General features: G+C 43.1%; 8 protein-coding genes and 1 long non-coding RNA gene across 18 annotated transcripts; 8 read left to right on the top strand and 1 right to left on the bottom strand.

The window, feature by feature from the left end:
- Positions 1-34,187: 34,187 nt before the first annotated feature.
- MRC1 (mannose receptor C-type 1) lies at positions 34,188-74,863 on the top strand. Of its 2 annotated transcripts, none has more exons than XM_072154210.1 (30): positions 34,188-34,362; positions 36,119-36,514; positions 39,213-39,386; positions 44,655-44,816; positions 45,070-45,183; positions 45,376-45,519; positions 45,626-45,805; positions 46,014-46,168; positions 46,451-46,564; positions 47,232-47,347; positions 48,878-49,026; positions 49,694-49,887; positions 52,053-52,180; positions 54,884-54,971; positions 56,632-56,776; positions 60,111-60,152; positions 60,441-60,604; positions 60,951-61,018; positions 61,780-61,880; positions 62,104-62,246; positions 63,096-63,210; positions 63,298-63,467; positions 64,190-64,292; positions 65,012-65,247; positions 66,583-66,748; positions 67,248-67,397; positions 69,095-69,211; positions 69,338-69,505; positions 73,630-73,665; positions 74,130-74,863. In XM_072154210.1, the coding sequence occupies exons 1-30, from the start codon at positions 34,305-34,307 to the stop codon at positions 74,369-74,371; spliced, it is 4,338 nt and encodes a 1,445-aa protein (XP_072010311.1). In that variant the 5' UTR covers positions 34,188-34,304; the 3' UTR covers positions 74,372-74,863. The 2 variants fall into 2 exon arrangements, with proteins under 2 accessions (XP_072010311.1, XP_072010310.1); XM_072154209.1 differs by having other exon boundaries at positions 46,011-46,168.
- A 7,464-nt stretch (positions 74,864-82,327) lies between these two features.
- On the top strand, positions 82,328-115,925 carry SLC39A12 (solute carrier family 39 member 12). The gene is made up of 12 exons (XM_072154796.1): positions 82,328-82,716; positions 88,174-88,458; positions 90,371-90,572; positions 93,594-93,952; positions 94,580-94,760; positions 94,861-95,033; positions 96,033-96,200; positions 107,187-107,294; positions 110,516-110,594; positions 111,475-111,633; positions 112,781-112,968; positions 115,629-115,925. Exons 1-12 carry the CDS (start codon positions 82,456-82,458, stop codon positions 115,755-115,757), a joined length of 2,292 nt encoding a protein of 763 aa, XP_072010897.1. The 5' UTR covers positions 82,328-82,455; the 3' UTR covers positions 115,758-115,925.
- Positions 115,926-131,932: 16,007 nt separating this feature from the next.
- Positions 131,933-327,108, top strand: CACNB2 (calcium voltage-gated channel auxiliary subunit beta 2). 7 transcript variants are annotated; one of them, XM_072154205.1, is made up of 14 exons: positions 131,933-132,403; positions 149,380-149,472; positions 263,815-263,934; positions 295,883-296,005; positions 297,500-297,636; positions 298,478-298,554; positions 301,961-301,980; positions 308,933-309,013; positions 309,428-309,486; positions 314,186-314,295; positions 317,233-317,384; positions 317,978-318,073; positions 322,366-322,551; positions 322,914-327,108. In XM_072154205.1, the coding sequence occupies exons 1-14, from the start codon at positions 132,323-132,325 to the stop codon at positions 323,403-323,405; spliced, it is 1,827 nt and encodes a 608-aa protein (XP_072010306.1). In that variant the 5' UTR covers positions 131,933-132,322; the 3' UTR covers positions 323,406-327,108. The 7 variants fall into 7 exon arrangements, with proteins under 7 accessions (XP_072010306.1, XP_072010302.1, XP_072010307.1 ...); XM_072154201.1 differs by lacking the exon at positions 301,961-301,980 and adding an exon at positions 301,682-301,815; XM_072154206.1 differs by lacking the exons at positions 131,933-132,403; positions 149,380-149,472; positions 301,961-301,980 and adding exons at positions 187,715-188,111; positions 301,682-301,815.
- Positions 327,109-331,678: 4,570 nt separating this feature from the next.
- Positions 331,679-354,335, bottom strand: NSUN6 (NOP2/Sun RNA methyltransferase 6). 2 transcript variants are annotated; one of them, XM_072154197.1, is made up of 13 exons: positions 354,226-354,335; positions 354,025-354,153; positions 352,763-352,873; positions 350,640-350,795; positions 345,411-345,490; positions 344,148-344,257; positions 343,335-343,488; positions 340,556-340,637; positions 339,750-339,869; positions 336,270-336,414; positions 334,628-334,773; positions 333,966-334,091; positions 331,679-332,323 (listed from the first exon to the last, which is right to left on the bottom strand). In XM_072154197.1, exons 3-13 carry the CDS (start codon positions 352,835-352,837, stop codon positions 332,120-332,122), a joined length of 1,398 nt encoding a protein of 465 aa, XP_072010298.1. In that variant the 5' UTR covers positions 352,838-352,873; positions 354,025-354,153; positions 354,226-354,335; the 3' UTR covers positions 331,679-332,119. The 2 variants fall into 2 exon arrangements, with proteins under 2 accessions (XP_072010298.1, XP_072010299.1); XM_072154198.1 differs by having other exon boundaries at positions 345,411-345,487.
- Positions 354,336-354,515: 180 nt separating this feature from the next.
- Positions 354,516-415,547, top strand: ARL5B (ARF like GTPase 5B). 2 transcript variants are annotated; one of them, XM_072154199.1, is made up of 6 exons: positions 354,516-354,746; positions 358,892-358,952; positions 360,133-360,280; positions 362,400-362,483; positions 363,717-363,868; positions 415,439-415,547. In XM_072154199.1, exons 1-6 carry the CDS (start codon positions 354,701-354,703, stop codon positions 415,524-415,526), a joined length of 579 nt encoding a protein of 192 aa, XP_072010300.1. In that variant the 5' UTR covers positions 354,516-354,700; the 3' UTR covers positions 415,527-415,547. The 2 variants fall into 2 exon arrangements, with proteins under 2 accessions (XP_072010300.1, XP_072010301.1); XM_072154200.1 differs by lacking the exon at positions 415,439-415,547 and adding an exon at positions 364,522-368,312 and having other exon boundaries at positions 354,518-354,746.
- Positions 370,703-373,949, top strand: LOC140133685 (uncharacterized). The gene is made up of 2 exons (XM_072154196.1): positions 370,703-373,198; positions 373,277-373,949. The coding sequence occupies exons 1-2, from the start codon at positions 370,703-370,705 to the stop codon at positions 373,571-373,573; spliced, it is 2,793 nt and encodes a 930-aa protein (XP_072010297.1). The 3' UTR covers positions 373,574-373,949.
- Positions 415,548-424,987: 9,440 nt separating the features above from the next.
- On the top strand, positions 424,988-441,406 carry LOC140133684 (uncharacterized). Its single transcript, XR_011855936.1, has 3 exons — positions 424,988-425,237; positions 436,413-436,535; positions 441,309-441,406. It is a non-coding gene; the product is annotated as an uncharacterized lncRNA (long non-coding RNA).
- A 15,439-nt stretch (positions 441,407-456,845) lies between these two features.
- Positions 456,846-692,200, top strand: MALRD1 (MAM and LDL receptor class A domain containing 1). The gene is made up of 38 exons (XM_072154795.1): positions 456,846-456,884; positions 457,503-457,596; positions 468,189-468,320; positions 491,047-491,207; positions 493,537-493,629; positions 494,707-494,881; positions 499,549-499,680; positions 505,440-505,546; positions 511,425-511,589; positions 514,891-514,987; positions 516,155-516,274; positions 517,831-517,983; positions 522,470-522,575; positions 524,584-524,951; positions 525,226-525,647; positions 532,409-532,496; positions 534,229-534,405; positions 535,140-535,299; positions 546,387-546,543; positions 551,846-551,956; positions 555,260-555,473; positions 566,693-566,940; positions 567,726-568,020; positions 568,209-568,454; positions 573,724-573,881; positions 592,230-592,410; positions 607,168-607,296; positions 608,566-608,715; positions 616,340-616,497; positions 626,649-626,850; positions 644,627-644,896; positions 652,729-652,851; positions 653,740-653,806; positions 682,871-682,953; positions 684,712-684,790; positions 687,482-687,557; positions 689,425-689,487; positions 691,878-692,200. The coding sequence occupies exons 1-38, from the start codon at positions 456,846-456,848 to the stop codon at positions 691,947-691,949; spliced, it is 5,871 nt and encodes a 1,956-aa protein (XP_072010896.1). The 3' UTR covers positions 691,950-692,200.
- A 33,932-nt stretch (positions 692,201-726,132) lies between these two features.
- PLXDC2 (plexin domain containing 2) lies at positions 726,133-1,008,567 on the top strand. The gene is made up of 14 exons (XM_072154195.1): positions 726,133-727,093; positions 836,182-836,375; positions 877,947-878,093; positions 884,018-884,087; positions 921,708-921,830; positions 924,400-924,518; positions 937,867-937,966; positions 940,636-940,731; positions 943,575-943,656; positions 984,945-985,005; positions 986,825-986,972; positions 988,420-988,458; positions 1,004,254-1,004,414; positions 1,007,212-1,008,567. Exons 1-14 carry the CDS (start codon positions 726,994-726,996, stop codon positions 1,007,326-1,007,328), a joined length of 1,557 nt encoding a protein of 518 aa, XP_072010296.1. The 5' UTR covers positions 726,133-726,993; the 3' UTR covers positions 1,007,329-1,008,567.
- Positions 1,008,568-1,017,035: the final 8,468 nt, after the last annotated feature.

Genomic DNA, 1,017,035 nt, shown 5'->3' with positions numbered 1-1,017,035 from the left:
TGCGCCAGATTTTTGCGCTAAAAGACGCTCAAAACAGTCTAACAGACTATGATTAATGTCACCCATTATATTTAAATTATGTGCCTATTACAATAGATTTTTTTTCCACCTTTTTTTTGTTATTTTCATTTTCTCTACTGAGATAATTATATAATACATACCATATCTAATATATAAAGCTGGACGGGTATGTATGTTCGCTAAAGGAATCTGCACCGCAGCGTTTGCAATCACCAAAGTTTGCACAGTTGTTGCCTGTGACTCAGGGAACGTCTTAGACCAGGTTTTGAGCCGAAATTTTCACCCTGCGCTTTCCAAAACCCATTTATTAACTTCCATATACAGAAGCCTGTCAGGCTCAAGGGGTAGTGAATCCACTGGACCACCGAGGGCGATGACGTAAGCCGAAACCTGAGTGCCGACACCGGAGTCTAAGTGGCACTCCGTCTTCACCAGAGGCTGTCGCAATGCGGATTGGACTTGCTGCGGTGTGGTACCACCAGGCCGTTCCACAGGTGCGCCTTTTTCCGCAGTGGCGGACATTTTTAAAAAAATATCAAATCCAGGGCCTGGTTTTTTAACAAATGTTTTAATTGAAATAATCTATGCTGAGCTGCAGTACCAAACAAGTGCACTAGGAGGGGACAGACTATACTGTGAAGAAGACTAACACGGCACTGCTATAGTTCTTCCATGGTTGGTATTATACACATTATAACAAAATAAACAACTGGACTCTTTACATATGGACTTCGGTCCTGCTGTACTCCTATATGCATACATACAGAGGTTTGGGCCTATTGTACGCACAAAAGTAATTTTTTTTTAAAAGAAAAGCAGATACAGGCGGTCCCCTACTTAAGAACACCTGACTTACATACGACCCCTAGTTACAAACGGACCTCTGGATTTTGGTAATTTACTGTACTTTAGTCCTAGGCTACAATAATCAGCTATAACAGATATCACAGGTGTCTGTAATTAAGATTTATAGTTCATCCTGGTTCTTATGACAACCCAACATTTTTAAAATCCAATTGTCACATAGACCAAAAAAATTTTGACTGGGGTTACAATAATAAAGTATACTGTTCCGACTTACATACAAACTCAACTTAGGAACAAACCTAGAGACCCTATCTTGTATGTAACCCGGGGACTGCCTGTATACTAAAAATTCAAATCACACTCTTTAATACAAATATAAAGAAAATAAAAATTGGTATCACTGTGTCCAAAAATGCCCAGAATAATACAAAATGTCCACTGAAAAAGATGTAATAAAAAGCGATCAATAGGTCACACATATCCCATATTGCTATTAATAAAAACTAAATAATAAAATAATTAATAATAAATAATAAAATCGTGGTAGATGTGCAGTCCGGTCTGACAATGCACTTTCGGGGAACGCGCATAAGATAAGATGATGCCGTTACAAAATATAACTCATCCCACAAAAAAATAAGGCCTCATATGGCTATATTAATAGGAATATCTGAAAGTTATTTAAGAGTGATTAGGTAAAAATGAAAGCAGAAAACATAAAAGTAGCCCAGAATTAAGAGGTTAATATATAATACAAGGAAATTCTTTATACTTTGTATTGATATGGCTTATCCTGCAGGAAGGGACTTGTCAGCATCTTCTGAAGCTTTGTGCTACACTGATTTATCTTGCCTTATTTCATTGTCTCTTGGTTAGACATATCAAGGACAACATCCGAATAGCGGCGAGACATAGATGCGACTCCATTCAGATTGTCGGACCCTTCCAGAACAACTTCCTTCTCTAAGTCACAGAGATACTTACGAGAACTTTGTCATCTACCTTATAGTAATGTGATGTGTCTGGCTGTAGCAAAGCAAGTCTAGTACAGGCGGTCCCCAACTTTAGGACACCCGACTTACAGACAGACCCCTCTGCCCCCTGTGACCTCTGGTGAAGTCTCTGGATGTTACTATAGTCCCGGGCTGCAATGATCAGCTGTAAGGTGTCTGTAATGAAGCTTTATTGATAATCCTTGGTCCCATTACAGCAAAAAAATTTTGAAACATCAAAAGTCACAGAAGATAGACCAGGGTGGGGACTGCCATCAATCTGTCACCATCAATGAAATCAATCGTATTGTGAAAACTAGTCTTTGCATATGATGAATTTAGAGCAAGCCGGGTCTATGTCACATTGAAATGTCACAATGGAAAGTCACAAAACAGCATTTGCATCACCACTGCGCCAAACATTGACAAAAAAAAAAACAATCATACATCAGCCCCAGAGAATTACTCAGTGGTTTGTAGCTGCAACCTGTCAACATGGATTAAGGCAGGGGCTTAACTACAACAGTAGCAGCCATAACAATTGCTATGGGGCCTACAGTGTCAGGGGGCCCCGGGCATCGGACCTAACACACTAAAGAATGGAGAATGTGCACCATCAATCGATCCTAAAAAAGAGGCAACCATAGCCAGAGTTCACACTGCACATTATTCAGTATAATATACAGGCAGCCCCCGGGTTATGTATAAGATAGGTTCTGGAGGTTTGTTGAATTTGTATGTAAGTCAGAACTGTTTTATTATTGTAACCCCAGACAAAAATTTTTTGATCTCCGTGACAATTGAATTTTTAAAATGTTGGATTGTCATAATAAACAATATAACAATAATATATACATAATGTAACAATAAGGCTTTATTGCAGACGCCTCTGATAAATGTTATAGTAGCCTAAGGCTAAAGTACAGTAAATTACCAAATTCCAGTGGGCCGTTTGTAACTAGGGGTCGTCTGTAAGTCGAGTGCACATCTTCCAAACTACACAGCGTGAATCAGCAGCTCAGATAAGAAATTTTGGAAAAGAGGGACTAGGGATCTCTTATCTCTAATTCCTGCCGTACACTTCCCCTATGTGATCATCAACTACTGGGACAGATCTGTGTAATAGTAAATATGCATATATCAGTGCATAAATGTGTGTGCATAAGTTTTTATACAAATATTTTGAACCTCCAAGGCAAAAGCATTGAAAAGGCTGCACAATTATTATGATATAAAATTTCCAATACTGATCCAATACAGGCAGTCCCCGAGTTACGGTACAAGATTCCGTAGATTTGTTCTTAAGTTGAATTTGTATGTAAGTCGGAACTGGATATTTTATAATTGTAACCCCAGCCAGAACTTTTTTGGTCTCTGTGATAATTGGATGGTAAAAATGTTGGGTTGTCATAAGAATCAGGATTAACAATAAAGCTTATTTGCAGACATCTTTTATAACTCCTACAGCTGATTATTATAGCCTGGGGCTAAAGTACAATGAATTACCAAAATTCAGAGGTCCGTTTTAACTAGGGGTTGTCTGTAAGACGGGTGTTCTTAAGTTGGGGACCACCTGTATAGGTCAAAATAAACTTCAGGACCACTTTCTTTATAGGACTTGGGTACAACCTCATCCTGTGCCGCTCACACAGAGTTCTGTAGTGATGGTGTAACCCATTTTCTTCAGAACTTCCTTTGACTTAGGTAAAATGTTAGGACAGCAAATCAGTTATCTGGAGGAAGGAATAAACATTAAGTGCTTCTTGCCAAACACAAAGTGACTCACAGGAAAGCTACACCACAATAGTAAGATATCAGTTCTTAGGGGAAATGGACATGAGGATCCATCTGGAATTTTGTACTCGCATTATATTATCTGTTCACTAATTGTAACGGAACAACAGAATCTGTGTGAACCTATTCAATGCATCACAATGAAGAACCCAATCCTGAGGACCTACTAACAAAATATCATGGCACAGCCCCCATCACAAAAACTGCCACTGCCCCCGAATTAATGAAGAAAACTTAGAAAATTACTAAATTCCAACTCACAACCCAATGACACACAATTACAGAAGTGGCATTTCATCGGAAATCCCAAAATATAACCGTACTAGATTATTTCACAGCTGTGGCCGTATGGACCCTCTGATCCGATAAATGTAAGGCATCAATACCAGGGGCAAAAAAGTAAAACTTACACTGCACCTTACATCCCACAGGTGCCATGTCACCCGACGTGGCTGTTCTCCCAACAGTGACCATGGTCAAGTGACCACCAACACTCCTGTGCCTACTAAAGGTGACAAAAAGAGAACGCAAGGTGCAGGAAAGAAGAGCCGGACAGAGGCAAACATTACATATTTTGTTCTCAGTCCCCCTATCATTTGATTTGATGCATTATGAAGCAAACAACCTTGAGAATGCTGTAGCTACAGTCATAGCCAAAAGTTTTGAGAATGATACAAATGTTAATTTTTACAAAGTCTTCTGCATCAGGTTTTATAATGGCAATTTGCATATACTCCAGAATGTTATAAAGAGTGATCAGCTTAACAGCAATTAATTGCAAAGTCAATATTTGCCTAGAAAATGAACTTTTTCCCCCAAAACACATTGCAGGTGCCGTAAAAGGAGCAGCTGTCATGGTGTCAGTGATTGTTCCAGTAACACAGGTGTGGGTGTGGATGAGGACAGGGCTGGAGATCAATCTGTCATGATTAAGTAAGAATCACATCACTGGACACTTTAAAAGGAGGCTGGTGCTTGGCATCATCGTTTCTCTTCTGTTAACCATGGTTATCTCTAAAGAAACACGTGCAGTCATCATTGCACTGCACAAAACTGGCCTAACAGGGAAGAGTATCGCAGCTAGAAAGATTGCACCTCAGTCAACAGTCTATCGCATCATCAAGGAATTCAAGGAGAGAGGTTCCATTGTTGCCAAAAAGGCTCCAGGGCGCCCAAGAAGGACCAGCAAGCGCCAGGACCGTTTCTTGTTGAAGTGTTTCAGCTTGGGGACGGGGCTACCAGCAGTGCAGAGCTTGCTCAGGAATGGCAGCAGGCAGGTGTGAGGGCATCTGCACGCACTGTGAGACTGTGGAGACTCTTGGAGCAAGGCCTGGTGTCAAGGAGGGCGGCAAAGAAGCCACTTCTCTCCAGAAAAAAACCATCAGGGACAGACTGATATTCTGCAAAAGGTGCAGGGAGTGGACTGCTGAGGACTGGGGGAAAGTCATTTTCTCTGATGAATCCCCTTTCCGATTGTATGGAACATCTGGAAAACAGATGAAGACAAGGTGAGCGATACCACCAGTCTTGTCTCATGCCACCTGTAAAGCCTCCTGCAACCATTCATGTGTGGGGCGGCTTCTCAGCCAAGGGAATCGGCTCTCTCACAGTCTTGCCTAAAAACATATCCATGAATAATGAATGGGACCAGAATGTCCTCCAAGAGCAACTTCTCCCAACCGTCCAGGAGCAGTTTGGTGATAACAATGCCTTTTCCAGCATGATGGAGCACCTGCCATAAAGCAAAGTTGATAACTAAATGGCTCAGGGAACAAAACATAGAGATTTTGGGTCCATGGCCTGGAAACTCCCCAGATCTTATCCCATTGAGAACTTGTGGTCAATCATCAAGAGACGGGTGGACAAACAAAAACCAACAAATTGTGACAAAATGCAGCATTGATTGTGCAAGAATGGACGGCGATCAGTCAGGATTTGGTGCAGGAGGTGAGTGAGAGCTGCCAGGGAGAATTGCAGAGGTCCTGAAGAAGACGGGGCAACACTGCAGATATTGACTTGCTGCATTAACTAATTCTAACCGTCAATAAAAGCTTTTGTTACTCATAATATGATTGCACTTGTATTTCTGTATGTGATAAAAACATCTGACAAACCAGAGGGACACATCATGTGAAAATATAATATTTGTGTCATTCTCAAAACTTTTGCCCATGACTGTTCACGGATGCAGGATCATATCTTGGTTAATCCCTGAGCTGAGTGGTTTTGCTGAAAAAACGATTATAACATTCAGGACCTTGGGAAAGTTGGGTCAGGCTGGCTGACATAAACACATTACACACAGAGCTTGTAATTATAAATGGAGGTTAGACAAGACATGACTAATCAACCTGAGCTGGATCACTCATACACAGCAGCTTGGGGGATGGTGCAGCAATTTATTATTCTGCCTTCAGGCACATCCCAGAGATTACATCATCTTCTCCTGTAGAGAATAACTCACATGCTAGGAGAAGTGCTGAAGGAGCCATAGAAGCGACAGAGCTTCATTATCATAATGTTATATCTGTTTTATCAGCAAAACCACTCGGCACAGGGATTAACCAAGATATGACCCTGCATCAGTGTAGCTACAGCATTCTTAAGGTATGTTTCCTTCATAATGCATCAAATCAAATGGTAGGTTTCCTTCAAGCACCCACAATTTTTTCAAGATAACTAGAAAACCCCTTTAACTTTACTGCCAATGTTTGCTGAAAACATCCCTTCTTACTGGGAATGAAATAGAAGAAGGATGTGGTAAATCTGGGTGATTTTCTAAATTGAAACTGTAAAGTCCCGATTCTCACACAAAGTAGAAAAGGTTGGAAAAAGACACAGGTCCATCAAGTCCTACACATAATTTAGGATTAAACAAATGTCTTTTTTATCCCCCATAACCCTTAATATTTATTTTATTCTTAAGTAAGGCTTCCAGGTCTCTCTTCAACGTGTAAAAGGACCCAGATTTTTTATAACTTTAACAGGTTCGATCATCACTATATGACACATTTTGGTAGAGGGTTACAGAGTATTGGGGAAGTATTGCCAAGGGCAATGTATAGAAAGCAAAAGCTGGCTCATTGTGCAAAAGAATAAATGAAAACACTTGTACAAATGGAATGAACAGGATTATTCGTATTGGTAAAATTCTACAAATAGATATTTCTTAATAATAAATGCTCAGCACAGACTTCAAAGGACGAACAAAAAATGTGATTCCCAACCGCTCCCCCCACCCCCAAGGAAAATTGTTAGCTCACAATCCCCGCCACTAGAGTAGAGGACAACCCAGTATATTACTGACCCTCCTGCCCCACTGTATAAAGTCCTCCTGATTGGCTCCCGCTCAGTATAAAGCCCCCTCCCTCTTCTACTTCATATTGTATAGCACTCGCTATCCTGTAGTCCTGCTCAGTCTGGGACATATGGGAGATATAATACTCATACAAACCATTACATGAATCTCATATAGTAGAAGCCTAAGTAAATATTGATGTGACCCTCCAAGGTCAGTGTCTGGGAAGAAGATAACAGAACAGAATAAGCTAAAATGTTATCATGAAATATTATCTATTGCACCATATAGGACATTGTGGAGCTTTGGCGACTGTTATCCTGTGCAGGAGCAGCTTCCTGTGACACTGTGCTGTTTACTGGATGTCAGCAGCTTCTCTAAGTTGGGATGGGGGGATTTACTGGAACTATCAGGGGTCATTTATCTTAAAAAATACTTCATTTTACCATTGAAATCCCTCCTGATAAACCAGGGACATTACTCATAGATCCAGGCACCGGGACTGTGGTATCTTCTTATATGTGTTATCCATGGCCTCCTTCCTTCTAAAATCAACCTAAAATGATGCTAAGGAGCTAGGAGGGCTCTGGTGGGCGTTACCAGTGCCCCTCAATGCTGTAGCTTAACATGCTGTTAGAGTGCCCCCCACCCCTCCCTCTGTATGAGGTAATCTCACTTCAGCAGGGTTAGTTTCAGCACACTGTGGGACTGGGGGTGATTTTCTGCAGTGTAACTGCCTGTGTAGCTACAGAATGGAGGGCTCTGGTAACACCCCTGTTAGAAGGAGGCTATGATAACAAATATAACATTACCAGTCGTGGCTCCTGCCCCAAGAACATCATAATGTTAGTGGCATCATTCAGCTCAGACTTCTCAGAATGTTACACTGTGCGGAGCGAGTCTCCTCTCCACCTGCACCTTCTGCTGCTGCTAGAGCAGGGAGAGCGCAGGGGGTTGAGTGACACGTGTCCTGCTAATTGTAACAGTCTGCGAAGCTACAGCAAACAGGGGTACTGGTAATGCCCCAGAGCCCTTCTGATTTTAGAAGGAAGGAGGCCATGGATAACAAATATAAGAAGATTACCACAGTCCCGGTTCATGGATCTATGAGTAATGTCCCTGCTTTATCAGGATGGATTGTGATTTTTTGGAAACAATTATCACCGGGGATTATTTCCAGTACCAATCAAGGATGTTACTGGTTGGGGTCTAGGTTAAGTACCTGTACCCAAAACTTGGCTAAACATAAGGGGGGACATTAATCATAGGGGGTCTCAGGTTCGCCTATTTTTGCGCCTGGTCTGTTCTTCTTTTTGGCTCCTGATCTATGATGGATCTAGTTCTGCCTTAGTAAATGCATTTTGGAATTGTCTCATGTCCGATTCATTAGCGCCTAAATTAGCGCCAAATTTGTCTGTAATTTTTACCCTATAAAGTAGATCTCATTTGAACTTATAATGGAACGAGATTCCAAAAAGTGACAGAACGTTCAGAGCTTATTTTTACACAAAAACCTATCATTGTGATGTAACTGCAGGAACTAAAAGTTACAGATATTTAAAAAAAATACATTCTTGCTGAAATGAGTCTTTTCCTTTTTTATTATAATTTACATGAAATGGAGACTGATAATATTCTCACATCTGTACAATAAGACAATAATCACTCCCAGAGATGATCCCATAGACAATGATGAAGTCGTTACTGGAGACATTTTACATTTTAAAACTGCTCCGAAGTATTTTCCATGTTGCATCGAGGTTATTCTTCATTTGGCAAACGAAAACCAATGTTTTTAATAAACATTGGTTTTCGTTTGCCACCTTTTTAGGCACAAATTAGAAATAGATCCCGTGCAAACATCCATATAGCAGCCGCTCACTATGTCAGATAAGGCGCAGGGACTCAAAACCAGCGCCGGACTTTGCCGTGTGCCAGATTTTTGTGCCCAAAAAAGCCGTCAAAAACTGTCTAAAAAACTATGAATAATGTCCCCCAAGATTTAACAGGTCTGCTAATCGCTAGTGTCAAACAAAAGATTCAAAAATGTTTAATGTGGTAAAACACAACAAAAATGAGAAACTTATGGGCACAGGTACCCATAAGATAAAGGCGGGTGCTGTAATTCAGTACGAAAGTACAGGCAGTCCCCGGGTTACGTACAGGATAGGTTCTGCTGGTTAGTTCTTAAGTTGAATTTGTATGTAAGTCGGAACTTTAGAGTTGTAGCTCCAAGCAAAAATTTTTGGGTCTCTAGGACAATTGGATTTTTAAATTGTTGGATTGTCATAAGAACCAGGAGTAACACTAAAGCTTCATTACAGACACCTGTGATAACTGTTACAGCCGATTATTGTAGCCCAAAGTCCAACGTACATGTAATTACCAAAATCCAGAGGTACGTTTGTAACTAGGGGTCGTCTGTAAGACGGGTGTTCTTAAGTAGGGGACCACCTGTATTGCAATTCTATTCTGTTCTCCTATTTCACCTACACATCCCACAAAAAGGAAGCCCTCATCCAGCTCTGTGACTGAACATAGATTTCATAATATATACTGTATATATGTCCTGTAATCTCTTAAAGGGATATTCCCACCAATACTAGCTTGGTCCTATCCACATGATAGGGTCTAACTTGCTGATCGGTGGGGGTCTCAGTGATGAGACCCCACAGATAACAAAAACGAGTCCCATATACCGTCGGACCCCTCATCGTTACCCCAAGTGTAATGGAGCTGACAGCCGCACATGACTGTTATGCTCCATTAATCTCTATGGAGATCAGTGAGCGCTGCGCTCAGAAATTTCTGTCAGATCCAGAGATGAATGGAGCAGAACGGTCATGCGCAGCCGCTCCATTCGTCTGACGTAACGATGAGGGGTCCGATATTGTTATATGGGACTCACCAGACCCCTTGTTTTCGGGATTTGTGGGGGTCTCATCACTGAGAGCCCCTACTGATCAGCAAGTTAGGCCTTAAAGGGGATTTTCTCCATTCATAGAGCTGGGGATGAGTAATTCTTTAGGGTCCTATCCCAGGGACCCACTGATGGGCAGCACGAAGAGCCTCATCCATGTATATACATGTATACAGCGAGCACAGCCTCTGCCATAATGCTGTAATGTGGTCTCCATGTCACACAGGAGCCTCCTCATCCCCATGTTCTGATCTGCACACATCCCTCACTGCTCCCCAGGCCTGACATGCCGGGGCATGGTCTCCTCAGACAGTAGCCATGACACTACAGGGAGGCTGAGGACAACTTCCTCTCTTCCTGCTCCTGATAGAAGCTTTTACACTCCAGGAGGGCAGCTAAACTCTCCACTGCCCGCACCACAGGCCGCTCTGTACTGGCCAGGATGGCGCCCGTCCTGTGCTGTTATGTATCATCAGAGCCCGCCTCCTCCTCCTCACCTACATGTCATGTCAGCTAGTGCACCAGCATCCTCTAGTGGCGGGGGCGGGAAACTACACTAACATACCTGTCCAACTGAGCAGATATCTATCTTCTATCTATCTATCTATCTATCTATCTATCTATCTATCTATCTCATATCTATCATCTATCTATCTCATATCTATCTATCTATCTATCTATCTGTCTATATATCTATCTATCTATCTATCTATCTATGTATCTATCTATCTATCTATCTATCTCATATCTATCTATCTATCTATCTATCTATCTCATATCTATCATCTATCTATCTCCTATCTATCTATCTATCTATCTATCTATCTGTCTATATATCTATCTATCTATCTATCTATGTATCTATCTATCTATCTATCTATCTCATATCTATCATCTATCTATCTCATATCTATCTATCTATCTATCTATGTATCTATCTATCTATCTATCTATCTATCTATCTCATATCTATCATCTATCTATCTCATATCTATCTATCTATTTATCTGTCTATATATCTATCTCATATCTATCTATCTAACATCTATCTATCTATCTATCTATCTATCTCATATCTATCTATCTATCATCTATCTATCTATCTGTCTATATATCTATCTCATATCTATCTATCTATCTCATATCTATCTATCTATCTATCTATCTATCTAACATCTGCAACACCCTCGCCGATGCAATGGCGAGGTAGTGCTTGCGAATACGTCCCACCTGCATGTAATCCCATTACACAACATGGTTCTAATAGGACATAGGGATATTGCAGTGGTGAATCCTGCCTGGCAAGGCAGAGGTTAAGTATTTTGTATAATGCCAGATGCTGTTATCCAATGATATGTGTTACATCCTGTGCTCTGTAAGCTGAGATGTGATTGGAGGAGCAGCCACCACCTGACCAAAGGGAGGTAATAAAACCTCTGGCCAGGAATGTTCTGGACTAGATTATTCTAGTAAGGATTCAGAGAGATTCTGTTGTAGGAGAATCAGTGAGTGAGTGAGAAATCTCTGTCTAGCCCATACCAGAGCAGGAAGAGCCTAGCCCCTGCCTCTGAAGAGTGGAGTATTAGACTAGAGTTAGTATAGTGAGGAAAAGGGGTATCATCTTACCTTTGAAGGTGATACCTGAAGCCCTACAGGACAAGCTGAAGCTTCCTACCAGGACACAGCTGCCTCCCAGCCTGCCCTCTACTTCCAGGCTGGTGAACTATCTCCTGAGGCTTCCTCCAACTCACATCTCGGCACCCTACCTTCCTGTTAAAGGCACGTTTGCTGCGGTTCCTGCGGTTCAAATAAAGAACTGTAAGTTGTTTGCTTCAACTTCTGCCTCCATCTGGTCCCTGCTAATACGGCTGCCTTCATCACCGGCACCCTGTCCATCACCCAGAGACTCACACTCGGGACATTAAGGGGTTGCCCCAGGGAGATCCGCTATAGCAGCCGCTCCCTCATCATTTCTTGCCAACACCACCCTGCTGGAGACCTGCCAGGCTGTAGGACAGCCCTCCGGTTCCCCCGTACCAAGCACCGTGACAATAGCGTGCTTAGGCCGCAACCGCCAGCCACTCCGGTACCGCGGGTCCCGGCTGACTCCAGGCCTCACCTCAAGGGCTAGGCCCCGGTGGGGGATGTTACAAGTGGCGTCACGAATCACAGGATATTTACTTCTGTGCCTTATCCTGGCACTAAAGACTGTACTTTATTAAGAAAAAGACTGTGCTGCCTAACCCTGCTGCCATCCGGGTTTAGGCCCAAGTATTTGTGTGTTTCTACATTGAACTTTATACTGCTGCCACGTGCTGTCGAGCGTCGCTCCAGCACTCAAGAGGTTAATTCCTGCAAGAACTGTGTCAGCTCTGCTACATCCGGCGCTGCTGCGCCTGAAGCATTTACCTCAGAGGCGTGTGGCGCAGCAAGTATTTCAAGCCCGCCAAATCTTCACTGGCGGGAACTCCAGAAGCGTCATTAGGCCCCGCCCCCTGCGCGAGTGGCGCGAAGCACCGTGGAGGAGGAGCTGGAGCGTGTGCGGCCGGCAACGAAGAGGGTTAATCGGCCATCTTGGATTTCGGCGCAGGCCGCGCCTGAAGCCTGCCAGCAGTGTGCGCCTCATCCGGAGTTCCGGCGCACGTGTCCTGCGACTGGAGAACACCGCGGAGCATCACTGAACCCTGCTGCCTGCCGGACATCGGGAACGGAGACCTTCGTGTACCGGAGCTGTCCTGTCACCGCGGCTGATCCTGAGTGAGTACCGCTGGGGAAGTTAAAGGGGGGTAGAGATTGGTCTTTTGAGATCTTCTATCAGAGAGATTCAAGTGTGGGGAGGAGGGTGGAGCATGTGAGCGGATGTCCGGTCCGCCGCCCCCGCCCCCCGTGCCGTGGCACCTAGACGGCCTCGCTGGGATGCATCATCTCTAGCCTGCACTGGACCCCGGCGCGTAGCTCGATTCTCGATCTGCGCGCTAATTAGCTAGAGACACATGAGCACCATAGGGAGAGGCACGTGGCAATACGTTTGATCTGCTAACAAGGAGTGGGCTGCAGAGCGAGGAGCACAGACTACCATCGTTTTCTCCTGTGGACGAAGGGCGTTCGTTTTCTTACCTGGCTGGAGCTGTCGGCTGGTTTGCATGTCCCTAAGGGGAGGTGTGGAACCTGGAAGAGGAGCCTGCCCAGGTGGAGCGAATGCCGATGTCTGCATAGAAGTTGAGGAAGTTTCCTGTTGCTATAGCTCGACTGGATGCAGTTAAGTGTCTGCTGAATTCCCTCCTGTTCCTGGGCTATACATCTTCCTAGGAAGCGCCACAGTTGTCGTCTCGGGTATTTACAGATGGAAGGTGTTAAGTATCTCGCTTTGTGCTAAGCGTTCTTCCTAACCTTCTAATAACTATGTGCCGGCTATTTAACTTTGCTTCATTCTAACGTGACTGTCCTCCCTGTCTGCATGGCTTTGCCATTATCACACGGCAGCAGCTGTGAAGTCGCTTACTGTTTGTTGAACCCTACGTTGTTGGCTGGCCGATTTACGCGTTAGGAGGTGACAAGGCTGTTGTTTGCATTTTACATTTGGATTCCACTCTCTGTTCAGTCTTGTGTTATGCACCTCTAACCCTGTTAACACACATGTGTCAGCGTTACAAATCTGCCTCAAGTGCTTTGCTAATGTGACTGCTCCTTATGTTTGAATGTCCATCTCGGCATTGCAAGAAAGTATCTGTGGAACTGTCTAACGCATATTTAACTTTTTTTTGGCTTCAATACCTGGTATAAGGCGCTACAGCTACTGCCATTGGGGTTTTCATATGGAAGCCCTGTATTGTGTTATGTGTTTCTTTTAATCCACTAATCCACAGGTGCTATTGCTTTAAAACTGTCTCCAAGTTTACTAACGTGCTATTGCTTTAAAACTGTCTCCAAGTTTACTAACGTGCTATAGCTTTAAAACTGTCTCCAAGTTTACTAACGTGCTATTGCTTTAAAACTGTTTCCAAGTTTACTAACGTGCTATTGCTTTAAAACTGTTTCCAAGTTTACTAACGTGCTATTGCTTTAAAACTGTCTCCAAGTTTACTAACGTGCTATAGCTTTAAAACTGTCTCCAAGTTTACTAACGTGCTATTGCTTTAAAACTGTTTCCAAGTTTACTAACGTGCTATTGCTTTAAAACTGTCTCCAAGTTTACTAACGTGCTATTGCTTTAAAACTGTCTCCAAGTTTACTAACGTGCTATAGCTTTAAAACTGTCTCCAAGTTTACTAACGTGCTATTGCTTTAAAACTGTTTCCAAGTTTACTAACGTGCTATTGCTTTAAAACTGTCTCCAAGTTTACTAACGTGCTATAGCTTTAAAACTGTCTCCAAGTTTACTAACGTGCTATTGCTTTAAAACTGTTTCCAAGTTTACTAACGTGCTATTGCTTTAAAACTGTCTCCAAGTTTACTAACGTGCTATAGCTTTAAAACTGTCTCCAAGTTTACTAACGTGCTATTGCTTTAAAACTGTCTCCAAGTTTACTAACGTGCTATTGCTTTAAAACTGTCTCCAAGTTTACTAACGTGCTATTGCTTTAAAACTGTCTCCAAGTTTACTAACGTGCTATTGCTTTAAAACTGTCTCCAAGTTTACTAACGTGCTATTGCTTTAAAACTGTCTCCAAGTTTACTAACGTGCTATTGCTTTAAAACTGTCTCCAAGTTTACTAACGAGACTGCTTTTGCTTAAATGCATGTCTAATCTTCGCATGCTTCCTGTCTTCATATTGGTTATAGGGAGCGGTTGCTATTCCTACAGGGTTCTATAATTGGAAGCCACTAACTGTTCTGTATAGTCGTACTGTTTATTTATGTGATTGATCCCCCTGCCGACTATCGTGGTATCAGAGGAAACATGCCAAATAATAAGAAACTGGTAAAAGGGGGGGCGAGTACCATGGCTACTACCCCAAAAGAGCAAAGAAAAGCCGCAGAAAAGGCTAGGGAAAATGCTAAATCTAAATTGAATAAATACGCCCTTTCCCCGAAAATTCCACAGCAGAGCAGGCTTTCCCTGGGGGGAAGTGAGAAGGTGAATGAGGATAAGGAGGATGGGTCCCAGGCTGGTCTATCTGCCCACTCTGATGAATCATTGGGAGAGATAACGTCAGATACTTCAGTGAATAACATCTCTGCAGTTAGTATGGCTGAGACCATACCGGGGAAAGATAGTAATGGTCATAGCCCCTTAAGTAATCGTCAAGAAAAAATACAGGGGAAACAACATACAGATATTCCATCCTTAAACCAGATCTATGAAGCAATCTTGAATTGTAGGGGTGACATTAGGATGCTAACAACAGAGGTCACACAGGTGAACAAGGAAGTGTCTCAACTCAGGATCGATATTTCAAAAATGGGGCAGCGGTTGGATGAGGCGGAAGGTCGAATCTCTGGGTGGCCATATCTCTAGAGTATTCACACAGTTTTTTTTTTTTTTTTTTGTTTGTTTTTTTTTCTTTTTCTCTTTTTCGTTTTCTTCTTTCTCTCCCCTCTTCCTGTTGCATTTTATTGGTGGTCAGCTCTCGGTTCGAGTGGTCAGTCCCCCTAATAAGTTTTGGTCGACTTGAGAGCACTGAATGAAAGTTTTGTCATGGAATATTAGGGGGTTGGGCCCCAGGAACAAACGAGTTGCGATTTTTGATTTGATCAATAAACACCGTCCTGATATTGTTGCATTACAGGAAACCCATTTGACCACTGAATCAGCGGTCAAAATTGGAAAAAAATGGATTGGATGGATGTATCATTCCTTTTTCTCCTCATATTCGAGAGGGGTAACATTAATTTTTCGGCGGGATTTGGAGTACCAGGAGATTCAAGTAAAGGTGGATCCCGAGGGGAAATACATCTTTGTGTATTGTATTATAGAGGGTAAATCATGGGTTATTGGTAATATATATGTCCCACCCCCATTTTCCACAGGCGTAATAGTAGAATTTTTCACCTTTTGCACAAAGATGGGAGGATTATACACGCTATTAATAGGGGACTTCAACACAATTTTGGACATAGAGGCGGACGTTGCCCAGTTGGGTCCGGCTAAGCGTTCCTATCACAAACCTCATATGCTTAAAAATTTATTGGAGTCATTCGGATGGTATGAGACATGGCGGGAATTAAATAAAGGAAAAAGGGGTTTTTCATATTTCTCTAAAACTCACAATGTTTTTTCACGGTTAGATATGGCACTCATTAATGCTAGTACTTTGTCCCTCTGCACGTCATGCACTTATGGGACTAGAGGGGTCTCTGATCATACACCTTTAATATGTAATTTTAATTTAGGGAAAAAGATAAATACTAGGTGGTTTAAAATCACCCCATCATGGATAAACACATTAGGGAAAAGTGATTGGGTGGTAAATCAAATTAATGAATTTTTTTTGTTTAATAAGGGGATCTCCCCATTAGATTTAGTATGGGACACGGCCAAGTCTTTTATTAGAGGTATATTTAAGGCACAAATACTTAGGCATAAGAAGGAAACACAGAAAGATACACAGGTTTTGGAAAATAAAATACAATTACTTGAGGAAAAATATATGTCAGACCCCTCGGAACAAAATAGAATCAATTGGGAAGAAACACAAAATTTACATTCTGACCTTATCCAGGCCCAAGTAAATAAGAAAATGGGGGACCATGCCAGAAAGGGTTATATAGAAGCCAACCTCCCTGGGAGAATGTTAGCAAATTTAATTAAAGAGGAGAAAAAGCGGGTGATAATTAAATCTATAGAGGGGTCAGGAAATGGGACTCTCCATCGGCCGGAAGACATCCAGAAGGCCTTTGTGGAATATTATGAGGAACTTTTTGAGTCCAAGAGTACAATGACGGGCGATCAGTTAAGGAAATATCTTTCGCAGATTCCATTACCGCACCTATCAGGGGAGGAGAGAGCACTGTTGGAGGCCCCTATAACCCATGAGGAAATATTGAAAGTCCTCTCACACACGGCGCGGGGCAGCTCCCCCGGTTTGGACGGGATCCCGTTTGAACTGTACGAGTTATATAAAGATGAACTAATATCCCATTTATTGGAAGTATGGAATCACGCGATTACCAAGAGGGAGCTTCCTCCATCCATGAGGGAAGCCCTCATAACTTTGATCCCAAAAATAGGGAAAGACAGTAATAAGCTGGACTCATATCGGCCAATCTCCCTGATCAACACAGATAATAAGCTGTTCGCTAAACTATTGGCTGAGAGACTGAAGAGATGTATTAGGAGTGTGGTCCACGTGGACCAGTGTGGCTTTATGCCGGGCTGCTCCACGATGGACAATCTTAGGAGACTGTTTCTTAATCTCCAGTTGATCCCAGCCAATACGGGGGAACGTACTATCTTAATGCTGGATGCATCTAGAGCGTTCGATACTATAGAATGGGACTATCTTTGGGCAACTCTGGAGATAATGGGGTTCGGTGATAAGTTTATAAACCTGATAAAAACTTTATATTCAGGCCCCTTAGCCAGGATTTTGGTGAACGGGGAAGTTTCTAGGGTACTTAAACTAGGTCGAGGTTCTAGACAGGGTTGCCCTCTTTCCCCGTTATTGTTTGCCATAGCCTTGGAACCCCTTGCATGTCAAATTCGGCAATCCCCAAATATTAAAGGATTTAATCAAAGGGGTACCGAGGAAAAGATTTCGCTATATGCGGATGACATCCTGTTATTTCTGGGGGCCCATGAGGCCATCCCGAGGGTTTTTTCAACATTTGATGTGTTTGGGAGGGCCTCCGGGTTGACCATTAACTGGCAGAAGTCGGCATGTCTGCCAGTGGACCCTCTGGTAAAATCTATACCCCGGGGACTTAAGACGATTGAGGTAAACGGATGGGTGGAATATCTTGGGATTAAATGCTCAATAGACATAACCAGATATACGGAGCTTAATATAATGCCAGTGATAGGGTATATTAGAAGTAAGATCAAAACGTGGAAAAAACTACCCATTAATTTGATAGGTAGAATTGCCCTTATTAAAATGCAACTTCTCCCTAAACTCCTTTACGTGTTGGCTGCGGCTCCTATTTGGATCCCAGTAAAAATCTATCGGATTATAGAAAGCCTCTTTAGGGAGCTAGTTTGGAGAGGTAGGCAACCACGCCTGAAACTGGAGGTTATGATGCTCCCATATGAAGAGGGGGGCTTCAACCTCCCGGATTTAAAAGTTTATTTTTTAACATCACAAATTAAACATATCTTGACCTGGGATTGCTCTCCCCTGACAGGTCTTCCGGGTAGTGTGATCGGTTCAGGGGATCATACGCTTAAACTTAACATTTTTGAAGCTCTAGAGACTGGTAACTGGGAAAGACAGCCTATGAGGAAAACGCATCCCACAATATCCCTGATGGTTCAAGTGTGGCGTGAGATTAAATCCCTATGGGATATTGAAGATATTTTCCCCTTCTCCCCCATATGGAAAAATGCAAACCTGGGTTCACCCGATATTATAGAACGTCCATGGATAGAGAAGGGAGTAATTCACGTCCACCAGCTTGTCAGAAACGGTAAAATAAGGCCATTTTCAGCTATAAGAGAGGAGTATGAGATTCCCCCCTCATGTTTTTTTGCATACGTACAATTGGCCCATTGGTGGTCCTCTCTTAATAAGACGGTCCTGGAATGGGAGGGGCTACCCCCAATTATAAGATTATTGTGGATATTTAATAAAAGAAAGATTAAGACTCAAAAAATATATTCTAGTATAGTCACACAAAGGCACCGTAGGTTACTTAATAGACCCAGGGAAAAATGGATGGAGGAAATTGGAACTGTTGAAGATCAGGCCTGGGGAGATACCCTGAGAGATATAAAAAAGATACTAAAAATCCCTGCACATAGGCTGACGCAATTGTCAATCCTGCATAGGATATACTATACCCCAAAAAAAATTTCATTATTTTCAGGAGAAATGGTCCGGTGTAAACGATGCGGGGGGGAGAATGCTGACGATGTTCACATGCTATGGTCATGTCCATTAATGCAAAACTATTGGGAAGGAATTATTAAAGAAATTGTAAATTGCTTTGACACCCAAATCCCATTTCACTTCACCACCTGTATTCTAGGCATATGGCATAGGGAAGATGATAGAGCACTAGGGAATTACGTAGTTAGAAAACTGCTGTTTCTCGCTAGATTTTGTATTGTCAAAAAGTGGATATCCTCAGACCCCCCCTCACTCGCTTTGTGGAAACGAATCACGAACAAGACAATCCTAGCTGAGGGTTATGAAAATGGTAGAACAAACACCAGCTCTAAATTGATCTATTTGAGAAACTGGCAGAAATGGATAGATTCCTATTTTGCAATAGAGGAAAAGAAGATTTTAGGGATATTATAACTTCCCGTGAGATAGGGAAGGCAATATGGTAGTGGGGAGAGGGGCCATGAAATTGCCATACTTTGTTCACTCATTAATTTTATAATTCTTTTTTTTTTTTTTTTTTTTTTTTTTTTTTTTTTTATTCTCTTGTTAATGATTTATGGTGATTATCTAGGGATATGACTGGGGGGGGGGGTTGGGTAGGTAAGGGGTAGGGAGGGAAGGGAAATGGGGAGGGAAGGTAGGGGAAGGTCAAGGGGATATAGGAAAATTGTATCATGTTTTATAACGGTGACTACCCAAGTTAAAATTGTAAAGTTTGTTGTATATAAAAGTAGTACCTTATACGTGCTTAAAATATTTGCTATGTCCTGGTTTAAACATTGTTAATATTGGTAATGCTATGTTTATGCGGATGGGTAGATGTATAATATATGTGAAAGATTGATTTGATCTATGTATAATGCAAGCTAGAGGCCCACCTCTAAACCTGAAAGTAAATAACTAGCCGGTTGGACTGGCAATTATTTAGCAAGCATCCATAACTAGTAAGGGTAGAAACCTAATACATGTTATAAATTTCTTATATGTAATGTAGCACTTTATTTGTTATATGATTGTATTGCTGGAAAAATCAATAAAAAATTTTATAAAAAAAAAAAAAAAAAGGGGGGTAGAGATTGTTTCCGATGCTAGGTTATTGGCTCACCTCCCAGGGAATAGTGACTGTGTCTTAAAGTGCCCACGTCCCATTCTAGCCATCGCCCATAGCAACGGACATTGTGTAACCCTACAGGCTTCCCTCAGCTAGGCCAGTCATGTCCGCCCAGGACGAAGATACGGGACTGGCGCAAGTTCCGTCCCCTGGTCCCTCCTCAGGGTACCGGAGCATGTTAAGTCCTCCAGAGAGTCCCTTCAGCCCTGCTACAGCTAGTGTCCCTGGGACTCCCACCATGATGCCTCTGACTATGCCCTACTATCTGGGGGCCCCCTGGTTACCCTACTACGAGGGAGAATCACATACTCTCCCTGAATTCAGGGACAAGTTGTTAGCCACCTTCGCCTTGCTCCCATTCACAGAGGAACAGAAAGTGGGCATCCTCATCGGGCAGTTGAAAGGACCCGCTCTCCGGGAAGTCAAGTCTTGGCCCCGAGAACAGTGTCAGAATGTGGTCCAGATTCTTGATAGGCTACGTAACACCTTTGACAAGTGTACTGTCTCCGAGTTGAAGCAGAAATTCTTCGGGAAAAGACAGAAGCCCCAAGAGTCCCTCCGAGACTTTGCCCTCTCCCTACAGGAGACATGGAAGGCCATCACCTGCCTTGAGCCCAAAGACGCTGAAACCTCTGACCAAACCTTAAGCGAACAATTTATCAATGGACTTGTTGATAGAAATCAAAGGTGTCAACTAAAGATCATCTCTTCTCAACATGCCCAGGCCTCCTTCCTTGAGTTTAAGGAAATTGCCATTGACATATTAGGAGACCGACCACCTACTGGGCCGCAGAAAGAGCCTGAATCCGTGGAAATGGAAGAATCTGCTCTCGCTTGCCATCCCACGCAGTCAGCATCACCTACTCCTGCGGCTATGGAAGTTACTGGCATAACAGGACCGGGCCCTAATCTGGCGGACACCCTGCATCAAATCCTCGACCGGTTGACCCAGTTGGAAGTAACTGTCTCCGCTATGAGGAGGAAACCTCCAGAGAACCCGGTACGGTCAGCTACTCCTCGTGAATCTCCGACTAAACAGCGCCCAAAAGAAGCGAAGTCGTTAAGCACCTGGAGTCAGAAGAAACCCCGCCAGCGGTGCAGCTACTGCCATAAATATGGGCATGAAGAGAATGATTGTCGTCAGTTAAACGACAAACCCTTGGAGCTAAGGGACGACCTCCAAGGGAAGAACTTGTAAGTCCCCGAGATGCTAACTGGATGCCCAGGTTCGTGGGGACTCGCCCCATGGTTCATGTAACCATCAATGGAGTTACCCTACCGGCCTTAATTGATACCGGCTCTCAAGTGACCACCCTCCGGAGTGCTGCCTTCGAGAAATGCCGAGGAAAAGCATCCTTAATCCAGCCTCCCAAGGCTTACTTGAACATTATTGCTACGAACGGAAAACCCGTACCCATCCGCGGCTACTGGGAGCCCACGCTAACCATTGGAGACACTGAGTTAACCAGACAGGGCGTAGTGGTGACACGTGTGCCCGAAAACGGTAACTTCTCCCTGGTACTGGGTACCAATGTCCTCCGCAACTGCTACCCTGAAGTGCTAAAGGCTCTCCACGACTCCCTGCCAACAGTGCCCAACGGTTCCCGGAAGGTAATTCAGGAGACTATGCAGGTTCTAGCGGCGCAACAGAAGTTTGCTGGCCCTAATGGGGAAATCTGCAGAGCCCGGATCAAGGATCCCCAACCTGTCCGCCTGCAACCTGGGACTGAAACGTTAGTATGGTGTCGAGCCTGCATGGGCGTCCAAGGTCAAGACTACCAGGCAATAGTAGAACCTCTACCAACGGATGAAGACCTGCCCATTCTAGCCGCCAGGAGCCTAGTCACTGTGTCCCGAGGACAAGTACCCATTCGACTACTAAATGTGGGAGACTCCCCAGTGGATCTGAGAAAGTACCAAGCCGTAGCCACTCTCTCCAGCGTGCATCCTGAAGACTTGGTGGAAACCGCTCTGTCTGCCTCCCAACAGTTGGAAGTGAAGCAAAGGGCTGAAGGTGAGCCTGCCGAGCAATCCTGGTGGCTTGGGCTCAATATTGGAGACGACGATTTTACTCCTGCAGACCAAGTACAAGGTGTCCTGGATGTCGTTATGAAGCACCACCAGGCCTTCAGCAAACACCCACTGGATTTTGGGCAGACTACTCTGATCCAACACACCATCCCTACTGGCTCTCATCCTCCTATCAAGGAACGGTACCGGCCCATCCCTCCAGCCCGCTACCAAGAGGTGAAGAAGCTGGTACAAGAGATGAAGACAGCCAACGTTATCCGGGAGAGTCACAGCCCATGGGCTGCCCCGCTGGTCCTTGTGAAGAAGAAGGATGGAACCCTTCGATTCTGTGTTGACTATAGGAAGATCAACAATATCACCCACAAGGACGCCTATCCTCTGCCTCGAATCGAGGAATCCCTCGCAGCCCTAGGGTCAGCTGCTTACTTCTCTACCCTGGACCTGACCAGTGGCTACTGGCAAGTGGCCATGGCGCCGGAAGACAGAGAGAAGACGGCTTTCACCACCCCAATGGGCTTGTTCGAGTTCAACAACATGCTGTTTGGGCTATGCAACGCCCCAAGCACATTTCAACGGCTGATGGAGAGATGTTTGGGTCATCGCAACTTCGAGACCGTCCTGCTATATTTGGACGACATTATCATCTACTCCAAGACTTATGAAGACCACCTCCACCATCTGGCTGAAGTCTTCCAAATCCTGACCCAACATGGGTTGAAGGTCAAGCCATCCAAGTGCCACCTGCTACAACCTAGCGTCAAGTACCTGGGACATGTGGTGAGCGCTCATGGAATTGAGCCAGATCCAGAGAAGATTGCAGCTGTGCACGACTGGCCTACCCCATCAACCGTACGGGACATCAAAAGCTTCCTGGGATTTGCCAGTTATTACAGGCGTTTCATCCCGAAGTTTGCCCAGCTGGCGGCTCCCCTGCAAGAGCTTCTAAGGGGCCTGCCAAAAGAGAGCCAACGTTCCCGAGTATCCATTGAGTGGACGGCCGAACGAGAAGCTGCCTTCCAGATGCTCAAGCAACGGCTGACTGAACCTCCGGTGTTGGGATATCCAGACTATAGTCTGCCTTTCACCCTATACACTGATGCCAGCAAGCAAGGTCTAGGGGCGGTATTATCCCAGCTCCAAAACGGAACTGAAAGGGTCATAGCCTACGCCAGCCGTTCCCTCCGAGAACCGGAGCAAAACGACCAGAACTATAGTTCCTTCAAGTTGGAGTTTCTGGCGTTAGTCTGGGCTGTGACCGAAAAGTTCAAGGACTACCTAGCTGCATCATCTTTCACTGTCTTCACAGACAATAATCCGTTGGCGCATCTGAACACCGCACGTCTTGGAGCACTGGAACAACGGTGGGCCTCCAGACTTGCCAATTTCAGCTTTACCATCAAGTACCGGGCTGGTAAGACCAATGACAACGCCGACGCTCTGTCCCGTCTCCCTGACCAGTGGGAGGGACCCTCCACGGATGCTCAGTGGGAAGATGTGGAAATGCCAGCGTTCTATGCCCGGTTTGTGCGTCAAGATGCCCAGAGAGTTTACTCCCTACCGACAGAGGCAGAGCCAGCTACTCCTCAAGAAGAGTCAGAGCCCCCTGCGGAAAAGGACCTCTGGATGAGTCTTCAGGCTGACAGCCGTGCCATAGGAGAAGTAATGGACTATCTCTCTAGTGGGCGAGTGCCTGAAAGAATCCGGCGCCGAAGAGCTGATGGAGAACTGTCTCAATTGTGGCGCCAGAGAAAGACTCTGAGCATGCACCAGGGTCTGCTAAAGAGAAGAACTCTGGACCCTATCACTTATGACCGGCTATACCAGATTGTGATTCCCAGGAGGGACGCCAAGATAGTACTGGAAATGTACCATGACCAGTCTGGACACTTTGGCGCTCAGAAGACTGAGGCCACCCTCCGAAGGCGATTCTTCTGGGTCAACATGAAGTCCGACATTGAAGCCTGGTGTCGAGAATGCCCAGCCTGCGCCATCGCTCGAGGAGAGCGACACAATCAAAGGGCCCCTCTACGTCCCATTGTGAGCCAACGGCCCTTGGAGATCCTGGCATTGGACCACGTGAAGTTGGAGCCCAGCAGATCCGGTCACAGTTATGCTCTTACGATCATCGACCACTATACCAAATTTGTGGTTGCAGTACCTGTCAGAGATCTGTCTGCAAGGACTACCGCAGCGGCCCTGTGGAAAAGCTTCATCCTCCCCTATGGCTGTCCGGACCAGATCCTTACAGACCAAGGAACAGCATTTGAGTCCCAAGTCTTCCAGGAGCTGTGCACTCTATATGGCTGCAAGAAGCTGAGGACCACAGCCTATCATCCCCAAGGCAACGGGCTTTGTGAAAAGATGAATCAGACTCTAATCAATATGCTGAGGACTCTGACCCCTGCAAAAAGGGCTGACTGGCCAAAACTATTGCCCGAATTAGTGTACCTGTACAACAATACCACTCATTGCTCCACAGGATACACCCCGTATTATCTGATGTTCGGGAGACACGGCCATCTCCCTGCTGATATGACCTGGGACATGGAGTCCCCTGATTCCCAGTCTTTACTCCCTCAGACTGACTGGGTTCACGAACACCAGAGGCGCCTGGCGGATGCCAGAGAAGTTGTGGATCTGCGGTTGGAAGAGGCCCGAGAGAAACAAAAAAGGGACTTCGATCGTAATGCCTGTGCTGAGCCTTTTGCCCCAGGAGATCGAGTGTGGCTGCGCAACAACCATCCTACCAGTAAGCTAGATGGGCGTTGGGAGCGTGAGCCATACCTAGTTAGGGACAGTCTCTCCCCTGAAGTCTACGAGATTTCAAGAGGAGACCGTCCACCACTCCGGGTACATAGGAACCGGCTGAAGAGATGTCTTCGTCCTTTTGCCCCTATGTCTACACCTCTCACCTCGACCCCCAACTTACAGACCTCCTTGTGTTCGCCTACCCCCAGTTTCTTGGAACTTGTGACTGTGCCTCAATTCTGTTTTGTTTCCACTCCAGTAAGAGGTACCTCGCAGAGACCATCATCCCCACCGCAGTCTCCAATACTGCTGCCTGTGGAGGATGATCCGGCTCCACTGTCTGCAACCCCTGAAACATCAGAGCCAGCTGAGACTCCGACTCCAGCGCCTGAATCAGAGGACGACGATGAGGAGATTGTTATCTTCTCCAGGCCGGAACTTCGAAGGTCTCAAAGGGAGACAAAAGGTAAAGCTCCTGCGTACCTGCAGGAGTACCAGCTGGTGACCCGCAGGAGCAGGAGGCAGGTACGTTTTTCTGACACCGAAGTACTTACCACCGAGGAAGATGCAGAGTAACCCCTGAAGGGCTGTAGCCCGCTTCAGGTACTGTACTATGTACATATTGTATATTTCTGTCCTTACCCCAAAGAGCCAGAGACTTTCCTGAGACTCTCACCCCTATTTATCTCAGTCAAGAGACATACCTTGAACTGATTATTGTCATGTACTATGATAGCACCTCTTCCTCTGCCACAGCAGAGATTTCTTCAAAGGACTCTGTCCCTCTCAAAAAAAAAAGAGGAGACCCTTTGCTTCTTCATTGCACTTTTCCCCACATCAAGGGCTGTACCCAGAAGATGGACTTTGTCACTAGAGACCTTCTGAGAGACTTTTGCCAGATACTACAAGGGAAAAGTGGCCATTGACTATTATTTTGCACTTAATGCCTTCCTTTTAGGTACGGACATTCTGTTTGCACTTTTTATGCCTTTCCTTTGCAGGAAAAGAGACATTTACTACCGTGCTACTCTGAGTAGCCTATCCACCTCTGTAACGTTTGTAACGTTCAAGATGTGTACCCATTGGGCTCCTAAGCCAATGTGATTTTGCTAACCTGTTGCACACTGTCATATCTGCCAGTAGTCTGCATTAACCCTTTCATAGGCTTTTCAGGTTGTAGTGTGGCTGTGTTGGACCGTCTCTATGTAGTACAATGTTTTATTGTGTCACATATGCCAATGTATGCATATATACACTATATAATTGCCGCCAGGGAAGAAGTGTTGATAAAACAAATATACAGGCCTTGGTGCAAGGAGTGGATTACAGGACATGACACCACACCTTTCCTACTGTACAGTTCGGTTTAATGGCGTCAGCGACCAACTGTCATACAGCTACATGTTTTTTGTCTTAGTCCGACACCAACCCAGGTGCCTGTCTCCAGGACCATGGGCGGTTTGTCCCTACACCTCACATAGCCTGCCCTTCCCAGAAGTGCCCTTAGCCCCCTCTGTGCCCCAAACCATCTGTAGTCGAGCCGAGGGCGGCTCTTTCAATTGCCCCCGGGGTATGCAACACCCTCGCCGATGCAATGGCGAGGTAGTGCTTGCGAATACGTCCCACCTGCATGTAATCCCATTACACAACATGGTTCTAATAGGACATAGGGATATTGCAGTGGTGAATCCTGCCTGGCAAGGCAGAGGTTAAGTATTTTGTATAATGCCAGATGCTGTTATCCAATGATATGTGTTACATCCTGTGCTCTGTAAGCTGAGATGTGATTGGAGGAGCAGCCACCACCTGACCAAAGGGAGGTAATAAAACCTCTGGCCAGGAATGTTCTGGACTAGATTATTCTAGTAAGGATTCAGAGAGATTCTGTTGTAGGAGAATCAGTGAGTGAGTGAGAAATCTCTGTCTAGCCCATACCAGAGCAGGAAGAGCTTAGCCCCTGCCTCTGAAGAGTGGAGCATTAGACTAGAGTTAGTATAGTGAGGAAAAGGGGTATCATCTTACCTTTGAAGGTGATACCTGAAGCCCTACAGGACAAGCTGAAGCTTCCTACCAGGACACAGCTGCCTCCCAGCCTGCCCTCTACTTCCAGGCTGGTGAACTATCTCCTGAGGCTTCCTCCAACTCACATCTCGGCACCCTACCTTCCTGTTAAAGGCACGTTTGCTGCGGTTCCTGCGGTTCAAATAAAGAACTGTAAGTTGTTTGCTTCAACTTCTGCCTCCGTCTGGTCCCTGCTAATACGGCTGCCTTCATCACCGGCACCCTGTCCATCACCCAGAGACTCACACTCGGGACATTAAGGGGTTGCCCCAGGGAGATCCGCTATAGCAGCCGCTCCCTCATCATTTCTTGCCAACACCACCCTGCTGGAGACCTGCCAGGCTGTAGGACAGCCCTCCGGTTCCCCCGTACCAAGCACCGTGACAATAGCGTGCTTAGGCCGCAACCGCCAGCCACTCCGGTACCGCGGGTCCCGGCTGACTCCAGGCCTCACCTCAAGGGCTAGGCCCCGGTGGGGGATGTTGCACATCTATCTATCTATCTTCTATCTATCTATCTATCTATCTATCTATCTATCTATCTATCTATCTATCTATCATCTATCATCTATCTATCTATCTATCTCATATCTATCTTATATCTATCTATCTATCTATCTATCTATCTATCTGTCTGTCTATATATCTCATATCTATCTATCTATCTATCTATCTGTCTATATATTTATCTCATATCTATCTATCTATCTATCTATCTATCTATCTATCTATCTCATATCTATCTATCTATCTAACATCTATCTATCTATCTTCTATCTATCTATCATCTATCTATCTATCTATCTATCTATCTATCTATCTATCTATCTATCTATCTATCTATCTATCTATCTATCTCATATCTATCTATCTATCTCATATCTATCTTATATCTATCTATCTATCTATCTATCTATCTGTCTGTCTATATATCTCATATCTATCTATCTATCTATCTATCTATCTATCATCTATCCATTACCTATCCTTTCATATCTATCATCTACCTATAAATCTATCTCATATCTATATTCCCCATATCTTCTGCAATTCCTAAATGTACACCCCCCTCTGTATACCCCAGGGTTACGTGTTGTACCTGATCCGCAGTATCAGGGTGATGACAGCGCCATAAAGTGAATTCCCCAAAAAAATTTTTAAAAGAATTTAAAGGAATTATTGTAAATACCCACTACAAAACCTACTACGGGAAGAGGTAACCCGACCCCAATAAATCGCAGCTCCCGATCAGCAGGTCTCATCAGCAGATCCTGACCAGCGTCGGCCATTAACACCGTTTATCTTCGGAAACCAAGTGTCATTCCTGTTAATCCCAGGAAATGCCTGTTATTTCCTTTTCCTACATCCAGAAGTGTAAAAGCGAAACCTAAAATATACAGATATTTCTATCACTGGTGGAGTATATGTGATGATCCCGCAGTAATGTCGTAGAATCAGAGGTGACTCGCTGCTCGCTGACCTTTCATTGTAAAAAGTATTTTTATCAAGTGGTGAAATCCGATGTGCACAATCATTACCCGTGAGATCCTATATATACAGGGGGGTCTAACATACAGAAACTTCTATACAATAGTGTAACCACTGTTACGTTATTATGACTGTATTATGCTTCAAGAGGACCTGTCACCCCATTTATCGGCACTAGGAGCTGCTTACAAAAGTAAACAGCTCCTAGTGCTTGATCACGCGCCGCAGTGTTAGAGTGATAGCGAAACCTCCGGTAACGCTATCAAACACTGCGGCGGGTATAGTGTAATCATCAGACCGCTTGCAAAGTTGTCCGATGTATTCATGAGGGGGCGGTCCAAGGCGCTGCCTCTTCCCTGGACCGCCCCGCTCGCTCCATAGGCCGGCAGTGACTGCCGCGCGGTAGGTGGCAGTCACCGCCCCTAGCCACGCCCCAACCCCGCCCCCTCATGAATACGTCGGACAGCTTTGCGAGCTGTCCGACAATTACACTATACCCTGCCGCAGTGTTAGATAGCGTTACCGGAGGTTTCCGGTAACGCTATCACTCTAACACTGCGGCGTTTGTTCAAGCACTAGGAGCTGCTTACTTTAGAGTCTTTAAGTCAGCTCATTGACTTTGAAGAAGATTTTCTTATATGTAAGCAGATGAGATTTCACATGAAAGAAGGAATTTTAGGGTATTTCATTACTTACCTACTTGAGGAGGCTGGGAGCTCACATGTATTTTATAAAGGTTCTGTGCATTCGGCAATAGGCATTACACTATTTTTAAAGGGGTGGTGCACTTTATAGTAGGTGGCGGCGTTATTCAGCTGATACGTTTTTCATCATTTTCAGTCACTCACTCCCTTCTGTGTTTTTCTTGCCTCTTCTTGGAAAGACATTGAGATAATTGGTGTAATGTGGAACAAAACAAGACTCGGTGTGAGCAGTGATTGTTCTCCTGCTTTCCTGTTGGCAGTAAATCTATTAACAAGTAGCCGGGACTCTCCCCCATCGCGGTGCTGTGTCAGGCTGTCCACAAAGTGAATGAATCAGCAAAATGTCTTCTCTCAATGTTTTATTGAAGATTTTATCTATCTGGATTTAAGGTAAGTGAAGGTGAACTGTCTCGGTATGAAGTTATATTGTTGTATGTTACATTGTGTCACATTGTATGATACTGTAAGAACCCTTGTAGCGACATAGCCCCAATACGCCATGAAGCATAATAATTGGGGGTGACCAGTGGCTGTTCAGATGTTTTGCCAGAGGCGTAAATAATTGGGCCCCATAGCAAACATTTGGCCATGCTCCATCCCATAACTGTGCTATCTAATCAACCTGGAAATTGATAAAGACGAGGTCCGCACTCTTGCTTGCTTGTGTCGAAACTTGTATCTTTTATTTATTCATGGAAAACAGCCGTTACAAATATGGATACAATCTGACGCTTTTCTGACCTTCTTGGTCCTTAGTCATATGACTAAGGACCAAGAACATCAGAAACGCGTCAGACTAAGGACCAAGAAGGTCAGAAACGCGTCAGATTTTATCCATATTTGTAACTGCTGTTTTCCATGAATAAATTAAAGATACAAGTTTCGACACAAGCAAGCAAGAGTGCGGACCTCGTCTTTATCAATTTCCATTGTACTTGGGGGAGAAGAAAGGCGTTCCTGGAGGTCTACGCACCGGGAGTAGAGCAGGTCTGTGAATATGTGATCATAGATCACGATTACTTGGACTTATCTAATCAACCTACCAGTATGTTTTTGGAGTGTGGGAGGAAACCGGAGTACCCGGAGGAAACCCACGCAAACACGGTGAGAACATACAAATTCTTTGCAGATGTTGAACCTGGGACTCGAACCCAGGTCCCCAGCGCTAAAAGGCTGTAAAGCTAAGAACGTGCGACTCATTAGCATAATTTTCAAAGTTGATTTTAGAAAGAATGAGGCAATGAATAACATATAGAAGAAGATTGCCAAATCCACGGTGCCTGGATCTATGAGTAAGTGTCCCCGGTTTGTCATGATGGCAGAGGACAGGCCAGGCCACATAGCAGACTTCTGAATCAGGCCCACACATTTATACACTCCTACACACATACAAATATTTATACACTTATGCCCACACATTTATGCACTGTTACATACATTTACACAGATCTGTCCCAGTAGCTGCTGACCACGTGGGGGAGTAGACGGCAGGAATTAGAGATGAGAGATTCCTGGTCCTGTCATTCTGCTCTCCCCCGACATTTCTTATCTGAGTCTCCTTTTCATGCTGTGCAGTTATATAGATATTGGAACATATTTATCAGGGGCTTATTTCTAGCACTTGCGATTATTTTCCCCAATCTGCCACCTTCACCCCAGTGGGGCGTGAAGGGGGCACCACGCGGCCGCGATTAGACCGGCGCCATGCCTGCACACTCGCTGCAGCCAGAGACTTATCAAATGTGAGAAGTCGCAGGCTGCGTTCATTTCTATGCCAGGCAGCGACTGGTGTGGAAACGGACGTTGTGCAGGACCCTGCTGGATACATCAAGAGGCAGGAGCCTTTTGATGTATCGGGCTGCAAAATAGCAGCGGCGGGACTATTATACGCCGGCGCAGGAGCATCAGGGTATAATAAATTACCCCCATTATGTATATAATGGTGCACATCCTGCATTCTTTAGTGTGTCAGGTCGGATGTCGGGGCCCCCTGACACTGCGGGCCCCTATAGCAGCTACCACTGTAGTCACAACCCCGCATGATGGATTTTGATGGTAGATTTCCTTTAACGCCAACACTGATTGTAGGTGTTAAGGGAGGGGGAAACTGAGCTTAAATACTTGAACTTTGCTGTTTTGATCATATCTGACAGAACCTTCAGAATAAGCCTCCAGCACAGCTGAGGACATAATAATAATAATATAATAATATTAATATATTAATTCTTTATATAGCGCCTACAGAATACGCAGCGCTGCACAGAGTTTTCCAAATCGGTCCCTGTCCCCAAAGGAGCTCACAATCTAATCAACCTACCAGTATGTTTTGGAGTGTGGGAGGAAACAGGAGGACCTGGACGAAACCCAGGCAAACACAGATAGAACAAACAAACTCTTTGCAGATGTTTACCTGGGTGGGATTTGAACCTAGGTCCCCAGCGCTGCAAGGCAGAAGTGCTCAAACAGGCCCCAATGTTCTCTCCGATCTCATCACTGTCTGAAGTTCCTGTAATCTCTAGAATTCTAAATGCTTTTATAATATACAGGCCACACAATAAGAAGTCTGAAAATAGGGTCATATTTTGTAGTGTTTTATTTTACCAGGACTTATTCGAATTGTTGAAAAATGGAACAATTGACCAAATTTCTTATTTTGCCTTATTTCTCTTAAAATTGAAGTTGTCACGAAACATTGTGATTCTGCATCCTCCCTATTGTGTAATATAATGTACCATGTAAAAATAATGTCATTTACGGAACTATATTAGTTTTTGAGAAGAATGCGGAAGTTCTTGAACTATCGAAAATTGATACTTTCTATAGAAAAACTTCCTGAACATCTGTGATTGTAACCACAACGTAAAGAGGAGCTGTCATCCGCAAAATGCCTTGTCCGCAATAACCATTGTGTTCCCCATGATAGTAAAATCACTCTCCTCTGTTATTCCTCCTAGAAAGTTATGAACACATTGACACCTGGGTGGTACCACGTAGGGGTGTGTCCCTGCACAGTCAAGCACTGTCCAATCGGCCATTGTCAAGTTTGGAATATCACACCCCCTTTGACAAGGGGAATGAACAACACACATTTAAATTGTTAATTTCCAGGAGGAGTAAAAGAGGAACAAAACAATGAAGACTTCTAGGGAAGCAATATTCAGAATTGTTAAAGGGGTTATCTGAAATTATGCAAAAATCTGGTGGGCAGTGGGAGGGGCTGCACAAAAAATAAACGTTTACTTACCTCCTCCAACACTCCCGGGGGTCCCTATTTACAAGGACACGGCACCTCAGTGCTGACAGCTTCCAGCTGCCTGATGCGCTGACCTGTCAAAGTGCTGTATCAGGCGCAGGAACGCTGGGACAGGTGGGCGTATCAGGTGCTGGAACGCTGGGATCGGTGGGGGCCTATCAGGCGCTGGAATGCTGGGACAGGTGGGTGTATCAGGCGCTGGAACGCTGGGACAGGTGGACGTATCAGGCGGCCTAGAGCTGTCGGCATCAAGGTGCCATGTCCCTATAAGCAAATCATAGCACCGAGGAACCCTGACGTGGGAGACCGGCAATGCCGGAGGAGGTAAGTACACATAAATTTCTCTGTTTATTGGCTTCAAGGGGGCGCAGGGTGTTGGACTCCCACAAATCTAAAATTGAGGACCTATTTAATGGGTATGTTATCAATATTTTTAGAAACACCCCTTTCATTCTTAATAAATTCACAGCTTAAAACCACTGGAAATCTGCACCAATTCATGGCTTCACTGTGCATTGTAACTTTAGGGAGTTTCCATCTGGACAGTGACAACAAGATCCTAGTTTCACAATACAGTTATTTAAAATGACAACCGTACCCCCTTTCTACCAGAAAGGTAAAGTCTCAATCTCTTTAGAGAAGATGATTCTTTACTGTACAGGCAGTGATGCTGCATAACCTTGTTACAGGTCATGAGTTCAATAGAACTTAAAGAAGACCGGTCATGTCAATTTGGGACCCTAAAACCAACTACAGGTCCTTTTTAACCTGTTTAGGGTCAAAATTGACCTGTATGAGGCCTGTAAGTGGGAAAAAAAAATTACTTTTATACTTACTTAGATGTGAGTCCGATGAGATACATCGTATTCACATCTTCAGATCCCAAGTTGCAGTACGGGAAGTGCAGCCGGGACAGTGATCTGCCAGTGAAGGCACCAAGGGAACAAGGGATGAGGTGAGTATAAAGTTTGGGACACTAAACCACTGGTCCATAAGGACCTGTGGGTGGTTTTGTGTCCCAAATCACCCTGACAGGTTCCCTTTTAAAGAAATCTACCTTAAAAATCCATCATGATTAACCAAAGGCACTTAGGCCTCTTTCACGTGAACATATATAAAAATGGCCGCAAGCTTCCCGTACCATTTTCATACGATTAGCATACAGCCACATTCAATTCAATCGTCAATTCACCCCATTTGTCAGACACCTTTTTATTGGGCTCTGTAGCACCCAGAATTATGGTGTCATTTTAAAGATAGTTATCTAATCTCTTAAAATGAATCAGGATCTTGGTCAGGAAATGGAACTTTATTTGTAGCTCACGTTCTCAACTGTGTCTAACTGCCAGTATCTCTGGTTCTATATCACAATCCATTTGGAATTCTTAAATACTTATCTTTAAAATGAGACCAGAACCATGGTTTAGGTCAGTGATGACAAACCTTTTAGTCAGGAAGTGGAACTTTATTTGTAGCTCAAATTCTCAACCGGTTCTATATCACAATCCATTTGGAATTCTTCAATACTTATCTTTAAAATGAGACCAGAACCATGGTTTAGGTCAGTGATGACAAACCTTTTACCTATCTCTGGTTCTATATCAGACATGAGATACATTTTAACAGTATTTTCTTTATTCATACTCTATTCTATACTCTTAAAAAGCATCACATGTCGATTGTTTTTGCTCATTCAGGAAATCATTTATTCTGAACGCATTGACAAATCAGTTTGACATTTCATGGAATCAGCTCATTTCGACGGGTGCTCTTCTGATTCCCGATAAATCGTTTCATACAAGAAATTAAGAAATAATTTCCGAGTAACAACACAATGAACTTCATAGCCTCCTATGTGTAGCTACGGCCAATAGTCATTTTGCTTAGAAAAGCAAAGTCAGGACTGGGAGTTCCTGTTTGCTTTTAAGTTCCATGTGACAGGATATTTCTTTATCATTTAGAGGCCACGACTTTCCCTGGATGTCGCAGTCTTCATCCAGAGGTTCTCTGTACACACAGGTTCAGCTCCGACTTCCGACAAAGCAGAGAATTCCAAACTAAGCAGCGGGAAGAATAATGAGATATTTACAATGACTGCCACCATATTACTTGTGCTTTTATACCTAATCTGGCCGTCACATCAACTGGGTGAGTTAATCCATATCTATTTGTTCTTCTGATCCTAATTATAGTTATGGTCATGGATTATCCGGGTTATCAACATTAACCAATTACATACCTGCACCCTGTAGTCCTGGATGAGTGCAACATGTATTGTATGGAAAAAGTGATACCATAGGAAACAATTCTTGGATAGGTACATTTTATGTATGTGTATATATATACACATATATATACACACACATACATACATACATACATACATACATACATACATACACACACACATACACACATACATATATATATATATATATAAATATTGTATAGTTCTTCTAAACTTTGGGGGTCATTTACCTTATTTCTCCCTTCTCTGAGATCTTTTTTTTATCCCTTTTGTGATTCTTTTTTTTTTTGCACCTGATTTGTCTTTGACAAATAAAGTATTTTTTGCACCTTTGCAAATTTTACAAGAGGCACAATTTTTTGCGCATATCACACCATGGCCTTTCCTAAGCACGGTCAGGACTGGCGTGTTATTGTGCCATATAGGCGCAAATCAATGTTAAATAGGGCGCAAACATCTGGATGTAGGAGAAATACAAAGACAAATTAGGCACAAACCAGGATCACTGCTGCAAGGCGAAAAAGGCGCAAAAATTAGTGCAAATGCGCTCAAAAAGTCACTATAAAAGGCGCATCAGACTAAGATAAATGACCCCCTTTATCTTCTTCAGAAGATCTTAAGTTCCTCAACATGGTACCATAGGGATAGCAAAGCAAAACTAGGACATGCAGGGGGTTACACAGGGTGCGGAGTGGGGCAGAGGTTGGATCTGCAGGGGGATAAAGAGGTGGTAGTTGTAACTGATGCATATAAATCTGTTGTGTAACCTTCATAGGTTTGACCAGATGTAGTGAGGAAAGGACAGGGCTACAAATTGACGTGCTACCGGTTGGGTAGATATATGGAGAAGTTGGTTTTGTTAACTGGCAAAGCCTTTTATTGGAGAGATAAGGCCTTGTATTTCGATGCTGGAACTGTGTCTTCATCAGGCCATAACATCACCAGGTGTCTGTTGTGTCTAGGATCCATATCTAGGCTGATCTTAACACATGTAGGTTGTATCAAGATACCTTGTTCTATGATCCATTCATATTGAGGATTAACCAGTTTTTCCAGGATTGGTTCACTCAAGCAAGTGCCCATATATCCTGATACAAAAGGCATTGTCTGTAACTAAGTTTCTCTAGCCAATTTCCAAGATAGTACGAAAGAAATTGACCCAAGGAGGTACTAGGTTTGACCAACTATTCTCTTATTTGTAAGGGGAGGGGGGGGGCCTTAGAGAAGCTGATACAAGTCCTGAATAAATTGTCCAGAGACAATAATGGAAATGTATAATTTCAGGGGAATCTTTAACCTCGTGCGGTCTGGGCTCCTAGATGATATATTATGGGATGATATTAACCAGTTCCTGAATGTTTCCAACAATTTACTTGACTGAGCATCTCAAAGCTCCACTGTCGTAATCCATAGTCTTCATACGTGGACAAGAGGTCTTCAAACCCCCTCGGAGGGATTGCTACCTCTTATCCCATTTATCTATCGATGACTGGATATCCTAGGCACCTTGCCTATACTGTAGACGATGGTCATTATTTTATAGTTTCATAGTTTATACGGTTGAAAAAAGACACATGTCCATCAAGTTCAATCAAGAAAGGGAAGGGATTGGATGTTCTTCTTTTCATCCTGATGAAAATAAATCTCATCTTTCAGAGTCAGACACTTTTTTAATCTACAATGAAAATCACAAGAAATGTTTGGAAGGCAAGAACACCATCGTCGTCGCCGCTCAGTGTAACGAGAAGTCCAACGCACAGAAGTTTCGGTGGATTTCTAAACACCAGCTGATCAATGTGGAGACATCTCAATGCCTGGCCGTGTCTTCTATAGCGGAATGGTCAGCGGTGACTCTATACACGTGTGACGGCAGCAGCGAGCTCCAGAAATGGGATTGTAAAAATGAGACTTTGTTTGGAATTGTGGGATCTAATCTTCACTTGAACTATGGTAACAGAAAGGAAGAAGTCTTACTCTATAAGGGCATTGGATTCTGGAGTAGGTGGAGAATCTACTCAACGCCAGATGATCTGTGTACTAAAGCGTATGAAGGTAAGTAGAATATGTCTCCACAGGAAAGTCTAACTTTCAACTTTTCAACCTTTAAAGTAAACCTACCATCATGGATGTAGGTAGATCTGATGGCAGGTTCCTTTATTTGGAACAAGTCCTATACTTTTTATTTCAAAGTCTTGAGTGCCCGAAAACAGTTTATCTTGAATATATGCAAATTACTTGAAGAGGCTACTGGGGCATGGAGTTGCCGCACCATGGAGCCTCTTTGTAGACATCCTGCCCTATCTTCAGTGTGCAGCTCGGTGGAACTGCCTGCACGTGTCTGTGAAGCCACTTGGTCTGCGCATGCGCAGAGTGCAAACTCAAGGCTGCGCAGCCTCTGCTTCTCGGCTTCTTGGACAAGTGCGCACAGCACCAGCGAGCTGCATGTTGAAGGTAGGGTAGGAGGGCTACAAAGAGGCTACTGGGGCGTGGAGTGGAACTCCACGGAGTGGCTACTCTACGTTCCAATGGCCTCCTCATGTAATTTGCATATATACAAGATAAACTTTTTACCAAGATATTGGCCTCTCAAGATTTTGAAATAAAAAGTATAGGACATGTTCCTAGTAAAGTAATCTGCCATCGGATCTACCTCTGGCTCACTTGGAAGGTTTCCTTTAACAGATACCCCTCCCTTGATACCAATACAGTTGGATTATTTTCTCTAGTCTCAACCATTCACGAGATATCAATGCTGTAAGTTTCAGCACTCAGTAGGTTGATTAGTTTCTCTCTCAGATGGGCAGTCCCGGGAGGTTTTTTTTCCAGCCCATCTGACAGAAGATAACCTAATTAGCATATTGGGTCCCAAAATTATCACCACTGATTGCTTGGGAGTGGTAGGGGCTAGAAAAAAAATTCCAACTGCACCAGAATCAGCAAAGCAGCAGCTATTAAAGGACATCTACCATAATTTTCTGGGTGGAAGACTGTCCCATAGCAACTTGTTACCTGTAGGGCATGAGGGATCCTCTTTTCGCTTCCTCCTGAGCCGCCGTTACATTAAGAAAATACACGGGACCTTGAGCGCCTCTGGCTCATTTGCATGTTTTTAAAAGTCTATTTTCTCTATGTAATGGCGGCCCAGGAGGAAGCGAAAAGAGAATCCGGGCTCTTCCAAGACCTAATTTATGCACGCCCCCCAACCTCATTGTTATTCCCTGCTCCCATGCCTCTCCGCGGCCAGAGAGCCGGTGACGTCACCTGGCCGTCAGGAATTCTCGCTCAGGCGTTTGATTTTGTATCTTTTGCGGCTCGCTTGTATCCTGTGCGGCTGTGCAAGAAATCAAGCAAGAATACATCACGATATGGCATGGGAGCGGGGAATAACAATGAGGCAGGGGGCGTGCATAAATTAGGTCTCGGATGAGCCAGGAGGGACTCGTTGGACGTGACCTTGAGTGCCTCTGGGATGAAGAACCACTTCTGGGATCACCAATAGTTGGTTCTAAAACTGGGCCCAAGCCTTCTAGGGGGCCCATGGCCACCCACCATGGACCTTCACCCATGAAATCCCTATACATCTGTTCCTGCTCTCAATACACATGTACACAAGAGCCATTTCAGGGCCTTTGAAGGTCCTCGAAAGGTCCTGAAACCTGCAGATTGAAAACAGGCAGAAGGGACACATCCTCCATTCACCAAGAGGCTCTATTGTGATGTCTCTTCAGGTGGAACATCAGCAAGTTCTACCACAAAAACAAGCTTGATAGTTCATAACAGTGCGGAATTGAGAAGGCCTTTAAAAAGTTTCTATTTTCTTACTACTATTGGTTTTGTTTGGAGATCAGGATATGTTTGCAGTATTGTATATGTGGATGTCATACTGTAGCCAGTGCATATGGTCTCCTTGGGTAGGTTGATTACATATGGCTTCCAAGACAGCCTGTGCCATTGACAATAACATCAAGGCTTCAGGCCAGAAAAAAAAATTAAAGACCCCTATATGTAGGTTTTATTTAAAGGAAATCTACCACCAGGATCAATGTTTGTAAACCAAACACACTGACATACTAGTGTGTGCCCCCCTCTAGCAGGATCCACTCTTATTTATGCCAATGTTTTTCCAAAAGAAAGCTTTAAAAATGATGCAAATGAGCCTAAGGAGCTCCAGAGCCCCTAATTTGCATAATTTTTAAAGCCACTTCTCTTAAAAACACAGGCTTAAGAAGCTAAAAGGATCCTTCCAGAGGGGGCACACACCAGTATGTCAGTGTGCTTGGCTTACAGTCCTTCATCCTGGCGGTAGATGTCCTTTCATGATTCATATCGGTGAAGGAACCATTGACATTACAATAATAAGTGCAACATTTCAGGTTGTAAGAACCCTTCATTAGGTTAGTAAAATTATGAGCCAAACCATAGGATATATGAAGGATATTGAACTATTGGACTGCTCTTCTAGTTCTCTTTTTTGGAAACATGTCTATGTGGGATGTGGTCATGCCCTTCGGAGCGTAATCCAAACCACAGAGTGTTTTGGAAAGTGATGTGTGATCTACTGCTGACAGTAATATCAAGTAATATCAATAACATGCTGTCTGCCCATGTACAATAGCTCCTCCTGCTCTATATTATACTATCTGTCATTGATGTTAAATATTATACCTTCATAAATGAAATAATCAATGAGAACTTTCACCTTGATTTATAGTCACCTAATGAGCATTGCCGATACTTTTCTTCTACGCAGAGATATACACCTTAAAAGGAAACGCCAATGGTCAGCCATGTGTGTTCCCCTTTAAGTACGATAACAAATGGTATCCAGATTGTACGACTGCCGGCCGATCGGACGGATTTCCCTGGTGCTCCACAACAGTAGAGTATGAGAAAGACAAAATGTATGGATTTTGTCCATCAAAAGGTAAGTTATTTATTTTTAGGCTTTGTGTTTTGACCCTTCTTCAGAACCACTGCAATTTTGCAGAGAAACTTCCTTGTCCTTGTGATCTCACCCTTATAGATGACTTACAGATTGCTAGTTCTTATAAGAGCTTCATATGACCCTGATGGGTTGATGTTTGGGTCTCGCACCCCTGATCCTACACTTGGTGAGCATCTCTCAACTCCACTTGCACAGCACACTCCTCCTTTTGCCACGGTCCCAACAATCCCTGGAGGACACAACCCTTCACCCACGAAGCTCTCCCACGTAACCTGCCACTCCTGCCACTCGGCTCTAAAAGTTGGAGCAAGTATGAAGGATTGTACAGGGAGACTGTACTACTTTGTATTCAGCAGTATTCGTGTCCTTATGATGCCAATACTGCTGATCCTGTGAAAGGAGAAAGGGCAGGTTCAGGGTCGGCTCCAGGTTTCAGCAGGAACCTTGGTAGCAGAGCTTCAGTGGGCCCCTTGAACTCACATGGCGGCATTTAAAATTCAGGAACTAGAACAGTCTCCTGGTCCCTAAAATATTTCCTAGTGTATCATACCAAAGAGCCCCTCATGGTAATTTTATTTACTACCCCCCCCCTTTCCGGAATCATAATAATAAATAAATAATAATAATAATAAAGCCCCCCTCAGCCCAATGGATTCCATATGTACAGCCTTATGTAGGCGCCCCAGCAGCTCTGGGCCCCGGCACTTGACCAGGTATGCCCAGCGCTGGTGCCGGCCCTGACCAGGTTACATGATGGGGGCCCTCTTATGCAGTTCACTGGTGGGGTCCCCGGGGCTCGCACCTCTGGTGCCCTCTCTATAATCCAACCATCCCATATACCTACAACATCGCGCTACATTTCTGAGTATCTAAGCCTATGTTATTGAGTCAACTGTCTGGAAGTTCAATTTGGTTGGTTATTGTTTGGTTTACTGTAGAATGTACTTACTTTATATGAGATCATATGATAGGGCATCTTCAATAAAGGGCAGTGCATTAGGCACCAGAGTGCAAACTACGACTGACCCGTCTATTTTTCACATGTGCATGTAGACAAATTAGATATTTACTATATTAAAAACTTTTTTTTAAATATTTGCAAATTTAGTTGACTTCTATGACCCCTTGATAAATTTCTCCCATTATTTTTGAATAACTTAATATGCTAAACATCTCGGCCCAGAGCCATTACAGTAATTTTTACAACATCACATGACACTTGTCTTGTACAGCGTATATATATTTCTCTCTGCTAGCGCTTGCGGTGTGATACGATTATTATTTTAGGCTTGCACTACACTCATTACCAGCATAACATGAAACATCTGCTCCGGTCATTTACCTCCGATAATGTTTCTGTCAACACCAGATCCAGATCTCCATGTTTCCACGTTTCCTACATGTCAGCAACTTCCCTGTCTCTAGCGCTGTTTATGTGAGGTCCCGTTATCCGAGAGCCGATTTGTACTATTTAAATTTTTAGATTTAAAAAAAAAAAAGTTTAATTAATGATATATTTTATCATCATGGCCAGATGTAGCCGAGTGGAATGAGAGAGTAAAAAAATCCCATAGGATACACATCACTCTCCTGTTGTTCTATTGGCTTTGAGCGACAGCACAATTTAATTAAATTTTTAATTTTATAGCACAGAATTTTTTTCTCGCTGTTTTTCAAATTCCATACATAAATTTTTACAAATACCTAGCAAAAAAACATACTAACATTAGCAAAACGGACTAATCTGTGTCAAAAACATCATCACATAGATCCACAGGCGAACAAGGGAATCCTCCACTTTGGACTTGAGTCAAGGGGGGCCTAGTTTATACCCCCTGCAGAGCATACTCGGCAGCATAAATATATTCTACCTTTTAGATGGTTATGGGTCTCAATTGCTTAATCCGCTACTGATTTTGCACCAAAATGTGTTCAAAATTAATAGCAGGTTATAATGTGGGTGGTTTGGGTGGCAGCCTGGGGACCACGAATTCAAGGGGGTCCATGGTCAGCCAAATCATCTACTAAATTTGATACTGCCTTAGATAGTAAAGAATACAAGACCCTTTCCAGGACCTTTGAAGGTCCTCCAAGGGCTCTTAAGCTACAGAAACAAAGTTGACAAACGGGACGCCCCTCCTTTACAAAGAAGCTTGGTTCTGATCTCATCTACAACTTTCATATTACCTTGCTTAAAGGGAAATTGAGCAATTTGAGATGCTAAACCGCCCACACAGGTCCTTATGGACCAATGGCTCATAGTAATGAATACTGTGCAAAAATGTCATATATCATCACACAGTAGTATTGCAGTACAGGCGGTCCTCTACTTAAGAACACCTGACTTACATACGACCCCTAGTTACAAACGGACCTCTGGATATTGGTAATTTATTGTACTTTAGTCCTAGGCTACAATAATCAGCTGTAACAGTTATCACAGGCGTCTGTAATGAAGCTTTAGTGTTACTCCTGGTTCTTATGACAATCCAACATTTTTAAAATCCAATTGTCACAGTGACCAAAAAAAGTTTGACTGGGATTACAATAATAAAGTGTACAGTTCCGACTTACATACAAACTCAACTTAAGAACAAACCTACAGACCCTATCTTGTACGTAACACGGGGACTGCCTGCATATGGTAGAAACGATCAGACCATATAGAGTTAATATACCCTAGAGCAGTGATTTTCAACCTTTTTTGAGCCGCGGCACACTTTTTATACTTAGAAAATCCTGGGGCACACCACCAACCAAAATAGCACAAAATGACACTAAAACAGTCATATTATACATATAGTTAATAATATAGATTCTAAATTTATTTTACTCACTCGGTGTGAAACCTGGGCCTGTTTCGATAAACACAAAAGGGATACAAAACACAGGGGGCACCATAGTTTGGGGAACTTTCCCCGCGGCACACCCGACCATGTGTCGCGGCACACTAGTGTGCCACGGCACACTGGTTGAAAATCACTGCCCTAGAGGGTCTAAGAAATAGTAAAAAAAAAAGTTTAAAAAAAGTCTAAAAATTAAAATAAATTATAAAAAAACCTAAAAGTTTAAAAGTTCCCTAAAACTGAAAGAAAACGTTATGAACAAAATGTAATAAAAAGTGATTAAAAATGTTGCACAGTCCAAAAAATGGTAGCAATGATAACGTTAGCTCATTTCACAAAGAATGACACCTCACACAGCTCCGTACACCAAAATATGAAAAAGTTATTAGCGCCAGAAGGTGGCAAAATTTTCTTTTTATCCCCTACTGCCATGTAAAACTGCAGATTTTTTCCAAAAAAAAGCTGTGAGCAAAATCATCATAGCAGATAAAAAAAATGGAAAAAAAAATCTCATTTTTCATGTTCTTTTGCATTCCACCTCTGTATTTTCCTAACTTTGGCCTTTATGACCTTTTGTTTGTTTCTTATCCATAAAATGTTTTCTTTAATTCAAAAAAATCGAGTTTCTGTTCCCTGACATTGCGGGTCTGGTACGTTGACACCTTGTTAACAGGCAGTTTTTGTATATTGATAGAGGAAGTGACCTCGGGGTCCTGTCAGAAAGTGAGTGGCTTCCTTTTTCCTGTTCTCCCGCATTCGTGCTTAGCTGTAAAGATAATATCCAAGGAAAAGGGTCAGAGTAAACAATAGTCGACAAAAAAGAGATCCTTTCACGTGTCAGAATGTCATTGCGGCTTCCTCCTCGTCTGTGGGGGACTACCAGATAATTGGTTGCCGCTCGGCTCTCTGGGGCTTCATTTTTTACAATAACCTTTTGTCAGCAGCAATAAAACTGCAGTTATATTTCCGAGTAGAATCACTTTATTTTGGCTCGTGTGGTCTAAGTATATTTGGGGTTGTAAAAACAGCGTGAGGATGGGAACTTTTTTAATGGGGCATTGGGGCAGATCAGTGATGGCTTCAACTCTTCTGTGCAGTCTTTATGGCAACTCTTATCCAATCTTATATTGCAGAACGCTGACAATTGTCATAGCTATACATGTCCATCCTTAACTCCTTGGAACACCAAAGGCATGACTAGACCTACCTTTACATCCCCTTTTCTTCTTTTTGTTCTGGTTAGGATAGCTCTTTAGGCTAATGTTGAAGCTGGTAGACTCCCCGTGACAGAAACCTGTCATCAGGGAAGTAATTTTTACCTGAAGACAGGCTCCAAAAGCATATGGCATGTCCATTTAAAAAATTCCTTCTTCAGCTATATGAATAAATCCACTTTTAATAGTTGATTAATCGATTATTATCTTGCTCCCTGCCAGCAGTTTGAGAAGAGTCTCGGGGAGGGGCAGTTCAAACGGCACAAATCATCTTCTCTTCAATCCCTCCTCCCATCCTTTTCACTCAGGGAATCATGAGTGAGGAGGAGGGATTGAGAAGACGACTTGTGCCGTTTGAACTTTCCCCCTTTATCCCGGGACCCACCGCGCGCTGCTGGCAGGGAGTCAGGTAACGTAAAATAATGAATTGAAAAAGCACCGGATTTATTCATATTGTAGACCAAGGCAATTTTTAAATGAACGTGCCCTAGGCTATTGGAACCTGTCTTCAGGTAAAACTGACCTGCTGAGCCTGTTACAGCAGCGATGATGGCTCATCAGGAGGCGGAGGGGCTGGCAACGCACACTAATATCAGGGAAGTACTGTATGATGTGTGCTCTGGAGTAGTTGCAGCTCTGCACACTTACTACAGGTGCCACTGCTGTTCCCTATCCTTTATGATGTGTCACTGTCTGGGGACCTTATGAAAGTTTGGGGCCCTTGGCGATTGCCAAGTTTGTCACCCCCCCCCCTTCAATATCTCCTCTATAACACTGGCCCTGCCTGTGCACTGCTATTCAATAGCTCCTGAGGCATTGCGCTCTTAAAAAGGAGGAGGAATTTGTGCCTCTGGGCCCCCTGTCCTGACAGGGCTATGACTTGAGTCACACTAGACCCCCCTACCCTGATGGTTTCCCTGCCTGGATAGCTACAATGCCCAATTCTTCCTGCAGTGCTCCCAGTGCCACCGCTTAGCCCCCTAGGGAAGAAGACATTTACCTTTTCATGTTTCTGCCACTATAAGAAACACTATCGTTTATTTCAACCATAACGCCTTGGGTCAGGAGGACTTGGTGGTGGTTCATCATACCCAAGTTCAATGGGGCGCCAGGCCTATGTAGCTGGGATTCGTCTGTAGTCCTTAATGGACTGAAAGATTAAAGTTCTTCAAATGTTTTCTTCTCAGTCACATCGGACAAATTTTGGACAACAGATTCTGTAACCGGAGTCAAATATCAGATTAATACGGATTCAGCCCTCACTTGGTACCAGGCCAGAAGAAGCTGCCAGCAACAAGATGCCGAACTGCTGAGCATAACCGAGCTACACGAGCAATCCTTCATCTCAGGTAAGATAGGACCCAATATTAGGTGGAATCGGAATGTTCCTTCCTTTCTCCCTGCTTTGAAATATCCCAAGATGAGTGGTGTAAGATGAAACAGTTCGCTCTGCTCAAAGATGATCACATCATGGCGCTCATCTTGAGACATCATGAGCAAAGAGGAAATGAGGACACATCTTTACATGGATAATTAATAATATACAAATGTACTCAATTTTTAAGCGCCATACAGTTCATAATTCACTATTTTTAATTTTAGGATTAACAAATGTCGTCTCCGTAATCCTATGGGTCGGGCTCAATAGTCTGGACTTTAATGCTGGCTGGAGATGGGATGATGGAGGACCTTTTCGATATCTGAACTGGGTTCCAGGTGAATATTGAGGTTGATTTTGAGTGACAATGGATATATAAGTCATATACTACGGCAAATTACGTATAACGAATTCAATAATTAGAAATAATTAGATCCTTAGATACATAAAGATGAATATTCTCGAAAACCCAAGTGTTGACCTTGTGAAGCTGTCTTCTTCTGATGCAAATATCTTGTAATGTGCTATAGGAAATCCATCGACGGAGCCTGGGATAAATTGCGTAGCACTAAATCCTGGAAAAAGTGGCAAATGGGAAAGCAAAGAGTGTGGCCAAAAACTGGGGTACATCTGTAAAAAGGGCAATAGCTCAGAATCTTATATTCCACCATCAGGTAGGAAAATATTTTAAAAATTCTAAAATTCACTTAAACACATAAAATTTTCAGACAGATTAGATTTGTACTACATATGTAGTGATCATGCATGATCTTATTATAGGCAGTGACCCCATCTCTTGTCCACCATCTTGGATACCCTATAATGGCTACTGTTATACTTTGCGTAAAGAAAGTAGGATGTGGAAGGACGCCATGGTATCTTGCCGGAAAGAAGAGGGAGATCTCGCAAGTTTGCACAATATTGAAGAATCAAGCTTTATTACCTCACAGTTTGAGTTTGGTAAGGTATATTATCAATACATTTCCAATCATCAATAGGTCCTATACCATCAGCTTAAGCTTTTGTTAAGTAATCAGTGGGGTCCCATCCCCAGGATCTTCATCGATTAGTATGAATGAAGCCCATATTGACTTTAAGTTTACTTGCTGCTAATTGCTTCTTTTCGGAGGTTGAAATTTCCATAAATTGTATTCCCATTTTTTAGGAGATGGAGAATATGTTTGGCTCGGGTTGAATGACTTGAAGACTCAGCTATTTTTTGAATGGAGCGATGGATCACCAGTGACATATACAATATGGCAGAGAGGAGAACCAACTCACCAGACCAATAAACAAGAAGATTGTGTGGCCTTATCTGCTAAGGTACAAATACTCAAAGATGGTCTAAAATGCTTACGGTGCCTACATTTCTGCCATGATTTACCAGAATTTTCTGTTACATTATCGGCAAATTTGGCCTTTTCTGGTTAAAAGGAACATGTTTTCTATGAATCCTGCTCCAATGTATTTTTTGTGGTTTTTAGAGAGGTTAGTGAATGGTAAATGCAAATCTAATCTCCCTAAGATATGGTGCCACCTGAGGCAAGGTTCTCAACTTACTTAATGGATGATGCACAACTGATCATGAGATCATCCTTTTTACAGGACGGACAATGGGCAGACCACATGTGTGAGAAGAAGTTTCCATATTTATGTAAGAGAAAACCACTGCCTGTGGATCCGGGGCAAGCGCCTACTGAGGAGCAAGGGTGTGATAAGGTAACACCGCTTCTTATGTTCTCCTAATTGATAACATGCATGTGCATGTTAGACTAATTGAGCAAGGATCAGGGGAGATGTATGGACACCTGAAACAGAGTTGGCTCCAGGTTTCAGTAGGCCCCTTAGCGACAGAGCATCAGTGGGTCCCTTTGCAGTGAAGTCACATGACGCCATTAAAAATTCAGAAACTAAAACAGTCTCTTGTTCCCTAAAATATTCCGTAGTTTATCATCCAAAAGATGGTCCCCCCATGGTTATTTGTATACAGCCCCCGCATGGTTATTTTATATATAGCACCTATGGATTCATTAGATACAGCCTCCCTCACCACAGTGAATTCCTGTACAGCCTTATGTTGGCCCCCCAGCAGCTCTGGGCCCAAGCACTTGCTTGGGTATGCCCAGTGCTGGCGCCGGCCTGACTTGAAAGGTGACCATAGATGAGTCCTCACTGGAACATTGAGTTTGAAGGACTATCTGTATCTTTAACGACATTATGGATACATTTATAAAAGTTCTACTCTGTCTGATCATATTAAAGGGGTTGTCCATCCTTCTCTCCTCTTTCAAGTTGGTTAGAAGGACATCACGTTCCTACTGTTGTCAATTTTGTTTGTTTGAAGTCATAGAACTGATTTGTTCCCATTAATTGTATATATTGATAGGGATGGAAGAGACATGGATACTGCTGTTATTTCATCAGTACATCGGCTTCCACCTTTCCTGAAGCAAACAACACATGTAATGGAATAGGAGCATACTTGATGACTGTAGAAGACAGGTATGGATAATGATTCTTCATTCTATGCAAATCAACTTTATTGCATAGAATAGAGATTTTCAAGCTTATATATAATTGATGACCTATTCTATAAATATTATGTTGTTGGGGGTCAGTCTGGACCCCCACCGATCAGCTGATCACATTGGATCATTGGAGCTATCATGAATTTGAGTAAAATTGGGTTCTTATCCGATGTTGCAAGTAAAAAGCTCCTTTTCTCGTTTTTGTTAATTTTTTTTAGCCATTTTTTAACCATTTCTTTCCTTTTGAGCTACTTAAATTTCATGCCAGATCATAAAAAACTATTCACTCATCTCATTCCACTAAACAGAGAACTGAAATTTGTCTCAAAAGCATGAAGAATGCATCACCTTGGGAGATGTAAATGCTGAAAGTTTACTCTTTAGACCCAATTCTACTGACCTTTGCTTGCAATTACATCAATCAGTCATCTGTGAATGGTAAAATAGTGCATTTATGGTATAGAAGACATATGGCAGGGCAGCTTGGACCACCTGACCCTACATCCTCTGCCGTATTCTGCCGTCCTCAGCGGATACATTGTTATCATCGCTCGTGTCAGTAATGCTGAACCGGCATCTGTGTTGTCCAAACTTCCTGTAGACACTTATCCTCAAGAAAGACAGTGAGATAAGGAAAGGAAAGAGGTTATCAGACCTAAAGGAAACTTTGTGCAAAAAGAAAAAATTCTCAATGGGAATGTAGTAGGGGGGTAGCTGCGGAGATATGAGTGTCTGCAGTGCCTGGGGATTTTTGGAGTAGTATCCTGTATGGTGATGCGGTACTCAGGATATGTAAAGAAGAATGATAATATTTGTAGGATATGTGATTGACAAAAAGTAAAAATGGCGGAAAACCGGCACAAAACCGGCATGAAATAAATATTTTATACTGGCGGCACCAGCAAAGTTGTACAAAGTTCATATCACAATGAATAGAAGAGGTTGTTTTGCAATCATTTTTGTCCATATCATATGATCATATTTGGGGGTTCCACCATTGGGATATTCATCCATCATGACAGCGGGAGTTCCCTGTCCATCATTGGAATTGGGTTACAGTTACATTAACTCTGTTTAATATCTACGGCTTACAAAGATAACTGGACACTGCAATCGGCTATTATTCGAAGTCCTAGATAGATTTATATAATTTGGCTAAAAATATTCAAAAATGGATCATCAATATCTGAGAATGGAACCATAGGCAGACAGCGATGTTCTCTCTGTAGGGGTCAAGCCAAGTTACTGCAGCTCATTTCCCATTAGTTTGAATGTGACCTAAGCTGCAGTCCCCTATTCCACCACTATACTGAGAACGGCACTGTCTGCTTCCTGTCACATTCTCTTGTTATTGGGTGACATTCTCTGCATCAAGGCATCCAAAGTTATCCCCGACCACCAGGGAATTAGCGGGATATATGGGATTAATCCACCTGCCTTAAATATGCCCCTTTATGTGTGGGACCTTACATACAAGTGTGACAGGATTGACTTATGTTTTCAGGTTTGAGCAGGCTTATTTAACAAGTCTGATCGGGTTTAGACCAGAGAAATATTTCTGGACTGGACTCTCTGATACTGAGGAAAGAACCACCTTTACATGGACCAACAAAGAAAAGGTTTTGTACACCCACTGGAATGCGGACATGCCAGGTAAGTCACTGAATGTCCCTGTAAGAACCGGACTGGGTAATCTGTGTCAATCTAACTATCCCACTGCAGCTCCTCCTCCCCTCCCGCAGCAGATATAATAATATGTAGCTGCATCCCCTCCTCTATCTCCAGTTTACAGACTGCAGTACTCCAGAAATGGGGGACATATTAGGGGGCCTGTGATAAATTTATGTAATGCATAGACAGGTTCACCCGGGGGCTCTCCATTCTTTTCCTTAAAGTGGGGTCCCAAATAGCCACCTCTCTTTACTCCCTTTCTAGGAAGTCCCCGGGTTACATACAAGATAGGTTCTGTAAGTTTGTTCTTTATTTGAATTTGTATGTAAGTCGGGACTGTATCATTTATACCGTAATTGTAACCCCAGCCAAATTTTTTTTGGCCTCTGTGACAATTGGGCTTTAAAAATTAATAATGAAGCTTCAGTGCAAACACCTCTGATAATGTTACAGCTGATTATTGTAGCCTAAGGTTAAAGTACAGGAAATTACCAACATCCAGAGGTCCGTTTGTAACTAGGGGTCGTCTGTAAGTCGGGTGTTCTTAAGTAGGGGACAACGTAGAGTGTAAAGACAATGATGGTTTGTCTCAAACTAATGACATCTCTTTACAAAAATGTTCATAAAATGTTTCATTGAATTTTTAAAGGCAGGAAACAAGGCTGTGTTGTCATGAGAACTGGAAGGAAAGCTGGATTATGGGATGTGATAAACTGTGATGAGAACGCAAAGTACGTGTGCAAGAAGTGGGCTCAAGGAGTGACGCCGCCACCACCGCCCACCACTACAAGGGAACCAACGTGTCCAGATGGATGGAAAGCCTCCAGCCGGGCGTGCTACAAGGTAACACCCCAAGACCCAGGCGAGCACGAGGCAAGGGGGGGGAAGGAGTGAGCGCTCCTCACCTCTCCCCTCTCCATAGAAAGCCAACTGGGTGCCGTAGACCTCTATGGAGGCCGTGATCTGGCCACAAATTTTGCAGCCACATCACGGCTCCCATGATGGTCTACTGCATGAGGCCTAAAGAGAGATTGAGAGGGCGAGACAAGAGGTAGACAAAAATTTAAGGGCCATGAGCTAAACTCAGAGAGAAACTTTAACTTTTATTAAACGTTTTATTAAAAGAGGGTTCTGAAAAAAAAAAACCTAAAAAGTTATCTCATTGGATCTGTGATTTAAGCTGTCAGTCATTCCTAATTCCCTGGGTGAATTATGTATGTTCCCTTTCCCATTTTCCACCCTCACGCACCCTGATTTATTAAAATTGGTAAGTGAGAAGGTCATTTCAGAAGTGCTGTCAATTAAGATCCAATCCTTTTTATTAGCTGATGTACAACACGTTCTGGGGACGGACTCTTTTTACAGAGTGACTAGAATAATAGAATAGAACAGTAAAATTCATATATAGAAAAGTTCAGAATGTTTCATAGGTGATGCATACAATAAAAAATCATACAATATAAATCCTAATGTGAAAGGATGCTCGTAACAAAGGATAAGAAGAACAATAACGCAAAAGTACAGTATATAAGAGAGACATAAGGCATGCAAGGTTAACTTGATGTTGATATTAAAATTAATTACCGTACTTGGTATGAGGATGTAATACAGTTAAAAAATAGTCATAGAAATAATGTAAGTGTTGTAATATAATATACAATTAGGGGCGGAGTAAGACCACCATGGGCTCTGGGCTGTATGAATATTATTGCCCCTACAAGTCTGGAATCAGTTCCTACATCTGGTACTAGAATCAGCTTCTTGGAGAATAGAGTGATAGAGATGTGTCCATTCTACTGCTTTCAATCGGCGGGTTCAGGACCTTTAGAGGAGCTTCAAAGGTCCTGAAATGGCTCTTGTGTACATGTGTATTGAGAGCAAAAACAGATGTACGAGGATTTCATGGGTGAAGGTCCTTCTTAGTATAGAATTTGGCGGGTGGTTTGTGTGGCCATTGGCCCCCTAGAAGGCTTTAGACCCGGGCTACCGCCATAACCACCCATATTATAATACACTACTGTATACAATGTCCTTATTTTAAGTGAATGAGATCATAATTAGCAGCGGGTCAAAAGTTATCTGTTTTTTTACTTCCAATCTACCATTGTCCTTGCTGGTTATAGCTTAACCTGAATACACTGGTGCAGCAGCCATCATCCCAGATTGCTACAAATTTTTGTTTACTTTACTAACATTTTATCCAAACATTACAACCTGTGTGTCAGAAATGTTCATAATTTATTACATAGTTTACATAATCGCTTACTAATTTAATATTAATGTCAGAAATGTCATTTTTAGCTGGTGACGGGTTCCAATAGCCTATGTTTTGCTGATTTTAAAAATGCCAGCATTTGTCAGCATTTTGATTAATTTCTACTACTTTATAAAACTTTATTTTGCATTACCTAGCTGTGTGTGCCTGTGTCTCAGTCTTATCATGAATTCTTCCTTTACTCCATAACATCCCTCTCCCTCCCCTGCTCAATGCACAAGACAGGAAGTGGGGAGGGGGGAGGAAGCTGCATAAGTGTGTAGTAGAGAATACTGATACAGGCACACACAGGCTGCAGCTGCACCAAGGAGACTCACCCAGATAATGTGAAATACATTTTTATGAAGTACTGAAATTATTCAGAATAATGGCAAAGGCATTTTTAGGCTATTGGAACCTGTCACCAGCTAAAAGTGACATTCCTGGTGACAGGTCGCCGGTCAATTCCTTTAACCTTTTCTAAATTCCATCTGGTAAATGAGCTAATTTTCCAAAGGGGAATAGCTTGAGTAATCTTTCTCATTGAGGAGACTTTCCTTTCAGGCAAAGCTTTATAGTAAGAAAAGTATGCAAATGAAATCATACCATAGACCCCTTCCTGTGAACACCACTATTTTTGGATGTAATGATGAAAGGCACAAACCTGGAACAGTCAAGTAGAATTTGTTGAAAGCAAATTTTCCTGCAGAGCTTATAAAGCGTTTTACAAGCTGTCGCCTCTATATCTTTACAGCATTACATGAAAGAAATGGTCGATAAAAAGTCCTGGTTTGATGCCAGAGATTTTTGCCGAGCTATAGGAGGCGACTTATTGAGTGTCACAGACAAGGAGGAAGAGTCATCGGTGTGGGCGATGCTAATGTAAGTAGCAATGTCACTTTTTGTTACATTTTATTTTTAATAGAAAAACGGGTGAGATTTCACGTAAAAGAGGGGCTTCTAGAAAGGACATTTCATATTTACCTGAGGGGGCTGCTAATTTAGTGGGGTAAAAGCTGGTGACAGGTTCCCTTCAAGTTATTATACGCCGATCCAAAAGTTAAAATAAATCAGGAATTAACTTAGACATCCAGGATTCTTAGAGATAGTAGATAGGGTCCTCCTCCCTTCCCCTAACTCTTTGCCCTTTTTAATTTAGCCCATTGGTATTCATACCACGTTTTATGTATATGCTCATTGTATACATCGGGAAAGTTCCTGTCTGATACACTGCTGAGCAATGTAAATGCTCAGCGGAGGCCTTAGAGGCTATGAGGGACGGATGCAAAGTATTGTATCCTTCCCTGGCCTCCACTGAGCATACACTCTGTGAGGTCTGCAGTGATGTCACTGTCCATATAAAAACTGTGACGTTACTGGGGGAAACACTCTGAACATAGGTATCCGCCAATCAATGGGGGAGAGGGAGTAACAGGATGAGTTATCCTACTGTATATAAGCATACAGTTGAATATGTCCTAGCTATTTGTTTTAAGATTTTGTCTGAATCTACCCAATGTATCCTTACAACCGCGACCTACAACGTGGTGTGAACCCAGCCTTATATGGATATAAGGGGTTTCAGATGTAGGGGGGATAAAATACTATGATAAGATGATGATATTTTATTATGTGCCCAGGACCCGGAACCGCTGTATTTATGCGAGGTTAGAAATGAGGTTGAGGAAGGTGAATGAAGACTGGAGATTAAAGGGTTATTATAGGAATATACATATTTAATATTCAAATAGGTCATTAAATTATAATGGAACATGCAATTAATTGGTGATTTTAATTTTAGCAAAAATTTTAGCAAAAAATTTATCCGGAAATACACTATAATGATGAAAAAAGGGCTACTGGCCCTGTAACTCATCATGTACCGTTGTAGCTGGCTTAAAGGGGTTTTCCCACTAATGAAAACTCTCAAATTCTCAAATTTCTATCCCCTAGTGATGTTAACACAAGAAAGATCATTTTTAACCCTTTACTTCACGATTTTATTGAGTTTTATTGCTGTTTTAGCTCCTATCACTCCCTAGGCTGGTCAGTGCAAAATGTGTGGGGGGGACTCTCTAAGAAGACACATTGGGGCACATTTACTTACCCATCCTGTCGCGTTCCAAGAAAGTGTATTGTCTGACCGGAATGCACTCTGACGCGATTCACTAAGATCGTGCGCCCCATATCCTGCATGTGTCGCTTCCCCACTCAGGTCCCCAGAGTTCACCTTCTTCTTCCTGGTGCATGTAAGTGCATTGTCTTGCAACACAATTTGAATGTTAAATCCCGCACTCAGTCCGAATCAGTTGGATTATCCAACACCCCCCCCCCCCCCCCATTTCTGTTGCATGAAAGCCGGCACAATCTGATCGAGTGCGACAAATCCCCAGTTAAATATCTGTCACAGCGGTGCAAATCCCGAAATTTCGAAAATCCGACGAAAGTGCCACCCCCCCATTTGTGTCGTATGAAACCGGCACCGATGCGCCACAATCCGTTCGCATGCGCCAAAAACCCGAGGCAATTCAGGGCAGAAAGGAAAAATTCGGGAAACCCGGCGAAAATGCGTCCAACGGACCCTTAATAAATGCGCCCCAATGTCTGCTCTCCTACTACATCTCTGCTATTCCACAACACACTAAACCTGCTGTGCCTCCCCAGATAAACAACTTATCTGTATGTAGCTTGTAGTGCTGCTCATGCTGCCGGCAGGAAGTCAGTGTCTGTGTATCAGTGAGTGAGCTCCGTCCGGGAGCAGAGCCAGAGACAAGCTCCATGAAGCATTAGGCAAGATGGCTGCTGACCCTAAAGTCAGAAATTACAGGGTCATGTCTAGAGGCAACTGAAATTGTATACACCAGGACTGATAGAGACAGGTTGGACTTATAGCTGTGCTATGTAGCATTTTTGTTAATAACTTTGAATTAGAGAAAGGGTTATTTTGTTATCTTGAGTACATTTAAGAAACTTGTCTTTGTGGGAATACCCCTTTAAGACTAAAACTATCTGCTCCTTGGCTGGTGACATGTCCACATCACATGTATTGATGAGTTGAAGGGACAAGAGTGATGTCATTTATATGGAACTGTATGTAAGGGGTGGGGCAAAAGGAGAGGAGTGACATTTAACATGGGTTTGTATTTTGGGGTTAAATAAACTTTACCAGGGTAAATACAAGTTCCTAACAGGGTTATCCATCTTACACGTAGCCCGGTAAAGTTTCTCGGGTCATGTGATCTCGGGCAGCAGGACTCAGGACTTCCTGTGATGTCCCATGTCCTGCTGGCTACCTGGGGATGGAGGATGCTGTGAAGTTATAACTGAATACACATCCTCATCATGATAACCACTCCCATGTCAGTAGTAGGAGGGGCGTGTACATAAATGACTGCCCGCCCCCGAACTCAGTAGGACCTGGGACATCACAGGGAGTCCTGCTGCCTACAGGTGACTCATGGCTCCCGGTAACTACAGGGAAAGTATATGGGTGACCATCTACAGTCTTAGGCCTCATGCACACAACCATATGCACTTTGGGGTCCTACTAATGGTTTTTGTTTAATATTTTTATTATCATTCAAGGAATGAAGGCGTCTACCGACACATATTCTGGGTTGGTTTGGTGAACAGTGACCCGGATGAAGGCTTCACTTGGTCAGATGGTTCACCTGTAAGTAATTCCATTTATTTTTTCGATAGTTTTCCATTGTTTAGGCACTATCCAGGACTGCCGGTAAGTGTACGCAGGACCCAGTGCACTGCAATGCGTAGCCATGTGTATTTATATTGCTATGTTGCCATCTAGTGGACAGACTGCATTATAACGTGAAAATATGATGTAGGACCTTTCGATAGTTTTCCATTGTTTAGGCACTATCCAGGACTGTCGGTAAGTGTACGCAGGACCGAGTGCTCTGCAATGCGTAGCCATGTGTATTTATATTGCTATGCTGCCATCTAGTGGACAGACTGCATTATAACGTGAAAATATGATGTAGTACCTTCTCCATAAGATCATTTGGACAGTAAAAACCCAGTATCTGTTCTCTCTAGAGATGAGCAAAACATCCAAGATTTTTCAAAAAAATTCTGCTCAGGTCCGAATCTATTCTGGAATCTGAAAATTGGTATATAGCCCCTTCTAGTCCCCTAAATCTCAGATCTTTCATGACAAGGTCCTAGCTCCCTTTTTGAATTTTTTTTATGACATTTTCAAAATGTTCCTCTCCCACCACTCTCCTTAAGCTCTGGGATCAATCACAGCAGTAGCTGGCAGAATAGATTCTGATTTATTAATTTGCCTAAAAATTGACTGTTTTATACCGAATTTACAAACCAATGGATAAGTTTGCTAATCTTTGAAGGAAATCTACAATCAGAATCCATCATGATAAACCAGGACACTTACTCCTAGTTTCAGGCACCGGGACTGTGGTAATCTTCTTATATTTGTTATCCATGGCCTCCTTCCTTCTAAAATCAACTTTTAAAATTATACTAATGAGGCAAGAGGTCTCTAACTGAGCCCCTACGTGCTCTGTCTTCATTCTGTCTCCCCTCACTCTGCCTTATGTAATCTGAGACAGTGGGAGGTGGGAAGTGCTCCTACATAGTGTAACAACCCAGAGGCTACAGCACGGAGGGGCTCTGAAAACACCCACTTCAGGCTCTTTAACATAATTTTAAAGTTGATTTTAGAAGGAAGGAGGTCATGGATAACAAATATAAGAAGATTACCACAGTCACAGTGCCTGGATCTATGAGTAAGTGTCCCTGGTTTATCATGCTTAAATTCAATGGTAGATTTCCTTCAATTCTTCCATCACATGACCAGAACTTCCTGTTGATCAGGTGACTTGTACACAGGGGCGTAACTACAGGGGTAGCAGCCATAGCATCTGCTATGGGGCCCGTAGTGTCATGTGGCCCCGGCATCTGAGTTGATAGATGTGCATATGCTGGATGTGTGTGTGCATGTGTGTGTATATGGAAATGTATACATGCTCTATATGTGTGTGTATATTTAATGTGTACATGCTTTATGCCTGTGTATACACTGCATGAGTGTGCATGGTACTGTTCGTATGTGTTCATATGCTGTATGCATGTATGTATATAAGGTGGGTATATACTTTGTATGTTTATGCTGTATGTGTGTATATGGCATGTCTGAGTATACAAATACATATATTTTTTTAAGCGTGAAGGGGGCCCCATTCGGAAGTCTGCTATGGGGCCCAGCCTCTCCCGGTTACACCGCTGCCTGTATATAATTCATTAATATTATAAATGGAAATTTTTTTTACATTCTTTTCTTAATGTTTCTGTAGCTGAATTATGAAAATTGGTCCTACGGAGAACCCAACAACTACCAGGGGCTGGAACTCTGCGGGGAATTAAATACCGATCATCGTCTCTCCTGGAACGACAGACATTGTGAATCTCCACAGGACTGGATTTGCGAATTAAAGAAAGGTATGAAATGGTCAAAAAATGTATGTCCTATAGAGTTCGGCTTAACTTCACCCTGCGATAGACGGGTCTGCTCATCACTAACATTCAAGAAATCCAGAATTAAGGTAAAGTTGGTATCCCGAGGGTTCACAGCTGTTTTATTTAGAAAATTAGCGCCACCACATCAGGTACTACAATCACTTAAAGGAAATCTACCACCAGGATGAAGGATTGTAAACCCAGCACACTGACATACTGGTGTGTGTCCCCTCTGGCAGGATCTAGTCATCTTTTAGCTACTTATGCCCTTCTTTTTACAAAATTATGGTGTAAAAATTATGCAAATGAGGCTAAGGGGCTTCTGGCTCCATATATATTAATTCTGCCAGGAGTGTATTATTCAATGAATTAGCTTTAACCATAGTATTTTTTTTTTACCATAGTTTGGTTCTAAATTACTGCTGGGACTTTGAAACCTAACGCTCTTGGTTGTACATTAAATATATTGAAACCACTGATAAAATAACGTTATGATCCTATTGTATTACTTTATTTTATTAAAAGGAACGGAATTCCAGGCGGATGAAAATGTTTAGTGTACCGCTGACCTCTAGTGGTCAGATAGGATGTAGCATCAGCATCTGCACTGCTAGGCGGCAGACAGCTTTACCAAGTGATGTCATGTTATATGTGATGATGTCATTGCATCATCACTGTCCCATTCTGCACAAGTGGACTGACTGGATGACAATGGAAGGAACTTCTTAAGTTAGTAGGATCACAGGGACATTACTCATAGATCCAGGCACCGGGACTGTGGTATCTTCTTATATTTGTTATCCATGGCCTCCTCCCTTCTAATACCAACTTTTAAAACCAGCTAATGAGCCTGAAATGGGTTTTTCCAGAGCCCCTACCCTGCTGTAGCTTCTCGGCTGTTACTCTGTGCAGGAGCACTTCCACCTCCCACTGTATCCATAAACATACTGGTAGGTTGATTAGATTGTGAGCCCCATTGGGGACAGGGATTGATTTGCCATCCTTTGTGCAGCGCTGCGGAATCTGTGTGCACTATATAAATAAAGGAATTATTAATTATTATCATAAAACTATGCTAATGAGACAGAAGGGCTCTGGGAGGTGTTACCAAAGCCCCTCCATACTCATTCTCAGGCTGTCACTCTGTCACCACTTCCCCCCTGCTCCCTCGGCACTTCACCTCTCCCTCTGTAATCTCATCACACAGTGGAAGAAGGGAAGTGCTTCTTGCACAGGGTAACAGCCTGTGAATCTGCAGCACATAGGGGCTCTCCTAACACCCCCTGGCTCATAAGCATAATTATAAAAGTTGATATTAGAAGGCAGGAGGTTATGGATAACAAATATAAGAAGATTCCCACAGTCCCAGTGCCTGGATCTATGAGTAATGTCTCTGGTTTATCAGGATGGATTTTGATGGTAGATTTTCCTTTAATAAGCATGGTTCATATTTTAATTAGGGGAACATTGGGGGCATTTTTTTTAAATCTAGGGCACAGTGGGAGAATTTTTCTTACATAGCGGGAATCATGTGAACATTTTTTTGTATTCCTTTCCCTCCTCCAAAATAAGTAAATTACATGATAAATCAACAAAACTACTCATCCAACAGATAACAAGACTTCCAATACAGACAATGAAAATTCAAATGCGCAAAATTATCAGATATTGCATGAAAATTAGTCATTTTTTCCTAAGATCAGCCTGGCTAAGAGCATCTCTTCAGATGCCCATATACTGGGCTCCATAGAACCTAGAACCATGTTTCTGTTTGATGCTATCAAATTGATCTCAGCTTTAAAATTGCACCAGCTTCATGGTTCCATGTGCTACAGAACCAGTGATACTGTCTGTTAAAAACATGGTTGGAGTGCTGCTGACATTCTCAACTATGTATTACTTTTCATCTTTAAAATTACACCAGAAACATGTTACTCTGTAACTTAGAGCCCAAGAAAGAGGCGTCTGAAGTGACATTACTCCTTCAGCCTTCCATATGCAACTTTACATATGGCATGAAATTGATTTTGTTATGGGTATTTTTAACATAAAAGTAGGAAAACTTGAAAGAATAATTCACACCCTGTTTGAGGGTGCTGTGAATTAAGCTGATAGGTTCCCTTTAAGACCAAAAATCAGTTGAGTGTAACATTTTGTATTATATCTACAGCATTTCTGGATAGAAACTTTGCGAAATATTTAGTCCCTTGTAAAATTATTACAGTTTGTGAAATTTTTGGCCGTACGATATCTGACAGCAATGGCTTCCAAGTAAATATCTATAAACCCACAAGGTCTTTTCATTAGACAGAACTGATACAGATCTCCCAAATCACTGCGGTTATAACAGAAGTTGAAAAGGGCATCGGGCTAATAACAACACGACTGAAAGATGGATTACAACCGAATTACCTGTTACCAGCCGGAAAATGACTGACAATAATGTACCTGTATCATAATAATACAATAAAAAAGTAACCCACTCTTAAAGGGGCAAACAATAATTGTTATCATTTTTCCAATCACTCTCATTCCCCAGCTATTCGGGGATTACCACTAGAACAGCGGGAATAGCTACATTTATGAATAGACATCATTGTGTCTCAGCCTCGCTTTTCTCTCCATCATCCACAAAGAAGGTTAAACTGTGAAGCTGCTGCGATTTCTCAGCTCGTCAGAGCAGATGCAAAACAATTGCACTTGCACAGCTTCACCTCCGACAAGCAGAGAAGGATTTTTTTAATTCTCTGTTCAATAATTTTAGAGTTTTTCTTTCCTGATCCACAGAATGCTTTAAGTCCTCTGCTGTTTTTGGAAGTCAACAATAGACGGAACTTCAGATTCACACTGGTTCTTAAATTAGTTAAAGGGGTTTTCCAAAGGTTTCTCTAGGGGACTAGGGTGGAAAGAAAGGAGATTACATATGCTTATCCCGCTCCTTATCCCGAACTTTCTGTTCCCACATCGCTCTGTTAGTTCCAGTTTTCAATCACATCTTGCCTGAATTTTATGGGGGTCTTGGGACCCCATTGGGCCAATTGATGCACTTCTTAGAGCAAGAACAACAAAGGAAATGAAGTCCCTTGGAAAATGGGAGTACTAGCCCTTGGTCCAAGGAGGCCACTCATTGGCTGAACTTCTTTCCAGGAGCCTGCCTAAAATTCTGGAAGTTCCATAACAACTTGGGACTCGGAGCAAAAAAAGTTTACATCCTCTTTTTCCCTTCTTGAAGCTGATTTTTTTAGCATTTCCCAATTCACTTTTCTTGACCACTGGTCTTAGAAGAGTTATAATGACACAATCAATTTATTTCTAGGTGCAACATTGAAGCCAGAACCCACCAACTCTCCTATTCCAGGTAAGCAGGTTTCTATATAATAGAATAAAATAAAATCACTTACCTGCGTCAGTTTTTGTTGCCACCAGTAGAGGGAGCTCATTGTAGACAGATTTATATCATCCTCAATGGAATGAGTCTCCAGACTTTTCTAAAAATTGGGCCTACGGATCCCACATCAGACCCATAACTGAGTGGGACTGACATCTCTTTGGTGGGGTTTGTATGTAGTCATTGCTAAATATTTCTTCTAGTTGCACGTAAAAATATAAAAATTCTGTATTGCCCTTTCATTCTTTCTCCTAACAGTTTATGACATTACAACTGACGGCTGGGTGATCCAAAATGACAGACAATATTATTTTAGCAAGGAAGAGGTGTCCATGGATAAAGCCCGGGAGTTTTGTAAAAGTCATTATGGGGATATTGTCACCATTAACAATGAATCGGAAAGGAAATTCCTCTGGAAATATGTAAGTTTACAATACGAATGGTAGACTCAACTCTACTACATCTAATAGTGTTTCTATGTTGGGTGGGTACTAGATATTTTTGGGAACCCACCTCAAACTGTTCTGTGGTGTACATGTATCTAATATCAGAGCACAACGTCTATGCTACTCTTCAGCGTCTACTTGATCGCCCTTTACTTACTTCTTCTATTGTGATCACTTGTTACACTGAATTCTATGCTACACTTTATGTTACCATTACTATAGTATTACTATTCTTCCTCTGGGTGTGGTGTCATTTCATAGATTTATTCAGTATTTCTTGTACAAAAATACTCACCTCTCCCCTCTCCTTTCCCCCTTCTAGATCTTGAAGAATGGGAAGGGCAATGCTTACTTTATTGGCCTCCGTCTCGCAGTGGATAAAGAGTTCATGTAGGTGTTTATTATATTATTGTGCTTTCTTTTGTAGATCAGTGTATATCTTTTTTGGCTAAATTCATGTTGGGTTTGCGATGTCTACTTGCTGGCACATGGGTCTGGTTTATCCATTGACCACCTATTACCCGAAAGAGGTCAAAAAAGTTTTCTACCGGGGCCTCACGTGTATGGCATACCTAAAGGCGGACTACGAGGCATACCTTTTACATAAGAAGTCAGGCTCAGCCCTGTCTCCCCTTTAAAATAACTAAATAATAATAATTAATAGCAACTACCATAGAGCAAGTTTTTCCAATGAAGAACATATCAAAGCAGTCGTTGAAAGTTTAAATCAGAATAAATCGATTGCTGCAATCAGATCTGTAATATCTCTAGTATTTTAAAAGTTATCAACACAAATAGTTACAACAACCACTGGAAACGTTCTCTGTGATGCACAGCTATGTGACCTATTGTCCTTGGTGCTTAAAGGGAACCTGTCAGCAGAAATTGACCTAATAAACCACTATCAGTATGTTGCCAAGCAGCCGAACACCTTCCAGATCTTGTTTCTTTCATGACCCAGTGTGGTGGCAGTATCTAAAAAAATCAACTTCTGAAGTGAGATGTAAATTGGTTCTATAAAGTCAAGGTGGAGGTGGAGATTTTAACATTGGTTAGTGATGTTTAGAACAAAGAGCAAAGGTAGGGCAGGACACCAGTGTATAAGCTGCAGGTACAGTGGGATTGATAATGTAACCTTTGTATCCTGTTAGGTGGATGGATGGTACCCTTGTAAACTATGTTGCCTGGGCAAGTTATGAACCCAATTTTGCCAACAATGATGAGAACTGTGTCACGATGTACAAGAACTTAGGTATGTATCTGTGAAATTTTACATCTGAGGAATTTTACAAACTTTTTTTTAAGTAGTTTCTAGATGTTGCTGTTATATATTTGCTTTGGCGCCCCCTGCTGTTCTTTTGATTGCCTCCTAGAACATCCACTTGTCCAATACTGGTGGTCGCACATGCCCAGCAGATCCCATCTCCTGTGGAACCAGCCAATAATTTTATAATGATGACTTTTTGTTATTACAGGATATTGGAATGATGTAAATTGTGGTTATCCGAGCCCATTCATCTGTGAAAGGAAAATCAGTTCAATAAATGTTACAGCCGCCCCAACTGCACCTGCTCCGCAAGGTGGCTGCCCATCAGAATGGATTTTATATGGAAAAAAGGTAAATATAAAGCAAAATGACTCTTCTTAGTTGTTAATTAACAACTTTGTAATATCTTACATATCCAGGGTATACAGATTGCACACGTTACATGTATGCAACCGGAAATGAACTGATATGCTTTCGGGCTTTTTGAGATGGACCCATCACACTCACTAGTGTGTAAGGGGCCTTATAAGGAATAGTACAAAAATACTTAGTTTGGAGCTAAATTATCCAGTATGCAAGGAGCTCCCCCTACTGGTAATTACAGACAGACAAATTTATACTTTTTGAGCAAAAAATTTGTTTTATTACAATTTCCAAACAACACAGAAAAACAAAGAAGGAAAATAGTTCCTTAAACCCCTTTGCGTCCCAGAGGAGCGTGACAGACAAATATTTAAATAGTTTTATTGGATCAGCTTCTATCTTAAAGACATCTAGGATTGAACACCAAGCACACTGACATACTGGTGTGTGCCCCCTCTGGCACGATCTTTTTTTCTCTTTTTTTAGCTTCTTATTCCCTGGTTTTTACAAAAAAATTCTTGAAAATTATGCAAATGAGTCCATAGATATTTAATGAGCTTGGAGCCTCTTAGGCTCATTTGCATAATTGTTAAAGCCGTTTTTCTTAAAACCAAGGACATAGGAAGCTTAAAGAAGAATGGGCCCTACCAGAGGGGGCACACACCAGTATGGCAGTGTACTTGGTTTACAATCCTTCATCCTGGTGGCAGATGTCCTTTAATTGCATGCTGGGAGTATTATTCTAGCTGCAGAGCCCTAGTTTGAGGACTACTTCTAAAGAGCCGAGTATTTACATTTTTTCATTATAATTCTTATTGTATTATCGATCCAATTCAGTGTTATAAAGTATATGGCAATGAACCCGAGGATGTTGTTGACTGGTTCGCTGCAAGAACGTCATGTCAGCAAAAAGGAGGAAACTTGGCTACCATAAATAATGAATTGACGCAAGGTAAGTGATGGATCCCAGTGGTGTCATCTCATCCATACATGGTCATTGGTTTATGTGAATCAGCATATCCCATATGTTTAATTCCAGCTTTCCTGACAGCCAACTTGTTGGCAGATGTTCCAGTGGATGTGTGGATCGGGATGAATGACAAGAATCAGGAGCACATGTTTCTCTGGACAGATCAAAGTGGGGTGTCCTATACCAACTGGGCAAAAGGTCACCCCTCAGGAAGTCACGTCTATGCCTACAATGATGATGTAAGTTATATGTGTTGTGGTGCTGATGATTAAAACTCTGCTACAATACAATCTATTGCAATATAGCAATAAGGGGCTGGCCGACGTAGTAGTCATAGTTTGACGACATCGGGGCACATTTACTTACTCGGCCCCTGCGCGATCCCCAATCCAGACTGTCCGACGAGGATGAACTCTGCTGCGATTAATGAAGATTGTGCGCCCAAAATCCTGCATGTGTCGCTTCCCTGCTCAGGTCCGCCGGAGTTCACCTTCTTCTTCCTGGTGCATGTAAGTGCATGGCCTGCGACACAAATTTAAATGTTAATTCCCGCGCACAGTCTGAATCCGTCGGATCATCCAACGACCCACCCTGAGTTTTGTGTCGCCTGAAAGCCGTCGCGATTGCATCACAATCTGATCGGGTGCGACACGATCCCCGAAAAGTCGGGAAAACCGACGAAAATGCGGCCACGGGTCCCTTACTAAATAAGCCCCATTGTCTGCTTTGGACAAGTTATTGTTTTTAGCAGATAACTTGGCACAAGGTGTCATAATACTGGGTGACATCAAAGCAAGTGTTACATCTCCCTACAGCTCCCCCAGAGGCAAAAAGTTGAATTGTAACCCTGTCTGCATTTTCTAATTCAAGGTTTTACTTTAAAACCCATGAGGCAGGAACCAGACTAACGAAAAGATTCAGATTTTCCTGACTACTATTTTATACCTATATTTTACGGCAGACTGATTGCGTCTCAATGAAGCGTGGAGTTGTACTAGACGCAGGGGCGTGGACCGAGGAAGAGTGTGAACTGAACAAAGGTTACATCTGCCAGAAATCTCCAGGTAGACTACAAAAGATTTGCTAAAACTCAAGTACAGATGGGAAGAGTTTTTAAAAAATTGATGTTGAAGTCATTATGATGGGCAAAACCATAAACCCCTGGGGGTCTGAGTATTACATTATCAGAGTTATACAGGTATACAGTATGGCCAGATGATTGAGACAGAGATTGGATGAATGGACACATGATTGAAAGACATGCACTCACTTTCCTGTAGTCCTGGAACAGGGGGTCGTCTAGTAGTTGAGGAAGATTTTTTGTTACCATTCATCCTCTCCCTGTTATAGTTAAAAATCTGGAGGTCAAAAATTAGAGGGTACACACCACCTCTCTCTATGAGGCCTCATTCACACAAACAAGTGCAAAAAACAAGTGCAAGCTCCTGGAGATGGAGGAGGTGGTGAGTTCTCCATAGGAAGATGAGTACCCATACCCGTAGAAATAGGAACTGGCCACACAGCTCAACAGACCTCTATGGTGGCCATGAGCTAGCTGCGGTTTTTGTGGCTAGTTCATGGCCACCATAAATGGTCATGTGCTTGAGGCCTAAGAACAATGGCCATCATTAATGGGGGTTCCCTTTGGATAAATCGGAACAGCTGAATTCTGGTAAACTGAAGCAAGTCCATGGTCACTCGGACTACACAACCCATAGAGATTTTAATTGACCTCTTATATTCTTCATCTTCGTTGAGCCCTTCTCTATCTGATCTTTAACAGATCCCAGTATACCAGTTGCTCCTACCAAACCTTCAACCACTAACCAGTACAAATATAAAGATGCCAGCTACAAATTTGTGAAAACCAAGATGAAGTGGGACGAAGCGCGCCGGGTGTGCAAGAGTTCCGACTCCGAACTAGTCAGCATCTTGGATGAATACACCACATCTTACTTGAAGCTTCACTTAGCTGAACATAAGGAGCCCTTCTGGATCGGCCTGACCAGTACCAACAAGGTATATTCACTAATGGTAATACACTACCAAAATATTCACGACTTACATTGGAGACCTGTCCTCATGGGGGTTCACAATCGCATTCCAACTTCATAGGAGGACTGATAACTTATCACTAATGTATCCGGAGGAAACCTGCAAGGACTCGGATGCAAGGAGAGATGTTCACATGCAGATGTTTTCTTTGCCAGAATTGAATCAGGGACTAATTGCTGCTGAATATCTGTAGGTGAGGGTCTGACTATCAACGATGACTATGAATAGGGTCTTGAGATGTTCCCGTTTGGGTTCAGGGTTGGGCCAGCGCGACCAGACAATCATATCCATGGCTAATTGCTAGGGGATTCAGTTTGCCGGTTTTGCTGTTCAGCTGCCAATCCAGCAATATGTCCAGGTCGGACAGGCCAAACCCGAACCTTAACGGAAATATCAGGTCCACTCATCTCTACTTGAGACCCAAATTTGAACGGAGCAGTGATTAGACGTTGGCATTTGTGCCTCATGCAGCATGGTGGCCATACCAAAACATTTGACTTTTTTGCAGCACCCGTGGCACTAAAAGTGGGTGGTTCTTAATGGGAGAAGGCGTGGCCACCTGACCCCCAACTGATTTTCTATGAATGGTCCGCATTTTAATAAATTAGTTGCAAGGGGAGCACCAGTCTTATACCAATCTTATGATATCTCCTCCAAAGTCGTTGGGCTTGACAGATATATACATGCAGTTCCCAGGTTACGTACAAGATAGGGTCTGTAGGTTTGTTCTTAAGTCGAATTTGTATGTAGGTCAGAACTGTATATTTTATAATTGTAACCCTAGCCAGAATTTTTTGGGTCTCTGTGACAATTGGATTTTAAAAATGTTGGGTTGTCATAAGAACCAGGATTAACAATAAATCTTCATTACAGACGCCTGTGATAACTGTTACAGCTGATCATTGTAGCCTAAGGACAGTAAATTACCAACATCCAGAGGTCCGTTTGTAACTAGGGGTCGTCTGTAAGTCAGGTGTTCTTAAGTAGGGGAGCGCCTGTATAGACACTAAATAGCTGGACATGGTACATACATATCTATACTATACCTAGTACCCTGCTCTTGACAAGGTTATTAACCCAAAAAGAGATATCTATGGTTGTCTGTTAGTTGTACAGACCCTGCTCTGGATAATATCCATAATTATCAACCGTAATAGATAAAAGGTTGGGTGGAGGGTTGTTCCATCAATCAGACCATCACCGTTCATACATTTAGTACCTACTCTGTGAATAGGTTTTAAATATTTTTGATGAGATACCCCCCCTTAATAATATCACATCTACTGATAATTGTCCTAGACTGGTGATATGTACCGCTGGATTGATAACTGGAGGCTTCGCTACACAAAATGGGCGGCCGGGGAACCGAAGAAGAGAAATGCCTGTGTTTATGTAGACGTCGACGGAGAATGGAAGACAGCGTCATGTGATGTGAATTATTCAGCAATCTGCAAACAGACTAATGGTAAAATGGACTGAAACTGTATTGGATTTGGGATTAGTTGGGGATATGACAGAATTCCTTATAGATAAAATTGCAAAGTGGAACTGTAAAATGTTCACTACTATGCTGAATCTACATACATATATATATAAAGTAGTATAAAGGTGTATACATACTATTGGCAGCTGTTATGTAGTTCCTCTTGGGCGGAGCTTATTCATTGTTGGATTCTCCCAATTGAAATAGGGAACCAGGGCAAGTTAAAAGGTCTTGAACTTTATGCTGCAGTAGTTTAGGAGTATATTGGTGTCAGGAAGCACCTAAAAAGGCCTATAAATATTTGTAAAGTTTTTACCCTGTGTTCTATAAAAAAACACTGAAGTTTGGAGTTAAAAATTAGTTCACTGTTGGCTAAAAATAATTTTTATGCCCTGTAATTCATATTCTCTCACCAGGATTTTGTACTAAAAATGCTGACAACAACATGTTATTATACTTAACATTTTATTATTTTATGCAGTTATTGCTCCCACTGATCCACCTCAAAAACCAGGAAAATGCCCAGAAATAGGTGGAAAAACCTGGATACCCTTCCGGGGCCATTGCTATCTTATTGAATCCTCATACACTAGAAATTGGGCTCAATCATCCATGGAATGTCTACGAAATGGTGAGTTCTTCGTGCAAACATATAAGATACACAGGACAATGCCTGCAAATGGCACACTAAATACAATCTGCTCAGCTCCTCCTGCTCTATAACATGCTGCCTGCAGTTAGGACACTATGTACAATCTGCTAAGCTCCTTCTGCTCTATAACATGCTGCCTGCAGACAGGACACTATGGGGCACATTTACTTACCCGTCCTGTTGATGCTGCCGATCTTGAATGTCTGACAAGGATTTGGAGCTGCCACGATTCACTAAGATCGTGCATGTGTCGCTTCCCCGCTCAGGTCCGCCGGAGTTCACCTTCTTCTTCCTGGTGCATGTAAGTGCTTGTTCTTGCGACACAATTTGAATTTTAAATTCTGCGGTTTGTCCGATACAGTCTGGTTGTCCAACGGTCACACCCCCCGATTTGTGTCGCATGAAAGCCGGCGCCGATGCGCCACAATCCGATCATGTGCGCCAAAAACCCTGGGCAATTCAGCGCAAAATGGAAAAATTCAGGAAACCCGACGGAAATGCGTCCGACGGACTCAGTAAATGTGCCCCTATGTACAATCTGCTCAGCTCCTCCTGCTCTATAACACGCTGCCTGCAGATAAGACACCATATACAATCTGTTAACCTCATCCTGCTTTATAACATGCTGCCTGCAGATAGGACACAATGGGGCACATTTACTAAGACTAGTGCAAACTACACTATGTGCACTGTATGGCTTTGTATATTACATGCTGCTTGCAGATAGGACACTATGTACAATCTTCTCAGCTCTTCCTGATGAATAGCCTGCTGCCTGCAGATAGGACACTATGTATAATCTGCTCAGCTCCTCCTGCTCTATAAGGCCCCTTCTACACTAGCGAGTGTGATGCGATGAACTCGCATCACACTCGCAACGCAAGCTGCCGGGAACGCACGGCCCGAACCCTGCACCGCGGGAGTGAACTGACATGCTGAGTTCACTCCCGCGGTGCAGGGTTCGGGCCGTGCGTTCCCGGCAGCTTGCGTTGCGAGTGTGATGCGAGTTCATCGCATCACACTCGCTAGTGTAGAAGGGGCCTAACATGCTGCCTGCAGATAGGACACTATGTACAATCTGCTCAGCTCCTCCTGCTCTATAACATGCAGCCTGCATATAGGACACTTTGATAATGAAAAGTTCCATTTGAGTTGACATTTATGGAGTTTTTGGACCCATCTACTAGTTTTCATATGGTTTTAACTCACAGTTATATATAAGTACTATATATAGAGCCATAAGTTTTAAACCTCATTCCACTTTTCAATCTGTTAACTCATATTATATCTGTCTATTTTACTAGATAAATAGGTAGTAGGAGCAGCACTGTGGATAACCGGATTAAATCCAATGAGGGTGCAGGCTTCAAGGAACTGACTCAGGATCCCATATGTATACAAACTCCAAGGAAGGAAGCAGCACTCCAAGATAAATAGTGAATATTTATTCCACCAGTGGTAAGTGCTACGTTTTGGCTGACTCTATGCAGCCATTCTCATGCTTGAGAATGGCTGCATAGAGTCAGCCAAAACGTAGTACTTACCACTGGTGGAATAAGTATTCACTATTTATCTTGGAGTGCTGCTTCCTTCCTTGGAGTTTGTCTATTTTACTATATAGTGGTTTCATACACACTAGGTTATATATGTGTATTCTATATCCTTTCATTGACCAGGTGCCAATTTAGCATCAGTGGAAGATTCCATTGAATCCGATTTCCTCTTCCATCACATCGAGCTGCTCAGTGACAGAGTGAAGTCATTCTGGATTGGGTTATACAGGAATGTGGAAGGTAAACTTTCAGTCCCTGCTATTTCAATACTGATTTTAGTTTTTGGCAGACTTATACTCTATGGATTGGTCCATACAGGTTGTAGACACAAACCTAATGAATACAAAATTTTGTGTTGATTTGTAGAAAAATGGCTTTGGTTAGACTCGACGCCCATGGACTTTGTAAACTGGAATACAGGAGAACCCTCTGATCAATCAGATGAGGATTGTGTGGAAGTGTACGCCACCAAGGGGACCTGGAATAACATTTACTGCACCTCATATAAAGGCTATATATGTAAGAAGCCTAAAGGTAAGAAGCCATGGGGCGGCCCTCATCATCTGGTGATAATTAGCGAACACGAAAATATCACATCCTACATCTCAGTGAATGAAATATTCCAGTTGCAAATCTTTATTCATTACATAGTGGAATGTGTTAAGAACAATAAAAGATAAAAAATGAAGAACATCAAAATTAATATCCCATGGAGAACAGGATTTGGAATAATGCACAAATTCAAATAGGAAAATCAAATTTAGGCTGATCCAACGTCAGTGAAAAAGTCTCAAGACAAGGCACAGTACTGTGTGTGGCCTCCATGTGCCTTTATGACCTCCCTACAATGCCTGAGCATGCTCCTGATGAGGCTCAGTAGTATGTGTCATCTCTGTGTGTGTGTATGACCTCCTTACAATGCCTAGGCATTCTCTTTATGAGGCTTAGTAGTATGTGTGGCCTCCATGTGTCTATATGACCTCCCTACTATGCCTGGGCATGCTCTAGATGAGGCTCAGTAGTAAGTTTGGCCTCCGTGTGCCTGTATGACCTCCCTACTATGCCTGGGCCTGGTGCTGTAAGGCTCAGTAGTATATGTGGCCTCCATGTGCTTGTATGACCTCCCTACAATGCCTGAGCATGCTCCTGATGAGGCTCAGTAGTATGTGTCATCTCTGTGTGTGTGTTATGAGGCTTAGTAGTATGTGTGGCCTCCATGTGTCTATACATACCTCCCAACATCTGTGAAAGGGAAAGAGGGACAAAATGGCGGCACGTGTAGCGTGCCGCGGTGATCCCCCTAAGCCACACCCCCAATCACTTCCTGGCCACGCCCCAAATTTTAGCCATATTATAATAATAAAAATAATCTCAATTAAAAAAAAAATAAAAAATTATCCTCATTGGGATTTGAACCTAGAACCTGCAGTGTCCATGAACAATAATAACACAGTGCCCCAACCAACTGAGCTATTACCTCTGTGATTATCAAGGATTAGAATTTTGGTAACTAAGAACTGTGACTGCTACTGTTACACTGTGACACAGATTTAACCCCTTACAGGTACAGGGAATGTATGACGAGGGCTCACGGGCTAAGTCCTCTTCATACAAGGGTGGGGGTTGTTGCATATTGCAGCAAACCCCCACCGCTAATAACCGCAGTCGTTGCTTGCACCGATCGCGGCTATTAACCGGTCCGTCGCCGCCGGCATTTAAAAGACGCCATCTTTATTCTGATCGCCGCACCCCCGAACGTCATCGGGGGGCGGCGATCGGTGGCCATGGTAGCCTCGGGTCTTCGTTTGACCCGAAGCTATCTGGCTTCTGCAGATTCGTTACAATGAGCCAGTGGCTCATTGTAATGAATGAGCTGCAAAAGTGCCATATATTGCAATACAGAAGTATTGCAGTATATGGTAGAAACGATCTGACCATCTAGGGTTAATGTACCCTAGATGGTCTAAAAAATAGTGAAAAAAAAAAGAAAAAAAATTAATAAAATATTAAAAATTCAAATCACCCCCCTTTCGCTAGAACTGATATAAAACATAATAAATAGTAAAAATCACAGACACATTAGGTATCGCCGCGTCCCAAAATGCCCGATCTATCAAAATATAAAAACGGTTACGGCCGGCGGTGACCTTCGAGACAGGAAATGGCGCCCAAATTTCCGAAATGCGACTTTTACACCTTTTTACATCACATAAAAAATGGAATAAAAAATGATCAATATGTCGCACAGACCTCAAAATGGTAGCAATGAAAACGTCGGCTCATTTCACAAAAAATGACACCTCACACAGCTCCGTGCGCCAAAGTATGAAAAAGTTATTAGCGTCAGAAGATGGCAAAATTTTTTTTTTCTTTTTTGTACACATTCGTTTAATTTTTTAAAATGTATTAAAACACAATAAAACCTGTATAAATTTGGTATCACCGCGACCAACCCATAAAGCTGAGGTGTTATTTTGAGTGCACAGTCAAAGTCGTAAAAACTGAGCCCACAAGAAATTTTTTAAATTTTTCTACATTTGGATTTTTTTTCAGCTTCGCAGTACACGGCATGTTAAAATAAATAACATTACGGGAAAGTAAAATTTGTTACGTACAAAATAAGCCCTCACACAGCTCTGTACACATAAAAATTAAAAAGTTATGGATTTTTGAAGGTGGAAAGTGAGAAATGAGCGAAAAAACCCTGCGTCCTTAAGGGGTTAATGCCTTGGTATAAAGGGAGGGATCTTCTCAGAGATTATTGTAATTATTGCGACTATTATTATGGAGATTATTATTATTATTATTGAGATTATTATTATTATTTTTACTATTATTAATAATCGTCTCCATAATAATAAAAATAATAACATTTATAATAATAATAATAGTCTCAATAATTACAATAATAATCTCTGAGAAGATCCCTCTCTATATATTAGTGCAGTAAGTCTGTGTCACAGTGTAACAATGGCAGATAACACTTCTTAGTTACCAGAAATCATCAGCCTTGTATCACTGGGCTTATAGCTCAGTTAGTTAAGGCTCCTGTCTACAGTGCAGAGGGTCCCAGGTTTGAATCTCAGCCTGGGTAAAACTTTATTTAATTTAATTAAATAAAGAGCTTGTGTCTGGGGAAGCCCTGGAGACCATATATGGAGAGATGCTGATCTGAACCTGATGACGTGGTCCCTGCTCTCCGCTAACCCGACACATCTCTGAAAAGGATTCCCTGCCCGATGTCTGCTCTGGGGAACCCTAGGAAATGCAGTGACCATATATGGATAGAGATCTGAGCCTGATGACGTGGTCCCTGCTCTCCGCTAACCCGACACTTCTCTGAAAAGGATTCCCTGCCCGATGTCTGTAGAAGCCATTCTGTACTGTGAGTTCTGGCTTTCAAAGTATTTACTATGCGGACACAGCGCCGGGACATGCGGGACCTGGGGGGAAAATCCGTGACAATCTCATAGCTGCCCGTGACGCGGGGCAGAGGTAAGAAAAACCGGACTTTCCTGTCAAAATCGGGAAGGTTGGGAGCTATGGTCTATATGACCTCCCTACAATGTCTGGTCATGCTCCTGTAGGGCTTAGTAGTATATGTGGCCTTCATGTGCTTGTATGACCTCCCTACAATGACTGGGCATGCTCTTGATGAGGCTCAGTAGTACGTTTGGCCTCCATGTGCCTGTATGACCTCCCTACTATGCCAGGGCATGCTGCTGTAAGGCTCAGTAGTATACCATGTCTAGTCATGCTCCTGATGAGGCTCAGTAGTATAAGTGGCCTCCATGTGCCTGTATGACCTCCCTACCATGTCTAGTCATGCTCCTGATGAGGCTCGGTAGTATGTATGGCCTCCATGTGCCTGTATCACTTCTGGCTAGTACATTGAGGGCCATATGGCCCTACAAAGAAATGCCTCTCCACAAGATTAATGACCCACTGCCAAACCGGTCATAATGGAGGATGTCCCAGTCCATATCTCCAGTCAGATCTGTCACATGTACCCAGTGTGTGAACCTGCTCTCATCCATCAAGAGCACTGGGCGCCATTGTTGAATCTGTCAATCTTGGAAATCTCAATGAAGAGGGTCTATTTTATGACAGTGAGTGGCTGAGTGGGTTGCACTTCTGCCTTGCAGCACTTGGGTCCTGGGTTCAAATCCCACCCAGGTCAACATCTGCAAAGAGTTTGTATGTTCTCTCCGTGTTTGCGTGGGTTACCTCTGGGTACTCCGGTTTCCTCCTACACTTCAAAACATACTGGTAGGTTGTTTAGATTGTGAGCCCCATGGGGACAGGGACCAATTTGACATGCTTTGTGCAGCGCTGCGTCATCTGTGTGCGCTATATAAATAAAGAATTATTATTATTCATTGTATAAAGACACCATAATGTGCAGTGGAAGACAAAAACAATCCCACAATGCAATAGGCCCATAATGCATAAATATTCCTCCTGGGCAAACATGGCACGTCACATCTCAAGAGTCTACGTAGTTCCCATTACGGGTGATATTTTTGCTTTCTTCCTTTTTGAGGAGAGCTCATTTGAATTCCTAATATAAACTAAAATACAAAATATCTATTGTTGTGTTTTTACTTGTACAATCCCCAATTATCTGTCTCATAATTTATTATGTACTTTCTTTACAGTTCCACTTCCTACAGAGAAGCCCATAGAGAAACCAGGTAACGTATATTCCACTTATATCTGCACAATTGATATTTATTGCCTGTAGATCTTTTATTAAAATGTAAAACATAATAACACAGAACATAAACCAAACATTGTATACAATATATACAAACTCACCTGTTGGTCCAGCCCCATTCACACATAGCACCCCCCCCCCCCTTTTTTTAAATGAGAAAACAGAACACATACACCTAAATAATTAAGTAACACAACATACTATCCCCCTACCACATCACAAACCAACAGCTGAAAACAAATCACGCCCACAAATTAACATAAACACACCCTCCACCCTCTAATTACAGACCAGCCCACACAAATAACACATCCTACACCCCCATCCTGCATTCACAATTTTTGGTCCTGCTTGTTCAGTGTCTTCAGTACTTGGTCTTATGATTAACAGTCTGGCACTTGTATTATTTCTCTATTGTATAACATTTTTTTCTTTCTATAGCTGAAAACAAAGCAGACAAGCCTTCCCATGGCATAACCGGCGGCGTGGTCTTCCTGGTGATAGTGGTCATCGCTGGTGGTACTGTCGCAGTTTACTTTCTATATAGGAGGAAACAGAACAAGTCACAGCCCGACACCAGTTTCAACAACTCCTTGTACTTTGACGGCAGCCGCGCGCCCCCCTCGAACGATACAAACGTCTTAGTGGACAACATCGAGCAAAATGAACGAGCCATTTCTTAATTCTTTGATAGAACTTGACCTTGAATGTACAAGACTTTGTAGGGATCGAGGCGACATTCCTCAAATGTGAAGAAATATCCATCCATAGGACTAAGACTGGCTCATGAATCTCCACCGGACAGGGCCGTTTTATATTTGTATCTGATTTGTGTGATTTACACCCTACAAAAAAAACGTAGCCAAAAGTGACTCTCACAGAAGCAGCCACTTTGGCTAGGTAGGTGGTTGCGCCATTCTGCACACAGAGTGGCAAGGACTTAAATTATTCATAAAAATGTCTATACAATGGGACAGCCCCGATTGAATCAATTTTATTGACATTTTGTAAATTTAGCTTCTATTGATTACTTTTATTTCAGTTTTACTGTAGTTTTTCAGTAACAAGAATAACTTTACATGGAGGATTAGAAGTCATTCAGTTCAAAGCAACTCAATAGGATTTAAAGGGGTTGTCCACTTTTAGCAAATAGTTAATTTTGTGTGTGTAATGAAAAGTTATACAATTTTCCAATACACTTTCTGTATCAATTCCTCAAGGTTTTCTAGATCTCTGCTTGCTGTCATTCTATAGGAAGCTTCTATGTTGACTTTCACAGTATAGAGCTCTGTCCATGGTCCTTGTGATGTCACACGGGTGCACGAGCCGTTATTATCGGGGCCATTTGATACTAATGGCTCATGCACCTGCCAGTCCACCACAAGACCATGGACAGATTTCTATCCATAGAAGCTTTCTATAGCAGGACAGCAAGCAGAGATCTAGAAAACCGTGAGGAATTGATAAAGAAAGTATATTGGAAAATTGTAGAACTTTTTATTACGCAAACAATATCAATTATTTGCTGGATTTTAACGACCCCTTTAACATAATCATGTAAAATGCTGCTGCCAAATTTTTAATAGAAAGTCCAGTTTCTCCCGTGCACTCATTGAGAAAGCCTATGAGTACTGCTTCCCCCACTCACTCCTATTGAAATATTGCAAGTCCTGCATCCCTCTATAAATAGAGAAAGCCTGTGTGTCCTGCTTTACCCCTAACTTATAGAGAAAGTCTGTGAGTCTTTCTCCTCCATACAACTCATATAGAAAGCTTATGAGTCCTGCTTCCCTCGCCCATTCATAGAGAAAGCTTGTGAGTCCTGCTACCCTCGCCTATTCATAGAGAAAGCTTGTGAGTCCTGTTTCCCTCGCCTATTCATAGAAAAAGCTTGTGAGTCCTGCTTCCCTCGCCCATTCATAGAGAAGGCTTGTGAGTCCTGCTTCCCTCGCCCATTCATAGAGAAAGCTTGTGAGTCCTGCTTCCATCGCCTATTCATAGAGAAAGCTTGTGAGTCCTGCTTCCCTCGCCCATTCATAGAGAAAGCTTGTGAGTCCTGCTTCCCTCGACCATTCATAGAGAAAGCTTATGAGTCCTGTTTCCCTCGCCCATTCATAGAGAAAGCTTGTGAGTCCTGCTTTCCCCTCCCTCTCATAGAGAAAACTTGTGAGTCCTGTTTTCCCCATCCCCCTCATAGAGAAAGCTTGTGAGTCCTGTTTTGCTCGCCCATTCATAGAGAAAAACTGAGTGCCTTTGACTACTTATAGAGAAAGCTTGCTTCCCCGGCTTAGTCCTAGAGAAAGCTTGCATGTCCTGCATCCCTCAATTATTCCTGCTTCATCCCCCTAATAAAGAAAATCTGTAAGTCCTGCTTTACCCCTAACTCATAGGGAAAGCCTGTGAGTCATTCTCCTCCTGCCAACTCCGAGAGAAAGCCTGTGAGACCTGCTTTTTCCAGGCACTCATGGAGAAAGCATGTGATTCCTGTTTCACCCAGCACATTCATAGAGAAAGCCTGTGAGTCCTGCTTTACCCCTAACTCATAAAGAAAGCCTGTGAGTCATTCTCCTCCTGCCAAGTCATAGAGAAAGCCTGTGAGTCCTGCTTTCCCCACCCCATATAGAGAAAGCCTGTGAGTCCTGCTTTCCCCTCCCACTCATAGAGAAAGCCTGTGAGTCCTGCTTTCCCCTCCCCCTCATAGAGAAAGCTTGTGAGTCCTGCTTTCCTGCCCACTTATAGAGAAAGCTTTTGGCACATTAAAGGACTTGTAAAATAAAGTGGTAGATATTTTTTACAAAAATAACATCATTAGTAAATCTTCACCTACAAAGTCGGTCTCCCTCTTCCCAGCTGTGGCCGTTCTTCTACACCTCCCATAGCTACTCCGTGGAGCACATAGCACATCCAGCACATGTTTACAGCATGTTGTAATATGAGTATGATTGGTTGCCATGGTGATGGTAATTTGCACCCTTGGGTAATGGTAGTAAATAAACCTCAGTTGCTTAGACACCGCTTAAAGTCTGTGAGATGTGTTTTCCGTCATCATTAAAGGGGACACGGCCAGTGATAGAACCAGGAACACAACATAAAAGCAACATAAAATGCAGGTGATGTAATGTACATGTCAGATCATTCCATAATAAAACAGTATCATGTCCAATAATGTGCCTCGTTTTTTATATCACGCCATAGATTAGGGCGTCCTGTCCTGTGGTTCAGGAGATGATGGGCCCATTAGAAGCCTCGGCTCTGGGCGGCCATCCAAACCGCCTATATTATAATCCACTTCTGTGCCCCTCTCCCACTGCTCTAAGCCATCCTTATTGCATCTCCCACTGTATCCTTCTTGTCACAGTCCATCCTCACTGACAGAGAGGGGAGGGAGCAGAAAGATTCAAAACTCTCCTGTTACAGCTCCTCCTATTCAGCTGAGTTCAGACATGTAAACAAAGAAGCACGGAGAGTCTGCACACAGCACAGAAGTAAGTAGCAGGAATGCTGAATCACTTGATGAACATTCAGGGATTATCTACAAGGCAGTTAAGGCACATGGGCAACTTATGTAAAAGAGTGACCAACCCCTTTAAAGCAGTGGAAAAACTTATCAGTCTGTAATGATTCATTATCCCATCTGGGAATAAGTTCCTATAAATTAATATTGCACAGATATTGGTGTAAATTTCAGTTTATACATTGCTAACGGTGTAGTTCATATTAACATTTTGCAATTCGACAAGAAATTCCATTGCACACCCTGAAATCCACACAGATTGGGGCTCATTTACTAAGGGTCCGCGGACCACATTTTCCCGACGATTTCCGCGTTTTGGCGCACGCTATCGGATTTTGGCGCAATCATACGACGCAAATTGAGGAGGATTTAAAATTCAAATTGTGGCGCAAGACAATGCACTTACATGCACCGGGAAGAAGAAGGTGAACTCCGGCGGACCTGAGTGGGGAAGCGACATATGCAGGATATCAGGCGCACAAGCTACGTGAATCGCGGCAGATCCGAATCCTCATCGGACAACGCACCACAGGGATCACGATGGGACGGGAAAGTAAATGCAGAAATCTTTTGGAAATCTGCATCAATATTTGCTGTAGATTTCGTTGCAAGGTCACAGTGATTCTGCAGCGACTTCATTGTAGGTACAATAACAATACATGGCACTGTCGATGGGCGAATCTCCACCTATTGCTAAACAATGGATGGAATTTAGGCAATTACTGAACAAACACTCCAAAAATAATTCATTAGGCGGAGTGCAGGACTACCTGATGAATGCGCTCAATAGGAAGCTCCAACTTGAAATTTCAGCTGGTTCCATTTAGTTAACCGGCCTCATTTGTGATTTTTCTTTTAATGCATATTACATTTAAAAACTTCTTTGGAAAACAAAATATTGTGTCATTCTGCAAAATTCTGTGATATTTATATTTTTAATTTATTGTTGCCTGAAAAAGCAGTTCTCTTTCTCTCCATGGCAACTACATCAATGTGTAAGGCTACCTAAGGCTACTGAAAAACCAAAAGTTTCCATGCAGTGAATATAAAGCAATGTCTACAGAAATGTAACTCAAAGCTGCTGGTTCCATCACATACAACATGTTGTTGATGTTTGATTATGTAGTAGCTATTACTTTTGGCCCGCTGATACATAAGGCTCTGTACAGGGATGTAACTAGGAGAGACAGGGCCCCATAGCAGACTAATGATTGGGGTCCACTTCTCCCTAAAAAATATGCATATTTTTATACTCACAGAGTACATACACATCATATACACAAATACAGCATAAACATACATAAAATACAGCAATAAACACACACCATATATACATTTAGCATATACACATATATAATAATAATTCCTTTATTTATATAGCGCACACAGATTACGCAGCGCTGCACAGAGTTTACCAATTTAGTCCCTGTCCCCATGGGGCTCACAATCTAATCCACCTACTAGTATGTTTTGGAGTGTGGAAGGAAACTAGAGGACCCGGAGGAAATCCACGCAAACATGAAGAGAAGATACAAACTCAACATGCAGATGTTGACCTGGGTGGGAATTGAACTCAGCACCCCAGCGTTGCAAGGCAGAAGCGCTACTCACTCAGCCACCATGCTGCTCTAATATATATATACACACACACACACCATATATACAAATACATCATAAACATACCGTAAATAAACACCACAGTAAATAAACACCACATATATACATCATGTACACATATATACATTATATACACACCATATACACAAATACATCATAAGCATACATCCGGTAAAAAAAACACCAAAGGCTGGGATACAGCTGAAACGTTGCAGAGGATGGAATAAACACCTTTTTTTTTTCACTTGAATGGAGTGCTGCCGTTTTCTTCTTTATCTCATTGGACTCTTTTTGGTGAGAGTGCAGGATAGCATCCTATATTTCGTTTTTTACATGTAAGGATTGTGCCGCTGTGTCTTTTGTTTTTACATATATATAGTATATACACACCACACAGATACAGACCCAATACTGCGGATGCTGGGGCCCCCTGACACTTTGGGCCCCAGAGCAACTGCTATGGGTGCTACCACTGTAGTTACCCCCCTGGACCTGTCTATGGCTCACTCTCTGAAGCCATTATAGTTGTGTCCTTGACAATCAATGTTGGGCAGAACTGGTTCAGAGCTTGCTTCAAAGTTCAAGGCTTTCCACATATCAGAAGACTCCATTTCCTCATGTCGGACAGAAGGACTAATTCCTGTGGTTATTTGAAATTCGGAATAGATAAGATTTTGGTGCATTCTACTGACCTAAGGCAAGAATTGATGGCCCTGGTTGGATTATCACAAGAAGGATTTTAGAGATTTGTACATCAAAGCAAACATTAGTGAAAGGCAAATTCTGGCTGCTTTGTAGTTATACCAGAACAGGTTTCTTTAACAGTGTAAGACCCCATGCACGCGAAAATGCGGAGGACCAATATCAGTCCCCATTGACACCTGTGCCCGGTCATGATGCAGGGAGCACATGTTGTCTCACTGCATCGTGACTGTGCCCGAAAAAATATAGGACATGTCCTACATTTCGCTGTTCTACGGCTCCAGCCACTTGCTTCTCTATGGAAAGGGCTTGTGGCTATAAGCATAATTTCGTGTACTAGGAGCCTTGCTTGGCTCGGGGAAATCTCTCCAAAGTAACTATTCCGCTACTTACCAGGTAAATATTTTCCTTGCAATATTTTTCTAGAGTCAACCCCTTCACTTGCATTAGTCTTTATTTTTCTTAAAGGGGTTGTCCACCTTTAGCTTGGGCAATAGATTGCTTCTAACTAATTCTCCCTTCTGTCCATCACTTTCCTCTGGTCCCTGCCCATTTCCCTAGCTCTCCACAGTGTCACAGAGTGGGTGGCATCAGAAGGCGCCATATTTTTTGTTTGTGGCTACATCGTGGGCTAAGCATGTGATGGCCCTCTGTCATCATTATTGGCTTGCCCTACAGAGAAGGGAAACCATGGATGTGAGGGGGGTCATTTTTGAGTGAAACAGGGAGGAAGGACCAGAAGACAAAGAAAAAAGAAGATGGACTAGGGACCGCCGGACCACATGCTGGACTATGGTGGAAAATTGACAATGTAGGTAAATTTGACAAATGTTTGTTAGCCTGCCCTCAGTGCATAGTTTAGTTTTATATTGCAGTGGTCAACCCCTTTAAACTCTTAATCCCTCCCGTGGCAAAATATAGCAGAGAAAGCCCCGGCCTCTATCATGCTGTCATTTTAAAGTGCCATACACCAGGCCACATCCACCTGTGCACTCCTTCTTAAAGGCTTGTCTTCATCTTCATATTAAAAGTAATGTATCCTTTATCTCATCCCAATAGAAAACATTTCTATAGGCCCAATCTAATGAAAGTGCAGCATGCTTTGCCTGAGTTTTACCAGACTCACACAAACTAAAGTTTTGTACCCAAGGGTAGTCTTATACAAAGGAGTACAGTTCTGAAAGGGTCGATACCTCAAGTGGGTTTTTTCAAAACCTGTTGCTCTCCTCATAACCACATAACATCATAGTGAACAATGACGATGACAGATACTTTACAAAACGTTTTAACTCGATAACATTTGACAAAGTACAAGGATGTGGTGAACATGGATAATCCCCCACAACCTTACTGTGCTCTGCACCATTTGTGAAGGGGTTGGTTGCCAGCTCATTGGTGCACCAGAGAAGCCAACTAGGCAAAACCCAAGGCCGGGAGGAGCAATATAGCAATAAGAACACTGAAGTCTTCATTTTTATTTGAGTTGTACAGGCTACACTATTGTTTATACCAATTTTACCTAAAACCAAGGTCATGTGTCCCAGATGACGTTGAGTGTTTTGGTCATCCTGTGCTCAGGAGTAACGGGGATTTATTGGACAAGAAATGCATGGTGCAATTTGACCCAAATCTTCACCTTCTATACTTGGTTCAAAAGTGTGGTGGTATACATCTTATAACCTGCTCCGACTTTACCCCCATTAAGCTATTATCTTCTCAGATATGGTATGAAATGTCCTTAGTAGAATTCCCTTTTTTATGGGAAATCTCGCTCATTTACCTACAAAAATATCACCCACATCAGGCAGATACGACTCTCATGACTTCTCTCTTCGCGGGGTTGTGTCAGTTTAGAATCCTCTATTTTGGTTCTGTATCACCTAGAAACCTGCTTTTTGCGTCATATTAAAGATATGGATCTCATCTTTCAGATCACATCCAGCTTATGGCTTTGTGAGCTACAGAACTGGAGATACAGACAGCTAAAACATAGTTGGCAATGCATGTTGCAGATAAAGATCCAATTCTCACCTATTTTTAACTGCCTGTTTCTCCAATTCAGTAGTTCACAGAACAACAGTTTCCTGTTTCTAAGTACTATAGAATCAAAGATTTAGGCTTCTGAATTGACATTACGACTTACAAACACTAAAATTCACTCATCTTATGTGAAAAATGAGGTGAGAAGAGTCATATTTGCCTGACTTTGGATATTTTTTTAATAGGTGAACAGATGAGATTTCACATACAAGAGAGAATTCTAGAAAGGACACTTCATTCCCTACTTGTACTAGGACTAGTACATTTCATTTCCGGCTTGTAGTAGAACTGCATGTCCCTTGGACTAGTAGTTAGTGGGGTAAAACCTGGTGACAGTTTCTCTTTAACTAAGGATTTTGAGCCCCAATAATTTTTTTTTCTTCTATATAATAATAATAATAATTTATTTTAATGTGTTGGTGAATGTTTAGACCTTTTCCAAGATCGGATGCTCGTCGGCCAAATATTTCCAAAGCGATCACATTCTTTCTTCATGTATGACCTCTGTGGAGACAAAAAAATTTTAGTTTTTTTACAATTTCAAAAATTTCAATGATTTCACTTATTTTACTGAACAGTTTTTTCGAGATAAGTCAAATTTAACTGGTTTGTTTCCAATTTTTATTTGACAAGAATCTGTGGGATTTCATATGCCTTGATGGTTGTGAATTTGGCTGCTTCACGCAGTAAACTCTGCACAGACCCCCTGTTGTCTAGAAGCAGCTTGTCACTGCAAATCAGCTTAGTGAACCAATTAATAAATTCCTTCAAAACACATTGCAGTCATTCTACTTAGCAGGCTTGTTTGTACTAACCTTTAAAGTCTTCGCTCTACACTAGTAGCATAAGGCTTCTATATGCTGTGGATGTTTAGTTCCCAACATTGCAGTCATCATGTTAGAGAAGCATCAATCCTGGAAAATAGCATTTTTCTTCTCATTTTATATACTCTACATGGAAGCACATGCTGAATCCCGCCATGAGGAAACCAACCAGACCTACAGCTACAGAGGACTTTTGCAAACTCTTCATTCTTTCTTGCCTGGAAATGAAACAGAACTTCACAGGAACAGCTCAAAAGAGATTTTAACACTTTTGCTAGAGAAGGTGGAATGTCCTGGCAATCTACATAGAAGACAGCAAACTTGTAATCGGGTCAGTAAGTACATCATGAAAGCTTAAGCACCCAGTGTTTTTCTGCAGTTCAAGTTATTATCCAAATTATAGTTTACATCTTTACACTTTGAAATTGAAATTTACATTTTTTTGTTTTCTATTTTGTTTTCTTTAAAATTGAAATTACTTAATCTTTTGTTAATTACATTTTTTGCAATGCATTTCACCATTCAGATTGAAAAGTAATAAAAACAAATACAAAAGCTAAACCTTTTATTTAAGATGTATATTTCACTAGCTAATATGGATTCAAAAGAAATTTAGGAATTATTATACACATGTTTTTTTAAAAACATTTTTTTTAATACAAAGAACATTAACATTAACTATATCTATATCACTGTGTAAAATCACAGCATCAAAACTGTGAGAATGCAGGCAAATGGACTATAGTTTTTGGTGAGTTTAGTTGGCGGTTAGTATGTTGGCACACACTATTTGTATTCCAGTAGCATCCGTCATGCCACACCACAGTTATTGTGTCAGCGTACGTGCTGGGAATATATTATCCTCAGTTCAGCAGTGCTGAACATCTAAAGAACTTGAGTCAAATCTAGTTTTGAAAGAAAAGTTAAGCCTTTGAATTGCAAAGGAGAACAATTTGGAAGAATTTTTTTTCCTGAGAATGCAAAATTTAAGAAATTGAACAAATACATAAAAAAACAAAAATAAAATGTCTAAATTGTATTCAGGAATCTATTGCACTGATCGTTGACATATTTATAACTTGTATTCAAAAGCAATGATAAATGTAAATGTAATAATGTAACTGTTGACTATTGTTTTCATTACATTTTTGCCTCCTGAATTTATAGTAACTTCAGAAAACTCAACATTTTATACATTAATTAGGATTCATCCACTTCTCAACCTCCCGATAAAATGTTACAACTACACAGAGCTATAAAAAGAGTGGCAAATTTCTTTGAAGTTTTTGTTAGGCAACCACATTTTTAGTTATTTTTTATCATCTTAGGTCATATTGGAACCAATAAAAATATTGTTCATAGTATCACTAGTTAGTTTATATAAACTGACTTTACCTACTGATTAGTTTCGTGGAGCCTATACAATGTTAAAAGGAAATCTACCATCAAAATCCTTCATGATAAACCGGGGAAACTTACTCATAGATCCAGGCACTAGGACTGTGGTAATCTTCATATATTTGTTATCCATGACCTTCTTCCTTCCAAAATAAACTTTTAAATTATGCTAATGAACCCGAGTGCCTACCCCTGCTACCCTGTGATCTGACTTTATAGTCTGTTAAACTTTCTTGACCAGCCCCCTCCCCCCCCCACTTCATCCTGCAGTAAACAGTTCATGATGTATACTTAGTGCTGAGTGAGCAGGGGGAGGGTGAGACAGTGTAACAGCCTGTAATCCCAGATCACATAGGTGCAGGGATAGTCCCTCTGACTCATTAGCATAATTTTAACAGTTGATTTTAGAAGGTAGGAGGCCATGCATAAGAAAAATAAGAAGATTACCACAGTCACTGTGCCTGGGTCTATCAGTTGGTGTCCCCGGTTTATCATGATGGATACTTTCATACTACTGACCTAAACTGCAGACAGACCATCAGTATGTGATTGGATAGAGTCCAATACCTGAACCTAACAGTTAGCTTTTATGGTCGCAGGAGCATATACAGAGTATATACAGAGTACAGATGGTGGAATTTAAAGAAGAAGGATCCATCAGTTGCAACTGAAGTGGTGTTTAGACCTGTTTGTGTCTCTACAGTACAGCGTAGGGAACTGGTTTGGCAATACTATAGCCAGACAGAGAACAGAAAGAGTTAATCCTCACTGCCCAGAGCTGCATAAGCAAACACAAGGAGATTAGATCTAAGCATGTAGCTATTCTCTATTGACACTGATAAGTGGATCTCTACATAGAGTTAAAAGTTGTTACTAGTGGCACTCTACATCCTGTTATTACAAACTAAACAGAATTTATTAATAGAGTACGATATATTAGAAAAATGTTTCCACCACTCCCCCAACACAATATTAGCAATGATCTAAGGCAGTGATGGCGAACCTTTTAGAGACAGAGGGGCAAATTTACTTACCCGGTCCAGTCGTGATACTGCGGCGCGTTGTCCGGCGGGGATTTGGGTGTCTGCCGGGATTCACTAAGGTTGTGCGTCCGATATTCAGCAGGTGTCGCTGCTGCGCCGTGGTCCGCCAGAGTTCACCTTCTTCTTCCTGGTGCATGTAAGTGCGTGATCTTGCGACACAAATCGATTTTTAAATTCCGCAGTGTTTCAGAATCCGTCGGGTTGTCCGACGGCCACGCCCCCAATTTCTGTCGCGTGAAAGCCGGCGCTGATGCACCACAATCCGATTGCATGCGCCAAAATCCTGGGATTCGGAAAACCCAACAAAAGTGCAACGTTCTGACCCTTAGTAAATGAGCCCCAGCGTGTGTAACCTACTACCAAAACTCACTTTTATGTCGCAAAGTGCCAACATGACAATTTAAGCAGTAACTTATTGATCCCTGCTGTATCACAAGTTTCAATCGTATTGCTGTCCTGAGGATACCAATACAATAGAAAGAAGATGGAGAAATTTGGATTATAGCTTCCTTCCAGGGTCCCCTGAAGAGGAAGAATCAGGGGACCCAGAGGAGGAGCTCCAACGATAATCCATCTCTGTCCACACCTTCTCACTTTTTATATAGTCCTGGTAGCCAAGAAGGTGTCGCTTTAAAATAGCACTGAGCATGTCCATGGCTGTTTTGGACCACAGGAGGAAGCTTGAATCATGTCTAACAAATTCTGTGCTGGGCTAAGGCCTGGGTGCCCACAGCAAGGACTCTGAGTGTCACCTCTGACACCCATACCATAGGTTCACCACCCCTGCCTACAATGATAGTCACACTTTAATTTAGAAGGAAGTTATCTTAAAGGGGTATTCTTGTCTGGGCATTCACATCCAGATTTATTAATCTGCCATATATAAACATTTATTCAATTAGATGTCATTAAAAAAATGTTCATGTGTGAAGATAATTTCTCATAAATGTAGTGATATGGTCCCTTAGAAACAAGACTGTGTCCTTGGATACGACCACCTCTGCAGGAGAGATTGCACAAAGAAACAAAAAGTTTTTGTATATGAAATGTCCGGGATTTACTGCAGGTCCTACAGCCGTCCTGTGGTAATGATTGCTGAATCCTGGTGGTCAGGCAGGGATCTATAGCGCATGTCTGGCCACTGCTGCCAAAATGTGAGGTGGTTGTATCCGAGGAAGCTATCTCGTTTCTATGAGAAATTTATGAGAAATTATTTTCACACAGGAACATTTTTGTTAAGAAAATCCAATTAAAGAAATGTTTATATATGGCAAATAAATAAAATTAATAACATTTAAATGCCCAGATGAAAATACCCCTTTAAGATAAATATATTTGATGGCTGTTATTGCATTAAATATTACATTTTTATTTTCAACCATTGTTACATAAGCCAAAATCAGATAATAATTGTCACATTTCTGTTCTTACATTTCCATACCGGCATAATACAACATCTGTGAATTCTATTAATCGATGCTGCAGTGGGAGGACGTGTCTATAAAATGCAGCCGGCCGCAATTCCCTAATTTTAGACGGAATATGATCAAATAACTGACTAATATTTACATTTACAATTTCTTCAACCTTTATTCAATTCTGACTCAAAATAGGCCTAAGATATCTGTTAAAAATAAGCTCCATGTTTACAAAGAATTGGACTTTTTTAACGGATCAATGTACAGATATAATATACCTTATATACTCGAGTATAAGCCTAGTTTTTCATCACAAAAAAATGTGCTGACAACCTAAACTCGGCTTATACTCGAGTAAAAAATATATAGGTTTTACCAGTGGTAAAATTAGGGGCCTCGGCTTATACTTGGGTCGGCTTATACTCGAGTATATACGGTATATACAGAATCTTATTACTGCAAATGATCTGCTCTACTCTTTGTTAATTCTGGTGCTTGGTGCTGATAGGTGGGCATCCCAAAAGATGAACCCCCTTCATTTTGATGTTCTATCCTTTGAACTGGAAACCCACTGTAGAACAGCTATGCATGGGGGACTGAACTCCATGTTCCCATGTTGCCAATTTCCTGTCTATGAAATAGCTGATTGGTCGATCACTGTGCAATTATCAATTTGTATCCGTTGACTACTCTCTAGCTCTTACAGATGCATGTGAACCGTAATAATTCACAGTTCACCAGGGAAAATTTGATGTATGCTCATATTTAGAGTCACAATTGTTTCATGTGACTGGACACAGGGGCGTAACTTGAGGGGGTGCAGATGTTGCGGTCGCACCTGGGCCCAAGAGGTTTAGGGGCCCTTATCGTGTCACTTTCCCATATGAGAAGACTATTACTATAAACCATACATTATAGTCGGGGCCCGGCACAGACTTTGCACTGGGGCCCATCAGCTTCTAGGTACGCCACTGACTGGACACCAATACCACTTTATCATTGTCTTGCATTTATTATCTCACTATGCAATAAATCTGCAAGTATGATTATGCAAATCTGTAGACAGTGTAAGGTGTTATCTCTGAAGGTCAGTGTATCCATAACTTTGTCTGTTTTGTAAGTAGCAGCAGGACTGTGATGTACATATTTATATTCCAGAATTGTAACTGGACTTGAGAAAATCCTCACACTGCTGTGCTGTGAGAGCTCTTTAGTAAGATGCTCCACAGCCCCCCCCCCCACCTCTACTTTGAGTGATTGATGTAGTAATCAACCAGATGCCTGCTATAACTTTTTCACATAACAGAGGAGATGGGCGGTAAAGTAGCTTAGAGGAGAGATCTTATACCCCAGCAGTGTACGGACAAGACTGCAGCGTACCAGGTTCTGCTCCTTTCCTGGAATATAAATTTGAATCTATACAGTGGCATTGACTGCAGACACAATGTGGAAAAGAGATGGTGAGGGAAGTGGTCAAAAGTTTGGGAAAAAAATCAGGGTCTATAGGGTCTGTCTTACTTGGTTTCTATATCTGTAGTATTTAGAATTGAAGTGACTTTCATAGTTACTAAAAGGGGTCTATAAAGTTTAAAATGCCTCTTAAATGCAAAAATGTGCCATGTAGGGGGTCTTCAAAAGGAGCAGACACATTCCTTTGTAGCCACAAACCACTATAGAGATAATTATCTATTTTGGATTTGCAAATAAGCATTCAAGTACCTAGGAGGCGGGCATTACTTTGCCTACTAATTGGGCCCACCCCTGAGGAACCTCAAGGCTGAATTGCGTATATGTATATATATAGTATATGATTTTCTATGCATTGCTTGACCAGATTAGGCTTCCTCTCCTATTAAAGCATCTACGCTGAATTATTATAGAATTTTTTCACTACATCTAACCTTATTTTATATTTTACCTTGATTTTAGTGTCTTCAAGCTGATACCCTTCTAGCAATGGCGGGCAAAGGGCCTGGGAATAAACTGGATGATGATACAATGCAGAGAATATCAGTCATCCTTCTCTTCTATATCTTGAATAAAAAAGACTTCTGCTCCTCACCTTCTGATGTGGTGAACATGGACTACCTATTCTATCGCAACGGCCTACTCAACTTAAGGAAGAATGAAGACTGCCATTACTTGTCTACCAACGAGCTGGAGGATATTCTACAGGAATCAACACGATATTTCCAAATCTCCCATGGACAAGGGGTGAGATATGTTACCAGCTTATGAATTTTTTTAAAATAATGGTGCCTATAATTTGAAATACGGGTGAGCATAAGCAATAAAAAAATACACTCTAAATTTTTATATTCAGACATACTACAATTATCCATATTCATCAGAAATTTCATATAACCTCTGTGTAGAGATGACCTCCTTACAGCCCCTAAGAAGCTGACATGCCCAATATTCAGAAATGAAAAGTGCAGTTGATAATAGTTAACTTTGTAAGCTAACCAGCTTCTCTGTCTCATTTTTTGTTTCTTCTTTCACCTGTAGTGAGCAGTATTCCTGAAAGTTTTCTCCAGTCAGTAAATAAATAGAGGAGTCTTATTAACTCTCCATACCTGGAGAATATTTCACATGATTTTAGCTCAGTAAGGAGATATGAGTATCCAGGGTCTGTAAAGAGTTATGCCATTAAAAAACTTTTTCAGCTTCTCCTTATATATCAACTGTCACTATAAAGCTCCATACACATGTCCGTGTGAGTAGATGTGTGCCGTGAACCACAAGCCTGGTGGTGAAGGGTTGGCCATAGAAAGCTGAGCGGCCACGTCGCAAATCCAGGCAGGAATAGGACCGGCCATAGCCTTTGTGGGGTGGCGGCCTAGCTCATACATGCACAATGCATCTCTATGGCCGCCGTGAGCTAGTCGCAAAAACGGCAGCTAGCCCCCCATTTGCGGATATATACATGGAGCCTTTGTAGGGGAGGGAAAGGTGATTTATACACACTGCTAAAAGAAGAAAGAAAGGGGGGAGAAGGAAGGACACAAGAACTTTTTTCTTTAATAAAGTATATAAAAAAGTTTACTTTTACCATCTGCACTATTCATATATGCAGTTTGGTTAAAGTTTTGCCATGCTTTAAATCAAATAGTTACTGTATGTTTACAGCAATATCAACTTAAATGTTGACTGTTTTCCTACATATATTGGACAGATATGTACAGTGGGTACAGAAAGTATTCAATTTTTTCACTCTGTTTCATTGCAGTCAATTGGAATCAAAAAAGTTCTTTTTTTCTCATTAATGTACACTCTGCCCCAATCTTGACATAAAAAACAGAAACGTAGAGGTCCAGAGCACTCTGGAAGAGATTTTCATTCAGGATATCTCTGTACTTGGCCGCATACATCTTTCCTTCAAAGACAACCAGTGGTCCTGATGCTGCCACCACCATGTGTCATTGCTGCGATTGTATTTGGCAGGTGATGAGCAGTGCCTGGTTTTCTCCACACATAACACTTAGAATTAAACCAAATAGGTCAATATTAGTCTCATCAGACCAGATAATCTTATTTCTTGTAGTCTGGGAGTCCTATATGGCCAGATATGTGCATTTCCACAATTCTGTCTCTGAGCTCCTTGGGCAGTTCGTAAGACCTCATGATTCTCCTGTGCTCCGACAGACCTGTGAGGTCTTATACAGACAGGTATGTGCCTTTCCTAATCAAGTCCAATCAGTTTAATTAAACACAGCTAGACTCAATGAAGGAGTAGAACCATGTCAAAGAGAAGGAAGGTCAGAAGGAAATGGATAGCATGTAAGTTAAATATGAATGGCACAGAAAATGGTCTGTATACATCAATTTTTCCCTACATTAACTTACTGAATTATAACTTTTTTTTTTACGGACTTCAGTTTCTCATTAACCAATTCCTTACACAGTAATACCACAACAGGATAAAAAACACTCCTCGATGGCTAGAACTCACAACACGGCCACCAGGTGGCGACACATGTGGTCATACACTGTATGATGGTGTCATACAACGTTGTATTAAAAAGCTAATGTTACAAATATCTGGATGCGGCCAAAAGGAACGATAAGAATTGACCTGTCTGATGGCATCACCAAATAATCACATTCCAACATTTGTCGCTTTTAGTGCTCAGATGTCAATTCATTAGAGAAGGATTTTGGGGCGCTGCACAGCATTGATGAAATCGGACTCCCCAGACTGGCTGAAGTGATACTCACAGCGTCCATACAACACATCTGCGTCAGAAGGGACACGCTGCCCGCCGCAGACTTCTTCACCGATTACATTTTCAAGTCCTTAAACAGAACTAATGAATTATACGCTGCAGGTAAGTTTGCCAAAAAATTCACAAAATTCGTATTCGTACTGAACTTTGCACGTTTGGGTTCCTTAGACCCAGCAATAAACTTTATTAGAATTTATCAATTCAACCCCCTGTCGTTAACTCTTTAAATGCTAACTGTGTAGGGCAAAATCTCCATTTTGAAGAGGATCTTCCCACCCTGATGACGTTATCGGGAGTGACAATCTTCCCCAAAATCGAAGTTATGGTGGGTCACCGGACCATTTCAGCCAATCAGTGGCCTCCTCAGACCACAGGACAGAACTTCTATTTACCAAGGGATGTCACAGAAGTAATAGAGCAACGCTCGAGTATGTGCTCTTTCCCCGGCACTCCAGGGGTTTTTTGAGATTCCAAGCTCCAAGTGGTTTCTAGAACTTAGATAAGATATAATTGGGAACCTAATTTTAATACCCTGACGTGACCACCACACAGTGCCGTCTTCTACTACATCCTTACACTGCGCAATTTTGCCATAGCAGCGGATTAGGAAGATTACACTACAGATACACAATGGGGTTAAAATATTATAAAAGAAATTTTGGGGCCCAAAGGTGGCCTGGCTTTGCCACACAAAATTTAGATTAAAGGGGTTGTCTAGGAATAGGATTTTTTTTATCTATGACTGGAGAGACTTTAAAAAATCTAATCTTTGATACTCACCTCCCTCCGTGCTCCCATTTTCCTCTGGTGCCGCCCATCATTACTGTGCTGAATAGAATAAATGCCTCTGGTGCCTTTGACAGTGGCATTTAAAGAGTTAATCCTCACAATTGTTACCGGCGGGAATTGGGTCCAGTTTCAGGTACTGAACAGATTTTTAGGATTTTTATGGATCACTGGTTCCAACATGTAAATATTGTCAGGTTCTGCTTTGTTCTGGTGTCAGGTTACTTGATGTTCTTCATTTCTGATGATTTTTGTCAGTTTTGGGTAATGGATAAGCCCAGATTTGTGAAGAGTCAGTTTTTGTTATAGTGATGAAAAGTCTGACATCTTCCTCTTCTGTCTCAGTATAAAGTCACATATTGGTCAGTGACAGCTGCACGAAAAATGAATGTAGATGTCGCTCTAACCATCGCGTTCTGAAGAAATCCAGTTGAGGTGTCTCTAGAAAATAAAGTTGCATTCTGTAATGTCATACATCTAGGCTGCTGTAATAATATTCCTATATATATGTATATGATACAAAAATCACATGTGCACTGTGGAGAGAGGGAAAATGTCTGATGCTGTCCAACCATGGGACCCCAATAATCACAAGAATACAAGCAGTGATGTCACAGTACAGGGATAATACACACAGTGATGTCACAGTACAGGGATAATACACACAGTGATGTCACAGTACAGAGATAATATACACAGTGATGTCACAGTACATGGATAATATACACAGTGATGTCACAGTACAGGGATAATACACACAGTGATGTCACAGTACAGGGATAATACACACAGTGATGTCACAGTACAGAGATAATATACACAGTGATGTCACAGTACATGGATAATATACACAGTGATGTCACAGTACAGGGATAATACACACAGTGATGTCACAGTACAGGGATAATACACACAGTGATGTCACAGTACAGAGATAATATACACAGTGATGTCACAGTACAGAGATAATACACACAGTGATGTCACAGTACAGGGATAATACACACAGTGATGTCACAGTACAGGTATAATACACAGTGATGTCACAGTACAGGGATAATACACACAGTGATGTCACAGTACAGAAATAATACACAGTGATGTCACTGTACAGGGATAATACACACAGCGATGTCACAGTACAGGGATAATACACACAGTGATGTCACAGCACAGGGATAATGCTCACAGTGATGTCACAGTACAGGGATAATACACACAGTGATGTCACAGTACAGGGATAATACACACAGTGATGTCACAGTACAGGGATAATACTCACAGTGATGTCACAGTACAGGGATAATACACACAGTGATGTCACAGTACAGGGATAATACACACAGTGATGTCACAGTATTAGGATAATACACACAGTGATGTCACAGTACAGGAATAATACACACAGTGATGTCACAGTACAGGGATAATACACACAGTGATGTCACAGTATTAGGATAATACACACAGTGATGTCACAGTACAGGGATAATACACACAGTGATGTCACAGTACAGGGATAATACACACAGTGATGTCACAGTACAGAGATAATATACACAGTGATGTCACAGTACAGGGATAATACACACAGTGATGTCACAGTACAGAAATAATACACAGTGATGTCACAGTACAGATATAATACACACAGTGATGTCACAGTACAGGGATAATACACACAGTGATGTCACAGTACAGGGATAGTACACACAGTGATGTCACAGTACAGGGATAATACACACAGTGATGTCACAGTACAGGGATAATACACACAGTGATGTCACAGCACAGGGATAATGCTCACAGTGATGTCACAGTACAGGGATAATACACACAGTGATGTCACAGTACAGGGATAATACACACAGTGATGTCACAGTATTAGGATAATACACACAGTGATGTCACAGTACAGGAATAATACACACAGTGATGTCACAGTACAGGGATAATGGACACAGTGATGTCACAGTACAGGGATAATACACATAGTGATGTCACAGTACATGGACAATACACACAGTGATGTCACAGTACAGGGATAATACAAACTTTTGATGTCACAAATGACACAAAAAAACATACTGTACATAATTAGACTCAGTAATGTTACAGTACTAACAGCTACACCACAGGAATAGTGTCCTCCCTGATATCAGAGTTTAGAAATAATGCAAAAACAATTGTGTAGTGCCGGGTGGATGGGCCCCATAGTACAGGTATACTATATATGCATTTTTAGGCCCATATGGGTTTTGTGTTTTGGGGGTTGTACTGTAAATTGAACAGAAATGTAATGTTTTACAATTTATTACATATTTCATATATATGTAGAAATAGATGAACTTATAGGAAGACTGAAAGCAGCAATGACTTGTATCAAGACCGACCACAACCACAGGAGGAAGCCGCGAAGTCTTGTGATCCCAGGAACAAGCCACGAGCCATTACCTGCCCCAGCGATGGAAACTTATCAAGAGCCTAAAGGAAGAGAAAATGAAGTTCCCAAGAGCCCGGGCCACACAGCCGGATGGAGCACGGTAATATGTGACAGCTTAAGACTGCTAAGATTCCAGGGTGTGGGTGGGGACTCTCTAAACAGACACTTCATGATCCCTCTGTACTATGAGATGATGTGTGTTGACAATGTGCTTAGGTTATCAGGGTACAGGGTTTATCTACACTTTCATTTGGCTTCTGAATATTCACTAGTATCTGACACAGAAAAAGAGAGATGAGACAGATCAGAGTCATAAGATAGATATAAAACACAATGACACTCAGCTCTGCTACCTCCTCCACTCAGTTCCAGAGCTTATTTTGTCTGTAGAGGTGCTGCTGGACAGGAAGTGCCTCTGTTTGTGGTGTCCTCTGCCTCTCTGCAGCATAACAGAAGGTAGAGGAATCTAATCGACCATAGTCAGGAGTTTATGGTCGTATCCAGGGACAACCAAAATGTTAACACCAGGACTGACATAGACAGGTTGGAATCATATCTGTGAAATGCTGTATTTCTGTTAATAATATTGAATTAGAGAATGTGTTATTTTGTTATCCTGAGTATATTAAGAATCTTGTCTTCATGGGAACATCCCTTTAAGGACCTAAAACTGCTTATTTTTTTTTAAAGAATATGTTAGTAAATGTTGGTTTTCCCCAATTTTTTTATAGTCTTAGTCCAGAGTCTCAATGCTTTAAACTATAACATTGACGTAAAAAAATTAATAAAACTTCAGAAATACATTATATAGAATTATATTTTTTGGCTAGCCGTCTTTCTATAGTTTGACTAGTGTTTTTCGATTTTTGTCTTGTTTTAGAGTCAACATTGTTTTTCTTCTTATGAACTGGTAAAAATTGTCCTGCAAAACAGTCGATCGCCAATCTCCTTGGAACAATTTAAACAGATCAGCCCGGCCATACTACACCAGCTTCTCTCCTGTACATGTCCGGTGGAGGACTTCACCAGTACACAGCTCCCCCCTCCCACCACTCTGGAAAGTCAGTCTCATGCCATTACAAATTCTATAATTATGGTGTTTTGTGTTTTCTCAGTAATCCATGTGGTTTGGTATTGGTTGAGTTCTGTAATCTTCCACAGGGTATGGATACAGCACGATAGCAGTTCTACTTCTAACCATTGGATCCATGTTCGGTGCTACTCTCATCATATTCAGTTCTTGTGAGGAAAGCTATAAACTCATCTTACAGCTCTTTGTGGGATTGGCTGTGGGGACTCTCTCTGGCGATGCCTTACTACATCTCATCCCCCAGGTAAAGATTTATTTCAATTTTTTTTTTATTTTGAAGAGAAGATGGGAAAATAAATAGTACTGTATGTTACGAGTGAAAATAACTCTTTCCATCTCCCCTTGTCATGCAACCTTTGTCCTTGCCTAGTTGCGGCCCTTTGCTAAAGCAAGATGACAACTTGGCAGTGGTCCCTACTATGGATTTCCGATTACCGATCAGAAAGACATACAAACAAGAGAGACAAGCAGAATAGTGAGGTCAGGCAAACCAAGTCAAAATCAAAATGGCTGCAAGGTACAAAATTGTAAGGCAATAGAATAGTCAAAGGTACAAGCAAAGGATCTGAAACACAGAAAAAGTATACAGATAATTAGAGCCGGATGTCTTACTTAACAGGAACCTGTACATGTGTTAATGGGGAATATATGCAGTGACTGGAAGGTTCCCCAGAAGTTGATTGGTGAAACACTCCAACACTCTAGTGTGCACATACACGCCTTGTTGAGTGAGGCGTCTGATTTCTGCCAATCAAGTAGCCCTGGTGTGATTCTCAATAGTTCTTACAAAAGTTCTCATATCCCTCTCCTTTTTAAACTGCAATTGACTCTAAAATCTTTGCTAAATATGACAAGAAAGGGTTTACATCTGATTACATAGAAATCTATGGAGAGGGGAGGAGGAGTGAGCGGAAGCTAAGGAAGCATAGACATAGGCAAACAAATGCTCCAAAACCTGGCCTGCTTTTCAGCAACAACAAATAGGATGGGTACAACTAGACAGTGTTAAATTACACCAGATTTATCATTCAGTAACACCATGATAGATCTGACGCAGAAGCTGCTGGAGCTAGTATTAAGTTTCTATTTCACCCCAAGTGCTTTATTTACATGAGACACGAACGTACACTACTGTCTGATTACTGGATTACCCAACGTGGCCTGAAGATCTGGTGCATTCGGTGCATTCACTTATCCTGCGCTCCATTCATTTCTGTGTATAATGAATGTATATTTTCTACAGGTTTTGGGAATTCATGAAAATATTTCCCATGAACATCATGGACCAGACAGAGAATTTTACTTAGAGGAGAAGCAGTATTTGTGGAAGATATTGGGGATGATCGGAGGAATTTATGGGTTCTTCCTCATTAACAAGCTTTCCTTTCTCATTATTTCATCTACAAGACAGGTGAGGATATAATTATTAGTCGTGATAAGTGGACCCGAACCCACCATTTTTGGATGATCGTCGCTCCCTGTAATGTCCACAAGAAATTGCTGGTGGCATTAAAAGGGAAACACCCGCAATCTGTGTTATTGGCGGGGTACTGGATAGTCCAGTGGGGGATGAGCGTTTGGGTTTACCGGTACCTTAACTGGTCCACTCAGCCCTAATTACCAGGTATCTACTTATGGATATTTATCATATGTAACCTATACATATATTCACATACAACAGTGCATTACACTGTACATCACTGTACATTTGTACAAACCTTTTTATGTTGAGTGAAGTATATCACATTTGTGTGCTGTGATGTCACTTCTCTATATATACTACTTTGCTTGACAAAGGTCCTGATCCAGAAACCAAAATGTAGCACTTGGGGAATAACATTTTTTTTAATTTCATACCGGGGTGCTGCCATTTTATGTATCTTTTAGACATTCAGACACTTTTATTTTATATGATCCACTGTACTTGCAGTTATGCTGACGGTAGCCAAAAGGGGCCGCCTGACAAGATCAATGACTCCTATACTGATCCCCCTTTACCTATTAGTAGTGCTGAGCGGTGTCAGGACCATAACCCAGTGTGGAATTGATATTCAGGTTGAATCGGGAAAACAGATTGATGAGTTGCTGATAAGCAAGTTTTTAGACCCTAGCAACCACAGCTATGGATGACATGGGAATGGCTTTGATTGGCCGGGCAGAATATATGACCCGGTGCTATATAGAGGTGGGGTCACACGTCTTAGTGCCATTACAGCCAGAAGAGAGCTAGAGAGAGATTAGGGCAGTCAGATGGTAACTTAAAGATGTAATAATTGCCCTTTTAAGGGTAAGTAGGTAAGAGAAAGAGATTATGATGGACAACTAGAAATGTTAAATAATTGCCCTTTTCAGGGCATTGGATGTAACAGCATCTGTATATGCACAATGCCCTATAGTGCAGTGACTGTATTTCTTTATCATTTTTCATTTTATGTTATTTCCCAACCCCATTTTGTCAGGGTGGCTGCCCTGTTATTACCCCTATTTAGCAGCACTTTCCTTCATACTATCCCGATTTTATAACCATTTTTGGGTCACAAAGTTCGGTTCCCCATTGATTTTAATGTGGTTTGGATTCAGGTATGAGTTCGGGTCAAGTACGGGTGGGCAAACCAACTTTTTTTCCCCAACTTCTGACTAACTTTGTTGGGTTCTCTCAACATTACCTATAAGTCTATGGAGTTGTCAGATGTGTAAGTTTGTGGATCATAATACAAAAAGTCTACCCTGCCCCTTGATTCTATGTGCTATTTATAATACATTTGGGCCTTATTAGGCATCAAGGTCTGGAAGGAAATGCTACATCAGCTCCTTCATAATGTCTGCTGTCTGAGAGTAGAGGTGTCAGAGGGTAGGTTAGGACTGGCCCACCACAGAATCAGAGGATCATCTGATTGAGTTTAAGAGAGCCCAACTTGGATTAATGGGACCATCTGAATCACATCATCTGGTGGGCCTTAGGAACCTCAGTTGCACATTGCAAATGGGTATAATGGTGCCCCATAACTTAATGGGGCTTATTTACTAAGGGTCCACGGTCCGCACTATCATCGGAATATCCGATGATTTCAGATGTGTGCCGCTTTCGGATTTTGGTGCATCGGCACCGGCTTTCACGCGACGCAAATCAGGGGACGGGCCATTGGATTTAAGATCTCAAATTGTGTCGCAAGGCATGTACTCACCGGGAAGAAGAAGGTGAACTCCAGCGGACCTCAGCGGGGAAGCGACACATGCAGGATCTCGGGCGCACGATCTTGGTGAATCGCGCCGGACTTTATCTTCGTCAGACTGTCCGGATCGGGGATCGATACAAGACCGGGTAAGTAAACGTGCCCCATTGTTATTTGGCCATACTTGACTACTAGAGAATTTTTTTCTTTATTTTTGTAAGTATTCATCATAAGTCTAGAAAGTCTAGAGTTTTGACATATTTCTCTCCAGTAATGCGCCCAGGTTCTTTCAATTACATAACTTACAATAATACACTTGAGCTCATTTAAGGATTACCGACGAATAATTTTCGCTGTTCCATTTGTTGGATTTCCAGAGCTGTTCCATGTCGCAATCACTTAACAGACCAACAAAGGAGCGTACTTAGCTCTATGTTATATTAACTAACGCCGTATGAGGTCTCCCAGCGCTTCTAAACAAGACGTGATTGATGACAGATTCTAGAATGCTTTGTTCTCAGCTTCCTGCAACCTAGAGTGCGGTAAACAAACATGAATTATCGTAATGTAGAGCATAGAACATATCCGGAGAAATATTCTCGTGTGCAAGTACGAAAGAACCAATAAATCAAAAAATACATAAATAAAATTTTTAAACGTTCCAGTCAATCCTCTTGTAAAGAGCCAAAAAATATTAAGACTCTTTGCATAGGATAAGTCATTAATATTAAATAAGTGGGTGGTGTGACACTCAGCACCTGTGCCAACCACTAGATAAGGTGAACTCCAATAGGGAGTCCAGCTGGCAGGAACCGTAGACCACATCAACACCATCGACAGAACAGTCTGTTACCGGCTCAATCCAGACCGCCGCGACCCTTCATGCACTGCAGCTATAAGCCTATCAGCAGCAGCGTTGGGTATCACTCATCAATCTCATGTCCGGATAGATCATGTTGGCTCAGAAAAACCACTTTTAATGGGATTGTCCATTCAGCCTGAGATTGTTGAACCATCTTGAATTGGGTTTTCCAGCCCTTTTCCATTGGATAAGTTAAGTGATCAGAATGACCAGGGACACGTTAAGACTGCCATGGGCCCTGAGCTGTATGAATATTATAACCCATACAGAATTTACTTCCTATATATGGTACCAGAATTAAGCTTCTTGGGGGATGGAGGATGCGTTGCTTCTGCCTGTTTTCAATATGTAGTTTTGGAAGATCTTCAAACCTCTACATGTGTATTGAGAACAGGAACAGATGTACGAGGATTTCATGAAGGAAATACCTTCTCAGTATAAAATTTGGTGTTAGGTTTGGGTGGCCATGGCCCCCAAGATGGCTTGTGCCCTAGGCTACTGCTAAATCTGCTTATGTTATAATCCTCTACTGGGAGTGACATAACTTGGGGTGTACTTGAATAAGAGCTTAAATGCAGTTGCCCAATACAACCACCAACCGATTAGTGGGTGTTCTGGGTGGTCTGACCATCGCTAGACTTATATATGTGATTATCCACCTTATTGGATAGGTTGGCAGTAAGTGATTTAAAATCCCTTCAAGGCTAAAAAGTGATCTGATTTACAAAGTTCTCAAATATATTGAGAAAAGTCGTAGGTTATTAAAGGACATTTCCCGTCAGATTGATGGGTCACACCTGGTCCTGTCCATTGATCTCGAGATTTGCATGAAGCCGTGTGACGTTACTGACTCTCAGCGAGACCAGGCGCGACTCGGTGAGTGTGCGGCGTCAATAAATTAAAAGCAGGTACTAGCCCATGAAGACATAACAAGCATGTAGTAGATCCTCAGTCAATCTGATGGTAGATGTCCTTTAAAGTCTTCAGAAAGTCGTGTTGTACTGCACCGTGAAATCACAATGGTGCAGTACAACACGAGAGAAGGTGCCTACAAAGTCTCATCTTTGTGAAAAAGTGGCTAACCTGCCTGCGTACAGAGTTGCCCACTTCCTTATGGTAATGAGATGACCCTGCTCATTCTGCCCTATCTATAAAGTAAAGCTCACAAAATTATAGGAAATGGCAAGGTGGTGAACCGTCCTTATATCAACTCTATACTTGAGAAACACTTGCACAACAGCCTTCAATAACAATTAAAGCAACAGTTCATCTTCTGAATAATCATTCTTTTAGGGTTTTTCATGGGTTCCGGTGCAATTTTTCTCCTCCAAAAAAAATGGTGGAGTGATAGAAAAGTTATCATTGTCTCTTCATGCAACTGACCAGATGTTTGTGTTCCCACAACTATGTACTTTTTCAGGAACTTATCTGTATACAATTCCAGTCCCAAGCCTTGAACAGAAAGGATAAATAGTCATGTATTTGGGTAATGGAGTCCTGCCAAACTGAGGAACTGCCAAGGCCATGGTTGTTCAGAAAAGACATGAGCACTGTCTGCTCCACGTGCCAAGCTAAAGAATAGCTGCTGCCTTGGTTGGTACCTTAAAAACTAGTCGGGATATGGACCTCAGCCAAAGTAAAGGAAATTGAGGATTAGATAGTCTAGAAAAAGTTTGACCGCTTTTACAAAATATGAAGGGTTCCTTGACAATAAACAGGTTCACGATGTTCAGCGTTTGGGGCCCCCAGAGTTTTCCTATAGAGTGGAAATTCAATTTTATGCATTGCGCATTAAAAGTTATTCAAAGGGGTATTCCAATGAAACAAGCTAGATCCTATTATCATAATAAGGCCTAAATTTCTGATCGGTGGGGGTCCCTCCGATCATTAGAACGAGGGGTTCTATGTAACCCTATTGGACAACTCGTGGTCCCATGCATGACCGTCTGCTCCACTCATCTCGGAACTACAAAGGGTTCGGCCAGGGTATATTGGACCCCGTCCAACCCCCGTTCCTGTGAGGGTCTCATCATTGAGACCCCCACTGATCAGCAAGTTACTCCCTATCCTGTGAATAGGACCTAACTTGCTTCATGGGAAAACCCCTTTGAGGGCATCTTCTAATTTTACATCTTAACCCCCTATGCAGCTATAATAATAAATCTTTATACAGAGCCATCATATTCTGCAGACCTTTACAAATCATAGGGGACATTAATAAAATGTTCATATGGAACAATAGGATTCTACTCAGAAGAGATTAAAATCGATGGTGAGGAAAAGATGACGTAGGAGGTATAAGAGTTTGTACAATGGTCCAGCTATTGTTTATGAGAGATTAGAATAAATGGATAAATAAATAACACTGGTACATGAACCAGTCATCAGCCGCCATCTTATATACAGGGACCAAGAGAAGCCTGCATAATAGTATCCATTGCAGGATTGCATAGATGGGAGAAGGACACAGCGGAGATTAGTGGGATGAGAGTTGACCTTACATTTAGTTGTCACGGGTGGTGTTTGGGTATTAGTCTGATAGTCCAGGGTAGGGAATTCCAGAGAATTGGTGCAGCTTGGGAAAAATCCTGGAGATGTGAGTGGGAGGTTCGAATTAAAGAAAACAATAATATTAGACCACTGAAAGATCGCAGTGCATAGGCTGGATAAACTAGGGACACTTACTCATAGATCCAGGCAGCGTGACTGTGGTAATCTTCTAATATCTGTTATCCATGGCCTCCTTTCTTGTACAATCAACTTTTAAAATTATGTTAATGAGCCAGAATGGCTCTAAGGGGTTATACCAGAGCCCGTCCGTTATGTAACATCATAGGCTATTACACTGTGCAGGAGCAAGGGTCCTGGGTAAGTGTTCAAGAAGCTCAGGGGAAGGTGTAACAGCCTAATTAAAGTAGAAATCAGTCTAAGATCACCGGCAGAACGAATAAAATGGGTTGGGCGATGGACCAAGATGAGAGAGGAGAGGTAGGGAGGTGAAGCATTATGCAGAGCTTTGTGCATGAGAGTTCTTATTTTAAACTGTACTCGGAAGGAGACAGGCAACCAGTGCAGTGACTGGCACAGACTGGAGGCATTCGTGTAGTGTTTGGTCTGAAGGACGAGCCTGGCTGCTGCAATAAGAATAGAGGAGATTGTAGAGGAGAGAGTTTAGTGAGTGGAAGACCGATTAGTAGGGAGTTACAGTAGTCTAGTCGAGAGTAAATCAATTAGCATTTTAGAAGTTTCAATTGTCGGGTTCTGGAGATGTTTCTGAAACGCACACGGCAAGAGCGAGCAAGAGATTGAATATCTGGTGAAAAGGAGAGGTCGGAGCCTAGCATAACCCCAAGAAGGCGGGCCTGCTGCCACGGTGCTATAGTGATCCCAAAGACAAGATGGAGAGGTCAGGGTTGGGTCGGTTAGTCGATGGTGGAAAGACAAGAAGTTCAGTCTTAGAAAGATTAAGTTTCAAGAGAGGACAAGATGTTAGAGATGGTAGAGAGACGGTCACTGGTGTTCTGAAGTAAGGCAGGGGTGAAGTAACGTGCAGAAGTACATAGCCAAGTGTCATCAGCATAAAGATGCTGGAAACCAAATCTGCTGATAGTTTCTTCGATGGGGGCAGTATAGAGGGAGAAGAGAAGAAGACCTAGGACTGAGCCCTGAGGCACTCCAACAGTGAGACACCGAAAGTGAGATAGGAAGAAAACCCGATCCTCCTGCGCGGTCCTGCTGTTCCTGGTGCCTCTTCTTTCATCCATGTTCTCCTTTCCATCTTTGCCTTCTTAATCACTGGAGGAACATGTGACCTTTTGTTGTATCTTCCCGTCCGTTGTATGTACTCCCGTGTTGTAGCGCTGATGTATCTAAGCTGGTGCAAGCTGACCTCACCAAGTCTGAGATGTGGCTGAAAGCCATGGAAAGGACTAGGGACCCCAAGAAGAGCATGGTTGAGTGGCTTTATTACTCGAAATTGGGACCGGTGGGAGTAATAACTAAGATTTATTGGAGTAGGCATAATTATAAAGGTTTAATATGAAGGTGGCCAACCCCTTTAACGCTTTTTGGTGAAATGTGGCTTGCTTGTCCTCTAACTGTAAAAAGAGTATAAAATGATCTAATTTTTATCACCCATGATCTATTAGTCCTGCATGAAGATTAGAAGCATAGTTGGCACTTGTCAAGGAACTTGCTGAAATACCAGCCAATGGACGTGTTTGTGTCTACTGTTCCCAGTCAGTGGAGCACTTCATGGTATCTGGTCAGACTCAAGTTGAAGAACTTTGCTCAGCATAAACAAGTGCATCCAGTCTGCTCCTCATCAGAAGAACCTGGAGCTGTTTACGTGTGGAGCCCAGGAATTTGTGCTTTTGATGTGTAGCTTCTATTTAAAGCGAACGTGATAACTGGCTTCAGTTCTGGAACGCTCCACCTATTACTGTCGTGCCGCTGGTCTATCAATTTGATTGGTTCTATTTTTGAATCATTCTAGCGTCAGAAATAGAAGTATAATGGAACATTAAGCCGCAGGACAACTCAATAGAAAAGTGGTGGCTTAGACATAATTGAGGGCTCTTGTGGTTTGTTTAAATTCGAGATTCTGCATATAAACATTGCTACGCAGTCAGATTCCTGGACTCTGGACTTTATCCTGATCCAAAATGTTCTAAAATAGAAAGCAATCCAGGTTATACAACACAGGGAAAACACTGAATACATTAAAATCTTCCATGTAGATAAGGATGCATGTTTAGAGGCAATAATAGTCATAGTCACATGCGGCACCGTCCCGCTCCGTAGCCCGGGAAAAGATAGGACATGTCCTTTCTTTTCCCGTATTACGGAGCTGCGGCCATATATCGCTATGGAGAGGGGTGGGGGTGAGCTGCGCTCACCTCCTCTCCCCGCGCGCTGCCGCGTGCCCTCCGTGATATGGTGCGGCGGGCCACGGCAGTGTGCATGTATCCTTAGGCCGAGGTTCTCTCCAAGCTGGGTCACCATGGGACGCCATATACAGTGCTCACTAAAAAGGGCGGAAAGGACTTGTAGGAAAATAGTTTGTGACACCAGTCGGGATAATCGCTGACTTGGGCCCCTTGGAGATAAGTGTTATGGGTCAGCGTGATGTTTAACACTTCCCGACAAGGGCTGGCTCCCAGAGGATGGATAGAGGAGGAGGCCACTTGCCATGCAGTGATGGCGGCGCCCAAAGAAACAACTCCACACTTGTACTTTACTTTACTTGTACATTAACTGTAGGAATACCGGCCACCTTGGTGATCTATCCTCCTTCGTGTGCTCCTCAATGTGCTCCTCACGTGCACAGCACTTTGCTATCTGTGCTAACTCACTCGGCCTCGGCTTCGGCCTGGCTCCTCAGAGCCCCAGTCTCTCTTGCCTGTCTCCTCTTGGTCCTCCTATCGGTGCTAACTCACTCGGCCTCGGCTTCGGCCTGGCTCCTCAGAGCCCCAGTCTCTCTTGCCTGTCTCCTCTTGGTCCTCCTATCGGTGCTAACTCACTCGGCCTCGGCTTCGGCCTGGCTCCTCAGAGCCCCAGTCTCTCTTGCCTGTCTCCTCTTGGTCCTCCTATCGGTGCTAACTGACTCGGCCTCGGCTTCGGCCTGGCTCCTCAGAGCCCCAGTCTCTCGTGCCTGTCTCCTCTTGGTCCTCCTATCGGTGCTAACTCACTTGGCCTCGGCTTCGGCCTGGCTCCTCAGAGCCCCAGTCTCTCTTGCCTGTCTCCTCTTGGTCCTCCTATCTGTGCTAACTCACTCGGCCTCGGCTTCGGCCTGGCTCCTCAGAGCCCCAGTCTCTCTTGCCTGTCTCCTCTTGGTCCTCCTATCTGTGCTAACTCACTCGGTCTCGGCTTCTGCCTGGCTCCTCAGAGCCCCAGTCTCTCTTGCCTGTCTCCTCTTGGTCCTCCTATCTGTGCTAACTCACTCGGCCCTCGGCTTCGGCCTGGCTCCTCAGAGCCCCAGTCTCTCCTGCACGTCTCATTATGGTCATCTTGCTACTAATTAGTGATGTGTCATTGGCCCACGCCCCTTTTAACCCAACAATATCAGGTTAAAAGTGGAGTGGTGCGGGATAACTGACTGTCCTGTGGCTCCCTATTTAATATTTAATAGGGAGCCGTCCAGGAGACAGAAGAGCCAGCTTAATGATCCAGCTCACTAAGAAGAGCCGAACTTCCCATCACTACTACTAACTCTTAACTCCTCCCATCTTCTTCTTGTGCTGCTCTCATACATTGGTAGACCGGCCCCCTTCTTTACTAAACATATAACAATTAAAGGTACATACACAGTACATTGCCATTGCTGTAGGACCCGACAAAAGTGGAGAATGCTACAGGCTCATAACTGGGCTCATCATGCATCCCCTGCTGGGACTGCAGGGATTAACAAACCCAAACCTTAAATTTGGTACTTGCCCCTGTACCTTGATAAACCATCCAACCGTTTGGTACTTGACCTTGTACTTTGATAAACCATCCAACCGTTTGGTACTTGACCTTGTACTTTGATAAACCATCCAACCGTTTGGTACTTGACCTTGTACTTTGATAAACCTTCCATCCGTCTGGTACTTGACCCTGTACCTAGACTAACCACCCAACCGTCTGGCACTTGACTAAATGTTTGGGTAATGTGGGAAGGCCACAGCGTTTATTAACAACTAAGATAAATTATTAAATAACGTTATAAATTAAAACATTTCCCAACTTGCTAGGCCCGCTTGGCATCTTCAAAATCTTGAGAACCAACTTCGCCCGAAATGGTGGCTGCGGCCCTGCAGCCGGCATGTGGGCATCTTCCAGCGCCTTAGGGCCTGTGTAACTTCCGCCTTCGCTGTGACAACTGTAGGAAAACAGAAGGAAGCAGCCAGAACCAAGGAAAGAAAAGCTGAAAAGAAATAATTCTGAGGGCAGGGTGGGAGGGTGACTTCTCGCCTCTTCGGTCCAGGGTGCAGAAGGAAAGAGGCCCCCCCACGTGCTCTCGGACTTTATAAAACCACCGGGCGGGTCCTTACCCGCCGCCAAACACCACCTCCTGTGACCTCACACGGGAGGAGTAAAGGGGCAAACCCCACCAGCCTACCAGAAGGCTTGAAACCACCCCCTACAGTCCTCAGCCCCTTCGTTAGTTGCTTTGGGGCTTGTTATAGACAATGCATCCTTCATACAGGCTCCGGCCCGGTTAATTTTACACATTTTATACTATATGAGCACTGCTACTACTCCTATGCTATATATATGGAAACAGCACTGTACTAATCATATTATCCTGTATATATGGGCACATCACAGTACTACTACTCCTAACCTGTATATGTGGACACAGCACAGTACTACTACTCCTATCCTGTATATACGGGCACAGCACAGTACTACTACTGCTATCCTGTATATATGGACACAGCACAGTACTACTACTACTATCCTGTATATATGGGCACAGCACAGTGCTACTACTCCTATCCTGTATATATGGACACAGCACTATTACTCCTATCCTGTATATATGGGCACAGCACAGTACTACTACTCCTAACCTGTATATGTGGACACAGCACAGTACTACTACTGCTATCCTGTATATATGGACACAGCACAGCACTACTACTCCTATCCTGTATATATGGACACAGCATATTACTACTACTCCTATCCTGTATATATGGGCACAGCACAGTACTACTACTCCTATCCTGTATATATGGGCGCAGCACAGTAGTACTACTCCTATCCTGTATATATGGGCACAGCACAGTACTAGTACTCCTATCCTGTATATATGGGTACAGCACAGTACTACTCCTATCCTGTATATATGGGCACAGCACAGTACTACTACTCCTATCCTGTATATATGTGCACAGCCTAGCACTACTACTCCTATTCTGTATATATGGGCAGGACACAGTACTACTACTCCTAACCTGTATATGTGGACACAGCACAGTACTACTACTCCTATCCTGTGTATATGGACACAGCACAGCACTACTACTCCTATCCTGTATATATGGACACAGCACAGCACTACTACTACTATCCTGTATATATGGGCACAGCACAGTACTACTACTCCTATCCTTTGTATATGGACACAGCACAGCACTACTACTCCTATCCTGTATATATGGACACAGCACAGCACTACTACTACTATCCTGTATATATGGGCACGGCACAGTACTACTACTCCTATCCTGTGTATATGGACACAGCACAGTACTATATATATATGCTATATATATATATGGGCACAGCATAGGACTATTACTCTTATCCTGTATGTATGTACACTGCACAGGAATACTACTCCTCCATAATCATATCTTCATGTTTTGTGCAGGGTCTCTCTCTGGTTAATGGCCATCTGACACATTCCCATGACCTCCCCTTGGAATCCCACCTGAACGACCAGTCAAGGAAAGCCAAATCAACATCTACAATCCAGCTGGTAAGTGATATGGCGGAGCCACACAATCCTATAATGGGGCAGATTTACTTACCCGGTCCATTTGCGATCCAGCGGCGCGTTCTCTGCGCTGGATTCGGGTCCGTCCGGGATTTATTAAGGCAGTTCCTCCAACGTCCACCAGGTGCTGCGCTGAAGTTCCCTGGAACGCACTGGAGTTCACCGAGCCGGGCTGAGTGAAGGTAAGTGCAAGCTCCGTAACACATTTTTTTTAAAAAATGCGGCGGTTTTTCCGAATCCGTCGGCTTTTCGTTCAGCCACGCCCCCCGATTTCCGTTGTGTGCATGCCAGCGTCGATGCGCCACAATCCGATCGCGTGCGCCAAAATCCCGGGGCAATTCAGGGAAAATCGGCGCAAATCGGAAATATTCGGGTAACACGTCGGGAAAACACGAATCGGGCCCTTAGTAAATGACCCCCTGAGTGTCCAAACTGCAATGAAAGCCTACTTCTTTCTAGCATAGCGCCAACATGGCACTTTATACATTTACCTATTGCTCCTGCTCTGTCACAGCTTTTAATCGCATCGGCTCCCGGAGGAAAGCAATACAGTAGAAAGAAGAAGGAGGAATTCAAATTATCATTGTTGCTTTTGCCTCTAGGGTCCCCTGAAGAGGAAGAATCACATGACCTGGAGCTGTAGCTCCAATGATAATCCAGCTCTGTCTACAGCTTCTTCCTCTTCATTCCTCTTCAGTCCCTGGCAGCCAAGGATGTGACGCTTCAACCCCATAACGCGAGGCCCTTTTCCGTTTTTGCGTTTTCCTTTTTCACTCCCCACATTCAAAAACCTATAACTTTTTTATTTTTCCATGTACAGAGCTGTGTCATGGCTTGTTTTCTGCGTAACAAATTGCACTTCATAGTGACCGTATTTAATATTCCATGTCATGTACTGGGCAGCGGGGAAAAAATTCCAAATGCAGGGAAATTGGTGAATAAACGCATTTGCGGCGTATTCTTGTGGGCTTGGATTTTACGGCTTTCATTGTGCGCCCCAAATGACAGGTCTACTTTATTCTTTGGGTCGGTGCGATCACCGGGATAACAAATTTGTATAGGTTTTATAATGTTTTCATATATTTCCAAAAATTAAAACCTGTACAAAAAAAAATTATTAATTAATTTTGCCATCTTCTTGCGCTAATAACTTTTTCATACTTCAATGTACAGAGCTGTGGGTGGTAACATTTTTTGAGACTTTTGATGACGTTTACAATGCTTCTATTTTTAGGACTGTACGGCCTTTTGATCAATTTTTATAGAATTTTTTATATTTTTCAAAATGGCAAAAAAATGTGGGCGCTATTTTCCATTACGGGGTTAAACGCAGTGAAAAAAGGTTTTTATATTTTGATAGAAATGGTATTTAGGGACGCGGCGATACCTTATGTGTTTATGATCTGTAATGTTTATTTATATTTATATGACTTCTAGGGAAAGGAGGGGTGGTTTGAATTTTTAGGTTTTTTTAATATAATTTTTTTTTTACTTTTATTTATTTATTTTTTTACTATTTTTCGGACCCCCTAGGTTGTCTGATTGATCCTACCATATATTTGCATACTACAGTATGGAAGTATATGGGGATTTTCCTCATCATTCATTACAACGTGCAAATCGCACATTGTAATGAATAGGTTAAAACGAGACAACCTTGCCATCTTGGTGAGGATCGCTGCTCCCTGTGACGTCATCGGGGGGGGGGAGCGATCCTCACCAAGATGGCGGCGCCGATGGCCATTTTTTTTAAGCCGGCGGAGGCGATGCTAGCACAGATCGCAGGTGTTACCGGTAAGTCTTTGCGGCAATATGCAGCATAGACTTACTGTTAATGGAGGGGGCTCAACCAGTGAGCCCTCTCCATGCACCCGCAGCCGAGGCGTGACGTAGTACTACGTCACATGTCGGTAAGGGGTTGAAATAGCACTTCCTCAGACTGCAGGAGGATGCCTTGAGTCTTGTCTGGTGAACCCTATGCTGAGGTGATGCAGGGGCTTACCAGCCATGAGGCGAGTTGAGCCTCTTGCCTCAGGCAGACACTTTCTACAAAGCAGGATCAGACTTGTAAAAATATTGTCTCTTCACACCCAAAGTTAGCATAGGAGTGAGACACTGCATGGAGAACCCATTTACTAAAAAAAAACAACCTGATATATAACTAACAGATGTGGCAGAGGGGGAGCCAGAGCTCGCCTTGGGCAGCAGATAGTTTAGGTTCATCCCTGAGATAATAGTCTGGTTGCCTATAGAGAGGTCCTGAGTGCCACCTCCTGCACTTGAGCCATAGCTCCGCCTCCATATGGACTATAGAATCATAGTTATATCTATATTGTGGGAGATTCAGCATCAAAAAGAACTCGGAATATTCCTTTCAAATGACCTAAGGAGTCACAGGGGTGAGAGTCAGGCAAGCGTTGTCTCATGTGCTAAATATATCATTGTAAAATACCTTCAGTAGCTGTTGTAATGATGTAGCTGGACTATAAAAATTCAATGCAACAGAGGGCATCCCAGTGTGACTCTTCTGTGCCCATCAGTGTGACTCTTCTCTGCCCATCAGAGTGACTCTTCTCTGCCCATCAGTGTGACTCTTCTCTGCCCATCAGTGTGACTCTTCTCTGCCCATCAGAGTGACTCTTCTCTGCCCATCAGTGTCTCTTCTCTGCCCATCAGTGTGACTCTTTTCTGCCCATCAGAGAGACTCTTCTCTGCCCTTCAGTGTGACTCTTCTCTGCCCATCAGTGTGACTCTTCTCTGCCCATCAGTGTGACTCTTCTCTGCCCATCAGTGTGACTCTTCTCTGCCCTTCAATGAGACTCCTCTCTGCCCATCAGTGTGACTCTTCTCTGCCCTTCTGTGTGACTCTTCTCTACCCTTCAGTGTGACTCTTCTCTGCCCATCAGTGTGACTCTTCTCTGCCCATTAGAGTGACTCTTCTCTACCCTTCAGTGTGACTCTTCTCTACCCTTCAGTGTGACTCTTCTCTGCCCTTCAGTGTGACTCTGTAAATGGCATTTCAGTACAAGTGTAAAGAAATCTATAGTTTGTGTAATGCTGAACCTGCAAGTTCTTATATCCAGCAGCACTGAGCCCATGTATCGATAACAGACATTCGCTCTTTGCCAGGTGTGAATTTTACTTCTTTGTATTTTTGTGATCTTTAAATTTTTATATTTTACACCTGATAATTATTTTTTTAGAGGAGCCCTGAAGATTGTGAACCCACAGAGGGCGCCATAGCGGATATTGCTCCGGTCAACCTCAGAGTACGGAAAAAACGTAAGTTCGTTGGGGAAAGAAATGGCCCAATCACAGGTGGCCTTTCATTCATCAAGAGCACAATTACAAATGATATCTGAACCATGATAGGTTGCTGTAGGCAACAGAGACAGTCTATATTTTAGATAGTTTCAATACACCTCCATTTTTGCCAGGCACAAAATTTAGGTCATGAAAATATGGATTAAAATTTTTAAATTCCAAAGTGAATGAGCATCATTGAGACACATGCGCATGTTTTTTGTCTGACTTTGCACATTTTCAGCGCAATCTGCTGTATTTATAAAGTATAAGGCTGCACTATACGCAACGCAACATAAAATTCAGCACATAAAGGGGTGTTCCCTGTCCCTTTCTCTCATAGTCCATCTCACTGACAGACACAGGGAGAAGTGAGGGGAGGGAGCAGGATGAGTCATAATCTCCTGCTGCAGCTCCTCCTATTCATCAGAGCTCAGGCATGTAAACAAAGATCCACTGAGAGTCTGCAGAGAGCACAAAAGTAAGTAGCAGGACTACTGAATCACTTGATAAATATTCAGGGATTATTATTAAGGCAGTAAAGGCACCTAGGTAATTTATGTATGAAATAGGCCAACCCTTAGACCAACCCCTTAAATTAAAAAATTAAATTTATTACCATCTTCAATTTCAATATTGATCATCTATAGCCCATTTGTGGGGGAGTGACACACAGCACCGCTATACGGTAGAAGAAGCTGGAAGCATACAGCTCCATCGACAGTGTAGTGGCCAAGCTGAAGTACTGCAACTCAGTGTAAATTCACTCTAATGGGAAATATAGAATGATACAAAACAATCAAATAATGTATATCATGTAGCTATATGATCTCTCTTTCACCTTTCTGTCTTTTCTTAGATAATGGAATAACTCTTCTAGCAATAATGATCTTGGTCGGGGATAGTCTGCATAACTTTGCTGATGGCATGGTAATAGGGTCTGCATTTTCATCTTCCACGGAAACAGGCGTGGCGACCACTATCGCCATTCTCTGCCATGAGATCCCCCATGAAATGGGTACGTGACATGTGATATGTCCAGCAAAACCGCTGAAATCTATATTACTTAATGAATATCAGGTATTGAAAGAAACTTGGTGCAGGACCCAACGACAATGAAAAGAGACCACCCAATCATTTCCTGACCTATTTGTAACATTGATTATCTGTAGGTTTCTACAGAAATGAGTCACATTTTAAACCCAGATGGGCAAATTTTAACTAGAAGTTAGAAAGTAGTTCAACTTGTATAAAGACCCAATCTTATTACATAGATAATATAACTGTACCAACATTACAGCATAGATAGGGTACTGAAAACAAACAAAAAACATAGATACAGTACCAAGTTTACTACATACATACATACTGTACCAAAATCAAAGAACTGAGCTTACTACATCCAAAGTACCCAAACCAGGCTTCCTATATAGGTACAGTACTAGAAACAAGTTTACCACGTATATCCAATCTCAGAAACAAGTAGACTACATAGTTACTGTACCAGAAACAAGCTTACTACATATCAGAACCAAGCTAACTAAATAGAAACAGTACCAGAAACCGGCCTCCTTAATAGACACAATCCCATAACCAAGCTTACTACATAGATACAGTACCAGAACCAATCTTGCTACATAGGTACAGTACTAGACACAAGCCATAGATACTGTAACAGAACCAAGCGTACTACATACATACAGTACCAGGACAAAGCTAACTACATAGATACAGTTCCAGATACATGCTTACAAAATAGATATGGTACCAAATCCAAGCATACTATATAGAAACAGTACCAGAAATAATCTTACTACATATTACAGTACCAGATGCATGCTTACTACATAGGTACAGTACCAGAATGAATCTTACTAAATAGATATAGTACCAGAACCAAGCTTACCACATAGATACAGTACCAAGTTTAATCTTACTACATAGATAAAATACCAGAACCAAGCACTGCCAGATACAATCTTATTCCATAAATACAGTACAATAACCAAGCTTACTATATATTACAGTAGCATTATTAAAGGGTTTATCAAAGGGTCAAAACCACTTTAATGAATCTCATGGGCAGTGGAGCTCCAAAAACAGACTTAGAAGTGTCGCAAGGAGTCGGCCTAATGATAAATAACCCCTCTGTCTTTCACTCGCAGGGGATTTTGCAGTGTTACTGAATACTGGACTAACAGCAAAAATTGCCTTTCTTATGAACTTCATCAGCGCCCTTACAGCCTTTGCAGGTCTCTACATTGGTCTGTCAGTATCCAGCAACCCGAATGTACAGATCTGGATATTTGCCATCACTGCAGGGATGTTCCTGTATCTGTCACTAGTGGAGATGGTGAGTGATTTCAGGAAAGTTATATATAATACATACTTGTAACAGGGGGGAAATTTGTCATCCGTGGCCACCAATCAGGGATGAACCTAATCCTGCTGCTGCCTGAGCTATGGAAAGATGTCCCCCCCACAGGCACACCTACGCCCAGTCCAATTGTGCCACCCCCTCCTCAGTACCCACCTCTTCTCCTGTTACATTAAATATGCAGTGTTATCTTAAATCTACACATTCTAGCTTCCTGCAAACCAGCTCCCATTATGCAGTAGCTGACAGCGTCTGAGGTGAGTGGCTCAACTTGCCTTTTGGCAGGTGCTCCCTTGGCCCCAATGCACAGCTCTATTCGGAATGACAAAACCTATTACTCATAGATTTAACCTCTACTGGCATCCTTTGGATTGGCAGCATGATTCCCAAAACTTGTAAGTTACATCCCAATACTTTTTGGGGTCCCACTGATCTCCCAGCACCCTAATCAATTGCTTTATAGATTGTAAGAAACAACCTCATATACACACAGGCACATATTGAGCGTATTCCTGTAAAAGACCTTTCTTATCACTCTCACTATCTGGAGGATCTGAATAATCCCACGCTGACACTGGAGGGCTCTAGTACGAAGGGTTCTTGATCTTGTGTCTGTCTTTGACTGGAGTTGGTCGTCATTTACTAATATGACATAACAGTGATGCTTCTGGAATGACGTAGAATCATCTCAATAATAAGTGACACATAAATCATGACATTCACCATCGCCCCAGCCGGAGGATTCATCCGAATGTCAGAAATATCATCAGATGAAGTCACCGTCCCGTGTCATATGCTGGGACGTCCTCTGTAGCTTCATCTCACGATCCTCATCCTGTGTCATAGATTCATACAAAATCCAGAAATCTGAGATTGTCAACAGGAAAACTTCTTTCTACAAACATGTCCACATACAGTATAGAAGCCGTCACTATCTGCTGCTTATTACATCCTGTGATCTACATCTATCTATCCCATATCTATGCAGTTATGTACCTATCCAAGGGGGTCATTTATCTTTTTTTTCCCCTTGCCTTTGGTGTTTTTGCGCCTTTTTGCTGCGTAATGGCTGTTTTGCGCCTATTTTACACTTTTTTTGGAAGGTTATGGGGCACATTTACTTACCCGGTCCAGTCGCGATCCAGCGGCGGGTTCTCCAACGCTGATTTGGGTTCTGCCGGGATTCACTAAGGTCCGTGCGCCGATATTCACCAGGTGTCGCTGCTGTGCCGAGGTCCGCTGGAGTTCACCTGCTTTTTTCTGGTGTATGTGAGTGCTTGATCTTGCGACACAAATGGCTTTTTAAATTCTGCGGTTTTTCCGAATCCTTCGGGTTATCTGGTGGCCACGCCCCCGATTTCTGTCGCGCGAAAGTCGGCGCGATTGCGCCAAAAATCGATCACGTGCGCCACAATCCCGTGAAATACAGTGCAAAGCGGAAATATTCTTGAAAAACCCGACGGATTCGCGGCTGCGGACCCTTAGTAAATGTGCCCCATTGTCTATTTGTCATTATATTGCGCCTCTATGCAGATGTTTGCGCCCAATTTATTATATTATTGCGCCTATATGGGCGCAAATAATTGCGCAGTAACATGCCAGTCCTGACCATGCTTAGAAATGGTACGATTTACGCAACAAATTGCACCTTTTTTAACATTTCTGCCTAAATAAAGTGCAAAAACCCTGCATTTGACAAAGAGCCAAAATGATGAAGACCAATGAGGAGCAAAAAATAGACTCACAATTGGCGCAAAAAAAGCGCAGAGAAGGGGGAAATAAGATAAATGACCCCCATCTATCTATCATCTTTATTATCTATCTACCCGCTATCTATTTCGTATCTATCTATCTATATGTCTGTCTGTCATAATAATAATCTGGCGCAGTTCGTTAATTTGGCGCTATTTTGTAACATTTTCTGGCGCACGGCAAAGTCCGGCACTTAGTGGTTCTGAGTCCCTGCGCCTTATCTGACATAGTGAGAGGCTGAAGTACAGATGTTTGCACGGGATCTATCACAAAATTGCGCCTAAAAAGACACAAAAAAGGAGGAAAAATGCACCTCCTCTGAGCAGGTGCACTTCCAAAAAAACTTCCCTTTTCATTACTAAAAACATACATTTTAGGTTCCCAAATGAAAAATAACCTCTATGCAACATGGAAAATACTTCGGAGCAGTTTTAAAATGTAAAATTTCCCCAGTAACGACTTCATCATTGTCTATGGGATCCTTTCTGTGAGTGATTATTGTCTTATTGTACAGATCTGAGAATATTATCAGTCTCCATTTACTGTATATTATACTAAAAAAGCCATTATTGGAATCTAATAATTTGAGACAAATTTGGTGCAAATTTAGGCGCAAATGAATGGGACATGCGACAATTCCAAAACGCATTTACTAAGGCAAAACTAGATCCATCATAGATCACAAGACAAAAAAAAAAGAACAAACCAGGCGAACCTGAGACCCACTATGATTAATGTCCCCCATTGTATCTTTCTATCTGGCAAAAAGTCCAATGTGATGAAGGTGCTATCCAGAATTCTCCTATCTATCATCTATCTATTATCCATGGGTAAATAATCCTGCAGTATATAACAATATTCTTTCTATCTTTCTCATGTTTCAGTTACCTGAAATGACTCACATTCAGACGCAGAGACCTTGGCTGATGTTCTTCCTGCAGAATCTGGGACTGCTCCTGGGATGGCTGTGCCTGTTACTACTAGCAATATATGAGCATAAGATTAAGCTATAACATTGATGGCGCTGCGTTACTAGTCTGTTACCCGTCATCCGGCCTTGGTAGTGAGACCTGCAGGTTCTATGATGTCCAGTCTGCTGTATCTCTGGTCGTCTTGTGTTGTCCTCATTGGTTTGTTTGCATAGAAGATGGATTAAAGGAATAAATTATTTCATGGTTTAATAGGTGAGATGCTTCTGTACAATATATATATCATGATTCTACATGGCAGCTACAATACTAACTTAAAAGAAATATCAGTGCAGGAAACATTGGGCACAGATGTATCACTGTTGTCGTGCACCTGTGTGACATCACATGACCAGGGATATAACAAGCCGTGCACCTGTGTGACATCACATGACCAGGGATATAATGAGCCGTGCACCTGTGTGACATCACATGACCAGGGATATAATGAGCCGTGCACCTGTGTGACATCTCATGACCAGGGATATAATGAGCCGTGCACTTGTGTGATATCACATGACCAGGGATATAATGAGCCGTGCAATTGTGTGACATCACATGACCAGGGATATAACAAGCCGTGCACCTGTGTGATATCACATGACCAGGGATATATTGAGCCGTGCACTTGTGTGACATCACATGACCAGGGATATAATGAGCCGTGCACTTGTGTGACACCACATGACCAGGGATATAATGAGCCATGCACTTGTGTGACACCACATGACCAGGGATATAATGAGCCGTGCACTTGTGTGACATCATTTGACCATGGACAGATTTCGATCCGCTGTTGGTAAACAGAAGCATTATATAGTATGACAGCAAGCAGAGATCTTGAAAACTATGAGGAATTTATGCTGAAAGTTTATTGGAAGATCTTTGAACTTTTCATTACCAAACAATATCAATTATTTGCTGATAGTGGGCAAACACTTTGAGAGGGTATCAGAAAGTATGTGAGAAGTGTAACTGTGTTATACTGTGTGTAGGACACTAAGTAGGCATTAAACACTATCATAGGCTATATTTACATGAACGTATGGTGGACGTATATACTGCTGACATATATACGGCTTATATACGTCCCCTATACTGGGCAATGGGCAATGAGCACATGTCCTATGTTTTCCCGTATTATGGCCCCGCAGCCATATATCGCTATGGAGAGGGGGGGCTCATCGGCGCTCATCCCCTCTTCCTCTCCCTGGCGCCGATGTATGCCCGCTGTACCATAGTGAATGTAGCCTTATAGGGGGGACATTATACCTTTCACTATCACTAAGTAAGCGTTATATTATGTAGGTGTGCACATAAATGTAGTGATGAGCAGACCTGAAACCACAATATTCGGGTCTCCCAAGAAGTTCGAGTTCACTGATCACGATTGTTAACTCTTGCATGCACCGCTGTTTACTCTAGGATCGTCACTCCCTGATGACATCATGGAGAGTGACGCTCCGCAGGAAAATGGCGGTGCTAACCTGCCGACAGAATTTAGTTGCCATCGGCATCTTTACCAGCACCATTGGAAAAGTATCACCCAGTGTAAAGCTACAGTCAAACGAACGTAGGGGATGTATATACGGTCGATGTATATACGGTCGATGTATACACGGCACATACATGTCCCCCATACACGGTAAGGGGCGCACGGCGCCCTACGGGAGCTACAATACCGTTCCTTAGCTGGGAGAAAAATAGGACATGTCCTATCTTTTGCCGTAATACGGCGCCGTGCGCCATATATTACTATGGAGAGGGGCGGGGGTGAGCAGTGCTCCTCCTCTCCCCGGCGTCGACGTGTGCCCGGCGTGCTATGGTACGACGGGCACACATTAGTGTGAATGTAGCCTAAGTAATGGGTTATTTACTAATGGTAATTTACTTTAGGCACTAAAATCAGTAAATCAGCTTTTCTCTCTGATAACATTTTTGCTGAAAGTTCAATATAAAACAATATAAAAACATTTAGCCACATGTGGCAGATCTTCACTTCTTTAACATCTATACTTTATAGGGAGAGATTAATCAGAGGTGTCTGAGAGCAGAACAGATCTAGTTGCCTGTGGAAACCAATCCGATCTCAGCATTAGTTTTCCTACAGCTGGTTATAAAATGTAAGCTGAGCTCTGATTGGTTGCCATGGGCAACTAGAACAGTTCTGCTCTCAGACACTTCTGATTAATCTCCCCCATTATACGTTATCTCATATTTTACTGCACAGCTTACATTACACGGCTCAGGATCGTGCGTCTCCTAGAACTATCTGTACCTCACAAGGATCTGGATACATGTAGCGAGACAGACGTCCTTTATATCTGTCACACATCATTTTTACTTCTTATAAGATTTGTGGGATATTTTGAGGTCACGATGTAAGGTTTATCCATAACGTGAGACACCAAGGGATTTTATAGAATTTAGATGATGTGAGCAAATACTGTACATGAGCATCAGGGGTCCTCATGTTCTCTATCTTGAACCCCATCATATATATTTGGGCTGTGATACATCTTAAAGGAGATCAACCACCAGGATGAAGTATTATAAACCCGACATACTGGTGTGTGCCCCCTCTGGTAGTATCTACTATTCTTTTAGCTTCTTATTCCCTGGTTTTTACAAAAATAAGGATTTTAAAGTTATGCAAATTAGCCTGAGGGGCTCCAGGCTCCATAGGTGTAATTAGCATAATTTTTAAAGCCTTTTTAAAAAAAAAAACAAGGGCATAGGAAACTTAAAGAAGAGTGGATGCTGTCAGAGGGGGCATACACCAGTATGTCAGTGTGCTTGGTTTACAATCCTTCATCCTGGTGGTAAATGTCCTTTAAGCCTAGTGATCCACTTTAATAACAATGGGGCACATTTACTTAACCGTCCGTTCCCCGATCCGGAGTGTCCGACTGGAATGCACATCTGCCGCGATTCAAGAAGATTGTGCGCCCGATTTCCTGCATGTGTCACTTCCACGATCAGGTCCGCCGGAGTTCAGCTTCTTTTTCCTGGCGCATGGAAGTGCTTGATCTTGCGACACAAATTGAAAGTTAAATCCCGCGGTTTGTCCGAATCAGTCGGATCGTCCGACAGCCGCCCCCCAATTTCTGTCATATGAAAGCCGGCGCCGAGGCGTCAAAATCCGTGTGCATTACAATCCCCTGCTAAATCCCAGTCCCGGCGGCGTGATCCCCGAAAATTCGGAAAACTCAACGAAAATGCAGTTGCAGAACCATTAGTAAATAAGCCCCAATATTGCTAACTTTGCACCATCAGAACCGCTCTGACCCAAGTAGAAGTTTAATAAATGAACAACTGAATGATATAATCCCCCATTGGGACCCAAATGACTTGCAGTGATCATGCAGAGAGCTCCCCTGGTGGTAGCTCCAGGAAAAGCATCTGCCTATGTCTATGGGTCTATGGTTGGTTATTACAACACTTCTACACTACAAGACCCCTAATAGAAGTATGTTCTGATTCTGGGTTCTGCACTGTATGGACAGTGTTCTGATCTGAAGGCATCATGTTGTACTGCGCTCCCCGTGCCCTGGAATCTTCCCTTCGCCTTATATGACTTACTATGCAGTAGATTATAAATGGATTTGTGGTATGTATTTATACTCAGCACATAAATTCTGCTTTATTTCTTTTTTGGACTTTATTTTAGAAGTGCGTCGTTTATTTTTACCCCATAACACGATGGAGCAGCCAGATAAATATTTGCTAGAGAAGACTTCAGGCCAACAAGAAAACCCAAGATCAAAGAACAGCCATGTGCCCGTGCCAAGAAGACTGCAGCGTCCTCCGTACAGAATACAGATGGAATATAAGATTGGATCATAGAGTGTATTACTGCTCGTACTGATGTATGTACCAGGAGGTCTAAGGTGCACTCATTGGGGGGAATTCATGGACGTGTCACAGGCTTCGAAAGTGCAGACCTCGACAACAATTGCCAGATCTGATCTGTTGCAGTATAAGGCTACATTCACACTACACTGTGCACGCTGTACCGTAGCACGGAAGTGACCAGCGCCAATCAGCGGCGCGCTGGCCCTTTAAACCTGCGAGTGCCAGCGTAAGTGTGCCCCAGGGAGCTGGTACACACACACTGGCCAGCCGGCACGGGAGCAGGAATATTGAGAGGTGAGTGAGCTAGGGACCGGGCGCTGCCACGGAGAGGGGCAAGGGTGTGCCTGCGATCCTATACGTGGATGCAGGGACTCCTGTGACATATGGCACACGGCAATACATGTCCTATCTTTTTCCCAGCTATGGAATGGTACGGTGCCAAACATTTACCGTTCCAGTACGGTGGCGTGCACCCATTGCCGTCTATACATCTCCGTCGGCCGTATATACGTCTCCAATAGGACCATGTGAATGTAGCCTGAGTTTGTCAAGTCCTACTTTTAGACGTGCCCACATTTCTCAAGGCTATGACCCCTTTGTTGGACAAGTCAGAAAAGGACCAAAAAAAACGGTCTAAAAGCCTTGATATATGTGGCGCAAGTCATTTTAGACTTCTGGCGCAAGTGCGGTAATAAATTCCCCCCAATTGTGTTATACAGATTGCAGGCAGGACATAGCTATAGGGGTGCAGAGATAGTAGTCATATCAGGGACCAGGTGGACCTGGATCCAGCAGGAAAGTTAGGTATGGCGTCTAAATGTAGATAGATATTGATGCAATAGATGAGGAGGGAGCCATCAGCTCTCCACTCAACCACTGAGCCACGGCTGTGTGCATTCGTGGCTGGCAGGCATGATGAGGTCAGCACAGCACCCCCTGCCGGCCTCAGCTGCATCCAACAGCGGCAGAGGCTCAATGGTGCTGCAAGGAGCATAATGACTTCCTGCTTCATTGGTGAATCCAAATCTATCCAGAGGTGATACTTTTCACCTTCGGGACAATGGGACAAGCAATCACAGTAGCTGTGGGGTAACAACAAGAGGTAAGTATTTATTGTTTTTTTTTATTTTACAGTGCACAATGTTTGGGGGGGGCATAGTTACAGAAAGGGAGGGCATTATGAGTGGGAGCAGGGGGGGGCTAAAGTAAAATGGGCACTATATTTTAGGGGGCCAACAGAAAAGCACCCTCGCATATACAGTATGCCTCCCTTCATATTAGGCCCCTCTTATAATATGCCCCTACTGTAGCCGCCCACTGATGCCCACATTTCTGGAATGGTGTGGTATTTTACAGTGTGGGTGAACCATAGGAATGGGGTTTCATATATTGTGGAGTGTCACAGGGAGAGGTCATTATACTATGTTGGTGCCACTTAAGGGGGATTTGTACAGGTTTTATTAAAAGTAGGGAGGTATTCACATTAGTAAAGGGCTTGGATATAGATTTTGCTTGAGATCCTCAGTTAATACCCATCAATCAATTCTATACTTTATGCCAGATTTTGGCATTTTATATGTATACACGGTCATGGGTTTCTACATTGGAAGGTTAGCTGGCGGTCAGGAGCGGATGGTATGAGCCACTTCACTTTGTCAGATGTAAGCAGCGCTTCTTGACTTAAAAGGTCTGGTCACAGGAGTCCACAATCTCTGGCACGGAGGTGATGACAGACATGGCGGCCGCTGCAGTTGGATGCGAGGCCAATCTGTTATCACATAGTGCTCCTGCTATCTGTGCTCTGCTCAGTCTCACATGCAAAGCATTCACACGTTTGTGTAGCCGGGCAGAATGAAGTCACCTCATATTTGGCAGAAGACATGAAAAAAAACTAAAGCAAAATATTGCACAGTCTTCTGGAAAACTTAAATTTGCGCAGTTGTTATCGGAGTGTGGGGACAAGATATCCAGCGCTCCGGGCTGCTAATTATGCACGCCCCCACACCGCCCTCTCCATGCTGGGAAATGGAGGCAACGCAACTCTAGAGCCGTGAATTCACTGTCGCGTGTGACATCACCTCCCTCTCCCATGCCTCTTGTGTGATGTCACCTCCCACCATGGGAGAGGGAGGTGCGTGGGCATGCACAATTAGCAGCCTGGATCACCGGACATCTTGTCCCCGCAATCCGGGCTGCTAATTATAGGTTTCTTTTCTGGATGATCCCAGTGTGTCAAGACCAGCAATGGACAGTGCCGGGATCAACATCAAGAGGAGCGGAAGTGAGTGTTTCTAGGTGTTTTTTTGTTTTTTCAAATGGTTGATTTCCTTTAAGAAAGTTGTTGCATACTATTTTTTTTTAATAATTTAAAAGCTAAAAATACAGTTGTTGTTTTAGAAACATACTCATTGGCCCACATTTATTAAAGTACTTGCACCAGTTTTCTGTCTCTGTCACTAGAAAGTACGTGTAATCTCCTTGAAAGTGTCTGCGCCAGTTTTGTGTCGTGGCTGCTCTGTGTCCAACAAGACAGAAAAAAAGTGCACCTAAAGAGGCGAGTTAGTTGGACCGTGTGCCACAATTCTGCAGCACTTGCGGTCTCCAGATTCATGGAGACCGCGCCACTATTGATGAATCTGATGCCCTCTGCACACTACACAGGTAAACTGCATATAGTACAGATTGCACTGGTTTTGATAAATGTGGAAAAGCAAAAATCCAAAGTAGAAACAAGAAGGATACAGCTCACCAGGTGAAATTGATGAAATGGACTGAAGTCATAGAGGACATCGCACGGAGAGCAGGCACTGGGTTGCTTGTAGAGATCCCAAAAAGGAGGGTAACTCTAGCGAGTCCGATAAAATCATTAAACTTTTATTCCATATAGAGATAAAAACAAGGTGGTGTGTACAAGGTCAAAAAAGAGTTGACGCGTTTTGAACGGAACTCCATCCTTAATCTTAACATTAATCGTTAGGATTAAGGACGGAGTTCCGTCTGAAACGCGTCAACTTTTTTTTGACCTTGTGCACACCACCTTGTGTCAGGCACCAGGGGTAGTGGACCACCACGGACGATGATGTAAGCCAACACCTGGGAGTGGAGTCTAAGTGGCACCCAGTTTTCAGCAGAGCCCGCCGCAAAGCAGGTTGGACTTGCTGCGGCGTGGTACCACCAGGTCGCTCCACAGGCGCAACTTTGCTTGCGGTACCAGCCAAGGCCAAGTACAAAGTCGTATCGCAGAATTGTAGTCGTGAATAGGCAGGAGGTCAGGACATGCAGCATGGGATCAGAGTTGGGGACGTAGCAGAAGGTCAAGACTGGCAGCACAGGATCAAAGTCAATAACGGAACTGGGGTCACAACGGGTAATCACAATAACACAAAGCATCAGGAATAAGCTTTCTTAATGGCAACGAGGCAGAAAGATCCGGCGGGTTGTGCATGGAGAGGCTGGGTTATAAGGGATTCTGGGAATGGCCACCACCAATCATCGGTGCGCTGGCCCTTTAAAGCTGTGCCAGCTGTGTGCTGGCCGGGTAAGTTAAGCTGTGGCCGCCCTGTAGAACAGAGGGGGGCACGGGTGAGCCTGCGACTTGTGACACCTTGTTTTTATCTCTATATGGAATAAAAGTTTAATGATTTGATCGGACTCTCTAATGTTACCCTCCTTTTTTGGATCTCTGCTTTGATAAATGTGGCCCATAGATTCTCATCTAAAAAACATCCAGTTTACCTCCTTACATAAAAAGCTGATTTGTAGTTATCATAACATATTTCTTTCTATCGTAAAAGCTTTGATCATGGGATCATATTAATTTATGATTTCTTGTATTTTTTTTTATTCTGGAGACAAAATCAAAACATTAAAAAACTGTATTTCACATTCCATAAAGATGCAACAGTTTATAATAACAGACATGAAAAAACTCCTAACAAAATATGAAAATAATAATAAAAAGTCCAACATAACCATCCCAGAGGCCTATTAAAATATTAATAGTTCACATGTCAGGAGTTCAATGATATTCAAGGGAAACTCATGCTAGGAAATTCTCAGAAGATCCAAGAAAAAAAATTATAGACGATAAGTGAAATCCTTCTGGGTGAAATAATTGACAATTTACTGCGCTGTATATTCTGTAGCTAAAAATCATGCAATAAAAAAACATAAACATTCTTAAAAATGCTTCTAAATTTACTCAAACCACTTATGTCTGCTCACTACATGAGAGTTTCTAAAAATATGTTTTTAGGGTTTATTTATTATTTCTAAAAACCAAACTTTGTAAAGTTCAATGGCCGTTTTACCATGAAGGTGGGGATGGAAGGGGGACGACACGACAATTAAGATGTAAACGTTTTGGTTACAGCCCTGTATTGGGGTGCATGCACACGAACGTATGCCCGCCTGGCTGTAGCTGTGCGCACATATGTCCGGCGCCATGGAGAGGAGGGGTGACCCCCCTCTCCTCTCCAAAGAGATCCACAGCGTACGGGCAGTAACACAGGGAAAAATAGTCATTCCCGTGCACAGAGCGGTAAGGTGCCGCACGTGTGGGGCACCATATCACTTCCTGCAGCCATTGGCATCAATGGGGGTCGTATGTACGGCCACAAGCTTACGTCCGGCGCCATGGAAAGGAGGAGGGGTGACCCATCCCCTCTCCTAAGAGATCCACGGCTTACGGACAGCAACACAGGGAAAAATAGGACATTCCTGTGCACGGAACAGTAAGGGGCCGCACGTGTGTGGCACCGTATCGCTACATGCGGCCATTGGCGTCATTAGGGGGTCGTATATACGGCTGCAAGCTTGCGGCCATACATATGTCCCCCATACGTTCGTGTGCATGGGGCCTTACACACATTTTTAGAAGTTTTTACTTTTACCATACTTTTACCATACTCGATTCAGGAATTAAACAAGATGGGGCACATTTACTAAGGGTCCACGGGCCGCGATTCTGTTGGGTTTCTCAACTATTTCTGTTCTGTGCCGAATCGCACAGGGGATTGTGTCACAGGCGATCGGATTGTGGCGCATCGGCGCCGGCTTTCATGCGGCACAAACCGGGGGCGTGACCGTTGGACAACCCGACTGATTCGGACAAACCGCGAAATTTAAAATTCAAATTGTGTCGCAAGATCAGCACTCACATGCACCGGGAAGAAGATGGTGAACTCCGACAGACCTGAGCAGGGAAGCAACACATTCAAGAAATTGTGCAGATTTTGATAATCCTGTAATTACAGCTGTACAACGAGATAACATGAAAGACAGACGCTGTGTACAAAATCTGCATCACAATAGAGCGTACATTACAGAACAGCCTCTCTGTACAGACATGTTCACACATCACAAACAACATCTTCACCCCGGCTTAATATACTGTAGCTGTAAGAAGCAAGACAATGGAGCACATTTACTTACCCGTCCACTGGAGTTCACCAAAAGTGCATTGTCCAGCGATCATGTGTCGCGATTCACTAAGATCGTGCGCCCGATATCCTGCATGTGTCACTTCCCCGCTCAGGTCCCCCGGAGTTCACCTTCTTCTTCCCGGTGCATGTAAGTGCTTGATCTTGCAACACAATTTGAATCTTAAATCCCGCGCTCAGTCCGAATCAGTCCAATCGTCAGACGCCACCCCCCCCATTTCTGTCGCATGAAGGCAGCGCAGCTGCGCCACAATCTAATCGCAAGCGGCACAATCCCCAGTTAAATACCTGTCACAGCGGCGCAAGTCACGAAAACGTCGGAAAATCCAACGAAAGTGCGTCCATGGACACTTAGTAAATAAGCCCAATTTGCTCCATGATATGATGAGCAATCCAATAAATTTTACTAGAGAGATATCAATAGACAAAATAAAAAATGAATCAAGGACAGTGTTATAAAAATGGAACCAATAGAGCCATTCATTTAGTTGAATGGGAACCATGTAATACTTCATGTCTCCAGTAGGGGCCGCTGGTATAAATAGACTATAGTTCATAGGGGGGCGATCACCGTGATCACTTATATGAGGTCAGTTTATTTTGTCAATTCAATTAACTTTTTCTTAAAAACTACAGGATCATTTGGACCTTTAAACTGCACCCAAAACCAATAGCAAAAGATCAAATCCATTGAGAGACAAAATTAATTTTTAACTCAGTTTTTACTCAGTTTTATTGCTGTTTTAGCTCCTATCATTTAGTGATGGTCAGTGTAAGATTCCAGAGTGTGGGCAGGGACTCTCCAAGCAGACACTTCATGATTCCTCTGTGCTAGGAGATGCTGTGTGCTGACAATGTGCTTAGAGTATCACCATTTCGGTTCTGAAGATTCTACTAGTATCTGACACATAGAAAAAGAGAGATGAGACAGATCAGAGTCATGGGATGGATATAAGACCCACAGTGACACACTCAGCACTTCTACCTCACCTATAAAACACACAGTCAGCACTGCTATGTCACCCCCCCCCCCTCTTGGATCAAGACCTTATCTTATCAGTAGAGCTGCTGCTGTCTCCTTTGCTGCTGCTGGACAGGATGCGCCTGTGTCTGTAGTGTCCTTCCCCCTGCAGTACAACAGAAGCTTGAGGAATCTGCCTGCCCATAGTCTGGAGTTTATGGTCGTATCCAAGGACAACCAAAATGTAAACATGATAATGATAGACGCAGGGTTGAAATATATCTGTGAAATGCTGTATTTTTTAACTCGGCAATTTGTTATTTTGTTACCGTGAGTATATTTAAGAATTTTATCTTTGTGGGAATACCCCTTTAGAGATTATAGGAGGTCAGTTAAATATATCAACTTATTTTTCTTAAACAATACAGTATCATTTGGAATATTAAACTATAGCCAAAACCAGTCACAAAAATCAAATCCAATAAGAGCAAAAATAAAGGGTGAAAATATAAAATATAGAACATTTCCTTTGTTATTGTGTCTGAAATTGCACATGTTAAAGGTCCGCTATTCTTAATTACAGGTTAGGAAGACATTTTTTGGAGGATTTCTGTTACATTGGAAAGAATGGATACATTGATGTGGCGCAGAGCAGGTGTGGACCGTTCATGGTCTGCTGACCGTGCACCCGGTGTATGTCTGCTCACTAACCCTTCATGAGGTTTGGGTCATTTTCAGTTCACAAAATAGAATCATGTTTCCAAATAATTGTTATTACAAGTTTTTTTTGTGCATCGGTTCTAGTCCATCCAGGGTCAACATCTGCAAAGAGTTTGTATATTCTCTCTGTGTTTGTGTGGGTTTCCTCCGGGTCCTCCGGTTTCCTCCCACACTACAAAACATACTGGTAGGTTGATTAGATTGTGAGCCCCCATTGGGGACAGGGACTGATTTGGCAAATCTATTATATATATATTATATAAATATTATGCGCTATATAAATAAAGAATTATTATTATGTTCCATTGGTTTATACAGTAGAGATAAAGATAGCAGGATAAGAAGAATGTGGACGTGTAGAGATGTTGACATTGCAATCTAATTCTCTCTAGTATAACATATACATACTGTCCACTGACATAACCCACCCTCAACCCCCCCCCCCATCCATAGTCGTTCACATATCCGCAGGCAGACACCTCGCCCTGAGGGCCCATGCAATGTGAGCAGACATAGGAATGCAAATGGAGCATAAGATACGGTAGATCGACAGAAAAAGATTCTCACATCATGATGTTTGTGTAGCTTTGTAAGACTTAACTCACCACCACGTAGCTTAGATATTAGGTATATTAAATAAACTCTGTCACAAGCTTCAAAACTCGGGTAGGGAACAAAATATTATTTCTCAAATCCCCCTTTTATGTTGAAACTCATTTGTCATTAATACATCACCTACAATCCCATATGGAAATGAGCAGAGAAGAGTCATTTTTTGCCTGAGACTAATCACTTTTAAACGTTGGAGGGGGAAGATCACTTCAGATGCCCCTTATTTTCAGATCTATAGCACCTTGAAACATGATTCTGGTGTTATATTAAAGATAAGAATCTCATCTTTTAAATTGTGGATCTGTGAATTACAGAATGCCATCGCAGAACCACGATTCTGAGAGTCTTATCTTTCATATGATACTAAGAGCAGAGTTCTAGAGCCCTTTACATCAGTAGCCCACTTTCCGTAAGTCTTGTGACACGACATGAAGAAGACTTTGCGGGAGATTTATCACGAGGGTCTGAGAGGAAAACTGTTCTGGTTGCCCATTAGAGCTCAGGTTTCATTTTAGAAACAGCTGTGGGAAAATGAAAGCTGAGCTCTGTTTGGTTACAATGGAGAACTATAACAGTTTTGCCTCAGACATTTCTGATAAACTATTTGTATGTTGGAACATATTCGTCAGCTGATTCACCTATTTCTGATATATTATTAGGGTGCATTCACACTAACGTATGCTTGCCCGGCACGTGGCACCGCCGGATCACCATTGCTGCCTAAATAGCCGCCATGACAGCCGTGTGAATGGTGCCTTACTGTGATCATCCAACATTCTCAGATTATTCTACGATTCATGTTTTCAGGGACCCTAGGAAAATGTATGGGGAGTTGGGCTTGGACTTACCTAACCTTTAACTTACATTACACCATTTGGTAAGTGCTTAAAGAGAACCTGTCACCCAGAAAAAAGGCAGTAGGAGATGTTACTAGAGTAAGCAGCTCCTAGTAGTAAAACAGACGCAGCAGTGTTACAATAATGCTCCCATAATGCTCACAAACAATACTGCGCTGTACATTACAAACGACGGACCGCTCTCATGACCCGGGGAAGAGGCAGCGCCTTGGACCGCCCCCTTATGAATAAGCTTTGAGAGCGGTCCGATGTTTTTATTGTACCCCGCCGCAGTGTTTGATAGCGTTACCGGAGGTTTCCGGTAACGCTATCCTTCTAACACTGCGGCCTTTGTTTTAGCACTAGGAGCTGCTTACTTTAGTAACATCTCCTAGTGCCGTTTTTCAGGATGACAGGTCCTCTTTAAAGAAAACCTGGTCACCAGGTTTTACCCCACTATACTACTAGGTTAGTGTAGGGTATGAAATGTCCTTTCTAGAATTCCTTCTTTTATTTGAAATCTCACTTGTTTTGCTATAAAATATCTCCCTTTTAGTCAGCAAATATGACTCTTCTCATCCCATTTTCACATGAGATGTGAGAAGTTTAGTGGTTGCGGAAGTAGTGTATTTCAGATAAGATTCTTTAATGAAGCCTACCGTCGGAAATCAACCTACCGTATTAAGGTAGATCTTATGCTAGGTTCCCTTTAATAACCTAAACCATAAACTATGCTTGCCTATCCCTACAATGTCTAACAATGTCTAACCTAATCTAAATAATGAATAATAATAATTCCTTTATTTATATAAGGCACACAGATTACGCAGCGCTGCACAAAGCTTGTCACATCAGTCCCTGTCCCCAATGGCGTCTCACAATCTCATCAACCTACCAGTATGTTTTTGGAGTGTGGGAGGAAACCCACGCAAACACCGAGAGAACATACAAACTCTTTGCAGATTTTGACCTGAGTGGGACTTGAACCCAGGATTGCAGCACTGCAAGGCAGAAGTGCTACTCACTCTCTACTCACTACGCCATCGTAATCTATAGTTTATCTTTCTAATATGCACATTTTTCAGAGGCTACTGGGACGTGGAGGAGCAAAAGCTGCCTCCGCACCCCCGGCCGCCATGGCTCTGGAATATGCAATAGCTTTGACTTCAGTGCCAGGCATGCACACGCACATCGTCATTCATGCCCAACACTGAAGCCGGAGCGACTGTGCATGTGCAAAGCTCTGGTGGCCGGCACAAGGAATATAGGCAGGGACAGCAGAGGCTTCTGGGGCGTGGAGAAGCTTTGCTCCTGCTCGAATATGCAAATTTTTTTGAGGGGGCTAATTGGGCGTGGAGTACCCTCTTAAAAAAATGTGCATATTAAATAGATAAACTCTAGATTAGATGTTGTTATAGGACAGTGATGGCAAACCTTTTAGACACCGAGTGCCCAAACTACAACCAAAACCCACGTATTTTTCGCAAAGTGCCAATGCGACAATGTAAGCAGTAACTTATGATTCCCTGCTCTTTCACGGGTTTAAATTGTATAGGCACCTGAGGACACCAATACAGTAAAAAGGAGAAGAAGTTTGGATTATCATTGTAGCTTCCTTCTGGGGTCCTGGGCTGCCTGGGACTGCAGGAGGCCTTGAGTCCTGTCTGGCAAACTCTACCCTGGGGTGATGGCAAGGGTGCCCATATAGAGGGCTCTGAGTGCCACCTCTGGCACCCGTGCCATAGGTTCGCCACCACTGTTATAGGGTTAGGCAAGTGTATTTTAGTATTAAGGTTATTAAAGGGACCCTACCATCTGATCTACCTTGATAGGTAGATCCCTGATGGTTGGTTTCCTTTAAAGATAAAAGTCTTATTGTTCGGATCAAATCAGGCTTCTGGTTCTGTGAGCAACAGAAATGGAATTGCAGGCAGCTAATAAATAGGTGGGAACTGGATCTTTAGCTGCAGTTTGCATTTCCAACTATGGGGCACATTTACTTAGGGTCCGAACAGCGGCTTTTCGTCGGGTTTCCCGACTTTTTACCGTTTTGCCCTGAATTGCCACAGGTTTTTGGCGCACGCGATCGGATTGTGGCGCATCGGCACCGGCTTGCATGCGACACAAATCGGGGGGCATGGACGTCGGACAACCCAACTGATTCGGACAAGCCGCGGAATTTAAAAATGAAATTGTGTGGCAAGATCAGCACTTACATGCACCAGGAAGAAGAAGGTGAACTCAGGCGGACCTAGGCGCGGACCTGGACGCACGACCTTAGTGAATCGCAGCAGATCAGAATCTTCATCAGACAACGCACCGTGGGATCACAACGTGATGGGTAAGTAAATGTGCTTCTATGGGGCAGATTTACTTACCCGGCCCATTCGCGATCCAGCGCGCGTTCTCTGAACAGGATTCGGGTCCGGACGGGATTTATGAAGGTAGTTCCTCCGCCGCCCACCAGGTGGTGCTGCTGCGCTGAAAAGCATCGGAACGCGCCGGAATACACCGAGCTGGACCAGGGGAAGGTAAGCGCTTCCCAAGCGACACATTTTCGGTTATTAAATGCGGCGGTTTTTCCGAATACGTCGGGTTTTCGTTCAGCCACGCCCCCGTTTTCCGTCACGTGCATGCCAGCGCCGATGCGCCACAATCCGATCGCGTGCGCCAAAATCCCGGGGCAATTCAGGTTCAATCGGCGCAAATCGGAAATATTCGGGTAACACGTCGGGAAAACGCGAATCGGGCCCTTAGTAAATGACCCCCTATATCTTTAGCTGACTGTATCTCTGGTTCTGTAGCTCACAAAGCCACATGCCTGATGCAATCTGAAAGCTGAGATCATTATCTTTAATATGACACAAAACAGGTTTCTAGGTGCTATAGAATAGAAGATAGGGGCTTCTGAAGTGACTGTCTCACTGCAACCACCGAACTTCGCTCATCTGATGTGAAAATCGGATGAGAAGAGTCATATTTGCCTGATTTGGGGGAAGTTTTTGGGGTAAATGGGTGAGATTTCACATAAGAGGGAATCCTAGAAAGGACATTTCATCAACTGCCTGAGGGGATTAGTAGTTTAGTGGGGTAAAACCTGGTTACGGGTTCCCTTTAACCCGATAAGAAGAGTAACTTTTACCTAATTTACCTGCCATTATCAGTTTTTCAAAGCAACAGCACAATTGTATCACTGAGGTCGATGGATGATAAATTGCATTAACAGATGGAAACTGATGCCTGGCACATACTGTAAAGGTTTTTTTTGGCTTTCCTGTTTCCCTTTGCTTTGGGGAAAAGGTGAGGATGGACATGAGGTCTGATCATAGAGAAGAGGTTCAAACAGCATCTCCCAGTCCTGGAGTCAGCAGATGTCCTGACAGCTCAGCCCAATCTCCAGATCCCTCCAGAAAACTTCTCCTAACACAGTAAATTCTACAAGTTCTCTGTTTATTTAAGAAAAAACACAAAAGTTGGTTGCAACATCTCGCAGCATTCCTCGTCTCCACATGATTTAATCTCTGACCCCCCAGCACTTTAAACACATAAATCTATGGCTGCTTGTGTCTAATGTGAAAACCTCCTGCGTTTAATGACACCCTGATGGGTTTTGGCCTCCTGTGTGATGGATCACTCCATGCAGTCATGGTCATACTCATGAATAATGCTTCTCCTCTCCCTGATGAAGTGCAGTGGGTGCTAAGAAAAAAAAATTCTCATTTTATTACATTGTATTTCTGCAGTGCACATGCGTCATGGATACATTGTTGCAGAGGGGGTGAGTAGGCAGGAGGGGAGGATTGCATGTAAGGGTAGGGGCAGAGTTTGGATCAAGGCATGGGGGGTTCTCTTGACACCCCATGTGAGTGCATGTTTCTCAGCTCAGTGCTGTGTAAGGCTCAGGCAGGGGAAGCTCTCCCCTCCTCCTCTATGTCTCCAGCCTGGGAGGTGGCTCAGCTGTGAGCTCTTCTAGCTACATACAAGTCACAGAGAGTGAAGTGGATCTGGAGAGGAAAGCAAGGACTGATCCTGCCTCTACCATGATACCATATCAGGCAATATAACAAGACCAAGCTGCTTGGATGTAAAAGAGGCTTCTGCTTGGTGCAATTTTCTGCAGAAATCTCTCTTATTATTATTTATTTTTTTACTCTTTACTTTTTCTTTATTCACTGCTTTATTCCAATGGTCCAAAACAACATGTCCAAGACCCCCTCAGCCTCACAGGAGATCCACATGGAAGTACTGGAGAACCCTACTATACAGGTAGAAAGTCCCTTTATTTTCAGAGATTGCTTTAATATTTACTTAATGTGATGATACATTGTATCCTATGTGTGTGTTTAGTAAATAACATTCTTTGCTCTCTGTATTGTCTATGTGTAATAGATGTCTCCTTTCTCTTATCATAATCTATTCTATCACTGATTTGAAGAACTATAATCCCAGACAGGTCATCCGAGGACTCTTCTTATCTCCCAACTATTAGAAAGTTCCATAAGTTTCATAAATATATCTTTATTATATAGTATACATATGCTGTGGAAGGTTATTGGATGTTGCCTGTGGTCCTCCAGGAGCTTCCTCTCCACCTGTTGCCTAAGCCCAGTGTACGGTGAGGATTGCATTGGTTATATCAGGGGTGTGTGTCTGGTCCTAAACGGGTCAGATCTATTACAGAAGAATCAGTAGATAAATAACAGAGGCCGGTGCTTGTTCTTGATGCAATTGTCATATATGGAGCTATGAAGGAGACCTAGATACTTGTCTAAATATAGTTGCCGTCAAATAGGAAACACATCATTTATAGGGGAAAATACATTGACTTATTACATTATTACACTATACATATAGAAATATAGCAATGGACATTAAAGAACTTTCTTATATGTTTGAATCCACAATGCCGGGGGTCCCCTACTTAAGAACACTCGACTTACATATGACCCCTAGTTACAATCGGACCTCTGGATGTTGGTAATTTACTGTACTTTAGCCCTAGGCTACAATAAACAGCTATAACAGTTATCAGAGGTGTCTGCTATGAAGCTTTATTGGTAATCCTGGTTCTGATGACAACCCAACATTTCTAAAATCCAATTGTCACAGAGACCAAAAAATTTTTGGCTGGAGTTACAATGATAAAATATACAGTTCTGACTTACATACACAGTCAACTTAAGAACAAACCTACAGAACCTATCTTGTACATAACCCGGGGGCTGCCTGCATCTGCTCATGTAACTAAGATGATGGGCTCCATTGCCTGTGCTGTTGGATTTCTGTTGTGGTGTCCATCATTTTGCTGGATAAAAAAGTACATTATATTTTACCAAACCTCTGATGCCGATATACATGTACTCCAGGATTTTAGCAGTTAAAGTGCTTGGTTTAAGATTTCATTTTCTTGGTGGGGGGTCTGACTAGGAGGACCCCCACCAATCATGAGAACAGTGGGTTATTGGGTTTGTCCAAAACTTGTTCTTTGAGATAGGGGATAACATGGCGATCACTTGAGGTTCCAAGAGTCCATCGGGAATGAGGGTTCGGTTTTCCCAACTGAAGGAACTGCTGCTCCAGTCACTGTCAATGGGGACTAAATGGAGCCATAAGGTGCAAGCTTAACCCGCTGCTCCATTGGGACGGGATCCCATATTCTCATGATCAGGGATCAGAGTATGTTACCATCCATCTGCAATATAAAAACTTGGAAAATTGTTACATTTTAATAATTTGTTACATTTTAATTAATATTATAAATAAATAACTTTTTATTTCATTTTTTAAGATGTATCTCTCCATGTGACATTTTGGACATACTTGGGGTCATTTCGCGTTTTCCCGACGTGTTACCCGAATATTTACAATTTGCACCAATTTCCCCTGAATTGGATCGGATTGTGGCGCATCGGCGCTGGCATGCACGCGACGGAAATCTGTCGCGGAGCTTGCACTTACCTTCACTTGGTCCGGCTCGGTGTACTCCAGTGCGTTCCGATGCTTTTCAGCGCAGCAGCACCACCTGGTGGACGGCGGAGGAACTACCTTAATGAATCCCGGCCGGACCCGAATCCAGCGCAGAGAACGCGCCGCTGGATTGCGAATGGACCGGGTAAGTAAATCTGCCCCACTAACTTCTTGCATTTGTCATCCATTTGTAATGGGTTGGGACTCAAGTACTTGCATAACTCATGGTTGGCCTCTTCGTCTACCATCCACCATTTGTGATATCACTGAAGACACTTCAGGTTGCCCATTTTATTACAAAGTTATATAGACTGTGGTAATCTTCTTACATTTGTCATCCATGGCCTCCACTTCTTCTAAAATAAAATCAGGTGGGCACTACCTGAGCGCCATAGTGCTGTAGCTTCACAGGCTGTTACACTGTGCAGGAGCACTTCCCCTTCCAACTGTGTGAGTTACATCAGGCAGAAGGAGGGGGAAGTGCTCAATGAGCAGGGAGAGTGTAAGATGTGCTCCTGTACAGTGTATCAGCCTGGGAATCTACAGCATGAAGGGATTCTGGTAAACCCCACAGAGCCCTAAAGGCTCATTATCATAATCATAAAATTTGATTCTGGAAGAAAGGAGGCCAGGGAAAACAGATATAAGAAGATTACCACAGTCACGGTGCCTTGATCTATGAGTAATGTCCCTGTTTTCTTATGATGGATTTTGATGTTAGATTTCCTTTAACAACAGGTTCAAAGTCAATCTTCCAGCATCAAATATATTATTTATTCTGCACCAAAATAAAAAGGGGCATATAAAAATCCTTAGAAAAGTAAAAATGATCATTTTCAACCTTTTAATGACCACAGCATTTAGCGTATACATCATATCCATTGATCTTTCAGCTCTGGGGAATCCCTTTAAGTGATGAATATGATGCTGTTGTAAAGGATTTGTAATGAAGTGCTATATGATAGTTTATTGATCCCCTGGGGGGACAGTAGATGCAGGTATTGTGGTTGTGTGTGGGTAAGTCAGATATTTGCAGCTAGAATCTCGGTTATAGATGCGGCAGAGTTTAGCTTGACACTAATTGACACATCGTCCCATATTAGCCGGCGCTGTTCTCCGCATCCCTGAGCACTGACTGCTGAGAGGCCCCGGATCTAGTGATGACTATAGCAGAAAACTTTGAAGCTGTTCATTTAGTATAACTGCGATGACCCAGTTTGCACAGTACCACTGAGATTCTTCTCTATAGAAATACTCTTACCCAGCTCTTCTCCAGCCTTTCAGAGTGAAACTCCTGCTATGACTTGTAGTGTCCTACCTACTGTGCCAAAAACTCATTTCTGAAAATGTTTTTTCATTGGAAGAAAGTTCATGTAACTGTTCATATTAGTCACTTAGATAATTTGTCTCTGTCTTCAGTAAAAAAGTCTGCATAGTGAACCCCTCAAGTTAAATTAAATATAAGCTGATATATAAGTCGTCCTATATGCCCCTAAACCAATAAAAGGGACCTATAGGGTCCTTAACTTGGAGAAGAAGCATTTGTGTTATAAACTTAAAAAAAGTACACTCTTTTTTTGGATATCCAAAGATTTGTACATATACTCAGGATAACAAAAAATCACATTCTCTAATTCACTGCTATTACCTAAAATCCAGCATTTCACAGATATAATTCCAACCTGTCTCTATCAGTCCTGGTGTATACAATTTCAGCTGCCCCAGGATCCAACCCTGAATCAGAAGTCTAGGGTCAGGCAGAATAGATTGTTCTCCTGTCTGATGCTGCCCTGAGCTCCTCTCTGTCTCCAGTCCCCACCCTTGAATGCCAAAGCAAGCTCACACACACAGAGACCTCCTGCCAGCAAACAGCAGCACGAGGGGGGTAAATCTACAAGCTACAGGCAGATCTTATCATCTCTCTTCTGTCGCATCTCTCTTTTTCTATATGTCAGATACTATTGAATGTTCAGAAGCTAAATGAAAGTGTAGATAAACCCTGGACCCTGATGATCTAAGCACATTGTCAGCACACTGTATCTCATAGAGGAATCATGAAGTGTCTGCTTAGAGAGTCCCCGCCCACACTCTTGATTCTTATACTGACCATCACTGAGTGATAGTGAGTGATATCACTAGGCGATTGAAATTTGAGAATTTTCTTTCATGGGAAAACCCCTTTAAGGCATGATGATGTCATCCTGATCTAATGGGGTGGCACCAAGTGGTGATTTCAGAGACAAACTGGAGCACTTGGATTGGTCTATAAGCAGACCTGGCTAATTGGACCAGCCCCTATAGCACTTGGAGGCAGATTTTCATTTCCATAAAAAGCTGACTAAAGGTATGGTGCAACTTCGGTTAAACATGATACTAGTACTGGTTTAGAAGCCATTTTGGGTAGAGAAGATCTTCTGATTCCAATGTTCTATCACTATGGGGGTCATTTACTAAGGGCCCGATTCGCGTTTTCCCGACGTGTTACTCGAATATTTCCAATTTGCGCCGATTTTCCCTGTATTGCCCTGGGATTTTGGCGCATGCGATCGGATTTTGGCGCATCGGCGCTGGCATGCACGCGACGGAAATCGGGGGGAGTGGCTGAACGAAAACCTGACGGATTCGGAAAAACTGCCGCATTTAAAAAACAAAAAGTGTTGCAGAGCTTGCACTTACCTTCGCCAGGAATAGGCCGGTGTACTTGAGTGCATTTTAGCGGACTTCAGCGCAGCAGCGCCACCTGGTGGACGTCGGAGGAACTACCTTAGTGAATCTTGCCGGACCCGAATCCACCGCAGAGAATGCGCCGCTGGATCGCGAATGGACCGGGTAAGTAAATCTTCCCCTATTAGTTAAAAAACTAGATATAAGGGTAAATGTCACTTTATAGGTCCCTGTATCTCCAGTTGATTACAGGGACCATCTGGGACCAGCTGTGATAAGATTATTTTTGGATATAGCATGTTAGATTTAGGGTTTCTGCAGTTCTTGGCTTTAACTAATCTAAATCTGGGAACCGAGAAAGTTATTGTATGTTACATGATCTGGTTTGGAAAAAAGGTGGTCATAAAGGCAAAGTAAAGCAATTCTGTATCTTCAGCGCTGCAGTCTTTGGGGTAGATGGTCTTCTGAAACACAAAATTCAGGTATAGTGCAAAAGAACACGCCTCTAAATAGGCCGACCACTTATCCAGAAGAGATAAAAGTTCTGACCCTATATATTATATTTTTGCCATTGGAAGAAGCCTCTTTTACATCGACCTTTATCATGTGCCTCATGTAACCCCTGTTCCACCCTTTTTCCTGAGGTCCTCTTTTATAGGAACACTTTGTTAGGTAGGTTGTCCTAGGATAGATTTCCTTTTGGGGTTTAGAAGCTTCAAGTTATTCCTCTTGGCTTTGAGACTTCATAGACATTTGTTTACATTTCTGTCATTCAGAGTCTCTATCAGTAGTCCCATAAGTCTTTATGAGTGGGATCTTGAAGGACTATATCAGAAAACATAACCACTATTTTTGGGATATCAAGCATTAGGGGTATTCTCCATGGTTTCCACAATTTTTCGGCACATTTCTCCACAGGACTTGACAAGCACAGAATTTGCACTCTTTGTCAGGGCCACAAGCTGCCCCATATGTTCTGTAACCACTAGTATTGGATTATATACCATCCCATCGGGCCTCCCTTGCCTCTATTTCCACTAATGAGTTGCCTTTACTCAGCTTTTACCAAAAATAAGTGTCAGAAAGAAAGAGCCGAGAACAGGCATAGCATAGGGCTGGACTGGCCATGATTGGGTTTGGGTTTGGAAAAGCCCTTAAATAAATGGCAATGGGTGTAGTGGAAGGGCTCAGAGAAGTGGTGGTTTTGAAGGCAGCAAATATAAGGTGAAGACCCTCTTCACACCAGGGCGATGGACCAAAAACATCCTTCCCACCGGCAGTGGGAGCTCTATTGGTGGTGAGGTCCGGGATGACACTCACTGGAGCTCCAATAGAGGGTTGGTTACCCTCATCTGTTGAGTAGTACAGTTGCGTTGTGTTTCTTACACAGGGGGGGGAGGGGCCCTGGGAAGGGGTAATAAAAGGAAAATTTGCAGTACCACGACAGATGTGTTCACCCCTGACAGTCAGCACTGTGTGACTTGGGTCCAAGCCTCAGGTACTGGCCCGTCGAAGACCTCCTTCAAATGTTCGGACAACATTTCTCGATGGGTAGTCATTGTGGAGATGTATTCTGTACAAATTGTTTTGTATGTCAATTCATATTTGACAAAGAGGCTTTGGAAATGTTACTCTTTGGTACCTAGTGTAGAGTAGGTACTAAAAACACACCTGGTACCGTGTTCTTTCTGATACTTTTTGCAGAGGAAAGGTGATTCGGTACTTTGCCGTGGAAATGGACCTAAAGTGAGCTCAAGCGGAATTTGGTCACATGTCTAAACTACTTGGCTCTTATTGGTCATCACATTGCTGTGACATCAGAGGGAAGGCGGTACTTCATAGTATCATAATTTATACAGTTGAAAAAAGACACATGTCCATCAAGTTCCACCAAGGAAGGGAAGGGATTGGATGAGGAAGGGATTTAGGGGAAACATTTCTATATAATATAACCATAAATACTATTTAGGTGTAAAAAGGCATCTAGACCCTTCTTGAAGCTCTCTGCTGTCCCTGCTGTGACCAGCGCCTGAGCTCGGCTATTCCACAGATTGACAGTTCTTATAGTGAAAAAAACCCTGTCGCCTCTGGTGATTAAACCTTGATTTCTCCAGACGGAGACAGTGCCCCCTCGTTTGATTTGATGTAATCTGAAACAACTTACCACCATATTTTTTTGTATGGACTTTCTACCGTGCAGTGGATAAGCGGAGAAGACCTAAGAGCCCAACATAAGACAAAAGTATTAGATGTAGGTCAAGTGAGAGGAATGACACACACAGAGTAGAGGGAACAATTCCGGATAATCGGATCATCACGGGGACATATCATAGTGCATGTCACCCAGTCACATGGAGACAGATACCTGCACATGGAGGGAGCTGTGAGGTGCCGCGTTGTTAATCTATTGATGCGTGCGCGTAAGACACAATGTGTTCTAGGAGATTTCTTTGAAATTATTTGTTCTCTTCAGTACGAGAACAAATTGAATTGTCGGCATGGCAACTATCACATGATATAATATCTGTAGGCTGACGAACAGTTTAAGTAAACATTATGTATGGTGTAATGTATGGCGGTATAAGAATAACTCAGTGTGCACTTACCGGGAGGTGGTTTTCATACTTAATCATCTATATATCTATTCAATATCTATTATGTGTCTATCTATTTATATATCTATATATCTCATATTTATTATCTAATTTTTAGTCTATTATCTATAAGGTTTCAATTTAAAGGAAATCTACCATTAAAATCCATCCTGATAAACCAGGGACACATACTAATAGATCCAGGCACTGTGACTGTGGTAATCTTCTTATAATTGTTATTCATGGCCTCCTTCCTTGTAAAATCAGCTTTAACAATTATGCTAATTAACTTGAAAGGCTACTGGGGCGGTTCCCAGAACCACTCCATGTTGTAGCTTCGCAGGCTGTTACACTGTCTCCCCTCCATTACTCCTTCAGCGCTTCACCCCACCCTCTACCTGATGTAATCACACTGCAGCAGAGGAAGTTTCAGCGCATAGTGGGAGGGAGGAAGTGCTCCTGCACAGTGTAAAAGCCTATGATTCTGCTGCATGGCTTGGTAACATCCCCAGAACCCTTCATTAGCATAATTATAAATGTTGATTTAACATTATGGGAGAGAAAGTTCTGGACTGCACATCCACACATTATACAATGGGCTATTGCTGCGAGGCTACATTAACAAAACAAACTGGAGGCACATGGGTCCTGCAACATTCACCTTTTATTTCTTTTCTGTAGCTGCTCCTAACACTCACTGAAAAGATATCAGAGAAGCAGCCTGATGTCTAAGCATGTATTCCTTATCTGTCTTCTAAGTGGTTAGAAACACTCATTTCAGCTGATTTGACTGTCATTCTGATAAGAATATTCCTAAGTGGGTGTTTTTAATCACTAAGATGAAAGTCGAATGAGATGTACACTGAAACATCAGGCTGAATTTCACAGCCTTATGCATGAGATGACTGCCCAAGACGCAGAAGATAGACAAGGTCCTATTCAAGCGCAGAGCTCACCCAAAGAAGACTCCCGGGATACACACCAGGGCCAAGACTTAGACTTAAAGAGATAATTTTTACTCTATTGTAGGTTTTAAAAAATGCCACAAAGGTGTACCTTTAGAGGGATTTTTAGGACTTACACTGCTAAAGGAAATCTACCATCCAACTTGAGCATGATAAACCAGGGACATTACTCATAGATCCAAGCATGTTATCTCTGGCCTCCTTCCTTCTAAAATCAATTTTTCAAATTATGCTAATAAGCCAGAAGGGCTCTGGAGACGTTACCAGAGCCCCTACATGCTGTAGCTTTACAGGCTGTTACACTGTCTCCCTCCCCTTCTGCTCCCTTGGCATTTCCTCATCTCCCTCTACCTGCGGTAATCTCACACAGTGGGAGGATAGAAGTGCTCCTGCACAGTGTAATAGTCTGTGAAGCTGCAGCACATAAGGGTTCTGGTAAAGCCCCTTGGACAATTCTCGCTCATAAGCATAATTTTCAACATTAATTGATATTAGAATGAAGGAGCGGCTTACAGTCTATGAGGATGAGGGGGTGACACAGAAGCTTAAAGTCTATGAGGATGAGGGGGGTGACACAAGAGCTTACAGTCTATGAGGCTGAGGGGGGTGACACAAGAGCATACAGTCTATTAGGATGAGGGACTGACACGAGCTTACAGTCTATGAGGATGAGGGGGTGACACAAGAGCTTACAGTCTATGAGGATGAGGGGGGGACACAAGAGCTTACAGTCTATTAGGATGAGGGGGTGACACAAGAGCTTACAGTCTATGAGGATGAGGGGGACACAAGAGCTTACAGTCTATTAGGATGAGGGACTGACACGAGCTTACAGTCTATGAGGATGAGGGGGTGACACAAGAGCTTACAGTCTATGAGGGGGTGACACAAGAGCTTACAGTCTATGAGGATGAGTGGGTGACACAAGAGCTTACAGTCTATGAGGATGACGGGGTGACACAAGAGCTTACAGTCTATGAGGATGAGGGGTGACACAAGAGCTTACAGTCTATGAGGATGAGGGGGTGACACAAGAGCTTACAGTCTATGAGGATGAGAGGGTGACACAAGAGCTTACAGTCTATGAGGATGAGGGGGTGACACAAGAGCTTACAGTCTATGAGAATGAGGGGGGGGCACAAGAGCTTACAGTCTATGAGGATGAGGGGGTGACACAAGAGCTTACAGTCTATGAGGATGACGGGGTAACACAAGAGCTTACAGTCTATGAGGATGAGGAGGGTGACACAAGAGCTTACAGTCTATGAGGCTGAGGGGGGTGACACAAGAGCATACAGTCTATTAGGATGAGGGACTGACACGAGCTTACAGTCTATGAGGATGAGGGGGTGACACAAGAGCTTACAGTCTATGAGGATGAGGGGGGTGACACAAGAGCTTACAGTCTATTAGGATGAGGGGGTGACACAAGAGCTTACAGTCTATGAGAATGAGGGGGTGACACAAGAGCTTATAGTCTATGAGGATGAGGGGGTGACACAAGAGCTTATAGTCTTTTAGGGTGAGGAGGTGACACAAGAACTTACAGTCTATGAGGATGAGGGGGTGACACAAGAGCTTACAGTCTATGAGGATGAGAGGGTGACACAAGAGCTTACAGTCTATGAGGATGAGGGGGTGACACAAGAGCTTACAGTCTATGAGAATGAGGGGGGGCACAAGAGCTTACAGTCTATGAGGATGAGGGGGTGACACAAGAGCTTACAGTCTATGAGGATAGGGGTGACACAAGAGCTTACAGTCTATGAGGATGACGGGGTAACACAAGAGCTTACAGTCTATGAGGATGAGGGGTGACACAAAAGCTTACAGTCTATGAGGATGAGGAGGGTGACACAAGAGCTTACAGTCTATGAGGCTGAGGGGGGTGACACAAGAGCTTACAGTCTATGAGGATGAGGGGGGTGACACAAGAGCTTACAGTCTATTAGGATGAGGGACTGACACGAGCTTACAGTCTATGAGGATGAGGGGGTGACACAAGAGCTTACAGTCTATGAGGGGGTGACACAAGAGCTTACAGTCTATGAGGATGAGTGGATGACACAAGAGCTTACAGTCTATGAGGATGACGGGGTGACACAAGAGCTTACAGTCTATGAGGATGAGGGGTGACACAAGAGCTTACAGTCTATGAGGATGAGGGGGTGACACAAGAGCTTACAGTCTATGAGGATGAGAGGGTGACACCAGAGCTTACAGTCTATGAGGATGAGAGAGTGACACAAGAGCTTACAGTCTATGAGAATGAGGGGGGGCACAAGAGCTTACAGTCTATGAGGATGAGGGGGTGACACAAGAGCTTACAGTCTATGAGGATAGGGGTGACACAAGAGCTTACAGTCTATGAGGATGAGGGGGTGACACAAGAGCTTACAGTCTATGAGGATGAGGGGGTGACACACGAGCTTACAGTCTATGAGGATGAAGGGGGTGACACAAGAGCTTACAGTCTATGAGGATGAGGGATTGACACAAGAGCTTACAGTCTATGAGGATGAGGGGGTGACACAAGAGCTTACAGTCTATGAAGATGAGGAGGTGACACAAGAGCTTACAGTCTATGAGGATGAGGGGGGACACAGGAGCTTACAGTTTATGAGGATGAGAGGGTGACACAAGAGCTTACAGTCTATGAGGATGAGGGGGTGACACAAGAGCTTATAGTCTATGAGGATGAGGGGGTGACACAAGAGCTTATAGTCTTTTAGGGTGAGGAGGTGACACAAGAACTTACAGTCTATGAGGATGAGGAGGTGACACAAGAGCTTACAGTCTATGAGGATAAGGAAGTGACACAAGAGCTTACAGTCTATGAGGATGAGGAGGTGACACAAGAGCTTACAGTCTATGAGGATGAGGAGGTGACACAAGAGCTTACAGTCTATGAGGATGAGGCGGTGACACAAGAGCTTACAGTCTATGAGGATGAGGGGGTGACACAAGAGCTTACAGCCTATGAGGATGAGGGGTGATACAAGAGCTTACAGTCTATGAGGATGAGGGGTGATACAAGAGCTTACAGTCTATGAGGATGAGGGGTGATACAAGAGCTTACAGTCTATGAGGATGAGGGGGTGATACAAGAGCTTACAGTCTATGAGGATGAGGGGGTGACACAAGAGCTTACAGTCTATGAGGATGAGGGGTGATACAAGAGCTTACAGTCTATGAGGATGAGAGGGTGACACAAGAGCTTACAGTCTATGAGGATGAGGGGGTGATACAAGAGCTTACAGTCTATGAGGATGAGGGGGTAACACAAGAGCTTACAGTCTATGCGGATGAGGGGGTGACACAAGAGCTTACAGTCTATGAGGATGAAGGGGGTGACACAAGAGCTTACAGTCTATGAGGATGAGGGGGTGACACAAGAGCTTACAGTCTATGAAGATATGGAGATGACACAAGAGCTTACAGTCTATGAGGATGAGGGGACCATTCACAGCCACTATAGAAATCGGTAACACAGAAGAATATCCCAGCCTGCTCCAGTGGACATTATCATTTAGCATCTGGGGAAGGGTCTCCAGGCTACTGAGTGTCAGATTGTGAGACAAGACTTTAGTAAAGTAGAAGTGACTGGATATGTCTGGCAGCACCTGCGCTCGGCTCCTGAGGGGTCTGTGGTGTGTTACGGGCTCTCTAGCTCCCCGCGTTACAAGTACACCAGTTGCCAAAGCAAACAGGGAATTTCTGGAGGCACAGAACTATTTCATGATGTCTACATTTTCTGCGATCCAGTAGCTGACGCAGAGCGAACCCTGGTGCATTGCCGCATATTTATAGGTGATACAGAAGAAAGAAATGCGAATGTATATAATGTGTGAGGGAGGCCGATAGACCGCCGCCATGTTTTATGAGTCACAACTTGTGTTATGTGGTGAACTCCATGGCAACCTCTCGATTTTATATCACATACTTAAAGGAGTGGGCTATTTTACCTCAGGTTTTTTGCAATGTGCATGTAAGTGTGGGGGCAGGATATTAGGTAATTTACCAATATACATCTAGTAATAGTTCTGCTCCACTTTCTTGATATATATAAGTGAAGGCTCCGGTCTTTTACCTCATCAGCCAGAGATTCCTGACCATAAAATGGCCGCAGATGGAGGGTCGTGTGATCTCTATCTGGCCATGAACAATCATCCTGCCAGGACCTTTATCTTGTATTCATGAATACTATTTTAAGGCACTACTATTATCTTGGCAGTGTGATTGTTCATGGAGAGATCGAGATCACATGACCCTCCCTCTGCCGCCATTTTGTGATCAGGAATGTCTGGCTGATGAGGTAAAAGACAGGAGGCCTAACTTAGAAGCTAGATATAAACCTAGATATATATTGGTAAATTGCTTACTATCCGCCTCCCCATACTTACACACATTACAAAAAACATGAGGTAAAGTAGTCAACCCCTTTAAGAAACCCTTGACCGGTTAATTTTATTATGGTGACCATGTCAGGGCAACAAAAGTCCTTATGTTGTAGTATCCTAAATTGCCCTATATTACCTCTGTCTGGGGGCTTTCTGAAAAAAATATGCATGTATACTTACCTTGGTGTGGAGTAGAGCTTGTGTAGTACTCGCACATCTTCACTGTACAGCAGGTGTTTAAGGCAGCGTATACTTCCTTGAAGTGTGTAGTACCATAAGGTGCACCAGTGATGAGTAAGATAGGGATCATCGGACCCATCTCTAGGTAAGTATACATATTTGGGTTTTACTACAGTAATGGACAGAATTGAGATAGGCCCAAGAGAGACGCTTTCTTACATGTTTGGCTTGCGGTTTTAGTGTAGAGTTCTACTAATAATCTACATTTCCTCCTAGTAACAGAACTCTCATCTGTATTATTAATCTTCCGGCCCATCTGAGAACTATTTCAGAATGTTCTCCTGGCGTACATGGCAGTGCCCACGATGTCTCTGCATGCTCAAGGTTACGCTTTACTAATGGATTAGGACATGGATGACTTTTTATAAACTATCTACTTTAAAGGAAATTTACCATCAAAATCCATCCTGATAAACCAGGGACATTACTCATAGATCCAGGCACCAGGACTGTGATAATCTCCTTATATTTTTTTATCCATGGCCTCCTTAATTTTAAAACCAATGCTTAAAATTATGCGAATGAGCCTGAAGGGCTCTGGGGGTGTTTACCGAGCACCTCTGTGCTACAGATTCACAGGCTTTTACACTGTCTCCCCCTCCCCCTCTGCTCTCTCATTACTAGCCCCCTCCCTCGGCCCACCGCTAACATTTTTAATGGGGCCTACCACTGTACACCGACATTCAAATATTTCTTGAAATATATTTGCAAGTTCCTAAAACTGACCCATAGCTTGCCCTGGACTGTTCTGGCCCTAGTCAGGTTTACAAACCCTTTTTTATGATTGGACTTTTTTGGGTCGGTCTGGGACTGTGTGCAACTCTTTAAGCTAATAGATAAGTGTGAAACATTTAATAATTTTTTACTGGTCCTAAGAGCGCTGCAATTAACCTGTTGACTGGTCTTTGCCTTTAACTTAGGCCCTCCTAGCTCTATGAGCCAGTAATATATACCCATAAACTAGGGCCCTGGGGCCCACCAAGCTCAGGGGCCACCAGTGGATTCAGCTATGGGTACAGAAGGTGATGTCTCTATCATTGTTGTCCCCAAGGAGGCCGGTCACTGGCTGAAGTGGGTTCCATGACCCCAACTGAAACCTCTGGCCTGAGCGATGTGTGAACTGTGAGCGAGAAGGATGAATAAACTTTATTATTTTTCCCTTAGGGTTTTTTTAGATTCCTAGATAACTCCTTTCACTGTACCAATGCAAAGAATTTGGAGCATGGCTAACGCCCCTATAAACAAAAGTAGCCAACTTCAAAGAGGACCTGTCAGGGGGATTTGAGACTCTAAACCACCAACAGGTCCTTATGGTTTTTACAGGTCCTGTGGTTTCATGTCCAAAATTGTCTTCTAGCTTGCGAAATGAAGGCGGCTTCACTGTACGACTGCGCAGGAGTGCAGAGCATCGGAACGAGGTAAGTATAAAGGTTTTATAGGGACTAATTAAAGGGTGATTGCGGACACTAAAGCAGCGGTCCATAAGAACCAATGGGTGGTTTGGTATCCCAAATCATCCTGACAGGTCTTCTCTAAAGTAGCCAACTAGGAATGTTTGCCCTTCTGGACCTGGATCCATGATCCCCTATTAACTCCTTGCATGTGCTGCAATGGTAGCCATATTGGTTGTCTCATAGAGAAAGAAGTCGTACCTTAACATTTCTTAAAAAAAAAACTAAAAACACAATTAAAAAGACCAAGAACCTGGATGGATAAAACAAAACACAGGACATTATCTGTTTTCGGGAGAGCTCTTACTGTTGGACGCTTTAGCAAATTCCTCCTATTATTTGGAATGTTTGCCAAAGAATTTTAGTAATTGTCCAAAGGCTTGCATGATTATTCCAATCCCCGATGGAATGTTGATGGATTTTGCATAGTAATGTAATTGAGGCTGGGAATTATTTTGTGAAGTACGGACTGCTGAGTATCAGGGGGAGGATTTCCCATGGTTATTGTAAGTGTCCTCTCATTATCATACTCGGGCCCGGGAATTCCAAGAACACACTGATAACTACTGACAGAAGTCACTTACATCACACTTACTTTATCATATATACAGGTTAGTTGTCCTCTACTGGATACATTATTGAGATTAGAGTTTAGGAATAGGATAAGCTCAGGGGTGTTTTATTATTACCTTAAAGGACATCCACTACCAGGATGAAGGACTGTAAACCCAGCACATTGACATACTGGTTTGTGCCCCCTCTGGCAGGATCTGCTCTTATTTTAGCTTCTTATGACTCTGTTTTTAAGAAAAAAAATGCTTAAAAATTATGCAAATTAACCTGATGGGCTCCAGATTCTATGGAGCCCTGAGCCCCTCGGGCTCATTTACATAATTTTAAAAGCCTTTTTTCTGCAAAAAAACTGGAATAAAAAGCTAAAAGAAGAGCGGATCCTGCCAGAGGGGTCAGGGTGCTGAGTTTACAATCCTTCATCCTGGGGGTAGATGTCATTTAACTACTCTTCAGACCCAAATACAGGTTCTCCAAATACAGGTTCTCCTAAGCCAGTGATTTACAATTGTGGCTCTGTAGTTGTGCACCCTGTGGTTCTGTTGAGCTCATGAGTCCCATTGCAAAAGCAACAAATGTAACTTCAAGACACATTTAAAGAGGTTTTTCACGTGAAAACTATTGATACAAACACATGGATAGAAAAGGTGCTTAATATGAAACTAGTGGGGTCCTGGGCCTAGAACCCCTACAGATCAGCTGCTCTCAGCAATTGATACACAGAGAATGGAACGGGAAGCAAACAGCGCCATTCTCTGTGTAGTGGTTAGACCAGGTTATTGTAGATCAGCTCCAATTTTATTTTACAGTTTAATGGATAATTTTCATGCAACCCAGGGCCCATAGAAGTCTCAATCCATCCCTGTGTGTTAGGTATTGTCCCTGGACAATTTCCCAGCATTTCAAGTCCAGCTACAATCCTGGAGTATGAGTGCATTTTTTCCAAGTCCTGTCCTACTAACAACACACATAAGGTATGGTTATGGTTAAACAGATCTCCAATGACAAATCTAACTATGTGTGCAGGTTTGTATGGACAAAACTATGGTTAGGGTGTGTTCAGATGCAGTTTTCAAAGCCAAAAGCAGTTGTGGATCATAATGGGTGAGAAAATATTATTGAGAGATGCTACTCCTCCACTCTTTTCACTCCACTCCTGGTTTGGACATTTTAAACGGCATCTGAAAAACTGAACGTGTGAACGCAGCCTTAGACTCCCCTGAGAGGAGCTAAGCTGCAATTACCCAGTATAGCTTATACACAGAGAACGGTCCTGTCTGCTTCCTGTTCCATTTTCTGTATATCTGCTGCTGAGAACAGCTGATCTGTGAGGATGCTGGGGGTTTGACCTCACCAATCAGACCTGGTAAGGATCGGATACTCTCTTGGATGGGAGAAGAGCTGTGGTAACCCAGCGCGGCCATTACACCGAGAATAGACATTATTATTGACAATGGGGCTCATTTACTAAGGGTCCGAATCACGCATTTTCGTCAGGTTTCCCGAATTTTTCTGCCGGCTTTCATGCGACAGAAGTCGGGGGGCGTGGCCACGGAAAAACCGGGGAATTTAAAAACCGAATTGTGTCGCAAAATCAAGCAATCACATGCACCAGGAATAGGTTGGTGAACTCCGGCAAACCTCGGCGCAGCAGCGACACCTGGTGGACATCGGGCGCACAACCTTAGTGAATCCCGGCAGACCCGAATCCTTGTCGGAGAACGCACCGCTGGATCGCGACAGGACCGGTTAAGTAAATGATCCCCAATGTCTTTAATGGGATGTTCCCATCCCTTAAGCAAGTAATTGACATTGTTTGAATAATGAAAAGTTGTGCAATTTTGCAATTGTGCAACTTGTATCAATTCCTCAAGGTTTTCTAGATCTCTGCTTGCTGTCATTCTATAGAAAGCTCGTATGTTTATCTCCAGTGGACAGAAATCTGACCATGGTCACACAGGTGCACGACTCGTTAGTATCACACAGCTCTGATTACTCTCTATGATAATAACGAGCCGTGCACCTGTGTGACCATGGTCAGATTTCTGTCCACTGGAAGTAAACATAGAAGCTTTCTATAGGATAACAGCAAGCAGAGATCTAGAAAACCGTGAGGAATTGATAAAGAAAGTATATTGGGAAAATTTATTAATTTTTCTTCATGCAAAAAAAATAACATTAATTTCCCAAAGTGGGAACTCCCCTTTAAGTTCACTGAATAGTTATAACATTTTTTTGATACATATGACATATAGGGGCTCATTTACTAAGGGTCGCGCTGCTCACTTTTGTCAGTTTCTGTTCACCTTTTTCGGGGATTACACGGCTTGCACAGGTATTTAAATGTGCCGCACGGTTCTTTATAATTAATTAACTTTTCTGTCTTTGTAGACTTATGGAAAAGGAGCAAGACGGAAAAACCGATTCAAAGGATCGGATGGAAGCACGTCTTCAGACACTACCTCAAACAGCTTTGTGCGGCAGGTAGGTACTGACCTTACTGTAATATTGTGGTGCAATTTTCATCCAAGCAATTTTATACTGTTTATCTATATCTGTCTATATAAAATGTAAAAAACATTACTCCAATCAATTAGAAAAAAATGTGGTCCTTATTTATTCCATACTAGGTGATAGCAACGTTTCAGCTCTATCAGAGACTAATTTTATCTCTATATTTTATTGTACTTTGTGTGAATACAGGCTTAGCTGGCTGGTTGTTTAGGAGTTGATTGCACCGCTCTCTTCTCCTCTTCTCCTCAATCATTCATGGAGCTGGTTTCCTATGAGTATTTTGTTCATATTCAGCTCCACATTGTTTTCTGCATTTCCTGGTAATTTTGATTTCGGCTCTTGTTGCATACTACTCTTTTTGTTTTTGTGATTTTGTACTTGGTTGCTATCTCTGTTGTGACACGGCTTGTCGACTATTCTTCCCTGTTTTGTTATGTATTTTGAATAGGGAGAGACCGCCTTCTAATTTCCCTGTGTTGTTTAGGGTACATAAGGCAAGTAGGTACAGCCTTTTGAGGGGCTGGACTTTAAGGCTCACTGTCCTGTTTCTGAACCTGGTCCCCTCATTATGACATTAATCTGATTTTGTAGTAGAAACAAAAGTCACAAAATCTTTGATTTACACAAAAAGTTCTGTGTATAAAATGAGGATCTTCGCTATCCTTGCCACTCATGGAGTGATGAGGGGTGTGAATGGTGGGAAAATCTCATATCTGATATCTATAGAGCCCCCTGCTGGCCTACTGAGGACATGCACCTAAGATATGATGAGGTTCTGCTGGTTTTAACTGTGTGACAGTATATAGAGACCCCCATCATGTCATATCTTATCTTCTTCTGTGTCTCTTTGAGCAGTTTGTCACAATGATCCTAAATAGAGAACAGAGAAAACATGGGGCGGGCAGGACGTCTATTTTAAGAGAAAAAGTTATTTAATTTTTTTCTCAATTTAAAATCCTTCCCATTTCCCATGTACCCTGTGGTTATTGTCAGCCTGTAAAACTGCTCGAGGGCAGATGATAATTGACGTAGATGGATGATCAGAGCCGAGCACGAAAATAAAGCTAATACACAAGTTAACTAAAATTTATAATAGCCAGCACTCTATCACTGTTTTATTTTTAAGTGAGGCCGCTGCAGGGGCATTTCATTATTGAGGGAGGCCGCTGCTGGGACATTTCATTATTGAGGGAGGCCGCTCCTGGGACATTTCATTATTGAGGGAGGCCACTGCTGGGACATTTTATTATTGAGGGAGGCCACTGCTGGAACATTTCATTATTGAGGGAGGCCACTGCTGGGACATTTCATTATTGAAGGAGGCCGCTGCTGGGACATTTCATTATTGAGGGAGGCCGCTGCTGGGACATTTCATTATTGAGGGAGGCCGCTCCTGGGACATTTCATTATTGAGGGAGGCCACTGCTGGGACATTTTATTATTGAGGGAGGCCACTGCTGGAACATTTCATTATTGAGGGAGGCCACTGCTGGGACATTTCATTATTGAAGGAGGCCGCTGCTGGGACATTTCATTATTGAGGGAGGCCGCTGCTGGGACATTTCATTATTGAGGGAGGCCACTGCTGGGACATTTCATTATTGAGGGAGGCCGCTGCTGGGACATTTTATTATTGAGGGAGGCCGCTGCAGGAACATTTCATTATTAAGGGAGACCGCTGCTGGAACATTTCATTATTGAGGAAGGCCGCTGCTGGAACATTTCATTATTAGGGGAGGCCGCTGCTGGGACATTTCATTATTGAGAGAGGTTGCTGCTGGGACATTTCATTATTGAGGGAGGCCGCTGCTGAGAAATGTCATTATTGAGGGAGGCCACTGCTGGGACATGTCATTATTGAGGGAGGCTGCTGCTGGGACATTTCATTATTGAGGGAGGCTGCTGCCGGGACATTTTATTATTAAGGGAGGCCGCTGCTGGAATGTTTCATTATTGAGGGAGGCCACTGCAGGAACTTTTCATTATTGAGCGAGGCCGCTGCAGGGACATATTATTGAGGGAGGCCGCTGCAGGGACATATCATCATTGAGGGAGGCTGCTGCAGGGTCTTTTCATTATTGAGCCAGGCCACTGCAGGGACATATCATTATTGAGGGAGGCCGCTGCAGGGACTTTTCATTATTGAGGGAAGCCGCTGCTGGGACACGTCATTATTGAGGGAGGCCGCTGCAGGGACATTTCATTATTGAGGGAGGCTGCTTCTGGAACATTTTATTATTGATGGAGGCTGCTGCTGGGACATTTCATTATTGAGGGAAGCCGCTGCAGAGACATTTCATTATTGAGGGAGGACACTTTTTTTTCAGTATAATCTGCTATATGTGTGTACATGAGAAATAACTGTACCTGCCCATTACATGACTTCTCCATTTTTATCAGTGTTCCCCTCTGCAGGCCCTATCTTTTTTTCTAAGAGCTGGTGGCTGGAGACTAGCTGCTATGATGTCTCCCATACACTGCACACAGAAAGTGGAATCTGCTCCACCTCTCTCTAAATTAGCAACATCCGAAAAATAGGATTGTAGACATGCAAGAAGTGTTGGCTGAATTGACTGACTATCACAAATGTAGGGGACTCTCCTGACTCCCCATCGACACATGATTTTGGGAATGAAACAAGCAGACATGCATGCTCAGCTGAATTCAGAGTCCGGTAGAATATTAAAGGGGTAGGGGCACTTTAGGGGATAGATGTAAGAGGACAGTCAACAATTAGAAAGGGTTTGACCCAGACTGGCAGGAGGAGTGGGGAGACCGTCCGCCCTACAAAATGTCCCCAATCCTTGACAATTAGTGCAATGAGAAAAGCCGGGTAAGAAACAATATCCTACAATTACAAAAAAAAGGACTAATGTCTCCTATTTCCGGAATTTTACTCAAAACAGAGAATGTGTAATGTTTAGTACAAGCCGCATAATATCTCGGAGATGGAGATTTACCGGCAATTACATTCCATTAACAATCACGGATCACGTTTAATGGGCATCTGGCAGCGCTGGAAATGATGGCTCTGTGATTACAAGCGTCTAGGGAAATGTCAGGTCGCCATCTTGTGCTTTCAGACCATATTTAGTCTCATAAAACACATTAATGCGTCTTGTGATTGAGCGACGTCATAGTATCCTGTGAGCTGATTGGATGAGCTCTGGCGATTGACCTTCGTGTCCTCAAAAAAAATAGGTTCTACCATCACCACTATTATTTTTACCAAATATGATCCAAGAACGAGCTTTGTCGTATTAATATTTTGTCTTGCCTATGTTACTTTCCCTTTTAAAAACTGTTAACCCTTTACAGAATGTTGCAGAGATGATGTGACACCACGGAGCGCTATCTGTAATGAGGAGCAATGCGGCTACATATAGAATCATTACCTATAGGGAATAGCCCCTAGAGCGTTTCGTGTATTTTGGAGCTTTTTCACATGTGGCTGTAAAAAGTTCTCCCTGTAGGTTAGAGCCTAATGTTTCTAATGTCTGTTGTTGCCGTCTTCTGATGGATTAGAACAATAGTGTGAAAGAAACCATAGAAGAAACAATACTTTGCTGGGCTCATGTATACAGGATATGAGTAGTAGTACTGTGCTGGGATTATATATACAGGATAGGAGTAGTAGTACTGTGCTGGGCCTGTATATATACAATAGGAGTAGTAGTGCTCTGCTGATGTATACAGGATAGGAGTAGTAGTACTGTGCTGGGATTATATATACAGGATAAGAGTAGTAGTACTGTGCTGTGCCCATATATACAGTATAGGGGTAGTAGTACTGTGCTGTGCCCATATATACAGGATAGGAGTAGTAGTACTGTGCTGTGCCCATATATACAGGATATGAGTAGTAGTACTGTGCTGTGCACATATATACAGGATAGGAGTAGTTGTACTGTGCTGTGCCCATATATACAGTATAGGGGTAGTAGTACTGTGCTGTGCCCATATATACAGGATATGAGTAGTAGTACTGTGCTGTGCACATATATACAGGATAGGAGTAGTAGTACAGTGCTGTCCCCATATATACAGGATAGGAGTAGTAGTACTGTGCTGTGCCCATATATACAGGATAGGAGTAGCAGTACTGTGCTGTGCCTGTATATACAGGATAGGAGTAGTAGTACTGTGCTGTGCCCATATATACAGGATAGGAGTAGTAGTACTGCGCTGTGTCCATGTATACAGGATAGGAGTAGTAGTACTGTGCCGTGCCCATATATACAGGATAGGAGTAGTACTGTCCTGTGCCCATATATACAGGATAGGAGTAGTAGTACTGTGCTGTGTCTATATATAAAGTATAAGAGTAGTAGTACTGTGCTGTGTCCATATATACAAGATAGGAGTAGTTGTACTGTGCTGTGCCCATATGTAAAGTATAAGAGTAGCAGTACTGTGCTGTGCCCATATATAAAGTATAAGAGTAGTAGTACTGTGCTGTGCTCATATATACAGGATAGGAGTAGTAGTACTGTGCTGTGTCCATTTATACAGGATAGGAGTAGTAGTACTGTGCTGTGTCCATATATACAGGATAGGAGTAGTTGTACTGTGCTGTGCCCATATATACAGTATAGGAGTAGTAGTACTGTGCTGTGCCCGTATATACAGGATAGGAGTAGTAGTACTGTGCTGTGCCCGTATATACAGGATAGGAGTAGTTGTACTGTGCTGTGCCCATATATACAGGATAGGAGCAGTAGTACTGTGCTGTGTCCATATATACAGGATAGGAGTAGTTGTACTGTGCTGTGCCCATATATACATTATAGGAGTAGTAGTACTGTGCTGTGCCCGTATATACAGGATAGGAGTAGTTGTACTGTGCTGTTCCCATATATACAGGATAGGAGTAGTAGTACTGCGCTGTGTCCATGTATACAGGATAAGAGTAGTAGTACTGTGCTGTGTCCATATATACAGGATAGGAGTAGTAGTACTGTGCTGTGTCCATATATACAGGATAGGAGTAGTAGTACTGTGCTGTGCCCATATATGCAGGATAGGAGTAGTAGTACTGTGCTGTGCCCATATATACAGGATAGGAGTAGTAGTACTGTGCTGTGCCCATATATACAGGATAGGAGTAGTAGTACTGTGCTGTGCCCATATATACAGGATAGGAGTAGTAGTACTGTGCTGTGCCCATATATACAGGATAGGAGTAGTAGTACTGTGCTGTGCCCATATATCCAGGATATGAGTAGTAGTACTGTGCTGTGCCCGTATATACAGCATAGGAGTAGTAGTACTGTGCTGTGTCCATATATACAGGATAGGAGTAGTAGTACTGTGCTGTGCCCATATATGCAGGATAGGAGTAGTAGTACTGTGCTGTGCCCATATATACAGGATAGGAGTAGTAGTACTGTGCTGTGCCCATATATACAGGATAGGAGTAGTAGTACTGTGCTGTGCCCATATATACAGGATAGGAGTAGTAGTACTGTGCTGTGCCCATATATACAGGATAGGAGTAGTACTACTGCGCTGTGTCCATGTATACAGGATAAGAGTAGTAGTACTGTGCTGTGTCCATATATACAGGATAGGAGTAGTAGTACTGTGCTGTGTCCATATATACAGGATAGGAGTAGTAGTACTGTGCTGTGCCCATATATCCAGGATATGAGTAGTAGTACTGTGCTGTGCCTATATATACAGGATAGGAGTAGCAGTACTGTGCTGTGCCCATATATACAGGATATGAGTAGTAGCACGGTGCTCTGCCATATATACAGGATAGGAGTAGCAGTACTGTGCTGTGCCCATATATACAGGATAGGAGTAGCAGTACTGTGCTGTGCCCGTATATACAGGATAGGAGTAGTTGTACTGTGATGTGCCCATATATACAGGATAGGAGTAGTACTACTGCGCTGTGTCCATGTATACAGGATAAGAGTAGTAGTACTGTGCTGTGCTGTGCCCATATACGCAGGATAGGAGTAGTAGTACTGTGCTGTTCCCATATATACAGGATAGGAGTAGTAGTACTGTGCTGTGCCCATATATACAGTATAGGAGTAGTAGTACTGTGCTGTGCCCATATATACAGGATAGGAGTAGTTGTACTGTGCTGTGCCCATATATAAAGTATAAGAGTAGCAGTACTGTGCTGTGCCCATATATACAGGATAGGAGTAGTAGTACTGTGCTGTGCCCATATATACAGGATATGAGTAGTAGTACTGTGCTGTGCCCATATATACAGGATAGGAGTAGCAGTACTGTGCTGTGCCCGTATATACAGGATAGGAGTAGTTGTACTGTGCTGTGCCCATATATACAGGATAGGAGTAGTAGTACTGCGCTGTGTCCATGTATACAGGATAAGAGTAGTAGTACTGTGCTGCGTCCATATATACAGGATAGGAGTAGTAGTACTGTGCTGTGCCCATATATACAGGATAGGAGGAGTAGTAGTACTGTGCTGTGCCCATATATACAGGATAGGAGTAGTAGTACTGTGCTGTGTCCATATATACAGGATAGGAGTAGCAGTACTGTGCTGTGCCTGTATATACAGGATAGGAGTAGTAGTACTGTGCTGTGTCCATATATACAGGATAGGAGTAGCAGTACTGTGCTGTGTCCATATATACAGGATAGGAGTAGCAGTACTGTGCTGTGTCCATATATACAGGATAGGAGTAGCTGGTACTATGTTTTTTTTCTGTACATGTGACTCCAGGTAGCATGTCTTATATTTTGGAGCCTTTTACAAATTGTTGTAGCATTGGCTTTATAAGAATTTGAAGTATCTGATGACCTGCTGTGACTGACTCTGAGCTTCTCCATGCTGCATGTGCTTCCAGTTATTATCCAGTGCTCGGCATGTCTGGAAGTTTCCCTCTTATGTCTTTGCTTCTGACTCATCCTGTTCTTATCTGTTTCATAAAAGTATCAACTACAATAACAAGCCATTAAAATGATCACTATCTTTATTGAGTAATTCAGATACGTTCTACCTTGACAAGTTACATGGACATTAAATAATAGCAAAATCACAGTGCGTAAGATGTGCAAAGCAAAATGTTTCTGCCTTTTTAGGATGACTGGGAGCGCTCTCCCAAGGATTGTGAAACTACTTACAGACAGCGAGCAGTGGTGGATGACTCGCCTGATGCTGGGGTGTGACTATTCTACATTACAGAATATATTTAGTCAGTGAAAAAGAAATAGAAATTACAAGAATAGATTAGAGCTGATCCTTCTTCTAACACACTGGCTTAAAGTGAACCTGTCAGCAGGCATGTTTTAGCCTGTTTTAGCTGCTGACATGTTCCAATAGCCTGGTATGCTGATTTTAAAAATGCCTTTGTCAAAATTCTGAATACTGACACTACTTTATAAAACTTTGTTTCACCTTACCTGGCTCCCTGCCTACAGTGTACAGTGATTCCCGGAAGGAAGGTGGCTGCAGCAACCTGTGTGTTGTGTTTCACTTTACCTAACTCCCTGCCTACAGTGTATAGTGAGTCCCAGAAGGAAGGCGGTTGCAGCAACCTGTGTGTTGTGTTTCACCTTACCTGGCTCCCTGCCTACAGTGTACAGTGAGTCCCGGAAGGGGGGCGGCTGCAGCAACCTGTGTGTTGTGTTTCACCTTACCTGGCTCCCTGCCTACAGTGTACAGTGAGTCCCGGAAGGGGGGCGGCTGCAGCAACCTGTGTGTTGTGTTTCACCTTACCTGGCTCCCTGCCTACAGTGTACAGTGAGTCCCGGAAGGGGGGCGGCTGCAGCAACCTGTGTGTTGTGTTTCACCTTACCTGGCTCCCTGCCTACAGTGTACAGTGATTCCCGGAAGGAAGGTGGCTGCAGCAACCTGTGTGTTGTGTTTCGCCTTACCTGGCTCCCTGCCTACAGTGTACAGTGAGTCCCGGAAGGGGGGCGGCTGCAGTCAACCTGTGTGTTGTGTCTCAGTCTCCTCTTGTATTCTTCCTGTACTCCACACCATCCCCCTCCCTCCCCTGTCTTATCAATGCACATGACAGGAATATGGGATAGGCCATGAGAGCTGTAGGATTTTACTGCACACAAGCTTGTTGATATGTTTCCTCCTCATCACCCAAAAACTATATATATCTAGAGAAAAAAGCATATCAATAATACACCTCATGAAAAAGGCAACTTATATACTGCAGCCGAGCTCTATGTAAAGTGGATGCATATATAATGGAAGAAACCTGGTTACTAGTTCTACATTAATGGGGCATGTCATGCTGAAAGGTGCGGATAGGCAGGAGAAAAAGCTGTATGGGGGTTTCAAGCTGTGAGCCTTTAGCTTTACCTCTTCTTATAGGCCACTTGGTAAGACATATTAGAAGACATCATCCCTCTTTTATTTTATGTACTCAATTTTTTAAAGAAAGATATAATTAGAGCTTTCACACTCTCAAAATTCATGATTCATTGAAGTCAATAGGAATGTGCAGAACATAGGACGCTGCGTTCATTGGCTGCGGAGTTCTATATAAAGCCTACACATCCATTATACCCAGCAGTGCTTTGGATGAAGGTGACTTGAGTCTAGTGGAGAATTTTTGTAAAGTTTTGTTTTCTATTAGGAGAACTTTTTTTTCTAGGGTTTTATCCAGAGCCGTGTAATAGGGAGAGGACCCGGGGTCTAAGCCCCGTGCCCCCCACCAGGAAGAGGGGGCCACAACCATCCTGTCTACCTCCGCTCCTGCTTCATAATTAGCAATTCCGGTTTCCTATGGACACCAATATCGCTGAGTGCTATGCAGCACTGGGAAGTAGAGAATATTCCCCTTGATGATTCAGCTCTCTGTGGAGATTAGACTATACCGACGTTGTCCGTGAAGAGTTCAGTCATTAAACACTTTATCAGCTTCTCCCGATCCCTTAGCTGTCAGTCAATACAGGACAGAAAGCTGATTTACGCAAACTGCTTAAATAAGGAAGAAAGGCAGGGGGAAAAGAAGGGTAAAGGAACAGATTTCTTTACTTAAGCATCTTAAAAAGTTTATCATCTGCATTATTCATTTATAAATTTCTGTGAAAGGTTAGGTTGCACTTTAGTTTTAGAACTCAATTACTTTCATCCCTTAGATGCCTTTAAGAGCACCTGTCAGCCCTCCTGATGTGTATATTTTTAGTGAATATTTGTGTTGTTTCAACAAAATTGGCAAATCCTAAATTAGAGCTCTTCATTAGAAAGTTATAACGAAATAGACAACTGGGTGTGGCTAGATGGAGGTTTGTGTCTCTATCCAGCCTGTCAACTAACTAATCAGTGATGGGGGTGTCACATTTTGTATAGACAAACCCTCAATTTTTACAACAGTGGGTGAAATAACAGGAATGTAATAATGTGGTGTAATGGGAATATATCATCTATAAATGTTTTATTTTATGAGGAAATATTTCCTAAAACAGATATTTCAGGAGAAATTGAGAATTCCTCCTAGATTTGGGAGCCTCCCCAGATCTGGAGCAACAAGTGTTAATATTTTAGGGGGCGGGACTTATCCGGCTGTGAGTGTGCACCACATTTATAAAGCACGTGCAACGTTTTCTCCGCCAAGAACCTGTCATCTGCTGTAAAGTGTTTTTTTTCTAAAGGGTAAAATGTAACAGAGGAGACGTTTTATTTATTTCGGTTATTACGGGCCAAATAAGAATGAAATATGTGTCAATGAAATGTTCACACTTCACCATTAGACTTCACATGACAGAGATCTGGCTGTTACTGTGATACTCTGTACACTGGATTATGTCACATGTCTACAAGTCAGCCATGGATTGACCATTCAAGTATTAGGGCCTAGAGATGAGCAAATTTATTTGTTGATTCGTAGATTTGGTACAAATAACATTTTCTGCTTCACGTTGGATGAATCTTTTAAAGCAAACTTGTCAACTGGTGAGAGGTTCCAATGACTAATGACATGCTGGTTTTTTATAAAACCTATTTTATAAAACTTTATTTTACTTTACCTGGCTCCCTGCTAGCGGCGTGTGGTGAGTCCCTGGGGGAGGGGCATCTGCAACCTGTGTGTGCCTGTCTCAGTCTCCTCTCCTCTGCACTCATCTAGCTCCCCTCTTTCTTTCATGTGCATTAAGCAGGCAGGGGAGGGAGGAGGATGGTGAGGAGGAGAGGAAGAGTGCATGATAGCAATGGGAATTCTGGCTCTTCTTAGTGAGCTGGCTCATTAGGCTCTGTTCACAAAGAAGAGCCGGCTCTTCTGGCTTCTGAACGGCTCCCTATTAAATATATAATAGGGAGCCGCAGGCCAGTCAGTCACCCCCCACCACTCCACTTTTTACCCGATTTTATAGGGTAAAAGGGGACGTGGCGATCCTCTTAGGTGCAGGGTTTAGTGAGCCATCGGCCTATTGAGGTGTGCCGGCTCAGGTCGTTCACTCGAATGAGTCGGTTCGCGAATGAACCATCCCTAGTTTATGAGGAGTCTGAGACACAGGCACACAGGTTGTTGCAGCTGCCCCCCTTTCCTGGGACTCACCGCAAACTGCGGGAGCCAGGTAATGTGAAATAAAGTTTTATAAAGTAGTGGCAGTATTCAGGATACTGATAAAGGCTTCTTTAAAAATCAGCACAGAATAGGCTTTTGTAACCTGTCATCAAATGAAAATAACATTCCTGGTGATAGGTTTGCTTTAAAATTGTGGCTAGCTACTGCTGTCACTCATCCCAAAGCTAAGGTGAGGGAAAATTTAAAAAAAAATGTACATAAAGAATTCTATGACAACTGAAGCAACATCTTTTCAAACATTCAATGGAGTTTCAGAGAATGGAATCTTAGATGATTCCCTCACCTCTAGCCGTGTCCGGCAACAAATGCCCTAAAAATACAGCTCTCAGATCATCGCACAAGTGAACCCATCAGTGAGTAGGGCACTTTATAAGCTTTCCAGACCTACCTTTCTGAGTATCAATAAAAAATACTAATGCTCCGTGTGTGGTGCAGTGTGAACAAGGTCAACAATGGAAGAGTCGCCTTCTTCCTTTAGTCACAAACACAAAATAACTGAGACCTTCTTAAGCCAAAAATGTTTTTCTTTTATATATATATGTTTTGGTACATCACCAGTCCTCACTTCCCATCCCTTCCTCATGCAATCCCTTCCCTTCCTTGGTTGAACTTGATGGACAAGTGTCTTTTTTCAACCGTATAAACAATGATACTATGAAAGTCCGTAGTCACAAGTAGTGTCCACACAGACATCATGGACCGTGAACGCCCAATTCACATGCGGCAAGAGATTGAATGTATGGTACAAAGGATAGGTTGGAGTCCAGAACAACCCCAAGATAGCGGGCCTGCTGGCTCGATAATATAGTGATCCAAAAAGTATCACCTAAATTCTTCATTCTTCCTCTGTTATAGTGATCCCACAGACAAGATGGAGAGGTCGGGGTTGGGTCGGTTAGTCGATGGTGGAAAGATAAGGAGTTCAGTCTAAGAAAGATTAAGTTTCAAGAAGAGAGAGGGCATGATGTTAGAGACAGTAGAGAGACAGTCACTAGTGTTCTGGAGTAAGGTCGGGGTAATGTTACATGCAGATGTATATAGTTGGGTATCATCAGCATAGAGATGATACCGGAAACCAAAACTGCTGATGGTTTAGAGATGGCTGGTTGGATTTCGCTCCACAGGAGTGCTCTCAGCCTGGTAAAGGTAGCTTCAGGCTGGAGAGGATAGCTGGCTGCTTCAACCACAGGTTCCTGGAGATGGTGGTCTACTTAGACCCGGTCTCCACTCAAGACACAGACACAGGTGCCTCTATAAGGCTCTGTAGACAAAATCCTTGAATTTTCCAACCACAAGAGGTTTTATAAACTCCCCTTGTGAGGTGGCGAGCTCGTTATCCAACCTGCTCTCTCCTTGCATTACAACAATTACAGTACATCTGATTGGTCAACATTATCAACCTTCCTTCTCAGGCAGAGAATTACCAGCTGCATTACCACGTCCAAACACTTGAGGTTCCCCATTGAGTTGATGAGGCTCATTGAGAAAACCCTATTGTATGGAGAGGGATTTGAATTCGCAACACCATTCGCATTGGCAGGGGTGTTGCGTTACTAACTACTTGCACTAATAACCAGAGATGAGCAGACCCAATGTTCAAGTTCGGATTTGGTGTTCAAGTTCGAACTTGAACTTCGGGATTACTCATATCTACTCGTATGTCTACAACTCTCTGTCCCCTCTTCCATTGGTGCCGGCGTTCATAGCACTGGCGCCAATTTTTTTTTTATACCTCCACGCACCATCATTTTCTCATCCAAATAGGAAGGAGTGCTGTGCCAACCTGTTCATATTCATAGAGAAGCACCCATATGGCACAGTGGGCGTTCATTTATGGCAGTTATATATAGTAACAAGATGTGCCCGGCTCTTATTATTTACATGAATCTACATACCCCACTGCTTTCAGAGAGGTAAGTGGGTCATGTGCCAGTGTAAATAACAAAAGACAGCTCACCCTTAGAGCAGGAGCCCAGCACCCGGGACCGAATTCCAATGCCGGGAATACATGTTAATGTAAACAGGTTAAAGCTCCGTGTTGGAGCGGATGTGCTAACTGCTTGGAGACGGGTCAAGACTTTTAGCAATTGTTTCTCTTTATCTCCATTGTATAAGACAGCGATGAATTCGGAGTCCCTCCTCGGAGAGCCACAAGTTTATTTAGAACCTAAATTGTTTACTTTGTGGTTTAATGGAACTGGAGAAAAAAACTGCAACCGCTTCATACAAGATGCAAGAGGAAAGTTATTGTTACATCCTTACAAGTTTCGATACAGACTCGATGGCTTCTTCATCCGTCCATTGAGAGAAGTGCAGCGTAATCGGGGGACAGGGGGGGGGTGCATTGAGTCTCGCAGAGAAAAAGCTGTCTCTGTATAAATATTATGCTGGTGGCTAAGCACAATTCAAATAAACCTTAAAATAACATTTTGTAGCACTGGCATAACACAGGATTGTTATAGAAACACAGAGATAGGGCAAGAGCAGCCTCCCACTTTCAGTCCGGGGTACGTCAAGTTGTATACATCGGATGTTTTTAACCCTTTGTCTTTGAAAGTGAAGTTATTTCAATTTTTTTTTTCAGAAACAGCGCCACTTTTTTTTTAGAGGTCGTGTCTGGTATTACATCTGGTTATTCTAATGAGACTGAGACACAGCCCACAAGCGGTGCTGTTTCGGTTTACATGATGCTAGCACTTTTTCCATTTGCTAGCCCTTTATAGATGTGTTCATGTAGCAGAATTTCTGCAGAAAATTCCATAAAATGTTCAGGTGAGAACCTCCTTTCACTGTAGGGATGGAGTCCTTGTGCAGACTGTAAAATAAGCAATGTTTGTTTTTTCCGCCTCCAATTGGAAATAAGTAGGAGGAGTATTTTGACTTGGAGTTTCCTGTCGGAAATTCACAGTGTGCATGGGCCTTCAAGGGGTTTTCCAGGAATCTGGAAAACCCCTAAGGAGCCAAGGATTTTAGGGAAATAAAAGAGCTGCACACCCTCGTCCGCGAAGCCGGTGTTCTGCGCATGCGCAGAACAGCAGGCCCGCGTCTGCACTGTCACTGCTCCGAAGCCGGAGCCACTGCGCATGTGCAGAACTCCGGCTCCGCGGACGAGGGCGCGCAGCTCCTCGTAGCTGCACGTCAAAGATATCTGGTAGGAGCATCAAAGAAGCTATTTGGGCATGGGGTAGCCGCGCCGTGTAGCCTCAGCTCTGGCTACTCCAGGCCCAGTTGCCTCTTTAGAGAATTAGCATATTAGGGCAATAAAAGTTCTAAAAATATACAGGGGACATGAGGATTAGCCCTAAAAAGGGCTATCCTCACATACAGTAGAGGCACCTACCACCCGATCTACCTTAATAGGTACATCCGTGGTGGTAGGTTTCCTTTAAGGCCCTTGGAAAATGGAAGTGGTGCCCTGTGCTCGGAGGAGGTCACCCATTGGATGACGTGGATCCTGTAACCCACCCGAAAATTCTGGTAAGTTACAGGCACTAAGCCTACAAGTGCTACTCAGAAACCAGGTGCTGGAGCTTCCTGGATAATCCCTTAAACAGGTTTTCTATGGAAATATTCAGTACAGTATTAAAGGATTGGTGGGTGACTGATGGGGCCCCATTGATCACCATCACCAATTATTATTTAGTGACAATTTGTAAACCAAACCCTTTACATTAAATGGACAACATAGATAGATTTATATTCCTGGACTGTAGCTGCTTGAGGCATGCGCTCACACTGCTGTGCTCTTTGCTCTCTGCAGTGAGCTGCTCGGAAGCCCCTCCCCTCTGCTCTGAGTCACTATTACAGTATGTACTTAGAAGTCTATTATATTACAGCTTTTACTCTGAGGAGACTGGTGGATTATACAGGAGCTCAATGCATAGAGCTAAGAGCACAGCAGTGTGAGGATACGCCTCCAGTACAAGTACAATCCTGGAATATAAATCCACTTTGCACAGTCCTGTGTCGGTATCTGCACGCTCTGCTCACTTCTCATTACAGGCTGAATCAGGAGAACAATAGGTCGCTCTGCTCCGTAGACTTTCTTTACATCAAAACAGAATTTTCAGGGAGCGATAAGCCGGACCCCCGGATGAATAAAAGGCTGTTAATCAGAATAAAAGTCATTATTTCCTGCTCTTCCTGCAATGATTTGGGTCCTTCCTGTGATTTTCTCATTATTACCAGTCCGCTTTCATTAGGACAGAGATTATATGAAGCCGCCTGGGAGATTGTGTTTTTCTCCTCCTCGTTCTTCTGCCATTTATGTACATGATGTAGCGAGTCCATCACTCTGCCCAGAAGCGTCTCCTTATCTTATGGCGCACATTTGCTTTTTATATGACCCAGTGAATTATGTTTTGTGAAAGGTTTAAAGGAACTCTACCATTTGTTTTCATGCATTATGAAGCAAACATACTGCTGTAGCTACACTGATGCAGAAACATATCTTGTTTAATCCCTGAGCTGAGTGGTTTTGATGAAAAAGCAATTATAATATTGAGGACTTTGGGAAAGCTGGGTGCCTACAAAAACAGATTACACATGGAGCTTCATGAACTGTCCAGACAGGACTAATCAACCTGAGCTGGATCACTCATACACAACAGCTGGGGGATGGTGCAGCAATTGATTACTTCTGCCGGTCAGGCACAAAACAGTGATTACATCATTCTCTGGAGCAGTGCATAATTAGGGTGAGGAGAAGCGCCGAGGCAGCCACAGGAGCAACAGAGCCTCATCATACTTTTAGAGTAGTTTTTTTCTGCAAAACCACTCAGCTCAGGGATTAAACAAGATATGTTTCTGCATCAGTGTAGCTACAGCGTTTTCAAGGTATGTTTGGTTCATAATGCATAAAATCAAATGGTAGATTCTTTAACATCAAGTTGTCATTTTAGGAAATTTCTACCTTGAAGCTACATTAAACCTTTGTCCAGGAGTGGAGAACCATGGCTGCTATCTTCCAGACACAGTGCCACACCTGTCTATTGGTGGTGCCTATATAGCAGCTCTGCTGTATTTTGAAGGGGATGTCCTTTAAAAATAGGGGTTATCAAATTGATCGGTGAGGGACTCACAGCAATCTAGAGAACGGGGTTAATGTTCTCTCTCTTGGGTGGAAATTGGAATGATGGAAATTACTGAAAACATACTCAACCTTTGCTCCATCATTTAGTGAGAGGTCAGGACCCCCATTTATCAGATTGCTAGGGGTCCCATTCTCATGATCAGATGGGTCCCAGCAGTTGGACCTTCATCAATCAGCATGTTATCTCCTATACTGCACATAAGGGTAACTCAAAAAGTTGGAACAATCCCTTTAAGTTGACCAGTATGTCACTGTTTTTTGACTAAAGCAGAGTAGATTGATTTATATTATGAGATGATGTGATCTAGAGGTAAAGCAGGGTTGTGATCTGTATGGTAGGATTGCACAAAAATATCTTTTAGTGGCCCCAGGATTTGCAGCAGTAATGGGCCCCAATAGTTACCAATTTTGCTATTAAGGTCTCTTTTTGGGGTTGATACCAAAAAATGACCCACTTATGGATCCCATACAGAGAGGATGTAAGTTACGGTATCTGAATCCAGCTAATGTGTATAGGGTGTCCCGGGTTCTTCCTTTATGGGGTAGTTCAGCAAAACAGAAACCATATACTGTATATACAATACCTGATTACTATTTAAAAATTACAACCCCCCATGCATGCATACTTCCACTCCATTCATACGGGCACTAAGAGTGGTTCTCCAGAAATTCTGGAAAATCTCTTGGGGGTGAGGAAGAATTGGCAAAAAAAGCCCAAAGTATACTTATCCTGCACCGGCCCCTGTTGGTAGTTCTGGTCTTTGGCACCAGCATTGGGAGTCACAAAACTTGCTTCATCCAATCCATGGTCTCCCCAGAAGACAGGAAGTCATTTGTGACATCAGAGGAAGTGACACCCTCTGATGCGGCTGGCCATGACTGTCTGGCCAGAAGTACTGGTGCAACACAGGAACCAGTAGCTGGAACAGGGTAAGAACACTTCGTTTTTTTCTCGTCCTTTTCACGTCCTTCTCGTGACTCTGCGGCGTTCAGACACTTACAGGAAACCTACCATGAGGTATGTACTATCAGAAGTAGATGTAATGGAAGATTCCTCCTGCTGCCTCTGCCCTAATCTGTAATGTAATAATCCTGGAATCTAAACTAACTTGTTAAAAACTTTATTTTAGTAATATGTAAATTACCTGCAGAGGCTAGTGGGCGTGGTGTAGCCTTAGCTCCCAGTGCCCGGGCAGGATAGTACACGCCCCAGTAGCCTCTGCACTTAAAAAGGTTTTTCCAAAAACAAAAGTTAGGCCCTATACAGGGGATAGGTCCTAAATTGCTGATCGGTGGGGGTCTCAGCGATGAGAACCATAAACATCCTGAAAATGAGGGGTTTCGATGGTGTCCCGCGTACCTCCGTCGGACCACTCGCATTCCATCAGACTAATGGAGCAGATGGCCATGCATGACCGTTCAGCTCTATGGGACTGGCGAAAATTGCTGAGCACCGCGCTCGGCGATCTCCATTGGCTCCATAGAGATTGGAGATCCCCACCACTGAGACCCCCACTGATAAGCAAGTTAGGCCCTATCCCGTGGATAGGGCCTAACTTTTGTTTGTGGAAAAAACACTTTAATTTACATATTACTGAAATAAAGTTTTTTAACAAGTTAGGTTCCAGGATTATTAAATTACAGATTAGGGCAGATGGTAGATCCCTCATGGTAGGTTTCCTTTTAACCCTTTTCCTCTGGATATTTTTCATTAATAGAGATACTCCTTTAACACTTAATTTTTTTGCATTTTCTGTGTGTATTGTTATAGGAGTGTTTACTACCGAGCAGCGCAGTGCAGCCGCACACCCACTTTCGTTATCGCCCGCACACCTCCGTGCTGCCTCCATAGACTCTGTCATAAGATATTGTTTAACTGCAGTTTTCCCAGGATCATAATTATTACCATTATTTTCTTCTCCATTTCCATCTGCTAGTCGCTCGTTACCTTTCAGCTAGCATAGTATTATAACTGAGCCTGACAATACGCTGCATTTTCTACCTTTTATTACCTAAAAGCACTTTTCTGCTGACAGAAAATGAAAGTTTTTGACAAGACGCCTCCACTAGACCGCCACATTATCAAGTCAAATAAGTAATACTGTCGTTAACCAACTCTAGCAACTTATTTAAGGGCTTCCAAGGACAGTCCAATACAGGGTCGGTGCCAGCACTGGGCATACCTGGGCAAGTGTCGGGGTCCAGAGGTGCTGGGGGGGCCCACATAAGGCCACAGAATCCATGAGGTGAGGGGGGCTGTAGCTAATCAATCCATGGGGTGAGGGGGGGCTGTAGCTAATAAATCCATGGTGTGAGAGGGGGGCTCATATAAAATAACTATGATGGGGCTTTTTGGTATGATAAACTAGGGAACAGGAGACTTTTTTTTGGTTTCTGAATTTTTTATGCTGCCACGTGAGTTCACTGCAAAGGGGCCCACTGAGGCTCTGTCACCCAGGGGCCTACTGAAACCTGGAGCCGACCCTGGTCCAATATGTACTGTATATAATGAATCTACAGGGGAGAGCTGAGCCCCAAATTTCTCTGAACACTTACTTTGGGTATTTGTTGCCATAATTCAAAGTGTGAAAATTCTTATGACTAAAGAGAAAGTAAAATGACTGTAGTTTATAATAAGACACCTAAATGTTAAGGAGGCAAAGTATTTTTTTTTTCACTTTGATCTTAAAAATACTAATATTTATAGTGCTGATATGTACTGCTGCAGGATAGTGGACTGTATAATTCTCAAAGCGACACTCCCATCTCTGACATCACTCCCTGCTTTACAGCTATTGGTTGAATTTGTACCTTGCAGACTTCCTGTTGTACCGCCCCTTATATTGAATCTTCACCTTTTTTCCCTATAGTAGTACCGATCCTGAAAGTCCTTTCATATTCACCTCTATAGGGTGGAACAGGACCATCTTTCTGGTGGCTCCATAGAAGTGAATGACGTGCCCGTTTTTTCTGTGGGTCTGACCTCCATCTATCAGGCACTAATAGGGTTTTTTTTGTAGGACTTTTGGAGTCTCCTAGGGGGCTGGGGCTTTCATAATTACCCTGACTCTTGTTTCCAGCATTGCTTCAGCTCTTTGAACCTGCATCCATTCCAAGGGGTCATTGGACCAGCTTCAGCCAATGAGTGGCCTCCTTAGACCATGGAAGTCACTTCTGTTTTCTAGGAAACTTCCCTTCCTTTGTTATCTCCTGGTCCAAGGAGTCCACTCAATGGCTAAAGCCTGTCTTTTGAGCCCCAGAACTTCCAGCTGGGCACAAGCCTGAAATCCCTAAATGGGGTGTGGGGGCGAGAGGGGTAAGTATGTGATCTTTTTATTCCCACCCCAGCCTTAGGGATGTCCTGGATTCTTGGAAAACCTCTTTAAACCCTTAGTCTAGTGGCTAAGTGTCCTTTATGATACGTCACCTTTAGGTGGTACTGTTGGAGATTTTTTGGGATGACATCATAGACAGCCTCCTATTCTTACCTAAACAACTAGTCAGAAATGGCCTTCTAACAAGCCGACGTGTGATTGGCAGATAGAAAACTGGCGGAGCTCACGTTATTTCTTGTACGGTCAACGATAACTCACCACAATTCGTGTTTAGGGATATTTCATTTTTCTGTAATGGGATGGATTTAACTCGTAGGAAGAGAAGTCACAGGTCAGACAAGGTTTAACAGTGTGTTCTAGATTTCAGCTTCACACAGCCAAGTTCTCATGGGTATTATGTCAGCTGCTGAAATAAGGGTTTTTTTTTTTTACTATTTATTCTCAGAGTTACAGTAATAGTCTCAGAGACAAACACCTTAAAATAATGTATGGTGATGTCACTATGAGGAATCGGGAGTCTAAGGAAGGGGGAGGGGCCTATAAGTTGTGTGGGGATACCAGCTAAGTAGGGGGCGAGAAGGAAGGTGGCAGGAGCTCAGAGCATCAGTTATTAGGGCCTCTGTCAGAAGAAAAACTTGAAGATTTTGAGCCCCAGTGAAAATCTGTGATTGTGCCCCCACCTTTCAGTTGGCTTTTAAAATACTTTTATAATGCAGTATCGGAATGGGGTTCCTTGATCCCACCAGATAAGTTTATTCTGGGGTGCACTCTTCATTAACCTCTATAAATAGACCCTAATAGTCGCAAATTGGATTGTCTTCTGCTGGCCTTCTGGAGTGCAGTATTGTGTTAGAGCCTGGGCCCACCGGGGGATCCTACGCTCCTCTGGTGGGACAGTCCGACACTATCTTCATATGAGGCAGAGAAGCCTTTGTAGCTCTCCAGGATTCAGGGTCAGGAGTGACTCCCTATGACTATGCCCCTGATCACTGTAAAAAGGAAAGGGGAAGATAGAAGGAATCAAGGGCTAGGCAAAGGGGCTGGGGGTAATCCTAAAATGTAAGTCACATGATCATAGAAAGAATAAGTCTTATAACAGGGGTCCATTCTTTTAGTCAATATAAAAGTTGGGGGTTCAATCACCAATAAAATAGCTATGGACGATTTTTTTTTTCAGTTTTTCTCCTACCCCTGAGGTTAGAGATCACTGGACGGTTTGGTTTTCGAGCAACAATTTATAGCAGATTTTCCACACAAGACATCCCCTTTAAATGACAAGTACAACTACACTATCTCTGTATATAACGTTCCAGATTTTTATAACTTCACACTATTTGACCCACTTAGTTCCATGGCCACTAAATAAACAATGAGTATCTTTGTGCCTAATGCAGCGTGATATCACTGAATGTAAATGAATCAAGCCAAATCTCCCCCATTTAATATATAAGCCATCTGCCTCCCGGTAAATAATTAATGGCCCTCTGTTAGCGCCGATGATCCCGTTATCTGTGTAGATGCCGACTACAGAACTTGTCAACTTCACGAGAGATAAAAAAAAAACTTCTTGGTAAATTTTAGCTTTATTTAAATTTTTAAAAAATTTTTTTAAAAATTTTTAACCAATCACAAACAAGCATTGCATTTCTGTATAGAAATGGAAGTCTTCAGAGTCTACAGAGCAGAATGACCTCTATAATGACCCGGCATTATGTGTAAGACTGTAAATTTAAGCTTTTAACAATGTACATTGGAACCTTGGATTACAAGTAACTTGGTCTACAAGTGTTTTGCAATACAAATTTGTTTTTTTTACAAAAAAGTGTAAGCGAAATTTCCAAATACAGGCAGTCCCCGGGTTACGTACAAGATTCCATAGGTTTGTTCTTAAGTTGAATTTGTATGTAAGTCGGAATTGTATATTTTACAATTGTAGATCCAGACAAAAACATTTTTTTTGCCCCAGTGACAATTGGAGTTTAACATTTTTTTGCTGTAATTGGGCCAAGGATAATGAATAAAGCTTCATTACAGACACCTTACAGCTGATCATTGCAGTCTGGGACTATAGTAACATCCAGAAACTTCACCAGAGGTCACAGGGGGCAGAGGGGTCTGTCTGTAGCTAGAAAACGTCTGTAAGTTGGGTGTCCTTAAGTAGGGGACCGTCTGTACAAGCTTTATGTGACCCTCAATAATGAAGATGTAGAAGAAACAAAGGGCTGGATGTTCTACACATGACTAAATATTTTTTCGGTGTGGAACAGATCGTCAGTGTTTCAATGATTTCCTATAGAAAAACTTGCTTTGATGTACAAGCGATTTGGATTAAGAGCACAAATTCTGCTTGTGATCCAAGGAATTCTCTCATTGAGGAATCAATCGTCCGGGTATCAATGGCTTCCGATAGGAAAACATGCTACGAGATGCAATTAAATATCTTATATAATCATCCCTTAATTGTGACTCCATTTAAAGGGAACCTTTAAGGGAACCTACTAAACTGCTAGCCTCCTGTAGAGGATGAAATGTCCTTTCTTAACTCCCTCTTTTACTCTCAAACGGTTTTTTTATTAAATAAAATCCCCCCAAAGTCAGGCAAATCTGACTCTTCACATCCCATTTTACATGAGATGAGTAAAGTTTAGTTGTTCCAGATTTCAGAAGCCTGTGTCTTTGGTTGTATAGCAAAAATAGTAAAAAATAAGCTTTTTATGTCATATTAAAGCAACAAATCTCACCATTCAGATCACAGTAAGATTATTGTTCTTTGAGCTACAGAACTTGACATATGGCAATTAAATAATAGGCAGGAACTGGATCTTTATTTGCAGTTTGCATTTCCAACTATGTTTTAGTTGCCTGTATCTCTCTGGTTCTGTAGCTCACAAAGCCATAAGCCTGATGCGATCTAAAAGATCAGATCCTAATTTTTTATTTAACACCAGAATCATGTTTTTATCTACCGTACCATAGAACAGAAGATAGGGGCTCCTGAATTGACATTACCCATGCAACCACAAAACTTGACTCATCTCCTGGGGTGAGAAGAGTCATATTTGCTGGAGGAGATTTTCTATAGATAAATGGTTGCGATTTCACATAAAAGAGGAAATTCTAGAAAGGACATTTCATACCCTACCTGAGGGGACTAGTAGTTTAGTTGGATAAAATCTGGTGACAGGTTCCTTTAAAAAAAAAAAAGTTAAAAATCAGATTCTCACTTCCACTCAGAGATAATTAAACATACCTGGTGACACCTATCTTTCATTTGTATCTTTCACTTGTACATCTCTTTTGGGCTAAATAGGTCACCTTTTATCTTAGGACACAGCCTCACAATTAAAGTTGTTGTCCCTATTTTCTGTTATTATGTTTTTGACCTTGGCTTGTTCCCTCACCCATGCCTGAATACACAACGTTGGGACACCAGCCTTGACTTGTGTCTGGATGACCTGTGACACTTGTCCTCTCGGGTACTTGGAGACTCTGTCCCCAGATCAAAATCTGGAGTTGGACTCTGTACATGTGTAGCCAGCCCTGACCTCTGTCTTCTCTGGCCACTCTATTTGACTATCCCTTTTATACAACATTTCCGGTCCCACTGAGGTCCTGTGTGGGGCTAGGAGTTCCAGTTTGGGTTGAAAGAATTGATCAAGTATCTGAATCCCACTGATAGGACCCCCAATGATCATGAGAACCGGACCTAGTGTCCCCCACTTAAATTGAATGATGGTAACATCATACAGGCAGTGCCCGGGTTACTTACTGGGTTCTGTAGGTTCAGGGCCGGCGCCAGCACCCGGCAAACCCGGGCAAGTGCCGGGGCCCACAGCTGCTGGGAGGGCCCACTCGTGGCCAGATCTCATCCCCCAGCAGCCGGGCCGTGCCGGGTGCTGGCACCGTAAAGCGGCGCTCCGTATACCGCAAGACCCTGCCGTGCAGCAAAACCCCCGTCCGAAGCAGTAGTGCCGTGCCGGGTTCTAGCGCCGTAAAGTGGCGCTCCGTCTGCTGCAGGATGCTGCGCTGAGGCCGCCGGCAGGAGGAGGAGGACGGCGAAGGGGAAGCTCCGGACCTGACCAGAAGACTGAGGTGAGTAGTGTTCTCTTTATTTTTAACGGTCACATTTACTAGTGCATGAGGGGTGAGGAGGCCACTGTATATAATGAATGGGGAGGATGAGGAGGGGGCTGTATATAATGAATGGGGGGGGGGTGAGGAGAGGGCTGTATATAATGAATGGGGGGGGATGAGGAGAGGTCTGTATAGAATGAATGGGGGGGGGGATGAGGAGAGGTCTGTATAGAATGAATGGGGGGGATGAGGAGGGGGCTGTATAGAATGAATGGGGGGGATGAGGAGGGGGCTGTATAGAATGAATGGGGGGGGGGGTGAGGAGGGGGCTGTATAGAATGAATGGGGGGGATGAGGAGGGGGCTGTATAGAATGAATGGGGGGGATGAGGAGGGGGCTGTATAGAATGAATGGGGGGGATGAGGAGGGGGCTGTATAGAATGAATGGGGGGGATGAGGAGAGGGCTGTATAGAATGAATGGGGGGGATGAGGAGGGGGCTGTATAGAATGAATGGGGGGGATGAGGAAAGGGCTGTATAGAATGAATGGGGGGATGAGGAGGGGGCTGTATAGAATGAATGGTTGGGATGAGGAGGGGGCTGTATAGAATGAATGGGGGGGATGAGGAGAGGGCTGTATAGAATGAATGGGGGGGATGAGGAGAGGGCTGTATAGAATGAATGGGGGGATGAGGAGAGGGCTGTATAGAATGAATGGGGGGGATGAGGAGGGGGCTGTATAGAATGAATGGGGGGGATGAGGAGGGGGCTGTATAGAATGAATGGGGGGGGATGAGGAGAGGGCTGTTTAGAATGAATGGGGGGATGAGGAGGGGGCTGTATAGAATGAATGGTTGGGATGAGGAGGGGGCTGTATAGAATGAATGGGGGGGATGAGGAGAGGGCTGTATAGAATGAATGGGGGGGATGAGGAGAGGGCTGTATAGAATGAATGGGGGGGATGAGGAAAGGGCTGTATAGAATGAATGGGGGGATGAGGAGGGGGCTGTATAGAATGAATGGTTGGGATGAGGAGGGGGCTGTATAGAATGAATGGGGGGGGATGAGGAGAGGGCTGTATAGAATGAATGGGGGGGATGAGGAGAGGGCTGTATAGAATGAATGGGGGGGATGAGGAGGGGGCTGTATAGAATGAATGGGGGGGATGAGGAGGGGGCTGTATAGAATGAATGGGGGGGATGAGGAGAGGGCTGTATAGAATGAATGGGGGGATGAGGAGGGGGCTGTATAGAATGAATGGTTGGGATGAGGAGGGGGCTGTATAGAATGAATGGTTGGGATGAGGAGAAGGCTGTATAGAATGAATGGTTGGGATGAGGAGGGGGCTGTATAGAATGAATGGGGGGGATGAGGAGGGGGCTGTATAGAATGAATGGGGGGGATGAGGAGAGGGCTGTATAGAATGAATGGGGGGATGAGGAGGGGGCTGTATAGAATGAATGGTTGGGATGAGGAGGGGGCTGTATAGAAGGAATGGTTGGGATGAGGAGAGGGCTGTATAGAATGAATGGTTGGGATGAGGAGGGGGCTGTATAGAATGAATGGTTGGGATGAGGAGGGGGCTGTATAGAATGAATGGGGGATGAGGAGGGGGCTGTATATAATGAATGGGGGATGAGGAGGGGGCTGTATATAATGAATCGGGGGTGCGTGCAGGGGGCTGCATATAATGGGCGGTGAAGGGGATGCATATAATCCATGGGGGGAGAGGGGCTGCATATAATTAAACTATGGGCGGTGAGGGGGGCCTGGGCTGTATATAATTAATCCATGGGGGTGAGGAGGCTGTATACAATGAATCCATGCCGCTACGCCAGTTTACTGCAAAGGGGCCCACTGAGGCTCTGTCGCCCAAGGGCCCACTGAAACCTGGAGCCGGCCCTGTGTAGGTTTGTTCTTAAGTTGAATTTGTATGTAAGTCAGAACTGTATATTTTATAATTGTAATCCCGGCCAAATTAATAATAAAGCTTCATTACAGACATCTCTATATAACTGTTATAGATCATTGTAGCCTGGGACTAAGGTACAGTACATTGCCAACATCCAGGGGTCCGTTTGTAACTAGGGGGTCGTCTGTAAGTCGAGTGTTCTTAAGTAGGGGACCGGCTGTACTTGTATAGTATTAGTATCAGATCCCTTTAAATTCCTTTTTACAATGACCTGATTAACGAAGGGTTGTGAGTACATGACGATACCCTGTCCCTAAGTGGTGGGATCACTGTTACATGCGGCGGGGGTGAAGCTGACACTGTGCATAGCAATGAGGGTTTCACCTTCTCATCCTGGGGTAGATCACTTACATTAGACTCCTATTCCACTACCCGGTGTTAATATCATTGCACTCCGCCTGCCCTGCGTCTCATACAGCATCAGCTACTCCATGGAGGAGGAACATGGCGGGAAAAGCCAAGGTACGTACACATTCTGTTATCTAAGACACAAGTGGTAGTGGGAAAGCTGTACTGAAGAACTACAACACCCAGCATGCAGCTTTTTCTCATTAGATACAGGTTTGCTGATTGTATATATAGATTTTTATAGGGACTGGACTTGTAAATTTCATGGACAAACTTATCGCTAGAGTTGGGGTCTCTGGACCCTTCCTGATGCTACAAGCACTTGATCGGAGAGGTGTATGGATCCTTACAGATTTGTAAGTCTAGTAACTTTATTGTATAGTAAAAGGATTTTCCCACAAATTACAGTATAGAAGTCCATGGAGAGTGCAAAAAATTTGATAGAAGTGACTTAAGCTATGGATAGATCAACAGTATTAATTTTTTGGAAAATCCCTTTAAAGGGGTTCATCCAGCTCCACAATCACTGCACGGGTAAAACCGACATCGTGTAGGGCACTTTATAATCTTTCCAGACTTACCTTTCCTGTTTCCATGTGATCAGTCATTTCAGAGAAAATTCTGTTTATATATTTTTTTTGCTTCTGGGTGCATCAGGGGCGGGGCCATTGCTTCGGGTGCACCTGGTTTTCATAATATTTACAATGCCCGCATCATTCTGTATTGGCTCTTAACATAATTATTGACGTACCCAATAAAAAGAAGGCATACAAACAAGAGTATAGTTTCAACTTCAGACATGGCTCCACCCCTGGTGCAACAAGAAGCTAATTTGCATAAAAATAAAAAAATAATAATTTTCTCTATATTGCCACCTTTTTAGGAGGCAGGAAAGGTATGTCTAGAAAGCTTATATGGAGCCCTACAAGATGCTGCATTTACTTGTGTGGTGATTTGGAAGCTGTAGATTCCCTTTAAAGTGGTTATCTGGGTTTAATTTTTTTTTTATGGCCGGGCTGGGGAGGGCTAGTTAAACATAATAAACATGTACTTACCTCCTCCGGTGCTGCCGATGTCCCGCGCCACGGCCCGTCTTCTCTGTGCGCCGGTTTCATTACACCGGCGCACAGGGAGCTTCCGGCCGGCCGGAAGCTCCCATGCGCACCATCTCTCAGCGCTTACAACGCTAAGAGATAGGGACGGATGGGAGGAGCCGTCCACATCGCGGACCGGAAGCTCCCTGTGCGCGGCTTCCATGCCCCTGTAAACAAACAGGGGCACGGATCGAAGGGACCGCGGCGCGGGACATCGGCGGCGCCGGAGGGGGTAAGTACATGTTTATTATGTTTAACTAGCCCTCCCCAGCCCGGCCATAAAAAAAAATTTAAACCCGGATAACCCCTTTAAGTCATATGGATGCACAGTTTGGCTGTTTATGGGTCATATTGTGCTTCAATATGCAAAGTCTATGGAGAACTTTCCATTGGGGTTGACAGTGTCGGACTGGTATGTGTTGGGCCTACCCGAGGTGGTGATCTTGAGGGCGGGCCCCACCCTTGAACCATAAAATACCATAAAAAAATCATATCATATAATCTATAATATCGGAATCATCCTATATGAAATAGATAATAATATCCAATGATTATTCCATTAACTTCCAAATGAAGATTTTCGCGGCCCGTCATAAAGTGTTAGAACCTGGGGTCCACCGGAGGATTCTCTGATGCTCTGGTGGGCCAGTCCGACCCTGGGGTTTGATATAAACCATGCGGCACCATATGGCGGTAGAATCTATGTTGTAAACTATGGGTAAGAAGCTTTAGATATGTCATAATGCAGTAAGGGGATGTTCTGTCCAGGAAGGGGTTACACAGCGTCCTGCGCTGGTAGTAAAAATAGTTTATTATAATAATAAGGTTTTATCTTCGGGAGGCGGGGGGTGCGCCGCCCCCTTCCTCTGGTCCCTGATCTCCACTGCCCGGCCAAAGATTGCCTGGAGGTCTGGAGAGTGCCCGCTGGTCCTGCGCCAAACCAAACGAAATCCACAATTTTCAAAGTCTGCGCACTTAAATCAATTCCATTAGGGAATTCCGAAAGTTTTTTTTTTCTCTCTCCGGATTGAAGAGTTTCAATGAGAAAATATGTTTTTGGCAGAATCTCGCAAAGTCCCAATGAGGAAAAACGGCCATTAATTCTGAGGAGTATTTGACATATATAATTTGGGAGGTCGGGGGTCGGGTCTGATATGTTGTGTCTGGTGCTGCCTAAAGGAAGTCAGGAGTGATGTGTCCTAGAACTGATGGATTTATCACGTTCCCTGCGGTTTTATGGATGCCAGTCGTCCTTTTATTCACATGCACTCGAAACTTTTTGTGCATTAAAGGAAATCCTTCAAAAACCTTCAAAAAAATTCAACATCATGATAAACCAGGGACACTAACTCATAGATCCAGGTACCTGTGGCCTCCTTCCTTCTAAAATCAACTTTTATAATATTGATAATGACTCAGAAGGGCTCTGGGGGGTTACCAGAGCCTCTCTGTGCTGTAGCTTCACAGCCTGTTATACTGTCTCCCCATCCCTCTGCAATTCCCCCTGCCTCAGCCTAATATAATCTCATACTGTGGAAGGGGTAAGTGCTGAGGGAGCAGGGGAGAGATGGAGACAATGTAAGAGCCTGTGAAGCTGCATCATGGAGGGTCTCTGGTAACACCCGCAGAGTTCTTCAGACTCATTAGCATAATTTTAAAAGTTGATTTGAGAAGGAAGTAATATATAAGAAGATAACCACAGTCATGGCGCCTGGATCAATGATTGGATAATAGATGTTGTTCAATGCACAAAAAGTCCCAAGCGCATGTGAACGAGAAAACGACTGGTATCCATAAACCGCAGGGAACACGATAAATCCAGTAGTTTTAGGACACATCCCTCCTTATTTACAGAGCAAGGCTGAAGATGTCTACAGGGTCGGTGTTGATTCCAGACAATTCCGATTACAGACAAAACCTGGATAATTTCCGGATGTTTGTAGAAAAATCTTGCACAATAGACCCGCCCCCTGAGCACCGTTTTAGGGTGATTTGCATATTCATAAAAATGAGATTGTTTCTGGTCGCTTCTTTACTTTGTGTCCACAAAGGTCTGTGTGTACTTCTATCAAAAGTTACTAAATTAATGTTTTTGAAGCGATTCTAGACCGAGCAGATTCTATTCGGGCGCATCCGTTTCTGCTGTTAATTTTCACCATACATTACCATCTGTTAATGTTGCAGCAGTGATGCTCAAATTCTTATTAAAACCTCACAATTTGGTGAAAGATTTTGGTCAGATATTTTCTTTAAAAAGTTTGTCCTGTCTGGACAGATCCAGAGGTGAACAGTCCCTTTAATAATGATGTTATGACATTGGATGATGCTGCCACCTAGTGGTTCTGTTCAAAATCACACAGATTTCATGTAATTTTTCAAAAAAGCACATTAGATATTCTAAAATAAAGTAATTTGGATTATTTAACTCTGAAGTAAATTGACATACCGTATATACTCGAGTATAAGCCGACCCGAGTATAAGCCGAGACCCCTAATTTTACCACAAAAAAATGGGAAAACCTATTGACTCGAGTATAAGCCAAGGGTGTAGTATACAGCCAGCTAGCCCCCTGTAGTATACAGCCTGTCCCAAGTAGTATACAATCAGCCTGCCCCCATGAAGTATACAGCCTGCCCCCATGAAGTATACAGCCTGCCCCCATGAAGTATACAGCCTGCCCCCATGAAGTATACAGCCTGCCCCAATGAGGTATACAGCCTGCCCCAATGAAGTATACAGCCTGCCCCAATGAAGTATACAGCCTGCCCCCATGAAGTATACAGCCTGCCCCCATGAAGTATACAGCCTGCCCCCATGAAGTATACAGCCTGCCCCCATGAAGTATACAGCCTGCCCCCATGAAGTATACAGCCTGCCCCCATGAAGTATACAGCCTGCCCCAATGAAGTATACAGCCTGCCCCCATGAAGTATACAGCCTGCCCCCATGAAGTATACAGCCTGCTCCAAAAAGTATACAGCCTGCCCCCAGTATAATAAAAAAAATAAACTTAATACTCACCCTCCGACGATACTCACCTTTGATTTGAAGTGGCGGCTCCCGGTCCTCGGCGGCGGCTCCTGGTCCTGGGCGGCGGCTCCCGGTCCTCGGCGGCAGCTCCCGATCCTCTGCGGCGGCTTCTCTCTTCGATCTTCACGTGCCGGCAGTCGCGTCTATGCGACTTGCCAGCGGGCGCACAGTGCGATGCGGCGGTGTCGCCGCTGATGACGTCATCAGCGGCGACACCGCTACATCATATTGTGCGCCCGCCGGCAAGTCGCATAGACGCGACTGCCGGCACGTGAAGATCGAAGAGAGAAGCCGCCGCAGAGGATCGGGAGCTGCCGCCGAGGACCAGGAGCCGCCGCCGAGGACCGGGAGCCGGAGGGTGAGTATTAATTTTTTTTTTTTTTTATTAACTCATGTTTTTTTTTTATTAACTCGTGTATAAGCCGAGATTAGGTTTTTCAGCACATTTTTGTGCTGAAAAACTCGGCTTATACACGAGTATATACGGTAATAGTATTTCAGCTTGAGGCAAGGGGTATATGGAGAGGGCTCATGGGCTGGCTTCCCCTCTCCATACATGCTGGCAGTGATTGCGAGTTGCCTTTAATCCTGGGTTCAAGTCCCAGGGTCAACATCTGCAAAGAGTTTGTATGTTCTCTCCCAGTTTGTGTGGGTTTCCTCCAGGTCCTCCGGTTTCCTCCCACACTCCAAAACATGCTGGTAGGTGGATTAGATTGTGAGCCCCATTGGGGAGAGGGAGTGATTTGCTCTGTGTAGCGCTGCGTAATCTGTGTGCGCTATATAAATAAAGGAATTATTATTATTATTAAATTATAAAAAAAAAAACATATCCTGCCAAACTGTAGTATGGCAGAATATGGTAGGATCCATCAGACCCCCTAGGGTTAAAGTTAAGGTCTAAAAATTTGTAAAAATATAAATTAAAAAAATTTAAAAAAACGAAAAGTTCAAATCATCCCCCTTTTCCCTAGAGCCGATATAAAAATCAACATAACATGTTAGGTATCGCCATGTCCTAAAAGTCCCAAACTATCAATATATAAAATGGTTATTCCCGGCGTTGAACCCTGTGACAGAGAATAGTGGCCAAATGTCAGAAACGTCACATTTTTGTCTAAACCCAAGTCATAAAAATTGAAAGATAAAAAAAAATGTAAAAAAAATTTTAATAAAAAGTGATCAAAAGGTCATAATATCCGACAATTGGTATCAATGTAAATGTCATCATGTCCCACAAAAAATGACACCTTACTCCAAAGTATGGCAAAGTTATGAGAGTCAGAATATGGCTAAATAATTATTATTTTTTTAATAGAAAAAGTTTTCATATTATGAAAACTATTAAAACCTTATAAAAACTACTGTATATACTCGAGTATAAGCTGACCCAAGTATAAGCCGAGGCACCTAATTTTACCACAAAACCTGGGATAACCTATTGACTCGAGTATAAGCCGAGGGTGGGAAATGCATTGGTCACAGCCTCCCTATTATATAGCCAGCCAGACCCTGCCCCATAGTATATAGCCAACACCTGCCCCAGAGTAAATAGCCTGCCAGCCCATATTCCCCAGTATATAGCCAGCCACCTGCCCCAGTATATAGCCAGCCCCCTGCCCCAGTATATAGCCAGCAGCAGGGGAAGCCGGAAAGGGGAGTTTTGATATATACTCAAGTATAAGCTTTTGGGGTTTAAACACATTGTTTGTGCTGAAAAACTAGGCTTATACTCGAGTATATATGGTACATTCTAGACACAACTGGAGTACCTGAGCTCCTAAGCAGTCCCCTTGACTACTGCTTAGGAGCGGAAGTTTTTCCTGCTGCTGCCTCTTGGAACAGGTGTGTATCTGATGATCAGGACTTCCACAGCAGAAACAAAGATGGCGTCTTATTCGAAGTTGCTTCCGCTGTGTAGGATGCTATCCAGCTCCATGGATTCCAATTCTGGACTACCTGGAGACAGACTGGCCGCTGGCTGACAGTCAGTGGACACCCGAGGTGATCGCCTGGATCTTAGGCGACGATCAACTCGGACGACCAGAGTCATAGCATCCTCTAATGTCTGAGGCTCGGCATAAGCTAAGACTAAGTCCTGAACTCGGTCTGACAGTCCGGACATAAATTGGTCTTTTAGGGCACAGTCGTTCCATTGCGAGTCAGTGACATACTGTCTGAACTGGGCACAATAATCTTCTGCTGTCCGTTTTCCCTGACACAGAGATCTAAGGTGGGAAACTCAAAAAAAAAGAAAAAAAGAAAGAAAAGAAAATGACTCAAAGGCGTTTTATGGCAAATTCACTGCATTTGGAATTTTTTTTTTCCAGCTTTCCAGTACATGAGATGGAAAATTAAATACTGCCACTAGGCAGTACAATGTGTTATGCAGAAAACAAGCCCTGATACAGCTCCGTACACAGAAGTTATGGATTTTTAAAGGAAGGGAGCAAAAAAAATGGAAAGGCAAAAAAGGGAAGGGGTTAAAAACGAATGCAAAAACAATCTTCATTATTATCGCTCAGGTTGATGAGATATTTTCCTACAAGCCGTCAGATATTGTAATTGTGATGTTACAGATCTGTTAAAGGTGTTTTCCCTTCTTAGACAATAATAACTTGTCCACAGATTGGATGTAATTTGTACAAATTTGAACCAATTGGTGATCAATATTTTGGTTGTATCATGTTCATGGACAGCTCCTATAACATGAAGGGATGGACCTTGTACCCCTATTAAATAAGAGCACATTTACTTACCCGGTCCTGCGGAGTTCACGAAAGTGCAGTCTGACGATCCTGCACATCTGCCGCAATTCACTCATATCGTGCGTCCGATATCCTGCATGTGTCGCTTCTCCACTCAGGTCTCACGGAGTTCACCATCTTTTTTTGTGGTGCATCTAAGTGCCAGGGCTTAAAAGTTAAATCCCGACGGCCACCGCCCAATTTGTGTTGCATGGAAGCCAGCGCAGCTGCGCCACAAAAAGGGGCGCTTGCAGCAAAATCCCAGCGCAGACACTGGTTTAATACCTATGCAAGCCGGTTAATCCCTGAAAAAGGTTCACAGTCCCGATGAAAATGAGCAGCGTGGCGTTTTGAACCCGTTTTTGGACCGTTAAAAAACGCATGCGTTTTTCAAAAACAAAATCGTTTTTTAAGCAGTCAGTTCAAAAAAACGCATTCCGTTTTTTGACCATTTTTGTCCGTTTTCCAATTATCCTCATTAAGATAATTGGAACAAACTGTCAAAAATGGATATGTTTTCAAAAAACGCATGCGTTTTTAAACGGACTGCTTAAAAACGGCCCAAAAATGGGTTCAAAACACCTTGTGTGCCGCCGGCCTCCGTAAATGAGGCGCATTGCTCTGTTATTCCTCCTGGAAATGTATGAATAAACAGACAGCTACCACTAAAGATTGTGTCCCTTCACAGAAACTGTCACTAGAGTTTGTAGGGCCCCATCTGTTGAGGAGGTAGATGGTTACACCCACTTGTCAGTTCATTTCCAAGAGGAATAACATGGAGCCTTAGGAAGTTTCTGCTTCAGACACAAAGCATGGAGCTCTTTTATTAAAATTTTAAACTCTTTATGACCTTGTAAAGAATGGTATGTACGTTCTTATGATTGGGACAGCACCTGCATTGTCACCCATCTTTCCAGTAATAACCCAGCTTTTCTGCATACTGCTCCATTGATCTTGATCCATTGATCTTGATTGATCTTCTCACTGGCTCCTCTATAACTAAACTATTCTTCAGCTTTTTTAGTCTTATTCCCTGTAGGAATAACAGAGGATCCTAAAATCAGATGCTACTACATTGTCCCTATGTGTAATGGTAAGTAAATATTTCCCTGGATACAATGAACACTATGGGGCAGATTTACTTACCCGGTCCATTCGCGATCCAGTGGCGCGTTCTCTGCGGTGGATTCGGGTCCAGCCGGGATTCACTAAGTTCCTCCGCCGTCCACCAGGTGGCACTGGTGCGCTGAAGAGCATCGGAACGCACTGGAGTACACCGAGCCGGGCTGAGTGAAGGTAAGCGCGTGCCGAGCGACATTTTTTTTTTTAAATGCGGCGGTTTTTCCGGATCCGTCGGGTTTTCATTCGGCCACGCCCCCCGATTTCCGTCGTGTGCATGCCAGCGCCGATGCGCCACAATCCGATCGCGTGCGCCAAAATCCCGGGGCAATTCAGGGGAAATCGGCGCAAATCGGAAATATTCGGGTAACACGTCGGGAAAACGCGAATCGGGCCCTTAGTAAATGACCCCCTATGTGTTAGAATATAGCATCATCTGACTACTGCAGTCACTGCTGATCCTGGAGCAAATTGTCCTCCAAACCAGATAAGACTCAAATAAGACTTTTCACCACCTCCACCAACTCTTTGCATCCTTAAGATGGCGTCGCTCCACTGATTCTGGCGCAGTTGGAATTTTTGCTCTAGGCCTTACCATTCCCAAGCAATCAGTGCTGTTAGTTTTGTCACATACTATGCTAATTATCCTTTCTACTGTCAGCTGGGCGGGTCCTGAGGTGGAGTCGATAGCCTGGCCCCGCCCATGTGATAGAAGAGAACCTGACAAGCTGAAACTCATTACACTGATTGCTCAGGAATAGTTGGGGCTAGAGCAAACATTTCAACATCAAAAGAATCAGACGACTAGGACCTATTAAAGGATGGGATAAGTTGGAGTTGGTGGAGATGGCAAAAATTCCCCTTTAAAGGAAAAAAATTTCCAATCAAAATGAAGCCTGATAAACCAGGGACATTACTCATAGATCCAGGCACCGTGACTGTGGTAGTGTTCCTCCTAAAATCAACTATTAAAATCATGTTAATGAGCCAGAAGGGTTAATTACCAGAGTCCCTCCATGATAAGCTGGAACATGCAAACTTTACTTTGTACCTCCATGCTGTATCTTCACAGGCTGTTACACTGTGCAGGAGCACATTTCACCTCCTTTCCCCCTTTGCACTTCCTCTGCCTCATGTAATCTCACACAGTGTGTGTGTGTGTGGGGGGTTCTCCTGCACACTGTAATAGGCTGTGAAACCACAGTACGGAGGAGCTCTGGTACAAAAGAACTAGAACCCTTCAGACTCATTAGCATAATTTTAAAAGTTGATTTTTAGATGGAAGGAGGCCAAAGATAACAAATATAAGGAGATTTCCACAGTCTCTGCGCCTGGATCTATGAGTAATGTCCTTAGTTTATCATGATGGATTGTGAGGCTAGATTTAATTTAAGGAGAACCTGTCACCAGGTTTTACCCCAGTAAACTAAGAATTTAAGAAAGACAATTCACTCTCTTATGTTAATTTTTACCTTTAAAAAAATCTTCCCCAAAGTCAGGCAAATATGACTCTTCTCATCTCGTTTTCCCAGGAGATGAGTCAAATTTAATGGTTGAAGGGGGAGTGTCACGTCAGAAGCTTCTGTTGTACAGGACCTTGAAACATTTTGTGATCACATCAGTGTTGTGGTCCTGTGAACTACAGAACCAGAGATACAGGCAGCCGAAGATATAGTTGGAAATGTGGGCTGCAGATAAAGATCCAGTTCAGGGCTATTTTTTTGCATCTCCGATTCTGTAGCACAGAGAACTTTAAGCTTGAGGTGATCTTGAAGATTAGATTCTTATCTTTACAATGACACAGGATGTTAGAACAAAAGACAAGGGCTTCCGACATGACACTACCCCTGCAGCCTCTAAACCTGACTCATCTCATGTGAAAATGAGGTGAAAAGAGTCACATTTGCCTAACTTTGGGAAAGATTTTTTAAAGGTATGTGGGAGAGAAATAACATGAGAGTAAATTCTAGACATTTCATATCCTCCAGGTTAAAGGAAATCTACCATCACAATCCATCCTGATAAACCAGGGACATTACTCATAGATCCAGGCACCGTGACTGTGGTAATCTTGTTATATTTGTTATCCAGGGCCTCCTTCCTTCTAAAATCAACTTTACAAATTATGCTAATGAGTCAGAAGGGTTCTGGGAGGTGTTACCAGAGCCCCTCGGTGCTGTGGCTTCGCAGACTGTTACAATGTGTAGGAGCATTACAAGGAGGGTGGAAGTGTATAGAGAGCAGAGGGGAGGGTGAGATTTGCTCCTGCATAGTGTAACAGCCTGTGAAGATACAGCACGGAGGGGCTCTGGTAACGCACCGTGGCTCATTAACATAATTTTAAACATTGATTTTAGGAGAAAGCAGTTCATGGATGGGAAACATAACATGATTACCACCGTCACAATGCCTGGAGTAAGTGTCCCTCGTTTATCAGGATGGATTGTGATGGTAGATTTACTTTAAAGAGAACCTTTAGGGTATGCTGTATCTCATATGAAAATTAGATGAGAAGAGTCATATTTGCGTGACTTTGGAAAGCAGAAGATTTTTTTTTTTTAAAAGAGAGAATTTAGAAAAGTCATTTCATCCCTTACCTGAGGGGACTACTAGTTTATTGGGGGCGGGGGGGGGAACCTGATGACAGGTTCCCTTTAAATGCCTGCCTTTGGTGTTAAAGAACTTCCCTATGGCTTCCCTTCTGGTATTGCCATTGCATATTGCTGGACACCTAGCCATATACCGTGTACTCTGTGCAGTTTTCACATTGGCCACTAGATGTCAGTGTAACCCACAATCCACTTTGAATCACTTTGCTTTTCAGCACTGCAGTAAAATATCAATGTCAGTAAAAAAGTTTATTGTATACATAGAGGGAGAGAGAGAAATCATGCCATATGGTCCTCAGCACCACATATAGTATAAATCGTATAGTGAACCATGTAGTTAGGAAGGGAAATGTGTTTGTGGGCACATTTGGTAACTCTGACAATCCAATTCCATTCAGAGGATCCTGTATTACACCTTGCATTGTATTCCAGAGCAATTCTGCGTAGCTGAAATCCTCTAGCATCCCCTGCTGGTTCAGTGTCAGATGGGGAGTTTTGGTGCTTATACCTCTAGTATTCACAGTAGCAGTGCCCCTCATAGAGCGATGTTCCTTGTGCTGCCTCCCTGTGGTTGTGTTGTGCATTACAACCCGTGTAGTGTTTTATTTTGCTGCATGCCAAATTATTTTAAAATCTTTTGAAGATAATTTGAAGGGATTTTCCTGGTTTTATGGAAAATCCACAATGGCTGTGGGAGGTGTAAAAAAAAGAATACACACCTACCCCAGAAGAGGTACTTCCTCTGCTCCCAGGGATTAAATATGGCTTCTATTATGCAGCAGATACTGTCTGGCTTAAGAAATCACATGTGCAAGAAAACCTCTTTAAAGGGAATATGTCATCAGTTCTGACCATAATAAACCGCAGCCAGTATTAGATATAGACCCTGGAGACCTTGTGGTGTACAGACCTTTGTGGCTGCAATAAGTAGCAGCAGGACTGTGAAGTGTTTACTTTTAATCCAAGTTTGCAGCTCTTGTGCTGTGGGCGGGTCTTTCAGCCTGAAGAGCTTTCTGCTTTTTGCAATGAACTGTTCCACAGGCCCTCCCCCTCTGCTCTCATTGACTGCTGTAAGTATCCAACCCATATCCTGATACAGCGCCTACTAGTAGCAGAGGGCAGTGGCTGGGGAGCAGCACAGTGCAGAGAGCAGAAAGATCCCCAGGCTGATAGACCCTCCCAGAGCCCTTGCAGAGCTGTAGAGCAGGATTATAACTTTGCTTTTCACAGTTCTGCTGCTACTTACAACATACACATTGGTATGGTTACACATATCTCCAGGGCCAATACCTAACATTGCCTGCAATCTGTATGGTCAAAACTTCTGACAGATTCACTTTAAGGGATAACACCCTCTGACGGACAGAAGCTACATGTACACTGGTTATTATAAGCTCCTTTAGCCTTATGTAGGGGGTGGGTACAGCTTTGTGTGTCTCTGCCAATGCTCATAGGCTAGGGTGCACCATCCATGAGGCAAATTGAGCGTCTTGCCTCAGGCAGCACCGCCTGCAGAAAGATGGGGGTGGGCAGCATCAGGGGCACAGTCACTTACTATAAAAATAGTGTCTTTTCACACCTGATGTCACCTGGGTGTGAGACCCTGCATGGAGAACCCATTTCTGGAAAAGTAACCTGATGCATTACTATTGCATGGGATGGATTTGGGCGCCATTCTTTAGTTTGCCTCACACAGCAGAGAGTTTAGATTTGCCCCAGAGGCGACAGGGCTTTTTTACTATGAGAACTGTCAGTCTGTGGAATAGCCGAGCTCAGGCGCTGGTCACAGCAGGGACAGCAGAGAGCTTCAAGAAGGGTCTAGATGCTTTGTTACACCTAAATAACATTGACAGTTTATGTTATAATATAGAATTGTTTCCCCTAAATCCCTTCCTCATCCAATCCCTTCCCTTCCTTGGTTGAACTTGAAGGAAATGTGTCTTTTTCATCCGTATAAACAATGTAACAATGTATCTCCCGCCTGCTGTGCCTTATGGTAAACATATCAAATACAGCAGTGACATATTGTAACATCCTTTATATATTTGATTGTGTTTTCAGATTATTTCTGTACTTCCTATCTACGTGGTTGGGTTCTGTCGCTGCATCTTTGCCATTCGAGGGTTAATGTTGGCACACAGTCGGCGAGCTGAGAACGTATAGCTGCAACAGCTGAGCGAGGCGAGCAATAAGGCCGCCGAGCAGATTCATGTCAGACACGTAGTGCAGGCAGGTTTGGGGGGTGCGTGTGTGATCCAATGAATGGTCAGAGATTGGGCTATGTCTGCGCCCTGGTCCTGTGTATATAGGGTGACCCCCGCGTTCCGGATGCTACATCCCGGGGACAATATTGGTGATAATAAAGATTGGGAGTGTGGAGCCTGCACTGCATCCATAAGGACACTATGCTCCTGGTAAAGACGGAGCCATCCCAGGATCCCTCCTATGTGGAGACAGATTGTGTCTAGATTGCAGACGCTGTGGCCGCCCCGTGATATATGGTGACGGATAACGCCGTGTTCTCCGAGTCATGGAGCGTGTCTCCGAGGGGAAGGTGATCCAGACAGGACTCCAGTGCTGATGGCAGTGCCCTGTCCTCCTCTTCATGCAGTGCTGTGGATTGGGACATCATCGCCGGAGAGTACAGGTTTCCTATGTAAGTTGAAACGCTTTCCGTATGGATTGTCATTCCCAGAATGTCCCATTTGTCATTCACATTGGAGTGGAGATTTCCGAGTCATGGGAACGTGACGCCAGCATTTCCTCTATGTGTATTCATACATCCTATAGGGAGGGGGGCAGACTTATCTAGATATTATGTCTCATTACTACAGGACTTAGAAAAACTTCCGCAATGTCTCATCATCATCCACATAGACAAATGCGGAACATTAATAGGGGAATAATAATAAGGCAACAATCTATCTGTGTAATACATCTCTCTAATATTCCTCTAATACATATCTTACTATCTGTTTATCTATAATCTCTTGCAATCAACCGATCTACAGGATTTATCTATGGAATCTATCAATTATACCCATTAATCTACAGGATTTATCTATAGTATCTATCTATGCATCATACCCATATATCTACGGTGTCTGTCTACCTACCTACATTTATGGTATCTATCCATCTATATACAATATCTATGGTATATATTTATCCATCCATTTAACCAATATCCAACTATCTATCCATCATACCCATTTATCTACAGTATTTCTCTACCTACCTACAATATCTACCAAATATATTATAGTATCTATCTATCTATCTATCTATCTAATATCTATCTCCTATCTATCTATCTATCTATCTATCTATCTATCTATCTATCTATCTATCTATCTATCTATCTCATATCTCCTATCTATCTATCTATCTATCTATCTATCTATCTATCTATCTATCTATCTATCTATCTATCTCATATCTATCTATCTATCTATCTCATATCTATCTATCTATCTATCTCATATCTATCTATCTATCTATCTCATATCTATCTATCTATCTATCTATCTATCTATCTATCTATCTATCTATATATCTCATATCTATCTCATATCTATCTCATATCTATCTATCTCATATCTATCTATCTATCTATCTATCTATCTATCTATATATCTCATATCCATCTCCTATCTATCTATCTATCTACCTCATATCTATCTATCTATCTATCTGTCCATTAAACCCATTTATCTACAGTGTATTTCTACCTATTTTTCTACTGTAAATATCTGATACCTATCTATCCATCAACAATAAGAATACAATGGGGGTCATTTATCTTGTTTCCCCCTTCTCTGCGCTCTTTTTGCATGGTCAGTTCTGGTGTGTTATTTGCGCCCATATAGACGCAATAGTTTAATAAATCGGGTGCAAACACCTGTAAAGAGGCGCAATGTAATGATAAATAGGGCGCAAACACATGGCGAATTGAGGCGAAACATTCCAAAAAAGTGCAAAATAGCCGCAAAACAGCAACGGAAGGAAAAGATAAATGACCTCCAACTATCTATCTATCTATCTAGAAAAAGGAAAGTTTAGAGCAGCACAGCAACTCCGGTGGGTGCAAGTCCGTAAGTCCCCAGGCAGGGGGACTGCAATGTAAGGTTTAGGAAGAGGCAGCACTCCTAAAGGTAATTTCAAAAAAGTGGGGTGTCTTTATTCCATAAGCGACGTTTCAGCTCCTTACGAGCCTTTTTCAAGCATGGTGTTTTTTTTTAAATTACCTTTTGGAGTGCTGCCTCTTCCTAAACCCTATCTATCTATCTATCTATCTATCTCATATCTATCTATCTATCTATCTATCTATCTATCTATCTATCTATCTATCTATCTATCTCATATCTATCTATCTATCTCATATCTATCTATCTATCTATCTATCTCATATCTATCTATCTATCTATCTATCTCATATCTATCTATCTATCTATCTCATATCTATCTATCTATCTATCTATCTATCTATCTATCTATCTATCTCATATCTATCTATCTATCTATCTATCTCATATCTATCTATCTATCTACAAAAAGAAAGTCCAAGCAGCACAAACCTTCAGAGAAAAAGAAAAAGAAAATTGGGTGCAGGCAACCTAGGACCGGGCCTCAGGTCCTCCAGTAATAGTATAAAGAAAGCGGGCAGCACTCCGTTGTAGATAAAAGTAAAAAAGTGTCTTTATTCCATAGTGAGCAACTGTGACAGCGACGTTTCGGCTCTGCAAGAGCCTTTCTCAAGCCCTATCTATCTATCTATCTATCTATCTCATATCTATCTATCTATCTATCTATCTATCTCATATCTATCTATCTATCTATCTATCTATCTATCTCATAACTATCTATTCATCCATATAGATAGTGTAGTTACCTCTTGACTTTGACACCTCATTATAAACATTGATACATAGTAGATACATACAGTACATTCCGATACTTGTAGCACACTGTCTGCAATGTCACTTTCCTCGGATGTATCCGTAAAATCTCCAGCGGACTGTAATATCACTAACCTGTGGCTTTCATGGATTGAAACAAGACAGGAGGAATGTCAAGTTCTCATTACTGCAGAGAGTATCCCAGCTGGACGCTGCAGATGCTGATGTCTCATAGCAACAGCCGTGTCATGGTCCCGTCCCCCCACCCGTGATACCCTCACATGTATGTGGCTGCATCTGCTGGGAGTTGGAGGAGTAATATACATGCTCTAGATCAGTGGTGGCGAACCTATGGCACGGGTGGCAGAGGTGGCACTTAGAGCCCTTTCAGTGGGCACTCAGGCAATCACCAGAGATGACTCCAGGTATCTTCCTGCAGTCCCAGACAGCCCAGGACCTGCTGTGCACAGAGGTATTTTAAAGTGACAGCGCTACCTGGGACTGCTGGAGGATTGGGAAGGTGTGGACAGATCTGGATTATCATTGTAGCTCCTGCTCCGGCCCTGACAATTCTTCCTGTTTATGGGACCCTGGAGGGAAGCTACAATGATCATCCAAATTTCCTCTATTTTGTGCTTTATTGGTGCTACAGGGTGCTGAAATGAATGAAGGCTGTGACTGAGCAGGGAGTATAAATCACTAATTACATTTCTGTGTTGGCACTTTGCGATAAATAAGTGGGTCTTGGTTGTAGTTTGGGCACTCGGTCTCTAAAAGGTTCGCCATCACTGCTGTAGACTGTACATGAAGGTGTCTATAGACGTGTAGGACTGATATAGGTGATTGATGCTTAGGTGGTGTATGATAATGTAGTTGTATCAGTGTAGTTTCTGATAACAGTGGAATAAGCTTATATTAGTGCAGGGGTCAATGTATGTTGAGGGTTGTAGTCAAAGATGTCTGTATCATACATAGTAGAATTATATTGTTGTCATATCATAGTTTGTCCAGCAGGTGTCACCCATAGTAGAGAGAAAATCCTCCAAATTTAGAAAGCACTATAGCAGTGGTGGCAAACCTTTTAGAGACTGAGTGCCCGAACTACAACCAAAATTCACTTATTTACCGTTAAGTGCCAATGTGGCATTTTAAGCAGTAACTTATTGCTACCTGTTGTTCCACTTCTTTCAATTGTATAGGCCGCCTAAGGGCTCATTCACACTGCCGTCTGCGGGGCCGTACATGCGGCCGCAAATTTGCGGCCGCATGTACGTCCCCATAGACGGCAATAGCGGCACGGCGGGGATCCGGTGCCACACATGTGTGGCACCGATCCGGCCCGCACACCGCAAAAAGATAGAGCAAGCTCTATCTTTCGGCGGATGTGCGGCCGTGTGCCGCTATTTCCTATGGAGGGAGGAGGGGTCACCTCCTCCTCACCTCCAGCACACGGCGGTATGCCCGCACGGCGGGCATACCGCGTGTGAATGTACCCTAAGGCCCCCAATACAGTAGAAAGAAGGAGGGCAAATGCAGACTTTCATTATAGCTTCTCTCCAAGTTACCTGGAACAGCAGGAAGATTTGATAGATTTGGTCCTGTTTGGTGAACTCTGTCCTGGGCTGATGTCCTGAGTGCCCACAGAAAGGGCTCTGAGTGCCACCTCTGGCACCCGTGCCATAGGTTCGCCATCACTGCACTATAGGGTGCTTCAAAGGAACTTACATTCTAATAAAGGGGGTGGGTGGGGGGTGGGAGGCAGTCATGTTTAACAATAGAAGAGGATCCCAGAAGGAAAATAAGTCAAGAAATCAGATCCCAAAATGAAATTTAGACCCCAGACCAATAGGCCAACTTTAAATTTTAAACCTGTCCCCTAAAGACATTCAAACCCCAGACCTGACCCCTAAAGATATTCAAATCCTAGAACAAGGACCTTTAACCCCTTAAGGACGCAGGGTTTTTCCGCTCATTTCTCGCTCTCCACCTTCAAAAATCCATAACTTTTTCATTTTTACATGTACAGACCTGTGTGAGGGCTTATTTTGTGCGTAACAAATTTTACTTTCCCGTAACGTTATTTATTTTTACATGGCGTGTACTGCGAAGCTGAAAAAAAATTCCAAATGTGGACTCAGTTTTTACGACTTTGACTGTGCACTCAAAATAACACCTCAGCTTTATTCTTTGGTTCGGTGCGATCGCGGTGATACCAAATTTATATAGGTTTTATTGTGTTTTAAAACATTTTCAAAAATTAAATGAATGTGTACAAAAAAGAAAAAACATTTTTTGCCATCTTCTGACGCTAATAACTTTTTCATACTTTGGTGCACGGAGATGTGTGAGGGGTCATTTTTTTGCGAAATTAGGCAACGTTTTCATTGCTACCATGTTGAGGTCTGAGCGACATTTTGATCATTTTTTATTTCATTTTTTATGTGATGTAAAAAGGTTTAAAAGTCGCATTTTGGACATTTGGCCGATTGTTTTAGGTATTTGGTCTGGGGGTCTGCTATTAATACTGATGTCTGGTCTGGGGGTCTGCTATTAATACAGATGTTTGGTCTGGGGGTCTGCTATTAATGCTGATGTTTGGTCTGGGGGTCTGCTATTAATACCGATGTTTGGGCTGGGGGTCTGCTATGAATACTGATGTCTGGTCTGGGGGTCTGCTATGAATACTGATGTCTGGTCTGGGGGTCTGCTATTAATGCTGATGTTTGGTCTGGGGGTCTGCTATGAATACTGATGTCTGGTCTGGGGGTCTGCTATTAATACTGATGTCTGGTCTGGGGGTCTGCTATGAATACTGATGTCTGGTCTGGGGGTCTGCTATTAATACTGATGTCTGGTCTGGGGGTCTGCTATGAATACTGATGTCTGGTCTGGGGGTCTGCTATTAATGCTGATGTTTGGTCTGGGGGTCTGCTATTAATACTGATGTCTGGTCTGGGGGTCTGCTATGAATACTGATGTCTGGGCTGGGGGTCTGCTATTAATACTGATGTCTGGTCTGGGGGTCTGCTATTAATACTGATGTTTGGACTGGGGGTCTGCTATGAATACTCATGTCTGGTCTGGGGGTCTGCTATTAATACTCATGTCTGGTCTGGGGGTCTGCTATTAATACTCATGTCTGGTCTGGGGGTCTGCTATTAATACTCATGTCTGGGCTGGGGGTCTGCTATTAATACTGCTGTCTGGGCTGGGGGTCTGCTGTTAATACTGCTGTCTGGGCTGGGGGTCTGCTATTAATACGGATGTCTGGGCTGGGGGTCTGCTGTTAATACTGATGTTTGGGCTGGGGGTCTGCTATTAATACCGATGTTTGGTCTGGGGGTCTGCTATTAATACTGTTGTCTGGGGTCTGACAACGATAATATTGGCAACATGAAAATATTCAACGCTATTCTTTATACAAACTATGGCCAAGTCTTACTCTGGGAAGTGCTGTCCCTTGCTGAGCAGCTCAAGTCCCAGATCATCTATCTGCCCATCTGCCCCCATGTAGGGCAGTTCTTATATAGAGCTTATTCCCATATTTGCCTCCAGTGTTTGCTGCAATCCTGTAGTTTGTGCTAAATTGTAAATGACAACAAAGGATGATGGGTGACATTTCCAGCTGACTGGTTGGACACAACAGCTGTCCCAGATTAACTTTGGGACTCATCTAGGGTTCAGCTCGGAACAAAATAATCCCTTTTGCAGGAGGGAATGTGCAGATCAAGAGAGAAAGGATCTGCTGCGGGAGGAGCTATCGACTGTAGAGATGGGTGCAGCAGTTATAACCTGGTATAAGAAATGTTACATGTTGTAGATAGGAGATAGACATTAGATATTAGAGATAGAGACGACACAGATAGATAATAGATAAAAAATGGCAGCACTCAAAGCTGCAGCTGAAAACACTGTATACTGGTTTATACACAGGTCACCAGGAGCGTAACTACAGGGGTAGCAGCCAGCACAACTGCTATGGGGCTCACAGTGTCACGGGGCCCCGTCATCCGGCCTGACACACTAATGAGTGGAGGATGGGCACTATTATATGCAACATCCCCACCGGAGCTTAGCCTTTTCTTGGGGCCTGGAGGCAGCCGGGGCCCAGAATACCGGAGTGGCGGGCTAGTGCGGCCTAGGGCTCGCTGATGTCACGGTGATAGGTATGGGGACCGAAGGGCTGTTCCACAGCCCGGCAGGTCTCCAGCAGGTGATGTGTGCAGGTAATATGGAGGGAGAGGCTGATGTACTGGTTCTCCCTGGGGCAACCCCTTATGCCCCTTTCGCACATGCGTTTTTCACGTGCGTCTTCTACGTGTGCTTTTGACACGCAGAACTTGCATTGCACTCTGACCCATTGTAATCAATGGGCTTTTTCACACTTGCATTTTTTTTCACACACACACAAAAATGCACCATACAAGACTATAGAGATACATCAAAAACGCATCGCACTCTGAGACACATGCAAGTGCAATGCATTTTTCACGCATCAATTGCCATAGAATAGATAGACCTCAGTCCTGAGTTCAATGCATTGAAAATGCGCATGAAAAACTGAGACACTGAACAAACTCTGACTGAAAACTGATTGAACCCTGATGAAAAATGTCAGTTTTTCACTGACCAAACCCTGATCGCACCCTGATCAAACTCTGACATAATCTGCAACGCAAGTGTGGAAGGGGCCTTATTGTCTGTATAATGAGTCCCTGTGTAATGGATGGGAAAACCCGTAGTGGTAACAGCCGTATCCAGGGATCAGACAGAGGCAAAGTTGTGCAAAATTACGCACTGATTTTTATTGAACAACAGGTCGCAGGCAATGGGCCTAAATGGTCTCACAGGAGATTCTGGTACTGGAGTGGTCATGGAGAGGGTCCTCGGGAATAGTGCACCAGCCTGGTAGTAGATACACGCTGGGATGGAGCTGTGTCCAAACTGTGGAAGCTGCAGCTAGGAGTCTCCTGACTCAGTGTCTTGGGATTAAAAGCATGTGCTCAAAAGACCTCGGGCTCCTCCCTGTCCAGGGGTTTTATGCTCCTGGTCAGGTGGTAGCACCTCTCCAATCACACTCCAGTTTACATTGCAGCAACATCATTGGTCAATAACATACATCCACTTAACCATTGCCTGGTAAAATCAGGCAGAATCTACAGCTGCTAATTACGTAATGTACAGGTTCTAGAACCTTCCTAGAGGGTTTTCGACCCTTTAATTGTTTTACAGGGGATAAAACAAAATCGTGTGCAGTTTTGAAATTCAAATTTTTTGAATGTGTTTTTCAAAAAAAATTTACAAATGCTCAGTGGATAAAATACCAAAACGTTCCGCAAAATTTGATCTCTCCCAAATATAAAAATCCCCCATATGTGGTGGTAACCTGCTGTACGGGGACACAGCATGACACCGAAGAGAAGCTGCGCCATTCAGAGCAGATTTCCATTGTCACTTTCTAATGGCTATAAAATCTTAATTTTTTTGGCAATTTGGACAAATAAGTGCTTTCTTTCTGTGACATTAAATAGACTTTCAAATAGTAGGTCCTTCCCTTATTGATGAGATTTTATTAACTCTTGAATGTATGGAGGAAAAAAATCGTGAATTTTGGTTTCCTTTCTTTGTGGATTTTTTTGGGCTACCATAAAATTAACAATTATCTTTATTCTATAGATCACTACAATTACGGGGATTCCTCATTTATATAGTTTTTTTTTAAATATATTTTTACAATTTTACTGAAGAAAAACTAATATAGAGAAAATCTCATTTGTTTTCGTATCACCATCTTTTCAGAGACATATTGGGGCAGACTTATCAAGGTGTCTGAAAGTCAGAATATTCTTAGTTGCTCATGGCAACCAATAACAGCTCCTCTTGAGCACTAGTAAAATGAAAGCTGAGCTGTAATTGGTTGCCACGGGCAATTAAGAATATATGACTTTCAGACCGCTTGATACATCTGCCCCATTGCCAATATTGTTTGGTTGACTGAGCTGGTTCAGAGCTTACTTTTTACGTGTTGAGTTGTACTTTTCAGTGGTACCATTTTGGCGCACACAACTTTTTAAAATTACTTTTCGGAACATTTTCCTGAAGGGATTTTATGAAAAATGTTAATTTTTGGCAAGTTTTTCGGGTTTTGTTCTTATTCGGCATTCAATGAGAGTGTCCATTAATGTTTCTGATTTATTGTACAGATTGTACAGACGCAGCGATACCAAATATGTGAGGGGGGGGGGTTGTGATTTTGTGTTTTTTGTACTTTATTAGATGTGAGTAGGAAATGTTCGTATTTAGGAGACTTTTACTTTATTTAATTATTTTTATTTTTAAAAATCTATATTAAGTGTTTTTAGTAGCTAGGAGGCAGGGCCAGCTGAAGGCACCCCCAGACCCCCCATTCCTCCGGTAAGTTATGCGGGGAGTCCAATTCACTTCAGAAGCCACTTACTCAACGCGGTTATGCGTGTAGTATACAGCTGACACCCACAGCTTCTGGCACCGGCTCCGTTGGTAGGATGTAGTAGTACATCAAGTTGTGGGAAGTCCCTGCCGACCGTTCAATGTCTGGAGGGGATTAAGAGCATTTGGACTGAAAGCCCACTCTGCAGTGACCAAACCTCTACGTTACCAGAGCTCCTCCTATTTCAATTTATTCACTCCCCTGTTCCACTAGCGCTCCCACCTGGTCCCACCCCTCCACAATGCATAGAGCAGCTGACTGGTAAGACCACTAGCGGAACTGGGGATTGAATAAATTATAGGAAGAGGCGCTGTAAGGTGCTCCGGTGGCGTAGCCAGAGCCCCCCAGACTTATTAGCATAATTTTTTATAACTCTTTATCGAAGCAATCGTGGTATATAAAGTTATAATAAAAGAAATCCCGAGGATCATCGTTCTCCTCAGTAGGACACGTCTACCGTCAGTAAAGCTGCTGATAGGTGTCCTTTAAGTGCTCATCCATTGTTCTCTACGTTCATCTCCAGTGTAGATATAAAATTTATTCCCATCTTAATATTATTACATTTTTTTAATTTTCTGCTTTATATTTGACGCTGTAAACCAGACCGCGGTCTAAATAATCGGTCGCCGGCCCCTGTGAGTGAGATGTATGATCCGATTTCAATCAACGCAACACTAATCACTTCTGATAGTAGCAAAATTTAGCCTGGATCTACTAATCTAGATTGGCAGCCGGGGCTAGTAAAAGTAAAGGGCTGGACGAGGAGGAGGGGGGGGATAAAGCGGCGCACACAAGCTGATCAGTGATTCCAGCTTTCCCCTTTCACGCTGAGCTACAACTTGTTTTTCTTACCTATTTAAACCCAACCTCATTGGTTGTCAGGTTACTGGAATCCCATTGTGGCGTTACATCAGCGGCAGGTGCTGAGCCTCGGATAGGGACATTCTGCAGGGCCTGGTGATCGCTACCTGTTTGCATCTATTATTTATTTCATGCTGAACAACGTATTCTTCTTCGTCTTCTTTCCACTATATTTAGTCCTGGGAGGGCGACACACACACAAAAAACCCCCGGAAAAATTTCCCTAGGAAGCACAGATGCCGGTGGGATGATACTATCACCCTGCAACTTTCAAGGTCTCCTGAATGGTAGCAGCATCTAGTATTTATGTCTTAATTCTCTCGCATAAGCTCCGGCCTCAGAGCCTTTATTAAAGCTTCGGGAGTAATCAGCACGGCTGTTCCCCAGCAGGCGGCCGCTTGCATTTGTCAGAGAATTTTTTTTTTCTCTTTTTATCGATATATTCACTTTTTTTTTTTTTAATTTTCAAATTTTCTTGAAAGCAGAATTTTTTTACATTTTTTGGTTAAAACTGAACATGTCAGGAGCTGAGTTTACGTGAACTACCAGGAAGCATAAAAAATTCCAAACTTTTTTTTTTTTTAAATTACGGATGGATGGAATATTGTGGAGATCGATGGCTTTGTTTGATTTTCGGTGGGATTATCGTTTAATATGCCGGTATTGACGAGACGGGAAGAGTTTATATATCTGGACTACAGAGGAATTTGGTTTTCCCATGCTGGTGGGGCTGTTATTAATCTCCTTATCACTGCATGCTGCCATGCTAAAGGCTCCCAAGGGTAAAAATGTGTCCTGGGTGAGTAAAACAAAAAAAAAAAAAATCTTGAAAAAAATATATATTATTTGTTATTTTTTTTAATTACAATTATTATTCTTTATCATTTTTGTTTTGTTTGTTATGGTTAGTTTTTATGTTATTCTAACAATAATTAATAATAATTAATTTTTATTTATAAAAAATAATTTTTTCAGAGTTGTATTAACCTTTGTCAGTTTACAAAAAAAATCTTTGAACAAAACTTTTTTAAATTTCAAGTTTTTTCCCCCACTGACTCATCAAATTACACAGTGTAATTAACCCTCTGAAATAATTGTATACAATATAATATAAAATTTGTAATCATAACATAAAAAAATATATTTAGTCAAAGAATTCAATATTTTTATATTAATCATGTAAAAGTGTAATAAAAAATATTTAGGTTATAGACTGTTGGCAACTTCAAAAATATGTAATGTCCTATATTTGTCTGTGTTTAGTGGGTCAGTATAAGCTTCTTGTTTAGGTTATTTTGCCTGTAGGTTTAATTCCAAGGTTCAGTTTCTTTACTGTAGCCTGTGGTCGAATCATTATTCAATGTGCGGTTTAAAACCTCATCTATATTTAGAAAGCCTAAAGCTTAAAATCTCAACACTTAACCCAATTGCATTTCACCGAGCCACCCAGGTCAGTGATAGCCAGCAGATAAGGGAGGGAGAGCGAGGATGTAGTGTTATACAGATCACCAGAAAGTGCATTTTATCTATTTTTCTTTCTTTCTATCTCATATCTATTTGTTTCTCTCTTCCCATTTATCTACCGTATCATCTATCTAAAGATGTTTGTTCTTTCAGTACAGCGCAAAATAGGAGCAAAACTGTCATTACACAGCAAAAAGGCGCAAAAACGCTAATAGAAGGAAAAGATAAATGACCCCCTCTATCTATCTATCTATCTATCTCCTATCTATCTATCTATCTCCTATCTATCTATCTATCTATCTATCTATCTCATATCTATCTATCTATCTATCTATCTATCTATCTATCTATCTATCTATCTATCTATCTATCTATCCCATATCTATCTATCTATCTCATATCTATCTATCTCCTATCTATCTATCTATCTCCTATCTATCTATCTATCTATCTATCTATCTCATATCTATCTATCTATCTATCTATCTATCTATCTATCTATCTATCTATCTATCTATCTATCTATCTATCTATCCCATATCTATCTATCTCCTATCTATCTTCTATCTATCTATCTATCTATCTATCTATCTATCTATCTATCTATCTATCTATCTATCTGTCCATTAAACCCATTTATCTACAGTGTATTTTTACCTATCTTTCTACTGTAAATATCTGATACCTATCTATCCATCAACAATAAGAATACAATGGGGGTCATTTATCTTGTTTCCCCCATCTCTGCGCTCTTTTTGCATGGTCAGTTCTGGTGTGTTATTTGCGCCCATATAGACGCAATAGCTTAATAAATTGGGTGCAAACACCTGTAAAGAGGCGCAATGTCTATCTCCTATCTATCTAATATCATGTATCTATCTATCTATCGATCTCATATCTATCTATCTCTTATATATCTATCTCACATCTCTCAGTCTCATATCTATCTATCTATCTATCTCATATCTATCCATCTATCTCATATCTATCCATCTATCTCATATCTATCCATCTATCTCATATCTATCCATCTATCGATCTCATATGTATCTATCTCATATCTATCGATCTCCTATCTATCCATCTATCTCCTATCTATGTATCTCCTATCTATCTATCTCCTATCTATCTATCTCATATCTATCTATATATCTATCATATTCTATCTCGTATCTTTCCACAGTGGCTTCACTTAAAACTCTACGGCCCCGGTGCAAAATGTGTGTTAGGCCCCCAATTATAATACATTGTTTATAGAACAAGTCTTCTCATATAGGAAAGGTGCTCCATATGGGCCCAGTAGACGTCTTGGACCTGGTTGTGACCACACCCTCTGCACGCCCTCAAGTTACGCCCCTGTCTACTCGCCATCTTCCCTCTCATATCTATTTTATATCTTATAACATTTTTGGGGCCATTCTTCTTTCCCATGGTTCCTACTGTTTCTATTTTCTTAGTATCACTTGTCTCACCTCTAATTAACAGATAATGTCGTCTAGAATGATCACTAATTAACTGATAGCCTACTGTCTGTTGCCCCGTATGAACTCCACGACAGGAGGGGATGAAGTTACAATACGGAGACACAAACATCTTGAGAAAATGATGACCAACTTATACGATTTGTCCTTTACTTACTCATGACCAATAATGGAAATAATCAGTTTTTCCTGAAGAACCTGTAGAAGCTTAGAAGGTGACCTTAGGTGAGACTTCACCCAACAATCGTAGATATAATAATTACCTACTAAATAAATAGATTATTAAAATTTGTAATTCTTCCAAAAACTAACTGATGAGACATTACATTTCCATGTATAAAGATTTAATTCTCATGACTGTATTGAGTGTAATGATTCTGGGGTTATCCAAGAACTGAATATTGGAAAAGTTGAGGGTCTCCAGAGTTCGCCACATTATTAGAAAGAAGACAGAAGTCCAGGGTCCCAAAGAGAGCATCTAGGCCAAAAGTTGGCTAAACACATACGAACAATTTTGACCAAACCTTGCAATTTTTGACATTATGGTGTCCTGATGTTGTCTGATGGGTGGTATTGGAAGATAAAAGGATTAGGTTGTTGGGTCATGACTTGAAAAACTGAGGTATCTGGCAGTGGTTTACTCCCCTTTTATCATCCTGGAAACATACGTCCACAACATGTATGAGCATATATGTGTATGGGGTGGTGGGGAGTAATAGTGGTCAGCCAAACACGCATTCAGCTGATGATCACCAGCCAGAAGATGGGAAGAATTGACTGTGGAGTTGGGGAAACTTTCCTTCAAATATAATGAACTTTGAGATACCAGACCTAGAAGAAAGGAGCCAGTACAGACAGTCCCCGGGTAAGGGCACATTCACATGGCCGTCTGCGGGGACGTACATGCGGCCGCATGTACGTCCCCATAGACGGCAATAGCGGCACGGCGGGGATACGGTGCCACACATGTGTGGCACCGATCCGGGCCGCACACCGCAAAAAGATAGAGCATGCTCTGAGTGTGCGGCCGTGTGCCCCAATTCTCTATGGAGGGAGGAGGGGTCACCGCATACCGCTGTGTGAATGTACCCTTATGTACAGGATAGGTTCTGTAGGTTTGTTCTTAAGTTGAATTGGTATGTAAGTCGGAAATGTACATTTTATAATTGTAACCCCAGCCACAATTTTTTTTGGTCTTTGTGACAATTGGATTTTAAAAATGTTGGATTGTCATAAGAACCAGGATTAACAATAAATCTTAATTGCAAACACTTTAGATAACTGATACAGCTGTTCATTGTCGTCTAGGGCTAAAGTACAGTAAATGACCAATATCCAAATGGGGGTAACTAGGGGTCGTCTGTAAGTGTAATTCGTGTGTTCTTAAAGCAAACCTACCACCACTGATCTACCTCTAAAGGTAGATCGGTGGTAGGTGCATCTATAGGATGTGAGGATAGCCCTTTTAAGGGCTAATCCTCCCGTCCCCACAATCTTTTTAAAACTTTTATTTACCTAATATGCAGATTTTCTAGCCTCTAGCTGAGGCTACACGGCGCGGCTACTCCACGCCCCAGTAGCCTCTTTGATCCTCCTACCAGAAATTTTCTTCACGCAGTTATGAGGAGCTGCGCGCCCTCGTCCGTGAATCCTGCCGCCTGCGCATGAGCAGTAGCTCCGGCTTTGGAGCAGTGATCGCGTAGCCGCTGGCCTGCTGTTCTGCGCATGCGCAGATGGCAGGATTCACAGACACAAGGCGCACAGCTCCTCATAGCTACACGCTGAAATTTCTGGTAGGAGGATCAAAGAGGCTACTGGGGCGTGGAGTAGCTGCGCCGTGTAGCCTCAGCTCCGGCTACTCCACGCCCCAGTAGCCTCTTTAGAAAATCTGCATATTAGGGAAATAAAAGTTTTAAAAAAGATTGCTGGGACGTGAGGATTAGCCCAGGAACCGTGCAGTCTGAGAGACTACACCCGGGCCCATGGATTCCAATGATCTTCTTTTTGACCCTCAATGTTGCCTCCAGGAGAAAAAAATGTGAAAAGTTTAAGCCATGTGAATAGGGTCTTATATTTTTATACTTAATACATTTCCGATATAGAATAGAAAATGCTTGGAAATTTTCTAGCCTTAGGACATGCAGAAGCCTGCACACATCCAGCGTGGAGGTAATGTCTAGTAAGCATCTTTGGCTCACAAATCATTGTGTGTTTCATCAAACATCATCGCTCCGGGGAGAAAGCTGGAGCGGCTGCTCTTCAATTTGCAGTTCTGGAATGAAATGTCAAGAGATATTTACTGCTAGAAACTATTGCCTCCTTACCTTCCTCTCACCTTGTTATCACCTATCAATGACACCCTGCACTAGCCTGCACGTGATCAATAACTCATTCAGAGGAACCTGTCCTTCCATCAGCTGTATCCCAGAATCCACAATTACCCTCCTAACATCTATTCACATACATCACTATGCCACACTATATGTGTTACATCTATTTAGTGCTGCTAGTGCATCCATTCTTCATCCTATGGACAGGCTATAAACAAGGCGGACCATCAGCACTGCCCATGTGGCCACTGTTTCCTACATTTCCCCAGCACCTTGCACATCCTCCAGGATGGCTGCACTCCTGCTCTTGCTTAAAAACAGCACACATACTTTTTCCCGCTACAGTTAGAATGGTGAACATCACTACAATGAGCAAAAGAAGACGACAGCTAAAATCATAAGTTTACATATATTATATAAAAATACAAATATGGGGGCCTATTTACTAAGGGTCCTGCGGCATTTACGACGGGTTTTCCGAATCTTAGGGGATTGCGCCGCCGGGACAGGTAATTAGAAGGGCATTGTGTTGCACGTGATCGGATTTTGGCGCATCAGCACCAGCTTTCATGTGACACAAAGAGTTGTGCGGCTGTCGGACGATCCGACGGATTCGGACAAACCATGGGATTTAACTTTAAAATTGTGTCGCAAGCCAAGCACTTACATGCACCTGGAAGAAGAAGGTGAACTCCGGCGGACCTGAGCGGGGAAGCGACACATGCAGGATATCGGGCGCACGATCTTAGTGAATCGCGGCACAATCCATGTCGGACATTCCGGATCAGGGATCGCGACGTGGACAGGTAAGTAAATGTGCCCCATGATGTTTTTCAGTATATGACATGAAGTCAGAGTAAACCTTTCCCGTTTTAGGTCAAGTAGGATTACCAAAATGATTTATATTTGTCAAATCCCAGAGTAATTAGAGAGAGAGTTTCTTTAAAGGAATTTTTATTACTTTCTGCAAAGTTAAAAGTTTCCATACATTTCATTAGTATTTGGTACCATTTCCTCTACATTTCCTGATTTGGGTCAAACATTTTGAATCTCCTTCCACAATTGTTCTCACTATAGTTGGTAGGAATTTGAGTCCATTCCTTCTCTGAAAGAAGCAGTGTAACTGAACCATGTTTGTAGCCTCTTGCTGGCACCTGACTTTCAAATTTGCCCATAAATTTTCAATAGGCCTGAGATCAGGGTTTTGTCATGGCCATTTAAAAACATTGGGGCAGATTTACTTACCCGGTCCATTCGCGATCCAGCGGCGCGTTCTCTGCGGTGTATTCGGGTCTTCCAGTGTTTCACTAAGGCAGTTCCTCCGACGTCCACCAGGTGTCGCTGCTGCGCTGAAGTCCGCCAAGGTCCACCTGAGTTCACGATCCTATTCCTGGTGAAGGTAAGCGCGTGTCCAGCGACACTTTTTTTAAAAAAATGCGGCAGTTTTTCCAAATCCGTCGGGTGTTTGTTCGGCCACGCCACCTGATTTCCGTCGTGTGCATGCCGGTGCCGATGCGCCACAATCCGATCGCGTGCGCCAAAACCCCGGGGCAATTCAGGGAAAATCGTCGCAAACCGGAAATATTTGGGTAACACGTCGGGAAAACACGAATCGGGCCCTTAGTAAATGACCCCCATTGACTTTATTGTCGTTGAGAGACTTTATAACCAGTTTGTCGGTAGCTTGGGTCATTGTCCATTTGGAAGACTCATGCGCCCAAGCTTTAACTTCCTGGGTGATGTCTTGAGATGTTCTTCAGTATTTCCACATAATGTTCTTTCCTCATGATGCATCTATTGTGTGATTTGCACTAGTCTTTCCACAACATGATGTGGCCCCCTTGTCTCACAGTTGGGAGGGAGTTTTCAGCTTCAAACGTAATGATGGTCATTAAGGCCAAACAGTTGCAATAATGGCTTCTTCCTGGCAGAGCAGCCTTTCCGCCCATGTTGATACAAAACTTTTTTCATTCTGGATAATGACACTCTAACCTGTTAGGCATCTTCACAAGGTCTTTGGCTTTTGTTCTTGGTTTGATCTGCACATTTTGGACCAATGGATGGTTATATCTGGGACACAGAACAGTCTCCTACCTAAGTGTTATGATGGCTGGACATTCCCTTCTTGTTTGTACTTGTGTATAATTATTTGTACAGTTTCTAGAAATTGCACCCAAGGATGAACCAGGTGTGTGCAAGTCCGCTATTCTCTTTTTAATATCTTGGCTGATATCTTTAAACTTTCCCATGATATTACACAAAAAAAGCAGTGTGTTTCAGGTGTGCCTTAAAATACATCCACAGGTGTGTCTCTAACTCGGATGTTGCCAATAAACCAGAAGCTTCCAAACACATGACATCATATGGAATGTTCCAAATTGTTTTAAGGGATAGTTATCTTAGTGTATGTGTAAACTTTTGACTTTGCAGTGATGAATGAAAATGCCCTAATGGGGTTGGCCACTTTATCTCATGTTGTTTGTAATGTGGTTCAGGATATGAGGTAACTTTACAATATAGTTTTTAAAGGGGTTGGTCACTTTACCTCATGTTCTTGTAATGTGCTTGTGTGGTGCAGGATATTAGGTAAGTTACTTTTATACATTTATTAATAGTTCTGCTCCGCTTCCTTGATATGTAAAGTGAAGCCTCCTGTCTGTTACCTCATCAGCCAGAGATTCCTGACCATAAAATGGCCGCAGATGGAGGGTCACGTGATCTTATCTGTCCATGAACAATCAACCTGTTCATGGACAGAGATGTACCTAATATCCTGCCCCCCCCCCCCCCACACACACACTTACACACACACACTTACACACACATTACAAAAAACATGAGGGAAAGTGTCCAACCCCTCTGAAAACTCTCATTCTTCTGGCATTTGTAAAATAGAAATCATTTTGGTAATCATAATTCAATTTACCGTATTTTCCGGACTATAAGGCGCACTTAAAAACATTGGATTTCCTTGGAAATCCAAAGTGCGCCTTATAGTCCGGTGCGCCCTATATGAGGGCAGCGGACCCTACTTACATAGGTCCCCGCTACCGGAGACAGCAGATCTCCAGCGGGAACTGCAGACCACGCGGCACGAACAACTTCTGCCGCGTGGTCTGCAGTTCCCGCTGGAGATCTGCTGTCTCCGGTAGCGGGGACCTATGTAAGTATGCTATTCTCCACCTCCCCCTCACCTTCCCCGCTCACCTTCCCCGCGTTCCGCGTCTCTTCTCGGCGTCGCGTCCCGTCGGGTCTCCGCTCCGCCCCCGGACCTCCGCCACGCCCCCGACCCTGCGCCTTATAGTCCGATGCGCCTTATATATGGAATTATTACATATATAAGGCGCATCGGACTGTTGCGCTTTATATTCCGGTGCGCCTAATGGCCCGGAAAATACGGTACTGACTAGTTGATTTCTAATGATTTCTGATTCAGTTTTTGAAGTCAGGTGCATGTCATAATTGGTGAAAACATATACAGGCGGTCCCCTACTTAAGGACACCCAACTTACAGACGTTTTCTAGCTACAGACAGACCCCTCTGCCCCCTGTGACCTCTGGTGAAGTCTCTGGATGTTACTATAGTCCCAGGCTGTAATAATCAGCTGTAAGGTGTCTGTAATGAAGCTTTATTGATAATCCTTGGTCCATTTAGAGCAAAAAATTTTGAAAATCCAATTGTCACTGGGGCCAAAAAAACTTTTTGTCTGAATCTACAATTATAAAATATACAGTTTCGACTTCCATACAAATTCAACGTAAGAACAAACCTATGGACCCTATCTTGTACGTAACCCGGGAACTGCCTGTACTTGAGAAGTTGAATTTTTCACAAGAGGTTCTGTAAATCTGATTGTGTCAATGGATTTGTGCGACAATTCTGGTGGTCTTTGATGCTACATGACCATCTTCCCATTGGAAGAAACTTTCCCATGATCCAACATGGCCGCTTTCAAGATGGTGGCTATGTTCAGGACATAACCTAAGAGATAGGCCTCTCACCCATTACCTCAGATATTGGTTGTTGTCTCTTTAGTTCTGAAATAAAAGGGTATCTTGGAACTTTGATAAACTTCCTGCTGAACACACACAGACCTAATGTGAACACGGCCCAAGCTCGTCCGGGCTACACTTATTGATTGTGTATAGGTGTCATGTAGTCACTACAGCAGTGATGGGGGATGGGGGGCTCTTATTACTTCACCTATTCCCCTTCCCTGCCGGTGTCTGGGCACAACATCCACCATCTGCCTGCGCCGCTGTAACCTAATCCGCTCTCGCTCTGTTATTTACAAAGAGAAAATAGGGAATAAAATGGTTTTGTAATCCGATCCCTGGAAATTCAGGATGTTTATTTAGTGTTTTTTGTTAATTGATGACCACTAGATTATACAGCGGCGGGTGTAGCGTTACGCTCGCGCCGGTCTTGTCGTTGCTGTCTGTGAATTGGTGGTTATACAGTTACTGTTGCTAGGCGACCGGTGCGGCCTGTGTAATGCTGGGAGAGTAGGCAAACAAAAGCCATTGATATTTTACATCAAGGTCAGTGTGGATTTCAGGTTTACCGCTAGTAAATATTGCTGGGAAGGAGATTAGGAGCTGGAAAATAATCGGGAAGGAAGTGCGGATACGTAATACGGCAATATATATATAGTCATCACGTATGGATCCGTCTGCTGGATCCTTGTATTTAGGGAGCGCACTGATAGTTGGAGATCCGATTTTTGTGCAATAGATTATATAAAAAAACGAGCAATGTAGCAGAGCTAGATCTGTCATTTAACCCTTTCATGACTAAAAATCATTGGTGCCTGAATGTTGAGGTCATTAATTTACAGTCTTATACTGTCACCGGGTTTTAACCCGCTAAACTACTATCCCCCTCAGGTAGGGGGTGAAATGTCCTTTCTTGAATTCTCTCTTTTATGGGCCCATTTACCAAAAAAAAAAAAATCTTCCTCCAAATTCTGGCAAATATGACTCATTTTCACATGAGATGAGTCAAGTTTACTGGTTGTAGGGGCAATGTCACTTCGGAACTATATATTTCAGTTCTATGGTAACTAGAAATATGTTTTTGTGTCGTATTAAAGATAAGGAATACATCAGGCTTATGGCTTTAGGAGTTACAAAACCACAGATACAGGCAGCTGAAGACATAGTTGGAAATAGTTGGTGAGCTACATATATTTTTTGAATGCCTGTATGTCCAGTTATATATATCACAGAACCATAAGCATGATGGGATCTGATAGAGAAGATTCTTATCTTTAATATGACACAAGAATATTGTTTCTCGGTGCTATAGAACAGCAGATAGGGGTTTCTGAAGTGACAATCCCCCCGCAACCACTAAACTTGACTCATCTCATGTGAAATGAGGTGAGAAGAGTCACATTTGCCTGACTTTTTGACTGAGTTTTTATGGGTAAATGGATGAGATTCCACATAAAAGAGGGAATTTTAGAAATGACATTTCATCCCCTGAGGGGGGTAGTAGTTTAATGACGTGACCTTTAACACAGTTAATTACATGTTATTTTTATAGAATTAGCAGACAAATGACTAACAATGGGAAAAAATACATGATTCTGTCATTAGTTGATAGTTACTTGTGCACCATATACCCATATGCTCTCCGCTCCGCTAAATAATGTATAACTGAAACCACACATTTCGATCTCCAAATATTTTCTCAAGCTGCGCCAGTTCTCTAGCATGTGCTACCCCTATTGAACCCCATATTCTTGTCTACAAGAACCACTTCTCTAGACTTCTTTACAGTTTCCCTATTGAACTTCGCATAATTGTATTTCCCCCATGCTGCACTAATTCTCTCGATTGTGCTACCACAATTGAATCTCACATTCCTTTCTCCAAGACATTTCATAAGCGGCACCAGTTATTGGAACTTGCCGGAGCTGCCATATTGCACCAGTTTTCTAGAATGCTTAATGCCAAATGAACCTCACATTCCTGTCCTAAAGTGTTTTATTCTGCTGTACCAGTTCTCGAAAATACACTTTCCCTCTTGAACTTCACATATCTGTATTTTCTCCATGCTTCACTGGTTCTCTAGATTGTGCTACCACAGCTGAACCTCACATTCCTGTCTCCAAGACAATTCATGAACGGCACCGGTTTTCTAGAATGTGTTAACCTATTGGAACTCGCTCTCCTGTCTCCAAGATTTTTTTCCTGCTGCACCAGTTCTCTAGAATGCACTACCCCTACTGAAACTCACATATATGTATATTCACATGCTGCACAAGTTTTTTTAGAATGTTCTACCCTAAATGAACCTCCCATATCCATATATATTCCCACAATTTTTAGAATACTCTACCCCCATCGAACCTCACCCATCCATCCAGAATACATTTCTCCAGCCGCACCAGTTCTTTAGAATGTGTTATGCCATAAATTTCATTAATGCCACATAAATAGAGTATCTTGTGACTTGTCTAGTCTTATGTAGCCTTTATTTATAATGTCTTGCTCATTGTATAAGCCCTGCCACATGTTACAATGGATTGTAAGTTCTGATGGTCAGGGCTCTGAATCATATCATAATTTTATTGTTTGGAAAAAAGGGTATAATCCTTCTCCTAGAAACAGCGCCACATTTCCCCGCAGGATGAATCATGTATTGCAGTTCAGTATTATACACTTAAATTGAGATAAGCTGCAATACCAGGCCCAGCCCATGGACAGAGGTGGCGCTGTTAATCGATTTACTTTCTCGCATACTTGTCATGCAAATGGATAAGAAAGCGAGAAAAGACATTAAGATGTGAAGATGCAGAATGGAGAATCTGTCGGAGGGGAGAGATTGATGTCTCTGTCTCTTTCCATCTCCCGTCCTGCCTGGTCTCATCATCTCAGACATCACTGACCTTGTAGTTGCATAAGAGAAATACAAGGCGTTAATGATTTCTGACGGTGTTTATGGCTGATTTCACTGAAGTGCAGAATATAAGATGTACGCAGGACCCGCTGAAAAGTAACCATTACACGGACAACAGAGATACCATCAGTGCCAGTAGTTTACTACATACTGCAGTGTATACAGTGCTGTACTGTAATGTCAGGTGTGTGTGGTGTGCAGTGTATATGGTGTATTGCTTATGGTATATTGTGTATGATGTACATTGTATATGGTGTTCAGTGTATATGGTGTATTGTTTTTTGCATTTAGTGTATATGGTGTGCGGTGTATATGGTGTATTATATATGGTGTGTAGTGTATATGGTGTGGAGTGTATATGGTGTGCATTGTATATGATGTATTATATATGGTGTATTGTATATGGTTTGCAGTGTATGTGGTGCGGAGTGTGTATGGTGTATTATATATGGTGTGTATTGCATATGGTGTGCAGTGTATATGGTGTGTAGTGTGTATATGGTGCAGAGTGTGTATGGTGTATTATATTTGGCGTGTAGTGTATACGGTGTGCAGTGTATATGATGTATTATATGTGATGGTTTTGTCACTTATGAGTAGAATATAACGGAGCAGTCGCTCTGGATAAATAATTCCTCTGGGGTCTTACTTTTTGTCCTGCAGCTTGTGCCCATAGGCTATAATGTAACCCGGTAACTCACAGTCTTGTCTATGAATAATGGATCGTCAGTATCAGATTTGGGAAGTTCCTTAGGCGATGTTCACATCATCCTTCCACTAAGTATATGGGATAGTGATTTTGTCAACTCCACGAAGGGGAATAATAACATTGCCCCCATTGTTGGGCATGGATTGGGATTGCAGCCGTATTACCCCCATTTCTCTGGTGCATCACGCTAGGCCCCGCAGGCCTCGCCACAGGCAGCTGGACTCGACTCACAGAAGGTTTGGGAAATTTTTTGCCATGACCGTCATTTTTTTGTACAAATGGAGGATAAACCAGTGATAGCTGCCCCTCATTGTATCTATTATTATAAAAAAAATTGAGGTCAAACAGGACAAATTTGAGATTGTTGGCATCTATAGCGATAGATAGATGATAGATAGATATGAGATATTCTAGAGGGCATGAGCTGTCTGGCTATATACTGGGGGACAATAGACTGGTTGGCTATATGCTAAGGGACACTGTCTGGAAGGTTTAATACTAGGGGGAATGGATTGGCTATATAGTAGTGGGCATGGGCTGGTTGACTATATACTAGGGGTCTTGGGCAAGCTATATACTGGGTGCATGTGTTGTATACCTATATATTAGAGGGCATAGGCTGCTAGGCTATATACTGGGAGCATGGGCTGACAGGCTATATACTAAAGGGCATGGGCTGGCTACCTATATACTAGAGGGCATGGGCTGGTAGGCTATATACTGGGAGCATGGGCTGGCAGGCTATATACTAGAGGGCATGGGCTGGCTAGCATTATACTAGAGGGCATGGGCTGGCATGCTATATACTGGGGGAATGGGCTGGTAGGCTAAATACTGGGGGCTTGGGCTGCTGGCTATATACTGGGGGCATGGGCTGGCTATGTACCTGGAGGCATGGGCTGGCTATATACGTGGGGTATGGGCTGGGTAGCTATATACTAGGGGCTAAATGGTTGGCTAGTTATGGAGTCTGTGACCAATGCATTTTTCACCCTCGGCTTGTACTCCAGTAAATACGGTAATACCTGCCCCTGAGGTCTATGAGGAAATTTCTAGAAATCTCTACTTCGAGAGGCGTTTCTTTCTTTTGCCTTCCCATAGATTCGCTGATAAGACCGCACTACATCACACAGCAGAGCGACAGCTTCACCCCTGCTACATCTGTGTAATAGTTCCAGTGGCTAAAACAAAACCTGATAATGTTTTAGGTCCGAAATTTTCATCGTTCTGCGTCCGGCGACCGAGGACAAGGAAGTAGCAGCTGTTTTTCAATATTAAGATGGACTGGTATTTGTGTCTCTTGTTAAATCCATGATTGACGTAATCTGCCTAAATCTCCTTACAGCGAAACAATCATTGTGAAGCGCAGAGAGCAGCAGCCGGGGATCCGCCGAGGGTAATGCAATACACAGGAGCCTGGAGGGGGTAACATGGCCGTCTACAGGGCACCCCAAAACCACTGCGTGTGGGGTAGACTAGCGAGTCAACTGGTAGTTGTAAGTGTAGATTTGGTGCAAGCGGGAAAATGAGCAAGCGTGAGGATGTAAAGGACTGTGACAAGGCCAAAAATGGCTGAAATGTGGGTTGATCCTGGCGTACAGAGGATTCATGGGGGCCCCAGACTCCATTACATAGAAGGGGAACACGTCTAGTCCATATACACAGAATAGCATGAATTATCTAAAAAAAGATGTCTATAATGGATAATATAAGGCTTCAGAGGTTATACCCTATGAGACCCCACAGACCAGTTGGAGGGACTATAGTGATCCCTAAGTGGATATAATATATATATTTTGTTATATTATATGGGGGCCAGGACAGAATAATCACATTTCCTATTACATCATATGGATGGCTGGGTAAGTATGTGTCACTTACCTAGAGAGGAGATGGTGGCACGGTGTAGTATGAGGAATAGACAAGGAAGTGAATATAGTGAGTAACGTCCTACTGGGAAACCTTAGGTCCAATGTTACCTACCTAAACATTGTAGTACACCCCTTCATGACAATGATGTCCCCTAATGGCTGCGTATCAGCGTGTTTATTCATCTGCCACACTGCAAAAATTTTACCTGAATGGCTGCTGGGGGTGTTACCAGAGCTCCTCTGTGCTGCAGCTTCACAGACTGTTACACTGTCTCACCCTCCCCTCTGCTTCCTTAGCACTTCCCACTTCCTCTGCCTGCTGTAATCTCACAGAGTGGGAGGGGGGAAGTGCTTCTGTGTAATGTAACAGCCTGTGAAGCTACAGCATGGAGGGGCTCTGGTAACAACCCCAGGAGCCTGTCTGGCTCATTAGCCTAAGTTGATTCTAGAAGGAAGGAGATCATAGATAACAAATATAAAAAGATTACCACAGTTACAGTGGTGGACACAGAAGAGACAGGAGCTCATAGTTTAGTCAGAGAACACATAATCGTGCACATTTACTTACCTGTCCTCTGGAGTTCACAGAAAGTTTATTGTCCGTTTATAATGTACTCTGCCGTGATTCGTGCGCCCGATATCCTGCATGTGAGTCTGAGCTTCCCCGCCGGAGTTCACCTTCTCCCTCCTGGTGTATGTAAGTGCTTGGGCTTGCGACACAATTTGAAAGTTAAATCCCGCGCTCAGTCCGAATCAGTTGGATCGTCTGACTTGGACATCAAGTTCATGTTGTCCACACCATAGACCTAGGTAATGTAACAATAGTAATGCAGCAACTCAATAGCAAGCCGAAATCTCTACCCAGAACTCCCAGAACAGAACTTACAGATTCATTGTAAAAAAAATGTCATCGTTTCACATTTGTTTCATCAATTAATGGATTTAATTAGAGCAATTGTGATCATAAAGAGAAACACATAACAAGGTGTGTGAAAAGAGAACGAGGCTTCTCTGTCAATTTATGAAGAAAGCCTGTGAGTCCTGCTTCTTCCACCATGATATATAGAAAGCCTGTGAGTCCTGCTTCTCCCACCATTATATATAGAAAGCCTGTGAGTCCTGCTTCTTCCACCATGATATATAGAAAGCCTGTGAGTCCTGCTTCTCCCACCATGATATATAGAAAGCCTGTGAGTCCTGCTTCTCCCACCATGATATATAGAAAGCCTGTGAGTCCTGCTTCTCCCACCATGATATATAGAAAGCCTGTGAGTCCTGCTTCTCCCACCATGATATATAGAAAGCCTGTGAGTCCTGCTTTCGCCACGGACATACACAGAGAAATCCTGAGAGTCCTTATTCTCCCACATTTATATATAGAAAGCCTGTGAGTCCTGCTTCTCCCACCATGATATAAAGAAAGCTTGTGAGTCCTGCTTCTCGCACCATGATATAGAGAAAGCATGTGAGTCCTGCTCCCTCCCACCTATAGAGAAAGCCTGTGAGTCCTGCTCCCTCCCACATATAGAGAAAGCCTGTGAGTCCTACTCTCTCCCACCAATAGAGAAAGCCTGCAGGTCCTGCTCCCTCCCACCTATAGAGAAAGCCTATGAGTACTGCTCCCTCCCACCTATAGAGAAAGCCTGTGAGTCCTGCTCCCTCCCACCTATAGAGAAAGCCTGTGAGTCTTGCTTCCTCCCACCAATAGAGAAAGCCTGTGAGTCCTGCTCCCTCCCACCTATAGAGAAAGCCTGTGAGTCCTACTCTCTCCCACCAATAGGGAAAGCCTGCAAGTCCTGCTCCCTCCCACCTACAGAAAAAGCCTGTGAGCCCTGCTCCCTCCCACCTATAGAGAAAGCCTGTGAGTCCTGCTCCCTCCCACCTATAGAGAAAGCCTGTGAGTCCTGCTTACTCCCACCTACAGAGAAAGCCTGCAAGTCCTGCTCCCTCCCACCTACAGAGAAAGCCTATGAGTACTGCTCCCTCCCACCTATAGAGAGAGCCTGTGAGTCCTGCTCCCTCCCAATTATAGAGAGAGCCTGTGAGTCCTACTCTCTCCCACCAATAGAGAAAGCCTGCAAGTCCTGCTTCCTCCCACCTACAGAAAAAGCCTGTGAGCCCTGCTCCGTCCCACCTATAGAGAAAGCCTGTGAGTCCTACTCTCTCCCACCAATAGAGAAAGCCTGCAAGTCCTGCTCCCTCCCACCTACAGAGAAAGCCTATGAGTACTGCTCCCTCCCACCTATAGAGAAAGCCTGTGAGTCCTGCTCCCTCCCAACTATAGAGAGAGCCTGTGAGTCCTGCTCCCTCCCACCTATAGAGAAAGCCTGTGAGTCCTACTCTCTCCCACCAATAGAGAAAGCCTGCAAGTCCTGCTCCCTCCCACCTATAGAGAAAGCCTGTGAGCCCTGCTCCCTCCCACCTATAGAGAAAGCCTGTGAGTCCTGCTCCCTCCCACCTATAGAGAAAGCCTGTGAGTCCTGCTTACTCCCACCTACAGAGAAAGCCTGCAAGTCCTGCTCCCTCCCACCTACAAAGAAAGCCTATGAGTACTGCTCCCTCCCACCTATAGAGAGAGCCTGTGAGTCCTGCTCCCTCCCAACTATAGAGAGAGCCTGTGAGTCCTGCTCCCTCCCACCTATAGAGAAAGCCTGTGAGTCCTACTCTCTCCCACCAATAGAGAAAGCCTGCAAGTCCTGCTCCCTCCCACCTACAGAAAAAGCCTGTGAGCCCTGCTCCCTCCCACCTATAGAGAAAGCCTGTGAGTCCTGCTCCCTCCCACCTATAGAGAAAGCCTGTGAGTCCTGCTTACTCCCACCTACAGAGAAAGCCTGTGAGTCCTGCTCCCTCCCACCTATAGAGAAAGCCTGTGAGTCCTGCTTACGCCCACCTACAGAGAAAGCCTGCAAGTCCTGCTCCCTCCCACCTATATAGAAAGCCTGTGAGTCCTGCTCCCTCCCACCTATAGAGAAAGCCTATGAGTACTGCTCCCTCCCACCTATAGAGAAAGCCTGTGAGTCCTGCTCCCTCCCACCTATAGAGAAAGCCTGTGAGTCCTGCTTCCTCCCACCAATAGAGAAAGCCTGTGAGTCCTGCTCCCTCCCACCTATAGAGAAAGCCTGTGAGTCCTACTCTCTCCCACCAATAGGGAAAGCCTGCAAGTCCTGCTCCCTCCCACCTACAGAAAAAGCCTGTGAGCCCTGCTCCCTCCCACCTATAGAGAAAGCCTGTGAGTCCTGCTCCCTCCCACCTATAGAGAAAGCCTGTGAGTCCTGCTTACTCCCACCTACAGAGAAAGCCTGCAAGTCCTGCTCCCTCCCACCTACAGAGAAAGCCTATGAGTACTGCTCCCTCCCACCTATAGAGAGAGCCTGTGAGTCCTGCTCCCTCCCAACTATAGAGAGAGCCTGTGAGTCCTACTCTCTCCCACCAATAGAGAAAGCCTGCAAGTCCTGCTTCCTCCCACCTACAGAAAAAGCCTGTGAGCCCTGCTCCCTCCCACCTATAGAGAAAGCCTGTGAGTCCTACTCTCTCCCACCAATAGAGAAAGCCTGCAAGTCCTGCTCCCTCCCACCTACAGAAAAAGCCTGTGAGTCCTGCTCCCTCCCACCTATAGAGAAAGCCTGTGAGTCCTGCTTCCTCCCACCTATAGAGAAAGCCTGTGAGTCCTGCTCCCTCCCACCTATAGAGAAAGCCTGTGAGTCCTGCTCCCTCCCACCTATAGAGAAAGCCTGTGAGTCCTGCTTACTCCCACCTACAGAGAAAGCCTGCAAGTCCTGCTCCCTCCCACCTACAAAGAAAGCCTATGAGTACTGCTCCCTCCCACCTATAGAGAGAGCCTGTGAGTCCTGCTCCCTCCCAACTATAGAGAGAGCCTATGAGTACTGCTCCCTCCCACCTATAGAGAGAGCCTGTGAGTCCTGCTCCCTCCCAACTATAGAGAGAGCCTGTGAGTCCTACTCTCTCCCACCAATAGAGAAAGCCTGCAAGTCCTGCTCCCTCCCACCTACAGAAAAAGCCTGTGAGCCCTGCTCCCTCCCACCTATAGAGAAAGCCTGTGAGTCCTGCTCCCTCCCACCAATAGAGAAAGCCTGTGAGTCCTGCTCCCTCCCACCTATAGAGAAAGCCTGTGAGTCCTGCTTACTCCCACCTACAGAGAAAGCCTGCAAGTCCTGCTCCCTCCCACCTATATAGAAAGCCTGTGAGTCCTGCTTACTCCCACCTACAGAGAAAGCCTGCAAGTCCTGCTCCCTCCCACCTACAAAGAAAGCCTATGAGTACTGCTCCCTCCCACCTATAGAGAGAGCCTGTGAGTCCTGCTCCCTCCCAACTATAGAGAGAGCCTGTGAGTCCTGCTCCCTCCCACCTATAGAGAAAGCCTGTGAGTCCTACTCTCTCCCACCAATAGAGAAAGCCTGCAAGTCCTGCTCCCTCCCACCTACAGAAAAAGCCTGTGAGCCCTGCTCCCTCCCACCTATAGAGAAAGCCTGTGAGTCCTGCTCCCTCCCACCAATAGAGAAAGCCTGTGAGTCCTGCTCCCTCCCACCTATAGAGAAAGCCTGTGAGTCCTGCTTACTCCCACCTACAGAGAAAGCCTGCAAGTCCTGCTCCCTCCCACCTATATAGAAAGCCTGTGAGTCCTGCTCCCTCCCACCTATAGAGAAAGCCTATGAGTACTGCTCCCTCCCACCTATAGAGAAAGCCTGTGAGTCCTGCTCCCTCCCACCTATAGAGAAAGCCTGTGAGTCCTGCTTCCTCCCACCAATAGAGAAAGCCTGTGAGTCCTGCTCCCTCCCACCTATAGAGAAAGCCTGTGAGTCCTACTCTCTCCCACCAATAGGGAAAGCCTGCAAGTCCTGCTCCCTCCCACCTACAGAAAAAGCCTGTGAGTCCTGCTCCCTCCCACCTATAGAGAAAGCCTGTGAGTCCTGCTTACTCCCACCTACAGAGAAAGCCTGTGAGTCCTGCTCCCTCCCACCTATAGAGAAAGCCTGTGAGTCCTGCTTACTCCCACCTACAGAGAAAGCCTGCAAGTCCTGCTCCCTCCCACCTATATAGAAAGCCTGTGAGTCCTGCTCCCTCCCACCTATATAGAAAGCCTGTGAGTCCTGCTCCCTCCCACCTATAGAGAAAGCCTGTGAATATTATTAGTATTTTATCATTTATTTGTAAATGGCAGAACACATGTATAAAAAGCAACTTGAATCCTACTTCTCCCCATTGCATATAGTATAACTATCCATACACTACGTCTGACACCCACAGCTGCAGCGCCTCCCCCTCCCTCCTGTTCTCCTTCATTCTCCTTTATTTTCCAAGTACAAAAACATCCATTTTCCCATATTTCCCTCCTGTCAGTCACATAATTGACATAGGGAAATTCCGTCTCGCCAAACGAAATATTTTTTCTTTTTTTCTTCATTCCCTCGCTGTTTACATTTGGTTCCTGTGTGTTTGTCCCATAAGTAGCGCAGGCGATTACCCTGTGAGATATATTAACCATGCGACTCTCCCGTCACAGGATGACGCTTATTTACAGATTCTGCTCCTTGAGAAACTTTCTCTTGGACTGGGTCGTCTAATAGTCGTCGATTCACTTGGGTTCTAAGATAATTTGCGCACATTCCGGAGCGAGCCGGGAGCGCAGCCAACATTCCATGGTGTGCGCTGCTCACAACATTAGATTATACCTCGCTCCTGTATAATATATCAGTAATTAGGTCTCTTTCGCTTCCACTCACACAGAACATTCTTAAGATTCATATTCTGACCTTATGTTCTTGGTCTTTGACCCTCGGTAATTGGCCGGGGTTAGATCGGAGAACATTAAATAAAGGGGCGGCTCTTGTTACGTAACGTAGAGTATTTCAGTAGGTCTTAGTTACATGGAGAAGTAATTCCTTAAAACTAATGCGAAAAAGTGGCGCAGGTGCTGTAACAACCAACCAAATTTGAGCAAAGGCTCCTTTAACAGTGAGTGAGGCAAAATGATTAAAAGGGGTTGTTCAAATTTTTCAACTTATAACAAGTTGATCCGCAAGATTCCAACTGCTAGGACCACCATGATCACGAGAAGGAGACCCCCAATCAGGATTACTGGGAGTCCCATTCATGTAATCGATGGGGCCCCAGCAGTCAGACCAATCATCTTGTTATAATTTGAAAAATTGGGACAACTCCTTCAGTCATATTAAAAGGTTTGTCCTCAAATCTGATTGGTTGCTACAGAACCTGCACCACTTTTTAGTGAAAAGTTGGGACAACCCCTTTACTAACCCCTTAACTAACCACTTCCTGTGTTTTTAGAACTGAGTATGCTGATTAGTCTCTACATGCAACCACATCCTCCTCCTTCCGTACACACAAGGCATCACATTTCCTACTCGAAGGGAACCTGTCACCAGCAATGGGCCTAATAAACCACTACCAGAATATTGTCAAGCAGCATAACACCTTCTAGTTTTTGTTTCTTTCATGGACCAGTGCGGTGACATTATCGAGAAAAACAACTTTGAAGTGAGATGTAAATTGGTTGTGCAACACCCTCGCCGATGCAATGGCGAGGGAGTGTTTGCGAATAAGCCCCCCTAGCATGTCACCACATCACACAGGGGACATTGCAGTGGTTAATCCTGCCTGGCAAGGCAGAAGTTAATCTGTATATGATGTAAGAGTCTGTTATCCAATAAGATGTGTTACATCCTGTCTCTGAGAAGTAATTGGAGGAGCAGCCACCACCTGACCAAAGGGAGGTAATAAAACTCCCTGGCCAGGAATGTTCTAGAGAAGTCTCCCCCCAGAAGGGAGAAGAGACCAGTCCTAGTCAGACCCTCTGGGTCTGCAGGACACAAGCAGAGAGTAGTTAGCTGAGCAGTAGCTCAGAGCCTCTAGCACACCAGACCAGAGCAGGAAGAGCCTAGCCCCTGCCTGAAGTGGAGATAGTAGCTCAGAGTTAGTGAGGAAAGGGGTATCATCCTACCTTCAAGGGTGATACCTGAAGATATCCAGGATCAAGCTGAAGCATCCTATTAGGACACAGCTGCCTCCCAGCCTGCCATTGCATCCAGGCTGGTGATCTACATCCTGTGGCTCCCTCCAAATACCTCTCCAGTACTCCACCATCTTGTTAAAGGCACGTTGCTGATGTTCCTGTCGGTTCCAATAAAGAACTGTAAGTGTTTCTGTTCAACCTCTGCCTCCGTCTGGTCCCTGCTACTACTCCTGCCCTCATCACCGGCACCCTGTCCATCACCCAGAGACTCACACTCGGGACATTAAGGGGTTGCCCCAGGGAGATCCGCTATAGCAGCCTCTCCCTCATCTTTTCTTGCCAACACCACCCTGCTGGAGACCTGCCAGGCGGTAGGACAGCCCTCCGGTTCCCCCGTACCAAGCACCGTGACAATAGCGTGCTTAGGCCGCAACCGCCAGCCACTCCGGTACCGCGGGCCCCGGCTGTCTCCAGGCCTCACCTCAAGGGCTAGGCCCCGGTGGGGGATGTTGCAAGTCGCGTCACGAACAGGATTGATACTTCTGTGCCTTATTACGGCATTAAAGACTTTCCTTTATTAAAAAGACTGTGCTGCCTAACCCTGCTGCCATCCGGGTTTAGGCCCAAGACTTTGTGTGCTTCGGGACTGAACTGTGTTAATGCTGCCACGTGCTGTCGAGCGCCGCTCCAGCACTCAAGAGGTTAATCCTTGCAAGAACTGTGTCAGCTCTGCTACATACCTTAGAAACTGTGGCGCAGCAAGTAATTCCAGCCCGCCAAAACCTTCACTGGCGGGAAACCCAGACGACACACCAAGCTCCACCCACGCGCGAAGGGCGCGAACCCCGCCTCCTGTGGCGCAGGAAAAATGAGAGCCCGCCACAGCTCTTGGCGGGAAGGACTTGGACTCCTCCCACTGGATCGAGGCGGACTTCCTGCCCCACCTCAGAGAAACGCCAGAATTCAAGTGGATTTTGGACTGTGAGGACAGCATCATGTGGGGTCCTCCGCCCTTCCCTCCTGTGGAGCGTCCTGAGTTCTTTGAAGTGTTGGAGACCATGGTGGTGGTCTCTGCGCAGCCGGTCCGGAGGCCCTTTGCTGGGCACCGGCTGCATCGAGGACTGACCCGAGCATTCGTCACCCGGAGGTATGTCCAGACGGTGACGGAGTACCCAGTACCACCCGGGCGGTTCCTCGTACCTCTCCCGGTTACCATACCGGTACCGCAGGCCCACGTGGAGGCGCCACGTGGGGAGGCCCCGACTCCTGTCGAGCCAGCGCCTGGGCCTACTGCTGCTGTGCCACCTGCTCCGAGGCCTACTGTTCCTGCTGTTCGGCCTGCTAGCCCTGCTGTGACGGTTCCTGATCCTCCGGCTGCTCCTGCTCCTGTTCCGGCACCTGCCCGACCATCACGGAGATCCGAGCCTGCACCGCAGCCACGAGCCCCAGCATCGGCACCTCCGCAGCCTCGAGGCCGAGGTGAGGCCGCCCGCCAGCGACTCCGGGACGCTGTCTCGGAGCAGCGACGCCGTGAGAAGGAGGCCCAACGCTACATGGCCGGCCGGTCTACAGCTGGAGCCTGGGTGGAAAAGAACCGCACCACCGGCATGGTCCGGTTCTTCGATAAACAGCGTGGCTATGGCTTCGCCACTCAGGACTACACCGGACGGGAAGTATTTATACCCCGACGGTCTGTCAAGAGGCCTGACCTGCCAGAGAGCCAGCACAACCTGAAGCCAGACGAGTGCATTGAATTCTCCCTGCAGGAGGGGCCCCGAGGACCCTGGGCGGCTGGTGTGATCCGGATCCCCGACTCCGATGAGGACCGCTACCCATCATATGACGACTGGTATGAGGACGACGAGTGGCCGGAATCTCCGAACACCTCTTCTTCCTCGGCTGCGAGTCCCCGGGCGGTGACCCACGTGAATGCCCCATCCACAAGAGTACGGGTCCCATTGCCATCCATGGGCCGGGCATGATCCAGGGCGCCACCCCCACCGTTTCCCCTGCCGGGAGCATTGCCAGGTCCCGCGACTCTTCTGTGGGAGAAGACATCCCGGCTAGCGAACCTTGTCCGGAGGTTCCGTCTAGGCCCACATCTCCCCTTGCCGGTTACCAATGGGGTGATGACCCGGCCCCGGAAGAACCGGAGCTGGAAGGAGCTGCGGCGCTGCCGCAGGTCCCCGTTTATTTCTTTCTGGACCCCTCCGTGGTCCCTGGCTCAGTTGAGCCCCCGGCTGGAACAGCCGACACCCCGGGCGACAGCGCTCCTCCCCCTGAAGGTCCGGAGGATGTTGCTGCACCTGCAGTACCCGCTACTGCCACCGGGTGTCCTCAGCCGGCACCTACTCCCGCTGAGGATGCACAGGATTCCCTGCTGACTTTGGATCCTGTCCCTGCTGAACCCAGCGAAGGTGCATCTGACTAACCCCTGAAGGGCTGTAGCCCTCTCCAGGTACTATGTCCATTGTACATATTGTATATTCCTGTCCTATTCCACAAGAGCCAGAAACTGTCCTGAGACTCTTACCCTTATTTATCTCAGTCAAGAGATTATACACTGTCCTGTGCTATGATAGCACCCTTCCTCTGCCACAGCAGAGATTTCTTCAAAGGACTCTGTCCCTCTGCATATAGAGGAGACGCTTTGCATCTCAGTGCACTTTTCCCCACATCAAGGGCTGTACCCAGAAGATGGACTTTGTTACTAGAGACCTTCTGAGAGACTTTTGCCAGATACTACCAGGAAAAGTTGCCACTTTATTTATTATTATTTTGCACTTAATGCCTCCCTTGTAGGTATGGACATTATGCTTGCACCTTTTTTATGCCTTTTCCTTTTCAGGTAAAGAGACATTTATTCTGCTACCCTGAGTAGCCTATCTACCTCTGTAACGTTTGTAACGTTCAAGATGTGTACCCATTGGGCTCCTAAGCCAATGTGAATTTACCAAATGTTTGCACACTGTCATATATGCCAGTAGTCTGCATTAACCCTTTCATAGGCTTTTCAGGTTGTAGTGTGGCTGTGTCGGACCGTCTTTTTGTGTAAAACACTGATCGCTACCTGATCCCTCAAACCGAGGTTTGCACGTGGGAGTAGTCCGTAAACTGCGGGTCCTTCGGGGACCGGGGGTGTTACAGAGTTAGCACCTGGATGCCACCCATACATGGGTAAGGATGCCAGTCAGGAGGTACTCGTGTCACATATGCTAACGCAATGCAGATATACACACTATATATTTGCCGCCAGGGAAGAAGTGTTGATATAACAAATATACCGGCCTTGGTGCAAGGAGTGGATTACAGGACATGACACCACACCTTTCCTACTGTACAGTTCGGTTTAATGGCGTCAGTGACCAACTGTCAAGCACTTACATGTTTTTGTCTTAGTCCGACACCAACCCAGGTGCCTGTCTCCAGGACCATGGGCGGTTTGTCCCTACACCTCACATAGCCTGCACTTCCTAGAAGTGCCCTTAGCCCCCTCTGTGCCCCAAACCATCTGTAGTCGAGCCGAGGGCGGCTCTTTCAATTGCCCCCGGGGTATGCAACACCCTCGCCGATGCAATGGCGAGGGAGTGTTTGCGAATAAGCCCCCCTAGCATGTCACCACATCACACAGGGGACATTGCAGTGGTTAATCCTGCCTGGCAAGGCAGAAGTTAATCTGTGTATGATGTAAGAGTCTGTTATCCAATAAGATGTGTTACATCCTGTCTCTGTGCACTGAGAGGTAATTGGAGGAGCAGCCACCACCTGACCAAAGGGAGGTAATAAAACCCCCTGGCCAGGAATGTTCTAGAGAAGTCTCCCCCCAGAAGGGAGAAGAGACCGGTCCTAGTCAGGCCCTCTGGGTCTGCAGGACGCATGCAGATAGTAGTTAGCTGAGCAGTAGCTCAGAGTCTCTAGCACACCAGACCAGAGCAGGAAGAGCCTAGCCCCTGCCTGTAGTGGAGCTAATAGCTAGGTAGTGAGGAAAGGGGTATCATCCTACCTTCAAGGGTGATACCTGAAGATATCCAGGATCAAGCTGAAGCATCCTATTAGGACACAGCTGCCTCCCAGCCTGCCATTGCATCCAGGCTGGTGATCTACATCCTGTGGCTCCCTCCAAATACCTCTCCAGTACTCCACCATCTTGTTAAAGGCACGTTGGTGATGTTCCTGTCGGTTCCAATAAAGAACTGTAAGTGTTTCTGTTCTACCTCTGCCTCCGTCTGGTCCCTGCTACTACAGCTGCCATCATCACCGGCACCCTGTCCATCACCCAGAGACTCACACTCGGGACATTAAGGGGTTGCCCCAGGGAGATCCGCTATAGCAGCCTCTCCCTCATCTTTTCTTGCCAACACCACCCTGCTGGAGACCTGCCAGGCTGTAGGACAGCCCTCCGGTTCCCCCGTACCAAGCACCGTGACAATAGCGTGCTTAGGCCGCAACCGCCAGCCACTCCGGTACCGCGGGCCCCGGCTGTCTCCAGGCCTCACCTCAAGGGCTAGGCCCCGGTGGGGGATGTTGCAGTTGTATAAAGTCAACGAGGCGGAGAGTTTAACACTGAAGTCAAGGTGGGGGGCTCTGAATGTCTCCTCCTCTGTAATAGAAATCAGACATCAGGAGATCTGGTTAGTGATGTCTCTGGATGCAGGACCATCAATTACAGTGAAGGAGCTTTCTGAGGAAGAGAGAGCTTGACTTCAGTGTTAAAATCTCCGCCTCCTTGACTTTATACAACCAATTTACATCTGACTTTAAAATAGATTTTCTAGATGCTGCCACCACACTGGGTCATGAAAGAAACACCATCTGGAAGATGTTCAGCTTCTTGACAACATACAAGTAGTGGTTTATTAGATCCATTTCTGCTGACAGGTTCCCTTTAGCTTTCCTTCTTAGATGCACAAGCAACTTTTATAATACAATGTGATTGAAAAAATCTACAGCTAATAGATGTCTATGGAGAGGAGATGCGAGGAAGCGGAATAAGGAGGAATAAGAAGAGCTGCATATAGACAGAACACACTTATATGCTTAAAGTACATTTGAGTTTTTGAGAAGTAAATTAAGCTGTTAAAGGGGGAGGGAAGGATTAAAGGAGCCTGATAAGTCGAGAAAGAAGCATTTTCATCTGATATTACAAAGTATATTATATTCACTTGTGCTATTGATTAATGAAAGAAAAAATGTTGCAGTCATTACACTTTAAAGGAATTCTACACGGATGCAGAAACATATCTTGTTTAATCCCTGAGCTGAGTGGTTTTGCTGAAAAAACTATTATTAAATTATGATAATGAGGCTCTGCCGCTCCTGTGCTACAGCTCGGTGCTTCTCCTCTTACCCTAATTATGCACTGCTCCAGAGAACGCTGTATTCTCTGTGTTGTCCCTGACAGGCAGAAGTAATCGATTGCTGCACCTTCCCCCAGCTGCTGTGTATAAGTCATCCAGCTCAGAGCTCCATGTGTAATGTGTTTTATGTAGGCACCCAGCTTTCCCAAGGTCCTGAATGTTATAATAATTTTTTCAACAAAAACACTCAGCACAGGGATTAAACAAGATATGTTTCTGCATCAATGTAGCTGCAGCATTCTCAAGGTATGTTTGGTTCATAATGCATCAAATCAAATGGTAGGTTTCCTTTAAGTGACATATTTAGTCATACTCGTGTCTATTTTTGTTGCACAGATACATCTACTTGGCAGAAGTGGTAGGAGGCACCTTATAAGGATTGTGATTATACATCCAGACTTGGTTCTGGAAGTTGTACACGGGATATAACATGAAAAAGGGACGTCAAATACAAAAGGAAAGCGCTCGGAATGCAAAATGTGAATAGCGTCTGTCTCCTGCGGATTAGGGCTTGCGATGTAGATGTATTTCACATATTATTCCCCCAGAGCATGGATAGTGTCTGTCCTTACCGGTTATAATACCGCAATGTTGCGTTATAATGCGGAGGATGAATGAAGAGCTTTATTTAGAAATTCAGAAGTGGACAGAGACAGCTCCTGCTTCATCTCTTGTATCTAAAAACCGGGAGGGGATGTAGCATCTTCAGCACCTTGTAGTGGAGCAAAGTATCTCAATGGGCCCCACTTAAGGGGAGGTTGTACGTCTGATTTCAGGTGTTCCTCTGTTATTCTTCCTGGAAATGAATGAGCTGACTGCCATGTGATACAAATGTGGGATTTGTCCCTATATAGTCCAGTCAATCCTAAAAGTGCCTCGGCTCTATGCATGGACACTTACTGTGTATTTATTTGTTATGACTGTTTTAAAGGGGTTGTCCATAGGATACAGCAGGGGATGAGTGATCCCTGAAGCAACAATGTGAAGGCATAAAATTGACTACATTCAAACTGGAATAAGGGATTTTTATGATTTTTGCTCCCAGTAGTGAGACTTAAAGGGAACCTACCACCACAAATCTACCTATAAAGGTAGATTGGGTGGTAGGTGGATCATTGGGACGTGAGGATAGCCCTTTTAAGGGCTAATCCTCACGTCCCTGCACTTTTTTGAGAACTTTAATTTGATATTTATTCAAATGTACTTATGTGGCTACCGGGGCGTGGAGTAGCCGCTTATGAGATTACACGAGGCGGCTACTCCACGCCCCGGTAGCCACTTTACTCCTCCTACTCACCCATCTTCGGCGCGCAGCTCCGCGTAGCTGCGCGCCCTCGTCCGGCGAGCCTGCCGTCTGCGCATGCGCAGAAGAGCAGGCCCGCGCCTGTTTCGGAGTTGTGACCGCGCAGGCGCGGGCCTGCTCTTCTGCGCATGCGCAGACGGCAGGCTCGCCGGACGAGGGCGCGCAGCTACGCGGAGCTGCGCGCCGAAGATGGGTGAGTAGGAGGAGTAAAGTGGCTACCGGGGCGTGGAGTAGCCGCCTCGTGTAATCTCATAAGCGGCTACTCCACGCCCCGGTAGCCACATAAGTACATTTGAATAAATATCAAATTAAAGTTCTCAAAAAAGTGCAGGGACGTGAGGATTAGCCCTTAAAAGGGCTATCCTCACGTCCCAATGATCCACCTACCACCCAATCTACCTTTATAGGTAGATTTGTGGTGGTAGGTGCCCTTTAAAGGGAACCTATCTCTAGATTTTACCCCACTAAACTATTAGTCCCCTCAAGTAGGTAATCAAGTGTAATTTCTAAATTCCCTAAATCCAGAAAAAAATCTCAGGCAAATATGATTCTTGTCATCTCATTTTCACATGAGATGAGTCAAGTTTAGAGGCTGCAGGGGGAGTGTCGCTTTAGAAGCCCCTATGTTCTGTACCATCGTACCTAGAAACATGCATATTGGGGCAGATTTACTTACCCGGTCCTGTCACGATCCAGTGGCGCGTTCTCCAGCGAGGATTCGGGTCTTCCGGCGATTCACTAAGGTCGTGCACCCGATGTTCACTAGGTGTCGCTGCTGCGCCTAGGTCCGCCGGAGTTCTTCTCGGTGCATGTGAGTGCTTGATTTTGCGACACACTTCGTTTTTTAAAATTCCACGGCTTTTCCGAATTCGTTGGGTTTTCCATCGGCCACGCCCCCGATTTCTGTCGCGTGAAAGCCCGCGCGATTGCGCTGAAATCCTATCGCATGCTCCAAAATCCCGTCGGAATTAGACGGAAAAAATCGGGAAACCCGACGAAAGTGCGGCCGCAGAGCCCTTAGTAAATGAGCCCCAGTGTGTCATATTAAAGATAAGAATCTTATCCCAGAGATCCCATTAAGCTTATGATTCTGTGAGATACAGAACTGGACATACAGGAACATAGACGTGACCTGAATCTTTATCTGCAGCTTGCATGTCTTCCTACGTCTTTAGCTGCCTGTACCTGGTTCTGTAGCTCACAGAACCACAAGCCTAATGGGATCTAAAAGATGAGATCCTTATCTTTAACATGACATGTTTCTAGGTACTATTGAACAGAAGATAGGAGCTTTTACAGTGACACAAGCCTAAACTTGACTCATCTAGTGTGAAAATGAGCTGAGAAGAGTCATGTTTGCCTGACATTTCATATCCTATCTGATAGGCCTGGAAGTTTAGTGGGTTAAAACCTAGTGACAGGTCACCTTTAACGCCCATCTTGTGATATTGTGGAGCGCTCTGTGTATGGGTGACATGGGAATGGCACTATTAAAGGGTCACTCTAATCATAGGGCACTTTAATTGCGGAGATGTGGCAGGGCAAGATTGAGGAAAGAGCATTTCAGAATAGGTGTCAATGTGCTGGAGCTATAGAGGTTATTGTGCTGGAGCTATATGGACTTATTGGGGCTCATTTACTAAGGGTCGCGCCCAGCACTTTCGTCCAACTGTTCGCCGCTTGGCTTGGACAGGTATTTAACAGGGGTCTCTGCTGGGATTGTGTCGCACGTGATCGGATTGTGGCGCGGCTGCACTGGTTCTCCATGCGACAGTAATTGGGGGGGCCGTCGGACGGTCCGACTGATTCGTACTGAGCGCGGGATTTAACTTTCAAATTGTGTCGCGCTTATGTGCTCAAGGAAGAAGAAGGTGAACTCTGTCGGACACATGCAGGATGTGGGGAGCACGATCTTAGTGAATCGCGACACTGTGCATTATAAACAGACAATGCAATTTCGGTGAACTCCGGAGACGGGTAAGTAAATGTGCCCCATAGTGTTGGAGCTATAGGGGTAATTGTGCTGTGGCTGTAACCAGGTATCCTTTAGTTTTAACATGTAGAGGTATCAGCGTCATTGACCTGGGAATAAAGGTGTCACTGTGTCAGTATTATAGGGTAAGAAGGTCATTTATCGGACAGCTAATCCGACATCCGCCAGACACATATATATTATATTATACATTTGTTTTCCATATGGAAACCCAGGATCACATCACAGGTATGTGAAACAGGATTGTTTCATGACAATGGGGCACCTTCACTTACTCGGTCCAGTCGCGATCCAGCGGCGCCTTGACCGATGAGGATTTGGGTCTGCCGGGATTCACTAAGGTCCGTGCGCCCGATATCCAGCAGGTGTCACTGCTGCGCCGAGGTCCACCGGAGTTAAAATAATTTTTTTAATTCCGCGTTTTTTCCGAATCCGTCGGGTTGTCCGATGACCCCCCCCCAATTTCTGTTGTGTGAAAGCGCCAAAAGCTGATTGCGTGCACCAAATTCTGGGCAAATCTGAAATCGCCGGGAAACCCGACGAACAGTGTGCGATATGGACCCTTAGTAAATGAGCCCAATATATTTCAATTTTTGGGGAAAAAAATTGGATTTCAGACAATCCCTTTAAGAAAGGGGAACCTTATAGGCAATAAATGCATTTTTAAACTTCCACAGTGTCATATGTCATACATGAGAAAATCCTCCTAACCTACTGTACGGATTTACACTGATGTCACCTCCTCTTGGACACCATGGTGGATTTCCTTATAGAATAAATGGAATATTTAAAGTAGACTTTCCACCAAATCTAACACTTTGCATCCTATTAGATAATCCACTCCAATGATTTGGGTGCAGTTGAAAATGTTTCACTAGCTCCCACCGTTCCCGAGTAATCAGCACTGTAAGTTTTAGTATTAATATTACAGTTATGCTTTCCAGTGTCAAATGGGCGGTCCCAGGGTGGCGAAACGGACCAGGACCACCCACCTGACAGTCAAGAGCAAACTTAGCTATGAAACTAATGATGCTGATTGTTTTTTAATGATGGCATTTAGGGAACAAATTTCAACTGCACCAGAGTCAGTGGCTCTATAAGGGCATGTTCACACAATGATGGAAAATCCACAATGAAATATTTATCTCATTAAACATATTGGAGATGATGCATTTATTTTTGTCAGGAGCAAAGAAGACACAACACATCCAGTCTGTAGTGGATTATAATATAGGCGATTTGGGTGGCAGCCGGGGGCCCAAGCCTTCTAGGGGGCCATGATCACCAAAACCATGAACCAAGTTTAATACTGAGAAGGACCTTCACCCATGAAATCCTTGTACATCTGTTCATACCCTCAATACACATTTACACAAGAGCCATTGCAGGACCCTTGAAGGTCCTCCAGAGGTCCTGAAACTGCAGATTGAAAGTAGCAGAAGGGACAGATTCTCCATTCACCCAGAAGCTGATTCTAGTATCAGATATAGGAAGTGATCGCAGACTTTTAGGGGCTATAATATTCATACAGCCCAGGGCTCATGGTGGTCTTAATCTGCCCGTGCGTCCAATATTCTGAACAAATCCTGTGTGGATTCTGCAAGAATTATGGGTCTTGTTGGTCGAACTCCACGTCAGAAAACTTGACAGCAGAGTTTGACGCAGAATTTCTGGTTGAAAATCCGTGTCAAATTTTCCTGTGTGCACATTCCCCAAATATTGAGTCATCTTTAAAAACAGGTTCTGATACCATTCATGGTTTGGGTGGAGGAACCACCACTAGGATGTGTTTTATGGTGCCATTGTTTTAAAATCTTTTTTTTAGGATAAAAACATGAATTTTGAAGATGATCTTACATATCTCTTACAAGCCTAGAAGGAGCCTAGATGACTATACATATACAGGGGCAGATTTACTTACCCGATCCATTCGCGATCCAGCGGCAGGTTCTCCGACGCTGATTTGGGTCTTCCGGCGATTCACTAAGGTAGTGTGCCCGATGTCCACCAGGTGTCGCTGCTGCGCTGAAGTCCTTCGGAGTTCACTGGAGTTCACCAAGCTATCCTGGGTGCAGGTAAGCGCGTGTTTCGGGCGACACATTTTTTTTTTAAATGCAGTTTTTCCAAATCCGTCGGGTTTTCCGTCGGCCACGCCCCCGATTTCCGTCGCGTGCATGATGATGCCGGTGTGCCACAATCCGATCGCGTGCGCCAAAAACCAAATTAGTAATTTTCGGGCAACCCGACGAAAAGACCCTTAGTAAATGACCCCCAATCTGTGTCTAGATGCTAAATCTGGAGGACTATACATATACTGTGTGACCGAGGAGATAAAAATCAGCTTAGAAAAACGGCGTTTACCTTTAATTCTTCGTAGCAATAGAGCTAATGAAGTAACCTTAAAGGGGTATTCCAGGAATCTGCATAATTCATATACAAGTGGGCACACAAAATATAAGCTAATGTGTAATTAGTTGTTGTTAAAAATTTTGCTCCCCTTAGCAGAAAATGCTGGTGACATGCACTGTAATGAAGAATTAAAATGCTACCGGCCCTTTAATCAGTCCGTTAATTTCCTCCGCGCGGTCCGTCGCAGAAAAGAAGATGTCCGCTGGTCACATGTCCACATCACATGTCCTGTACCTGCCTGGGCAGGGTCATGTGATCACCACTACGTTTGGCGGTAGTCGGTTGGTTGCAGTGCATCCAGTATGGCCAGTGTTGTGGTGATGGCAGTTACACTTCATTACTATGGTAACAGAGCAAGAAAACCTGTTACATCATCACTGTTAGCAGAGCATAAGTGGTAGGAGGAGTTACTGAGAACTAAAGGATCATGGAACTTGTAGTTTCCAGTGGCGGCCATCTTAGTGATAACTCCACCTACTTTAGAGAGGCCATAAATTTTGTAAATCATAAAATCATATTATTTTAGCTCCGTTTTGTGACTAATGACATTGAGTATTGTTGTATTCATTTATTTATATCATCAAGGGTTTTTGTGTCAGACGTTGATATTCCCGGAATACCCCTTTAAGCTACTTAGTGACTTTTAGTGTAATTAAGTGTCTGCAGCCAATGGCAAAGGCTGGGGAGATAGAAAGGCCTTAAAAGTCAGAGGTCAAACAGCTTCAGGGATAAAGGTCATAGACGTCGGATGGAGTTACAACGACCACTCTGTCTCCATTGCTTATTTTGCAATTGTGTTGTAAACCACATGGAAGAGGTAGTGGAAGAGAAATTAGATTTTGGCTTCTTTTTCTTATACTGAGCATAAAAAGCTAATGGGATATGAGAGAATTGTATGAATACAAAGCTACACTCATGAAATATAAAGGCATTGTTACAGTTCTGCTATTACTAAAAACTTAAACATAGAGTGTGCTGATAGATTGCCCTTAAAGGAAATCTACCATTTGATTTGGTGCATTATGAACCAAACATACCTTGAGACTGCTGTAGATACACTGATGCAGAAATATATCTTGCTTAATACCTCAGTTGAGTGGTTTTGCTATAAAAAAACAATTATGACATTCAGGACCTTGGGAGAGCTGGATTGCAGGCTTCTTGCAGTACATAAACACAAGCTGTCTGCAATGTCCCGACAGGACTAATCAACCTGAGCTGGATGACTCATGCACAGCAGCTGGGGGATGGTGCAGCGATTGATTACTTCTGCCTGTCAGTGATTACATCATTCTCTTGAGCAGTGTAAGAAGAGAAGCGCTGAGCCAGCCACAGGAGCGACAGAGACTCATTATTCTGAATTGTATCATTGTTTTTTCAGCAAAACCACTCAGCACAGAGATTGAACAAGATATGTGTCTGCATCACAAGGTATGTTTGGTTTATAATGCATCAAATCAAATGGTAGATTTTCTTTAAGCCCCCGGAGCTCTGGTGGGATAGATGTCGCTAGAAGTGTCTGGCAGCAGCTTATTTCCTTTTGCCATGTTATTATAAAGTGTGTAGGTTTATAGGGGAAGTTGTGGGGCACAGCCGCAGCATAAGACAGACCTAATCCTCATAGTAAAACCTCTTACAAAGCACTTTGAGCTGACACATAGACGGCAGATTGCTTTCTGATGTGGACTTCCTTTCATCTCTGGAATCTGTAAAATACCACATTTACTGCATAAACACAAGAGGACAGATCCATTGTGTAATGCGTCAGTCTGACAATCTGCACTTGTCATGATGAGAGGCAAGAAACTCCCTATTGTGTAATGTGTAGCTATAGATACTATTATAGTGGACTCTTCCTGAACATGTCCTGTAAGTAGGGAGGGCACTCTGCATTTTGTTATCCGGTGATCCCACTGTAATGTTATATCACCTGGTGACCCCCCAGTATTATTATATCATCCGGTGATCCCCCAGTACTATATATCACCCGGTGACCCCCCAGTACTATTATATCACCCGGTGACCCCCCAGTACTATTATAATACCTGGTGACCCCCCAGTACTATTATATCATCCGGTGACCTCCCAGTACTATTATATCACCCGGTTACCCCCCAGTACTATTATATCACCCGGTGACCCCCCAGTACTATTATAATACCTGGTGACCCCCCAGTACTATTATATCAACCAGTGACCTCCCAGTACTATTATATCATCCAGTGACCCCCCAGTACTATTATATCATCCAGTGACCTCCCAGTACTATTATATCATCCAGTGACCCCCCAGTACTATTATATCATCCAGTGACCCCCCCAGTACTATTATATCATCCAGTGACCTCCCCAGTACTATTATATCATCCAGTGACCCCCCCCAGTACTATTATATCATCCAGTGACCCCCCCCAGTACTATTATATCATCCAGTGACCCCCCCAGTACTATTATATCATCCAGTGACCTCCCCAGTACTATTATAACACCCAGTGACCCCCCCAGTACTATTATATCATCCAGTGACCTCCCAGTACTATTATAACACCCAGTGACCCCCCCAGTACTATTATATCATCCAGTGACCCCCCCAGTACTATTATATCATCCAGTGACCCCCCCAGTACTATTATAACACCCAGTGACCCCCCAGTACTATTATATCATCCAGTGACCTCCCAGTACTATTATATCATCCAGTGACCCCCCCCAGTACTATTATATCATCCAGTGACCCCCCCCCCAGTACTATTATATCATCCAGTGACCTCCCAGTACTATTATATCATCCAGTGACCTCCCAGTACTATTATATCATCCAGTGACCTCCCAGTACTATTATATCATCCAGTGACCTCCCAGTACTATTATATCATCCAGTGACCCCCCAGTACTATATCATCCAGTGACCTCCCAGTACTATTATATCATCCAGTGACCTCCCAGTACTATTATATCATCCAGTGACCTCCCAGTACTATTATATCATCCAGTGACCCCCCAGTACTATTATATCATCCAGTGACCCCCCCCCAGTACTATTATATCATCCAGTGACATCCCAGTACTATTATATCATCCAGTGACCCCCCAGTACTATTATATCATCCAGTGACCTCCCAGTACTATTATATCATCCAGTGACCCCCCAGTACTATTATATCATCCAGTGACCTCCCAGTACTATTATATCATCCAGTGACCTCCCAGTACTATTATATCATCCAGTGACCTCCCAGTACTATTATATCATCCGGTGACCTCCTAGTACTATTATATCACCCGGTGACCCCCCAGTACTATTATATCATCCAGTGACCTCCCAGTACTATTATATCATCCGGTGACCTCCCCAGTACTATTATATCATCCAGTGACCCCCCCAGTACTATTATCTCACCCGGTGATCGCCTAGTACTATTATATCATCCAGTGACCCCCCAGTACTATTATATCAACCGGTGATCCCCCAGTACTATTATATCATTCTGTGATTCCCCAGTACTATTATATCATCCAGTGATCCCCCAGTACTATTATATAAACTGGTGACATCCCCCCCCCCAGTACTATTATATCCCCCAATATTATTTTATCACCTAGTCATTCCCCAGTACTTTTATATCATCCGATAATCCCCAAGAATTATTAGATCATCTGGCGATCCTCCAGAACTATTATATTATCCCAATGATCCCCCAGTACTATTATATCACTCAGTGGTCCCCCGGTACTATTATATCACTCAGTGGTCCCCCAGTACTATTATATCACTCAGTGGTCCCCCAGTGCTATTATATCACTCAGTGGTCCCCCAGTGCTATTATATCACTCAGTGGTCCCCCAGTGCTATTATATCACTCAGTGGTCCCCCAGTACTATTATATCACTCAGTGGTCCCCCAGTACTATTATATCACTCAGTGGTCCCCCAGTACTATTATATCACTCAGTGGTCCCCCAGTACTATTATATCACTCAGTGGTCCCCCAGTACTATTATATCACTCAGTGGTCCCCCACTACTATTATATCACTCAGTGGTCCCCCACTACTATTATATCACTCAGTGGTCCCCCAGTACTATTATATCACTCAGTGGTCCCCCACTACTATTATATCACTCAGTGGTCCCCCACTACTATTATATCACTCAGTGGTCCCCCAGTACTATTATATCACTCAGTGGTCCCCCAGTGCTATTATATCACTCAGTGGTCCCCCAGTACTATTATATCACTCAGTGGTCCCCCAGTACTATTATATCACTCAGTGGTCCCCCAGTACTATTATATCACTCAGTGGTCCCCCAGTACTGTTGCACAGTGATCCCCAAGTATTGTCATATTATCCCAGTGATCCCTCTGCACTATCCTATCGCCCCGTGCCCCCCACCATTACTCCCTACTACATTGCTGTGAATGAGGTTTCCCTGTAGTTCTCAGTGAGTGTTCCTGGAGTCTATCATCACTCTGGAAAGAGGAGGAAAACTTCTAAGAAGTTTGTGAAAGTTCTAGCAGCCCGGGAGCAGCCAATGAGCTCGTCCCCCCCACAGCATGTGACCACCTTCATTTACCAGAACCCTGCATTATTCTCCCAAGTAAATCCTCCCATCCCTGAGTAACGGATATGTTCTTCCCAGGCTATGCTGCTCCGAGCCCTCCGCAGCCTGTTACACTGCGCTGACTGCAGCCTGACATTGCCGTCCATACGTGGAGCGTATATATAGACGCAGTATTTATTTGGAGAGGGGTCGAAGCGTGGGAAAGCGACATCTCTCCCAGTTTTCCAGCTGTACCACAACAAAAACTCTTTGTCCGTCGCCTGATGGAAGTGCTGGCTTCCTAGTTTATTTGCTGGGGGACTACAGCAATGTACCTCTATGGTGGCGAGGAATCCGATGAGGTAAGAGCAAATTCGCTTTCTGAGCGCCAATCCTCAATTTCTCTGATTTATTTTTGTATTTTGTATTTTTGAGTATTTTTTATCCCACCCTCTCACTTTAATAATACTTCAAGTACTAATGCAAACAATGAAGACGGAATACAATTCTAGGACTGCAGTGAGGACTGACACACACTGCGCCAGACGCATTGGATGCACATGCACTTAACAATGGGGGCCGTATATTCCGTTAAGGGTCAACGGAAAGCTGGGTGACTACTTTAAGAGTCAGTCCAACCTTATTAGTGATTTTCACAAATTGGTGTCTTATATATTTAAGGAATTTTGGGAAGCAGTATTATTATTTTTTTTTTTCCTTGTGGAAAATTTGGCATCTGGCTGCAGAAAATTGTGTAATGTTAGTAAATTTTTACTTCTGCAGCTCCATGATGTATTCCTTGAAGTTGTAGTTTGCACCGTGTAGGGGTTGTCACGTGATTTTATGTCAAAAGGGTTAATAATATGTGTATGGCTTCAATTTACTAATATACTATAAAAGGTGTAAAATTTTGACCTCTGAACCCTAAAGCTCCTCCTACGGGGCACTCTGTGTTTGGAGCTGATGGTAGGGCCTTAATATGAGAGAAGGTAGAAGGCACGTCCACCCCTAGGCCCAGGGGTCTTAGGGACCTATAAGAGGTTTCCATTGCATTTGGGGTAACTGGGTACATCTAGTGACTTTATATAGGGGGGGGGGGGGTCAGTCAATGGTGCAACTAGTAGACCTACATTGTCTGCAGGGGTAACCCTAATTATCTGCTGCCTGAGGCAAACTATAGAACTGTGCCCCCTCCGCCCCATCCAGAAGTAATATATCAGGTTATTTTTTAGTAAGTGGGTTCTCTATGCAGTGTCTCACACCCCTGCTGACGTTAGGTGTGAAGAGGCCCTAATTATAAGTGTCATGTCCTGCTCTGTAGCAGGTGACTGCTCCTCTAATGCTGTCCCTTCATTTTGCTGCAGGAGGTGCCGCCTGAGGCAAGCGGCTCGACCCGCCTCTTGGCTGGTGCATCCCTGATTGTCTGGTTTGATGATGACATCAACCTGTGCGAGGGTACACCTTGCCTACCATCATATAAGCTAATTCGAGATGTAACCAATCACAACCCAGCTATCATTCCTGACCCCACCTTTGCAGCATGAAAACTGAATCGTGATTGGTTGCTACGAGCTACAAAGCAGTTTGACCTCCCAGGTCCGCCATGTTGTTGTGGACACCGCAGTAGTCACTCCTTATATTGCAAAACGCAAATCTTTTCTGATTTCTTCCAGAATATTAGAGTAATTACTTTACTCCAAGGTTATTACAGTTCATTTGGCCGCAGATGCTACCAATGTGTTTGCGATGTTCCCTGCCTTTTGCTGACCCTAGCGGTTTATATTTATGTATGAAGATAACCTATAGATAGAAATCTGTTTTGTACAGATTTGTAATCTGTATATTTATATATTTATATTTTTATAGAATTCACTGGAATTCCATAGTTTTATATGGACAGATTTTTGTTTCTATATCCTATTGGTTTCGGTGATAATATCAGGTTTGTCAGGGAATCAGAGGGAAATAACCTGTAGATAAGCAGCGCCGGGTTATAGAGCAGCTGCTTATCTCCGTCCATCTAATATGCTTGTTCAGCTGAGCAAAGCCGCGCTAATGGAGAGGCTGGCATCCTGACAGCTATCCTGTGTTTACTGTACAAGCTGTAAAATATTATAATCCTAATAAATTAGGGCCCTTCCGTTCCCCTATAAAATGACATCTGATTGGTGGCATACAGAGGTATTAATACAGTAGGGGTTGCCAATACAATTCTCGCTAAAGCATCCCTGATATCCACAACATGTACCATTCCCATGGAATATCATATGGGTAACAACTAGAGATGAGCGAACACTAAAATGCTCGGGTACTCGTTATTCGAGACGAACTTTTCCCGATGCTCGAGTGCTCGTCTCGAATAACGAACCCCATTGAAGTCAATGGGAGACTCGAGCATTTTTCAAGGGGACCAAGGCTCTGCACAGGGAAGCTTGGCCAAACACCTGGGAACCTCAGAAAAGGATGGAAACACCACGGAAATGGACAGGAAACAGCAGGGGCAGCATGCATGGATGCCTCTGAGGCTGCATAATCGCACCATTATGCCAAAATTATGGGCAACAGCATGGCCATGACAGAGTGACAGAATGAAGCTAGATAGCATCTAAAACATCCAATAATTGACCCTGACACTATAGGGGACGGCATGCAGAGGCAGCGGCAGCAGGCTAGAGAGTGTCATGGCGACATACCCTAAATGGACTCAGGCTTCAAACCAATGGGTGGCAGAGAGGAACCAAAGGAGGTGAGCAAGAAGCGCTCAAATAATATCGGTACATGATAAAAGTTTGCCAGTATATTTTGTGGATTACACAGCAGGGTGGCGACAAAGTTAACATGGAAGCCATGAAAACAACCCAAAATTCTGCCTGACACAGCTCGTTTGATAAGGGGACGATGTATGGAGGCAGTGAACTAGTAGTAGATTAAAGGTGCTGCAGTTAAAACTATGTTAGTTGGATCTTGGCATGGAGCTGGCGCTCCGCTGCCAGGCGAGCTTTCGCCAATCCAAGCCCCTGTCTCTAGGCTACTCCCCAAACAGCACTTCTAAGAACCTTTTGTATAAGATCAAGTGTATTAGCGTTCTTATAAGTTTAGGATATGCCGGGTGAGGGGAATGTAAACAGATGCGCAAGAAGCGCTGAAATAATATCCCTAAATGGTAAAAGTTTGCAAGTATATTTTGGGGATTACACAGCAGGGTGGCGACAAAGTTAACAACTTTGATGTGGAATGCCCTGTAATAGCTCTTGGGCGGTGTGCCTTTTATCGCCTAGGCTCAGCAGTTTCAGCACCGCCTGCTGTCGCTTAGCGACGGCACTGCTGCTGTGCCTAGAGCTACCGACTGATGGCGCCATGCCCACGGATGGTAATTCGGAGGAGGAGGAGGTGGAGGAGGGGTGGGAGGAGGTATAGTAGGCCTTTGAGACCTGGACCGAGGTAGGCCCCGCAATTCTCTGCGTCGGCAGTATATGACCAGCCCCAGGGTCAGACTCGGTCCCAGCCTGCACCAAGTTAAGTGTAGTAGCGTTCTCATAAGTTTGGGATATGGCGGGTGAGGGGAATGTAAACAGATGCGCAAGAAGCGCATGATGCGCATGGAGCTGGCGTTCCGCTGCCAGGCGAGCTTTCGCCAATCCAAGCCCCTGTCTCTAGGCTACTCCCCAAACAGCACTTCTAAGAACCTTTTGTATAAGATCAAGTGTAGTAGCGTTCTTATAAGTTTAGGATATGCCGGGTGAGGGGAATGTAAACAGATGCGCAAGAAGCGCTGAAATAATATCCCTAAATGGTAAAAGTTTGCCAGTATATTTTGTGGATAACACAGCAGGGTGGCGACAAAGTTAACAACTTTGATGTGGAATCCATGAAAACAACCCAAATTTCTGCCTGACACACCTCGTTTGATAAAGGGACGATGTATGGAGGCAGCTATATGGACGACTTTTGGAGGTAGCAATGGAGACAACGTGTGGAGGCTGCTATGGAGACAATTTAATTTGGATAGTGCCTGTATGTGGCAGTCCCAAACATTTTTCAAACCAGAGGAGCAGGTAGGTGGCCCTCCAGTAAAATGGGATAGATTGAGTGCCTGTATGTGGCAGTCCCAAAAATGTTTCAAACCAGAGGAGCAGGTAGGTGGCCCTGCAGTAAAATGGAATAGATTGAGTGCCTGTATGTGGCAGTCCCAAAAATGTTTCAAACCAGAGGAGCAGGTAGGTGGCCCTGCAGTAAAATGGAATAGATTGAGTGCCTGTATGTGGCAGTCCCAAAAATTGTTCAAACCAGAGGAGCAGGTAGGTGGCCCTGCAGTAAAATGGAATAGATTGAGTGCCTGTATGTGGCAGTCCCAAAAATTGTTCAAACCAGAGGAGCAGGTAGGTGGCCCTGCAGTAAAATGGAATAGATTGAGTGCCTGTATGTGGCAGTCCCAAAAATGTTTCAAACCAGAGGAGCAGGTAGGTGGCCCTCCAGTAAAATGGAATAGATTGAGTGCCTGTATGTGGCAGTCCCAAAAATTGTTCAAACCAGAGGAGCAGGTAGGTGGCCCTGCAGTAAAATGGAATAGATTGAGTGCCTGTATGTGGCAGTCCCAAAAATGTTTCAAACCAGAGGAGCAGGTAGGTGGCCCTCCAGTAAAATGGAATAGATTGAGTGCCTGTATGTGGCAGTCCCAAAAATTGTTCAAACCAGAGGAGCAGGTAGGTGGCCCTGCAGTAAAATGGAATAGATTGAGTGCCTGTATGTGGCACTCACAAAAATTGTTTCAAACAGAGGACCGGGTAGGTGGCCCTCCAGAAAAATTAAATGCATGAAGTACTATAGCAAGAGCCAGTGGGCCCTGTCAAAAAATAGCCAGTTTCCTCTGCTTTACTGTACAAAGAGGAGGAGAAGGAGGAAAATGAGGAGGAGGAGGAGGAGTGGATCAATTATTCAGGTTGAGCTTCCTTCACCTGGTGGAGATTGGAAATTCTGAGAAATCCAGCCTTTATTCATTTTAATAAGCGTCAGCCTGTCAGCGCTGTCAGTCGACAGGCGTGTACGCTTATCGGTGATGATGCCACCAGCTGCACTGAAAACCCGCTCGGACAAGACGCTAGCGGCAGGGCAGGCAAGAACCTCCAAGGCGTACAGCGCCAGTTCGTGCCACATGTCCAGCTTTGAAACCCAGTAGTTGTAGGGAGCTGTGTGATCATTTAGGACGATGGTATGGTCAGCTACGTACTCCCTCACCATCTTTCTGTAAAGATCAGCCCTACTCTGCCGAGACTGGGGACAGGTGACAGTGTCTTGCTGGGGTGACATAAAGCTGGCAAAAGCCTTGTAAAGCGTACCCTTGCCAGTGCTGGACAAGCTGCCTGCTCGCCTACTCTCCCTCGCTACTTGTCCCGCAGAACTACGCACTCTGCCGCTTGCGCTGTCAGAAGGGAAATACTGTTTCAGCTTGTGCACCAGGGCCTGCTGGTATTCATGCATTCTCACACTCCTTTCCTCTCCAGGGATGAGAGTGGGAAGATTTTGCTTGTACCGTGGGTCCAGGAGAGTGAACACCCAGTAATCGGTGCTGGAATAAATTCTTTGAACGCGAGGGTCACGGGATAGGCAGCCTAGCATGAAATCTGCCATATGCGCCAGAGTACCAACGCGTAAGAATTCACTCCCCTCACTGGCCTGACTGTCCATTTCCTCCTCCTCCAACTCCTCCAACTCCTCTTCTTCTGCCCATACACGCTGAACAGTGAAGGACTCAACAATGGTCCCCTCTTGTGTCTCGCCAACATTCTCCTCCTCTTCCTCCTCATCCTCCTCCACCTCCACCTCCTCCGATATGCGCTGAGAAACAGACCTCAGGGTGCTTTGGCTATCAACAAGGGAATATTCTTCCCCCGTCTCTTGTGACGAGCGCAAAGCTTCCGACTTCATGCTGACCAGAGAGTTTTTCAACAGGCCAAGCAGCGGGATGGTGAGGCTGATGATGGCGGCATCGCCACTGACCATCTGTGTTGACTCCTCAAAGTTACTCAGCACCTGACAGATATCAGACATCCACGTCCACTCCTCATTGTAGACTTGAGGAAGCTGACTGACCTGACTACCAGTTCTGGTGGAAGTTGACATCTGGCAGTCTACAATCGCTCTGCGCTGCTGGTAAACTCTGGATAACATGGTCAGTGTTGAATTCCACCTCGTGGGCACGTTGCACAACAGTCGGTGAGCGGGCAGTTGGAGGCGGCGCTGCGCTGCCCTGAGAGTGGCAGCATCTGGGCTGGACTTCCTGAAATGCGCACAGATGCGGCGCACCTTCGTGAGCAAATCAGACAGATTGGGGTATGTCTTGAGGAAACGCTGCACTATCAGATTTAACACATGGGCCAGGCATGGCACATGTGTCAGTCTGCCGAGTTGCAGAGCCGCCACCAGGTTACGGCCGTTGTCACACACAACCATTCCCGGCTTGAGGTTCAGCGGTGCCAGCCACAGATCAGTCTGCGCCGTGATGCCCTGTAATAGCTCTTGGGCGGTGTGCCTTTTGTCGCCTAGGCTCAGCAGTTTGAGCACCGCCTGCTGTCGCTTAGCGACGGCACTGCTGCTGTGCCTAGAGCTACCGACTGATGGCGCCGTGCCCACGGATGGTAGTTCGGAGGAGGAGGTGGAGGAGGGGTGGGAGGAGGAGGAGGCATAGTAGGCCTGAAACACCTGGACCGAGGTAGGCCCCGCAATCCTCGGCGTCGGCAGTATATGAGCAGCCCCAGGGTCAGACTCGGTCCCAGCCTCCACCAAGTTAACCCAATGTGCCGTCAGCGATATATAGTGGCCCTGCCCGGCAGCACTCGTCCACGTGTCCGTGGTCAGGTGGACCTTGTCAGAAACGGCGTTGGTCAGGGCACGGATGATGTTGTCTGACACGTGCTGGTGCAGGGCTGGGACGGCACATCGGGAAAAGTAGTGGCGGCTGGGGACCGAATACCGAGGGGCGGCCGCCGCCATGAGGTTGCGAAAGGCCTCGGTCTCTACTAGCCTATAGGGCAGCATCTCCAGGCTAAGCAATCTGGAGATGTGCACATTAAGGGCTTGGGCGTGCGGGTGGGTTGCACTATATTTGCGTTTCCGCTCCAGCGTCTGGGGTATGGAGAGCTGAACGCTGGTGGATGCTGTGGAGGATCGTGGAGGCGACGATGGGGTTTTTGTGGCAGGGTCCTGGGCAGGGGGCTGACTAGCAGCTGACACAGGGGAAGGAGCAGTGGTGTGCACGGCCGGAGGTGAACGGGCTTGTTGCCACTGAGTGGGGTGCTTAGCATTCATATGCCTGCGCATACTGGTGGTAGTTAAGCTAGTAGTGGTGGAACCCCTGCTGAGCCTGGTTTGGCAAATGTTGCACACCACAGTCCGTCGGTCATCCGGTGTTTCCTTAAAGAACCTCCACACTTCTGAAGATCTAGCCCTCGCCGCAAGAGCCCTCACCACGGGAGCTTCACTAGTTGACAGTGGCGCTGATGCACCAGCTCTGGCCCTGCCTCTCCGTCTGGCCCCACCACTGCCTCTTCCAACCTGTTCAGGTCGAGGACTCTCCTCCGTCTCAGAAGCACTGTGTTCACCCGGCCTCTCAACCCAGCTTGGGTCTGTCACCTCATCATCCTCCGATCCCTCAGTCTGCTCCCCCCTCGGACTTCCTGCCCTGACAACAACTTCCCCACTGTCTGACAACCGTGTCTCCTCATCGTCGGACACCTCTTTACACACTTCCACTACGTCAAGAAGGTCATCATCACCCACAGACTGTGACTGGTGGAAAACCTGGGCATCGGAAAATTGCTCAGCAGCAACCGGACAAGTGGTTTGTGACTGTGGGAAGGGTCCAGAAAACAGTTCCTCAGAGTATGCCGGTTCAAATGCCAAATTTTCCTGGGAGGGGGCAGACTGGGGGGGAGGAGGCTGAGGTGCAGGAGCTGGAGGAGTGGCGATTTCGGTGACATGGGTGGACTGCGTGGAAGACTGACTGGTGGTGGACAAATTGCTCGAAGCATTGTCAGCAATCCACGACATCACCTGTTCGCACTGTTCTGGCCTCAACAGTGCTCTACCACGAGTCCCAGTAACTTCAGACATGAACCTAGGGAGTGTAGCTCTGCGGCGTTCCCCTGCTCCCTCATCAGCAGGTGGTGTCTCACCCCGCCCAGGACCACGGCCTCTGACCCCTGCAGTAGTTGGACGCCCACGTCCCCGCCCTCGTCCTCTACCCCTAGCCCTCGGGTTAAACATTTTTAAAATGAGAGTTATAACTTTATTTTTTTTTTTACTTTTTTTTTTTTTTTTTTGTGTTTTTTTTTTTTTTTTTGTGTTTTTTGTTTTTTTTTGAGTTTTTAAAACCAAACAATGCTATCCTATTGCTATGGCTATTTTCTAGCCAAGTATCAAAGGAAGCACAGTACTATGCCGGATGAGATGACACTGAGTTATTGCCTAATAGAAATCCAACCCCTACTGAATTTTGCCACTTCGGCCTTTGCTATGGATATGTGCGCCACTAAGCGCAGAACACAGCGGTCGCAAGTCCCACTACAAATTGCTCAGAATTGGCAAGTACATGCACTGCAGAAACTACAGCCACCAGCAGATCAACCAGAAATCAAATATATAGAACGCTACTGTAGGCTTCAAGATCAAGAAGCTGTTTGTATTCTCCTATGGCTATTTTCTAGCCAAGTATCAAAGGAAGCACAGTACTATGCCGGATGAGATGACACTGAGTTATTGCCTAATAGAAATCCAACCCCTACTGAATTTTGCCACTTCGGCCTTTGCTATGGATATGTGCGCCACTAAGCGCAGAACACAGCGGTCGCAAGTCCCACTACAAATTGCTCAGAATTGGCAAGTACATGCACTGCAGAAACTACAGCCACCAGCAGATCAACCAGAAATCAAATATATAGAACGCTACTGTAGGCTTCAAGAAGCTGTTTGTATTCTCCTATGGCTATTTTCTAGCCAAGTATCAAAGGAAGCACAGTACTATGCCAGATGAGATGACACTGAGTTATTGCCTAATAGAAATCCAACCCCTACTGAATTTTGCCACTTCAGCCTTTGCTATGGATATGTGCGCCACTAAGCGCAGAACACAGCGGTCGCAAGTCTCACTACAAATTGCTCAGAATTGGCAAGTACATGCACTGCAGAAACTACAGCCACCAGCAGATCAACCAGAAATCAAATATATAGAACACTACTGTAGGCTTCAAGAAGCTGTTTGTATTCTCCTATGGCTATTTTCTAGCCAAGTATCAAAGGAAGCACAGTACTATGCCAGATGAGATGACACTGAGTTATTGCCTAATAGAAATCCAACCCCTACTGAATTTTGCCACTTCAGCCTTTGCTATGGATATGTGCGCCACTAAGCGCAGAACACAGCGGTCGCAAGTCTCACTACAAATTGCTCAGAATTGGCAAGTACATGCACTGCAGAAACTACAGCCACCAGCAGATCAACCAGAAATCAAATATATAGAACGCTACTGTAGGCTTCAAGAAGCTGTTTGTATTCTCCTATGGCTATTTTCTAGCCAAGTATCAAAGGAAGCACAGTACTATGCCAGATGAGATGACACTGAGTTATTGCCTAATAGAAATCCAACCCCTACTGAATTTTCCCACTTCGGTCTTTGCTATGGATATGTGTGCCACTAAGAGCTAAACACAACGGTAGCAAGTCCCCCTGCTAATTCCTCACAAAATGGTAAAAGATGCAAATTAAAATAAAAAAAGTAGAACGTTATTGTAGCCCTAAGAAGGGCTGTTGGGTTCTTTGAGAATCACTCCTGCCTAACAGTAAGCTAATAGAACACCCTAACGCTTTCCCTGAGCAGCAGCAGCTCTCTCCCTAGCGGCATCCAGAGACAGAATGATCCGAGCAGCGCGGCCAGCGGCTAGTCTATCCCAGGGTCACCTGATCTGGCCAGCCAACCACTGCTATCGACGTGTAAGGGTACCACGTCATGCTGGGTGGAGTGCAGAGTCTCCTGGCTTGTGATTGGCTCTGTTTCTGGCCGCCAAAAAGCAAAACGGCGGGAGCTGCCATTTTCTCGAGCGGGCGAAGTATTCGTCCGAGTAACGAGCAGTTTCGAGTACCCTAATGCTCGACCGAGCATCAAGCTCCGACGAGCATGTTCGCTCATCTCTAGTAACAACCTTAATCATGACTCAACTTTGCCAAATCCAAATGGGTTATTCTGGTATAACTTGAGTATCCTGTGCCTTTGCGACCTAGCACAGCCTTGTTTCTAAATTGGGACCATATACAGAAGCAGACAAAATATTATTCCTGCCTGATAAGCCAGACCCCATTAGAGGTTGATATTTGGATATGTGTGTGACTACTAAATTGAGGGACCCTAGTTAAGTGATCCCTATTGTGGGGTGTTGGCAAAAGTTGGCAAAAGTTAAAGGGACACTCCGGGCGAAGCTAATTCACTAATTAATACACGGTGCAGGGCCTGAAGGGAGGAGCAGGACTCATTGTCATTAGATTCCTAGAACCTGGAGTCCTGCTCCTCCATTCAGGTCCTGCACAAGGTTTAATTCAATAAATCGGCTGTGACTGGAGTCTTCCTTTAAAGGAAATCTACCACCAGGATGAAGGATTGTAAAGCAAGCACACTGACTTACTGGTGTGTGCCCACTCCGGCAGAAGCTTCTCTTCTTGTAGCTTTGAATGCCTTTGTTTTTAAGAAAAAAAGGTTTTAAAAATGATGCAGATGAGCCTTCAGGACTCCAAGTTCCATTGACATCTATAGAGTCTGGAGCCCCAGAGGCTCATTTTCATACTTTGTGAAACGTTTTTTTTATTGTAAAAACAGGCCCTAAGAAGCTAAAAGAAAAGCTGGACCTGCCAGAGGGGGCACTCACCAGTATGTCAGTGTGCTTGGTTTACAACCCTTCATCCTGGTGGTAGATTTCCTTTAAGGGCACATTCATAGGTGTATTATGACATAGAACGTTACCTCTATATGGCACCGATTTCAGCCCATAGACTAGCATTGCTTTAAGAAGAGAATGAGGTATTATAGGGCGGCATGCAGAGCGCCTAAAGGATCTTTACTTTGGAACCATTGGGTCCAAAGTCTATTGTTCAGACATAACAGTGGCCAAATACAAGGACAGATCTAAGGAAAATGCATGGAAGTATGGCCTAGACATGATGAAACCCTCCCTAATTTAGGATACTTGAGGAGGTGCTGATATGGACCTGCAGTTTATAAGTCCGGCAGTGACAACAACCCTGATAACCTTTGTTACTTAGAAGGAAGGAGATCAATAAGATTAGATTTTCCTGTAAGTGATCTTAAAGCCGTACAGACATCCATTAGCCCCCAGCCCCATATCCTGTACCAACAACCTTCTTCCAGTTCATTCAGTAATGTGCAAGAATTCACACTATGGTCACGTTCAGACACGTCCAAAAATTCCCCTTTCCCTGTGAAATGCAAAGGGTAATGTTTGTGGCAAAAATCTGGATAAAATTGTATACTGTACGTGGTGGGAGGAGATTGTGGAGAGCCACGCCTCAAATTTAGAAATTTGATGCAAAGTTGTCTAAATTCCAAAATTATGCTATAGACTGGACTAAGCTGATGTCACACATCACTGATGGTAGCCATTCCCGTATATATATATATATATATATATATATATATACGATAAATCTTAGCCTTGTTTTGGTGTTGGTGTCTTAAAGGGGTTTCCCTGACATGTTGCTGCTTTTATGTATATGGAGCATGTGGAGGGAGGGTGTTTGCAATGTATAGAATGTGTTGACAGGGGGTCACATACTTCAATAGGGATAGCCACATAGCAAGAATACTGTACATTCATTTTCCTGCACATATGACACAACTTTGCCTTCACGAAAAAACCCACATTTGGCGCCACATTCTGATGGGCTTTATCATTACGTCTTTCAATGTGCGGTTACTCTTTGGATCAGTACAGTCACAGAGATACCACATTCATATAGTTTAGTTATGTCTTAATACCTTTAAAGGAAATCTACCAGTGAATTCAGGTCCCTCACATGAGGGAGGGAGGTGCGGGGTCGTACATAATAAGCAGCCCGGAGTACCGGACATCTTGTCCCAGGACTCCGTTCTGCTAATTATAAGTTTGTTTAGTAGGTGATCCCCGTTGGTCAAGACTAGCGACGGACAGCACCGGGATCAAAATGAAGAGGAGCGGAGGTGAGTATTTCTAAGGTTTTTTTTTTTTTTTTTTTTTTAACTGATTGATTTCCTTTAAAAAAAAAAAATCAAACCTTGCATTAAAAAATTGCCTTTTTCATACTTCAGTGTACGGGGTTGTGTGAGTTGTCATTGTTTGCAGGATGCGATGGCGTTTTCTTTGATATCATTTTGAAAACTGTACAACTTTTTAATCAGGTAAAATGGCGAAAAAGTGTTGATTCATACATTTAGGCGCTATTTTCCATGACGCCGTTCGCCACCGGAAATAATTGTTTTTACATTTTAATAGGGTGGACATTTTGGGAAATGGAGATACCCAATATGTTTATGGTTTTATTTCAGCCCCCCTAGGGTAATTGCCCTTTTATAATCAAGCCTCTCCCCCTTTTCATTAGCCACTCCCGTTTACCATTAGCCACTCCCCTTGCCCATTAACCACTCCCCTTGCCCATTAACCACCCCACTTTTATCACATGTATCTTCATAAATCTTAAAACTTAATACTGGATTTTACTTTTAGCTCAACTTTGCGGGTTTTTTAACAAATACTTTCAGGGTTAAAATATCACTTGTTCTGCACTTGTTTTAATCCCTTCTGCTTTCCATGCTTGGAGTGAATCCATGACATGTGAGTATATACAGGCCACATAAGGAATTTGAGCTCCAGACACTGTACTGGGATTCCATATGTTGACATGTGAGGAGGAAGCAATGGACGTAAGAAGTGAATGTACAGAAGACGAGAGCCGCCCTCTGCGGTCGTCAGGCCGAGCTCCATTAGATGCTTATTCCTGAAAAAATTTTCTGCCTGGTAGACATATGTTTCCAATTGCGGGAAAGGCCTCGTGCTCGCAGTCCACATAAACAATTATGTATGATTCATGACTTGGGAAGCTACGAGCAATCCTCCGATAGGGCAGGACCGTAGAATGTTTGTCGTTATTTTTATCTGAAGAGGCTCTTCAATTGCCGAGTTTTGGGGGAAAAAAAAAGATAAAACTTTATGTGTTTCAGAAGTTTAGTAGATTTCTGAAGTGCTACTAATGACAATGTTCCGTATACAGTGGGAGATTAGATTGCCTCTACTTCCCGCGGAGGTCTGGCCGTGGTCACGCTCTATGGAAGAAGTCCATTTTAGTATATGATTGCGATGTAGAAGACTATATAGAAGTCACCTTCCACAAAAGTGCTCACCAAAGGTGGTCAAGGATGTGGTCTATCTCCAAAAGAAGAAGAGCACCCATAGACCTTATCCAACCCTCCAACCAAGAAATGACCACATTCGTCAAAAATCAATTATGTGATGGTCTTCAAAAAAAGCTCAGGTAGAGCCTTTTTTTGCTTCCAGCTAGCTGTGGATTATAATATAGACAGATTGGTCGGTAACCCAGGGCCCAAGCCTTCTAGGAGACCCATGGCCACCCAAACCACCGACCAAATTTTATACGGAGTAGGACCTTCACCCATGAAATCCTTGTACATCTTTTCCTTCGGTCAATACATGTCTACCATTTCAGGACCTATGAAGGTCCTCCAAAGGTCCTGAAACTGCAGATGGAAAGCAGAAGGGACGCATCCTCCAATCCCTAAGAAGCTGATTCTAGTACCAGATGTAGGAAGGGAATTCCAGACTTGTAGGGGCTATAATATTCATACAGCCCAGGGTCCATGGTGGTCTTATTCCACCCCTGCTCCCAGCTTTTACCTGGGTTACCACCTTTGAGTCTCTCAGATGAAGCCAAGGTTTAAAAGCCGGAGCTGGGTCACCAGGCAATGAGGACCCTACATTCATACACGTAATCCTTGACCACTTGGACATCCGAAAATGGAACAACAGACAAGTTCTTTCACCAAACAAAAGTCCAATAATTGAATTGTGTGAAGATGGGCACCAGGTCAATACATCCGGAGCATCTGACAGATTTATTAAAATTTCCCGAAGACCAAGGAATATATATGCAGTTTGAGAACGTGTCCTATCAATGCCTATGGTGTGATCTGTGATTTAGTGAATTTAGGCACTCTGGGGGCACTTTTTTACTTTTTGGATTTGATCAAGGGGCCAAGGAGGTTAACATGTAGTCATCGAGACTACCAAAAAAGGCTAGGAACTTGATGTCCTCCAAAAAGGAATTAGGCCCCCATAGACCTGTTTCCCTTCCCACAGAGCGTGATGGCCCCACAAGGGTCAGAAATCGTTGCTTGTTTTTGCTGGGGCTTAGAGGGGTTGGCCACTTTACCTCATGGTTTTTGTGATGTGTGTGTAAGTGTTGGGGGGGAAGGATATGAGGTAATTTACCAATATACATCTAGTAATAGTTCTGCTCCGCTTTCCTGATATGTAAAGTGAAGCCTCCTGACTTTTACCTCATCAGCCAGAGATTCCTGGCCATAAAATGGCCGCAGATGGAGGGTCATGTGATCTCTACCTGTCCATGAACAATCGCCCTGCCAGGATCTTATGGTAGTATTCATGAATACAAGATTAGGGTGCTGGTAGGGTGATTGCTCATGGCCAGATAGAGATAGCATGACCCTCCATCTGCAGCCATTTTATGGTCAGGAATCTCTGGCTGATGAGGTAAGAGACTGGAGGCTTCACTTTACATATCAGGAAAGCGGAGCAGAACTATTACTAGATGTATATTGGTAAATTACCTAATATCCTGCCCCCCCCCCCCCCACACACACTTACACACACATTACAAAAACCATGAGGTAAAATGGCCAATCCCTTTAATAACTGATTACGAGTTCAACCACCTACAATTCACCAAAGATTGCCTTACAGGGTGACTACCTATCCATGGCGCCAGTCCCAGTTCACCAAGACCAACATGGAAGTTTTAATTCAGAATGTTTTTTTTTTTACTACATTTTATCTCCTGGGATATTACCTGGCGGCCATGTTTATTTCGTGAGCAGGAGTTATGATCGTCGTCCTCGCTCTCTGTGATTGGTTAGATGACCCTGTATCTCTATACAGGCAGTCCCCGGGTTACATACAAGATAGGGTCTGTAGGTTTGTTCTTAAGTTGAATTTGTATGTAAGTCGGAACTGTATATTTTATCATTGTAACCCCAGCCAGAACTTTTTTTGGTCTCTGTGACAATTGGATTTTAAAAATGTTGGATTGTCATAAGAACCAGGAGTAACAATAAAGCTTCATTACAGACACCTGTGATAACTGTTACAGCTGATTATTGTAGCCTAGGGCTCAAAGTACAGTAACTTACCAACATCCAGAGGTCCGTATGTAACTAGGGGTCGTATGTAAGTCGAGTGTTCTTAAGTAGGGGACCGCCTGTATATAGCAGAGCTATCCAATCAGATATATTCCTATCCAATAGGCTCATGGTGGCTTCATCCGGTTATGTCTTGTGTACACAAGTTATGAATGAATTTGCGCAGCGCTGGGATTGATCTCACAGCAGCGCGGCTACTCATTATGGCTGAGGAGGCTGTGACAGGCGATAATGACACAGCTCCATTATACCTCACAGCAGAGGCCCGGCCATGGGGGGGAATTATACCTGACTATACATTGTACACTGGGGGACTGTATTGTGCAGCGCACCACTCTCTTTCATAGCGCTTTCCTGCGATATAATTCAATATACTGCATGTATAATATTCAAGGAAGAGAACTAGTTGCGTGTCCGAGCTGTATAGCTATAGGAATACACACAAAGAATCTAGAATCCTGCATAAAAAAATCATTATTATTATTATATCACTGTGTGTATTATCTCTGTACTGTGACATCACTGTGTGTATAATCCCTGTACTGTGACATCACTGTGTGTATTATCTCTGTACTGTGACATCACTGTGTGTATAATCCCTGTACTGTGACATCACTGTGTGTATAATCCCTGTACTGTGATATCACTGTGTGTATTATCCCTGTACTGTGACATCACTGTGTGTATTATCCCTGTACTGTGACATTACTGTGTGTGTTATCCCTGTACTGTGACATCACTGTGTGTATTATCCCTGTACTGTGACATCACTGTGTGTATTATCTCTGTACTGTGACATAACTGTGTGTATTATCCCTGTACTGTGACATCACTGTGTGTATTATCCTTGTACTGTGACATCACTGTGTGTATTATCTCTGTACTGTGACATTACTGTGTGTATTATCCCTGTACTGTGACATCACTGTGTGTATTATCCCTGTACTGTGACATTACTGTGTGTGTTATCCCTGTACTGTGACGTCACTGTGTGTATTATCCCTGTACTGTGACATCACTGTGTGTATTATCCCTGTACTGTGACATCACTGTGTGTATTATCCCTGTACTGTGACATCACTGTGTGTATTATCCCTGTACTGTGACATCACTGTGTGTATTATCTCTGTACTGTGACATCACTGTGTGTATTATCCCTGTACTGTGACATCACTGTGTGTATTATCTCTGTACTGTGACATAACTGTGTGTATTATCCCTGTACTGTGACATCACTGTGTGTATTATCCTTGTACTGTGACATCACTGTGTGTATTATCTCTGTACTGTGACATCACTGTGTGTATTATCCCTGTACTGTGACATCACTGTGTGTATTATCCCTGTACTGTGACATCACTGTGTGTATTATCCCTGTACTGTGACATCACTGTGTGTATTATCCCTGTACTGTGACATCACTGTGTGTATTATCCCTGTACTGTGACATCACTGTGTGTATTATCCCTGTACTGTGACATCGCTGTGTGTATTATCCCTGTACTGTGACATCGCTGTGTGTATTATCCCTGTACTGTGATATCACTGTGTGTATTATCCCTGTACTGTGACATCACTGGGGCACATTTACTTACCCGGTCCAGTCGCGATCCAGCGGCGGGTTCTCTGCACTGGATTCGGGTCCGGCCGGGATTTAATAAGGTAGTTCCTCCGCCGTCCACCAGGTGGCGCTGCTGCGCTGAAAAGCATTTTAACGCGCCGGAATTCACCGAGGCCGTCTGAGTGAAGGTAAGCGGGTCCCGAGCGACACATTTTCGGTTCTTAAATGCGGCGGTTTTTCCGAATACGTCGGGTTTTCGTTCGGCCACGCCCCCCGATTTCCGTCGCGCGCATGCCAGCGCCGATGCGCCACAATCCGATCGCGTGCGCCAAAATCCCGGGGCAATTCAGGTACAATCGGCGCAAATCGGAAATATTCGGGTAACACGTCGGGAAAACGCGAATCGGGCCCTTAGTAAATGACCCCCACTGTGTGTATTATCTCTGTACTGTGACATCACTGTGTGTATTATCCCTGTACTGTGACATCACTGTGTGTATTATCTCTGTACTGTGACATCACTGTGTCTATTATCCCTGTACTGTGACATCACTGTGTGTATTACCCCTGTACTGTGACATCACTGTGTGTATTATCTCTGTACTGTGACATCACTGTGTGTATTATCTCTGTACTGTGACATCACCTATAAATACCACTTCAAAATGAGACTTTTTGACCCTACTATCTCTTTTCTATTGATGACTGGGGGCTTTTTTTCATCAAGTTTACTTCTGAGAGCTTCTTGTACTTTTCACTTCCAAAAAATCTGAGGAAAGTGACATTCCTGAAGCCATCTCTGAGTCAATAAATATGTCTCCAGCCATGTCATCACCAAAATAATACAAAGGGGTTTTAAGGAAATTAAAATCATGGCCAGAATAATAACAAAAAACTTCCACAAATTAGACTATTGTGCGTCTCCGGGACCAGATCTGTCAACAAAGGACAGAAAAAATGAAGCCGGGAAGAAGAAAAAAGTCACTTGGCAGACATGGAGTCTGATGTTGCCAGGAGTTATGTTTAATCTAAATTTTGGTGGACAGCGAGGATGAAATGTGATCTGCATGTGACGGTATTGTTTAGGATGGGTGACATACAGGACCATAGTACAGGAGAAAATACCCAAAAGTTTTTACTATTTTCTGAATACCCTTCCTCTCTGCAGATGGTTCTATCACTATAGAGACACTCAGGAAAGTGGTCACCAAGGGAGGTGGGTTTTAAGGGGGTCTATCCGCTCCCAAATCACCCCACAAGGAAAAACCCGCATTGTGTAGTGCACTTTACAAGTTTTTCAGACATACCTTTCCTGTTTCTGAGTGATCTTTCGTTTTTGAGAAAATTCCGTTTTTATATTTATGCAAATGTACTCTCCAGTGCACAGGGGGTGGAGCCGGGACTGCTGGTGCACCTGTTTTGTTCTTTCAACTACAGGCAGTAGTTAGGTTTCTTTAGGTTTGTTCTTAAATTGAATTTGTACGCAAGTCAGAACTGGTATAATTTATAATTGTAACCCCAAAAAAAAAATAATTTTGTCCCTGTGACGATTGAATTTTATATATTTTGTGCTGAAACGGGAACAAATATTATCAATAAAGCTTCATTACAGACTGATCATTGCAGCCTGGGACTATAGTAACATCCAGAGACTTCACCACAGGGGGCAGAGAGGTCCGTCTGTAACTAGGGGTCGTCTGTAAGTCAGGTGTCCTTAAGTCAGTGACCACCTGTACTTATTTCTAAGCATTCATTTATTGTGAATGGGAAGGTGCATTATTGGCCACTAAAAAAAGAAAATGTGAGCAGCAGTAGACATGGCCACACCCCTGGGGCACCGAGAAGATCATTGACCTCAAGATTAAAACAGGATTTTCACTGAAGTTGGGAAACAGAATATATATTTCTGAAAAACGTAATGCTGGTTTTACTTGAGGGCTAAATAGAGACTGCTCTTAAAAATGGGTTGTCCCAAAATTTAAAAGGGTTCTCCTTTATTTAGAAATACCGCTAAGAGGGCAACATTTCATGTGCCTCGGGGGCTCCCTAGCCTCCGGTAGCACTCCAGACTCCAGTGCTTCGGGTGATGATGTTAGGCACATTGTGTATGTCACAGCTGAGTGTATTACTGGACTTAGATGTCACCATTGAGGCCAGTGAATTACTCAGCTATGTCATGGAAATCCAAGACTCCTTTGATGTCTATGAGGTTCCAAAATTATGGGTTAATTGGATCACAAGCTCGGAGAATGAAATCATGCTGAGACCTGTAGTGCTCTCAAGAAGAGTCTAGTTTATGACATATTTAGATCAGTAATTGAGCAGGACGTGGATGTTGGGCATACGGAGAATGCATTTGGTATTAACCAGCTGCACAGCACAACTTCCGACCTAGCACATGTAACACAAAGATGATGCTACAGTTATAATGAACGCATAAATGGAATGCAATGGAATTCTGGCAGTGTATACTGACACAAACTTTGTTCATCAATTGAAAGAATGGGCAGGATTCAGCAATTAGTTGATCCATCACTAGAATGGTCCAGCATGCACCGCTCTACAGAAGTGTCCAGAAGACATGGACCGAGCGATGGTGGAGCGGTTGGACTTGAGCCACAGGAGGCCCATGCAACAAATCATATGTGATCATCACCCTGGGCCTCCTGGCCCAGCGGGCCCTTACATATTCCTAGGCTTGTCTCCATTAATGAGATTAAAGAGATTGGGGGTTATTTATTACATTCCCTCCCCCCCCCCCATAACTGCCTGCATGCCCCACTCCCTGGCACGACCAATGGGCTGCGAATTTACTTTGAGTGTCCGGAGCCTCTTAGTAGATACAGGTGGCGATCCGCCAGGGGAGGGAACTTTAAAAAGCCAGTCTTAACGAAATCCCCCAATAAGAGCCACAAAGTAATCGCACTTTATATTATAAATGGGTGTTCGGGTAATATGAAGCACTGACCACTGGGACCCCAACCAATTTTGAGAGCTGGACCCTACCCCGTGGCTTAAATGGCATATGGGTCCATATATGTTCTGTTCCGCTCTACAGAAGTCTTATAGACATGGACAGAGGGATGACGTTCATGCGCTTATGGTCGATGGGGCTTAGAGTTGTTGGACTTGAGCCCCAGGACCCCAACTTGACCACTGGGACCCCAACCAATCTTGAGAGCTCGACACAAGCTCATGGCTTAAATAGAGCATGGGTACATATACACTCACCGGTCACTTTATTAGGTACACCATTCTAGTAACGGGTTGGACCCCCTTTTGCCTTCAGAACTGCCTCAATTCTTCGTGGCATAGATTCAACAAGGTGCTGGAAGCTCCTCTGAGATTTTGGTCCATATTGACATGATGGCATCACACAGTTGCCGCAGATTTGTCGGCTGCACATCCATGATGCGAATCTCCCGTTCCACCACATCCCAAAGATGCTCTATTGGATTGAGATCTGGTGACTGTGGGGGCCATTTGAGTCCAGTGACCTCAATGTCATGTTCAAGAAACCAGTCTGAGATGATTCCAGCTTTATGACATGGCGCATTATCCTGCTGAAAGTAGCCATCAGATGTTACCGGGTACATTGTGCTCATAAAGGGATGGACATGGGCAGCAACAATACTCAGGTAGGCTGTGGCGTTGTACCAAGGGGCCCAAAGAGTGCCAAGAAAATATTCCCCACACCATGACACCACCAGCCTGAACCGTTGATACAAGGCAGGATGGATCCATGCTTTCATGTTGTTGATGCCAAATTCTGACCCTACCATCCGAATGTCGCAGCAGAAATCGAGACTCATCAGACCAGGCAACGTTTTTCCAATCTTCTACTGTCCAATTTCGATGAGCTTTTGCAAATTGTAGCTTCAGTTTCCTGTTCTTAGCTGAAAAGAGTGGCACCCGGTGTGGTCTTCTGCTGCTGTAGCCCATCTGCCTCAAAGTTCGACGTACTGTGCGTTCAGAGATGCCCTTCTGCCTACCTTGGTTGTAACGGGTGGCGATTTGAGTCACTGTTGCCTTTCTATCAGCTCGAACCAGTCTGCCCATTCTCCTCTGACCTCTGGCATCAACAAGGCATTTCCGCCCACAGAACTGCCGCTCACTGGATGTTTTTTCTTTTTCAGGCCATTCTCTGTAAACCCTAGAGATGGTTGTGCGTGAAAATCCCAGTAGATCAGCAGTTTCTGAAATACTCAGACCAGCCCTTCTGGCACCAACAACCATGCCACGTTCAAAGGCCACAAATCACCTTTCTTCCCCATACTGATGCTCGGGAGAACTGCAGGAGATTGTCTTGACCATGTCTACATGCCTAAATGCACTAAGTTGCCGCCATGTGATTGGCTGATTAGAAATTAAGTGTTAACGAGCAGTTGGACAGGTGTACCTAATAAAGTGGCCGGTGAGTGTAGGTTCTGTTCAGTGTCTATTGCATTAGTGAAGAAAAACACTGTATGAAGCCCAATCCTCACAATGAGTGGAAATCCTACACCAATCTAGTAGTTATACCCTATCATTTTACATATATAACATATGTAAGTTTTACACTTTCTATTATAAGTGATAGGTAAAAAACAAACGTTCATGTACATGTTCCAGTCCAGATTAAAGGGATTTTTCTGTACTTGGTGTCCCTGGCATGGGGTGGGCAGAGTAGTCATCACTTCCAGTATAATGTAATTGATATATTATGGATACATTACAGAGATTTGTAGAATTACTTCCTACTACAGGCAGTCCCCTACCTAAGGACACCCGACTTACAGACAACCCCTAGTTACAGACGGACCCCTCTGTCCCCTGTGACCTCTGGTGAAGTCTCTGACTGCACTGATCAGCTGTAAGGTGTCTGTAATGAAGTTTTATTGATAATCCTTGGTCCAATTACAGCCAAAAATGTTCAAACTCCAATTGTCACTGAGGCAAACAATTTTTTTGTCTGGATCTACAATTATAAAATATTCAGTTTTGACTTACATACAAATTCAACTTAAGAACAAACCTATTGAACCGATCTTGTATGTAACCCAGGGACCGCCTGTATTTCTTTCTTGCGGAGGGTACACATTGGCATCTTCCTCTCCACTGTTCGGCGGTGCAGCAGAGGCGAGGGAGCGCTGGGCATTTAGTGTCATGGGAGTTCACAGGGTTTTTAGAGGTCATTTGATTGATTTCTCAGCTATGGCCATATTCCAGGATAATGAATGCACGTGCCTGTCAGGAGACACCTAGCCATAGTGACCTGTCTATGGGGGACACAAGCGTCTGCTATGTAATGTAATGGAGGGCTCCTGCACCTGACAGCTGCTGCGGGTACATGCACTGAAGGCAGGGGCGTAACTACAGCGGTAGCAGCAGGGCCGGCTCCAGGTTTTAGTGGGCCCCTGGGCGACAGAGCCCTAGTGGGCCCCTTTATGGGCCGCCCTCCAGTAGTCACACTGCCCCCCCATCCCCGTGTACACATTCCTCCCCTCCTCCTGTATACACACTGCCCCCTCATGTATACACACTGCCCCCCTCCTGTATACACACTGCCCCCCTTCCTGTATACACACTGCCCCTCTCCTGTATACACACTGCCCCCCTCCTGTATACACACTGCCCCCCCTCCTGTATACACACTGCCCCCTCATGTATACACACTGCCCCCCTTCCTGTATACACACTGCCCCCCTTCCTGTATACACACTGCCCCCCTCCTGTATACACACTGACCCCCTCCTGTATACACACTGACCCCCTCCTGTATACACACTGCCCGCCTCCTGTATACACACTGCCCGCCTCCTGTATACACACTGCCCCCCTCCTGTATACACACTGCCCCCCTCCTGTATACACACTGCCCCCCTTCCTGTATACACACTGCCCCCCTTCCTGTATACACACTGCCCCTCTCCTGTATACACACTGCCCCCCTCCTGTATACACACTGCCCCCCCTCCTGTATACACTTGCCCGGGTTAGCCGGGTGCTGGCGCCGGGCCTGGGTAGCAGCCATAGCAGCCGCTATGGGGCCCGCAGTGTCAGGGGGCCCCGTCATCTGACCTGACACAATAAAGAATGGAGGACGTGCACCATTATATCTATATTGTACTGCACACTGTCCAGCATAATATGTATATAACATATACTGTGATGTATATATGCAGTATCTGTGATGTGTATAAGGTGTCTGTATGTTGCATATGGCACTGTATGTGTGTGTATATTCTGTGTGTGCACATGAGTGTATTTATATGTGAGTATACTAATATGTATATTTTTTAAGTGGAAAGGGGGGCCCCATGCAGTAGCCTGCTAGGGGGCCCTGTCTCTCCTAGTTACGCCACTGACTGCAGGGGCATATATAGGGGCATATTTATCATATACTGGCACTCCAGCCTCCTGATAAATCCCGACACGCAGCTGCGTTGTGTTGTGCCGCCTTCTACGCCAGGTCTGAATAGGTGCAGGCTATAGGCAGTGTACAGGCGCGGGACATCAGAGATAAATATATGGATAGATAGAGTGGATGGATGGATGGATGGATAGATAATGTGAGATAGGCAGATAGCTGGATATGGATAAAAAATTTAATAAATAGTAGGGATGAGCAGACACTTTAAGGCTTGGCTACCAAACCTGAATGTTCAACCCGTTATGGGATACATAGATATAAAATAGATGGATGGATAAATAGACATACTGTATATATTAGATGGATATTATGGGCCAGATGTAGATGTAGCCGTGCAGCAAAAATAGCCATTTTTTCCTAATTTATCCTAGCAATCCAGATGTTTTGCTGCACCTAACAATCATTCATCATTAGCAACTTGTTCAAAAACACTCCAGCCAGAAGGTGGCGTAAACTGAGAAGCAGCACTGAGCTCTTGTGCAGAGCCGTGTATCCCCAGCAGCAGGCACTACAGACACTACAGACACTACCTGCAGCCTCTGTTTACAGTTCATGACCTTCTATTTACAAACAATCTGCAAAAGCCTCGGCTCAGAGCAGGAGAGAAGAGAAGTTTGTAGAGTTTTGCAGATAGTACAGAGAAGTGTCCCCCGTGTAGCAGGATAGAAGACAAGTATGTGGGGGAGAGACAGGACAGAGAAGTGTCCCCGTGTAGCAGTGTCCGAGGAGGATACTAGCCAGAATTACAGTGGAGAAGCAGGAGATACCTCCGCTTAGGAGATCACTGGGTCCTGGGTGCTGCTGTGAGGGTCATTCTCATGCTAGGGTGCGGGAGAAAAGCAGAGAGGAGCTTGTAACTGCCCGAATCTAACATTGCACCTACACTGCGCCTAAAGTAAAGTGATTAATAAGAGGCAGGAGCTCAACTCATCACAGATGGTTGTAACCTGCGATAATTCTGGCGCAACAACGAGACTTGAGCACAGAACAGTGATACATCTGGCCCTATATTAGCTATATTAGATATTGTTAAATAACAGATATATGGATGGATACATAAATAGTTGTTCTAAAGATGATAGATATATGATGTAGAAAAATATATGTCATCACAGATAGGAGTTAGATATGAGATTGATAGATAAGGGGGGTCATTTACTAAGGACCTGAATAACTTTTTTTTGTTGGTTTTCCCGAAAATTAACGATTTGCGTCGAACTGCCCTGGGTTTTTGGCGCACTCGATCGGATTGTGACGCATCCGCGCCGGCATGCACGCAATGGAAATCGGGCGGCGTGGCCGTAGGAAAACCCGATGGATTCTGAAAAATGCAGAATTAAAAAAAAGTGTCGCTTGACATGCGCTTACCTGCACCCAGCATAGGACGGTGAACTCCAGTGAACTCCTACGGACTTCAGCGCACATCGGTGGACATAGGGCGCACTACCTTTGTGAATTGCCGGAATTGCCGAATCCTCAATGGAGAACGCACCGCTGGATCGCGAATGGACCGGGTAAGTAAATCTGGATGGATGGATAGATTGATAGACAGATGATTGATTGGTTTATAGATAATAGATGACTAAAGTTAGGTAGATACATAGATATGAGATAAACGGATAGATGGATGGATAGGATAATAGATTTGTATTTCTCCTGCTTCCAGATGTTTGCGCCTTTTTTAACATTGATTGCACCTATATAAAAACCTGCATTTGACAAAAAGCCAAAACGACAAAGACAAATCAGGTGCAAAAAATAGCCTCACAAAAGGCACAAAAAGAGCTCAGAGAAGGCGGAAATATAAATGACCCCCAATAAGTTGATATATGAATGGATAGATGAATGATTGATTTATAGATAATAGGTGACAAAAGATGGGTAGATAGACAGATAGAGGATATATAATATAGAAAGATCTATGTCATAATAGACAGGAAATGAATATGAGATAGACGGATAATAAGCAACTATACGGATGAAAAGATACATGATTAATTTACAGATAAAAGAATAAATAAAATCTTAAACGTGTATTAGTATTTTCTATAGGTTACATGACTATCTACAACCCTGTAATGTACTTACAATCTCTTATTCTGTAGACTACATTTATATTACTTCTATATACGTGTACACATCCTATACCCCCTACCTATTCTGCTCGTCTCCCTAAATATACCCCCTACCTAGTTTGCTCTTCTCCCTCTATATACCCCCTCTCCAGTCTGCTCTTCTCCCTCTATATACCCCCTCTCCAGTCTGCTCTTCTCCCTCTATATACCCCCTCTCTAGTCTGCTCTTCTCCCTCTATATACCCCCCCTCTAGTCTGCTCTACTCCCTCTATATACCCCCTCTCTAGTCTGCACTTCTCCCTCTATATACCTCCTCTCCAGTATGCTCTTCTCCCTCTATATACCCCCTCTCTAGTCTGCACTTCTCCCTCTATATACCTCCTCTCCAGTATGCTCTTCTCCCTCTATATACCCCCTACCTATTCTGCTTGTCTCCTCTCTATTCTGCTCTTCTCCCTCTATATACCTCCTCTCTATTCTGCTTTTCTCCCTCTATATACCCCCTCTCTAGTCTGCTCTTCTCCCTCTATATACCCCCTCTCTAGTCTGCTCTCTCCCTCTATATACCCCCTCTCTATTCTGCTCGTCTCCCTCTATATACCCCCTCTCTAGTCTGCTCTTTTCTCTCTATATACCCCCTCTCTAGTCTGCTCTCTCCCTCTATATACCCCCTCTCTAGTCTGCTCTTCTCCCTTTATATACCCCCTACCTATTCTGCTCATCTCCCTCTATATACCCCCTCTCTAGTCTTCTCTTCTCCCTCTATATACCCCCTCTCTATTCTGCTCATCTCCCTCTATATACCCCCTCTCTAGTCTTCTCTTCTCCCTCTATATACCCCCTCTCTAGTCTGCTCTTCTCCCGCTATATACCCCCTCTCTAGTCTGCTCTTCTCCCTCTATATACCCCCTCTCTAGTCTGCTCTTCTCCCTCTATATACCCCCTCTCTAGTCTGCTCTTCTCCCTCTATATACCCCCTCTCTAGTCTGCTTTTCTCCCTCTATATACCCCCTCTCTAGTCTGCTCTCTCCCTCTATATACCCCCTCTCTATTCTGCTCTTCTCCCTTTATATACCCCCTACCTATTCTGCTCATCTCCCTCTATATACCCCCTCTCTATTCTGCTCTTTTCTCTCTATATACCCCCTCTCTATTCTGTTATATCCCCCCTCCCCCGGTGTGACCAGTGTGCGCAGTGTTTGGTGCCTGTGCACACTACATGTACAGCTCTGCTTCCTGTAGCATCTTGCTATTTTCATGCTGTGTACCCTTGAGATGCAGGGAAGCGATCTGACAAAGACTAGGAGCGCTTGTGTGATGTGAGCATCTGCGTAAGGACAGGATACGGAGCATGCTCAGTGATGCCAGACTCCGTCCCCCAACCAGATCCCTAAAGAGATTGATTGAACTTTGCACTTGCAAATGTCACGGAATACATTTTGCCGGTGATTTTCCTTCTATGAGGCAGGAGCGATGTAGACTCCTCTCTCAGTAGTCACCGGGCACGGCCAGCACCGATGCCTTGTGCTCAGCATCTCCTCATCCATGATGACAAGGAGACATATTTGCACTTCTTCTTCTTCTTCTCGTAAGTGACCTCTGGCTTCCTTAATGAGTGGACACTTGTGACTCGACCTCTGGCCCTTTACTTCTCCTGAAGTTGCCCTCTCTGGTCGCTCTCAGAGCTGGCGAGAAAAGATGGACAGGGAAGGCGATGCTGTTCTTCAGGATAATCCGTGCACTTGTTTGGGAAGGATCTGCACAGGGTGCCTCCACCGGGCACAATAACTAACCGGTGTGGCTCATGAAGGCCTCCTGGATCAGACTCCTAAAAAGAACCAAAGGAGGACGACTGAAGAATCCTGATGTTTGTGTAAGCTCCCGTCTATTTACCTACCTGATGGCCGGCCGCTATATATAGCACCGGAGGATATACTAGATTACCAGCAGGGTGCCCCCATCTGTAAATATAACACTAGAGACCCGCTATAGACTACTTATGTTTACACTGAAATAGTTAATGATCTACCTTTCGAGTGTAAGCTCTTCTGCCTCCTTGTTGTATATTGTTTATATGATATTTACACTGTATATGATCTGATATCTGCATTATCCGAATGCAAGCTCAAATATCTAGGATGTGTGTATACATCTTTATCTATCGGACTTGTACCCGTAGATATGAGATAGATAGATAGATAAATATGAGATAGATATAGATATAAGGTAGATAGAACGATTGATCGATACTGTAGATAGAGAAATATAAGATGGAAAGATATAGCTATAAGGTAAATAGATAGATATATAGATAGAAATGTAGATAGAAAATAAGTACTGTAGATACTGTAAAAAGATACAATATATAGACAATTACAGTAGATGGATAAATAGATACATAGATGATAGATGGATATCACAGAGATATGAATATGAGATAGATACATATATATATGACCATGTAATGTATATGAAATGGGAAACAATCGGCTAATGTTTATTTATATATAGTCAATCATTGGTGAGATGGAAATATCTATAGACAATCCCTTTATTTTGCTGTATTGACCCAATATAGAGATTTTGGAAGATGTCCATGATCAAGGAGTAAAGAACCTCCGATGTAGAAGTCAATGGATGACCATGTAACGTGTATGAAATGATCGGCCCACATCCATTTATCTATAGTCAATCATTGGGGAAATGGAAATATCTATAGACAATCCCTTTTATATTGTTTGGGCATACTGACCCTATACTGACCCTATACTGACCCTATACAGAGAGTATGGATCTTGTCCAAGATCTGGAGTAAAGAACCACAGCTATAGAAGGTAATGGATGACCACTGACATCTATGTGATTATTTTATGTCATCGATGACCAAAATAGACATCCCCTTTAAGTCTAGTAATATTTCCACTATAATCAGTGACAGTGATTGGCGTAGACGCCGCAGCGCATTTTGTTGTACGTTTAACTGTTTGTTAATAGCAGGTGTCTGGTAGTCTGTTGTGATCTGGAATCAGATTGGAGATGCACAGTTGAGCAGAGAGACGGGGAGAATAGAGACCTCTCCTCGGTGAGATTACGCGCCTCGTGATTAATAGTCACAACACATCGTATAATGAGAAAAGCCGTGGAGCGGCTCCCGTCAATGTGTTTATTCCGTATACTTAGTCTTAAGACTCTGAGTCCTCATCGGGCGTTACAATATAGTCTTCTCTTCTTCTCCCCAGGGTTCGGCGGACTCCTATACCAGCCGTCCATCTGACTCTGATGTCTCTTTGGAAGAAGACAGGGAGGCCGTGCGGAGAGAGGCAGAGCGTCAGGCCCAGGCACAGCTGGACAAAGCCAAGGTACAACATCTGACATATTGTTATCAGCGGGTCTGCCGCTGCATTACAGGACTCGCCGTGGATGTAATAGCCGGGTTACACATTGGCGGAATAAAGCCAACCTATCACAAATTACTTCCAAACTCGAAAAATTTGATGGGATTAGTGGACTATCTCGACTTATGATGTGAGGGAAAGCTAAAATTTTTACTAGTTAAAGTGCAACGTTAAACCACCGTGGCCTGACCTCAGTGTGGGGGCAGATAGTTTCTCAGGGACCAGAGTGGCTGTAGTTGTGACCTAGGGCCAGAATATGTCGCAGGTGGCTTGGTCCACAGGAACAGGCTTCATCCACACCCATCAGGGCCAGTGGGGAGAAGCAAGAATAGGGGTTGGACGCAGTGTAGATAAGGGATCCCCTTAGGCCCTCCCAGTGTATGTGTGTGGTAACGGATCCCCAGGCAGAGGGTGAAGGGAAGGCCCATGATGTTAGTGGCAGCAAGGGATCACACAATGAGAATCTTTACTTCGTGGAGTAGCTCAGCCTAGAATCTGTGGTCAGAAGGCTGGCTAGTTGACCATTGTAGCAGTAGCAGAGATGAACTCTCTCTGATGAAAGCTCAAGAGTGAGACACTGATCTCAAGGAAGATACTCAGCACTTTAAAATGAGCCCCTAATGATAGATTCTTGCCTAGCTCATTCCATAGCATGCTGAGCTACCAACCAACCCCAGCCTGAGATTCTGCAGGAAAGATAACAATTGTTTCAACATAGTATAAATAGATATCACTATAAAGGATTTCTATGGAACTGACGGAGATTGCTGAGCGTGTTTTGTGAGAAAACCCCTTTAACTCCTCAGTAGTATGCATGATATTCTATAGGTGTCAACACTACATTTGAGCATTAAATAGCAGCAAAGCAGAATGCAGATATAGCAAGGATTACTTGTCAACCTATGGGAACTCCAGCCCTAGAGGTATTCAAAGTTTAAAGGTGGCATGGGAGATCTGACCAGACCCTCTCCAGCAGATAGGAAACAAACTGGACCTAAATTTTGTGATGATCCATCCTGCGGGACATTCCAAAAGGGGTTTTGTGATATTGATGACTTGTTAGTTCTGATCAATAACAGTTTGAGACCCAGCAACTCCCTCCTGACTCCATTCTTAGTATAGTGGTTGAGCTGTGTTACTGCAGCTAGAAATGATTTCTTGGGGTCCCAATTGTGGGTCTAATAAGGACACATGCACATTTTGCCAAGCTCACAGTGTATATGGATGGAGGAAGGGGATAAGAAGCTGAGGTACAGCGTAAACATTCCAGAACCTATTACAAAATCTGTACAGGGCCTTGTCCTCCCCAGCATTTTTGGTTCTCGCATGAAGTATTTTTAGGTCTCATCCCCTATTATGACCTGTATTGTTGTGTTTTGTCTTCTGTTATACCCATTTTGTTTTATCTTGTCCCCTCTATTATAGCTGGTGTTATTTTTGGATCTCTCCCTCTATTATGGGCCCCTCTTTATAGCCAGTTTTTTGGGGTTTCAAACCCTATCAAAGCCAGTGTTTTTGGGTCTCGTTCCCTATTTATAGCCATTATCTTTATGTCTTCCCCTATTGTGGCCAGTATTTTTTGGTGCCACCCTCTCCTTATATCCATTATTTTTGGGTCTCCCCCCTGTTGTGGCCAGTATTTTTTGGTCTTTTCCCTTATTATAATTGGTATTTTTTTGTTCTTGTCCTCTATTTATAGCCATTATTTTTGGTTCTTGTCCACTATTACAGGCAGTAGTTTCGGGTCTCATCCCTTATGTATAGCCATTACTTTTGAGTCTTGTCTCTTATTATAGTAGTTTGGGGTCTCATTCCCTATTTATATCCATTATCTATGGGTCTCACCTATACTATAGCCACTATTTTTTGGTCTCATCCCTATTTATTACTTTTTGGCTTTACCACCTATTACGGCCAGCATATTTGGATATCATCCCGTGTTGTGGCCAGGGTTGTTCGGTTGCAATGTGGTCAACTGTAAATGTGCACTAAGGAATATTTGGTAAAAGTCACTAATAAATGGTACAGAGGATGGCCTAGAGGGGCTTCCACCACAGTAGTAGTTGGGCCGGTCAGAGGTATCTGGCGCTATGACATAGATGGATCTGTGAAATGAGAAGACATTGCAGTCAGCAGTATATTCATTCCTATAGCGGTAAATCTAGCACAGTGTTGCTATGGGAATGGAGTGTGGAGATGCCGGCTGCAGCACACGGACAGACTTTATACAATATTTATTACCTCTGGCATCGCTGTCACAGTAGAAGCTCAAGAAATCACATCAAAGCCAAGGCCTTTTTTATTCTTCACGTCTGCGCCTGAAATGTTTTCACTTTAGGTATTAGAGGCGTTCTGGAAAACTAACACGGATTCTGACTGGGAGACAACGGGTGCTCAGCAGGGCCTACGGTCATGTGGTGGCATCTGCCGCCGTCCATAGCCCGTACCTGTAGATCATCTCCCACCATAGCCATCTACATTGCTGACTCCACACTAAATTCCACACTAAAGTTTTGGTATAACATTTTTGTAATCTAATTTTTGTGTCCACATTGCCCCCAACCAAAAACCTGACTCGGAGGGACCAAGACCAAGATGCCCTGCAGTATAAACTGTCCCAAAGGGAGCCCCAAAAATCATCCAAACCACATTACTTCTAGTATAATTACTAGGCATGATGCCCCAACCCCCCAGCTTATACTTTACACCAACTTTAAAGGAAATCTACTATCAAAATCTTTGATAAACCAGGGACATTACTCATAGATCCAGGAACCGTGACAATCTGTGGTAATCTTCTTATATTTGTTATCCACGGCCTCCCAGAGCCCTTCTGGCTCATCAACATTATTTTAACAGTTGATTTAATTAGGAAGGTGGCAATGGATAACAAATATAAGAATATTACCACAGTCCCGGTGCCTGGATCTATGAGTAATGTTTATAAGGATGGATTTTGATGGTAGATTTACTTTAAGAATTTGCCAGCTGCCATGATAACTTCTCAGCTGGGAAACTTTAAAGTATATTTAGGGACGGGCAGGTATGTTGCTCACTGTAGGTCCAGACAAAAAAATTAAGAGTGCGCCCTGGAAGCCGCTTTACCTCCGTCTTGTGCCAGCTCTAATTTGACGTTATCTCCCTTAATCCCACCACTGCTCATAGCCCCCTTTTGCCTTCTAATCCTATCACTCCAACCTCCTTGCCCAGTAGATCACCCTCCGAGCTGCCTCTAATTTCACTTCAGAGTTACAGACCGGTAGACACTGGTAAGTGAGGTCACCATTAATTGGTAACGCCCATTTGTCAAATATTCATAATTTTTACAGAAGGAATAAAAGCGGACAGGCACAAGTTGATATATCAATAGAAATTCTAACTTTTACTTAAAGGGGTTGTCCACTTTTAGCAAATAATTGATATGGTTTGTGTAAAGAAAAGTTATACAATTTTCCAATATACCTGTATCAATTACTCCCTGTTTTCAAGATCTCTGCTTGCTGTCTTGGTCACACAGTGGGCTCGGCTCGTTGTATATCACATGGCTCTGATAACTCTCTGTGATACTAACGAGCCGTGACCATGATTCGATTTCTGTCCACTGGAAGTAGACATAGAAGCTTTCTATCGGATGACAGCAAGCAGAGATCTAAAAAACAGTAAGTAATAAAGTAAGTGATAAAGAAAGTACATTGAAAAATTGTATGACTTACACAATCCATATCAATTATTTGCTGAAAGTGGACAACCCCTTTAAACAGATATGTTAGGAAAGGTAGCTCATATTATATTGCACGTCTTGCATCCACCAGCGTCCTGTATATAAAGTGCTGGTATATTATTGCCATCTTATACATATTACAGCCCTGTAAATGATAACTTGTATTGACAGATCACTTTCTGCGGTGATAATTGATCCTGTGATCACTGATCGCTATGTACATTACACCGCTAATTATCTGAGGCCGATGAATCTAATGCTAATTACTGCATGTAAATGGGTCTGCACAAGATACGGGTTTCATCCGTCTGAGATAATCCATTAGACCATCTATGTAATTGCTGGTTTTTTTATCAGATCGGCTGCAGGTTGTTCTTAAGGTGGTCCTCCATCTTCCATTAGTGGTTGCTTCAAAGCCTCCCCCTATATCTTGACACGTGCACCCCCAATATTAGTTACTGCCTTAGTGCTCTTGTCCTGAAATACTCCTACTTCTTCTTCTATTGGTCTTTGATATTGGTATCCCTATCTTCTTTAAAGGGATTTTCTGAACTATTGATGACCTATACATAGGATTGGTTATTGATAAGTGATTGATGGGTGGGGGGGGGAGACCTGCCGTGCATAGAAGTGATGCCAGAAGTGAGCCGATACACTATGGGATCGAGTTGTCTCATTCCGGCTCAGGCCCAAGTATGAATCTTCTGACCATTTGTGGTCTTCTATGGACCATGGAATTAAAGGGGTTGGCCACTGTTCAATAAATGTCTTCCATTAGACATGTCTCTGCATGTATATGTACTATGACTTTGCCTCCTTTGAGAGCCTCAGCCTTTCCCTGATCTCACCATGCTGCCCTCTGCATATATACACATCTTCCTATTTCTCACTGCTCTAGGCCGTCCTCATGGCGTCACCCACTGTGTCTTTGTCAGTGAAGATGCACAGTGATAGAGACAGGAAGAATGGGTCGGGGCAGAATGAGTCATAACTCTGCTGCTACAGCTCCTCCTATTCAGCAGAGGTCAGATATGTAAACAGAGAGTTGCGGAGAGCTTGCACACAGCACAAAAGTCAGCAGCTGGACTTCTGAATCACTTGATGAACATTCAGAGATTGTTCATAAGGCTGTAAAGTCACATGGGCATCTTGTGTTAAAGAGTGGCCAACCACTTTAATAGTTTAGAGAACCCCTTTTAGGGCCAGTTCATATGGTTCGATTTCACCATGGATTTTCCATTTAGAAAATTTTTGTCAAAATCCCTCTGTAGGAGATCATAGTTATCCTGCCGTGGTTCCTGGCTTTGGGGAGTCATGGGTCCCGCTTCAAGGGATGAGTGATCTCCTTGGTTCCTGGAACGTCATTACTGTTGACCATGGTAGGCCACTTCCTTTGCTGTCCCCAGTAGCCATTCGTTGGCTGGAGCAGGCCCCATGACCCCCCCACCCAAAAAAAAGAATCCCTACGCGCGCAGTAGAGGCAGTGTTGGAGCAATGCATAGACCTGGAACTGGAGCAGCATAACTATGTTTTCTTGTTGCCCTTGCTCCATAGGGGCGGGGGGGGGGGCAGATTCCTAGAAAATCATTTTAAAGTAATAGGAGGTCAAAGATACACCACAAAATGTGGTGAGTAAAATCCACCCAGATATGTACACGCTATTTGACCAGCTATTTTTTTTTTTAGCAGAAAATCTGTATCATACACCAAAGTGATATAGAAGTGACGCTGCCCCCCTGACCCCCAATGATCGGCTGTTATCTGTGAAGAAACCAAAAATTAAGTGATGGACTTTCCCATAACGTCATCACAGGGACCAAAACCAGTATGTTGTACAATATTTGTAGGGAAGGAGATGACATGTCCTCCACAGCAACTCCTCGGGGGCGTGTCTCTATGTGCTGTATAAAAATAAGTGTACCGCCCCCTTGGCTAATATGAGCTAAATCACATATAAACTTTTGGGGCTCATATCTTTAGAAGGGGTGGATGGATTTTAATAAAACAAACACCAAAATAATCAGGGGCACTGCCATTCTGTATTTTGTAAGTTGGGATACATCCCGACTTCTTCTAAATGACGAAATTGAGGATTACGTTCTTCCCGGACCGTCGTGTGACATGACTAAGAGCGATTACTCAGCGCTATACATGCCGCAGGCTCGTGTAAACACTGCGATAATACACGGGTGAGCTGATGTAACGCGTCGCCTTGTTAAGATTTGTTTCTTTGTGTTAAACAGCGAAGCGCTCCTCGTTGCTATGGGAATTTGGCTTCGGCCCTGTGTATTTTCAGTGGCCTGGATACATGGCAGGCCTGATCTAGTGGTTAGATCTATTTGTGGAAGCAATATCACCATTGCTAGAGAGCCGGTCACTAATTACTGGGTAATTGCGGATGAAGGTGGTGATTGTCACAGAACGTTTTCCTGTCCCCGTCGGGCAGCTGCGAGATCTTGGCACAGAGATGTCTCGCTCGGGCTGTGTGAATGGCAGCCTATACAGGGGAGAGGGCACTTTCCCGGTTCATGCGCTGTGCCGCTCATGGACTGCAGATGTATTACTCTCCGTGTTAAGCGTCAGCGGAGCAGAAGTTATTTTTACTAACCGGTTATTTCTATCAGGATTACTGTATTTTACTGTCAGATGGGTAAAAGGGGGGTAATTTCTCACGCATTGTACTATTAATAGCCCCAGAGATCAGATAGAAATTACACTGTGGAGGCAGAGGTTGGGTTTTAAAGCAAATTTTCATCTTTTTTCCCCCCCCCCAAATTTAGAGGCACAGAAATTGAGAATACTTAATACTCTCACAGTATTAAAGGGGTTATCCAGAACAGAGGTGTATAGGTTTTGTTACTTATTTTGCTCAAGAATGTAAAAAACTTTTACCCTTTGTGGGACCATTTTCACTTAAAGAGAACCTGTCACCCAGAAATTCGGCACTAGGAGATGTTACTAAAGTAAGCAGCTCCTAGTTCTAAAACAAACACCGCAGTGTTAGAATGATAGCGTTACCGGAAACCTGCGGCGGAGTACAATGTAAACGCCAGACCGCTCTCAAAGCTGTCTGGTGTATTCATGAGGGGGTGGGATTGTGGGCGGGTTTAGGGGCAGTGACTGCCGCATGACGCGTGGCAGTCACAGCCGTCCTATGGAGCGAGCGGGGCGGTCCGGGGAAGAGGCAGCGCCCCGACCCACTCCCTAATGAATACACTTGACAGCTTTGAGAGTGGTCCGGCGTTTACATTGTACTGCGCCGCAGTGTTAGATAGCGTTATAGGAGGTTTCCGATAACGCTATCATTCTAACACTGCGGCCTTTGTTTTAGCACTAGGAGCTGCTTACTTTAGTAACATCACCTAGTGCCGAATTTCTTGGTGACAGGTCCTCTTTAATTGTAATGGTCAAGTGGTCAGTATATCTGTATATCATGTGTCAAGCTTGTGTACTGAGGAGATCAAGTCCCCTCAGTCACTGTAGTTGTCAAAAGTCACATGCACGTACAGATATGCACATGTGCAGTGACTCAGGGGCCGGATCTCTTCAGTACAGAAATTTTAATCCAGCCCCCAATCACATGATGTAACAGATGTGCTCAAGAGGGGGAAACATAGGACCCAGAGTTAGGGCATCTTTAAAAATAAGTGGAAGTGCAGCCCTTCCAGGTCCTAAGAAGTGACTATTTTTTATAATGGTTCCCGACTGATAATACAGGTGAGACCCGTGATGATTGGCAGGTACTGACACGTGAAACAGAGATGATACAAAAATGTACAGATCCTTTATTATAGAACTTGCAAACCTGTCAGCAGGAGTAACCGGCTGTGCAACTTTCCACACGTTCAATGGATGTTCAATGTTCAATGGATGTTCATCCCTTTTGGCTCATCAGCTCTGCAGATCTGGTCTCTTTGGAGCTGTATCGGCACTGTTTCATCAGCAGCACAAATCTGTGTGTCTTCTCCTCCGCCCCTATAACTAGAAAGACACCATATAAAGACGCAAGAACTTAGGGCAAAACTTGTCAATTTATTCTCATATTTCCAGGAGGAATAACAGGACACTGTAAATAATAGTATTCTATAGAACAATTGTGTAACATCTTTCCTTATAATTCTGTACGAACACCGAGGTATTTTTTTGTGATCATGGGTCCCATCTGATTTTTAGTATATCCTAGTGATATGTCGTAGACGTACGAGCAACATTATCCGCAGGTGTTGGACCTGACCGGCAAATACAACGCAACATGATGATCACACCTTTATGTCATTTTCAATGGAAATACAATTTCCTGATTGTATAGAGACCAAATTTAATAAGGGAGGTTTTTTTTTATTGTGTTTGTGCTTCAATAGGAAACTTTCAGTAAAATCAGTGAAATCCCCTCGTATCTGCGAGTCACCTAATGAGATGGGATAAAATGGTCGCCCACGACAGGAGAGGTGATGCTGAATGATACACGGAGATTAATGGTGTCATCAGAGGCGGCATGTGACAGGCTGCCAGTGTTGTCATGCAGTCTGGGGGAAGAGGACTGCGTACGCACAGACCAGGGGGAGGGGGCTCATATGTGTGCAAGACGACTCTCCTCCTGTTCCAAATTCATTTCTTATTGTGAATGTTCTGCTGTGATGTATTATCCGTCCTGCCGCGCCGAGGAGACGTTCCAGACATTACTGTGCCATCGCTGTGCCCTCATTATATGTACATGGCATCTATGTCTGCATTTCATGGGCCCCGGTGCAAAATCTGCAACAGGGTCCCTCACTGAAAATTTGGTATTTGTAAAGCGGGGGTCTTCTATTTCATATCTCTCAAATCTATCTCTCAAATTATATCTCTTTCACAGCAGGGTGAAAGCTACAAAAGCTGGACAACTCCCCCTCACACAGTATAATTTCCTCCTTTGTGTCCTCCTCATATTGTTTCCCCCCAGCTCCCCCTCATATTAAAGCCCCCTATTATTGTGCCACCCCATGTGCCCCCCTAGTAGTTCTCTTATTTTTCTCCCTCCAGCAGCCCCCCCTCTTATTTTAATCCCCAGCAGCTCCCCCTCTTATTTTACCCCCAAGCAGCTCCCCCTCTTATTTTACCCCCAAGCAGCTCCCCCTCTTATTTTAAACCCCCGCCGGCTTCCCCTCAAATTGTGCACCTCATCAGCTCCCCCTCATATTGTGCCCCAGTTATTCTCTTATTCTTCTCCCTCAGAAGCTCCCCCTCTTATTTTACTCCCCAGGAGCTCCCCCGCTTATTGTGCCTCCTCTGCAACTCCCCCTCTTATTTTACCCCCCAGCAGCTCCCCCTCTTATTTTACTCTCCAGCAGCCCCCACCCTCTTATTTTACTCTCCCGCTGCCTGCCCTCTTATTTTAAACCCCCGGCCAGGTTCCCCTCAAATTGTGCCCCTCATCAGCTCCCCTCATATTGTGCCCCCTTCCGAGCAGTTATTCTCTTATTTTTCTTCCTCAGAAGCTCCCCCGCTTATTGTGCCCCCACAGCAGCCCCCCTCTTACTTTGCCTCCACAGAATTTCCCCCTTTTATAATGCCCCCACAGTAAAATAATAAACACCTATACTCACCTTTCCCCTTTCCTCTGCAGCAGCTTCTCTCCCCTCTCCTCGTGCTGTATGTAGCTCTGAAGCCAACAGGCAGGATGACATCATCACATTACGCCACTCGGCTCAGCTACACACAGCAGTAGGAGAGGAGGCACAGGGATAGTGCAGGGGGCTGCTGGCTCTCTGCATTATTACTGTTATAAACTCTGTCAGGTCTGGATAATGCAGGTTGGTTGGGATATATGTATCTATTACCTCTCCCCCCTCCATAAACTTTTATTACCTGTAAAAGTTCTAGAACAGTGATGGTGAACAGAGAACCAAAACCCACTTATAAACTGGAAAGTGCACCAGTGTCCCGATGGCACCAGTGCAGTAGAAAGAAAGTAGAGAAATTTGGTGGAACCTTAGAGAGAAGCTGCAATGATACCTCAGACTGATGGAGCAGGCCTTGTCTGGAAATTTATGGTGACAGCATGGATGAGGAAGAGATTTAGTGGAAACAATTCTGTATAACATAACCATCAGTGTTATTTAGGTGTAAAAAGGCATCTAGACCCTTCTTGAAGCTCTCTGCTGTCCCTGCTGTGACCAGCGCCTGAGCTCAGCTATTCCACAGATTGACAGTTCTCATAGTAAAAAAGCCCTGTCGCCTCTAGTGATTAAACCTTGACTTCTCCAGACGGAGACAGTGCCCCCTCGTCTTTTGATTTGAATTCAATTTACTTTAAGATGGACTATCCCTTTAAGTCTACACCTATCTCCTGTATATTCGGTGACTGCTTCTATATTGTAGAGTTGTGTTGTGCTAATGTACTCATAATTCTTTTGGGATATGGCATTGGGGCAGTCAGAGACCATAGACAAGGCACAACGTGCCAGCATTGCTTGCATTTAGACTACAAAGAACAGCGGCTCCTGATCTACAGTAATGGGGTCATATATCATTCCCGAATTACGTTACTACTGTGAAGTTCACCTTCTGCTCTCACTTATAACCCTGAACTTATGAGCTGTAGGAGGACATTACTTCACATAATGGACACGGTTATACAAGAGTGGGAGGCAGTCATCTTCGTGATTAGTATTACAGGCAGTCCCCTACTTAAGGACACCTAGTTAAAGACAGACCCCTCTGTCCCCTATGACCTCTGGTGAACCTCTCTGGATGCTTTACTATAGTCCAATTATCAGCTGTAAAGTGTCTGTAATGAAGGTTTATTCATTGGTCCCATTATATATATATAAACGTGTTTTCAGCATTTTATCTCCTTTCTGGAGGGGTTTGTTTTGAACGGGATGACTTGTAGTTTTCATTAGTACAAATGCTAAACCAAATTTTATCAAACCATATCTCTCCATTCACCATGTTCTCTTCTTTCCAATGTTGATCAGCTTTTCTTTCCGAAACCCATAATATTTTTTGCATTTTTGGATAACAAGGCTGTACTAGGGCTTGTTTATTATGGGATGATTTCTAGTTTTCATTTGTATTTGCTATATAAAATATTAGATATCCCATACTGTATCCCTCCATTACCTACACTCACCGGCCACTTTATTAGGTACACCTGTCCAACTGCTTGTTAACACTTAATTTCTAATCAGCCAATTACATGGCGGCAACTGAGTGCATTTAGGCATGTAGACATGGTCAAGACAATCTCCTGCAGTTCAAACCGAGCATCAGTATGGGGAAGAAAGGTGATTTGGGGCCTTTGAACGTGGCATGGTTGTTGGTGCCAGAAGGGCTGGTCTGAGCAGAGGTCGCACTAACTTTTTTTTGGCAGAGTAAAAATACTCCTCTTGGCATTTCTGAGGAGTATTTTTAGTCAAGGAAGAGTATGGAATTTGTAGTAATATGGGGAGTGCACTGGACTCCTATTATAACAGCAGCGTTGCTGTTTGGCTGGCAGACAGGGAGTCCTAGCATCATATTTCTCTATGATGCAAAGACTACTGTCCAGTGCACTTTGCTCATTCCATCCACCTTGCTGTCACTGGAAGTCTCTGTAGAGTAGACAATTACTATGTGGCTATGCTGCGGTCAAGCCGCCCCATGTGTCTCCTGACCTAGAGCTGCTTTTACATGGGGTGGTTAGCTTCCATTTGGTAATAGATTGCAAACACATCGTGCCTAAAGGATGACAAAACGCTTGTGAATTCTCATAATATGCATGTGCTTAGTAAAAAAAACTTTAAAGGGGTTGTCTGAGTCTATTAAAAAATCTTCTGGTAGCCTGCGGGGTGCTGTAAAAAAAAAAAAAAAAACTTCCTGCAGACCAGTTGTCCTGCCGCTGTCCTTCAATGCTGTGCCGTTTGTTTACAGAGGCAGGCACGCTGTGATCGGGCAACTTTCACCTGCCTAGCATGCCCACCTGTCCCAGTAGCTGATGCACTTTGATGTTAATGCTGTATCAGGTGCCTGGACAGGGGATGGGTGGACATTCCAGGCGGGCAGAAGATGCCGGATTGGAGCGTGCCTGCCTCTGTAAACAAACAGGCACGGCACTGATGGACAGAAGGACGGCAGTGGCGGAACGGTAGTGCAGGAAAAGGTATGTTTTTAAATAAACTCGGACAACCCCTTTAAGTCAATGATAATCCTTACCATATAAAAACGTGGTCACTCTTATAACAATGCACATGTGTTTCGCTTGAAGCATTTACAATTCATTTTCAAGTACAACGCACCATGTAAATACAACTTAAGGCTACTTTCACATGAATTTGTGCTACGCCCATGTCAGAACCAGCATATGTTCTGCTGGAGAAGCGTAGTGAAGTGTGGTGCTCACCCCTCCCCTGTCCATAGGGATGCCGGGCTGTAATTATCTTTTCCCCATGCACACTGTGGTCAAGTGGCACATATGTGCCATTGGAGTCTGTGGGGACAGATATCCACCCACAAACTGGATATATGTCCCCACAATGTTCGTGTTCAAGGGGCCTAAAATTTAAAAATGGCACTACTCCAAGATTCAAGGTCTATGAGCAGCTGAAAAGCTACACATGGGAATAAACACATTTTTCCCCTTGAATCTTGGAGTGCTGCCATTTTTTAACTTTTACCTTGTCAAGGTTCTGGAATTTGCACCAAAGTCCTCCTGCTACAAGTGTTGCTCTTTTCTGTACTTTATATACATGATATAACTCTTCCATATATAACCTGGGCAGCAGGCGGTTACAGATCTTGCACTGATGTGACTACTCACTTCATTTCAGCCCTTGGTCACAAGCCTCCAGATCCCTGGTGACTTGTAGCCACATTTTCCTCTGGGTCAGCTCCAGCCTTTGATATGTGCAACAACGATGGTGCAGTGACATCGGCACGTAGGGTGGGCGTGGCTTCGGGTAGCCCCGCCCACTTTGACCCGGCCAAAGAGAAACAGCATCAGGTTAGGGAGGGGGTGTGTCCAGGTGCTGCACGGCTCATCCATCTCCTCTCAGCTGCGGCTGTGTAAGTCAGGGGCTGCACGGCTCAGGCTCACACACATACAACAGCTCATCCATCTCCTCTCAGCTGCGGCTGTGTAAGTCAGGGGCTGCAGCAGCCCTTCTGCTATGCCCTGCCGTCCTCACTCGTCCCAAATAAGGTGAAAAGTCAGTGCGTGTTTAGACGCATGGGGCAGTTTTCAAGGAGTAATACTGCATTTAGGAGCGTCTATGACGCTTCTAGAGGGGTTAATGCGACCTCTGGGTCTGAGTATTTCAGAAACTGCTGATCTACTGGGATTTTCATGCACAACCATCTCTAGGGTTTACAGAGAATGGTCCGAAAAAGAAAAAACATCCAGTGAGCGGCAGTTCTGTGGGCGGAAATGCCTTGTTGATGCCAGAGGTCAGAGGAGAATGGGCAGACTGGTTCGAGCTGATAGAAAGGCAACAGTGACTCAAATCGCCACCCGTTACAACCAAGGTAGGCAGAAGAGCATCTCTGAACGCACAGTACATCCAACTTTGAGGCAGATGGGCTACAGCAGCAGAAGACCACACCTTTCAGCTAAGAACAGGAAACTGAGGCTACAATTTGCACAAGCTCATCGAAATTGGACAGTAGAAGATTGGAAAAACGTTGCCTGGTCTGATGAGTCTCGATTTCTGTCGCGACATTCGGATGGTAGGGTCAGAATTTGGCGTCAACAACATGAAAGCATGGATCCATCCTGCCTTGTATCAACGGTTCAGGCTGGTGGTGGTGGTGTCATGGTGTGGGGAATATTTTCTTGGCACTCTTTGGGCCCCTTGGTACCAATTGAGCATCGTTGCAACGCCACAGCCTACCAGAGTATTGTTGCTGACCATGTCCATCCCTTTATGAGCACAATGTACCCTGTAACATCTGATGGCTACTTTCAGCAGGATAATGCGCCATGTCATAAAGCTGGAATCATCTCAGACTGGTTTCTTGAACATGACAATGAGGTCACTGTACACAAATGGCCTCCACAGTCACCAGATCTCAATCCAATAGAGCATCTTTGGGATGTGGTGGAACGGGAGATTCGCATCATGGATGTGCAGCCGACAAATCTGCGGCAACTGTGTGATGCCATCATGTCAATATGGACCAAAATCTCTGAGGAGCTTCCAGCACCTTGTTGTATCTATGCCACGAAGAATTGAGGCAGTTCTGAAGGCAAAAGGGGGTCCAACCCGTTACTAGCATGGTGTACCTAATAAAGTGGCCGGTGAGTGTATATTACCTATATTCATCATCTTTACATCCCAAGACTAATAAAGTTTTTATTTTTTTGCATGACAGTGCTTGCAGTTTTCAGTAATGTGAATGGTAAATCAAATACTATCAAACCATATCTCTCCAGTCAGCATGTCCTCTTCTTTCCTATGTTAATCAGTTTTTCATTCAAAACCCCATGTATTATTTTTTATTTTTTTGGCAGGGCTGTCCTGTGGTTTGTTTAATGGAATGTCCGTTAGTTTTCATTAGTACAAATGCTAAATTAAAATTTTAGAAAGCTATATCTCTCGCCTGTCAGCATAATTTTGGTGGATGAAAATGAGGTTCCTGGTGACAGGTTTCCTTTAAAAAATGCACATTTGTTTCTATGCTTGAACGGGTCTGTTTGCAGAAACTAATAGACCGTATTAATCTTTTATAGGCCAAAAAATAAAAAAAATAGAAAAAATTGAAAAAACTTTTTGTGTAGTCTTTATGGATTGCCATCTTTTCATTATACATTCTGAACTTGTTACTTGCATACTATTGCTTATGCCTTTTTTATGTTGGTGTTAAAAACTAGCCCAAATCAATGTTCACATGTTCAGGATTTTGACAGGATTTCAGGTGTGGCAGAATACACTTACATTCCTGTATATGAATGGGGAGTCCACAAAGCTTCATTGAAGTACCATAGGGCTAACCCTTGTGTCGATCCACCTGCCATATTAGTTTCAGTTTTGTCTTGTTTGTCTATCATGGATTCCTTAAAAAAATTGGTGCAAACGAGTCCTCTTTATTTGGCTTTAGCCGTGCATAAATACATGGATAAAAAGAACGCGTGAGATCCATGTATTTATACACGGCTAAAGCCAAATAAAGAGGACTCGTTTGCAACAATTCCGTTGTGGTTTTCATGAGTGCCGCTGACCGTGAATTTGCTCTCCGCTTTGGGATCTCAACAGTCACGGATCTGGCGGCGTGCACCACCACAGGCATCGGGTGTAAGAGGACATCTAGGTGATTGGGTGAGCGATCCGATTTTTTCCTTTTTTTGATTCTTAGTAAATGTACCCCAAAGGGGCACATTTACTTACCTGTCTGACGAAGTTCCCCAAAAGTGCATTGTCCGGCGATCATGCACTGTGCCACGATTCGCTAAGATCATGCGCCCGATATCCTGCATGTGTCGCTCCCCCGCTCAGGTCCGTAGGAGTTCACCTCCTTCTTCCTGGTGCATGTAAGTGCATTGTCTTGTGACACAATTTGAAACCTAAATCCTGCGCTCAGTTTAAATCAGTTGGATCGCCCGACGGACCACCCCCTGATTTCTGTTGCATGGAAGCAGCGCAGCTGCGCCAAAAAGCCGATTGCGTGCAACACAATCCCAGCGCAGACACCTGTTAAATACCTGTCAAAGCCGTGCAATCCCCGAAAACCATGAACAGTCCGACGAAAGCCCGATCCGCGACCCTTAGTAAATAAGCTCCAATGTCTACTAAAAAAAAAAAATTATGAGCAGTCTCCCAACACATTATATATTAAATTCTCTGGAAAGTTTTTGTATCTACAACCATTTAAACCAACAGTTTAACTTTTTAGACAGCTAGACATAATAGTCTAATGGTTATGGTCTAACCTCTGGGACAATTATTTATTCCTTAAATGGGTCTATGCCAAGTGACATTTTCCATGAATGATTGAGAGCTGTATTCTAATTTGTGTGTTACCTATAACTTTATGATCTCTTTGAAGGACATCTACCACCAGGATGAAAGATTGTAAACCAAGCACGCTTACATGCTGGTGTGTGCCCCCTCTGGTGGGATCTGTTCTTCTTTTAGACTCTTATGCCCTTGTATTTACAAAAAATGCTTATGCAAATTAGCCAGAACGGCTTCGGGCTCCATAGCTCATTTACATAATTTGTAAAGCCTTCTTTAAATAAGAACAAGGGCATTAATAGCTAAATGGATCCACACCAGATCCACACCAGAATGTAAGTGTGCTTGGTTTACAATCTTTGATTTTCTTTCCATAGCTTTAGAAATAAATTGCTTCCGAGACATCAGGCCCACTTTAGGGGATGACTACCAAAGACTGGATTGGTGGCAGTCTGTCTATTGGAACCCCACAACAATCACAGTATCATACACCCTTGTCTTAGGATACCCCATGGAGAAAGCCTTTGTGTGAGATCTGTATGACCCGCCCTCCTAGTAGCTTATCGAAGTACACTCGTTTTTCATCATACAATACTTGAGCCCCAACTCTTCAACAATGCATTTTGATCATCGATTGGCCATCAGTGTAACCATAGCAAGCATTGTGTTGGTGACCTGTAGAGATGGACAGCCAGGGGCATTTACATGAGACTCAAGGGTTGCACATGACCGGATTTTGGCGCATCGGCTCCGGCTTTCATGCAACACAAATCGGGAGGCGTGGCCATCGGACAACCCGACTGATTCGGACAAATTTAAAATTCAAATTGTGTCCCAAGATCAGCACTCACATGCACCTGGAAGAAGATGGTGAACTCCGGCGGACCTGAGTGGGGAAGCGACACATTCAAGAAATCGGGCGCACAATGCAAGTGAATCGCTGCGAATCCTCGTCGGACATTCCGGATTGGCGGACACAACGGGACGGGTAAGTAAATGTGCCCCATTGTTTCTAAACTTTATCTGTTCTTCTTTGGTTTCAGTTGTATCCATTTCCCTACGACCCAAATTAGGTGCAAGAACAAATTAGTGACTGATGCAGTTGGCATGATAAAGTCATGACTCTACTTGTGTGTCCCTCTAAAGACCGTCCAGAAGTAGCTGGATGATGAGCGAAAGTAAATGTTATCTGTGGTGTGGATTTGTACCGTGTTAGCCATAGAGAGCAGAAGAAGATTGAAGCAATCAGGCGATACCTTTTTTGAGGCTAACTGAGAATATATGATGGTGGGCTTTCTAGAACTGAACCAGTATTCTTGAAAGCTCCACCATCAAATATACTCAAAGTATCGCCTGGTTTCTTCACTCTTCTAATGATGCCCGTGGTCATTTGCGACCAATTTGTAATTGGGAGATTTGGAAAGAACCCAATGAGCATGAACATGGTTTTAGCCCACTATTTTGGATCAGTAGGGTTCCCATTACCGGACCTCTACTGATCATCTAACCCAAGTGACTACCTCTCAGTCGTAGAAATCATGTTGAGGCTGGTGACATGTCATCCCTTCAGCTCGGCAAAGAGTATGAAAGACGTGTGTTCCTCAAGTATCCCTGATATTTTTGATGTCACACCTTTTATTCTCTCACGTAAAAAGAAACGGATGACTATTAATATATAAAAGCAGACGCGGATGAAAGGAAAGGCCTGTTGTTGTTTTTTTTTAAGTGAACGCGTTGTGTGCGTCACCGAGGCTATTTCTGGCTCTGCCGTCTACTATCTCTTGATCTGTATCTATACTGACACTGGCAGCTTGGTGTCAGATACTTCTATGAATAAGTGAATGTTTACTAGTGATAGGGGCCATTTACCAACCTTCGTGGTCATAGGAGTCTAAATTAGGGCAACTTCTAGGTTATTAAAGTCAACTGTGTCCAAAAAAATCTAATTACGGCACGACAAATTTAGGTTTAGGAGGTTTTTCGTAACCTAGATGCCAAGGGTGTAGCTTGAAAGGGTGAAGAGGATGTCATTGCTCCTGGCCTGGGAGCCTTAGGGGGTCCCTAAGGTGTTTATACACTATATACAGAGACCATTACTTATAGTGGCTATGGGGGCACATCTGCTTCCCGTTAAACTTATGGTTGAGAATGAAGTAATTTCATGAAGACGGGGGCAGATGTTGGTGAATGACGTCACCATCTGCTCAAATATGAGACTAAACAGCGGACATGTAAATCCTTGTAGTAGACGGATGCAGACTATTTCACAAGGTCGCAGACTGTTTACTATCCAGTGACGTCAGTCCACAACCATATATCTGCCATACTTTACACCACTGACCTCATCCACACATGAATGTCTGCTGAGGATCATTCATCTGGTGCGGTATTAGGATACATAGAGGACATCTTGTAATAGCTCCAGATCATGATAAGTATATAAAATTATATTTACATGGAGCCCATACAGTATAGTCAATGTAAAGTGACTGAGAAATGCTCCATATACTGCACTGTAGATTGATCTGACTAATGACTTTCATACGACTAGCCAAACACATGAGAAAACCCAAGACCTAATGCTCTATCAGTACTCAGCTATACCTTTCAGACTCCCCATATACATTCACACTAGGCTCAGCAGGCAGCTATCCCCGTGACTCCTCATACACATGCATGCTTGGCTTTGTCTGCGTGTTTTGTGGAAACATCCCATAACTTGCAGAATGTTTGGCAACCATGTGACCACTGGGGTTGTGTCTTCCAGCCACTTTTCCTGCACCTTCAAGTAGTTTTTGTCACACACTGAGAATGATTGATCCCACACTTACATGTCCATAAGCTTTGAATAGCCAAGGGCTGGATTTCTTTGTGAGGTTGTAGAGGTTCTTAAAGGTGCGCAGCCTTTACCTTCCTGCCAAACGCAGAGATGAGTGGAAGGCTTAGGTGATTTATAGGGATTAGACAAGGGAACATCTGAACTTAATATGAAGCCTTCACTATATCCGACATACTGGAATTATAGATCTTATAGAACAACGTCCGGCATGTACAGAAAAGAGGCAGTTCACTCGTATGTTTCTTTAAACAAAAAAAAAAAACTTTCCAAAAATTTCCCAAAACGTACCCCTTTAGTCCCATCATAAGACATATAAGACATCATAAGACATTTTTGAGACAATCTTGGCAAATATGGGCACGATCCAGTCCAAAAAAGGGGGAAGGGCTTGTATAAGTGTGTGATTTACTCATTTCAGGAGCTAGTCTGCGCCAGTCCAGATGCAAATTTAAAGGGGTTTTTCATAGACAAGGTCATATTCATAGATGACCACCTGACCACCCAACATCACCACATGACTTGATCGTACAGACAGAATGGGGAGCAGAAAGCTGCTCCTCTAGTTTAACGTCCATCCCTGCTTAAAGGGGTATTCTCGTCTGGGCACTCACATTCTGTTCCATTAATCTGCCATATATAAACATTTCTTCAATTAGATGTTATTAAAAGAAATGTTCCCGTGTGAAGATAATTTCTCATAAATGTAGTCATATGGTCCATTAGAAACAAGATTGTGTCCCTGGATACGACCACCTCTGCTGGAGGGATTGCACTAATAAACAAAAAAGTTCTTGTATATGAAATGTCCAGGAGTTACTGCAGGTCCTGCAGCCATCCTGTGGTAATGAACACTGAAGCCAGGTGGTCAGGCAGGGCTCAATAGTGCATGTCTGGCCACTGCTGCCAAAATGTGATGTGGTCGTATCCGCGGAAGCTATCTCGTTTCTAAGGGACAAGATGACTACATTTATGAGAAATTCTCTTCACACAGGAACATTTTTTTTAATAACATCCAATTGAAGAAATGTTTATATATGGCAGATAAATGAAACTGAATGTGAACGCCCAGATGAGAATACCCCTTTAAGCATACTTCCCGACTTTCCGAAAGTGGAAAGTGGGACAGAAGTTGTGTCGACCTCTCATTTTAGTTACATCAATTGTAGCTACTAGAGTCCACCTCAGCCCATCTTGGAATCTTGGGAACATAGCAAATTTTTTAAGGCAAAAAAAAAGTTATTTTGACAATTCGGGGGTCCTCAAACCTACTGACGGATTCCCTTTAAGGATAGAAATTGCCTGGATTAGAAACACTTGGCTTCTTTCTTGTGGAAAAGGCACCACAATTCTATAGAGGCTGTGTGTGGTATTACACCAAACAGTTTTAACGAATAGTTTAAAAGTGCAGTACCAGACAAAACCTTTGACTAGGGTGGCACTGTTGCTGGAAAAAAAATAGGACAATTTTTTTTAGAATTATCTGATATAGTCCCTTTAACAGAAGGTGGAAATTCAAGGTGTCATATTTACTGACAATGTTTTCTGAAAGCAGTTTTTACCTAAGTTCTCTCGAGGCCCTCTCCGCACTGCTATGGACCGAGGCAGTAAAAGACGGTATTACATTATCAGCTGCCTGGAGAGGTGTCGGGTTAGTAGTACAGAAATAATAACCTTCTTTTTTTTTCCTCACATACGAGCACAATGCATCATCAATGCCCCTGAGAAATTTTTCTGGGTCTATTTTTGCTTTGGAGTTTTTTTTTTTATAAGATTATTGTATTATGGAGAAGTTTTTGAACTGTTTGGTTTAATAAGAGCCATAAAAAAAAACCCCTTTGCAAACCGTGCGCTCTCACAAGTCTCAGTCCAAAGGTTCCTTCCTTTGAAATATGTGAGATGAATAATCTTTCCACAGTCAATGACGTAGATGCTATTTTCGGAGCTGGAGCTTACTATGTACCTAGAAAACAAAGGATTAGCAACTCACTAAGAAGGGCAACTTTCCCAAAAATCCGTATTACAGGTACTGGATTGTTACATAAGGCTTAATAGAGTCATCAGGAGCCGATACAAATAGACAATTCTAAGAAATCTCACTATGTGCATGTAATCTACTTAAAGGGGTTGCCCAAAATTTAACAAACATCCCAAAAACACGATTCTTCAAAAGGTTTATCATATGGAAGACATTGGGGCTCATTTACTAAGGGTCCGTTGGATGCATTTTCACCGGATTTCTGTTTTGCGCCGAATTGCCCTGGGATTTTGGTGCATGCGATCGGATTTTGGCACATCGGCGCCGAATTGCACGCAACAGATATCGGGGTGCGGGCCATTTGACAACCCGACAGATTCGGACAACGTTCAGGATTTAACATTTAGAATTGTGTCGCAAGACACTCACTTACAAGCACCGGGAAGAAGAAGGTGAACTCCAGCGGACCTGGGCGCAGAAGCGACGGATGCAGGAACTCGGGCGAACAATCTTAGTGAATCGCGGCAGACCTGAATCCTCGCCGGACAACGCACCGCGGGATCGTGACAAGACTGGGTAAGTAAATCCGCCCCAATGGCTTTAATGTTAACAGCTGCCATTACAGGTCAGATCCGTAAAAATAAGGTTGATTTTGCTAGAATAAGTTTCTAATGGTTAGTTATTCCCCCTAAAGAGTAAAAGTGGTATTACACCAGCCATTAAAATAAAATCTGAAAAATCTCATCTCTAACTGTTGCATAGGCAGCTCAGCTAAATAAAGAGATGTGGCGCATGCGCGGCCTATCTCCACTCAAATCTATGGGAGAGTCAAAATTAGCCAAGTCTATTTTCTTGGCTGTTTTTAAAAACTTGAATGGAGAACTGCTGCGCATGCGCAATCAACTCCCCCTTCAGTCCATGCAAAGGAATGTGGTTGAATCCATTTGGACCCTTATCTATCATGACACATCCTGTGGACTGTACATGATGAGGTCAATTTAGGGTGGAAAATCTATTTTGAGAATCCAATTTCGGGAATCCGAGAATCACATTTCTGAAATGTTGGGATGTGTTCATTCAGTGGTGCGTCTCAGATGAATTGAGAGATGGTCGTGCATGCACAGCAACTTTACTATCAAGTCTATGGTAAAGTCAGAAATAGCCAGAAAAGAGTCAGTTTGCTTGGCAATTTTCAAAGCTCCCATGGACTTGAATGAAGAGCGGCTGCGCGTCCAGTTGGTTTGAGAATCCAAGAATCACATTTCTGAAATGTTGGTAACTGTTAATTCAGTGACACACTCATAAGACTCAGATGAATAGAGAGATTGGAGCAGATTTACTTACCCGGTCCATTCACGATCCAGCGGTGCATTCTCTGCGGTGGATTCGGGTCCGGCCGGGATTCACTAAGGTAGTTCCTCTGACGTCCACCAGGTGTCGCTGCTGCGCTGAAGTTCCCGGCATGCACTGATCTTCACCAAGCCGGACCAAGTGAAGGTAAGCGCGAGTCCCGCGACACTTTTTTGTAAAAAATGCGGCGGTTTTATCGAATCCGTCGGGTTTTCGTTCGGCCACGCCCCCCGATTTCCATTGCGTGCATTCCAGCGCCGATGCGCCACAATCCGATCGCGTGCGCCAAAATCCCGGGGCAATTCAGGGGAAATTGGTGCAGATCGGAAATATTCGGGTAACACGTCGGGGAAAAAGCGAATTGGGCCCTTAGTAAATGACCCCCATTGTCTCACATGCACAGCAACTCTCCATTCAAGTTTATGGTAGAGTCATAAATAGCTGAGTCAGTTTGGCAATTTGTAGAGCTCCAAACGGCGCATGCACCATCAACTGCCTATTCAGCCCAGATGCAGGAATTTGTTTGGATCCAGTTGGACCCGCATCTGTCATGTATTTGTGATACATCCTGTGCACTGCACATGATGGGGCCAGTTGAGGGTGAAAAAACTATTTTTGAGAATTCAATTTTTTAAATGTTTGAAACTATTCATGCAGTGTAATTTCAGTGTGAAAAAACTATTATGAGAATCTAATTTCAAGAATCCAAGAATCCCATTTCTGAAATGTTATGAACGGTTCATGTAGTGGCACACTGACGCGGCTCAGATAAATGAAAAGATAGTGGTGCATGCCCGACCTCGCTCCATTCAGCCTATAGGTCAGTCAAAAATAGCCGAGTATAGATTTAGGGGCCAGTTTAGAGTGAAAAAACTACTTTGAGAATCCCATTTCAAAATTCAGGGAATTCCATATTGCACAGTGGCCCATTCAAGAAATGTTCAAACAGTGGCCCGGTTAGGAGGAATGGAGAGCTGGCTGCGCATGCATGGCTACTCTTCATTCAGGTCTATTGAAGTGCAGCACTCCCATAAATTTGAACGGAGACTGATCGCGCATGCTCAACTAACTCCCCATTCAGCTTGGCTGCAGGAAGAGGGTTGGATCTAGTTGGACCTGCATCAATCATGTATGTATGGCATATCCTGTAGATTACATTTGCTTGCGCCAGTTTATAGTATAAAAAATTATTTTGTAAAAAGCATGCGTTCACAGCTATTGCTTTAAGAGTTGCCCAACATATATGTTCCTATGTGTGGCTGTTACTCTTGTACTGTCCCATTGTATTACTGACTTGTGGAACTGGAACCTTTGGGCTGACCCTTTATGGTTGCGCATGCGCTGCAACTCTCCATTGAGGTCTACGGGAGCCCCCAAAGTAGCGAAGTCTATTTGCTCAGCTATTTCCATAGCACTTCCATAAATTTGAATTGACCGCTCATGCGCAACCAACTCCTCATTCATTCTGGCTCTAGGAAAAGGGTCGTATCCACTAGGACCCAAATCAGTCATGTATTTAAGACATATCCTGTGGATTGCACTGGCCGGGGTGAGTTTAGGGTGGAAAAACTATTTGTTGTGCACAAAGCATGCACTGGCTGCTCCCCTTGCACTGTGCCTTTACATTACTGACCAGAACCTTTGGGTCGCATGGTTATAGATAATATCTCAGTGGTGCAGTATTAGAGCTGTGCCCCATTATTATTCATAAGGTTGGATTTCCATGAGGCCACTGCCAGGAATTAGTGGATGTTTGACCTTGTATTAGCGTGTTGTCTGCCAGCCATAACGAGTGCCTAATGTCTAATGGTAATAACAATTAAGCGTTGCCACTGGAAGGAACAGTCAGTCCTATGAAGAACTCAGCGAGACAATGAATCAATGACTATTTCATTTGCTGAGTGTATTAGGAGATGATTGGTTTCTGCTTTGTTGTTCGGTAGGATCTGTAAATTCTTCATTACGATGATTGTACAAATCCTAATAGTCCACTAGTGGGCGCTGACCTGAATTCTGCTTGTAATGCAACAGCGCAATAAGTGTTACCCTGCCCTAATGAATACTTCAGAGACAATGGGGCACATTTACTTACCCGGTCCAGTCGCGATCCCGCGGTGCGTTGTCCGACGAGGATTCGGGTCTGCCGGGATTCATTAAGGTCGTGCGCCCGATATCCAGCAGGTGCCGCTGCTGCGCCGAGGTCCGCTGGATTCACCTTCTTCTTCCTGGTGCATGTGAGTGCTTGATCTTGCGACACAATTCCGTATTTAAATTCCACAGTTTGTCCGAATTCGTCGGGTTGTCCAACGGCCACGCCAAGCCGGTGCCGATGCGGCAAAATCCGTTCGCGTGCGCCGAAAACCCGGGGCAATTTGGCACAAAAAGGAAATAATCTCGAAACCCTGACGAAAGTGCGGCGTTCGGACCTTTAGTAAATGTGCCCCATGGTCCTATTACAAACTTTTTGGGTATTGAAATAGGGTCATATCTTCAGTGCTGGTCAGACCCCAATAAATTGGCTGCTTGCCTCTGCCACACACAGAAGAGACTGGATGATGGAGCAGGGTTGTGACAAGGCATACCTCCAGCCACCAGCCACTGTGGAACGGACTGTTCTGCTAAATTAGGTGTGGATGAAAGGTATAGTATCCTTAGAGTATTGGTCTTAAAGGAAATCTACCATCAAACTCCATCCTGATAAACCAGGGACATTACTCATAGATCCAGGCACTGTGACTGTGGTAACCTTCTTATATTTGGTATCACGGCCTACTTCCTTCTCAAATCAGCTTTTACAATTATGTGTCTGAGCATGAATAAATCTGGGGGTGTTACCAGAGCCACTTTGTGTTGCAGCTTCATAGGCTTACACTGTCTCACCCATCCCCCAGCATTTCTCCATCCCTCTGCCTTATATAATCTCACACAGTGGGAGGGGAAGTGCTCATGTACAGTGTAACAGCTTGTGAAGTTACAGCATGGAGAGGCTCTGGTAATGCCCCCCAGATTCAGATTCAAAGGCTGTTACATTCGGAAGGAGCACTTATCTCCTTTTATTGTGTGCTCACTGTTGCCGAGAAGTGCAAGGGGGAGGGGGAGAGTGCGATATTCTGCTGATGCATGACAACATCTTGTGAAAGTAGGGCACACCCGTAGCCCTTGAGACTCATTAGCATAATTTAAAAAGTTGATTTTAGAAGAAGGAGGCCATGGATAATAGATATAAGAAGGTTAGCACAGTCCCGGTGCCTGGATCTATGAGTAATGTCCCTGGTTTATCAGGATGGATTTTTATGGTAAACTTTCTTTTATGAAGCCTATAGCAAATTTTAGGTTTGGCTGCTGTGTCCCTTTAAGTAAGGTGTCACTTTTACCAGTCAATGAGCCTTCCACACTGGCTGGTCACACCATTTCACGTATATATCCCCTACCTCTTGTAAACAAACTTTTGGGCAAAATAGGTGACAGAAGAGACGCTGACTACAAAATCAGGGTTTGTAGTCTGTTGTCATGGAGATCTGCATAGGAGTTGTAGACACGGTTGTAGATCCTTTTTAACGTACACTTTGTTGGAGCCATAAAAACTTGACACAAGACCCCTTTGAATTTATGAGGCCTTCAGTAATATGTCATCTGAATATGTAAACCCAGGTGTAAAGAGTTTGTATGTTCTCTCCGTGTTTGCGTGGGTTTCCTCCGGGTCCTCCGGTTTCCTCCCACACTCCAAAACATACTGGTAGGTTGATTAGATTGTGAGCCCCATGGGGACAGGGACCGATTTGTCATGCTCTGTGCAGCGCTGCAGAATCTGTGTGCGCTATATAAATAAATTATTATTATAATGTATAGCTTGATAAGTGACCGTTCTTCTCTAGGATAGATAGTTGTGAATAATAATTTTGCCTCTTTTTCCATGTACCATTAGCATTAGTTATGTCACCGTTCGGTCCATGTTTATATGATGTTACACTGGATCCTCCGCCGCTCACATGTCATGTACTGCACTATTGCAGATTCCTCTCTTCTGGCCACTATCTGAGGAGAGGAGCATTGCCTAATTTGGTAGGGCTGATGGTCTATGGAAGCCTCGTGTTACCAATGATCTCCTCTTCAGATGGATCCTGTCTGTGCTCCGTTATTACTTCACCGCCGTGACCTATCCGCAAAAATCCCAAATATGTTTTACTATATGATTGTTACAGTTGAGAAAAATTTGGGATTTTTGTTTGATGCTAATGTACTTTGCAAATCTTAGCGCCCTGTATCCTCTCTCCGAAGACTTCCATCTAAATTTAGCAGAATTTTGTTTCTATTTTGGGCGTTTCACAAAAAAATTTAAAACGAGTCGACTTTCACAGAGCGAAGAGTTATGTCTTTTCGGAAAAAGTGTTTATTGAAAAACCTTCTACGATACTTCAAATAAAATCAGAGGAAATAAATTAGGAGGATATCTTATAATTCTACCATGACAAGTCGTGGGCGGTTACTAGAGGTTACGAGACAATTTAGAAAATTTAGGATCTGATTGTAAGAACTTCATGTTTTTGTAACAGTAGACTACACCTAGTAGTACAGGCAAAGTAGAGAGCACCTAGTAGTACAGGCACAGTAGACTACACCTAGTAATACAGGCACAGAAGACTACACCTAGTAGTACAGGCACAGTAGACTACACCTAGTAGTACAGGCACAGTAGACTACACCTAGTAATACAGGCACAGTAGACTACACCTAGTAGTACAGGCACAGTAGACTACACCTAGTAGTACAGGCACAGTAGACTACACCTAGTAGTACAGGCACAGTAGACTACACCTAGTAGTACAGGCACAGTAGACTACACCTAGTAATACAGGCACAGTAGACTACACCTAGTAGTACAGGCACAGTAGACTACAGCTAGTAGTACAGGCAAAGTAGAGAGCACCTAGTAATACAGGCACCGTAGACTACACCTAGTAATACAGGCACAGTAGACTACACCTAGTAGTACAGGCACAGTAGACTACACCTAGTAGTACAGGCGACAGTAGACTACACCTAGTAGTACAGGCGACAGTAGACTACACCTAGTAGTACAGGCACAGTAGACTACACCTAGTAGTACAGGCGACAGTAGACTACACCTAGTAGTACAGGCACAGTAGACTACACCTAGTAGTACAGGCACAGTAGACTACACCTAGTAGTACAGGCACAGTAGACTACACCTAGTAGTACAGGCGACAGTAGACTACACCTAGTAGTACAGGCACAGTAGACTACACCTAGTAGTACAGGCACAGTAGACTACACCTAGTAGTACAGGCACAGTAGACTACACCTAGTAGTACAGGCGACAGTAGACTACACCTAGTAGTACAGGCACAGTAGACTACACCTAGTAGTACAGGCATAGTAGACTACACCGAGGAATACAGGCACAGTAGACTACACCTAGTAGTACAGCCACAGTAGACTACAACTAGTAGTACAGGCACAGTAGACTACACCTAGTAGTACAGGCACAGTAGACTACACCTAGTAGTACAGGCATAGTATACTACACCTAGGAATACAGGCACAGTAGACTACACCTAGTAGTACAGGCACAGTAGACTACAACTAGTAGTACAGGTGACAGTAGACTACACCTAGTAGTACAGGCATAGTATACTACACCTAGTAGTACAGGCACAGTAGACTACACCAAGTAGTACAGGAACATTAGAGTATACCTAGTAGCCTAGTAGTACAGGCACAGTAGACTACACCTAGGAATACAGGCACAGTAGACTACACCTAGTAGTACAGGCACAGTAGACTACACCTAGTAGTACAGACATAGTATACTATATGTAGTAGTACAGGCACAGTAGACTACACCAAGTAGTACAGGAACATTAGAGTATACCTAGTAGCCTAGTAGTACAGGCACAGTATACTACACCTAGGAATACAGGCACAGTAGACTACACCTAGTAGTACAGGCACAGTAGACTGCACCTAGTAGTACAGGTGACAGTAGACTACACCTAGTAGTACAGACATAGTATACTACATGTAGTAGTACAGGCACAGTAGACTACACCAAGTAGTACAGGAACATTAGAGTATACCTAGTAGCCTAGTAGTACAGGCACAGTAGACTACACCAAGTAGTACAGGCACAGTAGACTACACCTAGTAGTACAGGCACTGTAGACTACACCTAGTAGTACAGGTGACAGTAGACTACACCTAGTAGTACAGGCACAGTAGACTACACCAAGTAGTGCAGGAACAGTAGAGTATACCTAGTAGCCTAGTAATACAGGCACTGTAGACTACACCAAGTAGTACAGGAACAGTAGACTACACCTAGTAGTACAGGCACTGTAGACTACACCTAGTAGTACAGGCGACAGTAGACTACACCTAGTAGTACAGGCGACAGTAGACTACACCTAGTAGTACAGGTGACAGTAGACTACACCTAGTAGTACAAGTACAGTACACTACACTTAGTAGTACAGGCACAGTAGACTACACCTAGTAGTACAGGCACAGTAGACTACACCTAGTAATACAGGCACAGTAGACTACACCTAATAGTACAGGCACAGTACACTACACTTAGCAGTACAGGCACAGTAGACTACACCTAGTAATACAGGCACAGTAGACTACACCTAGTAGTACAGGCACAGTATACTACACCTAGTAATACAGGCACAGTAGACTACACCTAGTAGTACAGGCATAGTAGACTAAACCTAGTAGTACAGGCACAGTAGACTACACCTAGTAATACAGGCACAGTAGACTACACCTAGTAGTACAGGCACAGTAGACTACACCTAATAGTACAGGCACAGTAGACTACACCTAATAGTACAGGCACAGTAGACTACACCTAGTAATACAGGCAGAGTAGACTACACTTAGTAATACAGGCACAGTAGACTACACCTAGTAGTACAGGCACAGTAGAAAACAGCCAGTAATATAGGCACAGTAAACTACACCTAGTAATACAGGCACAGTAGACTACACCTAGTAATACAGGCACAGTAGACTACACCTAGTAATACAGGCACAGTAGACTACACCTAGTAGAACATGCACATTAGACTACACCTAGTAGTACAGGCACAGTAAACTACACCTAGTAATACAGGCACAGTAAACTACACCTATTAGTACTGGTACAGTAGAGTACACCTAGCAGTACAGGCACAGGCACTTTTGACAATGCCTAGTAATGGGGCCACAGTAAACTATACAGCAGTTAGGGCACAGTTGACTACACCTTGTAATCAGGGAACAATGGACTGAGCTTAGTAATAGGGGCACAGTGGGTTACATCTAGTAATTGGGAAACAGCAGATTATATGTAGTAATAGGGTCCAAGTAGACTACACCTAGTAATAGGGGCCAGTAGACTACACCTAGTAATAGGGGGCCAGTAGACTACACCTAGTAATAGGGTCCAGTAGACTACACCTAGTAATAGGGGGCCAGTAGACTACACCTAGTAATAGGGTCCAGTAGACTACACCTAGTAATAGGGGGCCAGTAGACTACACCTAGTAATACGGTCCAGTAGACTACACCTAGTAATAGGGGCCAGTAGACTACACCTAGTAATAGGGTCCAAGTAGACTACACCTAGTAATAGGGTCCAGTAGACTACACCTAGTAATAGGGGGCCAGTAGACTACACCTAGTAATTGGGGCCAGTAGACTACACCTAGTAATAGGGTCCAAGTAGACTACACCTAGTAATAGGGTCCAGTAGACTACACCTAGTAATAGGGGGCCAGTAGACTACACCTAGTAATTCGGGCCAGTAGACTACACCTAGTAATAGGGGGCCAGTAGACTACACCTAGTAATAGGGTCCAGTAGACTACACCTAGTAATAGGGGGCCAGTAGACTACACCTAGTAATAGGGGCCAGTAGACTACACCTAGTAATAGGGGGCCAGTAGACTACACCTAGTAATAGGGTCCAGTAGACTACACCTAGTAATAGGGGGCCAGTAGACTACACCTAGTAATAGGGGGCCAGTAGACTACACCTAGTAATAGGGGGCCAGTAGACTACACCTAGTAATACGGTCCAGTAGACTACACCTAGTAATAGGGGCCAGTAGACTACACCTAGTAATAGGGTCCAAGTAGACTACACCTAGTAATAGGGTCCAGTAGACTACACCTAGTAATAGGGGTCCAGTAGACTACACCTAGTAATAGGGTCCAGTAGACTACACCTAGTAATAGGGGGCCAGTAGACTACACCTAGTAATTCGGGCCAGTAGACTACACCTAGTAATAGGGGGCCAGTAGACTACACCTAGTAATAGGGTCCAGTAGACTACACCTAGTAATAGGGGGCCAGTAGACTACACCTAGTAATAGGGGCCAGTAGACTACACCTAGTAATAGGGGGCCAGTAGACTACACCTAGTAATAGGGGGCCAGTAGACTACACCTAGTAATAGGGGCCAGTAGACTACACCTAGTAATAGGGGGCCAGTAGACTACACCTAGTAATAGGGTCCAGTAGACTACACCTAGTAATAGGGTCCAGTAGACTACACCTAGTAATAGGGGGCCAGTAGACTACACCTAGTAATTGGGGCCAGTAGACTACACCTAGTAATAGGGTCCAAGTAGACTACACCTAGTAATAGGGTCCAGTAGACTACACCTAGTAATAGGGGGCCAGTAGACTACACCTAGTAATTCGGGCCAGTAGACTACACCTAGTAATAGGGGGCCAGTAGACTACACCTAGTAATAGGGTCCAGTAGACTACACCTAGTAATAGGGGGCCAGTAGACTACACCTAGTAATAGGGGGCCAGTAGACTACACCTAGTAATAGGGGGGCAGTAGACTACACCTAGTAATAGGGGCCAGTAGACTACACCTAGTAATAGGGGGCCAGTAGACTACACCTAGTAATAGGGGGCCATCAGACTACACCTAGTAATAGGGGGCCAGTAGACTACACCTAGTAATACGGTCCAGTAGACTACACCTAGTAATAGGGGCCAGTAGACTACACCTAGTAATAGGGTCCAAGTAGACTACACCTAGTAATAGGGTCCAGTAGACTACACCTAGTAATAGGGGTCCAGTAGACTACACCTAGTAATAGGGTCCAGTAGACTACACCTAGTAATAGGGGGCCAGTAGACTACACCTAGTAATTCGGGCCAGTAGACTACACCTAGTAATAGGGGGCCAGTAGACTACACCTAGTAATAGGGTCCAGTAGACTACACCTAGTAATAGGGGGCCAGTAGACTACACCTAGTAATAGGGGCCAGTAGACTACACCTAGTAATAGGGGGCCAGTAGACTACACCTAGTAATAGGGGGCCAGTAGACTACATCTAGTAATACGGTCCAGTAGACTACACCTAGTAATAGGGGCCAGTAGACTACACCTAGTAATAGGGGGCCAGTAGACTACACCTAGTAATAGGGGCCAGTAGACTACACCTAGTAATAGGGGGCCAGTAGACTACACCTAGTAATAGGGGGCCAGTAGACTACATCTAGTAATAGGGGGCCAGTAGACTACACCTAGTAATAGGGGGCCAGTAGACTACACCTAGTAATAGGGGCCAGTAGACTACACCTAGTAATAGGGGGCCAGTAGACTACACCTAGTAATAGGGGGCCAGTAGACTACATCTAGTAATAGGGGGCCAGTAGACTACATCTAGTAATAGGGGGCCAGTAGACTACATCTAGTAATAGGGGCCAGTAGGATGGACAGTCAGGGGTTGGAAAAAACTGTCTGGGGCCACCTACCTGACAGAGAGCCTAGCTGCCATATTGGATTGCAAAACTAATTTCTCAAGAATGGTAAGGGCTACAGAAAAATTTATACTGTGCCAGAATTGGTCAAATGAGTCCATTAAAGGATGCAATAAGTTGGGGGTGATATTATGTGTTGTGTCTCGTCTGTTACATATCACTGGTTTTTGTCATAAATTGGAGAGGTTGCAGGTCTAACCCTAACTACCACATATCATTCATGGGTTTTGGTGTGGCAGGAGTGGGGCTATAGTGCTACCTCTGCACCTTCTTTAGGCCCATTATTACCTTAATTGTAACAAATTCTTCTGTTTTTACTTTCAGGTCAAGCCAGTTGCATTTGCCGTCCGGACGAATGTTGGCTACAGCGCAGCTCATGATGACGAGGTTCCAGTTCCTGGAATGGCTGTATCATTTGAGGCTAAAGATTTTTTGCACGTCAAAGAGGTAAGACCCTAATGGATTATCTGTGGATATCTGGATTCTCTGAATATTCTTTTTATGTTTTTTTTTTATGTATGAAATACATTTGTATGGTGCTTTTTCACAATACAGGAGGTCCCCTACTTAAGGACACCCGACTTACAGACAACCCATAGTTACATACAGACCCCTCTGACCTCTGGTGACCTCTCTGGATGTTACTATAGCCCCAGGCTGCAATGATCAGCTGTAAGGTGTCTGTAATGAAGCTTTATTGATAATCCTTGGTCCCATTACAGCAAAAAATGTTTAAATTGTCACTGGGGCAAAAAAAAGAATTTTGCCTGGATCTACAATTATAAAATATACAGTTTCGACTTACATACATACAAATTCAACTTAACAACAAACCTCCGGACCCTATCTTGTACGTAACCCGGGGACTGCCTGTACTGGTAATTGCCTGTATCCCAATAGAATTTTTTAATCTTTTAAAGATGCTTCCCCCATTTTCACAGCTGTGGTTTTCAACCTTCTTTCTTTTTTATTTTTCTGCTTTATGAGGGCTTGTTTTGAGTGGGACAAATTGTACTTCTTCGTGGTACAATTTAATATCTTGTTAAATGTACTGGGAAGCTGGAAAAAATTCTAAACACGGTAAAATTCACAAAATAATGCAGTTGCACCAATTTCTTGTGGCCGTTGTTTTATGGGTTTCTTTATGTAGACCATAGGGATGAGAAGATCCTTCAAGGTTCAAGTTTGGCCAAACCTGAAAGTTCAGTTGTCTACGTCGCGGGGAATAACAATCTTAAGGAAAATGGTGGCTGGTTTTGCCCTCAGCTTTAAAAGAGTCAACACCTGCAATTGGTTCCAGCTCCGATCGTGGGTGTTCACGGTGGGGGGGTGAACCAGAAAACCGAACCTGAAGAAATGGCGGCAATTCTTGTGCATACTTTTCCTGTTCCAATGTTCCATTGTATGAAATAATAACTTTTTTTCAAGGATTTTTATCAAGGAATCTTATAAAAGATTTTGGGACACTGTGATAGCTGATGTGTTTGTGATCTTTTTTTTATTTATATATTTTCTGCTGCAGAGAAAACGAAATTTCTAAAAATTTTTAATGTTTTCATATTTTTGCCTTACTTTTACTTTACACAAATTTGAAGACCCATGGAGTGTTTGAACCCTAGGAGGCCTGATTGCTCCTACCATATACTGTGGGCGGTGGATTGGACTGCCCTGGGCCTTCCTAGTACCGTTTAGGGGAAGGATATAGACTTATTCTTTGCCATGTGCTGCCTGGCATAGAATCGCCCAATATTGCTATTGTCTGTTGGATTTATCAAGATGCCGGAGCATTCCAATAAATCCGATGTGGCGGGGGAGGCTGGGCTTACATCATACACTGGCTCACTATATGCCCGCAGATGATAAATCTCCCCCTATGTTTATTGTATGTTTATATGTTATATGTTTTCTTTTTTTCTACTATGTATTTCTTTTTTTCTTTAGAAATTTAACAATGACTGGTGGATAGGTCGTCTGGTAAAAGAAGGCTGTGAAATAGGATTTATCCCTAGTCCAGTGAAGCTGGAGAATATGAGGTTTCAGCATGAACAAAAGGCCAAGCAGGGAAAATTCTACACAAGGTAATCCTAATATTTTAGAAAGGTGATAATAGAGTGGAGGGATCTCATAGCAAAATAAATCCTCCCCCCAACCGCTAAGTGCTCCATCCTTTGATGATGCCCCGTCCCCCTGCTGGATCTATCAGGAGGCTTTGGCCTTGTGGCAGTTTCCTGATTTATGCCTAATTTGTATTTCTCCTGCTTCCAGATGTTTGCACCTCACTAACATAGATGTGCACCTATAGGGGCGCAAATAATTGCGCAATAACACGCCTGACCATGCTTAGGAAAAGCAATGGTGTGATTTTTTTTTAAATGTGGACCTACTAAAGCTAAAAAAAACCTACATTTGTCAAAGAGCAAAAAAGACAAATGAGGTACAAAAAATAGACTCACAAAAGGTGCAAAAAGAGCTCGGGGAAGGGGGAAATAAAATAAATGACCCCCATAGTTTTTGGTTCCCTGTAGAATTTTCTATGTGTCCCCCTACCCCCATCCCATCTCTGGCTCTTATAGTGTGTATGTTCGGGATCACTGGGTAAATAATGTTTTTACAAACTGATCTCTGGTTTCCTCATTAATCCGTGGCTCGGCATTTTAGGGGAGTTCAGAGACCCCTATTAGGATGGGATTATTTTTGGCTGCTTTGATATTCGCTGTTTGGCAGAGGTTTAGAGAGCATAACATGATGTCGGAGGGAATAATCTCGGCTCTGCGGGGGCACAGTCCTAGTACTAAGAGAATGTTGGGCACTGTGTGTGGTTTATGTGGTTGGGGGAGGGGGGAGGTCAACAATTGTATTTTTTCGGTGAGATGTGTGTTCGCAGGGAGTGACATAATACTATCTGTTTCCATGTAATAGTAAAACCGGAGGAAATTCTTCTTCCAGTTTGGGTGATGTGGTACCTAGCTCTAGAAGATCAACGCCACCGTCGTCTGGTAAGTTAGTATCATCAACCATATCCCAGTGTGTCTAGATTACACTAAATTATGCAACTTTTTAAAAAGTTACAACATTCTGGTGCTCTCACTCCAGTAGAGGATGGAATGAAAAGTGAAGCAACATCTCAGGGATGATTTTTTGATTTGGTGGTGCTATGGTCTATCAAAATTGTGGAAAATTTTGTAAATTCACCACCAATAAAGACTCTCCAACATTGACTTAAAGATTTCTCTTACGTTAAATTCCCCCTTCTATCAGAGTAATAATCTACCTACCAGAACATACATATGTTAACACATTTTGATGTCCTCAACTATGGACAAATTTTTGCACAAGAGTTTAACCCTATAACAAAGTGTTTTCATATTTCCTTTACCGTGGAAGGAAAGACATCTGCAGATGCACTGAGATGGCCCCACAAGACTCCCACCAATGAAACATTTTTGGTATACTCATCAATAGGTATAGTGTAAATCTCCTATAAAGGGGATGTTTAAAGTAGACACTTGCCCACTATCCACGGGAACCTACACTCCATTCACTTCTAGGTTAGGTTCCAGGATCTGGAATCCCATATTGGGAATTCCCATAGAAATTAAATGAGCTCAGGTCAAGGATGGCCAGCTGCTTTCCTTTGACTATGGGATAATTCAGTAGACAATTGCTGAGGGACCCAGTGTTCAGACACATAAGCAGATGTTAAATGTTTATTTCAGAACAACCCTTTTACTTGTGATGCCCAAAAACAAAAGGTCTATGCTAAAGATGGACACCGGAAGCCATGGGCTGCTTAGGTTCCCCCACAAAGCAAACTAGGCCTTGCTCACAGATTTAAAGCCTTACTTGTTGACCAGTGGGATACTCAATGATGGGACCCCCACAGATCACAAGAACAGCATCCAATGTACCCTCGTCGCACCCCCAGATGACCGGGCTGCCCCGCTCATCACTATGGAGCTGCTGGAGATGGTGAGTGTGGCACTTGGCAAACTCCATCAGCTCCACAAAGATGAACTGGGCAGTTGACACATGCACAACAGGCTGCCCCGTTCATCTCGAGGTGCGACAGGGGTACATTGGACCCCCGTTCTTGTGATCCGTGGGTGTCCCATCACCGAGACCCCCACCAATCAGCAAGTTAGCCCCTATCCTGTGGATAGGACCTAACTTGCTTTGCGAGACAAGCCATTTAAGAGTATAAGATAACTCTTAGGCCCCACAGTTTTATGAACATCTGAACCTTAGGTGGAACAGACAGTGAACAGAAGACCTTCTCTTCACCTTCCATTTGGAGTTTTAGTTATGCTCTTCTATAAGAGAAAATTAAGGTCTGGTGTGAGCTTAGTCTTAACCTAATACAGGGCACATCCACTATTATTTTTCCTCATAATATACATTTTTTTGGGGGGTGCCAGAACACTCCTACAGAACATACCAACTCATGCAGTACAAAATACACTCAGGGTTTTAGTTGACTAATGATTGTAATGTCATAAAAATTTTAAGCAATTATTAACTACATGTAAGATTAATGTAATAACTAATCTGCCTTATTTAAAGGGGTTATTCTACTTTTGACTTCTAGAAGACATGTTCGTTCTTTTCTAAATACCTATATTATCTTTGAAATAATATAATACGGATGAATGCATTGTCATTCAGCTATAATTCCATCTGGAAATGTATAAGGACATGTCCCCTCTGACATGGGAAACTGTAACACCCGGTTGACAATACACCCGGTTTATTTATACATTAGTAGAAGGTAAAAACAAAAAGACAAAGTAACATAGAGTTAAAAAAAAAAGTTTCTCCGGAATTGTTACTTCACGGGGAATACAAGTAATAAGTAAAACAGACATGTCAGGGGTGGTGATAGGTTCCCTTTAAATAAATTCTAATGTATACATTAACATTTGGTTTCTGTTTGTTGATCTCAGAAAGTATATCTATGGGGGGGACACACTTTTCATATATCTCCCTATATATATTATGTAGGTTGCTAAAATGAATGTGGATAAAGGAGCCTACAAATGCACAATTACAAAAGAAATACCCCTTTAAATTGACTTTTCGGGTCCGCAAACGGTCACTAACTTTTCAACAAACTTTGTATGAATCAGTTGTAGAGGTGAATATAAGAAACTGTATAAGATCTATTAGAGGAAAGTGTTTCCTTCTCCGCTTACTTTGGCTCTTACCATCCTCCCTCATTTGTACCTAATCTGCTTTAGGCTATATTCACACTGCCGTTGCCCGCCCGTACCGTACCGTAGCGGGCAACGGCAGTGTACGGGGAGAGGAGGAGGAGGTGAGCGCAGCTCACCCCCGCCCCTCTCCATAGCAACCTATGGCGCACGGCCCCGTATTACGGGAAAAGATAGGACAGGTCCTATCTTTTTCCCGGGTACGGAACGGTACGGTGCCGCACGTGTGCGGCACCGTACCGCTCCCGTAGGGTGCCGTGCGCCCATAGGAGTGTATGGGGGACGTATATCGGCCGTATATACGTCGGCCGTATATACGTCCCCCATACGTTCGTGTGAATATAGCCTTACTCTGAGATTTCCCCTAATTCCATCTTGCAAACAAGAAGACGGATGATCACTAAGGTGTCTGATCACTTAGACGTTTATGGAGAGGGAAGGGGGAACAGTAAGTCACAGGTGCACTTTCGGATACAGACTGCAATGAGGAAGACTATAATAAAGTCACCAGAAACAGTGTTACTCTTCATGTACATACACTGAACTACTGATTTCTAAAAAGTTTGTTGAAAAGTGGCGTACCCTTTAAGATAAGGACGGACCGCCTGTACCTTGTTGATCTGCAGAATTAACGCAAGCACAGTGCTACATATAATGTGCCACAAATATATGTGGCTGAACCTGGTACTGCAGTTGCATCTGAATCACCAGAATTCGGGCATTACTTTGTGCCGGAGCAGCCCCTTCATTCTGCTGTTCACTTCTGAGGGTTCGATCCCCATTGATCAAATATATGAATAATTGACTGTTTTTAATGTTTTTTGTATCATAAATCGATCCTTCCTTTCCAGATGATGTGATGTGACTCCATTCTTCTTCTCCCTCTGATAACTGTACATGATTTGTCTGTATGTAGCTATAGACTTAGATGCCACTGGCTTAGAGGCAGAAGAGATTGAAATTCCTGCGAACCATCGCTCCCCTAAACCCAGTGTAAACAGTGTAACATCACCCCACATGAAAGAGAAGCGAATGCCTTTTTTTAAGAAGGTAACCGCCAGCTCCGGCCGGACGCACGCCTTGTGTACAGCCGCCACGTGCCACATTTCAAGTCCTGTTTAACGTCTTTGTCTCTTTCGATGTCAATAACATGCATGCTTTGTTGTTCTCTGTTTCCTTTCCATGCTGCTTGTAGCTAAACAGAAGCAAAAATCGGTAAGTGCACCATAAGAAAGCCTTAGAGGGTACAATGCGGCGGGGGTCATGAAGATCAGGGGCATACCCGGTACCGATATTCTCGACAGTCTCTAAGGAGTAACATCACCGAGATGTGGTACGATGTGGGCGATATCACTGATCTTTAATGACTTCATAGAACCATAGTTGATAAAGTTTAAAGGGAACCTGTCAGCAAAAAGTGACCTAATACACCACTACCAATGTGTCATCCAGCAGATGAACGCCTTCCAGATCGTGTTTCTTTCATTGACCAGAATGGTGGCATCATCCAAAAAAATCAACTTTAAAGTGAGATCTAAAGTGGTTGTATAAAGTCAAAGAGGTGGAGAGCACTGAAGGCAAGCTCTTCTAACCTCAGGACATTGTGAGCTTGACTTCAGTGCTAGACTCTCCGCCTCCTTGACTTTATACAGCCATTTTAGATCTCTCTTTAAAGTTGATTTTTTTGGATGATGCCACCAAACTGGAATATAAAAGAAACATGATTTTTAGGGTATTTAGCTGCATGACAAGATACTTCTAGTGGTTTAATAAGTCAATTTGTGCTGAGAGATTCCCTCAATGAATATGGGAAAGCCCCAAGGGGCCGCGCCTGGGTAAGAAAATAAAAAGGAATACATACTTACCTGCCATGGCTCCTGGTTTCTGCCATGGTTCAGGTACTTCCTGTTTTGGACCCTGTGTAAACTAGAATTTATGGGTGATTACAGGACATGCTTCATCCAATGACTGGCATCTGACTGGTGGACAACAAGGAAAGTGAAGTCCATTGGAATATGTAGGTGATGTTACGTGTCTGAAGAAGCCACTCATTGGATGAAGTGGGAACCTGTTTGATAAACTAACCAACCCTAATTAAACATATCTTTGAAAATTGTTATTATAGAGCAGCACAACTATCCCTATATTGTTCCTCCCCATGCCTGTAAAGTTCCACAGTCCGTTTGAAAGGTTGACTCACCATCTATGCATATTCATGTTCTATCAGCTCAACCGCGCCTCCAGCTTTCTGATTGACAAGAGGCGGTTTTGTCTTCAGCTAAGTGAACTTGGCTCTGCTACATCATTCACCCCTCCCTGAGCAATGAGAGAGATGCAGGCTGTGTGTGATTGATTCGCTGAGGAGAAATCAGTTCCCTCATTCACCCCTTCCTAAGTGAGTCCCACAGCCAGTGTCTCATTCCTGAAGAAGGGGGTAATGAGCTCGAGGCCTGCCTGACCTGGGGGGGCATGAATATGCCAAACTCAGCTCATAGAAAAAACAATGATCAAACTCACATGGGGTCATTTGCATAGCTGGTGAGTCAACTTTATGAATGAACTGGGATTGGTGGAACAATATGGGGATAGTTGTACTGCTGTATAATAGAAGTTTAGTTAGTGGGGGTTACTTTAAGGCCTCTTGCACACTAGCGTTGCGTTTCACGTGCGGGTGCAATGCGTGAAAAACTGACGTTTTGGCTGCGTTTTTGTTCCATTTTTCCTTGGAGTAATTTGCGTTTTTTTTGCGTTTTCGGCGCATTTTTGACGCGCGATTCAATGGGAGACTCGAGCATATTTCAAAGGGACCATGGTTTGGGATTAAAATGTGTTATTTAATTGAAAAATAATGTCTTCTGATAATTTGCAAACATCGGCGATCTATTCTTCACTGTTCCGCGCGTATATTATCTCCCGACAATTTAGCAGATGTGAAGAACAGTGAAGAATAGAATAAAAACATTGTACACAGTGAACACAGTGAACACAGGATCATTTAAGATAAAAACACAGTGCAGAACACAGTGCAGAATAGATTACAGATGTTCGGCACATCTGCTTACTTGTCGGGAGATACGCGCGGAACGGCGCGAACAAAATAGCATGTGAAGAACAATATATATGTGTGTGAAGAACAAATTGCAGATGTTTAAATACATCTGCAATGTCTTCTTCACACATATATATTGTTCTTCACATGCTATTTTGTTCGCACCGTTCCGCGCGTATCTCCCGACAAGTAAGCAGATGTGCCGAACATCTGTAATCTATTCTGCACTGTGTTCTGCACTGTGTTTTATCTTAAATGATCCTGTGTTCACTGTGTTCACTGTGTACAATGTTTTTATTCTATTCTTCACTGTTCTTCATTGTGTTTTTTTAATTAAATGCTCGATCGCGAGCAGGGGAAATAATGTTATTCTGGTCACCTAGCAACCCTTACGTTTAAAACGCATTGCACTCGCATTGCACTTGCAATGATTGCGAGTGCAATGCGTTCTTGATGCATCTCCATAGACTTGAATGGGGCGTGAAAAACGCGCGTGACCCGCAAAAATAGAGCATGCTGCGATTTTGACGCGCGTGCAAACGAACGCAAGCACGCGCGTTAAAAACCACGCTAATGGAGAAAGACCCATTGAATACAATGGGACAGAGTGCAATGCGAGTTCTGAGCGTCAAATGCACGCGCAGAACTCGCGCGTGAAAAACGCCAGTGGAGAAGGGGCCTAACAGGCTGGTTTCCTTAAAAACACAGGTCTAACAAGTCCAACCTATAATCCTACAATGTTGATCCAGAGTAAGGAGAAAAAATATGTAAGGTTGGTCCAAGGTGGTAAAAGGGTTAACTATAATATCTCTTGAGCCTCAAAGGGGTTGCCCACTTTCCACAAATAACTGATATTGTTTGTGTAATGAATAGTTATACAATTTTCCAATGTATTTTATTTATCAATTCATCATGGTTTTCTAGATCTCTGCTTGCTGTCATTTTATAGGAAGCTTCATCGTTTCCACTTCCTGTGGATGCAAATCATTCCATGGTCATATGATGTCACACAGGGGCACGGCTTCTTATATTCTTGGTCATGTGATGTCACCCATTTGCATGGCTCATTATATCCCTGGTCATGTGATGTCTCACAGGTGCACAGCTTGTTATATGCCCAGTCATGTGCTGTAACACAGGTGCACGGCTCATTATATGCCTGGTCATGTGATGTAACACAGGTGCATGGCTCGTTTTAACCCTGATCACGTGATGTCACACAGATGCATGGCTCGTTATAACGCACTGCTCTGATATAACGAGCCATCATCTGACATCACATGACCAGGGATATAATGAGCTGTGCACCTGTGTGACATCACATGCCAAGGAATTTAATGAGCCATGCACCTGTGGGATATCACATGACCAGGGATATAATGAGCATTGCACCTGTGTGACATCACATGACCAAGGATATAACGAGCTGCTCACCTGTGTGACATCACATGTCAAGGGATATAACGAGCCCTGCACCTTTTTAACATCACATGACCAGGAATATAATGAGCCGTGCACCTGTGTGACATCACATGACCAGGGATATAATGAGCCTTGCACCTGTGTGACATAACATGACCAAGGATATAACTAGCCGTTCACCTGTGTGACATCACATGACCAGGGATATAACGAGCCCTGCACCTTTTTAACATCACATGACCAGGGATATAACGAGCCGTGCACCTGTGTGACATCACATGACCAGGGACCGGTGTTTATCCACAGAAGGTAAATAATGAAGATTCATATAGAAGGACAGCAAGAAGAGATCTAGAAAACTTTGTGGAATAGATACAGGAAGTATATTGGAGGATTGAATTACTTTTCATTACACAAACAATACAAATTATTTGCTGGACAACCCCTTTAAGCTAGGTTTAGGTTAGAAGAGTGCGAAAAAACTAATCTACAACTACTGTCCTGGAGCCCTGTATGTAGGGGACTACTAAGTGACTCTGCTTTTTGTTGCTTTATGTGCTTTATATACATTTTCTGCTAGTGTTTTCTGTTTGTCCGTCTCACTTATCATTTTGCAATGTAAAGCAATACTAAAAGTGTGAAAATGTTAAAACACGAATTTTATAAAATATTGTTGTATGCACAATGCTATACTAACCATGAGCTTCCAATGATCACTTGTATATGTTTTATTTAAAGGACATCTACCACCAGGATGAAGGATTGTACACCAAGCACACAGACATGCTGGTGTGTGCCCCCTCTGGCAGGATCTGCTCTTCTTTTAGCTTTAAAATTATGCAAATGAGCCTGAGAGGGTCCTGGCTCCATTAGGTGCTTTGTAGCTTGGAGCCCCTCAGACTCATTTGCATAATTTCAAAAGCATTTTTTTGTAAAAACCAGGGCATAAAAAGCTAAAAGCAGATCCTGCCGGAGGGGGCACACACCAGTATGTCATTGTGCTTGGTTTTCAATCCTTCATCCTGGGAATAGATGTCCTTTAAGATGATTTATACTAAAACTAAACGACCAATACGCATTCATTTATCAAAATTCTGCTGCTCAGTATTGGAAAACTTTGAAAATATTGGTGATATGATTCTGTAGTGCAGTGAGACAGCAGAATTGTGAATGCAGCTCTGAATGATACCTCTTCTTTAATATAGACTCAATATTACATATATATATATATATACACTATATACAGGCATCTTTTACTTCTTGCATATTTTCTAATTGGAGGGAGCAGTGTCCTGGTGCCCGTATCATCTCAGTTCACAGAATACTGACTGCCATAACTATCATCCATATTCTGATGATAGACCCAGGAGCTTTAGACATTCTGTCATTATTACACCGTCATGTAGAAGAAACCCGCACAGCTAAAAAATAGTTTTAAAGTATCAAAAGCGGCCAACACACTATAATGACAAATGTAACAGCAAAAAGACCGAGAGAAGTGTGTATAGGCCAAAAAAATATATACAAATCTTTATTCAATATTGACACCACACAACAAGCATTTAAAAGCACCTAAAAAGTACATGAGTACATACAAACGTGACCCATGTATAAGATCACAATAGATCCATACAAATCACATCGCCCCAATAGACAGTAAATGTATTGGGGGTCATTTACTAAGGGCCCGATTCGCGTTTTCCCGATGTGTTACCCGAATATTTCCGATTTGCGCCGATTGTACCTGAATTGCCCCAGGATTGTGGCGCACGCGATTGGATTGTGGCGCATCGGCGCCGGCATGCGCGCGACGGAAATCGGGGGGCGTGGCCGAACGAAAACCCGACGTATTCTGAAAAACCGCCGCATTTAAAAACCGAAAAAGTGTCGCTTGGGAAGCGCTTACCTTCACCTGGTCCGAGGTGGTGCATTCCGGCGCGTTGAGATGATTTTCAGCGCAGCAGCGCCACCTGGTGGACGGCGGAGGAACTACCTTCATAAATCCCGGCCGGACCCGAATCCACCGCAGAGAACGCGCCGCTGGATCGCGAATGGGCCGGGTAAGTAAATCTGCCCCATTGTCTTATGTGTCCTGTAAAAAGTGAGTAAATAGGAACTCTAAATCATGCACAATAATCTTTGAAGTCAATAGATGCACTTCACCTTTAGCAATATGCATACAATGCTGTAGGAACAAATGGCACACTCTGAAGTAGGGAATAGCTGATCAGCGGTACATAGTTACCCATCCATAATACTTGAGACAAACAGAGCGTAGGTAAGGAGCTGAATGCGACTTCCTCAGGGGTCCATATGGCTTTTAAATGCTTGTTATGTGGTGTCAATATTGAATAAAGATTTGTATATATTTTTTGGGCCTATACACACTTCTCTTCGTCTTTTTGTCATTATTACACCGGTCACTCTTAAAAGGAGCCTGTCACCAGATATTACCCATCAAAGAGCAGCCCCCTCAGGTAGAGTATGAAATTCTTTTTCTCGAATCCCCTCTTTTATGTGAAATCTCACCTGTCTTCCTATTAAAATTCACTTCCAAAGCCATATGCAAAAGAGCAGAGAAAAGCCACTTTTTGCCTGAGATATGTCACATTTAGGCTTCTGAAGAGGGAGTGTTACTTCAGAGGCCCCTACATTGGGCCCAGAGATACAGGCAAATGTTGGGAATGTGAGCTGCTGATCCAATTCCCAACTATGTCTTTAACTGATGCGATTGTGGCAAAGAGGGACTCTTTTCAGCTCATTTGCATATGACTTTGGAGGAGATTTTTTAGAGGTAACTGGGGATGATTTAACCTTAAAGGGAACCTGTCTGTATAAATATACCTAATAAACCACTGCTAGTATGTTGTCAAGCAGCAGAACACCTTTCAGATCATATTTCTTTCATGGCCTAGTGTGGTGGATCATCCAGAAAATTTTAAGTGAAATGTAAATTTGTTGAATAAAGTCAAGGAGGCGGAGAGTTTAACACTGAATTCAAGCTTCAGAAATCTCCCTTCACTGTAATTGATGGTCCTGCACACAGAGAAATCATTAACCAGATCTCCTGATCTCTCCGCCTCCTTGACTTTATACTACCGATTTACATTTCACTTCAAAGTTGATTTTCTGGGTGATGGAACAATGTTGGGCTATGAAAGAAACATGATTTGTAAGGGGTAAGGCTTCTAGACAACATATTGGTAGTAGTTTTTAGGCCAGTTTCTGATGACAGGTTCCCTTTAAAAAAGGGAATTTTTGAAAGGATATTTTATACCCCATCTGAGGGGACCAGTAGTTTAGTGGAGTAAAAGCTGATGACATTACCTCTTTAAGATGGCCAAGGTAGGTACAAGGTAGGTTAATGTTAGATGAACCTACTGGTTTCCTTAGGATAGGCCAACCATCTAATGTGGAATGGAGGCTACCAACAAAAAACATAAAAACCATAGAGGAGCAAAAATTTCATGGAATTTTTCTAATATCACAACTCCTTCGTCGTAGTGATTGGGGGTTAGACCCCCACTGATCAGATATACCCCTGTGCCGCCAGGACGGTCTATGACCTTATAATGATGATAGCACATTGCAGACGGGAACGAAAAGGACAGATTGGGATTTGGTCTGTACCCATTTGCTGTATTATCAAATATTCTGATCTTGTGTTTCTGTTGTTCCTATTTCCTCCCTGCACAGACAGAGCACATCCCTCCTTATGATGTAGTGCCTTCTATGAGACCCGTAGTCCTAGTGGGGCCTTCTTTAAAAGGATACGAGGTAAGACATGAATCGGTAATGGATTATAATATAGGCGGTTTGGGGCGGCTGCCCGGGGCCCATAGCTTCTAGGGAGCCCATGACCACCTGAACCATAATAAAGAGAAGGACCTCCAGCCATAAATCCTCAATATGTATATATACAAGGGTTTTTTCAAGGACCTTTGAGGGTCCTCCAAAGATCTTCAAACTGCAGAACTTAACGTGGACATAAGAGACATATTAAGGAAGTAAATTCCAATAAATAATTACTTGTAATGGCCCATAATTTTCATAAAGCCCAGGTAACATGGCCGTCCTCATCCGCCACTGATCAGAGATTACTGACTATGTAATAAATGTATAAAGCTTGCACAATATATGACTGTAGCAGTAGTAATGTATTTGTAATATGTGTGTATTTTTTACCCATAGGTGACGGATATGATGCAGAAAGCATTATTTGACTTTCTAAAACATAGATTTGAAGGACGGTAAGTAATGGATGATAGTTTGGGTGCTACGTCACATGGTGATATCGGCAGAGGCTTAGGGACATGGAGTAGCCTCGTCTCGGAGCGGTAGTAAAGATTACTCTACACCCCAGTAACCTGAGTTGATCCACCACCCAAGCCGGAGATATGAACATGAGCCAGATTCATTCTGTTATGTTGCGCATGCGCAAATCGCCGGAAGCGGGATGAGGCAGTTCAGCTGAAGACGCACTGCTAGAAGGGGTCAACTCAGGGTCAACTGGAGTAGCCTTTACTCCCGCTCCACGGCTAGACTACTCCATACCCCAATAGCTGCTGCCCATCATTTACATATATCAAAGATAAGGTTTTTAGGTGACATTACTGAATGGTAGGGTTATAGAAAAACATTATTGAAGTGATAATTATTGCAGGAACCTATCATCCCTATTCGGTAGATCCATGATGGTAGGCTTCCTTTCAATAAAGCAGCTTCTCTGTGCCTTGTATCTGTTCCTTCTTTCTCCTTTAGTGAGCAGTGTATCTGAAAACCTTCAGCACTCCGCCCACTTCAGATAGATAAGGAGGCTAATGATAAACTCTTTCCACATGATGAAACTATATCCTATAAGGATTCAATCCTGTGAGGCGATTACAATATCTGTCTGTAAGGAGTTAAGTCGTTACACTCTTCAAGTACTTTTATCTCTCAGCTGTCGGTGGATACAGGACAGAAGCTGATTTACACAAATTGCTTAAATAAGGAAGAAAGAGAAGGACACAGGAACATATTTCTTTAATAAAGTATATTACAAAGTTTACTATTACCATCTGCACTGCTGATTTATACATTTTTGTTATAATTTCTGTTACGCTTTAATAAAGTTTTGTAGTTTTTATAGGTTGGTTATGGGTTAAAATTAAAATTGGAAATCCCTGGTGATCTATGGCGATTTAGTGATGAAAAGTGTTAAATATTATAAATTGTGAGGAATTTCCTTGCTATATTCTTATCTTCATTATACCTCATTACAGCAAAACTGAAACAAATGCTTTAATTTGGATAAAACAGCTGTGTCATAAAATATGCATTGTGCTTAAATTAGTGATAATTAATTTTGCTTTTCTTTTCTAAAAAAAAAGATGTGTGATTTTTGCCTTCAGATGCATTCATGAAAAAATAAATGCAGTACCAGATATAGTCTATAGACCACAGAGTGGCGCTGTTCCTATGTTTATGCAGCCCTTAAATGCCTTCCAATTAAGGAAGTCCACAGGATAGGGGATAGCAAAGTGATTAGTACTGGTCCAACTAATGGGACCCTCGGCAATCTGGAGAACAGGGGTCCTCTTCTCACTAATGGGTGGAGCAGCAGGTCCAGCCATTTAATTCTATGGGAGTGGTCAGAGATTGCCGAGCATGGTGCTCAGGTCTCTCTTACCCATTCTCTATCACTGAGAGTGTCAGAGATACCCGAGTGCACTTCCATACTATTAAAGGGGTTTTCCGACGAACTAAAGTCAGGCCCTATCCATGGGGGACCTAACTTGCTGACCAGTGGGGGTCCCAGCGCAATTTCCATCAGTTCCATAGAGATTAATGGAGGAGACAACGGTCATGTGCGGCTGTCTGCGCAGAGTGACGACGGACCCCTCGCTCTCACGATCTCTCACTATCCCGTGGATAGTGCCTAACTTTAGTTAGTGGGAAAACCCCTTTAAATAGAGCGGCAGGAGAACACATGCTTGATCTACAGCGCCACCCAATCAGACGCCCTTTGCCGGATCACTGGGGGTCCTGTTCTCATGATCCTGAGGGTCCATCTCACATGATTGGTGGGGGGTGCCAGCAGTTGGACCCTCACTGATCACCTTGCTATCCCCTATCCTTTGGGTTGGCACAAACCCTTTAAGTCTGGATATTAAAGATTACATTGGCTGCTCCTAGTATCAGACAATTATTCTCATATGTATGAAGTTTGAACCCATCTGGAAGCCTTCACAATGGTCAACAACATGAAGAATAGGGGTGCTTTCATCAATTTTTCACAGTTTCGGGTGCTGTTCATGTACAGTATATTGCACAATATAGGAACCAAAAATATGGCCTACTAAACCAGGCCTTAATCTATGTATGATGAGGAATATCTGCTCTTGAGGGAAAGCTGCTGCTTGGGCCTGTCTGTACCTGGGGTTTATATGAGATATTTTGCAGTAATAAAAAAGAATAACAATTGGAAAAAGTGTGTATGAATCCTATACATAACACCTCCGACACAGGGAATGTTATCCTCAGAGCGCGGTCACGCGGGTCGGTGTTATGTATTGCCGTACTGACTGTACCAGTCTAGTTATGTCCAGTTCCGGTCGGTGTTGTTTTCTTCAGACCAAAAAAATGTGGGTTGGTAATATCTGTCATTGCCATTTGAGGTTTTTCCACTTGCTAATTAACATTCCCTTAGCATTTGGAATAGCGGGCGTGCTTTTAGGCAGCGCTGTACTGACCTGGAAAACATCAGGCAGACAATACTTGTTGGGCCTCCAGGAAGATAAACCTTGTTCCTTAAAGCGAATCTGCGAGTTTTTTTTTACTGCTCTATGAGGGTAGGATTAAAGATGAGCTCTGGGATGTATAGGTTGAAATAATTTGGATTTCTGAGTGAAAAGCAGAATAAATACTGATTGCTCCTCCCACACACAGTGATTGACAGTGAGAGTCTTGATTACTCCGCCCACACACAGTGATTGACAGTGAGAGTCCTGATTACTCCACCTATACACAGTGATTGGCAGCGAGAGTCCTGATTACTCCACCCACACACATTGATTGACAGTGAGAGTCCTGATTACTCCACCCACACACAGTGATTGACAGTGAGAGTCCTGATTACTCCACCCACACACAGTGATTGACAGTGAGAGTCCTGATTACGCCACCCATACACAGTGATTGACAGTGAGTCCTGATTACTCCGCCCACACACAGTGATTGACAGTGAGAGTCCTGATTACTCCACCCACACACAGTGATTGACAGTAAGAGTCCCGATTACTCATCCCACACACAGTGATTGACAGTGAGAGTCCCGATTACTCCGCCCACACACAGTGATTGACAGTGAGAGTCCTGATTACTCGACCCACACATAGTGATTGGCAGTGAGAGTCCTGATTACTCCACCCACACACAGTGATTGACAGTGAGAGTCCTGATTACCCCACCCACAGACAGTGATTGACAGTGAGAGTCCTGATTACTCTGCCCACACACAGTGATTGAAAAAAATGGGGGCTGATAATTCTTGAACCCAGGAACTAGAGGAGTAGAAGAGGTCAGGCGTACAGTTGTCTGACATACAAAGAAGCAAAAGGCAGACAGTGACTGAACAAGACGAGATCTCAGCAGACTGTCGATTTCTAAGTGCAGATGTGCATTAATAAAACGTTATTATCGGAATCACTTCCATTATCAGCGGGAGTAATCTGAAAATAGAACGCGGCCGTCTGTGTAGTTCACATTTGTCAGCGGTCTACAGGTTGTTTACGACCATCTCTAGCCCGCGTTTCATTCGCTAAGGGTAACCGTGGGGGAAATTAAAGTACCCTGCTCTATTTTCGGATTGTTCCCGCTGATAATAGGAACATTTCTGCTAATAACAATATATTAAGGAATTGTGGTTTATGCAATTCCCTAAAGCTTCCTTCAAAGTACCTCCAAAAATAGGATTTCGGATTTTGTTCGGAGTGGAGGCTTATTGAGGTTTTTTTTTTTAAATATCACCTAATTTGGTCACAAACTTTTTTGCTGATCTCTATTGTGGTTGTGGTTATAAATAAACTCCAGTCCCACCACATGGAGGTAGTATAAAAGGGGATGTGTGGATTTGAGAAGAATAATGAAGGCCGGGTCGGAAAAGAGTTTACCAGCTTTGACATTGGCCCACCAGTTGTTTAGAGAAAAAAGTTTCTAAGTGCATTAGGGGTGGGGCTGTGTCTGCTGGTGCACTCATTTTTCACACCTCATGGTATGTGAGTCATTGTGTAAGGGCTAGTGCTGGGTGATACATCAGGTCAAAATGGGTGCATATCCACAGCCTTGGTGCCCTGCTCCTGGTGGTCCTTTTTTCCTGTACTCCTATAAATCCCTTTAAAATGGAACCAGGAAGTCATTGAAAGCATACCTTTATGTGTGTTGTTAGCATAAGGTATAATCCAGCTCTGCAGCTTTTGCAAGGGCTCTGGCCGGGTCTATCAGCCTGAAGAGCTTTCTGCTCTATGCACTGAGCTGCGCCACAGCCCTTCCCCCATGCTATGAGTAGGAACTGTATCAAGATTTTGGTTGGATACTTACTGCAGTCACTCCGAGCAGAGGGGAGGGGCTGTGGATCAGTTCACTACATAGAGTAGAAAGCTCTTCAGACCGAAAGACCTGCCCAGAGCACAAGAGCTACAAACCTGGATAAGAAGTTCACAGTCCTGCTACTTCTTACTACACACACAAAGGTTACACAACTCTCCATGGTCTCTAACTAACACTGTATGCAGTTTATTATGATCACAATTGATGACAGATTTCCTTTAATAATCACCATAGCTTTTATTGATTGATTTTATTGATTGATTTTTTTTTATTGTTACATTATTCTTTATCATTATCAGCCCTGCACTTTTGTGATTATTTTTTTCACTAACTCATCCTATTTAATTTCTTTTCCCCCAGAATATCCATTACTCGGGTCACCGCTGACATCTCGCTTGCCAAACGTTCAGTATTAAATAATCCAAGTAAACATGCAATTATAGAGAGATCCAATACACGATCAAGTCTAGGTAAGTTCTGTTCCGTTTTACTTGTTTGTTGTGTAAAATAATTTTTTAGTTTTTTTAGAGCTTTTCTTCACTGTCTGATTTTCTTCTGTGCAGTCACCAAATATTTGGCAAGATATATCTGTTGTATGTAGTGTAAATGGTAGATATTGGCAAAATTCAGCCCGAAATCTTGAGTAAATTTAATTTGGAATGTGACGTGAAACTTCACTGTGATTTTTTTTTTTTTTTCTATAAAATGCCACTGCCCCCCATTCCATCCGTGCACCTGTAATACCACCCCCCATGTTGCATGAGCTCCTCATAATGGTTGTAGTTGAACTCATTATTCTCTTCATTACTGCCCTCCACGTCAGATGGGTTTGGTACGTACGTAATACACTGTACAGGCGGTCCCCTACTTAAGGACACCCGACTTACAGATGACCCCTAGTTAAAAACGGACCCCTCTGCCCACTGTGACCTCTGATGCTTTACTATAGTCCCAGACTGCAATAATCAGCTGTAAGGAGTCTGTAATAAGGATTTATTGATAATCCTTGGTCCCATTACAGCAAAAAATTTTGAAACTCTGATTGTCACTGAGGCAAAAAAATTTTTTGTCTGGATCTACTATTATAAAATATACAGTTTCGACTTACATACAAATTCAATTTTATGAACAAACCTACGGACCCTATCTTGTATGTAGCCCGGGGACTGCCTGTATTGTGCTTGCAGTGTATTGTTTTCTGTGTGTGAAGTGAGCAACCAATCCAGGCGCAGCTTTCATTTTACCAGAGCAGTAGATGAAAAGAAAGCTTTGCTGTGATTGGTTGCTACGGTGCAACAGAGATAGTGATGATAATTGAGGCCTAGTGTCAACTCTGATGATCCATTTTTAATAATGATGATAATATGATATTATAAAATGGAAAGTCACACTAAATTTGTGTCAAGAGGTTGATATCATGTATAGAGTATACTAGGTACAACTATGGGATGTTGACCAATTTTGTTTGTATTGGACATTACTTTTAGGGGTGGATCCCGACATTGTATCCAAATATCTATTCCCTCTCCAATAACCTCTGTTGGACTCATTGATATGAATGGGGGACACTCCAGGACCCCATTTTTTTATGCTCAGTTTCAGTAATCTCGTGAGGTCTTCTGGTTTTCCGTAAACATTTGATGAGAGGTTATGTTTCATCACTTTAAGGATTACCCTACTACAATGTATTTAGGCTCCATGTCGGTCTCCTATGAGTTTTGCAGTGTTACTTCTGCATGTGCTTGAAAGCTTCTCCTGTGACTGCTGATTTTTAAAAGTTGACTTTATTTTATACCAAGGAATATATGACTGCCTCTAAAAAGTAGTTTACATACTATTTCAGTACGTACCATGTAATCTGAGTTCTTAAAGGGGACTTCATGATAAATATGCCGCACCTCCTGTACTATAACATGCTGCCTGCAGATAGGACACTATGTACAATCTGCTCAGCTTCTCCTGTTCTATAACATGCTACCTGCAGAGAGGAGAATATATACAATCTGCTCAGCTCTTCCTGCTCTATAGCATTCTACCTGCAGATAGGACACTATATATGAGGAAAATATATGAGTCTACTCATATCCACCTGCTCTGTGACATGCTACCTGCAGATAGGACACTATGTACAATCTGCTCAGCTCCTCCTGCTCTATAACATGCTGCCTGCAGATAGGACACTATGTACAATCTGCTCAGCTCCTCCTGCTCTGAAACAGGCCACCGACAGATAGGAAACTATGCACAATCTGCTCAGCTCGTCCTGCTCTATAACATGCTGCCTGCAGATGGAACACTTTGTACAATCTGCTCAGCTCCTCCTGCTCTATAACATGCTGCCGGCAGATGGAACACTATGTACAATCTGCTCAGCTCCTCCTGTTCTATAACATGCTGCCTGCAGATAGGACACTATGTACAATCTGCTTAGCTCCTCCTGCTCTATAACATGCTGCCTGCAGATGGAACACTATGTACAATCTGCTCAGCTCCTCCTGCTCTACAACATGCTGCCTGCAGATAGGTCACTGTGTATAATCTGCTCAGCTCCTCCTGTTCTATAACATGCTGCCTGCAGATAGGACACTATGTACAATCTGCTTAGCTCCTCCTGCTCTATAACATGCTGCCTGCAGATAGGTCACTGTGTATAATCTGCTCAGCTCCTCCTGTTCTATAACATGCTGCCTGCAGATAGGACACTATGTACAATCTGCTCAGCTCCTCCTGTTCTATAACATGCTGCCTGCAGATAGGACATTATCTATATTCAATTTGCCCAGCTCCTCCTGCTCTGTAACATGCTGCCTGCAGATAGTACACTATATACAATCGGCATCATCCAGAAGAACTGTGACCCCTTTAAAGGGGTTCTCCAGTGGCTATAGAGGTAAGTAGAGCACCCGGCGTATGAACAATTGGCTGCTCTATTCACTTGGGGTACAAAGGGGATACAACGGACCCTGTTCTCATAATCCATGGAGGTCCCTTCCCTGAGACTCCCACCAATCAGCAATAAATAGGTGCTAAGCTGTTTAAGCAGCTGATTGGCTAAGAGTTGCTCTCCTACTGTCTTTAAGGCTTTTTTTATTCTTCATTGTCTGTTTTCAGCTATAAAAAAGTTTTCAAAACTTTCATTTAATGTGAACCAGATTTGAAGAAGACAACTTTTTTCACTTTCTTCCTGGGAAATGATCTGTTGTTAGAAATGGAGCTTTAACAGGAATGTAGGGCACATGACTTTGTGTTTCTTACACACTAGCGCCCTCTATTGGAGTTGTGCAGATATGCTTTAAACTTTTTATATTTTTTTTGCATTTGGGCCACATTGAGCTGCGTTCCAATATACGTTACATTTTGTTTTATAAACATGCAACTTTCATTTCATTCTTTTTTTTTATTGGCAGCGGAAGTTCAGAGCGAAATTGAACGGATCTTTGAGCTAGCAAGGACATTACAGCTCGTAGTTTTAGACGCCGACACCATAAACCATCCAACGCAGCTCAGCAAAACCTCTCTAGCCCCCATCATAGTCTATGTCAAGATTTCTTCTCCGAAGGTAAGTGGAATTTTTAAAAAAGATATAATCTATAAGGTCTTCTACCAAAAACTAGATCGCTATGTGTACACAGAATTTAGAGGGGCACAATGCAAAACTTTGGATACATCAATGAACGCCTCCTAGGGGCGGCGGCATGAAAACTTTAGGACTGCTTGGTGGCAAGTAGTTTAGAACTGCGCCTTCGCATTAAGTGTGTGCTCAGCCTCATCAAGGGTATACCAGTAAGAAGTAAGTTACATTATTGATATATTGCATCTTTAAAGGGGAAAACAATTTTATGGGTGGGGAGGGAGATTGCTGAACAGAGCGCCCAGGTCTCTCCAGCACTCCCATTTACTGTCTATGATGGTGCCGGGATAGCTGAGGCAGTTTCTGGTGCTACCATAGTACTGAATGGAGCAGTACCTCCACCTGTCGCTCCATTAAAGGGAACCTGTCATCAGGAAGGTCATTTTTACATTATTCTAGGTTTCAATATCCTCTGGCATGTTGATTTAAAAAATACCTTTGTTGTGATTCTGAATAAATCCACTGAAATATAGTGGATCATTTTTGTATTGTGTTTTTAATGAATATCATTTTTATTAAAGGTTTTACAAAGGCTGATAAAATCCAGAGGAAAATCTCAGGCTAAACATCTAAACGTCCAAATGGTGGCAGCCGACAAACTAGCGCAGTGTCCTCCGGTAAGTCGTGTTCTCTGTCTCTATTGTTTAGATGTTGATCGATGTTGATCCTTTCACCAAAAAAAACAATAGTGCTATCGGTTGTTTCATCTTTGGCTGGAAGAAGAAATCCAACTCCACCGTGTAAGAATAAGCCCCTCCTCTGCACTAAGCTCCTCCCATCCGTACTAACAAAAACACTTTTTAAAACAAAATTTCTAAAATATTGCTTGTTTGAGGAGCCTGTGGACATCTAGGTAAACTTCTAAATATCTTTAACTTTAGATGTATCAACATTGAATACCTGATCTTATGACTTTGGGGGCATCTATAGTTGGACCCCAATAATCTGCAACTCGTCCATGTTTTCTTCATGGGTTTTCACTAAAGTGTCTTTGCTGACCCCATTATATATATGGACATTTATCCCGATGGGGCCAAAATGATGTCTTTTTAACATCATCCGTTTGAAAAAACCTCTGCAAACCCCTGTGTGCAACCCAACTGGCAATCCAACTAAAAAACGGCTCGTATAGGGTGGACAATAGAATGCCACCGTATATGTATATTTCTTGAGGTCCCATAGACTTCTATTGAGATGAGGTAGCGTAAAAACGTCCAAAAATATGACAGGTTCTTTCTCTTACATTGCAGTTTTGCTTCATGTTCACGGTATGGTGAGAAATACAGTGATCATATAAGTCGCCGTATTTCCCATTAAAGTCAACGTGGTAATTTTACGTGGGAAAAAAAAATGATTGTGGGCCATTTTCTAAAATGTAATGTAATCTCCAAATTTAAAGTGAACCTGTCAGTTAAACTAACTCACACTAACTCAATATATCTTACAGCAGTACAAATATCCCTATATTGTTCCTCCCCATGCTTGTAAAGTTCCACAGTCTGCTATGTATATTCTTGTTCTTCCAGTTCAGCCACAACTCCAGCTTCCTAATTGAAAAGGAGCAAGCTGACTTTTTAGCCAAGTCACCGTAAATATCTCGGCTCAGCTAACGCATTCCCCCTTACTTCAGGAATGAAAGAGATGTTGGCTGTGTGTGATTCGGCTCCCTCATCCCCATCCCTCAGGAATTCTTTTCAGTCGATCAGTGTCTGTCTAATACCTGAGGTGGGGGGGGATGAGATAGCTGAGCCGTGTCTCGGCTGAAAAGAAAACACACCCCTTGTCGATCAGGAAGCTGGAGGAGCAGCTGAGCTAGAAGAACATGAATATGCCGGACTCAATGATTGGACTCACATGGGGTCATTTGCATAGATGGTGAGTCAACTTAACGAACAGACTGTGGAGCTTTACAGGCATGGAGAGGAACAATATGGGGATAGTTGTAGTGCTGTATTTTCAAAGATATGTTTAGTTATTGTGGATTTTTTTTAACTAACAGGTTCCCTTTAACATTGGTGGTCTTCCCTTTTGATCTGTAGTGACACCCATAGACAAGTGGATGTGTCTGGTACTTCAGCCTAGTGGTAACCTCTTCATCTGCAGACATTAGCAGGAGTTCAGGACCTGTGATGCCTAGTTTACAGTTAGCATCTGAGACATCCCTCCATCTTCAGAAAGCTCAGATAAAGTGTACATGTACATTCCCTGTCACAAAAGCAATTAACATCAGAGGTCAATGGTACGAGGGGGCCAGCCGGCACCACATATTCCACCATGCAAAATAAGGTCTTCAAGTTCAACTGAGTTCCCTGTTTCTGAGATCCATCCTTGAAAAAGCAATTTAGAAACCAGATTCATTTAGCAATGGGGATTCTACTTTGTAATTGTCCTTATGTCTCAGTCTCATCTTCATCCCCTGCGAATTGATAGGGTACAGACTCATGAATAATTCATCATCAAGCTGCCTAGTGTCGCTGTGTGCCGGGGGCAGGTTCTCCATGTACCAGCCGTCCGGTATAAGATTATATAGTGATAAGCAAATCAATAACAATCAATCATACAATGGCCGACTGGTACAAGGGGAACTTTTTTCATCTCTTTCTTTACATTAGAGGAAGCAATAAATCCAGGTCTGATATTGATATTCAGGTTTTTATGGATTGTCAAGGATCATTACTTGTAAGTGGCCACACACATCAGGATAAAAGTGGATGATTTAGACTAGAACAATCATACATCAGTCAGGTTAGTGGAGGAACAGAATTGCTCTTCAAAAAAAAAACACATTAGGTTGGAAAATTGGTGGGGTCATGCTGGAAGCTTTTGACTGAGCATTTGATCATTTTGCATAGACCTGCCCAAAAGAGTTATGGAGGAAGTGCAGCTCTGCGGATTAAGGCAAATAGTCAGTGTACACAAGCCACAAATGGGTGGTTTAACGTGAAATCATTGAGCTTTGTTACTACCAACTGCACATTGACCGGTAATTTTCTGTTGCCACTGGACATTGGGTGACTTAAAGGACATCTGCCACCAGATGAGCGGTGGTAGACTCTCCTAATAAGGCTTCACATGACCTCTAGAGGATGATGGGGCACCTTTTCACTAAATTCAGCTCCTCTGGTGTTCCAAGAAAAGAAGTTTATTAAAATATGTAAATTAGCCTGAGGTGCTCCGGCACACATCACCAGAGCACCTCATGGCTCCGCCACACCGTAATTATGCACCCCCATCCCATTTGTATTCACCCCTCCGTCCCTCCCTTGTCTTTGCAGACAGCCTGTGACGTCAGCCGGCTTTCTGCAAATCTTGCGCATGCACGAGAACTTGTTCCTTGCGCAGCCACACTAGTACGGTAAGCTGCGGCTGTGCAAGGAACGAGATCTCGTGCAAGCGCAAGATTTGCAGAAAGCCAACTGATGTCAAAGGTTGTCTGCGAAGACAAGGGAGGGACTGAGGGGTGAATACAAATGGGGGTGTGTGTGCGTAATCACGGAGTGGCGGAGCCTAGAGGCGCTCAGGTGATGTGCGCCTCAGGCTTATTTACATATTTAAAGTTGAAAGTTCTTTTCTCGGAGCACCGGAGGAGCAGAATTGATTGAAAATGTGTCCCATTATCCCCTAGAGGTAACGAGCAGCCTTATTTGGAGAGTCTACTTTTAAAATGTAACTAAGATTTTAACCAAACAGCATGAGCCGATGCAGATAATAATAGAATACTTTGTAATTTACTTTATTAAAGAAGAATATTTCCTGTTCTTAGTAGTGTGGATAAATCAGCTTTCCTTCTGGAATCAGACTGATAGATGAGGAGAAGCTGATAAGGTTTCTAAAGACTTAACTCCTTATAGTCATTGGAAAATCTTATCCCCTTGTACAAAGTAGAACGAAATAGCATTTTAGCCAAAAACCCTCAAATGTATATGACCACCTTAAAGGATTCTTGCAGGCTAAAATTCTTAATGACTTATCGTAAAGGTGCTATCAGTTTCTGCAGTGGTGTCCACTATTTTGCTTAAATAACTAATGCTGCAATTTTTTTCTGGCAAATATGAGTCTGTGACGAATGCTGTAAATGCAAAAAAAAAAATTAACAGGCCGTGCTACAAAATAATATCATAATGAAGTATAAGTAGGTTTTTAGACTAAGGGTAAATGGTAATGTTTTGATGTCAGCTTTGGAGCTAGACAATAGGGCACATTTACTAAGGGTCCGTCAGACACATTTTCGTCGGGTTTCCCGACGATTTCCGTCGCCACATAAATCGGGGGTCAGGCCGTCGGACGACCCGACTGATTCGGACAAACCACGAAATTTAAAAAAAGAATTCAATCGCAAGATCAAGCACTCACATGCACCAGGAAGAAGCAGGTGAACTTCGTCGGACTTTAGAGCGGAAGCGACGGATGCAGGAACTCGGGTGCACGAGCTTAGTGAATCGTGGCAGACCCGAATCCTCGTTGGACAACGCACCGTGGGATCGTGACAGGACCGGGTAAGTAAATCTGCCCCAATGTGTCATAGATAATGTTGGAGATCCACAATGTTTACCCTAAAATTAAATGTTCCCCGCCACATGTTGTAGAATTCAAAGCGTATCCTGTATATCCAGGATCTACTGATGTTACCGGACTAGGACTGACACTTTGGCCAATGTTGGACTGCCCTACCAAAGAGGATCCACCAGTGGGATGATTTGATGGCCATCGCTTTTTATTAGGGTTTATTTCTCATGGGTTAAATAACAAATTCTGTATATTTTTGTGTACTTTAGAGTGTAAAATCTACATGTTCTTCATAAATTGAGTTAAAGACCTCAGAATGATGGCCTTCGGTGGAGACATACATGGCCGTCTGAGATGTGCACTGAATGATTTGTCTACTTACAGTATCCAACTTGTTGTTTAGGAAATGTTTGATGTCATCTTGGATGAAAACCAACTAGAAGATGCCTGTGAACATCTAGCGGACTACCTAGAGGCTTACTGGAAAGCCACCCATCCCCCCAGCAGCAACCCGCCAAATGCACTCTTATCTCGGACATTAACTACAGCGACGCTTCCTGCAACTCCCTCTTCAGTCTCAAACGCACAGGTAAGTGGGGTTTTCTGCAGGGAAGACATAAATGTGTCATAATTTCTATTATCCCCTCACCCAAAAAAATTGCCCATATGGTTTTCCTTGGCAATGGAGTACATGAACGTTGCTAGGGAAAATCTCTACAATACAGTAAAAATAATGTCTCTAATATTGTTATGGCTGGGCCAGAAGTGGTCTTGGTGATGTCACGGAGCAGGGTAACTACACCTTATTTTTTACTGACTGTTTGCACCGGCGAATCTTATCAATAATTCTTGGAAATCCCCTGTCATCTGGTTTATGGTTGGAAGGGCTCTGAAAATATATGGTCACAATATTTTTGACTAACCCATACTGTATCCCTAATACATTATCAGGGCTCCCAAGAAGAACAGAAGAACGACCCTCCAGCACCTGAGAAAAGGGCGTCCATAGAAGAGGATGCACCTCCTGAAGAAAAAGTGACAAGAAAGTCTCAGCACCGATCTTCCTCCTCCGCGCAGCACCACAATCATCGAAGTGGGGTAAGCAGAGGCCTCTCCAGACAGGAGACGTTTGACAACGAGACCCGAGACACCAGAGACTCCGTTTACCTAGAGCCAAAGGATGATTACTCTTCCGAGCACGCTGATCCTCAGGAATCCCACCGGGATCACAATCATAGAGACGAATCCCATGGAGGTAGTGACCATAGACACCGAGAGTCTCGACATCGGACAAACGATCAGGACAGGGACCAGGACCACAACGAATGCAACAAACCCCGCAGTCGCCACAAATCGAGAGAACGATATAGCGAAAGGGACGGAGAGGTTTCCAGGAAACGCAACGATAACGAGTGGAATCGGGAAGTTTACATCCGTCAGTAACTCTAGACAGCTTTCTATGTCTTGACTTATTTTTTCAATCTTCTTCTATACAACCCCCCCTACAACTCGTTGGAACCCCCGTTGTGAGACACATAACGCCCCTTCTGTATTTTCTATGTTTTTTTTCTACTATTTTTGCTTTTTCTTTTCGACTATTGCCGAAACGGCGCCAGCTTGGGATCTTCTTTTTACTCTTTTCGAATCCGATTTGCCATGGTTCCTCTACAGATCTGTTACCAAACCATGTGTTTAGCCGTTTTCCGTGACAACCACTTGAATGCTGTACGTTGCCATCAAGATATTGTTGCTGTTCTAAAGCAAGTGATGATGTTTTGTAACCTTCTATTTTTAGAAAAAAAAAAAAAAAACTATTTCGGGCATAAAAATGGTGATTTCACTTTTATTTTTTTTCCCCTTCCATACGTGTTCCACTTTTGCACTGTTAGATCTCTATATTAATAATATGTCGTGGCTGCAAAAGTGATATCAGACTTGTGAAGAGACTACTAAAACATTGCATTTATTTTTGTATTTTTTGGAATGCACCCACCTACTTTGAATGTTGATTTCAAAGCCACTATTTATTTTATATTTTATGTTTTTTTTGGGGGGGGGCGGAGTTTCGTTCTCCCGTCGTCCACATTTGAGAGTTAAATATTGCCTTATACTCACAATGTATCAGATGAATTTTCTATGTGATGTTTCGCTATGTTGGTTATGTTTTTGTTGTTTTTTTTTTTTAGCCCTGCATGGTTAATCGTTTGACTGTACGGCGTTGTACGTTTTTTTTTTTACATCATGCTTTAATAGTCAGTGACTGGAATTAGCATGGAGACGTAACAGTTAGGACTCTTTCAATTGATCGATAGGTAGAATTATGAATCCGCCGCTTTACTGGATTTTCACAGGAAAATGGTGGATTTGTCGATAGTCATGATTTTAATATTATCTGTATGTAATTTATTCTTTTTTTGCAGAACCGCTATTATAAAGGGGTACCTCTGAAGGCAAATGCAGGCATACAAATGGAATGATACCTGAAATTAGTTTTCCTATGCGTCTCTCAATGTGGCAAAAAATTCCTTATGAAATGTTAAAAATGGTTTTATGGGCTTGAAATATTGATACACATAGGTCATTAATATGAGATTCCAACCCATAGATCAGCTTTTCTCTGTGGAAAAGGAAGTAGACAGCTCCATTTCCTGTGTAGTGGCTGAACAGGAAGTAGACAGCTCCATTTCCTGTGTAGTGGCTGAACAGGAAGTAGACAGCTCCATTTCCTGGGTAGTGGCTGAACAGGAAGTAGACAGCGCCATTTCATGTGTAGTGGCTAAACCAAGTCACTGCAGCTCTGCTCCCATACAATGAATGGAATCTGATCTGCAGCAACCTGGTCTGACCACTTCAAAAACAATAGCGTTATCTGCTTTTGGTTTAATTCTTTGCTGAAACAGCTGATCTGTTGGAGAACTGGATGCAGAACAGCCAGCAATCTGAAGATCTATTTTATGAATATGTCATCAATATTATTAGCCTGGAAAACCCCTTTAGTATTCAAACTTATGTTCTTGTTGTCGATAACAGCGCCACCCTTGTTTATGGATTGCGTCTGGTATTGCAGTTCAGCCCTATTCACTTGAAATAATATGAGCTGCAATACCAGGCACCACCCATAGAAAAGAGCGGCGCTGTTTATTAAAAATCTTTTGTAATTCTGGATATGTTGGGGGATAGGGATCTGTTTGCATTATTTGCAGAAAACCAGTTTGGAGTGGATTTTACTTGCAGCAAAAAAAATATATATTTTTAGATAATTTGGGGTAAGGGCTTGATATTCTGCAGTTGGGTCCTTACTATTTTAAAAGTCTCAGGAGATGTGGTATATAAGAGATATATAGTAGATTTATTATTAAATATATGATGAAAGGAAACAGAAAGGCAGCCATTGGCTCCTGGCATACAATGGAGGCGGTCATTAACAGGGGTTAAACATATTGAAGTCACTCCCAGGTTCTGTTCCCCAAGAGACATCATCATTCTAGCCAGCAGAGTCTTTTTTGCCGATATGGTCCGAAATCCTGGCAAATTGAGACTTTCCCAGTCTAAAGGAGACAGCGTATGCTCAAATCTAAATCTGGTTGCTCGTGGGTGGGGTTAGGCCAGCCCAGGAGGTTGGACTTAAAATACCTGCCTACAAAGATCATCTGTTGCTCTGGAGGACCAGTAAACCTGTACGTTACAAAAACAGGCCCTGATTAGAATAGGCATCTTGTAGTAATTCATTCTTCCTCTGGGGGAGCTGTAGGGAAATTAAACAAACTTGCAGTTAGATTTCCTCCACAGATTATAACCGATTGCAGGATGCCCCGACACCAGATGATGAAACTACAAGTCCCGGCACAGAGTTGTAAACATACATAGGGTTGTAGTCTTGAGTTGGAGGTGTAAAATAAGATCACCTACCACCAGCTTGACTCACCTTTTCCTACTGTTTCAGTCGAGTCTTTCCTGATCACTTTGGGCCAATCACTGGTCTTATCAGTTACAAGTGCATAGATGTCATCACTGTGACCACTAAGGCTGGTGAATAGCCCAAAGGGGTCTTGGGAGCTGTACATGGTAGGGGGGTACAGAAGTAGTAAACACTAACTGCTCTTGGAGCTTCTACTTGTCCACGATGACATAGGAAGGCCCCCAAAGAGATAGTGGTGTACATGGTAGGGGCTACAGAAGTGGTAAACACTACCTGCTCCTGGAGCTTCTAGGTGTCCTGCATGACATAGGAAGACCCCCGAAAGCGGTAATGGGAACTTTACATGGCAGGGGATACAGAAGTAGTAGGCAGCATATCGTACAGGGCTGCCCTGGAATCAATCACCTGGGGTAAATGAGTTTTTATGTTTTTAAACTCACATCTGTCCCATGGATGCCATGCTTTTAAACCAAGCACAATTATATGCTGGGGTGTCCCCCCCATGAAACAGTTCAGTTCTTCTTTTTCCTGTTAGTTACTTTTTTTTAGAGTAACGTCTTTTGAAATTATGCAAATTAGCCTCAGGGGCTCCTGGCTACATCATAGAAGCTTATTCTGGTTCCGTCACTTCTTCATTCGGCTTGTCTCTGCCTCCTCCTAATGGAGTTGTGAGTAATTGGCAGATGCTGGAGCCAGAAGGTGTTTATGTGATGTGAGCAGGAGCCCCTGAGGATCATTTGCATATTTTAAAGAGAGGTTTTTCTCAAAAACTAAGCACCTAGAAGCAAAAAATAAGAATGGATCTTGGTTGAGGAAGCACACCCCAGCATGTAAGTGTGCTTCGTTTAGAAGCACTCCACCCATGTGGTAGTTTCCCTTTAATAATTTAAAGGGCCACAAATGTACAAGATGGCTCCCTCCATTGTATACCAGCAGTAAGGTTCTATATGGATCCCTCGACGGTAACCCCTCAATATTTAATAAATTGCTCAGAGTTCATAAATATACCTGTAAATATCGACAAAATATCTATATTTATATTTGTAATATTTAAGAGAAAATATTAGACTGAAATCTACACTTGCACCAGTGAGTATTATCATTGCCAAGCAGCATTTTCCTCGATACCGCTCATTCTAAAAGTCCTGAAATCTTATTGGGTAAATGAAGACGATAAAACAGTTTTTGGTAAAAATGTTTTTTTTTTTGTGATTTTTTTTTTTTTTTTTCAATCTAAGCTTTGTTGAATACTGTATATGCATATTTGTGGGAAGTCTCTTTATTTTCATGAATCAGATTTGTAAGCGTTTGTACATACTTCAGGACGGCCTTTGTACATATTGGACTGTAGGTTTCCGTAGACATGTCGGACTGTTAATTGGATTTATTTATTATGCTATATTACAAATGGTGGCTGTGAAAAAAACCCACATGTTATTCTTAACATGTAGACATCTACAACAAACAAGAGAATGATGTTCCAATAAATCGAGTGGGGTTTTTATTTTCCTATTTAAAAAATAAAAAACTTATAGGAAACCTACCATTTGATTTGATGCCTTATGAAGCAAACATACCTTGAGAATGCTGTAGCTACACTGATGCAGGATCATATCTTGGTTAATCCCTGAGCTGAGTGGTTTTGCTGATAAAACAGATATAACATTATGATAATGAAGCTCTGTTGCTTCTATGACTGCTTCAGCGCTTCTCCCAGCATGTGAGTTATTCTTTGCAGGAGAGGATGATGTAATCACTGTTCTCCCTGCCAGACAGAATAATCAAATGCTGCACCAACCCCCAGCTGCTGTGTATGAGTGATCCAGCTCAGGTTGATTAGTCCCGTGTGTAATGTGTTTATATAGGCAGCCAGCCTGACCCAGCTTTCCCAAGGTCCTGAATGTTATAATTGTTTTTTCAGCAAAACCACTCAGCTCAGGGATTAACAAAGATATGATCCTGCATCAGTGTAACTACAGCATTCTCAAGGTATGTTTCCTTCATAATGCATCAAATCAAATGGAAGGTTTCCTTTAAGTCTGGCATTGGAAAATCTGACAACATGGTCTCTGAATGGAATTTTTTGTGGTTTCTTTGTTTATTTTGTTATTTTTCTAATAGTAATCCAATTATCCAAAGTAGCTGATAATATGGTCGCTATAAGGTCCCAGTTATGGCAGATTCAAAACTTTGTGTGAATCACTAGTCCACTGTATGTCCATACGATTTATGGACTCTTACTCATAGACCCAGGCACCGGGACTGTGGTAATGTGGCTGCCTTCTTCTAAAATCAGCTTTCAAAATTTTGCTAATGAGGGGGTGTTTCCAGAACACATTCATATATATTACACACACTTTTAGTACATGAAAGCTGCACAGGAAAGCTTGAGACAAGGCATAACCCCAGCAGATCAGTTCTCCTGCTTCCTGTGTACACAACTCAGCACCCTCCCCCATCCTCTTCCTCTGACTACAGAGCTGTATTACTGTAAATACAGCAGCTTTCCCTGCTGTGTACAAAAGACACTGTGCTGAAGAACAGCTGAAGGAGACTGTAAGGAGCTTGATCACACATTTCTCAAAACCTCTAACTGCCGCCCCCCTGAAAGTGCTCTGCAGTGCCGCCTGAGGCCAATGTCTCAAATGTCCTCATGGTAAATACGACACTGGATTTATTTTATAATATGGTTAAACTGGTTTGATTAAATATAGAAAAAATGATTATGACTATGTCCCTCACCAGGCTAAAATGGTACAGTCTCCAACTACTTACTTGATGCTGTGCTGAGGCATTATGGGATTGATAATGGGCAGCACAGAGATTGAGATGATGGCTGATTAAAGCAGACAGAGGGCAGGGAAATGAAATGTGTGTAATATACACAGCAATCAGGTAACGAGCACAGAGGTGGAATTTATTTGCTTTTTATTTTGCTTTAACCCTGTTACAGTTTTGTTTGTACGGCTGAAATATATGACATCATTTCATTGAAATTCATGTGAATAATGTGAAGTGAAACCTTTCTGGTAGCTAAAAGCCTGAATCTAGCAAGGCGGGTCCTCCATGACAGGAGCCCTCAAACCAGCCGTAATCTTATTCCACTAATGCAATGTCTGTCCTTTATTTTATCCATCATATCTGGAAGCAATTAATGTAGCAAGGACTTCACCACCTTGTGCTGTCTGACTGTTTATGGCGACTCTGCCCTTCATACGCTCATTTCCATCTCCTGAAACACAACATTATTTTGTGGGTAGACTTGTACGTAGCATCTATCTAGTTACCATGTCCAGCCAAAGAGGATTCACTTTGAATCAGCCAGATATTAAAGGGAACCTGTCATCAGGAACAAATACAGATTTGATAAATGCTTTTATAGGCAATCTTCATGGTCCCAGTAAGATATTAGAAAAGTTTACCTGGTTCCCTGGCAGCAACCTCCAGTGAGTCACATGGGCGTCGCCTTCAAAGGCTCGAGTCCTCACCCCTCCTCCTCTGACTACATGAGCTGACCACAGCAATCAAATCTCGCGCTTGTGCAGTCAGCTCCTGCACACGGAGCAGTGAAGTTTGGTCACCCATGCGTCACTTACCTCATCTGGATGCAAGGAAGTGAGCGGATATGCAACTCTCTATGGAGTTTGTGTAGCACCGGTGCCTCACTGTCTAGCCCCATGTCATCCCCATGAACATGACAAATAAAAGGAGCTGACTGAGCAAGCGCAAGATTTTCTTCCTGTTGTCCGCACGAGGCGCCATGGGTAGGGAGCAGTAGGAAGGGGGGGGGGGGATGAGTGAGGAGGAGGGAGGATGACTCAAGGAAACAGGGACTTGGGCCGTTGAAGCTGACGGTCCCGTATCATGCAGGAGGTTGCGGGCAGATAGGCAGGTAAACTTTGATATACTTTTATATCTTTCTGGGACCATAAAGGTCGTCTATAAAAGCATTTATCAAATCTATATTACAATGACTGTTGTAACCAGTCATCAGCTAAAAATGTTATTCCTGATAACAGGTTCCCTTTAAAAAAAAAAAAAAAAATTCAAAAAAGAATCTACATCATCTTGACATGATCAAACCTTGATAGAGCCTTGATTGTGGGACCCCAACAGTCAGACACATATTTTTTTACCATGTTATATACTAACCATTCTCTACTTAGCTGTTGTTATTAAGGGGTTAACCAAAAAAAAAAGTTTTCATCTCCCTTTTTTTTATTCAATGGGTTATAGTGACCTCTGTAAAGTGATCTTGGTGATGCAGAGGAATAAATCTGAGGAATTAGGCTGCGGCGCTCTCATTTGCAGGGCAGGGTAATTACACATGGACTCGGAGTTCTGCCTAAATGATCTCCACATTGAAATGAATGAGATGAATTATGATGCATTATTGGTGCGTATGTACAGGATGTTATTAGGGGAAGGGAAGGTGACTTTGTCATCCCGCATCCTCCTATCTGCTCCTGACTCCGTATATCCATCACACCATGTCCTTCCAATATTACATATGAACCATTGCTGCCAGCTATTCCCTCTGCTAAAAGGAAATCCACCATCAAAATCCATCATAATAAACTGTGGAAATCTTCTCATATTTGTTATCCTCCTTCCTTCTAAAATCAACAGTTATGCTAATAAGCCAGAAGGGCTCAGAAATGGGGTGATACCAGAGCCCCTCCATGTTGTAGCTTCATAAGCTGTTACACAGGAGCACTTCCCCCCTCCCACTGTATGAGATTACATCAGGTAGAGGGAAAGGGAGGTAGTTTACCAGCTTGTGAAGCTATATATAGCACAGTGGGGCTCTGGTAACGCCCCCAGGAGTGCTTCCGGCTCATTAGCATAATTTTAAAAGTTGATTTTACCGCATTGCCTGGATTAAGGAGGAAGTGTCTCTGATTTATCATGTTTAAAAGGTTATTCCAGTTATTTCAAGTTATCACCTATTGATAGGATAGGTGATAAATTGCTAATCAGGGGGGGGTCTGACCCTTGGGACCCAAAGCTGCCATTAGAAAAGGGGCTCCACAACTGAACAGAGTGACTGCATACGCAGACATTTCATTCAAAAAGTCCCAAGACTCCCTTCTAGTTAAAAAATAGGAACACGAGTGATATATCTGAATATGCACGTACAGGCGACACCCGACTTACAAGTGACCCCTAGTTACAGACGGACCCCTCTGCCCCCTGTGACCTCTGGTGAAGTCTCTGGATGTTACTATAGTCCCAGACTGCACTGATCAGCTGTAAGGTGTCTGTAATGAAGCTTTATTGATAATCCTTGGTTCCATGACAACAAAATTATGAAAATCTAATGGTCTCTGGGACAAAAAATGTTTTCTTCTTGAGCTACAATTATAAATATACCAGTTCCGACTTGCATACAAATTCAACTTAAAGGAATGGCCACTTTACCTCATGTTTTTGTAATGTGTGTGTAAGTGTAAGGGGCAGGATATGAGGTAATTTCCTAATATACATCTAGTAATAGTTCTGCTCCGCTTCCTTGATATGTAAAGTGAAGCCTCCTGTCTTTTACCTCATCAGCCAGAGATTCCTGTCCATAAAATGGCGGCAGATGGAGGGTCATGTGATCTCTAACTGGCGCTGGCTTATGGACAGTTAGAGATCACATGACCCTCCATCTGCGGCCATTTTATGGACAGGAATCTCTGGCTGATGAGGCTTCACTTTACATATCAGGAAAGCGGAGCAGGACTATTAATAGATGTATATTGGTAAATTACCTCATATCCTGCCCCCCCCCCCCACACATCACAAAAACCATGAGGTAAAGTGACCAACCCTTTTAAGTAAAAACCTAAAGAACACATCCTGTATGTAACCTGGGACTGACTGTAATGGCGAAGGGGCGTGGGGATATCATTTAGGCCATTTCTGAAACATGGCCACCATCCTGAAAGCTCCAATCTGCAGATCTCTGCGGACCACCTTCACTCAGGTCGAATAGTAAGTTGGCCGGACGTGCATGCCCCCCCCCCATTCAATTCTACAGGAGGGGCGACACTATCCGAATACACAACGAGATTCATCACTCCCATAGACCCGCATAGAGCCGCCGGTAATTCCTGAACATCTGGCAGACTGTCTGCTTCTATGGCAACAGAGATATCCATTTGTTGTCACGGTAACGCTGCGACAGCAACGAAAGAATGCGTCGCTATGTGGTTCAGTCACAAAAATAAGCAAAAAATGTAAAAAAAAAAAAAAATCAACTATTTTTAACAAATTTAGCAATGAAGAAACCAATGGTATCCGTGTTTGCTTGCAGAGTCCAGTCGTTCTCTGTACGAGTCAGGTCACTGACGTCCAGGTCACACAGATCAGCGAGGGACGGATCAAACCTCTGCAGGAGCTTCAGCTGATCCGGGGACAGTCCTGCGCCCCTCATACCCTCTCCTCCAATATGCGGCTCCTGTGTTACATCAAGACAAGCAAGGTTTATAAAATCTGCAGGATACTACCCGAGGATAAGCAGGTCTAGATGAACCGAGCAGCCTCTTAATTATAAATTATCCAAGTGGTCGTTATATACAGCTCCGATACAGACAATGCATCTCCATGGTAACAGACAACAAACAATCTTTGTGTAGTCTGGTCCCGCCCTCATATTTCTTTACATCTGTCCTCTACTTCGGGCTACAAATATACATCAGCACAAAGAAGAAGAAGCATAAGACAGCAAGCAAATTGTTAAAGTTTTCTATGAGTGGCCAACCCCTTTAACAGAGTATGTATAAGACCCTAATAGGGTCAACCATATTATACTATTATAAAGTTTCCCGTTCGTTGCCAGGAGTTTTGGTTCAAATGACACTAGGGCAGCAGGACTCAGGACTTCCTGTGAAGCCCCGTGTCCTGCTGCCTTCCGGAGGATGGATGAGGCCGTGCAGCCCCTTTTATCGCTCAGAAGCCAGCAGGACATGGGGGCGTCACAGGAAGTCCCGAGTCCCGCTTGAAGCCCGGGAGACACTTGAACCACATCTCCCTGCTGTGAACGTGAAACTTTAGAAGTATAAAATAGATGGCCCTATTAGGGTCTTATACTTACCCTGGTTACATTTTCTAGAAGTGGCCAACCCCTTTAATGTACTTTAATGTACAGTAGGGCACTTTAAGGGGAGTAAGGTTAGAAAAGTCCTTGGGCGACTCTTCTCATGCCCTGTCCTCTATTCTCCAGTGCAGAGGTCCCCAACCTTTTTTGCACCAGGGACCGGCTTTAAAGGAAACCTACCACTTCTGAAGGTAGGTATGAGATGCAAACACCGGGCACCAGCTCACCGGGTATCGCGGTTTTAACACTTTTTAAACTTTCTAGCAGAAACTGCTTCGCCGCTGCGTGCGCACGATCGTGCGCGCGCCTACATTGGAAATGCCGCAGGCGTTGCGCGCGCACGGTCGCGCGCAGCGCCGAAGCAGTTTCTACTATAAAGTTTAAAAAGTGTTAAAACCGCGATACCGCGGTTTTAACACTAACGAGACAAAGCACCGGCACCAGCTCACCCTGAGCTGGTGCCCGGTGTTTGCATCTCATACCTACCTTCAGAAGTGGTAGGTTTCCTTTAAGCTAGACCAGTTTTCCATGGCCTGGTGGGGGCGGGGCTTTGATCATATGGGGTGGGGTTATGGAGGGGTGGAGCTTAGTACATACTTATTATATAATTATGACATTTATAATGAGAATGTGATTCAACTTACCATAGGTTCAGAATGAGTGGGAGCACCAGGCTTGTTTCCCTGAATCAGTGGGAGCACTGGGCTTGTTTTCCTGCACCCACCCGCCCCACCCCGTCCTGCATAATGTTCTCTGCCGGGAGCTGCGAGCTGTCATGGCTATGGCAGAAAACATTATAAATCCACACAGAGCGAGCTCTGACCAGGCGCAGGGGGCGCAGACCGGCTGATAAACTCCAACGGCCCGGTCCTGGTCCGCAGACCGGCGGTTGGGGACCTCTGCTCTAGTGGGAATTGTGACCTGTGGACAGCAGGTAACATTAATTTGGGGGCCATCCCTTTAAAAATGTTGGGGCAAAAAAAAAATAAAAATCTACTGTTACCTGTGCCTGAAGCTGTAGGCAGGGAAATGTCTTTAGAGCCCAGGCCACTTGTTCTTCGTTTTCAGATAAAGTTATGGTGCATGTGCTGTACACCAGTGTGCCCCCAGGTTTTAATAATGACACCGCCTAAAAAAAAAAAAAGACAAAAAAAAAAAAAACCCTTTAATTTCACAGTCAGTTTTTTTCCTTTAATGACATGTCTCCCTCCCCCTGGACCCAAAACTTTTAAAATTTTTTTACATTGATATAGCTGTATGCAGGCTTGTTTTTTGTGGGATGTGTTCTATTTTTCTAAGGCAGAATTTTGTTGCGTCTACCCATCTACTAATCGGCTACAACGTTGTCACTGTTGTTCATGTTTTCACTGGTCATCTATACTCTGAGGGCCCTGCAACCAAAATAGTGCTAGGACCCAGAAACCCTCACAGAAGGGAGGGCTAGATTACAGCTTGATTTTTGCAGTATGAGCTGTAGTTTTTATTGCCACCACTTTGGGATACACCATGTGGGGCAGCCATATTTCAATATTTTATAAACATGATGGTGCAGTGTTTTTTTTAGAATTTTTTAAAATTTATTTTTGTTCATCTTTAGCTATATATAATTTTTTTTTTTCTATTGGGGTTTTTAACCCATAAGAGAAGATGAATATGACATCTCACCGCACTGAATAGTTTACGTTGCAGAGGCTGATAAGACGTTACTTCCTTTAGCGATAAAGCAAAAGCCATATTAGGTCGTTGTCCCATTCCGCTACAAGGGGCATCGAGAAGGACACGATCAAAGGACTCTGGCGGGAATGGAGGACCTAAAATGGAAGGGTTAAATGTATAATAACATAGTAAAAATAAAAGAAACTGGACAAGAACTTTAGATCAAGTCATCATTAATGAATGTAGACAGCCCCTCCATACTGATAATGGACCCCCTAAGACCATAGCATTGCCTGCGATAGGAGGTTAAGTCACTTTATGACCCAAACCTCAATGTTACCCCAAGGGAAAACAAAAAGTTGCAATAAAATTGGAACCACCTTCTTGGTTCCATGAAGGGGCAACAGAATTTTCAATCCATTTAAGACAGAATTCTGCTACAATTTGCACTGGAAAAAAAACTTCCTTGGAACCACATTCATCAAGGGTGTTTGAGACTTACAATTCATTTTATTAAAGGGGATGTGTCTTACAGGGGAAGGGGTGGAAACTAATCCTATTAAAAGAAGGTGCTATTCTAACCCCCATGGTTGCTGAGATATCAGTCCTGGTATCTGACCTTTATAACCCTCTCCATCGTCAGAGAGGAGAAGCTGGGAGGGGGATGTGTTGTGCTAAAGTTCTCAGACAAGTAGAAGATTCTAATAAAACACGCCCCCCACCTCGGCTCCAGCTCCTCCTCTCTGACAGTGGAGAGGATTACAATGGTCAGATACCGGGACTGATATCTCAGCAACTGTTGGGGCTAGAAAAAAATTCAAAGTGTTCATCTCTACATGGGTAAGGTGATGAAATGTCCTCTTTAAACCACACTTGATTTATCATCCACTTTTAGACATGGACTGTCTAGTATAACCAGTGTCGGACTGGCCCAGCGGAGTACCAGAGGATCCTCCGGTGGGCCCTGTCTCAACCCAATACTGAACACCAGAGGTCCATCAGAAAACACCACAATTTGGAGACTGCTAGAGTATATTCCCTGGGGGATAATGAAGAGTGGGCCCCCAGATTGATTTTCTCTGGTGGGCCTAAGGAAACCCGGTCTGACACTGAGTATAACAATTAGACACGTTAGATAAATTGACCTAATTGAATGAAAGGAAATCTACCTTCAAAATACATCATAATCCAGGGGCAGTTATTCATAGATCCAGGCATTGCAACTGTGCTAATCTTCTTATATTTGTTATGCATGGCCTCCTTCCTTCTAAAATCATACATTTAAAATTATGCTAATGAGCGCCTTAGTGATTTAGCTTCACAGGTTGTTACACTGTGCAGGAACACTTCTCTGTCCCTCTGTGTGAAATTACAGCAGGAAGAGGGAGCAGATGGAGAGGCATGCTCCTGCACAGTGTAACAGCCTGTGAAGCTAAATCACTAAGGAGCTCTGGTAACGCCCCCAAGAACTCTACAGGTTCATTAACAATTTTCAAAAGTTGATTTTAGAAGGAAGGAGGCCATGGATAACAAACATCAGAAGATTACCACAGTCCCGGTGCCTGGATCTATGAGTAATGTCCCTGCTTTATCATGATGGATTTTCATGTTAGATTTCCTGTAGCGCACATGGTAACATATCCCATCTTACCTTGGCCATTGTCACTTTGGTCGTGTGTCACAGCCTTAGTGCTATTATAACAGTAAGCCTGGATGCTTCGGAGGTTAAGCACTGACGCGTTTTGCTTTATCTTCTCCACCTTATTGGCGATTTTGTCCATTGCAATGACTTCTCCCTGAGGGTCAGAACCGTCCACGGAAATAAAACTGGTAGATTTTTCTTACACATCAAATTTACCAGTGTTACAATGTAAAATGTTACAATTTTATTATTAAATTTTAATATATAATATTATTCGGTACATTACTAATAACCGGCCATTATGACTCAAGCATTAGGGAGGGAAGTCTTTAAAAGAGGTTAAAAAAAAAAAAAATCTCACTCCCTCTCGATGACTACAAACTTTTACCAATGTGATCGGCAGAAAGCTCTGCGCTCAGGCATCAGATTCCTCTCTGTGACTCCCTCCCCCCTCTCACAGCATGCAGTCACAGACCGACGCTGAAGCCGCATCCCCCTCCTCCCTCTCTGTAATTTAGTGTTTGACACAAGATCATAACAACTTACTAGCATTGTGTAGGACACTTTGTAGGCTTTCCCAACATACATTTCCCGTTAATCTGTCATTTTATGATAAATTCAATTCATAAATTCATAAAAATTATCTTCTCAGTGCACTCGAGGATTGGCTTTGTCTCTTGGGGTACTCGTTTTCTTCTCCCTGCCCCTTATTTCTAGAGGTGACAGCGATCATTGTGTAAAGGAGCCGTGTTAGGTGGCAACAGGCAGCATGGAAACCAGTGCACACAAAGATATAGCCCCGCCTCCAGTGCACTGAAAAGCTCATTTGCATAAATACAAAGACGGGACTTTCTCTGAAAGGACACATCAGAAGGAAATGGGAAAGGTGTGTCTGAAGAGTTTGTAAGGTGTCCTACACGATTCTCATTTGACTTGTGAGGCTATTTAGGAGCTAGTAGAAATTTAATATTAAAGGAGGTAAATAATTTTAAAAATTTGTCACCACGGTGGCTCAGTGGTTAGCATTACAGCCTTGCAGCGCTGGGGACCTGCGTTGAAGTCACAGGGTGAACATCTGTAAAGAGTTTGTATTTTCTCTCCGTGTTTGCATGGGTTTCCTCCGAATCCTCCGGTTTCCTCCCACACTCCAAAACATACTGGTGATTGATTAGATTGTGAGCCCCATGAGGACAGGGTCTGATGTGACAAGTTCTGTGCAGCGCTGCGTAATCTGTGCGCGTTATATGAACAAAGGAATTATTATTAAAACAAATTGTCAAATTTCAGATGCTGCCTGCAAATAGTTGACTATGTAGACACAGAATTCTCCACCCGCGCCTCATTCCAGGCCTCGCAGAGGAGACTGAGCCGCGGATGTAACGTATACAGCCAACAATAACTCCTCGCTGTGCAATCTAGTAAAATGTTAATTGCTGTTTTCCATAAGGATAAAATCCACAGAAATAAGCTGCTGATTATTTACAGAGTGCAGCATTAAGCGGCAGGGGTCGCAGCGAATCCGAGGAATATTTAGACAAATTACCACTTTAGTATGGGAACACTCTCCCGGATTTAGTCACCATGTATGGAAAATGGTGAATACATTAATGGAATTTCCCTCCTGCACCATGATAGACAAACAAGTAGCCCCCATAAGCCACTGCAGTGTAAAAGGAAACAGTAGGAATGTCCTATCAGCAGGAAACAGAAGACCCAAAGGGGTTGGCCACTCTTACATAAGTTGTTTTTGTGCCATTACGACCATGTGGATAATCTCTGAATGTTTATTAAGTGAGCTCAGCTGAATAGGAGGAGCTGTAGCAGGAGAGTTATGACTCATCCTGCTCCCTCAGTGTTAATGGACTGTGAGAAGAGAGGCACAGTGGGTGACGTCACATGGAGGATGTGAGAGACAGGAAGCTGTGTATATATGCAGAGGGCAGCATGGCAAGCACAAGGAAAGGCTGCAGCTATCACAGGAGGCAAAGATGCAGGTACATCGTGCAGAGACATGTCTAATGGAAGAGATTTATTAACCGCTTTAAAGCGGTCTCCCAGTGAAAAAAGAAAAATTATAAGAATATTTTAAGGAAAAAATTCCAAGGAGAGATATGAATCATCCAGTGAGTCCAGTGAAATATCATGCTGTGATTCTGTGAAAACTGCTGCCGTGTGTGAATGGCATTCAACGAGAGAAGAGGGGAGTGGCTGAGGAACAGTTTATTGCAGTGAGCGAAAAGCTCTTCAGACTGAAAGACCCGCCCAGAGCACCTGCAGGAGCTGCAGACTTGGATTAAAAATTTACTTTTTATGGTCCACACATTTTTACTACACACACACAAAGGTATGACTGCACAGATATCCAGGGCCTGTACGTAACACTGTATGCAGTTTATTATGGTCAAAACTGATGATGGATTCCCTTTCAATAGGCAAGGCACACAATGCCTGGTGGCTGACAAATCCATTGTTCACAAGACCAGTTAGTGTGAACCATGCCTTAAAGGAAACCTACCACTAGGATGAAGGACTGTAAACCAAGCACACTGACATACTGGTGTCTGGCCGGATCCACTCTTCTTTAAGATTCTTATGCCCCTGTTTTCAAGAATAAAAGATTTTATAAATTATGCAAATGAGCTTGAGGGACTCCATGTCTATTATAATCAGTTGAGCCCGGAGCACCTCTGGCTTATTTGCATAATTTAAAAAATTTTGTTTGTTTTGTTAAGAGAACAAAGATAAGCCACAAGAAGAGCAGATCTTGGGCGCACACCAGTATGTCAGTGTGCTTGGTTTACAATCTTTCATCTTGGAGGCAGATGTCCTTTAAGGCAAAGAAAAGCCAAACAACCTCAGAAGATGTGTCATAGAGTCAGCGTAAAGCTGAAAGTAGTCATAAAATGCCATTCTACAGACCTGGATGGACAAATTCCAGACGATTACTACTGTGCCTAGGAGTGGTTATCCTCCGAAGAACATACAAAGTGCATAATGGGCAATACTGTAAGTGACCTACCAAAGGTCCATTAACTGCTAAAACCTCTATTTATGTCCATAACTGTAGGAAGAAACTGTACAAGAATGATGTTGATTGAAGGACACCATAAGATTGAGGCCAGCTCAGGTCCATCTGGGGGGGTTCCAGTGCTACGACTGGAGTAGAATACCAACATCAAAACTAAAGCCCAACTGTGCAGCCTGGTGGTGGAAGCCTCATGGTTTGTGGTGACCTTGTAGGATCGGAGCTTGGATGCCCTGAACACTCAGAAAACAACTATTTGTAAGGTGTATCCTGGACATCTTCTAGGAGAATGGAATGGAAGCCACCTATGACCCCAAGCTCAAGAGTTTGGTGATGAAACAATACAACGTCTCAACTAAACAAAGACAGTAGAGAAGAAGTCATGGTTGTGACCTTATTCCTAAGATGCTGGGGCATGACCTGAAGAGGGCGCCGCATACAAGACATCCCAGATGTCAGGTTACCTGGTCGCTCATGAGGCTGGCGATGTGAGTGGTCTTTCCTCCAGGGGCAGCGCACATGTCCAACACCCTCTCACCGGGCCGAGGATGTAACACGTGGCTCACCACGGCCGATGGTAAATTCTACAAACAAATGCGGGTAAAGACAGAACATTATTTAAAAAAAAAAAACCCTCAGCCAGCTCACTTCCCAAAGTGCAGTGTTAGGTATCATGTAACCATACCTTGGAGAGCTGTGTAATCATACCTATTAGTGTAGCAGCAGCAGGACTGTGAAAAGTGAACTTTCAATCAAGGTTTGCAACTCTCTTGCCTTTCAGCCTGAAGAGCTTTCTGCTCTTAGCCCTGAACTGCTCCATAGCCCCTCCCCTCTGCTCTGAGTGACAGCGGGAACTATTTAACCAAAATCCTGATACAGCTCCGACTCATAACAGAGGGGAGGGGCTGTGAAGCAGCACAGCACAGAGAGCGGAAAGCTCTTCAGGATGAAAGACCCGCCCAGAGCCCTTGCAGAAGCTGCAGAGCTGGATAATAACTTCACTTTTTACTGTCCTGCTACTAATAATTACACACATAAAGCTATGGTTACACAGATCTCCAGGGACAATACCAGGTTTCAAACAGCTGACGGATTCCCTTTAGAGTGAATTTACAATAGCTACAAGTTCCTATATGTCACATTTGGGCAGAGCTCAGGTAACATTCGCCGAGTCTCAGGAGTCCCATCAGAACTTGGACACCTACCTACCAGACTATCCTGCTCATATATTGCAAAAACTGTAAGTTTTGAAAAAATATTAAAGTTTTACCTGTAAGAATATATATCCAGGGAGGACATTATCAAAAGACGGACTCAAGTACACGGGTTCTGTCATCCTGACGCCTTTTCCCCTATGAAAGAGGGCAAGGGATTATATAGGTCTGTATACATCTACATCATAAGAGCGGGAAAAGAATAGGTTTTATGGTTTTCAAGTGGCTAACTACAGTAAAAAAAACAAACAAAAAAAACAAGACCCCATAATTCCTGCTGGATGTGAGTTTTATGTGTCCAGTCTATCTCCTGCATCCATGGGCTTCATCCTTCTAAAAAAAAAATAAAAAAAAAAATCAACATTTAAAATTATGCTAATGAATTCTCAAATTCCCCTCCATGCCACAGCTTTACAGGTTGTTACACTGCGCAGGAGCATTTTCCTCTTCCACTGTGTGAGATTACTGCAGGCAGAGGGAGGCTGAGACAGTGTAACAGCCTGTGAAATAAGAGCATGGAGAGGCTCTGGTAATGCCCCCCTCCCCAAAGCCCTTCTGGCTCATTAGCTTAATTTTAAAAGTTGATTTTAGATGGATGGAGGCCGTGTAAAAGAAATATAAAGAGATGACCATAATCACAGTGCCTGGATCTATGAGTAATGTCCCTGGTTTATCGGGATGGATTTCCTTAAAAGGGGTAAGTAGAAAAGTCTTAAAAGGGTTCTCCCAAGTGCTGATCAGTGAGGGTCTGACTGCTGGGTCCCCCACTGATCACTTTAACAGGATCCAGTTCTTACTGATGGGTCGAGAGCATGCACCGTGCCGCTCCATTCACTATCTATAGGGGATAACTTATATACCTGGAACAAGTGTTGGACTGGCCCACCAGAATACCAGAGGATCCTCCGGTGGGCCCCAGCTCAACCCAATACTGAACCCCAGAGGTCCATCAGAAAACACCACAATTTGGAGACTGCTAGAGTATATTTCCTGGGGGATAATGAAGAGTGGGCCCCCAAATTCATTTTCTCTGGTGGGCCTAAGGAAACCCAGTCCGACACATGATGGAACAACCAACTTGTAAATGGGAGGCTGCCGGGCCGTGCAGGTCGTGTACACGTGAGTCTGAAATCACGTACACGGGTGATGACACCTTGAGAAAATAGCCGCTGCTTGCAGGGCATGACTGTGCAAAGATTACACTGTTTGCTGATACTATTTACATACATGTGCAGGTCACCGTATGTTTGGACGACGTGGATCATGGAAAATCAATATGAAAGTCAGACTATAAAACAGGAGGTAATGGAACGGAAGGTTCTACTATTGTATAAGATTCCACAAAATACAATCAACAAAAATATTGAGTTCTTGGCATTTGCTTTTCCATTCGGGCCGAACCTTTGCATACATCAGTAGAATAGTGAGTGGAGACTCATTCTGGTCCTACTCTATATTTTTAAGCAGTTTCGCCCTCTATAGGCTCTATCTATTATTAAACATACCTGGGCTAGCACCGGGGCCCAGAGCTGCTGGGAGGGGGGGGGGGGCAACAAAAGGCTGTACATAAGGAATCCATGGGGGTGAGGGGGGCTATATCTAATTAATCCATAGGGGCTTAGGGGGGGGCTTTTAAAAATAACCATGAGTGGCTGTTTATTATGATAAACTAGGGAATATTTTAGGACAGAAGACAGTTCTAGTTTCTGAATTTTGAATGCAGCTACGTCAGTTGGCTACAAAGGGGCCCATTGAGGCTCTGCCGCCCAGGGGCCTACTGAAACCTGGAGCAGACCCTGCCCAGTGGTCTCCGAGCTGAAGAATGATGTCTCCCATACATTGCACATAGCATCACTTATCACAGAGAAAACTTTAAAGGAAATCTACCATCAAAATGATGATAAACCAGGGACACTTACTCATAGATCCAGGCACTGTGACTGTGGTAATCTTCTTATATTTGTCATCCATGGCCTCCTTCCTTCTAAAATCAACTTCAAAGCCCAGTAAACTGTGCAGAAGCACTTCCTCCTTGCTTCCACCGTACTACAGGAAGGAGGGGTGCTAAAGGAGTAGTCGAAGAATGAGACAGTGTAACAGCCTCTGAAGCTACAGCTTGGAGATCCTCCAATAATGCCCCCTAAGACCCTCTGGGCTCATTAGCATAATTTGAATGTTAATTTTAGAAGGCCAAAGTTCATGAATAACAAATATAAACAGATTACCACAGTCCCGGTGCCTAGATCGATGAGTAAGTGCCCCTGGTTTATCATGATGGATTCTGATGGTGGTTTTTCTGTTACAGTTTCTGTCATCATTCTGCTAGCTTGTTAGCCCTCTGAGCTCCCACAAGTCAAATCCATCTCTTAATTGTCAGATCACATGTCTGACAACAGAGTGGGGAGGATGTGTTGTCTGTTGCCATGGACAACCAGTTAAATTCTGATCCTGTAAGCCAAGTGCTCTATGTAGTCTGAATTTGCGACTCATCCAATTTTATTTTATTGTTAAAGGCTCTTTCCATATACAAATATTAGTAAAATCCAATACCCAACTTACAGAAGTCACTACAGGCAGTGACTGATCATGTGGTGTGAACTTTTTCCATTTGACAACCCATCTAAATGTGCTTCCTCTTCAGTTAAGGTAAAAGTTAATTTTTTCTACTAACATTTTCATCTTATGATGACGGTTGGGCAGCCAATCAGAACTCAGCTTACAAACTGTTGTGGGAAAACGAAAGCTAAGCTTTGATTGGTTGAAAGTACAGTTTTGCGATTGGTCAATTCTGATTGTATGAAGTTGTCCTGTCCAGTATTGGATTCCATGACTTACTTTATTGGGCCGTCTGAACAGAAGATTTCGGAACGACTCAACTCCGAAATTCCGTTCCCGATGAAGACTTTGATTCCATCAAACTCGGTGGCGCCCCGCTTACATTGTCCCCCGATGTCAGAGTAAACGGAGACCCTGTCACCCGCCTTCATCCCTGCAGTGTCCACAACAGAAAGCAGTCACTTTTGTATGAGAATTAAGTTCCACAAATGTATTAATTTTCCCATATATTTTAAGATCTAGTGCATTATTGCTGAACTCTAGAGGCCAAAAATATTGATGGGCTATAGAACAGCTGAGACTTTGTTACAATTATATCAGATCTACACTATATTTTGAGAGCTAAACAGGTGAGACTTCAGCTGCGCCAACACTGGGATAAACTCAGGGCAACTGCAACATGTTCACGGGAACCTGTCAGCAGGTATGATCAGGCAAAACTGCATGGAGATCTGTGTAACTGTACATGTGTGCATTGTTAGTTGCAGAGGAAAGGGGCTGTAGGCAGCTCAATGAAGCGAGGTGTGGGGACAACTGACCAGATACTGACTCCTACACCCCTTCATCCTCATAGATTGCAAGCTCTTGTGTCACCCCCTCATCCTCATAGACTGTAAGCTCCTATGAGCAGGGCCCTCATTCTTATTGTTTCATACAACTGTTTGTACTCTGTAATGTCTCATTTTATTTGTATGTGTCCCCTATGATCTGTAAAGTTACGGAACATGATTATTACTTGGGTACAATGACATTTGGGCAACTGAATATTTTCAGAAGATTTAGTTACTAGACTCCATTAGGCATAACACTCACATTTTGAGGCAGACAGAATCCCTGCTGAGTAGACATGGGCGCCTCTGAGGACAGCACTTCCACACTGCGCTCCTACAATTACTTGTATCGGATGTTGCTGCAGCGCTCTCCTAGAGATAACAGCTGAAATATGGGTAAAGGGGAAACAAAACCTGCGCCCAATAAAGAATGTACAATATACTGTACAAAAAGTGGTCACTGAATATTATAGGGTAAGTATGTAGAAAATAAAAAGGGCTACAGAGGGAGAATTATTTAAGACACCCCCAAATTTTGGTTCTACAGTACCTAGAAACATTCTTCTAGGGTCATATTAAAGATAAGAATCTCATCTTTCAAATCACATCTACAGAACTTTGGCTGTGTGTGACTTGCTGAAGAGAACTCCTGAGGGAGGGGGGGATGAGAGAGTTGAGAGAGACTTTGGCTTGTGTAACTTACTAAAGAGAATTCTTGAAGGAGGGGGAAATGAGGGAGTTGAGAGAGATGTTGGCTGTGACTCACTGCAAAGAATTCCTATGGGAGGGGGGAATGAGGGAGTTGAGAGAGACTTTGGCTGTGTGTAACTCACTGCAGAGAATTCCTGAAGGAGCGGAATAAGTAAGTTGAGAGAGAAATTGGCTGTGTGTGACTCACTTACTACCACCAGGATGAAGGATTGTAAACCAAGCACACTGACATACTGGTGTGTGCCCCCTCTGCCAGGATACACTTTTAGCTTTTTATGCCCTGTTTTTATTTTTTAAGAAAAAGCTTTTACAATTATGCAAATGAGCCTGAGGGGCTCCAGGCTGCATTAACACCTATGGAGTCTGGAGCCCCTCAGCCTCATTTGCATAATTTTTAAAGCCTTTTTTTTCTTAAAAACATGGGCAGAAGAAGCTTAGAAAGGAGTGGATGCTGTGGAGGAGATTTATGAATATAATTATATAACTTTGGGAACAGAATGTGAAAGTTTATAGACAACAATTTAGGGATGTTTGTACTGCTCTCGAATAGCTGTTTATAAAAATATGTTTATTTAAAGGGAATTAAATTTGCTGACACTTCCCCTTTAATCAGGTCATTTAAAGGGGTTAAATGGGGTCTGTAGGTCGAGGACAAGGAGGACATTGGTCCTAGTGAGGAAGTTGATGGATTAGCCCTTTAAATAGTGCAATGATGTTCTTGCTCCATTATCCTCCGGAACTTTGGTCACATCAATAATCAAACGACCGAACTACAGGACAACGAGCGGCGACGCGGATCACACATAGAACTGACCTGGGCCCAATAACTGGGATTAGTAGGAGGTCATTAAGCTGCGGATGACGATGAATTGGGATGACGACATCGGGGAACTGCTGTAGAGAAATATCACAAGTAACATTATCATCATGCAAAAGTAATGGACTGTGTGCACAAGAAATGTGTTCTACATTGTTAAAGGAAACTAACTGGGAAAATCCCTCATGATAAATCAGGGACACTATCCGTACTATAGCTTCACAGGCTGTTACACTGTCTCCCCCATCCCCCTCAGCTCTTCATCCCTCCCACTGCTGGCCATAATTTTACACCGTGGGAGGGTGGAAGTGACGTTGCACAGTGTACAGCTATAGCATGGAGGGTCTCTATTAACACCCGAGGAGCACGTTAGACTCATTAGCATAATTTAAAATTAAAAGTTGATTGTAGAAAGGAGGAGGATATGGGTAACAAATATAAGTAGATTACCACCGTCACGGTGCCTGGATCTATGAGTAATGTCCCTGGTTTATCAGGATGGATTTCATGGTAGATTTCTTTAAGGGTTGGTCCAGACTACACATTCAGATTACTGTATCCCCTGTTCCGGTTCTATGTCAGACTCTCATTTGACCAAAAGTTGGTGAATGGGGACAAGTTCCTATGATGTCTTCTGTACGCTGCACACAGGAAGTCACTGAGATTCTGCTCCATAACTCAGATAGATGGATAGATAGATAGATAGATATGTGATAGATAGATAGATAGATAGATAGATAGATAGGAGATAGATAGATAGATAGATAGATAGATAGATAGATATGTGATAGATAGATATGAGATAGATAGATAGATAGATATGTGATAGATAGATAGGAGATAGATAGATAGATATGAGATAGATAGATAGATAGATAGATAGATAGATAGATAGATAGATATGTGATAGATAGATAGATAGATAGATAGATAGATAGATAGATAGATAGATAGGAGATAGATAGATAGATAGATAGATAGATAGATATGTGATAGATAGATATGAGATAGATAGATAGATAGATATGTGATAGATAGATAGGAGATAGATAGATAGATATGAGATAGATAGATAGATATGTGATAGATAGATATGAGATAGATAGATAGATAGATAGATAGATATGTGATAGATAGATAGGAGATAGATAGATAGATATGAGATAGATAGATAGATAGATAGATAGATAGATAGATAGATATATATGAGATAGATAGATATTACATGTATATATTACGCTGCTCCTTTAAGTTCTCAATAACCTGGAGACAGTCGTCTTGTAGTCTGAGCCCCTCCCTGAGTAAACTCCCCAGCACAGGACAGTCCCTGACTACAGGTACTAGAGGGACTGATGGGAGGGAGCGGTCAGGTTTCAGGTTTCTCAAGATTTAACCCTTCAGTTTGACCTAGAAAACAGACACTGAATGTAATTCTGCATGGGGGGTGACAGCGCAGCGCGGCTCATGTCTCCGGAGCAGCTCAATCCTCTGCACTAACAAGTCTTCTCTAATTGATGGGGGCAAGTAAAAAGGCCAATGTTATAACTTACAGAGGAGCCGCGCCTGTCCGTACGGAGACAGGGGCCGCCACAAGCCCCTCCGTACGGAGACAGGGGCCGCCACAAGCCCCTCCGTACAGAGACAGGGGCCGCCACAAGCCCCTCCGTACAGAGACACGGGCCGCCACAAGCCCCTCCGTACGGAGACAGGGGCCGCCACCAGCCCCTCCGTACGGAGGCACGGGCCGCCACAAGCCCCTCCGTACGGAGACAGGGGCCGCCACAAGCCCCTCCGTACAGAGACAGGGGCCGCCACAAGCCCCTCCGTACAGAGACAGGGGCCGCCACCAGCCCCTCCGTACAGAGGCACGGGCCGCCACAAGCCCCTCCGTACGGAGACAGGGGCCGCCACAAGCCCCTCCGTACAGAGACAGGGGCCGCCACCAGCCCCTCCGTACAGAGACACGGGCCGCCACCAGCCGCTCCGTACAGAGACACGGGCCGCCACCAGCCGCTCCGTACAGAGACACGGGCCGCCACAAGCCCCTCCGTACAGAGACACGGGCCGCCACAAGCCCCTCCGTACAGAGACACGGGCCGCCACAAGCCCCTCCGTACAGAGACACGGGCCGCCACAAGCCCCTCCGTACAGAGACACGGGCCGCCACAAGCCCCTCCGTACAGAGACACGGGCCGCCACAAGCCCCTCCGTACAGAGACACGGGCCGCCACCAGCCGCTCCATGCAGAGACACGGGCCGCCACCAGCCGCTCCGTACAGAGACACGGGCCGCCACCAGCCCCTCCGTACAGAGACACGGGCCGCCACAAGCCCCTCCGTACAGAGACACGGGCCGCCACAAGCCCCTCCGTACAGAGACACGGGCCGCCACAAGCCCCTCCGTACAGAGGCACGGGCCGCCACAAGCACCCTCCGTACAGAGACACGGGCCGCCACAAGCACCCTCCGTACAGAGACACGGGCCGCCACAAGCACCCTCCGTACAGAGACACGGGCCGCCACAAGCACCCTCCGTACAGAGACACGGGCCGCCACAAGCACCCTCCGTACAGAGACACGGGCCGCCACAAGCACCCTCCGTACAGAGACACGGGCCGCCACAAGCACCCTCCGTACAGAGACACGGGCCGCCACAAGCACCCTCCGTACAGAGACACGGGCCGCCACAAGCACCCTCCGTACAGAGACACGGGCCGCCACAAGCACCCTCCGTACAGAGACACGGGCCGCCACAAGCACCCTCCGTACAGAGACACGGGCCGCCACAAGCACCCTCCGTACAGAGACACGGGCCGCCACAAGCACCCTCCGTACAGAGACACGGGCCGCCACAAGCCCCTCCGTACAGAGGCACGGGCCGCCACAAGCACCCTCCGTACAGAGACACGGGCCGCCACAAGCACCCTCCGTACAGAGACACGGGCCGCCACAAGCACCCTCCGTACAGAGACACGGGCCGCCACAAGCACCCTCCGTACAGAGACACGGGCCGCCACAAGCACCCTCCGTACAGAGACACGGGCCGCCACAAGCACCCTCCGTACAGAGACACGGGCCGCCACAAGCACCCTCCGTACAGAGACACGGGCCGCCACAAGCACCCTCCGTACAGAGACACGGGCCGCCACAAGCACCCTCCGTACAGAGACACGGGCCGCCACAAGCACCCTCCGTACAGAGACACGGGCCGCCACAAGCACCCTCCGTACAGAGACACGGGCCGCCACAAGCACCCTCCGTACAGAGACACGGGCCGCCACTAGCCCCTCAGTACAGAGACACGGGCCGCCACTAGCCCCTCAGTACAGAGACACGGGCCGCCACTAGCCCCTCAGTACAGAGACACGGGCCGCCACAAGCCCCTCCGTACAGAGACACGGGCCGCCACCAGCCGCTCCGTACAGAGACACGGGCCGCCACCAGCCGCTCCGTACAGAGACACGGGCCGCCACCAGCCGCTCCGTACAGAGACACGGGCCGCCACCAGCCCCTCCGTACAGAGACACGGGCCGCCACTAGCCCCTCAGTACAGAGACACGGGCCGCCACTAGCCCCTCCGTACAGAGACACGGGCCGCCACTAGCCCCTCCGTACAGAGACACGGGCCGCCACTAGCCCCTCAGTACAGAGACACGGGCCGCCACTAGCCCCTCCGTACAGAGACACGGGCCGCCACTAGCCCCTCCGTACAGAGACACGGGCCGCCACTAGCCCCTCCGTACAGAGACACGGGCCGCCACTAGCCCCTCAGTACAGAGACACGGGCCGCCACTAGCCCCTCAGTACAGAGACACGGGCCGCCACTAGCCCCTCAGTACAGAGACACGGGCCGCCACTAGCCCCTCAGTACAGAGACACGGGCCGCCACTAGCCCCTCAGTACAGAGACACGGGCCGCCACTAGCCCCTCAGTACAGAGACACGGGCCGCCACTAGCCCCTCAGTACAGAGACACGGGCCGCCACTAGCCCCTCAGTACAGAGACACGGGCCGCCACTAGCCCCTCCGTACAGAGACACGGGCCGCCACAAGCACCTCAGTACAGAGACACGGGCCGCCACTAGCCCCTCAGTACAGAGACACGGGCCGCCACTAGCCCCTCAGTACAGAGACACGGGCCGCCACAAGCCCCTCAGTACAGAGACACGGGCCGCCACTAGCCTATCTGTTCCAAAATCACTGAGATATTGGAAGGGTTTTCTTTATAAACCCAGTATGAATACATTTTTTTTTCAGTTTGAAGAAAATATTTTGAGATCCACTTTCAGTAAATAATTGTATGTGTAATGAAAAGTTATAAAATGTTCCAATATACTTTCTGTATGAATTCCTCAGAGTTTTCTAGATCTCTGCTTGCTGTCATTCTATAGGAAGCTTCATTGCTTTTATTGCACAGCTCATTATATCCCTGGTCATGTGATGTCACACAGGTGCACGGCTCATTATATCCCTGGTCATGTGATGTCACACAGGTGCACGGCTCATTATATCCCTGGTCATGTGATGTCACACAGGTGCACGGCTCATTATATCCCTGGTCATGTGATGTCACACAGGTGCACGGCTCATTATATCCCTGGTCATGTGATATGATGTCACACAGGTGCATGGCTCATTAAATTCCTGCTCATGAAGCTTCCTATACAATGACAGCAAGCAGACATATAGAAAAGTGGGAGGAATTGATGCACAATTGTAAATTGCAGAACATTTCATTACACAAACAATATAATTATTTGCTGAAAGTGGACAAATCCTTCAAATCCTTAGTACAACTCCTTTACTATTAGCCACAACAACACAAACTGCTGCAGTCCTGGAAGTCAAAGAAGGTCCAACAAGCTACCAGGTGGGTGACCAATAGAAGAAAACCGCTGTACAGACAGTCCCCGGGTTACGTACAAGAAAGGTTCTTTAGGTTTGTTTGTATGTAAGTCGGAACTATATACTTTATTATTGTAATCCCAGCCAACATTTTTTCGGTCTCTGTGACAATTGGATTTTAAAAGTGCTGGGTTGTCATAAGAACCGGGATTCACAATAAAGCTTCATTACAGACACCTGTGATAACTGTTACAGCTGATTATTGTAGCCTAGGACTAAAGTACAGTAATTACCAACATCCAGAGGTCCGTTTGTAACTAGGGGTCGTCGGTAAGTTGGGTGTTCTTAAATAGAGGACCGCCTGTATAACATAGATGTCTGACCTTGTGTATTTCGTAACCAAGAAGCCGCATGACATTCTCTACGGTCGTCTGTTTCGTATTTACACGGACGGTGGTAAAAGACGGAGGGTGGGATAGATGATCCTGCAGACGCACAAACCTTCTCTCTGCTTCCTCTGCCCCCAATGCGGCCACAAGCTGCAAAACAGCAAAAACATTCGGGGGATTAAAGGAATTTCCACCATATCAGTAGTTCTCATTATCACGAGTAAGGACCTTAGTGTCCGAAATACGGAAGTGGGAGGCGGTCATTCCCCCCCCCCCCCTGTGGCATGGATTATATCTTGTTTTTAATATACTGTTTGGAATAAATTATGGATTTTCTTTATTTTGGAGACCTACCTGATAAACCAGATTAGTTCCTCCTTTAGGACTTCTACTCAAGAGGTTCTGATAAGGACTGGGTGAGCTGGAGGGTCTTCTACAGTTGTTATTCTTATGTATACGGCATTCATGCCCATTAGGCTTAGTCATGGGGTAAGGCATTAAATGCCGTGTGCACCTTTGCCAACTTTATTTCTACTCTGCCTATTGTATTAATATAGAGACTCAAATTATTTTACCAATAGGGATGTATAAAAATGTCCTACCCTTTATGCCAGGCAGCTTGTACAAACTTCAGTTATAAGCTCCAGCAAGTTCTGCTGCTCCCATCCACTTTCCGTCCTATCTCACAACAAACAGCTCAGAGTGATAGAGCTCAATCCAGCCGATTCTCTCCCTCAGCCACGCCCCTTCTCACAGCAGAAAGCTCAGTTTGACAGAGTATTTCATGCCATTCCCCTCCCACAGCAGACAGAACAAACCGATACAGCAATTCCTGCTGCTCTGCTCCCTCAGTAATGCCCCCTTCACTCCAATCTTACAGCAGACAACTTAGGCTGCACACATGGCATTTTGAACCCGTTTTTTGGGCCATTTTTAAGCAGTCTGTAAAAAAAACGCATGTGTTTTTTGAAAACGCATCAGCTTTTGAACCGTTTTAATTAAGATAATTGGTAGAACCGGTCAAAAAACGGATGCGTTTTTTAACGGACTGCATAAAACGGCCCAAAAACGGGTTCAAAACGCCACGTGTGCCGCCAGCCTTAGTCTGATACAGCTCAGTCCTGTTGCTTCTCCACCTCGGTTTACGCCTCCTCTACCTCAGTTAACCAGCTCTCTCATCAGACAGCTCAGTCTGATAAGGCAAGTGCTGCTACACCCCACCTCAGCAATGGCCCATGTATTCCAATCATTAAGTAGATAGATTAGTCTGAGGCATCTAAATCCTGCTGTTAGGCCTTCTCCCTTAGCCCCTTAGTGCGCCCGATATCCTGCATGTGTCGCTTCCCCGCTCAGGTCCACTGGAGTTCACCTTCTCCCTCCTGGTGCATGTAAGTGCTTGGGTTGCGGCACAATTTGAAAGTTAAATCCTGCGCTCAGTCCGAATCAGTTGGATCATCCGATGACCCGACCCCCCCCCCCCCGTTTTGTGTAGCATGAAAGCCAGCGCAGCTAAGACACAATCCGATCGCATGTGACACAATCCCCTGTTACAAATACCTGTCACAGCGGTGCAAAACCCGGAAAATACGACGAAAGTGTGGCCGCGGACCCTTAGTAAATAAGCCCCATTGTCTCACAGCAGGCAACTCATTATGACAGATCATGTCCCGTTGCTCCCAACTGATAGTTCCACTTTACAGAAGACAGTTCAGTCCAAACATTAAGCTCTTCAGCTTCCTTCCCTCAACATGCCCCTTCTGTGTGCAACACTCACTCCTCAGTCTTTCCTCTCCCACGTGTAGCAGTGTAAGTAGATAAAGATCTTATGATATATCTGTCTCAGTCTCTGTACAACACAGGGAAGAAGACTTGCAGATATGTAGTGTGAATGGAGCAGCACAACAAGCTTATTCCTGTGTCATTAGGAAAGATGGCAGAGAACATGTGACCAGTGCCAGGGATTGTCCCACAAGCAAAACTCTGAATGAAGAAGAAGCTGCGATATAAGATTATTTATGAATGTAAGACAAGGAGAGGACGCTGCAAAAACAGGTAAGTGCCTCTAATTCTACTACAGGAACCGGGAAGGTGTACATTTTCATTCACAGGAAGCTCACCTCATGGTTGTGAAAGACATGACGAAGATAATCCTCCACTTCCTTTCTCAGGCGTATCTTCGGGAAGAACGACATTTCACGGTCGAGATGGATTTACCTTCTGAAAGCCAACTGGAATAAAAGAGGACACAACCCTCAGTCACAAAGAACAGCTCCTCCTGCTCTATAAGAAGCTGCCTGCAGATTGTACATAGTGTCCTGTATGCAGGCTGCATGTTATAGAGCAGGAGGAGCTGAGCAGATTGTACATAGTGTCCTGTATGCAGGCTGCATGTTATAGAGCAGGAGGAGCTGAGCAGATTGTACATAGTGTCCTATCTGCAGGCAGCATGGTATAGAGCAGGAGGAGCTGAGCAGATTGTACATAGTGTCCTATCTGCAGGCAGCATGTTATAGAGCAGGAGGAGCTGAGCAGATTATACATAGGGGTAGATTTACTTACCTGGTCCATTCGCGATCCAGCGGGTCTTCCGGCGATTCACTAAGGTAGTTCCCCCGATGCCCACTAGATGTTGCTGCTGCGCTGAAGTTCCTCGTAATGCACTGAACTTCACCAAACCCAGCAGGGTGCAGGTAAGCGCGTGTCAAGCGACACTTTTTATTCTTTTAAAATGTGGTGGTTTTTCCGAATCCATCGGGTTTTCATAAGGCCACGCCCCCCCCAATTTCCGTGCACGCCGGCGCCGATGAGCCACAATCCAATCGCGTGCGCCAAAACACGGGGCAATTCTGGGAAAGTCAGCGCAAAACGGAAAAATTTGTGCAACCCGCTGGAAAAACGCGATTCGGGCCCTTAGTAAATGACCCCCATAGTGTACTATCTGTAGGAAAACATGTTATAGAGCAGGAGGAGCTGAGCAGATTGTACATAGTGTCCTATCTGCAAGCAGCATGTTATAGAGCAGGAGGAGCTGAGCACGTTGTACATAGTGTCCTATCTGCAGGCAGCATGTTATAGAGCAGGAGGAGCTGAGCACGTTGTACATAGCGTCCTATCTGCAGGCAGCATGTTATAGAGCAGGAGTATTGGGGTACCGCACATGTTGTCATGTGACAAATGAACACATAAATCCACCTGTGTCCATGGTAACTGTCACCCCTATTTCCCATATTTATAAGGATAAGATGAGAGCAGTACCCTGGTGCCGTGGAACTACGATTCAAAGCATGACAGAATGAATAGAATAGCTGGGGTACATGTTATTTGCAGTTCTGTGGTGAGAAGCAGCTACATGCCTTGTATATAGATATATGTATTATACCTGGGTAAGGAATCTTCTGACCCTCCTCTGATCCTATATTTTGTAAGAAAAATTTGTCTTCATCTCACTACACATGGTAAGCTAGCGGCGGCGGCCATTTTTATGAAGACCAGGCTGTCTTTCCCAGCGCTAGGAAGTAGAAACAGTCAGTAAGAGGCAGAAATCTATTATATTGCAAAGAGGCAAAGACACATCTATTACCGCATTCACGAAATGAACTTCTGACGGATTAACCTTTCTGCTCTTGCGTTTAGATTCTATATTAGAAGCCACGGCAGCCATCTTTGTTGTGGGCACCGCCCGCCTTCCCATGGGCCTCCTATAGCATGCCGGGAGTCGTATATCAGAGAGAACTATAGAGCGGCGAATCACTGACCAGCTTGTATCGGATAGAAGTTCTGTTATGCATTCTCTGATTGGCTGAAAGTGACGGCGGGTGTAGATCGATTGATCCAATGACATTAGGTGATAAAAGTAGGCGGGGTTAGTTTCAGAACGTCTTGACGTCAGCCGCGATACGTGTTGTGGCGTCCGCAGCTGTGGAGGGTTGGAGCCAGCTGTTGAGCGGAGTGTGTGGGAGCAGAGTCTCGCAGTCTCCGGGGTGACGGGGCGGATGGAGACCGGGGAGTGACCCGTAGGGAGAGCGCGTAGCGGCCGCGGAGCCTCCTCTCTCATCATGGGCCTCATCTTCGCCAAACTGTGGAACTTCTTCTGCAACCAAGGCAAGTGCCTGCGCGCTGCGAACAAAGAGCCGGCGCCTGCGTCTCCCTGCTCCCTCCCTGGTGCCTGCTGCAGCTCCCTGCTCCCTCCCTGGTGCCTGCTGCAGCTCCCTGCTCCCTCCCTGGTGCCTGCTGCAGCTCCCTGCTCCCTCCCTGGTGCCTGCTGCAGCTCCCTGCTCCCTCCCTGGTGCCTGCTGCAGCTCCCTGCTCCCTCCCTGGTGCCTGCTGCAGCTCCCTGCTCCCTCCCTGGTGCCTGCTGCAGCTCCCTGCTCCCTCCCTGGTGCCTGCTGCAGCTCCCTGCTCCCTCCCTGGTGCCTGCTGCAGCTCCCTGCTCCCTCCCTGGTACATCCACCAGGAGATTAGATGTGTAGTGGGTGCTGTCCTTGTCTCCACCACTCCCCAGTAGGCTCTAATAAGATGGAGGTTTTTCCTCTTTCCACTGTCTGCTCCTGGGGATCCCATGCTGGGCCCCATGTATTCCTGATATTAAAGGGGTCCTCTAACTCCTAGTTAGATTTACAACTACCAATCAGTCTTGAAAAGGGTTCACAAGAGAGGTATGTAGACACCTGCCTGCCCCGGGGCATCACATTACAGGACATCTTGTATTAAAGGGGTCCTCCAACTTCTTGTTATACACATAAACCCCAAACAGACAGCGTTGAATAAAAGGATCTAGTACCTTCCTGCCCCTCCCCCCTTACTGCCTGGTCCAATGGTATTACACTGATGTGTTTGGTCCTGATGCTAAAGGAGTACTCAACCCCCTAGCTATAACTACAACCCCCACCGGACTCCAAATAACTGGATGCATCCCCCCCTGCTACAATTGACCTGTCATGTGGTGATGGTAACTGTGAGGGTGGGATCCCAATTGTAAGATCCTTCCCCTCCTTACCGAGCACTACAATATGGGGGGAGGTGTGACTATAGGTCAGGGGGTCTCTATGGCTGATGGTGGTAGTGGGTGCTGTACTTGTCTCCTCCAGTGTTGCAGACATTGAAATTAACTTGTGTATCACACAGGTCCGGTGATAACTGATAATGGGGAGAGGGGGGGGGGCTCAGGACCCCTATGTTAGAATTGTTGAGAGCTCCTCCTCTAGGCACCTTACATCGCCGTCACCTCTTGGGATCCCTGTCATGTGGCCTGCACCTGTGATACGACTTCTCCCACATATAGGGGGGGGGGGTTCATTCAATACATTGACCTTCAGATTATTGTTATCCTCCTGCATTGTCTCCCCGGTGGGATCAGGCAGTGGCGGTGTTACATGTATGTGGTGCAGTCCTGTGTCACACGTGAGACGTGTCAGGTTTCAGTCTTGTTTTACTTGATGTAATTCTATATGTTACATCACTGATGTATGTTATGTACGCGGCCAGGAGACAGATATGTATACCTTGCTAATCTCCTAGCCCCCTCAGGTAGGGGATGAAATGTAATTTTTAATTCCCCTCTTTTTATGTGAAAAAACAGTTTACCTAAAGAAAAAAAAAATCTGGAGTCATTTTAATGACTAATAATAATAATAATCTTTATATAGCGCCATCAAATTCCGTAGCGCTTTACAAATCTCATCACCTGTAAAAAATGAGGGGAGAAAGTTTAATGAATGCAGAGATTTCCCAAACCGTCTGTAGCACCCAGAAACATGACACTGTTGTCATATTAAAGATAAGAATCTCATCTTTCAGATTGCATCAGGTTTCCAGAAACTGTGATACAGGAAGCTACAACATGGCACAAAACACAAATTTATGAAAATCCCAATGTCACAGGGACAAAAGCAATTTGTGTGGTGCTGGTGCTTTGTGTCATGTAGTTGTAAAACACTGGGTACAAATTGTACCCAGTGTTTTACAACTACATGGCACAAAGCACCAGCACCACACGCATTGTACCCAATGTTATCCATCTACATGGCACAAAGCACCAGCACCACACACATTGTTTGTGCCAAGTAGTTGTATAACACTGGGTGCAGCGTGTGGTGCTGGTGCTTTGTGCCATGTAGATGGATAACATTGGGTACAATGCGTGTGGTGCTGGTGCTTTGTGCCATGTAGTTGTAAAACACTGGGTACAATGTGTGTGGTGCTGGTGCTTTGTGCCATGTAGATGGATAACATTGGGTACAATGCGTGTGGTGCTGGTGCTTTGTGCCAAGTAGTTGTATAACACTGGGTGCAGCGTGTGGTGCTGGTGCTTTGTGCCATGTAGATGGATAACATTGGGTACAATGCGTGTGGTGCTGGTGCTTTGTGCCATGTAGTTGTAAAACACTGGGTACAATGTGTGTGGTGCTGGTGCTTTGTGCCATGTAGATGGATAACATTGGGTACAATGCGTGTGGTGCTGGTGCTTTGTGCCATGTAGTTGTAAAACACTGGGTACAATGTGTGTGGTGCTGGTGCTTTGTGCCATGTAGATGGATAACATTGGGTACAATGCGTGTGGTGCTGGTGCTTTGTGCCATGTAGATGGATAACACTGGGTGTGGTGCTTTGTGCTGGGTGTAGGATGTGATGGGTGTTTTTGTTGACATGAGAAGTCGCCCGTACAGTTTGCACAACTACTCATAGATAAAACCAGAATTGGATCTGGGCCTGGAAACTCTTGGTGCCGTGACCTCGCGCCCGGACATGGCGCCTCCTATGACTTGGGCTGGAAGACACAACACTGCATTCCCCAGCAGCAATGATCAGTCTACATGATCCTTCATCTCTCTGCTCCTTAGAGGACCTGTCACCTATAAAATCTGCTCCTAGTGCCATTTTTATAGATGACTGGTCCACTTAAAAGGGGATATACCAGCAGGATTGACTACTTGTACGGCAGACAGTGTAGGGTATTGTCCCTGGAGGTCTGCGTAACCATACCTTTTGTGGAGCCTCAGGACTATGATACTGGACTGCTGTTCCAGGTTATATCTTGTCTAAGTGCACTTGAGATGTGTCCTCACACTGCTGTGCTCTTAACTCTCTGCAGACAATTCTGGAGATCTGTGTAACCATAACTCTCTATGTTGGGACCAGCAGTACTGAACAAGGATTTGAGCTTTCCAAAGTGTATTTGGTATGTGTCCTCACACTGCTGTGACCTCATCTCTCTGGAGATCTGTATAATCATACCTTTTGTGGAGGGGCAGGACTGTGATAAATGGACTTGTATTCCATAGTTGTGTTTTGTCCAAGTGCACGGTTTCCTCACACTGCTGTGCTCTTGGCGCTCTGCAAACCCTGTTGTATATTGTCCCTGGAGGTGTGTCTAATATGTATGGCATTAGTAGCAGCAGAATTGTGGTAAATTGGAGGCACATAGTTGTAACTTCCAAGTGCATTGGGGGGGGGGGTTGTCCTCACACTGATGTGCTCTTAGCTCTGGTCAGTGAGCGGAGAGTAAAATGTTTCTAGTATAATATTATAGCAGTTTCTCAGAGTTGAGATGAGAGATTGGGGCCTTGTAAACCTCTTCCCCCACCTGTTGATGGCTTCTCTGGTGCAATGCTTCTCCGCTGCAGTACCACACAAGGCCTGTGGACAGGGGTGGCGCTATTTACCAGCCATGTTTTGTAATCCTTCTACTGTAGCTATACATTGTATATGTAATTGTTGTACAATGGCGTCTGTGATCCGGGTTTACGCCTACAGCGGTGGCTCGGGGCTCCAGGTGACGCGGAGGATTATTTTGTGGTTTAGATGTTATCTTTATGTCACGGAGCTTACTGTAGGTCATGTGATCAGGAGATTAGGGGAGGGCGGCGCCTATGTAAACAAGTCCCATACGATGGTATTAAAGGGATGATGCCTCGGGCTGACCCTTTGTGTTGTCATCAGGTGACCCATTTATTACTGGGTTTTAATTCTTATGTTTTTAGAACTTTTGTAATTCCCCTTGGTAACCATTATCCCCCACAGTCTGATAGTGTTGGGTCATTGCTGACCGTATCAGGAACCCCCCACCTCTTGACACCCACATTTTCAGGAGGGATAACAGAGGTTTCCATAACAGACTTCATCACAAAGATGCTCCAGAATTGTTCTGTTATGGGGAGTCCAGGTGCAGACGTGACCGGAGGCCGGACAGGTCCTCTTTGTGTTTTTGGATTATACTTTCTCCTGATTGGTTCCTTTCCTCATTGCAGAGCACAAGGTGATCATCGTGGGCCTGGACAATGCGGGGAAGACGACGATTCTCTACCAGTTGTGAGTATTAGTTACTACACCTCCTACACGGGAACCTATGCCAGCTCTTTGATAGCCGTTATGTTCATCCTGCGCCTCCTGGTTCATCGGCTGTTTGAAGAGATGGCAGCATTCAGCAGTACTGTTACAGCGCCATGTATTCCATAGTGGCCATTCTGTGTATTGAAGGCTGAGGAATGTGATGATGTCCAGTCACCAGGAGAAGCGGATTATTGAGGGTGACGTATGTGACTTGTGACCCATCTGATATTGATCACGTATCCTAGGTTGATTTAAAAAACAAAAAAAATCCTTTTAAGTGGACGTCATGTGACTGCAGCCTTCAATCTGTTCACGGTTGATACTTTATGTGCAGCCTGAATAGAATTGGGCTAAAAACGTACAGCACGCGGCGGGCTTTCATGGTCCTTGGCTTCTGCCCCTAAAGGGAACCTGTGATGCCCCAATAAAATACCAGCACCCAGTTCGGGTATGAGATGTTTTTTTTCTAGAATTCCCTCTGTTATGTGAAATTTCACCAGTTTACCTATAAAGAAAATCTCCCACAAAGTCGGGCGAATATACACGAGATGAGTCAAGTATAGAGGTGACCTATAACCCCGCACAGTGTGGCATGAACACAGGTAACCTATATAACCAATATTATTTTATTTTTTTTATGTGGGGTCACTATGGGGGAGTCTATTAGTTGTGGCAGGTTGAGACCCCTGCACTCCTCATTGCAGCAGCCTCTGGCAGAGAGAATGGAGCTCCTTCCTACGTGTAGTGGCCAAGCTGAGTTACTGCATATCACTTCCCATTTAATTGAGCAGCAGTTCCTGGGATCAGTCCCTACTCGGGCTTCTCGTTTTCTGGTGCTGTCATTTTATTGATCACGGGGGATTCACACCAAAATGATGTTGATGCGCAATCCTATGTACCCTTAATGGGCGGCGGATGTCAACTCTCAAGTCATAACAAGCTCATCAGTGGGGATCCCCACCAAACCTAATTACGTGGTCCAGCAGGAAGAGCATTCAGTTGTATGGGAATGAGTGAAATGCCACTTGTTCTACTCATTAGTGAGAGACCACCATTCTAAGGATTGCCGGGGGTCACGTTCTAGCCGGGTAAAATCTGGTGACATGATAGACTTTATATTTCGTAATCGATGATTTTAATTTTTTTTTTTCGTTTTAAGTTTAATGAATGAAGTGGTTCACACGTCGCCGACCATCGGAAGTAACGTGGAGGAGATTGTGGTGAAGAATACGCACTTCTTGATGTGGGACATTGGTGGTCAGGAATCCCTGCGATCCTCATGGAACACGTACTACTCCAACACAGAGGTAAGTGGCTCTGGCACCGTGGTGTCCACCCTCCAGTCACTTACCTGCAGGCTGCAGCCACTGACCTGGGTTAGGTGTGACGCCCATGTGTAAGCCTAGCCTCTGTGTACCAGGAGCTCATTAATCCTAGGATATTGCTGTAGTGGAAAGTTCAGGCCCTCAGGAGGCGCCGTAACCTAGGCCATAGGGGAAGATTTCTACTGCTTTGCAATGTCTTAAAGGGAACCCGTCAGCAGGTTCTATCCCATTACACTACCAGCCCCTTCAGGTCAGGGTATGATATGTCCTTCCTAGAATTCCATCATCTATGTGAAATCTCTCTCCCGTCTACCTGTAATTTAAAAAAAAAAAAAATTGTAAATAATTTTTTTAGGACTGAAAAAAGGGAAAAGTCTCTTCCGATGACCCTTATGCCAGTGTTCTAGTAAAGATGAGAATTTCACAATTCTTTAAGTTACCGTAAATATAGATAAATGAAAACTAATTGGGCTCATGTCATTCATCCTCCTTTAGCCTGTACCAGGTGCAGCCACTATACAGTGCCTGGAGCTGTAATTTATGTCCCAACTGATGGACTTCTGGGGGTCCTGCAAATGCTTAGATATTTTTCAGACTATTGATGCCAGGTACTCGACCCCCACCTATCTTGTTGATTTAGCCTAGGGACCGGTGATCCGCTAAAGTCCTAAATACCCCTTTAAGTGTGTCCTCTTAAACTGTCACAGAATAAATGAAATCTACCATCACAATCCATCCTGATAAGCCAGGGACATTACTCATATATCCAGGCACCGGGACTGTGGGAATCTGCTTATATTTGTTATCCATAGCCTCCCTTCTTCTAAAATCAGCATTTAAAATTATGCTAATGAATTATCACACCGCTTCCTGGGGTTGTTGCACTCTGCAGGAGCATTTTCCTCTTCCACTTGCAGGCAGAGGGAGGGGGAGACAGTGTAACAGCCTGTGAAGCCAGATTACGCAGGGGCTCTGGTAACTGTTCCAGAGCCGTTCTGCCTCATTAGCATTATTTTTAAGTTGATTTTAAGAGGAAGATCAGGGAAAACAAGTATAAGACGATTACCACATAGATCACAGTGCCTGGATCCATAAGTAAGGCTGCGTTTTGGTTGAATTAACATTGCGTTTAAAACGCATCACAACGGCTGAGGGGAGGAGATTTTCCCTAATTGCAGAACTGTTAACATTTGCATTACCATCATGGTTTAAAGTGTGATTTTAGCACCTATGTTAACATTGTGCTCAGTGTAACACATTGTTTATATAAGGTTATGGTTTACATCACGTTACTGGTTGCGTTTTGGAAGCGCAAATGTCAACGGTGATGTATTTGGGCAAAACTTCTCTCCTCAGCTGTTGTAATGGAAATGTAATGTAAAACGTAACCGAAACGCAAGATGTGAACGCTGCCTAAGTGTCCCAGGTTTATCATGGTGGATTTTCAAAGATAAGTCATTGAATAATACCTGGTGCGGGGCCTGGAGGGAGGAGCAGGACCCGTTGTCATTGTATTCCTAGGACCTGGAGTCCTGTTCCTCCCTTCAGGCCCTGTAAAGGTATAATTCAATGACTCGGCTGTGACTGGCGAGGATCTCTGGTAATCAAGAATATTTCTTAATCTGAAACTACTAGAACCTCGTAGATGACGGCAGTGACTGCTATGACGCGAGGGGGTAGCCGTCCTCCCACCCCATAGTCTGACGCTCATGTCTTTAATCCGTAGAAGTTTCCGTCATGTGACCTGCGTACATTGTCAGGGATAATTGCAGTGATGTACTTTTTTTCGGCTAATCCTTCTGGAAGGCGTCAGCTGATTGTTGTGACAGAGGGGGCTTTGTAGTCCTAGGAGCCGGGGGATAGTGCGGCTCTTACATGATCTATAGGCATTGTGTATGTACATTGTGAGGGTCATGAGGGCATCGCCAGTAACGTGTCAGCACTGATGACTCTGTGCTGTGGTGGGATATCACTACATGTGCTAGGCCTCAGCACAACTAGGGGGGCCATGTGCAGCCGGAGCCCCACAGGTCACTTGTAGCCCAGTTATTGGTGGCAGCTGTTATATCGGATAAGAACCAATTGTATTATTTCTCCTCAGTTTATTATCCTGGTGGTCGACAGCACGGACCGGGAGAGGCTTTCCATCACAAAAGAGGAACTCTACAGGATGCTCGCTCATGAGGTAGGGGACACTAGGGTTCCCAGGTGTAGTGTCTGGTGAAAGATGGACTTGATGGTCTAGTGGCAGACTTGCTTATTGGTCCTGGTCCCATTCCTCCTGGATAAAAGTAGTGTGTTATGCACTACCGGAGATGGTCTACTATGCAGCGGCAGGACCCATGCTCCACCGGTCACTCTCTAATTTGGGGAAATGGAATCCCTGTTCTCATGATCAGCAGGGATCCTCAATGTGAGCATGTTCTCCCTTATCCTGTGAAAAAGGGGATATTATTATTTTTTTTTTTTCCACCTATTGGCACATATCCAGTAAAAGGGATTTTGGGTGATGTGGTTATGCACAGGGTCTAGTTATGAAGACTGACTACTGGGACATGCAGCACTGAAGCCTGGAGTGTATAGGGCCAAAGGAGTGGAGCGTACCTTTAACCATAGGGGAAAAAATTTCTCTGCCTTGGGTAGACTTTTTTGATATTATTGGACCCTTACAGTCCCCAAGTAGAATTTTTATGTGTGCCTTAACAAAACTATTTAAAGGACATCTACCACCAGGATGAAGGAATGTATGCAAATGAGCCTGAGGGGCTCCAGGCTCCATTAACACCTATGGAGCCCCTCATTTGCATACGATCCTTCATCCTGGTGGTAGATGCCCTTTTAAGTCTGCACTTATTTGCTTACAGCCTCCTCTGTGGCAAGTGGGAGGCTGGCCTTGGGGGCGTCGTGAGGGGCGGTGCAAACGTTTAGGCTTCTATTCTACTTTTGAGGCTGGCTGCATTACCAAGCACACAACATGGTGGAGAATTTTATTTTTATTTTGTCACGCAACCCATCGGGTGTTGGGGCAAGGGCCTTCAGGGTGGCCTTGAGCCATGACGTGATTTGGTCTGTGCTGAGAACCTTCTCCTTAATAAGCTTCAGAGAAGAACTGCGTAGTACTACAAAAGAAACCTGACACTGACTCTTGATACGCGAATCACTTGAATTGTTTCATAAAACAATCTAAACCTCCGTCACTTATCACAAAGCTGAAGGAACAGAGCGATTGCTGCAGACACCTAGAAATATTACATGGCGCCCCAGGGTGTAGGAGGCAATGAAATCCAAGCAGCCTGGTAACAGAAGTGAGGAAAAGCAATAAAACTCTGACAAGTTTTTAAAATTTTTTTACTCCTTTTGAAAAATCGTGCGTCTGAGTAAATACAGCGCTGATGGCAAATATTTGCTTTGCTTTTAGGATTTACGGAAGGCCGCGGTTCTTATCTTTGCAAACAAGCAGGATATGAAAGGGTGCATGACGGCCGCCGACATCTCCAAATACCTCACCCTCAGCTCCATAAAGGATCATCCGTGGCACATCCAGTCCTGCTGCGCGCTCTCAGGAGAGGGGTATGTATGGGGGGCTCAGAGGTCGCTGCATCTGCAACGTTTTTAGCACTGAAAATGTGGCCATCACAAACCTGCCTCCAAATTAGAGGTCAGGAAGTGATGGAGGACAATGCGGAGATGACTCTACTTTACTTTAGAGCCCGCTGTGAACTGTAAGAACTACTGGGAATCACTTTCAAGGTTTAGGAAAAAGTTAGAAGAATCTAAAGTTAGAAACTGATGTCCTCCAATAACAATAGGAAGGGGGCAACATGAGGAGGATAGAAAACTGAGTGAGAGACGACAAAGTGGAGGGTGTAAATGGAACTGGGCATAAAAAGTGGTGGACATTTTGGATCTGGGGACATAGAGAGAAATGGGTGTTAACAATCTATTGGGGGCGTGGCTAGAAAGAGGCGGGGCATATCTGAGTGAGATTGAAATAGAGATTCGTCATTTTGTTGGGGAAAAAAAAAAATTGAATTTTAAGAGTGGCCGAGTCTGTCTGCAAGATTTTAATCTGATCAGTGAAAGACCAACACCTAGAGCCCACTGCCCAGTACAGCCAATTCATGTGGGGTCCTACCATGCCCCCTCTTTGATTTATACATTTGTGTTTTTTATTTTTTTCAATTAACTTTTTTTTTTTTTTAACCCTTCCCATGCCTGCACAGGTTATATCAAGGCCTTGAGTGGATGACCTGCCGAACCGGAGTGAGATAACGTGATGCGGTTCCCTTCTGCGGACTGTCCCGTACCCCTTTTTACACTACGACATCTCCACGCTTAATTTATAAGAGAATCGGACCTGTCTCTGAGCCAGACTTGAATCAAGCGGCCCCCGACGTCAGGAATGTCTGACGGCCCCGCTAGGACTGTGCTACACAACCTCTGCCGGACAAGTTTCATAGCTATTACCATAGTCATTTGTACACCCGGAACTTTCATACACACTGCTGCTGGTTTTGTTTTTTTGGGGGGGAAAAATGGCCGCCGCAGTTTTTTTTTTTGTTTTTTTGTTTTACGGTTCTCCTACATTCTTCTCGTTGGCTGACGGGAGCTCTGCAGCCTCTAAAGGGGCTCAGTTGCCAAATTCTGAACTTTTTTTAAAGGGTCAATATTTTCTGATTTTGTGATGTTGCCTCATGCGCACAACAGTTAGGATTTTTTATTTATTTTTTTTTTTTTTTGCTTATTCTTGAAGCAGCCAATCCTTGAGGAAGATCCAGACTCTTGGGTTGAGGCTGTATGGCGAGATTCGGTCGCCTCGTATTCGTGGCAAAGCTGAGGCTGTAAGTTTCCTGATGGAGTCTTCTCACTACGGCGTCTTTTTGTAAGGTCATGTTCTTTCTTGCGCCACCTACAGGTGAGGATTTTTTTTTTTTCTTGATGGTGGCTATTTTCCATACTTTTTACCCAGGGAGCATTGCCTTATCAGTGGGTTCTCCCTAAGGACTGTCCGTACTACCAAGAAATCGCAACCCATGACCGACTATTACACAATATTATTACACTATTATTTTTTTTTACAAAATTTAGCATTTCTGATAAATTTCACTGCCAGCGGTTTTAGTTTCTGCCAATAGATATATTTCTCGGAATATCCAGAACGGGCTCCTACACACACAGGGGGCACCTTAATCTACAACCGAATTTACTCCTCGTGTTTCAAGCGTTGTAAAGAAAACTGGATTTTTAATGACATTTTTTTTCTTGTATACATTTTAGGTATTTTATTACTCTGTTATGTTGTCATGACGTGGGGCGGATAGGTCAGGTTATTCGGGGGGTCGCCTGCTTGTTATTTTGGGAATAAAGAGGCTTTTATGTAACTTTCAAGGCTCGATTTGACAGGATGTTCTCTATTACGAGGCGAAGCTATAACCTACGTGTTATAACCCGCCCTACAGTGTATATTATGTCTCTCGGGAACCAGCTTTGGCGTGGGAGTCCTAAGAAGCTGCTTCTTCTGAAGCTGCGAAGATTTTAGGTCAATTATGGGATTATTTTTAGGGTTTTTTTTAATGTAGATGTAAAATATTCAATATAGATCCCATATTCGGGGCTTTGTGTAAATTTTTATTCCGCTTATTAACCCTTATTGTGCACTCATCTGCTTATTTGTTAGTTTGGAGTTAGGCCAAGCACGTTTGTTCCATCGGACCCCCATAGTGCCTCAGGCCGGTTAGATCTACAAATTCTAACAGGTTATGGGGGTCATCGGACTGCAGGTCCTTGCCACGGGACACAAGAGATTCCTAGCTGGTTTGTTGAGTCGGTCCACAAATACCTCATTTGTGTAGATACCTTTCACTACCAGGGTGAACATAACCATCGAGCCAGTTCTCACACTCCGGATATTACGTAGACTTGTCGGGTGGTCCAGCAATGGGAACGTCCAAAAGTCTTATTGGAATTTATTGTGTTGTTCCTTTTGAGTTGATCGTCCACCTTGTACCATTTATGGAAAGGATTTTTCTGATGGAATTTTTTTTTTTATTAAAAGCCTTAGTTGGAGTCTCATTGGATCCATCCTTCTCTAGTTTTGGAAGATGGATCATTGTGAAGCTAAATCTACTCCCCTTTAATTTCAGTGTAGGGTTACCCTTGTTGGTGGGACAGGACATGTGTCACTGGTGTGAGGACTGCTCTCGTTTTGAGGAAGATAGAAAGACTATCTGGTTTTCAAACACGGAATAACACCTGGCCTATAATTTTGGACTCGGGCGGTTGTCTCCTACATGGGACGGAGGAACCCGTTGTCAAGTGGGTTAGACGATGGGACAACAGCAAGTACTTCACCCTAAAATACTGCACCAGGCAGGAGAAGGCAATGAATATTTCGGGAGAGGCCTCAAGTCCGGTACTAGGGCAGCATTTGAACAGAAGTTAGGCCCTCTCCCTGCTTTCGAAGCGGACATAAAATGGGCGGTGTCAGTGAGTGGGATTTCCTAAATGATGTAAAGGGTCCAACTTGAGCGGCCACCAAAGATCTAGTTAGTGTCAGAACCAGAGTAGTGGGTGTTGAAGAAGTGCTTTGGCTTTTCATCCCATTTTGAGCTTCATCAAAAAAAAAAAAAAATAGTTGTCAGACTAATCTTCAAAACCAATATCCTCCAGCCCCAACTAGATGAGAATGTGTGTGCTGCAGACTATCGCACATTGGATTCAAGATGCACCCCCAGTGGTGACTGCACGGGAAAGGGATTACCAGGGAGACCTCTTTAGAGATGATCACCTTCACAATGCAATTTAGCAATTTACAGCGATCTTCTGGTGTTGATAATGGTGGAACTTAATTTTGCTGTAAAATTTGGTTTGGATAAGATGGCGGTCTATGCAGCAAGGGGGGTTGTTTTAGATATTTCCTATATTTGGAATCCGCAGAAAGATGACGTAATTTGGCATCAAAATTACAAATGACCTTTGGATCTAAAACTTTCTATAATGCCTGGTGATTTAGAGGATTTTTCCATAATCGGTAATCATCTACCCATGGGTTACACTGTGTACAACAATGGCTGACCAGTATCACCAGAAGCGAAGGTCGTAGGGGGTCCTGCCTATGAGACCCCTGTAGGTAGAGGATAAATGTATTACGAGGAAACTCCTTGGAGAAAAGACTTGGCCTTTCTCGGACAGGTGACTGTATAACCTAATGGGAGCCTGGGCTGTCGGTCTGTCAGTAGAGACTGTGACGCTCTGAATCGTTGATGCCCTCCTGACCAGTTATTGTTACCCTACACCGAAATCCTCATTACAATGAGACCTCTGTCCTACAGGAGGCCCCAACTATGATGATGTGAGTCTGTTCTAATTTACTGGAGTAAACTCAAGTGGTGACCAAATTATGCTCCATATTTTACAGCCTAAAGGTCTACAGTTATATCTGGAATGATCCGCTCGATGAGAACCGGGTCATTCTGACTCACAGGCCCACCGATTATTTCAGCTAGTCCAAAATTATTTTAATATCTACTACCTTAACTCCATTTCCAAACAGTAACGTGTTGTGATACACTAGACGCACACAGAAATTGAGTGCCTTTCGCTATACGCGCCAATACTGGAACGCTCTACTTGTTTGCCTTACGGCTTGGATTGCGTGTGCAGGTTTTTGTGCAGTTTTGAAGCTGCAGCCTGTCGTGGATTGCGGACAACTTGGTTTTTCAGCCAAGCCAGAAGATGACCATGTCCAACACTCCATACGCTCTTCCAACTTACATGGGTTGTCCAAGACCGGAGTCCCCAAGAACCCTCACCATGGTGGTCGGCCTGGCAAGGTGGTGGCCATCTTGGTCACATGACTACCCAACTGGGTAAAATCTTAACCATGAAGACTTGGGGTTTTTTGGAGGAAACCTTTGGATATTGGCAAGAATATTATTGGGATGGTCACGGACAACCCATCCAGTCTGATAGAAACGTTTTAGCTTTTTGTCATTGTCGCCTCCTCCTACATTTTTAATAGATTTTCCAGAATTTTTTTTGTGCTTTAGTAGCTTTAATCAACAGAAGGTCAACCCTGCCATCGTAGTGTTTTTATTTAGTATGTATTATGTATGAGGTGCTTTATGTGTCGCCCTCTTCCTTTCAGACGAATTGGGCGCACTCACTGGTTTCTAGTCATTATAAAGATGAGGACGTAACCGTAAAGTATTGCGTCTTATATCAGGTGATGACGATGCGATCCTGTAGTTGTCTTTCAATAAATTTTTTTTTTTTTTTTAATTTCCAAATAAATATTTAATGAATTTTATCCTCTTTTGTATTTATTGTTCTTTTCCGCTTCGTCCCCCATGACGGCCCAACCTGGAGGATGCCCCTTGACCTCTGCAGGGACAGGAAGAAGAGAGGTTAAATGCTCCCCCCCTTGCATCCTCCCGCCAGTGTTCTTCCTGTCCCTGCCGAGGCAGGACAAGAGAGGTGCCCTCTCTCCTCCAGGGGGGGGGGGGACGAAGTAAAACTTACGGGTAGTCCTGGCTGGCTAAATCCCGGCGGGCTGGGGCGTTCGGTCGGCCTTGTGCCCTCCCTTTCGCCGCCCTTCCAGTCCGTTCGTCCTGGCCGCCGCTCCGCGATCCGTGTGTGAGCGCGCGGCGGCCGAAAAAACTACAATTCCCGGCGTCCTCGAGGTCCGATGACGACTTCCGGTCGCGACCGGAAGTGGCGGCTCACAGGACCGCAATGCATCCCTGGGAACGGGAGCACGGCGCAGGCAAAGTCTACAGGGGGATGGGCTCCCCATTAAGGTATTTAAGGTCACCTGGAGCAGGTAGTCACGCTGATCTCAGGTCTAAGATCTGTGTGTGACGCTGCGGTGCTAGTTTCCTGTGCTGTGTATTTCTGAATTTTCCTGTGCGCTTCCACGGCTTTTATGATGGCTGACGAGGCAGACCCTACCTTCCTGCATCCTCCGGTTTCTGTAAGTGGGATTTTGTGCAGGTTTGGGTTTTTTACTGTGTGTAAAATAGCGGGTCATTTATTATCCTCCGCTTGCCCTTTCAGGAGAAAGACCAAGGGTCTAAAACGAAAGGCAAGGAGGATAAAGGGGATAAGACGAGCAGGTCTGAAAAACCCGAGAAAAGCCGGCTTAGAAAGTGCAACATGTGTGCCCACTCTATGTCCGACTCATACAAAAAGCCGATTTGCAAGTCTTGCATCGACAATTTTATGAGAGAGGAAAAGACATCCTTCTTAGACGAATTAAAGGGGTTTATCGAGGAGAAAATAAGCTCTTCAGTGGCCGCTGCTACGTCCAGGCCTCCACCGTGTAAAAAACCTAGAGTGGAGCCGGATTCTTCTATATCTGAGGGGGGGGATGATTCTGAAGCTCCCTCATGCTCATACGTAGAAGATGATGATCCTACGGACTCACAAAAAACAGAAGATTCACGTCATCTGTTTCAGTTCGAGGAACTCGATGGTCTCTTAAAAGCAATTAGACAGACCTTGGAAATCGAGGAGATTCTTCCCCCTAGATCTAAGGAGGAGGAACTATTTGGGGGATTGAAGGCAAAACGCCAGAGGGTGTTTCCCCTGAATGACACGTTAAAGGAGCTGGTTTCTGAGGAGTGGCAAGAGCCAGAAAAAAGGGTTATCGTGTCCAAAAACTTTAAAAAGAGACTTGTTTTTGAGCCCGAGGAGTCTAAAGTATGGGACACTTGTCCAAAGATGGATGTGCAAGTTACCAAAATAGTAAAGAAGACTGACCTTCCTTTTGAGGACGCGGCCCAATTAAAGGACCCTATGGACAGGAAGTCTGACTCCCTGTTGAGAAAGGCCTGGGAGACCTCCATGCTCAGTCTGAAAACTAACTTGGCTTCCACCTCAGTCGCAAGGAACTTGCTGTACTGGCTGAATGAGTTGGAATCCCACATCAAGGAAGGGACTCCGAGATCAACAATCTTGGAGAACTTTCCTTTGCTGAAATCTGCTACAGCCTTCCTCGCAGATTCTGCTGCCGAGGGAATTCGTTTCGCTTCAAAGGAGGGAGCACTTACTAACTCTACCCGACGGGCGCTGTGGCTAAAACAGTGGAACGGGGACATCAGATCCAAGGCAAAACTGTGCAGTCTTCCCTTCTCAGGGGAGTTTGTGTTTGGCCCAGAGTTGGATGCTATACTTGAGAGAGCATCAGATAAGAAAAAGGGCTTTCCTGAGAGATCGATACCCAAGAAGCAGCCCTTTCGAGACTTCAAAAGGGATTCCTACAAGGATAAAGGGAAAAGGGGACGCTGGAGCTACCCGAAAGGAGGTAAAGGGAGAGGGTTTCTGTTCTCCACCCCAACAGACCCTAATAGAAACAAAAAACAATGATGCCATAGTAGGGGGAAGGTTGCTAAGATTCAGAGGAGAATGGACAAAGGTCACTTCAAATCCCTGGGTCTTAGATATATTACTGCATGGTTACAACATCGAATTCCTCAGACTTCCCCCTACGAAATATATGCCACCTTCACCTTCCATGTCACTTACATCCCACAGTTTAATATGGCAAGAAGTAACTTCTCTTTTGTCTTCTGGAGTGATTATACCTGTTCCACAGGATCAAGAGAAATCCGGTTTTTACTCTTCTCTTTTTTTGGTAAAGAAACCGAACGGCACAAACCGACTAATCATCAACCTGAGAGGTCTCAACGAGTTTATCGTCTACCGGAAATTCAGGATGGAGTCGGTAAGATCAGCCACACACATTATTCACCAAGATGCATTAATGTGCACTATAGACTTAAAGGATGCATATTATCACATCCCTATACACCATTTCTCACAAAGGTTTTTAAGGTTTTCTGTCTTGTCTCCAGAGGGTGCTACACTACACTTTCAATTCTGTGCACTCCCCTTTGGAATATCATCTGCACCAAGGACCTTTACAAAGGTGATGGCAGAGGTGGTGGCGTCTCTCAGACTACAGGACGTACTGATCGTCCCGTACCTAGACGACCTACTCATTGTTGGCCAAGACAGGGGGAGCTTACTCTTCTCCAGAGATCTCACCCTAGAAACCTTAAAAAGACTGGGATGGATAGTAAACTACCAGAAGTCAGAACTTTCCCCAGCTACTGTGAGGAAATTCCTGGGTGTAAACCTGAACTCAGTTTACCAAATGTCGTTCCTTCCACAGGACAAGGGAGACCACATCAAGGATCTGATAACAAGGTTCAGGAGAAAATCAGTGATCTCTATCAGAGAAGCTATGAAGATTCTGGGCTCTCTAACAGCCTGCATCTCCTCGGTAGCCTGGTGTCAGGCCCATTCCAGAATACTCCAGGGATGGATCTTAAGATCCTGGAACAGAAAACAGGAGGATCTGGACAGGAAAATCCCAATCCCACCTGCCGTCAAGGAGGACCTGCTATGGTGGTTGGAAGACGGAAATCTGAGGAAAGGGATCTTCTGGTCAAACAGCCCTTACATCCCAATCCAGACAGACGCGAGCCAGAGGGGCTGGGGGGCAGTGATGCCTCAGCAAATTTCCCAGGGTACCTGGACAGAGGAGATTACAAGAAGGTCCTCAAATTTCCGAGAGTTGCAAGCAGTATGGGAAGCACTCAGCGCGAACACTCCTCTTCTTGCCCACCAACACCTCCTAATTCTATCAGACAATACAACTACGGTCTCCTACATAAAAAGACAAGGAGGAACCAGGTCTCCTCTCCTGAGTACCCTAGCTCGGAAAATATTTTTGTGGGCAGAACAACACACTCTGTCAATATCCGCCACTCATCTAAAAGGCACGGAGAATTCAAGGGCGGACTTTCTAAGCAGAAGAAAGATCCTACCAAACGAGTGGAGCCTCAAGGAGGAGATCTTCCAGCGGCTAACATCTTTGTGGGGTTATCCTCTAGTGGACTTGTTCGCAACAAGGGAGAATACCAAATGCCTGCATTATTTTTCTCTGGAAAAAGGGGAGAACAGGGAACGGCTGGACGCCTTCTCTCACCCCTGGGACATTCCACTAGTCTACGCCTTCCCCCCAATTCCCCTGATCGCCAGGGTCCTGAGGAAAATATTTCAGGAAAATACCAGAGCCATCTTCATCTGCCCGAACTGGCCGAAGAAAAGCTGGTACCCACTCTTGAAGAAGATGTCACCAGAGAATCCAGTCATTCTTCCGCTATCAGAGGACCTACTACATCAGGGTCCAATCCATCATCCAAACCCAGGGAAATTACAGCTGTCTGCCTGGATCCTGAATCCAGCTTCTTAAGCTCTCAGGGACTCTCATCTGAAGTCATCAAGACCCTGAAGGCAAGTAGAAAACCAGTCACCTTTGCCATCTATCATAAGATATGGAAGAGGTTCTGTTCCTTCTGTAAGGACAGTCCACCTTCCCAAGCTAACCTTAATATTTTGCAGGTGCTTGAATTTCTTCAAAAGGGTTTGGAGTTGGGTTTGTCTACCAGCACCCTGAAGGTCCAGGTGTCGGCGCTTAGTGCCTTCTTCGACCAGCCTCTCATCGAACACAGGTGGGTCAAAAGATTTATTAAAGCTGCCTCTAGGTTAAAGCCTCAGACTGTTAAAAAATCATCAGCATGGGACTTAACTCTAGTTTTGAATGCCTTAATGAAGGAACCATTTGAACCTATTGATTCCTCCAGTGTTAAAAACCTGACACTTAAGACAGTTTTCCTGATAGCCATCACTTCTGCTAGAAGGTTAGGTGAACTTCAGGCTATATCGATTAGGGAACCCTACATGAAAATTCTAGATGATAGAATTGTGTTGATGTTGGATCCAAATTTTGTTCCCAAGGTGGTTTCCGACTTTCATAGGAATCAGGAGATTATCCTACCCTCCTTCTGTGAGAACCCTTCTTCGGCAAGAGAACGCGAATGGAGTTCTTTGGATGTAAGACGTTCTGTCCTAAAATACCTACAAATTACAGAGGCCTGGCGTATTGACTCTAACCTTTTCATCCAATTCCAGGGGAAAAATAAGGGGAGGAAGGCGTCGAAGGCGACTATTGCAAGATGGCTGAGACTGGCAATTGCCTCATGTTACGACCTACAGAAAAGCCCGATACCAGCAGGAATCCGAGCTCACTCGACCAGGGCTATGTCCACATCTTGGGCGGAAAGAAGAGGAGCGTCACTAGATCAGATTTGCAGAGCTGCAACGTGGTCTTCATCCACTACATTCTCCAAGCATTATAGGCTGGACTTGCACTTGTCAAAAGACCTATCTTTTGGACGCAAGGTGTTACAGGCTGTAATCCCTCCCTAAAAAAGCTTACTAATTTTGTAAGTCTCCAGGTTGGGCCGTCATGGGGGACGAAGCGGAAATTGTGAATTAGATTACTCACCGGTAATTCTATTTCCGTTAGTCCACCATGACGGCCTATATATTTTCCCTCCCAGCTGGATTTCTTCCTTTCTTTGTATTATTATTTCCAGATATTTTTCCTTTGTATGTGGAGCAAACATACTAAATAAATCTGGTTGTATCTTCCTCAGCATGGTTATTTTGTAATCACTGGCGGGAGGATGCAAGGGGGGGAGCATTTAACCTCTCTTCTTCCTGTCCCTGCAGAGGTCAAGGGGCATCCTCCAGGTTGGGCCGTCATGGTGGACTAACGGAAATAGAATTACCGGTGAGTAATCTAATTCACAATTTCTGGATCCTTTCCTCTAGGAAATCGTTAATTCCCAGGCAGTTGCACATTCTAGATCCTTCACAGTAATTGGGCAGTTTAGTTGAGCCTTAATAGGGAAGATGATGGGGGGGGGGGTACTTTCATATAAAAGATGAGATAAAAAAAACTTTTGTGCCATTGTTGTCGAAGCAAAAATTTGTCGGCCCCTTAGCCGTTACACTCAACACTAATCATTTCCCATCTGACCGATTGGGTGAAAAAAAGTTACATCTGTTTTGTTTTTGGAACTTTTTTTTTTTTTCCACCCAAACAGATGCAACTCTTTTTACTTTTCAAAAGTTATGGCTGTTGTAGATATTATTTATTTATTATTATTATTATTATTATTATTATATTTTTTTTTTTTTTTTTTTTCTGGGTTCACAGAACTTTTCGATTAACTTATCAACCCCACATCGGGGAATGGAATGCAATTCTGATGCTTTCCTATTTTTCATTTCTAGTTTATGGCTCAAGTGCGGTTCCGCTAACTTAAGTTTTCTGGTCAGTATGTTTGTAAAGATGGAAAGAATTTTTTACTTTTTATTTTTTCACATTTTGATAATATTTCTAAATACATTGTTTTATTAAATACGTTTAATACTATATACAGGCGGTCCCCTACTTATGAACACCCGACTTACAGACGACCCCTTGTTACAAACGGACCTCTGGATATTGGTAATTTATTGTGCTTTAGTCCTAGGCTACAATAAACATCTATAACAGTTATCACAGGCGTCTGTAATGAAGCTTTAGTGTTAATCCTGGTTCCTATGACAACCCAACATTTTTAAAATCCAATTGTCACAGAGACTAAAAAAGTTCTGACTGGGGTTACAATGATAAAATATACAGTTCCGACTTGCATACAAATTCAACGTAAGAACAAACCTACAGACCTTATCTTGTATGTAACCTGGGGACTGCCTGTACATCTATATAGTCATTTGAGTGTAGATTGGTGCTTGGTCTAATTCCTATTTTGAGAATTTACTCTTCTGCCTACACGTCTGCTGTGCTACACATTCACGTATTTATGTGTGACAATACTAAACTGTAAAAGATGAGCCCTAAATTAACCATATCCTGCAAAACGGTAGTATAACAGTATATGGGAACACGCCCCCTAGGGTTCTTGTATCCTTGGGGGGGGGGGGGGGAGGCGGGCTTTAAAAAAAAAAAAAAAAAATGTTGTGCAGTCCTCAGAACAGGAGCAATGAAAACAAAACACTGTACCCAAATACGAAAGTTATTGACCATTTTTTTTTTTTTTTTTTAGTTTGAATTAAAATATTAATTAAATAAAATCTTATATAAATTTGGTGCAACAGTGCCACACCTGACATGAGGTAATACAGGGTACTACAACTAAGATCCATTATTTTCTATAGTGCTGAGCTGCAGTACCATCACATACCATGGTCAGGTGTGGCGCTGTTATTTTCCACCTCCCCTTTGATTGGAATGAGAATCGGCAGCTAAATGGAGGTAAGTGATAAAAGGATCTACTAAAAAAATTCTTTTGACTCCATTATTATTATTTTTTTTTCTTTATAGAAAGATTAAAGTATTATGAAGACTCATCGGCCGAGCATGATTTGCGGATCATGATTTGTTAGTTGTAACCATTATACATTTGTTTATTAAAGCTTGAATGTAGTCATTGTCGCTGGCCGGTCACTCGGCTCTGAGTCTGGGGATAATGGCTCTCCCCAGTATAGAAGAGGCTGGAGATACATGCGCTATACCCCAAATATTAGCATCTTTTAGTTGGTATTGTCCCACTGACCATTCCCCAGACTCTATGTAGGCAGGAAGTGTGACATCATCTATAGTGATGTAATGATGGGTCAGTGTTATCTATATAGAGGTCATTGTACAGGGAGGGGGAGGAGATAAGCTGTGACATCATCTATTGTCAGTAGTGAGGTAATGATGGGTCAGTGTTATCTATATAGAGGTAATTGTACAGGGAGGTGGAGATAAGCTGTGACATCATCTATTGTCAGTAGTGATGTAATGATGGGTCAGTGTTATCTATATAGAGGTCATTGTACAGGAGGGGGAGGAGATAAGCTGTGACATCATCTATTGTCAGTAGTGATGTAATGATGGGTCAGTGTTATCTATATAGAGGACATTGTACAGGGAGGGGGAGGAGATAAGCTGTGACATCATCTATTGTCAGTAGTGATGTAATGATGGGTCAGTGTTATCTATATAGAGGTCATTGTACAGGGAGGGGGAGGAGATAAGCTGTGACATCATCTATTGTCAGTAGTGATGTAATGATGGGTCAGTGTTATCTATATAGAGGTCATTGTACAGGGAGAGGTAGGAGATAAGCTGTGACATCATCTATTGTCAGTAGTGATGTAATGATGGGTCAGTGTTATCTATATAGAGGTCATTGTACGGGGAGGGGGAGGAGATAAGCTGTGACATCATCTATTGTCAGTAGTGATGTAATGATGGGTCAGTGTTATCTATATAGAGGTCATTGTACAGGGAGGGGAGGAGATAAGCTGTGACATCATCTATTGTCAGTAGTGATGTAATGATGGGTCAGTGCTATCTATATAGAGGTCATTGTACAGGGAGGGGAGGAGATAAGCTGTGACATCATCTATTGTCAGTAGTGATGTAATGATGGGTCGGCATGCATTGACCATAGAGATTGGGTAATACTGATGTGCATGAGATTAAACAGGTGAGATTTCATGTGAAAAAGGGAATTATAGAAAGGACCTTTTTCCTTTACCTGTGGGGGCTGCCAGTTTAGTGGGGTAAAACCTTAGTGGGTCTTTAAAGCAGGCATTTCCAGCAGAGCTTCTCTTTTCATGACTTTGCTTCTGCGCCTGCCGGAAAACTTCTCCTAACCCAGGATGAAACAATCTGCTTCTTCCATAGGCAGCTGCTTACCTGACGTCTTCTAGCATTATAGTAATTCTCCTGTAGGTGGCGATAGAGAACGTATATCACCTTAAAAGGGTGGTTTCTTAACTCCTAGACTTCTATCTATAAAGATGTTTCTTTTTTTTGTACTATTGTACGTATTATCTGTTGTTTGGTTTCTGCCTTAAAACCACAGAATTAACCTTCCAATTTTTTGGGATTTTTGCAGCGATATCCAAAATGTAAGCGATGGGTTTACTTGTTCCGCTCTATAAACTACAAAAAGCAAAATTCCAGTCAATGTAAGTTGCAAAGTGCTGCATAACTCACTGAGCCAAACACTGACAAAATTAGTAACGGATCGAAATTTGATGAAAAATCATCCGTTTATTTACTGCTTCTGAAGAATATGTGACAATTTCCGGATGAGCTTTGCAGAAATCAGTGAATGAAGCGCCAGCTAGAGGCCGCTTGAAAGAATGTTTTATGGAGTCGGATAAGCGGCAATTGAATAAGATTATCAAAAGGGTCCAAACATTTAAATATTCACATTTGGGAGACCATTTTAAGCCCCAGCCCACCCAAGGACATCCAGTAAATTGGTCAGAGTGTTCTATCTATCGCACACCACAAAAAAAAAATTAACTTTTGGGTGAGATTTATGGAAAATGTGAAAACTTCCCACTGCAGTGATGATATATGGTGATCTTCTCATCTCATACAATTTATTGCAACCAAAGACCAACACCAACGTTCACCCTCCAACCTGAGGGAACTGGAGAGGATCTGCAAGGAAGAGGCAGAGGATCCCCAAATCCAGGTGTGAGAAACTTGTTGCATCTTCCCAAGAAGACCCCTGGCTGCACCAGCTCCGAAGCCGCTTCTACTCAATACTGAGCAAAGGGGCTGAATACTTAGTTTTTCTTGTTTAATAAATTAGCAAGAATATTTCAGTTTTTTTCCTGTCAGGATGGGGGGGCAGAGTTTTTATCAACGAGCAAAAACAAGAACCTTTTGGTTCTTACCAATTGGCTGCAATGAAACAAAGGGGGTGTGAATACTTCCTGTACCCCCTGTACAAATAAATGACACATCATGTACCCTCTGTGAGGCCCTGCACCCTTCCCTCCGTGCACAATGCTGGGGTGTGTAATGATGACCCCCTTCCCTCCGTGCACAGTGCTGTGGCGTGTGGTGATGACCCCCTTCCCTCCGTGCACAGTGCTGTGGCGTGTGGTGATGACCCCCTTCCCTCCCTTTGTGCACAATGCTGGGGCGTGTGGTAATGACCCCCTTCCCTCCCTTTGTGCACAATGCTGGGGCGTGTGGTGATGACCCCCTACCCTCCCTTTGTGCACAATGCTGGGGCGTGTGGTGATGACCCCCTTCCCTCCCTTTGTGCACAGTGCTGGGGCGTGTGGTGATGACCCCCTTCCCTCCCTTTGTGCACAATGCTGGGGCGTGTGGTGATGACCCCCTACCCTCCCTTTGTGCACAATGCTGGGGCGTGTGGTGATGACCCCCTTCCCTCCCTTTGTGCACAATGCTGGAGCGTGTGGTGATGACCCCCTTCCCTCCCTTTGTGCACAGTGCTGGGGCGTGTGGTGATGACCCCCTTCCCTCCGTGCACAATGCTGGGGCGTGTGGTGATGACCCTCTTCCCTCCGTGCACAATGCTGGGGCGTGTGGTGATGACCCCCTTCCCTTCCTTTGTGCACAATGCTGGGGCGTGTGGTGATGACCCCCTTCCCTCCGTGCACAATGCTGGGGCGTGTGGTGATGACCCCCTTCCTTTGTGCACAATGCTGGGGCGTGTGGTGATGACCCCCTTCCCTCCGTGCACAATGCTGGGGCGTGTGGTGATGACCCCCTTCCCTCCGTGCACAATGCTGGGGCGTGTGGTGATGACCCTCTTCCCTCCGTGCACAATGCTGGGGCGTGTGGTGATGACCCCCTTCCCTTCCTTTGTGCACAATGCTGGGGCGTGTGGTGATGACCCCCTTCCCTCCGTGCACAATGCTGGGGCGTGTGGTGATGACCCCCTTCCTTTGTGCACAATGCTGGGGCGTGTGGTGATGACCCCCTTCCCTCCGTGCACAATGCTGCGGCGTGTGGTGATGACCCCCTTCCCTTCCTTTGTGCACAATGCTGGGGCGTGTGGTGATGACCCCCTTCCCTCCGTGCACAATGCTGGGACGTGTAGTGATGACCCCCTTCCCTCCCTTTGTGCACAATGCTGGGGTGTGTAGTGATGACCCCCTTCCCTCCGTGCACAATGCTGGGGTGTGTGGTGATGACCCCCTTCCCTCCGTGCACAATGCTGGGGCATGTGGTGATGACCCCCTTCCCTCCGTGCACAATGCTGGGGCATGTGGTGATGACCCCCTTCCCTCCGTGCACAATGCTGGGGCATGTGGTGATGACCCCCTTCCCTCCGTGCACAATGCTGGGGCGTGTGGTGATGACCCTCTTCCCTCTGTGCACAATGCTGGGGTGTGTAGTGATGACCCCCTTCCCTCCGTGCACAATGCTGGGGCGTGTGGTGATGACCCTCTTCCCTCTGTGCACAATGCTGGGGCGTTTGGTGATGACCCCCTTCCCTCTGTGCACAATGCTGGGGCGTGTGGTGATGACCCCCTTCCCTCCGTGCACAATGCTGGGGCGTGTGGTGATGACCCTCTTCCCTCCGTACACAATGCTGGGGCGTGTGGTGATGATCCCCTTCCCTCTGTGCACAATGCTGGGGCGTGTGGTGATGACCCCCTTCCCTCCGTGCACAATGCTGGGGCGTGTAGTGATGACCCTCTTCCCTCTGTGCACAATGCTGGGGTGTGTAGTGATGACCCCCTTCCCTCCGTGCACAATGCTGGGGCGTGTGGTGATGACCCCCTTCCCTCCCTTTGTGCACAATGCTGGGGTGTGTAGTGATGACCCCCTTCCCTCCGTGCACAATGCTGGGGCGTGTGGTGATGACCCCCTTCCCTCCGTGCACAATGCTGGGGTGTGTGGTGACCCCCTTCCCTCCGTGCACAATGCTGGGGCATGTGGTGATGACCCCCTTCCCTCCGTGCACAATGCTGGGGCATGTGGTGATGACCCCCTTCCCTCCGTGCACAATGCTGGAGCGTGTGGTGATGACCCCCTTCCCTTCCTTTGTGCACAATGCTGGGGCGTGTGGTGATGACCCCCTTCCTCCCTTTGTGCACAATGCTGGGGTGTGTGGTGATGACCCCTTCCTCCCTTTGTGCACAATGCTGGGGTGTGTGGTGATGACCCCTTCCTCCCTTTGTGCACAATGCTGGGGCGTGTGGTGATGACCCCCTTCCCTTCCTTTGTGCACAATGCTGGGGCATGTGGTGATGACCCCCTTCCCTCCGTGCACAATGCTGGAGCGTGTGGTGATGACCCCCTTCCCTTTCTTTGTGCACAATGCTGGGGCGTGTGGTGATGACCCCCTTCCTCCCTTTGTGCACAATGCTGGGGTGTGTGGTGATGACCCCTTCCTCCCTTTGTGCACAATGCTGGGGCGTGTGGTGATGACCCCCTTCCCTCCGTGCACAATGCTGTGGCGTGTGGTGATGACCCCCTTCCCTCCGTGCACAATGCTGGGGCGTGTGGTGATGACCCCCTTCCCTCCCTTTGTGCACAATGCTGTGGCGTGTGGTGATGACCCCCTTCCCTCCCTTTGTGCACAATGCTGGGGTGTGTGGTGATGACCCCCTTTCCTCCGCATTCTCCGTCTCGCCTTGCGCCTGTCAGGGGCTGGAGTTTTAGTGAGCGAGCAATGAAAAACATTGCAGCCTGCAGGTATTTCATTTTAGACTTTCCATATCCCAGGTGACAGCAGAGTCCATTGAGAAAGTATTTATGGATGAAGGAGCTGCGGGCTATCCAGAGGCTGAGCCATAGACACCTGTCATCCGCCATTGCTTTATAGTAGTGTAGAGGAAGATGTGTGCAGCCGTGTATGAATATTCAGACTGGTAACAGGTAATACTCATACATTATCGTCTGCTCCAAAGTCTCCAATCTCCCATCAGAATCCATCCTGATAGACCAGGGACACTTACTCATAGATCCAGGCACTACACTGTGCAGAGAAGGTCTCCCCTCCCCCTTCACTTCCTGCTGCTGCTAGATTACACAAGGAGAGGGAGGGGGGGACATGTTCTTCTCATTGTAACAGCCTGTGATGCTGCAGCATCAAGGGGCTCTGAAACCACCCACCAGAGCCCCTTGGGATCATTAGCATAATGACCAAAATTGATATTAGTAGGGAGAATGCTATGGATAACAAATATAAGAAGATGATCGCAGCCACAGTGCCTGGATCTATGAGTAATGTCCCTGGTTTATTCATGTTTGATTTTGCTTCGTGCTTTATTCTGGAGATCGGTGTAATCATGATACTTATGTCTGTGAAACACGTGCACTTGGGTCTGACTTCACACTGCTCTGCTTGTAGCTCTCAACCCTCAGGAACTCTTAGCTCTCTGTACAGAGCTTCCTCACACTGTTGTGCTTTTAGCTTTCTGTACAGAGATTCCTCACACTGCTGTGCTCTTAGCTCTCTGTACAGAGCTTCCGCACCCCTCAGGAACTGTGGTGATGACCCCCTTCCCTCCGTGCACAATGCTGGAGCGTGTGGTGATGACCCCCTTCCCTTCCTTTCCGCACCCCTCAGGAAATGTGGTGATGACCCCCTTCCCTCCGTGCACAATGTGAGCTCTCTGTACAGGGCTTTCTCAAAATGCCATGTTCTTAGATCTTTGTACAGAGATTCCTCACACTGCTGTGCTTTTAGATCTCTGTACAGAGCTTTCTCACACTGCAGTCCTCTGAGCTCTCTGTACAGAGCTTCCTCATATTATTGTGCTCTTAGATCTCTGTACAGAGCTTCCTCATATTATTGTGCTCTTAGATCTCTGTACAGAGCTTCCTCACCCTTCTGTGCTTTTAGCTCTATATACAGATATTCCTCACACTGCTGTGCTTTTAGCTCTATGTACAGAGATTCCTCACACTGCTGTGCTCTTAGCTCTCACACAATACACGGAGGTTTGTTCTTAAGTTGATTTTGTATGTAAGTCGAAACTGTATATTTTATAATTGTAGCTCCATACAAAAATTTTCTTTTGTCCCAGTGACAATTGGAGTTTGAAAATTTTTTGTTGTGATTGGACCAAGGATTATGAATAAAGCTTCATTACAGACACCTTACAGCTGATCATTACAGTCTGGGACTATAGTAACATCCAGAGACTTCACCAGAGGTCACAGGGGGCAGAGGGGTCCGTCTGTAACTAGGGGTTGTCTGTAAGTCAGGTGTCCTTAAGTAGGGGACCGCCTGTATTGCACATACAGCTCCATATGTACACTACAAGAATACATTACCAAGAATAATATGCAATCATTGTATTCCCCTCACTCACCTTATATAATAAAATACTAAACTGTGTATTGCTCCTATGTATGCGCATTCACACCCCTAATAGCGTCAGGGAAGAAGCATCACCTGAGTCTTTTTTCTTGCATTGTAACTGTATAAACCTGTTGCTGAACACACTCTTGTGTTACATGATTTTATCCTGTAAGGGATGACTTTTATTACTTACAATTTTGTATCAGTCAGTTCTAAGGAAAGGTGGGTGATTTTTTTTTTCTACTTTTTCTGTTTCTAGACCCCCTAGGGTACTGAAACACTAGGGGGTCTGATTGATCCAAACATATACTGCACTACTACTGCATTGCAGTATACAGGGATTTTCTTACTTATCTCTATCGGTGTTATAGATTGTGCTGAGTTACATACCCACAGTCTAACATAGACTCCCTATCCAGAAAAGGATTGATGACCCTGAAGACGTCACGGTGGGGGGGGAGGGGGTGTTGTTTGGGGTGGGCGGTTGGGATCCGACCCAAGTTGGAGGCTCCCATGCTTTGCCAGGATTTTAATACCCCTGGCAGCTTTGTTGGGGGCATTTAAATGGTTAACATCCACAATCCGTGCCAGGACTGACCGCAGGTGTTATCAGTGGGTGTTTGCTGCATTATGCAACATTGGGGAATGTCAGGAATGTCAAAATGTGGCAAGGGGTTAATTATAAAAGCATAATAGGAATTTGTATTAATAAGCCTACATGAAAATGTGAAATCCTGATAAATGACGCCTGTAGAAAGTTTGATTAGTCCGACAAAAAACAAGCCCTCCTACAGCTTGGTGAACGGAGTAGTAGAAAAATGATGGCTCTTAGAAGGCACAAAAAATACATATACTAAAACTAAATTCCATTTAGTTTCCATTGAGTTTGGATCGGTCCTTCCTGTAAGAGGCCAAACATTTACATAATGGAGAGGGTGTAATATGCCGGCGCTGTAAGCTTCCAGTTTTTGTGATTGTACAATGGATGTTTTGGCATAAAATCTGAGAAGTGGGGGGAAAATAAACTTCCTTTATTACTGCCTTACGTTCGCCTCTCTCATCGCTCGGCCATAAATCCTGAAGCAACGGCGCAGCTTTATCTTTTACATTCCTATTTCCTTTCTAGCAGCAGATTTTATGGAAGCGATTTTTTTAGTCTCTGCATAAAATGACAACAGAATTAGGGTTTTAGTGGCCACGTCGGGCTGAGATAAAACTCTGCTCTGTGTTGCCTGTGACAGATTTCCACTGACAAGAACACATTTATTTCTCGTGTTGCTCGGTCACCTGGGTCCCGGCTCGGGAGCTCTTCCCGCTGTCGTCTGTACAGAATGTGCAATATCTTACACATACATAAAGTTTCTAGCAAAAAGTATGAAAAAGTATCTGTTTACTGTAGTCAAGAGTGAATTATGGGAAATGCAAAAGGACTCAGGACGGGACTGGGTTTATAAAAGATGCGACAGTGGATAATAATACGTTTCTTCATAATTGATACGAGCAGAGATAATATTTTTATATACAACTTCTAAACTACCTAAATAACGTGTGGTTTCCAAATGATCTGCCGTAAAGGGAACCTGACACCAGATTTATCACAAATAGAGCTAGTGATAGGTTCCCCTTCTTTGAGCTAAAAATTATTTCCCTCCCCTCCCCATAAAATCAACTTTGTTTTCTTACCTGTCAAACAGTCAGATGTCGCATTGAGTCGGAGGGGGTGTATCTTTCCCTGCCGAGTCCAGCAGCTCCTCCCCATGTCTCATGCCTACTTCTCACTATTCTACAATTGATGTCATGTGACCAGGGAGATGTCATCTAAGGTCCTTTATCCACCAACTTTTGCAAAACGTCTGTATCTGATAACAAGATATCACAGAAGCCTCCATGGACTTCTAATCCTCCCCATACTCCATGGAGGCTGCTGTGATTTCATGTGATCAGATACATACATGTGGTAGGTTTTGCAAAAGTTAGTGGGTAAAGAACCTTAAATGGCGTCACGGGGGCTTAGTGGTTAGCATTACAGCCTTGCAGCACTGGTTCATGTCCCAGGGTCAACATCTGCAAAGAGTTAGTATGTTGTCTCTGTATTTGCGTGGGTTTCTTCCCACACTCCAAAAACATACTGGTAGGTTGATTATATTGTGAGCCCCATTGGGGACAGGGACTGATTTGGCAAAGCTCTGTGCAGCGCTGCGTAATCTGTGTGCACTATATAAATAAAGAGGGAAAGGAATAGATGACATGTCCCTGATCACATGACATTAAGTGCCTAATTGTAAGGATACGTAGGAAGAAGCCACTGGACATGGCCGAGCAGGACACGCCCCTTCAACACGCTGCTAGATTTGTCTGTGTGCCAGGTAAGATAACAAAGTTGATTTTATGGGGATGTGAGGAAAACTATTTTTATCTAAAAGAAGGGTCGCATTTAGTTATTAAGGCTATTTTATAGGGGAACCTATCACTAGTTGTTTTTGAGAAAAATGTGACGACAGGTTCCTTTTAAAGGAAATCTACCATGAAAATCCATCATGATAAACCAGGGACATTACTCATAGATCCAGGCACCGGGACTGTGGTATCTTCTTATATTTCTTATCCACGGCCTCCTTCCGTCTAACATCAACTTTTAAAATTATGCTAATGATCCCCTCCATGCAGGAACACTGTACTGGAGCACTTCCCCTCTCCGACTGTCTAAAATTAGAGCACACAGAGGAAGGTGGGAAGTGCTGATTGGGAGGGGAGACAGTGTGACAGCATATGAAGCTTTAGTATGGAGGGGCTCTGGTAATGCCCCCTAGAGCCCTTCTAGCCCATACGCATAATTTTAGAGGCTATGCATAACAAATATAAGAAGATTATCACAGTCACGGTGCCTGGATCTATGAGTAATGTCCCTGGTTTATCATCGGTAGCAGGGCCGCATCTGCCATGAGGCGAGATGAAAATCTCGCTTCAGGCGGCAGAATGCGGGTCCCTGTAAAGGGCGGCGAAATTCGCCGCTCTAAAGTGGGCGATTCGGGCGTCCATTAACGCCCGAATCGCCCACCAGCTAAATAAACCGCGCCTGTCTCTTTAAGACACAGGCGCGATTTATATGCGGCGCGACGCAGCGCCTTTCCGGCAGCTGCGTCGCTCCGTTCTAAGCAGTGACACAGGCGCCATGACGTCATGGCGCGGCGCCTGTGTCACTGTGCGGAGCCGCGTCTCACAGGAGAGCCGCGTGAACACCGGAGCCGCGGCGAGGGAGCAGCTGCCTGCAGGTGAGTATGATTTTTATTATTTTTCATGTATTTAATTAATTGTGGCTAATACTGCGGGGGGGGGGGGGGCTATATATATATCATATGGGGCCAGAATTATTTTAAACTGGGGGGGGGGGATCATGGAATGCTATTTTATTTGGGGCTATAATTATTTCTTTATTACTGGGGGGGATGCAATATATATTTATATTATTTGGGGCTATACCGTAATCATTTTATACTGGGGGGGGATGCTATATATATATTATTTGGGGCTATGATTGTTTAATACTAGGGGGATGCTATAGATATTATATGGGGCCAGAATTATTTTATACTAGGGGCGGGGGGGGTTCTGTATATTTTATTTGGGGATTTGGAGCTATAATTATTTTATACTGGGGGGGATGCTATATATATATTATTTGGGGCTATAATTATTTTATACTGGGGGATGCTATATATATATTATTTGGGGCTATAATTATTTTATACTGGGGGGATGCTATAGATATTATTTGGGGCTATACTTATTTTATACTGGGGGGGATGCTATAGATATTATTTCGGGCTATAATTATTTTATACTGGGGGGGATGCTATAGATATTATTTGGGGCTATACTTATTTTATACTGGGGGGGATGCTATAGATATTATTTCGGGCTATAATTATTTTATACTGGGGGGGGGTGCTATAGATATTATTTCGGGCTATAATTATTTTATACTGGGGGGGATGCTATAGATATTATTTGGGGCTATAATTATTTTATACTGGGGGGGGATGCTATAGATATTATCTGGGGCTATAATTATTTTATACTGGGGGGATGCTATACATATTATTTGGGGCTATAATTATTTTATACTGGGGGGATGCTATATATATATTATTTGGGGCTATACTTATTTTATACTGGGGGGGATGCTATAGATATTATTTGGGGCTATAATTATTTTATACTGGGGGGATGCTATAGATATTATTTGGGGCTATAATTATTTTATACTGGGGGGATGCTATATAGATATTATTTGGGGCTATAATTATTTTATACTGGGGGGGGGGACGCTATATATATATTATTTGGGGCTATAATTATTTTATACTGGGGGGATGCTATATATATATTATTTGGGGCTATAATTATTTTATACTGGGGGGGATTCAGTATATATTATATGGGGCCAGAATCATTTTATACTGGGGGGTGCTGTATATATTATATATCACTATATCACTAAGCTGGGGGGGCTGTATATGGGATACAGTATATTACTAAGCTGGGGGGCTGTATATAGGATACAGTATATTACTAAGCTGGGGGATGTATATGGGATACAGTATATTACTAAGCTGGGGGGCTGTATATGGGATACAGTATATTACTAAGCTGGGGAGCTGTATATGGGGTACAGTATATTACTAAGCTGGGGGGCTGTATATGGGATACAGTATATTACTAAGCTGGGGGGCTGTATATGGGATACAGTATATTACTAAGCTGGGGGGATGTATATGGGATACAGTTTATTACTAAGCTGGGGGGATGTATATGGGATACAGTATATTACTAAGCTGGGGGGCTGTATATGGGATACAGTATATTACTAAGCTGGGGGCTGTATATGGGATATAGTATATTACTAAGCTGGGGGGCTGTATATAGGATACAGTATATTACTAAGCTGGGGGATGTATATGGGATACAGTATATTACTAAGCTGGGGAGCTGTATATGGGATACAGTATATTACTAAGCTGGGGGACTGTATATGGGATACAGTATATTACTAAGCTGGGGGACTGTATATGGGGTACAGTATATTACTAAGCTGGGGGACTGTATATGGGGTACAGTATATTACTAAGCTGGGGGGGGGATGTATATGGGATACAGTATATTACTAAGCTGGAGGGCTGTATATGGGATACAGTATATTACTAAGCTGGGGAGCTGTATATGGGATACAGTATATTACTAAGCTGGGGGACTGTATATGGGATACAGTATATTACTAAGCTGGGGAGCTGTATATGGGGTACAGTATATTACTAAGCTGGGGGACTGTATATGGGGTACAGTATATTACTAAGCTGGGGGGGGGATGTATATGGGATACAGTATATTACTAAGCTGGAGGGCTGTATATGGGATACAGTATATTACTAAGCTGGGGGGCTGTATATGGGGTACAGTATATTACTAAGCTGGGAGGCTGTATATGGGATACTGTATATTACTAAGCTGGGGGCTGTATATGGGATACAGTATATTACTAAGCTGGGGGGCTGTATATGGGATACAGTATATTACTAAGCTGGGGGGCTGTATATGGGATACAGTATATTACTAAGCTGGGGGGGGATGTATATGGGATACAGTATATTACTAAGCTGGGGGGATGTATATGGGATACAGTATATTACTAAGCTGGGGGGGCTGTATATGGGATACAGTATATTACTAAGCTGGGGGCTGTATATGGGATACAGTATATTACTAAGCTGGGGGGATGTATATGGGGTACAGTATATTACTAAGCTGGGAGGCTGTATATGGGATACAGTATATTACTAAGCTGGGAGGATGTATATGGGGTACAGTATATTACTAAGCTGGGAGGCTGTATATGGGATACAGTATATTACTAAGCTGGGGGGGCTGTATATGGGATACAGTATATTACTAAGCTGGGGGGCTGTATATGGGATACAGTATATTACTAAGCTGGGGGGGCTGTATATGGGATACAGTATATTACTAAGCTGGGGGGATGTATATGGGATACAGTATATTACTAAGCTGGGGGGATGTATATGGGATACAGTATATTACTAAGCTGGGGGGGCTGTATATGGGATACAGTATATTACTAAGCTGGGAGGCTGTATATGGGATACAGTATATTACTAAGCTGGGAGGCTGTATATGGGATACAGTATATTACTAAGCTGGGGGGGCTGTATATGGGATACAGTATATTACTAAGCTGGGGGGCTGTATATGGGATACAGTATATTACTAAGCTGGGGGGATGTATATGGGATACAGTATATTACTAAGCTGGAGGGGCTGTATATGGGATACAGTATATTACTAAGCTGGGGGCTGTATATGGGATACAGTATATTATATGTATATAGATTTTATCCCTATATAATGAAGGGATGTGTTATATGTGGGGTAGCGTGCGGTCAGTTGTGTTGTGAGGGGTATATATTATTTAGGAGCGCAGTGTTGTTTTCCAGGAGACTTTATACTGTAAGTGACTGTGGTATTTTTAGGGACGCCGGGTGGAGATGCTGCACGGAGCTGAAGATATCCGGCCGTGACCTCAGCAGTGATACGTCATGGATTGGAGAACCCAGAATAAAGTCGTCCTGATGGAAGAGATTGTCATCTATAAGGTACTAGATGCCACTAATGACTCTCAGATCCTGTAGTCAGTCACACAGTGTCAGGGAGCTGCCTGTAGGATTGTTAATTGTTAGTAAAGTTTTCAGCATTTACTTAACAGGGAGCGGGGGGGGGGGGGGGGGCAGCATTTTAATATTCGCCTCAGGCAGCAAATATGCTAGAATCGGCCCTGATCGGTAGACCACGGATCCGAGAACATTACGCATCAGAAAGCTAATTACAAAGTTACAATTATTTATTTCTTCGGAGAACCGCTTTAACAATTTCACTACCGAACCAAACCTTTCCGGTGCTCAAAGTGTTAAATAAAGCTTCAGGGAGCAGCCGCTATTCTGACAAATAGATGTGATTGTGTTTCTGCAACATTTGTATCTTTTGTTTCTCAACTTTCTCATTCATTTGGAAAATTAATAAAAAAGCGCAGATCATCAATAATAACCGAGACTCCGGGGATCTTTCAGAGTTATCAAATGCGTGGAGAAAAGGAGAATGCGTTTCGATGCTTTAGTGATCGGGGCCGGTGGAAGCTGCTGGCGATAAATGTATTTCATGCCAAGTATAATAGATGCCGACTCTGTATAGAAGACTCTGCGATCCCGCTCAATAATCGCCAATAAGTGGCTGCTCCCTGGATTACCTTTTAATTGTTAAATTAAGTTAAAGGCATTGATTTATTTTTTTGACATGACTACAAAAATACTCCCCTAGTACAAACACTTCAAGGGGGCGGCTAAAATTACTAAAAACATCAATGCTGTGTTATAATAGACGAACAACATAGAAGGAAAGGTCTATTTGGCGCCAGTGTTTTTTTTTTTTACTAGTAAGAAGTGGCCAATTTCTCTTACTTCTGCCCTTAAAGGGAACCTGTCACTAGTCCAATCCTTATTGAACTACAAAATGTACCTTATATAGTCAGTTGCATGTTCTGTGGTGATGACTTTATATACGGCAAAGAAGTCTGACACTCCCGAAAGTTAGGTGCGCACTCTTCCAGTCAGGGGGGTGTGGTGCCCGGTGCAGTGGTCATGCTGCCACCCCTCTGCACTGCTGAAAACCCACTTCCATCCTTTCCTCCAGCCGCGCCAGGCCATGCCTTTTGCTTCCAGCCGACTCCCTAACCTCCCGTGGGCTCGTGCATGCACACTGAGCCGTCTTCTTTAGTCCGACCATGTGCGGCCATGTACCTAAAATGTGATCCAGAAAAGATGCACAGTGGCACATGCGCAGTGCACCTCTTTCTCCATCCTGGTATGCACAAGGCTGGGGCGGACAAGACAGTTAACTGCGCATGCACAAGAACTGGCGTGAGACCACAGGAGGACAGGGAGTCGGGTCGAAGCAAGTGGCAGAACCTGATGCACCTGGTGGAAAGGATGGAGGTAGGTTCTCACAGTGTTCTTACAGGGGTGGGTGGTTGACTGCTGTACTGAGTATCACACCCTCTGGACTGGAAAAAGGGTGCGCATCTAACTTCATTTTTCGGCATCAGACAGCGCTAACCGTATATAAAGACTTCACCAGATTTTTTTAACTCCCGGACAATCCCTTTAACCTGTCTATAATTTCTGCTGTGTCTCTATCCTCCCCTGTTGGAAGAATTGCCATTTGATCCTGATGACTTCTTCAGGTTTGCATTTTGTTTCCTCAATAATTTTAAGTCTTCGGTTCCAGTTTCACTGCAACTATTCTACGTTTTTAGCATTCTTGCATGAACAGGACCAGCTTCACCTTGTAATAGCAGCCTAACTTGAATTTGTTGTGGCTGTCACATACATCACACTTATCCACAACTTCTCAGCCAACAGGAGGCCATTTGATCCTGGTGACCTGTTCACATTTGCAATATGTCTCCTTTAGGAATTCCAGTCTTCTGTTCTAGCTACAGTGTAACTCATTGGCACATATTTATCAATATCATTGCGCCAGTTTTCTGTATGACTTTGCACCGAAAAGAACATGCAGACTGCTTGCACTCGTATTTAGAAAGTGTTTGCGGCACTTTCAGTTTTTTGTCGCGACTGCTCTGTGTCCACTGTACCACAAGATTAAGGGGAATGCCGGAGCTGATTGGAACCGTGCGCCACTTTTATTACAGCAACTGGACAGAATTATGTTGCACGCTCTGGGGCACATTTACTAAGGGTCCGAATCGTGCATTTCCGGTTTTCTGAATTTTACCGTTTTGCGCCGAATTGCCCTGGGATTTTGGCGCACGTGACCGGATTGTGGCGCATCGGCGCCGGCTTGCATGCTACGGAAACCCGGGGGGGGGGCTGTGGCCATCGGAAAACCTAACAGATTCGGAAAAACCGCGGTATTTAAAAATAAAATGGTGTCGCTTGACACACACTTACAAGCACCAGGAAGAAGAAGGTGAACTCCGGCGGACCTCGGCGCAGCAGGAACACCTGATGGATATCGGGCGCACGACCTTAGTGAATCCAGGCAGGACGCGAATCCACGCTGCACAACACGCCGCGGGGTTGCGAATGGACCCGGTAAGTAAATGTGCAAATGTGATGCACACTTCCTGAGCAGTGCAGGGGGCGCCAGATTCATGAAGACCGTGCGCCAGTATTCAATAATCAGGAGCCCCCTGCACACTCCTCAGACTGCACTACCTTAGGGTTTTGGGATAAAACCTAAAACCTACTGTCATAATTTGCATCAACTTGTACTGTGCCCTCCATACAGTTATAGGATCCAGACGGCTCCTAATGTCCCCGGATTACAACATTTTCTATTTTCTGATGACAAGTCTTCAATTTGTCCAGAAACCCAAGAATTCTTAGAATTTTGATCTAGACTTTTTTGTAATGTAGAACCTGCAATGTCCTTCTGTGTTCATTAACATGTAGGCGCGGTATACTCACATCCTCTATGTAAATGATCTGTCTCCAGATGATTTATTATCGTAATTGTAATGCAATGAAACATTTCTCCGTCCTCATTGTCTGCTTTTCTTAAAGGGGTTATCCGGGTTTAAAATTTTTTTTATGGCCGGGCTGGGGAGGGCTAGTTAAACATAATAAACATGGACTTACCTCCTCCGGCGCCGCTGATGTCCCACGCCGCGGTCCCTTCGATCCGTGCCCTTGTTTGTTTACAGGGGCACGGAAGCCGCGCACAGGGAGCTTCCAGTCCGCGTTGTGGCCGGCTCCTCCCATCCGTCCCTTTCTCTCAGCGTTGTAAGCGCTGGGAGATGGTGCCGCATGGGAGCATCCGGCCGGCCGGAAGCTCCCTGTGCGCCGCTGTAATGAAACCGGCGCACAGAGAAGACCGGCCGCGGCGCGGGACATCGGCAGCACCGGAGGATGTAAGTACATGTTTATTATGTTTAACTAGCCCTCCCCAGCCCGGACATAAAAAAATTTTAAACCCGGATAACCCCTTTAAACAAAAATGTTGAATTGGACAGTAACTCCTACCCCTATGAGGTTCTGTCTTTTTCAAAATACCACCTCTTCTAGAAGGCCAATTCCTTATCGAGACCATGTTTCCTGTGGTTTTCAGCTCCACCATTTATTACACCCATGGTTCGTGTCATTTGAGGAGACGTTCCCCAAGAAACCAACTTTACAATAACATTGAGGTTGGTTGTTTCAGCAAAATCTGTAAGAGAATCCTAAGGAGAACCCTTTGGTAAAATCAAAAACAGGGACGAAGGGCACATGAAGGATGGCAATAAATAATAATAATAAATAAAAGGAGGCCACCTATGAGTAGTAGCACCCTTGCACCCTGGCAGAGGTGGCCACACATGCACTATGGATTCAGCGTTCATTACCACAGGACAGGTGTTCTTTGTGCAATCACTCAAGTAGAGGTGGTCGCAACAAGGACAACAATTTTTCTTTTTAACGGACAACATGGCTACATTACAGTATTTTTCGGACTATAAGGCGCACCATCAATAAATGCCTGCTTAACCATCTAGGTTCATATATAAGGCACACCGGAGTATGAGGCGCACCTGATTATAAGGATAAATGACCAGCAGGTGGCAGACCTGTGCACAGTTCAAGGCAGCTGTTGTCTGTAAGTATGGTTCATATATAAGGCGCACCGGAGTATAAGGCGCACCTGATTATAAGGATGAATGACCAGCAGGTGGCAGACCTGTGCACAGTTCAAGGCAGCTGTTGTCTGTAAGTATGGTTCATCTATAAGGCACACCTTTGATTTCTGAGAAAATAAAAAGTTTTTTTGTGCGCCTTATAGGCCGAAAAATACGGTAATTGGATTTTTTTTTAAATGACATCCAATATAAGACATGCATATATAAGGCAGATAAATTAAATGGCAATGCCCTGATGAGAATATCCCTTTAAGAGAACATCATCCAGTCTGTTTGAGATTATATGAAGAGACAGATTGATTTGTTAAGCCTGCATCCACAGAAGATCTGTGCTTAGTTCCCTAAGATGCCTGGAACAACCTTCTTTGAAGTCCCTCAAAAAACTTTCTGCAAATGTATGTGTGTGTTAAAGGGGCAATAACAAAGAGCCACAGATAAATAGCCATTCCTACTTTGGTGGAAACAACATAAACCATCTGTATGTTTCCTGTAATTCCTGTATCATGCCCTGGTATGGAAACAAATAAGATTGCGAATCGGGACTTGGAGAAGGTAAGTTCAACTTCTAATACAGGATAAGCAGAGATCACTTGGCAAACTGTACAAGAATCAACCTAAATCGATGGATTAAGCAGAGCTCAACTGTACAATACACTGAAGATAATCTGTAGGTCACCATTGATATAGAAATGCAGAGATGTGGCAGTGCAGTGATTATGCAGAGCTGTGGCAGTGCAGTAATAAACTTGTAGTATCTTTCACTGTTCCATGGTTCTCTTCTGATGCTCATGTGCCATCATTTACAGAACATCATCTTGTCTGCCTGAGATTACATAAAGAGACAGAAGGAATTGAAGAAAACCTGCCTTGTCTTGAACAACATCCCTGCCAAGTTCCTTCAAAAGATGTATTCAAGTGTAACTGTATATGTTCAGGGACGTTGCCCCAATTACTAATGGCCTATAATTAAGAGATCACTATGATGAAGCAGTTCTATTTGCTGTCCTCATTTTCTGTTCTGTTCTGTACTGTACTGTACTGTTCTGCTGTTTGCAACTTTGGAATTGCCCAAGAACCCAAGAGTCTACGGTCCAGGTTCCAACCATATTTCCCAGATCATGCCCCAATTAGGGTGGAGGACTCATCATAGTCATCTACTGCCTCCCAGTTGGACTACTGGCCTGTACTCTAATCATGTTTTAAGAACTGTAGTTGTCCTATGGGCAAGACCCAAACCATATCTGTTGGCGACACTCTATGGGGTCATGAGCATAATTGACTACTTTTTTAGAATATGTCAGGTTTCCCATATATTATAACATCCCCTCAAAGGATAAATAAGGAGATCAATGACTCCTGACCCCAGATTATTAGACATCATGGGGCACATTTACTTACCCGTCCGGAGGAGTTTACAGAAAGTGCATTGTCCGACGATAACGCACTGTGCCGCGATTCACTAAGATTGTGCGCCCGATATCCTGCATGTGTCGCTTCCCCGCTCAGGTCCCCGGAGTTCACCTTCTTCTTCCTGGTGCATGTAAGAGCATTGTCTTGCGACACAATTTGAAACTTAAATCCCGCGCTAAGTTCGAATCAGTCGGATCGTTCGATGGCCCGTCCCCATGGAAGACTACTGAGCCAAAATCTGATCGCGTCCAACACAATCCCTCGCAAACCCCTGTTTAATAACTGTCAAAGCTGCGCAAATCCCCAAAACATTCGAAAGACGGGCAAAAGTGCGACCCTTAGTAATAAGCCCCCATATCCATGAACATGTTATTTGTCCCTAGACCGGCCGCATCACGTCTCCTCTCTGCTTATCACAATTGTGATTTCCTCTCCTCACGTCGCGCACAGATCACGGCAGATACATCTAATTGCAGTTTAGGCACATATTTTAGGAAGGGATTATAGCAAAAGTTTATCCCGGTCTTTTCACTGCAAAATGTTTGCCTAAGTTAATTAAAGATGAAAATCTCTTTTGGATAAAGTGGAGATATTTATTAATAGATTTACATAACCGCGCTGACACCGGTGGGAGATTATTTCATGCCGGTACAATAGTGCACAGGGCGTCTTCTTATGATAAAGGGTTTGTCTGAGTTATGTAAGTGCCTGAAATATCAGTAATGTGTAAAAGTCCCGAGGGGGCGGTGTGGAAGAAGAAGAAAGTATATATATCCTGCTCAGCTAACGGTTCCCGCATCCCCCCTGCAGGGGCGCACCAGCCATGAAGCAGGTTGAGCCTCTCGCCTTAGGCAGCATCATCTGCAGCAAGATGGGGGTCAGCATCAGGGAAGTCACTTGCTACAAAGCAGAACTTCATTATTAAAAATAGCATTTCTTCTCACCAGATGTTAGCATGGGCGTGGGACACTGCATAGAGAACCCACATATTAAAATAATAACCTGATTAATGGATGGGGTCCAGGGGGCGCCATTCTATAGTTCGCCTCAGGCAGCAGAAAGTTCAGGTTCACCCCTGCCCTCCTGTACTTCCTGTTTTGCCACTGTGTCCAGCTGAAAGTTCTGGGAAGTCATAAGACCAGTTTCAGCCAATGAGTGGCCTCCTTAGACCGGGAGACGAGACTTCCATTGACCATGGGAGGTAACTTTCCTTGTTGCCTCATCGGGTCCGAAGAGACCATTGTTTGGCTATAGACCCCTATGGATTCTTCCAGATTCCTGAAAAATTCCTTTAACCTAACTTCTTTTCAGGCAATTATTGCAGCTTTGTACTGGGCAGCACATGATCACTACAGCCAATTGGTGGACTTAAAGGACTATCTACCCTCGTTCTTCAGGACTACTTTTATTACAACTCAATATCCCGCAATTACATAAATTACCCTGGGGGGCTCAGGCTACGTCACCCGAGCTCCTCAGGGAGCCAAATATTTTAATGCTTGCACACCCCCAGGACACTTATGGCCCCGCCCGGTTCCCCCCTCCATGATTGCATAGATAGATTAGGGTTTGGGTCCACTTAGCTTTGGGGTGGTGTGCTTACATTGAAATACTAGGCTCCCTGAGGCACTCGGGTCAAGTAGCCTCAGCTCCCCAGGGTCATTTTCATAACTTTTATAACTCTATATTTCTGCGATCGCGGGATATATCGCAGGAACTTCTTACTAGGACACATCTACCATCACTAAACATATGGTAGATGTCCTTTAAGGATCTTAGTGCAAAGGCTCAAGGAGGACAACTACAGCCCGGCGTCACTCATCAGCTGATTGGATGTAGTGGTCACATGTTCCCCAAAGTCCGGGAACTCTGGATCCTCTGGGAAGAATAAGGAAAGAGCATTGATGGGACTAAAGGGTCTCCATAGTTTGACTGTCCTGCAATCTTGGATTTTCATGTCTGTCCCACAGTCCTGGTGGTGGGAGGGGCTTTAACCTTATCTGCATAATCCACTTCCTGCATCACCCGATGCAGTGTGCGGCAGAGATGGGCAGGCGCAGCATGATGATGTCATTGTGCCTAACTCATTCAGAGGTCAAGCTGTGGCAGAGAAGACAGAAGAGAAGGTGATGCTGTTGGGGAACGGGGAGCATCTGATCTTCTGTTTTACTTTTCACTGCAAGAAAAACGAAAAGAGGGGGATGGGAGGAGGTGTTTAAGAGAAAAGGGGCATCATGACTATAAAGGATACAAAAATGGGCCCATTATAGATGGTACTACTTTAAAGGGGCATAAACTGGATAAGAGGGCATTATAAGTGGGGGGACCTAGAGAAAAGGGGGTAGTAAAAGGAGGGGGTTACTAAAAAGGGAACGTTATACAATAGGGGGACCATTATATAGTGTGGGGCCAGTAAGGGGTGTAAGGATATTATCCTTGGTGGGCTCAATGGGGATGGGTTTAGGGACAGGGCAAGGTTGAGTCTTGTGAACCAAAAAAAAAATTTTTGTCTAAATATTTGTTCCTCTTTGGCCATCACAAAAATCGGGAGTCATGCAGAGAACAGGGATCGGTTATTGCTGGCACTGCCATAGGGAATGGGGCAGAATTTTACATGTACAACTTGACGCTCCACCCATGTTCTTGTGATGACTTTGGGTCCGAAAAGTTTGTACCCCCAATAAGCATTTTATCCCCTATCCTATACATAGCAGGTACTATTACATCTTGGACTAGTGTAGGGAAATGGTTAATAGTTCACAATTTTAATAATACATCACTATTACACACCGGGTCTTATGTATCAGTTTGTACAGTTCATGAATCCACCCACCAGATGGCGATGTTACATTCTTCAAACTCCGGCAAATCCTGGAATTAGAAATTGATTAACAAATCTTTTTAAAGTTTTTTGAATATTCAGACGTGTTCTCTGTTTGAGGATAACGTCTCTTCAACCGTTCAAGCGAGAGGCTCGGGGGGCGCCCATTGTTATACAATGCATCTAAAGGCTTCAGACAAAAAGTAAAAAAAAAATCACTCAAAATAGATTAACCCTTTCCCTACTGGTGCCTGGGAATCCGTAGTCATTGTCTAGAATGGGTCTTATTGTATCATTTAAAGGGAATAATAATATTTATTTATATAGCGCAGACAGATTACGCAGCGCTACACAGAGCTTGCCAAATCAGTCCCTGTCCCCATGGGGCTCATAATCTAATCAACCTACCAGTATGTTTTGGAGTGTGGGAGGAAACCGGAGGACCTGGAGGAAACCCACGCAAACACAGAGAGAACATACAAAATTTTTGCAGATGTTGACCCTGGGATTTGAACCCAGGACCCCAGCGCTGTAAGGCTGTAATACTAACCACTGAGCCACCGTGCTGCCCCTTGTTTCTTTATTTATTCCATTGTATGTTTTTGTGCATCCAGGGGTACATGATGCATCTTTTACGGTATTATTTATGTGCCGGTGTAGTGGCGGGAGCGGCCTCATCACTGTAATGTCCTTAATTAAAGTTCAGAGCGATGGGTTTCTCCTTGAATTTTGACATTTGATGGAATGAGATTGCTGGGAGCAGGATGCAGCAGATGTATACTGTGTCACCCCATCCATTGATCTGCATCCAGCGAGGCTGCACCACCTCACGGGTATAATATTAATGAGGATCATCGCTCTGGGAGCCGGGGTCTGCGCTTTAGACGTATTATGTAAGGCAGGACGGAGTGGGCGCTATAGAGGCGCTGTGCTCAGCATCACTACTGCCATAGGCTTTATACTGCTAGTTATATGGTTTAACATTACTTTACTACAGGCATTAAAGGGAACCTGTCACCAGATTTTAACCCATTAAACTACTATGTCCCTCAGGTATGGGATAAAATGTCCTTCCTAAAATTTCCCTCTTTTATGTGAAATCTCACCCATTTACCCACAAAAAAGGCATGTAAAATTGAGCAGAGAAGAGTCATATTTGCCTAAAATGAGTAGTGTCACTTCACATGCCCATATGATCGGTTCTGTAGCACTTAGAAACGTCTGTTTGGCGTCATATAATAAAGATAAGGCTTGTGGTTGAAGTAGAGACATAGAAATAGACAGGAACTGGATTTTTATATGCAGCTCACATTTAAAACTAGGTCTTTAACAGGGTTTTCCCACCAAGCAAGTTAGGCCCGATTCTCAAGATAGGGCCTAACTTGCTGATCAGTGGGGGTCTCAGTGATGAGAATAGCGCCTAACTTATTTGGTGGGAAAACTCATTTAACTCTTTAAATGGCACTGGCAAAATCGCGGCCATAGCATTTTAAAGGAAATCTACCACCAGGATGAAGGATTGTAAACCAAGCACACTGATATCCTGGTGTGTGCCCCCTCTGGCAGGATCTGCTCTTCTTTTAGCTTTTTAGGAGCTTGTTTTTATGAAGAAAAGGTTTTAAAAATCATGCAAATGAGACTGAGGGGCTCCAGGCTCCATTGACATCTATGGAGCTAGGAGCCCCTCAGGCTCATTTGCATGATTTTTAAAACCTTTTTTTTTTTAAAATAAAAACAAGATCCTAAAAAGCTAAAAGAAGAGCAGATCCTGCCGGATGAGGCACACACCAAGATGTCAGTGTGCTTGGTTTACAATCCTTCATCCTGGTGGTAGATGTCCTTTAAGGAGGATCGTTGTAGCCTGATAAAGTCTTTGGGAGCGACAATCCTCTACAAAACGGTGGCATGCGGCGCTACCATTTTCTTAGTGTTTAGTTTCAGCAAAAGTTTTGCTTAGTTCCACTAGATCTCGCTCTGCTTGTTCCTGGAAATGTCCATGATATGAGTACGTGAAGCGATGGATGAAAGGAGGGATTGGACGTAGGATCTAGGACCTCTTGAGAACTGTGGTCTCTTGAGGTCTTGCAATTGTCATAGCATTGAAAGTTGGGGTCCTGGGGTTCGATTCCCACCCAGGTCAACATCTGCAAAGAGTTTTTATGTTCTCTCTGTGTTTGCGTGGGTTTCCTCCGGGTCCTCTGGTTTCCTCCCACACTCCAAAACATATTGGTAGGTTGATTAGATTGTGAGCCCCATGAGGACAGGGACTGATGTGACATGCTTTGTGCAGCGCTGCGTAATCTGTGTGCGCTATATAAAAAAGAATTATTATTATTCATTTTTTAAAGATAATATAATGCCATCTCCATCGCTCGGAGAAAAATGTTTGTGAAGAGTAACTGTACGGACAAATTTATTTACGTCCAAGATAGTGCGATGAATAAAGTAGTGGGTGAAGGCAGATCTTGTTGTGGCTCCGACACAATGTAACTTTGTAAATTATAGATAGGATTTTGTGTTACTTTTGTTTCTGTACTGAGTGTTTCCTTGTAGATGGATTTTCCGCCCCCTGTCTCCATTTCTTCACTTTTTGTAGTTGGTACATTCTTCTTTGCCGCCTCCGAAACGCATCCAGAAAACTCTTCCGCCGTAGTTGCTATTGAGGTTCTGTGTTCTGTAGCCTCCTCTCGTTTGCCTTGTTTGTGTGTATTACTTGTCGTTGCGGTGGATTTTCTTCCTCCCGAGGCTCTACGATATCTGTTTCTATTTGAAGCATACACTTGATCCATCAGGTAATCCTGAATATCCTGAATCCTAAATATCTTGCGGAAACTTGGATTTTTTTTGTATTTTTTTTATATTCTTCTATTATTTTTTATATACTGTATTCTCATTTAGTTTTCTGTCCAAGTTAGAAACTTTGGGTAAGGAAGAGCAGGTCTGAACAGTCTTGTAGTTCTTGAATTATTACTCTGACCTGCAGTAATGCCTTTCTTCTTGTTCCACAATGAGTTGCATTAATTTGATTGAACAATTTGTGAGGACCACATTCCATGATGAATGGGGAGATTCATAAGGAGCACTCTGTGAACAGCCAATGACCTTTTGTGTCCTTTTGTGGAGTCAATCACTGCCTTCTGGACATCTGTCAAGTCAGCAGTCTTTCCCATAATTGTGTCACCTACTAAACCAAACTAAGGGGGCCTTTTCAATTGCTTAGGAAGCCTTTGCAGGTGTTTTGGGTTGATTATTCTAATTTTCAGAAATAATGGGGCACATTTACTTACCCGGTCCAGTCACGACGAGAAATCAGGTCTGCCGGGATTCACTAAGGTCCGTGCGCCCCATATCCAGCAGGTGTCGCTGCCGCGCCGAGGTCCGCTGGAGTTCACCTTCTTTTTCCCGGTGCATGTAAGTGCTGATCTTGTGACACAAATAATTTTTTAAATTCTGCATGTTTTTCCGAATCCGTCGGGTTGTTCGATGGCCACCCCCCCCGATTTTTGTCGCGTGAAAGCCGGCGCCGTTGCGCCACAATCCATTCGCGTGCGCCAGAATCGCGGGGCAATTCGGCGCAAAACGGAAATATTCAGTAAACCCGACAAAAGTGCGACGTTCGAACCCTTAGTAAATGAGCCCCAATGACTTTTGGGTTTTCCTTAGCTTTAATAATCAACAATAATCATCAACATTAACTTAAATGAAGAGTTGAAAAAGTTCCCTCTGTTTATAATGACGCTATATAATATATTGGAGTCTGTCAATCACTGCCTTCCGGACATCTGTCAAGTCAGAAGTCTTTCCTATAAATGTGTCACCTACTGAACCAGACTTAGGGGGCCTTTTAAATCGCTTAGGAAGCCTTTGCAGGTGTTCTGGGTTAATTATTCTGATTTTCGGAGAAAATGACTTTTGGGGTTTTCTTAGCTGTAATAATCAACATTAACCATCAACATTCACTTAAACAAAGAGTTGAAAAAGTTCCCTCTGTTTGTAGTGACTCTATATAATATATGAGTTTCACTTTTTTAATTTGAATTGCTGAAAAAAAAATACTTTTTGCTGATATTATAATTTAAAGGGATTGTCCTATTAAAAAAACTGCTATGTTGTCTCGAGACGGCTGCTTAAAAAAATTAAGTACTTACCTCTTGGTCCCTCCTGGTGTCCATTTAGCCGCTATTTTCCATTACTGTGTCCACGGGAATAATCTTTTTTATATTTTGCTAAATCGGGCATTTTTGGAAATGGCGATACCTAACATGTGTTTATGATTTTTACTGTTTATTTAATTTTTATATGTGTCCTAAGGAAAGGGGAGGGATTTAAACTTTTACTTTAGAAAAAAAATTTTTTTATGTTTTTAATTTTTTACATTTTTTTTACTATTATTTCAGACCCCCCTACTTTACCCTGGAAGGTCTTATCTCTCAGACAATATACTGTAATTCTACTGTATTGTAGTATATAGTAATTTTACTGCTGATCTCAAATAGCCTGGCCAGTATCCATGGCAAGCCTATGAGTCGCTATGGCCTTCCTGTGATGTCACGGGGGCACGATTGGCCATCCAAGATGCTGTTAGGTGCCGTGATCAGGTTCGCCCACGGAACTTAACAGGTTAAACCGCGGTGGTTAGATGTGGGTGTCAGCTGTGATATACAGCTGACACCTAGAGTGTATTTAGAGAGCTCAGCCTGTGAGCTCTCTCCATACATGACCCGCAGTACCACGACATATACAGTATATTATGGTGAGCGAAGAGGTTAAAGGGATATTATCGCCTGGGCATTAACATTTAATTTAATTAATCTCCCATATACATTTCCTCAGTTGGATGTTATTAGAAAAAATATACCTGTTTGAAAATAATTTCCCATAAATATAGTCATGTTGTCCATTAGAAATGAGATTGTTGTCCTTGGATACGACCACCTCTGCACAAGTGATTCCACAAAGAAACAAATTGCATTTGCATATGAAATATCTGGAAGCTACTTCTTGTTCCACAGCCGTCCGGTGTTAGTGAATGCTGCAGGTCTGGCAACCGCTTCCAGCGTGGGGGTGGAGGTATCCAAAGATGGCTAAATTTATGGTAAATTATCTTTATACTGTTAATTTTTTTTATAACATGCAATTGAAGAAATGCACATATGTAGCAGATAAATTTAATTAAATGTGAATGCCCCAATGGGAATACCCCTTTAAAGTACTTGGTTCCCATTGTAAAATATGTTACAGATGTCCCCCTCCCTACTTTGGAATGTGTCATTGTATTCCTGTATAGGAAATAAAATTTTGAAGCTACAACATCAAGTCTTTCCTGTTTGGGGGCGGTTAGGGGTGGACTACTAAGCTGTAAGTTTCCCCTCTCTGGTGTCTTATTGGCATGTGCTTTTGCTGTTGGGTGCACTCTTCTGCTTTGGTGCCCTCTTCTGGTACCCTCACCCTCTGGAAGGTGCCTGAATGTTAAAATTCCCTCTTGTCCTTTGCAATGTTGTCCGTTCCTGCAATTGTCCTGGGTTGAAGTCCCATTCAGGTCAATATCTGCAAAGAGTTTGTATGTTCTCTCTGTGTTTGCATGTGTTTCCTCCAGGTCCTCCGGTTTCCTCCCACACTCCAAAAAACATACCTGTAGTTTGTTTAGATTGTGAGCCCCATTGGGGACAGGGACTGATTTGGCTCTGTGCAGTGCTGCATAATCTGTAGGCGCTATATAAATAAAGAATTATTATTATTATTATTATTATTATTCTGATACACCCCCAACACCCCCGCTCCTACTCGTACCTTGGATTCTGTTTTCTGCCTGCCCTGACCCTGGATTGTTTATGACTACTCATGCCCTCTGACTCACCCAGGTCAGCTGTCACCTACACCAAGACCAATAGAAAAGGTATTGGGCTGGTGATGTCATTGCAGAGAAGTCCAGATTTCTATACGAGGGTTAAAAAGTGAAAATCAATGGGGACAATTGGGATTAAACAAAGCCAAACCGATTAGGTGACTAAGAGGGTCCACATCTCACTGTCAGTAACTACTAGATTACTTTTATCCATCTTAAATCTATCTAATATTGGTCATATGATTTCCCTATGGAATTGGTAGTCCTCACACTACAACATTTGTTCATACACTTACAGTATTCATACATTATTATTATTATTATTATTATTACACTTACAGTATTCATACATTAGATAGTAATGTACACTTACAGGATTGTTTAAACAATGACACTTCCAGTTGTGCTTCTGTATCTGCGCTTTCTAACTGTTACAGCATAAACCCCAGTTGACTGTCCACTTGGGCATCCTTACTTGGAGCGCTGCCTGAACGAAAGCATTTGATGTATGAGAATAGCCTTCAAGCTGCCAACAGTCTGGACCATCTGCTCCTATGGATCTTTGCCTGTTTGCAAGTTTTTTTTGGTCCATTTAACTTTGAACATATGCCAGTAATTTATAAGCAGACGATAACTAAATTTTTTCTTTTGTATAATTATTTTGTACCCTAAATACCAGTGATGACGAACCTTTAAGCAGCCGAGTGCCCAAAAAGCAACCAAAACCCCCCTTATTTCTCGCGAGGTGCCAACCAAAAATGAAAGCAGTAACTTATTGCTCCATGTTCAACAACTTTCAATCATATTGGCCTCCTGAGGACACCAACACAGTAGAAAGATGGAAAATTTGCATCTTTTTAGCTTCTTTCCAGTGTCCCTCTGTACACAGAGAATCGTGGGGCCAGCAGGAGGTCCTCCAAAGATAATTCGGCTCTGTCTATTCATTCACCATCTTCCTACAGTCCCACGTAGCGAAGTAAGTATCAAAATATGACTGAAAGCAGCATCTTTTAAGTTGCTTGGAACTGCAGGAAGATTCTTTGAGTCCTATCTGCCGTGCTGAGGCGATGGCCCTGGGTGCCCACAGAAAGGGCTCTGAGTGCCGCCTCTGACACCCGTGCCATAGGTTCGCCACCACTGCTATATACTATATTAATAATTCAGATTTTGTTTTATTAAGACAAACTGTAACGGAAATAGTAAATATAATGATCCATAGTAAAAATACCAATGTGATTTTTTTTATTTTTTCAAAATTGGGGCACTTACAATAAAAAAAAAACATTAGACTGTTTCATCCCACTACTATTATCTTTAGGTTTTTTATATATATTTTTTAGATTTTATTCCCCATGCGGTCTAATTTAACCAAGACACATCATTTATATTAAAATTGTAATCCTAGCACCACTTCCCAAGGCCAATCTCATTTCAGTACTTAGATTTATGAGGGCTTGTTTTTTTAGATGGTTTTTGATTTTCATTGATTCTTATTTAAGATGATGAGGACATTTTGGTTAATTTTGTTCTACATTTTGAAGAAAAATAAAATGGCCATTCTAGCATTGTTTTTCTTAGGTTTTTTTTCATTATTTTTCACCCTGTGAGCTAAATGATATGTAGACTTTTTTTTAGCATAGGTCATTACTAATAGGAAGATATAAATTATGTTCAGTGTAACGCAGGTTTTTCAGCTTAAAGAAATAGTGAGCCTTGAGACTAACCCCTTCCCATCTGTCCCTCTCTATTGACCAGCCCACCCTAGGCGGTGGTAGACAACTAGCAGACAATCCCTCACAGCACTAATGTGCAAAGCACAGAGACAAGACAAAACAGATAAGAAGAGTCATCAGAGTCAGGTCACAACAAAGAGAGCAAACACAGTACCAAACCGATAGATAAAACGAATACCAGGAAACAACCCATTGAACTCAGGAGATATCAGATATAAGCCAACAGATTACGAGTTAGCTTGGTCAGGTGTGGACTATAACAAGCCATGAGGATAGGCCCCAGAACCTTTTATGTGAGGTCAGAATCCTGGTTCACTGCTGCTAGAATAAGGACTCTGTCTGTCACAGCAGGTTAACCGCTAGTGAGCCGGAGCAGAGATACAGAGTAATAGGTGAGGTGTAATTCAATCAACACAGACAGGTATAAACATAACTCTAAGAGTGTCAGCGTAAAACATAAAGACAAGATCAACGCAAACTCAGCCACATTCTACGGACAGGGAATAATGCCGACGCGGTTGCTACATCCATATGTTAATTTATTTTATATATATCATTAATATTAGTTTGTATGTAAATATTGTAATATATAATATATATAATATTGTATTTAAAAATGAAATAAAATTCTAAAAAACACACTAATTTTTTATTTAGCTCTTTTAGTTCAAGGTAGAATACCATATATACTCGAGCATAAGCCGAGTTTTTCAGCACAAAAACGCAGCTTATACTTGAGTCAATAAAAAAAATGAATACTGTACTCACCATTCCGACGTTCCCCACAGCTCCACCTCTTGCTTCGGAGGCTCCGGTGCCTCTTCAGGTCCTTTGGCTCCTCTTTGGGTCCTTGGGCTGTGCCAGCGGAACACAAACAATGATGTCGGCAAGCGGCTGACGTCATTGTGTGTGCCAGCTGTGCACGGGTACCCGAAGAGGAGCTGAACAACCTGGAGAGGCCCAGAGCATCCAAAGCAAGAAGAGGACCTGCAGGAGGTATCTGAAAGGTAAGTACAGTGTTAATTCTTTTATTAAATACTTGGCATACTGGGGAGTATGGCTGCTATATACTGCAGGTGCTGACAGGCTTTATACTGCAGGGGCTGGCACGATATATACTGGGGAGGCTGGCAGGCTATATACTTGGGGGGCTGGCAGGCTATATGCTGGGGGCATGGTAGGCTATATACTGCAAGCGCTGGCTGGCTACATACTGGGAGGGGCAGGCGCTGCCAGGCTAAATACTGGGGGTCAGGAGCTTGCAGGCTATATGATGGGGGGGCAGGGGCTGCCAGGCTATATACTGAGAGACAGGGTGCTTTTCAGCTTTATACTGGCTATGGGCCGTGACCAATGCATTTCCCACCCCAGGCTTATACTCGAGTCAACAGGTTTTCCCAGTTTTTTGTATTGAAATTAGGTACCTCAGCTTATACTCGGGTCGGCTTAAACTCGAGTATACATGGTACTTGATTATTTTCAAAGTTATTCGGATTACTATAAGTAAATATTTTCAGATATTACTCGATAATTGTATTTGACATCCACAATAGTAAAGAAATTTTGATGCTGAAAGTTTCTAAAGTGAAAAAATTATGAGGACTATTGTGGCATGGTATTAACCCCTTCCCGGCAGGAATGATTGGATGGAGAGGGCTCACTGGCTTATGCTTATGGCAGCAAACACCCACCCACGGTCAGTAGACAAGGGGCCACATTTATCACTTTTGTGCGCCTAAGTGTAGTAGTTGCTCCTAAATTCTGGCGCACTGTTTTCCAGAATTATCACAAGCTACAACCATCTGTGATAAGTATATTTTCTGCCTCTTATTAATCACTTTACTTTAACACAGTTTAGGCGCAATTTTGGCGCAGTTTAGGCGCAATGTTAGATTCGGGCAGTTACATGTGATCCTGCTACAAGCTCCTCTCTGCTTCTCCCACAGCCCAGAATGAAGATAACACTCACAGCAGCACCCAGGTGTGTGACACCCTGCACCCAGTGACCTCCTCAGCAGTGGCTTCTCCTGGAGGGGATCCCCCAGTGCTGGTCTCCTGCTGCACCCCTGTAATTCTGCACAATATCCCCCTCAGACACACTGGTGATACTGTGCAGAATTACATGGGGGACACTTGTTTGTAGTATCTGCAACATTCTGCAAACTTGTGCAAACTTCTCTTGCTCTTGCTGTGAGCTCAGGGTTTTGCAGAATGTTTTGTAAATAGAAGGTGATGAACTGTAAATAGAGTCTGCAGCTCCTGTCTGTAATGTATCTAATGTATCTATTATATGTTCCAGTGTCTGCAGAGTATCTAATGTCTGTATTATATGTTCTAGTGTCTGCAGAGTATCTCATGTATCTATAATATGTACTAGTGTCTGGCTGAGCTCTGCTGCTAGAAATGAGCTCTTCTGCAAAGGGGCTCAGTGCTTTCTTCTCAGATAACGCCACCTTCGGGCTGGAGTGTTTTTGCGCCCGTTTTTGCGCCTAAATGACGACGTTGCAAGTGATGAATATCATTAGGCGCAGCAAAACATCTGGATTGGTGAGATAGATGAGGGAAAGCTGGTTATTTGTGCTGCGCGGCTAGTTTGGCGTTTAATCGCAAAAATGGCGCAAAAACGGTGCGCCTGAATGAAAAGGCGCAAAAACAACAGAAAAAACGAGTGATAAATGTGGCCCAAGATGTATTAAATCCAATTAAAAAGTAGATCATTTTTTGGGACCTCTCCTTTTCCTCGGAGATCAGTTCTGTTAGGGTACATCGATGATCTCGCTTCTTACGTGTCTTGGGGGTTCCGGAACTGAAATGATTTATGATTAAAGTAAATCTCATTCGTCTTTACTCTTAAACACGCAACGTAATTAACTCTCAACTTCAATTAGCCGGAATCTCCCGTTCCTTCACCCCATCCCCACCCTCGCTGGATAAAGTGCCTGACTGCTCAGCGGTGATTGAGTTGCCTTTTTATCTCGCACATTACAGACTGAAGATATCTCATTAGAATTCACTGCCATGAATCTCCTGTCTATTTGCCTTACGGAGAACAGCAGCGCTGCTTTTATCCCCGGTATACCTTTCCCGGGCCGGTCCTCTTGACCCGAGCTGTCTTGTCAAATCATCCTTATTATTTAGTTATCTGCCATCTATCACGCCGGAGAGCGAGAGACAGACAGAATATTCACGGCGCGGAGGAAGGTAGGCCGTGTCTGTTGTGCTGGATTCCATTACTTTACCAACTTCATTCATTTGAAGGAAGAACTTTGAGTCTCCGGACATTTTGGATATTAGGTTCAGTAAAATGCTATTTTTGGAAACCAGTTGGTACGCCATTGGCTGGGAATATTGGGATTGTAGAAACTTTAAGAGCAGAAAGAAGAGGTTAAAGATTGAGGATTTACCATAACTTGTTGCCCCCATAACAACACTTCCGGTTACTAGTCCATCTCATAGCTGGAAGTTTTCGGAAGTACAATACTAGACTCCATATTAGGAACTTGTATTAGGTGTAGAAAGGTCTAAGGTTTGCCTATTTTTATGAAGGTTTATAGTTTTTGTAGGAAGAGGAAGTTTTTTTTAAGGATTATACAAGACTCAACCTCAATAAAGATCCCCTTTCAGCAAAAAATATTATATTGTTTGTGTAATGAAAAGTTATACAATTCTCCAATATCAATTCCTCACTGTTTACTACATCTCTGCTTGCTGTCATTCTATAGGAAGCTTCATTGTTTACTTCCTGTGGATCAATAACCGTTCCTGCTTTTGTGATGTCACATAGATGCATGACTCGCTGTAACCCTGGTCATGTGATGTCACACAGGTGCACGGCTTGTTATATCCCTGGTCATGTGATGTCACACAGGTGCACGGCTTGTTATATCCCTGGTCATGTGATGTCACACAGGTGCACGGCTTGTTATATCCCTGGTCATGTGATGTCACACAGGTGCACGGCTTGTTATATCCCTGGTCATGTGATGTCACATAGATGCACGACTCGCTGTAACCCTGGTCATGTGATGTCACACAGGTGCACGGCTTGTTATATCCCTGGTCATGTGATGTCACACAGGTGCACGGCTTGTTATATCCCTGGTCATGTGATGTCACACAGGTGCACAGCTAGTGATATCCCTGGTCATGTGATGTTACACAGGTGCACGGCTTGTTATATCCTTGGTCATGTCATGTCACACAGGTGCACGTCTCGTTATATCCCTGGTCATGTGATGTCACACAGGTGCACGGCTCATTATATCACTGGTCATGTGCAGTTATACAGGTTTGCAACTCATTATATAAAAGAGAGCAATCAGTGCTGTGTGATACAATGACCCAAACTCCTGTGTGACATTACATGGGATCCGAGGGATATAACGAGCCGTGCACCTGTGTGACATCACATGACCAGGGATATAATGAGCCGTGCACCTGTGTGACATCAGATAACCAGGGATATAATTAACCATGCACCTGTGTGACATCACAAGACCAGAGAGATAACAAGCCGTGCACCTGTGTGACATCACATGTGCAGTTTGCCTGTGTAGTGTGCAGTATAAGCCTGATTCAGGAATTGAGGCGCACGTTCTTCCTGAAACGCAAACGCTTTAATAAATGTGGACCACAATCTATTTTGGGCCTTCGCCTTTTGCAACATTTCTTTCTTCCCTCTTTACGTTATAAAAGTCATTTGAGAGTTTTTTTATTTTGTGTAATGGGTTATATTTTTAGATCAGGCATCCTGTGGAGGCACATAAAATATAAAAAATAATTTATAAATAATAATAAGGAATAAAGGTCTGACAACTGATGGTCCAAATGTTGGCACCTCTTTTGATTAGCAGAAGAAGGGATATCTTTCGATTTTGGTCATCTTAGAGATAATTTCTATTCTCGGTTATGGGCGTGTTGGGTCACAAACCAGGCGAGGAGCGGGGCGGTTGGAGGGCGGGCCAGTGCGTGAATGCATTGCCCAACAAATTCACTTTAGTCTCCACTGAAAAACTGGTCAAAAAACTGGTCTACAGGTCGGAGCTGGTGGAGTTTGCAAAGCCCCTTAGTCAATGGGCACAGGACCACCGACAGGGGGAATTATAAGACTGGAGGTCTAAGCATTAATCCAATGGGGCTCATTTACTTACCCAGTCCTGTCGCGATCCCGCGGCGCGTTGTCCGACGTGGATTCGGGTTCTGCTAGAATTCACTAAGGTCGTGCGCCCGATATCCAGTAGGTGTCGCTGCTGCGCCAGGGTCCGCCGAAGTTCACCTTCTTCTTCTCGGTGCATATAAGTGCTTCATCTTGCGACACATTTCCTTTTACAAATTCTGCGGTTTTTCCGAACCTGTCAGGTTGTCCGAAGGCCACGCCCCCGGATTTCTGTCGCGTGAAAGCCGGCGCGTGCGCCAAAATCCCAGAGGAATACGGCGCAAAACAGAAAAATTCAGGAAACCCAACGAAAGTGCGGCCGCTGAACCCTTAGTAAATGAGCCCCAATGTGTCCTTGGTCACAATAGATGGCTTCGCCCATGTTCCATGCTGCGAATTTTGGCCAAAGCAGTTATGAGATGGCACCAGGTATCACATTTCAAATTTAAATGCAGGAAATAGCAACATAAGAAAGTACTGGTGTCATAGTCAGACCCAAAAAGACGTGTTAGGGTTTATGGAGGAGAGTCAAGGTAGGTTTAAAACTCCGCACTTGGCACTTTTACCCTAATTTGCATATCTAATTAGACCTCTCTTTACTTCCATAAAGTTACATTCATAAAGCACATTCCTTTCAGATCACATCCAGGCATGGTCGTTAGTTTATTAGACAGAAAAGCACATTCCCTTTAAGACTTTTTTCATCAAAGTTCATCTACAATCCACCCTCCATAGATGAGGCGTCGGAGAACTCCTTCCTTTCATTACACCTGATGTATATGTTGTCCTGGCGGCGTTACATAGTTACTGACATTTCTATTATCAATATCTTTGTAATTAGAGCTTGTGATTTACTAGAATTTTAATTACTGTAAGCTCGATGCGGGGAGAGCGACACCAAGTCACACATCTACATTGTCTACATGACATCATGATTAACCTTTGTCATTAGCTTTGTTTAGTGCGCCTTTATGAAAGATTTAATGTAATGGAGACATTAACCGGTTTGGCGAGTCCCGACCTTGTGCATTTTAAAGTTATAACTACTGAGATGGAATTCAAAGGAGGTAGAAACTTTTAGCATTCTCCATATATAGCAACTTTTTAGGCAGACTTAAAGGGACTCTATTGTTCTTTTACATAAATATTATTCTGTTTTGTAGGGACCCTGCATGCAAACTTGACTTGGTTGAACCTGCATGTAATCTCAATTGGGAGTAGGGATCTGGCAGCTACCGTAAGCTTTCAGCTCTGGTTACTTTCCTCAACAACAAACGAATGGCCATGAAATCCAAGATGTCCGATCTCTCTGTTTTCTGATCTTCCCATGAAGGTAGAGTTGAGTCACCACAGACACACTTGGTGTGCAGATTGTCCTGTAAAAATGAATGTGATTAGTCTGTGGTCTGTCCATGAAAAATGGACCATTCGCTGACTGGATTTCATGGAACGACCACAGTGTCGGGAATAGGACTCCATGGATCATGGTGATAAACCCTTCTCCGTCTCCCGTTCTGTTTGTTGTTGGGATGACCACAGGCACGTGCCGTCACCCTCAAACCAAAATTCATCAAGTCCTTTAAATATGATCACTGAACTGAATGGACATACTGGGGAAGATTTACTTAGCCTTCTCTGCTATTTTTCTGGTGGACAAGGCATGTAAATTTCCCCTTCTCCGCCAGTTTGGATTGTTTTATGCCCCACACACCACTTTGGGTGCCAGTGAAAGATAACATGGTGGGTAGCTAGCGGACAGGGACTTGAACAGCTCGACCCACAGCATTTACCATAGTCTTCGCCGGAGACCATAGTTGGATTCTTCGCCAGATCAGACCTGGTTTAACAGGTCCAACTTGGTAGAGATTACGTCCACATCTACTTAGATGCCAGAGCCTCGTAGTAGATCTAGGACGCCAAGGGGGAATGGTGTTTCCAATGCCAGTCATAATAAATTACCCCCACTGAGTCCAGTTCATTGATTCTAAGTTCAGTCTGGGAAATACCACATGCGCATGTCTGACCAAACTCACTTGTGAGCATCAAGAATTAAAGTGAACCTGTAACCAGGAATATAATTTTTTAGCTGGTGTCAATAGCCTGTGCTATGTTGATTTTAAAAATGCCTTTGTCAGCATTCTGACTAATTACATTAATTTATAATAATGCCAATAGCATGTGGTAAGTGCCAGGGAGGGACAGCTGCAGTATGTATGTGCCTGTCCCTCCTCTCCTCCACACTCTTGGAGCTCCCACACCAATTCTTCTCATTGTACATTGAGCAGCCGGGGAAGGTGGATGGTGAGGAAGAGAGGAAGAATGCATGAGGAGACTGAGACACAGGCTGCAGCCTGGGACTCACCACACAATTCTGGCAGGGAGCCAGGTAATGTGAATAAAACTTATATAAAGTACTGAAATGATTCTGAATGCTGACAAAGGCATTTTTAAATCAGCATACCATAGGCTATTGGAATCTGTCATCAGCTAAAAATGACTTGGTGACAGTTTCATTTTAAGGGCTTGTTCACGTGGTGGTAGTTTGCCTTGGTTTACAGCCAAAAAAAATCTAGATCAGCTGTTCGACTTTCCATCACGGATTGTTTCTGGTTGGATTTTTCGGAAAGAAGATGATGCTACATTTCTGTGTTAAAAATTTAGCAGCGGAGTCATCACACACATATCAGTCAGGTTCTATGGGTGTCCACTATGTGGCTTCTATTACAAATAGAAATATAGAAGACACAACACTATGTAAACAAAGAGTCCAAACTGCAGAGTCCTTTCTCCATAGGGCTAGTTCACACAATGGATTTTGGCCTAGATCTTCTTTCTAGGAAATGTATAAAAAAAAAAAACCTTCTCCTATTGAAATCAATAGAAGGAGCCTCCAAGGCAAGAAAACTAAATGGCATTCCCTGTATTCTGGGTGGGATTTGAATGGATGTAGGTGGCATTGGTGAAAGTTGGCTTTCATTGCAACACATCTGCAGGAGTAGTAACAAATGTGCTTGGATAAGCCACCAAATAACATGCCGATACTACCACGCCACCACTTTCTCCATGTGTACAATCTTTTAAAGTCATCAGAAATTGGCCAAATAAACCCCTAGCAGTATGTTGTCAAGTAGCTGAGCAGCTTCTAGATGGTGTTTCCTTCATGGCCTGGAGTGGTGGCATCATCCAGAAAATCAACTTTGAAGCAAGATATTAATTGGTTTTATTAAGTCAAGGAGGCGGAGAGTTTAACAATGGAGTCAATCTTTTGCTGCCTTAGAACGCCCCCTTCACTTAAATTATGGTCCTGCTTCCAGGGACATTGTTGACCAGATCTCCTGAAGTCCGGCACATGTTGTGGATAACATAGGATGAGGTGTACAGAGGCAAGAAGAGCTTGACTTCAGTGTTAAACTCCCTGCCCCCTTGACTTGATACATCGAATTAATATCTCACTTTAAAGTTGATTTTCTGGATGATGCCACCATGCTGGACCATGAAAGAAAATTGATCTAGAAGCTGATTGACAACATACTGATATTGGTTTATTAGGCCAATTTCTGATGATAGCTTCCCTTTAAGACTTCCGTTATGACATCATATAAATCCATCCCTGTAACAAAGACATTACTCATATTGTGTCAAATATTGGGCAGATAATTTAAGGCTTAGAACTTCCACACAAGACGATTGTCTTCCCGTACGGAATGAGCAGCATCTGGTGTTTACGATGATCTCACGGTTCACAGGGTCACACCTTCCCGCATCTCCCGAGCCGCATGTTTCCTTAGTTATGTAGAAATTATATCTTAATACGTCTTGTTTACACTAAACTGCTACATGAAATATTTCAGATGCGTACAGATGGAGCACTCCAGAACATAACAAAATGAAGACAAAGCTCCTGAGACAACCAGGGCTCATTTTAGCAATGCGTAATTGGCTGCAGTGTGGCTGGAGACACTTCCCATTAGTATATGGAAAACAGTGCAAGAAGTAACTCGATGACTTAATACTAAAACTCAAAACTATGATACTACTATTTCTACTGGAGGACATTGAAGGTATAGGATAGGGCTTCATGGTAGGTTCCTCGAAGCCTCTACATTCCAATGTTCTCAGCCTTCAGACTCCATTAGACCCACCACTACATGGAAGTTACAAGCGGCTCCAGGTTTCAGTAGGCCCCTGGGTGACAGAGCCTCAGTGGGCCCTTTGCAGTTAACTCACGTGGCGGCATTAAAACTTCAGAAGCTAAAACAGTCTCCTGTTCCCTAAAATATTCCCAAGTTTATCATCTCGAAGAACCCATCATGAGTATTTTATATAAAGCCCCCCTCAACTCCTATACAGCCCCCCTCGACCCCATGGATTCCTTACGTACAGCCTTATGTGGGACCCCCAGCAGCCCTGGACGCCGGCACTTGCCCGGTTATGCCTAGTGCTGGCACTGGCCCTGGCTACAAGACATCCTGGACATTGGAGAAAAGCATAAATAAGGACTACAGTGTAAGTAATAAGTAATATTTTCTGTACATAAAATTCGAAGATATCATTTTGTTCCATTGTATATGAGTTCATATCTGACCTGGATTGGGCTGTAGAGTTTCTTCAACATCAATGATTTCACATCCCTTAAAATACCCCACTTCAGTTACATACAACACATGGAAACCCACATATCATAAAATAACGGAAGTACAGATCCACATTAAACCAATCTGGCGCCATGTTGCCTAAAAGCAATTCTAATGACATCTCCCAAAACCATAGATATTCCCCTAACTTAGAGCCCCTTAGGGTCTTTGTTATGGACTACATAGAAGTGTGCTGAATTTTACAAATCATTTAAAAAGAGGGTGTGTATTAGTGGGATGTGGGCGTGGTCTATGTTACACAATTGTACATCCAAGAATGCACCAAAACGAATAGTAAAACCAATGTCCAAAGTAACAGTAGACAGGCTTAACCTAAGCAAAATTTTACCTTCTACTTAAGAGGCTGTCTACACAATTAGTGAATGTGTCTCATTGTCTTATGGCTCATCTGGTGACACACATATCTGGACATCTCCAGCCTCTCACAAGTCGGGATGAGCGAACCCAGTAGGGTTTGGGTTCAGCCTGGAGGTTCCGTTCAGGTTCATCTGGACACACTCATATCTAGACTCCAGCCAAACAATAACATTCGTATGTGCTCCAGGGGTAGATTAAGATTGCCATGGGCTCTGGGCTGTTTGAAAATTAAAGACCCCACAAGGAGAGCCCTGGTTAGATTCGGGTTTGGTCAAAGGTTCCATTCAGTGCTGATCCGCTGGAAAATGGTGGTGTATTTATGTATGTGGGGCAAACTTTATTCTTGGAGGGGGGGTTCATGCTGTGACCTTATAGTGTAAGTGACTTACTTATTTGTACAGTTGCAGTGTAGAGATGTGCTGCACAGAACTGAAGACCTCTGGCGGTGAATCGAACAGTGATGAGATATTTCCCAGAGACGTTTCGTAGAAGACCTCCTCCTCATGGATCAGATCATCACATCATAACAAGTATCAAAGATATTGCACTTTAAAGGGTTTTGCCACTGTTTTACATAAGTTGCCTTTACTGTCTTAATAAAAAGTGATGCAGCAGTCCTTCTACTTACGTTTGTGCTGTGTGTAGAGTCTCTGTGGATCTTTATTTACATGTATGAGCTCTGAAGAATAGGAGGAGCTGCATCAGGAGATTATGACTCATCCTGCTCCTTCCCTCCCTTCTTCCTGTGTCTGTCAGTGAGGACGGACTGTGAGAGAAAGAGGCACAGTGGGAGATTTGTGATTTACTACCTACATCTAGTACCAGAACCAAGCTCAGAAAGGAGTGGGTTTGGTACCTTCTACTGGTTTTCATTTCTGAAAACAATCCAAAGAAATGATCCAGCGCATGAGTTAGGAAGAAATTCTCCAGACTTTTTATTTAGCTTCCATAAAAAGTTGTAACATCACATAAACCGTAGCACTGCTTCCACATAGTAGACTACAAAATCCAGCCTACGCGTTTCGAGCGCATTTACACGTTCTTCATCATGGATCATTTCTTTGGATTGTTTGCTGCTTCACACGCTGGTCACGTGGGATCCGAGCTGCTTCTGGAAGTCTCCCTAGGGCGAACTTGGCCGGGTGAGCGTAATTTACCTTCCATTCACACTTTACTCATATGACTTTCATTTCTGAATTTTGTAGACCTTTGGAGGAACTTCAAAGGTCCTCCAAGGGTTCTTTTATACATGTTTGTCAAGAGCCAGCACATATGTATGAGGATTTCAGGACTGAAGGCCCCTATTTTTGTCCCTCTACTGGGTAGTAGCAAAGTGGATAGGTGGTTGGGTTGGGCATGGGCTTCCTAAGAGCCTTAGCCCCTGGGTGACCTCCTCATATCGCCCATATTCTAGTCCTCTACTGATGTCCTTATATAGAGTAGAGTAGAAAATCTAAGTTTAGAGTAGGACTGGATCCGGGACATCTCTATGCCTGAATTACAGGAGTCTTCATATATTTAATATTCCGCTTCCAATACATAATATGATCCCACCCCGACCATAATTTTTGTAGCCGATTGATGTTATTTGATAATTTGGCCAGAGTTCTCCCCTTGGAAATTTCCAGTCAAAATATCTTATTCGAGAAAATGTCATCCGGGAACATTGTTCATTTGTGACCTTTATTTTCTAATCTCTCTGAGGAAATTTGAGCGTTTTGCATATCTTGTGTCATTATTAGAGCGCAGCTTACGAGGTCGGCCCGTCGCGTTGTGCGCCATTGAACGTGGAAAAGGTTTAAGATTCCATAAATGTGATTGGGGAGAGGAGCGGGGATGAAGGTGAATTTGCACTTTAAAAGCTTGCACCTCACACATCATCTCTCTGCATTATCTGCAGTGGTTTCCAATCCGCTCGCTGAAAGGCTTTCTCGCCGGTGAGCGATGTCATTTTATCAGCTTGGCTTGTATGAATGAGATTAGACAGTCCGAGAGCGCTGTCAGGAGATAGGAGGCTCGGGGAAGATACCGGCAGAACCTACCTCATCACTACAAGGCGTTTTACCATCATTTTTTATCACTTCTCAGAAAGAGACTTTCTAGTACTACATTTTATAATATTTCTGGATTGTCATTAGCCCTACGTTCCCTACCAATATATTGGAACGGGTAATTATCCCAACACATCAAATCCGGGACAATGGTCTACCGGTCTCGGCCAATTACCCACAGCACTATGCTTTACCATTAAATCGGTAGAAGCCTTAGACATGTACAGTACTATGATAAATCTGTGATGTCTTATCTTGAGGGTCTCAAGAAACCCCATTTAGTTAACCCCTTGAGGACCCAGGCCTTTTTTATTTTTGCGTTTCCATTTATCACTCCCCACTTACAGGGGGACATTTAGAGACTTCCGCCTCTTGATGCATGGGGCAGGCTGCCGAACAGCGTTTATTCTATTCCAGGCAGGACAGTAACGCCTCGTGTCAGCTCACTCCCGGCCGCGCCCCGCACCCCGTGCTCGGCTGGCCGCGCCCCCTTTCACGCCCCCTTCCCGCCCCACTATTGTGAAATTGGTGGATTGGGACAAATAATTTCAAGGGCTAGCAATAAGCTAGCAGAGGTCCTGATAAATATGCCCCACAGAGCCTGTTTTCTGTGTAACAAATTGTACTTCCTAGTGAAGTATTTACTATTCCATACCGTGTATTTGGAAGCTGGAAAAAAATCCCAAAAGCAGTGAAATTGACACCATTTTATTTTGGGCCAATTGTTTTACAGTTTTCACTGTGCGCTTCTAATGACACCTCTCATTCATTCTTTTGGGTCAGTACAATCATGGAGATACCAAATATATATATATAGATATCATTATGTTTTAGTAATTTGTAAATTTTTTTGCACATAATTTTACCATATTCTGAGGCCAATAAATTTTACATATGTTGGTTTATGGAGCTGTGTCATTTTTTTGTGGGATGAGATTACCATGTTTCATTGCTAAAGTTATGCACAATCTTTTGATCACATGTCATAAAAATGTTAATGTTTTGAAAAATGGCAAAAAAGTGGCGATTCTGGCTATTTTCCGTTATGGGGGAATAACTTTTTAAATATTTTGACATATATTGGATATTTTGGGAAGTGATGATACCTAACATGTTTATGATTTTATTTGTTTATTTTTATGTCAGATCTAATAAAAAAGAAAAAAATTTCCCTTTAATTTTTAAACCCCCTAGGGTACTTGAACCATAGAGGGACTGATGGATCCTGTAATATACTGGAATACTACTCTATTGCAGTATATGGGGATTTACCTGCTGTTCTGTTACGGTGTGCCTCTGGCACACCTGGTGGCTTAGTGGGCCAATTCACGGATCCTGCCCCAAGACTGCACACTATTTATAGCCTGCATCCATTCAGGCCTGAACAGACTCAAGTGAAAGTAGAATTCTATGCCAGGCAAGGTCTGATGTAGAAATGCCAATGGGCGCAACCACCTACTGGATATATCAGGATGTCAGATGTATCCGGCGTGCAAGAGGGTCCGGGGGAACATCATTTTACGTATGAATAATGACCCCTATGTCTTTAAGGATGAGACTGAAAAGCTCATTTGTCATAAACATGTCAACCAACAAAACTTTTAAGTTAAAAATAATGAGCGCCTTGATTAAAAACGCACCAGAGTAACTACAGTCATTTAATTGTACATTAATCATAGCCCGGGAATGTCTGTCGCGTTGACGGATCTCTACTGCAAAACAGCAGGGTGTTATTGACAGCAAATATACAAGATTTATTTTAATCTTTTCATTTCAAAAGGGTTAAGTCTATAAATGGAGCATATTATTAATTCAATGATATAAAGCGCCAAAGGATACAATTAAGTGCAGCCTGGATTCTAATTCATCGCTTCTCCATTGCTTGTGTTTGGTGTAGGGAAATGAAGCACACCTTGAGAATAATGAGAACGTATCAGTAAATGGTCATAAGATATACAGGGTGAGTCAAAAGTCCCATGAAGGGTAAGAGGGTCCTATCTTTTCAGCTATGTTAGGAACAGGGCTGCCATCTTGAAAACCGCCATATTGGATCTAGGCGAGTTTTCCAATTTGAGGTGGGTCATGTAACATATCAGAGAAGACCAGAATTTATTGCCATTATCAGATTTGCAGTATTTCTTGTGGTTCAAAAGTTATCAACACAGATATTCTTAATAGATTCTCATGGAAAGTCGTAACAATTGGATCCAGCACCTTCAGATCTGTGTTCAGCAAAAGGGACAACACTTTGAATAGCACAGGGGACATTCCCTGTGCTGGTACTGCACAAGCTATCGCAATAGCTTTGATAGGTTACATGACAATTTTCCCATTGGATAATTTTGTCCATGATCCAGTATGGTGGCCATGTTCCAGACATAGGGGCACATTTACTTACCCGGTCCAGTCGCGATCCAGTGGGTCTGCCGGGATTCACTAAGGTCCGTGCGCCCAATATCCACCAGGTGTCGCTGCTATGCCGAGGTCCGCCAGAGTTCACCTGCTTCTTCCCGGTGCATGTAAGTGCTGATCTTGCGACACAAATTCTTTTTTAAATTCTGCGTTTTTTACTAATTCGTCGGGTTGTCTGATGGCCACGTCCCCCCGATTTCTGTCACGTGAAGGCCGGCGCCGATGTGCCAAAATCCGATCACGTGCGCCAAAATCCTGGGGCAATTCGGCGCAAATCAGAAATCGACAAGAAACTCGACAAAAGTGCGCGATTCGGACCCTTAGTAAATGAGCCCCAATGTCTAAAAGATTGGCCTTCCTCAATCAATACTTGTTGTGGTATCCAATATGTAATTTTTCATTCCGTTTCTAAAATTAAAGGGCATCCTGAAACTTTTGACTAATTCTTTACTTCTCCTATAGTGCTAAAATACAAGTTCCATTATCATTTTACTAAAGACAAACACTTGAGATCATTTATCAATTTACCGTATTTTTCAGACTATGAGGCGCACAAAAATCTTTTGATTCTCTCAGAAATCAAAGGTGTGCCTTATAGTCCAGTGCGCCTTATATATGAACCGTACTTACAGACAACAGCTGCCTTACACTGTGCACAGGTCTGCCACCTGCTGGTCATTCATCCTTATAATCAGGTGCGCTTTATAATCCGGTGCGCCTTATATATGAACCGTACTTACAGACAACAGCTGCCTTACACTGTGCACAGGTCTGCCACCTGCTGGTCATTCATCCTTATAATCAGGTGCGCTTTATAATCCGGTGCACCTTACATATGAACCTAGACATTTTAGCAGGCATTTATTGATGGTGCGTCTTATAATCCGGTGCGCCTTATAATCCGAAAAATGCGGTACCTACTGGGGAAATTCCCTTTTCTAGTGAAGGTGCCAAATTTTAACATTTTGATATAATAGAAGTTTATAGGTTTTTACAGTTCATGTTTGGTGGAAGTGCCCATTTCTGACCCATTTTTGGTCAACAGCAGTAGAGATGATTGTAAAGATCGTGACATATCATGACCATAAACATCTGCCTTACTGAATTACTGCTCTCCTGATTACTTGGATTGCCTGAAGACCTGTCACACACACTCACCTTGCTCATAACTTCTAGAACTGCCATTCCGGCCACTGAAAGGAGAATTGACTGTAAGGATTGACACTACATTAGTGTCAAGCCGCTTGGATGTCCCTCCTCTCCACCCCTGTCTGTTGGCAGTATAGTCACATTATGGGAAATAATACGTTTTTCAGGTTGGGATAAGAAAACCATGCTTCTTTTGGAGCACTTGAAACATCAAGCATGACTTTCAGGAAGCCCAATGATTTCAGAAGGAAAGATTCCCAACTGCAGACAGCATTGTTTTGACATGGTTGCGGCCTAAATTGGCAAAGGGGAGCTCTTTATTCCCGACCCTAGTCAACAGCCTCTTCCTCAGCCAAACCATTTCCCTATGCAGTACTGAGGAGATGCAAGCATATCGAAACAGCACTGTCTATAGTTGGGAATCTTTTACTTCTGGAATAAAAATACTGGCTTGGATTTAATCACACATCACGTCATAAGGCTTCCTAAAAGTCATGCTTGATATTAAGGGAGCTGTCTTAAAAAACCAAGCCAGACAAAGATGGGTGCCTGTCAATAGTAACAAGTCTCCCTCTGGAAGTGTCCCGGGACTCAAACTTCCACCAATAATATTACAAACTAGCACTACAAGCCTTCTATATCGCAGGCTTGTTACACATGTACAAGAATGCCATAGCAAAATATTAGAACATTCTTACCAGTCTACGGGGAGTGTAGAGGTGCTGGAGCTCGGTCAGGAGGATGTGTGTATGGAATCCGCCAGGTCAGGAAAATGTTGACTGCACTGCACCTAGTAATCCATATAATAATCTCTCCCTGACCCCCAAATAAATAGCTCCCGCCCTTACAAGGGCAGTCCCAGGGTGACCCTAAGTTCTATGTTCACCCTGGTATTCCCTAATTCAATCCCAACGCGTTTCTAGAACTGGGTATACCAGGATCTGTCCTCAGGGGATTATAATAATTCGTCCAGGATGGACCAATATAGGGGACTGATAAACTCCCCACTTGGAGGATCGCCTTGCACATGGACAGTGGTCCTTGAAAGTGATAAGGTGCCGCAAAAGGTAGCAAAAGAGGGATTGTTTTCCATGACCCATGCTGGAAAACTTATTTGCATATTTTCCAAAAACCTCTAGTGGAGCATCAATGGCTATATGTTCCACACGCCTTACTTACCGACCCAAATGGACAGTATAGTTACTGTAGAGTTGGGGCATCAGGGGTCAAGTAGAAATCAATGTTCTGGCTTCGAATGAGCTGGCATCAAGGCCAACTGTGCTTCCCATCAACTCTACCCTTTCTTTCCTCCTTCATCCCTCCTACCCCTGGACTTTTTGCTCTTTGTAGATGGATAACTTCATTATGGGCTCTGATTTTTCATTTCCAGTTGAATCTATAGAAAAGTTTTGAAAAAGTAACTTTTTTTTTTCTAACTTTTATGCATTGACATTCTGTGCCAAGTCAAAAGATTAGATTGGAGATTTATATCTAGATCACAGATATTAAAGGGAACCCGTCACCACTATTTTCACAAATACAGCTAGTGACAGGTTCCTATAGAGCTCTAATAACTATCTGACACCCTGCTTGTAGCTAAGAATGATGCCCCTGAGATTCCCATATATTCAACTTTATAGTTTTATCTGGTAACTAAGCATGGCTACATGTAGTCCAGGTGGGCGTGGCCTCCTCGGGCTGAATCCAGCAGCTCCTCCCCATGCCTATCTCTGTATGCTGCTATAATGTCATGTGACCAGGGTGACATCATCGCAGGTCCTATAGCTTTTGTAGCATTAGGAACTGTACACTAAGCATATATGTCATGAAATCACAGCATATTTTATCACATGAAATCACAGCAGCCTGCATGGAGAGGAGTAGAAGTCCATGGAGGCTGCTGTGATTGTTTTATGTGGTCAGATATGTACATGGGGTATAGTTTTCATATTAAGTAGCTCAAGGACCTTTGATGATGTCACCCTGGTCACATGACATTAGGCCACGCCCCCATGGACTCGCTCCAAAGCTGCATAGATACCAGGCAAGATTATAACTCTGATTTTATGGGGATCTGAGGGGAACAATTTTTAGCTAAAAGCAGGGTGTCAGATAGTTACTAGAGCTCTATGGGAACCTGCCACTACCTGTATTTGTGAAAATAGTGGTGACGGGTTCCCTTTAAGAGTTTAAAAAACTTCCCAAATAACATAAAAGTTGAGAGAGCTACAAATTTTAAGGTATTCTATAGACGCACCATGACACTAAATAAATAATGCCTCTTACAGTACAATATAATGTGGACAGAATGTAAAAGCTTTGGTGTTTGAATAGCAGAGATGAGGCCGCAGGGCGCCCAGGGCGAGGTGCAGGGACGAGCACAAGATTTTTTTTTTTTTGCCTCCAGGTCTTTAGTTCTAGACCCGCTGTGAGCATAAATTCCATATTACTTTAGATTTTATTAGTTTTTGTGTAATTAGTGATTGTCTTTCATATCCTAATTATATCCAAATTATATCGTAATTAACTTACAGTAAATACTTTCCCATCCCACAGGGGGAATCCACTGATACGGAGCTGTATAAACTTGATGAATTATGTGTTTTAATAGCAAAATTCTGGTTTAGGTTTAATATAGTAGTTTACTATTATTTAAAGAGGTAGTGATAAAAACAGCATTTTGGTTTTTTCGATTTTGGGTATAATTTTGCAGCATGAACTGTGCAAAATGAGGAGCAGGTTAAAGGAAATCTACCATCACAATCCATCCTGATGAACCAGGGACATTACTCATAGATCCAGGCACCGTGACTGTGGGAATCTTCTTATATTTGTTATCCATAACCTCCTTCCTTCTAAAATCAACTTTTTAAATTATGCTAATGATCCTGAAGGGCTGCTGGGGCAGTTCCCAGAGCCCCTCCATGCTGCTGGTTCACAGGCTGTTACGCTCTGCAGGAACACTTTCCTCTTCCACTTTGTGCTGATGTTACTAATGGGAGTCAGCATTTACATTTGAACCCGGACCTGAACCTTGACCGTACTTTCAGGTTTGGATTCTACTGAACTCGCACGAATTTGAGCAGGTCTGCTCATCCCTAGTTATAAACTAATTTCCATTAAAATTGAAAAGCAACATCCCGCACCGGGGCCTAGCCTTTTCTTGGGGCCTGGAGGCAGCCTGGGCCCAGAATACCGCAGTGGCTGGCGGTTGCGGCCTAGGCACGCTAGTGTCACGGTGCTTGGTATGGGGACCGGAGGGCTGTCCTACTGCCTGGCAGGTCTCCAGCAGGTGGTGCGTGCAAGGAAATATATGAGGGAGAGGCTGATATACTGGTTCTACCTGGGACAACCCTTAGTGTCTGTAGTATGTGTCCCTGGATGATGGATGAGGGAGCGTAGCAGGGACCAGACGGAGGCAGCGTTGTGCAAAAGTAACTTACAGTTCTTTATTCGAACCAACAGCAACAGGCAACGTGCCCAACGATTCTTTACAGATGGTGGTCTGACTGGGAGTGCTCTTGGAGAGTGAACCTCAGGAGTTGGGTCACCAGCCTGGTTGCAGATACAGGCTGGGATGTAGCTGTGTCCAATCTTGGAAGCTTCAGCTTTAGTCCTGGGTATTGTTCAGTATCAGCCCTGAAGGTGGACTGATACCCTGTAGCTCTATAGTGAGAGCTGAGGCCTAGGAGGCCTGCAGTAAGAGCATGTGCTCTTAGATATGATGCTCCTCTGTCAGAAGCTGGATCCTAAGAGAGTTTATCACTTCCTGTCCAGGGGTTTTGTTACTTCCTCTGGTCAGGTGGTGGCTCACTCCCCAATCACACCCCAGTTTACAATTAAGTGCATTGAGGCATGTCATTGGATGATTACACATTAAATAATATTAACTCCTGCCTATCCAGGCTGCACAATTACCTCTATGTGTACTGGATGGTACAAGGGGCTTATTCGCAACTACTCCTCTGCCCATGCATTGGCAGGGATGTTGCAGATCAAATCTTTGATGACATCTTTACGTGTTTTCCTATTGCATTGTCACATTGCGTCCACAGTTCAAGTCTTTCACAGTTTCTTTTCCCATTGACATCACGTTGCTGTAATACAGCCCAAAGTTTATGTCAAGAAAACATGAGGAAAAAAAAAAAGTCATTAAGATAAGTAGTGCTCCACGTTTCATCTGAAACCTGACTGGTTATCTGAGGGAAGTTATCAGATCTCTCTGCCAGGCACAATAATTGATAATACTGGAGTAACAGCACTGAGCGGCCGGCCATAAACCTGCACCGGTTAAACATTGTCTAAAGACTCACCCGCCCATTCTAGTGACAGCAGATGATGTGACAACACAGTCAGTCACTCATCGGCCTAGATGCCTCCAAGAAATACAAGTTTTTAGTTTTTTTTTATTATACCCAAATGCTTAAAGATTGCAGATACTTTGGTGCCTTTATATTAGTCTTGATCAATGCCGTCCTAAGGACGAGCCATGGGGATGGATTTCAGTGTGGCCGCGGGGTCTCGGTGCCGCTGGATAATGTATGTGACTTCACCGATCAGTGTGGAGATGGCAGTGATGAAGTTTCATGTAAGTAGAGCATTAGAATTATTTTATTATATATGTTATATATTGTTTTTGACTTTATATTTAGGTTTCAAACAGGAATTAAAAGCAACACATTTTTTTCCTGTTCCCATTTTGGCCAAGAATGGTAGAGAACAACTAAAAAGGCGCAAAAAAGGCGCAAAAATGCACCTACTCTGAGCAGGTGCACTTCCAAAAAAATTCACTTTTCATGACTAAAAACAAAGATTTTCGCTTTCCAATGAAAAATTATCTCTCTGCAACATGAAAAATCCTTCTGCTCAGTTTTAAAATGTAAAATTTCTCCAGTAACGACTTCATCATTGTCTATGGGATCATCTCTGGGAGTGATTATTGTCTTATTGTACAGATCTGAGAATATTATCAGTCTCCATTTCATGTAAATTATAATAAAAAAGGAAAGACTCATTTCAGCAAGAATTTTTTTTTTTTTTCCATCTCTGTCACTTTTAGTCCCTGCAGTTACATCACAATGATAGTTTTTGTGCAGAGATGACGCCCTGAACGTTCTGTCACATTTTCTCAGTCTCCTTTCATTATTGCTCACAAATGAGATCTAATAATTTGAGACAAATTTGGCGCAAATTTAGGCGCAAATGAATCGGACATGCGACAAATCCAAAACGCATTTACTAAGGCAGAACTAGATACATCATAGATCAGGAGCCAAAAAGAAGAGCAAACCAGGCGCAAAAACAGACGAACCTGAGACCCCACTATGATTAATGTCCCCCTAAGTGTCCTCTGAAAAAATAATTTTTTCAGGAATTTCTACTCATCACTGTTTAACAACCCCAATTGGTACCAGCACTGATCACGGTATATATTTTTTAAGTGGCGCCACCAAAACCGGCAGTTGCATATTAATGCCGGTTTCCAGCATTTATAGGGTTGACATCGACGATCAATGCTGGCAACAATCGTGGCAGTTACCGGCAGGGTTGAGTCTAAACAATGAAAACAAACTTTGGTCTGAAGCTCGGGTTTCAGGACCTGCACGGGTAAAGGACCTCAAGATAAAAAAAAGTTTGTGTTCAGCCTTACAATAATAATTCATACAATTTTATTTTGATATTTGTTTATGTTCATTGTGTAAATTGGATGAGATTTTTACGAAATATGGCTTAACCGGGGAAAATTTATGTTAAATAACAAATTAACATATTGGGGTAGATTTATCAAGCTGTCTGAAAGTCAGAATATTTCTAGTTGCCCATGGCGACCAGTCACAGCTCCCCTTTAAAATATTCATGAGCACTGGTAAAATGAAAGCTGAGCTGTGATTGGTTTCAGACAGCTTGATAAATCTGCCCCAATGTATAAAATTCATTTCGGTGTCCAGACTAGGCGCTTCTGTGTAGATAGACTGAAATACAGACAGATATGAGTAAATCTTTTCCTAAGACCACACCTTTCAGAATACCGCCCTTGGAAATCCAGTTCTGCATACTGGCCGAATAAAGCACAACGAGCTACGTACAGACAAGAGTCTTCTCATGGACTGATAGTAGATGAATATCTTCATAGTGGTTAAGACATGAAAGGCAGAGGAAAGTATAAGGTTGTAGAGTTTTACCTTTGTACAAAGTTATTCATCATTAAAGGGGTCATTATAGGAACCCGGCCGCAATGTAGGTGAGCTGTAGTACCTGACCCAATGCAGTGCTGTATGTTTCAAATCCTGGACAACCCCTTGCTTGAAACGCATTTCCAAATCACAAGCATGTGCTTAAAGAGGTTTTCTGGGACGATTTATTGAACAGCCATCCAAAATATATTAAATTATTGGTGTTTTTTGTTTTTACTAACCATAACATTGGGAGAAAAAGTTTTACTTACTTAATGGCGCAAATCCCGAAAACGTCGAAAAATCCGATGAAAGTGCTGCCCAAACCCTTAGTAATTAAGCCCCACCTGTCCATTTCCTTTCAAAGTATAATAAAAAATATAATTATTGATAATATCCAGGATTAATAATAATAATAATAATAATGATAATAATAATATACGGGTAGACGGAGTAATCCATTTTGTCTCCTTCTGATCAGTATAAGTTGTATACATTGAGAAACTCAGGATGGAAAGCAGGAGTATAACTACAGCAGGAGAAGCCATAGCAGCTGCTATGGGGCCTGCAGTGTCAAAGGGGCCCTTGCATCTGGAGGATTGGATGTGCATTTGCTGTATGTGCGTGTGGTATGTATATACTTGTTGTGCGTGTATATGTTGTATGTCTGTAAATAGTGTTGTATGTATGTGTGTAGTTACTGTATGTGTATGTGGTACCTATATACTTTTTGTGTGTGTATACGTTGTATGTCTGTATATACAGTAGTACTGTATGTATCTGTGTAGTTACTGTATGTGTGTATATGCAATTTCTATATGCTTTAAGGGTGTATATGGAACTGTACATATTTGTGTATGTGTTGTATGTACATATGGTGTGTATATGAGTGTATAAATGTGTGTGATTGTAACTCACATGTGTTAGTATACAAATATTTATAATTTTTTAAGGGGGAAGATGGATCCCATTCAGAAGACTGCTAAGCGGTCCTTCCTCTCCTAGCTACACCACTGATGGAAATACATCATGCTGTGTCTTTCTATCCTGCTCCTGCTCCTCTGCTCAGCTATGTGTACACTTAGCAGAGGCCAGTGGAGGCCATAGAAGACGGATGCAAAGTCCCTCCCCTGGCCTCCGCTGAGTGTATACATCAATCAGCAGGTTCATATAAGGGAAAAAACCCTGAACATCATTCATCCTCCCGGCTCCTGGCTCGTCTGCTATGGCTCCGGCTGCTCCGTCCTCCTTGGCTGTGTGCGCGCGTCCCCGACACCTAGGGCGCGCGCCGCAGCTTCTGCAAATTTAAAGGGCCAATGCGCCGCTAATTGGCGCTGGCCTTTTCCCCTTAATCTATTTAACCCTGCCTCTTCCTGTTACCCTTGCCGGATCTTCGTGCCTTGCGCCCTTGAGAAAGCTGTATTTGATGCCTTGTGCTGTTCTTGAGATTTCCCGTTGTGACCCTTGTTCCGTTTCTGACTTCGCTCCTTTGCCGCCTGCCCTGACCTGTTGCTACGACTCTGACTCCGATCCTGTGCTGCCTGTCCTGACCTCCTGCCTGTCCCCGACGACGAGATTGCCCGCCGTTTCTGTACCTTGACCTTGGCTTCCACTGCGGACAAGTCACGCCTGTGGAACGACCTGGTGGTACCACGCCGCAGCAAGTCCAACCCGCTTTGCGGCGGGCTACCTCTAAGCCTGACAATATCCTTAGGGAAAATATCCTTAGGGAAAAAAATGCAGTGTGAACCCTGCCTAATGAGTATGAGTTCCTCATGACTCTTTCCTATAAGTCGGATGTCAGGGTCATTGGACTTCAAAATGTTCAATCTTTTTGATGTTCTTGAGTCTAAGGAACTTTACTAGAAGAATAACCTTAACTTCGTTGAGTTGAGAAAACTTGTATTTCATTGCTGCCGTTTCACAGTGCAGCACAATGAATAATGCAAAAAAAAAAGGTTAAAAGAAGTTTGGCAAAGTCAGATTTGTATAAATCATGTAGAAAATAATCCTGCATTAATGTTATGCTACATTAGAATACAAATGGATGTTTCCCAGTAATGATTTAGACCCGAGCCTGAGTATGAAGCTTCGCCCATCTGTTAGTCACCGATTTGGACTTCCAACTCTTTCTATGTCGAATATGTATTTTCAAGGAGAAAATTATTGAAAGAGGTATCACAGTTCAAGCACTCATAATACGGAACCTCATTACAATAAAGACGCCTTAATACACTTTATCGGTGACAAGTGGCGAGGACTTATGGTTCCATACGTGATCTGTTAGCCTCGGGCGGCTTTATTTATGAAGTCAATTCCCATAAAATAATTACACCTTAAGAAACGCTTTATAATGCTATTAATCAATGGAAAGATGGAACTCTAAAGTGCAGTTTTGTTGGATAAGGACAGTAATATAATAGATAACTTTTTTCAATTGAATAATAATGGGGTGGATGGAGGGGAGTGTTTACAGATATCTTGCGGTTTCACCTTACTGGTTCTTGCCATCAAAAAGTATTCACACATAAAAAGATCCTTCTGTTGACTGTGTGGAAAAGTATATGAAACTAGAATTGATATTCTTGATATGCACCTAGGGGTGCTGGTCCTGAATTCATCCCCAACACCAATTCCCTACCTAATAGCCTTGCAGACCCTAATGGTAGGGGACTACTAGTTAACAATCCCTAATCTAAACATGTGATCAGAACAGAAGTAAGATGAACATAGAGACAGACAAATAAATACACAGACACAAGATAACTTAGCAAATGCTCAGGAACATGGTTTCAGATCACTTAGGGCTTAGGTATAGGTCCAGGTTCTGGATCATGTTTGGTGTACAGGATTCTGTATTGGACAGGATCCAGCTCAGAACAGGCTTGGGGTTCTGGATTAGGCTGGGGTTCAGGTTTCTCGTTCATGGAAGGATCCAGGCTTGTTTTAGGCAAGATCCAGGCTTAGGTGTAGGTTCAGGATTAGGCTGGGGTTCAAGGTTATGGATCAGGATCAAGATGGAGTTCAAGGTGCAGGTTGAGGTTACAGGGTTCCAAATCAGGCTGGGGTTTAAGGTTCTGGATCACGCAGTATCCAGGCTCAGGTACAGGTTTCAGGTCAGCAAAACACAGTACTACAGTACACAGTGCAACAGTACACAGTACAACAAATGACAGGAGAAAGTAAAACCAGCACTGAGTGAACTGAGGATAAGTTATTTAAGCATTCCTGGATGCTGCCCTCACAGCTGTCTTGCTAGGCTATCCATCAATCAACCAACCCACACCTGAAAACACAAAGCTCAGAAACAAGATGAAACAACCCAGCTTTCCACATAACAGAAACCCTGCCCGGCCAAACAAATCATCTCTGCAAGGCAGCTGTCAATCACAACTGAAAACTCTGCAGCATGAATCCATTCAAAAGCTTCTGACAATAGTGTTTTAGATTACCTACTAGCGGATGTTCAGCCTGATCACCCCCATACACTCTTCATTCAGAGCTCTGCATGTGTTGGATGTTTCTCACTGCAAGACATCTGAAAGCTAAGTACTGGGTATGTTAAAATCTAAGAAACCATCCTTCCACTGACATCATCTACCAGGTAGAGTTGGTTCAAGCCCATGCATGTATTTGTCCATTGATATGTATGCTGATATTTTTGAAGGAAGCAACTGCCACCTAATCCACGCATGATACATAGTTGGTCTTATGAGACTCCACAAATTTAGCTCTTTTATCTATGGGCAAATGTTAGTAAATTTTCGTCCAGCAAAAAACCCCTAAGAACCTTATACTTCTCCCAATCCCATAATGATGCCTTTTGGATGGTGTTAGATGTGATACACTTCCTGCACTCATCTTAACATAACAGGAAGTGGCTGGGAACTCTCATTCAGCCAATCAATGGCCTCAACAGCGGCCTATCTCACCGATGAATGGACGGCCTCAGCTATTTCTGCTATTTCAGCCATTGATTAGCTGAGCCACTTCCTGACAGCTTAACCAATTAATGCCCTTAACTGGGCAGTTTGAGGCAATTGAGCGCAGCCGGGATCTAAAAGTGGTAGAGGTGAGTATAAGGGTTTTTGTTTTCTATCAAAGAGGTTGGCCACTTTTGAATAAATATGTTCCATTAGACGTGTCTCTGCATGTAGATGTACCTGTATCTTTGCCTCCTTTCAGAACATCATCCTTTTCCTGTTCTCACCATGTTACTTTCTGCATACATACACAACTTACTGTTTCTCTTCCCTTTAGTCCATTCTAATGGCTTCACCCACTGTGCTTCTTATTCTCTCTGTCCATCCTCTCTGACACACACAGGAAGAGGGAAGTAGGAGGGAGCAAGATGAGTGATAATCTCCTGCTGCAGCTCCTCCTATTCATCAGAGCCCAGATATGTAAGCAAATATTTACATTAACGTTTGCAGACAGCACTTCAGTAAGTAGCAGGACTGCTGAATCACTTGATGAACATTCAGGGATTATTACAAGGCAGTAAAGGCACATGGATAACTTATGAAAAAGAGTGGCCAGCCCCTTTAATTCTTAGAAGCCCCATTGAGACTGACTTTTTAACACTTTCATCAGAAAGAAATCCCATGTTGGCCAAGCTTTAATAATTTTCCTAAAAGTGATTGTTGAATCTTTTCCATAGGAAGCATATAACTTTTAGTTTGATTTCTCGTCTTTCTGGCATTGATCAAAACATTTGTGATTCCATCATTATAAATGCCTCCCCCCTGTCAAACCTCAGCAGCGAAATCCTGATTCTGATACATCTTACAAATCACTTGTCTACACAAAAGCAAACCCACAGATCTTATCTAAATGCTAAATGTGGTATTTATCAGAGAATATATCAGACTATTTTATGCTTTCCATTTTTACGTGTCTCAAGGGCACTTTAGCGAATGCAAAATCACAATGAAAGGGCAATTTAACCCAAGCTCCATAACGGCTCATCATGTTTACAGAGTACAGAACCAAGCATCTAGGCAGTAGTGGATTATAATGTAAGTGGTTTGGGCGGCTACTCGGGGCCAAAGGCTTCTAGGGGGCTCATGACCACCTGAACCAACTGCCAAGTTTGATACTACTTTTTAGAGATAATAAAATCCATAAAATCCTCAATCAATCAACAAACAAATATATACCTTTTAAGGTCTTCCAAAGGTCCTCAAACTGCAGAACTAAAGGTGGACAGAAGAGATCCCTCTCCTTTCCAAGCTAAGTTGTTTCTAGTACCATATTGTGATGTACATAGATGTACAAGGGGATGCACATGCCATATTTGGTCCAGTTCATCTAGCCATTAATACCTCTCACTTTCCCGTAGACTTATCTTGTATGATTAATGAGATCTTGGGAATGTCCTACTACAAAGGCTGCAGAGGGACTCTGGCTCGGTAGGGGCGTAGCTATTAACAAATTTGCAGTGGCAGCGACTCCAGGATCTTTTAGGAGCTTCTCTCCATTTTTAAGACAAGAGATAAAAGAAAAGATTAATATCCCGTTCATGGAGTTATAGTCAATATCAGCCCAAGGCCGGATATATTTTTGGCATCGGTATAGCCAGGGGATCATATATGTGACTAAATAGGTTCTAGCATTCTTAGAAACAGAGATATAAATATCTCTGAATGGGACCATTTCAAATAGGTCATGTCTGGTATCAATGTGATCCTTGGATTGACCTGGATCCTAGGAGACCAGAATCCTGACCCTATGCCTTCCCATTTAGAAGCTAGAACTCCTCCATGATCCTGGATCCTGATACCAGGTAGGAGGGTCCCTAGAGCGCTAGAGGGTGTGCAGGGGTGTGTCTGCACCTATTATAATCAGAGCACCACTTGTGACCATCATCTTACCTGGGGGAATGATTCACCATCACAAGTGCAGGAAGGATCATTAAGTGTGGACTACCCGTCCCCATTAGGCCCACACAAGGTAACATACTGCATGCTGATACTTGTAGTCCTACACTTGTATTTGAACCAACTGTGTGTATATATATATATATATATATATATATATATATATATATATATATATATATAGACAATATATATTTGTCTAGTTGCCCTTAAGGCAATAACATATAAAATTTAACCTGTGTTGCTCTTTTATCTCGATCCACAAATCCCCCCGTCCATGTCTTGGTTATATACATGCTTACCGGGTTGATTCCTCACCCTATATAATTCCATTACGGATCAGGCTTTTATTAAATCAGAACTGGTGGCAGCTTATTGAGTTGATAAGGTTATTGAGTTGATAAGGCTAATGAAAAGGGGTCTTTCTGCCATTCAGGGTCATCATATTTTCATCACTCATATGAAGGCATTAAATGGCATTACATAATTAGACATGTAATGGCCCACAACTTTCATACAACCCGGGCCCTTTGGCCATCTTAATCTGCAATCTGCAACTAGGTATATGTTCCAAAGTGAATCTGGCAGCAGTGAGTACCAGTGTTTTCTAACTTTCCTAAGCCATTTTTTTCCTTCATATACACAATGAATGCTGTGTAACGGAGGTCATGCATCTTCAAAAGTTGTTGGCCAAATGATAATTTATGCATCCGCTACTCCTTCTGACCTTACTGTGCACATTTACTTACCTGGTCCAGTCGCGATCCCGCGGCGTGTTGTCCGACGTGGATTCGCTAAGGTCGTGCACCCATATCCACCAAGTGTCGCTGCTGCGCCGAGGTCCGCCAGAGTTCAACTGCTTCTTCCCGGTGCATTTGAGTGCTTGATCTTGTGACACAAAACGTTTTTTAAACTCCGCAGTTTATCCGAATCCGTCGGGTTGATGGCCACGCCCCCGATTTCTGTCGCGTGAAAGCCAGCGCCGATGTGCCAAAATCCGATTGTGTGCGCCAAAATCCCAGAGCAATTCAGTGAGCGGTTCGGACCCTTAGTAAATGAGCCCCACTGTGTTTGTATGTGTTATCATTGGCTAAAAGAGAATTAGCCACTAAAAATGAGCAGGCATCTGGAAATGCAACATACCTGTTCTTTTCCCCCTATTATTTCTCAAATTAATTTCAGACTGATGTGACATGCACATTAGAATGTGAGCAGTTCCTTCCAAAATCGGCAAAGTTGATAGACTCGAGGAGGACCTTAGATGCAACATTTCTTCTTAATAGATGTCACTCTTGTGCATGTGGACTCTCCATGTCATAACTTGAGTAGTTGTGTTATAGACCAGTGGTGGCGAACCTATGGCACGGGTGCCAGAGGTGGCACTCTGAGCCCTCACAGTGGGCACTTAGGATGTTGCCTCAGCACAGAATACACCAGACAGGACTTGAGGGATCCTCCTGCAGGCCCAGGTAGCCCAAAACATGAAGCATCTTGGTCTACCTGAGACTGCAGGAAGAGAAGGTGAGGACATGGTCAGATTATCATTGGAGCCTTTGAAGCTCCTGCACTTAGCCCCACAATTTTTCATGTTCAGGGAAGCTCCAGTGGCAATCTAAATTTTCCCACCTTCTGTCAACGATATTGATGTCCTCAAGACCCTTGAAAGCTGTGGTATAGCACGGAGCAAGAAGATTTTAATAATTTAATTCTAGAATTGCCGTGTTGGCACTTTGCAATAAATAAGTGGGTCTGGTTTGCATTTTGGGCACTCGGTCTCTAAAAGGTTTGCCATCACTGCTATAGACTCAACCCCATTACAACATTTTGGCCTGTCGATCTTCCTTAAGCTTTATTGGGAATGGTGAACAAGTGAAAACATTGATGTTTTTGCTTAAGTGCCTCAACTTTTTGGCAGTTGAGTCGACTTTAATCTCTATTTTTGGGTTGGTCAAGGTGGAACTTATCACCCTGTTCCAGTTTTGAGATCTACATTGTCATAAAGCATCATAGCCTGAACATAGCTTAGTTTGTGTTTGATGAATCTTACCAAACAAATTAAAATGGCTGCTTAAAGTTCAGTCCCTGAATTATTGTTCTAAAATCAGGGCGGAGATAGAGGGGCAGATTTACTTGCCTGGCCCATTCACGATCCAGCGGCGCGTTCTCTGCGGTGGATTCGGGTCCGGACGGGATTTATTAAGGTAGTTCCTCCGACGTCCACCAGGTGGCGCTGCTGTGCTGAAGAGCATCGGAATACACTGGAATACACCGAGCCGGGCTGAGTGAAGGTAAGTGCAATTTTCGCAACACTTTTTTTTTTTTAAATGCGGCGGTTTTTCCGAATCCGTTGGGTTTTTGTTTAGCCACGCCCCCCGATTTCCTTTGCGTGCATGCCGGCGCCGATGCGCCACAATCCCTTAGTAAATGACCCCCAGAGTGCCTTAGCTTCAAATACATATAAAAATTTATCATAGTTTCCCTTAGGCCCACATGTTATTGTCTTCTAACATTTGAATTAGAGATGTAAATGTAAAGTGTGTTTTCAATGTATTTAAGAACGCTACACCGAAAATATATGGCCAAGACCCATTATCTATGGAGGCAATATGATTGGTGACATGGAACATATCAAATGGACACAGGAAACCTAAATTATCCCATATCTGTCCACTAAAATGTTTATCTTTCAAACTACAGATCATCAAAATCAGAATTTTGTCAGAAAAGTGAACATCTGGTACAGAATAAACACATGGCTGTCCTTTCCTTCAACTTTTGCTCCAACGCATAGAAAACATTAGCTGCGGGAAAGCAACCAAACAAACATGGCGACCTGTGGAGAAATGTAGGAAAACAAAATCACATACCGATGTAGGAAAACATTGGCTGGGAATGAAGAAGACCACATACCTTAGTGATTCACAAAGTTAAGGGATATACCGGTACTCGATTTTAGATGAAGGATGAAACAGAACAACAAAAGGACAGCTGGTCAGCAAACTTTTAGCTCCAGTTCCATGTCAGAACATTTTTTTGGTGAAGAAAGACCAAACCCTTTTCATGTCCCCTTTTTGCGGCCAAATAGACATCAAATTGGTGATCCACCATCTAGGAGGTCTGTAATAAGTCTCTTATGGAGCCAACATGGTGATCAAGGTGGTGGACTACTCATGTTCAAGACATTGGCCAACTGATACTCATACCGAACAATGTAGTAGGGAGGCATGGTGTCTGAGTGAGTAGCACTTCTGCCTTGCAGCACTGGGGTCCTGGGTTAGATTCCCAACTAGGTCAACATCTGCCAAGAGTTTGTATGTTCTCTCCGTGTTTGCATGGGTTTCCTCCCACACTCCAAAACATACAAGTAGGTTATTTAGATGGTGAGTCCCACTCGGGACAGGGACCAATTTGACAAGCTTTGTGCAGCGTTGCGGTGTAATATGTGTGCTCTATATAAATAAAGAATTATTATTATTCTTATGTAGGGATAAAAATGAATGAGGTGGCACTCACCAATGCATGCGATACTTTATTCTCCATTGTGTTTTGCGATATGCAAGGGCTTCCTCTGGCCTCTCTCATACAGGACAATGTATTATTTATAGCTGTTGTATTTGGTCAGAAATATTTCACTAGATACTTATACAATTGCTTAGTTCTGAGGTTGATGAAATTTTCCCATTATTCTTACATTTCATATTTTTTCCATAGGCTCCTTATATGAAAGATGCGACTTTGAGACAGATTTATGTGGCATGACATCTGAAGGATGGGTCCGAACCAATGGTTTAGAAGTCGGAAGTGCACTTTTTCATCCAAAAAATAATATTACAGGTAAAATAATAACTAATTCTATTATTTTCTAGTTTGGACAGTGCAGTTCAGTTTCTAGAGGGAAGTTAGACTTCTAGTATAATATTCAAAGGTGAAGGAGTCTTCCAGCAAACCCCAAAGTTACAAAATGTATCATGTCTTTTCTCTTCAGAAACATCTCTCTCAACTCCCTTATCCCCCCTGCCTCAGGAATGAGGGAGGGGGGACAAGGAAGTTGAGAGAGATGTTGGCTGTGTGTGAGTTGCTGAATATCACTCGGTGAGTCTTCTGTGAAGGTGCGAGCACCTGCCATATGGATTTTTTATTAAGAAAAAACCATGGGGCACAGTATAAATACATCAAAAAGTTTCAAAATAGGGTCCACCAGATAAATTTATCCTAAGGGCCCAACCTCCATCAGAACTTTGGAAATAGATCACAGTAACCTCCAAATGGTTCTGTATTTGGTTAGACTTCTGGAGACAGCTATTGAGTGAGGGTCTGGGCCCTGTAGAGTATCCTCTGGTACTCTCCTGGGCTACAAAAATACATTCTGGAAAAAAAAATGTTTCCCTTTATCCAATCCTGAAAACAATTTTTATCCTATATGACTTTAAAAAGAAAAACACCAACTGTAATGGTTAACACTGGACTTAGGGAGGACAGATACAACAGTGAACACTAAAACTTCAGCCCACTCCTGCTTGACTCTGCGTATCCCAGGCGATAATGGACAAGCACAAAGATGGTCCCTCACTATGCCAAAGTGCAGACAAAAAATATGACAAACAAATAAACAACAAGAAAAACAACAATCTAAGTCACAACTGAGGTAGTATATATGGTACAAAATCACATACACAAAAGGGTAGTCTAAAATTAGAGCCAAATCACATAAACTATAAGTACTGAAATATAGCAATGTAGTATGGACAGTATAGCTAGCAAAAAATAACCAGTGAATAGATAGCCCACATGGGGTATTTTTCAGAGTAGGATGTCTGCTCCTGGTAAAAGGGGAGGAGCTCTGAGTACGTTAACTCTCGCCCAAACCAGGACAAAGCTCACAGAGATCCAGGTGTGGTACATTCATGCAGAAGCCCTGACGCTAGGGCACTGTTCAAACTGCCAAATAAATTGAACCAGAACAATTCAGTGGCTTTTCAGCCTGACTGTGTGAACACAGGAAGACTCTGACACAGATGTAACACCAACCAATGGAAATCCTCCCAGAAGCAAACTCATACATCGACTATGTATTGTCATTATATGACCTGATGCTATCTTGATTAGTTCTGATAACATAATTTCAACAACCGTTCAAAGTCCAGGAACAGATTCTATTACTAATATCCATTTACTAAATCATTAACCTAGGCCTGATAATTGTCAGATATTTCACTTTGAGTTAAATGGATTTCTATGATTATTTGGCGTTATTAGCTGCCTAAATACACACTGAGAGAAGGAAAAGCGGAAAGGACATACTTGGTTTCATCAATATTTTATGTGTCTGGTTTATTTAAAATCCAATGGAAGCGCAGATAAAATTATAGTGGAAAATGAGAGACTTTTAAATTATAAAATCTTTGGGTTAATTAATGAATAAAAAATAAACAAATACATATAACAATGAATGAATGAATTAAATAATACATACTGTATATACTCGTGTATAAGCTGAGTTTTTCAGCACAAAAAAATGTGCTGAAAAACGTCCCTTCGGCTTATATGCGAGTCTATTACCAAAAAAAAATTACCCACTTAAAAAAATAAACTTATATACTCACCCTCCGATGTCGGCACGGCTTACCGATGTCCCCGATGTCAGCGCGTCCCGTCTTCTTTCTTCTCCGCGGCTCCTCTTCTTTCTTCTGTCATCGACGCGGCCATGTTTTCTTCGTGGCCGCGCATACTATGACGTCAGCAGGGGCCGCGTCATAGTTTGCCCCTGCTGCTGTATACTACCGGGGGCAGTGCTGAATACTACTAGGGGGCTGCTGTACACTACTAGGGGCAGGCTGTATACTACTAGGGGCTGCTGTATACTACTAGGGGCTGCTGTATACTACTAGGGGCTGCTGTATACTACTAGCGGCTTGCTGTATACTACTAGGGGCTGCTGTATACTACTAGGGGCTGCTGTATACTACTAGCGGCTTGCTGTATACTACTAGGGGCTGCTGTATACTACTAGGGGCAGGCTGTATACTACTAGGGGCAGGCTGTATACTACTAGGGGCTGCTGTATACTACTAGGGGCTGCTGTATACTACTAGGGGCAGGCTGTATACTACTAGGGGCAGGCTGTATACTACTAGGGGCTGCTGTATACTACTAGGGGCTGCTGTATACTACTAGCGGCTTGCTGTATACTACTAGGGGCTGCTGTATACTACTAGGGGCTGCTGTATACTACTAGGGGCAGTGCTGTATACTACTGGGGGCAGGCTGTATACTACTAGGGGCTGCTGTATACTTCTAGGGGCTGCTGTATACTACTAGGGGCAGTGCTGTATACTACTAGGGGCTGCTGTATACTACTAGGGGCTTGCTGTATACTACATGGGGGCTGCTGTATACTACTGGGGGGCTGCTGTATACTTCTAGGGGCTGCTGTATACTACTAAGGGCTGCTGTATACTACTAGGGGCTTGCTGTATACTACATGGGGGCTGCTATATACTACTAGGGGCTTGCTGTATACTACATGGGGGCTGCTGTATACTACTGGGGGGGTTTGACCAATGCATTTCCCACCCTCGGCTTATACTCGAGTCAGTAGTTTTTCCCAGTTTTTGGTGGTAAAATTAGGGGTCTCGGCTTATACTCGGGTCGGCTTATACTCGAGTATATACGGTAATAAATCAACTTATTCTTAAAATTTCAAAATATATAAAACTATTTGTAACACAATAGGAAACTTACATTCTTAACATATATGAAAATAAATCAGCATATCAATAAACCCAAGAAGTAGTTAAACATTATTTTATTTTTTAAAATATAATACATCTAAATGAAAATACAAGTAACCACAGTAACAGCAAATATATTTCATTGCAGCAATATTTTCATTTTTTTTATTTAAAAACATTTGAAATGAATACTGGAGTTGTTTCTATAATAATAAATATTATTAAATACAGTATAAGACACAAAAAGCATCATTTGATAAACTTATTTTCGTATATTGTTTTCATTTTTAAACTGCAGTCTATAATATAATTGTTAATTTTGTTTTATTCTGTGATTTTTATACTTTTAAGGAGAAATCATGCTAATTATTTTAAATTCAAGGGACATTCAGAATGAACACAGCTCTTTATCCCTGCAGCTGTTTTCCATGTTAAAGGGAACCTGTCACCAGGAGACCTATTTTTAGCACTCCCCCAGTCCCCACAGAGCATAGTACATACACTGCCAAAGTGTTTTTGTATAAAAAATTGGTTTTACAGAAAAAAAGATATGTTATATTGTACATCTCATTAGCATCTGCTGTGTGACTAGGCAGTTGCCAATTGGGAGGGGCTGGAAAGGAGCAGCCCCCGACCCTTGGGAAACATGTGACCTTTTCAAATATATGAATAACTCCCCTCACTCGGGATTGGCTGTATAGGAGCAGGGGGCGTGGCTAAGTCAAGTGATGGGTGTTTTCATATATTTGAAAAGGTTACATGGAGAAGCTGTTCCCCAAGGGTGGGGGGGGGGACTGCTCCTTTCCAGCCCCTCCCATTTGGCAACTGCCTAGTCACACAGCAGATGCTAATGAAAGGTACAATATAACATATCTTTTTTTCTGTAAAACCAATTTTTTATACAAAAACACTTTGGCAGTGTATGTACTATGCTCTGGGGGGACTGGGGGAGTGCTAAAAATGGGTCTTTATTTTCTAGTTACTGTAGCTGAATGGGGTCTTGTATATTTTAGGATGAAAGAGAGTTTTTAATAGCACACATTTTGAGTTGTGTAGATCCTATTGAGGAACTTTTAATAATTGTTTTTGTGCATTATATTAAAAAAAAGATAACAAGTGTGACGTTGCTTTTAACATAGATTTTCTTCATTACTATGTAACCTAAATAACATAAAAACTTTCTTTCTGGGTCAGTACACAACAATAGCAAATATATATATACTGTTTTTTAAAAAAACTTTATTTGCATAATGATGGGGAATATGCAATTAAGCTTTCCTATATAGTACAAGGAAAACCACACCTCTTCCACTTCCTTGTATGGCAGCCCTCTTACCATCAAGCATGACTTTCAAGAAGCCTAATAACATGATTTGTGATTAAGCCAAATCAGTATATCTATTCCAGAAGGAACAGATTCCCAACTGTAGGCAGCGCTATTTCCACCTTGTTGCATCTCTTCAGTACAGTGTAGGTAACTGGTTTAACTGAGTGGGAGCTTTTCACTAGAGCCTGGAAGTAAGAGTTCTCTTTATGGAGACTTTGCCAATTAAGCTCGCCTTATAGCCGTGTGGAGACTTATAGCCATTGATTCTCCACTAGGGGATTCTGAGAAATATGCAAATAATTATATATTTTTTTGGGGAAAAAACCCTTTCCATTATTGCCTTCCAAACTCCATAACTTTTGAAATTGAATATTTAGTTTTAACCCAAGTTTGTCCAGAGGTGTAAGTACAATATGTGTGTCATTTTCCTTTTTTTAAAGTGACCAGAGATTTTTTTCCCGCACTTTATATTTTGTTACATAAAGCTTTTTTATATTACATTTTACTCAAGGAGGAAACTAACTTTTTTTGATTGTTTTATCTTACAAGCTCATTTTCTGCTGTTCACATCAGAAAATGCACCTGGGGCCCAGGCTGTCTTAAGGACCATACATTTTCTTCCAACGGATCATCAGACGTCTTGCCAGGTACAAATATATCTCGGAATTGATTTTTTATTTAATTCTTATTTATTTGACTTACAAACTGGGGCCTAGACTTAGACATCTTTGTTTGTAGCTGAGAAACACTATCCTTGATCAGGCCATTGTTTCCAGCAAAGTCCAAAGTCTTCTCCCTTGTATAGTGCAATAATCAGGTACATATAGTCCCTACTTTTTGGCTCATGGCCATAAAAGTTCATTGGGGTGTAACAAATAGGCAAAGTGGCTCCACTAGGCATGGCAGGTGGAGTAAACTGAAGAGCACATCACGTGATGCTTGGAGGAAGGGGGAGGTTCCCCCGAATAACGTATAAATGTGAGTATAAAACCGGTTGCAAACCAGGAGAAGTTTGATGCCCTTTTTGGCTGGGTCAACTCTCACCCCTTCCATCTCCATAGCAGTTTAGTGGTGACAACAAATCGGAAAGGAATAGAACCTGCTCTATAATTTGCTGCATGGCCGACCAGCTCGGTTAGACATCAAGGGCTCATCGTCTAGTTGACCATACATAATAGGAGTCAATGGCGGGCGTCAGCTAGCTGCCGTTTTTGCAACTAGATCATAGCCATAATTTAAGGTCATGTACGTGAGACCTTACACAATATTGTATCAGGGAGACTGTACATTTATTTGCCATTGTTAACCCCATTAAGTTTGAGTTAAACAGATGTCATTGAACATATAAGCAATAGGCTTCTAGCAGTAAGAAGACATCAAATTAGATCAGCTGTCAAACTTGTAAAAATTCAGTAGTCTGGGGAGTGTACATGAGAAATAATGTGGCCTTTAAGTAACTTCATTTTCTAGCTGTTTCCCCACTGCAGCCTCTATTTGTAAGGTGCATTTACACTGATGTATGTCCAATCGGCTATGGCCGGGCATACGTCCAGCGTAATGGAAAGGAGGAGGGGTGACCCCTCCCCTCTCCATAGTGGTCCACGGCGCATGGCCTGTAACAGGGGGAAAGATAGGACATGTCTTTTTTCCGTGTACGAAGCGGTACAGTGCCACACATGTGCGGCACCGTATCGCTCCGTGCGGCCATTACCATTCCTTGGGGGACATATGTACGGCCGCAAGGTTGTGGCCGAACATACATCACCCTACGGTTGTGTGAATGCGACCTAATATGCAGTTGGGTAAATACCTTGTTGTTGTGACATACTCCTCCCCCTCTCCTTTCTGTTTCTAAGCTTCTGTCCATCTTGCCAGCATGATGGAACTTAGCAGAGATTACAAAGGGAAACTCATTTTATTTGTAAGTGAGGTAGCATGAGAAGAGCCAAGTAAGCGGAGAAAGAAGCTCTTTCCTCTGTAAGTTTCTTACATTTACTTGTACAATTTATTCATGCAAAGTTTGTTGAAATGTTTGTGACAATTTAGTCTACGCTGGGTATTTGAAGGACATCGAGAAGATAGAGAATAATTTTTTTAATAAGAATTATTTAAGAAATTTGGACGTAAATTTACTTGCCAATAAAAGACGGAGTTTCCATTTGTAATATGACAATGTGATATTTTTTTCCCTCGAAGCTGAGGCTGTACTACTACTTCGCTGACGTCAGTTCTTTGCTGATGGTGGGGCTACAAATTCAGACTGAAGATCAAGTTAATGACATTTGGAATGAAGACTCAAGCCATAAAAAAGAGTGGAGAAGAGGGGTCATTACTATAAGCAGCTCGGGGCCGTTTCAGGTTAGTCTTGTATAATTTAATTTTTCTAATGACTTTGACAGAATGTTTTCAGAAGATCCAGTGGGCGGCAATGAAATAGCAAGTGCTGGGATGAATTGTCCATATGTAGGAGTTTCTCTGTAAGATAATCCAAAGGGCAATTTTGGAATCAAAACTACAGTAAATAAAGGACGTAGTAAAAAAAAGTTGAAAAAGTTGGAAAGTTGAGATTTTCCATTTTGTTAAATTTATTCTAAATCGTAGAGCACAAGAATCTTTAAAGTCAAAGATAATAAAAGTTTGAACTTTACTCCCCTCCCCCATTCACAATAGAAATTCATGCTTATCCATTCGGTTCCTTATAGGAAGCTTTGCTGGGGGTTGGAGCACTGTACAAAATCTCTAGAGTTCTGACTTTTTTATAGCTCTCATATCTAAATCCTATCTGGATAGGACTTTTCCTAAGGGGGTTGTAAAAAGCAAAGCATCTAAAATATATCTCATTTCCACTCCAGTGATGTGGCCCCCAGTGTTGTATCTATAAGGGTTGTATTGGTTGCAGTAACTAATGAGCTAAAAGTCCGAGGGGCCCACAAGCTGCTGTATAACACTTTATGATTACCTGCAATGTAAGCATTGTATTTCCTTTAAACCTTACTTTACCCTGAAATGTATGACTGCAGCCAGATGCCCCCCATCCACCCCCTTAGTAGTTTAATAACTGTAGAATGTCAGAAGTAGAAATAGATAAGTATATATAAAGTAACTGAGGCTATAGAGAAATATGCAGCTGCAATGGTTACAGTATTCTCTTTTCACTCCATTCACACTACATTTGGAGAGGATATCACTGGATATAACTGGAGTATCAACACTAGACATGAGTGGAACCAATGTTTGCATTCTGGTTTGGGGTTAGTGTCCACCTGGCCAATCATAGCCATGGTTAGATGTTAGGGGAATCAATATGTCGGATTGGATTTTTAGGCCGCTTATCCAGCATTACATCCGGATCGCTTGGATCCTCCTAAAAAGGGTGGCACCCTGCGTCATCAGCATGCAGAGGGTCACAGCAATTTAAAAGTTAATTCTGAGATAAGGAGGGGGGTTGAGTTGAACCCGGGCCAGGACCCTAAATTCAAAAGAAGTAAGGGGTCAAGTCCCGGGGACACAAACCCAAAAATGTAGGAACAAACCTGAACTTTCTAGTTCGGGTCCTATCAACTGTAAACTGTACGTAGTGTTGAGTTTTTTTTATCTAAGAGAAAACATTTATTATTGATAAGCAGTTTTCAAAATACATATGGAATTTTTTTTTGGGGGGGGGGGCATATCTTTGGGCCTCTACCCCTAATTGTTTTAAGACCCTGAAAATGAACCTGGCTCCTCGAACTACATCAAAGGGTCATTTTGGGTCATGAGCTGCTGAATGTTACTGAAGGGCATGAGGAAAAGTTGTGTGAAGCCCCAAATAAAACCTTTGCCCTAGGGCCCACTCTTGCCCTACTCTTTAGAGTAGCTACATCACTGTCAGTCTCTGAATGTAGAGGTTACAACAGTGAGTTTACAAAAATTAACACATACATTATGGGGGGTGTCACTGGTGGTCAACCGAGGCTTACTATAGGCTTCTCCTACACAGTTGAAGCCGGTGAATATAAAACCAATGACCAGCATTGATCTACCGGAACGGAGTGGAGAAGAGTCTGCCCTACTACTGACTCTAAACTTGTGGAACATGGACAATCCCTTTGAGAGTGTTGGGTAGTAGAGACCCTTTGTAATAGTTGACCTTTAGTCCAGTCCATGTTGCATTCTATGATAGGACATTAAACGTTTCGGGGCATGGTACTAGATGCCCCCCAGATGAAGAAGATCTGGGATAATTAACTCCTCCTATAATCCTGTGCCTTACGCAAAGATTATTTTTCCATTTCTTTGAGGCCTTCAGGTATTTTATAAAAGTTTACCAAAGACTTTATGCCGTGTATAAATTACTTTTGCTAACGCTCTTCCAGTCAGGGGGTTACAGTCCACAATTACCAAAAGATTCCGATCGGATTGTATTGCCGGGAGATTGAAATTACTTACTGAAGTCTGTCAGAACGTACGTGACACAAGGTCTATTAGAAAATATTAAGCTTCATTTGCCACTACTTACAATGTCTCCGAGATCTTTTCAAGCGTTGACATGTATTAACTCCTGACCCAGTTCTTAAATAAGTTAAAATGACTGCACCTTCATTTATCGGGAAAGGGAGATGAAACAATGCAAAACGTCTTTTCTCATTAAAGTTCTGTAATGATCTTAATATATGACAAGTTTAGATTAAAATAGAATTCACCGAGTAAAAATGGGTCAGGTTTTAACAATTTGGTTGCAGGGACGAGCTCTGATACTGTCAAAAACTGACATTACATGGGTCGTATAGGATCAGAAATTAGTCTATTTTTTGTAGAATTGGCACTTGGACCATTTATGGTATTAGTCTAGACCCAGTAGAGTGGTGCGGTATTACTCCTTATACCTACCTGCTAAGTAACAGAGATCAAAAGATACGACTGCTGTAGATGAGTCTGTAGATGAGCTGTATACACATTTCTTTCATCTAAATAGATAACAGAGAGGGGCACATTTACTAAGAACAGTGCGGTGTGTACTATGTGCAGTTACCTGTGTAGTGTGCAGGGGGCGCACACAGCGATAGGAGTCTCTGATATGGGTGTAACGTGGTTCTCAATAGACACAAGTATGGAAAATGTGTCACCGGAGGCAAATTCACACTTATTCAGTAACCTAAAGTGAGATATCAGGATAGAAACAGCAAGTACAAGAACAGCTGAGAGACTAACACATACAACATGGGGATTTTTTATTTTCACTATTGTCTCTTAAAAAAGAGGGAGGGTGGAACAGCACTGGTGGGTCATCATCATCATTACCCCTTGTGAATCCTCCCATCATTACCTCTGGTGGGCCATCACTATCATTACCCGTGATGGATCCTTATTAGAGATGAGCGAACATACTCGTCCGAGCTTGATGCTCGTTCGAGCATTAGCGTACTCGAAACTGCTTGTTGCTCGGACGAATACTTCGCCCGCTCGAGAAAATGGCAGCTCCCGCCGTTTTGCTTTTTGGCGGCCAGAAACAGAGCCAATCACAAGCCAGGAGACTCTGCACTCCACCCAGCATGACGTGGTACCCTTACACGTCGATAGCAGTGGTTGGCTGGCCAGATCAGGTGACCCTGGGATAGACTAGCCCCTGCCCGCGCTGCTCGGATCATTCTGTGTCTGGATGCCGCTAGGGAGAGAGCTGCTGCTGGTCAGAGATAGCGTTAGGGTGTTCTATTAGCTTACTGTTAGGCAGGAGTGATTCTACAAGAACCCAACAGCCCTTCTTAGGGCTACAATAACGTTATTATTTTTTTTTTATTTGCTTGTGGCTGGGCTTGCTGGCACTAGTAGTGCAGCTAGTACCATATTGTGAGGAATTTGCAGGGGGACTTGCTACCGTTGTGTTTAGCTCTTAGTGACACACATATCCACCTCAAACACCAAAGTGGGAAAATTTATTAGGGGTTTGATTTCAATTAGGCACAGTCTGCCAGTTTCTTTTTATTTTACGTTTATTTTTTCATAACTCAGCGTCATCTCATCAGTGTGCTTTCATACTTGGCTAGAAAATAGCCAAAGGAGAATCCAAACGGCTTACTTACGCCTACAATAGCGTTATATATATTTTATTTCTGGTTGATCTGCTGGTGGCTGTCCTTGCTGCAGTGCATATACTAGCCAATTGTGAGGAATTTGGAGTGAGACTTGCGACCGCTGTGTTTAGCGCTTAGTGACGCACATATCCATCGCAAAGACCGAAGTGGGAAAATTTATTAGGGGTTGGATTTCAATTAGGCACAGTCTGCCATTTCCTTTTTATTTTACGTTTATTTTTTCATAACTTAGCGTCATCTCATCTGGCATAGCAGTGTGCTTTCATACTTGGCTAGAAAATAGCCATAGCAATAGGATAGCATTGTTTGGTTTTAAAAACTAAAAAACACAAAAAAAAACTAAAAAACACAAAAAAACACAAAAAAAAGTTAAAAAAAAAATAAAAGTTATATAACTTTCATTTTCAAAATGTTTAACCCGAGGGCTAGGGGTAGAGGAGGAGGACGAGGGCGGGGACGTGGGCGTCCAACTACTGCAGGGGTCAGAGGCCGTGGTCCTGGGTGGGGTGAGACACCACCTGCTGATGAGGGAGCAGGGGAACGCCGCAGAGCTACACTCCCTAGGTTCATGTCTGAAGTTACTGGGACTCGTGGTAGAGCACTGTTGAGGCCAGAACAGTGCGAACAGGTGATGTCGTGCGAAATCGGCACTCCTCCAGCTCCTGCACCTCAGCCTCCTCCCCCCCAGTCTGCCCCCTCCCATGAAAATTTGGCATTTGAACCGGCATACTCTGAGGAACTTTTTTCTGGACCCTTCCCACAGTCACAAACCACTTGTCCGGTTGCTGCTGAGCAATTTTCCGATGCCCAGGTTTTCCACCAGTCGCAGTCTGTGGGTGATGATGACCTTCTTGACGTAGTGGAAGAAGTGTGTAAAGAGGTGTCTGACGATGAGGAGACACGGTTGTCAGACAGTGGTGAAGTTGTTGTCAGGGCAGGAAGTCCGAGGGGGGAGCAGACTGAGGGATCGGAGGATGATGAGGTGACAGACCCAAGCTGGGTTGAGAGGCCGGGAGAGTCCTCGACCAGAACAGGTTGGAAGAGGCAGTGGTGGGGCCAGACGGAGAGGCAGGACCAGAGCAGGTGCATCAGCGCCAAATGTGTCACGTAGTGAAGCTCCCGTGGCGAGGGCTCCCGCGGCGAGGGCTAGATTTTCAGAAGTCTGGAGGTTCTTTAAGGAAACACCGGATGACCGACGGACTGTGGTGTGCAACCTTTGCCAAACCAGGATCAGCAGGGGTTCCACCACTACTAGCTTAACTACCACCAGTATGCGCAGGCATATGAATGCTAAACACCCCACTCAGTGGCACCAAGCCCGTTCACCTCCGGCCGTGCACACCACTGCTCCTTCCCCTGTGTCAGCTGATAGTCAGCCCCCTGCCCAGGACCCTGGCACAAAAACCCCATCGTCGCCTCCACGATCCTCCACAGCATCCACCAGCTTTCAGCTCTCCATACCCCAGACGCTGGAGCGGAAACGGAAATATAGTGCAACCCACCCGCACGCCCAAGCCCTTAATGTCCATATCTCCAGATTGCTTAGCCTGGAGATGCTGCCCTATAGGCTAGTAGAGACCGAGGCCTTTCGCAACCTCATGGCGGCGGCCGCCCCTCGGTATTCGGTCCCCAGCCGCCACTACTTTTCCCGATGTGCCGTCCCAGCCCTGCACCAGCACGTGTCAGACAACATAATCCGTGCCCTGACCAACGCCGTTTCTGACAAGGTCCACCTGACCACGGACACGTGGACGAGTGCTGCCGGGCAGGGCCACTATATATCTCTGACGGCACATTGGGTTAACTTGGTGGAGGCTGGGACCGAGTGTGACCCTGCGGCTGGTCATATACTGCCGACACCGAGGATTGCGGGGCCTACCTCGGTCCAGGTCTTTCAGGCCTACTATGCCTCCTCCTCCTCCCACCCCACCTCCTCCTCCGAACTACCATCCGTGGCCATGGCGCCATCAGTTGGTAGCTCTAGGCACAGCAGCAGTGCCGTCGCTAAGCGACAGCAGGCGGTGCTCAAACTGCTGAGCCTAGGCGATAAAAGGCACACCGCCCAAGAGCTATTACAGGCCATTCCACATCAAACTTGTTAACTTTGTCGCCACCCTGCTGTGTAATCCACAAAATATACTGGCAAACTTTTACCATTTACGGATATTATTTCAGCGCTTCTTGCGCATCTGTTTACATTCCCCTCACCCGCCATATCCCAAACTTATAAGAACGCTACTACACTTAACTTGGTGCAGGCTGGGATCGAGTCTGACCCTGGGGCTGGTCATATACTGCCGACGCAGAGGATTGCGGGGCCTACCTCGGTCCAGGTCTCAAAGGCCTACTATACCTCCTCCTCCTCCCACCCCTCCTCCACCTCCTCCGAATTACCATCCGTGGCCATAGCGCCATCAGTCGGTAGCTCTAGGCACAGCAGCAGTGCCGTCGCTAAGCGACAGCAGGCGGTGCTCAAACTGCTGAGCCTAGGCGATAAAAGGCACACCGCCCAAGAGCTATTACAGGCCATTCCACATCAAACTTGTTAACTTTGTCGCCACCCTGCTGTGTAATCCACAAAATATACTGGCAAACTTTTATCATTTACCGATATTATTTCAGCGCTTCTTGCGCATCTGTTTACATTCCCCTCACCCGCCATATCCCAAACTTATAAGAACGCTACTACACTTGATCTTATACAAAAGGTTCTTAGAAGTGCTGTTTGGGGAGTAGCCTAAAGACAGGGGCTTGGATTGGCCAAAGCTCGCCTGGAAGCGGAGCGCCAGCTCCATGCCAAGATCCAACTAACATAGTTTTAACTGCAGCACCTTTAATCTACTACTAGTTCACTGCCTCCATACATGGTCCCCTTATCAAACGAGCTGTGTCAGGCAGAATTTTGGGTTGTTTTCATGGCTTCCACAACAAACTTGTTAACTTTGTCGCCACCCTGCTGTGTAATCCACAAAATATACTGGCAAACTTTTATCATTTACCAATATTATTTCAGCGCTTCTTGCGCATCTGTTTACATTCCCCTCACCTGCCATATCCTAAACTTATAAGAACGCTACTACACTTGATCTTATACAAAAGGTTCTTAGAAGTGCTGTTTGGGGAGTAGCCTACAGACAGGGGCTTGGATTGGCGAAAGCTCGCCTGGCAGCGGAGCGCCAGCTCCATGCCAAGATCCAACTAACATAGTTTTAACTGCAGCACCTTTAATCTACTACTAGTTCACTGCCTCCATACATGGTCCCCTTATCAAACGAGCTGTGTCAGGCAGAATTTTGGGTTGTTTTCATGGCTTCCATGTTAACTTTGTCGCCACCCTGCTGTGTAATCCACAAAACATACTGGCAAACTTTTATCATGTACCGATATTATTTGAGCGCTTCTTGCTCACCTCCTTTGGTTCCTCTCTGCCACCCATTGGTTTGAAGCCTGAGTCCATTTAGGGTATGTCGCCATGCAACTCTCTAGCCTGCCGCTGCTGCCGCTGCCTCTGCATCCCGTCCCCTATAGTGTCAGGGTCAATTATTGGATGCTTTAGATGCTATCTAGCCTCATTCAGTCACTCTGTCATGGCCATGCTGTTGCCCATAATTTTGGCATAATGGTGCGATTAAGCAGCCTCAGAGGCATCCATGCATGCTGCCCCTGCTGTTTCCTGTCCATTTCCGTGGTGTTTCCATCCTTTTCTGAGGTTCCCAGGTGTTTGGCCAAGCTTCCCTGTGCAGAGCCTTGGTCCCCTTGAAAAATGCTCGAGTCTCCCATTGACTTCAATGGGGCTCGTTATTCGAGACGAGCACTCGAGCATCGGGAAAAGTTCGTCTCGAATAACGAGTACCCTAGCATTTTAGTGCTCGCTCATCTCTAATCCTTATCAATATTATCTCTGGTGGGCTGTCACCATCATAACGGCTGGTGGAAGTTTACCATTAGTACTTCTGGTGGGCACTCACCATCCTTACATCTGGCAGATCCTTACCATCATTACCTCAGTTGAACCCTCACCATCATTAACTCTTGTGGGCCCTCTCAAGCGTTACTTCTAGTGGGCTCTCAGAATCATACCTCTGGTGGATCCTTACCTTTATTACCTGCCGTGGGCCCCACCATCATTATCTTTGGTGGGCCCTCACCATCATTATATTTGGTGGGCCCTCATCATCATTACCTCTGATGGGCCCTCTCCATTATTACCTCTGGTGGATCCTCACCATCTTTACCTCTGATGGGCCCTCAAAATATTACCTCTGGTGGATCCTCACCATCTTTACCTCTGATGGGCCCCCATCATCATTACCTCTGGTGGGTCCTCACCATCATTACCTCAGGTGGGTCCTCACTACATTACCTCTGGTGGATCCTCACCATCATTACCTCTGGTGGGCCCTCTCCATTATTACCTCTGGTGGATCCTCACCATCTTTACCTCTGGTGGGCCCCCACCATCATTACCTCAGGTGGGTCCTCACTACATTACCTCTGGTGGATCCTCACCATTATTACCTCTGGTGGGCCCAAGCAGCCCCATTGAAGCAATGACATGCAATTGTGATATTTGAAAATCCATTCTCTCATTACAATATTTTTCCATATTGCTCCACACTTTTCAAACTGGCACCTTCAACTTCAGAACACATCGTACAATATTTTCATCTGTAGGGCTTTTTTTTTTATGTTTTACGTATTTGGCATTTAGCTAGTAATTAAAATAAGCTAATTAAATCACAATGAAAAACCAACACTGAGGCTGCTGTTCATTTATTCTCCAACAATAGCTTCAGGATAACAGAACATTTCTTTGCACTTGGAAATGTCTTAAGAGCATTTGGAGAATAATTTACATTACAGAACGCCAGGTGTTGGAGTTCACTGAACAATAAAACATCCTTAAGGGACTCAGTCTATAAAACTTGACACTTATGGTGGAATTTGACCAACTTCAGTGTCTGAGTTCTGGAAAACTCGGAAACATAAGAGAGAGAAATAAGTATTAATATTCAAATAAATAAGTGTTTGTCCGATGGTCTTGTGGGAGGTTTGACTTTTGTAAAAAATTGAGATCTTTTTATGTCTTGTCAGAAGGCCCTAAAGATCAGTTGATTCAAACCATGGATGGAACAGGTGGTGGTCATCCAGGCTTATTGTAGACACAGGTCCCATTTACTTTAAGGGGTTTCGAGGAATTCTGGAAAAAAAAACTCTATTGGTCATATCATGGGTACCAAAAAAAGGAAAATTAACTTTTCCTGCTCTGGTTCACACACTCTGGCAAGAAATTTGGACCTGTCTTGTCCAATCAGTGGCCTCTTTCTGGAATATTAAGCATCAGCTTATCACAATTAATGTCCTGTGGTCTGAAGAGACCACTGATTGCCCAAAGTGGGTCCTGATATGGGATGGGCAGATGTCCCAAGAAGTTGAACAACACGGGAAATGGGACCTAGAAGAGGTTTAATAAACTTTGTTTTAGCGCTCCTGACCTGTCCCTTGGGGTTCTCCAGATCTCTAGTGTAGTGGTAATGCAGGTACCAATAATATAAGCGGATTAGTGGGACAGTTGTGATATTATTATTGACCTACCTTTTGGATAGGACCTTAATAGTCAAAGCTCGAAATGCCCTTTTATTAGTTCCTTAGATATTCCTTTTCCATACTAGACATTTCGGAATATTTTGATAGATGATTGTGGTGTCATTTTTTGACTTAGTGTCTTAAAATGCTGTAATAGTTTTCAATGTTGAGTATATGAGACTTCATAGATTTTTGGAGTTGTGACGGGGGGAAATAATATGAATCAATGAGATACAGTCAAACCCGTGTATCCCCTTTAATAGCGCTGTCTGTTTTAAAGACCAAGCTGCTTTGATGCTGCATAGTAGTAAAATAGTGGTGAACAAAAACCTTCATACCGCATCTGTTCCATTGTCATGAAATCGTTGAGGTGTAATACAATTGAAAGATATATTTAATTTTCTAATTTAATGAGTTAATGAATTAGATGACTAGCGAAAGTATAATACTAATATGCCAGATTCTACACAGTAAAACAGTATAGCCATCATATGTAATACATTTTGGGTTTTGCAGTTGTGCAAAACGCGTTGTCTTAAGGCTGGTTTCACATTGTGTTTTGGTATATGCTAAGCTTATACATCAGGAAAGCACCTGATTTATACGTGTGTCCATTGAGGGTTAGTGGCAGGCGGAGGCATAGTTGTTGCCTCCGTCTGAGCCCTATACCCATGTATGTCCAAAAATGCAGGAAGGAAACATTTCATCCTACAGCTTCTGTCTGAGCGACATTTGCACTCAGCGGAGGCAATGAACGGCTATTGGGAGCAGATGCAGCATATTGCACCTCTCCCCACATCCCCTCCGAGCGCTTACGTCCATATTAGGACAGTGACATCACTGGGGGAACACCCCGTTCACTCCTCCCCTCACATTCAGGGGGGGTTCCCAGGCAACGAATCACACTGTATAGACATACAGTGGGATATGTCTGTGCCATACATTGTAAGGATAGGTCCTCCTGACGTGTGCTTACAACGTATGGCCCAAATACGTGATGTGATCCCATCCTAAGTTTGCACTTTCCAATTAAAGGATATTCATTCTGATCACCATCTGAGTGGGTTTGCGCCTTTCCGAAAGTCCTCTTTTTCTTGGGTCTATCGTGGACATCAAGGTCCTATGAAACACCCCCTACGCTGATTGAATGATGTCTCTGACACCTTGGGAAGGACGTGGCTGGAACACTCCAACCGGATCTCATATTATAAAACTCATACCGGTGTTGTGCCTGTAGAAGGTTAGTATATCTAATTACCCTCTAAAAAATAAATAATATCATCAAAGGTAACCTTGTGCTAGGAAGTGCAATTGTTCTCAGATTTTTTCTTTTCTTAGCAATTGGTTTATTATAATGGCTAAATAGACCTTTCTGCTTCTGACCCAAGTGTCAGAACCCGGCAACACCGATATCCGAGTCATAACCTATCCTAATGCTTGGTTATTACTTGTGCCTCTCGGAAAACCCCTTTAAGGGACATCTACCATCAGGATGAAAAACTGTATGCATTAACACCTATGGAGCCTGGAGCCCCTCAGGTTCATTTTCATACAGTCCTTCATCCTGGTGGTAGATGCCCTTTAAAGGACACCTGTCATCAGGTCTGTGTCACTTGTCCTGTCACCTCTACCTGTTGGAGCAGCTCACAAGGATCCCATCCCAGCCTTTATCTAGTTATTTCATACATTATTCATTGTAAAATCATCTATTTTTTATCATGTAAATGAGGCTGGTCACATGGTCAGAGGCAGTGATGTCACCCCTGTTACCCCTCCCATCTCCTCCCCCTGCTCATGTCTGTGTGTAATGTATAGTAAAGCATTGCTAGTGTGTGTGCTGCATCTGCTGACATGTTCTCCCTCCCAATATACAGGTGAGAGACACAGACATCAGCTACACATGAATCTGACATGTTCTGCTGTAACATGGCTAGAAGGAGCTGTTGTATCTCTCCTAAACGCACACACACATGCACACACAGGCTGCAGGGGGCGTGGCCACCAGCACCAGGAAGCACAGCATTATACAGCCTCACATCATTATACAGGCTGTCAGTCATGCACTGGGGGTGTGGCTGTGCCTCCCACTCATGAATAGAGTGGACAGCTTGAATATGCTAATGCTTCATTGGACGGGTTCTCTTTAAGATCTTAGGCTATATTCACACTTCCGGTACCCTGCCCGTACCGTACCAGAGCGGGCAACGGCCGTGCACGGGGAGAGGAGGTGAGCGCAGCTCACCCCCGCCCCTCTCCATAGGAAGTTATGGCACACGGCGCCGTACTACGGTAAAGATAGGACAGGTCCTATCTTTTTCCCTGGTACGGAGCGGTACGGTGCCGCACGTGTGCTGCACCATACCGCTCCCGTAGGGCGCCGTGCTCCCTACGGTAGTGTGAATGTAGCCTTAAAGTAATTAATATACATTTCATACTTTCTGTAATAATAAGACCACACTATACTTTTTTGACAACACAGACTCTAGGGCTGAAAATCATTCTCCAATTTTGTGCTTTTCCAAGTGAGACGCGAGTTCCCGGAGTAGATCATGGGGTTGTCCACATATCATCACAGATGTGTTTTGTAGACATGGTTGATTGGTTAGGACATATATATCACTTGGCAATTGTCATCAGTATGTTTTATATGACAGGAGTGTATATATTTTGTCATAAATACTCGTAGAGCATTGGCAGGTAACCAGAAATATAAAAAAAACTTTCACAAATATCAAAATGTTTTGATGGGAAAAAAAAACCATTAGCAAATCTGGGTTTATTTAGTATTATGTGCCAGTTTTAAGAAAATAAGCGATAATAATGGATTCTCTTCCCGCAATGTCTTCTATGATAAATCAAAATGATTTCTTCCGGAACCTTTAATTCATTTGTAAATTCCCTTCAACACAAGTAGCAAAGATTGAGTGACTCTAACAAAAAGTACAAAAAAATTGGAACTTTGGAATGTTAAGATAAAGAGAAGTTATGCCTCAATCGGTAAATAAATTCCATGTACGAGAGAGGACCTGGCAGTATGCAGTATAATATAAAGCAGCTGCCGTCACTAGATCTTCATCTAACACTGACTGCAATGTGCACAGATGTTTCTTCGGCTAAAGTAGATTCTTAAAGAGGTTTTTAAAGCTTATGGGAAACAAGAAATAATATTTTATCTGTCTGTGGATTTGATTTCCGAATGTTGTCTAAGAGACTCCCTGGTATTCACCCTTTAACTGGGTTCTGGATTTCGTTGAAGGGAAACCACCAAGCTGCTACCTCTTGTACTCTCTATTTAGTGACAGGGGATACATGGAACCAAAGTGATTGGAGGAGACTTGGTTAGTGATTAGTGCACCTGTTCAGGTTCGGCAAGTTTTGCCAAACTTTGAACAAAAGTTTAGTTTGGGAACCCGAACCCAGTGTTCACTCCTACCCAGGGTCGGCTCTAGGGCAATAGAGCCTCAGTGGGCCCCTTCATGGGCCGCCCTCCAGTAGCCACACTGCTGCCCCTATCCAGGTAGCCACACTGCCCCCTTCCCCCTGTAGACACACTGTATCCCCCCTCCAGCTACACTGCCCCCCTCCAGGAAATAAAAAACCCCTCACCTTTCCTCGCTCCCCCAAGGCAGCGCAGGAAAACAGCCGCCATCTTTCTTCGGCATGCGCCCGCTGTACGCGCTGGCTCTGAAGCCATCACATACAGTGTGGAGCACTGCTTCAGGGGAATGAGGACAGGTAAGTTTAAGGGGATCATTTGTACAAGAGTCTTAAAGCGACACTGGTACAATTGATCCGGGGGCCCGAGTGGGCCCCTCCAGCACTCCGGGGCCCCGGCTTTTGCCTGGGTAAGCCGGGTTCTTGCAACGAGCCTGCTCCTACCATATACTGAAATACTGCATTATATGGTGAAAAGGCTATTTATCTGTAACAATGTGCTACCGGTACACAGTTACAAATTGCGTAGAATGACAGACCTGGAGTTTCATACAGAATCCAGGCTGTCATAGGAAAGGGCTGTCACTCCCCATTTACGTCAGAATTAACACTCACAATCCGTGCCACTGATGGTGGGTGATACTGGTGGGTGTTTTCTGCATGATATAGCAAACAGCTGCTATATTAGAACAGGGCTCAGAACTTCAGCCCTTTTCAAACATTCTTAATGGCACCTTGACATATAGATCCATCACATGTCATTAAGGTGGAAAGCTGCTTAATGGGATGTTCTCCTTTTCCCGGGTGAGCCCGAATGCCGAACCCAAACACGTACTTCCACTTTCGGGAACCTGAACCTGCATTGGACCCGCATTGCGGTTTGGTTCCGCTCAACCCTAGATGTGCTTAAAGGACTGGCCAAGGTCAGGACAGGGGGAGTTTTTTTTGCCATGGTTAACAGGTCCATAGGCAGACAGAGATCAGGAGAGGCGAGATGGGTCACAGATTGTGCCGAATGACAGGCCTGGAGTCTGTAAGGTAATTTTTGGACCAAAGAAGATGTATAGAGGTATAGAGCTATATAAAATGTACAAAAACAAAGTGTATAAGGATCCGTAGCTGACATCATGTTTCATGCTGAAAGTTTCCCTTTAATGCTTTTGTTTTTTTGCAAATAAGAGACAGTTTACTGAGTGGGCCACTACTTGGTTGCTGTTTACCTCTTAGTAACGTTGGGAACTTAATGTACTGAGATACTTGTTATGATTCCAAGTTGGAAGACTAAACTTTTTGGAATTTTCCCAGTTACCACACATTGATTGGAACGTGGTAATTGTCAGCAGAAGATTACTAACTGCCTTCCAGGTTTCCAATTCTCACACAGCTGAAAACCTAAAAAAAATTGAAAGTTTAAATATATTACAATCAGCTAAAAAAATGTAATTCTTCTTCAATCCCATTCTACTTATTAAGGTCCAGAAAATTCAATCAATAGTATTTCACACTTAAAGTAGCTAAATCGTATGAGTTGCCCACTGTCAAGAGTCAACATGGCTTATTTTTCTTGAAAATTTTTTTTTTTAAATTCAATAAATGTTATTTTTTAGAATATTTTTGTATTTTATTTTTAATCCTACATTTTACATTTCAGGTTATCATCAAAGCTGTTTCTTTGGGTAATGGGACATTGGAGTCTATTGCAATTGATGACATATCCTTTAGTGAAGGCTGCCGGCCGGTGACTGGTAGGTATTATTATGAGGTAAAGGCAATGGCATTTAAATCTTTAAAAATCCTTTAAATTTGCACCCATCAGAGCTCAGTCTGTTGAATTTTGCGTGATCGCTCAAATCACTGGTTTCCGATCTTCTTTTTTTACAATCTTGAGCCAATGCTTCTTATGAGAATATTATAGTAAGGGCTTCTTCACCTTTTTACGGGCCACCATTCTAGACTTGTGTATTTCCCGTCATGTAGTGTGATATCAGCATTACGAAGCATATGAGCCACGTCCACTGATGTTCATTATGCCAGCACTGGTAGACCGATTGATGAGCTACTAGTTGACTCTTTTTCCTGGATGGCTTGGCTTTAGAATGGATGGACTTCATTTCATCTTGGTTCTCACATGATTTGGCAATTCTCACATGATACAGTTTGGCAATTTTCCCGAGGGATAAACCACTACCGATTTTCTGCAGGATGCTTCTCATTCCTTGGAAAATCTTCATGGCTTCTCATTGATTCAAACCAGTGACCTATCTTTCTCTTGGGAGTCAACCAAACACAATGGGGCACTTACACTTACCCGGTCCAGACGCGATCTGACGCTGATTCAGGTCCAGCCGGGATTCACAATGGTCCGTGCACCGATATCCACTAGGTGTCGCTGCTGCGCCGAGGTCCGCTGGAGTTCTCCGGCGTTCACCTTCTATTTCTTGGTGCAGGTAAGTGTGTGTCAAGCGACACTTTTTAAAAAAAAATACTGCGGTTTTTCTGAATCCGTCGGGTTTTCTGACGGCCACGCCCCCAATTTCCGTTGCATGTAACCCGGAGCGATTGCACCAAAATCCGATCGTGTGCGCCAATCCCGGCCGAATTCGGCGCAAATCGGAAATCGTTGGGATACCCGACGGAATGGCGCATTTCGGACCCCTAGTAAATGAGCCCCATTGGTCTACAGGAAAATGTGAGAACACGTTGAAGTTTGTAGAATATGAATCATCAGGAGCAAAACGGTAACAATAAAGTTACATGACATCAATCTGTGTAAGTAAGTATATGCTAAATAGTTGCAGGTCAAATTTAATTATTAGATAGCCAAGATGATTGTCTATAAAATGATGTTAGTCTCTGGAAGTGAATTGCAGGACATTGTTACCGTTTGATCTCCCGTGTATATACATATAGGGGGAAGTTACGTCTGCTCTTGATATTTCCCCCACCCGCTATCACGGCAGATATACTAAGAGGCTCCGGCCATTCCTGGCATAGAATTATGATATAATCTGCGTTGGGAACTGACCTTAGCTTGGCCCTCTGAGTGCTCCGGGATGGCCTACTACATGCCCCTTTACACCCATTCAGCTCCAACACCTGTACAGGCTCTGAGAAATCCCCTCATAGTCACTTACATGTAAACTGTGTGATATATATAAACACATATACATTATACAGTCTAAAATGCCTTCCGATACATTTATGAAGGCTTTTACACCATTTCCATGGCCCGATTTCCAACTCGTCAGACTGGCATCATCAAAGGGGTGTGGTTTTGGAGAAATTAGTCCATGTGTCCAACAATTAAGGAGGGTGAGCCAAATTCACACACACTGTGATACATATAAACACACATACAGTACACAGACTATAGCACAAGGACTCATATACACACATTGTAAGATACATATACACACTGTAACACACATATACACACACTGTGATACATATAAACACACATACAGTGCACAGACTGTAGCACACATACAAACTCAAATACACAGTGTAACACACCACATATACACACTGTACCACACAACATATACACACTGTAACACACCACATATACACACTGTAACACACATTTTCACGCATATCCCCATCATAACACATACATTCAGGTCGGTAGTGTATTTGACCTATTTCAGCATCTTATATATGCCGCTCTCCGTGAGAAAGAAGTGCACATCTTATAAGTGTTGCTCTGCTGTTGCTTTAGCAGAGGACAGGGATACATATTGTTTCTAGACATTTCTTATATTCTTTCCAACCAAAAATAAATTTCCCCTGTGCTGCGGATCTTAGAAAGCAGTGCAGTGTGTCACCTGCTTGGCTGCCCAGACGTCTTCGGCTCTGAATTATTTATCAATATATTTTATTTTCACGGAATTGATAAGTTTTATCCAAAGTGAAAAAACCCCAAACCCTCCAAACATCCCATAATTCCAGGAATACAGTCATGTAAAGAAGAAACTAATGAATAGCCTGTAATTGACTGGAGACTTCAATAAGACAATGCCCGGGGGTCCAGGAATTACTGTTTTTTGTAACATTTTTGATGTGTTACTTAAAGTGGTTTTCCCAGGAGTTTCTTAAACCCCCCTCCCCCTGGTTCACCCAATTCCAGTCTCCTGGGCTTCAGCACTGCTGGGGACTTGGGGCTCATGGGAGTCAGTCAGTGGACTAAGCAGCACCAGGAGACAACTCTTGTTACATAGGATGAAGTGATCTCTCGGCTGAGGTTGGAAGGCCATCGTGATGCTTGAACTGGGAAAAGGAGAAGATTAAGTACGCCTTTTTTTGTAGTGTAATACAGTCTATGGAGCAGGTCCGGCTCCAGGTTTTAGTGGACCCCTGGGCGACAGAGCCCTGGTGGGCCCCTTTATGGCCCCCCCCCCTTCAGTAGTCACACTGCCCCCCTCCCGCGCGTGGACACATCCTCCCCCCTCCTGTATACACACTGCTACCCTCTCCCTCTGTATACACACTGCTACCCTCTCCCTCTGTATACACACTGCTACCCTCTCCCTCTGTATACACACTGCTACCCTCTCCCTCTGTACACACTGCTACCCTCTCCCTCTGTATACACACTGCTACCCTCTCCCTCTGTATACACACTGCTACCCTCTCCCTCTGTATATTCCCTGGCCCCTGTAAGTCTCCCCCTCACCTCACTGATGCAGGTCTCTCTGTGTGGTCACTGCTTTCCCCGGCAGGTCATGTGACCATGACGTCATCACAGGTCCTTCAGCCTCCGATGCAGCAGCTCTTGCCGGGGAAAGCAGTGAGTGACTGCAAATGTTCTCATAGCGATCTGTGTCCGGAAGACACAGATCGCTATGAGAGACGCCCGACACTGTCACAATTGACAGTACTCCGGGGCCCCGGCACTTGCCCAGGTTAGCCGGGTGCTGGCGCCGGGCCTGCTATGGAGGATGGGAGAAGTATATGCTGTGTAGTGTACTACAGTCTCTGGAGGATGTTCATAGGCTGCAGGGTGACTTGGACAGACTGAGTGTTTGGTCATCCACTTGGCAAATGAGGTTCAATGTAGATAAATGTAAGGTTATGCACCTGGGGGCTAAAATCCCACAAGCAACATATGTCCTTGGGGGAGTAAATCTGGGAGAGTTCCTTGTTGAGAAGGACCTGTGTGACTAGTGGATTATAGATTAATAACAGCACAATGTCAATCAGCCACCTGTAAAACTCTTGGGATAGGGATGTAATATTACCACTATACAAGGCACTGGTTCGGCCTCACCTGGAATATGCCGTCCAGTTCTGGGATCTGGTCCATAAAAAGGATGCCCTGGAGCTGGAGAGGGTTCAACAAAGAGCCACAAAAATGATGAGGGGTATGGAGGGTCTTAGTTATGAGGAAAGATTAAAACAACTAGATTTAAGAGGGATGACTACGAGGGGACATGAATAATTTATATAAATATATGAATGGTCCATACAAAAAATATGGTGGAAAGTTGTTTCAGATTAAATCAAATCAAAAGACAAAGGGACTGTATCTGCGCTAGGGGGTAGTTAATTAAACAAGGTTTAATCACCAGAGGAGATGAGTCTTCTGTACTGTGAGAACTGTCAATCTGTGGAATAGCCTGCCTCAGGCGCTGGTCACAGCAGGGACAGCAGGGAGCTTCAAGGAGGGTCTAGATGCCTTTTTACACCTAAATAACATTGATGGTTTGCTATTACAGGAATTGTTTCCCTAACATCCTTTCCTCATCGAATCCCTTCCTTTCCTTGGTTGAACAAGATGGACATGTGTTTTTTTCAACCTTATTAAATATGTAACTATGTAATATTACGAATTTTTCCGATTTGCGCCAAATTGCCCCGGGTCTTTGGCGCACGCTATCGGATTGTGGCGCATCGGCGCCGGCATGCAAGTGACGGAAATTGGGGGGCATGGCTATAGGAAAACCCAACGGATTCGGAAAAACCTCGGAATAAAAAAAAAAAAAGTGTTGCTTGACACGCACTTACCTGCACCCAGCAACGGATGGTGAACTCCGATGGACTTCAGCGCAGCAGTGACACCTGGTGGACATGGGGTGCACTACCTTAGTGAATCGCCGGAAGACCCGAATCCTCGACGGAGAACGCGCCGCTGGATCGCGACAGGACCAGGTAAGTAAATCTGCCCCATTGTTTGTATAATAGAAATTATACAATTTCCCAATAGACTTTTTCTAGACTTTTTTCAGTTTTTATGGTTTTCTAGATCTCTTCTTGCTAATGGGGGACTGATTGTATCAGTGGTCACAGAAGTTTGTGTCTCTTTGGGGCTGTCTGATAGTGATCTTAAGCAACATGGGTCAAGCATGTCGCCACTTCTCTATTCACAACAAAAAGCTTTTAGTCTCTCATTTTGCTAAATGCGGGGGGTCCTAGAGGTAAGACTCACCAGCAATCTGTTACTGTTCCATCTATCCTGTGAATAGCACAAAAACACAGTTGTTCGTGGTGCACAGTTTGCAAAAAAAAAATGTTTCTCTACTTTTTGTATCCTGTGATTAGCGGATCATTTATTTTGATGGCAAAACCACTTTAAGTGTGTCTGACCGTCATCAGAATGATTGATTGAAAGGACAATGGGGCAGATTTACTTACCCGGTCCATTCGCGATCCAGCGGCGCGTTCTCTGCGCTGGATTCGGGTCCGGCCGGGATTTATTAAGGTAGTTCCTCCGACGTCCACCAGGTGGCGCTGCTGCGCTGAAGTTCCCCGGAACGCACTGGAATACACCGAGCCAGGCTGAGTGAAGGTAAGTGCAAGCTCCGCGATACATTTTTTTTTTAAATGCGGCGGTTTTTCCGAATCCGTCGGGTTTTCGTTCGGCCACGCCCCCCGATTTCCGTCGCGTGCATACCAGCGCCGATCCGATCGCGTGCGCCAAAATCCCGGGGCAATTCAGGGGAAATCGGTCAAATCGGAAATATTCGGGTAACACGTCGAGAAACCGCGAATCGGGCCCTTAGTAAATGACCGACAATGTGTACTGATATGGTGACAGGACAATGTGATGTACTGATGTGGTGACAGGACAATGTGATGTACTGATGTGGTGACAGTACAATGTGATGTACTGATGTGGTGACAGGACAATGTGATGTACTGGTGTGGTGACAGGACAATGTGATGTACTGGTGTGGTAACAGGACAATGTGATGTACTGTTGTGGTAACAGGACAATGTGATGTACTGGTGTGGTAACAGGACAATGTGATGTACTGATGTGGTGACAGGACAATGTGATGTACTCATGTGGTGACAGGACAATGTGATGTACTGATATGGTGACCGGACAATGTGATGTACTGGTGTGGTAACAGGACAATGTGATGTACTGATGTGGTGACAGGACAATGTGATGTACTGATGTGGTGACAGGACAATGTGATGTACTGATGTGGTGACAGGACAATGTGATGTACTGATGTGGTGACAGGACAATGTGATGTACTGATGTGGTGACAGGACAATGTGATGTACTGGTGTGGTAACAGGACAATGTGATGTACTGATGTGGTAACCGGACAATGTGATTTACTGATGTGGTGACAGGACAATGTGATGTACTGATGTGGAGACAGGACAATGTGATGTACTGATGTGGAGACAGGACAATGTGTACTGATGTGGTGACAGGACAATGTGATGTACTGGTGTGGTAACAGGACAATGTGATGTACTGGTGTGGTAACAGGACAATGTTATTTACTGATGTGGTGACAGGACAATGTGATGTACTGGTGTGGTAACAGGACAATGTGATGTACTGATATGGTGACAGGACAATGTGATGTACTGATGTGGTGACAGGACAATGTGATGTACTGATGTGGTGACAGGACAATGTGATGTACTGATGTGGTGACAGGACAATGTGATGTACTGATGTGGTGACAGGACAATGTGATGTACTGATGTGGTGACAGGGCAATGTGATGTACTGATGTGGAGACAGGACAATGTGATGTACTGATGTGGAGACAGGACAATGTGTACTGATGTGGTGACAGGACAATGTGATGTACTGGTGTGGTAACAGAACAATGGGATGTACTGATGTGGTGACAGGACAATGTGATGTACTGGTGTGGTAACAGGACAATGTGATGTACTGGTGTGGTAACAGGACAATGTGATTTACTGATGTGGTGACAGGACAATGTGATGTACTGGTGTGGTAACAGGACAATGTGATGTACTGATATGGTGACAGGACAATGTGATGTACTGATGTGGTGACAGGACAATGTGATGTACTGATGTGGTGACAGGACAATGTGATGTACTGATGTGGTGACAGGACAATGTGATGTACTGATGTGGTGACAGGACAATGTGATGTACTGATGTGGTGACAGGACAATGTGATGTACTGATGTGGTGACAGGGCAATGTGATGTACTGATGTGGAGACAGGACAATGTGATGTACTGATGTGGTGACAGGACAATGTGATGTACTGATGTGGTGACAGGACAATGTGATGTACTGATGTGGTGACAGGACAATGTGATGTACTGATATGGTGACAGGACAATGTGATGTACTGATGTGGAGACAGGACAATGTGTACTGATGTGGTGACAGGACAATGTGATGTACTGGTGTGGTAACAGGGCAATGTGATGTACTGGTGTGGTAACAGGACAATGTGATTTACTGATGTGGTGACAGGACAATGTGATGTACTGATGTGGTGACAGGACAATGTGATGTACTGATATGGTGACAGGACAATGTGATGTACTCATGTGGTGACAGGACAATGTGATGTACTGATGTGGTGACAGGACAATGTGATGTACTGATGTGGTGACAGGACAATGTGATGTACTGATGTGGTGACAGGACAATGTGATGTACTGATGTGGTGACAGGACAATGTGATGTACTGGTGTGGTAACAGGACAATGTGATGTACTGATGTGGTGACAGGACAATGTGATGTACTGATGTGGTGACAGGACAATGTGATGTACTGGTGTGGTAACAGGACAATGTGATGTACTGATGTGGTGACAGGACAATGTGATGTACTGGTGTGGTAACAGGACAATGTGATGTACTGATGTGGTGACAGGACAATGTGATTTACTGATGTGGTGACAGGACAATGTGATGTACTGGTGTGGTAACAGGACAATGTGATGTACTGATATGGTGACAGGACAATGTGATGTACTGATGTGGTGACAGGACAATGTGATGTACTGATGTGGTGACAGGACAATGTGATGTACTGATGTGGTGACAGGACAATGTGATGTACTGATGTGGTGACAGGACAATGTGATGTACTGATGTGGTGACAGGACAATGTGATGTACTGATGTGGTGACAGGGCAATGTGATGTACTGATGTGGAGACAGGACAATGTGATGTACTGATGTGGTGACAGGACAATGTGATGTACTGATGTGGTGACAGGACAATGTGATGTACTGATGTGGTGACAGGACAATGTGATGTACTGATATGGTGACAGGACAATGTGATGTACTGATGTGGAGACAGGACAATGTGTACTGATGTGGTGACAGGACAATGTGATGTACTGGTGTGGTAACAGGGCAATGTGATGTACTGGTGTGGTAACAGGACAATGTGATTTACTGATGTGGTGACAGGACAATGTGATGTACTGATGTGGTGACAGGACAATGTGATGTACTGATATGGTGACAGGACAATGTGATGTACTGATGTGGTGACAGGACAATGTGATGTACTGATGTGGTGACAGGACAATGTGATGTACTGATGTGGTGACAGGACAATGTGATGTACTGATGTGGTGACAGGACAATGTGATGTACTGATGTGGTGACAGGGCAATGTGATGTACTGATGTGGAGACAGGACAATGTGATGTACTGATGTGGAGACAGGACAATGTGATGTACTGATGTGGAGACAGGACAATGTGTACTGATGTGGTGACAGGGCAATGTGATGTACTCATGTGGTGACAGGACAATGTGATGTACTGATGTGGTAACAGGACAATGTGATGTACTGATGTGGTGACAGGACAATGTGATGTACTGATGTGGTGACAGGGCAATGTGATGTACTGATGTGGAGACAGGACAATGTGTACTGATGTGGTGACAGGACAATGTGATGTACTGATGTGGTGACAGGACAATGTGATGTACTGATGTGGTGACAGGACAATGTGATGTACTGATGTGGAGACAGGACAATGTGATGTACTGATGTGGAGACAGGACAATGTGTACTGATGTGGTGACAGGGCAATGTGATGTACTCATGTGGTGACAGGACAATGTGATGTACTGATGTGGTAACAGGACAATGTGATGTACTGATGTGGTGACAGGACAATGTGATGTACTGATGTGGTGACAGGGCAATGTGATGTACTCATGTGGTGACAGGACAATGTGATGTACTGATGTGGTAACAGGACAATGTGATGTACTGATGTGGTGACAGGACAATGTGATGTACTGATGTGGTGACAGGACAATGTGATGTACTGATGTGGTGACAGGACAATGTGATGTACTCATGTGGTGACAGGACAATGTGTACTGATTTGCGCTGCATGGATTTGGGTGTTTGATTAGATGTGCAAGGCTTGGGAAAGATGAGGAAAGCTGATAGAAAGGATCCATGTGACTTGTGGGGGATATTATGATGATCTGGTTACTATGCCGTTCCTGTCCTCCGGTACAGAAGAAACACACTTATTAAATATGACCTGAATAATGGCTTCCAGAAGACGCGGTGACCACACAGATATGGACATTGTCAGGCACAAGCTGTGCAGGGATAGAGGACTGTGCGGATTATACCAGAGATAAAGTCACCCTGACAGCACAGTGCACCGTGTCATCTACTCAGAGAACATCTGATGGACAGCGGGGGGGATACAGCTCGGTTACTAGAAGGGAAAATAGTCATATTAATCGAAAGATGAAGAGAAAGATAGACAGACAGACAAATTCCAAGAGTATCTGTCAGATACTTGTTCAGCAATCAGCACAACCACAACCAGATTTGGCACAAATTGTCACACTCGGTAAGTGGTGGCGAACTAACCCTGTGACATCCCTGAAGGCTACAGCGCTGCCTACAGCAGAGAACCAGCTATATAACTTGCTAACAGACCCTGAGAGATCCTGCAAGTTAACAAGGAAACCTTACTTCGTCTAGCAGCTGCTGGATGGTGGAGTGGACAGATAAGATGAGGCGAGCCATAGACCAACGTACACACAGAGGGACAGATAACAGATACTAACAAACAAGCGAAGTTGGTCGCAACCGGGTCAAAGCCAAGATGGGGTGAAACACAGAATTCAATTACTAGAGAGAGGTCGAGAAAATGTAACAGAAGTAGCCAGGTGTAATGTAACTGGGCAAATATATAAAGGAGTTCTTGGACGCCGCCCCAGAAGCTGAGTGGACTGGCCGTCCATCACTCTTGCTGGATAGGACTAGTTCAATCAGTCCCCAAACAGCAGCCTCAGACACACAAAACACTGAAGAGAATGAACACTGAAAAACTATGGAGAGAAGACAATGCTGGCACAGATGTTACAGTGTGAGAATCAGCAGAGTGGTACCATAAAGGAGATAAAGTTGCAGAGTTCACAAACCTGATAAAAGGTCCTCTATGTCAGTAAAAGTTGGTGTACACTATAATTATTGCATTATGCTCCTTCTATACTTTGGAATGTGCCATAGTATAATAGGCCATTGCTACCATATTAAAGTATCAAAATCCACCATCAAAATTAATCATGATAAACCAGGGACATTACTCATAGACCCAGGCACCGGGACTGTGGTAATCTTCTTATATTTGTTATCCATTGCCTTCTAAAATCAACTGCTAAAATTATACAAATAAGCCATATGGGCTCTGGGGGGCTATACCAGAGTCCTTCCTTGCTCTGGCTTCCCAGGCTGTTACACTGTGCAGGAGTATGTCTCACCCTCCCCACATTTTCCCTTAGCACTTCCCCCCTCCCTATGCTTGCTGAGAGGGGAGAAGTACAGTCAGTGTAACAGTCTGTAAAGCTACAGCATGGAGGGGATCTGGATATGCCCCCTCAAAGCTCTTCTGACTTTTAGTAGAAGGAGGCCATGGATAGCAAATATAAGAAGATTCCCACAGTCACGGTGCCTGGATCTATGAGTAATGTCCCTGATTGATCATGATGGATTTTTTGGTTCTGTTCAACATGAATATATAAAGTTTATAAACCCTTGCGTGTTGGTTCATGATATATTTAATTTACTCCTCTAATAAATCTTCTCCTTGTATATTCCCAGAATCCACCCTGTCCTGTGAGTTCAGTGAGGACACATGTACATGGACCTCCAAACCCTCTCTCGGCCACATCCCCTGGAGACATTCATACTCGAAGGGCGTGAAAATGGATATGATAGCGGAAAACAACAGAGGTAATTACAAAAAGTCATAAAAACATGAATAAAACATCTGCAGAAAGACATCATTTGCATCGAGCAATCTGGGCGCCTGAAAATGATTGTATTTTTAAGGATTTACGTGTTCGTACAATTTGTCATACGAAATAATACATTTTCGAAGGTGAAATTAATTGCCTAATAGGAACATGTAAAATAGTCTAATTATATTTGCATAACACCTGCAGCAGCTCAGGTCGCAGGAGGAGAAGTTACTGCCGGGAAATGCGTTAAATTTTATTGTAATTTTCACTTTAATGTATTCTATTATGTTTAATTTACTTTCTGTACTGGCTGATTGTTTATGGGTACTGTAGGGGGAACGTGGATAAAGGAACTCGGGCTCGGCAATGTTTTTGCAATTAGAAATCGCAGTTCTCTTACGGTAAATTTTATAGACTCATTGGGGCAGATTTATTAATTGTTGCTTTAACTTAGACAACTTAGAACTAAACTTGCTGCACCTAATTTACCATAGAGGCGCATGTTATAATGTTTTTAGGCCACATTTATCACACTGGGGCACATTTACTTACCCGGTCCAGTCGCGATCCAGCGGCACGTTCTCTGACGAGAATTTGGGTCTGCTGGTATTCACTTCCGTGCGCCCGATATCCACCAAGTGTTGCTGCTGCGCCGAGGTCCGCCGGAGTTCACCTGCTTCTTCCCAGTGTATGTAAGTGCTGATCTTGCGACACAAATTATTTTTTAAATTCCGCAGTTTTTCCGAATCCTTCAGGTTTTCCGACGGCCGCGCCCCCTGATTTCTGTTGAGTGAAAGCCAGCGCCAATGCGCCACAATCCGATCACATGCGCCAAAATCCCGGGGCAATTCGGCCCAAATCGGAAATATTTGGGAAACCCGACGAAAATGCGTGATTCAGACCCTTAGTAAATGAGCCCCAGTGTGTACACCTGAAAACTGAAGTACAACCCGGGAATTGCGGGGCACATCTATCATACGCTGGCGCACTTAGAACTTATGATGGTGTCCCCATCCCCTGGAAGGATCCAACCTTCTGATAATTCCTTTTGGGCAGTAGCTCGGCACAGTGCTACCCTGCCCGGGCACTTCTACGCCAGGTCTGACCTGGTATAGAACTGCACCATAGCCGGGTGTGAATGGGCCCTGGCACTGCCCCTTCCCTGCCCAACTGGAGAACAGGGCGGTGAAGTCTCAATTCTTGGCTCTACATCGGGAATTGTGGTTATACTGTTTTTAGAGTCTCCAAATATTGAACTCTCTCTCCCCTCGATAAAGCTATATGCGTAGAGTTCAAGAGTAGAGATAAGAAGTCCAGATCTTCCTGTACGCTTTGTGCGAACCGGACATATTGCTTGGTCAGCAGCCAATCCGGCAAATTAATGCTCCTAGCTACTAGCCATGGCTGTGATTGGCCAAGGGTACACCCCTGGTCAATCAGATCCATGGCTAGTTGCTAGAGGTGTTCATATGTCAGATTGGCTGTTCGGCAGCCATTATTATTATTATTATATTATTACGGCAATATGTCTTGGTTGCAAAGGGTGCACCCGAACCTCAAACCAGAACTAGAAGTTTGGGTCCGCTCATCTTTATTAAAAATCTTTATTGCAAACCTTCCAACCAAAAGAGAGACACTGGTGGAGCTGGGTGAAGCGGGGAATCAACTACCCCTTTATCAGCATTGCATTCAACTCTTGTGAAGTATGTTATTGGTGCCTAAACATTATTTTTGTGCAAAGTGTACTATTAACACTGAACAGTCACTAGCTAAAGGGAACCTGTCACCAGGGTCCTAATTTTCACTAAAGACAGGTTACAGAAGCCCATGACACCTGCAGTGCACCTCTGCCTTTCTGCTTTCTCTTAGCATTTACATTACAATATAATTGTGCGTTATAACTTACCTTGCACCCTGACAGAATCCTCTGTGTAGTCCCAGGGGTTGGGCTTTGGTTTGGATGCATTTCAAAAACAAAGTGTGACTTGTCTTTGATGTAGACTCCTCAGCTATCAGCCCCACCTTTGTGCTCCTGTACAGCTCCTCCCTCCCCCTCTGATGTCAGCTCACTGTGAGCTCTGTGAAGGGCAGGAGGGAAGAGCTGTACAGGAGCACAAAGGTGGGGACCAAGAGTTGAGCAGTCTGTAGCACAGACAAGTCTTGTGTTGTTTTTTTAAATGCATTTAAACCAAAGCCCAACCTCTGGGACTACACAGCGGATTCTGTCAGGGTGCAAGGTAAGTAATATCACACAATTATATTGTAATGCAAATGCTTAGTGAAAGCAGCAAGGCAGATGTACAATGCAGGTGTGATGGGCTTCTACAAGCTTTCTTCAATGAAAATTAGCTCCTTGGTGACAGGTTCCCTTTAATAGCGCAAACTTTTATACAAAACAAACCCAAAAATGTATTCTATACAGTCACATACATTTCACACATTTGTTATGAGGGCTGTATATATGTATGTATATATATGGATGTATATACACCACCATATTTCTGATTGTTATGAATAGTTTCTGTTGGGTTTTGGGTAATCGACCCCTTCCCCCACTAATACAACTATATGTACTATTGATTATGTCCGTGAGTAGATGGGTCAGAACGGTTCATCCCAAATAATGGACTTTGTCCCGGCGGTCGTTTTATTCTGCATTTCAGCCTCGGCTTCAGCTTTTTGCCGCTTTATCAGCTAAAGGTTATTTCTATTAGCATAGTATGTAATTTCACATTACTGCAGGGACCCGCGCAGCAGAGGAGGAGAAGGTATAATCTCCCCATAAATGTCAAAATTCAGAGAGAAAAAGCTGAAGATTGATCTTTGACATTTCTGGAAGTGGAATCATCGCTTTAAGCAGAATACAAAGGTCTGGCTGCGGAGAATGGGAGAGTTTGTTTTCCCAGGTATTTGTCATGTTACTGTAATATAGGAAGGGTGATCCCTGCTCATCCCAAAGGGAAAATGTATTTATTTATACTGTTTATGTTCTATTGTGCAAATATATATATATATACAGGTGATGCCCTACTTAAGGACATCCGACTTACAGACGACCCCTAGTTACAGACGGACCCCTCTGCCCCCTGTGACCTCTGGTGAAGTCTCTGGATGTTACTATAGTCCCAGGCTGCAATGATCAGCTGTAAGGTGTCTGTAATGAAGCTTTATTGATAATCCTTGGTCCCATTACAGCAAAAAATTTTGAAACTCCAATTGTCACTGGGGCAAAAAAATTTTTTGTCTTGATCTACAATTATAAAATATACAGTTTCGACTTACATACAAATTCAACTTAAGAACAAACCTATGGACCCTATCTTGTATGTAACCCGGGGACTGCCTCTATATAAATTGTTGTTGACAAAGTTTACTATGGAGAACCCAGATGGTTAGACAAAGTAGGCAGCTGTCTAGGGCGTCATTATGAAAGGTGGATGCAATTTGTGGATTGAAACAAACAATTAGCTTTAGCTATAAAATTTTATTTTAGGAATGGGGAATTTTATGAGACTCTACCTTGGCAATATGTATGATTACTGGATATAACCCGAACTCCCAGAGGAGTAAACATCGGCAGCAGACAGTGATTGGCTGCCGTTGATGTTTAAGGCACTTCCCCCAGTGATGTCACTGTTCTTATATAGACAGCAACATCACTGGGGACGTTCTTGAGTGTACGCTCAGCAGAGCCCTTGGGAGGGATGCAATACTTTACATCCGTTTCTCATAGGCTCTACTGGCCTCTACTGAGCATGTACGTCACTCAGTAGTAATAAGTGCAACCAAATTGTGTAAAATATTGAAATTAGGACATTTTTATCAAATGTACAGTATGAAGTGGCTTCCATTAGATAACAAATTTGTTGCATCTTTAGAAATTATTTTCTACCTTCAGGTTGGCTTACATTGGTAAACAGTATCAAAATTTAAGCCACGTCGTTAATAGGTCGCACTAATTTTTTAAGTTACTGGGCCCCACCTAGTAATGGCATGGGCATAATTTTTTGGGTTGTTCTCCTGTTTTCCTTCATTTCCTGATTGTAGAATGAGAAAAATGCAGAAGCTTCCTGAATTGACAATTTTCTGATGGTGGGTCCAGACCCCCTTCATTGGCCATCGACTTGTCGTAGTACCGATTCTGCTATACCTCTAGACCTAAAATTGCAAAAAGCAAACATCCAGACTGAATATTATGTGCAAGTTGTGATAAGTCAGGGAACGAGTGGTAGGAAAACTAATGCAGACCTGGAATGTAGAGGAATCTTTAATGTCCTTTCCTCTCTTCCTGGCTCTCGAGTCCTGGCTGTCCGGGTGCGGAGCTGAAGAGAACGTCCTTGTAGTGTAAAGTGAGACGAGAGCTGGAATAGCCTAAAGCGCAGAGATAGCAAAGACCGGCAATTCACATCCAGCCTCTGGGTCTAAAGGCGCAACCCTGTCACATCTATAAGAGCCGCTATACCTCGGGGATAATGGAGTCCTGACAGGCGGCTCCCGAGAACTGACGCAGATATAGGACGTTAATACAACTCCAGGGTAATGTACAGGAATGTGACACCCATTTCTTTATCTTTCTGTATAACCTTACAACGAACTGGAAAATAACCTGTATAATGTCAAAGTATTAGCGGAACGTATTGTACATATAACACTTTCAGTGGAGACTAAATTGGGCACAACTCAGAACATTGTAACCCTCATCATTAGGCCAAATTACCTATGTAATTTGACAATTTTGAAAATTTTGGTAATTTAACAATTTTGACATTTTGGTAATAACTCGAGCTTTGAGTCAAAGTTTCAATTCATTTATAGTAACTATGGCCGGACTTGGGGGTCATGTCATGTCCATGCCTTTGGAGTCAATCTCCGCTGTCCTCCTTTAAGTTTTGATGCATGCCCTTCCCTAGAAGTTGTGATATTAGCGCTAGTAGGGGGGCAAATAAGTCATACCAGGGAAGAGGAGGAGGAAAGTGGGGGTGGACTGTGCCATGTCACACCAAGAGGCCCAGCGAGTGCCCTTCCTCCTTGGTTCCCTGAGCCATCTATTACAGTAATGACCCGACCTGTTGACCTGACTTTGGTGGGCCGTTATGGTCTCCAGGGCCTCATGCAGTTGTGTGGGATGTGTTATAGGTAAATCCTCTGTATTCTCTTTTCAGCCTGCGATACATAGTAAACACTCGTGTGTCCTTTGCATGTTTTTATGATGATATTTAAGGGAAATGGGGAATTTATCAGAGTTTGTGCGCTTGAAAACAGATGTACAAGCTCTGTCATAGCTGCAGTTTCTGCTCAGAAATTGCACCTTTTTAACCCTTACGCCATCTTTACGCCAAGTTGTCATGGAGGGGCACAGATGCTGGCGAGTGGGACCCACAACTAAGACACAATCCTGTGCCAAGTTGGACCTGGCGTAGCACTGTACATGACGCAACACCTTTGGGATTTATTATGAGGCTAGTGCCTCCTGGTAGATCGGGTGGGTGCCAGGTGGTGGAGATTGCATCATACGCTGGGGCTCAATGTGTCTGTTCATGATAAATCCCCCCCATTATATCTCATACAGCATTGTCTGAACTTTCATTCCAAATATTAAGTTGGTGGCCCTTCTACAAACGATCTCGAGCTCTGATGTCTATTCTATGAACTGTACCCAAAACTGGACAGCATTCACCAGCCTAACCCTAATATACTCAATGTATGGTGGATGGTGAAAAAAACAAGGTTTTCCAATTGATTTAGGGACAATTTCCAAAGTTTACTGAGAGGATTCTTTTTTCCCATTTACAATTCCTACCTAGTGGACAATGTCTCGGTCACTTCTCAGACCTAGATAATGGCCAATTATGATGCTGCCGGTGCTGTGCCGGGAGCAGGGAGGTTGTGCGTTAGAGATCTCTTGTTAGTGTTGTTGACAGGGAGAATGTTCACAGCTAAAGCTAAATTTAAAACATTTTTTTAGGTATTTTGTACAATAATTTATAAGCCTGTGAGTTGTGAAGCCGTCGTCTGCATCTGTCACGATTTCTTCCGATACTCGGGATGTCGGAATCCGCCAACAAACAGGTTTAAGTGGTTCTTTTGTAAAAGCAGGAAAATCACCTGAACTTAGAGCAACAATTTCACCATTTTCTGCTATTTGATGTTCCTCTGGAGTAAATAGAAGGAGCAATTACTCGTGTTCGCCTCGGCCTCTGTTCCCTCTTACACCACAGGTGACAGACATTACAACACAATGTCGGACACCATTCACACTGTTTGGTATTTTCATGGGGAAACTGTATACTTGTTATGGTGGTTTCACATATAAAGGAATATTAATAACAAGGGGATTTCTAAAGTCTGTATTGCCCTACAGGGGCTGGTACAGTCAAAAGATTGGAAACACCCATTTTATGCTTTTTCTTGCTTTAATTCTACATTGCAGATTAATATTAAAGATATGAAAAAAGAAGGAATTACATGGGATTTTCTTGTCTCCTTTATTCATGCATAGTGTTGAGCCTGAACACAGAAACCCAAACCCAAACCAGTACTGTTCGGCATATTTTGGACCCCCTACACATACTCCAGGGGGAAGTTCAGGTTTGGTGTTTAGGCTCACCTTCCACCGGTAACAACAACGATCCTCGCTGGTAGTGATTGCGGAATTGACATGTCAGCGGGGCATCCTTGTTGCCATTTTCCTGAGGATTGTCGCTCCCTGTGACTATCCATCGATGATGGGACTAGCATCTGTCAGGTATCTACTATTTACGTTGCTCTCCATTGAAGTTACGATCCTCAGGAAAATTAAGTTTGACCGGTGGCTCTGTCAGCAGCCTTTAAAGTGTAACACCCACAATTGGGACCAGCACCAATCAAAGGTGTCACCAGGGTTGAGCGTACACAGTTTTTGTACACTTTTTTCTAAAATTCCTTAAAAAGCGTTGGCCACTTTCACAAAACGTTTTCAGAGTAAGTTTAAGACCCTAATAGGGTCATCCATGTCATACTTAGCCTGGTTAAGTTCATGTAAAGCTCCCGGGAATGGCAGTTCACTTGACCCATGATTAGCAGGACTCCCTTTGACATTCCATGTCCTGCTACCTTCTGGAGGATGTCGTGCAGTCATTACTGTGTGTACAACCCCTCCATGATATCCTTGGCAAGCCCCTCCAGCTACTGATATGCGAGTGGTTATCACAGAGAAGCATTCTGACAGTAAAAACTGCAAGGCCACCTCCAACCGCCGGAAGCCAGCAGGACAAGAGGATGTCACAGGAAGTCCTGAGTCCTGCTGCCGACGAGACATCCGCCAATTCCAGAGGCTTTACAGAAACTTTATAAGGATAGATACAATATGTATGTCTCTTTTTGGGTCTTACACTTACCCTGGTAGGTTTTGTGATAAGGGACAACCTCTTTAATCCACACAAACTTGAGTTTTTGTATATATTTTTATAATAATTCCAGAAAGAACTGAACAAATGTCTAATGTCAGGCTGTGGTCCTCTGGTCCCCTGATTTGTGGATTGCACCTCAGTTATGGCCAGAGCCACAGAACAGGCCACTCAATGACTGATGTACTGGTGACCTAATACAATCAATTGTACCTCCAGTCTCTGGGTTACGTACAAGATAAATTCTTTAAGTTTATTCTTAAGTTGAATTTGTATGTAAGTCGTAGCTCCAGACAAATTGTTTTTTTACCCCAGTGACAATTGGATTTTCAAAATGTTGTGCTGTAATGGGACCAAGGATTATCAATAAAGCTTCATTACAGACACCTTACAGCTGATCATTGCAGTCTGGGACTATAGTAACATCCAGAGACTTCACTAGAGGTCACAGTGGGCAGAGGGGTCCGTCTGTAACTAGGGGTGATCTGTAAATCGGGTGCCCTTAAGTAGCGGGCCGGCTGTATTGGCGACTTTGATGCTGATACAATTGATTGCAGGAGTTTATGAGACCCTTCCTGAGTTATTTGAGACAACGCTACACCTGGATATTGTTCTTAGCACAATGTGGGTCATTTACTAAGGGCCCAATTCACGTTTTCCCGACGTGTTACCCGAATATTTCCGATTTGCGCCGATTTTCCCTGTATTGCCCCGGGATTTTGGCGCACGCGATCGGATTGTGGCGCATCGGCGCTGGCATGCACGCAACGGAAATTGGGGGGGCGTGGCCGAACAAAAACCCGACGGATTTGGAAAACCCGCCGCATTTAAACAAACAAAAAGTGTTGCGGAGCTTGCACTTACCTTCACCAGGAATAGGCCGGTGAACTTCCGGACATTCCAGCGGGCCTCGGGGAACTTCAGCGCAACAGCGCCACCTGGTGGACGTCGGAACTACCTTAGTGAATCCCGTCCGTACCCGAATCCACCGCAGAGAACGCGCCGCTGGATCGCGAATGGACCGGGTAAGTAAATCTGCCCCAATGTCATCGATCTAAGTCTTCCTTCCAAATATAGGGCAGCGGTGCCAAGGAAGAGTTTGCCCTATGTGATTATTACTGATGTTGTCAGCATTTTTTTGGGTAGCCTCAATGAATTAACTCCTATGTTAGTCATATATACCCCGGTAGTCCGCACTCTCACTCTAATGACCCCTGTAAATTAATACAATTAAAAAAGTTCTCATTTTTGCAAAAGTACTAAATGTTTCAGCAATTCTCAGTACTGACAGGCAAACCTCAACTTGACACCGGAGCAATACATGAGAGTAACTTCCAAGTGCCGTATTATTATTCATTAATTATCATATTCATGAAGACGTTGAGTACAGAATTATTTATAGCATTCAGACAATAGGAACACGGGCGGGCGGTCAGCTCCAAACAGCAGAAGAAGAAACAATAGAAATTCCATATATTCCGGTGCGCTCACTAATCTACATGACTGGTTGGTTGCTTTACATTTGTAATTTCTTTGCATATGCATTAAGTTCTCTGTAGTCTGACGCCGAACCCTAGATAGATGATTGTCGGCGAACGCATCTTGTAAGGAAGAAGTCGGGAAGAAAAATGGATTGGAATTTAAAAGCAGCTAAATGATCTCTGGAAGTACAGCCGGGCTGGGATTGATTAGCGGAATAAGCAGTTTGATGCATAATCATACCAATAACATTTCCAAAATGTTAATCGTCGCGCCTTTAAAGTTTATCTGCTGCGGAGACCGACATAAGATAATACCCTCCCACCACTGCGCAAATTATTTTATTCCTGCTGAGTAGGAGACCAAAACAGACACCAACACAAAAAAGATTTTCAAGACTTAACCCTGTTATCTCTCAAAAGCTGAGCAGATTGTACATAGTGTCATATCTGCAGGCAGCATGTTATAGAGCAGGAGGAGCTGAGCAGATTGCACATAGTGTCCTATCTGCAGGCAGCATGTTATAGAGCAGGAGGAGCTGAGCAGATTGTACACAGTGTCCTATCTGCAGGCAGCATGTTATAGAGCAGGAGGAGCTGAGCAGATTGTACATAGTGTCCTATCTGCAGGCAGCATGTTGTAGAGCAGGAAGAGCTGAGCAGATTGTACATAGTGTCCTATCTGCAGGCAGCATGTTATAGAGCAGGAAGAGCTGAGCAGATTGTACATAGTGTCCTATCTGCAGGTAGCATGTTATAGTACAGGAGGAGCTGAGAAGATTGTACATAGTGTCCTATCTGCAGGCAGCATGTTATAGGGCAGGAGTCGCTGAGAAGATTGTACATAGTGTCCTATCTGCAGTCAGCATGTTATAGAGCAGGAGGAGCTGAGCAGATTGTACATAGTGTCATATCTGCAGGCAGCATGTTATAGAGCATGAGGAGCTGAGCAGATTGTACATAGTGTCCTATCTGCAGGCAGCATGTTATAGAGCAGGAGGAGCTGAGCAGATTATACATAGTGTCCTATCTGCAGGCAGCATGTTATAGAGCAGGAGGAGCTAAGCAGATTGTACATAGTGTCCTATCAGTAGGCAGCATGTTATAGAGCAGGAGGAGCTGAGCAGATTGTACATAGTGTCCTATCTGCAGGCAGCATGTTGTAGAGCAGGAAGAGCTGAGCAGATTGTACACAGTGTCCTATCTGCAGGCAGCATGTTATAGAGCAGGAGGAGCTGAGCAGATTGTACATAGTGTCCTATCTGCAGGCAGCATGTTGTAGAGCAGGAGGAGCTGAGCAGATTGTACATAGTGTCCTATCTGCAGGCAGCATGTTATAGAGCAGGAAGAGCTGAGCAGATTGTACATAGTGTCCTATCTGCAGGTAGCATGTTATAGTACAGGAGGAGCTGAGAAGATTGTACATAGTGTCCTATCTGCAGGCAGCATGGTATAGGGCAGGAGTCGCTGAGAAGATTGTACATAGTGTCCTATCTGCAGTCAGCATGTTATAGAGCAGGAGGAGCTGAGCAGATTGTACATAGTGTCATATCTGCAGGCAGCATGTTATAGAGCATGAGGAGCTGAGCAGATTGTACATAGTGTCCTATCTGCAGGCAGCATGTTATAGAGCAGGAGGAGCTGAGCAGATTATACATAGTGTCCTATCTGCAGGCAGCATGTTATAGAGCAGGAGGAGCTAAGCAGATTGTACATAGTGTCCTATGTGCAGGCAGCAAGTTATAAAGTATATATAAGTATGTTCACCCCCCCCCCCTCCCCCGCACAATAACCTCTAACCAATTAGGTACCATAAATTATTATAGAGATGAGCAATTCATTTAAGATTCGATTCGCTAAAAAGAATCGGTTCGGGTCTGCACTGAATCAGTCTGAGCAGATATTGCTCCTTTTGTCCTGGAAATTGGTATATACTGTAGCCCTATTTAATTAATAGGTGCTATCTTAGGGTTGCATTTTGGGTTAGTGTTTAAATTAGGGTTAACTATAACTGTGATGAAAAAAGTCATAGAAAATGAATTAAACCAGACAGGACCTTTCATGCAACATCTGTGTTTTAGAGAACTACAGGGGTTATATGTCAATATCCAGAACAATTGGAGCAATATCCGTTCATCCTAGGTAAAAAAAAAGACAAACTTGAATCAGATTGGGTGCTTTAAAATTGGATGAATAGATTTGCTGAATAATTTTGCTCATCTCTACAAATAGAATGTGTGGGGGAGATCTGTCAGAGCTGAACTGTTCTAGTTACCAATGGCAAACCAATCAGAGCTCAGCTTTCATTTTCCCACAGCTGTTTATAAAACAAAAGCTGAGCTCTGATTGGTTTCCATGGGCAACTCGAACAGTTCTGCACTCAGAAACTTCTGAGAAATCTCCCCCCTTGTCTATGTACATCTTCTGTATGGGGCTCATTTACTTACCCGGTGCATTCGCGATTCCGCGGCGTGGGACGAGGATTGGGTCTGCCGGGATTCACTAAGGTCGTGCGCCCGATATCCACTAGGTGTCGCTGCTGCGCTGAAGTCCGCCAGAGTTCACCTTCTTTGTCCCGGTGTATGTGAGTGCTATTCTTGCGACAAAATTTTTATTTAAAATTCTGTGTTTTTTCCGAATCCGTTGGGTTTTCCAACGGCCACGCCCCCTGATTTCTGTCTCGCCGATGCGCCACAATCCGATCGCGTGCTCCAAAATCCCGGGGCAATTCAGGGCAAATCAGAAATCGTCGGGAAACCCCATGAAAGTGGGAGATTCGGACCCTTAGTAAATGAGCCCCTGTATGTTATATAATTCATTCATGAACCACCCAGCGCCTGTGAGCAGAACACAGCGAACATATGGAAAACATATAGATTTTATTAAGGAAAGTAATCCTCTGGAGCATGTGCTTTTGTTTAAAGAGATTTCATTCGGTTTAGAAGATTACATCTAAGTGATAAAGTTTATAACCTGGAGACTATCAGGGCTGATAGAGAAGAATGATTACAGACAATATCTATTTATAAGGAAACCATATATTTTATAGGGCAGCATAGTGCGGGCTGAAACGTGAATACTAGGGGAGATATGGGAATGTTTATGAATTAAAAACAACTATATCTGATGTAAAGTGAATGGTCGTCAATAATTCTTATAACTGTGGCGGGCGGTCAGGCTACCTATACCCTAAGCATCTATTACTAAGGCCCCTTCCACACTAGCGTTGCATTTCACGTCAGGGTGCAATGCATGAAAAACTGACGTTTTTGGCTGCGTTTTTGTTCCATTTTTCCTTGGAGTCATTAGCGTTTTTGCGTTTTTTAAGTCAATGGGACTTTTTCAAAGGGACCATGGTTAGGGAATAAAATGTTTTATTTAACTGAAAAGAATGTCTTCTGATAAGTTATCAGATGTATACTAACATCTGCAATCTTTTCTTCACTGTTCCGCGCGTATATTATCTCCCGACAAGTTATCAGATGTGAAGAACAGTGAAGAATAGAATAAAAACAGTGAACACAGGATCATTTAAGAGAAAAACACAGTAAAGAACACAGTGAAGAATAGATTACAGATGTTCGGCACATCTGCTTACTTGTCGGGAGATACGCGCGGAACGGTGCGAACAAAATAGCATGTGAAGAACAATATATATGTGTGAAGAAGACATTGCAGATGTATGGAAACATCAGCAATGTGTTCTTTACACACATATATATTGTTCTTCACATGCTATTTTGTTACACTGATCTTAATGGTCAATACCTGAAAATGGCGGTGGCTTTGCATGAACAAATCTGATGGTAGACTCTCTTTCAATCCAACATGTCAGGAGAGTTGGCAGTTTTACTTTAGAGTAAACCAACCAACAAAATCCAGAATGATATAAATACCTTATCTTCATATTGCTGTGGTTATGAGCTTGGCACATAGCCTGTCATCCTCAGACTCCCGAACTACTCCACCAAAATTAAATTATTACCAAAAAAGAAACGGAGTTGTAGCGTTCGTTAAAATCAATACATATAAATCTTTATTCTTCAACATGAGACAACACAAAATTGTACTGTCATTTAAAATGATGTAATTAACAAACTTTGTGCAAAGGAAATCCAACACAAAAGGTCCAGTGAGACAAAAAACCTCATGACCACATACCAGGGTATATTGCTGAATACTACGATAAATGCGTCAGTACAAAATAGTAGACAAGTGTCCTACCCATTGTGTGTCGTCTGTGGCCGGTTTTTCCGGGTCCGGTCCATGCCCCATATCCGGCGGCTCGGCACTGGTGCGCATGCGCCGGGTCCGACAGCGCTATCGGATACCCGGTCATGCGCAGTGCGCCACAATGCCGTCGGCCGGGACAGTAGCGGAGCCGCGCCACTCAATGCGCGTGCGCACCTCTGTCCGGGATGTCTAGAAATATGTCGCTATATTCTGAAGAAGAAAAGAAGAAAAGAAAAGGTAAGAGAAGATGAGGAGGGTGGAGGAACCAAAGATGGAAAGTGTCGAGGGAATATGGAGGGGAAAAGACTGGGCCTGACAAAGGAAAGATGGAAAATAAAAAATAAAAAATAGAGTGCGCCAAAGAAATGGGCGAGGAGAAAAGGGGGGGGGGAGAAGGGGGAAGAGGTGTTATATTGTTAGATGACATTCTTCCATTAGCATATGAGCAAAAGTGTGCTAAAGTGAAACATGTGTACATGTGATCAAATTATGAGCGATTGTGAGCATTGTGTGCCTACAGCATTGTATATATATAAAGTGTGAAGTGCGCAATAAAGTGCAATATCAGGCAGATAGGAGCACGTTGTGCTCCATTCCATACTTTACATACCAATATTTGGTCCAAAGATTGGATCACAGAGCTACGACCCCTCCCTCACATTTTAAAAACTTAAGAAAAGAAAAAGTGTATATCGTGAATTTTACAAAAATCCAAAATAAGACCATTGTGAAAAACAAAAGATATAAGGTGATTAAAAAGGCCAGTTAAAACTCAATTTCTAAACACCTGTAATAATCAAGCCTCTATTTAAAGTGCGAGTCGTGCAGATGTGCTGTGTATGTCACAGCGCCTCTATACCAACAGCTTCCTTTGATGTCAGCGTTGGCTGTCCTCCATCGATGTATCTAATAAATGCCATCCTCCTATCTTCATGGCATATAGTGTCCTTCCTATAGATAATTTTTCTTTATGGTGCGAAGGGCTACATAGATGTTAATAATTCTTCTACCCATGTTCTCCCGAAATATAGGATGGCTCTTCGTATAGTATTTCTTCATTTTTAATGCATAACATCCGGCCGTTCCAAACGTGTTGTGTGATAATTCTAACAAGACAATACAAAATATACAGTTAAAATCAAATGGATGGCAGAGATATATCTAGCTATTGTCTACCCGGGATATCCCTAGTTTATAAAAATGGAACAAAGCTGAGTGCCTCATTAAGACCAATTGGGGACATAGTCCCCAGTTGGACTATCCACCTACATTCCCTTTGTGCCAAGATCTTTTTCAGATCTCCCCCTCTAATTCCACAATGTATTACTTCAATGCCTCTTACGGAAAGGCCTCTGGGGTCACATTCATGGTGGTGGAAGAAGTGTCGCGGGATTGGTTTGAGTTCTCTAGGGTTGGTCGTACCCTTCGCCTTGATGATATCTCGGACGTGTTCTCTAACCCTAGTGCCTAATTCTCTTGCGGTAAGTCCCACATATATTTTCAGGCAACTGCATGTGGCATAGTACACAACCCCAGTGGGGTGGCACGAGATGTAATCTCTGATTATGAATGTGCGTTGTCCGTCAGACGAGTTAAACGTGTGGGAGCGTAGCATATTAGGGCAGGAGATGCAGTGACCACACGGGAAACTGCCGATCTTCTTTGTCCTCTGCCCAAAGGGGTTTTCTATTTTGGGGATGTAATGACTTTGTACTAGTATGTCCTTTAAGTTTTTAAAGTCGCATCAGTCTGTAAGACACTCCAGTGTTTATTTAATGCGCCCCGCAATGGGAGAAATTACGGGGCGCATTAAATAAACACTGGAGTGTCTTACAGACTGATGCGACTTTAAAAACAATCTTAACAGAAAAACCCCTTCTAACGGCTCGTAGAAGTAAAAACTTAAAGGACATACTAGTACAAAGTCATTACATCCCCAAAATAGAAAACCCCTTTGGGCAGAGGACAAAGAAGATCGGCAGTTTCCCGTGTGGTCACTGCATCTCCTGCCCTAATATGCTACGCTCCCACACGTTTAACTCGTCTGACGGACAACGCACATTCATAATCAGAGATTACATCTCGTGCCACACCACTGGGGTTGTGTACTATGCCACATGCAGTTGCCTGAAAATATATGTGGGACTTACCGCAAGAGAATTAGGCACTAGGGTTAGAGAACACGTCCGAGATATCATCAAGGCGAAGGGTACGACCAACCCTAGAGAACTCAAACCAATCCCGCGACACTTCTTCCACCACCATGAATGTGACCCCAGAGGCCTTTCCGTAAGAGGCATTGAAGTAATACATTGTGGAATTAGAGGGGGAGATCTGAAAAAGATCTTGGCACAAAGGGAATGTAGGTGGATAGTCCAACTGGGGACTATGTCCCCAATTGGTCTTAATGAGGCACTCAGCTTTGTTCCATTTTTATAAACTAGGGATATCCCGGGTAGACAATAGCTAGATATATCTCTGCCATCCATTTGATTTTAACTGTATATTTTGTATTGTCTTGTTAGAATTATCACACAACACGTTTGGAACGGCCGGATGTTATGCATTAAAAATGAAGAAATACTATACGAAGAGCCATCCTATATTTCGGGAGAACATGGGTAGAAGAATTATTAACATCTATGTAGCCCTTCGCACCATAAAGAAAAATTATCTATAGGAAGGACACTATATGCCATGAAGATAGGAGGATGGCATTTATTAGATACATCGATGGAGGACAGCCAACGCTGACATCAAAGGAAGCTGTTGGTATAGAGGCGCTGTGACATACACAGCACATCTGCACGACTCGCACTTTAAATAGAGGCTTGATTATTACAGGTGTTTAGAAATTGAGTTTTAACTGGCCTTTTTAATCACCTTATATCTTTTGTTTTTCACAATGGTCTTATTTTGGATTTTTGTAAAATTCACGATATACACTTTTTCTTTTCTTAAGTTTTTAAAATGTGAGGGAGGGGTCGTAGCTCTGTGATCCAATCTTTGGACCAAATATTGGTATGTAAAGTATGGAATGGAGCACAACGTGCTCCTATCTGCCTGATATTGCACTTTATTGCGCACTTCACACTTTATATATATACAATGCTGTAGGCACACAATGCTCACAATCGCTCATAATTTGATCACATGTACACATGTTTCACTTTAGCACACTTTTGCTCATATGCTAATGGAAGAATGTCATCTAACAATATAACACCTCTTCCCCCTTCTCCCCCCCCCCTTTTCTCCTCGCCCATTTCTTTGGCGCACTCTATTTTTTATTTTCCATCTTTCCTTTGTCAGGCCCAGTCTTTTCCCCTCCATATTCCCTCGACACTTTCCATCTTTGGTTCCTCCACCCTCCTCATCTTCTCTTACCTTTTCTTTTCTTCTTTTCTTCTTCAGAATATAGCGACATATTTCTAGACATCCCGGACAGAGGTGCGCACGCGCATTGAGTGGCGCGGCTCCGCTACTGTCCCGGCCGACGGCATTGTGGCGCACTGCGCATGACCAGGTATCCGATAGCGCTGTCGGACCCGGCGCATGCGCACCAGTGCCGAGCCGCCGGATATGGGGCATGGACCGGACCCGGAAGCCGATCACGGCACGTGCGCCAAAATCACCTGTCCATATGTATAAAAACCGGCCACAGACGACACACAATGGGTAGGACACTTGTCTACTATTTTGTACTGACGCATTTATCGTAGTATTCAGCAATATACCCTGGTATGTGGTCATGAGGTTTTTTGTCTCACTGGACCTTTTGTGTTGGATTTCCTTTGCACAAAGTTTGTTAATTACATCATTTTAAATGACAGTACAATTTTGTGTTGTCTCATGTTGAAGAATAAAGATTTATATGTATTGATTTTAACGAACGCTACAACTCCGTTTCTTTTTTGGTAATAAAATCCAGAATGATAAGCCAGGTTTACCTACTCCTAGATCCAGGCACCATGACCGTGTTAATCTAGTTTTTATCCATGCCTCCCTTTCTAAAAAAAAAAAAAAACACCTTTAACAATTATGCTAATGAGGCAGGAGACTTTGGGTGTGTTACTCTGTTCTCTGGCTGCACGAGCTGTTGTTACACTGTGCAGCAGCATATCTCACTCTCACCCTCTCCCCTGCACTCCCTGTAATGTAAGCAGCTGGGATCACACAGTGGGAGGGAGGAAGTGTTCATGCACAGTGTAACAGCCTATGGATCTGCTATAGGGGGTGGCTCTGGGAAGCACCCCAGTAGCCTTTCTAGCTACATTTAAAAGTTGATATTAGAAGGAAGGAGGCCATGGATAACAAATATAAGAAGATTACCACAGTCCCGGTGCCTGGATCTATGAGTAATGTCCCTGGTTTATCAGGATGGATTGTGATGGTAGATTTCCTTTAAAAGAAACCTCCCATGAGGAATCTATGAGAAGTAGATGTGTTGGTAGATTCCTCTTTCCTGCCTCTGCCCTTGTCTGTAATTTAATAATCCTGGAACCTAACTTGTTAAAAATTTTATTTTAGTAATATGTAAATTACCTGCAGAGGCTACTGGGGCGTGTACTATCCTGGCCGAGCTCTGGAAGCTAAAGGCTACTCCACACCCCAGTAGCCTCTGCAGGTAATGTGCATATTACTAAAATAAAATTTGTAACAAGTTATTTTCCAGGATTATTACATTACAGATTAGGGCAGAGGCAGCAGGAGGAATCCACCATCACTTCTACTTCTCATAGTACATACCTCATGGTAGGTTTCCTTTAACTGTGTATATATATACAGGCAGTCCCCAGGATACATACAAGATAGGGTCTGTAGGTTTGTTCTTAAGTTGAATTTGTATGTAAGTCGGAACTGCATGTTTTATCATTGTAATCCCAGCCAGAATTTTTTTGGTCTCTGTGACAATTGGATTTTAAAAATGTTGGGTTGTCATAAGAATCAATATTAACACTAAAGCTTCATTACAGACACCACTGATAACTGTTATAGCTGTTTATTGTAGCCTGGGACTGAAGTACAATAAATTACTAATATCCAGTGGTCCGTTTGTAACTTGGGGTCGTATATAAGTCGAGTGTTCTTAAGTAGGGGACCGCCTGTATATATATGTTACACAGCCCATGTATTATAGTTCTTTATTATGATTCCTTGCGCAGACATTTCTAGTGGCAACAGCCTGGAGGGTTAATAATACATCCTTAGTGAGTAATCTGTCTCTTGTAATAACCGATCCGGGAATGAGAAGCCACATTGATGGTCTTTGATATCTGACATAAGAGGTTGTGGAGGTCCATGTAGAACAATTATATGTATTACTTCTGATTTGAGGGTTGACCTATCCCATGCATTCAGCCATAAAGCTGATCCCCGGAGAGGGTCCACATCTCGCAGCTACAGTAGTCGCGTTGCTAATTTGACGTCCCTGCAGACGGACCATCTAACCATGAAAAATGCTTAAATATCCGGATAACTGTGAATCTGTGCAGATTTCCTTGAGAGCTGGAGAAATTGACAGCTGCTCCTGTATCCGCTGTGATTCCGAATATTGGAAGCCAGAACGGGCCGAGGCTACGGACATCTTGGAGGAGACAGATGTTTGAGCCGTGATGGGAAATTTCAGCACAAAAGTATAAAGTGTCAAATTATCTTTCAGTGCTTCTTGTTAGAAAAGGTCAAGGGTCAGGATTGAATCCTATAGTGTCCTGCGCCGCGGATGGGAAAAGACTGGGCAGCTGACAGATTGGAACTCAGGATCCGGCACGGAGAGATAGCACGTCCAGGCGCGTCCAGGCGCGCTGCGAATAGGAGCTGTCAGGATGATCTTTATTCTCGAAAAAATAAAAAGTAAAAAAAACGGTTTCTTACAAAAACAGACGTGATTGCCAGGGAAGACTGAAATAAGAGAAGCGATAAAACCTGCACCTCCAGATAAAGCCGGAGTTACGACTTGGGGAAGCAACGATGAAAGGGAGACGCAAATATCCCATTTTGTGTGGACGGAAAAAGAGTCGACCTCATAAAAAATGTATTATTTTATTGGAAATATACGGCGACAGAGATGATAGGATGTTACGGCGGTTTTACTTCACTGAGTTCACGCACCATAAAGAAGAGAAAATACATACGATAAAAATGTATCAAATCTGTAAACTATAGATTCTAGGAACTAAACTAAAGAAAATGTGATTATCTACAGGATTGTCCTGCACATGGTAAGGGCTCTAGATGTAACAGCAATTCACTGGAATCTAAAGCAGAACCTAAAAAATTTGGATCATTTACTTAGGGCCCGAATCGCTTTTTTTCGGTGGGTTTCCCAAATTTTTCTTATTTGCGGCGGATTGCCCTGGGTTTTTGGCGTACGCAATCAGATTGTGGCGCATTGGCGCCAGCATGCACGCAACGGAAATGGGGGCGTGGCCATCGGAATACCCAACGGATTCGGAAAAAGCGCAGAATTTTAAAATTTACCTGCACCCAGGCTAGCTTGGTGAACTCCAGTGAACTCCGACAGACTCCAGCGCAGCAGCGACACCTGGTGGACATCGGGCGCACTACCTTAGTGACCCAAATCAGTGTCGGAGAACCCGCCGCTGGATCACGAATGGACCGGGTAAGTAAATCTGCCCCAATATGTTGAATTTCCCTGCAGCACCCCCACAGGAGGGATGAGGTATTACAGTCCACATTAAAAAACGACCTGGTCCTCTGCATCAAGGAATTTTCTTAGGCATTTTGTGACATTTATTTGTAGTATCTATACAGTATATTATAAGGTTTTGTCGTGGTCTCAAGAACAGTGTTATTTAATCGATCATATGGATGTTTTTTTTTTATTTAGCATGTATGATTTGGTAAGCTGAACTATATATGATTTGAGGACTGCAACAGATGACAAAGCTGTATTTAGGTATTTCTTTACCAGAGACAGACTATATAGGCGGTCCCCTACTTAAGGAAACCCGACTTACAGACGCCCCCTAGTTACAGACCGACCCCTCTGCCCCCTGTGACCTCTGGTGAATCTCTCTGGATGTTACTATAGTCCCAGACTGTAATGATCAGCTGTACGGTGTCTGTAATGAAGTTTTATTGATAATCCTTGGTCCCATTACAGCCAAAAATTTTGAAACTCCGATTGTCACTGGGGCAAAAATGTTTTATTGTCTGGATCTACAATTATAAAATATACAGTATCGACTTGCATACAAATTCAATTTAAGAACAAGCCTCCAGACCCTATCTTGTATGTAACCCGGGGACTGCCTGTATAGACATCCATAGAACCCTTGTAAATTTGTCACATCAACATTTAACCCCTATGCGTACCTGGACGTTATAGTACTTCCTGCACGGGGATGTTCTATAACGTCCCCCGCCTCTGAACCTGCTCACGAACAGAGCCGGCACCAGAAGCAGCGCCTGTCAGCCGATCGCGAGTGGTAACCCCTCACACGCCACGGTCAAGCATGACCATGGCGTGTAAGGGTGTTCTCCCTATGGATCAGATACCCCATACCGCTTACCGGGGGATCCGATCCACTTCTGGGCAGCCCCGAGGTCTGCCAAGTACCCCGGGGCTGCCCAATCTTCCCAGTATTCAGACCCCGTACGAGCCGGAAAAAATAAAGCTATGCATATGAAAGACGGTGATGCTAATATTAACAACATTTTTCGCCAAGTTACTTTTTATTTGAAAATTTGAAAAAAAATCTATATAAATGTGGTGTTTTCGTAATCATGGTGACCCATAGAAAAAAAATGATATACTATTTTTTGGTATGGTAAATGGCCAAAAAAGACCCCCAAAAAATCTTCCTTAAAATTCATTTTCATTTCCTCCACCAACAAAGAGTTAATAAAATCTCATCAATTAGCTATAGATGTCCCAAAATTTACGTACCAGAAAAGTGCATCTCATGTGACAAAAAAATAAGCCCCTATAGGTGCACATTAAAAAAAGAAAAAAATATATAGCCTGTACAATGTACAATGCAAATCTGATCTGGATGGCGCCTCCTTCCCTTCTATGCCCGGCCGTGCGCCCATACAGCAGGTTACCACCACATGTAGGGTATCGGTGTACTCGGGAGTACTATAACGTCAAACTTGTAGAGAAAGTGTCTGCACACTGCTGCTTGCCAGCAGGAAGTGCTTGTGTCTGTACTCATCTTGTAATGCAGGGGGAGAGGCAGTGTGTTATATTGTCTGCAGTGTGTTATATTGAATTGGAGAGTGTGTAATTTTGTTATCCTGAATATTTTAGAATCTTGTCTTCGTAGGAAAGAGTTTCTTGATAGCTTTATTCGCTCTATGAGCTTTGCTTGTTATACTTCTGTACTTCTAATATTTGCCTCTTGTTCTTGACTATCCTTTTGTGTATGCAATTTGTACCTTATATACTTTTTCAGTTCTCGGTTGTGACCTGGATTGTTTACCATCCCTATTGTGTTTATCTGTTTCTTTGTCTTCTTGTTTTTGTTATGTGGCATAGGGAGGGACCGTCTTCATGGTTGTCCTGTATTGCCTAGGAAATGCTGAGGCAAGCAGGCAGCGTTGTTGGGGACTGGAGTTTTCGGGTGCATTGTCACCTCTGTCATACCGGAATCCAGAGTCACCATTACAGCTGGATAATGTTATGCAGAAAATCTACATAGGAGTACTCATATACAGATCTCACATATGCAAACGCACACCCATACAGTATTAATAAATATTCTCATTACCAACTCCCTTCACAGTTCACCATCGTCTAGTTTTCTAGTGTTCCATGAGTTATCCTCTGAATCCACATGTGAAAGTAGCGAATATTGCTTAAAATGACGCAAAAAAGTTTTAAAAAATTTACGCAACTCTATGGCTGACCCTGACCAGGCGTGGAAAACAGCTTACGACTTTTGGAAACTTTTGTTTCAAAAAGTTGCAAGTTCACTGAAGACCAAACGCCACATATATATATAGATAAGGAAAAACTGCTAAGATATATCTTTCTACTCCCTACTTTTTGCTCAGTAACCAGTAAAAAAAACTGTAACAGAATGCAACACTGGCCGGAGAAGGGTGAGGAAAGAATGGTTTTAAGGTACCCTCTACTTTTCGCAACTCGACCTTAGACTGGGGCCTGAAGGTACAGCATAGGGCTCCTCTGGACAGAAGGCTAACCCTTTTTTGAAAGTGATATCTAGTTTATCTAACGTCTATCAGACTCTTTTTTGTCGTAACATATTCTATGTCCAAAAAGCCATAAATGATATGATGCTATTGCTCTCCGGACATGTTGTAAAAAAAAAAACATCCTTATTGGGGGCAGTGGGCGATTGCAGGATGCTGACCCACGCACTTTGACCTGTATTAGGGTCCTCAAGACTCTTTGCTCTGTCATCCTGAGCTAAAATGCATATTTCTAGGACAACCATGCTTGGGGCTTCAGAAATAGCGAATTTGCCACCGTTTGTTACCCATAATATTATATATTTTCAAATTTCAGATTATATGAGTTAGACGTCATTTGAATATGAGGTCAGTGGAAGCAGCTCTAGTCTGTAGCGGCCGGCCACCTGGGACCTCATGTTTTGACATTTCTGACATCTAACTATCTTGTTTGTCACGGCAGGAGATTTTCTGTTTGTTGATGGGAACCGCGACAATTTACAGAAAAGGGCTTATTTAAGAAGCTCACCGTTTCACAGGAGCAGAGGCAATATCTGTCGTTTTCACTTCCGATACGTGATCGAGGAAGACCAGAGTCTGAGGCTTCTGCTCTACTTGGATGAGGTAAGAATCCATTAACTGCTGGGGACTCCTCGGAGCTTCTACTCAGCTGGAATTCACTGCTAAAGCAGGAAAAAGTAATAGAACATTCCAGAGGATAGAAGTGTTACCGTAAGCACTTTCTTTGCCGACAGAATTTATTTGCTTTGAGGTGTATAAGAGAAAAATAACACCGAGTGTAGGAGCAGAAGAACAATGAAAAGCGTTCTATTCATCCAAATATTTTGAGGTATTTTGAGAAAACTTTTTGATTGAGGTGAACCTTAAGGATATAGTCACATCGCTCCTGGGTAGTGCGCTACTGCTCATCACTAGTGTTGAGTAGACTCAAACCACGAACACCACCGGGTTCGGTTCATCTCCCCCCTGCTGGCACACACTGCCACATGGACCACAGGGTTCCAAAAGTGACAGGATGTGTCGTGCTGCATTGGTGTACCCAGGGGGCCCTAATATAAAATATAAAGGAGTTCTCTGGTTTTACAAAATTGATAACCTACAATAGGTAATAAATATGCAATTGGCAGAGGCCCTTGTTAAGTCCTCGGGTTTAATTCACTCTGAGACGAGTGTTTTTAGAAATGTGAGACTCATGTTCAACATGTTTTCTATTGATTTCTCTTAGAGGCTTGGACAGAAATTACAAGTGACGGGCCATCAATGTCTAATCATGGAGGGGGCAGAGTGAGGCCTGGCCCAGACACTAATTTACCGTATTTTTCGAACTATAAGGCGCACAAAAAATACTTAGATTTTCTCCGAAATCAAAGGTGCGCCTTATAGTCCAGTGCGCCTTATATATGAACCGTACTTACAGACAACAGCTGCCTTGAACTCTACACAGGTCTGCCACCTGCTGGTCATTCATCCTTATAATCAGGTGCGCCTTATAATCCGGTGCGCCTTATATATGAACCTAGACCTTTTAGCAGCAATTTATTGATGGTGCGCCTTATAATCCGGTGCGCCTTATAGTCCAAAAAATATGGTACAAAGCCAGAAATAGTTGGCTCCATATTTTCTGTAGTGGTCAAAAGCTGTAACTACATTTGTGTCTCCCATTAACCTCAATAGGAGACGAGCCACTACAAAGGGCATACATAGAGCCACCAGCTTCCAGATCCATACTCTATTTATGATGGACATAACACCACAGACTGGTTGGACAGTCCTGTGGATACGACATCAATTATAATCCCTGATCAACACCTTTAAATAGATGATCCTGTCCCGAAAATAAAATAATTTAGGAGCAGACCTAGTTGTAGAGAGTATACAGGTCTACAAGTGCTTCTCATCGACAGAAGGGCACTACAATCTTGTGCCAATCTCGATAAATGAAACTTGAGTTCTGCCCCGCATCTTCTATGAAACCACTAAATATATTGTATGGATTTTAGAGTTTGCCTGAGAACCATATTATCCCATTTTTCCCCCCTGAAATCAGTGGATTTTTGTGTTTTACAGAACATGTAGCAGCCTGTATCAGTTGTCTACCAATTTTACACAATTGGAGGGGCCATAAAAATAATAGAGAGCTTAGGGACCATAATTATCTGCATGTATAAGGTATAACATACAATGGTTGGTGTTAAAGAGCTTTGCACATGAAAGAAAGTTCTCAAATTTCAATCCCCTAGTGATGTTTACACAACAAAGATCATTTTTAAATCCATTTCTTTACAATTTTACTCAGTTTTATTGCTGTTTTACAGTGTGGGTGGGGACTCTCTAAGCACACTTCATGATTCCTCTGTGCTATGAGATGCTGTGTGCTGACAATGTGCTTAGATTATCAGGGTTCAGGGTTTATCTTCACTTATATTGAGCTTCTGAACATTCTTCTAGTATCTAAAACATAGAAAAAGAGATGAGACAGATCAGATATGATGAGAATGAGATCCATGAGATAGATAGAACACACAATGACACACTTCAGCTTTGCTTTCTCACCTATAACACACACAGGGTCAGATCAGCTTTATGCCTTCCTCACAGATAAAGACCTTATCTGTCTCTAGCTTCTAGAGTAAGTCTTTGCACACTGTTGCTTGCTGCTAGGAAGTGCCTGTGTCCGAGCTGATCTTGTAATGCAAGGGGCAGGATGCAGAGAGCACTGCAGTGTGCAAACAAGAGAAGCTATTCATGAGAAGAATCCGACCATAGTCAGAAGATTTATGGTCGGATCCAGGGGCAAGCAAATTATAAATACCAAGACTGAAAAAGACAGGTTGGAATTATATCTGTGAAATGTTGTACTTTTAGGAATCTTATCTTGATGGATACCCCTTTAATGTCAATTTTGCACCCTGAATCATTTTTATCTTCTCAGAAAGAAATAATACTCTTTGAACAAGATGTGTCCACCGAAGGCCAGTGGGTGGAAGGAGAAGTGTATCTGCCAGAGAGCTCGGAAGACTTGCAGGTATTGAGTGGACGATCAGTATAATGAATCCAACATATATGGACTATTGGGGTAATTAATTTATTACCTGCGGCAGGTTTCCAGTTTAAAAAAAGGGAGTGTGGTCTTAAGAAATGGTGTGGTGGGGGCTGATTAATACTGCCATGGACCTTGGGCTGTATGAATATTATGGTCCCTACAAGTCTGGAGTCAACTTCTACATAAGGTTCTAAAATCAGCTTCTTGTGGAATGAAGGATGCTTCCCTTCTGCCTGCTTCCAATCTGTGGTTTCAGGACCTTTGGAGGACCTTCAAAAGTCCTGAAATGGCTCTTGTGTACATGTGTATTGAGAGCAGGAACAGATGTACAAGGATTTCATGGGTGAAGGTCCTTCTCAGTAGCTCCTTCTGGTTGGTGGTTTGAGTGGCCATGGGCCTCCTAGAAGTCTTGGGCCCCTGGCTACCGCCCAAACCGCCTGTATTATACTTCACTACTGGGCGTGATTTCTGGTTAAGGGGGTGTGGTTGGGTGGCTGGACCTGCAGACAGCATTAGGCATTGACCCTGGAGATCTGCATAGTCATGATCTAGAGCTACAGCTCTGCAAGTGCTACTTGAGGAGGTGCTTTACCTTGAAGATCTATTTGTTCTCCACACCAAGGTGAAGTCCTACACAGTGGAGCGATTCAAGGAACCAGAGTGACGTGAGATGAAGATCCACATCCTCCCAGTCCATCCCTCTGTGTTATGTAGAGCTGTCAGGCCAGACTACCTCCTCCACCAGGTCTAGTTTCTTCTCCTCTAGTTTATCTAGTTTTAATTAAATTTAAAGAAGGAGGAGATGAGCAGCACCAGGGGGGCCATAGGGCTTCCAAAATGCAAACTCCCCCCCTGGATCCTCAGCCGTTCTCCTCTGCTCTGAGACAATGCCTATTTTTTTCCTAAAACTAGTGTCATACGTTTGTGGTATTCAGCTCAACCCTATTTACTTCATTGGAGCTGAAATATGGTATATGGTGCAGCCATGTTTTTCGAATCCAATCAAAGCTTTTTAATAGAGAAACATCCTAATAGTAACACACGAATTGTATATTCCAGCTTGTTTTTGAAGGAACAATGAGGAACATCTCTGGGTTCATTGCCATGGATGATTTCAGATGCTCTGGCTGTAAAGATTATTCTGGAACAAGTTCTTCTGATGGAACGCACTACAATGGTGACCCATTTCTAAATGACAGCAGCAAAGGGACTGATGAAGACCAAGAAATTTCAAGTATGTCTCATTCTGAATTAGACTTAGTTGTCTGTATAAAGAGTAAAAATGTTAAATAATTTTGATTTGTAATAATACCAACATCCAATGAAAAAATATTAAATCCCATGTGGGCAGGGTAATGAAGACTCATTGTCAATCACTGTGTGTGGGAGGAGTAATCAGGGCTCTCACTGTCAATCACTGTGTGTGGGTGGAGTAATCAGGACTCTCACTGTCAATCACTGTGTGTGGGTGGAGTAATCAGGACTCTCACTGTCAATCACTGTGTGTGGGAGGGGTAATCAGGACTCTCACTGCCAATCACTGTATGTGTGGGGTAATCAGGACTCTCACTGCCAATCACTGTATGTGTGGGGTAATCAGGACTCTCACTGTCAATCACTGTGTGTGGGTGGAGTAATCAGGACTCTCACTGTCAATCACTGTGTGTGGGTGGAGTAATCAAGACTCTCACTGTCAATCACTGTGTGTAAGCAGGGTAATCAGGTCTCTCACTGTCAATCACTGTGTGTGGGCGAAGTAATCAGCACAATCTTAGTGAATTGCGGCAGAGTGCACTATTGTCGGACAATGCACTTTCTGTGCACTCCTCCGGACAGGTAAGTACATGTGCCCCTGTGTGTGGGGGTGGGAGTAATCAGGACTTTCACTGCCAATCACTGTGTGTGGGTGGGGTAATCAGGACTCCCACTGTCAGTCACTATATGTGGGCAGGGTAATCAGGACTCTCACTGTCAGTCACTGTATGTGGGCGGGGTAATCAGGACTCTCACTGTCATTCACTGTGTGTGGGCAGAGTAATCAGGACTCTCACTGCCAATCACTGTGTGATGGTGGAGTAATCAGGGCTCTCACTGTCAATCATTGTACGTGAGCAGAGTAATCAGGACTCTCACTGTCAATCACTGTGTGTGTGTGGGGTAATCAGGTCTCTCACTGTCATTCACTGTATGTGGGCGGGCCAATCACAAAACCACTCTCAATCATGGTGTGTAGATGGAGCAGTCAGGAAATCACTGTCAATCACTGTGTGTGGGCAGAGTAATCAGGGCTCTCACTGTCAATCACTGTGTGTGGGTGGGGTAATCAGGACTCTCACTGTCAATCATTGTGTGTGGGTGGGGTAATCAGGACTCTCACTGTCTATCACTGTATGTGGGCGGGCAAATCACAAAATCACTCTCAATCATGGTGTGTGGGTGGAGCAGTCAGGAATTCACTGCCAATCACTGTGTCTAGGCAGAGTAATTAGGACTCACCATCTCTCCTATGCATTCCTACAGAATTCAGCTTCTCTACTTCTATCATATTTAATCCTCAGACACAACAGCGGAAATCGTACAGTATCACACATTTTAAAGCGTGAATTAAGACTCAAAATCATCCAACTATATTCATTTGAGGCATAAAATCAGGAGCTACAGTAAAATGAAAATGAACTGAGTTTTTGGAGCAGCGAGTGATGTACTGGTTGCATATCAGAAGCAATCCCTCATTTTACCGCACAGTGTGAGATGCGGAGCTTAATATGTATGTAAATATTCTGAATGCATATTTGCTGTTTGGAGTCAACTAATTATTTTCGGTGAGCGTGCCACAAATTATACAATAATCCATGGGAAACAGTCACTGTAGCTTTAGATGTAGGATAAAATCAGCCGCCAAGCCAGAGATAGATTTAATGACATTTGTTTTTGCCAAAACCTAGATTATGGGAAAAAAATAAACAAAATTGACAACTTTACAGAAAAACACAGATCTGCAAGATTTTACAGTATCTCCAGTGCTACTAAAATTTGCACTTGATCCTTAAATAATTTAAAGAGGACTTGTCACCAGATATTGCCCCCCGGACTAATAGTTTCTGCCAATAAAGGGTTACAAGTCCTCCCCATATCACCTAAAATTAGCTGCCAATGGGGCACTGTACCTTAATTACAGACATTTTTATGATATGCAAATTTGCTTTTCTGACTCATGTTTGGTGTTTGTGACTCTTCTCTCTCTCCGTCTGGCAGTGAACCACACCCCCTTATAGTGACTGACAGATCTGTGTCTCTTCAAATCCCTGCTCTGCCTCCTTTTACTTAGGGAGCGTCTGCTAATATTCAACTACAGAGATATAAAGCTCTATGTACAAATGGGAAATATTGGGGCAGATTTATCAAGCAGTCTGAAAGTCAGAATATTTCCAATTGCCCATGGCAACCAATCACAGCTCCCCTTTAAAATATTCATGAGCACTGGTGAAATGAAAGCTGAGCTGTGATTGGTTGCCATGGGCAACTGGAAATATTCTGACTTTCAGACTGCTTGATAAATCTGCCCCATTGTGTCAATATTTTTACACGGGGCCTTGTGTTACATTCCTGACATGTGATTAGTGACATTTTTACTGGTCCTTCAGACTTCTAAGAATAGCAAACTGTACACAATGGGGCACATTTACTAAGGGTCCGAATCGCGCATTTTCGTCGGGTTACCCAAATTTTTCCGATTTGCGTTGAATTGTCCCAGGATTTTGGCGCACGCGATCAGATTGTGGTGCATCGGCGCCAGCTTACACGCGACAGAAATGGGGGGGGCTTTGCCGTGGGATAACCCGACGGATTCAGGAAAGCCACGGAATTTGTGTCGCAAGGATAGCACTCACATACAACTCCGGCGGACTTCAGTGCAGCAGCGACACCTAGTGGACATCGGGCACACGACCTTAGTGAATCCCGGCAGAAACCGAATCAGCGTCGGAGAACACGTCGCTGAATCGCCACTGAACCGGGTAAGTAAATCTGCCGTAATGTATGTGATTACATGAAGTCACAGCAGCCTCCATGGAGGATAGAGGGAGTAAAAGTCATTGGAGGCTGCTGTGACTTCATGTGGTCAGATACATGCAAGGGGTTCAGTGTGCTATTATTAAGAAGCTAAAGGACCTGAGATGATGTCACTCTGGTCACATGACATGAACTGTGACCAGTAAGCAGGCATAAGGCATGGGGAGTATTAGCTGGGAGGGGCCAGCTGAGCATGACACGCCCACTCTGATATGAGATATAAGATATAAGACAATTTTTAGCTAATAGAAGGGGGTAAGTCAGTGAATAGAGCTCTATAGCAACCTGTAACTGGCTGTATATTTGCAAATGTGGTGACAGATTCCCTTTAACCTGAGTTCTGAATGGAAATTTACTATCAAAATCCATCCTGATAAACCAGAGACACTTACTCATAGATCCAGGCATCATGACTGTGTGAATCTTCTTATATTTGCTATCCATGGCCTCCTTCCTTCTAAAATCAACTTGTAAAATTATGCTAATGAGTCAAAAGGGCTCTGGCGTTACCAGAGCTCCTCCGTTATGTAGCTTTGCATGCTTTTACACTGTCTCACCCTCCCCTTCTGCTGCCTGATGTAATCTCATGGCAGCAGAGGAAGTTTCACTACTCAATGAGTGTGTAGCACCCTCTGAAGCTAAAGCACAGAGTGGCTTTGATAACACCCTTCAAAGCCCTTTTGGCTCATGAATATAATTTTAAAAGTTGATTTTAGAAGGAAGGAGGCCATGGATAGCAAATATAAGAAGATTACCACAGTCCCGGTGCCTGGATCTAGGAGTAATGTCCCTGGTTATCATGATGGATTGATTGATGGTAGATTTCCTTTAACTGTTTATAACTTTTCAAGATAACAATAATTTTAAATATCTTGATTTTCGAGATCATTGAAAGAAATGATTCAATTTGATCAATATTTAAACCAGTACGTTGAGTTTTAAGGGGTTTCTCCACAACCAATGCTTATGACGTGTCTACAAGATGGTAAGAAGCATAAGACCACTGGGGGACAAACTTTAGCACCACCACTCGTCTTGATTATGAGGGGTCCTGTTGTACATATAAATGTATCTGTGGTCTCCACTTCAGTCAATGGGAACAATCAAGTTAATGAATTGGTGTGAATGGAGAGCTCCACATACTTGGCCACATCCCTAATCACTAGACCATGATGAGATGACACGGGGCATTATACTTGTTGAGATTAGCCTTTGAACCTTAATTGGCAAAACTGTAGAAAAACTTCAAAAACAAAGACCAAAACTGCCCCTGTTTCATCATCCTTGATTTTGATGGTAGATCTGCTATAACTTTTCAAAATAACAATAATTTTAAATGTATTGATCTAAAAATTTCGGTAAATCCTATTCCTTTTGATCAGTATTTAAACAATTTAGTTGATCTTAAAGGGGTTGCTTCACAACCAATAATTATAACGTGGCTACAAGATGGTGACAAACATAAGATTCCATGGGGCCCAACATGTGGCAAGACCACTGATCTCGATTATGGGGGGTTGTGTTGTCCAGATGAATGGATCTGTGGTCGCACACTTCAGTCAATGGAAAAAAACAAGTTTGCGAAGTGGAGTCAACGGAGAGCTCCACATGCATGACCACATCTTTAATCAAAATGACTACACCATGACATGACGAGACGGGCCACTAAACTTGTGGCGACCACCATTTGAACTCCAATTGCCAAGACTGTAGAAAAGACCAAAGTTGGAAGAATTGTGTTATCCATCCAAAGGCATCTGAACATTGACCAATGTAGGGTATGGTAACCCTTAAAATATAGATAGTCATGTATTCTTTTTATTTCTTCAGGAACTTGGAACATATGTGACTTTGAGTTGGGTTTTTGTGATTGGAAACCACAAAATAACCCTGACGGTGGCTGGAAAATAACTGTTGGACACCATGATATCACCAGAGACCATACAACCAGTACGAGTAATGGTAAGCAAATGCTCCACTAGGATGGGCAAGTCTGTAACCCACTGGCCGAGGCAGGTTGTGGCTCCAACTAGTGATTGTGACCTCTCTTAGACCGGTTGCCCACCAACAAACTCTTTCCGTGCACGTGCAGGATTGACTAGACCAAATCTTGAACTACTGAGCTGAAATGACATGCTCATGGGGCAAGTTTGTTGGGACAAACTTGTTCGTGAACAACTGGCCTTAGTGTTTCCTGGAGTGTCGGGAGAGACCCATGGAGTCTGATGGAGTAGGTAACCATGAAAAGGAGGAGCAGGAAGTAGTGATTGATTATTTTACTCACCCCCTGTAAAGCACCACGAATATAATTAATTCATGTTATCATTAATATAATTATTTTTACTGGGTAATCCCTTTAAAGGAAATCTATCATCAAAATCCATCATGATAAACCAAGGGCACTTACTCATAGATCCAGGCACCGGGACTGTGGTAATCATCTTATATTTGTTATCCATGGCCTACGTTTAAAATCAACTTTAGTAATTATGCTAATGAACCAGAAAAGCTCTGTGGGCATTATCAGAGCCGTAGTTCCACAACCTGTGACACTGTGCAAGAGCACTTCCCCCTTCCACCTGTGTGAGATTACATCAGGCTGAGGGAGCATGAGGGAGGGTGAGATGTTTTACTGAGTAATAGCCTGTGAAGCCAGAGCATGGAGGGACTCTGTTAACTCCCCCTGGAGCAATTCTGTATCATTAGCATAATTTAAAAAGTTGATTTTAGAAGGGAGTAGGCCATGGATAACAAAAATAAGAAGATTACCTCAGGTAGGGCACCTGGATCTATGGTTTGAGATGAGCGGACCTGAACCCTTTGTTTGGGTCCGATGTTCAGGTGCATCAGCCAATGACAGCCAATCCGGCAAATTTATGCCCCAAGCCAATTAATCATGGTGGTCATTGGCCAAGGGGACACCTCAGACCAATCACAATCATGGTTGGTTGGCCAGGGGTGTCAATTTGCCATATTGTCTGTCTGGCAAAATGCCCAGGTCACGCGGGACGGACCCGAAATAAAAGTTTGCGTCCACTTATGTCTACCCCAGTTTATCATGCAGGATTCTCATAGATTTCCTTAAAAAACAATCCATACTCATCTCAGCTCCTCCTCCTGCTCCGATCCTGAAGTTCCCCTGTCTCCAGACCCCAACGAAGATCTCAGCAGCAGGAAACCCTACAATAGGCTTATTTTTAGGGCACCCATCAAACAAAAAGGAAGTAGCTTCCTGACTACTACACTATCTATAATTGGACTAATTCGTTACCTGTTTACCGAGCAGATAATCAGTCTCGCAAAAAGTTTTTTTTTATCAGTTACTCAGTAAAATAAAAGAAAAACAGCAATTTAGCAAATTTTATAAAAGACAATGGAGAATATGCAAATCAGGCAGCGATATGCCAGTCGTTTCTTCAACTTATTTGCTTTCGGAAGAATTGAAAACATTGGAAAAAATGGTAAAGAAATCATTGTATTCAGGGCAGAGAGAGGTAAAAGATGTATAAAATCTGGCTACAAGTACATAAAACCCGCGTTGTTCATCTATAACTATCTGCACCGGTGTTAAGAAGAGAAATAAAATAACTTGTCCAATAAATTAGATATTACTGTAGGGGATCTGGAAGGAATATTCATTGTGTTGTTGCCATAGATGAATTCTCATTTATTTATGATCCCGGGGAGCTGTTGTGTGAGTCAGGAACGGCTTAGAAAGGTAAAAGCAAATGACTATAAATAATACAGCACAGAAGATCGATGGCCAAACTATTTTTTGGGACTCTCATACCCTTATCGGCAATAAAGTTGTGTATACTATTCCTCTTATATTACTTCTTGTTACTGGAATATCTGTGTGAAACATATTGGGGGTCATTTACTAAGGGCCCGATTTGCGTTTTCCCGACGTGTTACCTGAATATTGCCGATTTGCCCTGATTTCCCCTGTATTGCCCCGGGATTTTGGCGCACGCGATCGGATTGTGGCGCATCGGTGCCGGCATGCACGCGACGGAAATCGGGGGGCGTGGCAGAACGAAAACCCGATGGATTAGGAAAAACCGCCGCATTTAAAAAAAGAAAAGTGTCGCGGAGCTTGCACTTACCTTCACTAGGAATAGGCCGGTGAACTTGAGTGCGTTCCGATGCTCTTCAGCGCAGCAGCGCCACCTGGTGGACGTCAGAGGAACTGCCTTAATGAATCCCGGCCTGACCCGAATCCACCGCAGAGAATGCGCCGCTGGATCGCGAATGAACCGGGTAAGTAAATCTGCCCCATTCGGGCTCATTAACTAAGGTCGCGGATCGCACTTTTGTCAGACTGTGCACCGTTTTCAGGAGCTGCACGGCTTGGACAGGTATGTAGCAAGTGTCTGCGGCAGGATTTTGGCGCACTCGATCGGTTTTTGGCACAGCTGCGCAGGCTTCCATGCGACACAAATCGGGGGTGGGGGTGGGGTCAGCCATTTGACGATCCGACTAATTCGAACTTAGCAAGCCCAAACACTTACATACGCCGGGAAGAAGAAGGTGAAGAAATCATCAATATGCAGGCAAAAAGATCATTGTGGTTATTAAAGGAAATCCACCATCAAAATCCATCCTGATAAACCAGGGACATTACTCATAGATCCAGACACTGAAACTGCGGTAATATTCTTATATTTTTTATCCATGGCCTCCTTTCTTCTGAAGTCAACTGTTAAAATTATGCTAATGAGTCTGTAGGGCTTGCTTTTTTTTATCAGAGCCACAAAGTGTTGTAGCACCAAAGGCTGTTACACTGTACAGGAGCACTTCTCCCTCAAACTTTCTCTGCTGCAGGGAGATTGAGCGAGCAGAGGGAAGGGGAGACAGTATAACAGTCTGTGAAGCTATAGCACATATAGCACATATAGCTGGTTACTCCTCTAGGAGCTCTTCAGGATCATTAGCATAATTTTAAAATAAGTTTAAAAATGTTAGAAGGAAGGAGGCCATGGATAACAAATATAAGAAGATTTACCACAGTCCCGGTGCCTGGAACTATGAGTAATGCCCCTGGTTTATCACGATGGATTTTGATGGTAGATTTCTAGTTGTGATGGTTTAGAAACAACAGTTTAACTTTTTTGACCACAAGCCTTATATGCATTGTACAAAATATGGTGAGGTCCCGGCATTCATAATGGGTTCTGTTGTTTTAAACAGAAAAGCATTGCTTGAGTAAGAACTCTCTCTGTAGTTCCCCACAGTCTGCCTTTCCGATTTACTAAATCTGGTGTACAGAACAGTTGTGGGGGTTAATGAAGTCAGGTTCCAATAGCCTGTGCTATGCTGATTTTAAAAATACTGTCACGACTTTATAAAACTTTATTTCACATTACCTGGCTCCCTGCCAGTAGTGTGTGGTGTGTGTGGTAGGGAGGAGCAGCTTTAGCCTGTGTCTCAGTTTTCTTGTGCATTCTTCTTCTCCTTCACTCCATTCTCCTCTCTCCCCTGCATGATCAATGCTAGATCAGTGTGGAGGAGAGGAGACTGAGCAACAAGCACACACAGGCTGCTGCAGCTACAACCCGCCCCTTTCCTTGGGACTCACTACATGCTGCTGGCAAGGAGCCAGGTAATGTGAAATAACGTTTTATAAAGTAGTGGCAGTATTCAGAATGCAGTGAATCAGAATAGCATAGGTGAATGGATCCTGGTTTGTATATATATATATATATATATATATATATATATATATATATATATATATATATATATGTACACTGCTCAGAGACATCGCTATGGGCTACAAAATGTTATTAATTCTATTCCCCATCTAAATGAACTGAGACTCTAGTAAGTAAAATTATGTGCAGGGAAAAACCCGCCATTCCATTGGGTTTCGCGAATATTTCCGATGTGCGCCAAATTGCCCCAGGTTTTTGGCACACGCGCTCAGATTGTGGCACATCGGCGCCGGCATGCATGCAACAGAAAACGGGGGGCGTGGACGTTGGATAACCCGACGGATTCTGACAAACCCCCGAATTTAAAAAAGAATTGTGTCGTAAAATCAAGCACTCACATGCACCAGGAAGAAGAAGGTGAATTCCGGCGGACCTCGGGGTAGCAGCGACGGATGAAGGAACTCGGGCACACGGGCTTTGTGCCTGTCTTCTTAAATGTCTAGGTTCATATATAAGGCGCACTGGACTATAAGGCGCACCTGATTATAAGGATGAATGACCAGCAGGTGGCAGACCTGTGCACAGTTTAAGGCAGCTGTTGTCTGTAAGTACGGTTCATATATAAGGCGCACTGGACTATAAGGCGCACATTTGATTTCTGAGAAAATCAAAGGATTTATTGTGCGCCTTATAGTCCGAAAAATACAGAATACAAAATAAAAAGTCAGCGTGTGTTTCCCAGACTTCTCTTCTAACCGTTCATCCTCTATAATACATTCACTGGTTCCTCCGTCGTTACCTCCTGGGGACGTCACCTCCTCCGTGCTCGGTATGATCTTACCACTAACTATTCCAGGACTGGTCTACATCTCCTACGTGTGATCCGGAGTCTTGTTACTTAATTATACATAACACTATTAATATTACATTCCCGCGGCTCCCTCTTGACATTGTATAATTTAGGATCCTGTAGAACAAGAGCTCCAATATTTCTTAAAACTACTCGGAAAACCTTGAAATTGTCAAGACACGTTAGCGCGTTGCTCTACCCAACAGCCGGTAATATCACTGTATAACATCTTGAGTGAAATCATCACATTTCATATAGACAGATGGAAAAAAAAGTCATAATAATTTATAAAAATCTTAATATAAAAATTGAATATGAAAAAATATTAGTGACACAACCATCACGTAGACTATGGTGGTGCCGATCAGAAGATGTCTTGGTTCTGGATGACCCATACATTATGCTCATAAAATAAGAGAAGGTCTTCAAATGCAAAGATCGAGAAACTACAGTAAGTTGAGTGGGCAGCACCAAAGTCAGAACTGTGCCTGTAGGGGATCGGGCTCTTGGTGCCATTCAAATAAACTCAGATAGGTCATAAATTGAAGATCGGAGATCCTTAATCAAGTACTGGGCTAAGGACCTTGGTCTCTGGTCAGGAGAAGTCCTGTCTATAATCCCGAAAACCAAGATGATGGAACTTCTTAGGCCCATATCTTCTTACGCTCTTGAACAAGTCACATGCTCTGTGTATATGGTACACCAGGGCTGGAATAAGGTAGGTGGAGGCACCTGGACACAAAATCTGGTGGGGGCCCCCACTGAATGTAGCGCAGACAGAGGAACACGTTACTATTCTTAGTTATGATGAATATTCAGTGGCAGTGGTAATAGCCTGGCTGCTGGACAAGTTGGCACAGTGGCAGTAGTACTGACTACTAGTCCTAGTCAGCACCCAGTCCCACACAGTCACTCTGCATGCAGTGCAGCTCCTGAAAAGCACCCTGCATGCATAATGTGATTGGGTGCTGTTTTACGGCATGATATCACTGACAGAGACAGTGAGCCATGGTCACAGCCTGGAGACAGACACACATTCCACGTGGTGGCACCACCGTTGTGAGATGACTGTTGGACATTGCTAGTGGCTGGCCCCTTTTAAGTAAAGTGGTGGGGGCCTTTGGGCACGCGCCCCTGGAGCCTTCCCTATAATCCGGCCCTGTGGGACACCCATGACAGTACATATGTTTCACTAATGAGTTTTCTTTACTTCTTAGGGCACTTTATTTACTTTCGACATGACCATCAGGCTGGAGAGGCCAATCCATCGTCACAGCTGGAGAGTAACTTTTTGGTAAAGCCTTCTAGAGAAGCTCAGTGCCAGGTAATATCAATCTCCATTCATAGTTGTTCAGATTTTTAAAAGCAAAGTTGTTAAAATCCTAAAATAATAATAACCAATATTCACTAGTTGTATGTAGTTTGTATTCAGTTTGCGATGATTTTCCTCAATTAATCATCCCCCCCTCCCTGTCACTGATCTCAGTATTCTCATACCATACATACACATACACACCACTCTGCCCATTCTATAGGAATGTTCATTGTTTACTTCTTGTGGATATAAACTGCCTGCCTGGTCATGTGATGTCACACAGGTGCACGGCTCATTATATCCCTGGTCATGTGATGTCACACAGGTGCACGGCTCATTATATCACTGGTCATGTAATGTCACACAGGTGCAAGGCTTTTCATATTCCGGGTCATGTGATGTCACACGGGTGCATGGCTCATTATATATCCTTGGTCATGTGATGTCATATAGGTGGATGGCTCTTTTAATCCCTGGTCATGTAACGAGCCTGGTCAAGCGGTGCACCTGTGTGACATCACTTGGCCAGGTATATAGAAAGCTGTGCACCTGTGTGATATCCCATGACCAGTTATATAACGAGCGGCATACCTGTGTGGCATCACATGACCAGGGATATAACAAGCTGTGCACCTGTGTGACATCACATGACCAGGGATATAGTGAGCCGTGCACCTGTGTGACATCACATGACCAGGGATATAACAAGCCGTGCACCTGCCTGACATCACATGACCAGGGATGTAACAAGCCGTGCACCTGTGTGACATCACATGACCAGGGATATAACAAGCCGTGCACCTGTGTGACATCACATGACCAGGGATATAACGAGCTGCGCACCTGTGTGTCATCACATGACCAGGGATATAACGAGCTGTGCACCTGTGTAACATCACATGACCAGGGATATAACGAGCCGTGCACCTGTGTGACATCACATGACCAGGGATATAATGAGCTGCGCACCTGTGTGACATCACATGACCAGGGATATAACAAGCTGTGCACCTGTATAACATCACATGACCTGGTGGGCATTTTATATCCTGAACCTCCCTATAGAATGGCAGCAAGCAGAGTAGTGATATGTGTATGTATGGTCTGAGAATACTGAGATCAGTGACGGAGGGGGAGGGCACGATTAATGGAGGATAATCCTTCATGTTCATCCACAGGAAGTAAACAAACAAGCTTCATGTAGAAGCATGTAGTAAAACATGAGGAATTGATACACAAAGTACGGTATATTGGAAAATGTTATAACTTTTCATTCCACAAAGAATATCAATTATTTGCTGAAAGCGGACAACCCCTTTAAATTTGTGTTTTATTGTAAAATATGGGGGGCAATGGGTCAATATGTTCAGCGAGGCACTGATTTGACTTTTATCCCGTAAATGTGTTTAGCAACTCTGCTTTGTACTATTGTATTGATAGCTACACTGCATTGTTCTATTGTATTGATAGCTACACTGCATTGTACTATTGCATTGATAGCTACACTGCATTGTACAATTGTATTGATAGCTACACTACATTGTACTATTGTATTGATAGCTTCACTACATTGTACTATTGTATTGATAACTACACTGCATTGTACTATTGTATTGATAGCTACACTGCATTGTACTATTGTATTGATAGCTTCACTGCATTGTACTATTGTATTGATAGCTACACTGCATTGTACTATTGTATTGATAGCTACACTGCATTGTACTATTGTATTGATAGCTACACTACATTGTACTATTGTATTGATAGCTACACTACATTGTACTATTGTATTGATAGCTACACTACATTGTACTATTGTATTGATAGCTTCACTACATTGTACTATTGTATTGATAGCTACACTGCATTGTACTATTATATTGATAGCTACACTGCATTGCACTATTGTATTGATAGCTACACTGCATTGTACTATTGTATTGATAGCTACACTGCATTGCACTATTGTATTGATAGCTACACTGCATTGCACTATTGTATTGATAGCTACACTGCATTGCACTATTGTATTGATAGCTACACTGCATTGTACTATTGTATTGATAGCTACACTGCATTGCACTATTGTATTGATAGCTACACTGCATTGTACTATTGTATCAATAGCTACACTACATTGTACTATTGTATTGATAGCTACACTGCATTGTACTATTGTATTGATAGCTACACTGCATTGCACTATTGTATTGATAGCTACACTGCATTGTACTATTGTATCGATAGCTACACTACATTGTACTATTGTATTGATAGCTACACTACATTGTACTATTGTATTGATAGCTACACTACATTGTACTATTGTATTGATAGCTACACTGCATTGTACTATTGTATCGATAGCTACACTACATTGTACTATTGTATTGATAGCTACACTGCATTGTACTATTGTATTGATAGCTACACTACATTGTACTATTGTATCGATAGCTACACTACATTGTACTATTGTATTGATAGCTACACTGCATTGTACTATTGTATTGATAGCTACACTACATTGTACTATTGTATCGATAGCTACACTACATTGTACTATTGTATTGATAGCTACACTGCATTGTACTATTGTATTGATAGCTACACTGCATTGTACTATTGTATTGATAGCTACACTACATTGTACTATTGTATCGATAGCTACACTACATTGTACTATTGTATTGATAGCTACACTGCATTGTACTATTGTATTGATAGCTACACTACATTGTACTATTGTATTGATAGCTACACTGCATTGTACTATTGTATTGATATCCATACTGCATTGTACTATTGTATTGATAGCTATATTGCTATATCACTATGTATACTTGGTATATATGTGTACATGGAATGTATTTATTACAAAGTGAACCCACTACAAACAAATGTTATTTTCTTGGGATTTTATCAATCACTGGGATTACATCTTGTCATTAGAGATAATCCTTCGCATCCAATCCCTTCCTACCAGACTGATTTACGGACGTGTCCAGGGATATATTTGCCATGATGAACCACCTCCATAAAATAACATCACCTAAAGAGATCATTATCTCACGCTCTTTGTAGCGAAGGACTTGATAAATTTGTGCCGCAGGTTTTTCCTAGAAAATGTGACGTAATTTATTTCCTGTGGTCTCTTCATCTATAAAAAGGTGGCGGAAGGTTCTTCATTCCTATATTCACTCCTTTATTACATGTTACACCTTGGTTTAGAAATGGAAATGATAAAATATTATGTACCATATTCAGATTTATTAGATAGATGTATAACACTGTATTTACAGACTAATGTCAATTTTGTGCATGGTGCTGGTGTCATTTTAAAGATATGAATCTCAACTTTCCAATGACATCAATTGAATTGTGGTTCTGTGAGCTACAGAACCCGAGATATAAATAGGAAAGATATAATAGGAAATGCAAGTTGTTTTTAACAATCCATTCCTGCCTATGAATTTAACTACCGATATCTAAATTTCTCTATATCAGAGAACCTCAACCCTGATGAGATCTGAACAGTGAGATTTTTTATCTTTAATATGGCACAAAGCATGTTTCTAGTTGCTATAGGACCTACGACAGGAGCTTCTGAAGTGACACTACTGCTTCAGCCTCTTGGCATGACTTATCTCAGGCAAAAAGTGACTCTTCTCAGCTTATGTGCATTTGACTGCTGAGGTGATTTTTTTGTAGAAAGAACATTTAGTACCTTACGTGAAGGTGTCTGGTAGGTTAATGGATTAAAAGCTGGTTACAGGGGGTAACACCTTAGGGTCACTCTAAAGCTCCTGGACCTGGATACAACTGAACTTTCAGCACCATATTAAAGGAAATCTACCATCAAAATCCATTGTGATAAACCAGGGACATTACTCATAGATCCAGGCACTGTGACTGTGATAATCTCCCTATATTTATTATCCATGGCCTCCTGCCTTCTAAAATCAAGTTTTAAAATTGTGCAAATGAGTCGGAAGGGCTCCTGTGGCCATTCCCTCCATGCAGTAGCTTCACAGGCTGTTATACTGTTTCCCCCTCCCCATGTTTCCTCAACACTCCTGTACTCCTGCACAGTGTGAACAGTCGTGATGCTACATCACAGAAGGGCTCAGGTAACTCTGGCATATTAGAATAATTTTAAAAGTTGATATTAGAAGGAAGGAGGCCATGGATAATAAATATAAGTAGATACCACAGTCCCGGTGCCTGGATCTATGAGGAAGTGTCCCTGGTTTATCAGGATGGATTTTGATGGTAGATTTCCTTAAACAATAAGCCATACTTATCGAAGCCCCCATTCTCCTGCTCCTATCCCGAAGCGAATCAGTTAGTGGGTGGAGATATGCAAATAAGAAATTTCAATGTTTCAGGATCTGGGATGTGAGTCCGATGTGCCTCATTGGACTCACATCTAGGTGATAACAAAAGATTATTATTTTAACTTTTGCTCACTCACAGCCCTAATACAGATGGATTTGAGACCCTAAACCAAAGGTCTGTAAGAACCTGTAGTTGGTTTAGGGTCCCTAATTTTACAAACAAAGGATTTTAAAATTATGCAAATGACACACAATCAGTGGCAGCAGTAGGTTTACCCTCCTGGGTCCGCTCTTTACTAATGATGAACCATCAATATAAGCAAAGCTGATACTGTATATCGGTTTTGGAAAAATGGGTCTCCCGTCTCTATGCTCCTCCCCTTCAATAGAAAATATCAATAACGTTAATGGGTGGAGTCTTGCACACAATTTGAATTTTATCAGTTTAAGTCCATAGATATTAGACGATAAAGTATAAAAGTCACATTGGAAAAGCAAACAGAGGGAGCGCAGGGACACGACTACGTGATAGCCGAATTTACTCCTTTGAAAGTAGTTTTCCTTTAAGTTCTCGGAAAACTATCCCCATGGATGGAGTACACTGGCGCCGGTGCGGTGATTAAAGGGAAGGGATCTATGATGAGTAATCACTGCCGACAATGTTTTCTGCCATTGTTGTTTCTAATGCATTTTATAGGGCAGGAGTCACCCTCGCTCTGTGAATTAGGGGAGGCTCAGCCCCGAGCAGGAAAATCTCTGATTTCAATGAAAATGGAAAGTAGTAAAATGCCGACCGGCAGCTCCGGAGAATAGATGCAACTTCTTTATTCCAGGATGAATAATTTAAAATATTCATCCAGCGAGTGGCTGTATTCTTGAGAAAACAGGAAATCCCTACTGTTTATTTAAATTGCTCAATCCCGTTACACTCGCCTGTATTTAGATTCTCAGTAAGTCGTCCGGGGCCGATGGATTCTCATACTGTGATCAATTGTGTTCTGGTGAAATGCGAAGAAGAGCTGAGAATTGGTTGAAAAACAACGGCAGGAATATGGATTAGAGGCTCACGTCGCTATCATGTAGATTACACTGGACGATGTAAGGAAATCCCTTTAAATATTAAAGGGGTTGGCCACTTTACCTCATGTCTTTTGTAATGTGTGTATAAGTATGAGGGAGGGGGCAGATGGTCATATGATCATTAACTGTCCATGAGCAATCGCCCTGCCAAGACCTTATATTCATGAATACTATGAGATGTTCCTGGCAGGGCTATTGCTCATGGACAGTTAGACATCACATGACCCTCCATCTGCCGCCATTTTATGGTCAGGAATCTCTGGCTGATGAGGTAACAGACAGGAGGCTTCACTTTACATATCAAGAAAGTGGAGCAGAACTATTACTAGATGTATATTGGTAAATTACCTAATATCCTGCCCCCCCAACACTTACACACACATTACAAAAAAAGATTCATGTAAAGTGGCCAACCCCTTTAATATTTTTTTTACACTTGGCTTACAAATTTCTTTGTTTTTTTTTAGATGCAGTTTTGGTACCAGATGCGGGAATCCTGTAAAATATTAATATTCACAAGAACATCAGTTACTCAACAACTGGAACTTCTGCATGAGGTCACCGGCCCCTCCGACCTCACATGGACAGAGGCAAATTTTACTGTCAAGAGTAATGTACTGGACACAGCTCAGGTAAGGCTTGTACTGTATATGTTCCCCTATATGTTCTCATGATGGTTCTTATATTAGATCCAGTGCCTTTATCTCTGTGGTCAGCAACATAGACAAAACATCAAGTACTGTAGCTGTGTATCACAGGGAACGCTTCCAGTCGTTGTTTCTGTGTTAATAACTTTGGCAGCATAAGAGATATTGATAATATAATTGTGCTGACCGATTATTGAGGCTGGTCTTCTTTGATATACTAAATCACTACATTCTCATTGGAAAAACTTGCCCTTGATCCAATATGGCAGACATCTTTATGACATAACCTAAAAGGCAGGTCATGCATGTATCTAAACACATGAAATCACAGGATGCCTTCATGGACTTTTGCTCCTCCCCCACGGAGGCATTCTGTGATTTCATGTGATCAGATACATGCACGGGGTGTAAATGATAGGGGGTAAAAGGACCTTAGATGACATCACTCTGGTCACATGCCAGTAAATGCTGAATGCTGAGAAGAGACATAGGACATGGGTAGGAGCTCCTGGATTCTCCCCCCTCGACTCGTCCAAGGTATGATAACAATGTTGATTTAATGGGGATATGAGGGAAAATTTTTTTAGCGAAAAGAAGGGTGTCATTTAGTTGCTAGTGCTCTATGGGAACCAACCACTAACTTTATTTGTGAAAAATGTGGGGACAGGTTCCCTTTAAGTAACTAAAGACCAACTTCTTTTTCTCATTCAATGGATTCTAGGAATATTCGATAAAATCTCAAAGTTCTCTATGGACTGGTTTATCTCACATTTTGATTTTCCACTAAACCTCAAAAATATTTACCCAATTCCGGACTGATCCCTTTTATCCTCACCCCCCTCTTGTGCATTACACACTGTATATCTGATATCAGCCTCCACACAGTCTCTAATTGTATCATTCCATCTATTATCAGTTTATCACATATTTTCCTAAGTAATACATCCCATATTTAGCCGCTTCACATTCCCTTTAAATTTTGACTCTGAGTCTGAGCGTGAGCTTTAAGCGTTACATATGGTCTTCATCTTTCTATGCGCAGAACAATTTTCCATTTTTGACACAATATGGCACACATTAATTTAAGTAGCTAATGCACTCTAAACAATCTGTTGAGAGTATATCAAACCCATCCATCAACCCGTGACATGATGTAATATTTGGCGCGCAATGAAGTGCTAAACGCCAGAATTCTACAGAAACAAAAATCTAGAAGTGAGGTTTATCTAAGTGTGTTCTTCTATAAATGTACTGTCAGCCATATGGACGAATATTGCATCCGAGAATATTTAGTATATATGTGTATAGGTGTGAAAGAACAAAGGGCGGTGTGAGCTCATGGGTCCATTGTACAGAAGTGTTTTACAACGTGGTAATACCGGATCAAAAAACTTCTGAGGTTCCATGTTCTTTTGATTCCAAATAAAAACCTTTAAAGACTTTTATTGTGCTAATCCAGGGTCGGCTCCAGGTGTCAGAAGGCCCCTGGGCGAGAGAGCCTCAGTAGGCCCCTTTGCAGTGACCTCATGTGGCGGCACTAAAAATTCAGAAATTAAAACACTCTCCTGTTCCGTAAAATATTCCCCAGTTCATTATACCAATCAGTCCTCTCATGGTTATTTTATACACAGCCCCCTCATGGTTATTTTTTATAAGTCCCCCTCACCCCTATGGATTCCTCATCTGGGCCACCCAGCAGCTCTGGGCCCCGGCACTTACCCAGGTATTCCCAGTGCTGGCGCCGGCCCTGTTCTTATCAATATGAATATGACTGAAAATAGTCACACTCCATTGGATGTTGGATCGTTAAAGTGATACAGAACCACATGGAGCACAGTTTGGTAGTACAGAGGCTCAACCATCCTCTAAACATCATCTTGTCAATCTAGCCTTGAAGGCACTGTCCTAGAAATAACATAGAAGAGGTAAGTGTCTGATTGTAGGTGGTTTCCAGGATTGCACCAGCCATGGGGTGAGTTGAGCCTTTCGCCTCAGGCAGCACCAGCTGCAGTAAGATGGAGGGCAGCATCAGGGGCCACAATGTAGCACCTGCCACTTAAAAATAGTGTCTCTTCTCACCTGATGCCATCATGGGTATGAGACACTGCATGGAGAACCCATTTACTAAAAAAACACATTATTATTGGATGGGTCAGAGAGGGTACCTCAGGCAGCAGGAAGTTTAGGTTCTTCCCTGGTGGTCCCATCATGGGATCAAAAAGTTCCCTCATCCTAATGGGAAGGTGGACATGTATGCACACCAACGTTTTATACGCCAGTCCCATGGAAGGTATCAGAGAGGTTGCAAACCATTCCCACCACTATTCCACTCAAAGTGGACTCTTGCAGGACCTTGTTCTTGTGAACCTTCACAATCTTGGAACTAAGGATCAACATATAGGGGGTCATTTACTAAGGGCCCGATTCACGTTTTCCCGACGTGTTACTCAAATTGGCCGTGGCCGTACGAAAACCCGACGGATTCGGAAAAAACGCCGCTGGAAAAACCGTCCTGGTGGACGTCGGAGGAACTGCCTTAGTGAATCGCCTGAAGACCCGAATTCACCGCTGGATCGCGAATGGTAAGTAAATCTGCCCCATAGTGTCAATGCCGGAAGTATGAATTCCTGGATCTTGACCTTTACCTGATTTAAGAGCCAAAGTCAGAGATAGTGGGGGTCATTTACTAAGGGCCCGATTCGCGTTTTCCCGACGTGTTACCCGAATATTTCCGATTTGCGCCGATTTCCCCTGCATTGCCCCGGGATTTTGGCGCACACGATCGGATTGTGGCGCATCGGCGCTGGCATGCACGCGACGGAAATCGGGGGCGTGGCTGAACGAAAACCCGAACGGAAAAACCGCTGCATTTAAAACAATAAAAGTGTCGCTTGGGACGCGCTTACCTTCACTTGGTCCAGCTCGGTGAATTCCAGGGAATTCCGATGCTTTTCAGCGCAGCAGCGCCACCAGGTGGGCGCGCGGAGGAACTGCCTTGATGAATCCCGGCTGGACCCGAATCCACCGCAGAGAACGCGCCACTGGATCGCGAACGGACCGGGTAAGTAAATCTGCCCCAGTATCTCTTCTACACCTGACCAAGGGTTTCTGTCCAGCCCCTATGTCGGAGTGCATTTGGTGATTCCATCACTTTTTTCAAAACAATGGAATTCTTAGTGACATTTCTTCTGACCTCTTTGTGAGTCGATACTATGTGTTACATGATGTGGTGGATCTAGAAGGACAAGGATGTGATACAATATCAATTCTATTTATTTCATTGCAGATCATTGTGAAAGCCGCACTTCTGTCACCCCAGGCCTTGGTCGCTATCGATGACATCACTATTACCCAGGATTGTGTCACCGATAGGAGACTTTCAGGTACAATGAGGGCTCCATGTACTCAACTACTGAGCCTGCAAAAGAACGGAAACCATGGTCTTGGTTCATTTACAGCATGTGTCATATTACACACAATATGATATATTTACAGGGTCCTATGGCCACCCAAACCACCCCCAAGATTTATCTTTTCCTGCTCTCAATACACATGTGCACAAGAGCCATTTCAGAACCTTTGCAGGTCCTCCATAGGTCCTTAAAACCACATATTGAAATTAGGCAAAAGGGATTCATCCTTCATTCCCCAAGAAGCTGATTCCTTTGATACCTTATATAGTCAATGAATTCCAGCCTTGAAGAGGCTATAATATTCATGCAGCCCAATGCCCATGGCAGTCTTAATCCGCCCCTAGTTTCACCCGATTTCTGAGAGACCAGAACCTCTGCACTGCTCTCGCCCTCTCCATGAATGGAGATGAAACAGAGCTGTGTATGAATAAATGGATGTAGCAGAGCTGTGTGTAGGAGTGAGAGACTTGATGAAGCAGAGCTGTCTGTGAGTGAATGGATGTAGCAGAGCTGTGTGTAGAAGTAAATAGCTCAATGAAGCAGAGCTGTGTGTGAGTGTATGGATGAAGAAAAGCTTTGCGTGAGTGTATGGCTGTAGCAGAGCTGTGTGTAAATAAATGAATGTAGCAGAGCTGTGTGTGAGTGAATGGATGTGGCAGAGCTGTGTGTAGGGGTTAGTGACTTGATGAAGCAGAGGTGTATGTGAGTGTATGGATATAGCAAAGTTTTGTTTGAGTGTAGGACTGTAGCAGAGCTATGTGTGAATAAATAGATGTAGCAGGGCTGTAGGAGTGAGTGACTCGATGAAGCAGAGCTGTGTGTGAATGCAGAGCTGTGCGTCCTGTGCCTGTTTGTGACCAACAGGGAATTTTTAATTGGTGCTAAATATATTTTTCATTTTTTTGGATGACTATATCTGGGATGCCTCTTATTGTAAGGTGTTACCATTCCACTTCTCAATTGGACAGTGTTGGAGTGTGTAGAAACTGCTCCAACTGGTAACACCTACTTGCCAATTGATTTAATATGCAATGCAGAGTTTTATAAAAGATGAATAAAATATTCCGATCTATCATTTATTGTAGAATACATGTTCTGTATTTACTTCAATTTGGGATTTTGTCTGTTTTTCTGTAGCCACCTTTGTCCAGTGTCCTTTCGGCTTCTTTTCATGTGGAGATGGAAACTGCATATTATGGAAAAAGCGTTGTGATTTCACGAAGGACTGCCCCAACGGCATCGATGAAAATTTGTGTCGTAAGTTATTTTTGTAAATTTTATGGCATATTGGATCATTTACACCTGTTACATACAATTTCTACTTGTTTAAAGGGTTTCTTCGCAAAAATCTAAGCAGTAAGTTATTCCCTTTCTCAGCACTGAGGACAATCACGGTAATAACGGCTCAGTATTTCTACAGCGCCACCACAGGGGGAATCAAGTATTACACAGAGATGGGTCTTAGCATTGGGTGGTCTGTATCGAGCGCATTGATGGGTCTAATTCAAAGCAGTTATACAACATAGACATCACACGGTGTAAATGAACAATGACTCCTGGCCGGCCCGGCAGCATAAACCAATGATGAAGACGCTACAGATTCTATATGCCTTTCTTTACCTTTCCTTTTAAGAGGTTAATAATGGCTGTTCACATTGGTCACCAGTCTCCTGGCACTTACATTGTTAATTGAGGCAGTTCCAACAGACGGGCTAATGCACTGAAAGGGTTGGCCCCTAATAAGAACATTACTAGGATAAGTACAATATCCTAATAGGCTCCCCCATATTGTATTTCCCCCATCTTCCCAGGTTTGTTGAATTTGACAGCAGGACTGTGGATTTCCTGTGGCGTCCAGTGTCCTGCAGACTTCCGTCAGATAAAGGAGGTTGCCCGCTCGTTACTCTATGGATTCCCTCGCTGTGACCAATCCCATGTTGTGTTCGTAGAGGCGTGGAGCCTGCATAAAGTTATGGTTGCACGGTCCACAAGGACGTCACATGAAGTCCCAAGTTCTGCTGCCAGTGGGTCACAAGACCTTCGGCTGCCATGACCTAAATTGGTGATCATGTTAGGCACCGTGCAAATGAACATATGTTGTTCCCCTGCTGGAAACCAAGCGTAGCATGCAACCAGCTGGGGAAGGGGAGGTTGAGCCTCTGTGGCACGGTATGGTGACCCACGTTGACCCACCATCCCGTGCCCTTGCACAACGCACTTCTATGGCGGCCGTATGTTAGCTGCCGTTCGTTCATATTGCTAGCATATGGCCGCTATATACGTTCATGTGTATGAGGTCTAAGGGCATTATACGTACCCTGATAAATGTACCCTGGCCAACTCCTTTAATAGTACAGTCGCTACTTAGGTCCCAAAATACACCAATGCTGGCTCAATTGTCCTGCCTGCAGAAATATATAGAGCAACTATTCTCCACCTGGTGCACCCCTTCAGTAGCCTTGTGGGCTTTCTGCTCCCTTAATTATGGTTTCACTGGTTTAAGACAAGTTTTTTTAGTAAGACAAGTTTTTTGACACAATGAGAACATATCTACACATGTCCAGCCAAGAGAATAGATAAGGATGGACACATTGGTGCATGGACAGCGTAAATCCAGCATGGTGTCCTATGTTTCCCATATTACAGATCTCAATCCCATCACTACTACTAGTAATTTTAGAACGAGTAGGTCCATCAATGCGCTGGTCTTATGACATTTCAGTTGGGGTCATGCCAATATAAGCAGTGTCTACAGACTGCCGGTTCCATCTCCAAAAATTAGTTCAATGCTTTGTCTTTTTTGCTTTTTCCAGCTGCCAAATGTGACTTTGAATCGGATGACTGTGGTTGGCGTGAATCGCGTCACTTCGATTTCTTTGACTGGGTCAGGCAGTCCAGGAGCAGCTTGGCTCCAGAATATCTTTCCCAAGCTCCACCTCTGGACCATACCACTAATTCAACACAAGGTAAAATGACTTCAATGTCCAATGTGATTGAAAACTTTTAATTATAATAATACTCCAGATTCTGTAATTTAATTACAGTCACTAATTTTAAATTATAACTTATAATATTCATAACTTTCGGCAGAATTAAAATTTGAAAGGGGAGGGGGAGGATAGATGAGATAAAACAGTTGAAAAATCGTCTAGAGTTAATGTGTGATACCAGCACTTACTGTAAATCCAGCAACTCAAACTTGACATCCTTGGTCAAAGGAATTCATCCTCTTCTATCTGGAGGATTCGTTAGCTTCTTCCTTTCAGAACTTGGCTCTAAAGATTTAGAAACACAAAAAAGTTAGGTTCTTTAGTTGGGGTTATCATCATCTCCTCTGCCTTCTTATGACAAATTTTCTGTTCTGTTGTTCCTCTAGAGATCACGATAATGCCCCTACAGTGGCAATAGTCACAGTACCTGCTCCCAGTAGCCAGTGCTGCCCCCAAGTAGTCACAGGGCTGCCCCTAGTAGCCAATAATGCTCTAGTAGCCAGTAGTCACAAGTCACAGCAGTCACTCTTCCCCCATTGGCCACCCTAGGCAATGTGCCCCAGATGCGTAGCGTCAAATACGGCCCTGCCCTCACATTGGGGCAGATTTACTTACCCGGTCCATTTGCGATCCAGGAGCAGGTTCTCCGATGCTGATTCGGGTCAGGCCGGGATTCACTAAGGTAGTGCGCCCGATGTCCACCAGGTGTCGCTGCTGTGCTGAAGTCTGTCGGAGTTTACTGGAGTTCAATAAGCTATCCTGGGTGCAGGTAAGTGCGTATCATGCGTGTCAAGCGTTTTTTTTCCGAATCCGTCGGGTTTTCCAAAGGCCACTCCCCCCGATTTCCGTTGCGTGCCTGCCGGCGCCGATGCGCCACAATCCGATCGCGTGTTCCAAAAACCCGGGGAAATTTGGCGCAAAATGGTAATTGGCGATTTGGGCCCTTTGTAAAGGACCCCCATTGTATCCAACCAGCTCCCTCTCACATTTTAGCCACTCTGATATTGTGCCCCCAGTTCCCCCCTGGTATTGTGCTCCAAGCATCTCCACCTCTTATTGTACCATCCTTACTGTGCACCAGCAGCTCCCCCTCATATTGTGCCCCCAAGCACCCCCTCTTATTTTGCCCACCCCCCAGCAGCTCCCCCTCTTTTCTCCCCTCAGCTGACCCCATCTGCACCTCTTCTTCTACCCCCAACAGTTCCCAAAGTAAAATAATAAACATATACTCACCTTTCCCTTTTCCCCCACAGCAGCTCTCTTTTTTCTCTCCTTTTGTTGTGTATAGTAGTGAGGCTGACGTCACATTTCGCCTGACGGCTCTGCTACACATAGTAGGACCAGAGGCTCAGTGACAGTGCAGGGAGCTGCTGGGTCTCTGCACTATTACTGTAATCAGCTCAATCAGCGTCAACAGAGTTGATTTTTCCGGTAAATACCTCCCGTCGGGCAGGACAGAGCCCAATAACTGGACTGTCCCGCTAAATCCGGGATAGTTGGGAGGTAATAAAAATGTGCATATATGAAGTGTTCATGTGAGCATGTGTGTATGTGGGTGATTTAGTTTCCCAAATCTCTGACAAATAAGATAAATACTGAAGTATTTTGGACTTTTTTGTATTTTATTATTTTTTTGTTGGGGGGGGGGGGGGCTTTATATGACTTTTTATCTCGGGCAGCAAGACTAGGTACAGCCCTGTCTTAGCGAGAGGTTTATTTATCAGCAGACTTGCAGAACATGTGTACGAATCACTGAGACGCAGCAGGAATTTTCGCAACAAATAAAATCCTGCATAGAAAATCCATCATTTGCATTATCTGAGTTATCCAGTTGACTTCTAATTAGTCGACATGAAATAAAGGCGTTTTTATTGTGTTCCAAATTCATGCTTCAGTACGCGCTTTCCCTTTAAAATATAACCATTTGTGACACATCCAAATCGCCAGGGCAGATTCTACTCTGACAGCGGCGAGCGGTTCCTGCCGTAATGAGATGTAATTTTGCATTCATTTTCTCTTCTCGCTTTTGTGAAGGTCTCACATGTGTCAAAACCAAAGGACGCACAAGAATGTGGATTTTTTTTTATTATAATAGACCAAAAACAAATGTTGGTTAAACGTATTTTTTATGTAATTGAAATCTTGTATTCTATACATCTACCTTAAAGGGGAAGGGGGGCTGACTGTGGACAGGGAGGGCTGACTGTGGACTGGGGAGCTGACTGTGGACTGGGGGGCTGACTGTGGACTTGGGGGGGGCTGACTGTGGACTGGGGGGAATATCTATGGACCGGGGGGGCTGTCTATGAAATGAGGAGGCTGACTATGGACTGAGGGGACATGTGCTGGGGGTTCGTCCGTGAAAGAAAGATCTCAAATTATAATTCCCTAGTGATGTTTATGCAATAAAGATTATTCTGTTTTATTGTTGTTTTAGCTCCTATCACTCAGTGATGGTCAGTGTAAGATTCCAAAGTGTGAGCGGATACTCTCTAAGCAGACACTTCATGATTCATCTAGTTCTGTGAGATGCTGTGTGCTGACAATGTGCTTAGATTATCAGGATGCAGGATTTATATACAGTATTATTTAGCTTCTGAATATTCTACTAGCATATGACAGATAAAAAAAAGAGAAATGAGACATATCAGACAGATGATGAAATTCATGAGATGGATATAAAACACAATGACACTATGCTAACTCACCTACTATGCCTCCCTGTCAGCCCTACTATGTCTCCCTCCCAGATAAGACCTTATCTGTCTGTAGCTCGTATAGTAAGTCTCTGCACGCTGATGCTTGCTGGTGGGAAGTGCCTGTGTCTGAGTTGGTCTTGTAATGCAGGGGAGGGGAAGGGGCAGGAGACGGAGAGCACTGTGGTGTGCAGACAAGAGAAGCTATTCTTGAGAAGAATCTGACCATAGTCAGAAGGTTTATAGTCATACCCAGGGGCAACCAAAATTGTATACACCGGGACTGATAAAGACAGTCCTGAAATGTTGTATTTTTTGTTAATAACAGTGAATTAGAGAATGTTATTTTGTTATCCCTAGTATATTTAAGAATCTTGTCTTTGTGGGAATAGCCATTTTTCCAGGGTTCCACAGAGGCAGCGCTAAGTAAAATAAATAAATAGATAACCTGCTTTCATTTTAGGTTCTGACCTCACAGCGTTTTTTTGTGCCCTTGCACTCCAGGCAGGGTCAGGAGTGTTGTAGGCCACCTGACCTGCTAATCAGTTACCTTAGCAGAGACCACCTGTTCTACATGTGACCGGGGTCCTGGTTGGTTGCGGTGTGTCACATGACCCTCGTCACTTCTAGACCTGCCAGGAGTTCTGGGGCAGACACAACTGCAGCAAGACTGCAAGTGGTAGCCAGAGCCAACTGTGTCCAAGGGCCAACCCTTTTTCCAATCAAAGGGGGGCCGCAATTCTGCCAATGGCAGATCTTCATATAGGCGGGCCCTGTATGAAGATCCACCATCAGTCTTAAAAAAAATAGAAATCTATATTCAACTGCGAGACACCGCAACATCATGGTGTATGTGCCCGGGCCAGAAGAAAAGACAGAACCCCAGTTTTTTTCTTTTTAAGAGGGCCTTGGGGCTGTTTTATAGGGAAATCTGCCCCCGTTATAGCATAATGGGGCACATTTACTAACCCGTCCGGAGGAGTTTACAGAAAGTGCATCCGACGATAATGCACTCTGCCGCGATTTACTAAGATCGTGCGCCCGATATCCTGCATGTGTCGCTTCCCCGCTCAGGTCCGATGGAGTTCACCTTCTTCTTCCTGGTGCATGTAAGTGCTTTGTATGCGACACAATTTGATTGTTAAATCCCGCGCTCAGTCTGAATCAGTCGGATTTCTGTCATATGAAAGCCGAGGCTGCTGTGCCAAAATCCAATCGCGTGCAACACGATCTCCGGTTAAATACCTGTCACAGCTGAGCAAATCCGAAAACGCTGGAAAATCCGGCTAAAGTGCGATGCACAACCCTTAGTAAATAAGCCCCAATGTATCCACAATATCAGGTCCCATGTTCCCTGGGTGTACAGAGTTGGGGTTGCCCATTTGTGATACTTCCTATTGATGAAGATATCCAAGTTCTGTTACTTTATCTCTATCCACTTCTCCAAGGCAGAAGGTGATAATTGTCATCATGTTTGTAGTATAACAACCAATTCTTGGATAACCTTTATGAAGTAATCTAACGCAATATCGATCATCTACCAAATATACTTTTTTCCTGCAGTAAATTTATAGTAAAATTTTCTCGAATATAAGTTTGTAAACCGGTTTCGACTTCCTGCAGTTTTGGTTCAAAGTGTGTACGAGGGGGAAACAAGATGAAACATTTATGATGTTGTAAGATGTGATCAATTACCCGACTGAAGGGTATTAGCTGTGTAACATGTTTTATGTGTCCACTGACTTATTTATGTTCTTGTTTATTAGGACATTTCATGTTTATTCAGAGGAAGGATAGTAACTTCACTCAGATAGCGCAGCTCCGCAGTCCGAGGTTCAGCCAGGCGGGGCAGGGCTGCTCCGTGACCTTCTGGTGAGAAGACTTTTATCTCTGCACTTTTATGCATTAATAAAACGTTCTCATGTACCGTACACGCTGTGCGCACCGGCTACAAAGCAGAGGCGCATGATTATTTAATGACATTAATAATCACGTACATAAAATTCTAAGTAAACATGTCAAAGCAGACTTCGTAGTTTGGGAAAAAGTTTGCGTTCGACTTCATTGACATAGAAGAGGTAAATCTGCTTTTTGTTCTCTGAAATCTCTGCTGAATTCCATCTTGCTAGAAAAATGGACAGAAACTCTTTGTGGTGTCAGGTTACATAAATGTTCTATGGAGAAGGGAGGGGGAGCAGTGAGTCTCTTCAGCTAAGTCTCCTCCCAGCTGCTAGGAGTGTAGAAAGAGTCTGGAGAGGGGAAAACCTCTGGAAAATGAAAGGAAGTCTCCCAATTATTAAAGCTCAATGTAAAGCGAGCGCACTCACATTTAGTTATCGGCACAGACTTTTCTCTTCATTATCCATAAAACATTGCAATTTCTTTAAGTAAATCTACCATTTGTTTTCATGCATTGTGAACCAAACATGCCTTGAGAATGCTGTAGCGACACTGATGCAGAAACATATCTTGTTTAATGCCTGAGCTGAGAGATTTTGCTCAAAAAACAATTATACAATTCAGGACCTTGGGAAAGTTGCCAACATAAACGCATTACACAGAGCTTCCTCAACTGTCCAGGCAGGACTAATCAATCTGAGCTGGATGACTCATATACAGCAGCTGGAGGATGGTGTGGCGATTGATTACTTCTGCCTGTCAGGGACAACACAGTGATGGTGTATTCACAGCTTATGCTGGGCAGGACAACGCTGGAGCAGTGCATAATTAGGTTGAGGAGAGCATCGGGAGAAACGACAGAGCCTTATAAGCATAAATTTATAATAGTTTTTTCAGCAAAACCACTCAATTCAGGAATTGAATTTTTCTGCATCAGTGTAGCTACAACATTCTCAAAGTATGTTTGGCTCACAATGCATGAGAACAAATGGTAGGTTTCCTTTAAGAAATAGGCTTTGTAATTTATGCAAATTAGCACCAGACTCCCCTGTACACATCACACAGCGGACCTCTGCTAATCCCTCTCTCAGATTTAGCAGTTCTTGAAAGATAGTGACGAGGGGGGGGGGGGGGAGTAGAAGCAAAGAAGGAGGTGTGAATTAATTATTAGCAGAGGAGCGGCAAAAGCCCTTTTTGATATGTTATACCCTACCTGAGGGTTGTGTTAGAGGAAAGTGAAATCATACTTCGGAATGAGAGTTGAAGATAAAGATCTTATTCCCAAATATGTATCTATGTTTCAATAGCGCAAAGAACCAAAGTCTTTATGTGATTTGAAAGATGGAATTCTTATCTTTAAATTGACACCAGGAGCCTCTATTATGAAGCAAGAATAGCACTTCTCAGCTCATTTGCTTATACATTTTGAGACAATGGGGCAGATTTACTTACCCGGTCCATTCGCGATCCAGCGGCGTGTTCTCTGCGGAGGATTCGGGTTCTGCCAGGATTCACTAAGGCAGTTCCTCCGACGTCCAGCAGGTATCGCTGCTGCGCTGAAGTTCATCGGAATGCATTGAACTTTACCAAGCCGGGCCGAGTGCAGGTAAGCGCGTGTCCAGTGACTCAAATGTGGCGGTTTTTCCGAATCCGTTGGGTTTTTGTACGGCCACGCCCCCCCCCTCGATTTCCGTTGTGTGCAATGCGCCACAATCTGATTGTGTGCGCCAAAATCCCGCGGCAATACATGGAAAATCGGCGCAAAATGGAAAAATTTTGGTAAATTGCCGTAAAAACGCGATTCGGCCCCTTAGTAAATGACCCCCATTATTTTGAAGGTAATAGTTAAGTGCTGACATAAAAGAGGGAATGCTAGAGAGTATATTTCATAAGCCACCTTAAAGTGCTGGTGGTCAGGTGACCGTTTCCCTTTAACTTTGGAACAAAGACCACGGATCTCACAACTGAACTTCATTTCCAGGTATTACAACTATGGATCATCAGTGGGAACAGCGGAGATCCTGTTACATATCGATAATGAACATCCTCCCACCGTGCTATGGAGCACTTACTTCAACCAAGGCAATCAGTGGTTAAAGGGATTCATTCAGCTTGACCGCCTGTCCCATCCATTTCAGCTATCGGTGAACAAACGCAACATGGGCTACTACGAAGGAGTCTCCGCCATCGATGATATTGTGTTCGAAAACTGTTCCCTCCCTGTAGCTGTCCCCATCTGTAGCGGACCGGACCAGTTCTGGTGTACAGAGACCAAGGCTTGCATCAGCATCTTACTGGTGTGCGACCTTATCGATGACTGTGGAGACGGATCCGATGAAGTGCACTGCAGTAAGTGACATATTTATCCCTCTCTGTTGTCACCTCAGGGCTACCGTACCGCTTGCTATTCCAACCTATTTCCATACGTTTTTGGAACGGGTTTTGGACTACAGGTCTTTCTTTTTTACATGGTTTTGATTAGTTTTTTGAAAATACAATTGGAATTTCAGCAGAATTTACACCATGTTTTAAATGTATTCGCTATTTTCTCCCACATTGTAGTTTTGCTCAGTAGAAGATAATTAGACAAGAAAGATATCACTATTCCCATGATTCCTTGCAGGTTCTGAATTACAATGTGACTTTGAGCATGGATTATGTAACTGGATGCAAGACCCCGACGATGACTTTGATTGGACTCGACATCAAGGCCAGACACCAACTCTTGATACTGGACCCATGAAAGACCATACCCTGGGAACAGCCAGAGGGCATTACCTCTACATTGAGACATCCGAGCCTCAGGTGTACAGGAACCAAGCCGTTCTTCTAAGTCCCGAAATAGAAGCCACCGTGAATAATGACAATAAAACGTGTATTTTCCGCTTCCATTACCACATGTTTGGAAGGCAGATTTATTCCTTGGCAGTCTATAAAAGGACCGTGAGGAACTCTAGAGGCCAATTACTGTGGCAAACGTTTGGAAATAAAGGAAACCGATGGCTGAAGAAAATTCTCTTCATAAACAGTTCTCTGCCGTTCCAGGTAACAAATGAAATCGTTTATTAATATTTTAATTGTTTTGATAATAGGTTTGGAATATTTACATAACATCTTTGGAACATTTTATTTCTTTGATTAGTCCTAAGTGAGTGAACCAAATCCAACAAACTTGGGTCTTGCAGTTCTTACAGTGAGCTCAATATGTCATCCAAATTAGAACCCACTAAAATTAAAGGGGTTTTCTCACCTAACACATTGGGGCACATTTACTTAACGGGTCCTGTTACGATCCCGCGGTGCATTGTCCGACGAGGAATCGGGTCTGCCGCGATTCACTGAGCTCGTGCACCCGTGTTCCTGAATCCGTCGCTTCCGCGCCCAGGTCCGCCGGAGTTCACTTGCTTCTTCCTGGTGCATGTGAGTGTTTGTTCTTGTGGCACAAATCCTTTTTTGAATTCTGCGGTTTGTCCAAATCCGTCGGGTTGTCTGACATCCAGGCCCCCCTCCCCTCATTTTCTGTTGTGTGCAAGCCGATGCGCCAAAATCCGATCGCGCGCACCAAAATCCCGGGGCAATTCAGGGCAAAACGTAAATCGTTAGGAAACCCGACGAAAATGCGTCTGACAGACCCTTAGTAAATGAGCCCCATTAGGCCCTGTCCACAGTATAGGGTCTAACTTGCAGATATGTGGGGGTCTCAGTCTGATTGGGTCCGAGGTACATCCGTCGGACCACGCACCCATGCATGAGCCTATAAACTTGTCACTCTTGAATGAGTTGCCGTTGACTTTGACTGGTTCCCTTGAGACCCCCCCCCCCCCCCCAATGCACCACTTGGTTTCTCTGCTAGATTTTTGCATAAAAACTGAGTTTTATATATGAAACTACATTCGTGAATATAAGCCCCCGGCCGGAATGGACACCTTTCTTCTTGATTATTATACTGGAGATAAAACCTAAGGACTATGTCTTTGTATGATTCAGCGAGCTCTACTCAGTCCTTACCATTAAACAAGAGGATCACTCCAAATGTGGAAATCTATACTGGAGCAGAATAGTTATTAACCAAACTCACTGAACTTTCATTGAACTTCTCTTCATTTGGAATAACAAGAATCAGAGGAAAGATGAAATATAGTCCTCGCTACAAAACACATTATACAATAGAATTCCTTCTACAAAGTACGGCTCGGGGAGACGAATGAAGCCAGAAAGCGAGACACAAAGACTATTGTTAGCTGGTATTTATGATTTATAGAGCTAGAAACTTGTATCTGAGTATGTACATATCTGCAATGTGACCCTTGGAGAAGTGAGGTCCCAGCTCAGGTCTGACTATTACTTCTTCCTTCCTTGCAACATAGATAAGGATAACGGAGTCAGATTTTCCAGCACCTTGGGCACAAATGTACTTCACTCGCTACCCATAGCTCGAATACATTGGCCAAGACTGAGAGGGGCTTTTACCCCCTGGAAGCCCACACTCTATAAAGTTGACTGCTTTAACCTTCCCCTTGTTACAATTAAAATTGTGGAACCAAATAAAGTTCAGAAGTTTTGGAATAGAGGCATTATTGGGGCTCCTTGGTCTCTTTCCCCTCCTTTGTTGTAGCAAAATGAGAAATTAAAGGGAACCTGTCAACACATTTTTCACAAATACAGCAACTGACAGGTTCCCGTAGAGCCCTTTTAACTAAATGGCACCCTGCAATTAGCTAAAAATGGTTTCCCTCACATCCCCATAAAATCAACTTTGTTCTCATTCAGCTGCGAGTCAGAGGGGGTGTGGTCTCCTCAGTCTAGTTCAGTGGCTCCTCCCTACGTCCCATGCATCTTCTCACCATTCTGTACTACATGTCATGTGACCAGGGTGATGCCATCTAAGGTCCTTTACCCCCTAACATTTGCAAAAGCTACCCCATTGTATTTATCTGATCACATGAAATCACAGCAGCCTCCATGGAATTCTAGTCCTCCTTATCTTCCATGATTTAGCAAACTGGTAAAAATGCGGAAAAAGGTAATGCTGAAAAAAAGAGCCAGAGCAAGGTAAGCTCACTGTTTGGTTTTTTTTTACCTTACTCTTGGCCCGGCCCCTCTGGGTCATTTTTTTCTAGGCTTTAAAATTAAAGGGTTTTTACAGGAATTCTGGGAGGAGTAGTGGGCAGGCGGAATACCTGCTCGCTTCCTAGAACAGGCAAATGTTCACCTTGAATGTTTGCATAGTATTTGCTCAACCACCACATCAGGAGGCATAAAGGGGTTTTCCCAGGGAAACAAGTTAGGCCCTATCCACGCGTCCGATGGGGTCTGAGGTTCCTCCTACGGACCCCTTGTCACTCCCAGAGATGAGCGGAGCAGACGGCTGTGCATGTCCGTTCTGCTCCATTCATCTCTACAGAGCTGACTGAGATTGGAGATCTCTATGACCCCCACCGATAAGCAAGTTATGCCCTAATCTGTGGATATCCTATCCTAACTTGTTTCCTGGGAAAACCCCTTTAAGTTTAAGAGGCGGGGCTTCCATCACGTATGATAAATCTCTTTCATTCCAGTGAAAATTTAGCACAACCACATCAGACAGGTTTCATGCTGCATATTTTGGCAGAATTCTGCCACTTTTTGCTTGGTTTATCACCCCTCCACTTCTGGACGCTACATTTTGCAGGTGTTGCTTAACATTTCTTTATTTTGGAGTTTTCCTGTGATATTAATCTCAGATACATATTTACCGCAATATCTTAATCTTTGACTCCAAGCTTCAGTATTAATTTTGACATCCATCTTCTTTGCTTGCAGTAATGTTTGGTATAAGATAACTTCTCCATTCTGCGCCATTGATCTGTTTGTGAGTTATGCCTCAGTTCTCTGAATGTATAATTCGAAGCAGCAGTTCTGACATGTTTGGGGTCATAGGTAAAAAAAATAGAATACAATGTCCCACGTGGACACTTTGTTATGTCTGTTCTCCGCAACTGTCCTTGAAGGTAAAAGATTAGTTCTGCAGCTCATAAGGAAATTTATCCTGCATTGAACTCCTATAAAGATGTAAGAACAGAAACTTATACAACGAGAACAATTACTAAAGAATCAGTATGTTGATTTATTGTCAGATCTTTTGTAATTGGGGGTCTGGGGTTCCTGAGGTCAAAGAATGAATTCCGAGGCTCCAATTTTCATCTAGAAACAACATGTTCAGACAAGGGTGGACCGGCCCTTGCCAGTGGTTCTACAGGGTCAAGACTCTAACTCTAAAATGGGATCTTGAGGTCCAATGGAAAACAAACCCATTGGTAATTGCCTATTGTGCGATTTTCCCATAGGGGGACATTTATCAGGGAATAGAAAAGTGGCGAAGAAGCCCGGAAATAATTGCAATGGCATGTGAACCACAAGGCATTGCAATTATCATCCCCTTTACGCCAGCTTTCACGGCAAGTGGGCACGGAGGGGCGTCAAGCCGTGTGCGGACAGCGGTGCAGTGGGCCGGTGGAGTGGGTTCCTGCCCCCGAGCATGTAAATGTTCACTTTGAACGTTTGCATGGTTGCGCGCTAGCAGCACCGGATACATCACAAGGCCGAAGTTTCTCGATGTATCTGACAGCGCTGGAGAGGCGGAGCTTTCATCACATATGATAAATGTCCCCCATTGTGTTTATGTATACAGGGAATGCTATAAACATACAGCCATAATGTACAGAGCTGTTGTGAGGGGGTTATTTACAGGCGGTCCCCTACTTAAGGATACCCGACTTACAGACGACCCCTAGGCAGAATCTTTTGTCATTTATTAGAGCCTTATCCATGAACCACTTCCGGGTTCAGGTCCAGCTTTACAGTATCACAACCAGTACAATATTTTTACTGTATCCTGGTAGCAAAATTTTTGACAGACTGCAATTCCCAATACAACCAATAGGCGGCTGCACATAGAGAAATACTGGACGACTATTTGCAATACGAAATTATGAAATCATCGATACTTATAAAAAGCTGAGCATCCATCCAACATTCATCCTCCTATTGATCCGTTCATCTATAATTCCAGCTGATTCTGGATAAATATTCATGTTATCTCCGGATGAGAGATGTGTTTAATCGCCTGCATGGCTTAGTGAATGGAATCCATACAATTTAATTATGAAGATAGAAGGAGAAGACGCGTAGTTACTGACAGCGGGGTGCGGCATAAGCCGGACAAGGTGCGCGTCTCATCTGGAAAGTAAATGTAGTGTTATTTGTCCTAATTCCCATTATAAATGACTTGTGAAATTATCTTCACGGCGGCTGCACTCCCCGGAGGGGGCCTTACACTAACATCCAGGAATTGTTGGAAGTGGCGATTCATTGAATGGTGGTCAACACATTTTTACCTTTGAAATCCAATTACAGGATTTACTCGGAGGATAAAAAAATGAATGGGAGATGGGAAAATGACCCAACTGCTAAATTCCAGAGACAGAGTCAACGTTGCGGAACCGGTCGTCTGTTTCTCATGGAAGTTTCCTTCTTATATTAAGGAAGAGTCAATTTTTGGCTTGTGTCCTCGGAGCGGTATCGTGAGCGCTCCAGGCGATTGTCTGCCCGAGAAAGATAAAAAAAGAATATGATTTATTTAACCAGCGGGATCACAGAAAATTTCTGTTTGCATTATTTACAACTCAGTCATATTCCTCCAATATTACAATGAATTGGTCATAAAATATTAAAAAATGGTGGATTTAGAGAGAGGAGGGCAGAGCAGGTGCAGGCCTGGCGTGTGTTACACTATTGGCACGGATTGCTGGGTTTTTATGGGAGTAAATAATAAATAATAAGAATACATTACAAAAAAAAAATATATATATTATGCATTTTTACGCCTTCTTGTAAATTTAAAGGGGATGTCCTGCTTTGATGATGAAATCATTACAATTTAATGCTTTTTTAATTCCTTAATATTGCATAATAGCAGTTTTGTTTATCTCATACCAATTTCTCTGCAAAGACAGATTACAAAGTTAATATGCTGGCTACCTGCGGCCACCACAAGGTGGAGCTCCGAAATATACTGCATACAGCTTTATCAGTGTATGTGTTAATACATTAAACTCCCTCTAGTGGTGACTTTATGGAACAATATTTATTTAGCTAGTTAGAATACCCTGACCTTTATTTGGTACATATTGTTCATATATTTCCTTTTGCTAAATTTATATAGTTTTTTTTTATCTTGTGCTATTAAGAGACAATAAAATCACTTATTCCAGTGTCGCCATCTTTTGAGAGCTGAAACGTTTTTATTTTTCCACTGATATCATAGCTTGTTTTTTGTAGGATGAGTTGTGCTTTTTTTTCTGGTGACATCTTGGATTATATATAAATTTCTTTTTACTTTTTATGCCTATTCCTATTATTGCTGGAAATTGCTGAGAACAGCTCATACTCAACCAGAAAATCCATTAATTTATATGTACGGTCATTCTCATTCTCTGTTGCTAGACCTCCACAGATGGAGATGGGTAACTTTAAATTAGCAAAATAACTATTTAAAGGGGCTGCCCATTCTCTTCAATTTTTTAATTTTTTTCTCTTTATTGAAAATATAAAAACATTTTATATTTCATACAATTACCAATTCTATATCATTTTGCAATTTTGCAAGTAGTACCATACATTGTTATATCTGTGTCAGGGTCTTCCGCAGCTCATTGTATCAGTTTTAGAAGATGCTGAATTTCTTCTTGTTCATTTCGGTTGGTAGTCTGAAGAATACCAAACCCAGACCCACACCCTCACCAGTAACACCTGTGATTATTTCTGGCACTGATCGAGGGTGTTAACTGTATAAATGTTACGGGCAAAGTTGCCAGCAGCATTCATATTCCTGCAACCAGGCAGGTGTCTGCAATAACATGCTTATCCCGCTATTTTTGGGAAGTTCATTGCTCCCCATTATGTCATCAGGGAGTGACAATCCTCCTCAAAATGGCGGTGCCTTGTGCCACCGTCATGCTAGTGTGGTCACAGTGGTTTCAATGCAACCGGCAACTTTGAAAGTTTCTACAATGTTGCTTTTTACAGTATTCCAGTATATGAAGAATTTACTATAGATCTGTCTTGTGTGCCACTGGCACACCGTTGCAGATCTGAGCCAATAACAGGTCTTGGAGTCTTATAAAGGCTTAAGGCTGTCATAGCAACTGAACATTACTCCCAGAGGACAATTGAGTGACAATCAAAGTCATTATGGGGGCACCCACATGACACCAGCTTTTGACTACCGGTGGGTGTTTCCTGCAATATGCCCTCTTCATTCTCCCTTAACAGACTTGTGACTTACTAGTACATCACAAGCCCTTAAGGGGTTAACCATCTTTTTATATTTTATTCATGGGACTTTCTTATTCCATATTAGTTAATTGCAATCTCTCATTTTAATTTTGAAACTGCTGCCATAAATCTCTAACCTATTGGGCAAATGTGAGACCAGCTATTCCCTATTATACTTATATCAATCCATTTCCTCTTTAAAACTTTTTGCACATACTATACCTGTTTAAAAATATGCAAAAACTTTCAACCCTATATATGTCTATGTGCGCCCCCTAGTGGTTGTGTACATTGCAGCCCGTGAAAGATTTTTTTTTTCACGTTAAACAAATATATTAAAGTAATTCATGAGAAATCAGACGCCTTAACCTCTTAACCTCTCCAACTCTTCTGCTCATCATGGAGACATCTGTAATCTTCAAGTTTTTGGGGTAATTCTAGTTGTTGTGTCCGAACAGAAGTAATACAATATGTTGTTTTCTTCCCATTAGCTGTTAGTAACCGGCATGGTGGGTGATGGATTCACTGGGGACGTTGCAATCGATGACATCTCCTTCATCAACTGCACTTTGCATAGAGGTGAGTCTACATTATAGCCTCTACTTTGCATCATGGTTATACATCTCTTCTATAGGTGAAACGAATATATATATAAGTTCATACTAATCTAAAGGTTTTTGATATCAAACTATAATGATAATGCATGTGACCTCTATGGAGTCCATGGTATGAAGGGGTAAAAACTAAATAATTTTTTTTTATGCTATGATATGGCTACCTGCAGCCGCCACTAGAGGGAGCTCTTTGTCTACTGATTATCATTGCAACTGAGGGAGTCACCACTGAGACCAGTTATTGATCAAAAGGCATTTTCTGTCTTTTGAGATAGGACAAGGAGTTCCAGCAGCATAAAAATGTGACTCAGTTATATTTTAACCCACTCTGAGACCACTACCATTAGTATCCCCCCTCCCGGTAAACCCTTTAATGTCCATTTGACTGCACATCACATTTGGGTCAGGCTATTGCTTTCATATTGTGTTTCTAGCTCATAACTCACAAGCTGTTATACAAGAAGAATTTCTGCAAAGCTATGAAATTGATCTTAGAAGGATTTATCCGGCACAGATGGCAATTACAGACTTTTGTCATGAAATCTATTACATTCCACGTTCCTTTCTCTCTGTTTCCAACCGTCTTATGTAACAAATAAAACCACACAGAGGAAATCCATTTATTTCTGCTCATCAAGCAGGAAGATCTGTCATAAGTTCCACTTTCCCATGAAGTTACAGTGTCAAGGCTACAAATCCTGGCAAATGTGAGGAGGACTCTGACCACTTTTCCTCAATATCCCAATGGTAGGTGTCCCACAGCCAGCACCCTAACAGATCAGTGGCTCTCAGCAGAGAATAGATAAAAAACAGAAAAAAAACTTTTTTACTATGTAATGGCTTAACTCAGTCACTGCAGCTTAACTACTAATGAAATGAATAGAAGCCGATCTGCAGTTACCTGGTCTGACCACTACACAGGAAGCAGAGCTGTCTGTTTCCTCTTCCATTTTCTGTTTATCAGCTGCCGAGAGCATCTGATCTGATGGAGTGTTGTAGCCCGAAAGAACTGAAATTGAGGACAAAGTTATAATATATTTAGCCTAGAAAACCCATCACTTTATGCAATGTTTGTCTGAGTCACTTTTAGAGGCTGAAGGGGCAGTGATACATCAGATGCCCCTATTTCATAATCTACAGTGCCTACCATGCTTTTGGTAATTGCGTATAAAATTCCAATTCACACCCATGTATTTAATTGTCTGTATCTCCAGTACTGTGACTCACTGATCCACAATCCTTGTGCAAGTTGAAAGATGAGATTCTTATCTTTAATATGATACCAGGAAATTTCCAGATAAAGTGAAGATTCCCCTTCAGCCTCTAGGTCACTCATTTTTGTAGTTTAATGAGTGAGAATTACAATAAAAGAAAGAATGCTAAAAATAATATTTCATATGTCATTGCTAGGACATGCCCAAGACCCCAGAAAATGAATCAGCCCTACCTTTAAAATCTGTAAGGCAACTGGCTAGTGCAGGAGCGCTCTCATTGTACAAGAGGAGATTGAAAGCTTAAGATTTGCCAAATTTTAAATGAATCAGGAGAAAATTAAGATTTTTTTTAGAAGACTGCCTCAAGGGAAGACTACGGACAACTTTTCTTAAGTTTCTTATTATGCTGTTAATAAAAGTAAAGTTTTGTAATTTGGTCAAACAATTTCCAATAAATCAACGAGACTTTGAATCCATCCACAGGCGCTTTGCCAACTTGGTCTCCAATTCCCCTGGAAACATCTACTAAGGCTACACTTCCTGTCCACAATTGCTCCACGGAGGAACATGTTTGCCGGTCAACCGGACACTGCATACCGGTCAGAAAATTGTGTGATTTCAGAGAAGACTGTCCAGATGGCACTGATGAAGACAACTGTGGTAAGTTCAGAACCAGTGTCAACTACCTCCATTTGTAATGCGAAAATTGGGGCATTTCAGCTCTGCCATGGGAATGTCCTTGAATGCCAATCTTGGTTAAATTTGCATTATTTTCACCCAGTTTGCATGATTGTCAGATTCAAATTGGGGCAGTTGGCTTCCAGGTTACTCTAATTAGTGTTTGAGCTAGAAAAAAACTCAAAAACACCTGGTTAACTTTTAGTTAAAATTATTTTTAGTTTAACTATTTAAAAGGAAACCTTTCCCCCAGTCACATGTTTGAGTGCCTCAGTCTTTCCCTGTTCTCCCCATGCTGCCCTCTGCATATACACACAACTTGTCTGTATATGCAGTCTCTTACTTCTCTAGGCCATACTTATGGCGTCACCCACTGTTTCTCTCTCTCACTGTCCATCCTCACAGAGACAGGAAGAAGGGAGGGGTCGGAGCAGGATGAGTCATAGCTTTGCTGCTACAACTCCTCCTCTTCATCGGTTCTCAGGCATGTAAACAAAGAGTCAGGGAGTGTCTGCAGGCAGCACAAATAAAAGTATCAGGACTGCTACATCACTTGATAAACATTCATGGATTATTATTAAGGCATTAACCTCACATGAGCAACTTATGTAAAAGAGCGACCAACCCCTTTAAGTACCTAATAAATAAGCCTACTCATTTTAATTTCTTTAACTTTGTGAAGCAAAGGCACCACTGAGATCTGCTTCGTCTCTTAGTTTCAGAATACTGTGACTTTGAAAACGGGACTTTATGTAATTGGTTTCAGCCTGGGGCGTCTTCTTTTCGCCGGGACACAACATTCCAGTGGACTGTGGGCCAAGGGATCACCATTCATCCGGGGGAAGAGCGTCACAGGCCTATGGAAGACCACACCACGTGAGTATATACACATGACTCATAGTCTATGAGTGATCCGTGGAAAACTGGGTGATGCATTTTTACAGAATGGACACACAGACAGAATAAAGGCTGTGGGCACTAATCCATTAAAAAGTATAACATTTAGTGCAGCCATGTATCATTCATCAAAATACCGAAGACACTCCACAGACATGAGCCATTGGTTTTGCCATAGAAAAAAAAAAAAAGTCCAAAAATTTGTCAGTAAGTTATTTTCATTGTTTATTGATATTCCCTTGCATTCAAGAGTCATATATTTATAGATTTTTACTTTTTCTTATATCTGCAACTTTTTTGGCACATTTGAACATGTACAATTTTGCTCCCGCCCAGTACCTTTTTTTTCAGTGTTGCACCTAACATATAATTAAAATCCAGATGAAATCCGTATCAAAAAGTCACGATTCTTGCACAAAAATTTCTAGTACGGAGCAGATGTAGGCAATAGAATGGTATGGGCAGCTCAAGTCTCTGCGACTTGTATCAAATATATCACCCACTAAGATCAAACAAGTCCAAAACCTGGAGAAAGACAAAAACAAAATAAAAACGCACACAAATGATAAATGACCCAAATTTACTTTTTACTATCACACCTGGTTCATGCCTTATTTTTGCTGCATTTCCCCTTAAAGGGCAGCATGACTTGGGGACATAAGATTCTACGACTATGAACTCCAACCCCGATCCCCTTACCCATGAAGGAGACCACACAACAGTTTGGTGGAAGGGCATATCAAGAAATATCAATAATCAGAAATCACATAAGTCAAATGCAGTATATATCACATTACTACAATTATACATTTCCCGGTAGGCCCAGAAGGGGCTCTTGAAGGCAATCTCAACCTACTGTAATCGAACATGAAACATACATCCATCACTCTCATGTCTCGAAGTAGCTTCGTCTGACCTGAGGACACCATCATTTGAGACTTTACCCCATCCAAGGATCCTTGTCTGCAGGAATTCTCCATAGCCAACAAAAACTGGGTGACTGAACACCCCTTTCCCTGCCAGTCCAACCTTCATGACACACTTCTTTGCCCTGAGAAGCCTTCCTAACACCATCGCTGCGACAAGAGAAGAATGAGTAAAGAGGAAGAATCCTAAAAGGCAAGTGGGAGGGAAAATTCCCCCTGCTCCCATGGCTCCGGCTACTTACTGAACAATCCAGCGTGCTCCGGTGTTTACAATTCCTGTAAACCCACCCCCTGTAGGTGACTACTACCACATCACTACCTGCACACTACCCCTGCCAACTCTAAAGTTTATTTGACCCCACCAATATATCTGATTTATGCCCCATGTCATGCGCCTCTACCACTACATTGCATTACTTTCTAGCATTTCATTTTTGGATGAAGTAGAAGAAACCAATACCCTAGTCTTTTGGAGGTTGTATCTTTTAGGGTTGGGTAACACAGAAGACAGGGGATAGTGTGCCCTGAGCTTTCCCTAACCTCTGTCCCTTCCTATACCCCCCCCCCTCCCCACGCTAAACAGCGGGGCGACTACTTGAAGACTCGGAATACACTAATTAAGTGCGGGAAGGGAACAACACGAACAGACTAACAAACATAAAACACAAAAGAGTAGAAACTAGCCGGAGTCACAATGAGAGGGCACGTCAAGAGCAAAATCAGTAAGCAAAAGGGTCAACGTCAAAAAACTAGCCGAGGTCACAACAATTCAGACACAGAGCAAGTCATAGCAAGGAGCAAGTGATGAAGGGATTTCAAACACTGGCACAGGTGACTAGTGAAGCTGCAGAACCCCACCTCCAGAACCTGATTGGAGCTCGACAACTTCTGGGAATTAACCCCTCATGGTGCAGAATAACCAAGCTCAATAGCAGGCACCATGCAGAGGTACCACAACTCCCAGCAGTCCAGAACACAACGCGAAGAGCCTTTAATGACCTATGTTATGCATAGGGTTAAAAAATAGCTAAAAGTTTAATTTGTTGAACTAGTAATTGCCCTTTAATCCAAATACTTTTTTGCACGATTTGTAGTAAAATTTGGAAACTCATAAAATCGAGAACAATTTATAAATGTTTTTGCCTGTGCTTTAAAGCAACATTAACAAATGAGAAGATTATTCGAGGTAATTGTATTTTAAGTTACCATTTGACTCTTGGTTGTTTGTTGAATTATTTGCAATTTCTTTTTATTGCTTTTTTGCCTCGCAGCCAGGGAGACGGGAAGAACTATTTACCTTCCCTTCTCGTAGATTGGTGTGAGCATTGTGCTTTCATTTGCAGTTCTTGGCTCCACAAGGAAATATGCAAATAAAATACTGATGTAGGCAGATTGTATCAATCTGATTTATAATCTGTGGCTTTAATTTGATTCTTTTTCTGGACCGGGAGGCAATTACTAAAAGTAGCAATAACTGCTTGGTCAGCAAATTAATAGGTTGGGAGAAAATCTAATGAAACTTTACAAAACTTCTAGTCACCAGTTGCAGGAATTTAGTATTGCATTACACCAAGAATGGATAGATAATGGATATAATTGAAAAGCAATTTAAAAAATGTTGTTCCCCAGATTATCACAGAATCAAATATTTACCCTAATCGATGCTGGAACAACAAGAAATATGATTATAGCCCCATCTGACCGTCAGCGCATCAAATATGCTCCCATTTCATGATGGATCACAAAGTAATCAGGGAATTGCCCTCACTTCTATGTGTAGTATAAAACCCTTATATACATGGTAAATTACATTAAAAAATAAATAAAATTTTCTTTCTCCAGTCTCCTATCAATAAAAGAAAAAAAAATTGATACTTTAAAATCAGTCCTAAAAAAATACAGTTTGCCCCATAAAAAACAAGTTGTGTATTGCTCTATAAACAGAAAAAATAATAGAATAATAATAGAGATGTGCTCGTTCAAGTATTAGCATACTCGGAACGGCTCGTTGCTTGGACGAGTATTTCCCCTGCTCGAGATTGAGCATTTACTTAAGAAAAGACAGTGAAGAACAGTGAAGAATACAATGAAAACAGTGAACACAGGATCATTTAAGTGAAGAACACATTGAAAGAACACAGTGAAGAACACGGTGAAGAACACATTGCAGATGTTCCGTACATCTGCTAACTTATCCGAAGACGCGTGCCGAACGGTGTTCTTCACAATAGTACATGAAGAACAATATGTGTGAAGAACACATTGCAGATGTACGGAATCATCTGCAATGTGTTCTTGACTGTGTTCTTTCAATGTGTTCTTTCAGTGAAAAGATCTGCAAACATCTGCAATGTGTTCTTCAGTGTTCTTCTTTCAATGTGTTCTTTCAGTGAAAAATGCTCGAGTCTTCCATTGACTTCAATGGGGCTCGTTATTCGAGACGAGCACTCGAGAATCGGGAAAAGTTTGTCTCGAATAACGAGCACTCGAGCATTTTAGTGCTCGCTCATCTCTAAATAATAATGATAATATATATAATATATTATAATATACATAATATAAAATGTTTGTTGTATTATCCTTAAAATAAACGTAACTTTCACAGTGTTTTATAAATGCAAAACATCAATAATTTCTTAGAATTTTGACATCACTAAAAGATTGAAACAAATTTCATTTAAAAGAATAATTTTCATATGTTTATTATCCATTATCCATGGTTTTGCAGCCAGATCTTGTGCAGTGAGCTCTGCAGAGTTTTGTGGCACATTACCTTTAAAAAAAGCATCAGAAAAGCGAGTGTGTGAGCTTGGCGGCGAGTGTGCATTGATCCTAAGTGTGTGCAGTGTCACTTAAGTGTGACTTACGTTTAAGGGACTTAAGTTTGAGGGGCTTTAGCAGGTAACTGCTGTATTTTGTGTTACTTTGACTGTAAATTTTTCTTTCTGTGCATATTTCTATTGTAATCCCCATTAGAACAATGGACTCCATAAGTGGCATTGCTACACAGTGTACATCCTGTGCCATGTATGCTTTCCTTGAACAGCCGAGGGGGAATACTGCTGTGTGGGATGTGTGAAAATTGCTCATCTGGAAGCCCAGATTCTGGATCTAAATGAGCAAATTTCAAGTTTCAAGGTCCTGCGCCGAAGTCCGCCGAGGTGCCCCGGAGTTCATCGTCTTCATCATGGTGCATGTGAGTATGGCCCGTGCGACCATTTTTTTTTTAAATGCGACGGTTTTTCCGAATCCGTTGGGTGACCGTTCGGCAACCCCCCCTCCCGCCCCGATTTCCATCACGTGCATGCCAGCGCCGATGCGCCACAAACCAGTCGCGTGCGCCAAAATCCCGGGGGAATTCAGAGAAAATTGGCGCAAATTGGAAATATTTGGGTAACACGTCGGGAAAACGCCGGGTGCTCGGGTACGGCATGTTGCGGATCGGGTTGACGGATTACTGGGAGGGGCTGGTGAGGAACCAGCGGTCATGGTCCACATTGGCACTAATGACAAAGTAAGAGGTAGGTGGAAGGTCCTTAAAAATGATTTCAGGGATTTAGGCCATAAGCTCAGGGCAAGGACCTCAAAGGTAATTTTCTCCGAAATACTGCCTGTACCATGTGCCACACCAGAAAGGCAGCGGGAGATCAAGGAGGTAAATAAGTGGCTCAAAAGTTGGTGTAGGAAGGAGGGGTTTGGGTTCATGGAGAACTGGACTGACTTTTCTGTCGGCTACAGGCTCTACAGTAGGGATGGGCTGCACCTCAATGGGGAGGGTGCAGCTGTTTTGGGGGAAAAATGGCTAGAAGGTTGGAGGAGTGTTTAAACTAGAGACCTGGGGGGAGGGCAACTACACTTGTGCAGGGCAAATAGACAGTGTAGATAGAGAGCTGGGAAGAGTCAGAGTCCATGGGGGAGGAAGGGGGGCTGGAATGAGATTGGGGAATAAGGACAAAAGGAATACGGACAGGGAAAACCATTTAAAGTGTATGTACACAAATGCCAGAAGCCTCACAAACAAAATGGAGGAACTGGAACTCTTGATGTTGGAGCGGAAATATGATATAGTGGGTATCAGCGAGACATGGCTGGACAGTAGCTATGACTGGGCTGTTACTATAGATGGTTATAGTCTTTTTAGAAAGGATCGTATAAATAAAAAAGGGGGAGGGGTTTGTTTATATGTGAATTCTCGCCTCAAGCCCGTCCTGCGAGATGACATCAGTAATGCAAATGCAAATGTGGAGTCTCTATGGAGATAAGGGGAGGGAAAAAGAATAATAAAATATCACTAGGGGTTTGTTATAAGGCTTCAAATATAATGGAGGCAGCAGAGGAAATGCTGATAAGTGAAATGGATGCGGCTTCAAAGCATGGTGAAGTACTTATCATGGGGGACTTCAATTACCCAGATATTGACTGGGGGGCAGAAACCTGCAGGTCCTTCAAAGGCAGCAGGTTCTTGTCAACAACAAAAGACAATTACCTGTTGCAACTAGTCCTGGAGCCAACAAGAGGGGGGCACTGCTGGACCTTATCCTTACCAACAGACCTGATAGGGTATCAAAACTACAGGTTGGGGGGAACCTGGGGAATAGTGATCATAATATCATTGATTTTGTATTACGCTTTACTAAGAGCGTTAGTGAAGGCGCAACCAACACTCTAAACTTCAGGAGACAAATTTTCAGCAACTAAGGGAAGACCTTAAAAGCATAGACTGGGATAATGTTCTCAAAGACAAAAGCCCCCCCCAAAAAATGGGACTTTTTCTCATATATTCTGAAAAAGTCCTGTGAGAAACACATACCTTATGGGAAAAAGCATAAAAGGAACAAGAAAAAGCCTATGTGGCTAACTAGTCTTGTAAAGAAAGCAATAAGCGAGAAAGATAAGGCGTTTAAGGTGCTAAAACGTGAAGGTAGCGATGAGGCATTACAGGATTATAGAGAGAAAAATAAATCCTGTAAAAAGCAGATAAAGGCCGCAAAAATAGAGACTGAGAGAAATATTGCCAGGGAGAGCAAAAATAATCCCAAATTATTTTTCAAATATATAAATGATAAGAAACGAAAAACAGAGTGTGGGTCCCCTTAGAAATAACATGGGGTCATGGTGGAAGGAGATGAGGAAAGGGCCAATCTACTGAATGTCGCCTTCTCAACTGTCTTTACCCAGGAAAATCCCCTGGTGGAAGACACAATGAGGAATAATGTTAATTCTTTTTATAATGTCAACAGTTTAACCCAGGAAGAGGTACGGCGCCGCCTCGCAACCACTAAGATAGATAAATCACCTGGGCCAGATGGCATACACCCCCGGGTTCTGCATGAACTATGTACCGTGATAGACAGACCGTTATTTTTAATATTTGAAGATTCACTGAGGACTGGTTATGTTCCACAGGACTGGCGCATAGCAAATGTGGTACCAATATACAAAAAAGGATCAAATAGCGATCCTGGAAACTACAGACCCGTAAGTCTAACTGCTGTGGTGGGGAAAATATTTGAGGGGTTTGTTAGAGATGCTATCCTCGAGTATCTCACTGTGCACAGCCTTATAACCCAGCGTCAGCATGGGTTTATGAGAGATCGGTCCTGTCAGACTAATCTGATTGGTTTCTACGAGGAGGTAAGTTCAAGACTGGATCTGGGGGACGTTGTGGATGTTGTATATCTGGACTTTTCAAAGGCATTTGACACCGTGCCACATAAAAGGTTGGTATATAAAATGAGACTGCTGGGAATAGGAGAAAATCTGTGTATTTGGGTAAGTAATTGGCTTAGGGTGGTCATTAATGGCACATTCTCAGATTGGGTTGATGTTACCAGTGGAGTGCCATAGGGGTCAGTATTGGGGCCACTTCTTTTTAATATTTTTATTAACGACCTTGTAGTGGGTTTACACAGTCAAGTTTCAATATTTGCAGATGATACTAAGCTGTGTAAAGTAATAAATACTGAGGTCGATAGTTTAGCTTTACAGAGAGATTTGTGGAAGCTTGAGGAGTAGGCAGAGAAATGGTTGATGAGGTTTAATGTAGATAAATGTAAAGTTATGCACTTGGGCCATGGAAACAAAAAGTATAATTATGTTCTAAACGGTCAATTACTTAGTAAAACTGGAGCTGAAAAGGACTTGGGGGTATTGGTGGATGGTAAACTTAATTTTAGTGACCAGGCAGCTGCTGCTAAAGCAAATAAAATTATGGGATGTATCAAGAGAGGAATAGATTCTCATGATAAAGGCATAGTTTTGCCCTTATACAAATCCCTGGTCAGACCACACATGGAATATTGTGTACAGTTTTGGGCACCAGTATATAAAAAGGATATAGTAGAGCTGGAACGGGTGCAGAGGAGAGCAACCAGGATTATTAGGGGAATGGGGGAACTAGAATACACTAACAGATTACAAAATTTGGGATTATTCAGTTTAGAAAAAAGACGACTGAGGGGATACCTGAACGGACAGTACAAGGATCTCTCCAAAGATCTTTTTATACCTAGGCCTGTGACCAGGACAAGGGGGCATCCTCTACGCCTATAGGAGAGGCGATTTTACCATCAACATAGACAAAGGTTCTTTACTGTAAGAGCAGTGAGACTATGGAACTCTCTGCCGCAGGAGGTTGTTATGGCGGACTCTATGGACATGTTCAAGAGAGGCCTGGATGCCTTTCTGGAGAGAAAAAATATCACGGGTTGTGGGGATAAAACATTTATTTAATTCTTAAAGGTTGGACTTGATGGACTTGCGTCCTTTTCCAGCCTTATATACTATGATACTATGAAACTATGATGAATTTCTTCCTTTTAAAATCAACTTTTAAAATTATGTTAATTAGCCATTCATGATCTGGGGGCATTACCGGAGCCACTGAGTGCTGCAGCTTCACCAGCAATTACACAGTGCAGGAGCACTTCCCTTCTCTGACTGTGAAAGATTACAGTAGGCAGTGGTAGAGGGTAGTGCTGAAGGAGCAGGGAGGAGGGTGAGATGTGCTCCTGCAGAGTGTAACAGTCTGTGAAGCTGCAACAAGGAGACACTCCTCAGAGCCCTTCTGACTCATTAGCATAATTGTAAAAGTTGGTTTTAGAGGCCATGGAAAAAAATATAAGAAGGTTGTAATAGTCACAGGGGCACATTTACTAAGGGTCTGAATCGCTCTTTTTTCCCAAAAATTACCGGTTTGCGCTGAATTGACCTGGGTTTTTGGCGCACGCGATCGGATTGTGGGGCATCGGCGCCAGCATGCATGCGGCGGAAATCGGGGGGCTTGGCCATCGGAAAACCTGATGGATTCGGAAAAAACACGGTATTTAAAAAAAAAAACGTGTCGCTTGACACACACTTACTTGCACCACAAATAGGTTGGTGAACTCCGGCGAACCTCGGCACAGCAGCGACACCTGGTGGACATCGGGCGCACGACCTTAGTGAATCGCTGGAAGACCCGAATCCTCGACGGAGAACGGGTAAGGACCGGGTAAGTAAATATGCCCCACAGTTTCCGATTTTGATGGTTGATCTCCTTTAATTAACACATTTCTTTCATCCCAGAATGATGATATTAAAAAATAAAACTCATCCTGGAAAAAAAATTCTTCTCTGACTATATTGACTGTGAAAGGTCTCCTCTCCATGGCTAACACGGTACAAATCTACACTACTAGCTATATTGACTGAGAAATGAAAAGTTAGGATTTTTTTTCAATGCAATGACACACTATTTCTCTTTCAGTTGACGTTGTCCTTTATTTTTGCTTTTTCCTGTCCCTTTAATACTTTTATTTCCTGCAACTTTCCCTTTTTTTTAATGTATTCACGTTGTGGCAAACTTATTGTGTAATTAATCGCTTTAGTCAGGAAGGTGTCAGCATTGTAGATCGCTCCAAGAAATTTACTTTCATTTACCTAATGAGTAATGAACATCTAGTATTTTGGGGTTATCCGCCATGTGCCGAGATGTTGACACATCTTTAATGAATTCAGCCAATAAGAACGAGTCTGCCGATACAGAACAGGCCGTCGTTAATTTACAGTATCACCCTCAATGAAAATACACAAGTGGATCAATGTCCTTCTGTAAGCCTCAGTGACTTCTTCTACTTGGCAGAAACTAGACCCACGTCCCCCGTGACAACTCAGATGCCGGACACAATCATCAGACTTACTAATTACCTTATATCTGACTACTAAAAGAGACCACAGCCTTATAATTATCTATATTTGGCTATAGCCCAAAAGCTGCCCATACATATTAGACAAATGTTGGCCAAATCGCTTCATTTAGGCCAATAAGACCAACCATATTATGTGCACAGCTGTGGTCTTCACAATATGAATGAAGTGGTGGTAGAGATGAGCTTCCTTCATTTCTTAGGGGTTTTGAAAACCCAGAGACCACGGATATGGGTCTAAAGGTCCTTCTGCTAGAATTTAGTGTTACTATTCTCACTGAAGAAGTGGATCCTCCAAGCTGCATCAGTTTATCGGATTGGGTGGATTGGGGTGCAGAATATATTCCTAAACATGGTCCCTAAAATAGTAACTTATTCCTTGGAAGTGCCAACATTGGCATACCAAAAAAACAGATGTTTTGGTTCTATAACCACAAGAATTTGTCTCCAAAAGATGGATCGGGAAGTAAGAGTTACCCTTAGGGAGACTTTGCATATAATGGCCACCTTGCATGTTTGTGGAGACTTATAGCCATTGATGCTCCACTAGAGTATTTTGGAAAATATGCAAATATTTTTTACAGGATGGAACAGGGAAAACCATGCCTCTTTTGCTATCTTGTACGGCAGCCCCCTTAACATCAAGCATTGCTTTCAGGAAGCCTAATGACATGATGTCGGATTAAAACCAAACCAGTACAATTATTCCAGAAGGAACAGATTATCCACTGTGTGGGGAACTGGTTTAGCTGACTGAGAGCATCAATGGCTTTAAATCTCCACATGCCTGCAAGGCGGCATTAATTGGCAAAATATCTGTAAGGAAAACTCTTACTTCCCAAACCTAGTCAAAAGCCTTTCACTCAGCCAAACCAGTTCCCTACTCTGTACTGAAGAGAGACGCAACCATGTTGAAACAGTGTTGACTACAGTTAGGAATCTGTTCCGTCTGGAATAGTTATACTGGTTTGGCTTTAATCCAAGATCACGCCCTTAGGCTTCCAAAAATTCATGCCTGATGGTAAGGGGACTGCTTAACAATGTAGCAAAAGAGGAAATGTTCCTTGTCCCATCCTAGAAAACCTATTTGCATATTTCCCAGAATCTGCTAAAGATGATCAATCGTCCCTGGAGCAATCGTCTGCTTCAACTACATACATTTATTTTTCTAACCATCAAAGCGGACAACAAATAAAGTTTGACTTCAGAGAATAAGTGTAATAGAAATACTCCATTAAAAGGGCTAAAAAAATCTCAACATGTTTTGTCCTCGACCACAATGGTCAAATCTTCCCATGAAGTGGAAGATGGACATCGAGAGGATCAACTTCATCGGAGGCAAATGTGTAGCCTCAACAATAAAAGTTCTTATACTCTTCTGGACCCATTATTGTGACCCATTATCCATTGTGATTGTGAATACAATCCCAACGGACAAGGACAAATCTTCTTGGAGATCATAAAGCTCTTTTTTATAGACGATTTTGACGACACTTTGGTTCTTTAGAAGAACTAAAATCAGAATACAGGCCACCTGTACAGTATCTCATGGCCAGAGACAAACCCATCTCTCCCCATCTGTATACAGGCGGTCCCCTACTTAAGAACACTCGACTTACATATGACCCCTAGTTACAAACGGACCTCTGGATATTGGTAATTTATTGTACTTTAGTCTTAGGCTACAATAATCAGCTGTAACAGTTATCACAGGTGTCTGTAATGAAGCTTAAATGTTATTATCAATTCTTATGACAACCCAACATTTTTAAAATCCAATTGTCACAGAGACCAGAAAAGTTCTGGCTGGGATTACAATGATAAAATATACAGTTCCGACTTACATACAAATTCAACTTAAGAACAAACCTACAGTCCCTATCTTGTATGTAACCCGGGGACTGCCTGTAGTAATAATAATTCAATGACTGAACATGTATGTTTGACTTCCTAGGTCCACAGATGAAGGCTGGTATCTATACGCAGACAGCTCAAATGGAGAGTTTGGCCATACAGCTCATATCATGACACCTCTTATATCCCATACTGGACCCAAGTGCAAGCTTACATTCTGGACCTACATGAATGGCGCCACTGTGGGATCATTACAGGTACCCAAAAGAAGATCTACATTTTACATACACCTTTCCATCCATACTCCATCACTGTGTATCACACTGTGAACTTCTTTATACATAGTGGGGCATATGTATCAACTATCTGTTGTAACTTGTATAAAAAAAAATTGGTTTGAGACAAAGGGGGCATGACCTATGGAAAGGGGGTGTGGCTGTGTGCCAAAAAAAAAATCTGTGTGCCAAAAATAATGCTGACACGCCAAGGTCTGTGATAGGAGTTTCCGACCCCCCCTATGGAGAGTGGTACAGTCTATCATACAGAAAGTTCGAATGCCTGTGATAGGTGACACATAGATCTCCCAGTGCGAAAAGGAAAACTATGCCTCCAATGCTACCTTGAAAAAGTCAGGTCCCTCTGTATCAATGTATGACTTGCAAGAAGCCTAGTGACATAGGATAATAGCAAAACCAGTATGTCTGTTACAAAATAAACCCAACTGTAAACAGCCCAACTCCATAGGTGTAGGTCAGGAAGGAATTCATTCTCCTAATGGAGGTAAAAGGAGCCTTATTTAACCCCTTTGTGAGCGATGGCCATTGTCATTGGTGCCTGAATGTCCAGGTCAATTTTTGTCGTTCTGCTATGCGCTTCTTTAAATGACGATATCTCTGGAAAAGCTTTACATATCATAACAATTTTTACTTTTTTTGTGCATGTGAGACTTTAACTTCACAGTATAATTTTATCAATTACATATATTTTTCTTTAAGAAATATGCAAATACAGTAATTGACCACAAATCTGAAAAAACAAGATTTTTTGTCATTTTTAGTACAACTTTAAGGGTAGATATCTGTTAATCCTCCATTCACAATCCTTATTTCATATTAAAGGGTAGACTGTTTAATATAACAGCAGCATTGTGTTTTTAGGTGCCAGGGTTCAGGAGATATAGTGATTTGAATTTGGTCACTGTGAAGACGTTTATAAATTTCCTTTCTGAGCGGGTCATGTGCAAATAGGACATATAAAGCCATATGGCAGTCATGAAGGGGTTAAGGTAGTTGTATAATATAAAGTTTTCCTTTTATAACACTAGAAAACAAATTTGCATATTCCTTACCAAACATCCCCAGTGTAGCACACCAAGTCTTGTAGGGCCTGCAAATGATAATATTTTTGTCATTTTGTAGGGTTCTTACGAATCTGCCAGTTTCACAGACAAATCCTGTAAAATTGCAGGTAGCTATGGTTGTCGTTCATGCTAGAGACTAAGGAGGGGGATGGGCGAGAGAAAAGGAGAAAATTGTAAAAATAACAGAGCAAAATAGGAGCTTTTTCTGGAAAAACCATCTGTATTTTAGAGGAGTAGAGGGGGTTATATACTAATTGACAAAACCAATGGAGCAACATCTGTTCCAGACCGAAATCAAATCTTATGAAAAGTTTGCCGAACTGAAGCTTGGATAATATTGGTGTATTAATGACTTCAGACATTCGTGTTTGGTGAAAGGTCATCCTTAGGGGGGGGGGGTCAACTCTAAAAACAAAGCCAACCCTGTTCTACAGAAGGGCTGATGGAGGCACAAAAACACAAGGACAGCAAATGATAGGGACTACAATTTAGGAGTGTGGGGCACGGAGGGGAACGTCTGCTATATCGCTGCTTCTCTACACGGGAGGGATAATCCATGTCTAGTACATCGGTTCAGTGTATAAATCCATTAACATGAGAATGGTCACGTCTTACCTCTCGCTGTGGTCTAAAATGAGTAAAGTATCAGATTAAAGTGGCGCGTTCCGTTCCCCGAAGTGTTTTTGTATTGAGCCCATTTGGCAGGGAACAGTAGGTGAACATCTAACAAGGAGCCAGAACCCCCCGATCAGCGGCAGAGACACAAGTGGAATATCGAGCCCCATCTTCTACAAAGTTTGCCAGGTATCATTTAGAAATGTCGAAAACTGGAAAGCCATCAATACATAACGAGGCCGTACAATCCTAACGAGGAATCAGATAAAAAACCCACTAATTATACAGCAAATGTAGCCGCACATATGTTACATTAAAGCAAGGTTGTGTCAATTAAAGCTGTACAATGAGGCTGCTAGAGGTTCTCCGTAATGTTATTACTCTATGATTGATGTCGAGCGTCTTCTTCTTCTTCTTCGTGGCTATGATTTTATCTTTATTTCGCACAAATTGACCGGCGGCACTTATACAAAGTCCTATCAGCGCCGGGCACTCGTGTGGTGGATGCCGAGCAACAGCTGCTCTCCCCGCTGGCAAGTTTTATGAGGATGAATGTATAATAATAAGGAACGTGGTCTCGATAGGAAGCCCTAGATACAAGGAGCAAAAAAGTTCATGTTAATGTTCAGCGCTATGACTGCTGATTCTAAAGGGGCGTTTAGAAATCAGAGGCTTAACCCGTGAAAAGTCATCTCTAAGACCATGACCATACAGCTCCGAAGCCTGTAGACACATAGCGGCACATTTACGACAGTTTTCTGTCGGACCTTGCAACTTTTTTTAGGTGCAAACTGCTGGCACAGGTATTTATGAGACTCCTATGTGACCCTTTTGTGACACTAGTCTTCATGGGACACAAATTAGGGGGCGTTCTGGTGCTCAGTCCGACCGGGCTCCACATTTATCATGCAAAGTGCGACAAAAGTGTGTCACTGCCCCGTGCTAAAGGTGCACCAAAAAAAGTTGGGAACAGTGCAGGGGGCACTATATTCATGAAGAACGGGCACCAGAAATCCTGAATCTGGCGCCAATGCACACTACACAGGTAAACTGCATTTAGTGTACTATCCACTACTATTAGTAAATGTGCCCCAAAATGTCTTACACTCCTACCAAGTCATCAATGTCTATTGTCCATTAGTCCCTCCCAGGTGTTCTCCTATCACACAAGGTGGTCCTCACCTTCAGTCATCAAAGTCTATTATTCCTCCTGGGTATCCTTCTATCACACAAAGTAGACCCTACCTTCATTCATAAATAGAGTCCCCCCCCCCACTCCTGTATCCTCCTATGTCACCAAGTAGTCCCCACCTTCATTTATCAATGTCTGTTGTCCCCTATCATTCCCTCATACCAAGTAGTCACCACCTTCAAGCATCAAGGCTAGTTTTCCCTCCCTGCGTGTCCTCCTATCACACCAAGTAGTTCCTACCATCAATCATAAATATCTGTTGTCTCCTTGCACCCCCTTTTCCCCGGTGTCCTCCTATCTCACCGAGTAGTCTCTACCTTCAATCATCATTATCTGTTGTCCACTAGTCTCCCCTGTGTGTCCTCCTATGACACCAAGTAGTCCTCACCATAAGTCATCATTGTCTATTGTCCCTCCGGGTGTCCTTTTATCACACAAAGTAGTCCTTACCTTTAATCATCAATGTCTGTTGTCCCATAGTCTCCCTGGGTGTCCTCCTATCAGACAGACCAAGTAGTTGCCACTACCCCCACAGGTATCCTTCTATCACACCAAGTAGCCCCCACGTTCAGTCATCAATGTCTGTTGTCCCATAGTCTCCCTGGGTATCCTCCTATCAGACCAAGTAGTTGCCACTACCCCCACAGGTGTCCTTCTATCACACCAAGTAGCCCCCACGTTCAGTCATCAATGTCTGTTGTCCCCTAGTCCCTCACTGGTTATCTTCGTCACACAAAGTAGTCCCTACCTTGTATCACAAATATATGTTGTCCCCTAATCCCTGCATGATTGTCCTCCTATCACACAAAGTACCTACCTTCAATCATCAATGTCTGTTGTCCCTTCGTCCCCAAGTTCTGTCATTTTTATTTTTTTTAAGTTTTAAAAATATTAAATTCTACCCTCTTTTCCTTATTGGTTGTTAAAACAACCCCCTAAAAAGATGATGGATATAAAGACAGGATATAGATGATAAGCATCTTCACCCAGGCATTCAACCAAAGGGTATTAAAAAAGTTTAAATGCAGAGGGCCCCTTTAGGACAGGGGGCCCTGGGCAAATGCCCAGTTTGCCGCCCCCTCATTCCGGCCCTGCCAGGTTGCATTGATCAGCTGTAAGGTGTCTGGAATAAAGTATTATTGAATATCCTTGTTCACATAAAAGCACAAAATTTTGAAAATCCAATTGTCAATGGGACAAAAAAACTATTTGTCAGGAGTCAAACTAGTAACAGGGAAGACCTGGTCTACAGGTCGGAACTGACGGAGTTTGCCCCCATATTCACTAAGAGGCCGACCGCTGGACCACCAGTGGGGGGGAATCTTAAGAATGGCTTTCTAAATGCTAATCTTGATAAATTTCCCTTCTATATCTTATTTATGTATGCAAATAGTATGCAAATCACACTTTTCACTTTTTGAATTTGTAAGAACCTCACAAATACTTGATCCTTTGCGTTTCTCTATATAAAATATCAATAAAATACAATAAAGTTTGTGACATTTATAAATGAGGAAAGGCACAAGGGGTGTGAATACTTTTGCAACCCCTGGGAAAACAATGCAACGTGATGTTTTCTCTCAATTCTTTCATGTTGCACATCAAATGTGAACAGTATTACCAATACCCATCCTCCCGATACATCTTCAAAGTCGCCGAGTTCAATTGTCCCTATAGACCGATCCATCACTGGAAATTCTCATTACAAAAACCCCCAATTTTTTTTTTCTGCCGTTCCTTTTCAATTAAGATAAGATTTTTTTTAGTAAGATTATTCTTTGTTTAAAAAAAATATTCCGAATTATCTCCTGGAAGCGCTAATCTCACTGTATTACCATGAATGATTACCCCCGGCCTGGCGCCCGCTTACGATTGGCTCCGAGTAATTTTAATATTTCACACTAGATTTTTTTATCAGTATCGCAAGGAGAAGAGTAATGGCTGCGGGTTAGAAAATACAAATTTATCTCCAAACCATTTGTCAAATATCCTAACACTAAATAAGCCATTTACGGAACGGAATAATTGGTCTTGGATTGTGTCAGGTAGGTTCCTATTATTTTCGTATTTTCTGTCGCAGTCTAATAATAATAATACGATGACTCGCACTAATTACCAACTAATATTCCTGATATTCTACAATTCTAATCCATATTTGTTACTTTTACATCCAGTACTGAATTATACACTTACCAAGTTTTTGTTGGTCAAGCGAAAGGCATTTAACCCCTTCCCGCCAAGACCCTTTTTCGTTTTTTCGCGGTTCCATTTTTCACCCCCCACCTTCAAACAACTGCGGTACTTGACTCTTTTTGGGCCAAACAATGTCAGATGCATTATATACACAGTATACTCTAATTAACTAACAATATTTTTTCCCTATAACTTGCAGGTACTTATAAGACTCGCAAATGTGACGTATGAAGTTTGGTTTCAAAGTGGAAAACAAGGAGCAAGGTGGCGGAGAGCAGAAGTGTACCTGGGGACGTTGTCTAACTTTCAGGTAGTATCTTTTTAATGACATGTATCTCTTACTTATATGAGCCAAGTGCACCTGTGTGACATCACATGACCAGGAATGTAACAAGCCGTGACCCTGTGTGACATGACCAGGGATATAATAGGCCATGCACATTACCAGGGATATAACGAGCCATGTATCTGTGTAACATCACATGACCAGGGATATAATGAGCAATGTACCTATGTGACATCACATGACCAAGGATATAATGAGCTGTGCACCTGTGTGACATCACATGACCAGGGATATAATGAGCAATATACCTATGTGACATCACATGACCAAGGATATAATGAGCTGTGCACCTGTGTGACATCACATGACTATGCATGTAACGAGCCGCGTACCTGTGTGACATCAGATGACCAGGGATATAACGAGCAGTGCCCCTGTGTGACATCACATGACCAGGGATATAACGTGCCATGCACCTATGTAACATCTCATGGCCAGGGATTTAGCGAGCCATGCACCTGTGTGACATCACATGACCAGGGATATAACGAGCCGTGCACCTGTGTGACATCACATGACCAGGGATATAACGAGCTGTGCACCTGTGTGACATCACATGACCAGGGATATAACGTGCCATGCACCTATGTAACATCTCATGGCCAGGGATTTAGCGAGCCATGCACCTGTGTGACATCACATGACCAGAGATATAACGAGCCGTGCACCTGTGTGACATCACATGACCAGGGATATAACGAGCCGTGCACCTGCGTGACATCCCATGATCAGGGATATAATGAGCCATGCACCTGTGTGACATCACATGACCAGTGATATACCGAGTCATGCACCTGTGTGACATCACATGACCCAGAACCTATAAGAACCTTTCTATAAGCAGAGGTCTAGAAAACTGTGAGAAATTGATACAGAAAGTATATTGGAAATATTGGAACTTTTCATTACACTAAACAATATTTAGTTATTTGGTGAAATAGGGCAACCCCTTTAAGCTCTTGCCTTTTATCAAATTTAACTTTAGGATTTTTTCAAAACTGAGCTCTTTAATAGTCTCTTCTCATCTGCGTCCTGATTGCAAAAACTGCTTCTGATCTCTTCGACGGGTCTTGTCGTAAATAATGTATCCTACAAATAATAACTGCGATAGGAGCTTAATAATACATTTCCCATTCTGTTACCCTCCTAATATTCCCCTCGGAGAGCAGCGCAATGTCTGATTTACTGGAGTGAAACTGAAATCCAGCACCATAAACAATGTCAGCGGCGGGGTAATTAATTGGACGTACCATATGCTCAGCATTGTGTCCGCTGGCCAAATAATTACATGATATGTATTTGCGCTTGGATCTCGCGTTTCGCTTACAGTAGATCTCGGAAGAAAGTCTATCAGATGTTAAATAGGAGAATGCCACTCGCCTAGGTAATGAAGCAATCTGCTGCAGGAGGAGATATTTATAGCCTGACATTTTGTTATTGGCTCAGTATAGGATCGTTAGACAACTTTGAGTATATAATAGAATAACAGTGAAAAAAAAAAAAAACATGACCTGGAATATACTAGAGAATGAAGATTAGGCATTAGGCAGGACCTTGGGACAGTTATATGTCTATTTTTGGAGCTCTGTTGCAGGTGAGGCTCAGTTAAGTGGCTTTGGCCCTTTAATAAATGTATTTATGGTCTATTTTTTGTCTGAGATTTTTTTTTGAAAATGTCTCAAAAAAGTCTCAAAATGCATAAAAAGTCCCAGCACATACACCACCAAGGGGAGTGGAGTAACTAGGAGGCTTTTTATTAGAAAGTCCCAAGTCATGAATCTGGCTTTGCACAGTGTTGCACTAGCAGTAGTTCTATGTTTACACCAGACTTTTTAGCAGTGAAAAGTCTAAAAAAACCTCAATGGGGCTTACCCGGTCCTGTCGCAATCCAGCGCTGCGTTCTCCGTCGAGGATTCGGGTCTTCCGGCAATTCGCTACGGTCGTGCGCCCGATGTCCACCAGGTGTTGCTGCTGCACCGAAGTCCACCGAGGTTCGCCGGAGTTTACTAACCTATCCTGGGTACATGTAAGCGTGTGTCAAGCGACACAATTTTTTTTAAAATACTGTATTTTTTCCGAATCCGTTGGGTTTTTCCGACGACCACACCCCCCGATTTCCGTCGCATGCATGCGGGCACCGATGTGACACAATCTGCAAATGGGAAAAATTCGGGAAACCCGGCGGCAAAACCTGATTCGGACCCTTAGTAAATGTGCCCCAATGTGACTACTTTGAGACTTTTTTATGCCAAAAAATAGCCCAGGAAAACCAATGATAAATAACCCCCACTGTATATGAGTAGAAAAACCCATATACAAGGTAGAGTTATGATCTAAAGTTATATATGGATATATGTAGAGCCGCAGTATGGACCCCACAGTATGATGGAATTTAATCTAATCACTACCTGCACTGATTTCTGGCTTGTACCTTGGAGTCTAAATGTATTATTTCCCAGAATCCCCTAGTAGAGCATCAATGGCTTTAAGTTTCCACACGTCTATAAGGTAGCCTTAATTGTCAAAGTCTCCGAACTTTTACTTCCTGACCCTATTCAGAAATCTCTCACCCAGCCAAACCAGTTACCTAAGAGACGCAACCATGTTGAAACAGCGCTGTCTACAGTTGGGAATCTGTTCCTTATGGAATACATATACTGGTCTGGCTCTAACATCATGTAATTTCCTTGACTTAGGAGAACTCTTACTTCCCGACCACTGACAGAGTCCAAATCCTCAGGCCATGGGTCAAGGATGAATATCGATTAAGTCACCTGACCTTTGGAATTAGTCCTAAGTCAGTCTTGCTGATTGGCTGCCCAACAATTCCTAAACAAATCGACTACTCTACTTTGCAGAAAAGTATCCTTCGCTGCATAGCATCACTTCCATCTAGGTAGTGTGTAGGTACAGCAGCTCAGTCCTATTTGGTAGAATGATCTCGTAGGGAGCTGCTCTATCATTTAGCAAATAAATTCATATGCAAGAGTTGTTATTGACATGTGGCAGTAAAAAAACATAAATATCATATCACTATAGAGTTAACAAAAGTAGGAGCCCTTTAAGAAACTTCTATTAGTGACAAAAGGGAGTGGCTAAGAGCCATTCTCTCGCTCTGGAGGACCAAGAACAGATCACACTGTAATACTTCATTTCTCCTGCGGGGGTGCTGCATGAAAACTGAATGTTTGCTCTTGGAGTTTGTTCAAAGACAACATGCATTATTCCTCCTCCAATTTCTCGTTAATTTTTTTTTTTTTTCTGTAGATTGTCCTTCTCGGTAAACGTGGTGTGAGCTATGTGGGGGATGTGAGCCTGGATGATATTTCCTTTGAAGACTGCTCACCGGTGTTGGTAGAAGACAAGCCGTGCACATCCCAGGAGTTCATGTGCTCCAATAAATACTGCATCCCCAAGAACAGCATGTGTGACTTTGTCAACGACTGCTCCGATAACTCTGATGAAGACCCCTACCTTTGTGGTGAGTGGCCAAGTGTTGTCATAGCCTGGTATATCTGATTTCAAAGAGTACACTCATTTTATTGTAAAACTTGCTGGGCCATAACCTTCTGCACACAGACATATCATATCGTGACCGGTTTTAGCTGATAAGGGATCTGGTGGTGCACCAAGAAATTGCAATTTTTAGAAACTGTGTTATTATTTTAGCTTATATAATGCCGACCTATAGAATTATAGTCCTGTAGTAAAAATATTAACCAGCAGTTGTGGGCCCACTGTGCTATCCATTCTGCTTCACTTTGGACCACACACTAACGGCGTTGTCAGGGGTCTTATTATGGGGCACGGCCCCACAGCAGACTTTTGAATGGGGCCCCCTTCCCACTTATACATATTGCACTCATGTATACACACACATTTACATACCTGTACACATAAACATACAGTTCTTCAATCATACACAAACATCTATACACTCTTACACACATACACACACATATAGAACATATACAACTCACATATACACACACAGTGCCATATACAGGCAGTCCCCTACTTAAGAACACCCGACTTACAGGCGACCCCTAGTTACAAACGGATCTCTGGATATTGTTAAATTACTGTACTTTATCCTTAGGCTACAATAATCAGCTGTAACAGTTATCACAGGAGTCTGTAATGAAGATTTATTATTAATCCTGGTTCTTATGACAACCCAACATTTTTAAAATCCAATTATCACTGAGACCAAAAAAAATTCTGGCTGGGGTTACAATTATAAAATATACAGTTCCGACTTACATACAAATTCAACTTAAGAACAAACCTAGAGAACTTATCTTGTACTTAACCCGGGGACTGCCTGTACAGATGTACAGCATATATACACATATACAGTATATATACACCATATACACATATAGCATATACACATCACAGATACACACACACATATACAGCATACACTGTATACAAACGTTATTCCGGGACCTCTCTGGTTTTTATACTTTCAACGCTATACAGTGATTTGGACTTCGCTTTTGAGATATATTATCGCTACTTCTTGCTGTGGTCGGGGTGTGGATCGCAGCTGGCCCAGTGGGCACAGAGACATCAATTAAAAATATACATATTTGTATAGTTACACACAGTATATACACCATATAAACATAGATACATACATACAGCATATACACACAAATATACAGTGTCATGTACACTCACACATTATATATACAGACATACAGAATATACACATCCCGTATGCACAGACACATACACCAAATACACATCAAATATACAAAATGCATACAATACCATATACACACATTAAGCATATACTGATCCAATAGCTCAAATGCCGGGCCCCATGATAAATCATGGGGACCCAACTCATAATTTCAGTCTTACAATACAAAATCTCTCACATTCGAAATCCATTTTCCATGCAGTCAGTGTCCTATCCCTTTAACATTTCGCTTTTTACCAAAGTTTATGAACTGGATCTACGATATTCAGATCACATTGCGGCGCAGATTGACTTTGAGCCCATATTGTACAGAACAGGCTCAGATTTATTGATGACCATTAAACAAGAGAACAGAGTGACTTTCAGCACAAACTATATATATACATGTAATTCTCTTCAGTTATTTCATGAATATCTGAAGACTTTTATTGACTGAGGTGTTAAACCATGTAACTACAGCAGGACTGCAACATATTACACACACAGCAGTATTGTGTAGAGTTGTAGTTATAGTGATTGCTTTGGTGATAGCTGTGACTACCCAACTGAGCCAGAGATGCCAACAAGCCCATCTAGCAACAACTCAACTCTACCAAGCTATGTATCATAAATAGAGATGAGCGAGCACTAAAATGCTCGGGTACTCGTTATTCGAGACGAACTTTTCCCGATGCTCGAGTGCTCGTCTCGAATAACGAGCCCCATTGAAGTCAATGGGAGACTCGAGCATTTTTCAAGGGGACCAAGGCTCTGCACAGGGAAGCTTGGCCAAACACCTGGGAACCTCAGAAAAGGATGGAAACACCACGGAAATGGACAGGAAACAGCAGGGGCAGCATGCATGGATGCCTCTGAGGCTGCTTAATCGCATCATCATGCCAAAATTATGGGCAACAGCATGGCCATGACAGAGTGACAGAATGAAGCTAGATAGCATGTAAAACATCCAATAATTGACCCTGACACTATAGGGGACTTCATGCAGAGGCAGCGGCAGCAGCGGCAGGCTAGAGAGTGGCATGGCGACATACCCTAAATGGACTCAGGCTTCAAACCAATGGGTGGCAGAGAGGAACCAAAGGAGGTGAGCAAGAAGCGCTCAAATAATATCGGTACATGATAAAAGTTTGCCAGTATATTTTGTGGATTACACAGCAGGGTGGCGACAAAGTTAACATGGAAGCCATGAAAACAACCCAAAATTCTGCCTGACACAGCTCGTTTGATAAGGGGACCATGTATGGAGGCAGTGAACTAGTAGTAGATTAAAGGTGCTGCAGTTAAAACTATGTTAGTTGGATCTTGGCATGGAGCTGGCGCTCCGCTGCCAGGCGAGCTTTCGCCAATCCAAGCCCCTGTCTCTAGGCTACTCCCCAAACAGCACTTCTAAGAACCTTTCGGATAAGATCAAGTGTAGTAGCGTTCTTATAAGTTTAGGATATGCCGGGTGAGGGGAATGTAAACAGATGCGCAAGAAGCGCATGATGCGCATGGAGCTGGCGCTCCGCTGCCAGGTGAGCTTTCGCCAATCCAAGCCCGTGTCTCTAGGCTACTCCCCAAACAGCACTTCTAAGAACCTTTTGTATAAGATCAAGTGTAGTAGCGTTCTTATAAGTTTGGGATATGGCGGGTGAGGGGAATGTAAACAGATGCGCAAGAAGCGCTGAAATAATATCGGTAAATGATAAAAGTTTGCCAGTATATTTTGTGGATTACACAGCAGGGTGGCGACAAAGTTAACAAGTTTGATGTGGAATGCCCTGTAATAGCTCTTGGGCGGTGTGCCTTTTATCGCCTAGGCTCAGCAGTTTGAGCACCGCCTGCTGTCGCTTAGCGACGGCACTGCTGCTGTGCCTAGAGCTACCGACTGATGGCGCCATGGCCACGGATGGTAATTCGGAGGAGGAGGAGGTGGAGGAGGGGTGGGAGGAGGAGGAGGTATACTAGGCCTTTGAGACCTGGACCGAGGTAGGCCCCGCAATTCTCTGCGTCGGCAGTATATGACCAGCCCCAGGGTCAGACTCGGTCCCAGCCTGCACCAAGTTAAGTGTAGTAGCGTTCTTATAAGTTTGGGATATGGCGGGTGAGGGGAATGTAAACAGATGCGCAAGAAGCGCATGATGCGCATGGAGCTGGCGCTCCGCTGCCAGGCGAGCTTTCGCCAATCCAAGCCCCTGTCTCTAGGCTACTCCCCAAACAGCACTTCTAAGAACCTTTTGTATAAGATCAAGGGTAGTAGCGTTCTTATAAGTTTAGGATATGGCGGGTGAGGGGAATGTAAACAGATGCGCAAGAAGCGCTGAAATAATATTGGTAAATGATAAAAGTTTGCCAGTATATTTTGTGGATAACACAGCAGGGTGGCGACAAAGTTAACAACTTTGATGTGGAATCCATGAAAACAACCCAAATTTCTGCCTGACACACCTCGTTTGATAAGGGGACGATGTATGGAGGCAGCTATATGGACGACTTTTGGAGGTAGCAATGGAGACAACGTGTGGAGGCTGCTATGGAGACAATTTAATTTGGATAGTGCCTGTATGTGGCAGTCCAAAAAAGTTTTCAAACCAGAGGAGCAGGTAGGTGGCCCTCCAGAAAAATTGAATAGATTGAGTGCCTGTATGTGGCAGTCCAAAAAACTTTTCAAACCAGAGGAGCAGGTAGGTGGCCCTCCAGTAAAATGGAATAGATTGAGTGCCTGTATGTGGCAGTCCAAAAAGTTTTCAAACCAGAGGAGCAGGTAGGTGGCCCTCCAGAAAAATGGAATAGATTGAGTGCCTGTATGTGGCAGTCCAAAAAAGTTTTCAAACCAGAGGAGCAGGTAGGTGGCCCTCCAGAAAAATTGAATAGATTGAGTGCCTGTATGTGGCAGTCCAAAAAACTTTTCAAACCAGAGGAGCAGGTAGGTGGCCCTCCAGTAAAATGGAATAGATTGAGTGCCTGTATGTGGCAGTCCAAAAAAGTTTTCAACCAGAGGAGCAGGTAGGTGGCCCTCCAGAAAAATGGAATAGATTGAGTGCCTGTATGTGGCAGTCCAAAAAAGTTTTCAACCCAGAGGAGCAGGTAGGTGGCCCTCCAGAAAAATGGAATACATTGAGTGCCTGTATGTGGCAGTCCAAAAAAGTTTTCAAACCAGAGGAGCAGGTAGGTGGCCCTCCAGAAAAATTTAATAGATTGAGTGCCTGTATGTGGCAGTCCAAAAAAGTTTTCAAACCAGAGGAGCAGGTAGGTGGCCCTCCAGAAAAATGGAATAGATTGAGTGCCTGTATGTGGCAGTCCAAAAAAGTTTTCAAACCAGAGGAGCAGGTAGGTGGCCCTCCAGAAAAATGGAATAGATTGAGTGCCTGTATGTGGCAGTCCAAAAAAGTTTTCAAACCAGAGGAGCAGGTAGGTGGCCCTCCAGAAAAATTTAATAGATTGAGTGCCTGTATGTGGCAGTCCAAAAAAGTTTTCAAACCAGAGGAGCAGGTAGGTGGCCCTCCAGTAAAATGGAATAGATTGAGTGCCTGTATGTGGCAGTCCAAAAAAGTTTTCAAACCAGAGGAGCAGGTAGGTGGCCCTCCAGAAAAATGGAATAGATTGAGTGCCTGTATGTGGCAGTCCAAAAAAGTTTTCAAACCAGAGGAGCAGGTAGGTGGCCCTCCAGAAAAATTGAATAGATTGAGTGCCTGTATGTGGCACTCCCAAAAATTGTTTAAAACAGAGGACCGGGTCGGTGGCCCTCCAGAAAAATTAAATGCATAAAGTACTATAGCTAGAGCCAGTGGGCCCTGTCAAAAAATAGCCAGTTTCCTCTGCTTTACTGTACAAAGAGGAGGAGAAGGAGGAAAATGAGGAGGAGGAGGAGTGGATAAATTATTCAGGTTGAGCTTCCTTCACCTGGTGGAGATTGGAAATTATGAGAAATCCAGGCTTTATTCATCTTAATAAGCGTCAGCCTGTCAACGCTGTCAGTCGACAGGCGTGTACGCTTATCGGTGATGATGCCACCAGCTGCACTGAAAACCCGCTCGGACAAGACGCTAGCGGCAGGGCAGGCAAGAACCTCCAAGGCGTACAGCGCCAGTTCATGCCACATGTCCAGCTTTGAAACCCAGTAGTTGTAGGGAGCTGTGTGATCATTTAGGATGATGGTATGGTCGGCTACGTACTCCCTCACCATCTTTCTGTAAAGATCAGCCCTACTCTGCCGAGACTGGGGACAGGTGACAGTGTCTTGCTGGGGTGACATAAAGCTGGCAAAAGCCTTGTAAAGCGTACCCTTGCCAGTGCTGGACAAGCTGCCTGCTCGCCTACTCTCCCTCGCTACTTGTCCCGCAGAACTACGCACTCTGCCGCTAGCGCTGTCAGAAGGGAAATACTGTTTCAGCTTGTGCACCAGGGCCTGCTGGTATTCATGCATTCTCATACTCCTTTCCTCTCCAGGGATGAGAGTGGAAAGATTTTGCTTGTACCGTGGGTCCAGGAGAGTGAACACCCAGTAATCGGTGCTGGAATAAATTCTTTGAACGCGAGGGTCACGGGATAGGCAGCCTAGCATGAAATCTGCCATATGCGCCAGAGTACCAACGCGTAAGAATTCACTCCCCTCACTGGCCTGACTGTCCATTTCCTCCTCCTCCAACTCCTCCAACTCCTCTTCTTCTGCCCATACACGCTCAACAGTGAAGGACTCAACAATGGTCCCCTCTTGTGTCTCGCCAACATTCTCCTCCTCTTCCTCCTCATCCACCTCCACCTCCTCCGATATGCGCTGAGAAACAGACCTAAGGGTGCTTTGGCTATCAACAAGGGAATCTTCTTCCCCCGTCTCTTGTGACGAGCACAAAGCTTCCGACTTCATGCTGATCAGAGAGTTTTTCAACAGGCCAAGCAGCGGGATGGTGAGGCTGATGATGGCGGCATCGCCACTGACCATCTGTGTTGACTCCTCAAAGTTACTCAGCACCTGACAGATATCAGACATCCACGTCCACTCCTCATTGTAGACTTGAGGAAGCTGACTGACCTGACTACCAGTTCTGGTGGAAGTTGACATCTGGCAGTCTACAATAGCTCGGCGCTGCTGGTAAACTCTGGATAACATGGTCAGTGTTGAATTCCACCTCGTGGGCACGTCGCACAACAGTCGGTGAGCGGGCAGTTGGAGGCGGCGCTGCGCTGCCCTGAGAGTGGCAGCATTTGTGCTGGACTTCCTGAAATGCGCACAGATGCGGCGCACCTTCGTGAGCAAATCAGACAGATTGGGGTATGTCTTGAGGAAACGCTGAACTATCAGATTTAACACATGGGCCAGGCATGGTACATGTGTCAGTCTGCCGAGTTGCAGAGCCGCCACCAGGTTACGGCCGTTGTCACACACAACCATGCCTGGCTTCAGGTTCAGCGGTGCCAGCCACAGATCAGTCTGCGCCGTGATGCCCTGTAATAGTTCTTGGGCGGTGTGCCTTTTATCGCCTAGGCTCAGCAGTTTGAGCACCGCCTGCTGTCGCTTAGCGACGGCACTGCTGCTGTGCCTAGAGCTACCGACTGATGGCGCCATGCCCACGGATGGTAGTTCGGAGGAGGAGGTGGAGGAGGGGTGGGAGGAGGAGGAGGCATAGTAGGCCTGAAACACCTGGACCGAGGTAGGCCCCGCAATCCTCGGCGTCGGCAGTATATGACCAGCCGCAGGGTCAGACTCGGTCCCAGCCTCCACCAAGTTAACCCAATGTGCCGTCAGCGATATATAGTGGCCCTGCCCGGCAGCACTCGTCCACGTGTCCGTGGTCAGGTGGACCTTGTCAGAAATGGCGTTGGTCAGGGCACGGATGATGTTGTCTGACACGTGCTGGTGCAGGGCTGGGACGGCACATCGGGAAAAGTAGTGGCGGCTGGGGACCGAATACCGAGGGGCGGCCGCCGCCATGAGGTTGCGAAAGGCCTTGGTCTCTACTAGCCTATAGGGCAGCATCTCCAGGCTAAGCAATCTGGAGATGTGGACATTAAGGGCTTGGGCGTGCGGGTGGGTTGCACTATATTTGCGTTTCCGCTCCAGCGTCTGGGGTATGGAGAGCTGAACGCTGGTGGATGCTGTGGAGGATCGTGGAGGCGACGATGGGGTTTTTGTGGCAGGGTCCTGGGCAGGGGGCTGACTATCAGCTGACACAGGGGAAGGAGCAGTGGTGTGCACGGCCGGAGGTGAACGGGCTTGTTGCCACTGAGTGGGGTGTTTAGCATTCATATGCCTGCGCATACTGGTGGTAGTTAAGCTAGTAGTGGTGGAACCCCTGCTGATCCTGGTTTGGCAAATGTTGCACACCACAGTCCGTCGGTCATCCGGTGTTTCCTTAAAGAACCTCCAGACTTCTGAAAATCTAGCCCTCGCCGCAGGAGCCCTCGCCACGGGAGCTTCACTAGTTGACACATTTGGCGCTGATGCACCAGGTCTTGCCCTGCCTCTCCGTCTGGCCCCACCACTGCCTCTTCCAACCTGTTCTGGTCGAGGACTCTCCTCCGTCTCAGAAGCACTGTGTTCACCCGGCCTATCAACCCAGCTTGGGTCTGTCACCTCATCATCCTCCGATCCCTCAGTCTGCTCCCCCCTCGGACTTCCTGCCCTGACAACAACTTCCCCACTGTCTGACAACCGTGTCTCCTCATCGTCGGACACCTCTTTACACACTTCTTCCACTACGTCAAGAAGGTCATCATCACCCACAGACTGCGACTGGTGGAAAACCTGGGCATCGGAAAATTGCTCAGCAGCAACCGGACAAGTGGTTTGTGACTGTGGGAAGGGTCCAGAAAACAGTTCCTCAGAGTATGCCGGTTCAAATGCCAAATTTTCCTGGGAGGGGGCAGACTGGGGGGGAGGAGGCTGAGGTGCAGGAGCTGGAGGAGTGCCGATTTCGGTGACATGGGTGGACTGCGTGGAAGACTGACTGGTGGACAAATTGCTTGAAGCATTGTCGGCAATCCACGACATCACCTGTTCGCACTGTTCTGGCCTCAACAGTGCTCTACCACGAGTCCCAGTAACTTCAGACATGAACCTAGGGAGTGTAGCTCTGCGGCGTTCCCCTGCTCCCTCATAAGCAGGTGGTGTCTCACCCCGCCCAGGACCACGGCCTCTGACCCCTGCAGTAGTTGGACGCCCACGTCCCCGCCCTCGTCCTCTACCCCTAGCCCTCGGGTTAAACATTTTGAAAATAAAAGTTATAACTTTAATTTTTTTTTAACTTTTATTTGTGTTTTTTTGTGTTTTTTAGTTTTTTTTTGTGTTTTTTAGTTTTTAAAACCAAACGATGCTATCCTATTGCTATGGCTATTTTCTAGCCAAGTATGAAAGCACACTGCTATGCCAGATGAGATGACGCTGAGTTATTAAAAAAATAAACGTAAAATAAAAAAGGAAATGGCAGACTGTGCCTAATTGAAATCCAACCCCTAATAAATTTTCCCACTTCGGTCTTTGCGATGGATATGTGCGTCACTAAGCGCAAAACACAGCGGTCGCAACTCTCACTACAAATTGCTCACAATTTGCTAGTAGATGCACTGCAGCAAGTACAGCCACCAGCAGATCAACCAGAAATCAAATATATATAACGCTACTGTAGGCGTAAGTAAGCCGTTTGGATTCTCCTATGGCTATTTTCTAGCCAAGTATGAAATCACACTGCTATGCCAGATGAGATGACGCTGAGTTATTAAAAAAATAAACGTAAAATAAAAAAGGAAATGGCAGACTGTGCCTAATTGAAATCAAACCCCTAATAAATTTTCCCACTTTGGTGTTTGAGGTGGATATGTGTGTCACTAAGAGCTAAACACAACGGTCGCAAGTCTCCCTGCAAATTCCTCACAATATGGTACTAGCTGCACTACTAGTGCCAGCAAGCCCAGCCACAAGCAAATAAAAAAAAAAAAAGTATAACGTTATTGTAGCCCTAAGAAGGGCTGTTGGGTTCTTGTAGAATCACTCCTGCCTAACAGTAAGCTAATAGAACACCCTAACGCTTTCCCTGACCAGCAGCAGCTCTCTCCCTAGCGGCATCCAGACACAGAATGATCCGAGCAGCGCGGCCAGCGGCTAGTCTATCCCAGGATCACCTGATCTGGCCAGCCAACCACTGCTATCTACGTGTAAGGGTACCACGTCATGCTGGGTGGAGTGCAGAGTCTCCTGGCTTGTGATTGGCTCTGTTTCTGGCCGCCAAAAAGCAAAACGGCGGGAGCTGCCATTTTCTCGAGCGGGCGAAGTATTCGTCCGAGCAACGAGCAGTTTCGAGTACGCTAATGCTCGAACGAGCATCAAGCTCGGACGAGTATGTTCGCTCATCTCTAATCATAAATCATTCTGCCCTGCTCTCTGCACTGAGATTTATGATACATCACTACCTTACATTTCCTCATCCCCTGCTAGAAATCATAACTAGAAGTAGCAGTAGATTAGTATACAGTCAAGTAAGGGAGGCTGTGGAGATATATACAGCTGCAATTGTTATTGTTCTCCTAATATATGTCTTTGTGGAGGAGATTTCCAGAGAATTTACTCCATCCCCATCACTGCAATCGGAGATAATATCACCAGAAGAAACTGGACCATCGTCCAGGTATGGTATCCGATCCACCATGGGTATCCACCATGACACGGATGGATGTGCTGCAAGCTCCCACTGAGCTCCACCCTTTAAAGTTTTGTAAAAGTGGTGTCAGGGGCACGGAAGTCACAAATTTGGTGTAAAGCCAACCCTGCACCTTAAATGGAACCAGTCAGCAGAAATTGACCTTATAAACCACTATCAGTATGTTGCCAAGCAGCTTCACACCTTCCAGATTGTGTTTCTTTCATGACCCAGTGTGGTGGAATCCTCCAGAAAATTCACTTTGAAGTGAGATGTAATTTGGCTGTATAAAGTCAAGGAGGTGGAGTGTTTTTAAATTAAAGTCAAGCTTTCTCTTCCTCAGAAAGCCCCTTCACTGTAATTGAAGGTCCTGCATCCAGAGACATCACTAACCAGATCTCCGGAAGTCAGATGCACAATGTCAATCACAGAGGAGGAGGTGTTCAGAGCTCATTGACTTCAGTGTTAAAGGGAACCTGTCATCAGAAATTGGCCTAATAAACCACTAGCAGTATGTTGTCAAGCAGCTGAGCAGCTTCTAGATCATGTTTCTTTCATGTCTCCGTGTGGTGGCCATGTCTCCATCCAGAAAACCAACTTTGAAGTTAGATATAAAATGGTTTTATAAAGTCAAGGAGGTGGAGAGTTTAACTCTGAAATCAAGCTTTTCCTGCATTAGAGCGCCCCCTTTGCTGTAATTGATTGCGCTGCGTCCAGGGACATCATTGACTAGATCTCCAGAAGTCTGGTGCCTTATGTCAATCAAAAGGTAGTAGGTGTTCAGAGGCAGGAAGAGCTTGACTTCAATGTTAAACTCTCCGCCTTCCTGACTTTATACATCTCACTTCAAAGTGGATTTTCTGGATGATGCCACCATGGGGGGTCATGAAAGAAACCTGGTCTAGAATGTGTTCAGCTGCTTGACAACATACTGGTAGTGGTTTACTAGGCCAGTTTCTGATGACAGGTTCCCTTTAAACTCTCCTTCTCCTTGAGATTATACAACCAATTTACATCTCACTTCAAAGTTGATTTTCTGGACGATGCCCCCACACTGGTCCATGAAAGAAACACAAACTATAAAGTGTTACACTGCTTCACAATATTCAGGTAGTGGTTTATTAGGCCTTTTGCAGATGACAGGTTCTCTTTAAATCATATATTTAAAGGCAGTAATTGGTGTAAAATGTATAATACATCTCCTCAATAATGGGGTACGATCTTCTACTAAATGCGGGTATGTCTGATCGGAGTGCGGTCAAAGGATCTACAGGTGGAAATACCCTTTAAGCTACAACAACTAAAATGTTTGTTTATACATCTCTGAAGTTGAATATACTTTCCCGTGTCATCCATCTACATGTGTATCCCCTCTAGGCTCTTATCTTGGACATTGTGATTTCGAATTTGATCTTTGTGATTGGAATCAGAATCTGACTGATAATTTTGACTGGAGCATGAAAGCTGGAAGCACCCCAACGGTCGGCACCGGACCAGTGACTGATCACACATTGCAGAACCCATCTGGGTTTTATATCTTCATAGAAGGATCATTTCCACATTTACCAGGACAGGTGGCTAAGCTTTCTGGACCAACAATAAGCAAATGGAGCAGAAACTGCACAGTAAGTTTAACCCCCGAGAGTTGAACTTCCAAAGGAAAATTAAATGATCATATAGAAATCGGTGACCTAGTGCAGCTCGGAAGACTTTCTCAAAGTTAAAGTCAAATGTTGAGAAAAGGTTTGAAAATTAGCTCTCCCCAATTGGTTGGGGGAACCAGTTTTCTCTCTTTGCCCTACTGTATAAAAGCATAGTTTATGACAAGTCACAAGCTTCATCATATCTGGCAGTAGATGCCCCTACAATGAAGATTTAGGTCAGAATGAAGATTTAATGCCACAAAATTGGCCTACATAATAAATCTGGTGAAAGTCCGGTAACCCATCCATGCCCTCTTCATAAAGTGACAAAAGTAAAAAAAATTGTCGACCCCAAACCCAGAAAAGTGTATAATGAGTTTTATATTTTGATATATTCACCCACAATGTCTCCGTAGAGCCACCTATACAGTATTTACTAAACCTTGGTGGTCGCTCCCTCTGGCTAGAATCATATATCGGTAGCCACTAAACCTGGTGATTGACCCTACAACAATCAGTTTATTTATACTATGGATGGAGTCAGAAGCAGACAGCCCCATCCTTTGGCTTTATCATCGGAGGGTATTGGGTTTTGAACACCCACCAATCATCTGTTAACAACATGTCCTTTGGATAGGTCATTAATAGTTTCAATACGTTAAAAGTCCTTCAAAAATCATCAAAGCTTTATCGATACTTTCAATACCATCAAGCATAACCCTGTAAACTTTGTCTTCTACATCATGTGGATGTCCTCTCTTCCACAGATCATCTTCCACTTTCACATGTACGGTGAGGGCATTGGATCATTGACTATATATCAGGTGACAGTCAGCGGTATCGGACACCTCCTCCTAAACTTGACTGGAGATCAGGGAAATTTCTGGCAGAGAAGAGAGCTCCCAGTCGATGATGTCGGAGAAGATTTCTATATCGTATTTGAAGGGAAAGTTGGCAAAGATCATAGAGGGGACATAGCTCTGGATGATATTGTCCTCTCCAATGAGTGTGTTCCATCTTATGTAACTTCCCCAGGTTCTCCAATGCACAGACCTGGTAAAAGTAAGTAGTTGTAACCAATTGGCATCACACTTGTGTCTGTTTGTCTTCCTCACTGTAGAATTATTGGTTGAGATGATGGGTCTTCATCTATATGCAACCTTACCTAATATGATGCTTGGAATCAGCTGACCATAAAATGGCCATAGTTGCTTTGTCTTACCCAAAATTGTTCACATTCTTCCCTCCAGATGGTTGTCCAATAGGATTTTTGCAATGTCAAAATAAAAAGTGCTACACGGTGGAACAATTGTGCAACTTTGTGGATGACTGTGGGGATAATACGGATGAAATACAATGTGGTACATCATGTACATTTGAAAACAGTATGTGCGGGTGGAAAAACTCCATGGCTGACAATTTTGGTTGGATTTTGGGAGGATATTCTTCTTGGTCTCAGAGACCTCCAATGGACCACACACTTGGAAATGAAGATGGTAAGATGGCAATTTACTACATATATTATTAAGATTGTTATGTAGGGAGATGTAGAGTAAATAAAAAAAAAAACGTGGGGACCTTAATGGATATTGGATATAGAGGATAATTGGAGCAACATTGTTTCGGACTGATTCAATTCAGAATCTGAACCAAAACTTTTGAAGAATTTGACAGAGGTTCTTCAAATCGAATTTTGGATGGTTGGCTAATCTCTAATGCTATGCTTATTAAAGGCGATCTACCAGCTCCCAAATCTCACGACAGAGTATTCCTGTTTGTTAGTGATTTGTCGTCTTACAGAAAAATGAAATATGAATTTTTAACGCAAATTAGCTTTTTGTACACCATGATGATGAGCCAAGCTTGCTTCTGCACCCTTTGTTCTCATCCGAACATTTGCCAACATTGCCCTATTAAACAAAAGATTAGAAAGACTGTAGAAGAAGCAAACCAGTAGGATCAGCACGAGAGCCACAAACCCGGAGTGAATCAATTTGCATAAAAATGAGTTTTCCAATAAAAATTACAGATTGGGAGCTTATAAAGGGTCATAATTTTACATGTGGGAATATTTAGGAGCTGACAGACTCCATTCAAACTGCCAATGGCCAAAGCTTGACTCCCTTATACGTTGTATTCTTTACAATTTCTTTTGCCAGGATGATACGGTAATAATACTAAATTTAGCAAAACATTTTTTGTACATTTTACCTGACAGTCTTGTTGCTAAGACGACTTTACTTATCAAGAAAAAGCTTTTTCAAATATATCAGCAAGCATCACATTACTAGCAACTAGTGTTCCTTAGAATTTACCAATCATGGGGCAGAGAATGAGCAAATAGTCTTGGCAAAGCCTACGTCATAATTTGATTTATATTATTTACTTGGTGCTCTACATTAAGAGATACACTAAGGGGTTCACACACATTGCATTAAAACAAGAAATTATAAACATAAAAGATATAAAACTTGGCGGAATTGGCACAAGTGGAAGGAGGTCCATGCCCATGAAGCCTCACAATCTATATGGGAGGGAAGGTGGAGACAATATATGAGGGAGCAGATCTGTGCAGTTATTGTGTGTTGTAGATCCTAAAATAGTGGGGTTTCAGGTTATGTCTGGAGATTTGGAAGGTGGGGGTTGGCCTGACACATTTTGGTAGAAAGTTCCAGAGTATGGGGGGGGGGGGGGTGGACAGGAGAAATCCTGGAGACAGTTGTAAGAGCGCATAGTAGGGGAGTGAAGCAGAAGGTCTTGTGAGGATCAGAGATTACATATGGGATGGTATTTGGTAATTAGGTCTGAGATATATGGAAGAGAAAGGTTGTAGACTGTTTTGTAAGTCATGCTTAATGCTGTGGGTTCCCGATGAAGAGACTGGCAGAGAGAAGAGGCGGATAAGAAAAGTAGAGGAAGACGGATTAGACCATCAAGAGGGGATATTTTTTGCAATGTAAAAAGAAGCAGTTGAAGTTTGCTTTCCATGCTTTAATGATGTATAGACGACTATGGCGACCCGGCATGCTCTTTCTTTCCTTGTGTGTATAGGCATGCTGCACTGTTTCCTATGGAGAGGGCAGTGGTGAACTGCGCTGCTGTATATTTGCCTGGGTACGTCCGTGCAAGCCTAGGTATGTGAATGTGGTCAAAAATCTAAAGGCCTGTATGTATCATTCTTGGTGTTCCATGCTTCATGCTTGGGTTACATGTTACAAAACTGTTGATATGCTGAAGCCCATGATAAAATTATTGGGTAACCACACCTAGACAGATTGAGTAGCACATATTCATGTTTTTTATAAAAGCTGATCATCTTCTGACACATATCGGGATTTGTCCAGCAAAGAGGAAAAATAAGGAGGTCGCATGTCAAGACATGTGTGAGCCCTGCCCTTATCACAAACTCTGTGCCTGCCTACTTGCCACAGATAACAACTTGGCAGTAGTCCTTACCCTGAGAATTAGACAAAAATCGAGGTCAGGTAAACCAAGTCAAAACCAAGATGGCGGCGAGATACAAAATTATAAGGCAGCAAAATATTCAAAAGGTACAGGCAAAGGTCAGAATCACAGCAAAAGCACAGTAGAGTATATGGAAGTACTAAAAACCAGAAGACTTGCTTAGCAGCACCTGCAGAAGAGAGGAAGTGGAATATTTCCAGTGACTGGACAGCCCAATCCTCCAGCACTGTCATAGGACCATGTATACACCCAATCCCAGCTGAGAGAGGCGACTGCATAGAATCAATCAGCCCTCTGCAGGGCATATACCTGCGTGTGGTGCTCAGTCAGGAAAACTAGAACCTGCAGTATTTCTGACTATTTAACTATTTCCACGCTCTGCCATTTATAAAAATGAAAACAATGGTATCTCGGCAATGTAAAATTACGATGACGTAGGTAAAGCTAGAACATAAATCAACAAGCTCCTGGTCATATCCAATGACAGGCCAAGGACATCTACAGTACACAAGAGAGTAAACACATCTCCAACATCCTCAATGAACAATACGTAATGTAAAGTGCATAGAGATACATATTCCTTTCATGTAGCGCTGCACAAATTACAGTAATTGGGAGCAATTGACATTCTAGAGGGGAAGTGTAGGAATTCGGGTTAATGCTTCCCATGTCTTAGCCTTGTGTAAACCAGCTGTTATTAAAGTTGACCTATCACCTGCACACAGGAGGGGGATTCATATTATTGACTTATCGGGTTTGTCAGGAACCTTTGAAGCACTTACTGACTAATATGTATTGGATCTCATTTATATTCATGAGGTTCAGGTTGTCAATGAATTGTTATTTAGGCGGCTATAAAATGTCTCCATAGGGACTAATTGTATCAGTCTCTAAATAAGGGGAAAATGTTGCATTGTAAATATGGTGCTTGGAAAATGTTCTATTTTTGCCAACAGAGGTACATTCCGTGCTATGAATACTTTCTAATATGTGTCCTTCATAATACGGGAGGCATTCGGGTTTGTTTCAATTTAGGACATTCCATCTCTAGAAGAACATGCTTCATCCTTCTCTATCTACACTATCCTGGTTTATTAAGCACTTGTCCACCCAATGCATGCCACTCTTAATCTTTCTCATAGAAGATCCTGGGTGGCAGATCCACCATTAGAGGCTGCTCAAGTGTAAAGGTTCCTTGTGTTCTAGTGTCCTACAAGGGTCTCTGACTCCCTGACTTCTTCGTGCCAATTGCTTTCCCTGTTTTGAACTTTAACTAGTGTCAAGACTGATGACTCCATCTAAGAATCTTATTACTGTGCTCCTCTTCTTCTAAGATGACCCTGGCTGTTTCCAACTACATACAGCTGGCCATGGACTACAGCCAACCTCAATGCCCAACAGAGTACTCTGTCTATAGTAGACTTTGTCTCCTGGATATCTCATGCTTTATAAAGACATATGACGTACCTGGGTCAGCTGTCACCTGTAATGACAGTTTGGTAGACATCGCCCTTGTAAGTATCCCAAAACCAATCGGGTAAGGTGGCACAGTGGATGCCAAAGAAGTCTGATAAAATGTCCTTCATGGCAGATGACCACCCTGGCACCAAGACCTGAGTATGACTAACCCCCTTTACCCTACAAATCCAATGAAACTGGTCTTCAAAGCATGAGTCCTTCAAAAGTAAACACAGAAAGTTGCAACAACAACTGGAAACATTCCCTTTGATGTACAACTATCTGATATGTTGTCCATGGAGATAAAGGCGCTGGATCCAATTGCCATGAACACACATGAGAATCTATGGAGCATCTCATTGATAATTTTTTTAACCTTATGAAATATTGCAAATGTGTTGGTGACTATCAATATCTGGGACAATTCAGGTCTTCATTAGTCTACTACACAACCACCTTCCCATTGCAATATCCTGGCCTAGATCAAACATGGCGTATTTCAAGATGGCAGCCATGTTCCAGATTTCTGGAATAAAAGGGTGTCTTTTGACCCTGTTCACAATTCTGGTTTGCTCAAATTTTTGAGTCAGCTATTGCTACCTAGACATGCAATAAGGGATAAGTGCTCATTATAGGATTTGTTCTTCCCAAATACTATATTTTACTATAGATGCACGGTGTATGTCTCTCCACTATGAAATTTATGTGCCGTCAGGTAGCGCCTCAGTACATCACAGAAAACATCCATCATATGGAATCTGATGTACTGATGTGCACAGAAGCAGTCTTATATTTGCCATTTGATCATCTCTGATACTCCAGTCACATTCAAAGAAGCAGTCTTATACCCGCCATTAGATCATCTCTGATACTCCAGACACATTCAGAGCAGCAGTCTTACATCTGCCATTAGATCATTTTTCATACTCAAGTCACATTCAGAGCAGCAGTCTTATATCTGCCACTAGATCATTTCTGATACTCCAGTCACACCCAGGGCAGCAGTCTTATACCTGCCATTAGATTATTTTTTATACTCAAGTCACATTCACTGCAGCAATCTTATATCTGCCATTAAATCATCTTTGATACTCCAGTCATATTCAGAGGCACAGTCTTATATCTACCACTAGATCATTTCTTATACTCCAGTCACACCCAGGGCTCCAGTCTCATATCTGTGTGTACTTATTGAATTCTCTCCCTCAATCCCTTTCTGTAAGGGATGAGAAAAGACAGTGACTATTTCTTCCAAGTTTGGTAATTCATGAATAGTATACCAGAACTACAGTGAGGAGTGGCACAGGGGCAGAGCAGTGGGAGAGGGGGAGCTAACAGCACCTACGGGTGTCAGACACAGAGATGTAGAAGAATGTGTAAAGCAACAACCCTCCATTCTGCCGGACAGAGGACACATTTTTGAAATAATTTGGGAGTTGGGAGGCTGACGTGTGGACACATGACGGAATACACATCACACCACTACAGGGCCCACCTTATAATGACCCCAATTGCTTTAGTGCCCCTGCAGAAAAAATAGCCCACCTACAGGTCCAGGGGAAGGTAGTGTGAACAGGAGCAGAGAACATTTCTGTCTTTGATTTGTGATTTTTATGTGCAAAATATTTTTTATTAACCCTTTCTAATTTGTCTTAGCTAAGAGCAGTGATTTACTATCAGCTAGTTCTTACACTGGAAGCCTCCACAGGTTTATTATTGGTCCATAGACTCCTACTGGTGCCATATTCTGGAGCGGTAGTATAATTGTACAGTATATATTATATTAAATACATTATTATCCATAAGGCTTAATACAATAATTCTATTTTCCTCCATATAAAGGTCACTATCTGTACCTGGAGACGTCTTACGTTGGATTACGTGGTGAAAAAGCTCATTTGAAAAGTTCTAAGTGGAAGGAGTCCGGGAGAGATTGTATGCTAAGGTTCTGGTACTACATGTCATCGAAAGCTACCGGACAAATACATGTTTTTCTAAAAGTAAGACTTTAATATCACAGCCTGAATTGATTGGTTAATTGTATTTCTGAGACATGTACAGCGCCTTAGGGGATGTCCCCAATTACCGCCGGGCTCTCACTATGGGATCGTATACTACAGCGGGATTTCTGTTCACTTTTGGGCAAATATTTGATTTGCAGAACACAGTAAATGTATCAGACCCAGCTGTGCGTTTACCCTCATGAATAGGGATGCGAGGACTAGCGACAAGTAGTTATGAAAACTCCATGTAAAGTCAGAGCTGTGCCTGCTGGGTGTTTAAACATGCACAAAAAAGATGCTTAAGGCCATGATCCAAAGCATCAAGCGATATGTCACCGACTCGTCCAAATGTTGACAATATTTCAGCGTGTTGTATTGTGTTTGTATCCTTGGTGTATATGTACTGCAGAGGGGACATGATATATTCATTGCAACAAGTATTTGTGATGTCTTCATTCAAAAATAGAGATGAGCGAACATACTCGTCCGAGCTTGATGCTCATTCGAGCATTAGCGTACTCGTAACTGCTCGTTGCTCGGACGAATACTTCGCCCGCTCGAGAAAATGGCAGCTCCCGCCGTTTTGCTTTTTGGCGGCCAGAAACAGAGCCAATCACAAGCCAGGAGACTCTGCACTCCACCCAGCATGACGTGGTACCCTTACACATCGATAGCAGTGGTTGGCTGGCCAGATTAGGTGACCCTGGGATAGACTAGCCGCTGCCGGCGCTGCTCGGATCATTATGTGTCTGGATGCCGCTAGGGAGAGAGCTGCTGCTGCTCAGGGAAAGCATTAGGGTGTTCTATTAGCTTACTGTTAAGCAGGAGTGATTCTACAAGAACCCAACAGCCCTTCTTAGGGCTACAATAACGTTATACTTTTTTTTTTTTTTATTTGCAGCTAGTACCATATTGTGAGGAATTAGCAGGGGGACTTGCTACCGTTGTGTTTAGCTCTTAGTGACACACATATCCACCTCAAACACCAAAGTGGGAAAATTTATTAGAGGTTTGATTTCAATTAGGCACAGTCTGCCATTTACTTTTTATTTTACGTTTATTTTTTCATAACTCAGCGTCATCTCATCTGGCATAGTAGTGTGCTGTAATACTTGGCTAGAAAATAGCCAAAGGAGAATCCAAACGGCTTACTTACGCCTACAGTAGCGTTATATATATTTTATTTCTGGTTGATCTGCTGGTGGCTGTACTTGCTGTAGTGCATCTACTACCAAATTGTGAGGAATTTGTAGTGAGACTTGCGACCGTTGTGTTTAGCGCTTAGTGACGCACATATCCATCGCAAAGACCGAAGTGGGAAAATTTATTAGGGGTTGGATTTCAATTAGGCACAGTCTGCCAGTTTCTTTTTATTTTACGTTTATTTTTTCATAACTCAGCGTCATCTCATCTGGCATAGTAGTGTGCTTTCATACTTGGCTAGAAAATAGCCATAGCAAAAAGATAGCATCGTTTGGTTTTAAAAACTAAAAAACACAAAAAAAAAAAAAACACAAAAAAAAGTAAAAAAAAAATTAAAGTTATAACTTTCATTTTCAAAATGTTTAACCCGAGGGCTAGGGGTAGAGGACGAGGGTGGGGACGTGGGCGTCCAACTACTGCAGGGGTCAGAGGCCGTGGTCCTGGGCGGGGTGAGACACCACCTGCTGATGAGGGAGCAGGGGAACGCCGCAGAGCTACACTCCCTAGGTTCATGTCTGAAGTTACTGGGACTCGTGGTAGAGCACTGTTGAGGCCAGAACAGTGCGAACAGGTGATGTCGTGGATTGCCGACAATGCTTCGAGCAATTTGTCCACCAGTCAGTCTTCCACGCAGTCCACCCATGTCACCGAAATCGGCACTCCTCCAGCTCCTGCACCTCAGCCTCCTCCCCCCCAGTCTGCCCCCTCCCAGGAAAATTTGGCATTTGAACCGGCATACTCTGAGGAACTGTTTTCTGGACCCTTCCCACAGTCACAAACCACTTGTCCGGTTAATGCTGAGCAATTTTCCGATGCCCAGGTTTTCCACCAGTCGCAGTCTGTGGGTGTTGATGACCTTCTTGGCGTAGTGGAAGAAGTGTGTAAAGAGGTGTCCGACGATGATGAGACATGGTTGTCAGACAGTGGTGAAGTTGTTGTCAGGGCAGGAAGTCCGAGGGGGGAGCAGACTGAGGGATCGGAGGATGATGAGGTGACAGACCCAAGCTGGGTTGAGAGGCCGGGTGAACACAGTGCTTCTGAGACGGAGGAGAGTCCTCGACCAGAACAGGTTGGAAGAGGCAGTGGTGGGGCCAAACGGAGAGGCAGGGCCAGAGCAGGTGCATCAGCGCCAAATGTGTCACGTAGTGAAGCTCCCGTGGCGAGGGCTCCCGCGGCGAGGGCTAGATTTTCAGAAGTCTGGAGGTTCTTTAAGGAAACACCGGATGACTGACGGACTGTGGTGTGCAACCTTTGCCAAACCAGGATCAGCAGGGGTTCCACCACTACTAGCTTAACTACCACCAGTATGCGCAGGCATATTAATGCTAAACACCCCACTCAGTGGCACCAAGCCCGTTCACCTCCGGCCGTGCACACCACTGCTCCTTCCCCTGTGTCAGCTGATAGTCAGCCCCCTGCCCAGGACCCTGGCACAAAAACCCCATCGCCGCCTCCACGATCCTCCACAGCATCCACCAGCGTTCAGCTCTCCATACCCCAGACGCTGGAGCGGAAACGGAAATATAGTGCAACCCACCCGCACGCCCAAGCCCTTAATGTCCACATCTCCAGATTGCTTAGCCTGGAGATGCTGCCCTATAGGCTAGTAGAGACCGGGGCCTTTCGCAACCTCATGGCGGCGGCCGCCCCTCGGTATTCGGTCCCCAGCCGCCACTACTTTTCCCGATGTGCCGTCCCGGCCCTGCACCAGCACGTGTCAGACAACATCATCCGTGCCCTGACCAACGCCGTTTCTGACAAGGTCCACCTGACCACGGACACGTGGACGAGTGCTGCCGGGCAGGGCCACTATATATCGCTGACGGCACATTGGGTTAACTTGGTGGAGGCTGGGACCGAGTCTGACCCTGCGGCTGGTCATATACTGCCGACGCCGAGGATTGCGGGGCCTACCTCGGGCCAGGTCTTTCAGGCCTACTATGCCTCCTCCTCCTCCCAACCCTCCTCCACCTCCTCCTCCGAACTACCATCCGTGGGCATGGCGCCATCAGTCGGTAGCTCTAGGCACAGCAGCAGTGCCGTCGCTAAGCGACAGCAGGCGGTGCTCAATCTGCTGAGCCTAGGCGATAAAAGGCACACCGCCCAAGAACTATTACAGGGCATCACGGCGCAGACTGATCTGTGGCTGGCACCGCTGAACCTGAAGCCAGGCATGGTTGTGTGTGACAACGGCCGTAACCTGGTGGCGGCTCTGCAACTCGGCAGACTGACACATGTGCCATGCCTGGCCCATGTGTTAAATCTGATAGTTCAGCGTTTCCTCAAGACATACCCCAATCTGTCTGATTTGCTCACGAAGGCCTCCAACTGCCCGCTCACCGACTGTTGTGCGACGTGCCCACGAGGTGGAATTCAACATTAACCATGTTATCCAGAGTTTACCAGCAGCGCAGAGCGATTGTAGACTGCCAGATGTCAACTTCCACCAGAACTGGTAGTCAGGTCAGTCAGCTTCCTCAAGTCTACAATGAGGAGTGGACGTGGATGTCTGATATCTGTCAGGTGCTGAGTAACTTTGAGGAGTCAACACAGATGGTCAGTGGCGATGCCGCCATCATCAGCCTCACCATCCCGCTGCTTGGCCTGTTTAAAAACTCTCTGGTCAGCATGAAGTCGGAAGCTTTGCGCTCCTCACAAGAGACGGGGGAAGAAGATTCCCTTGTTGATAGCCAAAGCACCCTTAGGTCTGTTTCTCAGCGCATATCGGAGGAGGTGGAGGTGGAGGAGGATGAGGAGGAAGAGGGGACCATTGTTGAGTCCTTCACTGTTGAGCGTGTATGGGCAGAAGAAGAGGAATTGGAGGAGTTGGAGGAGGAGGAAATGGACAGTCAGGCCAGTGAGGGGAGCGAATTCTTACGCGTTGGTACTCTGGCGCATATGGCAGATTTCATGCTAGGCTGCCTATCCCGTGACCCTCGCGTTCAAAGAATTTATTCCAGCACCGATTACTGGGTGTTCACTCTCCTGGACCCACGGTACAAGCAAAATCTTTCCACTCTCATCCCTGGAGAGGAAAGGAGTGTGAGAATGCATGAATACCAGCAGGCCCTGGTGCACAAGCTGAAACAGTATTTCCCTTCTGACAGCGCTAGCGGCAGAGTGCGTAGTTCTGCGGGACAAGTAGCGAGGGAGAGTAGGCGAGCAGGCAGCTTGTCCAGCACTGGCAAGGGTACGCTTTACAAGGCTTTTGCCAGCTTTATGTCACCCCAGCAAGACACTGTCACCTGTCCCCAGTCTCGGCAGAGTAGGGCTGATCTTTACAGAAAGATGGTGAGGGAGTACGTAGCTGACCATACCATCGTCCTAAATGATCACACAGCTCCCTACAACTACTGGGTTTCAAAGCTGGACATGTGGCACGAACTGGCGCTGTACGCCTTGGAGGTTCTTGCCTGCCCTGCCGCTAGCGTCTTGTCCGAGCGGGTTTTCAGTGCAGCTGGTGGCATCATCACCGATAAGCGTACACGCCTGTCGACTGACAGCGCTGACAGGCTGACGCTTATTAAGATGAATAAAGCCTGGATTTCTCATAATTTCCAATCTCCACCAGGTGAAGGAAGCTCAACCTGAATAATTTATGCACTCCTCCTCCTCCTCATTTTCCTCCTTCTCCTCCTCTTTGTACACTAAAGCAGAGGAAACTGGCTATTTTTTGACAGGGCCCACTGGCTCTAGCTATAGTACTTTATGCATTTAATTTTTCTGGAGGGCCACCTACCCGGTCCTCTGTTTTAAACAATTTTTGGGAGTGCCACATACAGGCACTCAATCTATTCAATTTTTCTGGAGGGCCACCTACCTGCTCCTCTGGTTTGAAAACTTTTTTGGACTGCCACATACAGGCACTCAATCTATTTCATTTTTCTGGAGGGCCACCTACCTGCTCCTCTGGTTTGAAAACTTTTTTGGACTGCCACATACAGGCACTCAATCTATTTCATTTTTCTGGAGGGCCACCTACCTGCTCCTCTGGTTTGAAAACTTTTTTGGACTGCCACATACAGGCACTCAATCTATTTCATTTTTCTGGAGGGCCACCTACCTGCTCCTCTGGTTTGAAAACTTTTTTGGACTGCCACATACAGGCACTCAATCTATTTCATTTTTCTGGAGGGCCACCTACCTGCTCCTCTGGTTTGAAAACTTTTTTGGACTGCCACATACAGGCACTATCCAAATTAAATTGTCTCCATAGCAGCCTCCACACGTTGTCTCCATTGCTACCTCCAAAAGTCGTCCATATAGCTGCCTCCATACATCGTCCCCTTATCAAACGAGGTGTGTCAGGCAGAAATTTGGGTTGTTTTCATGGATTCCACATCAAAGTTGTTAACTTTGTCGCCACCCTGCTGTGTTATCCACAAAATATACTGGCAAACTTTTACCATTTAGGGATATTATTTCAGCGCTTCTTGCGCATCTGTTTACATTCCCCTCACCCGCCATATCCCAAACTTATGAGAACGCTACTACACTTAACTTGGTGCACGCTGGGACCGAGTCTGACCCTGGGGCTGGTCATATACTGCCGACGCAGAGGATTGCGGGGCCTACCTCGGTCCAGGTCTCAAAGGTCTACTATACCTCCTCCTCCTCCCACCCCTCCTCCACCTCCTCCTCCTCTGAATTACCATCCGTGGCCATGGCGCCATCAGTCGGTAGCTCTAGGCACAGCAGCAGTGCCGTCGCTAAGCGACAGCAGGCGGTGCTCAAACTGCTGAGCCTAGGCGATAAAAGGCACACCGCCCAAGAGCTATTACAGGGCATTCCACATCAAACTTGTTAACTTTGTCGCCACCCTGCTGTGTAATCCACAAATATACTGGCAAACTTTTATCATTTACCGATATTATTTCAGCGCTTCTTGCGCATCTGTTTACATTCCCCTCAACCGCCATATCCCAAACTTATAAGAACGCTACTACACTTGATCTCCCTCCCGATTTTTAGGTGACATGGGCTCTTATGTCTCTCAGTATTCATGTTAAACATTAGATGAGTGTCATTTAGGAAGAAAGGGGGCTGGTCTGCTTCTATTTTGGGAATTATTACCTATCTGTTTATTTATCAATACCAATGCTGATTCCAATAGAACCCAGAGAACCAATTCATGGTTGGTCCATTTGTTTTTGACATGGGCAAATACTTCCTGCTTTAGTCATGTATCTCAGTATAAGAGTGCATATTTATGTCTGTCCATGATGATTTTTCGGAATTTGCATGGAAAAGAGTATTAAATATCTCGCACCACATTTATCAAGGATTGTAGAACATTTTTAGGCCAGTTTGTGGCTTGTATATCAAAATTGTCCATGGACACACTGACCCCCTCCCTCCCCCTGCGGACACGCTGACCCCCTCACGCGGACATAGTGACCCCCTCCCTCCCCCCCTCCTCCTGCTGACACACTGACCCCCCCGCCCCCCTGCGGACACACTGAACCCCCCTCCCCCTGCGGACACACTGACCCCCCCTCCCCCTGCGGACACACTGACCCCCCCCTCTCCCTGCGGACACACTGACCCCCCCTCCCCCTGTGGACATACTGACCCCCCCTTCCCCTGTATACACACTGCCCCCCCTACCCCTGTATACACACTGCCCCCCCTCCCTCTGTATACATACTGACCCTCCCCTACCCCTGTATACACACTGCCCCCCCTACCCCTGTATACACACTGTCCCCCCCCTACCCCTGTATACACTTTCCCCTCCCTACCCCTGTATACACACTGCCCCCATTGCTCCTCCTGTATACACACTGCCCCCCCTACCCTTTATACACACTCTCCCCTCCTCCCCCTGTATACACACTGACACAGATGGTGATCAATTGTACCAGTGTCTTATAGCGACACTGGTACAATTGATCCTGGGGCCCGAGTGGGCCCCTCCAGTAACCCGGGGCCCCGGCACTTGCCCGGGTTGGCCGGGTGCTGGCGCCGGGCCTGGCCTCGGTAAAGTGGCGTGAAATCTGTAGACCTTTTTTTCTTGCAATTTTTTCCCCTTAATCTTCTCTGGATAGAAAATGATCCTTTCCATTCCATAGGCTAGGCTCGGATCACTGTGTATGTATTAACATTTTTCAATTGGTGTAAAAAACTGTAAAGATGAATCCTTCATATCTCGAGCAGTGAAATTCTCTCATATAAGTCAGGGCAATCGATAACCTTTATATAGTCCAAACCACTATTGCAGCAAGTCACATGCTAAAATTTCTTCTTCTTCTTAGTTTTCCTATTATGTTACTAAGCCATTGTCCAGGTGCCAGACGTCGAATTAGCATTACTTAAAGACTCACTCCCAGATCAAAATAGATTTGTCGATAAGAAACTCGGTTTTCGTTCGGCCGGTCCAACATTTGTAGCTTCACTGATGTTATGATATTAGTCTGCCGGGAACATGAGTGATGCGGATCAATATCTGAATGGAGATACTAAATTCCAAGTTGTCTTCAAGGAACTTTTTCGAAAGTCACACAACTGTATTTAAACTAAGGTGGCAATTATTATGGGCCTCCAGGTAATGGAAGAATCTATAAAGTACTATAAATCCTTTGAGTACTTGAAGCTCGGCTGTTGACTGATTACAGGCTTTAAGATGCTCGGCGTGAGCTGACGGACATCTTTATGTCATAGAAATACTATTCTTTTCCTACAAGTGTTTCAGATTGCATGTGAGGGAGTAAACTGTTCCATAAATGACCACCACGAGTCATCGAATGCCGTCTGAGAATACAGAGGCCGGACTGCCATGTCCCGCGTTTTAAAATGTTCTCCACTTCCTTCAATGGGCTACACTGAAAGGACATTATCCTAGTTGCCTTGTTGGTTTCAACCTTTAATCCCTAAGAGGATTTGGAGTTCTCAATGACAGGATTAGTCTTGGCACCGGTGAAAGCTGGCACCGATGGGTTGGGAGATGATAGTGTTAGGCACCAAGAAGTCTGAATAATTCTAGACGGGACTAACTCATAGCTGGCAAAACATTGGCAGATTCCAAGGTACAAGTCATAAACGAGGCAGACAGCTATTATTTAGTGTCTGGTACTGGTGATAGCTGGTATAAGTGGGGCGGGAGATGGTAGTGTGTGGCATCAGGAGGTCTCACAAGGAATAACTGTAGACTGGCCAAGGTCAGAGCATGGAAAACAGTGGCAGACTCCAAAGTAGAAGCCAAAAACCAGGACAGGCAGTTATCATTATGTCAAACCCAGTCTAGGGTTGTCAATAAACAGCATATAGAATCACAGGCCAGGTCATACAACAAAGCTGAGGTCAAGAACATAGCTGGGTCAAACACCTTTGTGGGAATTAGACCTTCCTACCTAAAGTATACATCCAACCTTGTTGGTTTCCCCCTATAATCCAAGGAGATGGTAGTGTGTGCCACAAGGTCAAAGCAGGACAACAGCGACAGACTCTAAAGTAGAAGCCAGAAACCAGGGTGGACAGCTTTCATTGAGTGTCTAGCACTGGTGATAGCTTGCACAGGTGGGTCAGGAGATGTTTGTGTGTGGCACCTGGTCTGGCATGTTATAACTGTAGACTGGCCTCCTGTCGGGTGGAGGAGGGACACAGTAGGGAGTTGCGGCTAGTATTACAGTGAAATTGTGCCTTCAGTTGGATGCTTAGTGTCATTGCTTCCCAGGCATTGGGACAAATTTACATACCTGGTCCTGCAGAGTTCACAGAAAGTGCATTGTCTGACGATCATGCACTCTGGCATGATTCGCTAAGATCGAGTGCCCGATATCCTGCATGTGTCACTTCCCCGCTCAGGTCGGACAGAGTTCACCTGTCTTGCGACACAAATTGAATCTTAAATCCTGCACTCAGTCCGAATCAGTCGGAGCGTCCGGCGGCCCACCCCCCGATTTCTGTCACATGAAAGCCAGCGCAGCTGTGCCAAAATCCAATCACGTGCGACACAATCCCCTACTAAATACCTGTCCCAGCATCGCACATCCTGAAAATGTCGGGAAGTCCGACGGAAATGCGATCTGCGGATCCTTAGTAAAAAAGCCCCATTGTGTCACTATATCAGTGTCTGTTTACACGAGGATGTCTCAACAACATGTATTTCCATGGCAACATAAAAATCAAACCCTGAAATACATGCAAATTCCCTTCTTATGCCACCTGCATGCCAAGTGGGCATGAAGGGGGTATTGCCAATGGAAGAGTGGGCGAGTCCTGGCATAGAACATGACATGGCACAGATTTATCAAGAGGCCCCTATCCAATGTACAGTGGTCACAGCAGGCTACTGCAGCTCAGATCTCCTTCCGTTGCACTTTCAGCTCTGTCCTGGTTCCACCACCAGAGGAAATCTCCAACAGTTGGCAAGTGCCAGGTTCTGTTCTTTGGATCATCCCTAGTGATGAGTGGACCTGCTAATGCTCAGGTTTGGCCCAGTTCAGATGAACCCAAACTTGAAAAATCAGTTAAGGTTTCGAACTGAGATCCAAACCCCTCTGTAACACCCATACTGGCACCGATCGCAGGTGTTAACTGTTTAAATGCATTTAAATCAATATTGCACCAACATGCCGTTTTAGGGAATTTTGACTGTTCCCCATGAAGTCATTGAATTTGTCTGTGGCATTTAGACAGTTAACAGCTGTGATAGCTGACAGCATCATTAGTGGAGGGGGTGAGCATAACCTGAACCTAATTTTTTGACTGAAGTCCAATCTCCTAGTGATGTTTACACCAAAAAAAAAAAATCATTTTTCACCCCTTACTTTGCAATTTTACTCAGTGTTATTGCTGTTTTAGCTCCTATCACTCAGTGATGGTCAGTGTAATATTCCAGAGTGTGGGCAGGGACTCTCTAAGCAGACACTTCATGATTCCTCTGTGCTATGAGACGCTGTGTGCTGACAATGTGCTTAGACTATCAGGGTACAGGGTTTAGATACACTTTCATTTAGCTTCTGAGCACTCACAAGTATCTGGCACATAGAAAAAGAGAGGTGTGACAAATCAAAGTCATGAGATGGATATAAGACGCAATGGGGCAGATTTATCAAGCAGTCTGAAAGTCAGAATATTTCCAGTTGCCCATGGCAACCAATCACAGCTCAGCTTTCATTTCACCAGTGCTCATGAATATTTTAAAGGGGAGCTGTGATTGGTTGCCATGGGCAATTGGAAATATTCTGACATTCAGACACTTGATAAATCTGCCCCAATGATACACTCTGCTCTGCTGCCTCACCTACTAAATAAAACATACAGTCAACTCTGTCATGTCAACCCCTCCCCTAGGATCTAGACCTTATCTTGTTTGTAGTGCTGCTGCTGTCTCCTTTCAAGGCTGCTGTGAAAAGTGGCAAAAGAAACAGCAGCTGCTGGAACCAGGAACTTCCTGTGTACAAGAGAACTTAGAGGAATCTATCCAACCAAAGTCTAGAGTTTATGGTTGTATCCAGGGACAACCAAATTGTATACACCAGGACTGATAGAGACAGGATAGGATTGTATCTGTGAAATGCTGTATTTTTTGTTAATAACATTGAATTATAGAATGTGTTATTTTGTTATCCTGAGTATATTTAAGAATCTTGGCTTTGTGGGAACACCCCTTTAATATCAAAATGAATACATCAGCAACTGCTGAATTTCTCTCTTGAGCTTAGTGTTACAAGAAAAAAATATATAACTTTGAAAATATTTGACATTCCAGACATTATTTTGGTTTTGCCTCTGGCTTACATATTTTTGAACTTTTTTTTTTAAACTAAACTAAAGAGCTGAATAGTCGCTGTACACTGCATTACTGACTGTCTGGCATCATGTGTATTAAGAGACTCTGAGGGTCATTTACTAAGGGCCTGAATTGCTTTTTTTGCGCTGAATTACCCCGGGTTTTTGGCTTACACGATTGGATTGTGGCACTTCAACGCCGGCATGCATGCGACAGAAATCCCGACGGATTTGGAAAAATCGTGGTATTTTAAAAAAAAAAGTGTCGCTTGACACACACTTACCTGCACCAAGAAATAGAAGGTGAAATCTGGTGAACTCCAGCGGACCTCTGCGCAGACACCTAGTGGATAACAGCGCGCGGACTTTAGTGAATCCCGGCCGGACCCGAATGCATCAGGGAAGCGCTAATGGCCACATTCTGTGCTTGCGGGTTCTGAGCAGACGGACAAAATCGGCCTCGGCTACAGGGGTGTGGAGTAGCCATAACACGGGGTGTGGCACGGCCATAACACGCCTAAATAGCTGCGGGTGATGATTTGCATAAATGAAAGATACGTTTTATAAAATTCCACTAAACTCTTAGATAAGCCGGATACTGTATGCAGATGAGGCCGATATTAAAAACCTACCATCAGATCTACCTTGTTAGGTAGATCCCTGATGGTAGGTTTCCTTTCATGTTTTTAACTACCATTTACAGTGTATTCATATTGGTTTGACCTGATGAAGGGAGCAGTTTACTCGTGAAATGTGTTTTCCACACCCTACTGGCACCCTGGCTTTTGCACTCCACATGTTTATCATAAATAATGAAGTCAATAGGGGACATTTATCATAAGTCTGTGCTCATGCACTGTTCAAAGAGGAATTCCCCTCCACCCCGGCCCCGGCGCATGCACCATGAAGTTCCAGTCTCCTGATGTATTCGGTGGGGCAGTTGCGCTGGCATAGAATTGCGCCACAGTCTGCAGACTTTCACTTATGAAAGTTTGATGCTTTTAGTGAGTTGGACAACGCAGGCGTAAACTGCTTGTGGTAGCCCACACCACTGCCTCCTGTGCCACCTTCACGACCCTCCACATCCACTGCTAGAGGTTGGATGGAGGGGATGTGTATACAGTAGTGATTGCACTGATCCCTCCATCAGAAGAATGTCACAGAATGTCCCATGTCCTGCTGCTGGTAGGTACACTGCAAAACTTCAATGGGTTTCCTTGAAGGTGTGTTGTTTATTATACTAATGACCCTAAGTATTAAAGGGGTTGTCCAAGAGTTATGAAAATAAACTAAAGGTGGCCGGAGGGGGCTGCTTAAAAAAATAAAGAATTACTTACCTTCTGGTGCCCTCCGGGTGTCCCGCGCTGCTGACGCTCCGGTTCGGGCGCCATGTAAACAAACATGGCCGCCGGAGTAGCACTGGACTCGCCAGCCACGCCTACCCGTCCCTATTTACAGCATTGTGAATGCAGGCCGCAAGGTTGTCGGTTCCGGCCGGAAGCTGAGTCCAGCACTGCTCCGGCCGCCATGTTTGTTTACATGGCGCCCGGACTGGAGCAACAGCAGCGTGGGACACCGGAAGGTAAGTAGTTCTTTATTTTTTTAAGCAGCCCCCTCTGGCCACCTTTAGTTTATTTTCATAACTCTTGGACAACCCCTTTAACTTGCATGGTCACTATACACCGGACTGAGCTATTTGCTTCATATTCTGTCCTCTGTATAGTTATTGGTACTAGAGACTGCCTGAAACAGTGGAAGTATGTGTGATCCAGGTGTTGGACCCCTACGGATCAAAAACTATTGACTTATCATGACTATTGGTCATCGGAAGCAAAAACCAAGCCGGGAGAACAAAATAAGTGCTAATTTTATTTACTATGTCAAGATGATAGCAGAGGGGTCCACCATCCCCTAAATGTTACACCCCACATTTCGAGGCAGTTCAACCCTCTCTTTCCAGAAAATTAACCTTTCTTTGTATCAGTGTGATAAAAATTTAAGACCACTGAATAAAAAACGTGTAAAACCAAACCGAATGGCCCCATACACTGGAGTCTCACAACTCACATTTGTAGATTATATGAACTCAAAGATTCATGTGCAGCACATTTAATTAATTTAGGATCGCCATCAGGAGATTCTGCAATCTCTGCCATCTTTTGCAAGCAGATTAACTTCCTTAGTAACAATATACATCATCTGAATTACAATTTAATGAAAAATACAGTCTGAATTTATAAGAGGCCTCGATGCAGAATCTAGTTAAAAGATAAATTCTCCATCTTAGATGGAAGGAATAGGGCAGATAAAAAATACCTCCTTGGTATGCAAAAGAAAAACTTTAATAGGATTTTATGTTAATTTCATGGCCCTATCTGACCAGAGTTTTAAGATACATTTTTTTGGTGAACTTTCAAGGTTTTCATGGCAGCTGCTCTTTGGAGAACCTTCTCAATAATGTCTCTCTTCCGACGGCTCCATTAATCTTTAGTACATTTTACTGTATGGATTAAACAATTTGGGAGCGTTGGTAGGAGAGTTGAAATCCAAGTCAATTTATACTATACAAGACTGCATTAACTATATCCTGTAGGCTATATGTCAATAAAACATGTATATTTTTAGAAGAATGATGTTTAGATAATTTGCATCATTTTTTACATTACTCCTGATTCCATTCTTTTAAGGGCACCCAACTCCACCATGGTAATAATACCCACAGTATGATATGTCGATAACCAAAGGGTTAACATGTAATGTTGATGTTTGATGTTGCAACATTTGTTATCCTTTTTGCAGAATCCAGTCTGGTGATTGCTTGAGCAAATTCAGCAGCTCTGCAGTGAGCTTTTACAAAAGTCTTTGGGGGAGATTAATTAAAACTAGCATGCATAACGCCAGTCTGAAAACTCTCCCCGCCGACAGTCCGGTGCCCATAACCAGAAGAGTTTGCATGTATATTCACTAAGAGGCCAGAACCACTTAGCGAATATGGGCGCAAACTCCTTTTGATCTTTATACCATATCTGAACTGTAAGAGTTTGTTGCTATAGTCTCCAACGGTATTACTAAATGTGATGGACCTGGCATTCACAACCCCGCCCGCCCTCTGCGCACCCCACTCTACACCCTGACACACCCATAGTGGTATGTGGTTCGGAGAAACTCTGAATCCCGCAGAGAGAGAGAGAGTGATTAATAAGGTTTATCCACCAGAAATCTAGAAGTTGCCATCAGAAGACTTGAAGTTGGGAAGAGGCTTTTTGGTGCCCAAAATTGTGCCCCCCCCTCTTCCTCCCCCTGGGAAATATTAATTGCCATTAAAAATAATAAGAAAGGCCAACTGGCATGGAAACATCTACAATAAGGCCTCCCAGACGTGAATATAGAATAAAATAGAAAAATATGTAGAGTGAAAATACCCGCTAATAGCAAAAAGAATGTAGCAAACACATAAATATATTCCAGCAGGAATATACCAAACAAATAGATACCAATGACTGGGCTGCACATATAAATATTTACCAGCAATGAATAAACAGCACATAATAATATCCTGAACTTATAAGTATATACAAAAAATTAATTAACTACACACATCAATATATACCAGCATTACATGTAGTGTACCTGGGCTGCACTCAGGCACAGACATCACTTACTGTTAGGTAGCCAGTGTCTTGTTCTATGTCAGTGTTGGCCTGGTTGATCCTGCTGTTCCTCCAGTAGTCTCCTTATTACTGCCAATCCTTCTCCATCAGGTAGAGAACGTTATGGAAACTTCTCCCAGTCATGACTTATCTCTGCAGAATTTCCCATCTTGGTGACTGTAGCCTCTGGAGAACATCTCCATACTCTGCCCTAAAAAAATTCACAGTCAATATAATTTCTCCTGGATAACAGCAAAGTGCCCACTGTATATACAGATAATACACAGTCACCCATCCATATACTATAATACATACTATCATATAATTTACCCTTCATTAATACGGTAACCCCAGCACACTTCCTTATTATATAGGTAGCCCATGCCCTCAGTATATAGCTAGCCAATATAAAGCCAGCCAGCTGTCCTCCCAGTATATAGCCAGCATGCCCCCCCAGTATATAGCCAGCCTTCCCATCGACAGTATATAGCCACCCTTCCCCCAGTAGTATATTGCCAGCCAGGCGCCCCTGTAGTATATAACCTTCTCTTGCCTACCCCTCGTCCCGGCTCTGGACTTGACTCTCTGGCACTCTCGTAGACAGTCATTGGGAGTGCAATGACAGCTGAGTGCTGTTTTCGGCAACTTCCGACACTCCCATAGTAAGGGGGAGAGACAGTGTAGCAGCCTGTGAAGCCAGGATGTCCATTAGCATAATTTTAAATGGTGATTTTAGAAGGAAGATGGCCGTGGATAACAAATATAATAGGATTACCACAGTCACGGCGATGGTAGATTTCCTTTATTCCATATAACAATATCAGCTATAGAGGGCAACTGCTTTAATTATAAAGACTATTTCAGGTTTGTATTAAAATAAATATATTCATTTCTAACTTTGTGGAAAGTGACATTGAATTTGCAGGACTTACGGTAATTGTTGTACATTTCTTTGTTGCGTTGTGTGAATAATAACCACGTGCATCTCATATCCTCTGTACGGAGGAGCTTTACATTAAATTGTCTATTGCCTGACCTATGAACCCGGAGATACCGTCCACATTATAAATTGACCAGTAGAAGCCATATTAGCCATTTCTGTAACTCACACGAAAGGACAAATAAATTTACATCACTCAAGATCGCCTCGTCCGAGGATTAATGATGCAGGAGATGTAACTGCTGCAATACATTATGTCTTATATATGCAACAGGAAAAAGTAGGGAACATGCATTGAGAGGCTTGTGCTCAGATGCAGAAGACATTGCATTTAGCACTAGATAGAGGCAAGGGGACACCTTTATCGGACTTTTATGCCGGAAATCTGGCTCACAAGCCCTGAAATTGTTGCTATTCCTGGCATACGGCCAGGAATTGCAACTATTTGTCCCATTACTTCACCTCCATGCCAAGTGGGTGTAGAGTGCCGTGAGTGCCCACTGATCTACACCTGAGCACTTGTACCACTATTGCAGTAACCGAGCTTGGGGTGGCCCCAATGCTCGACTGGATCCTCAGAAACTGTCGAGTTGTCACCACGTGTTGCTGCTCTCCAAAAGAGATGGTAAGGGTTGGTGTACCCCAATCTGAAATAAGTCCAGAGAGTCAGGGTCTGCAGAGAACAATTTCCTTCTTTACTGAAGACATTCAGGTACAAAGCAATGACTTCTCCAATCTCCTCCATGGAAGAAGAAGGGTTCTATGCTGAGAAAAGACCTGGGCTTGCTCTTTTGCTCAGAAGGCTGCCACCCTGGTCACGGTCTAGGAGTCTCAGCTTCTCCTTCTGATTTCTCAGGTAGACTGGCAGTCTTCTCCTCCAAGCTCTGTTCCCTGATGGAAAAACACTAAGGACTTATATACCTTCAACCAGGGGAGCAGTGGTTACATTTCAGCACAAAACAATGATCAAGCATTCCATTATATACTTGGATATAATCCCCATAATATTCCATAGCAGCAAAATAGCAGCAAGTGTAAACAACTTTCCAGACAGGATCTGTCAATCTAAAGGTCAAGCTGTCTGTTTGTGTGGTAAATAAGTCTGTTTTTCTTTGGCAAAATAATCCCTACTATAGATGGAAAATTACTAGTTTCTTTGAGTGATAGAGATACATAGTCAGATATTCATCATCCCTTTCTACTAATCTATACAGATGCAGTAATAATAAACATAATGTACATAACAAAACACTATTGATTAACGCAAGTTTACTTTTTAAGTAAAAAAAGAATGAAGTGGTGAGTTCACTTAGGGGAAATATCCACAAATCTCCAAAGTTCAAAGCTCCTCTCTTACAGCGCACTACACTATTGTGCAATTGGTGTAGAACTGCCCAGCACCTGCCGGTTTTGTCAGGGCACTGGAGCCAGAGTATGAACTGATGTGCACCAAGGTCTGTTTATCCTCCTTATACACCTAATGTATATAATTCAGCCTCTAATACTTCTATTCAGTTGTGTAATGTGATATTATGGTGATCCTCACCTCCAAATATTACATGACTTTCTGTTGTGTAAAGGTGGACCCCTTCTCAGGCTCAGCGCTTCAGCCGGAAGGTGGTGTAGACTGAGAAGCAAAGACCCTGAGCTCTTCTGCAGAGCAGTGCATCCCATGTATATTACAGCAGCAGAGGTCAGCCAGTGTTTACACTACCTGCAGCCTCTGTTTACAGTTCATGCGCTTCTGTTTACAAATATTCTGCAAAAGCCTCAGAGAAGGATAGAAAAGAAGTGTGTAGGAGCTTGTAGATACTACAGAGAAGTGTCCCCCGTGTAGCAGGGTGGCCACACTGGTGTCTGAGGAGGATACTGGCCAGAATTACAGGGAGGCAGCAGAAGTTCAGCACTGGAGGATCCCCTCCAGGAGAAGCCTCTGCTGAGAAGGTCACTGGGTGCTAGTTGTCACACAGCTGGGTGCTGCTGTGAGAGTTATTCTCATGCTGGGGTCTGGGGGGAGAAGCAGAGAGGATCTTGTAGGAGGATCACATATAAGAGCCTGAATCTAACATTGTGCCTATATGTTGCAAAATTAAGCTGAGATTGCACCTATATTGTGTCTAAAATAAAGTGCAGTTCGAAAATCATGCTAAAACTCACAAAGAGGCCCTGGCCCATTGTTCTCCAGGTACATACAAATGGTACTGACTCTAGCTGCCTATGTGATGCTGTACTGATGCTGACATTATGGGATTGATAAAATACAGTAATGATAAAAAGAAATCGAAAAGTCAAACTTTCCCTCAATTATATATACTGATAGAAAAAGCCATAGATAACAAATATAAGAAGATTGCCACAGTCACGTTGCCTGGATCTTTGAATAGGTGTCCATGGTTTATCATGATGGATTTTGATCATACATTTACTTTAAGGAATCAGACTGAAGATTGGGAGGTACTGTACTAGTATATATAGTGAAGAAGCCAGTAGATGTTTGCTTTATGGCAATGGTAATAAGAGAGAGTTACCAACATGTCATGGATTATTACAGTCTCCAGGAAGAGATTTTGTACACCGTGGCCCAGGTGGGATTTTCCAAAATCTCAGAAATCCCATTAAAAAAAAAAAAATTCCAGCCACCCATGTAGTCAGAAAGATTCTGTATTTTCCATTTCCCGCACATTCAGCACACAATTTATGGATGCACCCAAGATCAGCATTGATATCCTACAAGTGTCAGTCATATGACATGAAGATGTGTTAATGGATGTCACCTGCTATGACTGATTACTCTTAACATTTGTTTTACTCTATATTCAGACTGAAAAGAACCTCACCAAAGTGTGGGGGGAGTCGGAGAATCCAGATGCCAGATGGAATAAAGTGGAGATTCGTTTGGGGAAGCTGCGGCACTTTGAGGTCATCTTTGAAGGTGTACGGATAAGAGACTTTGGAGGAGGAGCGGCCATTGATGACATCGAGTTTATAAATTGTTCTCCATGTGAGTAGCAAAGTATTCCCTATTTGATGCCCCAAAATATTGCTTAATCTCTCATATTTACTATGCAATATCTCAAATTGTAAATTATGACAAATTGGTGCATTACACGGCAAGGGATAACTTCCATATAGATGTTCCTCTACTGATCCCTCTAAATTCCAATAGAAAGGTAGTCATGTAGCTCACAAAAATACCAGAATTGTCTCAAAAATTCACTGCCGCAATTAGATTTGCAATATCTCGTGGTTCAAAAGTTATCAACAAAGAAATTTAGAAGAACAACCAGGAAGGTTCCCTGTGATGCACAGCTATGTGACGTCTTATCCATGGGGTTGAACACAGAGCTGAAGGTGCTGGATCCAATCTTTATGAGTAGTGATGAGTGGACCCGCTGAAGTCTGGATTCGTTGATTTTGGCCAAACTTTGAACAAAGGTTCAGTTTGGTAATTGAACACCCACCGGTATTGGCACCGTTCATGGGTGTGAATCTATTTGCCCCATATAAATAGACTGTTGATCACTTATTAACACCTCTAACCATTTAAATGCTGTTGGTACGTTCTGAGTCAGAACCAATGTTACAGATGTTACTGTCAGGGAGAGCCCAAACGCCAAACTTTTGACTGAAGATCGACATTCCACCATAGTTATGAGAATCTCTGGAGAATCCCTATGCTTATATTTTTTGTGCAAATAACTAGAGGAACCAGAAGAGGAAGATATCAGGAAAATGAGCGCTATTGCATATCCATGTCAACAATATTTTGCTAGGTATCAAGCACATCAAGCACATGAACAATGTTTCCGTTTTATGGACATTTTGAATATTTTCAAAAACAAGACAAAAACAAAATACTAATTAAAATAAAAAGGGGGATTCATATCGTAGTTAATTATCACTTAAATCATTTAATTACGGTAAATAATTTTTATAAATATTATTGTAAATTTGACGATTTTATAAAATTTTAATTACAAAGTAATAATAAAGGAACAATTACAAGATGGTAAAGTATTTCTGCTCTTATACCTTTCTATATATATAAAGTAGCAAACTTGATGTATAGTCTTTCTTTAGACCATAGAGAGGGTTAAAAGGATGGAGGACCCAGATACATCAAAGTGACCGAGACATAAAATATTTATTTCGTTTTTATTTTACACGATAAAACCAACCCTTAGTGAGCGTAAAGCTGGAGGGAAAAGTATGAGGTCTGTTATCCTAGAGGTTGTGAAAGTCTCATCATTAAATGAAAACCCCACAGAGATAAAACACAGGGCCAGGACACCTCAACAACATCAAAATGCTGAAAAAATATCCTATACTAAAAGAAAAAGCAAAGCCAGGATTGTTTCACCCCTTAAAGGTTCATAAGGCAGCAGGTTTGGCTGTTAATAGTGACAGGTAGAAGCTCTGGAGGATGGATTATACAGACCTAAATGTATGTACTTTTTTGGAAAATAAACTTTTAATCCAGTGCTGCAGGTCCTGTAAGTGCTCCGAGGGAGGTCCTTTACCCCAAAGCTCTGAGATGCTACACTGAACCTATCATCTCCTACAACTACAACAACCATGAGTCAGTTACAGCCTACACCCAGAGTGGGTGGGAGGGGCTAAATGCAGAGAGCACTTCAGCGTGAAGGACAGACCTCAGAGCACTTGCAGGACCTGCAGCCCTTGGCTAAAAGTTTATATTTCACCATGAGGCAGCATGGTATATTTACACCTATCTGAAACTCAAATAAGAAACCACTTTAGCGCCATTGACCGCATGGTCGGTCGTCGTTGTCTTCCCACAAGAGGGATTTTCAGGTTTTACAATGCAGGAAACGTTCATGAAAGACAAATTCTTGATAGTTCTTGTGCTTTCAAGTCTGGACTGGTTTACGACTCTGGGCTTTTCTTCTCTCCGGTTCATCCTTCTGTACCTGGTTATCTCTAGCTCCTCGATGTATCTTTCACACTGAAGTCATTGCCGGCCCTACTCTTGGCTATTAGCTGAGCCCCATCAGCCAGCATCGGCGCCACGGACCTGGAATTTATTAGACATTTGTATGAACATCAACATGATACAAATAAAAAAAGAAAAAAGAAACAAGCTCCAAAACATGAAAAGTTATGGCTCTGATAATATGGTGACACTAAAACTATATTTTTATTATTTAAAGGGAACCTGTCACCAGGATATAACAGGTTCCTAAAGCACTTGTAGTAAAGATTGCAAAAATGTTTTTATTGCCCAGCTTAACTCTTCCTGTAAGTATATCAAAGTTTACTTGACTCATTGCCAGCAACCTCCAGCGCATCACAGTGGCGTCAGCTTCAAATGACCCTATCTGATGGAGTCATCCTCCTTCCTCCTCACTCATCCCCCCTCCCTCCTTCTCACTCATCCCCCCTCCCTCCTCCTCACTCATCCCCCCTCCCTCCTCCTCACTCATCCCCCCTCCCTCCTTCTCATTCATCCCCCCTCCCTCCTCTTCACTCATCCCCCCTCCCTCCTTCTCACTCATCCCCCCTCCCTCCTCCTCACTCATCCCCCCTCCCTCCTTGTCACTGATCCCCCCTCCCTCTTCCTCACTCACCCCCTCTCCCTTCTCACTCATCCCCCATCCCTTCTCCTCTCTCCCCTATGAGATGACTACAGCAAGCAAAGCTCATACTAGTCAGCTCCTTCTATGTTTCATGCGCATGGAGCAGTGAAGATGGGTTGCATCCAGCCAAGTGAAGCAACACATTCGCAGTGAGAGTGGAGACGGGCGACTAGTCTTCACTGCTCTATGCCATCACCATAGACAAAGGTTCTTTACTGTAAGAGCAGTGAGACTGTGGAACTCTCTGCCGCAGGAGGTTGTTATGGCCGACTCTATGTACATGTTCAAGAAAGGCCTGGATGACTTTCTGGAGAGAAAAAATATCACGGGTTATGGGGATAAAACATTTATTTAATTCTTGAAGGTTGGACTTGATGGACTTGCGTCTCCTTCCAGCCTTATATACTATACTATGCACATGACAAATAGAAGGAGCTGACTGTGCAAGCGCAAGATTGCTTGTATTGATCTAACGTATGCATGGGTGAGAGGGGAGGAGGGTGGATGGGTGAGGAGAGGGAAGATGACTTGTGGAGACAGGGACTCGGCCACTGTGAATCGCAGGAAGTAGCTAGCAGGGGGCCATGAAAACTTTTGTATACTTTTATAAATTACAGGATTGGTGAATTTGGGCTATAAAAGTATTTTTTCAATTTTTATAACAAGGGCTATTGGAAACGGTTATCAGGCTAATATGTCATATACTGATGACAGGTTCCTTTTAAGTAGTACAAAATAAACTCATCTTGCAAAAAACAAGCCCTCCTAATACGACTTTTATGAAAGAAATAAAAGGTTATGGCACAATGAAAGCAAAACAAAAAATAAATGCAAAATCACTTGATCCTATATGAGAGCCCATATATTTCCTTTCTACAGACGTTTAGCGATTGCTTATAGACTGTGTATTATTCTCTTCCATCTCACCTGGGCAGAGACCTTCTCAGTCTTCTACAAGTAAGAAGATTATTCAAGGTTAGACTATGTAAATGGCTTCACAATAAGACATGAGACATGTTGTGAGATGATTTGCATTTTGCACGATTCGGCCATAGTTAGTAGTCAGGGATATTGTGTTGTATCTGAGGATGTTTTCAGACCACGTACTGTTCGGTTAACCTCAAGGTCGGTGATGTGTGAAGACCTCATTTTTTATCCTTTGACGGTGTGTTAACCCTCCGAGTGATTGTTTATCTATTGTTCTACTTAGGGCCATGAGCACAGTAGGTCTACTTTATCCGTGGTATTTGTTCTTTGACGGAAGGAAGTAGAGGGAAATGTTTTTATTGCAAATTTTTATCACACATCTGTTTCTGTCCACCTACGACCTATGTTCGAAAACAAAGCCTCAACTGATGAGCTGATATACCACCATTGCACTATATTTAGCCTGCATTTTTTATCTAGATTTACATGTCTTCCATTTTTTACATGTCTTCCATTTTTTTGGTGGCCAAGCCTACAATACTTCAGGACGGCCAATTTATAGTCAATGGCTTCCAGCTATTTCCAACAGCTGGCAATGGTACCAAACAGCCGATTCATGCAGTGTCCGGTGTTGGCCCCTCATAATCAAAGATTGATGCTGTTTCATGAGTGTTGGCCATGAAAAGTAGAAGAAAAATTCTTTTGAAGGTTGTTCCTAGTTATAACCATCTTTAACATTGATGACTTATAACAGGGCAGCAGTTTTAGATTTGTGAAGTCTGACAACTGAATCCTCCACCTATCAGCTGTTGCTGGTGGCTTTGGGTGCTGGACTCAATATTAGGGATGAAGCGGGAATCAGAAGACTCCCTCTTTTGTATAGTGGACCAGAACTGCAGTAACCATGGATATCCTCAAAGCTTCTGCTTTTGGCTCCATCCCCTGTTACTTCCGGCACCAGAGGTATCACCAAACAAGTGGTTGATGTAGGGTTAGAGCATCAGAACCCCTACTTATCCCGTAATGATTGGTCATCAGCATCAAATGACTCCCATCCAAAGAAAAGGATAGTAGGTTGACTCAACCACAATTAGGTTTGGATACTTTGTGGGAATGGAAATTGTAAGTCGGAATGGTTCCTAAAAATTCCAAGAAAAGTGGGTGTGGTGCTAATAACAGTTGACATCATCATTGTGCAACAAACTTGAATATACTGGATACAACCTTTGTCGGAACAAAGGTTTCAACCTATTTGGTAGGGCCAATGTTATTGTACAGGTTGTTTAGACTTCAGTTTTTTGCGTCCACAATTAAAATGCCCCCCCCCCCTACAGAGAGGTCATCCGATCACAAGGCGTAAATATGAGAAGACTCCGGAGTTCTACTTTATGTTAAACTTATCTGTGTCCCATTTATGTCAATACTGTTTGCTCCTAGAAGAGATACCCGACCGATCCTGATGTTTAACATTCCGTATACTTTATGAACATCAAACTGGATTTAGAAAATACAAGGCTCAGATTTCGAAATGCAATTCAGCGGATCTGATGATGTTCGGCCGGGCGCGCTGACAGTACACACCTAGCACTGAATGCAAAAACCTTCCTGACTGATCAATAAGGCCGAGCAACATGTTTTTCTTTGCGTCTGTAGTGCATTTAGCTTGACACTGAGCACACACCCCTTCGTCTGGTATCTAGCACCATCCATCAATTTAGATCTCAACTTGCCTTGACGTGACCTTGTTCTGACAAGCCGTCATCATGGTGGACTGGCAAGCAGGAGGCTTCTTGAGTCTAGACTAAGATGTATATATCACTCGGCGCTCGTAACCATCTTGTATTTTTATCCAGTGGCCTCGTTTTGTCAGAATAAATTCCAACCTTATGGAAAAATACTTGACACCTCGGAAAATAAATAAATAGAATTCAGATCTGAAATTTAAAGTTTCGGTCTTTTCTAGACCTGGAAAACCTTGACCAGGTTTTTATAATTTTTTTAAAATATAATAAAACATAACACCTACCTACCTCTCACGACGAGCCCATTCAGTTGTGGCACTGACTATTTCTGCCGAGTCTCTGTTTGTTTAAAGAGGCCAGAGGTGCCATCCCAACCACAGCCGCACATCTGCTGCAGCATGACAGGTGTGGTTTAGATGGCACCACCAACTTCTATTAAGCTGCAGTGATTGGCAGCGCCACAAAACATAACGAGAGTGGGAAGAGAGGTAAGTATATGCTCTTATTTATTTTTAAAGCCCCCTTTGCCATATTTTAAAAAAGAACTTGGAAATCCCTTTTAAAGAGGACCTCTCAGATAGATTTTGGATTTTAAAGAGGACCTGTCACCCCAAAAAAGCCCCCCCCCCCAAATGTGCCCCACATAACTCGCTCCCTACCCCCTTAATGCCCAGCCATTTTTTTTAAATCTATGATCGGAAAGGTGTTTTAAACAGATCCGACCTCTTACAAAATAAGAGGTCGGATCCTCATATCTGTGGAGCTGCAGTCGGCGTTATTCATAAGGGGGCCGTCCGACACACCCCCAGGACGCCCCCTGTCACCTAGGACCAATAGGAGAAGCCGGCAGCATGTATTGCGTAATCGCTGCCGGCTCTCCGCGATGAGGGCCGCACCGCCGCTGTTCCACTAACAGCAGCGCAGGGCTTATTCACATGGCGGGCCGAATCTTATATATATTAGGCCGGCACTGGCAATAAGCCCGGCGCGGGCAGAAAGGGGGTAGGGAGCGGGTTATGTGGGGCACATTTGGGGGGGGGGGGCTTTTTCAGGGTGAGAGGTCCTCTTTAATCTAACTACAGTTGCACATGAATTTTGGTTTAGGGTCTCAAATCGACCTGTACATTAGATTTGCATGGCCTCAAAAGAAAGAAGGAACATTGAAGAAGAAACCTGGATGTCAGGCACATCAGACTCACATCAGCAGATCCTGCACTGGCGCCTCCTCTAGCATTGCTGGAATTTAAAACGGGACATTATCCCGTTTTGGCTGTGCATGCGCTGTGCTTACGGGAGTTCTAGACAACGAGTATGATTGTTTGGATTTATTTTTATTCAACCGGGTATGAAGGCGTGTTGCAAATAATCCTGACATGTTCCCTTTAATTACAGTGAAGCTGATATATCTTTTAGAGGTATGACAAAGGGACCTCCGGGTATCGGCAATCCTGTAGGCCGATGTGGAGATCCCATATAAGTCAATGGAGCACAGGACACAGTTCTCTTCTATTCTTCATTCACTTCTAGAAGACTTCCAGATCTGTTAAAAATTTTAATAAAAAGTCATGAAAAGGCCATATACTCCTCAAAATGGTCGCATTGAAAACATCATCAAAATTCTAAAAAATTACCCACAGCTCCTTACACCAATGTATGAAAAAGTTATTAGCCCCAGAAGATGGCAAAATTAAGATTTTTTTTTTTACAGGGGGTTTTAATTTTTGAAATGTAAGAAAACCTTTTAAAACCTTTAGAAATTTGGTATCCCTGTGATCGTACCAACCCAAAGAATAAAGTAAACATGTAATTTGGGGCGCTCAGTAAAAGCCGTAAAATCCAAGAAAATGGTGTAAATGCATTATTTCAACAATTTCACTGCATTTGGATTTTTTTCCCGCTTCCTAGTACATGGCGTGGAATATTAAATATCGTCACAATGAACTGCAATTTATTATGCAGAAAACAAGCCCTCATACAGCTCTTTACATGGAAAAATAAAAAAAGGTTGTGATTTTTGAAGGGGTGGAGTAAAAAAAGGAAATGCTAAATCGGCGTTAAAGGGTTAACAGGAAATCAAAACCCCATAAATCCCTGCGCTATGGATCCCGCAATCAATGAGACATATGAGATAAATATTATTAATAACACAACGGGTGTCATTTACTAATGGCCCGTTTCGTGTTTTCCCGACGTGTTACCCGAATATTTCCGATTTGCGCCGATTTTCCATGAATTGCTCCGGGATTTTGGAGCACGCGATTGGATTGTGGCGCATCGGCGCCAACATGCAAGCGACGTAAAACGGGGGGCTTGGCCGAACGAAAACCCAATGGATTCGGAAAAACCGCCGCATTTGAAATTGTTATGAATTTGAAATCCTCGTTAATAATATCTATTCAGTTACAATAACGCAGTTGTAGGTCAAAGCGGCAGCAAAGGTTATACATTTCTATAAGGTAAAGTATTTAGGAAAATATTATGTTTAGAACATTAGGTTGGAGAGATGGAGCAGACAGTTCACTATAGAGAGACATTAACTCCATCAATGTCAATGAGAAGTGACCTCCGACAACACAATAAAAGAAGAATGAGAAGACAATAAGAGGCAGGATGCCAAAATGTGATTATAGAGGGATATAGACATCCAAGTGCCAGGGTCAGAGCTGCCTCATATCTCAGCCTTAGCATACGATGTCCTCTAACATTCTCCAAACAAGTTTTGTAGAGTTTTAGAGCAGGAAGAGGTTTTCTGGACACAAAGCAATGCTGGGGTATGATAAGTGATAGCTACGGCAGGCATGGGGGTAGTAGATTGACCCAAGTCTTGGTACCTGATGAGCAAAGCGTCATCTCTGGCACATAAGAAGCCACCAGTATCATCCATGGTAGGAAGGCTCCTCATTACAGATGTGAATAAGCGGCAAGAACATTCCAGTTATTTCTTTGTCTATGGGTCACAATCCATTTGAAACCTGAAAAAAAAACAAGAACACATCAGTAAATCTCTTTTGTGATTGCCATTTTCTACAGTACTTGTTAGGTGGCCATAAAAATGAGATAGTGGTTGGTTATAGGCAGAGTGGGCAACATCCTGGGGCACAAGCATTCTAGGGGGCCCTGGGCAACCTAAACCACCCGTCAGATATTATACTCAGAAGGACCTTCACCCATGAAATCCTCATACATCTGTTCCTGCTCTCTATACACGTGTACACAGGAGCCATTACAGGACTTTTGAGGGTCCTCCAAAGGTCCTAAAACAAGATTGACAAAAGAAAGGACTCATCCTCCATTCCCCAAGAAGCAGATTCTAGTACCATATGTAGGAAGTGATTCCAGACCTGTAGGGGCGATAATATGTATACAGCCCAGGGCTTGTGGCAGTCTTAATCCACCCCTTGTCACCATTGGCGGTGGCTTATTATGGTTCATACTGGTGCCATTGTTCAATCTTATTGGCCTTGATGGACATCTATTGTAGTCTGCCATTCTTTTCTTCCCAGTAAAAGACCTGCTGGAACTATACATAGCAGGGGGCTTGCAGCCGTTGAGTCCAGTGCAGCTAGCCTACTGCCCCCTGTGTGTGTGGCACTAGTGGCCCCCCTTCTGCACTCATTTACTTTGGTGAGCTAGTGTTCTTATACAGAAGCCAATCTAAGGGGAGGTGCATCGGCCTTCACCAATAATAAGATGGTGCATGCGCATTGAAGCATTGAAGTGTTACTGGTTTGGGTTCAGGTAGCGGACCGAAACAGGTTTTTAAAATTTGGGTTCGGATGGATTTTATCAGGTCCGGTCTTCACTAGTGGGAACCTAAACGACTTTGCACCGTGATTCAGTGAAGCGCTGTTCTGGGTTGCGAGTTTTAAAACCTGGAACATTTCTTTTTTTGGTGAACGTTTTCACATACAATGGAAAGGTTAGAATCAGTGGGATATTAGCATCATATAAGCACCTCATGGCTCCATCCTTAAAGGGGGTCTACCAGCTCCCAAATCACTCTGCAAATAAAACCAGCATTATGTAAAGAACTTTGTAAACTTTCCAGACATAACTTTCCTGATTCTTAGAAATCTGTGGTTTTAAAGAAAATGTACATTTTTATCTGTATGCAAATGAGTTTGGGGCTCCACTGGTAATGGGGCTACAACTGATTGTGCACCTGGTTTCTTTATTTTATTCTGCCAGTAACTACATATCACCAATCCTTTACAGAATGATTGACATTTCCCATAGAAATAAGGTTCAGAAAGAAGAGAACAGGTGCACCAGCTCCGCTCCCATTGCACCTGGAAGCTAATTAGCATAAAATTGGAATTTTCTCTAAAATGACAAGTCACTGGCAAACAGGAAAGTTATTCCTGGAAAGCTTATAAAGCGTTCTACTCAATTCTACTTTTACTTGTGGGTAAGTTGGGAGCCGGTAGACCCCCTTTAATATCCGTTGCAACCCAAAGGAATCTAAAGACTATAAAATTACGGTGTCCTCCATCCCCAGTGTAATGGACAATTTATTTTTTAATTTTTTATTATCATTTTCCATTCTTCCCGGTAATAATTGGGGCACAGTATATGATGAGACGCCTGGTGGTAATAATGAAACCTGTGGGAGCACTGATCTAATAAGACAGGGAGACATGCCGAGGAGGGAGCCATTAGAAATCATATGACAGAAGTGGCTTCAGGGAGCAGATAAGGCACACAGCAGCGAGAGGCCAGGCAACAATTCATCGGAATGAAGCACAACAAATGAGAATGCTCAGTGTGAGGATGGATGGTGATACTCATGAAGACCGAGCACGTGGATTGTAGTGTCGGTGTATAGAAGTATCAGGTCTGGAGCTGTGGAATTGAGGATAGCCTTAAAGGGGAGCTGGTAGACCCCCTATAAGAATGGAGCCATGAGGTGCTGATCTACAGAAAAATATAGAATGTCCTTCAGATATCACTATTTCGTGCCAAATTATCTGCATATCTTGGGTGGCTCCATGCTATGTAAGTAATTATACCCTTCATAGAGAGTATACAGATGGGGCATAGCAAGGCAAACTACATCTCCCAGCAAGTTGAGGCTCATAATGTGCACTTTTATTGGAGTGTTGTCAGGAGAGAACTGCAACTCCCAGCCTCAGAGCATTCTTTTTCTACCCTCCGTCCACCCATATGACTGGTCCTTTGACTGCAGGACCTGTTATGATGTAACCAATCTCCCAGCGTCCGGTCCTGAGCTGCTCACATAAATGGGCCGACATCCTGGCATTTGCTAGATCTCTTCACATATGATCCTCTGGCAGGAGTAGGGCACTGGGCAGTGCTCTTAGGCCAGCAAAACACGACTGAGGTCAGTTTATGACTTATGGATTGTGTGCTGACTGGACTTCATGGACCGATCCGATCACAGTGCAGAACAAGGGTCTCCTTGCGTCATAGGGACATATTGTGCAAAAGGTGCCTTCATGCCTGCGAAACAATAGCGACAAACTATAGTCATTCAGCACTGCTGTTTTGCATGAAAGTTGTGACTCCTTGCACCATATAACAGGAGTCCCATTCTTAGCAATTTGCTCGGTCTGGCCAGTTCACCATGGTTCGGTGCTGAGGCTCCCAGGTCTGTCATGCAGAGTTTTTTATTGATAAAGAATAACTGTATATTCACAATATTTTGCAATACAGTTTCCAGAGAACATCTGCCATCCTGAAAGTCTGGGAATGGAATGACCCAGTCTTGGTGGGGCTACTTTTTTGAGAGCCTCCCAGTCTTGGGAGAAATTCTGATAGGGCTTTCATGACTTCCCCAGAGATCCTAATTTTTCCAGTTTCTCTCACATAGAGACATGGGGTAATTCTGGGTCTCTGTAGCAAGACCAAAAGGTTGTAGAAGCCTTAGCTAACCATCTAAAGGTCTTTCGAGCATGGCCAGATGCCTTGTCCAGGTTGTGGCAGATTTTCTGGCCAAGAAGGTGCTCAAAAACTGACTAGGCTTGGGGGGACTGAATCCTCCGACTCAAAGAGATCCAGAAACTGTAACCTTGATTCTTCACCACTGAGGGACCCACTCTATCCAGCCAGAGTCAGGGCTCCAGGGGGGCTGCTATTATTTAAGAACCTCCTGCTCTTGGCAGAACTGGGATGAAGAGCCAGGGTTGGATTCCCTTACACATGTAGTGTGACCCTGACTCAAGGACACACACGTCCTTTGCTACCTTAGAAGACACGGGTTGAGCCTTCTTCATACATGGTGGGTGTTGCCTGCATTACACTGCTGGTGGTGAGCATTAACCACTGCTGGCGGTGTCTGGGTGCCCCCATCTAAAATAGAATAAACGCTACCTGTGAGCTCAAATCCGTGACGTCAAATGTGACAGTTCCCACGGCAGCCTGGAGTCTGTATAAGATTCTAGGACCTGTTATTGGGCAGGATCTATAACAGTGTGCCGGAGATCGGAGACTGTTATAGATCCATAGCAAATTGTCCATAAACTGCAATACTGTGGTAGGAACAATCAGATCCCCCAAGGGCTAAAGTAGCCCTGGGGGTCTTAAAAAAAAAAAAGGTAAAAAACAAATTTTAACAACCCTAAAAATTAAAATCACCCCCCCCCCTTTCCTTTGAACTGATATAGAAATAAACAAATAAAATCATAAACATGTTAGATATTGCTAATGGAAACGTCCCTTTTTTCCATTCTGCAACACAAATTTTATAAAAAGTTTTCAATAGGTCACACAGTCCCCAAAATGGTAGCATTGAAAACATCATCATTTCCCACAAAAAATGTCGCCTTACACAGATCTGTACGCTGAACGTATGAAAAAGTTATTGTTTTCAGAACAGGGCAAAATGAAGAAATTTTATTTTTTACAAAAGGTTTCAGGATCAGGGGTAGTGGACCCACTGGACCATCGCGGATGATGATGTAAGCCGACACCTGGGACCGGAGTCTAAGTGGTACCTGGTTATCGCCACCAGGTCGTTCCACAGGCTTGACTTTGTCCACGGTGGCGGCCAAGGCGAAGTACAGAATCATCAGGCAGAAGCATGGTCAGGGACAGTAAGGAGGTGAAGACAAGCAGCACAGGATCAGAGTCGGGGACGTAGTGGAAGGTCAGGATAATCGCACATGGCATCAGCTTTCTCTAAAGCTAGACAGCACAAAGATACGGCAGGGGACACGCAAAGGGGCTAGAATTTATCAGGGAAGGCGGCTGGCCAGCGCCAGTTACCGGCGGAGCGCGGGCATTGGGGAGGCCACCACTAGAGCCGGGAAAGGTGAATTCGGTGAACCCGGAGGTACCCAGTTTAAATCTATTAAAATATAATAAAACCTACCTCAATTTGATATCTCTTTGATCCTACCGACCCAAGGAATAAAGTTTGAGGAGTCAATTGGAGCACAGAGAAATTGTCGCAACTTTATTTTTAGCGCATTTAGAAAATAAGTTCTTCTCCAGCTCAATAAATTTAAAAAAATTGAAAAATGATGGATTTTTAAATATGGGGAATGAAAAATTAGAAATGTAAAAAACTGAAAATGACCTAATCCTTAAGGGGTTAAAGTGGTTGAAAGTCTGGACTTTTCCTTTAAGCTGCACACAACCTCCTCCAGTGCGGACTTATTCCATACAGAACGAGAGAAGCGCGGAGAGTCTGACATTGAGACTCCAGCAAGAGGTCGCGGCAGTAATGAGCTTATCCCCGGTCAGGTGACCCCGCGATGTTCATTCCAATTCACCTTCAGGTTTCTGACTTATGAGTAAAAAGCTGAGACTGACTTTACTCATCCCGAATCTGATGAACAGATAGAAGACACCTTGTAACTTCCCTGAGTCCTGATTGTCTCCTGACCTTGTTCTATAAGTGAAAACCAATGAAACTTATATTGTGGACTGATGCAGTAAATATTGCGTGGTTATACTCTGCCAGAGGCTTTTACGTGTCCAGAAGTCACAGAGGAGGATGATGGGAGTGACCCGCATCTCTGACAAATAGTTCTATAGTCTCATGACTTCTAGCAACACGGTCCCAAAACTAAATCTGGAACATGACCTGTGTCTATTATGTACCTAACTGATGTCTCCTTAAAGGAAATCTACCATTTGATTTGATGCATTATGAAGCAAACATACCTTGAGAATGCTGTAGCTACACTGATGCAGAAACATATCTTGTTTAATCCCTGCGCTGAGTGTTTTTGCTGAGAAAACAATTATAAAATAATGAGAATGAGGCTCTGTAGCTCCTGGGTGCCCCGGAGCTTCTCCTCTACCCCTAATTATGCACTGCTCCAGAGAATTATGTAATCACTTTGTTGTACCTGGCAGGCAGAAGTAATCAATCACTGCACCATCCCCCAGCTGCTGTGTATCAGTCATCCAGCTCTGGTTGATTAGTCCTGTCTGGACAGTTCAGTCTGCATGCAACCCAACTTTCCCAAGGTCCTAAATTTTATAATTGTTTTATGAAGAAAACCACTTGGATCACGGATTAAACAAGATATGTTTCTGCATCAGTGTAGCTACAACATTCTCAAGGTATGTTTGCTTCATAATGCATAAAAACTATATGATTTAGGTCTGCAGGTTTAATATGTTTTAAAATAATTGTTTCCTTTCCAATGCCATAAATATATATATATCACTAGGCCTAATAACAGACTAACACTTTGTGCTCTGTCCCCTTTATATTACTGTGAGAACAACTCTGTTACAGGATCCAGCATTCACAATAGGTGATGTCATATATTATCTACTGCTGAACGAAGTGGGAGTGGGGGCAATGCTCCTGCACAGTGTAACAGCCTGTGCATCTGTAGAACAGAGGGGCTATAGGAATCAACCCTGGCTCATTAGCATAATTTTAAAAGTTGATTTTAAAAGGAAGGAAGCCATTGATACCAAATATAAGAAGATTATCTAGATCTACGAGTAAGTGCTGGAATTTCTTGATAAATTGCCTTTAACATCATCATTCAATGTAACTAATGTATATGGATATATATGGAAATATGTAGCATATTTCTATACAGAGATAGCTTTCCTGTTTCCAAACCATTTTAGAGATGTTTATGGAAATTAGCTGCTCATTGCATCAGAGGCGGAGCCATATCTACTGGTGCACTAAGAACCTCCCCTTTAACCAATTAATAAATATAAAATTTTCTCTAAAATGAGAGATTGCTGGGAACCGTATATATAAATTGTGGAGAATAAGGTACTTCTAGATCCCCCAAAATTGGTGATGGGTAACAAGTCACAAATTCTTGTGTAGTTCCAATGCCTGAAAACGGAATATTTTCCATATACTATGACTGTGACTTTTGGTGCGAGTTCTCCTTTAATTCTAAAAATAGATAAAAAAATAAAGTAGCGCGGATAATGGTAACGAGATGACACAATGTTAATGGAAACAACGTGTTACTAAACTTAAATCAAGAAATGAAATGGAGCATCGATTCGGCTAAACTATTGATTGTAATGTCTTGTTGGTTGCAGTTGGAGAAGAGCCTGGAAAATGCCTTGAAGATACAGATTTTATATGCAAAAACCAGAAATGTATTGAATCCCATCTAGTGTGTGACTACAAGCCGGACTGCGAGGACTATTCCGATGAGGCTGACTGCGGTATGTACATCTCCTGTAGCTTTATCATAGACGCTGTTATTATTACATTAGTTATTGGTGGTCATTTACTAAGGGCGTTTTTTACGTTTTGCGCCGATTTTCCCTGAATTCCCTGAATTCCCCGGGATTTTGGTGCATGCGATCGGATTGTGTTGCATCGGTGCCGGCATGCACGCGACGGAAATTGGGGGCGTGGTCGTATGAAAACCCAACGGATTCGGAAAAACCGCCGCATTTAAAAAAAAAGTGTCGCTGGACACGCACTTACCTTCACTAGGAATAGGCCGGTGAACTTCAGTGCATTCAGCGCAGCAGCGTCGCCTGGTGGACGTCGGAGGAACTACCTTAGTGAATCGCCGGAAGACCCGAATCCACCGCAAAGAGAACGCACCGCTGGATCACGAATGGACCGGGTAAGTAAATCTGCCCCATTATGTCTATGTTATACATGTTTTATTGTATTATATATAGGCAGGCCCCGGGTTACATACAAGATAGGTTCTGCAGGTTTGTTCTTTAGTTGAATTTGTATGTAAGTCGGAACTGTATACTTTATAATTCTTGCTCCAGGCAAAATTGTTTGGGTCTCTATGACTAGTGGATATTAAAAATGTTGGGTTGTCATAAGAACCAGGATTAACACTAAAGCTTCATTACTGACACCTGTGATAACTGTTATAGCTGATTATTGTAGCCTAGGACTAAAGTACAGTAATTACCAACATCCAGAGGTCCGTTTGTAACTAGGGGTCCTCTGTAAGTCAGTGTTCTTAAGTAGGGGACCGCCTGTACAGTAATCTTTTTTTCATATTTTTTTTAATGCAATTCCGTTTAGTCATTGTTCAGCATCACGTGACATCACATTAGTAATTTGGGTATAACAATAATTTCATTTAAAAAATAATCTTTATATCAAATTCTGTAAATCGGGGTCACTATTTTGAAAGTCTGTAATATAATTTGTTTAAAATGTAAATGATCTGATTTACAATATTCACACTCGGTTGAACGGAGCTGAAGCAAGTAGCGATATGAAAAATAGAAATTCCTTTGTGAAATTAAGTAAAATGTGTTAAGCCAGGATGAGCTAATCCCTTAATAGACTTATAGGAAATGGTACGGAGGACGGAGGGGCTTGGGAGAGCGGTGATGCAGATGTTGATGGAAGTAAATGACGGATTTATCTTGGTGCTTTTATAGTAAGTGATTTTTCGGTGTGAATAAGTGAATGTATCCCATGTGCTCATCCATTATTTCCTGTATACATAGGCGAGTACACCAGCCTTCCTGGGAGCTGCAATTTCGAGCATTCTGATGGTAGAGATTTTGGATGTGACCTTACACAAGACGATGCGGATGATTTTAACTGGAATATACAAGACAAAGTCAACAATCTTCTAAACACAGACCACACTCCAGGTATATAATGATATATTGTACTGTGTGTTTGGCCTGGAGCCATCATGTTAGCGCTTGTGCACTCACTCTGGCATCCGGCCACCGGTAATGAGGCAACAGGAGACCACCTACCAATAACGGAAAATCCTGTAACCATACAACAGCCCAAAGGTGAATTTAGAAGCTGGGAAATCCCCAATAAATGTGTTTTCAGAAAATGTCAGAAAACTCCCTGAGGTAGGAGCAACGAGAAATAAAAAGAGAGCCTACCTACACTTCTCGGGGCACATGGCTTTCCAGCACTTACGGCTGAGCTCAAAATGTATCCTAACTATGTATCCGATTTTAGAAAACCTCAAAACGTCTCCAACCATCACTACTTATGTATGCTCTCAAAACATGTTTTTGAGAAAGATTTTAAGATCTGTGCCCATTTTGGATTCAGTGCCTAAAAATGCACTGCTGGCTGTCATTTTGTCACTTGCACTGACCTACACTAGGCTGAACATCGTCTGAACACTCCCGGCTGCCTTAATTGATTTCCACCACTCATCTGTCTCCTGCTGACTTTGTTTTGGGCTCTAGATGGTTAAGACAAGTATAAAGGACAGATGACTCCTCCACTCACATTGCTCTCCTGCTCGTCTGGATTGTCTGGATCTCAGGGGATCGGTCCAATCACACTTTGGCCCGAGACTCTGATATCTCATAAGAGGATTTTCTGTCTACGTCCCAATGCTTGCTATCAGTCTTCTTTGGAACCAGCCAGCATTTCAAGGACCTCCGGATTTCTTAAATTTTTACCTTGATTTGTCTCTTGATTCTGTACTGCAATGTCCTCTTGGTTTTGACCAATATTTTTACAACCATTCTTTTGTGTTTATCTTTCATGTTTTTTGTCTCCATGTGTTCACTTTGGTGCAGGTAGCGAAGGTTGACCATCCAGCTGTCCCTACCTACTTGCGAAAACTACCATTTAGGGTTGGTTAAGTAAGTAGGTGAGGACAGTTGGTTGGGTCTAGCTTGAGGACTCACTGTCCTTGTCCTTTACTTTTCCATCTACTGTCAGTTTCCAAAAAGTTCAACAGCCCCTTTAATGGCATCTTCACCTGGAACTATTAATTAATCTATTTTCTGATTTAATTGTAAAAGTGTATGGAGCACAATGATCTATTATATGATGAGTCCCTTAACCGAAAACATACATTTCCAGCCCAATAATGAAAAATTCTCTCTATACCCTCCTTTTCCCCTTATATGTATCTGATGTTTGATGTCAGATATGGAATCAATCTCTCCTACTTTTATTTCTAAACCTAAGTTTTAATACTCAACATACAGAATTATAAAAAAAGTTAATGGTAAGAATACAGAATTATAAAAATAGTTAATGGTAAGTAAGGCATGTATGTGTGTGTGTATATATATATATATATATATATATATATATATATATATATATATATATATTGTTGCCCCCACCCTGGTCCCTTGAAATTACAATTCTCAAGTTCTGCCTTAAATTTGTGAGTTTATACAGCTTTGAAGGAATTGTAAGGATCTTTTAGTTACAATATCCATACATGTCCAGGGACTGGGTGTAGCCTCGAAACTGAATGCTTACCGGTACATGTTTTCCATATTAATGTGATGATCCTTCCTATTTTTCTAGACTTTTTGACTTTAGATATTTTTGACTACCATCACCTATAAATGGTTCTTATAGTCTATATTCTTAGCTGCTCCAGGATCGTTGCACATCGGCTCGAGACTGGTGGAAGTTGTCCTTCTGCCTATTCTTGGCATACAATTAATTTCCTAACCACTTAATGAATGAAGAACAAAAGACTCCGAAAAAAAGGAGAACATTGCGTCCTTCTATTTATTTTCAGTATTTGGATCACATACTTGTGTCAGACCTTTGGCGCTGAGCATGTTTGTCCTTGAGAACTAATTAGGTAGAGACGATTGTAAACCACATAAGCTTTGTAGTAAGCCAGGGCGATCTATTCCCTCTTCCAAAAAGTCAGCCAAGTCCTCGGATCGCTACATGCTCTGTTTCAAAAGGACAAAACTTTATCCATATTTATGGATGGAGTCAGGTCATTTTCATTACAGCTCTCCACAATATTGACCTGTAATTAGATGTATGAAAACTTATTACCCTGAGCAATCTGCGTCAATATCCTAAAATATCTGAATATTTACTCTGGAAGACGAAGAAGACTCAAAACTTCTCCACTCATATTTATCTGTGTATATACTGAATATGTATGTCAGGGAACTTCAACAACCACATAGGGGCACATTTACTTACCTGTCCTGCTCGATCCTCGAAAGTGCATTGTTCATGCGCCCGATATCCTGCATGTGCCGCTTCCCCGCTCAGGTCTGCCGGAGTTCACCTTCTTCTTCCTGGTGCATGTAAGTGCATTATTTGACTGGAATGCACATCTACCGCGATTCACTAAGTTCATGCGCCCGATATCCTGCATGTGTCACTTCCCTGCTCAGGTCCGACGGAGTTCACCTTCTTCTTCCCGGTGCATGTAAGTGCATTGTCTTGCGCCACAAATTGAAAGTTAAATCCCGTGCTTAGTCCGAATCAGTCGAAACGGCCCGCTCCTCATTTCTGTCGCATGAATGTTGGCTCCGCTGTGCCAAAATCCGATCGCGTGCGACACAATCCCCTGCTAAATACCTGTCACAACGGAGCAAATCCCCAAAATTTCTAAAATCCAACAAAAGTGCAGACCCTTAGTAAATAAGCCTCGTTATCTTCACCTACAGCTATTCATTAATTTACTATCTAATGTGATTCTGTTTGTTAAAGTGTTGGGATCACAGTGACCTTTAAATTGGATAGGTCAGCAGTCAAATCTTTGGGGTTCCAACCCCCAAAACATCCACTAATCAGGTGTAATCAGTAGTAGAATCGACATTAGCAGTGGAATGGACATCAAGATTGGCGCTCCTGTGCTCAAATCTTCCAAGAGCCTCTTAGTAAAAACAGGTGTAAACTTTTTTGCTATAGTCTCCGCCGGTTTTTCCAAGTTCACGCCCCAACCTGCTTACCGACAAAACTGGCAGAGAAGGTATATAGAAACTCCCACAGATAATATAGCTAAAAGAAGATGGTTTTGGTCTTCTTCCAGTGGTTACAGCAGCTCATCTCCAGATGAATTGAGTAGATGAAATCAAAATTTAGATGACCCCCGAATCCACTATTCATAAAAGGTGATGGTTGCACCACCCGTTCCCCCATTCCTGCGCAATGCCCACGACAAATTCACAGAGCATGCCCAGCACACTCTTCAATGGACATGTAAAGCACATTGCTGAATCCTGTTAAAAGCAACTGAGGCAAGATGATCATAATAACAAAAACAGATCATAAAAAATAATTAGTTCTTAGTTTTAATTGTTTAAAAAAAATGCTCCCGAAAGACAAATGCAAGAGAGGACAGGATAATGCGGGGCATCTCCATGGGTAATCGTTTCAACACTGCAATTGGATTTTTTTTCAGTAATGTTAATCACTAATATTTTTATCACTCTTAGGCCTCATGCGCATGAATATGTCACGGCCCCGTAGACCTCTATTGGGCATATAGACAGTGCGGGGCACGGACCATACATCACCTCGCCTGGAACGTTCTGACTACCCACCCAGCAGGTCCAATTTCTTCCAGTCTTTGTGGCCTGGGCAGTCACTTCCTATGGATATCGACAGGGTGAACGGGTTTGCCATAGCCCATTGCTTTCGGCACGCACGAAAATACACACGAGGCCTCCCTGTGATTGCTGTATGACAGCCTGAGGAACCTCTCAGAGGACCCCAACTGTTATAGAAACCAATCGTCTTTCCCATATCAGAGCAAAGATGGTGGCGCCCATGTGCCGTAGACCCTCTCCCTACAGTCAATAGGTTAAAAAGAGACTACTAGTTCCCAAATCTCGAAAGTTGTATAACTATGTGAAAGGCAAATTATAACTTTACATTTCCCAGTAATGTAATTTTAGAGATTTTTTTGCAATTCATGCAAATAAGACTCATCATCTATACAATATGTATATAAAATCACATATATCTAAAACAAAAAAAGGCTTTTGTTTTGGCAAAAAAAATAAAAAATTAAATCTAGGGAGAAAATATAATTTGCAGTGAAGAAACATGAAAAGAAAATAATTGGCTTCTGCCACAATACACTGGACTCAGTGTCACCACATTATCAAGCTAATTGTAAATTGTCCTTCAAAGCATTACCTCCCTTTGAAGTGTAAAGCAGAAAAACACAAAAGAGGGTTGATTCGTATTCACACGGGGAAAAAAAATGGCATTATATTTTTTACTATTTGCAGTGTATACATCCAACATTGCAAATATTACTTTAAAATACATCACCATAGTTGAGTGCTTGAATGGATTTGGATAAAGGGAATGTGTCAGCAGGTTAGGACATGTCCTCACACTGCTGTGGACTTAGCTCTCTGTATTGGGCTTGAGTGCTGTAGTATTTTTCCAATGGCAAGCTGCCACTTTTTGCAGATGGGAGGGGCTGTTGAGGAGCCCAATACAGAGAGACAAGAGCACAGCAGTGCTAGGACATATATGCTATAAGGTGAAATGCCAAAATTTGGTTGACATATGGGCATAAATTCTGTTTTTGAGAAGTATAAGACCCCTCTGACATGTATAATTTGTCCAAAGTAGGCAACCCTTTTTATATTACTTACTCTTTATCCACAGGATAGGGGGTTTGATTGCTTGAGTTCAAATTCACATGGAATACAGGGGAGGGGGGGGGCAATTGTGGTTAGTCGGACCCCTACTGATCCGACATATAAAGCGGTATTCCAGGAATCAGCATAATTAATATTAATAAGGGACATTAAAATATAAGCTAATATGTAATTAGTTGTTATTTAAAATTTTGCTCCCCTTAGCAGAAAAATGCTGTGGACATACAATGTAATGAAGAATTAAAATGCTACTGGCCCTTTAATTAGTCCTATAACTTTGTCCCAGTGTATAAGCCACAGGACAGAAGATGGCCGCAGGTCACATGCCCACATCACATGTCCTGTGACTTCCTGGGCAGGTCATATGTTCATCACTATGTTTGGCTGTAGTTGGTTGCTCGCAGTGGGTTTGATGCCTCTGGGAAGTTGTTGGGGTCAGGGCCGATCAGGATTAGCGGACGGAGCCATCATCCCGGAGCGGAGAAGCCACAGATATCTGTGCTGAGCAGTCAGTTCATAAAGTGAGAAGTAATAGTTTCAATACAGAACTGGAGCCCTATGAGTCAGAAGTGAAGGTACGTGAGAACATGACTCAGTGGGGCTGAGGTAATGTGCAATGACGGCAGTTGCACACAGATATAGGATGTGAGAGACACATGTAGTTTATTAGTTGCCTTTACTGTGACAACAGAGCAGGACAGTCTGTTAGATCATCACCTCAGAGATCACTGGGAGAAGAGCATGAGAGGGAGGAGCTGTTACTGAGATCTGAGGGTTTATGGGAGTTGTAGTATCCTGTGTTGGAGATAACCGGATGCTCTGCAGACTTTAGAAAACCCATACAATTTTGTAAATCATAAAAGCAAAGTATTTAAGCTCCATTTTCTGATTAATAACATTGAGGCTTTTTTTACTCATTTATTTATAGCAATAATTTGCTTGTCCCTCAATTTCAATTTCTAAAAGTAGAGACAATTGTCAGTCAACAACATAAGAAAAACACTGATTTTTTTTCTCTAACGTAAACATTTAGCAGTGTTTTGCTACATGTGACCTTAGCTTTCAAGATTGTAAACTTTTTAGTAAAAATAATATTCAATCCTAGAGATATAGTATCACCACGACCATACAAATGACCATACAAACATAAATTGCATTTTTATGATGTGCTCATCAGTGTAGGTTTGAGTGTTGTAAAGTGAAAGCTCTGGGGTTAAGATGTATTTGATACATTTAAGAAGGGAAAACATAATGATAGTTTATAGTCACAATAATGAGAAAAAATTAGCAATTAGGAGATAAAAACTCATAATTATGAGAAATAATCCATAATTAAAAAGTCCTTCTTGTGAGATCTCGTTATAGATTTTTCACTTTAATAGTGATAATTATTTTAAAAAATCCTAATTATGAGGTAAAAAATAAAATTTACGTGATACAAAATCATTACTAGGAATTCTGGACAGAAGGTATAGGTGACTTGTCTGTAGGATGAACGTCACCAAATATTAGTATAATATACGTATTATACTGTACATATATACAATACAGTAAGATTTGCAAGGTAGGGGTCCATGCATACAGGGATAAATTATAGGGAGGGTCAGGGGTCAGACTTTTGGGGGTGTTTTCTGGCTGGGGCCTTCAGACACTCATATACTGTAAGTGAAAATACAATGTGGAGATGTATTAGTGTGGGGGTCTTTAGAACGGTGCCAGTAGAACTAGAACATTCTCTACTGCTTCAAATTAATCCGTGTCTGATGTTAGATGATGAATCTGGCGTTTGTAACTTTTATCAGTTGGTCTAGTTTTCTGAAACACAATGGGGCTCATTTACTTACCCGGTCCTGTCGCGATCCAGCGGCGCATTCTCCGACGAGGATTCGGGTCTTCTGGCGATTCACTAAGGTTGTGCACCCGATGTCACTGCTGCGCCGAGGCCCGCCGAGGTCCGCCGGAGTTCACCATCCTATTCCCGGTGAGTGTAAGTGCGTGTCAAGCGACACATTTTTTTTTTTAAATACCGCAGTTTTTCCAAATCCGTCGGGTTTTCCGACAGCCACACCCCCCGATTTCCGCCGCATGCAACCCGGCGCAGATGCGCCACAATCCGATTGCGTGTGCCAAAAAAGAGCGATTCGGGCTCTTTAGTAAATGTGCCCCAATATTGAATTTTCTGTCTCAAAAGCTATTTTTTGCTTAGTCACACCCCTAGTTACCGAGGACATGACCCATTTCTGGACAAATCTACCTGCAGATGGTCTAGTGCCCTCAATAAATGTCCCCAGCCACTCAGTTTCGTAAACCAACCCCTCCGCACTGCCCCTGCACGTCAATTTACAGCTCTTTGAAAATACAGTGTAATGCTTCTGCTAGAAAGGTGAGTGGCAATGAGGAGGCGGGAGAGCATGACTGCATCCAAGAGCTCTCCCGCCACCTTGACTAGATCTCTGGAAGAAAACAGTGGGAATAAAAGTCATTTTTTTAACCACAGGAAAAATGTAGAGGAGCCACAGTAGAACCATTGAGACAATCTCACAATCTTATAGCCTTATATATGGTATTGTTTAACATTTATTAAGCTAGAGGTGACAGGTTCCCTTCAAATTCCAGTCAATAAACCCCAAAATTTGTACTGTTACTTGAAACTTTAGATGCCATCGACACCTATACCGAGTGTGAGGTCCTCGACCCCCTCTGTTATAACTGCTGTAAAGTGTGAAGCAGTGGCGCATGCGCAGGACAGATAAACATCTATCAGAAATTTTTGGTATGTTGTGTTGATAAGCCATAAGTCTCCAAGATAGGAATACGTCTTTGATTCATGTTTGAGGGTTAATGAGCTAGTGGTAGTGATCCCTTGGTAAATGTTTATAATTCTTCTTCTCCCCCTTTAAAGGTAGCGGAAGATACTTTCTCTATGCCAACGCTAGCAAACAAAAAGATGGAGATTCTGCCCGGATATTTACCAGCAAGTTATTTCCTGCCACCAATGAGCAGTGCAGAGTCCGGTTCTGGTATTATCTCTATGGACCTCCTCAGTCCGGGATGTTAAAGGTGAATATTAAGTAGAAATAGAATTTAATTGACAATATAACTGAAAAAATGTGGACCTTAAGATTCTTCGATGGATGGTATTATTTGATGCCTGTGGATATGTAGTGTCTACAGACCTATTCTACTCTAGAAGTGGAGACATGCCCTATATATACAATATCTGATCTTATACCTAAAAAGATGGAAAAAACAATAAAGTCTGCATGTATTTTTATGGGTATTCAATTACAGTTCCACATACACCAAAAATAGGGGATCACTTTTACAAGAACAGCCTATTACTTTTACAATGTAGAAATCATGTAATACCTGTGGAGGCACTGTGGGGAAATTGAAAATTTGGTTTGAGGTTCTGCTGCAAATTATCACAGATTGCTGGTCTGCTACTATCAGGCAAAATTTTAATATTTCATTGTTTGGGAAATACAGAACAAAAAATAGATTATCAAAAAAGACAACCCTTTATATTACCCTTTAACCCTAATAGTCTAATCATAATTATATGAACCCTCCTTCGACCACAGCTTTCTTTCCTGACCCCTACTCCTCCCATTTTATAATCTTCCCTCCCTCCTTTCTTTTCCAATCTGCTCCTAAGTATACATTCACTCAAATGTAAATGGGGCCGTGAGATAAGCGTAAAACTAGCAGCGAACTTACGTACCCCATAGAGGTCTTCTTTAGTCTTTGGGTTGGTACACAGGGATACCAAATTTATACATATTTTTTTGTGTTTTAAAACATTTTCAAAAAGTTAAAAACCTTCTGTACGAAAAAGAGATTCTTTATTTTGCCATCTGACACTAATAACTGATTCATACTTTGTTGTACAGAGCGGTGTAAGGTGTAATTATTTGCTGGATGTAATTTTCAATGCTACTATTTTGGCGACAGTAAAAACTTATCAGACGTATTATATTATACAAGGTTTAACGACGGGAATAACCGTTTTATATTTTGATAGATTGGGTTGTGTTGATACCTAACCTTTTTACTATTTTTTAGACCCTCTAGGGTACTTTATCCCTAGGGAGTCTGATTGCTCTTACCTACTGCTGTATTGCCGTATATGGAGAATTTGTTACAAATTATTAAAAGTGCACCATAATTGCTCTCCAATGATGTTGTAGGGAGCGACTATCAAAGCCAGTATGGCGGTGCCCATGACCAGCACTGGTCACAGGAGTTACTAGTGGAAGTTTACTGCATAATGCAGAAAACACCCTGCTTGTATAAAGAGGACTGAGCCGTGAGCCTTCTCCATATTCCCTTAACGGACTTGGGACGTACTAATATGTCACACTAAATCAGAGGTCCAAAGTGTATACATAAGGAATAACAATGTTCTGGCCATTATATTATTTGTAGAGATGAGCGAACATGCTCGTCCGAGCTTGATGCTCGGTCGAGCATTAGGGTACTCGAAACTGCTCGTTGCTCGGACGAATACTTCGCCCGCTCGAGAAAATGGCAGCTCCCGCCGTTTTGCTTTTTGGCGGCCAGAAACAGAGCCAATCACAAGCCAGGAGACTCTGCACTCCACCCAGCATGACGTGGTACCCTTACACGTCGATAGCAGTGGTTGGCTGGCCAGATCAGGTGACCCTGGGATAGACTAGCCGCTGCCCGCGCTGCTCGGATCATTCTGTGTCTGGATGCCGCTAGGGAGAGAGCTGCTGCTGGTCAGGGAAAGCGTTAGGGTGTTCTATTAGCTTACTGTTAGGCAGGAGTGATTCTCAAAGAACCCAACAGCCCTTCTTAGGGCTACAATAACGTTCTACTTTTTTTATTTTAATTTGCATCTAGTACCATTTTGTGAGGAATTAGCAGGGGGACTTGCTACCGTTGTGTTTAGCTCTTAGTGGCACACATATCCATAGCAAAGACCGAAGTGGGAAAATTTAGTAGGGGTTGGATTTCAATTAGGCACTAACTCAGTGTCATCTCATCTGGCATAGTAGTGTGCTTTGATACTTGGCTAGAAAATAGCCATAGGAGAATACAAAGAGCTTACTTACGCATACAGTAGCGTTCTATATATTTGATTTCTGGTTGATCTGCTGGTGGCTGTACTTTCTGCAGTGCATGTACTAGCCAATTCTGAGCAATTTGTAGTGAGACTTGCGACCGCTGTGTTCTGCGCTTAGTGACGCACATATCCATAGCAAAGACCGAAGTGGGAAAATTTAGTAGGGGTTGGATTTCAATTAGGCACTAACTCAGTGTCATCTCATCTGGCATAGTAGTGTGCTTTGATACTTGGCTAGAAAATAGCCATAGCAATAGGATAGCATTGTTTGGTTTTAAAAACTCAAAAAAAAACAAAAAACACACAAAAAAAAAAAAACACAAAAAAAAACAAAAAAAAGTAAAAAAAAAAATAAAGTTATAACTCTCATTTTAAAAATGTTTAACCCGAGGGCTAGGGGTAGAGGACGAGGGCGGGGACGTGGGCGTCCAACTACTGCAGGGGTCAGAGGCCGTGGTCCTGGGCGGGGTGAGACACCACCTGCTGATGAGGGAGCAGGGGAACGCCGCAGAGCTACACTCCCTAGGTTCATGTCTGAAGTTACTGGGACTCGTGGTAGAGCACTGTTGAGGCCAGAACAGTGCGAACAGGTGATGTCGTGGATTGCTGACAATGCTTCGAGCAATTTGTCCACCACCAGTCAGTCTTCCACGCAGTCCACCCATGTCACCGAAATCGCCACTCCTCCAGCTCCTGCACCTCAGCCTCCTCCCCCCCAGTCTGCCCCCTCCCAGGAAAATTTGGCATTTGAACCGGCATACTCTGAGGAACTGTTTTCTGGACCCTTCCCACAGTCACAAACCACTTGTCCGGTTGCTGCTGAGCAATTTTCCGATGCCCAGGTTTTCCAACAGTCACAGTCTGTGGGTGATGATGACCTTCTTGACGTAGTGGAAGTGTGTAAAGAGGTGTCCGACGATGAGGAGACACGGTTGTCAGACAGTGGGGAAGTTGTTGTCAGGGCAGGAAGTCCGAGGGGGGAGCAGACTGAGGGATCGGAGGATGATGAGGTGACAGACCCAAGCTGGGTTGAGAGGCCGGGTGAACACAGTGCTTCTGAGACGGAGGAGAGTCCTCGACCAGAACAGGTTGGAAGAGGCAGTGGTGGGGCCAGACGGAGAGGCAGGGCCAGAGCTGGTGCATCAGCGCCAAATGTGTCAACAAGTGAAGCTCCCGTGGCGAGGGCTCCTGCGGCGAGGGCTAGATCTTCAGAAGTCTGGAGGTTCTTTAAGGAAACACCGGATGACCGACGGACTGTGGTGTGCAACATTTGCCAAACCAGGCTCAGCAGGGGTTCCACCACTACTAGCTTAACTACCACCAGTATGCGCAGGCATATGAATGCTAAACACCCCACTCAGTGGCAACAAGCCCGTTCACCTCCGGCCGTGCACACCACTGCTCCTTCCCCTGTGTCAGCTGCTAGTCAGCCCCCTGCCCAGGACCCTGCCACAAAAACCCCATCGTCGCCTCCACGATCCTCCACAGCATCCACCAGCGTTCAGCTCTCCATACCCCAGACGCTGGAGCGGAAACGCAAATATAGTGCAACCCACCCGCACGCCCAAGCCCTTAATGTGCACATCTCCAGATTGCTTAGCCTGTAGATGCTGCCCTATAGGCTAGTAGAGACCGAGGCCTTTCGCAACCTCATGGCGGCGGCCGCCCCTCGGTATTCGGTCCCCAGCCGCCACTACTTTTCCCGATGTGCCGTCCCAGCCCTGCACCAGCACGTGTCAGACAACATCATCCGTGCCCTGACCAACGCCGTTTCTGACAAGGTCCACCTGACCACGGACACGTGGACGAGTGCTGCCGGGCAGGGCCACTATATATCGCTGACGGCACATTGGGTTAACTTGGTGGCGGCTGGGACCGAGTCTGACACTGGGGCTGCTCATATACTGCCGACGCCGAGGATTGCGGGGCCTACCTCGGTCCAGGTGTTTCAGGCCTACTATGCCTCCTCCTCCTCCCACCCCTCCTCCACCTCCTCCTCCGAACTACCATCCGTGGGCACGGCGCCATCAGTCGGTAGCTCTAGGCACAGCAGCAGTGCCGTCGCTAAGCGACAGCAGGCGGTGCTCAAACTGCTGAGCCTAGGCGACAAAAGGCACACCGCCCAAGAGCTATTACAGGGCATCACGGCGCAGACTGATCTGTGGCTGGCACCGCTGAACCTCAAGCCGGGAATGGTTGTGTGTGACAACGGCCGTAACCTGGTGGCGGCTCTGCAACTCGGCAGACTGACACATGTGCCATGCCTGGCCCATGTGTTAAATCTGATAGTTCAGCGTTTCCTCAAGACATACCCCAATCTGTCTGATTTGCTCACGAAGGTGCGCCGCATCTGTGCGCATTTCAGGAAGTCCAGCCCAGATGCTGCCACTCTCAGGGCAGCGCAGCGCCGCCTCCAACTGCCCGCTCACCGACTGTTGTGCGACGTGCCCACGAGGTGGAATTCAACACTGACCATGTTATCCAGAGTTTACCAGCAGCGCAGAGCGATTGTAGACTGCCAGATGTCAACTTCCACCAGAACTGGTAGTCAGGTCAGTCAGCTTCCTCAAGTCTACAATGAGGAGTGGACGTGGATGTCTGATATCTGTCAGGTGCTGAGTAACTTTGAGGAGTCAACACAGATGGTCAGTGGCGATGCCGCCATCATCAGCCTCACCATCCCGCTGCTTGGCCTGTTGAAAAACTCTCTGGTCAGCATGAAGTCGGAAGCTTTGCGCTCGTCACAAGAGACAGGGGAAGAATATTCCCTTGTTGATAGCCAAAGCACCCTCAGGTCTGTTTCTCAGCGCATATCGGAGGAGGTGGAGGTGGAGGAGGATGAGGAGGAAGAGGAGGAGAATGTTGGTGAGACACAAGAGGGGACCATTGTTGAGTCCTTTACTGTTCAGCGTGTATGGGCAGAAGAAGAGGAGTTGGAGGAGTTGGAGGAGGAGGAAATGGACAGTCAGGCCAGTGAGGGGAGTGAATTCTTACGCGTTGGTACTCTGGCGCATATGGCAGATTTCATGCTAGGCTGCCTATCCCGTGACCCTCGCGTTCAAAGAATTTATTCCAGCACCGATTACTGGGTGTTCACTCTCCTGGACCCACGGTACAAGCAAAATCTTTCCACTCTCATCCCTGCAGAGGAAAGGAGTGTGAGAATGCATGAATACCAGCAGGCCCTGGTGCACAAGCTGAAACAGTATTTCCCTTCTGACAGCGCTAGCGGCAGAGTGCGTAGTTCTGCGGGACAAGTAGCGAGGGAGAGTAGGCGAGCAGGCAGCTTGTCCAGCACTGGCAAGGGTACGCTTTACAAGGCTTTTGCCAGCTTTATGTCACCCCAGCAAGACACTGTCACCTGTCCCCAGTCTCGGCAGAGTAGGGCTGATATTTACAGAAAGATGGTGAGGGAGTACGTAGCTGACCATACCATCGTCCTAAATGATCACACAGCTCCCTACAACTACTGGGTTTCAAAGCTGGACATGTGGCACGAACTGGCGCTCTACGCCTTGGAGGTTCTTGCCTGCCCTGCCGCTAGCGTCTTGTCCGAGCGGGTTTTCAGTGCAGCTGGTGGCATCATCACCGATAAGCGTACACGCCTGTCGACTGACAGCGCTGACAGGCTGACGCTTATTAAAATGAATAAAGGCTGGATTTCTCAGAATTTCCAATCTCCACCAGGTGAAGGAAGCTCAACCTGAATAATTGATCCACTCCTCCTCCTCCTCATTTTCCTCCTTCTCCTCCTCTTTGTACAGTAAAGCAGAGGAAAATGGCTATTTTTTGACAGGGCCCACTGGCTCTTGCTATAGTACTTCATGCATTTAATTTTTCTGGAGGGCCACCTACCCGGTCCTCTGTTTGAAACAATTTTTGTGAGTGCCACATACAGGCACTCAATCTATTCCATTTTACTGCAGGGCCACCTACCTGCTCCTCTGGTTTGAAACATTTTTGGGACTGCCACATACAGGCACTCAATCTATTCCATTTTACTGGAGGGCCACCTACCTGCTCCTCTGGTTTGAAAAATTTTTGGGACTGCCACATACAGGCACTCAATCTATTCCATTTTACTGCAGGGCCACCTACCTGCTCCTCTGGTTTGAAACATTTTTGGGACTGCCACATACAGGCACTCAATCTATTCCATTTTACTGGAGGGCCACCTACCTGCTCCTCTGGTTTGAAAAATGTTTGGGACTGCCACATACAGGCACTATCCAAATTAAATTGTCTCCATAGCAGCCTCCACACGTTGTCTCCATTGCTACCTCCAAAAGTCGTCCATATAGCTGCCTCCATACATCGTCCCTTTATCAAACGAGGTGTGTCAGGCAGAAATTTGGGTTGTTTTCATGGATTCCACATCAAAGTTGTTAACTTTGTCGCCACCCTGCTGTGTTATCCACAAAATATACTGGCAAACTTTTACCATTTAGGGATATTATTTCAGCGCTTCTTGCGCATCTGTTTACATTCCCCTCACCCGGCATATCCTAAACTTATAAGAACGCTACTACACTTGATCTTATACAAAAGGTTCTTAGAAGTGCTGTTTGGGGAGTAGCCTAGAGACAGGGGCTTGAATTGGCGAAAGCTCGCCTGGCAGCGGAGCGCCAGCTCCATGCGCATCATGCGCTTCTTGCGCATCTGTTTACATTCCCCTCACCCGGCATATCCTAAACTTATAAGAACGCTACTACACTTGATCTTATACAAAAGGTTCTTAGAAGTGCTGTTTGGGGAGTAGCCTAGAGACAGGGGCTTGAATTGGCGAAAGCTCGCCTGGCAGCGGAGCGCCAGCTCCATGCGCATCATGCGCTTCTTGCGCATCTGTTTACATTCCCCTCACCCGGCATATCCTAAACTTATAAGAACGCTACTACACTTGATCTTATACAAAAGGTTCTTAGAAGTGCTGTTTGGGGAGTAGCCTAGAGACAGGGGCTTGAATTGGCGAAAGCTCGCCTGGCAGCGGAGCGCCAGCTCCATGCGCATCATGCGCTTCTTGCGCATCTGTTTACATTCCCCTCACCCGCCATATCCCAAACTTATAAGAACGCTACTACACTTAACTTGGTGCAGGCTGGGACCGAGTCTGACCCTGGGGCTGGTCATATACTGCCGACGCAGAGAATTGCGGGGCCTACCTCGGTCCAGGTCTCAAAGGCCTACTATACCTCCTCCCACCCCTCCTCCACCTCCTCCTCCTCCGAATTACCATCCGTGGGCATGGCGCCATCAGTCGGTAGCTCTAGGCACAGCAGCAGTGCCGTCGCTAAGCGACAGCAGGCGGTGCTGAAACTGCTGAGCCTAGGCGATAAAAGGCACACCGCCCAAGAGCTATTACAGGGCATTCCACATCAAAGTTGTTAACTTTGTCGCCACCCTGCTGTGTAATCCACAAAATATACTTGCAAACTTTTACCATTTAGGGATATTATTTCAGCGCTTCTTGCGCATCTGTTTACATTCCCCTCACCCGCCATATCCTAAACTTATAAGAACGCTACTACACTTGATCTTATACAAAAGGTTCTTAGAAGTGCTGTTTGGGGAGTAGCCTAGAGACAGGGGCTTGGATTGGCAAAAACTCGCCTGGCTGCAGAGCGCCAGCTCCATCCCAAGATCCAACTAACATAGTTGCAGCACCTTTAATCTACTACTAGTTCACTGCCTCCATAATAATAATAATAATAATCTTTATTTATATAGCGTCATCATATTCTGTAGCGCTTTACAAATCATAGGAAACAAATACAAATGTAATGTAACAGAGCACAACATTTGTATGGAACAACAGGAGTGAGGTCCCTGCTCGCCAGAGCTTACGGTTTATGAAGATGATGGGGTAACACGAGGTAAAAGAATATTTAATGGTCAAGCCATTCTTCTTAGGGAATAGAAAAAAATATAATAAATGGAATTGCTGTCGCTTGAACCACTCAGCCGTCATCTTATATACCAGGTCCAGGGTGAATGGGACTGCAGAGAAGTCTGGTGCCTGTTGGTTGCTGGATAACAGATGGGAGGACGACACAGGACGGGTTAGTAGAAGAGTTAAAACTTCATGCAGTTAATGAGTGTTATAGGCTTGCCTAAAGAAATGGGTTTTAAGAGCACGTTTGAAACTTTGGAGGTTAGGTATTAGTCTGATAGTCCAGGGCAGAGCATTCCATAGAATTGGTGCAGCTCTAGAGAAGTCTTGGAGACGCGAGTGGGAGGTCCGCACTAGGGTAGAGGTTAATCTAAGATCACTGGCGGATCTAAGAGCACGGGTTGGGCGATAGACTGAGATAAGAGAGGAGAGGTAGGGGGGTGCAGCATTATACAGAGCTTTATGGATGAGGGTTATTATTATTTTAAACTGTATTCGAAAGGAGACTGGCAGCCAGTGCAGCGACTGGCATGAACTGTAAGCATACATGGTCCCCTTATCAAACGAGCTGTGTCAGGCAGAATTTTGGGTTGTTTTCATGGCTTCCATGTTAACTTTGTCGCCACCCTGCTGTGTAATCCACAAAATATACTGGCAAACTTTTATCATGTACCGATATTATTTGAGCGCTTCTTGCTCACCTCCTTTGGTTCCTCTCTGACACCCATTGGTTTGAAGCCTGAGTCCAATTAGGGTATGTCGCCATGACACTCTCTAGCCTGCTGCCGCTGCCTCTGCATGCCGTCCCCTATAGTGTCAGGGTCAATTATTGGATGTTTTAGATGCTATCTAGCTTCATTCTGTCACTCTGTCATGGCCATGCTGTTGCCCATAATTTCGGCATAATGGTGCGATTAAGCAGCCTCAGAGGCATCCATGCATGCTGCCCCTGCTGTTTCCTGTCCATTTCCGTGGTGTTTCCATCCTTTTCTGAGGTTCCCAGGTGTTTGGCCAAGCTTCCCTGTGCAGAGCCTTGGTCCCCTTGAAAAATGCTCGAGTCTCCCATTGACTTCAATGGGGTTCGTTATTCGAGACGAGCACTCGAGCATCGGGAAAAGTTCGTCTCGAATAACGAGTACCCGAGCATTTTAGTGTTCGCTCATCTCTAATTATTTGTTTTTTTGGCTTTTTTCCATTTTCTAGCAGTTTCTCCCTAGAGACCTAGCTGCTGTGACTCAACCCTTTCTTACTCCTGCCCTGCCTTCTCCTTAGACTTCTATGTAATCAAAATGTGGAAGTTTTTTGTATCCAATTGTAATATTGAGTTATGCAAAGTTTCACAGTGAACATTTAAATATTCATCTATGTAACACATTGGGGGGGATTTATTTAATGTAACTCCAACTCCGAAAGTTGTTAGATTTCAACAAGGTGGGGGGCCAACTCACTCAGGTCAGAGCTGGACAACACTTGATCATCTTTGTGATAGTAAATCTGTCGCAGTAAAAGTTTGTAGAATTCTACTTGTAGACCTGCTCTAAGCTTCTCTGAACTATGCGCCACAATTTGGTGTAACCTCCTAATGACCATTCCCACATTATCCAAACCACTCCCCCTCCCTCGAGGCCATGCCCCCTTTGTCAGACGAGTTGGAAAACGCCCAAAAATGGTCTAAAAACCTTCATAAAACAGAAGGCAGTTCAGTCAGTTTTTTTTTGGGAAAAATCCATAATTTTCGGGTGCGCATGAGCAATAAAGAATTCCCCCCATTGTGATTTCTTTCCGTAGCTGCGGTGAATGTGGGAGCTTCATACTCCTCCCTCCCTCGTTGTACAAACGCATTCTTGAATGTCACCTTTCCCAGTTTCTCTCATTTGCATAGAATAAACCGGATTTTTTTGTTTTGCACATTTGGATATTCTGTTTATGCATGTATTTCCTGTTTCCCATCATCTCATTGTGTCAGTGGAATATGAGAGAAAATTGATTATTTAGACATTCGCCTTTTGCTGCTTTTCAAAGTCATTCACTTCTTCTGATGGGTTTGCATGCATCATGCGGCGAGTTCTTTAAAGCAAGACTGATTGGTTTTATCGTCGGCATAAATTGTTGTCTGGGTGACGCTGTCTATACCATCAATCAGCGCGTACAGTCCCCCGAGCCAGAGATCCCTCCAAATCCCGTATATTGTGATTAATGCTCATTTTGCTGTAACTTTTATATGCTGCTTTACAGGTGTTTATAGTCACCGAGTATGGGCTGAACATTCTGCTCTGGTCGGCGGGCGAGAGCGCGGAGCAGGGATGGAGGTACGGCACCGTCCCCCTGGAGAGTTACAGCCCGTTCCAGGTGGCTTTCGAAGCTCAAGTAGGAGGCAAAAGAAGTGTGGACATTGCTTTGGATGATATATCATTTACATTAGGCTGCCACCTAGAAGGTGAGTGGTTTTACTCTATAAATTGGGTGGGTTAAAGGGTTGTGTATTTTCTGCAAATAATTGATATTGTTTGTGTAATGAAAAGTTCTACAATTTCCCAATATACTTTCTTTATAGATTCCTCACTGATTTCTAGATCTCTGCTCTTTCTATAGGAAGCTTCATTGTTTACTTCTTGTGGATAAACACCGGTCCCTGGTCATGTGATGTCACACAGGTGCATGGCTTGCTATATCCCTGGTCATGTGATATCACACAGGTGCATGGCTCATTATATCTCTGGTCATGTGATGTCACACAGGTTCCTTATATCCCTGGTCATGTAATATCACATAGGTGCAAGGCTTATTATATCCCTGGTCATGTGATATCACACAGGTGCATGGCTCATTATATCCCTGATCATGTGATATCACACAGGTGCACGACTTATTATGTCCCTGGTCATGTGATGTCACACAGGTGCACGGCTCGTTATATCCCTGGTCATGTGATGTCACACAGGTGCACGACTCATTATATCTCTGGTCATGTGATGTCCCACAGGTGTGCGGCTCGTTATATCCCTGGTCATATGATGTCACACAGGTGCACAACTAGTTATATCCCTGGTCATATGATGTGATCTCACACAAGTGCACGGCTAGTTACATCCGTGGTTATGTTATATCTCACAGGTGCACAGCTTGTTAAATTCCTGGTCATGCATGAGCACTATCAGTCCTGTTACCTCCATCACTGTGTAGTATGATACATAAATCACTGCAGACTTGTTGTAAGAATATGTTACCGCCTCCAGGTAGCACATGTTAAAATAAAGCGCCGCCAGCTGATACCGCGCCCAGACATTCTGGCCGGACTCTTAAGGTGTCGCTTTAAAGGGATTGGCACGAGCGACAGATGAGTCCTGTGCACACCAGGAGGGAGCAGTGCGGACTCTTAGGGGCTTTTCACCATGTTTTGTAGTTGTTCTAACAGAAGGTTTACATACGTGAAGTGTTTCCTCAGTGAGCCCAGCGTTATGTCAGACAGTCCTGGGGAGGCTTCAGCCGCCAGCACATGGTCACAAAGCTTCGAAGTTTATCTGCGATTGCTCTTTGCAAATCAGAATCCCGCCTGTCACAGAGGCTCAGAGTGCGCTGACTCGGCAAATATCAGCCGTACAAGTACAAGAGGTTCTAGAATAGAGGAAATCAAGATCAAGATATGTAAAATTATAACTTGGTTCACAAGCAAAATTTCATAACACAAGCTTCATGTGACCCTTTCCCCCCTCTACTGTACTGCACCCCCCTCTCTCACACAATTGTATGACACAACATTGAAGATGTAGTAAAAGAATTAAAGGGGCTGCATGTTGTACTACCGTATATACTCGAGTGTAAGCCGACCCTAGTATAAGCCGAGATACCTAATTTTAACATAAAAAACTGGGAAAACCAATTGACTCAAGTATAAGCCTAGGGTGGGAAATGCATTGGTCGCAGCTTCCAGCCAGTATAAAGCTAATCAGCCCGTATCCCCCAGTATATATACTGCCAGCCCCTGCCCCCCAATATATAGCCTTCCAGCCCCACCCAGCATATAGCCAGCCCATCCCGCCCAGTATATAGCCACCAAGCCCCTACCCCGAGTATGCCAAGCTATTCATTAAAAAAAATTAACACTGTACTCACCTTTCCGATGCCCTGCAGGTCCTCTTCTTGCGTCGCATGCTCTGGTGCCTTTTCGGGTCACCAGTTGTTCGGTTCCTCTTTGGGTCATTCGGCTCCTCTTCGGGTCTTCGTGCTCGGCCGACACACACAATGATGTCAGCCCCTTGCCGACGCCTTTGTTTATAAGCCACCGGCATCGCGAGGGGTCCCGAAGAGGAGCTGAAGAGGAGCCGAAGGACCCGCAGAGGCACCAGAGCATCAGAAGCAAGAAAAGGACCTGTGAGGGACGTCGGAAAGGTGAGTACAGTGTTAATTTTTTTTTATTGGCTCGACTATAAGCCGAGTTTATACTCGAGCATATAGGGTAAATATTTTTAGGGTGTAGAAAAATTTGTCTGTGTTTCGATAATTTTCTATGGGAAAATGCTTTGATATACGAGTGATTTGGATTACAAGTAAAAATTCTTCTTGTAATCCAGGGTATTTGGTTATTGTGGAACCAATCACCTGGGTTTCAATAATTTTCTATGTGAAAACTTGCTTTGGTATTCAAGCGATTTGTATTGCAAGCATGTTCCCATAACGAATTATGCTCGTAATCCAAGGTTTAAATGTCCCCTAAATAACAAACATTGAAGGCCACTACTATTAGCCATTTATTATACTAGTTTCTATGGGGCACAGGAACACCTAGGCACTTTGCTGCTACCTCACCATCGCCAGTGCTATCGGCCTTGTGGACTAGAATGTAAATAAGGGCATAATTTAATTTTTAAGAGGGTGCGTTCACAACCGATCCTTACATAAACCGATTGCTATCATAATTCATTATACTTAGGGGCTAGGTACAGATTTTGTATTGGAGCCACCATTTTTCTAGCCATAATTTTGTTCGTAGGGGACAGTATTAGCCCCAATGACAAACATGTTCAATCCTTTTCAAACCATGACGTGAACAAACCTAAAAATGTCGGATGTAGTAGAGCTGAGTTTCCCATTGCAGTAACACATCTTGCAGTCCTATGAAAAAGATTGGTAGTTATGGATTGTGCCAAATGACAAACCCAGCTATGCTACATTCACACGACTCTGATACCATCTGTATCCAAGTTTTTTGTGCGCCAGATTGTGCTCAGAGCAGTTGTCATTCGCGTCCCCTAAAATCTCTTAGCAGGTCATACAAAGTGCATTGCTCAGCAGGGGGCGACAATGAGCCTAAGAGAAAGAACCTCCCAGGGTAATAATCATGTGAAATCTCTGCATTGTCCCGGGGCATGATGGGAGTGACATGTTCAGAATCTGAATGTCTATCCCTCTATATCACTGCTAAATTATTCGGATTTCTACATCTCTACATAGCATTTCCTCTTCATTGTTGGTTGATTTGGGAGAAAAGTTGTCTAAAACTTTGTTAGCATCAGATGAATGTATGAAATATGTCAGAAGCCGCACACAAACTCCACAGACTCTTCCCATAGTTGGCCGTCTCTGCCGAAAATAACTTATTTCTTTTGGGAATTCTGTGCATTTCGACCACTGAGATAAAACAGTCCACACCACAATCTACTGGGAGACGATTTCCCACTATTCAGGGGAGAAGAAATCATTCTCTCGGCATCTTAATAATTCATATACATCTTATATTACAATTCCATTGTGTTGTGGTTTAGTTGGAATTGTGTTATTTTGGAATAATATTGTTATTTTTTTACTTCTTTTTTTATTACCGATTCTTTCTCTTCCGAAAAATACACCTCATCCCTGTATTACTGCACCCATACTGCTACTTCTGCTACTTCTTCTATAGGGGTTACCCTATAAACAATATTAGGGGAGATCAGGGGCGGAGTAAGACCACCATGGGCCCCGGGCTGTATGAATATTATAGCCCCTACAAGTCTGGAATCACTTCCTACATCTGGTACTAGAATCAGCTTCTGGGGGAATGGACGATGTTTGGGGGCAGTGTCCCTTCTGCCTGCATCAAACAAGGGTTTCAGGACCTTTGGAAGACCTTTAAAGGTCTTGAAATGGCTCTTGTGTACATGTGTATTAAGAGCAGGAACAGATGTACGAGGATTTTGTGGATAAAGGTCCTTCTGAGTATAAAACTTGGTGGGTGGTTTGCGTGGTCATGGGCCCCCTAGATGATTTGGGTCCCAGGTTATAACCCAAATCACCTATATTATAATCCACTAGTAAGCTAAGATTAGAAAAGCCAACTCTCCCCCTCTCTGAGATGGTTGAAGTTGCCGAATTAACCCCTTAACGCTCTGCGCCGTAGCTCTACGGCGCAGAGGTATAAGGGATGTATGAAGAGGGCTCACGGGCTGAGTCCTCTTCATACAGAGGTGGGGGTTTTTGCATTTTGCACAAAACCCCCACCGCTAATAACCGCGGTCGGTGCCTGCACCGATCGCGGCTATTAACCCCCTAAACGCCGCCGGCAAAGTCGCCGGCGGCGTTTAAAAGACGGCGGCGCGCGGGCGCCGCCATCTTTTTTTCGATCGCCACGCCCCCGAACGTCATCGGGGGGCGGCGATCGGTTGCCATGGTAGCCTCGTGTCTTCTTTTGACACGAGGCTATCTGGCAGCTGCATATTCGTTACAATGAGCCAGTGGCTCATTGTAATGAATGTGCTGCAAAAATGCCATATATTGCAATACTGTAGTATTGCAGTATATGGTAGCAGCGATCTGACTATCTAGGGTTAATGTACCCTAGATGGTCTAAAAGATAGTGAAAAAAAAAAGAAAAAAAAAAGTTTAAAAAATAAAAAAAATCAATAAAATATTAAAAGTTCAAATCACCCCCCTTTCCCTAGAACGGATATAAAACATAACAAACAGTAAAAATCACAAACATATTAGGTATCGCCGCGTCCCAAAATGCCCGATCTATCAAAATATAAAAACGGTTACGGCCGGCGGTGACCTCCGAGGCGGGAAATGGCGCCCAAATGTCCGAAATGCGACTTTTACACCTTTTTACATAACATAAAAAATGAAATAAAAAATGATCAAAATGTCGCACAGACCTCAAAATGGTAGCAATGAAAACGTCGCCTCATTTCGCAAAAAATTACCCCTCACACATCTCCGTGCGCCAAAGTATGAAAAAGTTATTAGCGTCAGAAGATGGCAAAAAAAAATTTTTCTTTTTTGTACACATTCGTTTAATTTTTGAAAATGTATTAAAACACAATAAAACCTATATAAATTTGGTATCACCGCGATCGCACCGAACCAAAGAATAAAGTAGGCATGTTATTTGGAGCGAAGAGTGAAAGTCGTAAAAACTGAGCCCACAAGAACGTGACGCACGTGCGGTTTTTTTTCAATTTTTCCACATTTGGAATTTTTTTTCAGCTTCGCAGTACACGGCATGTTAAAATAAATAACATTGCGGGAAAGTAAAATTCGTTACGCACAAAATAAGCCCTCACACAGGTCTGTACACGGAAAAATGAAAAAGTTAGGGATTTTTGAAGTTGGAGAGCGAGAAATGAGGCGAAAAACCCTCCGTCCTTAAGGGGTTAATTACTTGTCCTATAATATTTCCATAACAATGGAGATATAGAAGCAGCACGGCACAACAAACTGTCTGCCTGACTCCTGTTGGTAAAGAAACAGTGTAACTCAGTCTACTCCACAGTATCCATAACCTCAATCCATCGCTATTGGAGTTACGGAAACAGAGTAGGACAACCCTCTACAGCTGTTGCTGAAACTCTTGACCGGGTGGATGGGAGAATTGGTGAGAGGGGAATGCTCCTTTTAGTTTTGCACCAAAAAAACTATGAAACGTTTTTTTTTTCCAGTTTTTTAGATATTTGTGCAAAATAAGATGTGTCTTTGCTGTCTACGATTGGGGCTTTGTAGAACGGGGATATGACCTACGTTCCAATGATGAGCTGCCCATGATCCTGGAAAAATGCTAAAAATTCTTTTAGGTTTTCGAGTGCCTTAGTGTGCAGTAGTGGATTTCCCAAGTGGCTGGCTGTGAAAAGATCTGCCTCAGTAGAGATGAGCAAAATGACCAATTTCGAGGAGGATTGGAACATCCATTCAGACCCAATTCTAATCCTCATAGTCATATATAGTCATCTATGATGATAGACGTCACCTGTCTGCCTGTTGGGTTATGGTCCTATACAGTGTCGGACTGGCCCACCAGAGTACCAGAGGATCCTCCGGTGGGCCCTGGCTCAACCCAATACTAAACCCCAGAGGTCCATCAGACACCCCAGAGGTCAATCAAACACCACAATTTGGAGGCTGCTAGAGTATATTTCCTGGGGGATAATGAAGAGTGGGCCCCCAAATTGATTTTCTCTGGTGGGCCTAGGGAAACCCAGTCCGACACTGGTCCTATACTGTCATTTTTTAGTACAGGTAGTACTGGGGAGGTAGCGACTTCTAGCATCGAAGATGACTAAGAGATGGGAGTGTTCGCATCAGGATATATGGTCAATATACCTATGAGATTTCACAGTCGGAACATGGCCACCAGCGACCATCAAGACTCTGCCCATATTTTAACTCTATTTTTATTCTCTTTTCCATTTACCTCACTGACTTTTCCATCTTTCTCTGCCATCACCCACCCTCCTTGCTTTATCATATATTTTCAGCACAATCCATCAGACGCCACTATTAAGAGATCCGTCACTTTACCGTTATCAATTTCTCAGAGTTAAGTCAAGCAAATGGCCCATATTCATTATGTCCCGATTTCTCACGGAAAAAAAAATCAATGGTCAACCAATATGTTATGCAAATCTCCGAGAGGCAATCAGAAGCCGAGCATTATTCAATAGACGGTCACACGACTTTAAGTAGAGCTCTCGATAATAAAGTCATACATTCCCATGCCAGGCATGCACGGCCGGCCATAAAATACGGGGAGGAGGTGAAAGGAGCGCGACGGAGATTAATGAGAATATTCTGCAAATTGTTTGTTGAACATTTGCAAATTGTTGCTGAACTCTGTAGATTTTCATGTCAACAGAAGCTCCCGAGTTCCCGCTCCGGAGTTTAATGGAATTTATTTGGCTTTAGTAAATTTTTTAGAAGAGCTGAATAATAATCTCATGTTGACAGTCGGCTTAGTCACACAGCAGAACGTGGGACTCCCGGAAATCGGCAACTTTCGCCTTCTACTTTTTTGGTGAGGATTTTATTTTTATTATATTCCAAGGACAAATGTATGAAGGATGTACTTCAGCTGCGGACTCCCGAGATGGATGGATGTGGGAGACTCCGAGTGTCAGAGGAGGGAGCAGGCAATTAGAAAACCAATTAGAGTCTCATGCATTAAGGCAGTGGATGTAATTTATACACCACGACTGGACTGATGACAACATTATGCTGATCCGGAAATGTGTCCGTTCGGAATACAAGCAAGAACATACAATTATAGAAATACATGTGCAGATGTAACAGAACAGAGCTTTTCATATAAGGGGAAGTATTCATCAACTTCATCCATTCCAGATCTTAGCATTTATTATTAGGTGGTGCTCCAGCCATTCTAATGCAGTTGGAATTTTTTCCCTTGCCCCCTCCCACAATTCCTGAGCAATCAGTGCTGTTGGTTTTGGTGACAAATATGCGTATTAAGATTATAACTGTTGGTTGACCGGTCCCGGTCCTAAGCAGAGAGCTTAGCACCCCCCACTTGACAGTAGAGATCCTAATTAGCATAATGTATACCAAAACTAACGGCTCGGGAATGGTGGGGGATACAGACAAAAAATTACACGTGTGCTAGAATCAGCAAAGTATGCTCTATGGGAAATATGTTACTATTAGAGATGAGCGAACACTAAAATGCTCGGGTACTCGTTATTCGAGACGAACTTTTCCCGATGCTCGAGTGCTCGTCTCGAATAACGAACCCCATTGAAGTCAATGGGAGACTCGAGCATTTTTCAAGGGGACCAAGGCTCTGCACAGGGAAGCTTGGCCAAACACCTGGGAACCTCAGAAAAGGATGGAAACACCACGGAAATGGACAGGAAACAGCAGGGGCAGCATGCATGGATGCCTCTGAGGCTGCATAATCGCACCATTATGCCAAAATTATGGGCAACAGCATGGCCATGACAGAGTGACAGAATGAAGCTAGATAGCATCTAAAACATCCAATAATTGACCCTGACACTATAGGGGACGGCATGCAGAGGCAGCGGCAGCAGGCTAGAGAGTGTCATGGCGACATACCCTAAATGGACTCAGGCTTCAAACCAATGGGTGGCAGAGAGGAACCAAAGGAGGTGAGCAAGAAGCGCTCAAATAATATCGGTACATGATAAAAGTTTGCCAGTATATTTTGTGGATTACACAGCAGGGTGGCGACAAAGTTAACATGGAAGCCATGAAAACAACCCAAAATTCTGCCTGACACAGCTCGTTTGATAAGGGGACGATGTATGGAGGCAGTGAACTAGTAGTAGATTAAAGGTGCTGCAGTTAAAACTATGTTAGTTGGATCTTGGCATGGAGCTGGCGCTCCGCTGCCAGGCGAGCTTTCGCCAATCCAAGCCCCTGTCTCTAGGCTACTCCCCAAACAGCACTTCTAAGAACCTTTTGTATAAGATCAAGTGTAGTAGCGTTCTTATAAGTTTAGGATATGCCGGGTGAGGGGAATGTAAACAGATGCGCAAGAAGCGCTGAAATAATATCCCTAAATGGTAAAAGTTTGCAAGTATATTTTGGGGATTACACAGCAGGGTGGCGACAAAGTTAACAACTTTGATGTGGAATGCCCTGTAATAGCTCTTGGGCGGTGTGCCTTTTATCGCCTAGGCTCAGCAGTTTCAGCACCGCCTGCTGTCGCTTAGCGACGGCACTGCTGCTGTGCCTAGAGCTACCGACTGATGGCGCCATGCCCACGGATGGTAATTCGGAGGAGGAGGAGGTGGAGGAGGGGTGGGAGGAGGTATAGTAGGCCTTTGAGACCTGGACCGAGGTAGGCCCCGCAATTCTCTGCGTCGGCAGTATATGACCAGCCCCAGGGTCAGACTCGGTCCCAGCCTGCACCAAGTTAAGTGTAGTAGCGTTCTTATAAGTTTGGGATATGGCGGGTGAGGGGAATGTAAACAGATGCGCAAGAAGCGCATGATGCGCATGGAGCTGGCGTTCCGCTGCCAGGCGAGCTTTCGCCAATCCAAGCCCCTGTCTCTAGGCTACTCCCCAAACAGCACTTCTAAGAACCTTTTGTATAAGATCAAGTGTAGTAGCGTTCTTATAAGTTTAGGATATGCCGGGTGAGGGGAATGTAAACAGATGCGCAAGAAGCGCTGAAATAATATCCCTAAATGGTAAAAGTTTGCCAGTATATTTTGTGGATAACACAGCAGGGTGGCGACAAAGTTAACAACTTTGATGTGGAATCCATGAAAACAACCCAAATTTCTGCCTGACACACCTCGTTTGATAAAGGGACGATGTATGGAGGCAGCTATATGGACGACTTTTGGAGGTAGCAATGGAGACAACGTGTGGAGGCTGCTATGGAGACAATTTAATTTGGATAGTGCCTGTATGTGGCAGTCCCAAACATTTTTCAAACCAGAGGAGCAGGTAGGTGGCCCTCCAGTAAAATGGGATAGATTGAGTGCCTGTATGTGGCAGTCCCAAAAATGTTTCAAACCAGAGGAGCAGGTAGGTGGCCCTCCAGTAAAATGGAATAGATTGAGTGCCTGTATGTGGCAGTCCCAAAAATTGTTCAAACCAGAGGAGCAGGTAGGTGGCCCTGCAGTAAAATGGAATAGATTGAGTGCCTGTATGTGGCACTCACAAAAATTGTTTCAAACAGAGGACCGGGTAGGTGGCCCTCCAGAAAAATTAAATGCATGAAGTACTATAGCAAGAGCCAGTGGGCCCTGTCAAAAAATAGCCAGTTTCCTCTGCTTTACTGTACAAAGAGGAGGAGAAGGAGGAAAATGAGGAGGAGGAGGAGTGGATCAATTATTCAGGTTGAGCTTCCTTCACCTGGTGGAGATTGGAAATTCTGAGAAATCCAGCCTTTATTCATTTTAATAAGCGTCAGCCTGTCAGCGCTGTCAGTCGACAGGCGTGTACGCTTATCGGTGATGATGCCACCAGCTGCACTGAAAACCCGCTCGGACAAGACGCTAGCGGCAGGGCAGGCAAGAACCTCCAAGGCGTAGAGCGCCAGTTCGTGCCACATGTCCAGCTTTGAAACCCAGTAGTTGTAGGGAGCTGTGTGATCATTTAGGACGATGGTATGGTCAGCTACGTACTCCCTCACCATCTTTCTGTAAAGATCAGCCCTACTCTGCCGAGACTGGGGACAGGTGACAGTGTCTTGCTGGGGTGACATAAAGCTGGCAAAAGCCTTGTAAAGCGTACCCTTGCCAGTGCTGGACAAGCTGCCTGCTCGCCTACTCTCCCTCGCTACTTGTCCCGCAGAACTACGCACTCTGCCGCTAGCGCTGTCAGAAGGGAAATACTGTTTCAGCTTGTGCACCAGGGCCTGCTGGTATTCATGCATTCTCACACTCCTTTCCTCTCCAGGGATGAGAGTGGGAAGATTTTGCTTGTACCGTGGGTCCAGGAGAGTGAACACCCAGTAATCGGTGCTGGAATAAATTCTTTGAACGCGAGGGTCACGGGATAGGCAGCCTAGCATGAAATCTGCCATATGCGCCAGAGTACCAACGCGTAAGAATTCACTCCCCTCACTGGCCTGACTGTCCATTTCCTCCTCCTCCAACTCCTCCAACTCCTCTTCTTCTGCCCATACACGCTGAACAGTGAAGGACTCAACAATGGTCCCCTCTTGTGTCTCGCCAACATTCTCCTCCTCTTCCTCCTCATCCTCCTCCACCTCCACCTCCTCCGATATGCGCTGAGAAACAGACCTCAGGGTGCTTTGGCTATCAACAAGGGAATATTCTTCCCCCGTCTCTTGTGACGAGCGCAAAGCTTCCGACTTCATGCTGACCAGAGAGTTTTTCAACAGGCCAAGCAGCGGGATGGTGAGGCTGATGATGGCGGCATCGCCACTGACCATCTGTGTTGACTCCTCAAAGTTACTCAGCACCTGACAGATATCAGACATCCACGTCCACTCCTCATTGTAGACTTGAGGAAGCTGACTGACCTGACTACCAGTTCTGGTGGAAGTTGACATCTGGCAGTCTACAATCGCTCTGCGCTGCTGGTAAACTCTGGATAACATGGTCAGTGTTGAATTCCACCTCGTGGGCACGTCGCACAACAGTCGGTGAGCGGGCAGTTGGAGGCGGCGCTGCGCTGCCCTGAGAGTGGCAGCATCTGGGCTGGACTTCCTGAAATGCGCACAGATGCGGCGCACCTTCGTGAGCAAATCAGACAGATTGGGGTATGTCTTGAGGAAACGCTGCACTATCAGATTTAACACATGGGCCAGGCATGGCACATGTGTCAGTCTGCCGAGTTGCAGAGCCGCCACCAGGTTACGGCCGTTGTCACACACAACCATTCCCGGCTTGAGGTTCAGCGGTGCCAGCCACAGATCAGTCTGCGCCGTGATGCCCTGTAATAGCTCTTGGGCGGTGTGCCTTTTGTCGCCTAGGCTCAGCAGTTTGAGCACCGCCTGCTGTCGCTTAGCGACGGCACTGCTGCTGTGCCTAGAGCTACCGACTGATGGCGCCGTGCCCACGGATGGTAGTTCGGAGGAGGAGGTGGAGGAGGGGTGGGAGGAGGAGGAGGCATAGTAGGCCTGAAACACCTGGACCGAGGTAGGCCCCGCAATCCTCGGCGTCGGCAGTATATGAGCAGCCCCAGGGTCAGACTCGGTCCCAGCCTCCACCAAGTTAACCCAATGTGCCGTCAGCGATATATAGTGGCCCTGCCCGGCAGCACTCGTCCACGTGTCCGTGGTCAGGTGGACCTTGTCAGAAACGGCGTTGGTCAGGGCACGGATGATGTTGTCTGACACGTGCTGGTGCAGGGCTGGGACGGCACATCGGGAAAAGTAGTGGCGGCTGGGGACCGAATACCGAGGGGCGGCCGCCGCCATGAGGTTGCGAAAGGCCTCGGTCTCTACTAGCCTATAGGGCAGCATCTCCAGGCTAAGCAATCTGGAGATGTGCACATTAAGGGCTTGGGCGTGCGGGTGGGTTGCACTATATTTGCGTTTCCGCTCCAGCGTCTGGGGTATGGAGAGCTGAACGCTGGTGGATGCTGTGGAGGATCGTGGAGGCGACGATGGGGTTTTTGTGGCAGGGTCCTGGGCAGGGGGCTGACTAGCAGCTGACACAGGGGAAGGAGCAGTGGTGTGCACGGCCGGAGGTGAACGGGCTTGTTGCCACTGAGTGGGGTGCTTAGCATTCATATGCCTGCGCATACTGGTGGTAGTTAAGCTAGTAGTGGTGGAACCCCTGCTGAGCCTGGTTTGGCAAATGTTGCACACCACAGTCCGTCGGTCATCCGGTGTTTCCTTAAAGAACCTCCACACTTCTGAAGATCTAGCCCTCGCCGCAAGAGCCCTCACCACGGGAGCTTCACTAGTTGACAGTGGCGCTGATGCACCAGCTCTGGCCCTGCCTCTCCGTCTGGCCCCACCACTGCCTCTTCCAACCTGTTCAGGTCGAGGACTCTCCTCCGTCTCAGAAGCACTGTGTTCACCCGGCCTCTCAACCCAGCTTGGGTCTGTCACCTCATCATCCTCCGATCCCTCAGTCTGCTCCCCCCTCGGACTTCCTGCCCTGACAACAACTTCCCCACTGTCTGACAACCGTGTCTCCTCATCGTCGGACACCTCTTTACACACTTCCACTACGTCAAGAAGGTCATCATCACCCACAGACTGTGACTGGTGGAAAACCTGGGCATCGGAAAATTGCTCAGCAGCAACCGGACAAGTGGTTTGTGACTGTGGGAAGGGTCCAGAAAACAGTTCCTCAGAGTATGCCGGTTCAAATGCCAAATTTTCCTGGGAGGGGGCAGACTGGGGGGGAGGAGGCTGAGGTGCAGGAGCTGGAGGAGTGGCGATTTCGGTGACATGGGTGGACTGCGTGGAAGACTGACTGGTGGTGGACAAATTGCTCGAAGCATTGTCAGCAATCCACGACATCACCTGTTCGCACTGTTCTGGCCTCAACAGTGCTCTACCACGAGTCCCAGTAACTTCAGACATGAACCTAGGGAGTGTAGCTCTGCGGCGTTCCCCTGCTCCCTCATCAGCAGGTGGTGTCTCACCCCGCCCAGGACCACGGCCTCTGACCCCTGCAGTAGTTGGACGCCCACGTCCCCGCCCTCGTCCTCTACCCCTAGCCCTCGGGTTAAACATTTTTAAAATGAGAGTTATAACTTTATTTTTTTTTTTACTTTTTTTTGTTTTTTTTTGTGTTTTTTTTTTTTTTTGTGTTTTTTGTTTTTTTTTGAGTTTTTAAAACCAAACAATGCTATCCTATTGCTATGGCTATTTTCTAGCCAAGTATCAAAGGAAGCACAGTACTATGCCAGATGAGATGACACTGAGTTATTGCCTAATAGAAATCCAACCCCTACTGAATTTTGCCACTTCGGCCTTTGCTATGGATATGTGCGCCACTAAGCGCAGAACACAGCGGTCGCAAGTCCCACTACAAATTGCTCAGAATTGGCAAGTACATGCACTGCAGAAACTACAGCCACCAGCAGATCAACCAGAAATCAAATATATAGAACGCTACTGTAGGCTTCAAGATCAAGAAGCTGTTTGTATTCTCCTATGGCTATTTTCTAGCCAAGTATCAAAGGAAGCACACTACTATGCCGGATGAGATGACACTGAGTTATTGCCTAATAGAAATCCAACCCCTACTGAATTTTGCCACTTCGGCCTTTGCTATGGATATGTGCGCCACTAAGCGCAGAACACAGCGGTCGCAAGTCTCACTACAAATTGCTCAGAATTGGCAAGTACATGCACTGCAGAAACTACAGCCACCAGCAGATCAACCAGAAATCAAATATATAGAACGCTACTGTAGGCTTCAAGATCAAGAAGCTGTTTGTATTCTCCTATGGCTATTTTCTAGCCAAGTATCAAAGGAAGCACAGTACTATGCCGGATGAGATGACACTGAGTTATTGCCTAATAGAAATCCAACCCCTACTGAATTTTGCCACTTCGGCCTTTGCTATGGATATGTGCGCCACTAAGCGCAGAACACAGCGGTCGCAAGTCTCACTACAAATTGCTCAGAATTGGCAAGTACATGCACTGCAGAAACTACAGCCACCAGCAGATCAACCAGAAATCAAATATATAGAACGCTACTGTAGGCTTCAAGATCAAGAAGCTGTTTGTATTCTCCTATGGCTATTTTCTAGCCAAGTATCAAAGGAAGCACAGTACTATGCCGGATGAGATGACACTGAGTTATTGCCTAATAGAAATCCAACCCCTACTGAATTTTGCCACTTCGGCCTTTGCTATGGATATGTGCGCCACTAAGCGCAGAACACAGCGGTCGCAAGTCCCACTACAAATTGCTCAGAATTGGCAAGTACATGCACTGCAGAAACTACAGCCACCAGCAGATCAACCAGAAATCAAATATATAGAACGCTACTGTAGGCTTCAAGAAGCTGTTTGTATTCTCCTATGGCTATTTTCTAGCCAAGTATCAAAGGAAGCACAGTACTATGCCAGATGAGATGACACTGAGTTATTGCCTAATAGAAATCCAACCCCTACTGAATTTTGCCACTTCGGCCTTTGCTATGGATATGTGCGCCACTAAGCGCAGAACAAAGCGGTCGCAAGTCTCACTACAAATTGCTCAGAATTGGCAAGTACATGCACTGCAGAAACTACAGCCACCAGCAGATCAACCAGAAATCAAATATATAGAACGCTACTGTAGGCTTCAAGAAGCTGTTTGTATTCTCCTATGGCTATTTTCTAGCCAAGTATCAAAGGAAGCACAGTACTATGCCAGATGAGATGACACTGAGTTATTGCCTAATAGAAATCCAACCCCTACTGAATTTTGCCACTTCGGCCTTTGCTATGGATATGTGCGCCACTAAGCGCAGAACACAGCGGTCGCAAGTCTCACTACAAATTGCTCAGAATTGGCAAGTACATGCACTGCAGAAACTACAGCCACCAGCAGATCAACCAGAAATCAAATATATAGAACGCTACTGTAGGCTTCAAGAAGCTGTTTGTATTCTCCTATGGCTATTTTCTAGCCAAGTATCAAAGGAAGCACAGTACTATGCCAGATGAGATGACACTGAGTTATTGCCTAATAGAAATCCAACCCCTACTTAATTTTGCCACTTCGGTCTTTGCTATGGATATGTGTGCCACTAAGAGCTAAACACAACGGTAGCAAGTCCCCCTGCTAATTCCTCACAAAATGGTAAAAGATGCAAATTAAAATAAAAAAAGTAGAACGTTATTGTAGCCCTAAGAAGGGCTGTTGGGTTCTTTGAGAATCACTCCTGCCTAACAGTAAGCTAATAGAACACCCTAACGCTTTCCCTGAGCAGCAGCAGCTCTCTCCCTAGCGGCATCCAGAGACAGAATGATCCGAGCAGCGCGGCCAGCGGCTAGTCTATCCCAGGGTCACCTGATCTGGCCAGCCAACCACTGCTATCGACGTGTAAGGGTACCACGTCATGCTGGGTGGAGTGCAGAGTCTCCTGGCTTGTGATTGGCTCTGTTTCTGGCCGCCAAAAAGCAAAACGGCGGGAGCTGCCATTTTCTCGAGCGGGCGAAGTATTCGTCCGAGTAACGAGCAGTTTCGAGTACCCTAATGCTCGATCGAGCATCAAGCTCGGACGAGCATGTTCGCTCATCTCTAGTTACTATGTTTTCCAAAGTGGGAAATGGAAAACAATGCCTCCTTTTGCTACCTTGAGAGGCAGCCATCTTAACACCAAGCATGACTTACAAGAAGCCTAATAACATGATGTGGGATTAAGCCAAACCAGAATATCTATTCCAGAAGGAACAGACTCAGGGTAGGGAACCGGTTTGGCTAAGTGAGTGGCTATTGATTATGGTCAGAAGGTAGGTGTTCTCCTTATGGAGACTTTGCTAATTAAGGCGGGCCTTATAGGCGTGTGGAGACTTATAGCCACTAGGGGATTCTGGGAAATATGCAAATATGTTTTCCAAGGTGGGAAATGGAAAACAATGCCTCCTTTTGCTGCTGTTAAAGTATGCAAAGAGTTATTGGAGGTTGAGAAAGATTTTCTTTTTCAACACTCATGAAAAAAACCCCATAAGGAGCAAGCTTTAAAAAATAAAATAGGGAAAAATAAAACATGCATCTTTGCAGCCACTGTATATGACTGGAGAGCATGAAGTGCCAGATGTTCCAGAGCCAAAGGAATAGAGGGGTAGGACAGCAATCCTTTTCTTTTAGAGGAAATTGTGGTGGTGCCCGCTGCCCGAGTTTCTGATGCAGGAAACCAGGAATCAGCAGTCTTCAAGGAGGGAGCCACAGCACCAAAGGTTAAATTCCGGAAAGTTTATTTACATGTGCATCCAAACATGATAAGCGCGACGTTTTTTGATTCGCAATGAATCTTTATCATTCATAAAGACTCATTGCGAATCGAAACGTCGCGCTTATCATGTTTGGATGCACATGTAAATAAACTTTCTGGAATTTAACCTTTGGTGCTGTGGCTCCCTCCTTGAAGACAGATGTTCCAGAGCCACCACTGGAACTGAGGTCTCTTCTGGAGTTTATTTTCTACTTTTTGACTAAAGCTGGATCCCAATGGATTTCTGGAATGTTTGACCAAACCTATAAGCTATTTGACGCAAATCTACATGATCTCATGATAGCTGAACATATAGTCACACACTAGCTATCATAATCTGTGTGACCATCTGCAAAGGATTCTGGACTACCTCTCCCAACTCATCACATGAATGTGCCGCCTAGTGTGCATGTGTATTGGAGGTCAAGTCCATTAGGTAAGTTGGAGAGTGAATGTATAGAAGATATAGAAGGAAAAAATCCAAATTTTAGTCAATAATAGTTGGATAGATTTGTCCAATCTACCGAAACTCTAGGAGGCCAAGGCCTTCCGGGACTTTCCTGAAGTTTGCCTTGATCAATGGATGTAACATCACTTTCATGCTACTGTTATGTGACTTGGGTCTGGGGCAAACACTTGGGCAGGGCGGTAATGTAGTTCCAGAGGGCCCCCATCATTAGGAGAGCCATAGCCTTGAATATAGTGCTATAGATACCTGTGTTTCCCACATTTTCCTCTTGATCTGATCGGTGCGTCATGGGATGAGCAGCTTTTCAATGCAATATTATTTTGTGATATTGTTTTTCAGATTAATATCTTATGTCCGTCTTTATGAGATGACTTTATGTATTGCAGTCAGTTTATCATATTGTATTGATTTTGCAATGAAAAATTGAAGATCTTTGCAAAATATGCAGATAAAATATGCAGATGCCATGTAATGGTCCATTTTCAATGTCAGGATATAACACAAACTAAGGCTGCATTCACACGAATGTGTGATTTTTCCAGTCCTGTATTTCCGTGCTGTATGAATCTGTACAAATCCATATATACGGGACAATTTGTGCAAGTATGTCCATTTATCAATGGACATATCATCCAATTGTGCACATATATCTATATAAGAATACAGTGCACAACCATATACTGTACATTACGTATACAACCCATATTTTATACATTCCCATAGTCTTCTATGGGGCATATGGATCAGAAATACATGAGAAAATAGGACATGCTCTATATTTGTATTCGGCTCGCTTACGGTACTGTACGCAATACGCCATGTACATGGATGGCCGTTTTGCCCATCACAATCTAACTAACCTACCAGTATGTTTTGGAGTGTGGGAGAAAACCGGAGGACCCAGAGGAAACCCACACAAACACAGAGAGAACGTACAAACTCTTTGGAGATTTTGACCCTGGGACTTGAACCCAGGACTCCAGCGCTGCAAGGATATAGAGCTGCCCACTGAGCCAAATATCTTTCTGTCTACAGTATCTATCTTGCACCTATCTGTCCCTATCTATAATTTATATCTGTAAATTATGATTATAGTTTTGTTTACTCTGATGATTTCAGTTGCTTCGTTATTTCTGTTTTTCAGGCCCATCAGTACCACAGACTCCCTGCCCTGAGGGTTTTCTCACCTGTGTGTATGAGAATGGATGTGTCCCCTTATCAGCCAAATGTAATGGGACAGCAGAATGCTCTGATGGTACAGATGAAATCCTCTGCCCGACCTCATCTCCTCCCAGCAGCCCTGAGTCGCAGTGTGCGGCTGCTGAGTTCCAGTGCTCCCATAAGTGCATCCCGCTGATGATGCGTTGCGATGACGTGATAGATTGTGCGTTTGGGGAAGATGAAAAGACTTGCAGTAAGTATCTCAGGAAAAGGCAAAAAATGTACTAAATGGATTTCTACCAGTGATTGTACAGGTGCAGCAGAGCTGAATGTGTCATTAGACAATGATTATAATAACACTAAGCCAAATATGAATTTTTTTCATCAGATGTTTTGTTAATATACAAAGTTACTGTATTGTAAATCTCATTTTTTTGTGCGTAGGAATGCTGCCTCCACTTATCACAACCAGACTATGTAGACCTTTGCAATTATTGTACTATACAAATGCATGCTTCCACAACCGCTGTGCAGACTTACGTCTCCATGGTAACAGACTACAAACTAACACTATGTAGTCAGGACAATCATTCTCTTGGCTAAAAAAAAAAAAAAGTAGAGCACACAATTCTCCGAGCATGGGAGACGTGTTTTATAACTATATTGTCCCACTGTAAGCATAAAGCTCTTTAGTGACTGAAATGAAAACATGCATTGGTGTTTATTAACCCATTACTCCTGCACCTGTGTTCTACCTTCTGTCTTTATTTTTTTTTTCAGCAATACAATAGCAAATGTATACATTTTTTCTTTAAATCACCTTCATTTGCACAATATAATCCTATTATCACCGTATTGGGCCCATATATTTTCAAATGTTTTAGACAATAAAGCCATGTAGTTTTTATTTGTACAACCTTTCGGCTCACAAAGCTTTTTGATCCCATTTAAAATCATTTTTGTAAGTGTTTTTCGCACTTTTGATGTTTAAAAAAAACTGTCAATTCAGTCATTGTTTTTCCTTTAAATATATAAATACTATATATGTACTATAAATTTTTTTTTTTTAAAGGGGTGGGCATTATTTTGTGTGTTGATTTTTTTTTTCCTACTTCTTTTACAGACTTTATTTGTTTTAGATTTTTTTTTGTGTGTGTGTGTTACTTTGTCTCACAAGGGGCACTGACATTAGACTATTTGCCATCTTATACAATACACTGCGCAACTCATGTAGGGCAGTATATTACAGGCAGTCCCCAGGTTACATACAAGATAGGTTCTGTAGGTTTTTTTCTTAAGTTGAATTTGTATGTAAGTCGGAACTGTATATTTTATAATTGTAGCTCCAGACAGTTTTTTTTGGGTCTCTATAACTAAAAAATGTTGGATTGTTATAAGAACCAGAATTAGCAATAAAGCTTCATTGCAGACACCTTATATCATTGTTATAGCTGTTTATTGTAGCCTAGGGCTAAAGTAAATTACCAGTAAATTACCAATTACCAGAGTCCGTTTGTAACTAGGGGTCGTATGTAAGTCAGGTGTTCTTAAGTAGGGGGACCGCCTGTATGTTGTCAGTTACTGCCAGGCATTCTTTTAGCACTTGGACATGACCTTTAGAGGATAGATGCCGATTGGTATCATAGGGAGCCCAATCCCTCTACACCCATTTATTCACCACATTCCATGTTTAAGAGGTCAAACAACGGGGATCGGCCCTTTTCCTTTATAATGATTTAAAGGATTATTATGAATGATCCTACTCTGCATTAAATACTTGCTCCAATTGTTTTTGACCCGGTTCATTTTGACCTGAATGGATACTTTGGCTGCAGCTACTACACAAAGCATTTGGCCAACTGTTTCGAGCTCCATGTTCGATCTTTACTGTAAGCCAAACAACTACTAATCGGTTTGGAGCTATTGGCAATCCCCATGATCAGACAGAAGCAGATTTTGGGGAAGTTGGAGATGAACACCATACCTTTAGGAATGTACCTGTCAGTTTTTAATACAACCTGGCTGCTAGTGTTGCATCAAAGGGATATTTGAGCTGCTAAAAGGTACTAGGTCTTGACAAAAAGTTGACTAGGGGACGTAAGAAAAATTTTGACCCAGAATCTTTGAGTATTTGGTAATAACCCTAATTCCTGGACACCCCTTTTAAGCTATACAGGCAGCCCCCGGGTTACATACAAGATAGGGTCTGAAGGTTTGTTCTTAAGTTGAATTTGTATGTAAGTCGGAACTGTGCACTTTATCATTGTAACCCCCAGCCAAATTTTTTTTCGTCTCTGTGACAATTGGATTTTAAAAATGTTGGATTGTCATTAGAACCAGGATTAACAATAAAGCTTCATTGTAGACATCAGTGATAACTGTTATAGCTGTTTATTGTAGTCGAAGGCTAAAGTACAGTAAATTGCAGAGGTCCGTTTGTAACTAGGGGTCGTATGTATGTCAGGTGTTCTTAAGTAGGGGACCGCCTGTACTCTATTTTAGCCTATTATGTTTTTTTAAGCATATTTGTACCTTATTTAGGAGAAATGACCTAAGACAAGGCACATCATATTTTTAATGAGATCACGGAAGACGTCGATATTTTCCGAACCTTATCCCTAAACAACCTTGGAATTTCTTTCATGTCTTCTGACTTTCACAAAGCTCCTTTATTTTTCTTTTTATTTCAAATTAATAGAATAGAATCAATTGTAGCAACGCGTTGGTTTTGGAGGACGAGAAAAGTTTCTCTGACTTCAATTACTTTGAAATGTAATCACTGAGCCACAAACGTTGCCTTCTCTTTGTAGCTGAAAATACGTTTTCCCGATAAAATAATCTTTGTAGGTGATGACGACTTTTTTTTTTTTTTAAATCTGTTTTTCTGAGATAAAATATGAGACCTGAAAGACCTCAAATAAACAAGATTTAAAATTCAGATGGAAAAAAAAGTTTCTAACAAGACTCATGGATCTGATATTTATCCAAGGGTTTAGAGTTGGATTTTTATGTAAGTGTCCTGAAGGTTAAACAATGGGCCAGATGTATCACTTGTTTTTTTCTCTTGTTTCTGCGCCTTTTCATAGTGTCGCACTGTTTTGGCACCAGTTTTGCGACTAAACAACAAACTAGCCGCGCAAGGAAAAATAACCATGTTTTCTTCATTTATTCTACCAATCCAGATGTTTTGCTGCTCCTAATAATTGTTCATCATTAGAAACTTGTTCATTTAGGTGCAAAAACACTCCATCCTGAAGGTGGCGTAAACTGAGAAGCCGCACTGAGCTCTTGTGCAGAGCAGCTTATCCCCAGCAGCAGAGCTCAGCAGGAACTACAGACACTACGTGCAGCCTCTGTTTACAGTTCATGACCTTCTATTTACAAACAATCTGCAAAAGCCTCAGCTCAGAGCAGGAGAGAAGAGACGTTTTTAGGGGAGGGCCAGGACAGATAAGTGTCCCCCGTGTAGCAGGATGACCACACTGGTGTCTGAGGAGGATACTGGACAGAATTGCAGGGGGCAGCAGGAGATCAGCACTGGGGGATCCCCTCCAGGAGAAGCCACTGCTGAGGAGATCACTGGGTGCAGGGTGTCACACACCTGGGCTCTGCTGTGAGGGTCATTCTCATGCTGGGGTGCGGGAGAGAGGCAGAGAGGAGCCTGTAGGAGGATCACATGTAACTGCCCAAATCTATATTGTGCCTAAAGTAACGTGATTAATAAGAGGCAGGAACTCAACTCATCACAGGTGGTTGTAGTTTGTGGCGCAACAAGGAATTAAGAATTAAGATGCAACAAAGAGACTTGAGCGCAGAACAGTGATACATCTGGCCCAATGGCTTCTATTCCACTACTTACAAGACCAAAAACCAATAAAACAAACTGCAAAAAAAAGCAGTCCGTCAACTTGGGTATTGGCCATGATAACTTTTTAGGCGACTTCAGGTTAGTAGAAGGGGTTGACCAAGAATTACTATTGATGGCCTTTGATCATGTGACTTCCATGTGAACCCCAGATGGGTATAACTCGCTTAGAGAATTTTTTTCAACAAACCTGCAGTCTTCTAATAAGTGATAGATGACACAAGTTAAATCTCCGATTCTATTGCTTCTGATTATGTCCCATGGATTTCAGCCACTTTATCCATTTTTTTTTCTAAAGTGCTTCTCCACTTTACTAGAAAACCCACAAAGGGGTAGCGTTTGGGGGCAAATAGGCAGAACCATTACACTTACCAATTTGGAGGACATCTATGGCTCCCACGTCGGTTCCCTGATGGTTCTGCTGCTCATGGACTTGATGTGTTGAACTCATGGGCCAGGTTCTGGCCTTAGAAGTCACATTTGAGTGCAGGGATTGGCCCAAACACAATGGGGCAGATTTACTTACCCGGTCCATTCGCGATCCAGCGGCGCGTTCTCTGTGGTGGATTCGGGTCTTCCGGCGATTCACTAAGGTAGTTCCTCCGACGTCCACCAGGTGTCGCTGCTGCTCTGAAGTCCGCCGAGGCCTGCCAGAATGCACTGAAGTTCATCGGCCTATTCCTGGTGAAGGTAAGCGCGAATCCCGCAACACTTTTTTTTTTTTTAAATACGGCGGATTTTCCGAATCTGTTGGGTTTTCATTCGGCCATGCCCCCCGATTTCCGTCGCGTGCATGCCAGCGACGATGCGCCACAATCCGATCGCGAGCGCCAAAATCCCGGGGCAATACAGGGAAAATCGGCGCAAATCGGAAATATTCGGGTAACACGTCGGGAAAACGCAAATCGGGCCCTTAGTAAATGACCCCCATTATGTTCAATGAATGTGATGTCATCATCGACAGCACCAGGGAACAGAGGAAGGCCTCAGAAACCAGTGCCGCCAAATATGAAGTGTTAGAGGAAATTTCACCATCAAAATCAAGCCACTTACTCATAGATTCAGGCACCGTGACCTCCATGTGATCCATGGCATCCTTCCTTCTAAAATCACATTTTTAAAATGATGCTAATGAGCCTGGATGTCTCTGGGGAGAAGTGTTACCAGTGCCCCTCTGTGCTATAGCTTCACAGGCTGATACACTGTCTCTTCATCTGCTCCCTCAGCACTTCCCCCTCCTTCTGCGTGCTCTAAACTCACACAGTGGGAAGGGGAAGTAACCGCCCGAATTGACTGTCACCCTGAACCTTCTAAACTTGACTCATTTCAAGCTAAATTTGACTCTTCTCAGCTCATTTGCAAATTGTTTTAGAAGAGATTTTTAAATAGGTAAATGGGCAAAATTTCACATAAAAGAGGGAAGTCTAGAAAGGACATTTAATACTTTTCCTTAGGGGGCTGGTTGTTTGATGGTGTAAAATCTGGTGACAGGTTCCCTTTAAGTCACACCTCTACTTATGAGACTTCATAGAAGATGAACAGGGATTAATATTTTTGGGCATATTTTGGGGCAATGCCCATTTAATCCCCATAACCTTAATTGATTTTCATCTTTTTACCACGCAGCAGTAAGATTTCTGTTAGGTGTTATTCTCCCTCCCGCCTCCATATTACAAGCTGTGTGTAGCCTAATAATAGATTTTCAGCGATCACCTCTCCCCGTTGCGTCTGGTGAGCGGGTGGCGGCACGTGCCCACTCATTTTCGCACATTAGAGATCTCGCTGCTGCGGGTTTACCCTGCTGTTGAACGGAGAACATTAGATGCCTAACAAGGGTGCGTCTACGAGGAGCCGTATGGTGCGAACAGTTGGCTAAATGCTTGTAGCTGATTATTCCTGTTTTATGAAATCTACCAGAAAGGATTTGCCTGGTAATTATTTCATGTTAAAAGGAAAATGAAGAGACTGGGTTGGTTATAACAGATCATTGGGAATAACAATCTGATCGGTGATGGTTGGACGGTTTTCGAGAACTTGAATGGAGCGGCAGGTGGAGCTTATGTCCTCCTGCTCCATTCACTGTCCATAGGACTGCTGGAAATAGCAGAGCACAGAGCTCGGTGTAGCAGGACAGATTATACCCGGGGATAGTGTGGCCTAGGCCAAACTATACCCCTCCAGGCCAGAATATGCCCCTCTAATGTGGAGCCCAAGTATCATCTGGCCCAGGCCACAATATGAGATTTATCACAAGTGTCTGAGGTAAAACTTGACCTAGTTGCCCATGGAAACCAATCAGAGCTTAGATTTAATTTTATAAACGGCTGTGGGAAAATGAAAGCTGAGCTCTGATTGGTTGCCATGGGCAACTAGAACAGTTTTACCTCAGACACTTCTGATAAATCTCCCCCTATTATAGAAGATAACCTCGGCCAGACTTCACTCATCCTGGCCATAATGTTATCATCCCTTTATAAGTTGAAGTTTCCATTGCATGAACATTACGCTGATGTACACAGCGCTGACACAAGCGCTACGTGACATTGATCTTAGGCCGCATTCACACGTCGCATTTAGATAGAGTTAACATTGCACTGATTTAAGCCAAGGTGACGTAAACGGGATGTATACACACATTTATGTGAACGCAATGCGAATGCAATTTTTAAGTGTTTAAGTGTGTTGCAATCACACAGTGTATTTACATTGTATTGATGTTTTTTTGTGTTAAAGTGTATGCAATGTTTAGATTGAGTTTATATGAACACTATGGGGCAGATTTATCAAACTGTCTGAAAGTCAGAATATTTCCAGTTGCCCATGGCAACCAATCACAGCTCCCCTTTAAAATATTCATGAGCACTGGTAAAATGAAAGCTGAGCTGTGATTGGTTGCCATGGGCAACTGGAAATATTCTGACTTTCAGACACTTGATAAATCTGCCCCTATGTGAACGCGATGCTTGGCTGCATTCACACATGTTTTTACATTGGGGCTTATTTACTATGGGTCCGCAGATCGCACTTTCGTCATATTTTAGAAATTTTCGGTATTTGCGCCGCTGTGACAGGTATTTAACTGGGGATTGTGTCGCACGATTGCCGCCGGACAATCCAACTGATTTGTGGCAAAGTTCATTCTCGTTGGACAACGCACAGCGGGGATCGCGCAGGACCGGGTAAGTAAATGTGCCCCATTGTGTGTACATTTTCATTGTGTTTATGGAAACGTAATCTGACCTATGAGATATGCTACAGATATGTTTACATCATGTTAACATAAAGTTGATTTAAACCGTGTTTACTTGTAAACGTAATGTGAACATGATAATTACACCACATTTATATAAATACAATGTGGGCTATTTATCATACGCTGGTGCATGTGAGCCAGCCAGATACATTAAGAGGCTCCCGCCGTTTATGTATCCGGCGGGGGCCCAAGCCGCCTTTATTTCTATGCCCTGCCTGGCGTAGAAATAAGCGCAGTCCTGCGAACTTTCACACATGAAAATATGCTGACTGCAGTGAGTGCGCATGCGCAGGGAAAAGAACGCCCCCTCCCTCCCCCCCAGCCGGCCACACCCGCTCCCTTCACGGTAAAGGGAAATAATTGCACCAACATGCTCATTCGCAGAACACTTCACCTAGTGGTCCATGAGTTTCGTTTATATGAGACCAAGGAGAAGACAGACTACATAACATATTAGAACTAACTTTTGGGTAATTGTTTCATTTTTTTTTGTAGTTTATTGTTTTTTATAGCATTGCCCAACAATTGAAATATTTTGTTCAGATATAAAACAGCTTGAAACACTATAACGTAATAAAAGCGTCAATATTTCCTTTTCCTGTGTCTTGCCTCTCTGTTTTTAATTCTTCCCGTTACTCCGCCAGTCTGTGTATTTGGGCTTCCAATGATATTATCTCGTCAGGGGCTGCAGCGCTGCCCTCATTGTTGTAAGCAGATCACTGCTGGGGCTGGTGTAGTGATCTCGTGTATTTGGGGCATCACTGGACAACTCCTTTCATTTTCATTTTTGTGGCAATTAAAAGTCACAAATACTTGGGGGCTCTATGGCGCCCCCTTGAGCAGCGTTGGATCATGTATCCTGCATGACTGCACAGGTAACATGGTCCTTGATATATTAGGCATATTTGATGATTTATACAACAAGTTTTTTTTTAACCTATTGATAACTTTCCCTGTTTTCTTTCAGCCACAGTGATGGTTGTCAATGGCTCTGTGATGTGCGCCCCCTTGAACACCTGGCTGACTATGGAACAGCGATGTGATGGATCTCCGGACTGCAGCAACCTGATTGATGAGTCTGGCTGTTCAGGTACTGAGTCCTCCACAACTGCATTGTGTATTTTACCGTACAATATCCATAGGGGTTGGATTTATTGATTGCGTTTTGCCAGGGAGATCTGACCCCTGGTAACCCTAACTAACCCTTCAACTTCAAAGACGTTCGGCATTGGGGGAGTATTTTTCATACTATATCATATGCGCCAACGTATGATAGCCCCGCCGCACCTCTCGGTTCAGCCGGATACATCACAAGGCATTGGCCTCTTAATGTATTCAGTGGGTTGCAGGAAGTGCGCTGGTGCAGGGACAGGAACGCCCTGCCGGCACTTGGGCGCCGGCCCACTAACCCACGCACCCCTTACCATCCCTCTACGCCCCTCTGGCATAGAGGTGTCGAAAAGGGGAAAATAATCATAAGTGCTAGCTATAAACTGGGGATTATTTCTGGGCTAGTGTAGAAGCCCTGATAAACATCCAACACATCCAACACGCAGTGCCAACACAATGGGGCTTTCACGCGACGGGGGCGTGGCCGTTGGACAACCCGACGGATTCGGAAAAACCGCAGAATTTTAAAAAGAATTTGTGTCTCAAGATCAGCACTTACATGCATCGGGAAGAAGAAGGTGAACTCCGGCAAACCTCGGCGCAGCAGCGACACCTGGTGGATATCGGGCGCACGGACCTTAGTGAATCCCGGCAGACCCAAATCAGCGTTGGACAATGCGCCACGGGATCGCGATTGGACCGGGTAAGTAAATATGCACCAATGTGTGGCGCTGTGTACCAGATCACAACTGATCTGACATTGATAAACATGTGATCAGTATCAAAAATCTGAAAAACTCCTTTAAAAGATTTATACTGTGGGCCCACATTTAGCCTTTACTGCAATAATCTTATTTTTTTTTTTCAGAATGTCCCAAAAATTACTGCCAAAATGGAGGAAAATGTGCCCTAAAAAATAATGTACCCATATGCAGGTAAATACATCTTCATGGCATCAAGTGCAGCATTACTATATACTGTCCTGACTGTATGTGCTGGGAGATTTGGTTCAGGGTAATGTGACCCCTGTGTAACCCACCAGAGGACCACCAGACGTTTCTGTCTGTCCAGAGTATTTGACTGTCTGATACTGGCACCATGGCCATATGAAAGCGATGCCACCAGAGGTAAGAAGAAGGGATCATTTACCATCCATTCACATGAATGAATACCATGTTATATCATATGGACAAGGGTATGGGAAGCAGCGTCAGCAGGCAACTTTGACGTAATCTTCATGATATTAACCTTGTTCTATGGATATTGTGTTTTCATGGCAGAACCTTTTTAAAGCTGCCGAGCCAGATAATAACACAAACTTCAATCTCAACTCAAAGATTAGCTCTGTGGGTATCAGAGGCATAACAAGACTCACAGAAGGAATTATAGGTTTTCTATATAAGTAAATAGGACCCTTTGAGTGTTTGTCAATGAGTGGCAGAGGTAGCAGGACTCTTAAGCTTCATCTAAAAGTGACAGGGATAACAGTACTCACAAGCTTCATCTATAAGTAGCAGTGATAGCAGGACTCATAGCCTTCCCTGTAATTGGCAGAAATGACCAGACTCAGATGCTCCATCAATAAGTGGCAGGAACTGCAGGACCAAAAAGCTTAGTTTTTTAAGTGACAAGGAAAGTAAAACTTACAGGCTACGGCAATAAATGGCAAGGATAGCCAGACTCATAAGTTTGATCGATATGTGGCATTGATAGCAAGACTCATAGGCTTGGTCGATTAGTGGCAGGAATAGCTGGACTCATTGGCTTCGTCAATAAGTGGTTGGTGTAGCAGGACTCACAGGCTAGGTCGATAAGTGGCAAGATAGCCAGACTCAAAAGCTTAGTCTATAAGTGGCATTGATAGCAGGACTCACAGGCTTGGTTGATAAGTGTCAGGGATAGCAGGACTCACAGGCTTGGTTGATAAGTGGCAGGTATAGTAGGACTCACAGGCTTGGTTGATAAGTGTCAGGGATAGCAGGACTCACAGGCTTGGTTGATAAGTGTCAGGGATAGCAGGACTCACAGGCTTGGTTGATAAGTGTCAGGGATAGCAGGACTCACAGGCTTGGTTGATACGTGTCAGGGATAGCAGGACTCACAGGCTTGGTTGATAAGTGTCAGGGATAGCAGGACTCACAGGCTTGGTTGATAAGTGTCAGGGATAGCAGGACTCATAGGCTTGGTTGAACCGCAGTCTATTCTACATGTCCTTGTATAAAACTTACAATAAAACAACAAGCAGTCGCGTCACACTTCTTACCATCACATTGAGGAATAGGGACTATACGGAGGTTGTATAGTCTGCTATAGGTGAGACCTTCCCCCCACATCTCCCGCTCCTCGTATCTGTACCCCCCCCCCCCCTCGTCCCGCCAGGGTGTTCTGTGGAGGATGGAAATCATAACTGCTGTAATGTGCAGTAACCTTATTCCTCGGCCCTAGAATAACATCCATTCATTTCCTGGGAGTATCAGCACCTGACAGTCCACGCTCCCGAATCGCCAACATTTTTATGATATTTTACAACCTACTTTTTTTTTGCAGCGCGGTGTGGTCATTAATCACTCGGCAACGACCTGTCTAAGATGCTACATGCGATTTCATGGACCTGATTTCCAGGATCCCAGGTGGCAATTTTTTGCAGTTATGAAATAGAACGTTATCAACTCTCCGAAGAATAGAACTCAAATAGATTACTTATAGACGTCACGGCCTTCGTGCTGCGAGATAATTCACTCTTTTTCCATAATAAGCCTCTCCGGGCGATAATAAAACATGTGTATGAGAGTTATATAGGGTACAGGGGGGCCATACACATTGATGTGTGAGGTTCCAGTTGCTGGATAATGTAAACATCCTTCGGAATATTTTTCAAGTTTTTCAGCATTTTGCAGCAATGCAGTAAATGAGGGAGCGTGGCGAGTCACTCTTTGTTATTTACAGCAGTAAAGAAGTGAACTGCTGTGAATAGTAATCAGGATTACTGTACTGTATGGACTTGGGGCTTTGGGGCATAGTGTATGGGATTTAAAGGGGTTTGTCTGGATTAGGGGGAAAAAACTGTGTTAAAGGTAAACTGCAGATCTGTTTATCTTTTAGTGGCTGAACTGTGTGATAAATTGACTTTTCAGGATTGTAGTGTACTGGGGGGGATGCTAACACTGCTGTGCTCTGTGCTCTGTGTATTGAGCTTCTTTACAGCCCCTCCCTCCCACAATGAACAGTAGCAGTTTTCTGGTCTTCTACCACAGCAGTCACTCACAGCAAACATGAAGAGACGTGAAACAAGTCAATACAGAGAGTTAAAGGACATCTACCATCAATTGGCAGTAGAAGTGTCCTAATAAGAAGTTCATGGTTCCTTTATTTTATAATTCTATATGTCAAAATTACGCATATATAGTGTAATAAAGGTTATGCAAATTACCCTGAGGTGTTCAGGCTAGGTCACCCGAGCGCCCCAGGGAGCCTTGTATTTTAATTTATGCCCCCATAGCGCTAGTGGTTTAGCCCTTCACTTATCTATGTGCTGTGCTGGAGGGCAGGACCACTAGCGCCATGTGGGGTGTGCATAAATTAAAATGCGAGGCTCCCATAGGGTGACACAGCCTGAGCACCCCAGGGTAATTAACATAACTTTTATAACTATATTTCACTGCGTATAGAGTTATTATAAAAGAAATCCTGTGGAACAAGTTATTATTAGGACACATCTGCCATCACTAAGCTGATGGTAGGTGCCCTTTAAGAGAACAGCAGTTTGAGTACACGCCCCCAAGGGTAATAGTGAATCTGGAATGCTGGAATAGGAATCCAGTTTTCACATTCCTACTTTTTTACACAAAAAAAGTATAACTAAATGGTTCTTAGCAGGTGTTATCCAAAACTGCAGTATTGCATGGTCAAAACTGCTGACAGATTCCCTTTAAAGGAAATCTGCCATTAAAATCCATCATGATAAAACAGGGACATTACTCATAGATCCAGGCACGGTGGTAATATTCTTATATTTGTTATCCATGGCCTGAAATCTACTTTAAAGAATATGCTAATGAGCCAGAAGGGCTCTGATGTGTGTTACCAGAGCTTATCGTGCTGTAGCTTCACAGGCTGTTACACTGTGCAGAAACTTATTTTTGTTATCCATGGCCTGAAATCCACTTTTAAAAATATGCTAATGAGTCAGAAGGGCTCTGAGGTGTGTTACGAGAGCTCATCCGTGCTGTAGCTTCACAGGCTGTTACACTGTGCAGGAGCACTTCCCTTCTTTCCACTGTGTAAGATTACATCAGGCAGAGGGAGGAATGGTTGTGCTTGCATGTTGTGAATTATTTAATGAGAATTAGTGTCCGTATTTGAAAAATTTACTCCCGGTTTGAGCAGTGATGAAGGCGGACGCATCCTTACGTGATCCCCCTGATGCTGGATATTAGAAAAAGGTGAGTCTTGGGTTTTAAGTAAAATTCTAGATTCAAGAAAAAAAAATTCTGGGGATAAATGAATAAAGCATGAGGCCGATGAGTGAGTAGTGTGAGCCGGGGCTACCCCATTGTCTGTGTACTCATAGATTATGTGCTTCTCTTTGAGGATTATGCTATGGGCCGGTGCTGGGGAGATTTAAGTGCAGCATCTTTTTGTCTGCACCGCTTTCTGCTTGCAGAAATCAAAGCAGAACCCTGGGGAGGTTTATATCCCAGGAAACGAATAAAGCTTGAAGGATTTTCAATAAAAAGTTGTTTTTATTACTACACCGGTGCCTTTATTTTCTGATGTAATCCCTGCAAACACGACTTTACCTTCAAGGAATTTCCAGTATTTTATTTGGTCATAATTTGAAGCTTTTACGTTGTTTTGTTTATTTGTAATTTTTATTAGTAATTTTTATTACTTTCGAGCTTGTTTTAATCATTTTTTTTTTATAAGGTTTTCTATCGTTTATTTACTCTGGGTCTAGACTTCAAATAGGGTTAAAACTTGGGTTTTTTTTATCCATTTTTATGAGGTGTTCTGCTTTTGTTTATTTGCTGCCGGTATGTATTGAGTGTCTCTAGTAATTTCTCTGTTGGTTTGTTTTGTGGCGTGTGTTCAGAATCAACCTCCGGCGTGGTGCATTGTGGTCAATAAAATGAAGGGCTTAGGAACAGGTCCACTTTATGATCCAATTTAAAGATTATTGGTAAAATGCAGGCAAGTGGAGGGAGAGAGTTAGAATTACAAATAAATCTGAACTTACCTTGTTGACCCACAACTGCTTCCAGCTCTGCTCCTCAGGGGCAGGGTCTGTTTTGACTTTTGCAATGGGCGGAGTCTGTATACACAGTTCAGGAAATCACTCTACCAAGGCAAAAAGTGGTGGTTCAGACAAGTGGGCGAGATTTTCCGTTATGGGGTTGACTGCCTTGAAAAAATTTTTTAGATTTTGATAGATCAAGAATTTTGGGACATGGGGATACCTAATATGTTTCTGATTTTTTTTGTTTTATTTTTACATAAATTCAAGGGAAAGGGGGATGTAAACTTTTAGATGTTTAGAAAAAGCAGGGCATAGCACTCTGGTATTGTCGGCACTCAGTAGTGGATTATAAAATAGGCGGCTTGGGCAGTAGCCCGGGGGCCCAAGTCTTCTAGGGGGCCCAATGCCACCCAATCCATCCACCAAATTTTATACTGAGAAGGACCTTCACCCATTAAATCCTCACACATCTGTTTCTGCTCTCAATACAGATGAACACAAGAGCCATTTCAGGACCTTTGAAGGTCCTCCGAAGGTCCTGAAAATGCATATTGTAATCCAGCACAAATAGAAGTGTATGTGACCTACTAGTTATACTTTCTAACGTTTTTCCTGTGTATGAGCCCATATACGTACCTGCTACAATCAGTGATTGTCTTTAGTAAAGATGGGATGGGATGCCAGAGGAGTGGGAGGAAGGAGTTACAGACAGCATCGGTAATAGTAGAGGAACCAGAACTATGTCCTTTTTACTTTTTTAATAGACCCCTGGGTCTTCATATGTAGACTTCTATCTTAAAGGAAATCTACCATTTGCTTTTATGCATTGTGAAGCAAACATACCTTGAGAATGCTGTAGCTACAATAATGCAGAAACAAATCTTGTTTAATCCCTGAACAGAGTTTTTCTGCTGAGAAAGCAATTATAAAATTATAAAAATGAGTCTCTGTCACTCCTGTGGTTGCCCTGGTGCTTCTCCTCTTACCCTAATTATCCACTGCTTCAGCCTTTTCCTGCACAGCATAATCTGAGAATGTAATGATTTTGTTGCCCCTGACAGGCAGAAATAATCAATCACCGCACCATCCACCAGTTGCTGTGTAGGAGTAATCCAGCTCAGGTTGATTAGTCCTGTCTGGACAGATTAGGAAGCTCCATGTGTAATGTGTTTATGTATAGTAGCCAGTCTGCACCCAGCTTTCCCAAGGTCCTGAATTTTATAATTGTTTTTTTGAGCAAAACCACTGGGTTTAGGAATTAAACAACTTATGTTTCTGCATCAGTGTCGCCACAGCATTCTCAAGGTAGGTTTGGTTCACCATGAAAAAAAACAAATGGTAGATTTTCTTTCATTGAAAAGCTCTAACCAGAGTAATGTAAAATATCAGAGCTGGCATTGAGCAGACCCAAACCACAATGTTTGGGTCAGTGCCCAACATTGCTAGTTCAGGCCCTGAACCCAGACTTCAGCTGTAGGTTTGGGTTCAGCCTCACCACCGCAGTTATACTTGCTGTCACCAATCACGCTGGCATTTAGCAAGATCCTTGGGAAAATGCTAACTTTTATGGCATTTATAGGGGGCTGGGTGTTACCGGTGGGTTTGGGCACCCAAACTTTGTTCAAGGTTCAGACGAACTCGACAAACCAGAACCTGAATGGTTCTGCTGCAGTACTGGATTATAATATAGGTGGTTTGAGTGGTAGTCTTTTAGGGGGCCGCCAAATTCTATACTGAGAAGGACCTTCACCCATGAAATTTTTGTACATCTGTTCCTGTTCTCAATTCACATGTGCACAAGAGCCATCAAGTATTTAAAAGTCCTCCAGAGTTCCTGAAAATGCGAATTGAAAGCAGCAGAAGGTACCATATGTAGGAAGTGAATTCCAGAATTGTAGGGGTAAAAATTTTCATACAGTCAAGGGCCCATGGCAGTCTTAATCTTCCCCTAGTCATCTCATCCCTAATCAGAACCTATTTTAATCTAAAATTTATGATTTCTTTATATCATACGACCTAAGGTCCAATGGAAGTTGTAAAATGGCTACACGTTACTAAAATCACATTTCCTTTTTTGACATCACTTCCTGTTATACCACTTTTGGCTGAAAGTGCACCTCCCAGACTTCCTGTTCCGCCCCCTTTACATGCAGTCGGCACATAATACTAGTAATTGTGAGAAATTACTTATGTTAGGCCGTTTGCTGACGCATTTGGATAATGTTAAAGCAGGAAATCTATGGGGGTCATTTATCTCATCTCTGTTTGTTTTGGATAGTTTTTGTCTTGTCTTTTTTTCCGTCTGCTTCTTTGGTAATTTATCAGTCTCACTTTTTCCTTGTGTTAAATGGGGGGAGGGGGGGGGGTTAAGATCTCTTTTTGAGACATTTGTTACAAATGTTGCAAAAGTGTCGCACAAATGTTTCAAGTCATTTCTTTCCATTTTCTAAGTTTCCCTTTTGTTGTTTTGTTGTTTTCCATTTTGTTACATGGTCATGCTAGCTCCATTTTATCAATCATAGGAATATTTTTGGATTCTTCTAATTTCTACTCAAGCTATCCCTTGGAATATTATTATTATGAGGTATCATGTATTTTATTACTTTAAAGGACACCTGTCATCAGGTCTCTGTCACTAGTCCTGTCACCTCTACCTGTTGCAGCAGCTCACAAGGATCCCATCCCAGCCTTTATCTAGTTATTTCATACATTAATCATTGTAAAATCATCTTTTCTTTATTATGTAAATGAGGCTGGTCACATGGTCAGAGGCAGTGATGTCACCCCTGTTACCCCTCCCCTCTCCTCCCCCAGCTCATGTCCGTGTGTAATGTATAGTAAAGCATTGCTGGTGTCTGTGCTATATCTGCTGACATGCTGCATCCTCCTAATATACAGAGACACAGACATAAGCTACACAAGTACCTGACATGTTCTGCTATAACATGGCTGCCTGCCTGTATCTCTTCTAAACACACACACACAGGCTGCAGGGGGCGCCAGCACCAGAAAGCACATGGAGGAGACATTACACCATTATACCTCACACCATTATACAGGCTGTCAGTCATGTGTATAGGAGTATCTCATACACACAGGCTGCAGGGGGCACCAGCACCAGGAAGCACATGGAGGAGACATTACACCATTATACCTCACACCATTATACAGGCTGTCAGTCATGTGTATAGGAGTATCTCATACACACACAGGCTGCAGTTGGCGCCAGCACCAGGAAGCACATGGAGGAGTCATTACAACATTATACCGTACATCATTATACAGACTGTCAGTCATGCACTGGGGGTGTGGCTGTGCCTCCCACTCATGAATAAGCTGGACAGCTTAAATATGCTAATGACTCATTGGACATTTCACAGGTCATTTGCATACAGCTTTAGGACCTCATTGCTTAGGTTTACAGGCATGTAGAGGGACAATGAAGGGATAGAGGCAATGCTCTCTAATGGCAGTTTATGAAAATATATTTAGATTAGGGGGTTCATTTGCCTGATGGGTTCTCTTTAAGGTAACATGTACCTTGGTATATTATTACTATAAGGTCACATGTCCCTTGGGATATTATTGCTATAAGGTAACATTTCCCTTTAAGTGCCTAATGCTCTTGCATAGGTGTTCATTTCTGGAGTTTGAGGCTGTGCATATAATTTCATTTCATTGTTGGAGAAGATGGGAGATGAAAGGATTACTAAACATCACAGCACGTTCTATTAGCTTGATGTTGGCGTGGTGAGCGTCGGAGGAGAATGTTTCATTATACCTATTGTTCTGCTGTAAATGAGATATATATCTGTACTATGGCCATTCCTCTCCTTTAATTCACACCGCGCTGACACAAATGAAAATGAATGCAATTAATACAGAAACTTGTCAGAAAAGAACAGCTTTATTCATTGGTTTTATGATTTTCGGGAAGTTTTAATGGTGATAACCTGCAGAATTTCCATTTATTTAAGCTAATTATCTCGCCTTTGTTACATTTACACCTTAGCAGATTCATAACATATTCGATTACAAAATAGGTGAACAATTTCCCAAGTTTTAAAGAATAGGACCGATATTATCTCACATTGTTAACAACTTCAGTACTGACCCAAGTCTCCGTGCACTACCGAGTCCTAAGACAATGGGAAAGATTCATTATGCCTTCTCCAACAGTATTCTGGCAGTGAGAAGACACATGAATCTCCCCTTCCCTACCAGTCATTATCTGATCCGCACACCACTATGGGTGGAGAGCAGGTGAGAGAGGGGTGGGCAGAGGGCTGGAAGTGGGGTGGGCAGAGGGCTGGAAGTGGGGTGGGCAGGGGGCTGGAAGTGGGGTGGGCAGAGGGCAGGGAGTAGGGTGGGCAGGGGGCTGGAAGTGGGGTGAGCAAAGGGCTGGAAGTGGGGTGGGCAGAGGGGGGGAGTGGTGTGGACAGAGGGCAGGGAGTGGTGTAGGCAGAGTGCAGGGAGAAGGGCGGGCAGAGGGCGGGGAGAAGGGCGGGCAGAGGGCTGGAAGTGGGGTGGCCAGAGGGCAGGGAGTGGGGTGGGCAGAGGGCTGGAAGTGGGTTGGCAAAAGGCTGGAAGTGGGGTGGGCCGAGGGCAGGGAGTGGGGTGGGCAGAGAGCTGGAAGTGCGGTGGGCAGAGGGCTGGAAGTGGGGTGGGCAGAGGGCAGGGAGTGGGGTGGGCAGAAGAGGGGGAGTCGGGTGGTCAGAGAGCGGGGAGTGGGGTGGGCAGAAAGCAGGGAGAAGGGCGGGTAGAGGGTGGGGAGAAGGGCATGTTGGGAGCATGAACTCCTGACCCACTACATCTACTATTAGATGTTTGCTATAGTCTACAGGTCAGAATTGGTGACGTTTGCATCCATATTCATTAAGAGGCCAGAGAGGTTCTAAACACCAGTCTTTATTAATTCCCCCTAATGTCTCGGCCAAGCCAAAATTCGAATTTGCTAAATTTGGTTTGTTTTTAGAGGTGAGCAAAATATCAGTTCTTGATTGATCTAAACAGTTGTCTAAAAACCGGTGTGGGGGATAGGTTCACATATGGTTGATGCTTATGACGGTTGGTGTATGTCATAGGTGACCATTGGCAACTGGATCCAAGAGAACCTGGTAGTTTGAAAGCCTGAGGAGCAACCATGCACCAGGAATTGTGTCTTAGGGTCCGGAGGTTTTTGTGAATCTGATCATACAGATTAAAGGGGACAGGAGCCTAGTCTAGAAGTTGCAGCAGGTGTAGTAGTCTGGGGGCCCAAAGGCTCCTCTACAACAAAAGATATAATTACTAAAAAGCATATGGAAGATCAGAAGGACCTGCTATAGATTTCACATTGAGGCTTAAGAGCTTCATACAACATCTGCTCTTTACAAGCCAAGAATACATGTGTATCCAATGAGATAAGTGTTATAAGTAGTAATGAGTGGACCCATTAAAATTCATGTTCAACCAAGTTAGTCCAACCCCAAATTTTGAGATGAACCCTGAAGTTTACGGTTTACGGGCCCTTTAACACTACTCATAAGTTAGTATCTGTCACCTCTAGTGGTGGAATAACTTCCGTAAGCAAAATAAGATGAGGCACCCTAAAATTAACCCGTGATGAGCTATGTTGGTTTGTGTTAGGAAGAGCACATCTATATGTTGAACAAACAGTAAGTGGTTGACATAGCAAACGTTCATGAAAGAAGCCTTCCCTCTATGACAACAGAAGGCTCAGCGCCAACTCAACTACAACTTAGCATAGCCGCCATGTAATGTACAGAACCTTTAACTTCTGACTTCATCCATTGTATATTTCCATGCTACAGGCTATTTAGAATAGCTGCTTTGTGCAGGATCCAGCTGTTGGACCCCATCTGATACCTATGACCTGTTTTAACTATAAGGCGCACCGGATTATAAGGCGCACCTGATTATAAGGATGAATGACCAGCAGGTGGCAGACCTGTGAACAGTTCAACGCTGCTGTTGTCTATAAGTACGGTTCATATACAAGGCGCACCAGATTATAAGGCGCACCTGATTATAAGGATGAATGACCAGCAGGTGGCAGACCTGTGCACAGTTCAAGGCAGCTGTTGTCTGTAAGTACGGTTCATATATAAGGCGCACCGGACTATAAGGTGCACCTGATTATAAGGATGAATGACCAGCAGGTGGCAGACCTGTGAACAGTTCAACGCTGCTGTTGTCTGTAAGTACGGTTCATATATAAGGTGCTCTGGACTGTAAGACGCACCTTTGATTTCTGAGAAAATCAAAGGATTTTTTGTGCACCTTATAGGCCGACAAATACGGTATTAGAAATACCCCCCCCCCCCCTCCCAATTCTGGAAAATCCCTTTAAGACAACTACAACTTAAGATCTGGCTAAACAAAATCTTGTTTTTCTTTAATTTAAGCCCCTCTAGATTAAATTGAGTGAAATTTTCATCTTTTTCTGCCATCACTAAGGCAAAACAGAGCTTGGCAAGGAAAGACAAAGGAAACTTTTATAGGTTTTTCTTGGACTTGGCTAAAGTAGTAACATTAAGATTTTGGGTTAGATACATTTTCCAGAGCCCAATTGTCTTGGAAGGTCAAATTTTTCTGTATATTCCAAAATAAATAGATGTTTACCAGCAACCATTAATGTGTAGCCGCTGCCTATAAACAGCGGAGGCGCCGATTCTGTGGGCTGAATGTTCAGCCAGTCTATTAGCAGCCAGTGATATCACTGAGACATGAGTCAAGTCCTACCCCGCGCCTTATTTATGTCATTATTGGACCAAACAACATGGCTGATTTTGGCATCACACAAGGTAGTGACAGTCTAAACAGACCGATGCCCCCCGGTCCATCGTCTCCGTAGATCCAGATATCTCATGGGCTTGGACTTTGGATGGCTTTTTTGGTACATCATTATACGAAATGTCAAACCTGCATTCATTTTCCTGATTAACTTAGACAGAACCTCGTTCTGTTACAATGTAACCGCTAAATAAGTGTCTCCACTGAAAGCCTTGGATTGTAATGCCTACAAGTATTCATTAAAATCCCACAGATGCGGTCTGTCTGCAGCCACCACAGAATACACGCTCAATCTGTGGCTCCTGATTTGCACACAAACGACCAGCCTCAATATATTATCTGTCTGTTCCCCCGTCAGATTTTGGCAACAATGTCAAGAATATAGGCGTCCGTCCAAGCCACAAGAGACATGTCAGCAAACAGTTTAACTTCCTCTTTGCTGTGTGGGTGACCGAAGTAACGGAAAAAAAGTTTTTTATTGAAACCTCATGCAGATCCTTGTAGCATTCAGTCCTTTGCCATGTGATCTGTAGACAGAAGATAATCACTTTCCATACATACACAATGGGGGTCATTTACTAAGGGCCCGATTCGCGTTTTCCCGACGTGTTACCCGAATATTTCCGCTTTGCACCGATTTTCCCTGAATTGCCCCGGGATTTTGGCGCACGCGATTGGATTGTGGCGCACCGGCGCGGGAAATTGGGGGGCGTGGCCGAATGAAAGCCTGCCGCATTAAAAAACAAAAATTGGTTGCACGCGCCATACTTACATGCACCAGGAAGAGATCAGTGAACTCCAACGCAACTCGGCGGACCTCGGTGCAGCAGCGACACCTGGTGGACATCGGGCGCAGGACCTTCATGAATCGCCGGAAGACGCGAACGCTCGTCGGAGAAGCCGCCGCTGGAACGCGAATGGACCGGGTAAGTAAATGTGCCCCAATATATAGTATAAAAAGAAATTATTCTGATCTCACATACGTAAAACTTCATGGCCAAGACTCCAGGAATCTAATATAAAGCAGGACACAGGCATTGAATGTACCTATTACGGCCTTAAATATGACATCTTATTAGGGTACACAGGTGTCCCCGGCTTAGATGACCCCTAGTTATAGGCCCCTGTGACCTCTGGTTAAGTCTCTGGATGCTTTACCTTAATCCCAGGCTGCAATGATCAGCTGTAAGGTGTCTGTAATGAAGCTTCATGGATAATCCTTGTTCCCATGACGGCACAAAATTTTAAAAACCCAATTGTCACTGGAGTAAATGTATACTTTTTCCGGAGTTAAAATGATAAAATATAGCATTTCAAACTTACATACAAATTTAACCTAAATAAAGTTGTATATAACCCGAGGACTGCCTGTATAGTAAAATGATGTTTTAGAAGACCAGCAGTTACTATATATCTCATTATATAAAGAACTATCTCCTCAGAAAGAGTCACATAATGGACAATCCCACCCACCTGAACTTTTGGGAAAATTATGGCCTTCCCATATAACTGTATGGAGATTATCAAACCCCCCCCCCCCTTAATTTGATCCGAATCTATCAAATTGGATGTGCCCAATTGTCCTGAAAAATTGTATATGATTCTATTCGGACAATTCCTTTCCAAGTTTTTGGGTCAGAATTCCAGTGGGAACTGGAACCCAGAACCTAGTGCTTTGGACCTAAAAAGGGTTAGATACTAGTGATGAGCAGACCAGAACCACCACGGGGAGCAATGACCCTCAGAAAAATGGCGGCACGCAAACTGGTGTTACTGGTTGGAGTGAGCATTTGGGTTCAGTACTCAGCCAAAACCCGAACCTAAACAGGTTTACTCATTTATAGTAGATTAGGACAATCCCTTTCAAGTTTTTCAACACCTAGACAGAATTTTAAAGTGATATGACAAGACTAGAAAACCTTTAACTGGGTCAGAATTTTAGTAGGAACTGGAACCTAAACCCTCCTAAGTCCAAAGCACAGCTGAGGGTTCATCTACTAGTGGTGAGCAGACCCGATCCACAACTTGGAGCAACGACCCTCGGAAAAATGGCGGCGTGGACACTGGTTACGGGTTGGAATGAGCATTTGGGCCTAATATGAACCTGGACTGGTCCACCCATCTATAGTAGCTTCCCAATATTGTCTTTCTGAACTCTTCCTAGGTCTGGGAGAATCATAGGACCTACAGCTGTTGTATACCTGTCTATATAACGGACTATCTCCCAGGAAAACAAAAGGATCATGCCATATAGTTCAATTGTATACTGTAAACCTGTATAGAGATAAGCTAATTTTTCCAGAAAGAATCGACCTTCATATTTCATTTGGTCCAAATAAATTTGGTTTGAATTAAAAGTCCCCAATCGTCCTGAAAAATTGTCAGGACACTGAGGTCAGTAGCTATCAAGAGTGCGGAATGTTTGGAAATATCGGAAAGACTTGGGTAGCAGTTTCCTTGATTGCAGGGATCTGCTACCTCTTTCTGCAGTTGGGAATCTTGGATGAGTAGTTATCAAATATCATCAAAGTGAGGACGATGAAAATCCAGTGGTTTTGGTGCTAGTTCTGTGCTGAATTGTGAAGAACTATCGACGTCCTTAATATAAGAATACAAAAAGATTCCCTTAAAACAATGGATGAAGGGTGGGGGGCGAGCATGATGTGGGCGTTCTCTATTTCCAGCTGGCTTCCAGCATCTATCCACCCTCAAAAATTGTGATCGATAAAGATCTTCCCCTCCGAGCACATTCCAGACTGTCCATGAATATTCCGCCTAGCTGTGGTGCTTATTAGCTGGAGGCTACAGGACAACGTGACACTAACATGTTGAAATAAATTGAGATAGAACAATTTCTTCATATTTCTGAACTTCTGACGTCTTTTGGCTAATTAAATCCCAGTTTGATGCGTAGAAGTTTTATTATGTCAAGTGCAGCTGTCGACCCAAATAAAATTCTGCTGGGAAACCAATCTGGAATACAGACTAAAACAATACTCGTTACAGATCAGGTCATAGAAAAGCTTTACTGCTGTTTGGAATCATAAGATTCCAAGATTCCATAAGAATCATCAAGTTTCCAAAGATTGGAATCATCGTAAGATCTTAAAGGGGTCTCCTAACCTTAGACATTTATGATGTATTTACAGGATGTGCTATAAATCTCTTGATAGATTATGGTCCCAACATGCTGGTGTTAACCAACCCTGACAACACATTGGGGCTCATTTACTTACCTGGTCCTGTCGCGATCCAACGGCGCGTTCTCCGAACGAGGATTCGGGTCTTCTGGCGATTCATTAAGGTCGTGCTCCCGATGTCCACCAGGTGTCGCTGCTGCGCTGAGGTGCTCTGGAGTTTACCATCCTATTCCTGGTGCATGTAAGTGTGTGTAAAGTGACGTTTTTTTTTTTTAAATAGCGCAACTTTTCTGAATCCGTCGGGTTTTCCGACGGCTACACCCCTCGGTTTCCGCCACATGCAAGCCGCCGCCGATGCAACACAATCCGATCGCGTGCACCAAAAACCCAGGGCAATTCGGCACAAAACGGTAAAATTCAGAAAACCCGGCAGAAAAACATGATTCGGACCCTTGGTAAATGTGCCCCATTGTTTGAGACTCCAGGACTTGTCATTGGGCAGGATTGGCACACTGTTATAGATCCTTAGCAAATTCTCCATACACTGCAATTCTGGTAGGAAAGATCAGACTAAAAAATCAGGTCTAAAAAAAAAAGGATAAAAAATAACTTTAAAAAAATATTTAAAAACCTAAAAATTCTAATTGCCCCCTTTCCCTAAAACTGATTAAAAAAAATAAACAAATAAAATCATAAACATGTCAGGTGTCACCACCATCCCATAAGTCCCGATCTATGAACATCTAAGCACGGTTATTTCTAACAGAGAACCCAATGACGCACAATAGCGCCGAAATGTCCAAATCACCACTTTTTCCTCCATTTTTGCAACATACAAAATGTTTTTTAATATGAGAGCAGAAAAAGGTTGAAAACATTGAAGTTTGAAAAAGTTATAAGCATCTGAGCAAAACGAAGAGAATTATTTTTGTACAAAAGGTTTTAATTTTTTAAAAATCTATTAAAACATAGTAAAACACTATCAATTTTGTACCCTCGTGATCGTCCCGACCCAGGGATTAAAGTAGACAAGAAAATGGAGCACACACTTGGATTTTTTTTCCAGCTTACTAGACATTAAACAAGAAATGCGGTCACTAGGAAGTTCAGTTTGTTACACAAAAAAACAAGCCCTCGTACAGCTCTGTAATAGTAAAAATCAAAAACTTATGAATTTTTAAAGACGGGGAGTTAAAAAGGGAAACCCAAAAAACGAAAATGTCCTGTTATTTAAAGGGGTTAAACCTGAACAGACTTCTGTGTTGGATTTTTTTCTGGGCATAAATAAAATAAAAATAATTCCTATATTTTATAATGTTTCATATTGTTACCTGGAGTATTTTTTTTGAATAGCTCTGGTTCACTCGGCTTATAAATTAACCATATATGTTTTCTGATCTATTTGAAGGGTCATTACCATTAGCTTTAATACAGTGATCTAAATAGGAAACATGTCTGCAGTAAGCTCCCCCTAGTGGTGGCAGATAGCAGACACTTTAAATGCTACATTTACTCTCAGATCGACCAACCTGTAGCTCCTATTTAGGGTAGACTTTGGCCCCCATTTCTAGGATCATGCCTTGGCCTTGAATTGGGCACCATGTGCTGCCTTATCTGTTCCCTTCTGCTCCCCTCTTGAATCTGTTGTTTTTTAGGTTGTGTCCAGAGTTGCAGGTGTTGAGTGACGTGCTATGAAAAATGAGCGCCGTTAGTTTGGTAAAGGTTGCTCGGTGAGAATGATTATAAATGGGTTTTCTATATAATTATCCTGGCTCTTTCTCTCTGTAATTCCCATTTTCCTGCAGTCATTAATCCTTCCTCCTGGCAGCGCAGCGCTCAGCGGCCTGATGTGAATATTAGTATATCTGCAGCAGCTCACTGTGCACAGCTGGGGGATGTTACCTTTTATCTGTAGGTTTAAGTTACTACGTGCCTGAGCTGCAAACTTTCTATACCGCGGATTGAAAGATTCCATATAAAGACATGTAAGGTGCTTGTCAGGATGTGCCCAAAAGTTCTGAAAATGTGTCAGTACTGGATGGCTGGATGAGAGATCTTTGAAAGAGCTTTATGAGGGCTTGTTTTCTGCAGGACAAACTGCATAATAAAGTGGCACCATTTAAAATACCATGTAATGTACCAGGAAGAAAAAATAAATTCCAAAATGCATAGAAATCGGCTAATAAGCCTGAAGGGCCCTGGGGGAATTACCAGAGCCCCTCAGTACTGCAGATTAACAGGCTACTACATGAGCATAACATGTCTCAACCAACCCCCTGCTTTCTCCCACCTCTCTCTGCCTTTGTAATCTAGTGCAGCATAAAGTGTAGCGGAATTGGAGACAATGTTCTGCTCATTGTAACAGCTTGTGAAGCTACAGCAATGATGGACTCTGGAAACACCACTATTAGACTCATTAAAGGGAACCTGTCACCAGGGACCTCATTTTCACTAAAGACAGGTTGCATTACTGCTGCAGTGTAAATATGTCTTTCTGCCTTTTCTAAGTATTTGCATTACAATATAATTGTGTGTTATAACTTACCTTGTACCCTGACAGAATCCTCTGTGTAGTTCCTGGGGTTGGGCTTTGGTTTGAATGCGTTTAAGAAAAAACATTTGTGACTTGTCTGTGCTGCAGACTCCTCAGCTGTTGACCCCAATCTTTGTGCTCCTGTACAGCTCCTCTCTCCCCCACTGATGTCAGCTCACCAGGCTGCAGAATGGAAGAGCTGTACAGGAGCACAAAGGTTGAGGCTGAGAGCTCAGGGGTTTGCAGTACAGACAATTCACATGTTGTTTTTTGAAATGCATCTAAACCAAAGTCCAACCCCTGGGACAACACAGAGGATTTTGTCAAGGTAACTTATAACACAAAATTATATTGTAATGCAAATGCTTAGAAAGGCATAGTTGCACTGCAGGTGTGATGGGCTTCTGTAACCAGTCTAGTGAAAATTAAGTTGATATTAGAAGGAAGGAGGCCATGGATAACACATATAAGAAGATTACCGCAGTCCCGGTGCCTGGATCTATGAGTAATGTCCCTGGTTTATCAGGATGGATTGTGATGGTTATAAAGAGTCCACTAGATAAAGAATTATATTCTAAACGCCATATACATTTAATAGAAAGCCGAATATATGATCCATCAGAACGGCTTCCACTTGCAGCGGTGATGCTATAATGTGTACAATGTCCTTTTGTCAAAACTTCAGCAAACTTCTGTGAACGTTCGAACCTGAATTTTCTCACCTTGACCCCACCGTCCCGTCCCAAGCCGGATCCCCTGGTCCCGTTCACCCCTAGCTGTATCACTGTAGGTTCAGAGACTTGGAATTCTGGAAGGTCTTCATTAAAAATCTCAGCTTTTTTTTTTTCTTCCACATTTTTGGAACCGTCTCAGGTCTCTGTAACACTGCCGTCCAGCATTTCTCATCTCTTCCAGCCACCCCTTTGTCTTCACTCCTAAAAGCTGTAAAAACCTCATAAATAACTGAGCGCTTATTGGCAGAACCCTACATTAAATACAAGTTTTCCTAAAAAATAAATTACATACTCCTGATGCAGATTGTAGCCTCACTTGTGCCCCGGACTTCCACAATGTACATTGGAGACGAAGCTCCGTGTTATGATTTAGTGTCGTCTCCTGTGGGGAAAGATGAATATTTGATTGTCTGGGAATGACAAAGTGATTTATAACGTTCCAGAAACTGCTTTATGATACACAACGGAGGCAACGCACAGAGCGGACGATCATGGGTTAAGGAAGACTGATCTGGAACATGTTAAATAATAATGGAATATCCAAACATACGGCAGATTTGGTATCAAGCCAGGAAATCACTACATTTATTCCGAAAGACAAAAGTCTCCATTATTTCCTAGTTTATGGGGCAAACATAGGTGCTATGGATCCTAATGGGAGAGCTAGCACTATAGTGGTCAGATTTTACACCGATCACAGGCGTTAACTCTTGAAAGGGGTTGTCCGAGACCCTTATAAAAATACATGTGTGGCCAATGGGAGGCTACTTAAAAAAAACCTTGTACTTACTTCCGCAGTCCCTCGTGGTTTCCCATGCCACCGTTTCTCCGGTCTGTGCTGTGAACTGCTTCTGGTCAAATACCTGTAATGCCTATCCATAGGATACGTTATTAGTAGTTAATAGGTGGGGATGTAAAAAAAAAGTTTTTTACCGTGTTAGCCAGTTGAAGAAATGGGTGGGGATGTGACACACGACACCCTTCTGATCAGTTGATAAGGCCCACACTACAGGCCACGCTCCTAGTTTAATCCCATGGAGGGCTACCCCACTGATCAACTGTTATTAGACGTTGATCGTGCGCATGTGATTCCCAGCAATTAACTATTATTATCTAATAATGACCCATCCGGAAGATAGATTCTATCTTCTGGATGGATCATTATTAGGATTCAGGACTGGAAAACCCTTTATAAAGATTTTTGGGTGTCTCCATTAATTGGACGATGTAGGGTGTGTGGGGAGTCTATGACATGCATGGTCAAGGGGTTGGTCTCCATGACAAAGGTATCATTATTTACCTATGCTGCCCCCTATGTCCTTCTTTCTGTCACCGTCTACGTTTGTCACTTCCCTAATTGTACGCGGCGCACAACGGGGCACATTTACTTACCTGGTACAAGGAGTTCTCCAAAAGTGCGTTGTCCGATGACAATGGCCATCTGCTGCGATTCACTAAGATCGCGCGTCCGATATCCTGCATGTGTCGCTTCCCCGCTCAGGTCCGCCGGAGTTCACCTTCTTCCTCCCGGTGCATGTTAGTGCATTGTCATCCGACACAGTTTAAATGTTAAATCCTGCGCTCAGTCCGAATCAGTCGGATTGTCTGATGGCCCACCCCGCCCCTTAGATCTGTCACATGGAAGCCAGCGCAGCCGCATCAAAATCCTATCACGTGCGACACAATCCCATCGCAGACACCTGTTAAATACCTGTCAAAGCTGCGCAAATCCGGTAAAAGGTGCAAAGTCCAACGAAAGTGAGTAACACAACCCTTAGTAAATAAGCCCCAATATGTTAGCGCTGTGTAAAGATGAATAATATTACAGTCGTCCTTGAATTAGCATTTTGCAGATCTGTATTTTCAGTGTTCAGCAACACTAATGGGAGAAGGGCAGTCTACATCATGATTCATTGCAGAAAACCATCTGCAATTACACAAAGTAATTAGTCAGTGCCGGCTGATAGGGCGCGGATGCTCGGTCAGCAAAAACATGGCCGCTTTTAGTCTCTCTTCATCCGAACCATTTATCAACATCCAGTTTGTGATGGCAGCGACGGGCGACTATTGTGGACTTACATGTCATGCAGTCGTCCCCTCCTCCCATTACACGGACCCATCCATGTAGCGCTGCCAGTCCGTGTTTACCATTGGCCAAGGACAATAGTGATGGTAATGAGCGGGCATTAATTGGATTAACAACATCATAAAACAGCTCATTTGCATGCACATAAAGTGTGGTGTCATCTTCATTATTAGCAAGCGCATGTTTCGGCAATCCATAAAGTGAACTTCATTATTTCCTGGCTTAACATTGTTTCGTTGCAAATGTCTATTAAATAGTAATGAATATATAATCCGGACACATCTTGTGTTCTCATGTGTTGTCCTGTTGCCATTCATTTGACGTCTGAAACATAAGTCAAGTGAAAATGATTTCGGTACGTAAGAGATGGGAGCCTATAATTATGACCATTGGTTTTCCATTCACTCCTGACCATCATGACGACTTCTCCTAATAAACGGTTAGACAACATGACAAAATAAATTAAACCCACTAAATTAATCAGGTCCCAGACAAGTATTTTACATTAAAAGGGATTTTTGAGATATCAACTGATGGCATGGAGGGTAATATATCACTTTATAATTATTGAGGGTACGACCTTGAGTGAGAATATAGGGTCTTCAGAAATAGTTTAGAGCTTGGTGGGATTTGCCTTAGCCAAACCTAATTCAAAGTCACATTCGTCTTTTAATAATATAGTACAACATTAAGTAGTTGGAGTCTTAATTTGATGACTTCTTTGGTTTGTCATTGTCTTACTTTCATGGTTATTAAATGTTCGGCATTAAACTTCTACTGTAACCATTGGGTTACCTCTACTGGTAGTCATGAACTTTCTCCACCGCTGGTCTCCATATCCAAAGTTCTGGCCACATGACCCCTGCTAGTTCTTGCAGCCACCAGACCCTGTGGACTATGGTGTGCCTTTGGGCCAAATCCTGAGAACTAAAGGACCAGTATGTCCACACCAGATCTGTCCTCATCCAATCAGTGCTTACCCCTTGTGATAGACAACTACCCTACTGGGAACTGTTTGAGAATTGAAGTTCTAGTGAAGGATTTCTTTATCTGCTGTTATCTGGATTTCGGTGAATGGCCCTTGCTCTACTCTCTATCTGCCTACCCCAACCATAGGTTTATACTTGGGAGACTTTGCCTACCCCAGATATACAAATTGTTCTTTGGATTCTGTCTCCTGCCCTGAACCCAGACTGTTTAACTATTCTCTGCCTGCCCCCTGGTGCTGCAAATGGTGCCCTCCAACCCAGCCGATCCAGTAATATGAGCGGTAACAGCCTTGTGACCTTATCATAGCGAAAACCCATAGTGATTGAACCAGGATATGGGCTGAAGGGTCAAAATTAAGAAGGACACTTGGTTAATGCCAAATTCGTTAAGTGGACAGAAACATAAATTTAATGATAATTTTTTACTTGGAGTTTGACTACTGAGAAATGTTCCCCCATCCTTGTGTCTCCCTTCAACATTGTCGGTGTCTGTAGGTGCGTACATGAGCACCAAATGAGAGGCTTGTAATCGCTAACCCTTTCATCAAACTTCATCTCAGAATTTTGCATCAGCTGGAAAACAATGGGGCTTAACCACTATAAATAAATGTTTAATAACATTTGGCAGCTCTCCATCCACAGCTAAATCTTCTTGGTGGCTGCAGCTGTTATGTCGATTTTGCAGTTTAGAGCCATTATACTTGTGGAAGTTAAACAAGTTCATCAGGAGTTTAATATTGATGACCTGTCCATAGGATTTGTTATCAGTTACAGATTGGTGGGGGTCAGGGGTCAGGTCATCAGAACTTCCACAGACTAACTGAGAAGACGCCACAACGCTGGGAAAACCATAGTGAATAAAGAAGGAAGTATTTAGTCTGTCCACTGTGTGTTGGTCAACGTGAGAAGAAGAACGGAAGAAAAGAAGTGAAACCTTCACAATTTTCCATGATGATGATGATAGAGGTATTGGTATCCTTGGTACCAGATTAGAGGCTATGAGTAAATACAAGGTTTTGGCAGCAGAGCCTAGAAGGCCAGGGTGGTGCATGCATCCACAGAGATCTTTGAGTTCCTATTCTATCCATAAATGTGGGATGAGTGACCTCACCAATCTATTATATGTCCATGCTTTCAGATCTGACTGTAGCAATGGATGTACAGGCATCCCCTGACACCCGACTAACTCATGGGGGCTCATTTACCAAGGGCCCGAATCGCTCACTTTCGTTGGGTTTCTCGACGATTTCCAGTTTGCGCCGACTTGCCCTGGGAATTCGGCGCACGCAATCGTATTTTGGCGCATTGGTGCCGGCTTTAACAGGACATAAATAGGGGGGCGGGGCCGTTGAAAAACCCGACGGATTCGGAAAAAAACGCGGTATTTTAAAAAAAATGTGTTGCTTGACACGCACTTACATGCACCAGGAAGAAGATGGTAAACTCCGGCGGACCTCGGCGCAGCAGCGACACCTGGTGGATATAGGGCGCACGACCTTAGTGAATCCCGGCAGACCCAAATCAGTGTCGGACAACGTGCCGTGGGATCACGAATGGACCGGGTAAGTAAATGTGCCCCATGATGTTTAGTTACAACAGACCAACCTCTTTGTCCATTGTAAGCTTGGGATGTTGGTAATTTACTTAGGCTGCCTATTGGCTAGCTCCCTGGAACCTTCCAGAAGCTGAGACTAAAAGTCTATAAATAAAGTCTCTGCTCTGGGGTTTTTGTTTATTGTCGTTGTTCCGACAAAATTGACATTGCTGATATTGTGCAGCAGAGCCAACCCTAGAGATTAATCCAGACTTGCTGGACCACCACTGGTCCAGGCTCAGTTACTCACTATTGGTCCTCCCACGAAAAAGGACTACTTAATGCACTTCAGCTTGCCAAATGGAACAGCCCTGCTTGCCATTGATGAAAGAACTATGAGTTTTTTCATCATCTCCATCTTGAGTGTGGGTTCCTGAATAAACCACTACCATCACAGTCCTCCCCCTTTTATTTACTGGGACCTGTCACCTACTGTGGGAGTGTCCCGGGGGAAACCTTATTACTATACGGCTTCACCCTGCTGACTGATTTAGATGAGGCCTACACTAGGACTGTGTTACCATGACATCCGCAGCTAGGCCGCAACCACACCAAACACCGCAACCCGATGTTGCAGAGAGTAACAAATGCAAAGCCAAGATTCATCAAGTCTCTGCCATCCCAGCCTGACCAAAACCAGATCTGTCCTAAGATTCAGCCTTAACTTGATTCTCAGTATGGAAACCTTTCTGTCTTGGTATTTTTTTCTTCCTTTGATGCAGTTAGAGTTTCATTTTATCTATTCATGGAAATGTGATGAACCGGACTGATCTTATTAGTCAGGCTGATAAATTATTCCCACGTAATTGTTCTCTTCTGTTATTTCATTTACTCACAGTCCTCGCCATTACACTAATGGAACACAAAACAATTACAGACTCAAATCAAATAGAAATGTTTAAAAAAAAAGCTGAATATTCTTTTTGTTGTTGTTCATGAAAAAAATATTTTAGATGGATATTGGATAGAGAGAGAGAAACAGGTAAAATATATAAGCAAAATTGATTGATTGATTGATTGATTGATTGACAGACAGATACATAGGCAGATAGATAATACATATAAGCCACATAGATGCAGAGGCAGATGTGAGATGAATGGACCAATAAATGATAGAATACAAGGATTTCATAGTTTTAGGATCCCTCTGTATATTAGTAGATCTCCCTGGTTGGATAGCGGGTACTTGCCATGTCTTTCATAGATATTTCACTTGTATCTAGATGAGTCATAAGTAAAACATTTCTCTGTCTTATCTCCTTGTGTGTTCTTCCCTGTAGGCACCTTCCTCCATCCACATACCCTGAGATTGCTCTATGAGTATCTAGTGCTATAGATATCACTCATTCCACTATACAATACAGCTTTGCTCTGCCCTCATGTGGTATTTGGATGATACTCGCAGCAGCCAGGGTCCCATTGTTCCGAGGCTGCTACGGTGCATCCATTTAGATGGAAGCTTCCCCTTCTTCAGCTTTCCAGTACTTGTACAGTATCAGAATACATTTTTCTCTCCTTTCCACAATCCATTTTCATAAGAAATAGATGAAAAGAGGTCAACTCTATGGTTCAGGTGAACTTTGAAGTCTTCAGTTATACTGCAGCACACCCATAGGAGGAAAGGAGAATTGCACAGTGTGGATTATTATCATTGGGAATTTTGTGTAGTGCACACAATTGACGCCTCCTTGTAGCCTTCTAATCTGACTGATAGATGATGTTCAGTGCAGCACTCCCATCCTGCTGGGGTGGTTGGTATTTAAAGGGAGTATGGTATTTAATAAAGGGGTACGGTATATAGCTAATACAGTGGGAACAGTATATCGATATTTATTACAGGTGGCACCGTATAAATTAAAAGGGGGGCCTGCATGTATTAATTCAGTAAGGGAGGACTCTGTACATATGTGAAATCATTTGTGATACTGTATATATGTATATAGGCACAGGGAATTGGTCCTGGTGTTGTGTTTTGGTATGAAGCTCGGTTCTAGTACTGTACTTATGTATTAGTCTTCGTACTGGTGCTCTATTTATGTGCTAAGTTTTGTTCTGGTGAAGTATATATACAGCCTCGGCAGGGAACTGTAAAGAGAGCTGTATGTGTCTGTAGTTGAATATTGGAATATGATCCCGAAGTCCTGGTGGCAGCAGTGAGACCTGTCAATCAGGAACTGTGAGGCAGGACAGGGAACGATGAATATGCATGACTCACTGTGATTGCATATAAGTTTACAAATTGATTTTTAACATTGCAGCCATGGAGATGAACCATTTAATGGATGAGGCCAATACATTTTAATCTTAGTTTTTAGGAAGTATTTATTTTGGGTGGGTTGATTTATATGGCAGGTTCTCTTTAATTGTTGAGATGGCCAGAAGAAGTTTAGCCTTTCCATATAAGTAGACACGTAACATATGAATCTCTTTCTATTTTTACAGCAACACGAGGTCTTGTTTTTGGCAGGATGAGCAGGACTATTTTTAGGTATCATTTTTCCCATATACAGAAAGAAAGTGTTTAGTTTATGTTTAAATTTTATATTGGAAGATGTCCAAAAATAGTAACATCATACGAAATAAAGCCATTACAAATTAAAGAGAAAATGATCTTCATTGGCAGCAACCATTTACTTAATAGGTTGGCTATCAAATTAAACTTGGCTACATTTTGACCGGCATAAGGAATGATGCCTATAAATACCAGAATTTTCTGCCGACAATAAAGAAAACTATTGAGATTTACTGTACAAGCAAAGAAAATGTTTCCTAGACCGCACTGTAGCTTGTGGCTTACTCTTAGTCATTGTGCCTCCTATTCTGATGGGACTTGGTTTATCCTATAGAGAAGAAAATTGTATAAGAGGCACAAAATAGAAAAATAAGTGAAAGCATCTCATAGGCAGCAGGAGAGTCTTCTCTCTTCGTAGAAGGAGAATTCACATAGAAGGTAAGATACATAGCAGCAAGCAAAAATAATTTGGAAAAAGCAGCAATGGATTCTGGTATCTTCCTTAACTTTCTAGGTTCTGATTCTGATATCTTCCTTAAAGGAGTTATACTATCAAAGCAAGGTAGGCCCTATCCACAGGATAGGCTTTAACTTGCTGCTCAGTGGGGATCTCAGTGATGGGATGCCCACAGATCACCAAAAGCGGGGTCCAATGTACCCCCATCAAACCCTGAGATGGCCAGAGCAGCCAGTCGTGCATGCCCGGATGGCCCGTTCATCTCTATGGAGCTGACGGAAATAGCCAAGCGCCGTACTCGGGAATATGGGGAGTCCGGGCATGTACGATCGGCCGGGTACATTGGACCCCCCGTGATCCGTGGGGGTACCATAACAGAAACCCCCACCGAACAGCAAATTAGGCACTTTATTGTGCACACAGTGGGGCAGATTTACTTACCCGGTCCTGTCGCGATCCCGACGAGGATTGTCCGACGAGGATTCGGTCTGCCGCGATTCACTAAGCTTGTGCGCCCGAGTTCTTGCATCCGTCGTTTCTGTGCCAAGGTCCGCCGGAGTACACCTGCTTCATCCCAGGGTGCTTGTAAGTGCGTGTCTTGTGTCACAATTCTAAATGTTAAATCCTGCGCGTTGTCCGAATCCGCCATATTGTCCGACGGCCACTCCCCCCCGATTTCTGTTGCGTGCAACCTGGCGCTGATGCGCCAAAGTCCGATTGCGTGCTGTGCAACGTTTATTTCTACTCCAGGTCCCACTTCGCATGGAAATTTTCACTATTGAGAGTACACACACTGCAGCTTCTGCGCAGGCACTTACCAAGAACACCCCGTGCCGGCCCACTCAGCCATTGGTCCACTCAACCACTGGCTTCACACCCCTCCACACCCACATAGCGGGGAGCTGGCGGAAAGGGCAAAAGAATGGCAAGTGCTAGCAAAAAGCTAACATTTGTGATTATTTCCAGGACTTCTATGCCAGGACTTCTGGTGTAAAAGCCCGGAAAAAAATCCCCCATAGAACGGAATTTATTAGGTCCGAATCCAAGAATACCGGGGTGATAAAAAATTTAGAATAGCTGTATGAAACTTTTTGGGTTGATTGCAAGAAAATTAGCAAAAAACCTATTAAAATCTTTAGGTTTTTTACTCCATTTTTGAAAAGCAGTGGAGAACTGGGCGCTTGAAGCTGATATGTTCCACGTTTATTTAATGCAACTTTCTAAAAAGTTGCAAAACACTGGGGCAGATTTACTTACCCGGTCCATTCGCGATCCAGCGGCGCGTTCTCTGCGGTGGATTCGGGTCCGGCCGGGATTCATTAAGGCAGTTCCTCCGATGTCCACCAGGTGACGCTGCTGCGCTGAAGAGCATCGGAATGCACTCAAGTTCACCGGCCTATTCCTAGTGAAGGTAAGTGCAAGCTCCGCGACACTTTTCTTTTTTTAAATGCGGTGGTTTTTCCGAATCCGTCTGGTTTTCGTTCGACCACGCCCCCATTTCCGTTGCGTGCATGCCAGCGTCGATGCGTCACAATCCGATCGCGTGCACCAAAACCCCGGGCAATTCAGGGGAAATCGTCGGGAAAACGCGTATCGGGCCCTTAGTAAATGACCCCCATTGTCTGGTGGCTTTATACATCCTGATAAATCCGGTGCAAAAGGGCGGAACTTCAAAAGTGAGCGGTCGCTCAAACTAAAACCGAATACAAAAATCTAGTAGGTTCCATAATGTTACGATGTTACTTTCGACATTAACGACTTCTTCATCTCGTTTGCGCTGCCTCGTGCTATATAGAATTGCTTCCTACAACAAGTCTTCTACCTGACCTTTCCCAGTATTGTTCATTATATTGTTTCTTCTGGGATGAGCCTTCCTATTGGCCTCCCGGCACCTGTCTAATGACTTATCCATCATCATCCTGTCACCAGAATAGAAATAAGCGCATGGCGCATCCACTGGCAAATTCATTTAGTATTGCATCTGGGAACGGCAGCATGCAGCGTCAGCACATCTCAGACCCGGTGTTTGCCCAGTCATTTAAACAAGTTGATGGGATGAAAATGCTGAAAACTGTTCCGTGGGGAGTTTATCCGAGCAAATGTGAAGCCTAAAGAAGTTGTAGACATTTGATCTTCAATGAAAAATCTTAATGTGGATGTTAGATGAGAATGTTTAAATTACTTATTCTGAAATACATTTTTGTAGCTCCTTCTCTCATAAAAGACAGAAGGCTTCACTTTACATATCAGGAAAGTAACGCAGAACTATTAATAGTTGTGTATTGGTAATTACCTCATATCCTGCTCCCCCACACTTACACACACATTACAAAAACATGATGTAAATTGGCCAATCCCTTTAGAAGTCCTGCTTAGCCCACACACAGTGATTGACAGTGAGAGTCCTGATTACCCCGACCACACACAGTGATTGACAGTGAGAGTCCTGATTACCCCGACCACACACAGTGATTGACAGTGAGAGTCCTGATTACCCCGACCACACACAGTGATTGACAGTGAGAGTCCTGATTACCCCGACCACACACAGTGATTGACAGGGAGAGTCCTGATCACTCCGCACACACACAGTGATTGACAGTGAGAGACCTGATTCCCCACCCACACACAGTGATTGGCAGGGAGAGTCCTGATCACTCCGCCCACACACAGTGATTGACAGTCAGTCTAGATTACCCCACCAACACACAGTGATCGGAAGTAAGAGTGCTAATTACCCTGCCCACACAGAGTAATTGAAAGTGAAGGCTCTCATTACCCCCCCCCCCCCCACACACACACACACACACAGTGATTGACAGTGAGAGTCCTGATTACTCTACCCACACACAGTGATTGACAGTGAGAGTCCTGATTACCCCACCTACACACAGTGATTGACAGTGAGAGCCCTGATTACCCCTCCCACACACAGTGATTGACAGTGAGAGTCCTGATTACCCCTCCCACACACAGTGATTGACAGTGAGAGTCCTGATTACTCTACCCACACACAGTGATTGACAGTGAGAGTCCTGATTTCCCCGACCATTCACAGTGATTGACAGGGAGAGTCCTGATCACTCTGCCCACACACAGTGATTGACAGTGAGAGTCCTGATTACCCCTCCCACACACAGTGATTGACAGTGAGAGTCCTGATTACTCTACCCACACACAGTGATTGACAGTGAGAGTCCTGATTACCCCACCTACACACAGTTATTGACAGTGAGAGCCCTGATTACTCTACCCACACACAGTGATTGACAATGAGAGTCCTGATTACTCTGCCCACAGACAGTGATTGACAGTGAGAGTCCTGATTACCCCACCTACACACAGTGATTGACAGTGAGAGCCCTGATTAGTCCACCCACACACAGTGATTGACAGTGAGAGTCCTGATTACCCCACCTACACACAGTGATTGACAGTGAGAGTCCTGATTAGTCCTCCCACACACAGTGATTGACAGTGAGAGTCCTGATTACTCCACTAACATACAGTGATTGACAGGGAGAGTCCTAATTACTCCACCCACATACAGTGATTGACAGGGAGAGTCCTGATTACTCCACCCACATACAGTGATTGACAGGGAGAGTCCTGATTACTCCACCCACATACAGTGATTGACAGGGAGAGTCTTAATTACCCCACCCACATACAGTGATTGACAGCCTTCCTTGTTTTACGGTATCAGCAGGATGCAATGGGCTCTGACCATAGCTGGTTCTTATATTAGCCTTGATTATAGGTTAAAAATGTGAACATGTGTTACCCTGTCTAACGTTTTTACACCTTCTTTTTTGGCCCTGTAGCCCTTCATATATAGCCCTTTGTATCTGTCTGTTGCTGGATTTCACAAACCATATTATTTCTTTGAACTTTTTACTTTATGACAATCTGTATATTTTTAGGTGCAAACAAAACTGGAAGGGAACAAGATGCCACATAAATTCTCCTGAAATATCTCCCAGCAAGTCAGAAGCTGATGACACTGGTAAGAACCTGCACTATGCACTGGGTGTTTTTTTTATGTCAATATCATTGATCACAGGTCAGCTTTAAAGAGAACCTGTCATCAGAAATTGGCCGAATAAATGACTAGCAGTATGTTGTCAAGCAGCTGAGCAGCTTCTAGATGACGTTTCTTTTATGTCCCTGTGTGGTGACATCATCCGGAAAATCATCTTTGAAGTGAGATGGAAATTGGTTTTATGAAGTCAAGGAGGCGGAGAGTTTAACACTGAAGTCAAGGAGGCGGAGAGTTTAACACTGAAGTCAAGCTTTCCCTGCCTTAGATCATCGACTTCACTGTAATTCATGGTCCTGCATCCAGGGAAATCCTGAATAATATCTCCTGAAGTCCAGTGCAGGAGGTGCAGGAGGCAGGGAGAGCTTGATGTGAATGTTAAAGGAAACCTACCACCACAAATCTTAAAATAGGTATTAAGGTAGATCCGGTGGCAGGTTACTGGAGCTGCGCGCTGAAGATGGCTTTGTAGGTGGATCACAACAGTCTGCCTCCCTGACTGTATACATCTAACATCTGATTTTCCGGATGCTGTAATTACACTGGGGCATGCGAGAAACATGATCTTAAGGCTAATAAACTGCTTTACAACATACTAGTAGTGGTTTATTAGGCCAATTTCTGATGACAGGTTCCCTTTAAGAGCATTTGTTATCAGGGAAAAAAAATTGTATTTTACAGAGAAGGGGAAAGGGAAGCAATGTATGGAGTCTAGAGATAGAGAGAGCTGAGGCTACGGTTAGAATAGGGTTAGACAGCTTAGTAGAGATCCGGGAGAGCAAAGTTAGGGGCTAATGAGGCTATAATATAAGCCTTACAGCTACAGCATGTTGTCATCCTGCATAGACACACACTAAACAGGCTGAATACAGACACCATTGCTGGGGGAGGGGGGACTTTCCAGCCTGTAACTTCACAAAATAAGCTGAATGTAATGGGGGTTTCCACCTTAGTGATATTCATTACTTATCCATACAATAGGTCATCAATATCAGATCAGTGCAGATCCAACGTGAGATTGTGAAAACCGTTTTACTCTCTACATAACATATCATTTTGAAGTATAAAAGGTAAATGTATAGTTTGTTACAACTATATCTAGTCTAGGAGCCTCAAGAAAATACTACCGTGTTTCTCCGAAAATAAGACAGTGTCTTATATTAATTTATCGGTATCTGACTGCCACTAGGTCTTACTTTCAGGGGAGGCCTTATATTTGCAAACCTACTAAAAATGGCAGTAGGTCTTATTTTCAGGACATGTCCTATTTTCGGGAAACCACGGTAAACTACAGAGGCGGGAGATAAAAGGAGACCATGGAACGACGAATCATGCTGATGGAGATGCCCTCTAAGGCTAAATTCAGACAAACGTGTGCCCGCCATATAGTAGGACGGCTGGCATGTCGGCGCCCAGTAGAAGAGGAGGGCTGCTCACCCCCACCTTCTCCATAGAGATGTAAGGCACACTGCGCCGTATTCCGGGGAAAGATAGGGCATGTCCTATCTTTCTCCCGGGTACTGTACGGTGCGCACGTGTGCTGCACTGTACCCCTCCATACGGCACCATGTGCCCATTGCAGACCTATGGGGGACGTATAAACGTCGGCCGTATATTAGTCCCCCAATGGCTGTCTGAATGCAGCCTAAGCCTGTATATAACGATATAATACCAGTAATTGGGATGATTTTACCCTATTTAAGGTCTCTGGTTCTTCCCATACAGGTCTGTGGATCGGCATTAGTATCGGATCAGCATTCCTACTGACAGTCATTGTCGCCTTCTTATGTTACTTCCGTAAAAGGTGAGATGTTTCTCTAGATATTAATGTCTTTTGAGGTAAGGAATTGGTCATATTTCCTATGTTCTACTAGAAATAAATGCTTGAAAAATGGTGCCATTCCTTACTACAAGTATGTGGATGTACAATTTATCTACTGGGCCAGATGTATACCTGGTTTTTCTGTTGTTTTTGCATCTTTTCATATTGTCGCACTATTTTGAGACTAAACAGCAAAGTAGCCGCACAGAAAAAATAACCATGTTTTCATTTATCCTACCAATCCAGATGTTTTGCAGCACCTAATCATCATTCATCATCAGCAACTTGTTCATTTAGGAGCAATAACACTCCAGCCCGAAGGTGGCGTAAACTGAGAAGCGGCACTGAGCTCTTGTGCAGAGCCGTGTATCCCCAGCAGCAGACACTACAGACACTACCTGCAGCCTCTGTTTACAGTTCATGACCTTCTATTTACAAACAATCTGCAAAAGCCTCAGCTCAGAGCAAGAGGGAAGAGAAGTTTGTATGATTTTGCAGAAACTACAGAGAAGTGTTCCCCGTGTAGCAGGATGATCACACTGGTGTCTGAGGAGGGGTGGAGCAGGAGATCAGCACTGGGGGATCCCCTCCAGGTGAAGCCACTGCTGAGGAGATCACTGGGTGCTGGGTGTCACACACCTGGGCTCTGCTGTGAGGGTTATTCACATGCTGGGGTACTGGTGAGAAGAAGAGATGAGCTTGTAGGAGGATCACATGTAACTGCCCGAATCTAACATTGTGCCTAAATTCTGCCTAAAGTAAAGTGATTAATAAGAGGCAGGAACTCAACTCATCACAGATGGTTGTAGCTTGCAATAATTCTGCCGCAACAATGCGCCAGAATTAAGGCACAACAACGAGACTTGAGCGCAGAACAGTGAGACATATGGCCCATTGGATATATAATATGGATATATTTGCCATGGGCAAATAGAACAGTTCTGCTCTCAGACACTTATTATAGACAATGATCTAAGTATCTTTCTTTCTACTTTCTATCCAAAATATTTAGGGACATTATTATTTTCACCATGGGGTATGAAACTTTAAGGACAAAAACCATACAATTTAATCTGTTCCTGAAAACCCAGAGGATTGATCCTGGAGGAGTTCCGCTTTTTTTTTGGCACATTGGATTCTTTCACTTTAGACACAAAATGTTCTTTATGAGAACATATAAAAATCAATACGATACAACTTTTCTACTTAACCCGCATGTGCCCCCTTAAAAGATGACACCGGGGCTACAGCCGAGAGCGCACATTTCTTTTTGTAAACCAAAATTGCTTTCACTAACGCAAACAAAGAAAAAAGCACAGACCACTATAAGACTGCGGATCCCTATGTCCATCACGTCCACTGCGACTGGTGGTCGTCCAACTGGTCCTGATCTACGGAGTGGAGAATTTCTAGTGTAATTACCTAAATGGAGGATTTGTACTAATAAATTTGGTTTTCCAGATTTAGGGTGCAGTCACGGGTTCCGCTTGCAGTGCGGTTTGCTGGAAGGGGGAGGGGCTTGTGCCGATCACGTCTATGTTTGCTCTAAAAGTAGGCAATCGGTAACTAGCGCCAAATATTTCACATTGTTTACATTCAAAACACGTGGTGCTCGTTACAGATCGCCCGTATTTCAAAGGAAACCCAGATGCAATCGGCACAAGCCCCTCCCCATTGCGGTTGCATTGCGTTATGGCAGTGGTATACAGTAGTGCGATCTAGGATTGTAGGTGGTTTCGAGTCCCAAATTGGCCTTGCAAATTCATCTGGGATCACTAAACCACCAACGTGACTTTATACGGCTGGGGTTTAAGGTCCCCAAATTATTTGGCTCACAGACACAGAGGGAATCGGGTGGAGAGTAGAATTGAATATGGAAAAAGCGCAGTGCACTGAGTGAAGCTGAGGGCAGGCACCCAGTGTCCTGAGCATGGGCAGTGAAGCGAGGTGTACTGCCCTTGACCTCACGAGCCTCATGTGGTAAGTGATCTTCTTATATGTGTTATCCTTGGCCTTCTAAAATCAACTCTTTCAATTATGCTAATTAGCCAGTTGAGCTCATAATTCGATTTTAGTAGGGGACATTGTTAGAGCTCCTTCGTGTTGTAGCTTCACAGACTGTTAAAATGTGCAGGAGTACATCTCCCTCCCCCCTCCCCCCTGCTCCATTGGCTCTTTCCCCCTTCCTCCACCTAGTATAATTTCACAGCAGCAGAGTAAGTTTCAGCACATGGGGGGGGGGGGTGCTACAACACTGAGGGGCTCTGGTAATGCCCTCTAGAGCCCTTTTGACTTATTAGCATAATTTTAAACGCTCATTTTGTATTTTTTTGTATAATGTGTGAAAAACTAATGAGCTTATATAATTAAAAAAGTTGATATTAGAAGGAAGGAGGCCATGGATAACAAATATAAGAAGATTCCCACAGTCCCGGTGCCTGGATCTATGAGTAATGTCCCTGGTTTATCAGGATGGATTGTGATGGTAGATTTCCTTTAAGCCTTGTTGAATGACTGTTCTATTCCTGCTCAGTGTTACATCCATCCATCGCTATGTGTATACTGTGAATAGCAGAAAAATAAAAGTCTCCTACGTTTTAGACGTCCCTTCCTTTAAAACTTCATGATCTCAGGATTAAAATTAATGCCTCCTTTCATTTTATTCTCCAACAGGAAACATAAAGGCGATATTACCGGTGGGTTCTCCAACCCAAATTATGCAGGGAGCAGCACGACTTCACAGAACGAGGTGCATAAAATCTTTATCAACCATTACAGTACATTTGCTTTGAGCTGGAGAGGAGCAGTAAAGCAGCGCTCGGCCTTTATTCACACACTTACTCTTTCATGAAATGTCTTCTTTGTTTAGCAAACAATCCGCAATCCCCGCATCTTATTGTCCGATTCTGCACATCCGGAATATAACACTACAGACAGATCTCTGCTGTGATGTCACATGGCAGATTTGCATATAATAGGAGCCTATACAAACCCAAAACATAATTTACATTATTGTCCACTTGACAATGCTATAAATTAGACCTGAAGTCATTTTTGCGAAGAAAATGTGAAAATTCCGGCTTTCTGGGTTTATTTGTAGAAATGGGTTAGTGAGAAAGAATTGATCGGACTGGTTGCTAGGATATGTATTAAAAGTAACTGTGGTCTTTTAAAGGGACACTAAATACAGGCAGTGCCCTACTTAAGGACACCCGACTTACAGACGACCCTTAGTTACATACGGCCCCCTCTGCCCCCTATGACCTCTGGATGTTACTATAGTCCCAGACTGCAATGATCAGCTGTAAGGTGTCTGTAATGAAGCTTTATTGATAATCCTTGGTCCCATTACAGCAAAAAATTTTGAAACTCCAATTGTTACTGGGACAGAAAAAATTTTTGTCTGGACCTACAATTATAAAATATACAGTTTCGACTTACATACAAATCCAACTTAAGAACAAACCTATGGACAAACCTATCTTGTACATAACCCGGGGACTGCCTGTATAGGAATAGATGACATGGATGTTCTGCTTTTCTCCTGCTGCAGCTAGTTTTCTTGCACCCAGAGACTGGACAGTGATACAAAGTAAATACAAGGGTTAATATTCTGCGGATATTTTCATTTTTTTTTACTAGAGGTTGAGGATTGGCTAAAGAGGAAGGATTTAAATGTTTTATGTTCTGCTGCAAAAATGGTAGAGGGGGAGGCTGCTGCTGCAGCCAGTTGTCCTACACCCAACAAATGATGGCTTGTTTGCAAATGAACCAGGTCTAAGAGTCGGCTCTTCAGGGTGAATGAGCAGAGTCAACTACTCACTTAGTCCCACCCTGAATCTAATAACTCCACCCCTTATTTATGGGTCACACCCCTTTTAACACCCAAAAAAGTGACATAGGGGAGGGGCTAACTACCTGAAAATCTTTCCCTGTGTAATTACATAGGGAGCCATTCTGGAGCCAGAAGATCCAGATCTTTATAGTGAGCTGAGCCTAATGATCCGGCTCACTATCAAGAGCCGGACTGCTCATCAATAATAAGGACTGTAAGAATCCCTTCAAATATATGAAAGAAATCCTGCAAACAGCACAGGGTTTTATGTCTTAAGGATATTTTTAATTTTACACTAAGGACTTTCTGAGAGGATGGGGCTTAGCGGTAGAATAGATACTGACAAGTGGGGGCTGTGCGCTGCTGTGGACAGTTGTCTTACATCCACTCTATGGACATTAAGGGACTTGATTGATTTATGGGGAGAACTAAAGAAATCTTATGGAGCACAAAGATGTTAATGACCATCTGATCTCTTCCATTTTGGACTAATGACTGCAGTGGGGGGCAGATAGATATTGTGCTCCAGTATGTAGAAGCATACAGTGAGAAAGCCTACGCTGTATGATGGATGTGTCATATACTGACATAAGCCAGGTGGAGTACAAAAGACATCAATGAAACAGTATGCATTAAGACCATTAGCTCCCCCTAGTGGTTGCTGCAGTCCAAAAAAAATAGCTACCTTACTTTAGGAGCTTGCTGTCAAAAACAAGGTTCCTTTACCTATGGATTTGTATATACATATACACATTTTCATACTATTTTTGTCCTCATTTAGGTACATGACACAGAGCATCCTCACGTTCCCATCAGTGTATTTCCCTGGAAATCATCTCATGAGGTCGGTGGGATTCATATATTATACATTGTCATATTTGTAATAATAGACATAGCTAATGATTAAAATGAAATCACTTTCCAATAGAAAAACAACTCAAACTTTTGAAGATGTCTACAAAAGTGTCTTCTGTTACAGTGCATCAGTGCTATATGTAGTCAGATATCCTTTATGGGTTGCAATATGATGACAGAAGCTCTCAAAGGATAATATACATTGAAATATTGCAACAAATCCTTATCCAAGAAGACTCGTGTTCAGTCTCAAAATGTGAAAAAGAATATTTTTCTGTTTCAATAGCCGAAAGCAGAGGTTTGTTAACAAACATATATTAAATACTTTTATAAGTACATATAGGGGCTCATTTACTAAGGGTCCTGCGGCCGGGATTCCGTCGGGTTTTCCCGAATATTTCCGATTTGTGGCGTTTTGCACCGAATTGCCCCGGATTGTGGCGATCGGATTGTGGCGCATCCCGCCGGCTTTCACGCGACAGAAATGGGGGGGCCGTCAGACAACCCGACGGATTCGGAAAAAGCGTGGAATTTAAAACACGATTTGTGTCGCAAGACAATGCACTTACAAGCACCAGGAAGAAGAAGGTGAATCCGGTGGAGACCTGCTGGATATCGGGCGCACGACCTTAGTGAATCCAGGCAGAACCCGAATCCTCGTCGGACAACGCGCCGCAGGATCGCGACTGGATTGGGTAAGTAAATGTGCCCCATAATGTATTAAAAAGATTATGTAAACATTAGCTTAAAACTACTCAGATTTTTTGTGCGTTCAAAGCTCCCTTGCAGACATGTGTCTCCATAGCAACAGACTACAAACAAAACTTCTGATAGTAGAGACATCACGTGCTATCACCATACCCACAACAGTAGCAGAGGGGCTGAAAGAGTAGCAAATAGTGTGTCTGTGAAATCAAATACATGCAGATTTTAAAGTCAGACACACTGGGGGTCATTCACTAAGGGCCCAATTCGCGTTTTCCCGACGTGTTACCCGAATATTTCCGATTTGCGCCGATTTCCCCTGAATTGCCCCGGGATTTTGGCGCACGCGATCGGATTGTGGCGCATCGGCGCCGGCATGCACGCGACGGAAATTGGGGGGCGTGGCCGAGCGAAAACCCGACTGACTCGGAAAAACCGCCGCATTTAAAAAAAGAAATGTGTCGCTTGGGATGCGCTTACCTTCACTCAGCCCGAGCCGGTGAACTCCAGTGCGTTCAGATGCTTTTTAGCGCAGCAGCGCCACCTGGTGGACGGCAGAGGAACTACCTTGATGAATACCGGCCGGACCCGAATCCAGCGCTGAGAACGCGTCGCTGGATCGCGAACGGACCGGGTAAGTAAATCTGCCCCACTGTCACAGAAGAAGACGTCTCAATCTGCTTGACTGTACACTTCTAGTTTAGCTAATTTTGAGCCAGGAAAAGACAAAAGGACAATCACACTGTCCTCCCAGCAGGCACAGATCCTTTGGTTTGTATTTGCACTTCATGTGTTAGATAGCAGACACTAGAGAGGTAGAGTAATCAGTAAAATGATTGTAGAATTGTTTCCTACAACGTCACACTTACAAAATTGCATGGAATCTATGGAATACAAACCCTGTATTCCGGAATGTGTGCGCTCCATTCCCTGTTGCGCGGGGTTAGAACATGATCAATGTTACATGAATTCTCGTCTCATCCCTTTCATTATCTGTTTGCATGGGGAACGGCTATCTGTGAATTGTAATTGATTGAATATCCCTGGGGTTGTTTTCAGTGCACAGATTAAAGGGACGGGCCCAGGGGTAGGAGTGATAGCACAATGAGATCTTATCTGGAGAGGGAGGATGATAGTTGTGGTCATGTCGCTGGACTGTGTTAACCACTTACAGATTCACATGTAGCTATTCCCATGTCCCCATCCAGGCTGGCAATGATTTAGTCATTGATGCTGAAGTTAAAGGGGATGTTAATAATAATAATAATTCCTTTATTTATATAGCGCACACAGATTACGCAGCGCTGCACAGAGTTTTGCCAAATCACTCCCTCTCCCTAATGGGGCTCACAATCTAATCAACCTACCAGTATGTTTTGGAGTGTGGGAGGAAACCGGAGGACCTGGGGGAAACCCACGCAAACACGGAGAGAACAAACAAACTCTTTGCAGATGTTGACTTGATGTTGGGACTTGAACTTGAAGATTTGGCGAGCTCTGTGCAGCGCTGCGTAATCTGTGTGCGCTATATAAATAAAGAATTATTATTACAGATTTTATAATATCCTTTTTTATGTATTTGATTAACATATTATGCATTAAGTTTATCATTCACCATAGACAACTGAGTAATAATTCCTCCTAATATCTAATGATATATTTTATATTTCGTAGGATTCCCGGAAAGAGGCGAATCCCCGCTCATTCTCCAACCCCCTATATGGCAAAAAAGAAGAGAACCTGTAATTTCCATGTCACAGTCATCTTGTTCCGTGCAGAAATTTTCTAGAGATAAATTATAATATCGTTTCCAGCGCCGGCGATTGTTAATGCAAATACCACCTGCTGCTCCAGACGGGTAAAGTAGGTAATAAATGGTTTCTGTGCGCTGGATATTAATACACGGCAGCGGCTGCCGGGTAAAAGCCTCAGTGAATGGACCACATGGAATAAATTCATCTTCCTTCATGTAGTTTCTGTTCATGCTAAAAAAAATCGTATAGTTATGAAAAAAAAATCGTAACGTAAGTAAATCTTATGTAAACCTTCATGTCGTGTGGTTTGAGGTTCCTGGAATATCAGTCTTGTGTTTGCACAGCCTCATTGTGTATTTACATTATTTGCCGTCCCCAGTGGATTTACCAATGTAATGCTGGGATTTCTGGAATATGCCACGAAGGAGGAACAGTATTCTCTTTTTTTAAGCATGTTTTTTCAAAAATTTTCCATTTTTGTTAAAGGGCATCTACCACCAGGATGAAGGTTTGTACACCCAACACACAGACATACTGGTGTGTGCCCCCTCTGGCAGGATCCGCTCCTCTTTTCGCTTCTAATGTCCTGTTTTTTCACAAAAAAAGACTTTTAAAATTATGCAAATGAACCTGAGGGGCTCCAGTCTTCATTAACATCTATTGAGCGTGGAGCCTTTCAGGCTCATTTGCATAATGTTTAAAGCTTTTTTTTCTTAATAGGAAGCATAGGAAGCTTCAAGAGGAGTGGATCCTGTCAGAGGGGGCACACACCAGTATGTCAGTGTGCTTGGTGTATAATCCTTCATCTTGGTGGTAGATGTCCTTTAAGCAGTCGGGTTAGGCACTGAGTGCACCTGCGTATGATTTTCCCCCCACCCCAAAGAACTCACCAGATCTATCAGATTGATCTGGCCTCCTGATAAATTCCGGTGGGCATCTACGATGCGGTGCTCTGCCAGGACATGTCCATGCCAAGTCTAGTCTTTACCTCCAGACATTCTTAAAATATTGCACCTGCCTTGGATTTTCCATGGTAGAATCAACCATCTTGTGTTTAGACATCCGGTCATATGCAAACCAATTACAAGATGTCACATGACAAGTACTCCATGTACAGGAGAGGAAGGCAATTATATTGTGTGTACTTTATTGTAACCCAGGGGAAACAGGTGATAAAGACAGTGGGCCCTAATTCTAAACGCAGCTCCCAGCTGTTTCCTATTTTCCGGCCCCTCCTAAATAAGGGGTAGACAACTAGAAGACAGACCCTCCTTAGGTCTCTGTGCACACAAGGAACATAACAAACAAACAAAAAAACACAATAAGGCACAGACAAACTGTGTCAGCAACAACTGAATCAGACAATGACAAAATCGCCATCCAAAAGAGAAGTCAGAAAAACAGCCGGAGATCAGATACCAGAAGGTTAACAGATATAACGGCACAAGGAAGCAAAGTTAGGCCAGAAATATGACCAGCAATGATTGTAGTCCCCAGGTGGAGGGAGCAGGCAGTCATAGACATAGAGTTAACTCTTGTAACACCAAGGCAGAGTACACAGAGATGGGTGGGGTAGATACCAGGTCAGCCTACCACTAGAGCCCAGTTTAGACTGATAATAAAAAAATGAAAGAAAAAGGTTAACATCTCCTAAATCGCTAGTGTGAAACGAGGAGGACCCTGACACAGATGTGACAATTATATGAAAATGTAAAAGAAAAACTTATAGTGGTACCATAAGCTTTCTGAGAACCACTCTCCTACGGCAAGGACAAAGATAGATTTAGTGCAAAGGGGAAAATAAAAAATTCCTGAAAATGTTATTTTAGAGGAGGTTATATATCAATGTAAAGAGCAATCAGAGCAGCAGCAGATCAGACCATATAGATTGGTACCTGAATGGAATCTAAAAAAAAAATTCACCAAAACATTAGATAATCAAATCTATTAAATTTCACCTTACAATTTCCATTAAATAAGGGCGTCTATCACTTTAAAGGGAACTTGTCAGCAGAAATATACCAAATAAACCACTACCAGTATGTTAATAATAATAATTCTTTATTTTTAAAGCACACACACAGAGTTTGCCAAATCAGTCCCTGTCCCCATTGTGGCTCACAATCTTATCAACCTACCAGTATGTTTTGGAGTGTGGGAGGAAACTGAAGCACCCGGAGGAGACCCACGCAAACACAGAGAGAACATACAAACTCTTTGCAGATGTTGACCCTGGGACTTGAACCCAGGACCCCAGCGCTGCAAGGCTGTAATGCTAACCACTAAGCCACCGTGCTGCCCCTAGTCAAGCAGCTGGCACACCTTCCAAATCATGTCTCTTTCATGACCCAGCGGGGTGGCATCATACAGAAAATCAACTTTGAAATAAGTGTAAATTCGTATAAAGTCAAGGTAGAGATTTTAACGCTGAAGTCAAGCTCTCTTCCTCAGAAAACCCCCTTTACTAGAATTGATGATCCTGCACCCAGAGACATCCTGTTCTCCTGAAATCTGGTTCGTGATGTAAGTCAAGGAAGGAGGTGTTTAAAGGCAGGGAGAGCTTGACTTGACTGTTAAACTCTCCCCCTCCTTGACTTTATACTACCAGTTTACATTTCACTTTAAAGTTAATTTTCTGGGTGATGGAACTATGCTGGGCTTTGAAAAAACATGATCTGTAAGGTGTAGACAACATACTGGTAGTAGTTTATTAGGAGAGTTTCTGATGACAGGTTCCCTTTAAAGTACAACTGTAAAGTATAAAGACATGATACAGGTATCATTGGAATTGTTGTCATAATATCTCTCCAGCTGTGCTAAATCTAATTTTTTTGTCAGTAACTTCCCAGTTACGCTTTAAAGTCTTTTATATACAATTGCTTTATTTCTTACATTTGTACATATGTAGATTTATTTTCTGGCTTCACATTCAGAGCAGTGGAAAGAATCTCACATCTGAACAATTACAGAAGTGATACAACAGCGATAATTACAACGTATCAACATGAACAGAGAATAAACTTAGGTGAAAATCCGAAATTAGCCAAAAACTCAGCAGCAGTGCTCATGGGAGGAGAGGTAATTTCGGCAGGATGACAACGTGGGAACTTTCTATGTTCCGTGTATTGATTCCAGTCGTCTCGTAGTAGAGGTCTAGACCACTGCCAAAATTTCTCCAGTTATTTGCATGAAATTAATGATTCTTATGAAACTCATTTATAGGAGACTGAGGAGGATTTGAATGTATAATAAAGAGAATTGTCTAGAATTAAAAGAACGGAACAAGAGGACCTGTCCTGGTGATTTGGGACAGTAAAGCACCCATAGGTCCTTAGTGTTTTGTTGTCCTAAATCACCTCCTACACGGTCACATAAAAATAAATAAAATCACACACATGTGAAGTATCACCGCGTCCAAAAATCTCAGATCTATCAAAATATAATAACAAGGTTATAATTACGAGGTTGAACCTCGTAATGGAAAATAGCTCCCAAATGTCCAAAACTTCACTTTTTTGCCATTTTGAAACATATAAAAAATATAATAAACAATGATCAAAAGGTCGTACAGTCCCCAAAACTGTAGCAAAGAAAACAACAGGTCATCCTGCAAAAAATTACGTGTGTACACCGAAGTATGAAGCTATTAGCGCCAGAAGATGGCAAAAATAATAATTTTTTTAAAAAATGTATTACAACACTATAAAAACCTATATAAATTTAGTATCCCCAGGATTCCACCGATCCAAAGAGTAAAGGAGACGTGTCATTTGGGGCTCACAGTGAAAGCCGTAAAAAAAAACAAGTCCACAAGAAGTTGAGGCAATTGCATTTCACTGCATTTGGAATTTTTTCCCACTTCCCAGTACACGGCGTGGAATATTAAATACCATCACTAAAAAGTGCAATTTGTTACACAGAATACAGGCTCTCACACAGCTCTTTGGAAAAAGATGAAGAATAAAAAGGTTATAGATTTTTGAAGGTGGAGTGTGAAAAATGGGAACTCAAAAATGAAAAAGGGCCTGGTCGTTGAGGGGTTAAAGTAAATTATCATAATTATCAAGAATGATAAACCAGGGGCAGTTTCTCATAGATCCAGGTACCATGACTGTGGTAATATTCTTATATTTGTTATCCATGGCCTCCTTCCTTCTACAATCAACTTTTAAAATTATGCTAATGAGCATGAAGGGCTCTGGGGGTGTTATCAGTGCCACTATGTGCTGTAGCTTCACAGACTGTTACAATGTGCATGAAAACCTCCCCGTCCCACTGTAAGAAATTACAGCATGCAAAGGGAGGGGGGAAGTGCCAAGAAGCAGGGAGGAGGGGGAGACAGTGTAACCACCTGTGAAGCTACAGCACAGAGACTCTGGTAACACCCTCCAGAGCCCTACTGGCTCATTAGAATAATTTTAAAAGTTGTTTATAGAAGGAAGAAGAAGATGACCACAGTCACGGTGCCTGGATCTATGATGAATCTATGATGAATCACGATAAACCTTATTGGTTCCCCAACTTAATATAAACATATCTTATATCATACCAGCTCCCAAATCGCCAGACAAATACAATACTACATTGTGTAGGACAGTGATCTTTGTTTTCAGAGAAAACGCCATTGTTATCTTTATGCAAATTAGTCAGTGCCCTGGAGGCGGGGCCTGAGGCACCTACTTTTTTCTTTCATAGTACTAGAAAGCTCTGTATGGACCATCTATACAGTCCAGCGATTCCTCTAGGGCAGAATTTATTATAGATAGAACATTTGATGTAATGTTTGATGCCCCTCAGACATGAGTAGGACCCCTATTATGGCTCAGTACTATTGAGCTATTATACAGTGGTGTGAATGATGTCTAATAAGTGTGATTTGCCCTGGCCTCATGTCATGTGTTGTATCTGCAGGTATCATCACATTTTACTAGGCTTGGCCATCCCATATTGTCTATCATTTCCCCATATACCGGCGGCCATTGTTTGCATCATTCCCTCAATCACCATCCTATCAGTTACTGTTTCCGAGCAGCCAAAATACAACAATCCCAGCTGTAAAATGATAATTCCTCCCATCCCCAATGCCATTGCTGATATCAGAAGAGGCGCGGAGATTACACGATGAAGTTGCCAGCCTGATATCAGCACGTTTATTCTATCATAGACAGAGCGAGGGCGTCCGGGCACCGGTCCATCCCGTCGTTATGCAGGGACAGGACTCCGCTCACATTTATTTGCTGCCAAAAATTCTGACTGATTAAAGAGAATCTGCAGAAAATAAACTGTACGAGTGTAATGGACGCGAGATACATCTATCACTGCGGGGACATCGGCGGCCACTTACTGTACATTCTTCAAGGAAATGTATAAAGATCGAAGAATCAAAGGTGGCGGTAAAGAAAAAATAGTAATTCCTGATTAATATCACCGAGATGTGGTCACGCGGTCTACATGGATGACCTTGCATCTTTCTATGGTGGGAGGCTTTATGGAGACATCCACAACATCCCTCAGGGGCGGTGTTCTCGATGACACAACGTTATTATTTATAGAGAACCAGTCATTTTTTGCTGCTGTACATTTAAAAAAAGGGTTCACATACATTGAGAGGAGTGAAAAAGACAAAAACTACAGAGCTCTGGAACAAGTGGAAGGAAGAACCTGCCCCTGAGGGCTCAGAATCTATATGGAAGGGTAGATGGAGACATGAGGTGAGGGAGCACAATCTATATGGGAGGGTAGATGGAGACAGGAGGTGAGGGAGCACAATCTATATGGGAGGGTAGATGGAGACACGAGGTGAAGGAGCACAATCTATATGGGAGGGTAGATGGAGACATGAGGTGAGGGAGGACAATCTATATGGGAGGGTAGATGGAGACACGAGGTGAGGGAGCACAATCTATATGGGAGGGAAGATGGAGACATGAGGTGAGGGAGCACAATCTATATGGGAGGGTAGATGGAGACAGGAGGTGAGGGAGCACAATCTATATGGGAGGGTAGATGGAGACACGAGGTGAGGGAGCGCAATCTATATGGAGGGTAGATGGTGACATGAGGTGAGGGAGCACAATCTATATGGGAGGGTAGATGGAGACATGAGGTGAGGGAGGACAATCTATATGGGAGGGTAGATGGAGACACGAGGTGAGGGAGCACAATCTATATGGGAGGGTAGATGGAGACATGAGGTGAGGGAGCACAATCTATATGGGAGGGAAGATGGAGACATGAGGTGAGGGAGCACAATCTATATGGGAGGGTAGATGGAGACATGAGGTGAGGGAGCACAATCTATATGGGAGGGTAGATGGAGACATGAGGTGAGGGAGCACAATCTATATGGGAGGATAGATGGAGACATGAGTTGAGGGAGCACAATCTATATGGGAGGGTAGATGGCGACATGAGGTGAGGGAGCACAATCTATATGGGAGGGTAGATGGCGACACAAGGTGAGGGAGCACAATCTATATGGGAGGGTAGATGGAGACATGAGGTGAGGGAGCACAATCTATATGGGAGGGTAGATGGCGACATGAGGTGAGGGAGCACAATCTATATGGGAGGGTAGATGGCGACACAAGGTGAGGGAGCACAATCTATATGGGAGGGTAGATGGAGACATGAGGTGAGGGAGCACAATCTATATGGGAGGGTAGATGGAGACATGAGGTGAGGGAGCACAATCTATATGGGAGGGTAGATGGAGACACGAGGTGAGGGAACACAATCTATATGGGAGGGTAGATGGAGACACAAGGTGAGGGAGCACAATCTATATGGGAGGGTAGATGGAGACACACGGTGAGGAAGCACAATCTATATGGGAAGGTAGATGGAGACACGAGGTGAGGGAACACAATCTATAAGGGAGGGTAGATGGGGACACAAGGTGAGGGAGCACAATCTATATAGGAGGGTAGATGGAGACACAAGGTGAGGGAGCACAATCTATATGGGAGGGAAGATGGAGACATGAGGTCAGGGAGCACAATCTATATGGGAGGGTAGATGGAGACATGAGGTGAGGGAGCACAATCTATATGGGAGGGTAGATGGAGACACGAGGTGAGGGAGCACAATCTATATGGGAGGGTAGATGGAGACATGAGGTGAGGGAGCACAATCTATATGGGAGGGAAGATGGAGACATGAGGTGAGGGAGCACAATCTATATGGGAGGGAAGATGGAGACATGAGGTGAGGGAGCACAATCTATATGGGAGGGTAGATGGAGACATGAGGTGAGGGAGCACAATCTATATTGGAGGGTAAATGGAGACATGAGGTGAGGGAGCACAATCTATATGGGAGGGTAGATGGAGACATGAGGTGAGGGAGCACAATCTATATGGGAGGGTAGATGGAGACATGAGGTGAGGGAGCACAATCTATATGGGAGGGAAGATGGAGACATGAGGTGAGGGAGCACAATCTATATGGGAGGGTAGATGGAGACACGAGGTGAGGGAGCACAATCTATATGGGAGGGTAGATGGAGACATGAGGTGAGGGAGCGCAATCTATATGGGAGGGTAGATGGAGACATGAGGTGAGGGAGCGCAATCTATATGGGAGGGTAGATGGCGACACAAGGTGAGGGAGCACAATCTATATGGGAGGGTAGATGGAGACATGAGGTGAGGGAGCACAATCTATATGGGAGGGTAGATGGAGACATGAGGTGAGGGAGCACAATCTATATGGGAGGGTAGATGGCGACACAAGGTGAGGGAGCACAATCTATATGGGAGGGTAGATGGCGACACGAGGTGACGGAGGACAATCTATATGGGAGGGTAGATGGAGACATGAGGTGAGGGAGCACAATCTATATGGGAGGGTAGATGGAGACACAAGGTGAGGGAGCACAATCTATATGGAGGGTAGATGGAGACACGAGGTGAGGGAGCACAATCTATATGGGAGGGTAGATGGAGACACGAGGTGAGGGAGCGCAATCTATATGGGAGGGTAGATGGCGACACAAGGTGAGGGAGCACAATCTATATGGGAGGGTAGATGGAGACATGAGGTGAGGGAGCACAATCTATATGGGAGGGTAGATGGAGACATGAGGTGAGGGAGCACAATCTATATGGGAGGGTAGATGGAGACACGAGGTGAGGGAGCACAATCTATATGGGAGGGTAGATGGCGACACAAGGTGATGGAGCACAATCTATATGGGAGGGTAGATGGAGACATGAGGTGAGGGAGCACAATCTATATGGGAGGGTAGATGGAGACATGAGGTGAGGGAGCACAATCTATATGGGAGGATAGATGCAAACAAGAGGTAAGAGAGCACAATCCTGTCCTGCCCGACCATAGTCAGAAGATTTATGGTTGGATCCTGGGGCAAGGACTGATAGAGAGAGGTTGGAATTATATCTCTGAAATGCTACATTTTTGGTAATAGCATTGAAATAGAGAATGTGTTATTTTGTTCTCCTGAGCATACTAAGAATCTTGTTTTCATGGGAATACTTTCTAGGATGCAGAAAACCCAGATTTGTGATATAAGGATGTTAATTCTCCCAGATACTTTACATTCCTCCTCGAATGATTTTCCATTCTCCATAGAGAAGGGCTGAACTTTCGCTCCAGTCATTGGTGATAAACCTGCAAACTGTCGTCCTCATAAGATCGTTATTTTTATCGCTATGGATACAGAATACTAAAAGATTGAAGAAAATATTCCCTGGGTGATAGCAAATACAATGGATCAGATGGTGCGGCCCCGAGATCTACAACTGGTGAAACTACATGGAGAAATTATCATCAGATGTGAAATCTGAGGAATCACAGGAGGTCCACGGGGATTTACTCATTCACATTGGGAAATTTCATGATACAAATCTTTCTCTAATGATACTGGTAATGAGATACAGTGTGGAGCCTCAGTATTATTACGAGCCGGAGCCTCAGCCGAGCCGGGACAGTAGAGGTAGGATGTGATCTGGATGTGGTTCTGATCTGGTTGACCCCAGCTCTATGAGATGTAAGAGAGAACTGAAAGATTTTTACACATTTCCACCTTTGAGGTTCTTATAGACATATATGCCCAAGAGGAAGGGCATGAGACAACTATAAAGAAAACCTGTCACCAGATGTTTCCCCGTTAAATTACCAGCCTCGTCATGAAAAGTCCTTTCTAGAATTCCATCTTTTATGTGAAATCTCATCCATTTACCTATAAAAGATTCTCCTCCAAAGTCGTGTAAATATAAAGTAAAAAAAGAGTCATATTTTGGTAGAGATGAGTCAAGTTTAGATGCCTATGTCTTCTGTGGCCACATGCTGCTGGTGTCATATTAAAGATACAAATCTAATCTTTTGGATTCCAACAGGCTTGTGGTTCTGTCATGTACAAAATCAGAGATACAGGCAGTAAAGGACATAGTCGGAAATGTGAATGGCAGGTTAACATCGAACTCCATCCTATTTTTCCTTCCTATATCTGTCTGTAGGTTCTGTACCTGAAAGAATCACAAGCTGTTACAATCTGGAAACGTGATTCATATCTTTAAAATGACACCAGTAGAGATAAGTGGGATGGCTTTTTAAGTTCGGGTCCTACTAGCCATGGCTGTGATTGGCTACAGGAGACAACTCTGGCCAATCACAGCCATGGCTATTAGGCAAGGGAATCGATTTGCCATATTGGCTGCACTACCGCCAATCCGGCATTCAAGACGCACCTGAACCCCAGACCCAAACCCAAAGTTTGGGTCCACTGATCTCTTATCACAATTATTATGTTTCCAGATACTAAAGAACCAAAGATAGGACCATGTGAAGTAACACTCCCACTGCAGCCTCTAAACTTGACTCTTTGGAGGAGATTTTTTTATAGGTAAACGAGTGAAATTCTACAGAGAAAAGGGAATTTCACACCCGTCCTGATGGGACTTGTAGTTTAATAAGGTAAAATCTGGTCCTTTTTTAAATATAACAAATGAATAAAGTATTAAAACCTAATGAAAGCTCTTAAATCTTCTTATACCATCCAGAGGTGTGAGATCACATCATCTCCTGTAGCCTCTGGCTGTGACCTGTATTAGGCCGTAACGGGACGTGGTATAACTGCTGACCCCCCCATATACCAACAGGGGGCAGTAGTGATATGGAGTATAAGTTGTAAGTTATTTTAACACCCCATGTGGCCAATAAAAAAGATAAAAAAAGAGGCTAAAATCTGAACCAAAATTTAAATTTTTTGTTCAAAACATTGGGCCACGGTTATTGCATAGTATCGGGAGTTGTGCCAAACTACAAACTCATCTCCGCTACATCATCTCGCCAAGCTGCCTCCCCGGTTTTGCCATCTGGTCAGTTCCTAACTATGAATTACTGTCTAATTGATTTTTCTGTATGTAGGAAGGAGCTTCATGCGATGGACGGACACGAGCCGCCATCAGTATTCATTTCCAGCTCCTGACACCCGATTCTTCACATAGCGCGTCTATTAATAAATCATCTAATAAAGATCGATTGGAAACCTGAGATCTGTACAACCATCTGCACATAGATAGCTCCAATCAGTACTGGCCAAGAGAAATGAGATTAGAAAATGAGACTTGTGCTAATTCCCACTCTTACCTGCGGGGGCAGTGTCCTAGTAGTCAGGGCTGGTGAGGGACCTTCTGTGTGTGTGTCTATCTACTGTTATCAAGCATGTATGTACTACCACTATTTTCTTGTATATATGGACACAACACACTACTACTACTCCTATCCTGTATATATGGGCAAGGCACAGTACTACTACTACTCCTATCCTGTATATCTGGACACAGCACAGTACTACTACTCCTATCCTGTATGTATGGGCACCGCACAGTACTACTACTCTAATTCTGTATATATGGGAACTGTACAGTACTACTGCTCCTATCCTGTATATATGGGCACAGCACAGTACTACTACTCCTATCCTGTATATATGGGCACAGCACAGTACTACTACTCCTATCCTGAATTTATGGACACAGCACAGTACTACTACTCCTATCCTGTATGTATGGGCACCGCACAGTACTACTACTCTAATTCTGTATATATGGGAACTGTACAGTACTACTGCTCCTATCCTGTATATATGGGCACAGCACAGTACTACTACTCCTATCCTGTATATATGGGAACTGTACAGTACTACTACTCCTATCCTGAATTTATGGACACAGCACAGTACTACTACTCCTATCCTGTATGTATGGGCACCGCACAGTACTACTACTCTAATTCTGTATATATGGGCACTGCACAGTACTACTACCCCTATCCTATATATATGGGCACAGCACAGTACAACTACTCCTATCCTGTATATATGGGCAGAGCACAGTACTACTACTCCTATCCTGTATGTATGGGCACAACACAGTACTACTACTCCTATCCTGTATATATGGACACAGCACAGTACTACTACTCCTATCCTGTATATATGGACACAGCACAGTACTACTACTCCTATCCTGTATATATGGACACAGCACAGTACTACTACTCCTATCCTGTATATATGGGCCGAGCACAGTACTACTACTCCTATCCTGTATATATGGGCACAACACAGTACTACTACTCCTATCCTGTATATATGGACACAGCACAGTACTACTACTCCTATCCTGTATATATGGACACAGCACAGTACTACTACTCCTATCCTGTATATATGGGCAGAGCACAGTACTACTACTCCTATCCTGTATATATGGACACAGCACAGTACTACTACTCCTATCCTGTATGTATGGGCACCGCACAGTACTACTACTCCTATCCTGTATATATGTGCACAGTACAGTACTACTACTCTAATTCTGTATATATGGGAACTGTACAGTACTACTGCTCCTATCCTGTATATATGGGCACAGCACAGTACTACTACTCCTATCCTGTATATATGGGAACTGTACAGTACTACTACTCTTATCCCGTATATATGGGCAGGGCATAGTATTACTACTCCTATCCTGTATATATGGGCACAGCACAGTACTACTACTTCTATCCTGTATATATGGACGCAGCACAGTATTACTACTCCTATCCTGTATATATGGGCACAGCACAGTACTACTACTCCTATCCTGTATGTATGGGCACCGCACAGTACTACTACTCCTATCCTGTATATATGGGCAGAGCACAGTACTACTCCTCCTATCCTGTATATATGGGCACAGCACAGTACTACTACTCCTATCCTGTATATATGGACACAGCACAGTACTACTACTCCTATCCTGTATGTATGGGCACCGCACAGTACTACTACTCCTATCCTGTATATATGTGCACAGTACAGTACTACTACTCTAATTCTGTATATATGGGAACTGTACAGTACTACTGCTCCTATCCTGTATATATGGGCACAGCACAGTACTACTACTCCTATCCTGTATATATGGGAACTGTACAGTACTACTACTCTTATCCCGTATATATGGGCAGGGCATAGTATTACTACTCCTATCCTGTATATATGGGCACAGCACAGTACTACTACTTCTATCCTGTATATATGGACGCAGCACAGTATTACTACTCCTATCCTGTATATATGGGCACAGCACAGTACTACTCCTCCTATCCTGTATATATGGACACAGCACTGTACTACTACTTCTATCCTGTATATATGGGCACAGCACAGTACTACTACTCCTATCCTGTATATATGGGCACAGCACAGTACTACTACTCTTATCCCGTATATATGGGCAGGGCATAGTACTACTACTCCTATCCTGTATATCTGGACACAGCACAGTACTACTACCCCTATCCTGTATATATGGGCAGTGCATAGTACTTCTCCTAAACAGTATATATAGGCACTACACCGTTTTACTATTCATATCCTGCATATACAGTTTGGGATTAAATGATGAAATGAAATAGATAGATAGGAGATAGATAGATATGAGATAGATATATGATAGATAGATGATAGATAGATAGATAGATAGATATGAGATAGATAGATAGATAGATAGATAATAGATATATTGATATGTAGATAGATAGATATGAGATAGATGGATAGATAGATAAATAGATAGATAGAAGGATAGATAGAAAGATAGATAGAAGACAGACAGATCTATAGATAGATAAGTTATTGATTGATTGATATATAGAAGACAGATAATAGACATATGGGTAGAAAGATATGATAGATAGATATATGGATAGATAGATAGATAGATAGATAGATAGATAGATAGATAGATATGAGATAGATAGATATGAGATAGATAGATGATAGATAGATAGACAGATAGATATGAGATAGATAGATAGATAGATAGATATGAGATAGATAGATAGATATAAAGATAGATGATAGATAGATAGATATGAGAGAGATAGATAGATAGATAGATAGATAGATAGATAGATAGATATAAAGATAGATGATAGATAGATAGATAGATAGATAGATAGATAGATAGATAGATAGGAGATAGATAGATAGATAGATAGATAGATAGATAGATAGATATAAAGATAGATAGATAGATAGATAGATATAAAGATAGATAGATAGATATGAGATAGATAGATAGATAGATAGATAGATAGGAGATAGATAGATAGATAGATAGATAGATAGATAAATAGATAGATAGATAGATAGATAGGAGATAGATAGAAAGATAGGAGATAGATAGATAGATAGATAGATAGATAGATAGATAGATAGATAGATGCTTCTATTCTTAGGTGTTATATATATTGATACTGAGATTTCCTGCCAGAATTCACACTAAGGGTACATTCACACAGCGGTATGCCCGCCGTGCGGGCATACCGCCGTGTGCTGGAGAGGAGGAGGAGGCAGCCCCTCCTCCCTCCATAGAGAATAGCGGCGCACGGCCGCACACTCAGAGCATGCTCTATCTTTTTGCGGTGTGCGGGCCGGATCGGTGCCACACATGTGTGGCACCGCATCTGCGCCGCGCCGCTATTGCCGTCTATGGGGACGTACATGTGAATGTGCCCATAAATGGATATCGTACTTTAATAAATACTGCTATAGTCTACATAATGTTCAGACTCAGGACAGGGTATTGGCAGTGTGAATGGGGCCTTAGTTTGGAGTAGTTTGGGTGCTTTGCAGAAGGTCTTGGTCTTGCTGGTAAAGAACCCCTGAGCCAGTGAACCTCTCTTCCTCCCACACATGGCTCTGCAGTAAGGAGCAGCCGCACAGGAAAAGGTCAAGGACAGTCGTGCATTGGGATCATATATTACTGGGAAAAAAAAGTACAACAAAGGGCATTTAAAACAAAAACTTCACCTCGAAAGGCCACAGCAGCTAAAGTAGTAATAATACAGAACAAATCCTAATAAAACAGGTAAAAAAAAACATTTTAGTAGCATAGAAATTGATAAATGCAACTGTTACAGGGGTTTTCTGGGTTAACTGGGTGTCCTCTGCTAGTAACAAGAGCACAAACATCTAGAAGACATCAGACTAACAGCAATTGTGTGATCAGTCAGGTCAGCAGTGATTACTTTTATACATTCTACTCAATTTCTAAAAATCTCACTCCTCCAGAAAACCCAGAAAAAAAGTATAACAGAGGAAAGTGCTTCTTACTCCATATACTTTGGCTCTTATTATCCGTGCCCTCCTCTGTCATCTCTTCTGGATCCATGTTCCTAGCAGAAAAAATTCCCTAAACCATGACACTTTCTCCACCACCTCTCACTGACTCCTTTACACACTTTGTGTCGCTTCCCCGCTCAGGTCCGCCAGAGTTCACCTTCTTCTTCCTGGTGCATGTAAGTGCATTGGTTGCGACACAATTTGAATATTAAATCCCGCGCTCAGTCCGAATCAGTTGGATCGCCCGACGCTCCGCCCCCCGAAAGCAGAGCAGCTGCACCACAATCCGAATGCGTGCGACACATTCCCCTTCTAAATACCTATCACAGACATGCAAAACCCTAAAATTTCTAAAATCCGATGAAAGTGCGATCCGCGGGACCCTTAGTAAATAAGCCCCAATGTTTCCCATGAGATCCAAATTAATGAATCTTGCTTTCATCACTAAAATGAACTGTGGATCACTTCTCCTCTGTACACACAACACGCGATTGGATTTTGGCGCAGTTGCACTGATTTTCATGCGACACAAATCGGGGGGGCGTGGCCATCGAATGACCCAACTGATCGGACTAAGCACGGGACACGGCGGCACCGGTTAGAGGAGGATGGGGTGCTGCTCACCCCGCCCCTCTCCATAAAGTAACATGGGGCACAGCACCGTATTCCGAGAAATGATAGGAAATGTCCTATCTAATCAGGGGGAACCGAACCGTATGGTGCTGCACTTGTGCTGAACCGTACCACTCCTGTAGGGCTCATGGGCCCATTGTCGTCTAAGGGCAACGTATATAGGCCATGTATATGTCGGCCACATATACGTCCCCCATACGGAAGTATGAATGGAGCTTAAACTGAACACTGCATGTAGTGACTAGCCTGGCAGCTTCCTTCACCTGAAGAATGTAATAAATAGTAGAAACCAGCAGTGAATGTGTATGTGTGTATATACTGTACGTGTGTGTATATGCTGTATGTGTGTGTATTTGCTGTAGGTCTGTTTATATACTGTGTGTGTGTGTATAAGCTGTATGTGTGTGTATAAGCTGTATGTGTGTGTATATGCTGTATGTGTGTATATGCTGTATGTCTGTTTTCATACTGTATGTGTGTGTGTAAGCTGTGTGTGTGTATATACTGTACGTGTGTGTATATGCTGTATGTGTGTGTATTTGCTGTAGGTCTGTTTATATACTGTGTGTGTGTGTATAAGCTGTATGTGTGTGTATAAGCTGTATGTGTGTGTATATGCTGTATGTGTGTATATGCTGTATGTCTGTTTTCATACTGTATGTGTGTGTGTAAGCTGTGTGTGTGTATATACTGTACGTGTGTGTATATGCTGTATGTGTGTGTATATGCTGTAGGTCTGTTTATATACTGTGTGTGTGTAAGCTGTGTGTGTGTATATACTGTACGTGTGTGTATATGCTGTATGTGTGTGTATATGCTGTAGGTCTGTTTATATACTGTGTGTGTGTATATGCTGTATGTGTGTGTATATACTGTATGTGTGTATATGCAGTATGTGTGTATATATGCGGTATGTCTGTTTATATACTGTATGGGGGACATTTATCATACGCTGGCGCTCGTGTTTATATTTTGCATGGGTGCATATGGTATTGTATGTATGCTGTGTGTGTGTGTTTATGCTGTATGTGAGTATATGGTGTGTATATGCCATATGTATATAAGTATGTAAATGTGTGCTATCGTAACTCACATAGGTGAGCATAAAATATGTATATATTTGGAGGAGGAAGGGGGCCCCCATTCAGAAGTTTACTGTGAGCCCTGCCTCTCCTAGTTACGCCCCTGTTCAATATTGATCCAATCAAAAGATTTCTATTTTCAATGAATTATTATTTATAACTACTTATTTTTTATTACAAAGCAAGTAATAGCCCCCGTGGTCTGTTGTATCTCTTGCCCCTCCTCGCGCTCCGGCTCCTGGCGTTGTACATAATGGAGGAGACACCCGGTGGTTTCCAGGACACAGAAGGAAATGAGCAGATGTCCCGGGATATTCCATTGTGACCGAAAAATAGAAACATTGCCAAAATCATAAAGAGCAGTGAGTGAGGTCATCATTGGATTGCGCCCATCGCAGGAGGACGGTGTCCAGGCAGATGATGCAATTATCCCCAGAACATGGAGACCAAAAGGAAAACAACAATAACTGGAAAACTATCGACCTGCGGGAGAAGAACCGGAGATTCTGCCCCTCAAATACTTCACAGGCGTCTCCTTACAGGACAATCCACCGATAATGTATGCGCACAGTAAAACAGAATCAGCCAACATGGAAATCCAGAGCCCTGATAAAACGTACCAACTCCACAAATTTATTATAAATTGTGACATCACTGTGTGTATTATCCCTGTACTGTGACATCACTGTGTGTATTATCCTTGTACTGTGACATCACTGTGTGTATTATCCCTGTACTGTGACATCACTGTGTGTATTATCCCTGTACTGTGACATCACTGTGTGTATTATCCCTGTACTGTGACATCACTGTGTGTATTATTCCTGTACTGTGACATCACTGTGTGTATTATCCCTGTACTGTGACATCACTGTGTGTATTATTCCTGTACTGTGACATCACTGTGTGTATTATCCCTGTACTGTGACATCACTGTGTGTATTATCCCTGTACTGTGACATCACTATGTGTATTATCTCTGTACTGTGACATCACTGTGTGTATTATCCCTGTACTGTGACATCACTATGTGTATTATCCATGTACTGTGACATCACTGTGTGTATTATCCCTGTACTGTGACATCACTGTGTATTATCTCTGTACTGTGACATCACTGTGTGTATTCTCCCTGTACTGTGACATCACTGTGTGTATTATCCTTATACTGTGACATCACTGTGTGTATTATCCCTGTACTGTGACATCACTATGTGTATTATCTCTGTACTGTGACATCACTGTGTGTATTATCCCTGTACTGTGGCATCACTGTGTGTATTATCCCTGTACTGTGACATCACTGTGTGCATTATCTCTGTGCTGTGACATCACTGTGTGTATTATCCCTGTACTGTGACATCACTGTGTGCATTATCTCTGTGCTGTGACATCACTGTGTGTAGTATCCCTGTACTGTGACATCACTGTGTGTATTATCCCTGTGCTGTGACATCACTGTGTGTATTATCCCTGTACTGTGACATCACTATGTGTATTATCTCTGTACTGTGACATCACTGTGTGTATTATCCCTGTACTGTGACATCACTATGTGTATTATCCCTGTACTGTGACATCACTGTGTGTATTATCCATGTACTGTGACATCACTGTGTGTATTATCCCTGTACTGTGACATCACTGTGTATAATCTCTGTACTGTGACATCACTGTGTGTATTATCTCTGTACTGTGACATCACTGTGTGTATTATCCCTGTACTGTGACATCACTGTGTGTATTATCCCTGTACTGTGACATCACTGTGTGTATTATCCCTGTACTGTGACATCACTGTGTGTTATCCCTGTACTGTGACATCACTGTGTGTATTATCCCTGTACTGTGACATCGCTGTGTGTATTATCCCTGTACTGTGACATCACTATGTGTATTATCCATGTACTGTGACATCACTGTGTGTATTATCCCTGTACTGTGACATCACTGTGTATTATCTCTGTACTGTGACATCACTGTGTGTATTCTCCCTGTACTGTGACATCACTGTGTGTATTATCCTTATACTGTGACATCACTGTGTGTATTATCCCTGTACTGTGACATCACTATGTGTATTATCTCTGTACTGTGACATCACTGTGTGTATTATCCCTGTACTGTGGCATCACTGTGTGTATTATCCCTGTACTGTGACATCACTGTGTGCATTATCTCTGTGCTGTGACATCACTGTGTGTATTATCCCTGTACTGTGACATCACTGTGTGCATTATCTCTGTGCTGTGACATCACTGTGTGTAGTATCCCTGTACTGTGACATCACTGTGTGTATTATCCCTGTGCTGTGACATCACTGTGTGTATTATCCCTGTACTGTGACATCACTATGTGTATTATCTCTGTACTGTGACATCACTGTGTGTATTATCCCTGTACTGTGACATCACTATGTGTATTATCCCTGTACTGTGACATCACTGTGTGTATTATCCATGTACTGTGACATCACTGTGTGTATTATCCCTGTACTGTGACATCACTGTGTATAATCTCTGTACTGTGACATCACTGTGTGTATTATCTCTGTACTGTGACATCACTGTGTGTATTATCCCTGTACTGTGACATCACTGTGTGTATTATCCCTGTACTGTGACATCACTGTGTGTATTATCCCTGTACTGTGACATCACTGTGTGTTATCCCTGTACTGTGACATCACTGTGTGTATTATCCCTGTACTGTGACATCGCTGTGTGTATTATCCCTGTACTGTGACATCACTGTGTGTATAATCCCTGTACTGTGACATCTCTGTGTGTATTATCCCTGTACTGTGACATCACTGTGTGTATTTTACCCTGTACTGTGACATCACTGTGTGTATTATCTCTGTACTGTGACATCACTGTGTGTATTATCCCTGTACTGTGACATCACTGTGTGTTATCCCTGTACTGTGACATCACTGTGTGTATTATCCCTGTACTGTGACATCGCTGTGTGTATTATCCCTGTACTGTGACATCACTGTGTGTATAATCCCTGTACTGTGACATCTCTGTGTGTATTATCCCTGTACTGTGACATCACTGTGTGTATTTTACCCTGTACTGTGACATCACTGTGTGTATTATCTCTGTACTGTGACATCACTGTGTGTATTATCCCTGTACTGTGACATCACTATGTGTATTACACCTGTACTGTGACATCACTGTGTGTATTACACCTGTACTGTGACATGACTGTGTGTATTATCCCTGTACTGTGACATCACTGTGTGTATTATCCCTGTACTGTGACATCACTGTGTGTATTATTCCTGTACTGTGACATCACTGTGTGTATTATCTGTTTACTGTGACATCACTGTGTGTATTATCCCTGTACTGTGACATCACTGTGTGTATTATCCCTGTACTGGGACATCACTGTGTGTATTATCCCTGTACTGTGACATCACTGTGTATTATCTCTGTACTGTGACATCACTATGTGTATTATCCCTGTACTGTGACATGACTGTGTGTATTATCCCTGTACTGTGACATCACTGTGTGTATTATCCCTGTACTGTGACATCACTGTGTGTATTATCCCTGTACTGTGAAATGACTGTGTGTATTATCCCTGTACTGTGACATGACTGTGTGTATTATCCCTGTACTGTGACATCACTGTGTGTATTATCCCTGTACTGTGACATCACTGTGTGTATTATTCCTGTACTGTGACAACACTGTGTGTATTATCCCTGTACTGTGACATCACTGTGTGTATTATCCCTGTACTGTGACATCACTGTGTGTATTATCTCTGTACTGTGACATCGCTGTGTGTATTATCCCTGTACTGTGACATCACTGTGTGTATTATCCCTGTACTGTGACATCACTGTGTCTATTATCCCTGTACTGTGACATCACTGTGTGTATTATCTCTGTACTGTGACATCACTGTGTGTATTATCCCTGTACTGTGACATCACTGTGTGTATTATCTCTGTACTATGACATCACTGTGTGTATTATCCCTGTACTGTGACATCACTGTGTGTATTATCCCCTGTCCTGCTATCATCACTGTGTGTATTATCCCTGTACTGTGACATCACTGTGTGTTATCCCTGTACTGTGACATCACTGTGTGTATTATCCCTGTCCTGTGACATCACTGTGTGTATTATCCCTGTACTGTGACATCACTGTGTGTATTATCCCTGTACTGTGACATCACTGTGTGTATTATCCCTGTACTGGGACATCACTGGATGAGACGATGGCAGCAGACATGTGTGGTGGTCTTTGTTGGGGGGACTCGTTACTCTCCCTGTATGTAGTATCTGCTTTGCACACAGTGATATGAATAAGAGGTAACATCTATGTGGGTTTTTCTGTTCCCCTGGAACTGATTTTCGGTGTATTTAGCACTCGCTCCTCTCTCACAATGGATATGGAAGAACAATACAAGTGATTCCTGTAGAAGAATCTTCTGTAAATGAAATGTGACATTTAATTAAGTATTTAAATTCCCAGGAGAATATTAAAGCAATTAAACCCATCTCCATCACACGGAGGCTGATCAGTGAGCGCAGCTCCGGAGAGACTTAAAGGGGCGTTCTCACATCACTACATCTCAGATCTCTAGGAGAGGCTATCATTGAGCGTCTGACCCACCTGACCACCAGGGAAACGGAGAATGATGAGCATGTAGTGCTAACTCATCCCGATCCCTTCATTACCAGGATTATTATCAGGGGTCCCAACAATCACCACCCACCATAAAGAGATCTTAGCAGTCAGGACCTTAGTATATGGGGTCCCGTCTTCATCACAAACTGAGAGGAGAAAAATCTGTAGATCCGAGGAACAGAAGGAGTCGTCATATGTTAGGCTTGTCATGTGTTAAAGGGATGTTCCATCACTAATTTAGAATGTATCCCCGATCCACCGAAGTCTCTGCGCATGGAGCTCCAGATGCGCTGCCAGGACCTTGTCTCATGCAGCAGCACTGATGGAGTTTCAGACCCAAATAATTGCTGGGGTCCCAGGGATCTCATCCACAGGAATCTGTAACATCCCTATCCTGTATGTTACTATTCTGTGAAAACCCCTTTAATATGTTTGATATATGCTCCAAAAGTGAAATCTACCAAAAGTGATCTCTACATAGCAGGAAGTGTCAGCCTATGGAATAGTGTATCCAGTGTTTCGGTAATTTATAACCTGCTTGTGATGATAAAGAATTAACCGTGGAGAATTGATTTCTATGGAACAGGAAGTGTCCGCTTGTTAAAGAGAACCTGTCCACCCAGAAATTCGGCTCTAGGGGATATTACTAAAGTAAGCAGCCGCTAGTGCTAAAAAAAGCGGTGTTACAATGATAGTGTTATGGAAAACCTCTGCGGAGTACAATAGAAACTATTGTTTCATGAGGGGGCGGGGTTCTGGGCGGGATTAGGGGCGGTGACTGATGCATGGGAAGAGGTAACGCCTTGGACCGCCCCCTCTCATGAATATGCCGGACCACTTTGAGAGGTCCGGCATTTCTATTGTACTCCGCAGCGGTGTTAGTTAGCGTTATCGGAGGTTTTCGATAACGCTATAATTGTAACACTGCAGGCTTTGTTTTAGCACTAGGAGCTGCTTACTTTAGTAACATCTCCTAGTGCCGAATTTATGGGTGACAGGTCCTCTTTAAACGAAATCTACAATGAAACTCTATCCTGATAAACCAGGGACATTACTCATAGATTCAGGCACCGGGACTGCAATAATCCTATAATATCGGTTATCCATCCAGGGCCTCCTGTCTTCTAAAGTTTATTTATTTAAATATGAGTCTGAAGGGCTTCTCTGGGAATTACCAAAGCCCACCAGTGCCGCAGATTCACTGGCTATTAAACTGTGCATGAACGCTTCCCCCTCCTGCTGTGTGAGATTACAGCAGGCAAGAGTGGGAAGTGCTGAGAGAGTAGTAGGGGAGTGGTTGACAGTGTAACAGCTTGTGAAGCTACAGCATAAAGGATCTGATTAGACACTCCCTAGAGCCCTTCTGGCTCATTAGTATAATTTTAAAAGTTGATTTTCGAAGGAAGGAGACCATGGATAACAAATATAAGAAGATTACCACAGTCCCGGTGCCTGGATCTATGAGTAATGTCCCCGGTTTATCAGGATGGATAAGGATCTCCTTAATATAACACCTATAATATCATTTTTGTGTAGGTCAGTACTAATGACCCGAGTATTGGAGGTTCTGTCCAGAACATCCTGCACATTGTGTCATTTTGGATCTGTTTTTTTAAGCAGACGTTTTCAGACGTTCCGTTCCTTCCATTGTAAGACCTTGGCATGGCGTGACCTCCCATAACATTCAATTCCCTTTCCTGAGCTTCTCTCATTTGGAAGCGGCTCAGTTCTGACAAGGAATAAAAAGAGCAATCTGTGCCGACCTTCCTCTAATATCTCCTGAAAGACATGGGAGCCGAGGTGAAGCGGGAGAAGGAGGCAGAGCCCTCAGTGCATTTCTATCAGGCGCTCTCCCTCTATGGCTGAGAAAGGTTACACATGCCGCAATGGAAATGGATTGTGATGGAATCGGGACAAAGTGTCCGAGAGACGGCGAATTCCTGGAAGGGGGCAGAGCAGGGGAATGACAGCTCATAATAGGATTGTAAGGCACAAGGCGATATATAGGACATTGTTCTCCTCCTGTGCTGGACTCAGAGGAAGATTGAGACTTTTCTCAGCAGTAATGCAAAATATGAGTGTATGAATATATAGCGTATGGTAGAAATGCGCTACTGACTGTGATTTTGTACTTAGTGTGCTTTCTATCATGCACTAGTGTGAACTCTGCCTTATTTCACTGCTGGCTTTCTTAATTGAATTCCACCACACACGTCTGTCTCCTGTTGACTTTGATGTGGTTTGTAGATAGTTAAACTTGCTAGGTTTCCCACTTACATTCCTCCCTTTGTTGTCTGGTTTGTCTGGATGTCAGGGAACCAGTCCAATCACTCTATGGACCTGGACTCCTTATTAGAGGACTGTCTGCCCACTTTCTAGTCTTCTTTGGAACCTGCTAGCATTTTATGGACTTCCATATTCTTTTGATCTTTTAAATCTTTTGTTTGTCTCCTCATTCTGTACTGTTATAACTGGTCATGGTTTTGACCAATATTTGTATGACAATTCTTCTGTGGTAGTGATTTTTTTGTCTCCATGTTTTCACTTTGATGCAGGAAGGGAATGTCGACCAGTTGTCACCTACCTTGTTGTGTACATTAGGTAAGTAGGTAGGGACAGCTGTGCGGGTGTAGCTTTGAGGTTCACTGTCCATGTCTATCCTTTCATTTTTCATTTTATCTTATTTCCATCAACTGCACCAATACAATCAGAACCTGGGACCTACCTACAAATAATAATAGATACTGAAAGTGAAGGATATATGCATAAAATTGCCTGTAGATAACTCCCCAAAATTAAAGTATACAAATCGCTAGAATGACAGCTAAGCTATAGCGGCTCAGCTCTATGAAAGGTGGGTAGCTATATAATGGCAGCTTAGATACAGAAGCTCAGCTCTATGTATGGTACACATAGAGAGAAAGATAGATAGATACATATGAGATAGATAGATAGATATGAGATAGTTATAAGATAGATAGATAGATAGATATGAGATAGATAGATAGATAGATAGATAGATAGATAGATAGATAGATAGATAGATAGATATGAGATAGTTAGATATGAGATAGATAGATAGATAGATATGAGATAGATAGATAGATAGATAGATATGAGATAGATAGATAGATATGAGATAGATAGATAGATAGATATGAGATAGATAGATATGAGATAGATATGAGATAGATATGAGATGGATAGATAGATAGCTAGATATGAGATAGATAGATAGATAGATAGATAGATATGAGATAGTTAGATAGATATGAGATAGATAGATAGATAGATAGATAGATAGATAGATAGATAGATAGATAGATAGATAGATATGAGATAGATAGATATGGGATAGATAGATAGATAGATAGATAGATAGATAGAAGGATATGAGATAGATAGATGATAGATAGATATGAGATAGATAGATACATAGATAAATAGATAGATAGATAGATAGAAAATGCAAAGTCCAAAGCAGCACAAGCCAGTAATTAGTAGTTGGTGCAACAGCCGATGATCCCTTGGCGTGGGTCCTTGATATACGTAGTGAAGAGGCAGCACTCAATTAATTGTAGAAAAGTGGTGAACTTTTATTCCATCACACAGCAACGTTTCGGTGCTAAAACCGCACCTTTCTCAAGCATAACAACAGTGAAACAGATCCAACTATTGGAAAGCGTTAAGTAAAGAAACCACGGGAGTCCCAGAATTCAAAAACCCTCCCCTTTTCTCTTACAGACGGGCTAAGAACATTGGGGACCGAGTTGTTAAATCTGATGCAGGACCTTTAAAAATGTCCCGACAAAGGGGTATATTGGGCATAACTCGCGCGGGTAGCTTTCCATGTAGAGCCTGTATTAACTGTGCATTAATGCAAGGGAGAAACGTTCTCACACAATGGCACTACATATAGGATACGTCACTACCTCACATGCAATAGTGACTACGTGATCTACATGTTATCATGCCCATGTGGACTTAAATATATTGGCGAAACAACGAATGACTTTAAAACGAGAATTACGCATCATAAGTACACAATCAGGAAGAAAAGACAGGATTTACCTGTAAGCCGACATTTTTTTGAAAAGGGTCACACAGAATCTCAATTAAGGTTTGTCCTCATTGATCATATCCCCCCCCTTGAGACAAGGGGGCGACAGGACACTACTATTGAGGAAACGAGAGCTTCAATGGATACATCGCCTAAATACGCTACAACCACATGGCCTCAACATTGAGTATAATCTCACTAGCATTATTTAGATTATTTCGTTCTTCATGTCATGGTGGAGCGCATGGGACTGCTGGTCACTTTGTTCGTCCCAATGTTTCTTCTGTACCTTCATGTGATGTATATTGTACGGGGAGAATCCCCCTTTTTCTTTATCCAACTAATCCGTGTATTTCTATCTTTTTAGATGTCAAGACAATTGATCATTAATAACCCCCATCGGACGGACCAACTTTGTTCACGTCTCCTATATGAGTCTTATTTTTTGGTAATTTTGTCCCCATATATACACAGATGTTACTTGGAGGTGGGATTATTATCCCTAGGGGCAACAACACGTTGTAGGTGTATAGTGTCCCATAAACACACAGGTCTGTCGACTGATGGACCAGTGACAAATGGGCGGTACTAGACATACTGTGGGTCTTATATAGTCTAGGACCCCCAGAATTTGTCCACCTCGTTAGCGTGCGCCTCTCTTATATAGTGTTTTTATACTTACCTCCTTTCATCATAAGTATTGTTGGTGGAAATGGGCTGCCAGATTCCAAGATGGCCACCGCTACCTGCACATGTCTTACACGCCTGCACGAGTGGTGATGTATACAACAATGTCATCACTTCCGGCGCTTCCACACACCCACCTCCGGTATCACGTGGATCCATGACGTATGGCCGCTGGCGGTTCCGAAAACAAAAAACTATTTATGAATGAAACTCAGGAGACGTGGGGCAGGTCTGAATACCGATGGGCGGGATCACTGGTTTTAATAAAGCACTATGTCACTTTTGTATCGTTTACACTGTTTATTATGATGTATCAATACTATTGCACTTTAATAACACTACATGCATTCTGATATTGCACTACTGGATCAATTTTGTATTTCGTATCAACTATTGTTTCACATAATGATTGACCAATCAGCAGGGCTGTTGGTCCTTAAATAGTTGGATCTGTTTCACTGTTGTTATGCTTGAGAAAGGTGCGGTTTTAGCACCGAAACGTCGCTGTGTGATGGAATAAAAGTTCACCACCTTTCTACAATTCATTGAGTGCTGCCTCTTCACTACGTAGATAGATAGATAGATAGATAGATAGATAGATACATATGAGATAGATAGATATCAAAAGAAAAACGGCAGCACTCCAATTCAAGTGAAACAAATGGGGCCACATGTATCACTCGTTTTTTCTGTTGTTTTTGCGCCTTTTTATTCAGGCGCACCGTTTTTGCGCCATTTTTGCGACTAAACACCAAACTAGCCGCGCAGCAAAAATAAGCAGCTTTCCCTCATCTAATTTACCAATCCAGATGTTTTGCTGCGCCTAATGATATTCATCACTTGCAACGTTTTCATTTAGGCGCAAAAACGGGCCCAAAAACACTCCAGCCCGAAGGTGGCGTTATCTGAGAAGAAAGCACTGAGCCCCTTTGCAGAACAGCTCATTTCTAGCGGCAGAGCTCAGCCAGACACTGGAACAGATAATAGATACAATTAGATACACTGCAGACACTGGAACATATAATAGACAAATTACATACACTGCAGACACTGGAACATATAATAGATACATTAGATACATTACAGACAGGAGCTGCAGACTCTATTTACAGTTCATCACCTTCTATTTACAAAATATTCTGCAAACTCCTGAGCTCACAGCAAGAGCAAGAGAACTTTGCAGAATGTTGCAGATACTACAAACAAGTGTCCCCCATGTAATTCTGCACAGTGTCTGAGGGGGATATTGTGCAGAATTACAGGGGTGCAGCAGGAGATCAGCACTGGGGGATCCCCTCCAGGAGAAGCCCCTGCTGAGGAGGTCACTGGGTGCTGGGTGTCACACACCTGGGTGCTGCTGTGAGTGTTATCTTCATTCTGGGCTGTGGGAGAAGCAGAGAGAGCTTGTAGCAGGATGACATGTAAGTGCCCGAATCTAACATTGCGCCAAAACTGCGCCAAAATTGCGCCTAAACTGTTTTAAAGTAAAGTGATTAATAAGAGGCAGAAAATTACCTTATCACAGATGGTTGTAGCTTGTGATAATTCTGGCAAAACAGTTAGGCGCAGAAAAGTGATAAATGTGGCCCATGGTGTTTATTCCACCCTCTGCAACGTTACAGCTGTATACAGCTGGGATACAGCTGAAACGTCGCAGAGGGTGGAATAAACACCATTTGTTTCACTTGAATTGGAGTGCTGCTGTTTTTCTTTTGATATCTATGGACTCTTTTTGGTGAGAGTAAAGGATAGCACCCTACCTTGCATTTGTTTTTTGGATTGTGCTGCTGTGCATTTTTTATTTTTTATTATTTTTTCGATAGATAGATGGATATTCTCCCAGTTCTCCTGGATCCCGCGGTGTCGGGCTGCGCACATCTCTGTGTCCAGGTTCTGTACATCTCATACATGACTTGCACTATAGATGGCAGCAGGGTGTCAGGGCTTGGAGCAGAGATATCTCCTGGCAGGAGCAGTCGGTGTTTTCGGATGATGTGATAATACTGTACAGGATACAGGCGGCCGCTAGAGGATATGTATATGCCCCAATCACAGGCTATCAGCTTCTGGTAATAGATTATACTTGTTTCTTCCCCTTGATCTATATTAAGCCATTCACCCCCCGCCCCCCACTTCCCCCCATCTATGGGCGTCCGATACCACCGAAAATCTGACTGTACTGAATGGACAGTAGATTCTAGGGTGGAAAAGAAACGGGGCTGGGTGTTACCATAGGATTCAGGATATATGGAGTGATGAAAGAGAACAATATTTATAATGTCATATCTCACCTACAACACAGAGTTACTATACATAAAAAACCTTGTCACATTAAAAATTATATTTGAATTGCAGCCATCTGCAGGCAGCATGTTATAGAGCAGGAATTGCTGAGCAGATTGTACATAGTGTCCTATCTGCAGGCAGCATGTTATAGAGCATAAGGAGCAGATTGTACATAGTGTCCTATCTGCAGGCAGCATGTTATAGAGCAGGGGGAGCTGATCAGATTGTACATAGTGTCCTATCTGCAAGCAGTATGTTATAGAGCAGGAGGAGCTGAGCACATTGTACATAGTGTCCTATCTGCAGGCAGCATGTTATAGAGCAGGAGGGGCTGAGCAGATTGCACATAGTGTCCTATCTGCAGGCAGCATGTTATAGAGCAGGAGGAGCTGAGCAGATTGTACATAGTGTCCTATCTGCAGGCAGCATGTTATAGAGCAGGAGGAGCTGAGAAGATTGTACATAGTGTCCTATCTGCAGGCAGCATGTTATAGAGCAGGAGGAGCTGAGAAGATTGTACATTAGTGTCCTATCTGCAGGCAGCATCTTATAGAGCAGGAGGAGCTGAGCAGATTGTACATAGGGGGTCATTTACTAAGGGCCCGATTCGCGGTTTCCCGACGTGTTACCCGAATATTTCCGATTTGCGCCGATTTCCCCTGAATTGCCCTGGGATTTTGGCGCACGTGATCGGATTGTGGCGCATCGGTGCTGGCATGCATACGACGGAAATCGGGGGGCGTGGCCAAAGAAAACCCGACGGATTCGGAAAAACCGTCGCATTTAAAAAAAATAATCTGTCGCGGAGCTTGCACTTACCTTCACTCAGCCCAAACCGGTGAACTCCAGTGCGTTCCGATGCTTTTCAGCGCAGCAGCGCCACCTGGTGGACGGTGGAGGAACTACCTTAATAAATCCCGGCCGGACCCGAATCCAGCACAGAGAACGCGCCGCTGGATCGCGAATGGACCGGGTAAGCAAATCTGCCCCATAGTGTCCTATCTGCATGCAGCATGTTATAGAGCAGGGGAGCTGATCAGATTGTACAAAGTGTCCTATCTGCAGGCAGCATGTTATAGAGTAGGAGGAGCTGATCAGATTGTACATAGTGTCCTGTCTGCAGGCAGCATGTTATAGAGCAGGAGGAGCTGAGCAGATTGTACATAGTGAGCTATATGCAGGCAGCATGTTATAGAGCAGGGGGAGCTGATCAGATTGTACATAGTGTCCTATCTGCAGGCAGCATGTTATAGAGCAGGAGGAGCTGAGCAGATTGTACATAGTGTCCTATCTGCAGGCAGCATGTTATAGAGCAGGGGGAGCTGATCAGATTGTACATAGTGTCCTATCTGCAGGCAGCATGTTATAGAGCAGGGGGAGCTGATCAGATTGTACATAGTGTCCTATCTGCAGGCAGCATGTTATAGAGCAGGAGGAGCTGAGCAGATTGTACATAGTGTCCTATCTGCAGGCAGCATGTTATACAGCAGGAGGAGCTGAGCAGATTGTACATAGTGTTCTTTCTGCAGGCAGCATGTTATAGAGCAGGAGGAGCTGAGCAGATTGTATACACTTAATATAGGAACAATCCTCATATATGGCAACATGTATGTGTACTAGTGATACTACTATTATAATTGTGTCATTCTTGCTATACTACTTTATGACCTAGAAATGGAGATTACAACATCTTACACCGGAGCATTCGTTCTGCTTTGGTTATAACACAACTTTGTGTAACTAGGAAGCCATTGGAGCTGCGTCATGCGTCTGGTCCCATCACACTTTGTTAGGGGGGAGGGGGCGGCAGAGGCCTCTTTGCGCTTTTTAATGGGGCTTGTATCTATTTACTGCATGGAAAAATCAGACTGCTCTCCTAAAAAGCAGGAACTAAATCAAGCTGAATGTGCGCAGCGCGGAGGTGCCAAATCTCTAACACCAGCGTGACATAAAGAAGAGAAGAAACAGGCTGCTGAGTGTGGACGCTCCGAGGTCACGTCACTGCCTGGATGGGGACTACAACATTCAAAGGGTGGCCAATTTATCTACTTTTCTGGGGTCTCCCAGCAGTTATGGCCATACAAAGCTGCAGACAGTGTTAGGTATTGTCCCTAAAAAACTGGAAAACTGTAAGTGTGTTGCTAGTAGCAGCAGAACTGTGAAAAATGCATTTACATTCCAGGATTGTAGCTGGACTTGGAGCACAGGAGAAGTTTTCTCACACTGCTGTGTTCTTTATACCACTCCCCAGCTGTCATTTGTGATTTGCTGTCATTTGTAACCAGAAGCCTGCGGCGGGCTCCTATGGGAGCAGCAGTGCTGTCAGATTACACACAATGGGGCACATTTACTTACCCGGCTGCTGGACTTCACCGAATGTGTTGCTTTCCTGCTAAGGTTGAACAGAGTTCACCTTCTTCCCGGTGAATCATCCGACCCAATTTGTATCGCATGGAAGCCAGCGCCGTTGCGCCAAAAAAAGGGTCGCATGCACCAATACCTGTTCAAGCCATGTAATCCCCAAAATAGGTGCACAGTCCGGTGAAAGTGCGACCCACGACCCTTAGTATGTGAGCCCCAATGAGATGTGCTGTGTTGTGCGCTACAATGCACCATGTCAAGCTACAATCATGGAATAAAATTGCCTTTTGTTACTGCCTGCTGCTACTAACACACACAAAGGTTTCCAAACATAGCTCTACATTACACTGTCCACAGCTCATTGTGATAAATTCGCTTTATTAAAGTTCAATCCTAAACTACCAACAGTGTGGACCTGCTTATGGAGATATGTGTAACCCTACCTTGGTTTGTGTTATCAGTTGCAGCAGGACTGCGAAAAATGAATTTTTCAGGATTCTTCCAGGATTAATTAATATTCCAGGATTGTAGCTGTACTGTAGTTGAAGTATGTCCTCACAGTGCTGTGCTTTATTTATATAGCGCACACAGATTACACAGCGCTGCACAGAGCTTTCCAAATCAGTCCCTGTACCCGAAGGGGCTCACAATCTAAACAACCTACCAATATGTTTTGGAGTGTGGGAGGAAACCGGAGGACCCAGAGGAAACCCACGCAAGCATGGAGACAACATTTTTGCAGATCCACAGCGCTGCAAGGCTGTAATGCTAACCACTAAGTCCCCCATAGATGGAGGATTGTAATTCTCCTAAATTACTCTGAATGTAAGATAACTAGAAGGAGGGGACGGGCACACAATCAGATGATTTCATCTTATCCTCATTGGACCCATGTAAGATGTTGTCCAAGGTGTTTAGGATTCATGTTACTTTGTATCTAGAGTCATTGTTAAGATTTTTCCTATTCAGAGCAGCTACAAAGAGTTAACCTTACACAGTTTCTGGCGCAGGCTATAGCACAGTTCTATACCGAGTCGAACCTGGCATAGAACTGAGTCAGGTAATTGCGCCATCAGGGAGCGGCGATCGCTTGCCATAACAGCCTCGGATCTTTGTCAGACCCGAGGCTATATCACTTCTGAAGATTCGGTACAATGAGCCAGTGGCTCATTGTAATGAATCCTACATAAAAATGTGATATATAGCAATATAGTAGTATTGCAGTATATGATAGGAATAATCTGACCATCTAGGGTTAAAGTACCCTAGAGCGTCTAAAAAATAGTAAAAAAAAAAGTTTAAAAAAATAATAAAAAATTTAAAACACTAAAAATTCGAATCACCCCCTTAATAATAATAATAATAATAATAATAATAATAATAATAATAAAAAATGTGGAGTAAAAAATTAACAAAAAAAAGGGGTTAAAGGGGATTGCCCGTGAAAGAACTGTCTCAAATGTCAATCCTCTAGTGATGTTTACACAAGAAAGATAATTTTTCACCTCTTACTTTACATTTTTGCTCTGTTTTATTGCTGTTTTAGCTCCTATCACTTAGTGATGGTCAGTGCAAGATTCCAGAGTGTGAGAGGGGACTATCTAAGCAGACACTTCATGATCCCACTGTGCTATGAGATGCTGTGTGCTGACAATGTGCTTAGATTATGAGGGTATAGGGTTTATATACACTTTTATTGATTTTCTGAACATTCTATTAGTATCTGAAACATAGATAAAGAGATGAGAAAAATGAGAGCCAAAAGATAGATATAAGATACAATGACACACTCATTGCCTCACTGTATCAATAAAACATACAGTCAACTCTATGTCACATATACCACACACAGAGTCAGCTCTGCTATATGCCTCCCTCCCCTGAATTAAGACCTTATCTTGCCTGTAGCTAGAAGAATAAGTCTCTGCACACTGCTGCTTGCTGGCAGGAACTGCCTGTGTCTGAGCTGGTCTTGTAATGCAGGGGGAGGTGCAGGAGGCAGAGAGCACTGCAGTGTGCAGACAAGAGAAGATATTCATGAGAATCTGACCATAGTCAGAGGATTTACGGTCATATCCTAGGGCAACCCAAATTGTGTACACCAGGACTGATAGAGACAGGCCGGAATTATATCTGTGAAATGCTGTATTTTTGTTCATAACAGTGAATTAGAGAATGTGGTATTTTGTTATCGTGAGCATATTTGAGAAATTTGTATTTGTGGGAATAAGTCCCTTTTTTTGTTGTTGGTGAAAATCAGTGACACGCTATGGGCCACCATCTGCCATCAGGGACAGTTTAAAGATGAATTAGGCGTGAAGCAGGTAAACCAGTGCACCACGAGCTTCAGCGAGAGCATAGAAAGTCACAAAAAAGCACAAATCCAAAAAATAGGCAAAAAGACAAGGAAAAAAGAAGCAAAAACAACCAAAAATATATACATCTGCCCTGTAGACAGCAGCTGGTAAATGGTTCATTCAGAATTACTTAATTAAATAAACAATACATCAAAACAGTCACAGTTGTCATACTTAGGATAGATTCACATGAACGTATGCCCACCAGGCCGTAGACGGGTGGGCATATGTCCGGCACGCTGGAGAGGGAGAGGGGTGATCCCTCCCCTCTCCATAGAAATGCACTGCTTACGGGCCGTGCACACAGAGAAAGATAGGACAAGTCCAATCTTTTCCGCGTGTACAGAGCGGTACTATGCCACAGTTGTAGTGCAAAGGCTGTTTCACGATTTTCCATTGCACCAAATGAACATAAAACAGTGCAAAGTCACTTTAAAGTAGACCCTGCTTGCGCCAAATTCATTATTAGATCCATTTTCACAATACTGAACTAAATTCATGATCTGCGATTTGGCACAAAGTAAATGTTTTGGGGCAAAATGACTCCAGTCAACTCCTGGCCTGGAATAGGACAACAACCACTACCAAATTTATCAAGAACAATTGCTAACTAGAGGGACATATGCGCCAAAAAAGAACATTTTCTGACAAACGGGGAAAAATAACAATAGCATAAGAGAAACAAAAAAAACAAATACAACAACAGATTGTATCTTAGTCTGATGCACATTTTTGTGTTGTATTTTAGTGACTATTTGAGCGCATTGGGGTATTAGGTATTTTTTGTGCCTTTTTCCAGCAGTTTGCCGTGTAGCAGTTTCCTGGTTTGCGCCTAATTTGTCTTTGTATTTCTCCTGCTTTCAGACGTTTGCATCTTATTTAACATTTATTTGCGCCTATATGGGTGCAAATAATGGCGCAATAACTCTCCAGTCCTGACCCTGCTTAGGAAAGGCAATGGTGTGATTTGTGCAACAAAATTGCAACTAATAATTCTTAAAAACAACCTGCATTTGACAAAGACAAATCGGACTCACAAAAGGCGCAAAAAAGATCAGAGAAGGGGGAAATAAGATAAATGACCCCCATACACTCACTGAATGAATTAAGGATAAAACAAAAATGGAACTGAACATAGACAACCAAGTCAAAGACAAATTGTAATGATGAATCCCCCCCCCCCCCATAGAACTTTGATACAATGTTGCGCAGTTCGCATCCGGGGATATATATTATAGTGAATGCAGGAGATCTCCACCATCCGGCTGCCCCAGTAATGTCCTGCATGGGAAGTGTCTACAGATGAGACCAGGATTGTGTTCTCAGGCTGTAAACAGAGACTTGGAGCAGCCCAGCTCTAGAAGGCAGCTGAGGAGGAGGAGGGTGGCTGGAAGGAGGAGGAGGAGGAAGGAGGGAACATGCCTGTGATTTTTTTTCCTCTTCTTTCTAAGAGCAATCAGCTTGTAAGGTGGGAGAGAAGGAGAGCAGGCAGCACCAGCAAAGGACAGCAAGGTAACTGATCCTCTCCAAAGTAACTGACCTAGACCCAGACTTGTGGAGGACATGTCCACATCCTTCTTCATGTGTCTTCTCCACCGGCTACAGACATAGACCCTTCTTTCCTGAAGCTCCGAAGAAGGAGTATATGCACAAAATACATGGGATAAGAAGAAGGTATCAAAGAGACCCTCCACTGGCTTTTGTTCATGTGAAGTGTCCATCGAGAAGGTTGGGAGTGGTGGGACTACTGCTGGCTGCTTCACAACTATTTCCGAGCCTTTGACATCTGGGTGCCTGGAATACTCCTCTGTTTACTATGAGATGTGTGAGCTTTGGGATTGCACCTAATTCTTAGTAATGCCCCCTTGTCCTGAGGTGCTCTTAGGCTTGTCCCCCTCCTGTGGACATCAAACATTGCCAGAAGACCCTGCCATCATCTTCTCTTCGCCTGGAGGTGTAAAATTAAAAGTTTACTGAAGATAAGAATTCCCAGCTGGAGTCTAATTGCTCTTCATTCATTGTTTCCCCTTCTGACAGTTGCCACAGGGTAAGAGACATCCTGAGGAGTTCCTCCAAGTATTAGGATTGTGTCTGGACAAGTCGTATCTTCTTCACAATCCCCGTAGATCCAGAGACAACCTTGGGGTTGGTAGAACTTTCTTCAGGTGGTTCCTTTTGGATGTAGCAGGTCATCCCTGGAGGAAGGATTGTCCTCACCTTGGCGTAGGGTTCCCCTTGGGAGTTGAAGAAGGTTTCCTCAGCATTATGGAAAGGATTAAGAAGAGCCACTCGATATTTGGAGTTGTATTACTTTTCAAGTTGTTGGTTGATCACTATCAGTTGACAGCGGCGGAAATGGAGCAAGGTAAGAAGAGGGGGCGTTAGGTGATGGTCAACGCTGGCCATCAAAGGAGGTGGCAATGATAACATGGGGGCAGGTTGGTATCCTTAGGGGCTAATTGTACAACCCAGGAGGTAAAAGGTTAATCAGCTGCCGGTATTACAGGGAGATATAGTCCTCCTGACCAGGTATAAGGTATATATTGGGTGTATGAGACAAGAACGAGGCATGTTGGTGGAGATGTCCCTGGCAGAGAAACACACTGGTCTTGCTTTTTGGATTGTTGTATCCAAATGGACCCTGAGAATGGAGAATGTGGTATCCCCCCCCCCTTCCGCATGTCCAGTACCACTATCACTGTCACTATATACCCCATTATATTACGCAGCACCAAGGAGAACAAAGAGTTACGGTAAGTAAATGTTTCACCACAACCGTAAGATTGATGATCGTTCGCATATTAGGGGGGCAGATGGGAAAGACGCAGGGCACATACTGTATGTGCACTGGCAACAAAACACTACAGTACTAATATAGCACCCACATATTCTGCAGCGTGGTACAACGTCTCTGTCACTGTCCTCAGGAGCGAGGTTCCCCTGCGGTTACACACAGCGATTGGGCCAATTTCCTAGGAGACTGATAACCCAACAAAACAAGATACGTGTACTGTAATGTGCTGAGTCCACTCCAACCCATGACACCGGTGCTGATACTGTGCGGCTGGGATATCTATCATCTATCTATCTACGATAGAAAAGGCTTTGTGTGCGCCGAAACTTCACTATTGTCACTTGCTACAGAATAATAAAGACCACATCTTGGTTTACCACTACAATAGGAGTGCTGCTCATTTTCTTATCTATTATCCATCTATCTCTCTCTCTCATATCTATCTATCCAACTATATCATATCTATCATCTATCTATCTATCTATCTATCTATCTATCTATCTATCTATCTATCTATCTATCATTTATCTATCTATCTATCTATCTATCTCATATCTATCTATCTATCCATCTCATATCTATCTATCTATCTATCTATCTATCTATCTATCTATCATCTATCTATCTATCTATCTATCTATCTATCTATCTATCTCATATCTATATATCTCATATCTATCATCTATCTCCTATCTATCTATCTATCTATCTATCTATCTATCTATCTATCTCATATCTATCTATCTCATATCTATCTCATATCTATCTATCTATCTATCTATCTATCTATCTATCTATCTCATATCTCTCTCTTTATCTCTCTATCTATCTCATATCTATCTATCTCTTTATCTATCTATCTATCTATCTATCTATCTATCTATCTCCTATCTATCACATATCTATCTATCTATCTATCTATCTATCTATCTATCTATCTATCTATCTATCTATCTATCTATCTATCTATCACCTATCTATATATCTATCTTCTATCTATCTCATATCTATCAATCTCATATCTATCTATCTATCTATCTATCTATCTCTCTATCTATCTATCAATATCTATCTATCTCCTATCTATCTATTTCCTATCTATCTATCATCTATCTATGTATTTATCTATGCATCTATCTATCTCATATCTATCTATCTATCTATATATCATCTCTCTGTCTATCTCTCTATCTTTCTCTCATATCTATCTAAGAAAAGAAAGTCCAAGTCAGCAAAGTCTATCACAAACACCTGATGAGGAGGGATGTATAGCCCGCAGGTCCTGGCAAGGCCTCGTGTAGGTACATGAAGAAAGGCATTCAGCACTCCAGATGTCATGTGGTACATGAAATATATATCACCTCAACTTTTTAATGACTTCTGGAGTGCTGAATGCCTATATATCTATCATGTATCTATCTATCTATCTATCTATCTATCTATCTCCTATCTATCTATCTATCTATCTATCTATCTATCTATCATCTATCTATCTATCTATCATCTATCTATCTATCTATCTATCTATCTCCTATCTATCTATCTATCTATCTATCTATCTATCTATCTATCTATCTCCTATATATCTATCATGTATCTATCTATCTATCTATCTATCTATCTATCTATCTATCTCCTATCTATCTATCTATCTATCTATTTCCTATATATCTATCATGTATCTATCTATCTATCTATCTCATATCTATCTATCTATCTATCTATCTATCATGTATCTATCTATCTATCTATCTATCTATCTATCTATCTATCTATCTATCTATCTATCTCCTATCTATCTATCTATCTATCTATCTCCTATATATCTATCATGTATCTATCTATCTATCTATCTATCTATCTCCTATCTATCTATCTATCTATCTATCTATCTATCTATCTATCTATCTATCTCCTATCTATCTCCTATCTATCTCGTATCTATCTATCTATCTATCTATCTATCTCATATCTATCTATCTATCTATCTATCTATCTATTTCTATCCATCATTATCTCTCTTTGGGGCTGTATCCTGGTTGCCCCCTCCTTTGTCTTGTATGGAGCAGGTCTCCGCTCTCCGTATCCATCCTGTGACTTGTATTAATTACTGACGAGCTTTATGGGATCCTGATATAACGAGGCGCTGGCATGAACTTGCCTTCAGTTACACTGATCTCATATGTTTCATCATTACCTTTGGGTCGGGGAGGTCAGTCCTGATATATTAGGGTGAGTTACGCTGTAGGATCCTGATATTATGAGATATTTCCCACATCACTGGATATGGAGGGATTCTCGTCACATTCCATGGAGGATGCGTGACATAAACAAAGCGTCTTCTATAAATTGCGCCTCTTTGATGTGTGAGCGGGAGACGTCCACTGTGTCATTGATTACTGACATCAAACACCCCGGAATATGATGTACTCCGCCATATTGGTCTCGGTCTTCCAAACTTTTGCTGCTTTGACCATAGAAACATCTTCCCCTGAGGGACAAATCTTGAAGCTTAGTCTGGATGTGACACAGGGTAATGCCGTGTAGGGTCGTGTTTGGATACAACCGCTTGATGCAGTCGATGAAGTGCAGCTCCCGGCACTGGCTCGGAAAATCAAACGGTGAAGTCCAGAATAAAATCCAAATACTTTATTAGACCATGTTAGAAATCAATGTTTTCCATCATGATGGGAGAAAGGGTGCAGATAAAACTGCTTGCTGTGTGTACAGGGCTCATACTCCAGCAGTCCCTATGGCAGTCCCTATCTGGCCAGACAAGCAGATGTCATATATACTTCAGTCCTCAGCATCTCACATCTACTCCCAGAATGGAAAATGCAATATATTAAGGTTTTATGTTATATGCAACTTTTTTATATACTTTTTGGTTTAGTTTTTTGCCATTTTCAATATCTCTGCTGTCTGCAAGCAAATGGAAGTGTTGTTGTTATAGCTGGAAAATTTTATACAGCTGCATCCAACCTGGACAATGGTCTCTGAGCTAAATATTAATTACCATTCCTTTTATGTCTCTATTACTTATCGTTTGCAACATCTCTGCTATCTGTCAGCAAATTTAGCCATTCTAATCTTAAAGTGAACCTGTCACCAGGAATGTCATTTTAGCTGGTGACAGGTTACAGTAGTCTATGCTGTGTTGATGTTAAAAATGCCTTTGTTAGCATTCTGAACAATTTCAGTAGTTTATATAAGTTTATTTCACATAACCTGGCTCCCTGCCAGTAGTGTGAGGCGAGTCTGGAGGGGGGAAGGGGGTTGGGCAGGTATAGCCTATGTGTCCCTGTGTCTCAATCTCCTGCATTCTTCCTCTACTCTTCATTCATCCAGCTCCCTCCCCCCTCTCAACTTCCTGTCAGGTGCATTGAGTAGGCAGGGGAGGGGGTAATGTGAAGGAGAGGCATAATACAGGAAGAGACTGAGACACAGGCTGCAGCTACCCTTTCCCTGGGACCCACCACACGCTGCTGGCAGGGAGCCAGGTAATATGAATAAAACTTATGTAAAGTACTGAAAGTCATTTTTAAAATCAGCTCAGCATTTTAGGCTACTGGAACCTGTCAGCATCTAAAAATTATATTCCTCCTGACAGGTTCACTTTATATTAAAATATTTCCCTATCTTTGTTCCATTATTTACCAATTTTAAGCTCACTGCTTTTTGTCAGGAAATGAAACCATTGTTTATAGATATGTAGACTGGAAATGATACAGAAATGATTCTTGCTAAATTTTAGGATTTTATACTGTTGTATTCAGTGTGGACAATACTCTGTGAGCCAAATATTATATTGAATTCTTTAAAGGTCTCAGGAATTCTGTGAAAGGTTCCACTTAGGTCGCCCGTGGGGTCCACCCCTCCTGGCAATGTCACAGTCCTCACATACCTGAGTGAAGTTGGCCCCCCCACCTTGTTCAAATCAAGCAAAATTGGTGTCAAACGTTTGTGCTACGTTTGTGCTGGTTTGTGCAGCAGAAATTTTCGTTTGTGCCGCTATCGTTTTTAAGATTTTAATGAAAGTTTCCAGAGGTCATCAGAGGTCAACCAGCCCCCCCACATTGCCCAAATGAAACAAAACTGGGACCGAACAATTCTGCTATGTTTGTGCTGGTTTGTGCTGCTCAAATTTTTGTTTGTGCTGCTTTTGTTTTGAATATATGAACAAAAAATTAAAGTTCAAAAGTTCAAGCAGCCCCCCCCACATTAACCGAATCAAACAAAACTGGTGTCAAACGTTAGTGCTACGTTTGTGCTGGTTTGTGCAGCAAAAATTTTCATTTGTGCCGCCAGATTCACCTTTTTCTTCTCGGTGCATGTGAGTGCTTGATCTTGCGACACATATTGGGGGTCATTTACTAAGTAAACGATTCGCGGTTTCCCGACGTGTTACCCGAACATTTCCGATTTGCGCCAATTTTCCCTTCATTGCCCCGGGATTTTGGCGCACGCGAACGGATTGTAGCGCATCGGCGCCGGCATGCACGCGACGGAAATCGGGGCGCGTGGCCGAGCGAAAACCCGACGGATTCGGAAAAACCGCCGCATTTAAAAAAAGAAATGTGTCGCTTGGGACGCGCTTACCTTCACTTGGTCCGGCCCGGTGAACTCCAGCGCGTTCAGATGCCACCAGCAGCGCCACCTGGTGGACGGCGGAGGAACTAACTTGATGAATCCCGGCCTGACCCGAATCCAGCGCAGAGAACGTACCGATGGATCGCGAACGGAACGGGTAAGTAAATCTGCCCCATTGTTTTATAAATTCCACGTTTTTTCAAAATCCATCGGGTTGTCAGACGGCCACGCCCCCCCCCCCCCCCGATTTCTGTCGCGTGAAAGCCAGCGCGATTGTGCCAAAATCCGATTGCGTGCGCCAAAATCCCAGCGGAATTCAGCGCAAAACGGAAAAATTTGGGAAACTTGATGAAAGTGCGGCCGCGGAGCCCTTAGTAAATGAGCCCCAATGTGTGTTGAAAGTATTTTCTATAGAACATATAGGGTGGGTTGTATCACCAAAACTTTATATTTAGTTACCCTTGGCCCCCCCTACTTCTAAGATCAGTTTTTAAAATTATGCTGGGGGGATCCCTTTATACTGTAGCATCCTATGCTGTTACACTGTCTTCCCCTCCACCCTGCTTCCTCAGCTCCTTCCCCTGACTGATGTAATTTCACACAGAGGGGGAAGTGCTCATGCAGAGTGTTAACAGCACAGAGGGGCTGTTAGCATAATTTTAAAAGTTGATTTTAGAAGTGACGCCTGTCATTCACCTAAAAGAGCCGGCTCATTTGTGAACGTCCCATCACTAGGAAGATTACTGAGACACAGGCACACACAGGCTGCAGCTCATCCCCCCTCTTCTCATGACTCACCAAACTCTGCCGACAGGGAGCCAGGTAATGTGAATTTTATAAAGTACTGAAATGATTCAGAATGCTGACAAAGGCATTTTTAAAGGAAACCTACCACTTGTAGTGGCAGGTTTCCGATGAAAATACCGGGCACCAGCTCAGGGTGAGCTGGTGCCGAGCGCTTACCATGCGCTCGGCTACATAGGAAGTGAAGGAGAGCCGCGCGCATGGTAAGCGCCGAGCGCGTACCTCCCTGCGCCGGCTATAAAGTTTAAAAAGTGTTTTAAACCGCGATACCGCGGTTTAAAACACTAACTAAAATAAGCTCCGGCACCAGCTCACCCTGAGCTGGTGCCCGGTATTTTCATCGGAAACCTGCCACAACAAGTGGTAGGTTTCCTTTAAAATCAGCATAGCATCGGCTATAGGAACCTGTCACCAGCTAAAAATGACATTCTTAGTGACAGGTTCACTTTAGAAAAGTAACGAAATGTAATCCCAAAATTTCAATTTCCTTTCAAACATTTAAACTTTAATGTAACATTTTTGTCTATTTTCTCCTATTTCATGTGATTTAGCGCTTTGCTACATAACTGGAGTAAACAGGGCAGCGCTGTTATTCAGATTATTTTCGATCATTTCTAAATATGTTTTAAGCATTTCTGGTATTTTGCTAATAGAATCAGTGATTTCTGTAATGATTTTACATATGGATATTGGAAAGTCTAGCGAAATGAAGAGTTTATTAGGAGTTATGATGATGGCATGTGTATAAGCATCATCCGTCTCTCTCCTCGCATGTTCCTGGGATGCTGGGAATCTGCTTTACATTCTCCATCGTCTTGTCTCTTGTATAATTTACCCTATGGCCATATCCACTATGCTAATAGCCCGCTCCGCATTGATGATAGGACGTGGTACGTACTGGAAGGGAATTGGCTCTATGTATGAGGTTGGAAGCTTCGTAATGTGATGCGTGAAATTTAGGACACCGGGTATTAAAGTCACCCCCCACCCCCAATCCATGTGAACTGTAGAGAGCAGAATGGCTTGAGGGGCAAGTAAAATTATTATGTAAAGTGTATAATAGTGGTAATAATAATCAGAGGGACGGGCTCACTAGTAAATCATATGGATTCTATATAGTGGCTTTGCCTGGAAGCTTTGCCAGGTGGTAAATCACTTCTGTACAATCCCGGTAGACCGCCCAATCTGGCTGCCAGTCAACGGAAGCAGTCATGAGGCTCGGCTAGGGTTTGCTAGAGTAGGTTTTTGGACATTCCCCACAGTTAATATCACAATGGAGAAGTAATATATTCAAAGCAGAGACCATCTATTGTTGATCGATTGGGGGAGGGAGACAAACTCCAGCACTGATTTGCTCTCAACTACAACCACGGTGCCACGGGTGCTCCTGCAACCCATGTTCCGGGTCCCAGGCGCACCTGTGTGCCTCCCTGACCCCTGCAGCCTGCGGCAACACTTCCCTTCCCTCGTTCCAGCAGCGGTCCCCTCGCTCTGGCCTGCACTCCCCCGCCTCCTAGGGTGCACGCGCGCCGGCATTCTGGCGTGCCGATAATTGGCGCTGGCCGGCCGCCTTCCTTGTTAAATTCCTGGCCCCTTCCTGTGTCCCCTGCCAGATCTTTGTGTCTCTTGCCTCAGAGAAAGCTTGTCCCTTATGCCTAGTGCTCGTCTTGTGAATTCCCGTTGTGACCCCGGTTTCGTCCCTGGCTACGCTCCTTTGCTGCCTGCCCAGACCTCCTGCTTTGCCTTTGATGTTGATCCTGTGCTGCCTATCTCGACCTCCTGCCTCTCCCTGACCACGGTTCTGCCTGCCGACTCCTGTACCTCACCTTGGCCACCACTGTGGACAAAGTTGTGCCTGTGGAACGACCTGGTGGTACCACACCGCAGCAGGACCATCCCACTTTGCAGCGGGCTCTGGTGAAAACAGGGTGCCACTTAGACTCCGCTGTTGGATTACGTCACCGTCCGCGGTGGTACAGATCACCGATCACCGATATACCCTAAACTCAATAGAGTTTCCAGGCCGATCCCTTTAGTTTTCAGTATGGAAAAGAGCCCAGAAAAGCCGAGGATTACAGCTACAACTTTATAGTTTTTGGCATAGTCTTATGTTACAAAGACACGACGAGAGTGAGAAGTGTCAGACTTGTCCAAGCCATGATCTGCAGTACATGGTATTAGATATATGCTTCACAGTCTCCTGTCTGACTCCACGTTTCTTTTGGCCGGTCTTTATTGAGGTTTTCCTTGAACCAGAAACTCATAGTTGTCTACTATTACATAAGTTATATTTTAATCATCACTTTAAAAAATATATTTTGCGGCTAGTTCTCTAATAATAGGACGTATAATCCGAGGACGTATCCAGGAAAGCAGGAGGACAAAGGAGACATATTGAGGTTTTTAAAACAATGTGCTACGCAAAAATGTGATGGGCCAAAAGCCTCAGCAACCCCTTAGATATTAGGTTGTCTCAGTCCAGAGGAGACAAGTTTATGGAAGGCAAATATGATCTCAGAGGTACAACCCATTTTCTACCCAATCTCTTTCGGAATCAGTTGTATAAATTCAGAGATGAGACGTTCTAATAGTTGGTTTGTAGACTTTAGACAAATCTATTTTTCATTCCAGAACTGAAGGAGGGGGGATGGGAGAAAGAAAATTTAAACATTTCTTAATAATTTAACAAAACAAGTCTTTTGGAAAATTTTTCGAAGCTTCAATGCATCAAATCTTGGATGTTTTCGATCATCTCGATAAGATAAGAATCCCATAGTAGGGCACACTGGGCACCCATTATGGCACCAAGTTTTGTAATTCCATCCCATTCCATCCCATCACCAGCAATTTTTGCTGGTTCCAATCACAAGGGTAAACCTGTAAATTGCCGCTGGCAAAGCCTCCGGTGGCATTTAGGAGCCAACAGTGTGCAGCCCCCCCCTTATTTTCCCTAAGATCATGGCTTTTGGAAAACGTCACAGGGGGAGATTTATCATAAGTCTCTTAGAGCATAACTGTTCCAGTTGCCCATTGCAACCAATCAGAGCTCAGCTGTGTTTTTCCCACAGATGTTTATAAAATGAAAGCTGAGCTCTGATTGGTTTCCATAGGCAACTAGAACAGTTTTACCTCCGAAACTTGATGATAAATCTCCCCCACAGTAATTTGCTGGTGTTAACGGGTGTTAGTGCTGATCACGGGTTTTAGTAATGTGTTCAGGCAACTGAGAAATGATTCCAGGCTAGGCCAAACATTCTAAACCCGAACCCAACTGGGTCTACCCATCCCTACTTTTTAAAATTATGCAAATGACCCTGAGATGCTCCGGTTTCAATTAACATCTATGAAGCCCTTCAGGCTCATTTGCATAATTTTTTAAACATTTTTTTTGTAAAAACCAGGGCACAAGAAGCTAAAAGAAGAGCGGATCCTGCCAGAGGGGACACACACCAGGATGTCAGTGTGTTTGGTTTACAATCCTTCATCCTGGTGGCAGATGTCCTCGTTACAGACCTTACTATACCCTTCCTAAAGTTTACGATCCAGTTAAAATACCAGCACTCAGCATATTTCCACCTTTGAAGAACTCATGGAAATTGTAATATTTTCCTTATTTCTCATTTCTGAATGTGCACATTCTCGCTTCTCCTTCTTTCTCCTCAGGTTTATCCGGCGGTGAATCAGCTCACTTTCTCTGGTAAACCACAGTCTTTGGAAAGCTTAGTCATCTAAATGGATGTTTTCTAGGTTGGCGCTCAGATATGAATGTATGGAGGTGTTAGGGTGGGAAGTTCACCCCGCGTTCTCCTTGTTCCTATAGAGATCTCTTCATACGTGTTTTCTTGCTGTGTATCTTCGTGACTTTGGTCAACATTCAATATCTGATTATTGCTGTAAAACCCTTCTAGAATAGGATCCTAAATGCTACAAAAAATTAAAAAAAATGTATTCTAATTTAATATGAAATACACTGTATTATGTATTGGTCGTTATAGGCTTTCGCCTACAGAATTCATAGTATCATAGTTTATGCGGTTGAAAAAAGATGCTTATCCATCAAGTTCAACCAAGGAAGGGAAGGGATTGCATGAGGAAGGGATTTAGGGAAACAATTCTATATAACATAACCATCAATGTTATTTAGGTGTAAAAAGGCATCTAGACCCTTCTTGAAGCTCTCCGCTGTCCCTGCTATACAACGAAAAAGGGGAAAGGTGTGCACCAAAATTGGCTCAGTAAACACTATATGCAGAAAACATAGTAAACTTTATTCATTACCAAACAAGATACATATATGACACACAATTAAAAACATCTAAAACATGTAATATACATACATAATCAATTGGTGACCACGGTGCAGGTCAACCCAATAAAGACCCCTGCTGAGTCCCCCTGTGGTGGACTGGAAACCTACCAACCAAAATCTCTCAGAAGGCTGGCAATCAGGCGGTAGGGAAATGCAGGGGTGATGAGCTCCCCACGCGTAGACGACTTCCTCAGGGTGAATCAATTCACCCCTGAGGAAGCTTGTTCTGCTCAGTTGGCCCCTCAAATCTACTCCTTCCCATGTCCTATGCCTCCTCTCAGTATGTAATGTGACCATGGTGACATCATCACAGGTTCTTTAGACTCCTAACATTAGCAAACTGTACACCATGCATATATCTGATCACATGAAATCTCAGAAGCCGAGTCATATTTGCTTTGGAGGAGATCTTTTCTAGGTAAAAGGGTGAGATTTCACATTACATTTCATTCCCTACCTGATGAGACTAGTAGTTTAGTGGGGTAAAACCGGATGACCGGTTCTCTTTAAAGTAAAAGTTCTTGGCTCTTCCAGTATCTCTCATAGTTGTTAAAGGAGAGCATTACATACAGTGTGCATGTATATTCACACTCTATTACGGTATAGATGGACACAAAATGGCAAATTAAGGTCAACAACTAGCATGATAGGTGGAGATGACAGTCCTGTGGATGTGGCCTAAATATCTGAAATGGCTTTACCCCTTTAAGAAGAAATCCCAGTTCCAGTTTTTGTGTAAACCCTCTGATATCTCCCACATGCTCCGTCCTCCAGGTGTATACATTTTATTCAGCTTGATCAATATTTTCCAGACATGACTGGAGGAAATTCACAGCTCGAGACGTGTCCTTGTGGAGGCAACATCAATAAGATATATGACTTGCTGGTTGTAGGCACGGCACAGGCTGAAGGATTCTTGGGGCATTGTTAATGGGGGGAAATCTTAGTGGGGGGCTCGTACATTTTATATAAAATGTAAACATTTCTTCTCTTCTGAATGTTGCTGTGTTTTATGAAGTTTATAGTAATATCAAAATAAACTTGCACTATAGAGAGAACACAACAGCAGAGGTTGGATGGATTTTTATAACCTAGATTTTACCTCAGTGATACATAAAGAAGCAAATAAAAGGGAAGTGCAAAAAAAAATATTAAACACTGGCAGGAAATAATAAGTTCCAAAACAGCGCCCCCGCAGGACTGATAAAGAAATACACAGGGGCACATTTACTAAGGGTCCAAATCGCGTTTTTCCGCTGGGTTTCCTGAATTTTTCCGATTTGTGCCGAATTGCCCCGGGATTTTGGCGCACACGATTGGATTGTGTCGCATCGGCGCCGGCTTTCATGCCACAGAAAAGGGGGGGGGGGGTGTGGCCATCGGAAAACCAGGCGTATTCAGAAAAAACGCAGAATCTTTTAAAAAATTGTGTCGAAAAAATAGCGCTCACATACACCGAGGTGTATTCCGGCGGACTTCAGCGCAGCAGTGACACCTAATGGACATCGGGCGCACGACCTTAGTGAATGCCGACAGAACCCGAATCAGCGTCTGAGAACGCGCCGCTGGATCGCGACTGGACCGGGTAAGTAAATCTGCCACACAGTGTACATTGGGGCACATTTACTTACCCAGTCCAGTCGGGATACAGCGGCGCCTTCTCCGACGAGGATTCGGGTCTGCTGGGATTCACTAAGGTCTGTGCGCCTGATATCCAGCAGGTGTCGCTGCTGTCCCGAGGTCCGCCGGAGTTCACCTTCTTCGTCCTGGTGCATGTGAGTGCTGATCTTGCGACACAAATTATTTTTTAAATTCAGCAGTTTTTCCGAATCCGTCGGGTTGTCCGATGGCCACGCCCCCCGATTTATGTCGCGTGAAAGCCGGCACCGATGCGCCAAAATCCCGGGGCAATTCGGCACGAATCGGAAATCGTCGTGAAACCCGACGAAAATGCGCGATTCGGACCCTTAGTAAATGAGCCCCAATGTTTTTAATGTGTAATGCGTGGAAAGGCACTGTAGCTATTCAGCCCCCCTACTGAGAGATATGGGATCGCAATGGGAGATTAGTTTAGGAAATAAAGGACCCATATACGTTTGATATTTGGTGGTCGACCAATCATTTGCTTGACAAATACTTTACTATCTTCCTCGACTTACCTATACATGTGCGTCCAGTATATATCCAGAACTAAAGGATCAGGCAGCCCAATTCCAACCTACTTGAGTTGAGGAAGTTGGGGGACCCCTCCTTCTTATAGGTTCTATCTATGGGTTCTATAAATCAGACATGACCTTGAAAGATGTGAAGAACATTTGATATATTACAAGAACTTACAATAAGTTGATATTCTCTGAACGTTCCCATCTGAATCTGGTTCCTGTAGTCACAAAATGGGGGCAGGGGTGAAAGAGGTAGGTTTTCAAGGCTGGATCTGTATCTATTAGACCTTTACTGGACAAGTGGATATATACCTTGAGGGGGTTTTTTGAGCCCACCAGATACTCACCCTGTTCCGGCACTCCAATCTAGTGGCACAGCACCAATTCGGTTGCTCTACTCTACCATTATGATTGCAAATGCCAGGGATGTATGACCACAGTGAGCTACTGGCCTCAGGAGACACAGGAGAAAGAACAGTGACATTCAAGTTCAATTCGCTGTATTTTTCAAAAGGTTTGGTTCAGTTCCAAATCGAATCAGTCTGGACCAATGTTGCACCTGTGGTTCTGAAAGTTAGTATATAACCACGTTTAGTCCTCTAAAACACATTATTATTTTATAAAAAAGGTCCTGTCTTGTTTTGATTTATTCTCTATTCATTATTTAGGGTTAGCGTTAGGGTTAGAATTAGCTTTAATAATAACTGTAGCGGCAACTTTAAGGTTTACCCTAATGAAAAAAGAAATTGTAGAAAATCTGTGTTTTAGAGTACTAGAGGTGAATATATAGCAATTTCCAGGACAATTGGAGTAACATTGGTTAGTCTAAAACAGTTTTTCTCAACCTGTGGGACACAGGGGTCGCCTAAAGCCTTCGGAGACACGATTTTATTGTGTTTTTACTGCAAATCGCATGGTTTGGGGTCACCGCAACATGAGTAACTGTATTGCGGGGTCATAGCATTACAAAGGTTGAGAACCACTGGTCTAAAACAAAATAGAAAAGAATCAGATTCAATTCCGTGCCGGAAAAATTGGCAAATTTGTTACAAATCTCTGAATCAACAAATTGTTTCTCTCCTCTGTGGTCAGCAGTGATGCCATCATCATGTTTGCAACTGCTGAGTCCTGTGATTGGCTGCAGTAGTCACGTGATCTCAGGCACTTCCTGTTCAGCATGTTCCTGTTCGGCATGGAGGGTAAACTCACAGAATGAGGGTTATTTTTCATTCACCCCTTTTACCTGACTCGTGACTGACCAGTTTTTGCCCCCAGGAGGCTTTTCTTTCCGCTATTTTCTTTCATTGTGAGTATTATATATAAATACTCATCTTTTCAGATCACTTGGATGATTTCGGTCTCCGTCTTTTCCTAGAAGCCTTAATTATCTTTGACTGTATAAATGACTAAGTGTCGGCTGCAGACACTTCCTATTCCAGGTAAGGTCAAAACCCAACTGGAAACCAATTTTTTCGTCTGATTACATTTCTAATCCATCCTAGTCATGATGCAGGAGATAGCGCAGCATTAAAATGGATCTTGTTTGTAGAATTAATGATTGTCTCTTGGCAGAAGACAGAGGTCACAGAGCGGCATCTTAAGCTCCGAAAAACGAAAGCCATCGCCGATTCAACCTGATCTTGGCCGCTCCGGTGCCACATGCAGCTGCTGATATGAATTATGACTACAGGTTATCCCAACGTGGCCTGAACTTTAACTTCCCGGTGTAGTCGCAGCACGATGTTATACTATATTATTAACCAAAAGGAAATCTCCAACACTTGTAATAAAGTAACGCTCCATTCAAAGGGTAAATTGGTAATAGATACTGACTCAAATCAGTTCAGCTCTTCCCGGGTTGTGTGGGCATCTTAGGTTTCGTGCTGCGAATACTGACGGCAAATGACATTCTGCTGCAGATAAAGTGGTGGAAATTTATTGATGTGGACTTGAAGAAGTTGTGTCTGGTAATGTATGAGACTCAATGACATAGAAATGTTGTATTGTTGCACTGCGAAGGATCCTCACAGAATACTTTTGGGTGGTGTACCTCTTGGTGATACATTGTTGACTGCTACAAAGTCTGAAATACATTTTGGCTGGTTGATACTTGCGAGGGGGTGCATCATTGGACTGAGAGAAGCAGGATAGTCATTTTTACATACATACATGTACTGCTGTAGACAGCCTGTCACCAGGCATTCGGTGGTTTGTAAAAAATTGGATGAATCCCAGCACTGTTTGCTATGGTTGCGTATAGAGGCCTTTTGTCAATTACTTCAATCCCATTGTTGCTGTGGGGCTACACAATACCGCAGTCACTAGTGGGATGATCAGCGGGAATGAGCACCGTTTTTGTGCCAGTTTTGTGTCGTGGATGAACTGGGGCAGATTTACTTACCCGGTCCTTTCGCGATCCCACTTTGCGTTGTCCAACGAGGATTCGGGTTTGCCGCGATTCACTAAGGTCGTGCGCCCGAGTTCCTGCATCTGTTGCTTCCCTGCCGATGTCCGCCGGAGTTCACCTTCTTCTTCCCGGTGCTTGTAAGTGCATGTCTTGCGACACAATTCTAAATGTTAAATCCTGCGCGTAGTCCGAATCCGTCGTAGTCCAACGGCCCGCCCCCCATTTTCTGTCTCGTGCAAGCCGGCGCCGATGCGCCAAAATCCGATCGCGTGCGATACAATCCCGGGGCAATTCAGTACAAAACGGAAATCGTCAGGAAACACGATGGAAATGCACTCCCCAGACTCTTAGTAAATGAGCCCCACTGTGCCCAACAAGACAGAAAAATGTGCACCTAATAGGGTGTTGTGTTGCCGCTGTATATCAAAGTTGCACCTAAAAACCAATGGTGCACACTTCCTGAACAGTGCAGGGGGCGGTGGTAAATGAAGACCATGCACCAAACTTAGTACAGTTTGCCTCGTTATTAATAAATCTGGGTCCATGTCAACAATGTAAAACACCAGGCGCCGTTATGGATCATAGGTGATTTATTGGACATGTATAAGCGATCGGAACAACCCTGCAATTGTTTGAATTGCTAAGTAATCAGACACAGCCTGGGTCAGGCAGGTAATAGTCAAGTAATTCATGATTTGCCTCGATTCTAACAGGATTTCAGGTCCCAAACTGACCTTTGGGGATCCAAATAATAATAATTACTTTCCAGATTACAACACGGTTTAGACTGTTCCTTCCCGCTGCACAGCCGCCTCAGAAACAATTCCATGTAGAATATGTTAATGGAATATATAATGGGAAATGGAATAAAATGTAGAATTGTTAAAAATCAAGAACTATTGATTACAATAATCACATTATCCTCATCTGTATTCATGGCCAGCAATTTAATCTCACCCACATAAGAAGACTATGCAAATTATATTCTTATAGTAAGAGGGAATATTAATCACAATAAATTATTTTATTCTACTGCCTCATAAAGTATGGCGAAACCATAATGGAACCATTATACAAGCTCATCCACGTAGATTGTAAGCTCTTGTGTCACCCCTTCATCCTCATAGACTGTAAGACCTTGTGTCTCCCCCTCATCCTCATAGACTGTAAGCTCTTGTGTCACCCCCTCATCCTCATAGACTGTAAGCTCTTGTGTCACCTCCTCATCCTCATAGACTGTAAGCTCTTGTGTCCCCCCCTCTTCTTCATAGACTGTAAGCTCTTGTGTCACCTCCTCATCCTCATAGACTGTAAGCTCTTGTGTCACCCCCTCATCCTCATAGACTGTAAGCTCTTGTGTCACCTCCTCATCCTCATAGACTGTAAGCTCTTGTGTCATCCCCTCATCCTCATAGACTGTAAGCTCTTGTGTCCCCCTCATCCTCATAGACTGTAAGCTCTTGTGTCATCCCCTCATCCTCATAGACTGTAAGCTCTTGTGTCATCCCCTCATCCTCATAGACTGTAAGCTCTTGTGTCACCCCCTCATCCTCATAGACTGTAAGCTCTTGTGTCACCTCCTCATCCTCATAGACTGTAAGCTCTTGTGTCACCCCCTTCATCCTCATAGACTGTAAGCTCTTGTGTCCCCCTCATCCTCATAGACTGTAAGCTCTTGTGTCACCCCCTCATCCTCATAGTCTGTAAGCTCTTGTGTCACCCCCCTTACCCTCATAGACTGTAAGCTCTTGTGTCCCCCTCATCCTCATAGACTGTTAGCTCTTATGTCACCCCCTCAGCCTCATGTGATTCCCACTTACTAGGGGTTAGTGCTGTGGTTGTAATGTCAACTAGTTGCGGTTGTCATTTCTGGATGATTTATAGGTATAATTCTCCTGGCGATTAGCGCCTCTTTGTATGGCTTTGCAGTACAGACATGTTTCTATTGAAGAAATACTGCCCTAAGGCGCGTAAACACGGTGAAATATCACAGCTGACTGCTGACCCAATACTGTACAGTTCATGGGCAGAAAAACAACCTCAAAAACCTGATAATTTGTCTCCGGGGCACAGCAGGAAATGTGATGGAAAGTTGAGTACAATGCGCTCGCTCTTAATAGTAGTAATGGGACCAGGATTGGTGGTGAGATCCCACTTCTCAGCAGGTTACAGTATGTAATGATGTCCTACTATAGGATTGGGCCATACTACCTACTTATACGGGGTGTAACAAAAAGGTCGGGATGGTGGAATATCTTACGACATACACATCAGATGGAAAAAATTTTAAAAAATGTTTTGCAGAAATCTGTCCAAATGATGCCAAGCGCTGCCCTCACCCCTTGGTGACAGATGGCACTTTAATTGCCGAAAATCAAAATGGGTAAAAAATTGTTAAAACATGGGGATATCTCGAAAAAATACACATCAGATCGAAAAGCAAAAAAATATGTGACAAATCAGATGAGACAGATCAGAGTCATGAGATGGATATAAGACACAATGAAACACTCATCAATAAAACAAATCCAGCACTGCTATGTCACCCCCACCCATGGGATCCAGAGGTGTTGCTGTGTCCTCTCCGCACTGTGTAGAAGCCAGGCTGAACCAGGAAGTGCCTCCTACCCCTCCCCCTTCTCCTGCAATGCAAGATAACATGGAGGGAACTGTCCAGCCATAGAAGATTTACGGTTGGATCCAGGGACAACCAAAATTATAAACAGCAGGACTGATAGAGAGAGGTTGGAATTATATCTGTGAAATTCTGTATTTTTGTTAATAACAGTGAATTAGAGAATGTGATATTTTGTTATCCTGAGTATATTTAAAGGGGTTTTCCAACAAAAGAAAGTTAGGCCCCATCCAAGGTATAGGCCCTAACTTGCTGATCAGTGGGGGTCTCAGTGCTGACGGCTGGGCCATCTGCTCCATTAATCTGACGGAGCGACGAGGGTCCGACGAACCTCTCGTTTTCTCGATCTACGGTGGTCTCAGCACTGAGACCCCCAATGATCAGTAAGTTAGCCCCTACTCCATGGATAGGGCCTAACTTTCCTTCGTGGAAAAACCCCTTTAAGTAGATATTTTGTTGTACAGTTGTGGTTTTTGGAGAATATCCACCACTGGCGAAAATAATAAATCAATTCACCAGAAATGTACATTGATAATTAGAGATGAGAGGACCTGCCATTCCCATTCAGTTCGGCATTTGGGTTTGGCTACATGACACAGACATGATGCCGTATTGGCTGCCTGAACAGTCAATCCAGCAAATTGACACCCCCTGGCCAGTCATACCAATAACTGAATGGGGCTCATTTACTTACCCGGTCCAGTCGTGATCCCGCAGTGCGTTGTCTGACGCTGATTCGGGTCTGCTGCCATTCACTAAGGTCCATGCGCCCGATATCCAGCAGGTGTCGCTGCTGTGCCGGGATCCGCTGGAGTTCACCTTCTTCGTCCTGGTGCATGTACGTGCTGATCTTGCGACACAAATTATTTTATAAATTCTGCGGTTTTTCCGAATCCGTCGGGTTGTCCGACGGCCAAGCACCCACGATTTCAGTTGCGTTAAAGCCTGCGCCAATGCACCACAATCCGATCGCATGCGCCAAAATCCCGGGGCAATTTGGCGCAAATCGGAAATATACGGGAAACCCGACGAAAGTGCGGCGTTCGGACCCTTAGTAAATGAGCCCAAATATGTCTGAGTCGTGCACGGCAAGCGGTGACTGGCTGGTCCGCTCATCTCTAGTTTTTGCATTGTATTTTATATACTACATTACAGTTTTCGATCACATTTAGTCCCCTGCCCCAATACATTTTGGTGCCATAAATTTCGTAGTTAACCAAATTAGCTGGAATTCAGTTCTCCGGTTTCCTGTGTTTTAGCGGTAACATATTTGTCATTTGCTTGGAGTGAAATCATTGATAAAGTGGAGATTTAGTCGCTGCTGTGCAAAAATGCAGAACATAATGTAAACCCAATTTACGAGCTGCCGATTCCTCTGCATATTCAATGGGTCCTAAAAGTGATCAGTTTAATAGCGAATGACTACTGCGGAGCCTTCGGCGCTCTTTAACATGACATCTCCTTTATACTTGGCTTATAAATTTTTTAAAGTAATTTGCAGGAAATTGAAATCTGTAACAATGACCTTGTTTAGTGACTCAAAGTGATAAAGAAAAAGGTGACTAAACCGTCTGTTGTGGGAACGTAGTCATTTGTTGTGACAGTTTTTCTCTAAACACCGTTCCCCAGAGCCAGCGCTCCAAAATCAAAGACAAGAGTAATTATTTCCAGACAATAGCAAATACAAAAATTCATATTTTGTTGCAGAAGAGATAAGACTGTTTAACAGGAAAATAGTAATCAATCAAATAGTAATCGGGAGTCATATGCCACTTTTCAATTTACAAAGCTCTGGGACATATTTTCAAAGCATCAATAATTGAACTCGTACCCTGAAACATGAATATGTAAATGGATTGTTAAGAATGGCTAGTCCTGATTCCTCCGCCCACCCACAGTGATTGACAGTGAGAGTCCTGATTCCTCCGCCCACCTACAGTGATTGACAGTGAGAGTCCTGATTACTCCACCCACACACAGTAATTGACAGTGAGAGTCCTGATTACCTCGCCCACACACAGTGATTGACAGTGAGAGTCCTGATTATCCCGCCCACACACAGTGATTGGCAGTGAGAGTCCTGATTACCTCGCCCACACACAGTGATTGACAGTGAGAGTCCTGATTACCCCTCCCACACACAGTGATTGACAGTGAGAGTCCTGATTACTCCTTCCACCCACAGTGATTGACAGTGAGAGTCCTGATTACTCCTCCCACACACAGTGATTGACAGTGAGAGTCCTGATTACTCCTTCCACCCACAGTGATTGACAGTGGGAGTCCTGATTACCCTGCCCACACACAGTAATTGAAAGTGAGTCCTGATTACCCTGCCCACGCACTGTAATTGACAGTGTAAATCCAGATTACTCCACCCCCACACAGTGATTGACACTGAGAGTCCTGATTACTCCACCCACACACAGTGATTGACAGTAGGAGTCCTGATTACCCCGCCCACATACAGTGATTGAAAGTGAGTCCTGATTACCCCTCCCATGCACTGTGATTGACAATGTAAGTCCAGATTACTCCAGCCACACGCAATGATTGACAGTGAGAGTCCTGATTACCCCCACACAGTGATTGACAGTGAGAGTCCTGATTACCCCCACACAGTGATTGACAGTGAGAGTCCGCCCACACACAGTGATTGATAATGCTTGCATTGTATATCCTCCCTTTCTACCTTCTGCACTAGTATATGTATATTATCCTGCGCTATAATCCAGGGTTACACTATATATTCTGCACTGCCATCTCCGTACTGATATGTAGTGTCATTCGTCTTCCGCTATGCGGTGCCCCCAGTAACCAGCCGCACTCTCCTGGATAAACCTCCAGATGCAATTTATTCAGATGGATGTGAAGGGTAAAACACTCTGGACACCAGGAAAGGAACCTTTGCTTTGCGGCGCGATATTTTTCCACCCTAACCAGTGGTCGTTATTCTCTGGTTCCAGTGTTTGATTCTCACCTGGCAGGTTATTAGCAGGAAGAGCAATGGACTGGATCCACACACGCAGCTTTTTTATCTATCAAAGTGGCAGTGACAAAGCAACAGCCATAGCTCTACAGAGAAGCTATCAAGCAGAAAAAATGTCCGCAGTCCTAAATCCCGGGAACATCATCCTTAACAGGCCTTTAAGTTGATGGCGGGCGGCAATGGCTTTCCCTTCACATCTGAGGAGCTTGCAGTGGCAATTAAAATGACAGAAATAAAACATTTTAGTTACGTGGGAGACGCTAGCTTCTTCTTGACCGGCTGTCACGTATACTGACTGCTATACACGTGTATCGATAGCCCCGCTCTCTCGGATTTAAAGGGGTATTCCCGTCATAGGTTCTTACGATGAATCTACAAGACTGCATTCATCTCAAAAACAACAGTCCTCTATGGCCAAGCCCAAACTAGATCAAGGGTGGTGGGGGCCCCTGGGCAAAAGAACTGGTGGAGGCCCCCAATTAATTTGTGAATAAAAATAAAGTAAAAATTATAGTTCTACACTCTTTTACAGAAGATTACCACATAACCTCTTCATACACATGTCAGCTGCCCCAGAACCTCTTCATATACCATTCAACTGCTCCAGTACTGCTTCATACCCACCTCAGCTGCCCCAAAAACTCTTCAAACACACCTCAAGTGCCCCAAAACCTCTTCATACACACCTCAAGTGCCCCAAAAACTCTTCATACACACCTCCACTGTTCTCAACGAATATTGCTGTTTATAAAGCAGGAGGCCCACTGGTGGGGGCCCTGGGGCACGCACCTGAGTGTCTTCCCCATAATCCGTCACTGGCCAGGCCAAATAGAGAAATGGTAGGGTATTCATTAAAGTCTATATGGGCGCCAATAATAGGCGAGCAAAACGACTACGGAAATATCCTAAATATTTCAGGTGGCTTTAGGGTATGGATGGGTTATGGTTATTATTGGGTTATTATTGGATGTTGTATCTCCATAAGTCCTGAGATCTGCCCTTATCAATTGTGTCTTGCTCAGTCAATTCCTGTATTACGAACATAGAAATTCTAGAAACTTCTAGAAGGTTATCTGTGTAATATTGTGCCATAGGGAATTATCTTATGGATGTACATAGTACATAGGTCTCCGTAGTATTGTTGCACCATGTGATAACATATACCATAAGCTTCATGGACACAGCTCTACAATATGCATGAGGCATAAAGCTTTACATACACCAGCATAGAAGCTTTGTGGCTGCCAGTAGTGGGGTCCTGGGTTCAAACCCGACCAAATGTAACATATACATGGAGTTTATACAATATCTTCTTCCTAAGCTTGTGAGGGTATCCTCCAGGTATTCAGGTTTTCTTCCACTCTCCAATATTTTTGCATTCAACATTCAGATTCACTGGTGACATCATCATCTTGTTAGAGAATAGTTATGCATTATATAATTGAGTAAAATAATAAGATATTCACCTTAACAAGAGGCGGGACATATACCTATGGAGGATATTTCTGGAAACTTTGGGGCTCACCTGTCTCTGGCAATTCCATAGTCAATGAGGCGGCAATAAATTCTTGACTTCGTTCAAGCAAGAAAATATGACCCCTTTTCTCACGATAACTGGCTCCGGGGGGTATAAAGAACATCTCCCATCAGATTTACTGATGATAGATGTCCCAAATTTACTTGCTCGTTCCATCACAATTGGTGGGTGGAACCAAGTGCCATGAATATGGAGGGGGCGTGCATATATAAGCATGAGGCGGAGCTGAGAAGCAATCGGGGGACAAAGCCATGAGCACCATTTGAATATCTTTATAAAATCTTCTTTTAGAAAAATGCCGATGTCCCAGGACTTCCTAAAGCTAGATCATCCCCTAGCAGACGGGACGAGCTAAGTAATGTGACGTCTACCATCAGTAAATATGATGGAAGATGTTCTTTAAAAGACAAGCAACTACTTATACAAACCTCTTCCGGTGCTCCCACAGCACCACCCATCAGTTAGTTTACAGAGGCCAGTGGTGCCATCCTGACCTTTGTCCTGCTGTGACCGGTACAGGCAGTAGCAGGCACATGGCAATGGTTGGGATGGTATTGGCAGTCTTTGGGTGATGCTGCGGGAGAACTGGAGAAGGTAAGTATAAGTAGTTTATTGTTTCTTAAATCCCCCCCCCCCCCCCTAATATAATTTTTTTTTATCCCTGGACAACCCCTTTAAGTCTTCCATTGTATCACGCTCCTTCTATATATTAACTATACATTTCAAAGAAAACGAATCCTCTTTTGAACAGGCATCTTAAGTAATGAGAATAGCTATTTGATGGAGCAGGCGCCAAGTCTCCTATCCTCCCTGGCTATGCTTATTCCTTCATCTCTTCCCTTGTCACTAATCATTTTGGGCTCCATTTAATCCATTCACATTACAGGAGTCAAATCTTCCCCTGCTTTCTTTGTACTTGACTGGATCCATGGGGAAACATCCGAGCACTGCTTCTCAAATAAAGGGCATTATTGCTTTAATACAACTGAACCTTCAGACGTTTGTAGGTATTTAGATATCCTCCAAATAGACTTTAGATTTCATTTCTGTTGTGCTGTCTAAATGACCCCCTGGTAGAGAGATTAGGTAGGCAGAGGTTATGACATTATGGGATGGCAAACAGTCACTAGTTAGGAACATTCAGTACTTAGGATAGACAGAATGGGTAAGGAACACGCATAGGACATATACCAGCAAATGGACAGCAATTAGGCAAAAGTCTTTGCAAACACTAGGAATCTAATTGCTCAGGCACTAGGTATCTAATTGCTCAGGCACCTCCCGATTAGGGAAAATTCCTTATATACCTTGAGTGTGTGGTGTATTATGTGTCCAGGGCATGCACATCAATCCTTAAAAAGGCAGAGAAGGACTAAACACATGCCCTGGAAACACCATTAGCTCCATGACCCAGTAGAGAGATACAATTGAGCAATAGGCAGTTCATCTGTTTGCACCTAATACTGCTTACAGTTAAAGAACATCTACCACCAGGATGAAGGATTGTAAACTAAACACACTAACATACTGCTGTGTGCCCCCTCTGGATGATCTTCTCTTTTTTAGCTTCTTATGCACTGTTTTTTTTTTTTTAAAAGGGTTTTAAAATTATGCAAATGGAGCTAAGGGGATCCAGGCTCCATTAACAACTAGCCTGGAGCTCCTCTGACTCATTTGCATAATGTTTAAAGTCTTGTTTTCTTAAAAACAAGGGTATAAGAAGCTTTAAGAAGAGCAGATCTTGCCAAAGGGAGCACACACTAGTATGTAGGTGTGCTTGGTTTACAATCCTTCATCCTGGTAGTAGATGTCCTTTAATAAGAGCTCCCATTCTCTCTTTGAACTCTTGAAAAATAGGAGGATCCTGGCACAGCCATTTGGGCCATTTAGTTAGGCAATGCTCTGGGTGCTAAGCATTTTTGAATCGACATTGATACATTGTAGAAAACTAAGGGCTTATGCACACAACTGTAATTGATTTATGCATGTGACCGCCATTGACTTCTATTATGTACGGTCGCGTTGCGGTGAGCATGCTGTGTCTTACTGCACTGTGTCCGAGCCATGTAACTCCACTGGAAATTATACAGCAGGTCCTACTCCTGTAGTGCTGCTGCTCAGCCCCTATGGAGATGTGAGGGGTAAGCACTTCTCACTCCCCCCCATCAGCAACCGTTCAAAACAGGACACAAACTTTCCCCTGTTTGCGGCCTGTTTTACGCACATCTCTCTCCTAGGCTACGTGCACATGACCACGTAGCCTAGGAGAGAGATTTATACAATAGAATATTGGATAGAATTGTAACATTTCACAGCTTAAAGCAAATTTTTGTAACAAAATGTTTACTGCCCTCTCCATTTTTAAGATATGTGTTTGCTCCCTTTAGCCTAGGTAAAAATGCTGTAAAATAGGTGCCGGTCAGGCTTCTGGTGTTATTCTGTATTAATCTGATATTATTTTCCATGATGCTGACCATTTGTCGAAATCTTGTCTATTCTTATACCTTTATGATTTTGTGCATCATTGCTTTCTTGGTTTTGACCTGATTGTCGTAGTTGCACCATGCCCTTATCCAAAGGTATGGACAGTCGCCAAGTTGTCGCCTGTGGTTTAGGCAGGACTGGCAGGAAGGCAGGGACAGAGGTTGTTGGAAGCTCATGCTTCTTCCTTGTCTACACATATTACCTTTTTGAATAATCTAAAACAGTGTTAAAGTGGGGAGAAGCAGACCTCATATCTATTCTCATATGATAGAGTGGGGTCTGCTTCTCCCCACTCTAACACTGTTTTAGATTATTCTAAAAGGTAAAATGTGTAGACAAGGAAGAAGCATGAGCTTCCAACAACCTCTGTCCCTGCCTTCCTGCCAGTCCTGCGCTAAACCACAGACGACAACTTGGCGACTGTCCATACCTTTGGATAAGGGCATGGGACAACTATGACAATCAGGTCAAAACCAAGAAAGCAACGATGCACAAAATCGTAAGATATGAGAATAGACAAGATTTCGACAAATGGTCAGCATCATGGAAAATAATATCAGAATGCTCCGCAGCACCTGCCATTTGTCGGAAACACATGATGATGTCAAGGAAGGAAGCATGAAGCATTGGGAGAAGTGCTGGTAACACTGGACTGCGATAATAGGAGGAAGGTGCACCCCAAGAGCATAGTCAATGGTGGAATGAACAAGGTATTGTTAACAGTGGGGTTGAGCCCATACACCCGAAGCTGATTGGGTCCGCCCATCACTAGCTATTATCTCTTAAAGGACCCTCGGGAACCTATTTTATTAGTGTGAATACATCAGTATAACCCCATAGGGCATCCATTTGCCTGACTATAGCAAAAAGCGTTACTTGACTTTGTGTTTCTTGGAAGTTTTTATAAGTGCAGGACTTTCCGTGGAATTAACATTCCGCGCTTGTCTTCAGCATTCCTAGGCAGCTCATTTAGCTTACGGAGAAGCATCTTCAAGACACTAGGGTGAACGTCAGGAAATATAAGCTGGAGGCAGGGTCTGGACTCTGTTGTCTGATGTTATCAGCTAGCGAGCACATCTTAGGGTTTCGATTTGATATGCAGAGCAGCAGCCGGGTTACATGTTTAAATCAAATGTAGCCAGCAGACATCTTAGCAGAATATAGGATAGAAAGCTATATCACAAGGAAATTTAAGGAACTTTCACGTTACATTTACCATTTCAAAATAGGTTTTCTTTGAAGCTATAGTAACTCAGGATACACAAGAAAGAAAATGTACAAGGACTTTATTAGGAATCAGGCGTTTTGACGTCACTATGGCTCAGTTTTGCTTCATGTAAGAAGACCCCTGTAGACACGTGTGAGCCCTATGCTGTGCATCTGCAACTATTGGTTACATACATGATCTTGTGTGTAAGGAGTAACCCTAGGGAGAGTATACAGTACATCCATTCCATACATATAAATGGCTGCATGGAAACTGAATGGCACAATAGAGTTATACAGAATCTATGGTGGGATGTATCAAGGACTTGGCCAGTAATTGTGACTTTTTCCCATTACACCACCTTCTTGTCAAGTAGTGAGCGTTGTTATGGAGTGAGCTTTACCGGCATACTAGCTTAAGCCTCCAGCAGGAATAGTAAAAGGTTACAGTGTATTAACGCAATAGAATTGTCTGGCCGCATGGTCAAAGCCGATTAAACCATGAAGTTGGATCCGGTAAGACCTAATGAACAGGGTTGACATCTAGTGTTGGTGCACAATGCTCCAGCACTTTTTATATTGTGCACCAATTATACCTACTGCTTTGGTCATGAGCCTTTGAAGGGTTTTTATCTACTCAGCTGAGAAGCCACAGAGATAACCTTAAGCCTAAGTTTGTTCTACTCTTCATACCTAAGTATTCTTGGTGAACTAATCCTTTAGGAACTCTAAAACTGGCCATACTCTATAACTTAGATACTTATTGCCCACCGATTTAGCAATTTGAAAACTTCTTATATATCCTATATCCAGTGAGAAAAAAAGAATTGGGAATGTAGAAATGGTCATTTATTGAGTGAATTTTTGATTAGACATACAAGATGGTGGATATTCAAGTTGTCCATCCCTTTGAGATAGCTATCATGTATCTCTATGGTCTCTACCATAAACAAACTGCAAGAAAAGAAAGGGCTAAACATGATGAATTTCATCAGTTCAATTTTTCTTCCTTTCATAATTTACCATCTTATTGTGCTGTTTATAATTGTTATAATTTCATCTAGAGATAATCAAGGAGGCCTCATATTCTTTATGTAGTTGATTTCCCAACATCAGTTGTTAAAAACAAAACAGTTCAATGAATCTGAGAGAAGTGGGATGTCAACTCATGTGCTTTAAATTGTATCAGCATTCACAGGATGACAAAGTAGTCTACAGGATGCCAGTGTAGTCTACATGATGTCACTGTAGTTTAATACTATGACAGTGCACATAGCAAAATAATCATGTAAAGCAGACCCATGAATTGGTGGCCCCATAAATGCCAAATTGGGGCATTCTGCAGACAATTATAAAGGGGAGTCTTATGGTTGCAATTATAAAGATTTTTTCATATGTTTGCATACTTTTGTAGTTGATGGAATATGGACATTTAAGGCCTGCCCCTTATCTACCAATTTCACCCCTTGTCCAAGCAGGGTAATCAACTTTGGGTTAGAGCTTTGGCTACCTCCTTTGAAGACTACATAAAAATTAGGGACTGTTCCAACAAATTCATGACAGTTGATCGGTGTGTGTATGGTAAGTCGGGTGAAATAATTGTTGGCTATTGAAAGTGTATGGTTAGTTTTAGAATAGATCCCCTCTTGGTAGACCAGTTTGGACATAGCTCATAGATAAAGGACTAGAATATAGGGTCACGCTTAGTTTTTTACTAGAATTGCAACTTCTTAAGCCACCAGTTGGTAAAATGTCTTATTGCCACGTAGTCTGGCTGGCTCTAAGCAAAACTTTATCCATTAAATTATTTAATTGGGACAATAATGATGACATCTGAGAAACAAGAACAAACACAGGCATTTCCTAATGTACCGATGCGAATGCTTGAACTTTACACTTGGCATAATTATTACGATAACCGCTTGAGCCGGTGGAGAGCTGCAGATGTTCAGCCATTAATTCTGCAACCTTGTTTCTGGGAATTGAAAAGTATTCCGGGATTCTAGTCAGCTCTGAGAAAATTTAATACATCACATTCACTACCCTAAGAGAATTCAAGTTTTTTTCGAAAGAATTTTTTTTTATTTAATAAAGTACACACCAGGACAAAATGGCTGACAGTGCTAAGGTTATACATCAACCAAAAGAAATGATCAGTACATTTGTTGATGGAAGAGACAAAATATAATAAAACCAGGGATGGGGTAAATTGAGAAGGTCGTGTGAGTGTATTAAATACGTTCTGCCCTTGACATGAAGTGAATATAAATGTAAGTAATATACTAAATAAAAATGTTTTCTAAAAATGTCCAGGGAATACAATTTTTAGAACTCTGCAAGGGACAATAGGATGGACAATAGCGTATAACTATTACCAATTAGATTAATATGTTTTCCTAGATGGGACAAGGTAGGTTTGGTTTTCCTTGTTTCGTCTAGGAAATCCTATTTGCATATTTCCCATAATTCCCTATTGGAGCACAATGGCTATAACTCTCCACACACCTACAAGGTGGACTTGATTGGCAAACTCTTGGTACGTAGAACTCTTACTTCATGACCCTATTAGATTAAAATACATCTATATAGAGCCCTGGAGTACTCAGTGTATGATGTAAATTATTCCTCTCTTCAGGATGTATCTGGGGGCTCCGTTGCTGATCTTGGGTGTTACAGCAATGGGGGGTGGGGTGTTAGGTTGAGCCGAACCTGGACCCAAACTTCTAATGAAGTTTTGGGTCCACTCAACACTAGTTAGTGAATTTAGACCGGCTTCTTTACCGTGAACTGATGGCTGCTTCTTATCCTCCCATGAACACTCCTGAGTACAATTGTCTTTTCCAATTATGAGGGTTTTCATATGAGATTTTCACAAAGAACAAAAATATCAGACTGGATCTCACTGTACCAGCCTACTGATCCAATGGGCATGACCCCCTTCACACAACTCCATGCCCACTTGGGATGAAGGTGGCGTAAGGGGGGAAATAGACACAATTCCTGGCCATATGTCAAGAATTGCGCCTATATCAGGGTTTTTACACCAGAAAGCGGTGCACAAGCCCTAATAATTGTGCCCCTTGGATTTGATGGATGTGGTGAAAATTACTCTGTAAAATCTTTACCAGGTCCCTAACTAGAAAAGAGACATCTTATAGGCTCCCTTGTAGAGAAAAGAAATTGATTAATAGAAGCTTTGTCAAAGTTCTCAAAAGATTCAGTTCTGGTCCAAATCTAAACAGTCTTCACCAATGTAGCTCCAATTGTCCTATAAATTGTTATACAACTCGCTTTTATAAAAACGCTTTTATTTTGTTTTGTTATATTTTTTTTGTAAGTTTTTTTATTTATTCTTGCCTATCCCCCTCCCTAAGCAATGGCTACCTACTGACTTGAAAAACGCATCCTAAGCGAAGCTGAAGAAATCCAGGTTCGCTCATCAATAGTCCGTAGGCTACTTGGGTCCACGTGAAAGCATATGCTCTGTACCTGGATGTTGTATAAGAGAGATATTCTCCTTTATCTGCCTGTGCTGGGTAGATCATTGAATTTTTGGGCCGAATATGAAAGTTATGGTGAGACTGGACAACTAACCTGTGTGTATAAAGGTGCCCTCACTTTCCCCCACGTTTAAAAATAGGATTTTGTTGTTGAATTTTGGACCCCATATCATAAAAGAAGCATGGTGACCTGGTGCCATAATTAAAACCAAAACCAAGTCAGCTATCATAAAGTGCCAATACTGCAATTTAAGCAGTAACTTATTTTTAAAAGCTCTACCTCAGCTTTATATATAAAAACCCTTTACATTGAAAGGAGGAGGGGAAATTCTAATTATCAATGTAGCTAGGAACATCATAGGGATCGGAGCGGGTGCTCCCCCTGTTCACACCTCCTCACTCTTTCTGAAGTCCTAGGCAACCAAAGATGTGTCACTTTACAACAGTAGTAAGCATAGCATGTCCTGGGCTGCCTGGAACTGCAGGAAGATACCTTGCTGCCAAACAGTGCTGAGGCAATGGCTTGGCTGCCCACTGAGAGGGTTCTCAGTGCCACTTCTGACACCCATGCCATAGGTTCAAGGGAATAAGGGATAAGCAAATCCCTTTGGCTGAACCCGAACATTGTACCTGAACACTCACCCCCCTCCGGTAACGCCCAAGATCAGACATCAATCACCGGTTTTGCCTTTTAAATGTTGCCGACGTGAAAGAATCGGAAAGGGTCCTTGAGGCAATGGTGGCACACACGTGCCACTGGCATGTCAATGCCTCCGGCGGCTTTGCTTCCGGCATTTTCAAGATGTAAGATCCAGATGGGTGTTTCCAGCAGGATGTTGAGCCGAAGCCCAAACTCGCAATGTTTAACATGGACCTAAACATTGCAGTTGGGGTCTGCTCATCCCTGATGATCTATATAGGCATCATATAGTGGCACTAGAGAATGGAGCCACAGAGACTCCTGGTGCCTTCACATGTCCTATACACATGGCTATGGCATGCAAATAACACATCTCATGCAGTAAGTATCATGTATGAAAATTTCTTCTGTGGGTTGCATGGGCTTGCAATGTCTCTTTCCTAACCGACAATAACTATGTTGAAACTACTGTATACAATGACTTCTAAAGTCTAAATATTGGCATCTACTTCTTTTTTTCTCTCTTTTTCCATAACTTTCATTATTTTTGTTCCCGAAGTTTAGCGCAGGGCAAATAATTAAAAAAAATTCCTGTTCCATTAAGGAAGCTGTAATTAGACCCCCAGGCACCGACCGAACAACATCATTGTGCAAGTAAAACCGCAAGACGTCTAGATGCACAATAGATTTACCGGCCCGCATTTTGCTCGTTACCCACGATTTTCATTTTGCAGCGGAGGATCTTTGCATTCGGATACTTTGCCAAGTGATTTCTGCTTTAAGTTGTTAATTGTAGTGAATTTCTTTACATGGCGCTTATTCACAGTTTCCAGTTATCCTTCTTTTATGTTCTCTATTCATTAATCCGCTGTATTCCCATAAGTGCAAAATGGGTACTTTGCATATATTAAGCCTTTTTACAAAAGCATAAAATGGGGGAAGAAAAAATAAACAGTAAAAAAAAAAAATGAATATAATCTTCTATAATAATCTGCAAGTCATTTCTTTTTCATTTAGGATTTCTGGATACGAACAATTTTGGCCTAGAATGTTAATCATTGTGACTTTTAAAGGGATTATTTTAGCCCTGTATCTGGGCTTCAGAGGGATGGATTACAATAGGGCAATCCCAATGGAAAAGTCATTATCAGCTGGAATATAAGTGTTAGTTGCTGTTTTCCAGTTATCGTTCTATTGGATTTCAAATGTAAATTTAGGAATTTTTTGGGTTACATGAAACTTTCTATGTGAATCCATATCTGGGTTCCTAATATTATACTGAAAGATTGATTTATACTCATTTAAGCAAAGTTTATAATAAATTTCTAGGTAGAGATTGGTAAATATATTGTCTGGTTTGTACATTTTGTAAATTTTTCCGCCACTGAATAGAATTGAAAACTTTTTGTAACTATTTCAGGCTAATCTCTCAAAAAGGCAGACAACTAATATTGTCATTCATCCCAAAGCTGAGAGAGGGGTAAGGCAAGGGAAAACAGTAAAGATTTGTAAAAAAAAAATTGCGAGAACTTTTATGATAAATCAGTTTTTTAGAGGACCAGAGGGAGTTATATCCTAATTTACAAATTAATTGGAGAGACATAGTTTCTGATCAATTCCGATAGGACCCGGAGGAAATCTTTTGAAAAATTCAAATAAGCTTCTATTTACTGAATATTGGATGATTCGTCTATCTCTGTTTCTAGGCAAGGACATTTTTACTGTTAAAGGAAATCAATCACTTGAAAAACAAACAAAGAAAAAACTAGAAATACTCAATCCGCTCCTCTTCATCTTGATCCCGATACTGTCCTCTACTAGTATTGATATCACCTATAAAAGAAGCTTATAATTAGCAGGCTGGAGCATCAGGACAAGATGTCTGGAGCTCTGGGCTATGAGCAAGGGAGAGGGAGGTGGCATCACCTCCCTCATGAGAGAATAGGAGAGGGAGGTGCATAATTAGCAGCCCAGAGCACTGGACATCTTGTCCCAACACTCCGGGCTGCTAATTATAGGTTTGTTTCTTGGTGATCAAGACTAACGATGGACAGTGCCAGGATCAAGATGAAGAGGAGCAGAGATAAAGAATAAAGGGAATCATCATCAATTACATAAGGAATACAAGGGAATGATTAAAAGGCTCACAACCTTCAGCATGGTAGACAGATCTACCTTGAAAATGGATAATGACACTGTTACTTAGAGGCACTTTGCAGCCTGTTTCTATACAAACTAAGCAGAATATCTCTCTTTCTCTCTCTCTATACACACACACACACACACACACACATATATATATATATATATATATATATATATATATATATATATATATATATTAGAAAAATGTTCAACCCCCCCCCACACACACACTATATTAAAATCATCTCAAATGACTCTTTAAGCCAACTCCTCTGCTATGTCTTTGTTTACAGAACTATAAGCAGTGAGTGTTACCCATTTCTGCTCTCTATTTGTTTATAGTCTGCTATAACTCTTATTTTCAAACATCAAGATAAAAGTGAGGGGGTCAATCTTCACTCCCCAGAGCTGCGTAAACAAACACAGCGAGTTTAGATGTAAATTCATAGCCAGCCAGACACACAGGCTGGAATATGGTTCTCTATAGGAGAGAGCTCTGAAGCCTGCTTTCATACAAACTAAACTGAATTTCTAAATAAAGTAAATTAGAAAAATGTTCTCAACACCCCCCTCCCCCCCCCATATTAAAAATTATCTAAAATTACATTTACACTTTAATTTATACTGGAAACCTGCACCAAATTTCTGGTACATTTTCACAGCTTTTGTTGCATCTCCCTTTTCACAAAAGTGTTTCTTAAATTTCTTAAACAAATGTTGCTCAAGACATTAAATCCATTTTTGAGGCGGATTGCAAACTACAGCATTTTAGCAGATCCAGTTGAGAACAGGCGATTGTTGTTTTCTGTTACAGAAAATGTCACGGTAATTAATCACAATATATTACAACACGTAGTTATTATTGACTAGTAGGATGTTAATATTTTTATATTTCCTGTAATCTATTTCCAATATAATGTATTTAATCCCTTCTGCTAAATGGGAATAGAGAAAAGTTACCGTGGAGGGTCGGAGCCTTTCTTAGAATAAATTGCAAGGTGAAGTTCATCAAGCGTTGCCAAGACCTTGTTAGCCAATAAAAATGTAAATATGGCCTCTCTATTTAGGGAATGTTTAGTATAGCCGCAGACGGGGGCCATTGTGTCGTCCTAGAGACCCGTCTATTCATACTCTATAATAGTCTCCTTTTCCACCATCAAAGCACGTCTGTGATAAAGTAAATACTTTAAGGAAAATATCCTAATAAAATGATACAATAGTGGGATGAGAATAATATCTATGTGTGAATATAGGACATGTTTCAATAAGCCTCCTGATAATACATACTCAGGGCTGTGAAACTGTGGAACCATACATTTCTGGTCTTGGGTTTATTCGGCACAGCTGGAGATTTTGGAATATTTATTTCCTGTAAAGTGTCCAACATAGTCTGAAAGATTTTACAAAATTGCCCTCTAAAGGAGGTCGTCAACTTTAGATCTGTCTGCAGAATGTTATTCCTCCAGATTAGGAATCAGGGAATCCGATTTGAAGTTCCCAAATGCTCAGCCCCACCAGTACCACCCACGATGAGTGCTGGAACCAATCACTTGTGTTACCCTATAAAATATCTTCCGTTTTCCCATTGATCATTGATGGCGTCATTGAGGAGCAATGATCCAAGAATGAATGGCACTACGTGTGCCGCCGGCATTTCAATACCGACATACACCAATCATGAGTGTCAACGGGGCCAAAGGCAGGTGAGCCGAATCCAAACTTCTGGTTAAAATCTTGGTTCGGGGATCCAAACCCACAGTGTTCAGCACGGATACGAGCATTACAGTTTGGGTCCACTCATCACTACTCTTGATCCACACATATAAATGCATGTTTGGCTTCTTTAAGCATGCATGTATATGTATTCATGCTCTAGATAGGGAGACAGGAGTAAGCTGTTGGCACCCAACAGAAGGGTGGCCATGTTGAAATATAATAGCCCAAATTTTCAATTGTTTTTGAAAAGCAATTGTTATTTCAGAAAAGTTTGGACATTCCAATGTCGATTGGATAGTTGCAGATTCATCTGACATAATACGGGTCAACACAAGTTCCAACGTATTCCCTGAATAGTGGATAATTATGGAGGTCCAACCACCGGGACCCAACTTTAATAATGAGAATGAGGGTCCCATTCACCTAGATTATTGCTGTTGCTGGTTGAGGATGACTCATGTAGCTTTGATCACCGTCAACAAAGATATCCAGTGGCCATAGATCATGCCATAAGAATCACCAAAATAGTCGCTCCAGGGGAAGGAGACATCAATTCTTACCATTGGTGGTGGTCCCCAATCAATCAAAGTTTTGTCCTCTATCCAATCTTGGGTCAACTGTTTAATCTATTTTAAATATCCTTATTTATAACAAAGCCAAGTCAAAGAAGTTGAGTACAGTACAGAGTTTTGCATAATTCTGCACAGGAATAATAATTAAATAATAAATTTAAAGAGGCAGCCCACTTTTGATCATCCCTCCAGTTTACTGACAAGACAAATGCGTCCTCCCTTAAATTCATAATTTTTTTTATCTCATGACAACATGATTTTTGTAATCTTTTGAAAATTGGGAAAATTACATTACAAGTTCTGTTTTCCTGCAGCACCATCACAGGAAAGCTAGAGCAGGTAGAGATGGTACAGACTATGGCTGCCCATGTGAAAATTTCCTGATGAATCATGAATAATATAGGACACAGCAGTCATGAGTCACTACATTTCTTATATGTTCAGGTAAGGGGTACATAGATGGATAATGGTATTTTCTGTGCCGTGACAGTTCGAGGTGTTCAATAATCTTTCCTAATAGGGTACTTAATAGAACAGACAACCCCTTTAATCCAGTAGACGGGTTTGTGGCTTAGAGTGATACAAGTATTTTAATAACTTCCAGGTTTACTACCACGCAACCCTAGATTTGTAGGCTGGATATTATGGACAGGTTCATTACACTAAAATCAAGTGTTTGGCTTAGAGTCATTTGGATGGAGCAATACACAGCGACATGAGACGCTTCTGAAATATTACAATCTGAAAGAATTTGTGCGCACCATAAAGCCGGTGTACCCAGGAGAGCCGGCACAAGATGGTTATAGTCTTCCAAATATCATGCAGTATTTAACTGTCAGGTTTCTCGCTATGAGAAAAACAAATACATTAACTTTAATTCCCAGGGTGATGGAGATTTTCTGGAAAGCCGCACAAAGTGCCAAGTAGTCGGCTCTTGCTTTCTGTGCTGTGAAATGTCAGATTTTTTTGTAATTATAGGCTCCAATAACTTTAGGTAAGTCTTAAATAATCTGTAGGGCAGAGGAAGGTTGTAATAAAACTACCTGTTATATAACTGTCTCTAGTTGGCCCAGTGTTGTGTTTCAGTCCCTTAAACAGAACCACATTGACGGCTACAGCAGTCAGAGTGTCAAAGGCCTGGAGGTGCATCCTTGGTTTAATCCAGCGATGGCGAACCTTTTAGCAACGGAGTGCCCAAACTGCAACCCCAAACCCCTCTCATTTATCGCAAGGTGCCAACCAAAAATTAAAGTAGTAACTTATTGATCTCTGTTCTTCAACATACTTCAATCATACTGGCCTCCTTAGGACACCAACACAGTAGAAAGAAGGAGGAATAATTTGCATAATGGTAGCTTCTAATAATAAGATACCGTAATTTGGCCCTGTCTACAAATTCTCCCTCTTCCTACAGTCCCAAGTAGCCAAGTAACTATCACTGAAAGCATCTTTTAAGTTGCTAGGAACTGCAGGAAAATTCCTGTATGGTGTGCTGGGGCGATGGCCCGGGTGCCCACAGAAAGAGCTTGGAGTGCCGCCTCTGGCACCCGTGCCATAGGTTCGCCACCACTGGTCTAATCCATGGGTGTCAAACACATGGCCCACGGGCCAAATCTGATCTGCGGCCTTGTGTTGTCCGAGAACTCCTAATCCTTACTGCTATGCTGTGCTACTTGGGAGCGGCTGCTGTAAGTGCCAGCTGTGGAGCTGCAGACAGGATGATGTCATCTGAGCACGTCTGCAGGTTTCAGAGCCACCACTTACATCCGTCGCACACAGGAGTAAAGAAGAAGACGGCTACTGCCTCTGTTGGGAAAGGTGAGTAAATTATTTTGTTTTCCACAGAAGCATATACATTGGGAGAGGGTCTGCTGGCTGCTATGGTTGGCATCCTGGCACTCAGGCAGCTATTTGACTACTATTACGGGCACTCTGGCTACTATGGAAGGCACTCTGGCTACTATGGAAGGCACTCTGGCAACTATGGGGGCATTCTGGCTCCTGTGAGGGGCACCCTGGCTGTTGTGGGGGATACTGCTACTGCAAGTCCACATATTGGCGATGTTGGTGTCTCAGGTTATTTAAAAAACTTTTAGCCTTTTGGTTGCCCAAAAATGTCTGATTGTAATGGTTATTCTGAAGAAGTGGAACTAGTAAACAGCTTGAGTAGATACATTTATACAGTAATAAAATTTCATTTAAAGGAAATCTACCACTAACTGGTAGACATATTAAACTACAAATACTCACCTACACTCCTCTTGATATTGATCCCAGCGCTGTCCTTCTCTAAGCTTGACACGCTGAGATCACCTTAAAAAGAGACTTAGCATTAGCTGCCCAATCGAGATATCCGGCGCTCCAGGCTGGTAATTATGCCCGTCTCCTGCAGAGGTGTGAGACGAGGTGTGAATTCACACTTAATGAACCCCCTAAAGCTCCTGGGTCAACCACTCCCACTGTACCCTACATATTACACCTCTGTGGTTTGGAGGCAGAGGACATTGTTGACCATGTAAGCCACCAGCTATCCATCACAAGACCATGTAAAGGTTGAAAAAAAACGAAAGCTTTTTGACGTAAGATCAGCTTTCAAAATGTTAAAAATTGTAAGAGTTGATACAAAAGGATGATCATTACCACACATGTAACAAAGAATGAACCTTGGGGGGTATGCAGGCCTTGAATTTACTTGTAACTCATTGCTTTGAACCAGTGTTCCTTGAACTCATTTATTAGAAGGATATTATGGCTCTAGTCGTAACGACTGTAGTCAGAGATTTTCTTATAGGTTCTCCCTTCATCAAAACTCCATGTAGCTCGTAGACAATTTTCCCATTATCTGCAGAGAGATGACCCACACAGAGCAAGGTTCCGGATCAGAGAATAATACTACCATTGATATCTCACTGCCATTGTTTACTATGATAGACATCTATTGAGGAATGGGCAGGTTGATCTACATGAGTATTTGGTGACCTGGACGTGTCATAAACCCTTGGTGGTGCCTCTTGTCATAAACCCTTTTCTTATGTTGACAATTGCTTTCCTCCTCGGTGAAGAACTTTTCTTTGTAGCATCTGATTTAGTGTCTGCCGTGTCTCAATTACAGATGAACGCTCAGGCTTCATTGCACTCGGTCATTAGTGAAGTATTCATGGTTCACAACAGCAGGAGGCCATTTTAAATGCCAGAGCAGGTTCCTATTGATAGATATCTTGGAATGGCATTAAGTGCTCCTAGAAGAGTCATAAAACTTATATTGATCGTGTAGGTCATGATCTAATTATAGAATAGTAAGCAGGTAATATGCCAATTAGAATTTAGGAGAACAGGAGATAATTGGACATCAACAACTTTGACATCTAGCTACAATTGAACATCATCTTTCTAACAATCTCCAGTGGTTAGGGTAATGATAATGAGAAACTGTGTTGAGTTTCTTGTATAAAGATGAATATAACAAGTAGTAGTGGTTGTAGCCCCTCTCTCCACGAGGATTATACATTTAGTGGTGAAGTGTTCTAATTCTGACTTTTGCCAAGGAGCCCCATGATATCTCTGTATGCCCTGAATGCGCTGCCTGAAAGACATAAATCCATGTTGTCTGGATACTCCCAATCCCCCGGTTGTGTCTAGAGGAAGCTTGTTTTCTTAATGATATGAGGATATTTCTACAGATTTACCAAATTTTTTCCATGAATTTGCTTTGCGTCCTAATTGAATCAGTCCAAACCATGAGGTCGTAGAAGCCCTATCTGACCTCCTGGGCCCCTTTCCAGTTGCAATAAAATCTCTACCAAGAGCAGCAGCCTCTCAAAAAGTAGCCACCCTGCTGGTGAAGCTGTGTTTAAATCCATTGAGGTGACGCTTCATATATTTTTTATCGGCTGGAGCCCAAACCAGACTTTTGCAATGGAGCTCCATGATTTTTTTAATGTCCCTAACAGAATTTATCAAAGTGTCTGATGCTGGATGGTAAATGTGGTGTAGCATAAGACTGTCTATCTGTACTTTACACCTATTAGTTGTATTAGCTTATGCTAGAAAATGCACCCAAATTCGGGCAAATTTGCATTACTTTTGGCACACAACTCAGGAAAGTTGGCATTGCTTCACACACCACACCCCATCTTAGTCATAAACTGGTAAAAACTGTCTAAAACCCTTTGTGAAGGACATTTTTTCCCTAACTGGGAAGTAATTTTTTCAGAAACTGGTTGAAGAATCAACCCCCCGATGTTTTCAAAGTATTTTTTTTTTCTATATCCAGTATTAGAATGTAAAAGGACATCATTGACAACCTATAACTATCCTGGATTAGTGATGACTTTGAGGCCTAAATTCCTACAGGTTCCCTTTAAAAGACCTCGATTTTTTTTTGAGGATGACATCAGTAAGATGCATGTGACTTTCCTTGTTTTTCTCCTCACAATAACATCATGTTTTGTTACCAGATATTTCACAGTTACTTAGGGAAGAAAACATATTTTTCACAGAGAGCAGGAAATGATGGCGGAGATCCACCACTCCTTCTGGAATTAGTTTTGATGGATGATTTAATGGGAGGAAATTATTTGTCAAATATTTTGGCATATTTGTAAATGTTGAAGCCTAAGGATGTGTCCAAGTATTTTTTGCTCCCCACCCTGTCTCCAGATAGGAATTTATGTTTGAAGAAGAACATAACATATTGACTTGCTGAATAAGTAATTATTAAAATGAGATCTCTATTGAAGAAGTATACAGAGGTCTTCTTAAAGAAACCCTAGTTCAAGAAATATATGATAACGACAGTAAACAAAAGTATTGCCCCTCACTTTTTATCAGTCTACTGAATTTTCTGAATGATTGAAATAAAGTTTTGTAGATATTCTACAAAGAACAAAGGTGATAATCTACTCAATTTTGGGCTGCTGAGATGTGGCCCTCACCAGACTGTAGTCTTTTACCCTTCATGAGGCTACAATATTTTCCGGTGTTAACTGTAACCATGAGAGAAAAGGGGCCAAGGAAACAAAGGGGACATCAAATAGGCCAAGAATCACTTGACTTTAACAGTGGCCGTAACCTCCTCTCCCAGTTCCAAGCACTGTATAGATTCCAACTGCAAGAAAATCTGATCAATGTGGAGTCTGGGTGGCTCTTCACTAGTCACTCCACCTTTTTTGTGCATAGGTCGTAAGTAAGAAAAAAAATTGGGCTGATACCACTTTGAACCCCCAGAGTATGAACACTGTGACAATACATTTCTCTTCAATGTACATGAGCCTAAAATTTAGAGTAATAACAGTTCCTCTCACTTCAGTAAATATGTGCCCAATGTTCAGACCATACCCAGTGAAGCATGGTTTACTGACCTGGGATTCACCATGGACAGTTGTAAAGTTAAAAGTTTTGAGTTCCTAAACCCCAACTGCATGCTCAAAGATAAAAAGATTTAGGAACCGAAACCTATTGTCAAAGTTTCCAGGTCTTCGGGAAGCTAATCAGGGGAAATGACATAAGCTGGACCCCCACCGATCTAATGATGACTTATCCTCGGGATAAGTCCTCATTATTTTAATGCCAGAAAACCTATTTCTGATAATTACCCCCCAAATGGCAATGACATAACAAGTTGCTAAGATATGTAGGATCCTACAAAGAACCGTTTTATCTCAAGAGGAGGAGACGTATTTTATCTCTGATAAAAAATCCACTTGAGCTTGTCATATGTGTAAAGGTTCTAGTGAGCTCAGCTACATAATGACTTCTCCAGGGACCAGAAGTTAACATAACTCCAGTCACATTATATAATCAGCTCCGAATCCCTCTACCTCCAGTGAAATCCCACAGGGGCCATGTAGTTAAGCAGTTACTTCTGCTTAGGATTTTCCAATCTTTAAAATCTGCGGCTATTACAATACATGGAAGCTATGGAAACTGATATTCTCCAACTTGTTTTTTGAGTCTCGTTTAATTTAATTCGATGAAAGTTAAAAAAAAAAAAGCACCCAATTTTATATAAGAATTTTTATAGAAAAAAAATGTTCGGCCTATGCCATTGCATGCCATGACATGGGAATGCGCTACAATAGGCAAGTTTCAACGCCATAAAGTATTTTCATAATATATGTCTTAGGCAAGGATAAGGATAATGAGTCCAGAACTAATTTCCCCCAACTGTCCTTGTCTACATGAATCCCACCCAACATGACGGCCCCCAACTAGGCAAGTTTCCCTACTCAGGATAAGGCGAGTAATAACAAAATGGAAGACAAAACTATGGTAAACCAACTCAATCAAGACCAGGAGAGGTTTAATTTAAAGCATTGAAGTCACTTTTATAGTAATGCAGCCAACCAAGTGTCCCCAGATATCCCTACACTTCACCTATATATGTATTTGTATTTAAGGATTGTTGCTAGGATTGGGACACTAGGGGAGTGTCCTCACACTGCTGTGCTCTTAGATCTCTGCATTCAAATAGTTCCCCAGCTCCTGGCATCTACTATAAGAGTATCCACAGTCTTTCGGTTAATTACTAAAGCAGTCATTCACAGAGGAGAGTAGGAACTGTGGATTAGATTATTGAAGAAATCCCAAAGTACAGCAGCGAGAGAACACACCCCCAGAGCACTTTCAGGAAGTTACAATCCTGGAATCCAAATTAAATTTTTTATAGTCTTGCTACTATTAACAACACTGGAAACCTGTCACTACCCATGTCCTCACTTATGTACATCCATGAGAATAGAGGCACCATTCTTCTACTTGAGATCCAATCATAGAGAAGAAGGAGCTCCAGCCTACAGTCTTAGCTACCCCACTCTTTTACTGAAGCTGACACTCCCCTCGGGAATAAGAGAGACATGTGACTCGATGAAGAGAATTCCTGAGGGAGGGGTGAATGAGGAGGCTGATTTTTCTTCACACATTCAATGTGTCTCTCAACCCACACCTTCTAGAGCCAATGGTTAATGATGTAGCAGGGCCGAGTCACACACATCCACAGTATCTCTCAAACTCCCAACCCCTCTCTCAGGAATTCTCTGCAGCTAGGTTAGCAGTGTCAGTATCAGTAAGGAGGGAGGGTTGCTTGACTGTATACTTGACCTCCCTGGCTTCATGACCTGTAGAGAGGACATAATTAAAAGTCTTTTATAGGAGAATGGTGGCTTTTATCCCATTAATAAAGGCATCAATGAAACATGGGTTGAGGGCGTAGTTTTCTGGTAACAATTTCCTAATTAACCCCAACACTGTCTGAATTTGAGCAATGTCAAAACTGCTGACAGACTCCCTTTAAGAGGGTAATCGTATTTTATGGGTTTTTGAACAAGTTCTCTGCCTCATAACTGTAGAATTGAAGACATCTGTCAGAGAACATGTCCTACATTCAAACAAATTCTATGCTGGCAAAAAACTCAATTAATTGAATAATTTTTTGGAAATCCCTTAAACATTAGACTTTGTAAGATGAAGACTGAAAGGCCCTAGTAATCCTAATTGAGGTAATTTCACATCTTCCTAATTATTTTTTTCAGAGACATTATTTTCAGGTCGATAAGATGCCTTGCTTTTGGATTTCCGCAGACCTACGTCACCTCAAACTACGGGGAATTCCCAAGTAAAATTATTTCTCTAGAATATATTTTATAGATTCAATGTAAAGAAATTTTCGAAACTGAAAACCCAGAACATGGGTTGTACGAAACATAATCTCTTGACCATGGAAATATTTTATTCCCTGTCAACCAAACTTTTTCCTCATCCACTGGTAATATATAGACACATGGAAGCTTGTCCTTTGACCCCCATCATGGTTTTTAATAAAAGCGTTCAACCTGAATCTATTCCAGCTGTGAAACTTGATAAAAAATACCCAAAGCCCCTTAGGTTAAGACTCGGTTTTCCGCAATTTTCAGTCATTATTAGGTCTACGGTCTACTGCTGTTATACATGAGTAGTCTTCTTTATTGAATGCAAAGTAATTATACATAGAGCAGAACCACACACCATGACGTGGTCTAAAGACCCTACAGCAATCATGATAATCTGTGGGCTCCTTCCATCCTGAAAAACATTGATTTGCAGACTGATTGTTGTAGGGATATAATACGATGTTCAATCTAGATTTTATTAAACCATAGTAGATGGTGATACATCCTCTAAATTTCCAAATTTCCTACTTGGAGAGTGTAGAGTAGAGATAAGGTCATTGGTGGCCGTGTAAGAACATTCGGGAATAGTCAAGTGAAATTGGCTGTTCTTTGGTACATCAATCGAGCAACATATTTTTTACTTGATGCAGATAAGGGCTTCTAAAATCTAAGAAATGAGGATATCTGTGAGGTACTTTGGGGGACACTAAATACTCTTGCCGTTCATACACACAGGGGATAGGGAAGAAGTGTATTTTGGGGCATAAATTGTAACGGTTGACAGGGTCTCATCTACCCATATTGTATCCCAGAGACCTTTTTTGAACCCAAGAGATCAAGGAGGCCCCACCAAGTGATGGGATCACCAGTTCCCTCAAATAACAGCTGATTTCAGAAGTGTGATGTTGACTCACATCCACACGACACCAATACAATTTGGAAACACAATGTAAGAAATCTCTTTAGGGAGTTGAGTTTTACTTCTCAACGGACGTGATTTTTAAGCCCCCTTGCATTTGAGTTAAACCCACAACTATTTTCATTTGTATAATTTGACACTTTTTTAATTAACTAATTTCAATAATATGACAGAAGTAGAAAATATTTTGTAATATGTTACATGGTTCAAATGGAACTACCATATATACTCGAGTATAAGCCTAGTTTTTCAGCACAAAAAATGTGCTGAAAACCCAAACTCTGCTTATACTGGAGTAAAAAAAATATATCAAAACTCACCTTTATGGCTTCCCTCACAGCTGACTATATACTGGGGCAGGGTTGCTGGCTATATACTGGGGCAGGGGCTGGCTATATACTGGGGGATATGGGCTGACAGGCTATATACTGGGGGCCAGGTGATGGCTATATACTATGGGGCAGGGTCAGGCAGGCTATATACTGGGGAGGCTGTGACCAATGCATTTCACACCCTCGGCTTATTATACTCAAGTCAATAGGTTTTCCCAGGTTTTTGTGATAAAATTAGTGGCCTCGGCTTATACTTGGGTCGGCTTATACTCGAGTATACACAGGTAAATTTTTTTTTATTATACATTTTTTCTATTATTTTTGCATAAATCAAGTGTTTATAACTTTCTACTTCCTTTATTTGAGCAGTTTCTATAGATCAGTTTTCTCTCTTTATTGACATAAAGAAATGGATTGTGGAAAGTTAGGAAAGGGAAACTGGGGAACCCATTGATGATGAGGACTGGATAAAGGCTTTCACTCTTTGCCATAAGCTTTCTTTCTCCTGTAAGTCTTAGGAGACTAATTACAAGATCTTGTCTGACTAGTACATGGTACCTGCAAAGCTTCACTTGATCTGACCAGGCAGGACCTGCCATAGAAAAAAATCTGCCCCGCCGGATAAATCAAGGAACACATGAGTGCCAGGAGATGACAAATAACCAATATTTCTGTATTTCTTTAAAATACTCTTTATATCTGATTTTTTTGTATTATATCCCTTGTTTTACATAACATGCAATTGTGTTGTCATTTTTTTGCTTTCAATAAAGTTTTGATTGATAAGAAAAGAGAAATGTATAACATTTCTAATGACTTAACTTCTTATGGACGGTCCTGGGATAGTCTTATCTCCTCACAGAGATGAATTATCTTTAGCCTCATGTCCGTATCTAGCAGCTGTGCATGGAGAAGGCTGTCAGAAATACTGCTCAGTACAGGAGAGGAAAGAAGCAAAAATAGGAAGAAGCATTTTTCATAATAAAGTATTTTACAAAGTTTACTTTTATCACATGCACTGTTCATTTCTGAAAGAAACTTAGCTTTAAAGGTTTAGTAATGCTTCAAAGGGAACAGGGAACCTGTCAGGTCGATTTTGGACTCATCACAAGAAGGTCCTTATGGACTGGTGGTTTAGTGTCTCAAATCACCCTTTGCAATTCCTGTCCATGACTGCATTCATACTTATATAAATACTGGTCTATGTAAGGAGATCTCGGTTCCTAAATCATGTGAGAAGTGAAGCCAGTGTAGTATGCCGTAGGTGTTGCACATGCTTAATGAAGCCAGGGCGTTATACTTGCTTCACTGCAGCACCGCACGACGAGGCATCAGTGCGGAGAACTCGATACGGGGTATCGGACCTCACAACAAAGAAGTATAAATGTTTTGGGGTTTTTTAGGGTCGGGAAGTAAGAGTTCTCCTTACGGAGACTGACAATAAAGGTCGCCGTGAAGGTGTGTGGAGACTTATAGCCAATGACACTCCCCTAGGGGATTTTGGTAAAATATTAAAAGTTTTCCAGGATGGGATAAGGAAAACCTTGCCTTAAAATATTAAAAGTTTTCCAGGATGGGATAAGGAAAACCTTGCCTCTTTTAGCTCCCTTGTACATCAAGCATGACCTTCAGGAAGCCGTTTTTTTTCTACATCAACGGAAAGGGCAATAAGGCAATTTGGGGAACTTAACCACGTGTCTATAAGGACCAATAGACCTACAGTTGCTTTAGTGTCCCATCTTTAGTGCATGAGTGGACATTTGCTAGAAGATAATGGGGGTCATTTACTAAGGGCCTGATTCGCTTTCGGATTTCCCGAATTTTTCCGATTCGCGCCAAATTGGCCCGGGTTTTCCGGCACCGGCATGCATGCGACGGAAATTGAGGGCGCGGCCGTCGGAAAACCCGACGGATTCAGAAAAATTGTGGTATTTAAAACAAAAAAAGTGTTGCTTGACACGCACTTACAAAAAATAGAAGGTGAACTCCGGTGAACTCCAGCGGACCTCGGTGCAGCAGCGACACCTAGTGGAAATCGGGCACACGGACCTTAGTGAATCACGGCCGGACCCGAATCAGCGTCGGAGAACCCGCCGCTGGATTGCAAATGAACCGGGTAAGTAAATCTGCCCCACTGTATATTACTGATGTGGATGTCCCATAACATTCCCGTTTTAGAGGACTTCTTATTTAAAATGTGGATTCAGATTTTAAAAATAATTTTTGTCATTCTAATTATACATTCTCTAATAATAAAAAAAACCTCTGGACTACAATTAACCCCTCATTGATCATGCGTTTTGATGCCAGTAGAAGCAGCTATTGTTATACTGTCCATTGTTATACTGATGCACTGCCGATAAAGTCAAGTCATGTAAGGAAATTATATATTTTGCCAATACTAAACCTGTTAATTTTTCAGCTCATTCCCGCATTGATTTTCCTCTCTGAGGGGCTTATTTAATATGCCTGTAGGTTACAGCACAAATTGTTAGACAGTATCTCGGGCCGGCAGAAATCTGCAGTCAATACAATGTAACACCCAGTTGTATGTTATTGATCCAGCCTCGAGCACACACGGATCCTCGTTTTCCATTTAAAAGACAGTCTTGTGCTATTTGTACAATGTTAATGTAATAACAAGCAGTTCAGATATACCATATGTTATCGACTAACACCAATGCATTGAGCATAATAGGTAATGTGATGGTTGAACAAGGCACATAAAACTTATAAATGTTTTCCCTGTTGTGCTTTCTGTTTAAAGTGTTTTTCACAACAAACAAGTTAGACCCTATCCACAGGATAGGGCCTAACTTGCTGATCGGTGGAGGTCTCAGTGATGTGACCCCCACAGATCACAAGAATGAGATGTCCGATGGGGTCCCGGATACCTCCGTGGCACCCCTTGTAAATCCCTGAGATGAACGGAGCACATGCCCGTGCTTGTCCCTTCTGCTCAATTCATCTCTATGTAGCTGATGGACAATCTCCGTCAGCTCCATAGAGATGTATGGAGCAGAAGGGTCCAATGACCTCTATATAGATAACACTGACCCATCATTACATCACTACTGACAATAGATGATGTCACAGCTTATCTCCTCCCCCTCCCTGTACAATGACCTCTATATAGATAACACTGACCCATCATTACATCACTACTGACAATAGATGATCCACACCTCCTTAATCATGTTCAAAAATTAGCATAAAAAAATCTACAATTCATCAATAATACATTATTCTAATTAATATGTTTCATGACCTCTTTTTAGTAGATAAAAAAGGCTGATAGATTCCCTATAAGTTTACTTTTATTTGAAACTTTCTAAAAATTCAAGGTCGAGGACTACATGTATTCTTGCGATGTGCAGCCCCGATCTTTTGCCTGGTTCTCTTTGTATTACTATGTATGTTTTTTTTTCTCTTATTTTACAAATCTTTAGTTGTCTTTATTACTATTATTTTATTCATAGATACAAAGTAATAGGTTTGTTTAATTAAGTGACTTCAATTAAAGTAGCGGTTAATGCAATTTAGTGTTAAGGGCACCTTATATTTCCGAGGATATAAACTGATGGTTCTATTTTAATCTATATATAGTACACGGCAGATTAAAAGAATTAATGGAGAGAAAAGTCATTTCTTCACTAGCTGCCACATGGTGATTAATGAGGTCTGCGGCACCGGTGAAGGAGGTTCAATGCAATTACTAACCGTAGATGACCTGTTACGTTCTGACCATTATATTTTACTAGACTTCTTTTTATATGGCATTTTCCATACTTACCCTTTAGTTAATAATAAAAGTTGAGTTTTTTCCAAGTATTTGAAGAGATTCCTGACATTCAAATGATTGGATTGTCCAAATCATAAGTCAATGTGGTCGTGTTGGTGGTCGGTGGTGTTCGAAGACTGTTCTTATTAGAGATTAAGGAATCATCGAAAATTCAATTTGTAGAATGGATTTAATAAGATTTAGAAGTGGTTCTATCTAACCCAATGTTGTTCCAATTGTCGTGGGATGAAAAGCTCCTATTTTATTTTGTTAATTTTTTACTAATTTTACGTTTTCCCTTCCTAAGCTCTAGGATGAATGATAATTGTGTTTTACAAGAGTCCTTCGAGGTGAATCAGAAAAGATTTACATCGGATTTGTGCTTGAAAAATGCCAGATTGGTACCAAATCTACGAAACAATGAATCTCTATTTATCACAAACGTAAGTAGAGATGAGCAGGGCTGAACTGTAAGCTGTGATTGGCCATAGGGACACCTCTGGCAATCATAGCCATAGCTAGTTGGCCAAGGACGTAAATTTGCCTGATTGACTGTTTGGCCACTAATCCGGCAATATGTCCCGGTTGGGGGGGGGGGGGCGCACCTAAATCCTGGACCTGAACTTAGAGTTCGGGTCTGCCCATCTCTAAACATCAGCCATAGCACTAATGTGAAAAGACCCTATTACAATCTATCATGCTTAAATTTAAATATGTTGGTTAGAGGTACGTCCATCCATGATGTTTATAGGTCTGACTACTGGAATCTAGTATTTGTAGAAGACGGACCTATATATGAATATATCTGGTCCTACATCTTGTAATGGATTATAAAATAATCGGTTTGGGTGGTAGTAATTTGAGACTCCTGTTTTCAGTCTGTCTTGGGAAATCAAGACAGATTAATGAGAGATTTTATTCTAAACTTTAGTTTTGGAGTGAAATGGTTGAAGTTAAAAACAAAAGAGAAAACAAAAACAACAAAACATATATATATATAATTTCAACTCTATGGGGCAAATTTACTTACCTGGTCCTGTCGTGATCCCCGATTCGGACGGTCCGACGAAGATCAAGTCCGGCGCGACTCACAAAGCTTGTGCGCCCGAGTTCCTGCATCTGTCGCTTCCCCGCCAAGGTCCGCCGGAGTTCACCTTCTCCTTCCCGGTGCTTGTAAGTGCGTGTCTTGCAACACAATTTGAAATGTTAAATCCAGTGCGTAGTCCGAATCCATCGGGTTGTCCGACGGCCCGCCCCCCAATTTGTGTGGCGTGTAAGCCGGCGCCGATGCGCCAAAATCCGATTGCGCGCCAAAATCCCCTGTTAAATGCGGCGCAAAATGGAAATTGTCGCTAAACCCGATGAAAATGTGCTCCACGGATCCTTAGTAAATGAGCCCCTATGTGTGTCTTTATGGAGAGTCGCGTGCCATATGTTTTCATTCATCCGATTCTCACTATGATATGTTATTTCTGAGCAGTTATTCCAGGGCCAAGAGTTTGACACATCCATCCGTTAAGTGGCCGTATAATTGCGGTCTCACGATCGCCAGTCAAGTGCTGATCTGCTCCTAATGTTCTGCTCTGTCTGACATTTAAAGGCTGCTAAAGCTTCTTTTACGGAAAACTTGTCCTGCCAGGAACGGTTGTGGCAGATGTGAAGCGCTTACACAACTTACTCAGCTTGTTCCACTTGACAATCAATGAACCGCGCCGCTGTTGCTTCTTTAAGCAGAAGATTTTGAGAATCTGTCAACATGGATCGATGCAGATTTCCCCTAGACTTGCATGTGTGAGCGACTCACTGCCAGAATGATTTTTTAAAAGGTGATCGGTGCCAAAGTCGTTGTCACTCCGCTCGGTGCAACTTCAGTCTATGCGCCACAGATATTTATTTCCGAAGGAAGATTTGTTGCTTATCTGGGTAGGTAAAAAAAAATAAGCATGATTATTATAAAATATTATAATATAGTATAAATAAATAATTTTATTTTTAATTATGTTATGACGTATTTATAATATCACGTTCAGACTAAAGAATGGATTCCAATAGCACTTTAACAGCCTTCACCTATTACAAGTATTACAAAATATCTAAATAGATGTCACTCCACAAATTCCAGTATCCAATATGATTAAAGACTCTTTTTTTAACAAGTGGGCGGTGCCAGACTACATTTTCCTGACTAGTAGAGAAGACAGGCATGTGCACTGTAGTGATGTACAGCTTAGCACAAGAGGGTAGGTAACTGCTCACCGGAGACAGTGCTTGGGTAATGCACATCAACAGTGATCAGTAGGGCGGCATTACAGCCTTGCAGCGCTGGGGACTTGGGTTCAAGTACCAAGGTCAATATCTGCAAAGAGTTTGTATGTTCTCTCCGTGTTTTGTGGGTTTCCTCCACTCCTCCGGTTTCCTCCCACACTCCAAAACATACTGGTAGGGTGATTAGATTGTGAGCCCCATGGGAACGGGGACTGTTTTGGAAAGCTCCGTGCTGTGCTGCGGAATCTGTGTGTGCTATATAAATAAAGAAATTATTATTATTATCAGTACGATCTCCTTTGGCAAAAGTTGCATGGGCTGCAGCGTCCCCTGGGAACCAACACTACATTGTGTCGGATGGATCTATAAAGTAGAAGATGGCAAAAACTATTTTTGATGTTGGTCCAAAGAATAGTAGACTGAAGTTGCAACAGATAATTAATTTTATTGATCAACATGAGTTGGACAACAATCTGTCCCCCTCCTTCGTTAGAAGGGATTGCATACACTAAAAAACACACAGTACATAAGAATTACATATAATAGAGAATAGTATAAAAGATTATTGGAGGAATACAGTATATATACACTGAAAGCAAACAAGTAATGATACATAGTACAAAACGCTTTTCTGGTATTGGCAATTGAAACAGTAATTATACATGACTAATAATATAATACATACAGTATAAAGACTGTAGTTTATAAGTATAAAAATAATGTATGGGTCTATGGATGAAGTAGAAGTAGGCAAAAAACAGGATTGATATTGAAAAATCCAATGGGGTTTTTTTGTATGTTGAGTGTTGAATGGCGCTGGATGACTTCAATAGTGGTTAAAAACCAATTTATTTATGTATGTGGTGTGTGGACCAATGGCTATAGCTGCTTGGTATCACCATTGCTTGAGTTTGGGCATGTGAAACAGGCACATGTGGAATGGAATTACCTCTTCTATGTAGCTACAGGATCCATGGGTCATTCCCCCACCATCTTGTTTGATAACAATTTAGGTCCTCTGGAGAGTTTTAATAATTCCTCAATTTATATAGCGCACACAGATTCCGCAGCGCTGCACAGAGCTTGTCACATCAGTCCCTGTCCCCAATGGGGCTCACAATCTAATGAACCTACCAGTATGTTTTGGAGTGTGGGAGGAAACCATAGGACCCGGGGGAAACCCACGCATCACCACCTTATTGCAGATGGGCTAGTTGCTAGGGTCAACAATTTGCCGGATTGACTGTTCAGTTACCAATCTGGCAATATGCCCAAATGTTGAACCCGACCATTGGGTCTGATCATTTCTAGTTAGGACTGCCACCAGCCTTTCTGCCCGGGTCCTATAGCATCCACTATAGTGACCTTCCATAGACTGATAACATGAATCCATAACATATCGTAAGCATTACTAGCTCCACCATGTAAAACTAGTTACATAACAGCTAAAACTTCTACAGCAAAAAAAAAACAAAATAACTATAAGCTGTAATATTTTTGGAGCATTCTTTTCACATTGAGCTTTTGAATGCCTGCAAAATGAACGTGCTAAAAATATCATTTATTGTGGTGGAACGCATCAATTTTGAGTTATGATTTTGCTTTCTACATTGACAGTGATGCAATTATCCCTCTAAATTATATCAATTTGTCAGAGTTCCTGCACCGCATTTGCAAATTAAATTACGTAACCAAAAAAATCTTCACTGTGGAAGGACTGCTAAGCAGCTAAACATATAGTAAGGTCCGTACACCAGTTTTCTGTCCGACTTTGCACAGGCAAACAGTATGTGTCGCACACGACCCTTTTGGGTCGCGTCTGTATCAAACTTGACGCAACATAAATTTCTGCACTGAAGGGGGTGTTGCGGTGCTCAGTTAGACAGTGCGCCAGATTTAACAAAGTCCGACAGAAGTTTGTTGAACGCCCCAACATTAAATGTGCATTAAAAAGAGTGGTGCAGGGGGCGCCAGATTCATGAAGAACGTCCGCCTGAAATCCTGAATCTGGCGCCCTCTGCACACTGCACAGGACACTGCACATAGTACACACTGCACTGTTCTTAGTAAATGTGCCCCATAGTGCTTAAAACAGAATTTATACTGTAGCCTAAGCAAAGGGTGTTAAAGGAAACCTACCATTTCAAATGGTAGGTTTAAGCTGTAAACACCGAGCACCAGCTCAGGGTGAGCTGGTGCCGGTGCTTAGTTTCGTTAGTGTTAAAACCGCGGTATCGCGGTTTTAACACTTTTTAAACTTTATAGCATAAACTGCTTCGGCGCTGCGTGCACACGATCGTGCGCGCGCCTACATAGGAAATGCTGCAGGCGTTGCGCGCGCACGGTCGCGCGCAGCGCCGAAGCAGCTTCTGCTATAAAGTTTAAAAAGTGTTAAAACCGCGATACCGTGGTTTATAACACTAACGAAACTAAGCACCGGCACCAGCTCACCCTGAGCTGGTGCTCGGTGTTTACAGCTTACAGCGACGATCTGAAATGGTAGGTTTCCTTTAAAGGATTAATTCTCTTTATGGAGATTTTTTTCTGCAAGTCACCTTTTCAGGCATATGTAATCTGAAAGGAAATTTACCATCAAAATCCATCATCTACATTACTCATAGATCCGGGCACTGTGACTGTGGTATTCATCTTATAGCTACTATACAATTATGCTAATGAGCCTTAGGGGCTATGGGGGTGTTACAAAAGCCTCTCCGTGCTGTACTTTCACAGGTTCTTACACTGTGCAGGAGGAAAGGGGAAATACTGAGGGAGGAGGGGGGATGGTGAGATGTACTACTGCATAATGCTACTGCTAAGGTAATTGCCCCCAGATTTCTTTTGACTTATGAGAATAATTATAAAGTTGATATTAGAAGGAAGGAGGCCATGGATAACAAATATATGCAGATTACCACAGTCACGGTGCCTGGATCTATGAGTAAGTGCCCACGGTTTATCAGGATGGATTTTGATCTTAGATTTCCTTTAAGGGTCAGGCATGTTCTGCTTGGGATTCGGGTAAGGAATGTACAAATAAGTATCAGTATTGAATTCCAAATTCTGGTGTTGTACAACTGTAATGAGAACAATGAGATAGTCTTTTGGCACTTGTTGAAGGAGGTATGTGTCTATATGTGTCTATATGTGTCCACTCAGTGGTTGTGACATGGTTTAAGGGAATGAGTAGTAGGTCATAATAATGAATTAATTTTTATATTACCCAAAAATTGCTTGATGAAAATTGTGGTGGACACAAAGTACTTCTTACTCCAATAGAGGACACTTCTAAAAAATGGCACTTCAGTCATCCCTTCTTCCGTCCCTACCTTTCTTCTCTTTCTTTTCTCCTTCCCTTTCTCTTTCTTTTTTTTTCTCTCTTTCTTTCTTTCTTTCTTTCTTTCTTTCTTTTCTTTCTTTCTTTCTTTCGTTCTTTCTTTCTTTTCCTATTTCTTTTCTTTTGTCCAATCTTAGATTATTTCCTCGCTTACATACGACTGTTTTGTTGGCTGGTTGATGTATCCCTCTAAGGTGTAGATAAATGCACTTGATAGCTATGTATGTCTTCCAGGTTAGAGATCTAATAAATAGACATAACTGTTTTACTTGTCCCAAGACCCATCTCGAGATTTGATGTTTCGTTTTTATGTGTCTAGTAGCATTTAGGCTAGTCGGTGTAACTTGTTGGCAGGCCTTGGGACTCGACTGTAAGTGTAATGTTCCGTGTTTACCATTATTCATGTCGGATCATTACTTTCTGCCGCTCTCTTCTTTGCGCCCGAGGCAGAATTATGTCATTCACAGTTTGTCAAAAAATAAGAGAGGTTATTTGAATAGACATGAGCTTTTATTCTGTGTGGTTCTCTTATGAAACCCGACAGTCCCTCAGATACAGCTAATTCAGCAAGGTATTCTACTGCGGCGAGGAAATATTCAGCCGCTAACTGACTGAGAGCAAAGCTCTGTCCATATGTGAGGGGGTATTTGACTTGAGAAGACATTTTAGAAGTCATTGCAGATTTTGGGACCCAACAAACCAACGAGACCCTCCAATTCTGTATAAGATAGGTCAGGTGGAGAGACGTCATGAGATTAAGAGGGAGAAAAAAGGTAGAGGAAAATAGTTGTGAAGAATATCTAAAGATTTCAGAATGTCAACAGTTGGCTTCAAAAGCCACCAAATTGTCCAGATATGACATGTTTAAACCATTAACAGGAAGCTTAGGCTGGTCATACGTTTACCCTGATGGAAGAACTGGGATAACGGATGGTCAAGTGCCTAGGGCAGTGATGGCGAACCTTTTAGAGGCCGAGTGCCCAAACTGCAACCTAAAACCCTGCTTATTTATCGCGAGGTGCCAACCAAAAATTCAAGCAGTAACTTATTGCTCCCTGTTCAACAAATTTCAATCATATTGGCCTCCTGAGGACACCAACACAGTAGAAAGAAAATTTTCATCACTTTAGTTTCTTTCCAGTTTTCCTCTGTACACAGAGAATTGTGGGGCCAGCAAGAGGTCCTCCAAAAATAATTTGACCCTGTCTAATTCTCCCTCTTCCTACAGTCCCAAGTAGCGAAGTCAGTATCAAAATATGACTGAAAGCAGCATCTTTTAAGTTGCTTGGAACTGCAGGAAGATTCTTTGAGTCCTGTCTGGTGCGCTGGAGCGATGGCCTGGGTGCCCACATAAAGGGCTCTGAGTGCCACCTCTAGCACCCGTACCATAGGTTCGCCACCACTGGCCTAGGGCGTCATTGAGGAGGTGGGAGGACAGCGCCTTGTTATTTCTTTGTACCATGAGTCAAATGTGTTAATAGAAGAATCAGTACTATTTCTGAAATATTTAACCATATTACAGCTGTAATGTTAAGCAGGGTTTAGGGTTGGAGAGAAATTTTGAAGCCCCCACTTAGAGATGATCAAATCTATTTGTTGTTTTGTAGATTTAATAAGAATCTTTTAGACATTTTTAGGGCCCGGAATGGAAATTGAATCTTATCAGCTTTGCTTTGGACTAATCTTCTAAAATAATCGCGTAGCTACTCTTAATCAACCCACATGCCCCACCCTAAAAGTCCTGATCTATCAAAATAAAAAAAACTGTTATTCCTGAAGTTGAACCCTGTAACTGAAAATAGCACCCAAATGTCCAAACCTCCACTTTTACTCCATTTTGAAAATTTTGCTAAAATTTGTATTAACAATTAATCAAACGGTCATATAGTCTCCATAATGGTAGCAATGAGAACATCGACTCACACCTTACACAGCTCTGTACACCAAAGTATGAAAAAGTTATTAGTGTCAGAAGATGACGGAACAAAAAATTTGTGAAAATTTTTTTGATAGGAGCTTTTCATTACAATTATGAGGACTGAAGGGCGTTATATACCAATTTCCAGGACAACTGAAGCAACAATGTTTCAACCATCGGTTTTATCCAAACCAAATCTTTTGAAGCATTCGGCAAAGTTTCAGAAATGCTCCTCTCTATTTTTGAATACCAGAGAAATTGTCAGACCCATCGCCATTGTCACGCGATAAGGATAATAACAAAATATATTTTTCAATACTTTCTATAAATTCCTGTCTTTATATATATTATAATTGCATTTTTTACATTTTACAATGCTATTGGTAGGTAATTCATCTCCACCCTTATTTACTTCCATCAGACTCTTCTACAGCACCAGACAAAGCCCATTGGTAGAGCTGACACTTTTTCTAGAAGAAACCATTTTCCCAATTTTTTACAGTCCCTTTAAGAGCTAAGATACTGACCCTTATCCTTTCAGAAATTGTTGTTGCTGGAATTGAAGAGATTAAAATTCTTTAAAAATCTGGTTTTAGGTAAGTTGATGGAAGTGGAAGTAAAGCTGTCAGCATGTGTTAGATCTTGTGGCCATTTCAATATCGGCTTCTCGTGATAATCATCAGAAAACAGAACGAGATACATTAATTACTGACTACAGAAAAAATAATCTCATGACTCGGTGTCTGTGTTACTGTCAGTCCATGGCCCTGGATAACAGGATAATGATCAGACATTAGAGAATGGCGCTTAATTTATACCGTACATACAGGACCATCCAAATCATTGCCAAAAATATTCTACCCCTGTAGTTACGCTTTTGTTCTATACAAACATTTCTAAATGTACAGAAATAGGGCAGAATCTCAAAAACTAAAAAAAAAAACTCTAGTCCTACAATATTTATAATTTTGTTTATTTTAAATTTTTTTTTATTTTTAAAAAAGTCCCTTGGATGTCGTCTATAAATCCTCCTCATTCATTATCTTTCATCTCGAATGTTATCTCTGCCAAGTGATTGGCTAACCTGAAAATTGTTAATTAGCAGAGAGAACGATGAAGAACGAATTCTCTGCTGATTATCACAATCTCTTCCTTTATGTTTAATTACGAAAGGTTTTATGTTCAGCCTTGACGGTTTGTTCACACTCTTGCCGGTGCTGTACTGTTATGTTGTAGCGACTGTTGGAACAAGACTGTTGGCAAATAAATCACCTTGGGTTTTCACACTGCATTAAACATGAGTCACACGGAGCCGTCCAAGTGGCATCCATCACCTATAGACTCCAGGGTTCATTTTTTCCCCTTGTATGGAATGGAAAAGACTATACTATTACATGCCGTAAAATATAATGACCAAAAAAACGAACTATGGCCCACATTGATTTAAGCCTTTGCGCCAGTTTTCTGGCTTGACTTGCACATGTGTTTATAAAGTTTCTGTGCCAGTTTTGTGCCATGGCTGCACTGTGCCCGACTCGCCACAAATTTCTGCACATAAAGGGGTGTTCCGGTGCTCAGTTGGACCGTGCTCCACATTTATCATGCAGTGTCCAACAGAATTGCACAAAAGGTGCACAAAACACAAGTTTGCACATTCAAGGGTGCCAGATTCATGAAGGATTTTATGAATCTGGCACCCACTGTATAGTGTGTACGCCGACAATGCGCAGGGAGCTAGAGACAGAGCCGGAGCACCGGAAGAAAGTAGAGGATCTGCGGAGGGCGTCGGAAAGGTGAGTACAGAATTTATTTTTTTTTAGACTCAAGTATTGGGTTATTAGGTTTTTTTCAGACCATTTTTGTGCCAAAAAACTTGACTTATACTCAAGTATATACAGTATTTTATTTTTAATTGAAGACACTTTTCAGTTGTTTTTTATTGATAATGTTGCTCAGTTCTTATGATTAGAGATGATCGGACCCGATGGTCAGGTTCCGCATTCAGTTTCGGCCACCTGACCCGGGCATATTGTCGGATTGGCAGACGAACAGCATGTGTCCCCCCTGGCCACGCAATGGCTTGTCTCTAGGGGCGTTAAGTACCCCTGGGTCATAAGGTCAACACAAAGGCCAAACACGAACCCGACCATCGGGTTCGCTCATCTCTACTTATGATAAAAAAGCAAAGCTTCAAATTAGTGGAGTCATAAAACATAAAGTGATTAGCAGACCAGTGGAAGTAATCTTTCTGTACAGTATGGCGAGTATACTGTGCACATATCTGACAAAGTCTTTCAGTGCGCTTTGTTTGTATTGTGCAGCCCATTGATGTTGCAGTAATGACTTGGCCACAGTTGACCTCTCTCGGCAACGGCGCATAGAGTTCTCCAACTCGGAGACTTCCCTCGTCTGCAACTTTCATTTGCAGTATTTCATCAAAAATATTTATAACCAGCTCAAGCACAGTTCCTCTTGACGGAAAATGGAATTGTATTGTTTAAAAGTAAAAATGTTTTCGACTTGGCTTTAACCATTAATGAAAAATAGTTTTCTACCATTGGTGGACATTTTAAGTGGGGTTTCCACACGTAATCGTGCCCTTTGAAGAATAGCAAATGTCGTTTCCATGACCAATTATTATTGCTTTGACAACTTTCATTTACATGCTGTAAATTGTATCACACATTTCTCATATGTTGGAGTGTTTGTGGAGGCATCTAGGTATCTATGGAGGTCTAGGTAGGAAGTTTTTTTTAAAAAATTAGTGTGGACACTATCTGAAATGAGGTATGAGAAAGCTACAATTTTACTAAAAGAGCAGTGGATTCAGACAGGGTTGATAAAATGATGAATACACATAATTATGAGTCCGGTGTATTCATGAGGTTTTCTGATCCCTGTCCTTTAAGTCTTTAAAACACCTTTCTAATGTAATTGTTAAGCTGTCTTATATATGTACATGTTCAAAGCCATGAGCCAATTTGACTTATTTTGAGATGCGTTGGAAATATTCCACTCTTAAATACATCAGACATCATGTATCAAGTTCAGTCTTTGATCACTCCTATTGATAGATTAGGCGACCAGCTACTAGAGGGAGAAGAACACTGATTGGCAGGGACAGCACCAGCATCCGGCATACTCGGGCAAGTGCCGGGGCCCACTGGTGCCGGGAGGGCCCACTCAAGGTGGCGGAGGTGAGTTCCTTGGACTTCAACTCCTGAGATGAGTATAATAATTATGCAGAGAGCGTTTGTTCTCTGCATCATCGGTGCCTGTGATCCAGCATTGCACTGGGCTGCCGTAGGGGCTGTTGTTTCACTTCCTTTGAACATATCTTTAGACAGGACGCAGGCAGAAGGCAAGATAAGGCACTGAACTTGTCCTCTCCGTCCACTGCAGTGGGGTTTATCATGACCCAGTGTGGGGAGGCACCGGAGGACAGCATGGTAGGAGGCAAGAAGCTTGTAGTAGCATTCATATACTCTGGCTGGTCTCCTTATCATGTGCACTCAGTTGGGACAGGGTTAGGTAATGCCAAAAACTATTACATGTTCAGTAGATCCCTTGCTGTCTTGCCTCTGACAGAGGGTCGTTTAAAAGGTATAGTGAAGGGCCCTGCTGAGGCTCTGTCGCCCAAGGCCCTACTTAAACCTGGAGCCGGCCCTGCTAATTGGTGGCAAGTTGGAGCAAAGGGAAGAAAAATACATATTGGGGGGGATTTGTATGACTGGCATTTTGTATGTCAATCGGAATATTCCCCCTGTCAGTGGACAGTGTCCCAGACTCCCAGTAGATCCAGATCGGATCTTCTCCAGGTCGGACCGGGTTAGACCTAATCTGACCTGTCGAAAATTTTAGCTATAGTCTCCATCAGATTTCTGGCAGAGACCATAAAAAATCCTACAGGCCAGGGCGTTCATCCCACCCAACTCCCAAACTAGCATATGGGATGGAAAAACTATGAAATTGGCACGGATGGGACTTTGTAAATGCCCTGTCCATCAGAAAACTGGTGGACAAGGCTTTGTATATATTGCCCCATTTGAGACATTTAAAGGGTTTGAAAGCTTTTTTACAAAAAACAGAGATTGAGATAGCTAAATTACTGGTACCATTATAATGATGGCGGGCATTGTATGTATGATATCCACAGGGGGAAGCAACAGGGGCAAAGCTATGTGGGAGATTAATTTAAAAAGGACCAATGACAGAGCAGTTTCCTGAGGGGGGGTGGGGACCGCTCCTCTCTTGCCACGACCAGGGGACAAGGGACTAGTCTTTGCATAAAGTACAGGTTTGATCTAAGTTATCTTATTTTTGGTAAATGCTATATTTACTACATTTGGCAATGTATAGACCAGTGATGGGCAACCTTTTGAGCTTGGTGTGTCAAAATTCGCCAAATAACCGAGCATAACTCGGGTGGTGTGTCACCTTGACAAAAAAACATAATTTTGTGATATTTATAGTTTAAATAACAAATATGTATACTATTTAACTTCTAGGGTACTTTAACCGTGGATTGTCTGATTGATCCTACCATGTACTGCCATACAATCAGACAGGTGTGAAATTGCTTAGTAACCTGCAAACTTTCAGTCATGAAAGTTCACAGGTTATAGCGAGGGCGCAGGCACCGCTGTCTGCATTTCCTTCATGCCCTCTTAGCATGGAGAAGGTATGCGGAGCAAAATAATCGCAATATCTGTCGATTTGCAAGGCGTTGCGATTATTTCAGGGCTTGTACGTCACAAAACTGACACACAAGCCCTGATGACTGTCTTCTATCATACAGTGCACTGACCTTACTCACTGTATAATGGGAGTGGTTGTCCTCCCTCATCCCTGCTCTGGAGCTGGTCAGTGTAGAGGTGGCAGCTGCTGGGACAACACACAAGGCAGCAGCGATGTGGCCTCTGACTGTGTTGCCATCCTACCCCCACCACAACTATCAGGAGCTGCAGAGGAGCCTCCTGGGTGTATGGCCTGGTCACCTCTCCTGCTGTGCCCTGTGCTGATACCTGTGGTGACTGGAGACACTAAGCACAGCTCACACATGGGGAGGGGCCAGCCCGGGGGAGGAGGAGGGGGGAGTGCTGGAAGCTCAGTGCAATCTCTCAGCCTCCCGGCTACTGCACCTGATCATGTAGGATGAAACTTAACTCTCAGGCAACCGCGTGTCAGTGAAAATGGCTACGTGTGTCAGCGCTGACACGCGTGTCATAGGTTAGCCATCACTGGTATAGACTATTCTGTGTAGGAACATGGGGGAGTCAAAAATAGCCACCTGTAAGCATTAATTTAATGGATATAATTAAGAAATCAAGTTTTAGACCTCGATTCATCTTTTATGAATGTACAATTGTAAGCTAAGGAAAAGAATGATTGAAACTCAGACAATGGTGGATGAGCACGGCACGCACACCGCGGGCTTCCTGATGAGTGCCGCCATTATTAGTCATTCAATGAAACCTTCTTTACGATACTTGCACAGCGCCATGAATACATTTCCATATTCGCATATTAAAGCATTATTATAATCAGATTAAAACGTGTTTAGATGACTGGTAATTACTATAGAGAGGGGTTTTTAATTGCTTAGAATTAAAGTCCTAGGCAATCCTGTTCAATTTTTATTGTGAAACCATCTTCTAGGAACCTGATTTCTTAAGCAAAACATAAGTTCTGTGCTTCCCTTAAAGGAATACCAAGTTTTTGAATAAAGGAGACCTGGGGGTTTTCCTGTATTGGTAATTTATTTAATGTAATAATTCTGGATATCTCCTGTTCGTACAACTCTGTGTATTATAATTCCCCTGATCTTACGTGATTCATCCCGGTGACGGCACATCAAGACGAGGTTACTCCTTGCCCTCATGACTAGGTATAGGGTTTTATTTTATCAAAATAGATTTTAATCCCCAATATGCATGATCCACAGCCAAAAATACCTACTTAAGGGAGAACTTTGGACTGCAAGTAGCTCTCAGCAAACCTATTCAGCTTGGGACTTCTGGGATTAGCTTGTCTGGCAAACCATCCAATTGTCCTCTAACCATGGATGGCTTACATGATGAAACACATCCTTTGCTTCTGGGATGGCCTACAGGCAAAGATGATCTTCAAAGTCTTTAATATTATTAAACAGCTATGGGGATCTTGTTGTCTCGTGTTTAGCTTATTCCTTGATGAGCTTGGTGGGAACGGGATGTACGAAAGAATAGGTCCAAGACATCCAGTAGAAGACAACCCAACATGAAGGCTTTTAGTTTCTATTAATCTATTGTGAGGCACATATCTTCCTCTCGCGAGAGACACATATCCTCTCTCTATGGAGACAATATGCAACAAATACAGATGTTTTAACCATGAATTACAGGGTGGATTTACCAAGGAAATTTTGGGATGGCAAACAGGAAAAGATAATTCTCAAAGTTTTTAGTATTTTGGGGTAGCTTAGGGGGATTGTGTTCCCTTATTTTGCTTATTCCATTAGGAGCTTGGATCCAGAATACCTGGAGGGTCGATTGGTGGCCCAAGATGTAATCAAATAATTGGTCTAAGACATGCAAGGGGGGTTGTGCTCCCTTATTCCATTGATTCCATGAGAAGCTCTAGAATACCTGCAGGGTCTTTTGGTTGGCCTAAGATGTCTGGTCTCAGATATCCAGTAGAAGACAATCCAACTTGGAGGATTTTAGGTTGTATTTCCTAGTGTGGACCTAAGGAACACATATCTTCTCTCTATGGGAGAAAAGCAGCTTTCTGTGAATTTAAAGCAAATTATGCAGCAAATTCACATTTTTCACCATGGATTACAGGCTGGATTTACCTGGGAAATTCTTGGATGGTATGCAGGGAAAAAACGATTCCTAAAGTATTTAGTATTATGGGGCATCTAAAGGGGACTTTTGGTTCAGCTGATTTCTTGAGGAGCTAAGCTTTAGTGTCCTCTAATGGGCCCAAGATGTCACCAAAGAATTGGTCTAAGACATTGATGGCAAACCTTTTAGAAACCGAGTGCCCAAACTGCAACCCAGACCCACCTTTTATTGTAAAGTGCCAGCACAGCAATTCTAGCAGTAACTTATTGCAATCTTCTTGCTCCGTGCTATACCACAGCTTTTAACGATCCTGAGCACACCAATATCATTGACAGGAGGGAAAATTCGGATTTCCATTAGAACTTCCCATGACAACCCCCTGAACAGGAAGAATTGTGAGGCCAAGAGCTGGAGCTTCAATGGCTCCAATGATAATCTGACCCTGGCCTCACCTTCTCTTCCTGCAGTCTCTGGTAGTCCCAGATGCTTCACTTTAAAATAACGCTGAGGTATGCAAGAGGATCCCTCAACTCCTGTCTGGGGAATTCTGTGCTGGGGCAACAGCCTGTGTGCCCACTGAGAGGGCTCAGAGTGCCACCTCTGGCACCCGTGCCATAGGTTCGCCACCACTGGTCTAAGACATCCAGTAGAAGACAACCCAATTAGAGACTTTTAGGGTCTATTTCTTAGTATTATTTTTCTGTAGGGCTTGAAGAAACCGAAGTCCACCATCTCTTCTCTCTATGAGAGAGGAACAACTTCTGTGAATCTGACGCAAAGTGTGCAATATATTTAGACATTTTTACTGTGGATTACAGGGCGGATTTCCATGTGGAGTTACGACACCCAGATAACCTCAAGATTGAAGTTATAAATAGGCGATATCACTATGTGTTATTTCCACGTAAAGCTAGTTAGTTATCTCAACTTCTCTATTACAAAGTAGAAAACAAACCGTTAAATGCCAGATCCGCCTCTTCTGCATCGGCACTAGACAGCTCCGATGCGCTGACAGCAGGATCTCTTTAAGCCAACAGCAAATCACACGGTTGGGTTGGTGCCGAGTGTCTTGAAAAGCCTCCTCCTCGGCTGCTGGTCTTTAGAAAGACAGAAAGTGAAATAACGCATCACATCCACATTCCATGAGCGCTAAATCTTTTATTCGAAGGGAAAGAAGGTGAGATTAATTCCTCTCCACTATGTTATAACATATTCTCTAATTCCGTGTAGGAAAGGTCGGTCAGATGACATATTTATGAGGTAATCTGAGGAAACCCTTGCGGTTTTACACTTCTTTTTCCACTGAAATGCAAAGCAGTCTCATTAGTAGATTTCAGCTCCGGATGGAAGAATAGGAGACAATCCTCGCAGCTGAGGGTGCTCGCCTCCGTCCTGTCACCTTGAGATTTCCTCTAGAAGAAGCGGAGGAAATTAAATGAACTTTCTGTCAAAAGCTTGTGTTTTCTCCCATGCCTGATGACTCCGCTCTTACATTATATTATTAATAGAAAAAGTTCTGGATAAAACACCCAAATCTGCAGAGAATTCCTGCTACATACATGCATACATAGATACATACATATTTATAGGTGATGTACCCTTAGGCTCTGTACTGGCAGTGCAAAGCTGAATTTGTCATTAGGTAATAACACGTTGTGAAATTATGTTTTATATATGGCAGTAATTATAATTCACAAGCCAGGGGCGGCACAAGAAACCAGAGGATCCATAGGAAGACATGAAATGGGAACCAGTTCAGCAGCTTGGAAGCCCCTAAATTCTAAGCTGAGTGGGCTACCATTAGATATTGGGCCATATTATCCTGGTATGTATATACAAGTGCTGGCAAGGGTAGGGTAGACAGGGTAAATGGGAAGGGTAGATGAAGAAACGAGGTGATGGAGCACAATCTATATGGAAGGGTAGATGGAGACACAAGGTGAGGGAGCACAATCTATATGGGAGGGTAGATGGAGACACAAAGTGAGGGAGCACAATCTATATGGGAGGGTAGATGGAGACATGAGGTGAGGGAGCACAATCTATATGGGAGGGACGATGGAGACACGAGGTGAGGGAGCACAATCTATAGGGGATGGTAGATGGAAACACAAGGTGAGAAAGGACAATCTATATGGGAGGGTAGATGGAGACACAAGGTGTGGGAGCACAATCTATATGGAAGGGTAGATGGAGACACAAGGTGTGGGAGCACAATCTATATGGGAGGGTAGATGGAGACACAAGGTGAGGGAGCACAATCTATATGGGAGGGTAGATGGAGACACGAGGTGAGGGAGCACAATCTATATGGGAGGGTAGATGGAGACAAAAGGTGAGGGAGCACAATCTATATGGGAGGGTAGATGGAGACACAAAGTGAGGGAGCACAAACTATATGGGAGGGTAGATGGAGACATGAGGTGAGGGAGCACAATCTATATGGGAGGGACGATGGAGACACGAGGTGAGGGAGCACAATCTATAGGGGATGGTAGATGGAAACACAAGGTGAGAAAGGACAATCTATATGGGAGGGTAGATGGAGACACAAGGTGTGGGAGCACAATCTATATGGAAGGGTAGATGGAGACACAAGGTGTGGGAGCACAATCTATATGGGAGGGTAGATGGAGACACAAGGTGAGGGAGCACAATCTATATGGGAGGGTAGATGGAGACACGAGGTGAGGGAGCACAATCTATATGGGAGGGTAGATGGAGACACGAGGTGAAGGAGCACTATCTATATGGGAAGGTACATGGAGACACGAGGTGAGGGAGCACAATCTATATGGGAGAGTAGATGGAGACACGAGGTGAGGGAGCACAACCTATATGGGAGGGTAGATGGAGACACAAGGTGAGGGAGCACAACCTATATGGGAGGGTAGATGGAGACATGAGGCGATGGAGCACAATCTATATGGGAGGGTAGATGGAGACACGAGGTGAGGGAGCACAATCTATATAGGGGGTAGATGGAGACATGAGGTGAGGGAGCACAATCTATATGGGAGGGTAGATGGAGACATAAGGTGGGGGAGCACAATCCATATGGAGGGTAGATGGAGACACAATGTGAGGGAGCACAAACTATATGGGAGGGTAGATGGAGACACAAGGTGAGGGAGCACAATCTATATGAGGGTAGATGGAGACATGAGGTGAGGGAGCACAATATATATGGGATGGTAGATGGAGACACAAGGTGAGGGAGCACAATCTATATGGGAGGGTAGATGGAGACTCAAGGTGAGGGAGCACAATCTATATGGGAGGGTAGATGGAGACATGAGGTGAGGGAGCACAATCTATATGGGAGGGTAGATGGACACATGAGGTGATGGAGCACAATCTATATGGGAGGGTAGATGGAGACACGAGGTGAGGGAGCATAATCTATATGGGAGGGAAGATGGAGACACGAGGTGAGGGAGCACAATCTATATGGGAGGGAAGATGGAGACACGAGGTGATGGAGCACAATCTATATGGGAGAGTAGATGGAGACACAAGGTGAGGGAGCACAATCTATATGGGAGGGTAGATGGAGACACAAGGTGAGGGAGCAAAATCTATATGGGAGGGAAGATGGAGACACGAGGTGTGGGAGCACAATCTGTATGGGAGGGTAGATGTAGACACGAGGTGAGGGAATACAATCTATATGGGAGGGTAGATGGAGACAAGGTGAGGGAGCACAATCTATATGGGAGGGAAGATAGAGACACGAGATGAGGGAGCACAATCTATATGGGAGTGTAGATGGAGACACAAGGTGAGGGAGCAAAATCTATATGGGAGGGAAGATGTAGACACGAGGTGAGGGAATACAATCTATATGGGAGGGAAGATGTAGACACGAGGTGAGGGAATACAATCTATATGGGAGTGTAGATGGAGACACAAGGTGAGGGAGCAAAATCTATATGGGAGGGAAGATGTAGACACGAGGTGAGGGAATACAATCTATATGGGAGGGTAGATGTAGACACGAGGTGAGGGAATACAATCTATATGGGAGGGTAGATGGAGACAAGGTGAGGGAGCACAATCTATATGGGAGGGAAGATAGAGACACGAGATGAGGGAGCACAATCTATATGGAAGTGTAGATGGAGACACAAGGTGAGGGAGCAAAATCTATATGGGAGGGAAGATGTAGACACGAGGTGAGGGAATACAATCTATATGGGAGGGAAGATGTAGACACGAGGTGAGGGAATACAATCTATATGGGAGGGTAGATGGAGACACAAGGTGAGGGAGCACAATCTATATGGGAGGGTAGATGGAGACACAAGGTGAGGGAGCACAATCTATATGGGAGGGTAGATGGAGACACAAGGTGAGGGAGCAAAATCTATATGGGAGGGAAGATGGAGACACGAGGTGAGGGAGCACAATCTTTATGGGAGGGTAGATGTAGACACAAGGTGAGGGAATACAATCTATATGGGAGGGTAGATGGAGACAAGGTGAGGGAGCACAATCTATATGGGAGGGAAGATAGAGACACGAGATGAGGGAGAACAATCTATATGGGAGGGTAGATGGAGACACAAGGTGAGGGAGCACAATCTATATGGGAGGGTAGATGGAGACACAAGGTGAGGGAGCAAAATCTATATGGGAGGGAAGATGGAGACACGAGGTGAGGGAGCACAATCTTTATGGGAGGGTAGATGTAGACACGAGGTGAGGGAATACAATCTATATGGGAGGGTAGATGGAGACAAGGTGAGGGAGCACAATCTATATGGGAGGGAAGATAGAGACACGAGATGAGGGAGAACAATCTATATGGGAGGGTAGATGGAGACACAAGGTGAGGGAGCACAATCTATATGGGAGGGTAGATGGAGACACAAGGTGAGAGAGCACAATCTATATGGGCGAGTAGATTGGACACAAGTTGATGGAGGAGAATATATATGGGATGGTAGATATAGACACAGGGGAGAGAGTACAATCTATATGGGAGGGTAAATGGGGGCATGAGCCGAGGGAGCACAATCTATATGGGATGATTGATGGAGACACGAGGTGAGGGAGCACAATCTATATGGGAGGGTGGATGGAAACACGAGGGGAGGGAGAACAATCTATATGGGAGGGTGGATGGAAACACGAGGGGAGGGAGAACAATCTTTATATGAGGGTAGATGGAGACATGAGGTGCGGGAGCACAATCTATATGGGAGGGTAGATGGAGACACGGGGTGAGGGAGCACAATCTATATGGGAGGGTAGATGGAGACACGAGGTGAGGGAGCACAATCTATATAGGGGGTAGATGGAGACATGAGGTGAGGGAGTACAATCTATATGGAGGGTAGATGGAGACATAAGGTGGGGGAGCACAATCCATATAGAGGGTAGATGGAGACACAATGTGAGGGAGCACAAACTATATGGGAGGGTAGATGGAGACACAAGGTGAGGGAGCACAATCTATATGAGGGTAGATGGAGACATAAGGTGGGGGAGCACAATCTATATGGGATGGTAGATGGAGACACAAGGTAAGGGAGCACAATCTATATGGGAGGGTAGATGGAGACATAAGGTGGGGGAGCACAATCCATATGGAGGGTAGATGGAGACACGAGGTGAGGGAGCACAATCTATATGGGAGGGTAGATGGAGACATGAGGTGAGGGAGCACAATCTATATGGGAGGGTAGATGGAGACATGAGGTGATGGAGCACAATCTATATGGGAGGGTAGATGGAGACTCAAGGTGAGGGAGCACAATCTATATGGGAGGGTAGATGGAGACATGAGGTGAGGGAGCACAATCTATATGGGAGGGTAGATGGAGACATGAGGTGAGGGAGCACAATCTATATGGGAGGGTAGATGGAGACATGAGGTGAGGGAGCACAATCTATATGGGAGGGTAGATGGAGACATGAGGTGAGGGAGCACAATCTATATGGGACGGTAGATGGAGACATGAGGTGAGGGAGCACAATCTATATGGGAGGGTAGTTGGAGACATGAGGTGAGGGAGCACAATCTATATGGGAGGGTAGATGGAGACATGAGGTGAGGGAGCACAATCTATATGGGAGGGTAGATGGAGACATGAGGTGAGGGAGCAGAGCAGTGCAGTTATTACATGTTCACAGGTGAGTTTTCAGGTTGTATTTCAAGGTTTGGAAGGTGGGGGATAGTCAGAGGACAGACAGTAGAGAGTTCCGGAGTTTAGGGAATGCAAGGAAGAAATTCTGGAGACCGTTGTGAGAAGATTGGATGGTAATAGAGTAAAGCAGAATGTCCTGTGAGGATGGAAGATTATGTGTGCCATGGTATTGGCTGATAGTTCAGAGATATATTGATGAGACAGGTTGTGGACGAGCATTGGTTATTGGAACCAAGTTATGGTTAGTATTTTTAAAATGGATTTTTTGTGCAATGGGATTCTACTACAGAAACAAGATTCAGAGCTATAGCAGGATATAACACAGTTCTATGACTAGCCGTGGCCTGTCATACAATTGTCCATCTGGTTAAGTGTATTTAGGAAACACAAGCTAGCCTAAAAAATGGGAGCGATTTCATAAGACAGGTCCTATCTCTACCCAGCTTTGGGACATGTCAACTCATCTCCCTATGGAAAGGGGATGGGTGAGGAGCACCCCCCCCCACCTGACTGAAAACTGAATAAAATCCTACTTTTGCCCACACGGTCATGTGCATGGCACCAAAGGAGAGGAGCAGAGTCTCTTTCTTTCAGCGCTTTTGGGGTGCTTAGCACCCCAGAAACTAGGAGAACGGAACACAAGAAGTTCTATTGTGAATGTAACGTAACATTTCTACAGAAAAACAACCCTCAGTCACTTCTGGAAAATAAAATTAACATAAAATGGATTTGGAAATGTTCTTGTATGATGTCAGAATCCCTAAATCCAGTAGCATCTCTCTATTACATTGTCCTCCGCACTAGACAGATGTTACCACGTTCCCCAGAAGCCTGAAATATATAGAACAGCCAAAATGTGACCTTTTCTTTTGACATAGTTGGGACATAACTCATGTAAGATGCCAATGATTGGAGGCGCAGAAGGTTATCCTCCCTCTTCATCATCCTCTCTGACTGCCTCTACTGATCGCCAGGCATATTTGTGTAGGGCGAAACAAAGTGCTTGACTTTTCGGATTTATGGATGAAATGTCACATCTACAGAGAGTATGGGGGGGAAATTTGATATAAGCAAGATAGCAAAAATTATAAAGTAGATATTATTATAATATTAATATTTTTTATATTTTAGTCTTTCTTTGCTCAAGATTCAGGACTTGTAGGGAAGTTGTAAAGGGACATTTTGTAGATCAGATATTTAAGGCTTACAGACTTTGAGGTTTCATTCTAGCCCTCGTATGGATCTATTCTTTCTTACCCGCCCTCATGGCTAGACATGATTAGGGTGGGGACAACATATACTGTATGTCATGAGATGACCGTGAACAATGAGAACCTATTCTATGAAAACAAATAACTCCAATTCTTTATAGTTACATAGTTTATGCTGTTGCAAAAAGACACATGTCCATCAAGTTCAACCAAGGAGTTGTGCTTGTGTGAGATATAGAACCAGATATAGACAGTTTAACGCAAACTCTGGAATTGGGTCTTGATATGCAGCCTGTTTTCCTATCTATGGGTACATTTACTTACCCGTCCCTTGCGCCATCCCCGATTCAGAATATCCGACAATAATGATTCACTTATATTGTGCACCCGATTTCCTGAATGTGTCGCTTCCCCCGATCAGGTCCACCGGAGTTCACCATCTTACTTCCGATGCATGTGAGTGCATGGATTTTTAAGTTAAATCCCGCGGTGTGTCCGAATCCGTTGGATCGTCTGACGGCACACCCCCCGATTTGTGTTGTATGAAAGACGGCGTGACAAAATCCAATCGTGTGCGAAACAATCCCCTTTTAAATGCGGCACAAATCGGAAAACGTCAGAATATCCTATGTTTATGCGGTCCGCAGACCCTTAATAAATGAGCCCCTATGTCTTTAACAACCACTATCATCAGTTCTTCTCTGGCTCACAGAACCACAAGCCTCAGGCAAAAAGTGACTCTTCTTATCTCATTTGCATTTGAATTTGGAGGTGACTTTTTCAGTCTAGGATCAGTTCATACCGTCAGCATCTACGTTTTTTTTTTATCTCTGCTAAAAAAGGAAAAACGAATGATAAATAAACTGAACATAACTGAAGACAATTACTGGCCATTTTTTAACACTTATTTTTTTAACGGCACTCCAAAATTTGTGGAACCCTGTTTGCCCGAGGCTATATATTATATGAAAATGTTTGTCACATATGGACACATTTATTTTGAGATACTTTTTTTCAATAGTTTATAATACATTACAAAATAACAGCCTTTCTTCCACTTTTTGAAACTTTAGCTCCCAAAAGAGTGAAAAATTAAAAATTGGATTCCTTTAACATTTTTTTAATTTTTGCCTAAGCCTTATGTGTCATGAAAAAACACAGGAAAATTTTTAAGCACCTTAAAAAATTGCCCTTAGGTCTCTTGTATATGGGACCTATATTACGAACGTCAGCTAACATACGGCCACCATAGGAGTGCATAGTGCATAGAAACTGGGGGATATTTATCATACGCCGTCGTTCGTGCATTTTTGCAGTGCTTCAGCCTCTTGGTGTATCGGGCGCGGCGTTGCGTAGCGTTTATTCTATGCCAGACAGGGTGTAGAAATAAATTCAGCCGGCGACTTTTCCCATTTGAAAATTCACCGGCAGAAGCGATTGCGCCAGTAACCCACTGGAGTGAAGGTGGCGGATTGGGGCAAATAATCGCTAGCATTTGCAATTATCTCAGGGCCTCTACACCACTGACCTGGCACAGAAGCCCTGATAAATATGCCCCTGTGTTTCTATACCATCACTGGAAAAACGACAAATTGTTCTTAGCTGCCCACGACAGCCAATTACAGCTCAGCTTTCATTTTACCAGCTCATTCGAAATGGGAGCTGTAATTGGTTGCCATGGGAAACTAAGAATATTCTTACTTTTAGACAGCTTGATAAATCTGCCCCATAGTGTACTCTATGTTTTGGCGTAAGAACGGCCCCGCAGCATGCCTCCCTATGGAGAGGGAGGACGGGGGGGGGAGACGGGGGGGGTGGGTGGGTTGTGAGGAGCTCTCAACCCTCCGCCTCTCCAGCCAAATGTATGCTACATCCAGGTCGTGTGGAAGGATTCTTAGACTAATACATATGACAATTTGCCAAAAATGCCCTGGTCATTAAAACCTTTTTAGGCCTCGTTATTAAGGGGTTAATAAGAGCAAAGTCCGGTGACAGGTTCCCTTTAAGTTCTATCTTCATAACTAGATAGAAATATGTAACCGAGGTGTCATGACTTTTCCATTTTTGTGCCATAAATGAAAAAAATGTGAATTTCTTATAAAATCTCTAATAATACATCAGCAGTATGAGATGGGGATAAGTTTTACCAAAAGACAAACTCTTCTCCCCTACCTGGAAATCCCAGCTCTGCTATATCTATATCTACAAAGATCACCTAGTGGGGGTCCAGTCGCAGTTCCTATCTCTTGTTCGGATAGTCAGACGTTCACCATGTTCCAGCTATGATCAGGATGTTGGCAGGACTGAAGCCATAGCTGATTGGACGTGTACCAGGCAGACAATCTCCTCTCTGCAGAAATGCTATCTTCCATGCTGTTAATTACAGGAATTTAATTAAATTTCTGCTTGTTTAATAAACAACTTGCTCTCGTCTAAATAAAGGACCTCCTTAATGTACGATATCCTCGGAATGTCAGATGCTTCTCCTAATACAACATGTGCCAGGGAGGACGGAGAGGTGACCGCTCCATGGGACCATGACATTCATCTTCCATTGGGCCTGCACGAAAAATCACATTATGGAGATGTTCTAATTTGTTTTTTTAATATATTTATTTTGTACCTTGAAGGATTAGTCTGGGAGCGGTGCCCTCATTGATGACATAACCATCAGCTCAATAACAATATTTGCATATTAATTGGCTTATTTTCATTCCACATTACTTTATGTGTCCATTTTGCTCAAATTCGGTTCAGGACTCCAGTTTCACGTGAAACCTATTGAATGCAACGGAACAACTGGGTGACAGCAAGCAGACACATGATAGGACATGACCTAGGTATTACAAGGGGCTTTCCATGAACATGGAAACCCCCTAGGGGTTTTTTCCCCACTCCCCTGCCATTGGAGAAAAAATAGAAAGCATACCTACTCTGTTCCAACTCTTGGTTCCAGCACTTTGCCTGGCCAGAAGTTTTGGTGGTCACTGGATCTACTTCAGCCAATGAATGGACTTTTTGGACCGTGGGATGTGAGTTCCTTTCATCATGGGAGGTAACTTCCTTTGTTGACCCCAAGTCTGAGGAGGCCACAATCTTGAATTATTGCCAACAACCTAAAGAACTTTCAGGTAGTTTCAATGCCTGGATGTATCATCCCACATCTAAACACACTTGTTTATTTGGGCTTGTGATTGTTTTACATAATAATAATAATAATAATAATAATAATGTCGCCCTACTGCCTTTTGATGGTGTGTGGTGTAAGTCATGAGTCTGCAGTGATATCTTTAGAAGATACTGCAGTACCTTCTTCTGCAATCCTACAGCTGTAGGTCTTTTCTACAACCATCAAAGACAGCCAAGGACCATGAGAAGAACACAAAAGCAGTTCATTTATGTCTGTGTCTTCTTCATTTCACACTGTAAAGCACTAAAACAGAGACGGATTAAGACCTCCATGGGCTCTGGGCTGTACAAATATTATAGCCCGTACGAGTCTGGTATCACGTCCTACATCTGGTACTAGAATCAGCTTCTTTGGGAATGGAGGATGTGTCCCTTCTTCAGCTTTCAATATTTTTTATTGGGTTTTAACCAAATTATTAACTATAGACATCCAGTATAGCAATTACACAATATACTTCTGCCTGGTTTTAATCTGTGGTTTCAGGACCTTTGGAGAACCTTCAAATGTCCTGAAATAGCTCTTGTGTACATATGTACTAAGAAGATGAACAGATGTGCAAGAAGTGAAAGTCCTTCTTATTGTAAAGTTTGGTGGGTGGTTTGGGTGGCCATGGACCCCTACAAATTTTGGGCCCTTGACTACTGCCCAAACAGCCTAAATTATGATCCACTACTGAAATTAATGTTACGTGGTGGCAACAGGAGTGCCACCGCTTCTATGGGACCCATCCTTTTAAGAATGAAACAAATTACCACTTTTTAACAAGCCCCTTAGATTTTGGTTTATGACAGTGGGTTGGTGCTCATTTAGGTTTGTGGATTTCCCTTTGAGAAGGAGAGTGGGAACAAGTTGGATTGACCTATGACCATGGCCACAGGCTCATTGTAACGAATATTCAGAAGCCATTCAGCCTCGGGTCAGACGAAGACCCGAGGCTGTCATGGCAACCAATCGTCCCACCACCCCCCATGACGTTCGAGGTAGTGACGATTGGAAGAAACATGGCAACTCCCATGTGCCACAACGTTTTAAGTGTCGCCGGCACCCGACTGCAGGTGTTAGCTGTAATATGCAGCAAAGCCCATCTCTGTATGAAGAGGGCTCAGCCCGTGAGCCCTCTTCATACACCCTTCATAGCTCTGCGGTGGATATATCCAAGAACAGATTGTAGTGATAAGTGGACCTGTTAAAATTTGGGTTCGGCTGAATATTAATAATCTGTTCGGGTGCATTTAGTGAACATGGATGCGAACTCCCACCACCAGTAACAGGGTTTACTGTTTTAATGCCACCAGAAAAGTTGCCAGCAGTACTTGACTAATGTGTTGGTAGGGCTGGGTGCACACATTTTGGGGAAGTTCGTTGATGATGTCATTGGAAAGCAACAATCCTCCCCAAAATAGCAGCGCCATACTCCAGTGGCACCCAAGTGCCGGCACGTGTAAATGCATCATTTGTGGGTGTTACTGGCAGGGAAGTTTAGCTGAACTCATGCCCTGCCCCTAACTTTGCGGTTCAAGTCCACTCATCCCTACTGATGGGCAATAGTGGGTTATAATGTGGGAATTTTGAGTCGTAGCCAAGGCTCTAAGCCTTCTAGGGAGCTCATGGCCACCCAAACCTCCCACCAAATTTTATACTGAGAAGGGTCTTCACCCATGAAGTCCTCGTACATCTGTTCCTGCTCCCAATACACATGTACACAAGAGCCATTTCAGGACCTTTGACGGTCCTCCAAAGGTCCTGAAACCGCAGATTGAAAGCAGGTGGAAAGGATGCATCTTCCCAAGAAGCTGATTCTAGCACCATATGTCTGAAGTGAATTCATGACTTGTAGGGGCTATAATATTCATACAGCCCAGGGCCCATGGTGGTCTTAACCCGACCCAGTCTGACACGGGCCCCCGTCTTATTTTTTGTTTCACCAGACGGTCCTGCCATTGTTTACACAGTCAAATTCATCCATCCAAGATTTTTACGTGATGGGATTTTGGTGCATTGTTTCATTTTCTCTGCATGTTACAGGGTTATGGATGACTGCGTCTGACAATTTACATCATGTTCCCGTCAGAGGGGAGAAGAATTTGGCCCGGCCTTGTCTGTGTACCGCCATAGTGTACCATAAGCCCATTACAGACTTGTTCAAACACATTGATCTGCTTTTAATTACAAGTTAATGCTTTCCTGGCGTTTTATTTTATTGAAGTGATCAGAACGTAACCCACCATAGATAAGTTTGTTGGCGCTGGCATGAAAACTATGCTAAAAGACCGTACTTATTGCCGAGCGCCGTGTTCCCTTTTATGAAGGATAAAAGGAACATCAAACAGCTAAAGCCTTATCGCAGGCGCGTGGCGGAGACGCACGTCGAGTGACTGTTGCTTACAGCTGAGAACATTACAAGCCTAATATTAGTCGCCGTGTTTGTGTATGTTCTAGAAGGATCACTTATAGCTCTGAGGGTTTTTTCAGATAATATGGCACAAAAAAATGTTTTGACAAAGTATTATTTGCTCTTCACCAAAAACTTAAAAGCTTTTTATACTTTTTTCAAACAATTCTTCCATTGCTGTAAAAAATAGAGACATTGGGGGACATTTATCATAAGTCTCTTAGAGCAAAACTGTTCTAGTTGCTCATGGCAACCAATCAGAGCGCAGCTTTCATTTCCCCACAGCTGTTTATAAAATGAAAGCTGAGCTCTGATTGGTTTCCATGGGCAACTAGAACAGTTTTACCTCAGAAACTTGATGAGAAATCTTCCCCATTGGGGTGGATTTATCAGAAGTGTCTGAGGTAAAATTGCTCTAGTTACCTACGGAAACCAATCAGAGCTCAGCTTTCATTTTATAAACAGCTGTGGGCAAATGAAAGCTGAGCTCTGATTGGTTGCCATGGGCAACTAGAAGAGGCCCAGAGCTGCTGGGGGGCCCACATAAGGCTACAAAATCCATGGGGTTGAGAGGGGCTGTAGCTAATGAATCCATAGGGTGTGAAGGGAGCTCATGCCATACTGACCCCTTATGGCCCCTTAAGTCAAAATAAATCATCCAAATCCATCAGAATAAATTAGGGACATTACTCATAGATCCAGGCACCGTGACTGTGGTAATCTTCTTATATTGGTTATCAATGGCCTCCTTCCTTCTAAAATTCATTTTTAAAATGTTGCTAATGAGTAGAGATGAGCGAGTATACTCGTCCGAGCTTGATGCTCGTTCGAGTATTAAGGTACTCGAAACGGCTCGTTGCTCGGACGAGTATTTCCCCTGCTCGAGATCGAGCATTTAATTAAAAAAACACAGTGAAGAACAGTGAAGAATAGAATAAAAACAGTGAACACAGTGAACACAGGATCATTTAAGTGAAAAACACAGTGAAAAACACAGTGAAGAATAGATTACAGATGTTCGGCACATCTGCTTACTTGTCGGGAGATACGCGCGGAACGGTGCGAACAAAATAGTATGTGAAGAACAATATATATGTGTGAAGAAGACATTGCAGAACACGGTGAGCAGGACAGAGACACCCCGGGGAGCAGCACAGAGACACCGGGGAGCAGCACAGAGACACCGGGGAGCAGCACAGAGACACGGGGGCAGAGGCGGCACGGAGACATGGGGCAGCGGCAGCAGCACAGAGACATGGGGCATCGGCAGCAGCACGGAGACATGGGGCAGGGGCAGCAGCATAGAGACATGGGGCAGCGGCAGCAGCACAGAGACGTGGGGCAGGGGCAGCACGGAGACATGGGGCAGCGGCAGCACGGAGACATGGGGCATCGGCACGGAGACATGGGGCAGCGGCAGCACGGAGACATGGGGCAGCGGCACGGAGACATGGGGCAGCGGCAGCATGGAGACATGGGGCATCGGCACGGAGACATGGGGCAGCGGCAGCATGGAGACATGGGGCATCGGCACGGAGACATGGGGCAGCGGCAGCATGGAGACATGGGGCATCGGCACGGAGACATGGGGCAGCGGCAGCATGGAGACATGGGGCAGCGGCACAGAGACATGGGGCAGCGGCAGCATGGAGACATGGGGCATCGGCACGGAGACATGGGGCAGCGGCAGCACGGAGACATGGGGCAGCGGCAGCACGGAGACATGGGGCAGCGGCACGGAGACATGGGGCAGCGGCAGCATGGATACATGGGGCATAGGCACGTAGACATGGGGCAGCGGCAGCATGGAGACATGGGGCAGCGGCACGGAGACATGGGGCAGCGGCAGCACGGAGACATGGGGCATCGGCACGGAGACATGGGGCAGCGGCAAGGAGACATCGGGGAGCAGCACGGAGACATCGGGGAGACTTCAGTGGAAGAAGAGCAGCGGATCCCGGGACAGCGTATCTCCCGACAAGTAAGCAGATGTGCCGAACATCTGCAATCTATTCTTCACTGTGTTTTTCACTTAAATGATCCTGTGGTCACTGTGTTCACTGTTTTTATTCTATTCTTCACTGTTCTTCACATCTGCTAACTTGTCGGGAGATAATATACGCGCGGAACAGTGAAGAATAGATTGCAGATGTTTGCATACATCTGCTAACTTATCAGAAGACATTCTTTTTCAATTAATTAACACATTTTATTCCCGAACCATGGTCCCTTTGAAAAATGCTCGAGTCTCCCATTGACTTCAATGGGGCTCGTTATTCGAGACGAGCACTCGAGCATCTGGAAAAGTTCGTCTCGAATAACGAGCACTCGAGCATTTTAGTGCTCGCTCATCTCTACTAATGAGTCGTAAATGCTCCAAAGGGCATTAGCAGAGCCCCTTCATGTTCTAGCTTCACAGGCTGTGACACTGTGCAGTAGTGTGTCTGCTCCCTCAGCACTTCTCACTCCCTCTGCCTGCTGTAATCTCATACAATGGGAGGGGGGAAGTGATCCTGTATTGTGTAACAGCTTGTAAAGCTGCAGCACATAGGGGCTCTGATAACACCATCCAGAGCCCTTCTGACTCATTAGCATAATTGTAAAACTTACTAGAGTCACGGTGCCTAGATCTATGAGTAATGTCCCTGGTTTATCAGGGTGGATTTTGATGGTAGATTTCCTTTAACAAGAGCTGCAAAAAATTTTTGGGGAAACTTGGGTTCTTAGCAATTCATTTTTAATTATTCATAAGATATTTCCTTCTGAGAAGTCTTGATGCTGTCAGGGAAAACATGTGGATTTGTGTGATTAGCTCAATGTCTATCACAAAGGTCTGTGCATAGACTTTCGATATATTTTACTTCAAAAATGTTCTTTAAGAGAGAAATAAAAATCCTCCTCGCGGCTGTGGAGATGTATTATTTCGTATTATTTCGGGGAAAGTACTTTCATTTTGTCATAAGGAATAGAAGAAAAAAATGTAATTATTTTCTTTTCACCATTTTTCCTGGAGATAAAACAAGAACGAGGATTAAGGAGATGAACCTGAGTGCATTTACATACCAGGACGGCTCTCATCCCAGATATAAAGGCGGTTTTATAAAGTTCTATAATATGCAGATATTCTGATCTACTACAGATTAAGAGAGTGGCATTTAAGACTTCTTACAAGCCGAAAACGTTTGAAAATGTGCCGGTACCTCAGACGCTTATAAGTCCAGATTAGCTTTTTTAAAGGAAATCAAACACCAGGATGAAGGATTGTAAACCAAGCACACTGACATACTGGTGTGTGCCCCCTCTGCCAAGAACTGCTCTTCTGTTACCTTTCGATGCCATTGGGTTTTTTTTTTTTTAAGTTTTAAATATTACGCAAATGAGCCTGCAGGAATCCAGGCTTGGCTAACAGCTATGGAGTATAGAGCTCCTCAGACTCATTTGCATAATTTTTAAAGCCTCTTTTGGTAACAACAAAAGCATAAGAAGCTAAAAGAAGGGCGGCTCCTAACAGAGGTTTCACAGACCAGTACGTCAGTGAGCTTAGTTTACAACCCTTCATCCTGGCAGTAAATGTCCTTTAAAAGGGTTATCCGAGACTGTAGAAAAAAAAAACCTTGGTGGCCGGGAGGGGTCTGCTTAAAACAATAAACATGTACTTACCCACATCCAGGGATGAGCAGACCCAAACCCGCAATATTCTGGTCTGTGCCTTAACATTGTGGGTTTGGGGACCTTGGATTTGTACCCAGACTTCAGCAAGGAGTTCGGATTCGGGTTCGGGGTTCGGGCTCAACCTTCTCAATGGTAACACATGGGGGGGATGTTAATAGTGTAAATGCTGTGGGCAAAGCTACAACTTCTATTAAAGTGCCGGTGCCACAATTTTACATTTCAATAATTTCCCTTTGGGATTAATAAAGTTTTATCCAAGAATCCTAGGATCTTCCCATCCCAATAATGTCACAGGAGAGACATCCTCGGGAAAATGCTTGCCCCATAGGAATTTAGGTGCCGTCATTAAAAAGATACTACCCATGTTACCAGTTGGGTGAGCTTCGGGTTTCGATTCTGACCTGAAACCGACTTTCAGGATCAAGATCAGCTGAAATCGGCAAACCTCAACCTGAAGGGGTAATAATCCAGTACTGCTCCCACCATTCCTATTGCTGTGCTGCTTTTTTCCAATTTTTGAGAAATATGAAAGATATGTCTGGAAAGATTATTATGTGCGCTACACAATTCTGGTTTAACCCATGGGTGAATTGGGAACTAGAAAACCCCCTTTAAGAGCTAACCTAGGGTGGTTTAGGTAGTTGCTCATCCGGAAATGGGGCAAAAAGTGATAGTCACAAAAAGAACTTGTCAACTTTTACATTTGTTCTGTAGATACATTTTTTACAAAACTTTTAGTAGTGTAATTTTAAGTAACTAATCCCCAAGACGGACATTGACATCAGTTATGTATGAAGTCTAGACAGTGCCAATAATATTCTGTTATCAGATGTTAAAATGAAAATTCATGAAACTTGGTGGCTGGAGAATCAATGTGTTTTTGTAGATTTATGATAAGGCAAAAGCTTTGAGATTGTCTCTTTTGGTGTTGGTGAAGGAGATTTGGCCGACTCTGTTTACTTTATCTTTGTTTTGCCGAGCGTCTTTCTTTAATAGGAATATTTGTGAGCAGTAATAAAATATGGTACGACCTTCCGGTTTAATAAACCGTAAAAACTGTCTATATCTCCTATAAGGATGGAGGGAGAGAGACAATAATTTCAGAAAATGGTTTACTTAAAAGAGACAGCAATAGAAGAAGTGATTTGTTTTCTTGACTGTTCCACTCAGCATTTTAACAAAATAGATTTTTGATCATTTTTCATAAGACTTTGAAAATAAGCAACTGTCCCACAGCTTCGCCAGCACTTTTCATCGCTTTTCTCAATGTATTTTAGCTCATTGTAGAAAATACTGGGGCTCAATTACTAAGGGCCCCACGGACCGCACTTTCGTCGGACATCCCGAAGATTTCCGTTTTGCTCCGCTGGGACAAAAAAGGGTTTTTTGGCGCACGAGATTGGATTTTGCCGAAATCACGCCGGCTTTCATGCGACACAAATCGGGGGGCGGGCCGTGTCCGACAGATTCGGACAAACCGCGGTATTTAACTTAAAAATTGTGTCGCAAGCCATGCACTTACATACACCAGAAAGAAGAAGGTGAACTCCGGCAGTCCTGAGTGGGGAAGCGACACATGCAGGATATCGGGCGCACGATCTTCATGATAGGCAGAGTTCATCCTCGTTGGACAGTCCGGATCGGGGATCGTGTAGGGACTGGGTAAGTAAATGTGCCCCACTATGTTGAACTATAACCTGAGTTTGGAGCAGTTTCTGTTCCACTCTACTATAACAGAAACACCCAATTCAGATGTGAACAAGGTTGATGACTACTGATAAGCAGAACCATACCACAATAAGAATTTTGGGTTTGATGTTCATGTTCAACCCCCACTGCTTACACCCACAATGGGTGTTAACTCAGCTGCCACTCGCTCTTGGATTGTAATTTCCCAATGATGTCACATGTAGTGACAATCCTTAGGAAAGTGGCACCACACAAGCACCAAGAGTATTTGCTAGCAGCATTTAAAAGGTAATGCCCGTGATCAGTTTCAGCACTGATTGCAAGTGTAACTGGTAGGGGCCAAACTTTTAGATTCGGGTTTGAGGGAAACCAAACTGAACTTTCAGGTTGTCAGCTGATCCTTAATGGGTCCCCATATCTCTACTGGTTATACCAACAGATTGCTGTTGGTGCTGGATATAAGATCTTTACTCATCTGAATTAATTACTGAAATAATTATGGAACCTTTGTAAGACACCATGCTCCTCGTAATCTTTATGGAATAGCAGGACTTTCTCCGTTAGCCTAATAGACATGGAATGGCTCTATACATGCTTGACTGCTTCTATATCCAAACTTCTCTAAACAGAAATGCAGGACTTTGGAGCCCCATTCTGATGCTTGCTAGGATTTCCAATGATGTTCCTCAGTAAATGGATCCGAGATTCACATATGCGGTTGGCGTTCCATACCCTCATCTGAAATATTGTCTTGAGCTGTGCTATAGAAGCCAATGGAGAGCTGTTCACACTTGCCTTCACCCCTCCTTTGAGAGAGGGACTTTTACTCCACTTTTCTGCTCATCAGACGGATGAAAGCGTTTTCAAACTTATCTTATAAGAAGAATCCCCTAAAAATGTGTAACACATCTCAGGTCCTCCAGAGCAGGGTATGCTCTTCACAAGCCCCTCCATCCCATCCAAAGACTCCAATTCCAATTCTAGACGACCACTTTACACAAATTATATTAACTATATTAACACTCTCAGAGTCAAGAATTGGATATATCCCTTTAAGTTTGCTCCATCGTCTAAATTATAAGAAATATTCTTTGAGTTTTTCAGTGTTTTTATGTTGCATATAGGCCGCTGTAAGCTATTTTTGTGTCTATTGAGAATGATTCCCGCCTGCTCTTTTCTTCGGTGAAGACACTGAATAGCGGTAATGTAATTCGTACTAATCTAGGATGTTCATAAAAACTTACATTGGAATGAATTACATGTCAAGCAAAAAAAGCGTAAAAACAAGCACTAGTTAATTAAACCCTGAGGGTCCTGTGCATCGGGCGCTTGTCTACGTTTTCCAGTATTTTCTTCTACATCTTCTTAGCTTTCACATCAAAGACTGTTTGTTTTCTATTGCGTGTTTATTATACAATATTTCAGAATTAGTTATTCCTTTTTTTATTAAGAGTTTAGCTCGGAGACTCCCAGGGTTCATTGGTATCACTGGTAACATCTCCATGTTTTCCCGCAGGTGGTTACAGCTGCTGGTCAGGCCGGCTATCTCAGGGTCAGTGGCAATGCTATGAATGGGGTGTAGACTATGGGAAGGGGATGAAACGCATTAGCCACAGTCTCTTTAACCTTTACAAGTCACATATACAAGAAAAAACCTGTTTTGAAAAAATTAGCTGGGTTGTGCTACAAAATATTCACGTAATAAGTTCTGACCTCGAATGCATAGATTTCTTAAAACACTCAGCTCTTCTAGGTGAAGTATTGGGGTCATGGCTTTTGTTTTGCTTCCTAGTTCTGTTTTTTTTTGTGTAAAAGAAGGGTAAGGGGAGAAGTCGGCAAGTACTAAATAGGTTATAACTAGGGATGAGTGGACCCAATCAGATGCAAAAATTGAAAAAAGGTTTGGTGAGCCAAACCTGGACCAATCATAAAAAATGACATTGAAATTAATTACATGTCAAGCAAAAAAGCGTAAAAACAAGCACTAGTTAATTAAACCCTGAGGGTCCTGTGCATCTAGCGCTTGTCTACGTTTCCAGTATTTTCTTCTACATCTTCTTAGCTTTCACATCAAAGACTGTTTGTTTTCTATTATAAATTATCCAGAATTCGGGGACCCGAACCCGTAATATTTGGGACAGACCCAAAGATTGTGGTTTGGGTCCGCAACCGTGACCCCCGTAGAGATCTATGGCACCTGGTGGCTTTCAATGGAGAGGGAGTGGTTAGCAACGCCCACCCCTCCTCCCCCCTGCACCCAGCTGTATGCTCGCTCAGGTTACGGCCCGGGAGAGCACACGTTCGTGTACATGAGACCTAAGACTGTTGTCTTCCAATCTGTAAAGCCTTCAGGGATTCCAGAAAAAAGAACAGAAACTTTTCTTTATCTCATCACCCCTCACCATATTGTCCAAAATTAAAGGAACCTCTCTTCATGTCATCATCCCTCCTGCCAATCACAGCCTTTTACCGTCTTTATCTTTCACCACACCTCTTCTCTAGGCCCCAGGTGGGCATTCAGGATCTTTTTTTACTTGTTACCACTAGGAGTGATTGGACCCATCCGTTAGTTTCCCCTTTTCACGCATCGATAGTTAGCAGAAAAAAAAATTCCTAGCATTTTTTATTTTCCGGTGACATATTCAAACGTATTCCCTATGTCGGAACTTTCCATCCAATTACCGTATTCTGATGTATTTCTCCAAGATGTGAACGGAGCCTAAACCCTTAATAGTCAGTTTCCGAAATGGAATTTTAACTGTACAGGAAATAAAATTATAAGATGGAGATATGATCTTCCCAATTAGTATTGTAGACAAGGAAAAATACCTTTCAATGTGCGTTTCCATTATATATGTGGCTCTATCATGGATGTATAGTCCCCTTCTATAATAGGCATCAATAAATAGTGTCTATGATCCCGATACAAGACAAGGCAATTGCGCCAGGATCGGTCATTGTCTCTCTCGGCGGCTCGTATCCAGCAGCAATCTCATTAGAGAGGGAAAGCTTAAATATGTCGGAGATTCTCACATTCTGAACTCTTGATTCTGGCCCCGAGCGTTTCTCAAGTTCTCAGATGTGTGACCTCTCCGCATCGAGGTAAAAGGTATTTCGGTATCGCTTGTTGCTATCATCTCTGGTGTAATGACTGTCTTTCCATTAAGCTGCTCGCACTTGTTATGATTTCCAGGATAGATCAGTTTCCAGGGGCAGGAAACACATTTCACATTTGACTCGGGGCCTCAGAAAAAAATTACTGCTGTCTATAAATGGAAAAAAGACCATCAAACCTCCAAAGCTCCAGAGCTAATAAAAACTGTGTAAACCTAATATAAATATATTATATTGCTGAATTATTGATAAAATGATGGTTTCCTTGAACACTTCACATTACTGGGGGTTATAATGGTGATGTTATTTTCTTCCCTTACAATGGATACGACCTATTGGATATGACGTAAGCATAAATCAGGTCTTTGTGTTATCTGTAACTTAAAGGGATATTCTCATATTTAATATAAGGGTGATATCACCAGAAAACAGTGTATAAGAGTACCCCAAAATATCAGAGCTATAGCCGGTAGAGCGGACCCAACTTTTGTGTTCGGCCATGGACATATTGCCGGTTTGAAGGCCGAACTGCCAATACGGCAAATGGACGCCCCTAGCAATTAGCTTTCACTATGATTGGCCAAGGAAACACCATGGCTGGGGGGCATCGATTAGTCAAAATGTCCCTGCCACGTGGATAAATTTGAATGGAAACGTCAAGTCTGCTCATCTCTCCCATAGACCTGAAAAAAAGAGTGGCTGGGTATAAGGGTCCAACCCTCCGTTTGGACTGGAAGTGGAAAGGAGGTCCACGTGCCCCTGTTTACTAAAGGGGCTTGACCCAAATCTTTCATATCTTTACGACATATCCTAAATATTATCCATCACAGTATCCCTTCTAAAAGGTTTTTCCAAGGGGTCTCCAACAGAGTAACCGGCCTCTTTCCCAGAAGTTATATCAAAACAATTATTGACTATGAGGATTAATGTTTTACCAATTCTCATATTTTTCTTTATTTGTTTAAATTGATTGCGCCAGTGACTAGCCTTGACTATGATTGGCCAGGGTGACACCATGGCTGGGGGGACATCATTTTGCCGAATTGACCGTTTGTCCATCAGTCCAACAATATGTCCAGGCCGCGTGGCTAAACTTAAACGCAAGCATCGGGTCTGCTCATCTCTAATAGCCGCTGCTCCCGTAGACCAGAAAAAAGAGTGGCTGGGTATAAGCGTCCAACCCTCCGTTTGGCCTGTAAGTGGGAAGGAGGTCAGCGGACCACTGCTTGTGAAATAGGTTTGACATATCCTAATTACAATCCATCACAATATCCCTTTCAAGAGGTTTTTCTAGGGGGTCTCCACTGGCCTCTTCCCCAGAAGTTATGTCAAAACAATCATTCACTTTGTGGATTCTTATTTTACCAATTCCCATATATTTCTTTATTTGTTTCCAAATTCGGTACCAAGTCTAATCTGATTGTAATGTTATTTGTTACTATCCTATCCACATTACATCTCAACAGGTAAACAGGAGGTAACCTGCAGCACATGAAGATGGATTAAAAAAACATCCAAGTTTATTTCATTCTTTACAATTCCAAGAAAATCACATACAAACATGACATCGCAAAAAGGAACCTACATTTCATTACATTTTAAATGTTATCATACACCCTGATTCTACGCTTAGGTTTCATTCTACTATAACATGTTCCGCTCCAATTTAAATGGAATTTAAATAATAAAATTAACTTGGATTTAGTTTACCCTCTTCAAGTGGTAGAAGATTACCGTTTGTTAACCTGCATTCCTGTGTTAACTATGTATAGATGTTACCTATGATTATATGCCTAGCTGTAATGATAATAACAATAGTTTCTGAGAAGTGATCTTTAGAGAACAGGAAGTGTTATTATGAGGGTTCAGATGAAAAAATATCCAATAAGACAAATACAGGCAGTCCCCGGGTTATGTACAAGATAGGTTCTGTAGGTTTGTTCGAAAGTTGAATCTGCATGAGAGTCAGAACTGTATATTTTATCATTGTAATCCCAGCCAGAATTTGTTTGGTCTTTGTGACAATTGGCTTTTAAAAATGTTGGGTTGTCACAAGAACCAGGATTAACAATAAATCTTCATTACAGACACCTCTGATAACTGTTATAGCTGTTTATTGTAGCCTGGGACTAAATGACAGTAAATTACCAACATCCAGAGGTCCGTTTGTAACTAGGGGTCGTCTGTAAGTTGGGTGTTCTTAAGTAGGGGACTGCCTGTATAGAGAAAGAGAAGCTGTCTTTGGTGAATCTTCTAGATCCGGTTGTTCCGTGGTGTTTACATTGCGGATTATTTTGTCATCCATAATGTTATTCTTGATTTTCTCGGCTAGATATGTGAGCGGATCCCATAAAGCATTAAATGTTCTCTGGCTTGTTCTCTGATGATATCGGTATCACTGTGCCGCTGTGTGAATTGCTGTTTCCTGCCTGCGTATTAGATACATGGCCTCCAAATCCAAAATATAATATCTCACCTCCAGCATTACATAATTCTTCCTCTGAGAAGCCGATAGAAGTCCGGAGTATTTCCATCTATAGAACGGTGGGAGGCCGCACCAAGTGCAGGACAAACCTTGTCATACAGACCGGTTCTCACTACCAATCCAAGGTGTGGGGGGTTACTGCAAATTGCTTGCTAACCCCTTAGTGCCCACTGTTACATTACATATGTATTATTGAGTGTGACAGGTTATAACTAATGTTGAACCACAGTTTGAGTTTGTCTCTAAGACTCGAATTTGAACTTCATTAGAAGTTCATATCCGGGTCCAGCTCAACCCCCCAGCCATTTATTGGTGCTGGTTAAGACCAGTTGAGAAAAGTTATCTGGTTTGGAAAAAAATAGGTGATCGTGATAATGATCGTTTTTATACCTAGGCCTTTAAGGGAGCTCGGTTTTATGAAACAATGGGGCATTTATTTTTAATTGCCATATTTGGACTAATTGTAATAAAATGCCTTGACTTTTTCAGATTCTGGTGTTGGTCTTCCATGGAAAAAATGGGGCAGATTTATTGATCTGAGTTCTGTCATAATTTGTGTCAAAAAATAAGGGTTAAAGATAGTTTTTAAAATGTTTTCAAGACTTGTGCTTCTAAAAGGGGCATAATCTCACTAGAAAAAAAGTCAAAAAGTGTCAAAAGGTTTGCAACTTCTCCAGAATATTGGTGCATTTTCTGACTTCCGTTAAAGGGGAATTCCCACCAAGACAAAATTCTTCCATATACTCAGGAAGGCAAAATAACAAATGCTCTAATTCAATGTTTTTAACAAAAATGCAGGGTTTTAACAGACATAATTGTCAGTTGTCTCTATCAGTTCTGCTGTTGTGCTTTTTGCTTGGCCATAAGTGTAGCTAAATCCTGTACCGTGATAATCTAAGCACATTGTCAGCACACATCAACAGGATCTCTATCACTTTTACATTACATTTAACCCTGAACTTAATTGCGGTAGTAGAGGATCTATTCAAAGTATTTTAAAGTTAGACTAGACAGTCTTAGGTTACATTCACACGACCGTTTGGGGACACAAGCTTGTGGCCGTACATACGCCCGCCTTTAGCTGACAATGGGTGCATGGAGTGACACGGTGGGACATGCTCTATCTTTCCTTGTATTATGGCGCAGTGCATCATGCAACGCTATGTCATAGCTTCTTACTTAGCCAACAGGAAAATATACCGAATTTTGTGGCATCGAAAACTTAGGACACACCCACTTATGAAACCACACCCTACATGAGTAACAAAAATTGTCTGAATCCCCTGAGAAATATGATGTGAGAAGTTTTAGATCTACCCGACTTTATTTTTAGGAATCTTATATGTAATCGGAGACTATTTTGCTTCTTACAATGTGTACAGTACGTCGACGTTTGGCACAGAATCACATTAGTGACACAATGTAACCAATGTAACAAACTCATCTCTCTGTTGTGTGTAGGTAATGACTGTAGGTTTTGTCATCCCCAAATTCTTCCTCCATTCCACAGTGCCTTCCTATGTGATAATCCTGCCAGCTGGAGACACGTTCTCTCTATGAAGCCGACATCTGACTGTGCCATTAATCTGTGCATAACTCTTGTTCTGGAGCGCTGCGTCCATGCTATTACCCGTTATTGAATTATTATTGGACTCAGTTGACTTTTTTCCCTCAATCACTCAGTTTCTACCCATATGTCTTTTCTTCCGTGCCAGAGAGATGACTTCACACTTTCTGGCTCTGTCTTTGTATTGTAGGTGTCTTAGGAAGTTTCAGATAAATCAAAGTCCATCTATTTGTCCATCATGAAGACCAACAATTTTGTAGTGGTTTATGAGCTTTTGCAATAAAGAAACTTTATCTTTGTGTAGCCATAATCAGGGGAGAATGATGCATTTCTGGGGACCCAAGCAAAGTTATGTCTGGTGGCTGCCTAAACGCATAACATCACATAGAACAGTGATGGCGAACCTATGGCACGGGTGCCAGAGGTGGCACTCGGAGCCCTCTCTGTGGGCACTCAGGCCATCACCAAAGAGGACACAAGGGATCATCATGGATTCCCAGACATCCCAGGACTTTCTGCGCTCAGTGTTATCTTAAAGCGACAGCACTGCCTGAGACTACAGGAGGAATGGGAAGGGGTGGGCTAGATTATCATTGTAGCTTCCGCACCAGGCCTGAAAATTCTTACTATTGAAGGGAACCTGAATTTGTCACACTTTCTTTCTACTGTATTGGTGTTTTTAGGATTCTAATATGTTTGAAAGCTATGACAGAGAAGGGAGCAAGAAGTTACTGCTTAAATTGCACTTACATGTTGGCACTTTGGGATAAATATATGGGTTTTGGTTGTAGTGTGGGCACTCAGTTTCTAAAAGGTTTGGCATCACTGACATAGAAGGTGCTGGAGTAAGCTCCCTAAAGGACCTTGGGTGTACTGTGGGTGGCTTGTGCACAGACCAGTGCTTGGACCATGTGTGTAGACGACATTGTGTGTGGCATAGGGTTAGTGAGGGGCCATTTTTGGGCGGCTGGGCAAATGTTCATACTGCGTTAAGACCAACATACTAAGTCCTTTACTCTACTTCTCTTGTAAGAAGTGATTTTCTGTGTCCTATAAATAATGGTAACAACTCTATCTTCTTTGGCCAAGCATGCATCATTTCTTGGTTGAGAGCGGGCAAGACATGTTACAACCCCAAATCTCTAGTCCTTTCTCTCTAGCCATTAGGTAGGATTCATAGTAACTTAATGGCTCCCATATTCCACTTGTAGTTCTCCCATGCTCCATGGGGCAGTATCTACTTTGTGGCCACAGAAAGACAAAATTCGAAAGATCCAAAGCACCAGGTCCGATAAAAGTTATTGGTCTGTAAGCATCACATTCATTTAAATGTTTGCAGCACAACCCTATAACCCTAACAACCCTATGTTTACCCTATAGGTCCATCGGCCAATCAAAAAGACTGATGAATGCAGTTTAGGTAACCATTTTCAGCTCCATGGGGCTGAAACCATGGACTTTAATGGATGTGATGACTACAGATCAGGTACTTTTACATCACCAAGTCTGATTTTTAAGGGCTATGCTTTTGAATATCTCCTTACACTTAAAATTGTTGGATGGACCATTGTTGGATGGTCATCGGTAAATCTAACAGATGGTATGTAAGCACCAATGAGCAAACCAATCCATATTTTCCATTCCATGAGACAATGGCAAGTTTTATTGTGGTCTAGTACTCCATATAGTCCCACCAGTTAATGGATGTAGCGTTTATGGGATGATGTCTTCCCCATGGCAGTAATGTACCTCAAATGAGTTGTGGATATACACTAACCAACAATCCACCAGTCATCATAATTTTCTATCAGTTATTAAACATATTTAAACCTCTTCAGGAGACCACCTTTATGAGGAGACTATCTCTTACCAGATGTCCTTTGACCAATTTTCAGTTATACCATACATCATGTGTAGTGGTCATCTCCTTTCAGAAGACCACCATCATAGAAGACCACTTTTCAATGCAATTTTTGATTCTCCCCTTGAAAGGATTTCACCGTAACTATCTACTTGTCGACAGATAATATAAAGAGTTTTTGGAAGCATAGAAGTCATTGGTAGATAAGGTGTTGAGCCTTGGTGTTGAGAAAGCAGGAGCAGAAGGAGGAGGAGGAGGCGATGCGTGGGAACATTGTCTGGTTAATAGAGCACAGTGTGAATGGTGCTCGCCTGCACTGACAGTATTGAAGAGATCATGTCCATTGCATCATAAGTTCTCCTGCCCACGGCCTCACACCGGCAGCGCTGCAGGACCGGAGCAGCTGGAAACAAGAGCTTGTCTCTAATTCAGCTCGGCTCTGAATTCTCCTATAGAGACGCAGTAATGGCGCTCCACTGGGGATAGATCTCCTGCTCAGGCTTCTGCGCTCTCTACTTAAAAATCCAGAATTCACAACACAAAGGAAAAATCGATGCGTCTGATTCAATTCCTTCTCCTGGCGTTGTCGTAGTTTTCTTCTCTAGAAATATCAGCGTCTGAATTTTTTGTTAAATTCAGATAACCAGAAGACAGGTATATAGATACAATGCCTGGACCTTCACCATATGGTGACCTAAGCCCTGTGCAGTAGAGCCACAGGAGGTCCTGGCATTGTGGCCATAGTGCAGCTGCTAGAAATTCGCACATGATATGGCCAGCTGGAAGAGGGGCAAATACCTCTTTTTTTAACCCTTTTTACCTCTTTCTTATCTTGCAAATATATAAAATATCTGCATCCCTAACCAAGTCCTCTATGCATAGGGTCACTGCAGGTCACCTGCCTGGAAATTGGGCAGAAGCTAAGCCTATTTGGTGGGGTTATGCTGCAGTGACCTGCCAGTGGATGGCCGGGCACTGGGCGCTCATGTACATTGCCATTTGTTTTGTTCATGTTTTATCGATTGATTCAAGGGATAGCATGCAGGTTTCTACAACCCACAAAAAGCGACTCAGAGCAGGTTCTATTCCTTCCTGAGTTTGTGGGTCAGGCAAAAATCTTTCCTGGGGGGGGGGGGGGCATTTTTCGGGGCCCAAGAAAGCACGTGGCTAAAGGTGGATGTTGCACATCTGTTACGTAGCCATTGCATGTTGTCTCAATTTACTTCCGTTTTTTTACATCTGCAAAAAAAATTGAAGGCTTTAACAATGGTTAGAAAATATAAAGTGGTTTCCCAGCTTCATCAGTAAAAATAACTTCTATTCCGTGATCTGCCATCACTTTACCAAATGGGAATATCCCTTTAAGGATGATTTAGTGCATTTACAGAGCACTACAAACAGTTCATTCATTTTGTTTGATTTTGATTCTACTGAAAAAATAAGAAATGCATTTGACTTATTAAAGAGAATATTATCATTAATGTCACCTTTGTGTGTGTTAGTAGCAGCAGGACTGTGAAGATTGTAGCTTCTCCATGTGCACTGCTGTGCCATCTGCTTTGAGCTACTTCACAGCCCCTTCCCTCTGGTCTACAGTGGTCACGGCAAATAGAAGGAGCTGTAGAACAGTTAATTGCAGAGTGCACAGCAGTGTGAGGAGGACATTGCCTCTGGTGCATTCTGAAACATAATTGCTTTTTTCACAGTCCTGCTGCTACTAACATTGCACACAAAGACTATGATACATCAAACTGCGGTTTTGCATGATATATTTCAGTCCTCCTTTTACCAATGAGCCATACCTGTTAAGGTAACTTTTTGATACCAAGGAAACTGTCTTTGTCAAAGTGCTTAAGGGCCAAAGTTGCAAAAAGTTGGGAGTAGAAGCCAAGTGGTTAAAATTCCAGGATTGGAATTATTCTCCATTGTAACAGGAGATATCAGCTATTTCAACTATTGCTGACACCTCCTCTGTCCCCGCTCTTCCAGTTACGGCATGTGTGGGAATAGTCTCTCCTTACAGCGTGATGGGCACAGTGCACGTGCTGCCAATAAAGCGGGTCAGATGTTAACGTGATAATGACATCTTTCTAGAATTCCGCATCCAAACTCTATTATTGGCCCAGATGGCACAATGTCCTACATTTACACTCGCGTAGCTAGTGTCAGCTTTATAATACGGAGTTAGACATGACGGTAGACCACTGGTCGCTTCTATCCACCGGACACGCACTTCTCGGTAGCAGATGGCCAGGTGCACATGATGCCAACGCGCTTTACAAGTGTGAAAATGCAGAGTGTGGAAATTGAAAACAGGTGGCACAAATCTCACTTTGAGACTTGGCATCTGTACATAATCAGTTACTGTAACGGCTTTGGGCTCGGTCGGGCACAGATTAGCTCCGTGGTTGATGACATTTTTAATAACATAAGGAGGATACAGCTGAGCTTCATTATAAACAAAGTACACAAAATATAGCGAGCGATCACCTATGACTCTGCCGGATCGGGGAACATCGCGCTATGCTCTATAGGCAGGGACGGACATGGGGACAACAAGGGGACAGACAAGTTAGGACCTTATTAATAGAGACTTTGGCAATAATTTTGTTCTCCAGCTCCATGGATTTTTTTCCATGCAGTGGATTTATTGTAGAAACCAGTTCTATTCATCTAAAGGGGTTGTTTTCGATACAAACACAGTTACTCCCCAAGCTCCATACAATCTTTTCACCTCTAACTGCACAAATATTTTTGCCGAAATGGAGTTCTTCTAGAATTTTCAGGCATGGCAAGGGTGAAAAGACACCTGCCTCTACTAGATTTAGAGTTTTTTGTGCTAGGTTTCAGGTGTAAAAGCTGAAATGTACCCCCTTCCAACCAATACCACCTACTGAGCCAGCATAGACTAACAGAACCATGTTTCACATTGCTGACAATATATTCCCCATAAATGTGGCATAGCCTCAAAAAGTATAGGGAATTATAAAGTCTGGAGGGCCAATAACTGCCCTTCCCTGCCCCCACCATTGATTTCTTCAAGTACCAATGACTCCTTCTAAACTACTTCAATGACCTTTGTTCTCTTCTCTGCGCCATTCCCCAAAATCTCTAAAACTGCTCTGCGTAGATGAGTGTCCCTAACTTCTAAGAGGGTTTTTCAGATTTTGTCATGTCACAAGGCTTCAGGCCACATTGGGGCACATTTACTTACACGTCCCTGCGTGATCCCCGAGGTGCGTTGTCCGACGATCCTGCACAGATGCTGCGCTTCACTAAGATCGTGCACCCGATTTCCTGCATTTGTCGCTTCCCCGCTCAGATCCGACAGAGTTCACCTACTTCTTTCTGGTGCATGTAAGTGCTTTCTGAGGGATACAAAACAGCTACTACAAATTGTGGACCAGGTGGTGTGGGAGGACGGATACAGCTGGGCCACATGCGATGTGGTCGCGTTGTACTCCTCTATACCACACAGCCTGGTTATCACGTTCCTGGCCAAGCACTTAGATGAATATAGTACTTATTCTCCACACCTTAAGGAATACTTACTTATGACTACTGAATTTCTTCTATCCAACAACTTTTTTATGTTTGATGGTAATTATTATTTGCAGGTGGAGGGGGCCCCCATGGGGGCGAAGTTTTCCCCCTCCCTTGCCAATATTTTTATGACACAATGGGAAAAAATTTATATTTTTTCAGACAACAACCCGTTTTTTTCATCTATTAAATGGTATACCCGTTTTATAGACGATTTACTTTGGATTTGGAAGGGTACGGAGGTTGAGTTTTGTAACTTTGTGGAATACTTGAACAAGAATAAGATGAATTTAAAATTTACTCATAACTTTGGGGGGGATAGAATTGATTTCCTGGATGTGTCTTTGAGAGGAGAAATGAAAAGGGTGGACGTTAGTCCATACCGTAAGCCAGTAGCCGGTAACTCTATTTTATTGGCCACATCATGCCATCCAGGTCACGTAATAAATAACATCCCTTATGGAGAACTTATCAGATTGCGTAGAAATTGTTCAAAGGATCAAACATTTGACACTCAAATGGGTGATTGGGGAACGAGACTAAAATCCAGAAAATACAGACCGAATGTACTGGAAGGAGCAAAAAAGAGAATTGAAAAATTAGACAGAAAAGAGCTTATAAAAGACGTGGTCGGAAAGACTAGTCGAAATGAACATTCTGTCACATTTACCACTACCTATAGCAAGCAATTCTATAGGATTAAGAATATTATAAAAAAATTCCTTCCGATACTGGAACAGGATCCAGTTTTAAAAAAATGTTTGAGTGATGGAATTAACATAGTATCCAGGAGGGCTCCAACTATAGGATCCCTGGTATCTCCCAGCATGTTTAATAGCAAAAACAAACAAAAACAAACATGGCTACAGTATCCAGGTACACACAAATGTGGCCATAAAATCTGCTTGGTCTGTGGATATATACGCCCTACAAATACATTCTCATCAAGCTCTACCAACCACACATATGAGATGAATACCTATGTCAATTGTAACACTACATTTGTAGTTTATCTAATTACTTGTAGAACATGCAATAAACAATATGTGGGCTGTACCTCCAATTCAGTGAAGATCCGCATACGTAAACATCTCTCAGATATCAAAAATAGTAACTTATCCAACATATCAGCGGCATCCAGGCACTTCCGAGAAGCTCACCAAGGAGATGTGAGCTCATTTGAATGGCAAGGGATAGAAAGAGTCTCCAAGCCTCTAAGAGGGGGAAACCATAAGAAAAAATTATTTGATAGAGAAACATACTGGATGTTTGTACTCAACACACGTCAACCGCAGGGTATGAATTTAAGACAAGATCTAATATTATGTTATTACTGAGAATAGAGGGATCTACTTACATGAGGAGTATATAGAAATAGCTACATCTTGTGTTTAACCTCCCTGAAATTTGTTTACTTGTTAACTTCCATGTGTTCTCCATCTATTGAGCCTGCACGTTAACTCTTCATGTGAAACTACTAATATTGTATATTTCAATTCTAATTCTAATTGTTATAATCTCACTTGAGAACATGAAGTTTTTTCCCCCATTCCATCTTCCCTTCCTTTTGAGCTACGGATTTTAATATACACATGCTTTTAACTTACTGTTTAAACTGGACTCGTGTCCCACGAGAGTCATGTGATCCTCCCAGGTGTGAGAGTGACGTCACCCTGATTGGACCGCGAGGATTCAAATGGGAGACGAGTCTTGTGTTCATTCAGACCATGACTAAGCTTCAATAAGCGAAACGCGTAGGTCGGATACCTGTACCTGTATTGTGACTGTCACCTCTGTTCGTATACATGATTTTGGATTTTAACGGAATAAAGTAATTCAAGCTTTTTTACCGGAACACTGAGTGCTGAAGTTTTCTAAGAATATATGTTGGCTGGAGGTTCTCGGAGTACTGACTTTCCTGCACCAGGACCGAAGAGAGGTGAGCTGAACTTTTCCATTTTTACTTGTCTCAAGTGCTTGGTATTGCAACACAATTTTAATGTTAAATCCTGCCGTTTGTCCGAATCAGTTGGATCGTCCGACGGCCCACCCCCCGATTTGTGTCGCATGAAAGCCAGCACATTTGCAACACAATCCGATTACGTGCGCCACAGTCCCCGGCACGATCCCCGAAAAGTCAGAAAACCCGACGAAAATGCGGCCGCAGGGCCCTTAGTAAATAAGCCCCCTTGACTTTCAACAAAAGGGTAGCTCAGTCTGGGCCTTCCGTCAAGGACTTACTTATACTTTAAATTTCCTATTCCTATAGGGTGTCTGCCATATCTGAATGTCTTTGGGGTGCTGTGGACAATACCCATGACTTTCTATGTTTGTGCTCCCTCTCCCCTCTCGCAGCATGGATCCTCACAGACACGGGAGGAGGAGCTACAACTGCACTTCCTCGTCTGACTCTCTCTGTCTTCAGCATGTGACCAGTTTGGCCAGTGATTGGCTGCAGGGTCTATACCAGGAGGGAGTGTGACTAGGAGGACGATGGGAGCACCAGATCATTGGAAAATTAGGAAAAGTAGTGCTTTCCTTTCCCTTTTGGAACATAGGTAAAGATACATAAACATCTTCTTCTACTCCTCAAGTTCTGGCTCCAAGATTAAACATGTCAAAACCTCTATTGTTCCATAAGTGTAATACATTGCGGTGAATGCAAAAGGGTATGCTTCTTACTCAGCAACTTATCGACTTACGCATCCTTGTATTTGTAGTGATGGTTGGCCTACAGAACATGGCTCTAGTTGTAGTCCTCATTGTTACATGAGGTTCTGAAATAGAAAAGTTTTTCTGGCTCATTATAGTTCGGAGAGAGTTTTAATATAAATGGATGGAGGAGGCTAAGTGGAGGGTGATGTTCCACTGGTCAAGTAGCAGATTCTTTTCTAATTCTGCTTCCTTTATGCTTTTAACTTTTGGCTCTTGAATCGATCGCAACGGAACTTGCCAACTTGGCTGTTTTGGTGTAACTTTTGCCAATTCATTACTTAATCTTAATATGTCATTAATTCTCAGATTTGCTTTTAACTTCAGCACTTTTTATTCTTCAGCCATTTGAGATGGTTTTATAGAGACGGTAGGAGAGGTCTCTGCTGATCATACAATCCCAGTGTTTCATTTAGTTTCAATTTCTTGAATTAAAAGGGGGGTCCTAAGAATCTAAAAAAACCCAGTGGGAACTGAAAATAACTATCCTGTTCTGGCTCCTGGTTCCAGGGACCTATCAGTTTGCCAACACCCAGAAATCGGGCAGAAGTGTAGACCTGCAATGGCAGTGGTCAACCTGGAGCCGGGGCGGGGTGTGTTTTTTGCATGTTAACCTTGCTCCTAAGATTGTTGGAAAACCTCTTTAATATTCTATTGTTAATGGTCAAAGTAGAGAACTTAGATCTGCGATAGCCAGGGGGTCGTAGAAAAAAGACACATGTCCATCAAGTTCAACCAAGGAAGGGAAGGGATTTGATGAGGAAGAGATTTATGGGAAAGAATTCTATATAACATAACCATCAATGTTATTTAGGTGTAAAAGGGCATCTAGACCCTTCTTGAAGCTCTCCGCTGTCCCTGCTGTGACCAGCGCCTGAGGCAGGCTATGCCCCATTATTTCTTCTAATATCAACGGTCATGGCCCATGACGACATATAAGATAGTGGGCAATTTATCTAAAATTTGGTGTTACTCTTAGTTGACTTTTCTCTATGCACCCTCAGTAGTTCTCATCTGATCCAGCATCACTATGATCCGAGGAAGTCAGTAGAATTATGGGATTAGCTTTGGATGTGACTGGAGACGACTGGAAATGAAAACAAGATGATTACCCCCCAAAATAACTCAACTTTTAAAGTAGAATTATAGTAGTAATTTAGCAAAATCGGTCGATTGAGAAGTTTCCCTTTAAGAATGCGGCAGATTGCTTTCTTCTTATTTATCGCTACTTATAGACTTAATGCGTCGCCATCTTGCTGTTCATTGCAGATTTAGGATGAGTTAATCTTTTATATTATCCTTCAATGGGCTTTTTTATTTGCCAAACAACTATGTTATTACCAAATAATGGTTCGCAGTGAATTGGTTTCAAGCGCTTATTTATTTAGTCATTACGGCGCACATTTCATCAGCCCTAAATTATCAATTGTCTTAATCAGGCTGCGATAATAACGCGTTCAGCTTGTACTTTATTTTAGCTCTCATCTAGAAAAACCTGTGTTGAAAACAATCCCTTTCTTTCTTTTAAAAGGTCTTGTTTTTTGGCTGATTGATTCTTTGAGCTCATTCTGTAAACACAGATGTGTCCTGCCTCAAAGGGAACCTGTCAGCAGAAATTGACCTAATAAACCACTAGCAGTATGTGGCCAAGCAGCTGAACACCTTCCACATCATGTTTCTTTCCTGACCCAGTCTGGTGGCATCATCAAGAAAACCAACTCACTGAAAGTGAGATGTAAACTGGTTTTATAAAGTCAAGGAGGCGGAGATTTTAAAACTGAAGTCAAGCTCTCTCTTCCTCAGAAAGTTCAATCACTGTAACTGATGGTCTTGCATCCAGAGACATCACTTACCAGATCTCCTAAAGCCCGATGCACAATGTCAATCACACAGGAGGAGGCGATCAGAGTTCCCCTCTTTGACTTAAGCCTACTTGACTTTATACAACCAATTTATATCTCACTTCCTGGATGAGGCCACCACACTGGAGCATGAAACAAACAAAAACTAGTAAAACTAGTGTTATTCTGCCTGACAATATACCAGTATTGGTGCATTAGATCAACTGCTGATGACAGGTTCCCTTTAAAGGGGTGGGATCAAGATTTACATTTATCCCATATATACACAATTAGGAAAAAATTATGATCTCAGGGAGTCTGACTACTGAGACGTCCCCTAACCTGCTCAGATCCAGTGGGACTTTTGGATTTTAGAAGTGTCATAGAAGTCAACAAGATGTGGCTACGTCATATGTATCATTGACTTCTAAGTGGTCAACTCACAGGTGGGCCCAAACCCAGAAGTCCCACAAGGGGTCAGGGGACTTGTAGATACAACTCTTTGTGTCATGGGATGATCAGCATATCTATATAGGCCCTTAACCACTTTAAGTTACCAGGTCCCTAGTAACCATTTTTGCCACTTAAAGGGGTATTCCAGGAATATGAACGTCTGACACAAAAACCCATGCTGATATAAATAAATGAATACAACAATACTCAATGTCATATGTGGACATGTGACCAGCGGCCATCTTCTGTCCTGTGTCTGCTCCGCAACGGACCCCGCGGAGGAAATTAACGGACTGATTAAAGGGCCGGTAACATTTTAATTCTCCATCACAGTCTATGTCACCAGCATTTTCTGCTAAGGGGAGCAAAATTTTTAATAACAATTACATTAACTTATATTTTGAGTACCTATTTGTATATGAATTATACTGATTCCTGGAATACCCCTTTAAATTATTTTCTAACCCTAATTATCTTCTGAGTCCCTACTGCTGGGTAGTTTTTTAGTTTAGACTAGTTTATATTACCTACAATGTAAACTAAAATGGTACTACAGGGTCACATGCCCACACTGCTTAGCTCTGTTTGGTTAATACTAGTTGCTACGTGATAGAGGATTGGGAAAAGAAGCCGTACATAGCACCCGATCCATTCAGTTTGAAACAAATTGAGTTGACCCCAGGGGCTTATGGTTAAGGACAACACAAAAAAAGTGTTTTCTTAATAAACATTCCCCTACTTGTGATACGGTTTCTTAAAATGTATTATTTCTGCTTCTTGTCAGTAGGGTTGAGCGGATGGAAATCACAATGGTCTAGTCCATGCTGAACATTGCGGGTTCAGGTCCCTGAATCTGGAATTCAGCAAGAAGTTCCGATTCAGCATTACCCCACAAGTAGCTACCACGATTGTTGCTGGCACTGATCATGGGTGTTCACCATTTAAATGTATACGGTAAAAAGTGTGCGGCATAATTTTCCCACTGCCTGATGACGTTATGGGGAGCAATATACATAGGGAATATTGCAAAAACCCTTTACTGGAGGGTTAACAACCGGTACCTGAACCAAACTTTGGAAGTCGCCGAACCCAAACCTGAATGTCTCCACTTATCACTCAGTTCTCCGGGAACAAAACATCCTTCTACAGTGGATAGAAACCTAACCATCATATAACTACTAAGCAACAGCACAGAGGGGCTCTGGTAACCCCCCAGAGCACTTCTGGCTCATGAGCATAAATATAAAAGTTGATTTTAGAAGGAAGGAGGTTGTGGATAACACTTATAAGAAGATACCACAGTCCCAGTGCCTGGATCTATGAGTAATGTCCCTGGTTTATCAGGATGGATGGTAATGGTAGTTTTCAGGGTGACAACCAATACAATGATTATTATTTCTACTTGTTATAACTTTATTAGTTACAAACATCACAGTAATGAGTCGTTGCGACCCATAGTCCATGTACAATATTACAAACCTGCGAACAATAATGATCCTGCAGCCGCATAATAAAACATCTGTCAACATCAACTTGTTGATGGTTTCCACTTGAAGATTTGTACATGACAGACAAGTTAAAATAGTAGCTGAAAAAAGTAATTAAACCATAAAGAAGGATTTTTACCTAATTTTCGATTTTACATTTGCTGATTACAGTTGATGTCTTAGTGCAAGGTTTAAGGATACGCAAAGATTTAACTACCAAATTCATTAACTTTGTGACGGTAAGTAACGATTCACAGGATAAGCTTAGTAAACGGGAACTGGTAATGGGTATTGAATTATAGGAGCAGCTAATTAGTCCAGTGATATCAATGAACAGCTCCCTCTGGTGCCATCTGCTGGTGATTAGGTGTAATGTGAGAAGGCGCTAATAGTGGCTGATTATTACTAATATCTTATTATATTTGTGATTGATTAAATGCAGAAATGTCTTATCTTTCAGTCACAATGATTAAAGGAAACCTCCCATGAGGAATCTGCTATCAGAAGTAGATGTGATGGTAGATTCCTCCTGCTGCCTCTGCCCTAATCTGTCATTTAATAAATTATTGGCATAATTCTACAATCTGATTTTAGAAGGAAGGAGGCCATGGGTTGTATAGTATTCTAGTCTTTCCCTTTTTTTTTAATAAAGAATCAGTCCTCACTTTTCCATTTTAACCTGCTTTCTCTTCTCTATGCTATCAAATCCATGATGCCTCAGCACAGAATTGCATGCGTATTAAAAGACAAGAGCCATCATTCCCAGCTGGAAGCACAGTGCAATTATCCATTCCATCTGTAGTCTCCATACCATAAAGATATAGTCAGAAGGAGAGGAGACCTACTCTGCTCATTGTAACAGCCTGTGAAGCTACAGCACTGAGTGGCTCTGGAAACAACCCCCAGAGCCCTTCAAGCTCATTAGCATAAGTATAAAAGTTGATTTTAGAAGGAAGCAGACCATGGATACCAAATATAAGAAGATTCCCACAGTCCCTGTGCCTGGATCTATGAGTAAATAGGGGATTTCCATGGTAGATTTTCTTTTAGAAGGTTACTTGCCATCACGATCTATTAATCAGTGGACTTTTTGTCATTCACATTGAAAATTTTGTCAGAAAAGTAGACGAAAAGTTCTGCCAAATGCCTATTCTGTACCTAATAATTTTTTTTTACCTAAAATACTATAAAAAGCTATAAAAGGCTGAGATGTATGTAATGAATATAGAGGCGGCAGGTTCATCTGCAGTATATGGTTCCAGTAGACAGACATCAACTCCATAGTATAAACATGAAAAACAAAGGAAAACTGAGAATTTTTTTTTATAAAAATTCCATTTCCATTCGGGATATATCATAACTAATGAGTTTTTACATTTTTCATTCTCTCCCGTAGCGGCGGTGCGTGTGCAGTGTCACTTATGATCTGGTGGCTCGTAGAGAGGACTGTACAATACGCATTCAGCCATTCCGGAATTCAATTACCGGCCGATGTAAAGCACATAACCGGATTCAATAAAAAAATAGGAATAAAATGCAATGGGATGTGTTTTTTTTATAATGCTGACATCAGCCGCTGTCAGAATTACATATCTACCTGCGGAAATCAAAGGAAAACTTTTCTAAAATTACTTTACTTGGATAATAAAAACTCTATAAATATATATATGGAGACTTTGCCATAAGAGAAAAAAACCATTAAAAAAAAAACTTTTAAATAACATAACAAAAAGTTTCCATTTATTGATCTCAACCTTCCTTACAAAATTGTTATTTTTACAAAGTAAAATTTGACGACTTGAAGTATTCGTAAAGAGGTCTAGTCTAAATGTATTCATATATGTTCCTTAAAATCATACAAATAATAATAATTCCTGAGTATATAAAAATCTTACCTTAGACCCCTTTCACACGACCATACGAACAGCAGCTAGCACCCAGTCGCCATTTTAAATTCCGCGGTTTGTCCGACGGCCATTCCCCCCGATTTCTATCGCGTGCAAGCCAAAATCCGACTGCGTGCGCCAAAATCCCGGGGCAATTCGGCGAAAAACGGAAATATTCAGGAAACCCGAAGAAAGTGCGGCGTTCGGACCCTTAGTAAATGAGCCCCATTGTGCGAGGTATGAGGAACAGAACATGTGTCACCCTACTGTGCCGCAACCGGAATAAAAGATAGTTGCACGGCTGCCTTTGAAGAGGGGAGGGGTAAGGAGCCATATGCCATGCCCAGGTTCCCACCCAGGCAAGCATATGTGTGTGTGAAAGGGGCCGTACTCTAGTCCCCAACTTCATCTATTCTAGGGTTCCCCCAGTCTCCTCCATGTTGTCATACACATACGATGACTTCAGCCATTCACTTGTCACTGTGATACTGATAGAAGGCAACTACCGATTGGCTGCACTCCTGTCAATAATGAGGCACAACTGGAGCACCGGTACTTGATAGGGAAGGAATGAAGAATTACAATTTTTTGGAAACTTGCTATCCTTAAAAGGAGATCTAACATTATGGGGCTCATTTACTAAGGGTCCGAATCGCGCACTTTCGTCGGGTTTCCCATAAATTTTTCCGATTTGCGCCGAATAGCCCTGGGATTTTGCCACAGAAATTGGGGGAGTGGCCGTCGGGAAAACCCGACGGATTCGGAAAAAACGTGGAATTTAAAAAAGAATTTGTGTCGCAAGAATAGCACTCACATACACCGAGACGGAGGAGGTGAACTCCGGCGGACTTCAGTGCAGCAGCGACACCTAGTGGACATCGGGTGCACGACCTTAGTGATTCCTGGCAGAACCCGAATCATCATTGGAGAACGCGCCGCTGGATGGTAGGTTTTGTTAAGTGTCACTTTACTAACCATCGATCAAAACTATGGGACCGGTGTTTGATGAAACCCCGCCCCTCCTGTGCTGGCATACAATTGCGCTACTAATTTTTCTGGCAGAAGTAGCAGGGAGGGGCTCCTGGGGCCATCACCAGAGCTCCTCAGGTCTTAAAAATGCACAACAACTGATTTCCCCTCTCCCTTTTTACAGAAATCTTGGTGTCCCCCCTGGCCAATATCGCCATGGCTAGTAGGAAGGGTCATCAAAGCCAATGGGCCGATGTCTGGGTCACATGGGGGTCCCAGAGCCGAACTAGAAAAGCAATCCCGCTCATCTCTACCTGTGACTACTAAGCCAATCCATTAGCGGATTTTAGGGACTTAAGACTTCTGGAAGGCCCATGGCGCCCCAGGCCACCCACCAAGTTTGATACTTTTCTGTAGAGATAATAAAGGAATGAGATGCTCAGCTCTCAACACAAGTATACAAGAGACCTTCCAGGACCTTTTGATGTTCCTCCAAGGATCCTTAAACTGTGAAACTCAAAGCCTACAGAAGTGACCTCCTTCTCTTCCAAAATACTTGGTTCTGGTACCATGTGTGGACAGTAAATGTCAAACAATTAAAATAAATTATATTTTTAATATAGCCCTGGGCTAGTGGTAGCCTCATTCTGCGCCAAAGTCAATCAATGACCTCAATAGTCACAAGATCAGGAAAAGTGACATCACCGTTGAGGTCACTAACTGGCTGGATCTCCAACTGCTCCACCCAGTAGTGTTTACTAAAATAATCGGGCTGGCTGTGAGAATGGGGAACATGGTAAATTCAATTTTTTTTTTTAGGTTTCTTCTCCCCCCTCCAGCCCCTCCCCCCAGTGTTCTGTGTTTAACCACCGCCACATCAGGATTTTTCTTAATACTATAACAACAGTCACCTTTAATAGGAGCAGTGCATTATCGCACACCCTATAACCTCCACATAATTGGTTGAGAATGTTAAGCTCTAGCAGTCACGGATAATAAAGTTCATTATTTTTCTAGGAGATGGAGTTTTTTTTTCTGGGCTACAGAAACTCATTAACCGTTTTCATCTTTTTGCGGAAAAGAAAAATGAAATTAAAAAAACCCAAACTATATTTCCCACTTTTTGTATAATTTTTTTCACATGTCTAATTACCAGACTTTGTTCAGATGGCTTGAAGAATATATTGAGCCTGCAATTATTACATACCAGGAGCAATGTGATTATAACTGTAGATTAACATTTAGGTTATGCATAATTCATAGCTCAGGACCTCTTTAAAGAATGTGATTGAAAAGAAAAATCTTAGAATATTAACTTTTTGAAAAGTCTTTCCAGCTTCTACTGAGCTTTCATAGATAGCAGGTGGTGAATGTCCATCTTTGAACACTGGGGCAAATTTACTTAACCAGTCCTGTCACAATCCCCGATCCGGATGGTCCGAGGAAGATGAAATCCGGCGCCAGGGCCGGATTAAGGGTGGTGGGGGCCCTTGGGCGCAAACTGGTGGGGGCCCTTCCAACAATGTTTTTGGAGGTATATATCCTGCCAGCCCCGTGTAGTATGTAGCCTGCCAGCCCCCTGTAGTATGTAGCCTGCCAGCCCCCTGTAGTATGTAGCCTGCCAGCCCCCTGTAGTATGTAGCCTGCCAGCCCCCTGTAGTATATAGCCTGCCAGACCCCTGTAGTATAAAGCCACCAGCCCCCTGTAGTATACAGCCACCAGCCCCCTTTAAACTTTAGCTGCCAGTCTCTGTAGAAAATGGCGATCTCGGCGATCTCCCCAGCGAAGGCAGTTGTGTCTCACTAACACAGCTGTCACCTTAGACCCCTATGTGTGTTGCGGGTGGCCACGGGCCGCTGCGCATTGCACACAGACAGTCAGCGACTCAGCTGAGCTGAGTTGTTGACTGTCAGGAACTGGTGGGGGCCCCTTAAAAAGTGAAAGTTGTGGGGGCCCTGGGGCTAGAGCCCCATGAGCCCCTCCTTTAATCCGGCCCTGTCCGGCGCGATTCATGTAGCTTGTGCGCCTGCATCTGTTGCTTCCCCGTTGAGGTCCGCCGGAGTTCACCTTCTTCTTCCCGGTGCTTGCTTAATTTTAAATCCTGTGCGTAGTCCGAATCCGTCGGGTTGTCCGATGGCCACGCCCCCAATTTGCGTTGCATGACAGTCGGCGCGATTGCGCCAAAATCCGATCGCGTGCAAAAAGAACCCCTGTTAAATGCAGTGCACGACTGAAATCGTTGGGAAACCCGACGAAAATGTGGTCCGCGGACCCTTAGTAAATTAGCCCCATTATGTTGAATTTGGGGACAACATTCTGTGCATATTCATTTCGTAATAAATATTTACAGAGGCCGAAACGGCGTTTACAAAATGATCCGTTCACTTTTGAAAAAATGTCAGTATAAATTCTGTCTCTCTTTAGTCACCACTAGGGGGAGTCTAGGAGCTTACTGCATACTGTTTATATGTTGAACTACATAATAAAGCAGTATGTAGTAAACACCTACAACTCCCCCTAGTGGCCATTGCTAGCAATCAAAACTATATAATAATAATAATTCTTTATTTATATAGCGCACACAGATTATGCAGCGCTGCACAAAGCAACTTGGTCCCTGTCCCCATGGGGCTCACAATCTAATCACCCTACCAGTATGTTTTGGAGTGTGGGAGGAAACCGGAGGACCCGGAGGAAACCCACGCAAACACGGAGAGAACATACAAACTCTTTGCAGATGTTGACCTGGGTGGGAATTGAACCCAGGACGCCAGTGCTGCAAGGCAGAAGTTCTACCCACTCAGCCACCATGCCGCCCTGTCATGTAATGTCATGTCTAGGTGGAGTCCTACAGGGTCAGAAGTCATGGAAAAGCCTTTTATTTTGGAAATAAAATATAAATCTGAATACCCCAGCTAAGAGTAGGAGATGGAGCCATTTTTGGAAGTTTATAAAGTGGATGGCTTCAGTTTTAAAAACCACTATTTATGACAAAGATTGTGGGAAATTCCTCATGCCTTCTTCCCTGGCAAAACAACCCACATGATTTTACCCCTACCTGACAGATTTCCTGTTTCCCCGACCTGCACACCACTTAGGGTGTGCCAGGGTGGGGGGCAGGGTTTCGGGCAGAAGCGTGAACGCCAGACCCACCGGTTTTTCTATAGTTTTCTTAGTCTCTGTCTACTGGTGGAGTTTGTGCTGAACCACCAATGGGGGAGAACTTTAAGATTGGTGTTCTCAATCAATTTCGCCCCGTTGAATTGAATGTGTTCAGCTCTGTGTTCAGCACCATGGACAACACGTCAAGTAGATGTGCATCAAATGGTACGTTCCCGGTTGTTGTTTTCAACTTTCTGTGTTCATAACTTTTGAGACACAAAATACATTGCAGATCTGATTGCGGCAGTTTTAGGACTCTTTGATCTGCTACATGACCCCCTTTCCATTGGAAAAACTTGCACTTGATCCAACAAGATCTTGATGGCAGCCATGTTCCAGACATAGTCTGGATGATGGGTCCCCTCACCTATCATTTTCTGGAGTTTTCAGATATGTCACACAGTACAGATTTGGAATGGATTCACTCCCTCCTGACAGCACTTTTTGGAATAGTGGGCAGTGCTGATAAGGAAGGGGAAGACCCCCAACAAATGTATTCAAATTAATGCCAAAAATGATAGCTGAAATCTAAGCCAGATCCTATGTAAATGTTTTAATAAATTCATTGCATCTTCTCTCCAGTACAGACTAAATTATGACTGGTGCCGGAAGGACCAACCTTAATAACCTCCTTATACAGTTTTCCCCCTAGTATTATATATTCTGATGTTATAGTCGGGTCTTTATTCACAATACTGCTTGATGCTATGGAGGACTACCTACCTGCTTCTCAGACGTCTAATAGCTTAGCTAAAGTCTCACAATGTAGAGAGTGAGATATATTGTGACAGCAGTAGAAGAGTCACTGATTTACTCTTCAAAGTGTAGTAGCAACTGGGACAGGAAGTGGAGTGCTGCAGGAACCAGGACAGGAAGTGGAGTGCTGCAAGGAATGGGATAGGAAGTGGAGTGCTGCAATGAATGGGATAGGAAGTGGAGTGCTTCAGCAACTGGGACAGGAAGTGGAGTGCTACAGGAACCAGGACAGGAAGTGGACTGCTGCAAGTAATGGGATAGGAAGTGGAGTGCTGCAGCGACTGGGACAGGAAGTGGAGTTTGTAAGGAATGGGATAGGATGTGGAGTGCTGCACAAACTGAGACAGGAAGTGGAGTGCTACAGGAACCAGGACAGGAAATGGAGTGCTGCAAGGAATGAGATAAGAAGTAGAGTGCTTCAGCGACTGGGACAGGAAGTAGAGTTTGTACGGAGTGGGATAGGACGTGGAGTGCTGCAGCAACTGGGACAGGAAGTGGGGTGTTACAGGAACCAGGACAGGAAGTGGAGTGCTGCAAGGAATGGGATAGGATGTGGAGTGCTGCAGCAACTGGGACAGGAAGTGGAGTGCTGCAAGGAATGGGATAGGAAGTGGAGTGCTGCAAGGAATTAGACAGGAAATGGAGTGCTGCAGAGACAATGATTGGAGCGTTTCAGCGACTGGGAAAATAAGTGGAGTGTAGCAACAACCTGTAAACCACTGGGAAAGCAGCAGTGGAGGGTGCGTGAGGTGAATATATGCTCTCTCATTTTTTTCCGTTTTCAGCCCTCTAAAATGCAGTAATTGGTTCAGGAAGGGGAGTGTTGTGGCAATTGGGAGAAGAAGTGGAGTGCTGCCAGAATTGGGACAGGAATTGAAGTGCTGCAGACACCAGGACAGGTAGTAGAGTGCTCCAGCAACTGGGACAGGAAGTGCAGTGTAGCCACATCCTGTAAACCATTGGCATAGCAGCAGTTGAGGGTGCGTAAGGTGAATATATGCACTCTCATTTTTTTACCTATTTGCAGCCCTCTAAATTGTATACAGCTAGATTCCCCCTCTAATGCGCTACCACATTATATTCCGCCATTTATCGCATTGTGCGCCATGTCACTATCTGCATCTCCTTACTGTTACACCTATAATAATGACAATATTTTTGACTCGGAATTCGTTTAGGAGAAATTTTCCGCTATCACTTACCATGGCGACGTCTGACTGCAGACAGGTTATTATATTTGTAGATGCAGTTATTATTATTTATACTGAAGCCGCCGCCATGTATCGAATACCTGGGACCCATTCTAACAAGATAAGTCGCCATTCACATGTCAGCGTTACAATTTCCAATATTGCTGGGTAAACGTCTCTGCTGATCTCAATCTGGGTGACTACGTATAATTTTTTGGTATTACTGGTGCAGACGGGGAAGATCCTTCCCAAAGTGTATTTATTCTTCTCTTCTATTCTGTACAGAGCCTCAACCTAATTTAATGTTCTCTGGTAGAAGTGAGGCTTGACAGGCTGGTAATATGCTCCGAATGTCTAAGCCTACACTTTCAATTATAAAATGCATGTACTGCTTAGCCGAGATACCGAGTGTCATTTACATTTCACATATCTTATCAATGCAATGTCCTACATATGGGCTTCCTTTTTTCCTCTCTTTTGTTTTTTTTTTGGTTAAATGTAATCACCCCCTCTCTTTACTATGTGAAGTTTGGTTCCAAGTGACATGGTGATAATGACACGCTCCTTAAAATTGAGAAAGGACTCTATGTATACTTAAAGGAAATCTACCATTTGATTTCAAACATACATTGAGAGCGCTGTAGCTACACTGATGCAGAAACATATCTTGTTTAATCCCTGAACTGAGTGGTTTTGGTGAAAAACAATTATAGAATTATGATAATGAAGCTCTGTGGCTCCTGTGCCTGGCCTCGGCGCTTTTCCTCTTATCCTAATTATGCACTGCTCCAGAGAACGCTGTAATCACTGTGTTGTTGAGATCATGATTAAGGACGGTTATACCATTTGAAAAGCGTCGGTGGAGATAAGGAATTACATTGTGGATGTAAAGATTGAACTGAATAAACTTTGAATACATTTTGGAATCTGGCTGGACCATTTGATTATTTTTTAAATCACTGTCTTGTGCCCGACAGGCAGAAGTAATCAATTGCTGCACCATCCCTCAGCTGCTGTGTAAGAGTCATCCAGCTCAGGTTGATTAGTCCTGTCTGGACAGTTCAGACAGGACATTTTTTGTAATGTGGCAGGCTGATTGCAATCCAGATTTCCCAAGGTCCTGAATGTTATAATTGTTTTTTCAGCAAAACCACTCGATAAGTTTTTGCATCAGTGTAGCTACAGCATTTTCAAGGTATGTTTGGTTCTTAAGGCATGAAATCAAATGATAGATTTCCTTCAAACCATGCCGAACCTTTAAGCAAACTTTACAAAAATCATTAGTCTGTTGATTGTGTACATGAGGACTAACATAGTTTTTCACTAGTGTCTAGTAAGCTCCACTCTCTCTCTCTGCAGTCTCTGTCTGTAGATTTGCTGTTCACTGTAAGCTGAAGACCTAGCTGCCATAACTCACTCCTCCCCCGTTATTATGAGGGGAATATTCGCTGGAGTCTTCGTTGGCATATTCTGTGACCTATGTATCATATGGCACATAATTTTTGAAAAATTGGCATGGCTATACGTCCGCCTTGTAGTCTGCTTTTTCTTTTTAGGGATGAGTGGACCCATACGGGTCGGGGTTCGGCAAATTCAGATGAACCTTGAACAGAAGTTCGTGTACCTTGACATCGATGCTGGCATCGGTGGTGTTCAGCTCAAATGTCTCACCCGGACCTGAACTGCTGGCTGAAGTCCAGCTGGGGGCGCATGATATGAACCTGCTATTAATGATGAGTGGACCTGTTGAATTTCAGGTTCATGCAAACTTGGCCAAAGCTGAACCCCAATCTCTAACATGGCATCGATCACAATTGTTAACTGTTTAAATTAGCCATGGCCACATGCGCCGACATTTTGGAGAGGGTCTTCTCTCTCTATGACGTCAGTGGAGAGAGTCGATCTTCCCCAAATTGGTGTCATCCATAGGTAATTTCAATGCCGCTGGTGGCTTTGCCAGCGGCATTTAACGACAGCTAAACCCAACCCCGGCCCCAAACGTTTAAAGAAGTAAATGGTGGTACAATGAACTTTGCGCTTCAAGGCCACTCAACACTACTTACAATGTCCGTCACGGACCCGAAAAATTGCAGTTCAGGTCAGCTCATCATTAACTTTTACCCTTGTGACAATATTTGCAATTTTTGGAAAAAACAGATCAGTAAAATTGTTGTATACAGGCTTAACCAGAGCCATTTTCCTACCAACTTCAAGAGTGTGATGCAAAATTTCAAAAAGTCATAGAAATCTTTGCGGAAGTAAAATGTCACACAAGCCCATTTTTCCACTTTTTGGTTTAAGAATATGTGAAGCTTGTCGATTTAGGAAGGTCAGTACATCAAGTTCAAGAAAAGATTGTCCCCTGTTGGCTTAGGATGATTGATCATATATGATATTGCAGTTTTTTTTATCTGTTTTTGATATCTAGATAGTAGGATGTCCTTGAGATCAATGCATGTAAACTACTTCTCCTCCGTTGGGAGGACAACTACATTTTTAGGTCGTCCTCCATGAATGAAGCAGTAGCCACTACTTCAAGATGAAATGTGTCCATAGGATATGACTGGAAAGACATCTTGTAACCCAACTTTTCTGTTTCTTACAGATGTGTCTTATTCAATTTCTCCGATTGTGGTGGAAGCGGATAAAACGGTTTCTATGGATTTACACGTTCCCCGACACAGATGGAGGAGACGTTCTGTGGATACAAACCGGCCGAGCTTAGGTCATGATTTCTCTGACACTGCGGGTCTACCAGACCTTTTTCTGGATGACAATGACAACGGCACCGACATAGAGGTAAAATAATCCTAAATATTCTCTGTATAAAGTCACATGTTTAAGATGAAGTTCTTTAAAAAAAGAGAAGTTACCCTACATGAAAAGGTTTTAAATGTCCATGGAAAAATTGGAAATCGGTGTTTAATATCTTTATATCAATTATTAAAAAGGGTCTAGTCACAAAAGATAATTATCCACTACCATCAGAATCAGGGATAAGTTACCGCTGGGGATCTGACTGCAGGAACCCAAAGTCCACCTGAATGGAGAATGGGTGCTCCAGCTAGACTTCTGCTTCATTCATGTGAATAGGTCTTCTAGGACAGCTATCCTGTAATCACCATCACTACCCCTTTAACTACCCCTTTAAAGATACCGACCTGCCCCTATGACTTATGATCCATGGAAAATATGTGTGTATCCAAAGAGACATCCACATAAAATCTTAAAGGGGACCTCTCATCAGAAATTGACCTATTAAACCACTACCAGTATGTTGTCAAGCAGTTGGACAGCTTCATGCTTCTTTCATGGCCCAGCTTGGTAGCAACATCCTGAAAATCAAATGGTGTAAATTAGATGTATAAAGTCAAGTTCTCTCCGCCTCTCAACACTTCTACCCATGTAAATGACATCATTCACCGGACTTCAGTAAATCTGATTAATAATGTCCCTGGACACAGGACCATCAATTACAGTAAAGGGGGTGTTCTAAGACAGCTTGACATCAGTGTTGAACTCTCCGCCTCCTTGACTTCATAAAACCAATTTACATCTCACTTCAAAGTTGACTTTCTGCATGATGGCACCACACTAGCCCATGAAAGAAACATCATCTAGAAGCTGCTCAGCTGCTTGACAAGTTTGCTAGTGGTTTATTAGGCCACTTACTAATGACAGGTTCCCTTTAGAGGACATCTACCATCAAAACCATCATCTACCATCAGGAAACCTCGCGCCTGCGCTTCTCAACTACTCACCGTGCAGGTGCGAATTTTCCTGTGCTACGAGCCGACGTCACTGAGGGAAGGATGAGAAGAGGGACCATGTGGGAGGGGAAATAATTGAATAATTAGCATCAGGGGCTGAACAGAGACTTATGTAAATGAGTGAGGAAAAATTGAGCTTTGAAAAGAGGCATCACCCCGGGACTTGGCCAGGACTTGTTGGTAAGAGCACGGATGTGATTCTAACTGTAAAGTAATGTACTCTGCAGTGCCTATTGGGACCTGTCACCAATGAAATTCTGCCTTGTGGTGACAGGTTCCCTTTAAGACTTCTTCTATTATAACTATATATCCCATGGAAATATAGAGCTATAAAAGTTATGCAAATTAGCCTGAGGGTACAGACCACGTCCCCCAATTGCCTCAGCATTTTAATGTGTGCACACACACACAATACCCCCGGTAGCGCTAGCGGCCCCAAACCATAAACTATCTTTGCGCTTTGGGGGGTTCTGAACCAGGTGGGGCGGGATATAGGGTTATATTAAAAGAAGTTCTGAGGAACTTCTTACTAGGACACATCTGCCATCACTAAACTGATGGTAGATGTCTTTTAAGGATTTTTTCTGTAAAAGAGAATTTCTGCATACCCCTCACTATGGTGCACCCATTACCCGTTATCTGATGCTTTTGTGCCCAATGAGCTATTGGTTATCAAAATGGACACATTCAGGTTTGGGTTCACTGAGTTCAGCTGATTCATACCTGAAAGTTTGGGTTGGGTACCATGAACCTGAATTACCCACCGGTAAGGCCTACGATTGCTGCTGGCACAGGCCAGAACATTTTGGTTTCAGTCTGCTCATCCCTAGTGATAAATAGTCACATTTAAGTCCAGTAATTGACCCAGACGTCACATGTGCAGTGAAAAAGACATCATCATTGACTGCCCATTGGAATTGGAAGCGTGAGACGTATCCAAAACAAGTACCCCCTGGAGGAGCAAGTAAAGTCTTTTCCCTAAAAATGTTCCCGCTTTTGGAGTTTGCTGCAAAAGCAGAAAAAAAACTTTAATTAAGGTAGTAATTTTTATATAATAAAGTTGAACTCCTTGTGTAGCAACAGGAACGGGAAAACTGGATATATTTTCCAGAATTGTCAAGTCTTGAAGTCTCATACTGCTGTGCACTTACCCCTCCTTCTAGGCTACACTTATATTGGGTGTCATTTACTAAGGACCCGATTTGCGGTTTCCCGACGTGTTACCCGAATATTTCCGATTTGCGCCGATTTCCCCTGAATTGCCCAGGATTTTGGCGCACGCGATCAGATTGTGGTGCATCGGTGCTGGCATGCACGCGACGGAAATCGGGGGTTGTGGCTGAACGTAAACCCTGCGGATTCGGAAAAACCGCCGCATTTAAAAAAAAAGTGTTGCGAAAATTGCACTTACCTTCACTCAGCCCGGCTCGGTGTATTCCAGGGCGTTCCGATGCTCTTCAGCACAGCAGCGCCACCTGGTGGACGGCAGATTAACTACCTTAGTGAATCCCGGCCGGACCCGAATCCAACGCAGAGAACGCGCCGCTGGATCGCGAATGGGCCGGGTAAGTAAATCTGCCCCAGTGTATTCAACCAGAAGCCTGCTACAGCTATAATTCCAGCATTTAACTATCCAGCACAATTTATTGTAAACTTAATTTTATAACCTGTAATTTTTATCGGATTTTGAATCATCCGGAATATCTCATAATTATTCCTTCTGCATCAGTGCTGGATTTTAGGTGCTTACAGTAGTTGATATTTGTACATCTTATGTATAGTTACTAGTGAGCACTATATTAGGGTCCCTGTCATTGGCAGTATTACCTCATATGCCCTAGAATATGCTGACTCCTTGTGTTTCGGGATAAATTCGGTGGGGTAGCCCGTGAAGGTGTTTCAGAGGTCGGGGCACTTTTTGCTGAGCAGACAACTCGGCTCCAAAGACCTGGAAACAAAAACAAAGGCAGCGTAGCATGAAAGGAACCTCGAATCTTGTGGAGAAGGATAATATAGAAAAAGATTATCCCTTTGTAACCAGTTAGACTTTATTAACAGGAAACAGCAGTGGAAAAATGTAGCTTTTGTTAACCCTTTATCACAGCTTATATTTCACCGATACCGTAGACCCCTAACTCTTAAATACATTGGGGTAGATTTACTTACCCGGTCCATTCGCGATCCAGCGGCGCGTTCTCTGCGCTGGATTCGGGTCCGGCCGAGATTCATTAAGGTAGTTCCTCCGCCGTCCACCAGGTGGCGCTGCTGCGCTGAAAAGCATCGGAACGCACTGGAGTTCTTCGAGCCGGGCTGAGTGAAGGTAGGTGCAAGCTCCGCGACAGATTTTTTGTTTAAAATGCCACGCCCTTCGATTCCGTTCCGTGCATGCCAGCGCCGATGCGCCACATTCCGATCGCGTGCGCCAAAATCCCAGGGCAATTCAGGGGAAATCAGCGCAAATCGGAAATATTCGGGTAACATGTCGGGAAAACGCGAATCGGGCCCTTAGTAAATGACCCCCATTGGCTTATACTCTGCTCCTCCGACTTTGGCTTGTAATAGCACATCTATGTCGATACTGCACACATACTTAAACAATAACACCCTTCGAGATACATATAGGGGCTCATTTACTAAGGGTCTGCGGAGTGCATTTTCGGGTTTCCTGGCGATTTCCGTTTCGCGCTGAATTGCCCCGAGATTTTGGCGCACGCGACCGGATTTTGGCGCATCCGCGTCGGCTTGCACGCGACAGAAATTGGGGGGGCATGGCCGTGGGACAACCCGATGGATTCGGACAATGCGCAATATTTGACATTTAGAATTGTGTTGCAAGACACACACTTACATGCACCAGGACGAAGAAGGTGAACGCCGGCGGACCTCGGCGCGGAAGCGACGCATGCAGGAAATTGGACGCACGACCTTAGTGAATCGTCGCAGACCCGAATCCTCATCGGACAAAGCACCACGGGATCGCGACAGGACCGGGTAAGTAAATCTGCCCCAATGACTTTACACTGCGACCCCCCAAACATCACTATAGAGGAATAAAGTGAGTAAATACAGGACACATTCAGATGGTGGTGTTAGTGGTTTGTGGGTCCACAAGGTGATACTATCAATAGAGTGTCTAGGATAGAGGGTGAAGAAACTACATTTAGTCAACCTGGGGTGAACCTACACTATCTTCTGCATGAGGCGAGCTATAGGACGTTGGGCCCTCTGCCCCATCCAGCGGTTATATATCAGGCAGACATTGGGTGTGAATAGACACAATTTTTAAGTCTGAACCTGCTTCATAGCAGGTGACTGCGCTTCTGATGCTGCCCCCCATTTTGCTGCCGCCTGAGGGAAGAGGCTCATCTCACCACCCGGTTGGTGCACCCGAGTCCACCTTTGACAAATCATACAGGAAAGGACCCTTCTCACACCCTCTCTTGAAATACCCCCAAGTCTTAATCCACCTACAAAACCGGTGCCCCAGACTCCGTCCATTTGGTTGTCAGTCCTCACTAATTAGATATTGCGTTGCGTATCCTATGGAAAGGTCATTAATAGATTTTGCCCAGTAAACCTCCTATGGTTGCATTAGAACTTTATCAGTTAATAAATGAATCAAATCACATTTGGGACATTACAGAATAAGACGTCTGGACCCTGCAGCTTAATATCCAAAAAATTTTCAGCTGAGGTTTTCAGTAAATTTGGAATAAGCAATCATCCCGTCATGTTTAACCTAAGAAGTCAGAAAGTGATTACTAGATAGACTTTCAGGAAGCTGAGTGCGGTCACAGTCGATAGGTGATTATTACGAGTGCTATGAGCGTGCCAGACAAGTATAATTATTCAGCTCAACTACTGGGAAGGGAACGGCAATCACTGTTGTTTTCTCTGTGCCGGTAATTTTCATTATACCGGTTGCTTTCCCCTACTTTTTACAATCCAAATCAAAAAACGGCTATGTCTTTATCATTATGTAAAAAGCTCAAACTTTAATTTTATATTTAGGAGAAGGCAACTAAGTAAAGTTTATTAAAATAATATAAAAGGTAGGCAAAAACAATATGAATTCTATATGCAGAGGATGTGTAGGTTACTCACCTTTCCCCGTTGTCCTGTTCTCTTCTTTGTACCAGGTCCTGCCTCCTACTGCAAGCTCCAGAATATAAAGCATGTTCACAATTCTAAACCAATTCCCAGGACCCCATGGATATTTAAGCCATCTTCCCTCTGGAAGGTGCCAGAGCAAAAAGTTTTCTAATGTCCCTGTTAAGGGGTTATGCTAAGCTGATTTTCAGTCTGCACTCGCATCATGAGCTGTTCAAGCTACTCTGAACTCTTTGAATTGAACATCACTAAAGTTCTGTACCTGAACTGACCTTGGCTTGTCTACTGACCACTTCCCTTCTGGATGCCTTGATGTTTCCCTTGTCCAGTTCAACAACTACTAAACTGAGTCTAGTTCTGAGGTAGCTGCCTGGGAGATATGAGGTATAAATCAGGGGACAGGTAAAGCCACTCCCTCATAATTAGTCCTATCAGAACCAGCATTAGTCACCTACACTGACCTTGGCTTGTCTACTGACCACTTCCCTTCTGGATGCCTTGATGTTTCCCTTGTCCAGTTCAACATCCACTAAACTGAGTCTAGTTTTGAGGTAGCTGCCTGGGAGATATGAGGTATAAATCAGGGGACAGGTAAAGCCACTCCCTCATAATTAGTCCTATCAGAACCAGCATTAGTCACCTACACTGACCTTGGCTTGTCCACTGACCACTTCCCTTTTCGGTGCCTTGTTGTTTCACTTGTCCAGGTCACCCACCACAATCTTGGGTCAGGTTATGAGATAGCTCTATGTGAGATAAGGGGTTTAAATCGTGGGACAGGTAAAGCCTTGCCCTCAGGATAAATTTTATCCAATTTAGGGCCATATGGTTCATGAGTCACTTAGAAACAAAAATAAGGGTTGAAACTGCCTTAGGAATAGGTGGAAATAACTAAGATTCTGAAGTGGACTAGATTGGAATTATTTTATCTGGTGGACCCAAGGAACCCCAGTATGATTGCTTATGTGTGTCCCACCCCAGGACCAGCCGCTCTCTCCATACAGAAGTTTCTCTATTCCGATCCCTATGATGGATAACCAATGGAGACTTGAGTACATATGTGTATGACTTCATCCATTCCCTTTTAAGGGACAGAAACCAACATTTGTTCTCCGACTTGGAGGACTGTTTCTTCTACCCTATAGTCATGAAATGGTAATAAGCAAGCGGCTTATTACAGTTACCTATCTCATTAACTATGTCATTGAGTTACACAATAGTATATACCATGTGTTCCATAATGAGCTCCTGTCCAAGGGGAGAACAACCAACCTCTGAAGCCATATTGTTATGGACAGAATCAAACCCCGACATCTAAATTATATTACGTGGAGCTAAAAACTTACAAAACTTTTCATTTATAACCTAAACTATATACCAATCCCTGTGAGGGAGATGTGGACCATTAGTGATCATCTACTCATATAGCAATAAACCAAAATGCAGTCTAAGGGGAAATAAATCTACAGGCCCTAACGAGGGACACAACGGCTGGATGTACCCCCCCAGACCGATGCGGCACATTTCGCTCCTTATTATCAGCCCACTGTGACCACTCCATGTCACTGCTCTCTTAATGGTCACATTTTAGTCCTGACCTATTTTCTACAGGTTTTTAACAGAACATAACGATGAAACTTCACAAAATATTATACAATTAGAGCTCCGATTTCCGTAAAGAGTCTATTTACTAGGGAATATTCCAACTATCAAGGTCCAATTAAAAGCCTAGAGCTGTGACCTGCTCCGCATAACGCGGGCAATTAGGAAAGTGCGGAAAATTAGGATGTATAACATTTTCTATTACTGTCGTGTCCCTGTTTGTGGACATGGCTGAGGGTTTCCATCCTTTATGCTTCATGTATCCTATTACATCTAGCCTTATATCAATACAACTTTATTTTCACGTTTTTTTTTTTCCTTTCGTTCCTGTCTTCTTGTGATTCTACAAGGCAAAGCGTCACACACCCGAGGTGGATATTGATGACATTATGTCATTTCTTAAAGGCATCTTCAAAACTTTCAAGCTTTATGACAGGTTTCTTTTTTCAAACATCTTTATAAAAATTTCTCATGGCCAATACATGAAGACGTTGAAAGGATAAAGGTACTTGGAAAGGCACTAGACAGACACTAGACGCATCTCAAGCAGTTTGCTCATTGTCATACTGCGACCTACATTCTGCTCAGCTCCTCCTGCTCTATTACATACTGCGTGCAAATAGGACACTATGTACAATCTGCTCAGCTCCTCCTGCTCTATAACATGCTGCCTGCAGATAGGACACTATGTACAATCTGCTCAGCCCCTCCTGCTCTATAACATGCTTCCTGCAGATAGGACACTATGTACAATCTGCTCAGCCCCTCCTGCTCTATAACATGCTGCCTGCAGATAGGACACTATGTACAATCTGCTCAGCTCCTCCTGCTCTATAACATGCTGCCTGCGGATAGGACACTATGTACAATCTGCGCAGCTCCTCCTGCTCAATAACATGCTGTTTGCAGATAGGACACTATGTACAATCTGCTCAGCTCCTCCTGCTCTATAACCTGCTGCCTGCAGATAGGACACTGTACAATCTACTCCGCTCCTCCTGCCCTATAACATGTTGCCTGCAGATGGGACACTATGTACAATCTGCTCAGCTCCTCCTGCTCTATAACATGCTGCCTGCAGATAGGACACTATGTTCAATGTACTCAGCTCCTCCTGCTCTATAACATGCTGCCTGCAGATAGGACACTATGTACAACCTGCCCAGCTCCTCCTGCTCAATAACATGCTGCCTGCAGGTAGGACACTATGTACAATCTGCTCAGCTCCTCCTGCTCTATAACATGCTGCCTGCAGATAGGACACTATGTACAATCTGCTCAGCTTCTGCTGCTCTATAACTAATAATTAGAACCAAACCTTTCACAGATACAATTAATGGACTATACTCTCTTGGACTGTATATTTATAGTATGGAGAATATAAATAGATCCCAGTGCCCCTTCCCGAGCAAGTAGAAATCGTTCTGTTTCTGTGATTTGCAATGTAATCATTTAGACTACAGCAAACCAAAGAAGCAAAATGTAAATCTGTTACTCTGTTGCTCCAGTTGCAGTGAGGTCCGATGCGTCTGGCGCTCTGCACAATGTGATGATGTGCTCCGCCATGTTCTGCAGGGGCAAAGTGAAATAGACCTTAAATCAGAAAGGATGATTACATACATATAAGATCTATGAACTGCACGAGTCCACTTGTCTGGGAGTCGCTGACATGAGTAATCACATAAGACGCGGTGTGAGCGGCTACGGATTCGCTCTGTGCCGCAACAGCTGATGCTCTTTATCTACAATTTGTGGCAGTGCTTTACTTCGCATCTATTATTTAAGGTGACTTTGTGCATTTTCCAGAAGCCTCACTAACTGCTACTATATTATTAAAATTGATTTTGGCAGCAAATCTTTCGGGTTTTTAGAGTGAGGAGTTTTAAGGCCACTTACAGAGGGTCGGTGCATCTGCTGTTTTCGGGCATCAGTAGCGGAAAAACTTGGACACCCGGACATGTATGTGGTAGGACAATACTCTACGTATAGATCCACAACCAAGGAGGAGATTTATAGCTTTTGTAGAATGCATGAATTTATTAGAATCTGAAAATTCTGGAAGTTGCAAATTTCAACCAATTTGCTGGTGTTCAGTAGCGGTAAGTCGACTCGTTAAAATTCCGGTTTGGCCGAGTTCACTCAAAGCTGATTTTTAAAAACTTGTTTGGGGCCGTGTTCAGGCACCGATTGTGGTTGTTAACTGAATAAATACCTTCAGTCGCACACAGACCGGAGCTAACCGTCCAACAGCACTGGGCACAGACAATTTGGGGAGGATCGGCACTCCCGATGATATTGGGATACCGGTACGTCAGTGCTGGGGCGCTCAGCCACTATGATTTAAATGGTGACTTTGCCAGCAGCATTTAAAGAGTTAATGCCCGAAATCGAGAACAGGTATTAACGGCGGGGACATCTAATGAAGTTCTAAGGAACATTGAGGCTCCGCTCCACTCAACACTAGTTTTGAATACAGGCGGTCCCCTACTTAAGAACACCGGACTTACAGACGACCCCTAGTTACAAACGGACCTCTGGATATTGGTAATTTATTGTACTTTAGTCCTAGGCTACAGTAAACAGCTATAACAGTTATCACAGGTGTCTGTAATGAAGCTTTATTGTTACTCCTGGTTCTTTTGACAACCCAACATTTTTAAAATCCAATTGTCACAGAGACCAAAAACTATTTGGTTGAGGTTACAATTATAAACTATACAGTTCCGACTTACATACAAAATTCAACTTAAGAACAAACCTAAAGAAGCTATCTTGTACGTAACCCGGGGACTGCCTGTAATTACCCAAATTTTGTGCCAAATTCTGTTTCCTTGTTCGTAAGACGAAGTGACGAAAATTTGTGATAACCCAATTTATCTATAGACCCTGCATAGCATAGTATTTACACAGTGTTAGAATTTTTCCCTGGACACTTACTGTTTTGTCTATACTGATACATTGTTATTATATTCAAAAATCCCAAAAATCATGTTTAGTCATGGGTGTGAGAGGTACAAAATGTGCGATCTGTGCCAAGTGGCCTTCAGGGTGTCTATACAAAAAGACCACTACTATAAAAGATATTGCATCGGGGGCACAGCAACATCTAGCTAGGCCAAAGAAGCAATTGCCCATCAACAGCTACTTCTTTGGGTCTCATTCTGAGAAAATATAGGGGCCCTTACATATACTGATATAGGAGCACTCTGCTGATCACCTACAAGATTATAGGGGATTTCCAGACTTCCGGTTCCAGAGTCGTGTCAGTCTTTGGTTACGTGGCAAGTGTTGAGATCATAGGACTTGCTGTGGCCAATCGGTGTCCTCAGTGATTACCCCAACAACCTCTAAGGCTACTAATTCACTACAGCAGAACCCATGACCCCCAACACTTCTGGCCCATTGCTTTCTATTTTAATCCATGATGGCATCTCCGACCTTAGTCCTCATGACCTCATAGAATAGATATTAATGTGCCAAAAGAACTGTTACTGGACTTCCCATTATTGCCAGTTAATTCACTCTTGACATTACCCGTCACTCTCTAATAATTAGAAGCATTAGCTGCTCTACTCCTGAATTTTTCAGAATTTTATCAAATCCCTATTTCGGTCACCATGCTATTTATATGGCTGGAGGTGTGTTTATTTCTTATAATTGTATCATTTTATGTTAATCTTGAATCCAAAATATAATAGAAAACTGTAAATCTTGTTCTCCGGGCTCCTCCTGTGCCAACCACGTTCACTGATGCAATATTTAGACGCAGCAAATTGGACGGCGAGAGTTTCTCCGAGGTTTCAGTGCACAGACATTAATTCCACGTGATTGCTCAGATTGGAAGGATGGACATCCATGGAAAGAATTCTTTAAATATTTAAGAATAAGTCATGCATTAAAGGCAATGTTTTGACACTAGCATTTCCGAGGAACCACCTTTACTTTCAAGGTTTCTTCTAAAGCTTCCATGGGTGCAACCTAAGATGAAAAATAAAGAACCTTCATTGGCATAAAAAGTATCTCCGAAGGAATTATATTGTAAAATGAACCTAGAAAACTAAGCGCACTTACATGCTGGTGTGTGCCACTTCTGGCAGGATCTCATCTTCTTCTTTTAACTTCTTAAGTTTTAAAGAGTTGCACATTATAAAGATGGAGACAAGAAAGACATTCCAGAACAGAGGGGCAGCTCTAGAGAAATCAGCCCGTTCAGCTATTCCATTGTTCCTCTCATTTACAGGCAGTCCCCGGGTTACATACAAGATAGGGTCTGTAGGTTTGTTCTTAAGTTGAGTTTGTATGAACGTTGGAACTGTATATTTTATCATTGTAATCCCAGCCAGAACTTTTTTGGTCTCTGCGACAATTGGATTTTAAAAATGTTGGGTTGTCATAAAAATCAATATTAACACTAAAGCTTCATTACAGACACCTGTGATAGCTGTTACAGCTGATCATTGTAGCCTAGGACTAAAGCACAATAAATTACCAATATCCAGAGGTCCGTTTGTAACTAGGGGTCGTATGTAAGTCGAGTGTTCTTAAGTAGGGGACCGCCTGTATATAGAAAGATGTTGTTGAAGTTCTAAACTTATTTCACATGTGGATTTGGCAGACCGGCCTTGTCGGTCCAGCTGTGTCCCATAAAAACGAACTTAGTCAGAATTCTTGTAATGTTCTATTAGCATGTGTTTACTTGATTAAAGTAATTATTGTATATGGGGTCATTAGCGGAACTTGTGTTGTGTTTAATATTTTTATCTGAGGAGCTGAACTGATGACAAATATATACGATTATCACCAAAATGAAGTTATCGACTCAGCGAGAAAGACGTGTTATAGGAATCTGGATGCTTACAGCTGCTTGTACTGAAATAGAACATATGTTGTTTAATTTTTTGGTATCATATCTAATTCTCAATCTGTATGGACAGAATGGGGGAGATTTATCACCGGTTTTCCTGGGCTTTTTGGCGTAAAAAAAGTCTCAAAGTAGTTAAATTGGGTTTTTTTGAGACTTTTCACTACTAAAAAGTCTCACAGGACTACATACACCTCTTCATTAATCTGGTGTAAACATAGAACTACTGCTCGTGCAACACCGTGCAAAGCCGGATCCATGGCTTGAGACTTTTCCAAAAAGTCTCATAAAAAGTCTAAAACTTACTCCAGTCCTCTGCTGGTCTATGTGCTGAGACTTTTTATGAATTTTGAGACTTTTGTGGGACTTTTTGAAAAAAAAAATCCCAGACAGAAAATAGACCCAGACCATAGGAACATTTATTAAAGGACCAAAGCCACTTTAATAAATCTGATGGTAGCAGAGCTCCAGAAATAGACATAGAACTGTCCCAAGGAGCTGGTCTAATGATAAATAACCCCCAATGGGTATATACTGGGCTGGAAACTGGGGGAGTCTTGCTGGTTACCAGAAAATATGATATCCTGTTGGGGATTCAGAAGAAGGAGACAGTTAGATAAGGTCGAATACTGACATTGGGGGAGTTTGTTGTCAACTAGAAGTCAAAGTATCCAGAGGGAGAGTCAGCAGAATGAGTCAACATGGTGGGTCTACACTGGGCTAGTTTGGGAGAGTATTGCTGCTAATCAGAAAGTACTGTGTTAGTGTCATGGTCATCGGTAGGAGAATTAAGCGTTGGGCTACATTGGGTTGGACACCAATGTTGATGGAGCATCGGAAGTTTCCGAAAATATAGCATCCTGATGGAGAGTTAGGAGGAGGAGTCAACATGGTGGGTCTACACTGGGTAAGACAATCACCTTGGGAGAGTATTGCTGCTAATCAGAAAGTACAGTCTTAGTGTTCTTATAGTCATCAGTAGGAGAATTTAACGTTGCATTGGACACCAATATTGGAGGTTTCCTGAAATACAGTATCCTAATGGAAAGTCGGCAAGTAGAGTAGTCAGCTTGTATCTACACTTGGTTAAACATTGATGTTGGGGGGTGCTGCTGGTAAGCAGAAAATTTGATGGAACTGGTGTCCTGATGGCAAGCTATCAAGAGTGTAGACCCAGTGTAGACCTACCATGTTGACTCCTCCTCCTAACTCTCCATCAGGATGCTATATTTTCGGAAACTTCCAATGCTCCATCAACATTGGTGTCCAACCCAATGTAGCCCAACGCTTAATTCTCCTACCGATGACCATTAGGACACTAACACAGTACTTTCTGATTAGCAGCAATACTCTCCCAAACTGATTGTCTAACCCAGTGTAGACCCACCATGTTGACTCATTCTGCTGACTCTCCCTCTGGATACTTTGGCAATTCTAGTTGACAACAAACTCCCCCAATGTCAGTATTCGACCTTATCTAACTGTCTCCTTCTTCTGTATCCCCAACAGGATATCATATTTTCTGGTAACCAGCAAGAAGAAGCCAGAATGGGAATATATTCATGTTGGAGGAGATAAGCTGTTGACCACAAAATATTTAGTCTTGATGAAAAGCCAACAGGAGGCTTGTGGGACTAAATTGTTTTAGACAATATCGAGGGAGTGAGAAGGTGCTACATAGCATTGCTGGATAGAGACGAAATAGTTGGGACAATGAGACCGGTCTGACTGCTTGGCAAATTGAGTCCACTTGTTACAATTGGACAAAGTTTCCTTTCAAGAAGTGATAGAATCTGCTCATAGTCAGAATAGTAAAATGAAATACTGGGAGTCATGTGACCAATAATGATGGGGAAATAGGAGTATTAATACATGACCACACCCACTACTGCTAATTAGATTGTATTGTTCTAGAGTTAAAGGGAGTTTAGGCCTACAGGCTATTACCAACCTGTTATTAAGGGCTGCGATAGGATAGGTGCTACAAAATCATGGTCACCCAGTGACCTAAAGAGTCACAGGGGTGGAGAAGTGGCACCCAGGAATATATTCCCTTTTGGCTTGAGTAACGTCCTATGTGACTTTACTATAAGTTACAAAGAGTTGTGGCCTAAAGAAAGTAGGCCGGGAATACTATGCAAATGTTGCCTCACTTTTCAAAGTCTCCTCTGGGTCATTCTGTTTCCTCCCACACTCCAAAAACATATTGGTAGGTTGCTTAGATTGTGAGCCCCATGGGGACAGGGACTGATGTGACAAGCTCTGTGCAGCGCTGCGGAATCTGTGTGTGTGATATAAATAAAGGAATTCTCATTATTATAACAAATAGGAAGTATTACATTAGACTAGATAATTAAATGTGTATTGGGGTTTGATTGTAACAAACTCCACATGCCATTACATACAACTAATATAGTGGGGCACATTTACTTACCCGGTCCTGTCACGATCCTCGCTGTGCGTTGTCCGACAATCATAGACTCCGGCTCAATTCACTAAGGTCCGACGGAGTTCACCTTCTTCTTCCTGGTGCATGTAAGTGTATGTCTTGCGACACAATTTAAATTTTAAATACCGCGCTCAGTCCGAATCCTTCAGAACGTCTGACGGCCCGCCCGCCCCCCCCCCCCCCAATTACTGTCCCAAGAAAGCCGGCACCGATCGAGTGCAACACAATCCACTTCTAAATGCCTGTCCGGGCGGCGCAATCCCCGAAAAGTCGGAAAACCCACGGGACCTTAGTAAATAAGCCCCAGTGTATTTGGGGGACATTTATCATACGGTTGCACTAGTGCGTCAGCGTATGATAGCCCTGCCGCTGCTCTGGTGCAGCCCAATACATCAAGAGGCTTTGGCCTCTTAATGTTTCCGGCGGAGTCCTGCGCAGCTCTTAGCAGGCTCTGGCGTAGAAATAAACGCAGCCGGTGACTTTTCACAGGTGAAAATTCGCCAGCTGAAGCAAGTGGGGACCGTAACGACCGCGCTGGCCCACTCTCCGCCAGCCTCGCCCACTGCTGGCCTTGCCGCATCCCCCTTCATGCCCCATTGGCGTAAAGGTGGCATGTTGTGGAAAATAATTGCAAGTCCTAGTAATAAGCTAGCATTGGCAATTATTCCATGGCTTCTACGCCACTGAAGTGGCGCAGAGGCCCTGATAAATATCCCCCTTTGTGTCTATTTTTACAAGTCACTTTTTAATTAGCTCTTAAAGTCCATAAAGTCCGTCACTGATTGTAAAACGATAGCGATAGTTAAGGAAAATGGAAGAATAAGTAATGTAATCATGTCAGAGACTTTCGTTGCTATGACAATGAATAAGGTCTACTTCGGCTTTGTGAACAGTTTACGTCTTGGTTGCTTGGTTCTCTTTTCACCCAAAATCTAATTGCATTAGTAGAATATAATTGAAATGATGGTTTTAAGACATAAAAGTGTAGACCCTGCGGGAGTCCTCTAGTCTTACGTCGTGTGTTTGACAATTATAGCACTTTGCTCAGTGTCCAGTGTGTTAATGCCCATTTCTGTTTACGGCTTAAGAGCCTGGAAAGTGGCACTTGAGAAGGAGGTGAGATTGGATTCTTCTAAGACATTGTTGCCGGCTATGGATGTATAATAGAAAACACTGATGGGAGCCTGCCAACAGTTTTGACCCTTTAATATTACGTACAGCTGTGGATAGGTGGGAGGTGATGCTATTTCAGCAAACCTCCTTGATGTTTTTGCAGGAAGCCTCTGAAAGAGTAGCCACTGGGTGAAAATTTAATAAAATACTATACTAATCTCTCTAGAAGACATCCCTAATTCTCGGGGCAACCATGATGCTTCCAGTTCCAACAAGCCATGTTACATTCATTAAGAGTCGACCGATCGTTGGTCATTGTTGACCAAGGATTGACCTAGGCAACACATGAACAATGAACATAACATCATCATCAATGTCTCTTTGGTTGGGTAATCGGAAGGGATCGGGAGGGTGACACCAATGACACCATTTAGAAGGGTAAATATTGAATTTTCTTTCATTTACCCTAAAAGCAGCTACATGCCTTTAAAGTACATTAAACTAGAAGTCAGCAGATTGGGCTAATAAACCACTACCAGTCTGTTGTGAAGCAGCTGAACACCTTCTGGATCGTGTGTCTTTCATGACCCAGTGAATCCAGAAAATCTACTTTGAAATGAGATGTAAATTATTTGTATAAAGTCAAGGAGGAGGAGAGTTTAACACTGAAGTCAAGCTCTCTCTTCCTCAGAAACCCCCGATCACTGTAATTTATGGTCCTGCATCCAGAAACATCACTAACCAGATCTCCTGAAGTCCAATGCTTGATGTCAGTCACAAAAGAGGAGGTATTCAGTGCTCCACAACTTGACTTCAGTGTTAAACTCCTCCTCCTTGACCAATTTACATCTCACTTCAAAGTTGATTTTCTTGATGATGCCACCACTCAAGGCTATCAAAGAATCAAAGCCTAGAAGGTTTTTACGCTGTTTGACAATATTCTACCAGTGGTTTATTTGGCCAATTGCTAATGACAGGTTCCCTTTAAAGCCCTTTAGGTTTGTCACTTTTTTTTTGTCTTAACATTTTACCTGGTTCCTACAACAAGGCTTCAATGCACCAATTTTCTCAAATCGTAAGTTAATGCAGGCAGTCCCGACTTAAGGACACCCGACTTACAGGCGACTCCAAGTTACAAACGGACCTTTCTGTCCACTGTGACCTCTGGTGAAGCTTTTTGGAACAATGGGGCTCATTTACTCGGTGGACAGCACAAACATTGGATATTCCGCCAATTACCGATTTGCGCCATATTTAAAAGGGTATTGTGACACACGCGATTGGATTTTGTGCAATTGCACCGGCCTCATGCGACACAAATTGGGGGGCGGGCCGTCGGATTATCTGACGGATTCGAACTGAGCGCTGGATTTAACATTTAGATTGTGTCGCAAGACAATGCACTTACATACACCGGGAAGAAGATGGTGAACTCCGGCAGACCTGGTCGGGGAAGTGACACAAGCAGGAAATCGGGCGCACGATCTTAGTCAATCGCGCCGGAGTCCATGATCATCGGACAACGCACAGTGGGGATCTCGACAGGACCGGGTCAGTAAATGTGCCCCAATGTAGCAAATTTACTGAACTTTAGTACTGGGCTGCTATGAGTAACTATACGGCATCTGCAATGAAGCTTTATTGTTTGTCCTTGTTCCCTTGACAGCCCAAATAATAACTGACGTAAAATAATTTGTCTGGAGTTACATTTACAAATAATACTTGTTCCAACTAACTACTAACTAACCTGCAGAACCTGTCTTGTACATAACCCAGGGACTACCTGTTTGTATTTCATTGTAAGTTATATGGAGAGCTGCTGTAGTTAGTCTTTAAAATACCGTATTTTCCAGACTATAAGGCGCACTTAAAAGCCTTGGATTTCCGTGGAAATCCAAAGTGCGCCTTATAGTCCGGTGCGCCCTATGTATGGCGCTGGGCAGCGGACCATACTTACATAGGTCCCCACTACCGGAGACCGGAGACAGCAGATCTCCAGCGGGAACTGCAGACCACGCGGCACGAACAACTTCTGCCGCGTGGTCTGCAGTTCCCGCTGGAGATCTGCTGTCTCCGGTAGCGGGGACCTATGTAAGTATGGTCCGCTGCCCTCCTCCACCTCCCCCTCACCTTCCCCACTCACCTTCCCCGCGTCGCCGTGTCTCGTCGGGTCTCGTCTTTGGGTCGCGTCGCGTCTCTTCTCCGCATCGCGTCCCGTCGGGTCTCCGATCCGCCCCCGGACCTCCGCCACGCCCCCGGACCCCGCGCCTTATAGTCCGATGCGCCTTATATATGGAATTATTACATATATAAGGCGCATCGGACTAATGCGCCTTATAGTCCGGTGCGCCTTATAGGCAGAAAAATACGGTAATGAATGAAATTACCAAAAAATTATGTTCCCAGTCTCAGATGTAATCCATGTCCTCGATAAGAATACCCCTTTAAGATCCACGTTACATGCAAAGCAGCTGTGAAATAGATGAATGTAAAATCCTTAAAAATAAGCACTTGAATTTTCTGGAGATTACATTATGATTACATCCCGAAACTTATCCGGAGGCTTTTTGAGACAATTGAGAAAATTGTTTATTAAACTCAAGTCATGCCTGTACCAAATAAAGTAAATTAAGGAATTCTTCAATTAGAAAATAATGAGCTATTTAATACCATGAATAATAAAATGCACAGAAATGTTTATTGGGCGGCATTATTTTTTTACTCCTTAGTCCATAGTTTTTATGATTGTTTGTCTATGAAGAATGTTATCCATTATATGGCTAAAAAACTAAACTCAGCCAAAATAGCCAAAAGAGGGTATCGGTCAAATAGGACATCAATATCTGATCCAGTCACAGTCATATGATTTCCTCCCTTCTGCAGGTGCCTGTTGGAATAGACTACTGTGCTTTTGCTGTAATCCCTATACCTTTTGACTATACTACTTCTTTACAATTTTGTACCTTGCCACCATCATTGTTTTGACTTGGTTTTCCTGACCTCACTTTTTGTCAGGCTGTCTTTTTTGTTAGTTTTTTTTACTGTTCTGTACACAGACACAGAGTAAGGACTGTTGCCCAGTTGTTGCCTGCAATTTTGCCAAGGTCCTGCAAGTAGGCAGGGACAGAGGGCATTTGTTGGAAGCAGCTGGGTTTGCACTTCTTCTCATTCGTGACAATACCTAGTATTATTTCAGGGCTAATTTATGGGTTGAGCAGTGACTTACAGGGTAACTACTTTTAGGTGGCTCTAATTATGTAGTTTGCTTTGTTATAAGTAAGAAGTAAGTAAACACTTTCTCGCGAAGCTCTATACTAATGCTGGGTGAAAAGAGATACTCTGCAGTTCTGTGAAAAAATTTTTATCCAACCACCGGTATCTCTTGGAGTCTCTTCAACTTTGTTAATGGACAGTTCTTGCTTAGCTCCTGAGACATAGATTTCGTATGTTGGGCTTTTAAGCAGATTCTTTAGTGTATACCGATGGACATTACTCTTTGGATTGGCCCTTGCGTCTTGACCATGTGGTTAATGCTGGTGAAATATGATTAATAGACCCTGTGGGTTGCAACCTTGAGTGTAAGTTGGGAGAACATATTCCATGGGTGTGAGAAAGTTTGTGAGTAAAATCTATGCATTTAGAAAGCTTGATAATTTTTTCAATTAAAAATATTGGATTTTTTTTTAATTTTGTTATTGTCCATTCTTTTCTTTCTGAAAGAGAGCTAGTTTCCAGCCAGAATTAAACTAAAACTAAGACCTTGTCATTCCTATGATTAATGATGAGTGGACCTGTTAAATTTTGGACCACAACCAGTAACACCTACGATTGGTGCCAGTACTGATCATGAGTTAACTGCAGAAGAAGTTGAGCCTGACCTGGCCCGGACCTTATTCGTTTAGGACTTCGCAACACTACTTACAATAAAGCTTAAATTACTGGGTAAAGTGATTGATGATGTTGATCCTTAAAATAATCCATAATACTCAATTCCTTAGTCTTTCTTTTATTACTGTAATACATTATTGTGACCCATCCTATCTTTTCCAGTGATCTAAATCAAATCCGAAAATCTGACATGTGTCTCTTATCATCTCTACGACTCCACATATTAGTAGGCCACAATCTCCCCCATTCTCCATAGTCTTATTTCCTGGCCTCTCTTCTTGCCTCTATCTGTCATCTATGTCATTTTCCTTCCCCTCCTTGTACATACAATATAAATCCTATTGCTATAGAAATGCCATATACTGTTATCTGTCACTCGTTATCGCCGTCATCCTAGTGCATTCATTGAATTTCCAATAATCAGTGATGTACAATATCTACCTCTGCATTGTGTCGTCATATCCTCGTGCCCAATCTCTTCATCGTGTCTTCACTATTGACTTTTTTTTTTTTCATTTTACAGCCTTATTTTAGCTTCATTTTTGATTAATTTAGCCTTTCCTTTACAATAAGGGCCATAAAGTACATAAAGGTTTATCCTCTATCCTTTGCTGGCCAACATTTTTTTAAGCTTTTTTCTTTCAATGAGTATTTTATGCAGAATTAGGATGAATACACTTTTACAATCAATAAATATATATATCAGTTGCAGTAACATGCGCCGGCAGTAACATCCAATGATGTAATCTTGCGAGCAACCCCTCTCACCAATGGCAGCACCTTGGGGACGTAAGCATGCAAGTGCTGGCACGTGCGGCCACAGCAATTCAGAGGCATTTGAAGAGTTAAGTAAATTCACCTCCACTTCAAAAAACAGCTAACCATACTCACTTCCGCTCCTCTTCATTTTGATGCAGGCGCTGTCCGACCCTAAGCTTGACATGCCTAGAAAAGAAACTTATAATTAGTAGCACGGAGCTCCGGGCTGCTAATTATCAACGCCCCTGCACCGTCCTCTGGCGTGATGTCACCTTGCTCTTCTATACTCCCAGCATGGGAGAGGTAGGTGCAAGGGGCGTGCATAATTAGCAGCCCGAATCGCCAGACATCTTGTCCCTTCTCTCCGTGCTGCAAATTATATGTTTCTTTTCTAGGCATGTCAAGCTTAGTTTCTTTTCTAGGTGATCCCGGCGTGCCAAGTTTAGCGACAGACAGCACTGGGATCAAGATGAAGAGGAGCGGGGGTGAGTATCTTTAGCTGCTTTTTGTTTTTTTAAGTAGTTGATTTCCTTTAACCCCTGATTCACTGCCAGCACTGATCAATAGTGTTAACGTTTGGGTGGTTTGACCCGACTACGGAACTCTCAACACTAGTTCTGATCTCTGACTTTATTGATAAAAGACAAAGTGATTTAATTAAACTTTGTGATCTGGTGTCACAATATTTTTTATTTGTGGTTTTAATTTTTACTATGCCAAAATAGATCAAAATAAATTCTTAATTTATTTATTTATTTATTTTTTTAAAAAGAAAAGTCCCACCCACAAGACTGCTTTCAACCATCTTGTGAGCATCCTCTTAAAAGGGAGTAGAAATGCATTGCTGCTCTCTCAGTCCCAAAGACTATGAATAGAGCACTAGCCCTTTGAAGCAACTGTTAGGGAGCAGGGTACCCCATTCATAATGATTTATGTAGGTTCCAGCTGCTGAGCCCTTAGCAATCAGGTAGTTGGCCCTTATCCTGTGGTTACATTGTATAGCGTTATTCTCAGACAACCACTTTTAAAGAGTTTCAGGGTTAAAAATATAAATTAAATATTAATTAATATATTTCTGTTAATTCGGTGGGACAACACTGAGCACCCACAATTATCAAGCTTGAACTCTCAAGACTAAAGTCACGGCAGTTTACCTCCCATTCGGATATATGTGAGTTGATCTGTAGTAACCTGGTCTGACCACTACACTGAAAAGGAAGCTGTTTGCTTTCTGTCGCATTCTCTGATTATTATGGAGATGTTGGGTACTGGAACCACTCTAATCACAATAGGTCATGAATTATTTTAGCAAACTTATTTCAAGGAGATAAATATTAACCAATAATCATAATCACCCAAACATGAGCGGACCCCAACCCGCAATGTTTGGGTCTGTACTCCAAACCAGTACTTCAGCCAGAAGATTGGGTGTGATGTTCGGGCTACCCAGCTGGTAACACCCCCAATCAATGCTTGCACCGATCAAGGTTGTCAAGTCTTTAAATGCAGCTGGCAAAAGTGGCAATGACATCACAAGGAGCAATGATCCTAGGGGAAATAGTGATGTGCATGTGCCCTGAAAGGGGCATCTCTATTAACCAGTTCTCTGTTCTAGGAAACTGTTGTGGAACATGGCATTTGCTGGTGCACACTCCAATTATTTTGTAAATAGGGGAATACAGAGGTACAGTAGGGTCTCACTGAAGTCTTTACATAATAGAGCCATGACTATGAGTCCTTGATACTCCATTAAAGGAAACCTACCACTTGAAGTGGCAGGTTTCCGATGGAAATACCGGGCACCAGCTCAGGGCGAGCTGGTGCCGGAGCTTATTTTAGTTAGTGTTTTAAACCGCGGTATCGCGGTTTAAAACACTTTTTAAACGCTATAGCCGGCGCAGGCAGGTACGCGCTCGGCGCTTACCGTGCGCGCGGCTACATAGGAGGTGAATGAGAGCCGCGTGCACGTTAAGCGCCGAGCGCGTACCTGCCTGCGCCGGCTATAGCGTTTAAAAAGTGTTTTAAACCGCGATACCGCGGTTTAAAACACTAACTAAAATAAGCTCCGGCACCAGCTCACCCTGAGCTGGTGCCCGGTATTGCCATCGGAAACCTGCCACTACAAGTGGTAGGTTTCCTTTTAGATTTCCAAACAACCTCCTGCTACAGAAGTAGTAGCATGTCAAGGTGTAAGAAGCAGTTAATGGATATACCATAAGAACTTGTCCTTGTCTACCATCAGGAACCTGTAAGAACCCCAGGCTTAATGGATTTTATCCGACTAGCTGAGCATACGACATCCTAAATATTTCCCACAAGCTAATGCCCCACAGTAATGGGAATGCGAAGAATGCTACGACTCCCAGTTGGACAATTTGTAGCAACAAATAAAACAACACACTTCAGGCGCTTTCCAAGCTCTTTGCATTTTATAACAAAAAAAAGGACAAAAAAAACCTGTTATATAAAAATGGAGTCGTTTTTATTAAAACCTCTAGGGTAACAGTTATATGGCTGTGAGGAGAGGAGTAGCTGGAATCAATGAAGGAATCATGCGGTTAATAGAATGATTGTACGAGAAAGATACTGGGCAGCTCTGGAGCTGGAATTTTATCTTAAGAGATTTTTCCACTAAGGACATTTGTCTATTGTCCACACCTTCTAGGCCAGCTCCGACACTGGGTCGCTAGGTCGGACCCCTTTGTCCTCATTACAGGCGACTAATTGACTGACACCATACAGTAGATAAGCCAAATTATTTTCTCTGTCTACAAGTCTACAATTCCGAGGGATAAGAGAGTTTGTAGGAAGGGGTGTATAGTTAGTGTCAAAAGTCAAGGGCAGATTAGTCCTTCTAGACTTTGGTTAGAGGATCTTCAGTGGAGTGTTGGGGTCAGAAGCCAGTTAGATTATTTAGATAAAAGGTAGAAAGATGATTCAAGATGGAAATGTTGTAATGAAAGTAATCATAATGGCCTGTAGTTTGTAGTCATGGTTGGCTTCTGGAGGTTGAAGAGGTGGGCTAAAGCTGGAATACTGACTGCTGAGACTTGGAATCAGGTGAATTGGGATCGGGAGTGCCAGAGGTGAGGTAAGAACTTGAAAGGATGGAGGAAGGTTATTCGTCAGCAAGTTGATTGATTAGTTTGACTGATAACATGGGTCATGGTTGGCTCCAGGAGTTTGAAGTGGTGGGTTGGTTCTTAAATACTAACTATACTTAGATTTGAGATCAGATGGGATGGAATTGAATCAATGGTGAGGTGGAAGCTTGAAAGTATGGAGGAAAGTTTGTCAGTAGGACGTTGATTGAGAAGAAGATTATATAAGAAGGGTACTGGGTAGTGGAATGGGGTTCTTAGAGTTGAAAGCTAAACAGTTAGTGAAGTTGTAAAAAGTGAAGGCTGCTCCGAATTCATTTAATAAAATAGATGATGGTGAAAAGAGAACGTTGGCAAATGTCTAGATGTTTCAGGTTCCCATGTTGAACCTGTGGACTGAATGTGGGGACAGCAGTAGTTATAGATAGAAGGGTACGGGAAATAAATACAAGCAGTCCCCGCGTTACGTACAAGATAGGGTCCAGAGGTTTGTTCTTAAGTTGAATTTGTATGTAAGTCGAAACTGTATATTTTATTATTGTAGATCAAGACAAAAAAAATTTGCGCCCCAGTGACAATTGGAGTTTAAACATTTTTTGCTGTAATTGGACCAAGGATTATCAATAAAGCTTCATTACAGACACCTTACATCTGGGACTATGGTAAAGCTTCCAGAGACTTCACCAGAGGTCAGAGAGGTCTGTCTGTAACTATGGGTTGTCTGTAAGTCGGGTGTCCTTAAGTAGAGGACCGCCTGTACGTTATCTTCAGAAAAGAATAGAACGTTAGAAATGGAAGATATTCAGAAGGTCTAGATAAGGTCTAGTGAGTGTCCATTTTTGTTGGTGGAACATTGTGAATGCCTAAAGGAGTTTTTCCTATTCTTCTGTATCTATGGAATTTTCTAACTATCAAATTGGTAAATTATGTGCAAGCCCTTATTGATTATTATGTCTTGTACTACCTGATACAAGCATCATGCTTGGCCTCATCCCAAGGAGACATATTAATGTCCTCAATCATTCCCAATAACGAGAAAATCTATGTCTTCACGTAATCCATTAAGGAGTATTTAAAGACAAAACTAATAAGGGTTTGAATGAAGACACAAACAGATGATAGCTGAAATTAAAGGCTACGAAGCCTGGGTCCACATGCGGGAATTCTGTAAATGTAGGAACATATTCTAATTAAAGGAAGAACAACTTAGCCGATTCTTAACTCATCTGTTGTCTTTGGTAAAAGATATGTGCAAGCTTGCAAGAAGTGGACCCTGGGGGGCTTCAGTTTCTGCAAGTTTAGGCTTGATGCAAATGTAAGCCTCTACTGGATTGGGATATTGTACAATCGGAAAGAGTTCTTCAGAATAGAAGTTTTATGGCATCCTGTATCTTGTACCACCAAATGATCACTTCCTAAGCTAGTGATGGCGAACCTTTTGGAGAATTAGTGCCCAAATTACAACCAAAACCCACTTTTATGTTGCAAAGTGCCAACATGACAATTTAAGCAGTAACTTATTGATACCTGCTGTATCACAGGTTTCAATCGTATTAGCGTCATGAGTTCACCAATACAATAGAAAGATCATAGAGAAATTTAGATTGTAGCTTCCCTCCATGGTTCCCTGAAGAGGATTAATCGGGTTCCCAAAGCAGGAGATCCAACAATAATCTATCTCTCTATCCACACCTTCTCGTTCTTGAGCTGGGGCAAGTCCTGGGCTGTATTGGACCACAGGAGAAAGCCTTGAGTCCTGTCTGACAAACTCTGTGTTGGGGTGAAGGCCTGTGTGCCCACAGAAAGGGCTCTGAGTGCCACCACTGGCACCTGTGTCATAGGTTCGCCAACACTGTCCTAAGCAATTGAAAGTGCATTGTTGTCACTGTCTTGAAAGCTGGTACAAAAAGAACAAAAATACAAAAAGTTGGTGAAATCGTAGAATTAAGAGGGTATTCTAGGAATTCTAGAAAACTCTGTGTGGCTGGGGATGAGATAAAAGTAAAAGTGTACAGTCGGTCCCCTACTTAAGAACACCCGACTTACAGACAACCCCTAGTTACAAACGGACCTCTGGATGTTGGTAATTTACTGTACTTTAGCCCCAGGCTACAATAATCAGCTGTAACAGTTATCACAGGTGTCTGTAATTAAGATTTATTGTTAATCCTGGTTCTTATGACAACCCAACATTTTTTTAAATCCAATTGTCACAGAGACCAAAAAAATTCTAGCTGGGGGTACAATGATAAAACATACAATTCCGACTTACATACAAATTCAACTTAAGAACAAACCTACAGAACCTATCTTGTACGTAACAGTGGGAATGACTGTACTTCACTTACTACGGGTTCCATCATAACTCTTGTTGCCTCTTCACTGATACTCCTTGATGGACTGGAAGGGCTGGAAGTCACGGGACCCTCAGATATAAGAAATGAAGCTTGGGGCACACGGGGACGGGACAGGGAGGTACGTAATAGTCATCTACCATCAGGGCAAATGGTCAATGATTGCCTTCATTATTAACAAGAACATCCCCATTATTATAATCTTTTCTAGTCTATTCTGATTAATTAGGTATTAATTTGATGCAATAATTAAATTTTATTATGATGTTTTTTGCTTTTTTGGTTTATTACTTTATTTTGCCCTTTTTTTGCTTAAATTTTTGTTATTACTTCTATTCCTAAAACATATATTCTTATTAAACTTTTCACTTTACAAGATCATTTAGATCATTTAGATCTCTACAATAAATACCAGCACATAGATGCCCTATAAATTGTGTAGTACAACACAACCCCCCCACCCCCGCATTATTTGAGTATTTTCTGACTTTGTGTAAATTTCTGGCCACTGCACTGTGAAAATAAATTTGCAGGTTCAGTTCATCTGATCCTTGAGAAGCAAGTTGTCTGATCCTAGGACTAATATGAATATTAATCCCTATTTTCTGAGACTGACGAGAATGTAAGCAAAATAACTGACCGCAGATGAGAAAGGGTTAATGCAATAAACCATTTTTGAGTATGAATGGAAGACGCAAATATTTGCACACCGGGAGATATTCACAGTAAAGCATTCAGAGACTTCACCAGAGGTCACAGTGGACAGAGGGGTCAGTCTGTAACTAGGGGTCGTCTGTAAGTCGGGTGTCCTTAAGTCAGGGATCGTCTGTACTTTAAGACAATTTCAATCTACAAGTCTACTATAAGACAATGGTATTTCTGGATTTGTGTAGATACCTTGTTTGGCTGTGAGTGCTTTCACCTCTTCAAGACCAAGTTTTAAAGTTATTTAGCATTTCCAATTTTGACTAATCTCCTTCCACAAGCCGTAACTTTTAGATTTTTATGTTTACAAAGCTAAATGTGAGCTTTTTATAGGCGATACGCATTTTATTTCCTAGTGGAACCATTTCAAATTCTGTGTCATGTCCTGGGAAGCTGGAAAAAAATCCAGGTGGTGGAATTGGCAAAACAACACAGTTGTGTCATATTCTGATGGACCTTTATTCTATGGCTTGCAACGTGAGGTCGAGATAACACCTCTCCTTTATTCTTTGTATCAGTATGATCACAGTTATACCAAATGTATGTAGTTTAGCAATGTTTAAATACCTTTATACAATTTTGACATTTTATTCACTCTCTGTTAAAATTTTATTGGTGGGAAAATAGAAAAAAAATTGCAATTTTGGAGCTATTTTCCATTATTATTTTTGTTTATATTTGTTTATAAATTTTGATAAATCGGACATTTTAGGACTTGGCAATATCTAATATGTTACTGATTTTACTTATTTATTTTTATGTGTTCTAGGTAAAAGGGGTATGTGAATTTTTTGTTTGTAAATTTTTCAAAAAGATTGTATTTCAACCTAAATTTCAACCACGCTGCTCATCTCTAGTCTGATGACCAATTCAAAGTATGTACATAAGTTGCTGATCTTAAGTGTGCAAATACATATGCTCCTTACATCTCCATTAACATTGTGGAGGCAGGGCCCTTTCTTACCCTCTGTGGGGTCCCAGTGGCCAGAAACCAACCGCCCACCAAGTTATTACTTTTCTTGTGAATAGGACTTTACTTCATTTAGTAGCGCAAATACTTTCGAGAGTTTTGATTTCATGGTCTTGGGACCTGTAATATGTTATTGGTATTATCCTGTCCAAGTACCGTAGATGTCTTATGAACTGCAACCTATCAGGGGTTAATGTATGTATTGAAGTGGTTTTATGAGTATTTAATGTAGCTGGGATTCAGGTCCTAAACTTGGTTACCTTAAAGATATCAGTGGTTGTGTTATTCTGTTTCTGGCTGGGAAAAGAGCATTTGGGACGCTAATGTTGAGAGGCTACTGTGGAGCGGATCCATACTGCAAAGCTCAGGCCGTGCTGAAGTTTGGGTCAGAAGTTTGGGTTGGTTTTTCAAGCTCAACCCAGAAAAGCTGTTTGAAGGGCAGCTCAGTAGAACATTAACCAACTTTTAATGATCTAAAGAAAACCAAAAATAGTTCAGCTCACCCCCTACTCGCTGCCTGCAATGCCATTGTGTGGAGACCAGTAGTGTCAAATCCAAAAACTGAAGTCAAAAAAGGATCCACCATCCAGTTAAGAATACAACATTTTATTCAAAAAATGGTTATAAATATAATGGAACCACTGGTACCAGGGCCCTTCCCAACCCCCAAGCATACCTGGGCAACCTGGCCCAATCTCAGTCCCTGGCAGTATAGTTGGGGGCTCAATATAAAATAACCCATATGGGGGCTCTTTGGGGTGATAAACAAGGGAACTTTTTAAGGAGCAGGGGACTATTTTAGTTTGAATTTTTAATTTGGAGACCTGAGTTCATTGCAAAGAGGCCTACTAAGGCTCTGTCACCCAGGGGCCTACTGAGGCTCTGTCACCCAGGGGCCTCCTGAGGCTGTGTCGCTCAGGGGCCTACTTTGGCTCTGTCACCCAGGGGCCTACTGAGGCTCTGTCGCCCAGGGGCATACTGAGGCTCTGTCACCCAGGGGCCTAGTGAGGCTCTGTCACCCAGGGGCCTCCTGAGGCTGTATCGCTCAGGGGCCTACTTTGGTTCTGTCGCCCAGGGGCCTACTGAGGCTCTGTCGCACAGGGGCCTACTGAGGCTCTGTCCCCCAGGGGCTTACTGAGGCTCTGTCACCCAGGGGCCTACTGAGACTCTGTCGCCAAGGCTTATTGAAACCTGGAGCTGACTCTGACTGGTGCCATTCTTATATGGTCACTTATCTCTCTTATTCTGGCACATCTTTGTTTCTTTTTAACTATTGTATGATACTCCTAATGCATTTCAAAGTTCGGCCGAACTTGCCGAACCCGATTGGATCCTCTGATCCCTACTAGTGATCAATGTCTGCACTGGATCTCCGGGGCACATGCAATGCACATAGCAAGACCAAGAGAAGTACAACTAACTTCAATGCTATTGCCCTGAGTATGACCCCCTGAAAATCACCTATGTAGACCATCAATGTTAAAACTAGGCACTCCCTTTAAGCAGAACTCCCCATAATATTTTACTCAAACATCCAACACAACTCTTCCAGTTGGGTTTGTTTAAGTCATCTCCAAGGAAAATGATGAAGGCTTTTATTGAGCCTCTACTTTATTATGATCTTTTGCTGGATAGCAGAGGCTGTAATAATTGGATCATTCTTCAAGCTGACACATGTATTGATTGTAGAAAGTTCAGGAATATGACTCCTTTCAAAACACGCAAAATAAAATATCCTGGAAAACCATGTTCTTGGCTGGGGATTAGATTGGATTTCTGCTGAGGGTCCTTGGGTATTTTGTAAACAAATGGAGCCGCATTGAATACCTGTTACTCGTATGATTTATACTGGAAATAATTTCCTCCAGTGGGAATCATATATTATTAATATCACTTTAACGAGACGTCTATTGACATTAATAGATGTTGTGTCCAGTACAGGAGCACAATGTGGTTTCGTAAAGAGGTTGTGTACTTACTGTAGTTACTGGTGGAAAAAGTGGATTTCCATTGTGCTCAATCCAGAGTAGAAGAGATCTGGAAAACAGTAAGGGGTGAGTACTTTTTTGAATTTGGTACTGTCATGGGGCCCTATCAGTAAAGTATTAGAACATGACTGTTTAAATGGCCATGGCCCCCCACAACATTGAGACTCGGGACAAAATAGGGCAAATTAAATTCACTAGTGCTTCTGCCTAACCCTTACTCCGGACAGTTTCTATAAAGAGTCCCTTTCCCTGAATTATTGGGGTTTCCTGTTAGTATTTTTAAAAAATGTTGGAGGAGCTGTGCTACTATCATTAAAAGCATCAAAACTTTATGTTCATTATCATTAAAAACACTACACATGTCATGGTTATACTAGACTTGACCTACACGTTTCGAACCAGCCGGTTCTCATTCATGGTATAAGAATATGATTAAGAACCAGATGGTTTGAAACATGTATTTGTCAATGTTATTAACAAAAATACAGCATTTCACAAATTTAATACCAACCTGTCTCTATCAGTCCTGGTGTTTACATTTTGGTTGTCCCTGGATACGACCATAAACTCTTGACTCCAACTAGTTTCTGTTGTACAGCAGGGGGAGGGGCTGGAAGCAGAGAGCACTAAAGACACAGGCGCTTCCTGTCCAGCAGCAGCTCTACAAGATAAGCTCTGGATCTGAGGAGAGTGGGGCATTGGAGTGCTGAATGTGTGTTTTAGAGCAGAGCTGAGTGTGTCTTATACCCAACACATGACTGATCTAGAAGCTACAGGCAAGATAAGATCTTTATAGCAGGAGAAGGAGGCAGGTAGCAGAGTTAACTATGTGAGTTATAGCAGAGTTAGCAGAGTGTCATTGTGTGTTAGATCTATCTCATGGATCTCATCATCTCTCATGGGTCTCATCTCTCGTTTTCTATGTGTCAGATACTAGTATGAGGTTCAGAAGATAAATGAAAGTGTAGATACACCCTCTACCCTCTACCCTGATAATCTAATCACATTCTCGGCACACAGTATCTCATAGCACAGAGGGATCATGAAGTGTCCCTCTGATCTTTATTGTTTAAACATCACAAGGGGATTAAAAATTTAGAGCTTTCTTTCATTGGCAAACTCCTTTAAGGGTCCCTGTCAGAATATCTAACAGCCCCAGTGAAGAAACATCAATCATTCACACCTATTTCCTGGTTGTAGCAAATATTGATGCACAAGAAACATCCGAATTTTCTGTCTGTGCCGTAGTTATTTGTAATTGCATATCTGTCAAGTTTGTGTACATTTGATCTTTGCTTTAGTAGGGCAATTTAATCAGTAAAAGACCATCCTTGGTGCACAAAGCCCACATGGTGACGCCTAGGGCCTCATCGGCACCATGTGCATCTAATGGTGCTGTAGTTGGGTGTTGCCATATGGTGTTCCTATATAGAACCTAATCATTTAGACATATTCTCCTTATCCAGGATTTTTCAGGATAATGTTAATGAAGACATTAGGTCATTGGGATTCGGGTGTTGATATGAGAATGATGGGAATCCTCACAGATCAGCTTTCCCCTGGAGCCTCCTGGAAAGGACCTGAAAGTCCAGCTTTAGTCCAGCTCTGTCCTTTGTGCACTAGCCAGCACCAGGCACTGAGCTGTAATTCTGGTTTTAGGAACAAAGTTGTGCATTCAACAGGACATTATAATCCAATGGGTGCTATGGGTGCCATCTTTCCATCCCTTCCCACTTGTACAGAGCGGTAATATTTTCCCATGTATGAGGCCGCTGTCAATACAGGCAGTCCCCGGGTTACGTACAGGATAGGTTCTGTATGTTTGTTCTTAAGTTGAATTTGTATGTAAGTCGGAACTGTATATTTGATAATTGTCACCCCAGACAGAATTTTTTTGCTCTCTGTCACAACTGGATTTTAAAAATGTTGGGTTGTCATCAGAGCAAGGATTAACAATAAAGCTTCATTATAGACACATTTGATAACTGTTACAGCCGATCATTTAAAGCTGGGACTAAAGTACAGTAAATTACCAACATCCATAGGTCCATTTGTAACTAAGGGTTGTCTGTAAGTCGGGTGTTCTTAAGTAGGGGACCGCCTGTACACTGATAAGAAGATTCTAAAACACAATTCTTCTGCTCTTTAATAAAAATCACATAAAATATTAATAGCTTGATGTCTACGTTAACTGACAATCCCGATGTCCATTACCTGCCCCTAAATAAAGTCACTCTCGGAAGTAATTAACCCTTTATTGTAAATAATTCAGTACAAGAGCCTCGGTTTACTTTTATAAGCCATTAGTAAGACCCTACAACCCCCCGGTGTGCTCTGTGCTGTATGTATTTGGGAAGACGAGAGTAGCGTTAAGTGTTACTTGAGTGGAGGAAAGATAAAAACATTCATACATTAAGATAAAAGACTCCGCGAGGGGCTGTGATTTTTGTCAGATTTTTTGAAGGTCAATTAGAGTATAAAGAGACATTCCTGATATGAGCTCACAGGGAAACAAAGGAAATGATTTCATCACAAAAGTCATTTATGATTTTCTCAATTTATATCAATTTCGTGGATTTTTGCTATCAAATGTTAGCAGTAGTTTCTTTCCATAGAAGGTTGAGTAACGATGAATTCCAATGTAACTCCGTGTAAATGTCAGGTCTTATCAGGAAGGAGAAGCTTAATTAAAATGTTATATATGAAAGCTGATATCAAAAGTGAAAAATCAGGTGGTATTTTACTACTCCAGTCTTCACAGACTCCCCAATTGGTTGTATTTTAATTACTTACTTCTGAGAAAGGACCATCGATGGTCAGCTGGTCACAAAGTGTCCTCTCGGAAAGCCTCCCTTGTCAATCACCTGGCAATATGTGTTTAAGAGGGGTTTTTCAACCTCAGTCTCTTAAAGGAAACCTACCATGAGGAATCTACCATCAGAAGTAGATGTGATGGTAGATTCCTCCTGCTGCCTCTGCCCTAATCTGTAATGTAATAATCCCTGAACCTAACTTGCTAAAAACTTTATTTTAGTAATATGTAAATTAACTGCAGAGGCTACTGGGGCGTGTACAAGCCGGGAGCTAACGCTACTCCATGCCCCAGTAGCCTCTGCAGGTAATTTACATATTACTAAAATAAAGTTTTTAACAAGTTAGGTTCCAGGATTATTACATTACAAATGAATCTACCATCATATACACTTCCTCATGGTAGGTTTCCTTTAACAAAATCTCTGTTGGATCGGTCACTAATAGGTGATTGGTAGGGGTGCCACACCTTTTCACTATTTGACACTACAGATGAAGCTGGAATGAGATACCTCCATCCATAATCTAGCTGCTCACTGCGGGAGAGTCAAACAGTTCTTTGGAAGGGATCTTGGGTGTTTCTCCAACAAATTTATTATCAATAGATAGATTATTTATAGATTAGGACTGGAAAACCCCTTTAATTTTTCAGGGTGGATAGTGAAAATGACATATTTTGCACTCAAATCAGTGGACCACCTGTGTACAGTGTGGGGTCCCTCAGGCTTTCTGGATTAAATGGCCGACCATAAAGCAACCTTTAATCAACAGACTGTAGTGGCTTCAAAATTAGGTTGTCATCTGCTGAATCTCTGGGCCCATTAATACCTCAATAACTGGGCCCACCAGATGATCCTGAGATTACATGATAGGCCGGTTTGACCCTGACGTTTGTTATGGTGAAAAGTAAGAGGAAAAATAAAGGTTGAGAACGTAGCACATTTTATGTTCTGGAGAACCCATCACATCTATATATTATAAGGACGCTGCATTTTCCAAACTCAGAGACTGGAGCTGGAACAACAGTTCTGTGTTCTTTATAGTGGTCAAGACCGGATCACTGAAATAGAACCACTAAACAGAGAACAAATTTGTTCTTCCATTGTCTGTACTTCCCATGGCACTGGAGACAGTCATAAATGTTGGACTCCAACCCAATTCATATTAAAAAACCTATTCTTTGTTTTGGTCATATATCGATGCAGCCCGGGACAAGATGTCCGGCACTACGGGCTGCTAATTATGCACACCCTCATTAGCTATCTCTCACATGCTGGGAGCATGGGAGAGCAAGGTGATGTCACGCGAGAGGCCTGAAAACATGGGAGAGGGAGGTGCAGGGGGTGTGCATATTTAGCAGCCCGGAGCGTGGGACAACTTGTCCCTTCACTCTGTGCTGCTAATTATAGGTTTCTTTTCTAGGTTATCCTGGCGTGTCAAGCTTAGCAAAAGACAAGATGTAGAGGAGCGGGTATGAGTATTTTTAGTTTTTTTTTGTTTTTTCAGTGGTAGATTTCCAATAACTCATTTTTATAAAACAATGTAACTATTTGTCTTCCCTGTGGGGGTGCTAGAATAAAATCTAGCACTTCTTTTTCAGATCTTGGGGGTCCTAGTAGATCCTAAATATACTTATATATCTTAGTATTATGGAACCGTTCAAGAAGACAATGCATGAAATAGACACTATTGCCTTGTTTTTCAGGTTGTGGTTTTTTAATATGTGCACTTGGCAACTTTTTCTCAGTTTTTTGCTACATACTGGTTGGATAATAAAAGAAAATGTCAGTGTTGCTTTCCTTCAAGGAATCTGAGGACGTTCTGTCTTCTGCCTATTGTTTTGTCTTGGAGTTGTCACTGTGCCCAGCGCACATCTAGATCCGGCCAACTCTCCTGGTTCCAGCCATTTCATACAATATTTCCTTACACCACAGTCTGTTTGTGCGGCTCAGAATTACATTGCATCTGCCAGGATTCACCCAAATAGGTTAATGAGAATGTGTAAAGAACATTTTATGGGGCGTGCTCAATTTGGAGAGGGCTAATTTTTTTGTTAATGCTAATCTTTATTTGTTCAGGGGGCCATGGTACAGAATTATTATTTTATTCCAGGAAATAAAGTCTGATCTCTGTCCCGTATTCTGTGGAACTTTCATGTTGGTTGGTTATAATTACAACTCATTTTAACTCTGTAAAGTTAATTTCGTAATAACAATGAGGTGTGGGACAACCTGCGTTTTAAGGCTTCATCAAACCTGTTTTTTGATAATATATCACCCAGATTCCCATTAATACAGAGATTAACATTCGGAACCATATACTGTAGCCCAAGTCTTTAATGAAAGCAGCCACTAACCCCCAACACAACCCAAGAAATCAGTGACTGAAAGTATTTCATCACCGTAGTTCCTAATGGATGCAGCCATCAACCACTCTACCACCCTAGACCACTAGGAAAGCGGCCAAGAACTCTTGGATCACTGTAATCCAAAATGGCAAGTAGCTATTACGCCTCCACCATCATAGACCAACATGGAAGTAGCCAATAATTTTTCCATTAGCCTAGTTCATGATGGGAGCCACCAATAACCCCACCATCATCCTTGACCACTTGGGACCAAAATGCTTCCATGACCCCAGTTCCTCTTAGAAGCAGCTAATAATCCTATTTTATCAGCCAAAAATTATTTTTCTATCCTGAACCATCAAGGAAAAATCTATAAACCCCACCACTACCTATTGAGAACTAGCAAATAAATCTTCCGTGATCCTAATCCAACATGGAAGCAGCCATTTAACTCATAACATCTGAAGGGTACAGGAAAACGAGTTTATGTTGCTTAAAGGAAATCAACCAGTTGAAAAAACACCTAGAAACACTCACGTTCTCTTCATCTTGATCCCTGGAGTGTTGCTCACTAGTTTTGACATGCCGGGATCGCCTAGAAAACAAACTTATAATTAGTAGCACAGGGTGCATGGACAAGATGTCCAGCTCTCCGGGCTGCTAATTATGCACTCCTCTGCATCTCCATCTTTCATGATGAATTCACTTGTGTGACGTCACCTCGCTCTACAATGCTCCCAGCATAGGAAAGGGAGGTGAGGGGGTGTGCATAATTAGCAGCCCGGAGAGCTGGACATCTTGTCCACGCACTCCAGGCTGCTAATTATAAGTTTATTTTCTAAGAGATCCCGGCATGTCAAGAGTAGTGAAGAACACAGGATCAGGGATAAAGAGGAGCTGAGGTGGTTTTGTTTTTTGTGTTATCTCTTTTAACAATTACAAGAAGAACTTTAAAATGGGTCATCATTCTCTTGGATAGGCCACTTATATTAGACTGGTGGGGATCTGGGTTTCAACGCCCTGCCTCACGAACAGGACAAAGCACTTCAAGGAAATCTACCACATGGATGCAGTATAGTCCACCAAGCACACATACACCCTGGTGTGTGTCCCTTGCAACAGGTTACATTGTTCCTTTATCTTCTAAAGACCTCATTTTGGAGAAAATAGTCTTTTATTATGCCCTTGTTTTTGAGAAAAAAAAAGTCTTTAAAAATAATGCCAATGAGCCTGGGGGTCTCCAGGCTTCATAGGAGTTAATGGAGCCTGGAGCCCCTCAGGCTAATTTGCATAATTTTAAAGCCCTTTTTTCTTAAAAACAAGGGCATAAGAAGCTAAAAGAAGAGCGGATCCAGCCAGAGGGGGCACACATCAGTATGCCAGTGTGCTTGGTTTACAATCCTTCATCCTGGTGGTAGATCTCCTTTGAGTCCCTCCCACCAAAAAAAAATATTTTTAATTATCTTGGAATACCCCTAACATCATTTGTTATCCTTGTCCATACATGAGGAGATCATGATACAAAAAGTGGTTTTTCCAAAATATAGAGGCTCAGGTTGTAAACTGTCCTTCAAGTCCTACTTTTTTTCTCATTATAACAAGATATTTATGATTTTCATGGGTCACAAAATACATTGTATCAGTCTACAATGTTATTTGTTTTTATGACTTCTTTGTCATTACTCCGCTGAGTGACCTCACTGGAAATTGGGCAAAGAAAGGCATCATATACACCAAAATGTGTTAGGAGGCTTTGGAGAATATTAAATTGCTTCTGGGCAAAATTCCAGCTCCCAGTATCCCTGATTATGCAATATATTGTGTCTTCTTTGAAAACACCTTCTGGCTTGGATGTGGTCTTTTAATTGTATTTGAATGGGATATAATGTTGTAAATAAAGAGAAAACTCATCCCTGAAGGAATGGGGATCGGTACTTACTAATAGCACTTGCCAACTCAATGCTTCATTGAGTTACAGAACTTTTTCGTAGGTGAGACCTTATGTATAGGCAGAGTTGGAGTGGTCCACCAGAGAACCATCCAGAGGGACCAGACTGTAATACAGTGATGAGCCCCAGAGGTCAAGCAGAAGACAACACAGTTTGGAGTGCGCCCCCTCTAAAGAGGTCCTAGTCCAACACTATGGGGGTAATGAAGACAGTATTAGATTGTAATAGTACTACTACTAGTAGTAGTAGTGGTAGAGTAGACCAAGAGCCCTCCTTAGATGGTAAAGCTAAGAAAATTATAAATTACTGCCAAAAAACATAGAACATATAAATTAACTTGACATAGATCGCTGGCACCAATCGCGGGTGTTAACCATTTACCTGCAGGTAGCAAAGCTGGCAGATATATGGATAGGATTGTCGTAGAAGTGTCATATGGAGTGCACAGTGAAAACCATAAAAACTGTGTCCAGAAGAAAATGGTGCAAATGCATTATTTTCTACCGTTTCATTTCATTTTAAATTATTTTCCAGCTTTCCAGTAACTGGCATGGAATATGAAATGCCTTCACTGGGACGTACCATTTGTTGGGCAGAAAATATGCCCTTACAGCTAAAAACTAAAAAGTCATGGATTTTTAAAGATAGGAAGTGAAAAATGGACACGCAAAACAACAAAATGGCCTGGTCCTTAATGGGTTAATATAGAGAAATATACACAGATATGGAGATGTACCAGTATTATACGTCTTCAATGAAGAATATTGCGTGAGAATTTTAGAAAGCACTTGTTGCTCCCTCTGATTCCAAGGATCCAGACAAATAATAAAAATTGCCTATAATATAACAAATGATTCTCGGGATAAGTGAGAGTACATGACCCAAGCAGAGCATTGTGGGAGCAGAAATGCTTGGAAATAATTAAAAAAAATATATATTAACCTTTTTGAGTGTTTGTCTATTAGTTTTGAACCCTGAACACCCAAAAACTTGATTTCACTTCTTAAATAAAAAGCAATTCTTCTATAACCCCATTTGTCATTTTTGACCTTGTATAAACTAACGTAACGAAAAGGGGTGCACCAGCCATGAGGCGAGTTGAGCCTGTTGCCTCAGGCAGCAACACCTGTGGCAAAATGGGGGGCAGCATCAGGGGCGCAGTTATCTACTACAAAGTGGGGCACATTTACTTACCTGTCCGACGGAGTTCCCCGAAAGTGCATTGTCTGATGATCATGCACTGTGCCGTGATTCACTAAGATCGTGAGCAGGATATCCTGCATGTGTCGCTTCCCCGCTCAGGTCCGCCGGAGTTCACCTTCTTCTTCCTGGTGCATGTAAGTGCTTGGGCTTGGGACACAATTTGAAAGTTAAATCCTGCGCTTAGTCCGAATCAGTTGGATCGTCCGAAGCCTCCCCCCCATTTCTGATTGCATGCGACACAATCCCAGCGCAGACATCTGTTAATTACCTGTTCAAGCTGTGCCAATCCCCAAAACATTGGAAAGTCTGTCGAAAGTGTGATCTGCGACCCTTAGTTAATAAGCTCCAGAAACTTTATGGAGAACCCACTAGCTAAAAAACATAACCTGATAAATTTCTATCGGATGGGGGGGGGGAGGGCTCCGTTCTATGGCTCTCGTAAGGCTGCGCATAGTTGAGGTTCTCCCCTGGCGACGAAATATTTGATTTTTAGCGTTTATTTAACACTTTTCACAAGTTTCAGGTACTTCATTTATTAATTGCCCAGGAAAAGCCTCTCGCTCGGCGCTTTCAGATGTTTTATTTAATAGGTTAATTGCACGAAAATCCTTCTTCTCGTCTATCGGTTCTAAGCTAATTAACCTCGAGAAGATTATCCTCGGAACAATTAATGAAACTTTTTTTTCCCAGCTATCTTTTCAGAAGTATTAATAATAAATAAATTGCCATGACCTAAATGAAGGGGATATTTAGTAAGTGGAGAGCAGAATGCATTGTGGTACCTCGCATAATTCCATCAGTCAGGGTTATCATCGGAATATTAGGAAATAATTAAATGATAAGAGATCGCATTTGAATACAACAAGTTGAGAGTCAAAGCGCTGAATATCTAATGTTTCCTTAGCGCAGAACTGATGTTGTGTCAATAACAAAAAATTTATTATTTTTTTTTTTTAGTTTTTATGCACACATATTTTTTTGTGTTTTTTTTTTAATGTTTACATTTAACTTGACCCTTCTCCATGGAGACTAAATTTGACTATGAAGATTCAACATTCCTGGTGCCTTCCGTTGTTCTACCTCCATCGACCTTTCTTTTTTATAATGGCCACAGATTTTTGCCGGGAAGTCATCTGTAAGTCACAGACGCGCCTCCTCCAGGCCGTTTCTTTATAAAGTTAGTGGTCATGTAAGGAGAGATCCGGCAAGGTTGGGAGAGGCACCTGCTGAAGAATATGGGGTACCAGGTTTGTAACTTTTCTTGCCATATGTGTAATCAGAATATGTTTTCAGAGTGAAGAATAACTGTAAAGACAGTCAGTCTGAACCTCCCAAAAATTTCTCGTGGCTTGTATGTCAGTTTTATGCAGTAAAGGCCATGAAAAAGTTACAATTCCTGGATGAGTTTCTGGGTCAATTCTATGCCAGGTCCGGCCTCCACTGTGAATCACTCCCACTTCTCCACGCCCCATCTGCTGACTTGGTGATGATGTGGCATATGGGGCGGGGAGGAGTGGGAGTGGTTTGTGGCAGGGGCTCCATCTGGTGTAGAATTAACCTGAGAGTTGCAGCCTTTTGGTATATCAGGTGCATTGAATACCAGGTGGGGGCTGCACCCAATAGTGCTATATCCCCCTCCACCCAGAAAGGTATCTTTGTACTATGTATACACATTTGTTTCTTATTTAATCTGATGGGAATGAAACCTAGAAAAATTATTTAAATGATTTTTTATGTAAATGTTGGATATGGAATACTTTGTTTTGTCTTTCTGAACTCCAGATCCACTCCATACTGCCCCTCACATACCTTAAAGCGGATCTGTCACTAGGAATGTAATATTTAGCTGGTGACAGCTTCCAATAGCCTATGTTATGCTGATTTTAACCCCTTAAAGACCAGGCCCTTTTTTGTTTTTGCGTTTTTATTTTTCACTCCCCACCTTCAAAAATCTATAACTTTTTTATTTTTCTGTGTACAGAGCTATGTGATGGCTTATTTTCTGCGTAACAAATTGCACTTCATAGTGATGGTATTAAATATTCCATGCCGTGTACTGGGAAGCGGGAAATTCTAAATGCAGTGAAAATGATGAAAAAACACATTTGCGCCATTTCTTGTGGACTTTGTTTTGTACAGCTTTCACTGTGTGCCCCAAATGACAGGTCTGTTTCATTCATTGGGTCAATACGATCACGGGGATACCAAATTTGTATAGGTTTTATAATGTTTTCATACATTTACAAAAATTAAAACCTCCTGTACAGAAAAAAAATTCTTCATTTTGCCGTGTTCTTGCGCTAATAACTTTTTCATACTTTGGTGTATGGAGCTATGAGTGGTGTCATTTTTTGTGACTTCTGATGACGTTTTCATTGCTTCTATTTTTAGGACTGTGCGACCTTTTGATCACTTTTTATAGAATTTTTTCTATTTTTCAAAATGGCAAAAAAATGCCATTTGCGACTTCGGGCGCTATTTTCCGCTACGGGGTTAAACGCAGTAAAAAACGGTTATTATATTTTGATAGATCGGGCATTTTCGGACGCGGCGATACCTAATGTGTTTATGATTTTTACGGTTTATTTATATTTATATCAGTTCTAGGGAAAGGGGGGTGATTTGAATTTTTATGTTTTTTAAATATAATTTTTTTTTTTTACTTTTTTTTATTTATTTTTTTTACTATTTTTCAGACTCCCTAGGGTACTTTAACCCTAGGTTGTCTGATTGATCCTACCATATACTGCCATACTACAGTGTGGCAGTATATGGGGATTTTGCATACCATCTATTACAATGTGCAGATCGCACATTGTAATAGATAGCCTCGATCATGACAGCCTGGGATCTTTGTGTGATCCCAGGCTGTCATGGCAATGGATCGCCGCTCCCCGGTGACGTCACGGGGAGTGACGATCGGAGCCAAGATGGCGGCGCCCACGCGCCGCCGGCTCTTTAATGCCGTCGGCAGCTTTGCCGGCGGCGATCAAAGGGTTAACACCCGCGATCGGTGCAAGCACCGATCGCGGGTGTTAGCGACGGGCGTTTGCTTCATTATGAAGCAAATGCCCGGTGAGTATGAAGAGGGCTCAGCCCGTGAGCCCTCTTCATACTCCCCCATGCGCAGTAAGACGTAAGGGTACGTCTTATTGCGCTATGGGGTTAAAAATGCATTTGTCAGCATTATGAATTGTTTCTGTACTTTATAAAAGTTTATTTCACATTACCTTGTTCCTTGCGAGCAGGTGTGCTGAGTCCCGGGGTGGGGAAACTGTGCTAGTGTCTCAGTTTCCTCGATGCATTTTTCCTCTATTCCACACCATCCCCCATCCTCCCCTGCCTGCTTAATGCACAATAAGGGGAAGGGATCTAGATGAGTGTGGAGGTGAGGAAGAATAAATCAGGAGTCTGGGACACAGGCATAAAACACACTGCTGGCAGGGAGCCAGGTAATCTGAATTACAATTTTATAAAGTACTCAGAACTCTGACTAGGCATTTTTAAAATGAGCATAGCATAGGCTATTAGAACCTGTCACCAGCTAAAAATGACAATCCTAATGACAGGTTTCCTTTAAGCACACCCCACACACAGTTTTCCAAACAGCATGTCTCTTGTTTTCTCTAAGAATACACACGGACTAGAAGCTTAACTGAGAGTAAGATCACATTACAGTCAGGGGCGTAACTATAGTGGTAGCAGCCATAGCAGCTGCTATGGGGCTCGCAGTGTCAGGGGGCCCCGGAATCTGACCTGACACACTAAAGAATGGAGTATGTGCACCATTATATACATATTATGCTGCACATTGTACACCATAATATGTATATAACAGGGCACATTATCCACAAATGCACAGCATGAATCGGCAGCTCAGATAAGAAATGTCGGGGGAGAGGACAATGTCTGGGGGAGAGAAGTGTATAAATTTGTATAAGAGTGTATTAACATGTATATATAGAAATATGTATATTTTTTTAGGGTGTTTGCGGTGTATGCACCATCTGCACTACAATCAGGGGTGTAACTAGCAGATGCAGGGCCCCATAGCAGACTTCTGAATGGGGCCCTGCCTTTCCTAGTTACATCCCTGATTGTAGTGCAGATTGTGCATACACCGCAAATCCCTCTCATTTCAGTCTCTCATTTACATACAAAACAAATTACGATGTTCCAGGTTTCCTGGTCTTCAGAAGAAGGATAAAATAAAGGTTGTCTTCCCTCAGTACAAGGGAATCCACTGGCCGTGCCCCTAATCCAGGGGGGTCATACTGTTGACAGATGCCCTTTCCAAACTTTAGAGAAGGACATTGTTAAAGTGTAAAAAGTATTATTGTTGATCGTATAAGAAATCTCTATCATACAATAAATCTTCTCTGTGTTACAGGAGGATATGGATCACAAGTATTATATGTCCAGAATCTATGGACCATTGGATTCTGCCAGTCGGGATTTATGGGTCAACATCGATGAAATGGAAAAAGAGAAAGTAAAGATTCACGGGATCCTATCAAATACTCATCGACAAGCAGCTGTAAGTACATTGTATGTAGGTCCCGTATTGTCACAAGTGGCCCAGGGAAACAGAGTGCATACTATCTATCTATCTATCTATCTATCTATCTATCTATCTATCTATCTACCATCTATCTATCTATCTATCTATCTATCTATCTATCTCCTATCTATCTATCTATCTATCTATCTATCTATCTCCTATCTATCTATCTATCTATCTATCTATCTATCTATCTATCTCCTATCTATCTATCTCATATCTATCTATCTCCTATCTATCTATCTATCTATCTATCTATCTATCTATCTATCTATCTATCTATCTATCTCCTATCTATCTATCTATCTATCTATCTCCTATCTATCTATCTATCTATCTATCTATCTATCTATCTATCTCCTATCTATCTATCTCATATCTATCTATCTCCTATCTATCTATCTATCTATCTATCTATCTATCTATCTATCTATCTCCTATCTATCTATCTATCTATCTATCTATCTCCTATCTATCTATCTCATATCTATCTATCTATCTATCTATCTATCTATCTATCTATCTATCTATCTGTGTGTGTCTGTGTTTTGTAAATGAGTCCCCAGAATTTTTTATTTTTTTTGTTAAACTGTTGCTTGTATCATTTTTCATTTTTAAAGATTACATTGATGATTTATAATATAACTGGACAATTGTCAGTACAAATCCAATTCTTTACCTTAAACCGATTTCCAGGGCTATTTACTGCCAATAACAGGAGCACTTCTGTATACAATTTGGGTTTGATTTGCAGAACATCGCTTACCGTGACTGGGGCAGAGCTGGACTCCTACACTTGACCCGTAGAAGGATATTGTGCTACATTTTGAGATCCTTCCAGGTTCACTGGAAAACCCCTTGGGAGCTGGGACCCGGCTACCCATTCCCAATATACAGTTCAGAGCCGGCCCCTTTGTGTACACTCGTGACTGGATGAGAAGCGTTTTGCATCATGTGACTGCTTCGGCCAATCAGTGGCTTTTGAGCAATCACATGAGTCAGAGCATTGATCTCAACTGATCACTACAGTCATGTCATCAACATTAGCCCATCCAGGAGGGTACACAAAGATGTCAGGGGACACGTACTAGTTGGGAACCCAAATGAGGTAAGTACATTTTATATTTTTGTCCTTATCCTTCCATGACTCCTACAGAGTTTCCATAGAACTTAAAAAAACATCTTCAGTCACTGAAAGCTGACTACACAATGCACAATTAACATGGATCACTAATTTCGACCATTTCTCGGCCAACCCTACGCCCGTAATGATAATGGTTTTCTTAGAAGTTCTGCAGTACTTGTAACACACATTATACTAGTGATGGCGAACCTATGGCACGGGTGCCAGAGGTGGCACTCAGAGCCCTCTCTATGGGCACCAGCGCCATCACCCCAACGCAGAGTTCGCCAGACAGGACTCAAGGCCTCTTGCAGTCCCAGGCAGCCCAGGACTCTAGAAGGAAGCTACAATGATAATCTGAAACTTCTTCATCTTCTTTCTACTGTATTGGTGTCCTCAGGTACCTACACAATTTACAGCTGTGACAGAGCAGGGAGTCATAAGTTACTGCTTAAATTGACGCATTGGCACTTTGTGAAAAATATGTGGGTTTTGGTTGTAGTTTGGGCACTTTGTGCCTAAAAGGTTTGCCATCACTGCATTATAAAGTATATACAGCATAGCTAGTACATGTCAGCGTATGAATCTTACAGAACGGCTACAAATCCTTGATTTTCCATTTACTCTTGGTGCGTGCAGTACAGAAATCATGTTTTCTGCAGCGGGAAATGAAACAGCAGCGCAATGTGCAGACTTAATGTGCAAATATAAACTTAATGGAACTTAAAATAGTAACAGTTTCTAAAAGTCACGCGGTATGTAATGGCCGCTACAGCATTTCAGGGAGAGCGGGTGACAGAAGAAGGGGAAACTGCAGGTGATTAAGGTCAGAAACCACTGCCTTCTAATGTGCTGCGACCTACTGATACAGAGGGCGGCCATGATGCGGACCCAAAAAAGGATTTGTTTCTACTTGCTAATCCATGTGGTAGCAGCACACAGAGTAAGTGAGCAGAATATTGGCTTTAAACATTTTCCATACTATAGTTTATGATTAACAATACACTAAAATACTAAAAAGAGGAATCTGAATATGAATGAAGCTTAGAATTTGGATTCATAAAGTTGCATGTAGGCGCAGAGCGTCGGAGAGAAGGTGGTGCTTACTGTATGTAACATATTGGTGCACATTTGCTTAGAACAGTGCAGTTACCTGTGTAGTGAGCAGGGGGCGCCAGATTCAGGATTTCTGGCGCATGTTCTTCATGATAGATTGCATCCGATAGATTGCATCACTTTATTTATGGTGCACCTTTAACATGGGGCGTGTGACACAATTCTGTCAGACTTAGCAGGTTAAGTCTGGCGCACGGTCCGACTGAGCTTAAAAAAAGATATGTTCATGCACTCCACTTATTAAACTTGATTGGCTTAGGCTGGGTTCACATTACAATTTGTGCCATGCGTTGTAAGGACACGTCGGGGGGATTCATACGTGTCCTTACTATGTATATGGCACAGACTTATCTGGTTTTGCCACGATAACGAGAACATAACATAAAATGATGGTATCTTCCCTTGTTTTCATGTAACTGCATCAAAAAAAGTGACAAGAGATAATTGCATTTGATATATACTTATCCCAATGTGTGTATACAGTGGGATTAGTCGCGGAGGGAGGAGTTTACCGGCCGCTGCAGATGTACAGGGCGTTTCCCCAGTGATGTCACTGTCCTCATAATGCGCAATATGCTGCATCCGCTCCCAATAGGCTGCTATTGCCTCCGCTGAGCCTATACGTCCCTCAGCAGGAGGGAGCAGGATGGGAAAATGTAGCTTGACGTAGGATGCATCATATAGTGGTCAGAGGGAAGCAACAATTATATCTCCGTCTGCCAATGCATGTCAATGTATACGCTCAGCATATCTATCGGGAGCTTTCCCGACAGATGTCAGGGGTCACATACTAGTTGGGAACCCGAACAAGGTAATGTATTGTACCTTCACATCAGTAATTCCTGCTTGTAAAGGGTTAAAAGTCCTCCGCATATAACCTAAAATCATTTGCCGCTGTATCATGCGCTGAGTGCCCCTAGAAACAAACAGGGGCATGGACCGGCAAGCTGCGACTCCGGGAGTGACGGAGGAGATGAGTTCAACTTTGTTTTTGTTTTTTTTTAAAATCCCTCTCCAGCCCGCCTTTATAATTTTAAAAACTGTTGGACAACCCCTTTAAGATGTTCTTTTGCTCATCATTTAGTTATAATAAGGTTACGTAATAATTAAGTTAAGTTATAAATCTGCTTTGTATGTTACTTTTTTACAAAGTAGCATGAAGGCGCCCATCATTGTGAAATTCTGAGTGGAAGAAGGCGCCTTCTTCAAGGAAAATCATTGACATGGGGGTATAATGTGCTGTTTGACATTTCATAGCTCAGGGTCGGTTTTTTTTTTGTATTAGACCTATAAAAATAGTCATGAAATACCTGGCAGCAGATTGGTTAACTAGGTCATTTGTATGGCAAAATCATTTTTTCTTTAGATTTTCAAGTTGTTATTTTGAAAATTTTTTCTGGTTGGCTACAAAACTGAATTGTGTTATTTGCTGTCAGAGGAGCAGACGTGTATGATTTATATGTCTCCTGGAATTGGAGGTGGAACATCTGCCGGGTGATAACATTGGAAGTAAACAAAGTGAACAGCTGGAGAGTCACGTGATCAGCCCCTCGCTTCTAGGAAACTTCTACAGTTCTTATTTTACCTCCAAATCCCTGGTTGATCTACCATTCCATACTAGATATTCCGTTATAATATAATATATGTTGATCAGATGTACAGCATCGCCCATGAGCTGAAATGTAATGTATTGTGGCCACTGAGGTTTTAATATTTTTCTGTGACCTTTCTGCTCCAAAATTGTCAACTCTACTTGAACATAGATTTTTCCACTTTAAAATGCTGTATATGGTTTTGGTCCCATTGTGCCACTAGACTGGCTTGTGCCTACTCCCAAGAGCATGTTCCAAGTGACCCTATCAGTTTTCTCTCTTAAAATCTTTGTACAAGGGTCTGGACTTCCCTGAAACAGTATGATAAGTCTGCAACCTCTCGAAGTGGTCCTATACTGGTGAAAAACTGGCCCATGGGATGTCAAGAGACATTGGTGTGAAGCATCAAGGTGTCAGGCAAAGGAGATGCACAGATAGGCCAAGGTCAGGGTAGGTGGATATCAAAAAGTTCAGGTTCATTTAAAGGTCAAAAGAAGATAAAAGGTGAGTAGTGCAGGTACAAGTTGAAGAGAAAAACTAAGCTAGGGTTGTCCCTTAGAACTAGGGGACAACCCTTCACAATTCACAAATCAGAGACAGCGATGCATCAAATAGGTCAGGAAAGGAGGGGCACAGATAGGTAGAGGTCAGGGTAGATGGAGATCAAGAAGTTTAGGCACACTTCATGGGTTGGGAAGATAGGGATTGAGAAGTTCATATATAAATAGAAGATCAGGGTGGCCTCCTACTCTTCAGAGTAAACCTTAGCTAGGGTTGTCACCAAGAATTAGCTGGCTCACAAATAGGAGACGGAGCTGCATCAAGGAATCAGGTAAAATAAGGGCACAGATAGGCCAACGTTCCATAGATTTGTTCTTAAGTTGAATTTGTATGTAAGTCAAAACCATATATATTTTATAATTTTAGTTCCAGACATAAAAAAAAATTTCCCCAGTGACAATTGGAGTTTAAAATTTTTTTTGCTGTATTTGGACCAAGGATTATCAACAAAGCTTCATTACAGACACCTTACAGTTGATCATTGCAGTCTGGGACTATAGTAACATCCAGAGACTTCACCAGAGGTTACAGGGGGCAGAGGGGTCTGTCTGTCAGAGGAATCTTCCCGACCATAGTCAGGGGTTTACGGTTGGATCCTGGGACAACCAAAATGTAAACACCAGAACTGATAGGGCCAGGTTGGAATTATATCTGTAAAATGATGTATTTTTGATAACATTGAATTGGAGGATGTGTTATTTTGTTATCCTGAGCATATTTAAGAATTTTGTCTTTGCGGGAACACCCCTTTATAGATCTGCAAAGTTGAGAACTATTTAAAGCCTCTTAAAAAATTTTGGAAAACTATATCAGTTCGCAAACCCCCTGTCAGGCGCCAAGGGTAGTGGACCCACTGGACTACCGTGGACGATGACGCAAGCCGACACCTGAGACCGGAGTCTGGTTTTCACCATAGCCCGCCACAAATCACAGATGATCACGGTGCGCCTCCAACCCAAATCATGGGTCGCGGGAGCACCTGTGACACCCCCTTTCCTCAAAGATGCCTGAGATGGTACATACACCACCGGCAACGTCTCTTGACCCTTTATTCAACCTAAAACTTCGAACATTTCAGGACACCTCTTTCAGAGAATATTCTGTATTAGTGTCCATCCTTTCCCCGACTAACAAACATCTTATTTATGCTGTCCCTGTCATATTCCATCAGTACGACGCTTCGAAAGGAGATATTTTTAAGATGACAAAGTGCAACAACAGTGAATTTGCTTCTCTCAGACATAAAGGTTAAACTATTTTGATGAAAAGAATAAAAAAAAAATCTGTCCGGGGTATGCTAAGCATTTCATTTTACCGAAATTCTCTTTCGATTACATTGGCTGCTTTGTTCCCATGGCAACTGCTTGCAAGTGAATGTTATTAGAAGCTAAACTGAAGTAGTATATGGAGTATAATGAATAAAACACTCTTTGGTATAAAACTTTAATCCAGTGTTTTCCCTCAGTATGAAAAAAAAAAATAACTCCTTCTATCGTTGTCCCTTGCAGAGAGTGAACCTGTCCTTTGATTTTCCGTTCTACGGCCATTTTCTACGGGAAATTACAGTGGCGACCGGAGGTAAGTACCACTACACTTCTCTACGCTAAGAAATTGTGTATGGATTTCCTCCTGGCTCGGAATCAAATAATATACCTATGGTGCCTGGGTGGTCTACAATAAAAAGAGACGCACACGTTAGAAAGCCATTTACCGGAGAAGTTTGGAGTTTAACCTGGGGAGAATCATTTTCATGCCTCATAATAGTGGAAAGATTGGAGGCTTTTAAGCAGAAAATTCATTCTTTATGGTTTTGTACCAATGATTACAATTTCCTCTTCTAAACTTTCTGGATATTTCTCCAAGAGCTATGAGTGCAACCAGTGTGTGACAAAAATATGTCTTACTAGAATGATCCAGCTTCTATCTATCTATCGATCATCTATCCACCCTTCGATATGATGAATCACTCATTGCCATAATCCCGTTTTCACAAATTCCTGACAGTCAACTGTTATCACGGGGAAACTTACTGTTGGCCATTCTTTGACGAGCCATGGGCCTTCCACTTTAGCTTTGTATAGTAGTGATCGGCTGTCTGGCATGTTTACGACAAGTTTTTACGACAAGTTTACTCTGGTTGTCCGTTACGTTGTGTATAGACAATAATTTCTCCAACACAATTGCAGAAGTTTTGCAAGTATTTTAAATTCGAGCTTATTTCAAAGAATTCTGCCGCTGTGTTACTTGTCATGTTGAAGACGTTCATTCTATGCGTGAGATTTAGTTATATCTATTTAGGCAAGCCTATAACACTCATTAACTGCATGAAATGTCAACTCTCCCTTTACTAATCCATCCTATGTCCTATCTCCCATCTGTTATCTGGCAAACAACTGATATATACCAAGCTCCAGGCTTCTCTGCAGTCTTTTTCACCAAGGACCCTGTAAATAAGATGGCGACTGATGGCTGGTTCAAGCAGCAACATCGTTGTTTAGTAAATTATTTATTAAATTATTTTATATTGTTCCCTTATAAAGAATGGCTGGACCATTATACAACCTCTTGTGTCACCCCCTCATCCACATAGTCTGTAAGCTCTTGTGAGCAGGGCCCTCACTCCTATTGTTCCATATGACTGTTTGTTCTTTGTAATGTAATATAGTTGTATATGTCCCCTATGATTTCTAAAGCGCTACGGAATTTGATGGCGCTATATAAATAAAGATTATTATTATTATTATTATTATTATCAACATTATTGTTAACAGCACAATACTGCTCCGAGAGCTCTTGGATTACGAACCAGTCCCAATGTCTGTGTGTTCACAGAAAAACGAAACCGATCCAAGGCTTCAACCTTGGGAGTTTTCAAGTTTCTTCCAGGTGATATATTCTCCAAGGCAGTTCCACGAGTTATCTGTTGTTGGAGTAGATAAACACTCATGCAGATGCTACAGTTGTGCTGTGTTTTCCAATTCCCAACAGTTCTCCCTGTAAAGTCTCCTCCACTGCGAAATCAGGAATAATAAACACACATAACACAGTGCTGTATGATAAAAAGTAATTCACTGTATTTAATCAGTATTTAAAAGGTCTATAGTAAAAACCACATCTCACACGTTTGGCTTCCTTGTTGGACCTTGGGTTTGGCCTGACTCACGGCAACTTCTGAGGTTGATGCCTTGGATAGGCAAATATTTTCTATGGGTGAGACTTATCTAGGTTTCTATGCCTAAAATCTGCCGTACAAGCCCTAAAATAGAGTTCCTGGTGCTTGGCCGGGAATTGCACCTATTTCCCCCCTTGTACCACCTCAATGCCATGGGGCGTGAATGGGGCAGATTAGCCCATGCACAAGCTACATCCTGTGCCCATTCAATTACAAGCCAGACCGGACCACTTGATAAATCTGGCAGATACCAGGGGTGGGGGCACATTTAGTGCCAGTTTGTGAATAATGTGCCCCTATAATTCATATTAGATCCTGACATACATATAGAGCATCAGCCCCAGAGATTATGGGGGCCTGCACTATGGTGGGATGCTGCTGCTTCTGAAGCTGGAACTAGAAAGAAGCTGACCCACAAATTGTAAACTATATGGTTATTCTCTGGAGCTCTGCTGATTGTAGTTCAAATGGGCATTATCGTGACCTCCGGATAGTCTTGATAAAAGCTTACATTTTTGTTTTAGTTGAATGTTAGAGACATTTTCATTTATGTATATATTTAAATTTTTGTTAAAAAAAAACTTTTGTTGTTTTAAATCAGGTGTTATGTATAAATTTAAGGGGTTGTCTATGAACAAAATCTTAGTTTTAAACATAATAAAACTTTTATACTCACCTCTCTCCGTGCTCCCGTTCATACTCTGCACCGCTCATCCTAACCGGAGACCGGTGGTGCTGTCCGGAGCACAGCTACGTGCCTGCTACTGCCTTAAACTTATTCTCTAGGACAGTGGTGGCGAACCTATGGCACGGGTGCCAGAGGTGGCACTCAGAGCCATTTCTGTGGGCACTCAGACCATCACCCCAGGACAGAGTTCACCAAATAGGACCAAATACACCAAATCTTCCTGCAGTCCCAGGCAACTAGAGAGATGCTGCTCTCAGTGCTATATTAAAGCGACACTTTATTGGCTGTGGGAAAAATGAGAAGGTGTGGACTGGGCTGCATTATCTTTGGAGGTCATCTTGCTGGACCCACAATACTTCCTCTCCAGAATGAGACCCTGGAGAGAGGCTACAATGAGAGTCTGAATTTGCCTTCTTTCAACTGTATTGGTTGCCTCAGGGGCCGATATGATTGAAAGATGCGGAAGAACAGGTAGCAATAAGTTACTGCTTAAAATGTTGTGTTGGCACTTCACGGTAAATAAGTGGATTTTGGTTGTAGTTTGGGCACTTGGTCTCCAAAAGGTTCGCCATCACTGCTCTAGGAGATGCACAGCTGTGGTCAAGACAGGACCACCGGCTTCTGTATGTAAACATTGACCACCAGTGACTGATGGCTAAACCGGAGCATTGGGGGAGGCAAGTACAAGAAGTGAATTAATTTTACAGCCCCCCAGCCCTATATATACATATATATATATATCATGGAACAACCCCTTTAACACTAAAATGTGCACCTGTGAAATGACTGTATGGATGAATGAGACATTGAACACTTTGTCAGCTGCTGATGGGATCTCTGCACCGGCCTGTAACCCATAAACTGCAGTAATAACATATTTAGCAGTAAATCAGCATATAGATCGCATACAGTAGTCATAAACAGAGGAATTTGGCCTTTTAGCCTCCTCCGTTGCAGTTCCCGGGCACTTGTCCATCTTGCCTGCAGGTAATCTGTACATCTATAAATACTATGAGCGCGATGCAATGTGGTGGAATGGGTCTGAAATGTAAAGAAAGGAACAGATGGCCGCAGCATACTGTATATTAATGAACTCGTGTAGAGGCATATCTCAGCGAGATAGATTTAGAAACATGTGCATTCATTTGTTTAACGCTTGTATCACTTGTCATTGGGACAAGTTTTTTGTAGGGTTTTTTAATTCTTTTTGTTGAAGCTTGTTCACTGACCAAACTCACTTGGACTCATTATAGCCGTCCTTGGATACCAGATAAATTATAAAGTTGAATATTTGGGAATCTGAGGGAACACTTTTTAGATAAAAGAAGGGGGTCAGTTAGTTACTAGGGCTCTATGGGAACTTGTCACTAGCTGTATTTGTGAAAATACAAGTTTTCCTCTGATCTTATATTCATGAATATTATCATAAGGTGTTGGCTGGGCGATTGTTGATGGACAGCAACCGCACACAAAACATTATACAGAACATTATACAGCATTACTGAGCAGTGTGGGCCTACCCAGAAAACTGCCAGTTGGTCATAATATGTTATAAGTATTTACATCCTAGAGAACCCCTTTAAAGGACATCTATCACCACCTTAGGGGTGTTAGACTGTCCTAGAACTCCTGCTTGTTACCAGGCTCCAGAATCGCTGATAAAACAACTTTATAAACTTAGCAAATAGTACTGGAGGTGCTCCGGGTCGCGTCATCTGAGCTCTTCCGCTCAGTAATTTATGCACGCCCCCGGCTAATAGATATGCTTAACTCTTCTCCGTCGCAGTTCCCCGGCCTACTGTGACATCAGCCGGCTTGTAAGAAATCTTGCGCAGGTGTTAGAACTTGTCCCTTATGCAGCCAACATTGTCACCAGTTTGGCAAAGGACAAGTTCTCGCGAGGCCGGGAAACTGCGACGGAGAGGAGTTGTGCATAACAATTAGCCATGACCCGGAGCGTCTCCGTTACTATTTGCTAAGTTTATGAAGTCTTTGGGGCAGATTTACTTATCCGGTCCCGTCGCGATCCCGCGGTGCGTTGTCCGACGAGGATTTGGGTCTGGTGCGATTCCCTAACATTGTGCGTCCGAGTTCCTGCATGTGTCGCTGCTGCGCCAAGGTCTGCCGGAGTTCACCTTCTTCTTCCTGGTGCATGTGAGTGCTTGATCTTGCGACACAAATCCTTTTTTAAATTTTTCCGAATCCGTTGGGTTGTACGATGGCCCGCCCCCCGATTTCTGTCGCGTGCAAGCCGGCTACGATTAGGTGCACCAAAATCCCGGGGCAATTCGGCGCAAAACCCTTAATGAGCCCCATTGTCTGCAATTCTGTAGCCTGGAAACTAGCTGAAAGAAGCGAGATCATCCCCTACAGGTAACGAGTATGAGTTATAGGACAGTCTAACACCCCTACAGTGGTGATAGATGTCCTTTAAGTCTGATGTAGAATTATTTTTTGATAGTCAAGCCTAAAATCAAAGCACAGTCAATTTTTCGGGCCATGTTTTTATCAACCAATTTAAAAGGTATGTATAAATTACCCAACACATTGTGGATTCTTACAGACGACATCTATAATAATGATAACAGCAAAAAGCCATAATTGTACGACTGCCATGTGAATGACATTGCCTGGGAAAAAAAATTGCATTGAAAATATTGAAATGAAATTAATAGCTTCCTTTAGAGTTATTTCAGATCTGAAATTGCTTTCATACTTCACTTAGAAAGACGGAAAAGTTTGATTGATTGTTATAAACTCGTGAAAAGCCAAGAACAGACTCATCCCTAAAGTAGTACCGTAAGATGATTAAGATGGAATGGATGAGGGCTGAGATTTAATCTCGGTGACTAAGTTAAGACAGAAAAGTAGAAATATTGGATTCTGAGGTAAATAAACAGCTGACTCCACTACCTTGTAGGACATGAGCAGAATATAGAGCAGATGCAAATGTCCTCCTACGTTCCCATTCTATAGACGCAGTACCCAAAACTGGAAAAAAAATTAAAAAACAGAAGTTATATTAAAAAATAGCAGATAAGGTCAGGCTATAGATCATCACTGCTAAGGCTAGGGACTATATAGTGAATATCAAGCTGAGATCAATACCAAGTTCAAGTCAAACCTCAAAAGAGAAACTGAGGGTCAAGTTGAAATAAACAAGAGGGCAAAATTTTGAATTCATAAAACACTGGAATACATACAAGAGAGGGAAAGTGCCTTCCTCATCATGCAGGGTGGAGATGAAAGGATTTTCCAAATGTATTTTTGGGTCCGGTTGCATAGAGTTTGCCTCTAAATATTTTCAGTCCATTTCAGTTTCACGTTGTCCAAGTTGACATTTCCATGATGGACCTAAAAGATTGTATGTTACATTTCCAGCCATGAGGAATCTATAATATGAAGTAGATCTGATGGTACATCCTGGCACCCGATAACCTAACCTAACTTGTTAAAAAAACTTTATTTTAGTGATATGTAAATTAACTGCAGAGGCTACTGGGGCATGGAGCAGGCTAAGTGCCAGGCCGGGCTAGGCCGGGCTAGTACACGCCCCAGTAGTCTCTGCAGGTCATTTACATATTACTAAAATAAAGTTTTTTTAACAAGTTAGGTTCCAGGATTATTAAATTCCGGTTAGGGCAGAGGCCGGCAGGAGGAATTTATAATCACATATACTTCTGATGGCAGATACCTCAAGGTAGGTTTCTTTTACATCTGGGAAAGCCAAGATGCGTGGCTAGGTTGTAAGTTCATCCAAATGAACCTTCCATAGGTTGGGAAATTCTTGGTTCCAAAATGAAAGATTCCGTGGGAACACTCTGAATTGCTAGACTTTTTACAGAATTTTGCATGCACGACCAGTGGTAACAAGTCTTGTGCCCTTTATGAGCTCTTGGGCTTCTGTGTGCTGGAGCTGCAACATTTTGCAGTATATTGTGATTTGTTCCAAATTCCCAAAGTATTAGACTTGCCAAAATACTAAAATTTGGGGGAATTCCTCTAGCTTATCTCCATATGTTTTTTTTTCTCCCCATGCTCTTTTTTTTGAAGTTCTTTCCTTACCTCCTTGTTTGCCAACAATGTAGTTCCTCAGAGTCTCATACAGTTTTTTCAGCCAATACCAAAAAGAAATGAATACCCGTGTTATACCCATCTGTATACTTACTATGTAGGGTCTTTGTTTGGGTCAAAATACCAAATGTCCATATGTTACGCCAATGATAAGCCAATCCTTACCACTCTTGTTGATCAGCTTTTCTACACTGTTCAGGGTCGGAAGAACACAACTCCATCCATAGTGTGTCACTGGTCTATCTGAAATGCAGGTAAAGTTTTTTGTTGAGGTGAATGAGAACTTCACCTTCAGTAAGGACAGTACAATACTCCAATGCACATAGTAGGAGCCCCACCATTTCCATAACCTGCTCATTGAGGAGAACACCCAAAGTTCACTGTTATCACCTGATCATTGGAGAGGGACACCCATGGTCCACTACTATCACCTGATCAATGGTGCGGGACACCCAAGGTCCACTGCTATCACCTGATCATTGGTGGGGGACACCCAAGGTCCACAGCTATCACCTGAGCATTGGTGGGGGACACCCAAGGTCCACTGCTATCACCTGATCATTGGTGGGGGACACCCATGGTCCACTGCTATCACCTGATCATTGGAGAGGGACACCCAAGGTCCACTACTATCACCTGATCAATGGTGAGGGACACCCAAGGTCCACTGCTATCACCTGATCATTGGTGGGGGACACCCAAGGTCCACTGCTATCACCTGAGCATTGGTGGGGGACACCCAATGTCCACTGCTATCACCTGAGCATTGGTGGGGGACACCCAAAGTCCACTGCTATCACCTGATCATTGGTGGGGGACACCCAAGGTCCACTGCTATCACCTGATCAATGGTGAGGGACACCCAAGGTCCACTGCTATCACCTGATAATTGGTGGGGGACACCCAAGGTCCACTGCTATCACCTGATCATTGGAGAGGGACACCCAAGGTCCACTACTATCACCTGATCAATGGTGAGGGACACCCAAGGTCCACTGCTATCACCTGATCATTGGTGGGGGACACCCAAGGTCCACTGCTATCCCCTGATCATTGGCGGGGGACACCCAAGGTCCACTGCTATCACCTGATCATTGGCGGGGGACACCCAAGGTCCACTGCTATCACCTGATCATTGGTGGGGGACACCCAAGGTCCACTACTATCACCTGATCAATGGTGAGGGACACCCAAGGTCCACTGCTATCACCTGATCATTGGTGGGGGACACCCAAGGTCCACTGCTATCACCTGATCATTGGCGGGGGACACCCAAGGTCCACTGCTATCACCTGATCATTGGCGGGGGACACCCAAGGTCCACTGCTATCACCTGATCATTGGTGGGGGACACCCAAGGTCCACTGCTATCACCTGAGTATTGGTGGGGGACACCCAAGGTCCACTGCTATCACCTGAGCATTGGTAGGGGAAATCCAAGGTCCATTATTATTACCTGAGCATTAGTGGGGGATAACCAAGGTCCACTGCTATCACCTGAGCATTGGTGGGAGATACCCAAGGTCCACTGCTATCACCTGAGCATTGGTGGGGGACACCCAAGGTCCACTGCTATCACCTAATCATTGGAGGGGGACACCCATGGTTCACTGCTTTCACCTGATCATTGGAGGGGGACATCCGAGGTGCACTGCTATCACCTGATCATTGGTGGGGAACACCAAAGGTCCACTGCTATCACCTGATCATTGGTGGGGGACACCAAAGGTCCACTGCTATCACCTGATCATTGGAGGGGGACACCCGAGGTCCACTGCTATCACCTGATCATTGGTGGGGGAGACCAAAGGTCCACTGCTATCACCTGATCAATGGTGAGGGACACCCAAGGTCCACTGCTATCACCTGATCATTGGTGGGGGACACCCAAGGTCCACTGCTATCACCTGAGTATTGGTGGGGGACCGCAAGGTCCACTGCTATCACCTGATCATTGGCAGGGGACACCCAAGGTCCACTGCTATCACCTGATCATTGGCAGGGGTCACCCAAGGTCCACTGCTATCACCTGATCATTGGTGGGGGACACCCAAGGTCCACTACTATCACCTGAACATTGGAGGGGGACACCCAAGGTCCATTGCTATCACCTGATCATTGGTGGGGTACACCCAAGGTCCACTGCTATCACCTGAGCATTGGTAGGGGAAATCCAAGGTCCATTATTATTACCTGAGCATTAGTGGGGGATAACCAAGGTCCACTGCTATCACCGGAGCATTGGTGGGAGATACCCAAGGTCCACTGCTATCACCTGAGCATTGGTGGGGGACACCCAAGGTCCACTGCTATCACCTATTCATTGGAGGGGGACACCCATGGTCCACTACTATCACCTGAGCATTGGTGGGGGACACCCAAGGTCCACTGCTATCACCTAATCATTGGAGGGGGACACCCAAGGTCCACTGCTATCACCTAATCATTGGAGGGGGACACCCATGGTTCACTGCTATCACCTGATCATTGGAGGGGGACATCCGAGGTGCACTGCTATCACCTGATCATTGGTGGGGGACATCCGAGGTGCACTGCTATCACCTGATCATTGGTGGTGGACACCCAAGGCAGACTACTAATGACCTATATTATTATATATATGCTAGTAGTAAAATTTTGTAAACCCTTTTAAGTGATCAGTTAAAATTACGCCTAAATATAAATACATAAGTTAATTTATTGTACCAACAGAACCACTGACGCACAGTAAGGAATCATGATTTAACCCCTTGACGTATCATTTTCTATCTTTCCTTGGATACAGTCTATGTTTGGGTTCTCTAATATACAATTAATACTCGCATCTCTTTCCCACATTTCTTATAATGAACAGGATCTGCTGTCTGTAATAAGCATTAAGCCTCAAACTCCTATTTTCTTTCGCAGTCAAATTGTAGAAGACAGCTCCATAACGTGTTTCCCATCTCTTTCTCTCTGCATCAGCTCTCCAATTTATAAGCTAGATCAAGGAAGGACAAAAGAATAAAAGACTAAAATTGCTATTTATACCAGAACATACTGAGGGCATCAAGATAATGAACTGTAAGATTTTTTTGTCTTGCATCAATCTGCACCATAATAAGTTAGAGGAAATGTATTATATGTCTCTTATTGATCCTGCGCATTGTATGGTGAGAGGAGAACAGAACGTACACGTTACTCCCTCTCAATAATGCTTGTTAGGCTTAGGGCGGCCATTTATCAATGCCAGGACTGCAAAATATAGCAAAATAGTCACGTAATAGGAATGGCCAGCTGCTTTTAGAGAATAAAATGGGTTGTTTTGCCTTGAAAATGATTTAGTTGTTAAATTTATGATTAGGGATGAGCAGAACCGCATCACACTGTTTGGGTCTATGTTGAACATTGCAGGTTTCTGTCCCAAAATCCAGACTTCGGCCATGCTTTGTAGATATTCACCCCTTAAATGTTGTCAGAAAAGAACCAAACCTTTTTTCAGGGTTCACCCAAACTCGCCGAATCCGAACTCCATTGGGTCCCCATCCTATTAATGAAGCATATTGCCAGCATGATGTGAAGAAGTGTGAAGAAGGTGGGTCAACTTTTTGAAATGGGACAAGCCAACAAGAGTAGGATAAGCGAGGCAAGTGTCCAACTTGTTGGGTGCCAAGTGCTTCAACAAGATATTTTGACTTGCTTATGATATTTAGATACAGAATTTTTTTTCTTGGTAAAGAATATCTGGGATGGGATCCAATGGACTTAGTTACAAAAAGGAAGCTACTATATGTGGCAATAGGCGTGGGCAATCCTTTGCCCCACCTCCTTTCACTGTTCGCCTTGTCCAGCTTCAAGCTCTGTATTATGAGCTTTTATATATACACGCTTTTTGTTGTTAGCCGTACCTGCTTAGTTTAAAATAGCTGTTTTTGTTTTTTTTAGGGTTTGGTTTGTTTTGGTTTGCTTTTTAGGGATCTATTTTATCCTCTATATCTCTTGCTTTCTTGTTATTGTGCCTTATGGAATAAATTTTGATATTGGATAATATTTGCCTTACCAACTATATAACAACTATATTTCATCATTTATATGATTTCTATATCGGGTTGTGCCAGTGTATAGGCTGTGGGGCTGTGTATTGTGACTATTCAAGCATAATTGGATGCTTAAGTCTCCCATTGTTTGCCTTTTGGGTATGTGTCACCCCCTTTTTAATTGTTGTTAATGACTTTTTTTGTGGCGTTGGTTTGTTTGTGTGTTTATTTATGAATTAATAATGATGAAATTCTTTTTACTGATGGTAGATGTCCTTTAATGAAGTACTGCATTGCACTTTTTACAGCTACATTAAAGTATTTTTATTTACTGGGGTGAATAAGACCATACCATTGATATGGGTTTCAGAGATCAGCATGGCCCACACAGTGTTGGGACGCAGCCAATTATCTCAGACCAGTTAGAGAAAGTTGAAGGCAATGGGGGTCATTTACTAAGGGCCAGATTCGCGTTTTCCCGACGTGTTACCCGAATATTTCTGATTTGCGCCGATTTCCCCTGAATTGCCCCGGGATTGTGGCGCATCGGCGCTGGCATGCACGCGACGGAAATCGGGGGCGTGGCCGAACGAAAACCCGACAGATTCGGAAAAACTGCCGCATTTAAAACAAAAAATCTGTCGCGGAGCTTGCACTTACCTTCACTCAGCTCGGCTCGGTGAACTACAGCGCGTTCCTGGAACTACCTTAATGAATCCCGGCCGAACCCGAATCCAGTGCAGAGAACGCGCCGCTGGATCGCGAATGGACCGGGTAAGTAAATCTGCCCCAATGACTCAATCCCAGAAGTATGCTGGAGATGCCTACGATCCAAAAGCAAAATCTCTATCTATGTTGGGAATGCACCAATGTTTGCCCCTTCTGCGACTCTATTATCTCTAATATCTATTATCACTAGCCTATGCCCTGGAGCACCTCCTTGTTCCTGAATCTCCTTTCCGCTTTAACAAAACCTTGTGGCTCCAGATACTCCTGGCTGCAAAAACACTTATCCCACTACACTGGAGGTCAACCTCTCCACCAAGGTCTCCCAACTTTATTACCATGAGTTGAGTTGCTCCTTCTAAAACCACAATCAACAAAAATGTTTGAAGCTCTGGTTCCCATGGTTGGACATGCTGATCTCCCATGCTCACTACTTATCCTTGTTTAACCATAGAAGACCCCCTCCCTCTACTTTTTTCTCCCCCCCCCCACCATGATTCCCAGTAATTCTTTCAGTCAAAAACAGACCACCTTCTCCTTGTCCTCCAAGGGGCACCAATAGAGTTTAAAGCAATGGCTAAGTCATAGCTAAGCTATTACTCCCTACTCTGCCATTTTGAGCTTTGATGATCATTTCCAAAAACCATCTCTATTTGGGCCTCCAGAACTAATCCATCTGGTTATTTGTTATTTGTATAGGGGGCAATGCCAGCAGTGGGTACTGACCAAGGCACCACCCAACAAAAAGCTGGCCATATGTATTGCAATCCCAAATGAGTAAAGTAATATCTCAAAATATTTAGATTTTTCACTATTTAGTTGAAGCACCAACGAAAGTCTTACAGGCCGTGAGGCCACCTCTGCCTTTGCATGTATATGAAAAAAAGACTCTCTCAAGGTAATTTTCTCCACAAAGGGTTTCTAGCTTGATTGCAATTTCGAGACCCTTCTCTGCCTTCTTCACAAAGGGGCTAATTATAAGAAAGTCTTAAGATGTTTCTCCTTTTGTTCTAACAGGATTACACTTTTAATCACTTATCCAACCATTTGAATGGTCTTCCGACAAAATGGATGTGTATAATTTGCTTTAATTTGTGCTAAATTGCTAAAATTAGAGATGCTTTACTCATCTATAACCAACACCATTTCTAACATATCCCACTGTTTTGTGCTAAATACAAGAGTCAAAAATAGCCTGGAGGGTCTAGTACAATGGATGGGACTACAATCCAATTACAAGAAGGGGAAAGCTGACAGTATGTCTAGAAATTGTAAGATTGCAGAACCTACTATTGACCCTTGTGTAGATAAACACACATATTACAAAGCTTTTCCTTAAGTCATTGCTTTATACAACTGCACTCTGAACTGGAATGCCCACAAGCCATCACTACACAATTATTTTTTTGATACTTCAGCTTATTTTTACGAAACCAAGTATAGCAAAGACAAGACTTTCAATGTATTATCTCAGCACTGCAGTCATCTGGATGTCTTTTCTCCTTGCTTATGTGTTACCTGGTACAATGGAAATTGGCTTTACTAGGGCTTACTTTTTTCTGTAAACTCTAATCTAGGACTACACAACCTGGAACTGTAATTTACAGCAAAAAACATACCAAAGATCTAGGATTCAGTGGATACAGTCTGATGTTCTTGTGACATGATTTCAGAATGTCTATGTACTGTAATGGCCAGTTATCGTGTCCCCCATTACGGCTGCAGAAAGCTGACTTAGCTGTCAGTGCTCCAGCGACTGCTCCTGTGGTCTGATGCGCACCGGCTCTGTAACATTTAAGAGGGCAGTGCGCTGCAAATTGGCGCTGGCCCAGCCACTGACCTGATAAATAGCTGGCCTCTTCCTGTAACCCCTGCCGACTGTTTTTGCCTCTTAGCCTTAGAGAAAGCTTCCTATTGTGACTCTTGTGATTACCGTTGTGACCTCTGTCTCAACCTTCTGCTTCGTCCCTGACTCCAATCCTGTGCCACCTGTCCTAACCTCATGCCTGACCACGACTCTGATTCTGCCTGCCTTTCCTGTACCTTGCCTTCGCTACCACCACAAGCAAAGTTGCGGCTGTGGAGCGACCTGGTGGTATCCCACCACAGCAAGTCCAACCTGCTTTGCGGCGGGCTCTGGTGAATTGCTTTGCCACCACTATGGTGCCATCCAGGTGGTGAGACCAAGCTAAATTTTTATTTGGTGTATCTGTCCACTTACAGTAGGAGTAAATAGTAACCGACTCCAACAATGTGATCTACAGTGAATGTTTTTGATCAGTTAATTTATTTTGTGTATCTGTTATATTATTTTGTGTATCCGTTATATTACAGTTATAGTATAGACAGTGGGCCAGAGTCCCTTTCCATCTGTCCCTTCCTATTCCACTGCCTAACCTAGACCATGGGTAGACAACTACAAGATGATCCCTCCTTGTGCCAAAGTGCTAAACAAAGAGGCAAAGACAAAACAATACATAAAGACAAGAAGAGTCACAACAAAGAGGGCAAATGCAGTACAAAATCACAAGACCGTGCAATAGTCAGAACACAAGCCTAAAGTCATAATCACAATAATGATAAGGAGCTAAGAAAAAACCTGTGTAGCAACTACAGCTTGAAAAAACACAAATGTGGATTTATGCACAAGGATTCATGTCCTACTGTACATGGTGTGCATCTAAAGAAAGAAGTAAATTTCTACTCTACCATTCATCCACATATCAAGTTAATTCATTTGTGCATTTGATTAATTTGATCATGTGCACATTAAAGGTAATTCCATACAAAATATATAGTGATAACACAAATTGTAGGTTGAACAAAGAGTCCATTTGCACATCTATTTTCAACATATGGGCATAACTACAGGGGTAGCAGCCATAGCAGCCGCTATGGGGCCCACAGTGTTAGGGGGCCCCATCATCTGAACTAACACTAAATAATGGAGGATGTGCACCATTATATATGTACATATTATGCCACATATATACAGCATAATATGCATATAACATAAATGTGATGTATATATACTGTAAATATGTTTGTGGTGTGTATATGATGTATGTATGTGATGTACGGTGTGTATATACTATATGCCTGCATGTATGATGTATGTCTGTATATGGTACTGTATCTGTGTGTGTATATGTGATGTGTACATACTCATGTGTGGGTGTGTGCAAGTGTATAAATATTTGTGTATGAGTGATATATGTATGTTGATATATAGGTACATAAATGTGTGTGTATATATGAGTGTAATATGTATATTTTTAAGCAGGAGGGGGCCCCAATCAGAGGTCTGCTATGGGGCCCTGCCTCCCCTAGTTACCCCCCTGTTTCGACACTTTCAAACCCTTGAATGGAGCTCTAGCAGGACCTGAATGAGGAGATACTGGGGCAGATTTACTTACCCGGTCCATTCGCGATCCAGCGGCGCGTTCTCTGGACGCTGATTCGGGTTCTGCCGGGATTCACTAAGGTCGTGCGCCTGATGTCCACTAGGTGTCGCTGCTGCGCTGAAGTTCACCTCCTCCGTCCCGGTGTATGTGAGTGCTATTCTTGCGACACAAATTCTTTTTTAAATTCCGTTGTTTCTCTGAATCCTTCGGGTTTTCCGACAGCCAGACACCCCCATTTCTGTCGCGTGAAAGCCGGCGCTGATGTGCCACAATACGATCGCATGTGGCAAAATCCCAGGGCAGTTCGGCGCAAATTGGAAAAATTCGGGAAACCCGACGAAAATGCGCGTTTCGGACCCTTAGTAAATGAGCCCCACTGTCTATGACAGCCAACTCTCCATGTGGCCCGGAGATACATGGACCAGAGGACCCACTTTTCTCGAGATACACGTCCTGAGTCCTGGGGTTGGGACTAACATCTATCAAGTATTTATGACATCTCCTGTGCATATGTCATCAATATACGTCATGACCCTACCACTTTAAGATTTTGGAATAGTTCAGTATAGCATGCAGATTTCTGTTGCTAGCAGCAGCCCGGATACACGAATGCTCATACTCCTCTCCATTATTTAGATATGGCTGATGTCCTCCTTAATGCATATTAATGAAGTGTTCAGTGGCGAGGCGAGAGCATGAACGACTTTAATGAATTATGTTGCCAGAGTGTCAGTGGGTGGGAGAGGATAAATGCTGATACAACCTTCTTCTCGTACCGCAGGTTCTACCTATTTATTTGTTTGTTTCTCCTCTTTATTCATAGCATGGTTGGCCCGTTGCCTGGGGTCTATTAAATGGAAGAGATACTATAAAAATACTGCCAAAGAACTTACTGCATAACATTATTGTTTCCATCTCTGATATTCTGGCATCTAAAGCAAAGCTCTGAGTGCAGCATTCATACATCAAAGTAAAAAGTCTGGTCAAAAAGGATCGATTCAGCTTTCTTCCATAGCTTGGTCGTTCGCCGAGTGGCAATATCCATCATTGCACAGCACTCAAAGCTCTTATGGCCAACTATGGCACCATCATCGGAGACTACATGGTGGTCCTCCACATTTTACATTGTACAGAGTGACATCTGTGGAGAATATTTGAAACATTTAGCAAAGAAATAGAAGATTTACTGATGGAAAATTCATTGTGTTGTACAGTATCTGACTAGTGGATGACATTTCACATCTTGCAACTAAACCAACCTGAGCTGATGTTTTTGTGGCCCACAGAATTCAAGGTCTTTCAAACCCTTTGGTGGGCTCGGTGCAAAAGTTACAAAATTGAGCACCCCCATCCCCCCGAAGGGTTAACCATACACCCAGGACAACATTAGTAGCACTGTAGTAGTATATAGGATAGTAAACGACTGGTGGCAATTGAAGGAAAGATGATTGTGGACAAGTACAGAGATATCCTGGAGATATCCTCTTCCAGAGTGTTCTGGACCTCAGACTGCGCTGAAGGTTCACCATCCAACAAGACAATGACCCTAAGCACACAGTTAAAATAACCTAAACCCAATTGAGCATCTCTGGAGAGACTTAAAAATGGCTTACACTAATGTTCACCATCCAACCCGAGGGAACTGGAGAGGATTTGTAAGGAAGAGGCAGAGGATCCCCAAACCCAGGTGTGGAAAGCTTGTAGCATATTCCCAAGAAGACTCCTGGCTGCACCAGCTCCAAAGCCGCTTCTACTCAATACTGGGGCTGAATACTTATCACCAGGGGCTGAATACTTATCACCAGGGGCTGAATACTTATCACCGGGAGCTGAATACTGATCACCGGGAGCTGAATACTTAACACCAGGAGCTGAATACTTATCCCCGGGGGCTGAATACTTATCACCGGGGGCTGAATACTTATCCCCAGGGGCTGAATACTTATCACCGGAGGCTGAATACTTATCCACGGGGGCTGAATACTTATCTCCAGGGGCTGAATACTTATCACCAGGAGCTGAATACTTATCACCAGGGGCTGAATACTTATCACCAGGGGCCGAATACTCATCACCGGGGGCTGAATACTTATCACCGGGGGCTGAATTCTTATCACCAGGGGCTGAATACTTATCACCGGGGGCTGAATACTTATCACCGGGGACTGAATACTTATCACCGGGGACTGAATACTTATCACCGGGGATGAATACTTATCACCGGGGGCTGAATATTTATCACCGGGGGCTGAATACTTATCACCAGGGGCTGAATACTTATCACCGGGGGCTGAATACTTATCACCGGGGGCTGAATACTTATCACCGGGGGCTGAATATTTATCACCGGGGGCTGAATACTTATCACCAGGGGCTGAATACTTATCACCGGGGGCTGAATACTTATCACCAGGGGCTGAATACTTATCACCGGGGGCTGAATACTTATCACCGGGGGCTGAATACTTATCACCGGGGGCTGAATATTTATCACCGGGGGCTGAATACTTATCACCAGGGGCTGAATACTTATCACCGGGGGCTGAATACTTATCACCGAGGGCTGAATACTTATCACCAGGGGATGAATACTTATCACCAGGTGCTGAATACTTATCACCAGGGGCTGAATACTCATCACCGGGGGCCGAATACTCATCACCGGGGGCTGAATACTTATCACCGGGGGCTGAATACTTATCACCAGGGGCTGAATACTTATCACCAGGAGCTGAATACTTATCACCAGGGGATGAATACTTATGACCAAGGGTTATCTCACCATGTGAGATTTCAGTTTTACTTGTTTAATAAATTGGCAAAAATATCCACCTTCCATTAATGAGCAAAAAATAACTTTTTTGATCTTATCAATTGGCTGAAATGAAACAAAAGGTGAAAAATGTAAATGGGTCTGAACACTTTCCGTACCCCCCTGTATGTGGAATTAGCATTTAAAGTCTATGACAATTCTATGGCTAATCCTATGCCTTACACAGTAGCATCAGGCAATACTTGTGTACATAAGCTTTCTTACCCTTCCCCATAGCTCATGATCTGTTTATAGAAAACCAGTGATAAAAGTGACTCATCTGCCCCGATCTCCAATGAATAAAGAACACACATTCTCCAGACAAGGTCAAAATGCAATCAAAATTATTATTATTATTATTATTATTATTATGCATTTCAAAGAACGGCAAGGTCTGAGAATATTAACAAACTATTCTTCCATGGAAATACATTCAACAAACAGAATACATGACGCACAACCTATCATAGACCCACAAAACTCATCAATTCCCATAGTTCTAGTTGTTCTATGCTTGGATGAATTTATTATTATTGCCATCAAAATACTTATTGAATTATGTGTAGTAGGTTGTATGAATGCACCAAGATTAGATATGCTACAGATAATACAATGTATATTACAGGCTGGAGCTTCATGTTCCCAGAGGTTTATTTTTGATAGACATTACACCCCTAACCACCTGATGGAGGTCAAAGGTCTGACAGCCAAGACCTTCTACCACCACCAAGCAAGATCAGAAGAATGGGGTACCACAAGTAACCTTTGCTACCTTTTAATAGAAAGGTTTTTCATAAATTGGCTCAATTTTTAAGCCATTCCAGTAATTCCATAGATATAGAAACATCACGAGGGCCTCCATAAAAGTCAAGATCATCCAGATGGTATAGGACAGCAAAGAGTGACTTGTAGTCCCTTATTTTATTGATCGCAATGGTTCTTGGCCTTTGGATCTCATTGGGTTCTTGGCAGTGGATTTATAGATCCTCTAAACTGTGGAATCTTCTAGAGATCTTTTTAAAGCCACCAAGAATTGGAAAAATAACTATAATATATGATATAAAGTCATAAAAAAGACCTGCAGTCAAAGATTTCTAGAAGGTTAGAACAGTAAAGTTGAGAGGTTATCTGTTTTGCAAAAATAATCCTGATCACAGGGTATTGGTTTGCTGAGACCCTAAAAATTCAGATACAAGCTGTGGAAAAATCTGATACAAAGTGTTCCTGTACCATCACCTGTTCCCGTACAGATTAATCAAATCTATGGACTATTTGTGTAATGCACAAGGTTTTGGGTCTTCCAAATCTAAAGGCATTTGGATATTTGATGGTAGGCACTCAAAATACCTAAAGGGTCTTGACAGTTCATACTTGGGGGACAACTGAGGGCACTTCTAAGAGCAAAGAATGGACTCTCTACCACCAATATGTGTTACCCTCAGAACAGCTTTTTCAGATGCTCCCCGTACTTTGCCTGATATATAGTGGTCCTACAGTGGTCATACAGCGAACTACTCCAACCATGAAGCACTATGGGCAAGTTTTTCACTTAGTAGTGATCTACAGTTAATAAAAACACCATTAGATCTATATCAAACAAAGAGGTTGATGGGAATGTCTCTTGTGCCAGAAGGATGCTTCTATGAAAACTTCCTGGGGTCAAAGTGGGCTTCATTCCTCCAATTGCTCCCAGTTTGAAAGGTTCTTCGAAAGTAAATAGTCTTGGAGCCTTGGAGTGAATATGTTAGGGAACAGGAGACTGTGTTAGTTTCTGAATTTTTAATGAGTTCACTGCAAAGGGGCCTACTGAGGCTCTGTCACCCAGGGGCCTACTGAAACTTGCATCCAACCCTGGAACAGTGATCTTTTGTACCCCAAAATGAATAGAGTGTACAGGCGGTCCCCTACTTAAGAACACTCGACTTACATACGACCCCTAGTTACAAACGGACCTCTGGATGTTGGTAATTTATTGTACTTTAGTCCTAGACTACAATGATCAGCTATAACAGTTATCACAGGTGTCTGTAATGAAGCTTTAGTGTTAATCTTGATTCTTATGACAACCCAACATTTTTAAAATCCAATTGTCACAGAGACCAAAAAAGTTCTGTCTGGGATTACAATGATAAAATATACAGTTCCGACTTACATACAAATTCAGCTTAAGAACAAACCTACAGACCCTATCTTGTATGTAACCCGGGGACTGCCTGTATAGAGGAGCATCTCTATGGCAATGACTTAGGCAGCATGTATAGATGTCTTTGTACTGGAGAGCAGAACAGGTCAGGTTCTCGGGAGAGTAGGAGACACTAGAAATTTCTGTTTTTTAACATCTGTGAAGAATTCCAGCTCCCTATTACTGATACAGTAGATACTGTAAATCTCAAAAATATTCCAAATTCAAGCTAAAATGTCAAGATATAAAGAGCCTTTACCATGTTTCAAAGTCTCTGGAGTTTGAGCTTTCTGTTGAATTTACAATCAATAGGAAAAAAATAACAGATTAAACATTAAAATGAGCAAAGGAAAAAAAATCATGTTAAATTTAAGGACGGAGACAGAAGCTTTCATGTATCAATTTGTCAAGCAACAATCCACTTTCTGTCCACCTTGTTGTATTTTGTAGTTGGGAAATGTAGATAGATTAATTCTTCTAAGTGACTTTTGGAAGTTTTTGTTTTCTCCGGAGATTTGATGCAGGGCATCTAGCGAGCCGCCTCGACTTCCAGTCTCTCTGATGTTGGAATAGAACATTCATATATTCTATTTCATCAGCCACCACCGTGGTGAGGAATCATCCACTTGTTTTCACAAAGTCAAAGTACAGACGCAGACGTAAGGTTTTTACATTTATGAGCCAAACATTTACTATAAACTTTTCACTTCATTAGTTTAGTTGCCCGGAAATTCCACAAAGTCGCAATATTTTCAATTAAAGTAACATTCTGAGTAAAACCGATACCCTGTGTTATACTGTATACAGGACCTGAAGGGGCGGAGCATGACACATTGACTCGTTTAGTCACCTCCAATCGTTAAATCCCAGCTTCATGGCCAACCCCAAGACATAGCTCCCATAGGTTCTCAATATCAGATTACAGGCGGTCCCCTACTTAAGAACAGCTGACTTACAGACGACCACTAGTTACAAACGGACCTCTGGTAACTGGTAATTTACTGTACTTTAGCCTTAGGCTACAATAATCAGCTGTGACAGTTATCACAGGTGTCTGTAATTAGGCTTTATTGATAATCCTGGTTCTTATGACAACCCAACATTTTTAAAATCCAATTGTCACAGAGACCAGAAAAATTTGGCTGGGGTTACAATTATAAAGTAAATGGTTCCGACTTGCATACAAATTCAACTTAAGAACAAGCCTACAAATCCTATCTTGTACATAACCCAGGGACTGCCTGTGTTGGGGTCAAACACTCCCATTCTTTCAAGTGTTTGTTTAACAATATAACTGAAAATATTGATATCATATCAATAGAATAGGTTCTCGATATTGGTGTTGAGACACCTAGCATCCCCTGCTGTTCTCTGCTAATACACAGAGAATGTAACAGGATGTAGACAGCGCTATTCTTTTTGTAGTGGTAACACCAGGTTACTACTCCCTTTTTATGTGAATTTCAGCCACTACAGAGAGAACAGAACTTTTCCTAAAAAGAGATGATCTGTACCCCCACCAATTTGAGAATATTGCCAACCTTTCCTTTTAAAAGTTCACTAACGTTTTAATTAAAATTAAATTGTTATGTTTAAGGCAACAAAGGCCTTTATTTTTTGTAATTTTAATTATATTCTAATAATATATAATTTTGTCTGAAAACCAAATAATGCAGCTCCCTCTCCCTCTCTTTCAGCAAGAAGTTCAAGCATAATCTCAAGCGTTAATTTGCGGAACTTGAGTTTTTTGCCAACTATTTTTCTTAAAATTGCTTTAATGAAGATATTAGCTATAGATTTTTGTAATAAAAACTGAATGGGAGAACCCGTCATTAGCTTTAACCTGAAGATAATGTAAACCTTACATAAAAATAATACAAGGTCCCTTCTTATATTATTTGTCAGGTTATTCAGACCTCCTTAAAGTTATTGAATGTTATTACTCTGTCTAGAAAAAAAGGCAACACAAATTTAAATTAGGAGAGTCTCTTATGTTTGTTACACCCTTCTTGTATGTAGTTTTCCAAACTTGCACCTCCCAAAAGTGAGGTACTAATATTGTACCTAAATGATTGTTTGCATATCGATAGATTAGAAAGATTATTCAAGCCATTGAAAGTGATGCTTATGAGACAAGACATTATCATGTGTAAGTGTGTATGAGACCTAGAGTGGAAAAAAATTCCCTGCAGATGACTTTTTCACCTATTTGGCATTGGTTCCTTAAAAGGGGTTGGCCACTCTTTTACAGAAGTTGACCATGTGCCTTTACTGCTTTACTAATAATGCCTGAACATTCATCAAGTGATTCAGCAGTCCTGCTACTTACTTTTGTGCTGTATGCTGACTCTTCATGATTCTATGTTTACATGTCTGAGCTCTGATGAATAGGAGGGGCTGTAGCAAGAGAGTTATGACTCATCCTGCCCCCTCCCCAGCCTCTCCCTGTGTCTGACTGTGAATGTTAGAGACACATTGGAAGGCGCTATCAGGATGGCCTAGAGCCAGGGCCGGCGCTATGGGTAGGCAAAGGTGGCAATTGCCCAGGGCCCCCTGAAAGTGGAGAATCTCTTCTTTCAAATGAATCTTGAATTGTGTTTCTAGGTGCCATGGATCCAGAGATATTCAGGTTTAAAGTGAGAATATCAGGTGCCATTTTATATATAAAAATCACTCCCGGCGGCCGTTTAACAGTTAATATCTCCATTTTCCTAAAACTTAGAAACACATTTTTAGATTCATATAAAAGAGGAGACTCTCTTCTTTCATAGGAAAAAAGAAGTGAGGTTCTATGTGTCACAGAGCCAGAGATAAAGCCCCCTGAAATTAACCCCCCCAATCCAGATTCTTAGCCATCAGGCTGCAGGGAGAATTTGCTGCACACAGGAGCTATCTAAGCAGAACTATCTAAGAACACACTTTCTCTCTTATTCCCTTTTATTTTGTGATAGTTTTTTTGGGGGGGGGGGAAATTGACTGATACGATGAACATTCGATCCTCTTCGCCTAATGTCGCTATTATATATTAACACCGCGACCCAGAACATGTCCATAAAGTTCTATGTAACACCAAAAACACTCACATGTTCTGGAATAAAGTTTTTATTTCCCACCATCCTCCTTTATTTCCACCTATGTTATGACGTTCTCACTCTCATTCTTATGAAGTGCGGAGTTTTCTGTTATTGTGCAGCTAATACAATGGCTCATATCTAAATGTGACTTATTATCTCATTAGCTTGGTTTATTGATATATAGTTATTTGTTTGGGTTACCATTGTGTAAGGGAGGATACAATGATAGATCTGTGTGAATTTTCTGCAGTTCCCTTTGCTGCATATTTTGGTGAATATATTGGTGTGGGGTCTGTATGATCTCCTCACATCTTACGGTTTTAGGAAAGTATATTTTCTTTATATAAGTTTCTGGATTTGTACATATTTTAGAGGAAATTTTGAATGTTAATTGCCAAATGCATCGCCTGGTTGTCTGCTTCCAAAATTCTATAGGTTTCATGGCGCCTTTACCTTTTTATTCTGTTTTATTGCTATATTTTGCAGGTTGTGACTGTCTAAAAATGTCTAGCTGAAAAGCAGATATCTAGTTATTTCAGTTTTAGTGATATTATGTGGATTTATTTATGTGAACATATCAATATGGGACATTTGTGAACTCTACACATGTCCATCTATTACATTTAGGAGTTGTGAAGGTAAATATTTTATGTTTGGATCAAATTTTTTGCCATCAGTCAAATTTTAAGTATTTTTTATAAAATGTTTCAGTTTGAATCAAAATTGCGCCTATGTCTATAAACTGTTTAATGCAATTTTGAAAATGGGGAAAGTGTCTGCTTTCAGAAAATATCGGTCCCTCTCCCCAATGGGCCTCACAGTTTAATCAACCTACCAGTCATTTTTTGGAGTAACCGGAGGAACCGGAGTAAACCCACGCAGACACAGAGAGAACATACAAAATCTTTGCAGATGTTGACCAGCGCTGCAAGGCTGTAGTGCTAACCACTGAGCCACCATGCTGCCCATCAATCTCCTGTAAAATTCTCCAAAATTACAGTATGTTTTATCATACTAAAGGGAGCCTCTTGCTGATTGTGACTGGTCATAAAATAGTTTTATTTTGGGGCCCCACTTTAAGTTTTGCCCAGGGCCCCACATTTGTCTAGAACCGGCCCTGCCTAGAGCAGTGAGAAAGATGAATTTGTGTAAATGCAGAGGGCAGCATAGTGAGAACAGGGAAATGCTGCAGCTATTAAAGGAAGTAAAGACACAGGTAAAGAAGAGATTCATTGAAAAGTGGCCAACCCCTTTAATCCACTTGAATGAGAAAAAAGTAAAACACTCACTTTTTATTCAGTAAAAACATTTTCAGTTTAGCGTGTAGACGTTGAAGTATTTTTACGCACACAATCTGTAAATTCTTTGAATTAATTAAGACCTCTGGGTTTAGATTGGACAAACACCTATTCAGATTTGATGCTTACACAAGTCCCGGTGTCCTATCAACAAATTACGGTACTTTTGAGAAAGAGCGGTCGCTAAGCAACAGTCCTCCTCGAAATTGATGTGTGCAATAAACAAATGAGTCCCTCCTCCCATGAATAAGCATTGTTACTTTTACAACAACAGAATAGACGTGGCTGTCTGCTTGGTAATTTTCTGCTGTCATGTTATGTTACACCAGCGCTTTAGTTGTCAGACAGAGAGCTATAAAATGATATCGAAACCTACTGACATTAAAGTGCCTATAAATGTAACAGACTATCAGCTCATAAAAGAATCAAGTGCCGCGCAGTTGCTGTTTTTTTTTTTAATGTATATTTTGAAAATGTTACTTAATATAGTCTGCATTATAATCGCTTCTGCGGATTCCGTGCTACGGTTCATACATGACATTATCTGTACAATCTAGGGTTCTAGGAAGAATCCGGCGTGAGATGAGATACAGTTACAAAATATAAAAAAATATGATTTTTTTTTCTGCTTATATCGCCTTGAAACAAATTAAATTCTTTATATAATGTGTAACAACATTTCTCTAATTAATGTGACTTTAAAGAAAACCAACCATCAAGATCCATCATGATAAACCAGGGACACTTACTCATAGATCCAGGCACCGGGACTGTGGTAATCTTCTTATATTTGTTATCCATGGCCTCCTTCCTTCTAACATCAACTTTTAAAGTCATGCTAATGAAGGGTCCTGGGGGTGCTACCAGAGCCCCTCCATGCTGTAGCTTCACATCCTATTACACAGTACAGAACATGTCTTGTTCAACCCCCTGCTCTCTCCCTTCACCCTCTGCCTGTGTAATCTAGCAGGGTAGACCTGCTGTTCTCATTGTAACAGCCTGTGAAGCTACAGTACAATCCCTTCCCTTCCTTGGGTGAACTTGATGGACATGTGACTTTTTACAACCGTAAACTATGATGCTATTATACAGAGGGCCTTCAGAAACTCCCCGAAAGCCCTTCAGATACAAGTTGATTTTAGAAGGAATGAGGCTATGGATAACAAATATAAGAAGATTACTACAGTCCCGGTGCCTGGATCTATGAGTAATGTCCCTGGTTTATCATGATGGATTCTTATGGTAGATTTCCTTCAAAAGAAATCTACCACCAGGATAAGGGATTGTAGACCAAGGACATTTTCATGCAGGTGTGTCCCTGCTTAGGAAGGATCCATTCTTCTTTTAGCTTTGTATTCCCTTGTTTTTACAAAAAAGGCTTTCACAATTATGCAAGTGATCCTGCCAATTGAGCCCAGAGCCCCTCAGGCTGATTTGCATATAACAAAGGCATAAGAAGCTAAAAGAAGAGCAGATCCTGTCATAAGGGGCACATACCTGCATGTTAGTGTACTTGGTTTACAATCCTTAATCCTAGTGGTAGATTTCATTTAAATTGAAATAGCTAAGATAAAATGAATACTGAATAAAATAATTAACATAAAAACAATGCAGCAAAAATCTAGTGGTTCTCCCCGGAAAAAGCATCAAAGGCACCCTCAGAATTCAAAATTTGGCGCTATGTGCAAAAAAAAGGTCAAATTGTGAGCCTGAACCAGTTACTATATATACTATGGGGGTAATTTATCATTAGGCGGCTCCTTGGATAGTTCAATACCTATTTTTGTAGCTCATATTTATTAAAGTGGCTTTGGCCCTTATTTTTTTTTCTGGGTCTAGTTTCTTTCTGGGATTTTTTTTAAAAAAAAGTCCTTAAAAAAGTTTTAAACTGCAGAAAAACTCCCAGCATATACACCAACAGGGGACTGGAGTAATTATGAGACTTTTTTTGGGACTTTTTTTTACAAAAGTCCCAAGGCGTGACTATGGCTTTGCATTAACAGTAGTTATACTTTTACGACATTAATGAAGAGGTGGAAATAGTACTGTGAGACTTTTTAGCAGTGAAAACTCCCCAAAATCCTTAATTTGTTTTTTTTTCTAGCCTTTTTACGCCAAGAAAGCCCAGCAAAACCAATGATATGTTTAGCAAAACCTATGTTCATGTTTTGGCAGCAGTCTTTTTCAAATACCGAGATTTATGTCACATTATCTTTCTAATCTGATTAAAATTCTCTCTATTTGGATCACTGATCATCGTAAAATCTCTCGCCTCCTGTATTACGGCCATTTGGTCTTAACAAATCTCCAGTGTTTATTCTCCTATATTTCCCCCCGCTAATCATGTGCACAGTGAAAATCTCTGAAAAGTTGGACAAGCTGACAAATTGTCGCTAAAACAGAGCATATGGCCAGATAAGAGGCTTCGGGCATTATTATCTCACTGCTGCTGAAGGCTGAGGGACGCTTTATTGATCATGGGATTGTTATGTGTAGAGATATACTGCATTCCCCAGAAATAATCTGTAATATAAGATCATTAAATCCAGTTCATTGCAGATACTAAAGTTTTAAATTGGATATTATTGCTCTATTTTACTTTTTAACGAGAAAGTTAAAGATTTAAGAATTTCGGTGTAGACTTCATCTGGACTCACTTGTGCACGTGGCTAAGAGTGGATTAACTAATAAGTTAACTACTGTAATTTCTTTGGGTCCCACAAAGTAGTGGGATCTAGCCAGTTCTTTAGAGAAGCTTGTTAAAAAAACATACAGTTTGGAAAACTAAGGAGAAGTGGGATTGTGGCCTCCGTACTGAATTGGCGTCCATAGGGTGAGTTAGACACCTTGCTCTGCTTTTTTTTAGATCAGAGTTGTGCATTAAGGAGTATTGTTGAACCGACCCATCAGAATTTAAGTCTTTTGGCTTACCATCCATGGTCCATATATGTGGACTCGATTCAAACACTGACCGTGGGTGTTAACCCGTTAAATGGGTCTCCTCACCCACCCCTCTCACTAGCAATTGTTGGCAGTAACCTTGTCTCTCCCCATGATGTTACAGGGAGTGTAGATCCAGCATGGTGTGAAGGGAGAGTCAGGTTTAAATAGCCTTCTGGGCAATGGCCAGCACCAATTAGTGTTCCGCTGGCCCTTTAAATTTCCTGAAGCCTACGAGACGGGAACGAGCCTGCACGGGCCGAGGACGGGAATCCAGAGCGGGGACAGGTGAGCAGTGCAAGCTGACACGCATCTACACTATGGTCGAATTGTATTGGAATTTTAGAATATCCATAATTATCAGAACAAAGTTAGCCAAACATGGTAATTTTAGGGGAGGCAAACTTTATCAGGTGTTGCCATCACTCCTGTTATGTTAGGGACAAGAAGAATTGGTCGTGATGAATATTAACATGCCCAATCTTTTTGATCTTTATAGATTAGCTGTGACCAGATATGTCTGGTAACATCTTATTGCAATTTCTCCTGACCCTGTGTATGGGGAATTTGGGAAGTTTTGGTAGCTGTTGAAAGTGTATGGTCACCATTATTCATGTGAAGGATATGGGAAAATTTTTTTATGTTAAGTTGGGCATCTATCAATCTAGGGTTCATACACACGTGGTATGCCCGCCGTGTGGGCATAGTGCCGTGTGCTGGAGAGGAGGAGGAGTTGACCCCTCGCCCTCCATAAGAAACAGCTACGCACAGCCGCAAAGCCAGGAAAAGATAGAGCATGCTCTATCTTTTCCCGGTCTATAGCATGGAACGTGTGGCACCATACCGCTGCCGGACAGCCATTGTCGTCTATGGGGACGTACATACGGCCACATGTACGTCCCCCCAGACGGCCGAGAGCAATGTTGATGTTTGGAATCATGATATGAGACCTCCTTAATATGCCGATTTAGCTAAACATAGATATTTGGTTTGGTAATGCTGTCTGTTTTCACGGACATGTGGCGCATGTTTTTCTCCCCGTACACAATGAAGCACATATTTTGGCTCTCCCAGTTGCTTAAGAGAAAACAAGAAATATGAGCGAAGTACATTTGCCATTTGTTCCATTTTCATGAGTCCATCCTTTTCTTTGTTTTATGTGATGTGTCGCCGGTTATGGCTTTAAGGATGAGAAGCTCTCTGATTAAATAGCTCGATGTCACTCGCTTTTGATTCAAATGAATGCATTGAAATTAAATTAAGAAAATAGTGTGGAATTGGATTAATATAAAGGCATTGTCTGGAATGTTTAAATACCATTAAAAGTCGAAGAATTGTTTTCGTGCCAGGATCAGCGAGTTTTATACTCGGGCTAAAAAGTGATAAGAAAATTGAATTAAATATTTAATGAGAGAAAATCAATTATATTTCATTTTTGGAGTAACTTTTTTTTCATTATGGACGGTCGAAGAGGATTTAGAAAAATTAACTGAATCATTTTCTTGAGTACAGTGTAAATATTACCGGCACTTTACATTCAGGAAGCATGAAGGAGAATTCCATGATATGTGGAGGCACTGATTCTGTATCATAGATGGGGATGAATATGATTAATTATAGGGACATGCAGGCATCCAAATCACCTAGATAAGGCGGTGGTCGTTAGAGGAAGTACCCCAGTAGAGAGGAGGGCCTCATACCTGTGGGCTGAACTAAAACTTGTCACAGTTCAGGATCAGTGGATCCTCTGGACCAGTGGCGGGTAGTGGATCATCTGGATGGGATGGTCTTACTACGGTGGGGTGTCACCAGGTCGTTCCACAGGTGCAACTAGCCCGCAGTGGCAGCCAAGGTTGAGGTACCTTAAAAGGTGACAGTTTTGTGGTCAGTCTAAGTGGGCAGTCAGGGAAGGCAGCAGAGATGCAGAAGTCAGAGTCCAAATCCAGGTTCAGCAACGGGAACAGGCAAATGGGAACTGGAACACAGGAACGGACTGGATCATGGGAACACAGGAACACAGAAACAGGAACACCAGGAACACAGGAACAGGAACACCGGACCAGGAACACAGGACCAGGAACACGGGAACACTGGAGCGGGAACACGGAAACACAGGAACGATCAGAAAACAGAGCACTGGGATATCGCATGGAGGCTTTCACAATGGCTAGGTAACTCAAAGATCTGGCAGGGAGTGATGGGAGCCGCTTGATTAAATAGAAACCCGGAAGTGGCCAGCACCAATCAAATTTCCGAGTGCTGGCACGTGCGCACGTGTCTGAAAATAGACATATGCAATATTTTTCTAAATTGATCCAATGTTACCAAATTTGAGCACTTAATGTAGAGCATTTGACAATTGAAAACCTATTAAGCAACAAGAAAAATGCCCACCTGCAGAGGGGAGGAGACTTAAGTTAATCATCTCTCTGATCCACCCCCCAAAGGGAACAGAAAACTGCTTTGTCCACGTTGTTGTTCCTTGGCTTACACTGAATTTAGTTTTTACATAAAAAATTTGATCCTCCCCCACACATCACCCCACAGGGAGGTAAAAATACAGGGTCAACTTTAGAATTCTTGGATAGATTTTTAATAAATATTTGTCACAAATTTTTTGGTTTTTCGATCCAATGTGTATTTCTTAAGGTATCCCCGTTTTTTTCAGTTTTTACCAATTCCGATTTTCAGCAATTACGGCGCCATTTGTCACTGAAAATGACTTGAATCGTAGAGTGAATCAGTGTAATTTAAAACATTTTTCCCATTTAAGATGTAAGAGCTTACCTACTACACAATAATTGTATATACTGGGGCAAATTTACTAAGAACAGTGCAGTGTGTACTATGTGCAGTTGCCTGTGTAGTGTGCAGAGGGCACCAGATTCAGAATCTCTCACAAAAAGATTGTGTGCGACACAAATGCATCTCAGACACTTCTTAAATACACGTGCAAGGAGTTTGCACTAGGAAGAACGTGCAAAGTCCAAAAGAAAACTGGAGCCCGGACCTTAGTAAATGTGCCCCACTGTGTAACAACATTTATTATTCACCACATTTTGGGGGGTTTAAAAATATTGTTGAGCACCACCATATTGAGCTGCTAACAGGGAATGGAACCAGACAGCTCCGCTTTATTTGTTGTGGCCAAACAATGGCCAAACGGGAGTTAATCGGCAGTAACTTGCTCTGACCACTACACTGAGAACGGAGCTGCATTCTTGCTGTTCTAATCCCTGTCTATTGGTTATGGAGAAGGGGCTGCTCTGTGGGGCTGCTGCGTATTGGACCCGACCAATCTGTTTTAAAGATATATTAAGTGTATACAGTGGGGGAGATTTATTATGCCTTCTCAACGGTTTTCTGGCAGAGAGGGTACCTGAATCTCTTCAAGTTTTCTGGTTTCTCCGACTCACATAGCCATTTGAGCATATTGAGGGGGGAGAGTAGTTGGGGAGTAAGGCCGGCAGGAGCGTGAACACCTGGCCCGACAGATTTACAATAGTCTCTGCCAAAAAACTAGCAAAACTTAGCCAGTTAGACCTGGTCTATAGGTCCGAACTGGCAGAGTTTGTGCCCGTATCTACTACAAGGCTGGAGCCTATTAGTGAATAAAAGACCCTCAGCACCAGCAGAAGGATCTTTGAGAATGGGGTTAAAAATGCAAGTCTTAATTAATTTCCGCCAATATGTTATATATATTTTCCACTCCAAAAATCCCTTGGATTTTACACTTAGGTTCTTGCCTAAAAAAGTACTGGAACCCACTGGTGGAACCTCAACAATGGCTTCCTGTGCAAGTCCAAAAGATTTCTTCAGGATCCAAAGTGGGTTAAAAATAAAAGAAGTAGCTTATTGATGCCCCACCACCCCATTCCAATGCTTATTGGGACCACTTTTTTTTTTTAGCCATCTTTCTATTGAGAGTAGGATGGAGGGGACAAGGAGAACTAGATAAGACAAGTAGTCTTTAGCCCCTAGGAGTGTTCTAATCTTTGTTTTTGTGGCATGGATGTGCCATAAATACTTCATTGATGCTGGTCCCCTAGCCTAGGAGACACGTTCCACTTGAGAATGGGGGAAGGGGTCCCTGACCACACATGAGTTGGGATTCCCCAAGGCTATTGGAGAAGCTAAATTAGGCAAGGAAATAACCTCAGAAATTTTTCACGACCCCCATGGACATAACTGTAGAGTCCCGCACATGTTTGATCAACTATGCATTTGGCTGGGTTTTTGGGATAAGGGTCAGGGAACCCTCATTGAGATGTGGGTCACAGAGCAGGACTCCTATTTAGAAGGTCATAAGTACTGAAGGTGAGATCCTGTTGTTTCCCATTGTAGAAAATATTTGACTCAGTAAATCTGTAAGTTGGAAGTTTTCCATCAAAGTAAAGACGCGACACATGGCGCCCTGTATCATAAACCTCCAAACGAAGAGAATTACATTCTTCATAAGCAAAAACACCAAGAGGGAAGCAATATAATGGCGAGTTATTATGGGAGAGCAGATTTATGGAAGATACATCTGAAGGACATATAAGATAAAGGAGGAACCGGAGGATTATGTTTGAGAAACAAATAATATGTTATTCCCCTAAGGATAAATGTAGGATAAGAAGAATATTTGTATGTTTATCAAGTCGGCCGTGTGAAAAGAGAGAAAAAAAATCCTATATTCCGCTTGGGGGACATCAGAACGAGCTGCTTGCATGATAAACAGGTTTAATGGGAATAAGTATGTAGTCTGGTGCTTAACTGGAGGCATTAAATAAACATATTTTGTTCCGAGCAAACACAGGATTAAAGATTAAAAGACAGAGGAAAGTATTAAAGCGTTACGTGTGACAAATCCCGAGGGCGACTGTAATGTCTGGTTAGTGGCTTCAGATGTATTCATATATCTCTGCACCAATTGGCACCTACAAGGGGATAGTGGATTATATAAAATCGCACTTATTGTGGTTCCCATGAGAAAACCACAGAATATCTGTAGGTTTTACCAAAAATGTCAAGGGCTGGTGTTGTTTCTAAATCCTATTTTCCGGAGGGGGAAGAAGGACTCACAGGCTTTCTCTATGTATGTGAGCGAGGTACTGTAGGACTCACAGGCTTTTCTCTATGTATGTGGGGAGGTACTGTAGGACTCACAGGCTTTCTCTATGTATGTGGGGGAGGTACTGTAGGACTCACAGGCTTTTCTCTATGTATGTGGGGGAGGTACTGTAGGACTCACAGGCTTTCTCTATGTATGTGGGGGAGGTACTGTAGGCCTCATGGCTTTCTCTATGTATGTGGGGGAGGTACTGTAGGACTCACATGCTTTCTCTATGTATGTGGGGGAGGTACTGTAGGACTCACAGGCTTTCTTTATGTATGTGGGGGAGGTACTGTAGGCCTCATGGCTTTCTCTATGTATGTGGGGGAGGTACTGTAGGACTCACAGGCTTTCTCTATGTATGTGGGGGAGGTACTGTAGGACTCACATGCTTTCTCTATGTATGTGGGGGAGGTACTGTAGGACTCACATGCTTTCTCTATGTATGTGGGGGAGGTACTGTAGGACTCACAGGCTTTCTTTATGTATGTGGGGGAGCTTCTGTAGGACTTACAGGCTTTCTCTATGTATGTGGGGGAGGTACTGTAGGCCTCATGGCTTTCTCTATGTATGTGGGGGAGGTACTGTAGGACTCACAGGCTTTCTCTATGTATGTGGGGGAGGTACTGTAGGACTCACATGCTTTCTCTATGTATGTGGGGGAGGTACTGTAGGACTCACAGGCTTTCTTTATATATGTGGGAGAGGTACTGTAGGACTCACAGGCTTTCTCTATGTATGTGGTAAAGGTATTGTAGGACTCACAGGCTTTCTCTATGTATGTGGTAAAGGTATTGTAGGACTCATAGGCTTTCTCTATGTATGTCGGACAGAATTTTTCTATATGCTTAGGGAGCTTGAACGTTATCTATTTGTGGACAGGGCCAGGGTGTATGGGATAGAAGAATAGAGGACTTCAATGTCAATACTGGCCAAGCCACTCACCGCCCCGTTGAGTAGGACTTCTAGATGTCTGATTTCTGTTGTGTAGGAGGCCAGAGCACTCATGAAAGGGGCCAAGCCCTTATCATTATAAATCCCCAAATTGGCACAGGGACTGAACCCCCATGATATTAGTCTACCTTTCAAAGGATCTGTCTCTTTATGGATCTTTGAGAGCCCATAGAATATGGCTAGTTTAGGGTAGGAGGGAAATTTAAAAATGCAATGAATCAAAAATATTTTCCTAGGGGCTTTTATAAGCCTGGATTTAAGTAGGTAGGATCTCTGAACAGTAGGGTCTCTCACTAAAATGGCACATGTCTCTGTATCATTTGGGATATTCTCACACAATTTTTCACAGGACTCATAACTTTCTCTATAAGTGGGAGGAGCCGGCAGGACTCACAAGATTTTTCTATGAGGACAGAATAAAGACAACTCCCATGCTTTCTCTATGGATTGATGATGATGATGAACAGAACAGAAACAGACATTTTATATATGTGCGCATGAAGAGCAGGACTCACAGGCTTTCTGGGTAGCAAAACTCAGAGGCTTCTTTTATGAGTGGGCGGAGTAAACAGGACTCTCAGGCTTTCTCTATGAGTGGGCGGGGTAAACAAAACTCAAAGGCTTTCTCTAAGTGTGGTAGTCAATAGGACTTAATGGCTTTCTTTATCTCTTAGCATGGGCACAGACTAGCTTTATTATTGGGTGGGTCAAGCATATTATACAGTGGGGGGTGGAGCAAGTCTCATAGGCTTTATGAATGGGTAAGGGAAGCAGGACTCAAATTCCTGAGAGTATTTAAAAAACTTTATCAGATGTACAGGTCAGAACACCTTCCTTATCACATGCAGATTTTTAATTGGTTAAAATTGTTAAATTTGGTAAATTATATTAGCTACCATTGAAATGACAGCAACAAATGCTGGGAATTCTAATCTACAGACATTTCTGTAGACCCACATCTTAGAAGTGCTGTTCTAATAAATACTCTGCTTTGATTTCTCTTCCAACTTTATCAAAAGTTATAATAATAATAATTCTTTATTTATATAGCGCACACAGATTACGCAGCGCTGCACAAAGCATGACAAGTTGGTCCCTGTCCCCACGGGGCTCACAATCTAAGCAACCTGTTAGTATGTTTTTGGAGTGTGGGAGGAAACGGGAAGACCCGGAGGAGACCCACACAAACACAGAGAGAACATGCAAACTCTTTGCAGATGTTGACCTGGGTGGGATTTGAGCCCAGGACCACAGCACTGCAAGGCAGAAGTGCTCCTCACTCTGCCACCGTGCCCCCCAAGTTGGTTGAACCTATGGAAATATCTGACCATATTCTTGGAATAAAATGTTATTCCCAGAGTTCTTTGCTGCACAAATAGAGCTCAACCTTGACAGATACTCTTCATTAACGTTGTTGAATTTGGTCATCCATTACAATGAATAATTATCATCCAATCTTGTTTCTATGTGAAAAACCTTGAGAAGAACTTCACAACTTAATGAGTAGAATTCCAAGGATAACATAGCCTACAAAGGAGCACCATGGGCCAGATTTATGATGTCATCTACTGTAAAGGTGTCCATGTTTTAACATTACATTATTCAATGAATTTGATTTACTATGACTGCTATTTATCTGAAAGAGAGTCACCATGGTGATCATATGGCCACAGTCAATTGTGCCACAAGCTGAATGTACACAATACCATATTAGGATGGATTTTCTTGAAGAAACATCTCATGGACAGAGATAATCTCACCATTAGGTATAATTTTCATTGAATAGGCCATTTACATGCCAATAAAAGTTTAGACTTTCTTATGTATGGCACCACCAGTGTTCAATGTTTATGGGATTGTGAATGTCCACCTAATGAGCAGGTGGACACACATGCTCAGTTACTCTTCCAACCCCGTCACTATATAGGAAGATCCTGTTTAGCTGTGTGAGAGCCAATATAAATAAACTTTTGCCCTGCTTGTCAGGGAAGGAGCAGAAGTATAGCTATAAGATGATGCATTCATGGACAATTTTGTAAGCTGCTAGAGGGGAAAGAAGACTGATTTATGTGTGGAGCCTGTCCCAAGCAACACCAATAAGGATACATGGAAGCACATGGAAAACTGCATTTTATGCGATAGACATATGTCAAATTTATTACTACAATTATTTTAGTGTACAAGAATAACAACAACATATTTATTCCCCCTGTACAATTTAATTTCATTGTTGCCTCCTCATTATTTATCTTATTGAAGTTAAAGGGGTTGGTCAAGATTTAATATTGATGACTTATCTGATAGAGAGGACACCAATATTTGATCGGTGTGGAGGATGCAATACCCGTTCCCTCCACCAATCACAGAGCCGGAAGCAGTTGGGTTCATCTTCCTTTTGCGAGCAGCCAAGGTTCCCATTGAAATCTCTGACCATCCATACATTATTCTGGCAAATCCCTTTAAGAGATTTACATTAACAAATGAAAATTGTTTTTTAAGACTTTAGAAAATCCTCACAAATTGGGGTTTAATAAGTTTCCATCCATTCCAAGTGCACAAAGCGTCTCCCCTGTCTCCTCCTTTAGTAAATCGACTCCATGTAACATCATTACCGAGGGCTAAAAGATGAAGTGGAAAACGGACGAAATTAATCACAGTCTTCATCCTAATTTACAAAAAAATTGCGCAGGTGTTTCTCCGCTCTGTGGCTGCTCGTAAATCTCTGTTCTGTATTAAATGTCTATTCGTTTATGCTGAATGTAGCAGGAGGACAAATGTATTCATCTTTATATTCGTTGTGTTCACCCTCAGCAATGTCTTAATATGAGTTAATGTGGAATGAAATCACATCACCCCCTAAATAATTGAGCTAACCAGAAAATATTCTTGTTCTTCACATCATTTCTTTGGTTTGGGCAGCAGTTTGTGCCTCAGAGCAGCGTTTCCTATTCTCGGCAGGCACTGGAAGTTTCACTCATGGCTTGATTGATTTAGAACTGTCAAAGGTTTCCTAACCCATAGGTTTACACAAACTTTTCTGTGTTCATGTATCCCAGGGCTGAATATTAGGCTTTTTACAGTGAAAATATCAGAAATGTAAAAAAGTTTTTAGGAAAGGACATAGAGTGGTTAAAAAAAATATTGAAAAAAAAAAAAAGAAAAAAAAGCATGCGATGGTTGGGTTTTGCGTCATCAAAGCCATGGCTAGGTGTTAGGGGCATCATTTTGTGCGATTTGCTGTCAATCTGCCAATATGTCTGGGTCAGGTGGTCAAAGACAAACACCAAATTCAACCCAACCATCAGGCCCACTTATCTCTAAATAGAAGTGCTCAACTCACTAATTTCCTGATGTTCCCACCTTGATGCTTAATAGGTCTGTCGTGATTACTTTCCAAACACAAAAAAATTTTAATGGCTGAAAATGCTTGCTCAACCATTCATTGGCTAAAGTAGAGACCAGCTATAGCCAATGGTTGGATGAGTGGAGTTTTCCTACGTATTAAGACAGAACCAGTAAATAGAGACCAGCTGGTGGTCGATGAAGGGAATATTGCTTCTCTTTTCCCCCTATACTGGATAATAACTCTTAGTATCCTAGACCACCATAGTCAGGAATATATACCTTTGTCATTTCTTTAGACCATTAGAAGATTACAGCTCAGAAAGTTCATAAACCATAAGTTCTTGTAGTGAATGACTAACATGGGCAATATTATGGTGGCTAGACATAAAATGTCAGGTCTTCTTGGGTGTCCTTTGTGAACAAATGTGGTTTATGTAAAGTCAAGTAGTAAACTGGCCACAGGGTCACTGGCTTCTTAGGCTCATTAATGTGCATCTGATCTCAGAATGCCTCAACTTAAAACTTTCAGACCTTAAAAAGGACCTTTCACCAACTCCTCTCCATTCACTTTGGAATGTTACCTCCATTTTTCTGAGAAATCTGTGCTTGTAGTTTGAGAACTTATTTTTCTAGAAGGCTTCTGTCCTGTTGGCGGTCTTGGGATGTAATCTCCAAACCAAGACCACCCAACCACCCATATTGTGCGGCAGTAATTTCTTGGGAATGGTGGAGACTATAAAAAAAATTCCAACTACTCCAGAATGAGTGGAGCAACTATATCATGCAAAGAGTTGGAGTTGGTGGACGTGGTGAAAGGTCCTCTTTCAAATATCTCCTACTAATATCATGGTGTCTTGCTGTCAAGTTGTCTTGGTGATCAATTTGTGTGTGCTGTGATTCAACTATTGTATCAAAGTCAAGGCAAAATGCAAATAAGACACTTGGAACATATACAAGTGGTGTACCATTACAGAACAGAATCCTAATTGTACATTTTGTCTTTTACTAATGCTCATAACCTTCTTCAGGGCACCGTAAACTTTGATAAAGGTAATTCTGATGGCATAAAACCAACTCCAGTAACACATGCAACGAAATTAGCTGAAAAGAGAAAAGTCAACAAACAAAGAAAAGTGAATGACTCTGCAATATGTTACGACATATGTTTGTCAGACATTTCCTTGTCCTACAAACAGATGTAATTCCCTCTGCTCTGCAGTATCTACAACCTCTATCATTTAACAAAACACATAGAAAGTTTACTTAATTGTCAAATTTGTGGCACATAGTAGATCAAGAAAGTGATAAACCGATCTTCCCGTCTTCGCATAAAGCTGATGTTAGCACTTTCTATTCCCTCTTGTTAAACCCGTTACGAGAAATGTGATTATCATATCTGTTTCTGGTTTCTCTAGGTTTTATATATACAGGAGAAGTTGTGCATCGGATGCTTACGGCAACACAATATATCGCTCCCTTGATGGCCAATTTTGATCCAAGTGTGTCCAGAAATTCGACAGTCAGATACTTTGACAACGGTATGTAAAAACAAAGTCTAACCCATATTTATGGCCGGGAAAATGTAAAAGAAGATGTAGTGAGTTGTCAAAAAGAGAATAGATGGGGAAGGTGGATATTTTGGTTACATCTGCATTATATACACAGAGAGATATGTCAATGGATGGTAGAAATGTGAGCAAGTTCCTTTACTGAATGAGGAACATTTATGAAGCTCTTCTTCTAAAACTGTGGCTTTAAAAAAATTTTGCACACTTGCAAAATTTTGGGCTCCCTTGAGCAATAATTTTGCAGCTTTTTGCATGTTTTAACCACTCATTTCAAAGTGGGTGTGGTTATTAACTGAAAAAAAATCACGGAAATTGTTGCCCTTCGAGTGGCACAAAAACGGATTAAAAACAGATTGAAAGATGTACCGAATTTACGAAAATAGTCAGACCAATAAAGAGGACTTGACAGATTGATTTTGGATCCGAAACCAACTACAGGTCCTACAGAGTCCCAAATTGACCTTTATGAAGGCTGTGGGTGGGCTGAATTTTTTTTTAAAAATAAACTCTTTTACTCACCAAGATGTGAGTCAAATAAGACAACTCCTCTTGTGATTCGGGAAGGGAAGCCGGAACAATAACCCTGCTTCATTTATCATGCACCAAACCTACCCCACTTTCACAGTGACACCAGCTTCACTTTACGGGAACACGTTGGCAGAACAAGGTACCAAGTGAGTTTAGCTGTTTATTTTTGTTATGCCCCTACATAAAAATTCCTCTAAGGTGATTTAGAACACTAAACCACGGCCCCATGAGGGCCATTGAATGGGTTAGTGTCCCAAATTGGCCTGACAGATTACCTTTAAGTCAATGGAGTCTCCAGCAAAACTGATTTTACAGTCCTTTGAGTACAAATCCCAGCAAAATATTCCATCAAATATGTTGGAAGCAAGAAAAGTTAGGAAACGTTACAATCTTAGCAACCACCTCCACTAACCCCAAATCCTACAAAAACATTCAGCATGTAATATGCTAAATTGTTTCTCTAATGTCAGATCGGTGGTCCCTGGATAACGTTTAAAGTCTGGAAACAGCCATTTGACAACAGAGACACAAATTGACATACTGGGGGTCATTTACTAAGGGCCCGAATCGTTATTTTTCGTCAGGTTTCCCGAATGTTTCCGATTTGCGCCGTCTTTCCCTGAATTGCCCCGGGTTTTTGGCGCACGCGATAGGATTGTGGGGCATCAGCGCTGGCATGCATGCGACGGATATCGGGAGGCGCGGCTGTCGGAAAACCTGGCGGATTCGGAAAAAACGCGTAGTTTTTAAAAAAAATGTGTCGCTTGACACGCGCTTACCTGCACCAGGAATAGGATAGTGAACTCCGGCCAACTCCGGCGGACTTCAGCGCAGCAGCGACACCTGGTGGACATCGGGCGCACTACCTTAGTGAATCGCCAGAAGACCCGAATCTTCGACTGAGAATGCGCCGCTGGATCGCGACAGGACAGGGTAAGTAAATGTGCCCCATTGGTTTCTGAAAATAAAACAGCACTTATTGTTCTACAATGGTGGAATCTACAGAATAAATGCCCCAAAGCATCGAAATTGGTCAATAGAATCTATTAAAGGAGGCAGAGAGTCAGAGTTGGCGTAGGTGGTGAAACGTCAAAGGAGCTTGCAACAAACATATATTTTTACTTTATACAACTTTCTAATAAGCTACATACAGGTTAACTTGAGGACCGTCTTGAGATTTAACTACTTTATTTATACCCATTATTGGGCTTTAAAGGGATCATCTAACTTCTCAACTAAAAACATCTGCCACCTGTGTGAGGGTGCGGTCACACGTCACGATTAACGCATGCGTTTAAAAACGCATTGGAATAGCTGAAGAGTGATTTGCCTAATTAAACACCTCTTAACACTTGTGTTTACAAAACGTACGTTAACAATGCATTAACAATGCGTTAACGGTTGCGTTTTGTAAACACAGGTGTTAGCAGCTGTTTAATTAGGCAAATCACTCTCCAGCTATTGCAATGCTAAAACCCTAAAACAAAAAGGGGGAATCTACTCACCTCTTCCTCTGCTCCCTGCTTTGGCTTTCCACTGTTCCAAATGGGGAGCCCCATCGACGGAGCTCACATGATTAGAGGTTGGGTAAAAATGTTATTTGGTTGACTATTCTTGTCACACTCGGCAATCGAAATTGCTTTTGCCTTGACTTGTAGGATAGAATTGCTTGTACTGTTCAAAAATATAAAATTCAGGCAGTCCCCGGGTTAGGTACAAGATAGGGTCCAGAGGTTTGTTCTTAAGTTGAATTTGTATGTAAGTCGAAACTGTATATTTTATAATTGTAGATCCAGACAAAAATTTTTTTGGCCCCAGTGACAATTGGAGTTTTTTCTGTAATGGGACGAAGGATTATCCATAAAGCTTCATTACAGACACCTTACAGCTGATCATTGCAGTCTGGGACTATAGTAACATCCAGAGAGCTTCACCAGAGGTCACAGGGGTCTGTCTGTAACTATGGGTTGTCTGTAAGTCGGGTGTCCTTAAGTATATATTTCTTTTCTAGGTACGGCCCTCGTGGTTCAGTGGGACCATGTTCACCTGAAGGACAACTACAGCCTCGGTAGCTTCACCTTCCAGGCCACCTTGATCAACGATGGTCGAATAGTGTTTGGCTATAAAGAAGTAAGTAAAAAAATATAATCCCCCATAACAATTCAATTCTACAGCTAGTAATGGTCAGATGTTTCTGCTGTATGCCACAATGATACATATCCGCAGAGTTGGACCTGTAGTGAGGCCAGATATCATTAGAAAACAAGTTGCCATTCCGAATGCTCATTGATGGCAACAATACATCTCAGTGGATAATGTAGGACAAGGTTTCCCAAATGATTACTTGCTTTCATTTATATTATTCAATTATTATTATTTTTATTACTATCATTACTGTTTATTGTGTTTATTTTCATATTTACCCGCTTAAAGGTCAGAAATCTTTTTGAGGATATTTAGTAGGGATTTTTGAAACAAGACTACTAGACTTATAGCCATTGATGGTACATTTTTTCATCCTGCAAAAATATGTAAATACGTTTTCCAGAATGGTACAAGAAAAAAACAATGCCTCTTACAAGATAGCTAAAAGAAAATGTTTTCCTTTTCTCATCCTGGAAAACTTATTTGTATATTTCCCAGAATCCCCCAGTGGAGCATCAATGGCTATAAGTCTCCATACACCTGCAAGGTGGCCTTGATTGGCAAAGTCTATGTAAGGAGAACTCTTACTTCCCAACTGTAGTCAAATCCCTCTCACTCAGCTGAACGAGTTTCCTACACTGTACTAAAGAGATGCAACATCAGTGCTGTCTGCAGTTGGGAATCTGTTCCTTCTGGAATAGATACACTGGTGTGGCTTTTATCCCACATCATGTCATTAGGCTTCCTGAAAGTCATGCTTGATGTTACGGGGACTGCCTTACAAGATACTCAAGAGGCAATGTTTTCCTTGTCCCATCCTGGAAATCTATTTTGCATATTTCCCTAAATCCCCTAGTGGAACATCAATGGCTGTAAGTCTTCACATGTCTGTAAGGTGGCCTTAATTGGCAACGTCTCTGTAAAGAGAACTCTTACTTCTCTACCCATCACAGAAATCCCGGAAACTTCTGCAATAATTCATATGACAAGACCTTTTAAACCACCACATTAAAGTCAATAAGATAGAGTTGAACTTATAACTTGAAAAAAATTACTGTGAGAGACCGATCCTCCTTCTACTAAGCCATTTTCTCTTTCAAAAAAGTAGATGCAATAAGTAGCAACTTTTGTGAAGGAGTACTACAGTATTATGTATATGTGTCCCAACACCCCCCACACAAACACTGTGGGGTATCAAAGCATGATGCAGAGGGCCAGAGGGAAATTTGTTGCCACTAGTGAGAAGAATAAATCCCAATGTTAAAGGGATCTTCCAACAATTTGACTTTAGGGAGAAGTATTTGCATGATAAATTTGACTTACCTATCCCTATTCATAACATATTCCCACTCTTGTGTATGAAGGTATACCTACTGGTGGTTATTGATGGGATCTTGACCCCTTATACACTGACCCGCCACTTTATTAGGTACACCTGTCCAACTGCTCGTTAACACTTAATTTCTAATCAGCCAATCACATGGCGGCAACTCAGTGCATTTAGGCACATAAACATGGTCAAGACAATCTCCTGCAGTTCAAACCGAGCATCAGTATGGGGAAGAAAGGTGATTTGAGTGCCTTTGAACGTGGCATGGTTGTTGGTGCGAGAAGGGCTGGTCTGAGTATTTCAGAAACTGCTGATCTACTGGGATTTTCACGCACAACCATCTCTAGGGTTTACAGAGAATGGTCCGAAAAAGAAAAAACATCCAGTGAGCGGCAGTTCTGTGGGCGGAAATGCCTTGTTGATGCCAGAGGTCAGAGGAGAATGGGCAGACTGGTTCGAGTTGATAGAAAGGCAACAGTGACTCAAATCGCCACCCGTTACAACCAAGGTAGGCAGAAGAGCATCTCTGAACGCACAGTACGTCAAACTTTGAGGCAGATGGGCTACAGCAGCAGAAGACCACACCGGGTGCCACTCCTTTCAGCTAAGAACAGGAAACTGAGGCTACAATTTGCACAAGCTCATCGAAATTGGACAGTAGAAGATTGGAAAAACGTTGCCTGGTCTGATGAGTCTCGATTTCTGCAGCGACATTCGGATGGTAGGGTCAGAATTTGGCATCAACAACATGAAAGCATGGATCCATCCTGCCTTGTATCAACGGTTCAGGCTGGTGGTGGTGGTGTCATGGTGTGGGGAATATTTTCTTGGCACTCTTTGGGCCCCTTGTTACCAATTGAGCATCGTTGCAATGCCACAGCCTACCTGAGTATTGTTGCTGACCATGTCCATCCCTTTATGACCACAATGTACCCTGTAACATCTGATGGCTACTTTCAGCAGGATAATGCGCCATGTCATAAAGCTGGAATCATCTCAGACTGGTTTCTTGAACATGACAATGAGTTCACTGTACTCAAATGGCCTCCACAGTCACCAGATCTCAATCCAATAGAGCATCTTTGGGATGTGGTGGAACGGGAGATTCGCATCATGGATGTGCAGCCGACAAATCTGCGGCAACTGTGTGATGCCATCATGTCAATATGGACCAAAATCTCTGAGGAGCTTCCAGCACCTTGTTGTATCTATGCCACGAAGAATTGAGGCAGTTCTGAAGGCAAAAGGGGGTCCAACCCGTTACTAGCATGGTGTACCTAATAAAGTGGCCGATGAGTGTAGATTCCAATTCCAAATTCTCATCTTCCCTGATTGGTGATGTGGTGGCTTAAATTGTACATAGTCGTATTGAAAAGACAGGAGCAGATTCTACAACCCCCACCACCATTTATACCTTTCTGTTCCTGCTCGGCAATGCTCTAGTTAATCCGTCTTTTAAGGATTTTTGCCTTAACGCTGATCTCATGTCATTGTCATCTAGCCCAGCTAATTCTCTTTGCAGTTCTTTGATTTTCCTCCGAATGTGCATTTTCCTTAATAAGTCACAACTGAGAGGTTTTGCAATTTGAAGTTCTTGTGTGCTCAGCTAAGGATATTATAAGTCGGCGGATCCAGTCTTTTCTCATTTATCCACGTTCTCTACAAGTGTTCGGAGAGTGAATGAAGGCTCGTTTGTTTCCATGTCGGTGAGCGTGTCTTCATTTGAGAAGCTTAATGAAATGATTATATCTTGACTTTGCATTTAATTTGTATGTCCTGTCTATGCCGTCATCTGCTGGGGTGTCAATAGGATGATTTGGGATGATGAGGCTCCACTTGAGAGCAGATGAGGACACACATCTTGTCTGGAGCAACGGAGGAGAAAGTTTATCTGGAACCGTGTTAAAAATTCCAATCTTTACTCTTCAATCCATTAAAGTATGTAGAGTACATGGTCAACTGACGTGTTTTCAGCCCAAATACTGGTTCATAGTAGCTATGACTATGAGCTATTGTTTAGGCTCGAAACACGTCAGAGATTCATGTACTGTACTATGTATACATACTTTCAATGGATTTGAAGAGTTTATATTTGAAATGTTAACACTGCACCGGATGAACTTTCTTCTTTGTTGCTTTCCCCTATATTGTGCTGCTATCCAGGCCGACTCATTCCAATGCCTAGTGGTGGCCATGACCATCCCTGACAAGATGAGCTTTACAACAGTGAGGAAGGGTAAGCTGTAGCATTTCTGCTATTGCAATATATCAAATCTTGTTTAGGTTCAGGGACCTTCATTATTCTGGAAACAGGGACTCGTAGATTTTTTCAGGATGAGAAAGACTTGGCAATAGAATTTTAACCCTCGCTCCAGTAATACGTGTTGGTAAAGGGTTAAAAGTCATATCCATATCACCTAAAATTATCTTCCACTTAGGCACCATACCTTAATTAGAGATATTTTTATGATATGAAAATGACTATAGAAGAGTCATATACTGAATAGAAGAGTCAAGTTTCCTCCAGGCTGCCAGTGAACCATGCCTCCCTCTTTTGACTGACAGCTCATTGGCCCACATTTATTAAAGCCCCTGCACCTGTTTTTTGTCTGACTTTGCTATTTCTTTTTTAGTGCAAACTCCTTGCACATGTTCTATATCTGACATGACACAAAATTCTGCACAGACAGGGGTGTTCTGGTGCACAGTCGGAGCGTGTGTCACATTTATCATTCAGTGTCACATGCTCTATTATAAAGGTGCAACAAAAAAACTTGGTGAACTCGGAGCAGTGCAGAGGGCGCCAGATGAAGAATGTGTACCACAATTCATGAATCTGCCACCCCCTGCACACACGTTTGCACTGCTTTTGATAAATGTGTGCCACTGAGTCTTCAAATCTTAGCCTAGACAGACAGGAAGTCCTTTCCCTGCCCACTTCCTGTCCTTACCAGAATGCTGTATGGTGAATCTAGCAGTGGGCACTGTGTGGGAAACTGCAGATCTTCTGCCCATTTTATGCACCCTGCGATGGGCAGAGCCAAGCGTCGGTGGGTGCAGCCAACATAGACAAAGGCAGAAATAGTTTGTGGAACAATTGGTGGGAAGAGCCTGATATGCCTCCGCTGCTCTTTTCAACTGTGCCTGTTCTTGATGACAGGTTCCCTTTAAAGGCTAAGTCTACCTTCCTAATTCATCTAAAATAAAAGATCTTTACAAATAACTAAACTCTAACTGCTGTGAATCTAATCTAAGCACCCTCTGCGTTATGATGAATTGTGTTGGTTGATTTCCTTCAAAGGGAATCTGTCATCAGGAAGGTCATTTTTACATGAGGACAGGTCCCAATAGCTTCTGGTGTGTTGATTTCAGAAATGTCTCTTGCATCTGAATATTTCCCTTCTTTTTCTAATTGTTTCTTAAACATTACCTGGCTCCCTGTCAGCAGTGGTCAGTGAGTCCCAGCAGTCTTCTCCTCAATTCCTCCTTCCCTCCTCCTCCTCAGCCATTGCCCTCCCTCAACCTCTCCCCTGCTCCCTCCACGCTTCAAGCAATTCTCGTTTGAACTCTCCCTCCACCCCCCAATCTGAGACTCCCCCTCACACACTGCCGGCAGTTAATGTTAAAGAAACAATCAAAAATCTGTGGAATTATTCAGATCCATGACAAAGGCATATTTAAAATCAAAGTGCTAGAGGCTATTGGAACCTGTCATCATGTAAAAATGACCTTCCTGATGACAGGTTCCCTTTAAATCTTTCACAGATCCAATAGTAACAATTGTTATTACCAATAAAACATGGAAAAAAAAAACATTTACAGATTACATTTGGGTATACAGTAGAAATGCCAGGTTGGTCTCTACCTTCCAGATATTATCTGATATCATATCTATATGCCATATCACGTTTCCTGCAAAAAGCTTTGTGAACCGACAAATACAATTTCTATATTTCAAGCCCGGTATTATATTCTAGCTTAGATGTGTTGTGACAAATCTGTTTGAGCAGTTTCTCTTCCTCAGAATCTGTATAGGTGAACCACAAGCAATATACTTTCTATAAATCATTATATTCTTGTATCCTTCCTAAGCAGGGGCGTGACCAGGGGGAGGGGCTAAAGATGCCCGTACTCCAGGTGGAGGGGGGTGATCAGTGCCTTGTTTCTTGGCTATCTATCTATAAAATTTGATGTGACTTGTGACTATTCAGCCCCCGATTCCATTTATCCATTTATGTGCAACAACTCCACAATTACATGATCCTTTATGTCAATGTTGGGCAGATTATCCCTTTTTTATAGCATAACTAGCCTTTAGCTCCACGTAAAAGTGTAAGAAACCACTGTGCCTGAATGTTTCATGGTTTTCTTAAGAGACCTATCACCGTTAAAGCTTTTGAAGTGGAAACTGCAGAATCTACAGGCACAATCAATGGGCTGAATAGAGAAAAGTATAATACATTCAATGAGGGAATTCATCTGCTGCAGAATATTTTACTGTTCTCCTACCGATCCCCATTGAACCAGTAACAATGATGATAAGTGCAAATGTGAAGATGACTTCCACTGCCTAAATAGTTTGGACTTTTTCCCTCATTAAGTCAAACGCTAATGATCATTTCCAAACCAAGAACCGGTGTCCCACAGTAGCCATTGTGGGGTTTAAAAAACTGACCATACATCTGTATTCATGAGCCATTGAGCAACCTTATATATAATAATTGGCGCTCCACCGGGAACAGCTCAACACAGAGTCATGTTCCATATAGAAGCAAGTTGAAAACGTATCTACTAAGTGTAGCGTAAAGCAAGGAATTGATTTGTTCCTCCTTACAATATTAGTTTTGACAGTAACCTGGTGCCCAAGCCTTCTAGGGGACCAAGCCACCCAAACCACCCACCAAGTTTTATACTGAGAAGGACCTTCAGCCATTAAATCCTCATACATCTGTTCCTTCTCCCAACACACATGTATGCAAGAGCCGTTTCATGACCTTTGAAGGATCATCAAAGGTCCTGAAACCGCAGATTGAAAGCAGGCAGAAGTGATGCATCCCCCATTCCCCAAGAAGCTTGATTCTAGTTCCATATGTAGGCCCAGGTCTCATGGCAGCCTTAAACCTCCCCTCCTGCTTACTCCTCTTTGCTGGACATGTTCAGATGTGTAATAAGATGGTCTGATTTGCAGCATAGTATAATTTGTGATATTGAAGCTACCTTCAAAGCCTTGCTAGTGACTAGTGAGGATGGGAACCAAACCCAAACTTCAACCATAAGCATTAGGCTCAATACCCGACTCCTCCACTGGTAACAACGGTGATGTTATCTATTAAGTGGCAGCACCGCCATTGTCCCAAGGATTGTCACTCCATGTGGAGCAATGATCCTCAGGAAAATGGCCCCACCAACTAATGACCATGGACCCTTGTGGGTCAGCTACCACCTATACTGAAATTACTCCAGAAGGAGCAGTGAAGGGGTTGCATGGGTAATAGAGTAGAAACTGTTGTGGTTACTTAGACATGGCCTAAAGCCAAACTTTAGGCTATTGAGTATCAATTCTCTGGAAAATGGTGGCATGCAAGACTTATATGTAATCATTACTAGCAATTACCTAAATTGTGATTACTGCAGAAGATAATCACCTGGTGACCTTGTTGCAGTAAAAGGATAACGGGGTAAAATGGTAGAAAGTGTTGTGGTCACTTAGACAGCTTAAAGCCAAGCCAACTAGGTGGCACGGTGGGTCCACAATCCACTGTCTACTACAACAAGCATATACATGAATTTTCAATGCAGAGTGGACACACGTGTAATGGCATCTTATCTCCTGTGCATGCAATGGCTAGGGCATCTTATCATTCAACCTATCCAATTTTTTTTCCCTAGTAACTGAGTGCTTGAAACTCATGAGCTGATGCTATACAACTTTACAAATTTTATTAAAATCAAATAATATCTGGATTTTTATTTTATCCCTTTTGCTGGAAAGTTAGAGAACTTTCAACCTTAACTAAGCCAAGCCTGGTCGTAGCGATCCAAAGCGACATGGTGAGCTGGATTGTGTTTGTTATTCAACGCTAAGGCTACATTCACACTGCGTTCACCTCCTCCTCCTCTCCCCGTGCACTGCCGTTGCCCGCTACGGTACGGGCGGGCAACGGCAGTGCACGGGGAGAGGAGGAGGAGGTGAGCGTAGCCCACCCCCGCCCCTCTCCATAGGAAGTTATGGCGCACGGCGCCGTATTACGGGTAAAGATAGGTCCTATCTTTTTCCCGGGTACGGAGCGGAACGGTGCCGCACGTGTGCTGCACCGTACCGCTTCCGTAGGGCGCCGTGCGCCCATTGCCGTCTATGGAGGACTTATATCGGCCGTATATACGTCGCCCGTATATACGTCCTCCATACGTTAGTGTGAATGTAGCCTAAGTAGGACAAAGACTGAATAGTCAATTACTCCGGAACCAAGGATCCTTTCTATGAAGAACCTAAAGCTATCCCTGCCCTAGGGGCTCCTGTGCTTTTTGGGGAATAAAACGTTACATTGTGAATGAGAAAGATCCATAAGTTGTTCTTAAGGTGCATTGTTTTTATCTTTAAGACTCAAATCCTGAAAGTCATCCATGCGAAATATCCAAGGGCTTGTGAGATGTTGCTCCATGTTGTCCAAGAAAATAGTTAGTAATACCCAGACCTGAATGAAATTTTCCAATTAATCAGCATGCTTATGTTCTAAATTACAGCAGATGTTCCTTTATCTAAATATTGGCCTAACTAACCACACGGCATCCGCCTCTTTGTGCCTTTCTACACAGATTGAGGGTTTTGCTCGTAGACTCTGCATTGTCCGCAAAACAATTGTAATACAGGGAATTTATCCTTCTTAGACCAAACTTGGCATTCCGTACCACCTTACCTGGCAGGGATGATGGAGTTTGTTTGTTCGCTCCTGTGTGGGTTTTTGGCTTTGCGTTGCCGTTTCAGCAGAGATGCTTGAAATCCCAACATAGAAGTGAATGAAGCCGATCGGCATTGTTCATTCTCAGAACGCGCTTCTTGTTTGATCTCTGGAGAGGCTCATTTACTTATCAGTGCAATGGAAACATTGATATTTTCAGTAACCTTCACGCGTTGTTGGTTTCCTTTTTCAGATATAAAATCAAAAGTGAGAATTAGAAATTAAATGCCAGAAGTGGAGTGCAATTACGTGACTCTCGTGGTCATGTGGAAGGGATCGGAGGAGACAGTGAACCGTCATTGTTGATTTTGTAAATATACTGTTACTATGATAATTCAAGTGGTTATATGGGAGTCGGACAATGAAGGAACCCGAGACAAGCGCTATGACCTCTTCACTATCCACCAAGCACAGTGCCATACACAGTATTAGTTCTCCAATTCATTTAGCTACCACAAAACACAAATCCACATAAGTGCCCTGAGATGAGAAAGTGGTGTGCACCACTGGCTTGAGATGTTTTATGAGCTAATTGGTGGGGCTGGACCCAAGATCGAAATTGATCCCCAACCTGATCAGGTAGGCTGTAATTGAGATTGGTCAGCCCCTTTGCTTTATCAACACTTGGTGTAAAGGGTTTCAAGAAATATGCACCTTTGTTTCTTTTTCACTAAACTCTTCTAGAAAGTAGTTCTGAAGTCTGAACACAGAAGGAGAGGAAGCTAAAGCTTAACTCCTTAAAGAACTGAATAATATTTAACTTATCCAGCAGGAGACTCCTCTGGTTGAAGCACGCAGTCTATTCCATTGTTGATATGGCATCAGATGGGAAACATATGGTATACCACGTGCACAACCTGACTCAAAGGGATAGAATAGCCCTATATAAAGTCCTCACCATTTTGGAAGTATCATAGAATTATATAGAGTGTTGACAACACAACCTTGATTCACCTTGGGTGCCGATACCACAGTTTTGTGATCAAAGTGGGTACCTAAGATAGGAATAGGGGATACATGTCTCTTGTGCTATATTTTACAGTGTTTCTATATAGTGATTTTATATGGCCTATGATGATATATCTAAAATATCATCAACTGTCTATTGATGGTATCTGTATCTGAAGGTATTTGTCGTAAAGGGGTTTTCACACGACACAAGTTTTATCCACATTATAAAATCTTTACAGCAGGGGAAGAAGGTTTAGCAGGGCTGGTTGTGTGTTATAGTTGAGATGTAGCAGAGCTGGAGTTTATCGTTGTGTTTTATATCCCTCCGATCTCATCATTTTTTATCTCTGATCTGTCTCATCTCTATTTTTCTATGTGTCTGATACTAGTAGAATCTTCAGAACCTAAATAAAAGTGTAGATTAACCTGGACCATGATAATGTAAGCACATTGTCAGTACACAGCATCTCATAGCACGGAGGAATCATGAAGTGTCTGCTTAGAGAGTCCCCGCCCTCACTCTGGAATCTTACACTGACCATCATTGAGTGAAAGGAACTAAAACAGTAATAAAACTGAGTAAAATTGTAAAGTATTGAGTTGAAATGATCTTTATTGTTTAAACATCACTAGGGGGTTAAAATTTAAGGAACTTTCTTTCATGGGCAAACACAAACCTAAAGAACCTATCGTGTACATAACCTGGGGACCGCCTGTATATATATATATATAGAAAGAGATTTATACACAATGGCCCCCCTAACTATGAGACCATGCATTGTTTGGCCATAAAAGACAAAGTCCTATAGATTCTCACAGTTGTAGTTCTTGTATCTTTCTCGGAAGAAATGTCTTCCATCTTTCTTTTCATGTAATCCTGATTGGATTCTTACTTTTCAATTATAAGACACCTTACTGTCAACATTTATTACAAAGACACTTTCAAGGTCGTTCTGCCCACGGGGTGGTTTCAGGTTTCTAGCAGTGATGTGGTAAATGCTTTGGCCTTGTAACGAAGGCCTTAGAAATGGAAATAATAAGTGTAAACACGATGAACAACTGAGACTGTGTATGAACGAAGGGGACGAGAAATTGACCGTTTCTTTTTTTGGATTAGCAATTTTGTTTTTGGATAATTGAAAGTCCTCGTGTACACAGGCTGGAAGCCACCTGAGCTCCTGAAGGCTGGGGGATACATTTTAATTGAGTCGTTTTCTTCTCTCTTAATCTATTTTGCAGCTTTTTTTCCTTTAATCAGATCTCTGTCAAGGTCAAATAGAAATAGTTGTTAGATATTTGAACTTTTTGAAAGTCACCGCAGTAAATTTTTCAAATCCGAAAGTTTTTATGCCTCAAAGAAAATTATTTTCTTGACCGTTTTGCCAAAATTAAGGTAGATAAATGGTGAAGTTTGATTGAGAAGATGTGTGCGAAGAATTCTAATGTACTTTGAGAAAGGATACTTGGGAAAACAAACTAATTATGTTGGGAAAATAAAATAATGGTCACTATACAGTACAGTGTAAAATTAATTCTAGGATTAATGTTTTGACATTTGTGTTCTTCCTATGTAATTACATAAAGAGATGTACACTCACCGGCCACTTTATTAGGTACACCATGCTAGTAACAGGTTGCCTTCAGGTTGCCTTCAGAACTGCCTCAATTCTTCGTGGCATAGATACAACAAGGTGCTGGAAGCATTCCTCAGAGATTTTGGTCCATATTGACATGATGGCATCACACAGTTGCCGCAGATTTGTCGGCTGCACATCCATGATGCCAATCTCCCGTTCCACCACATCCCAAAGATGATCTATTGGATTGAGATCTGGTGACTGTGGAGGCCATTTGAGTACAGTGACCTCATTGTCATGTTCAAGAAACCAGTCTGAGATGATTCCAGCTTTATGACATGGCGCATTATCCTGCTGAAAGTAGCCATCAGATGTTACAGGGTACATTGTGCTCATAAAGGGATGGACATGGTCAGCAACAATACTCAGGTAGGCTGTGGCATTGCAACGATGCTCAATTGGTACCAAGGGGCCCAAAGAGTGCCAAGAAAATATTCCCCACACCATGACACCACCACCACCATCCTGAACCGTTGATACAAGGCAGGATGGATCCATGCTTTCATGTTGTTGACGCCAAATTCTGACCCTACCATCCGAATGTCGCAGCAGAAATCGAGACTCATCAGACCAGGCAACGTTTTTCCAATCTTCTACTGTCCAATTTCGATGAGCTTGTGCAAATTGTAGCCTCAGTTTCTTGTTCTTAGCTGAAAGGAGTGGCCCCGTGTGGTCTTCTGCTGCTGTAGCCCATCTGCCTCAAAGTTCGATGTACTGTGCGTTCAGAGATGCTCTTCTGCCTACCTTGGTTGTAACGGGTGGCGATTTGAGTCACTGTTGCCTTTCTATCAGCTAGAACCAGTCTGCCCATTCTCCTTTGACCTCTGGCATCAACAAGGCATTTCCGCCCACAGAACTGCCGCTCACTGGATGTTTTTTCTTTTTCGGACCATTCTCTGTAAACCCTAGAGATGGTTGTGCGTGAAAATCCCAGTAGATCAGCAGTTTCTGAAATACTCAGACCAGCCCTTCTTGCACCAACAACCATGCCACGTTCAAAGGCACCAAATCACCTTTCTTCCCCATACTGATGCTCGGTTTGAACTGCAGGAGATTGTCTTGACCATGTCTACATGCCTAAATGCACTGAGTTGCCGCCATGTGATTGGCTGATTAGAAATTAAGTGTTAACGAGCAGTTGGACAGGTGTGCCTAATAAAGTGGCCGGTGAGTGCATATGTAGTTGCCTAATTGGTGGAAACAGTCATGTGGCCCTGCACTGACTGCTGGTGTCCAATCAACATCTGATGCCTCTTGAACTGGTACCACCCACTTGGTTGAATACTCATAAATCTCTTTATAAAATTCCAACAGAATGACATAACTTTGTAATGTACACAATAATTTTACATTTGTTTTCTTCGAGCTTCAGCGCCATTCTCTGCCCATAAAGTATAGGAGGAGATTTGCTGCTGGCTGTGATTTTTTTATGTAGTTTGCATTCTGTCCGGCAGTAGTCTGAGCACTGCCTTATTTCATCCCTGGTTGTCTTAATTAATTCCACCACAGTCATCTGTCTCTTTTTAACTTTGTTCTGGGCTGCAGACAAGCTGGCTGTGATGGACTCCTCTACTCATATTCCTCCCCTGCTAGTCTGGTTGGTCAAAGGACCCAATCCAATCACCTTTTGGATCCTGACATAGATATCTCATTATTTCATAAGATGATTGTCTTCCCACTTCCCAGTGTTTACTTTTAGCCTTCCTTGGAGCTTTCTAGCATTTCCTAGACACATGTTTGAGTTTTTGACCTTTGCTTGTCTTCTGTCCATCTTGCTTCTGTACTTCAAAGGCCTTTTGGTTTTGACCCTTATGTTTTTTGTCCTGTCCTGTTTTTTTGTCTCTGTGTTTTCACTTTGGTACAGTAAGAGAGCGTCGACCAGTTGTCACCTACGGTCTATTGAAGGATGGGCAAGTTGAAGGGGGGTCCATTTTTAGGTCTCACTGTCTGTGTCTTTTTCTACCTTTCCATATTATTTTCTGTTCTCTAACAGCAGCATTACAGCGGGATAGTTATTCTTGGTGAAAGCTACTAGTTGCTAAAAGAAACTAGACAAAAGGGTTGTACATATTTGTCATAGTAGTGATCTCCTCTTATGAGGCATCTTAAATCTCTTAATGTCCCATGACCAGGTGCTTTGCCATGTATATATAATGTATGTGTAATTTATGTGGGAATTTTAAAATTTTTGAGCTATTTTTGACTTGAAGCCACCAATTTGTTGTGATTTTGAGAATTTCTAATAATTTATTACACATTTTTGAAATGTAATGAAAAACACACATGACATGGAAACTGTAACGTTGTTGCTTACACAATCATTTCTATAATTTTCCAATATTTATATAGCCAGACATCTGATGTGCTGAATCCATGTACAAATAACTGTCTACATAGTCACTTCTTATACGCATAAATACTAATTTTCATTGCCATTACGTCTCCTTCTCTTGCAGATACCGCTGCCAGTAATAGAGATCAGCTCCACCAATCATCCTGTGAAGGTCGGCCTCTCTGATGCTTTTGTTGTAGTCCATAAGATTCAGCAGATCCCTAGTAAGTCTATTGAATATGAGTCTTCCTAAATTTCACAATTTCACAACAACGACCAATGCTTTAATTTCTTCTGCTTTTATATTCTGATTTTTTATAAATTGATAACAAAGAATGATCAGTAATAATACACTTATACAGATGCCACAGTTTCCTTCAAGTGTACAAGGATCACGCTGATTATACTTCGTGGCACTTTATACTCGAGAGAGGATGATATGTGTAGATATTGCAACTTCATTCATTTTAATATTTTATTAGTTTTCTTTAGTAGACTGAAACAAGGCATCTCAGTGGGAAAGTCTCCAGATATTAGAATACTAGAGAAATGGAAGGATGACTCTGTAACTTTAACATAATTTGAACAGAATAACTGCAGCAAGTTCCATGACTCCTTGCACTTAAGGCCCAGTGCAGAGTGTGAATGAGGAGAACAGGGGGGATAAAGCAGGAGGTTCCTGGCGGTCTTTCCAGTAAAACCGATATACCTATGTAGGAATAAATGAGGGGATAATCTTCTCCCCACTGTTTCTATCAGCAGCATTTTTCTGTATGACACTAAACAAAGCATCTAGGAATTGCAGAGAGGCAGGGCAGAGGTAGGGGTAGGCTCCTGCTGCAGCCAGTTGTCTTATATTCAGGATCTTAAAAAAACATATATATATATGCTATATTCTATCATTAAATATTGTAAGGCAGGATTCATCTGTATTTTGAAGCCATTAAGAAATTCCTCTTTGTAAGGTAAATCATGCAGTAAAAATTCAGCATCAAACCCTGATTTGATTTTTGGTAATTTTTCTTCAGTGCAGATCAAAGGTAGGGCACTACTCATTATATACATGAAAACCCCCTAATTTATTGAATTTCAAATGCATATAGGACATATGGCACCCATATATGTAACACAAACCATTTCCCTAAACAGGTTTACAAACATTTATATTGGCATCAGACAAGACCCCACCTTGCATACAGATCCTTGATCAGCACCACATCTACATACAGACCTTGGAACAGAACCCTAGACCTCTATGTCTACAGATCCCCCCCCCCCCTTTATTGCCAGCAGCATTGAAAGGATTAACACCCACAATTGATGCCACCACTGATTGTGTGTGTTACCAGTGGGTGTTCAGGCACCCTAAACGAAATTGTTTTTAAACCTAAACAAGTCCGCTAATCATTAGTCATATGACCAATGGACATGACATCACCAAAGAAGAAACAAAGTTAGTAAGGCCCATTTATCATATACTGGCACTAAGTACACCAGCGTATGATGTGTCCCCACCCACCGCCATGGACTGTGCCAGTGGGCAAAAAACAGGTCAGATCTGGCATAGAATTGCATCCTAGCCTATAGGCTGCATGGCCCAGCACTGCCCCCTCACCCCCCCACCCAGCATAGAAGACAGAGTAGTCATAATTCCCAGCTCTGCACTGGGAATTGCAACTAAATAAGTGCTTGTATGATAAATCCCACCCTCCAGTGTGTTGTCTGTGCTATCAATTGAGAGGAGAAGAAAGTGGGGAGAGGGTTAATACCCACAATTGGACCTGGCACTAATCATGGGTGTTACCAGTGGTGGTGAGACTGAAGTTGATCTGCAACTACTGGCTAGAGTTCGGGTTCAGGCTTGGGGACCCACAACCCACAATATTCGCAACAATGTTATTAAATTGGGTGTCAGACTTTCACTAATCTCATAAATTGAAGTGTCATTTGACGGCCATTTTCAAATAATGATCACTGGTCAGTGTTTTTGGACCCTCACCAATCATCTACTTAGGGTAACTTATGGTAAGGATATTGTAGCCCAACTATAATAATCCCAGAAAACCCTTTAAAAGAGTACCTGTCACCCTAAAAAACGTGCTTAAACAGTGTTAAACTGCTAGCTTTATCAGAACCCTCCGACAAAGGTAGCAAACACTGCACAACCATACCATCAGAATGTCGGACCGAGCACACAGCGGTCCGGCGTATTCATGAGGAGGTGGTCCGAGGCGCAGCATCTTTTTCCCCCAGACTGCCCCTCCCACACCATAGGCCGGCAGTGGCTGCCAAGCTTCCTGGGCCAGTCACCGCCTCCTCGGACCACCCCCCTCATGAATATGCTGGACCGCTGTGAGCTTGGTCCAGTGTTCCGAGGCTATGGCGTTGCAGTGTTTGCTAGCTTTATCAGAGGGTTCTGGGGTATTCATGCGTAGGCGGTTAGTCACTGCTTCTTCCCCAGACCACCCCTCCCACAACATAGGCCGGCAATGACTGCCAGGCTTCATGCGGCAGTCACCACCTCCTAGGACTGGCCCCTCATGGATACGCCAGACCACTGTAAGCTTGGACCGGCATTCCGAGTCTATGGAGCTGCAGTGTTTGCTGGCTTTATTGGAGGCTTCGGCTAAAGCTACCAGTTTATACTACTTTAGTATTAATACTTTAGTAATCCGCTCCTAATGCATTTTTTAAGGTGACATGCCCTCTTTAAGTTGTAGATATTAACTCACACTTGCCAATTTCTTTACATGATTTCAGGAATTACGTCTCATCATTAGGAAATAATGGAGGACTTTAGACCTAAATATGTTTTTAAACTAGATGATAATGAGAAAAATGTCTATTTATTAGATTTTTTGGAAATGACGCTTTACATGTTATATTTTGGCAGATGTCCGCAGGAGAACAATCTTTGAATATCACAGGGTGGAGCTAGATATGGCTCGGATCACCAACTACTCCGCAGTGGAGATGTTGCCTCTTCCAAGTAAGTGAGCGGCCTGCTGGATACAGTAATATGTCACCATTGGAAGGACACTTCAGTCCATTGATTTAATGAGCTGTGAAGTGGCTCCGAGTATGAAGAATTATCTTAATGGAAGAAGTGTCTGAGAAAACATATAGGTTGTGTATATCATCCTCAGAATAGACAAGCAGAAGATATATTATACAGCCTTACGCCTAATCATATATGCATTGTGTATCACCCATGTCACATCCTCATATAGATGAATGTACTTATTCCATTTCAATATTATTTTATGGATTTATGTTAGATAAGTATAGAAGAAAAGATGTGGCGAGGCAATATAATTACAGTGTAAAATGTCAGCTGATTTAACCTGACAAGTATTTTAATATAATATACTCCTGAAGGTAAGGAGGTGATTTTTCATACATTCGGTCTGTTCGTGTTTTTTTGTTGCTTTGGCTTTAGCACAATGTAAAGTCCTCGGAATGTGTTGGACATTGTCAATGGAGAATCCTACATTCCCACCGAAAACTATGGCATTGAAATTGGCTTCTTTTAAATACAGGTTCCTTTCATTTGAAATTTGATTTGTATATTAGGTCCGCCCCTGAGGATCTCAGAAAGCTCAAAAGAAGAGTGTAAAAAGGAGGCCATCAATGAGTGAAGGACTTGGTTTGGTTTTGTCCTCCACACAACATCATGATAGTTTGGTCTATTTCTGATACTCTTGTTTGCTAACAACGCAAAGGATTCAAAAAGACGAACAGACCAAAGATCATTGACAGAAATGGTGGGACAGAATCTCTTCCAGATCTAAAAGTCTTCGACATTGGGCAACACCTCAAGATAACTCATTGGCGTATCAGAGCTTGCGTGCCAACTTTTTGGTGTAGAAGCCCTGAAATAATGGCAATTTCTTGTGCAGCACAAATAATTGTGATTATGTCCCCTTTATGCCAACTGTATGCCAAGTGGGCATGGTGGGGGGTGAAGGAGGTGTTCCTGCCCCTGCATATGCTCACTACCTATAGCCTGTGCCAGTTTAGGCCTGAAAGGGTGTGGGCTAAAGAACAATTCCATACCAGGTTGATAGGTTGATACATCAGGAGGCCAGAGCCTCCTAATATTTCCTGCGCACATGAGTGGCACATCTTACACTGGCACACCATACACCCACGTTTGATAAATGACCCCCTTTGATTTCCTTTAGAATGCCGGAGAAGTTTTGACAAAGTATAATCTAATATGTAGAAACCTCCCCATAGATGATGTTTCCGTCTGCCTTTAGGATGGACTAAGAGGGGAATAAAGTCGAATGAAGATGCAGATCCATCAAGTCCAACCTATAATCCTAATGTGTTAAGCTCCTCTTGAACTTGTCCAGTGTATCAGCCATCACAATATCTGTAGTTCCATAGCCTCCGGCCCAAGCCTCCAGCTTTCAGAAAATCTATCTGTATTATTATACACACCAATAATATAGTACTTCCCTCTTCAATATTAATATACTATCCTCCTCAGCGTTGATTACTTTACAGAGCTTAGTATCATCCCCAAATACTTTAATTCTACTCTGTAAACCCTCAATGACGTCTTTAATAAAAAAAAAATTTAAGAGGACCCACAAACCCCTTTAAGCCTGAAATTCGATATAAATAATAAAATCAATACATTTAGAATCCCGTCGGATTGCATTATCTCAAATCTTGTAAAATAACATTGTAAAGATGACTCTAATCCCAGAGCTCCTTGGTGGTGATGTTATAAAACTGTCATAAATATACATTGAATTGCTGCACAGATGATGCAGTCATATTGAGGGATATTGAGAATATTTTATGTGGCGGAGATATTGCAGGTGGCGAGCGCGTGTGACGGAGCCATTCCGAGGAGCGATCACTGGCTGGAAAGAAACATTTCCCTGTTATTGTTTTCACTTGGGTGGATTTAGCAGCACATAGCATTACGCCTCAGCCTCCCTTATTGCTAGCAATAAGGAAGATATGAAATGCAAAAATATAACCAAAGGATGTACGATTTTACGGAATTGAGACGGAATTTATACTATTGTTTCACTCTCATTGTAGCCAATGGCTAAAAACCGATGCAATCTGTAATGTTTACTTACAAGAGATAACGGAATGGAAGCTAATGTAATAATCTGAGATTATATTTAATGGGGCACATTTATCAGGGCTTATGCACCAGTTCTCTAGTGGTGGCAGCTGCTGCGGGGAAGGGGTACAATCATATGATAGATGTGCCCCAATATCTACAATGTTAAGGGAGATTTATCATGCGCTGCCGTTTAGTGCACCAGCGTGTGATACAATCCCCGCCCCCCTGGCACCTCCCGGATTTATCAGTGAGATAGATAGATGTGAGATAGATAGATGTGAGATAGATAGATAGATAGATAGATAGATGTGAGATAGATAGATGTGAGATAGATAGATGTGAGATAGATAGATGTGAGATAGATAGATAGATAGATAGATAGATAGATAGATAGATAGATAGATAGATAGATAGATAGATGTGAGATAGATAGATGTGAGATAGATAGATATGAGATAGATAGATATGAGATAGATAGATGTGAGATAGATGTGAGATAGATAGATGTGAGATAGATAGATGTGAGATAGATAAATAGATGTGAGATAGATAGATAGATAGATAGATAGATAGATAGATAGATAGATAGATATGAGACAGACATTGATTGAAAGATAGTGAGATAGATAGACAGAGCTGATACTTCATATAACAATATATAGATAGATGTGATAAGATAAGAAGCTTTCTATATTCCATGATAAGTGACTGATGCCGCTCTTTCCTGTGTCTCCCCTCAGCTTGTCTCCAGTATAATAGCTGTGACTCCTGTGTCCGCTCCCAGATTGGTTTCAACTGCAGCTGGTGCAAAAATCTCAAAAGGTAAAGTGTGACTGACTGTCCCGGTGTCATTATGTCTCCAGTCCTCAGATACAGGGACTGTATATCCTATTACTGCCGGTATTACTGCTGTGTGTGATCTGCGCTTATAGTGGATTCTGTCTTTTCGGAGGAGAGACCTCATTTATCTTTCTCACTCGCTGACGTCTGTAAATGGACCTGCCTAGAGGGTCTCGCGGCTTCTTATACCTGTCACTATGTCACTTTACTGGAGGGATCCTGCCCCTTGTAAAAAACACAAAGCCAAAATGTAAAAAAAACTTGAAATCACAGAAACTAATTTATTTTCATTGATGGAAACAATTCCTCCATGTATTACTCATTGCTGGGTAGTCATCAGGGCTTTTGCATGTTTTAGCCAAAAACAATGGGAGGAATTGTGATAATTTTCCTCTTTTCTTCACCTTCACACCAAGTGGGTGTTCAGGGGTGCGGAGGGGCCGTACCCAGCAGCAGAATGGGGGTTCCTGATCCCTAGCTATAGCCTGTGCAGGTTAAAGCATAATTTATGTAGAATTGCTGACAGATGCAAGAAGGGCACGAGGGAACATCGTACACTGCTGCATCGTGTATGATAGCCAACCCCAATTACCTTTATATTCCTTCTGCTCTATGATATGTTGCATTCAGATATGATACTATGTACAATCTGCTCAGCTCCTCCTGCTCTATAACATGCTGCTTGCAGATAGGACACTATGTACAATCTGCTCAGCCCCTCCTGCTCTATAACATGCTGCCTGCAGATAGAACATTGTATACAATCTGCTCAGCTCCTGCTCTATAACATGCTGCCTGCAGATAGGACACTATGTACAATATGCTCCTCCTGCTCTATAACATGCTGCCTGCAGATAGGACACTAAGCACAATTTGATCAGCTCTTCCTGCTCTATAACATGCTGCTTGCAGATAGGACACTATGCACAATCTGCTCAGCTCCTCCTGCTCTATAACATGCTGCCTGAAGATAGGACACCATGTACAATCTCCTCCTGCTCTATAACATGCTGCCTGCAGATAGGACACTATGTACAATCTCCTCAGCTCCTCCTGCTCTATAACATGCTGCCTGTAGATAGGACACTATGTACAATCTGCTCCTCCTGCTCTATGACATGCTGCCTGCAGATAGGACACTATGTACAATCTGCTCAGCTCCTCCTGCTCTATAACATGCTGCTTGCAGATAGGACACTATGCACAATCTGCTCAGCTCCTCCTGCTCTATAACATGCTGCCTGCAGATAAGACACTATGTACAATCTGCTCAGCTCCTCCTGCTCTATAACATGCTTCCTGCAGATAAGACAATATTGTACAATCTGCTCAGCTCCTCCTGCTCTATAACAGATTGCATGTTAACTGTAATGAATTTCTTTTAAACATTGGGGGTCATTTATCATATTTCCCTTTTGTTTCTCTGTGATTTACACCCTTTCTGGCTTGACTGGAGTGTTTTTGCGCAATTATTTGTGCCCTTTGAGGCAATATTAAATGAGGAGTAAACATTTAAAAGCAGGAAAAATAGAAAGACGAATTAGGTGCAATCCAGGATCACTTCTACACGCCTTTACCAGTGCACTACTGGAAAAAAGGGGCAAACATTTGTGCAAATACCCAAATGCGCCCTTTTTGCAACATTTGTTTCAAATTTGTCTCTAAAATGTCGCACAAATGTCTCAAGTGACTTCTTTCCATTTTCTACTTTTTCCTTAAGTATGGTTTCGTCTGGAGTTTTTGCGCCAAAAATGTTGCAAATTTGAAAAGATAAACATCATTTGCGACATTTAGCGACATCTGGAATAGAAGATAAATGTGTCTTACCGTAGATAAACAAATGGGCTTCGGACTTCAGTGCACATTTCAAAAAGTCCCCCAAAATGCACAAAAATTGCACTGCACCAAAAAAAAGTCTCAAAAAAGACATGAAAAGGAAGAAAAACAATGATAAATGAGCCCCATGTGTATTATCTGTACACGGTAGGATTTTTGAGGACTGTACACCAAGCACTTACATGCAGTCAGTGTCGGACTGGCCCACCAGAGGATCCTCTGGTGGGCACCAGCTCAACCCAGTCTTGAACCCCAGAGGTCCATCAGAAAACAACACAATTTGGAGACTGCTAGAGTATATTTCCTGGGGGATAATGAAGAGTGGGCACCCAGATTGATTTTCTCTGGTGAACCTAAGGAAACCCAGTCCGACACTTCATACAGTTACTTTAGTATTTTCACCCCTACGAAACATGGTTAAATATGGGTCTTATTCACACATTTTGCTCTGTAAAATATTTGACCTTTCACATAAAGATAAACTTTCTGGTTCTGGATTAGTAAATTATAATAATTACCGAAGAAAAATGGGATTTAATATTAGGTTTGCTCAGATCTGTGTTGGCGGAAAGCATCGGAGTGTATGTTCTTTTCCATAATGTAATGTGCATATTATTTGCATATTTACGGTGGCTGTTGGAGCAGCGTCACTGATCCATGTGGATATTCTGCTCACAGTTATACGGCTGAATTATATCTCATGAAGTTGTTGGGTTGGATCATGCGCTTCACTGGGTGGATGCAAATGATTTAGGCCACCGTTCCGGACGCACAGATGTTCTTGTAGCTTCAAGTTGCAATGGAGTTAAGCAATAGGAGGCATATTAAACTTCTTAGTAACTATGAACAATATTGTTTCATTTCCTTTGGGTATGGGGTTGGGCATATCAACCTCTTGAGCAAAAACATGGTAGTTCCAGCACTCATTCCATGTGGGTCTGACTACTGAGGTTTTGTCTCAAGAGTGGGGATCCCCAACCTTCATATAATGGCAGCAGTGAGTAAGGTGATGGCACATTTACTAAGGGTCCGTCGAACGGATTTCCATCGGGTTTCCCGCATTTTTCCGTTTTGCGCTGAATTGCCACAGGTTTTTGTCGCATGCGATCGGATTGTGGCGCATCGGCCCAGCGCCGGCTTTCATGCAACACAAATCGGGGGTGTGGCCTTCAGACAAACTGACTGATTCGGACAAACCGCGGAATATAAAAATCAAATTGTGTCGCAAGATCAGCACTCACATGCACCGGGAAGAAGAAGGTGAACTCTGGCGGACCTCAACGGGGAAGCGACACATACAGGAAATTGGACGCACAATCTTAGTGAATCGCGGCAGCTCCGAATCCTCGTCTGACATTCTGGATCGGCGGCGTCAACGGGGCAGGTAAGTAAATGTGCCCCAATATCTCTCTCCAATGCCATATCTTCCACTGTGGATTTGTCATAAAGATACGAAAGCTCTTATAAGAGAGCGTTAGTATTGAAGGAAATCTACCATCAAGATCCATCCTGATAAACCAGGGACACTTACTCATAGATTCAGGCACCGTGACTGTGGTAGCTTGTTATATTTGTTGGCCTCCTTCCTTCAAAAAACAACATTATTGCTAATTAGCTCTGAAGGGCTCCAGAGCCCCCCAGGACTGTAGCTTCACAGGCTGTTACATTGTGCAAGGAGCACTTCCCCCTCCCATTGTGTCCTGAAACTTTCTCTGCTGCAGTGAGATTACATCAGGTAGAGAGGGGCAAGTGATGAGGGAGCATAGGGGGAGACAGTGTAACAGCCTGTGAAGCTACAGCACAGAGGGGCTCAGGTAACACCCGCAGGAGCCCTTCAAAATCTTTAGCATATTTTTAAAAGTTGATTTTAGAAGGAGGCCATGAATAACAAATATAAGAAGATTACCACAGTCCCGGTGCCTGGGTCTATGAGTAATGTCCCTGGTTTATCAGGATGGATTTTTGAAGGTAGATTTACTTTAATAATACCAGAATCATAAACAAGCTGTGCAATCCATATAAATATCATACATACATTACAGTATGTCTGGGTACTGTCCATGGTGCTGAATGGACCAAATGGGTCACATTTACTAGGAATAGTACAGTCTGTACTATGTGCAGTTTGCCTGTGTGGTGTGCAGGGGGCGCCGGATTCAGGATTTCTGCCGCCCCCGTTCTTCTTGAGCCTGGTGCCCTCTGCACTGTTTTTTTTGGTGCACCTTTAACATGGGGCGTGTGTCACAGGATAGGGCCTAACATGCTGATCGGTGGGAGTCTCAGTGATGAGACCCCCACATATCATGATAACGGGGGTCCAAGGTACTCCACGAGATGAGCAGATCAGACGACCGTGCATGTCTGTTCTGCTCCATTCATCTCTACGGAGCGGATGGAGATCCTATGGATGCGGCCTAACTTGTTTTGTGGGAAATCCCCTTAAAGACAAGAATTTTCTCACAAGCAGGGGAGTAACTTAGGAGCCCATAAGGCTTCTCTTCCTATCCTATAATTTACACTTCTGGACATAACCCATTGGGGAGATTTATCATAAGTCTCTCAGAGCAGAACTGTTCTAGTTGCCCATGGCAACCAATCAGAGCTCAGCTTTCTTGTTCTCACAGCTGCTTATAACATTAACCCCTTAACGCGGAAGCCACTTTTCACCTTCCTGACACGGCCCATTTTTTCAAATCTGCCCTGTGTCACTACAAGTGGTTATAACTTTGGAACGCTTTAACATATCCAAGTGATTTTGAAATTGTTTTCTCGTGACACATTGTACTTCATGTTAGTTACAAAATTTTGGTGGTATGTTTTGCGTTCATTTATGAGAAATCAGATATTTGCTGGAAATTTTGAAAAATTCTCAATTTTCGAAATTCAAAATGTTCTACTTTTTCCACATATTTGTCATAACACCGAAAAACATAATAACTAACATTCACCGAATGTGTACTTCATGCCTTTTGCGATACCAAATATGTGGGAGGTTTTGGTGATTTTCAGGTTTTTGTACTTTATTAGATGTGTATAGGGAATGTTTGTGTTTAGGGGACTTTAACTTTATTTAATTAATTCTTTTTATTAAAATGTGTGTTTATTTAGTGTTTTTAACTTTTTTTCTTTACTTTTACAGGTTAGCTTGAACAAGCAATCCACTGATCGCTTGTTCAAGCTATTCTTCACCTAATATAGTGCAATACAGATGTATTACACTGTATTATGTGACACACTGAGCATGCTCAGTGTGTCACAGCTGGGTTCTGCCAGAAGGCAGGACCCAGCTCCCCGGAAGCAGATCGCACTGGCAGTCCCGGGGCTGCGATCGGAGCCACGGACCCCCCAGTTAAATGCCCCTGACCTGTTAGGGGTTAACACCCGCGATCGGAGAAATCTCCGATCGTGGGTGTTAGAAGCGGGTGTCGGCTATAATATATAGCTTCCTGAATGAAGCCGGCGCCAGAACTTTGACCTACTATTACTGCATTTTGCGGGAACGCACATCCCGCCATGCAGTAATGGTACGTCAAATGTCGGGAAGGGGTTAAAGCTGAGCTCTGATCTGTTTCCATAGGCAACTAGAACAGTTTACCTCAGAAACTTGATGATAAATCTCCCCCAAAACATGTGTATCCTATATGTGTCTATATACCTATAGCTTGTGCTGTAAATTACTTGCATTTCTGAGAAATGACTGTAGCTGAGGTAATGGTGGACAAGTCTTTATACAAAACCATGTAGATTGTTCTCATAGCTGTGGACTAGACCCGTGTGTCCCACACCGAGCTGCAGAATCTGTAGTAGAGGTGTTACCCGTCATGGTAAATATAACGCCCAGAATATCCAGTCACTGCCGGACCACACAAAGGACCATTTACTTATCCTGTCCGGTAACTCTGTGGCAGAATAGAAACTTCTTAGGGTTTATTTAACCCTTGAGGCCACTTAGTACTCTACGCCAAATGTCCAAAATTATCCATAAACTTTATTTCATAAAATATAAACAATAAAACCCTTAATACAAAAAGAAAAAATATCCCCCTGTACCGAAAAAAACGGGATCCGAAAGATAATGAGGAGATTTATCACCACGATGTCTGGTTTCTTGTTCTACTCTTTGGGTGATCTTTTATCTTTATTTTTCTTCCTTTTTTTTCTGTCTTTTTTGAGACATTTTTTTTTTGCGAATTGCAATTTTTGAGACTTTTTGAAATGTGCTCTGAAGTCCCACGGACATTAGTTTATCGTCAGTAAAACACATTTATCTTTTATTCCAGATGTGCTAAATGTGCTTTTCGAATTGTCTTAAATTTGCAACATTTTTTGGCGCAAAAAACTCCAGACGAAACCATTCGTACGGAAAACGTAGAAAATGGAAAGAAGTGACTTGAGACATTTGTATGACAAAAAAACATTTAACACAAGGAAAAAGTAAGACGGATAAATAACCAAAGAAGCAGACAGAAAAAAAAGACAAAAGGCACAAAGAAACGGACTTGGCGCAGCATATGATAGATGTGTCCTATTGTCTCAACTAATGTTGCCCCCCGCCCACTGGCAACCCCAGAAGCTGCACTGCACAACATGGGGCACTTGTATGACAGGTCCGCCTAAGCATAGAATTGCGCGATAGGTGCTCAGGTGCTGGGCAGGAACGTCCCGCACTGTCCTAATCAGCCGTCGGCCATGCCCTCCTTCACATCCCTCCACTCCCATTTTTGGTGTGGAGGTGACGTAAGTGGGGAAATAGGTGCAATTCCTTGCCTTATACGAGAAATTGCGCCTATTTCAGGAAACTGGCACACAAGTCCTGCTAAATGTGACCCACAGGACCACATTAATCACAGCTTGTACACCTGAAAACAGGATTACAAGCCATGATTTAGTCACAATACCTGACGCAGAGTGGGAAAATGTGGTTGGGTGGGGAAGAGGGGTGGTGCCAGGTGGTGCGGTGCTCCTGCCCTGAATATGCGTACTACCTGAATGGGTGCAGACTATCACGCAATTCTACGCCAAAAGAGGCCTAATGGAGCAGCACAATGCTGAACTGCGCTGCCGCCACTGGGATTTATCTGAACGCCAGAGAGTCCAGGGCATGCCAGGCTTCGGTGGCATATGTCACAGGATAGGGGAAAACAATCTGATTGGTGGGCTCCAACTGCTGAGATCCAGATGCTGAGCACTCCCATCAATACAATGGGGCATCAGGGCTCATGCCTAACCTACCGCTCCATCAATTAGTAGGAACAGGACCTCCATTCTTGTGATCCCAGCAGTCTTGCCCCCATCAATTAGATTGTTATCCTCTGCCCTGTGGATAGGGGATAACAATGTATCTTAAAATGTTCCAGATCACCACTTAACTCCAGTAAAATGACTGGTGCACGGACTAAACCCAACGCCAGGAAGAGAGATGCATTGCCGAAAAAAGTCAATTCAGCATGCGGAACAAATTCCTCAGCAATTCTTAGTTTTATTTGTTAGTAAAACGTCATCCAATACATTGTGACAAGTACAGAAAAGAGCACAGATCGACGCATTTTGGCAATGTAAAGCCATGGTCTTGATCAAGACTAAGGCTTTATATAGCCGAAAGGTGTTTCGAACATTTGATGAATTATAGCTCTTCTAAGGGGTAGATCATGGAGCTTATGAATAATAGGCCATGGTTTAGCTTAGACTGATTGGATATTTTACCCCCTCACAGTTGTACATTAATTTTTGGTAGAATGTTACATAACGCAGCAGCCTCTCTGCCAATATCCGGCACAGTATTTGGGATAACATTGAGCATTATCTCTTCTCTCTTACAATGTGCACAGTGTTATCATCATTTCCTATGAGCCGAACTCGAATCATTTCCTAAAAAAACACATAGAAACAGGTAAATTATTAATAGCTAAATGTGAAAGTTACTTCCGATAAGAGAAGATAACGGAAGGGGAGTTTATGGAGCGTAAAATTGTTCTCCACCCAATATCTTCACATCCTTTTTCGAGGGCTGTTTTAATGTAACAAGATAATTTGTGTGCACAAACTGCATGAAGCTGGACGGGAATTTGCATGTAATAATGGAAGATTTGATATTCCAGGCAGGCAGCCTTCATTCACAGGAGCAAAAAATAGCAGCTCGAGAAAATATTAAGAGAACAATGTTCTGACTCCAACACTACAACCTCCCGGTAAAGATGTTAATGAGAGCGACTGTACGAGCCGGGGAAAGGGATGACAGCTTCAATAATAACAGCAAATAGTTTTATTTTTATTTCACTTTTTCATATTAACTCATACAATGCAGAGAGAAGGGTAGAGGGATTAAAGAAAAATGCCAAGATTAACCCTTTGTGCCCACTCCTAGTAAATCATCATCCTCACGGATGAACCTGAACTTTCTGCCGCATGAGGCGAGCTATAGGACCGTGCCCCCTCCCCATCCAGTAGTAATGTATCAGTTTTTTTTTTTAGTAAGTGTGTTCTCTATGTAGAACTTTTAAGCGTCAAGTTCTGCGACTTCTCCCCTGATGTTGCCCCCATCTTGCTGCAGATAGTGCTGCCTGAGGCAAGAGGCTCAACTCACCTCATGCCTGGGGCACCCCTTGTCACCCTTCAGCCTTCAGAACATTGCTGTCAGCACCTGTCCAGCAATCGCGCAACCACAACCAGGCTTGGTGCTAGCTGTCAGACTAGGTAGGTGGTGACGAACTCACCCTGCGACGTCGCTGCGGGCTAAGGCCCTGCCTAAAGCAGATAAACTGCCCTGGTAAGGGCGAACCCACTATCAGGAACCTAACTGACGGTCCCTGAGCGACCCTACAAGATGACAGGGAAAACCTACTTCGTCTGGCAGCTGCTGGATGGTGGAGCGGACAGGTAACCGGAATACAGATATAGGTCAGTGTTCACACTGGTAACAGAAACCAACACTAGACAGACAGGAAGGTGGGGTCACATTAGGAGATAAACGATACTGAGGGACAAACAACAGATACAGACAGACAAGCGGAGTCAAACAAACCGGGTCAAAACCAAGATGGCGGCAAAGGTACAGATTTGTATAGCAAATAGAATGGTCAGTAGGCAAAGCAGAAGTCAATACACAGAATAGCAAGAAACGCAAGAGCACTAGATACACAGATAGACTGCAATAACCAGCACCAGATGAAGGGGCTGAGCAGAATATAAGGCAGTAATGGACACTGCCTCCAGCACTGACTGTCGTGTAAGGGGGAAAAAAGCCTCAAAGGGGTTGTCTGATTTTATTGGTGGGCTGGGGTTGGCTGTGAAAAAAAGATATCTATATTTACCTCCCTCGGCCCTCCCGGTGTTCCGCACAGCTGTCCGTCAATGCCGTGTCCCTATTTATTTACAGGAGCATGGCAGCTCCGTTCTGACTACTTCCGGCGGTACGGCATGCCCACCCATCTCCTGTCCCAGTGCCTGCTAAAGTGCTGGGACCTAGGAATGGCTGGGAGTTCCAGCTGGGTGGCGTTGCTAAAGGGGATGTTCAATGCCCCTGTAAACAAACAGGGGAACAGTAGCAACGAACAGTGTGCGGGACATCAGGAGCACCGAGGGAGGTAAATATAGGTTTATATTTTTTCACAGCCCCCCAGCCCACCAGTAAAGTTTTTATTAATGTCGGACAACCCCTTTAATAAATCTCCCCCATAAAGTCTGCTTTCGTAAAAAGTAAAATTTGTCTACTTTCAGGAACAAATGATCTCTTGTCTTTGTATTATTCGTTATGGAAATGTCTTACTGAGATCTGATAGTTCTCCACAGATTTCTTCCTCTCTTCCTCTTCAGATGCTGATTATTAGTAATTACAGGCTGAGGGATAAGACACTGACCTTTCATAACTTTATATCTCAATATCTGCCATGTTCTTTTTGTAAAAACATTCAGTAATGGCCTAAGCTGGTCCTTCAATCACACATCTCACTGATTGTTGGCTTGAAGAGCCTCCTAAGAGAAGATCCATAAAACATTATGTATATTTTTCAGATGAATTATTCATAGTCTTAGGGTTGCGTGACAGCAAGCTCAGTACTGACTGGACATTTGGGGGCCTAGTTGTTCATCATGCACTTGGGCCATGGAAACAAAAAGTATAATTATGTTCTAAACGGTCAATTACTTAGTAAAACTGAAGCTGAAAAGCACTTGGGGGTATTGGTGGATGGTAAACTTAATTTTAGTGACCAGAGCCAGGCGGCTGCTGCTAAAGCAAATAAAATAATGGGATGTATCAAGAGAGGAATAGATTCTCATGATAAAGACATAGTTTTGCCCTTATACAAATCCCTGGTCAGACCACACATGGAATATTGTGTACAGTTTTGGGCACCAGTGTATAAAAAGGATATAATAGAGCTGGAACGGGTGCAGAGGAGAGCAACCAGGATTATTAGGGGAATGGGGGGACTAGAATACACTGACAGATTAAAAAATTTGGGATTATTCAGTTTAGAAAAAAGACGACTGAGGGGAGACCTCATTACAATGTACAAATACCTGAACGGACAGTACAAGGATCTCTCCAAAGATCTTTTTATACCTAGGCCTGTGACCAGGACAAGGGGGCATCCTCTACGCCTAGAGGAGAGGCGATTCTACCATCACCATAGACAAAGGTTCTTTACTGTAAGAGCAGTGAGACTATGGAACTCTCTGCCGCAGGAGGTTGTTATGGCCGACTCTATGTACATGTTCAAGACAGGCCTGGATGCCTTTCTGGAGAGCAAAAATATCACGGGTTATGGGGATAAAACATTTATTTAATTCTTGAAGGTTGGACTTGATGGACTTGCGTCTCCTTCCAGCCTTATATACTATGATACTATGATCATCAACACTTTGAGGGCCTAGATATGTTTTGCCCCCTCTAGCTATTCCTCCCTGTTATGAGGGCATTAAGGGTGTAACTTGAGTGTTAGCAGAGGGTGCGAGATCACCCTACACCAGGAGCCTTAGTGTGTCAAGTCCCTCCCTTACTTATGAGACAGTGATAAGTCAGCCTGCCCCTAAAGGAGGATCTACCTGCCAGGGCCGATTCTATCTTTTTTGTTGCCTGAGGGAAAAAGTAGTAATTTGCTGCCCTCCTCGTGGCTCTTCGTCCTGCTACCTGAGGAGAGATGCTCATCTCGCCTTGTGATGCAGTCCTTGTCTCTGCCCCGAAAAAAAGCCACCAATGAAGAGCCAGTCATACGAAAGATATAAGTAACGTTCCTTCACATAGGTAATTTCATTACCCAATTCTGATTTTAAAAAAATATAAAGAATAAAGACAAAAAAACAGAGACAACGGAGGGCGGCGCCTCGGGTGATATCGTAAGGCAATTAGTGAATGTAAAGAAAGTCCCAAATTGGGTGCTCACCATTAGCCACCTTGGCTATAACAGGGTAGCAAGGGTATGGACGCGGTCACGGTCTGCTGCTCCTCCAGCCCAAAAACGAAGACGCCAATTCCAAGAAGCGGAGTCGGCGGTATACAATATATAAGGATGGGTTGGCTAGATTCTACGGGCGCTGACCACCGACTGAGAGTATCAGCGAATGTATCACTGGTTACAACTCCAAATTGGTAGAAATAATTTATTGATAAAACCAGAATGGTAAAACAAAATTATAGGAATGTATAGTATATCCTCCTAACGCGTTTCGGGTCGGACGACCCTTTGTCAAAGATAGGAATACTCTAATGGTACCTGTATACTTACCATTACAGTATTCCTATCTTTGAGAAAGGGTCGTCCGACCCGAAACGCGTTAGAAGGATAACCTATACATTCCTATAATTTTGTTTTACCATTCTGGTTTTATCAATAAATTATTTCTACCAATTTGGAGTTGTAACCAGTGATACATTCGCTGATACTCTCAGTCGGTGGTCAGCGCTCGTAGAATCTAGCCAACCCATCCTTAAAAAAAAATGTCTGCCTAAAAAGAGGGAATTGTATCAATAAACCAATGTTTTTAAAAAAACTAAAAAATGATTTGAATAACCTTTTTCACATCATCGAGTTAGGGAAAATGTAAAAATACAAATATTTCTAACCTTCAAAACTGTTTTTGTTGGAATTCATCCGTCAAGATAAGACCTGACATCAGTCCTTGGCAGATTTCTGTTTCCGAAAAAGTGATTGTCAGGTCCATTCAGCTGCTGAACTGACATCCCGAGTCGTATATTTATACCGCTCTCGGACTTACTATTATAATATTTCAGTTTCTGGACAGGACTCAGGCAGGTTGTAGAATGTTCATCCTTGACTGGAGTCGCTCTTTAATTATAAACTAATTTAATCCGAAAGCTCTTTGTGCATTAGGGCAATCACTCACATTAACGAGTTGACAAAATGAAGGGCTATTTGTCTCACTTGGACTTTCCAAAGTCTCCTAGAAATTTGCTAAGATAAGCCAGTTAATCCAGTTTATCAACAATTTAGAAATAATTTCACTTTAGGGTCATTCTGTTCATGACATTTGCAATTGAAATAGTAAAAAATATCCTATACCTGAACACTTTAATTAATAGAAATCTACCATCAAAATCCATCCTGATAAACCAGGACACTTACTCATAGATCCAGGCACCGGGACTGTGGTAATCTTCTTATATTTGTTTTCCATACCGTCTTTCCTTGTAAAATCAACTTTTAAAATTATGCTAATGAGCCAGAAGGGTTCTATTAGAGCCCTTCTTTGCTGTAGCTTCACAGGCTGTTACACTGTCTCACTCCCCTCCTGCAGTGCCAAGGTTAGGAGTGACCCCAATTCTATGCTGGGTCCACCAGGCACCGTTGAGGTGTCACCACACGTTGCTGCTCTCCGGAAGGGATGGTAAGGCGCGGTGCACCCCAATAGGGAAACAATTCCAGAAATTCAGGGACTGCGGTGAACAGTTTCCTTCTTTACTGAAGAAATTCAGGTTGCTTAGGTACACTGGCAGTCTCCTCCTCCAAGCTCTGTTCCCTAACTACAATACACAATGGCTAGGACTGTTCTCCTTATAAAGCTTCTACCAGGGGAGGAATTGTTACATTTTAGCACAAAAACAATGATAAAGCGTTTTCCCATAGACTTACATTGAGTCCCCATAATATTCTATGGCAGCAGGGTTCTAAAGTGTAAACAACTTTCTAGACAGCGCCTGTCAATCTTCTGCAAAACAATCTGTGGAAAACTGCTGGCTTCTCTTTAGTTAGAGATACACAGTTAGAAAGGTCTCTCAATGTTCATTAACCCTTTCTACTAGCCTAAGCAGATACATTAATAATAAACAGACTGTACATAACAAAGCACTATAGATTAATGTAAGTTAACCCTTGATGTAAAATAACGTAAGTGCTGATTTTGCGTAGGGGCAACATTCAAATGTTCCAAAGTATACTGCTCCTTTGATCCAGGGAACTACATTCCCCCCTCATTTAACTGTGGTGTCCCCGACATAGTCAGGACTCAGCAAGAAGATTTCTGCAACAGGGATTAACTATGTACATGGGGTTGAAGATATCCCAGCAATAGGGTGGAAGGCTCTTAAACGTTAGGAACAGGATGAAGAAAGGCTCAGTTTTAGCTCCTTTCTTATTGTTGGCCATTGATGCGGTAATCTGAATAGCGACTGATAATGTCAATTAGTAGCTGGTTCTTTGGCACATGTGGGATGCATGTGGACAGGACACAGTTGTCTGTAGCTTTCAAACTGGTCATCAGTGGTCTCTGCTGTGGTCATCAAGCTGGAAGCAGTTGGACTTTATCAATGTCAGAGAAATGGTTGTCACAGGGGAAGAACAAGTTACCAGGTGCTGTGGTCAGGGTGCAGATCTAAGACTTGTAGGGTTGTAGGGCTCGGCGCTCCCCTACTTTTTCTGTGGCTCTCCTGCCAGCAACTGCTGCAAAAAGACTCAAAAGCACAAAGTCACCGGACAAAACAATTACCAGACTAACAGTGACTCCAATATAGTCATTACGTACAATATACACAGCTTACATGAGAATTATCCACTGTACTCCAATATAGTAAAATGTACGGAACAGAGAGGAATTCTTGAATAAGCACCTGAGACCCCATGACTAGCAATTATATCAATGTCTCTGTCTACCGACATTGTAGTAAAGTATAGCAACACAACAAGATGGTAACTCAGTCCTTCACTAGTGAGTATCTAGCAGTACAGGATATATTCCTTAGCACGGTTAGAGCCCACGTGGGGAACCCATGCCGTTGCCGATTCTGCAATGGTCTCATGATGCAAGCTGTGACGTTCCTGTAATTGCCATTGGCTATCTTGATCCTCTGCGGCTGGATCCCCGTTGACCTGCTCTGCTATCGCTGGACCGGATGCTGTGCGTGATGCCAAATGAAGTGCCCAGATTAGGGGTGGCCCGAAGGCTATGTTGGGTCCATCAGTCACCTTTGAAGTGTCACCAAGTGATGCTGCTCTCTGAAAGGGATGGTAAGGCGCATTGCACCACAATGGGAAATAATCCAGAGAGTCAGTGCAAGGCAATACAAGCAAATCACAGGGCTGACTTCTCCACCCCCTGCTCCCTTGGCACTAAGGATAAGCCCCTCACTGTCTATCTTCTAAAATGTTAAAAGGATTTCAGGGATCCAGAAGACCTGTCCTTAGAGTAGGGAAGTTAGAGCTCTCCTTGCAGAGACATTGCCAATTCAAGCCACCTTGCAGGTATGTGGAGACTTATAGCCATTGATGCTCCACTGGAGGATTCTGCTAAATATACAAATATGTTTTCCAGGATGGGATAAGGACAACATTGCCTCTTGGCTACCTTGTAAGGTATCCCCCTTAACATTAAGCATGAACTACTGGAAGCCTAATGATGTATGATGTGGGATAAAAGCCAAACCAGTATATCTATTCCAGAAGGAACAGATTCCCAACTCTAGACAGGACTGTTTCGATGTGTTTGCATCTCGTCAGTACAACGCAGGGAACTGGTTTAGCTGAGTGAGAGGCTTTTAACTAGGGTTGAAAGTTTATCCTCTCCTTACTGAGAGTTTGCCAATTACAGCAGCCTTGCACTGTATCTTGTCCTGGAATACATATTCGCATATGCCCTTACGGTAGGTCGTCAGAGTTGATAAACACCATGAAGGCCGTGACGTCACCTTGACTTGCAGACCCAGTAGGCACGGGTGATGTCAATCTCCATTTAAAATCCAAAATATACATAAAAGGCAAAAAGGACATTAAAAAGAAATTATTATTTTGATTGCAGATGGACTTTATATGGGGGTGGACTGTTGCTTTAAGGAATCCTTTCCGAATTTGCTTCCTCGAACCCATAACAAGCAAAAAAAGCAAATAATATTAGTAACATGTCTCTTTAAATGTACATTGTAATAAGCTCCATGTGCAGAGCTACCGTCCCGTATAATCCATTTATTTCTAGATAATGGAGGGTTAGATCAAGACCCGAATTTTCCTGTTTGTTTTCTCCCAGAGGAAATAAGGCAATATCACTGAGCATGTTTTGTATGGTAATACCCTCTAACTGTATGTACTTTGTCATCTATTAGATGCTATATATAGCTGGTGTGTCCTGGAATTATGCTCTGCCATTAAGTTACAGAGTGGAGTAAATCAATAAGCAATGAAATAAATTTTGCAGAAATAAATGATAAATGCATTAAGTAAATCTGTGTCCTGCCACTGCATGCTAATACACCCGCTACTAGTATACAGCACAACCAAGGTCGTTGTATAGCGTTATACTGTCTTCTATTATCCGTACTAAGAGGAACACTAAATAATACAGAATGGAAGGGGGATACTGCACTGACCATTGGGGTGCAGGATTTAAAGGGGGTCTCCAGGCACAGTCTTAAAATTGCCTATCCGTAGGAAAAGTGTTCTGAGAATGTCATGGGGCTTTGCTGCGCCATCAGCTTCCGAGGGCAGGTACTGGAAATGTCCGTGGTCACGGGTTCTGTTATGGCTAATAATTGGCCTCTTCTCCATTAGGTTTTCTGAGCAGAGCTATAATAGAGGGCGTCGGGATCCAAAATAGGACTGGGATCATAACCCAAGAGAGCACCCACAAACTAGAGTTCAGTACTTTGACTTCTTGCAATTTAAGCATTGTAAAGCCTTCACACTTATTCTGTGCACTGCGATTTACAGCATTACACAAGCTGATGTTTTAGACACCCACCAAGTAGTATAGTAATAGGTCAGTGTATAGTGAAGTACATAAAGCTGGATTACACTATTTTCCATGGCCAGGGAGTCCCCCTGTAAAATCATGGATATGGCTGGTCGCTAGGGGCATCAATTAGACGGTTTGCCTATTCAGTCACCAATCCAACAATATGTACGTGTCAAGCGGCCGAACCCGGCCATTGGGTCCACTCATCTCTATTCCTGGATAATCCCCGGAAGTCCCTTATTATAAGAGACACCTTCCCCACAGAAAGGCAACTGAGTATTAATGTTTCCTAGTCTGCTAGTTACTTGGCAAGGTGCTCAGCATCTGTTCTATCTCTGTGATCCTTATCTGGGTTCCTGTTTTGCTGACCCTTTGGTGATGATAATGAATTGATCTGTGTCCTCATCCTTGGACTTCATCTTGACTGTTCCTGAACTCTGCCTGCTCTGACCTTTGCCTGTCTATGACCATTCTCTATTTGATCCTCATTGGCTTCACAGCAGTGGCTCTAATGCCAAGTATACTGGGACTGCTCTAGAATAGAACAAGTAGACAATACTCAGCACTCACGGAAGCCACCAGGGTAAGGAAAAAAGCCGTCTTCTTTATTGGCATCTCAGGAACAGTACAAACTTAATGTGCAAATGATCAACGTGTTTCGACACAGTGCATAATAATAATAATAATAATAATTCTTTATTTATATAGCACACACAGATTACACAGCGCTGCACAAAGCTTGATAAATTGGTCCCTGTTCCCATGGGGCTCACAGTCTAATCAACCTACCAGTATGTTTTTGGAGTGTTGGAGGAAACCAGAGTACCCGGAGGAAACCCACGCAAACACAGAGAGAACATGCAAATTCTTTGCAGATGTTGACCTGGGTGGGATTTGAACTCAGGACTCCAGCGCTGCAAGGCAGAAGTGCTACCCACTCAGCCTCCGTGATGCCCGCATGATCAGATCATGACTAAGACATGCTGCGCAGAAACGCCTTGATCGTTCGCACATTGGGGCACATTTACTTACCCACCCCGTTGGCACCCACGATCCGGAATGTCCGACGAGGATTCGGAGGTGCCGCGATTAACTAAGATCGTGTGTCCAATTTCCTGCATGAGTCGCTTCCCCGCTGAGGTCCTCCGGAGTTCACCTTCTTCTTCCCGGTGTATGTGAGTGCATGTCTTGCGACATAATTAGATTTTTAAATTTTGCGGTTTGTCCGAATCAGTCGGGTTGTCCGACGCCCACACCCCCGATTTGAAAGCCGACGCCGATGCGCCACAATTCGATCACGTATGCCAAAAACCTAGGGTAACTCAGTGTAAAAATTCGGGAAACCCGACAGAAATGCGTCCGACGGACCCTTAGTAAAATAAAGAAGACTGCTTTTTTACTTACCCTGGTGGTTTCGTGTGAGTGCTGAGTATGGTCTACTTGTTCCATTTGGCTCCTTTCTCAACCTTGTACACCAAGGCCGATACCAGAGGATTTTGAATTCCAGTCTGTTCGGTGAGCTGAATACACACCTACCAGGGTTATATTATTTTTGTTGCTCCAAAATAGAGGCCTGTTGATCCTTGTAAAGTGGAGACATTTGATGGGGACACTTCTTTGCAAGGAGCTCACAGTGAAGCCGGTTAGGCTGCATAATTGGTCATAGCCCACTGCTTGTGACATTCGGAGCAGAACCCAATCAACGATGTGAACAGACTGAAAACTTGCACATCATGGGTTTGTTGGATGCCAAGTAACTAGCAGACTAGGAAACATTAATACTCAGTTGCCTTTCTGTGAGGGAAGGTGTCTCTTATAATAAGGGGCTTCCGGGGATTGTCCAGGAATAGAGATGAGTGGACCCAATGGTCCCGAATCGCTTTTTTCGTCGGGTTTCCCCAAAATTACCGATATGCGGCGAATTATTTTGGCGCACGCGATCGGATTGTGTCTCATCGGCGCCGGGTTGCACGCAACGGAAATGGGGGGCGTGGCCATCAGAAAACCCGACGGATTCGGAAAAACGTATTTAAAAAAAAAATGTGTCGCATGACACGTGCTTTCCTGCACCCAGCAACGGACCCCCTTTTAATATTTAAATGTTGCTCCTGTCTGAATTGGTTCATAACAAGTGCATGCGTAAGAATTACACCATACAAAAAAAAATATATCGGTATAATACCCTCTTGGTCAGAGGCACGGATAATTCTGCTTTATTCAAGGAAGAATAATCCAAAGAACGTGGTCAATAATGGTTAATGACCCGTGATCACTTATATTCTTAAGGTAGAAAAATACATACAAAGAAGTGATCTTTTTAAAACTTAACTTTTACTGAGAAGTCTCATAAAATATACAAACATTAAGTGGTACAAATTAGCTGCTGCTATGTAGAATCCTTAGTGCATGAACCCCATCTAGAAAAAAATAGACAAATGCAAAACGTGAGCTGGGTGGCCTAAATGGATAAGGTTTCACATGACAAAAATATATTAGACACCAGGCTCACCTTGAATGCTCAGCAGCATAAGTCATCAATGCACACTATCCAACCTCCTTGAGCGTGTCAATTTGTTCATTGGTTTTGTCTCAAGATAGAAGCGTCGGAGTGCTCGTCCGAAAAGTAGACACAACGTGTCTTAAAGGTGTGAAGAGGATAGGTGAGTATAAACAGGGCAAGATGGGACTTACGGATGTCAAGAATGGGGTCAAGATGACAATGTCACTCTCCCTGGTACACCCTGAGTCCAGCTTCTCTGATACCCTGAGAACCTAACCTCGGAGTCGTGGTCCTATTTGGCCACAACCCCGACAGGAACCTGTCCCTGGCTGGATGGCCCTATTAAACAAGCCTATACCACCGGAGTGGTTCCCGTAAAAAGATTGAAAAGAGTCTGGTATACAGTTATGGACAGTATATAGTCCTATGGAAATTCAATATACAACGTAGGGATCAGAGCGACCGAATCCCGACAGGACCTGTTTCACCCTTCCAGGGCTCATCAGGGGAAAATTGCGGTGCGCCAAAAGGTGTCCCTTTACTGTGGGTAAGGGAAACACAGGGGTAATCCGTCCCTTAGTCTAAATTGTTGGTACGGACTGGTGGTCAGGTGGGGGCTGTGGGGGCCCAGTTACAGCGTCCCCGTGCACAGCCTTGCAGGACCAGTGGGTCAGACCTGTGGGTGAGCCTGGTGTCTAATATATTTTTTCATGTGAAACCTTATCCATTTAGGCCACCCAGCTCACGTTTTGCATTTGTCTATTTTTTTCTAGATGGGGTTCATGCACTAAGGATTCCTTATAGCAGCAGCTAATTTGTACCACTTAATGTTTGTATATTTTATGAGACTTCTCAGTAAAAGTTAAGTTTTAAAAAGATCACTTCTTTGTATGTATTTTTATTCAAGGAAGTACAGAAAGTCATATAGAAACAAGAGTAGACGTTGCCAGTTCTGGTCCAGGATGACCAAGGCTCAGGGTGGTCACATTCCAGTCTTATCTCAGATGCCGACGCCATCTTTGGCGCAGTCTTCAGACACAGACGCCATCTTTAGAGCAGAGTAATTTCCCAGTAGTTGTAGATGTATTTTGGATACACAAGCTCCTACTTGGCATAAACTTCAGATTTCTCTTATAATTGTTCCATGAATTAGTTTATATACAGAATATTTGTTACACGAGGTCTAGTATATAAAATAGATGAGGAGTAACACTGCCGTGTGGTGTTATGGAAGCAGCAGAAAAGTCGTTCCAGATTCCTAATTAATAAGGAAACAATAAAACCACAGGATCCTTCCTGGTTTTATAGTCCTAAATGCATCTTATAAATATTATACAACCGCCAAAATAAAGCGAGGCGTTCGTAATAGGAAACAAATTGCATTATTAAGTCATTTCAGACATTCTTAGTTAAACTGGTGGGAGATTTACTGATGTGTAAAACCTAGTTAAAGTGGGTCATTTAGTTATCATAAATGAGACGTTCAGGTGCAGATAGGAACACACAATGGGGGATATGTATTTACGCACTTGGGCCACAATTCTGGTGGTTTTGCGCCTAAAACACTGTCTAAAATGCCTTGCACCACAGTTATCAAGGCTTTTAGACCATTTTTTGGCAGCTTTCGGACTTGTCCGAATAATGGGTGTGGCCTTCGGGAAATTGGGCGTGGCCAAGGGGCGGGGTTTATGGGAAATCATCCGTGCGGCCAAAATTCTGGCGCACAGTTTAGACCAACTAAAAGTAGGTCTAAAGTGGAAACTGACAGTCTTATCCTGCACCAGAATTCATCGTGACCGTGAAAAATATGGCGCAGCAAAAGACTAGTGTTTTCCAGCTAGAAACTGGCGGAACCTGTGACACATTGGGGCAGATTTACTTACCCGGTCCGTTCGCGATCCAGCGGCGCGTTCTCTGCGGTGGATTCGGGTCCGGCCGGGTTTCATCAAGGCAGTTCCTCCGATGTCCACCAGGTGGCGCTGCTGCGCTGAAGTTCCCTGAAATGCACTGAAGTTCACGATCCTATCCTGGACGAAGGTTAGTGCAAGCTCCGCGACACAATTTCCTTTTTTAAATGCGGCGGTTTTTCTGAATCCGTCGGGTTTCCGTTCGGCCACGCCCCCCGATTTACGTCGCGTGCATGCCGGTGCCGATGCGCCACAATCCGATCTCGTGCACCAAAATCCCGGGGCAAATCAGGTACAATCGGCGCAAATCGGAAATATTCAGGTAACACGTCGGGAAAACGCGAATCGGGCCCTTAGTAAATGACCCTCATTGTTAAATCCCCCTCAATCAGTTTTGACCTGGTTTTAGGGACAGTTTTGTTAATTTAACAGATGAAAGACAGATGAAGGGGAAGCCTGTTGAACAAACGTTGTTCACCAGCTAAATTGACAAAACTTCACCAAAAACCACCTCAAAGCTGATTGCGATGAAGTTTTAACTGCAACGTATGACCGCACCCAAAGGGCCTGAATACTTATGACCAAGAGATTTCGCTTTTTCTTGTTTAAGAAATTATCAATAATAGTTAGATTTCTGGTGGGGGATGAGATGGGGTACAGAGTGTGCATGAATGAGCAAAACGAAACTTTTTTAATCTTACCAATTGGCTGTAATGAAACATAGAGTAAAAAATTCAAAGGGGTCTGAATACTTTCCCTACCCACTGTATCAATAGGCTCCAGTGCTGGATCAGGTGACTCTTTACCAGGGGCGTAACTTTCGGGGGTGCAGAGGTTGCAATTGCACCCGGGCCCAAGAGGTTTAGGGGGCCCTTATGTTGTCACTTTCCCATATGAGAAGACTATTACTATAAACCATACATTATAGTCGGGGGCCTGGCACAGACTTTGCACTGGGGCCCATCAGCTTCAAGTTACGCCACCGCCCTTTACTTAAATAGAGACGTGGATCTTAGAGGTGTGACCTTTAGATATTTATCCTTTATATATCCTTTAGATATTTCTTAGATATGCCATAAATGTCCAGTGTGGGGAAACTTTTTTCATGTGCAGACGGTCCCCTACTTAAGGACCCCCGACTTACAGACGACCCCTAGTTAAATAATGCAATAATGGAAAAGGTGGAGGGGGCCTGGAAAGTGCGCTTGTAACCGAATAAAGATCTCTCCAAGTGTAATGGTTACGACAAATTTTATTGGTAGCAGTGATATCCAGTAACGCGTTTCGGGGAGACCCCTTCGTCAGACCAGAAATGGGACCACTGAGTGGGAACTCAGAAAGAGAGCGCTGAGAGGGAACTCAGTCGGCCAGTAGCTGACCGACTGAGTTCCCTCTCAGCGCTCTCTTTCTGAGTTCCCACTCAGTGGTCCCATTTCTGGTCTGACGAAGGGGTCTCCCCGAAACGCGTTACTGGATATCACTGCTACCAATAAAATTTGTCGTAACCATTACACTTGGAGAGATCTTTATTCGGTTACAAGCGCACTTTCCAGGCCCCCTCCACCTTTTCCATTATTGCATTATTCATTTTACGGTACCTCTGGCTACCGGTCTCTCGGAGCGCCCAAAAGTTGCTGCAGTAACCTAAGATCAAAACCTCCGTACCATTAAGGATCCTCCCCCATATTGGATAATTATTACCGCTTGTACCCAAGTGGTCACCAGGTGAGCACCCATTTTTCTCACCACATTCGGTTTACCTGTCTCTACGTTATCACGCGAGGCGCCGTCCTCCTTCTTTGTTGTTTTTTTCTTTTCTCCTTCTCTCGACCCCTAGTTAAAGACGGACCCCTCTGCCCACTGTGACCTCTGGTGAAGTTTCTGGATGTTACTATAGTCTCAGGCTGCAATGATCAGCTGTAAGGTGTCTGTAATGAAACTTTATTGATAATCCTTGGTCCCATTACAGCAAAAAATTTCAACTCAAACTCAAATTGTTACTGGGACAGAAAAAAATTTTGTCTGGAGCTAGAATTATAAAATATACAGTTTCGACTTACATGCAAATTTAACTTAAGAACAAACCTTCAGAACCTATCCTGTTCGTAACCCCGGGGACTTCCTGTACAGTGCATGCCACAAATTGTTTATCACCTGATGAGTAATCAGACTACACCCCAGGTTTGTTTGCAGTCTGTTGCCACAGAGCTTTGGTTGTTATAGGAGCTGTGTTTACCAAACAATTGGAATTTTATTTTGAGGTTTATTGAAGCAAAGAAGACAAAATAATGACTAAACTTTATGCAGACATTTCAGTTGTGCAGCCCAGTGGAGAGGTTACAATGTGACAGACTTGAATGGGTTTTGTACAATTCAGTTTTTTGGTAATTACTCTCTAAACCATCAGTGAAGAGCGTACGCCTCCATTATGCTGATGAGGCCGGTTTATCCATTCCTAACAAAATCTCCCTGACAGATATTGATGTCATTAAAGCTAATGGCGCTGTTTGGGAATTCCAAATATCGTTAAACAAATTCCAACTCACTCGTCCTGTGTAACAAATGTGATTAGCCCAGACATGAACATGTGCAGAAACTTTCAATGAACAATTCTAACATCACTGCAGAATAACCAGACGGCAATTGTGTTTACATATGTAAATAATGGTATATACACGTTACTCGGTTTTCTGAGATTTAGGTAAAATGTATTTTTTAAATATCCCATAAATCTATCTAAAATTTACAAAAAAGGGAAGTTCAGGCAGTCCCCGGGTTACGTACAAGATAGGGTCCGGAGGTTTGTTCTTAAGTTGAATTTGTATGTAAGCCGAAACTGTATATTTTATAATTGTAGATCCAGAGAAAAAAAAATTTTGGCCCCAGTGACAATTGGAGTTTAAACATTTTTTGCTGTAATGGTACCAAGAATTAGCAATAAAGCTTCATTACAGACACCTTACAGCTGATCAGTGCAGCCTGGGACTATAGTAACATCCAGAGACTTCACCAGAGGTCAGAGGGGTCTGTCTGTAACTATGGGTTGTCTGTAAGTCGGGTGTCCTTAAGTAGGGGACCGCCTGTACTGCCAATTTTTAGTATATCTTATTGGAACTCTTCGGGCTAGATGTATCTCAGTTGTGACTCACTAGCTCCGTTATTGCGCCTGTAGGCGCATTGTTGAATTATCACAAGCTACAACCATTATTCACTTGTGAGTCTCAGTGGGATTTTGTGACTGCACTTTACAAGCGCAATGTTTGATTCGGGCCTCCTACAAGCTCCTCTCTGCTTCTCTCCTACACACCAGCATGAAAATGACCCCCACAGCAGAGCCCAGGCATGAATATTCCATAGTGAATTGCATCACGGTGGCTGAGTGAGTAGCACTTCTGCCTTGCAGCGCTGGGGTCCTTGGTTCAAATCCCACCCAGGTCAACATCTGCAAAGAGTTTGTATGCTCTCTCTGTGTTTGTGTGGGTTTTCTCCTGGTCCTCTGGTTTCCTCCCACACTCCAAAACATACTGGTAGGTTGATTAGATTGTGAGCCCCATGGGGACAGGGACCAATTTGGCGTAACCTGTGGGCGCTATATAAATAAAGAATTATTATTATCTATCGATATATTATCATTTAAGAGTGCACCATAAAGGGTTAAGTATGTGTTATACATATTATGCTACAAACATTCTTAAAAAACAGATGTACATCCCGCCTATCGGAGTGTGGACCACACCCTCCGTCTCTACAACTCATTCATTAATTAGAAAAGCAACAATACCTTGAGTGGGGTACCTGTTAACACCTACTAGTGCGCTGAGATGTTTTGCTTCCAGGGTCAGAGTACAACTTCCTGTAGTGGCTCCGATCAGTTGACTCTGTCTCTGATCAGCTGACTAGGAGGCTAGATGTATTGCATTCTCGGGCGCCATCTTGGAAAAGGGTATATAGCCCATAAGTCTTCATACCAGCTGGGCACATGTGTGTTAGATATTTTGCATTGTTGAACACCATATTTTAATAGGGCATATAGCCCCTCGAATTATACAATAACCCCTGTTAGCGCGGGTATAGTACCAAAGGTACAAAATCATTTGCTGCAAGACCCCGTGCTCAAATGAGTACTAGTCCCACATTGCTCAATGCTCCTTGAAAATCCGAGGAAAGGGACGACATAGACGATCCTCCTCGGCTACTCGGGATACCTGTCGAGTATAGAGTGCTAGTAGTCCCTTTTATTACCGGACCATTGGGGTAATCTGTATTGGAGGTAAAGAAGTGATTATAAGGTGCTCACGTTCAGGTATATAAAAGATAAGAGTTGCATATATCACCCGACGTATATGGGGGTTCGGTCCATCCAATGAGGGGCTTCTTTTTCATGAATTATATCTATAAACAAAGAAAATCAAGAAAGTTTAATTACATGAATTATTGACCAGGGCCTATGTGTATATTAATGCCTCACAACTAGGATCTAGGCGACTATACAGAATCTGTTGGCATGGACTCATGCCCAACTATTAATACATCATACTATACTTCCCAAATTGTATTCTATATTTAACCCTTGGGCTTGTAAGGTTTTTAGAGTATGTATCCATTTTGACTCAATTTTTCTCAAAATAAGCTCCCTGTTTCCTCCTTTCCGTAGTGGGGAAACATGGTCAATGATTGTGAATTTAAGGTCAGTCTAGATCTAGCCTCCTAGTCAGCTGATTGGAGCCACTACGGGAAGTTGTACTCCGACCTTTGAAACAAAATATCTCAGCGAGCGGCAACACAAGTGGTGTTCGTATACATGAACTATTACAGTAGGTGTTAAAAGGTGCCCCACTCAAGGTATTGTTGCTTTAATAATTTATGAATGAGTTGTAGAGACGGGGGGGGTGTAGGGTGTGGTCCACACTCCAATAGGCGGGATGTACATATGTTTTTAAAGAATGTTTGTTGCACAATATGTATAATACACACTTAACCCTTTATGGTGCACTCTTAAATAATAATATATGGGTTGATGCAATTGACTATTGACACGGGTGCTCCTGCGATCCCCGTCTCGGATCGTGGGCGCACCCGCGTTCCTCCATGTGCCCCCGCTCTGGTGCGTGCTACGGACTCTGTCCCGGCTTCCGTCCCCCAACAGAATGCCGTGAGCACGCGTCCCTGCCCCCTAGGGCACTTGCACGTCGGCTGCAGAAGATTTAAAGGGCCAGCGCACCGCTGATTAGTGCGCTGGCTGAACATTCACCTTATAATCCGGCACCTCCCTTCCTACCTTGCCGAATCTTTGTGTGCCTACGCCATTATGAAAGCTCCCCTGCGATATTCCTGCACACATATTCCTGTGTGTTCCTGTGTATCCTGCGTTCCTGTGGGTTCCCGTGTCTTGTGTGTTCCCATGTCCTGTGTGCCTGTGTTCCCGTTCCCATCTGCCTGGACCTCCCATTGCTGACCCTGGATTGGACTTGACGTTGCATCTCTGCCGCCTACCCTGACTCTGTTCCTGGACCCAACCACGAGATTGTCTTCCGCTAAGGTACCTCGACCTCGGCTGCCACCGCGGGCTAATCACACCTGTGGAACGACCTGGTGGTATCCTGCTGCAGCAAGTCCAACCCGCTTTGCGGTGGGCTCTGGTGAAGACCAGGTGCCACTTAGATTCTGGTACCAGGTGTCAGCTAGTACCACCTCCTACTGTGGTCCAGAGGATCCACTGTCCCTGAATCCTGACAACTATGGAAAATTCATGTTGTTTTTGTGCATTTTAATTATGTTCACATCCCAACCATTAACCAATGAAATGAAAGGTTGGCCTTTATATGTTTGATTGTCGATCATGTAACGCTATGCTTGAAACGTCGCAACATGGAATAAAGACACCCTGCTTTTTCACTTGAATTTTGGAGTTCTGCCTTGTTCCTGAAGTCTGTATGGTGGACTACATTCCCAATAGTCTGACTGATTGGCACCCACATTTTTGTGCTGCTCTGGAATTTCCTTACTTAGATAGATATGAGATAGATAGATCATCATACACAAACTTTTCAAACTTTATCAAATGAAAGTCCTTGAACTTCACTTTAAATTAACCCCATAGTCTTATGGTGAAATTTATGGACTTTTGCTCCTGATATAAAAGTGAGCCCTTCTCTTTCCCATTTCTTTGAAAATCCTGACATCTGACCCGGTGCCGTCCTGCGGTGATTGCTTCATAGGAAACTATTACTACTAGGTACATTCTGTGTGATGCCAGTCACCTTTCTGATTGCTTTTCCTCTTCTTTGCCACCAAATTGCATATTTTTCACCGGGCATCAATCATTTAAGCTTTCCAAATAATCTATGCCTCCTCAATCATGCGCTAAAATCTGAAATGTGATGTATTGTAGTGGATACATTTTGTCTGGGGTTTTTTTTCCTTCAATAAATAAAATATTCATTTCAATTGTTGGAGATAAGACACACACATATATATTATATACAGGCAGTCCCTGGGTTAGGTACTGTAGGTTTGTTCTTAAGTTGGATTTGAATGTAAGTCGGAACTGTATATTTTATCATTGTAGCTCCAGGCAAATTTTTAAGCCAAGTGAAGAGAAATAAAACCATTTGTGACCATATAATGAATATAAATATAATCTGCGATATAAAGGCAATTTCTGGTGCACAGCTTCATTGCCCTCTATGCCAGTTAGACGGGGACCAGATGTAAAAGTCCCCCACCAGGATTTATCAGGAGGCCGGAGCACTCAGAGCCAGCATATGATAAATGTGTCCCTATAAGAGTCCATACTCTTCTAAATTCGATCTTGTTAGCAAGAACAACATGCATCTGAAATGTCAGATTACTTAGGTGTTTTAAGAAGAGAGGCTGGGGGGCTGGGGGTGTAACTAAAGGGGTAGCAGCCATAGCAGCTGTTATGGGGCCCGCAGTATAAGGGGGCCCCGGCATCTGGGGTATCAGGTGTGTATTGGGCATGTATATATTGTATATGGTCTGTATATGGTATTGTATTTGTGTGTATTAATAATAATCTTTATTTATATAGCGCCATCATATTCCGTAACGCTTTTCAAATCATAGGGGACAAATACAAATATAATATTACATTACACAGAACAAACAGTCATATGGTATTTGCTGTATGTCTGTAAATTGTTTTGTATGTATGTGTGTATATGCTGTATGTATGTATATGTGGTGCCTGTAGACTGTATGTGTGCTGTATGTGTGTGTATACTGTGTATAGGCTATATCTGTGTGATTGTCACTCACATATGTGAGCATACAAATATGTATTTTTTAAGAGGGAAGGGGCCCCAGAAATCTGCCATGGGGCCCAGCCTTGCCTAGTTACGCCCCTGGGGGGACGAGTGAGTCATAGCAGCTAGGTATCCAGAGAAGACAGCAAACTACATATATACACTGCAGAGATCAGAGCTGCTTGAAAAATTAAAGGGGTTGTCCGAGTTCTGAAAAAAAAACTAAGGTAGGCCGGGAGGGCGCTGCTTAAAAAAATAAAGTCCTACTTACCTTCCGGTGCCCTCCGGTATCAGCTTCCGGCCGGACCCAACAACCTTCCGGCCCGCATTCACAATGCTGTGAATAGGGACGGATTGGCGTACCCGGCCACGGCCGGCCGGAAGCTGAATCCAGCGCTGCTCCGGCGGCAATGTTTGTTTACATGGCGCCCGGACCGGAGCCACAGCAGTGCTGCATACCGGAGGGCACCGCAAGGTAAGTAGGACTTTATTTTTTTAAGCAGCGCCCTCCCGGCCTACCTTAGTTTTTTTTTTTCAGAACTTGGACAACCCCTTTAATAAAACAAATTGGATTGTGACCAGAAGCATTGTTACTTCTTGTGTACACACACTGCACCACTGATATCGGCAATGTTGGTTGGTTTTTTTTTCATAAGAATTTGGAGAAATTATGGAATGTCTATAAATGTCTGTCCTGCTCCTAATCTGACAATGTAGACTTTTAGTTGAGATGAACCTTTTGCTCATGCTCAGTATTGAAGCTCCTCCCCTACAGATAACAGTAGACGGGCACTGGGAGTGCTTGCACTCATTTAGCACTGCTAGAGTGACCAGAATATCAGGGTTAAGTAAAATATTTGGCATATCTATTTATAAGGTTTAATAAACTGTGAATAAATCAGTTGTCCGGTGTATATTCTCTGTATATTCTCTGCTGCATGACATTTTAGTTTGCTTTTTCTCTAAGCTCATGCTTTTATGCCTTTCAATTGAGAAAAAAATTAGGTCACACCTGAGGTCATCTATGAAAGAAGATCTGAGTTGTGTAATATCAGGTGGAAGGAGTTGTGTTATACTCCATGGGGGACATTGATCATAGTGTTTTAGACTGTTTTTACCGTTTTTTTGTGCAATTTTTTGGTGCAGTTAGTAAATTTGTCTCTAATTTGGGACTTTTTTGCATGCAAGGAAATGTCCGGCACTTAGTGGTTTTGAGTGTCTGCTCCTTATCTGATATAGTGGGGCTCATTTACTAAGGGTCAGTCGGATGCATTTTCGTCTGGTTTCCCTACAATTTCCGCTTTGCGCTGGCTTGCACACGCCAGAAATCGGGGGGCGGGCCGTTGGACAACCTGGCGGATTCGGAAAAACAGCGGAATTTTAAAAAGTTTGAGTCGCAAGATCAAGCACTCACATGCACCTGGATGAAGAACGTGATCTCCGGCGGATCTCATCGCAGAAGTGCCGGATGCAGGCGCATGTCTTCGTGAATCGCGTCAGACCCAAATCCTCATTGGACAACGCACCGCGGGATTACGACAGGACCTGGTAAGTAAGTCTACCCCAGTGAGTGGCTGCTATACAGATGTTTGCACACCATCTATCACAAATTTGCACCTAAAAGTTGCAAAATAAAGTCGCTAAAATACACCGACTCTGAGCAGGTGGAGTTGAAATAAATCTCCCTTTTTATTACTGGAAACAAAGTTTTTTTCACTTCCCAAGTGAAAAATAACCTCTATGCAACATGGAAACTACTTCAGCGCTGTTTTAAAATGTAAAATTTCTCCAGTAACGACTTCATCATTGTCTATGGGATCATCTCTGTGAGTGATTATTGTCTTATTGTACAGATCTGAGAATATTATCAGACGCCATTTCATGTACATTATAATAAAAAAGGCAAAGACTCATTTGAGCAAGTTTTTCTTTTTAGTCTCTGCAGTTACAGCACAATGTGGTCCGGACATTGTACAAGCTGAGACTTTATGTGCTAAAATAAAGCCCTGAACGTTCTGTCACCTTTTTTCAATCTCCTTTCATTATTGGTCACACATGAGATCTACTGTGTTGGGTAAAAATTAGAGACAAATTTGGAGCAAATGAATCGGACACACGACAATTCCAAAACTCATTTACTAAGATCAAAATCCAAAAAAGAGAACAAACCAGGCGCAAAAATAGGCGAACCTGAGAGCCACCATCACTATCTCCTGTGATGGTGCAGCAGGGAAAACAAGCAGTTACCGTTGCCCACATGAGTGATCACAGGTGGTCTCACCATATTGTTAGTGGACAACCCCTGTGATACTTATATAAATCACGAGTATGGATTGTGTATGAACATACAAAAAGATTTATAGAAGAGGAAGTGATTTATAGTAAGACGATAAGCCCCGTCTTTCTCTACACCAAAACATACAGTAAAACATCAAATTGATTAACATAAGGAAGCAGAAGAGTATCAACCCACCGTCGGGATGAGCTATGAGGGGAGAAAGTTTCTACAAGAATCCGGTCAATGAACCTGACCCATATCTTGAAAACTCTTCTAAAATTAATTTTGTGCATTTATCAAAGTGACAGTCGTACTGCGGCTCCCCGGACTTCAGAGTGTAGAAATAGTGGACACATCCATAATAATTCCCCCGTTTACGTGGGGATGTGCAGGTTTTCTTAACACTTATTTTCGGCAATAACTTTTCTGGCTTTTTGATGAATTAAGCTCCATTATCATAAGCTAAAGGTCGGAACGCAGCTCTTTTCTGAATTATTCTGTTAATTGAGGCACTGGAGGCTTCTAGCTTGCGGAGGATTTTTTCCAAAACCAAACAACTTCTTTAGGAATAAACAGTAAATTTAAAGGGTTTTTTTCAGGAATGTAAAATCAATGTCCTAACGTTATAATTCTTTCCAAGTTCCCTCAAAATATATATTTCAGGGGGAGGGGGTATTACCCTGTTTGGAACCTACTCTTCAATTAGGTCATGGGATCTCGCTCAGACGCTATGGAATCTAGAGATGTTAAAGGGGTTATTCCACCAATCTAATGTATTCCATGATTACTGATCATAGGAGCTCCGATCGCTGGGAAGAAAGGGGGACCAAAAAAAGCATGCATAGAAAAGTGCTCCATTCACTCATATGGCCCTGTGCCAAGCACTGTTCTGAAATGGATGTACTCCCAAACTCAAACGTACTTTATCAATATCGAGTGAAAGAGGAAGAAAAACGCACTGGAACTATCAACCTTGTATCCCAATGTCCGAATGCAAATAGCACAACAAACAGAGAAATGGGTCCCAGTTGTAACGTATGTTATGGTGGTGCTCAGCTCTGAATAAAGTCCAAATATGACGATCCAGAAGGAGAAGGCACCACCAGCAAACGTTTCCTTTATTGAAAGATGCAGCACATCGCGAGGTACAGAGCGAAGTGACGAGCCGCTCGTGCCCACCGGCGCTTTCTCAAATCACTGGTCATCAAAGGTACTTTATATCCAGCATTCTTCCACTTTCTTCCCAATGGTGGCACATTTATCAGGGCTAGTATGCCTGAAATTTTACAAGAACTGAAATAGGCGGAATTGCTGGCGCACAAGCATGGATTGCACCTATTTTCCTCATTACGCCATTACCAGAAAGCGGGGGTTGTTCCTGGCCGATCAGTTGGCCGGTGCGGGGAGTTCATGCCCTGCACATGTACATTCCCTCTAAACCTGACGTAGAACTGCCCTGCCGGAGCAGAGCATCGTAACTTCCCACTGGGATTTATCAGGAGGCCAGCTTCCGGGAACGGGGGTACCATCATGCGCTGGTGCACTTGATAAATGATAAATGAGTCCCTTGGTCTCCTAGTGGTCAAATTCCTAATGATCTGTAGCTTTTAATAATCCCTGTTTATGCAGCCGAATTTTTCAAGCCATGTCTCCTATATGTACTTCCGGGTAATAGGAACAACTTTCTTCCTCAGGTACTGTCTCCATCACTGCTTCAAGCCCCTCCAATCCTTATCGGGGCACATTATAGCAAGGGGATGGGTTAAGGATGGCACAGAAAGCCAACCACCAGCAAAAGGATGGGCTAGGGATGGCACAGAAAGTCAAATGCCAGCAAGAGGATGGGTTAGGGATGGGTCAGAAAGCCAAGTTCCAGCAAGAGGATGGCAAGGGATGGCACAAAAAGGAATGTGGTAGCATCTTACAATCAGACACCCAGACAGACTGGATGATGGTGTAATCATCCCTTCCGTCCTACTTCATCTTCTTTACACTGAAGATTGGCTGTATGATTGTTGTCCTGATACAGAATACATTTGTAACACTTCTGTGTATGAACGCATTCTTACTTTTCAGCATTTACACCTGCCTAAAACTTTTGCACAAGACTTCATAGGTACTTAAAGGAAATCAACCACTGGAAATAACAAAAATAGGCTACAAATACTCACCTGTCCTCCTCTTCACCTTGATCTTCACCGGACCTTGTAGTCTTTACAAGCCGGGATCACTTAGAAAACAAACGTATAATTAGCAGCACAGAGCATGGGGACAAGATGTCCGCCACTTCGGGCTGCTAATTATGCACGCCCCCGCACCTCCCTCTCCAATGCAGGGAGCATGAGTGAGGGAGGTGACATCACACAAGAGAGAGGTGGGAGGGGATGTGCATAATTGGCAGCCCAGAGCACCGGACATCTTGTCCCCTCGCTCCGCGCTGCTAATTATACATTTGTTTTCTAGGTGATCCCGGTGTGTGAAGCTAAGCGAAGGACAGCGCCAGGATCAGGTGAAGAGGAGCGGAGGGGATTATTTCTAGCCTATTCTTGTTATTTTTTTTAGTGGTTGATTTCTTTAAATGGATGTTTTTATAGTTTTTTTTGATGTGTGTGTACCGTATTTTATTTTACTGTGTATTGTGTACCAAATCTGCCCCAGGTACAGTGATGTGAGAGATTTATGAGAAGTTTGGCATTACATGACTTAGAAATCGCCCCCTTTTTTGACTGAATATTTGCATTTAGGGTTTTTTGAGGTGTATTTTTGTGCGACTTGAAATCTCTATACAAACACAAGTCACGTGGAGATGAAAATAAGCTGTATCCAGAGAAGCAGACATGAAAAGGCTTGTGTGATCCCGTGGTGATCCCCCTACTCATCTCCATTTTGATATATTCCGCTCACATCTGTAGCGCATAGGATATAAAGAGCGGCTTTCATACGAGCGCTTGTTTCATGTTGTGGAGATACCACCGGTTTTATGAAGATATGTGGGATTTTTTATAAGAGACAATTACTGGGAAGAAGGCAATAAGCGGAACCATAATTGAAGTTTTCCATTTTATGCTCTTTAAAGACTATTTTTATATTATTTTATTTTATATTCTTTTTATGAAAACATTTACATTTTTATGCTTTAGTGCGGAAATAAGATAAAATATAATGAGGCAAATTTATCTTACTCTGATGCAGTTTTTTTGGTTGTATTTTAGCTACTTTTCGGGCGCATTGGCCCATTTGAGCAATTTTTTGCAGTGATGGGGTTCACAGTTTCCTGCTTCCAGGTGTTTGCGTCTGATTTAACATTGATTTGCACCTAAAAGGGCGCAAATGATTGCGCAAAAACACTCCCAGGAAAGGCAATGATATTGTGCAACAATTGGCACCTTTGAAAAATTGTCGCCTAAAAAGTCTGAAAAGAAATCCATTTGACAAAGAGCCAGAATTGCAAAAACAAATAAGGTGCAAAGAAGAGGCAAGAAAATGGCACAAATCGCAGAGATTCAAAAGGAAAATGTGATAAATGACCCCCAATGTCTTCTGTTTATGATTGGCCACCATAGTACCAGTAGGCCCAGGTACTGAAACTGTATTCAATCCTGCATACAAAAGAGTCGTATGGGGGGTTTCTGGGCTAAAAATACTGATGGCAAGTAAAGATTCCGAATACAGGCGGTCCCCTACTTAAGAACACCCGACTTACAGACAACCCCTAGTTACAAACGGACCTCTGGATGTTGGTAATTTACTGTACTTTAGTCCTAGGCTACAATGATCAGCTATAACAGTTATCACAGGTGTCTGTAACCAAGATTTATTGTTAATCCTGGTTCTTATGACAACCCAACATTTTTAAAATCCAATTGTCTCAGAGATCAAAAAAATTCTGTATGGTGTTACAATTATACAATATACAGTTCAGACTTGCATACAAATTCAACTTAAGAACAAAACTACAGAATCTATCCTGTACTTAACGCGGGGACTGCCTGTATAAGATTGATGGGGGATCAGAGGTTCTTAGTAACTGAAACAGGAAATGGAACAGGAAGTAGACAGCTCCATTTCCTGTGTAGTGGTTAGGCCTGGTTACTACAACTTCCTTTCATATTATAAAGAGCGAAGCTGCGTCAACTTGGTTCGGTCATTAAACAGAAAAAGACCCTGTCTGCTTCTTGGATATTCTCTGTTTATCAGCTGCGGGGGGATACTTGTTGTTAGACATTGACCAATAAGGACATAATCAGCAGAAATTTTGATCTTTTAAACCAGGTTAAAACCAGCATAATCCAGTGTCAGACTGTCCCACCAGATTACCAGAGGATTCACCTGTGAGCTGCGGCTATAAACCAATACTTGACCCCAATTTAGCCCAATTCAAAGGCTACTAAGGTCTATTTCCTATGATTTGATGGAATATGGACCCTTAAAAAGAATGAGCCCAAAGAAGCCTAGTCCAATACATAACCATTTTATTTCCTAATACAGGCGGTCCCCTACTTAAGGACACCCGACTTACAGACAACCCATAGTTACAGACAGACCCATCTGCCCCCAGTGACCTCTGGTGAAGTCTCTGGATGCTTTACTATAGTCCCAGACTGCAATAATCAGCTGTAAGGTGTCTGTAATGAAGCTTTATGGATAATCCTTGGTCCCATTAAAGCAAAAAATGTTTAAACTCCAAATGTCACTGGGGGGAAAATGTTTTTTGTCTGGATCTACAATTGTAGAATATACAGTTTCGACTTACATACAAATTCAACTTAAGAACAAACCTCCGGACCCTATCTTGTACGTAACCTGGGGACTGCCTGTAATGTCAAAGCGTATGACTAAGCACACAGTGATGCTATATTGACGGCTTATGGCAAAGAACCACAGCGATGTCAAAATAGTGTCACACCTTATTGCTTAATACTACTGTGATGTCATAATAATGTCACAGTTAACGGCTAAGCACACGGTAATGTGATAATAGTTTAAAAGCTTATTGTTAAGGAGAATAGTGATGTCACAATAGTGTCACAGCTAATAGCTAAGCACACAGTGATGTCATAATTGTGTAAGGACGTATGGCTTAGAACACAGTGATGTCTCATTATACTCTAGCATAGTTTATAGTGTCACAGCTAATGGCTAAACTTACAATGATGAATCATTGATAAACATAGACATAGCTTATTGTGCAATTGGTCATCAAAGGAAATCTACCATCACAGTGCATCCTGATAAACAAGGGGCATTACTCATAGATCCAGGCACCGGGACTGTGGTAATCTTCTTATATTTGTGATCCATGGCCTCCTTCCTTCTAATATCAACTTTAAAAATGATGCTAATGTGCAAGAATGACTCTGAGGGCATTACAGGAGTATTGCAGTTTCACAGGCTGTTACACTGTGCAGGAGTCGGTCTCCCCCTCCCCCACGCTCCCTCAGCCCTTCCCCTTCCATCTGCCTGCTGTAATCTCCCAAAGTGGGAGAGGGGGAGTGTTCCTGCACAGTGTAACAGCCTGTGAAGCTACAGACTTCAGCTGTGTGAGATTACATCAGGTAGAGGGAGAGAGAAGTGCTGAGGGAGCAGGAAGGAGGTGAGACAGCATAAAAACCTGTGAAGCTACATCACAGAGGAGCTCTAGTAACGCCCCATAACCCTCCATTACCATAATTTTAAGTTGATTTTAGAAGGAAGGAGGCCATGGATAACAAATATAAGAAGATTCCCACAGTCCCGGTGCCTGGATCTATGAGTAATGTCCCTGGTTTATCAGGATGCATTTCCTTTGAGCCATATGTACAATGGAAGACTCTTCACCCCTAACAATAGTGCTACCTCTGTGTAGTAATATCTTCTATGTGAATATTTCTTTCTAATCTTCATCATATAAGTAAACATTCACAAGACGACTGTATACAGACATATAAGTCTCTGCTGCGGCGATCCTTACGCATTTCCAGAGGGTCCGCAGCAGCTGCTATAATATGACAATGTCCCTTCTTTATTATCCTCATAGCAGAATGACATTTTTCTGCTTATTATCTGAGGTTTGCTGCATTGCACCCTGGGAGATATTGGCTTGCACCGTTCCCGGTCATTAGGAGCTATAGACGTCTTCGGAGTATATACGGTCGTCTCTTTACGCTGATATATAGGAATGAGATTACACTGTATCCGTTAAAGGGTTGTTGAAAAGGTTTATCTGTGCCGAGCGTCGTCTTTGGGGAAAGTTAAGTGTTAATTCTATGGATTGAACACGTGTTCAGACACTCGAACCACGGAGCTACCAGAAATTCATTTCTTTTCGGTCTGAATCCTTAGAGGAACACTGGTCCAGACACCGCGCTGCAGAACTGCGGGATACACTCATCCTATAGCAGAAGGCAGAGAGGCCAGGGACCAAACACTGGTAACCTATCAGCAATAGAAATGCAATTATAGTAGGTTTTTACTTATAAAATGGAAAGTCATTGTACGGGGAGGAGGAGGAGATAAGCTGTGACATCTATTGTCAGTAGTGATGTAATGATGGGTCAGTGTTATCTATATAGAGGTCATTGTACAGGGAGGGGAGGAGATAAGCTGTGACATCATCTATTATCAGTAGTGATGTAATGATGGGTCAGTGTTATCTATATAGAGGACATTGTACAGGGAGGAGGAGGAGATAAGCTGTGACATCTATTGTCAGTAGTGATGTAATGATTGGTCAGTGTTATCTATATAGAGGTCATTGTACAGGGAGGGGAGGAGATAAGCTGTGACATCATCTATTATCAGTAGTGATGTAATGATGGGTCAGTGTTATCTATATAGAGGACATTGTACAGGGAGGGGGAGGAGATAAGCTATGACATCATCTATTGTCAGTAGTGATGTAATGATGGGTCAGTGTTATCTATATAGAGGACATTGTACAGGGAGGAGGAGGAGATAAGCTGTGACATCATCTATTATCAGTAGTGATGTAATGATGGGTCAGTGTTATCTATATAGAGGACATTGTACAGGGAGGAGGAGGAGATAAGCTGTGACATCTATTGTCAGTAGTGATGTAATGATTGGTCAGTGTTATCTATATAGAGGTCATTGTACAGGGAGGGGAGGAGATAAGCTGTGACATCATCTATTATCAGTAGTGATGTAATGATGGGTCAGTGTTATCTATATAGAGGACATTGTACAGGGAGGGGGAGGAGATAAGCTATGACATCATCTATTGTCAGTAGTGATGTAATGATGGGTCAGTGTTATCTATATAGAGGACATTGTACAGGGAGGAGGAGGAGATAAGCTGTGACATCATCTATTGTCAGTAGTGATGTAATGATGGGTCAGTGTTATCTATATAGAGGTCATTGTACAGGGAGGGGGAGGAGATAAGCTGTGACATCATCTATTGTCAGTAGTGATGTAATGATGGATCAGTGTTATCTATATAGAGGTCATTGTACAGGGAGGGGGAGGAGATAAGCTGTGACATCTATTGTCAGTAGTGATGTAATGATGGGTCAGTGATATCTATATAGAGGTCATTGTACAGGGAGGGGGAGGGGATAAGCTGTGACATCATCTATTGTCAGTAGTAATGTAATGATGGGTCAGTGTTATCTATATAGAGGTCATTGTACAGGGAGGAGGAGGAGATAAGCTGTGACATCATCTATTGTCAGTAGTGATGTAATGATGGATCAGTGATATCTATATAGAGGTCATTGTACAGGGAGGGGGAGGAGATAAGCTGTGACATCATCTATTGTCAGTGATGTAATGTTGGGTCAGTGATATCTATATAGAGGTCATTGTACAGGAAGGGGGAGGGGATAAGCTGTGACATCATCTATTGTCAGTAGTGATGTAATGATGGGTCAGTGTTATCTATACAGAGGTCATTGTACAAGGAGAGGGCGGAGATAAGCTGTGACATCATCTATTGCCAGTAGTGATGTAATGATGGGTCAGTGTTAACCATATAGTGGTCATTGTACAAGGAGGGGGAGGAGATAACCTGTGACATCATCTATTGTCAGTAGTGATGTAATGATGGGTCAGTGTTATCTATATAGAGGTTATTGTACAGGGAGGGGGAGGAGATAAGCTGTGACATCATCTATTGTCAGTAGTGATGTAATGATGGGTCAGTATTATCTATATTGAGGTCATTGTACAAGGAGGGGGAGGAGATAAGCTGTGACATCATCTATTGTCAGTAGTGATGTTATGATCGTTCAGTGTTATCTATATAGAGGTCATTGTACAGGGAGAGGAGGAGATAAGCTGTGACATCATCTATTGTCAGTAGTGATGTAATGATGGGTCAGTGTTATCTATATAGAGGTCATTGTACAGGAAGGGGGAGGAGATAAGCTGTGACATCATCTATTGTCAGTAGTGATGTAATGATGGGTTAGTGCTATCTATATAGAGGTCATTGTACAGGGAGGGGAGGAGATAAGCTTTGACATCATCTATTGTCACTAGTGATGTAATGATGGATCAGTGTTATCTATATAGATGTCATTGTACAGGGAGGGGGAGAAGATAAGCTGTGACATCATCTATTGTCAGTAGTGATGTAATGATGTGTCAGTGTTATCTATATAGAGGTCTTTGTACAGGAGGGGGAGGAGATAAGCTGTGACATCCTCTATTGTCAGTAGTGATGTAATGATGGGTCAGTGTTATATATATAGTGGTCATTGTACAGGGAGGAGGAGGAGATAAGCTGTGACATCATCTATTGTCAGTAGTGATGTAATGATGGGTCAGTGATATCTATATAGAGGTAATTGTACAGGGGGGAGGAGATAAGCTGTGACATCATCTATTGTCAGTAGTGATGTAATGATGGGTCAGTGTTATCTATATAGAGGTCATTGTACAGGGAGGGGGAGGAGATATGCTTTGACATCATCTATTGTCAGTAGTGATGTAATGATGGATCAGTGTTATCTATATAGATGTCATTGTACAGGAGGGGGAGGAGATAAGCTGTGACATCATCTATTATCAGTAGTGATGTAATGATGAGTCAGTGTTATCTATATAGAGGTCATTGTACAGGGAGGGGGAGAAGATAAGCTGTGACATCATCTATTGTCTGTAGTGATGTAATGATGGGTCAGTGTTATATATATAGTGGTCATTGTACAGGGAGGAGGAGGAGATAAGCTGTGACATCATCTATTGTCAGTAGTGATGTAATGATGGGTCAGTGATATCTATATAGAGGTAATTGTACAGGGGGGAGGAGATAAGCTGTGACATCATCTATTGTCAGTAGTGATGTAATGATGGGTCAGTGTTATCTATATAGAGGTCATTGTACAGGGAGGAGGAGGAGATAAGCTGTGACATCATCTACTGTCAGTAGTGATGTAATGATGGGTCAGTGTTATCTATATAGAGGTCATTGTACAGGGAGGTGGAGGAGATAAGCTGTGACATCATCTATTGTCAGTAGTGATGTAATGATGGGTCAGTGTTATCTATATAGAGGTCATTGTGCAGGGAGAAGGAGGAGATAATCTCTCTGTCAATGGCAGAGACTCAATTTGCCATAAACCTGCTAGAAAAATATTCCTGACCCCCAGCAGGCCATTGGACAAATCCCTGGATCAGTATATTATAATACTATATTTAGCCCTCAAAGTTGCAGCTGATAAGGAAGATATAGAATCCTTATATAAAGCCAGCCACACTTCCTGTCATCATGAAATTCAGATTCTATAGACCAGACATTGCAGAATTGCTATTAAATTTCATGTATTTTCCTTAGCTGTAAGCAGTAACCCCTTGAATTTTATTCCATTGAATAAATAATTTATTGCATTGGGATTTATACCAGCTATATGATATATGATTTCCCGTCTCTAGACTGAATCAATGTAGTTTTCTTTACCTGCCATCATAACTCGAATCTTCTGAGCATAGTAGATAAAGTAGAAATGTCGGCAGTTTTGACCATACCTAGCTGCATACAGTGTTAGATATTATCCAGGTAGATCTGTGTAACCATACTTTTGTGTGTAGCAGCAGGACTGTGAAAAATGAGCACTTGAGGGATTGTCCTCACACTGCTGTGCTGTGATAGCTCCCAACTGAACATATCTACATTTCCTCACTAGTGTCTGCTGTAGAATTTATCAGGGAGATTAACCAGATATCAACGAGATTCTAGGTACCAGGGATCCAAAGTTATAGCCCTCTAAAATCAAAGATCTAGTGAATATTGACTATGTCTGTAATACAAATTTGAACTGATCTACATTCCCTCACTTTTGCTATGAATGAGTGCTGTAGCATAAAAGGGAAAAGCTGCAGAAGTCTACAAATGGATAAACCAGGACCGGATGGTCTAAAGACGTGTCATATTTATCACCCAGCATCAGCCACTGTCAGTATTAGGCTATCTATAGTAAATGCGGAGCCTCATGAGATGGAGCCCATTCCCTGTGTACACTCATCTGACCCGCACTCCGTCTTATGACACATAGTTACTAACCTTGTGATGATAAATTGCAGACATCAGTTTTGTCATCACTTGATTTTTTTGTCATTGCTGGAACTCTATTAGATCTCTGACCCGCTGCTATATGTATCTGTATGTGATCTAGAGATGTATGACATGTACCGCACACACTGTCACATCTGTGGACACTAATACTAGGGAGCAGGTAGAGCTGAGGGCATGTATCATTCAGTAGGACTGATCATTTATTTTAACCATTGCTTGTTCTCAAGAAGATTGTCAATCATTAGATGCCACCACCCACTGGACTCACAAGCCCTGAACGAGGCAGCATGTAATTAAGTAAAGTAATCTTCTACTGAATCTTCCCCCAACAGATCCATATATATCTGCTCAGGTCCTCCTGCTCTATAACATGATGCCTGCAGATTGGACAATATGGACAATCTGCTCAGCTCCTCCTGCTCTATAACATGCTGCCTGCAAACAGTACACCATACACAATCTGCTCAGCTCCTCCTGCTCTATAACATGCTGCCTGGAGACAGGACACTATGTACAATCTGCTCAGCTCCTCCTGTTCTATAACATGCTGCCTGCAGATAGGACACTATATACAATCTTCTCAGCTCCTGCTCTATAACATGCTGCCTGCAGGTAGGACACTATGTACAATCTGCTCAGCTCTTCCTGATCTATAACAAACATTATACATCCGGATCTCTGCTTGAATTGAAGAATTGAGATGAGTGTCAGCTAGTGCCGAAATACTACGTTATACATTTACAGGATACATTGTTTTCCACTTTTTGAATGTTTTATTCTAACTTTTTAGATGTTCCAGTGGGTTTGATCGCCATCGTCAAGACTGGGTCGAAAATGGCTGCCCTGAAGAGGTGAGTGAAATATCTAATGTTACATGGTCATGGTTGGGTTTGTATTTATTCATTTGGTCTGTAATTTCAGAAGGTACAATTAGTATTAAACCTCTCTCCGGGGCTGATACATAAAACTGTCTGCATCCTCATATGGCCAAAACATCTGATACATTCCCTTTAAAGGAAATCTACCATCAAAATCCATCCTGATAAACCAGGGACACTTACTCATAGATCCAGGCACCGTGACTGTGGTCATCTTAATATATTTGTAATCCATGGCCTCCTGCCTTCTACAATCAACCTTTAAAATTATGCTAATGAGCCAGAAGGGCTCTGGGTGGGGTATTAAAGAAGCCTTTCCATGCAGTAGCCTCCTCCTCCCCCTGCTTCCTCAGCACTTCCCCCTTCTTCTGACTACTGTAATCTCACACAGTGGGAAGAGGCACTGCAGCACTTGTGGTCATTAACATAATTTAAAAAGTTGATTTTAGAAGGAAGGAGGCCATGGATAAGAAATATAAGAAGATTACCACAGTCCCGGTGCCTGGATCTATGAGTAATGTCCCTGGTTTATCACTTAACTTTACATTATGTGTAATTATCTAAGTTTTGACTTAAAATAGGGGGCACTGGCACAGCACGAATTAATGATTCCTTGGCTCTCGGTAGTAGGTTGTAGGTAGACGTGGTGGAGGCGCTTTGTATTCCGGGCAGGTTTTGTATATTTTTTCACTAGACTAAAAAGCATTGGCTTATGACCCGGCGCTCTGTACAGGAGGCTCAAAGTGAACCCTTCAGAACGTACACAACTAATGGAATGATAATGGAAGAAGAGCGCGAGGCGAGATAATGTCACATTTTAACCCCCCACATAATCAGGCTTCATGATGGCATTGCCCATAAATTATACAAGGATACGGTCAATCACTGCCTTTTTAATTCTAAGTAAAAAATTACATTTGTTTATGCGACGCAAGTAATAAATTAGATAAATAGTGACATTTAGGGTCACATTTACCTACCTGTCCGGAGGAGTTCAGAGAAAGTGCATTGTCTGACGATAATGCCCTGTGCCGCGTTTCACTAAGATCGTGCCCCCGATATCCTGCATGTGTTGCTTCCCCGCTCAGGTCCACTAGAGTTCACCTTCTTCTTCCCGGTGCATGTAAGTGCTTGGTCTTGCGACACAATTTGAAAGTTAAAGCCTGCGGTCAGTCTGAATCAGTCGGATCGTCCGCTGGCCTAGCCCCTGATTTCTGTTGCATGGAGGCCGGCGCAGCTGCGCCAAAATCCAATTGCTTGCGACACAATTCTCTGCTAAATACCTTTAACAGCCGAAAATGTGGGAAAATCCGACGAAAGTGCGTCCGCGACCCTTAATAAATAAGCCCCATTGTGAGTACTCGGCATCCACATATGACCTAGAACCCTCAACGGTCCTGTAAATGAATCACAATGTAGGTAACTGCAACCAGACCCGTCCACTGATTTGTCCACTGTTACCCTAGTATTGGTACTCCAGGGGTATTTGTTTTGTGTCCCACTATGGTAACTCTATGTTACTTTAAGCTCCACCCAATGATTATGCTCCACCCCCAAGGATCTGCCTCAAAAAAAAGGAAACGATTTGGAAAGAAAATAAGATAAACCTGTTTATTTGAGGAGTATCGTAAGTTTCTACCATGAAAGTGAATCCACATTTAGAAGTTGGGTGTAGTTCAGTGATCATATGGATTTTAAAATATATATCTATGGCAGCTTAGTGCAGTACAAATGACAAAGTCTCGATGTATGGAATTCACTTTATGTAACAACTTTTTTACACCTTGTATAGTCCAAAGAGAAGATGTGTGAAGACTTCCTAGCGACTACGGCAACTCCACATCGTAATAAGAGCAAGACACACGCGACAACATCTCGACATTATACCACAACGACAAGACTGACCACACCGCATTTACCGAGCAGCCTCCCCACAGAGGGTAAGCCGGGTGATGGACTGCTTCAGCGTGACGCCGAGATAAATGTCCACTGTCCAACCATTCGTGAGACCATCTTCTAAGAGGATTTCCATCTCAAATGTCAAATTTTTAAGCAAGTCAAAAGTTAGAGAACGATGGTTCCGCGTCTTCCCTGCCCTCACCACCCCCTTTTTTAAAAGTGGCGGGGGCAGCCAAATGCCTCAATTTTATCAAAATGTTTTATAAAACCAGTGGTTCGTACCTTTCTCTAAGGACACTTTCTCTGCACTTTTTTTTAGACGCCTCCTCGTCCCCACATACAATAGACATTATATTCCCAAACAGTTTTTATAAAAGTTCTGCCATTTTTAGTTAAAATTAGAAATTTGATTGAAGTTTACCTGGCTCCCTGCCAGAATGTGTACTGGGTCCCCGGGCACGTTCAGAAAGGGGCAGAGCCCAAACCCCCTCCGGATAATGCTCATCATCTGGAACTTTAAAAAAAAAAACCTCCCTGCTCCTTCCTCCCTTTTACTCTTTGCTCCTTCCTCTTTCCTTCTCGCTGACCACAGCAAGTGAATCTTGTGTTGTCAGCACCGTCTTTTGCACAGAAAAAGTGGGAATGTTAAGACGGCCCATCTTAACTCCTATCTGCACTTTGCACATCTGGCTGCTAGACAGTGAGGCGCCAATAGGTACTCAAACTCAGTAGTGAATTGTGTACCTGCTCACTGCCTAGTAATCCGGTGCGCAATGTGGTGCATGCACAGATAGCAGTGAGGTTGGGCTGGCTGTCTCCACTGTATCTGCACATGTCCAAAGGAAGATTCGCTTGCTGCAGTCACCTAGAAGAGCAAGAAGAGAAGGGAAGGGGCAAAGGGTGAAAGGAAGGAGGAGGGGTTTTATATTTTAGGTGCTGGATGATGAGCATTTTCTATAGAAAGGGAGGAAGGACTCTGCTTCTGGCAGAACATGCCCCAGGAACCCAGGAAACAAACTTGCAGGGAGCCAGGTAAACTTCAATCTAATTTATTTCTTTAACTAAAAATGGCAGAACTTTTATTAAAACTTTGGAAATGCTTTCCTGTGGGGACATGGGTGACAGCTTCCCACAGTTTTTAAAGGCTTTTATGATTGGTACAAAAAGTACTGTGGCTACATTTCAGCCTTCTGTAGGTGTCGCAACAATTTCTCCAGCAGGGCCTGAGGTCAACTGTAGCACGCTTTCACACCATTTTTCTTGATTGAAAGATGTTACATTGGCCAAAGGCCGATGGCTTCATCTATTCACCACCCTTGTCAAACCCTTGGTTTGGAAATGTGGCAAGGTCAGCAAAAGACCCAAATTTACTACACAAAAAATACAATAATATATGTCAACCCTAAAATCATAAAGTGCAGCTATCTTGACTTTAGCTTAGATTTTTTTTCTAAAAGTATTGGTAACACCAATTGTTTTGTTTTACAGATGACACAAAGATTGCACTTCATCTAAAGGACAATGGAGGTAAGAGCAAGGTTTCCAAATGTATAAAGTGCTAAAGTTCTAAACATTCTGGCTACACAACTGATTACTTCTGATAACCCTAAACGGGTTGGCCACTCTTTTACATATGTTACCCATGTGTCTTTTCTGCCATAATAATAATCACTGAATGTTCATCAAGTGATTAAGTAATCCTGCTACTTACTTTAGTGATGTCTGCAGACTCTCTCTGAGTCTTTGTTTACATGTCTCAGCACTGATGAATAGGAGGGGCTGTAGCATGAGATTATGACTCACCCTACTGCTTCTCCCTGTATATGTCAGTGAGAAGGACTGTGAGAGAGAAAGGTATAGTGGGAGATGCCATAAGGATGGTCTAGAACAGTGAGAGCCAGGAAGCCGTGTATATATGCTGAGAACAGGGAAAGGCTGAAACTCTCAAAGGAGGCAAAAACACAGGTACATATACATGCAGAGACCTGATTAGTGGAAGAGATTTATTGAAAAATGAGCTACCCCTTTAAGAATGCCAAGCGCAGCTGCCCTCCTTTAATCTTGGCATGCCAAGGATGACTGATGCAAAAATAATTATGCAAGGTTTCCCTTTCTAAGAGTATTTCCCACTGTGAGGTATATTTAGCATTTTTCCAAATCTCAGTCGATATCAACAACTTAAATAACTTAAAAGTGATTAAACTTGCTAAAAACATACAGTACAACTTTAGAAAAGTTGGGTTCTTCATGACTGTATACAAACAGCCCGGTAGACCGCCACTTCCATACTGCAAAACCGGTCAGAGTCCAAAAACAAAGAGAAAAATCAATATATTTACTGAAGGCGTCACATCTGATCTTCTTTTATGTGACTGAACATGATCTGTGGGAACATTTACCACGACTCAACGGTATGAAGACTCCACCACATTATATATTCACGTCCTCGGGGCAGATTACTTATATTTGATACAGACTTTAAAGCTGCATGGGAGTCAATCACTAAACAGGCTCCCTCATCTTGTTTTAATACTTACCTTCCAATCTGAGATGTAGCTCCTCAAGACAACTTCAATTATTCATCGCATTTTATGCCGGCAAAAGATTTTTAATAAGATAAATTCCTTGTGGCTCGGGGCACAACGTCACCGAGATCTGAAATCCTTACAGGCATCTTTAATAGTTTCAGATGTGATGAATGTTGAGTCATTATTCCCTTCCAGGCTGGATTTTGTAAAAGTGAAATCTGAAGGACCTGTTTTGGAGCAGGTATTTAATCAATGAGGGCCCGTGGAGAGGTCCTTGTAAGCCTTCGGTGGTGCGCTGCTCTGGGCTGTAGGAGGACTTCCACCATTATGTAACCCCTTACAATCGATCAACCCCTTACATCAAAGACTTAATGAAACCCACACTATGTGGTCGAGTCACATCTGAAAATTCATATCTTTTATAATACTGTATGGTTCATAAATCTTGGAACTCAAAGCAATTGCAACATACAACTAGATACTTTATTTTTTTATTTTTTAAAGGAGTCATCCACGGTCAGTAATACAGTTTTGACGTCATAGATTTTGCCATTGTTGTTCTTTGGGAATAATTCAGAGTTGACTTTAAGTTAGCGTCACTATAGGGGTGTCCCCTTTAACGTTCATTCACAGGCAATGAACCCACCACCCCAACTCTTTGTCAGGGACCTCCTAACACTGGAGGTCCATGTTGGTAGAAGGATCTGACACCAGAGGTCTTTGTTGGTAGAAGGGGTCTGACTCCCCAAGGTGTTTGTTGGTAGAGGTGGTCTGACACCAGAGGTGTTTCTCGGTAGAAGGGGTCTGACACCAGAGGTGTTTGTCGGTAGAAGGGGTTTGACACCAGAGGTCTTTGTTGATAGAAGGGGTCTGACACCAGAGGTCTTTGTTGATAGAAGGGGTCTGACACCAGAGGTCTTTGTCGGTAGAAGGGGTTTGACACCAGAGGTCTTTGTCAGTAGAAGGGGTCTGACACCAGAGGTCTTTGTCGGTAGAAGGGGTCTGACACTAGAGGTCTTTGTCGGTAGAAGGGGTCTGACACCAATGGTCTTTGTAGGTAGAAGGGATCTGACACTAGAGGTTGTTGTCGGTAGAAGAGGTCTGACACCAGAGGTCTTTGTCGGTAGAAGGGGTCTGACACTAGAGGTTTTTGTCGGTAGAAGGGGTCTGACACCAAAGGCTTTGTTGGTAGAAGGGGTCTGACACTAGAGGTCTTTGTCAGTTGAAGGGGTCTGACACTAGAGGTTGTTGTGGGTAGAAGGGGTCTGACACCAGAGGTCTTTTTCAGTAGAAGGGGTCTGACACCAGAGGTCTTTGTCGGTAGAAGGGGTCTGACACCAATGGTCTTTGTCGGTAGAAGGGGTCTGGCACCAGAGGTCTTTGTCGGTAGAAGGGGTCTGACACCAATGGTCTTTGTAGGTAGAAGGGGTCTGACACTAGAGGTTGTTGTTGGTAGAAGGGGTCTGACACCAGAGGTCTTTGTCGGTAGAAGGGGTCTGACACTAGAGGTTGTTGTCGGTAGAAGGGGTCTGACACCAGAGGTCTTTGTCGGTAGAAGGGGTCTGACACCAGAGGTCTTTGTCGGTAGAAGGGGTCTGACACCAGAGGTCTTTGTTGATAGAAGGGGTCTGACACCAGAGGTCTTTGCCAGTAGAAGGGGTCTGACACCAGAGGTGTTTGTCGCTAGAAGGGGTCTGACACCAGAGGTTTTGTCGGTAGAAGGGGTCTGACACCAATGGTCTTTGTAGGTAGAAGGGGTCTGACACTAGAGGTTGTTGTTGGTAGAAGCGGTCTGACACCAGAGGTCTTTGTCTGTAGAAGGGGTCTGACACAAGAGGTCTTTGTCGGTAGAAGGGGTCTGACACTAGAGGTTGTTGTCGGTAGAAGGGGTCTGACAGCAGAGGTCTTTGACAGTAGAAGGGGTGGGACACTAGAGGTTGTTGTCGGTAGAAGGGGTCTGACACCAGAGGTCTTTGTTGGTAGAAGGGGGTCTGACACTTTAGGTCATTGTCGGTAGAAGGGGTCTCATACCCGAGGTCTTTTTTGATAGAAGGGGTTTGACACCAAAGGTCTTTTGTCAGTAGAAGGGGTCTGACACCAGAGGTCTGACACCAGTTTCCTTCTTTAAGTCACAAACACAAAGAGGAGCACAAAGCTCTCTGCCTATAGGGGTGTCCCCTTTAACGTTCATTCACAGGCAATGAACCCACCACCCCAACTCTTTGTCAGTAGAAAGGGACTAACATTGGAGGTCCATGTTGGTAGAAGGATCTGACACCAGAGGTCTTTGTTGGTAGAAGGGGTCTGACTCCGCGAGGTGTTTGTTGGTAGAAGCGGTCTGACACCAGAGGTCTTTGCCGGTAGAAGGGGTCTGACACCAGAGGTCTTTGTCGGTAGAAGGGGTTTGACACCAGAGGTCTTTGTCAGTAGAAGGGGTCTGACACCAGAGGTGTTTGTCGGTAGAAGGGGTCTAACACCAGAGGTCTTTGTTGGTAGAAGGGGGTCTGACACTTTAGGTCATTGTCGGTAGAAGGGGTCTGACACCAGAGGTCTTTTTTGATAGAAGGGGTTTGACACCAAAGGTCTTTTGTCAGTAGAAGGGGTCTGACACCAGAGGTCTGACACCAGTTTCCTTCTTTACGTCACAAACACAAAGAGGAGCACAAAGCTCTCTGCCTGCATAAGAACTTAAGCAGGGGTGGAGCTTATGAAGCCATTGACCTGAAACTGAAGTTTAAGATTAAGAAACTTAATAACACAAACTAAGAGAGTCTAAAAATGGCCGCTTTTCTCACATTGACACTGTCCAGTATATGCTTATACTATCTATTAGCCTGCTATCCCTGTAAAATGTTGTTTTTTAAGTCCCACCTTTTCCCTTTAATATAGATTTTTTTATTTCTAAATGAAAAACAGGGAAAGTTGTTTTTTTTTTAGAAGAATTATTGAATATGTTAAAACAATTGATCATACATATGGAATTGAACCTTTACATGGCATCAGAGGGGTATAAGTTGCATCATATAGTAGTAAAATAAAGTCATAACTACAGGGGCCGGTAGTAAAATAACTTACCTACCTCTTCACCGTTGTTCTGTTACTAACACCCTCAGTCCCCGTTGCACTAAACTTCCTGAACTTCTCAACCAATCACAACTCAAGGGAAATATCTTCTTAACCAGTGATTGGCTGAACAGCGTTTCCTGTTTTGTTGGGACACACCCTCGGAGGTCAACCACATTGATCGTTGGGTAGCAGTGAGCGCTATGTACTGCTTTATTATTTTAACTCATTTTAGATCATAGAATTGTACATTTTTTTAATTTACTGGATCGCCCCTTTAAAAAAAAAAAAAACTGAGAATTTTGGACCCTACTAAGATAAAAAACAAAATAGGTGACATTACACCTTTCTGTAAGCTATAAATCCTTCCCAGCTGTGGATGCCACGTCTGGCGGGTAATGTACGTAATGAGGCGCCCACAGATTTTTAGGTATTTATGTACTATGAGCACGGCGCCGTTTTTGCACTTGGCAATTAACAAACTAAAAGCTTTTCTATTGAACATATTTGTTTTGTGGTTGCGCTAAACACCTGCAATATCCATTAAATATGCATTTCGGGATGCCATTATGTAATTTTGGCTCATTAACTCTTTCAGTACACATAATTACTGTACATTTTGAAGCACATTGCTACATCTGATTCTAGTATATATAGAAATATATATACATTCGACAGCTTAAAGGGGGTCTACCGGCTACTAAATCACCTTACAAATAAAAGCAGCATTGTGTAGGGCACTTTATAGGTTTTGCAAAAATACTATTCTGGTTTCTAAGTATTTTTCAATTTGGAAAAAAACTCAGTTTTTATCTCGATATCAATTGAGTTGTAAGGGGGGGAGGCGGAGCAATACACCAGTTCTTTGTTAATCACATTACCTCTACACAATGATTGCCATCCTGCAAGGGGGTAATCAGATATGCATTATCCATTAGGCGACTTGAGCCTCTTGCCTCAGGTAGCACCAAATGCAGAAAGATGGGGGACAGCTTCACACCTGCCGTCGCCTTCTATAAAGCAGGACCTGACACCTAGAAATAGTGTCTCTTCACACCCAATTTGAGCTCAAGTGTGAGACACTATGCTGCAAATCCATTTACTAAAAGAATAACCTGATATATTGCTTCTGGATGAGGTGGAGGGGGCACAATTTTATATTGTTCGCCTCAGGAAACAGAGAGTTTAGTTAGGTTCATCCTTGGGTGTAATAATGAGAAACCAAGTGCTCCGTCACGTATAGCTCCACCTTCAGTGCACCAAGAACCTAATTTGCATAAATATAAAAATGGAATTTTCTTTCAAACTAAAGATTTTTGAGTAACATGGAAGATATGGCTGGAAAGCTTAAAAAGTGCCCTGCAATAAGCAGGTTTTACTTGTGGGGCGATTTTAGAGCTGATAACCCCCTTTAAGGGCTTTGGGGCTTATTGACTATTCTTTAAAGTGGTTTTCCCATTCCCTGCAAACAATAGAGAGATTGTATCAAGTACTAATGACAAGACGATCTCCCCTTCAATTTCTCAACCTCTGTATACAATCTCCGCGAATATCGTGGCATCTGGCAGGTGACAGGACTTGGATTGGGATTTTTGTCGCTGAGTAATTCCGCCTTCACACCAGAGATTTCTCTAGGAAATGGAAAATCCTATTACTCTTCTCCTCCCGAAAATCCCTCCCAACTAGACGCCACCTCGTCAGCGAGATTCACAATTAAAGTTGTAAGATTTCGAGGATCTCTTGGATGTAATGTCGTCTCCTAAATGATGAGAGTGGGAGACAGCCCGGACTGAGGGTCATCAAGTGCGAAACGTAATTGGGGGCACTGAAAGAAAACTGCATGGAAGATGCCAGAGAGGAGAACACCATCAGCCTCCGCAGGTACAGAGGAAGCCATGTGTCACCAGCCGAAAATAAAGAGATCAATTATATCAAAGGTGATTTCACAGCAGCGGGAGAGAAGATATTACAGGCACCACGAGGACCAGGACATATGTCATGTATCAGGCAGGATAATACAAAATATAGATGTGGCAATGAAATTATCAAACTGTCCCTCACACTTAATTGTACATAGTGTCCTATCTGCAGGCAGCATGTTATAGAGCAGGAGGAGCTAAGCAGATTGTACATAGTGTCCTATCTGCAGGCAGCATGTTATAAAGCAGCAGAAGCTGAGCAGATTGTATATAGTGTCCTATCTGCAGGCAGTATGTTATAGAGCAGAAGGAGCTGAGAAGATTGTACATAGTGTCCTATCTGCAGGCAGTATTTTATAGAGCAGGAAGAGCTGAGCAGATTGTACAGTGTCCTATCTGCAGGTAGCATGTTATAGAGCAGGAGGAGCTGAGCAGATTGTACATAGTGTCCTATCTGCAGGTAGCATGTTATAGAGCAGGAGGAGCTGAGCAGATTGTACATAGTGTCCTATCTGCAGGCAGCATGTTATAGAGCAGGAGGAGCTGAGCAGATTGTACATAGGGGCTTATTTACTAAGGGTCGGCGGATGGCACTTTAGTTGGATTTACAAAGTTTTCAGGATTTGCGGCGCTGTGACAGGTATTTAACTGTGGATTGTATCGCACTCGATCGGATTGTGGAGCAGCTGCGCTGGCTTTCATGCAACAGAAATGGGGGGGCGTGCCGTCGGACGATCCGACTGATTCGGACTCATGGACTCGGAGCGTGGGATTTAAATTTCAAATTGTGTCGCAAGCCCAAGCGCTTACATGCACCAGGAAGAAGAAGGTGAAATCCGGCGGACCTGAGCGGGAAAGCGACACATGCAGGAAATTGGGTGCACAATCTTAGTGAATTGCGCCAGAGTGCATGATTGTCGGACACTCTGTACTACGTGAACTCCTCCGGATGGGTAAGAAATTGTGCCCCATTGTGTCCTATCTGCAGGCAGCATGTTATAGAACAGGAGGAGCTGATAAGATTGCACATAGGGGCACATTTACTTACCCGGTCCAGTCGCGATCCAGCGCCACGTTCTCCGACGCTGATCTGGGTCTGCCGGGATTCACTGAGGTCGTGCGCCCGATATCCACCAGGTGTCGCTGCTGCGCCGAGGTCCGCCAAAGTTCAACTTCTTCGTCCCTTCGTCTTTTTAAAATTCCGTGTTTTTTCCGAATCCGTCGGGTTGTCCGACGGGCCACGCCCCCGATTTCTGTCGCATGAAAGCCGGCGCCGATACGGAAAAATCCAATCGCGTGCAATTTGGCGCAAACTGGAAATCGCTAGGAAACACGACAAAAGTGCGCGATTCGGACCCTTAGTAAATGAGCCCCATAGTGTCCTATCTGCAGGCAGCATGTTATAGAGCAGAAAGAGAAGTAGAGTTTAATATAGTTTTATTACGAAAGTTCCATTGTAGCTTATTTGTGGTGCTTATCAGTGATTGACTGTCGTCCCTTTATTCATGCTCAGTCAGTGAAGGCTGCTTATCGTGGGGACCAATAACTGTACTCTTTATCATAGAAATAGCAGTACATTTTACAAGTTATGCTCAGTCTTTCCCACAAAGCTACTGTATATATTATACTGTTCAGCTCCTCCTGCTTTATAACATTCCCGCAATATATTGGAAAGCTTTTTCATGGGGACAATTTCCCTTTGAGCTAAATAATTCCCCCTGTATCTGACAGCGCATATAAGTAGAGTACAGTAGTGGTTACCGCTGGATGGAGACTTCGATCTCACAGGAAATGTCATTGTTTTATCTCATTTAAAATCTACCACTAAAAAGCGAGAAATGTCATTTTGTCAGATAAGGCAAAATACACAAAGTTAACCTTTCTTGTAATGCAGGGATAGAGCTACTGAGACAGCATCAGGCTTGGATGTATGTGTCAGGGAATGGTTAAATAGATACATTGCAGCTTTTCATTAGGAATTTCTGAAAGTTTCTGTTGAGATTATTGCATTGTCTGTGCAGGTGGAAAATGTAGAGGACTTCCATGATTAAAAGGGTTGTCTACTCTTTTACATAAATTACCCATGTCCCTTTACTGCCTTAATAATAAACCCTGAATGTTCATCAAGTGATTCAGCAGTCTTGCTATTTACTTTAGTGCTGTCTGCAGACTCTCTGGGAATCTTTGTTTACATGTGTGAGCTCTGATGAATAGGAGGAGCTGTGTAGTTTATTACTCACCCTGCTCCCTTCCCTCTTCCTGTGTCTGTCATTGAGACGGACTGAAAGAGAAAGAGGCACAGTGGGTGACGCCATTAGGACGGACTGTAGGAGCGAGAAACAGGAAGTTTTGTATATGTGCAGAGGGCAGCATGGTGAGAACATGATAGGTTGAATCAAATGGGGTAGAGGTACATGTACATATACATGACGAGACATGTCTAATGGAAGAGATTTATTAAAAAGGGGCCAACCCCTTTAAAGCATGAAGCAATCTCGAAAACATTTTTCTCATCTTCTTTAACCTACTCTGTATGTAATATGGGCTCATCATTGGTAATCCCCAATTTCTTCTCACAGTTGTAGCGATAGTTGCACAATGCATTAAAAAATGGGTTACCAAAGGTTTTATAATCCACATCAAAGTTTAAAACGATAAGTCTTTAAAGGGATCGTCCGACGTTCGATTGCTCATTGTAATGAAGCGGCTCCATTCAATGTCAGTGTTAGGCTACATTCACAATAACTTATGGGGGATAAATGGCCGCAAATTTATGGCAGGATATACATCCCCCATTGGCATCTATGGCGGTACAGTGAGTACAACATGTTTCTATGGAGAGGGGAGAGGTGAACAGTGCTCACCTCTCCTCCTCTCCAGCACGTGTGCCCCTCGGCCATTCCCTTAGTGCCAAAAATATCTAAGCACAGCTCTCGGAGAGCGCCAGAGAGAGTCATGCACCATGCTCAACCGTTTCCAACGCTTCCATAGACGCACACTTGGCCTGCCACAAGCGTTCCTAAAAGTTAGACCCTTTTGAATTATTATTCTCACATTTCTGGAACTTAAACCATCAAATTTTAAAGGGATTGTCCCACTACACTTACCATTCAAGGAGAACCCCAGACCTCCGTAGACATAACTCCATGTGCACCATGCCTGAAACATAGCGAGGGTTCCATGAGATTTCGGTCCTCTGTTCTTCCAATAACTTTGGCAGTGGACCCCTACCAATCACAAACTTATCCCCCATCCATAAGCGTCATTTGTTAAGACAAGCCCTTTAAGAAAAAACGTATACTTATTATAATAATTGCCAATCACTTTATCTCGCAGTAGATATTTCATATGCCCAGATGCTTCCTTCTCCTTCGTCCTTCCATATGTACGTGAAGTCTAGAAGATACGGGACGCACATAGTGTAATTATTTTGGTGACATCCCACCCTGTTGGTTAACCTTTAATTTGTAGCAGCATCTGCTCCGTAATGATTGTAATAAAGTTTTCCTCTCCGAGAAGCCTCTGGAAACCCGTTGCGAGCCTCATACTTAGAATCCGTCACTCGATATATGTGGCACCGCTTGTTTCCAAAGTTGACAGCTTTGTTTATTGTCTCCACGATAACAGATTGAAATCAATGTCTCCGGAGAAGTGTAACCTTGAGGTGAAAGGAGTGCGATCTGATTATGGAAATCTCCTCTTCCTTATTGCCGTTTCCATTATTGTTATTTTTTTTTTTTAAAAGTTGCGATGATTTTTGTTTCAGTGCAGAATATTTCGGATTTCATTAACCAAATGAGCACGACTCATCATAAATTGGCCGCAGAAGGGACTTATTGTCACCTCGCCTGTAATCACACGCGTCTCACGGACCGCGCTGTCACTTTGAAGTGATGGAATTGTCTTCCGACTAAACACAAAAAATATCACAATCGATTAGAGTGATTTCCTCTTCCAGGAGAAGATCTTCAATCCACGACATGTGGAGTCCTCATTCTTTTCTTCTTATCCTGACTGTTTTTAATATCTTTACCAACCGGACCACGGAGAATTGTCTGTTTGGATTAGAGATAGCTGCGGAGAGGATCAGGACACATTCGCAGTTTATGCCGTTTTCTTTATAGGATTTAGATCTATAAGCAGATTTATGTTTTGCAGTTGTCCATCTTCTTCTGATAAACTTATCTCCAAAATTATCTTGATTCGAAGACTGAACCATCACGTAAGACTTCTCTTCCAATTTCACTGCATTATCTAAAAAATTGACGCTGTATGCGGCACAAAGCTCAACTGCTCTACACCACCAAACTGTGTGCCATAGCAAAGTACCATTGTAATGATATTTGTTGAAATTGTCCAGTCACAAAAGCTTTAAGGATCTGCTCTTCTTTTAGCTTCTTATGCCCTGGATTTTACAAAAAAGCTTTTAAAATTATGCAGATAAGCCTAAGGGGCCACAAGCTCCATATGTGTTAATGGAACCTGGAGCCCCTCAGGCTCATTAACATAATTTTAAAGCCTTTTTTTCCAAAAAATCAATGACATAAATAGCTAAAAGAAGAGCAGATCCAGCCAGAGGGGGCGTACACCAGCATGTAAGTGTACTTGGTTTACAATCCTTCATCCTGGTGGTAGATTTCCTTTAACACCATGATTAGGATTTGTTGAGTGACCTGATGCCATTCATATAAACTACCTGCCGATCCATTCTTACTCCTATAATGTTTTTAGTTTTGTAATTCAAAGATTCTATGTAGATATACAATGTTGACATATTTATGACAGGTACGTCTTCTACCATTCCAAACTACTCTACATTAAGTGTCCTCACTCATATTGTGGAAGAACCCTTGAAGAAACCCATCACAATGAAGATGTTGTCCTTGATAGGATTTGATCCACTTATGCCCCACCCTACTCGTATTTCAAATAGAGCATTTAAATTCCATAATGTTTCTCTGAAAGCTATAGAAATATATAGAATCAATAGACAATGCGCTCTACCTGTAACCAACCCCCTCCTCAAGAATCCAGGTCGTTATTGCTAGAAAATAGAAACATCATCCAAGAATAACCTGATATAACCCAGTAGAATCAGAATCAATCTTCTCGCCGACTTCCATCTCCTAGAGACGTGTTCTTTGCATTTCGGATTTCTATTTCAATATATTACCGCAGTGGAACTGTTTAGAGAATTATTTGGTTTGGAAATGCGATTTTTGTGAAATAAAAAAGATCCATAATGAACTTGTTAGTATCAATCGGAGCAGATTACATTATAGAATAGAATGGTTTGTTTAAAACCGACGACATGCTCGATAACGGTCAAGTATTAAAAGAGACTTTTTATAGACCTTCTGTGGATCATCGGATTAATTCTTAATTCTATTTTTTTTGGGGGGGGGGGGTTGTATATTTTTTATAATGAATAATTTGTCATTGATTTGTAAAGCGCTACGGAATTTGATGGCGCTATATAAATAAAGATTATTATTATTACCTGTGACTTGTGATGATCCACTCTGATTGGTCATGATCTGCTGTGGTATCCCTGGATGAGTTATGGAGGATTATTATCCAACATATGGTAATATTTGGGTCTGTTCCAGAAGACTGAGTTTGGGTTCTAAAGTAGCCAGAGTTATCACCAAGATGGCCACCACAAGATACTACAACTCCCATGATCCCTCAGTTCTCAGTAACAGCTCCTCCCGCTGAGGTTTTGCTCCCATTGATGAACTAACAAACTGTCCTGCTCTGTTACCATATTAATGATGTGTATCAATGCCATCACTTCACATTGCCTCATCCCCACTGAGATGGTGTCTTACCACAACACTGGCCATACTGGATGCACTGCAAGCTAACGACTACAGGCAAACATAGTGCTGATCATATGACCTGCCCAAGCAAGTGCAGGACATGTGATATGGACATGTGACCAGCGGCCTCTTCTGTCTCTTCCACAGGGACAAAACCAATAGACTGATTACAGGGTTAGTAGCATTTTCATTTAAGAGGCATGAACTCAACTCATCACAGATGGTTGTAGCTTCTGATAATTCAGGCGCTTCATTTTGGCGCAAAAACGGAACTTGTGGGTCACAACTGTGAAACATCTGGCCCTTAGTGTCCAACTCCTGTTGTCTGACCTGTAGTGCTCCACCTCATACGACAACCAGTAGCTGCAAAATGGGGACTTGCTTAACTAAATTGGGTAACAGGACCAAACAAAATCCATAGCCAAAATGAAAAGAAATATCTAAATAGAATTTTGGGACGAAGAAAGGTCACCAATGGGTTTCGCCTTTATGGAGCCATCAGTAACTTACACCGAATCCCTTATGATGCACAAGTAACGATTTTGGCAACTTCCATCTCTTCATTATTCAGGCCATATAAATATTTTAGAACCTGATCAATTGAAACTTTGTAAAGTCTAATGACAATGGGAGTCTATCTCCTGTCTGCCGGGCAGCTCCGCTGATTTATTGTGAAAGAGGAATCTCATTTATTATCTGTGTAATTAAGGCGCTCGTCAGGTCCAAATTACTTTCAGGGATATTCTGTTTACAAAACCGGAGGCCATAAAACATCTGCTAATGAAGCGTCTCCGCTGGGTTTTGGGTGGTGGAGGGGTTTTTATCATACCCGATATATGACGTTTTATGTTTTTTTTTATGCCGCTCCAGATTTATGGCTGTTGTTTTTGTAAGTCACTTTTATAGCAGATGTAAGGTGTCATGTGCCGAAACCAGCAATTACACATCGAGGAGAGGAATATCCGTCCCTAGAGGAATGTTATGTGTGGCTTTCATCCATATATTTATATTCTTTACATGTAAATCTGGATGATTGGGCATCATTCATTGGAACATCATTCCCTTCTCTGCTATCACAGCCATAACATACACAATCAGCTCTGCTATATGCCTCCCTCCCCCTCCCCTGGATAAAGACCTTATATGTCTGAATAAAAACCTTATATGTCTGTAGCTTGTAGCTCTACTATTTTCACGTTGCTGTTGTTTGCCAGCAGTAAGTCTGTGTGTGAGCTCATCTTGGAATGCAAGGGTGGGGGCTAGAGTACAGAGAGGAGCTCAGACCGGAGAACAAAATATTGTTCCTGACCATAGACTTCTGATTTACGGTCGGATCCTGGGGCAACCAAAATTATATACACCAGGACTGTTAGAGACAAGTTGGAATAATATCTGTGAAATGCTGTATTTTTGTTAATAACAGTGAATTGGAGAATGTGTTATTTTGTTATCCTGAGTATATTTAAGAATCTTGTCTTTATGGAAATACCCCTTTAAGAGCACTGATTTCTGTGGGGTTCAAGAAAAGATCCTAACCATACCAGAATCAGTATAGAAGAACTTATTAAAGTATGTAAGATGTGAAGTTCGTGAAAAGTCCTCTTTAACCTCAACCGGAAACTTTTAGCATAAGTAAACTTTTAACCAAATTGCATAGATCAATAGTGCAGCGGCTAATAGTAAACTCTCTAATATACTTTTTTAAAGAAAATGTTTTCTTAGTCCTGTTTTTTCTCCCTTTTTTCCTACTTTTAGGAATTGATAGTTTAGGTGATAGATAAGGAGAAGCTGATAAAGATTCCAATGAATTAACTCCTTACAGAATGTCACTGGATAGACTTATCACCTTACAGAGCTAAATTATCAAGTCATTTATTCTCGATAGATTTTGTTACAATCTAATGCATGAACAGAGTCTTACTGTTCTGGGTTTGCCAGGACCCAGTAGTTAACCAGCACCTGTTGATCGTGAGATAACCAGATTGACAACAGGAAGTTACATGGTCTTACTGCACTGTATGCATCATCCATTTAGCCCTGTTAATACTGCATCAGGACAGCAGTGATGGATGATATCAAGTTCCCGTTTCCTGCAGCTTCACCGTTTCCATGCAGTGACAGTCTCTCCAGTGAGATGCCTGTTGACCTGCCTGACATTAATAGTAGTCAGTCTGGAAGTGACCTTATATAACTTCAGAGATACTGGATGAAGGGTAAACACGGCTTTCGGGAAAGTACTTTAAAGGATAAATTGTATGTAGACCATTGATCTTTTGTAGTTTGAGTTTGATTGAACGTTTTTTCTGATGCGTATATCGGGCAACATTCAATCATGGCTGTCTTCTATCTAAATACAGACAGTCTGTCATCAGTTGGCTAAAACAACCATTTTTTGTTAAATTCTGACAAATGTTGGTTAAAATGATTAATTTCGGACAGTTTTTGAATAATGTATGAAAGAACTGTAACAAGGTATTGCAATTGTTTTTTACTTTATACTCTTCCTACTGAATAAGAATAACCTTTTGATCATTGGGGGTCCAACTACAGGGAGGTCTCAAGATCTAACCGGTCATGTGGACCTTCTACATTCTCTAAAACATTGTGCCCCAACCACCGGGCTGTGGACCAATATTGTGCCATGGATTATTTAGGGCCACAGTTGGAGAATGAGCAACAGTTGACTGAAGGTGTGGAGATGTTTGGCCAGGATGTGTTTGCTCTTCCCATGTCCCACTGCCCATATTTCCACGGAGGAGTAGAAGCAACCTGGCCAGGCAGACTGCTCAAATAATAAACACTTACTAACCCGGAGCCGGATTGGCCCCTTTAATACCGCATACCCCAACTATAAATAACCACCATTGCTTAACCATTCTCAATTGTGGGTTGACTCGGGGTCGGCCACAGCTTTATTGAAACCATTGATAATTTAACCATTTCTTTGTTTGAATATATAGACACTTTTAACCATTCCACTTTACATAACACCAGATAACACCCTGTATGCCTGCCATATGTAGGGGCATGTAGGGCAGTGTTACCCCTAAAAAACCGCCCGCTGTGACAAAAAATACACGAAAACTATATAAAAAGGGAGGGAGGGAAAACCGATCAAAAAGAGGGTGAGTCTCTGCTATTCAGAGTATTTAAGCTTGTGCCCACCTCTTGCAACGCCCACACTACTGGCCACGCCCCAGCACATCCCTCTGATGAATAAAGATGAGAGGGTAGAGCAACCTCTAATTAAAGGGGCCACACACCTTTTATTATATTCGGACTGCTAGCCACCTTTGAGCAGTCATTAGCCCAACAGCTATGCGCCTAGGAGCTATCAATCTCCACCACGTCTTCAGTCAACAGTCATTCCTGCTTCATCATCCCACAGCACCTCATGGTCTCACCACCTTCTAAACCCCCACCCCCCCACCTTACTTACTGCTCCCGATAAAAAAGCTAAATGGTAACCTACTGTTTCCTGCAGCAGAAAGGCCGGGTACCGATGCTCTGTAGGACTGCTGGAGATAGCTAACCATTGTCCTATGTCTTGAAGTCCAACAGACGTTTATCGAACACTGTGCATGTTTGACAAGGAGCTCCAATAATTTTTGCGAAACGTCAATATCTGTCCTGATGAGGTCCCCCACTCTTTTATAATGTTATCCTCCAACCCAAAAAAGCCCATGAATCACTTCTATACTTGTGAAAGAAAATAAACTTGAATTTACCACTCAATAAATTGCTAAAATGTATTTTGACCTGGAACCCAGTGATAATTACACGTGGCAGGTGGTTGTCCTTACATTGGGGGTGATGTGATAATGGTGATAATGTGGATGTATTTACAGGTGTTTCTTTTAGCTTTTTGCAGTGTTTTTAGCTTAGCTTTAGTATGCACCAGACACTGTGATATATGAATATGCGAGGCTTCCTGAAATACACGGTTTAATTCGCCATTGTGTCTTGTCGTGTTCCCTCCTCACCTTGCAGCCTCGACAGATGACAGTGCAGCCGAGAAGCAGCGCGGGTCTTTGCACACGGGATTCATTATCGGGATACTTGTACTGGTTCTGGTGGTTGTAGCTGCCATCCTTGTAACGATTTACATGTACCATCACCCAACGTCTTCTGCGAGTCTCTTTTTCATTGAGGTAAGTTCCTTAAAGGGATTATTCCAGCCTGGTCAGCCGAATGAAGAGTTTAAAGCACCAGTCTTAGGAAATCCCCTCCAATTTGTATAAAGAATAAAACAAGTGCACTAGTTGTCACAGCCACGCCACTCTGGCACTAATTTTTGGGCAAATCTCTAATTAAGCAACTACTGTATCAAACAACTTATTAAGCAAAAACTAATTTTGCCCAATCAACGGTACTTTAAATCGAAAAAAAGATTTATGGTATTAATGCATTGACTTAAAATAGGAAATGTAGCAACTTTTGCAGGGTAAGCAAGGGGTTGTCCAATATTTAAAAATTGGGGCCAAGTGGCAACTCATGGCTTAAAGGATTTGTCCACTTTCAGCAAATAATTGATATTGTTCGTGCAATGAAACTTATACTTTCTGTATGAATTCCTCATAGTTTTCTAGATCTCTGCTTTCTATCATTCTATAGGAAGCTTCAGTGTTTACTTTCTGTGGAAAAAAACAGGTCCCTGGTCATGTGATGTCACACAGGTGCACAGCTCGTTATATCCCTGGCTATGTGATGTCACACAGGTGCACGGCTCGTTATATCCCTGGCCATGGGATGTCACACAGGTGCACGGCTCGTTATATCCCTGGTCATGTGATGTCACACAGGTGCACATCTCGTTATATCCCTGGTCATGTGATGTCACGCAATTGCATGGCTCGTTATATCCCTGGTCATGTGATGTCACACAGGAACCATGGGATCCGCAATGTGTATGAAACGTCTGGTGCACATGTGAACCTATATATTCTTCATGTACTTGATTTACCGCCTTAACCCCTTCTCAAGACCCTTGTTTCATCAGTATCATTGTATGTAGTCAATGGCAACCCCTTTGATAAATAAATGTATGATGCTCCTGAGAACCTCACATAAGACGTGTTTGTCTAGATCTCAGGTGACATCCCGGTCTTCCATGTGCCGCCTGAGTAGTTGCTATGGTAAACATATCTCACCGTGTCGGGTTCTCAGATGGCACAATATACTGAAACATGTTTCTTTCATGAACATCAGATCTGTCTTTTGCTGGATAAAGGTTTTTCTATGTGACTTTACAATGACTTATTAACTATCTGTCAGATCTCGGGAAGAACGATGACCTTGTGCAGAATGCTGATCGCACCGCACTCCCGAGACTCCGGCACCGGCTCACTATATGAGAGATAATCCCTCTTTTTACTGTATCTTTAAAGCCGCAAGGATAAAATCTGTTTTATTACAAAGAGAGCCAGTTACTTTAGAGATAAGCGATTTGCATAATACCTGGCTTATGTGAGCAAAATACCTCGCTAGTAAAAAATATTGAATTTTATATTGATTTGCATTTGAAGTCCCAATTTATTTTTGATTTTCACTTGTTTCCTTCATCTAACAACGTTCATATAGATTTCTTTACCCATCAACCAGACTTGTGTTCTCATCGCAGGATTATGCTGTGATGACTTTATTGCATTGATTTCCATTCATTTTGGGAAACCCTAAGTTTGCGTTAAGAAACAAGATCAGAGCATAACTTCTGGAGGTGAAAGCCAGAAGATTTAGAGGGGCTACATGCCACTGTAATGAATGGTCCATACCTTACAACAACCGGTTCATGGTCGGCAAAACCATTACTGGTTGGTTTCTTATCATTACTGGTTGGTTTCCATCTTGAATCATGTTATCAGGACGTTGGTCAGTTGTTCCCCATTGGAGGTGGGTTATTCTCCTGATTCTGGAATCTCATCAGTCCTGACCTTCTTGTTCCCCATTGCATTGGAGTTGGGTTATTGTCCTGATTCTGGAAACTCATCAGTCCTGACCTTGTTCCCCATTGGAGTTGAGTTATTGTTCTGATTCTGGAATCTCATCAGTCTTGACCTTCTTGTTCCCCTTTGGAGTTGGGTTATTCTCCTGATTATGGAATCTCATCAGTCCCGACCTTCTTGTTCCCCATTGGAGTTGGGTTATTCTCCTGATTCTGGAATCTCATCAGTCCCGACCTTCTTGTTCCCCATTGGAGTTGGGTTATTGTCCTGATTCTGGAATCTCATCAGTCCTGACCTTCTTGTTTCCCATTGGAGTTGGGTTATTCTCCTGATTATGGAATCTCATCTGTCCTGGCCTTATTTTTTCTCAATGGGTGGTGGGTTATTCTCCTGATTCTGGAATCTCATCAATCCTGATCATGTTCCTCTTGGAGGGGGGTTATTCCTTCAAAAACACATAAATGCTTGAAACTGAGTGAGGATGTATATTAAGGAATGGTTGACGGATTGGGGAGGAATAGCTGCCAACAAAATCCTCATTGGGCTGTCAATTATTGGAGGAATAAAGGGCAAAACAAGATCCCCCCGCTCCACTGTCCTTTTGGTCTAGCACAACCTAGGAAGGTGGAGTTTGTAGAACCTTATCAAGTTCTGATCTCAAGACTGGTGATTTACCTTCCTTTTAGCTTAAGAAATCCAAGCTACAAAGGGGCCAAGTTGGGGTGGAGGTCATCTTTTAAAATTTCTGGAATTCTAGGTTTTTAGGTTCCGGAAATTTGCACCCCTCATATTTTAATCTTGACTTTTGGTAACTCTTGTGCTTCATACATGCATGATGCATAGAAGAATCTTAAAGAATACCTGAGCAGACTAGCTAGCCAAACACGGAGGAAGCCCAGATGCTATTAAAAATAATAATAGCCGCCTACTGTGGAGGACAGTGGAGGCTAAGACCAACATCCAAACATTAAAAGGGTTAGCTCATATGTCTTTATTTTCTTTACAGAGACGCCCCAGCAGATGGCCGGCAATGAAGTTCAGGAGAGGATCAGGTCATCCTGCTTATGCAGAAGTAGAACCAGTTGGAGAAAAAGAAGGCTTCATTGTATCAGAGCAATGTTGAGTTTTTCGAACAATGCACCAGTACTGGTTTCTGGTGGAAGACGTTGAATTTTTTCATATATTTTCCAGGAAAAATAATACTGTGAGCTACCTATCCAGAGACAGAAAGAGTGTTTCTTATGATCCCAGATCAACGAAGAAAGATTCCTTTGCTCTGAAGTTCTGATGCTACTCACGGTAGTCTTCCTATTGTGGAATTAAGTAGTAAGTCCTGGGCAACATAGCTGGACAACAGTAGTGAATGGACAACAACTCTTCTACTGGCTTCAGAAGAGACTTTCCACAAGAGATCTGTATGGACGAGTACTAGTGCAGCCTAGCGAATGCCAATGTTGAGGTTCAAGGTGTTCTTGTGCTCCTGGATATCTGATTTCTTGATCCATTTTTACAGACAGTGCACATAGACATCAATGACCCAGATAAATGACCATGATACAACGTGGTTTATTGCTGTCTACTTAATATTGTGCTTTATATAAATATTACAAATGTGGCCAAAGTGATATTCTGTTTTTTTTGTCCAAAAATTGAAAAAAATTTCCCCCTTTCCCAGTAACTATAATCATCATAAAATTTTAGGTGCATTGGCGAATGAATATGGGGCTGCAGACAATGGGTAATATTTACAAAGGTTCAAAGATTTCATGTTTTTCTGAAGTTGTTATCCTTGTGGAGAGTCTTACCGGAAATGCAATGCTCCCTGGGAAAAGTTGTATGCAAATTCTTGGAGTCCAACGTTGGCTGAATGGGGAGATCTTGGTTAATGGTATGGTCCATGGTCCTGAAAAAGTAACTGTGACTAAGGAAGGGTCTTATATGGCTCCCTTACGGGGGATATGGCTTATATAAGATATTGGAGTCCTGTGGTTGGTTATTCGGACACTTACTTATCTCAGCACGCTTCTATCTAACTGGATGCGGCCTCGCAGCTCGACTATACGTCATACGATTGGGATGTAATGAGCTGGTATCTGTTCTATTGTTTTCTTACAAAAAAGTTCCATAAATTGTTTACGATGCATGCTGTGTAGTAGAGGCAGGTCCCCAGATAGGGATTCATACAGTAACAGTACATGTATATGTATTCTGACTATACAATTACTACTGCAGCCAGTACTTGAAATATAAAATCAAGTCAAATGACCTTTGCAAATGTTGCCCAAAGTCTTCTCAGGAACATTTCTAGAAATGCTATGTCTTCAACAGGTCAACTTATAATAATAAACAGAGTGTAAACCCACGAGGGTCTGCGTTATCTATTCAGCATTACCGGATGATATATTTATGGGGGTGTATGAGTGGCATATACAGCATACATGTACATACTGACCTTACTGCTACTCCATGTAATGATACACAAAATAATTGGGACGTAGGGAGTCTACCACCTCCGCATGCATCATAGTGTGTAGGCAAGATAGCTTTTATTATTTTGTCCATTATCCTATTTCTGAGAAATCCCCATTCAAATCCATATGCTAATGAATCAGTTGGTGCACCCAGGACATGTCATTGGCAACCTGGGTAATGCTATTCCTGCCTGGACCACTACCTTCTCCATCAGATGAGCAGGAGATTCGTTTTTTTGAGATGTATGAGGCAATGGTGGAAGAATAGGGAATAGGGAACCGCAGAGCTCTGGGTGTTGAGGACACAGTATTCACTGAAGAAGGGGTATATGGTTGTAAACCTCCCTATTAAAGGAGACCTATTCGATCAGAGACTATGCCAACTGCCGCACTGAGGGAGTGGTATATATGCTCACATGCCCGTGCCCACTCAATTATGTTGGTAAAACCCATCGTCCGTTAAAAACTAGGATCCAGGAACATATGGGCGACATTAAAAAACATCGAGAAACCACAGTAGCTAAACATTTTGCGGAGAAAGATCGTAGTGACCCTAAGTGTGTGCGCTTTCAGGTTATCGAAAAAGTTCGACCACCAAAACGTGGAGGCAATTGGGACCGCCTCATCTGTCAAAAAGAGACTAGGTGGATCTACACTTTGAGAACGATGGAGCCAGAGGGTCTCAATGAAAATCTATCTTTCACCAGTTTTCTATAATATGATGCATTTGCCGTCCTGGGCTTAGGACTTTTGCCTATAACTAAGGTGCCTTATTTACACACTTACATTTTCTATTTGGCACTATTGGCTCTACTGTCAATTCATCATACTGGTCATCCATATTTACCTCCGTTCCATTCTTTCTAACTCTGCGGTTTATTACGGTTCATTTCCTTTGCTTTTCTCTCTCCCCATATCTCTCCTACATACTTACCTTGGTCTCTCATATTTCTGTAGACGTATGAGGTTGGGTATGGACTTTTGCCACTGTTTATTCTTTCCCTTGCTTCTGTGCCTGCCCTGGCGCTTCACTTTACTTACCTTACGCCGTGAATGGCAGTCATCTGTCCATATTTATTTCAATTTTGCTACAGGGTGCAGATCTGCAGGCAGACTATCCCGTCCAGGGTGCTAAGTGATGAGCATCCTTTGATGTCCCTGTAAATAAGCTTATCGCACTTCTTCACCTCCCTGTGTCAGACACATATCAGGGAGTGGCCGTCTCTCATTGTTTACTTCCACCCGCACTTTCTCCAATCGCTGTGCTCTACGCATGAATCGGGGCGGTCCGTGGGCGTCCCGATGACGCGCGGTCACATGACCGGAGGCTTGTGATAGCCACCGGCCTTCCATTGGATATACCATCTATGATGCGGTGGGGGCGGACCTAATGCGGAGGTGCGTTCTCCTCGGCCCGCTCCTACTGGCTGACAACCACCCTGTGACGACACAGGTGGCTGGGGCGCTTGCTTTATATACCCGGCTTTCCCCGCGGGCGTTAGCCGCTATCATCAATCCGGGGATACGCTATATCAATGTTCTTAGAGACTAGACACAATGGGGCAGATTTACTTACCCGGCCCATTCGCGATCCAGCGGCGCGTTCTCTGAACAGGATTCAGGTCCGGACGGGATTTATGAAGGTAGTTCCTCCGCCGTCCACCAGGTGGCGCTGCTGCGCTGAAAATCAACTGAACGCGCTGGAATACACCGAGCTGGACCAGGTGAAGGTAAGCGCTTCCCAAGCGACACATTTTCGGTTTTTAAATGCTGCGTTTTTTCCGAATACGTCGGGTTTTCGTTCGGCCACGCTCCCCGATTTCCGTCGCGTGCATGCCAGCGCCGATGCGCCACAATCCAATCGAGTGCGCCAAAATCCCGGGGCAATTCAGGTACAATCGGCGCAAATCGGAAATATTCAGGTAACACGTCGGGAAAACGCGAATCAGGCCCTTAGTAAATGACCCCCAATATGAATCGTCTTGTCTAGCCAACTATTAGTTACATACATCATGATCCCTGATGAATGTGTTCAGGAAACGCGTCGGATCTAACTAAAATTGATAGGAGAGCGAGTGGCTACTGATAATAGTTACAGCCCTCTCTCTCCTGACATCCCAGTGAAATACAGCCTCCTAAGCACACCTACTGACCCCAGTCCCTTGTCAGAGTATATCTTTCTGCGGTCTGGGGCCACAATATGTTTTTTACTTACACTTGGTGTAGGGTTTACACTGTGGGTAACACAATTTTTGTATCTTCGAGATATTTCAAAAAAATTTTAATAGTATATTAAAGGTTAAGTTTTAACCAGTTCATACTCCCTTTTTTCTTCTCAGTCAATAGTGTTGAGGACACAGTCTTGGTGCACCTACCTCATTAACATAAGTTTTAAATTAGGAATATCTTGGAAATGTAATTATGAACGTATGATGGAAATCAAAGTGCATTCTCTGCAACATGCTGCCTGCAGATCATTTAGTTGATAAACTCAATTAATAATATTAGTTAATTGTTTGGGGTGGAACAATGGACTCTCAAAACACCAGTTGATTGGCTAGAAACATAAGACCATGGTGACTGCAAGCAAGCAAGTTACTTCAATTAGTGCTGGGCCAGGAGTGCAGTAAGACAGTTAATACACTATACAGAGATTTGGGTTCTTCTGGTTCTGACCATGGTGTAAAACAGTTAAATTGTGGGATTGCTGAGCATCACACCCCAACCAATCTACTATTAGTGACCTATCCTATGGGAAGCTTTAAACTAGAAATAAACACCTTAAGAAATTTGTACTATAATAACTTTCTGTGGGTGCGGACTAAATCAAGCTTTAATGAAGTTCTGGGAAAACTTGAGGGATGAATTTACACCTTTTGGTTGTGTCTCTGGCTCCAGCAGCAATAATGGTGCCTAAGGTGTCTTCAGTCCTGAATCGGTGATGTTAGGAACATTGCTTAAATAAGTTCTGGGACAATTTCTGGCCTCAGTAGTGATGATTGAAGCCAAGGTTAGGCTCTGAGAACATGTGAGCACTATACATGATGTCATCTCTTCTCGGCCTACTGAATACCCCAGGGAGGTTACAAGGGACGCCACCTGAAGGGAGAGGTGTAACTTGTCTCTTTAATTCTTCACAAATTCGGACCCATGAAGAACCTTATGATATGACAATCTGCTATGGTCACCCATCCATAGAAGACAACGTTGATCTTTACTTCAACTCCAGTCTGGTCATTTTACAACTCAAGCTGCTTTATAGAAATGCCTTGTTTCTCCTTACGTCGTGTAGTAGACTCGCCATCTGCTCCGGAACAGTCCTCATTGATTCACATGCTGAAGACTATTCAGGCTCCTCCGAGCTCACACATGGCTAAGCACAGCTTCCAAAAAGATAGTTTGAAAGCAGTTTTAATATGACAACAGGCTCATTGAGAACATAGTTGGTCCCTGGTGGTTTTGTAGACACATATAGCATATACCAGATCTATACTGCATCTGCCTTAAACTATAGGACAGTGTCGGAATTTTAAAAAGTGATCATTATAAAGAAAATCTCAATTGTGAATTAGTAGTATGACACACAGTTTAAAAAAAGTCCTCCAGCAGAAACAAGACTTTTTATTATGGACCTCCCTAAGAGGCCATCTCTTAGACACAGTCTAGCAGATGGAACCAGCGCCACATCCATCTACTGGCCGTGCCAGAGGACAAGGGGGACAATTTTTTAAATACTTATTTTTAGACAGTGAAAAGTTAGACATAAACATATTTAAAATGTGCCAAAGCCTCAATGTGTGAGTTCTTCTTCCAATTTTCCAAACAAGTCTTGGAAGTACCGAAATGTCACCTTGGGATTCTTTGCTGCCAGTTACTTATGATGTTACGGCTTCTGTGACCCCAATTGGTTATGTGGATCCCAATTACACATGCTTGTACCATGAATTATTGTTATCTCTTTTCCACAGGATAGAGGACAAGAATTATAAGAATGGGGGTTCCCAATCTCACCGATGAAAGGAAGCACCATAACAATCAAATGTCCTGCTGCTCCTTTCAGTTGTATGGGATTGTCACAAAAATTTCCTCGCAAAGCCCTCACCTATATCCCATGCCGCGAGTATTAAGCCAGCTTATATCAGCCCATGCCCCCAGTTTTTAGCTAGCCCATGCCCCCAGTATATAGGTGGCCCCTGCCCCAGTATATAGTTAGCTTGTGCCCCTAGTATATAGCCAGCCCATGCCATCAGTAAATAGCTAGCCCATGGCCCCAGTATATTGCCAGCCCATACACCCAGTATAAAGCTAGCTCATGCCCCCAGTATATAGCCAGCCCATGTCCCCAGTATATAGTTTGCCTATGCCCCCAGTATATAGCTAGCCCATACCCCCATTGTATAGCCAGCTCATGCCTCCAGTATATATATATAAGTATATAGCCAGCATAAGCCCCTAATATATACCCTTCACATGCCCCTGGTATGAAGCCAGCCTAGGCACCCGTCAGATATACAGCATCCAGCTCCTGTTCCTGTTCCTTGCTATAAGGCTACATTCACACTACAGTATGGGGGACGTATATACGGCCGACGTATATACGGCCGATATACGTCCCCCATACACTTCTATGGGCTCACGGCCCTGTACGGGAGCGGTACGGTGCAGCACACGTGCGGCACCGTACCGCTCCGTAGCCCGGGGAAAGATAGGACCTGTCCTATCTTTCACCGTATTACGGCGCCGTGCGCCATTAATTCCTATGGAGAGGGGCGGGGGTGAGCTGCGCTCACCTCCTCCTCCTCTCCCCGCGCTGCCGTGTGCCCGCCGTACTACGGTACGGCGGGCTCACGGCAGTGTGAATTTAGCCTAACACCGGGGTTGTCATCAGATGACACCAGTAATCACTGACGGCATCCAGTAACCAGCTGTATATGCATCTTATAGATGGACACATACCGCTTATTGCTATTGAGGGTCAGGATTGCGCCCCTCCCCCAGAAAGAAGGGGTCTATACTCATCTTGGCCCAGGCATCAAGTAAATATTTTTGGCTTTTGCTGGAGGATCCCTATAGAATTTAGCTTTTTTAAAGCATTGTTTTCAAGACAAAACACCCGGCATCTATCAGATATGGGGCGCCTGTTAAAAATCTCATTTGCAACATGTCAGGTTTCTGCTGATGTACAGGCCGCACACTGCCAGACGGAGAGAGATATGTATATAAATGGTGCGATCTTACTTTTTATTAACACTTTTGTACATTTTATTTGTCATTGAAACTCATACCTGTAATGCGGGGGTGAGAGGATTTGATACATGATCATTTTATGCTGCGGTGAAAAATGAAAGGTGTAAACTTGATACAAACAGCACAAAAGTTTTATGTATTTGATGGATATTGCTGGTTTTTACTTCTATTCAGGAGAATAAAAAAAAAATAATAATAGGATCCCAGTTTTTAATTAAAAAATTAAATGGGGCCTCTTTTTATTCAATTTAAATGGGTTGTCCCAAAAAATGTATTGATGACCTCAGGATAGGCCTTTAATACTGGATTGAGGGGAAGAAAGAGAAGAAAATTTGGCACTCACCACGTGATAAAATATATCTTCTTTATTTCTTACATCGTAGACATCATAAACAGGTACCACATAGACAGGGGGAGGAACGTGATAGCGCGGGAGCGCTAGTTAGGGACGACTCGTTTCGCGCGTCAGCGCTTCATCTTGCCTATAACTCTTGGCGTCCTCATTGGGTTTTTAAGCCCCGGCGCCAGGAAGTGTTATTACGTAACTTAGTGCACACCTACACCTTGTATCAAACACCATTGGATAAAAACAAAGCAAGGGGTGGGTTCGGGTTTCCGACTCCGCCCCTTGTAGTTACAAGATACTAGAACGGACTTGAAGGAGAACAGTTACATAGTTAATGACCTATGGGAGGAGAGAATACGTCATAGGGGGCGGTGTTTAGATGAACTGCAACACATCGTAAGAGTATGTCGGGCGGACCTGAAGGGAAAAACTTCTACATGTTCAATATCGTCATGAGCAACCGATAGGAGGCAAGTATCGTCTAAAGGGGGGGGGTGTCTTGGCAGACTGTGGATCATTGCAAGGGAGTACTGGACGGACCTAAAGGGGGCCGATGCATCTAGAATAGGCCAATCAGCATTGGCGGTTTGTTTCTAAGAATAAGTCAGACCGATGTTAGACGGGGGGCGGACCTTGGTGGGAACCATAGTAACGGCTTACTGTGGGCGTTACCTTTTGGTGCCACTGGGATCAAAGGAGGAGATTTTAAGAGGCAAAATACACAATGTTATTCTACAGTAATTTGTACAGCACAATATAATTAATACAGTAGTAAGAGAGTTCATTTTTATCTTTTTCTCGAGGGGACGATTAGTGGTACCGCTGGTAGGTGAATGGACCCAGTATTCATTATTTTATAAAAAGACACTCATGTCGGTCTTATCGTTAAGACCTAACGGACCGGTAGCTTCGGTTTTGATGATCCATTGTGCTTTTTTTTTTAGTAGTAATTTATGCCGATCACCTCCGTATGTTGGTATAGGAACCTGTTCTAGTCCTGCAAACGTTAGAGTATTGGTGTCTCCTTCGTGTGCCTGTTGGATGTGCTCTATCAGGCGTGGTGACCCTTTACAAGTTATGATTGAATTTTTATGTTCTCTAAAACGTGTAAACAAGGGCCGGATGGTTTTGCCTATATAGAACTGTTTACAGGGACAAAGAACCACATAGACAACATAGCATGACATATGACTTATTCTTAGAAACGAACCGCCAATGCTGATTGGCCTATTCTAGATGCATCGGCCCCCTTTAGGTCCGTCCAGTACTCCCTTGCAATGATCCACAGTCTGCCAAGACACACACCCCCTTTAGACGATATTTGCCTCCTATCGGTTGCTCATGACGATATTGAACATGTAGAAGTTTCCCTTCAGGTCCGCCCGACATACTCTTACGATGTGTTGCAGTTCATCTAAACACCGCCCCCTATGACGTATTCTCTCCTCCCATAGGTCATTAACTATGTAACTGTTCTCCTTCAAGTCCATTCTAGTATCTTGTAACTACAAGGGGCGGAGTCGGAAACCCGAACCCGCCCCTTGCTTTGTTTTTATCCAATGGTGTTTGATACAAGGTGTAGGTGTGCACTAAGTTACGTAATAACACTTCCTGGCGCCGGGGTTTAAAAACCCAATGAGGACGCCAAGAGTTATAGGCAAGATGAAGCGCTGACGCGCGAAACGAGTCGTCCCTAACTGTCTATGTGGTACCTGTTTATGATGTCTACGATGTAAGAAATAAAGAATATATATTTTATCACGTGGTGAGTGCCAAATTTTCTTCTCTTTCTTCCCCTGAAGTTTGAATACTCTGTCCTGTGTCAGTCAGAATTTAGAGCACCACCACTTGCATTCACCTATATGCGACACTTTCCATAAGAAGAATTGGCTAAAAGAGTCATACACACCCGTTCATTACCGCTATAAGACTAAACTAAACAAGCTGTGCCCCATACACTTTCTTTCTTTTTCAATACAATTTAATACTGGATTAGTTTGGGACATTGCACCAATCACCAATTCGGAGCTTGCATAAACCACTGCTACCATAATAGTGAATGGGCCACTGCTGTAGTTACAGCTTCCGGCCACTATATGGTCGGTATATATGCCAGGCCCAAACAACTGATAAGTCCTGGGGCCAGAAGTCAACCCCTTGCTGATGAAACATTGGTGGCATATCCTGTCTAGACAACCCCTGTAATAATACAATGCCTGTAATTTCCTGGAGTGCGAGCCTTGCATATTTTTGGAGGTCAGCCATCACCCTTACTGGTATCAGTGGAGCTGTGAATTATATCCCTTACGTCCTGCGTTAGAGGACACAAGACATGGGGGCACATTAACTTACCCATCCGGAGGAGTTCACCTAAAGTGCATTGTCCGACCATCATGAACTCTGCCGCGATTCACTAAGATCGTGCGCCCGATATCCTGCATGTGTGGCTTCCCCGCTCAGGTCCGTCGGAGTTCACCTTGTTCTTCCCGGTGCATGTAAGTGCCTGATCTTGTGACACAATTTGAAAGTTAAATCCAGCGCATAGTCCGAATCAGTTGGATCGTCCAACGGCCCAACCCCGATTTCTGTCGCATGGAAGCCAAAGCAGCTGCGCCAAAATCTTATTGCGTGCGACACAATCCCCTGTTAAATACCTGTCACAGCTGTGCAAAACCCGAAAACGACGGAAAATCCAATGAAAGTGCGTCCACGGACCCTTTGTAAATAAGCCCCATGGAGTTGGACAAGGCTTTGACCACAAATTGC

The sequence above is a fragment of the Engystomops pustulosus genome, chromosome 5 (assembly GCF_040894005.1).
Source record: "Engystomops pustulosus chromosome 5, aEngPut4.maternal, whole genome shotgun sequence".
NCBI classification, from domain to species: domain Eukaryota; kingdom Metazoa; phylum Chordata; class Amphibia; order Anura; family Leptodactylidae; genus Engystomops; species Engystomops pustulosus.
This window is presented reverse-complemented; position numbering and strand designations above follow the sequence as displayed.

Coding starts and splice junctions, on each gene's coding strand:
- ARL5B (XM_072154199.1), top strand. CDS start 354,701: ATGGGCCTCATCTTCGCCAAACTGTGGAACTTCTTCTGCAACCAAG. Junction 354,747..358,891: donor GAACTTCTTCTGCAACCAAG/GCAAGTGCCTGC, acceptor TCCTCATTGCAG/AGCACAAGGTGATCATCGTG. Junction 362,484..363,716: donor ACAGGATGCTCGCTCATGAG/GTAGGGGACACT, acceptor CTTTGCTTTTAG/GATTTACGGAAGGCCGCGGT.
- CACNB2 (XM_072154201.1), top strand. CDS start 132,323: ATGGTCCAAAACAACATGTCCAAGACCCCCTCAGCCTCACAGGAGATC. Junction 263,935..295,882: donor CACAGCTGGACAAAGCCAAG/GTACAACATCTG, acceptor TTTTACTTTCAG/GTCAAGCCAGTTGCATTTGC. Junction 322,552..322,913: donor CTTCAGTCTCAAACGCACAG/GTAAGTGGGGTT, acceptor ATACATTATCAG/GGCTCCCAAGAAGAACAGAA.
- LOC140133685 (XM_072154196.1), top strand. CDS start 370,703: ATGGACAAAGGTCACTTCAAATCCCTGGGTCTTAGATATATTACTGCA. Junction 373,199..373,276: donor GCGAATGGAGTTCTTTGGAT/GTAAGACGTTCT, acceptor ATCCAATTCCAG/GGGAAAAATAAGGGGAGGAA.
- NSUN6 (XM_072154197.1), bottom strand. CDS start 352,837: ATGTCGTTCTTCCCGAAGATACGCCTGAGAAAGGAAGTGGAGGATTAT. Junction 340,638..343,334: donor TGTTCAGACGGCCCAATAAA/GTAAGTCATGGA, acceptor CCTCTTTCATAG/GGGAAAAGGCGTCAGGATGA. Junction 334,092..334,627: donor AACGTAAACTATTCAGTGCG/GTGAGATGTCAT, acceptor TTTTTTTTTTAG/GCGGTGTCATTATTAAAACC.
- MRC1 (XM_072154209.1), top strand. CDS start 34,305: ATGACTGCCACCATATTACTTGTGCTTTTATACCTAATCTGGCCGTCA. Junction 45,184..45,375: donor ATATCTGAACTGGGTTCCAG/GTGAATATTGAG, acceptor AATGTGCTATAG/GAAATCCATCGACGGAGCCT. Junction 60,153..60,440: donor CACCAACTCTCCTATTCCAG/GTAAGCAGGTTT, acceptor TTCTCCTAACAG/TTTATGACATTACAACTGAC.
- SLC39A12 (XM_072154796.1), top strand. CDS start 82,456: ATGTTAGAGAAGCATCAATCCTGGAAAATAGCATTTTTCTTCTCATTT. Junction 88,459..90,370: donor AAATCTCCCATGGACAAGGG/GTGAGATATGTT, acceptor TGTCGCTTTTAG/TGCTCAGATGTCAATTCATT. Junction 111,634..112,780: donor TGAGATCCCCCATGAAATGG/GTACGTGACATG, acceptor TTTCACTCGCAG/GGGATTTTGCAGTGTTACTG.
- PLXDC2 (XM_072154195.1), top strand. CDS start 726,994: ATGGAAAGGATTAAGAAGAGCCACTCGATATTTGGAGTTGTATTACTT. Junction 878,094..884,017: donor ATACTCATCGACAAGCAGCT/GTAAGTACATTG, acceptor TGTCCCTTGCAG/AGAGTGAACCTGTCCTTTGA. Junction 937,967..940,635: donor TAAGATTCAGCAGATCCCTA/GTAAGTCTATTG, acceptor ATATTTTGGCAG/ATGTCCGCAGGAGAACAATC.
- MALRD1 (XM_072154795.1), top strand. CDS start 456,846: ATGGGTCACAGATTGTGCCGAATGACAGGCCTGGAGTCT. Junction 499,681..505,439: donor TACAACCAGTACGAGTAATG/GTAAGCAAATGC, acceptor TTTACTTCTTAG/GGCACTTTATTTACTTTCGA. Junction 551,957..555,259: donor GGACGTTGTCTAACTTTCAG/GTAGTATCTTTT, acceptor TTTTTTCTGTAG/ATTGTCCTTCTCGGTAAACG.